This window comes from Schistocerca gregaria, chromosome 6 (genome assembly GCF_023897955.1).
Source record: "Schistocerca gregaria isolate iqSchGreg1 chromosome 6, iqSchGreg1.2, whole genome shotgun sequence".
In the NCBI taxonomy this organism is placed as follows: Eukaryota; Metazoa; Arthropoda; class Insecta; order Orthoptera; family Acrididae; genus Schistocerca; species Schistocerca gregaria.
The window spans coordinates 39,276,741-40,424,017 of record NC_064925.1 but is presented as its reverse complement, the minus strand read 5'-3'; the positions used below and the strand labels follow the sequence as shown (position 1 = coordinate 40,424,017).

The following is a 1,147,277-nucleotide window of genomic DNA, read 5'->3' as shown; positions in this document are numbered from 1 at the left end:
TCAGTGAAATCTAAAAATTCATCAGTGGAATTTGGCAAACAGCGGATATGTTCCCGACGAAAAAATTCCGTTAAGCGGCTCTTGCGCGCCGTGATTTCTGTTAACTCTCTTAGCGAACGATTTGTATCCCCCAGCCAGTTCACGCACACAAAAATCCCACATCGACCAGCTTCCGTATTTCAAACTTACTCCGTTTAGGAACTCATACTCAAGTCACGTTTGTCATACTAAAAAATTTGTTCCGGAAACAACTTTCAGGCACTTCCTTGGCAGTACATGAAGCACTTATTAAATTAGTTCATGATCGTGGGTTGCCCTCAAGATTCCATATCGCGAATTTAATTTTTGCCTCTTCCGACATTCCCCGCAAAACACCATCGCCATAAGCAGCGACGAAATCAGCTGGATGGTATTTTCCATGATTTACAAACCACTTAGGTGTTCCGTGGGCTACTTCAGAAACGACAATCACAGTGGCAGCCTTAATCGCTGCCAAAGAATTTAATTCCGCCCGTGCATCTTTAATCTGCTGATCCCACTATGTAGTTTCGGTATTAGTACCTGATTCCACTTCTTGTCTATTTTTTCACCAGCTCTTCTTCACACTCTACCACTCTACGTAACAAAATATTAACTGAATTGGCGGTCACTTCCTCAAGCCTCAGCATTTTGCCTCAGCACATAATTCTTAATAACATCACCACCCAGCTCGTCCTCTACCTTTTCCAAAATTTCCCGGAAATTGTTTTCCACAGTGTCGACTCTGATACAAAATTATGGGTTATAAAGAAAGATGCACGGAAAATTTTTGAGGAGCGTGGCCCAGATGACATCAACCATCGATCCAATATCTGATTTAGTCTTTCCTACCTCAGCTTTGACACTTTCTACGTTTGTGTCTACATCATAAATTTTTAAAGCTAACTCTGTTTATACCGAACCCATATTATCTTTTATACAACTTGCCTCCGCTATTGCTGAACATAGCTCAGTACCCAATGCCCCAATACTAGATCGTGCTTCTAGCACAATTTGCATTAAGTGTGACGATGTATTGTCTGAAAACTTACTTTTACCCTCTGATTTTGGACTAACCGCTCAGTCAGTAAGTTCGACACTATTAGGGTCGGAGTTGGGACTAAATGGTCCACTAGTATTACGTGAATTACTCAGACTGGGTTGCTGCCCATTCTTTGTAGGTTGCATCACTGACGATAATCCTGCAGTTTCACACATAACGCTATCAGCGCATGTGCTTTACTTACCGGTCGTGTTGGCTGCTAGTGTTGAACTGCCGTCGCCGAAAGTGTAGACGCAGCCGCTGCCGATGTTGATGAACTAAAAGTCGTCTCTGGCAGCCCCCTGCCCCTGGCTGCAGCCGACTGATGGAACTTTGCACCTCCCTTCACCTTCATTGGTTCATATTCCTTACTGAAGTTCCGCGCCTAGCGCCCCCGCACTTAATTACTGCTACCGACTGTCAGCGCGCAACTGCTGCAAAAGTCTTATACTCCGAGCCCCCAAACAAACTGCCTACCCATAAAATACACTCCTGGAAATGGAAAAAGAACACATTGACACCGGTGTGTCAGACCCACCATACTTGCTCCGGACACTGCGAGAGGGCTGTACAAGCAATGATCACACGCACGGCACAGCGGACACACCAGGAACCGCCGTGTTGGCCGTCGAATGGCGCTAGCTGCGCAGCATTTGTGCACCGCCGCCGTCAGTGTCAGCCAGTTTGCCGTGGCATACGGAGCTCCATCGCAGTCTTTAACACTGGTAGCATGCCGCGACAGCGTGGACGTGAACCGTATGTGCAGTTGACGGACTTTGAGCGAGGGCGTATAGTGCGCATGCGGGAGGCCGGGTGGACGTACCGCCGAATTGCTCAACACGTGGGGCGTGAGGTCTCCACAGTACATCGATGTTGTCGCCAGTGGTCGCCGGAAGGTGCACGTGCCCGTTGACCTGGGACCGGACCGCAGCGACGCACGGATGCACGCCAAGACCGTAGGATCCTACGCAGTGCCGTAGGGGACCGCACCGCCACTTCCCAGCAAATTAGGGACACTGTTGCTCCTGGGGTATCGGCGAGGACCATTCGCAACCGTCTCCATGAAGCTGGGCTACGGTCCCGCACACCGTTAGGCCGTCTTCCGTTCACGCCCCAACATCGTGCAGCCCGCCTCCAGTGGTGTCGTGACAGGCGTGAATTGAAGGACGCATGGAGACGTGTCGTCTTCAGTGATGAGAGTCGCTTCTGCCTTGGTGCCAATGATGGTCGTACCGAGGCACATAGGGCCAACACCCGGCATCATGGTGTGGGGAGCGATCTCCTACACTGGCCGTACACCTCTGGTTATCGTCGAGAGGACACTGAATAGTGCACAGTACATCCAAACCGTCATCGAACCCATCGTTCTACCATTCCTAGACCGGCAAGGGAACTTGCTGTTCCAACAGGACAATGCACGTCCGCATGTATCCCGTGCCACCCAACGTGCTCTAGAAGGTGTAAGTCAACTACCCTGGCCAGCAAGATCTCCGGATCTGTCCCCCATTGAGCATGTTTGGGACGGGATGAAGCGTCGTCTCACGCGGTCTGCACGTCCAGCACGAACGCTGGTCCAACTGAGGCGCCAGATGGAAATGGCATGGCAAGCTGTTCCACAGGACTACATCCAGCATCTCTACGATCGTCTCCATGGGAGAATAGCAGCCTGCATTGCTGCGAAAGGTGGATATACACTGTACTAGTGCCGACATTGTGCATGCTCTGTTGCCTGTGTCTATGTGCCTGTGGTTCTGTCAGTGTGATCATGTGATGTATCTGACCCCAGGAATGTGTCAATACAGTTTCCCCTTCCTGGGACAATGAATTCACGGTGTTCTTATTTCAATTTCCATGAGTGTAGATTTGCGACCTACATCACAGAATGTTATTTTGTCAAAAACTGATATTTTGAGCCCGTGGCTGTGTACAAAATGTAGGTTCACTTTTGCATAGAAGATAACAGTAACCAGCCACTTTTTACAATTCTATTTATTTATTTAAACAGCGCTGCTTAAATAAAGAAAAAATAGCATTGTAAAAAGTGGATGGTTGCTGTTATCGTCTATGTAAAAGTCAACGTAACGTGTCAGAATTACAACTTAAATTCTAAAGGGATTAGATTCGTACCCTGGACGAGCCACCAACTGAGACGTTCCATACTGATAATTTTGCTGGGGACTTTCTCTAACCATCATCCTATACAAGGAAACCATGAGCGGCTTTGCGTGCAGTTACTGCCTTCTTAGGTAACTGGGTAATGCCAGGTTTCGTTTAAACAAGGGCAGTTCGATAATATCTTAGGGTCGAGCCGCATACGTCTGCTTTCGTACCCAACCGCAAACTCACTGTAAATACGGTAGTAGCCTGTAGCTGTGATCCTGCAGCACCCTGGTCTGCCAGGAAGTTGTACACCAGCGCACATTCCGCTGCAGAGGGAAAATTTCATTCTGGAAACGTCCCCTTTCTTTGGCTAAACCACGTTTCCGTAACATCCTTTCTTCCGACACAGGGCCGCCCGCTTGGACCGAATTGCGATGCGGCATTCGTCGCTCCACCGAGGGAGAGCCTGCCTTTTTAGTAGGTCCGACAACTGCAGATGGATGCTTGAGCGGAGTAGTGGATCGGATGGGTAATATATTCCAGCCATCCCTGGATACTGTCACGGTGTACAAAGTACAAACACAGCGAGTTGGCTGTGAAGCGTCCAGTGTGCCCTATGAAGCATCCATCGTGGCGGATGTCTTTCAGTCATCACTTCGTCTGGAAGATGAATTCAGATTTGGATGGGGTCACTTGGGTCCAAATCATCGACTACTTCCCTTGGGGCGGTGTGTGCGAGGGCTGGAGGGCATGTCGAGAGATATATGGTAGTGAACGTCCCAGAAGCAGTGCTGAGGAGCAAGTTCCACGCCACATGCATGTAAGAAAAAGAGAAGGCTCCCAATCGCAGGTAGCTGCAGAGCCGCAAAGCACATTATGTGGATTAAAATCGCCACACAAGGTGAAGAGGTGGAGCAGCTCATGGAGAGCGTCTTTGTCGAAAACCTCATGTGGGGCCAGGCAAAGAGAACATATTGTCCACTGAAGACACACGTGGACTGACGCAGTGACTGACTACAGGCCGGTTGTGGGCGGGGAGAAGCGAGTGTGGCAGGTACTGTTGGCGGAAATAGCCTCTCCACTGACGTCGTCCTCCTTCTGAATAAGGTGGCGACGTAGCTCAGGAGCGTCACATCATTTAAAATGTGCGTCTTGAAGAGAGGGACACATTGGCCTGTCCTGAAGTTCCTTCTTATGTGTTCTGAAACAATGCAAGTTCCACTAACGGTGAAGCTTTTTTACGATGACTTTCGTCTTCTCGTTCCTACGTCGTGGCGTTACTGAAACGGAGAGGGGGAAAGGGGGAGGGGAAGAGGAGGATCAGTTGAATGACTCGCGGTTTCCTTCAGACAAACTTCAGCGTCGGTACCGGAGATGGTACGGTCATTGTCACATGCATCATACCGCAACAATGTCGCATGGTTCGAGAGCTTTGGTGCGGATCACTTTGGCTAGTCAGCCTTCGTTCCCAGCTTGGGTTCTGGGGACTGTGGCGTGGCAAATGTGACAGAAAAGCTCTGCTGGATCTCTTCCCATGTCTGACATGTGGCTTCTCTGTCTATGCTGACATTACGTTTGGCAGTTTTCAATGTTTCAGCGATACGAAGATGGCGACGAGGGACCAGCGGTGCAGGCTGGCAGCTGCATTTACAGGTAGATGTTCCTGCTCAGTTGCCACAGTGTGAGCGCCAACGCTGACCTCCTGTAGTGGTTGCTTCAACGGCGAGGCAAAAGACTTGACAAAACTTTGTGCCCTTAAAGTTCTTGTTTACCTCAGAATACGAGACGCACTGTGTACAGTCCCTGCTTCAAATCATATGGCATAGGAGCAGCTAACACAGCCAGATGGTGCCGTGCACTGAAAACCCGTGGCCATGGCGCCACATCGTTCACAAATAGCGCGACGGTTACAATCCACAGCGGTGTGACCAAAGCTTCGGCAGTTGTGCACTGGATTCGAGACATAAGGTCTAACGTTAAGTCACAGAAAGCGTGCTGCAATTACTCGGGCAACTTCGGCAGATTGAATGTCAAGATAAATGACATCGACTTTGGAACCTCACCATCAACCGTTTTCTTTGCAAATTTCTTTTCTATCCATATCTATGAAGTCCTGACGTGGTACAGCAACTTAAAGACTGAGCTAAACAGTCTGCTTCTCACTGTTTAGAGGGTATTCTCCAAGTAGCTTGGAATTCAACAGCTTCTGTACTGGTGTTCCCACAGGCATCTGGGGGGGGGGGGGGGGGGGCGGGGGAATGAAGTGCACCCAGACATTCACTTGCCGGGGTAGGCCTTATATAACTGAGGTGGGGCAGGTTGCAAAGAGGTTGCCCACTAGTGACTATTCCTCCTCAAGAGACATGCAACTCATCAGCAGTCAGCACATCTAGAGACTGGGTCGTTTTTTGTAGAGGTTTTACCTTCCTCACGATCTGCGCAGTTAAGCCAGTATTTCCCGTTCCTGGGACGCCCAATGTACCACTGCTGTTCTGTAGGCCACAAGCACCTCTGCCTGAATCAAGAACCTATGCGCGATAGGGCTGTGACCTATGTGGAGTAAGGAGGTCCTCGTCCTGTCCATGTGGCTATAAGAAGGAATGCAATGGACGTGTGTGATCTTGCCCCCCTCCAGCTGTAAACGATGGAGGAGGAGGTAGTCATAAATATCCTGAACTATATTATCAGCTGGATATAAGCGTTGCAGAGACTGAAGAGTAACCAGGGAATCGTAACAGATTGGGAATTTAGCAGGCACAGCATCTACTCCAGCGCCCTCGAGATCGCATCAAATGCAGTGAGCTCTGGAGGCATCCAGACCTTGAGGACACGATCAGGGAAAACAACAGAGAAACCAACGGAGTCCCTCTGTTTAGACCCGCCTGTGGAGACAGCTACATAGCCATGGTGCTCATTTAAAATGTAATGTGCTGCACTGACTCTAAAATTACTCTGGGCCTCTGCAGTAACCAGGGCTGGGTTTGAGAGCGTACATACCCAGCACCAAGGGATTGCAGAACACATTTAGCATGTATCCCAGACGGCCACACTGCCCACGGACGATTTATATAGAGGTGCTCCCCAGCAAGTCATACCATTGCTCATCCAGCTATGGAAGTGGGAGTAGGGAGCAGCTGACACGCCTGACACCACGAGAAGATGCCGCCAGATAGTAAGTAGCAATTCACCAGCCTCAGCACCGAGACTGGGTTTGGGCCTGGTCCTGTAGGGGCCTGTCGCCATATGGTGTGCAGCATCAGTGATCTACAGGCACGAAGGTCTTGTTCATCCCCTTTCTGTTATGTGAATGTTCTGGGGCTCACCCTGTATGCAGGTCTTATCCACAGATCTTGGGGAATGGATAGGGCGCTTCTGTTCCAATTTTATGGGGCTCTTGTGTGATCACATCTGGTTATGGGTATAGGGTTTAGGTGAGTCAACAAGTGACTTCTGCGTGGGTGGCCTTACCAAAGTTGCCACAGACGACTTCTCCGTGACACGCAGGAGGAGTATGCCCAAACACCTCGCATTTGAAACAGAGCATTGGGTTGGGGACATACAAGTGCACGCTTAGACGACAGAAACCTGCCTTAACGTTCTCAGGAAGTTTTGTGCTACTGAATGACAGGATTAAGGAACGGATTTAACAAGGTCCCCATCCACCTTCTTCATGATATTTTCCACATCAAATATAACTTCTGAAGCCCACTCATCTTTAAGTTCCTCCTGGGGAATGTCAATTAGATCCCCTCAACTTACAACACGTTTGCTGTAGTTCAAGATGACCTGCAGTTCAATTTCTATTGCACACTCTTTGAGGCTTCTAGATTTTTCGAGGTTACGTTCTCAATGGGAATTGTAAGTTTCCACTAACAGTGTCCCATTGGAAAATCGCTTTGTTGACTTAAAAGAGCCACAGTTTCGCTCTTAAAGCCTTTTGGATATAGAAGGGTGAAATCTTCTCAGAATTACCCTCTTTCCGCTTGACTATTAAAAATGACTGAATGACGACTGCTCAGTGCCCAAGAAATGGCAACGTTACTGTAGCAAGAACTAGCTTCACAACCCATCACTGCCCCAAGTTTCGACAATTTAAGAGTAAAGATTTACACTGGTCAGAATACGGCGCCCACCTCGAAGCAAGCCATATCTGAGAATGCAGGCTTTCTCGGCGAATCTCAATGATAAAATCTTCTCGGGTTGAGAGCCGAGTCAATGTGTTGTTTTCCAGCAACGTTTCAGCAAGTTTCTCACTTGCTATCTTCAGGCAAAGTGTAGGGTTCATGCTGCTGCTCTCATCTTTTACTTTCCCCTCTTTGGGGAAGTGCGAGGGGGAATTTGTAGCCTTTTGGCTATTACTCCCCTGTGTACGTGTGTGTGTGTGTGTGTGTGTGTGTGTGTGTGTGTGATTATTACTGTAGTTTTTTGGTGTCTGTGATATGTGATGACTGTTCTGTTTGTGTCTGGTATTTTCCTGAGGTTGGCGAGATGTTTGGTGTTATATGGGAAGGAGCAGGATTTGGAATTGGATATTGGGATTTTCTCTTCGACTTAATCGTCGAAGATCGTCATGGGGCGCTTGTGATTGTCGCGGGACGTGCCATACCGACCTAGGGAGTGGATGAGGGCGTTTCCTGATCTGGAAGAACCCTCATAGAGGCCCCTTGGTAGATCTTGGAAACCCTCTCTCAGGAGTGGGATTTCGGCTGCCGCGTGCAAATCACCTATGGGGAATCAAAGAGGTAAATGCAATGCCCTCCTGAGAGCGATGTTCTGCATCCTCTGGAGTTTGTCCAGGTGCTGTTTCGCCGCGTATCCCCAGGCAGGGCACGCATATTCCATTACTGGCCAGATCAGGACCAGGTACACACTAACTACTACTGGGAATGGAAGGGAGCTGGTTGAGTTGAGGATTGGGTATAGGGTGGACATTCTGGCGCAGACCTTCCTGTGGACCTCGTCTACGTGCGGTTACCCAGTAAGACGAGAGTCCAAGGTTCTGTACCATTCGCGCCTTCCGTGCCTGCGGGTAATCAGCATAGCCTGCATCTTTTCAGAGTTGATGGTGATGTGCCAGTGACGGGCCCAGGTTTCTGTGTTGTCTAAAACTCTTTGTAGCCTACGAATGACCACGTCCTTGTTCGCATTCCTCGTGTAGAGGGCTGTGTCGTCCGTGTACTGTGCAGTGTGCACCAGGGGGGCCGTTGGAGTGTCTGCAGTGTGCAGATTGTACAAAACTGGCCCCAGGACCGATCCCTGTGGCACCCCAGCACGAATACGCCTTTTGGTGGAGGTGGCTGTCTTTACTTTGACAGAGAAAGTTCTGTTCGAGAGATAGTTTTTGATCTGCTTAACTATGCTCCTGCTAATGCTACATCCAGTAGCACTATCCCGCAGTAGCCTCTGTGGTTGAAGCCCTCTGTGGCTGCTTCGACCACTCTCGTGATCTGTTGTGGGGCAGAGTGGTTCTGCCGGAATCCGAATTGGAAATCCGGCAGAAGTTTCTCTCTGGTAGTATGTTCCTGTATGGGTCTTAGCAGGAGGCGCTCATAGATGTTGCTGAGAGTTGGCAAGAGGCTAATCGGCCTGCAGTGCTGCGGGAATAGAGGGTCTTTCCCTGGTTTGTGTATCACGAACACTTCCGCATGTTTCCAGCAAGCTGAGAACTTGCGGGAACGAGTAATTTCGTTGAGGACGTTCGCGAGGTGTGTGATCGCTATGGGTGGGGGATTTTTAACTAACTGGTTAGTGACACTGTCGTGCCCTGGCGCCTTTTTTGTCGGGAGGGACCTAATTACTCTTTCCACCTCCTCGGGGGCAAAAAGTATGCATCTGTCCTCTGGGTCCTCCTCAGCATTGACGAAGACAGCCAGTTGACGACTGACTACCCCTTCATGCTCTTCATCCTGGGGTTCTGCCGCTTGAAACTGCTTCTCGAAGGAGTCCGCGAGGGCGTTGGCCTTCCCAGCATGGCTGTAGGCCAGTCCCCGCTCGTCGTGCAGTGGCGGCATCCGGGCGCGTCTTTTTGTGAATTGTTTGGTTGCTTGCCATAGTGTATGATCGTCTACTTTGAGAGCTGTGAGGCGGTTTTGCCATTGCTGGTTTTGTGCTCATTGAACGCTACCTTCAGTTCTCTCTGTAGTCGATTGAGCAGCCTCCTAGTGGCCTGGTTTCTAGTGATCTTCCACTCTTTTGCCATTCTGTTCTTATGTCGAATTTGAGCTAGCGAGTGCTCCGGGAGCTGTATTTGCGGCGGTGAGCCATCCCTTTGTGGAGGTGTGGCCTCTTCTTCTGCCTGCAAGATGGTGCCTGTTAGGTCTTGTAGCGCTTGTTCTAATGTTGCGGCAGTAAGTGGCGGAGCGCGAGCGATATCAGAGGCGACAGTTTCTCGGTATCGCTCCCAGTCTGTACGTTTGTACGACGTCTGGTACCGTGGGAATGCTACCCATTCTCCCACATCGACTTCCAGAATCACTGGGTTGTGGTCGGAGGACATTCTGTTGACTGTCCTTGCGGCCAAAAGTCCTGCGATCCTCCTAGTGAGAGTTATGTCTAACACGTCGGGCCTGCCTCCATTTTTTGGAAAATGTGTGGGCTCGACTGGACCCCATGTTTCAAAATGGTGGGTGCGCGCGAGTTGCTGCAGTCTGGCGCCTGCTCTCGAGGTTACTCTAGAATTCCAGTCAGGGTGCTTGGCATTGAAGTCTCCCCCTATTACGAGTTTGCCTGCAATTTGCCCTAGAGCAGCTATGTCTCCCTCATCTATCTGGTCATCTGGGGGTCGCTAGACTGTAAGAATTGTTAGGGGTCCGGTGGCAGTGGTTACTTCCACCGCCACTGCTTCGATTTTGTTGGTAGCTGGTAAGAATACCTGGTGGTGGGGATCCCTCTTTTTACGTATATGGCCACTCTTCCGCCTTGGGTTGGCCTGTCTTTGCGGTAGCTAACGTAGTTGGGGACTGTCGCTTTTATTCCCGGTTTTAGGTGGGTTCTCCCATCATACATATGTCGAATGAGAACTCCTTCATGAGTTCTCTGAACTCGACCTCTTGATTAACGATGCCGTCTGCGTTAAAGACGCACATTGTCAGGCCTTGAATATTCGGTCGTCTATTCATGATGGGGTTTCGATACTACTGAGGGAGTCGCGGAGGGGAGCGACTACTAGTCTGCTGCCTGAAGGGCAACGAGGATGTGTGTGTTCTGCCTCTGGGCTTCCCTGAATTCCTTCATCAATTCCACGACGAGATTCATGGTTTGCACCGTAATGCCTAACACCTTATCCGAGGGTGTGGGCTGTGTGTGGGGTTCCCTAGAGCTTTCTCTGTCATGGTGGACCTGGTCGTTGTTGCTGTGTGTTTCCCGGTGTTGTTCGTGTGATGGTGTCTGGTGTTGTGGTGATGGGGCTACGTTTCCACGGCTCCTTGAAGGAGAAACACCTTCCGTGTAAGTTGCCCTAGGTGTTTACCCAAGCCTTGTCCATGTGTGTTGTCTTTTTTTTTTTTTTTTTTTGGGCTGGATGGGTTGGTGGTGTTTGCATCTAAGGGAGCCGGGGGGGGGGGGGGGGCGGCCTTGGCACCCTTTGCCCGCTGTGAGTGTCTTTTGTGGACCTCACAACCTCGGTAACACGCTGTGTGGTTTTTACCACAAAACGTGCACCTTATTTGTGGGTCCGTGTGTTTTATTGTGCATGTCGTTGTGTTATGGGCCTCGGTGCATTTTCTGCACCTTACTGCCATGGAGCAGTGTGCTGCAATATGATTAAGGCCCTGACACGTGAAGCACTGCACCGTCTTGTTTTTGCGGCGCAGTGGTTCAGTGGTCACAGGCACAGCCAGGATCATCTTTATTTGCCTTTTGTTTTGCGGGATATCTGGCAGTGTGACCTGATACAGGGGCCATTTGCTCCCTATGTTGTCCATCTGCTGGACCACCTTCACGACGTACCCCTGGGCAGTCAGGTCTGTTTTGATCGCCTGGGGGGCTAGTCGTCTGGGTAGGTCTCTGATGACAATGTTCTTGTTTCGTATCTTTGTTGTGGGGAATGTGTAGTGGGGTATGTTTTTGTTGTTAAGAAGTGTTTTGATTGTGGTGTAGTGCTCAAGTGTGCGTACTGTTATTTTGAATTTATCACCACCAGCATGTTTTTCCTGAAAACTGCCTCCCCAATTTCTGTTCTTAGCATCTCGAAGAGTTCCTCATAACTCTGGGTAAACTCCGGGACGATCGGAGGGAGGTGGTGGGTGACCTGATTTTGTGTTTGTGTTGTGTCACGTGATGTCTCCGGCTCGTCGGCCGCCGCCTGAAACCTGTTCGCGATGGGTTCCACTCCCCGAGCAGCCGGAAGCCTCGGCTGGCGAAAGGTTTTCTTCGCCAGCACGAAACCGTCCTAGTCTTGCTCGGTTACGTGGTCCTCTCCCAGGGCGACGACAGGTGCTGTCGGGGGCGCAGGTTCCTTACAGGGTGATGGAGTGGTTGGAGTGGGGGTGTTGGAGTGCTTCTTTCCCTCAGAGTGCTTCTCCTTCCTGTCCTTCCTTGCACGCCGCTGTTTGGATGAGGTGGACGTGAGTGGAGGGGATTTGAGGAACTGGGATTGGGTAGGGGGTTGGGTAACAGTTGCGGGTTTGGGAAGGAGTTTGGTCGGTTGACGGAACTTCTGCTTGCCACTTAGATATGTTCTTCGGCGAGGCAATTTCGGGCGTTGGCAAGCAGGAGCGGGCTAAGGAGAGGGGAGGGGGGGGGATCGCAAATACTGACAATGTATTTGTTTCTTTGTGTTTTAAGTTTGTTTGCCATGTCAGGAGCGGAAAGGGGGGTTGCTGCCAGGTGAATGTCAGTTGCAACTTTTGTTGTCTCCGTTGGGTTTTCCAGTTGCATTGCTGACCCTAAGAGAACGCTGGTAGTTGCGGAATTCTGGACGGAGGCGGCGGAAAACCTTTCCGTGGTTTAGTGGCCTGCTTTTTCCTTGTTCTTGGGGGGGGGGGGGGGGGGGGGGAGGGCAGAGACTGACTCTGCGGCAGCCGAAGCGCTCGAAACCGCCGACGTCGCGGCCCGCGGCAAGAAGAAAACGCGCCTCGTGTCGTCAGCGGCGAGAAGACTCGACAAATCTGCTTTCAGGCGACGACATGCAAAACTTCCCAAGTGCCGTTTTACTAAGACCTCGGTGCAAGTGCCCGTCAGTGTTTTAATAAAAAAAAAAAAAGCCGGAAAACGCTTCTGTTTGTACTCCCGTGCAAGCGGGGGCCTATGGCTGACAGTGCGCTAATTACAGGAGCGATGCTCAACCCTCGACTGCCACTCAGCGAGTGTCGGGTTCAACTCACTCACTCACGCACTCACGCCTGCCTTGGCCCGAGGTGACGGAGTTTAAGCTGATTGAGCTGTTCCTCCTGAAGTCCTCTCTGTTGGGAACGTTTTTCTTCGCGTGTTGGTCTGGCCTCTGGTTTCTGTGGATGCAGGAACTTATCTGCCGGCTGACTCCGGCGGCTTCTTGTTCTTCTTCTTCTTACTACTTCCTGGCTGCCCGAATTCTATTTTCTTCAGGCAGGAGTAGTCCACTGGCGGCGTCTGTGTCCGGATGTACTTGACTGCTTGCTCAGTCGTGTACAGCCAGTCCTCGTCCGTGAAGATCGGATGCTTGTTTATGAGCTCCAGATCTGCACGCCTGACGAGTCCCCTCCCATGTAGCTTCTAGTTCAAGGGTCCACACCCCCAGTGGAAAGGATAAGGTTGTGAGGAAGGGGAGGGATGTTATCTACCGTGAAAGGGTAAGGGGCAGGGAATCGGCGATCTCGGTGAGCAGCTCCCTCACACAGTTCTTGTTGGGGAGGGGGAGGCACTCGAACGGCTCGTCTTCTTCTTCTCCCTCGGCACTTCTGTGTCGTCTGCTTCCGAGGGGGCCGTCTCCTTGTTGTCGGCGGTTTTCCCCGACTGTACGACCACCCCCCCAGCAAGCTGCGCTGCCGCGTCGGCCAGGGGGCGGTCGTTTGTGTTGCCGCGTTTACCCCCTTACTGGCGGGGTCGGCGCCACGTCCGGCGGGACGCGCGGTGCAAGGCGACCCTTAGTGGAGTCACCTCCTGGCGCGTCTCTTCGAGTTCCGCTCTCAGGGCCGCTCTCGCCTCTGCGTGGCGGATTTGAGCGAGGCGATGGCGTCCTCGTTGGCTTGCCGCAGTGCTCGGCGGAAGGCGTCCACGTCGTCTCGGTGGCGCAGCCCGCTTCCCCTACTGAGGTAGGAGGGCGGGGTGACCACCCTTTCTTCTTGTTGGGCCACCTCCTCGTGTGTGGTGGCCAACTTCCGCTGCTTCCACGTCTTCAGATAGCTGTGCGCGCTTGCGGCGTGCGAGCCACCGCTATTCACGACACCGCTGCAGTACCCCTCGGTTTGGTGCAGTTCCGCCTGTCGTGCGGTTTCCCGCACTTAGCCCGGGGATGCGACGGCGTAGTTGCGTGTGTTATGTGTGCAGGCTTTTGACACTTATAGCACTGTTATTGTGCCACAGGCTTCCGCTTCTTCTTCTTGTTGCCGCAACCGTTGCTCCCGACTGCGTTTAGCAGGAGTTCGACAGCAGCAGCAATCTTGCCTCTTCCTCCGTTCCTGCTTCTCGGCACGGCGTTGGGCTAGTGGCGTTTCGAGCGACGGTAACGATGTGAGCCGCAGCGAGTCGAGCAGCGGAGTGCGTGCGTGTGTCGCGTGAGTGTCTTGTTCACGCTCACGCTCACGCTGTAAAGACGAGCCGATCCTTGGCTCGAGAATGGTGCAGTCTAGACAGATTTGTCATTCCTGCGGTTCCTGTGGAAGAGAATAGAAAAATACATTAACACACTTGTCGAATTGTCCATGCTGGTATGACCTGTAAGACAAAATAACACACTCTGCTGGGGGATTAGTAAAACTTAATCCCTCAGCAGGTCAGGCCAACACGTGGTTGGCCTGTGGTGCGGTTGTTGGCCCAGTCCTCGGATGAGCCGGTTGCGGGAGTGGCCCGCCTTCTCGTAAAACTTCTTGACGATGGCGAGGTACCTATCTCGGAGAGACAGGATCCCGGTGTCCTCGTGGAGTTGGCGCGTCGAGTATCGCCTCGGAAGGTGCATGGCAGTCTTCAGAGCGCGATTCTGTATCCTCTGCAGAGTCACAATGTGAGCATCTGCGGCTTTCCCCCAGACCACCGCCGCATACTCTAACAGTGGGCGGACCACTGTTAGGTACAGCGTGATGCCGTGTTGCGGCGGCAATGACGACTGCGGGTTTAGCAGTGGATACAGCAGTGTCGGGTTCATGTCTCGTCCGGATCTTTATAGCTGCTGGACCATGGGCTCCTCTGCATCCTCGGCGCCGGCCGAGCCAATCAGGAGCGAGCGCAATCGGCGCAGCGGCGCAGTTGGAGGGGGAAGTGCGGGCGTCGGGTCCTGGCATCTCGTCTCGGTGCGGTCTGTTTATTCTATCCGCCGTCACCGACCTGCCACCATCGATGCGCTCTCGTCTCATTCTCGGTAATGTTGTGTTTCACGCGCTGCTGAGTTGGAACCACTTTCCCGATTGACCAGGTCATCACTGACCCGTATCTCCACTGCCTCTTTAATATTAGAGTCCCAGAAACCTTTCGCTGTACACATTATTTTGGTTTCTTAAAATTGAAACGTATGGTCGTCACTGAGTCTGTGCTCTGCTACCGCCGATTTTTCTTTTTGTCCGAGGCGGACGTCTCTCAGATGTTCAGAGTTGGGCAGTGTTATGCAACGCTGTGTCTGTCCGATATATAGTTTCCCACATTCACAGGAACTACTGTAGATATCCGGTGTTCTTAGAAATATGCTGGGCTCAATGAAGGACAACTTGGGTCTGATTTTTGCTAGAGGATGGAAGATTGTTTTTAACTTGTTTTTCTTCAACGTCCAAGATTGCCTGGGTACTCGAGAAGATCCTGTCTGGGTAAATCGTCACGTTTGTTTAACTGCATTGCAAACAGTGCGCAAATGGCTGCGCCGCTGAACCGGCTGTGACGGAAATCCCTTTGTGTGAGCCCAAGAATGTGAGGACGCATTTCAGCAGTTACAGGACTAATTGTTAAGTGGACCTCGTTTGATTCAGTTACACCCTGCTAAGATGTGAGTGCATCTTGTTACGGGATTGGAGCTGTGCCCTCCCGCAGAATGGATCCCTCTGATGAAACAATTGCTTTTGGCTCGAAAACTCTCAACAAAGCAGAGTGCACTTACGATCTGAATGAGAGTCACTCGGCATGTTATGTAGTTATCAAGTTCCACCAATACTTGTATGTTCAGAAGTTCTATCTGATTACAGATCATCTGCCTTTAATGCTTTGTTCAATACTTCAAGGTCTGTCCCAAAACAGAGACCGCAAAAATTGGTACTGTGGACGCTGTTGCTGTCAAATTATGAATACAAGTTGTTGTACAGGCCAACTGCACAACATTCGAATGCCGACTTGTAGTCTCGGTTACAGGTTGGTACCGACACAGGGTTTGAGGTGTCGTGTTATCACACTGATACTCAAGATTTAGGAAATTCTTTAAATTTTCCACTTGACTTTTGGGGTATTGCTGGAGTAAAAGTTGCCGACACAGTTCTTCAGTTGGTTTTGCAGTAAGTACGACATTGTGATCACACAGTTTGGAAGAAATTCCCCACCCAATGGCGCGTCATTACTTTTTGCGTTGTCACACGGTATCCGTGCGGTCACGTGTTCTGCTGCTGCTGCTGCTGCTGCTGCCCACAGAGCATAACGATGCACAGGTTGGGATTCCTCACTCCCTCCAGTGACGAGTTTTGGCATTGTTGCATCAAAGTCATTGGAACGTTGTTCGCACACAGCAACTTGACCATCGTCCTTGTACTAGGCAGGTTATGGACACCCAAATTCAGCAAATTATCTCTCGCTGTAGCGCGCGCGCGCTCGCGCCTGTGTGTGTGTGTGTGTGTGTGTGTGTGTGTGTGTGTGTGTGTGTGTGTAGGATCGTATCAATACACGCCTCCGCTACGCTTTTTTGTGCCAAGACCGTTCCGACAGTGGCGACGTGCCCACACTGGTTTTCCGGGCCCATTCTCGAACAGGGAATCGTTGTTGGTGACAGACGCATACAGTAAATTTCCTGGTGTCGTCAACATGTCATCCACACCGAAGTTCTTCCTGAGGTCTGAAGGATCCCCAACTCTCTTCTGGTTCCCTTTTTAGGCACTCCACGTCGACGTCTGCTCGTAAATACGTATCGTCGGTAGGTTTTCCGGCTTTACTTCCTGACGTGACAGCGACGACTCTCCGATGAGGTTCGGGCCTTGTGGTTTGCTATTACTGCGGGTCTTGTAAATATCGCTTTTATTTAGTAATTTGCCCGGCTAAAACTCTCCCCTTTTATGATTAGAACAGCCTGCGCCACCTTTAGGAGAGAGTGGGGACGTCAAAAAGTCACAAAAGTTCACAATAAGCAGTCCGTGAAACACGTAAACGTTCACTTCAGTTAGCGTGTTAGTTAATGCCTACGCTTTCCGCTAGATGGTGCTGACTTACTGAATAGGTTTGGTTCCGTAAAACCTTCACTGATTAGTACTAGGTAAATGAAATAAGTACAACACTCTTGTATTTCACTTTCACTCTATATTCAAGGATTAAGACGGTGATGGATTGTGGTCTGTTGAAAAGGTTCCTAGCCTGGAGGAATCTAAATAGTCCTGATTGTGGCGCTCACCTGCACGGCGCCAAACACGCATACGACCATCATTGGCACCAAGGCAGAAGCGACTCTCATCGCTGAAGACGACACGCCTCCATTCGTCCCTCCATTTACGCCTGTCGCGACACCACTGGAGGCGGACTGCACGATGTAGGGGCGTGAGCGGAAGACGGCCTAATGGTGTGCGGGACCGTAGCCCAGCTTCATGGAGACGGTTGCGAATGGTCCTCGCCGATACCCCAGGAGCAACAGTGTCCCTAATTTGCTGGAAGTGGCGGTGCGGTCCCCTACGGCACTGCGTAGGATCCTACGGTCTTGGCGTGCATCCGTGCGTCGCTGCGGTCCGGTCCCAGGTCGCCGGGCACGTGCACCTTCCGCCGACCACTGGCGACAACATCGATGTACTGTGGAGACCTTACGCCCCACGTGTTGAGAAATTCGGCGGTACGTCCACACGGCCTCCCGCATGCCCACTATACGCCCTCGCTATAAAGTCCGTCAACGGCACATACGGTTCACGTCCACGCTGTCGCGGCATGCTACCAGTATTAAAGACTGCGATGGAGCTCCGTATGCCAGGGCAAACTGGCTGACACTGACGGCGGCGGTGCACAAATGCTGCGCAGCTAGCGCCATTCGACAGCCAACACCGCGGTTCCTGGTGTGTCCGCTGTTCCGTGCGTGAGATCGTTGCTTGTACAGCCCTCTCGCAGTGTCCGCAGCAAGTATGGTGGGTCTGACACACCGGTGTCAATGTGTTCTTTTTTCCATTTCCAGGAGTGTAGATCTCAAGGATATCAGAATATTTTAATCACAGTGCGTCCGAATATCCTTTCGTCATCAGGGATCTTTCTCTTGTTAAGGTGTTCAGTTGCTGAACTAATTTGGTTCAGCTCCGCACGCTAGTCTGTTCTGTGCAGATCTCTCCATCTGTGCGAGACCACAGCAACCCAAGTCCTTTTGAACCTGCTTACTGCCTTCAAGCCCTAGTCTGCCTCTATAATGATTATTTCGTAATGAAGCGAACTGTTAGAGAGTACTGTCCAACGTGGCTGTAACAACAATCAAAGTGTAGTTCCTTATTACATATCTGGTCTTTTTCAAACAAAAATTTAGTCGAACTGGCCATGGAACAATTCCCATATTTCATACAGAATCACGAATTCTTGTTTCAAAGCAGAGAGTATTATTCCATTGGCTGCTGTTATTCTTTTATTTAGAGTCAGTAGCAAGGGGCTTTATTCAAAAAGTTCTAATGATTGTCCCTATTATTTCATAATTGTGATATAAACGCAACGCACGTGTTGTTAACGTCTCTAGCGTCTGTCAGTCTTCGAGCTTTCATCGCTAAAGTCTCCCAGAAGCCAGACACTAAAATTCCAAACGCCAGAGTCCCAAACATTCGCGTCTCTTAAGTTTAAGCATCACTTCGTTAGAAGCCGGGCAAATTAAAAGTAAATTTCTTTGATTTTCGATTATAGACTCTGTTTGGACATTTATTATCAGGCATAAATATGATCGTTCATCGTAGTGAATCATATCAAAGAAACTATAGTTTTTCCTTTGTTTTTATTAACACAGTGTCCCACGATTTCGAACAGAGTATCACGAGAAGTGAACCGTACATCGGATTCTCTCTGGACAAGAGTAATAATAATAATAATAATAATAATAATAATAATAATAATAATAATAATATAGTAATATAGTAATAATTAATTATTCAACATTAATATTAAAGGGAATAGTTTTCAACGGGCAAAACATCGTGCTGTGTTAAATGAACCCAGTGATCTTTGAAGGAATGAAATCGGTGTACAGGGACTACGCCAATCTTATCATTCTGAAAAGCGAATCGGGCGCCTGATAAGTTTTAATGAGCATCTCTGGCAGCAATCGCTAAACAACGCAGCCAACCGATGGTGTTAATTTGAATTTAAACTTATTGATCAGCAAATATTGACTACAGAGTGTCGCCTGGCTTTCATGTTCTCGACGACGTGAAGAAGACCGGCTGGGCACAGAAAAAGGACATTAAGCAGAAGTGACAGCAGGCAGCAACAGGAACCGTCACAAAAGGACTGAGTTATGTTGCAATAAACGAGTGTCGTTGTAACCAAGATTCGTATTTTCAGTCTATTCTGGTGACAAATGGTAATGAACAAATTTATTTAAGCCTTGATTTATTTTACATACAGTATTCACTCTTAAGCTTACATGAATGCAGCGTATACAGCAGTATGTCGAGTGCTCATCAAACTTCTTTACTTGGGCGTGAAGTAATCAGTCATTTTACTCTGCCGTCTATTTGCCCAACACACACTTTCTAAATTACGTTCTGTTCATTATTTCATTTGCAATTTCACTGTTCCTAGCATCACAGAGTATATTTAAATTCTAGTGGCTTCTAAAGTGTCACTCACTTTATTTCTTTCTTCTTCCTGTTCTTCTTCGTCTCCCTCGTTTACTTCATGGTCAGTGTGGCCCTGATTTTTCACTTCATTTGCCATTTCGTCTTCATTTTGCCTTTCGGTTGTAACAAGGTCATCAGATGTTGTTGCTTACATTTCATAGCACCACTGATTGAGAATATCACAGTCGATTTCCGGCAGCAATTCAGATGGTGGCAGGTCATCTGTGTCATCGAACGTGTCTACAGTTTCGGCGGCATTTATTCCTCCAGTTGTGATCCTGCACTAAGGAACCGTTCTTGATTGTTTGGGCTGTGACTCGGCTCCAAGCTTTGGTAATGCATTTGATCGCATCCATCAGTGTAATAGAATAAACCTCCTTTTTCTCAATGCATTGTACCATTTTCAATAGTATGAGTTTACAATAGTGGCATTTCAGACTCCCAATTACTCCTTGGTCCGTAGGCTGCAATAAGTTTGTCGTATTCGCAGGACGAAAAGCAAGCTTAATATTCTCCAGACCAGAGAGTGCATGATGGGTCAATCTTCCTTTCCTGACTTCTGACCTCCGATCCCAACGCTTATGTCAGTTTCAAAGTGTTCGGAGGTCATCCAGGACTTTTTATTAGCATTGTAGTGCACTGGCAGATTTCCTTCACGCTCAAAACACCTAGGATTTCTTGATTTACCTATCACTAGCAATTTTTTCTTCTCAGTTCCATCTGCGTCAATACAAACCAGAACTGTTATTCGTTCTTTAGATTACTTTCCACCAAAACATTTTTCGCCCTTGCAGTTCAGGGTTTTGTGAGGTGTCAATTTAAAGAAGATACCAGTCTCGCCTGCATTAAAGATGTCACATCTGCATGTCCTGCGTGAATTGTAGGTCACACGATAGTGAGCCATCGTTGGATTGTTTCAGTGTCACACTATTGGATTCATCGTTCACTTCGCCAAAAGTAATACCGTAACATTGCTTGAATCTGTCAACCCTTCAACTCCTGCTCACAAATAACCCATCATATAATTTCTTGGCAAATTCTTGTGCTTTCACCATAAAGAGAGGTCTACACATGGGAACATTGATTCTTCCCCGTTACTTAAACCACATAAGCAGCTCTTCGTCCACGTTGTTCCGTTCAGATTTTCGCAATCGCTTGGTTTTAGATGCATTTTGATCAAACGCAGCAACAATTTTATCCTTGTGAATTCCACAGTCCAGACGGTTTGGAAGAACGAGGCCCAGTTGACGACACACGTCAACCTTTTTAGCTCCATTCTCGATTATATGAATCACTCACACTTTTTCTTCCACCGTTAAAACATTTATTTTACTGACCATGAGTTATAAAACGCGTGAACTTCATAACGAACTGTTATGAAACAGACATCAATTGCTATGATCACAGGACTCGTCAACAGTGCAACTACCGTAATACGAATGCGCTAGGGTAACATTGGACTGGGAAGTCTATACTATATCTACTGTTGACGAAAGGGCACAGAGGTGAATACGCCAGGTTGCGATATTACAACAGATTTACTTCTACAGTACACTGGATTGTCAACAACATTACTTTACATACACATTCGTAGAGTTAATCACGGATGAGAGGTATGTTCCTCACGAGGAACACGGTCCCAACGACGACCAGCCGCGGCACAGAAACCACAACGTTACCATCCAACGTCCTTACGAGAAAGTTCAACTGTAGGTGGTTTCTTGCTGTCTCAGGATAATGCCCTATCAACCGATCCCTTCCTTTAATGGAAAGCTGGCATTAAAATATTTTCTTCCGACTTATTTCCTTAGTAGCAACTCTCAAGCTGATCCACACATCAAATCTTGTGTAAAACCAACTCTTGAAAGCTTCTACTACCTTCTTGTTAAAACAGTTTATTGTAAATGTTTCGCTTGCATGTAAGGCTACCCTCCAGACAAACAGTTCCAGAAACGTCTCCCTACAGTTACTTGAACAAAAGTCTTCCACCACATAGTTTCCTGTTCGGAAGAGATTTTCTTGCTGCTTCCAGTCTGAGATTTATAAGTTCTCCACTTCTCTTTCGTTGTTTTCTTACCCAAATACCAAAACTCGTCTGTTTGTGTAACTACCTTCCTACTGTAATACCTTCTGCATCATTTGTTTTAATGCGACAATGGTCCTTTACCCTTGCAAACATCAACAAATTTAAAACATTATAACCACATTTGAAGGCATTATTCATACTGTTTAACCGTTTTGGCAAGTTCTTTCCTGTCACTTACATTATAATTGTCATATACAAACCATTTTTTTCTTACTTTTTCACCTCGAACTTTGATAGTGTCTCCAAATTTATCTTCGGTTTTCTTTAGTGTTTACTCAGCGTACAAATTACTTATCGTGAGGGATAAGCTACATCCAGATTTCAATGTTCTCGTATTCCTGTCAGCATTGTCAAAAGGCTTTTTAAATCAACAAATCGTTTCTTCCAGTCTATTTTCTAAGATAAGTCGTAGGTTTCATATTGACTGCCGTATTTTTGCACTTCTCTTGAACCTTGCCTACTGTGGCTTCTATCAACGACTAAGGTCAGTTGGGGTATACGGGCCCAGGGGGTAACTGGGCCATCAGTTTTTTCTGTAACAGTTGTTAGAGGAATTTCACTTCAAGTAGTTGGCAGCACTCAAGGACAATGGCGTCTTCCTAGAGCAAGGAGTCTCATCTTTTTAAGTGCTTTACCTTTCGTGTGTAGAAGTTTTCAATTTTGTAGTGCTGGATTTTTATAGGAACGTGGTGTCATCACGATTTGACAAAATATATACGGGGTCACTTCAAGTATTATCAATGTCACAAGTAATTATCATAAAGTAGAAGCATGACAAACACTTGAAATGTTACTGACAGCATGTGCGATCTCTTAGGTTGTAAGTTTGAGGGGGTGGCCCAGTTACCCCAAAAGTTTGTCAAAAATGGGGCAATTGGGCCAGTTGCTTGGGCCCACCTAGGACCCATTTACCCCAAGTATAACCATTTACCCCAAGTAAATTAATTATCATTATTGCTATTCTTCAATTCATTACTCAAATCAGTTTTTATTATTTCCTTGTGAATCTACCTCTGCATCTACATCCATACTCCGTAAGCCACCTGACGGCGTATGGCGGAGGGTACCCTCAGTATCTCTGTCGGTTCTTCCTTCTATTCCAGTCTCGTATAGTATTGTTCGTCAAAAGAAAGATTGTCGGTATGCCTCTGTGTGGGCTCTAATCTCTCTATATTTATCCTCATGGTCTCTTCGCGAGATATACGTAGGAGGGAGCAATATACTGCTTGACTCCTTGGTGAAGGTATGTTCTCGAAACTTCAACAAAAGCCCGTACGAGCTACTGAGTGTTTTCTTGGAGAGTCTTCCACTAGAGTTTATCTGTCATCTCCGTAACGCTTTCGCGATTACTAAATGATCTTGTAACGAAGCGCGCTGCTCTTCGTTGCATCTTCTCTATCTCTTCTGTTAACCCTATCTGGTACAGATCCCCACACCGGTGAGCAGTATTCAAGCAGTGGGTGAAAAAGTGTATTGTAACCTACTTCCTTTGTGTTCGGACTGCATTTCCTTAGTAATCTTCCAATGACTCTCAGTCTAGCATCTGCTTTACCGACGATCAACTTTATATGATCATTCCATTTTAAATCACTCCTAATACCTACTTCCAGATAGTTAATTCCATAAATTGCTTCCAGTTGCTGACCTGCTATATTGTAGCTAAATGATAAAGGATTTTTCTCTCTATGTATTCGCAGCACATTGCACTTATCTACATCGAGATTCAATTGCCATTCCTTGCACCACGCGTCAATTTGTTGCAGATCCTCCTGCACTTCAGTACAATTTTCCATTGTTACATTACAACCTCTCGACATCCTACAGCATCATCCGCAAAAAGCCTAAGTCAACTTCCGATGTTATCCACAAGGTCATTTATATATATAATAAACAGCAACGGTCCTACGACACTCCCCTGCGGCACACCTGAAATCACTCTTACTTCGGAAGACTTCTCTCCATTGAGAATGACATGCTGCGTTCTGTTATCTAGGAACTCTTCAATCCAATCGCACAATTGGATATGCCCTTGCTTTGTTCATTAAACGACTGTGGGGAACTGTATCCAACCCCTTGCAGAAGTCAATAAACACGGCATCTACCTGGGAACCCGTGTATATGGCCCTCTGGGTCTCTTGGACGAATAGCGCTAGCTGGTTTTCACACGATCGACTTTATCGAAACCCATGCTGTTTCCTACAGCGTAGATTTCTGGTCTCCAGAAAAGTCATTATACTGGAACACAATACGTGTGCCAAAAAATTGATCTATGTTAGAGATATAGGTCTATAGTTCTGCACATCTGTTCGACGTCCCTTGAAACGGGGGATGATCTGTGCCTTTTCCAATCTTTTGGAACGCTACGATTTTCTAGAGACTTACGGTACACCGCTGCAAGAAGGAGCCAAGTTTCTTCGCGTACTCCGTGTGAAATCGAACTGGTATCCCATCAGGTCCAGCGGCCTTTCCTCTTCTGAGCGATTTTAATTGTTTCTCTATCTCTCTGTCGTCTATTTCGATATCTACCATTTTTTCCATCTGTGCGACAATCTAGAGAAGGAACTACAGTGCGCAGTCTTCCTCTGTGAAACAGCTTTTGAAAAAGACATTTAGTATTTCAGCCTTTAGTCTGTCATCCTCTGTTTCAGTACCATTTTGGTCACAGAGTGTCTGGACATTTTGTTTTGATCCACCTACCGCTTTGACACGACACAAAAATTTCTTAGGATTTTCTGCTAAGTCAGTACATAGAATTTTACTTTCGAAATCACTGAACGCCTCTCGCATAGCCCTCCTCACACTACATTTCGCTTCGTGTAATTTTGGTTTGTCTGCAAGGCTTTGGCTATGTTTATGTTTGCTGTGAAGTTCCCTTTGCTTACGTAGCAGTTTTATAACTCGGTTGTTGTACCACGGTGGCTCTTTTCCATCGCTTACGATCTTGCTTAGCATATACTCATCTAATGCATATTGTACGATTGTTTTGAACTTTGTCCACTGATCCTCAACACTATCTGTACTTGAGACAGATCTTTTGTGTTGAGCCATCAAGTACTCTGAAATCTGCTTTTTGTCACTTTTGCTAAACAGAAAAATCTTCCTACCTTTTTTAATGTACTACTGGCCATTAAAATTTGCTGCACCAAGAAGATGACGTGCTACAGAAGCGAAATTTAACCGACAGGAAGAAGATGCTTTGATATGCAAATGATTAGCTTTTCAGACCATTCACACAAGGTTGGCGCCGGTGGCAACACCTACAACGTGCTGACATGAGGAAAGTTTCCAACCCATTTCTCATACACAAACAGCAGTTGACCGCCGTTGCCTGGTGAAACGTTGTTGTGATGCCTCGTGTAAGGAGGAGAAATGCGTACCATCACGTTTCCGACTTTGATAAAGATCGGATTGTAGTCTATCGCGATTGCGGTTTATCGTATCGCGACATAGCTGATCGCGTTGGTTGAGATCCAATGCCTGTTAGCAGAATATGGAATCGGGGGCTTCAGGAGGGTAATACGGAGCGCCGTACTGGATCCCCTCGTATCACTAGCAGTCGAGATGACAGGCATCTTATCCTCATGGCTGTAACGGATCGTGCAGCCACGTCTCGATCCCTGAGTCAACAGATGGGGATGTTGGCGAGACAACAACCATGTGCACGAACAGTTCGACGACGTTTGCAGCAGCATGGACTATCAGTTCGGAGACCATGGCTGTTGTTACCCTTGACGCTGCATCACAGACAGGAGCGCCTGCAATGGTGTACTCAACGACGAACCTGGATGCACAAATGGGAAAACGTCATTTTTTGATGAATCCAGGTTCCGTTTACAGCATCATGATGGTCGCATCCGTTTTTGGTGACATCGCGGTGAACGCACATTAGACGCGTGTATTCGCCATCGCCATACATAACCCGGCGTGATGGTATCGGGTGCCATTGGTTACACGTCTCGGTCATCTCTTGTTCGCATTTACGGCAGTTTGAACAGTGGACGTTACATTTCAGATGCGTTGCTACCCGTGGCTCTATCCCTCATTCGATCCCTGCGAAACCCTACATTTCAGCAGGATAATGCATGACGGCATGTTGCAGGTCCTGTACAGTCCTTTCTGGATACAGAAAATGTTCGACTGCTGTCCTGGCCAGCACATTTTCAACATCTCTCACCAATTGAAAACATCTGGCCAATGGTGGCAAAGCAACTGATTCGTCAGAATACGCCAGTCACTACTCTTGATGAGCTGTGGTATTGTGTTGAAGTTGCATGGGCAGCTGTACCTGTACACGCCATCCAAGCTCTGTTTGACTCAATGCCCAGACGTATCAAGGCCGTTATTACGGCCAGAGATGATTGTTCTGGGTACTGATTTCTCAGGATCTATGCACCAAAATTGCGTGAAAATGTAATCACATGTCAGTCCTAGTATAATATATTTGTCCAATGAATACCCGTTTATCATCTTCATTTCTTCTTGGTGTAGCAATTTTAATGGCCAGTAGTATATTTCTATTTACGGCTTAAATCATCGATCTAGTGGCCGCTTTATGATCGCTGATACTCTGTTCTGCGTTAACTGTTCAAATAGTTCGAGTCTGTTTGTCACCAGAAGATCTAATATGTTATCGCCACGAGTCGGTCCTCTGTTAACTGCTCAAGGTAGTTTTCAGATAATGCACTTAAAAAAATTTCACTGGATTCTTTGTCCCTGCCACCTGTTATAAACGTTTGAGTCTCCCAGTGTATATCTGGTAAATTAAAATCTCCACCCAGAACTCTAACATGGTCGGGAAATCTACTCGAAATATTTTCCAAATTTTCCTTGAGGTGCTCTGCCACAACAACTGCTGGGGCAGGGGGCCTATAGAGACATCCAATTAACATGTTTGAGCCTTCTTTAACCGTGACCTTCACCCAAATTATTTCACATTTAGGATCTTCGTCAATTTCCTTCGATAGATTACACTTTTTATCGCTCTAAACACGCCTCCTCCTTCGTTGTCCAGCCTGTCTCTGCAGTATATATTCCAATCCGAGTTTAGAATTTCATTACTGTTTACATCTGGTATCAACCAGCTTTCCGTCCCTAAATTATTATGTTAAATAGTAGACATCAGGTAAAATTAATTTGAGTTCTAACTACCTAATCTAACGTGAATTTAACCTAGCCTAAACTTCTTTTGACTATCTGTCTATCTTTTTTTAGCAGATAATGGTGAGAACATACGTCAGAAAAACTCAGAGGGGAGCTGGCATTAACTGCTCTGAAGAGGATTTAGAAAAAACTATCGAAAATGTTCGGAATGGCAATAGAACCACCAGGAGAGGAGCTACATTCCACAGTGTTCCTATTCTACACTGAAACACCGTATTCTGGGCACTCGTCGTAGAGGATTCACTTCAAGAAACGGCAGAGGTAGTGGTGGTGGTGGTGGTGAATCGAAGAGTCTGCTGCTGAAGAAGAAGAGATTGTGAACGGTTTGAAAGTAATGGACAAAAATGGTTTTGGCTTATATCGACAAGAAGTTTTGGATTTAGTTCAACGTTACATCAGATAAAACAGCAACCCTTGTAGATTCAAAGACCAGAGGCCTGGTGTAGACGGGTTTATAAATTTTAGAATTCGGCATCACTTGTCACTCAAGAAACCACAGAGTATCGAACACGTAAGGTGTGACCAAGTCAACCCATGGTTAGTACATAGCTTTTTTGATGTTTTAGAGAAAACTGTAAGGGAACTGAATCTTCATGGAGAATTTTCAACTGTGATGAAACCTCGTTTTGTCATGATCCACCGAAAACCAGAGTTGTTGGGGTCGTTGGCGTAAAAAGCAGGCGCAAAACAAGTGCGTCTGGGCGTGTAAATACATCGGTGCTCTTCTGCTGTTCCGCTGCAGGTCAACAGCTTCCACTGCTGTGCGCATTCAAAAGCAAGTATGTAATGGAGAATTGGATTACTGCAGATCTCGCTTCGTAAACAGTAGTTTCAGCAACTGCACGTGGATGGATGGAAACCACTTCATTCTTCAATTGGTTTCGTGATTTGTTTCTACCAAATATAGGTGAGGAAAGGCCAGTCCTGTTAATCTATGATGGTCATACTACACATATTTCAACTAAATTGATCAGACTATTCCAACAAAATCAAGTCACCATTATGAAGCTACCTCCCCATACTACACATCTATTACAGCTTCTCGATCTGGCAGTTTTTAAAAGCCTCAAGACCAAATGCGACAGTGAATTCAGTGAAATATGTAAATGTCAAAAAGGAAATCCACGCAAAAAAATCCTTAAGCACACATTTGTCTTATTTTTAAACCGACTGGTCCAAGATGTGACCGTAACAAATATTATCAATGGATTTAAGACGTTACGATTGGGAAACAGGGGGTTAACAAAGAAGCAATCCCAACATCAGTATTCAAGACAACTGATCTGACCAAAAAAAAAAAAAAATGCCTAAATTGAAACATCCGAGAAGAAATAGACTTCCACTCAACAGACAGTGTCCCCAGAAGTCACTTCAGCTTCTAACCCTATAGACACAGCGCCACTGGGAATGGTTGCTATCGCTGCATCCACAGCTACAAACCCAACAGGAGTAGCCAGTACATCCACAGGAGTATGCAGCAAAAGTTTGGAAGACCTGTTACTGCACATGCTTAAGAGTGAGAAAAACCCCGAAACAGGTGATAAGAAGCGTAAAAGACTTGTTACCAACTATGAGATTATTGTTTTGATGTGTTGTTGTTGTGGTCTTCAGTCCTGAGACTGGTTTGATGCAGCTCTCCATGCTACTCTATCCTGTGCAAGCTTCTTCATCTCCCAGTACCTACTGCAACCTACATCCTTCTGAATCTGCTTGGTGTATTCATCTCTTGGTCTATCTCTACGATTTTTACCCTCCACGCTGCCCCTTCAATGGTAAATTTCTGATCCCTTGATGCCTCAGAACATGTCCTACCAACCGGTCCCTTTTTCTAGTCAAGTTGTGCCACAAACTTCTCTTCTCCCCAATCCTATTCAGCACCTCCTCATTAGTTATGTGATCTACCCATCTAATCTTCAGCATTCTTCTGTAGCACCACATTTCGAAAGCTTCTATTCTCTTCTTGTCTAAACTAGTTATCGTCCATGTTTCACTTCCATGCTCAGCACCAGGGCCCGTGGATATTGCGAGGAACGAAGGGGCAGCTGTAACAGGCAAGGAGGCGTGTCCTGATCCTGAGTTAGGTCAGTGTGCCACCCCACTGCACGCTGTCTCCTTGCCGTTGAGGTTCAGAGTCCTGCATCGATCGGAAGGTGAGTGGCTGGAAGCGAGAGATAATAAGCTGCGACTAGTGAAACCCACTGTGCAGACGCGGCGGATCCCCTTCCAGGATTAGGTACTGCTTACTCGTCTTCGCATAGGCCACGGTCCTCTGACGCACGGCTTCTGGCTCCGGCGCGACCACCCTCCAATGTGTGGTGACCGTGGTGTACGTATCACTGTGCGTCACATTTTACTGGACTGTGTTTGATTTTCGGACTAGAGGCCAGCGGCAGAGTTGCTGGCAGATCTGTTCTCTATTTTAAGTGACACTAAAACTTATCCGGGTAGATTTTTAAGGCTTTGTCATCCATCCAACTTTGTTGCGCAGATTTTAGGGATATGGTCTTAGTGTGTTAACAGGGTGACTGGCTGACCACTACAAAAAACGTGGGTGAGGCAGTCACATATTCCCTTGCCTTTCTCTTAGCTCTTCTGTGGCTTTAGTTCTGTTTTAATCCCACGTCTAGCACTTTTTAGCCTTCTCAAATGTATTAAGGCCAGTAAGTTAGGGTGATGGTGTGGGTCAACTCAACTGAAGCGAGAGTGATTGAATGGGTATCATTATATAGGATTTCTGCTCATTTTGTGACAACAATTTTAGTCATTTTATCCACATTTGTTTCTTTTAGTATGTGTAACACACACACACATACACACACACACACACACACACACAGAGAGAGAGAGAGAGAGAGAGAGAGACGGGTATTAAATTGATTAGGTCGCTGTGCACTAACTAGCATTTGGCAAAAGCTATCAGATATCCCAATCTAGGTTACGCAACTCCTGTGCGTTGCGAAATGCAGCATTCGGAGGCATGAACTGGCGCACAACTACTTTAGTTCGGTTCTTGCCTTGTGACGTGAAAGTACGGCCTGGAAAGAGAAGTGTCTGCCCAGATGAAGTAATACATGTTGAGATTTTGGCGGACTCCTCCGTAGCAGCCACATGCTTCGGAGGCGTCCGGATGAGTGCCTCGGATAAGACGACACTGCTCGATTTCCACCACATCGTGTACACCTACACGGAAACGCGCACTCCGCAGGCCACTATCCACGTGTGCCTCCTTTTTTGTTCTTCTCTCGACTAGAATTCACCTGTTGAGCGAGGAGAATAACTGACTCCTATACCTCTGTTCTCGTCGCAGAGACTCATCTCAGACGTGTGAAGCCTACGCTAAATTTCAGGACAGGTAGTATAATTTTTTCAAGTCTTCGCCAGATATCGGTATTCTAAGTTAACTCGACAGACAGCAAGACGCCCTTCTTTCAAAGATCACTGTTTAAGTTACCTATGCATTTCTGTTATTGTCGTAGCAATGTATTTCCAAGTTTCTTGTATGTGTTCTTTCAAGATGAGTGCTAGAACGGTTCCTATTAATAGACTTCGACCGTTACAGTAATAGCTTATAAGAATAAGTCCTTATTCTACTTCCCCTTGAAATTTTATGTTTCAATATTTTATATTCTGACATTTTTTTCTGTCAGTAAGCACTTGTTTTCATTTATGTACTCTCTGAATAGCCGGCGTTGCCCAGATACGTATTTATTCCGGTTCTATTATCCCATCTACTCCTTCACCCTCTCCATGTCCATCTCCCCCTTCCCTCACTCTCTGTCCATGCCCTGCTCTTTCCTTTTTCTGTCTATTTTCTCCTCCCCCCACATCTGTGTCCCTCCCCTCCTTTCCCCTCTCTGCCTGTTCACCTCTTCCTGCAGCCTCGTCTCTCCACTTCATCACCTCCACCCCCGTAACACGTCTTTCCAGACAGTCAGTAACACGCGTACCAAGTTCGACTAAATCTACGTACCGGTGTGGAAGGAGCATTCCCCCCCCCCCCCCCCCCGCCTTTTCCCGCTTACTCACATTCCGTACACACACTGAAGAGCCAAAGGAAGTGGAGCCCACGCCTCATATCGTGAAGGGCCCCCACGAGCTCGCACAAGTGCCGCAACGCGACGTCGCGTGGAATCGTCGACTAACGTCTGAAGTAGTGCTGGAGGGAAATGACGCCATGAATCCTGCAACGCTGTCCATAAATCCGTAAGAGCACGTTGCAAGGCATCCCAGATATGCTCAATAATGCTCATGTCTAGGGAGTTTGTTGGCCATCGGAAGTGTTTGAACTCAGAGGAGTGTTCCTGGAGCCGTTCTGTAGCAATTCTGGACGTGTGGGGCTGTCGCATTGTCATGCTGGAATTGCCCAAGTCCGCCGCAATGCACAGTGGACATGAATGGCTGCAGGTGATCAGACAGGATGCTTAGGTACGTGTCAACTGTCAGTCTTATCTAGACGTATCAGGGCTCCCGTGTCACTCGAAATCCACACGCCCCACACCATTACAGAGCCTCAAAAATGGTTCAAATGGCTCTGACCACTATAGGACTTAACTTCTAAGGTCATCAGTCCCCTAGAACTTAGAACTACTTAAACCTACCTAACCTAAGGACATCACACACATCTATGCCCGAGGCAGGATTCGAACCAGCGACCGTAGCAGTCGCGTGGTTCCAGACTGTAGCGCCTAGAACCGCTCGCCCACTCCTGCCGGCTTACAGAGCCTCCACCAGCTTCAACACTCCCCTGCTGACATGCAGGTCCGTGGATTCCTGAGGTTGTCTTCTTACCCGTACACGTCCATCTACTCGATACAACTTGAAACGAGACTCGTCCCACCAGGCTACTTCCTTCAAATCATCAACAGTCTAATGTCGGTGTTGGACCCTGGCGAGGCGTAAAGTTTTGTGTCGTGCAATCATCAAAGGTACACGGATGTGCCTTCGGCTCCGAAAGTCCATATCGATGATGTTTCGTTGAATGGTTCGCACGCTGAAACTTACTGATGGCCCAGCATTGAAATCTGTAGCAATTTGCGGAAGGGTTGCATTTCTGTCACGTTGAATTATTCTCTTCAGTTGTCGGTAGTCCCGTTCTTGCAGAATCTTTCTCCGGCCGCAGCAACGTCTGAGATCTGATGTTGTACCTGATTCCTGATATGAACGGTACACTCGTGAAATGGTCGTATCGGAAAATCCCTGCTTCATCGCCATGTCGGAGATGCTGTGTCCTATCGTTCGTTCAAACTCACATAAATCTTGATAACCTGCCATTGTAGCAGCAGTAACTGGTCTTGCGTCAGACACTTGTATTATATAGGCGTTGCCGACCGCAGCACCGTCTTCTGCCTGTTTACACATCTCTCTATGTAAATAAGCATGCCTATACCAGTTTCTTTGGCTTTTCAGTGAATTTCACATATATTTAATGTATTTCACACATATTTCGTCTGCATCTCCAGCGAATTTCGCCCTGCAGTTTCGTTTTCACGTAGGTCAATGTTTATGACGACATACATCATACAATGATTTAGTTCTGCAGGTACATCCAGTGGTGCCCAGGGCAGTGTATGCGTAATATGTTGCAAATAGAAGTAATAAAGTAGTCATCCATTTTGCGACTGTTTATCACGTTTTTCACAAGGACTCTCCCCATCGCACTCCCATCAGATTTAGTGGCCCAGTAGATAGCCCGTGAAAAACTGAACACAGACCAAGCATGAAAACAGGAAGAAGGTGTAATGAAATGCCAAATAAAAGCAGTGCACGGTACAAGCTCAACAAGTACAAATTACAGGAACTGAATAACCGCGTCGTCCTTGTTGAGTCGAGGGCACGGTAGCTCAGCGTGTTCCGTGGAAGGGCTAACTGTCTTCTGCAATAAAATAACTGAGCTGAAGATCGACGATGAACTTGAACAAGCTAACATTGGCATCCGCCCTGAACAAATACGACTAATAACGAACAAAATGAGATCAACTGAAAAAAGTGCCCACGGTGGTGGATTGCAAAGCGAGCGAGCCGTGTTCAAAACTTCCTCGTGCCATTTATTTTTTCACAGTATTATGAACTGTCCGTGGGGTCATTCTGTTTCTGAAAATTTTGGCAGTTGTCGTACTGTACAGTGGTTATAGAATATGAAACATATGGCAAGAATACGTTACCGTCGCAAGAAAATGTTATGAATAGTGAGAGCAGGCGAGATACCATATAGACGTCTCTGGAAACGAAAAACAACAAATAAACAGGTGTGAACTACGTTACAACAAAGGCATTCAAGAGTCAATACATCAAAAACGGCACGCACATCAAAAACAAATGTTTTGACCAAGCACAGTGAAACTCTGTGATTGTGAAAACGTTGCGTTCATTTTTCCAGCTTATGTGACAAACTAACATTTTTTTTTCAGCATTTCCTTGGGAGTGGTCACATTCACATTCATACAAGCACCTAAATCATACAAGGAGGCATATATCACTCAGGTACCAGGCGTACAAATTAGGTGCCTCGGTAAGTGATTCCAATCTACATCTACATGGATACTCTGCAAATCGCATTTAAGTGCCTGACAGAGGGTTCATCGAACCACCTTCATAATTCTCTATTATTCCAATCTCGTACAGAGCCCGGAAAGAACGAACACCTATAATCTTTCCGTACGAGCTTTTATTTCCCTTATTTTATCGTGGTTATCGTTTCTCCCTATGTAGGTCGGTGTCAACAAAATATTTTCGCATTCGGAGGAGAAAGTTGGTGATTGGAATTTCGTGGGAAGATTCCGTCGCAACGACAAAAGCCTTTCTTTTAATGATGTCCAGTCCAAATCCTGTATCATTTCTGTGACACTCTCTCCCATATGTCGCGATAATACAAAACGTGTTGCCCTTCTTTGAACTTTTTCCATATGCTCCGTCAGTCCTATCTGGTAATGATACCACACCGCGCAGCAGTATTCTAAAAGAGTAAGGACAAACGTAGTGTAGGCAGTCTCGTTAGTAGATCTGTTACATTTTCTAAGTGTCCTGACAATAAAAAGCAGTCTTTGGTTGTCCTCACAACATTTTCTGTGTTCCTTCCAATTTAAGTTGTTCGTTATTGTAATACCTAGGTATTTAGTTGAATTTACGTCTTTTAGATTAAACTGATTTATCGTGTAACCGAAGTTTAACGAATTCCTTTTAGCACTCATGTGGATGACCTCACACTTTTCGTTATTTAGGGTCAACTGCCAATTTTCGCACCATTCAGATATCTTTTCTAAATCGTTTTGCAATTTGTTTCGATCTTCTGATGACTTTATTAGTTGATAAACGACAGCTTCGTCTGCAGACAACCTAAGACGGCTGCTCACATTGTCTCCTACATCGTTTATATAGATAAGGAACAGCAAAGGGCCTATAAGATCCCTATGGGAACGCCACAAATAATTTCTTTTTCACTCGATGACTTTCCGTGAGTTACTGCGAACTGTGACGTCTGAGACAGGAAATCACGAATGCAGTCACATAAATGAGGCGATATTCCATACGTACAGAGTTTCACTACAAGCCGCATGTGTGGTACAGTGTCAAAAGCCTTCCGGAAATCCTGAAATACGGAACTGATCTGAAATCCCTTGTCAATATCACTCACCACTTCATGGGAATAAAGAGCTCGTTGTGTTTCATAGGAACGATGTTTCCTAAACCCATGTTGACTATGTGTCAATAGACAGTTTTCTTCGAGGTAATTCATAACGTTTGAACACAATATATGTTCCAAAATCCTGCTGCATATCGACGTTAACGATACGGGCCTGTAATTTAGTGGATTACTCCTACTACCTTTCATGAATATTGGTGTGACCCGTGCAACTTTCCAGTGTTTGGGTACTATCTTTCGCCGAGCGAACAGTTGTATATGATTGTTAAGTATGGAGCTAATGCATCAGCATACTCCGAAAGGAACCTAATTGGTATATAGTCTGGACCAGAAGACTTGCTTTTATTCAGTGATTTAAGTTGCTTCACTATTTCGAGGACCGGCCAGGGTGACCGAGCGATTCTAGGCGCTACAGTCTGGAACCGCGCGACCGCTACGGTCGCAGGTTCGCATCCTGCCTCGGGCATGGCTGTGTGTGATGGCCTCAGAAATTAAGTTCCATAGTGCTCAGAGCCATTTGAACTATTTCGAAGATCCTCGATTCGAATTCTGGAATATTTACTTCTTTTGTGAAGGCATTTCCTATCATACGACACATGTACTCTCTGTCACTAACGCCATGTATGACACCAGACATGTTTTCCGGTCTAGAATTCGATTGACTTGTCTCCTTGACATCAAACTTTTGTGGTTCCCATTGGAAAGACACTTTCTTTCGGCTGCAGAATCAGTTTTCATTATGGGTCTCTTCCTTACACCTCGCTGTTGCAAACGTACGCTACACCACGACACAGACACTAATTTGAAGACAGCGAATGCTTGCCAGTCCGACACCGTGACCAGTTACCGACGACACATGTGATCTTTCATGCTGCTCCATAATGCACTTATTGTCCTTGGACCTTTCACTGTTACAATTTTGCTTTTTTTCTTCAGCGTTCAACAGACCTTCTTACTGGTTTGATGGTTGATCTGTGCTTAGTTTTTGACGGGTTGTCCACTGGGCCCTCTTACCAATAAACCTGAGTGAGTAGGGAGGTTGGAGGGAGGGTTGCGATGGGGAGTTTCCCTTGTCAGTTGTCAGTGTTTATGACGTCGTCATACCTCTCGAAGCATGTATCTACAATGATGTAGTTTTGTAGCTTCATTCAGTGGTATGTGTGAATTCCCGGCTGGGTCGGAGATTTTCTCTGGTGAGGGACTGAGTGTTGTGTCGTCCTAATCATCATCATTTCATCCCCATCGACGCGCAGGTCGCCGAAGTGGCGTCAAATCGAAAGACTTGCACCCGGCGAACGGTCCACCCGACGGGAGGCCCCACTCACTGGACATTTACATTTACTGTCTGGAGGACAGCCCGATGCTGCAGTTCTACTGCATGAGCAGCAAGAATGTAGAGCGTGTCAGCGAGAAAATGTCTGGTATAAGTTGGACATTATGCGTACAGGTTGTTGCAAGTGACTAACTGCTGTCATTCTCAAATACTGGATGAGTATAGACTGACTATTTGGGCGCAGCGAGCTACGCTTCTTTCTCATCCGAACCCCCCACCCCGGCCGCACCTCACCCCTTTGAGAAGTAGGTGCTTCTTATCGCAAAACTGTTTTTGTCGGACAGTAAGTGATGTGTGTACAACGTCCGGTTGAAATCGATCCAGTGGTTTACGAGTAGATGTGGATCACACATCCACCTTTATAATGTGTACGAATTCAAGGTCACCTGAAATACAACGTAGCAGACGGCGTCCGTATGGTCAGAAGAGGTGGGAAGAGGGAGTGAGTATTTCAATGAGTATTTTTCCAGCCGTCATAGAAAATGCTTGTGGGAGTAGGAAAGCCCTGGCACACGAGGCCGCCTAACCACCTATCCAGATACAGTAAGTGACAAAGTGCATCGAGTTAAAAAGAGGGTTTTTCGGCGAATGAAGAGAACCAGATTGTAGTTCCTGAAGGCCGTTGACTTTTAGCGTGCAGCGCAGCCTTTGCCGCGCCGCTGCCGGCGGAGACGGGGAAAGCAAAGGGAGGCTCCCGGAGAAAGCAGCCGGCAGGCAAAACAAAGAGAGAGGAAGCAGGACTGAACACTCTCACGTGTGCACAGCCAGGCCCCCCAACCTGCCCTGCGATTGTCTCGGTCTCGGCCACGGCCTCATCTCGGCCTGCTCATCCGATCCTTGACGTCTGCGGTTAAAACCGGGAAGTACAGCGGATGTAGTGGAGTGGACGCAGCGGGGTTCCGAGACGCGTGTATAGCTGCTTCTCCGTCACGAGTCAGCAGCCACGCGCTTACCCGCGGTAATTGTTACCTTCTGGATAAAAAGGCTCTCTGTTGCAAACGACCGCGGGTGCGTGCGGAGACCCGCAATAATAACTACTTTCTGGTAAACAATAAACGACAGTGTCACTCTTTGTGCGCAGGTAACACAGTCTGACGAAAAGCGTACACAGTGAACGAGACTGCGTAGTTTGCACCGCACACCTGTTCCGCATTAGTCGTACCTCAGTGACTAGGCTAGGTAGGCGCTGCCCCCACCTCGCCCGCCGTTCGGTCCGCGAAGCGCCTTCTGGACGGCGAGCCCGCCCTCTGCAGCTGCGGGGTGCCCAGTCCCTGCTCCTTCCAGCTAACGCTTCCTGGTCACAGAGTGACCCCACAGCGTGAGAGAAAACGTTACTGAGAGTCCTTCAAGTTGCATCGAGGTGATATCACGCTATTGCTAGAAGCCAAACTAAAAATCATCTGTTTGGAAGAAATTTACCTGAGTAATTGATAAAAATGAGGAAATCGAACATATTGTGGTTGGTTTTGCGAGAAAAAAAGAAGTGTTATTCTTACGCTGTACGCAAACCATATTTGTTAAAACATTCGTGTGAGGCCGGAGAAAGTGCTGTGATTACTTTTTAAAATACTAAGAGAGACGTAAAAGTTCCCTAAGTTCCACCGAATTTTGTCCATACGGTGCTTGCCGCGACACCACCTTTCGGCTCAGGTTGGCTAGATGTTTAATTTGAAAAAGACCTGTTTATGTCACGTTCAGGGTAAGGAGCGTAGCGCGAGGGACGTGTGGTAGGCCCTCCGTCGACGGCGCGGAGGCGGCAGGGTGTGCTTCGGTGGTTTGAAGCATTGCGTTGTTTAAATTGACCAATGGTTTTAGGTACTGCGCAGATCATCTGGGCAGCTGTTGAGTCGATTTGGGTTGTTACAGTTCTCGACTGAACATTCGTGGGTTTTAAGCGCTGCACAGATTAGCCAAGCGGCTGTCGGCATGGCTGATGTTGCTGCAGGCTCTGCTTATTACGTATTGATGTGGATTTAGTTGTTGCACAGCTCAGTCTGGCAGCTTTTAAGGTGATTAGCGAGGCTGCAGGCGGACTTTTGTGGTCCTCGTGGCAATTATGAATTGCAGGGAGCTGTTACCGACATTTACCATTTCTGCCAAGGTCGCAATAGCAATCGTTACACTTCGGACATCGTACTTCAGCCATTACGAAACTGTCCGTAGATTCAAATCCGTTTCCGTCGAAAGGCGTGGAAGACATTAATTTAGCTACGTATATCCTCCAGCCTTGCGTATCTGCAGTTAGTGGCTCCAGTGGCCTGTCGGTTAGGGCCGCTCATTTGGTTGTTGACGTGAGTGGTTGTTAGGTATGGTAACTGGGATAATTCCCCAGTCCTCCGCTCAAACAACTGCTTGTAGAACTGAGCTCGGATTACAATTTGAAGATAGCTGAAACAAAAAAGGCTGATCAGTCTTTTAACAAACACATTTTACCTTTCCGAGTTGGGTGTGGAAATGGATTTTTCTAGACGACGCAGTTCGTAACTGATGTGGGGGCCAAGTATGGTGCAGAGAGGACCAAGGATTTGCTACCTCATCCAACCGCCATTTCGAGAAATTGAAAGGTAACCGCGTATCGTCTACGGGAGACTCTTTCTAGAGAGGTGAGGAATCCTTTCAGATGAGTGGCACTGGCTCTAACAGTCTGTGTATGGAGTGATTCATAACGCAAAATAAACTACAATGAAGTGACTGGACATTACATTGACAGTGAAGAAGGAAAACGTGAGGATCGACTGGTGTGCGGCGGAAATTTTGAGAATAGTATTAAAGAAAGAAAAAAACTAGAGGAAATGTTAAACATGACATGATAAAGACATTATGATGTTTCTGTTTATTCAGCACTGTGCAAAACGCATTGTTTGGTGCCAACAGAGGTTCAGCTTTGTAGCAGCAATTAGTATTTCAAACGTAACAGCCCATTGAGGCCTATTTAAAATGAACATTTCCCAGTCTAATTCAGGATCGCATATGTAAACAAAATATGCAACTCGTCTAGAAAAACTTTGAACTGAAATAGATTAAACAGTTATTTTCTCAGTTATAAGTGTAGAAGCTCTGTAAATGAAGGGAATAATTCCCATGAAGGGAGTCTCCAGTAATTAATAGAAAATATAAATGTGTTATTGCAATTTCGTATTTGAGACTTTATTCTCGAATGAAATAATAGACATGTACTAATATCGTAGTGTACTTACTGTTCTGAGTAGACATACGTTTATATATGTATTTTCAGTTTTTATATGTAAATTTTAATTGTTAATTAATCAAAAATGATTTCAAACAATGCCAAGGATTGTTGGGGATTGTTAAAAAATTATAAATAGTGACTGCCATGTTGGCATAGGGAGTCAGTCTGGTTTTGGATTTTGAGCAGTGAGCATGTAGCTGCTCCTATTGTATTGTAAGTATTGTTTGCCTTTGTAATAATACGTTAACTTTGTTGTGAAATATAATAAATGTATTTAAAATAACGTAATGCATGACGATTTTTAATTTTAACTTTTCTGAAGTTCGAATTTTACAGTAAGTGTCTCCAGGACTTATGCTGCGACAGATTGCCTGATACGATGAGTAAAACAACCCCCAAGAACGTTATAATTGGTGTATGGAGCTGGGATACAGTGCAGATCTGTAAACTAATCTTGTATTTTGTTTCAGAGTTAACCTGCTTGATCAAATAATATTCCATTTTTTACCAGAACAGGACAAAGAAGAACGTGAGCAACACTACAAAGTATACCTTCGTGAAAACGCAACTTGGAGAACCAACAGTTTGTAACTACAAAATATACTTTAATTTTACTTTTGGAAACTATTATCCTCCATAATGACAAAGCAGGCGAAAAAACAAATCAGATGAAAACAGAGAAGTTACCAACAACAGGCAAGTTGATGATAATGGGGAGGTTAATGGAAACTTGCAAAACAGCGTAGATATTACTGCTAATAATGTAGTTAATCGGGACAATGAAATCGCTGAGGATAGTGACCACAGAAGTGTATGTACACCCTTTCGTGGATTTGAATCAAATGTATCTGCTTTAGATAGATTACTGCAGCTAATGGAAGAGCAAAAAAGATCAACTGGTGAACAGAACATTTTTCTTGATACTATCGATAAAAAATTAAACAATCATGGAACCCAAATTTGCGAGACAAAAGAGTGTTTAGGGAAGTGTTGGAAAAAAGTGAAGGAAAATTCCAGAAACGTGTCGAGTATAGAAGGGGAAATTGTCACCTTAAATTAGGAAAACCAAAAATTCGAAGAGAGACTAGATTCCGTACAAAATTTCGAAAAAGTTGCTGCTGTAGATGTGTTATAATTGAAAAAATTCAACAAAGATTTCGTAAAGCAATTCACAGAAATGGATCAAAATATATAAAATTTCACTAAAATTGCAAATGATAATTTTGCGGAGTTAAAAGAAGACGTAGGCACTTGTTTAGGTGAAATTTCGATTTCTCGAAATTCAGATTTGAAGTTCGAAGATTCCGTTGCTGTGAAATCTTTCAGTAGTTACAGCCCATTGTGGAATAATGTAAACTTAAAAAAATTTTTAGGGGGAAGCAATATACATCCAGTTGATTTCATGTTTCAGATTAAAGACAATGTGACTGATAAAATGATCGATAATTTGAAAATTAAATTTTTTAAGAGTTCTTAGATGGGGAGGCTTTGTCTTGGGCGAATGAACCAATCAAACCTGAAATGTCGTTTAATCAGGTAGAACGAGCTTTCATGAACAAATTCTGGTCAGAAACTAAACAAGCTAGAATTAAGTCAGAATTTTTGAATGGACCAAATTTCAAACCGGGTAGTGGAAGCATGAAAACTTTTTGTAAACAACAGCCAAGAACTTTAGTACATCTTGATAAACCACTTGATGAAATTATCCAACTAGACACACTTAAACGTAGGTTACCATACAGGGTTCAGTGGTGTCTTTTATATGGACCTGATGATACAATTGAACAATTCCTTAGATATATAGATAAATTGGATTTAGCATGGGAGAGAAATGACAGATGTAATGACAGACCTGATTATAGCAAGAATAACAATAACAGAGCTTTCAATGGTCATTTCAATAGCAGATTCATAAATGATGACAGAAGAAATGGGGAGATGAATGATAGACAGAGCCTTAGAATGGGAATTTCGAACCAAGAAATAGGCAGTGGGGACAAAATCAGGGAAACCATAGTAAAAATTTGGAAAACAGAAGAAATGGTCCGGTAAACTAAGACCTGCCTCTTTTGGAGCCTGGCGAAATGGGGCAACTAGACATGGGAATTACAATCAAGCACATTGTAGTAATTTCAGAAGGAGAAGGGTCAGAACAAATAGAACATACCAAAATTTTGTACCCAGGGTAAAACCTGAAGCGAGTAGAATGAAGGTTGATAGGGAATTTTGGGAAAATTTTTTATCTGAAAACAAAGATGAAAAGAAAGTAAAAAATCTGAATGTGAATTAAAAGAAAACACTTTGACAAATTTCTTTAACAGTAGTAATGCAGTAGCATCTCTTGATAGTGATGAGAACAGATCTGATAAGTATGGTTTAGTGAGAATGTTGAGTGAATGTGAAATGAGTGAAAATGCTGACACTGGTGCTGTATGTGTGGGAGCTGATGCTCATGTGGTAGGCAATGGAAGTGAGAATGACAGAGTCATTAAAGATGAAATTACAGTAGATAATAAGTAGGAAAATGAGGATGTCGTAGAACAGACTAGTCACAGTGTTCAGGTTGTTGAAGAAGTGTGTGAATAGAGAAATGAGTTTGGTGTTGAAAATAATATGAAATGTGATGATAATGTTTCTAGTGCGAATGATTCAGATGATGGTGATAATAATGATGTTGACTATGAAATGTTACTTACAGAATTAGGTGGGATAGTACGTGTAGAAGTTACACTTGATGATTTGATACTGAATGATTCTGGAATTTCTGGTGTGTGTTCGAGTAATGAGTTAGAAACCAGTAGAGCAATGCCTGATAGATTAATTTTGCCAGTTGATGTCAGTGCAGTGATGTGTCTGAATGTGTTTGTGAAAATGGAAAGGAAGATCTAATTAGTGATAGAGACTAAGAGTCGTCAATGACTATAGTAGTAAGTGTCAGAATGGTGATCAAAAGTGTAAGGTGTTAAGCGCAATTTGTCGAAGTGTGTACTCAGATGATAAAATTGCCATAAAAAATGTGGAACAGACTACTGGTGGTAGTGTTATTAGTAAATGTGTAGAATCTGTAGTAAAAGGTAGTGATTGTGTTAAAGTCGTGAAAATAATTAGTGAGTATGGTGACAGATGTAACAATAATGGCCAAAAGTTTGAAACCATAAACGAAATTTGTTAAAATGTGCGCTTAGGAAAGGAAAGATGTTTTGGAAATTTTGAACAGGCATCTAATAGTAACTCAATTAGTGAATGTGTACAAGTAATGAAGGAAGGGAGTTTGTGTGTTGAAATCATTAGCTTGCAGACAGATTTGAGGGAGCTTTGCAAAAACAATTACCTAATTAATGAAAATACCACAAAACCAAATAAACAACCAGCAAATAGTAAACTTATGTTGAACAATGTATACTCTATGCTACACAGACAAACCCATTCTGTACACCTTGTTAACACACATTATGAATATTCTGACCCAATAATTATAAAAATACTAACTGAAAGTAAATTATAACTCATAAAAACTCAATTAATGTCCACTGCTTTTTGCAAATGGAAACACTGATAAGTGAGAGATCGGGTAACTTAACACATATGAAGCTAGCTAGTAGTGTAAAATATTTTTGTAGTTTATATTCATATTTATTTTATTTGTGAGTGGAGGTTAAAAAGGGTATATTTGAACATTTGTGTATTTTTTTTACCTGGGATAGATTGGGGGTTGTTTGAATTTTATGTAGGACCATTTGCATTTGTTGTTCTCTAGACTTAGGAATGTGACACAGCTTAAATTGTGCAGACAACCTTAATCACCCATTTAGCATCATGATATTTGTTCTTAGATATTTGACACACCATAGGAAATTTATTTGGTATGCATCTTACTTTACACAGTCAAGGTCATATTGTATACTTTAGCAAACTCTGTGGTGAGTACTTTAACCCAGTGAAGGTGAAATAACCAATAAGAGGAAATTTATTTACATTTTGTGTTATTACTGAATATTTGAATTTTTTTTATTCTTATGTCCATCACAATTTATGCATTAAATAGTGATTTGAGGAGTTGAAGTAGTTGAGAATACATTCTGAGCACTGTATACTCAAGGAAAAATCTGGGGGGTTGAGCATCCTCTCAGAAGCATTTCTTCAGTAGTTTTGTGGTAAAATTTAACAGGTAGGGGATCTGTGGTACTTACAGATACACCATGTGGCATATGGTGCCTTGCCTCAGCCAGTGACTCCATATTTATTTTCTGGAATCACTTCCCTTTTACTATCCTGTTTAGTTAGTACAAACCGTTAGGATCCTTCTACTATCCTAGAGTATACAGTGTGCAATTTGTAAGACATAAGACTATAACTTGACCAGACACTTAACTTAGAGTTTGGAAGAACAAAATGACACCAATTTCAATTAATTTTGGTAACCAGTATTTTCAACTTGACATCCATTTTTTTATTAAGTTTCATTGTGTAATGATTTGCTACTGTGTACCAGTAAAATATGAACATAATAATTTACTATGTGGTCATTCAATGTGAAGGAACAGGATTTATTACATGAAATGTTCAAAGTAAAAGCAGATGATGTGACTGACTGTTTGTGTGGTATGGATATTAAATATGTGATAGATGATGTTCAAAAATATTGTGTGATTCTATTAAAGCTATGATTCTGATGAAACATATCACACAAGTATTATGCTTGTTACTATAACAGTAAGAACAGATGCTACTACAAATGATGACAACTAACCTTAAATGATTCTAACGAAAAATTCCTCAGCAGGTTGCAAGCTCTTTTTGTAATTTTGGGGTGGCGAACCCAAGGCTCTGAGCTGGTGTGACTCTTTCATTTTCAAGTCACATCCTTTCTTACCTTTTTGTACAACCTCCCCCTCTTCCACTTTCTGATTTGGATGAGTAGTTAGAGAGTGAATGTCAAAATGAACTGGTGCACGTATTTTATACTGGGCAAGCTGCCTTTTTCTGGTTATCTTTTAAATCTGTCCAAAGTTTGTACTTGTATCCAATGTGTAGTTTAATAATACAACCAGAGTATGATTTTGGAGGTGAGTTGGTGTAATATTTACTCATGTCTATGCAGTTATTCTCATTATGCTGATAAAGTTATAATCTCATTTCATTTTGTGAAAAGTTGAGAAAACGTGTTGAATTGGTGTGAAGTTTACTTAATATATCTGTGTTGTAATAGCAATGTACTATTACTTTACAACTGAGATGTGAATGCAATTAGGTCAGACTGTTTGTAACCATATATATGTGTTTTCATCTGTTTTCACCTGTTGCTATACCTATTATGTGAAAGTCACTGGATAGACGTGGATTCACTATAAAATATGAAAATACTTTGTCATGATCTTGTCCTTAACATGTGTTAGATTTACTATGTACTTGGAAAAGAAGCATTTATCAGAAAAAAATTAATTATGTTTGTATTACTTCTGTAATTCATCTGTGGAGCATAAAGAAAATGGAATTTTTTGTTGGAAATAGTTATTGGGACAGAAGTGTTCTGATTTACAGGATTTAAGATTCACATAGTTTTATTTTCATGTAATTTCTACCACATCAATGAGCAAACCATTGGTAGTCTTATTTAATTATTCTTTTGCTCTCTTAATACTGTAAGATATGGATGTTGTTTACAACATGCCTGGTATCTGTAAAAGTCATGCAATCTCCTGAGTATAGATACGAGATGTTCTTTGTCACAATTCACAAAACTGAATTTTTGAATACTGCTGTATGTTACAGCAAGTTCATGCTTTTCAATACAAACAAATGTTAGCTTATTAACTGATTATTAGTTAATTATCTCCAATGTGTCTTTGCTACACATTACTCATGAATTATCAGTGGTCATCAGATTATTTTCAAAGGAAAAACTAAAGATTGCGGGTTTGTATTCATGATATAGTTATGGTTCTACTTTCAATTGAAGGCTAGTTGATTCATTAATATGTAATTGATGATATACCTTTAAATGGGCTGAACTATTTTACTCCTAATATTAGCCCATTCATATTTAACTACTAGTACTTTACCCTTTGCCTGTGTTGGAATTTACCTTATCTGTGCCCAATGTTAATTACTGTCTGATGTGATATTGCTACATCATGACTAATGTGGTGATGATCAACAAGAGCCTGCCGCGTTGGTCTCGCGGTTCTAGGCGCGCAGTCCGGAACCGTGCGACCACTACGGTCGCAGGTTCGAATCCTGCCTCGGGCATGAATGTGTGTGATGTCCTTAGGTTAGTTAGGTTTATGTAGTTCTAAGCTCTAGGGGACTGATGACCACAGCAGTTGAGTCCCATAGTGCTCAGAGCTATTTGAACCATTTGATCAACAAGAAATCTGTCAACTATTTGTTGAGCAGTATGTGTTCTGTAAGTAACCTGCTGATACTTAATTTGCCAATGTAAATCTGATTCTAGAGTGGCATGTGACCATGGTGGCTCTCAGTCTCTACAAAAATATGCTGATAGAATAGGATGACGATATTCAAGCTACAAGAACAAGGTGCCTTTGACAGTTATTGTGGGCAAATCACTTTATCCGTCCTTATGGTTTCCTAACCGGATATGTTTATGTTGGTTTAATTGTTCTAAAGTTGGAGTTTGAGTTGTAAACAGTGTGAGATTTTCAGGGGAATGGGGGGGATTCCCCCCCTCTGCATCATACCATCACCTCCTCTAGTTTTAGTTTATGCATCCCAACCTGGGATGTTTATTTCCCACGCACTGGAGTAAAACTTTACATATAATTTAAATTTGTGGAGCAAAAACTGGAAGTTTTTAATATAGGCTTACTATTAATGCTACTAATATTATTAATTTTGAAAAAGTGTTATGTAGTAGTTAAGCATTTCAAAACATTTAGAACTAAATCATCATTCTCACGTTGTCATTGTTGCTTTTGTCTAAGGTGCGTCATCCGTTTACTTGCGAGCTTGCGAGGGAAGTAGAGTGGCAGTGATACCGCAGCAGTCGTACCGCAGAGTTGGGTGAGCTGGGGGCTAAAATTCCCACCCCCGGGCCCTGACACAGGGTGGTGACCGGCCCGGTACCTGTGTGAACATTTACCGTTAGGCCATCTTTTGGCAACGGTGTGGGCGCCTGGGGCAAAAGCACAGAGCAGCGCGAAGTGAGCGACGGTCCCTACCAGACGGGATCGGACAGTCTGACTTCGCTAGCCGCGAACCACGTGGGTGGAGCTTAACACAGGCTCCCCAGCATCGCGTACTCCAAATTAATTGGTGCCGTTCGTTCGTTGCCTCGCGTCCGCCAAACACACGGCGATCTTCACACGTTCCCACTTCAGTAGCTTCATTAGTGAGTTGAGAGCGTCCGGGCCTGTAAGAACTACGGAATTTCAGGCAAAATTTCTGATTTCCATAAGAGCAGTGCATTACCTGATACGTGTACAAACTCCGACAGTCAGGATAGTAACAGTGGTGCTAAAAGAGTTAAAATAGACGGTGAATGTAAAAAAGAAAACGGTAATGCTGATGCTGATACAGGGGAAGAGACTGAATCTCCGGTGACTGAAAACTGTGACACGTCTCAAGGTAGGAATGCGAGTAACACTACTCTTGGGATTATAGTAGGAAATTTTGTTGCCTTATTACGTTTCCAAACTGGCAAAAGACTAAGCCGTGGCTCTCCGTAAATGAAAAAAACTTAGTAATATGCACAGTGTGTTTACAACTTCGTGAACTTAAGGTGGACAGCAGTGAACGTGTGCCTATCGATAAAGCGTTTTTACCTGGTGTTTCTGCTAATAATGGGAAAAAAAACTAAATGATAAAATCGGAGATCATGCAAAGTGCAAATCACACATGAAATGCGTAGAAATCATGAGTATAAAAGAAAAGTTTAGAAAAATGCGTGAGTGAAAGTGAAGAGCTGTGGGGAAAGCAGCATCAAGAAAAAGTCATCGCAACTGCTTCATTGTTCAAATCTGCATATGTAATAGCTAAACAGAAATTATTATTCAAATCCTATCCTGCAGTAATCGAACTACAAAAGCTTAATGGTTTATCAGTCGGTAATATGCTCCATTCTGACCATGCATGCCGAAATATCATTATGTTTGTAGGAGAAGAAATGAAAAAGAATCTTGCTCACTTCCTTGTAGAATTGGGTACAAACTTTAGTATCATGAAGGACGAAAGTACAACGGTTTCCAATAAAACTTGTTTAATAATATATTTACGTTTGCACTTTAAGGAAGTTGTTTGCAATAAAAAAAATTTTTAACATTGTTGTATTAGAAAGTGGGACTGGAGAACGCATTTTCAGCACACAGTTAGCAGCTTTTGAAAAGTATGGCATTACAAATGATGTACTGAAAAACCACCTTGTAGGTATCGCAACAGATGTTGCCTCAACAATGCTTGCACAAGGATTTAACTGTCGTTCATTGTATGAACCACAAAATGAAATTAGCTGTCCACAATGTTATGAATGATGTCGCAGATGTACACCATATACAGGTTTTTTTGGATTCCTTATCAGAGACTACTACAAAGTGTTTCACAAGAATTATCCTCGCAGCTAGGCCGTAATTTTCGCGTACGTTGGGTTGCTTCCTCATTTAATGCTGTTCGAGCTCTTCTTGAAAGTCACAGTTCTCTTGCCCATCCTTTTGAAAACTGAGACGTGATGGTTCCCGATCAACTCAGAAGTGATCTAAATTTGAAGGTTTACTAAAACATCTCACAAAGTGGTTGCTTGTAATGGAATTAGCTATGCTTTATGAGGCCCTAGAAGTTCTCCAAGTATCATCATTCTTTATGCATAACAGAAATTATTCAGTCCTTAAAGCAAAGCAGGAGATTGACGTGGCTATCAGAACTCTTGAAACACTGAAAACAAATGACTCGCCACGATTTAGGATGATAGTACAAGAGTTGGAGGAAAAGCGCACATTCAAAGGGGTATTAATTAAAGAACCATCTTGTAATGAATAGTGAAAAAATTTCTTCCGAAACGTCTGAAATCTATTTGGTAGACAATATAAAAAACCGCTTTGAGGACCTGGATTTCTTTTTGGATGTAGCCGTATTAAATTCAGATACATGGCCTTCAGATGATTGTGAACGTGTGTTTAATGGTGGCATGTCAATTTCTCGCTTGTGTAATAAGGTGGATTTTAAATTACGTGAAAAGACGTGTGCGTCACTAGTTGAAGATTTTCTTTATAGATTCGAAAATCTTTAACACATGCCAAATTCTGTGAAGGAACTTGCGAAAGCAGTTGAAGTTACACCTATATCTACGGCTGGACCTCCATTGCATTGCTTCGATGCAGAAAAATTTGCAGCAAGGTGGATCAAGCCTCAGCACCATAGCCCCCTTAACAAACCAACAGGCAAATCCACGAATCTTCAGGAGCACTCTCATTCATCTCGTCTCTTCAACTAAACTCTGTAAGTTAAAATGACAATTATATACTGTAGTACTAGCTGAACCGGCCACACTTTGCTGTGGTTTTGAAATTATATATAGATGTTAATTTGTTAAATCATCGTATTATGTCAGAGTGTAAAACTGAGCACAAAACAACCCGCCAGGATAGCCCAGAGCGTTAAACCGCTGCTTCCTGGACTCGGGTAGGTGCGTCAGCCCCAGATCGAATCCGCCCGCGGATTAACGACGACGGCTGGTGTGCCGGCCATCCTGGATATGGTTTATACGCGGTTTTGCACATCCTCCTAGGTGAATACCGGGCTGCCCCCCCCCCCCCTCCCCCGTCCTGCGTCAGTTACACGACTCGCAGACTTTTGAAACACGTTCACATTATTTCACGATTTACACTAGACGCAGACAGCTGGGGTGCACTCATTCTGTCCCGGGGGGCTATGGGGTGGCAGCAGGAAGGGCATCTGGACACCCCTTAAAATTCACCATGCCAAATCCGTACTTAACCCTTCCGACCCTTCACACAATGCAAGATAAGGACAGTAGCAAAAGAAAGAAAAACTATTAACACAAAAAACACAAAAATTTTAATGTTACATTTTGTTCATCTCATATTGTAGTATAGTTTGAGAATCGTATATTACATGAATCATTTACAAAGTTGTTTATTAACAACATATGAAGATTTATTAATTTCATAAATGTGGTAAATAAACTAGGCATGCCCAGATGTCTCTATCTTCCCCTTATGTCCATCTCCTTCTTTTCCCACTCTCCAGCTTCTCCTGCCCTTCTCTCTGTCCATCTGCTTGTCTCCTCTGTCACCTCCTACCCCCTCCATCACTCTCCCCTTCATTAAGGTGAATTTCTCTCCCCATCTAAGTCAATCTCCTCCTTTCCTCTATTTCTGTCCCTGTGACATCCAACATTTACATATTGAAAGCAGTAATTTGCGTCCACAATTGCCATAAGGACAACGCTGAATGTTTTTTGTAGTTGATGTACTCACTTCCAGTTTTCGGAGCACACATAATTTGCACATGTTTGCCATATATGGCTCCTATGCAGTGAGGGAAATTCCACTTCACTCGAAATTTCTTGCTACCTTCAGCCATTTTTCAGTATCCTTTGGAATCTGAAAACTAAAACATACTCATTACTTTCCCTATTTTTTCAGATTGATGACATAGAGGACACAGTATCAAAAGATGACGGCGATGTAGCTCTTGAAGAACATGTACCTCCCACATATGTTAAGCACATATTTTCAAATGTTCTTTTTAAAGCGGCCTTGGAGGAGTATGAACAGCAAACTCCGAGCATCGAAACATTGGTTGCAAAACCTAGCTGTGAAATTGTATACTTGGAAATAATAATTGTGACGAATTTGTTCAAACAGAAACAGAAGAGCTCGAATTAATTAGATTTTAGAAATAAGTATTTTCTAACAGTTCTTTAATATCCATTTTAATTTGCTTGAAAATGCCAATAAAACATTACTTAAATGAAATCAGTATTGAATGTTGCGTGCTTACCTTTATGTAATTCTTCAACACAATGAAATAGCTTCACATACTTCTGGCACTATGAGGGAAATTGCAGAATATGGTACTTTAAATAAGTACATTAGTGACTTGTATGAATCGCCAGTGGCTAAATATCGTAATGCGATGGCCCATCGAATTCTTGGTGAAATACTGTCTTGGCAGTTGTTATCTTTCTTTACAATAAGAGGTGTAGTTAACTGCAGCAAGTAATTAAAGTCTTCAGTCGACATTCTCGTAAAATTGCTAAATAACGCACCACCGTCTAGTTCCTAGGATACTATTTCGTGCACCTTCTATACCCTACTCTTCTCTTCCATCATCGTTTTCTTTTTCTTTTCCTTTCATTTCCGTTGTTTGCTGCATGTGCAAGCACGAAGTAGGCCGACGCTGCAATCACCTTATCATCCATTATACTGCAAGACAGACACACGTGTGGCACAAATTCTGTTGCTTTGGTATAAATTAACCTGCCGCATGCAACATACGCCACAAGATGTTGCCTCTTGTAGCATGCTACAAGACGACGCACGCCACGTTTCCGTAGCATGCCACAATGTTGCAAGACGTCGTCCCAGCGCAAACAAGGCTTTAGAGCCAGGTCTGCATTGTATTGTGGATGTGATGTGTTGCATACGAAACTAAAACCTGCAATCAGATCCAAACATCGTGGAAAACTGTGAAGAGGTGTCATCCTGCAGGAAGATAACGCTCGCCCACATTCTGCCAAAGGGACAGCCCACGCAATAAAGGAGTTGAGATTCGAGGTGCTGGAACATCCACCATACAGTCCAGACCTGGCTACAAGCGATTTTCACATGTTTTGACCCTTCACGGAAGCACTACGGGGAAAAAGATTTGAAAGTGATGAAGACGTCATTGCTGCAGTGCAAAATTGGTTACAGATGCAACCGAAAGACGTATTTTCTGATGAAATAAAAAAAAAACTCGTAAAACGTCGGGAAAACTGCATTCAAGTCCAGGGAGGTTATGTAGAAAGATAACGCATGTTTCAGTTTTCTACCATCAGAATAAGTACGGCTTTTCACAAATGTGCCTTTACTTTTTGAATTCCCCTGTATGTAGATGATTTTGTAAATAATCTTTACCTATAATGTACTTTTAAAGATATAAAAAGGGATGGCTTTCCTGATAGTGCATACATGTGAATAGTGAGTTTTGGGATTAACATCTATTTATAAATGACTGTTTAACCACGGGTAACGCCACAGTCCAAGCTACTAACATATATAATTATACAAACCCCCTAAGACATCACCCCCACTGGTGAAAGCACAAATCGCATCCTGGTTGTAAAGAAATGAGAACGTTTGGCCCTACAAGTATTATAGTCATTATATCTATGTGCATTTCAACAGTTGAAAACTGACAATTTTTCCATGAAAATACGAGGGCTGTTTTATTTTTTTTTTCCGACCTCCGATCGTCCATCTAAGCAAGTAAGAGGTAGGGAGGGGCCGGACCTGCGCGTCATGCGATTGCACAGCTCCCCCCACCACAACCTCTGCCATTTTCAGCTGCAGTTTGTCAGTTGTAGCCGAGCTATGTCCGTGTAAACATGGCCACTACGCTCGATGCTCCCGCCAAATGTGAGTTACGAAGTGTAATCCGTTTTCTGCAAGCAGAAGGATGTGGTGCTGCGGAAATACATCGCAGAATGAGCAACGTGTGTGGTAACGACGTTATGAGTGATGGTAGTGTTCGGGAATGGTGTCGAAAATTTAAAGGAGGACGAACAGACGTCCATGATGAAAGTGGACAAGGTCGTAAGTCTGTCGCCACTGTAGGCCTCGTTGAGCGTGTTGATCAGGCGGTGAGATGCAAACGAAGGTTTACAATTAGTGAACTGTCTGATGAATTTCCAGACATTTCAAGATCTGCTTTGTACACAATTGTGACTCAAGACCAAGGCTATCTGAAATTGTGTGCACGTTGGATCCCAAAAACGCTGAGTACCGACCACAAAATCAAAGGATGGCGTCAGCATTACCGTTTCTCACACGTTATGCCAATGAGGGAAACGTTTTTTTGAAGTTGATTGTTACTGGCAATGAAACGTGGGTCCTCTATGACAATCCTGAAACAAAGGAACAATGAAAGCAGTGGATGCACACAGCTTCCCCAAGCAAGCCAAAAAAGTTTAAACATTCACTGATGAAAAGGAAAACAATGGACACTATGTTTTGGGACCATAAAGGAGTGCTGCTGGTGGACTTTATGGAGCAAGCTACGACGATAACCAAGGAAGTTTATTGTGAAACTTTACGTCGTCTCCGCAGAGCCATTCAAAACAAACACAGAGGAATGCTTTCGTCTCGCATTGTTTTGATCCATGACAACGCCTGACCACACAGTGCCAACATGACAAGAGGCCTCCTAAAAAGTTTAAATGGTAAGTTTTTGAACATCCACCATATAGCCCGGACCTAGCACCAAGTGATTATCACCTGCTCCGAGAACTGAAGTCATGGTTAGGTGGGAAGCACTTCGCTACTAACGAAGAAATTCAGGACGCCGTCAAGACTTACCTGTCCTCACTGGCAGCAACATTCTTCGAGGGAGTCATCGAAAAGCTTGTGTTACAGTATGACAAGTGCCTCAATCGTTTTGGCGATTATGTAGAAAATTAAGTTAAGACTTTACTGTACTTTTGGTAATAAAATTATTATTTTCTGTACATTTTTCTTTTATTTACAGCCAATTGGATGTTGAAAAAAAAAAAAATAACAGCCCTCGTAGATGTCTGAAAGGCTAACAATTACTGTCTCTTGTAGATTGCTTGACAACTACCTATATGTGATACGATACATACGATAATCATCTGTTTAATCTGGTCTATCTAGACTCAAAACAATGATATACAATTGTTACATGCAATATATTCCTTTGTAATCACCTATTGTCAAAGTAATTTCAAACTTTGAGTATTTATTTATATGCATTGCTGCTTGTAATATTTTCTGCTTGTACTTAATACGTGATATAGTGTTCTCAGCAATCACTTATTATCAATGCCCCTTTCTTTTCAAAACAAATGCACTTCCTATAATTAATCTACAACTTACAGGCACAAAATTAGAAATACTGATATTGCTTTATATAAAATTTTGTAACTTTATAAACATATGAAATTGTCCTTGAACTTAATGTAAGACCTATATATGCCATGACATTTAGAAAAGGAAATTCTATATCACATGCCTGAGATTCCAGTAACTTTAATTTTATATCTCAGACCTGCCTCTTGTGTAATTTTGAAAACGTGACAAAAAATTTCTTTTGTATTGTCACACTTGGCTCCGTGATGTTAAGAAATATATTGATGTAGAAGAAAGTGCTTCACGTAATGTGAACATTGTAACACTTGGATATCTGCCCAGTGAGGCAGTTGACTTCAATGCATTTGGCTACCTTATTTCTATATTGTTATATTTATATAATAATTTATGTTTGCACAGCAGCAGATGTCAGAGGAACACAGTAATTTTGTACCTCGCTTTAGTAATTCTCATATATATGTCTCAGATATGTCACAGGTTTCAATATCATATGTATAGGTAATTGATTATTTTTGATCAAACCCAGATACTAGATGGACTGCTTATAAGTCAGTTGTTAGATCTAGCATTTATTACTTGGTTAACCAATATAGAATTGTATTTGTCATTTACTCTGTCTAGCAGAATGCTATTTGTTCACCCTTCATTGATCAATCAATAGGGAGTATTGGGGGTTAATTTTTGGAGACTGGGAAGGTGAATCTGTGGCATGTCCATTCTGCAAAGAATGCCAAGCAATCTTCTCCCCCCCGGCGCCACAGTGAAGTACGGGAACAGTGGGGGTCCTGCGTAGGGGGGGGGGGGGGGTAAGGGGGTTTCCTGTCTTTGGGGTCTGTTGTCTTTTCTTCAACTCCAGACCTGTTTCATTTCTTACTTCTCATTAGAGTACCAAGCTTTCCTTCCCTCTGTCCGCATGCATATGTGTCTATTGCTGAGACCCTTCTTATTTACTGTGTCAGCTTTATTAAGTGACTAAAACCTACTTTTTAGGAGGATCTGGGGAACAAGCTAGCATTTCAGCGTTATTAACCATACTCTATCATACTATATTATTTATTTATGTCTAATTTTGTTGTAGCACCATACTGATAAACATTTTACTTATGATTTTATTTTGCTACATACTATCATTCAAAGTTGTGAACACTCATTAATATTAATAATTATCATGAGGAATGCCTCACTCATTAATATTTGAAATTATCATGAGGAATGGCTCACTCATTAATATTTGTAATTATCGTGAGGTATGGCTCACTTTTTAGGCAACAGCCTTGCCATAGTGGATACACTAGTTCCCATCAGATCACTGAAGTAAAGCACTGTCGGGTGTGGCCAGCAGTCGGATGGGTGACCCTCCTGGCCACCATGTGCTGTTGCCATTTTTTGGGGTGCACTCAGCCTCGTGATGCAAATAGAGGAGCTACTCGACCGAATAGTAGCAGCTCCGGTCAAAGAAAACCATTGTAATGACTGGGAGGCAGTGTGCTGACCACACACACACCTATCCGCATCCTCAGCTGAGGATGACACGGCGCTCAGATGGTCCCAATGGGCCACTTGTGGCCTGATGACGGAGTGCTATGGCTCACTTTTTAATATTTGTAATTCCTCTCTATATTTATCTATGTCCAAGGTTGTTGTATGTAATTTTTTTTGTATGTACCAGCACTCGGAATTGTGAGCTCTCTTCTATGCAAGTTTTCTTCGACTCTAGCACTCCGAATTTTCTATTTCATTTCTTACTTCTCATCAGAGTACAAAGCGCATTTTATAGGAAGGTATTTTTGTACTGTTGAAGATACTGATTTTACTTAATATGTTATACATATAATATGCTCAACCATATAACTGTCATAGTGTATGTGTCACTTACGAACCAATTATCAATGTATAATGTTCAACCATATAATTGTTATGATGTACTAATTATTTATGATTCATCTATTGTGTATTCACACCTAAGTGGTGAAAACGTACCTGTATATAAGACCCAACCACAAAATTGTCCATGCTGTTTCAATTACTTATAAAACACAACCAATATGATGTATTAGTCACTTATATTGTCACTCGGGGATATATGTAACTGCACTCTTATGCATCAAGTTTGAATGATTGTAAAGGTGGAAAAGTGGCGTTGGAAGTGTCATGACAAATGAAAAGTAGTAAGATTGGTCATTGGTTAGAGACTTCATCCTAAACATCATTCTTCATAGTGCAGACATCTAAGTTATCTACAAGGCAGTCTGCGTACTATGTACTTCAAGACTCACTATGGAGCAGTCTGCGAACTGCAAACATCAAGAATATTTACATTTATGTAAAGTACAGAGATTAGTACATTTACATTTAGGAATATTGTACTAGTTTGAAACTCTAAGTTGCATGTCAGCTCATTCAGTTAAGAAATAACTTTTTCTTCCCTTGTAATTTCGAGTAATAATCATTGCATAATGCTTCATAACTAATTTACATTTTTAATCAACCATAGGATTTATCTCATACCATAAGTAAAATGCTTGTTCCTCCAATTTTTTATAAAATGAGGACTGTTACGTACATCTGTCAGAAAAGGTTTTGTTCACAAATCCTTTTGGGGGTGTTGAAACGTAACAGCCCATTGAGGGCTATTTAAAATGAACATTTCCCAGTCTAATTCAGGATCGCACATGTAAAAAAAAAAAAAAAATGTAACTCGTCTAGAAAAACTTATAACTGAAAAAATAACTGTTTAATCTATTTCAGTTCAAAGTGTAGAAGCTCTGTAAATGAATGGAATTCCCATGAAGGGAGTCTCCAGTAATTAATAGAAGATATAAATGTGTTATTGTAATTTCGTATTTGAGAGTTTATTCTTGAATGAAATAACAGACATGTACTAATATCGTAGTGTACTTACTGTTCTGAGAAGACTTAAATATAATTAACAATTAAAATATACGTTTTTAATCAAAAATGATTTGAAACAATGCCGAGGATTGTTTGGGATTGTTAAGAAATTATAAATAGTGACTGACTCCCTATGCCAACATGGCAGTCTGGTTTTGGGTTTTGAGCAGAGAGCATGTAGCTCGTATTGCATTGTAAGTATTGTTTGCCTTTGTAATAATACTTTCACTTTGTTTTGAAAGTATAATAAAAGTATTTACAATAATATAATGCAAGATGATTTTTAATTTTAACTTTTCTGAAGTTGGAATTTTACAATAACTGTCTCCAGAACTTATCGTACCAGGCAATCTGTCACAGCATGAGTAAAACAACCCCTAAGAACGTTATATATTAAGGATGTGAACTGAACTCAAGATTCACTGTGCTGAAACACACGATTCAGGGAAACATCAATTACAAGAACAACAACATACTGCTATTAATAAAGTTCTTGTAGAATCGTCACAACATTTTTTGAAAATCTGACCTTCAGAACCGCCTGCAGAAGCCGCTGAAAGGAGATATGGGCTCGCAATGGGACAGCAAACTAGACACGTTACAGTCAATTAACTCGCAGAAGTCTGAAGTTATAGCAGTTCTGTCAGAGATAAATCGAGACAGTTTAACTGATTCTGTTGACAAAAAAGATGTAATACACTCTCTGACACCAATTTATAATGCCTCCCACAAGGTGTGCTTAGAATTTTTCTATTCCCTACGTTTAAGTTCAAAATCAGATTCGTGAAATATTATGAAAGTAGGTACTGATAATGTATTGAGTACCTACATACACGACGGTAATCTGCTTCTGTAACTGGCTGTTGCAACTCTTGGAGAAGTGTCGCTCACCGTGAACAGTGTAGTGGGTGGGTATGCACACTGCACGGGGACCCCGCTTGCTATGGACAGTCAAATTATTTTTACTGATTTGGCCCACATTAACAAGCCAGGACTAATATAATTTTTGTGTGCTAGTTTATAAAAAGACAACAAAACCTTAGTGTACTCTCAAATCGACTGTACTCCATATTAACAATGCAGTAACATCAGCAGAAGCTTCAGCTGTAAGCATGTGTATTGATCCTCTTAGAAAGCGATATAAACGGAAATGGAGACTACGACAAAAGTTAGTGAGGAGAATGTACTCCAATACTACGAGAGACGACAGTGGTCTGACGACTGGAGTTACCGTCAAGAAAACACGCAGCTCTAGAACGTCTCACCATCATAATTATAGTGTTGCCTGTTGCTGATAATTTCAAATTTTAGCGAAAATTCCGAAAAAAGTCGCATCTTGTTAGTTTTAGTACGGAATATGATGGAGTACTCTTCAAAAGAAAATTATTTCAGGCTGCTACGAAAAAAATTAAAATAAACGTTACAAGAAATTTTTAAGAAATTTGTTTGGTTCCTTTTTTTCATACAGGAAAACTGACATATACGGATTTAAAATAATACGTAGACACTCTCAAAGGCTATAGATTCACGTGATACATCACAAAACAACAAGAAAAGAGAAGTGCAACGTCCGTGTTAAAAAGAGGGAAACACAGACCGATATCACCGCCTCTAGTGGTATGTAGACGAACTAAAAAAAGGATATACATTGCGGGTTGCATCCCTCTTAGCTTATGTATGCTGTAGGGTTTTTTTGCTTTTAATTTTCTTATCTCGGTTTTCTGGGAATGCTATGTAATTATTTTGGTTAGCATCTAGTTTCTACTTTTGGACTTTTGAGTGGTGCTAAGAGAGTGAAACAAAAAAACTCAAATTTGCAGACATGTAAAATAATTCATTTTTAGTGTACTGTGATCGAGCAAGTTCTGAAGAAACAAGTGAAGAAGCTTCATTCTTAGTTAATCAGTCACCAATTCAAAATTTTCCAAATTATTTGCATAATACACTGCCGCTTCCAACCATATCCCACTACGAGTAACTAAGGGTCTGCATCTACATCTACATGTACGTGATTACTCTGCCAGAGTGTTCAATGAACCACCTTCAAGCTGTCTCTCTAACGTTCCACTCTCGAACGGCGCGCAGGAAAAACGAGCACTTAAATTTTTCTGTGCTAACCCTGATTTCTTTTATTTTATCATGATGATCATTTCTCCCTATGTAGGTGAGTGCCAACAGAATGTTTTGGCAATTGGAGGAGAAAACTGGTGATTGAAATTTCATGAGAAGATCCAGTCGCTACGAAAAACGCCTTTGTTTTAATGATTGCCACTCCAATTCACGTATCATGTCTCTGGCACTCTCTCTCCTACATCGCGATAATACAAAACGAGCTGCCCTTCTTTATACTTTTTCGATGTCATCCGTCAGTCCCATCTGGTGCGGAACCCACACCGCCCATCAATACTCCAGAATAGGGTGGACAATCGTCGTGTAAGCAGTCTCTTTAGTAGACGTATTGCACATTCTAAGTGTTCTGCCAATGAATCGCAGTCTTTGGTTGGCTGTACCCACAATATTATCTGTGTGATCGTTGCAATTTAGATTATTTGTAATTGTAATCCCTAAGATGGGAAGGTAATATCTGGTTTTTTTACTATGAACAAATTAATTCTTGCTACCGTTTTTACCAGCACCTTTTTGCCATTTGAAATCAGTTTATACAATTAAGGATACGAAGTACATAACTGCTCTCTGTGTAAATCATGTACTGTACAAGTAATGTATCGCCTGTGGGAGGAGCTTGCCGAAGGCTTTCGGTTGCCTTCTTCATATATGGAACAGCATCTGTCAGTAAGAGTGAAACAGTATCATCGTATTTCACCTCATTCAGCCATAACAACTGCAGAGATTCATCGAATAAGTGAGCCATTGTTACACGATTCGATGTTGATATTTCTTTACACGCTAATAGAAAACTCTGGAAACCATTTTATCATATTCTGGCACAACTGCTACAACATTTCCCATTCCCGCTAGAGTATGTTCATTCCTCAGTGCTTACCCTCTTTTTTTTTTTAATTTTCACATTCTGCTTCTTTCTTAGCGTTTCATCGTAACAGGCAGGGACACATTATTTTCGTCTGATGTTGAAAAATCTGTGTATTTCATAATCAAATTTCCCAACTCCGGACTTGCCACTTTACGTGAAGGATATCACACGAAAGGAAAGTGTTTCTTAGATCTACATAATATTCGGAACTTATTCAAACTAGGCAATGTGAAAAGGAAGCTGCTTCACTTAAAAGAAATTGTGTAGAAGTTGCATTTGAAGTGACCGTTCTGGGTTTACTAGCTGCTAAATCCTGCAGAACTTGGATCGCTGGTAGGCACTTACTGATATCTCTCAATTTCGATAGAACAGAATTCTTCCAGCACTTGTAAAGATGCCACTAAAATCAGCAACATATTGTTGCAAACGAGAGCGGACAGTTGACTTCACATTCAGCGTTATATCGCCAATCACTTCACTTCGTTCACAGCCTAAATAAGGTATTCCAGGGGCTCAGCATTTGTTTGCTGTGTGCGGTCTCGGCGACCCCGGGTTTCCTGAGCTGGTGCCCGGTAAGCGCCGCCAGTCCTCTGTCACAGAGAGCTCTGGGCATGCTTCAGCAACCACTGTGCGACGCGGCGGAGGAACGCTGGGTATCTCAGAGAACGGGGAGCGTGTCTTGACTGCCTGGATCGCGAGGATGATAAATACCTGTCTGTAAAAAAATAAATAAATAAATAATAAAAAAACTTGAGTCTGAAGGTGTGCTGCGTGCTGATGAGCTGCAAGGCTGCACATCGTTAGCAACCTCTGGGGATCCTGCCGCGCCTCAGCTGTGTGAAGATTGCCTACCCAGGTGGATCTCTGTCTAGGTGGACGTCTAGCTGCTCGTGGGACCTACACGGATTCTTCGAAATTTTCTTTTCCTCTTTCCAGTGGTAAGGGTGGCCGCTCGAAGGTAGCAACACCAGTCAAACAAGAGGGCTCGTGCAGCCAGTCCTCTTGCTTGAATAGTTACTCAGTGTGTTGCGGATTACTCTGACATAGTCAAACGGAAAGAGGATAATCTTGAGAACGTTTTGGCCGTCTACAACCAAAAGGGACTGGAGGGAGTCTCTAACTCATTAAAATCAGTCGAGCGCTTACGCAATAGAACACTGTTAGTGGAAACTTCTAATTCCCAGCAAGCAGCTAGCCTCCAAAAAGGTAGACGTCTCGGGGAGTAGGCAATAGAAAGTGAACTGCCCAACACCTTTAACTACAGCGAGGATCTAATTGACATTCGTTGAGAAGAACTGAAAGCTGATAGTACACAAGAAGCCATTGTTAATGTGCAAAACATAATGAAAAGGGTGGATGGCGATCTAGTGAAATCTGAGTCATTTACACGTACTTTCAACAGCACAGAATTTCCAGAGCATGTCAAGGCACGCTTCCTTGGTCTAAACATGCGCCCTCATTTCCACAACCCAATGCCTTGGTTTGAGTGCCAGCACTTTTGGTACTCTGCTGTCGGCTGTAGAGCAGAAGCCACTTGTGTTAAATGTGGTAAGGCCACCCACGAATCAATTGTTTGTCCATCTCCTGTGAAGCATGAAAAATGGTCTGGGGATCACCCTGTCTGGAATATGGACTGCAGTGTCTTCCTCGAAGAAAGAAAGATACATTAGATGAAAACAACTGAGCAAATCTCGCGTGGTGAGGCCAGAAGGATCTATGAGGCCATGCAGCCCCCAAAGTTCGCTAAATCCTTTGCTCCTACACGAACGGAGGTTGGCTGCCAGTGTCAGCCAGCAGTAGTACGTGCGTTTGTCGGTGCATTTGTTCAGCTGCAGCCACTTCGAAGCCCAGAACATCAGACAAGGCTGTGGCTGTCACTGTTGTGGAGCTCACTGACCCCTACAAAAGTTCAGTCAGGACCACCGGCATGATAACCGACGTGACCAGAAACCCAAAGATTTTTTGCACTCATTTAAAGCCAAGAAGCCGATCGAAATCATATATTCAGTCACTCGGTTAACAGACAGGCAACAAAGGATGAGATAACAGAGAGGGCCTAAATACTGAATTCGGTCCTCTGGAACTGGTTCACCGCGAAAGGTTAGTGTCTGTGTGATAGTTGAAAGAGGGAACTGTAGTTGCATTTCTGTTCCGCGATCTCAACGTTTGCCACTTTGTAATACAGTCTCTTAATTCTGGGAAGGCGTCTGGAGCGAGTGACATACCTGTTATCTTCTACAGCGATTGTATAAACGAACGCGTCCCCCTTCCATCAGTAGTGTACCGACTGCAAGAAAACGGAGCTCACCCCCAGTTTCAGGAAGTGTTATAGGGCAGTTGCACATAATAATAGGCCTTTGTCGTTTACTTTTGTTTGGAACATGTGTTGTGCTCACATATTATGACGTTTTCTGAGAACGAAAATATTGGCCATGAAATCCGAAGCACTCGGGCAAAGGAACCGAGAGTGGTGCTGTGTTCCTTGACTTCAGGAATGCAAAAGATATACTTCCGCATTCCCGTTTATTAATCGAAACACGAGTTTACTGAATATCGGAGAAAGGTTTGTGACTGGAATCAGGACTTCCATAAAGATGAACTCAACACGTCGCTCTTAACGGAACAAAATCAACAGGTGTAAAGATAATTTCCTCGCTTTCCTTCACAGCTTTCTCAGTTGAGAGAATGAATAATATCGGGGCGGACTACGAAACCTGTGTCGCTGTCTTCTCAGCTTCTGCTTGCCTTTCATGCCATTCAAGTTTCGTAATTGCTGTCTAGTTTCTGTATTTTATTCCTGATAACTTCGGAATTTCATATACCGCATTCAAGTAAACACTGTCAAAACCTTTTTCTAAATCTAAAGCCGGCCGGTGTGGCCGAGCGGTTGTAGGCGCTTCAGTCCGGAACCGCGCTGTTGCTAAGGTCACAGATTCTAATCCTGCCTCTGGCATGGATGTGTGTCATGTCCTTAGGTTAGTTAGGTTTAAGTAGTTCCAAGTCTAGGGGACTGATGACCTAAGATGTTAAACCCCACAATGCTTAGAGCCATTTGAACCATATTTTCTAAATCTAAAATGCTATGAATGTGGATTTGCCGTTCTTTAGTCTATCTTCTAAGGTAAGGCATAGGTGAGCATTGACAAGCGTGTTCCTAAATTTCTCCAGAAACCAAAATGATCTCCCCCAGGGTCATTCTCTACCAGTTTTCTTCTATTGTGTTTCTCTTTTAAACTACGTCCTTTTCTAAGCCAAGTCGTGACATGTTTTGCAACAGTGACCTGTTAAAGTGATAATCTGGTAATGTTCACACTTGTCAGCAGACGCCCTATTTAAAATGTGAACGGTTACAGGAGAGTGTTTCTCGCCTGTCACATGTATATTGCCCACCATCTGGAATAGTTTTGTCATGGCTGGATGCTGTCCGCTCCTGGTGTCTTGTTCCTACGTGGCTCCTGCAATCTTTGTCAAATCCTTCTCGCCATTTCATAATGTCCTTTTCACTTTTCTCTACTTCTTCATTTGTATAAAACTGTCTTCAAGTTGTTTCTTCTTGTACAGCCCGTCAGTATGTCCGTTCCACCTCTCAGCCTTACCTTATTTGCTTAGTACTTGCTTCCCAACGGAGCTCTCGACAGTCATACAGCTTCTACTTTCTTCTGCAAAGGTCTCTGTAATTTTCCTACAGGCGGTATGTATTTCTCCTCTAGTCATACATGCCTACGAAGTCTTGCATTTGTCCTGTAACCATTCCTGCGCAACCATTTTGGATTTTTTTCCGTTTGATTTTTTAGGTATCTGTATTCCCCTTTTGTTGCTTTACTTGCTGTGTAATTATATTTTGCCCGCCATCGGTTGAATTCGACATTCATGTGTCATCCATCGATGTGTATATGGTCCTCTGCTGCTCCTCTGTTTGATATCTGGAAGCTTCACACTCGTTGTCTGCTGTAGTCCTCTGCCTTCTTTCAGTGAATTCATGTTTAATGCTACCATTGAAAGTCTCGACAACTTTGGGGTCTTTCAGTTTGTGCAGGTGCGGTCTCGTTAATTTTCTTCACACGTCTACAGCCAATAAATTCGATGAAAGGCACTATAAATGAAAGACATATGTTCCATGCGTGAACATCTGTGGTGTCTGTGCGTACTGTACCTGAACAGCGCCCTAGTGAGCGTACGGCCTCGACGGTGGTGCACATTTATAAACTGACCACCTGTCAAAAGCCTGAACAGGCACCTTTTCCTGTGCGGACTGCTGCGAGATGTGCAGCAAGAGAGCCAGTGGTGTTGAGGAGGGCGCCCACAGAGACGTTCGAGGCGCGGCCGGCTGCGCCGTGTTTCTGGGCAGAGGTTCCACGGCACGAACAGCCCAACTGAAGTGGACCCACATTCTCGGCTGGGCTTAACTCCGGGGAGTTTCGTGGCCAGGGGTGTCCGGCAAACTGGGCCCGGTGCGCGACCCCATCACAGCACGTGTTGACATAAAGTCTTCCAGACTTGAGGACATCAGTCAGTTTGTGTGCCAAACCACAACACGGCGGACGGTGAAAAGAACACGCATTTGTAGACACGCTCAGTTCTATACTCAGAGGCCAGGCTTGTACATCCCGGTTGTATAGAGATGTCTGATTTTGAAGGCGTACGTGGAATACTCGCAGCGCACTGCGTAGGGCGGAACGGAAGAAGTCTTCGTCAGTCTTCGATGGCTCACCTAAAGATGACTGGAAGGTGCCCAGTTGAAACATCGTGCGATGAGTTAAACGACGACCGGCTACGAGTCCGACATTTGTTTGAACAGACACAATATTATGAATAAGTCGGTTTCACTTGTCTTAAAAATAGAGCTAGGTATGGAGATAATCACAGAATTTGTTTAGTTTTATTCATCGGTGTATGCTAGTCCGTCATCGTCCAACCAGAGTGTCTGCTCTGGCCCTCATAACCTCGTTGTGGACAGCACGTCAGACCGTGGCGGTCCTGGTTTTCCCTTAGACACTCTATGGGCTGCCTAACTGTTTAAGTGAGGTGGAAGTGATGATGTGAAGAAGTAGCTGGCTGCTTGCCATAACTTTCGATCTGCAGACCTCTGTTCTTACCCGTCTAGAGTAGTCTGACTGATGTCCTGAAGCCTGGAAGACGAGTCAGCGGAGCCACCGCGTCTAGCGCACCGACTAGCGAGTAAAATACTGGCCACACGAGCATCCGTCTGGGTCATACGCTGAAGCGGTGGCTCGTGGCGTTTGAAGCCGGCTGTTGTAAAAAAGCTTTGACCATCGCATTTTTATATTCCAGTCTTAGAAGCGAATGTATGGTTCAAATGGCTCTGAGCACTATGCGACTTAACTCCTGTGGTCATCAGTCCCCTAGAACTTAGAACTACTTAAACCTAACTAACCTAAGCACATCACACACATCCATGCCCGCGGCAGGATTCGAACCTGCGACCGTAGTGGTCGCGCGGTTCCAAACTGTAGCGCCTAGAACCACTCGGCCACTCCGGCCGGCGAATGTATTGTTGTAACTTGGTGTGCCATCCCAATAAACTGTATTTCAAAATACATCTCTGCGTGAGATTATGAAACACAGAAGCCATAGATAACAAAATATGAAGACTTCAGTATGGTGAGAACGCAGATTTCTGTCTTCAGCCAATAGCAATGATATGACAGCTATCTGAAATCAATAGTATCACCTCTAAAAGTCGAAAAACTTATAACACTTAATTAAACTAAACATAACGCCCACAGTAACATCATTAATGCCAAGAGTCTACTAAAGGCTAGCCACTTCTGACAATGTTGGCACTGAGCTCGTTTCGCAGTTGAGAAACACATAAAATGAAGCTCCGCTGCCGGGACAATACATTTCCTCTGAAATCCTACTCTCATAAACATTTTGATTCCACAAATTTATTGACTGCTGATGAAATACGAATGTTGATAATACTGTGTGTGTGTGTACCGTAAGGCGCGAAAAGAAGTTGTCGTTGTGAGAAGGGAGAAAGCAAGTATACAACCTTCTCCGCTGAGTGGTGTAGTCTAACGAGGGCATTTAGAAGTGTTGCCTAGTAGGGAGTTTGCTGGTGTGATGCAAGACAAAAGGAGAGAAAGGGACGAACCTTCTGGTGCCGCTGTGCGGGACCTCGGGTCCTCAGAGGTGCAAAAAGCAACCCCCGCCCCCTCTCGAGTTTGACCACAGGGCGGCAGTCCTTATTGGCCCTTACGAGGCTTTAGGACGCTGAAAGATCAAAGGTGGTAGATTTCAACACATTTTAAACTATCTGTTACAATTATTAAACTAGAAGATTAGAGGGTAGGTGGCAGACGAGTGTGAAATTATTGGAAGTTACGCAACACGACATGAGCATCACTCGCCTCCCCCTATCTCTCACTATGCTGGAGGCTTTCAGTCGAGCGCCTGCTCACTTTGACGCCTTCCAGCGCGCCTGGAAATAGACTGCATCCTGTGGAGTTCGTAGCTGTGCTTTGTTTTTTTTTTCATGCCATCGTCGCAATAGTAAGACGTAAGGGCATTCCACCTGTCAAGCCACACTAAAAGTGTGCGCTAGCCTATTAATCCCGTATTTTAGGAAGCTATAAATTTGCACCTACGTCTATACTCCGCAAGTCGTTATGAAATAGTGGTTGAGTGTACTTCTGATTTCACTGAATGTGCCGAGGTTTCTCGCCGTTTTATACACAGATGAAGAGTGGAAAACAAAGACTGTTCACACTACTCCGTGCGAGATGTTTGTTACGTTAACATTGTGCACGTGAAAACGCAGACATGGAGGAAGGTGAAGACTATGTGCAGCTACTGTTCATGGCGTTTTGTCGATAGGTCGTCGTCCACCTTCCGTTATCTGCCATCTGCCAGCCACATTTCCGCCTCTCTCTCTCTCTCTCTCTCTCTCTCTCTCTCTCTCTCTCTCTCTCTCTAACAGGACCGCTCTTCGTTGTACACGCTAGAGGTCCGTGTTAGCTCCACCTGATACGGCTCCCACATACTTGAGCAGTACTGCAGTATTGGCTGCAAAAAAAAAAAAAAAATGGTTCAGATGGCTCTGAGCACTATGGGACTTAACTTCTGAGGTCGTCAGTCCACTAGAACTTAGGTTACTTACGTTTAAGTAGTTCAAGGACATCACACACATCCATTCCCGAGGGAGGATTCGAACCTGCGACCGTAGCGGTCGCCCGGTTCCAGACTGTAACGCCTAGAACCGCTCGGCCACCCCAGCCGGCTCCTGGCTCCACAAGAGTTGTGTGTACAGCCTATTTTGCAGACAGACTGCAGTTAGCCAGTACCCTACGAACAGATCGAAGCCTGCCACTTGCTGTGCCCACACCCGAGCCTGTGTCACTTCTCTCTACGTTGTCACTTCTAGTTGTGTGGTACGCCACTTTCGTTCTGATTCATTGATCCAATAGTCAAAGGATCTCACGCTTTTACTTTTTTTTTTAACATTAGTAGCTGCAGTACTTGAGAACCTCTGCGCCGGCTCGATACTTTCTAGACATGTGTTTTGATATTACTGCAACTTTTCCTTGCAGATTACTGCATCACGTATGAAATGTCTGGCAATGGAACTACTACTATCTGCTAAATAACTAATTGAAAACGTCAGTAGTAATAATCCCATTACACTACAGTGGCGCGCACCATATTTTACTTCCGTGTTTGTACGTCATTTTCCGTCGACGATAGCCTGCTACGTTCTGCTACGAAATTTTCGATTCAGACACAGAGCTGTTTAGGTATCCCGTATCAATACTTGAAAACAGTTTTCGAAAGTCTAGAAACGCAAAAATAACTTAACTCTTTTTGTGCACGATATCCTGAGTGCTACAGATAGATGAAGCCAAGTTCGGCTTGTTTAACATTCAGTAAGAAGACATAAAAACATACGAATCCCCTGATATTATTTTGGAAATGATGTTACCGACATCGTTTCATAATGCATATATGGTACGGTATATTAGGAAGCGATAAATGTTGCGAGTTTCGTAGATTCTGTTGTGCTTCGTCATTCGAATCAGCCACAATCAAATAGTAACGACCCTTAGCAGTGTCTAATGTCCGTAGGTGATCGAAGATAAAACTGGAGCAGTGTCTCGATACAACATTCAGACTTTGTTTACGAACAGCCCTCGTACTTCGCAACCATCTGCTGCCGCAGAAGTATACTAAGGTCCGATCGGTCGTGAAATGAAAACCACAGTGAAAATCAAAACTATTTTATTCGCAACAATTAGCCACACCTTTCAGCTACCTTTCTAAATAGTCGCCGCTCCGACTTAGAAATTTGTCGCGGCGCTCTACAATCTCTCGACTACCCTGGTCACAGAAAGCAGCCGCCTGCACTTTCCGCAGATTCTCTGCGCTGGTCTGCCTTTCGTTGTTTGCGCCAAAACGTTGTCCTGATAGCCAGTGGTTGATGTGGACAGATATGAACAACGGAGGGAGCCAATTAAGGGCTGTATTGTGGGTGATGAAACACTCCCCTCCGAAAACGCTGCAGGAGCAGCTTCACTGCCCCTGCAGAATGCGGCTGAGAATTGTCTTCGAGAAAGAAACTCATGACATTTAAGTTATATGGGCTGCATAGCTTTTCTTTCTCTCTCAGAAGATCCACATACTTGGCGAGAGATACTGTTGTTTTAGGCATTTCTTCTTGATCACTTTACGCTCTGAACTGAAAAGAGGGACGTGAAGCGATCGACGGGCACACTAAAGACACCGCCCAACACACCTGTGCAAACTTCTATGGGATTTTCACAGTGCTTTCCATTTCGCGCCGAATAGGACCTTACTTTCACGATACGTCTCGTAATCCAGTAATCTTCATTTCCTCGAACGTCTAATTCGCACCGCGGATTGTGCCGGAAGCTCTGGAAAACAGTCCTCAGTGAGGAATTCCATACACAGGTACCTTCGATGCTAGAAGACTATAAAAGTTTTTTTTCGATTTCTTTTTGGGTGTCCACGATTCGCTGCCATATAATACCACATTACAAACAAAACACTGGCTCTTGTAGCTATATTTAAAATCTTCTTGCTCTCAACAAGCTTTTCATCTTTTCGAAAGACGTTTTAACCGTATACACCAAACTTCTTTATTCCTTCGCACGGCTTCCACACTCTGAATATTTTAGGTGCTTAGGAAATTTACTGACAGTTTGACGCAACCTTCACATTTGCTGATTCTGATCACTTTGCTCTTTCGTACACTGATTCTCATTCCATACTTTATTCCGGCTTTAACAACCCTCTCCATTGCCCACGTATAAAGTATTGTGATTAAGTTAGTGCGGTACTGACAGGGATAGAAAGAAATGGCACAACCGAGCAGACACAAATGAAAGTCGGTACTAGCGTTCGTAGTAGCCACCTTTCGGTCCAACGTCACGACCACCACCTGGGAGAGTGCGTCACACGCGTCAGTGAGCGCTAAGCGTCACTCTAGTAGAGTTCAGTGTGGTGACGGTACCACGTGCTGGCAGCAGGTGCTTCTTCCACAAGTGCGCCACGAAATACTGCCCACTGAATAAAAATTGCTTGTTCTTTTTGTATTTATGTTGTCATCTTTCAATTTAAGTAAATGTGTAACAAGCAGCAACGCAAAATACACCCACGCCGGTTAGCACCTTCTTTCGCCAGCCCCTTAAGTTGTTGTCTACGCCAACTCTAAATACAGGGTGCATCAAAAAGAATCCGTCGAAAACGATAACTATTATAGTATGTTGTCTGAAATATGTACGTGAACAACGTACTGTTGGAAAGAGCGAACTCCCTAGTTTTACGTAGTTCCCGCTAGGTAGCAGCAGTGTGCGCCCGTAAAAAATAGTGTCGGGACAACAGAAAGCGTTTTGTGTTCTACGTTTTACTCAGTGTTTAGTGACGAGGCAACTTTCCATTAATTGGAAAGGTAAACAGTCATGAGTATGGGGTACGGAACAACCACATTAAGTTGTACAACAAGAGAGGGACTCTCGAAGATTTAATGTGTTTTGTGCAGTTTCACGGGAAAAGGTGTATTGTCCATATTTCTTTGCCGAGAACACTGTTACAGGAAGCAAATATCTAGATATGCTTGAGAACTTTCTTTTACCACGGCTGGAGACGGATTCGAACGACTTACTCTACCAACAGGGTGGGGCACCGCCACACTGGCTTCTGTAAGTGCCGGAATTTTTATTAATGAACGATGGATCGGTCGCACTGGACCAAATGACTCAACCTTACATTTACTGGACTGCGAGGTCGCCGGAGCTGACTGTATGAGGATATTTCTTGAGGTGGTTTATAGCAAGACTCTGTTTATGTGCCTCCGTTACCGACAACGATAAATGAACCGAGGTGTCGCATAACAGCACCTGTGGAAGCTACTCAAGACGTGCTCGCTGCAGTGTGGAACAATTTGAATATCGCATTGACTCATTCCGTGAATCTCAAGGGGGGCATATTGCACACGTATGAAAAGGTATGAAAAAAAACTTTTTTTGAGTTTCCCGTTCATCAAAAAACAAAATTCTTTGTGTATGTTTATTAGTTGCAGAAATATAGACGTGCCAAACCGGATAATTCCTTTTGATACACCCTATACTTAAGTAGTTCCGTTGAGTTACTGTATCCAACGGTAGGGTTTCTTCTGATATCGTACAGTGGACTCCTACTGGTATAAAAATGATAACTAGGCTAATCTGATCCATATCGTTGGAAATGAGCGTGACTGTTCTGATTGAATTTATACAGATATTCATTTCAGACTTCGTTCACAAAATATCTTTATTCGAAGTCACGCAGGATGGCACTTCGGATGTATGGATCCATCTTCGGGTGCTTTGGCTCTTAGAGCGTCTGTATGTCTTTTTATGTACTTTCTTGCATCTGGTATCAACAAAAACATGGAAGACATAAATAACATTCCGATAAAAATTAGTTGCTATGGACAGAAACTTTCCGGCGACAGTGGAGTAAAGTAGCACACAGTAAATTCGGAAGACTTAAGAACGCTAAAAAATACTAACATTACATGTCAACGAACCAAAGATTTTTATACATAGATGTTTCGAAAAAACTGTTGGGATATAAACCTACAGATGAGACCAACTTGTTACGTACTATGGTGTGTACCGTCTTGGAAGAGCAGTTGAACGGAATGGACACTGTCTTGAAAGGAGGATATAAGATGAACATGAACAAAAGCAAAACGAGGATAATGGAATGTAGTCGAATTAAGTCGAGTGATGCTGAGGGAATTAGATTAGGAAATGAGACACTTAAAGTAGTAAAGGAGTTTTTACTATTTGGGGAGCAAAATAACTGATGAAGTAGAGAGGATATAAAATATAGACTGGCAATGGCAAGGAAAGCGTTTCTGGAGAAGAGAAATTTGTTAACATCGAGTATAGATTGAAGTGTCAGGAAGTCGTTTCTGAAAGTATTTGTATGGAGTGTAGCCATGTATGGAAGTGAAACATGAACGATATACAGTTCGGACAAGAAGAGAATAGAAGCTTTCGAAATGTGGTGCTACAGAAGAATGCTGAAGATTAGATGAGTAGATCACATAACTAATGAGGAAGTATTGAAAGGATTGGGGAGAAGAGAAGTTTGTGGCACAACTTGACTAGAAGAAGGGACCGGGTGGCAGCACATGTTCTGAGGCATCGAGGGATCACAAATTTAGCATTGGAGGGCAGCTTGGAGGGTAAAAATCGTAGAGGGAGACCAAGAGATGAATACACTAAGCAGATTCAGAAGGATGTATGTTGCAGTAGGTACTGCGAAATGAAGAAGCTTGCACAAGATAGGGTAGCATGGAGAGCTGCATCAAACCAGTCTCAGGACTGAAGACAACAACAACAACAACAACCGTCTTGTTAATTTCGGAGACTAGATGCGCTCAAAAGTGATTACGAAGTTATCCCAAGTGCGAAGTATTTAGCGGTAGTGTATCTGAGAGCTACAGAAGAATTCAGGACTGAGTTTAAAAATTTTTTTAGAAGAAGCAGTTTTTAGACAGTTAACAAATAAGTGGTTGTAAACGTAGTCCTGCCCTCGTTAGCCAGCGAAAAGCACTTTTTGCTCTTCCGGGCACGAGGAACCCTCGCCGCCCCCTCCCCTTCCGACGCTACGGCCGGTCATTAGGGTTACAAAATCTGCGATACGTGGAGCGGCTGCAGTAGAAAGTGGGTCGCAGGCGGCGGAAAGGCCGCTGGCGAGCGAGCGAGCGCTCTGCCGGGCCTGCCTGCCTCGCAGTTCCCACCGCTGCACGGCGTGCCGTGACGCCACACTTTCTCTGCCGCTCCGCTCTGCGTCACGTCACGTGACGTACCGTACCCACCCACTCACTGGACGTGCATCTGTACTCCGTGCCGAGCACTGCCAATAGCCTGTTTGACTGTTTTCTGGAAATCGTTTCAAATGGTTGTTTACATCAGTTTATGCTCCTAACATGCTTTCTTCTCTCTGATTTCCGGTATTCTTATATAAAAACGGAAATGAAATTCAAATAATTTGAAAGCCCGCTAAAACGCTCCATTCGAGTCATGTGATGCGTGTGACGTCACTGGCTACCTCGCTACTCCTACTATCATAGAGCTTAATTCACAGCGATGTCTTGTTTCGGAGTTTACGTTTCGGAAAACGGATTACAAATGGAGTGTATTACCACACTGTACAAATATACCCATAAAAACTCTTGAAAAATTGTTTATGACTGTTCCAAAGAATGAGAAGGTCCGTGAAGAGTGGTTGCACTGTACCGGCAAAATGCCACCACATCGATGTCAGAGTTTCCTTACTTAATTAAAAATGTCTTCCGCTCTGAAGTTTAACATTAAGTTACCTTCGAGATAGGCTTCCCCACTGTTACAAAGAAGGACAGCATCATTCAACAACGATATTTTATTCTTACTAAAATTTTCGTTATATCCGCTTTGTTGCGCATCATTTGGTAGCTCGGTTGGTAGAGCGATGGGCTGTCCAATAATAAAAGCTCATATCAATCGGTCGATGGTTAGCATCCCGACAGCAAAAAATATTTTAATTTCTTTCGTAAAACAAATCGACAGCGCTTCTATATTAAACCAAATGACAATTACGAAACTTCATCACACCGATTACTGTAGATACGCAGAATACCATGAAAAGGGTGGAAGGCAATCTGATGAAATCCGACTCGTTCATCCTCACTTTTAATAGCATGAAATACCTGGAGCACGTTAATGTGGACTTTCTTCACTTAATCGTGTGGTCTCATGTCCCCAACCCAATATGCTATTTTAAATGTCAACGCTTTCGGCACATCACTCTTGGATGTAACGGAGAAGCCACTGTGACAAATGTGTGAAGGCTGCCCACGAAAGATTCGGATATTCATCTCCTCCAAAGTGTGTGAATTGCTTTGGGGCTCACCCAGTCTTGAGTAGGGATTGCTGTGTCTTCACTGGCGTGCTTTACATGAAGAATGGAGGACACAGGAGATCAAATCCCCCCACATGTTCACTACCTCCAGTGCTTCATCTGTTTGCCAGTTCAGAGAGCCGATGCTGCTACACGTACGGAAACATGCTTTTGTCAGTGAACCAGTGTTGCTGTAATTACTTTGAAGCCTGTACTTCCGCGCAGAACATCAGACAAGGGCGTGGAAGAGCTCCTTGCTTCTCCAAAGGATCAGTCTGGTCCAGTATCCAGTGCTGTCACTACCACTGCCACTGTCACAATTGTGGCTCCGAAGCCTATCCAGAGTAAAAAATCAAAGGTCAAACATCCACCACTGTCAGAGTTGGGTAATAGTAAACAGTATGATTGTATCAACGTCCTCTCTTATAATTCCTTTTTAGAGCTAATGGACCTTGATGTCGGACTGGGGCAATCTTCTCGCCCCAAGAATGAGTCTCCACCCATTATGGGTACCCCTCCCCGGCAGAGAGAAAGGGTGAAAGTGTAACCCCCATCATGAATGGCTCCCTTACCACAGTCGGATACTAATGGGTTCAGATCCATGTGGAGGAACTGGAACACCTAGAACAGGAATGCCCCAGAAGCTTGTGTTTGCTGTGAATACATTTCAAAGTCACTGAAACCCTGTGTTACGAGACTGTTCCCTCTACTGCAAAGAATACCTGAGCGGGGAAAGGGCCAAGGGAGGGATTACTGTGTCAGTTGATAACACACACCACTCCTCCGCTCTCTCCTCGGTTACTGACGTTTAAACAGTAACTGTTGCTGTTGATGTGGGTCAGAAGATCAGTACCTGCTCCCTATATTTACCTCCGCAGGATCCGACAGACTCTGAGGCCTTCGCGGGTCTCATTGCACAACTCCCTTACCTGTCCTGTCCTACACAATGATTTCAATACCCATAACGTATTATGGGGCTCGAATTATACTTGCTCCAGGGGCCGCGTCTTGGAGAACCTCATGATATCTGAGGAGCCTCGCAGCCTCAATACAAGCATTTCCACTCATTTCTCGGCTGATACTACGCCACCCTCAGCCATAGAACTCACTTTCTGCTCTGCAGTCCTTGCACGCTCGGCAACTGATGACTTTCTCTCCAGTGACTACTTCACACTGCGGAAACCGCTATAAGATGTATGACAGAAGATACTTCCCATTATAATTTATGTTAAGCTTTAGTCCTGTTGCATTCTCGTATGGACTGCGAGAAGAATGAGCACTGAGTCGCACTTGACGTGCTATTATCTGCCTAACATTCCCCTCACTTTCGCTGTGGGAGCTATAAGTAGGGCATGAGGTGCATTCCTAGGCTGCTTACTTAGTACCGAATCTTTTCAAACTCACGTCCGGCCATCGTAACATGGGTTTTCCGTGATTTCCCTAATCCACTTAAAGCAAATGCCGAGATGTTTCTTTTCAATACGGACAGCCGCTTTCCTTCTTCATCATTCTCTAATTTTAACTCGTGCTGCGTCTCTAACATCCCATTGACAACGAGGTCATTAAACACTAATCTCTTGCTGCATTACCGGTTCTTGGAATCTTATGAGTAAGTTTTCGTGGAAAACTCATTTCTTCATAGGTCTGGCAATTCAAATTTTTCAGTGCATCTGGCGATGAGTGCTCCAGGATGACGGGCTGAAACCAGGTACGTGTTACTTGCTTCCGATGCACTGTGGGCTTATTGGGAGCGTCGTACTGCACTTCTCTTGCTGTCTGCCTTCCGAGATGAGGTCTCCACACACACTGCTAAGCCATTCAGGCGCTGTTTCAGTAGCACGTTCACAAATTTCATCAGCTCTATTATTCGGTTTTGGAGTAGAAGACCAGTAACTGATTTCTTCCCCTGCCAGCTCCCCTGGAACAATGACGCACTGCACTGAGTGACGGGCGCTGCAACGAGAGCAGCTGCCAGTAGACAGGTATCTCCTCACCTGACTTGCTGTGGCAGCCGGCGCCGCTAATTTTACTCACAAAGTTGTAGAACAGTGAACCTAACCAGGTCTTCTGTATCCCGCCTGGAAGGCGGCGCGTCGGTCTGCTCCTGAAAACTGAGGGTAGACCGTACGTAGGAAGCTAAGAGGAGCAGGTGATGTAGGACACTTGGTACTGCAAATAAAAATGGTTTTACCATGTGCTTAACGTTGGCTGAGGTGAGCACGTAGGTGCAAAGCTGTACAAGTTACAAAGTTACAAGTAGTGGCTCGCCCAGTATGAAATAGAAACACTGTTGTTCGGTCGTGTGCTCGGCATCAAAATGGGCTGAATCCGGAGCGGCGCTCGTAGAGCTGCACACTGCCGGCTAGAGGGCGCTGTCGTCTGTGTCTTGTAGTGCCAACCTAGCAGAGCGCACCTACGTTGTGGCATCGTAGCTATCGATACCACAAGGTCAATAACACTTCACAGAAGAGAACAGGAAGCTGCCTTAGTGGAAACAAAGAAACATATTGCGGAGACAATTGTGCAACAAGCTGCTCGAAGAATCTTAATCGATATCTAAACAAGCATCATCCAGAGTCAGTGTGGATAGCCGACGTATCTTTTCGTGAACAAAGTAAAGCAGTCATCAGTCAGCAGATTTAGTGCTTCACTAGGCACGGTCTTGTCGGAAATGGTATGCCATTCTATTTGTCCGACCCCTGAATTGACTTAGCCAGCGATTTGGAGACGGACCTACAGTTTAACGTGGATTCCAAGCTGCGGTGCAAACAAACAAACAAACATTGCCAGAGGTGACGTAAATGATATGTGACAAAAATTCCTAACCTTGTCGTGGCTAGGGAAGGAGGTGTCTTTCTGTTGAGTACCATCACGTGGTGTTGCGGGAAACGTAAGCGTCGATGTAGCAGCAAAGGAGGCGCCTAGCGATCCTCAGCAAGCCGGGGGCCAGCACACTGGTATAACGGTCGCCGCCTGGAGGAGTCATACCCAAATGGGAAAAGGTGTGACTAGAGGTGAGCTTCGTCTAATGAAGCCCACTATCCGACCGTGGCGTACCTCCTTTCGGCCACGAGGGCGGGATGTGGTCCTGCTTACTCGGCTTCGCATAGTCCATAGTCCTACAACGCACAGCTCCTTGCTCTGGCGAGGGGACCCCCCACTGGGGTGGTGCTTATGGCGTACAGATCACTGTGCGCCACATTTTACCGGATTGTATTTTAGTTCCCGACCAGCGGTCCGCAGCGGATTTTCCGGTGGATCTACCCTATGTAAGGTTCAAACGAATGTGGTTCGAGTTTTAAGGTTTTGTGAATTGTCCAACATCTTTCTCAAGATTACAAGCAGAGATCTCATGAACTCGGAAAAAATGGAAATCTTTATGGCTATTTCACGCCTTGAAAAACGTTAATGAGTGTGGCAGACGGTTTGCTTGATCGCTGCGGAACAAGAGACAATCTCACTGGAAAACTACACCGATAGAAAAACGGTATATCCAGGGAAAAAAAGCAACATTTCAACTCTATCAGGTGATCGCGCACGCAAATTCAAGTGGTCGAAAAGAGCCGCTGTCCTCAGCTGTGTTTTTCGTTTGGTTTCTAAAAACCGAACGCGCAGTCTCGTGGGCTGTCACTGACGCGTTATATTCGGACCAGAGGACAGCGGCAGCTTTGCCGGCAAACATGCCCTCTCTTTGAAACGTAAGTGGCTAGAGTTTTCAGTTTTTGTGTGTGCAACTTGTTTCCAAAAATTTTTGGGATATCTTCTTAATCTGTTAACCAAGTGGCTGTCTTCCACATGTTCTTTGTAAGTGATCAGTCAGTCCGGGTACCGGTCTTTTACCTCATGCACGGTTTTACTTCTGTTTTAATCCCAGGAATAGCACTTTTAACCCTTCTCCGTTGCATTAAGGCCTGTGAAATGGAATAATGTAAGGTTCAAAGCGAGTGAAGTGGGAGTAACTGAATGAGCGTCATTTTATAGGTTTCCTCGTCACTGTATCAAACTATTTTAGACATTTTATCCACATTTGTTTCTTTTTACACGTGTAAAGGCGCCGATAACCTCGGTTAGGGATCGAACCCAAGAGCTTTGTATTTGCAGTCTGTCATTTTACCACTGAGCAACTAAGCCCCAGCAACAAATTTGAAAAGGTTACCCGTCTGCAGACATGCTCACTGGGAGAACGCTCTTTGTTAATACTGCTCAAAAACCATCAACATAAGTGTGTTAACTTCATTTTGTTGATTATTATGAGGATAATTCTAGTACGTATTCATGTGTTTCACAATATCTTTTTTACTCATCATCATCATTTAAGACTGATTATACCTTTCAAAGTTCAGTCTGGAGCATGGTCCCCCTTATAAAATTCCTCCATGATCCCCTATTCAGTGCTAACATTGGTGCCTCTTCTGATGTTAAGCCTATTACTTCAAAATCATTCTTAACCGAATCCAGGAACCTTCTCCTTGGTCTACCCCGACTCCTCCTACCCTCTACTACTGAACGCATGCGTCTCTTGGGTAACCTTGCTTCTCCCATGCGTCTAACATGACCCCACCGTCTAAGCCTGTTCGCCCTGACTGCTACATCTAGAGAGATCATTCCCAGTTTTTCTTTGATATCCTCATTGTCGACACCCTCCTGCCATTTTTCCCATCTACTAGAACCTGCAATCATCCTAGCTAAGTCGGTGTGGCCGTGCGGTTCTAGGCGCTTCAGTCTAGAACCGCGTGACCGCTACGGTCGCAGGTTCGAATACTGCCTCGGGAATGGATGTTTGTGATGTCCTTAGGTTAGTTAGGTTTAAGTTGTTCTAAGTTCTATGGGACTGATGACCACGGATGTTAAGTCCCATAGTGCTCAGAGCCATTTGAACCATTTGAACCATCCTAGCTACTTTCATATCCGTAACCTCAACCTTATTGATAAGGTAACCTCAACACCTGAACCTACCCAGCTTTCGCTCTTATACAACAAAGTTGGTCGTAGGATTGAACGGTGCACAGATAACTTCTTGCAAAAGAGTGTAGATCGTAGCTGAGCGCTCACTGCATTAGCTTTGCTACACTTCGCTTCCAGTTCTTTCACGATGTTGCCATCCTGTGAGAATATGCATCCTAATTACATGAAACCGTTCACTTCTTCTAACTTTGTTCCTACTATTTTGCACTCAGTCCGTTTATCTCTCTTTCCCACTGACATTACTTTCGGTTTGGAGATGCTAATCTTCATACCATAGTCCTTACATTTCTGATCTAGCTCTGAAATATTACTTTGCAAACATTCAATCGAATCTGCCATCACAACTAAGTCATCCGCATATGCAAGACTGCTTATTTTGTGTTCACATATCTTAATCTCACCAAGCCAGTCTATTGTTTTCAACATATGATCCATAAATAATATGAACAACAGTGGAGACAGGTTGCAGCCTTCTCTTACCCCTGAAACTACTCTGAACCATGAAATCAATTTACCGTCAACTCTAACTGCTGCCTGAGTATCTACACTCCTGGAAATTGAAATAAGAACACCGTGAATTCATTGTCCCAGGAAGGGGAAACTTTATTGACACATTCCTGGGGTCAGATACATCACATGATCACACTGACAAAACCACAGGCACATAGACACTGGCAACAGAGCATGCACAATGTCGGCACTAGTACAGTGTATATCCACCTTTCGCAGCAATGCAGACTGCTATTCTCCCATGGACACGATCGTAGAGATGCTGGATGAAGTCCTGTGGAACGGCTTGCCATGCCATTTCCACCTGGCGCCTCAGTTGGACCAGCGTTCGTGCTGGACGTGCAGACCGCGTGAGACGACGCTTCATCAAGTCCCAAACATGCTCAATGGGGGACAGATCCGGAGATCTTGCTGGCCAGGGTAGTTGACTTACACCTTCTAGAGCACGTTGGGTGGCACGGGATACATGCGGACGTGCATTGTCCTGTTGGAACAGCAAGTTCCCTTGCCGGTCTAGGAATGGTAGAACGATGGGTTCGATGACGGTTTGGATGTACCGTGTACTATTCAGTGTCCCCTCGACGATCACCAGAGGTGTACGGCCAGTGTAGGAGATCGCTCCCCACACCATGATGCCGGGTGTTGGCCCTGTGTGCCTCAGTCGTATGCAGTCCTGATTGTGGCGCTCACCTGCACGGCGCCAAACACGCATACGACCATCATTGGTACCAAGGCAGAGGCGACTCTCATCGCTGAAGACGACACGTCTCCATTCGTCCCTCCATTCACGCCTGTCGCGACACCACTGGAGGCAGGCTGCACGATGTTGGGGCGTGAGCGGAAGACGGCCTAATGGTGTGCGGGACCGTAGCCCAGCTTCATGGAGACGGTTGCGAATGGTCCTCGCCGATACCCCAGGAGCAACAGTGTCCCTAATTTGCTGGGAAGTGGCGGTGCGGTCCCCTACGGCACTGCGTAGGATCCTACAGTCTTGGCGTGCATCTGTGCGTCGCTGCGGTCCGGTCCCAGGTCGACGGGCACGTACACCTTCCGCCGACCACTGGCGACAACATCGATGTACTGTGGAGACCTCACGCCCCACGTGTTGAGCAATTCGGCCGTACGTCCACCCGGCCTCCCGCATGCCCACTATACGCCCTCGCTCAAAGTCCGTCAACTGCACATACGGTTCACGTCCACGCTGTCGCGGCATGCTACCAGTGTTAAAGACTGCGATGGAGCTCCGTATGCCACGGCAAACTGGCTGACACTGACGGCGGCGGTGCACAAATGCTGCGCAGCTAGCGCCATTCGACGGCCAACACCGCGGTTCCTGGTGTGTCCGCTGTGCCGTGCATGTGATCATTGCTTGTACAGCCCTCTCGCAGTGTCCTGAGCAAGTATGGTGGGTCTGACACACCGGTGTCAATGTGTTCTGTTTTCCATTTCCAGGAGTGTATGTAAAGACCTTTCATTGCTTACAAAAATTTGCCTCCTATTCCATAATCTCGTAGAACAGACAATAACTTCCTCCTACGAACCCGGTCATATGCCTTTTCTAGATCTATAATGCATAGATACAATTCCCTGTTCTACTCATAACACTTCTCCATTATTTGCCGTAAGCTAAAGATCTGGTCCTGACAACCTCAAGAGGCCTAAACACACACTGGTTTTCATCCAATTTGTCCTCAACTAATTCCTTTCAGTAATACCTGAGAAGATTTTACAACACAACGCTGATTAAAGCGGTACCTCTGTAGTTGTTACAATCATTTCTGTTTCCATGTTTAAAGATTGGTGTGATTACTGCTTTCGTGCAGTCTGATGGAACCTGTCCCGACTCCCACGCCATTTCTATTATCCTGTGTAGCCTTTTAAGACCTGACATTCCACTGTATTTGATGAGTTCCGACTTAATTTCAGCTACCCCAGCCGCTTTATTGCACTGCTATTTATTGACCATTTTCTCCACTTCCTCAAATGTGATCCTATTTCCACCATCATTCCTATCCCATTGTACATCGAAATCTGAAACATTACTGATCGTATTTCCACCTACATTGAGTAACTCTTCAAAATATTCCCTCTATCTGCTCAAGGCATCAACAGGATTCACCAGCAATTTTCATGACCTGTCCAAAATGCTTTTCATTTCCTTCTTACCTCCCTTTCTAAGACTGCTAATTACACTCTATAATGGTTTTCCAGCAGCTTGACCCAAAGTTTCCAACCTGTTTCCAAAGTCTTCCCAAGATTTCTTCTTGGATGCTGCAATTATCTGTTTGGCTTTGTTTCTTTTTTCAACATAACTTTCTCTGTCTACCTGAGTTCTAGTATGTAGCCATTTTTGATTCGCGTTCTTTTTCCTTTTACAGACTGCCTTGACGGTGTCATTCCACCAAGCTGTTTGCTTCATCCTACCTTTACACACAACTGTTCCAAGGCATTATTTAGTATTGTGTCCCTGTACCTTGTCCATTCCTTTTCCAGTGACTGTAATTGACTACATTCAACTAACTGGTACCTTTCTGAGATCACTGTTATGTACTTGTTCCTGATTTCCTTATCCTGAGTTTTCTCCATTCTTATCCTCCTACATATGGACCTGACCTCCTGCATTTTCGGCCTCACAATACGAATTTCACTGCAGATTAAATAGTGAACAGTGTCATCAAAGAATCCCCTGAATACAGGTGTGTCACTCACAGCCTTCCTAAATTCCTGATCTGTTATTATATAGTCAATGACAGATCATGTTCCCCTGCCTTCCCAAGTGTACCGGTGAATGTTCTTATCTTTAATAAAGGAGTTTGTGATAACTCTTGGATTTCTGGGCCAGTATGGGCTTAGTAGTTTCCCGTTCCTGTTGGCCTCCATATCCTCTCCAAATTTACCCATAACCTTTTCATACCCTTCTGTTTGGTTTCCAATCCTGGCATTAAAATCACCCATGAGCAGAACACTGTCCTTGTGCTTTACTACTACATCAGTGAGTGCGTCATAAAAACTATCCATCTTATTTTGATCTGTCCCTTCACAATGCGAATATACTGACACAATCCTAATTTTCTTGCCAGACACTGTCAAATTTATCCACATCAGTCGTTCGTTTACATACCTTATTGCAACTACGCTGGGTTCCATTTCTTTCCTGATGTAAAGCCCTACACCCCATTGTGCTATTCCTGCTTGGACTCCTGACAGGTAGACCTTGTATTCTCCCACTTCCTCTTCTTTGTCACCCCTTACCCGAATGTCACTAACAGCTAAAACGTCCAACCCCATCTTACTTGCAGCCTCCGCCAGATCAACTAGCCCCCATTGATATTAATAGCTCCCCATATCGTTACCACCTTTTTTACTTTGTAATGAATATACTGCAGCCGTAACCCGTACAGAATACGGATGCTGTTACATTACGAAGCTGTTTGAATTACAAGTACGCTAGTGTGAAAATGTGACGACATAAAAACACTAAACGCTCCGTTCTACAGTTGTAGTGTTGTCACGTTTTTCGGGGACACTTTTGCGACTTGCACAACGCTTCCTGGACACAATTAGGCGCCGCTTTCCCCTACGTCTCGGAGAGTGACCTCCACCTTTTTTGAGTGGGTAAACAGACGGCTCGTCCTCGTTGGGTAACAGTCGCAAGCGGCGGCCACGGCGCTAACGACGCGCCTGGTTACCGCACCGCCTCTGAGCGGCCCGCACGGCCGTGCGGCGAAGGCTGCCGCTGCCCGCCTTGCGTCGCGCGTCTTCCCAAGCACGGGTTCACTGCGCTAATCCCCTCTCTAAACTCGTATTCACCTCGAGGCGCGAGTCCTCCAATCGGGCACGGCCTTGAAACGCAAAATGTTCCTCCAAACAAGTAATTAACGAGATGCACGGAACACAGCTGTCAAGTTCGCGCGCTTATTTCACGCCGCTCGCTTTTCACCCGTCAGTCGCGTTTGCTTTTCATTGAGCAGCGTTTGGTGTTACGTTTTTAGCGGATGCTGTCAGTTAATATCGAACATTTGAAGGATATATTTGGTCGTATTGTGGACAATCTAGAATTTCTAAAATATAACGGAGACAATGCAAATTACCAATGTAAAATTCGATGCTCTTTGTCTTGTGAACGAGGTTGAGAAGCAAACTGCGGTTATTTTCTGAGTCGATTCAAAAACACTGGACTGTGATGAGACGTTATTCGCAGCAGCTACGATGTGCTTTTAGAAAAGTTTGTAACTGTCATCTTTCGGAATGAAACAAAACCAAGACAAAAAGGAAGGCGCCACTAGAAACTTTAATTTTAAAGCAAATATAGGAATCAATTTTTGGAAACTAAGAGTGCCTTTAAAAATTCACCATTAATGACACGGGAACTGCATGCCCTGGTAGAGATTAACTGTAATCATTTCCATTGTGTCAAATGGTTCAAATGACTCTGAGCACTATGGGCCTTAACATCTCAGGTCATCAGTCCCCTAGAACTTTAAGAACTACTTAAACCTAACTAACCTAAGGACATCACACACATCCATGCCCGAGGCAGGATTCGAACCTGCAACCGCGGTGACAGACTGAAGCGCCTAGAAAAGCACGGCCACAGCAGCCTGCTCTATTGTGTCAATGTCGGCCAAGCATTGATCCAACTGCATTGTTTTAAAGACATTATAAAGCAATTTGAATCGTATTTTGAAGGTGGCATGAGAGCTTATCATTAAACGGCTGTCATTAAGAAATCTGAGAAAAACGCTTACATTATGTGTGTAATGCACACAAAAATTCACTTGACCGCCAAGTGAAACGTCCCCTTTGAAAAATTGTACACGACTGGTCTATGTGAAACGTCCTCTTTGAACAATTATACACGAATGTGCTTAAACTGACACACAATATCTTTAGCGCAACGCAATCTGACTTTCAAAAATCCCTACAAAAGAATGGCCCTGACTAACAATAACCTATACCTTTCACAAACCACTTACCTCACAAAAATCTTCGTTACTCGAACTACTGCAATACAGCGAGCACCACTACTACCAGCTAACTAAAAGTTTCAAACTACGGAAGTCACTAACTAATGATAGGCACAGTTAGCAAATGAAAGATTTTAATACAGAACAAACAATGTATTTACCTTAATAGTCATAATATATATATCAGTTCGTGACACCAATTCTTACAAATTTCAAAACTCCGCCATCTCTCTCCCCACGTCCACCACTGCTGGCGGCTCACCTCTAACTGCGCAACGCTACCCGCTGTTGGCATCCAGCTGCCGCTGCCCAACACTACAATGGCAGACAACAATGCAAACCAGCCACAGACTGCACATGGCACAGCCAGTGATTTTTCATACAGAGCGCTACGTGGTGTTGGCGTTACCAATAAAAATACTTAAACAGCCTACTTACATAGCCCCCATGCTCCCCACAAAAAATTTACAAATTGTTTTGGTAGTGGCCAATACAGATTTGAAATTTTTTTTCATAATTACAATAACAAAGATATCAAATGCACACACTTATTGATACAATGTTGGTCAAAAGCTAAAATTTTCTCACAGTCCATAAAGACAGTCCTGATCGTTCATCACAGTAAAATTGCAGTGTTTTTCTCAGAGTCTGAGCAATAAAAGAAATTGCACTTCGAAGTAGTGGATTTCTAAGCAGTCTTGAAGAAGTAGTGTTGTCCTTCCAACGGAAAGCCTGTGGTGACTCTTGACATGCAGACAGGTAATGGACCACAACAGAGCAAACCCACAGCAGAGTCAGTCGAAGTTGAAGACTATTGGTAGGTAGGTCATCACAGAGCAGACCCACTGTAGTCCTGGTAGAGATTAGGGTATTGGTGGACCACCAGAGGTACAGACCCACTGCAGTCCATGTAGAAATAATGGTATTGGTGGGCCATCGAAGGTGCAGACCCACTTCAGTCCTTGTAGAGATGGCCAACAGCCATCTGTTGCGAATGTGCAGGTGCACAATCACCCTCGAAGAGTCTTGCGGAGAATATAGCAAGTCCATAAGCCACCACTTGTCCAATCACAAAGAATTTGTTTGAAATGTCCTTAGAACCAGCAATGCTGTTGTCCAGTCCCTTGCTGAATTATTAACACATGTGCAGACACTAACAGTCCCTACTTCTCACATATTGTCCATATACTATGACCAACAGAAACGTGTGCAGTGAAATGTAATTTACAAGTTACTTAATTTGATTGACTGGTGTCAATTACAATTTTATAACATAAGAATGCAATAACAAAGGTACAAAATACATCTTTAAAGAACATAATAATACAGATAACATTTGTAGTAGTACAGGCTTTACAAAAGAATCGAAATAGCAAATACATCAGTGTTACAAAAATTACGACATAAGTACATACATAAAAGATCAGAATAACTTTTGAAACATCAACTTCACACATTAGCATTAAAATAAAAGAGGAAAAATAATGTCTAAATATCAGAAAAATTCTACAATGTAAATATTATTAGCTAAACACATAAAGACAAGAAGAACACAAATATACAAGAGTACACAAACACATAGCGGAATAATAGATAGGGAAAGGACAGGGTTTGTTTTCAGTGTAACATTTGGTACTGCAGTCCAACCCAAAACGTCATTCTGTAGATCTTTCGTCTTATCTCAACATTTGTTTCCACCAAAAATATCATATTCAAGCATGCTTTCTGTATTTTGTTCACATCCTCTTTCAAAAATAGTTTTCCTCCACTGTACACTACTTTTTTGGCCAAATCATTTTCTTGTAACTTCTCAATGCATTTCTTCCAATACCTCATAGTTAGTTTCTTATTTAGTCTACCCCCTCTTAAGCTAACTTAAACCTACTGAGCTCAGATGCTAAACTAAGGGACGAGGCAATGCAGCAGCACAAAACAATTAATACAAATAGCAATGATAAAAAAATGGAAATTGGCAAAAAAAGGTAGCAATATTACAACTAATATAAGGCAATGCGCAGCAAACAAGAAAAATAAATCAGTAATAAAACTGGCTTAACCTAGTAATACAAAGTGACATTCAGTAGCACTATGAATGGCAAACAGCCGCAGCAAATGCTATAACTTATACCTAAACATGACAAAGCTCAAGCAGAAAAAATAGTACACTAATGACAACAATGCAGATAAGGGAAATGTATATTCACATCTTAATGTCTATGTAATTAAAATGGTGCACCACTACTTATTCAATGAAATAAATTACCAAGTACTTGAAAAGAAAATTATGTTTGCAGTTCCTGTGAAGGGCAATGTCTTCTTGTGCTCCGTCATTTTTTTGGAAGTATATCACGAAGTTATTCTTTACTGGGTCTGTAGGCATAAAATATTTATATTAGTACATCTATAAAATTTTACTTTAACCAATGCTGCAGGGCAGCTAGAAACTAGATATTAAACAAAATAGGCGAAGCAAGGCGTGAAACGTCGTTCGCTAGCCATATGGCGTTTCATAGTGCAGTAAACAGTCTTCCAACTAGCAAGACAATAGACATGGAATGTTTCTCATCATTTCATTTCAGTAAATAATCATATGTTTTCAAGTTTGAGCGTGTCGTATTTGCGACGCTTTCTACAAAGAAATGTCAATAACGAGCATAATGGCTTTTTTTTTTTTACCTGTGCCTCTGAAAGGCACACACTAATGGCTTGTTTCGAGGTGGCTGTCGCCCAGCTGGGTGCCCACAACGCATTACGTGCAGGTGGTCACTTAACTGTCTTACGAAATATTTACGACACCAGTATCCGCTACAGTGGCAGTCTCATATAAAAAATTTCACAGGTCAAGAATTTGCGTTACACATCTGTAGAAATAAAATAATTTAAAAATAATAGTGTTCAAAAATTTTCGACAGCATAGTGATACATTCACGCATATAGACACATTTTATAACTCTTAAAGTACGATTCTCGGTTTCCAACATCCTTTTTCACAAACCAGAGTCCCTAACCACTACTCATTATTCCTTACCTTATTACACATATATATATTCGTCGACACTTCTTCAATATTTCATCATAACAGATACGTAGCATAACCAAATAACTCATATAGCATCAGCTTAAACATACCTCAGCAGCATAATTCACATCGTTGTCATAATAATAACATCATAAGACCACAGTCAAATTCTCAAAATCTCTGTAGCTTCCTCCAATAATTTCAAAACCTAAAAAAAAAAATTCTCTGCTCATGTCAAAAGTGTCATCTGCCTCAAACGTACTTTAAAAATCGTGATCCCATACCAAATATGTCATTCAAAGCTCTCATAGTATCACAATGGTTCCGAAAAAATATGAACAGTTCACCAAGTACAGACAAAATACAATTTCATAGGTATTAAATCATCCAACTGTGTAATTGCGTAAACATGTGTCACTGATGATGTAGTAAAAAAAATGTTTATCTCTCAGTTAAATGACCAGATAGCTGTGTAATTTATGTGTTAGAGAAATATGGTACCGATGTGTAAAGTTGTATAAGCAAATACGATATTAGCTAGGGCTCCTTGTGCTTGCCAAACACATGGTACACAAAGTAGACGTGTACCCCCCTGAGGATTAATGTGATTATATCCTCAGGTGTTACAGATTACAGCAATGGAATGAAATGTATCACAGAAAACCTTTGTATCATTGCACTTCAAATATCTTTAAAAATAAATGTTTTAAGTACAAAATTAATCACTCAAATACGTGTACTGTAGCGATAAACTGTACGTCTTGTTGTAAGATAATTATGTGGAAGTGTCGTAGTTATCGTCCTCTGTAAGCAAAGTTCTGCTGAAGTCAATGTACTTACCTCGTAATAAAGGAAGTGAATTGCTTTGCGTATAAATATCTTAGTTATTACGCTTATTGCCGTGATGAAGAAAGTACTGTGCTGTAACGTATTGCTGTGCTATGGAAAAGGCTGTCTCCTTGTAGCTATACCACAAAAGTTACTACTAAAACATGTTTTACTTTCCAGAAAAATTCAGAAAAACTGTGCAGATATAAAACAGATAAACTGCAAAAGCAACATTGTAAATTGTCACTCATTAGTAGCGTCGTGATAAAATCGTGTAGCTGTCACATAAACTAACCACTGTATCATCTGGTATCTCACAGAAAGTACTTTAAATCCAGAATGTATTTTCAAGTAAACCAAAATGTTGCATTAAAATCTCATTAGCAATACTGGTAAATGTTCTAAGTATGTGAGCCTTATAATCGTTACGTAATCGTGCAACTAACAAGCAAGAATGTACACACGCAATAACACAGTGATGTCTGTTCACTATAACAATGCACTCGTAAATACTGTCTAAATATGTTCCGTAGGTTCTAGACTGGATAGTAAACTTCAAACATTGTTGCATGTTAACAGTTTCTCAGTGTGACAAAGCATACTAGAAATGTGAAGTGAAATATTTTATAGCAAAGACAAAGTTAAAAAGCTGATTATATTTCAATAAACGGTTTTACATGTGAAATGTGGTGTAAACCTTTACTCTTCCTAGTACGCAGACTGTCAACTGAAAAGCAATTATCATGTGATTACGTCGGTAAGGAACACTGGAATTTTGCTCAAGGTTAGCTTATGTTATTTTTCTCTGAGCCGGCCGGCGCACGCGGCTGCCTGCGGTGCGACTCATTGTCTGTTTCTTTGTTGGCGCGCGTCGTTATTGGGATTAGGAGACCTAACTTCTACAAATTCACCTTGCCGAGAGGGCCCAGCTCTGTTTGAATCCCGCCAGTTCTGATGCAATTCAGGTCTGTCGTTACGATCATATCGTCTGTCGTCATGTCGGGAATTTCTGTAATTAATTTCTTGTCGGTCACGTGGTGGAGAATTTCTTCCTGAATCATAACTGCGCGCTGGACCGTTGCGTCTGAAGTTATTCCGTCTCCCTTGATAATAATTATTTTGATTCCCGTATTGTCTGTTTCTCTGATTGTGTCTGTGATATTCATTACTACGGAAATGCGATCTTTCTCTGTAACTATTACTCTGCCAGTGGTTGTCATATGGGTGGTGTCTGTTTTGGTCACGATTTGTGATGTGAGAATGGCCTTGTGTCCAGTTATTGTTTCTTTAATCGCGGAATTGCGACGGATGTGACCTGTAATTGTTGTGTTCCTGTTTTCGCGTTCCGCGATTGTCAGTGTCAATTTCTAATTCTTTAAGAGTCCCTGAAAAGCTTCAATGTCGTCTTTGCAACGGCCTGCCAACATAATATGCCGCAAATGATCAGGCAATTTGATTAAGCAAATGCGGATGATTTCTGACGGGCTGTATGGGTTTGACAGGTACTGATTCTTGTGCAACATGTCTTCAAAATATTTCACAAGACTGGAAAATTCAGATTGTTCGAAATGTTTCATCATCATGATGCCATGTTTTACTCGGTCTTGTGTGGCTTGGGACCAATATGCTGAGAGGAAGGCATGGTAAAATTCTCCTTCACTGTGGCAATCGTGAATGACCGATCGCATTCTTACAGCTGGTTCATTCTCTAAGTAGCCACACATAAATTCTAATCTGTGCTCTAAAGACCAGTTGAGAGGAAAACAATGAGAGAAGTGATGGAGCCACGCTTGTGGATGAATGTCGTTGCCAGAATTCTTAAATGTTTTGAATTTACGTGTAGTAATGAATAGCTTATAGTCAAAATCATCGTCTCGGCGGCTAGCATATCGGTCATTGTTACGTCGTGTTGGCGGTTCCATCTCAGAATTCGGTGTACCTTGCCAATTTCTTTCATAATTTCCGAAGTGCCCTGTATTATTATTTTGTGGCTGTTCCGTATTTCTATGTCCCTCTTCCCGTATTGGAGCGCGAGTGTCCTCTGAAATACGTAATTGTTGTATTACCTGTGTCAGCTGATCTTGTACTTCCCGGATTTCTCTTTGGTGTTGCGTACTAATTTGATTCAGACTTTGCTTGAATTTCCTAATTTGTTCGCACTCTTCTGTGTCATTAAAGACTACCGGTTTTGTGTCATTCAAATTATCATCTACCTTCGTAGATAAATTATTTAGCTGATCTGCAAGTTCAACTACTTTCTCTGATAATGAACTAATGTCCTCCATGTGTCTTTCTGAACCAATTTTCAGAGTATCTACTGTGTCCTTTAATTTTTCTTGAGTTTTTGCAAGTTGCGTAACCGAATCGGTAGATGCAACTGAGTCAATTTTAGCTTGCAAGGTCTCATGATTTTCATGAACAAGTGTTTGCAGCTCTTTTATGGCTGCTTCTTGATTCTGTAATGCATTTTCATGCCGCGAAAAAATAGGTTGGAAATGTTCACAAATTTGTGTTTTTACGTCATTACAGACTTTTTGACTTTTCGATTCGATTTTATGTAATTCAGTAGTTAAATCTTCACGTGTTTGTTCAAGCGTATTTTCCACTGAGTCTAACTTTTGAAGCTTTTGCTCCATTGCGTCTAACTTTTGCTTTGTTTGTCTCTGATTTTGTTCCATTGTGTCTAACTTTTGCTGTGTTTGTCTCTGATTTTGTTCCATTGTGTCTAACATTTGAAGATTTTGTTCCATTGTGTCTAACTTTTGAAGATTTTGTTCCATTGTGTCTAACTTTTGAAGCTTTTGTCCCATTTGTTGCATTAATTGTAATAACAGTGCACTGGTGTCTGAAACATGTTCCTCAGTGCTTTTCGGCAGTGCATTTGAACCGGCAATATTCGCATTTTGAAAAGCTGAAAATGTGTCTTGATTTATTTGAGAAAACGGTGAGGACGCAAAATCTGGATCTACAGTATTTGCAAGATTGTGTCCTGTCATTTCGGAATCCTGAGGCGAGCTGTTGCCGACCGATCGATCGATAACGCTACCCTGTTCACTAATTGTTTCACTGCCTACACCATTATTTGCAACCCGCTCCATTTCCCTACACACAATTACCAAATTACTACTTTGAACATTAGTTAATTCATTACTCGGTGGCGCTAACACACTGCTTTCGTCTTCACTGTCATTTCTCAGTTTACTTTGGAGCCTAGTATTACGTTTTTCACACGCCATTATTGTCACAATTTTTCACACGACAACACAGAAAAACACAATTTGAAGAACAAAAATAAGAGAACACATTAACATAGCACTGAAAATAATATCTAGTTAATTGCAAGCGCAGCTGCGAAATACTTCGTGCAAAACTGCATGCATGCCACAACTATTTTACTGTACAACAATGAAAGACTGCAACTACGAAGGAAATTCTCTCTATGATTACGCGCTAGCAATAAACAAAAGCTACACTAATTACACAAACTACAAGGAAAAAATCAGAAGATTCCAGTGAGGTATCCTCGGCTAAGGGTCGACATATGAAACGTCCCCTTAGAAAAATTGTACTCGACTGGTCTATGTGAAACGTCCTCTTTGAACAATTATACACGAATGTGCTTAAACTGACACACAATATCTTTAGCGCAACGCAATCTGACTTTCAAAAATCCCTACAAAAGAATGGCCCTGACTAACAATAACCTATACCTTTCACAAATCACTTACCTCACAAAAATCTTCGTTACTCGAACTACTGCAATACAGCGAGCGCCACTGCTGCCAGCTAACTAAAAGTTTCAAACTACGGAAGTCACTAACTAATGATAGGCACAGTTAGCAAATGAAAGATTTTAATACAGAACAAACAATGTATTTACCTTAATAGTCATAATATATATATCAGTTCGTGACACCAATTCTTACAAATTTCAAAACTGCGCCATCTCTCTCCCCACGTCCACCATTGCTGGCTGCTCACCTCTAACTGCGCAACGCTACCCGCTGTTAGCATCCAGCTGCCGCTGCCCAACACTACAATGGCAGACAATAATGCAAACCAGCCACAGACTGCACATGGCACAGCCAGTGATTTTTCATACAGAGCGCTACGTGGTGTTGGCGTTACCAATAAAAATACTTAAACAGCCTACTTACACAAGTTACGGCATGGAACGCACTCGACCTGAGACATCTGTGATATTATGGAGGTTTCGAAGGAGAAGAAGACTGCGTTATCTAACATAATTGTATAGACCTATGTTGTTGTTGTGGTTTTCAGTTCTGAGACTGGTTTAATGCAGCTCTCCATGCTACTCTATCTTGTGCAAGCTTCTTCATCTCCCAGTACCTACTGCAATCTACGTCATTCTGGATCTGCTTACTGTATTCATCTCTTGGTCTCCCTCTATGATTTTTACCCTCCACGGTGCCCTGCAATACTAAATTGGTGATCCCTTGATGCCTCAGAACATGTCCTACCAACCGATCCCTTCTTCTGGTCAAGTTGTGCCACAAACTTCTCTTCTCCCCAATCCTATTCAATACTTCCTCATTAGTTATGTGATCTACCCATTTAATCTTCAGCATTCTTCTGTAGCACCACATTTCGAAAGCTTCTATTCTCTTCTTGTCCAAACTATTTATCGTCCATGTTTCACTTCCATACATGGCTACACTCCATACAAATACTTTCAGAAATGACTTCCTGACACTTAAATCTATACTCGATGTTAACAAATTTCTCTTTTTCAGAAACGCTTTCCTTGCCATTGCCAGTCTATATTTTATATCCTCTCTACTTCGACCATCATCAGTTATTTTGCTCCCCAAATAGCAAAACTCCTTAACTACTTTAAGTGTCTCATTTCCTAATCTAATACCCTCAACATCACCCGACTTAATTCGACTACATTCCATTATCCTCGTTTTGCTTTTGTTGATGTTCATTTTATATCCTCCTTTCAAGACACTATCCATTCCGTTCAACGGCTCTTCCAAGTCCTTTGCTGTCTCTGACAGAATTACAATGTCATCGGCGAACCTCAAAGTTTTTATTTCTTCTCCATGAATTTTAATACCTACTCCAAATTTTTCTTTTGTTTCCTTTACTGCTTGCTCAATATACAGATTGAATAATATCGGGAAGAGACTACAACCCTGTCTCACTCCCTTCCCAACCACTGCTTCCCTTTGATGCCCCTCGACTCTTATAACTGCCATCTGGTTTCTGTACAAATTGTAAATAGCCTTTCGCTCCCTGTATTTTGCCCCTGCCACCTTCAGAATTTGAAGGAGAGTATTCCAGTCAACATTGTCAAAAATTTTCTCTAAGTCTACGAATGCTAGAAACGTAGGTTTGCCTTTCCTTAATCTTTCTTCTAAGATAAGTCGTAGGGCCAGTATTCCCTCACGTGTTCCAACATTTCTACGGAAGCCAAACTGATCTTCCCTGAGGTCAGCTTCTACTAGTTTTTCCATTCGTCTGTAAAGAATTCGTGTTAGTATTTTGCAGCTATGGCTTATTAAACTGATTGTTCGGTAATTTTCACATCTGTCAACACCTGCTTTCTTTGGGATTGGAATTATTGTATTCTTCTTGAAGTCTGAGGGTATTTCGCCTGTCTCATACATGTTGCTCAACAGATGGTAGCGTTTTGGAAGGACTGGCTCTCCCGAGGCCGTCAGTAGTTCCAATAGAATATTGTCGACTCCGGGGGCCTTGTTTCGACTCAGGTCTTTCAGTGCTCTGTCAAACTCTACACGCAGTATCGTATCTCCCATTTCATCTTCATCTACATCCTCTTCCAATTCCATAATATTGTCCTCAAGTATATCGCCCTTGTATAGACCCTCTATATACCCCTTCCACCTTTCTGCTTTCCCTTCTTTGCTTAGAACTGGGTTTCCATCTGAGCTCTTGATGTTCATACAGGTGGTTCTCTTATCTCCAAAGGTCTCTTTAATTTTCCTGTAGGCAGTATCTATCTTACCCCTAGTGATATAAGCCTCTACATCCTTACATTTGTCCTCTAGCCATTTTGCACTTCCCGTCGATCTCATTTTTGAGACGTCTGTATTCCTTTTTGCCTGCTTCATTTACTGCATTTTTATATTTTCTCCTTTCATCAATTAAATTCAATATTTCTTCTGTCACCCAAGGATTTCTACTAGCCCTCGTCTTTTTACCTACTTGATCCTCTGCTGCCTTCACTACTTCATCCCTCAAAGCTACCCATTCATCTTCTACTGTATTTCTTTCCCACAATCCTGTCAATTGCTCCCTTATGCTCTCCCTGAAACTCTGTACAACCTCTGGTTTTTTCAGTTTATCCAGGTCCCATCTCCTTAAATTCCCACCTTTTTGCAGTTTCTTCAGTTTTAATCTACAGGTCATAACCAATTGGTTGTGGTCAGAGTCCACATCTGCGCCTGGAAATGTCTTACAATTTAAAACCTGGTTCCTAAATCTCTGTCTTACCCTTATATAATCTATCTGATACCTTTTAGTATCTCCAGGGTTCTTCCATGTATACAGCCTTCTTTTATGATTCTTGAACCAAGTGTTACCTATGATTAAGTTGTGCTCTGTGCAAAATTCTACCAGGCGGCTTCCTCTTTCATTTCTTTGCCCCAGTCCATATTCACCTACTACGTTTCCTTCTCTCCCTTTCCCTACTACCGAATTCCAGTCTCCCATGACTATTAAATTTTCATCTCCCTTCACTATCTGAATAATTTCTTTTATTTGATCATACATTTCTTCAATTTCTTCGTCATCTGCAGCGCTAGTTGGCACATAAACTTGTACTACTGTAGTAGGCATGGGCTTCGTATCTATCTTTGCCACAACAATGCGTTCACTATGCTGTTTGTAGTAGCTTACCCGCATTCCTATTTTCCTATTCATTATTAAAGCTACTCCTGCATTACCCCTATTTGATTTTGTGTTCATAACCCTGTAGTCACCTGACCAGAAATCTTGTTCCTCCTGCCACCGAACTTCTCTAATTCCCACTATATCTAACTTTAACCTATGCATTTCCCTTTTTAAATTTTCTAACCTACCTGGCCGATTAAGGGATCTGACATGCCACGTGCCGATCCGTAGAACGCCAGTTTTCTTTCTTCTGATAACGACATCCTCTTGAGTAGTCCCCGCCCGGAGATCCGAATGGGGGGCTATTTTACCTCCGGCATATTTTACCCAAGAGGACGCCATCATCATTTAATCATACAGTAAAGCTGCATGCCCTCGGGAAAGATTACGGCCGTAGTTTCCCCTTGCTTTCAGCCGTTCGCAGTACCATCACAGCAAGGCCGTTTTGGTTAGTGTTACAAGGCCAGATCAGTCAATCATAGAGACTGTTGCCCCTGTGACTACTGAAAAGGCTGCTGCCCCTCTTCAGGAACCACACGTTTGTCTGGCCTCTCAACAGATACCCCTCCGTTGTGGTTGCACCTACGGTACAGCTATCTGTATCGCTGAGGCACGCAAGCCTCCCCACCAACGGCAAGGTCCATGGTTCATGGGGGGAGGTATAGACCCATATCCCTGTCAAAGAAGAACCGACTGTGTGCATTATAACAACACCTCTTACCGAAAGAGAGTTGATGGCTCGTTTGGCTGATGAAATTGTTTTCACTTATACAAGTGGACACTGTGATCAAACAAATGCCTGCGTTACATTTGAATTTGCAGAAACGAAAATTGGTGCTTTGCTTGTTGTTATCACATCGCACACAGCTCAGTCTCAAGAAGATTAAATACGTGCCTTTCAATCTGCAAAAGATTATTTAGAGGACTCCTGCCAGAAATTTTTCACCCAAAAATGGTTATGACAGGCGACAGCAGCAGAGAAAGGAATGCCTTACGAGCTGTACATCCGAACATATTTGTTGTTTTGGTTGTGGGAAAGTGATCACGGCCTTGTTAAATACGATTGACAACCAGTTATGACCAAATTCCGAATTATAATGTATGCCGATACTACGGAAGAAACCAAGGTCATTAGATCTGACTTACTAAATCAGGAAAAAGTGAAGAAAAATTAAAAGCTGGAAAAACACGTAACACATTTTCAGGGACGGCTTGAGGAGTGGTGTTTGGTGTATCGCATCGACACCTTAACACTGTAACTCCTCAGTGCGAATTGTTGAGGACGTAGTATTGCAACGTTGTAAAATTTCTAATGTGTGTGCGTTAGTGGTATAATCGCAAAGACGTTTGAAGCATACCACAAGAAAATCTTGAATCAGATCGCCAATGGGAGAGCAAGAATTCTTACGTTAGCATATGAAAAACTTTCCCAAGAAAGAAACAACATTGCAAATGTTCTGCTTATGGGGCAGACGCAACTGTTGAAGTCTACGTTGAAAAATGAAGGAAACAACAGAACTCTCCTGTAGCTTCTTCTGCTGCACACGTGGACGACAATACCTAATTCGTCAAAGAGAACAGTAACTGTACATTGTTGACAGTGAAATGGCAACGTGTGATTGTTCAAACGGATCTGCGGGCCGAGTCTGTGAGCATCTCTGTGCTGTAGAGGAAAAAAACAAGAACTGTGCTTGTCACATCACAATATTTAAATGATTCTAATCGTGAATAATTTCCAATATACGCTCTGGCAGACCAATTTTCATCATCATTCTTCATAATTTCCAATATACGCTCTGGCAGACCAATTTTCATCATCATTCTTCGAAAATATTACGGGTTAATCAAGTGCAAGTAATGAAAGCAGCCGAACTGACTGTATTATACCAGATGAAGTACCAGTAACATTAAAACTTCCAATACATCGAAAAGAAAGAAGTATAACCATCAGTAACGAAAACTTTGACAATATTGCTCAAAATATTTAGACTTTTTTTGTTTGTTTAAGACTCATTTTGCTCGCGTTTGTCTGTTGCATCTGCTCGGGGCGGACGTCGTGAGACATCCGTTTAAGTTCGTTGTTGATCGATTAGCTCAGTTTTTTTTTTTTTCGCTGAGCTACCGTGCCGGCTGCGACTAGTGGCAACGAATAACTGATATCTTGGAATGCTGAACATTCCAAAATTGTCACAAAGAATGGATCTGATATGTCGAAGCTACCGATTCCATCCATTATCATATTATTCATTGTCGAAAAAAGGCGAAAATCTCGAAAAATTAATGTACAACCTACATCGATCGCTAGCCCCAAATAAAGTGATTTTCCACGCGGCAACGTATGCATTCAGTCAAGACGACCAGCGAAGTCTGAACTGATGGAAAGAAAACGTGTCCACAAAACTGTATTAAATATTCATGATAATGAAACTCCTGCGCGAAGAAAGAACGAAAACCTATATCTCTCCGTACGAGCTCTGATTTCCCTGATTTTGCCATCGTGATCGTTTCTCCCGATATTCTTCTCCTCCGAATGTTAAAATATTTTGTCGACGGCGAAGTTGTTGATTCGAAACTCGTGAGAAGATCCCACCGCAACGAAAAAAGCCTTTGTTTTAATGCTATCCTTGCCAAATCCTGTATCATTTCAGTGACACTCTCTCTCCTGTTTCGCAATAATACAAAACGTGCTGCCCTTCTCTGAATTTTTTCGACGTACTCCTCCAATCCAATCTGGTAAGGATCCCAAAAAGAGGACGGACAAGCGGAGTGTAGGCAGTCTCCTTAGTAGATCTGTTACATCTTCTGAGTGTCCTGCCAGTGAAACACAGTCTTTGGTTAGCCTTCCCCACAACGTTTACTATGTGTTCCTTCCAATTTAAGTAGTTCGTAATTGTAGTTCCTAAGTATTTATATGAATTTCGGGCCTTTCGATTGACTGATTTATCGTGTAAGCGACGTTTAACGTATTTCTTTTAGATCTCACGTGGATTACCTCACTCTTTTCGTTATTCAGGGTCAATTGCCAATTTTCGCACTATACATATATCTTTCCTAAATGTTGGCCGCGGTGGTCTAGCGGTTCAGGCGCTCAGTCCGGAACCGCGCGACTAGTACGGTCGCAGGTTCGAATCCTGCCTCGGGCATGGATGTGTGTGATGTCCTTAGGTTAGTTAGGTTTAATTAGTTCTAAGTTCTAGGGGACTGATGACCACAGATGTTAAGTCCCACAGTGCTCATAGCCATGTGAACCATTTTTTTCTTTCCTAAATCGTTTTGCAATTTGTTTTGATCTTCTGACGACCTTACTAGTCGATAAACGGCAGCGTCATCTGCAAACAACCTAAGACGGCTACTCAGGTTGTCTCCCAAATCGTTTGTGTAGACAAGGAACAGCAAAGGGCGTATAACACGACCTCGACGAACGCCAGAAATCATTTCTTTTTCACTCGATGACTTTCCGTCAGTTACTGCGAACTGTGACGTCTGAGACAGGAAATCACGAATGCAGTCACATAAATGTGACAATATTCCATACGCACGCAGTTTCATTTCACTACAAGCCGCTTGTGTGGTACAGTGTCAAAAGCCTTCCGGAAATCCTGAAATACGGAACTGATCTGATATCCCTTGTCAATATCACTCACCACTTCATGGGAATAAAGAGCTCGTTGTGTTTCATAGGAACGATGTTTTCTAATCCCAAGTCGACTATGTGTCAATAGACAGTTTTCTTCGAGATAGTTCATAATGTTTGAACACACTATATGTTCCACTAAATTACAGGCCCATATCGTTAACGTGATATGCACCAGGATTTTGGATTATTCCTACTACCTTTCTCGAATATTGGTGTGATCTGTGCATCTTTCCAATATTTGGGTACGGATCTTTCGCCGAGCGAACGGCTGTATATGATTGTTGAGTATGAAACTAATGCATCAGCATACTCCGAAAGGAACCTAATTCGTATATAGTCTGGACCAGAAGACTTGCTTTTATTCAGTGATTTAAGTTGCTTCACTACTCCGAGGGTATTTACTTCCATGTTACTCATGTTGGCAGCTGTTCTTGATTCGAGTTCTGGAATATTTACTTCGTTTTCTTTTGTGAAGGCATTTCGGAAGGCTGTGTTTTGTAAGTCTGCTTTGGCAGCACTGTCTTCGGCAGTGTCTCCATTGCTATCGCGCCAAGAAGGCATCGTTTGTGTCTTGTCACTAATATAATTCAATCTCTTTGGATTTTCTGCCAGATTTCGAGACAAAGTTTCGTTGTTGTGGTCACGCACTTCCCTCGTTCACAGGTCTTCAAAGTGAAGAGCGAGCAGGTGATTCCCCGCTCAATCCGCCCCACTGCGTCACGAGAAGCAAATGCAAGGTGTTTCACAAAGTTGTACCGACACTACATGTAAACTGAAGATGGAGTGGGGAGAAATGAAAGTAACGGGAAGGAAAGGGCTCCCTATGTCAGTTTAGCGGAATCAGCGGCGACGAGTGAAAATGTGTGGGATTCCCTCAGCGCGTCGGGCGTACTTGTGCATCCGTACCGAAGAAGGTGGATCCATTGTCCATGAGTTATACGAATACTAGGTGTCTGTTCTTTCGAACATGCCCGGTGGTGTTTATTTTTCACGAAATGCGTTAACACTGCATTGAGTAACTAATAATACGAGATACCGCAAGAAGCAGATACGGACAAATTCTGCGTAAGTCTCGGCACATTGTTCTACACTTCTTGAGGGGAAGTTGCTTCTTACAAGGCAACCTAGCCATCGCACCCCCCTCAGATTTAGTTATAAGTTGGCACAGTGGATAGGCCTTGAAAAACTGAACACAGATCAATCGAGAAAACAGGAAGAAGTTGCGTGGAACTATGAAAAAAATTAGCAAAATATACAAACTGAGTAGTCCATGCGCAACATAAGCAACATCAAGGACACTGTCAGTTTAGGAACGCTGTGGTCCCGTGGTTAGCGTGAGAAGCTGCGGAACGAGAGGTCCTTGCTTCAAGTCATCCCTCGGATGAAAAGTTTACTTTCTTTATTTTCCCAAAGTTATGACCCGTCCGTTCGTTAATTGACGTCTCTGTTCACAGTAATAAGTTTAGTGTTTGTGTTTTGCGACCGCACCGCAAAACCGTGCGATTAGTAGACGAAAGGACGCTCCTCTCCAATGGAGACCGAAAACATTTGATCGCAAGGTCATAGGTCAACCGATTCCTCCACAGGAAAACACGTCTGATGTATTCTATACGACACTGGTGACGGCATGTGCGTCACATGACAGGAATATGTTGTTGACCCACCGAACTTGTACACTTGGCGGCGAATGGGTAAAAAGATTCTTCTACCTTGCCCGATTAATGTTTTTTTTGTGGATGTGATGAATCAATTTCTTCTCCACCATTGTACAACAGCGCGCAGAGACTTGCGTAGCATCTGACGAGACGCTTTTCTTGCGTCTGTATTGTTAGGGACTTACAGCTATGTTCAGTGTGGTTTTAACACACCCTCCAGGGAGCGTCTGTACACTGCGTTGCCAGGGAGTCACAAGGTGAGTTCTGGGAGTGTCGGTATATTTCGTGAAATACCTCTTAGTTGCCTTTTGTGACGCAGCGGGGTAGATAGAGTAGGAAATCACCTGGTGGCTCTTCATTTTGTGACCTACTATGGGGAGAAGAGCGCGGCCAGAATCTGGTGACCTACCCTCCCTCGCGCTTCTACCCTCTGCCCCCATAGCCTCCACCCGTTACACCCCACAATACAACGTGTCCCTAAACACGGGTCTACTGCACTTGTATTACAAACATTTAATATTTGTTATCGACCCACTTCATTTAACAGTAAAGTGCTATCGACAGGGAATGTCAAATTGATCCCATATTTTTAGATTTCCAAAAGGCTTTCGACACCGTTCCTCAGAAGCGTCTTCAAACCAAATTGCGTGCCTACAGAGTATCGCCTCAGTTGTGGTACTGCATTTGTGATTTCCTGTCAGAAAGGTGACAGTTCGTAGTAGTAGACGGAAAGTCATCGAGTAAAACAGAAGGAAGTGTTATAGGCCCTCTATTGTTCCTGATTTATATTAACGACATAAGAGACAATCTGACAAGGGGAGGCCACGACGTTTTGAACGCGAATTTACTGCAAACTTAGTGCACTCGTAGTACACCATGAGGACAACAAAATGTCTGAGCAGTAGCGCGTGCTTCTCGAGTGTTATTGAGAAAATCGGAAGACAATTTCGGTCGTCAAATATAGACACACCTGTGCGCGGCCGTTTTTACCGTGAAGCACCGGCAGCCGAGCGGTCAGCGTTCGTGCTCCGTAGTCGCTGGGTCGAGTCCAGCTCGTCAGTTTTTATTCACTTATTTGTAACACAGTCATTTTCTTTGCTATTTATATTACAGTTGATGTAATTGGGAAAAGTACGTATAATCGGTTGAAATTTTATTAAATTTACAATGTTATTTGGCAGTCTACAAATTTTTATTATCACAAATAATATAATATTCATAACTACCGACTATTAAACGGCTAAACGCATGAAGTGATACTGAAAATGCATGGTCTCCATTATTATTTTTTTGTAGTAGAAGACCGATTTAGAAAACCTTTTTCAAAATTAACTAAGCTTAATGTTTTGGAAAAAAAGTTTCATTAATTATTACCTACTGGCTGAGTGCCATGCATTATCTAGATATGTATTTATTCCGATCTTCATGCACTCCGCCTCGTCCTTCCTTCATGTCTTTGTCCGTTTGCTCCTATCACCACCGTATATCTCCTCCCCCTCCTCCTCCTCCTCCCCCTCCATCTCCTCTCACCCCTCTAAGTGCAGCCCCTCCTCCCCCTCTCTCTGTCCATCTCCTACATCCCCCTTCCTCTTCACAGTATCACTCTCACACCAACAGTAGTTTGTTGGTTCTTATCCGCGCAGCACCTTTTTCCACGTACTCAGCAATATCTGTACCAAGTTTGGTTTAAATCGAGCCACCGGTTTAGAAGGAGCTTCTTACCCGATGTTTTGATCGCTTACTCACACGTCACGTATATTTCACACATATTTGTACACATATTTCAGCTTTATCTCTAGCGAAGTTCACCCTGTAGTTTGGTTTTCATGCGGCTTAATATTTATGACGTCCAAGGTGTATCTGATACGTGTGTCGTACAATGATGTAATTTTACTGGTACATCCAGTGTTATATGTGGATATTCTCTGCCAAATGTGTCACGAATAGAGTTAGTAGTATAGAAGTAATTAATTAAAACGTCACACACGATGCAGCAGTTTTACACGCATCTCTTTTTTATGACGACATATCTACTGCACATGTGTCGTACAAAGATACAGTGTACGCGTACATTCAGTGCTATATCTGAATACTGCCTGCAAAATGCTTTGGAAATAAAGTTATTAGTAAAGAAATATTGAAGTAGAAGGTCATGCTTGATGCGACGGCTTCACTGCGGGAACAGCGAAAATGTAGTAAACGATAAACTTGTTTCTTTCATCTTTTGTGAGAGGTGTCAGGGAGAAAATTTTCGTAGAGATTTGAAATTATGTGTAAAGTTTGTCGCAAGTCACTAAGTGCTCCGATTATCAACTACTGAGTGAATATACACCGAGGTGAAAGAAAGTCGTGGGACTTGTATATGCACATACTCAGTGGCGGCAGTCTCGCTAACACAAAGAATACAAGGGCAGTGCATTGGCGGGGCTGTCATTTTTGTCATGTTGATTCGTGTGAAAAGGCATCCGTAGTGATAACGGCCGCACGACGCCAATTAAGAGACACTGAACGCGGAATGGTAGTTGGGGCAGGACGCATGGGACATCCCATGTCGGAAATCGTTAGGGACTTCAATATTCCAGGATCGACAGTGTCACGAGTGTGCCCAGAGGACCAAATGTGAGGTTCTGCCGGTCACCACGGACATGGCAGTGGCCGGCGGATGGCCGAGAGCAACGGCGTGTCCCTAACACTTGTGAGTGCTAGCAGACATGCAACACTGTGTCAAACAACCGCAGAATCAAAGTAGGACGCCACGACGAACCTTCCCCTTTAGGACAGTGCGGCGAAATCTAGCGTTAAACGGCTGCGGCAGCAGACGACCGAGGCGAGTGCTTTTGCTAACAGCACGACCGGCCTGCACGTCCTCTCCAGGGCTCGTGGCCGTAGCAGTTCGGCCCTAGGCGACTGCAAATAGGAGACCTGGCCAGGAGAGGCCGATTTCAGTTGGCGAGAGCTGACACTCGGGTTAGAATGTGGCGCAGGTTGTCGACAAGGCTCTGTGCAATCTGGTGGTGGCTCCATAAAGCTGTTGCCTGTGTTTGCATGGAATGGGCTCGGTCCTCTGGTCCAGCTGAACCATCATTCATTGGAAATAGTTATACCGGCTACTTGGGGACAAACAACGATGGAGTTTTTCTAGATGACCTTGCGTCATGTCGCTGGGCCACAATTATTCCCGACTGGTTTGAAGAACATTCTGCACAAATCGAGCGAATGATTTGGCCTCGCAGACAGTCCGACATGAGTTCCATCTAAGACTTACGGGACACAACCGGGAGGTCATTTCGTGCACAAAATCCTGCGACGGCAACTCTTACCCAGTTATTGACGGCTGTCGAGGTCGCGTGGCTCGTTATTCCTACAGGAGACTTGCAGCCACCTGTTGACTCCACGCCACGTCAGTCGGTGCACTGCGCCGGACAGAAGGAGGTGCGATACCGTGTGTCACGGGAGCCCCCCCCCCCCCCCCCCCCGACATTCGTCACGTCACTGTAGTCTGCCGTCGTGAGCTGCGCTTCTCTCTTCAAGCCCCCCTCCCTCAAATCTCTTTGATAGGTAGGTGGTTCATAGCACCACAGTGGTTATTTCGAGACAGTAAGTGATATACGTATCAAATTTCGTTGAAATAAAGATATTTCAGGAGGAAATCTACGCATACACATACATACCTATACTTTTGTAATGACATATGCATTCGTAAGTAAAACTTATGTAGTACGTAACGTGACTAAGTATTACTAACATGAATTAAAGAATACAAACAAAAGAGGTAACTGAAAACATACACTACCGGGCATCAAAATTCCTACACCACGAAGATGACGTGCTACAGACGCGAAATTTAACCGACAGGAAGAAGATGCTGTGATATGCAAATGATTAGCTTTTCAGAGCATACACACAAGGTTGGCGCCGGTGGCGACACCTACAACGTGTTGACATCAGGAAAGTTTCCAACCGATTTCTCAGACACAAACACCAGTTGACCGGCATTTCCTGGTCAAACGTAGTTGTGATGCCTCGTGTAAGGAGGAGAAATGCGTACCGTCACGTTTCTGACTTTGATAAAGGTTGGATTGTAGCCTATCGCGATTGTGGTTTGTCGTATCGCGACATAGCTGATCGCGTTGGTTGAGATCCAATGACTGTTAGCAGAATATGGAATCGGGGGATTCAGGAGGGTAATACGGAACGCCGTGCTGGATCCCAACGGCCTCGTATCACTAGCAGTCGAGATGACAGGCATCTTATCCGCATGGCTGTAACGGATCGTGCAGCCACGTCTCGATCCCTGACTCAACGGATGGGGACGTTTGCAAGACGACAACCATCTGCACGAACAGTTCGACGACGTTTGCAGCAGCATGGACTATCAGCTCGGAGACCGTGCCTGTAGTAACCCTTGACGCTGCATCACAGACAGGAGCGCCTGTGATGGTGTACTCAACGACGAGCCTGGGTCCACGAATTGGAAAACGTCTTTTTTTTGGACGAATCCAGGTTCTGTTTACAGCATCATGATGGTCGCATCCGTGTTTGGCGACATCGCAGTGAACGCACATTGGAAGCGTGTATTCGTCATCGCCATACTAGCGTATCACCCGGCGTGATGGTATGGGGTGCCATTGGTTACACATCTCGGTCACCAATTGTTCGCATTGACGGCACTTTGAACAGTGGACGTTACATTTCAGATGTGTTACGACCAGTGGCTCTACCCTTCATTCGATCCCTGCGAAACCCTACATTTCAGCAGGATAATACACGACCGCATGTTGCAGGTCCTGTACGGGCTTTTCTGAATACAGAAAATGTTCGACTGCTGCCCTGGCCAGCATATCTCCAGATCTGTCACCAACTGAAAACGTCTGGTCAATGGTGACCGAGCAACTGCCTCGTCAGAATACGCCAGTCTCTACTCTTGATGAATCGTGTTGATGAATCGTGTTGAAGCTGCATGGGCAGCTGTACCTGTACACGCCATCCAAGCTCTGTTTGACTCAATGCCTAGGCGTATCAAGGCCGTTATTACGGCCAGAGGGGGTTGTTCTGGGTATTGTTTTTCAGGACCTCTGCACCCAAATTGCGTGAAAATGTAATCACATGTCAGTTCTAGTATAATATATTTATCCAAGGAATAGCTGTTTATCATCTGCGTTTCTTCTTGGTGTAGCAATTTTAATGACCGGTAGTGTAGTAAAGTATAGACTTAAAGGTATGAATTGGATATATTCGAAAAATGGTTCAAATGGCTCTGAGCACTATGGGACTCAACTGCTGTGGTTATCAGTCCCCTAGAACTTAGAACTACTTAAACCTAACTAACCTAAGGACATCACACACATCCATGCCCGAGGCAGGATTCGAACCTGCGACCGCAGCAGTCGCACGGTTCCGGACTGCGCGCCTAGAACCGCGAGACCACCGCGGCCGGCTGGATATATTCGGATTTGTATATTATGTTAATTGCAACTGGAGCTGCAACGATTTTGGAAATTTTAAATCGATATTGTAGATTCTTTTTCCCTATTAACGAATTTGAAGGTGCACGGTGAAGACCGGTAGCGACTGTTATCGTAAGTGTAATTGTGCCGAGAATGAAAGCCAGTGTGGCTCCGGTAATTTGCAGCGGCCAACATCGCACTCTCACACGTCAGTGACAACGCAAGGGTTTCAAATCCGGCTTTCAAAGGTGAAATTTTATAACCAGATATCAGGTACATGGAGCGATGATAGAGTGTACAGATTGGTCAGAAACAGTCTGAGAAGCTAGTAAGGATGTTACTGGCTAGAATGTGCTGCAAAATAATTGTTAAGAAAAAAATCCATACGTTGCGCTACTTCCGAGTTAATGAGCATTGAGGTTACCCGCTCGGGCCGTCGCGCGCGAGTTCCAAGGGCCCGCCAGGTACAGATAGTGTCAGCTGCTCCCCCGGCGTCCACGACAGCGCACGAGACTGCTCAGACCTTCACTCGGATTCGATCCTTACCACCGTTACATCTCCAATTTTTGTCTCGTTCTCTAGTTGTGTCTTAAGAAACCAAACGAAGAACACCGCTGGCCATAACGGCTGTTTTTCGGCCACTTGAATTTGCGTGCGCAGTGGCCTGATAGACTTGAAATGTTACTTTCCCCTCCTTCATTTACCCTTTTTCTGTAGGTTTAGTTTTGCAATGACATGTGCGGTTCGGCAGCGGTGATGCAATCTGCCTGTCACTCTCACGAAGTCAGAAATAATGAAAACACTTATGGTGATTTCGCGCCTTAAAAAACATTATTGAGATCTCTGCTCGTGATCTTGGGAAAGGTGTTGGACGGTTAACAAAACTTTAAAACACGAACTACATTCGTTTGAATGTTGCTTAAAATAGAGCGCAGATCCACGGGCAAGTGCGTCGCGGCCTGCTGGTCGGGAAATAAGACACAGTCCGATAAAATGTGGCGCACAGTGACATGTACGCCACAAGGACCACACACAGGAGGGTCCTCTCGCCAGAGTAAGAAGGGCTGCGGCCTGTGTGAAGACGAGTAAGCAGGACCCCGTCCCGTCGACGTGGCTGGAAGGAGTTACGCCACGGTCGCGTATCGGCTTCTACTACACGGAGCTTATTGTCTGTCACTTGTGTGCAGAGGGAGGGCACACCGAAATAACTGAGGATCACGACACGCCTCGCTGGCTGCTCGCTGCGCCCTTCCGTCCCCGGCACGCCCACGTGCGCTGGCACCCACGAGAAGGACGCCTCCTGATCCAGCCGTTGTAATTGGAGGAGGCCTTCCCGGCTATTCTGGACTACTTTATCTGCTGGGTACAAGCGCTTAGAGAGTGAAGGGCACTCAGAGAATCGGAGCAGACAAGGAATTTAGCACTGGAAGAATGTCTCACCTGCTCCAGTGCCCGCAAACTCGCATATAATTCTGCGTCCAAGACACTAGATTCTTGAGGCGGTCGGACCTTAAGGACACGATCCCGGAAAAGGGCAGAGCAACCAATGGAGTCCCCCTGTAAAATCAGCTGTATAATTGTGGTGCTCATATAAAATGTCAGAAAATACAGCAGAAGGGGGAGTGGAATCTCTCCTGCGCTGCGCAAATCTAAAATGACGCCGGGCATCTGCAGTAACCAGGGTAGCGGACTGTTAAAACGCTGAATTTTGTGTTGTAGGTGATCCACACTGAGTGACTCTAGCACACGTGGATACAGAACGGTATTGTAGCTCGTGGACAGTTGGAAAAAAGGCATTCCAGGGGCGGACGAAAACAGTACGTCACGAGGCTGAAGCCAGAGCTGTGACGAACTTACATGCCTGACGCATCATGAGGAGCCGGCGCCGAAGAGTGAGTAGCAGTTACCCAGTCTCAGCACACAGGCTGGCTACAGGACCGGACATGTAAGCACCCGTCAAGATCTTCAGGTGGGAAAGTCCTGCCGTGCAGCCAGAGTCCAGCCGCAAACTCATCCAAGCCCTATGAAAATGGAGCAGACGTGCCCTGTCTGCTCCCCAAGACCTGTGGCTGAGGCACTTTATGATGATCAGTGCCTTCAGGATTTTGGCTTCCACGTCTCTCAGGTGTGGCAGTCACGAAAATTTCGAGTGAAAACTAAGGCACAGAAACCTCACTCACCCTCTAAAATGGAGAATGGTAACCCTCATATGCAAGTCGGGTAAATTAAAAATACGACGAGGACGATTAAAATGAACATACACACATTCATCTGCAAAAAACCGAATACCCGTCTTTGCAGCCAACTCCTCTATCCTACGCACTGTAAGCTGTTGCAACACTGGAGGAGGTACAGAAGTCAGCGAAATCGTCCGTAAACAAGGAGCACTTTACAGGACTCCTTACCACAGATGCGATACTGTTCATGCGAATGCCAAAGAGGATAACACTTCAAACACTGCCCTGAGCGTCAACATTCTCCTGCTTACAAGGATCTGACAGCGTGACACCGACTCGGGTCCTAAACAACTGCCAGTTGGTGTGGCCGAGCGGTTCTAGGCGCTTCAATCTGGAACCGCGCGACCACTACGGTCGCAGGTTCTAATCTTGCCTTGGGCATGGCTGTGTGATGTCCTTAGGTTAGTTAGGTTTACGTAGTTCTAAGTTCTAGGGGACTGATGACCTCAGATGTTAAGTCCCATAGTGCTCGGAGCCATTTAAACCATTTTTTGAACCTAAACAACTGCTAAGACACGCCATTCTGTATGAAGATGGGACGATGGTTACGAAAACTGATGCAGTTGTGCGAGAACACAGAGTCTCCAAAGAGTGTCATACGTCTTACTGATACCAAAGAATATGCCAATAAAGTCATATTTACGTACGAAAGCCTTCTGAATAGTCGGCTTTAGCACGGTCAGATTGTCAACAGTCGACCAAAATATTCGGAATCGGCACTGAGAGCGGTTAAGGAGTTGACTGGTCTCTAACTACCAGACTAGACGACAGTTGACCTTTCACTCCACGGTCTTTTCTAGACAACTCGTTACGGCAATACTCTGATAATTACTGGGACATGTACGATCCTTTCTTTGTTTGAGGAGAGGTACCAAAATTGCCTCTCTCCACGAGTTGGGAAATTGATCTGACTGCCATGTTAAACTAAAACATTCGAGGAGGACTTCCTCGGGCTGCTGGCCAATTTCGAATCATGCAATACCGGATTTGATCGTGACATAGTGCAGCATGACGAGTTTCAGACAGTGCTGAATCCAGCTCTAACATGGAGAAAGGGCGGTTGTAGGACTCATATATATCTGATCTGCAGTCCCTTGCCCCTCTCTGCTATCGCACAGTAGCGGCGAAACACCAGATCTTGGCTGGAATTGGCAGTAATTTTCGCAAAACGCTCTGCCAGCGTCTGAGCTATGGCTCTGGCAGTTTTTTGGACACACCATTGTTGCAGCATGGTTGCTATTGGTTTTTCTATGTTTACCAGAAATCTTCCAGATGTATTCATATACTTTTGTAAAACAAGTGGAAAGATTGATAGGGTCTACAGACACTTGCCATGACCTTTTCTTGTTCTCCTTAATTACACGTCGAGCATTGGCTCTTGCAGTTTTAAAGGCTACGAGGTTGTCTGCTGTCAGGCAGCATTTAAACCGTTGAAGAGCCGGCGGCTGACCCGGACTGTTGAATGGCACTCAACTGTCTACCAAGGTACAGATCGCCTCCTAAGATGATCTAAGGTCTATCGGATCGATAGGTCCGTAGCATAACGGATCTCTTGTGCTATGTGCGCCACCCACTCCTGGACGCCTTTTGTGGTGTTCAAACACGGCCTGTTGGCTATACATTGTCCAGTTAGCCTAGCTGACAATTAATTTTGGTGGTTTTTCTTCAGGGAATGCTCCAGCCAGTAGGCGAATGCCGAGTGAGAAATGGTCACTAGAATGGAGGTTGTCAGTGACCTCCCATTCAGGAGAATCTGCAAGGGCTAGACAGCAGAAAGAGACGTTAATGTCAGAGATTAGTCCAGTAGTAGAACAGAAATGTGTGTGAGTAGCCATTTTGAGGATGCACAGCTCGTGAAACTCATGAGGTTCTCCAAAACCCGACCACGAGTGCAAGTAGAGATCGAGCCCCACAAGACATGGGCTTTGATGTCTGCCTGTAGCAGATACAGCAAACAGTGATCATCCGACTCATATGAATTTCACCAGCAACTGCTAGCAGGTAAGTAGCCAGGGGGAGAGCAGAGGTGTGATCCACGTTACTGACAAACACAGCAGTCCCTCCCTTGGCTCTGTCCCCAGTCAGGGCATCCTTTCAGTGAAGGATATAGCCCCAAAGCACAGGGGCATTGGAGGCTTTAAAATGTGTTTCTTGTAAGGACAGGCACAAGAGGCATTCCTGTGGTAGCTGCGTCAGTTCCTCTACATGTGTCCTGAACCCATTAATGCTCCACTGTAATATGGAAGCCATCTATTACGGGCATTGTACTTTCACCCTGTCTTTCCACCAGGCAGGGGAGCCTGTAATGGCTGGGAGGAAATCTTAATACGAAACGATTGCCCCTCTGTGACATGAAGGTCCATTAGCTGTATCAAAGAATCAGGAGAGACGCCAGGTAGGATGACATCGACATTGTTAGACTGTTTACTTCCCAACTCTGTCGGGGGTGGACGCTTGACCTTTGATTCTTTGGTCTGGGTAGGCTTCAGAGCGACAACCATGGCAGTGATAGTGACAGCGCTGGATCGTGGACCAGACTAACTATGAGGAACTCCCTGCTTCCTCAAAGGTTCAGTTACCACGGACTTGTCTTGTGTTTTGGGAGGAAGGGTACGCTGCGAAGTAACTGCAGCTTAACAAGAATACTGACAAACGCAGGTACTAACTACCACTAACCAACACTAGCCACCTCTGTGTGTGTTGCAGCATCAGTTTTCTGAACTGGCTGTTGACGCAAATGAGGCAGCGAACATTGGGGGCTACATGGTCTTATGAATCTTCTTGGCCTCACCATGGGGGATTCGTCATGTGGTTTGAATCTCCTATATCTTCTGTTCTTCAGGGAAGACCTAACAATCTCTACTCCACAAACGGTGCGCCCCAGAGCAGTTAACACACTTTGGAGGAGATGAACATCCTGTTCCCTCGTGGGCACTCTTACCACATTTCCCGTAAGTGGATTCTCACTTACCTCCAAGAGTGGTGTGCCCAAAACGCTGGCAGTTAAAACAGCGCGTTGGGCTGAAGACATAGGGCCACAAAGTTAAGTGAAGAAAACCTGCCTTAATATGCTCAAGGAGTTTCGTGCTATTAAAAGTGGAGATGAACGAATCGGATTTTATATCCCCTTCCACCCATTCATAATATTCTGGACATCTATAAAGCCTTCTTGGGCCCATTCAATTTTCAGGTCTTCTTTGGGGATGTGCGCCATGTCTATACATGTCACAACACGTTTACTGTAGTTTAATGTGGTGTGGAGTTCAGTCTCAGCGGCATATTTCCCAGGAGTTTTGGCCTTCTGCAGATTCGTCACTTGTTGGGAACTTGATGTTTCCACACACAGTGTCCCATTTCATAACCAGTTAATTGATTTTAAAGCGCTTGGAATCCCTTCTAAATCCTTTTTCGAAACTTCCCTCTTTCCTTTTAACCTACAAACACACACTTTCGCCAGATGCTTGGGTTGTGTTACTAAAAATACTAGTGTCCTTTAATAGCCCTGAGTCTGGAGGACTGGCTACATAATCCCTCACATTTGATTGGGTGTTGGTGGGAGAGAAAACTTGGAAGAGTCCACCTCGGACCACGAGCAGTTAGACTCAGCCCTGTGTGTCTATGGAAGCCTCACTGAACTGAGGTGCGGCAAGTTCCCCAGAGGTTGGCTGCCAACGACTGTTCCACCTCAGCAGCCATGCATCTCATCAGTGCGTACCACACACACTATTCTGCACACGGATGTCGGAATGTAAAAGATTCTATTTGACACTATCTGTAATGACACTTCATTGGTTGATGTCTTTACATAATTCACTGTCTACATTGAATAACCTCCTCAAAAACGTTATTAAGTGCAGTGCATTCCAATACGGCTGTGTAATTACGGAAATGATAGAACGTTTAGTATTACAATGAGATACACTGACTTAAAGCACAAATTAATCTAGTATTTCAGATATTACGGCAATACGTGGCTGTTGAAATACGTCACAAGTGCAACAAGTTTCCATGAATAATTAGTTGTCAGAGCTGAAGTGGGGGCCTATCAAATGAATGTGGTTAGCTTTCATCTAGTGTGAGCGGGCCGACCGCCTTATCGTGTTGCTAATTCGCTAATTTGCGGTACAGTAGTTGTGCAACAGCACTCATTTGTAGAGCCTCACGTGTAAATTAAACCTGCTGTGGAGCCAGTGCGGGCAGGCGCCGTGCAGGAGGCGTCAAAATAACTGGCCGAGTCCCCACTTTGTAGGAGCTGGCAAATCCTTCACGAGACGCAGTGCTCGATCCACGTAGGTTCGGCTACCGGCGATGGGCTGCACTGCAGGCCGCCATGAGGACCGCCGGCCACCCTGACGAGCTGCGCACGCGGCCCAAGTTCCGGTAACTCGCGGTATCTACAACGCGTTAAGCTGACCGGTGATCCGGAACAGCGCTTACAGAATCTCTGTCCGGCCTACCGAAGCAGTGAGTACTCTTTACCCGACTAATCTCCGGCCTCTACTACACGTCTTCTCTGTCTGGCGCTCCGGAATATCGTTCCAGTTCTTTAACCGAAAATTCTGAAAAAAATGAGATGCGCCGACGCCACCAAGCCGCATGGCTGTCAGTCGCGTCCGCTCACGGATACCAGCGCCGGTCACAAATGTACAAGCCCGCCAGAACGCCACGAAAAGTCTCACTCGAACTGAGAGACTTGCTGCCAAAAACTGGCAAGCGTCACCAACTTCCTGCCAATCAGCTTGCTCTTTTAAGTGCACGCAGCAAGTCCACAGTGGGGATAGAGTAACCGACGCAGCAGACTACTGAGCCCACGTTACGTGCCGGCTCGGTGGACGCGCCACCGTCTCTCAGCCGATATTCTAACAAGGGAACCTCCCCATCGCACCCCCCTCAGATTTAGTTATAAGTTGGCACAGTGGATAGACCTTGAGAAACTGAACACAGATCAATCGATATAACAGGAAGACGTTGTGTGGAACTATTCAAAAGTAAGCAAAAATATACAAGCTGAGTAGTCCATGCGAAAGATAGGCAACAACAAACAAACACCAAGCTCAGGAGTATCGTGGCCCTGTGGTTAGCGTGAGCAGCTGCGGAGCGAGAGGTCCTTGGTTCAAGCCTTCCCGTAGGTGAAAAGTTTAAAGTTTTATTTTCAGTTTATGTGACAAACGCTTATGTTTTCATCACTTTTTTGGGAGTGATCATCACATCCACAAGAAAACCTAAATCGGGCAAGGAAGAGGAACCTTTTTACCCATTCGCCAACTGTGCAAGTTAGGTGGGTCGACAACATATTCCTGTCATGTGACGCACATGCCGTCACCAGTGTCGTATAGTATATATCAGACGTGTTTTCCTGTGGAGGAATCGGTTGACCTATGACCTTGCGATCAAATGTTTTCGATTCCCATTGGAGAGGCACGTCCTTTCGTCTACTAATCGCACAGTTTTGCGGTGCGGTCGCAAAACACAGACACTAAACTTATTACAGTGAATAGAGACGTCAATGAACGAACGGACAGATCATGACTTTGCGAAAATAAAGAAAGTAAACTTCTCACCCGAGGGAAGACTTGAACCAAGGACGTCTCATTCCGCAGCCGCTCACGCTAATCACGAGACCACGGCGCTCCTGAGCTCACACTTTCCTTGATGTTGCCTATCTTGCACATGGACTACTCACTTTGTATATTTTGCTTTTTTTTTTCATAGTTCCACACAACTTCTTCCTGTTTTCTCGATTGATCTGTGTTCAGTTTTTCAAGGCCTATCGACTGTGCCAACTTATAACTAAATCTGAGGGGGGTGCAATGGGGAGGTTCCCTTGTAAGAATGTAACGATACGGCGCCAGGTTGTCCTGGCCAAGTCGCGCCGGCGTCGTGCTGGCAGATTCCATGAAGACCTCGCTGTCTTCCCTCTGGGCGGGAGAAAGACAAGGCCGCCTTTGGGTTCCAAGAATATCGGTGCCCGGGTGGCAACAGCGGTGGCTGGGAGAGCTGCTTCCAGAGGACGCGCCAGCCCTCGACTCCCCCCGTCTCGCCCCTCCCCCCCCCCCCCCCAACAACAGAGCTCGGAAAATATAAAGTAGCAAGTGCAGTAAGGCACATCACCTGATTCCATTCGAACGAAAAGTAATTAAAACCCTTGGTCCCCGTCCACCTCCCTATCACCAGCCCCCGAGAGGGGAATTAAAGAAAATAAATGAGAGAAGATAAGCCAAATTAGTTTCGCGTCTCTCAAACTTAAGTGGATCACTTTCAAATAATCTAATTTATTTCGTTGATATAGAACATAAAACGTAATTTGAGGTCAATCATATTCATAAAAAATAGAATTTGTTGTAAGAATGGTTGTTGTTGTGGCCTTCAGTCCTGAGACTGGTTTGATGCACCTCTCCATGCTACTCTACCCTGTGCAAGTTTCTTCATCTCGCAGTACCTACTGAAACCTACATCCTTTTGAATCCGCTCTACGATTTTTACTCTCCACACTGCCTTCCAATGCTAAATTTGTGATCCCTTGATGCCTCAGAACATGTCCTACCAACCGATCCCTTCTTCTAGTCAAGTTGCGCCACAAGCTTCTTCCCAATTCTATTCAATACCTCCTCATTAGTTACCCATCTAATCTTCAGCATTCTTCTGTAGCACCACATTTCGAAAGCTTCTATTCTCTTCTTGTCCAAACTACACTCCTGGAAATTGAAATAAGAACACCGTGAATTCATTGTCCCAGGAAGGGGAAACTTTATTGACACATTCCTGAGGTCAGATACATCACATGATCACACTGACAGAACCACAGGCACATAGACACAGGCAACAGAGCATGCACAATGTCGCCACTAGTGCAGTGTATATCCACCTTTCGCAGCAATGCAGGCTGCTATTCTCCCATGGAGACGATCGTAGAGATGCTGGATGTAGTCCTGTGGAACGCCTTGCCATGCCATTTCCACCTGGCGCCTCAGTTGGACCAGCGTTCGGGCTGGACGTGCAGACCGCGTGAGACGACGCTCCATCCAGTTCCAAACATGCTCAATGGGGAACAGATCCGGAGATCTTGCTGGCTAGGGTAGTTGACTTACACGGTCTAGAGCACGTTGGGTGACACGGGATACATGCGGACGTGCATTGTCCTGTTGGAACAGCAAGTTCCCTTGCCGGTCTAGGAATGGTAGTACGATGGGTTCGATGACGGTTTGGATGTACCGTGCACTATTCAGTGTCCCCTCGACGATCACCAGAGGTGTACGGCCAGTGTAGGAGATCGCTCCCCACACCATGATGCCGGGTGTTGGCCCTGTGTGCCTCGGTCGTATGCAGTCCTGATTGTGGCGCTCACCTGCACGGCGCCAAACACGCATACGACCATCATTGGCACCAAGGCAGAAGCGACTCTCATCGCTGAAGACGACACGTCTCCATTCGTCCCTCCATTCACGCCTGTCGCGACACCACTGGAGGCGGGCTGCACGATGTTGGGGCATGAGCGGAAGACGGCCTAACGGTGTGCGGGACCGTAGCCCAGCTTCATGGAGACGGTTGCGAATGGTCCTCGCCGATATCCCAGGAGCAACAGTGTCCCTAATTTGCTGGGAAGTGGCGGTGCGGTCCCCTACGGCACTGCGTAGGATCCTACGGTCTTGGCGTGCATCCGTGCGTCGCTGCGGTTCGGTCCCAGGTCGACGGGCATGTGCACCTTCCGCCGACCACTGGCGACAACATCGATGTACTGGGGAGACCTAACGCCCCACGTGTTGAGCAATTCGGCGGTACGTCCACCCGGCCTCCCGCATGCCCACTATACGCCCTCGCTCAAAGTCCGTCAACTGCACATACGGTTCACGTCCACGCTGTCGCGGCATGCTACCAGTGTTAAAGACTGCGATGGAGCTCCGTATGCCACGGCAAACTGGCTCACACTGACGGCGGCGGTGCACAAATGCTGCGCAGCTAGCGCCATTCGACGGCCAACACCGCGGTTCCTGGTGTGTCCGCTGTGCCGTGGGTGTGATCATTGCTTGTACAGCCCTCTCGCAGTGTCCGGAGGAAGTATGGTGGGTCTGACACACCGGTGTCAATGTGTTCTTTTTTCCATTTCCAGCAGTGTATTTATCGTCCATGTTTCACTTCCATACATGGCTACACTCCATACAAATACTTTCAGAAACGACTTGCTGACACTTAAATCCATAATCGATGTTAACAAATTTCTCTTCTTCAGAAACGCTTTCCTTGCCATTGCCAGTCTACATTTTGTATCCTCTCTACTTCGACCATGATCACTTATTTTGCTCCCCAAATAGCAAAACTCCTTTACTACTTTAAGAGACTCATTTCCTAATCTAACTCCCTCAGCATCAGCCGACTTAATTCGAGTACATTCAATTATCCTCGTTTTGCTTTTGTTGAAGTTCATCTAATATCCTACCTTCAAGACATTGTAATTCTGTCACACACAGCAAAGGACTTGGAAGAGCAGTTGAACGGAATGGACAATGGTATAATAAGAAAAAGCGAGCTTGAAACTAAAAGTGTGGAATCTTAGCTGCTCACAAAACGCTCTAACAGTCACAAACTTTTGTGTGCAGTTCCGTTAAACTAATTTTTATCAGAGACTCTTCACAAAGAAGATCGACTTGTCAAACCAGACAATTGATTGTGAGTATTTGAAAGAACATTCCAATTAGCATGGGTAATACCCCAGTCATTTACGAGCGATGGAAACCAATAACTAGGAAGACGGGTATCGGAAGTGCAAGTGGCAGTCCAGTAGGTCTCAGCAGGTCAAAGGGAAGTGCTCAGTGCTAAGTCCAACTCTGATTAATACAAACGCAGCACAAGTTACGATTTAGAGAGCGTGCAAGTTGTGAGTCGCTCACAGGAAGAGGACATCTCTGCTGCGAGACTGCGACAGCCGGCCTCGTAAGCAGAGTAGACCCGTCCACGGCTGCAGACCGGCGCCTCGGCGGTGCGAAGTCGAGGCGGACCTCGCGAGCCCTCGCTACAACCGCCCCTCCCCGCTCCCTCCAGAAGACACCGTCCTCGAGGGACAATCCGTCACGGTTACCAGCCTGCCAACCCAGGATTTCTCTTTACATCACAAATCGCGTGTGACAAAATACTAAAATTCTTCAATAGCTTTCACTGTTTATTGCTCAGTTGTTTGGAGCTCGGAACACCAATTGCTGTACTCTGTGCATCAATGGCTTCAACTGGCTGCCGACAAAACAAAACGAGAACTCTGAGCTCTACGGGGAAACTTTCACTAGAATTTTTTGTCCAAAGTCTCTCCCGGTGGGGCCTTTCAATCATCGCCACGATCTCCTGAATACTAAAACACTCTCCCGTCAAGAATCGAGTGCCGCTCATACCTTCCTGAAAGCAGAAAGACCGGTAGAGACCAAACGGTCTCTTACTACAGAAACATTCTGTATATCGCAAAGGAAATAAAACGCAAATTCGCTAACGGGTTTGACAAAATGTCACATGAATGAAGCACCAAATTTAAGATAGAAAATAGAATAATTGTGTAAGGAGACGATGCACGACATTTTCAGCTCAGTCTTACCGTTAAAGTTCCTGAAATAAAACAAGATAAGCATTCCTCAGCTGGAACTGCCACCCATTCCTCGACTTCACCGCGCCGTAGGTTAATCTAAAATTGTAGATAGCAACATGTTAAAAACGCAGATAACACTTTTATCCGTAGTGTGAGAAAGACCCCTTAGAAAAAGAGAAACCGCGTCTCTATTGGCAGACGACAGTCTGTCAAACACAAAGCGCGCTCCGAAGACAAGCCCCCACACTCAAGTAAAAGTGCAAATTATGGACTACTGGCACTCATAGGCACATACGTACTCAAATATACTCACAAAAATCAACATGTGCGCCAGGACTCGCTAAATACGAAACTGATTTTGACAAGCATGAAAGGCAAACAAACACTGTATACATGTGAAAGTAGAAAAAAACAATTGTGCACTCGCAAGAAAGGTGATTACATCTCTATCTAACTTAAACTATGACTGACGTATCTTTCATTTGCTCTTTCGTCATAATGACGAGGCTTGTGGTTGCGTCAGTTCTGTTTAGAACTATGGCCACCGTTATTCCCGGCGTTAATATCTGCTCGGTCATGAGCCCTACTTATCGGGTTCATCGTTCGCATTTCTTCTTTCCCCTTGAAAATCATCTATGTCGCCTAGTTTTTGCTTGTTCTTTTCTCCCCCAATAAGCGGCCACTTGGTTACAAATTTTGTTAACGGAAAGAAGTGTTTCTCGTCAAATGATTTTTCTCGCCCTGACATGGGCGCACGTGTGGTACTTTCTCCCCTAATAACAACCCGCTGCATAACAGACGATGCTGGGCCGCGCAGTTGGGTACTGCTTGCATCTTCGGTGTGAACTCTGTTCTGCGTTACAGGTAATAGTGGTGACACTACACGAGTCTATTCCGCTCCGCTTTTTAAATTTTCTACTTCACGTTTTACGAAAACCAACTCTTCAGTCTCAGTAAACCGGACTGGTTCAGTCATTTCAGGAACTTGTTTTTCCTCTATCAAATGGTTCAAATGGCTCTGAGCACTATGGGACATAACTTCTGAGGTCATCAGTCCCCTAAAACTTAGAACTACTTAAACCTAACTAATCTAAGGACAGCACACAACACCCAGTCATCACGAGGCAGAGAAAATCCCTGATATCCTCTATTACTCTGCGTATTAAGGCTTTATTTCCGCCCTGAATCTTTTTTATTTTCTTAACAAAAAGATGCCCCTTCCTCTACTTTCCTATTTCATCTTCCACTGGTTATAATCTATTTACACTGCTCTCTCCTTTTTTTAATAGATCTCCGACCCCGTCACCAAAAGACTTGGTGTACGTTCGACTTTTTTTCTAAATAAGCCATTTTTTTATGAACCATTTCTTCTCCCTCTTTCTCCTCACTTAGCTTCTTGTCTATTGGTTTCTGCCCTCTCTGTATCGGCTTCGGCTTTCTCTCGCTCCTCTTCTGCTTTCTGCCTAACTTCCTCTGCTTTCTTGTCCTTTTCTTCTAAGGTAGCTAACAACATTGTAATCCATCGTGGAATGTCCCCCTTACTCCAAAAGTTGCGCTGCAAGACGTCACACGTGTTCCGCTTGCGCTAGTTTGTTGCTCATTACTCTGCTCACTAACCTGTTGTCTATACTGGGTCGTGGGCAATGGAGCAGTTGCTGCTGCCACTTTCCCCTCTGGAGATCCTGCAGTAAACGTTTCCCATTCACTCGGAATTTCATAATGCGTAGATTCCCTGTTCTTGCCTTTTTTTAAATAGGGTCGAGCCCCTCCACGCCCACATCGACATGATGGCCAACATAAAAGGTCTACTCCCACCTCCCCATACTGGCTAGTTTTCCCTAATTGACATCTCGAAGCGTGTGAGTACTGAGATGTTTGCGTACGTCTGTTTATGACTAACCATTAATACGCGCTCATCCGGAGATAGATTTGGTCGCAAGTTGAACGAGGGGTAGTGGTTTTAAGGGCAGAGGAAAAGAAGTGCCAAGGCGGGAAAAACCCTATGCGCTAGTTGGGTCGGGTAGTAAGAGCAGTAGCGGATTTCTTGCTGCCTGCGGTTGGTCATGCAAGGGTAGGTTTTGCTAGTGGTGGGTATGACGCAGGCAGATACCTTTGACGTTGTGAAACGTTAGTGTCGGCGGCCGCAGCTGAGTACCTGCCGTGGATTCTCGACCAGAGTTAACGCACAGGTAACAGTTGGATTCGTCATCGGCTCGTGTCCCACAGGTCATACATCGGGTACACAGTGTAGGGTAGTGTTAGCCGTTTGCTTATGCGTTAGCGTGCGAGCTTGTCGGCTTTCCTGCTGTAGCGGGCTAGTCGGCTGTTACAGCAGCTGGCATATCCGGTCAACGTTGCTGATATGCAGGGGCTTACCGATGCCGTCCCTTGTGAGTTTATGTTAGCTAGCAATAGGTGGTTATGCCCTAGGTAGCAGTGTCTTTGGCGAACTGTGATCACTTCCTTAGGTGGAAGCGTAAGAGACCAGAGTAAGAATTAAAGGACTGTTCTAGTGTCCCGAGTTCCTGTATAGTCGTGTGGCGTGTTTTTTGAATACTTCCTTGAGTGTTTCATGGCGGTATTCATTGTGAAAATCCACTGTGCGAGTGTAGCGTGGAGCGTTGCTAATGATGCGTAGCACTTTGTTCTCTATGATCTGCAGGTGGCGCAGACGTGTAGGAGCTGCATATCTCCAAACTGGAGCTGCGTATGCTTTCCCTGTTGAGCATTGGTTAGAGTCGTTTGAGCCTCGCGTGCGATCTGGAGCGGTACGTTACGTGGAGGGGAGGGGGCGGGGCACCACACAAAGCACGTTGCGAACACCTAGATACCGAGGCATCTGACTTTCTCTCGCTAACCTCTACAGTGTTGTTTCCGTGGTGGCTTCAGTCTGCGTCTGAAGAGAACTGCTTCACACTTGTCGATGTTTACTTTAATACGCCATCGTTCCAACCAAGGCACGGCAGTTCTGAGTTCTGTCTGTAATCGTGAATCTGTGTTCGACGGTTTCCAATGATGGAAGATCTTTAATGTAGAGATTCCCTGGGGTACTCCAGCTTGGATACCGTGTTGTGGCCGGCCGTGGTGGCCGAGCGGTTCTAGGCGATACAGTCTGGAACCACGCGATAGCTACGGTCGCAGGTTCGAATCCTGCCTCGGGCATGGATGTGTGTGCTGTCCTTAGGTTAGTTAGATTTAAGTAGTTCTAAGGGACTGATGACCTCAGAAGTCCCATAGTGCTCAGAGCCATTTGAACCATTTTTTACCGTGTTGTGCGATTGTTTTCCCTGCACGTCAGAATTAAAACATCTGTTCGTGAGATATGAGTGTACGAAACTTAAGAGTCCGTCAGGGAAACCAGCATCGCTTAGCGTGCGTATGAGGCCGTTGGCCTTTTCAATGTTCGGGAACACTAGCCCTGTGGCTTTTTATGTGTTGTAGCCGTGTGTTCCATGCTCAACTACGCGGAGGAGTTGCTGTGATGTTGAATGTTGATTCCTGAAGCCGAACTGCTCCGGTCTTAGGGTGTCATTGGCGATGCAGTGCCTAGTGATGCGTTTTAGTACTACCTTCTTGACAACTTTGCTGAGCGAGCAGAGCACACTGATGGGTCGGTAATTTTATGGGAGGGAATGGTCTTTCCCTAGCTTCCTGGACATCAGGACCTTGCCTGCCTTCAAAGGGAAGTGGTTGTGTTGTAAGGTGGCATTCGTTATATGTTCGAGGTACTCTACGGATGTATCCGTGAACTGAAGGAGCCGGTTTGAATGCCATCGGGACCAAGGGCTTTCCTATCACTGGCAGGCTTGATAGCCCAATTGTTTCATTTGTGCTAATGAGTCTGATTTCGCTGTGCGTCCGTTTCAAGCGTGAATGTTGGGTCTGAAGGAGCCAGATTCGACGCGAAGGACGCTGCATGTACTGTGGCCATAAGTTCTTCCCTCTCCTTGCGGAGTATGCAGGGCTCTGTGGTCCTTTAGAGTAGGAATGTAATGTTTTTCCCTGGTGAAGTTTCTGGTTAACTTCCACGCGCCAGGACGTGTGACATCTAACCCTGCAAGTTTCTGCATCCATTGTCCGTTTGCAAATGTTTGTATTTTCTCTCGTATGAACGTGTTCCTCATTGAGATAAGGCTCGGGATATCCTGAGGCAGAGCCTGATGCATACCAAACGCGAAACCATCTACTATTGCGACTGAGAACACAACTATCTCGGATCATTCTTGTGAATCTAAGTGAATTACTTGCTGTTGACATTATCGGTACGGTTACGAGTTCTAATCACGGTCGTTCATTTGTTTCGTTGAGTGTTGTTGTGGTGTTGCATGATGAACTGCGTCTGCCCTTTCCAATTTTTTATTTTACGCAGAACTGGTTTACAGCTCAGTAAATCGACACGAAAAAAAATATTAATCACAAACGAAAACCCCTAAGCAGATGAAAGATTTTCACACACAGAAAACTGGGATATTTTCACACAACAAGGAAAAGCCCCCTTAATTGAACAATAAAATCGACACATAAAATCATAAAATATTTACTTCTTGAGAAGCTGCCATTGCTGCGAATAAAAAAAGGGAACAAGGTGCAAACTAACTGTCAGCGCCATTTGGTCGCCAGAGCACAATTTGCATGTTAATATGTGCTTCACTGTGCCGTCCTGACTGCACGTCAGACTGTCCGGAGGTAAACAATCTTGGCTCAGGGTCCATATGCAATGTTACGATCTCTCCTTGACCTACTCTACAGTGAGACGCTTTGGAAACAGATCGCACTCGTCGCAGTGTTTTTAATGCTATCTTTCCTGACGTTTTATATCAGCACCACAACTACGTAGCTGTCTTAACGGATGGGTCCTAACAGGGGTACTCCGTCGGTTGCTCTGTTGTTGTACCGGGTCGTGTCCTCAAGGTCGGAGTGTCTCAAGAATTTACTGTCTTCAATACTAAATTATATGCTATTATGTAGGCACTGGTGCAGATGAGACTTCTTCCTGGGCTAAATTTATTGCCTGTTCCGGTTCTCTGAGTGCCGTTCACTCTCTGCAACGTTTGTAGCCAGAAGATAAAGTAGTCCAGACCATCGAGCACGCTCTCCTCCAACGACAACGGCAGCTGGGTACCAGGGCACACGGGTACTGTGGGGAACGAATGGCACGATCTAGCAGCCAAGGAGGTGTGTCGTGATCCTCACTTATCTCAGTGTGCCCTCCCCCTCCATGATATAGCCTCGGTGTTGAAGTGCACAGCCCTGCGTTACGGGGAAGACGGGTGGGTTGAAGTGAAAGACAATAAGCTGCGTCTAGTGAAGCCCACTATGCGGCTGTAGCGTACCACCTTTCAGCCACGCGAAGATGGGATGAGGTCCTCATTCCTCGTCTTTGCATAAGCCGCAGTTCTCTGGTGCACGTCTTCTTACTCTGGCACGCATGTGGCGTGCAGATGACTATGCACCACGTTTCATTGGCCTGTGTTTTATTTTCCGAACGGCGGGCCGCAGAAGATTTTCCGACGCATCTGTTCTCCATTTTCAGTAACGTTCAAACGAATGTGGATCGAGATTTAAAGTTTTGTGAATTGTGCAACATTTTTCTCAAGATTTTAGGGAGCTGGTTCTAATGTGTTAATAGGGTGGCCGGCTCACGTAGGTTTTGCAAGAAGTCAGTCAGTTACATTTACCTGCTTCTTTTTTGGCCCATTTGTCGTTTTAATTGTGTTTTAATCTCATGCGTAGTTACTTTTAGTTTTTCTCCGTTCTTTTAGTGCATGCGAGATCGTGATTTTGTGGTCGCTTCGAGTCCATGAGTGTCATACAATTTTTGGGGTTTTGGGTGCACTCATTTGTTTTAATGAGTGTGAGGACGCTGATAAACTCGCCGTTGAGCGCCCACACGCTCCAAACACACAGGCACGCGTTCGAGGGATCGGTGGCGGTCGCGCTTTATGCTTGCCGCTCTCACGCACTTATCAAGAAAACGGAAAACTCTGCTGGCGGTTTCACACCTTCAGATATATTAATGCGATCCTGCATGTTAATCATTCATACGCAAAATGACAATCAAATCTTTCCATCGAATAGTTCTCTAACTGATTGCGGTGATGGAACCTGTACTGCAATGGATCGCCAGCACAATGAAAGCACAGATTCAAGAAACAAATGTGACCAGACATATGTACAAACTTTTCAGTAAAGAAGGGTCACCTATTTAGAGTCATGAAGTGGAGCGAAGTAAGTGGATTAGTTTTAATTAATCTAGTTCATTCCGTTGATGTAGGATATATAATGCTATCTGAGGTCAGTGGTACTCAAAAGAAAGTAGAAATTGTTATAAGAATGGTATAATTTAAAAAAAGCTGTATTGAAACTGAAAACTGTGGCATCTTAACTATCCACTAAATTCTTAAGGCGTCAGAAATTTTTGTGTGCAACACTCTTAAACCAATTATTAAAAAAATTCTACACGAGGAAGATCGATTTGCCAAACGAGATAATTCATTGCGATTGTTTGAAATACGACACTAATGCGACACTGGTTGCCAGTTAAAAGACATGCAAGTTGCGAACTCTTAAGAGCTAAAAGGATAGCTGTGCTGCGAAACTGCGACACTCACGCCGACAGTAAACACGCCCAGGGCTGCCAACCGGCGCACCGGCGATCCTAAAAAGTCAGACCTGGCGGACCCACGCCGATCTCCAGCCCATCCACGCCCGCACCTCTTCCCTCCAGAACACCGTGGCCTCGAGGGAAGATTGATCACAATTACCAGACTGACAATCAAGGATTTCTCTTTCCAGCATACGTCGCATGGGCAAAACTGGTAGATTTCTTGAATAGTACACACTGTGCATTCTTTAGGTGTCCGAAGTTTCGCACACAGGATGCTATTTCTTCGCTCACTGGTAAACTAGAAATAACTGCGGGTGACTGCTGTAGCTCTCAGAGTGCGAAAAGTTCTTACGAGGTGGGAACACAAAATGGCGGACCCGCACACTGCAGAGACAGCAGACTCGCCACGCTTGCCAACACTCCCGGGACTCAGCGAAACTTCCCGACTCCAAAGGGCACGCCCCGTCCTGCCGACAGACAAGAACGGCCACAGGAGGCATCCTGTGAGTTCCTGCAACCTCGCCGCGACCCTTGGGAATTTTAGGGAAGGAGAGCCCCGTGTTCCAAAGCGACCAGCCCTCCCAGGCACGATGCTGATTTGTCTGAGCTGTCGCACACATCAGAAAAACTCTGTAACTTGGCTCCAATGGTCACTACATGTGGCCGTCCCCCCGGCACAGTTAAGAAAACGTAGAAATTTTCAGACAGAATAATGATCACATAGCGTAACAGGCTGCTTATGTTACAGACTAATTTCAATACTAATTAACTCGGCACAGTGCATCAAATTTTTTCCTTAAGAGTTGTTTTTCAGTACTACTTACCCTGCAACACCCGCCCAAGAACTCCAGACTGTTTCTGACCACTCTTTATATATTATTATTATTATTATGAGTTGATACCCTTTAGGATGAAGCAAAGCATTCTCCCTCATTTCAGCCTACTTTCTGATCTTCTATGATTGTCTGATTTTTGCTCCATGGAGTCTCTTTCTATCTTGAGTCCTGGTATCTTTGGGATTTTAGTCTCTGACCTTACATTCAAATCGAGCATCTTGTCTATTTATAGAGGGTGTCCGGAAATTCCCGTTACAAACTGCTAAGACTTCTAGAGGGGAGTGAGTATATAATATTTTGAGTAGGAACCAAAGTCCAGAAACGTACCGTTTCCATTCTACAACTGTTTCATTCAGAGATGTAACTCGTCCACATCTCCTGAGGGAAAGAGGAAAGCATCAGACTTGCCTGTCCTCGTTCAAATGGCTCTGAGCACTATGGGACTTAACTTCTGAGGTCATCAGTCCCCTAGAACTTAGAACTACTTAAACCTAACTAACCTAAGGACATCACACACATCCGTGCCCGAGGCAGGATTCGAACCTGCGACCGTAGCAGTAGCGCGAATCCAACTGAAGCGCCTAGAACCGTTCGGTCACACCGGCCGGCCAGCGCGGTTCCGTACTGAAGCGCCTAGAACCGCTCGGTCACAGTGGCCGGCGCCTGTCCTGGTATTCAGTAGGGCAGACAGGCTGACGTTACTCTGAATGTCCGTCAGGAAATGTAGTTTCAGCATGCTGGTGCACCACCTCACTTCTCACGTGCGCTTCGGAGGCCTCCCAACAGACGATATGGTGGACGACGAATAGGCAGCGGTTGTCTAACGGCTTGGCCGCCGCGATCGTTGGGTTGTAACTCCTGAGGACCACTTCCTGTGATGTCGTATGCAGAGTTAAACTTACGAGACTCCTGCAGAGACAGAGGAAGATCTGCTGGCACGAGTTCTGGCCGCTGCACTAGAAACTGAAGGGAGACCATGTGGAATGGAGAGTGAGCCTAGGAAGCATGTTCTGGTACACAATGTCTGTAACAACGTTAGTGGTCGCTACATCGAGCCCCTGTTGTAATGCCTCAGTACTGTTCTGGACCTACAGTACACTGGGTTCTTTTTTATTTTGGAATAATGTAAACATGTAATGTTTAAGTGTTAATACAAACAAATGGACTTAAGTGATTAATGGCTGTTTCGTTGTGTTTTCTTTCGAATTGTTACCTAATAATTGTAGTGTGTCACGCCTAATTCAATTCTGCAAGCCGGCCGCAGTGGTCGAGCGGATCTAGGCGCTGCACTCTGAAACTGCGCGACCGCTACGGTCGCAGGTTCGAATCCTCACTCGGGCATGGATATGTCTGATGTTCTTAGGTTAGTTAGGTTTAAGTAGTTCTAAGTTCTATGGGACTGATGACCACAGATTTTAAGTCCCATAGTGCTCAGAGCCATTTTTGTTTGCTGTTCAAAATATTATCTACTGAGTCGCCTCTACATGTCCTACAAGTTTGTAACGGGAATTTCCGGACACCCTGTATGTTACTTTTTTCGCTATGTTTAGGATCGATTTGAGGTTCTTCTAAGTCAAGTTTCACTTGTGTGGTCCATGATACAGTTGATTTGACCCATTGTATGTATGTTAGAATTCTGGGGTGGGTCTTGTTGGTGGTCCTGCCGATGTACTGTGTACCTGTGGTACTTTAACCTTCTTTTTGTGACAATTGTTGCTAGGTTTGCTAGGTTTGACACCATCTCTGTGGTTTTCCATTGAGCGTAATCTGCATCCCACATCCGTCAGCTTTGGGCCGAGAGTTTCACTGATGATTTTCCATTCTTCCTTCAGTATCTTTTCGTATAGAGTGTTAGTGTCTCACTTGCACACACCAGTTCAGGTTTGGTTACTGCTTTGTTGCGTTTGATCTTTGTTTGATTGGACATGCGTTTTTTACGATCCAGGGCGTTCATTTTAATTGCAGACATTGAACTATCACGAAAACTACATATCAGATCAAAAAAAGTTATAATTCCGATTTGTTTGGCTCTGGATGCCTCCATCCCCCCCCCCCCCCCAAATTGCGTCCCCCAATGACACCACACTCGACCCCCAACCCACATGGGTGGCGGTGGCGGGGGGTAACTTTAAATGGGAGCCACCGTTTTTCATTGCAGATTACAATTCTGCGGCAAAATCTACATACTTTTTGCCTGAAGCGTTTTCTTCGTTTCGCCACAGATGGGGCTGTAATCGGAAGAACAGAAACGGTAGTTTACGACGTGCTTCTCAGAGGACCCCGAATGTCCAACTGCCCAGGGGCCTCCCCCTGCACGCTGCGAGGGTAGCACAGGCCAGTATTTCGCAACTTCTAATTGGAAACCCCATTCGCAACGTTGTATTCCTCCGACACCTTGAACAGGGACACCTCCACGCACTAATGTGGCCGTGACTCGAGGTGAGACCTACTCTACTTTTCCAATTAGAGTTAAGTGTTCAACCGTAGTACCACCAATTTCAATACATTTAGTGATCCGTTTTTCAAATGACCGTAAACAGGACAGAAACGTATCTGTCAGAGTGTCAACACAGGCGTTTCTGATGCAATCGATCATGTCTTCTGGGTCTGTTGGCACTTGCTGGTACACCTTATCTTTTAAATATCTCCACAGAAAGAAATACGGCGACGTAGAGGGCCTATTAGCAGGACCACCTCTGCCGATCCACCGACCAGTGTAGACACGGTTTAGTGCCTCTCGAGCTTCAGTTGCGTAATGCGCTCGGCAACCGTCATGCTGAAACCACCTACGCTGTCGATACTCCAGGGTAGCATCCTGCAGTAGCGCCGGTGGCCCCTGTTCCAAAAACGTTCGACATCTGCGTCCATTCAGAGCACCGTCGATAAAATACGGGCCAGTGAGAGGATTCCCCGTGATGCCACACCGTACGTTAACCGCCGAGGACGTTGATGGTCAACTTGGCGTCATCAGTGGGGATTGTCTACACTCCAGTCATGCATTTACGCCGGTTAACACTACCATGGTTTGTGAATGAAGACTCATCGTAAAACGGTACCTTTTCAAAGAACGTGGGAGTCGTTTTCATTTGTCGATGTGCCCATTCACAAAACACTACCCGGTAATGGACATCGGCACCACGAAATTCTTGATGCAGGAACATGCGGTATGCATGATACTTATGCGCCAGCCGCTGTGACTGAGCAGTTCTAGGCGCTTCAGTCTGGAACCGCGTGACCACTACGGTCGCAGGTACGAATCTTGCCTCAGGCATGGATGTGTGTGGTGTGCTTAGAACTACTTGAACCTAACTAAGTTAAGTTCTAGGGGACTGATGACCTCCGATGTTAAGTCCCATAGCACTCAGAGCCATTTGATACTTATGCCGACACAGTATCGTGCCAATACTACCTACGGACACACTGAAATCGTGATGTCACTGCTGGGAGCTTATCCGTGGGCTGTAGTGCACTGCCTCTAGTACAGCAGTTTCGTTAGCTTGCCCTATGTCACGCTTGTTTCGTTAATAATGATAGTTATTAGTGTGTGTGAAATCTTATGGGACTTAATTGCTAAGGTCAGCAGTCCCTAAGCTTACACACTACTTGACCTAAATTATCCTAAGAACAAACACACCCACCCATGCCCGAGGGAGGACTCGAACCTCCGCCGGGACCAGCCGCACAGTCCATGACTGCAGCGCCTAAGACCGCTCGGCTAATCGGCCGCGGCGTTTGTTTCGTTTCCTCTTGCCTCGAGCTTTCCATGGAAAATGCTCGACATCCAAGGCAGCAGCAGTCTCAACATTCCTCCTCCATTCTAAGTAAATCAGGATCATTTCAATTTTTTCTTCTGTGCTTGCAACATTCATCGTCCACTTGCACTTCTGTTCCCCAAAGGAAAAGTAGGTAGGAAGGCAATAAACACTGCGCAAGTATAATACTGTTTAGAGGCGCTATCTGTTCTACATCTGCGCCATACGCCAGCTCCCGTCACACTATGCTGCCGTTATGGATACGTCGTAGTGTAGGGAAGCAGCCTACTCACGACGTATAAAATTCACATCAGTCTTTCCATTGTGTGCCAGCCAGTCCCCTGTAACTAGCTCTGACGTCATAAATGTTGCGCAATACTTTAAAAATCAAGTAAGTAACCTGAATCGTTTCTAGCATGTCAGGAGTAATACTCAATCAGTATGTGTTGAATATCAGTTCAATAACTTTAACCACTTTCGAAATTTGGTCGTTTTTCTGTAAAAATCATTTGCGCAACAGAAAAGAACTAGAAACTTAAAAATTTATATTTAGATTCCTTTTTCATAATAATTTAGTAGAAACAGTATTCTGGATCTCACAAATTAAAATTTTAGTTGAAATTCATGAGTTTCTGTTTTAGTCTTAAAAATTAAAGAAGCAAGATAGATTAAGTAGGCGAATAAATAAAGCTACGATGTTTAAATTTAAGTAGAAGGGAGATCCGCTATAACCATTTCCGATATAATCATAAAGATGTGAGAAGTTTCAACTGAATAACTATAATACTATAGCGATAGCTTATCTCCAAAGGGCAAGTTCAGAGCTCGTCTACTGCATGTAGTGTAATTAAATTAATTCTCTCGCCCAAAATATTTGACTTAGCCACGTCAGACTTTTATTATGATTACTTACCTGTGTGCTGATTGCACATTTAAATTGAGAGCTTCATCGCCCATCAGCAAATGAAGCAATGATTTATTCGGTAACTTAAAGTGGTGCATTACTAGCCCAGCAGGTAGCCGGGAGAGCGGATTTAATCAGGCGTTCCCTTAGCCGTCCGCACCGCGGCTTTATATATAAGAAGGCTGCGCGAGAAAAAAAGGAACGACGCGCACCACAACGCAGACACAGTCGCTGAGATGTGCAGCCGCGAGAAGGACGTAGCTGCGCTTGCTAGCGACGCGAAGGGAGTGGCAGATCGCCGTCCGGCCGCGCTTGCGCCGTCGGCGGCCCCATCTGGCCCCCCACTTATGACGACCAGTGCTATGGCTATGGATTTGGTGGACACAGCTCCGGGAACTTTGAAGACAGCGCTGTCTGTTCCGCTCCCCGATTCTGAAGATGAGAGCTCCACCGCCCCTCAGCCACGCGGACGAAGTGGGAAACAGAAGAGGAGGGCAACAGCCGCGACGTCCGCTGTTCGCAGCTCGCCGATCGAGAAGAGGGCCAAGCAAGATTTCGCCCCTGACGCTGATGGTTTTGTCCCGGCCCGGCGCACTGCAAGACGCATGCAGTCGTCGACGACGCTTCCAACTGCCGTCGCCAATTCATTCGACGCGCTCGCTGACGCGCCGGACCAGCTGCCGCGCGATGCTGCGCCAAAGAAAGACTCCCATCTCCCGCCGGTGGTCCTCCAGTTTCGGCCGCCCTATGGGGAACTGCAGAAGTTGTTGCGCAGCTGGACAACGGCCGTGTATACTGTGAAGCCTGCCGGACGAGACCTGTACAGGGTCGTACTCCGCACTGCTGTCGACTATCGCCGGGTCACTCAGGAGGCGTCTGAGCGTGGTATCCCGTTCTATACCCACGCTTCCGCACCTGACAAGGTCTTGATTGTAATACGGAACCTCCCATTCAACATGGAAGCCGATCACCTGCATCGCGAACTCGCTGACCTGGGCTTCTACATACGGGCAGTCGTGAAGATGAAGTCTCCTAAATCGCGCGATGATATGCCGCTCTTCCTGGTCGTCTGCTCCGACACCGTGGAGAACCGCATACTATACCAATTGACGCGGGTCGCCGACGTTCCGGTTCAGACCGAAGATCTTCGCTCCAGGAGAGGCCCTGTGCAGTGCTTTCGCTGCCAGGGGATCAATGACGTCGCGCGCCACTGCTCTATGCCGGACAGATGTGTTAAATGCGCCGGCGCCCACGCAGGAAGTGCGTGCCCCCGTCCGCCCACCGAGAAGCCGACATGTGCACTCTGTGGCGGTGCTCACGTGGCCAGCTATCGTGGGTGTGAGATGTGGAAGCGTGCCATCGCTCGCCAACGTGGCGCTCGCCGCGTCCGAAGCAGCCAGCAACGAGACGGCCCGGCGTCTATTTCGCGGCGGCAACGTCAGGGGCGACCTCCGCCGCCCCGGCTGCGTCGGCTGCTCCTGCTCCTGCCGCGTCCGATGGCGTGCCGATACCTGAGGCTCCTGCGCCTCCACCACAGCTGCTAGTGGCGGACCCGGGTACTGCCTCTCCTCGGCCGTCGGCCGGACCGCGCCCCGCCAATCGCCGGCGCGGGGGTCAGCGCCCTGTGGGTACCCAGCGCTCAGCACCGTCAGTCGAGCAGCCCCAGGTGGACTCTCCAAGCGAGTCAGCCACGCCTCCCCCTTCCAGCGACGGAGCCGCGCCGGCTGCCTCCACCGCTGACCTGGCCAACCTCGTCGCGCAGCTCACTGCCTTGGTGACCAGTGCTACGAAACTGATTGAAGTCCTGTCGCAGCAACTCACCGCTGCAGTGCCGATGGCCTCTCCGGCCCCGACCGCTGTCATCACTCACCAGCTGCACCATGGGCAGCGTTAGAGGGCTCACGGTCGTCGCATGCAATGCCAACGGCGTCCGCACTCAAGCTGGTGAACTTCGCCAATTTCTTCGACATGAAGCTGTCGACGTCTGCCTTATCAATGAAACCCACCTGAAGCCTGGGGTCGACGTCAGGGCGGTCAACTACTCCAGCTATCGCACCGATCCCCTGACGGCGGGTGGTGGGACAGCCGTTTACGTCCGCAATGGCATTCGTCATCACGTGATACAACTTCCACCACTGGCGACCCTGGAGGCCACTAGTGTCGTCGTTCACACCTCGGCGGGCGCCATCACGTTCGTCGCTGCCTATCGGCCGCCGTCTCGTCCACTGGACCCTGCTGACATCGATGCTCTGCTCTCCTTGAGGCGGCAGGTGTTCGTCGCCGGGGACTTCAATAGTAAACATGTCTCCTGGAACTCCAGGATCACCAATGCCGCTGGCCGCTGCCTGCTCCGGGTAGCAGAACGCCACCATGCGCTTGTGGTGGGGCCGTACGATCCGACAATCTTCCCTGCCCGTGGCCTCCCGGATATCATCGACATCGCAGTCGTCAAGGGCATCCCTCATCAGATCACCGCCACGACGAGGACGGCTCTGTCTTCTGATCATGTCCCAGTGGTTTTCGATATCGCCCTGCAACAGCCCAGGCGAGGCATCTCACTTGCTGGCATCGACTGGGGCAGGTTTCAAACAGCCGTGATGGACTCACTCGCTGCCGCGCCGCCCCCTGCAGCAGCTGGTGCGGAAGCAGCACTTCTGCACTTTGCGGCAACCACGATCGACGCTGCCAACATAGCAACGCCGCCCCGACCTCGCACTCCACCTGACTACTCCCGCCAGCTGCCGCCGGACATCCTTGCGGCCATCACTGAGAAGAACCAGGTCTACCGGGAGTGGCAGCGGACAAGAAATGCCGACACCAAGCGCCTCCTCAACAGGATGCGGCGGGACATCCGGGCCGCCATTGACAACCATCGCAATCGCGACTGGAATAACGAGGTCGCCACCCTCTGTCTTGACGACGGCACGGCCTGGCAGACGACGAAGCGTTTCCTACGCCGCACGCAACGTATCCCTCCGCTGCTGGTCAATGGTCAGGCTGTCTGCGAATCAGCTGCTAAGGCTGATGCCCTCGCAGACGTCTTTGAGGCTGCGTTTACGCCGATCGAAGACCCGACCGACGCTGTCCACGACGACCTGGTTGCTGACCGGCTCCCACGCTACTTGGAGGCACGCGACGACGATGACGTCATTGAAGAGACGACGGCGGAGGAGGTGTCGTCCATCTTGCGTGCCCTGAACCCCAGGAAAGCTGCGGGCCCAGACGAGGTTTCCAACGCCCTACTCCAGAAGTTGCCGCCGGTGGCTGTCTCTCATCTCGCCGTCGTCTTTAATGTAATCCTCCGGTCCTGCAGTTTTCCTCAGTCCTGGAAGCATGCGGAGATCGTGGCGATTCCGAAGATGGGGAAGGATCTGCGTCTGCCCGCGAACTACAGACCTATTAGTTTACTGCCGGCCGTCTCCAAGGACTTTGAAACGGTGTACATCAGGCGGCTGCAGCGCCACGTTGACGAGGAAGGCCTCCTTCCCGAAGAGCAGTTCGGCTTTCGCAGGGTCCACTCGTCCGTTCACCAACTCCTACGGCTAGTGGAAGATGCGTTCGTGGCCCTCGAGCAGCGCGAGTTCTTCGGCGCGGTGTTTCTGGACGTGTCGCGTGCTTTCGACAGTGTGTGGCACCGCGGCCTCTTCTTCAAACTTTTTGAACTTGGGGTCCCGACGTCGCACGTCCGTCTCATCCATTCCTATCTTGCCGATAGGACCTTCCATGTGCGGCCCGCGCATGGCTTGTCCTCCGTCCGCCACATCAACGCCGGTGTGCCACAGGGCTCGGTCTTGGGACCACTCCTGCATTCGCTGTACACTTCTGATGCGCCGAAGATCGACCGTGTGCGGCTCGCCCTGTACGCGGATGACACGGCTCTATATACGAGGAGCCTCAATGCCGCCGTCATGCGCCGCCGTCTACAGCTCGCCGTTGACACCCTGGCAGCCTGGGCCGTCAAGTGGCGTCTACAATTCAATGGGGCCAAGACGCAGTTCCTGATCGTCACCAGGCGACTCGTTCCTGCGGGTCTGCAACCGCTCACCGTCGGTGGCAGCCCTGTCCCGTGGCGTCCCACGGCGCATTACCTCGGCGTCACCATCGACCGCCGGCTCACGTGGGTTCCGCACATCCGCGAAGTGAAGGCCAAAGTGCGGAACCGGCTTCGCGTCCTGTACCCGGTGCTGAACCCCGGCTCCCGACTACCAACGCGTCTGGGCATCACTCTCTACAGGGCGCTGCTCCGCCCTGTACTCCAATACGCCGCCGTCGTCTGGGAGAACGCCGCCGAAACGAACCTGAAGAAGCTGGAGACACTGCAGAATCGCATCCTTCGGCTGGCCTTGCACCTGCCTTACGATTTCCCCACCGCTCATCTTCACGACATCGCGGAAGTACCTCTGCTCCGTGACCTCTTCCAGGCGGCCGCCCGCACCTTTTACGAACGTGCTGGCCGGTCACACAACACCCAAATCCGGACGCTGGGCCGCAAACTGCCGCGCAGCGTCAACACCCGCTGGCCACACCTGCACACTGCAGAACTGTGCTGAGGAGACACCCAATAAGACATTCTACATGTGACGACGCATTACATCGGCATGCATGGGAGGCAAAGCACTAACTGCTGCGAACTCCATCACACATCGGAGGAAAAGTTATCTCCGTGCAGATCCACGCGAGAGAGAAAAAAAAGGCCCCAGTTCTCTCCAGACGCTGATTAGCGCACCATCTGTGCCAGGAGACGCGTCGCGTCGGTATGATTGCTATAAAGAGCCTCGGATGCAGTAATAAGTTACTCAGGATACGCGTAACCATGAAATCATTTTCGAGTGAAGTGTTAATTCTGGGATGACCTTAATGATCTATCTTCAGTTTGCGTATGTCGTATTTTCACGTGCCGCCGTGGGACAGACATTCTACCATTATTCAGCGTGGCGTTTGATGAACATTATCATCAAATTATGGCGAGCATTCACTTGAACATTTAATTTGAACAGTTATAGTTGCATCAGCGCATTAGACTCTGAACTGCTCTGGTAGTTGGATTGTGTGGATTCTTTTTGGTCTGTGACTTTCAGAATATAGTGAACATTTTAGAGTGAGTCGTTTTTGATTATGAATCCCAGACAATCTCCTAATTCCTCAGAGCTATAAGCTGAAGCTATAAGTGTATTTCTCAGATGAAGTGGGCACTAGGAATTCTAATTACAGGCTTCACATTTTGCTAATCACTTTCTGGTTGCCAATATTGTAGTTAGAGAGCCAGTGTTGAGAATGGCAAACAACAGCATTAAATAAATCATAGGAACATTTTAATAACAAATATTTCCACTCGCTGCCCCATATATGGTGCATGTGCCAGGAAAGACATTCCACATTTATTATTAACAAATAATTCCCACCCGCCGCCCCACAGTAGTTCACTGCGTGGCCACGGTGGTGCGTTCGAGTACTCCCTTGCTCGATATGTCGGAGGAGTAAAAGGCTACGAATGGGGTTCCAGTTAGAAGTTATGAAATACTGGCCTGTCCTACCTCACCGCACGAAGTTCGGGTCCCATGTGCTAGTCTATATTAAAGCGCCATTGAGTAGTTTGTCGTAAATTACGATTATGTACCAATTTCTATTCCTCCTATTACAGTGCCACCTGTGGCGAAACGAAGAAAGTGCTTCAGACAAGAAGAGTGTAAATTTTGCCATGGAATCGTAAACTGCAATAAAAAAACGGAGGTTCTCACTAAACCCACACACAGGGTGGGTGACGGGTCGAACGTGGTATCGTTGGACGTCCCCCTCTGAAACAAAAACATTGGAATTATAACGGTTTTTGATCTGTTGTGTTTTTTCGAGATATTTCAGTGTCATCAGTTGAAATGAGTATTGCATATGTACAGGGTGACATTTATTGACTATATGAAATAAAGTCGTAAAACTTCTGAATGGTTTGCGTTAGGATGCCGCGCGGCATGATGGGAAATAGTATGCGCATGTGCATGTGCCTTGTTGTTATTGTTTAGATGGGGTCATCAAAAAACTAAATTGGTGCATTTGGGGAACTGAGAATCCGCATTTCGCGATCGAGAAGTCTCTTCACCCTCAACGGGTGACTGTGTGGCGTGTACTGTCAAGTCACGGAATAATCCGTTCGATATTCCTTGATGGGATGGTGACTAGCGGATGGTATGTAAAGATTTGGGAGATGAATTCATACCTCTTATGCAAAGTGACCCTGATTTCGGCAAGATGTGGTTCATGCAAGACAGAGCTCGACCTCATCGGAGCAGGAGAGTGATGTCTTGGAGGAGCACCCCGGGGACAGCATTCTGGCTCTGGGATACCCAGAGGCCACTGGCACGGGCCTCGGTTAGCTGCCGTGTTCTCTGGATCTGGAAACATGTGACTCCTTTTTTTAGAGCCACATCATCGCCAGTGATGGCATGCATATCGAGCGTGTCAAACCTAAATCCGAATATCTGTTGTGCCGTTTAAATGTTGAATAAAGGATGGCACACCGTAGTTTGTAACTAATTTATGTTTTTTTCATATATTTCAGTAATTGTCGCCTTGTACATTCTAAGAGAGAAAACAAAGACGCACCAGGAAAAAATTATCCGCATGGGACGGAAACCGGTAATGTGATGTACATGTACAGACAAACAAACAATTACAATTTCAGAAAAACTGGATGGTTTATTCAAGAGAAAGAGCATCACAAATTGATCATGTTAATAACGCGTTTTTCCACAATTGCCTGTATGGAAGAATTTATTCGGCTTGGCACTATTGATAGAGTTACTGGCTGTCCTCCTGGAAAACATCATGCAAAACTACGTCCAACTGGCATGTTAGATCATCAGACACCCGATCTGTTTGGAGGGCGCTGCTCATTATGCTTCAAAAGTTCTCAGTTTGCTCGGCAAAGCAGGGTTTGGGAACCAGTAGGAACTCTCGCAATGTGCGGGCTGGGATTATCTTGCTGAAATACACTCCTGGAAATAGAAATAAGAACACCGTGAATTCATTGTCCCAGGAAGGGAAAACTTTATTGACACATTCCTGGGGTCAGATACATCACATGATCACACTGACAGAACCACAGGCACATAGACACAGGCAACAGAGCATGCACAATGTCGGCACTAGTACAGTGTATATCCACCTTTCGCAGGCTGCTATTCTCCCATGGAGACGATCGTAGAGATACTGGATATAGTCCTGTGGAACGGCTTGCCATGCCATTTCCACCTGGCGCCTCAGTTGGACCAGCGTTCGGGCTGGACGTGCAGACCGCGTGAGACGACGCTTCATCCAGTCCCAAACATGCTCAATGGGGGACAGATCCGGAGATATTGCTGGCCAGGGTAGTTGACTTACACCTTCTAGAGCACGTTGGGTGGCACGGAATACATGCGGACGTGCATTGTCCTGTTGGAACAGCAAGTTCCCTTGCCGGTCTAGGAATGGTAGAACGATGGGTTCGATGACGGTTTGGATGTACAGTGCACTATTCAGTGTCCCCTCGACGATCACCAGAGGTGTACGGCCAGTGTAGGAGATCGCTCCCCACACCATGATGCCGGGTGTTGGCCCTGTGTGCCTCGGTCATATGCAGTCCTGATTGTGGCGCTCACCTGCACGGCGCCAAACACGCATACGACCATCATTGGCACCATGGCAGAAGCGACTCTCATCGCTGAAGACGACACGTCTCCATTCGTCCCTCCATTCACGGCTGTCGCGACACCACTGGAGGCGGGCTGCACGATGTTGGGGCGTGAGCGGAAGACGGCCTAACGGTGTGCGGGTCCGTAGCCCAGCTTCATGGAGACGGTTGCGAATGGTCCTCGCCGATACCCCAGGAACAACAGTGTCCCTCATTTGCTGGGAAGTGGCGGTGCGGTCCCCTACAGCACTGCGTAGGATCCTACGGTCTTGGCGTCCATCCGTGCGTCGCTGCGGTCCGGTTCCAGGTCGACGGGCAGGTGCACCTTCCGCCGACCACTGGCGACAACATCGATGTACTGTGGAGACCTCACGCCCCACGTGTTGAGCAATTCGGCGGTACGTCCACCCGGCCTCCCGCATGCCCACTATACGCCCTCGCTCAAAGTCCGTCAACTGCACATACGGTTCACGTCCACGCTGTCGCGGCATGCTACCAGTGTTAAAGACTGCGATGGAGCTCCGTATGCCACGCCAAACTGGCTGACACTGACGGCGGCGGTGCACAAATGCTGCGCAGCTAGCGCCATTCGACGGCCAACACCGCGGTTCCTGGTGTGTCCGCTGTGCCGTTCGTGTGATCATTGCTTGTACAGCCCTCTCGCAGTGTCCGGAGCAAGTATGGTGGGTCTGACACACCGGTGTCAATGTGTTCTTTTTTCCATTTCCAGGAGTGTATATGCCAAGGATGTCTTGTCGTAAAGGGCAACAAAATGGGGTGTAGGATGTCATCGATGTGCTGCCCTGCTGTAAGGGTACCGGGGATGAGAACCAGAAGTGTCGTGCTACGAAAAGATATCACCACTGTCGGCTGCTTCGCGATGCACGAGTGTGGCCTGGACTCTTATTCACTGGAGTAGAATTGTCTTCAGTGGTGGGTTCCACTTCGATTGGTGCTCCGATGATCGCCGAAGACTTGTCTGCAGGCGCCCCAGACAGCGTTGGGATGTGTATTAAGGCGATGTTTTGCGGTCTGATGATGAGCTAGTAGGCGGAAACTGATAGCACTGTAAGGAGATTCATCTGGCAGATGTCGCTTTGTTTTCCAGCATGAAGTCATGAAGTACGTTTGAGCTGTGGATTACCGCTTAGCGAAAGCATTTGAAAGGCGACTGTGTAAGTGGTTTATTACTGTTTGCATCTTCAACACAGGCATTACGCACACCCGTGAAATGAGGTGTCGTTCCCAGCAAACGGCTTATAAAATATGTGGCGTATGCCAACGAGCAGCCTTCAATAGCTTGCCTGAGAAACCAGAAACTGTAACAGAAGCTTTCTCCTCACAACAACAGCAGGCTGTTTTTCGGAACGAAGCATAGCTGGAGACGGCAGTAAAGACAAGACTGCAGAAAAGCGTGAATTTCTTCCTCTATCTGTCAACGACTGTGAAAGAGAATGTTGGCTCATCACCATGCCATGAAGTAAAATGCCAGACATACTTACACTACTTACACTGTACCGGTAGTAAAAACACTTTTAAACGTCTCCGTAATTGCTCTTACACCATTTCTGGATTTGAAAGTATGAAGTCTTCATCTCTCTCTCTCTCTCTCTCTCTCTCTCTCTCTCTCTCTGTGTGTGTGTGTGCATGTGTGTTGGGGGAGGGGAGGGGTTAGGGGTTAATTTAAAACATAAGAGGGTAAATTCGTATGGCACAAATTGACAGAAGAAGTCTCGCTGGATCGTTGCGAGTTTGAAGCAGAATTTGTAATGGCTGCTATGAGTGGTAAGCTGCCCACAACTGAATGATGGGTTCACTCAGTCGCGTGGTCTCTGGGAATACAGTTGTGAGAGCGTCACGGAGCTTGAGGTAGGCTATACAGCACACAGTACACGCAGCCTGCGGGATGTACAAGTACAGCCTGGCTAGTTGCCCGCGTGACGTCACGAAAGCGAGAGTCCTGCGCCGAATCCCGCAGGACTGCTGGTCCTCCTGCACGCTACGCTTGTGGGCATCGTGCTGTCACCGAGCGTCTACCGTTGTGTGAGGACCGCTGGCTGCGTTCGACCTTCTTTACAGTTGGATTAGCTTAAAGAGCTGTAGCTTCACACCATAAAACTGAACACAAACTGGCATAAATCCTTTATTGCTCCGGAATAAGTAGTTATTTAATCAGGCAATTTCTGTTGTACCGATTTCTTTGGGAGTCAGCACCATCACAGACAAGGAAGGAGAGAAGTTACGATGGACGGTGGCAGGGATCCGAAATGATCTGTACGTAACACTTTTAAACTATAACGACACTTCTCGTTAAGAGGTGGCTTGGTGTGCTTCCTGTGCCTCCTGCATGCAATTACTTTACACATTATTATTACTCACTGAGCGCAGGCTAAGTATTGTCTTCGTATTACTCAGTACTGACGCTCTAAAACGTGTGCGACCGAACTGGGCGCTGACCAGCAGTGGGCGGCTGCTGAAGTCAGCATCGGCAGGGCCGCTGAACTCTGTCTTCCTGGATTGTGGCGCCGCCCGCTCTTTCTAATGGCGCGCGGGTCAGCGCCTTCTAGATGCCGTTTCGTGGAGCTGCCCTGGTTTGTGTGCTGTTGGCTTTAGGACTGTACAGTTTCTTACTTTCGAAACGGATATGTTGCTCTCCTACTTTTTCTGGGTATTTGAAGCTGAACTTACATGTCTTGTATAGCTTTTCATGTATATTACAGGATGAACAGCCCGCCTTGTTTGGGAACTTCTGTGTAAATGACCCGACACTGTGTTCTGTAGAAACGTCTGATACGCAGTTGCATATTAGGGATTTAGAACTTCCTCAGGAAGATACAAATAAAATAGAAACATCTCAGAATGACTCAGATGTACTATTATACAAAAATTTTATTAATTCATGAATTTAATTAAAATTCGTAAATAAATATGACAAATGTGAAGCAAAGGTTGCCACTGGTGATGAGTTGACAACAGGGGGGATAAACAGTGAAAGTAATTTATGATTCCTCAATTTGTGCACCTTGAAGCATCCGCGCGATTTGGTGCTCCAAACTGTAGCTGAAAAATATCAGTTGTTTCAAACATGTATTTCTGACGATTTTGACAGATACTTCCTAACCTGATCAATTCGTGAAGAAATGTTTGAACAGGATCAGAAAATGACAGTTTGTAAATAGACTGTTTAGCTTTTTATGTTGGTAATACCACGTATTGTGCAGTCTGTGGCTCGTTTTCATTCTTGGAATATTTGCTATTGTAGTGTTGGGCAGTTGGAAGTGAACAGCGTGCAGCGTTGCGCAGTTGGAGGTGAGCCGCCAGCAGTGGTGGATGTGGGGAGAGAGATGGCGGAGTTTTGAGAGCGGACGACCTGCACGTGTGTCCAAAAGTCATCGTATATACACTCCTGGAAATGGACAAAAGAACACATTGACACCGGTGTGTCAGACCCAACATACTTGCTCCGGACACTGCGAGAGGGCTGTACAAGCAATGATCACACGCACGGCACAGCGGACACACCAGGAACCGCGGTGTTGGCCGTCGAATGGCCCTAGCTGCGCAGCATTTGTGCACCGCCACCGTCAGTGTCAGCCAGTTTGCCGTGGCATACGGAGCTCCATCGTAGTCTTTAACACTGGTAGCATGCCGCGGCAGCGTGGACGTGAACCGTATGTGCAGTTGACGGACTTTGAGCGAGGGCGTATAGTGGGCATGCGGGAGGCCGGGTGGACGTACCGCCGAATTGCTCAACACGTGGGGCGTGAGGTCTCCACAGTACATCGATGTTGTCGCCAGTGGTCGGCGGAAGGTGCACGTGCCCGTCGACCTGGGACCGGACCGCAGCGACGCACGGATGCACGCCAAGACCGTAGGATCCTACGCAGTGCCGTAGGGGACGGCACGGCCACTTCCCAGCAAATTAGGGACACTGTTGCTCCTGGGGTATCGGCGAGGACCATTCGCAACCGTCTCCATGAAGCTGGGCTACGGTCCCGCACACAGTTAGGCCGTCTTCCGCTCACGCCCCAACATCATGCAGCCCGCCTCCAGTGGTGTCGCGACAGGCGTGAATGGAGGTACGAATGGAGACGTGTCGTCTTCAGCGATGAGAGTCGCTTCTGCCTTGGTGCCAATGATGGTCGTATGCGTGTTTGGCGCCGTGCAGGTGAGCGCCACAATCAGGACTGCATACGACCGAGGCACACAGGGCCAACGCCCTGCATCATGGTGTGGGGAGCGATCTCCTACACTGGCCGTACACCTCTGGTGATCGTCGAGGGGACACTGAATAGTGCACGGTACATCCAAACCGTCATCGAACCCATCGTTCTACCATTCCTAGACCGGCAAGGGAACTTGCTGTTCCAACAGGACAATGCACGTCCGCATGTATTCCGTGCCACCCAACGTGCTCTAGAAGGTGTAAGTCAACTACCCTGGCCAGCAATATCTCCGGATCTGTCCCCCATTGAGCATGTTTGGGACTGGATGAAGCGTCGTCTCACGCGGTCTGCACGTCCAGCACGAACGCTGGTCCAACTGAGGCGCCAGGTGGAAATGGCATGGCAAGCCGTTCCACAGGACTACATCCAGAATCTCTACGATCGTCTCCATGGGAGAATAGCAGCCTGCATTGCTGCGAAAGGTGGATATACACTGTACTAGTGCCGACATTGTGCATGCTCTGTTGCCTGTGTCTATGTGCCTGTGGTTCTGTCAGTGTGATCATGTGATGTATCTGACCCCAGGAATGTGTCAATAAAGTTTTCCCTTTCTGGGACAATGAATTCACGGTGTTCTTATTTCAATTTCCAGGAGTGTATATATCAGTTCATGACATCCAGTCTTACAAGTTCTTTTTTCTAATGGACAGTATTAAGGTAAATACATTGTTTGTTCTCCATCAAAATCTTCATTTGCTAACAATGCCTATCAGTTGTTAGTGTCTTCAGTAGTTACAATCTTTTATTTAGCTGGCAGTATTGGCGCTCGCTGTATTGCAGTAGTTTGAGTAACGAAGATTTTTGTGAGGTAAGTGATTCATTAAAGGTATAGGTTATTGTTAGTCAGGGCCATTCTTTCATGGAGATTATTGGAAGTCAGATTGAACGTATTCAGACATTTCTCTGACACAATATTTTTAGCGGAACGCAGTTCTGCTCAGCTGTTAGAAAAATTAAGAATGACAGTGCTGGCAAACCTCTACGTTATTTGATTTTCAAAAGGGATGTTTCAAGTTGACTACGCTCGCTCGTCTGAGCAATCTACTTTTGGTGAAGATGTGACATCTTAACTTAAAAAGAGTGCCACATTTTTCAAAATAAATGCAGATTTCTGTATATTGGTGTTCCTTTTCTTTCACACCAAATACGAGCACGGCTGCACAGTTCAGAAAAGCTCGGAAATGAAGCGAGTAATCGTCTTGAAGCTGACTTGTGCTTAAAGCCACATTGCTGCAGAGTGTGTTCAGCTTTCATTCGCCACGTCGGTTTCTCCACACTGCGTCCGTGTCTGTGCAGCCTGTGACGTCACTATGGACAGGCAGCCGGTGGCGGTGGCGGTGGCAGTGGCCAAGACGATTGTGGCGATGGCCTCAGGCAGTCGCGGAGTAAGCGCTGTCGCATCTTCTTCAGTACCCTGTAGCACTATTTCCATTGGCGACTTGCTTGCCTCTGTCGACGATAGCTCACGTCATTTTCCTTTCTCCTAATCCAGCTGACTGTGGACTGCGTAAAGTGTTCCCCCTGTTGGTATTCCTCTTCCTTTCTTCACATCTTTCCCCACTTTTCCTTTCTGTTCTCTTACTTTGCTTACAAGGCTTCAACCTGTCTTCTTTTTTTTTCAGTACTCTTCTTTTTTTCAGTATTACTGTCTCTTGAATACCTTCTTCCGATATACGACCTTGCATATTCACAGCCTTCTTTTATCATCAAACAGCTTTACACCAGTTTAATATCTAGCACAGAATGTCAATTTTTATTTGTCATCCACAAATATTTATTTTTATACAGGTATATATATGCGTTTCGTTGTTTGTCATTTGAATTAATTTTACGCAGCTCTACCGAAGATTCTTTTGTCGACAGTCTGTTTCGTTTCTGTAAACAACTCGAGACGAAGGGGACCCTGAAACCGAAATATCTTGAAAAATCTCTCAATCCAGTAAAAAGTTACTTTGTGAAGAATGGTACAAGTTATCGGCACGTATGCCCTCTCCCCCCCCCCCCCCCCCCCCCACACACACACACACTGATACCTTCTGAGCGCTAATTACTGACTTGTGAGTGAAGTTAACGTGTATAGTAGTTAGATACATATCAATGGACGAAATGTTTACAGAACTGTCAGTACTACATTTCTTACACACTTTAAGATCACATTGACGTAGGTGTATAAAATCCTGGTCACAACAACTCAGGGTTTGTATAAATGAATTCGCAGCATTCCGCAGTAGTAGTTTAATTGTAATTCATCTAGCCTCAGTTTGAAAACAGTTCTTGTTCAGTTATTTTTAATGATTCAGTGTTTGCTCTGACACCCTGCCTTAACAAATCTCTGCGACGGCCTGTGGCCTGTGACGAAATGAAGAAATTGTACATGATGCAAAATACTCTTATACTTTGTGTTTGTGATTCTACCCTTGTCTTTGCATTCGTTTCCTTGTCTCTTTTCTGTGTGCTTCATTCCTTCATAGAAACTTCTTCTTAGAAACCTAATTTCTGCTGTCTACAGTGTTTGTTGTACTGCATTCATGAGAAACCACACGTCACCACCATGAAGAAGCGACAATCGCCGTCGTTTTCTAATCTAATCTCACGGTTTCTCTTCTTATTTTATTTCTCAAATGTCAATAAAAAGAGCCGTGTGTAATAGAAGATATAATAGAATCGTCCTATTGTTAATGTATATTTTAATACCGTACCAAATTACAGCAAAATAAGTGCGCCTACCGGCGAGGGGTGACCATATCGAAACGACCCGTGAAGTTTGCCCAGGGCGCATGCACTCTGTACACTCCCCAAGTCACGTGAAACGTTGTACTCGCTCTAGTTGTATTCATTTCCTCTTCGATCATAAAACAAAATGGTTTTAATCATCGTGTCCCGACACCAATAAATTTGCTGTTGTGCAGTGGCGGTTAGCAACATTCACCTTTTCGGTAAGTGTAAAAGCAATACAGCAATGTAATGTAATTGTTGCTCGCTACTATCCAGGCCATACTGACGGCGGCAGACTCATCCTGTTAACACCGCTATTGTTGATAACAAAGTGAGCTATAGCTGCCACAAAACATGTTTGTGTCGTAGTTATCGCTACTGTAGCCCTACACATAGTCTGTTATAGAAGTGTATGAAATGCAATAAAACTAAAAACTACGACGTGAATAACTACACAGGGCTTATATGGCGTAGAGCTTATGACAGTAATAAAAGGTAGTATATTAAAACCCCGAACAAAGTTAAATTATAAAATTATTGAGAAGACAATTGGTAAGTGCCAATATGCGATTCTGATGCTCTCCTATGGTGATCTTAGGTAAAAATTATTGGATTTTCAGGAACAGTCTGAAAAGCTTTTAATGGTGTGGTTGGATAGACTGCACTGAGAAGCAAAGTTAAGAAAAAAATTATATACGTTGCGCCGTTTCCGAGTTACAAGGGGCGATAAGTATGTAATGGAACACATTTGTTTTTCTGCCAATTTCGGTTGAAAAAAGAGGAATTTGTTGTTGAATGCCGTGGAATATTCTCGGTTCAGCCCGTATAGTATCATGAAGATCCGGTAGGTGGCAGTCCAATGCGTGCCCCTCAAAAAAGCCTGTGTAACGAAGGCAGAGACCTTTCGTTGAATTTCTTTTCGCGAAAAATCAGATCATCGTAGATGTTTATAGACGCTTGCAGATTGTGTAAGGAGACGTAGCACGGAACAAAAGCGCGGCGACTCGTTGGGAGAAGCGTCTGTCATTATCGCAACGTGTCCCACCTCCCGCGTGCCGGCCGGCGGTAGACCGCTCTAACCTCCTGCACTGCTGGAACGTACGGACACTTCCGTCCGAGGTGATCGACGGACCACACCCAGACATCTGGCTGCTCAGTTGGACGCCCCTGTCGGTAATGCTGACGCCACTCAAAGGTGGCTGCCCGCTGGCTTCTCGCAGCCCGACACGAGACCATGAAGAGCGACGAAGGGCGGTCTGTGCGGAACTGCTTACTCGTTACGAGGCTGATCGTGACAAATTTTTGTAGAACGTCGTCACAGCCGGTGAAACATGGGTTCGTCATTTCGATCTGGAAACGGCAGTCCACCGAGTGACGCCAGCTGGTAAGCCGTGGCGACGGCCTTCTGGGGCTCTGAAGGGGGTTATTCTGTTTGGTGTCCTCCCTCACGGTGCGACGATTAACTGTGAAGTATATTGTGCTGCCCTCACGAAATTGGAGAAAGGACTTCAGCATATTCGCCCCCACAAAACGCAAGCGAACTTCTTCTGCACGACAACGCAAGGCATCGCACAAGTGGGCGCACCCGAGAGCAGCTCACAGAACTCCACTGGACTGTTCCTCCAGACTCGTCATCCAGCTCGGATGTCGCACTGTGCGACTTTTGACTCAGTGAAGGATGACCTCCGCGGGAAGTAGTACGTGGATGGTGGGGAGGTTACTGACATGGCAGGAGTTTGGCTCAGTCGTCGACCGGTGGTGGGCGTGCGGGCCATCCCAGTAAGGCGGCGTGAGTCCGTCCCATTGAATGGGGATTACGTTCAGCAATAGCCCAAGAAGTGGGGAATAATATGGTGTATTACTAACTGAAAACTCCTCGTAATTGTCACTGCATTCAGCCAATCGGGCCGCTGCGCGCGCAAAAATCAAAACTAATTTTACTGTTCAAATGGCTCTGAGCACTATGGAACTTAATTTCTGAGGTCATCCGTCCCCTAGAACTTAGAACTACTTAAACCTAACTAACCTAAGGACATCACACACATCCATGTCCGATGCAAGATTCGTAGCGGTCGCACGGTTTCAGACTGTAGCGCCTAGAACCGCTCGGCAACACCGCCAGCAATTTAACTGTTAGACTTTATTGTAGTTTCCATTTATTTTACCTTCAGTGACAAAACATGTTATCTAAAAGGTGGTCTTGGGATGTGTATGAGTCTCACTGATAGTTTGGCAGTTATTCATGTGAACGATTATGTTTCCTTAGATAAAAGGAAAAAAAAACTATTAATTATGAACATGATGTTTACGATATGTTGTTACTGATAGAGGGTGACACCAGTGAGGTTAATACAATTGCCAAGCTATAGGCAGCATGCACAGTAAAGTAACCACTGTTATGGAAGTACAAGAAGGGAACTCCCTTAAATACCTAGATCTTAGAATTAAAGAAACTTCGCAATAAACGTAAATTTTTATTTCGGAAAAACCTACAGACATTATCATTAACACCAGTTCTTGCCACACACTACGATATAAAAAAGCCTATTCAGATCAGTGTTTCACCAGTGACAGTTAAATGCATAAGGAATTGTCGTTTTGTACACCAAATTGCGATAGGCAATGTGTTTTTGTTTACAAATGATGTTTTGTACCGATACAATTGTGTAATGAAACAAAAAATAAGTAGTAGGCAAATGCTCACTTACCCAGAAAACAGAATTAATTACGGAAGAATGAAAACCATTGCGGTAGATCTTCACAGCAGTATGTCCCTGTGAATAGAGAAAAGTTTTAAAAATTCTAACATTATATGGGGCAGTCAAATGAAAATCCAACACTCGGCACAACGGAACCATGGTGTGGTTCCATTCGGAACTAATTACAACACATTTATCTCACTGGCACATGAGACGACCAATTCCCATTCCCTTGAACGCAGTCGGTGGCGTCCACGCATGTCTTTCTTCAGGTCACCAGGCTACGAAGCACTGTTTGCCAACCGAATGACAGGGACGCAGCGTCCGTCCAGTGGGCAGTGTGGGGGCGGGCGTGGTCGTGCAATACGAGAACACGATGCTCCCCTCTGTTCGTCGAGTTCCTCGAGCATGGAGCACAATCAATGAGCGAGCAGTGCTGTGAAAACACTTTCCAGGAACTGCGACATGGCATCAAGCCAAAACGGTCAGGAATGTAGTCGAACAGAATGATACTGTTGCACGCACGATGACACCGCCGCAGCACAGCCAATCGGACAAAGGCTACGCTTCAGCGATTTGGTTGGGAAACGCTGCACCATCATCGTCTGTACAGCTCGGATCTGTCACTGTGTCACTTACACGTCTTTGGCGACCCGAAGAAAGAAAAGCGTGCTCGTCGACCGACGAACTGCAACAGTGGGTGCGGCTGTGGATTCGTCAGCGGCCGACCGCGTTCTATGGAACAGCAACCGACCGTCTAGTCTCCCAGTCAGATAACTCTCTTAACGTGCGTGGTGTTTACTTTTGAACGGAAGTATTACATGGCGCCGTTGTGGCGAGTGTTCGGTTTTTATTTGACTGCCCCTCACAGACGTGGCTTTCAAGTTAGCAGCACTCTAAATCTTCGTGGAAAACGTAACTCGAGAGGCCCATACGATAAATTTGATGGCTCTGTGGTACACAGGATTGTCTGTAATAACTGTGATAAGTATTATATCGGCCAAATCGACTGCTCTGTTAATGTGAGATTTACGGATCATTTACGTAACGGAACTGCCCTGGTGTTGCATTTAGGAGAAACTGGCCATAGCGAGCACTCATAATACTATGCATACTCTCCACAGGGCGCAAAAAGTTGTCTCCTCGATTTGCTGGAAGAGCCTTCCATTTATAAACACAAAAGACAGGAGCCAACAAGAGCGCTGTATGGCCAGAGCCATTTTGTGTCTAGGGCCTACTTTGCTTCGTTCGCACATGTTTTCATTTGATTACTGAATAGTTCTCTCACGTATACCTTGTCGTATTGTTATCTAGCGTAGTGTGCTTTACGCTCATCGTATTGCCCCAGTATTTGATTATTTATTCTTTGTTTATATAATGCATTACATTCACTACATGATATTATTAACTGATAGTACAATGTTTTGTGTTCCTGATCTTTGAGTGTCTCGAGGTCCGAGAGACTCTCCGGCGGTTAAGTGCATCTGAGCACTTCTCGCTTGTGGTGCGTTCCGGTGGCTACGCCAATAGAAATTGCTGGTTACTTGCTTCAGCCTTTTCTTTCATCCACTCGGACACTTTCCCTAGTCATTTTATCGTTGTTATATTATTGTGTTTCCTCCTTAAGCTCGTTCTTGTGTACGTTACTATAGAGGGCGGTCAGAAATAGTCTGAAAAGCTTGTGAGACTGTTGCGAGGTAGGTTGCGCTGAGAAATGATTGTTAAGCAAAAAATTCGATCGTTGCGTCGATCCGGGTTATTTAGCTTTGGATCAGCTGGTCAGGCCGTTGCGTGCGCAAATTCAAAAAGGTCTACGGACACAATTAGTGTCAGCTGTTCTCATAGCGTAGGTGACAGCGCACGGGACTACACACCCTTTGGCTCGGCTTCGATTCGTACTACCGTCTCGTGTGCAACTTTTGTACCACTCCTGTTGTGTCGTGCGTTCACACAGCGCGGTCGCCGGCCACCGCCTTCTCGAGCACTGCGTGCCGACCAACACCGACTGAAAGGAAGGCGTCGGCGCTTGTTGGTGACGTCACGTCAGCTAGGCACGCCGAACGCCGGCTCTGTTGCAGGCAGAAACGCCTAGGCGCGCTTATCACTATAAATCTCGTATTTTTGGACAAACTGTTTCGTATTGTTTTCGATTCTGAAGTTTTATTTAGATGAAAGTTTTTCTTACTACTTAAAGCTACAAATGATGATCATAGTTCTGTATTATTGAATCCTGTCGAAACAAACGTAGATCAAATGAGAAGTTGCTTTGCCCCATTGCAAGCTTCGGAAATTTTACATTCAAGAAACTATATTTATTTGATCCATTTTGTTATCGAAACTTACCCCGACCCCCTTACAATGAACTCGTTTCTTTTATTTATTTATTTATTTTCGTTTGACATCGTCACTGGAAATGTGAACTAATTTACATGTGTAATGTCCAACTGTTGCCAGCCATTAGATTACAGTCGTTTTCAACGAAACGAATTCTAAACAGGAAACAAAATAGCTTCATACATCGAAAATACTGCTGAGCTTAAACTTTTTTAAACTTGCACATTAGAAAAGATAAATATTCCCCTCTTTCAACTGAAAGCACAAACTTTATAAGATAAAAAAAAATTTATTTGATAGAATCAATATCTCTCTTCTGTCCCCCCCCCCCCTCCCCCAACGTGTACAATCGCAAGATATTTCATTAACTTTCAGTGCTCCTCACCCCATAGTCGACCAAGGTACCTAAAGAAGAGCACCAATATGTTCACAGTTTCTTGTAAAAGCAACCCAGTTCAAACGTAACTTCCTCAGATTTACAAATAAGGTAAAGAAGCGCGAATTCTGTTGCTGCTGGACCATGCACTTGTTTTTGTATGTCGATCCTTAAAACAGGTGGAAATTTAAGTTCAGGAGTACACCAATTGTTAAGAAGTATAATGAATTGCACAATTAATTGATTGCAGAAATCTCCCAGAACAATGTGTGTTGGTCAATTACCGCCAGTGGTTTCACATTTTCTTGTGTCAGAGAGGGAGACACCACCACTGTGAGTATGCCTGTAACAGACCTGGCGTTCGCCGCGCCTACCTGACGTGACGTCACCAACAAGGGCCGAGGCCTTCCTCTGAGCCGGTGTTGGTGCCGACGCTCCAGTGGCAGCAGGGCGGCTCGCCTCTCAGTGCTGACAGCGGGGGCGCCGCAAGAGACGCAGCCAGTCAGGACGCCGCCCCACGTGGTTGAGTCGCGTCCTCGCGGCCCGATGGCCAGTCGTCTGGAGGGCCCCCAGGAGTACGGAACAGGACTCATCTCAGTCGCGACGCTGCCTTCATAGTGTTTACGGGAGACGAACTTTGACTCATATTTCACCTTGTTTTCAGAGTAACTATTCCAAGTTGTAATTAATTCGGACTTCCCCTTTGGCAGTTTGTATCTGAGGCACAACAAATCCCATGTTCGGATTTAAGAAGCCAAACGAAGAACACGTTTCGCCTCAACGTCTCTGGCGGGCCGCTTGAATTTGAGCACGCAACGGCCCGATTGGCTAAATTTAGTGACAATTACGAGGAGTTTTGAGTAAGTAATAAAACCCCTTTCTTCTGAAACTATGTCGCTTTTATTCAGGATTGCAATATACCATATGATTCCCCACTCCTTTGGCTATTTTTGAACGTAATATCCATTCAATGCGCCGACCTTACGCCGCCTTCCTGGGAGGGAGAACCGATAGAGGTACTGAAGGTACCCTCCGCCACACACTATATGGTGGCTTACGGAGTATACATGTAGATGTAGATTGTAGATGTAGGGCGCGCACTGGTCGACGTCTGAGCCAAAGTCTTGCCACGTCAGTAACCTCTCCACCATCCACGTACTACTTCCCGCGGAGGTCATCCTTCATTGAGTCAAAAGTCGGACACTGCGAGATCCGAGCTGCAAGACGAGTCTGGAGGAACAGTCCAGTGGAGTTCTGTGAGCTGCTCTCCGGTGCGCCGACCTGTGTGAGGTCTTGCGTTGTCGTGCAGAAGTTCGCTTGCGTTTTGTGGGGACAAATATGCTGAAGTCGTTTGCCCAATTTCGTGAGGGTACCACAACATACTTCACAGTTAATCGTTGCACCGTGAGAGAGGACACCAAACAGAATAACCCAGAAGGCCGTCGCCATGACTTACCAGCTGTGGGTGCGGCTCAGAACATTTTCTTCGGAGGAGAGATGGTGTGGCGTCACTTGGCGGATTGCCGTTTCCGGATCGAAATGACGAACCTATGTTTCATAGGCTGTGGCGACGTTCAACAAAAATTTGTCACGATCAGCCTCGTAACGAGTAAGCCATTGCACACAGATCGTCCTCCGTCGCTCTTTATGGTCTTGTGTTAAGCCGTCGGCACACGTACCGTGCATCCGAACGTTGAGCGTTGAGCGCGCCGAGTTTCTGACGTCATAGCGTGGAATAGCAAGTTCGGGAGTCTTTTCGTACGTGCAGAGGAATATCTGGCATGTCAGATATTCTGAGCGTGCGCCTGAACGTTGACCAATGAGATGGCACAACGCCACCTACGTCACACACATGCCGTCTCCCTTCAGTAGAGAGTTGTGAGGCACCATATTGGCAATCATTTCAAGCCTATATCTATACATGCCTTTTCTGAGCACCAGAAAACTGAGAATCACTGGAAAACCCGTTGTTAACTGTGTGATTCGTTCCAATAAAATAATGAGAAACATCATATTCGTGGCAAAAGAATTATTGTAACTTGCATATAATGAGAGTAGGGTATTTGAAGGCAGCCACACACTGTAGATCCACCCAAAACGCATTGTTCTTGGTTCAATTTTTTTAATTAAATTTCAATTAGTAACATATCTATCGATTAAGGTTTCCGGCAAGGGTAACATAATGAGACACAAGGTTCGTTATGTGTTGTTGGTTTACGTAATGAGTAGCGTCACTGCCCAGTATTGGAATGTATGTAAGGGCGGAGGTTCGCAACTTGGCACAGCCAAGTTTTTTTTTTTTTTCACTAAAGTTCGTGTTTCCATTAGTTTCTGATGCTTTGTTATTAGTTTGATATAATATGTGACGTAATGTAAATATAAGTTCACCTTTTTTTTTTTTTTTTTTTTTTTTTTTTTTTTTTTTTTTTTTTTTTTTTTTTTAGGGATGACTGTTCGACTGGCTTAATCTACAGGACAGCTTGCGCTGTTTGTATAAAGATATTTTGCTCCTTTCTCTTTTATGCTTCGTAATTCATATGTTGCAAAGATTCTGCTACTGGGTAGGAACAGCGATCAAGTGAGATTGACCTTGGGGCTTTACTAAAATGTGGGAATGATGAAATACTGTTTTTCTTATGCGGAGAAGTATTCCAACTTTGTACCGCATTGTTTGTAATGGAACTTTTATAAGCCTGTGTCCTTATTGATTGGACATGGTACTTTCCTTTTAGTGGACGATGGAGGAAATGTGCGTTTTAAGAGAGCTGACGTGGGAATTTTACGCGCGCCCGTTGAGTAAACAGTGTGATTTACGAACTAGAAACATACCTCGACTGCCGCTGGAGTGCGTTGCGATCGAGTATACCACGTTGGGGCCCACGTACCGTGTGCAGGAGTCGCATCGTTCCCGAGCGTTCAGCAGCACGTTGAACTTGGCACCTCAACGTTAACGTTCGACAGCACGGTCCGTGTGCCGACGGCTTTAGGCTGCGAGGAACCCAGCGGACACCCACTCCAACTGAGCAGCCAGATGTTTGGGTGTGGTCCGTGGACCACCTCGGACGGAAGTGTCCGCACGTTACAGCAGTGCATGGGGTCAGAGCGGTCTACCGCCGGCCGGCACGTGGGAGGTGGGACACGTTTGCGCGACCCTGTTGCGATAATGACAGACGCCTCTCCCAACGAGTCACCGCGCCTTTGTTCACTGCTACTTCTCCTTACACAATCTGCAAACGTCTATGGACATCTACGATGCTCTGATTTTTCGCGAAAACAAATTGAACGAAAGCTCTCTGCTTGGGACGGACCTCCATCACAGAGGCCTTTTTGAAGGCGTTGGACCGCCATCTACCAGATCTTCATGGTACTATAGGGGCTGAATCTGGAGTGTTCCACGACGATAAAGAACAAATTCCGCATATTTTTCAACTGGAACTGGCTGATAAACAAATGCGTTCCATTACTTATTTACAGCCCCTTGTAACTAGGAAACGGCTCAACGTATAGAACTTTTTTCTTAACACTTGTTTCTCAGAGCAGTATATCCAGCCACACCATTAAAAGCTTTACAGACTCTTCCTGAAAATCCCATATTTTTTACCTAGGATCATCGCAGGAGAGCATCAGAATCGCATACTGCCACTTAGCAATTGTCTTTTCAATAATTTTATAATGTAACTTTATTCGGGGTTTTAATATATTACCTATTATTACTGTAATAAGCTGTACACCATATAAGCCCTGTGTACTTATTCACATCATAGTTTTTCGTTTTACTGCATTTTGCACACTTCTATAACTCACGAATATGTGAGGGCTACAGTAGCGATAAGGCCGCGGTGGTCTCGCGGTTCTAGGCGCGCAGTCCGGAACCGTGCGACTGCTACGGTCGCAGGTTCGAATCCTGCCTCGGGCATGGATGTGTGTGATGTCCTTAGGTTAGTTAGGTTTAAGTAGTTCTACGTTCTAGGGGACTAATGACCACAGCAGTTGAGTCCCATAGTGCTCAGAGCCAGTAGCGATAACTACCACACAAACATGTTTGGTGGTTGCTGTAGCTTAGTTTGTGTTATCAACAGGAGCGCTCCTTACAGGATCAGTCCCCCACCGTCAGTGTGACCTCGTTTACACCATATTTCAAATATGTGCCAACGGTGCTAAGCTCATTTTGTGTGGCACCGTCGCTTTACTCTATTAGAGCTTGTGTTATGACCAGGCGTACCGGTTTTATTTTAGATGCATCAACGTAATGTATGAAGGTAATACTTTTTGCCGTGACATATTTTATTCTGACGGCCACTGTGGCCGAGCGGTTCTAGGCACGACGGCTACTGTCGCACGTTCGAATACTGCCTCGGGCATGGATGTGTGTGATGTCCTTAGGTTAGTTAGGTTTAAGTAGTTCTAAGTTCTAGGAGTCTGATGACCACAGCAGTTGAGTCCCATAGTGCTCAGAGCCACTTTCATGGGACGCAGAGGCATTGTTGTACGCAAAGGCATTGTTGTATTTATTAAGCCTCACAATCACCTTGGAAGTTATTGGAAATTAAGACACTTACATGAATAGAAATACAACATTAAAAAACCTATGTTCCGTTTTCATTCCTCTAAACCGGATTTATGGAAAGAATGTGAAATTTTCAACAGTAGGAGACTAGTTTCTTTGATTATAATGCAGACGGATTTAAAGATACAACCGTCGAAAGTAAGGAACAATCAAAGTAACGAAAATGTACATAAAAATGAACATGTTCAAGACGGTTCGTATTCTGTATTCGGATTTTGCTGTCTTGCCGAGGCAGTTTCCCAGGTTCACTTACAAAATAATTAGCCACTGTATTTCTGTTTCTTATTGTTGAGACATTTCTTCTTTTGTCATCAAAGTTTGTAGCAGATTCAGATCTATGACGGTAAATGTGTCTTCAGGTTGGCGAGCATTTCTCTCATGTACAAAATTACGCAATATATGTGTACATGTGTTTTAAATATACAATGTGCTTACGTGATAAATGGAAGTTTCGTTATGTTTCCTTTGTAATTATTACCTAATAATTGTACTGCGTCAGACCTAATTCAATTTCTCAAGCAGAAGTGGATGAGCAAAACATCTGAATTGGAACCGTCGCAGAAAGTTTCCGGACATTGGTTCCCGTCCAAAATATTGTGTACTCACTCCCATCTACAAGTCCTACACGTTTATAACGGGAATTTACGAACACCCTGTGTACAGATCGCCGTAGTATCGCTTACACAAGGTATAAAAGAGCAGTGCATGAAAAGGTTACCGCTAGATGCACTGAACTTTCCGTTTCGGAAATAGTTAGAAAATTCAATATTCCGCTATCCGTAGTGTGAAGAGTGTACCGAGAATACTGACTTTCAGACATTACCTCTCACCACAGACAACGCAGTGGCCGACTGCCGTAACGCCCGAGAGCAGCGGCATTTGCGTGGAGTTGTCAGTGCTGACAGACAATCAACACTGCGTGAAATAAGCACAGAAGTCAATGTGAGACGTACGACGAACACATCTGTTAGAACTGTTCGTAGAAGCCGGCCGAAGTGGCCGTTCGGTTCTAGGCGCTACAATCTGGAGCCGAAAGACCGCTACGGTCACAGGTTCGAATCCTCCCTCGGGCATGGATGTGTGTGATATCCTTAGGGTCTTTTTTTTTTTTGGTCATCAGTCTACTGACTGGTTTGATGCGGCCCGCCACGAATTCCCTTCCTGTACTAACCTCTTCATCTCAGAGTGGCACTTGCAACCTACGTCCTCAATTATTTGCTTGACGTATTCCAATCTCTGTCTTCATCTGCAGTTTTTGCCCTCTACAGCTCCCTCTAGTACCATGGAAGTCATTCCCTCATGTCTTAGCAGATGTTCTATCATCCTGTCCCTTCTCCTTATCAGTGTTTTCCACATATTCCTTTCCTCTCCGATTCTGCGTAGAACCTCCTCATTCCTTACATTATCAGTCCACCTAATTTTCAACATTCGTCTATAGCAGCACATCTCAAAAGCTTCGATTCTCTTTTGTTCCGGTTTTCCCACAGTCCATGTTTCACTACCATACAATGCTGTACTCCAGACGTACATCCTCAGAAATTTCTTCCTCAAATTAAGGCCGGTATTTGATATTAGTAGACTTCTCTTGGCCAGAAATGCCTTTTTTGCCGTAGCGAGTCTGCTTTTGATGTCTTCCTTGCTCCATCCGTCATTGGTTATTTTACTGCCTAGGTAGCAGAATTCCTTAACTTCATTGACTTCGTGACCACCAATCCTGATGTTAAGTTTCTCGCTGTTCTCATTTCTACTACTTCTCATTACCTTCGTCTTTCTCCGATTTACTCTCAAACCATACTGTGTACTCATTAGACTGCTCATTCCGTTCAGCAGATCATTTAATTCTTCTTCACTTTCACTCAGGACAGCAATGTCATCAGCGAATCGTATCATTGATATCCTTTCACCTTGTATTTTAATTCCACTCCTGAACGTTTCTTTTATTTCCATCATTGCTTCCTCGATGTACAGAGTGAAGAGTAGGGGCGAAAGGCTACAGCCTTGTCTTACTCCCTTCTTAATACGAGCACTTCGTTCTTGATCGTCCACTCTTATTATTCCCTCTTGATTGTTGTACATATAGTATATGACCCGTCTCTCCCTATAGATTACCCCTACTTTTTTCAGAATCTTGAATAGCTTGCACCATTTTATATTGTCGAACGCTTATTCTAGGTCGGCAAATCCTATGAACGAGTCTTGATTTTTCTTTAGCCTTGCTTCCATTATTAGCCGTAACGTCAGAATTGCCTCTCTCGTGCCTTTACTTTTCCTAAAGCCAAACTGATCGTCACCTAGCGCATTCTCAATTTTCTTTTCCATTCTTCTGTATATTATTCTTGTAAGCAGCTTCGATGCATGAGCTGTTAAGCTGGTTGTGCGATAATTCTCGCACTTGTCAGCTCTTGCCGTCTTCGGAAATGTGTGGATGATGCTTTTCCGAAAGTCAGATGGTATGTCGCCAGACTCATATATTCTACACACCAACGTTGCCACTTCCCCTAATGATTTTAGAAATTCTGATGGAGTGTTATCTATCCCTTCTGCCTTATTTGACCGTAAGTCCTCCAAAGCTCTTTTAAATTACGATTCTAATACTGGATCCACTATCTCTTCTAAATCGACTCCTGTTTCTTCTTCTATCACATCAGACAAATCTTCACCCTCATAGAGGCTTTCAATGTATTCTTTCCACCTATCTGCTCTCTCCTCTGCATTTAACAGTTGAATTCCCGTTGCATTGTTAATGTTACCACCGTTGCTTTTAATGTCACCAAAGGTTGTTTTGACTTTCACATATGCTGAATCTGTCCTTCCGAAAATCATATCTTTTTCAATGACTTCACATTTTTCCTCCAGCCATTTCGTCTTAGCTTCCTTGCACTTCCTATTTATTTCATTCCTCAGCGACTTGTATTTCTGTATTCCTGATTTTCCCGGAACATGTTTGTACTTCCTCCTTTCATCAATCAACTGAAGTATTTCTTCTGTTACCCATGGTTTCTTCGCAGCTACCTTGTTTGTACCTATGTTTTCCTTCCCAACTTCTGTGATGGCCCTTTTTAGAGACGTCCATTCCTCTTCAACTGTGTTGCCTACTGCGCTACTCCTTATTGCTGTATCTATAGCGTTAGAGAACTTCAAACGTATATCGTCATTCCTTAGAACTTTCGTATCCCACTTCTTAGCGTATTGATTCTTTCTGACTAACGTCTTGAACTTCAGCCTACTCTTCATCACTGCTGTATTGTGATCTGAGTCTATATCTGCTCCTGGGTACGCCTTACATTCCAGTATCTGATTTCTTAGGTTAGTTAGGTTCCTTAGGTTAGTTACGTATGCAGCGCCTCTCCTGGGTGCGTGGTCATATCGGTTGGGAAACAGATGACTGGAAAACCGTCACCTGGCCACACGAATTCTGATTTCAGTTGGTAAGAGCAGGTGGCCGGGTTCGAAAGTGGCGCAGACCCCTCGAAGCCATGGACCCAAGTTGTCAAAAAGCATTGTGCAAGCTCCGGAGTCATGTGGGCTGTTTTCACGTGGAATGGACTGGATCCTCTATTCTAACCGAATAAATTAACCAGAAATGGTTATGTTCGGCTGCTTGGAGACCGTTTTTGCAGCTAGTCACGGATTTCATGTTCCCAGACAACGACGAAATTTCGATAGGTGGCAATGCACCATGTTGCTGGGAATGGTTTGGCCCCCAGATCTCCCGACGTGAATTCCATGCATCATTTATGGGGTGTACTCGAGAGGTCAGTTCGTGCACAAAATTCTGCATGGGCAATATTTCGCAATTATGGACGGCTGAGGAGAGACAATAAAAAAAAAGGTTCAAATGGCTCTGAGCACTATGGGACTTAGCATCTGTGGTCATCAGTCCCCTAGAACTTAAAACTACTTAAACCTAACTAACCTAAGGACATCACACCCATCCATGCCCGAGGCAGGATTCGAACCCGCGACCATAGCGGTCGCGCAGGGTCCAGACTGTAGAGCCTCGTCCACACCGGCCCGCGCGAAGAGACAACGTGGCAAAGTGTTCCTGCAGGGCACTACTGATGACTTGCTGAGCCCGTGCCATGTCGAGTCCCTGCACTGCTGTGCACACAAGGAGGTCAGACACGATCTTAGGAGGTGTCCCGAGACTGTCGTTACCACAGTCTATATCACCAGTTTAGTGGAGACTGGAAATCTGTATGGCTCTCCTTCAAGGGTTAAAAACGCTACATTTTGTGTACAGCAATGTATAGCCTAAAATGCCCCAAAAGTAAAATAACCAGCGACTTTGTTTTTCACTATAAACGTTTCAAAATACGTGCGAAAACAGTGCACGTTTCTACCGTGAGGCGGCGATAGGTGTAGTCTGTGGCAACCGTGTCACCTACAAAAATTGCAGTACGAGGGTGAGTCAAATTAAAACCTTACATTTTTGTAAAATCTTATTTATTGTGCAGAAGTGGTACAAAGCTATGCACCTTGTAAGCGCTGGAGGACTTCCATTGAGCGTGGGATGTTGTTGTTGCTGTGGTCTTCAGTCTCGAGACTGGTTCGATGCAGCTCTCCATGCTACTCTATCTTGTGCAAGCTTCTTCATCTCCCAGTACCTACTGCAACCTACATTCTTCTGAATCTGCTTAGTGTATTCATCTCTTGGCTTCCCTCTACGATTTTCACACTTCACGCTGCCCTCCAATACTAAATTGGTGATCCCTTGATGCCTCAGAACATGTCCTACCAACCGATCCCTTCTTCTAGTCAAGTTGTGCCAGAAACTTCTCTTCTCCCCAATCCTATTCAATACTTCATCATTAGTTATGTGATCTACCCATTTAATCTTCAGCATTCTTCTGTAGCACCACATTTCGAAAGCTTCTATTCTCTTCTTATCTGAACTGTTTATCGTCCATGTTTCACTTCCATACATGGCTACACTCCATACGAATACTTTCAGAAAAGACTTCCTGACACTTAAATCTATACTCGATGTTAACAAATTTCTCTTCTTCAGAAACGCTTTCCTTGCCATTGCCAGTCTACATTTTATATCCTCTCTACTTCGACCATCATCAGTTATTTTGCTCCCCAAGTAGCAAACCTCATTTACTACTTTAAGTGTCTCATTTCCTAATCTAATTCCCTTAGCATCACCCGACTTAATTCGACTACATTCCATTATCTCGTTTTGCTTTTGTTGATGTTCATCTTACATACTCCTCTCAAGACACTGTACATTCCATTCAACTGCTCTTCCAATTCCCTTGCTGTCTCTGACAGAATTACAATGTCATCGACGAATCTCAAAGTTTTTATTTCTTCTCCATGGATTTTAATACCTACTCCGAATTTTTCTTTCGTTTCCTTTACTGATTGCTCAATATACAGACTGAATAACATCCGAAAGAGGCTGCAACCCTGTCTCACTCCCTTCCCAACCACTGCTTCCCTTTCATGACCCTCGACTCTTATAACTGCCATCTGGTTTCTGTACAAATTGTAAATAGCCTTTCGCTCCCTGTATTTTACCCATGCCACCTTCAGAATTTGAAAGAGAGTATTCCAGTCAACATTGTCAAAAGCTTTCTCTAAGTCTACAAAACGGTTTGCCTTTCCTTAATCTTTCTTCTAAGATAAGTCGTAAGGTCAGTATTGCCTCACGTGTTCCAGTATTTCTACGAAATCCAAACTGGTCTTCCCCAAGGTCGGCTTCTACTAGTTTTTCCATTCGTCTGTAAAGAATTCGTGTTAGTATTTTGCAGCTATGGCTTATTAAACTGATTATTCGGTAATTTTCACATCTGTCAACAGCTGCTTTCTTTGGGATTGGAATTATTATATTCTTCTTGAAGTCTGAGGGTATTTCGCCTCTTTCATACATCTTGCTCAGCAGATGGTAGAGTTTTGTCAGGACTGGCTCTCCCAAGGCCGTCAGTAATTACAATGGGAAGTTGTCTACTCCGGGGGCTTGTTTCGACTCAGGTGTTTCAGTGCTCTGTCAAACTCTTCACGCAGTATCGTATCTCCCATTTCATCTTCATCTACATCCTCTTCCATTTCCATAACATTGTTCTCAACTACATCGCCCTTGTATAGACCCTCTATATACTCCTTCCACCTTTCTGCTTTCCTTTCTTTGCTTAGAACTGGGTTTCCATCTGAGCTCTTGATGTTCATACAAGTGGTTCTCTTGTCTCCAAAGGTCTCTTTAATTTTTCTATAGGCAGTATCTAGTTTACCCCTAGTGGGATAAGCCTCTACATCCTTATATTTGTCCTCTAGCCATGCCTGCTTAGCCATCTTGCACTTCTTGTCGATCTCATTTTTGAGACGTTTGTATTCCTTTTTGCCTGCTTCATTTATTGCATTTTTGTATTTTCTCCTTTCATCAATTAAATTCAATATTTCTTCTGTTACCCAAGAATTTCTACTAGCCCTCGTCTTTTTACCTACTTGATCCTCTGCTGCCCTCACTACTTCATCCCTCAGAGCTACCCATTCATCTTCTACTGTATTTATTTCCCCCATTCCTGACCATTGTTCCCTTATGCTCTCCCTGAAACTCTGTACAACCTCTGGTTCTTTCAGTTTATCCAGGTTACATCTCCTTAAATTCCAACCTTTTTGCAGTTTCTTCAGTTTTAATCTACAGGTCATAACCAATAGATTGTGGCCAGAGTCCACATCTGCCCCTGGAAATGTCTTACAATTTAAAACCTGGTTCCTAAATATATGTCTTACCATTATATAATCTATCTGATACCATTTTTACTATCTCCAGGGTTCTTCCATGTATACTACCTTCTTTCATGATTCTTAAACCAAGTGTTAGCTATGATTAAGTTGTGCTCTGTGCAAAATTCTACCAGGCGGCTTCCTCTTTCATTTCTTAGCCCCAATCCATATCCACCTACTACGTTTCCTTCTCTCCCTTTTCCTACACTCGAATTCCAGTCAACCATGACTATTAAATTTTAATCTCCCTTCACTATCTGAATAATTTCTTTTATTTCATCATACATTTCTTCAATTTCTTCGTCATCTGCAGAGCTAGTAGGCATATAAACTTGTACTACTGTAGTAGGTGTGCGCTTCGTATCTATCTTGGCCACAATAATGCGTTCACTATGGTGTTTGTAGTAGCTTACCCGCATTCCTATTTTCCTATTCATTATTAAACCTACTCCTGCATTACCCCTATTTGATTTTGTGTTTATAACCCTGTAGTCACCTGACCAGAGGTCTCGTTCCTCCTGCCACCGAACTTCACTAATTCCCACTATATCTAACTTTAACCTGTCCATTTCCCTTTTTAAATTTTCTAACCTACCTGCCCGATTAAGAGATCTGACATTCCACGCTCCGATCCGTAGAACGCAGTACCAGCACAGCAAGGCCGTTTTGGTTATTGTTACAAGGCCAGATCAGTCAATCATCCAGACTGTTGCCCTTGCAACTACTGAAAAGGCTGCTGCCCCTCTTCAGAAACCACACGTTTGTCTGGCCTCTCAACAGATACCTCTCCGTTGTGGTTGTACCTACGGTACGGCTATCTGTATCGCTGAGGCACGCAAGCCTCCCCACCAACGGCAATGTCCATGGTTGATTGGGTGGGGGGTGGGGGGTGGGGGTGGGGTGGGGGAAGTGATACAAATTCCTTTAGAAAAAATTCTTTTGGTAGTCAGCACAACCACTCGTGCACCGCATGGCGTACCTCTTCATCAGAACGTCTTTGAGTGGTCCAAACATATGGAAATCACTTGGGGCAAGGTCTGGTGTGTATGGTCGACGGGGAAGACACTCAAAATACGGGTCTGTGATTGTTGCAACTGTTTTATGGGCAGTGTGCGACCTTGCATTGTCACGTTGCAAAAGGACACCTGCTGACAGCAATCCACGTCGCTTTGATTTGATTGCAGGCCGCATATGATTTTTTAGGAGATCTGTGTATGATGCACTGGTGAAAGTGGTCCCTCTAGGCATGTAATGCACCAAAATGACGCCTTTTTAGTCGCAAAAAGGTGTGAGCACCTTCCGTGCCGATGGTTCTGTTCGAAACTTCTTTGGTTTTGGTGATGAGGAATAGCGCCATTCCCTGCTCGCTCTCTTCGTTTCCGGCTCGTGGAAGTGAACCCAGATTTCGTCCCAGTAACGATTCTTGCAAAGAAGCCATCACCTTATCGTTCAAAGCGCTGAGGAAGTTCTTCACAGGTATCAACGAGTCGTTCTCTCAATTCAGGAGTCAGCTGCCGTGGCACCCATCTAGCAGACACTTTGTGAAACTGGTGCACATCATGCACAATGTGGTGTGCTGACCTATGACTAATCTGTAAACATGCTGCTGTGTCATTCAGTGTCACTCGGCGGTTTTCCTTCGCTATGGCTTCAACTGCTGCAATGTTCTGTGGAGTCACAACTCGTTGTGCCTGACCTGGACGAGGAACATCTTCCACTGAAGTCACACCATTTGGGAACTTCCTACTCCATTCGTAGACTTGGTGCTGTGACAAACATGTATCACCGTACTGAACCTTCATGCGTCCATGAATTTCAATACGTTTCACACCTTCGCTACGGAAAAACTGAATAACAGAACGCTGTACTTCCCTGGTGCAAGTCGCAAGTGGGGCGGCCATCTTTATACTGATACTGCAACCGTATGTGTACATGTGGACTATACTGCCACTTACATGACATTCTGCAAGCTGTTTGTAGCACGCTTTCCAACTTGCAAGATAACGGCGCGAAATTTCGATTTGTTATTACAGTTTTAAGGTTTTCATTTGACTCAGCCTCGTACTTGTGCTGTGAGTCATCAAGAGAGTTCTGTTGCTTCAGGACGGTTCGGACATCAATAACGGACGATCAGAGGATCCGTATAGTCTCTAGAATGTAGGAAATGAGACACGTGGACGTTGCAGCGGAAGTCGCTGTGAGTCAAAGTGATGTTTCTAGAATATGGGCAGGATCAGTTGAGGATCTTAACAGAAGTGGCCACGGAAGAAAAACAACAGGTGTACGGGACTGGTGTCGGCATATAAAAGCAAACAGACACCCTCAACAGAATGCTACACGTCTGCGGGGGCAATTGAAAAACGCTGCAGGAGTTCCGGTGTCAACACAGACGACGAGGAAAGAACTCTCAGGGACCTTCCTCTGCATCGTGTTGGGAGAGGGGCACGTGTCACATGCACATGAAAGCACAACTTGTGTCACATGAGCACCAAGCCACTCATTGTGTTCTAAGCAGCACTGCGACAGTACACTCTATTCTGATCAGACCCTTAAAAGTCTCCACCCTGAAACTACTGCTATTCGTGTGTGGAGGCAACGAGGGCAATGTTTACACTGTAACTGTATCGTAGGCCGCAGCCCTTGTCGAGGCAGTTGGTCATCCTTTGGGGTGGAATCAAGTATGGCCGCCGGATGCCCTTTGTGGCAATACGTGGCTCTACTTGGTGAACCGCTTGGAGTGAGATATACCCTGATGGACAACAAATCGTGTTCTCATCGTCACAACTCTGTGAAACAACTTCCTAACGGAGCGTAGAATCAGTAGGATGAAGTGTCCAGATCTGAAATGCAGTCAGAAAGCGTGAGCCGTGCTAAAACGAACAGTTTCCAATCGTCCCGTCCCACCAGGGACCTTGGGGGGCATCATCGAGGCTATAGTTGGGTCGTTAGCGAACTGTCGGGTCCAAAGGAACGGTTCACCAAGATGAACGGAAGGAAGGAATTCTAAGAAACGGTCTTTCATAGTTCACTTCGGTCTCGGATTTCTCCTTATACACTCCTGGAAATGGAAAAAAGAACACATTGACACCGGTCTGTCAGACCCACCATACTTGCTCCGGACACTGCGCGATGGCTGTACAAGCAATGATCACACGCACGGCAAGGCGGACACACCAGGAACCGCGGTGTTGGCCGTCGAATGGCGCTAGCTGCGCAGCATTTGTGCACCGCCGCCGTCAGTTTGCCGTGGCATACGAAGCTCCATCGCAGTCTTTAACACTGGTAGCATGCCGCGACAGCGTGGACGTGAACCGTATGTGCAGTTGACGGACTTTGAGCGAGGGCGTATAGTGGGCATGCGGGAGGCCGGGTGGACGTACCGCCGAATTGCTCAACACGTGGGGCGTGAGGTCTCCACAGTACATCGATGTTGTCGCCAGTGGTCGGCGGAAGGTGCACGTGCCCGTCGACCTGGGACCGGACCGCAGCGACGCACGGATGCACGCCAAGACCGTAGGATCCTACGCAGTGCCGTAAGGGACCGCACCGCCACTTCCCAGCAAATTAGGGACACTGTTGCTCCTGGGGTATCGGCGAGGACCATTCGCAACCGTCTCCATGAAGCTGGGCTACGGTCCCGCACACCGTTAGGCCGTCTCCCGCTCACGCCCCAACATCGTGCAGCCCGCCTCTAGTGGTGACGCGACAGGCGTGAATGGAGGGACGAATGGAGACGTGTCGTCTTCAGCGATGAGAGTCGCTTCTGCCTTGGTGCCAATGATGGTCGTATGCGTGTTTGGCGTCGTGCAGGTGAGCGCCACAATCAGGACTGCATACGACCGAGGCACACAGGGCCAACACCCGGCATCATGGTGTGGGGAGCGATCTCCTACACTGGCCGTACACCTCTGGTGATCGTCGAGGGGACACTGAATAGTGCACAGTACATCCAAACCGTCATCGAACCCATCGTTCTACCATTCCTAGACCGGCAAGGGAACTTGCTGTTCCAACAGGACAATGCACGTCCGCATGTATCCCGTGCCACCCAACGTGCTCTAGGAGGTGTAAGTCAACTACCCTGGCCAGCAAGATCTCCGTATCTGTCCCCCATTGAGCATGTTTGGGACTGGATGAAGCGTCGTCTCACGCGGTCTGCACGTCCAGCACGAACGCTGGTCCAACTGAGGCGCCAGGTGGAAATGGCATGGCAAGCCGTTCCACAGGACTACATCCAGCATGTCTACGATCGTGTCCATGGGAGAATAGCAGCCTGCATTGCTGCGAAAGGTGGATATACACTGTACTAGTGCCGACATTGTGCATGCTCTGTTGCCTGTGTCTATGTGCCTGTGGTTCTGTCAGTGTGATCATGTGATGTATCTGACCCCAGGAATGTGTCAATAAAGTTTCCCGTTCCTGGGATAATGAATTCACGGTGTTCTTATTTCAATTTCCAGGAGTGTAGTTCCCGGGAACGGCACGTCGGTCGGTCTCGTTGCAGCCTCGGTCCCGTTGCCGCGTGCCTCGGTCTCGGTCTCGGTCTCGGTCTCGCTCGGCCGGACTCGTCTATCGCGTGGCCACTCGTCGCAGTTCCACCGCCGTCTGCTCACAGTGTAGTACCGAACTGTTCGTTTCGTTCGCTGCGCACGCCCATTCTAGATTTGTTTCAAACCTTTCTTGAACTCTGGGCTTTGGTTCTTTTCGTATTCTATTCAGCGTCCACGGCTGGTATATTGATCAAATTATTATTCTCTTGTGAAGATTCAGTAATCTGTTGAGTTTTGCTCCAGTTCTTGGAGGGAGTACTGAAAGTTATAGTTTATCTATATTTCACCTGAAATCGTTTGCAGAACGCGTAGCGTTCTCAAGATCAAGAACAGAGCTCGCATTGCCACTTAATTTTTTTGTGTCGTGGTCACGTTCGATCACGACCGGGTATGAGACATAGCAACTACAAACAGAGAAACCTCAGGGACCAGACAGAGCTGGATATTTTCTTTGCTATACTACACCACACATTAAAAGAAGTTGGATTTAAATCACAAACAAGGTAAATAGCAACGCGCCTTCTGCCTTAATTATGACGTTTGCCGACATGCAGTGGGTCCCTGCTAGCTGTATGAAAACTATAAAAACACCGTGATTTCTGTTGCCATTAATAGGAGATGGATAGTATAGAAATGCTTTAAGTAACAAGTAGGCGCTACAGCATTTGAGAGCACAAAAACCAATTTAATTACCCTAGTCAGTATTTCTAACAATAGGTTCCGTACATTTCAATTTTTTACCTTGCTGGCTGTTTCTTTAAATAAAGACTTTTAACATTTTCGACATTTCATCTTAGCTGCACACATAAATTCTTACATAGCACTGCACAGTAGTATTTTTTATTTTGAGGTTTTCCTCATTACAGAGGCTTATCTCCAACATAATAATTTACTTGGAAATTACATACAAACAATAACCGTTCTTAAACTATATTCTCAAAATATTGCTCCAGGTGTTTTGATCTTGTGTGTCATCTTCCTCTGCGCCCATTCTCCTCATTGTGTGCTGTACATTTTGGATCCAGGTGGTCATGGGGCGTCCTCTTCTTCTTCTCCCCTCCGGCTCCCACTCCAGTATCAATTTTGGTATTCTGGTTTTCTCCATTCGTCGCACATGCCCGTACCACTGTAATTTCTTCCTGTCCATTACGTCATATATTCTTTCTTTTATTTCCATTCTCCTTATTACTTCGGTGTTCCTTATCTTTTCTGTCCTGGAGATTCTTGCCGATCTTCTCCAAAAGTCCATCTCTAGAGCTTGTAATTTTTTAATGTGCTTCATGTTAATTGTCCAGGTCTCTGTTCCATACAGAACCACACTCTCTAATATGGATTTGTATATTAATTTTTTAGTTCTGCTCATTACATTCCTGCTCCATATGACTTGAGTTAAGCATCCCGATCACCTTCCGTCCGCTACTAATTCTTTTATTGATTTCTGACTCTGATTTTCCCTCTATTTCTAAACTGGATCCCAAATAACAGAAAGTGTTTATCTTTTTGATTTTCTTTCCTTTAATGTATAGCTCATCTGAATCATTAGTCAAGTATTCTGTTCTTTGGTAATTAATCTTCAAACCCCAAGTTTTGTGTGCTACTGCTAGTTGATTGCACATATAGTTAGCATCCTCCCCATCTTGTGCTACGACTACTTGATCATCAGCAAATAATAAAGAGTGTATGTAAACTCCATCTCTTATTTCTAATCCCATACTATTACATTAACGAGACCATGTTCTAAGGCTAATATCTATATAGATTTTAAATAATGATGGTGACATGGGACAGCCCTGTAAAAGGCCTTTGCTTGTTCTAAATTTCTGTGAAAGTTTATTACCAACTTTCACTCGGCAAATGTTATCTTTATACATCTGTTGTATTATTTTAATCAAGGAAGGGTTTATGTTTGCCATACGTAGTGCTCTCCAAAGTAATTTTCTGGGAACAGTGTCATACGCTTTTTCTAGATCTATGAAAATTAGTCCTATATTTTTTGATTTTTCCCTATGTTTCTCCAAAATCTGTCGTAATGTGAAAATATGGTCTACACATGATCTCCCAGCCGTGAATCCACATTGTTCTTCTTGGGTTCTAAATTTTTTTTCCAGTTTGTTTTTAATTACTTTTGCAAAAATTCTCATTAATGTGTTTGTAACACAAATTCCTCGATAGTTGGAACAAATTTTGCGATCCCCTTTCTTAAATATTGTATTAATGTAACCTAGCTTCATCTCGTTGGGTATTGACTCTCCATGTATCATTTTGTTGAAGAGCTGTGTTATCAGTTTCACAATTTTGTCACCACCATATTTCAGACACTCCAGATTAATATTGCCTGGTCCCGGTGATTTACCATTCTTTCCTGTTCTCAACGCCTGAGGTACTTCACTTTCTAAAATCTGGATCTCATCATCTTCATGTCCTTTATCTTCCCCTGTTCCTTCTTCGAGATATTCTTCTCTGTCCTCATTTAATAATTTTCGGAAATACTCTTCCCATTCCTTTTGTGTTACCAGTTGGAGATTAGTTTTGTTTTTTGTACCCTGTCGAAGCCCTTTCAATACTGACCATGCTTCTTTTGCTCTCCCAAATCCTAATTTGCTATTCACCTTGGCACATGTTCTTTCCCATGCTTCATTTTTTTCCATCCTTATTTTTTTCATCACTTCATTCTTTTTTTCCTTGTATATTGATCTTGTTTCTTCTGATTTATCTTCTTCTGATTTATCTTCTTCTGATTTTCATTCAACCACAATAGCAATATTTTATAATAACTAATTAATGATTGCGGACCACGCCATATACGCGTCCGCAGTCTTTAAAAAACATCACGACTGTGTTAACAGAAGAGCATTACAATTCTTCAGCTGTCAAAAAATAAGAAACACAAAATATCTCTATCGATACAAATTATGAACAATTCGTATTCCGCGCCGTGGCGCGTAAGGTATTCTTTAAAATATCAGGTTTTTACACGGATGTGTCACTAGAAGCCTTCCTAAGAGACAATCTCCATTCCTTCCGAACTCAAAGGGCAGCTCGTTTTGTATTATCACGTAATAGGGGAGAGAGTGTGGCAGATATGATACGCGAGTTGGGATGGAAGTCATTAGAGCAAAGACGTTTTTCGCCGCGGCGAGATCTATTTACGAAATTTCAGTCACCAACTTTCTCTTCCGAATGCGAAAATATTTTGTTAAGGCCAACCTACACAGGTAGGAATGATCAGCAAAATAAAATAAGAGAAATCAGAGCTCGAAAAGAAAGGTTTAGGTGTTCGTTTTTTCCGCGCGCTGTTCGGGAGTGGAATGGTAGGGAGATAGTATGATTGTGGTTCGATGAACCCTCTGCCAAGCACTTAAATGTGAATTGCAGAGTAATCATGTAGATGTAGATGGGCTTTTTTGAATCTGCGTGGTCAGATTATCGAATGTAAGTTTTTTTTTTTTTTTTTTTTTTTTTTTTTTTTTTTTTTTTTTTTTAAAAAGCTGTCGAAACAGATCCTAACATTACTGGCATTTCACTATTTCGATAAACAGCAGAAGACATACTTATAAGAAGGTGAGTTTTTTGTTATTATACATGCAAAGGAAGTCGGTACGGCACACACGACTGGCCATTCTCCGTCTTTTTCTGATCCAAGGTGAAACAGCATGTTCTTTGTTACGGAAGGCAGACCGACTTACAGCCGAATGAAGCCCGCGCTCCATAATCGAGTGTCTGGCGTCACATTTTGCAAAGAGAATACGATAACCTCTATAATACTATTTCGGTATTACAGGGTGGTGCACGAAAAATCGGCCCCGAGTATTATGCTGCTCATTGTCGCCCACTAATCGTCATCTATTATTTCGAGGTTGTTGTTTACATTAGCTTAGTTGTTATTTAGTTACTGCGTAATTATTACATGTTTATCTATTTTGCTTGTAGCGATCACCAAATCGTGCGTAACTGGCGAGCAGCATGTACTCGGGGCCGGTTTTTCGTGCTCCGCCTCATATTATTTCACTGCGATCAGCCAAATAACGCTACAGCTGGCTAAACCAGAGGTTTTGCAGAAACACGAGAATTACTTCTACAAGCGTGTGAGAATTCTGTAATGAATAAAAACTCTCTGCTCCAGAGGGGAGACAAGTTCTCCCTCTTGGCGCCTTCCATCTTCAGTCATCTACGCTACTAATTTTCAATTTTTCGTAAGAGCTGTATGCCATGCACAAATGAACGGTGAACGAGTAAAAAAAAGAGCGATCACCAGTGAACTAGTTTCCAAGGATGAACGAGTTTGCCCATCTGTAATCGAGGCCTCTGTGGAGTAATCGGAGAATATCCCACAGTGTCAGCTGGACAGTTTGGTGAGGGGTATTCCTGACAACATTCAGACTCGAGTTGGCATCACTCTCCGGCATGGCGTACACTTAACTTGCGCAAATATTTATTCTCTGACTCCTGCAACAAAATTATGTTGTCAATAGCCTCTACATGCGGGCATTTACTAGTGAGCATTCATTCTGAAGCACGATATAAGTAATCTGGCTGCTATCTAAAGCCATGGCTTGGGATAATTCTTATTTTGTCAACTTTATATATGACAAGAGCCGCTCGGCTTCATCTAATCTAATCAACTTGTAATGTAACAAGGTCCGCTCCTTCTGAACAAGATACTTTTAAAACTATCGAAACCTAGGTCAAGGTCTAATAAACCTTTGTTTGCAACTACATCTACATCTACATCTACATCTACATCTACATACATACTCCGCAATACACCATACGCTGTGTGGCGGAGGGTACCTCGTACCACAACTAGCATCTTCTCTCCCTGTTCCACACCCAAACAGAACGAGGGAAAAATGACTGCCTATATGCCTGTGTACGAGCCCTAATCTCTCTTATCTTATCTTTGCCGCCAACTTATATTTGGCGGAAAGACCACAGTCAGCCTCAAATGCAGGTTGTCTAAATTTCCTCAGTAGCAATTCACCAAAAGAACGCCTCCTTTTCTCCAGGGAGTCCTACCCGAGTTCCTGAAGCATTTCCGTAACACTCGCGTGATGATCAAACCTACCAGTAACAAATCTAGCAGCCCGCCTCTGAATATCTTCTATGTCCTCCCTCAATCCGACCTGATAGGGATCCCAAACGGTCGAGCAGTACTCAAGAATAGGTCGTATTAGTGGTTTACAAGCGGTCTCCTTTACAAATGAACCACATCTTCCCAAAATTCTACCAATGAACCGAAGACGACTATCCGCCTTCCCCACAACTGCCATTACATGCTTGTCCCACTTCATATCGCTCTGCAATGTTACGCCCAAATATTTAATCGACGTGACTGTGTCAAGCACTACACTACTAATGGAGCATTCAAACATTACGAGAGTCTTTTTCCTATTCATCTGCATTAATGTACATTTATCTATATTTAGAGTTAGCTGCCATTCTTTACACCAATCACAAGTCCTGTCCAAGTCATCTTGTATCCCCCTACAGTCACTCAACGACGACACCTTCCCGTACACCACAGCATCATCAGCAAACAGCCGCACATTGCTATCCGCCCTATCCAAAAGATCATTTATGTAGATAGAAAACAACAGCGGACCTACCGCACTTCCCTGGGGCACTCCAGATGATACCCTCACCTCCGATGAACACTCATCATCGAGGACAACGTACTGGGTTCTATTACTTAAGAAGTCTTCGAGCCACTCACCTTCTTGGGAACCAATCCCATATATGCTCGTACCTTAGGAGTCTGCAGTGGGGCACCGAGTCAAACGCTTTCCAGAAGTCAAGGAATATGGCATCCGTCTCATACCCTTCATCCATTGTTCGCAAGATATCATGTGAAAAAAGGGCGAGTTGCGTTTCGGAGGAGCGATGCTTTCTAAAGCCGTGCTGGTGCATGGACAGCAACTTCTCTGTCTCAAGAAAATTCATTATATTGGAACTGAGAATACGTTTGAAAATCCAGCAACAAACCGATGTTAAGTATATTGGTCTGTAATTTTGAGGATCCGTCCTTCTACCCATCTTATATACAGGCGTCACCTATGCTTTTTTCCAGTCGCTCGGGACTTTACGTTGGGCAAGACATTCGCGATAAATGGAAGCTAAGTAAGGAGCGAATGCAGTAGAGTACACTCTGTACAACAAATAAATCGTCAGGTCCTGATGGGATTCCAGTTCAACCCATTCAGCTACTTCACAACCCCAGGGATGTCTATCACTACGTCCTCCATACTGGGATCTGTAGGAGACTCAAACGGCGGTATTTTTGTCCGATCCTCCTGCGTGAAAGATTTCTCAAATGCTAAATTTAAAATTTCAGCTTTCGTTTTGCTGTCTTCCGTTGCCAGGCCAGACTGATAAGTGAGTGACTGGATGGAAGCCTTCGACCCGCTTACCGATTTTACCTAAGACCAGAATTTCCTTGGGTTTTCAGCAAGATATTTTGCTAAGGTATGACGGTGGTAGTGGTTGTATGTTTCGCGCATAGCTCTTTTTACAGCAGCACGAATCTCTACTAACTTTTGCCTGTCCTCATTCTCCCGATCTTTCTTGTACCGCGAGTGCAACTGCCTTTGCTTCCTGAGCATTCTTCGAATTGCGCTGTTAAACGACGGTGGATTTTTTCCATCAGTAACCCACTTTTTCGGCATATACTTCTCCAATGCGTGATTTACAATGTTTTTAAAATTTTCCCATAATTCTTGCACGTCCATCGTACCGGAAGTAAATGAAGTCGATTCATTTACTAAGTGGGATGCTAACAACCTCTTCAGATTTCCACAGCTGCTGTTTCGCAGCCGGTTTAAAATGTTGTCATAAGGAATGTGTTATGTAACACGACACTGAGAAGAAACTGTGATGTTTGCACCGGAGGTTCTGCAAGGTTTTGTTTTTGTCTTTTGTTTGTGTTCATCAATGGATATGTGTTTATCTTCTTTATTTTTGTTTGTTTGCGACAGAACCTGATAGATCAAAATCAGTTTTGTTTCCTGTTATGTCCCGTATTGACAATAAATCAATATGTAACATTTATTTTGACCACTGTATATGTAATAACGATAACGAAAAGCGAGCCGGGTCATTATCAAGCTGTAGTGTGAGAGTATAAAGTGCGAAAGAATAAAAACTTAATATCAAATTGTTTTCTCAAAATCAGATGAGAAAGATTGCGTAGTGGAGAAAACACGCGAATTGTGTAACAGTGGTGTTTTTTTCTTGAAAAAGTTTTACTGAGAAACTTAGGGCAGAGTAGGCTGTAGCTTTGCTTCCTTTACATAAAACAATCTACATCTACATCTGTACTCAGCAAACCACCGTGAAGGCATCGCAGGGGGTACGCCCCGTGGTGTCAGCTACTAGGGATTCCGCCGTTCCATTCACGTGTGGAGCGCGGGAAGAAGATTGTGTGGATGCCTCTGTGCTTGCAGTAATTGATCTCATCTTGTCTTCACGATCCCTATGTGACCGATACGCAGGGGGTTGCAGCATTTGCTAGTCCTCATTTAGGCCGGTTCTTACAGCTTTTTTAATAGACTTTCTGTGGATACTTTACATCTATCTTCAAGAGCGTGCGAGTTGAGTGTGTTCCGTATCTCTGTGACACTCTCCCACGGATCTTTGGATCATGGGGTTCAGTGTTCGATTCCCGGTCGGGTTGGGGATTTCTCTGCCCGGGGACTGGGTGTTTCTGTTGTCCTCATCATTTCATTATCATGATCATCATCATGATCATCATCCTTCGTGACTGTAGCTAGATTGGATTGTGTAAAAATTGGACTGTGTAAAAATTGGGACTTTGATCCGTGGGACATGATGACTGTACGGGCGCTGACGACCGCGCAGTTGAGCGCCCCACAAACCAAACAACCTGCCACCATTCGTGTTGCCCTTCTCTGTATTCATTCAATATCTCCTGTTACTCTTATTTGGTACGGGACCCAGACGCTTGAGCAATATTCTAAAACCGGTCGCACGAGTGATTTGTAAGCAATCTCCTTTGTAGACAGATCGCACTTCCCCAGGATTCTTCCAAAAATCCCAAGTCTTCCACCAGGTTTACCCACGCCTGAGCCTATGTGATCATTCCATTTGATATCCCTACGAAGTGTTACACCCAGGCATTTGTATCAGTTGGCCGATTGACTCATTGATATTATACTCATAGGATTTTATGTTTTTTTTTTCGTTTTGTGAAGTGCAGAATTTTACATTTTTGAACTTTTCAAACAAGTTACCGATCTTTGCTCCACTCTGAAATATTATCATAATCTGAATTAATATTTATTCTGCTTCTTTCAGGCAGTACTTCATTATAGCCGACTGTATGATCTGCAAAAAATCCGAGCTTACTCTTAATATCGACCGTAAAGTCATAAATGTATGTCTGGAACACCAAGGATCGCAACACACTTCCATGGAGCACACCTGAAGTTAGCCGGCCGCGGCGGCGGAGCGGTTCTAGGCCCTCAATTCGGAACCGCGCGACCGCTACGGTCGCAGGTTCGAATCCTGCCTCGGACATGGATGTGTGTGACGTCCTTAGCTTAGTTAGGTTTAAGTAGTTCTGAGTTCTAGGGAACTGATGACCTCAGATGTTAAGTCCCATAGTGCTCAGAGACATTTGAACCACTTGGACGAAGCATGTCATCTTGAACGGAGAGTCATCGTCTAGTGTATAAACAACTTCAAGAGTTCGCAAATGGTTCAAATGGCTCTGAGTACTATGGGACTTAACATCTGTGGTCATCAGTCCTCTAGAAATTAGGTTAGTTAGGTTTAAGTAGTTCTAAGGACATCACACATCCATGCCCGAGGCAGGATTAGAACCTCCGATCGTAGCGGTCGCGCGGTTCCAGACTGAAGTGCCTAGAACAGCTCGGTCACAGCGGCCGGCACATGCTGCGTCCCTACCAAAAAGTCCTCAATCGATTCACAAATTTCACTTGATACTCCGATAAATACACAAGAAAAGTTGGGAATAGGTATAAAAATCCATGGGGAAGAAATAAAAACTTCGCGGTTCGCCGATGACATTGTAATTGTCAGAGACAGCAAAGGACTTAGAAGAGCAGTTGAACGGAATGAACAGTGTCTTGAAAGGAGGGTATAAGATGAACATCAACAAAAGCAAAACGATGATAATGGAATGTACTCGAATTAAGTCGGGTGATGCTGAGGGAATTAGATTAGGAAATAAGACACTTAAAGCAGTAAAGGAGTTTTGCTATTTGGGGAGCAAAATAAGGGATGATGGTCGAAGTAGAGAGGATATAAAATGTAGACTGGCAATGGCAAGGAAAGCGTTTCTGAAGAAGATAAATTTGTTAACATCGAGTATAGATTTAAGTGCCAGGAAGTCGTTTCTGAGAGTATTTCTACGGACTGTAGGCATGTGTGGAAGTGAAACATGGACGATAAACAGTTTGGACAAGAAGAGAATAGAAACATCCGAAATGTGGTGCTCCAGAAGAATGCTGAAGATTAGATGGGTAGATCACATAACTAATGATGAAGTGATGAAGTATTGAATAGAATTGGGGAGAAGAGGAGTATGTGGCACAACTTGACAAAAAGAAGGGACCAGTTAGTAGGACATGTTCTGAGGCATCAAGGGATCACCAATTTAGTATTGGACGGCAGCGTGGAGGGTAAAATTCATAGAGGGAGTCCAAGAGATGAATACACGAAGCAGATTCAGAAGGATGTAGGCTGCAGTAGGTACTGGGAGATGAAGAAGCTTGCACAGGATAGAGTAGCATGGAGAGCTGTATCAAACCAGTCTCAGGGCTGAAGACCACAACAACATCAACAACCACATATGGTCGGTCTTTTGACAATATGCGTAGTCGTGGTGCTGAGTGGAATCCTTTTCCGAAATCAAGAAATACTGCATCTACCTACCTGCCTTCAACGAAAGCTTCCAGTATGTCACGTGAGAAAATTGCGATTTGGGTTTCAAATGATGGATGTTTTCTAAATCCACATCGCTGGTATGGAGGTCGTCTTTCTATTCGAGACATATTACGCTTGAGCTCAGAATATGTTCCAAGATTCTCAACAATATTTGGAGGCGCAGCATGTGACTCGACCGATGCTTGGCTCTGCTCAACGTGTTCGGCAGCTGGCGGCAAGGTTAGAGGACACTGCGGCTCTGCTCTCCTCGGTGCTACTTCCGTTGCGGGAACATTCGGCTCGTGTGGCCCCCAGTCTAATGGGCAGCCGTGCCGTGCTGTCATTGTGGGGAGGGGGGACTTGTCAGTCTACAGGCCACCGCGCGCGCGCGCTTCCGCTGACAGCCGAGGGACGGCGGGTTGAGCTCTTGCGTCAGTAGCGCCCGCCATCTCATCTGCCCGTGCCTCTGCTTCTGCCTATGCTGCTGGTGCTGCTCTAAGGTTGGCCGAGTGTGCGGTAAGAGAAGCCACACAGCGCGCCCTGCGTAATGCGGACTGCCCCCTGCGTTCACGCACGACGGCTGGCGAGTGAGGTTCGTGCTACGCCCCTGCGCGAGCAGCTCCTTATCTAACTTCATACGAGCCGTATGTCCTGCGCGGAAGAATACAGATGGGTCGTAAAAAATTTACTTCTTTATAGTTAGTATTGATGGAATAAAATGATATACCGCTATAATTCCTGCACGGGAGGAGAGTTATTTTATCTGTCCAAAGTGGCTCCAATTAGCAACCAAACAACGTCGATGCCGCTGAAATGTTGACCTAACAACGGCTGTTGCCGGTGTTGTAGCTGCACAGAACGCTGCAATGGTTACTCGTGGTCCATTCGGTGTAGCTGTCTTCTGTTCATAAACTTCATTTTTCAGCGTCCCCCATAGAAGTGATGAGGTGTACGGTCTGGAAACCGTAGTGGGTACTCGACAGCTCATTTTCCATCTACCTATCGTCCAGGTAGATTTTCATCCAAGTAGGCTCTGAAATCTCTGTGGTCAAGCGGAGCGCCATCTTATTCTAGGTAAAATCTTCCATTTCCAAACGACCCTCGGATGGCAGGTAAAATCGATGTTTGCAGCATACGAAGATACACCTCACTAGTTATGGTACCTTCAGAGAAGAACAGGCCAACCAAACCGCGCGATGACAGACCACATCACACATTAACATCCGGTGGATTAACGTATTTGTCCAGCTGAACGTGAGGATTTTCAGAAGCCCAGTACACGCAGCTGTGCAGTTTACAATACCGTTCGGTTTTAATTGCGCTTTGTCAGGCCAGATAACCATCCCTGCGAAGCGCTGCTCCTCGCGAAGCATGCCTTCAAACCATCCACCGAAAGCGTCCAGCGATCTCGGAATGTACACTTCCCACTTTGCAGCCTTCAGAATTCGTCGTACGCTTGATCGGCTTAGCCTCGCTTTCACGTTCATCCTGCTTAAAAGATTTCTGGAATTGACCTAGTAAAATGTTAAAGACATTGGCGCTGGACGCTGGACTTGATGTTTTCGGTCGGGCAGACCTTTTCTTATGGACGTCCTGAACAGTATCTTCAGCTCCAACAATTTATCGTATTCGGGATAATTTTGAACTCAGCCACCAATACGTACTTCACGCATTACGCCATTGCCGTTGTACCTCCATCATGCTTTCGAACCACTTCAATAGTTTCAGAAGTAATCACCGTGACTCTTAACACATTTACCCCACTGTGAGACAAGATGGCCACGGTTGCACCCAGGAGTGCACCCTTCGTCTGAAGCAAATCGACTGCCATCAATGTCTTTCAACAGACCTCCAAACACATGGAAATCGAATGGAATACAGAGGACGTGCAAGGGCTTCGCAGCGACACTTCTGCACCGTACTCGAAAGAACATTAGCTACACGTGGGAGGGAATTATACTGCAACAGAATGACTCCGTCCATCAACATTCGTGGCCGCTTGGACCTGACGGCGTGCTTCAGTTTCTGCAATGCGTCCGCATACCGCTGCACGTTAATTGTGGCGTCGTGTCCTAGAAACGCAGCAGCGGGCCCTCCAAATCAGAGAAAAAGGTCACCGTGACGTTCCCAGAGGTGGCGTGCCTGTTGTTTGGACTACACTGAACGAGTGTCGCTGGGAAATCCTTACACACCTTCCGCTCAGCGCCGATTTCTCCCGAAGCCATTTCCATATTTTTCCAGCCCTGCCGACGAACTGTTGCACCCCTACGCGAAAACAGTTTTCTGTGAAGGCACTGAACGTCTTGTCTCACAGTTGGACAGATATGCTCTTGAAATAATAAATTTATCTCCTTTTCATGTGACTGCCCTCTGTATTTTGTCGAAGACTTACTGGGTACCACTGCTATTTTTTCCGGATAGAATTTCCTGATATACAGCTGCACCATCCACAAAAAGCCGGCTGTCACGACCTACATTAGCTGATGAGTCGCTAATGTCAGCAGCGGCTGTGCTGCCGTGGGACGCACAGGATACGACCCCACTGCCTGTAGGTGATTCCCCGTCTAGCATTCCGTTCTGCGTCCAAATTGTCAGGAAACCGTGGATGCACTCGCAAAACCGATGAGATGTCCTACAGGAACGTGTCTTATTTACAAGACGTCCTTGTGGTACTCAATAAAAGACTAAAGACTAGATATACCGAACAGCCTGCTTTGCGTCCTCCACAGCACTGAGGAGGTAAAATGAAAGGAGGATGGTACGTGCAACATGGTATGCACTTTCGGAACCTTCATTCGTGTCTTGAGAGCTGTAATTTTCTCAGTAAGTTTTCCCACAATATACGAATATTTCTTGAAAAGTCTTTCGGTTGGGATTTGCTAGCGTTTCTTTACTCTGGAGACATTCGCGGTGGTCATCTTTGTGGACGCTCGATGTCGGCAGCACTCCGACGTCGGCATGGCTCGTAGACGAGTCAGCTGTACCGCGGTATGAGCCGCTCAGCTGCTGATCAAGACGCGTGCTCTGTAGAAATAAAAATGGCTCTGAGCACTATGCGACTTAACTTCTGAGGTCATCAGTCGCCTAGAACTTAGAACTAATTAAACCTAACTAACCTAAGGACATCACACACATCCATGCCCCAGGCAGGATTCGAACCTGCGACCGTAGCGGTCTCGCGGTTCCAAACTGTAGCGCCTAGAACCGCACGGCCACTCCGGCCGGCATGCTCTGTAGACAGACTGCGGTTACTCCTGCCAGTGAACGGAAGCCCATTGCACGGATTGTTTTATAGGCGAGTCTCTTCTCTGCAGTTCCACACATCGCTTCTCCCACGTTTTTGTATGAAATAAAAGACTGCAATTGTGGCTCTCCTGTGGCACACCAGTTATCACTTGCGTGCCTGTACAGATCATCCATTCAGGAAGCATATTAAATTTTGTGTCTGAAAATAGTCCAATCCAGTCACAAGTCTGGTTAGATGTCGTACACGAAAATATTTTATGTCACAGGCATCGATGTGATAGTGAGTGTGAAACCTTCCCGTCTCCTTTATATAGGGTGTTACAAAAAGGTACGGCCAAACTTTCAGGAAACATTCCTCACACACAAAGAAATAAATTATGTTATGTGGACATGTGTCCGGAAACGCTTACTTTCCATGTTAGAGCTCATTTTATTACTTCTCTTCAAATCACATTAATCATGGAATGAAAACACACAGCAACAGAACGTACCAGCGTGACTTCAAACACTTTGTTACAGGAAATGTTCAAAATGTCCTCCGTTAGCGAGGATACGTGCATCCACCCTCCGTCGCATGGAATGCCTGATGCAGCTGTGGAGAATGGCGTATTGTATCACAGCCGTCCACAATACGAGCACGAAGAGTCTCTACAGTTGGTACCGGGGTTGCGTAGACAAGAGCTTTCAAATGCCCCCATAAATGAAAGTCAAGAGGGTTGAGGTCAGGAGAGCGTGGAGGTCATGGAATTGGTCTACCTCTATCAATCCGTCGGTCACCGAATCTGTTGTTGAGATGCGTAACTAAAATGAGCTCTAACATGAAAATTAAGCGTTTCCAGACACATGTCCACATAACATATTTTCTTTATTTGAGGAATGTTTCCTGAAAGTTTGGCCGTACCTTTTTTAACACCCTGTATATCTTTTTTGTTACGCAACCTTCCCTTAGGATTTCTACCTCTTGCTTAATAATAACAACTGAAATATTCCTTTTGAAATTTATTCTCTTTCTCAATCTTCGCATACAAATTTTATTGCTGCTTATTAAAGGTGATTTTCTGATTATTTCGAAGAAACATAGAATGTGTCGTCGTCGTGGCCCTCAGTCGTTATCTGCAATAGCCCAAAACTGTTCCCTACCTTTTTTACTGTTACTGAATCACCAACTGACTGTTACATCGAACTGCGACATGAATATACTTACTCTGTTTTACTATACTTTATTAGCTACTGGTGGGCTGTCATAATAAGTGGCTGTATTTATTACCAAAGCTGACGTTATTCTTTAATAGCAAAGCTGACATTATTCTTTAATTAATTTGACTGAAGTTACGTAATTCATAGTTAAACTTTTTCTTGTCAACAATAAAATTTTGCGTAGTTTTACGTTGATGGTTCTTGAGATGGATTATAATCAGTAATGCAATATTGCTGGCAAAAATTAATTATGTTCTGAATGAAATGGTTTTACAAACGTTCAAATGGGACTTACTTTTTACAATAATCTTACAACTAGCAATGCGCAAACATACCTTCAGTAGTCTTGAGTTTCTCAAAAAATTAATTCAATAATATTAGTTCCTCTTATGATAATACACTCCTGGAAAAGGAAAAAAGAACACATTGACACCGGTGTGTCAGACCCACCATACTTGCTCCGGACACTGCGAGAGGGCTGTACAAGCAATGATCACACGCACGGCACAGCGGACACACCAGGAACCGCGGTGTTGGCCGTCGAATGGCGCTAGCTGCGCAGCATTTGTGAACCGCCGCCGTCAGTGTCAGCCAGTTTGCCGTGGCATACGGAGCTCCATCGCAGTCTTTTACACTGGTAGCATGCCGCGACAGCGTGGACGTGAACCGTATGTGCAGTTGACGGACTTTGAGCGAGGGCGTATAGTGGGCATGTGGGAGGCCGGGTGGACGTACCGCCGAATTGCTCAACACGTGGGGCGTGAGGTCTCCATAGTACATCGATGTTGTCGCCAGTGGTCGGCGGTAGGTGCACGTGCCCGTCGACCAGGGACCGGACCGCAGCGACGCACGGATGCACGCCAAGACCGTAGGATCCTACGCAGTGCCGTAGGGGACCGCACCGCCACTTCCCAGCAAATTAGGGACACTGTTGCTACTGGGGTATCGGCGAGGACCATTCGCAACCGTCTCCATGAAGCTGGGCTACGGTCCCGCACACCGTTAGGCCGTCTTCCGCTCACGCCCCAACATTGTGCAGCCCGCCTCCAGTGGTGTCGCGACAGGCGTGAATGGAGAGACGAATGGAGACGTGTCGTCTTCAGCGATGAGAGTCGCTTCTGCCTGGGTGCCAATGATGGTCGTATGCGTGTTTGGCGCCGTGCAGGTGAGCGCCACAATCAGGACTGCATGCGACCGAGGCACACAGGGCCAACACCCGGCATCATGGTGTGGGGAGCGATCTCCTACACTGGCCGTACACCTCTGGTGATCGTCGAGGGGACACTGAATAGTGCACGGTACATCCAAACCGTCATCGAACCCATCGTTCTACCATTCCTAAACCGGCAAGGGAACTTGCTGTTCCAACAGGACAATGCACGTCCGCATGTATTCCGTGCCACCCAACGTGCTCTAGAAGGTGTAAGTCAACTACCCTGGCCAGCAAGATCTCCGGATCTGTCCCCCATTGAGCATGTTTGGGACTGGATGAAGCGTCGTCTCACGCGGTCTGCACGTCCAGCACGAACGCTGGTCCAACTGAGGCGCCAGGTGGAAATGGCATGGCAAGCCGTTCAACAGGACTACATCCAGCATCTCTACGATCGTCTCCATGGGAGAATAGCAGCCTGCATTGCTGCGAAAGGTGGATATACACTGTACTAGTGCCGACATTGTGCATGCTCTGTTGCCTGTGTCTATGTGCCTGTGGTTCTGTCAGTGTGATCATGTGATGTATCTGACCCCAGGAATGTGTCAATAAAGTTTCCCCTTCCTGGGACAATGAATTCACGGTGTTCTTATTTCAATTTCCAGGAGTGTAGTTAGCTGATGTTTCTGTACATCCGTTTATAATCTCTTGTAGATCATAGCTAGTGGCTGGCAGGCACACCGCTCCTCTCAACCTCTCGCTTCAGACCTGCTACCGACTCGCTTCACATCTCGCTTACTACTGACTTCCTACGAACGCTTAAGTGCGGTTTGACCCGCCAACAATGCTTTCTGGAGCAGACAATCCCTGCTATCATTACAAAATGTATCAATGAGGGGTCTTTCCCGCTCTTTTGTTAAAATGCATCCATACGCGGTGTCTCCCGCCCTTTTCAAAATTATATCAATTTGCGGTCTCTCTTGCCAACAGTACTTGGTGCAGACATTCCCTGCTACCACAATTATTTCCAACATGACAAATATTAATTATTCCTACTTAATTGTATTAATAAAATATAAACATCTTTCATAAATTGTGGTTTGACAATAGACAATAGAAATATACACGTCTTACAAGTGTAAACCCTTCCAAACACTAGGAATACCGACCCCACCTGTAACTGTGGCACAGGGGCGCCGAATCTCTTGTGCGACGCATTATAAGTGCGATGGCCGTTCTGTTTCCAACTAGGTCATTACGTTTGGGCTACCGAAACGCTCTAAAATAAACTTCCGCCAAACAGGAAGGAAGGAACAGTACGGTTGAAGGTCGCGTCGAGGGCGGAGCTCAGGCTCGAAGAGGGCTGTTGCTTTTCGGAGGAACCATCCCAGTATTCGCCTTAATCGATGCAGGGAAAGCACGGCCACAGATCAGACTGAAACCCCGCGCCACCATTACAGGAGTCCAGCCTTCCTCTGAGATCTGTGTGTGTGTGTGTGTGTGTGTGTGTGTGTGTTGTTTAAGAGGAAGAGGAGGGGGAGGGGGGGGGGAGTGGAGTCACGTGAAGCAGCTGCGCAGCAGTGTGGCGCGAGTTTCTTCTGCAGTCTCAGAGAACAGTTCTCCGTACGCCCGACAGAGCGTGCTGTTAATACAATATTCAAACATTTGGAAATATTGGACTATTTAGCACAGACTAAGAACTAATCGTGAAGCTGGAAAGTTTTTGAAGGGATATTTGTAGACTTACCTCAGTTATGCCCGCAGAGCTTCTGGGAACACTTTTACTATAGCTCCGTGTTCACAGATACGCACACGGGGATTGTGGCAGAGGCGCCGCATGCGGTACACGGCTGTGCTGCCACTCACCCTAGCGGCGAGACGAGGACCATTAATGCGAAAACGACTCAGAACCTGAGGCTCTGTGAGCGAGCTGCGTGTTTGTAACCTCTAGGAGAGACAGAAAGACAGACGAATGAGTCAGGGAGCGGAGGCGACGGCGCCACTGCTGTGGGCTATGTCTCGTGTATCTGGGGGGGATGGACCGGGAAGGCCACTGCTGACGGCAGTGTATTGGATCTAGTGGTAAAGAACAGACCTGGTCTGTTTACGGTGCACGCATTACTGACCATCGGGCAGTTACAGCAAAAATACTTACCAAAAAGGAAAACTGGAAATCTAAAACAAGTAGAAAGATTCACGTGTTCAGTAAAGTTGGAAAAGAGGCAGCCGTATCTTAAACAGACACTCCAAATATTTAGCTCTGCACATGAGCATATGGAGGATTTGTGGCTCGAGTTTATAAAAGTAGTAGATCGTACACTACATACATAGGGGAACAGTTGGTGATCGGAGGGACCCTCCCTGCTATACAGCCCCTGGAGAGGAACTTGTAAACAAACAGTAATTTCTGCACAGTAGGTGTCAAATGAAGCATAAAGCTATAGATACAGAGATACTGAACGAAAGACGTTTGGCTGGCAATAGAAAAATACTTACGGTCCCAACGAATACCATTACAACATCCTATCGAAGAACTTCTGACAAAACACAAAGAAACTCTAGTTCCATGTGAAGACTGTAGTAGCACCAAAATTAGTATCCAGACACCCATTTATGACACAGAAAACGATGGTGAGGGTAGCAAAGCAAAAACTGACGTACTGAAATCCGTTTCTTATCGTTACTTTACGAACAAAGATCCAGGAGTAACGTCCTAGTTTAACTGCCGCCTCACTACGAGTATGAATTACACGGGTGTTAGAGTCAGTGACGCTGAGAAACAGCTGAAATCGCTAAAACTGAGTGACGTCCGACGGCCTGATGACACACCTGTAAAAGAGTATGCACAATTTTTAGTTGCGCTAGCCCATTAAGCATAGTGTACGATAGATCCCTCGGACAAGCCGATTGCTTGGAAGAATACCGTCCGATATCCTTGGTATTCATTTGTTGTAGAATGATGGAACATATACTGAAATCAAAGGTAACGACGTACCTCGGGCATAATGACCTCTCGATGCCAAATAGCATGGATTCCGAAGACATCGATCACGTGAAACCCAACTCTCATTTTTCTCGCATGAAATCCTGAAAGCCGGGGATAAGGCAATCAGGTAGGTGCAGTATTTTTCGATTTCCGAAAAACATGTAACTCAATACCACACCAACGCTTATTATCGAAAGTACGATCGCATGGGATATCAAGCAAAGTTTATGAGACGACTGAGTATATCTCAGAAGGGAGGACGTCTCCCGTTTCACCGGAAGGAAAGGCATCGGCAGATGTACAAGTAAAAGTAACTCCAGCTGTGCCCCGTGCAAGTGTTTTGGTACGCTTGCTGTCCGGATCGAGTATTAATGACCTGGCACCCACTTTAGTAGTACTCTCAGACTTTTCACAGATGATGTTGTCTACAATGAAGTACTTACCTGAAAAAGCTGCACAGATATCCACTCACATGTTGTTGAGATTTCAAAGTGGTGCAAAGAGTGACAAACTGCTTTAAATGTTCAGAAATATGAGATTGTTCAATTCACAGATACAAAATACGTAGTATGTTTGACCGTAACATAACGAGTCAGCCAACTAGTGCAAACACCCGGGTGTGACGGTTCGTAGCGACACGAGACAGAGTGACCGAGCTGGTGTAGCTGTAGGCGAGGCGGACGGTGTAGCAGCCCTTTTTCTGATTTAGCTTCTTCGTGTAATAGGTGAAAGTTCGATTTTATTTTTTACACATTGACTGTCATTGAAGGGTTTTACTTTTATTTAATATTGTCCCGGCTAAGTATCAATTTGATCACTTTCAAAACCCAATGTTAAACGTGGGCCACTACACGTATAGTCTTCCCAACTCTGAGAGAAAAATCTTTAGTAGCTTTACTACCAATGTTTACAGACGACGATACTTCAGCGATTCGTAACTAAAACAATTGAACGAAAGGTTAGTTTGTTTCTGGCATAGATCACGTAACCTTAATGTTTATTTATCTAAGTTAAATTAAATTTTGAGACTTGTATTATGTTTCAAATTAACGACGTCAGTTTATTGACAAGAATTATTAATAAATAGGTTCACTCATACGATCTCACTCAAAGAAGTTCTTTAATTAGATGTCTAAGTAGGATTCCCGGTAGCATCAGAGATGTCAGATAATATCCTGTCACTTTCGGTAAATAAGTTATTTCTATTTAATATCCGCAAACTGTCATTAACTATGTTCACTAGTCACGTGAAGTTAAAGTTTCCCACTATCACAATTCAAAGTCCGAATCCAGTTAAAATTCTCAATTCAGTAAAGCGTTTAAATGTTCACACGAATTGACATTAAAGCCAAAGAGATTACTATTCACCTTCCCGTTTATCTAATCTGATAAATGTCCAAATTAAAGTCTTGAACTGACAATCCTCAAAAACAATCTCGTCACGATCTATTGTTGATCCCCGTTTAATAAAGTCCCAATTGTTGTTCTCTAAAGCTGTACGTCCTAAATAACTTCCGAACTAGAACAGACTAGAGACTGGAGTATCGTAATTACAACGTATGGCTATTTATACTTTAATAAACACTATCTTTGGTGTCCCAGACCTACGTTCTATGACTATAATATTGATTTTCTTACGTATTGGAATAACTAATATTTTAATGTTTTCTATTTTTCTCCCTCTTCCAATGTTTCTAAAATTTATACTTAATTTTTTCTTTTCTTTTGATTTCTATACTAGATATTTCCCTCTATTTGTTTTTTATTTATTTTTCGTAATTACTACTTGTGGAGGGACTCGGGTCATTTTGTGAATATATATTTTAAGGACATGGGAGCTAATTTGGGAGGTATTTTTGTTTGTTCAACACAGAGAGGCGCTGTAGGTGTTACAATGGGGAGCCTTCAGGACGCTGCCGAAGCGGATCCTGTCTACAAAGGAGACCACCTAGACGAGTGTCCAGAGTTCTGGTCGATTCGCGTCAGGGAAATGCTGACCTGGCGGACGCTAACCCAAGACAGGCGTCGACTGCTTCGCGCAAGCCTGCTTACAGAGTTTCCAGAAGCAGCATAAAGTAAGGAATAGTCTAATCGCAGCGTGTCCACGCCAGGGGAGCACGAACGGAAATCCTCCGACGCTGCAGACGCCAGTGGAACGAAAGATATTCTAATGAAACTGCTGTTGAACCAAAGTTGTTTGCGGAGTATGGACGTATATGTAGCCAATAGTTCTTCTAAGTGCGGAATTTGTCTACGACGAGTCCCAGGTACTGAGACATTAGGAACTGGCTTTCCCATGACACATTTTTGTCGCATAGCATTTTTATCCCTTTAATATATTGACGTACTTGCTTGACCTTCTTTAAGTAAACAATTGAATACAGCAGAGCAGCTGCAGTTGTATCGGCTCCGGACTTCTGGAAAATGGAGAGTTGTTCGCCAGCGTTCACGTAATGAAAAGAGCGAGGGGAGAAAGGGGGGGGGGGGGGGGAGTTGACACCGATCGTAGATGCTTGTGGAAGGTACATTCTATGTGTCGTTGGAATCACCATACCACCGTATAATTCTATGTTGAGGAAGCAGCCAAGGTCGTTGAACAACAGCACAACCAGATGAGGATGAATGGACGCAACTCGCGTGAAGAATGAGAAGGCGACGTGGGACTCTCCCGGTTTGGCTTACATATGCCATTGACATCAACTGATTTTTGTTTGTGTTATGTAGGCGCATATCGCGCAACAGAACAAAGTCTATTTTGATGTTGATTCAGTTTGGTTTACACGGATAGCGTAATTGTGCTACGAGTACTTCGTTCGGTCGATAAACTGGAACTCTGAGCTGTGAAAGCATTATTCTTGTAGTACACCATTTCCTGATTGACCGTCAGTTTACTTCCACTTATGTGATTGCAAATTCGACTCTCCTTTTCAAGTAGAGGATTTCATGTCTATGCATACGTATGTGCAAATAATGAAATCTCTTTTGACGCGTATAAACTTTTCGTGCCCTGGTCGACCACAGTTGAGTGTTTTTGACACGAGTCTGGACTCGACAACCGCTAATTGAAAATGACCCACAGTTGGAATTTTAATCGCGGTGATTGAAATTGAACAGAAATTCCAGGGCGAAAGTGTTATCCAGGAAAAACTGCTCCTTGACTGTGAAATGTATTGATTAAAAGAGAGAAAAAAATGGAGAGCTATATGGGCGACGGAAATACTTCCATAGTGAAAGGAGTGTTCATAGGAAGTCTGTTCCTTGATTTTAACCGTTAAAAGATGCCCAGGAGAATTCAAACGTGGCCGATTTTCCCATGCGGAGAAACTTTCCAAAAGTTTATGTATCATCGAAAGTAACACGAAACAAAGAACAGATCGTTATATCAAACTGAAGGGAATTATGAGAGCTGGAAACTAGTATCGAAGAAAGAATTACAGGGGTAAAGAAAGAGCATCGTATTCACACCTATAAAGAACTATGGCTAAGATATGTGGGAGATGGGAACTGAATTTTTCTGAATGCTATTAAAAAGAAAATGCTGAACTCCAATTTTTCAACAGTGTTTGGCTAACGTTGAGAGATGTCATATTTCGAATGTTGATTCGTCTGTGTGGGTGTTTCACACCAGAGCGAAGCGACAGCGTGATACGTGGATTGGCACTGATGGCTCTACACCAGTTAAACGACAATTCCTTGTGGTGGAGAAACGGTTTTGAGTGAGCATTGACAATTCTGCGAACAAAATCAACTCGCTCCTTTTCAGACCTATCAATGTCAACCTGTTTCTGAGCAGGGCAAGTTTGAGAACATTTTTCGATACTAGCAACACATCAAAAATCTGGCAGCTGCCTCTCCATCTCCATACATGAATCATTTAAGAGGTTGCTCTTTCTGGAGCTTTTAGTCATGTCATAAATACAAGGAGTGTTCACTATGTAATGCGATACATTTTTTTTTTCTGGAATCAGACTCGTTTTATTCAGGGTCCCAATACACCACACGCCCCGCTCTTTTGGTTGAAAATCTCTGTTTTTCAACATATCCTACGTTCAGTGCGCCGGCCTTACGCAATCTTATTGGCAGGGCCTATGTGCCCGCATGTTATCACCGCCTTATGACGCATGGCTTCTGGTTAGAGGAACCTCCAACATCTGGTGCTTGTCCCTTACAGCTCACTGTGCGCCACACCTTATTAGACTGTGTTTTATTTTCAGACCAGAGGGTAGCGGCAGATTTGCAGACAGACCTACCCTCCATTTTGACTTTCCAACGAATATGGTTAGAGTTTTAAAATTTTGTGAATTGTCCAACACTTTTTCCAAGTTTTTAGGAAGATGGTCTTAATGTGTGACCGGCTCACTCATGCTCTTTGCAAGTGGTCAGCCGATCACGTTTGCCTGTGCCGTTATTTTAGCTCCTCTGTCGTTGCGTTTTAATCTCTGATATAGCACCTGTTACATTTCTCCGTTGTCTTAAGGAGTGTGATATAGAGTTATTGTGTGGGTCAATACGAGTAAGGTGGCATTTTGGAGGTTTCGTCCTCACGGTGTGCAGCAATTTCAGTGATTTTACCCACATTCACTCCTTTTCAAATGTGTCAGGGTGCTGATGACATCGCCGTTGAGTGCCCATAACGGCAAAACCAAACACACACACACACACACACACACACACACACACACACACACACATAAAGGGTGGTCCATTGATCGTGACCGGGCCAAATATCTCACGAATGAAGCGTCAAACGAAAAAACTACAAAGACCGAAACTTGTATAGCTTGAAGGGGGAAACCAGATGGCGCTATGGTTGGCCGCTATATGGCGCTGCCATAGATCAAACGGATATCAACTGCGTTTTTAAAAAAATAGGAACCGCCATTTTTATTACTTACTCGTGTAGTACGTAAAGAAATGAGTGTTTTAGTTGGACCACTTTTTCGTCTTGTGATAGATGGAGCTGTAATAGTCACAAACATATGGCTCACAATTTAAACAAACAGTTGTGTACAGGTAGGTTTTTAAAATTAAAATACTGAACGTAGGTACGTTTGAACATTTTATTTCGGTTGTTCCAATGTGATTTCTGAGAATGCATGCTGTTACAGCGTGATTACCTGTAAATACCACATTAATGCAATAAATGCTCAGAATGATGTCCTTCAATCTCAGTGCATTTGGCAATACATGTAACGACATTCCTCTCAACAGCGAGTAGTTCGCCTTCCGTAATGTTCGCACATGCGTTGAGAATGCTCTGACGCATGTTGTCAGGCGTTGTCGGTGGATCACGATAGCAAATATCCTTCAACTTTCCCCACAGAAAGAAATCCGGGGAAGTCAGATCCGGTGAACGTGCGGGCCATGGTATGGTGCTTCGACGACCAATCAACCTGTCATGAAATATGCTATTCAATACCGCTTCAACCGCACGCGAGCTATGTGCCGGACATCCATCATGTTGGTAGTACATCGCCATTCTGTCATGCAGTGAAACATCTTGTAGTAACATCGAAAGAACATTACGTAGGAAATCAGCATACATTGCACCATTTAGATTGCCATCGATAGAATGGGGCCAATATATATCATGCTGCACCATACATTAACCGGCCAAGGTCGCTGATGTTCCACTTGTCGCAGCCATCGTAGATTTTCCGTTGCCCAATAGTGCATATTATGCCGGTTTACGTTACCGCTGTTGGTGAATGACGCTTCGTCGCCAAATAGAACGCGTGCAAAAAATCTGTCATCGTCCCATAATTTCTCTTGTGCCCAGTGGCAGAACTGTACACCACGTTCAAAGTAGTCGCCATGCAATTCGTGGTGCATAGAAATATGGTAAGGGTGCAGTCGATATTGATGTAGCATTGTCAAAACCGACGTTTTTGAGATTCCGATTCTCGCGCATTTTGTCTGCTACTGATGTGCGGATTAGCCGTGACAGCAGCTGAAACACCTACTTGGCCATCATCATTTGTTGCAGGTCTTGGTTGACGTTTCACATGTGGCTGAACACTTCCTGTTTCCTTAAATAACGTAACTATCCGGCGAACGGTCCGGACACTTGGATGATGTCGTCCAGGATACCGAGCAGCATATATAGCACACGCCCGTTTGGCATTTTGATCACAATAGCCACACATCAACACGATATCGACCTTTCCCGCAATTGGTAAACGGTCCATTTTCACACGGGTAATGTATCACGAAGCAAATACCGTCCGCACTGGCGGAATGTTTCGTGATACCACGTACTTATACGTTTGTGACTATCACAGCGCCATCTGCGACAAAGCGAAAAAAGTGGTCCAACTAAAACTTTCATATTTCTTTACGTACTACACGAATATTTAATAAAAAATGGGGGTTTATATTTTTTAAAAACGCAATTGATATCCGTTTGACCTATGGCAGCGCCATCTAGCGGGTCACCCATAGCGCCATCTGGTTTCCCCCTTCAAGCTAGACGAGTTTCGTTCTTTGTAGTTTTTTTTTGTATGATGCTTATTTCGCGAGATGTTTTGGCCCGGTCACTATCAATGGACCACCACTATATATTATATAAGTGCGCACGGGCAACGCATGGTACCACTCTACTGATCGACGCCAAAGCCAGTGTCTTGCTGCGCCTGTAACCTCCCCAATATCAGTGGACAGCCACTATAAATTATATACGTGCGCACGGGCAACGCATGGTGCCACTCTACTGATCGACGCCAAAGCCAGTGTCTTGCTGCGCCTGTAACCTCCCCATTATCAATGGACCACCACTATATATTATATACGTGCGCACGGGCAATGCATGGTGCCACTCTACTGATCGACGCCAAAGCCAGTGTCTTGCTGCGCCTGTAACCTCCCCATTATCAATGGACCACCACTATATATTATATACATGCACACGGGCAATGCATGGTTCCACTCTACTGATCGACGCCAAAGCCAGTGTCTTGTTGCACCTGTAACCTCCCCATTATCAATGGACCACCACTATATATTATATACGGGCGCACGGGCAACGCATGGTGCCACTCTACTGATCGACGCCAAAGCCAGTGTCTTGCTGCGCCTGTAACCTCCCCATTATCAATGGACCACCACTATATATTATATACGTGCGCACGGGCAACGCATGGTGCCACTCTACTGATCGACGCCAAAGCCAGTGTCTTGCTGCGCCTGTAACCTCCCCATTATCAATGGACCACCACTATATATTATATACGTGCGCACGGGCAATGCATGGTGCCACTCTACTGATCGACGCCAAAGCCAGTGTCTTGCTGCGCCTGTAACCTCCCCATTATCAATGGACCACCACTATATATTATATACATGCACACGGGCAATGCATGGTTCCACTCTACTGATCGACGCCAAAGCCAGTGTCTTGTTGCACCTGTAACCTCCCCATTATCAATGGACCACCACTATATATTATATACGGGCGCACGGGCAACGCATGGTGCCACTCTACTGATCGACGCCAAAGCCAGTGTCTTGCTGCGCCTGTAACCTCCCCATTATCAATGGACCACCACTATATATTATATACATGCGCACGGGCAATGCATGGTTCCACTCTACTGATCGACGCCAAAGCCAGTGTCTTGTTGCACCTGTAACCTCCCCATTATCAATGGACCACCACTATATATTATATACGGGCGCACGGGCAACGCATGGTGCCACTCTACTGAGCGACGCCAAAGCCAGTGTCTTGCTGCGCCTGTAACCTCCCCATTATCAATGGACCACCACTATATATTATATACGTGCGCACGGGCAACGCATGGTGCCACTCTACTGATCGACGCCAAAGCCAGTGTCTTGCTGCGCCTGTAACCTCCCCATTATCAGTGGACCACCACTATAAATTATATACGTGCGCACGGGCAACGCATGGTGCCACTCTACTGATCGACGCCAAAGCCAGTGTCTTGCTGCGCCTGTAACCTCCCCATTATCAATGGACCACCACTATATATTATATACGTGCGCACGGGCAATGCATGGTGCCACTCTACTGATCGACGCCAAAGCCAGTGTCTTGCTGCGCCTGTAACCTCCCCATTATCAATGGACCACCACTATATATTATATACATGCACACGGGCAATGCATGGTTCCACTCTACTGATCGACGCCAAAGCCAGTGTCTTGTTGCACCTGTAACCTCCCCATTATCAATGGACCACCACTATATATTATATACGGGCGCACGGGCAACGCATGGTGCCACTCTACTGATCGACGCCAAAGCCAGTGTCTTGCTGCGCCTGTAACCTCCCCATTATCAATGGACCACCACTATATATTATATACGTGCGCACGGGCAACGCATGGTGCCACTCTACTGATCGACGCCAAAGCCAGTGTCTTGCTGCGCCTGTAACCTCCCATTATCAATGGACCACCACTATATATTATATACGTGCGCACGGGCAACGCATGGTGCCACTCTACTGATCGACGCCAAAGCCAGTGTCTTGCTGCGCCTGTAACCTCCCCATTATCAGTGGACCACCACTATAAATTATATACGTGCGCACGGGCAACGCATGGTGCCACTCTACTGATCGACGCCAAAGCCAGTGTCTTGCTGCACCTGTAACCTCCCCATTATCAATGGACCACCACTATATATTACATACGTGCGCACGTCAACGCATGGTGCCACTCTACTGATCGACGCCAAAGCCAGTGTCTTGCTGCACCTGTAACCTCCCCATTATCAATGGACCACCACTATATATTATATACGTGCGCACGGGCAACGCATGGTGCCACTCTACTGATCGACGCCAAAGCCAGTGTCTTGCTGCGCCTGTAACCTCCCCATTATCAATGGACCACCACTATATATTATATACGTGCGCACGGGCAACGCATGGTGCCACTGTACTGATTGACGCCCAAGCCAGTGTCTTGCTGCGCCTGTAACCTCCACATTACCCGCGTACTGCTTCCCGCGGAGGGTATCCTTCACTGGACCAAGCAGGTGGCAGTGGAAAGGTGCGAGACCGGGCTGTGGGGTGGATTAGGAGGAACAGTCCAATGAACACCTCTCGTGTGCGCAGAGTTGTGTGAGGCCTTGCGTTGTCATGGGGAAGGAGAAGTTCGTTTGCGTTCTTGTGGCGACCAACATGCTGAAGACGTTTCTCCAATTTCCTAAGGGTAGCATAATACATGAGGGAGGACATTACACAGAATAACCTCATGAAAGACCCAGGAAAACGCCGCCATGACTTTGCCGACTGGAAGTGCGGCTTTGAACTTTTCCTTCGGAGGAGAGGGGTTGAGGCGCCATTCCGTGGGCTGCCGTTTCCGGTTTGAAGTGATGAACCCGTGTTTCATCTGCTGTGACGATGTTCGACAAATAACTGTCACGATCAGCCTCGTGATTCCTTGCAGATGGTCCGTCCTCTCTCATTACGGTCTTGAGTTAGGCGTCGAGGAAGGCAGCGGGCACGCGCGTTCGAGTACCCCAACTGGTGGACGAGTGTGTAACCACTACCAACAGAGGCTTTCAGTTCAGAAACGAGATGTTTGATGGTGACCTGCCATTCACACCGAATGAGAGTGTATGCACGTTCCAGCATTGGAAGAGTCGCAGCGGTGTGCAATCGGTCGGCACGCAGGAGATCGGACAGGTTTGCGGAACCTTGTTTCGGTGATGGCAGACGCTTCGCCCAATGACTCACCGTTCTTTTGTTCACTGCCAGGTATCCGTAGACCTTCTGCAAGTACCTACGGATATCTGCGGTGCTCTGGTTTTCCGCCAAAAGAAAATCAACGACAGCTCTCTGCTTGGAACACACCTCTGTACAGCCGCCATTTTGAGGGCTAAGCATAACACCGCCACATATCGGAACTTCGTGATACTATTTTTAAAAAAAGCACTCTTTCTTCAGGCCACGAGTGGCCTACCGGCACCATCCGACCGCTGTGTCATCCTCAGTGGAGGATGCGGATAGGAGGGGCGTGGGGTCAGCACACCGCTCCCCAGGTCGTTATGATGGTATTCTTGACCGAAGCCGCTACTGTTCGGTCGAGTAGCTCCTCAATTGGCATCACGAGGCTGAGTGCACCCCGAAAAATGGCAACAGCGCATGGCGGCCTGGATGGTCACCCATTTCACGATACTATAGCGGGAATATTTCCCGATGCCTCACAACAAATGCCGCATATTTAAAAATGAAATTGGCCAGAAAAAATGTGTGTTGTCTTACATATTGAACGCCCCTACTATAATAATCTCCGTTGGTAGCTGCTTGGTAGCATTCACGCTTTTCAGTCGTTGGAACTGGGTTCGATTACAGGTCACAGCACCAATTTAACTTGAAGTGGTGATAGATTAAAATATTTACACCGAGCAGTGAACTATACTACATTTATTATCTGTTCATCTATAAACATTATAACAAAAATTGTGTTACTATACATACGGCGTGGATACAACAGAAACTACCAGGTGTGAAAGTCTACAGTAACAGAACCAAAACCGTTCCAGGAAACTTGGGTTCTCAAATGAGAATTTGTGAAGTAAGTGCAGAATATACACTACTGGCCATTAAATTGCTACACCACGAAGATGACGTGCTGCAGACGTGAAATTTAACCGACTGGAAGAAGATGCTGCGATATGCAAATGATTAGCTTTTCAGAGCATTCACACAAGGTTGGCACCGGTGGCGACACCTACAACGTGCTGACATGAGGAAAGTTTTCGACCGATTTCTCATACACAAACATCAGTTGACCGGCGTTGCCTGATGAAACTTTGTTGTGATGCCTCGTGTGCTGAGGAGAAATGCGTACCATCACGTTTCCGACTTTGATAACCGTCGGATTGTAGCCTATCGCGGTTGCGGTTTATCGTATCCCGACATTGCTGCTCTTGTTGGCCGAGATCCAATGACTGTTAGCAGAATATGGAATCGGTGGGTTGAGGAGGGTAATACGGAACGCCGTGCTGGACTCAACGGCCTCGTATCACTAGCAGTCGACATGACAGGCATCTTATCCGCATGGCTGTAACGGATCGTGCAGCCACGTCTCGATTCCTGAGTCAACAGATGGGGACGTTTGCAAGACAACAACCATCTGCACGAACAGTTCGAAGACGTCTGCAGCAGCATGGACTATCAGCTCGGAGACCCTTGACGCTACATCACAGAGAGGAGCGCCTGCGATGGTGTACTCAACGACCTACTTGGGTACACAAATGTCAAAACGTCACTTTTTCGGATTAATCCAGGTTCTGTTTACAGCATCGTGATGGTCGCATCCGTGTTTGGCGACATCGCGGTGAACGCACATTGGAAGCGTGTATCCGTCATGGCCATACTGGCGTATCACCCGGCGTGATGGTATGGGGTGCCATTGGTTACACGTCTCGGCCTCCTCTTGTTCGCATTGACGGCACTTTGGTCAGTGGACGTTACATTTCAGATGTGTTACGACCCGTAGCTCTACCCTTCATTCGATCCCTGCGAAACCGTACATTTTAGCTGGATAATACACGACCGCATGTTGCAGGTCCTGTACGGGCCTTTCTGTATACAGAAAATGTTCGACTGTTGCCCTGGCGAGCACATTCTCCAGATCTCTCCGCAACTGAAAACGTCTGGTCAATGGTGGCCGAGCAACTGGTTCGTCACAATACGCCAGTCACTACTCTTAATGAACTGTGATATCGTGTTGAAGATGCATTGGCAGCTGTACCTGTCAATGCCCAGGCGTATCAAGGCCATTATTACGGCCAGAGGTGGTTGTTCTGGGTACTGATTTCTCACCATCTATGTACCCAAATTACGTGTAAATGTAATCACATGTCAGTTCTAGTATAATATCTTTGTCCAATGAATACCCGTTTATCATCTGGATTTCTTCTTGGTGTAGCAATATTAATGGCCAGTAGCGTATGACTGTAATCCGTCACTAGTTTCATCTACATCTACATGGATACTCTGCAAATCACACCTAAGTGCCTGGCACAGGGTCGATAGATAATCATTCAATAGCTCCAATCTCGAACAGCCCGAGGAAAAAACGAACACCTATATCTTTCCGTGCGAGCTCGGATTTCCCTTATTTTATCGTGGTGATCGTTTCTCCCTATGTAGCTCCGCATCAACAAAAATTTTTCGCATTAGTAGGAGAAAGATGTGGTCGAAATTTCGTGAGATTTCACCGCTACGAAAAACACCTTTGGTTTAATGATGTCCATCACAAACCCTGTATCATGTCAGTGACACTCTCAGCAATATTTCGCGATAATACAAGACGTGCTGCCCGTCTCTGAACTCTTCCGATATACTCCATCAGTCCTATGTGGTAATAATCCCACACCGCGCAGCAGTATTCTAAAAGAGGACGGACAAGCCTAGTGTAAGCAGTCTCCTAGTGCATCTGTTACATTTTCTAAGTGTCCTGGCAATAAAATACAGTCTTCGGTTAGCCTTCCCCACAAAATTTTCTATGTGTTCCTTCCAATTTAAGTTGTAGGTATTTAGTTGAATTTGTGGCTTTTAGATTTGAGTGATTTATCGTGTAACCGAAGTTCAACAGATTCCTTTTAGCACCCATGTGGATGACCTTACACTTCTCTTTATTTAGGGTCAACTGCCAATTTTTGAACCATACAGATATCATTCCTAAGTCGTTTTGCGATTTGTTTTGATTTTCTTATAACTTTACTAGAGGATAAACAACAGCATGATCTGCAGATAACCTAAAACGGCTGATCAGATTGTTTCCCAAATCTTTTATATAGATGAGTGCCTATAACACTACCTTGGGGAATGTCAGAAATCGCTTTTTTTCGCTCTTGTGTGTTTTTGTCAGTTACTATGAACTGTGACCTACCTGACAGGAAATCACGAATCCAGTCAAACAACTGAGACGATGTTCCGTGAGCACGCAATTTCACTACAAGCCGCTTGTGTGGTACAGGAATACGGAATCAATTTAAAATCCCTTGGAAATAGCACAACACTTCGTGTGTCTAAAGAGCTGGTTGTGTTCCACAAGAACGATGTATTCTAAATCCATGTTGGTTGTGCGCTAAAAGACCGTTTTCTTCGCGGTAGTTCATATTGTTCAAACACAATATATGTTTCAAAATCCTGTTGCTTATCAACATTAATGATACGGGCCTGTAATTTAGTGGATTACTCCAACTTCCTTTCTTGGATATTGGTCTGACGTGAGCAACTTTCCAATATTTGGATGTGGTTCTTTCGTAAAACGAGCTCTTGTATATGGCTGTAAAGTAGGAAGCATATTTCGAAAGGAACCTAATTGATATACAGTCTGGGCAGAAGACTTGCTTTTATAATGTGATTTATGGTGCTTCATTACACCGAGGATATCTACTTTTAAGATACTGTTGTTGGCAGCTGTTTTTGATTTGAATTCTGGAATGTTTACTTCGTCTTCTGCGGCGAAGGAATTTCGGAAGGCTGTTTTTAGTATCTCTACTTTGGCAGCACTGTCATCGATAGCATTTTCATTGCTATCGCGCAGAGAAGGCATTGATTGTGTCTTGCCGCTACCATACTTTACATACGACGAGAATCTCTTTGGATTTTCCACCAGGTTTCGAGACAGAGCTTTGTTGTGAAAACTATTATAACCCTGTCGCATTGATGTCCTCGCTAGATTTCGAGCTCTATAAAAGATCGCCAGTCTTGTAGATTTTGCGTTCGTTTAAATTTGGCTTGCTTTTTTCGTTGTTTCTCCGAGAGTGTTCTGCCCCGTTTTGTGTACCAATGGGGTCCAGTTCCATCCTTTGTTAATTTATTTGGTATAAAACTATTAACTGCCATCGATACTATTACTTTGAACTGAAGCCACATATGGCTTCCACTTACATGTTAATTTGGAAAGAGTGGAGATTGTCTCTCAGGAATGCAACAGGTAAATTTTTCTGCTTTTTTGAATAGGTATATTTTTCGTTCGTTTTTTGGTGGATTTGTGGATTACAAAATTCAATCTCGCTACGAATCTCAGTATGGAACATTGTCATAGTTGGATCAAATATGTTTAAAATCTAAACTTTCCTATTAAGTCTCCATCTAATTGGGCGCAAAGCTCACCCTCTGCCTGTCTCATCACGTACAACATTGCGGTGTGTGTTGTATTGACGGTGGGGCACGAGCACATTCTGCTGGCTCTGTTAGACGCTCCGATATGTTTGCAGCATGGACGGTTTGACCACAGGCTGTACCTTGGCTTCGAAGGCCACCTTGTCATAAACTCATAAAGTGTACAGCCTTCTCGATGATGACGTTGAAGATCTGAAGCAGCGAATTCCACAACCTTTTTAATATTTCCGAGATAATCCGGAGTTGTCCGAAAGAATTCGTAAAGTCACTGCAGAAACGAGAGCAATGTTGCCTCCAAATGTGATGACGACGCGTTCGGCAGAAGATGCGATTCTACTCCAAACTTTAATGTCATGAAGTAGCAGTGTATTTCTTGTAAAGGTAAGCCTTGGGTTGCATTTAATCCCAGTCGCACGCGGACTAAATCGAAAAGTTTGCCTTTCAAGTACATCCATGTTACTAAATGTCTAACTCGGTTCATAGTTCGTGGATCATAGTGCTCGATCCAAGTTGTGGGTTGCCTATTTAACGTCTTCCATGCTAAAAAAGAAACTTAATTTTCAGTAGTTCATATAATTACTGAGCGGACTTAAAAATTTAAAATGCTGTCATGGTCTTCTCATTAAGAGTTGTACTCCTACTTTCAACGCCGAAGACAGTAGTGCAGGTACTATAGCTAGAAACTGTGCATATGCCACGAGACAGGGTAAATCGCCGAGCGCATTTTACCTAGATTATGGACATCCAGCGTTTGAGAATGGGAGCACGTAGTGACTTGCAACAAACTTTATACTTAATTTCAAACCTTTACGGAACTTTTTATAAGTAACAAACGCACAAAATGATGAAAGGAAAAAAAAGTTTATGGCTTCCTACATTTTCGCTGTTCGTGCAGTAATACTGCGTGGCGCTTTAATTTAATATTTCTTTACTAGTAACTTTATTCGCCACATATTTTGCAGACAGTATTCCACATATACCACTGAACGCACTTCCAAAACTATATCATTGTAAGGCACACAGCTCATGAGATATGGCGTTATAAACATAAGATGTGTGAAAAGCTAGCATTTGCTTTAAATGAAGCGCAAATTACCCACACTACACTCATCCGGTGCTTCGCCACACACGGGATGAGCACTCAGCGGCGTCAGAAAACTTTAAACACGATTTCAAACTTTCCCGAAACACACAGGCACCTGATTTCAAACCTTTCGTAAACTTGTGCTCGCTTTCATGTTTAATGCCAAATATTTAACGAAAAATGGCTCTGAGCACTATGGGACTTAACATCTCAGGTCATCAGTCCCCTAGAACTTAGAACTAGTTAAACCTAACTAATCTAAGGACATCACACACATCCGTGTCCGACGGAGGATTCGAACCTGCGACCGTAGCAGCGGCGTGGTTCCGGACTGATGCTTCTAGAACCGCTCGGTCACAGCGGCCGGCGTGACTGTGTCTAGCAGTATACTACTAATGATGTATTCGAACATTATGGGTTCGTTTCAGCTGACCGTCTGCGTTAGGTGACACTTTTCTAAATTTACAGCAAGCTGTCATTACTCAGAACGACTGTAAGTTTTGTCTCAGTCACCCTGTGTCCTCCTGCAGGGACAAAACGACTACACGTCCCAGCAGTACACCACAACAAACAGCCGCAGACTGCTGCTAACCCTGTCCGTCACATCATTTATAGGTGGGAATGTGTTTCATATATGGCAATTTGATTCTTTATACAATGTGGGGTTTACTGGTTTATACTAGGAGAGCTTTCCCTTTTTTCTTTTTTCCCTCCAATCGGTCGTGAAATGGAAACCACAGTCAACATCAGAAGTAAAGTGTTTTATTTGCAAAATTTAGCTATTTATCTACACAGTCGGAGCTGCGACTTGGAAGATGTGTCGTAGCGTGGTCACCAGCTTTGCAATACCCTCATCATAGAAGGCCGTCGCCTGCACTTTCCGCCAAACCTCTACGCTGGTCTGCAGCTCCCTGTCTGTGCCAGAACACTACGCCCATTGCCCGCGGTCCGTGTGAGCAAAGAAGTGGAAACCGGAGGCAGCCGAGTCCGGTGAGTGTCGTGGGTGGTCAGCCACTTCCCACCGAAAACGCTGCACGAGCGTCTGTGTTGCATCTGCAGGGTGACTGCCACAGCGGAGGAACCGCACGTCAGTTACATCGCGTGGGTGGCACGGAATGGGGTGCAGCCCTGCGGCGCGAGGAAATGGAATGACGGCAGTTGGCGCGGGACGCTCGCTGTGCGCTCAGAACGGGAAAGGGCGACGGGCGTGAGTACTAGAGACACTGCGCAACACGTCTGACAGAACCTGCACCGCAGTTTCGCCGTGCTTTTTAATTTAGCGAACGATCGGAAGTCGAAGGCAAAAAAAATAGCGCTCGTAACTGGGAGAAGGTGTCACGCTGAAATCGGTGCGAACTCGCAACCGGACAGTCACAGAAATTTTCTGAAGGGTTCCTCTGGCGCCGCTGTCAGCTTGCCCCGCAAACGGTCACTATGTCGCCCAGGCCTGAAACGGAGTTTTGCGACCGTGTCTGGGAGATGCGCTGCTACTGAGGGGCGAGTCGGCCGCAGCGAGTGGCACGCCGCGGAAGACGCTGTGCTGCGGTCACGGGGGAGCCCTGTCACTGCTCGGTGCTGGGGCTGGCCGCGCGTTGCGCCGCGTCACACGTCGGCCAGCCGACACAGCGGCGGAACGGAGGCCCCAGCCGCACCGCTCGCCCCAGGGGCGGCCTCCCGCCTGGCAGCGCCGGGTCCAGGGTGCTTTTGTCGCCCTGTAGCGGGCTGTGCGCTGCCAGGTTAACGGTGTGTGTGGTACTCGAACAGGATATCGGTTTTACAAACATGGATGAGATTAAAAGTGCTCAGTTAGGAGACGTCTAAGCTGTCCCGAAGAAACAGATCCTAAAGTGTTTCGGGAATTGGAAAAAGCACTGGCGTAAGTGTATAGTATGTATTGGGGAAAATTTTGAACAGCATAACATTGCTATAGATTAACAAATAAAGTTCTTACCAAAAAAATAAAAATGAATATGTGAACGCACCTCGAATGTCAATCTTTTTGCTTAGAAGTCCAGAATCACTGTACATGTTTCGAAGGAAATTTCAGCACATGTTTTAAGCAATATGTCTTAGAATCAGGTGAATAGTGACCCAGATACAGATTTAATGTTCCATAAGCATCAAAGTTTTTACGTGAAACGGTCTAGAACGATGGGGTTCCTCCCAAAATTATAATTTTCCTTCGTGGCGATTCCAGCAAACTATGCGGTTTATTTTTCCGTTCGCGTTGTAGAAAATTTAAAATCCTAAATCAACGCAGTCAAAAGATATGGCTATATATGTCACATATTTTGATACTCGCGAACACACTCATCGAAACCCACAGATGAACTACCCATATACATTAGAAAGTTTGTACGCAGCTCTGAGAGAGTGAGTCCTATTCGCATTTCTCCGGTTTTTTTTACTAACGGAATCACAGTGTGGAGAGGTGTGGGAGAAGATCTTAATTTCATCAGACATTTTCTGATATTATGTATTTAAAATAAGCAGCAGAAATTAGTGTGTCCCAGAAGAACATAAACCGGGACAGCGGCTATTACAGCGTGGAAGCGGCCCCCGACGCTGACGTCGCACAACGAGAGGCGCCGGGATGTCGACGTTGCTAGGAGACCGCCAGCACGGAATGGTGGCCTCACCCACATCTGGCCTGTAAGCCCTCACCGTAGCAGCAGCCACAACAGTCGGCTGTTCCTGGCGGAGGTGATGGAGCATTCGGTGGGAAGCTCCAAACTGTACTCAGATTTGGCGCGCCAAATAGAGCGATAATAATTTAGACTAAGATGTCGTCCCGAAAAACTTCGATCTCTTACTGACATCAGTCCAGTTGCCCACTACGCCCTTTGATGCTATTTCGTTTTCTGAGAGCTCACAAAGCAGATTAGTATCCTTAACATCGGTTTGCTGCATAATTCGCGAACATATTTGTAGTTCGAAAATAATAAAGTTCGCAAGGACCGAAAAGCTTATGTCCACTAATGAGCACAGTTTTAGAAAGCATCACTAGTGCGAAACTCAGCTTGCCCTTTCCCTACATGTTACACTGCGAATGCGAACTACAGATCAAGGCCAACAGACAGATTCCATATTTTTTTTTTTTTTTTTTTTTTTTTTTTTATTTCCAGAAAGCATTTGAGACATCGTCTAGTTGCATGCTGCTGAAAACGGAAGAAGGAGGGAAAGAAGATGGGGTTTAACGCCCAATCGACGTCGAGAACATTAGGGATGGAGCACCAGCTCTGATCATTTCAAGGATGGGGAAGGAAATCGGCCGTGCCCTTCCAAGTGAATCATCCCGGCATTTCTCTGCAGCCATTTAGGGAAATCACGGAAAACCTGAATGTGGATGGCCGGTCGCGGTTTCGAACCGTCATCCTCCCGAAGGCTAGTTCCGTGTGCTAACCACTGCGCCACCTCGCTCGGTCCTGAACGAGCTGAATAGGGTCCCAGTGTATTGACGACGCGTGTTCATCAGACAGAAGATTATCAAATGTTCAAATGTCTGTTAAATCTTACGGGACTTAACTGCAAAGGTCATCAGTCCGTAAGATTACACACTACTTAACCTAAATTATCCTAAGGAGAAACAAACACACACACACACCCATGCCCGAGGGAGCACTCGAACCTTCACCGGGATTAGCGGCACAGTCCATGACTGCAGCGCCTTACACCGCTCGGTTAATCCCACGCGGGCACAAAATTATCGTCAGGAATGCCCCAGGGAAGCATCATGGGCAGCAGTATGCCGGTGTTTGCTGATGATGCTGTGGAGCATCGGAAGGTGTCATCGTCGAGTGACTGCAGGAAAATACAAGGTGACTTACTTAAAATTTCTAGCCGGTGTGATGAGTGGGAGCTATCTCTAAATGTAGAAAAATGTAAGTATATGCGAATGAGAAGAGGAAACAAAGCTGCAATATTCGGATTCAGCATCAGTAGTGTCCTGGTCAGTACAGTCACGTCCTTTAAGTATGTGGGCGTGACCTTACATGTGAGCACTGTAATAGGGAAGGAGAATGGTCGACTTCGGTTGATTAGGAGAACTGTGGGTAAAGTGTGGTTCATCTGTAAAGGAGACCTCATATAGGGCGCCGGTGCAACATATTCTTGAGTACTGCTCGAGTATTTGGGGCCCCTCTAGGTCGGAAAAGGGAGGACACGCAGCAATTCAAAGGCGGTTTGTTGAATTTGTTACCAGTAGGTCTGAACAACACACAAGTATTACGGAGGTGCTTCGGAAGCTCAAATGGAAATCCCTCGAGGGCAGGCGACGTTCTTTTGGACAAGCACTGTTGAGAGAACTGGAAGCGGCATCTGCCTGTCTCGGCACTGCTCGGCACGTGTCGGTACTGCTCGGCTCTTCTCGGTACACGGCGACGTCGCACTTAGCAGTGCGGTGCAGCACTTTCCGGTCGGAACGACATTATTCAGTTGGGCGCAATCGATACATCAGCGCTGTGTATTTATTATTTTTGCTCGGCTACTTCGAGCTCTTCGAGGTGGAGCCTCTTTAATCTCAAACTAGCAAACGGAATTACATACCGTAGATGTTTCCGTGCCTCTCCCTCTCTCTGCTGCTGCTGACTTGTGCCTGCTGAAGCCTGCGACTTTCTCCGTTTCTTTATCCCGGAGGTCCGGTGGTCGGCCTCCGGGTCTTCACCTTTCTCTGGGACTCCATTCGCGTACTTTCGTTCTCGTTCGTGGTATAAAAGAAGTCCACAAGTCAGGTGGCTGTTTGCACAAAGGGAAGCAGTGTAGCGGTCTACCGTCACAAGCCCTTAAGGGGGGACGCCCGTGAACGCGCTGCATTTTTAGTATTATCTTCACCCTCACAGTGCAACTCATCTGTAAATGAGAGGTAGCTCAAAATTCTTGCCCACAATTAGGGTCATTAGTCAAAGCATTTCTGCCGACCGTGGTGGCCACGTGGTCCTAGGCGCTGGAATCCAGGAACTGCGCGACTGCTACGGTCGCGGGTTCGGATCCTGCCTCGGGCATGGATGTGTGTGATGTCCTTAGGTTAGTTAGGTTTAAGTAGTTCTACGTTCTAGGAGACTGATGACCTCAGATGTTAAGTCCCATAGTGCTCAGAGCCATTTTCAAAGCATTTCTCAAAAAAAAATCATCGAGACATTTATTATATTTTGCTACAGCCAACCAAATTTATAATAGGTATAAAAAACGGAACACTACTTGACACCGGTGCCATTTTCTTTGGAACCACTGACTGCACAGCTTGGAAAATGAGTCCTAGTACACACAGCATTCACATGTGTGTTTTGTGCCTCCAGTTTCCTTCCCTGATGCTGATCTGTGAAAAAGACAAGTAATTTATTTTACTACAATAGAAATATTTAAAAATGTAGCTCAAATATCACTGACATTGTTGTTGTTGTTGTTGTGGTCTTCAGTCCTGAGACTGGTTTGACGCAGCTCTCCATGCTACTCTGTCCCGTGCGAGCTTCTTCATCTCCCAGTACCCACTGCAACCCACATCCTTCTGAAACTGCTTAGTCTATTCATCTCTTGGTCTCCCTCTACGATTTTTACCCTCCAATACTAAACTTGTGATCGCTTGATACCTCAGAACATGTCCTACCAACCGGTCCTTTCTTCTTGTCAAGTTGTCCCACAAACTCCTCTTCTCCCCAATTCTATTCAATACCTCCTCATTAGTTATCTGATGTACCCATCTAATCTTCAGCATTCTTCTGTAGCACCACATTTCGAAAGCTTCTGTTCTCTTCCTGTCCAAATTATGTATCGTCCATGGCTACACTCCATACAAATACTTTCAGAAACGACTTGCTGACACTTAAATTTATACTCGATGTTAACAAATTTCTCTTCTTCATAAACGCTTTCCTTGCCATTGCCAGTGTACATTTTATATCTTCTCTACTTCGACCATCATCAGTTATTTTGCTCCCCAAATAGCAAAACTCCTTTACTACTTTAAGTGTCTCATTTCCTAATCTAATTCCCTCACCATCACCCGACTTAATTCGACTACATTCCATTATCCTCGTTTTGCTTTTGTTGATGTTCATCTTATATCCTTCTTTTAAGACACTTGTAAGGTGTCAGGCAAATCCAACACCTTCCATGAAAACCCTGACATGATAAGCAAATCCAGTAGTATGTCACATAGCTCTGAATAAATCGTTACATTCAATTAACCAAAGTAATATGAGTAACGAGTGAGCAAATGGAATACCACAGACTAACACAAGAATGCGTAAATGCATGTCATACCTTCCCACCGTGATACAGATGCAGTTCTGAGGGGAGAAACGAGAACAGAAGCCGAGAGCAGAACCGTGTTAAGCTAGAAGGCCCTACGATAAGGGACGGACTGGACACCCACGTCGCCAGCTAACCACTAGGGCCACACCACCAGTAAGTTTTAGCGTGAGACTTTTTCGCGTCTCTGTTACGTCAAGGACCACCCCCCCCCCCCTTCAGCCAATGTTAAAAGCTACAGCCCTCCAGAAAAACATTATAGATCTTACGATAACACAAAAAGGGCCACACCACTCGCAAGTTTTAGCGTGAGACTTTTTCGCGTCTCTGTTACGTTAGGACCACCCCCCAGCCCATGTTAAAAGATAGAGCCCTCCAGAAGAACAGTATAGATCTTACGATAACGCTAAAAGGACCACACCAGCTGCAAGTTTTAGCGTGAGACTTTTTCGCGTCTGTGTTACGTTGCAAACTTTAAAAACATTGCCCCACCACGAAAAGTGTAACGTTTCTCATTGGATAGACAGAATTTTTGTAGGCGGAGCTTAAGGTTAATATTGAGACCTTGATTGGTCAGATGAAAACACAGCCAGATAGGTTTTTTTTAAACCAACTTCGGTAGATGGTAGTAAGGAGAAGCGAGAAGTTATTTAGTTCCGAGACGGCGAGCTGGATAGCTGCTGTGCTGCCTGCGGCCTCCTGACGAACACCAACAAGGTAATGAACGCACGCGATGCCGCATAACAGCGTATAAAGCTTTACTCAGAACTGCAGAAGTATCATCTGTTACACCCCCTTTTTGCGTAATACTAGTGTCGATCGTCAATTAAAGCTCATGGTGTTCACATTTGCCACTTGAAGTAAAAATCTGAAACGCAATGATTTTTCTGTTATATAGTTATTGAGAAGCCACATCAGCCACTGTAATTTACAAGTGAGATAAGTAATTAAAGATAATTGAGGGTCACTGTAGACCATTTTGATAGTTTGCTCTTTTGTGAAACTTAATTTAAACCTAGATTATAGATGTGATATGGCATAGGTCATCCTTCGATCCATTGTAGATCTTGGAAACCCATTCAGGGAATATTCGTTCACATTTTTCTTGAACGCAGTTGGTTTTTACCATCCTGTATTAAAACACTTCCTTTTATTAATAGTGCGGTTTATAAACAATGTTTTGTGAGTAGAATAAAATTTCCAATAGTAAACTTAACTGCTTTTTCGTCGTTATTTTACCAGCTAACTAAAAATAGGAAAGCCTTGAACCCCTTCCACTAAATTTAGTTAGTATTAAAATTCTTTTACAGGGAGTGCAGTGGAGCTGACGCTGAAATCATTAAGTATTTGGTTATATCATCGCTAGTCTCACTGAACTCTTCTGAATTGTACATGTCATGTGTGGTCTGGCGTCTCCTTTCCAGCAACAGGTCCCAATTCAAACTAGTCAATTCCCTAAAAAACACGCTCAGAGCGTCGTTGCGCGAAAGTGGTAGGGAGACACGATATAGAACAAACAGACACCACCATGAATCTTAGACACTGTCCATTCCGTTCAACTGATCTTCCTAGTCCTTTCCTGTCTCTGACAGAATTACAATGTCTTCGGCGAACCTCAAAGTTTTTATTTCTTCTCCATAGATTTTAATGCCTACTCCTAATTTTTCCTATGTTTCCTTTACTGCTTTCTCAGTATACAAATTGGATAGCATTTGGGAGAGGTTACAACCCTGTCTCACTCGCTTCCCAACCACTGCTTCCTTTTCATGTCCCTCGACTCTTGTAACTGCCATCTGGTTTCTAACATCATTATCATATTAGATATTAATTTTTCAGGAAATACTAGGCAAGGAATGGTAGAGGAGGTCATTCTAAATATCTGCACCAATTTTTGTGAGTTTAACTTCAGTCATTTAGGAGAAAGGTGTACCTGAAAGATGAAAATCCAAGTTTTCGGAAAATCGCAAAAGATGATTTACAGGTTTATTAACTTACCACTATGCTCGTTTTGAACATTCCAGCTGCATACTCCACTTGTCCTCCTGTTTCCTTATCCTCCATACTCTTCCCCTTTATCCTTTTCTTTACCCTGGACTCCTTGGTAGCAGCTTCTGCAGCTGTCTCTACTTCGGCTACCCGCCGCTTATCAGTAGCAATTAGAGCTGAAGCCATATTCCTTCCCGTCCGGATGTTCAATTTCTTCATAACATTGATCCTTGAAATTGCACCATCATTGAATGTTATTATTGCATCCAGTAGACCAATTTTCAGCACTGTCACCCCAAAAATACAGTTTTCGGTATTCTCTCCCATATACAGCTGTTGAAGCTTTCATTTGCATTCTGAGAGGGACCATGCATACATTTCCTAAGTAGGTTTTTATTTGCACACCCTTATATATAAGCCTAATTGCCTCCATTACAGCAAGTGGTAAGGAATATTTGTGGGTACATTGTATGCCTGTAGCGTAGCTCAACCAGTACCTGCACCACGAATGTTCCCCTTTTTGACACAAACCATGCCGTGGGGTTTCATCTGTTGACCCTCTGTGAAACCATGTTGCCCAAAAAGCTCGCCCCATGTTCTCTAAATCTCCTACATTTCTCCTTATTGCCAGTCTATAACATTGCGTAAAAGAATCAAGTTCACTTTTTGTAAGACGACCTGGACCACCTATGTGTTTTCCGTCTGACAGTTTTCTTCCACTGAAGTTTTTACATAAATCTGTCAGCCAAGCTCCCATTCTTTTTCGTACATGCCCAACACATTCAAGTTTTTGTATCAGAGTGTCCCTGTACGGTCTGTAAACGACGCACCACTGTTGTTAATGACAGTCTCCATCCCTAAGGTAGCCTACATACCTCACACCACGACTGACCTCTGATCTTCTAAAAATGTTTAGAACTCCTTTCGTTTCCATGTTTACACTTGGGCCATAAAAAATTCTTTACACAAACATGGGTGTCAATATATTTATTTGAACAACCCTGGCAGTCGTTTGTTAGACACTCATAATCTAGTATCTTCCCAGTTTCAGTAAATGTGGCAGTTATCTTTTCACTGAATGTTCACTCACACCACATAAAGCATTATGTATTAATTTATCTCTCAAAGCTCAGTGGAGGTGGAGGAAATCCATCACTGTGCAAAAATCTCGGCAGCCCTCCTTCCCCTTCGAATATATCGCATTGCATAAGCAAGCTGAATATTTACACTATAATGTCAACTATCAGTTACTAGCGATGTCATAGTACCACTGTGCATCTTACACGACATACAGGCAATCACTAACCGACTTGAAAGACCCTTCCAGGCTTAAATGTCCTCAGAAACGTCAAAACTACCTTCACGACTGCAGTACTTATATTTCACAGCACTCTTCAAAAGTCTTGACAGCATATTTAGGTTCACAATGACATTTCCGTAGTTATTGCTCCTCACAATGCTACTAGGTTTGTTTTTATTACATTCAGAAAGCGAAAGTTTAAGTCTGCAGACACAGTTCCCGCGGGCGACTTTTGAAGCAATTGATGTGTATTATTCGGTTGTGTTTGGAACCGGTTGCCGTGAAATTTTCTTTTGGGGCTAAATTTCTTTATTTGTAGCACAGGAAACACACACACAGAAACAAAACACGCGTGTGAAATCCCAAAATCATATATTCTCAGATCTATGTTTACATTCGAACCATAGCCTTCTAGACATGCCTGTACATTGGTTCCGGGAGTCAGTGTCTTCTAGAATACACCTGTGTCAACGATCCGTAACTAACGACGGAAAAAACGGAAGAACAAAATAATGCATCACGTATTCTGACGCACTTCTAACTGAAAGATGGGCCTGGCCCCTGTGCAACATTACGTTCAACCTCAATTTTAGAACGAATGGAAAATGATAATGGCCATAAAGTATACATTTTTGAAATCATCATGAAAGGCTCTTTTTTAAGTGACTGATTTTTATTTGTGAACTGAAACTACTTATGATACAAAAGGAAGATTAAAACAGTTATTTGTGTCAAACACAGAAGGAGTAGCGTCACTACAGGATGCGATATTGGGTCTGAAGTACATCTGATGTTCTAAAAAAGTGTAAGACAGTGACTTGTAAGGTTTTTCTTTTTTCCTTATCCGTTAATATCTACTGCCAAATAACTACTAACCAAAAGATGAACAAGAGTGTGAGAATTTTTTTCAAATTTTTGGTCATTTTCACGAGCATGTCCCCTTAAACATGAATGGGAATGACAATAGAGAAGGAAGAAAATTACCAATACCAATTATGCAGCCGCGTAACCGACGGATATCACAAATTTTGCAACAGCACGACATTACAACACCATGCAAAAAGAGTTTAAAGATGTAGTTGACAATGAAAGAGCAAAAAATTACAACGATCGACAGACGATACGTACCGAATTCATTGTTGTGTACATCAAGATGCATCTTGTGGCAAAACCGCTAGCATGGAGCACCTGATGAAATTTTATTTCATTTCTAGTCAGAGACAAACTCTTACATAATTGTATACATTACTGCATTACATTACTACATACATTATGGTTTATAAATTAAACCAGTCAAAGAATAAAATAGGTATATACATACATTAGATTATATTAACAAACATTGGTAATTTAACTATACAATGGGTGCCCAAAAATTAGCAACGTCCAATGCACTTTGTGTAGCATTTACCAGATCTTCCATTATGCACACAGCTGGAGGTAGTGTGCATTGCAGCAGATGTGACGATGTCTGCACAGCAGCTCCAGTCACACCTGGGAGAGTTCACATGGAAGCACTACCTCTGTAGGTTGCTCTTCGAGCTTGTGACACAGAAACGCAGGCGATTAAGTGATTTCCGTGTGAACCATTTCTGTGTGTTGCCTGGGGGGAAGAGCTGCTTGTGGAATCAGCCACTCGTCCAGGTGTTGGAATCTGGCCTGCCATCTCTTCTCCCGCTGTTGATGTGGTGTGTCAGCGAGTGCGTGTGTTCTGCGAAGAAAGCTCTTTCTAGACGGAGTTCTTTGCTCTGCCGGCTGATGGCCATGTAGTGGGTGGGCTTTGGCTGTTTATGCCTTTTTCATTTCATTTTGTGCTGGTGTATCCCGTCTGATGTCCGGAGGGGCTATGCCGGCTAAGCAGTGCGGTACTTCCACGCGCGCGGCTGTCAGACGGCCCGCCATGATACGACATGTCTCGTTCAGAGCAACATCAGCTTCCCTGGTGTGTGTGGATCTGCACCATACTGGGCAAGCGTACTCAGCTGCAGAGTAGCAGAGGGCTAATGCGGATGTCCGCACTGTATTTGGCTGTGCTCCTCATGTTGCTCCTGCCAGCTTCGCAACAACATTGTTCCTGGCAGCCGCTTTTTGCTTTGTTTTTAAGCAGTGCTCCTTGCAAGTGAGAACACGGTCCAGAGTGCCCCGAGGTATTTTGCTGTCTTACAGATACATTGGGCAGGAACATCTCTAGAACTCTGCAAGGTTCTGCTAGCCTGTTTGTTTCTAAGGTGAAAAACTCAGGTCTGAGTTTTACATGCATTTGGTTCAAATGGCTCTAAGCACTATGAGACTTAACTTCTGAGGTCATCAGTCCCCTAGAACTTACAACTACATAGACCTAAGTAATCTAAGGAGATCACACACACCCATGACCGTAGCGGTCGCGCGGTTCCAGACTGAAGCGCCTAGAACCGCTCGGGCCACATGGATTTGGTTTCAGCTGATTGTCCCTGTAATAGATACACAATTTTTTTTAAAGCATTCTGCTGCGCGCTCTCAATGGTATGTCCTTGAGCTGGGATTACACGGTCATCTGCATATATGAAGCTTTGCGTTCCTTCTCGTAACGGCTGGTCTTTAGTGTATATATGGAAAGGAGTTGGTGCCTGATGGAATTGGTGGAATGGACAGTAAATTTTCGGTGAGATTCAATTACGAGTATGGAGACTTTATGTACTGCTGTAAACTACGGTGCTTAAGCCAACTGGCATGCCTGGAACGAATTTTCGATTTAAATATCCTACTATTGAATTTCAGAACTAAAAACGAAAGCAGGAGCAAAAAGCAGAACGCGCGGAATGGATTACAGACGTCGCTAAGTACACTTGGCTGCACACTGCCGGCTTCAGACGTTCCAAGATGAGAAACAACTCATTTCTGATTTGATGAGGTTGCATTTAAAAGGAAAACTGCTTTGTGGAAGGGACGAATTCTGACACTAAACGTCGCCCGTTTCCCTGCACTCACCAGCGTTAAGGAAAAGGCGAATGTTGACGAATTCTTTGCGGCCTTGGAAGAGTTACAAGGATTGATTTATAAACGTTTTGAGGACTCAAAAACAGTTAAAGGAATGTCTGACTTGTCAATAATATTCTTCTGGGTTTGAAGCCGCATTGACAACTATAAAATTCGGACGTTTCGGTGGCTGTTGTAAGACGCTTCCTCAGGGAAGCCTAACAGCAGTTAGCAGTACACTCTTGAGGAAGGCGTATTGCAACAGCCGCCGAAACATAGGAATTTTATAGTTGACAATGCAGCCTCAAACGCAGAAGAATTTTATTGACTGTGACAACGGCCGCGGAAGCTTACGTTTACAGATTTTCGAGCTGTTTACCAGATCATTTGCCGTTTCAGCTGAAAGCGCACCTGGGCATGTGCTGATGGAACTAAATGACCCGCGGGTATCTCCCGTTTAAACCACAGTTGTGCTGCGGTAAAACTGTACAGGAATTCTACATTGTTCTCCGGAGAAAGAGTTCCCATATCTCCGTAATGAGGTTGCATACGCAACACGGCACTTCGACGTGCGTGAAAGGGTTTTTCGAGTGTGAAAGTAAGTACGTCGCTATTATGTGCCAACGTGAATGACGAAAATGAGCTAAGTTTTTCCTCATCCGACCATATGCCGACGGTTTGAACAAGATAAAAATTTTATTATGTGTACAGCGTGTCAGAAATAATTAAATAATACTAAACATTTGTTTTGTTTTTGATTTGTGTTAGTTTGTTACCTGTTCCATCGATCAATTTCACTGTAACCGTTATGATGTTAGAACGTGTCGGGAGCATAAGAAATGCACACATGAATCAAGTATTTTTCTTTTTTTAAGCTTAAAATTTTTATTACCTACCCCATTTCCTTAAATGGCACAAAATGCATGCATTATACCTACAGATTTATTTATTCCTATTCAAGAGTTCATCTATGATATAGAAGGAGCTGTCAAGTAGATATGATTTCAGTTTATTTTTGAAACTATAACTGCTGCCTGTCAGACATTTTATTTCAGCTGGTAATTTATCGAAAAGTTTTATAGCAGCACATTTTACCCTTCGTGTGCCAAGATAGGTTAAGTAGAGGATAGTGTAAGTCTTTCGTTCTTCTTATATTATAATCATGAATGTCACTCTTCTTTTTAAACTGGTCCATGTTGTCGAGAACAAATTTCATTACTGAGTAAATGTACTGTGAGGCTCTTGTAAGAATCCTTAACCTTCTACACAGATGCCTACAAGATGTGCGACTATGACCCCATACATTGTTCTAACCACTTTCTTTTGAGCAGTGGATACTTTTTTGCCTCAACGTTGAGGTACCCCAAAATATTATTCCATATGACATCAGAGTGTGAAATTATGCAAAGTATATCAGCTTACTAACTTCTATATCATCAAAATTGGCAATTATTCTGGTTGCGCAAGTTGCTTAACCTAGTCGCTTTATGAGATCCAAAATATAAATTTTGCAATTAAGATTCTTATCTATATGTACACACAAAAACTTTGTATCCTCTACCCTGGCTACTGACTTCTGTTGACGTGTTATATTTATTCAAGGAACCATACTCCTTGCAGCAGAAAACAGAACTTTAAAAAAAGCACAGTACATCCAGAGCAAGCCCACACCCAGAAAAAGCAATTAACTTTTCCAAAGACATTATTTGTATTATTTAGAAATATGAAATACGAAACCAAGCCACATGCAGGCCGTTCATTGGTCCTTGTACGACAACACTGCGATACGTTTGAAGCCCTGCCCCCCCCCCCCCCCCCCCCCCCCCCCCCGGGCGGCGCCAGCCAGGCTACTGCAGTCTGTCGTCCTAAGTACGCGCCCGCTACGGTAGTTTTCCTACTGGTCTCGATCATTTCAGATCGTAACCGCTTTGGCTGTTTGTTAGGTGTCTTGCATTCCTATCGGGCGTTACCTCGTAACGATCGCTTTCTTTGCGTATGCGATCAGTGTCTTACTAGAGTCTCCATGAAATCGGAAGTGGTGGACCATCTAGAAACTGAGTGAGGATATAAGAAGGGCCATATAACCTACGGAACATTTTTATTCCACATAGTTATCCTCCTGTCTTTTTCTTAAAAATAACATCATTTATAGCAAAATTGAAATTGTCAATGTTTACGTCACGTTTTATTTGAAACTTGTTGATTTGTAACTTGAAAGAGAGGGATGTTGTAATAAGAATTTTAAAAAAATACACTACTGGCCATTAAAATTGCTACACCAAGAAGAAATGCAGGTGATAAACAGGCATTCATTGGACAAAAATATTATACTAGAACTGACATGTGATTACATTTTCACGCGATTCGGGTGCATAGATCCTGAAAAATCAATACCTAGAACAACCACCTGTGGCCGTAATAATGGCCTTGATACGCCTGGGCATTGACTCAAACAGAGCTTGGATGGCGTGTACAGGTACAGCTGCCATGCAGCTTCAACACGATACCACAGTTCATCAAGTGACCGGCGTATTGTGACGAGCCAGTTGCTCGGCCACCATTGACCAGACGTTTTCAATTGGTGAGAGATCTGGAGAATGTGCTGGCCAGGGCAGCAGTCGAACATTTTCTGTATCCAGAAATTCCCGTACAGGACCTGCAACATGCGGTCGTGCTTTATCCTGTTGAAATGTACGGTTTCGCAGGGATCGAATGAAGGGTAGAGCCACGGATCGTAACACATCTGAAATGCAACGTCCACTGTTCACAGTGCCGTCATTGCGATCAAGAGGTGACCGAGACGCGTAACCAATGGTACCCCATACCGGATCATACGCCAGTATAGCGACGACGAATACACGTTTCCAAAGTGCGTTCACCGCGATGTCGCTAAACACGGATGCGACCATCATGATGCTCTAAACAGAACCTCGATTCACCCGAACAAATGACGTTTTGCCATCCGTGCACCCAGGTTCGTCGTTGAGTGCACCATCGCAGGCGCTCCTGTCTCTGATGTAGCGTCAAGGGTAACCGCAGCCACGGTCTTCCAGCCGATAGTCCATGCTGCTGCAAACTTCGTCGAACTGTTCGTGCAGATAGTTGTAGTCTTGCAAATGTCCCCATCTGTGGACTCAGGGATCGAGACGTGGCTGCACGATCCGTTACAGCCATGCCGATAAGATGCCTGTCATCTCGACTGCTAGTGATACGAGGCTGTTGAGTCCAGCACGGCGCTCCGTATTACCCTCCTGAACCCACCGATTCCATATTCTGCTAGCAGTCATTGTATCTCGACCAACGCGAGCAGCAATGTCGCCATACGATAAACCGCAATCGCAATATGCTACAACCCGACCTTTATCAAAGTCGGAAACGTGATGGTACGCATTTCTCCTCCTCACACGAGGCATCACAACAACGTTTTACCAGCCAACGCCGGTCAACTGCTGTTTGTTTATGAGAAATCTGTAGGAAACATTCCTTATGTCAGCACGTTGTAGGTGTCGCCATCGACGCCAACCTTGTGTGAATGCTCTGAAAAGCTAATCATTTGCATATCACACCATCTTCTTCCAGTCGGTTAACTTTCGTGTCTGTAGCACGTCATCTTCGTGGTGCAGCAATTTTAATGGCCAGTAGTGTATACAGATTTATTATATACAGCTAGAAAAAAAGCAATTTCCCAAAAAACGTAAAATTAGATACGGACGCACATTAAAAAGATATCAAACATGGCTTCAACAGGAAACTCTTGTCTGGAAAAGAATGGTCCATATCTTGGAGTTCAATCAAGTCGTGGCTGGCATTCATGCAGATTTATATTTGTTCGGAAGTAAAGAAGTGCGGCCAACTTTGCACACATTTTTTCCTCTTCAAACCATTCTGGAGAATGTCTTCAACACTCGATTCAGAGATGGTGCTCCGCTGCGATTTGTGATAGACAACTTTGAAACAGTTTGTCGAAAAAAAAGGGGGGGGGGGAATTTTTGTCAGTTTTTCCTGTGAAAGTTGGCAGAAAATGACGCCGTTGAACAAATATATTTACTAACGTGCCACTAAATCAAATCCACTTATATTTTCGATAAAACGACAGTATTCTAACTTTTAATGAATTAAGTTGGTATGACTGCGCGTGATGAAGCAGTGGTGCTAATAAACAAATAAGCTCGAATCTGCTTGGTTTATAACGAGCCGCAGTACACGCTTCCAGTCTGGTACGGAACGACTGCCACACACGTGTCAGAATTTCAACGGTGTCAGAGCGTGCTGCAGTAATTCGGCGTTGCTTATTATCGGGTGTCGTTGGTTTGTCCTTGTGCACAGCGTCTTTGATTTTTCCCCACAGAAAAATGTCTACAAGTGTCAAATTCGGGGATCGGGCCGGCCAAGGTACATGTCCTCTGCGTCCGGTCGAACGATTCGGAAACAATTCGTGAAGATCGGCTGTAGTTATTTGTGCACTGTGAGCTGGGCAGCCATAATGTTGGTACCACAGGTTCCTCCTAGTGTACAGAGGCACGTCTTGTAGCACCTGTGGAAGATGGCCTGGCAGGTGGCTGCAATACTTGTGTGGGTTCACTGTTCCGTCTATGAAAAACGGACCTATAAGCTGATGGTACAATCTCACACCACACGTTTACACTCCATGGACGCTGACGTTCCATCTGAAGCCTGTGGGGTTTGTCAACATACCAATAGTGCATGTTCCGGATCTTGCCTGGCCACGGTTGGTAAATGTGGCTTCATCACTAAACAAGATACGTGACACATCTGGAGTATCCTGTCTCAATTCACATGCACAAAAGTTAACGCGATTCTCATAAACGTTTGCATGCAGCTCGTCATGGAGACCGATGGGACAAAGATGTAACCTGTGTCGACGGACAATGCATAGGACACTTGCCTGACTCATGCCACTTCTTGCCACATACAATGTCCAAGAACGAACTGCATTCCTTCTACATCCTCCATACACCATGAGCGTGTGGGCTTTTTCTGCATTCGTAAATCCCATCGTCTACTCACGAAATACTGCTTGGACTGTCATAGCAAGTCGTAATGTACTCAAGAACACGCAAGCGCGCTGTAAGCAAACGTAACAACATCGTACCTATCAATTACGCTGGAGGTAGCTTACAAAACACTCGTTCGACCTATACTTGAGTATTGCTCATCAGTGTGGGATGCGTACCAGATTGGGTTGACGGAGGAGATAGAGAATATCCAAAGAAGAGCGGCGCGTTTCATCACAGGGTTATTTGGTAACCGTGATAGCGTTACGGAGATGTTTAGCAAACTCAAGTGGCAGACCCTGCAAGAGAAGCGCTCTGCGTCGCGGTGTAGCTTGCTCTCCAGGTTTCGAGAGGGCGCGTTTCTGGATGAGGTATCGAATATATTGCTGCCCCCTACTTATACCTCCCGAGGAGATCACGAATGTAAAATTAGAGAGATTCGAGCGCGCACGGAGGCTTTTAGACAGTCGTTCTTCCCGCGAACCATACGCGACTGGAACAGAAAAGGGAGGTAATGACAGTGGCACGTAAAGTGCCCTCCGCCACACATCGTTGGGTGGCTTGCGGAGTATAAATGTAGATGTAGATGTAGATGTAGATGAGCGGCACAAACAAGTGTCGTTGCGGAAACTCTGGACAATACGAGACCTTGTAAATGACTCGCACTGAACTCCTGCAACAAGAACCACTGACATTCTGATTTACCCCATTTTTAGTTTGTTAATGTCAATAGGCCATGTTTCATTTAGAAAGTGAATTTTCTGTGCAAACGTACACTTTTCTAAGTATTATTACAATCTGTTTAGTGGCTAAAAACAGGAGCCCCTGACTACTCATCCACACTTTGAAGTTTGCACTCAATAGCACTTTTCATTTCCGCATTATTTGCGGTGCATGTTATAGATGATTCACCTTGTATGTAGTTTTTCCTTGATTCTTACCTAAAAAAGGTCTAGGACATAATACATAATAATCATACTGTAGATTAACTTAAATATTAATATTATATAAATTTCTATACTCGCTAATCGAAAAATACGTTTTAATCCTGGCTGAAATTGGTACCCTTTATGAGTTTTAAGTGCCATGGAAATCTACGGACTGAGGAATCCACGATGTTCCATAAGTAGTTTTAGGTCGTAATTTTTTCACCTTTTTCAAGGGGTCTCCTATTTAGATTAGGTTAGTACTTGTTTCACAGATCATGAATACGACACCTTGTAAAGATGTGGAACGTGTCAGGTTAATAAAAGGTGTCAATACAAGATGTAACATAATACGAAATATTACATGACACTTAATATTTTTAATTTTTTTTTTTTGTGGGAGGTGGGGCATTACCCACTTACTGTATCCCAAATTCATCTAATTAGTAGAAGGAGTTGCCATTCAGAAATTCTTTTAATGTCCTTTTAAATGCTACATGGCTATCTGTCGGACTTTTAATGCTATTAGGTAAGTGACCAAAGACCGAAGCTGTCGAGTGTCAGTTCTCACGAAGTCCAGTCTAGCTGTTGCCTACGTAATATCAGTGCGACATGCTTATGGCTGACATACCCCAGATAATGGGATGATGGGATTCCGAGCGGATTTCTGATGTCAAATTGATGTCAAATTAATTATCGAAATTAATTCATCAAGTAATTACCCCATCCCCGTATTACATCATGGGATTTCCCCAGCCAGCACGTGTCCCTTCCCCTACTGCCATCCCTCCACCCCTGCTAATGGCGGCAAATTGAAATTTTGGAGGGAAATTCAAACTTTTTGGCGGGCAATGTCAAATTTTGTGTGTTCACGTTGAGGTTCGGAGACCAACTGGTCTAGTTGACAACAGCACTAGCAGAGGGCGCGGTTGGCCCTCTTCGTCCCCTACTCCCCATTCCGACTCCACTCCCTTGTAAGATGTCACTGGTTCTATGTATGCATTTTCGGCTGCCGATCATTATACAGGACTGGTGAACATATCATAATTTCTGAACCATAATCTGGGTTGAACTTCATAAACAAGCTGGAGTCATACACCTCCAGAAACCTATGTAGCGTTTGTGTTGCGAAGAATCGAGGATTTATTTGGTGTGCGAGGTAATTGTTTTATCACCTTAGAGTTTGTCACCGCAGTTTACAAGTTAGAAACATGGAGGGAGGGTGTATATAGTGCACTGAAAGTACATTTGTTACATTGGAATATTAACAACATCGTATTCCAGCACTTAATAGGTTGGAAACCGCACAGCTCAAGCATCACAGTATGTTTAACTGCAAAGCCGTGCAGCCATTGGAATGCGCTTATGTTCCACGATCATTTCTCTCTTTCCGATATCTTCTTGATCCAGACACCAAACACCAGAATAATTCTTCAGGATTGTTTGCACAAATGTTTTACATAAAAATGTTTCAAACTCCTTTTCTAAGTCACTGACACAGGGTTGTGAGCTTCCCTGTATGTGCACATTTACTTGACAGTTGTCCTGTACACACAGTTAGTGCAGCATGGTGTGTAATTTCACGTGTCAAACGCCACTGCTGTGCATTTGCCTGCTTCCTCATAAGATGCATTTTCCATTGCCAGCGATCATTTTATAGGACTGATGCGACGCAGCATAATTTCTGAACCGTAATCCGATGCGATCACTGCGCACTGTGTACCTCTGAAAACTATATTGTGCATGGATCACAATGATTCCGTTTTTTCTTTGGTGCAGAAAGAAGTAGTTTTATCATCTTAAAGTTTTTCACCGTAGTAAGAGGGATGGAAAACTTGCATGGTAGATGTATGTCAGATGTTGCAAATACATGTCCTGCATTGGAGTATTAAAAGGTTTGCACTCCAAATGACTAACACTTCGGTTCCGGCGCAACATCAAATGCCGGCACGTCGGCCCGAAACGTTGCAGCAGAGAAGGCTGTGAGACGACATCAGCCAACAGAACGCCGACTCGGACGACACCACGACACGAGCGGCACCTGTATGAAGAGAACATAAGCCACGCTCCAGCTACCCTCAGCAGACTAGAAGAGCCCCATTAGAAGACGAGCTGTGATATAAACTCTATAGCAGTGACTTACCAACTTGAGAGATGTGCTTGCAGGGAAATTGTATACATCAAAGGATACTCGTTAATTGCCTGCGACCTCTCTTTGTATAAAGGCCAAGTTAAGTATTGTCAATTTAACTTATTGTAATAAACTCCAGTAATAAGACTTCCTTGAATATTGTCTAGCTGTCAGAGAAAATAGCTTCCTGGGCCCCCTATAATAGAGGAGTCGGCAGGATCTCACAATTTCAGAAACCACAGGGCTTGGGCATTGCAGCATGTTTAAGTGCAGAACCGAGTAGCCTTAGAAATGTGTGTGTTTATGTTTTACGGTCATTTCTCTCTTGCCAATACCTCCTTGCTTCTGACTCCATACACTAGAACAATACTTCAGAATTGATAGCACAGTTGATTCACATAAAATGCTTCAAACGCAATTCACCCTTCCAGTCAGTTGCAAATTAAATTGATGATAGTGTTACAGGGAGGGTTGGTCAAAGACAATGCGTAGAGATATTCCATTATCCAGCTTTATCCTATGAATGCGAGATTGCTCTGTGATTTCCATCTACATGGGAAAAGACGATAATTGTAAACGTAAATTATGCTCTATGATCGAAGTGCTAGAAATGTGTAGCTAACATAAGTGCATCAGTATAGACGCTATCTGATATACTTTGGTGTATATATTCCACAATTAACCATGAATTGAGGTACTGCACAGTCAGGTATCTCTACATTTGCCGTCTAGTATATGGTACACTCAAAGTAGTGGAGGCATGGTTTAACGATGATACAAAAATTGGGAAGCGTGCTGATATGTCATTGGCCGGCGTTCAAATTACAGAAAAAATTGTAAACTGTGGTGCTTACGATAGTAGATTGTCAGACACCAACGATGTATCTTCCATACCGTCCGTCAACTGGTACACTGTTGATTACCGCGTAAAGATGACTGACACCACTTGTTTGAGATGAAGGGAGCCTTGGCCAGCAATGAAGCAGTGACTTTGTAAGTGGGTGCAGTATAAAGTGTCAATGTTGTTGGTCTATTCAAAATGTAACACATCGGCGCGTTAAGTGGCTGCGCGGTTTCAGGCGTCATGTCGCGGATTGCGTGGCCCCTCCAGCCGGAGGTTCGAGTCCTCCGTCGGGCATGGGTGTGTGTTTGTTCTTAGCATAGGTTAGTTTAAGGAAAAGTAGCGTGTAATTCTAGGGACCGATGACCTAACCAGTTTGGTCCCTTAGGAATTCACAGACACATTTGTAACACATCACTGTGAAAGATGAGATTAAGTATCACTTTCGGGGAGCTGTTTGCAAATGATCCACAATATCGTAAACTCTTCCAGTTTCCATATGTTGTGGTATCTTTCACAAACTTTTGCAATAACAAACACCACGTCTTTCTTTTACACTCCTGGAAATGGAAAAAAGAACACATTGACACCGGTGTGTCAGACCCACCATACTTGCTGCGGACACTGCGAGAGGGCTGTACAAGCAATGATCACACGCACGGTACAGCGGACACACCAGGAACCGCGATGTTGGCCGTCGAATGGCGCTAGTTGCGCAGCATTTGTGCACCGCCGCCGTCAGTGTCAGCCAGTTTGCCGTGGCATACGGAGCTCCATCGCAGTCTTTAACACTGGTAGCATGCCGCGACAGCGTGGACGTGAACCGTATGTGCAGTTGACGGACTTTGAGCGAGGGCGTATAGTGGGCATGCGGGAGGCCGGGTGGACGTACCGCCGAATTGCTCAACACGTGGGGCGTGAGGTCTCCACAGTACATCGATGTTGTCGCCAGTGGTCGGCGGAAGGTGCACGTGCCCATCGACCTGGGACCGGACCGCAGCGACGCACGGATGCACGCCAAGACCGTAGGATCCTACGCAGTGCCGCAGGGGACCTCACCGCCACTTCCCAGCAAATTAGGGACACTGTTGCTCCTGGGGTATCGGCGAGGACCATTCGCAACCGTCTGCATGAAGCTGGGCTACGGTCCCGCACACCGTTAGGCCGTCTTCCGCTCACGCCCCTACATCGTGCAGCCCGCCTCCAGTGGTGTCGCGACAGGCGTGAATGGAGGGACGAATGGAGACGTGTCGTCTTTAGCGATGAGAGTCGCTTCTGCCTTGGTGCCAATGATGGTCGTATGCGTGTTTGGCGCCGTGCAGGTGAGCGCCACAATTAGGACTGCATACGACCGAGGCACACAGGGCCAACACCCGGCATCATGGTGTGGGGAGAGATCTCCTACACTGGCCGTACACCTCTGGTGATCGTCGAGGGGACACTGAATAGTGCACGGTACATCCAAACCGTCGTCGAACCCATCGTTCTACCATTCCTAGACCGGTAAGGGAACTTGCTGTTCCAACAGGACAATGCACGTCCGCATGTATTCCGTGCCACCCAACGTGCTCTAGAAGGTGTAAGTCAACTACTCTGGCCAGCAAGATCTCCGGATCTGTCCCCCATTGAGCATGTTTGGGACTGGATGAAACGTCGTCTCACGCGGTCTGCACGTCCAACACGAACGCTGGTCCAACTGAGGCGCCAGGTGGAAATGGCATGGCAAGCCGTTCCACAGGACTTCATCCAGCATCTCTACGATCGTCTCCATGGGAGAATAGCAGCCTGCATTGCTGCGAAAGGTGGATATACACTGTACTAGTGCCGACATTGTGCATGCTCTGTTGCCTGTGTTTATGTGCCTGTGGTTCTGTCAGTGTGATCATGTGATGTATCTGACCCCAGGAATGTGTCAATAAAGTTTGCCATTCCTGGGACAATAAATTCACGGTGTTCTTATTTCACTTTCCAGGAGTGTATTTGAACCACCTGGTGTGTTGTGGGAGCAGCATTGTTGACAACATGCGATATCCAGCTTTCTAACAGAGCCAGTAGATCAAAACATGTTAATGATGCTTGAGCTCCTGACATAGACCTCCAAGTCGTGGTGGTATAAAAAAACTTAAAAAAAACTGATACTGTACAGGGCTGCAGTCATACACCACTCGGATGTGTTAGAGCAGAAAAAAACAGTGTATGAAACTACTTATGAAACAACACAAGAACCATCTCTTGTGACTCATAGTCTATGGAGTATGTGTGGACTGACATCTTAATAGGTAGACTAAATTTACATATATATACTTATTTCACGAGCCATTGTACGATGTGTGGTTGACGGTATCCTGTACCGCTACAGTCAGTCCCTTTCCTATTGCACTCACAAATAGAGCGATGGGAAAAGGCTATGTAAATGTCTTCCTATCAGTGCTAATTTCTCGTATCTTGTCTTCGTGATCGTTTTGTGAAACGAATGTTGGCAGTAGTCAACTTCAGATGTCTGTTCTCAAAAGAGTTCCGTGAAAAGAATGTTGTCTTTCCTCCAGGGACTCCCATTCGAGTTCTCGAATCATCCAGTCACTAATTTGGCGGTAGCCAATAGGAATGCTTCTATAGGGAAGTATTCAGAGGGAAACCTAGGTCTGCAGACTGGTACACTTTTGGGATGTGGTGGTCAGTAGACTTATATTTTGTTATTGCCCACTGTATCAGCCTTTCCAGGCTATTTCGAAAACACATTTCAGAACGTTTCAGTTTGCAGGAGGAATGAAGGTATTTACCCCCAGCGTCAGTTAAGTGCCCAGTCATTCTGAGGAGGATGGAACAACTTTACCGAGTCTGGAGTCATTAACAGCTGTGCAGCAAGGCGAGTAGTGGGTTGTTGGCCGAAAGCTGTGATGCACAGGTGGAGGTTCACGACCTGGTGACAGTTGCTCACATGCGACCCGGTGGCGCAGTTGTCATGTGAGTGGGGAGTTGGGCAACACGAAGTTATGGAGTAGCCTCGCCTCAGGCGATCGGCGGGTTGTCCGTTGGCTGGCTCTTCAGGTGCACAATACACTCGGTAGATGGCATTGGACTAGACTGGAGGTGGCTGGTCAGTTTTCTTTTTCGCCTTGAGACATCATGTTCACGTAAGATAATGAACACTACAGTAAAAAGTATTGTACTATATATTTCCCATGTTTATGCCGTCTAGGATGCGACTTGTATCTCATAAACAGGTATGAGTGTGTTATGTTCTCAAATGATGTTGCTACAGACCCAGCAGCCCAGGACAGACTGAGTCCTTTTCCCACCAATTTGCAGATGGGTGAGAGGGAGGGGGAGAGGAAGGGGAGGGGAGAGGGAGGGGAAGAGGAGGGGAAAAGTGAGGGGAGGGGGACGGAGGTGGGGAGTTAGATGGAGCGGAGGGGTGGTTTGGGAAGGGACACGTGCCGGCTGTGGAAAAGCCATGACGTCATCAGGGGTGGAGGTAATTAATTGATCAATTAATTAATTTGATATAAAAAAACTCTGAATCCCGTCATTCCACTGCTACTCGAGTTATCCAACTGAATGAAACGGACTAACAATTAAAGGTGTAATCCAAACCACATGTTGCTTCTGCCGACTCCACACATCTTCAAGAGGTGCGTGTTAGGTCGAAATGGAGACAGAAAAACGCGTGTCCCGACCGAGATTCGATACCGCGACTTGACGATTTCCAGGCACGCACTTTGTCACTAGACCAGCAGGCCTGACAGGTGTTTATATAGTTCAACACAAGTTTTCATGAGCGAGTTAGCGAGTATTAAAATATGTGACATGTAAGGACGTATCTTGTAACTGCAATGACTATGAAGCTTAAATTATTTACAGCGCCGAGGGACCGAGGGCCTTAGTATCTGAGATACAATAATGGCCATTAAAATTGCTACACGACTAAGCTGACGTGCTACAGGCACGAAATTTAACCGACTGGAAGAAGATGGTGTGATATGCAAATGATTAGCATTTCAGAGCATTCACACAAGGCTGGCGCTGATGTCGACACTTACAACGTCCTGACATGAAGAAAGTTTCCAACCCATTTCTCATACACAAACAGCAGTTGACCGGCGTTGCCTGGTGAAACGTTGTTGTGATGCCTCGTGTAAGGAGGAGAAATGCGTACCATCACGTTTCCGACTTTGATAAAGGTCGGATTGCAGCCCATCGCAGTTGCGGTTTATCGTATCGCGACATTTCTGCTCGCGTTGGTCGAGATCCAATGACTGTTAGCAGAATATGGAAGCGGTGGGTTCAGGAGGGTAATACGGAACGCCGTGCTGGATCCCAACGGCCTCGTATCACTAGCAGTCGAGATGACAGGCATCTTATCCGCATGGCTGTAACGGATCCCTGAGTCAACAGATGGGGACGTCTGCAACACAACAGCCATCTGCACGAACAGTTCGACGAAGTTTCCAGCAGCATGGACTATCAGCTCGGAGACCGTGGCTGCGGTTACCCTTGACGCTACATCAGAGACAGGAGCGTCTGGGATGGTGTACTGAATGACGAACCTGGGTGCACGGATGGCAAAACGTCATTTTTTCGGGAGAATCCAGGTTCTGTTTAGAGCATCATGATGGTCGCATCCGTGTTTGGCGACATCGCGGTGAACGCACTTTGGAAACGTGTATTCGTCGTCGCTATACTGGCGTATGATCAGGTATGGGGTACCATTGGTTACACGTCTCGGTCACTTCTTGTTCGCACTGACGGCACTTTGAACAGTGGACGTTACATTTCAGATGTGTTACGATCCGTGGCTCTACCCTTCATTCGATCCCTGCGAAACCGTACATTTCAGCAAGATAATGCACGGCCGCATGTTGAAGGTCCTTTACGGACCTTTCTGGACACAGAAAATGTTCGACTGCTGCCCTGGCCAGCACATTCTACAGATCTCTCACTAACTGAAAACGTCTGGTCAATGGTGGCCGAGCAGCTGGCTCGTCACAATACGCCAGTCACTACTCTTGATGAACTGTGGTATGCATGGGCAGCTGTACCTGTACCCGCCATCCAAGCTCTGTTTGAGTCAATTCCCAGGCGTGTCGAGGCCATTATTATGGCCAGAGGTGGTTGTTGTGGGTACTGATTCCTCAGGATCTATGCACCCAAATTGCGTGAAAATGTAATCACATGTCAGTTCTAGTATAATATATTTGTCTAGTGAATAACTGTTTATCATCTGCATTTTTTCTTGGTGTAGCAATTTTAAGAGCCAGTAGTGTAAATTTCAACTTGGTACCGCTACGCATTCCCGGGAGAAAGGGATCTTAACAGACGGACAGACACACTGACCAACAACAAATGGGAAAAAATTGATGACATAATTGCAAATTAACAGTTTTCAGATTTTTTTCCTTTCCTTGTACTGTGTGATCTTTCGGACATGTCCGAGAGAAGAGACACCACGCCGTCATATAACTGATTGCATTGACTTAGAAGCTTAAATTTTTCTCACTGGCAGGGGACTTTGGACAGTATGAGGCATAACTCTCAACTTAAGACCCCTTGTTCGCAGGAAAGGGGAAAAAGTATCACCACGCTCCGCTTCTAAACTGGCCGTGCTCAGCAGAACGGGCAGGCTGGCTGCTGTACTGCCGCCCGGGCCAGGCTGTGCGCAGCCCGAGCGCGCCACGGGAGTCTCCTCTCGCCTGCCCGTCTTCCCCCCGGGCATTTCATTCTGTATGCTTTCACTCTAGTGTTACGCGTTGCGTTCGGAAGTCGATCTGCAGTCTGTTTTTTTATGCGATCGACACAGGGCAATGCTCAATGAAATATATATTCATTTTACGTCGCTGCATGCCAGAAAATGTTGGATTCTGTTTATCTTTTTTTCCCTTTTGGTGTCTGTCGACTAGTAGCGGCTATTCTCAAGTCGGGCCATCGTCGAGCCACCCGCAGTACACGTCTTCTGTAGTAAGCAGACCAATCTCTGCAGATCGAGATCCTACGCACCTGAGAAACGGAACACGTCTCTTTATAGTGCAGTGTCAACTTAAGTAATGTTTTGGAAGCGTAATTTCTGCAACCTTAGTGTGTTTTACCCGAATATGGCCCAAATTATAACGATTTTAAGTACTTTTCCAAGGTGTGTATTGTGGGTTCGCTGAATTCGTTCTAAATCCCCCAGATACATTTTAGCAAACACGAAGGCTTAAATGGTTCAAATGGCTCTGAGCACTATGGGACTCAACAGCTGAGGTCATCAGTGCCCTAGAGCTTACAACTACTTAAACCTAACTAACCTAAGGACATCACACACATCCATGCCCGAGGGAGGATTCGAACCCGTGACCGAGCGGACCTCGCTGTTAAAGTTCACATTTTATAAACTGGCTACAATATGCGTGTTTCCAACATGACGTCCACGACTTGACTTTCTCAACGTCCTACTCTCTTACTAACTAATAATCGCTTACGTGCCCAAAAATCAGAGTTACAAGTACGTCAAAGATCACAGTGACAAAAGAAAGAATACACATAAGAATAATATCATTGCAATACAAACATGTCGATGTATCAAAGTACCTCTACATTAATCAAATCAAATCTGAATGTTGTTTCAAAAATATGTCAACTACTTTACAGAAACAGTAGAATATTGCTGGTATCGAGAGGTTCAGATGAGGTGCCGTAATGGTTACGCAATTCAAGTACCATTACACACCGCTGAGCTGCACTGAAGCCACCTGCGCAGACATATACATGGACTGACAGCGCAGCCTGTCGGCAGACGGAGCTGGCTGAACGGGTGCCGCAAATCTTGCCAGGCTCGCGGAAACCCAACCGTTATCCACTGTGTTTCGGCACACGCGTGATCTCGTCTGTCCTTTGCGGCAGGCTGAGCGGCTTTATTGGTTTAAACAGACACAGGGGCAGGCAGGCTGGAAGGAAAATGTGTACACCTGTGGTTTTAACAGACACTTGTACAGTGAAGTGGCAAAGAAACTGGTATAGTCATGCTTATACAAATATGTGGAGGGTAAAAATCGTAGAGGGAGACCAAGAGATGCATACACCAAGCAGATTCAGTAGGATGTAGGTTGCAGTAGGTACTGGGACATGAAGAAGCTTGTACAGGATAGAGTAGCATGGAAAGCTGCATCAAACCAGTCTCAGGACTGAAGACCACAACAACAACAACAACATACAAATATGTAAACAGGCAGAATACGGCGCTGCGGTCGGCAACGCCTATGTAAGGCAAGGGTCTGGCGGAGTTGTTATATCGCTTACTGCTGCTGCAATGGTAGGTTATCGAGATTTAAGTGAGTCTGAACGTGGTGTTATAGTCGGCGCACGAACGATGAGACGCAGCATCTCCGAGGTAGCGACGAAGTGGAGATTTTCCCGTACGAAGATTTCAAGAGTGTATAGTGAATATGAGGAATCCAGTAAAACATCAGATCTCAGACATCGGTCCGGCCGGAAAAGATTCTGCAACAACGGGAACAACGACGACTGAAGAGAATGGTTCAACGTGACACAAGTGCAACGCTTCAGCAAGTTGCTGCAGATTCCAATGCCGGACCATCAGCAAGTGTCATTGTACGAACCATTCAACGAAACATCATCGATATGGGTTTTCGGAGCCTCGTCTGGGCCTGTCAAAACCGATATTGGACTTTTGGTGGATGTCAACATGTTGCATCGTCGGACGAGTCTCGTTTTAGATTGTATTGATCAGATGAACGTGTGCGGGTAAGGAGACAACATCGTGAATCAGTGGACCCTGCAAGTCAGCAGCGCACTGTTCAAGCTGGTGTGCGGTGTGTGAAGTTGGACTGATATGAAACCCCTGATACATCTAGATAGGACTGTCCATTGCTCATCCGACGAACTGCGCCAGTTCCAGCAGGACTATGGGAGACCCCACACATCCAGAGTTGCTACAGAGTGACTCCAGGAACACAGTTGTCAGTTTAAACACTTCCGCTGGCCACCAGACTCCCCAGACACGAACATTATTGAGCACATCTGGGATGCCTTGCAACGTGCTGTTCAGAAGAGATCTCCGTCCTCTCGCTGTCTTACGGATTTATCGACAGCCCTGGACGATTCGGGGTGTCAGTTCCCTCCAGCTCTAATCCAGACATTAGTCGGATTCGTGCCACGTCGTGTTGCGGCACTTCTGCGTCGTCGCGGGGGCCCTACACGGTATTAGGCAGGTGTACCAGTTTCTTTGGCTCATCAGTGTACAGTAAAATGATCTCAAATGGGCTCCGTTTACTGCTTTACCTGCAGCGTCGTCCGCGCCATAGGCGACGAGTGAAACCCGCGGTCGCGTGACGTCCTGGGTGGCGAGCGGGCGAGGTGGGGGGAGCGCCGTGTCGCGTGTCGCGTGACGTAGGCCGCGTCGCGTCGGCGGGGAGAGCTCTGGCAGCGGAGAAAGTGCTGGCGCGGCGTGACTTTCTCCGGCGGGCGGCCGCTCGCTCGCTGTCCATTTCGAGTCGAGCGGCAGGCGCGTCTGAGCGCTAGCTGGCAGAGGTGTGTCGTCGCCGCCGCCGCCGCCGCTGCCGCTGCCGCCACGGTGAGTCCGCCTCGCACGCTCCTCTGCTTCGGCCGCGCTTTCATATCGGCACCTCAGTGAGTACCGCCAGCACACCTTCTCCGCTCGGTGCTTTGTCGGTCCATTCCATTCTGGCTCATAGACAGCCAGAAAAACTTAAAAAATATATATTGCTTATTCCTACACAGAGACTTGTTTATACATCGGTCGTTGGACTGTTTAAATGTTCTTTACTGCAGTCTCTTTTTGAGTCGTCGGTTATTTGTCTGGTTTCTACATCTACATTTATACTCCGCAAGCCACCCAACGGTGTGTGGCGGAGGGCACTTTACGTGCCACTGTCATTACCTCCCTTTTCTCTTCCAGTCGCGTATGGTTCGCGGGCAGAACGACTGTCTAAAAGCCTCCGTGCGCGCTCGAATCTCTCTAATTTTACGTTCGTGATCTCTGGAAATATAAGTAAGGGAAAGCAATATATTCGATACCTCATCCAGAAACGCACCCTCTCGAAACCTGGAGAGCAAGCTACACCGCGATGCAGAGTGCTTCTCTTGCAGAGTCTGCCACATGAGTTTGCTAAACATCTCCGTAATGCTATCACGCTTACCAAATAACCCTGTGACGAAATGCACCGCTGTTCTTTGGATGTTCTCTATCTGCTCTGTCCACCCTGATGTTTTCTATCTGCTCTGTCAACCCGACCTGGTACGGATCCCACACTGATGAGCAATACTCAAGTATAGGTCGAACGAGTGTTTTATAAGCCACCTCGTTTGTTGATGGACTACATTTTCTAAGGACTGTCCCAATGAATCTCAACCTGGTACCCGACTCACCAAAAATTAATTTTATATGATCATTCCACTTCAAATCGTTCCGCACGCATACTCTGAGGTATTTTACAGAAGTAACTGCTACCAGTGTTTGTTCCGCTATCATATAATCATACAATAAAGGATTCTTCTTGATGCGGCCCAGCCCGAATTCCTCTCTTGGCACCAACCTCTTCATCTCAGAGTAGCTCTCGCAGCCCGAGTCTTCATTTACTCGTCGGATGTATTCAGATCTCCGTCTCCGCCCACAGTTTTTGTCCTGTACAGGTCCCTCTAGTATCAACGCAGTTATTCCCTGATATCTTAACAAATGTCCTATCGTTCTGTCCCTATTAGTATGCTCCAGTGTTCCTTTCTTCGCCTTTTCTGAGCAGAACCAACCCCCTAATTTCTTTTCGTATCAGCCCAAGTAGTTTCAGCTTCCTTCTACTGTGTGCGTCCCAGGAGGAGTGGTGAATATTCAGGAATGTGACGCAGACGATCGTTCACTTCTTGCCGCAAGAGATATGAGCAGTCCTTCATCTTCGGTACTGTGAAATAAATCTTTTCTATTGGAAGTTCTTTGCTTTGCATGTATTGACAGGCGGTAGTATGCTTCAAATTAGTAGTTCAGTAGAAAAGAGTATTTCACAGTAGCACTATATGCACTATAGAACACATGTTTTCTGCACTTTTTTCCTTGTTTTGGTCCATATTACCCCCTCCAAAAACATTGAAAGCAAAGAGCTTGCAGTAGAAGAGACTTTTCACAGTATTGAAGATGAACAAGAGCTCATAGCTCTGAAAGGTATGCGTTTTAGAGCCCATGTTTACTGGACGTTTTGCTTCCTGTCATGTCACTGAAAACTGAGCACTCCTCCTGGGAGACGCTGTACAACAACTCTTCGATTCTCTCCATGTTTTATTTTCACACTATATTGTCCTCCAGACGGATTTTATCAGAAATTTATTCCTTATACGAAGATCTCTGTTTGATAGTAGTAGCCAGGAAAGGCTTTTTTGTTTGTGGTAGTCTTTTTTTCTATTGCATTATTTTCCTTCTAAGGTAGCACAATTACTTCACTTCGTCTACTTCCTGGTCGTTAATTTCAGTGATAAGATAATCAGTAATCACATTTCTGCACCTCCTCATCATTTTCGTTTTCTTTCGGATTACTTTCAATCCTGCACTTCTTTCCCAATTTCACTGAAGATAGCAGTGACGTCAGAGAATCTTATCACTCATATCCATTCACCCTGGATTTTAATCGCTCACTGCGTCTTCTCTGAATAGATATTTTAACAGTAAGGTCGGAAGAGTGTAACCCTGTCTTACACCCTTTACAATCCGAACACTTCGTTGTTGATCTTGCATTCTTAGTATTCCCTCTGGGTTGTTGTACATAATGTATATTACCCGTCTTCAGCTACAGCTTCCTCCTATTTTTCACATACTTTCGAACATCATTTTACATTGTCGAATGCTTTTCTTATGTTGACAAAATGAACGGGTCTTGATTTTTCTTGTCTCGCTTCCACTATCAGTCGCAACGTCAGTACCGCCTCTCTGATGTCTTTACCTTTCGCACAGCAACACTGTTCCTCATATCATCGATCTTCAATTTTATTTTAGAGGTCTTTCTGGCAGAAATGTAATGAAAATTCTTACCAGACCTCCGCTGACATTTGTTTCACTTTCTGTAAGGTATGTAGATCTACAAAATGTAGTATTACAAGTCTCAGTTAATTTTCTGAGCAGAATCGATGCCGTTGTGCCATCTAATCTCTCTGACGTATCCAATAACAAAAACATCGCTCTTCTGTCAGATTTAATCAGAGAAGATGGCGTACAGTTACTTCGTGAGCTCCTCACGGTGGCAGCATGTTGTCGAAACGCGTCGTGCAAAACAACATATTATCAAACCGCAACCGAAGCAGAACAGGGTGCTGTTTATAAAATTCGTAATACAGTCGGCCACCTCATCCAGTCGGATATAACCGTGATATATTTAAGTATAGTACGAAGTTGTCTGAGTACAGTAAGCAGCGGACAGCCTAGCGATAGACACGTCTCTGTCTGCAGTGGAGTAGAAACGGAAGTTTCTCTTCCACCTGGAAGACTCCCCAAACGTATTAGTTAGTTATTCTGCTGGTGTAGACAGGTGGCTCTGCAGCCACTAGGCGCAATACTGCCCGCTGTTACGGCGGAAGCCGTGTGTGCGCACGTTGCGTGGCCTGTACGGGTAATGTTCGCAGAGGGCAGCCCAGAGCTTTACGGTCGCAGAGAGAGGCCACAGCTGACAAGTCGAAGATAAGGAGCTAGTCAGTGCTCGGGTGCGAGTGTTTGTGGCGGCACGACATAATGACTGAGCACGCACGAGCCGCGTTGCGTCTGTAAACTGCTTCTCGCATCGACGCTCATGGCGCCAGCTTGAAAAGCTGACGTTCTGGCAGTGGATTTTCTGCCGGACGGTCGCTGGCGTGCGATGCCTCAACACAAAGTGGAGATGTGCTGGTCCGCGCGCGCTGCCACGTTCCCAGCTGTGGCTGCCTCTGCGCGGCCGGCCGCGGTGGTCTCGCGGTTCTAGGCGCTCAGTCCGGAACCGCGCGACTGCTACGGTCGCAGGTTCGAATCCTGCCTCGGGCATGGATCTGTGTGATGTCCTTAGTTTAGTTAGGTTTAAGTAGTTCTAAGTTCTAGGGGACTGATGACCACAGATGTTAAGTCCCATAGTGCTCAGAGCCATTTGAACCATTTGAACGAAGCCTCTGCGCGCGCGTCACGTAGACAACAGCACAAAGGGTTACTTTTCTTTTTAACAGCTGCTACGAGATTTAGTTGTTCAGGTCAACAACAAACTAAAAGCTGTTTTCGTGAATTATCTCGTTATGTAGAGGAAATTAGTTCTGTCGACCTAGCCTTTCTTATGCAGCATATTTTGACGTAACGCCTTACCTCCCAAAGGTTCTAAAAGTACTTTTCTGCACCACATACAAGGTGCGTTCAAACACCTACCGAGATTTTTTTATGAAACGAGAAACACTGCTACAACTACGCAGATAGTAGCACCGAATTCGCTACAGCCTCCCAGGGAAAGTCACAGCTACTGTTGTTGTGTGAAAGGTGGAACACTGACAGTGTCGGTCTGATTTGAGGACACAGATTCTAAGTGCAAGTGCGGAAAGCTTTTAGGTGGCGTCTGGAGCGAACTAGCGTTACGGAGGCGACGGTCTCGGTTCGACGCAGGAATGCCTTCCTTAGAGTTCGAAACTAAACCGAAAAAGACATGCGACCACAAAAGGGCGGCTTATCTCGCCAGTCGGCCCCGAAGCTCACGCTCAGCAAGGGTAGCATCTGGCACCCGACAACTCTCTGTCTCTGCCGATCCGTGTTTTGAGTGCCTCAAAATATAACTGCGCGTAAAAGTTTGTCGCTCTTTAGTTTACTGCCGAGCGGTTCTAGGCGCTTCAGTCTGGAATCGCGTGACCGCTACGGTCGCAGGTTCGAATCCTGCCTCGGGCATGGATGAGTGTGATGTCCTTAGGTTAGTTAGGTTTAAGTAGTTCTAACTTCTAGGGGACTGATGACCTCAGATGTTAAGTCCCATAGTGCTCAGAGTCATTTGAACAATTTCTTTGTTGACTGATGGGAATAAAAACGTTCAAATGTGTGTGAAATCTTATGGGACTTAACTGCCAAGGTCACCAGTCCCTAAACTTACACACTACTTAACCTAAATTATCCTAAGGACAAGCACACACACCCATGCCCGAGGGAGGACTCGAACCTCCGCCGGGACCAGCCGCACAGTCCAAGACTGCAGCGCCCGAGACCGCTCGGCTAATCCCGCGCGGCCGATGTTAAAACACAACATAACTCCCTCCCATCCTCCAATACGCTCTCGCTTTATGACGTAGGCTGGTTTTGCCTCGCTGCCAGTGATGCTGTGTGTTGCTTACGAGGCCAGTCGACGGCGTGCAACCGACCTGTCTGTGCGCTACGCACACTGGACCTATACCTGGAGTTACGTTCTGCAGTGCAACTTCGTAAGGCAGCAGGAACACTCCCGTGGCTATCCGACACAGTCTGGCGTCATGAATGACAACCCAACAGCTCGAATCATCAGAATGACTTACGCATCTGAACAGCATTCCAGGTGATGTTCTCGAGCAGGATAACGCTCGCCCACATACCGTTGTTGCAACGCAACATGCTCTACCGAGTGTCGACATGTAGCCTCGGCCCGTCCGATAAAATGGCTGGTTCAAATGGCTGTGAGCACTACGGGACTTAATATCTGAGGTCATCAGTCCCCTAGAACTTAGAACTACTTAAACCTAACTAACCTAAGGACATCACACACATCGATGCCCGAGGCAGGATTCGAACCTGCTACCGTAGCGGTCGCGCGGTTCCGGACTGCAGCGCCTATAACCGCTCGGCCACAACGGCCGGCCCGTACGATCAGCTGATCTCTCTCCAATCGACCTCATACAGGACACCATCGGACGACAACACAAGCGTCATCGACAAACAGCATGAACCGTTCCTGTATTGACCGACCAACCAAACCGACAGGCGTGGAACTCCAACCCACAATTTGCCATCTGTCATCCGTGCAAAGTAATGCATACACGTATCCATGCTTCCATTGAACATAAAGCGGCTTACACAGGTTATTAATGTACGAGCATTTCACATTTGCAATGGCTTACCTGCCGCTTGCATTATCCTGCTATCTTGCAATGTTAAAAACGTAAATTATTGAGTGGCGACTCGATGGAGTGTTCTGTGCACCACGACCAAATATTGGATAGAATTGGAAGGAGAATCAGCATTGGTCGTATTTTTTTTATCATTATTATCCGCAAAATCGATTTTCGGTCACTTAGTGACCATCCTCAGTGCTAGAAGTTAAAAATTTTTCACATATTGATCAGAGGGTATAAAACAGAAAATCACAACTACACCTGCGTATGAACATAACAGTTGGTAGGAACATACCCGTAGTATACAATTAAAATTGGTAGGCAGTGGTATCAGCAAGCTTAGAGCGATCACATAAACTGAGGCCGCTGTTTACATGCACCTGTTCAGCAGACCTCGGTGTGACAGGGCTTGGAACGCCCTCTATATGACATGTGTCACGTGAAGACTTAATATTACTGGTATTGCGAGATATTAACACAAAATAACTCTTGTGCATTTGTGAATCATGAAGTAATTCAAATTTAAAATGTACGTAAGGGGGAAGGAAACATCTAAAATACATTGGCGTATTGTTAAAAAAAAAAAAAAAAACTTACAAAACACAAAACAGATCGATAATATGTTGTCAGAAAGTAGGACAAGTAAAAGAGAAAAACACTTTGAAAAAGAATAATACATGAATAACATGATATGAGGTATAACACAGGTTTTTAAAAAACCTAACTTCCCATTCCAGATGGTGTGATTTTCTGTTTTATATTCTCTGATCGTTATGTGAAAATTTTTTAACTTCTAGGACTGAGGATGGTCACGAAGTGACCGAAAATCGATTTTGCGGATAATGAAAAAAAAAAAAAAAAAAATTCGACCAATGCTGATTCTCCTTCCAAATCACGTAAATACTTTACCTAGACGAAATTTCGTTACTCTTCGTACATAATTTTAGAGTTTTGGGATTTTTTTTCCGTCTGTGTCTGTTGCAGATAAAGTAAATTTTTTTCATTATTGTGCGGGTGTGCAGGTGGGTAGTAAATGATTCGTCTTCCGATATCTCGGGACGACGGCGTTCGAAACACCGTGTCAATGAATCGGAAACTCTTCAACAATGGTAAGCCACGCAAGCAGGTTTCCACTACTGTTGTCAGAGCCTGCTGCGGTAGGGACCCCGGCGCCACGCAGCGCGGCGCCTGCCGGGGTCCACACGCACACACACACACACACACACACACACACACACACACAGCGACACGTGACCCACTTTCCGCTCGGCCGCCCACGCAGCAGACACACGCCCAACGCGCAGCACGTTGCCCGCGTCCGACGAGGCGCTGCAGCGCGGCCAGCGAAACGTTAAACGTCCGCCGGGTGTACGCGTGCAGCCTGTCACACAGTGCGTGGAGCTGGCGGAGGACACGCGAGCGTGCGTAGCCGAGTGGCGGACCGTGGCTCTGAGCGTCAGCGCTGACCGTGCTGCCGAACGCTCACAAGCGATGCCACTTGTACACACGGTACGTGGACCCCGACGTGGTATACCCCATCGCAACGTGGACAGCTGTCGACTGCATCTGGCTCGAAAATCACACTGTTTACCAAACAGGCGAATCGGCGCGCGCAAAATTCCTAAGTTAGGTCCATTAAAACGCACATTTTCTCCTTCGTCCATGTACTAGACAGGTTGTTCCGTCTGTAGTATACATAAATAAAAACTTCACTAGTCCTGGACGTGTTTTCAGGCAAACAGGGAAGTTCCGTGTCGAATCAGTAAGCACTTCAGCTTATAAAAGTTCCATTAAGTATAGTGCGATACAACTTTACAACAGTATCAAATAATGTAATTCATGAAATAAGTTCGTGGCTTGTGGAAAATAATTTGTAAAAACTGAGTCTTACTGTGATTTAGCATCAGTTTCTAAATCACAATTCAACAAGAACCGATATTTTGATCAGACAGAATGGGCATATTATAAGTGAGGCGGAACAGTTTAAGTTCCTAGGCGTTCGGATAGATAGTAAGCTGTTGTGGAATGCCCACGCCCAGTATCTTGTTCAGAAACTAAATGCTGCTTAATTTACCATTAGAACAGTATCTAAAATAAGTGACAGTTCAACACGAAAAGTAGTCTACTTCGCATATTTTCATACATTTATGTCGTATAGTATTATTCTTTTGGGGTAATTCTTCTGATTCAAAAAGGGTATTTTTGTCTCAAAAACGGGCTGTTCGAGCTATATGTGGTGTAAGTTCGAGAACCTCTTGTCGACCCCTATTCAATAGTCTGGGAATTCTGACATTGCCCTCACAGTATATATTTTCTTTAATGTCGTTTGCTGTTAGCAATATTAGCCTATTCCCAAGAGTTAGCTGCTTTCACTCAGTTAATACTAGGCAGAAATCAAATCTCCATGTGGAATGTACTTCCTTGAATCTTGTGCAGAAAGGAGTGCAGTATTCTGCTGTATCCATTTTCAATAAGTTACCACAAGAACTCAAAAATCTTAGCAGTAGCCCAAACTGTTTCAAGTCTAAACTGAAGAGTTTCGTCATGGCTCACTCCTTCTATTCTGTCGAGGAGCTCCTGGAAGAGTTAAAAAATTAAGCGGGTTCCAGTGTTACATTGTTGATTTTCTTTATTCTTCTTAAGACTTATCGCCTGAATATGTTTTTTATATTTCATGTTATCTGTTTCTACTATCGTGCTATAATTCCATGTATTGACTCGTTCCATGACCATGGAGACTTCTCCTTAATTTGGTCCCACGGAACAATAAATAAATAAATAAATAAAAATTCTCCACATGAGGTAAAAATTGTTTCACCATTCACAGTTTTTAATACAAACCTAAGGTCATTTTTACTTGCTCAAATGTTCAAATGTGTGTGAAATCTTATGAGACTTAACTGCTTAGGTCATCAGTCCCTACGCTTACACCCGACTTAACCTGAATCATCCTAAGGACAAACACACACACACCCATGCCGGAGGGAGAACTCGAACCTTCGCCGGGACCGGCAGCACAGTCGGTGACTGCAGCGCCCCAGACCGCTCGGCTAACCCCGCGCGGCCATTTTTACTTCACCACTGTTGCTGTTCAGTAGCAGAATCTTAAAAATGTGTGAATTACAAAACTTAAAAGAAAAAAGGGCAGAATATCACTGCAAGTACTGCAGGCTGTCCTGTAGAGTATAAGCCAATTGAACAAATTCACTTCCCAGAGGCAGCGCATCTACATTTACTTAACTTCGAATATTGTGTACTATATAATTACATTAAACTAATAAGAAAGTATCAGAACCTACTGAAAACCAAGGGTTACAAAAAATTAATGGGATTTGATCACCAACACATCTTACGTTTCTTACCAAACTGTGACGCTATTCATTAACTTAAACAGACGGCGCTTATGTCGTGCTCATACCTATCGCCTTACCATCCCTTGAAAGCCTTAATGGCAGCAACGTTACTAACTAAAATTTGATTATAAGAAATTGTACCAACAACAACATAATTTTGATGGATCCTCAAAGAGCCGCTTCTTTCAAAAGGCATACTTTCGTAACACCAAGTTACAATAATTGTTTCATCACGAATATTAGGTTTCTCGTCATTTTATTACAACGAGTCACGCAAATAACGATGGGTTTTCGAGAGATCCTCAATTTGCTGGTGTTCACGGACTGCACACGTACCGGCTGATCAAAAAGTCAGTTTGAATTTGAAAACAGAATAACTCACCAAAAAATGTAGATAGAGAGGTACAAATTGACACACTTGCTTGGGATGACATGGGATTTTTTTAGAACCAAAAAAATACAAAAGTTCAAAATTGTCTGATCAGAATATCAATAATTAGCATAACAGAGTAAGACAAAGCAAAGATGATGTTCTTTACAGGAAATTCCGAATATGTTCACCATCATTCCTCAACAATAGCTGTAGTCGAGGAATAATGTTGTGAGCAGCACTGTAAAGCATGTCCGGAGTTACGGTGAGGCATTGGAGTCGGATTTTGTCTTTCAGCATCCCTAGAGATGTCGGTCGATCACGATACACTTGCGACTTCAGGTAACCCCAAAGCCAATAAACGCACGGGCTGAGGTCTGGGGACCTGGGAGGCCAAGCGTGACGAAAGTGGCGGCTGAGCACGCGATCATCACCAAACGACGCGCGCAAGATATCTTTCACGTGTCTAGCAATATGGGGTGGAGCGCCATCCTGCATAAACATCGTACGTTCCAGCAGGTGTTTATCAGCCAGGCTGGGGATGATGCGATACTGTAACATATCGGCGTACCTCTCTCATCCGTCACGGTAGCAGTTACTGACGTTTTGCTGTCCAGCGCCATCTGTCGGACATTTTGTGAACTTTTTTTTGTTCTAATAAAACCCCATGTCATTCCAAGCATGTGTGTCAATTTTTACCGCTATATCTACACTATTCCGTGGTTTATCAAGTTTTCAAATTTGTACCGACTTTTTGATCACCCTGTACATACGGGCTGCAAGTGAAAGCCGACCGGGGCGCCACGCGGGACTCGGCAGTGACTTGTGACGTAGGTGGCGTTCTTCCATCTCACTGGTCAACGTTCAACGCACGTTCAGAACACCTGACTCGCTAGATATTGCTCTGCACGTCCGGAAAGACGCCCCAACATCCGTTTTCCACACTGTGACGTCAGCAACTCGGTACGCTCAGCGCGTGGACGCCCGGTCGGCGTGGCAGCGGTTCGGAGCTGCCGGCCGCAGCGGCTGCCACTCGGCGCCGGTGTATCGAACCGAGTCGACAGTTTCCCACTCGCCAACACTTCCTCATGGTTCCACACACCGTTCCCGCTCGGAAAGCCAGTTTCGAGTGTGTTTCGGAACGAGGTGCTATGCGCGTGAAAATGTCAGGGAATTCGCACCCTGGTTTACAAATCGTACCGTTGGTGTTGGATTGGCCGATAGTCTGAGCACAAATCGTCACGAAGAAGATACCACTTCGCGCCACATGACTGCCGTTCTCGTGCACAATTAGATCTGGCAAAAAATAATTTAACTCTAATAAATAACCTGTTACCGAGCATTCAAAGTTAGCGAAATAACCGGTTATCGATTCAGAGCACGCTTTCGGTAACTGCAAATACTGCGTGTCATCTGTTTACCGATGAATGTACTTACAAGTCGTTGTAGGGATCTCGGCTAAATTTAGGAAAAGTGAATGTGTTCAGTAATTATTTGTATCTTTCTGCTACCAGTCACAGTTACCTATTTTACATTTACTTTAACGCGCTGCAACGCATTTCTAGTATGTTTTGCTCATCATCAGGCATTTATCCGTCCAGCTGTTACTTAAAGATAAGATGTTCAAGTCTAAATTAAACTAGAACTGTTGCGATCACTGCTGGCGGAGTGGCTATTGAGTCCCAGAAGTTTTTAATCAGACACTGGTTGTGGGATTAAGAGGAAATCTTGAAAGTTGGGACACAATAGCCATTGCAGCAGCAGAGCAAGCGATCGAAGCAGCTCTAAGTTAATTTAGACTAAGACATTTGATCTCTAAGTAACATATGTATGCATAAACGCCTGACGATGGGCAACACATCGTCGAGACGTGATGCAATATGTTACATTAAACGTAGAATAATCATTTGTCTTTCCTGTTGTCTGTCGCAATTATTTATTTTAATTGGGTCTCGCACTATCTGGCCATGTTAAACCACAGTAGCCTTAGGATGTTCCCATTCCCACAGAAATAACTGATGGTATAACTGGCATTTTCAAAAACACAGATATAGGAAACGCTACTGATAACCGGAATTTCGGGTAAGTGGAGTCCATTCCTCTTTCGTTTCTCAAAGACGCTACAAGGATGCTTTTCGTTTGCTTTCGCTACCGGCGGTGTGCCGAGATTCCAGAATGCCAAACAGCAGAACTTAAGATCCCAATTTTGCGTACATAACCCATGCTTGAAAGAACGCTTTCACTTTCAATAGCGCACAGAAGTTTTTCGTAGAATCTACTTTTGAAACTAATTTTCTGAAGTTGGTTAGACAACTATATTTCATATCAGTTCGTGAGCCCCACCTTATATGAAACGCAGATAATGTCTGAAACACTACTCAAAGGTTCTATGGACCTAGTCACCTCACCATTGATACATATATTCAGCTCAGATTGACGGTAGAGCACACTTCAGCAGATATTGGTGCCAGTTACTAATAACCGCAGTAACCGCTAGATGTCCTGTGACTGTTACACCGATAAAAAAAAGAAGGTACCCGCATACCCGCATTCGGAATAACTTGTACTGCTAGCGCATTTGGCAGTACAAGAAATTATTTTAATTTCTTACGTCAAAGGACGGAAGAGCAGTTGAACGGAATGGACAGTGTCGTGAAAGGAGGGTATAAGATTAACATCAACAAAAGCAAAACGAAGATAATGGAATGTAGTCGAATTAAGCCGGGTGATGCTGAGGGAATTAGACTAGGAAATGAGACACTTAAAGTAGTAAAGGAGTTTTGCTATTTGGAGAGCAAAATAACTGATGATGGTCAAAGTAGAGACGATATAAAATGTAGACTGGCAATGACAAGGAAAGCGTTTCTGAAGAAGAGAAATTTGTTAAAATCGAGTATAGATTTAAGTGGCAGGAAGTCGTTTCTGAAAGTATTTGTATGGAGCGTAGCCATGTATGGAAGTGAAACATGGACGATAAACAGTTTGGACAAGAAGAGAATAGAAACTTTCGAAATGTGGTGCTACAGAAGACTGCTGAAGATTAGATGGGTAGATCACGTAACTAATGAGGAGGATTGGGGAGAAGAGAAATTTGTAGCACAAGTTTACTAGAAGAGGGGATCGGTTGGTAGGACATGTTCTGAGGCATCAAGGGATCACCAAGTTAGTATTGGAGGGCAGTATGGAGGGTAAAAATCGTAGGGGGAGACCAAGAGATGAATACACTAAACAGAATCAGATGGATGTAGGTTGCAGTACGTACTGGGAGATGAAGAAGGTTGCACAGGATAGAGTAGCATGGAGAGCTGCATGAAACCAGTCTTAGGACTGAAGACCACAACAACAACAACAACAACGTCAAATATCGTTTATACCGATGTATTATAACATTCTGTCAAGAATTGTGTTCCGAATTGTGTGCACTGAAATGTACATACAAGGATGTATAAAAATACATGATTATTATTTCACGTCGTTCATATTGAAATATGTTTCTCTCGATCCCCACAAGTGTCCTCATCGCAACGACTATACATATTGTAAGTACTGTCATTGTTTAAAACTGTGGAAGTGCGACAGTTTCGCGCAGGTCCCCTCGTTCAGAGACAGTAGCTACACTAAAGTCGGCGCGATCACGACCGTCCGCAGCGCATTACAAAAGGCAAGACGGGGTCTGAGTACGGTGCGCCGGACAGGGCGGCCTACTCGCCGAATATCCGCTCGTCGATCCGTTTTCTTCTATGCGATCACGGATTTTCATGTATCAAGGGCCGAATGCACCACTGTAAAGGCACACTCTGGCAAGGGGCACAGTGGCACAATAATGCTGACCGCTGAGTGTTCCCCAGGGGGTGGTGTCAGGTGCTGCTCTCGCTCATATGGCGAGACCTGGGAACAAGTAATGAACCCAGTAACATTGTCGTACATGATCGTTTTGATGGTGCAGGTGTTACGGTGTGGGGAGTACTGAATTAGAAAGTTTTGAACACATTGCACTCGACGGTCAACGTTATTGCGACGCTGTACCCCTTCCCCATGTGCGTCTTTTTAGGGGGTGCTCGCAGCCAAGAGTCCGTACTTGTGGATGGCAATGCGCGACCGCATCCAGCAGCGTAGTTGAATTAACTCTCTGAACCAAAGTAAATGATGTTCGGCAAATGGAGCGTCCTGCTCGTTTTTCTCCAGAATTCGGTTCCATCGAGCACGTGTGGGACGCGATGGGGAGACGGATGCAGCACAGTGCCGTGCGCCAACCGCCAGCCGGGAGCTGTCAGCAATGGAACGGCCGACGGCGGCAACTCCTCGCGGCCAGTGTAGGAGCTCGTTGCAGAGCTTGGTGTGTCGTCCGGGGTGATGCGATACTCTATTAAGAACCGTTTTCCGCCTGTTTTAATATCCAGGGGACCATCATAAGTTATACGCTTCCGTTTTATCAGAAACGAAAACTGGAGTCTGCCTAGCCAGAGCATCATAAAAGTTGTAGATCTTTTAATAAAATTAATAGTAATTAAAAAGTAAAATTGTTTATCAGAATTGAGGTCGTTTGACTTCCTGCCTTAAAAATAATATCAAAACAATGATATATCTCTCATATCAAGTTTTGCAGGATTTATCAGATATAAGTCCCATAGTGCTAAGAGCCAGCCATTTTGCAGGATTAATTGACGCAGTGGCCGAGCGGTTCTAGGCGCTACAGTCTGGAACCGCGAGACCGCTACGGTCGCAGGTTCGAATCCTGCCTCGGGCATGGATGTGTGTGATGTCCTTAGGTTAGTTAGGTTTAAGTAGTTTTAAGTTCTAGGGCTCTCAGGACCTCATATGTTAAGTCCCGTAGCGCTCAGAGCCATTTTTGAACCATTTTGAACCAATTGACGGAATTCGTCAGCCACAAGACCTTTCACGTCATTGCGTATGAGTAAGGAGTTAGTGGATATTGGTGCCAGTTACTAACAACTGCAGTAATCGCTACATGTTCTGTGACTAGTACACCGATAAAAAAAAGGGAAAGTACCCGAATTCGGAATATGTGCTGCGAATACACAGAAAAAAAGATCCTTTATCATTTACTTACAATATAGCAGATCAGCAGCTGGAAGCAGTTAATTCCATAAATTATCTAGGAGTAGGCATTAGGAGTGATTTAAAATGGAATGATCATATAAAGTTGATCGTCGGTAAAGCAGATGCCAGACTGAGATTCATTGGAAGAATCCTAAGGAAATGCAATCCGAAAACTAAGGAAGTAGGTTACAGTAAACTTCAGTGGAAGACTTTGCAGGAGAGACGCTCAGTAGCTCGGTACGGGCTTTTGTTGAAGTTTCGAGAACATACCTTCACCGAGGAGTCAAGTAGTATATTGCTCCCTCCTACGTATATCTCGCGAAGAGACCATGAGGATAAAATCAGAGAGATTAGAGCCCACACAGAGGCATACCGACAATCTCTCCTACCACGAACAATACGAGACTGGAATAGAAGGGAGAACCGATAGAGGTACTCAAGGTACCCTCCTCCACACACCATCAGGAGGCTTGCGGAGCCGGAGTAGATGTAGACTGGTTCTCACTTCCAGTACATGTCAATGAAGCGGGCTTCATTTCTGTGAGAGGGGTCAGATAGGCAAAAGTGAGTAAAAGGGTCGATATCGGAAAGGGACGGCTGGGTGCTAGCAGTTTTATGTGTCGGCGGAAATGTGGATTTAGATTATGACCGAACGAGGCAGAATGCGTGGCCCTCGAGGTGTGCCGGCGATCCGACCTGTAGAATTTATCGGCACCACAGCTATAGGGGACACTGCTGTACGAGCGGGTGGGTCAGAGCAAGGTTGTCTTCTAGCACATCAGTCAGTCGTATAGGACTGTCGTAGATACGGAGGAGGAATAGGTTTTCCGGCGTGACCGCTGGTAACGTACGCTCTCCTTAACGGGAGAGCCTTCGGGCAAATTACCGCCCTCGCCGTCGCCACTAAAGCGCCTCCAGAAGGCCGGTGGACCTGCTCAGTATGCCGGAGGCGAGGCGCGTAGGCGGTGCGTGCCCGGCCTCCGAGCAGCTGGTGGTTGCTGGCGCCTGCGTCCTCCAGGCGGGGGGCGCCAGCACTCCAGCACGGCGGCGGCTGCCGCTGCACGCTGTCCAGCCACCTACCTAATAACAGCCGGATGTCCACCTTTGGCACGCATAGCAGCGGCCATGGAAGCAATCAGCCCTCTTTAGGTCGCTGGAGGAAACCCCTATGTGCCCGTGGTAGAGTAACGGTGGTGTAAGCGTACGTGGAGAACTTATTTGCGCAGCAATCGTCGACATAGTGTAGCTGAGGCGGAATAAGGGGATCGAACCCGCATTCGCCGAGCCAGATGGAAAACCGCCTAAAAACCGTCCACAGACTGGCCGGCTCACCGGTCCTCGACACCACAATCGGGCGGGCTAAAGTGTAGCTTACTGTCCACTTGGAGCGCAGCTGTCGCTGTGTATAACAAAAAGAAGGAGCAATGTCGTGACTGTATGTGTGACACTGTGATATTACTGACCTCACTACGAAGCTATCGGGGGGACGCAGAAGTGCGCGCGCTCGCGTTTCACATTACTTTGAGTAACTACGAATCATTTCGCTATTGTTGCAATCGAGATATGGTAAGCGATCCCTGCGAGATGGCGTGAGGTTGGTCGGAACACGGCCAGTAACTGATGGCGCTCCACCTGAGAACCCACAGTGTGGCGGCGAGCAAAGCAGAGAGGTGGCACGGGTCGCCCTGGACTGCGACGGCGCCATAGGCTTATAGTGTCACTCCGGTCAAACAGGGGCACCCCACAATGTGCGCTGACCCTCGATGAGGAAGCACACAGGCACGTTTTTTATTCATTCGTTTTACTTCGCCGGAGTGCGTAACACACCCGCTTTCTCGTGTGCAATATTTGGTTGCAAACTATTAAATACGGAAGCTGCTACTCGTTTGACTGCTTTAATGTTTTACATATGTTGCAATGTCTTTTTTGTCTGTGGCAGTATAGCACACATACAACAAACATGTTTTACAGGCCGCTGAGCATTCGTCGTAAATAAAAGAACGGAATTCATCAGATGTATTGTAAATTGCGAATCTGGTCAATCGTCGGCTGTAGAATGGAATGTCGCCAACGTAAATTTGTGCCCGACCGGGACTCGAACCCGGATTAACCGCTTACCGCGAGCGACCGCCTCAGCTCGCGGCCCACCCGACCGAACACTACCCGCCGCCAGACACAGGCTTCCGTGTCTCGTCAACCGCGCGTCCACAACCTGCACTCGTTCGTCCATTATGCACATTCCTCTACAGGAGAGACACTTTACTTGGAAGTCGCCTGCCCAGTGTTGGCGGATAAATGCGACATCGCAGTGCCCGTGTTATTCTGAATTACGATGCAGAGTAATTCCGAATAGCACAGCCACTCCAGTGCTGGCAGCCGACATGGGACGCTGCAGTGCACATATCTGTGTGTGTTTGTGTGTGTCTCTGTGTGTGATTTTGGTTGTTTGTGCGCCCGCCTTCGCGCTATAAACCGCCCACCGCCGTCTGGGTAGAACACTAATGCCCGCAACTATGCACTAGGAAGAAAAGGGACGACCTGTTTCACTCTTTACTTTACATCACCGACCAGCGTGAGTACGGTCTTTTAGGCGTCTGCCACGCTCGTTGAGGCAAATCCTGCCCTACTCCCCAATTTCCGCCTCGAGATATGCGATACACAAACAGTAAAAACTACGAGCACAGAGAACGAAGTTTGCACGATTCGCAGGCAGCCGTGAGTAAGTGACACATGTCGCTTCCGTGGGGAAATTGCTAGAGCGTTAGATCTTCGTACCAAGGGGTCTGCACTCAAACCCCAATTATGGTAATTTTTTTACTACATTATACGTGAACGTGTCAGTGGGACAAGGCATTTGTGACATGCAAGAGGGCTCTTTGGAGTTAACGGCAGTGTTCTCTTGCCAGTCTGCTTTCGCTTCGTTTGTTTGAAATTAGTGAACCTATAGATTACATTTGTAGTTTCACAGAATATAGAATCAGAACACAAGAATAAAGCAACAACTGCATCATACATGCGGAAATAATAGTAATAATAATAGCAGTAAACAAAATGATAAAGTCAATAATAAGTACATAACTTTAAATTAAGGAAGTGAAAGCGGACTGGGAAGATAACATAGTATAAACTCTGAAAAGTCCTTGTAGATGTCTGAAAACGTTCTCCCACATAACAGTTTCACGCGTAAACAGTTAAAAGAAATTGTCACCACTGGGTTTCGAAAACGCCCTACCTCGTCACCCAAGCGAGATCAACAATACGATCAGTAACAGATAGGCTTTTCCTGTGCCCCGTAGCTCTGGTGCTGCTTTTAATCGCCGTTTACGCACGCTCTACCGGACGACAGTGCACAGCACGTACTAAGTCGGTGTGTCGGTTGATTATCAACGTACAACCTTCGGTACCGATCTGAGTGTCTGGCATCTACGTGTTTGTGTCTGGGTGCAGCAGATCCAGGACTAGACGGGAGACCGCTGCGGTCGCAGGTTCGAACCCTGCCTCGGGCATGGATGTGTGTGACGGGTGGAAGAAGAGGCGTCGGCAGAATGCAGCTGTCGTGTTTAGACGTTCACGTGAACCCACCGTCAATTAATTTACATGATGTGTTTGCGTATCGGCGTGGGCTGTCCACGGTCCCTGCAAGGAACAGTGCAGCACTCGCAGCCGTGCTAACCAGCACCTCGTCAGTAACTGCTTCAGACCCTACAGCTCCGTCTATGTGAACGAGTTTCCGAGCAAAAGTAGTGGACCCCAGTACACGGAGTGGACGTTTGGGTCTGGATACCTCGCGGAACTGCACTACTGACAGCGACCGCACAATGGCCGACGAGACGCGCCTACTGTGGCCTTACGGCTCGCAGCTTCGCCTGCCGCCAAACGACCGGAGGCGGCGGCTGTGCCGGAGGCCGAACGTGCCATTTAACCTGCAGTGTATGCTTTGTGTCCGCGAATGATAACAACTCACGATCCGTAAACAGTGCCAATCTTGTCGTGAACCTAACACGGAAAGAGTACCAATAACGATGTCGAAAAAGTCAAACTGCACGCCAGGGTCGGTACAAACAAAGCGGCTACGCGTGACAGGTATTTACTCGTGCGTGGTACTGTTTACGACTGAGCTGCAGCATCTTGCTTTCAGTGGCTGAGCGAGCGCGACACATTCGCCTCCCTTCCGCACCTCCAGTGCCGCCTGTCTCTCCTGTCTTGAAGCCGCAGTCAGAATCATCCGCTGGCGGGAATATTGAAGTGCGGACGGTTTAGTTCAGGATGGGGGTGATTCTGAAAAGTTTTGGGGTCACTCACACAGGCCACCGTGAACGTGGAAACAGGATATTTATCGCACAATTGTCAGTAACCGAGTGCTTCCCTCTACCTGCATTTCACTCCTGTCTTGACATCAAGGAGTGTACATGTACGACCCTGGTGTGACCAGCGCTCCTGCCCTAGTCACCTCGACTGGGCCGCCAAATCAGCTCACCTTAAATGCACAGCAAATATGTAGGACCGTTCGGAGCAGAGAGAGGAACGCAGCAGTGAGCACCTCTGCGGCTTGCTAGCTGCTAGTCGCTTAAGTGGGTACGGCGTGTACGAGGAGACGTGTGCATCCTGTTCCTCGCCATTACCGAGGCCAGAGGCAGTGTGTCACGGCGTGTCCTCGAGGTAACTTCCACTGCGCTCACATATTTTGTGAGCCACTGTGCGCGCAGTCGAGGGTACTAAGGGCGAAATGCTGCCATTTCCCATTTGCGTCTGACCTGACAGCTCCGTACGCGATGCTGGCGGCGGCCCTCTACACCAGTGCAGGTGCAATCGCAAGGGCAATGTCGCCTTTCCTTTAAACCTTCGCAGTTAACTTCCCGAGCTACCCTCTTAAGCTTCAGAATAGCTATACCGACCTTATATGTTAAATCCGTTTTCTGCTGCCGTGCCTTTTTAATAAGTTTCCCAAACCAAGGACTAACATTCGGGAATTGGTCCATGTAACATTTACCTCGCGATTTCTTTTCACCGAAGTTTTTCACGACACTTGTTCGTGTCCCTTTACCTTCCCCACTGCTTATTTCACGTGTTCATGCCATTTCACAAAATTTCTTGACTTATCGCTATATACTGGGTGCTCTGCGAGAAATAGTCTATAGTAGCAGCTGCCAAAATATTAACTAAGTCGAATAAAACCTGTGTCCAATGTTTGTCGTTTACAGAGATGCTTTTAGAGGGTAAACCGAAACAAACAGGCGAAGACAAATTGTTAAGATCAACGTTGATTTCCATAAATTACACTTCTCAGTTCAGTGCCACTTACGATTTGTCGTTAAAACATCACCGGTAGTTCTTCTCAGCTCATCGTGGGGTTCTTTCACGAGGCCAGCACTATTAACAATCCTAACGATCAATCGGTGTCTTGTGTCTACTTTTTCGTTATAGTCTTCGCGTTTCAAACATCCCCACAGACAAAAATCTGAACGAGTCAAGTACGCAGATCTTACGGCGAAGAAACGTGATCGTCTCTGTCGATCCATCTCCACGGGAATGTTAGGCTTAGCTGGTGTGTAACGTGACCACTAGAATGTGCAGGGGCCCCGTCGTTCTGCACTGTAGCGAAACGCACCGCTTGCAATAATGCTGGGAGCTCACATCCAAGAAATTCTAAATAACAGGCCACAAAGACGACAACTGATAAATAAACCAATACGAAATGAAGTATAACCACGCGAAATGAAAACTTATCTATATAAACAACTTTATGGCCTATGTCTGTAAGCAATAAAAATTAATACCTCTTATACGGAGTGTTGTATTCAAATTGCTGTTTAACACCAGCCCCTACAACGTTTACCGTCCCTCCTGCAAGAGCCTGTGTGTGTACGAGGATGTGCTGAAAACTAATGTCTCCACTTTTTTATATGGAGATTTCTAACGCTTTTAAAATGAAGTACGTGTTATTGACATTCAACATCTTCGTTTGTCGCCAGTGTGACTATGATGAAAAATATGTAGAGATGACAAACAAATTTTTCTCAACGAGAGCAGTTTTCTGATACCGTCGCTGTAGAATGTTTGACATTGTCAACAGAACCAGACCCTCACCTCCGCCTGCAGCCCTTCAAGTCCTCGAAGGTGTTCTTTCAGTTTTGCAAACAGATGAAAAGCGGATGAGACCAAGTCGGGAATGTACGGGGGCTGATGGATGGCAGTAGAGTTGCAAGGCGTCGGACTGCTGCGGATGTCGCAGGGCTGGTGTGTGGTCGGGCATTGTCACGCTGAAGGGGGTGGCGGCCCATGTGCGGATCAAGTTTCCTGCAGTTAGCAACTGGATTACAGCACTTTATTTGTCAAGCACGGACACGATTACCTTAAAGACGGATACGTTACACGCCACAATTCCAAGCCCTGTGGCGCTACAGGACTACAGATTTGTAGACACGAAGAATAAAGGTGTAGATGATTACTACCGTTTGGTTTATTAAAAAAAATTGAGAGTTTACACATTAAAAATTGGATGAGATCAGTTTTCAGCGGCCTTCCGTACATACAATGTGACCCAGATGTTAACTAAAAACCTTGCAGTCGGATGCTGTGAGTTTCTTTCTCGGTGTTACGAAAATCGTGCTGTATTTACCCACATTTAAAGAGAGCAACTTTCTAAGACACACTTAGGATCACGGAGCGACTATGTTTTCCGTTAGACAACAGCAGCGCCAAGTAAGAACCTCACAGTACCGGTGACCCCTTCCGGTAAAACTTGTACCTGCTTTGAGGAGATTTAAAACGGCGCAGCGGACATTACTTTCGTTTCTGCGTCTGTTCGCAGTATAACGTACTGGTTTGTACGTGTCCCACATATGACCAACCCATCGCTTATCTGCGTAGATATTCCGTATTACTGCATCTCAGTCGGTGTCGGAGTACTTTATGAACTCCAGGAAGAAGATGCGTGCACGCCTGCATCTGCTGTTTGCAACGTACGGATAAAGAGTGAGCAGTGTCTGATACGAGTGATGCTTTCCTGAGTCCTTAATGAATGTTTGAGACAAGCTTTTATCTGCATGAACGCCGTAATTTTTGAGCTTAGACTGCTAAAGAGGTTGACAAACAGAGGTAACGTGGGGCTGCCCAACGATGGCAAGGTGATTAGCAGCGACCGTGGACGGGAGAGGGGCAGCCGGCGTCTTTTGAGGGAGACCGATGTCTGTAGCGTGTGGGGGAGGCTGGCAGCAGGGCGGGCCGCCAACCGACGCCGCTCCAGCTCCAGGGCCGAGGGGAGGGGGGGGGGGGGGGGAATCCCGCCTCATGCCTGAGGCGGCGACGGATGGAAACCTGGGCGGTCGGGGAAGTGTCTCAAAGTGGCGACCGTGATTCACAAAGTGGGTGCGCCAGGGCCGCTCGAACCTCGTGGAGTGGAGTTGTGTGACAGCTGGACGTACAGTGCGTACTGGAACGGCAGAGCAGAGCAGAATGCTGGAGCCATTGGCCACTGGCGACCACCGCGTGCACTTCCTGCCGCCGGAAATCCCTCCGGTGGCGCCAGGAAGGCGAACGTGGCGGTGAGCGCGGCCCGGAGTCTGCGCGAAACCTGAATCTGTGCCGGGCCGGGGTGGGGGGCGGAGAAAGCGGCCGCGACTCCGCGGGGGTGCCAGGGGCCGCCGGCGCTGCAGGCGAGGCGCTCTCTTCGCCGCGGCCTCCTGCTTCGCGAAAGTGAAAACTTTACGGGCGGGCAGAAGGAGGCGTTCACGGTTTCCGACGTAGTCGCTGTCACCGCCGAGTAACATGGGTCGCTGGAACTTGGAGCTGACAGAGAAACAACTGCTTCAGTATCGTATCGTATGGTATAGTATAGAAGGTAAGAGAAAGAAATATGCAATGAGACGATCAGAAATTACACTTTTATTCAAAAATAATAATGGCACTAAAGGTACCACGATTTATGACGGTCCCCGTGAGAATGCAGAAACCAGGACATTGGTGTTAATAGGTTGTGTGATCACCGCGCGCGGACAGCAGTGCTGTTCCATTGCTCCACCAGTGCGGTCTACAGCTGCTGGGTGGTCGTTTGTGCCTGTGTACGTGACGCGCTTCGATACGTCGCCCCGACGCGTCCTACACGTAGACGGCAGGGTTTAAGTCGGGGTCACGAAGAATGCCCGACCACATCGAACAGTGCAGGTGGAGGGTGGCTTGCAGCGAGAGGATATTCGGTGACTTTGTAATGTGCACAGCTCCTTCGTTGTAATTATTGTCTTTGAATAAACCTATATTTCCTTTCGTTGCATTGCGTATTTCTTTCACTTACCTTCCAGACTGTGCTGTAGCAGTTCTGACCCTGTATCGCCGAAGTGTGTTATTTAGCAGCGACGCGTCGTGCGAAAGTTACGGTCGTCCCTCAGTTTTCCATACGAGTGTAGATGAAAGTAGTAGGCTGTCAAATTTTGCCTACGCACTGGATCTCGGAACAGCTCATACTCTGTTTTTGCATCGCACTGTGGGCACGTGGTCCGTCTTGATGAAAGACAACTGGTTTTGTTCCTTTGCACTCCAGTCGACTGTTCACGCTCTTTTTGATTCGAGGAGACCTGCTCTTTGTTGGGAAGGTAACACAGCCTGCCCACCTAGTTGACGCACCCCTGCGCCGACCCGCTGCGCTTTTAATCTGTACACGTCCTCTGCCTGGCTGCGCCTGTGGTTCCACAGTCACGTGTTACGCTCCAGTCCCAGCCGCAGTGAGAAACAGGCGAACCGAGTTCAGTCGCATTCGCTTTACACCGTCCAAACACTGACAAGGGAACCTCCCCATCGCACCCCCCTCAGATTTAGTTATAAGTTGGCACAGTGGACAGGCCTTGAAAAACTGAACACAGATCGATCGAGAAAACAGGAAGAAGTTGTGTGGAACTATCGAATAATAAGAAAAATATACAAACTGAGTAGTCCATGCACAAGAGAGGCAACATCAAGGATAGTGTGAGATCAAGAGCGCAGTGGTCCCGTGGTTAGCGTGAGCAGCTACGGAATGAGAGGACATTGGTTCAAGTCTTTCTTCGAGGTGAAAGTTTTACTTTCTTTATTTTCGCAAAGTTATGATCTGTCCGTTCGTTCATTGACGTCTCTGTTCACTGTAATAAGTTTAGTGTCTGTGTTTTCCGACCGCACCGCAAAACCGTGCGATTAGTAGACGAAAGGACGTGCCTCTCCAATGGGAACCGAAAACATTTGATCGCAAGGTCATAGGTCATCCGATTCCTCCACAGGAAAACACGTCTGATATATACTATACGACACTGGTGACGGCTTTGGCGTCACATGACAGGAGTATGTTGTCGACCCACCTAAATTGCACACTTGGCGAATGGGTAAAAAGATTCCTCTACCTTGCCCGATTTAGGTTTTCTTGTGGATGTGATGATCACTCCCAAAAAAGTGATGAAAACATAAGAGTTTGTCACATAAACTGAAAATAAAAAATTAAACATTTCACTCGAGGGAAGATTTGAGCGAAGGACCTCTCGTTCCGCAGCTGCTCACGCTAACCACGGGACCACCGCACTCCTGAGCTTGCTGTTTCTTTGTTGTTGCCTGTCTTGCGCATGGACTACTCAGTTTGTATATTTTGCTTACTTTTTCATAGTTCCACACGACTTCTTCCTGTTTTCTCGATCAATCTGTGCTCAGTTTTTGAAGGCCTATCCACTGTGCCAACTTATAACTAAATCTGAGGGAGGGGGGTGCGATGGGGAGGTTCCCTTGTGAGTAGAAGCACGCCCCTCGTGTGCTCGGTTGGGTCAGCGGCTCGTGTCGCGTGACGCGCGGCGGGGCAGCTTGCGAGCTGGGCCAGCTGGGCTGGCTCGCGTCGAACCCGCAAGCCGGCTGCCACAGCGCACACCCTCACTGCCTCACACGCTCCTTTACGAGAACGCTGCGCCGGTCCCCAAATTTCCTCTCCACATGTTACCTACACGGAGAGTCAAAATACGACGAGGAACAAAACAAAGTCTGCACGATTCACGGACACGTCGCGCACACGGCTGCGCTCGCTCACCTTACATTGAAGACTGTGGCTTCTGCAAGGACATCTGGCCACGTGTTGTACAGGAGAATAGACGTCCCCCAATCCTGAAAAAGGGGATCCAGGATTAGACGATGAAAACGCTATGGTGAAGATGAAAGATTTGCTTTTCGTGACTACTCAACAACTGAGACAGTAATGTTGGTACGTTTTATACGAAGAACTAACGAAGACATCTACTTACGTCTCACTGACGGGTCCTGGCACGTGTTTGATGTAATCTCTTTCATAAACTTTAACCGTTTACTTGTCAGTATTCCTGTTTTTGCTTGCTCAGACAATTTTGTACGGAACGTCGGCCGTTGTGACCGAGCGGTTCTAGGCGCTTCAGTCCGGAACCGCGCTACCGCTACGGTCGCAGGTTCGAATCCTCCTCGGGCATGGATGTGTGTGATGTCCTTAGGTTAGTTAGCTTTAAGTAGTTCTAAGTTCTAGGGGACTGATGACCGCAGATGTAAGGGAAGGAAGTCGGCCGTGCCCTTTCAAAGGAATCATCCTCGCATTTGCCTGCATCGATTCAGGGAAATCACGGAAAACATAAATCAGGATGGCCGGACGGGGGATTGAACCGCCGCCCTCCAATGCGGCACCCCGCTAGGTCAAACAAACAGTACGCACTGGACCTCTGTGAGTCGCTGCGCTTTCATTATATCCACCAGGTACTTCAGACAGGAGCTCGTAGCTTTAAGCTCACATCTGGCGTACGTCAGCTTACCATGACATGAGAAAATGAACCTTGCTTAGGATCAGCGACATGTGTGTGCGCCCCAATAATCAGTTATGCATGTAAACCTAATGCAGCGAGAAAGGCATCTATTAGCGTTTTTATTTTATTATTTTTATTTACATTTTCTAATTACACTACACGATACGTATTTTATTTAGCAGGAAGCACGCTCATAATTCCATGTTATCGTAACAAGTACATAAACTGCTCTTACGGTGGGTGCTGTCGCGGTCGAGACAGCAGGAGTGTTTGGTGTTTCAAATTCCACCGTATAGAAAATTTATATGGATCTCACAGACGGGAAGCGGGGCAACATCATCCGATAACTCGGAGTACGGACGAGAGTGTGTTGACTCATCGTGGCGGATGGTTACCGAAGAGGGCTGTGACGAAATAAGGCGACAACAGGTGCAAAAGTCACTGTAAAACTGATGTAGTTGCGAACACTGTCAGCAACAGAAAAACATACGCCGGAATTACACGGTAAGATGCAATTCTCAAACCACAAGTCGGTGATGCAAACGCCCGTAACAGGAAAACGTGGTGCCGAAGCCGTGAAACCTTGACTCAGTGGAGCAACGGAAGGAAGTCGTCTGGTCGGATGAGTCCTGTTGCTCACTGTTTCCAACTTCTGGCCGAGTGTGCACAGCAAGAGTGAACCACGGCAGGGGTTCGGTGCTGATTTGCCAGCAATATCGTGGTATGCTACTGGGCCAATGTTTACTCCGCCGAGGGTTTGTGACCATTTCGGCTGATCAGGTTGCCCGCACGGTAGCTCAGCGTGTCCTGTCACAGGGCTAGCTTCCCTCTGTAATAATAAAAAAAAAAACCTGAGTTAGTAGATCAACAACGAACTGAAACAGGTGTCTTTCGACGTCCGCCCAGAGCAGATACAACGAACGAAAACGGACAAAATGAGATTTAAAAAAAATCAGGTCCATCCTGTGGTACAATGTGTGTTCCACAATGTTGACACTGCGTCCCTGTTCACTTAACTCGCAGCGACCAGCACTGGTTTTGTAAGCACGAGGATAAATTGCCGCATCTGCTCTGGCCACTATGGACACCAAATCTCAGTATTAGACGGGCCTTTGTGGTCTGCCTTGGAGAGAAGCTTGCGTGATCGCTGTCCACTTCCATCCTCGTCGCTTCAACTGTCCACCATTTTGCAGAAGGAATGCTGCAAGATTCCCTCGGAAACCGTACAGGAGATGCGTTCAGTCATTGCGAGACGACTGAAAGCTGTTTTGTTACACCGTTTTAGACGCGATCAAGTTTTCGGCATTTCCACGTTTCTGTCCGTCCCCGGTAGAATAACGGCGTGCTGCAGAGAGCAGAACCTTGCCTCTCGCGCGTAACTAGTTCGATCGAGTTTAGACAGTAGGAGGGGCGTGCTGGCAGAACTGCAGCCCTGAGGGCGGGTGGCGAGTCTCACCTGGCCGGTAAGAGCGTCGCTAGCGAAATGCGAGGCCGCGGGTGCGCCAGGCAGCTCTGACCTGCCGTGGAGTCTCACATCGACACACACTCGGCCGCTGAGCGAACGGCTGGCTCCGGAAGCAGCAACGGTGGCGGCTGGCGCCCTCCCCTGAACAACTACCGCGGACCTCTCATCCCAGGCTCCCCCGCCGACCCTCAGATGTCAATGGTTCAAATGGCTCTGAGCGCTATGGTACTTCTTCTGAGGTCGTCAGTCCCCTACAACTTAGAACTACTTAAACCTAACTAACCGAAGGACATCACACACATCCATGCCCCAGGCAGGATTCGAACGTGCGACCGTAGCGGTCGACGCTTACGCAGCATCTGCGTGTGTGTTCAGCCAAGGATTTCTCACGGTGTTTTCACGTTTTCGTCTAACCTCTGTACCTTTACATCTACTTTGATACTCCGCAAACCCACCATACGGTACCGTATGTCGTCGTTATACAGCTACTGTTCCTGTTCCACTCGTACGTGCAGCCACTGTACGACTGTCTATCTGCTTCCACACAAGTCCTGATTCGTCTCGTCTTGTCTTTGCGGTCCCTAGATCTAAGCTGGTGGCACTAGAATCGATCTCCAGTATGCCACAAATGGCACTTCTCTAAACTTTCTCAATAATACTTCGCGGAAAGGATGTCTTCTTTTTTCGAAAGATTCCCATTTGACTTCACGGCGCGTTTCCGTAATATTCGCGTGCTGATCGAACCTATGGGCAACAAATCTAGCTGCACATGACTCAATTGTTTCGCTATCTTCCTTTAGTTAGAGAGAGTGGAAATCCAAAAAAGTCGAATAGTACTCGATAATGAGTCGCAGAAGCGTTGTGTTCGCAGTCTCTTTTGTGTAAGAATTACGCGTTCCTGTAATTGTGCCAGTGCCCTAATGTCGACCATTCGCGTCCTCTACTACAGTCTTCAGATGCTCGTTGCATTTCACTGTCGTTTTGCTACGTTCCGCCTAGATATTTAATCGACACGATTGTATGGAGCCGCACACCACTGACGCTGAACCGGAGCGTCAGTGTGTTCCCTTGCCGGCCGCGTGACAGGAAGTGGGAGCGCCGCTGCTGGCTCGTACGTGGAGAAGGGAGGTGCTTCCGGAACGGGCGCAGCCTGCCGAGGCGTCCGTTGCTGTCGCAGGCCGCCGCCAGCGGACCCGTCCGCGGCGGAAGACGGCTGCGGCTGTGGGGACAGGCATGCGGCCTCCGACCTGAGGCGTGTCGTCCAACTGGCGGATCACAGTAGCAGGTGCGTTGTCGCCAATGGAGTGGACTCAGTTCCAGTACTGCACTGAAGAGCCAAGCAAATTAGTACACGTGCCTGATGTCGTGCAGGACGTCCGTGAGCGCGGAGAAGTGCCGCAACACGGCGTGGCACGGACTCAACTGCTGTCTGATGTAGTGCTGGAGGGAACTGACACCGTGAGTGCTGCGGGGATGTCCATAAATCCGTAAGAGTACGAGGGCGTCGAGATCTCTTCTGAACAGCACGTCGCAAGGCATCCCAGATACGCTCAGTAACGTTGACGTCTGGGGAGTCTGGTGGCCAGCGTAATTGTTTAAACTAGGAAGAGTGTTGCTATAGCCACTCTATAGCAATTCTGCACGTGTGGGCTGTCACATTGTCCTGCTTGAATTGCCCAAGTCCGTGGGAATGCAGAATGGACACGAATGGATGCAGGTGATCAGACAGGATGCTTATGTGCGTGTCACCTGTCAGAGCCGTACCCAGACGTATGAGGGGTCCCATATGAGTACAACTGCATACGCCCCACACCATTACAGAGCCTCCAACAGCTTGAACAGTCCCCTGCTGACATACATGTTCTCTGCATGCCCGTACACGTCCGTCCGCTGGATACAATTTGAAAAGAGGCCTGAAGCTTTGTGTCGCTGCTGTCATCAAGCGTACACGGGTGGGCCTTCAGCTCCGAAAACGCATATCGATGATGTTTCGTTGCACTGTTCGCACGCTGACACTTGTTGAAATCTGCAGAGCTTTGCGGAACAGTTGCACTTCTGTCACGTCAAACGGTTCTCTTCAGTTGTCGTTCGTCCAGTTCTTACAAGGTCTTTTTCCGGCCGGAGCGATGTCTGAGATTTGATGTTTTAACGGATTCCCGATATTGACGGTCCGCTCGTGAAACTATCGTACGGCAAAATCCTCGCTTCATCGCTACCTCGGAGTTGCTGTCTTTCATCGGTCGTGCGCCGACTATAACACCACCTTCAAACCGACTGAAGTCTTGATAACCTGCCATTGTAGCGCCAGTAACCGATCTAAAACTTGCGCCAGACACTTGTTGTCTTATGTAGCCGTTGCCGACCGCACCGTCGTAACCTGCCTGTTTACATATCTCTGTACAATACTGGCCATTAAAATTGCTACACCTCGAAGATGGCGTGCTACAGACGCGAAATTTAACCGACAGTATGAAGATGCCGTGATGTGCAAATGATTAGCTTTTCAGAGCATTCACACAAGGTTGACGCCGGTGGCGGCACCTACAACGTGCTGACAACGGGAAAGTTTCCAACCGATTTCTCATACACAAACAGCAGTTGACCGGCGTTGCCTGGTGAAACGTTGTTGTGATGCCTCGTGTAAGGAGGACATATGCGTACCATCACGTTTCCGACTCTGATAAAGGTCGGATTGTAGCCTATCGCCATTGCGGTTTGTTGTATCGAGACATTGCTGCTCGCGTTGCTCGAGATCCAATGACTGTTAGCAGAATATGGAATCAGTGGGTTTAGGAGCGTAATGCGGAACACCGTGTTGGATCTCAACGGCCTCGTATCACTAGCAGTCGAGATGACAGGCATCTTATCAGAATGGGTGTAACGGATCGTGCAGCCACGTCTCGATCTCCGAGTCAAGAGATGGGGACGTTTGAAAGACAACAACCATCTGCACGAACAGTTCGACGGCGTTCGCAGCAGCATGGACTATCACCTCGGAGACCGTGGCTGCGGTTACCCTTGACGCTCTATCACAGACAGGAGCCACTGCGATGGTGTAGTCAACGATGAATCTGGGTGCAGGAATGGGAAAACGTCATTTTTTCGGATGAATCCAGGTTCTCTTTACAGCATCGTGATGGTCGCATCCGTGTTTGGCGGCATTGCGGTGAACGCACATTGGGAGGGTGTATTCGTCATCGGCATACTGGCGTATCACCCGGCGTGATGGTTACACTTCTCCGTCACCTCTTGTTCACATTGACGGCACTTTGAACAGTGGACATTACATTTCAGATGTGTTACGACCTGTGGCTGTACCCTCCATTCGACCCATGCGAAACCCTACATTTCAGCAGGATAATGCACGACCGAAATTGGAGGTCCTGTGCGGGCCTTTCTGGATACAGAAAATGTTCGACTGCTGCCCTGGCCAGCACATTCTCTAGATCTCTCACCAATTGAAAACTTCTGGTCAGTGGTGGCCGAGCAACTGGCTCGTCACAATACGCCAGTCACTACTCTTGATGAACTGTGGTATCGTGCTGAAGCTGCATGGGCAGCTATACCTGTACATGGCATCCAAGCTCTGTTTGACTCAATGCGCAGGCGTATGAAGGCCGTTATTACGGCCAGAGGTGGTTGTTCTCGGTACTGATTTCTCAGGATATATGCACCCAAATTGCGTCAAAATGTAATCACAACTCAGTTCTAGAATAATATATTTGTCCAATGAATATCCGTTTATCATCTGCATTTCTTCTTGGTGTAGCAACTTTAATGGCCAGTAGTGTATTTGAATACGCGTGCGTATACGAGTTTCTATGTAGACTGTCGCTGCGTAAGCAAAGGGCGTCAGCGTTTCGTGAGGTTAATGGCCTTTTGGGAGAACTAAACGGACGAGGTTGTGACGACTCGGCGACTGAGGAGTGCGCGGCCGCTCTGCCTGGCAGCCGCCCCGGTCCCCGGGTGGTGGCCCGGCAGTGGTTCTGCGCGGCTGAGCCCGCGTGCCGGGCTCCGGGAGGAGTGTGGCCGTGCCGGGTCCAGCGGCGTGCTGCGTGCGGCTGCGGACAGGGTGGTCGCCAGAGGCCGCAGCGGCGACCTGCCCCGCGGGAGGCGGCGGCGGCTGGCGCCGTGCTGGGGAGTGCTGCGGGCTCGCTGCCTCGCGCTCCAGACGGCGCTCACTGGTGGGCCTGTTCTCAGAAGGGCGCGACGGACGTGTTTCATTTTTCCGTTTACTGTCGTCTTTCATCCTCGACGCGAAGAGAGGGGGCGTGAGCTGCCGAGGGTAACGCATCTGCTCTTCACCAACAAGGATTTAAAAATATGTAGTGATTCAAAAAGAACCGTTCAAAGTAACTGACATACATAAATCGTGGAAGTTAAAATAGTGACCAGTTTCTCGAATTCATGTAAGAGCTTTTTTATGGTTACATAAAATAAAACTGATGTCGTTTACTAATGCGGTAATGTTGCTGCACGAATTTAACACGGTGAGAGAACAAGAGATAGTGGAAACTAAGATTCGTTGCTTTTAAGAAATAAGGGAGCAGCAGGAGTTGATGACATTTCCGGGAGAGTCGTTCAAACAGGATGTGTGGTAGAAATCGTGCGGATGAGGAGACAAACCTAGCTGCTGGAGAGAGCCTCGACATGGGGAAGGAGGGGTGTATTCTGTTCCCTCTGCAAGGTTGCCTCACCGCAGGGTGGATATTATGTTCAGACAGCGCGAGGTGGCTAAAGTCGCGTTCTGCCAACGTGTTGATCGTGTGAGGCCGATGTGCTAGCACAGTAGGAGGGCTAGTAGCGACGGATTAAACGATTCGGTAGGTGGTCTCAGGTTTGCTGTAGGTAAAGGAGAGGGGCGAAAATAAGGTCGCAGAGTATTCGACGGGAGAACAGTAGGTAGCTACAGCAGGAGACGCGAAGCCTGCGCCGTTCCACAGTTTCCAGGAGCGATAGAATTTAGGTGGAGGGAAAATCAGAAGGAAAAAAGGAGGATTTGGTTTAACGTCCCGTCGACATCGAGGTCGTTAGAGACAGACCACAAGCTCGGACTGTGTCAAGGACAGGGAAGGAAATCGGCCGTGCTCTTTCAAAGCAAGAATCCAGCCATTTGCCTGGACCAATTTAGGGAAATCACGAGAACCTAAATCTGCATGGCCGGACAACGGTGTGAACCGCCGTCCTCGCGAATGCGATTACAGTCTGCTTACCACGGCGCCACCTCGCTCGGTAAACAAAAATCCAGGTACCACTGGCGTAAGAGAGAACATGCCCGATGAAAGGTACTGCATGTGTGCAGCTGCCTCGCTCGTGCACTTACTAGTGTGGCGAGTTTCTTGGACTGGTGCAGGACCGGTTTAAAGCACGACAGACACAAGCCACCGCTTCGGGCGGCGAGTTGCCAGAAGCGCCACCAACTCTGCCACTTCTATACGGGGCGCCCCACAATAGCGGCCGCTCGTGGCTCCAAGCTGGAGGCGGCACGCAAGTGCCACATTTTTAGACTGCGCGTATCGCAGTTACGAGGGAAAACTCCCGTGATAGTATAGGGAATAAAAGGGAATGGGAAGGGAGGCCGACCAAATTGACAAGTTGCTTATGTGGAAATTTTTTTTGCAAGTCGGTCCTGGAATAGCGACAGCTTCTTTTCAATGCTTGCGGCGTTTACATATTAGTTTTATGTTCGGGACCTAATTAAAGGTATTTCTGTCTGTCTGTGAACTGTATAATACAGTCGTAAATGAGGAACGCAGCACTATCACAGATTGGAAATGGGATGACGCTCTTGTAACAGGAGGTGTGGTGGACAGGTTCTCTGGTCCTTCATCATGTACATTCTGACGATACCATCGACAGTCAATAACTTTGTTGTTGTTGCCCGATAAAGCGAACATATGCTGCGTGAGTAACATTATTAATATGATTTCTAACATACTTTTGCAAGTGGTGGTATTGTTGAACGGTGAAGTTGGTAAGGGAACAATATGAGAGGAACCCTCAAAGTCAGTTGAAATGACGGTGGGTGGCGTATTGGAGGGGGTGGTGGTAAGGGGGAGCGTAGCAAATGTGTGCGCATGTGGGAAGTACTCTGAAGCGAGCCGCGTGCTGCCTCCTGAATGCCAGAGGTCCGCCTGGACCACGTACGCGCACAGATTGATCTCGGACTTCGTCAAATCTGCCACCAGACGCGAAAGAAGGAAGAAAGATCGGGGTTTCACGTCCCATAGACAGCGAGATCATCAGGGATGGAGAACACGATCGAGTTGCCAGGAAAAGGGAAAGCGCAGTGTTCCTTTCTGAGAAACCATCCCGACATTTGCCTTAATTATTAGGAAAACCACGGAAACTTTTAAGACCGCGTCCTTGTACCGGAATTTGAAGCCATCTTGGCGAATATGAATCCAGTAGTTTAATTTGAACACCGAAGCAGCTCCTCCCGGCACCGGATAGGTTATGCTCTGGTGAAACATCAAATTAAAACAGGAGACCAGAGGGTACAACTTCAGCAATTTATAGCTGGTTACAATCTTGTACTTACCTGTGAGTGTCATCAGTTACAACCTCCTTTGATTTAAGAAGACACATTATTGTCCTGTTTAGCAAAAATGTATAGTCATATCTTCGCAGGAGATTCCACTTGCGTAGGAATTGTGCTTCCATTTAACTGGCTGTTAGTTGGTACCCACAATTACATCACCACTAGCAGAAAACCTTCCGACAAGACAAAGAAAATACAACAAGAAGATAATAGAATATAAAGATAAAACAATATAAAGAAAATACAATACGAAGATAATACAATACGCAGATAATACAATACGAAGATGATGCAATTCGAAGGAAAGATTTGAGAAAATATAAATAATACTTGTTGCTTTTAAACATGTGTGTACTTGTTACGATAACTTGGAATTATGAACTTGCATCCTGTAAAATAAAATAAGTATCGTATAGTGTAATTAGAAAATGTAAATAAAAATAATAAAGTAAAAACGCTAATAGTTGCCTTTCTCGCTGCATTAGGATCACATGCATAACTGATTATTGATCCAAACCCTACTTCAAAAGTAAATCCATAAGGATTTGTCATATTTTACGTACTAAAATGACAAATTGAATTTCTAGATCATGTCACGACAGAAAATGAAACCCGTTGAAAAGAATGCTTGTAACTGACATATGTTACAAGCTGCAATTTTTGACAAAGAGAGGGGGTGGTTACATTGTATGTTCAAAATGAGCACTAGTAGTTACTAAAAATCCCATTGCATTTCACAGCAGATTGAACTATGGCTGTCAATGTATGTGCCGTAACTGCAACACATGATATTATAGTTTTCACATAGCATGTTAATCGTAGTATTGTATATATACGTCATCCTTGATGGTTCCGCAGAGGTAGAAGTCCATAGGTATGAAATCCAGACATGTATTGGCTACTCAATAGAAACTTATCAATCTACTCACAGTCTGTGTAGCGTGTCATCTCAATGGTAGTGAGGAAGGGCTTCGTCTAATTCCATGTAAGATATTTCATCCCTACACAGCGTTTGCAGGAGGGGCAAAATCCTCGTCTGAAGCATTTCAAGATACAGCAGACGAAATATGGGACCCGTCACACTAACCCATGGGAGACTGTGTGGCACATTGAGCGCCAGAAGGCTCACTGCCTTGTCCACATGAGCGTGATTTTACCAGGAGCCCAATAGACACAAATGTGACAGTTCTTTTAAGTTTGAAATGCACCTCTCGAAATCACATAAATTTCCCTACACATTCCTCTCTCTAGAAAACTGTGACCCCAAACCATACACAGTATTCAATCTTTTGATTGGAGTCATTTGCATTTATCGCGTCTAACAGTCATGGAATGTACAATTCTACTTTGTACACTTAATAATGTGTCTTTCACTTGACTGACAAAATCCCTTTCGAATGCTCCTGCATTCACAGATTTTCCTAGTGATCGCACGAAACATTGCCACAATCCAGTACTCAACACGGGCTTACACTGCCCTGCTTGTGGTCTACCACATCTTGTGTTCCAGCATTGTTAGCTGTAGTGGGTGGACTATGTGCTTTGCCGATGCTGCACATTTTAGCGATTTTGCTCGAGATAAACTTACGTTGCAGTGTTCTGCTTGGGCATGCCAGTGTAGAAGTGTGCACAGAATCAGCCAAGTGGAAAATCCGTGCAACACACACGTTTATTTATATACAAAAGACAACTTGGAGTTTTCCCTTGTGTGAGACCGCTTGTACAACATTGTGTTCGGTTTAAAGTTATATATTCGTATATTTTACTGTTCACGTTATGGTCAATTGTAGGCTTAAAGTAAATTGTGCTCTTTTAAATTTTTAAGAACATTACGCCTCTATCCTCGTTCAAATCAATGTTTGTCTAATTTCATTGCACAATTACTTGACAAATAGGTTAGTTTCAGAATTTTCGGACGCTTACAAAACTATATTTTTGTAAGTTAGTGGTACGAGTATTTTGGATATGTAATTTAATTCGTAGCAAGTTAGCGTTTGTGGTTTACAGTTCAGCCAAAGTATACATCACTCCTGAATTTCATTGAATGTCAACAAGAATAAACGAGCGTTTTTGAGAATTCGCGGAAGCTGCCATTGTCCTTTGTATAATCTACGAGCAATTTGTAGGAAACCGGGGTTTGTGATTTAGTTAGTGTAGCAGATTTTCCATCTAATGTTGTGTGTTACATGTAGTTTTCCCCTAAGAGGAGCACGCCTATCTATTAACTGAATTTATCGTAAATTATCCCAGTTTTGGAGTTAGCTAATAACCACAATTAACTTCAAAACATACTAGGAAACTAGTAATTTTATCCAGAGGTTTTTGTGTTGCCTTAATAGAAATCTCGTTTTGTGTATCTGCTTCAATCTTTACAGGAAATTTGCAACTTTTTAGCTCTCCGCATTCAAAAATAATGATCAGGTTTAATTTAAAGTTATTTGTTCACTGCCTTGTTATACATTGCACCAGCCAAAATGCAGCCTCACTGCGCGGTTTTCCCGGGTTCGATTCCCGGCAGGGTCAGGGATTTTCTCTGCCTCGTAATGACTGGGTGTTGTGTGATATCCTTAGGTTAGTTAGGTTTAAGTAGTTCTAAGTTCTAGGGGACTGATGACCGTAGATGTTAAGTCCCATAGTGCTCAGAGCCATTGGAACCATTTTGAACTGCACGGCTCTCAGACACGAGGTGAGTTGGTTGACGTTCGTAAGCAGCTGGAAGTCGCCCCAGACTACTGTCAAACAATTGACAGCTGATGTGAATCGTTGTGTTGGAAGAGCTCCCTAGAGAGGTCTACCTGTGATACCTGTACCAGAGGTACTTCACGTACTATCCACTCCAGTGGACCCTGTCTCCCCTGCAGAAAGAACAGGATCTGTCATCACTCGTCCACTTGACTATGAGTGGTGTGTCAATTGTACACTCCTGGAAATTGAAATAAGAACACAGTGAATTCATTGTCCCAGGAAGGGGAAACTTTATTGACACATTCCTGAGGTCAGATACATCACATGATCACACTGACAGAACCACAGGCACATAGACACAGGCAACAGAGCATGCACAATGTCGGCACTAGTACAGTATATATCCACCTTTCGCAGCAATGCAGGCTGCTATTCTCCCATGGAGACGATCGTAGAGATTCTGGATGTAGTCCTGTGGAACGGCTTGCCATGCCATTTCCACCTGGCGCCTCAGTTGGACCAGCGTTCGTGCTGGACGTGCAGACCGTGTGAGACGACGCTTCATCCAGTCCCAAACATGATCAATGGGGGACAGATCCGGAGATCTTGCTGGCCAGGGTAGTTGACTTACACCTTCTAGAGCACGTTGGGTGGCACGGGATACATGCGGACGTGCATTGTCCTGTTGGAACAGCAAGTTCCCTTGCCGGTCTAGGAATGGTAGAACGATGGGTTCGATGACGGTTTGGATGTACCGTGCACTATTCAGTGTCCTCTCGACGATCACCAGAGGTGTACGGCCAGTGTAGGAGATCGCTCCCCACACCATGATGCCGGGTGTTGGCCCTGTGTGCCTCGGTCGTATGCAGTCCTGATTGTGGCGCTCACCTGCACGGCGCCAAACACGCATACGACCATCATTGGCACCAAGGCAGAAGCGACTCTCATCGCTGAAGACGACACGTCTCCATTCGTCCCTCCATTCACGCCTGTCGCGACACCACTGGAGGCGGGTTGCACGATGTTGGGGCGTGAGCGGAAGACGGCCTAACGGTGTGCGGGACCGTAGCCCAGCTTCATGGAGACGGTTGCGAATGGTCCTCGCCGATACCCCAGGAGCAACAGTGTCCCTAATTTGCTGGGAAGTGGCGGTGCGGTCCCCTACGGCACTGCGTAGGATCCTACGGTCTTGGCGTGCATCCGTGCGTCGCTGCGGTCCGGTCCCAGGTCGACGGGCACGTGCACCTTTCGCCGACCGCTGACGACAACATCGATGTACTGTGGAGACACCACGCCCCACGAGTTGAGCAATTCGGCGGTACGTCCACCCGGCCTCCCGCATGCCCACTATACGCCCTCGCTCAAAGTCCGTCAACTGCACATACGGTTCACGTCCACGCTGTCGTGGCATGCTACCAGTGTTAAAGACTTCGATGGAGCTCCGTATGCCACGGCAAACTGGCTGACACTGACGGCGGCGGTGCACAAATGCTGCGCAGCTAGTGCCATTCGACGGCCAACACCGCGGTTCCTGGTGTGTCCGCTGTGCCGTGCGTGTGATCATTGCTTGTACAGCCCTCTCGCAGTGTCCGGAGCAAGTATGGTGGGTCTGACACACCGGTGTCAATGTGTTCTTTTTTCCATTTCCAGGAGTGTATATTGTAGATCCCTCGAACAAAAAGCCGTGCCCAGTTCTTGGAAGAAGGCACAGGTCACACCCATCTACAAGGAGGGTGGTAAAAGTGATCCACAAAACTACTGTCCAATATCCTTGACATCGATTTGTTGTAGAATCTTAGAACATATTCTGAGCTCAAACAGAATGAGGTATCTTGATCTAGAACTTACCTCACATGACATACTGAAAGCTTTGGACCAAGGCAAACAGGTAGATGCAATGTTTCTTGAATTCTGAAAAGCATTTGACTCAGTTTGCCTACCACCCCTAGTCTTATTGTCAAAAGTACGATCATATGGGGTATCAAGTGAAATTTGTGAGTGCATTGAGGATTTTTTTTGTAGGGAGGCTGCACTATGTTATTTTGGATGGAGAGTCGGCGTCAGATGTAGAAACAACTTCTGGTGGGTTCCAGGGATGTGTGTTGAGACCCTTGCTGTTAATGTTGTATATTAATGACCTTTCAGGCAATATTAATAATAAAATCAGGCTTTTGCAGATATTCAGTTATCTACAATGAAGTACTATCTGAGAAATTCTACATAAATATTCAGTCAAATCTTGATGAGATTTCAACATGATGTAGAGATTGCTCTGAATGTTCAGAAATCTAAAATTTTGCATCTCACAAAACGAAAAATCGTACTATCCTATGACTGTAAAAAAATCAATGAGTCACTTTTGGAGTTGGCCAACTCATACAAATACCTGGGATATAAATAGGAATGATCACATAGTTCCAGTCGCAGGTAAAGTAGGTAGTAGCCTTCGGTTTGTCGCTAGAATGCTGGGGAAGTGCAATTAGCATACAAAAGAGTTTGCTCCCAAATCACTTCTGTGACTAATCTTAGTATACTGCTCAAGTGTGTGGGGCCGTTGCCAGATAGGACTCGCAGATGATATAGAACATAACAGAGAAGGTAGCATGAATGGTCACAAGTTTGTTTAATCTGTGGAAGAATGTCATACAGATACTGAAGGAATATAAAGTGGGAGACTCTTGAAGACAGATGTAAACTATCCTGAGAAAGTCTTTTAACAAAGTTTCAAGAAACAGCTTTAACTGATTTCTCTAGAGACATACTACAACCCCCTACATATTGCTCACACAGGTACCATGAGGATAAGATTAGGATAATTTACTGCATGCACTGAGGCATTCAAACAGTTATTCTTCCCACCCTCCATATGTGATTGGAACATGAAGAAACCCTAACAACAGGCACAATGGGACATACCCTCTGCCATGCACCTTATTGTGGTTTGCAGAGTGTAGATGTAGGTGTAGATCTTTAGCAGTTCTGTTGCCTTCAAACTTACCATGAATAGGAGCAGTTGTGCAAGACATCGGTGGCTCCATTTCTAAACATTTGTGGCACTGCCATTGTACCACATGAATGTTATTGTACATCAGGCTCCACTTCAGTGGAGTCTTGGCATGCCTCAAATGATAGCCTCACCTCTGCCACTGTTGCCACTCGACTGTTTTCCCGCATGCTGGTTTGGTGTGCCATCCCCCCCCCCCCCCCCCCCCCCCCCCGCCCACCCACAATTGCACATCACAAATTGTCTGTATGACCTGCCTGAGATCAATTTAGGATAAACACAAATTATTATTTGTTAGGCTTGTGGGTACCGGTTCCACCTGTCAGTGTGTAACCTGATTTGTTTCACACAGCTGAAGGCTTCCCTTCCACGTGGGATTTATGGAAGTCATCAGGGCACTAAAGAGTAGTAATTCTGCCGCTATGATGGTGTGTCTAGCAGAATATTTAAAATCTCATGCTGCCTTGATAGGATTACCTTCAAGCTCACTTTGTAATCAATCAGTAGATTAGGATGTATTTTCTGACAGACTTAAATATCCTGACCTCTCCAAAAGTGGAGATAAACAAACCACCTCTACTTACAAACTTATATCATTCCTGCCATTCTATTCAAAAATGTTTGAGAATGTAACCTACAATAAAATACTAACTGATTTAACTAAGCAGAAGTTGTTAACTGCGTCTCATTTTGGCTTTCACAAATGATTCTCAAAACACAATGTAATGAAAGATCTCAGAATGGAAGTGCAAGTAGATCTAAACAAGAATTAGTGTCCGGGTAGTATATTCTGTGACCTTGCTAAAGTGCTTGAATCTGTGGGTCAAAAAATTCTACTTAGTAAACTAAAGCATTATAGCATTAATAGCACTGCTCTTCCACAGATGGAAACATTAACAGCATTCCTTGTGTACTGGTGGAATATTGCCTCCATAACAGGAAGCAGAGGTTCTCATTAGCAGACTACATGTGCATGTGAAAATAACCTCAGAGTGGGAGAACATAACATACAGTGTGCCACTGAGACTGGTATGAGGCTCACTCTCATTTCTGACATACATAAATGACCCTTGATTGACTCTAATGGACAGTTCAAAAACTACAATGTTTGCTGGCGACACAACTGCACTAACAAAGGGTTGAAACTCAGCCCTAGCAGACACAGATCATGTGACAGCTGAACAGGGCTGCTAGGGGTTTACAACTAACAGTTTTAAGCCTTAACCTCAGAAAGGCTCATCTCATGTATTTACAAACAAGCAATAATGACCTTTTAGTACCACAAGTGGACAGTAATGATCATTTGCTGAATGAAGCACTGTGTGTAAAATTCCTTGGGGTTCATCTGGATAACAAGTCAAAATGGAGTTGAGACACAGATAAAATACTCGCTAGGCTGAGTTCAGCGAGTTATGCCCTTATCAATGTCTATCCCTCTGTTCTTATCTAAAGACAAGTGTGTTGGCTAATTTGGCATGTTTTAATTCCTGTTTTGCTCATGGAATTATCTTCTAGAGCAATGCACTTAAAATAAACAAACTGTTTGTTCAGCAGAAGTGAGCAGTAAGAATGTTGTGCAAAGATAACTATACATGTTGCAGAAGCTTTTTGGAAGATCAGAACTCTAACCCTCACTTTTCAATACATTTAGTGCTTAATGGTTTTTGTTGCTGATGATAAAAATTAGTTTCAACAGAGCTGTAATACATGGAATTACGTACTCTGGAGGCAAGGGATTGTACAAAGTCCCAAGAAATTGGAGTCCTTATCAGTTAAGGAATAAAATCAAAAGCGTACCTCATTAGCTAGGCTTTTTTACAAATTATCTGAATTTAGAGACTGAAAGATTCTGCTAGTAAAGGGCAAGTACCAATGTTTGTTGTACAGTCTCACTGCTTAAAATTCCGTCTGGCCACTTTATTCTCATCGTCCTGTGATCCCGCACCTAGGCAGTGGGGCGATAGTGTGCAGGGGGAGGCACACTGAATTACATGAGAACCATAATGTGCCTCCTTGGCTTATGAACCTACCCTGTCAATCCCCTAAACACCCTTGTGTCCTGGAACCTAGGAGAAAGACATCTCCTTCCCCCTCCTCTATAGATGGAAGAGGGCATCCTGAAAATTCTGTACCACTTTGTCTGCTGAGTACAAGCATTCTTGAGAGTGAAGGGCACTCAGGAAGTCAGGACAGACAGGGAATTTTGTACTGAAAACAAGGGCAGAAGCATTATAAGTGAAGGGCACTGAAGGAGACATAACAGACAAGGAATTTAGTACTCGAAACACATCTCATCTGCTCCAGTGCCTGCATGACTGCATATAATTCAATATTAGAGGCAGTAAAGTCTTGAGACAGTTGGATTCCTGATGACATGATCAAGGAAAACGGCAGATCAACCAATGGAGTCTCCCTGTTTAGATGGCTCAACCCTTAATAAAAGCTACAGAGTTGTGGTGCTCAGTTAAAATGTCATAAAATAATGTATTAAAACACATGCAGGAGTCAGCCTCTCCCCTATTGCACTAAATCTTAAATTACTCTGGACTTCTGCAGTAACCAGCATGCTAGGTGGTTAAAACCCTGGATTTATGGTTGTACTTACTCCACACCAGGTGACTTTAAAGCTATATGACAAATTTTGTTTTGAAGGTAAGACCACTTCAGCTGTAAGACCTTCATTCATAGGCACAACTGGTTTTTCAGCATTTCAGCTGCACCACTAGGTGCAATAAAATCAAGTCATGTTCCAGTCAAGAAAAGAGAATTGGATGACCCAGTGTTCATAGTCAGCACTTTATATGCTAAGCAGTGGATGTCAAAAAAATTGATGAATATGAATGCAGATTTATCCCATCCTCTTTTATGAATTGGAGCGTTACTTGATTTTATTGCACTGGTGGTGCAGCTGAAAATTCTGTACTCTTCATTCGCATAAATAAATTACCTAAAGCTGAAGCAAGCTTCTCTTCAAATTGATATGTCCAGGCTGTGGCTGCCCTGACTACAAAGCCTGCTCTATGACAAGTAATGTACCATAAATAGGACTCAGTGTTAATAGCTGTAAAAAAACGTTTTTTTAGAAAAATACTGTTGTTGTCACGTAAATATTCAGGTACTAATAGCAAATAAACAGCAGTTGTATCTTAACAGTGAAGAGTCATTAGCTTTTTTAAAGCGGCAACTTTCTTACTGTTTTAGTAAATTGATGCACCAGTCACAGATTAGGGCTTAGGCCTGTTCCAACTGGCCAACTGGTACTAACAAGGCGGTATCAGGAGTGGTCTATGATCGTGGGACATGTGAAGAGCATGTTGCCAATCCTTTCCAGCCCTTAGTGCCAGTGCACGAATCCTGATGATGTCACTGCTTCGTTATTTGAGCATCTCCTGATTTGGCCTTTCAAGGGATAAGTGGACTTCGTTCCAGATCATGCTACCTCCAGAAAAAAATCTGAGTAGGTTTCAGGAGTCAAACCCAGATACTTCCACACTGACAGCTATGACACTAAATATTCGGCTATGGTGGCTGTCCTTACCGATTTACATGATTAAATTTAATTGCCATAAACATGAATACTATTGATCAGTTTAGTGACAGCTTATTGTTAATACAGTACATACTTTCAGTTTTTATGATGTTTTTGTCATGTGTTAACATGTTGTTTGACTCACTGCACATCTCTGCAGTGTCTCCTTCTGGATTGGTTGTACATAACATGAATGAATATGTAAACGAATGAATGAACGGAACACAATATGTAAAAGTATGTCTGAGTTCACAGACGTGAAACTTCGTTGCAGATGGGCCACGGAGACTGTGGTGTGAAAGCTGAGGAGGAGGACGAGGTGCCTCTGCCAGCAGCGCTGCAGGAGGAAGCGGCACGCGAGCTCCGCGAGGACGCGTCAGTGCGCGCCCACGGCCTGCAGCAGATGCGCTCCTGGCTTCGCACTCACCCGGCCATCCGCAACTGCCGTACTGATGCTCCCTTCCTGTTGCGCTTCTTGCGCACCAAGAAGTTCAGTGTGCCACTCGCGCAGGACATGCTCGAGCGCTACCTCACCGTGCGCCAGCTCTATCCCCACTGGTTCCGCGGGCTCGACGTCGACGACCCCGACCTGTCCGATGTACTCGACAGTGGGTGAGTGTAGTGGACTTCTCTCTGGTATCACCAAAAGTCGTTGTATTGGGCTGCTGTGGCCTGTAACAAACAGTAGGGTGGTGACGTGTGATGTGGAGGCTGCCATTTGAGCTTTACTAATGAAAGCTGTGTCAGTAACCGGAATTGTCTGGCACCTTCAGACTGTGCGCCAACATCTCACTTTCCATCTCTTTTGTTAAAGTGGGACATTAAACTTTTTAGCCGTACCTGCCCAGCAGCTGTGCTTGTTAGCATACCACTTCCAAGATTTGGGCAGCTGCACAGGCCCTAGGTCGAATCTGCCTGGCAGAGGACCGGTGTGCTGGCCAGCCTGCATGTGGTTTTTAGGTTGTTATACACATCTGGCTAGGTGAATGCCAGGCTGGTATCCAAGTACTGAGCTTCAGTTACATGATTTTCAAAGATTTGGAAAATGTTTACACACTCCTACATGTATTCCTCCCAGGGGTGGGGGTAATGGGGTGGTGACAGGAAGGGCACCTGGCCATGCATTAATTAACTATGCCAAATCCAACAGTAACCATGCTGACCTCATGTAAATGTGAGACAAATGCAAAGGAAAAACCAGAGAAAAGAAATTTAAACTTAGTGATTGTCCTGGTGCTATTTAATAGGGTTTTAGACTGGAAAGCACAGGACCAGTGCCAGACCAAACATTTCAGAAGATACAGGGGTCATGTTTGAGGCAATACAGATGCTTCACTCAGAAACAAATGTTACAGCAATTGAGATAAATAATGTTATAATATTGAGGCTTCAAGAGAGCCTGTAAATGATCACCTCCATTGCTCAGGGAACTGTCCAAACACAACACAAGTTTTGTAGAACTTTTCACAAAAGATGAAGGCTGATGGACCCAATCCTCCACACTACTCAACCACAGGAGAAATGCCAACCTGTATGGCATCCTCTGAGGAACCAATATGTGGTAATCATGAGGTGATAATTATGGACTGTAAGGCAGGCAATCCAACACCTGCCATTCAAAAGAACACAGAGCATCCTGTATTGCTTTAGTATTGTGCAATCTCATATTATCATGAAGCAAAATCACAACTTTTTTTATTGATATCCCCTAGATATTAAAGGACAAGTTGACTTCTCCAGCTACAGAAAATGGTTGAGCCTCCACCTCTAGAGAGCAGTAAAGCTGGTGCTGATTGAGAAGATCCGTTTTGCTTATATTTCTACCTTCACAATGCACGATGATCACCCATTTTTTCCCCTATTCTCTTCTCACTTGCTTGTCTCTTTTATCTTGTTTGTTGTTGTGGTCCTCAGTGCAGAGACTGGTTTGATGCAGCTCTCCCTGCTACTCTATCTTGTGCAAGCTTGTTTATCTCCAAGTAACTACTGCAACCTACATCCTTCTGAATCTGCTTAGTGTATTCATCCCTTGGTCTCTCTCTTTGATTTTTACCCTCCACGCTCCCCTCCAATACTAAATTGGTGAACCTTTGATGCCTCAGACCATGTCCTACCAACTGATCTCTTCTTCTAGTCAAGTTGTGCCACAAGCTTCTCTTTTCACCAATTCTATTCAGTACCTCCTCATTACCTCATTAGTTACGTGTTCTACCCATCTAATCTTCAACATTCTTCTGTAGTGCCACATTTTTAAAGCTTCTATTCTCTTCTTCTCTAAACTATTTATCATGCATGTTTCATTTCCATACATGGCTACACTCCATACAAATACTTTCAGAAATGACTTCCTAACACTTAAATCTATACTCGATGTTAACAAATTTCTCTTCTTCACATACACTTTCCTTGCCATAGTCAGTCTACATTTTGTATCCCCTATGCTTCAACCATCATAAGTTATTTTGCTTCCCAAATAGCAAACCTCATTTACTACATTAAGTGTCTGATTTCCTAATCTGATCCCCTCTGCATCACTTGCTTTAATTTGACTACATGCCATTATCCTCATTTTCCTTTAGCCCCTTGACTCTTATAACTGCAGCTGGTTTCTGTACAACGTGTAAATAGCCTTTCGCTCCCTGTATTTGACCTGCCACCTTCAGAATTTGAGGGGATGTTCTAGTCAACATTGTCAAAAGCTTTTTTTATGTCTACAAACGCTAGAAATGTAGAAATATCAACATTTTCAAAAGCTTTCTTTACTACAAATGCTAGAAATGTAGATTTGCCTTTCCTTAATCTATCTTCTAAGCTTACTCATAGGGTCAGTATAGCCTCGCGTGTTCCAACATTTTTACAGAATCCAAACTCATCTTCCCTGAGGTCTGCTTCCAACAGTTTTTCTATTCAACTGTAAAGATTTCGCATTAGTATTTTGCAGCTGTGACTTATCAAACTGATATTTTGGTAATTTTCACACCTGTCAACACCTGCTTTCTTTGAGATTGGAATTATTATATTCTTCTTGAAGTCTGCGGGAATTTCCCTTGTCTCATACATCTTGCTCACCAGATGGTAGAGTTTTGTCAGGACTGGCTCTCCCGAGGCTGTCAGTAGTTCTAAAGGAATGTTGTCTACTCCCGGGGCCTTGTTTCGACTTAGGTCTTTCAGTGCACTGTCAAACTCCTCAAGCATTATCATATCTCCCATTTCATCTTCATGTATGTCCTCTTTCACTTCTAAAATATTACCATCAAGTACATTGCCTCTATATACTCCTTCCACATTTCTGGTTTCTCTTCTTTGCTTAAAACCGGTTTTCCACATGAGCTCTTGATATTCATACAGGCAGTTCTCTTTTCTCCAAAGGTCTCTTTAATTTTGCTGTAGGCAGCATCTTTCCTACCCCTGCTGATATTTGCCTCTACATCCTTACATTTGTCCTCCAGCCATCCCTGCTTAGCCATTTTGCACTTTCTGTTGATCTCATTTTTGAGACGTTTGTTTTCCTTTTTGCCTGTTTCATTTACAGCATTATTATATTTTCAGCTTTCATCAATTAAATTCAGTATCTCTTCCGTTACCCAAGGATGTTTACTAGCTGTCGTCTTTCTGTCTACTTGATCCTTTGCTGCCTTCGCTATTTCATCTCGCAAAGCTACCTGTTCTTCTTGTACTGTATTTCCTTCCCTCGCTCTTGTCAATCACTCCCCAATGCTCTCCCTGAAACTCTCTACAACCTCTGGTTCTTTCAGTTTATCCAATACCCATCTCCTTAAGCTCCCACCTTTCTGCAGTTTCTTCAGTTTTAATCTGCAGTTTGTAACCAATAGCTTATGGTCAGAGTCCACATCTGCTCCTGGAAATGTCTTACAATTTAAAACCTGGTTCCAAAATCTGTCTTACCATTATATAATCTATCTGAAACCTTCCAGTGTCTCCAGGCCTCTTCCATGTGTACAACTGTCTTTCATTATTCTTAAACCAAGTGTTGGTTATGATTAAGTTATGCTCTGGGCAAAATTCTACCAGGTGGCTTCTTCTTTCATTCCTTACCCCCACTCCATATTCACTTTCTATTTTTCCTTCTCTTCCTTTTCTTACTATCGAATTCCAGTCCCCCACGACTATTAAGCCACCATCATTTAAACATACAGTAAAGCTGCATGCACTTGGGAAAAATTATGGCTTCAGCTTCCCCTTGCTTTCAACTGTTTACATTACCAGCACAGAAAGGCTGTTTTGGTTAATGGTACAAGGCCAGATCAGTCAATCATCCAGACCATTGCCCCTGCAACTACTGGAAAGGCTGCTGTCCCTCTTCCGGAACCACACATTTGTCTGACCTCTCAACAGATACCCCTCTGTCATGGTTGCACCTACGTTACTACTCTCTATATCACCGAACCTTGCCTCTACAGTACTGCAGCAGGATCATACTGTGGCCTCCCGCCCCACTTACCCCGAGTGTTCACTCACTTCCAACCCCTGGCTACCTCCCTCAACTTCGTCATCAGCACACTACATGCCCACTGTGTTGCTTGTTCAGGGAACAGACACTGGTTAGCTGTTCTGTCTTTGTGCCAATTAACAAGTTTATATGTGATTTTACTTGTTTCATAAAATTAAGAACATTGTAAACCTTTTATGCAGATGAAGAGAAGTACATATAGTGAGCCAGTTATATGAAGAGACAACACTTGTTTTACCTAAATCAGACCCAGGTTTTTCAATTGAATGAGTGGAAAATATCAAGGAGAAAAGATCTGTGGTTCAAGATATAAAACATGTAGAAATATGTAGTAATATCATAAAAACTCTTCAAAGAGTTGGCCAAAGATACATAAACCACCCATGCAGGATGTCCCATTGTGGATGGATATCATGTTCCCACAAAAAGAGACTCTGCCAATGTGAACAAATACCTTCAGCTTATTGTTAGTAACCTATCTTTAATATAAAAGACACTAACAATTCCCTCTAATGATGCTCTACAGTTCCTGATCCTTTACCACTTGACACTTTACACAACACTGTCAGTGCCACCTCCCTCTACACTAAGATCCCAAATTCCCGTGGCCTTGTCACTGCTGAAGAACATCTTACCCAATAGCTAACTGACTACAAATGTACAACCTCCTTCCTGATCACCATGACCGTCTACTCTGTCAATCTAAAAAGTTTTGGAATGGATTAATAAAAAATACAGAGATGTTAAGCTGTGGTTTTAATGCTTCAGGTGTTCTACCTAGCCTTCCAAGTCTCCTACCACTTGAGTACAATGTATGGAACATTCATACAACCTTGTGAAACTGTGAGAGTCCTACTTTGAGATGTTGGCAACTTGAGCATCATGCTGGCTTGAATGTCAATACTTTGTTATAACATTGACTCTTCATGTGAATTTCTGCATTTTGTGGTAGGTGTGTATCCATAACACTAAGTCTCGTCGTCTGTGATGATTTCTTCCAGAAAAGAATTGTTGACATTTTGCATTTCAGTCAAGCCACAGCAGGTATCACACACTTTCCTTTTTTCCTGGAGAATGTGTTAAACACTTGATTTAGAGATGTTGTTGCATGGTAATTTGTGACAGAACAATTTTGACTTACTATGGTCACATGTCCACTAGTTACTACTGAACTCACTAATTGAATAGACATTAGTTATTTACATTTGTTAGCACAAGCTGCCACCATAGTTAATGCATTGTTGTTGCCTGTACACAAAGAATAAAATCAGGCTCAGAGCTTTTTGGATAGATAATACATATCCTCACCCACAATTACCTCACCTTAAATGAATCACCTACAAATATATTCACAGTATGGTTGTGGGCTCCCAAAAATCACCATCTTATGGCTACCTTGTAATGTGCCATCTACAGGAATCCTTCGCAGCCACCCAGAATACCTGGTACAGATTCATTGATGACATCTTCATGATCAGGACAATGAGTGGGTACACTTTATCCACATCCTTCCAGAACTTCAATGCCTATTTGCTCCCCTGTCCTCCTAAGCCCAACAAGCCACCTTCCTCGATAGTGACTTCCACCTCATCAGTACCTCCGTCATACCACACCTACCATTTTGACGGCTGCCATTCAGTCCCTTCCGTGCTGTCTAGCCACCTGTGGTTGTCACATCTGCAGCAATGAGCAGTCCCTCTCCAAACATACAGAAGGTCTCACAGGGACTTTCACAGAGTAAAATTGCATCCCCTACCATGTACAGAAATATATCTGCTGGACCTTGTCTCCCAGTTACCTAACATCCCCATCACACCCACTGTCCAGCCACAAAGCAACACCCCTTCGTGACTCTGTACCACCCAGGACTTCAGCAACTGAACCGCATTCTCTGCCAGTGTTTCAAGTGCCTCTCGTTGTCTCCTGAAATGAGAAATGTGCTCTCCACTATCATTTCCATCACTCCCACAGTGGTATTCTGTTACTTACCCAACCTATGCTGTGGCCTTATCCATGTCTACTCCCCCTCTGCTCCTAACCCCTTGCCCTATGGTTCACATTCTCAAAAAAACCTAAAATCAAGACCTCTCTCATGCATCCTCTCACTATGCCTTGTTAGCAGTCCTGTCACAGGCATTTCCTATGCCACCAAAGACAAAGGCACCTGTGAACACAGCCATAATGTCTTCTAACTTACCTGTAACCACTGTGTGGCATGCTTTGTGGTCACAACCACTGACAAGCATCTGTTCACATGAATAGCCATTGTCAAACTGTCACTAAGAGGCATCTGGTGCACTCAGTTGCTGAACATGCACGATAGTGAACATTGTTTCAGTAAATGCAAGTAGTGAGTTTATAAATACAACTTTTCCCATGGATTAGACGTAGTTTTATGGAAAAGTCATTTTTAGTTTGCTTCTAAAATTAATTTTGCTACCTGGAAAATCTGTGGGGTGGTGATCAAAACTTCTATAAGCAAGCTGAGATGTCAGACTCTTTACAAAAGTGTCTCTATTATCATTGTTGATGCATTGCACATATTATTTTTATGGCATACTTGCATGCAAGGGAAACTTACTTCTGAGATGCTGAGTCTATGATTAGGCAGTTTCCTTATAATTAATCTTGCAGCTCTTCAAGTACTGTTCAAAAAACACAAGTTTCTTATTTAATTACTGCTCATTGCTGTCAGAGGTCAGACAGAGTGATCACAGAGTCTCTTGAATTATATTTGAACATGTTCCAGGTACTTGATTCCTCTGCCAGAACGTGATGAACATGGCCGACAAGTCCTCCTGTCCTGTGCAGGTATGTCTTGAGCCCTTTGCGTACTCTATCCTGGTCTGTCTGTAAGTGTGTCAGATGTATTAAATGCTTATTATTTGCTTGTGATGACCACAAAAAAAGTAAAGATAAAGGAAACATAAATGTAATCTCCATTGTTATTGAATTTAAGCACTTGAAGTATTGTGAGAATTACTTTCTGAAATAATGTGCCTGCTTTCCTACTCACTATGCAGTAGTCTGTATTAACTGTAGTACTGCCTGTTGGTTTCAGGTCGATTTGACCCTTACAAGTACTCTTCAGGACACATGGCTCGCTGTCATAGCCTGGTGGTTGAGGCACTTATGGATGAACCGGAAAATCAGATTCGAGGATATACCTACCTGAATGATGAATCTGGTCTTCTCATGGGCCACATCAGCTTATGGTCATTCACAGACATCAGAAGCATGCTACGGTGCATACAGGTACACTAAATCTGAAGCAATTTCAGACAAACATGGTGCATACATGACCTAATATCAGGACACAATCATGACCCTAGTATTTCTATTTTTTGGGGTGGGATAGTGATGACTTGTAAGCTTAACTCTGGAAAGACTGGAGAAATTTTATGGGCTTGGTATGTGTAAAATATGCTGGTGGAGAGGAGGAGGTGGTAAGGTTCCCAGTAGCATTGTTAGGAGGGGGAGGAGTTGTTAAGGGGATAACATGCAAAGCTGATCAAAAGTGGTTTATGTTATAGCTATAGTTGTCACAATATTAACAGTCTGTTGTTACCAAAAGTCACTAAAAAATTTCAGTTGATTTGTAGTTTCCAAGTAATGTGGTCTTCATTCATAAGTCATTATGAAGTATCTTTGGCAGCCCACAAAACTGACACAAGCTAAGGCAGGTAAAACCGTGTTCTCCCATGTTGACAGCATGCTTGTTATTGTAAAACCCATAGAAATGATTGGAGTGGTCTCAACCAATCTTGGTACATGTATTAGTCACTATCTGGAAAAATTAGTTCTGCATGACTCCTAGGACAGCAACAGAAAAGTGGGTGTCATGTAACAATAATTGTGAAATACCTGGAGAAATATCAGCCAAACTTAGTTTACACATCATTTACTATCCAGCAAAAGATATTCTTGGGTTATAGCACCTCCAGCATCTCTGGGAGTATAATGGGTGAGTAAGTAGGTGACTGTAAAAATAATTCAAAATGAACTATTTTAGTATCAGATCCATAGCCTATGATGTTGCTAAGCTGGCTGGTGACAGGCATGATTTCATGCCACCCCTGAGGGCATGAACATACATGTACACGTATACATACATACATACATACATACATACACACACAAATACACCCACATTTATGGGCAGCACTGTGAGAAGGCATCTCTAGTAAAACTTGTCTAATGATTTAATTTTAATTTTTCACAATAATATATACAATTCATCACAGACATGACCAAAGAAATCTGATGTCTTAAACTACATTTCTGAATGTGCAGGGGAACAATAAAGATAGATTTTGTTCCCATGTAGTGACAAATATTGAACTTTGGTGGGACTGCACAATTAGTCTCATATCTACTAAGATGTCACTCAAACTCTGTTGACAGCACAGTTTTATTACATATGTGAAGTTCTCAGAGCTTATTTGATCTGTGATCAAAGTTTCTCAACAGCACCATTAAAGCTGTCTCTCTGTAAATTATACCTGTGATTCTAAATTTTTTGTTTTATTTTTATACATGCTTATTTTCAATGTGCACTGACTCCATTTCGTTTTTACCTGACCCATGTATTCAATCAGTACAGTCACTAATAGAATTGGGATTGCAGTACAATATATACCTTATAAATACAACACATGTTCTGAAGTATTTTGTGGTAAATTCCTTCTCTTTGTTATATGATGAAGGAATAGAAACCACCAACTTCATATGTGCTGAAGAATAAATTTTATTTGAGTACTGTGGAACACACACATGAAGAAATGAAATGTCATTTGGCTAGGGCCTCCTGTCAGATAGACTGTTCACCTGGTGCAAGTTCTTTGCATTGACACCACTTGGGCGACTTGCGTGTCGAACACATGAAGTATAAATAAGGGAGGAAACTGTGCAAAGAGAAAGTTATCAAATAACATAGATCAAAGGGTCTACAAGTCAAAACTCAAAGGTACTCCTTTTGTGGTCAAAAGTCACTACAAATTGAAAGGCATTGAGCTGCAGACAAGCACAATGAAAACAATGCTAGATATATTCAGCTATTGGACCAAGTCCTTCATCAGACATAGAAAACTCACAAACATTCACACAAACCCAGCTCATGCACATATGGCAACAGTCATCTCCAGGCATGAAGGTTGTTATTCCGTGTTGGATTTTCCATTGTTTGAGCTATGTGAAAATATATGTCAGTGACAGAAAAACATAGTTGTTTACAGTATGTACTGAATGTTCTAAAATTTCACATTTCTGCTATGGAAAAATGAAGAAAGGTAATCAGTTATCTGACTTGCAACACATCAGTATTACTAAGAAAGAATATTGGGTTAAAAGATTACAGCTTAATGGTTGGAGAATTTACGGTCACTTGACTTACAGAGGATCAGCTTTATTAAGGAAGCATACTGTATAGAGCAATTAGTAAGAAAACTTACAGTGTGTATTGAAAAAATATCAGATCTTTTACAAAAAAATTGCAATTTTGTTTCTAAACATGAAGCAATGCAATGGAAGTAGTGATTTAACATACACTATTTTCATTTAGTTTTATTTTCTTGGAGGTTTGCCCGAACTGAAGTGTAATTGAAGGTGTATCACTACATTTTTGTTCTCATGTGAATAATTTAGGAGTAAAGGAGACAACCACCAAACAGCACACACACTCAGTGTTTTGCTACAGTGTGCCAGCTGCAGTTCAGCAGATAGACTGGGGCAAGTGGTTGGATTATATGGAATGGGGAGAGGGAGGGAAGAGATGGTAGATGGGAGAGAGGGTTGGGGAAGGGTGGCTGACACCTCAATAAGAAGATAGCAGGTGTGCAAGACAGGAATGGATGAAGGATGTGCCTGGGACAGAAATGCAACACATGTGCACTGGAGCCAGTGAGTTTGTGCAGTGTACAATGATGAGGAGTGGAATGGCAGGGGCTGCAGGACAGAGGAAGGGGAGATTGTTGGCCAGATTGTGTGGGTGCAGTGGCTTAAAAGAGATAGAGGATAGGAGGACTACATCATTGAGTAAAACAGAAGTGATTTCTGGCATTCCCCAAGGTAGTGTTATAGGCCCTTTGCTGTTCCTTACCTATATAAACGATTTTGGAGACAATCTGAGCAGCCGTCTACGGTTGTTTGTGGATGACGCTGTCGTTTATCGACTAATAAAGTCATCAGAAGATCAAAACAAACTGCAAAACGATTTAGAAAAGATATCTGAATGTTGCAAAAAGTGACAATTTAGCCTAAATAACGAAAAGTGTGAGGTAATCCACATGAGTGATAAAAGGAATTCGTTAAACTTCAGTTACACAATAAATCAGTCTAACCTAAAAGCCATAAATTTAACTAAATACCTAGGTATTTCAATTACAAACAAGTTAACTTGGAAGGAACGCATAGAAAATGTTGTGGGGAACCAAATACTGGCAGGACACTTAGAAAATGTAACAGACCTACTAAGGAAACTGCTTACACTACGCTTGTCCATCCTCTTTTTAGAATACTGCTGCACAGTGTGGGATCCTTACCAGATAGGACTGATGGAGTACATCAAAAAAGTTCAAAGAAAGGCAGCACGTTTTGTATTATCGCAAAATATGGGAGAGAGTGTCACAGAAATGATACAGGATTTGGGCTGGAAATCATTAAAAGAAAGGCATTTTTTGTTGCCATAGAATCTTCTCACAAAATTCCAATCACCAACCTTTTCCTCCAAATGCGAAAATATTTTGTTGACACTGACCCACATAGGGAGGAACGATCACCATGATAAAATAAGGGAAATCAGAGCTCATACGGAGAGATATAGGTGTTCATTCTTTCCACACGCTATATGAGATTGGAATAATAGAGAATTGTGAAGGTGGTTCAATCAACCCTCTGCCAGGCACTTGAATGTGATTTTCAGAGTATCCATGTAGATCTAGATGAACATGGTAACGCCCACTTACATAGCCCAGTAAAGCTGGTGTGGGGCAGGGGTCCAGTTCTGCCACTGAGTGGTCAACTCTGCTTGTGGCCACAGTTCGGTGGTGGCCTTTCATTCTGGTGGTCAGGTGGTTGGTGCTCCTGCATGCACAAAATGCTGTGCATGAATTGTAGGATAGCTGTTATGTGAAATGGCTACTTTAACATGTGGCCCCACTTCTGATGGAAAAGGATAAGACTGTGACAGCACTAGATTAGGATGTGCTGGGTGGGTGTTATACCCAGATCTTCCATGGTCGTACAACCATTGTGGCAATGGGTGGGCAGTGACAATGAGATAGGGATGGAGCAAGATATGAAGGTTGGGTGGATGGTGAAATACCACTTTAGGTGTGGTGGAAAGGATTGTGGGTAGGATACCCCTTATTTCCAGACACAGTGATACATAGTCATATGCTGCGTGGCACCCTCCATTGGCAGTTCGAGTCCTCCCTTGGGCATGGGTGTGTGTGTTGTCCTTAGCATAAGTTTGCTTAAGTTAGACTAAGTAGTGCATAAGCTTAGGGACTGATGGCCTAAGAAGTTTGGTCCCATGAGACCTTATCACAGATTTCCAAAAAAATAGTCATAGACCTGCCAATGGACATGGTTCACTTGCCCCAATCTGGGATGATATTGTGTAATAAGGGGAGTACGACTTTGCAATTAGTACTTGGTGGTGATGGGAGGATTAGGGGGTCTTCGGATATGGTGTGGGAAATATGCTTGTGGACTAGGTTTGGTGGATAATGCTTGTCTGCAAAGGCATTTAAGAGATCTTCAGCATACTGGGAAAGTCATGAAGATATCATCAGTGAACCTGAATCAGACAATGAGTTTAGGATTTTGAGAAGCATAGAAAGAAGACAGTCAGAAAGGCTCTTTTATGAAGTTGGGACCTGATGACAGAAGCATTTTTGTCTTGGTTACTGCAGTACTGTTATGTTTCAAGAGATATTGAGGAGGTCCCTACTGAGTGACTGCAAAAAATCCTCCCTCATTTCACTATACATTTCACCATGAAAAACATAAACCTGTGAATATTCTTCTGGTATTTATTTCAGCCTTGAATACAATTAGTAAGTGATGGTGACAAATTAACCATAATGCTCATGGTGTGATGAAAGGATCCGTTAAGTAAAAACTTTAGTTTTAGTTATACTATTTCAGTACTTTTCACATAATTTGTTGCTAAGGTTATACAACTGTACATAGCTACTTATCTTTCCAGAATTCAACCCCAATGAGGCATAAAGAGATGCATTTCCTTCATGTTCCACATTATGCCAACAAAGTTTTTGAGTTCTTCACTGCACTTATGAATGAGAAGTTAAGGTCCCGTGTTGTGGTAAGCGATAGACAATAATAGTAGTGCAAACAGTAATAAAAAGAATAATAATAATAATAATGTATTCATGTAATCAGAATAAGTGATGATTAGTTAGTCCATCTGGTTACAGACACATTCTTACTTTTAGTAAGTATATCAAGTGCATGTATAATATGCAGAGTGATGAGGTATCTTGTAAAAGCAAAGTGTGATTGAATTAATTAGTTACCAAAAACCAAAGATTGCACAGAAGCCTCTTCAAAATCTTAAGCATTCTTAATAAATATTTACATTATATAATTAAAGCCACAACAAGTGCATTGTGAGACATATAAATACAACACAAAACATAAAGGTTGTGTGTCTTTTTATAAGGTAACTAATTCAGTTGTTTATTCAGGTGCTGAAGTCTTTAGATAGTTTCCTATAGGCAGAAGATATGTCAATAAGAAAACAGCTCTGTCCCCTTTCTTTATTTAATACAGTAACTAATCTCTAAATGCTTAAACAAGTACACTGAGTTCATTCTTAGTTTATGTGATGTTAACTTCATTTTAAATATGACAAGAAAAATTCTGGTAGAATGTAAATAATTTGGAAGTGGATGGTCTCCTTTATTAACTACATTTTATCTTTTTACCCAGGTAAATATCAAGGAATCTTACACGTAAAGGAATCTTATTTGTTAACATTTCTTTAAAGTGGTTCTAGGTCATTTACACAGATAAAAAAGCAGAAGTACACTATGTACAAATATTTGTAGTATTCTGTATTTTATGTTCCTGGAATCTGAGTAGTTTTTTTGCTGCAAGCTAATTTTCCAGTGCAATGTTCTGAGCCTCATGTTGAAGCTAAGACTCCATTCAAGTATGAATAAAATCATACTATGGTGAAACTTGGTCAGGGTTGCCACAAGTTCTGGAAATCCGGGACTATCAGGAAATTTCAAGCACGACAGGGTAATATCAGGGAAATTTGAAAAAGAAAAAAAAAAAAAAAAAAAAAAAATACTGGCAAAATCTTGTTTTTGTCTCAGTAGATGAAATAGTTTGTTTAGTGCGATGTCACGCATCGTTGCTGGCTGGGTGCAGTTGAGTATGTGCACCGCTTTCCTACTCCTTTATTCTTACTGCTTCTACCACTCCCCTCAGCTTGCAGTCAGTGCTGCCACCACTTCTTGCCACTAGCCTAGCAGCTGCCAGGGAGAGGCAGGGAGGCGAGTGGTTTGTTTGGATCTGATTCTCAGAGACTGTTGCTGGCTGGAGACAGTGGTCATGTGTGCATGTGGTGTGCCCTAGTGATCGTGTGAACATGTGTGTGCTCTCATTTGCTGACAGAGGTTTTGGCCGAAAATGTAGTTGTGAGAGTGTGACTGTCTTTTTCTATGTGCCTTTCTGTGGCTCAGAAATCACCTTTATCATGAGTTGCTGCCTATCCTCATTAGTATTGATTCTCAAATGATATGCACAAGTCATCTGTTGCATGGATTGATCATCGGGGTCTCATTTCATCAACATGGTGTCTGTGACACGTGAATAGCTGGCTACGCAAGTGGATTGATCATGGGGGTCTCATTTCATCAACATGGTGTCTGTGACACGTGAATAGCTGGCTACGCAAGTGGACTTCCATGACGGGCCAAAACCACAGGCAATTTCGGTGGGTACCTCTTAACGAATCGGGCTTGCCGATCTGAAACCCACTGTTTCCCATTAATGTGCAAGCCTTGCCCATTGGATATAGTCTCACTGATCTCTTTGTGTATGGTGTAATGTGGCAAATTTTCATGGTTTATCTGTGGACCCAGGAATGCGGTGCTCCTCACCAGGCCAGATGCCGTGGGCAATGGATTTCAGGAACTGCAACTGTCTCACCACAAGAACACTGTACAGTGTGGCATTTATTCTAGCATATTTTTGACACTTTGAAACTAGTTTATCTATTAGGAAGTGTGGATGATAAAGAGAAAAAAATTGTGGCAGTTGCTGACAGTTTGCATGCTATGTACTCATATATTTCTTAAAAGAGGTATCCCACAATACCAGCAAAATAATAGACATAACACATTGGGCAATCAGCGACAATAACAAACGTAGTAACACCAAAATGTTATTGGTGGTCATGTGCTGTGTCGGTTTACACAAGTCTTCCCTGCCTTACACACTTCTCTCAAGAGGCCTACTTTTTTTTTTAAGGATAGTTATGAAATCGGTGAAGCTATTTTAAAACTGTCTTGTGACTCCAAGGAAATGCATATTTTTTCATCAATTGTGTTTTGTTTTATTGAAATAAAATAACCTCAGTGGTCTTAATAAAACAGATATATATTTTGGCTTGCTTTCTCTATGTAAAAGCAGTTCATTACAAAAGATGTTAATGTTAGTACTTAAGATTTTTGCTCACACATTTAGAAATACAGAAGTCCTTCAATTTTTTTTCAATTTATGTCTTTACTTACCCTTGAGATGTCAAAATTTGCTAGGAAAAAATGCTAAAACTTGTCTATAAATTAGGGAAATATCAGGGAATTGCACTTAGAGTAGCTTGTGGCAACCCTGTTGTCTCTCAGAGATAACGCTTTTGTAGTACTTGGATATTTCACAAAAGTTATATTTCGTGTTATTACTAAAACCTCCCCTAAAGCCCTCTTTAAAGAGCAGCTGCTTTAACACTAGTGTCCGAATGGATACATTCATTAATGTTGTTTGTTATTGCTAACACTTTTTTTTTCTCTTTTGCAAAGCACAATACCAAGGCTAAAATTTGGCATCAGAAAACTTTGTGTTTATCTTTATTTCAGAAATTAATTATTTCAATCATTTGTGTTCTGTGGATCCCATCAAGAAGGAGAACCGCCACAGATGTGGAGTGAAGTGAAGTTTAAATTGAAAAAACACAAATAGACCATGTAAACATAATGTATAGACTGTACCAAGAATAAACTACCGTTATACTCATTAATGGTATTTTTATTTATGTTAGTTAAAGTCAGCTGCGTAATTTAGAAAAAAAGCAGCTATTTTGGGGGAAAAATTACTACATCTTTAGTTATAGTAAATAGCTTTTCTTATTTTTTAAATATCATATTGGTATCTTAATGTTTGCCTTGCTGTTTTCCAAAGAAAATGTTACCTACACCTCTTTTGGCCTGCTTAAAATTCTGTAATACTTGTGAAACAACTTTACAATGAATACTACTACTTGCCATGAGTCAGCTACATGAATACACAACATGTTTTGTTGGAAATATAGTTTAGTTTAAGACTAAATTGTAGAGTTGTCTGTTAGTCATCTCCATCTACTTCATTGACTAGCATCAATACAGAGATTATCAGCAAAGGAATTAAGTTTTTGTTACACTGAGTTTGATTATAATATGGTTCATATGAAATATTTTATATAATATTGTGTCATAATATTAGTCTTTTCATAGGATTGTGCTTGGGTAAAACATAGATCATGGACTTCTGCACTTCTGACACTCCTCTTGGTGGTGGTATCTAGGAATATTCTTCTGTTGTGTAAAAACTAGAGAAAATCTGTGCATGCATATTATATAATGCCACATTTCTTTTTATAAATATTGTAGTTAAAAAGAGTAATGACATAACCAATTATGAAATGTCAATTCAAATAAGTCTAATGTTAGACATTTTTAATTAATTTCTAGTTTCACCCAAGTATCGATGACCTGAAAGAAACTGTGAACCCAAAAATACTACCAAAAGAATATGGAGGTTTCATTCCAATGGCTGACATGATAGGTATGTGTCAGTTTGAATTATTTGTTACAGTTAAAATCTGTTGTTGTGGCAGGGTAGTAACTTACATCATTTTACTATATTTCACTCTCTAGTGTGTAACTTTTTCTTGATTTTTTACTTAATTCACTGTTCTCAGACATTTGTAATTTTCCAGCTAGTTCTGCTCTGTACTCTGTGCCCTGAGGTTGTGTCTAGGGTGCAGCTCCTGTCCAGAATCTCTAACCTCATATGGTTGATACGGATCTTGCACAAAGCTTTGCTGCTTTCATGCCTATCAGAGTTTTTCCACTTGTAATGGTCCTTTAAAAACAATATTAAAAATGGAACTACTATCAAATAAAAACAAAAATATACAGAATGTTTTAGGGCAACTCCAACAAACTTTGAGAGATGACAGAAAGACGATCATTTTTTGTTAACCAACATACACGGTCTGGTCCACCACTAGTTATGCACTTGGTGATGATGTGCACTACCACTTAGTCACCTGCTGTGTAGCTCTAAGTGAGGTTGTTATTCTGTGAAATCATACCACTTCTGTCATTCAGCTAGTGTTGTTGTAATACTGTGTCCTCAGTGATGTGCATCTTACCAGTAGTGCATTCAGCTTGTACTATTATAATTCTGTACCTCAGAGGCATGCATCTTACTATAGTCCTGAATTCTGGCTTTGTATCAAGCATCATTACAGAAGTTGAAGTGTACCAGAAACAAAGAGTTTATTTTAAAAAAATTCTTTACTGACTTCCAGTGTTTCAAACCTTCTGACAACATGACGGAAGTCAAGACTCAGTAGTTACTCCGAATGCTGCCCACAGTGATCCTAATACTGGAACAGTAGACTTGGTAGTGAATGAAGAGCAACATTAGTTACCTGAACTCTTCCAAATTCTACCTGTATAGTTCTTGCATTGCCTCAGAAACCAGATAAACTTTAGTAAACCATACTCCACTGCAATATGAAAGTAATGTTCCAGAACTTCTGCCCCTCAGGCTGTGTACAAACTAAGCCATTATCCTTCATATTTTTTCTATCATGAAAGAGCAAATTGTAGTAACAACCAGTAATAGATTGATGCTGACAAGCTGAAAACCATGAACAATCAATACGGTATTCTTAAGGTGGCTCATATGACAACATTATGATCACAAATGCAAAGTTACTAATTTGTCTCTGTCAGAGTTTTAAGTTTTCTGAATAATTTTAGAGTCATACTTTGATAAGGCCAGTAGAATATCACACCTAAGTAGTTGTTGGGTCTATCATTGTTTCCAGGAATTAGGCCAATTGCCTGTTCCATCTTAAAAGGTCATTGTTGAGCCAATCTTACTTTGATAAAACCAGTGTTGAAATATATCTCAATCATTCTTCTGGAATTCTATTCACACACTCTTTCACCAGTTTCTACGTTTCTCTGTTGTTTTGTTGATCCCTTCAACTTTAAGTTCTTCTCTAACTTGACAGTCAGTCCTAATCTGGTCCCAGTGTGTGCAACTTTTTGCCACCCTTAGATATCTCATTACAGCAGATAGTTCCTTAAACTTTATTTTTGTTTCCTTTCCTAACTTTTTATTTTAAGGTTCTATTTTTAGTGATCCATATATACTTAAATTCTTCAAGCTTGTTGTCTATATTGCTATTATACTTGTAACTTATTTTGTTTCGTAAATATGTAAAACTGTTAACTTGTTCAATTACTCTATCCTTGATAAAAAAATTTGATGCCATTACCTTCAAATTATTAATTGAGATTTCCATATTATTTTTTGTCCAACTGGTGCAACTAATGAATGACACACTGTAATTTCATGTTGTAATCAAATAAAATTTTAAAAAAATCTGCAAAAAGACAGCAGTTTGTGCTTCCATAGTATGATATCTGTATTTCAGGATGTGCTCCTTGCTTCTATTTTCTTAAGTATTATTAGTGAATGTGTTAAATTGTATGTTTTGTCAAACATTCTGATTTATAGGTCTCATATCTGAAATTCTTGCACCTGTTTTAATCATACCTTAGTGTCTATGTACGTATCTGTCAGAATATTTTTATATGTTCAGCATAACCTCTTTTCTCTACTACTTGTCATAGTAGTTGCCTATTTACATCATCAAAGGCTTTTATACAAATTATAGAGAATATATATTAAAAACAAAGATTCCAAGACTTACCAAGCAGGAAAGTGCCAGTAGACAGGCACAATAAATAAAACACACAAACACACACACAGAATTTCTAGCTTTCGCAACCGACGGTTGCTTCTTCAGGAAAGAGGGAAGGAGAGGGAAAGACGAAAGGATGTGGGTTTTAAGGGAGAGGGTAAGGAGAAGACTTACCTTAGGGGGAATAAAGGACAGGTGTACACTTGCACACACACACATATCCATCCGCACATACACAGACACAAGCAGACATTTGTAAAGGCAAAGAGTTCGATACATTCTACATTAAAGTTACAGCTTTTCCCCGTTAACTGTTTTATAATGAATACTTGTCTGTGCACTACTTTCAGTTCCTGAAACCATTCTATTTTTCTAAAATGAAAATTTCACTTATACGCTGTAGTCTCTTGCTAATCATTCTAGTCTATATATATCATAGGCCATGACTGTCAAACATACCCCACTAGAATTATCACAGTTATTCCATTTCACTTTTTTTTTAAAAAAAGTGATCACAATTGTATTACTCCATACACTTATTATAAGCCCATTCTTCCAGTACATATTAAACACATGGAGCATCTTCATCCACATCTAAAACTGTATGACTACTCTTCAGTGGTGGCTCTGGGGGAAAACTGAACATTGGCAATGAATCAAATTTGCGAAGCCCCTTTCACTTTCCAGTCAGAAAGAAAATGTTAAATGAGCTGAATTATACACTAATAATAATTATACACAAATTTTATTACTATAACATATAAGGATTATTCTAATGGCAAAAAGTACATGTAAAAGGCATACATTAAAATAAATGAAACTTCCGGCTTTTCACCTCACTGAATTTTTTTTAAAGATTATGTCATAGTTAATACCAGCTGAGATTTCTGCTTCAATTGATAGTACTGACAACATAGACAGTCTTTCTTGACACACTGTGCTTCTTAATGAATTTTAACTTTGAGAAACTTCTCTCGGCAAAAGCTGAACGGACCAGTACTATGAATATTATTCTGATTGTTTTGTAAAGATTTGGATATACTTCTTCCAAATTATTTTCTAATATGTGCCAAATAAGTTGTTTTGCATCTTTGATTGTGTCCTGTAAGATGCATTTTAAAAGTTGGAGCTCCTCATAAAGTTCGAAAGGCGTATGTTGCTATTTTCACCTTCTCGAAGTATTGTACTTAAAAATCATAACAGTGTTTGCGAAGGTCATCCATGGATAACAATTTCAAATAATTCATATTGTAAAGAAAACCAAGTTGTTCAAAATATTCATTGAGCACTTTGAAACAACAAACAGTGTCTATCGTTGCGTTAAGTCTACACTGTATTTCACCAGATTGCGCAGGTTTATCAATTTGTTCATAATCTAACATTTGTTTTTTTTTCTGTGCTATTCTTTTTTTTTTAAACTGAGACTCAATTTCATAACTACTTTTTTCTACAAACAATCGAGCTACTGCAGCGCCTGTTACAAATCCTGTCTTACAGAATTCTTGAATCCAGTCACGAAATGAATGTAAAGTATCAACAGCAACTTGAACAGATGACCACAGTTACACATTGTTGACATGTAGTAAAATCTCATACCACATATGTATTGCAACAATAAACTCACAAGTTAACATTTCCTTCAACACAGTTGCTAAGAGTTTCAGAATCATCAGTTCTATTTTTCAGGTCACTCACACTATCAATGGTATCATCAAATTGCAGAAATATCACTTTTACAGATGCAATTCTACTTTCCCATTGTGTTTCAGACCGAGGTTTCAATGTCAATTTCAGTTTAGTTCTTATAAGGTCCTAGTGTTTGCTTGATTTTGTAAAAAGAACATAGGCTTTATTGATGAAGTCAAAAAGTATTTTAGCTATTGTAGAAGTGTTAGCAGCGTCTAGCAAAAGCAAATTACAACAATGGCGTCTGCGTCTGCTTGCTTGATTTTGTAAAGAGCACATAGGCTTTATTGACGAAGTCAAAAAGTATTGTAGCTGTTGTAGAAGTGTTAGCAGCATCTAGCAAAAGCAAATTCCAACAATGGCATCTGTGTGGTGTGAACAAAGCTATTGGATTAATGTTGAGTATTCTTGTTCTAACACCTTTATTAATGCATACCATATTGGCACCATTATCATATCCCTGTCCTTGACAGTTGTGGATGTGTAGGTCATTATTTCTAGTTCATTTAAGACTTCATTTGTGAAACACTCTCCAATTGTTTCTGGGATGGCAATAAACCTAACGAAATGTTCCTCTACCTCTCCAGTTGAGGATTTACAAAATCTTAATGTTATTGACATTTGTTCCACACAGCTCAAATCCCTGGTACAATCGAGCATGAAAGCATAATATTTTGCTTGTCTGCCTCTTTTTATAATTTCATTGTTAACAGATTTGGACATTTCTATAATTAATTGATTTTGTATGTCATGGCTCAGATAATGCTTACATAGTTGCTTTTCCTCAATGAGTTGCAAGTGCTCTTTTAGAGTTAGATCATATTTGGATAACAATTTTAATAGATCTATAAAATTTCCACTGTTTCCACTGTCATTTAGGTTAAGGGATTACCGATGCCCTCTATACACCACATTGGGTGAAGCTAAGTATTTTATAATATTGCTCAATCTCCCAAACAAGTTATACCAACACCTTTGTGATTCCCTAATCAGTCACAACATCCTTCTTTTACACTCTATGTCTGCAAATGTGAAAAAAAGTCAACATGGAAAGCATTAAACTTTGTATTGAGATATGGAGAAGCTAACCATCTGCAATGTTACTTTTTGCCATTACTCAGTTTTCTAGTAAAATGTCTTTTATTGGCATCTTTGGGGTAGCTTTCATCAGGTTTCTCTAGATTTTGTTGGGGACCATTTCGAAACTATTACTGGAAATACCCATTCTCCCAGATCTAATTCTATAAATGACTCTCTTATACAAATGGTTTGTTTTTGATTATTACTTTTGAAGTCTTTATTTGGTGCACAATCTCAGATCACAGCAGTTTCACCCAACTCTGTCAGAAAGGGTAACAGATTCATTTGACCCTGAAGCTTGTTCTGTTTCAGATACTAAAGACACTTGGATTAGAGATTGATCGGAGGCCTCTGGAACAGTTAAACCTGCAGATTTCTTAAGAAATTTCATTGTACTTGAACTCATAGCTTGGTTGGATATAATCGTCTCTGTTTTTCTTTTTCTTTTTGATGCACTGGATTCCAATTTTCTCCCTTTGTCTCTGTCTCTAGAGGATCCTCCAGACATGATGATGTGAAAAACATTTTGTGCTTAGTACGCTGATAAGTACAGTAGGATACTTAAAGTACTCAGTGTCATAGTATAGAGAGAATCGGCTGTGTGATTATCATACATGGCAGAATTTTTTTTTATTGTGTCATGTATGATAGCAGCCAAATAAATATTCCAAGAAATGTTTTTGTGTACTGGCTTACAATTGCATGGTGTTCCTGTAGTATGTATGGCTGAAATTGGTACAATCACACCTTCAGAGATAAAAGACTTGTTCGCTTCTAACGGTTCAATAACTTGAAATAAGAGTGAAGTGTCACTTGGTAGGATTGGTTTCAGAGAGCTGGCATTTCTGGCCAAGACAATGCTCTTGCCTGTATTGTCTCTTCCACAGAACATTGTTGCATTTGCTTGTTGTTGGATCGAAGAGTCAATTCATAAAATCTGTGCATACCAAGTGGGCTGTGAATATGTATGAAGACAGCTTCCTCTCTAAGTATATAATTTAATAAGTTATTTTACAAATTTTTTTTAGTCTGTATGAACGACATACAGCAGAACAGTCCCCCTTGAGTTCCATACATTACTGCCGTCTAGTGTGCATGTGGTGATTCGCAACAGGTATGTCCCTTGCGAATCGTGTAATGTAATAGGTGTACTAGGACCAGCCTGCAGTCCCAGACATGTACGCTTGGTGCACTGCCGCATAGGTGTACACCTTAGATAATGTTGCCAGGTGACCATAGATAAATATTACTGCATTCGTACGGAAATAAAGACAAACAACTAAGTAGCTAAAATTTTATCAGCTTCAGCAACTTTCTTGTGAGACCCCATAAGCATGAGGCCAGCAGCAGTCGCTGATGCCTAACATTGCCCAATGCTACTCTGCAGTTCACACTCAGCTGGCTGGCAGAGGTTTTATTGAACCACTTTCACTCTATTTTTCGACCATCCCACACTTAAAGAGCTCATGGGAAAAACAAACACTTAAAACATGAGAAATCAGAGCACACACAAAAGATTTATTACAATGATAATTTATCCCTATGTAGGTGGGGGGGGGTCAACAAAATATTTTCACATTTGAAGGAAAAAGCTGGAGATTAAAATTTCATGAAGAGTTCTCGCTATAACAAAAAACACCTTTGTTTTAATGACTGCCATCCCAACTCGAGTATTATATCCGTGATGCTTTCTCCCCTACTTCACAATAATACAAAAGGAGTAGCCCTTCTTTTAACTTTTTTGATGTCCTCCACCCAACATATCTGTCAATGAACCCACATTCCACAGCAGTACTTTAGCAGAGGACAAACAAGCATAGTGTAGGCAGTCTCTTTCATAGATCTGTTGCATCTTATAAGATTTTGCCAATAAGATGAACTCTTTTGTTTGCCTTCACCACAACATTATCTATGTGATTGTTTCAATTTAAGTTGTTCTTAATTGTAATTACTAGGTATTTAGCTGAATTGATAGCCTTTAAATGTGTGTCATTTTCCATTTAACCAAAATTTAATGGTTTCCTTTTAGTACTCATGTGGATGAAGTTACACTTTTCATTATTTAGGGCTAATTTCTACTATTTGCACAGATATCCTGTCAACATCATTTTGCTATTGATTTTGATCTTCTGTTGACTTTACTAATGGTAAGTGGCAGCATCTGCAGACAATCTGAGATGGCTGCTCGGTTTGCCTCCTACATAATGTATGTAGATTAGAAACAACAAAGGGACTATAACATACCCTCGAGAAACATCAGATTCCATTTCTGTTTTACTTGATACCTTCTGTCAGTTACTATGAATTGTGACCTTTTTAATACAAAAAGATGAATCCAACAACAACAAAACAGTGTGCACACAAGAGCCTGCTCAAAGCAAAATGTGTCAGCTGCTTTGGATAAAGTCTATGGAATACTTCATAATGGCAAACAGCTTCTGATGATTGTGACATCACAGCTGTTCACATTTTCATTTTGAGCAGTTTCCAGTGGACTCATGTGCATGTGCAGTTGAGTAGCGTATGAGCAGTACCTTCTCCTGCTTGTGGCTGCAGCAGTAGCAAGAGGCAGTGAAGCCACCCATTTTTTTTTTTTTTTTTTTTTTTTTTTTTTTTTTTTTTTTTTTTTTTTTTTTTTTTTTTTTTTGCGCGCTCAAGCTGCCAGATTCGTGCATGCCTAGAGCAGTCTGGATTGTAGAGGGGAGTTTTGTGTTTATGTTTGGTCATTTTGTTGTTTCCTTTTTGTTTACAGTTCCATCATCAAATGGAAAGAAAATGGATTTCTGTGACTGAGAACTATCAAGTGAATTAGTATAAATTCACATAATTATGGAAGGCTAAAATATGTTACTGATTTCAGTTGTCTGATATTCTTTCCATGTTTTTGGCAGTCAAGCATTAATTGCCTTGCACAACAATGAAGTTATTTTTGTCAGTTTGCTAAATAAATGTGGCTTTTATTAACCTTTTCCACAAATGCAGTCAGTTTATAAGAAACAAAGAGTTTCATTCCACAGTATTGCGCAGGTTCACTCAATTTCAAGCGCACACTTTCATCTTCTGGCACATATGGCATTATGCCATAATAAAGAACCAGTGCAATGAGACAAAACAGTACTGCTACTCCAAGAAAATTTGCATCCTGAAAAACACATTGAAAAGCTTAATATCAGGTTGTGGCCTACTTCATTGTGAATCTGGATGTACGAACATGTCCTTTAAGCCGAATTATGCATTTTAGTATGGTTTACAAAATTCCTATGTTCTTGTAGTATCTTCTGATGTCCTTTTTTTTCATGACATGTAATATCTCTTAATGCTATATGTGTATGAACGTACGAGCTTCTTATGACATCGCAGCTGCCCACATTTAGTAACACCTGTTTTCTGACACCTGCTAAACGAACCCATGTCTAAGACATCGCAGAAATATATTGCAAATAGTTCTTTGAAAAGTGTTATTTTGAAAGGAAATTTCCTTTTGTGCAAGATGAATTATGTTATGTGTGAGAATGTACAATGAATTTCTTCAATCACAGACTCTCATTTAAAACTTAACACTTTGAGTACCAGCCTCTTAGAATAATTTCGAGCTCAGAAGACCAGAAATTGTCATTGTTTAAAATTTTATTGGCACACTTGTGTGATGTATATAAAGTGTAACAGACACTTAAAAAAACCAATATTATATATGAAACCTTAGCTTTTCTTGTGCTACACTATGTACATTAATTTAAACCATTAACTTTTCCCATTTGCGTGTTCACGCTACTTAAAAGTGATGTTGCTATTGGCTAACTACATCACATTCTATGCTGTGAATATCTGTTGTAACTGGCTGGTGAAATCAGTGAGATGAGCTATGATTGGCTTACAAAAGTGCATTGCAATCTCTGTTGCAGTACTTCGGAAACTAGCATGCTGTGTTTGGTGGAAATTGAATATATACATTCATAATAAGAAAATATGCTGCATATTGTAGTATGAAAATATGCAGTGTATCATAATATGAAAATATGCAGCATACATATTGCTGCATCTCAAAGATTTTTCCAAAACATGTCCCTCTCCTCCCCCTCCCCCATCCACCCCTTTCCCCATTGGTGAGTTTCATTTTAGAGAGTCTATGCTGGTGTATAAAAACTTGACCATTGAAAGGATTAGTATTTTTATGGGTCTGAAGGAATGTACATGTTGCTTATCATGGAAAAAGTATATTTTTACCTTGGAAGAAATGTATTTTCATGTGGGAAAAAGTGCGTTTTTAAATGGGAGATCCGGAAAAAATTTAGGATCCCCCCCCCTCGCCCCGTATATACCCTAAAAAAGCACCAATCATATCAGTTTTTAATTGTCCAGAGGCCAAAAACCACATAAAAAGCATAAATCAAAACCAAATCAGATTATTAATTTCCATGTGACTGGTGCAAAACATGTTCAATATGCTGTCCACCATTTCTGCAACAATGTGAAATCAAGAAACAGCATGTTCCACAACTCATCGAAACGTTTCCGGGGTCACATTAAGAATGTGTTGCACAATGTGTGTCTTCAGTGTAGCTAGGTTTACAGTTGGAACACTGAACATGACATCTTTGAGATAGCCCCACAGCCAGAAGCCACACAGATTAGGATCAGGTTTTTGGGATGGCCAGGCTGTAGGGAAATGGCGGCTGATAATTCTAGCTTTTCCAAAATGGCAGTTCAGCAGGTGGTTAACTGGATTTGCAATGTGCAGAGGTGTGCCATCTTGCACAAAAATGATCTCATCCACACATCCAAACTGCTGGAGAGCTGGAATGACATGGTTGCACAAAAGACACTCATAGTGCTTACCAGTGATGGTACAGGTAACAGTATCGGATTCACCTGTCTCTTTGAAAAAATATGGCTCTATAAAAAATAATGCCATAAACCTGCACAACACAGTGACCTTTTCAGGATGAAGTGGTATTGGTTGATTTGTGTGTGGATTTTCCATTGCCCATATTCAACAATTCTGTGTATTGACACATCCTGTCAGATGGAAGTGAGCTTCATCTGTCCACAAAATCTTCCACAGCCAATCATTGTCCACTTCCATTTGAGCAAGAAATTTTAAGGTAAAGGTCTCTCTTGCTGGCAGGAAGCAACTTGTGCTCATGGGTATGTCCATGCACTACACATTTGCAGACCTCCACTCATCTCCTCATGCATTGCTGTGGCCACTGCTTCCACTGGCGTCAAATCAGTTTGTTTCCTCCTTCTACCAGGTTGCACACCAAAAGAACACATCTTTTCGAATTTTCGAATCATTTTCTCCAGACCCACGACAGTCATCGGACCAAAGCTTGTTTTCAAATCCTTCAGGGCCCGGAACTACTGCAGAGTGACGTGTGCACAGTCATCATTCTTGTAATACAGCTTTACAAGCAGATCACAATCCTGCATTGAGAGAACCATCACAAACGTCACAGATGTGAAAGAAGGAAAAGCCATGTACCTGGCATCTTTATACCAACTTCAGTGGGTCATGCACATGACAGGTGTTCTCATTTACGTATTCTGGCACATACAGCACCATCTATTAATCAATTTTCACACTAGTTTTTTCTTCTGTCATTGGTTTTCCCCCTTCTCCGATAATATTCCATTGCAATTTGACATCATTCTGAACAGAGGTGTCTTTTCTACAGCGTTTTGAAAGTTTAACTTTAATTATAATCGTCCTGTAATTCAGGAGAAGGCCATCTCCCTGAAAGCTTATGTGTTTATTAGTCCTTTTACTGTGCCTGTCTATAGCTCAACATATCTGCTATATGGTGAATAGCAATCTATTCTTTTCATAATATTCTAAGGGAGAAAGTTATTTTTCATAATCTATATGGGACAAATTCTGTTTCAGCGAACTTCAAAAATGTTCTCAGAAGGAAGAGAGATGTTCTTAAATCACTAGATGATATGGAGATAGACCTGAATTATAAAACGTCATACATTACTGATTTAGAAGATGAACTAAGTGGTGTTGCAGGAAGCTTCCGAAAACTTGAGGTGGACTAGAATTACTGCTATATTGTGTAATATATTTTACATCAAAATTAAATCAGTTTTATATAAATGTGACTGTTGTATGGCATTTCTAAATGTCTTATCAATTTTACATGATAAGAGCAGGATATAGTAGTCATTTTTGGTGGTTTCTTTTCGATGTTGAATCTTGCAGTATTAGAAATATTTGTGAATCGTAGTGACCTTGGGAAATTGTTCTCCCAGTCTGATCTCTTCTGTGTTTTGATATGTTTTGTATATTTCTTAGAACATGGTTGAACTTTTATAGTCCTATGACATTTCACAGTTTAACATATTTATCAGTTCACTGACAAGTACTTTAACAATTGTGAGTTACTGTATCTGTAGATCATTAAATGAAATAGCTCCAATGTCATTTTGAGAAACAGTTTTTATTTGTTTTGAACTTGCTATTACTATACCAAAACATCAGAGAGGATGCAATTTCTTTGCTGAATGCTTTAAAAATAACAGATCATAATTATTTTACCAAGAAATAACAGCAGTTCCAATAACAGTAATAAGCACAAAGTCCAGAGAAAGGTATATAAAATAAAGATAGATTAATTCATTATTTACAACTCCTGCTTTGCTGTAGCATTACCCGATTTGAAATAAATAGATACATGCATTGTATAGCAGGTGCTTCATACTTGAATCTTATTCTAAGAAATACCTGATGTGGAATGAACACAGGTTATGTATTTATTTATGTGTTTAAAGACACTTGAGATTTCTGCTTAGTGTTGTTCTGTTTATATGATAAAGTAACTGAGTTGAGTTGTGTGAATTATGTCTGACTGTATGTAATTATAATTTATTCATCATTATCAGTAAATGAAATTTCTATTGTTTTATAGTGTATTTTGTTTGTTATAATGTTCATCGAAACTTTTGTATATACATTTCAATCTTCTCATGCATAGTTGACTGTGTAAAAGATGTGACTTATGTACAATTTATATAAATATAAAATACTTTTGATAAGTACTATTTGCCTGGTGGTAAAAAGTTACCAAGAATGTAGTAAAGTGAGTATCTTAAATGTGCTCTGTAGATATAACAACTGTGTTTAAGAAATTAATAGAATATATTTGTTAATGCCATCATAAATGATTGCATTTATTCAGGGAGGTGTTTGTTAATCTATACCTATAAGCATTGAACGTGAAAAGCAAAATAAATTCTGATATATTTGCAAGAAAATTGAGTTATATGTTTTCATTGTAAGTTATGGATTTTTCCTCTAGAGAATGTAATCACAGAATGATACATTTGTTTTGTTTATTACTATCTTTTCACTGAGCCTGTAAGGCTGACTAAAGGAAATTTCAGTTCATCTTAAGTTTCAGTACTAGATACAAAGAACTAAATTTCCAAGAATTTCAACTTATGTATTTTTATAACTAAATTTCCAACAATATCAGTTTACATTATGTATTTTTTTTTATTTCACTAGTCTTACATGTAGTTCCTCAGTTGGCCTCAGGAAGCAAAGTGTATCCCATACCACTTCTCCTGTGGAGGAAAAATCTGTGTCAGTACCTGAGATCGAACCTGGGTCCCCTAGGTGGCAGTTGGCTGTGCTGACAACTCAGCTACAGAGGCGGACTCTGCAGAGTATACTGTCAACAAATTATGATCAGCATTAATCAACTCAAACTGACAATTAATCTAATTAATTTTTGATTATTTTGTGTATTTATATACATAAAGATAAAAATAACTACATTGAAAAATCCTCCACTACTCAGCTACTACTTTCATCTAACACCTTTAGACAAAGCATTTATACAACTTTTCACACTCCTCTATCAGCTACTATCAAAGTCTACTTCCATTTTATGAGTATCTCGACAAGGCAGAAAAATTTGGTGCAATTCGGGACTGAATGACTGGGAGTTTGTGTCAGCTTTCCCTGAGTCAGTACTTTTTTAATGACAAAGTTGTGATGTAGTTATGATTACCACCTAGCCCCTCCACAAAAGCATTATTGATATAACTCAACAAATCAAGCCAAGATAAATTTAGTAATGTGTTTTTGTAATTATCTAAAGATAAGAACTTGTCCTATAAGAAAGCATTATATTTGTATGAAATTATACTGAGGAACAAAAACTAAATAAATTTCCAGGAGTGCTGCAAACTGTTTCGTTCTTTTGGCTAATATTTCTGCCACCAAACAATGCTAGCAATGTAAAATAAAAGTATTAGATACAGATTCAATTGCTCTTCAAATATGAGACCCCCCCTCCTCTTTATCCTATATCCAAACAGCTACTCTCTGAGAAATTCAGCATCTTTCGCAGGATTCACCTTCCTTCCTCAACTCTGTAGTGATACCAACATCACAGTTGTAGAAGCAATTCATGACCCAAAAGCCAATACTGATCTTATGACTCTTCCTACAGATAAGGGTCCAACAATTTTGCTCATGAGTTGCGGTAACTTCATGGCTGTGAATACTCTCCAGCTTCTGGAACATCTACTTTCAAACTTTTCTGTTGTTATACCATCCCAGGGCTCCTTCAAAATACCTTTTAAAAACCTGGTACATCGTACAACCTGTCACTTGGATCCAAAGATCCACAAACCCTACTCATGTGGAAACTTCAAGGCTAGCCTTCCTGTCATGACTTGCAAATAGAGATCTTGTTGTCTTGGTTGACTGGCATCTCCAACCAATTGTTGCAACCTCACAGCCCACATTCAGGACACTAATCACTTCCTCCATCATGGGGGTGAAACTCTTATAGGCGCTTTCAGTACCATGACATTGGTTAAGACCACTTGCGGTGCAATAAATTTGTTAATCTGTCATCTTGGCTTCTTACTGGGTGAATTAAAGTCATGCATGTATCTTTTGTTTCATGGTAAACAAAAAATTGTTTCAAGAAACAAAAACAAAGATAAAATCATTTACCCTACAGAATATTGCAGATGCATTAAAAAATAAAGCACAAGCAAAATATTCAAAATGCAATTCATAGTGTGCAATTCAGTAGGAAGTCATAATCAGTAACAATGTGATTAAACTAGCTTCTGTGTCATGTAATGTCAGATTATTTTTATGTTTTGAAATGTGCTAAGATGCAATTATACTGAGGTGACAAAAGTCATGGGATTACCTCCTAATATCATATCAGACCTCCTTTTAGCTGACATAGTAAAGCAGATCAAAGTGGCATGGACTCTACAAGTTTTTGGAATCCCCCTGCTTAAATATTACGCCATGCAGTCTCTACAGCCATCCTTAATAGTGAAAATATTGCCTGTGCTGCTTTTTGTACATGAACTGATATCTCCATTATGTTCCAAAAATGTTTGATGGGATTCATGTCAGGTGATCTGGGTGACCAAATCAAACAAATGGCTGCAAATGGCCTCTCAAGTAGCCAGACATAACCGTTTCCCATCAATAATCAGTTCAAACAATCCTGGTGGAAGAACATCTGCAACTGAGCATTATAGCAGAAGTTGCAAATATCGCTTCAGTTGTAAATTTCTTTATTTTCAGATGACCGGTTTCAGACTCTTATAAGCCCATCCTCAGGTGTCATACTGGAAATAGCAAAACACGGGAGATAATTTACACACACCGCCACACACATAATTTCCCCTAAAAATGTTAAAACTTAAAAAAAAAACATTTTGAAAGGTGCTGTGAAACCTATGTCAATGCACAAGTGGTACCAGACAGTACTACGGACAACTGCCTGAGCAGGAAAATATACAAATGATATCACGACACTTACACTGTGCTCTGCTAGTCGCGTGCCGCGTGTACCAGGTGTGGGGTGCTGCCTATGAGCGCAGAACAGGGAGTAGCGGATGCTAACGAGGTGGTAAACTGGTAAATCAGAGTGGTAAAAGTGCTGCCATCTATTGACGGCACTAGCCCAGCTATTCACATTTTGAATTTAGTGGTTTATATTTAAAATGAAGAAAAAACAAAAAATTACATAAAAAAATACACGATATAAGGTAAAAGTGTTTTATGGGTAGTAAAGAAGCATATTGAACAGGTTGGTATAGAACTGTGGTCAAACTGAATGGAAGGCGTGATATAAAATTATTATATAAACCGTAAAGCGCAATGAAACTTTCCTTTTACATGAGTGGCAAACAAGTTTTAAATTTAGTGGGGATATATAAGTGGCAATGTGGAACAACGTGCCACAGTCATCAGTTAAAAGAACATGCACATGTGCCACTCCTATGTACAAGCTCTCGTTACTGATCAACAAGGAATGTAGTGAAACCTTACAGCCTATACTGTCAGAAAGTAATATGCCAATTAACAGCTAGCAGCAAAAGCATTAAAAGGATGCACTAAAGTGGGGTCAGTTTAAAACTATTAACCAACAGTCAACAACTGATCAAAGCTTACATTAGATAAGATCTGAGACACACTTTACATTATAAAAGACAAATAAATTTTTATTTAGTGAGGGCACAGATAATGCCCAATACTAGAATGCACCATAGTCATAGAATAAAATGAAAACATGCAACTTTTACTAAGAGATGGGCAATTTTACAGCTATGTAAGATGAAATGGGCGGTCCTCTTCGACCTCACTATAGAAAACAAGCATATGCCATACATTTGTTAAGTCTATTGAAGAGCACAAAAAACACTGACCCAATAAAAAGTAGTGTACATGTGTGGTGTACAGTAATCAGGGACCAGAAGAAAGAGAAGGAAATGAAGCTCGACGGTGCTTCTGAAAAGAAAAGTTATTCAGCAGGACTGTGCGCTTAAGCACATTTTTCTCGTTCAAAATGCCAGACAGATCAGGGCAAATGCTGCAGATGATTTCTATTTCATCCAAAATGTTTAAAACCAAGCCCTTACATTGTATATGTAGAATCATACAGTTTATATTTGAAATGGAATTGTTATGATCCTTCTGGTGGTTAGTGAGAGTGGATTTGGAATTGCTAAGATCCTCATGCTTTCTGAATTGTATGTTAAAGGAACAGCCAGTTTACCCAATGTATGCAGAAGGGCACTCATTACACTGGATGCGATAGATGCCCGATTATGCGTAGCGATTGCCTTCTCTGGTTTCGTGGTGCTTCAATGGGTGCCTGACCTTATGGGGGGTGTAGAGGGAGGGTATAACCCCCTCTTACCTAAGCTATTTGCCAATCTTGTCAGATATAACACCCACATATGGGACCCAGCAACAATTTTTTTTTTAGAATCATCACTGTTAGTAGATGACAGGGTAATCCCAAACGGATCATTGGAAGCACCTTTCGATTGCATTTGCTGATGAAGAACATCAACAACATTTGGCTGGTAGCTATTACCATTTGCTATGACTTTAATGGTATCCAACTCTTGCTGGTAATTTTCTTTTGAGAAAGGGACTCTGGCAATGCGGTAAAGCATAGCATGAAGAGCTGCCATTTTTTGCTGCTTTGGGTGAACTGAAGAGCAGTGAATAATAGAACTAGTCATAGTTAGTTTTCTAAATATGTTTAAATGATCATTTACCTTATATTGTGTATTTTTTATGTAATTTTTTTGTTTTTTCTTAATTTTAAATGTGAACCACTAAACTCTAATTGTGAATGGCCATGTTAGTGGCCCGTGTTCTTCTCTCCATCAATAGATGGTAGCACTTTTGTCACTCTGGTTTACCAATTTGCCTCCTTGTTCGCATCCCTTACTAGCTCTTCTGCGCTCATAGCAGCACACCGCGCCTGGTACACGCAGCGATTGGGGACCACAGCACAGTGAAAGTCTTGCGATATCATTTGTATATTTACCTACCCAGACAGTCATCCATAGTACTGTCTGCTACCACTTGCACAATGACACGGGTCACACAGCATCTAGCATGACCAGCAGTTTCAAAATGTTTTTTAAAAGTTTTAAAATTTTTAGGGGAATTTTTGTTTTGTTTTTTATGTGTGTTGCGGTGTGTGAAAATTATCTCCCATGTTTTGCTATTTCCAGTAGGACACCTGAGGATGGACTTACAACAGTCTGAAACCGTTCATGTGAAAATAAAGAAATTTACAACTGAAGCAGTATTTTCAACCACTGCAATAATCAGTTGAGTACAAGGAATTGTCAAGCAGATTTATGATTTAAGTTTGTGTGTTTAATGTACATTAAATTCTTAATATCACTGACATAACAACAACGTTCGCTCAGTTTACTGATCATGATAATATTAAAATGAAGTTAATTAAGTTTCAACATTTCTATCAGAAGCAATTAACATAGAAATGTATACTGTTTTAACTAGGAAAATGGAAGTGTACACAGCAACAATGTAGGAAAAGATTGACTGCTACTTACTGTAAAGAAGACACATTAAGTTGCAGACAGGCACAATCAAAAGACACTTGCATAAAGTTTTTGTCCACAGTCTTCATCAGCAAAAGAGAAACACACACCTTTCACACACCCAAGCACACAAGGGAGCACACCTTACGCACACATGACTGTCAACTCCAGCAGCTCGAGCCAAAATGCAACTACCACACAGGATGGAATCAGCAATCTATAGGGAGCGAAAAAATGAAATTTTATGGTGAGGGGGGGTTGGGGGGGGGGGGGGGGGTGAGAGAGAGGAATACAGTCTGGCAGAGTGTGCAGGGACTAGAATGCCAGAAAAAGATCTCTCCCTTGCAGCCTGGCCACCAGGTATGGTACATATCTGCAGTCCCTTGCTCAGTATGTTGAGTGACTTACCAAGGACTTCCTTCACTGCCACATAGAACAAGCCACAAAAGAGTGCCTCATTTGTCACCCAATACCACACCAAACAGGGACAACTGAACAACAGTCTTTCCAGGGCTATGATTACCTATCATCATGCCCTGAAAGGAGGGACATCCTACCTGAGATCCTTCCCATCCCTCCAAAAGTGGTGTTCCATTGCCCATCCAATCTCCTCACAACATTCTAGTTCACCCCTATGCCACTCCAGATTCCAAACCCTTGCCCTGTGGAAGACACACGAGCAAGACCTGTCTCGTCCACCCACCCAGATTTCCTATTCCAGTACTGTCACAGTTTATCCTATCCTATTAGGGTGAAAACACCCATGTCATTTACCAGGTCACATGCAATCTTTGCACAACTTTTTATACTGGCATGACTACCAACCAGCTTTCCACTCTCAAACTGTGGCAAGAGCAAAGTAGACCACCCTGTGGTGTAACATGCAGCTGAACATAACATGCTCGATTTCAATGGCTTCTTCACTACCCGAGCCATCTCGATCCTCTCCTCCACCACCAACTGTTCTAAACTGTGCACACATTACTCGGAACTCAACCTGTGGTAACATACTGTCCACACACCATCCACCCAACAGTTTCCATCCCCTGTCCTATCACCTCCCGGCATTCTCATCTCCCACCCCCTTTGTTTGCCACCCTCTGCCAACACATTAACCTATCTTTCCCTGCTCCTCTTCTTTTTCACTGTCATATTATAGGGCAGCAGAGGGAGATCATACAGATACCACAGCACAGATCAGAGGGTGTGTGAGCCCAGACATGTCAACATGAACTGTTACAAAACAGATATTAGCACTGGGACTTGGGGAACACATACCTCTAATCCGTCTTCCACTCACGCCACAACATCAATGTGCACAGCTCAACTGGCGTCATGACAGAATCACTTGGAAGAGAGAATGGTGTGCCATGATCTTCAGCAATGTAAGCAGGTGTGCCTTCGTGCAAGTAATGGTCATTTGGGCATATAGATTTGGTGAGCTCTACATCACAGAGTGTATTTGTCGAAGACATACTGACCCCATTCTATGTCTTATGATCTTGGGTACAAAAGCTACAACTCTCGTACCCCTTCGGTTTTTCTGGATGGGACACCAACAAGCAGTCTGTGTGTGTGCAATGTCATCAAACCTGTTCTTTTGCTGTTCTTGCAACATGAAGGCGATTTGTTGTTCAAACAGAACAATGCTTGCCTGCATACTGCTTATGAAACTCAATGTGCTCTACAAGATATGCAGCAACTTTCCCAATCAGCACAATCTCCAAACATGTGCGACTCATCAATCGACAACTCTTACAGAACTATGCGAATAGGTCGAAAAGGTGTGGCACAATGTGTCTTGAGACAGTATTCACCATCTGTACGATCGACTGGATGCCAGAGTCAGTGCCTGCATCACCATCTGTGAAGGTTACATCACATACTAATATGAATGTAGATTGTGCTATGTAATCATTTTATGTACTCCATGTGCGCTGTTGAATTGAAAACCTCTAAAAGGGTGTACATTTTTTTTCTTCTTTGGTATCTGTTTATTACCAGGTGTTTATTCTCTGCACAACAGCTAAATTGTTTTGTGACAATGATTAACTGCTGCAATTATTCCTTATTGTCCCCTTTTAATAAAATTGCAGTGTCATCTGCATATATATTTGTGTTATGAGCATCCACCTTTAAGCTACATCATTTATCTACAGAAGGAACAGAAAATGTCCGATTACTGATCCTTGAGGTACACCATATTTAGTTAGTTTGTAATTTGACAAGTGCTCAGAAATAGTTTTTAGTTTGACATTTGTACGCTTTACACACACTCAGTTGCTCAGAAGGATCCAACTGTTAGTCAGACCTCGCATACCATATTTTTTCAAACTTTGACAGCAGAATCTTGGGATCCACAATGTCAAAAGCTTTCCATAGATCAGTAAACACTCCAGCTGGTTCCTGTTTTTTGTCCTCCAGGTTTATTGTGGAGCTATTTGACCTTGTAAACGGCAGTTGTTGTTGGCCTCTTATTTCTGAACCCAAGTTGTTCATTACATGTGATACTGTTTCTGTTTATAAATTTTATGAGTTTCATACATAATTTTTCTAATGTTTTTGAAATATGAGAGGAAATTGTAATCAGACTGTAGTTATTGACTTTATTTACCTTACATTTTTTTTATACTGGAATATTTTTAGATGTTTTCAAAACATCAGGTAAAGTGCCTGCTTGCAGTGGACAGTCACATAAGTATGTAAAGTACTTCAATTAGATTAAGTGCATCTTTTTGAAGATGGTTGGAGAGACACTATCAATGCCTGCAGACTTTGAATTTTTTAGACCTTTTATTACTTCATCTTGTGAGAGAGAGTGGATGTACATTGACATGCACTTATATTCACTGGCTTGGGTAGTCTTATTTAAATTTGATTTTATCGTATTATCAGCAATATCTGTAAAAAAAAAGTTTTTAAATGTAATAGCTACTTGTAAGCAATTTGTCACTTTTTTATTTTCTTGTGTTAGTATTATTTTCTTAGATGATGATCTGTTTTCACCAGATTCTTTTTTATAGCAGTCTTTGCTTTATTCGCTGGATTACAAATGTATTCATCATTAGGCATTATTTTGTGCTCCTCTTATTACTTTGCTAAGTATTTTGGAATATTTTTTACAGTTTATATGTAATTCAGGTAAGGAATTCTTCAAGTTATAGATTTTATGAAGTACTCTCTTCTTCTGGAATGAAACACTTATCCCCATAGGGATCCAAGTGTTTGTTCTAGAATTCTCCTTTGTGGTTACAGTTTTCTGTGCAAATGCAATCTGAAGACAATACAAATTTATTTATTTTTGTATGTTGAAATAATTCAGGGTTAAGCCACTTCTCAGATACGCATAATACTGAGATATCCTTCAGTTCATCATTTGATAGTACATTAGTTTTGTTGATCTTATTATCCACCCCTGTGGAGGTTTGCCTGGCCCTCTATCAGGTGGCAAATATGGGGGGCTCACCCGACGTGTGCAGAGGGTTTGAGAAAAATAAAATACCCGTCATGGATCAAAGACAAGAATTTTGTCGGGGTTATGGTGAAGTATGTAATGGTAACTTCGACAGAGAAGACTACCTTTGGTACAGAACAGTTGTCAGAGGAGGCACACTCTCCTTTCTGATAAGTAATGAAGAGAGGAACCACTGCCTTCTAGTGAAGAGGGTACTTCAAAGGCTAAGGGAGTAAACCCAGAAAGAAAATCCTTTAGGTTTAGCAGTGCAGCAGAAGAGTAAAATATGTTACTGCTTTCAATGAAAGAAGGAGCCTGAGATTCAAAATATCTAATGACAGCACTTCTTGCACCCATGGAATGAATTACAGCTCTTCGCAGCCTCATGAAAATCCAAGTAACGCAAGAAAACCCAGTAATAAAGGATGAAAAGCTAGAACTCAACAAAAAGATAAAAACAAGGTGAGAATGGGAACATTAAACGCAATAACCTTGAACAGAAGAGAGTGAAAAGGTTGTAGACCTAATGGAAAAGGGAAAGATTCATATCCTTGACAACTCAAAACTGCTGAGAGATGGGTACAGATTATACTGGTATGGTCACAATAAAGTGGCAAAGAATGGAGTTGGCTTTATGTTTCAAAAAACATTGTCCCCATTACAGATGAAAGCTTTATAAGTAAAAGGATAATGAAAGCTATAGTGAATATGAGAAAGAATGGTTTTTATATACTCAAAGTTTACATGCCTCAGCAAGGGTGCAGCGAGGATGAAAAACTGAAATTCCTTGAAGAACTGGAAGACCAAATAAGAGAAGATAAACATTATGATAATTCGGGACTTCAATGCTTCAATCGGTATTGACAAAAATGGATGCAAGAAAGTGATGGGACCCTTTGAACATGGAAAAAGAAATGTTAAGGACAAACAAATTCTAAATCTGTGCATAAGGAAAAGCTTTTAGTAAAGACCACATTTTTAAAAAATATGAGACAGCCATAAGATTACTAGATATGGCTGGGATGTAAGATCTAAGACAATTATTGACTATGTCTTAACAGACAAATTCATTGGAGAAAAGGTGAGACACCAAAGTTGTACCAAGTAAGTATTTGGATAGTGATAACTGGTTACTAGTAGCTGATCTAAATTATAAAATTAAATGACAATTGTCATTACTCCATCCCTGATTTTCCATTATAAGTGTAAAAGAGTGACTGCTGTACTAAGAATGCCTAAAATTATGGAATGGAAATGGCAAGAAGAAGAAAATAAGAAAAGTTTCCAAAAGTTAGTAGCGTACAGATTGCCCAGAACAGAGACTGGTAATGTGGATGAGGAATGGAACCTGTTTAGAACATCAATAGTCAGTGCTGCCATGCAAATATGTAGTAAAACAAATGACAAAGTAAAAATGATAGAAATCAGTTTATGGAACAATAGAGTAAAAGATACAATTAAAGAACACAATACACCAAAGAAAAATATGAAGACTGAAGAAAGAGAGCAGAACCAGGGCCTGGTGCTGAAAGGTGAACACAAGGTGATAACACTGGAGCAGTAATTCCAATAATAACAACATCAAGTAAAAAGAGTAATGAAATAGAAAAGGAGGAGAGATGGGAAATACTCACCCAGAAGTTAGATGAAGATAACTAGGGGAACCAAGAACTGTTATATGGGTTATTGAAAAGGAAGAGATCTGACAGAGAAGATATAAAAGTGATTGAAACAGATGATGGGAATATTCTCAGGGGCGTGGAAGACATAAGGGAAGTGAAGAAGAATTATTTTTAAATCTTACTGAATGGGGAAAATGAACAAGAAAGTGACACTGAAAACAAATGTCATATGGCTAGGGCCTCTTGTTGGGTAGGTTGCAAGTCTTTTTACTTTGGCGACTTGCACGTCGATGGGGATGAGATGATGATCATGAAGAAAACATAACACCCAGTTCCTGAGAGGAGAAAATCTTTGACCCAGCCAGGAATCAAACCCAGCCCCCTTAGCATGGCACGCCATCACACTGACCACTCAGCTATCAAGGTGGCCAAAGTGACATGGAAGTCATTGAAGTAGAGGATGAACAGCATCCATTTTCTCAGAGAGACACTAAAATTGACAGGAAACAGATAAAAAGTGGGAAGGCAGCAAGAGTGGATGAGATTCGCTAGACAAACAATCAAACAGCTCATATTAATGAGTTTCATTATAAAAGACGATTACAACTACTTAACTTTCATATGTGTCACAAGAAAGGGTGACACAAAATAATCAGTCTTCTACAGAATAGACAACCACAAGCTGTGCTACAAGAGTTTACTAATGAAGTGGTTAATATTGGAGTTGCTTTTGAAGTGGTCCACCAGCAGTTGGGCACGGTGTTTATGTCCTCTTCAAGTAGGAACTGTTGCTGTCACATTGTCATCCTGGAGGGAAGTTGGTCAGCATGCAATTTACTGACTTCTTCTCACAGCCTCCTCTCCTGTGTCATTCCCAAATTGTGTGCTGGCACTGACTTTTACACTACAAAAGGCAGCTGGAACCGAAGGAATATGGTGGTTACACTGGACGCTGGCAGTGAAACGGAAAGAGAAAAAAGTGCTGAATGACTGGAAAAAGGGAATTATAATACCAAACAATGGAAAATACAGGCAGGACTGTAACAATATCATAAAAATGATAGTTTCTACTCATCATATAGTGGAGACCTACATCTACATCTACATTTATACTCTGCAAGCCGCCCAACGGTGTGTGGCAGAGTGCACTTTACGTGTCACTGTCATTACCTCCCTTTCCTGTTGCAGACGCGTATAGTTCATGGGAAGAACAACTGCTGGAAAGCCTCCATGCATGCTTGAATCTCTCTAATTTTACATTTGTGAACTCCACGGGAGGTATAAGTAGGGGGAAGCAATATATTTGATACCTCATCCAGAAACGCACCCTCTCAAAACCTGAACAGCAAGCTACACTGCGATGCAGAGCATCTCTCTTGCAGAGTCTACCACTTGAGTTCGCTAAACATCTCCGTAACGCTATCACGCTTACCAAATAACCCTGTGACGAAATGCGCTGCTCTTCTTTCCATCTTCTCTATCTCCTCTGTCATCCCGACCTGGTACAGATCCGACACTGATGAGCAATATTAAAGTATAGGTCGAACGAGTGTTTTGTAAGCCACCTCCTACATTTTCTAAGGACTCTCCCAATGAATCTCAATGTGGCACCCGCCTTACCAACAATTAATTTTATATGATCATTCCACTTCAAATTGTTCCACACGCATACTCCCAGATATTTTACAAGTAACTGCTTCCAGTGTTTGTTCTGTTATCATATAATCATACAATAAAGGATCCTTCTTTCTATGTATTCGCAAAACATTACATTTGTCTATGTTAAGGGTCAGTTGCCACTCCCTGGACTAAGTGCCTATCTGCTGCAGATCTTCCTGCATTCTGCTAGAATTTTCTAATGCTGCAACTTCTCTGTATACTATAGCATCATCCACGAAAAGTTGCATGGAACTTCCAACACTATCTACTAGGTCATTTATATATATTATGAAAAGCAACACTCCCATAACACTCCCCTGTGGCACGCCAGAGGTTACTTTCACGTCTGTAGACATCTCTCCATTGAGAACAACATGCTGTGTTCTGTTTGCTAAAAACTCTTGAATCCAGCCACACAGCTTGTCTGATATTCCGTAGGCTCTTATTTTGTTTATCAGGCGACAGTGCGGAACTGTATTGAACTCCTAAGTCAAGGAAAATGGCATCTACCTGGGAGCCTGTATCTAATATTTTCTGGGTCTCATGAACAAATAAAGCGAGTTGGGTCTCACACTATCACTGGGTCTGGAATCCATGTTGATTCCTACAGAGTATATTCTGGGTTTCCAGAAATGACATGATATATGAGCAAAAAACATGTTCTACAATTCTACAACAGATCGATGTCAGAGATATAAGCCTATAGTTTTGCGCATCTTCTCGACGACCCTTCTTGAAATCTGGAACTACCTGTACTCTTTTCCAATCATTTGGAACCTTCCATTTCTCTAGAGGCTTGTGGTACACGGCTGCTAGAAGTGGGGCAAGTTCTTTCCCGTACTCTGTGTAAAATCGAATTGGTATCCTGTCAGGTCAAGTGGACTTTCCTCTGTTGAGTGATTTCAGTTGCTTTGCTATTCCTTGGACACTTATTTTGATGTCACCCATTTCTTCATTCGTGCAAGGATTTAGAGAAGGAACTGCAGTGCAGTCTTCCTCTGTGAAACAGCTTTGGAAAAAGGTGTTTAGTATTTCAGCTTTATGCCTGTCATCCTCTGTTTCAATGCCATCATCCCCCCAGAGTGTCTGGATATGCTGTTTCGAAGCACTAACTGATTTAACGTAAGACCAGAACTTCGTAGGATTTTCTGTCAAGCCGGTACATATAATTTTACTTTCAAACTCACTGAAAGCTTTACACATAGCTCTTCTTATGCTAACTTTGACATCGTTTAGCTTCAGTTTGTCTGAGAAGTTTTGGCTGCGTTTAAACTTGCAGTGAAGCTCTCTTTGCTTTCACAGCAGTTTCCTAACTGTGTTGTTGAACCATGGTAGATTTTTCCTGTCCCTCACAGTTTTACTTGGCACGTACCTGTCTAAAACGCATTTTACTATTTCCTTGAACTTTTTCCATAAACACTCAACATTGTCAGTGTCGGAACAGAAATGTTTGTTTTGATCTGTTAGGTAGTCTGAAATCTGCCTCCTATTACTCTTGCTAAACAGATAAACCTTCCTCCCTTTTTTTATATTCCTATTTACTTCCATATTCAGGGATGCTGCAATCTCTGATTCCCTGTTCTGCACTTACAGAGTCGAAAATTTTGGTTCTGTTTGTTATCAGTAGGTCCAAGATGTTACCTACACGAGTCGGTTTTCTGTTTAATTGGTTGAGGTAATTTTCAGATAGTGAACTCAGTATAATGTCACTCGATGCTCAGTCCCTACCACACATCCTAAACATCTGAGTGTCCCAGTCTAGATCTGGTAAATTGAAATCTCCACCTAAGACTATAACATGCTGAGGAAATTTATGTGAAATGTACTCCAGATTTTCTCTCAGTTGTTCTGCCACTAATGCTGAGTCGGTAGGTCGGTAAAAGGAGCCAATTATTAACCTAGCTTGGTTGTTGAGTGTAATCTCCACCCATAATAATTTACAGGAACCATGCACTTCCACTTCACTACAGGCTAAACTACTACTAACAGCGACAAACACACCACCACTGGTTGCATGCACTCTATCCTTTCTAAACACCGTCTGTGCCTTTGTAAAAATTTCGGCAGAATTTATCTCAGCCTTCAGCCACCTTTCCATGCCTATAATGATTTTAGCTTTGGTGCTTTTTATCAGCACTTGAAGTTCGGTACTTTACCAATGCAGCTTTGACAGTTTACAATTACAATTTCGATTGCTGCTTGGTCCCCCCATGTCCTGACTTTGCCCTGTAGCCTTTGAGGCTGTTGCCCTTTCTGTACTTTCCAGAGGCCATCTAACCTAAAAAAAACCGCCCAGTCCACACCACACAACCCCTGCTACCCCTGTAGCTGCCTGCTGTGTGTAGTGGACACCTGACCTATCCAATGAAACCAAAAACCCCACCACCCTATGGCACAAGTTGAGGAATCTGCAGCGCACATGGTTGCAGAACCGTCTGACCCTCTGATTCAGACCCTCCACTCGGCTCTGTACCAAAGGTCCACAGTCGGTCCTGCCGACAATGCTGCAGAGTCACAGATGGGCACAACAAAAAGATTGTCACCAAATAAACTCTCAGCCAGCAAGGCCTTTGTTGAAAGCTGATGTTGGTGGGAAGGATCCAAATGGCACAAGCTGTAAAGCAGTCATTGAAATAAAGAATGACGTGTTGGGTGGTGTGCTCAGCAACAGAGTGGTCTACTTGTCTCTTGGTCACAGTTTGTCGAAGGCCATTCATGTGAACAGACAGATTGTTGGTTGTCATGACCACGTAGAATGTGGAACAGAGGTCACAGCTTAGCTTGTAGGTCATGTGACTGGTTTCACAGGTAGCCATGCCTTTTATGGGATAGGTGATGTTTGTGACCAGACTGGAATAGGTGGAGGTGAGAGGGTGTGTGGGACAGGGCTTGCATCTAGGTCTATTACAGGAATGTAAGCCAGGAGTGAAGGGGTTTGGCGGAGCAGGGGTCATGTACAGATGTACGTCACTGTGGGAGGGGTGGGAAAAATTGTGGGTTGGACACCGACATGCTGTATCATCATACTAGGAGGAGAGGAGGGTGAATGTGTGAAAAGTTTGAATTAACTCGGTAGTGTCATATTAAGTGATAGAAGTTCCAAATTCGAAGTTTTAAACCGAGTAGCAAAAGGATCCGGCTACTTCCACAAAGCACAAAACCTAATCTGGGACAAAGGAGTCCCTTTAAGATCCAAACAGATCATGTATAAAACTTTTCTCCTGCCATCCATGACATATAGTCTGGTGACCTGTATCATAAGTAAGAGAGAAGAGAGTCAGATACAAGCATGTGAAATGCAGCTCCATAGGTCACGTCTACAAGAAACCATGAGGGGCAGAGTCAGAAATGGGTATGTAAGGAGAGACCTACAGGTGACCTCAAACCTGGAGGAAAGAATCAACATTGCTAAGATTTAACTGGTTAGGTCATGTGAAGCAAATGCACCCAATTCGAACTCCATGTCAGTATTTGGTGAGGGAGTTACCAGGGGAAAGACTGACTGGGTGCCCCAGGAAGAGATGGCCAGACCAGTTTAATGAAGATCTGAAGAGCAGAGGAATAACATGAGATGCAGTGGACAGAGAAAAGCTATAACAATACAGAAATCAATTGAGGCATATCATTCACAAAGTTCCTACCTAGCTCACTGGAAGCGAATCCTGATGTTTGTTTGTTTGTTGCGCTTTAGGGTGCAAAACCAACTGGGGTCATACATGCCCAAGTCAAAGCTATAGAACATGAAGACAGAGAGGAGTTAAAAATCACAATTGATGTACGAGAAGACCGCTAAAAACAGGATGTGGAGAAAGGGCTGCAAAAGACGTCATACCAAAACAGAAGCCCAGAACTGAAAATGAAATGGTCATCACCATATTAATATGACAGATAAAAAGTAAAACACAGTCAACTGCTTGTGCGTCACTTGCTGAAACAGCCGATAACTGAAATGGCAAATCCAAGTGAAAATGTAAATGGTTAAAAAATGGAAATTCCATCAGGAAGTGACAGGCAGTTAAAACTTGGACACAATGTGTACAAAGTGGTGGGGGAGGGCAACTTAAGAAATGACAATGACTAAAAAGGCAGTGCCCAATATGCAACCTAGTTAAAATTACCTCTTCATAGGGGGGAAGGCCGTGAGGAGGTTGTCCAAGCTGCTGGGAGCATATTCCCATGAAGGGAGGGCCAATGGTGATGCCAAAGTGACACCACCTCCAGGCAGACAGCAACACAGGCATCATTGGAGGGAATATAGGAACTAATGGGCTGAGGTACGGGGACTGAAGCCTTGGCAGCAGTGTCAGCAGCCTCGTTTCCTAGCAGACCGACATGGCCAGGAACCCACATAAACATCACAGTGACTCCATCAAGAGAGGGCAAGTGACAGTTTTCCTGGACCCTTGCAGCAAGGAGTTGGCAATGTACAGTGCACTTGGACTTTGAAGGGCGCTGAGAGAGTCTGAGCAAGAGACACAATTGGAAAATCTGTGTCACTGGATGTACTCTGTAGTCTGATACAGGGCAAAGAGCTCAGCTGTAACTACTGAGCATTATGCTGGAAGCCGATATTGAAAAATAAAAATGTTGCTGCTAATGATGAAGACACACCCAACACCACAGTCAGTCTGAGAGCCATCAGTGGACTTTAATTTCTATCACAAAACTCCTTGTAAAGGTCATGAAACTGAAGGTGATTGGGTGAGGCTGGACTAGTGTCCTTGACGGGGGGTGGGGGTGGGGGTGGGGGGTGGAGTCATTCCAGATGTGGAAAGGGTCCTTCCGAATGCCATGAAGGGTACAGGGTGCACCCATCTGCAGGTGATCACTCATGTCAGCACCAATGGTGTGTGTCGCTATGGATCGGAGGAAATTCTCTCTGGCTTCCAGCGGCTATCTGATTTGGTGAAGACTCCCAGTCTCACTACCGAGATGAAAGCAGAGCTCTCTGTCTGCAATACCGTCAACAGGACTGACTGTGGACCTTTGGCATAGAGCCGAGTGGAGGGTCTGAATCAGAGGGTGAGACGGTTCTGCGACCGTGTGGGCTGCAGATTCCTTGACTTGCGCCATAGGGTGGTGGGGTTTCGGGTTCCACTTGATAGGCCAGCAGTCCACTACACACAGCAGGTGGCTACACAGGTAGCAGGGGTTGTGTGGCGTGGACTGGGTGGTTTTTTAGGTTAGATGGCATCGGAAAAGTACAGAAAGGGCCACAGCCTCAAAGTGTGCAGGTCAAAGGCAGGACATTGGGGGACCAAGCAGCAATCAGTATTGTAATTGTAAACTGTCAAAGCTGCATTGGTAAAGTACCGAACTTCAAGTGCTGATAAAAAGCACCGAAGCTAATATTGTTATAGGTACAGAAAGCTGACTGAAGCCTGAGATAAATTCTGCTGAAAGTTTTACAATGGCACAGACGGTGTTTGGAAAGGATAGATTGCATGCAACTGGTGGTGGCGTGTTTGTTGCTGTTAGTAGTAGTTTAGCCTGTAGTGAAGTAGAAGTGGATAGTTCCTGTAAATTATTATGGGTGGAGATTACACTCAACAACCAAGCTAGGTTAATAATTGGCTCCTTTTACCGACCTCCCGACTCAGCAGAATTAGTGCCAGAGCAACTGAGAGAAAGTCTGGAATACGTTTCACATAACTTTTCTCAGCATGTTATAGTCTTAGGTGGAGATTTCAATTTACCAGATCTAGACTGGGACACTCAGATGTTTAGGATGTGTGGTAGGGACTGAGCATCGAGTGACATTATACTGAGTTCACTATCTGAAAATTACCTCAACCAATTAAACAGAAAACCGACTCGTGTAGGTAACATCTTGGACCTACTGATAACAAACAGAACCAAAATTTTCGACTCTGTAAGTGCAGAACAGGGAATCAGAGATTGCAGCATCCCTGAATATGGAAGTAAATAGGAATATAAAAAAAGGGAGGAAGGTTTATCTGTTTAGCAAGAGTAATAGGAGGCAGATTTCGGACTACCTAACGGATCAAAACGAAAATTTCTGTTCCGACACTGACAATGTTGAGTGTTTATGGAAAAAGTTCAAGGCAATAGTAAAATGCGTTTTAGACAGGTACATGCCAAGTAAAACTGTGAGGGACGGGAAAAATCTACCATGGTTCAACAACAGAGTTAGGAAACTGCTGTGAAAGCAAAGAGAGCTTCACTGCAAGTTTAAACACAGCCAAAACCTGAGACAAACAGAAGCTAAACGATGTCAAAGTTAGCATAAGAAGGGCTATGTGTAAAGCTTTCAGTGAATTTGAAAGTAAAATTATATGTACCGACTTGACAGAACATCCTAAGAAGTTCTGGTCTTACGTTAAATCAGTAAGTGGTTCGAAACAGCATATCCAGACACTCTGAGGTGATGATGGCATTGAAACAGAGGATGACAGGCATAAAGCTGAAATACTAAACACCTTTTTCCAAAGCTGTTTCACAGAGGAAGACCGTACTGCAGTTCCTTCTCTAAATCCTCGCAGGAATGAAGGTTCCAAATGATTGGAAAAGAGCACAGGTAGTCCCAGTCTTCAAGAAGGGTCGTCGAACAGATGAGCAAACTATAAACCTATATCTCTGACATCGATCTGTTTTAGAATTTTAGAACATGTTTTTTGCTCACATATCATGTCATTTCTGGAAACCCAGAATCTACTCTGTAGGAATCAACATGGAATCCAGAAACAGCGATCGTTTGAGACCCAACTTGCTTCATTTGTTCATGAGCCCCAGAAAATATTAGATGCAGGCTCCCAGGTAGGTGTCATGTTACTTGACTTCCAGAAGGAGTTCGATACAGTTCCGCACTGTCGCCTGATAAACAAAGTAAGAGCCTATGGAATATAAGACCAGCTGTGTGGCTGGACTGAAGAATTTTTAGCAAACAGAACACAGCATGTTATTCTCAGTGGAGAGACATTAAAGTAACCTCTGGAATCCTACAGGGGAGTGTTATGGGACCGTTGCTTTCCACAATATATATAAATGACCTAGTAGATAGTGTCGGAAGTTCCATGCGGCTTTTCGCGGATGATGCTGTAGTATACAGAGAAGTTGCAGCATTAGATAACTGCAATGAAATGCAGGAAGATCTGCAGCAGATAGGTGCTTGGTGCAGGGAGTGGCAACTGACCCTTAAAATAGACAAATGTAATGTATTGCGAATACCCTTTATTGTATGATTATATGATAGCGGAACAAACACTGGTAGCAGTTACTTCTGTAAAATATCTGGAAGTATGCATACGGAACGATTTTAAGTGGAATGATCATATAAAATTAATTGTTGGTAATGCGGGTACCAGGTTGAGATTCATTGGGAGAGTCCTTAGAAAATGTAGTCCATCGAAAAAGGAGATGGCTTACAAAACACTCGTTTGACCTGTATTTGAGTATTGCTCATCAGTGTGGGATCCATACCAGGTCAGGTTGACAGTGGAAATAGAGAAGATCCAAAGAAAAGCAGCGCATTTCATCACAGGGTTATTTGGTAAGCGTGATAGCGTTACGGCGATGTTTAGCAAACTCAAGTGGCAGACTCTGCAAGAGAGGCGCTCTGCATCGCGATGTAGCTTGCTCGCCAGGTTTCGAGAGGGTGCGTATCTGGATGAGGTATTGAATATATTGCTTCCCCCTACTTATACCTCCCGAGGAGATCACGAATGTCAAATTAGAGAGATTCGAGCGCCCATGGGGGCTTTCCGGCAGTCTTGCTTCCTGCGAACCATACGCGACCGCAACACGAAAGGGAGGTAATGACAGTGGCATGTAAAGTGCCCTCCACCACACACCGTTGCGTGGCTTGTAGAGTATAAAAGTAGATGTAGATGCAGGAAGCAAATTAAGGCCAAGGCTAACAGGGGCTGCTACATGAAGCCAAGGAGCTGAAGGTGCACACCCATCATGAAAGTTGCAGGTAGTGTTAAGTTAAGCCACTGGAGCAAGTGCCAAAAGTGGACTCCAGGAGGTAACATAGAAGAGGGACACACCCCATACTGACAATCAAAGGAAACATCAAAGAAGGAAGCGTAGAATGGGTGGCTATGCATGGCAGTCAAACGGTATGATTACCTGCTGAGGAGGAAGTCATGGCGGTATTACAGTGATATTCCAGCAGCTTCAGCATACAACCGAGCTATTGTATGAGGATTACTCCAAAAGATATGCACAATATTTTTGTAAAAATACAGTTTTCATTCTGCATGTGTGAAAGTTTTACAGTGTGTAGATACATCATTTTCGCTTGTTTTCAAACTTAGTTCAACCTGTTCCCATGAGTGGTGCCATCACAGCATGTCTTCGAGATGGCTGCTACACTTGACGTTCATCAGAAGCAACGTGCTGTCATAGAATTCCTGTGCTGTGAAAACGAGACAGTGGGAAACATCCACAAGAGTTCGAAAAAGGTGTATGGAGATGCTGCTGTCGATTGCAGTACAGTTAGTCAGTGGGCAAGCAGGTTATGTAATGAAAGCAGGCACGGCAATATTGAGGATTGTCCTCACAGTGGCAGACCTTGTACTACACACACTACAGACAATGTGTAGAGAGTTAACAAATTGGTGACTGCTGACAGACGCAACACAGTGAACGATTTGTCACACTACGTTGGGATAGGGGAAGGAAATGTTTGCAGAATACTGAAAGTGTTGGCGTTAAGAAAGGTTTATGCCAGGTGGGCTCCCAGGATGTTGACAGTGACTCACAAAGAAACGAGAAAAACGGTATGCAGCGAAACACCCGCCTTAGAGTCCTGACCTGGATCCATGTGACTATCATCTCTTTGGAAAACTGAAAGGCTCTCTTCATGAAACAAGGTTTTAAGATGATGACTCCCTTGTGCACACTGCCAGACAGTGGTTCCAACAGTTTGGTCCAGAATTTTACCATGTCAGTATACAGGCACTGGTACCAAGATGGCATAAGGCAGTTGAGAGGGATGGAAATTATGTGGAGAAATGAAAATATTATTCCTAAAGAATGTATCTAAACACTGTAAAACTTTCAAACATGTAGAATAAAAGATGGATTTAAAAAAAATAGTGTGCATTTCTTTTGGAGTGTCCCTCGTAAAAGGCACCAGTAGCCAAACGGATGCCACAATGGTAGATAGTGTTGAGATGGCGTAAGATGGATGGACATGAGGCATAAACAAAGCACCCATAGTCTAGTTTCAAATGGGCAAAGCACTGGTATAAACAGAGGAGGGTGGTTTGATCTGCAACCCGGAAAATACCATTGAGAACATGTAGGACATTGAGGGACCACATAGAGCGGGCTGCCAGGTAAGACACATGGGAGGATCAAGAGTGTTTCCTATTGAGCATGAGCACCAGGAATTTTGTAGTATTAATGAATGGATGAGCAACCAGCCCAAGATGTACAGATGCTGGGAGAAACTAACTGCGCCACCAGAAATTCATACAGCCAGTTTTGACAGTGGAGAAATGAAAGCCATTGTCGACACTCCAAGAGTAAAGATGATCAAGACATTGCTGAAGACGCCACTCAGTGAGACACCTTCATGGAGAACTGCAATAGATGGCAAAATCGTCAACAAAAAGGGAGCCAGAGATGCCCGGCAGGAGACAGGCCTTTATAGGGTTAATGGAGATAGCAAAGAGGATGATACTCAGGATGAAGCCCTGAGGCACACCAGTTTCCTGGGTAAAGGTGTCGGACAAGGCAGAACCCACATGCACCTTGAAAACTCGGTCTTTTAAAAATTCCTTAAGGAAATGGGGCAGGCAGTCACGGAAGCCCCACATGTAAAGAGTACGGAAGATACCAGCTCTCCAGCAGGTGCTGTAGAGGAAAAACATGGCCAGTCTGGGATTTCTGCAAAAAGCACTCCTGACATGGGTGGACAAAGTAGTGAGATGGTCAACTGCAGAATGGCGTGCTCGAAATACACACTGTGCAGTCATCAGTAAATTGTGAGACTCAAGCACCAAGTCAGCTGGTCATGAATCATATGTTCCATCACACTGCAAACACACCTGGTGAGAGAGATGGGCAGTAGCTAGAAGGAAGATTTTTGTCCTTACTGGGCTTACGTATGGGTGTGACAGTGGCTACATGCCAATGTCCGGGAAATGTTTCCTCTGCTCAGATGTGGTTGTACATATTAAGCAGAAAATTCTTGCCTGTAAGAGAAATGTGCAGCAACATCTGAATGTAGACAGCATCTGGCCCCTGGGGGCGGAGGATTGGGATAAACGGAGAGCTCGATATGGCTCTCTCATAGTAAATGCGGCATTGTAGCAATCACAATTCTGAGAAGAGAGGGGTGTTGTCTGAGCCTCCTCTGCTCATTTCTGATGGAGGAAGAAAGAGCTCAAAATTTCCACAAAATAGCGGCCCAAGATGTTGGAGACAGCAATAGGGTCCATGATGACATCATCTGCTACTGTCGCGCTGGAAATTTGGGAATGGATCTTGATCCGAGAGAGTTGTTGGAGGTTGGCCTACTTGACAAAGGAAGGGGTGGAACTGTTAAAACAACTATTGTATGAAATCCAGCTAGCTTATCTGCCATCCTGAAGAATGTGACAACACTCTGCAAGCATCTGATTATAATGAATTGCCTTGGAACATGTCTCAATCCATCAAGGGACAGGACACAGCGTGGTAAAGAGGAAGTGTGAGAATGGAAATTCTGCAGTAGTAAGTACAGGATTTGTGAGATATTCCATCGGGTCATCACAGCTGGGGAAATTTATTTATTGAAGGTTGCTGTCAACAAACAGATAGCACATGGGAAATTAAAGTCACTGAGTAGCAGAAATGGGTGAGGTAGCTGCCCAAGAAGCTGAAGGAAGTCTGCCCTGGTGACAATGAATGATGGAGGCACATAAATGGTATAGAAGGAAAAAGTAAGGTGAAGAAGGTAAAGGTGAGCTGCAAGAGCTTGAAGATGGGTGGTCAGGGAAATGGGTTGACTATGAATTTCATCCCATATGAGCAGCATGACGCCCCCATGATATGGAATGCCAACCTCAGGGGGAAGGTCAAAATGAACCAGGAAGAAATATGAAAGATCAAAGTGGTCATGAGGAAGCAATTTTGTTTCCTGAGGGAAAGTACAAAGGGATGCTGTGATGCTAAAAGCAGCCACATTCCTCTTTGTGGGACCCAAGTCCACAAACATTCCTTTGGAGGAGAGTGACGACGAGGAAGAAATGAAGGGGTGTCACCTCGGTGGCTGCTGAGTGACGGCCTGCGAACACTTGCTGCTACAAGGCACAGAAGAAGAGAATCCTGCTCCATGATGTCCACAGAAGCTTCGGGCTGCTTGTGCTGTCAGTCTGTGGAATCCCATGCAGAAAAACAGTTGGTGGTGCCCACCAGTGACATGCAGGCCCCCCAGGCTAACGTATCACATGGCAACACTGTCAATTAGATTTGGCAAAGGAGAATAGTGTTTGCCTTTGTTGGACTTCTTCAATCCTTTCGAGTTATCAGAGGAAGACACAGATGTTGGTTGGCTGGACGGACATAGGAAGTCTTCATGGGAGTACTCCTTGTGACCTTTCCGGCCTACTGGTTGTGTAGCTCGTGGCTTCATCCCTGGAGACGAGAGTTTGATGGCTTGTTGCACAGCTGGACAATTTCACAATCTCAGAGCTGAATTTGAGGTCACATGTTTAGTGGCCACGTCCTTCATGGTGCGAGAGGTGAGAACAGAACTATAAGTGGCAAATGGGAGAACACAGGGTTTGCAACTAGCTAATAACTTGCGAGCGACTTGGTAAGGCACTTTCTGCTTTACCCAGATCTCCTGGACAGCTCGCTCATCAAGATACATAGGACAAGCCCAGGAGGAGGTGGCAAGGCCGCCATTGCACGTGATACAGCAGGGAGAAGGAGGCAGACAATTGCCTTCGTGCATATCCCTATCACAAATTATACATTTGGCTGGATGTCGACAAGACGTTCTAGCATGCCGAGCCAAAGCTCAGATGGTAGAGCACTTGCCCGCGAAAGGCAAGAGTCCTGGTCGGGCACACAGTTTTAATCTGCCAGGAAGTTTCGTTCTAGTATGGATGAAATGATGACACTGGTAGTGACACATCAAGTTCGGAATGTATGATCAGACTGTGATAATTTCATAGCCTGCTTTGATCTTGGGTAGAAGCACCACTCTGTCAAAGATGAGACAGCAATGACACTCCAGTCAGAGACTTATCACTGGAGTTTGGCCTCAGTCAGACCATCGAGCAGCCTAGTGTAAATAACACAGTGAGAAGAATTCAGAGTTCTATGTGTCTTAGCATGAACAGGATAGCTGTGGAGAAGTGAGGTGACAAGTAGTTGCTGTGCTTGAGAATCAGAAGTACTTTCCAAAAGCAAAGTGCCATTCCATAAAAGAGAGCAGGATTTCACAGGGCCAGCAATTGCATCAACACTTTTCTGAATAATAAATGGATTTACTGTTGCAAAGCACTGACCGTCTTCAGTATGTGAAATCACAAGAAACTGTGGAGCAGCTGGAAGGGTCTTTGAATCATTAGCCTCATTCCTTTTACATTTCGTAGACGTTGACTGTGAAGGTGATTGGCTGATTGTGAGAAAACCCCCCATGATTGTCAGTGTCCCTGACGGCGCACTCCTTCCAACTGGGGGTCTCCTTCACAGGGGGCGAATTTGCCTTAGGTGAGTGTTCACAGCTCACGTCACACCTCCCAAACAACTGACAGAAAGACCGATCCGCAATTTGGGAAGGTAGCAACTCAGGCAATCATCCCTCCCTGCGCCTGACCTGTACCAGGGGGTACGTGCGAACGCTACCTTTCGACCCAGGGCTGGAAATTACGTGTTACCCAGGCACCAGATAAGTGTCAAGATGCGTGAGATAGCCATTGGGAGCGCACAGGGAGGAAGAAGAAAAAGAGGAATCTCTTATGCTGAAGCGGAGGAACAAGAAAAGAAGGGAAACAAAGAAAGGAAAAGGGAATAAGAAACAGTGGCGAGACTATTCTTATTTAAGTGACGGACAATGAGGTACTTTCGCAATAACCCCCCAGACATGTTCCCCAAGGGAGGGGAAATAGAATAGCAAGAGGATAGACATACGGCATGGAAGGGGAAGAGTGGTGAGCCCCTTGGGTGGGGGAGGGGGGTTATCTTAATTATGATAATGATGTACATTATGGAGATAACTTTTTTAGATTGGGTTCATTCATGACTTGGTAGTTTGATGTCATAATTACAGAATCTTAAATTTGGATTGACAGTAATGTTTCATTTTGTCCTTCTTTCTTGTTCATTTTACTTTCCTCACGTTAGCCAGTAGGACATATGGGAAACTGATAGATACTTTTATTCCTTAAAAGTCTTTCTTTAATTATTTCATTGATGCAATCACACATAAACCTTTTCCCTTCATAATTTAAGTGCATTCAATGCTTAGTATGCTGGTTACAGTGCAGTTCACTTATGTCTAATATATCACACTTAGTGTATTTTCAACAGTTTCTTTATTTTATTTCATTTCAGGTGGAAGATAGTTTCACATATCTGTTCACAGCCTTCTGTTGCAATCCAGTTACAAGGATTTCTTATCCAATCAAAGACATGACAAAGTGGGGAAGCACTCACTTCTTTTGCTAGCTATGCTAAAACATATACAGCATTCTTCTGGGTATGATAACTAGCAATCTGTTTGTCCACATGAATCAACACCGTTTATGCTAACACCCATGCAGCATTCTTCTGGGTATGATAACTAGCAATCTGTCTGTCCACGCGATTCAACACTGCTTAACTGTGGTCAGCTGCACACTACAATAACCCTATAATTTAGATCTTCTACCCATTACCAGCTTTTCCTAAGTGTACTATAGGGAACCTGTCATGTGTATGTGTAATAGTGAGAGATATACTAATAATATACTAAAAATGAAAACTGGAAACCTAGTGTGATTTGCTGAAATATTAAGTGTGTCCTTGCACCAGTCACCATTCACTTGCAGTTGAATGAATGTCTGTACTGATTTTCCACGTTGTATTTGGTGCAATAACTAAGAAAATTTTCATACAAATAATTATCTCAATGAAACAATACAAATTAAAGCTTCCACTTTAAACTGGGTAAAATTCTTTAGCGTCACAACCCAAGACAATCACAAATTTGTTATTCAAAAACATATTTGCTCCAAACATGATTGGAAAATACTGACAACATGGAAAGGATAGATTGCTACTCACTAAATAGAGGAGCCATTTAGTCGCAGACAAGCACAATGAAAAGAAGGGGAGAAATATTCAGCTTCTTTCATCAGAAGTAGAAAACCTCATACACATTCCCACAAGCACAACACACACAGGCATGCTGACTGTCACCTCTGTGTGCTAAGGCCCTAATTTAATTGTGTCTGAGGAGAGCAGCAATTTAGCTGGGCTGGGTAGAAGGGGTATGGAAGAGGTGTGGGGAAATGAGGGGGAGGGATAGCAGGATAGGGGTGGAGGAAGATGCTAATGCTGCTTGTGGGAGTGTGTAGGGATAAGGGGGACAGAATAGGGCTACTAGGTGCAGCATAAGAGGCTTGTGCTTGAGTACAGGGAGGGGGTAGGGGGAAGGGAGAGAGATGACAAGTAGAGAAAGTGACATGACTAGGTGTATTGGTGGAGCTGAAAGTGTATGTAGTACTGTAGTGGGAGCAGAGAAGGGTACAGGCAGGACAATAACAGGGCTAGTGAATGTGGAGGCCAGGGGAGTTACATGAACAAAGGATATGTTGCAGGGAGAATTTCCACCTGCACAGTTCAGAAAAGTGGTGTTGGTGTGAAGAATCCACAGGTTGTGAATCAGTTACTGAAGTGAAGCACATTATTTTGGAGGGCATGCTCAGCAACTGGGTGGTCCATTTCTCTCTTGGCCACTGTTTGACAGTGGCCACTCGTTTGGACACACAGCTTGCTGGTAGTTGTGCCCACGTATAGTGCAGGTAAGGATACAGGTAAGTTGATACATCACATGCTTACTTTTACAGGTTGTCCTGCTTTTGATACAGTAGGAGATATAAGTGTCAGAACTCAAGTAGGCAATAGTGGGCGGATGTATGGGCCAGGTCTTCCATCTATTCCGGCTGGGGTGGCCGAGAGGTTCTAGGTGCTATAGTGTGGAACCGCGCGACTGCTATGGTCACAGGTTCTAATCCTGCCTCGAGCACGGATGTGTGTGATATCGTTAGGTTTAAGTAGTTCTAAGTTCTATGGGACTGATGACCTCAGATGTTCAGTCCCATAGTGCTCAGAGCCATTTGAACCATTTTTGCATCTATGTCTATTGCAGGGACGTGAGCACAAGGCAAGGGTTTGAAGTAGCAATGGAGTAGGCACAGACGAAGATATTGCAATGGCTGGTGGACAGTGGAATACCATTGTGGGAGGATTGTGGACGGATATTTCTTGTTACAGGGCATGACGAGAAGCACCCGAAACCCTAGCCAAGAATATGATTCAGTTACTCTAGTCCTGGGTAGCACTGAGTCATGATCAGTTGACTTTGTAGTAGCTGAGGAGAACTCCGCCTACTATCCTCCAAGGAAGCCACGGGTATAATAAGTTTTATTTTATCTTGTTAAAATTTTGTCTTCATTAGACACTTTTCATTTTATTTTAAGATTGGTTTCTAGTATTTTCTAAAATTAATTCACAGGTCTGAAGATGGTTATATAAATGTAACAGGAACCAGTCACCTATGTTATTGAGACATAAGTGTTGTGATCAAGACTGAACTTTAGTTAAAATATAAAAATCTATTGATCACTGTATTCAAATAATTTTGGTAAACATTTTGGAAGAGTTGTTACTTTTACTCTTTAAATTATATAAATGCTACAGCTCTCAGGATAGCACTCATTTGAGCTAGACGTACTAAAACATTCATCATTAAGTCCAGATCATGTGCCAGTTGACTTTCACTTGTTTCCAGATGTGTTGTAACACCTGGTATGAAAATTTTATGCAAATGACAATAATATTCATGAGACTGTTATGGTGAGTTTGAATGAGACCAACCAGAATGTCAGTAATGTTATGACAATACTGTTAACAACAAAATGTGTGAAACACTATGTATGAATATTTGTGGTCAATACCCAAGTAAACTTGTTGTACCATCCCAGTATATCAAAATGTTCTTTTAAAGTGGGCCCACAGCATGCATGAGGTCAAAGAGCAAAATATGTTGTTTTTGGTAAGGTTCCTGCTGCATAATTGATTTATTTACTCTTATTGATTACAAAGTTACACGATGGGTTTGTTTTGGTGTTTACCATAATCAAGCATAAGTATTAGCTGGTATGATGTGATCCATATTTCATCTTGGAGTGTAAGTATCAGTTGTCTTTCTTTTATGTTATATCATGTTATTTCTATATATTGTTGATAGATGTCACAAATAATCATACCATGTAAAAGTGTTTAGAAATAATGTGATCATAACAGAAAAGAAAGATTACAGAAACACATGTTCCAAGATGCAATACAGACATCATGCCAGCTAAGATGTATGCTTGATAATGGCAAAATACCAAAGTATGCTTGTTGCGTAGCTTTTTAATCTCTACGAGTAGATGAATCAATTGTGAAGGAGAAACATGCATGAAAAATAAAGTATCAAAATGTGTAGGACAACTCAGAACTTAAGCTAGGATTACCTGATTCTTTGGTTCCACAGAAAAGATACTTTCTTTTGAATAATGCACTTATAACAAAGCAGATGAGACACTATGAATGCTTATTGTTTTCATTTTTACCTTTGTGACCGAAGCATAGCCCAAGTGGAAGAGGAGTTCTCTCTCCTGAAATAGACTATGAATGGAAATAAATGTGTATTATAATTAAGAAAGTAGCAACAAATAGTTGTGTGTAAAACCTTTAATAACACAAAAGTTCATTAATTCTACAACTTTGGTACAAATAACTTGTTTCACACTACAATCCCTCAAAAAACAGGGGGAGCAGAGAAACAGTTTTTCAATATTGATACCTGAATAAGCAGATGCATAAAAACAAGAATTATGCATATTTACACAAGAACAAAGCAAGTGGATTTATAAAGATAATTTCCACTAACCTAACAAATCAGACTGACTTCAAATCTGCTTCCTTTTTTTACAAATTTTATTATAAAATTTTAAAAATGCCCTGCATTACATTTTCTGCTACGATGTCTTAACGTACTTAACAAATGTAAAAACAGATATTACATCATCAACAATAATTATGAAAATTGAGATTATAAATCTTTAATGTTACAAATGTAATGCAAGGCACTTGCTTATACCAACTAAATTAGTTTCAGTCATTGATATTATCACGTAAGTCACACAAATGTCATTGAAATGTTGGGGCTGACCAAAACGAAAATAACACTCAAGAAAACTGAAATTCAAGTAATGTGAGTTATCACATTCATTGAGAGAAATTACTGACAACTTTACCTAAATTGTAAATGCAGTTTTATAAGCACTTATACACCATCATTACATTTATTTATAAATTTATGAGTAGCAGTAATATAGCCATAAGACAATTTTATCTTGATTTTTGGAAATGTACCTTAAGGTCTGTTATAAGCAGACTGATAGTATTTCACTTTTTCTTATCAGTTATCTGCTAATGATTTGGCTATTGTAAGAATATAATAGTTACTTTTATGAGTCTAGATATATTACATAGGTAAATTAACCTATTAATTTTTCTGTTTATTAAACTGTATACAATTTTTGAAGAAAGTTAAGAATTTTGCTTATCTTCTCAAGCTAGAAACAAAAGAAAGAATCGTGTATGATTTTGTTCCCTATATGTATAAGAACAAGTTTGATGAATATAAATTTTGAATTTTAAAGGAACTGAATTAAACACTTACAGAAGGCCTGCATAACATGTCAATAATTTTTTAAAGAAGATACAAATACTGCTATAAATTAAGTATCTGAATTTCAGTTTTGCATCACTATTTCTTTTAAAGTGTTGATGTCAGCAATTATGAAGCTATAAAAAGTGAAATCTGGTACACAAATGGCTTAGTCTCTGCCTGTTGTCTACACAGGTGTCTCTGCTTCTTGTGCAGCAGCATACATCATTGGAGTCTTTATCACTTATGACAAAATATGTAAAAACATTCAAAACACTAGCACTGACAGACATACAATTACAGTGAAGACTGTTCAACATATAAGAATACAAGCTGTGGCATTTATTATTATAAACATTGTACAGTATTTGCAGAACAAGAGCAGAACACACACTGTTTACACATCTCACATAAATGTTTTAGAACTGAAATTCTGTGAACTCGACAAAAGAAAGTCTTAGAATTTGAAATTAGCAGTTCATCACAAACATTTAAAGAGGAGCTTAGCAATATACAGAAACAGTAATGGCAATAAGATTTATGTATATATATTTGTATTTATATATGTATATGATTACGAAAATAATTTAATGATATACAGTATGTGTCCTAATTGTGTCCACTAATTCGTTTTGCAACAAGGAAAGCTAAGTGTTTGCCCTTTCTGATAAAGTAGGTTATGATACACACCACACAGCATTTATTAAGATTCTTTCACTCTCATTTCATTCCCATTTCAAAAACATGTAAAAACATACATAATAGTACCATTATGACAAAATATCACATGCCACAAAGTTGAGCCATTCTCTTTATTAACATTGTCATCTTTAATGTTTTAAAGAAAACACAGTGTAACAAAGGCTGAAAATGCACATATATCATAGGACATGGGTGGAAAGAAGTTATTACAATACATATATTGTATTTTGGTCTTCCTAAAACAAAGACTTCTGTATATGAGAAAGTCTGTTTGGTTGCAACCTTTGGATGAGTCGTCTTGCACTACTGCCAATTAAAATTATAGCCCTGCTGTACATTATCCTAAAACTGTTAATATCCAAGAGCTTACCATTCACAGCTGAGAATGGATATATTTTCTATCAATGCATTACAATGAATATTTTATAAATACTTTAATTTCTAATGTGAATAAAGATAAAAGAACATGAAAACACTGAATAACGTTCACACACAATTGATGCTTATTAAATATTTCCATTCAAAGCTTCTTCACACAGCAGGGTATAATGTTTTTTATGGCACAGGTCTTGCCGATGTCTTTCTAGATGCACTTCTTTGCAACTACAGGTTACACTGCCACAGTATCGTAGGGTGTGACTGCGAATCCGTTTTGTTGGTGATGCCCTGCTTCATTTCTGTAGAAATTATAGTTAATTTAGAATCTGCACCACAAAAAACTATTAATACATTACACAGATAAAACATTATATAGTTGTGAAATTACCTGAAACAGTTTTCATTTTGTCATAAAAGTATGAGAGAGATAGCTAAATGTTACGTCTATGTACACTATGATAATTTCTGCTGTTATGAATGTATTTGAGTGTTAGTATTGTAATTATATGTATAGGTGGCAATCTGTCCAAGAGGCTACTGCACTCATGTTTTTTGTGATTATATGTATGTTTAAAAACAATCATAATCTTCATTAGGCCATACTATTTGGGAGTAGGTCTGACATAACACACTGTATCAAGAAATTTAATTCTCTTTCAATTATGTATAGGATGATACTCTACCATATACAGTATATGGTAAAATTCTGGCAAATACTTGTGAAAGTATTTTGTAATTATTGCCTTTATGATGCAAGAGGGAATAAGCCTATTTGTGGAATGGTTCTAAAATAGGCGAACAGACGACACACTGATATAGCACAGATTCAGGATTCCAAAACGAGGATTCCAAAACGAGCAATGTGGAGATTTGAAATAATTGTAGCAGGTACTCATTAAAATGTTTAATAAAATTCATTATTTACAAGCTATTACCAACTAACACTATGAAAACCATGTTCTTAGCTGGTTGGATGGGGATTTGAATCCATAACCTGTTCTAGAAAGAAGTTGAGCAGGACATTCTGTGCTGGTGATTTCCTCTCTTATTTGTGACACAACTTTATCATATCATTGCAGAAAAAGAGCCACCATTGCTCTCTTCTAATATGGGCAACAAAAAGGAGACTTTTTGCCATAAATACATCACTGTAAAAGCAACAAAGCTGTAACCCACATATATATATATATTTAGTGAGGCTCCAATTTACAACTCTGTGATGTAACTGTTCTACAAGCCACAATAAGCAAGGTTGTGTTTTTTGAACGATGATCATGAGTATACAGTAAGATTTGCATTACAAAGACTTATGAGAAGCTGAAGGAATAATTGGCAATGTTTTTTCTGACCCCAGTGGCCATATTATAAGAGTTGAGGACTTGAATACATGTTCCAAACAGCATACCATCTGGAGAGCTTGTTACTGTAAACCTAGCCTCCCTTCCCCTTGTATTTCCAACACATAACTTACTTTCCTTTATAGTCTCTGTCATTAAAGATGATTCCTTTATTTGAAATGTGCACTTATTGTTTTCTCCTTACAGCACCTTCAAATTAGGCTGCAGACCCAGTTTTCTTTAATATCTTCTTCTTTTTGGTAAATGTACATTAACACTATGATAAATGAGAATACTCACATTACCAATGGTTTATTTTTCATAGCATATTAGCATATGATCAGCCTTCAACTTTGAAATATACCCTTGCACCATGATACAAAACTGATCAACTCTGTTGCAGCTTAGTATACATGTATTTCTGGACAGCCTAACGAATAACAACACGAAAAAATGTTTTGTACGGTGGGGCATAACACACAAAGGCACAAACAGATTCTTCCTCCAAGGCAAACAAAACAAAGAGAACATTCAGTGCTGTCTATCATCCTTTCCATTCTTTAAGTAGCAGTTACATTTCTTTTGTGTTAAATCTTACACATACATTCCAGCAAAGTGCAAACTGTCTGTAATAAGCTTCTCCAGCACAAATACGTCATAATAAACACTTTTTTGGTTACAGGGGCAGCTTGTCCTTTTGTATTAATGTAGTGCTTTTCCTGGAATTTAGTGATCTAGTTTAGCTCCTTTTGCAATTTCTATTCCATGTAGTAGCATTGACTCTGATGCCTTTTCCAGCCTTGGAATTCGTGGTAAAAACATTTGATTGATTGGCAATCTGTGACATAAATGTATGGCCAGGTTCAATTTTCAAAACTATCCCACCTGTGGGGTTCACAGGCTGATGTCTCAGACTAACAACTCCAGATTCTTCTCAAAAACAACATACAGGTAGAAGCTTACAATACTACTCTGGTTTGGGATGAATTAGCCCAACTGCTCCAATAGGGCTATGATTTTCTGAAGTCATCCCCAAAAATGTTTTCATTACTGTCCATTTTTCTTTCCACATCACCATGGGTACATGTTCATACCACCTCACCCTCAAGCCTTTCGTCACTTCATTCCCATATGATTTAAATTTGTCAATGGTAAAAATTTATAATATCCTCTGTTTCCACTGAGTTTTCTGTTCAGATGAATCGTACTGGTGGCATGTAATACCATGTTGCACAGCTCAGTCTACGACACAACCCATGCTGCATGATTTCACCTTAAGGCCAATTTGGATTTTTTTGTGTCGGGACTAATTTCATAGATTGGATTAATCCTTCAATGTGTGGATTGTTCCTGCAATTCACACTGAATCAATTTATTCATGGTGTATTTTTCTCCATCATGGTCCACTCATCACTGTCACTGTTTCACAGTACTTATTTTTCTTTATTTTTTATTTCTCTTTTATATTTAGCAGCTTTCTTTGCCTATTCTTTGCTCCTTTTCAGTTGCTGCCCATTACTATCTCATCTATGTTTCTATTATTTTCAGTCTAAATATAGCAGGACTGTTCTTGCAAAATGTTAATAACTCAGGGGTAAAGAAGATCATTCACATAACAGCACACATAAAAGGGAAAGGAAACTTGTAAACGTTAGAAATTTGTTGAGCTTGGGTACAAATACACATTGTGTGTGTAAGTTTATGTTTTTACTTGCATTTGTTCTCTAGCTTGACACAGGATTCAGTCCGAAAGCTAGCAAGTTTCCTCTCCCTTTTTTGTGCCTTTCAATGGCTCGGCACTTCTGCTATTTGTTGAGTGGACTCCTTTACTTCCAAATGATTTGGATTCTAATTTCAGTCTGTTTTTCTGCTGGATCTGTCTGATCAAGTACTCTCTCACTAGCTTCTCACCCACTGGGCATTCAAATCTCACCTGTTTACAAAACTTCACTGTCATTTTATATCTTGTATTGTCCTAGTGTACCTCTCTACAAATTGTTTTCTCTTTTCTATATAATCCGTTATTAGTATGATTTGGCTCTTGTTTGCCTGACAATAAAACCTCTGGTTCTAAGTCAAACTCTGCTGTGCACTGCCTCAGTAACATGAGACCAAATGAACTTGGAAAGTTAGCAGTGTTATTGACATGAAAGTGGTTGTCATTATGTAACATCAAAATACAGAGGACTGAAGGCCCTGGGACTCAAAGTGATTATTATTGATATAAGCAACTCAAGGAATAAAGTTAACAGCTCACCAAACAGTAGAAGGTTTGAGTCAACAAGAGACACATAATCAAGACACAGAAATTCACTAGCATTTGAGGGAATTCTCTTTTGACACGTCTGTGTCTGTGTATTTATGTATGTGAGCGTGGATGACTGCTCCACTTGAAGTGGATTCGTCTGGATTTCTCAGTCTTGTTTATGTGCCTATAAATGATGAAACATAGTGGTTTAATTAGGAAAATGACTCAAGGAATGAAGTGTAGGTAGATACAGTAGGACATGTATCAATTTTTTTACATTATTCATGCTTCTAATTACTTTTTCTATAAAATTAATATTTTTCACACATTACCTGAACTGTTAAAAAAGATTTCCTTTTTTGTGGCTGCAACAAATCTTTGTTTTCTGTAACATATTCTATGGCCAAAAATACCTTGCCACCTATTTCCATTTGTTCCAAGACAATGGCCACATAGCTGTGAGCATGTAGGCCATGCTTTCAGTAGTGTGGCAACACATAGTCTTCGTGAAAGGTTTACGGCTGTATTCTTTTGATTTGCTTTGGTTATGTATTGGGTTATTTATTCCCAGGAACTTTGATTTGTGACTTTGAATCTGATTCGGTTTGCAGTTTGAATAGTGAGCTCCCTCCTTCTATCAGATGTTGTTCTGGAGCTACGCCCTATCACTAAGCAGTAACTATTTTTATTCTTGATTGGGTGCAATTTTAACACTTTTCTGGGGCAAATGTAATTTATAGCAAAGCTGTCAAACTCAGCTGAGGGTATGGCTCAGGAGGATGATCACAAAAACAAGTCCTATTACCTCCTGCCAGATGATTATATTGCTGATTTCTATATGCTGGTCTACAAAGAGATTTTCGCGACTGCTTACGAAGACACCTGACAACTAATGCTGGCACTATGCTTTAGAACATGAGCAGTCCCCATTAGTTAATTTTTCAGGTCTACCAAAATAACGATTTGGCTCAATGCTACCACGATATCTGATGTTACGCTTTCACAAACAGTGTATCTGTGTGTGTCCTGTTGAACTGAGAAGTATTGTATATTAACTTACATATCCACAGATGCATAGCCAGACATCTTGGGTAGTTGGTGACTTTTGGGCATATACTATATTTTCTTGGGGAAATTATTTAGTACTTATCTAACAATATTTTGAATCAATAATGCCAGTCTGTTTATTTTAGCCATGGAGATTATATGCTGTGATTATATGCTGTTTATGTATAAGAAAAAGTAAATTAATAACCATTATAGAAATTTTGGATGGAAGAATATGTAAAATAAGGGAAAAGCAACCTCTTATGTATAGCAGACTGGTGCATAGCACACAGCCACATAACAGAAAACAGTAAACACCAGCAGTTGAGCTCTTGTTCTTTTATAGTAAGAATACACACATTCACACTGACAAGAACACTGACAGCCAAATGTACACACGTGCAGTGGCAGCGAGCCATTTGTGCAACACACTAGTCCTTAACAAGTAAAAATTTTGCTTTTCCTTTATCATAAATATTTTTCCATCCAGGAGTTTCCATTGTTGTTTTGAATTGATGTTTTCTTATAGACACACAGTTTTAAAACCTGATGTTAATTGTTTTGTATTACGTGTTTCTGTGTACCATGAACCAGTTGTCTATATGGAAGTGGCTGTCTTTCCCTTATTTCACATAAGAGATAATACCAGCAATCAAAAAAATCTGTTAAAGAACTGTATGCTAAGTATTGATCAGGTTTATCCTGCATATGAGAATTTGTAAATAATGATAATTAGTGATCTCAAACAGTCTTTTGATATTTTAAAAAGTATTGTGAAATTTTAAGTAACTGGAATGGATTACTTATTTCATAAAATTGTGGCAATAATTGTGATTTGTGTATTTCTTTAATCATGCACAGCTGTGAATCAATTTCCTCCCCAAAAAAGTCATTACAAAAGCCTAAAACAATATTCACTTTTATTCTGACATCAGAACAGTGATGCTACTAATTCAAAAATGGAATTTTGAGGTTGAAACATACTTTAAACCATTCCTTAGCAGTATGATAAATTAAATTGAAGAACTGCAGTGAATATAACTAAATACAGAGTGAGAAAAAATTAACAAACAGGAAATGCAACAGAATTCTAAAATTAATGCCACTCTTACATTTGATCTGACAATTTCATATACATAACACTTTTAAGGCATGTTAGTGCTAGGAAACTGCAATAAAACCAAAATTTCAAAATGTCATAAAACACCTTCAGTCTTATTCTAAACACTAAGATTTTACTACCTAAGGGTAACTGAATATCTAAACATTAATACAATGAATTGATTTAGATTTATTAAGTGCACAATTTAGATCAAAATATTTTTTTTAATTTAAAAATTAACTATTTAGAACAAAAAGTACTAATCTATGTTGTCAAATGCTTGACAAAAACTGCAGTGGATCAGTACTGACAATCAAAAAGTACTCAGAAATGGCCTTAAACTTACTAAAGTAGGCAAAAACAAAATATAACAGCTATAAAGAATGCAGGAAAGACAGTCATCCAAACTTAAGTGTTTGTATCAAGTGACCAAGGGGACATGCGGTACTGATTCTTATTCAATACGCTAACTAGTGCAAACTGCAAGACTATGTGTTCGAGCAGAATCACCCTGTAAAATCTGTTTAAGGGCTTTAAAAGTGAACATGATTTTTTTCATGCTTCCTCCCTTTCACAACAAGATTGGCAAATGGTGGTTATATTACCATTCAAGCAAGACTTTGCTGAATGACAAAGGAAAAAAGTAATAAATTTACTTTTTAAAAATGTATGATCCCCACAATTTTGTATAGCCCATTCTAAAACTGCTCAGAAGATACCATAAGCTATGCCCAAATTTGGAAGTAATAAGTATTCATACAAAAATATTCTGTTGCATTAGTTCAGTTCTTCTTGTTTCAGTGATGCAATGAAGCATGCATAATATTAAGTAAACAGTGTATGATAGACTGCAAAAATAAAAGGAAGAGCGGGAGTCTACCATTATTGTTGACCAACAATTTACAAAAATGCAAGTTCGTGCCACAACATATTATCTGCCTTCACCTACATTTTACACAAATCTTAATGATAGTGTGTGTGGTATTACAGTTAACGTCTTTCAAGATTTATATTAAGAATATTAAGAACTGTACAAATTTCATATTAAAAAAGAAATTTAGAGAGCTAACACTGCACTCAGCAATTTTACTTATTTTAATTGATTCACCATGGTCATGTTACAGTACATCCTAGATATCTGAAACCAGATGTTAACCTAGCAGAAGCATTTTTCTTTTCATGTTTCTCAAAATTTGTTTCATACTGAGATGACACAATGCTACTGAGACTGCACTTTTCTGCCATTGGCTGATTATAATACAACAAAATGAAGGACTCAGAAAGAGACAAGGAATAGGGAATATGTACAGTACTCAAAGGTGTAAGAATGCATTGATAAAAAGGGGTAGCCCTAAGCATTATCTACATTTATCATAAATTAACTCTGTTTCTGAGTTTGATAACAACTATAATTAACATAACACTTGTTTTGTGTATTTGCTTCAATTCTTACAGGGAATTAGCAACTTTATAGCTCAACAGCTTAAAACATAATCAGCAGGTTAAATTTAAAGTTATTTGTTCATTGCCTTGTAATACACTGCACCAGCCAAAATGCAGCCCCACTGTGAATGCTGTTCTCAGTTGGTTGATGTTCGTAAACAGCTGGAAATTGCCCTGCCTACTATCCAACAACTGCAACTGCTGAGAATCGGTGTGTTGGAAGAGCTCCCGAGAGTTGTGTATTTGTGATACCTGTACCAGAGGTACCTCAAGTACTATCCATTCTTTCTCCTCTGCAGAAAGAACAGGATCTGTCATTACCCACCCACTTCACTGTGAGTGGTGTGTCAATGGTAGGTCTAGGTGTCCTGTATAGGGTGGATGCAGGCCACGGAGGACTCGTGGGTTGTACCGATCCCCCTGACCGACAAGTTTGAGGTGCTGTCTTTCACTGAAATCGACCCAATAGAACTCACTTCACCTGTTTTGAGGAATTCTGTTTTGTCTGATGTTAGGGGGAGGCAAACGTGAAATGGTAGGAGTCCATTAATCATCAGAAGTTGAAACATATGGTGAATGATAGCACTCCTTAGAGATATGGCAGAAAGGGATGGGAGAGGACACCAGGTGCACTCAGTTGTGTATGTCTGGTGGCCTCACTCCGGCACATGTTGGAACAAATGACGCCTCCGAAGTGATTCTTGGGTCATTCCAGCAACTGGCAGAGAAGGTTGAGAAGACCAGCATTGTGCACAGAGTTTCAACGAAGCTCACGATTTGCAGAGTTGTCCCCAAAGCTGATTTTTGCCCTATGATTTTGAGTTGAGTGGAAGGACTGAACTGTGACAAGCTAGGCTGTGACTTATAGACTTGTGCCATAGGGTTGAGAACTGTAGGGTCTCCCTAAATAGATTTGGTATGCACTACATATTAGAGACTGCTACTCAGGTAGCTGACTGTGTGTGTGGGGTGCACACTTAAATTGAGGGTAGCAAACCGAAAGCTGAAATGCTTAACTCCCTTTTTCAAATGTTGCTTTACCAATGAAAACCCAGCAAATGCTGCAATTTAATCCTTGTATCACTGAAAAGATAAATGAAATAAGTATTAGTGTCAGTGTTGTTGAGAAACAGCTGAAATCGTTAAAATTGAGCAAAGCTCCTGGCCCTGATGGAATCCCTGTCAGATTCTCTTCTGAATTTGCAGCTAAGTTAGCCCTTCTTCTAACAATAATCTATTGTATCTCCTGAACAAAAACTGTGCCCAGTTCTTGGAAAAATCCACAGATCACACCTGTCTACAAGAAAAGTAGTAAAAGTGATCGACAAACCTATCGCCCAATATCCTTGACATCGATTTGTTGTAGAATCTTACAACATATTCTGAGCTCAAATGTAACAAGGCAACTTGAACAGAATGATCTCCTCAGTGCCAACCAACATGGATTTAGAAAACATTGATCATGTGAAACCCAACTCACACTTTTCTCACGTGACATACTGAAAGCTTTGGATCAAGGCACCAGATGGGGGCTTGGGCACCGGGCTATTAACCTGTCCGTTAAAAAAAGAACTTTTTACAAAATATCAAGAAAATGCCTCGGAGGAAAATAGAAACAAGGGATATAGAAAATGGCTTATGAACAAGGGCTTACGATTTGGAATGTGGAACATTAGGACTTTGGCAACTCCTGCAGCTCTCAATACTCTGTCACAAAAACTTGACAGATAGGAAATGGGTCTTGTAGCACAGCAAGAAATTAGATATCCAGAAACGGGAAAACTGAAAACAGACAGACACATTCTATACTACAGTGGATCGGAAGATGGAAAGTTCCAGAAGGGAGTATGCTTTATGGTCACCAAACATTTAGCAGTGGCAGTAATTTATTTCCAACCACCTGGTGATAGAATAGCCGTCTTGAGACTAAAAGGTAGATTCACAAATATAACAATAGTTACACTATATGCTCCGGATGAGGAAGAGGAGGATGAAAAGAAAGATAGATTTTATGAAATTCTCAATGAGGTAATTGTAAGACACCAGGATATGATATGAAGCTCATTGTGGGAGATGCCAATGCTTAAGTTGAAATGGAAATCACCTAGAAAGGAATAGCTGGACTGAAAGCCTACATGTTGAAAGTAATGAGAAATGGAGCAACAATATGATTATCAGAGCACATATCCATTCATGGAACTGCCAAAAATGAAAGAGACAACAGACTCAATCAAAATACAAAAAAAAAGCTCCAGGGAAAAATGACATAACAGCTGAATTGTTTAAGAAGGGAGGAATAAAAACAAATACACAAACTTGTTATGAACATCTGGAATGAAGAAAGAATACCAGAGGAGTGGCCAGAAGTGATAATAACACTAATTCATGAAAAGGCTGACAAACAACAATGCAGGAACTACAGAGACATCTCATTAATTAGAACCACCTATAAAGTGTTCTTCGAGATCCTCCAGAAAAAAATTGGAACCATATTTAAAAGGGACAATAAATGAGAGAGCAAGTGGGATTTATGAAGATTCATTCAAATACTGACCAGACATTCATACTGAAAGAAGCCACATCCAAATATTTGGAGTATAACAAAACAATGACAGAACTATTTGTTGATTTTAATAAAACTATCACAGGTCCATGAACCATGGACCTTGCCGTTGGTGGGGAGGCTTGCATGCCTCAACGATACAGATAGCCGTACTGGAGATGCAACCACAACGGAGGGGTATCTGTTGAGAGGCCAGACAACCGCGTGGTTCCTGAGGAGGGGCAGCGGCCTTTTCATGTAGTTGCAGGGGCAACAGTCTGGATGATTGACTGATCTGTCCTTGTAACACTAACCAAAATGGCCTTACTGTGCTGGTACTGAGAACGGCTGAAAGCAAGGGGAAACTACAGCCGTAATTTTTCCCTGAGGGCATGCAGCTTTACTGTATGATTAAATGATGATGGTGTCCTCTTGGGCAAAATATTCCGGAGGTAAAATAGTCCCCCATTCGGATCACCGGACGTGGACTACTCAAGAGGATTTTGTTATCAGGAGAAAGAAAACTGGCATTCTACGGATCGGAGTGTGGAATGTCAGATCCCTTAATCGGGCAGGTAGGTTAGAAAATTCAGAAAGAGAAATGGATAGGTTAAAGTTAGATATAGTGGGAATTAGTGAAGTTTGGTGGCAGGAGGAACAAGACTTTTGATCAGGTGAATACAGGGTTATAAATACAAAATCAAATAGGGGTAATGCAGAAGTAGGTTTAATAATGAATAAAAAAATAGGAGTATGGCTAAGCTACTACAAACAGCATAGTAAACACATTATTGTGGCCAAGATAGACATGAAGCCAACACCTACTACAGTAGTACAAGTTCATATGCCAACTAGCTCTGCAGATGATGAAGATATTGATGAAACATATGATGAGACAAAAGAAATAATTCAGGTAGTGAAGGGAGACGAAAATTTAATAGTCATGGGTGACTGGAATTCAAGAGTAGGAAAAAGGAGAGAAGGAAACATAGTAGGTGAATATGGATTGGGGCTAAGAAATGAACGAGGAAGCCACCTGGTAGAATTTTGGGCAGAGCATAACTTAATCATAGCTAACACTTGGTTCAAGAATAATGAAAGAAGGTTGTCTACATGGAAGAAGCCTGGAGATACTGACAGGTTTCAGATAGATTATATAATGGTAAGACATGGATTTAGGAACCAGGTTTTAAATTGTAAAACATTTCCAGGGGCAGATGTAGACTTTGACCCCAACCTATTGGTTATGAACTGTAGATTAAAACTGAAGAAACTGCAAAAAGGTGGGAATTTAAGGAGATGGGACCTGGATAAACTGAAATAACTAGAGGTTGTACAGAGTTTAAGGGAGAGCATAAGGAAACAATTGACAGGAATGGGGGAAAGAAATACAGTAGAAGAAGAATGGGTAGCTTTGAGGGATGAAATAGTGAAGGCAGCAGAGGATCAAATAGGTAAAAAGACAAGGGCTAGTAGAAACCCTTAGGTAACAGAAGAAATATTGAATTTAATTGATGAAAGGAGAAAATATAAAAATGCAGTACATGAAGCAGGCAAAAAGGAATACAAAAGTCTCAAAAATGAGATCGACAGGAAGTGCAAAATGGCTAAGCAGGGATGGCTAGAGAATAAATGTAAGGATGTAGAGGCTTATCTCACTAGGGGTAAGATAGATACTGCCTACAGGAAAATTAAAGAGACCTTTGGAGAAAAGAGAACCACTTGTAAGAATATTAAGAGCTCAGATGGAGACCCAGTTTTAAGCAAAGAAGGGAAAGCAGAAAGGTGGAAGGAGTATATAGAGGGTCTATACAAGGGCGATGTACTTGAGGACAATATTATGGAAATGGAAGAGGATGTAGATGAAGATGAAATGGGAGATACAATACTATGTGAAGAGTTTGACAGAGCACTGAAAGACCTGAGTCAAAACAAGGCCCCTGGAGTAGACAACAATCCATTAGAACTACTGACAGCCTTGGGAGAGCCAGTCCTAACAAAACTCTACCACCTGGTGAGCAAGATGTATGAGACAGGCGAAATACCCTCAGACTTCGAGAAGAATATAATTCCAATCCCAAAGAAAGCAGGTGTTAACAGACGTGAAAATTACTGAACTGTCAGTTTAATAAGTCACAGCTGCAATATACTAATGCGAATGCTTTACAGATGAATGGAAAAACTGGTAGAAGCCGACCTCGGCGAAGATCAGTTTGGATTCCGCAAAATGTTGGAACACGTGAGGCAATACTGACCCTACGACTTATCTTAGAAGCTAGATTAAGGAAAGGCAAACCTACATTTCTGGCATTTGTAGACTTAGAGGAAGCTTTTGAGAATGTTGAATGGAATACTGTCTTTCAAATTCTAAAGGTGGCAGGGGTAAAATACAGGGAGCGAAAGGCTATTTACAATTTGTACAGAAACCAGATGTCAGTTATAAGAGTCGAGGGACATGAAAGGGAAGAAGTGGTTGGGAAGGGGGTGAGACAGGGTTGTAGCCTATCCCTGATGTTGGTCAATCTGTATATTGAGCAAGCAATAAAGAAAACAAAAGAAAAGTTCGTAGTAGGTATTAAAATCGATGGAGAAGAAATAAAAATTTTGAGGTTCGCCAATGACATTGTAATTCTGTCAGAGACAGCAAACGCCTTAGAAGAGCAGTTGAACGGAATGGACAGTGTCTTGAAAGGAGGATATAAGATGAACATCAACAAAAGCAAAATGAGGGTAATGGAATGTAGTCGAATTAAGTCGAGTGATGCTGAGGGAATTAGATTAGGAAATGAGACACTTAAAGTAGTAAAGGAGTTTTGCTATTTGGGGAGCAAAATAACTGATGATGGTCGAAGTAGAGAGGATATAAAATGTAGACTGGCAATGGCAAGGAAAGTGTTTCTGAAGAAGAGAAATTTGTTAACATAGAGTATAGATTTAAGTGTCAGGAAGTCGTTTCTGAAAGTATTTGTATGGAGTGTAGCCATGTATAGAAGTGAAACATGGACAATAAATAGTTTAGACAAGAAGAGAATAGAAGCTTTCGAAATGTGGTGCTACAGAAGAATGTTGAAGATTAGATGGATAGATCATATAACTAATGAGGGGGTACTGAATAGGATTGGGGAGAAGAGAAGTTTGTGGCACAACTTGACCAGAAGAAGGGATCGGTTGGTAGGACATGTTCTGAGGCATCAAGGGATCACCAATTTAATATTGGAGGGCAGCGTGGAGGGTAAAAATCGTAGAGGGAGACCAAGAGATGAACACACTAAACAAATTCAGAAGGATGTAGGTTGCAGTAGGTACTGGGAGATGAAGAAGCTTGCACAGGATAGAGTAGCATGGAGAGCTGCATCAAACCACTCTCTGGACTGAAGACCACAACAACAACATGACAGTATATCCAGAGATAAATTGTGGGAGAAAATGCGGGGATCTGGAATACTGAAGAAGATTATATCTCTCCTGAAAGTGACACTGAAAGATTCAAAAGGCGTAGTGAAAATGGATGCAGAATATTCCAAGGCATTTTACATAAAAACAGGAGTCTGGTAAAGAGATGGATTTTCAACCCTCTTGTTCAGTATTGTAATACAGGAAGCACTGGATGCAACATATGAAACAGAAGAGAGAATGAAAATACAGACAAAAATAAATGCACTAGCCTTTGCAGATGACACAGCACTAATAGCTGAGAATCCAAATGACCTTAAAATACCGGCAAAAAATCTCTTTCAAAAAGCAAAGGAAGCTGGATTAGAAGTACATGATAAAAAAAACAAAATTCATGAGAGTAGAAATAAAGTACAGAACAAAAATATGGGAAATTCTGCAGATCAATAACCACATGTTTGAAGAAGAAGATGAATTTAAATATCTGTGGGCAGTAGCAAACAACAACAACTACGAGAAGCAAGAAATAGAGGTGAGAACCGAACCTGCACCCTCAGCATCATACTCACTCTACTGCCATTTAAATTATTTTCACAGGGAACCAAAGAAACAATATAAACAACCATAAGCAGACCAATATTACGATATTGGGCAGAAATATGGAGAATAGATAAATACAAAGAGAGAAAGTTAAAAGTTTTTGAAAATATCTCGTGAAAGATTTTTGGACAAATCTGTGAGGGAGAAGAAGGAAGAATAGGGAGCTCAGGGAGCTATACAATGAACCAGATGTAGTTGAGGAAGCCGAGACAAGAAGACTAAGATGGGTTGGCCATGGCTATACAAGAGAGCAGGGGTCTTTACTGAGAGTCGTCTCAGAGAATAAACTGGAAGGACGATGACCTCTATGCAGGTCAAATATGATATGGAGAGAGCAGGTTGCCAAGGATCTCCAGATACTGGGGGGAAGGAAAGAAGGTGCCGAAGACAGAATACTGTGGATGAGGCTACTGGATGAGGCCAAAAACTGACTGGGGTTTGTGGGGCCAGGAGAGTAAGGGCAAGAGTAAGTATGAAGTGAAATTTGTGACTGGACTGAGAGATTTTTGGCTGGGAAGACACAGCATGTTATCTTAGATGGTGAGCCACCGTCAGGTGTAGAAGGAACTTTGGGCGTGCCACAGGGAACTGTGTTGGGACCCTTGCTGCTCATGTTGTATATTAATGATCTTGCAGACAACATTAATAGTATAATCAGGCTTTTTGCAAATGATGCAGTTATGTATAATGAAGAACTATCTGAGAAAAGTTGTGAGAAAAGTTGCATAAAGTCAGAGCTTAATAAGACTTCAACATATTGCAGAGATTGGCAACCTGCTCTAAATGTTAAAAAATGTAAAATTTTACACTTCACAAAAAAAAAAAAAAAAAAAAAAAAAAAAAAAAAAAAAAAAACCGGAGTATCCTATAACTATAATATCAATGAGTTACTGCTGGAATCGGCCAACTCGTACAAATATGTGAGTGTAACACTTCGTAGGGATATGAAATGGAATGATCACATAGGTTCAGTCATGGGTAAAGCAGGTGGTAGACTTGGGTTTATTGGTAGAATAGGGGGGGGGGGGGGGGGGGGGAAGTGCAATCAGTCTACAAAGGAGATTGCTTACAAACCACTTGTGCGACCGGATTTAGAATAACGCTCAAGTGCAGGGACCTATAACAAACAGGACTAACAGCAGATATTGAATGTATACAGAGAAGGGCTGTATGAATGGTCACATGTTTGTTTAATCCATGGGAGAGTGGCACAGACATATTGAAGGAACTGTACTGGCTGGCTCTTGGAGACAGATACAAACTACCCCAAAAAAGTCTATTAACAAAGTTTCAGGAAACAGCTTTAAATGATTACCCAAGGGATATACTACAACCCCCTATATATCACTCATAAGAGATTCTGAGGGTAACATTAGAATAATTACTGCACACACAGAGGCATTCCAACAATAATCTTCCTGCATTCCAAACATGAATTGAATCTGAAGAAAGCCTAATAACAGGTACAATGGGATGTATCCTCTGCCATGCACCTCATGGTGGTTTACAGAGTATCAATGTAGATGTAGATTTCATATGCCCCTCAAGCCCCTCCTCTTTTTTTTTTTTTTTTTTTTTTTTTTTTTTTTTTTTTTTAGCAGTTTCCCACTGAACTTACATCTGGTGAAGTAAGGGAACACTCAGTTCTTGTCTGTGATAGACGCAGAAAGTGTAAAAGTCACCTCTCAATGATTGGAGCGGCAGCACTACTCGTGTGCACAGGACAAGAATGTGTCCCCCAATAAGAGGATCTGCTATCAATGGCCGCTTAGGAGGCTGGGTTAACAAATAACAGAATAGATAATCTCTGTACTTATGTAGGTGCTGGTATTGTTTGATGCAGCTCTCCACAGTGGCCTTCCCTCCCCACGCTTCCCTCTACAAACAGTGATGATTTCTTGATGCCTGAAGATGTGTCCTATGAGCCAATCCTTCATTTATTCAACTTGTGACGTAAATGTCTTTTATTTCTTGTTCAATAAAATACTTCCTCAGTAGTTATCTGATCTACACACACAGTCTCAAGCAATCATCTGTACTACCACATCTCAAAAGCCTTTATTCTCTGCTTGTCTGAACTGTGTGTCATTCATGTTTCACTTCCATACAAGGCAACACGGCAGACAAATGCCTCCTCAGGAAACACTTCCTAGGTTTCAAATTTATGTTCAATGTTATCACATTTCTCCTTTACAAAAATTATTTTCTTGCTGCTGCCAGTCTGCAAGTTATATCCCCCTACTTTGATAATCATCACTTACTTTCCTGCCCAAATAATCAAACTCAACCTAATTCCCTCAACATCACCCCATTTCATTTGACAATATTCCATTACCATTGTTTCACTTTTCTTGACATCCATCTTACAACTGCTTCTAAGGATACTATCCAACTAACTATCCATTCACTCAACTATTCTTCCAAATCCCTTTTCTGTCTAAGTCAGAATTACAGTGGCACCTGCAAGCCACTAAGTTTTTATTTCTGTGTGTCTAATCTTTCTCACAATATTAAATCTCCCATCTCATTGTTAACTACTTCTTCTTCCTTACACATAACATTGTCTTCAAACATGTTGCCAGTGCATAACATCTTTTAGTCTTCTCCTCTTTACTGGCTTGCCATTTGAGCACTTCATACTCTCTCAAGTGTTTCTCTTTCTCCAAAAATTTCTTCTATAGGCAGCATCTATCCATTCCTTAGTTAAGCATGCTTCTACAGCCTTGCATTTGTTCTCTAGCTATTCCTGAATAGTCATTTTGCACTTTCTGTCAATCTCATTTTTAGGCATGTGTATTTCCTTTTACATGCTTCATTTGCTGCATTTTTAGACTTTGTCTTTTCATTAAATTTCTTACCTCAAGCATTATCCAAAGTTTCATACAGCAGCCTTTTTGCTTAGCTGATAATTTTCTGCCTGTACTTTTTCATCTTTCAAAGCCACACATTCATCTTTAATTGTATTCCTGTCCCTGTTTCAGTTGACTGTGTCCTGATGCTCCTTCTGAAATAGTCAACAACCTCTGGGTTTTCAATTTCTGCAGATCTCATCTCCTTTATTTTCTATAATTCTGCAATTTCTTCAGTTTTACTCTGCAGTTCACAACCAAATGAATTTAGTCAGAGTCCACATCTGCAGCCGGAAATATTTTTCGTTTTAAAATTAGCAACCTCTGTCCTAACATAATGTAACCTATGTTCACTATGCTATTCACAGTAGTTTATCTATATTTCTATTTTTGTACTCATTGTTATAATTACCCCACTTTATTTGTGTGGATAATCCTGTGCTCACCTGACCAGAAGCACTGTTCTTCTTTTAACTATACATCACCAATACCCACTATATCAACCTATTCATTTCTCCTTTTAATTTCTCTAACCTCTGTCTAACCAAGTAAGGGATGTAACATTTCATGCACTGACCCGTAGAGAACTAGTCTGGTTTTCTGATGGCAAAACTCCTTCAGTAGCTACCACATGGACAGCTGGCTGAGGGATTGTTTTACCTCTGCACTATTTTATCCCACAGGTTGTCATCATCAAGCCATAAGGTAGAGCAGGATGTCCTCAGAAAATGTAATGGCTGTTGTTTCTCCTTGCTTTCAGCCATTCACAGTACCAACACAGAAAGCTGGAAACTCACAGTTTCAGCAGTTGTGGAAGTATTTGAAACCTGAATGCGCATATCCTAGAAAAAAGTGAAGAAAAATTGTAGGAGGATACTGATCGCCCATATCACAGGGAAGCAAAGACCCGAAGGGTAACTGATAGTAGTAGGGAGTTGATGGGACAGAAATACGCAGTGCTGTTATTTGGCATCGGTTTGACAGTGCACTGAAACAAGTGATAAAGAGTTGATGACTTTTAGAGTAGATATTTGTGGGATGTTTATGAATTACGGAGAAATTTCAGGTAGTTCTAAGCAAAGTGTGACTTTCTATTAGGATTTCCAGAAAAGTGTTTTCATTGCACCAAAGAAGCCACTGTTGAATAAATGTGGAGACTTATCAGACTTACAGTCTGGCTTGTTACACTTGGAAACTGCTGACAAGACAGATGACAAGACTGATGTACAGAAGAACAGAAAGATGCATTTAGGGCTGAAGAGAGTTAAAGAAAATGTTGAAAGAGGAATGAAATTGTGATGGGAGCACTCAGGCTTGCAGGTGGGTGAGCTTGAAGACGACTTAAATATCTATTCAGTGGAATGGACTTTATACGAAATATGGTTAGGGAAAAACAAAGCTGTAATAAATGGTATGTCAATTAGTGGACAGGAGAAGGCACGCATTTAACAACATAACAGGGAATGACACAGTTCTGGGTTAACTGAATGAATGACTTTCTATTTAAGAATTAATATTACACAGAATGGCTAAAGCAAGGAAGATATCAGATGTTGACTACTGCAAGCAAAGATAACTTCTTTAGTAGTAGACACTTACTTGCATCAAATACTGACAAATAAATGAAATCAAAGATCCAGAACGTGTATACGTGGGAGCACAGCTTTGTGTGGAACTGATTTGTGTACCACTGGAAGTCCAAAACTAAACCGGAGTATTTGAAATGTGATATCATCTATTAATGTTCACAATTTAGTGGACAGATAAAGTATGAAAAGAAGAGGTAGTAACCTGAATAGGTAAGTCTGTTACATGGGTGTTTGGATGTAGAAGTTAAATATTGATGAAACGTTATCACAAGATAGGAAAAGTTTGGAATAAAATTAGTTCAAAGACTAAGAGCTTACAGAAGAAGGTATGAAATGCTTGCAGTTACTTAACTGTCTCTTTAACTTTTTTATCAGAAAAGCTAGAAAAGAGGTGTAAGAGAGGATTTATCGATACAGCTACTAAAGAAGACATGTCTGGTTACATAAAGACACGTTAACACTCTGAAATGTACAGAAATACACTCGTATAAAGTTTACCAAAAAGGAAATGAGAGCACTGAATAGATTAATGAATGGAATACCAATGTGCGTTAGGACAGACTGTTACTAACCACTTATAGGAGACGCTGAACAGCAGAAGGCAGATTTACAAGAACACTGTTAGGTTGTTTTTAACTATATGACAATTTGAATGGGTGGGATAATTCTGCTGTAGGAGGGATGCATAGGATAGTGGGGAGGATGTTTCTTATTTCAGTGTACAACAACAGGTAGTCGAAATCATGATGACGAGTGTGATTCAGTTGTTTTAGCCCTGGGTGGCACTGTGTCATGAGGGGGGAATCTTCTCGGTGATGTATCAGCATGTATGTGGGGACGGCAGGTGACTGGGGACACAAGGGATGAGGCATCTGTTTCTGAACAATAGGGGGAGAGTAATTTTAGTCTGCAAATACATCAGGAAAAACTTTCATATATTTGGAGAGGAGCTGTTTTTCCTGCAGATGTGAAGTCCAAGGGTGGCTAGACTGTATGGAAGGGGCTTTTTGGTGTGTAGTGAATGGCAGCTGTTGGAATGGAGGTATTTTTGGTGGTTGGTAGGTTTGATGTGGGTGGCGAGGTATTGGTGGAGTGATCTATGAGGTGAAAGATGACATCAAAGAATGTGACTGGTTGTGCTGAGTAGCATCAAGTGCAGCAAATTGAGAAGAAGGTTTTGACTTTATGAAGGAATGTGGATACTGTGTCCTCACACTCGATCCAGATCATGAAGATGTATCAAAGAATTTGAGTCAATTGAAGAGTTGGTATTCTGGGTTGCTATGAGGGATTCCTGTAGATGGCCTATGAACAGGTTCACATAGGATGGTGCCATGTAAGAGTCTATTGTCATACTGTGGATTTGGTTGCAGGTGATTACTTCAAAGGAGAAATAATTGTGAATAATGACATGGTTGCTCATGATGATAACAATAGAAGTAGTGGGTCTGGAGACAGTTGGGCTTAAGGAAAGGCAGTGTCCAGTTGTGGCAAAGACCATGAGCACTGAGGAATCTGGTGTAGAGGGAGGTGGCATCAATTGTGGCAAGGACCACTGATAAAAGGACAGAAACTCTGGAAAATTAATAGAGGGAAAGTTTGGAGTTTTTTATGCAGGACAGCAGATTACGAGCAATAGGTTGAAAGTTTTAGTCACCAATGACAGAGATTCTAATCATGCTGAGCATCCTGGGATGTTGGGTTTTTGTATTTTAAGAAGTACCTAGTCTGTGCAATATCACTGTCAACCCCAGTTCCACCCCTGCTCTCAATCCCCTATTCCCATGACTCATATCCCTGTGAAAGACCTAGATGAAAGACGTGTTTCATACATCCTTCCACTATCACCTACCCCAGTCCTTACATAGGCATCTCATACCCCAACAAAGACGGGGCCACCTGTGCAAGCAATCATGTGGTGGTGTATTAACTAAGCTGCAACCATTGTACATTGTTCTATATAGGCATTGGCACTAACAAGATGTCTGTTCATATGGATGCCCACCACCACATAGTGATGAAGAGAGGGCTGGATCATCCAGTAGCTGGTTCGGCAACCCTGGGGTTCGTGAGCTGAGGACTGGTATGTGCTGCCAGTCCTCTGCTGAAGCATGCCCAGAGATTATGGTGGCAACCACTGTGCGTTGCGGTGGTGGAACATTGCATGTCACAAAGAAAAGAGATCTTGGCTTGACTGCATGGATTGTGAGGACAGTAAAAACCTCTCTAGGAAAGCCTCTATCTCAATGTGTGCTGCAAGCTAATTAGATGCATGGCTACTGAGGTGGAACAGACACTAGTGGGCAACCTCTGGGGAAGTTGCTGCACCTCAGTTGTATAAGGGTTACCTACACAATGGGGCTGGACTTTTATTTTCCTGGCTTTTCATGGGACTAATATAGAACTCTCGAAATTGTCTCCATCTCCTCCCAGCAGAAAGGGTGGGTCACTGTTATGTACCAACACCCAATCAAACAAGAGAGTTTGTGGAGCCGGTGCCACTGACTCAGGAGTTCATTGTAAGAGTACTTTCTCTAGAAACAGAATTCATACTGGTAGTCAGAAAGTATTTTTAATAGTGAAAAGGAAAGAGGGCACCTTCGAGAAATTTTTACTTTTCTATATTCAAAAGGCTTAGAAGGCATTACTGCCACTTTAACATCAGTCAAGTGACTGCATAACAGGATGCTGTTGGTGGAAACTTCTAGTTCCCAACAAGCAAAGAACCTACATAAAGCTCAATGCCTTGGGGAATATGCCATTAATACTGACCTACACAGCCACTGTGAGTTACAGCATAGGTGTTGTGATTACAGGGATCTGGTAGACATTACCAAGGTGGAACTGAAAGATAAGTGGACTCCAGAAAGTGTAGTCAACATCCAAAACATAACGAAGAAGGTGGACGAGTGTCTTGTAAAATCTGACTCCTTTCTCCTCACATTCAGTAACAGGAAACTTCTTAAGGCTGGTTTCCTTCGCCTTAGCAAGTGGCCTTATATCCCTAACCCAATGTGCTGTTTCAAATGCCAATGCTTTGGGCATACTACTCTTGGGTGTAAGGGATAAGCCACTTGTGGCAAATTTCGTAATGCCGTCCATGAAGGAATCACGTGTTCATCTCCCTTGCAGTGTGTGAATTGCTCTGGGACTCACCCAGTCTGGAGTCAGGGCTCTAATGTATATTTTGAAGAACAGAAGATGGAAGAGCTTAAGGCCATGAAGCGCATCCCATGTGGTGAGGTCAAAAAGATGTATAAAGCCATGCTACCCCCAACATTCACTAACTCCTTTGCTTCAATTCTTAAAACAGCTAGTGCAGGAATCCGTTGCTGCTACACAAAGAGAGATTACTAGTATCAGCACTTGTATGTGTGTTTGTCGGCGCACTTATCAAGTTGCAGTTATTTCCATGCCTGTATCTCCCCCCAGCACTTTAGAACAGGTCTGGTTGCCGATGTTGCAGAGCTTCCTGCCCCTCCAGAATTCAGCCTGGTCCTCATCCAGTGCTGCCACTCCCACACCAACAGTTGTGGCTCCCAAGGGCACAAAATCAAAGACCAAGTGTCCACTACTGATGGAGTCAGAAAGTAAACAGTCCAACGACGTTGATGTCATCCTCTCTGACGTCTCTCATGATTCTTATGTAGAGCTAATGGACCCTGATGTTGGACTGGGACCATCATCTTGCCTCAAGACTGAGCCTCCATCCATTACTGAGTCTCCACTCATTATGGGCTGCTGTCCCTGGCAGAAAGACAGGATAAAATTGCTACCCCCATGATGGATGGATTCCATATTACAGCAGAATATTAATTGGTTCAGGACCCATGTGGAGGAGTGAAACCCCTGATACACACACAACCCCTGTGCTTGTGTCTACAAGAAACACATTTTAAAGCCACTGATGATCCTATGCTACAGGGTTATACCTACCACTGAAAGGACTACCTAACTAGGGAAAGAGCCAAGGGAGTAGATGCTGTGTTTGTCTATAACATGCACCACTCCTTTTTTCTCTCCTTGATTACTGACCTACAAGCATTAGCCACTAAACTTCAAGTATTTACCTCCACAGAATGCAATAGACTCTGAGGCTCTCACAGACCTTATTAAACAACTCCCCTAACCATTTCTCCTACTGAGTGATTTCAGTGCACAAAATGCATTACAGGGCTCACACAATACTTGCCCTTGGGGTTGAGTCTTGGAGAAACTCATAATGTCTCAGGAGCTGTGCATCCTCAATATGAAAGTCTCACTCATTTTCTTGCTGCTACTGAATTGTCCTCCTACATCAACCTTTCCTTCTGCTCTCCCATTCTTGCAGACTCTGCCCAGTGGAAAGCAATTGATGACTTTCATTCCAGTGACCACTTCCCACTAATGGATGCTTTGCAGCCTCCTGACTGTGTTTGAACACAACAATACTGTCCAGGAAAGGGTGAACAATGTACTCGAGTTACCCATCATGCCACTGACTTATAAATCGCAGAATCTTTAGGTCATCTTAGGAGGAAAATTGTACCTTGGTGGACCAGTGAGTGCCACTCAGCAATCTGGGACAGGTGTGATGCTCCTCAGCAGTTTAAGTACTGCCCAACAGCAGACAACTTCACAGCCTTTAAGGTCGTGAGAGCCACACTACTCATACTGTATCTGAACATCCACATTAATTTACATTTTTCTACTTTTAGAAATAGCTGCCATTCATCACACCAACTAGAAATTTAGTCTAGGCCATCCGGTATCCTTCTACAGTCACTCAACTTTGACACCTTTGCGTACATCACAACATCATCATCAGCAAACAACTGCAGATTGCTGCTTCCCCTGTCTGCCACTAAATCATTTATGTATATAGAGTTCTATTGCACTTCTCTAGGTTTTTCCTGACTGTGCCCTTGTCTCAGATAAACAATCAGTACCGAGGACAACATACTAGGTTCTATAACTTAAGAAGTCTTCGAGCCACTCGTATGCCTGTGAACCTATTCTGTATGCTAGTACCTTCTTCAACAGTTTCCAGTGGAGTGCCATGTCAAACACTTGCCAGAAATCTAGGAAAATGGGCTATGCCTGTTGCCTTCATCCATATTTCACAGTATATCATGTGAGAAAAGGGCAAGCTGAGTTTCACATGAGTGATGCTTTCTGAAACCACTAATTTGTGGACATAAAATTCTTGGTCTCAAGAAACTGAAAATGTGTTCAAGGATTCTACAGCAAATCAATCTTAGGGATATTGGTATGTAATTTTGCAGGTCCACTCTTTTGCCATCCTTATGTACAGGAGTAACCTGCACTTATCTCTAGTCACTTGGGACTTTGTGCTGGGCAAGAGATTCCTGAAAAATGCAATCCTTGAAAAACTGAGTTGGGATTCTGTCCAAACCTGGTGATTTCTTTGTTGCCAACTCTTTCAGCTGTTTCTCTAATCCAAGGATGCTTATTACTATGTCGTCCAGATAGGAATATGAAGGATGGTCAAACAGTAATATGTTTGTATGATTCTCCTGTGTGAATGTTCAACTGACACCCAAGACTGGTCCAGAAGTGACTGAATGGAAGCCTTAGATCTGCTTAGTGATATTACATCGGACCAGAATTTTCTTGGATTCTTTGACAGATATTTTGCTGAGGTATGACAGTGGTAATTGTTGTATGCTTCGTGCATAGATCTTTTCACAAATGCAAGAATCTCTACTAACCTTTGCTTGTTATTGTTTATCCACTCTCTTTTGAACCAAAAGTGCAACAGCTTCTGTTTAAATGAATTTGTGTTTTACAGTTTCGTGAATTGTCCAATATTTTTTCCAAGACTATAGGGCACCTGCATTTTCTCCGTCGTCTTAAGGTATGTTTGATACAGTGATTGTGTGATTGATGTGGGAGTAAGTGCACAAGTGTCATTTTGTAGGTTTCATTCTCGATGTGTGCAACAATTTTAGTGATTTAATCCAGATTTGTTCCTTCTAAAATGTGTAAGGATGTGGAAAACCTAGTTCCTGAGTGCCCCTATGGTCAAAACACACACACACACACACACACACACACACACACACACACACACACACATACCACCACCACCACCACCACCAGTATCTGAGCGGGCCATGCAATGCAATGTAGTTTGCTTCAATGACTGCTTCACATCACATATCACCCGAATCTTTCCCACAAATATCATCTTTTAAGAACCGTGTAAGTGGGAATTTTCCCTGCAACATATCCTCTGGTCCCCTTATTCCCTCTGGCTGCAACCTTTACTAGTAGCCATGCCTTTATCTTCTCCCACCCCAGCCTCACCACACACACCATCTATCCACACAAAGCTTGTCTGTATAGTCTTTCCTAATTCCCTGTTTCCCTCCTCTGCCACCCCCCCCCCCCCCCCCCCTCCTCACACAGCATAGGACTCCCGATGCTGCACCTAGCTGCCCATTGTCTTGTACCTACCAAATCCCTGCGCACTTCCACGAGCAGCAGTACAGGATCTTCCCCCACCCCTGCCCTGCAATCCCACCCCCTCCCAGCCCCTTCTGTACCCAAAATAGCCACAAAAGCTGACATCAGTAGTTGCCCTGTGGGGTCAGAGTGCTATGTAGGTGTGTGCTGTGCATATATGAATGTATGTGTGTTTTTCTCGGTCTGATGAAAGACTTTATCTGATAGCTAGAAACAATTAAAACTTCTTTTAAATGTGATTGTGTATCTGATAGCAGAAACAATTAAACCTTCTTTTAAACGTGCCTGTGTGTGTAGTTCAACACTCCTCTATGTGGTGAGTGGTGAATAAATTGTAGACCACATTTTCATTGCCAATAGAAGCACTAACTTAACTCGTGCATCAACATATTCTTTTACCATCAATGTTGGGTTATTAGTTGATAAACAAATCTCCTTTATAATTAACTTACAAATATCAGATTCTCATTTTCTGACACAGTGATTGAAAAATATGATTTCTATCATTCCATATACAACTATAGTTTTGCTGTTTACAAAAAAAAAAATGCATTGTAATCAATGTATATTGTTGATCTTGAGACCTACTGAAACTAGAAGTTGTAGACATACGCATCTCTCTTTTATTAGTAATATCCAAGTAGATCAAAACAGTTCAGCATACAGAAAGGGGGAATTTAAAACTGTTAAGGTGATAAATGTATTTCGTAACCAGACACAATTTGTAAAATAATTCATCCATAAGTTTAACATCATACAAGTTAAGAGTTTTGTGTGTGTGTGTGTGTGTGTGTGTGTGCACTTACACATATGCACACTTATTGACACAGAGTATATGACAGCAAGTTCTCATAAATGTAAGCCAGAATGAATATAACACATTCCCTGAAAGATGAAAATGTGGCTTTTTTTAAAAAAATATAAATGCAACTACCGTATGTGGCAGCTATAATACAAAATATGCATTCTGGGAACCAGAAATTCACCATTCATCTAAGTGACTGAGTCAGCTAAAATAAAACTCGATTATGACAGCAATTTTTAAAAATTGTAAACCAGGGGAAAAAGCAGAGTGACCATAATAAACACTAACAACATAAGGACCTTAATACACAACACTTAAAATGGAAGTAGAATACAGTTCAAGGCTCAGAGTTAATAATCAACCTTAATACTAAAGCTCAGTTAAAATATTGCTTAGGAAAATATTGGGTAAGGACTATTGTGCCAACAGAAGCTGTCATAAGCTGTTGCTGAAAATTCAAACTGGAAAAGAAATAATGCATAAATGAAAGTTGTTAAAAGCCTGATAAGAAGTAACAGATAGAAAAACTGTAGTGTGACCATTAAAAAAATTTCAAGTCAGCTAAAAGATGCACAGGACATAAAAAATAACCTGAGAAACAATAACTTAATGTAGATGCTCATCAAACTGCAGTGGCAGACACTACAAGAGAGGCGCTGTGCAGCACAGAGAGGTATATTGTTAAAATTTCAACATTGCACATTTGAAGAACAGTCAGGCAACATATTACACTTCCAAAATTTTGAGTTATTGGGTTCCTTGTTGTGTGCATTCTATGTCATGAGAAAGGGACTTATTTACAATGCTTTAGTTTCTGTTGGTTTATAAGAAAGACTAATTTTATTTTAAAGGTATCAGGCACTTTATTTAATCTGAATAATGGGTGTTGTTCTTAAGATGCTAAGACAATCTACTAAAAAGTTTAACTCTCCAAGTGCCATAATGCACTTGGTATCAAATAAACATATGGTTTTCATTCCAAAACGGAAGTTGCAGAGAGCAAGTAATAAATGTGAAATTATGGTGTTCAATCACACCTCTGAGCATTATATCCTAAGCTGCCTGAAAGCTACTCTCAACAAAACAATTTAGAAAACAGAAGCAAGCATCATTATTTTTTTATGAATAGCTATTTAGTACTAAGTATGTAACAATCTACAACTTACGGTTTTCTGATTTGTTGAACATTCCATGAAAGAAGAGAAGGTTGATGTAAAAAGAGGTAAATGGTGTTATAATAATGCAGGCACACTTACAACAAGCAACACATAAGTTACATAAAAGGAAAGGGTAGTAACTACTGCAACAGCAACCACATATTACACAAAGAAATATGTTAAATTACATACAACTGTATCAAAAAGATAATTAATGTGAAATTGATAAATTACAAGGAAGCACTCTGTTTCTTTGTAAAATAAGTGCAATGCGCTCTCTGCACAAATTTTTCTGAAAATTAATGTAACCAAACTGGCCTCCCTACTGAAATTTCAAAACATTTGCATGTTTTAAAGTTATTAAGGAATACCACACAAAAAGCATGCCTATTAAATACCAAGTACTCCTCTGAGCATGCACAAGCTACAAAATGGAACACAATGTAAGACATTTATTACACACATTCTGCTGTTGAGTAAAATCTAAATGAAACTTCTTATCTAGCTTTCTGTAATATAAATAACCTTAAAACCTTAACAGCCTATACCACTATACTAACAGTGCTCTGCCCCCCCCCCCCCCCCCCACCCACACACACACCCTCGCAGCAAATATGCACAAACCATCAACTGAGTAACAGGAACACACCAATTTTTTTCAGGCACATTTTAATATTACTGTCTTCCTCTATGACCAAGTGACCCAAGATAAATGTCTGATTTGATAATGAAGTAGTCAAATAAAAGGGCTATCTTTGATGTCTATTTGCAGTTAGAACAATCCAGTATGAAGTCTCACATGCAACAGAGATTTACTCACATTTCCATTCCTATTTTTATTGAAAAAGCAGAAAAAACTGGTAAGAGCATAAATTATGTGTTCCTATAGAGTTTTCATAATGTGATGGGTAAATATTGTGAACAGAAGACTTCATTTATAGCAGTACCTCAAAAATTCTGTACTGGTTAAGTTTTGTTTTACCAGCAGTATATTATTTTTCACTTTTACATCTGTATAACAGGCTCACAGAGCTCTTCACCTGATGCACCATTCAGTCCATACAAAAAATATACTAGGGAAAATTATATGTTTTTCTATCATGTGTATTCTCTCTCGTTGCTCAATATGGTTCAGTTTCATTTCTCACTTATTTCACATTTCCTTATTCTCTGTTATCATTTGCATTGTTGCAAAATTTAAATTAGTTTTTATTATTGCTATTCTTTATTTCATTTTCTACTCCTCAATGGACTTATCTCAACTTCAGTTGTTCCTACCAAAATATATAAGTTTCATATTCTGTAATTCTTTAAGTTTATTTTCTTAAATTGACTGTATGAGTCTTACAAACAGCAAAGCATATATGTGCAGATTTTCCAGGACATAAAATGACTGAAATAATGTCACACTTGACCTAAAAATATTAGGAAATGCCAATTAATTAATCATATACCATTAAGACTCTTGGTATAATATGTGGCTGCTAGTTTCTTTTGATTAACATGCAGTGCCATGATCACAGATTGACAACATAATTTATTAGGGAGTTCGTTCATTGGTGAGGGTGAATATGATTTGATTCAATTACACTAAACAAAAATAATACTCTTTAATCTGGATTTTGAAAAGGGATTTTAACATTATCTTCAAACACAGAGGGTTACTTGAACAAATGTGTTCTACAAGTAAATTAATTTGTCTTGTGTTGACAGAAAAATAATAAAATGTAACTTTTAAGTAATAGAGATTTAGAGTGCAGTATAATTTGAGAAACGATTACTTTAAATATTTCTGTTAGTGATACAGTTTCTCTTAATTTGCAAACTGATTGTTTTCATAAACAAAATTCTGTCTTATATTACCAAGAAGTACTGGAAAAAATAATTAAGTGTCATTTCTCATGTGAGAATAAGCTTAGAAGTCAAATTACTGACCTCTCAATCAGCTTTCTCATTTCCTCAGTGGTCATGTCCTTGTTGTGGGCTCTTACACTGACTGAAAACAAAATAAAAATACAGCTCCTGTCGTATTGTAACCCCTGCTACAAGATCCAGAAAAAAACATAAAAGTTTCACAAACAATGTCTGGGACTAAAGCTGCCATTGACAAGGAGTACTGCAAGAATATGTAATTGATTCCCTTAAGACATCATTCTTAAGAACTCAGGAGAACATACGGAATAACCAGACTGCTTCTTTTTCTCATTCATTGATTTTTTTCATTTTCATTCTTTTCCCCCCAACATATTTTATAATCAAGCCAATGTCATTAGGAAGAATAAATACTCTTATTAGACCATCGCAGTGACTGAATACACTGCTTGAGTAAGAGAAATAATATAAGCCACTTAGTCTTAACTTGTTTTCAATTGTATCATGATGGATTACCAAAAACAATTGACTGTCAACAAAAAACACTTCAGAACAATTTTTATGGGAATTTAATCCATGAGTTCTAAACTTTGAAAACAGATAATGAGCAAGATAGTATAAAACTGCAACAATACAAACATTTGGGGAGGGATATGATTTTCTGTAATACATAACTAAAGAAAGTGGGATACGAGGGGGGACTCAAAAGTAACCGGAATCATAATACTGCACATCGTGTACTTGTAGTGGCAGGTTGCGCCACCTGAGGGTTGTAATAGGAGCTCTGTTGAGTCAATCTGCTACACAGCATCACCCAACAGTGATAAGTGTGGTTCTTTGGCAGTTCTTTGAGTGTGTGTACAGTGCAGACACGACATGAGGAAATGGCTAGTTCTTACACACAACGTGCAGCAGTGAAGTTTTGTTTCTTGCTCAGCAAGAACGCAGCAGAAACCGTTGTGATGATTGAGACACTTACAAAGACCATGTTCTTAGTGAAACGCAAGTATATGAATGGTTTTCTCAGTTTAAAAAGGGAGAAATGGTGGTTGAAGATCAGCCCTGTTCCGGTCGACCTTCAACCGCTCGAAATCCTTGGTCTCATCAGTGAAGATCGACGCGGGATGATCGACCAACTCGAGAACTTGTCCGTGTTGTCCTGGAGCTCAATTCAGCACATCTTGACCATCAATTTGGGGATGCGAAGACTGGCAGCAAAATTCATGCCAAAGCTTCTTACCGGAGATCAAAGGGATCGTCACGTTCAAGTCTGTCTCGAAATGAAGGACGTGTTCAAAGATGATCCACATTTTTTCAACAAAATCATTACAGGTGATGAGTCATGGTGCTATGGGTACGATCCAGAAAGTAAACAACAGTCCATCATCACAATGGAAGTCACCTGGCTCACTTCGACCAAATAAAAAGTAAACCAACAATTCTTATGAAACGGCTTCACAGTAGTCTGTCACGAAAACGTCTGGCTTTGTGGGATTCTGGCGTGTGGGTCCTGCATCACGACAATGCTCTTGTGCACAGGGCTCTCAGCGTATGCCAGTTTTTGGCCTCAACAAGAACGACTACCTTGACCCACGTGCCCTATTCGCTGGATTTAGCGCCCTCGGACTTGAAAAGAGACTTGAGGGGGAAGCATTTTGTGGATGTGGAAGACATAAAACACAATGTCATGGAAGTGCTAGCAGGTATCAAAGAGGACAAATTTAAAAGGTGCTTCGAACACTGGAAAGAACGTTTGGACAAGTGTATTAATGCAAATAGAGATAACTTCAAAGGAGATTGAGGTTGTATTTGAAAACAATAAAGTATATGCTTTCTAGAAAGAAATTCCGGTTATTTTTGGGTCCCCCCCCCCCTCATATGATGTGTATTAGAGGAAACTACTGTTTAGCATTATTGAATTTTCTTTCAAGTTCGTAATTATAAAGCCTCAGAATTTCTGCCATGACTATTAGAGACTTTTTTTATTATACAAAAACAAGCAACCACTTCCACTTTCCCTGACAATGTTTCAATAATTCTACAAGAAACAAAATACCAATGAACTGACTAATCATGAATAATACAATTTATTTTTTAATAATGCTACATCCATGAAGCTACATTAGTGTACTTTCAAAGAGCAATGTATGCAGCAGCTTTTGAAATATATAACCGGCAAAATTTCAAATATTTTCAGTCTTCAGTTGAATATTTTTAAAGAGTTGAGGAAAGTTGGAAAATGGTTATTAGTATCAGAATAAGTTTATGGTGAAATGGCCAAAAATTATTCTGTAAGTGTTGTGACAGACGGAACTCATAATAATACATTTGTGTCATAAGTATGTTTTTTAATTTATAGAGCCCAAAACTAATAAAGTTTCTGAAAATAAAACAACAGATTTAAATGTGGCACTTAATATACAGGATTTTTCAAAGCCTTAGTACTAAACATCTAGGGGTGATTGATTATGTCATGGGGATCAACTTTTATTAGAGACAAAAAGTTCACAAATGCTTCCCAGTGACGTTAGCTGTCTTTTTATTTTAGTTATGTCCCTGAGAGGCAGCAGGGTGTAGGAGCCCTGTGACATGCAAATGCCTTGTGTGTTTCTTATAATCCAGTCATCTGCTCCATATAAAAGGGGATAGACCTAACAAAATTAAAGTTCCTGATTCACTTCTAAAAAATCTTTCTCCATTTTTGTTAGAGACAAGCATTCTAAAGGCTTTATTGTTGACAACCATAATATCAACTTACAGGGGTCAATAGTATACATCACACCTTGTTAGTAGATGCTGCTAGTTCAGTGATATCTCGTTGTCCTAGGGTCACGGAATATTAAAAGACGCTTAGAACCACTGCAAAATGTCAGCTAAAATTTTGTCGCTAACAAAAGTTGTTCCGCATGATGTGATCTAACACCACAAGATGGTTGACAAAAAGATGTTGAAACAGCCTGTATTTTTATATGAGAGATCAATAGACTTCTTTCATATTTATGCTTTACATTGAAGTAGTGTTATTGCCTTTTTGAGTAATTAGAATTTGTAAGACTCAATGCACTATTTATTTAATTTTAATCCACAGAAATATTTCGCATGATCTTAGTGAGTTTTTAAGGTTGAAACTTAAATTTTTCATAGATGACAGTCAAATTTCTTTTTCTTCCTCTTTTGATTAACTATTTTTAGATTGCAAATCTCACTATGTTTGTAGACAGTTCTTCGTGACCATATTCTTCAACAGTTGTTTGTAGACAGTTTTTCATTTGCTGTTAGCAATTAATTCCCTGTTGCCAGTTCTTCTCTAGTTTGTGTTACAAGGTGCTAACATCCTCTCAAATTTAATAACTGAAATATCCAATAGTCATTTTGTTTATGACTTATATTCTTATTGTTTGCACAATTTACAAGATTGCTTTCTACAGTACTTTTCTTTTCAACCTCAATATTCTTTCCTGTCTATCAGTTCACACGTATCACTTATAGTATTTAGAAAGCACAGTGCATAGTGCCTAGTCTTAGCAGATATTTTAAGCTAGTCTCTATTGATTAAAATCTCTCATTTTTTCAGGTATTCTTCAATGAGAGCATTTTATGCATATGTGCCTCTGCCATGACAGAGTGCAACAAGTCCCTTGACAAACTACAGGAATAAAGACTTTTATAATTTGTGTACTTGTAAATATTATCACACATTATTATAAAGCTACATTATTATATTATTGTTATTTACATATATGGTTTAACACCATAACAATGCAGCATGCAATTACCCACAGTTAGTCCCTCTCCATATTGGTGGAATAGTGTTAATTCTTACTGAAATGGAACCACTGTCCTATCGGTAACATCTGGGTTGAAAGGATGCTAACAATGTTGAATTTGCTTTTCATTCCATTCATTGTTTTGGGTAGTTGCTTTCCAGCCACCTGGATCAGCAAAAATGTGTACCCGATTATACAATAACTGGGGAAATAACCCTTTTCTCTATGTCCCGAGTTTGAGTATCAATCTGGCATACAGTTTTAATCTGCCAGGAAGTTTCATATCAGAGCACACTCCACTGCAGAATGAAAATTTCATTCTTGAAACATCCCCTAGGTTGTGGTTAATCCATATCTCTGCAATATCCTTTCTTCTATGAGTGCTATTCTTGCAAGTTACACAGGAGAATTTTTGTGAAGTTTGGTTGGTATGAGAAGTGGTTCTAGTGGTAGTAAAGCTGTGAGAACAGGTCATGATTCATGCTTGGGTAGCTCAGCCGGTAGAGCACTTGCCCGCAAAAGGTGAAGGTTCCAAGTTTGAGTCTAAGTCTAGGACAAATTTTTAATCTGCCAGGAAGTTTCATAATTAATATTGTGGAGGGGATATTTTTGAAACTTTTTGACCACCCATCCTTCCAAGCACATATTTCTCACTTGGAGTCTCCTATGTATATTGTCTATTGCTGTAATATGCTGTTAGTATGTGTATAGCCATACCAGGAGAAGGGGATAACTTCCTGAAACTGTCCTTGCCACTGTGGTGTGCTGATGGCCTGTACAGTCAATGCACAATACATTTACAACTGTTTACACTTGTATAACAGAGACAAAAACATACACATGTTCAGAAAATGACATCATAGCAAGCTGAGGCTCTTAGCAGCTGGGCTCTTTTTCCATGCAGTTGCTTCATGCCCATTTTCAACAGAGTTGAAATATGAGTGCAAGAGAACCTGAAAGTTTAGCTTAAGTCCTTACAGAACACCATGTTGCAAACTCTGAAGAGAGCTCCAATAATGCAGAAATGCTCTCATACAACAGCAGTATATATAAGTCTGAATCTGAAAGTATCATTTATGTTAGTAAGATGGAAATCCTTCCAGAATGTATTTTTATTTTTGCGTGTCTTATTTCATAAATTCTTCCTTACTCTTCAGCATCCTACTAGCTTTGTCCTTTCTCCCTGTAGAGCACAAAATGGCATTATACCAACATGGGTACACTCTTTGCATGAATGTGCTTCTGTTTCATTATTTAGCCTTTATGATAGTTTGCTGTATTACCCAGTAAGTTACAAATACAAAAAGGAAAAATCAGCAGCACAAATCAGATTAGTTCGAACTAATCTAGGTAATGGTATAATATCAGTTCTTTCAATACTTTTAGGACCTCAGCAGGGCAAACAATACTAAAATGAAACACATAAGAGGTGACACCCGGCAAAATAAGACAGCAAAGCACAGTCTACAGAAACACATCTTGGATTCAGCACTGTTGTCTCAGTTCAGTGAATTGCTAAAGCTACTTCCAACATTACAAAAATGAATATTATTTTCCTACATTACCTCTTATCATGCCAGATCGTTCTATAGTGTCCATGTATAGTATGTCTCATTCACTGAACTGAAATTCTATATTAATAACATGTAAACTGAACTGTCTTGGTTCTCTCCATGAAGACAGACTATCATCATAAGTGAAGGATACGGGGAAGAAGATGAAACTTGTCTTTAATTTTTTTTTAATCTGTATGAAACACCTAATAAATTTGAGTTACGCTGATATTTATTGAATACTTATTAAATCGTGTTTTGCTGTCTTCTTGTGCTGTGTATCAACTGAAAGGCAAACTCATACGCATGGCACTTCAACTACGAGTTACAACAAAATTACATAGAGAAGGAAGGAACAAAGAAATGTTTTATGTCTATACTGAGCAAGCAAATTATCATGCATTACGCTATCTAGGAAAAGCCATCAGACAGAACTGGTCACTTTTTTTCACATTTAGTATTTATTATCTGGAATGATAAACAGGGGGAATAAATGCCAGTAAAAATACAGCTGACAACAAAAGCACTATAAACACTTACTCAAGATTCTGACAAATGTCACGGTTTTTCTCCTCATGTTTGAGGACTATATCGAGAGAGAATTCAATAAATAAGACAACTGTGATTAGAATTGGCTTAATCTAATTTATAGGTTAGAACACAATTTATAATGTAAAGTTCTGTGTGAGTATTATAACTGTAATGTTCACTTCCTAACTCAGGCATTAAAAAGTGAAACTATAGAAACACTAGAACATTTGTAATGAATAAAAAACATATAAATACAACAGCATACATGTAACAAAATAAAGAAATTTATGTCCCTGTAACAAAGACATCAATGACATTAATACATGTACACTTATAAAACTGCAGTCACATCATCACAATGAAAACAAAATATATTTTTATGTTACTGTAGTGTATGACGTAAAAATGAACACATAAAGAAAATATTCTGGCACAACTGATGGGAAAGTTCTTTTCTATTCATACACTGAAGTAAAACAGTTTCACAAAATGAGCAACCAGAAAGAAAAGAAGAAATATTTACACTTATTTATTTCACTACTCACCACTTTTTCAATTATTTATACCCTTCCTAAGTTGTATGTTTCTCCTTTTTTGGTATCAGTATTGATTAATTGTATATGTTAATTCTGGAACTCTGGTTGTCAAGATGAGAGCTCAAACATCACCAGCAAACAAGGTTTATACAGTTTCAGTGAATAAAAAGCACGGAAAAATGTCCTTTACTTGTGTAACACATGAACATTGTAAAGACAAGGTTAAGTTCTGAGACAGTTATTTAAACTGCTGATGTCAGTCTGCATGACAGTATGTTTTAGAAAATGTGACACTGTCTGCACACATCAACAGTTGCATGGTGGTTGGGAGCTCCAATGTCAGGCACGTAATGGGGCCACTTAGGGATATGGCAGCAAGAGAGGGGAAGAAAACCAATGTGCACTCCATGTGCATACCAGGGGGAGTCATTCCAGATGTGGAAAGGGTCCTTCCGGTTGCCATGAGGGGTACAGGGTGCACCCATCTGCAGGTGGTCGCTCATGTCGGCACCAATGATGTGTGTCGCTATGGATTGGAGGAAATCCTCTCTGGCTTCCGCCGGCTATCTGATTTGGTGAAGACTGCCAGTCTCGCTAGCGGGATGAAAGCAGAGCTCACCATCTGCAGCATCGTCAACAGGACTGACTGCGGACCTTTGGTACAGAGCCGAGTGGAGGGTCTGAATCAGAGGCTGAGACAGTTCTGCGACCGTGTGGGCTGCAGATTCCTCGACTTGCGCCATAGGGTGGTGGGATTTCGGGTTCCGCTGGATACTTCAGGAGTCCACTACACGCAGCAAGCGGCTACATGGGTAGCAGGGGCTGTGTGGCGTGGACTGGGCGGTTTGTTAGGTCAGATGGCCTCGGGAAAGCACAGAAAGGGCAACAGCTTCAAAGGGTGCGGGGCAAAGTCAGGACATGCGGTGACCAAGCAGCAATCGGTATTGTAATTGTAAACTGTCAAAGCTGCATTGGTAAAGTACCGGAACTTCAAGCGCTGATAGAAAGCACCGAAGCTGAAATCGTTATAGGTACAGAAAGCTGGCTGAAGCCAGAGATAAATTAAAGCCGAAATTTTTACAAAGGCACAGACGGTGTTTAGATAGGATAGATTGCATGCAACCAGTGGGGGCGTGTTTGTCGCTCTTAGTAGTCGATTATCCTGTAGTGAAGTAGAAGTGGATAGTTCCTGCGAAATATTATGGGTGGAGGTTACACTCAACAACTGAGCAAGGTTAATAATTGGCTCCTTTTACCAACCTACCGACTCAGCAGCATTAGTGGCAGAACAGCTGCGAGAAAATTTGGAATACATTTCACATAAATTTTCTCAGCATATTATAGTCTTAGGTGGAGATTTCAATTTACCAGATATAGACTGGGATACTCAGATGTTTAGGACTGGTGGTAGGGACAGAGCATCGAGTGACATTATACTGAGTGTACTATCCGAAAATTACCTCGAGCAATTAAACAGAGAACCGACTCATGGAGATAACATCTTGGACCTACTCATAACAAACAGACCTGAATTTTTCGACTCTGTATGTGCAGAACAGGGAATCAGTGATCATAAGGCCATTGCAGCATCCCTGAATATGGAAGTTAATAGGAATATAAAAAAAGGGAGGAAGGTTTATCTGTTTAGCAAGAGTAATAGGAGGCAGATTTCAACAACAAAGTTAGGAAACTTCTGCGGAAGCAAAGAGAGCTTCACTCCAAGTTTAAACGCAGCCAAAACCTCTCAGACAAACAGAACCTAAACAATGTCAAAGTTAGCGTAAGGAGGGCTATGCGTGAAGAGTTCAGTGAATTCGAAAGTAAAATTCTATGTACCGACTTGACAGAAAATCCTAGGAAGTTCTGGTCTTAAGTAAAATCAGTAAGTGGCTCGAAACAGCATATCCAGACACTCCGGGATGATGATGGCTTTGAAACAGAGGATGACATGCATAAAGCTGAAATACTAAACACCTTTTTCCAAAGCTGTTTCACAGAGGAAGACCGCACTGCAGTTCCTTCTCTAAATCCTCGCACAAATGTAAAAATGGCTGACATCGAAATAAGTGTCCAAGGAATAGAAAAGCAACTGAAATCACTCAACAGAGGAAAGTCCACTGGACCTGACGGAATACCAATTCGATTCTACACAGAGTACGTGAAAGAACTTGCCCCCCTTCTAACAGCCGTGTACCGCAAGTCTCGACTCTGCAAGAGAGGCTCTCTGCATCGCGGTGTAGCTTGCTCGCCAGGTTTCAAAAGGGTGTGTTTCTGGATGAAGTATTGAATGTACTGCTTCCCCCTACTTATACCTCCCGTGGAGATCACGAATGTAAAATTAGAGAGATTCGAGCACGCACGGAGGCTTTCAGACAGTCGTTCTTCCCGCAAACCATACGCGACTGGAACAGAAAAGGGAGGTAATGACAGTGGCACGTAAAGTGCCCTCCGCCACACACTGTTGGGTGTCTTGAGGAGTATGAATGTAGATGTAGATGTAGATAAACTTGCCTCTGAAAACTAGAAAGGATAAAATAAAAAAGGGACCTTCTGATAGCAGTTCAATTCCAAAAGAGCCTTGACTGATAAAACAGAGCTCCTAAGATTGCAGTTAATATTTTCATATGGAAAGGAAGGATTAAAATAGAGTCTCTAGATACTATTTTGAATGAAATGTACAGTACAAAAGACACTGTGATATTTAGGACAAAGGCATTGGCAACAGGTACACAAATACTAGTGATATCATAAGTCCAGAATTTAGGATGAATAAATCAACATGGGAAGGGCTCACAAGTTCTGCTAGATTGCAATTTGCATGGAAAAAAATTCTGATCTAAAATATGGCAACAATTTTACTGTTTAGGAAATCCCATGAGTGTTAATAATTTTGGACGACGATTTCTTAGGCATTTACTCATATGAAACATAGTGCATCCAGCACATTAAGATTATGCTTGGCATAAATACCTGATTTTGAAAGCCTTAACTAAAAATAACTTATGGTTTGCAGTACAATGTCAACAATTAAGTTGTAAACTTGTCACAGTATGCTACTGACATCAGCACCACAAAACCACTAACATTCATTACCTTGGTAATTTATTGTCTTGTAGTGTTTGCTTGACTATGTTCTGCTCAAACGGAAGAAAACTGAATACTCTTTTTTACCAACCTGCTTTGTGTGTGTGTGTGTGTGTGTGTGTGTGTGTGTGTGTGTGTGTGAGTGTGAGTGCGCGCGTGGGCATGTGTGCGTGGTACCTCTGAAGGAGGGCTTTGTCCAAGGACTCAACAATTTTTTATCTTTTTTACAAACACGTTCACAACTGAGTATATCTTCTATTTAGTATGTAGTTAGCTATTACCACATCAATACTAGATTCCATCATATCAACAAATTAACTTCCTACAGTCACAACCCATATTCAACTGAGGCCCCAGTGATTTCCCTCTTTACCTCAACATCTAGTAAGTTATGAAAGGGAGACATTGTAATGGTACTAATGTCATTAAAGATAATAATAATACCGTTTCTTTAATGATGGACTGATTAGTGGCACTGGTGTATAATTTCCCACAGGGAATGAAAGCAGCCACATCAACTTTCTGCACTAAAGCATATAACATATTTGCTATGATGAGTTTCTGAACTTATCAGAAATACTTGTATATACTGACAATATTAAGTACATTTACGAATTTAAAAGACTAAAGTATCTAGAAACAGCAAGAGCTGCATCTCAGTAACAGATAAGTCTTCATTAAAAACCTTCAAAATAAAAAATAAATAAAAAATATCAGGTCACCACAGGTATTCCAGAAACTGGAAATGGCACATTGAACATTAAAAGCTTCAAATACACAAAAAATTGAAATATTTCATTGCCTCCCCCTGTAAGTGATCTCATGTGTTCATTGCATATCATGTGACTAATTTTGTAATCAACTCTATGGGATGTCTTTCTTCCTTATAGTTATTAACTTGTAAGATCAGCTTCCACATATTATGACAAGAGCAAATTTTTACTGGGTCCTGCTGAAATGGTTTACAATTGTTTTGTTATGATAGTTCCTATAAACAGTACTATTGGTAAATAAACTGACAGTGTAGCACACATCCCCATATATATATATATCAGGAACTCAAGTAAACTTATGCCAGTTCTATGGAGCATACAACTATGTTTCACAATCTAGAATAATGTAGTGAATTAAACTCAATGAGATTTCTTTGAGGTAACTGTATTTCTGAAAAAGTCGGATTATGACAACAACTTTATTGTCAATGAAATAATTTTGTATGGTGTTCAATGTTGTTCAGAAATCTGAGAAAACAGAAGCCACCTCTTCACTTGCACCCACAATTAGCAAGATACTCTGACTGAAGAAAGCTATACTTTTCACAACTGGTGCTTCCTAAATCAATTTCACTTCTAAAGAAAAGTTTTTTCTCTAAAAACAGTTATTATATTCCACTTTAGGAAATTTTCTAAAGGACTGCAACAGATAACTATTGGTAACATTGGAATACAATTTCGTGTCTATTCTTTTAAATATTCATACATGGGAGGGGCTCAGATTATTTTCTGCTCACTTACAATTATTTTAGAAACAAACAATAGTGTAATAATAATGAGCGACCATACTGTACTGCTCTTAACATAAGATTTAACAGGAGTTTTGTCTGTGCCTGGTGAATTACTACCACCAGACCACTTTCTCAAAGGACTTGGGGAGTTCTCTCCTGGCACTCTTTGTGCTTTCATTGACACAACTGTGCTGAAGAGGAAACATGATGGCATTGGCAAATGGAAGAAAAAGTATACTGCTGTTGTACACAGTATACAAATGAAGTGAAGCCAGTGCAGAAAAAAATTTGTCACTATATATTTACAAGACATTCTGGCTTTTGGAAGTTATTTAGCACATTAGGAGTCTGTTAAATTTACAATGAAGATTTATACTTTAAGCATCAGCCATCATGAGTGTACATCTGAAAGTTCATGGACAATACTTCAGTTTCTTTATAGCAATGTGGATATTTATGCTCAGTTACTCAATAGGCACAATGATTAACCCATAAAGTATAATTGTTACAGTTCAAAACATTTGTCAAGTACAAAATACACCGCCAGCACAATGGGAGCTTAAGGAACTGTTCAGCTCCAACTATTTGAGCAAAATAGTGATGTAGGATTAGATTCAAACAACATAAAACATCTTTATAAATTAATAAATTTTATGAAGATCTCATTTATTCCTTGCCTGAATTGTTGTGGGTTTATAATATTATCAAATTCCTAGCGGATATTCCAGGGTGGTATTGATTTTTGAAGTGGTCACACAAGATATTCCTTGCCAATTGACATTTGTAGTGTTCCTAAACTCTCATGCTAGTAAGACACTGTCTTCTCAACTTTATTAAAATTAAAGAGAAAAATGGAAGAAATAAATTAAAAACTTAGGTGGTAACATTTGATTAGCAATTGCATTTCAATGTCCGAGATATCACAAACTTTCAAATGTTATCTTAAGGTTTGATAGATGTTACCTAGTATCTTTTATAATGGAAGGGAGTGGCGTGAAGGAACTGCTGAGAACCATTTATTATTGTTTTTGTTGAAAAGAGTACACCAAACAACTTCTTGAACCATCAAGAATAAACTGTATTTTGATTTAAATACTTAGCCCCTGCAATTTATCCATCTCATGTACATACCAAAATACATTTTTGGAATGTTACATACAATTGTATCATTGGTATGTTATGTATATATATTCCATTGAATACTTTATCTTTCAAAAATTAATTTTCCTTTTATATAATAACAAATGCAGTAATCAATACGTCAGTGATACAACAAATCCAATACGAAAATAAGTAACGTCTTTTCTTGTGACAATAACAGAAGAAGTGATAACAATTAAATTATTGGGAAATGACAAGTGATGAACAACCAACTACTGTAATTTCTATGTCTTTGAAGAAAAATGACGCAATGTACAAAAAGAAAAAAATTATTAGTGTGCTGACGTAAGCTGTCAGCAGTACTCTTATTGGCAAAGAGGCTGCGAAAAGATTGATAGAAGGCACTGGAGCTAGTGTGCCTTTCAGGAGAGAGGCCAAACACAAATTTGCAACAAATGCGCCACAAATGTCCTCTTGACCGCCAGTATTTAGATCACCACAGATTGGAGGGCCCGGTCACTCATCCACTGAGTCACCAAGTCAAGTCATCAGTTGTAGCCCAGTGGGAGTCGCAGTTGCAGTTAGCTTGGCCCCTAGCTCAGTGCCAGTCAGTCCCCAGCAACTAGAGTAGTGTACGAAGTGGGATGTGTGTTTCACAATGAGAATAACATGGACTATTACAGAACAGCTTTTACCACAACACCTGGACTATCTTAAATCAAGTAACTTCTTGTTCTTGTGAATAAAGAACCCTGTTAACACATGGGTGCAGTTTGTGCTGTAGCAGACAATACCAGCTACCAAACAACATCCTCTCCTTACTTCCCACAGTACAAGCCTGCGGTGACAACAAGACGACACAAGAATTTGGATAATTTTCAAGTAATAAGCCAACAGGTATAAAATTAAGGAGAGAGGGCCTGAATAAACTGAAAGAACCAAAAGCCGTCAAGATGATCACAGGGAGTATTAGGCAATGACTGACTGAAACAAGAGACATTAATACAATACAGGGTGATTCAAAAAGAATACCACAACTTTAGGAATTTAAAACTCTGCAACGACAAAAGGCAGAGCTAAGCACTATCTGTCGGCGAATTAAGGGAGCTATAAAGTTTCATTTAGTTGTACATTTGTTTGCTTGAGGCGCTGTTGACTAGGCATCAGCGTCAGTTGATGCTAAGATGGCGACCGCTCAACAGAAAGCTTTTTGTGTTATTGAGTACGGCAGAAGTGAATCGACGACAGTTGTTCAGCGTGCTTTTCGAACGAAGTATGGTGTTAAACCTCCTATAGGTGGTGTATTAAACGTTGGTATAAACAGTTTACAGAGAATGGGTGTTTGTGCAAAGGGAAAAGTTCTGGACAGCCAAGAACGAGTGATGAAAATGTAGCACGCATCCAGCAAGCATTTGTTCGCAGCCCAGGAAAATCGACTCGCAGAGCTAGCAGAGAGCTGCAAATTCCACAATCAACTCTATGGAGAGTTCTACGAAAAAGGTTAGTTATGAAACCTGAACGTCAACTACTCGAGGCGATGGATCGGCCGCCAGGCAGCCCGTGACAGAGCACTTCATCACTGGCCTCCAAGAAGCCCTGATCTTACCCCCTGCGATTTTTTCTTATGGGGGTATGTTAAGGATATGGTGTTTCGGCCACCTCTCCCAGCCACCATTGATGATTTGAAACGAGAAATAACAGCAGCTATCCAAACTGTTACGCCTGATATATTACAGAGAGTGTGGAACGAGTTGGAGTATCGGGTTGATATTGCTCGAGTGTCTGGAGGGGGCCATATTGAACATCTCTGAACTTGTTTTTGAGTGAAAAAAAAACCTTTTTAAATACTCTTTGTAATGATGTATAACAGAAGGTTATATTATGTTTCTTTCATTAAATACACATTTTTAAAGTTGTGGTAGCCTTTTTGAATCACCCTGTATTATAGAGATGTATATCTAAAAACAAAGATGATGTGACTTACCAAACAAAAGCGCTGGCAGGTCGATAGACACACAAACAAACACAAACATACACGTAGAATGTTTCCCTCTATTATATTATAGAGATGGGTAGCTCTGAGAGATGAAACAGTAAAGGCAGCAGAGGATCAAACAGAAAAAAAGACAAGGTCTAACAGAAATCTCTGGATAAAACAGACATCATCAGATTTAATTGAGAGGAAGAGTACATCTAAAAATGCAACATATAACAAATCCATGATGGAGTAATGATAATATTATGAAGAGCATAGATTGCTACTAACCATATAGTGAAGATGTTGAGTAGCACCCAGGCACAACAGAAAGACTGCTAAACAAATGAGATTTTGGCCAAAAGGCTTTCTTCTGAAATGAAAACACAGATGCATAATTCGACGCAATTACAACTCGCACACACACGACCACTGTCTTCGGATGCTGAGGCCAGACTGCAAGCAACTGTGCATAATTTGGGAAGCAGTTCGGGTGGTGGTGGTAAGGAGGAGGATGGGGTGGGTAGGGGGAGGGACAGCTGGATAGGGGTGAGGGACAGTAAAGTGCTGCTTGTGGGAGCAGACAGGAACAAGATGGGGAGAGGGTAAGGCAGCTATTTTCAGTCGGGTCAGGCAGAGGGCGGTGGGAGCAGTAGAGGATTGCTTCTTGATCCTTCATATCAACACCAGCTTTTTTGAACTGCATAGGCAGGAACTCTTCTTGTAATATATTCTACGTTCCCATAATCCTCCTGGCCTCGACCTTCGTCAGTCACTGTCCTTCACCCACCTATCCCCTTTCCTGTTCCCACTCCAGTACTGTGCAACCTTCTGTTCCACCAAAAGACTCACAGTCTGTTTACTCTTGTGCTTTTCCACTTTTTTCGACCCCTCCTGCTGCCCTCCATCTAACCTCCGAACTGTACCTAGCTGTCCTACCCTCTCTCTACCACATCCCTGCATGCTCCCACAAGCAGCACCTTATTGTCTCCCACATCTACTTTGCTTTCCTCTTCCTCCCCATCTCAGCCTCCTCCTTACCCCCACTACCCAGACTGCTTCTCCCATCGTGCGCTGTTGCTCACAATGTGACCTCGGTAGCCAGAGACAGTGACCATGTGCGTGTGGGTTGTGTTCATGTGAATGTGTGTGAGTATGCAGTCTAATTCAGAAGAACGCCTTTTGTCCAAAGGCTTACTTGTTTAGCAGGCTTTTAGCTGAGCTGTCTGCGAGCCAACATCTCCACTATATGGTAAGTAGCAATACAGCCTTTTCATAATATGGTCGTTAATGCCACAAATGAAGTAGAGATGACAAAGGACTTGGAAGAGCAGATGAATGGAATGGGTAGTGTTTTGAGAAGAGATAAGATGAATATCTACAAAAGTAGAACAAAGGTAATGGAATGTGAGGTGATGCCAAGGGAATTAGATTATGAAAGTAGTAATATTAGTAGATGAGTTCTGCTACTTGTGCAGCAAAGTAACTGATGCTGCTTGAAACAGAGAGGATTTAAAATTCAGTCTGGATATAACATGACAAGCATTCTGAAAAGAGGACTAGTGGCACATTATGTAATAAGAAATACACGTAAGTGGAGCCAAGGCAGACGAGCAATCATTCTAGTGATGATACGAGCCACAGATTAAGAAATTGACTGACACAAGTGACCTTCATAAAAGGCAACAATCACTTCGAGAAGGCTTTGAGTCACAGACATGCACAAATGAGAAAGACTGCTAAATATTTATGCAGCTTTAGACAAAAAAGTCGTTCTTCTGAAATAGAAAAAACACAAATACAAATCAAGCACATTATCTCCAGGTGCTGCAGCCTGACTGTTATTCCACCTGTCATTTCCCATTGTTCAATCAAGGGCAGCTTGTTATGGCCTGACACCTGGGAGTGAACATCTCTAAAATAGTGAAGGTGTTTGGCTGTTTGTATGCTACTGTTGTGAACATGTTTGGAAGGTGGTGGAAGGATATGACAACACGGATAGGCAATACGCAGTTTGATGTCCATACCTCATCACAGATTGTGTAGGCTGAAGGCTCACTCACTCTGTAAAGCAGGAGAGGCAGTGATTTTGGCAGATCTGATGACAGAGTACAGTGCTATAATCTAATTAAAATTATTTTGTGATTAATTTTTGTACAAGTCAAGTGGTAGGTCCCTGTTGTCAGCTAATTGCAGCTGTTTCTCGCTCCACATGCTCAATGTGCTGCATGCTTTGTGGACACAAGCAGCATGGCCTTGCCACATGATGCAGCCCACATGGATTGCAAGGGTGGGCGGGGAGAGATAGGGCTGCCAAATACAAAATACACAGTGGTCTCTGCACGTTCTGTTATGCTGCAGCAAAAATATTCATAATTTCCGAGATCACTTGCAAACAAGCGAAAAAACTTGAAAAGAAAAATTTCAAATTCTCATTCTTTATCACACGACTGTAAATTTACTATTTGATTAAAAGCTTTGACTCTTTTGCAAATTATAGTCTCACATTGTAGTTTGCCTTTAGTGGTTGTACTTATTCTGATGTCTTGAAATTAAGAAACCTACTAGTTAATTCAGAGAGCTTGCAGTGAAAAATGTGGTCAATTTATGTTCAAGGGACTTTAGGTCACATGTACATGCACATGCAACTATCAGACTGAAATTGTTTTTAAGGGTGTAAGGAGAGCCATATTTCACTGCAATATTCAGTAAATGTAAATTATATTAGCGCAGTACGCCACTGTGCACCACAGCCAAAGTTGTTCCCATGGATTACGCTCAATTCGTGAATCATGTTCTGTGTTTCTGTTCTCAGGCAATGTATCACACAAATCACCTCTGCACTCTAAGGTGGTATTACAGTTACAGTGTACTGTAACAAGATAAGTGGAATGGACACATTAGTGTAAAAGCACTGGATTGTTAATGGAAATTCTGTGAGTTCAAATACACATTCAACCTTTTTTTAAGCTTACTGTTGCTTTTCTCTAAGAAATCTACGTTTCCAGGTCATACAATTATAGCTCTCATTTTCGTTATTATAACACCTTTATCAATGTAATAAACTGCTTTGTTATTGTATTTCTACATCCAGAAATGTAAAAAGCTGAGAATTTATATAAATGAGTCTTCCTCGGTTTCAGTTTCTGATCAATGTATTAAAATGCAATGGGAACTTGTCTCAGCCAAAGGCATACAGAACTGGAATCTGAATCGTTCTTTGCGCTCTTGTTGTCATCAAAGAGCCATTAAAAACTTATTTAAGCCGTGAGCAACAGTTATGGACAATGCCTCATATCATTCAACTATCAATGATAATGTGCCTACAGCAACTTCCAGAAAACAAAGACTTTATCGATTGTCTACTACAGCAAAATATTCATATTCTGAACAACTGCAAAAACAGTAAATTACCAAGTCCCACTGCTCACCTTTATAGGTTGTAAATGGACTAGTCATCATATCAATGCCATTTCAATTTCAATTAACTCATGTGGGCTCAAGTTAAGGATTATGGGGCAAGAACAACAAAAAATGTATGCTGGCAGAAGTGAAAAGAATGACAAACAAAGTTATGAACAGTACTTCATCGTCAGATTGTAAGACACACAAAGGAAGAAATAATGAAAGATGGGAGAATGAAGGTGTAGTGGAAAATAATGTAGAATAATATGTTATTTCATTAAATTCTGAAAGCACTTCTACTGACTACACTGATGGCAGTGAAACTGTTTCAGATCTAACTACTGTGCATTTGTTAGTGTTCTGTAGGTTACAAGTAATTTAGCTGTGTTCACACCAAACAGCTTTCTCCGCTACTTTGGACAATTTGTTGCTATGTGTCATGTGTGTGACCAAATGCTTGTCCTATAGCTGTTATTCATTTATAACATGTGACTGTGATATCTTAATGCAGCACCATATCTACAGCACCAGTAGCAGAAGCAGCAGCAGCCCCCACCATCGCCGTTCTCACTGCCTGCAAAGACGTTGCAAACAGTCTGTAGGTAAACAACTTTTTTTCTTTTGTGGTGCATGTGCACCTATCGATCACATGAACCTGTGCTGTGTTGTACATGAGCTGGCAACTATGGTCCCCACTACTTCCATCTGTCAATCACAAAGTAATTTCAGTCAGATGATAGTGTAGGCGCAAGTGTTTTGGAACACACTGTTCGGTACACACAGTTCATACGAGGTGCAGCTGACGATCCCTACATGTTCCCTTGTTGAGCCAATGACATAATCAGTCATGACTGCAGTGGACATAGGAACATCAAGATTGGATCAAATATCAATGAAAACCTTTCACCTGGTCAGCTGAATCACATTTCATGTTACAACAGCTTCGTGGGCATGACCAGATATGCCATCACCCATGCGAAACAGCTTCTCCGAGCTAGCACTGTGGTGTGGAGGCACACCAGTGGGGTCTATTATGCAATGGCGGACATTCATCAGGGCTTCCATGGGATCTGTGGTAGTAATCAAATGCAGTTGCAGATTATGTGAACATTACTGAGGATCACCTGCATCATTGCATGCTTTATTTCTTCCTTGATGGCAATGGCATCTCCCAGCAAGATAACTGTCCATGCCACAAGACCAGAATTGTGCCACAATGGTCCAAGGAGCAAGATGATCAATTATGTTAATGTTTTTGCCAAAAAACCAATGGAATACATCTGAAACACTATTAAGCAACACGTCTGTACCCACAAATTATATCCTAATAATTTTTGTGGCTCCCATGCTTGGTAGATCTTATAATTCCTATTGTTCTAAATAATTCTCTATTAAAGGCTGACCAAGTTGTTTCTTGGAGAAAAAAATAAATAAATAAAATAAAATAAAATTTTCTTTGATAATATAAATCAAAACCCAAACTAAAAGAGAAAATGTCCTTATCCAGAAAAGAAACTTGCGTCTAAAAATGTTATGAAACATTTGGCATGTGAAGGAACCATTTTGGTTATCCTGACTAGACTATTTTGCTTAATTCCCTTCCGTATAGCTCAAATGGGGATAAATGTAGAGTAGCATGTAAATATTCTCATCATGAAATAGTTTGGAAAATCAATATGGAATAAACTATTTTAGAGCTACGTGTATTTCTTCAAGTTATTGCTAAAATAGTGTAACAAAAAGAGAAATTTTGTAAGTATGTGTGAAATTAAAACAGGTAAAGTTTCTGATAAGAGCTAACATTTCTCAGTTATCATTTGTGGAACTGAACAAAAATGTTATTTATTTTTGTTCTTCCATTTTTACAACTTACCTCCATAATTTCTATTTACTAGTTGGTCACGATCACATTCAGCCTCTGATATTTCATTACTCTCTTTAGAGTCATTAAAAGATGAGTTATTTGGGTCATGGTTACGAGGTGGAGGAGGTGGTGGTTCCGGACTCCCAGACATTGGCAGATTGCGAGCAGAACCTGTTATAAAATGTAAGGCATTTTTAAATTATTTCACTAACCAAAACAACACAGCAGAATGGTTAATATTTTAGATAAAAGTCTGGAATGTTCAATTTCATCTGTTTAGAATGTCAATAATTTATTACACATATCACGCAGGCTAGAAAGCAAGTGGTCAATGTGACCATGAATCTGAATCCAACTCAGAAATATGATTCAGAAATTTAAATTCTGAACAGTAACAGGAAAAGGTATTATAGACAATTTCAGTGACACATTAAAAAACCTACCTTATATATTCACATACTTTAATTTAATGAATGCTTAAATTTAAGTGTACCACTATCTGATAATGATAAGTAAGTTTGGAAGTTTTAGAGACTACATCTAATTTTAATGATGGAAATTCCACGATAGAAACAATAAATAACAAAAAGTAAAAGGAATCATTCACCCACAGGTAAATAATGTTTGGTGATTGCTTAACAGCACAAAGACTTAATTACCTTACCAGATACTATTTTTACTGACATACATTTGCTCTTGTCTTTGGGGCACTGACAGTGATGGCACAGCCTCGGCAAGGGATGTCACAGCCAGTGTGCATGTGTGTGTGTGTGTGGGTAGGTGGGAAAATATATTGGTTACACTAGAGAAAGAGTGTTAGTTTGATATCTAATTAAACATCTGTGCTGTTATGTGTGTCTATAAACTATATGTTACACATCTGTAGGTGAGTGCTCATGTTTGCCCATTTTTATTTAATAGTTCAATTTGACATTTGTTTTGTCACTTTGTCAACTGCTTATATGATTCTCAGACATCATACTAAATATTGCTGCAAAAACTTCACAATAAAACTGTGAAGCAGCTGCTCATCACCTCCATGTGCTAGTTTGATGGTAGAGAGCTATAGTGGTGAGTCTTTTTATACAGTAGCTCTCCGAAGTATACAATCATTAGGAGGAGAGGACGCTGTCATCCACAGTCCTTCACCAGAGAAACAATCTAGGAACCCTGGGCCAAGCTGTGAACAAGTCACTGTCAGGCCACAGAAGCCCATGTATGAGCCTGGGCATGTTACAAGTATTCATCCTGACCCTCTGGAATTCAGCTCCTCAACAGTGTGTTATTGCTGAATTCATTCCTCAACATCTGGTGAAGTTATAGTAACTATAAATGTAGGTTTCCAGCCTTTATTGAGCTGATATCCCAAATTTATGTTGATTAGTGGCCAAGAGTATATAACATTTTTGTCACTTTAGGAAACTGTGCATCAGCCAGATATTAGGTACGATTAAAGACAGCTGCAATGAACAACATTGAGGAAGACAAGGTCAACCAGAAAAATCCATTCTAGCCTACCTCTGTCTTGAGTCATGCCATGAAGAATGAAGAAATGAAGGAGATCCTCTCAGTTACCTGTATAATTGAGACTCACTAATGAAAAGGAAGTTAAAGTATTTATAGTTAATTCACAGAGAAACACAATAACAGCCCAGTAAAACAAGCCCCTCCTGTGTTGAGGTCACTAGGCCTTCTCTGTCACAGAGGTAGCTAGTCAAAACAAACTAACAAAAGCTCAAAGTGAGGAGTTAAATATTCGTCTGGCCGCAGGAGTTGGGGTCTGTGATGTACAAAGTGAGTGATCTGTAGTTAATCTCTTCTACTAGGCAATGTATGTTAAATTTGTGTGTGGTGGTGTTACAGCCCCTGCACTCCTACTGACTGCACGTTTTATACCAGATTTTATATAAACATGCTCATTGCAACAGCTTCTTACAGTCAAATTGGTACAAGAAAATGGTGAGTTGTTTCAAGAACATTATCTGAGAAACTTAAAAGCAGTTTAATATTTTACAAGAATAACTCACTTCCTGTTTTATTTGTGCAAAAAATATTCTGTTTTCTTTGACTCACTTGTCATCAAAATTCAAGCCTGAAATTTATTAAATGGTGAAATTAACTTACCAACACTCCTTCTGCTTACTGAGCCACGGCTTCCATAATGATCGTATGGGGCTCCATATTGTCCATACTGGCTGCCATACTGGTCTTCTTCTGTACCACAGTTTGCTGGATCATCATATTCTGGACCAGGAGAAAAGTTGGATCCAGGGCCATTCTGGCTATTTACTCGTGAATAGCGACCATTAGTTCTAGGCTGGAAGGAGAGATTACATAATTCACATACTGTTGTGTGTTTCAGTCAACATCATTTAACAGTGTTTCATGTAGCATATATATTTAAAATATTTGCCAAGCTGATGAGAATAGAGGAAATAAAAGCATTTCAGTTTACATATTCCTTCCTTTTTTCATATTAAAAAACTAAAAACCTGCCTCAATTGCGAAAAAAGCACCTAGTGTTCAGCGTTCACCCAGGTTTTGGTGTAGATAACTAAACCTTCTTCAGAACAACAATAAAACCCAAAAGTGCCTAAGAAGACCTTTGACAATGATTAAAAGAACAGCATAGCTATACATTTATAAACAAAAGAGAAAAGTAAAACACAAACAGTACACATATTAAACCCACTACTTAACTTAATGATGTATACTCCACCTCACACTGGCCCATGTTTGATGGGCCACGACCTGCTATCTATGCACATGCACAAGACAAGGGGAGTTACTTGAATGCGCATGCACATACGAATGCAAGAAAGTTTGTACATGAGTCGGGACTAAATAGCCCATACATTCCCAACCGTGATCAGCGTATCTAAAAAAATTGAATGGATAGAACAAGAGACGAGCTAAATAGGAGATGAAACCTAGAAATAATGGCACACGGTTGCTTATGCTAGTAAAGAAACTTATATATGAAGCTACCTATGACAACAGGAGGAGCTCAAGCCAGTAGTTAGACTGGGAAGGGGGGGGGGGGGGGGGGGTAGATGGGATGTAATCTAATGTCGTCGTGGTAATAAAGATATAGGGATAAAACATGAGGTGTTCAACGGGCTAAAATCACATTCATCATAAAAGGAAAATGAGGATAAAAAGAAAGAAGATGAACAGCTTGACCAACTGCGTTCGCCAATCACCGTGTGCATGTGATAATCCTCAGATCATCAGATTTACAAGTATGAAGAACAAAGTAAAGGAGAAAAACCTTCAAAAAATTGTCTTTTTTTTAGTAGAGTTGGTCATTAAGAATATTGTCTTTAACATGTTGCACATGCTTAAAGATCCGCATTTCTTCCAAAATATCCTGTTTTAAGCCCTTAACCTCGGCATGAAGTAACTCGATATTAACTGGAGGGCTTTGCACAAGGAGTTCTGCATAAGTAGAGCCCTTAGTACCATCACCGCTTCTAGTAGGAATATGCTCTTTACACCTGAGATCCAGAGCTCACCCCATTTGCCTGATGTAAAATTTTGGACAGTCCCTGCATGTAATTTTATATACTCCTGATTGGGAAAGTTTATCGCTCTTACTCTGCAAGGAGTGAATTAAATTCCTATGTAAACTATTATTAGTAGAATAGGCGACTCCAATTTGTAACTTATATTGCCTATGTAAGGGACAGATATCGTTGCCACCTGTTTGTCATCTAACGCCCCCCCTAAGGTGGAAGACGTAATATTATTTTTATTTATTTTCTTTTTATACATCTGTCTTACCAACTGAGGCCTATAGCCATTATTTATAGCAATATTCTGAAGTGTGACCAGTTCAGTTTCCACCACATCTGTTGCAAGAGGGATAGCTGTAACTCGATGAATATTAGAATGAAAAATGGTCATCTTATGGGTGTATGGATGGGTCGAGACTGCAGGTATAATATTGTCGAAAAACGTATTTTTCTGAAAAATATTAAATTCAATACAGTTGTCAACCACAGTTAAAGTGGGGTCTAAAAAATTTAAGGACCTAGTATCGGATTCATGCTCAGTTGTAAAGCCCATTAAAAATTGAAAAAAAAAAAAAAATGGTCTACATCATTTTGAGAACCATCAGTGATTAATAGAATGTCATCAACATATCTTTTGTAAAATTTTATTCTCCTAAGAATCTCTCTGTCACTAGCAAAGATATCAGACTCTAAGTAGTTCATAAAAATTTCTGATAAAATCCCAGCTAGGGGGCTTCCCATGGCCAGACCTGCTGGTTGTAAGTAAAATCTCCCATTAAATGTAAATTAGTTGTGTTTTAAAACTACCTATAGCAGCATCATCAGCTCATTGATCTCTTTATCCAAAAGTTAGTGTGTGTGTACTGCTTGCAAAGGCCTTAATGGCCAAAAGCTATGATTGTGTGAATCTTTTTATTGGGCCTATCACGACTCAGCAAGTGTGTGTGTGTGTACGAGTGTACACCTGTCCTTTTTTTCCCCCCAAGGGAAGTCTTTCCGCTCCCGGGATTGGAATGACTCCTTGACTCCTTACCCTCTCCCTTAAAACCCACTTCCTTTCGTCTTTCCCTCTCCTTCCTGAAGAAGCAACCATCGGTTGCGAAAGCTAGTAATTCTGTGTGTGTGTTTGTGTGTTTTGTTCATTGTGCCTGTCTGCCGGCGCTTTCCCGCTTGGTAAGTCTTGGAATCTTTGTTTTTAATATATTTCTTTTGTTGTCTATACTTATTATGGCAGGCACATTCTTTGACACATAACAACTTTGTAGGGAGTCTAATGTTTTCCATAGTCTCACACTTCACTCAATTATAAAGTCGAATGAAGTGTAAGACTGTGCAAAACATTAGACACCATACAAAATTGTTAGGTGTCAACAAGAGTGCCTGTCATAATAAGAATAAACAACGAAAGAAATGTATTTTTTACTATCATGGCAATGGGATTCATGCACTCCTGAGCCACCAATGTCTAATGTGACTGGGACATGTCAGGCACGTGGATCCTTAGTGAATTCTGAAAAAAGTGTTGTACGGAGAACTTTGGGAGTGTGTGACGCCAGTAGGAAGACCACACCTTTGCTTCAAGGATGTCTGCAAGACAGATCTGACCAAGGCCAGCATTGATCCAAGTCAGTGGGAAAATACAACTGGTGACTGTACCAAGTGGCGACAAGCTGTGTGCAGTGGGGCTGAGCTTACAGGGATATGACATCGAAGCCACAGCCCAATAGTCCCAATGGAAGCACCCTGGAAAGCCAAAACCGAGAAATGCACACCAAGTTTGATAAAATTTGAAAATGTTGTCCACTGTTTTCTTCAATTAACATGGCGTAGTGTATCGTGAATTTTTGCCTCAAGATCGTATGTTCAATAAGGAGTATTACTTTGACATTATGTGCTGTTTGCGAGAAGCAATAGACTTGCATCGCTCGAAGTACTCAAGGCTGCACCAAAAATTGGTTTTCAGAGGTGTTTAAAGGATTGGAAGAAGCTTTGGCTCAAGTGTTTTGTAACTGAGGGGGTTGCTTTGAAGGGGAAAACATGAATATTGATGAATAAATAAATACTTCTTCATAAAAGTATAGAGTCACCTTAATTTTTGAAAAAAACTTGCATTTGTCTTAATCTTCTTCGCTAACCCCCACCTAACCCTGTTCCCTGTTACATATCTGAACCCCCACTATCTTTATCCACCTCCTCCCTCACTACATTGTCCATATGCTCTTTTCGTTGTTCATAACCATTTCCTTCCCCCTTCTCTGTCCATCTCCTCCTCCCCCTCTATTATCTTATTTCTTGTTGTTGCAAATGGAATCTTAATTGGGAAAGCTGCTGGATTTGTGAGGGTAGCATCTTTAATGACAGTATCTCACAAGGTTTTAATCTACAAATGGATAGTATTATAAAGTGAGCAATTACCACAACTTTCTGTTAAAAATGACTGCTTAAACGAAAAGAAAACTGCACATTTTCACAGCACAGCTTAGTATGTTCGTTCTCATGGTCAATTTAACAGAAAAAGTTTATTGTATAATTCTTATTTGATTTGCCTTCAGATGCTGTCTATGCTCTTTGTCAATCTCATTGACTCGATGAGAGTGTAGTAAGCTTGGTGTTGCATGTACATCAACCAATATTTTGATACCTCACTGGTGACAATTTTTCCAGACCATCAACTGAAAACAACTGACTGCCTGCAAATTTCCATGAACTGTCATTAATTCATCTTTGAAACACCACACAAATATGATCATCATGGATAAAGTGCTGAAATATCGATTTCAATTATATTCTTTTTTGCAAAACTTCAATGTTTGATGCTGAATTTGTTGCTGTTATGAAAACATTTGAAAGCGGAAAAACTCGGAATCTTTTTTCCCAACATTTGTTGACCGTCAAATACAAAACACTGCTAAAAGATGGTATGTCATGGATTAAAAACTGCCAAAATTCCAATATAGTGGAGCTTTTCTAGCTGGTTGGTGTGACTGAGCGGTTCTAGGTGCTTGAGTCTGGAACGGTGCTGCTGCTATGGTCGCAGGTTCGAATCCTGCCTTGGGCATGGATGTGTGTGGTGTCCTTAGGTTAGTTAGGTTTCAGTAGTTCTAAGTTCTGGGAACTGATGACAACAATATTAAGTTCCATAGTGCTCAGAGCCATTTGAACCATTTTGAGCTTTTCCACTCTAATGTTTTGTCATGTGAGTAATAACATTCTGATATTCTCATGAAAAAGTTTTTAATATATTTTAAAATCTTAAAACAATTTGACATGCCAGTGTATATGTCATGGTTGTTATTCCTTCTGGATTTATTGTTATATAGACGTCACATGAAAACGTGGCTTTAATACCATGGAACCGGTAGTGGTACAGTAATAAACAATCAAAATACAGCTGAAGTGATTATTAATACCCTAGATGAATACTCATAGCTGTGGTTTCTGAAGCTGCAAGCATCTGCCTTTTTTTGGAATTGGAATAATTGTTCTTGAAGTCTGAAGGAGTTTCATCATGATGTAAGTAGAAAACAAAAAAATGAAAATTTGTGGACAGTTTCAGCTAGTTGCTGGATTACATTTCAGTCTTTCAGAGGTAAGGCTATATGCACGCAGAATAATTCAACATCATTTAATTATACAAACACAAACCATCGACTGTGATCCTGTTCGCTGATGAATGTGACCATTTCCTGCCATACTGCCAGGGCCCATTGGTCCTATGGTACCACTGTGTGCTCGTTCATGTCCATTTTGATGTGGGAAGGTTTGAAACTGCATTGCCTTGTTGGGATCCATTTCTTCACGAAATCCTAGCAAATGGAATGTAGCATAGGGGCATATCTCATCCTCCATGCCTGAAAATGAGAAGTCAGCTGGGTAGACATGTTCACAAATTGTCAACAGAAAAATCAGAGTTCACAGCAAACATTATGGAAATGTAAACTATTCATACAAACTTTGAAATGGATAGATGCTGTATCAATGTCCTTGATTCAAGAAACCTATTTTGTCAAAATTTAACTGTACTGAAACAAATGTATGAAAACATTTTCAAATATTTTACATATGAAAATAAATTTTACCGAAAATAGCATACAGTGTACAGTTCATTCAATGATGCCTCCATATAAGAAGGAGGGAGGAAGATGAAAGTATGGTAACAGGTGCTATTATCGTCACGTAAAATTTCTGGGCTGATAGGCTGTAGTCAATCCAGAAATCCCCTGATGTTTCAACTCCTACTGCAGGAGCCATCTTCATCCTCACTCCAATAACATTTGCACAACTACTTCCTACACAATTCCAAAAATCCATAAATCTAACAATCCTGAACACTCCAGTGTTGCTCATTGCTGTGCTCCTATCAAAACCATCTCTGCTCTTCTCAACCAATAAGTTGTAGCATAGCCTCTCATGTTAAAGACATACAGAATTTCCTTAATGAATTCTTGATCATCTTCCTCCTATTAACCTGGATCCCTAATCATCACTGTTGATAACATCTCCCTTTACACCAATATCTCCCATGCCAATGGTCTTGTTGCTATCGAACACTGCCTTTGCGAATGTCCTTCTGATTTCAAACAAACTACCTCATTACACAGTTAAACAATTATGTCCTCAGATGTAAATACTTTTCTTTTAAGGGGAAGACATATAAACAAATCATCAGCATACAAACTGCCCACACCTCAGCATCCTCATATGCTAATTTATGGAACATCCAGAGGAAACCTTCCCAGTCTTCGGAAACCAGAAACCCCTTGTCTGGTTTAGGTTCATTGACGATATCTCCTGATTTGAATCCAGGGCCACGACACCTTACCCTCATTCCCCCTACATCCTCAAAACCTTTTCTTCCATTCACTTTACCTGGCCATCCTCACAAGAGGACCATAGGAATTTCTCCTCACTGATTTAATTTATATTAACAGGATGTGTAGGGCATGACTGCCATGCATACTTACATATTTTGTATGGTGGTGATACTCAAGGAATCTGCAACCAGGAAAGTCTGTCAAGTGCATAATAACAGGAGCAAGGAGCACAAAGTCCATGAGTCAAATCTTTCTGCCTGCGCCCCCCTCCCCCTCCCCCCGGGTCCCCCTCCTGCCACATAATTATTACAGCTGTGCAAATTATCATTATTGACTGATTAGTTTATTGTTTTCATAATCTTTATTCTGAAAACAGGAGAACAAGTTTTTGTAAGGAGACTGGAAAAAAGGGTATACAAAAACTTTCAGTCAAATCAGTATTGTCATTGTATTTATGTTACTGTATCTACAGGCATGACAAGTAGAATGTGTAACTTACGGAGCACTGCACAGATCGGGATGATGCTGATCATAGATACATGGAAAACAATAATTATTGTGATGTACGGCACTTGTATTTAACACTGAAACTTTGCATGCAGATGTTTTCTTCAATGTGTGTATTGCAAAACAAACTTGGTTTACATTGGTAAACAGTTCTCAGTCATCACACAATTTCATGGTGTACCATGCATATCTGTTGTTATGATTGCGTGATAATGAGGAAGAAGAAAAGGAGGTGGGTATGGGTGGGTGGGGATAGGGGGGGGGAGGGAGGGGGAGGGGGAGAGAGAGAGAGAGAGAGAGAGAGAGAGAGAGAGAGAGAGAGAGAGAGAGAGTATAAGGAGTGAGAATCGATCCACAGACTTTGAGCTTCTGAAACTAAGCACTTCCTCACTTGGCTGCACAATCCTCAACTGCTAACACTACTATGAAGTACATAAGCATGCATAAATTTTCTAGAAAACATTTGAGAGTTGTGTCTTCCTGTTTACATACACTGAAGTCCTAGTTGGACCTTACACACCCTGTCAATCAAATTGGTGAGGGGAATTTGTATGGTCCCTCTATCAGCCCAATGTGCCACCTTCCTGAAGTTGACCGTCACCTATCTGATGGCTGTACTCATACCTAATTTTGACAGCAGTCATCTCTTCAATACCAAAATATTTCTCCCGTATAGCCAGGCCACCTTTGGATGGTGTATCTACAGTGATGAAAATTTCCTTGTCTAGTATTCTGAAGGACTCACTAAGGCCTTCACAAAAAGGTACTATCCCCCAAACCTATTCCGCAAACAGTTTTTTCACATGATATCCTCAGGTCTCCCTAATTCTCCCGCCACATCCAACAACCAGCTGCAATGGAGCACCCGACCCAATACCATACAAGTCTGGGGCAAATGAAGCAAGTCCTATGTCAGGGCTACAACTCTCTACGATTGTGCCCGGAAGCACCCTACCCACAATACTACTCACCACTCTGAAAGCAGTATTCTACCACCCACACAACCTGCAAATACCGATCCATCCCAACGCCATTCCAACTCCCACCCAGCCCCTTGCCACTGGGGTCATATCCCCGTGGAAGGCCCGGGTCCAAAATTCCCCCACTCAGTGCTTCCTATTCTGTTCTCATCACTGGCTTATCAATCCTTCAGAGGCAGGATCCCATGTAAAAACAGCAATGGTGTATTCCAGCTGTGTTGCAATTTCTACACAGTACTGTATGTGAGCAGGACCAGCAGCCAGCTGTCCAATAGAATGAATGGCTTTGACCAAACTGTGGCTGAGAGTAGAGCTGACCAACCAGTGGCAAAATGTGCTGCCGAGCACAATGAGCTCGAGTTTAGTGGCATCCTTACATTCTTCACCCACTCTCACACCAGATTCTCTTAACTACTGGGATGGGAGTTATTCTCTCAACAGATCATACATTCCTATAATCCACCTGGCCTCAATCATTGCCAACTGACTGTCCCCACGCCATCTACAGAATAGTTTCCCCTTCCTCTGTACTGAACTCCCTCCCAATCTACTCCTTCATGTCAGCAGCACCTTGTGCTGCAGGAACTCACCGGCTCTAGTATGTCACATTCCTGTCCCACCTGCTGCCTCTCCCTCAAGCATTCCTATTCTGCACACCTACTGCCTCCCTCTGAGCTGTCAGTTGTGCTTCTCTGACTGTCCCTCTTGCTTCCCACCTCTTTTCTCCCTCTATCCAGCCCATCTGACACAACACTTCTTTATTTGATGAGCTGTCTCCTTCATTCTTAAATCATGAACCATAAATTTAAATGGGTTATACGTTACTTAGCACTGATGTTTCAGTATAGCCATATACCTATTATGTTTTAATACCTTCATGTAGCTTATCATTCTTGATAGCTATATACAGAAAAATGGAATATATGGTAGTCTGACATATTTCAAGATAACCAAACCTGTACAAATATCAAGTTACAAAAAGAATCTTTCAGAGCAGTGAACTGACTTTCATCACGTTTAGCCTCCCAGCAAACAACATATACACCTAAAAGCTACAGATTGAGCATCATTTTTATGAATTATTGTTGTTGGCTTTACTCCTCCATCTCTACTTCAATTTTATAAATTTACATATTCTACTAATTATATATCATATGTAAATCTGGGAGCTAAAATTGTTTGGTTTTCTTATTGTATGAATGTAAAACACACTTTACCAATTATCATTAATATAGATCTTTTAAAATAAAATGTGATATTATTTTACACCAGTTGTGTATACATCTTGTGTAAAGTATACCACACTTAAAAGCATACAGATCACATGCCTGCAATAATATGTAAGTATTTGACACATAGTATGACCATGAAGCTTTTGAGGAAATGACATAAGGTAACATCTTCATATTTATTTAACTAAAAAAAATGCTAATGTGACTACAGAAGAACATGGAAAACATTCACACTACTCTGCATTCTCCTAAACTACACTATTCCATTTGAATCTACACATGCAACACACACATAAGAAAGGAGTTATACTTCATCTGCTTGACAAAGATAAAAATTAGTAAATCTTCTTAGCTACATTTTTGGATACAAGAAACAAAAATAGGAAAATGTTGTGGATTGAATGTCCCTATTATATCGAGAGATTAATTACAAAAGAAAGATGTGCTGTTTGTACATAAATGGCACTTATTAGCCAGTGGAAAATCAAACTAAATAAGTTTATTCATCATCAAGCTTCAGAATGCCAGTGCAGTTTTTGTAGCCAACACATATATACTGTATTACCTACTGAATGACACGGCCTACCTTCTGTAGTTTGCAAGAAGAAGGAATGGAGGTATATTCTGTGAACATGGCAACCTGACTCTCCCAGTAAATCCTTATGTCAAAAGCTGTACTAGAAACAACAAAACTGGAAATTTAAAACAATTTTGCTTATGTGTGCCTACAGGAGTATTGTAGAGAAGAACATACTCTGTAGAGGTTTTAGAACTTTTGCACAAATTCACCAGTTTTAACGGCATTTGTAACTGCTAACTTTTTGGTGAGATGATTATTGTCTAAAATATAGAAAAAAACTATTCTTCTTAGCTGATAAACCTAGGCAAAAATACACAGAATGATCATTATTGTCCTAAAATTAACTACACTGATGCAAATGGAGTTTTCTACAAATCTGACAACAGCCTCAAACCGGGAAAGAATACCATTTTTTACAATATTCTCATTTTCCACCTTACAGAGGGAACAGCAAGTGAAATGATATAATTAAAAGATTAAAGAAGTGTGTGTGTGTGTGTGTGTGTGTGTGTGTGTGTGTGTGTGTGTGTGTGCGCGCGCGCGCGCGCCCACATTGGTAATGCATTCTTGTATGACTACAATGGAGAAGAAAAACAAAGAAAGAAAAGAAAAGATTACAATTTACGAAGTTCCAATAAAAAGACTGGCAGAAATTCAATCACCTGCATCCATTTGCATTCATCAGATTAACTTGTACGGAATGCTATATTGACACATGCAAACAAATTTGTTTGAGAAACAGAACTGCTGCTATACTTGATTAAATGCCAGATACGAGAAAATATTCTGAATCATTCGTAAGTACTAAATGTGCATAAGATGTGGTAACTCTCAGATAGTGTGTGATAATGCTGTGGTAATAAATTAGATTTCAATTGGATACACTGTATCATAAGGAAACTGTTTTGAGACATGTTTGAGTCAACAGATACTTATGAAATGCTTGTAACAAATTAGTGATATATATACTTGTACTATTACGCAAGCACAACTGATCTTTACACTTCAGTGTTCACCACCGGGACAAATTACTGGTGGGTACTTAGCTGCTGTCTTATAGGATCAGCTTTACAGGAGTGAAGAAACAAAAGTCATACAATGCAGAAACCAATCAATCTGCTAACAACATGAGTTTTTTCCCTTTTAATATACAAGGTCTGTTAAAAAATAAATAAATAAATAAAAAAATAAAAAATAAAAAGACCATTCATAATTTTACAGCAGTGGTGTGTTGGAGTGAAATACAGTTGGTATCCCTGCACATTCCTGTGTTCAATGCACAACTGCCAGAAGTTTCCTTGTTGCATGTCTGTTAGTTATTATTCAGTACTGTAATGAGTAGAATGTTGTGTCACACTGTTTGTGAATTTTGAGATGGTGGAGTTAGAGGAGCAATGCATCTGCTTGAAATTTTGTGTGGAACTCAAGAAAACCTTTACATAGATGCACCAAATGATGCAAAAGCCTACAGTGATGAGTGCATAAGCTGTACTTGGTGTTACGAATGGCTCACATGATTTAAAAATGGCTGGATGAAAGTTAAAAATTACACTCATTCAGGAGGTCCTTGGATGTCTATTGACAATGCTCATGTCAGGAACATCAACAAAATTGTACATGCCAATCGCAGACTGCCTGTCTGAGAGATTTCAGAAGAATATAGTACTTCAGTTGGATCATGTCATGAAATCCTGACACAACATTTTGGAATGCATCGTGTTGCCACTAGGTTCGTCCCATGGCTCATGAGTCAAGACCAGAAAGACCTTTCCATCACAATCTGTGAAGGGCTTTTGGATCATGTGAATAAGAAAGAGAGATTCCTTAACAGAATCGGAACAGGTGATGAGACATGTTTCTATGATTATGATGTTGAGACCAAGGTTCAGTCTTCACAATGGGTAAGGAAAGGTTCTCCAAGACCAAAAAAAGCTTGCCAGGTCAGGTCAAATGTCAAAGCCATGTTGATATGACAGTTTTCTTTGACTTTGAAGGATTAGTTCACCATGAATTTACGCCACAAGGACAAACTGTTAATTGAGGGTATCATTGGGGTGTGTTGCAATGCCTGCAAGTAAATGTGAGAAAGAAATGGGCTGAAATGTGGTGGACAATTCATGGCCGATGCTTCACGATAATGCACCCACACAGTCATCCCTGTGAGTGCATCACTATTGCACAAAAAATAAAATCATCCTCCATACTCTCCAGACCTGGCCCCTGTGGATCCTTTTTTTTTCCAAAGTTGAAAATCCCATTGAAAGGACAAATATTTCCAACAATAGGGGAGATAAAAGATTTGCAGACAGCACTTTGCTTCATCCAGCGAGAGGTGTACTAAGATTGCTTTCAGAACTGGAAATGGCATTGGGAATGGTGTATCAACTGTGGAGGAGGCCATGTACTATAAGTAAAAGGTATGCACAGAAAAAATTCGTGGACAAAGCTCAGGAATTTGTTGAACAGACTTAGTATAGATACAAGTACAATGCTAAAATTAAAATATTCAATTTTTATAAGAGGAATAACACTAACAAAATTTAGAAGCTGCAGTTCCATTATGTAATAAGCATTCTAAAATCCTATTAGCCCTGACTGTCAGAGAGAGAGAGAGAGAGAGAGAGAGAGAGAGAGAGAGAGAGATTCCACTTGGTATTAAAATACCTTTCCGGCTACATATTCACTTTGTAAGCAAGTGTCCTATCAGCATCCCTAGACAATATCATTCTTTCAGCACAATATGAATGAGTAACTTATTATATTGACTTACCATATGTCATATTAATTAACTATTGTGAATTTATGTACTATTAACATTTTTTTAACTGAGAAATGAGTTTTCTCTTACTACCGCAATGCAGAATACTACTCATTAGTTAACTCCAGAACTTATTCCAACAGATTCCAAAAGATAATTTTCATTACTGCCCACAGAGAAATGATGAGTAACAGTCAGTGAAGGTCAAAGGAGAATATAATTCTCCAAAAAGCTCCAAGACTAGAAATGGTTCAGTCTGTGGGTAAGTAAACATCTGCTGTGCAGCAGATTTCATTGGAGGGAAGCATCACGGACTCACCTCCAGCACGGCTGTAGAGAGCTTCATCAGATCCGGGGTGGCCTGAGAACTTACGGATGCCCGAACCAGGGGGATGCAGGCTGAGTTCCTCATACATGTGCCTGGGATGGCGGGGATCCCAGGTAGCATGACTGCGAAATGAGCCTGGGTGACCTGAACACCCGGTGAGACAGAAAGTGGAATATGGAATGGGATAGGAAGGAATGGATGAGCAAATGCATCAATAAACAAAGCCAAACAAAAAATCTCATATTAAAATAAACACATGAACATCAATCACTACAAACATTTACAGCTGTATAAAATGAAGCTTCTCAAGACAAAGCAAAATTAAACATTGTGAAGCTTATGATACCAAACATCTGCAACATAATATTATCACAATGCACTGGTGCAGACGCGGAACATTCAAGTAGTATGTGGATGTGTTCTTACGATAGTGTTTCTTTCAGTTTATTGTTTGAGGGCCCATCACTAGTACTATTTTAAAACATTGCTTAACTGTCATCATTTACAACTTAAGAAAATGTGGATTAATTTTTAAAAAGTTTTTTATAAACTTCAGTAATTTAAGTCTGATGTGTAAAATTCATAAGAAGTGAAAATCAAATAAGTTTAATATACTTATACCGATATGGTGTCTGTTCTTTCGGACATGTCTGAAAGAACAGACACCATTGATGACCTGCAGCTGTCTAGAACGAAATTAGAATTATATTAATACCTTCAGCTGATGACGGGCACTGATACATATCAACAGAGGATAGCGTGACTGCAGGGACTATCTCGAGCACGACTCCCATGAGACCCACATTCTCACGTTGTATGACCACACACTACAGTCATGGTATCCCACTCCAACACATTACTCGTGGAAGACATTCTTACCGAGTCCTGTAAGAGTTCAGGGAATATGTGTGCACGCACACAGTAGAAAATGTCATGGCTGGTATTGCCAGAATGATATACTTACATGGATATGGTGTCTGTTCTTTGGAACACTATGAAATTTAAAATTTTCCCGGCGAATCAATTGTTCAAATAGATTTCGGGCTTGCAGCCGGTCGTCGTAAACTTCTTCGCATGATATTTCGGCTGGACAAGTGCCAGCCATCTTCAGGTGAGCTGAACGAGGACTGACGAAGACATTCTCCATTCCGTCTTATATAGGGCACTGATAGTACTGCTGCGCATGCGTTGCAGTCGCGGAGACAGAGGGACCACACCGCCCAGCAACAGCGCCCTCGCTGGTGGAACTGCGAAACTCAGGTGCCCTCGGTATTGTCGCTGGCAGCAGGTATCAATGTCTTCTGGCGTCTTCGTCTCGAGAAAATTTCTGTGATGATGGGATTCCAAGCATTATTCAATTGGTAACCACTGTCCCGGTTCATTAAATTCCCAGCAATGCGTATTTCAACGGATTCTTTAATAATGGAGTCCCAAAAAGTTGTTGCTGTGGCCAAAATCGAAGTTTTGTCGTACTCCATTGAATGTCCGTTAGAAATACAATGTTCCGCAACTGCAGATTTACTGGGTTGCAGTAGACGAGTGCAACGTTGATGTTCTGTACAACGCTCTTCCAAAGTATCTGTTGTCTGTCCTACATAGGCCATACCACATTGTGACGGTATTTTGTAAATTCCCACCTTCCGCAGCAACAGATCATCCTTCACCGAACCCAGCAAATCTGAAATCTTAGAAGGCGGATGAAAAACAACTTTCACATGAAAAGTATTAAGAATCCTTGCTATTTTAAAAGAGATATTACCAACGAAGGGAAGAAAATCTAGAGACTTGGCTGGCGCACTCTCTTCTTTATCCACTTCCCGGTTCCTGGCTCTAGTTGAGAAGGCCCTGTTAATTTGCTGGGTCGAGTAACCATTGTCCCTGAACACCGTTCTTAAATGTGCAACTTCCTTAGGCAAATCCTCTGCATCCGACACCGTGTGTGCCCTGTGCACAAGGGTTTTAAGTACACCCATGGTTTGGGATGGGTGATGGCAACTGGAAGAATGCAGGTACAAATCAGTGTGAGTCGGCTTACGGTAAACAGAATGTCCCAATGAGCCGTCACTCTTCCGTTTAACTAGAACATCCAGGAATGGAAGGACACCATCTTTCTCTAGTTCCATGGTAAGTCGAATATTCTGATGGATGGAGTTAAGATGATGAAAAAACTCCATTAACTTTTCTTCTCCGTGGGGCCAGACTATGAAAGTATCATCGACGTACCTCCAAAAAACAGTTGATTTACAAACCACTGATTCAAGTGCTCTCTCCTCAAAATCCTCCATGAACAGGTTAGCCACCAGAGGCGACAGAGGGCTGCCCATGGCGACACCGTCAGACTGTTCAAAAAATTACTGGTTAAACATAAAATAAGTTGAGGAGAGAGCATGTCGAAACAAAGCAGTGACATCCGATTCGACATGCTCCGCCTTCTAAGATTTCAGATTTGCTGGGTTCGGTGAAGGATGATCTGTTGCTGCGGAAGGTGGGAATTTACAAAATACCGTCACAATGTGGTATGGCCTATGTAGGACAGACAACAGATACTTTGGAAGAGCGTTGTACAGAACATCAACGTTGCACTCGTCTACTGCAACCCAGTAAATCTGCAGTTGCGGAACATTGTATTTCTAACGGACATTCAATGGAGTACGACAAAACTTCGATTTTGGCCACAGCAACAACTTTTTGGGACTCCATTATTAAAGAATCCGTTGAAATACGCATTGCTGGAAATTTAATGAACCGGGACAGTGGTTACCAATTGAATAATGCTTGGAATCCCATCATCACAGAAATTTTCTCGAGACGAAGACGCCAGAAGACATCGATACCTGCAGCCAGCGACAATACCGACGGCACCTGAGTTTCGCAGTTCCACCAGCGAGGGCGCTGTTGCTGGGCGGTGTGGTCCTTCTGTCACCGCGACTGCAACGCATGCACGGCAGTACTATCAGAGCACTATATAAGACGGAACAGAGAATGTCTTCGTCAGTCCTCGTTCAGCTCACCTGAAGATGGCTGGCACTTGTCCAGCCGAAATATCGTGCGAAGAAGTTTACGACGACCGGCTGCAAGCCCGAAATCTATTTGAACCACACTTTAGAGGTAGAACATAATCAGAAAATGCGTCTTTGAGTAAAATTACAGTATGTTGTGATGATGTACGTAACAAATTAGAATTTTTTCTGTGTTGTTGAAGTTAACTTTACTCATGTCACTTTCATTTTATCTTCCTGGGCACCAAAAAATTTAAGACAACATGAGATTATCTGAGGCATGTGTGTGTGTGTGAATATATGGGATGGGTATCATGCCCATAGGAGGGAGGAGAGGGGGGAGGTATAACATTGAACATCCTATAATGGAAAAGGATATAAAGGTATTAATTCTCTGCATGCTCCAAAACAGTACTTCATAATACTTTATGTTGCTGGCAATATGAAATCTGCAATGTCATGTACAAAATATCCACTACTAAAGGAACAAATAATTTTTGAGACTGGAAATTTAATCATTACACGTAAAAGTTACTGAAGTTTGGAGACAGTATTCTCATTATTGACACTTTTCTTAAAGGGGTATATTTCATGCATTGATTGTCAGAATATATGGTACTCCTCTGTATATCACATGTCTATTCTCCGTTCTGTCAGTGAGTGGATAGCAATTAACTTGCAAGGACTTTAGCACTTCACTCTGCAGATCTGGAATATTATGACTACCATTCCCAATTTAATGATAACAGTTGTTTCCATTTGTCCAACTATTATCATTTTCTCCTTTACAGTTATTCCAGTGAGACATTTTCTGCTTTAAACCTACTCATCAATCTACTCGACACACTTTATAGGACCAAAATGTCATCAGCTTCTGTTCATCTCTTTGAAATACTACATCATTTAACCGTTTTGTACCGCTTAACAACCTCTCCTTACCATTTCATTCACTGCTTTCAATCATTATTTGTTTCATGCTTCAACTCTGCATTGCTCTATTTTATTTTTCCTGTGCTGTTATTGTTTCATTGCTGTGTCATGATACCTGCATTCCTTCCACTCTCTTTCATTCACATTATAATTATTATTTCTTTTATTGTTATTACTTCATTTGTAGCAGCAGAGGACTGACAGTTACACAGTTACTTTATTGAGAAAAAAAACAGGGAACAGCATAATGGGAAAGAAACTTTTAACATTCTTGAAAGAAAATATCTCTTGCACTTGAGTGCAAGAAATATAGAAAGTCAAGACATAATGGGGGGAGGGGAACAGATGCGTCCTTTGGATACCTCAGAAATGAGTATGGAAAAAGACTGGATGAAGGAGAGGCACACAGGCAAGGTAAATGAAAAAGGGACTGAAGGGAAGGATATCTGATGGAAGGGTACCACTGAAGATTATTCTTCCCAAGGTATCAAAACAAATAAGGTAAATGGGTGACACAAATGAAAGAGTTAACCAAGATGAAGAAGCAGAGAAGATGACAATAGGAATTATATGATGGAAATGCTGTGTTTGGTGGACAGTTACAGTTATGTTAAACTGTAATTAGAATGAGATTTTTCGTTTGTAAGGTGCACTGTGTTTCCTGTACTTGGATATTGTACATCAGAGATATAATTTGTGCCTATCTGTTTTCACTATCAATGTCACTGTCTCCTAAACAGCAAGAACTTTGCCACATGCTACACCATTTGGGTTTTTAGCACTTACTCCTGAGAACTTCACAGTCGGAAAGTTGTCCTTGCTCTGTATCATACATTTCATTCTATCCATCCACATAAACTCAATGGTTTCTCCCATCACTGCTTACTGTCTCAAATTTGTGTAACGTCTGTAAATTGTCTGTTGTCCTAGTATTCACCCTCCCAGTATTTCATATTCTTCTCCCTCTCCTTTTATTTTATTTTAACAGCCTTTATTTCTCTGCTATATTCCTTTTCCCCATTGCCACCCTTTGGTTATAAACTATTTATGACCCTATCCATCACCTCCAGCAAAATTAAAATCAATGTATACCAGTCAATAACAGTTTTAGTCGATCTGAAAGTGTATTAATTTTTTGGCAAAACAATGATAACAAACATTTTTCATCTAGATGAGATATCAATGATTAAAGAAACAGGAAGAACTGAAGACTATAAAAAGTGATTTAATAACTGAGCAAATCGGTGGCTCGCACATCTGAATGCCTTTCAGCCTCAGCTGTGATGCTAATAAGGTTTGCTTGGAAGGTCCTGGAAGTGATGGAGGGATGGGCTTGGTGTCACAGATAACATAATAATGCATTTACTGTGGCAGACTATGATGTTGGCACATAATCAAGTTTGATAAAAGGCATGAAGTAACTAATGTCTCCTTTATGTGTAAAACACTTTACTGACCAGTTTTGATTATACAAGCCTCTCCTACTCCTTCTCGTCCCTTTCAAGTATGTCACTTTGCCCACAATTCTGAGAACGTTTCCAATTCAATCCTTTAAATGTTCTACTTTTTTATACAACAGTTTTCGCACATTATGGCTTTATTTTATCACATGCTCTTCTATTTCTGTATTATTGCTTCAATATTTGTCATGTTTCACTATTTTACAAATTTGTTTTCATTACGAAATTCCCCATGTGTGGTTCTATGTTATTTTTAATTTTATTATTTGCACTGCTAAATCAGATAATGGGAAGCCCAGAATGGAATAACAGCAATATGGAAAGGACAGACTGCTATTCGCCACATAAGGGAGGAACTAAGTTGCAGGCAGTCATAATGAAAAACACTGCTAAAATATTATCAAGCTTTTGGACAGAGTCCTTCTTCCAAACTAGAAAGCACACAGACATTCACACATAAGTGCAACTCACAAACATGGCTGCAGTTTCTGGATGCTGGAGCTTGGCTGTTAATTTTAGCAAATTTTACAGCTTTATTTTATCATATGCTCTACCATTTCTGGCAGTCAGATCCCAGCATGTGCAAACAGTGGCCACAAGTGAAAGAGTTGTCCTTATGTGAATGCGTGTGTGCGTTTTTTATTTTTTTATTTTGGAAGGAGGATTTCGTGAGAAAGCTTAATATTTTAGCAGCTTTTGTCATTGTGCCTGTCCACAACTGTATACATCCTCTATGTGGTGGGTAGAAACATTAACTGCAATCCATTTGTGCCATTTTATTAGGTATTACATACTGTAAAATGGGAGGAAGACTAGCGTTTAATGTCCCATTGATAATGAAGTCATCACACAAGGAGCACAAACTTGGATTGGTCAATGATGGGGAAGGATAAGGGTCATGTTCTTTTCAAATGAACGAGCCCATGTCCTTTTCAACTAAACCATTCTGTTACAATGTTCAGTTTAGTGAAACTACGGAAAACTTAAATACAGATTGACAAGTAAGAATTTAAACGCTGCTGCCCCTTAGTGCTAGTGCAAAGCCTTAAGCACCGTCCTACCTCATTCATTCGTTGTGTGTTGTTATTTCTTTCCGATATATGAATAAACATGCCACTAATAATGTTTCCTCAGCACTTTCATATCATTGTTTTTGTCAGTCTGCAATCCCTTCATTGTTCATTCAAGTCAAGCTTCACTTAATTCAACTTCTAGGCTGTAGTCTCTGTTTTGCATCTATTTCATTTGTTAATTATTCTTTCGTATCCTATTATGTATTTCTCTAAACTTCCCACACCTATGTCCAGCCTGTACTCACCTCCCATCCATGGGGCTGTAAACGTCCCAAAGTCTCAACATGAATCAAGGAGCCCAGCAATTATCTATCTGAAAGTAATTTTCACCTTTCAGCCAAATGTTTTTTCACTTAGTGTTCACTTTTTCCTCCTGTTCTCTGACACTACTACGCAGTTCAGTGATCCAGTTGTTGATCATGGAATGTAATCCCTATTTTAACCCACTTTTGAGATTAAGAGTCAGCAGCTGATAGAGAGCAATTCAGTATACCTGCACTCCCCTTCCACAGTCTCCTTCCTGCATATGTACCTCACTTTCATCTTTATGCTCTTTGTCAGTTCTTGATAGAAGACATCATACTATATAATGTTTGAAGCTAACTGTTCAAGTAATGGAGATATCACCCTTTGTTAATATAATAATAATAATAATAATAACTCTCTTATATATATTTACTCTAATTTATAATTAACAGTTTTTTTATTATTATGGCGGCTGTGGGAGGAGGTGGAAATCTACATCTTTATCACCATGTCCCTCATTATTACTTGCTTTCCTTATGTCTGTCCAAAACAAGAATAAAATTCACTGATTCCGTTTGTTGGCTGTGTACAGCAGCTGATGACTCTTTTTTCTTGTAGTCATGTACATGATTATGGATGAGATGTCAGAAAATTTGTACTGATATTGTTTATGGCATAAACAGGGTTGTGCCTAAATATTCTGAAATAATTGTAGCCATTGACCTAACAAGTGATTATATTTCTATTTGTATGTAAAACATTACTAAAACAAAGAATAGTCTGAAATGAAACTACAACCATAAAAGATGAAAAATATGGTACAAAAAGATTTACTTACCTAGTAGATGCAGATTAGCAAACATAAAAATTGGTCATTTTTCATATGCATCTATCAACATCCTATTCTTTCATATCTAATTTTATTTTGTTACAATATTAATAACATGAGGGCAAGCAAATTAACAAGATACAATATTGTGCATTTGAATTAGCAGTGATTCTTTACTCAGACAGCCACCTTTCTTTAACTTTGTTTCAGTTTCTTCCTCTGCAGAAAATTATTCTTTCGTATTCAAAGTATTCATCAGAAGCGAAAAACGATCTACTTGACACTAACATATTGGATGCAGCAACTTGATATGATGGCTTTTAATGTTCAGTTATTCTGGGAAAGGATGGTACACAAGGAGGTCAGGACACAAAATAAACACACATAACGAGCTTAGAATAATGTACACTATATGGCAAATTTGCCTTGAAATAAGCAGGCCGAGGCAAGAACACAGCAAAATAAACTTTTAATTATCAAATAATTCTATAAATGGAACACCACATGCTAGCTTGGATCACCATGCTACACCATTTATTTGAAAAAATTCCGCTCTTCTACGAATAAATTCGCATCACATGTGACGCATGCATATTTAGAAAGATTTAGAAATGTCTGTTATATTTTTGGACAGAAAGAGAATGTCACTACATTGTAATGACAAACTGGCCTTACTTATTACTGTACCTCTCTTGATACGATCACAGGTGTTGTAGTTGGATCCAGGTACAGGAGGCAACTTGCGATTTGGTGGTGCAATGTAGCCGAGCTCATCGCGCAGATCCGGTCGGCGCTTGTCCACTGTAGCGTTGCCTCCAGCAGACTGGTTGTACACTACATCATCTGTAATAGATGAAGCCTCTATTTCACAACAAACAAGCAGGCCACACCTAATGTGTCGCCTCATTTTTCATGCTACTCTTTATTTCTTTTTTAAGGATCTAATTCTACCAACTAATAATCATGCATTTTTTATGGAGATGCAATCTGTGAATAAGACTATTTTTCTAACTAGTTGTATACAAATATATGATGAAAGTTGCCCAGATTTCTTATCCATATTACATAACAGTATTTTGAAAGCATGAATTTTGGTAAACATATTATATATTATAACTTCTTTTGCAGATTTAGGTAACACCGATGTAGCTTTCTTTTTTCTGAATAAACAGCACAATTTTGAATCCTTAAAAAAATTATATAAATGTAGCAACCAATGAATTTTTTACATCTGTGATACATAGTCTCTCTTCAATCTATGTAAGTGCTGGAAGTGCTCTAATATTCTCTGAGAACACACGCATCTCAGAGTAGTGAAAAGAAATTAAATTACAACTCATTTATACTGAAATATGCAATGAATTACACTGGCTAGTCAAGGCTAACCATAACATGGCTTGTGGACAGGGGAGTGATCTGCAGAAATGCAAGTACTGTTCACAATTCTGCATGAGGATTAATGATAACACAGATTCTTGCAGGAACCCTGTTTCAACCAGAATGTATTCACATTTTAGTATCTGAAGCCAACAGGCTCTTTACATAACACAGTTGGCCTATGAAAAATGTCAGTGTGCATATTGTTTGTGCTACTACATCACCAATTAATACTGACTAGTTTACATCAAAAGGTTCACAACTTTCATGACAATATTTTGTATTGGTCTAGGCCCGTTCATGACTCAGCTACCATGATTATCACATTTTTCATGTCCATGCTAAGCGTTGTCTATTTTCACTACTCACAATGGGACCTTCTGGTCTCAGAAATTCAGTTCGGGATGAGACTTCACAGTTTGGTAGCATATTTCAATGGTGTTGACTCACAGAAGTCTTAAAGCAAACTATCCCAAAAATTCTAAGAAAAAAGGCTCTAAAATTTTAAGCACAACTCGTACAGATCTTATATATGGCCAGACGTAGCTTTCCAGCACACAGGTGAAATAGCTCAGTGACTAGCACTGTCATATGGTTGCAATGTCATATGGTTGACACACTTTAAATCCTACCTGCAGGCTCAATTTTATTTTGTTTTCTTAATTGTTATAAAAATTATAATCACATTTAAATAAAGTTGAAGACCTAAAGTACTATCAAATAAATAAAAAATAACTTTCTTTTGTTTATGAAATGGGTGTCAAAGGTTACCTAAAATGAGAATTACACACATGAATATTTTCTTTTTAAGAAGTTGAATCATTTCAAATGAATTTTTAATGGATGTAAATTAAAGTGTTAATTACTATCATTACAATGTTATTACAAAATTGTGGGATATTATAAGCTATGAATGGATTATAAATATTCTTTGCAAATATGAGGAACCGGGGTATTTGAGGAAAAGCAGAACATAGCTGTTGACCTATTGTATATACAAACAGGCCGACGGTCAGTAAGTGATAAGGCCAGCATGCAACCAATCAAGCAATGTGCCTTATCTGTTACAGTAGAAGTTCCTTCCTGACATTTACAGAGTACTGTGAAATATTATTGAAATTTTTACAATGTTATGAATTATAAATGTCTGTCAATGAAGACATCGCAAAAGTATCAGAAGCTGCAGATTCATTATACAGTAAAGTGTCAAAGGTGATGTTAAAAAATTCAATTGTTTATTATGAAAGCTTGCTTGCTGCAAATTATTTGATTGCATTCAAATATTCAATGATGGCATTGAAACAGAGGATGACATACATAAAGCTGAAATACTAAACACCTTTTTCCAAAGCTGTTCCACAGAGGAAGACCGCTTTGCAGTTCCTTCTCTAAATCCTCGCACAAACGAAAAAATGGCTGACATCAAAATAAGTGTCCAAGGAATAGAAAAGCAACTGAAATCACTCAACAGAGGAAAGTCCACTGGACCTGACGGGATACCAATTCGATTCTACACAGAGTACGCGAAAGAACTTGCCCCCCTTCTAACAGCCATGTACCGCAAGTCTCTAGAGGAATGGAAGGTTCTAAATGATTGGAAAAGAGTACAGGTAGTCACAGTCTTCAAGAAGCGTTGTCGAGCAGATGCGCAAAACTATAGACCTGTATCTCTGACATCGATCTGTTGTAGAATTTTAGAACATGTTTTTTGTTCATGTATCATACCATTTCAGGAAACCCAGAATCTACTCTGTAGGAATCAACATGGATTCCAGACCCAGCAATAGTGTGAGACCCAATTCGCTTTATTTGTTCATGAGACCCAGAAAATATTAGATACAGGCTCCTGGGTAGATGTCATTTTTCTTACCTTCCGGAAGGCATTTGATACAGTTCCGCACTGTCGCCTGTTAAAGAAAGTAAGAGCCTTTGGAGTGTCAGACCAGCTGAGTGGCTGGATTGAAGAGTTTTTAGCAAACAGAACACAGCATGTTGATCTCAATGGAGAGACGTCTAAAGATATTAAAGTAACCTCTGGAGTGCCACAGGGGAGTGTTATGGGACCATTGCTTTTAACAATATATATAACTGACATAGTAGATAGTGTTGGAAGTTCCATGCGGCTTTTCATGCTGTAGTATACAGAGAAGTTGCAGCATTAGAAAATTGCAGCGAAATGCAGGAAGATCTGCAGCGGATAGGCACTTGGTCCAGGGAATGGCAACTGACACTTAACATAAATAAATGTAATGTATTGCGAATACATAGAAAGAAGGATCCTTTATTGTATGATTATATATGATAGCGGTACAAACACTGGTAGCAGTTACTTCTGTAAAATATCTGGGAGTATGCGTGTGGAACGATTTGAAGTGGAATGATCATATGAAATTAACTGTTGGTAAGGCGGGTGCCACATTACATTTTCTAAACTGTAGTCCATCAACAAAGGAGGTGGCTTACAAAACACTCGTTCGACCTATACTTGAGTATTGCTCATCAGTGTGGGATCCATACCAGTTCGGGATGACAGAGGAGATAGAGAAGATCCAAAGAAGAGCAGCGCGTTTCATCACAGTGTTATTTGGTAAGCGTGATAGCGTTATGGAGATGTTTAGCAAACTCAAGTGGCAGACTCTGCAAGAGAGACGCTCTACATCGCGGTGTAGCTTGTTGTCCAGGTTTCAAAAGGGTGTGTTTCTGGATGAGGTATCTAATATATTGCTTCCCCCTACTTATACCTCCCGAGGAGATCACAAATGTAAAATTAGAGAGATTCGAGTGCGCACGCAGGCTTTCCAGCAGTCGTTTTTCCCGCAAACCATACGCGACTGGAACAGGAAAGGGAGGTAATGACAGTGGCACGTAAAGTGCCCTCCGGCACACACCATTGGGTGGCTTGCGGAGTATAAATGTAGATGTAGATGAGTGAAGACATTTACAGACATGTTGGCGGACACAATACTTGTGACTGATGTCAGACTTGTTCATGAAAATGTAAACTGTTAAGTGGAACCTTTCAAAAAGTATAATGTTGGCTGACAATACTTGTGACTGATGCCAAACTTGCTCGTGAAAATGAAAACTGTGAAGTTGAACCTTTTGAAAAGTATGAATCCCACAGCTTATAGAGTGAATATTATTTATTCCGGGGGAGGGAGAAATAAAATAAAAAGGAGGCAATCAATTTGATAAGTATACAGCAATCAGTTCCTGGATGTATGATCAGTTTGTTTAAGCCAAAGGGATTTATCAGCAAGTGACTACACAGAATTTATGAGAGTGAACTTTAGAAGCAGTGCAACAGTTCAAAAATTTCGAATTTAAAGCTTCTGAAAGCTGGGTTCATATATTCAAAAATAAGCATGGAATTTGTCCATGAAAAATGACAAAATTTATTCCGAGTAAAGAAATGGTTACTATCAAAGAAACGTTGGCTGCTGCAGACACTGCTTGAACCCAGACTTAAAAATTGATTCTGAATTTCAACAAAGATTTTGTTATCAATGCCGACTAGATGGGTGTTTAAAGCACACTATTTAAAAATTCATTTTGCTCTTTATTTTTAAGATTCTCTGACAAAATACTTGAATTTCAGCTATTTTTTCTCTCCAGGTTCTCAGTATCTGTCGGTGCACAAAAGGGCTCTGGCTGTCAAAGGAAGCAAAACTATTTTTCTCAAAAGACATGACATTAATAAAGTGATGCATACATATAGTGCTCAATATGGTGTCACTCTGTGTGGAAACATCCTAACTCAAGTGTTTGTATATAAGAGTCAAATGGTAACTTTGGTCCCTGGGTTCACAAAACTTAAAGGAGTATGAGAAAAATTATAAAAATGTGGTAGTAATTATGTCTTGCAACTCTGTGAAACTAATGACAGAACTAATAGTGACTTTCTCAATTGGTGTTTGAAATCTTATGTGGGTCAAGAACGGTTTCTGTTAGTTATTGACTCTTGGGATGGACAAGCAAAGCCTGAATTATATAACAAAATCTTTCAGGATGATGTGAAATCACCAAGATCTACAATTAAAGTGATTCCTCTGAAATGTACTCCACTTGTTGAACCATGTGATGTCTATTTTTTATAGACAAGTAAAAAATCTGATAAAGTGTGTACAAAGTTGTGCTTTTCTAGTTGAAAATAATAGATAAATAAATTCTCATGATGACTGTATAAAAATACCAGTCCATCACCAGCTGCCATCACCAATTTTTAAGGAAATGATCCAATATGCCTGGTATGCTTCCAACTTTTATGATGGAAGAGAAGTTCTCAGGAATGTCAACAAAAGCCACAGGCCTTTTACAAAAACATTGTTCTTGTAAACAATCATCCTTCATAAAGTGTGCAAGATGCCAAAATATTTTTTGTTTTTAATGTTTTTATGGCAATTATGATTCTCGCGGTTGCACATCAAATAAAAAATTGCCAAATAAACAGGATATTCTGTAATTAAAACCCACCTAGAATTTTGTGACAGTGATAACTAATTTGCCTCCAACAAATTGCAAATTATACAACTTTTTAAAAAGAAAATATTGATGAGTGTAATTCACATTTGAAATAGCTGCAACAGCCATTTCAGAAACAATTAAAATTATTTATGATTTAACTGATAATACTTTAGGTAATTAACTTTATTTAACATTCATTATAATTTTTAGAACTTTTTTTTTAAATAATGAAACTGTACCAGCAGATAGGTAGGATCGAACCCAAATTAGCTGAATGACAGTCTAGCATGCTACTCACTGAGGTATTCCATGTGTATACTGGAATGTTACTCTGACCATATATAAAGGATGCGAAAGAGCTATGGTTAAAACTGCAGAGCCCTTTTTTTTCCAGAATTTTCTGGATAGCGCGCTTTAAGACTTCTATGATTGGACGCATTTGAAGTATACTACTAATCAGCGAAGACTCAGCCCGAACCTAATTTCCAATACTGGAAGGCCCCCTTGTCAATAAATTATCTGTAAAACATTAGGACATGCGTATTATCATCTTCCACCCTACTATCCATGTCTAAGAAACTATCAAAAGCTTATTGTGTACACTCAAGAAGTATACTACTAATCTGCGAAGTCTCATCCCAAACCTAATTTCCAATACCGGAAGGCCCCCTTATCAGTAAAACATTAGGAAATGCATATTATCATCTTCCACCCTACTATCCATGTCTAAGAAACTATCAAAAGCTTATTGTGTACACTCAAACATTATAATTATTTCACTATTACTGCCAGCAAAACAATCATTAAAACTTCACATGATGGTATCTTATGATACATACAGATAGCTCTGTTTAGTACAGTAAGAAAATAAGAGCATGGTTGTTTGATAAATCATTTATGCAATAAAAGTACAATATTTACAACAATTTCTAAATAACCTTACAGATTATCATAATGCACTTATCATCTCCGTTGATTTTAAGTTCTGCTATATTCGCTTATTCTCCATATTACGAAGTTGTCCTACATTCTTAGGCCCTTCTGGCCATTATGATTCATACTTTTATTTGATTTCTTTAAACCACTTCAACTGGATTCAGTGGTACTTCCATCAACAAAACAATTTTCAGTATTTGTCACTTTTGTCTATGTGAATTAGTCATCCCTTTCTACTGACCATGACATTTGCATGCTAAACCGTAACTTTCCCTTCATCATTTCTGGCTCCTATTATGTACTTGCATTTTTTTTAAGTGCCAGAAGTTTCTTTTCTGCTAGTTACATCAGAGTATTCTTAATTTTTTAAAATTGTTTTTCATGTTTGTAAATTATTTTTCCAACTGACCCTCCAGTTTATTTAAATATTCAGTGTACTTCCCCAATGTGCATTATTTGATTTCTGAGAGATCACTAACCTGCTGGTTTACAGGGAAAATTTGGTTGTTTAGTTCTGCTACTTATCCTTCATTTTATCAAACAAAATACTTTATTGTTTCTTTCCCAGTAGGTAAATCAAATAAATGACAACACAAGGAAGGGTTTCACAGAATTACTTCATTATAAGAAGTTATATTCAATTATTCTTTCTTTCGTTTAACAAACTTACAGCTGCAGACGGGTAGCTATCTTTCCAGGGGATTAAAAATTTGGTATTAAATTTCCTCATATTATTGTGGAGTTTCAATTAATAAAACAGGAAGAAAATGAAGAAGAAAAAGAATCATTTTTCCAGTTCAAATGCTATCTTGCTTTATAGGACATCACAGATTGTATCTCCTGAACATAACTTTAATGTAAGGTTATTGCCTTCAAGTAAAATAAACTGTACATAGTCATAAATACATTATAAAGAACATGGTTTTGTAAAAATCGTTTTACATTATGTGGTTGCCAAGTGTGGAAACAAACAATACTCTGTATGGACTGTGTTTGCTGCAAATGACCACTAAAAAACCTTGAACTAAGAAAAAAAAGTATTTCTAAGGAACAATAAAGATAAATATCTTCTGCATTTTTACTCAGATAATAAAATTTTTAAGCATAGCTGAAATCTTGGTTTGGGGGAAAACAGATTTTGCCATCCAGCTTAATCACTGACATTATCTTAAGAGAGTCCTGAAGAAGGTTGAATACATACATTCAAAAGTATTTTCATGTAACCAATCACTGTTCAAAAAGCCAGCTTTTCCTTTGTCTATATAAAATGCAATAAATGCACCAGAAATGCAATCAGAGGATCATTGTGGCATTTGACAAAGTAAGCTATAGTTATCTATCTTTATTGTTTGGTGGTACACATTATTGAAATTTTGACTAAAGCCTGTAAATATTTACATTAGCATATCCACAAATCAAATTAAAATTTGACGCAATGAAATTTAGCAAGATGCAAAAATAAAAAATTGTGTTTATTTATATCGAATAAGCTAGACAGATCATCCCCGGAGCAAAAGCATGCTCACCATGACTTTCGGAAGTTACTTGAATGATTGATCACTTTCATAAAGTAGCAACATTTTTATTGTAATTAAAACAGTAAATCACTTGTGTGTTGTTAGCTGTCTGCAACTAAAATTGTGTGTACACATGCAGAAACCCAAGACACAAATATGGGCAAACATAATAAAATGTCAGATATATTTCATCCATTACAAAACGACTTTTCAAAAATATAATAATTATAAAAACTGTAATTTTGTATTAACAACAAAAACTGAATTGCATTTTTTGGTCATCTTAGTGCATGTAATTTGGTAAAATATTTCACATTCTGAAGTAAGTTTTCATTACGTTATAAATTATAAATAAGAATTTTATGTGGTAAAAACTTTCTCAAAAATGTAAAATAATTACCAAAAGTGCCATACCAAGACAAATTCAACAAAGAATAATTACTGGCAGCACTAAATGTTAATGTTGAAAATAAATCTATAGTATTAAAATGCTTTATTTTTCTGACCATTTAATGTGATCTAGGTGTGTTGCACACATAACAGATGTGGAGACAATCATAGCCCATACAGTCACCCAAGAAATGAATTTATGCACAGTATTAACACATAAACCAAGTGGTGATACTAAACTCAAAGCATGTAAAGTGTCTCATGCATTTCAACTTAAGTACTTAAGTTCATGGAAGGAAACCTACTACCTATGCATATCTATGCAACTGCATAGTGTCTCATAACTTTGCCCTCACATATTTTGTATTCTGGTACAGTTTTCTATGTGCAAATAATTCAAATTTCAATTTGTTCTTTGCTTTGCACAAACTAGGCACAGTACAGTTATACTACATCACATTACACAGGAAAGTAAGATACAGTGTGTAAATCCTTTTGAAACTCAAGGGAAGGGCATCTTTGAATATCTAACGATAAATCAATAGCAAGATTGACAGTAAAATTAAATCATGGACAAAATATATTTCTGATTTTTGTGACAGATTACTTCACACCTCCAGGTGAGCGAAAAATTGATAAAAAGCTATGGAACCCCATTCAGAATCAATGAGTTAAGAAAATAAGTTAACTGTGTACACTATAAAATTTCATTCATAGAATCTATTCTGAAATATAACTCTTAATTTCAATTTTATTCTTAACTCGTCCTGGAAATTTATGAATGATGGTCAAAATCCAACAACCATTAACTCAGGAGTATAAAATTTAATCTGTATCATTACTGAATATCACTGTTAATAAAAAGGATAGTTTCTACTTACCATATTGCGATGATGCCGAGTTGCAGATATTCACAACAAAAAAAGCTGTCAGAAAGTGAACTTTCGGATAACAAAATAGTCAACACACACACACAAATGCAACTCACACACACATGACCACAGCCTCTGTCAGTTGAAGCTGGACTGTGAGCAGCAATGCATGATGGGAGAGGCAACTAGGTGGTGGGGGTAAGGAGGAGACTGGAGTGGGGAGTGGAAGGGATAGCAAGGAAGGGGTGGGGGATGGTGAAATGCTGGTGAAGTGCTGCTTGTGGACAAGGTGGAGAGAGAGTACAGCAACTAGGTGCAGTTAGGTGGTTACATGGAGTGTGGGAGGGAGAGGGTAATGGAAAAGGAGGGAAGTAAAAAGATTGTGGATATCTTCATCCATCGCTATACAACCCCTTCTCCCAACACCTTGCCTCATGACTCATATCCCTGTAATAGACCTAGATGCAAGACCTATCCTATACATTCTTCCACCACCACCTACTCCAGTACGGTCACAAACAACACCTGTCCCATCGAAGAAAGCTACTTGTGAAACCAGTCCTTTGATCTACATGCTGTGCTGCAACCACTGTGTGGCATTCTACATGGGCATGACAACCAACAAGTTGTCTGTATGCATAAATGGCCACCGACAAACTGTGGCCAAGAAACAGCTGGACCCATCCCGTTGCCAAGCATGCCACCCGAAATCATGTTCCTCATTTCAATGACTGGCTCAGAGCCTATGCCATCTAGATCCTTTTCACCAACACAAGCTTTTCTGAACTGCGCTGGTGGGAACTCTGCCTGCAATATACCAGGTGATCAAAAAGTCAGTATAAATTTGAAAACTGAATAAATTGCGGAATAATGTACATAGAGAGGTACAAATTGACTCACATGCTTGGAATGAAACGGGGTTTTATTACAACCAAAATACAAAAGTTCAAAAAATGTCTGACAGATGGTGCTTCATCTGATCAGAATAGCAATAATTACTATAACAAAGTAAGACAAAGCAAAGATGATGTTCTTTACAGGAAATGCTCAATATGTGCACCATCATTCCTCAACAATAGCTGTCGTCGAGGAATAATGTTGTGAAGAGCATTGAAAGACATGTCCGGAGATATGGTGAGACATTGGTGTCAGATGTTGTCTTTCAGCATCCCTAGAGATGTCGGTCGATCACGATCCACTTGCGAGATCAGGTAACCCCGAAGCCAATAATCGCACGGACTGAGGTCTGGGGACCTGGGAGGCCAAGCGTGATGAAAGTGGCGGCTGAGCACATGATCCTCACCAAACGACACGTGCAAGAGATCTTTCACGTGTCTAGCAATATGGGGTGGAGCGCCATCCTGCATAAACATCGTACGTTCCAGCAGGTGTTTATCAGCCAGGCTGAGTTTGATGCAATTCTGTAACATATCGGCGTACCTCTCACACGTCACGGCAGCAGTTACAAAACCAGAATCACACATTTCCTAGAAGAGAAATGCCCGATAATGGTAGATGTGGTAAATCCAATCCATACCGTGACTTTCTTGTCGTGCAATGGAGTTTTCATGACAGTTCTAGGATTTTCGGTAGCCCAAATTCTGCAGTTGTGGAGGTTGACAGACCCTCGGAGCATGAAATGAGCTTCTTTGGTCCACAACAGGATGCTCAACTGATCGTCATCTTCTGCCATCTTTTGAAACGCTCACACCGAAAATGCCCTCCGCTTCACTAAATCGCCAGTTAACAGTTCATGACACCAATGGATTTGGTACAGATAGCATCAGAGGGTACGCCTAAGTACCAACCAAACAGTAGTGTATGGAATGCTGGTGCGACATGCAACTGCACGAGTGCTGACTTCCCCGTGCATAGGCGAACCTGCTACAGTCTCCATTTCTTCCTGAACTGTCTCAGTAGCATTACGCCTTGTGCTCGTTCAGCCACTACGCGGTCTATCATCTAAACAACCTGTGGCTTCGAACTTCAAAATCATTCTCGCCAAAGCTGCATTTGTCAACGGACCTTTACCCATTCGAATCCCCTTCCTATGGCAATAGGATCGTAACGCTGAACTAACACATTCCCTATTCTGATAATACAGCTTCACTAGAAGCGCCTTTTCAGATAATGTCAACATGCTGTGACTGCTGGCGCATCTGATTCTCTCTCTCATTACAGCTCCTTTTATACACGATTGTCATGCACAGTCACTGACGTTTTGCTGTCCAGCGCCATCTGCTGGACATTTTGTGAACTTTTTTTTGTTCTAATAAAACCCCGTGTCATTCCGAGCATGTGTGTCAATTTTTACCTCTCTATCCACATTATTCCATGGTTTATTAAGTTTTCAAATTTGTATTGACTTTTTGATCACCCGTTTATATAGACAATGTTCCCATAACCATTCTGCCCTCAACCATCGTTACTCATTGTCCTTACCCATTTAGCTGCTTACCTGTTCCCATTTCAGCATTATACAGCATTCTATTCCACCAATGCACACTCAGTCTCTTTAACTTCTCTCCTTTCCCACTAACCACCACCTAACTTCCTGACTGCACCTATCTGCCCTATTCTCTCTTCACATCATCCTGTAAGCTCCCACTAGCAGCACTTCACCATCCCCCACTTCTTCCCTGCTATCCCTCCCTTTTGCTGCCCAAGCATTCTCCTTACCCCCACCACCCAGTTGCCTCTCCTATCATGTGCTGATGCTCACAATTAGGCTTCAGCTGCCACAGACTTTGGTCGCCCGTGTAAGTTGCATTTGCGTGAGTGAGTGAGTGAGTGTGTGTGTGTGTGTTGTCTATTTTCACTAAAGGCCTTGTTGGCCAAAAGCTAACTTTCCAACAGTCTTTTTGTTGTGCCTATCTACCACTCAGTGTCTCGGCTACATGGTTAGTAGCAACTACCCTTTTCATAATACTGTTATATTCCATCCTGTATTTTCCACTGTTTTGATAATGACACATCACTGGTAACTATAAATTATGGAGAAATCACAGAACTGTTATTTCTTTTCTTCTATATCATGAATGGTTGAATTATCAGATTATACTATTTATTGAGATCAGTCATGCTTCCTCCTTTGAAGTTACATTGGTCAATGTGACACTCAATAAGAAAGATATAGTTCTTGATCTCCTGCAATGTGGAGGATTCCACTTTTCTGCAAAGCGTTGCATTGCAAGCCAGTTCCTCATCTTGGGAAACAAGTGGAAGTCGCTTGTTGCAAGATCGGGGCTGAAGGGAAGACGAGGGAAAATTTCCTTTTTGAATGAATTAAGGAGAGCTTTAGTGCGGTTTGCCTGTGAGGTCTGGCACTGTCATGCAAAAACAAAACTTTGATGTCAGCTTTCCTCGGTGTTTGCTATGGACTGCTCTTCTAAGGCTGTGCAAAGTTTGTCAGTACCAGGCAGAATTTATGGTTACTCCATGTTCGAGAACATGTCACTGTCACTGTCACCATTAACTTCCTTGTTGTCAAGGTTTGCAAACATTTTCTTCGTTCTTGGGAGGACCTTTTGTGCCCCGACTCCATGGACTGTAATTTTGTCTCGCAATCGACATGTTTCATCTAAGTCACATCACCAGTTACAATTCGATCCAGTAATGAATCACCATGTTTGTGGTAGGTCTCCAGAAATGTCAATGTTGCCTCGATTCGCTGTTCTTTATGGTGCTCTGTAAGCATTTTGGGCACCCATCGTGCACAAAATTTGTGGCAGCCTAGCTTTTGAGTGACAAATTCAAACAAAAAAGTCCATGAAACTTTTGGAAAAAAAAGCGAAAGTTCCATTATTGTGAGGCGACAGTTTTCACGAATCGTTTCATCAGCTTTAGCGATAAGATTGTCGGTCACAATGCTCGTGCATCCACTCTTCTCTTCATCATGAATGTTGTTTCGTCCATTTTTAAACTGAATGCTCCATTTTCTGATGGATCATTCATTCATTACATTGTTTCCGTACACTTCGCTCAGTTCACAATAAATTTCTATAGGTTTTAGGTTTTTTGTCAACAAAACCATATCACAGACTGCACCTCACAATTGGAGGGAGTTTTGATTGTAGTGCACATTCCAAATTCGATTTCAAATTAGAAATTCGAAAAAAACAGACATGCGGAGACATTCCCAATTACACGGATGGATGCCGATTGAGTTGCCGAGCACGCCTAGTGGCGTATGATGGAAACGTTCCCTACTTTCTGAACAGTTGGACAGCTATGCAAGTTATCAATAGTGTGGTGAGGAACACAATCATATTACAATTGAGCACTTGAGATGTATAGCCTCCACTAATCATGTTGCGGATAACATCAAATATGACATTTATACACTTTCATCTCTCATGAAATCACTTTCAACCACACAAATTCTCGCAGTGCCAATAACAAGTTTCAAACAAGTAAATCATAATGGCATGAGTCTTAAATTTCCTTGCCATCACCAGCAGAGAGGAATGGTAGTCTCTATTACCAATGATTATAGGTTCTCAACAACAATCAATCTGCTGTCACTACATGTTCTGCACAATGCAGTATGTTTATGTACTGCCCTTTATGTAACTATCTTTATGGTATGAGTTATCCACTACCCAATTTAAAAAGCAGTTGTATTATTGAGTTTCAGTACAAAACTGCCACTGGTTCAGTTCCTTAGATATCAACTACAAGATAACTGTACCTGGACATGTGGTAATACTTAAGATACAATATTCAAGGATTATGCTGTTGTAGCACTGCATAAATTTATGCAACTATTTCATTGGCTAATGTCAATATTTTTTGTATTTAAATACAGTGGCTCAATCTTTGAAAATTAAAATGTAGTTACTTTTTTTACGTAAAACAATGACAAGCAGGGCATTTCAGAATTCTTATTACACGCTGCTTTGGATTGTAGACCCCTCTATTAGATAAAGTTTTGACAGGAAGCTACATTTTGCCATGTAAAATTTGGATGTAAGGCAAGTTTGAATATCATATCATCCTCAAAGCTCATGCTTCACAGTATGCACACAAATTGGGAAAGAGGATGCTGTCAACAGCCCTGTTATTATGGCATCACATACTATTTGTCTGACAATAACAAGGCTGTGAGGAATTGGTACAATTACAATTAGGAGGGTTGACTGAGGTTCTCCACAGATGTTCTGCACTCTTGCTTTTAAAGATGATGTCCTTTGTCATGCAGAAGATGAGTATACCTGAAACATTGCCCATGCCATGGGGTCCTGTAAAGCATACAGGTCTCCAGTGTGTGCACATCCTGTAGTGACAGGTTTGAAAATGATTCTATCTGCAAACTTAATATCGAACCAATTGGTAAATTTTCTGATACGAGTTCCTTATCACTACTTTTTCTATTATGTCCCCTCTACAGTACCTAGAAGCCTGTAACAGGAATTGTGAAACACCACATATTTGTTTCATACAAACTATATCCATTATGACATACTTCCATTGAGTCAGTGTTAGTGCTGGGGCTGTTTTGGTACTCACAATCAACAGTCTATAGATAGGAACTTGAGTAATCTAGGCTTTTAAGAACTTCATTTTTGGCTTCAGGGTGTTGGGTAGCACTGACTGTTGTTATTCGTCCTTCACAATTCACAAATATGTTCCTTATTAGCATGTTTTAGGAATGCAATTCATTTCAATTTTCATTGGTTTGGAAATATGCACAAGAATAAGTCTATTTCTGCTGTTAGAATATACAACAAGAATGTCCCACACATTCTTGGCTTCTCCTGAAATATATCTTACATAAATATGGTACTGGGAAGTCCTGGTGGAAGGTAACACACCAAACAGCTGAGTCATTGAAAAGCATGTAAACAAGATACAGAACTTAGCTAGCTTTCAGATGAACCCTTTTTGGGGAATAATGTAACCCCCTCCCCCCCCCCCCCCCCCAACACACACACAAACACACACACCTGTATGGCTACATTTTGCTGGCTGAATACAGAACAGCAGCTCAACTAGGGTGAGATGGCTGACAGACAGGAGGGCCAGGCAGCAGTTACACGGGATAGGAACGTGACACGGGCACCAGCACTGGTCAGTTTGTGCAGCAACATAATGATGATGATGTGGATGAATGGATTGAGACCAGAGAAATGGAGACAGGGGGAAGGAAATGGGGCTACAAGATGAGCGATGGCATACAGATGATTCCCCAAAATACCAGCTCCTCCGAATTGTGCACCCTCATCCTTTTCCCTGCAGTCTCTTCTTCCTCTGTTCAGAAATACCATTTCAATCCACTCCTCCACATAATCGTCAGTGAATGTTGCATGGCCCTGCAAGTGCCAGAGTGCATGCTGCAGCCCTATGCTGTGCACTGTCTGCTTCAGTTTCCCTATCATTAGCACCCTTCCCTAAACCTCTTCTTCTGCTCAGTAACTCCTTTCACCCCAGCCCCAATCCGTTAGATGTGATCCCTTCATTTCCATCCTCCACTGATCTGCAGTAGCCATAGATGTGTGTGTGTGTGTGTGTGTGTGTGTGTGTGTGTGTGTGTGTGTGTGTGTTTGCTGATTGAGTGAGTAGAGAGAGAGAGAGAGAGAGAGAGAGAGAGAGAGAGAGAGAGAGAGAGAGAGAGAGATCGCTATAGCTTGAGAAAGAATTAGCCCAAAATACTGCAAAGTTCTTAGTCTCGTTTAAATGCCCTTCAATGATTCAATGCCTCAAATTATTCAGGAAGTTATTGCCAATATATCCAACAAAGTCATAAAAAAATGTACTTCTACACACTCATGGTGTATTTCACATTTTATCTGGAGTTCAAGGACAATTATGTTTCCTAAAATCTGTTACAATAAATGTAACACAGTTTTCTGAAAACTGCAATGCAGATACAAATCTTCTTTGAAGTACACACAGATAACTATTTTCCTTCATGAACTCTTCACAGTATGAGTTATTGTTGACCTACGCATAAAATTTACAAAAGAAGCTACTTTACTCAATACAATAACATAATTTAAATTTCAAAATTAAGCATGAGACTAAACTCATTGATGTCACAGACTGTGATTACTACTAAACTCAGGGTGGAGAAGAAAAGCCATGAACAATTTCAATACATTAAAAATATCTTACAGCTAACTCTTGTATCTTAAATGGATACGAAGTTTCACATAAAACGTGGAAAAAAAAAAAAACACAAAGAATGGAGTAAAGATTACAATCAGGCTGAAAGCAAGCTTCTTTTTGGAACTAAATGAACACGTAAAAAAACTTTTGCTACTGACTGACTAATATTTTTCAATAAAGATTAAAGAGTCAGAAAATAGGCACACAGATGCGTGCGCACGCCCCCCCCCCCCCTCCCCCCCAGTTAAATTCCATCACTGTTCTGCAACTAGTATCAAAAGTGTTGTCACCAACTGGTGGATGTTATGATTTTAAAATAATTTATACCACATGCCCATGATTTTAAAATATATTGTGTATCTACTCACTGCTGTTAAAGTAAGTGGACCTGTCATATGATACAGCACTGTCTAGCCCGGAGCATAACTACTGGGATAGATGAAGTTGTGTCACATTGTAGGCCCACTTACATACATACATAAATAAATACATACACAACATATTTTAAAATTATGGACATGTGGTTTGTGCCATTCTAAAATCTGTTGGATGATGACATGTTGAAACAAGGTGCAGAACAATAAATATTTTAGCAGTTTTGTGATACATCATACATAAAATCCCATTTGTCAGCATTATACTCTAGATATTTTGATTTAGGATTTGGGGTTACTCATGCATACCCATAATGTATGTCCAAACAGCCTCTTTTTGTCCTTATTTCACTATTCCTTCATGAAGGAATTTATTTATGTGAGCAGATGAATTATAAATTAGCTCTGAGTGCTGCTTTAAGACTGATTGCAAATTTTTAATAATCATGAGGCAAGCAGGATGCTTATGTTTTCAACATGAAGATAAGGTGTTATATTATTATTACTATTATGTTGAAACCAAATGTTAATTCCTATACGAAATAAAATGTTACAAGCACTTGCTTCTATCTGGAGTACTTAATTGCTTCAGAAGCTATCTACTGCCAACTTATTTACTTTAAATTTTAAATGTTTTGTGAGGTTAAATGAAAAGAAAGAATTACTGATGTACCACGTAATCTTGTCTGCTCTGGTCCTCTTGATCGTCTAGATATTGCAACGCATATAACAACAACACCGACAATGATGACAACAATAGTAGCAGCCAGTGGCACAATGACATTCAAATCCAGCCAGTCAGGAAGCCAAGGAAAATATTTATTAACAGCTGTCAGTTCTCTCTCAGGAGGTGGGATGGTCCCTGTAAAAGTACAAAAATAATATTTTCTCACCTTTGTGATGTGTACTTTTCCCTCTGAGAACGCAGATCACAATTATAGCAATGATGATGACCAAGATGGCTGCAGCCACAGGAACCACAAGGTTAAGATTTGACAGGAGAATGTGAATTGGAAAATCTGCTCCTGGTTCAGGAATTTCACGAGCTGGTGCAATGGTACCTGCAACAACCAACCACACATGTCAACGACAAACCGAGATCTAGGGGACCCACAGTTTCTCGATTTGTTCGAAACCTGTACAGCTAGTTGAGACAAGTACATTGCAGTTCACGAGCCAAAACAAGAACTTACTTCCAAAGCATAAAACTTTTTTTAAAAAAGTTAGTTAATAAAATAACTGATAAATTCCAGTTAACATCAAAGTATTTTATGTATGAGCAGATTTTTTTTTCATTTAAAGTACTGATATTGTTTACTTGTGCTAATGTAAGATCCTAGGTGGAATGCAAACAAAAGGACAAGAAATAACACAGGGAGTGTGGTGGGAAGTGTTCCATAGTAGTAGACAGCCACAGAAATAGTGAGGTGAATATTAGACACACACACACACACACACACACACACACACACACACACACACACACGCACACACACACAAATGCAGTTTCAACCTACTAATGCTGGGACTCAGACACCAACCAGACACATAAGTACAGAAACGCACATAACCTCTACCCATGAAACAATTATTGATAAACACGCACAAAAACCAGTGTATAATAATGCAGTTCAATTAGCGATATAATTTTAACATTAGTGTCTACACAAAACAAAGCAAATTGCACATATTGTAATTCTGAGGCTTGCAACAGTTAAATTATTATAAATTTCATACTGTACTTTACAGAAATAAAAATTTACCCACAGAAGATGACACGCAGATGTAGAAACATGTCTGGGTAAATACAAAAATAAACAAATTGTGTTTGCATAAGGCTGATTTTTCAAAACAGCCCAATGGAGGATCTCTTTCAATCTGAACTATTGAATTAGATAAATTTCTGTATAGTACTTGGTCAAGTTTTCTACAAAACTGAAGCTACAATTTCTCTACACATTCCTGCCAAGAGCTAAATGCTGTGTTTTTCCTCCCTTGAGACAGACCATTACTGCCTCTTAATCCAGGTTACTCCATGTTTAACTTATTCTAATTGAGCCAGTTGCCATTTATATTTGGGTAATCACTGTTCTTTGACGTCAGTTGTAATATGAATATCCTGGAAGTGGTCTAGTCTACTTGTTGCCAATAGCTCTAATATAACTCCTTCATGAATGGGTTTTTGAATTATGTGTTGTAAATAGTTTTCAAAGGAAACATTTAGTGTTTATTGCATGATGTTTTGTCACATCCATCACTTAAGATACAACTAAATCTCACATTCAACGATTTACACCAAACTTTATGATACACAACGGTCTTAAGTTTTTACATGTTCTTGAAGAGTGAGATTTAAAATTGTACAAATGGCCACCAGGTAGCTCGACTGAGACATGACATCATTGCTACTGCTGCTGCTGCTTTTGTACGGTATCTATAATTTGTCATTTGTTATTGTTAAAATGATAGCAGCTCTGAAACTGGTTGGGTACTTTGTTTAGAGTGAGCATTTGATGAAACAGTGGGGATTTCATGTCAAGCTTCTTTCTGGATGACTTCTAATGATTTTCAAAAAGGTCTAATGAGAATAAAATCTCAAATCACTATATCCAGATTCTGGTAATCAACGCCCTTAAGAAAGTACTCTTTACAGTTGGTTTTCAGAATTTTGTTATGGCCATGTTTTTGTCAGTGGTGAATTTCATGACAGTCCATCAAAATTTGTGGTTCTTCAATAAACATGAATGCCATACGCAACACTATTGAAGAGGATCAGAATGTGACTTACTGTGAGATGGTGGCAACCTTAGGCATAGTGAGGACTACAGTACCCCTGATTTTGATTAAAAGCCATAATTTGTATCACTTCAGGCAGGGGGTTATCTGGATAGTCTCAGATGTTATTGAATTTAGCATATGTTAAAATTCAGGAGTAAGTAAGAAACACATTTTTTTTTGTTTTCTCCAAAAAAATTCCTGCCCCAAGATACAGCCCTCCAAAGATGATATTGCGAAAACCATTTTGAAGATGTGAATTTTGGAATTTTTTTTTAAATACTGTATCTTTGCAACAGTTCTAGATATTTTGTTGGTTTTTTTTTTATTTGAAAGATAATAGTGTTATGATTACAATGGTATCCTCCGTTTGGACATATCTATCAAAATTCTTTTACTGTCACCTTTTGATTTTTTTTTATAATTTATAGAAAAAACTTGTTTTCAAAAATGCCAATTGCAAAAAGTTAGATTTTTTCTGTTGATTAGTACCGTGTAGTGTTATATTCCCCGTAAAGGTGAGCTTCCGCTTTCAAGTTGCACAGGTTTTATTTTAAAAAATCATTTGTTTTAACTTTCAATGTCTTTGTTCCTCACTAACTTCTTTGCTACAATATTTATTTCTTTGTTGCAGTTGTTTCTTATCACTTCCTTTGTTGCAGTTATTTCTTTTCACTTTCATTGTTGTAGACATTTCTTACACTTTGTTTTAGCATCTTACCAGTTTCTTTGTCATGGTTGTTCATTGCAGATTTCTGTATTTTAGTTGTTCAGTGCTAATTTTTTACTGAAGAGGCTTCTCAGAAATCTGAGACCATCTAGCGAGTTCTGTGTTTTCATGAGGAATTTGCCAGTTGACACAGTTGCAGTGTGTGTTGTGAAAAGGACTGTTTGAAATGTCTTCTGACTCTGACTGCAGGAGAGTGAAGTGTGCTGACTATTTGCATATCCATAAGAGTGATATATAAGACCAACAAAAAACAGACTTGGTTCAGGTTGGGAATAAAAGTTCTCATTTGAAGACTCTGTTTCAAAGTGAAGATGTTTCCAGGGAGGGCTTTTTGTGTTCTGAATGTTTTGCCAGAATAACAACAATGGTAGTATCTGAAGAAGGTGAAGCCACCCATGGTGCAGATGATGCAGATTTGGAATCTATAGAGAAAGAATTAAATACCCTGAATCAGTCAACTACCTAGGTAGGTGTTAGTCCTGCTAAGAAACTGTGGTCAGTGAAGTTGAGTCATAAGCTCTATGCATCAAGAAAGTGCAGATAAACTAGTAAAGCTATGGATGAATACACTACATCAAATCTGACCACACTCTTCAAAGCAGAAATTCCATCTTCAGAAGAAAATGAACCAAAGCACTCTTGCACCTCCTGCCAGGAATTTTTCACAAATATCAATTCAGCTGCTGAATATTGTGCGTCCTACAGTGAAAAGGTGCAAGTTTTAACTATTACTCCAGAGACATTTTCAAAGAAAACAATTTTGAACCATGTTCCATCAGTATCAACGTACATGGGAGACAAATCAAGAAAAGTGAGGTCTGTAAAAGGAGTCTTTGGAAGACCAGATCCCTATTATGGTCATCCTGTAGGATCCGCTCAAGATCAAATACTGAAGACATTTTGTGTGGAAGGTAAATGGAACTGTTCTCGCCAGAGTGCCAACAAAAAAGGCACTATAGCTGTAACAGCTGAAGGTCAAAAAGTTGTGAAAGCGAAGAGGTATTAAAGAAACTTTTGCAATTTATAAGAGCAACTATACAACTTCACATTTTGGAATATCAAAATTTTATGTGCTATGACCTAAGTGGGTAGTTCCACACCCACCTAGAGATGTCTGTTTATGTGTGTACTGCATGAATTTTGAACTTTGTGTGATAGTTTTGAAGAACTTACTGGAGCACATGACACCTTGGTTGGGCATCTGAAGTCATTAGTAACTGTGACATAAAGCGAGACACTTGCTTTTTTTGAGAATGTGGTGACTGCCCTGGAAAGGGACTGTCTTTACAGACACTTGGCCTGGAAGACATAGCAGATAACTATGCAGAAATTACGTGACATGGAAGGAAAATAAACTACTTCAGAAAACAGTTGCCTTTGACAGTTTCATTGATAAACTTGGTAAATGGTCAGTGAAAGCAGTAACACATCGCAGAAGTGAAAGGTTGTGTACAGGCTGAAGAACTATGTTTAGTGCTTCAATGTGATTTGGCTGAGAACTGGTCTGTAATTCTCCCACAAGAAGTACAAGGTTATCATTGCCATAATGAACAGGTTTCAATTTTTACAGGAGTTACATATTTTCAAAACAACACCTCAAGAGTTGCCTTTATAAGTGAAGACACAGACATGACAGCATGTGCTATGCTAGCAATGCGAAAAATTCTTCTACTGCAAACAGGGACAGAGATCATCATTATTTCTGATGGTGCACCTTGTCATTTTAAAAATCGTTACCAGCTGTTTGAATTGAGTAAGTCGCTTGTGCCAACTGACTGGGTATACTGTGCTACAGGTCATGGGAAGGGGCCATGTGATGGTATAGGAGGCCTGCTGAAGCACCATGCTACAAAACATAATCATTCCAGACCAAATACAGCTGTGATTCAGAATGCTGAGGGTTTTACGAGAGTCGTGAAATCTTACTCATCCACAACCTTCAGTCTTTTGTCCAAAGAGGAAATCGAAGAATTCCATGATCAGAAAAAAGAAGAATGTTCCAAACAAACTACTCCTGTGAAAGGAATTCAGAAGACACATTTTTGGACTCAAAATGATTGGCAAACTCATATTGCACACACTTTAATGAGGAAGAAAGAAGAACTTTTGTTCGTTTGGCCAACACCTCAGAATCAACAGAATAATAGTCAGATTCACAATCTGAGAAGGGGGCGTTTGTGCAGGACTATGATTGATGGATCGCAGAGATTATAGACACCAGTAATAAGTTAAACGAAATTGTAGTGAGCTTTATGCTACCACATGGACCAGCTGCTGGATATAGGTTTCCAGCTGAGGGACAGCAACAATGCCATCAGTGCACACTTCCTGTTCACAATATTTTGAAGACTGTAGTGCTCTAGTTCCTATTGGTTTAACAGGAAGGCATTGCTCTATATCAAAGGAAGTTACTGAAACAGTGAAACACATTTTTAGTTCATTGACTGGCTAATTTCGGTACAAAACAGAGTGCACAGAAGTTGTATAAATTGAAACCTTTAAGTCTTTGGACCTTTCACATATAGTTTGGAACCATGTAAAATGCTTGAAAAATAAATCTCTTACTCATCTTTCAAATTATGTTCAATAAGGCCAGATTTTCATTTTTATGAGCCTGTTATGTGATAATGTGGTAATAAAACAGGTTTTATGTATGGCAAAAATTCCAGTTTTTTAAAATACCTGTTCAACCTAAAAGTGGAAGCTCTCCTTTTCAAGGAAAGTAGAACTATGTGGCACTAATCAACAGAAAAAAATTAAAATTTTGTGGACTGGCATTCCCGGAAAAAAAAAACAACAACAACAACAACAACATAAATTATAAAAAATGTTTAGAAGGCTAAGAAGGCTATAGTAAAAGAACTTTACCAGATAAGTCCAAAAGGAGGATTGTAAACATAAAGCAATATTCCTTCAAATTAAAGAAGCCCCAACAAAATGTCTAGAACTGTTCCAGAGATACAGCATTTTAAAAATTTTTCCAAAATTTGCATATTCAAAATGGTATGTGCAGTGTCATCTTTGGAGGACTGTATCACAGTGCACATTTTTTTTTTTTTTGGAGAAAACAAAAATGTGTTCCTTACTTAGTCCTTCATTTTAACATATGCTAAATTCAATAACATCCGAGACTATGAAGGTAAGATTTCTTCCTAGCCTATCCTGAATTGATATGGACTATGCTAAAAAGATCTGTTTCTGACATTGAGTAAGTAGTGGTAAGAGGAGACATAGGATGATTTTTCTATGGGATTCATCATAGGTATATGGATGATATGTGAAAGAAATGGACTGAACAGATACATATGGTTTGATTACCAACTTAAGGGGAATAGAAGGGCAACATAAAGCTATTCTTTCTGGTGAGAAGAAATAGTGCATCTATTGGGCCACTTTTGATCAGACAATATTAGAGAACCATGGGCATACAGATGAAATAGACAACATTGTGGAAAAAAGGTTCAATACATAGTTATTTTTGATATGGTCAGAAAATTCACTCACTGGCCTCTGTGGCACAGAAATATGAACCGCTTTCATGTAACATCTGTGATTAACATAAACCATAAAGACTTATCACCTTCAATTACTTCAGAGTACTTCCTGTGGTTGCAGCCACTGGTATTTTGATCAATAAACAACTACATTATTTGTGAAGTTTGTGACAGAAATTTTGATGTGTCAAATAGCATTCATTATTCACATTTTGGCTGAATCATGTGAAACAACTGACTATACACCTCTTTACAGGTTAAAACTAGTGAAATATTAGTCCTAGAATCCCACGGAGATCAATGTGAAGTAGGCTATAGGATATTCCTATATTTCTTGCTCAACAAGAGCCCTTGGTATTTTGCAAACAGAACATATATAAGCAGTCAGTGACACTCTTCTATAGTCTGCATCATTAAGGAAGGTGCTTCCACACAGACAGGCTGAGTCAGAGTGAGGTGTGGAGGGGATGAGATTTGCACATGTGAGGTGACAGACAGTGTGGAAAAAGTCCGCATTGCCGGACTGTATTGCAGTAGACAACAGTCACATTCATTTGCATACTGTACACTGTATTATACATTTCAATCTATGAGAGCAAAAAGAATTTTAAATCCATTTCGATCAATTGTCTATGTGAGAGATGTGCTGGTGACACTGCGTCTGCTGATTCACAACTTCTGCATCATGTTGGGAGGCGAGAACAGCTGACACAGCTTTGAGAAGACAGAGAATTTTTTTCTCAAAAAGACTATTGTTTAATGTCATCAAAACTGGTCACAACATTTGTCCTTTTAGTGAGAATTGGACTCAATTATAAGTAGAACTGCAATGCACAATAAAATTAGCTTCAAACATGAACTGAAATAATTATATTTGCTTGAAAACTGCTTCTGCTCCTCGGATTTTTTTTTTTAATGTGTAATTTTATAATGTGCGAGTGTGGGTGTGTTTGACTGTAGCTAAGTGTAACTCACTGAGCTCAAAGACTAATGCAAAACAATATTGAGTAAATGGTCAGTAGGTTGTCATACTTTTCATTTCAACGAGCATTACATGAAGTCTCTCCCAAAAAATCCAGAACTTTGTCCACAAAAGTTTTCTGTGCTTATCTTTTACCTACTGTGCATGGTCTCCTTTGAAATACTCTCCTCCATAATTGATACACTGCTCCCACCTCTTTCCACTTTTGGAAGCAGTCTTGGTGTACCTCTTGCTAGATTGCGTGACGCGCCGTCTGCGATTTTTCTTTTACCTCGCCTACTGCAAATCTTCATCCTGTCAATGGGGGTTTCAACTTTGGCAATAAAAAAAAAAGTCTGCAGGGGCCAGGTCTGGAGACTACGGAGGACAAGGCAGGACAATGATTTCATTATTTGTGCAGCAGCCACAAATGACTCATGAGTCATGGGCCGAACTTGGAGAAACGCAATGAACTTCAAGATGCTGTGTCAGGATTTCATGACATGATCCAATTGAAATGTTAACATTCTTCTGCAATCTCTCAGTCAGTCAGTCTTTGATTAGCATGCACAACTTCAATGTCATTCCTGACATAATGTTTCTGCATGTCCATCTTTTCAGAGATGGTTACAGGACTTGGGTGTTTGTTACAGGATGTCAAATAAAGCAATCTTCAGTCATCACTGTATCATGCAGAAATCTACACAAACCAGTTTTTGAATGCTGGCCCCTATTTTGACCAGAACCAAGGTTGGTACCTTCCTACATGTTGGTCAGGGAGCCTGAAGATGGCATAGTAAAGCACCAAAACTGGTAGCCAAATAAAATAACAATTGGCCAGCCAAATGGTGTTTGATTTGACATCCTTCATGATGTGAGCATCATCGGTAGATGTTGAAGGGCATCCTGAACAAGGTTCATCTTTAACTGCCATCTGACCATTTTTAAATCATGTGCACGACTCGTAACACCGATTACAGCTAAGCACTCATCACCGTAGGCTTCCTGCATCATTTGGTGTGTCTCTGATCCATGGAACAAGTAAACAACTAACCATCTTCTTTGAATAACTCAAGGGAATGTTGCCCAAAAATGACAAAAACCACCGATATCTTGACAGGTAACCCCCATCTCCCACTCAAATCATTTCATGACATTCTCAAATTTGTGCCTAGAAAATGACTGGGGTTAGCTGCAAAATATCTGAGTTTTTGAGAAATTGATGTGGTCACATTCTCTTGAGTTACTAGAGCATAGCAAGTGCTGGGAAAAGCTTAAAATTCACAGCTAACAAACTAGCTGCTTATCCTTGGCCAACACATTATGATTTTAGCTATGTCACTCACAGTAAGTGAATGTCTGCATACTTTTTGGGGCACAAATTCCCAATAAATAAAAACTAGGAAGTTCTCATATACTATTTATGCAAGTGATATGTAGACAAACATATTTTTTTAATCAATCATTAGTCTTTAGAAACAATAACTACTGTTACCTTACTTTGTTCTAAAATCTACAACAAAACAACATCATCACTGCTGTCTGAGTCCATGTGTAAACAACATAATTGCAAATTTTCAGTGATAGTTACAAGGCTTATAACCATCTTCACTTCCCTCTTCCTGAAGCTTTACAGTGTGCTGCACACAGTCTGCCCATGATGAAGGGGAGATGATGTCTACTGCTTCACGCACATCTGTCTGTTATCTTGCTACATAATCTTTAACCTATGCCCAAATTAATTCAGTTGGATTATACTGACAGTGTTATGGAGGTAAAAGCAAGATTGTGTAGCCACATTCACATGCAAGAAAGTGAAGTTGATACAGTTTGTCACATGAGTTGTGTAAATTAACAAACTGCAGGAGTTCATCACAAGTCTGGCTTATACTGTGCAGAATATTTTTATTCTTAAGCCAGAGCATACTATCCATTTTCCTGATGTTTGTACTTGGTGTTGCATCTGTAACAGCTGAAATGGTATTGTCCATTACAATGACCATCTTTGGAACAAATTGTAAAAATTGTGATAACTGTTCAGTGAACCAGTTCTCCAAACCAACAGTATTCATTTCTGAAAGGTAGTCACCGGTCACTGTCATTTTTCTTACATCTTACTACTAGCTTTCTTGCTGAAACAAAACCAGAAGATAACACTTATTCGAGAACTTTTTCCTATGCAAACTTTAAAACTGCCAGTTTCGTCACTCATTTTCCACAAGGTTTTCCTGGAATGATTCTGATTCAACCATGTTTCATTCAGGTAATACACTGTTGGAGCAACTTATTGCCTTATCCTGTGTGTCATTCTCAGGAATGTCAGTCATGGAGCACCTATGTCACTTCTTTCCATTAAAAGCATTCTTCCATCATTACTTTTAACATATTTGAAACCAGTGCTTTATAATTTCTTTGCATCAATGTAGCACATGATTTGAAGGGAATTTTCTCATGCATAATTATAATGAGTCAAACAATGGAAACCCTGGGTTAAAATATCAAGGATGTATGAAAAAGACAGATTGCTACTTACGGTAAGGATGACACATTAAGTTGCAGACAGGCACAATTAAATTCTGATGAAGGCTGTGGTCGAAAGCTAATGTGTGTCATTTAATTGTCTGCAACTAAATGTGTTGGGTTTATGGTAGGGAGCGATCTATCTTTTCCTTACTTGCTAATTATAAAAAGTAACTGGGATGCTGGGTATTAATCATCTATACATATTTCAAACGCAGAGTGCCTTAAAACATCCTTGTCAAAGCCATCTATTTGTGTTACAAGTCTCTTGTGACACAAAACCAACTTTTCCTGACATTTCTACAGCTTGTAAATTTTCGCTTACTATTCTCTGTACATTTCTCTTGCCAATGCACACTTATGTAGTTTGTTGTAGGTCTTCAAAATGTCAACAATAGGAGTCCCATTCTCAGATTCACATCTGAAAAAGTTATAAATGCAGCAAACACACCTCACCACTTGCTTGTGGAGCACTTTGAATTTATTACTGTCACTTGACATATTTATTTGGCAGTCGCACAAACGCATTTACAGATACACATTCACAGCTATACTGCTACAAGAAAATAACATCGACATATGGATGAATAGCTCTGTTGCTCAGCGAATGAAACAGTATTGTCACAAAGAATGCCATCATTGTAGACTGCCACCACCTAGGTGTATTTCATGGATAGCTGCTCAGAAAGAGAATTAATATTATTTGCTGCTAGTGGTTAATGGAGGTACATGTGCAAAACAGATGAAGAGTGGGCTGCCTTCCTACATGACATGGACGATAGTAATTGACAAAACAGATATTTCAAAACTTTGATTGTGTCTTCTTGAATATAAAAAGCCTGTCAACATTCACTCAGTGCTGCACCATTCATAATGACCTTTCTTTTGTTTTTGATTTACTTGTAATTGTCTGATTATGAGACTTTAAAACTAACAGAAGGGCAAATAGACACATCAGAACATGTAAATAAATAAGTAAGAAATGACTGACTGTACCAGCACTTGCAGATATTTCTCAATTGGGCTAGTTTGAGTCAATTGTGCTACAGAAAAGGTTTACTGCATACTTATGTTTCTAAAATATAGTGCTTAACAAATCAAGTTAATGTTACAATCAAGGCAGAATTTCATGCCTGTTTCATCAACACAGAATACCAATATATACTGGAAATGTTACTCATGACACACAATTGAAATAATGTTATATCCTGAACCGCATAGCATCGGGACATAAATTTTGCTGAACAATAAGATATTGTTATGTGTTAAGATTCTGAGATCCTGAAATAGCGCTATTTTGGTAAGTACATAAAAATTAATTTGGGCAGATATTCAAACTACTGCTGATTGTTAGTCCCATTTTTCTGTCTGTTACTTGAATTTTTATAAGAGTGTCACATCTAGTTTTCCAAGTCTCCTCAGATAAATAACACACAAATCTATTGCAATGTGCTCATTAGATTGAGTATCACATTAAATTTTGCTATCAAAATTTTTGAACAGTAGCTATTTTGGACCTTACAACAAGCACAAGTACCAATGCACAATTTAAATCTTAAACCACTTAAGACATTGAATAAAAATCTCTCGGTGTACATGCGTGTCCATTCAAGATAAAACTCCAAGCTTTCGACCACTACCTCCATGAACGTTGTCAGGGCTAAAACTGACTGTCGTGAACTAGCGAGGTTCCCACTTTTACATGCAAAGGACAGCTTCTGATTGCCTGGAATACATCATAGCAACAGTGATACGGCGCCTAGTCAAGTGGTGTCCGCGTTGCTTGCTGCATCCTCTCTTGAATCAGAAGGTAAAGTGCGGGAAGTTTTTCTCTGTGATTTTCCTTTATCCAGTTCACTCTTCCAAGTGTTTCTAAGTGCATAGCCGATGTCTCTGTTAAAGTTATTATCACTAAGTCTAATTTCGACTGCTTCCCAGATCACAGAGTCCCAGTAATTCGATGCGTGGGCTATTACTCTGGTAGTGGTCGAAAGGTTGGAGTTTCATCCTGAATTGACAGGGCACATACACCAAGAGATTTTTATTCAAGAAATACGTCGCGAAAGACTTCATAGCCACTTAAGACATTGTAATAAGATAAGTTATGCTACCCAACATTCTTACTGACATGCAACTGAAGCTCCATTTGAATACTGTTTTACTTGCTATATTATAAATAAAAGTGATGAAAGACACAAATTACTGACAAAAGATTTGCAGAGAAACAAATCATAAGAAAACTGCACTAAGATCTACTATTTCTCTTAAATGTATGTGTGAGTCTAAGGACAGAAAAAAATAAGAGGGTGGAGGGGGGGGGGGGGCAGGAAGGGGGTGAGAGAAAAAGGAAAACTTAATGTTAGCAATTCTAATTTAGGATTCCTCTGCTTTACACTGTATGGTTAAAGTAAAAAAATTCATTTAGTACCATTCTATGTTTATACACCACTTTTAGATAAACCTGCAATTACAACAACAAAGAGCACTTATGATAATGTAGATAACATCTACATAACACATAAACATCAACCTTCCAGCAATAGATATAGAGTAGTACAAATGGTGTGAGTAATTTAATAGTGGAATTTGAATTAGAGAATTTATATTTACCTCCAGTCACAGTTAATGTAGCAAATTCATACTCAGCCACAGCGAAACCTGCATTATTATGAGCAGTGACACGAAGATGATACCAAGTAGCTGGGTCCAGGTCCAAAACAACAAAATTGCCGCCTGGTTTCACATTGTTAGACACCTGATTCCATTCTGTCTGTGACCTAGACATTGAAATATCATTTATGTAAATAAATGTGATTCTCACACATATTTTGAAACATAATAGACACAATAAACACAATATATCTTCCAAAAGCTAAATTTCTTGACGAAACCCCTATACTTACTTCTTCTTGTGTTCAACAACAAAGTACAGCATTGGACAACCACCATCAGACCAGGCACTTAAATGTAAAGTGATACTGCCAGATGAAACTTCAATGAAACGACTAGCTTCTGGTATACCAGGTTTTGCACCCTTGGTTTTTGTATTCAAAATGTCTGAGGCATCTCCAGTACCAATTCTGTTATGACAAATGTAGTTACATATTTAGCAACATGTAATATCAAACTATGCCTGAACAGAATTTAGTTTTTTATTTTTTATTTATTAATTACATACCCATTATACGCCGTGACATACACCTGGTAACGTGAGCCACACCAGAGATTCTCAATAGTGAAAGTCTGTGTCTGGCTGCCAGCCTGTACTGTTTCCCACTCACCGAATTCTGGCTTGTAATGAATAGTATATCCATGTAAAGGTGCATTATCCGTTGGATGTGGACGTAACTTTATTGTGATTGAGTTTGTTGTAGTAGATGTTAAAGTGACTTGTGGTTTATGAGGTGGTGCTACAAAAATTGAAACTGTATGTTACATTTATAATAAAAACAATACAGGTTGCCTTAAAATTTTACATTTCACCAACATGTGTTGTTATGGGTAAAAGATTTTAGTCTACACATAAACAGGACATACCATTTTAATCTAAATTCAATAAATTGAAATTCTACTGTTTGAGCAGAATTAGACAAAATATAGCCCCAACAGAATTAGACAAAATAAAGCCAGATATGAAGTAAAACCTTTCACAATCATACTACAAGGAGTTTGTACTGTTTTTTTGATTTTACAATAGCACAATGCACATCGAATTCATTCAACTTCTGTATTACTAATCATTAGAGGTACAAAATAAGAACATGGATAATCAATAGTGCATTCATTACAATGGTCAACGCCTTTTTCACAGTACAGTTCAAAAATAATTTTGTTTACTCAGTTAAGACTGTACTAAAAAAACAGAATACTGCAAGAAAGTCCTGAAGAAGATGGCATCGAAGTCTTAATACATTCAATATAAATTACCTGAAACAGTTTAATAAATAGAAGAGTATCATGCATAAAAATAAAAACATACCATGCACAACCAATCTGTGAGTAACAGTGTCTTGACCAAAGGAATTTTCCACAGTACATGTGTATTCTCCAGCATCTTGCCTTGTTACAGATGTAATGAAGAGTGACCCTTCAGGCAACTGTCGAATTCTGTCATCTGGCTGAAAAGCAAGTCCTTTCACTTTCCAAACAATTTCTGGAGGAGGAATACCAACCGCAAGGCAAGGCAATTTCACATCTTCCTTATATGTTGCAGTGAAATTGTCATCAAATGATGCAATTTTTGCTGGAACTGTGAAGAAAGGGCAAAGGCTGAAGAAATAGAGTACATTATTCTTGTCATAATAAATAGTGAAAAGAAAATACAATATTAATCAAAGTTGGACACAGAACAGTTTTACCTCTTGGGCTAGGTGACAAAGAGACAGGTTTTGAAGGTTGACCTTCACCAATAATAGTTGACGCTGTCACCCAAAATTCATATCGCTCTTTCTTCTTAAGCCCAGAAGCTTCATAGCTCATTTGATACTGGGGTACCTTCTGACTTTTGGGTTCCTCCTGGGAAGATACCATAAGAATGGGGTAAAACAATTTGTGCAATCTTAAACAGTTCAATGGACTGATTATAAATTTAACTAAAAACTAGTTACCTCCTTTGCTGCTTCACTGTCTTCCTTAACATAGACTGTGTACTGAGTAACAATTCCATTTGGTTGCTCTGGAGGTTTCCAGCTGACAAGGATTGATTCACTTGACATTACCAAAGCCTTTACAGCATTTGGTGCTTCTGGAACTGGAAATTTTTCAAAGAAGTTTTATTCAATGGACTGTTCATGAGCTTGTAATGAGCAGAACCATGAATTTCAAAATAATATGTTGACTAATTGATTTAACTGTGGCATTACATTACAACAGGAACTTGTAAATATGTAACAGTACCTCAAGGATTATATAAAAAAACACACCTGCATATAATGTGTATGTATTTGCGCCTAATGTGCATGCCTGATATCCATAAGACTTCTTCATTTCAGTTACTATCATTATTTTTCAGTGTCACATTTTTGTTTGTTTTTTAAATTAGGATGCCACAGATGTTTGTACTTTCTTTGTTCTAGTAATAGTATCTAAACATTCACACTATAACATTTCTTCTTTGCAAGATTTTTGCTTTCTGACAACTGCGCGGAATAGTGTCACAACAGCACTTATTTTGATTGACAAGCTTTTGGGTTTGCAAGTGAACAATCATTTTGTTTGCATGATATGTCAATAAACTCCCCAAAATGTCTTTCTCTGATGCTCACTTATTGACGCCAAGAAAACGCGCGTTTTAAAAACATTTTCATTAGGTTTTCATAAAATTTTGACATAAAGTATTCGGTTACTAATTATTATTATATGCTTTAACTTGCTGTGTAAGTCTGCTTCATAAATTTTATGAAGTTCCTTCCCTACTTTGTAAATCACCATTATTGTGGAATCAGTGGGTGTTTAGAAAATTTTACTACTAACAGAGAAACAAAAGTGAATCGCAGACAATAAGTCTGACTATCCTTGCTCTACGTGAAGCAGTGTTCAGTAAAAACTAATTAAACTGGCTGCTCGAATCGTGTGTAATATCTGGTTTTTATACATTTGTTCAACAGTTCATATATTTAACACACAACATCAAACATTTGCATTGTATGTATATATACCCACTTTTTGGAGCTCTAGATTACACTTCATACAAGATAGTATGCCTTTTAATTTTACTGGAGGAATCCCTGTATCCTAAAAACCATATTTTGGAAGTATTCTTCTCACCTTCCTAAAAATGGTGTCAGAATCAGAGATATATGTGAGTTTGTAAATGATTCATGCTTTCAAAAAATACTAATCAATAACGTAGTTTATTTCATCACTGGTACTTGTTAGATCTAATGGTACCAATAATTAATATTGAACAGAAAAACAATAAATCAGATTGATTACTAGTCATATTTTATTTTTATAATTGGATATGACACATTTTGATAACTAAATCTTCACTGCCACACACACACTTATAGCACATTGTGTGGGTTTTATTAAAAAGGAAGTGTTATGTAAAAAAAGAAAGCTTGGACACTATTAATGAAATTGAAGTAATACTGTAAGAGGACTGATATCAACAATGTGTGGAAAGGTATAAGATAGATTATATGATGGTAAGGCAGAGATTTAGGAACCAGGTTTTAAATTGTAAGACATTTCCAGGGGCAGATGTGGACCCTGACCACAATCTATTGGTTATGACCTGTAGATTAAAACTGAAGAAACTGCAAAAAGGTGGGAATTTAAGGAGATGGGACCTGGATAAACTGAAAGAACCAGAGGTTGTACACAGTTTCAGGGAGAGCATAAGGGAACTATTGATAGGAATGGGGGAAAGAAATACAGTAGAAGAAGAATGGGTAGCTTTGAGGGATGAGGTACTGAAGGCAGCAGAGGATCAAGTAGGTAAAAAGACGAGAGCTAGTAGAAATCCTTGGGTAACAGAAGAAATACTGAATTTAATTGATGAAAGGAGAAAATATAAAAATGCAGTAAATGAAGCAGGCAAAGAGAAATACAAACGTCTCAAAAATGAGATCAACAGGAAGTGCAAAATGGCTAAGCAGGGATGGCTAGAGGACAAATGTAAGGATGTAGAGGCTTATCTCACTAGGGGTAAGATAGATACTGCCTACAGGAAGATTAAAGAGACCTTTGGAGATAAGAGAACCACTTGTATGAACATCAAGAGCTCAAATGGAAAGCCAGTTCTAAGCAAAGAAGGGAAAGCAGAAAGGTGGAAGGAGTATATAGAGGGTCTATACAAGGGCGATGTACTTGAGGACAATATTATGGAAATAGAAGAGGATGTAGATGAAGATGAAATGGGAGATACGATACTGCGTGAAGAGTTTGACAGAGCACTGAAAGACCTGAGTCGAAACAAGGCCCGCGGAGTAGACAACATTCCATTGGAACTACTGACAGCCTTGGGAGAGCCAGTCCTGACAAAACTCTACCATCTGGTGAGCAAGATGTATGAAACAGGCGAAATACCCTCAGACTTCAAGAAGAATATAATAATTCCAATCCCAAAGAAAGCAGGTGTTGACAGATGTGAAAATTACCGAATTATCAGTTTAATAAGCCATAGCTGCAAAATACTAACACTAATTCTTTACAGACGAATGGAAAAACTAGTAGAAGCCAACCTCGGCGAAGATCAGTTTGGATTCCGTAGAAATACTGGAACACGTGAGGTAATACTGACCTTACGACTTATCTTAGAAGAAATATTAAGGAAAGGCAAACCTACGTTTCTAGCATTTGTAGACTTAGAGAAAGCTTTTGACAACGTTGACTGGAATACTCTCTTTCAAATTCTAAAGGTGGCAGGGGTAAAATACAGGGAGCGAAAGGCTATTTACAATTTGTACAGAAACCAGATGGCAGTTATAAGAGTCGAGGGGCATGAAAGGGAAGCAGTGGGTGGGAAGGGAGTAAGACAGGGTTGTAGCCTCTCCCCGATGTTATTCAATCTGTATATTGAGCAAGCAATAAAGGAAAATGGAATGGACAATGTCTTGAGAGGAGTATATAAGATGAACATCAACAAAAGCAAAACAAGGATAATGGAATGTAGTCGAATTAAGTCGGGTGATGCTGAGGGAATTAGATTAGGAAATGAGACACTTACAGTAGTAAAGGAGTTTTGCTATTTGGGGAGCAAAATAACTGATGATGGTCAAAGTAGAGAGGATATAAAATGTAGACTGGCAATGCCAAGGAAAGCGTTTCTGAAGAAGAGATATTTGTTAACATCGAATATAGATTTAAATGTCAGGAAGTCTTTTCTGAAAGTATTTGTATGGCGTGTAGCCATGGATGGAAGTGAAACATGGACGATAAATAGTTTGGACAGGAAGAGAATAGAAGCTTTCGAAATGTGGTGCTACAGAAGAATTCTGAAGATTAGATGGGTAGATCACATAACTAATGAGGAAGTATTGAATAGGATTGGGGAGAAGAGAAGTTTGTGGCACAACCTGACAAGAAGAAGGGATCGGTTGGTAGGACATGTTCTGAGGCATCAAGGGATCACCAATTTAATATTGGAGGGCAATGTGGAGGGTAAAAATCGTAGAGGGAGACCAAGAGATGAATACACTAAGCCGATTCAGAAGGATGTAAGTTGCAGTACGTACTAGGAGATGAAGCAACTTGCACAGGATAGAGTAGCATGGAGAGCTGCATCAAACCAGTCTCAGGACTGAAGACCACAACAACAACAACAACAACAACAACAACAACATGGAAAGATATTTTGCTACTTATTGCAGAGAAGACATGTTAAATTGCTGGCAGGCAAGATTAAAAGACACTAACACAAAGCTCCAATGTGCAGTGTACTTGCTTGTGTGTATGAATGGCACATAGTTCTGTTTTGCTGATGATGCATGTGGCCAAAAGCTTTGTGTAAGTGCCTCTTAATTGTGCCTGTATGCTACTTAACGTGTTTTCTTTACAGTAAATAGCAGTCTTATCTTTTTCTACATTGCTGATAATGCTTCCTGCAGTTCTCATTGTTTGTAAAAGTACTGACGTTTATGTTTGAGTTTGTGAAGCTCAAGTGAACAAAATATGGCAATAGTTTATGAAAGAGAGGTTGTCAATCCTGAAGATACAGAATATTTTCTAAGAAAAGAGCTTTTGTTATGAAAATGTTGATATCATAGTTCCTTGTTTGTAAATGTGGCTACATACGAAGAAAGTTAATGTCTACAAAAATCACATAAGATTCAAGGGGCATTAAATAAGTTCTGTCGAATAAAAAGAACAAAAACTATTGAGATAATATCATAAAGTTCTGGGAGGAATACAAACAATGGAAGATATAAAAGTAGTCACTCATCATGTGCAGAGACAAGTCAGTTAAAAAAGATAATTTCTTTTCTCTTCCGTATGTTGGAAGAACTCACTCAATAATTGTTTGCTTTAAACCTCACCATATTTCATGAGCATAAATTGTTCCGGTTCAGCAAATAATAATATTCGTTTTGATTTCTGAGCAATGTCCCGATGAGGTACGACCAATGGAGAAACAACTGGAGTGATTTGTTTTCTTCACTATCAAGGGAGTAGAGCTGCAGAGATTATTCATTGAATATAACTGTAGTATGGTGGTAGTTGTCTTTGTGAACAAAAAAAAATCCTAGCTGATAAATCACTTTAAAAGTGGCCATTTAAAGAGCATTCAGATAGGGTATACTCTTCAAAAATTGACAGGAACATAGAGAGAGCTGAGCAAATGATTCATGATGGTTGTCCTGCCAGAATTAATGACATCATGCATGTGTTGAACATTAGCCAAAATTAAGCACACAGAATACTAAACAAATCTATAAACTATCACAAACCGAGTGTTTGTCACATACAATGTCAACTGATGACAAGCACAAACAGGAACACTCAGAAATGGGGAAATCATATTTAAGGGATTTCCAAGAAACAGAGAAGACTTTCTCAGTCACATACCACAGTATGGTAGATGACAAAAGACCCCTGACAGTCACAGTGGGCTCAGCATGGCCATGTTGTGTATCTACCTCGACCAGTCATATAACACAGTTTCATACACATCTCTGTGGCAGCCCAGCAGTGTCTTCACAGCTCTAGAGACAACTATTGTTTTCTCAAGCAGCCATTTCTGCTTTGCAGTCAAAAGCCAGAAATGTGTTGCCAGGACTCCGTCTCCTGCTGTTTCATCTTTCACTAACTATCGTCAGTCCCTATTCCATGTGTAAAAATAACTGCTGCCTTACTGTCTTTATCACTGGAACTGTTTCTTCTGTAAGTGATAAGATATAATATCAAATTCTAGGGTAACTTTACTGTACTTACTTGAATCTAAGCCGCACTTTTTTTCTGATTTTGTAATCCAAAAAGCCGCCTGAGGCTTAGAATTGAGTGCAAAGTAAGCAGAAGTTCTGAAAAATATTGGTAGGTGGCGCCACAACTAACTTCTGCTGTCGAATATATGTAGCGCTACACAGGCATGCTTTGCAGGCACAAAGATAAACACTGGCACCAAAACCTCTGCGTCAGTAAATAAATTAAAAAAAAAGAAAAAAGAAAGAAAAAAAAGAAAGGTGGAAGACGAGCTTTTTCCTCCGCCCCAAGTTTCGACCACTGCATTTTCATACTTTATCCAACGAAGTAAATACAAATTCCGTATTGTTCAGCTTCGAATGTAGCAATGTACTACGAAAATCTGACTGGCGAGACTGTTTGGGATGTTTGTCAATATGGCCAACTCTACATTCTGAATTTTTTCCTACCTGTGAGAAGAGATGGTTGCTAATAGGAACTTTTATGAATTGTGAATCACATGCATTATTCTCTTCACCATAAGAATAATACAAATATAAACATTTTGCCACGTATTCTTTTGTGTCTGCTGCTATCTCATTTAAATCCTGTCTGCCTAATAAACTACGAAACTAGAATGACACAACAGCAAACGCGGAAGAATATACATATCATGTCATGTTTATATTCATATTATTCTTATGCCTAGTAGTAATACAGTCAGAAATGAAGCATGGGAATTGACTAGATTTTTAAATCTAAGATGACTCTAATTTCTGTGCAGAATGTAATGTACTAAAAAGGCATCTGCAAAGATTTTCAAACGGAGAAAAATTTTCACTAAACTCTCATTCAGAACATCTTCTATCATATGCAGCCTGTAATGTGGTTCTTGTTGATCATTATCAAAGAAAGCAGCAGTGTAAGTAATAACAGTTAGCAGTCTCTTGCCACTGTTTCGCTAATGAAACGATTCCTCTCTCTCTCTCTCCTCTTCTTCTTCTCCGTTCTTTTTTTTTTTTTTTTTTAAAAAAAAAAAAATCTGCGGTAGCATGCACAAAAGCAAGCCATGCCGCGAGTGGTGACAGGCCATAAACACTCATTATCAGAATGTGACAAACAATGCATGACACAGTGTACAGTAATGCATTTTCAGCTTAGAGTGACGTAAACACGTAGTATAACAAAGAGATCAGATCAAAGAAAAATTTCGAGTCTCAAATTTCAGGTGTGGCTTAGATTTGGGAATTTTTTTTTTCCTTGATTTCAAGTCTCATTTTGCAGGTGCAGCTTAGATTCGAGTAAATACGGTAGCCAAATTTGGATAGTCTCAATCCAATAATGAATCATCAAGGTGATGTGGTATTACATAATGTAAGACTTATTCAGATATCTTTTACATCTGACATTAACATTTAGGTGTACCTTCCATAAGGATCTGTACCATTCAGTCACTTACAACAACGACATTTAGCTAATAAAACAAAGTGATTTGAAGAGAGAGTAAAGGTCAGTCAGTGGAATACATTTTAAAAAATGTGATGAAACCAAAATGAAAAGTGTAAGTTGTCAACGACACAACACAGATCCAAAATTAAAAACACTTGATTGTTCTCCACTTCCATTTTGCTGAGATATTTTTCAAAAAATTGTAGTCTTCAGTAACACCACTTTTACACATATGTACAAACTATAAGATTACTAAATCTACATGACATCAGATCTAGTTTATCTTACCAATATAGAGAAGTAGCAACACAAAGACAGGATTTTAACTACATGTTATTCAATAGTACTATGTAAGTGGTATAATATGTACTCTGAGTCTATAACTACACTGCTACATACTGCCTTGACCTGATATCATGGAGTATTGATTTGTTGTTCGGTGGCAGGAGGGATTGTGTTGGGCTGATTTGGGGGAGGTGACCAAATAGTGAGGTCATTGGTTTCATTGGATTAGGGAAGGATGGGGAAGCAAGTCAGCTGTGCCCTTTCAAAGGAAGCATCCCGGTAATTGCCTGGAGCGATTTAGGTAAATTGCGGAAAACCTAAATCAGGATGGCCGGACGCGGGATTGAATTGTCGTCCTCTCGAATGCGAGTACAATGTACTAACCACTGTGTCACCTTGCTCGGTGGGTATTGATTTGGTTGCTCCTTGGAATAATGGCATCCACATAACTAAATAATGATAATTTGCTACTAAGACAAGCACCAATTCCCAGGTAATGTTGTTTTTACTAAAAGTATTGACACAAAAAACTTTGATACTTACCATCCTGCTCAGTTTGACAATGAATTGGGGGGCTGCGGACACCGTCTCCTCCAGAAGTATAGGCTAGAACTTGCATGCTATAATTTGTGTATTTTTTCAGCCCATGTAGTATAGTCTCACTTGCAGATGTTATTTTTGTGTCTTTGGAGTTATCATCTGAGAGGAAAAGAAGGGGCAGAAACGAAATTCAGTAGTTATCTTTAAGTTCCCTGTGTTAATCAATGCAAATGCAGGAATTTTCAAATGATGGCAACAGTCAGACACTCAATAACATTTATTGTGTATACATCCATTTGAGATCTATCACAAACATACACAGTCTGCAATAAATAAACAAACACAGTTAACTCTTGAAATAAAAGGCAATATTAACACTAGCTATGATTATTTGAAGTGAAGAAATATATCAATACACAACTTGCTGAAACAAATAATAGTGTTGCTGGACTGACACATTCATAAGTGAAGAAAGATCTGCTGCAACTGTAGCATTTGTAACACTCAGAGAAATTGATCTTGAGGAGAAACCAATGGTAGAGAAAAAAGGAATGGGAAGGACAATGAGTGAAGTTATGATTCACAAGGAGAAGGTGAGCTTATATCCTGGTATGTGAGAGAAAGAATGTGCAGTAAAGGAGTTGAATATTAAAGTGGTTTAACACTCAAGGTTACTAAATTACGAAACAGAAGTCGTGGCCAAAAATTCAGGAGGCAAAATATTTAGCACTGCCAATGACACATTTAACAGTAAAAGTACATGACACCATTGGAGCATTGGGAACTAATAGATCCTTCCTCTGGATGGAGAGATGTGTAAGTTGAGGCAGGTAGGATTAAGGTAGTGTGGCCCTGTCACCACTACAGGCGGTGTCTTGAGTGGTCCACCCTTCCTTTTTAATGTTTTCCAACCTATTTACCTCTCCTCCTCAACAAAAGAACTATTAGTTCTGAAAACCAGGATAGTGTCATCTACTATTAAATATTTTTCCTCCTGAAGATACATATATTTCAAGATGACAGAAGTAAAGAGTTAGGTGAAGTTGTACCTCCAGTTTTTATGAATTCTTGTAAGTTATCAGGCATTAAAGGAAAAAAAGAAACATAACAGCAATGCTCCACAAAGTTCCAAGTCTTGTGCTACGCAAAAAAACTACAGTGAAAAAGCATCCAATTCCAAATGTAAGTGTGTTACGTATGACTTGCACCCTGACAAATCTAAACTCATTGAAACTATTAACTCATTGCTAGAAATTGTGTGCAAATCAATGGAGGAAAACAAAGTGCTATCTCAAAGGCTGAGAAACATTGAAAGCGAATGTAATAAACTATAGACCAGCAAGCAGGCCAAAAGCAGATGTAACAAATGAGAAGCATATATACTGGCTGAAGATAATGTCACTACTTTTGGTAGTCCAATGCATGCTGCTTGCTACACAAATCACAGCATCTGTACTATATTGTCTCCAGTAAAAGATTTTTGTATGTTGCATCAAAGAATTTTATCAAAGAATGACAAATTAAATGCCAGGAGGAAAAGAACACAAAAATTATGTAAACTGTGTGTCCACTCCAGTTCAAATTGTCACTCGAAAATAAAAACAATAGGTTATATCAAACCAGGTGCTCACACAGACAAAGTACTATCAACAGTAAACAATTTTTCTTGAAAGATAAAGGAAGACTCCATTATGATCTATGGTGGTTCATATGACATTCCACACAACAAAGGTTTGCATGCTGCTGATGTCTTGCGAACAGCTTTAAACTACCTGATTCATTGTAATGGAACTGTACTTGATATTCTACAAAGGCATGACTTGGTATGATCTTCATGGGTAAACAAGGCAGTAACAGCTACAAATGGACATTATGCAGAAATCTGCAACAGTCCTGCACATGTTCATAGGATAAAAGTAAACAAATTTGATAGAGAACTTTACACCACTCATGGCCTTCACCTCAAATGGTGTGGGAAAAATCATCTAGCAACTACAATTTGTGACATCACTACAAATGCAAGGAACAATGTGAACTCAGGACAGTCAGATTTAAACAAAGAGTGCACCACAACACAACAAAATTGCAGTAATGGCGATACACAGACTACAATGGACAACTGGCTGGAGAAAAACAAGATAAAACGGCTTCTTCCCAATATTTCAGTGTGTGGAAACAGGCGAACTTGGAGAAAATACCTTGAACAGACCTTCAACTGAAACTTCTTTTTTAGAGTGCACTGTGTAACTTCTTTTACAAAACAAAAACTGACAATTTATAACCAAAACATTAGAGGCCTCTGCAGTAAGACCAATGAACTTGTAATCAATATTCATGAACTACAAGGTGTAAACAAGGTATAAACGTATCTCAGCTCTGGTAGACCAACACCTCCAACCTATCACCCGTAGACTCCCATCCTACATCAAGGACACAAACCACTTCCTAGAACGCCTCAAATCCATTCCCACTCCTCCCCCACCTGAGACCTTTCTTGTCACCATAGATGCTACATCCCTTTACACAAACATCCCACACGCCCATGGTCTCTCTGCCCTTGAGCACTACCTCTCCCAACGCCCACCTGAAGATCTTCCAAAAACCTCATTCCTTATCACACTTACCAACTTCATCCTCACCCATAATTACTTCACTTTTGAAGGCCAGACCTACAAACAAATCAGGGGAACGGCCATGGGAACCAGGATGGCTCCGTCCTATGCCAACCTCTTCATGGGCTGCATGTAGGAGGCATCCTGAAGACCCAACAGCTGATTCCCCTGGCCTGGTATAGGTTTATAGATGACATCTTTGTGGTCTGGACTCATGGTGAAGAAACACTCATTAATTTTCTCCATAACCTCAACTCCTTTTCGAATCTGAATTTCACCTGGTCCTTCTCCAAAACCCAAGCCACCTTCCTGGATGTTGACCTTCATCCTGTTGAAGCTCACATCCACACCTCTGTCCATATCAAACCCACAAACAAACAACAGTACCTTCACTTTGATAGCTGCCATCCATTCCACATCAAACACTCCCTTCCCTACAGCCTAGGTTTCCGTGGCAAACATATCTGCTCCAGTGACGAATCCCTCAACAATTACACCAATAACCTGACCAGCGCTTTCCTCTCCCGCAAATGTCCTGCAGACCTTGTCCACAAACAGATCTCCCGAGCAATACATTCCTCCCTGTCCAACAACAATATTCCTACCCTCAGACCACACAGAAGCATCCCCCTTGTCACACCCAATATTATCCTGGCCTCGAATACATCAATAAATTACTCCGCCAGGGATATGACTTTCTCAAGTCAACCCCTGAAATGAGATCATCCCTTGACAAAATTCTCCCCACACCACCCAGAGTTGCCTTTCGTCGTCCCCCTAACCTCCGTAACATCCTTGTTAAACCCTACAATATTCCCAGACTACCTTCTTTACCCTGCGGTTCCTACCCCTGTAACCGACCCCACTGCAAAACCTGCCCCATGCATCCCCCCACAACCACCTACACCAGCCCTGCTACTGGTAAAACATACACAATTCAAGGCAGTGCCACATGTGAAACTACACGTCATTTATCAGCTGACATGCCTGCACTGCACAGCCTTTTACATTGGTATGACAACAACTAAAGTGGCTGAGTGCATGAACGGACACAGACGAACTGTCCGCCTAGGAGACATCCAATACCCAGTAGCGGAGCATGCCCTCCAGCATAATTCTAGGGACCCAGGAACCTGCTAAACCGTATGTGCCATTTGGCTTCTCCCACCCAACACCAGTCCCTCTGAACTGCGGAGATGGGAACTTGCACTCCAACACATCCTTTCATCCCGGCATCCCCCTGGACTGAACCTACGTTAAACAACCTCACCCCCATTTACTCTTCAGTCTTCTTCTCTTTACCTTTCCTCTTTAGCCATTCACGCTTTTTTTCAACCTACATCTTTATACTATATACCTCTTTACTTCTGTATGCATCCTCTTTGGTTTGAAGCTGGCGCAGTACTTACAATAGAATATCTTTGGCTTCCCTCGTGACAACCATGCCTCCATCCTTGCTACCCTCCCTGTTTTCCTTTCACTGTTGCTTCATAACCTGGATTGTGAGTAACTAAATCCACTTTCCCTTCTTCCCTTTCTTTCCCCTCTCTCCTCCCTGATGAAGGAACATTTATTCCGAAAGCTAGGAACATAAATTTTCGATTGTTTTTTGTGTATCTATCGGCTGTACTGAGCTGAGGTAAGTACTGGCCAGCCCCTCTATCTCTTTGAAGGTATAAACTATGGTCATGATCTGTGATTTAGTGAGCATCATATTAATTTTGGTAGAGAAAAATTGTGATAAATACACTGAGGCAACAAAAGTAACGGGATACCTCCATGTGACGGACCTCCATTTGCCTGGTGCAGTGCAGCAACTCAATGTGGCACGGACTCAACAAGCCACAGGAAGCCCCCCGTACATTTATTGAGGAAAGCTCCCTTTATAGCCATCAGTAACTGTAAAAGTGTTGCTGGTGGAGGCTTTTGTGCACGGACTGACCCCTCAATTACGTATCATAAATGGGATTCATGTCGGGCGGTCTGGGCGGCAATCCATTTGCTCGAATTGTCCAGAATGTTCTTCAAACCCATCATGAACAATTGTGCCCCAATAACATGGCACATTGTCATCCATAAAAATTCCATCGTTGTTAGTGACATGAAGTCCATGAATGGCTTCAAATGGTCTCCAAGAAACTGAACATACAGAGTGCCCAGTCCATCCATACAAACACAGCCCACACCATTACAGAGCCACCAGCAGCTTACACAGTACCTTGTTGACAACTTTGGTCTATGGCTTCATGAAAACTGTGATACACTCAAACCTTGCCATCATTGGAATTCATCGGACCAGGCAACAGCTTTCCAGTCATCTAGGGTCCAACTGATATGCTCACAAGCCCAGGACAGGTACTGCAGACAATGTTGTTGTGATGTTGCCACAGGCACTCGCATCGGCTGTCTGCTGCCATAGCCCATTAACACCAAATTTCACTACATTGTCCCAATGGATCTATTTGTCATATGTCCCACACTGATTCTTGTGGTTATTTCATGCAGCGATGCTTGTCTGTTAGCGCTGACATCTCTACACACGTGCTGCTGCTCTTGGTTGTTAAGTGAGGGCTGTGGTGTGAGGTAATGCCTGAAATTTGGTATTCTCGGCACACTCTTGACGCTGTGGAGCACAGAATATTGATTTCCGTGATAATTTCTGAAATGGAACACCCCATGTGTTGAGCTCCAACTACTATTTTGCATGCAAAGTCTGTTAATTCCCATAGTGCAGCCAATTTACATCGAGAACCTTTCCACATGAATCACCTGAGTACAAATGACAGCTCTGCCAATCCCTTTTATACCTTGTGTACACAATACAACCACCCTCTGTATATTTGTATATCGCTAACCAAGGATGTTTGACACTTGAGTGTAATTATTACTTAGCAACATAATTATGCAGCAAATACAAAGATAAGGGTGGTGTTGCCACATACATTAAATATACTGTTACTTGCAGAACAACTGATGGGGAAAGTTATTGCTTAGGACAACATTTGGAAAAAAAATAATTGTTTAGGACAACATTTGGAAAAAAAATAATTCTCATACCCCAGAAGTAACACTATATCGAGTTCCTTCAGGGAATTGTAACCGCTTTTTGAGGCAGATGCACTCCTAAAATACAGGGTGTACATGAAGTCCAGGAACACTTTCAATTATTTATTGCAAGAACCAAACATTGTACAGATATCATACATATGTCATTTTGAAGAGAAACCTGAAAGTTTTTTTTCATATATACTGCCAAATTGTAGTATGGTAATTTGTCGATAGTCAGGGCTAGTTGCAAACATGGTGAGTTCAGGTGTGGAGCACGCTTTATGTGTGTTGGAGGTTGACAATAACAAGTGTGCTATGGCTCTTTCAACGGAATTTTAGAACCAAGTACAGTAAGAAGCCACCGACAAGGAAGGCCATTTACTACTGACACAACAAATGTGTTACGACAGGTTGCTTGTGCCCAGCAAAGAGAAGTGGACATCCCAGTGTGAGTGAAGTGAACATGAAGTGCATATGAGAGACATTCATAAGGAATCCAAAGAAATCAGTGCATCACGCATCCCATGAACTCAAAATGTGTCCAATGACAGTGTGGAAAGCCCTATGACAGAAGCTGCCTATGAAACCATTCAAATGGAAGATAGTGCAGAAGCTCAATGATGACTACAAAGACAAGCGTTTTGAGTTTTGTTCGCAGTTGCAACAACTGAATGTGGATGGGTATGGCATTGTTGATAGGTTAATTTTTTGTGACGAAGTAACTTTTCACACTAATGGGAGAGAGAACAGGCATAATTGTCAAATCTGGGGTACAAAGTATCCACACGAATGCATTGAATCTGAGCATACTTCGCCAAGGGTGAATGTTTTTTGTGCCTCGTCACGTCGAAAACTGTACGGGACTATCTTCTTCGCCAAGAGTGCTGTCAATGGATATTCCTACTTGGACATATTGCAACAATGGCTGATGCCTCAAATGCAATAAACTGTCCGTTCACCTTTCAGCAGGATGGGGTTCCATCCAATTTTCATCATGAAGTTTGTGGGTACCTGCACACGGAGCTGCCGCAATGATGGATCGGCTGTGCTACAGAAGAGGACAGCTGTTTCATGAAATGGCCTGCCCAATCACCAGATCTCACTCTGTGTGACTTTTTTTTGTGGAGACACATTAAAGATCTGGTGTATGTACCACTTCTACCATGTGATGTAGCACAGCTCCAGGAGAGAATACAGGAAGTGACTGCCACACTAAACGATGCTGTTCTGGGACTGGTATGGCGTGAATTTGCTTGACATCTCCTGGGTCACTCATGTTTCCCGCACATCAACTGCTTGAGGGGGGGAAAAAAAAAAAAAAAACGGCAACAGCAAAAACAACAGCTTTCAGAGTTTCTATTTAAAATGCAATATGTATGGCATCTGTCAATCTTTACTTCTTGTGCAATAAATAATTGAAAGTGTTCTCGGACTTTATGTGCACCCTATAGTATTGAAACACAGAAAAGATGTGGCAGTGCTTGGGAACATCAATATAAATTTTCTCAATTCCAGACCTAGAAAATTTGATTTCCACATATAATCTTGCTTCTGTGATTAATTTCCCTACTTGCATAACTTCCACACAAGCACACTAATTGATAATATATTAAGCAACAACACTAAAATAGGGGAAGAAAAGTCCTGAGTGGTCTCTCTGACCATAATGGGCAAAGATTTGCTATCCACAGTGCAAGTATCTATCAGAGTGAAAGTGGCCCCACTGGAAAGCTGCTAGGATAATTAATGATGAAATGATCCAGACTCTTAAATCACATCTCTAAGACATAAAATTAATTTAGATTGAGCCAATTCCAAGCACAAACTTTTCCATAATGAAGTGGCACTGATATTTGAAAGTACCTTCCCAAACAGAATGTATAAGATCCAAACCAAGAAATTCACCAAAAAGCTCTAGAGATATTTAGCGAGTCACAGAGGAATATATATTGGAAATACAGATTAGAGGCCATAGGAGAGGGAGTGTCCATTGCCGCTGACAAAAATATTCTCTCTATTCAGGTCGAAGTTGAGACTGACAGTGAAATTATCTGGTTGTATGTTAACAAATCTAGGTGAAACCAAGCTAGTTTTTTATGTTTTTACTGGCTGTGACAGTTCTAAACTCGTTCAAAGATTGTCTATAGTCAGTAGTGAATAAGAAATACCCAGATCATGCATTTTACTAGTTGGAGGCAACTTTAATCTACCAAGTATAGATAGGGATGTCTACGAATTCATTGCAGGGGATGCAGACAGGCAGTCCTGCAAAGTACTTCTGAACATGTTTTCTAAATACTGTTTTGAGCAGATAAATCAACAGCCCACATGCAATGGAAATATCTTAGAATTTGCAGCTACAAATAGGCTGTACCTTATCGACAGCACCAGCATAGAACAGGGATTAGCGATCATGATGACATATCAGTTAAGTATGCTAAGAGAGTGTTTTTGCTAGAAAGCGTAGTTAAGCAGTTGTTAGCATCTCACTCAGACAGTGAAATGACATCCCTTAAAGACATTGGCCCCTTACTTAGCTTAGCTCATATTTATTGTCAATCTCTAGCCCAGTACGAAGTCCGAAGTGATTGGCAAAAAGTGCAAGTGAGTCTTGTGCAGAAGAAGGGCAAAACAATGTCCCCACAAAATTACAGACCAATATCCCTAACATTAGGTTGCTGCAGAATCCTCGAGCATATTCTCAGTTCAAATATAATAAATTTTCTTCAGACCAAGAAATGTAATAAAAATTTCTCTTCTTCTGGTGGATACTGAACTGAGCAGATGCAAAGGAAGGTGTGCTCATGATTTTTAATAGCTTTGCTTAAATAAATATAAGTTTCAAAATACTTTGGCATTGACTAAATTAATTAACAATCTAGTTAACAATTTTATCTTTCCTAAAAGAACACAGAAAGAAAGTTATTAAGGAAAGAGTAAAAGGATTTCTCAGCCATTTGCTGATAGTGTTGGTGAGGAACACGTGAAGCAGGTAATCATCACCTTATGAAGTGCAGGAGAAACATGTTGAGCACATCTCATAGCGTTTACACTTAGTCACCAGCACTTGCCTCATTCTGAACAAAATGTGACACTCATTGTCCAGGCTGCACAGACCTGAGGATGTCTATTGGCTGGAGATGTGCGTGCTCAGCCACTGCTCTCCCAGCTATTTTGCAGACTTTACAGACTGTGGAGCCACTACTACTCAGTCAAATAGCTCCTTGATTGGCATCACGAACTGAATACGTCCCATATCAGTACTCCCATTGGGAAATGTCCTCATCAGTACCAGAGATCGAACTTGGGACCTCTGCGAGGCAGCTGTCTATACTGATCAATCAGCTATGGAGATGGACAAAAATTGAATAAACCTATGCTAAAATTAAAGACACTATTGTTATTCTTAGGTGATCTTCTATCTTCTATCTCACACAACTTTCTTTCCATTAAAAAATTATGCGTTGCAGATGCTAAAACTGCCATCGCATTGGTCACCATGAGCACAAAACCATGCTGCCAGGTTTATCATATTGCTAACATATCATATTGCTAACATAGCGTCACAGGTTCTCTCCCCTCATTTCATTTTACGTGACTTTTTTGTTTATCCACCTGCTTTTGTTTTAGAAGTGTGTCAACTCTTGTCAACACCTCTCTCCTACATGCCAAACTTCACAGAAGTGAGGTTGTGTGGGAGGATCATGAGTCACACCAGGACTGCTCCGGCAGTAAAAGCATTACCCATGAGCGACACTGTTCCAGGCTCAAATTCCAGTCAGGCACACGGTTTTAATCTGCCAGAAAGTTTCAGGTTTCGTTTTTGTTTAAGTGTGGTGTAGTTATTGAACCTAAAAGGAGTAAAATCACTTTTATTCATGCTTAATAACTGATCATAAAAGTTGCACATTCACTTTTTAATAAATAGGAAATTCCTAACTAGGAAGATAAAAATAAATGATGATGTAAGCAGTAAACGGGCTCCACAGAAACATACAAATATGAGAGGTCACAGACCGGCTGAACTCTGCAATCAGTATACCCTCATCTCCAAATCCACCTACTCCAAAAGTGGGCTAAATAAACATAAAACTTGAAAATATCCTGACTGGACAAAAGGGGAAAGGCAACTGGATCATGACCACTTTGGACAACTCCTTTTACAGAGACATCTACATTGTTTACATACTGAGTGCATTGCAACTATAATGTCAAAATCAAATTTAAATTAATTCACATTTTTGAAGTTGAAGAAATCAAAACCTGAAAAAGAAAAAAGGATTTACAAACCATGACAATTAGTCAGAAATTACAAATATCAAGAAACCACATGAACCACAAAATTAACAGACAATTCAGACAACCAATACCAATTATTGACCAACAAGGTGAAAACCTAGAATCCTTAAACCTATGTAAAAGGCATGGCTGGTCAACTTCAAAGTGTAACATAATTCATGAAGAAAGGCATCAGACATATTTAAAATTACAAATCCACATATGAGAAGAGCATTTATTCTATCAACTCCAAAAGTATCATCCGAATTATCAGATGGATCAAGAAAAAATATCAGAATGAAATATTTTATCAGTTATTGTATTTCACCAAAGCCCTCCAGAGACTATTACAAAATCTTTGTACAAATACAAACCACCACCCACCCATAACCCTGGTATAAGAAACAATATTGTGAAAAAGATAGTTGCTACTCAACATATAGCGGACATGCCAAGTCGCAGATAGGTATAACAAAACAACTGTTGGATCAGAAAGTGGCTTTCAGTCAGCAAGGCCATAACTGAAAATAGACAACATGCACACACACACACACACACACACACACACACACACATGACCACGGTCTCTGGCAGCTGAAGTCAGTTAGCAGTACAACATGATGGGGGAAACTACTGGGTGGTCAGAATAAGGAGGGGCCTTGGGTGGAGAAAGGGAGGTACAGTGGGGTAGGGGTGGGGTATGGTAAAGTGCTGCTTGTGGGAGTGTACAGGGATGAGGTGGAGAGAGGGTAGGACAGCTAGATGCAGTCGAGAGGTTAGACGGAGGGCGAGGGGGGAGCAATGGAAAAAGAGAGAAGTAAAAACATAGAGGATGTGTTGGTGAAATAGAGGGCTTTGTAGTGCTGGAATGGGAACAGGGAAGGGATTAGATGGGTAAGGACAAAGGCGAACGAACATAGTGACCAGGAGGGTTACAGGAAGGTAGGATATACTGCAGGGACAGTTCCACCCTGCACAGTTCAGAAAAACTGGTGTTGGTGGGAAGGATCCATATGGCACAAGCAATGAAGCAGCCATTGAAATAAAGGAAACTGTGTTGGGTGGCATGCTCAGCGACGGGGTGGTCTAAGTGTTTCTTCATCTTAGTTTGCCGGGGGCATCGTGTGGACACACAGCTTTTGTCATGCCCACGCAGAATGCAGCACAGCTTTTAGATCATGACTGGTTTCACAGGTAGCCCTGTCTTTGCGCGTTAGGTGATGTTTGTGACTGGTGTGGAGTAGGTGGTGGTCGGAGGATGTATGGGACAGGTCTTGCTAGCATTTAGGTCTATTACAGGGATATGAGCTGTGAGGCAAGGGGTTGGGACCAGGGATTGTGTAAGTAAGGACGAGGATATTGTGTAGGTTCAGTGGGCAGCGGAATACCACTGTGGGAGGGGTAGGAATGATAGTGGGTATGACATTTCTCATTTCATGGCATGATGAGAAGAAGTCGAAACTCTGGTGGAGAATGTAATTCATTTGCTGAAGTTCTGCATGGTTCTGAGCTTGTGAAGGTTTCAGTTAGACCCTCAGTATATTTCGAGAATGACTGCTTGACACTATAGATGTGACAGCCAAGGGTGGCTAGACTCTATGGAAGGGACTTCTCGGTATGAAATAGGTGGCAGCTTTTGAAGTGGAGGTATTGCTGGTGGTTGGTAGGTTTGATATAGACAGAGGTACTGATGTAGTCACCTTTGGGATGGAGGTCAACATTGAGGAAGGTGGCTTGCTGAACTGAGTAGGGGCTTCTAGGGTTGAGTAGGACAGTATGAAGCGAATGGAGGAAAAGATGTTGAGGTTCTGGAAGAACTAGTCCACAAAGTTGTCATCCATGAATCTAAACCAGGTGATGTGTTTGGGATTCTGGGTGTTTAGGAAGGATTCCTCTAGGTGGCCCATGAATAGGTTGGCATAGGATAGTGCCATGTGGATATCCATAGCCATACCTCTGATCTGGTTGCAGGTGATGCCTTCAAAGGGGAAGTAATTGTGGGTGACAGTATAGTCGGTCATTCCGACTATGAAGGAGGTTGTTGGTTTGGAATCCATCGAGCACTGGGAAACATAGTGCTCAACAGAGTCCATGGACATAAGGGATGTTAGCATAAAGGGAGATGGCATCAACAGTGACAAGCTGTGGAGAGTTGGTGGAGAAAATGCTTGGTAGCTTTTGTAAAGGAAGGTAGGTTCCGGGTAAGAGGCTGAAGGTGTTGGTCTATGAGAACAGGTACTCTCTCAGTGTGGTCATAGTAACCAGCCACAATGGGGTGTCTTAGGTGGTTGGATTTACAGACTTTTCTAAGCATGTAGAAGGTAGGAGTGTATGAACTAGTAGCGGTGAGAAGAGAGATGGACTCTGGGGAGAGGTTCTGGGATGGGCCTAAGGATTTGGAGACCCTGCTGGATTTTTGGACTGGAGTCAATATGGCAGAGTTTGTACATGGATGAATCTGACAACTGGCAGAGTCCTTCTGCCAGCTAATGCTTGCATTTGAAAACAACAATGGTGGAACCTCTGTCAGCAGTTAGGATTTTAAATTCAAAATAAGTTTTTAGTTGGTGGTTTGCAAATTTCTTTTGTGGATATAGGGTTAGTTTGCATGTTGAGTGATTTGGGGAATGACGGTGAGGCAAGGTTTGAGGTTAATAAATTATGGATCATTAAGATGGGTTGATTTGCAGCAGTGGGGGCTGATCACAGTTGGATAGAGGAGTGAACTGAGTGATGCAGGGTTCAGCATTGGTCTTTGGTTGGTGGCGAAAAGTTATTTTCACAGTAGGGTCTGGGACAATGAGAGTAGTTCTTTAAAAAGGGCTAACTGTGAAATCAGTCATGTGATCTACAAGATAAGCTGCAGCCACAATGCTGCTTTCTGTGTGGGCATGACAGCCAACAAACTCTGTCCACATGAATGGCCATCGACAAACTGAGGCCAAGAAACGCCTGGACCGCCCCATTGTTAACTATGCCATCCAACATGACATTCTTGAAACTTTCTGGCAGATTAAAACTTTGGGCTGAACCGAGACTCGAACTCAGAAGCTTTGCCTTTCGCGGGCTGTGGCTAAGCCGTGTCTCCGCAGTATCCTTTCTTTCAGAAGTGCTAGTTCTGCAAGGTTCGCAGGAAAGCTTCTGTTAAGTTTGGAAGGTAGGAGACGAGGTACTGGTAGAAGTAAAGCTGTGAGGACGGAGCATGAGTCGTGCTTGGGTAGCTCAGTTGGTAGAGCACTTGCCTGCCAAAGGCAAGGGTCCTGAGTTCAAGTCTCGGTCCAGCACACAGTTTTAATCTGCCAGAAAGTTTCATATCAGCACACACTCCACTGCAGAGTGAAAATCTCATTCTGATGACATTCCTCATTTCAGTGACTGCTTGACAGCCTGTGTCATATGTATCCCTCCCACCAACACCAGGTTTTCTGTGTAGATGGCAGCTCTCCCTGCAATATATCTTGCGTTCCCATAACCCTCCTGGCCTCGACCTTCATTAGTCATTACCCTTACCCATGTTGTTGTTGTTGTTGTTGTCTTCAGTCCTGAGACTGGTTTGATGCAGCTCTCCATGCTACTCTATCCTGTGCAAGCTTCTTCATCTCCCAGTACCTACTGCAACCTACATCCTTCTGAATCTGCTTAGTGTATTCATCTCTTGGTCTTGATGCTTCAAAACATGTCCTACCAACCGATCCCTTCTGCTAGTCAAGTTGTGCCACAAACTTCTCTTCTCCCCAATCCTATTCAATACCTCCTCATTAGTTACATGATCTATCCACCTTATCTTCAGCATTCTTCTGTAGCACCACATTTCAAAAGCTTCTATTCTCTTCTTGTCCAAACTACTTATCGTCCATGTTTCACTTCCATACATGGCTACACTCCAAACAAATACTTTCAGAAACGACTTCCTGATACATAAATCTATATTCGATGTTAACAAATTTCTCTTCTTCAGAAACGCTTTCCTTGCCATTGCCAGTCTGCATTTTATATCCTCTCTACTTCGACCATCATCAGTTATTTTACTTCCTAAATAGCAAAACTACTTTACTACTTTAAGTGTCTCATTTCCTAATCTAATTCCCTCAGCATCACCCGATTTAATTTGACTACATTCCATTATCATCGTTTTGCTTTTGTTGATGTTCATCTTATATCCTCCTTTCAAGACACTGTCCATTCCGTTCAACTGCTCTTCCAAGTCCTTTGCCGTCTCTGACAGAATTACAATGTCATCAGCGAACCTAAAAGTTTTTACTTCTTCTCCATGAATTTTAATACCTACTACAAATTTTTCTTTTGTTTCCTTTACTGCTTGCTCAATATACAGATTGAATAACATCGTGGAGAGGCTACAACCCTGTCTCACTCCTTTCCCAACCACTGCTTCCCTTTCATGCCCCTCGACTCTTATGACTGCCATCTGGTTTCTGTACAAATTGTAAATAGCCTTTCGCTCCCTGTATTTTACCCCTGCCACCTTTAGAATTTGAAAGAGAGTATTCCAGTCAACATTGTCAAAAGCTTTCTCTAAGTCTACAAATGCTAGAAACGTAGGTTTGGCTTTTCTTAATCTTTCGTCTAAGATAAGTCGTAAGGTCAGTATTGCCTCACGTGTTCTAACATTTCTACGGAATCCAAACTGATCCTCCCTGAGGTCCGCATCTACCAGTTTTTCCATTCGTCTGTAAAGAATTAGTGTTAGTATTTTGCAGCTGTGACTTATTAAACTGATAGTTCGGTAATTTTCACATCTGTCAGCACCTGCTTTCTTTGGGGTTAGAATTATTATATTCTTCTCAAAGTCTGAGGGTATTTCACATGTCTCATACATCTTGCTGACCAGCTGGTAGAGTTTTGTCATGACTTGCTCTCCCAAGGCCGTCAGTAGTTCTAATAGAATGTTGTCTACTCCGAGGGCCTTGTTTCGACTCAGGTATTTCAGTGCTCTATCAAACTCTTCACGCAGTATCGTATCTCCCATTTCGTCTTCATCTACATCCTCTTCCATTTCCATAATATTGTCCTCAAGTACATTGCCCTTGTATAGGCTCTCTATATACTCCTTCCACCTTTCTGCTTTCCCATCTTTGCTTAGAACTGGGTTTTCACCTGAGCTCTTGATATTCATTCACGTGGTTCTCTTCTCTCCAAAGGTCTCTTTAATTTTCCTGTAGGCAGTATCTATCTTACCCCTAGTGAGATAAGCTTCTACATCCTTACATTTGTCCTCTAGCCATCCCTGCTTAGCCATTTTGCACTTCCCGTTGATCTCATTTTTGAGACGTTTGTATTCCTTTTTGCCTGCTTCATTTACTGCATTTTTATGTTTTCTCCTTTCATCAATTAAATTCAATATTTCTTCTGTTACCCAAGTATTTCTAGCGGCCCTCATCTTTTTACCTACTTTATCCTCTGCTGCCTTCACTACTTCATCCCTCAGAGCTACCCATTCTTCTTCTACTGTGTTTCTTTCCCCCATTCCTGTCAATTGTTCCCTTATGCTCTCCTTGAAACTCTGTACAACCTCTAGTTCTTTCAGTTTATCCAGATCCCATGTCCTTAAATTCCCACCTTTTTGCAGTTTCTTCAGTTTTAACCTACAGGTCATAACCAATAGATTGTGGTCAGAGTCCACATCTGCCCATGGAAGTGTCCTACAATGTAAAACCTGATTCCTAAATCTCTGTCTTACCATTATATAATCTATCTGATACCTTTTAGTATCTCCAGGATTCTTCCATGTATACAACCTTCTTTTATGTTTCTTGAACCAAGTGTTAACTATGATTAAGTTATGCTCTGTGTAAAATTCTACCAGACGGCTTCCTCTTTCATTTCTTAGCCCCAATCCATAATCACCTACTATGTTTCCTTCTCTCCCTTTTCCTACTGACGAATTCCAGTCACCCATGACTATTAAATTTTCGTCTCCCTTCACTACTTGAATAATTTCTTTTATCTCATCATACATTACATCAATTTCTTCATCATCTGCAGAGTTAGTTGGCATATAAACTTGTACTACTGTAGTAGGCATGGGCTTTGTGTCTATGTTAGCCACAATAATGTGTTCACTATGCTGTTTGTAGTAGCTTACCCGCACTCCTATTTTTTTATTCATTATTAAACCTACTCCTGCATTACCCCTATTTGATTTTGTATTTATAACCCTATATTCACCTGACCAAAAGTCTTGTTCCTCCTGCCACCGAACTTCACTAATTCCCACTATATCTAACTTTAACCTATCCATTTAAATTTTCTAACCTACCTGCCCGATTAAGGGATCTGACATTCCACGCTCCGATCCGTCGAATTCCAGGTTTCTTTCTCCTGATAACGACGTCCTCCTGAGTGGTCCCCGCCCGGAGATCCGAATGGGGGTCTATTTTACCTCCGGAATATTTTACCCAAAAGGACGCCATCATCATTTAATCATACAGTAAAGCTGCATGTCCTCGGGAAAAATTACGGCTGTATTTTCCCCTTGCTTTCAGCCGTTCGCAGTACCAGCATAGCAAGGCCGTTTTGGTTAATGTTGCAAGGCCAGATCAGTCAATCATTTAGACTGTTGCCCCTGCAACTACTGAAAAGGCTGCTGCCCCTCTTCGGGAACCACATGTTTGTCTGGCCTCTCAACAGATATCCCTCCGTTGTGGTTGCACCTACGGTACGGCCATCTGTATCACTGAGGCACGCAAGCCTCCCCACCAACGGCAAGGTTTATGGTTCATGGGGGGGGGGGGGGGGGGGGGCGGCTTACCCATGTAGCCCCTTCCTTATTCCCATTCCAACACTAAACAGCCCTCTATTCCACCAGTGCATTCAGTGTTTTTAGTTCTCTTGTTTTTTGCTACCCTCTGTCTAACCTCTCGACTGCACCTAGGTGTCCCACCCTCTCTCCCCACCTCATCCCTGTATGCTCCCACAAGCAGCACTTTACCGTCCCCCATCCCTACCCTGCTATCCCTCCCCCTCCTCACCCCAGCCTCCTCCTTAATCCCACAACTCAGCTGCCTCTCCCATCATGCACTGCTACTTGCATTCTGGCTTCAGCCTCCAGAGACTGTGGTCGTGTGTGTGAATTACAGTCTGATTTGTGTGTGTGTGTGTGTGTGTGTGTGTGTGTGTGTGTGTGTGTGTGTGTGTGTGTGTGTGTGTGTGTACATTGTCTATTTTTGACAAAGGCCTTGTTGACCAAAAGCTCATTTTCTGACAGTCTTTTTGTCATGACTATCAGTGACTCAGCATCTCCGCAGTATGGTGTGTAGCAACCATCCTTTTCTTACTATTCTAACATTCCATCCTGATTATTCATTAGTATGAGTAATTTATTCACCAAAGATTCATTTTATATAGCAAGATTAAGCAACAATATTATGAAAATGGTATTTGCTATACAGTGGAGATACTGATGAAGATAAAAAACAACTACAGCAAGGAGTAGGTGAATACCAGGGAGGCTTCATGCCTTGGAAAGGCTGTGCAGAACAATATCATCACCTCAAAAATATTTGTGACATATTACAGGAAACAAAAACAACCTCTTGCAATAATGTTTGTAGGTTTTTAAGAACATGTATGAGCATGTTCATATACCTCCATTACTAAGAGGTTTAAGAAATTTTTGATTACATCCAAAATCTATGAAATTAATAGAACTCATTTTAACTAACAAAAAATCTTAAGTCAAGGACAGAGAACAATTAACCATGCTATTACCTATAATAGAAAGTGTTAAGAACAGAAGACTGATTGCCACCATCATAAATTGCATTTGGGGATTTACAAAAAACCAAGCAGATAGAACCAAGGAACTCGATGAGAAACAAATCAGACTACAAACTATGATCAACAAACAAACAATGGTTATTTAAAACAAAGAAAGAACACTGATATCCAAGAAAATGAAGCACTACAGGGCTAAAAGAAAACAAAAAAATCTTTGTGTATAAAATTGACGAAAGTGGTCCACGAAACACCATACATGTGGACACTGACTTCGATTCCTCTTTTGCTGCCACTATTCAGGATTAACAGAATAAACACTGACATCAGCTTTCACTCTCAACCCTTCATTACATATTTATCACTACCAACAATAATACACTGCAAAAACACTCCTTACACTCACACATACATAACACATACATACTTATGATATGCTATACTGAGCAATCATGCATCAGTACTTTAGCATATTCCATAAACATAAACACAAGTGGATCACAGTATTAGGGCCCTAAAAAATTAGTAAATTAACATGCATAAACAGCCTTAAAACAACCTTATCAGTGTGTAATTTTGTTAATGCAGTTCAGCTTCGAAATATTCCCAAATCCCTGAGGTGCTTGCTTTCATTACAAATTTCACCTACTACAAAGTTCACAGTTACAGAAGGAAGGATGATTAGTAACTGAAGACAGTATTATTTCTACCTGTAGTACAAGCTTTTATAATGTAACACAGACAAAGAATGTATGAAATACTAAGAAGGTAGAATTTTTGGATTTTTTTTTTTTTCATTTCTATAGCCATCACATTACTATGCAAAACTGGTTTTATAATGCAATGCTAGAATTTTAAAAGGAAAAAAAATCCTTTCTTAACTGTTTGGACTCAGAATCTATATACAAAAAACATGAACCTCAAAATTCTCAAAACCTAGAAAAACTAAAAACTCACACAATTCAAAATCAAACCACAAAAACTCAAATCCTAATTTCAATGTATGCTCAACTCATTCCAAGGTTGTCCTTCTTGACAGGATCTATGCAGCACAACGAATAAATGAATGAATAGAACAAAGTCTTTACTCACCATACCAGCTATCACTGGGGCCATAAACAACCTTGTATCCCTTAATGACTCCATTCACAGTGCTGAGTGGTGGAGATACCCATGACACTCTGATTGTCTGAGAGGTGAGAGTGGTGCAGGTTGTATCCTGTGGTGGTTGCTCTGGGATGCCCTCAGCTGTGTACTGACGCACTTCTTCTGACATTGGGCCAGCACCAACTTTGTTGAAAGCTTGGACTACTACAGCATATTGAGTGTACGTCCTATGTAATAAACATTTCAGTGAGATTCTTGGGGTTTTTAAATCTAGACAAGTTCATTCACATAATGCTGTTGCGACTTGCCATTAGTGTAAATTAAAACATAGCGAAAACTTTGTATCTCCATTGAAACTGTAATACTTCGCTTATAACTGTATACTTGTGGCAGCATAGAACTTTCTTAACTATATCTCCTTACAATAAGTCAAAAATAAATTTAAAAACAGAAAAAAATTACAGCTGTGAAAATTGGAGCTTACAGGTTCTCAAGAACATGTAAGAGTCATTTATTACATTCTGCAAAACTTACAGAAAAGTGAGAAAATTATATTGCTGTGAGACAGAACTGTTGAACAGTATTTACCTTCAGATGAAATAATTAGTACTGTTGATAGACACTTACAGAAGAACACACACATACGCTAGTCTAGTTTCCAGAACTAACCCATCTGTTGTGAGGATGAGGGGGCAAAGATGAAAACGGAATATTAAGGGGAGGGGGAGGGAGGAGGGGAGGGGGGCTGCTGGGAGAGTCTTGGTCTCTGAGCCCTCTTCTTCCTTTGTTACCTTTTGTTTATTATTGGAGGAGACTTCAGTCTTGAAGCAGTAAAATAGGCTGATTATGGTTTTGTAAATGGTATGTGTGACAAGACATTCTGCAACACATTAATAAATGCCTACTCTGACAACTAGCTGGAACAGATAGTTCTGGAGTCCATTCATGATGGAAATACAATGGCAACAAACAAACCTGCCTTTATAGAAACTAGTATCAGTGACTAATGAAACAGTTCTAACAACAATGATTATTGCAGCCAAAACAAATAGGTAGATTTAGAAGTTTAGTCACTACAGTAAGAAGCAGTCAAATCACATCCCGAAGAGGAGCTCAAAGTATTTACATTTGGGTAGGAGCATGTAGAAGATCTGTGGCTCAAGTTAAAGAATGACTGAGCATGCTCTGGTTCAGTACATACCTAATAGCACTGTTCACTAAAGGAGGGCTTGTGCACAGTGTACAGTACATGTAAAGAAACTTCAAAGAAACAGCAACTTCCGCATAATGGGTGTAAAACTATTTATAGGGCTTTATGTAAAGAGATGCTGAATGAAACATAATTTGGCTATCAACAAGGCAATGTGTAACCCTTCAGTGACTACGAAAGCAGAAAATTATTGAAAAAGGAAACTGAAATCGAGGGTATAAAAGCAAAAGCATAAATGCTGTATTCCATTTCCACTTTTTCCTTTACTAAGGAAGATATAGGAGTAGTGCCCCAGTTTAATCCTCACACTATTATAAGTATGAGAGATATAGATGGTGTCAGTGGTGTTGCAAAACACTTAAAATAACTGAAATCGAACATGGCGCCAAGGTCTGATTCAATTCCTGTGACATTCTAAACACAATTTACAGCCGAGTTAGCTCCCATTTTAATCACAGTATATTGTAGATCCTTTGAACAAAACATTGTTTCCAGTGACTGCAAGAAAACACCAAACACACCTGCCTACAGGAATGGCAGCAGAAATGATTTGCAAAACACTAGAGCAGATTCTAAGCTTAAACATTATGAGGTCTTTCAAAGTAAATGGTCTCCCCCAGGCAACGAGGACAGATTCAAAAAATAATGACCTTGCAAAATGAAACTTGTAATTTTCTTTCACGACACTCTAAAAGCCATAGGTCAAGACCATTATATGGATGCAGTATTTCTCGACTTCTGAAAAGAATTTGACTTGATACAATAACAACAACAACAATTACTGTGAGCACACAAATATGGCATCACAAAAATTGTCTATCACTGCACTGTAGGTTTCTTGGTAGAGAGGATGCAGTACATCATCTTTGATGAGAGCCCTCCACAGGTAACAGAGAAGAGTGTTCATTCATTATATTGATGACCTCCCAGAAAATATTAATGGCAACGCAAGCCCTACAGCAGATGATACAGTTATCTACGATGGAGTATGTCTGGAAAAAGCTGCAAAAATATTCAACCATACCTCTAACAAATTTGAAAGTGATGCAAAGATTGGAAACTTAGTTTAAATGTTCAGAAATGTAAACTTAAGCACTCCACAAAATGCAGAAAATAAATATTCAATCACTATAACAATAATGAGTTACAATTGGAATCAGCTGGCTCACACAAATACCTATGTCTACCAATTTTCAGGAGTATGGAATGTCATGACAATATGCTCAATAACTGTAGATAAGGCAAGTGGAAGATTTTGGTTCACTGGCAGAATGCTAACAAAGGTCAGTCAGTCCACAAGAAAGACTGTTTGCAAAATCCTCGTGCGAGCCCTCTAAGAATATTATCCAAGTATGATTAACAGGGGAGACAGAACATATACAATGAAGGGTGACACGAATGGTCACAGCTATGTTTGACTTGTGTGAGAGCACCAAGAAAGTGCTGAAAAACCCAAATTGGCACTCGCTTGGAGACATTCAACAATTATCCCACAAAAGCCTCCTTAAAGAGTTGAGACCAGTCTTAAGTGAAGGATTCAAACAATCTAGAACTATTGTATATGCCCCTACACAATGCCACAGTACAGGCAGTAACAGCAAGGTTAGAATAATTACACAGTGTACAGATACTATCCCCACACCACATACCAGGTGTGAAATGCAGATTTCAACAACAGATTTGGCACCAATGTAGTTTGTGCTATAAAGGTTTAACACTGCTCCATTTTGTTGTGTCATCAACAAGTGTCATACATGCATGAGATATAAACTGGAAAAGTGTCTGCATAGCGTTGTGTTGTAGTGTCCAATGTGTCAAAATTTATACTGAACAACGAGCATTCGCAAACAGCATTAATTTTTTGTTTCCATTTTTAGAAAAGTGCTGCTGAATCATACTGATTACTTCCATCACAAGATATGTGTGAATGATGGCTTTGGCATTTAAAAAATGGTGACTTTGATGCTGAAAGACAAGGAATGTGGAAAACTGCCAAAAAATATGAAGATGTGGAATTTGAGGCATTGTTGAAGATTCTCAAACACAAAAACAACTCACCGAGCAACTGAGGTTTCATCAACAAACTGTTTCCAATCATCTACAAGAGATGAGAAAGATTCAGAAGACCAGCAGGTGGAAACCATATGAGCTGAATTGCAGGAAAATGGAAAAGCGCAAAAATATATGTGACATTTTGTTCGCTTGGTACAAAAGATCATTTTTGCATCATATAGTTAAAGGGGAAGAAAAGTGGATTTATTTTGAGAACTCCAAGTGAAAAAAATCATGGGTAGCCCCAGGCAAACCTTTCTCATCAACTGTAAGACCGAATCACTTTTGCAGAAAGACAACGCTCTGTGTTTGGTGGGACCAGAGGGATGTACTCTACAATGAGCTGTTAAAATCTGGGGAAATGGTTAACACTAATTGTGGCAAATGGTTAATACAAAATGTTACCATTATCAATTGACCAATCTGAACCATTTGCTGCTTGAAAAAGGCCACAATACTGACAGAGGTAACACCGTCATTCTTCTTCATGAAAATATATCTTAACATATGGCAAAACTGGTTTGCAACTCATTGGAAGTGCTTGACTGGAAAGTTATACACCATGCGACTAACTCATCAGACTTGGCTCCTTCCTATTACCACTTGTTTGCATTGGTGTGTCATGCACTTGCTGAGCAGTACTTTGGTTTATATGAAGGTGTGAAAAAATGGCTCGATGAAAAAGGGGAAAATTTTTAGTTGCATGGTATTCACAAATTGCCTGAAAGATGGGAAAAATACATAAGAAATGATGGAGTATACTTTGAATAAAGCACTATTTATCACTCTTCTGAATTTAACTTATTTTTTCTTGTTATACAAATAATCTGCATTTCAAGCATCTGGTAAGTAATTGGAACAGGAAGAAACCATAATATGTTGTACCATGCTAACTATTCTCTGACATGCATTTTCCACTGTTTTGCAGAGAATGTTTATAGCTGTATACGTATTGAGCATTCTGAGAAGATTACTACTCTCCTCACATGGTCCACATACATATTTCCCCTGGTTCTATTAGCCAAACCACCAACACCTATCAGCCAATAAGAGCATCCAACCCTCTTCCAAATCCTTACCCAATACCACCTGTCATTGAAACAACATAAAGACATCAAATATATTTCATAGTAAGCTTCCATTATGATTCCCAAAAAGTTATTCCACCCACCCTAGACAAAAATTTTATTTTATTTCACTTCTGCTCACAACCAATACAATATGGATCACATTCATGTGAAAGTCTCTGGTGCAAGAGGTGGCCCCCTACAGCACACACTATTACAGTATTGTCACCAGTGTATCTCATAACATTATAGATCGCATCACCTATGAAAGCAATTGTATCGGGTATACCAATTCTACTGAAAGTTCTGCACAGATTTCTACATCAGTAGTGCCACCAACCAATATGAAAGTCTATTGCCAAACTGAGCCAAGGGGTAACGTTGATAACACTGTAGAAAGTGCTGTTTGGCACAACATGCTTGTCAACATCAGTTTTAGTGTGTTATTTAGACCCCTCCCCTGCCACTGCCCAAGAAACTCTTTAAACAAAGTGACAGGAAATAGTCACTACAAGATAAGCCTTCAGTCCTGAAATCCTTCTGGTCACAATTTTCACTAATGCTTGTCTTCCACCCACATTTGGAAGCCTGAGAGCTTAAAGGTGGAAGACCTGCCACCATTAATCTCTCACATTTTCAAATCTCGTCTGGTGTAGTTCCCAACAATTAGTCTTGCCTTCTTATCCGATCCAGAATGTCTCCCCTGACGTGGGGTTCTTAAGAGCTGTACCTTTTGCTCTAAACCTCTCCACTCTTTTTCTTTAACCACTTCCTTTCCCCATCAACTCTTCAGTCAAAAGAAGGAGCCACTGTCTCTGAAGGCTTGTGAAAGTTCAATCCTTTTGTGTGTGTGTGTTCCCCTGCTGGCACTTGGTGAGAAAATTTTTATATCTGTCTGTTTACATTATATTATCAATAACTGATAATTTTTGTTGTTGTTAATTGTGGTGATGCCTGTAGCAGAAAGAACAGCTTATGTTGGCTGCAGCCTTGATACGTTCCAGACTCTGTACAGAGAAACTTCCTGGCAGATTAAAACTGTGTGCCCGACCGAGACTCGAACTCGGGACCTTTGCCTTTCGTGTGGGCAAGTGCTCTACCATCTGAGCTACCAAAGCATGACTCACGCCCGGTCCTCACAGCTTTAATTCTGCCGGTAGAGCACTTGCCTGCGAGAGACAAAGGTCCCGAGTTCGAGCCTCGGTAGGGCACACAGTTTTAATTTGCCAGGGAGTTTCATGTCAGTGCACACTACACTGCAGAGTGAAAATCTCATTCTCTGTAGAGAGACTCCAAGCAGAAACTACTGTACGTAAAATTAATACACAGTAGAGTAGCATTAAAAGGTTGTTGTTGTGGACTTCAGTCTTGAGACTGGTATGATGCAGCTCTTCATGCTACTCTATCCTGTACAAGCTGCTTCATCTCCCAGTACCTACTGCAACCTATACCCTTCTGAAACTGTTAGTGTATTCATCTCTTGGTCTACCTATATGATTTTTACCCTCCACGCTGCCCTCCAATGCTAAATTGGTGGTTCCTTGATGCCTCAGAACATGTCCTACCAACCGATCCCTTCTTCTAGTCAAGTTGTGCCACAAACTCCTCTTCTCCCCAATCCTATTCAATACCTCCTCATTAGTTATGTGATCTACCCATCTAATCTTCAGCATTCTTCTGTAGCACCACATTTCGAAAGCTTCTATTCCCTTCTTGTCTGAAATATTTATCGTCTATGTTTCACTTCCATACATGGCTACACTCCATACAAATACTTTCAGAAGCAACTTCGTGACACTTAACTCTATACTCAATGTTAACAAATTTCTCTTCTTCAGAAACGCTTTCCTTGGCATTGCCAGTCTACATTTTATATCCTCTCTACTTTGACCATCATCAGTTATTTTGCTCCCCAAATAGCAAAACTCCTTTACTACTTTAAGTGTCTCATTTCCTAACCTAATTCCCTCAGCAACACCTGACTTAATTCGACTACATTCCATTATCCTCGTTTTGCTTTTGTTGATGTTCAAGACACTGTCCATTCCATTCAACTGCTCTTCTAAGTCCTTTGCTGTCTCTGACAGAATTACAATGTCATTGGCGAACCTCAATGTTTTTATTCCTTCTCCATGGATTATAATACCTACTCCAAATTTTTCTTTTGTTTCCTTCACTGCTTGCTCAATATGCAGATTGAATAACATCGGGGAGAAGCTACAACCAGGTCTGACTCCCTTCCCCACCACTGCTTCCCTTTCATGTCCCTCGACTACAACAGCCATCTCGTTTCTGTACAAATTGTAAATAGCCTTTCACTCTCTGCATTTTACCCCTGCCATCTTCAGAATTTGAAAGAGAGTATTCCAGTCAACATTGTCAAAAGCTTTCTCTAAGTCTATAAATGCTAGAAACATAGGTTTGCCTTGACTTAATCTAGCTTCTAAGATAAGTCATAGGGTCAGTATTGCCTCATATGTTCAAACATTTCTACGGAATCCAAACTGATCTTCCCCGAGGTCGGCTTCTACCAGTCTCTCCATTCGTTTGTAAAGAATTTGCGTTAGTATTTTGCATCTGTGGCTTATTTAACTGATAATTCGGTAATTTTCACATCTGTCAACACCTGCTTGCTTTGGGATTGGAATTATTATATTCTTCTTGAAGTCTGATGGTATTTTGCCTGTCTCATACATTTTGCTCGCCAAATGGTAGAGTTTTGTCAGGACCGGCTCTCCCAAGGCTGTCAGTAGTTCTAATGGAATGTTGTCTACTCCCGGGGCCTTGTTTCGACCTAAATCTTTCAGTGCTCTGTCAAACTCTTCACGCAGTATCATATCTCCCATTTCATCTTCATCTACATCCTCTTCCATTTCCATAATATTGCCGTCAAGTACATTGCCCCTGTATAGGCTCTCTATATACTCCTTCGACCTTTCTGCTTTCCCTTCTTTCTTAGAACTGGGTTTCCACCTGAGCTCTTGATATTCATACAAGTGGTTCTCTTTTCTCGAAAGGTCTCTATAATTTTCCTGTAGGCAGTATCTATCTTACCCCTAGTGAGATAAGCCTATACATCCTTACATTTGCCTTCTAGCCATGCCCGCTTAGCCTTTTCGCACTTCCTGTCAACCTCATTTTTGAGACATTTGTATTACTTTTTCCCTGCTTCATTTACTGCATTTTTATATTTTCTTCTATCATCAACTAAATTCAATATTTCTTCTGTTAATCAAGGATTTCTACTAGCCCTCGTCTTTTTACCTACTACATCCTCTGCTGCCTTCACTACTTCATCTCTCAAAGCTACCCATTCTTCTTCTACTGTATTTCTTTCACCCATTCCTGTCAATTGTTCCCTTATGCTCCCCCTTAAACACTGTACAACCTCTGGTTTAGTCAGTTTATCCAGGTCCCATCTCCTTAAATTCCCACCTTTTTGCAGTTTCTTTAGTTTTAATCTGCAGTTCATAACCAATTGATTGTGGTCAGAGTCCACATCTGCCCCTGGAAATGTCTCACAATTTAAAACATGGTTCCTAAATCTATGTCTTACCATTTTATAATCTATCTGAAACCTGTCAGTATCTCCAGGCTTCTTCCATGTATACAACCTTCTATTATGATTCTTGAACCAAGTGTTAGCTATGATTAAGTTATGCTCTGAGCAAAATTCTACCAGGTGGCTTCCTCTTTCATTTCTTAGCCCCAATCCATATTCATCTAGTACGTTTCCTTCTCTCCCTTTTCTTACTACCGAATTGCAGTCACCCATGACTATTAAATTTTCATCTCCCTTCATTATCTGAATAATTTCTTTTATTTCATCATACATTTCTTCAATTTCTTCGTCATCTGCAGAGCTAGTTGGCATATAAACCTGTACTACTGTAGTAGGCGTGGGTTTCGTGTCTATCTTGACCACAATAATGCGTTCACTATGCTGTTTGTAGTAGCTTACCCATACTCCTATTTTTTATTCATTATTAAACCTACTCCTGCATTACCCCTATTTGATTTTGTTATTTATACCCCTGTACTCACGTGACGAGTCTTGTTCCTCCTGCTACCGAACTTCACTAATTCCCTCTATATCTAACTTTAACAGTGTGCTCCCTGCCGCCGTTGGATAAGCAGCTGCAGCAGCAAGTCGTATAACCCTAGCTTACTTATTTGTTAGATAGTTTAATTAATTTCTTTGCTTGTTTTTGGGTACTTGCATTGTTTAATTCATATATTTCGGGCGTATTATAGTATTTGAGGGTTGTAGCATCGCGCCTTAGTACCTGAATAGTGTAAATTCGTGTAGTCGTCTGTCTTCTGTTTTTGTTTTGAACAGCCAGTGTCGGTTGGTCACAGTCATTGTGCTCCCTGCCGCTGTTGGATAAGCAGCTGCAGCAGCAAGTCGCATAACCCTAGCTTACTTATTTGTTAGATATTTTAATTAATTTCTTTGCGTGTTTTTGGGTACTTGCATTAATTCATATATTTCGGGTGTATTATAGTATTTGACAGTTGTAGCATCGCGCTTTAGTGTTTACTTTGTAGATTCTTATTTAAATTGCGTGTGAGTTTCGTATAGGAGGTGCAATTTCGAGTTTTAGTTACTGTAATCGTAGATTCAGCAGATTGTAGCGCAGTCGTTAGGCATTTGTACAGGTTAGTTGATACATTCTTTGCGTGTTTCGCTTGCGTTATCTAGGCACGGACTCGTGTTTCGGTAACTGTTGTTAAACATCGATTAGAATGGACAGGGACTGCGATTGCTGTGTTCAGATGAGGGCTGACTTGGCATCCCTTCGCTCACAGGTGCAATCGGCGCTGACTTCGGTCACGCAGCTTGAGGCTGTTGCCAATGGGCACCACTGTGGAGAGCCGGACTTGGGTATCACGGGGATGTCAACCTCGTCCCGTCTGTCCCCAGATCGGTCTGCCGCTGTGGTTGCCCCGGTTGCTGCCCGCAGTGGGGCTGAGCCCTCGCCTGTGGTTGATTGGGAGGTTGTTCCAAGGCGTGGCAGGCAGCGAAAGGCGTCCCCGGAGGCTGATCATAAAGCCTCCCCAGTGCGTCTGACAAACCGGTTTCAGGCACTGTCTCTGGCTGAGCCAGATGCAGCTGCCTGCCCTGTTTCAGAGGATCATTCTCAGCCTTCAAGGTCCGGGCAATCGCAGAGGGTGGGCTTACTGGTAGTTGGGAGCTCCAATGTTAGGCGCATAATGGGGCCCCTTAGGGATACGGCGGCTAAGGAGGGGAAGAAATCCAGTGTGCACTCCGTGTGCATTCCGGGAGGAGTCATTCCTGATGTGGAAAGGGTCCTTCCGGATGCCATGAAGAGCACAGGGTGCAGCCAGCTGCAGGTGGTGGTACATGTCGGCACTAATGACGTGTGTCGCTTTGGATCTGAGGAAATTCTCTCTGGATTCCAGCGGCTATCTGATTTGGTGAAGGCTGCCGGTCTTGCTTACGAGATGAAGGCAGAGCTCACCATCTGCAGCATCATTGACAGAACCGACTGCGGACCTTTGGTGCAGAGCCGGGTGGAGGGTCTGAATCAGAGGCTCAGACAGTTTTGCGACCGTATTGGCTGCAGATTCCTTGACTTGCGCCATAGGGTGGTGGGGTTTCGAGTTCCGCTGAATAGGTCAGGAGTTCACTACACTCAGCTGGCGGCTACACGGGTAGCGGAGGCTGTGTGGCGTGGACTGGGCGGTTTTTTACGTTAGAAGGCCTCGGGAAAGTGCGGGATGGGCTGCAATGTCAAAGGGTGCTTGGCAATTACAGGACGTGCTTGGATCAAGGAACAGTCGGAATGATAGTTGTAAATTGTTGTAGTTGCGCTGGAAAAGTCCCTGAGCTTCAAGCGCTAATAGAAAGCACAGAAGCTGATATCGTTAGAGGTACAGAAAGCTGGTTAAAGCCTGAAAAAAGTTCTGCAGAAATTTTTACGAAGTCTCAGACGGTGTTCAGGAAAGATAGATTAGGCAGAATTGGTGGTGGAGTGTTTGTGTCTGTCAGTAGTGGTTTATCTTGTAGTGAAGTCGAAGTTGATACTCCGTGCGAATTGGTATGGGTGGAGGTTATACTTAACAGCCGAATTAAGTTAATAATTGGCTCCTTCTACCGACCCCCAGACTCCGATGATACAGTTGCGGAACAGTTCAGAGAAAGTTTGAGTCTCGTAACAAATAAATACCCCACTCATACGGTTATAGTTGGTGGGGACTTCAACCTACCCTCGGTATGTTGGCAAAAATACTTGTTCAAAACCGGTGGTAGGCAGAAAACATCTTCCGAGATTGTCCTAAATGCATTCTCCGAAAATTACTTCGAGCAGTTAGTCCACGAACCCACGCGAATTGTAAATGGTTGCGAAAACACACTTGACCTCTTAGCCACAAACAATCCAGAGCTGATAGAGAGCATCATGACTGATACAGGGATTAGTGATCACAAGGTCATTGTAGCTAGGCTCAATACCATTTCTTCCAAATCCATCAGAAACAAACGCAAAATAATTTTATTTAAAAAAGCGGATAAAGTGCCACTAGAAGCCTTCCTAAAAGACAATTTCCATTCCTTCCGAACTGACTATGCGAATGTAGACGAGATGTGGCTCAAATTCAAAGATATAGTAGCAACAGCAAATGAGATATTCATACCTCATAAATTGGTAAGAGATGGAACGGATCCCCCGTGGTACACAAAAAAAGGTCCGAACGCTGTTGCAGAGGCAACGGAAAAAGCATGCGATGTTCAGAAGAACGCGAAATCCCGAAGATGGGCTAAAATTTACAGACGCGCGAAATTTGGCACGTACTTCGATGTGAGATGCCTTTAATAGGTTCCACAACGAAACATTGTCTCGAAATTTGGTAGAAAATCCGAAGAAATTCTGGTTGTATGTAAAGTACACAAGCAGCAAGACGCAGTCAATACCTTCGCTGCGCAGTGCCGATGGTACTGTTATCGACGACTGTGCCGCTAAAGCGGAGTTATTGAACGCAGTTTTCCGAAATTCCTTCACCAGGGAAGACGAATGGAATATTCCAGAATTTGAAACACGAACATCTGCTAGCATGAGTTTCTTAGAAGTAGATACCTTAGGGGTTGGGAAGCAACTCAAATCGCTTGATACGGGTAAGTCTTCAGGTCCAGATTGTATACCGATTAGGTTCCTTTCAGATTACGCTGATACTATAGCTCCCTACTTAGCACTCATATACAACCGCTCGCTCACCGATAGATCTGTACCTACAGATTGGAAAATTGCACAGGTCGCACCAGTGTTCAAGAAGGGTAGTAGGAGTAATCCATTTAACTACAGACCTATATCATTGACATCGGTTTGCAGTAGGGTTTTGGAGCATATACTTTATTCAAACATTATGAATCACCTCGAAGGGAACGATCTATTGACACGTAATCAGCATGGCTTCAGAAAACATCACTCTTGTGCAACGCAGCTAGCTCTTTATTCGCACGAAGTAATGGCCGCTATCGACAGGGGATCTCAAGTTGATTCCGTATTTCTAGATTTCCGGAAAGCTTTTGACACCATTCCTCATAAGCGACTTCTAATCAAGCTGCCGAGCTATGGGGTATCGTCTCAGTTGTGCGACAGGATTCGTGATTTCCTGTCAGGAAGGTCGCAGTTCATAGTAATAGACGGCAAATCATCGAGTAAAACTGAAGTGATATCAGGTGTTCCCCAGGGAAGCGTCCTGGGACCTCTACTGTTCCTGATCTATATAAATGACCTGGGTGACAATCTGAGCAGTTCTCTTAGACTGTTCGCAGATGATGCTGTAATTTACAGTCTAGTAAGGTCATCCGAAGACTAGTATCAGTTGCAAAGCGATTTAGAAAAGATTGCTGTATGGTGTGTCAGGTGGCAGTTGACGCTAAATAACGAAAAGTGTGAGATGATCCACATGAGTTCCAAAAGAAATCCGTTGGAATTCGATTACTCGATAAATAGTACAATTCTCAAGGCTGTCAATTCAACTAAGTACCTGGGTGTTAAAATTACGAACAACTTCAGTTGGAAGGACCACATAGATAATATTGTCGGGAAGGCGAGCCAAAGGTTGCGTTTCATTGGCAGGACACTTAGAAGATGCAACAAGTCCACTAAAGAGACAGCTTACACTACACTTGTTCGTCCTCTGTTAGAATATTGCTGCGCGGTGTGGGATCCTTACCAGGTGGGATTGACGGAGGACATCGAAAGGGTGCAAAAAAGGGCAGCTCATTTTGTATTATCACGAGTTGGGATGGAAGTCATTACAGCATAGACGTTTTTCGTCGCGGCGAGACCTTTTTACGAAATTTCAGTTACCAACTTTCTCTTCCGAATGCGAAAATATTTTGTTGAGCCCAACCTACATAGGTAGGAATGATCATCAAAATAAAATAAGAGAAATCAGAGCTCAAACAGAAAGGTTTAGGTGTTCATTTTTCCCGCTCGCTGTTCGGGAGTGGAATTGTAGAGAGATAGTATGATTGTGGTTCGATGAACCCTCTGCCAAGCACTTAAATGTGAATTGCAGAGTAGTCATGTAGATGTAGATGTAGATGTAGATGATACCTATCCATTTCCCTTTTTAAATTTTCTAACCTACCTGCCCGATTAAGGGATCTGACATTCCACACTCCAATCCGTAGAATGTCAGTTTTCTTTCTCCTGATAATGACGTCCTCTTGAGTAGTCCCTGCCAGGAGATCCAAATTGGGGACTATTTTACCTCCAGAATATTTTACCCAAGAGGACGCCATCATCATTTAACCATACAGTAAAGCTGCATGCCCTCAGGAAAAATTATGGCTGTAGTTTCCCCTTGCTTTCAGCCGTTCACAGTACCAGCACGGCAAGGCCGTTTTGGTTAATGTTACAAGACCAGATCACTCAATCATCCAGACTGTTGCCCCTGCAACTACTGAAAAGGCTGCTGCCCCTCTTCAGAAACCACATGTTTGTCTGGCCTCTCATCAGATATCCCTCCGCTGTGGTTGCATCTACGGTACGGCTATCTGTATCACTAAGACACCCAAGCCTCCACACCAACAGCAAGGTCTATGGTTCATGGGATGGGGCGTACTACAAGGTATAAATATATAAATTAAACTTATGTACAAGCCACGATCACTCCAAGTGCTATACACCCATCACAGCAGTCATATTTCAGAACAAGCCACCACGTAAGTATACTGTTTATCATTTTATATGTTAGAAGACACTGCTTTAGCATGACATCAGCTTGTTGTGCAGATACTGTTTGCAGGTGAAAAACAAGCATCCAATGTGCTACAAATATCTGAGATGTTGTAATATGGTAGTTTTCACCATATTTCACAGTTTTCTGTTTATTTCACCATGCAGGTTTTAAATTTTTATTTTCGAGGTGAACATAAAATGAAAGAACCCTCAAAATTGCAGTTTTTAAGGTATAATTTGTGGCTGTAGTGTGTTAGGAAAAGGCTCCATTACCTTGTACATCATTAGGAGAAATGACAGTCTTTTCAATTACGTTCTCTACAGTATTACTAGTGGCAAAACCCACTTTTTTTCCTAATAGGTCTAGTATATGACATACAATTTTGAAATGTATTTCTTGTTTGTTTATGGATTCGCAATTTGGTTATATCAGTTGATTTTATGAGTATTTGTAAAATTGCTACTTAGGAGGAGAAGAAAGAAATTCTTGCACCGACTTTGATTTATAGCTTCTGTGCCCATTTATATTTTACAAGCCAGTAGTTTAGGAATTTCAAATTTTTTGTAAGCTAAGGTCTGTAAGCTTATTACGTAGTGAGCTAAACAAAATATGTTAGTGTGGTGAGGTGGCTGTATTGGCTGTCGGGTGACGTAGCAAGTTGCCAGCCAAAGCCGTTTACTAAATTCTGATGAAGCATATACTTTGAGACTCAATGTTTGAACTTAAAAGGTTGGTGAATGATATTGTTGCTGAATACATTACACTGGAAATACATGGAAAAAGACAAGGCTGAGTTAGAAGTGGCACAAGAAGAGATGGTGGCCGGAGCCCTTTGTCACATATTGGCCTGGTCTGGAACACTTTGTGTTGACTGTCATGTTTTTGCATTGCTGCCACAACATAGCAACAGTTCTATCATAATTGCATGGTGAAGCGAAACATTGCAAGTTGTGTTGGCAATGCTGATTGTGGATTACATTAGCATTTCCTTTCTCACATCTCCCCTCTCCACAATGGCCTAAAATATTCCCATGATTCTGCTACCATCTGTGGCGCAAACTTTCTGTCTTTTGTGCCATTTATAACTTTTTCAGTCACATCAAATGTCAACAGAAAAAAAATGGGGCAAAGTTGAACAAGACGTCGAGTAAGAATGTAGAATCGAGGTAAACCTTACTAGGAACAAATGTAAAATCAGAGATTGTAAAATCAAAGTTCCATTTTATGTACATTTAACTGTATCAGTTAACATTTGTATTTGAAGTATTATTCACATTCAAATATTAGAAGTGTGGTCTATGTACAGGCAAGGAAAAATAAAACTGGCCCTGGTAACTAATGTCATCAGATTGACCCATGTTAACGAACAACGTAGAAGTTGCTGGAAATGGCCACAGTTGATGCTGATGCAGTGCTTTGCTTGTTTATCAACAAAATTGTGAGACACGCATAGCAATTCTAACTTATGGAGAGCAGCAATACCTTTTCTACTATCTAATATTCTGCTGTAGCTGTTCCATTGTGTGGGGATTATCTGAATGCACCTGCCCTTCAACTTGTCCCTTTATATAAAATCTACAGGGACTGAGGTGGCCAGGTGATTGAGGTGGCCAGGATATTTCACTAACTCTGGTGACTGACCTGTCCTCACCAAACATCTCACTCACTCGTGACACTGAGATTTCATCAGTCTTTGTTCTTGTTTTTTTTTTTTTTTTTTCACTTGAGCAACATTTTCCAGTGTTCAAACAGTTTTAGGACAGTTATGGAAGGGCTCATTTCATGCCATTTTGCCACTAAGTTTTGTGTCGCCGACTCTGATGGAAGTTTTGCCAAAACACCTGTAATCTTAAACCCTTGAGCAATCAGTTCCGCACGTGTTTGCTACAAAATGTGCTTTGCATTAACACTTGGCAATTAACATCTTTTATTTTATCATGCACACCATTTTTTGTTGCACTCAACTGCTCACTAAGTACACTAGCTCCTTTCAGTCATTCAGACATAATGACACAGTGAAGTACTATGGACAAAACATGTGGGATGTGTGCATCTCAGACACGTGACAGCAGCCAACTGGTGCATCAGAACCACAGTTGCCAGCGATTTCTGTGATGAGCAGTTTTCCTGTTTATTAAAAGGGCTCCATTTCTGTCAGTCTTATAAATACTTTCCAGGTCAGTTTTATTTTCTCCATGTTGTACTAATTATTATTTACAAATATTCATTGCATATTTAATTAACTAATCATGACATGCCTAATGCCAGTAGCATGCACTGTAATCAGAGCTAAAATGGGCCAGTACGTAGATAAACATATTTCATTAATGCTGCCACTGTTTATGAAACTACTAAGTAACATTTCTTCTTAACATAACTGATGAAAACCAAAACAGTGGCACAATGGCATTTGATGGTGACTTACAGCTCAAAGCTTTGGCAACATAGAATCCATGAACTTGTGGCACTGAAGGTTGTAAATTTACTGCAGTATCTAAAAATAGTGTATAAAAAACCAAAACAGCAACAAAGTGCAACTGTTTTTGTGCATACAGTTTACAATGAGGTAAATGCCAATGATCCAAATTGCCATTATTATGACAAAGAACTAACTAGGAAACAAATGAAACATTTCCAGTAAATAGAGAAGATATATCTTTAAAGTGTATGAAACAGACTGTTTAACAACTGGCATCTATTGTTCGAGAAAGTTCACATGATCTGTAGGGGTGAGGGAGGGAGGAGGGAGGGTACTTTCATATAAATTTATATATGTATTCCACCATTTCTAACCAAAGTACATTACATGAAATAAGAGACACACATGATTCCAACACAATATAGCGATCTTTATGGGATCAAACCACAAAAGGATTTCCAAACAATAGGAGTTGGAGACAGGAATCAATAACTATGAATTCGATATAAGTAAAGACACAATGTGGAGAGAGCATACTAATGTTTGTGCAGCTTTACATGTGTGTGTGTGTGTGTGTGAGTGTGTGTGTGTGTGTGTGTGTGTGTGTGTGTGTGTGTGTGTGTGTGTAACTTAATTTTTCTATTAATGTATAAATGCTAAAAATTTGTGTAGGTGTACTCACTTCAGGTCAGTTATCTGAAGATGATGCTCTTTGCCTTCTTCTTTGCTGAATTCAACAGTTTCAAACAAATATGGTGTGTCAGCTGATGCTGCCTTGTAACCCACATAGTAACCAAGTATCTCTCCATTCCATTGATCCCGTTCTGGAGGTTTCCACAAAATCTTCAATGTATGTTGACCTTCAGCTTCAACCTTAACATTCATTGGTGGACCACTGGGTACTTTGAACAGAGAAAAGAAATGTGGATAAAGTAATTCAACAAAGTGTTATTTAAATGTGCTTCTTATTATGTAAAACCTATGTAGCTTCGTTCTATATTCTAAACAGATATTCAGTTGGAGATCAGTAATAAGTCATATTTTCACATATTAATGCAAGTTTTAAGCATATATTCCAGTTCCCAAGATGCAAAACAAACTCTGAAATGAAGGAAATTACTGAGACACTTGAGATATAACATCAGCTTACCTACTGTTGAAATGTGAGCACTCAGAGGAATGCTAACATTCACATAAATAAAGTTGTATGTATTGCATGTATAGCTCAGGAGAAATGTAAGATAGAAAACACTAGCATTAATGGAAGTTTGTAGAAGTACTCTAAAATGAAAGAAAAAGTCAATAATAACTCTGGGTACCTTCCTCAGCTGTTATAATCGTAACTGTATCAGATGGATCGGAAGTTCCTATGTCGTTCTCAGCTACAATACGCAAGTGATACGTTGTGGCAGGTTTAAGGTTGAAGACACCAGCAACTGTTTGTTGACCAGGAACAAGTACTCTATCTATGTCATTTTCCCATGTTCCTGTAATACATTACACAAAGGGTTAGTCTGGCATGTCACGATAAGTCCAAATTATTTTCACAATACAGCAGAAATAAACTGTGAAATTATTTAAATAAGGTGGTGAAATATGTTAATTACAGTTACAGTAACAGATTTTAATGTACATAAATGACTATCACTGCAAACCTAAAGACAATGTAAACAGACATAATAGATATAAAGGAAAACAATAAAATGGAAAAAAATCCTTTACTAGGTACAATAACTGAATGTCATATGAAGACAAAAAAAATTATACTTCTTACATAATATTTTTCCAGCTTTTCTTATTTTTCAAAGCATCAAGTCATTATTTTACCTAGTTGAATGCCACTGGAATTCATTATAGAATTTCATTTATATTGATTGTTTGTTCTCAAAATCCCACCACTATTAACACATTCAACATTGCTCTCTCTCCTTTTCAATTGCACAGGTAAACTGGTGATTTTCCGGAAAATGTAAAGAATAATTACGAAATAGTGAAGCATCTAATAACCAGAAATCTATCATCATTTTAAACACCAAACTTTATAGATTAAGAAAGAAATGTGTGTGTGTGTGTGTGTGTGTGTGTGTGTGTGTGTGTGTGTGTGTGTTTGATTGTTTCTGTAAGAACTGGTGTATTATAGTTGCCAACACATGAAGAAGCTCCCCCCAGCAAAAGTTTTACAACTGCTCACAAAGATTTCAAGGGAAAAAACACTGCTTAACAAGTACATATTTCTTTCATATTTAAATGATAAAAAAATGATTACATGTTGTGGTACGCAAAGTCCAACATTGCATTCTTTGTACCACTAACTATTTGCTCTCTTTCCTTATCCTGCTGCCAGTTTCTTTCTTTCCTTTGTCAGGACAGACTTTGCAGTAGCACCATGTTGTTTACTTGTTTTTATTTAGGCTAGTGGTTGGTGTTGGTTCCAATGACTGAATGTCTCCTCCTCAGCTACCAAGCCCATTCTAACTTTTTAAATAAATTCCAACATAGATATCTTTTACTTGCTGACATCTTTGTACAAAATAAAACCAATCACAGCACACATTAGAAAAAGGCAAAAGAAAATTTTTTGCACTACTTCATTGTTTTTCTTGGAAATGGGTAGTAGCTGTAAAGCTGATAGACACAGTCTCTGCCAGTCTTGTCCACCTTATAATCTATCATAATGTTTGGTTTTATTGTTCTTGTGTGACCTTCTTTTGAACATATAGACACCATTTTGATGCTTGCCATTTGTTTTGTGGAGAAGGGCAATACACGAGGTGTGTTTTCTAAGTAAGTGCCATTTTGAAATTAAAAAAAGACATGCCAAGATATCTCAATAATTTTATTTTTACATGAAAGCTGTATCTTAATCTACTTTTCTACATAATTTCCGTCAGTATTGAGTCACTTGTCCTAACATTGTACCAGTTTTTGAATACCCTCCTCATAAAACCCTGCCGCCTGACTTATTAACCACTGCATCACCACTGTTTTGACTTCGTCATCTTGAACATGCTGACCATCCAGGTGTTTCCTCAAGTACAGAAACAGATGGCAGTCAGTGGGCGTAAGATCAGGGCTGAACAGAGGATGATCTAGAGTTTCCCATAGAAAAGATGTGATGAGATCTTTGATCTGATTTGCCACAAGCGGACGGGCATTGTCTTGCAGCAAAACGATGCCCTTCCTCAACTTGCATGGACTGTTGCTTTGATTCTGGTGTGACATAGGTCACCCATGTTTCATCGTCCATAACAATTTGGCTTAAGAAATCATCGCCGTCGTTGTGGTACCGCTCAAGGAAAGTCGGCGGGACTCACGATTATCAGAGGCATCTTAAACACTCAGTACACAACGTAAACAAGGAAGAATCGGACTGTAATGATGTCTGTGTGTAGATTAGAGCACAGGCTTTCATGTAAAAAGAAATTATTGAGATATCTTAGCAAGTCCTTTTTTTAATTCAAAGCGGTACTTACTTAAAAAACACGCTTCATATATCAACTTATTTTTCCATTTTAGCACTACAATAGGACCCCCCAATCCCCTCAAAAAAGGTTTCCTTGTTTTGAAGCTAGTGTCTAAGTCTTTTCTGTTCTGCCTGACAGTTCTGACAGCTGGTGTCTGATGTCCCCACAACATGTTCAGTAAAGGTGCACTTGTTAACTATCTCCTGCTGCATCTACTGCAGCCACAAGTTGTGTATCATGCAAGAAACCAAATTTCAGCAAGTAGAAAAGACGTGCCCATATGGGATATGGGTGCCACTCACACAGTCGATACATAGGGCCTGTATGGCATGCAGGTATTGTGTTGAATGTGTCCAGCGAAGCCTAACACATACTAAGGGTACATTCGACTAAAATTGTCAGGCTATGCCATACACTTCTGGAGTACATTCATTTCTTATACTATAATCCAAATCTTGTTTGTAGCAAAGAAAAATACAATTGAGTAAATATCTTAATTATATGGCAGAATGGTTGGTCAAATTTTACCTCCAGAAGGCGAAATGTGTAATGATTTGGATAGACACAAATAAAAGTAAAAGTGACGCACGACCTACCTACAGAATTACTAGTTTCTTCATTGAGGAGGAGAGAAGTATGTGTTGGGGAAGCTTAAAAAGAAAGGGCAGCTGATTTAGAGTCCAGAATAATGGGAATCAGTCTGTAGTAAGGACAATGAAACACAAAGATAAAGGGAAAGTGTCAGAGAGAGTATGTCAGAGATGCACAGTGCTAGCTGCAGTCCAGAGATGACAAGCACAAAGTGGAAAATAAAGAAACATTAGGGGGAGACAGACATAAATATTGCAATGAAGAATTATGACAGGAAAACAGAATCATAATAAATATGTTACAGGGTTGTGTTAATGGAGATTACATCCAGCAGGATGTCACAATGCAGAGATGTGTTGGAGAGCAAGTTCACATATCTAGAGTCTATGGAAACTAGTATTGGGTGGGAGAATCTAAACACCCTATGTGGTTTAGCAAGAACTCAGTTATGTTCTATAACATGACTCAATGGATCTGAGTACTTGCTACACTACAGAGACTATTTGGTTCTTCCACCCGATACTATTAACCATTTCACAATGATTTAGCTTTGACATTGAGCTCATATTCTGGTTACATCTTGTGGCTTACATGCGCTGAAGCTTGCTGGCCTCATAGAATTGTCTACTTTTATTTGGTGTATGAACATTACATTTTAGTTGAAAAGGGGTGATGTGCACAGTAATATTTAAGAGAACATGTGATTCTTTGAGCATTTTTGGTGTCAACTTTGAGGGGTCATAGGAACCAGACGATATTTAGGGAAAAAAAGTTTCATCTTGACAGTTTAAAGATACAATCATTCTCTATCTAGAGGCAGATTTTTGTTATTTTCTAGTCATTTCAAAGCTATGATGGCACACTCTAGATGCTGTGGTTGAGCTTACCATTCTATCTATTGTGGCATAGAAAGCTTGAACTTTTGTTGGTTACGCTGTATGTCATTACTGATGAATGATCCCTGTGTTTGTCAGTTTAGAGTTTGTAACACAGTTGTGTTAGTAGCTGCAAACCATGTGAAGCTGTGGTGAGTTTTAGTTGTCAAACCAGTGCACTACCACCATTGTAATATGCAATCACTGCCTATTCACTAGCGAAAAATGGCAACTATGTATTTGCATTCCAATACAGTATTGCCACATTTAGTTGTTGTTGTGAGCAGAAATTAATAAAATGGGAAAATGCAAATGAACACTTGATACCACCAAGCAACTCTCAATGAATGCACAATGAAATATATTGTGCATTTTTACAGTGAATGAAAAATTGATCAGATCAAACAAATTTTGGCAGGAAAGAATGATGAGTGAAATAATGACTACCTTAATCAATATCACTATAGGTAGATCATCTCCTTAGATCAGAAACAGTTCTATTCTCTCTCAAGACAGAAGGCTCTTTGTGAATATGTCTTTTCAAGTTTCTGTATATGACTCACTGAATTCCAGACACTTTGCGGGGCACTTTCAGAGCAGAGCAGCACAACTGTAAAGTTCCATTTATCTTAAATTTCTTCTTATTCTTCTTCTTCTTCTTCTTCTTCTTCTTCTTCTTCTTCTTCTCCTTTGTTCCTGACAAAGACCCAGATAAGTTCAAAGGCACTGAATATGAAGAGCACCAAAGGCAGCCACACAAGTTTAATTTCCGTGTCCAGTGAGTGCAATACACTATCCAAAAGGTATTCTTGTGACCTGCAGTGGGATTGTACAAGTTCCAATATGGCATGACATTAAATGGAAGCTCTACATTATTGCTTTCTATCCATACAATAATTGAATCATTGCTTCATTTCATAGATGAGTTTCGTGGTACTAGATTTATTAACATGTGATGTGGAGCATGATCTTCAACAATCATATGTTTGTTTTGTAATTTTTTCGAGAATGCTCCTAAATCACTCTTTGTAGTATCTGTCATAATCTCAGAATGATAATCTGCACCTCCTTTATGCCCAAGAAAACTACAGGCAGCATTTTGCTTGAACCCATCTTTATTACCAGTATTGCAAATAATAATGTGCTTTTTTCCTCCCAGCACTGGACAGTGTTTAAATGCATCCTTTCCAACCATTCCACTCTTAGACTCTTCCTCTGTGATATTTGTATACATTTTTTATGCATAAAATGTTTTTTGTTCTTGCCATCTAAACTTTTTGGAATCATTTGCACCACACCACCCCTCATCAGTGTAATAAATAGTCAATCCACTGTTTCAACAGTGTCTAATTGCTACAAGAAACCATCTCTTTTCCCTTCTGCTTGCTCATTTTCCATGAGTACAGGCTTTTTGCTGAACTTTTTGTATCTGAAGCCCAATTTCTAAACAACATGTAAAAGGGTTGTTTTACTCATATCAGGAAAGTCTTCCACGTCAGCTTTCAACATTACCAGCAAGTTGTGGATATAACTTGCCTTGAAAACTAATCAAATGCACACTTCTGTCACCTGCCAGAACTCTTTTTTGGTTATACAAGACATGAAGAAGTTTCTCTATATTCTCTCAGCATTTATTGCACTGATACCAAGACATTCAGAAGTCCTCTTCAGCTGCTGTGATATAGAACTGCTAGAGCTCTGTTCTGTCCCCACCCCCCTCCTCCCACCCTCTCAAAGTGAGCATGCACACCACCATGGATGTTTATGGACTTTTCTCAACCCCATAAATGATGAATGGTTTCAGTCACGTAAGCACAAGGCAACTAATTATCTCACGGAAGTACACAACAAAGAATGGCAGCATGATTGTTTTCTATCTGTTGGGTGGCCCCAATGTAAGTACTTGAACAATGAACAATGAAACAGAAACATGGTTCAGAGTTACAGGAACGTAGCATCTGCAAGCAGGCAATACCTAAAGACGCAAAAGCAAATAAATTAAACGTGTGATATTAGCACTTCATTTAGATTTACGTGCATAGAAAAATAATAGATGTGGATTACAATCTTTGTCTTGTCCATATGCATCACCATTAGGCGAATTGTGACAGTTCGCACCTGCCATTATCATGACAAAATTATGAATTGGAAAACAATGAAAATCCACTTGCAAGTAAGGAATGGATATATCTTTAATTTTTGCATAGGAAATTTTTCTCCTAATTATTATCTGACTTCTCCGACTCCTCAAACCTGCTTGAAAAAGCATGGTCTTTCTAAAATTTTGCTGTGTATGTCGTCCATTTTTCAACTTAAATTCAATATTCATATACCAAATAAAAACAGACATTTCCATGATTCTAGTTATGTACAACACATTGCTCTTTGTCATGTGATGTAATCAGAATACGAACTCAAAGTAAGGGGTCAGTCATTATGAAATGGACAATAGTTCCCGGAACACCAGTGATGAGAACATGGCCCAAACACATCCTTGTATTTGCTTCACACATTCTTGGACTTGATCTCTGTTAACACATCCCCCCTCCTTTCCTCATTATACTTATATGTAATTCTTAATTGCACTATTCATCCTTTTTTCCCTGTAATCTACCTATACTTCTCATTCTGTGTTTATCATCTGTGGACAAAGGCTGGCACAATGCTTAACAATGTATCATCTCTGATCTACACTCGTTGCTGCCTCCTCCTTTATCTTTGTCTACCCTAATCCTCACTACCAGTGTATTTCTCTCATCCTGGGATCTGAGCAACCTTTGTTTACTATTTTTAATCTTTGAAAATTTATTCATCTCTTCGTAATGAAAGAACTGTTAGTACCAAAAGCTAAATAAATTAATAGGTCACTTTTAATAGCTATCGGAAATACTCCACATTTCATGTGTTGAAGGTTAACAGTTGTCAACATAAATCTTTGCATTTATTTTTCATCCAAAATATTCAATTACAGTAGAACTTTGATTTTACATTCTCTGATTTTACGTTTTTCACTATTCTACGCCATAAATTTGTAGCCCCTGTGAAAAACCCATAAGATCAATGTTAAAAATTCCCCAATTTTACATTTCTTCCTAGTAAGGCTTTCCTCAATTTTAACTGCTACTAGATCTCTCACTTGACTTCGCCCCATATTGTTCCTATTGATATTTGATGTGACTGAACGAGTTGTCAGTGGCACAAAAGGCACCATGGGTGTTGGTGGAGTTAAGAGAATTTTTTAGGCCATTGTGAAGAGGCGAGATGTAAGAGAGAAAATGCTCACATAATCCACGATCGGTGTTGCCAACACAACTTGCCACAATTAGCAACGTGGTGCAATCATAAGACAACTACTGCTATTTTACAGCGGTAATGGAAAAATAAGGCAGTCAACACAAAGTGCTCCAGACTGAGCGAATATGTGATGAGGAGGGCCCGCCACCACTTTATCTTCTGTCACTTATAACCCAGCCTCATCTACTTGCACGTATTTCTGATGTACTGCATTCAGCAATACTATCAATCTTCAACCTTTTAAATTCAAACACTGAGTCCTGAAGAATATTCTCAGGCATAGCTGAGGACACGTCGTCCATTTCTGGCTAGTCAACTTTTATTGACTGGTGACTTGTTAAGTCACCCAATTGCCAGTTCAGTCACCACACCACAATAATACATGTAAAATGAGATTATTACTGGTGGAGAGAGGAACTCGCCCTTCGGCACAGGAGTGTTTGTAGGGATGAAAGGATTTTGTGAAGTACTGAAAATATGCTTTTCATGCAGATGATGTGTGCTTTGACAGAAATTTCACATGGAAATAGAACAAAGGTTTTGTGAGAGCACATTTTAAAGACTTTCGCATTCAAACCTGACATGATGCAGTTGCAATAACTATATATATACTTTGCACCACACACAACACACACTATAGATTGTAAAGATTGGCAGCAGTAATAGAGGACATGAAGCAAAACTGTAACACCTAAGCTGTCTTTCAGATTTACATTTTGCACAGTGTATGGAAATTCATTGATCAGACTTCTAAAAAGCTTATAACATCAACTGGGGCAGTAAACTGATTTTTTTCATGTCTCTGTTTCTCTCTTTGAACCTAAAATAACATTTTAACGTTGGTGAGCAGATTAAGTGCAGCTTGTAAGAAAAGTATTAAACAGTAACAGCAATGGTGATGATGTATGTCATTAAGCAGATATCCGCATTTATCATTATAGTTTTTTGCTTTAATTCAACATGTTCATGAATTTTTGCTTCGATGATCTCTCAAAAATGTGCATTTTTGAATGTATAATTTGTGGCTGTAGCATGTCAGCAAACAGCTGAATTAACTTGTACCCAGACACCAATTTCATTTTTTGATGAGTTTTCACTTGCTGTTAACATATCTGTGATTTTTTGAAAACTGATGATATTAGTTACCACAAATGTTTCTGTAAACCTTGTATTGTGTATTTAATTTGCTTCACTTAGATATATTGTTTACAAAATATTGGAGAGGATTTCTGTTTTTAATCATATATGCCAATTACATGTGTTTTTGCTCATATTTTTGGGGATTTAAACATTTTTCTGGAGTATGCATTTTCCTAAATTTTGCATTTTTTACGTCTGCATCACACAAAAATGAAAAATAGGGGTTTCATTGTACATAGTTTTTAGCTTTATTTAAAAACATGCAATGAACCAAATGAAGCAGACAAAAGGCAGTACAGACATCTAAAAAATGAGACTGACAGAAAATGCAAAATAGCAAAGAAGCTATGGCTGGAGGAGAAATTTCAAATCTGTAAAATCATGTAAGGGTATGGGAAACATAGAAGCTACATACAGTAATATCAGAGAGGCTTTTGAAGAAATGAGAAGTAGTTGTATGGACAGCGAGATTTCGGGTAGCAAATCTGTAATGAGCAAAGAACAGAAGGGCGAAAAAGGGAAGGAATATATAGAAGAGCTATACAAAGGAAATAAATCTGAAGAAAAGTATAGAAAGGGAAGAAGAAGTTGATGATGTGGAGCTGGCTGATGCACAACTGCAAGAAAAATTTGACAGAGCACTAAAATACCAAACAAGGAACCTGGGTAAAATGACATTTTCTATGAATTATTAAGATACATATGAGAACCAAGTATCATTTGGTAAACAAGATATATGAGACAAGCAAATACCCTCAGACTTCAAAAAGAACGCAGTACCTTCAGTACCAAGAAAGGAGGATGATGAAAGGTATTAATATTACTAAACTACCACTTTAATAAGTCACAAGCACAACATAGTAACCTCGTCTGCCTACAGAACACTTGAAAGACTGGCAGAAGCCATGGCCATACAAATTATCATAGAAAGTACACAGAAGAAAGACAAACCAACATTTATAACATTTGTTGACTTTAAAAAGCTTTTGACAGTGCTTAATTTAATACACTCTTGAACAATGTGAGGTTATGAGGGATAAAATACAGGAAGTGAAAGATTATCAGACGTTTGTACAGAAATCAGATAGCAGTTGTAAAAGTCAAAATACTTCAAATGGAGGAAACATTTGAGAACAGAATATAACATGTTAATGGACCATACTCCATGTTATTCAATCTGTACATAGAGCAAGCAGTACAAGAAAGCGAGGAGAAATTTGGAAATATAATGTAATTGGATGCATAAAAAATCTACTCACCAAGCAGTGGCAGAACACACATATAAAAGGTATTACAGTCTGGTAGCTTTCGGAGCCAGTGGCTTAGACTAGTGAGTTTTAGGAAAAGGGGTAGATTTCAGAAAAGTTATCCAGAACCTCAGGTCTTACCAGACAGGATGGAAATGGAAGTCAGCCCTGATCCAGTGTCCTGGGTGACTTTTTCAAACTCCATCCCTTTTCCTAAATCTCACCAGTCCTTTTCCTTCACCTCTCTTCCTTTCCCTTCAGAAATGACAGGCTATATAGTTGGTGATAACATGTTTGTTGCTGTTAGAAGAAGTTTATCTTATAGCGAAATTGAAGTATATAGTTCCTGTGAGTTAGTACGGGTAGAAGTCATTCTTGCCAAACTGAATAAAATAACAATTGGATGCCTTTACCGACCTTCCAACTCAAATGATACAATTGCTGAAAGGTTCAAAGAAAATTTGAGGCTAATTTCAAACATGTAGTCAACACATACAATTATAGCTGGTGGTGACTTCAATTTACCATCAATATGTTGGCAAAAATACATGTTTAAATCTGGAGATAGACATAAAACAACATCTGAAATTTTGTGCAAATGCCTTCTCTCAATATTATTTTGAGCAATTAATTCATGAGCCCACTCAAATAGTAAATGGTTGTGAAAACACACTTTACCTCTTAGCAACAAATAATCCTGAGCTAGTAACAAGCATCAAAATGGGTACAGGGGTTAGTGAAAACAGGGCCGCCATAACAAGACTGAATACCATAGCTCCCAAACCCACCAAAAATAAACTAAATGTATGTCTAATCAAAAAAGAAGATAAAAATGGTTTGATGCCTTCCTGAGAGACAATCGCCACTCCTTCCACATTAACAATGTGAGTGCAGACCAGATGTGGCTTGGATTCAAAGAAATAGTATCAACAATTGAGAGATTTGTATCAATTAAATTAACAAATGATGCAGCTGATCCCCCATGGTACACAAAACAGGTCAGAACACTGTCGCACAAACAATGATAAAAGTGTGCCAAATTTAAATGTACACAAAATTCTAAAGACTGGTGATCTTTTACTCATGCTCAAAATTTAGTGCAGACTTCAATGCAAGATGCTTATAATAGTTTTCACAACAAAACCTTGTCTTGAAGCCTGGCAGAAAATCCAAAGAGATTCTGGTTGTATGTAAGGTAGTCTAGCAGCAAGACACAATCAATGCCATCTCTGTGCAATAGCAATGGAAATACTATTGATGACAATGTTGTTAAAGCAGAGTTACTAAACACAGCCTCCCAAAATTCCTTCCCCACAAAAGACGAAGTAAACATCCCCCAATTCAAATTGAGAACAGATGCCAACATGAGCAGCTTAAAAGTGTATATTATCTGTGTAATGAAGCACCTTAAATCACTTAATGAAAGCAAGTCTTCCAGTCCAGACTGTATACCAATTAGGTTCCTTTCAGAGTATGCTGATGCAATAGCTCCATATTCAACAATCATATATTTATTACCTCAAGGACAATGCTCTATTGATACACAGACATTTAGAAAACATTGTTCTTATGAAACACAATTAGCTCTTTCCTCAGACGAAGTGTTGAGTGCTATCAACAAGCGATTTCAAATGGTTTCATATTTATAGATTTCGAGAAGGGTTTTGACACCAACCTCACAAGCGTCTTGTAATCAAACTGTGTGCTTATGGAATATTGTTATGAGACTGAATTTGTAATTTCCTGCCAGAGAGGTCACAGTTCAAAGTAACTGACAGAAAGTCATCAAGTAAAACAGAAGTGACTTCTAGTGTTTACCAAGGTAGTGTAATGGGCTCTCTGCAGTTCCTTATCTATATAAATGACTTAGGAGACAATCTGAGGTGCCATCTTACACTGTTCCTAGATGATGTTGTCATTTATCATCTAGTAAAATCATAAGAAGATCAAAACAAACTGAAAAACCATTTAGAAAAGAGATCTGTGTGGTATGAAAATTGGCAATTGACCATAAATAATGAAAAGTGTGAGGTCATCCACATGAATGTTAGAAGGAATCCATTAAATTTTGGTAAGATGATAAATTAGTCAAATCTAATCACTGTAAATTCAACTAAATACCTAGGAATTACAAATACAAAAAACTAACACTTAGAAGTTGCAATAGATCTACTAAAGAGACTGTCTGCACTACTCTAGCCTGTCCTCTTTTAGAGTATTGCTATATGGTGTGGGAATCTTACCCAATAGGATTAACACAGTACATCTAGAAATTTCAAAGAAATTGAGAAATAGGGGACAGAGTGTCACAGGCTTGATACAGGATTATGGATGGACCTAATTAAAACAAAGGCTTTTCTTGCTTCAGTGGGATCTTCTCACGAAATTTCAGTCACCAAATTTCTCTTCCATACGAGAAAATATTTTGTTGATTACAACCTACATAGGGAGAAACTATCATCATCATAAAACATGGAAAATCAGAGCTCACACAGAATGATATTGGAGCTCATTTTTTTCCATGCACTGTGCAAGAATCGAATAACAGAGAACTACTGAGAAGGTAATATGATGAACTCTCTGTCAGCCACTTTAGTATTTTTTGCAGAGTATCCATGTAGATGTATTTGTCTATTTTGAAAAGAGGTTATAAATAACCTAAAATCAATAAGACTAAAACAAGGGTAATTGACTGAAGCTGAATTATATCAGGTGATGCCAAATCATTTAAGTTAGGAGATGTAACATTAAAAGTATTTGATGAGTTATGCTACTTGAGCGCCAAATCAGTTGATGAAGGCATGAGAAAACAGAAAATAAAATGCAGATAGGCAGTAGCAAGTATAGCTTTTTTGAAAAGCAATAATATGTTAACATTTAATTTAAATTTAAGTGCAATGAAGTCCTTAATAAAGCTATTTCTTTGTCGTATAGCCTTATATGAAGGCAAAATGTGGATTATAAACAGTACAGGCAAGAGAGAAAAGAAGAATATGGAAGAATGCTTTATATTAGTTTGGTAGATTAAGTAGCTACTGAGGAGGCATTGAACTGAATTGGGATGAAAGATTTTTATGCCAAAATTTCAATTTGGGATAACATGATAGGAAACATATCACAGGCTGAGATTTATTAGAAGAATCCCTAGGATGTGAAGTCTACCCATAAACAATATGGCTTACAAATCCTTCATCTGACTAATACTTAGGTATTGATTCTCAATCTTGGAGCCTTATGTTGTAGGCTTGACATAGATACACAGAAACACAGCATATTTCATCTGTGGTTCCTTTCGTAAGAGCCACAGAGATTGTCATCTGCTTCCAGTCGGAAGGTGCTGCAAAAGAGTTTTTGTTTATCTCAGTATGGTTTATTGTTTAAATTCTGACAGTGTATGCTCCTAGGATTCGACTAACACATTCCACCTATATGTATTTTATGAAAATATGAAGGTAAAATTACAGAGATCAAGATCACACAGAAGCTTACCAACAGTAACTGTTCCCACAATCCATTCACAACTAAAACAGCAAGGTGTTGAAGTGTCTGCAGTATAGTAAGTACCCTCCACTATGCACAATACTGTGGCCAGCAGAGTATAGATGCAGGTGCAGATCTTGAGTCATGAGGTAATGCTTAATATGGTAACAGAGGGAAGTGTGTGTGGGAGGGAGAGTGTAAGAACTGTAGAGAGAGACCAAGGCTTGATTTCAGTCTGTAGATTCAAATATATGTACGTTGCAGTATGCAGTAGGCTTTAGAAATGAGAACACTTCCACAGGGTAGACTAGCATTCAGAACTGCATCAAACCAGAGGACACCAACAGTGCATTAACATGACATGCCTTTCACTCAGTGATAATAAATGCACAGCTTTAGAACATTTATAGAGTGAAAAACATTTTTCCTAATGCCCTGAATGTATCTCAGTTAATGATATTGAAATTATAATCCAGTTTGTCCAAAACTAATAACATCAATGAATTACAAAGGGATTTTCATATTTTCACAGTGACAACGATTTTTTTATTTTGTTACAAACACCAGCCTCAGCAAAAGCAGGGTGGTTCCCCTTATTACCCCTCAGTTACAATATGTCGGCAATGGCTGCGCAATCACTGTCTGCACATATGCATACACCATAATGACTCTAAAATGCAAACATTTGGGGTTAAACTTGTCTGGTATGAGACGTTCCTGGAGGGTGGAGGGAGGGGGGAGGGGGGGAGGAGGTGGAGGAGGGGAGGGGGGGGGGGGAGGCCGCCACTCTGGGCCGAACTGCACAATAATCCTGAGTCCGTTGTGGGGTGGTGGTGAGGTAGGTGGACTGCTGTGCCTTTTGTGGGGTTGTGAACCACTGAGGCCTCTGGCGGGATGAAGCTCTCTGACGTTTCTTGCTACCTGTTATTATTATTTATTTTTAAGTGTTTTTCCACTATATCACCTGAAAAAATTGTGGACTGATCAAGACAGTGAATAAGTTTAATGCCAAGGATAAGCGAGATATTATTCTCCAAGGACTAATCAATGTTCCCCCACTAAAAAACTGCAAGAAATGCTTGTTTGATGAAGATATTCAAATAAAAAGTAAGTCAAAGATTTGCAAAATCCAATCAAATATCTTCCAAGTACCATATTGTATTGTTCAATAATTGTCATTGAGTGCTTGAAGTGTCAAGAGGTAGATATCCAAATAAGAAGAGAATCCTTCTTAAAGGATAATTCCAAATGTGCTACAACCACTGAACTTATTGTCCACAAGAAAAGACCCCCAAAACTAAAAAAAAAAAAATGAATGTTGTCTGATCAACATGCAAAGAAAATGAAAAAGTATCTGCAGTGTGCTTTGATTACACGCAAAATCTTCCCCCATCTTGTTTGCCTAGACAAGAGGTCTGTTATTAGCCAGCTATGGCTAAACGAATTTTGCATTCACAATTTCAAAACTGGAAAAGCAACTTTTTACTCGTACTGAAAAGGAAGGGCAAAAAGGTCCCAATGAAGTTTGCTCTTTTTAAGTGAAGCAGAACAGCTTAATCTATTCTGTGATGGTTACCTAGGCAAAAACCTTAACAATAGCAAAATAGAATTCTTATTCCCATTGTCATGAAGAGAAGGTTTTCAAAAATAATACCGTACTTTGTTGAAGGCAACCATTCCTTCAAAGACTGTAACCGAGATTTTGCGATGGTGAAAAGGAAAATTCAACATCAGGACATGATTTATTCTCCTCAACAGTACGAGATATCATTGAAAGGTCATCAAATTTGAGTGAACTGAATGTAAAGCATGCTGCTCATCAAGATGTGGCAGCATTCAATATTTGGTGTCCCACATCCTTCAAAAACAAAGTCCTTTCAACTGAAAGTTTTGGCCAAGCAACCCCTAACAAAGAAAAATCTAATTTTGCAGTGAATAAGTATTATGAATTTCAATTTACAAGTCAGGTACCAGGAACTGTAATTGTGAAACCCCTTGCAGATTGCATAATAGAGGAGCAATTTCGCTTACTAAGGAAATAATGAACTGGCTTATTGCTATTCATCCGAGATCCATCTAATAATCCATCTTAAGCTGGGAAAATTCCCATAATTGTTGAGAAAATCGAAGATTTAAATAAGTTGTATCAATACATAGGAGATACACACAAGGAATTTGATGATGAGATTTACCTTTGGCCTGCCACCATGAATGATGAAGCTTCTGAAGAATTCTAAAACAAAGTTCATTTTATTGTGTGGAATTCCCAGAACCATCGCACTGTTTTCACAGTTTTTTCAGTTTATTTGTGAGAGAACATAAGACTCATTTGGAGATTTTTGTAATATTGCAAATACAAATACTCTTTATATACAACCTAAAAAAAGTGCATTTTGAAAACAAGCCATCTCTCTCATGAAAAATTAATTTCCTTGTGCACAAGAAAAGGTTAAAACTGCCCAAAATAACATTTTTATTCCTAACTAGACAACTGTTAACAGAAAAAAGATTCATCACAATTCTGCAAAATGTAAGCATTATAATATGGTTTTTCTTTCTCCTGTAAAATTTGGAAAACTGGAGATGACCCCTTTTCAAAATGGCCAATTCAAATACACACATAAGTAAATAAATGTAATACCTTTTGCATGTTTGAATTCAATAAGATAACGCTTGATTGGAGACTTTCCATCATATGGTGCGGCCCAAGACAACTGAACAGATCGGCCAGATTTATCCAGAACTTTCAAGCCATCAGGTACTTCAGGAACCTCTGTCAAAAAATCAACACTGTTGCATGTACTTGTACAGAATGCAGGTGTGTGTCCAACACAAAACAGTATCTACTGCTTCCAGCTATCAGCATTACTACAGCAAACATTACCTTGAACAATCATATTTATGCTTGTATCATCACTCCCAAATGCATTTGTAGCAACACATGTGAACAGAGCAGAATCCTCTCTCTCAGTTCGTTTTATGCTCAGGTCAGACAAAACACCATTAGGAAGTATTTCCTCTCTGATCGTGTATCTGTGAAATGGTATTGCAGTAACAGCAATTGAGAAATAACCACAAAGTAAAAGTTCACATTAGTATAATATATTCTGAACACACTGCTAAACTGAATGTTCTAGAGAACAGAATAGTTACATACCTTCACTTACAAAGTATCTTATACAAATAATAACAATGTTAAGAAAAATTCACTAAATGTCTTAAAATGTTCTTTATTACTGAAAATTTGTTTCTAAGTTGCTTTATTAAGGCATTAAGCAGTGTTTAATCCCTCCTACCAAGATATATCATTATCATATTATATGTTTATTATTAGTCTTCAATTTTCTGGGAAGATGAAAAGACCACTGAGAATTACCACTACCGGTCACATACTTTGTCAACTATTGTATTGCTTATTTATTTAGTGACATGTTTCGAGTGTTATACCTCACCTTCAGGCTAAATGACATTACAAAACAACTTTACAATAAGGTCATATTGATGTCACAAAGTGAGTGACTGTTACAAAACATTTTCCTGCAATCATCAGTCCAACTTCCAAAGCGACATTGCCTCTTACTAAGTTTTCTCTTTTTCCACAGGATTACCACAGCATTTACGAAAACACTATGTAGCATCAGTATGACCTTATTGTAAAGTTGTTTTTGTAATGCCATTTAGCCTGAAGATGAGGTATAGCCCTCGAAACATGTTGCTAAATAAATAAGTAATACACTAGTGGACAAAGTCTGTGATTGGTAGTATTAAATTAAAAAAATGTTTACCAGTGAGAATATCTGATGAATAGAATCAACAGCACTACAACCATTTTTCAGTGAGGTTCTTGTTTCAACTTTTGTTTGTCAGCATGAACTGCAGTAAGAAACACAGTGGACTGCAACTTATAAAGGAAAATACACTTGAGAAAACTATAAAATTTCAAAGAAATAGAACAGCTGATCATCACTTACGATTAGAAGTAAAAATTCCAGTGCTGCTGATAGACACATTTAAAAGTGGAAAACTTGTCCCATATAGTAGCTCTAAAGAGCTACTAGTTCCTTCCTCTGGGACACGATGACTAATGTTAGAGAGGAGGATCAGATTCTTTCACATCCTGGGATGTTCTAAGAACGAGGGGAAACTGGATTGAAGGGGAAAGTGTCAGAGAGAGTAGGTTAAACACACCATATTCATAAGCACTGGGCCATGATGTTAACCATTAACAGAGATTCACTCTGCACATTTTATGTACAAATGATCAGCATCAAACTGGCTGTGTGCATGAATGGACAAACAAGAACTGGTCTTGAGGGCATCCAGTACCCAGGTGCTGAACATCTCTACAGCATGACTAACATGACCCTAGTGCCTGCTACACTATGTAGGTTAATTAGATTATCCCACCACATACTAGTTTATTTGACTTCCACAGGTCAGAACATCCTTCTCTACAATTATCCTCACATGCCACCAACCTCATGGCCTTCATCTCTATTATCACACAATACCCACTTTCCACTCATTATAATACATTTTACTTGTTTACTTATTCAGTTACTTTCTTTATTGCTTCACTGCTGTCATCGTTAATGTTTCTCAAAACAAGAGTTCTGTCAATTGTGTGGTTACTGTTGTTCACAGTGTAGGTAGATTTGTACTGTAGTAGTAGTAGTAGTAGTAGTAGTGAGTACTTGGCAGGTAGAGACAGAAGTAGGTCTTACTATACACTGGGTCTGCGATATGGAGTTAACACCCAATTGCAAAGTCTGTGGAACAAAAGTGTGATTCCACTATTTAGTGGTGACTCTGACTTTACACATTTGTACTATTACATTGAGTGGTGCCCAAATGTAATGTCCATAGGCCAAGAGTGTGAACATTTTGATACGTTATTTTGTTCCTGTTGGTGTCCCCTTATACGTTTAGGACTGTATCTAACATTAAGTCATTTCATGATGTTGCTTATGAAGTCTTTAATTTACTTGTTATACTCTAGTGCCTCCCCCTCCCTCCCAAAAGAACCGCGGACCTTGCCGTTGGTGGGGAGGCTTGCGTGCCTCAGGAACACAGATAGCCATACCGTAGGTGCAACCACAATGGATGGGTATCTGTTGAGAGGCCAGACAAACATGTGGTTCCTGAAGAGGGGCAGCAGCCTTTTCAGTAGTTGCAGGGGCAACAGTCTGGATGATTGACTGGTCTGGACTTGTAACACTAACCAAAACGGCCTTGCTGTGCTGGTACTGCAAACGGCTGAAAGTAAGGGCAAACTACAGTCTCAATTTTCCCCGAGGGCATGCAGCTTTATGGTATGGTTAAACGATAATGGCGTCCTCTTAGGCAAAATATTCCAGAGGTAAAATAGTCCCACATTCGGATCTCCGGGCAGGGACTACTCAGGAGAACATCGTTATCAGGAGAAAGAAAACTGGCGTTCTACGGATCGGAGCATGGAATGTCAGATCCCTTAATCGGGCAGGTAGGTTAGAAAATTTAAAAAGGGAAATGGATAGGTTAAAGTTATACATAGTGGAAATTAGTGAAGTTCGGTAGCAGGAGGAACAAGACTTGTCACGTGAGTACAGGGGTATAAATAACAAAATCAAATAGGGGTAATTCAGGAGTAGGTTTAATAATGAATAAAAAATAGGAGTATGGGTAAGCTACTACAAACAGCATAGTGAACGCATTATTGTGGTCAAGATAGACACGAAACCCACGCCTACTACAGTAGTACAGGTTTATATGCCAACTAGCTCTGCAGATGACGAAGAAATTGAAGAAATGTATGATGAAATAAAAGAAATTATTCAGATAGTGAAGGGAGATTAAAATTTAATAGTCATGGGTGACTGGAATTTGGTAATAGAAAAAGGGAGAGAAGGACATGTAGTAGGTGAATATGGATTGGGGCTAAGAATTGAAAGAGGAAGCCACCTGATAGAATTTTGCACAGAGCACAACTTAATCATAGCTAACATTTGGTTCAAGAATCATAAAACAAGGCTGAATACATGGAAGAAGCCTGGAGATACTGACAGGTTTCAGATAGATCATAAAATTGTAAGACAGAGATTTAGGAAACAGGTTTTAAATTGTAAGACAGTTCGAGGGGCAGATGTGGACTCTGACCACAATCAATTGGTTATGAACTGCAGATTAAAACTGAAGAAACTGCAAAAAGGTGGGAATTTAAGGAGATGGGACCTGGATAAACTGACTAAACCAGAGGTTGTACAGAGTTTCAGGGAGAGCATAAGGGAACAATTGACAGGAATGTGGGAAAGACATACAGTAGAAGAAGAATGGGTAGCTTTGAGAGATGAAGTAGTGAAGGCAGCAGAGGATCAAGTAGGTAAAAAGACGAGGGCTAGTAGAAATCCTTGATTAACAGAAGAAATATTGAATTTAATTGATAAAAGGAGAAAATATAAAAATGCAGTACATGAAGCAGGCAAAAAGGAATACTAAAGTCTCAAAAATGAGAGCGACAGAAAGTGCAAAATGGCTAAGCAGGGATGGCTAGAGGACAAATGTAAGGATATAGAGGCTTATCTCACTAGGGGTAAGATAGATACTGGCTACAGAAAATTAAAGAGACCTTTGAAGAAAAGAGAACCACTTGTATGAATATCAAGAGCTCAGATGGAAACCCAGTTCTAAGCAAAGAAGGGAGAGCAGAAAGGTGTTTCTTCTTCCGTATCCAGATGCACCAGAAAGGTGGAAGGAGTATACAGAGAGGCTATACAAGGGCAATGTACTTGAGGACAGTATTATGGAAATGGAAGAGGATGTAGATGAAGATGAAATGGAAGATATGATACTGCGTGAAGAGTTTGACAGAGCACTGAAAGACCTAGGTCGAAACAAGGCCCCGGGAGTATACAACTTTCCATTAGAACTACTGACAGCCTTGGGAGAGCCAGTCCTAACAAAACTCTACCATCTGGTGAGCAAGATGTATGAGACAACTGAAATACTCTCAGACTTCAAGAAGAATGTAATAATTCCAATCCCAAAGGAAGCAGGTGCTGACAGATGTGAAAATTACCGAACAATCAGTTTAAGAAGTCAAGGATTGAAAACACTAATGTGAATTCTTTACAGACAAATGGAAAAACTGGTATAAGCCGACCTCGGGGAAGATCAGTTTGGATTCCGTAGAAATATTGGAACACATGGGGCAATACAGACCCTACGACTTATCTTAGAAGATAGATTAAGGAAAGGCAAACCTACGTTTCTAGCATTTGTAGACATAGAGAAAGCTTTTGACAATGTTAACTGGAACACTCTCTTTCAAATTCTGAAGGAGGCAGGGGTAAAATACAGGGAGGAAAAGGCTGTTTACAATTTGTACAGAAACCAGATGGCAGTTATAAGAGTCGAGGGACATGAAAGGGAAGGGAGTGAGACAGGGTTGTAGTCTCTCCCCGATGATATTCAATCTGCATATTGAGCAAGCAGTAAAGGAAACAAAAGAAAAGTTCGGAGGAGGTATTAAAATGCATGGAGAAGAAATAAAAACTTTGAGGTTTCCCAATGACATTGTAATTCTGTCAGAGACAGCAGGGGACTTGGAACAGCAGTTGAACGGAATGGATAGTGTCTCGAAAGGAGGATATAAGATGAACATCAACAAAAGCAAAATCAGGATAATGGAATGTAGTCGAATTAAGTCGGGGGATGCTGAGGGAATTAGATTAGGAAATGAGACACTTAAAGTAATAAAGGAGTTTTGCTATTTGGGGAGCAAAATAACTGATGATGGTCAAAGTAGAGAGGGTATAAAATGTAGACTGACAATGGCAAGAAAAGCGTTTCTGCAGAAGAGAAATTTGTTAACATCGAGTATTGATTTAAGTGTCAGGAAGTCGTTTCTGAAAGTATTTGTATGGAGTGTAGCCATGTATGGAAGTGAAACATGGACGATAAATAGTTTAAACAAGAAGAGAGTAGAAGCTTTCGAAATGTGGTGCTACAGAAGAATGTTGAAGATTAGATGGATAGATCATATAACTAATGAGGGGGTACTGAATAGGATTGGGGAGAAGAGAAGTTTGTGGCACAACTTGACTAGAAGAAGGAATCGGTTGGTAGGACATGTTCTGAGACATCGAGGGATCACCAATTCAGTATTGAAGGGCAGCGTGGAGGGTAAAAATTGTAGAGGGAGACCAAGAGATGAATACACAAAACAGATTCAGAAGGATGTAGGTTGCAGTAGGTACTGGGAGATGAAGAAGCTTGCACAGGATAGAGTAGCATGGAGAGCTGCATCAAACCAGTCTCTGGACTGAAGACCACAACAACAACAACAACTCTAGTGCCCAGCTTGCTCAAGAACTAGAGCTGAGCAATAAGTTTTGAGTTGTCAGGTCTGTAGAATATTCTGATTTGTTGTGTAAGGTATATATTGTTTTATAAAGTTTTTGTTGAAATAAGCCCTAAGTTGCAAACTTTGTATAATATTCTGTTCTTGTGATTTGTTGTGAAAGGAATTTATTGTTTTAATACTTCTTTTCCAGCAAAATAATCCTGTGCCTGCACTCTCCCCAGACCAAATCAGACTCCACACAAATTCTATACTACAACTGGTAGCAGAGTACGGTCGCACATTGTGCCAGCACGGAGCACGTCACGCTAGTGTAACCTTGGAAGCTGTCTTGCTTTTCCCATGTGCTGCTGCAGGTATGGCCAATGACAAGGTGCCAGTATAGCATGGCTACAAGAGCCAAAATAATCCCACATTTGCACTACCCCAGTCCAGGCCCCACTCCACCCAAAATCTATGATGTGGTACAGTTCTCAAACAACATATAATAATTATGCAGCAGCATGTTTTGATAATTCGCTTCAGTGATATGGAATTTGTGGCAGTAGCTAGATGATGCATCCACACATGCAATTGTGCACGCCCATAGGCATGCAGAAATATGCAGAAATTTAAGAGTGGGTTGAAATTAAATATACAAGGGTGTGCTGAAAACTAATGCCTCCATATTTTTATGCAAAAACTCTTGAAGATTTTTTAATACAACAAACTTTACTAACACTTATACCTTTATTCTTTGCATCTACATATTTATTTCTCAATAAAGCCAACCTGGTGACAAACAAATTTCTCCCAATGACATACCATTTTGTTGATGCTGTCACTGTATTGTTGACTGAGAAACCACCTCACCTCTGCTTGTACTGCTTCATCACAATCAAGTGAAATATTCCAAAGGGTTCTTTAAACTTGGGGAACAATGGAAAATTGGATGGGACCAAGTCAGGACTGTATGGAGGATGACTGATGACAGCGGACCCAAGGTGTCAGGTTGTAGATTTCACAGCACTCATGTGGGGTCTGACATCGTTATACTGTAGCAGAGGCTGCTTGATGTGTGGATAAACGCTTAGAATTAATGCTTTCAGTTTTATGATTGTCCTGCTGTCCAGCAACATAAGTAGTTAAATTACACATTGCCATATCACACGCTACAATTCTGAGCCCTCTAGCGGCACAGGCAGCAAAGTTGACCAAGTAACATGCATGACATGTAATATACTGACAAGAGAATAAAAAATTCAGAGGCATTAGTTTTCAGCGCACCTTCATAGCTTCGTGTTTGACTCCTGTTGCATGTTAACACTGGGAACTACAACAGCGTTCCATTTGTTGTTGACTTTTGCATCTTTTTAATCATTTCAACTGAAATCCTGATAGTTTTAAGCATTTCTAAAAATTACTTTACTTTGTCTTTGTCTTTGTGCAGTTCTTACAGTCAAATGAAGATTAATGTTCAGATACAGAGTAACCAATTAATGCTGTATACATGATCAATATCCAGTAATGTTGCATGTTTTACATAACACTAAAAGCTTTGACAAGCCCATGTGGATCTGTAAAGTATTCTTAATCAGTTTCTGGAGTATGCAGAAGTTAGTTAGTGTATCAATAACTACGAGCATAAAAATGTTTTGTTTTTTGTACCTGTTATTGTCACTCTTGGGATCAAGGCGTTTGTTATTCATATTCCACAAGATACCAATTGGTTTTTCACCTCTAGCTTCACATTGCAGGACAGCTGGTTCCCCACGACGTGATGTCTGGTTACGCAATTTGATCTCGAAATGAGGGGGAGCTGTAAAACAGATTTTATTAATATTAGAACCATGAGCTAAGTTACCAATGGCTAAAGAGCTCTGAGACAGGATTCTAGGGAAGGCAGAGGGCTGTGTAGGCTAGAACTAAATTAGAGGGACAAGAGGGAAAAAAATGTGGATCTGAGTTTATTGTGCAAAGAGAATGATCAATTCCGAGTAACCAGGGCTTTCCTATACAGTTATTAATCAGTTCAGAGTAGATGTTCCTTCCACAGAAATGTAAGTCTTTACAGCAGGCTGTTCCAGCTCGGATGTCAATCAGCATACTGCCATGCATCCACTGTTGGGTAAGCTGCTGATGAGTGAGCAGTCAGATAGCTCTGTACTGAAGCCTACACAATTGTAAGCCTTTGCTGAGTACCTGCTGGGCTCCAGAGTCAGCAGATGGCTCATGTACACAGATGAGGCATGAATGCATTTTAGTAGGGCCATCTGGTAAGTAGCCTATACTACAAGTGCCTGTACTTATTGGTGAGCTGACAATTGATTGCAAGTGACTGTGACTCATGGAGCAGCACTGAAACAGCCCGATTTAATGTATATGAATTTGTTCTAATGCAGAGTCTGCTAATAAATATGGGATCAACTAACAGACTACCTGATGACTTTCATCTCGTGTTTTTCAGATGACAGTTCTTTAAAGATCCTTCAAATGTTTTGCCAGCATGACTAGTTGGCACTGTCAAAGATTCGCCCTGTATTGGTGGTGACTGCCAGCGACAGAGAACAAATCTTTGAGAATGCCAGCACCTCCTGCTGGCAAAATGTCAGAAAATTATTACAGAAATGTCAGCTAAAGAGCCTGAGATTAAAGCCACCAGACAATATGCCAATAAGTGGCCACAAAAGCATCAACAATTTTGAACTAGCAGAGTGCCACTATTTCAAATAATTACAAATGAAAAAACTCATATACAGATTTCTCAGGAGATGATAGCTTGAGACAGCCTTAAAGACACCACACTCAGCTACTGGCTATGCATTTATGTTAAGTGAAATACTATCATGGAGCTGTAACTCAGAAGTTGTGCTATAACATCCAACTCTTTGTTTCTCTGTGTATTTGAGGCTTGGTATTTCTTCTTAGCACTTTAATCAATGTCTAAAACAACATTAATTTGTCAAGAGCTTGATTATTGTTTTTATAAACCACACTGTTGGAAAAATTCATAATATTGCACACTAAATATTATAATAATAAACATTATACTTTATATTACTTAAATCTTTTTTCCTACCTTGCACACTGATTAAAATAACAGCAGACAATCCTGACCCAATGCCATTTACAGCTTCACATAAATAATAGCCTTCATTAGTTTTTTGTATGTTATTTATTGACAGTGTTCCATCCTCCACTCTTATATTTGGGTTGTTGGGCTTAAGATCATTATAATCTCCAGGTGTGTCACCTGAAAAAGATTGAAAATAACACTTCACATGCGAAATATTCAGATTTCAGTCAGTTTAATTTAAAAATTTGCAATGTATTTGAGATCTGCTTTGTTTCAAAGACAGATATATTTTTGAATTTTTTATAGACTGGTAAAGAGTTACAAAGTATTTCATTACTGAAATAAGATCTGTATGGTCACCAGTACATCTAAAACATTGTAATATAATCAAATGAATATGTATTACCACAGCTTTCTGTTCACTCTTCTTCACTATAAGCAATAAGTGCATAAATCACGATTAAATTCTGTGCTCACTGACAGCTCACAAATAACAGGATAGAGCTGACAGCATTATATAGCAGTAACTGTCTGACTGTAAAGCATTAGAAAAACATTATAACTGTGAGATGACAAAAGGGCTAGAAGGAAAAATAATAGCGATGAGAAAGTAAATGAATATCATAATCCAGCAAAGAAACAGAAGAAAAATGTAAAGCAGCTATTACTTCTGGATCAGATATATTAACGAGAATGTTAAATCAATGTTACTATACTTAGATGAGGGGGTCACATAGACAAAATTACAATGCATTTTTTGAATTCATCTGCTGTGGCATGCCTATCGTGGGAAACAGTGGTCAAACACCTGCCAGCCACACAATTCAAACACTATCCACTCCACTCGGGTCATGACAGGATCAAAAACTCAGCAAGTAGACCATCAGATTGTGGCGCCAGCAGCCACGCCAAAGTCTCTATTGTCACGCAAAGCTAGCATTGACGTGCATTGACCAAGACTATGTTCTGCTTCTGTGACCCAGCCAAGCAGCCAATCAGAAAGATGTATCATTTGACACATTGAGAACTGAAGCTTGCACAAGGGCAGCAGAAGGCAGTGACTTCACCAGCATGGAATTAATGGAGCTCACTAGAGCTGCCTTCAATATTGCTGACCAGTCCCTTGTCCACCACTGTTCTTCAATAAAGACATCATAGCCTCAGGGGCCGAACTCTGTCAGTGTGAAGGATGGGGTTAAACAACTGTGAGACATGCATTACCATGTTACTGCAAACCAGTCACAAGTTTTGTAAAGCTCATAATGTTCCATTTGCTCTGCAGAACAGGGTCCACACTGAATTTCAATGCCTGCAAGAGGACAGGGCTCTGCCCCCAGCACCCAACAGTAGATCGGCATCCTCCATCGTCTTATGGTATGATCCATGTCTGTGGTGACTTTGAAGTCACCATTGAAGCCCAAGCAGTCCCAATGGACATCAAACGTCCTAAGTTGAAGGTGGGGTATGACTCATCTTTCTGGGTAGCATGTTTGCCAAAATTGACTTAAAGGATGCCTACCTGCAGCTCCCCCTCTAAGAACTTATTAGTGACCAGTAAACTGTTTGAACTTCTCTGATGCAACTGACTGCTTTTCAGCATGTCCAGTGTACCACCTATAGTCCAAATATACTTAGAGCAGTTAATCGGGCAAGTTCCTGGTAAGGCTAACTGTAGGGAGGATACTTTGGTGGCACTAAAAACTGGAGGACATCACTCATAATTTAGAAGTATTGCTCATTATTTTTCAGAAAGTGAATTTACATTGCAATTTGGATGAGTGTGAATTCTTTGTAAAACAAGTGGAGTATTTGGAACAAAGAGTCAGTGTTTCAGGTATCCGCTCCATCCCATCTTACGTGAGGCAGTCCAAAAGCTGCGTACCCCCAAGGACATCTCTCAAATGAAGTTGGTCCTGGATCAAACCAATGACAACTGCCACTTCATCCTTCGGTAGCGCTCAACAGTGGAGTCATTACATCAGCTCTTATAAAAAAACTTACCATGGAAATAGATGGACCAATGCTTACAGTGGCTTCCATAGTATTAAGCAGGCCATTCTCAAACATACTTGCCTAACACAACATGATACAGCAGCGTCAATGGTCCTCACAGGTGAAGCATCTGATTATGGGGTGGGGGCAGTGCTGTTGCACATTGTAAATGGGGTGGAACACCCTATTGCTTTGTTTTTTACACAATGAATCACACATAGATAAATTACAGCCAGGTCGAGGAGGCACTTGCCGTAACATCTGCCATAAAGAAATTCCATGATTTTTCTACACCCATCAGTTCACACTCTTCACAAAACACGAGCCACTCCTTCTGTCCCCATGTCCTTCGGCAGATCTTCCCACTTAGAGTGCTTGACACTTACAACACTGGGCCCTCTTTTTATCAAGTTACTCATACAGCATCCAGTTTCGTTTGACAGTGCACCATACTAATGCGGATCTTCTCTCCTGTTCACCTGTAGGGTAGGATCCCGTCTTCAACAAAGATCCCGAGGTCTGCTGCCACCTGCATATTGCAATGGCGGAAGCCATAAACTACCTTCCTCTTGATGCAAACAACATGAAGCACCAAATAGCACAGCACCATGGCAAGATCTTCAGATGTGCCCAATCTTGGTAGTCAGCCAAGAGAAAGCAACTACAGAACCCGTAACTTCAGTAATTCTTCAGAACATTTCTCTGGAAAACAGCAGTTTTTTAAAATGAGCAAAACAGTCAAACCTTCATTGTTTTGGTTAGCAGTTTCTGTCAGTTATGACCACCTTCAGAACTCATAGAGCAGTTGACATTCATGGAGTTTGTAATGACTGCTCCATTCACTGCCACTGCCTCCCAGCACAGTTGGTGGTTGATTTGGGGGTAGGAACCAAACAGCGAGGCCATAGGTCCCATCGGATTAGGGAAGGATGAGGAAGGAAGTCGACCATGCCCTTTCAAAGGAACTTAGGGAAATCATGAAACGCCTAAATCAGGATGGATGGACATGGGTTCGAACCATTGTCCTACTGAAGTCCCGCGCACTAACCACTGCGCCACCTTGCTCAGTCGCAATGTCATATGAGGTCTGAAGATGCTCAGTAACTGATTGAAACCAGTAACCAAAAAAATTAAGGCTTCTTGACTGTTTATGCTCTTTCAAAGGGCCAGAATTCTGGCCTTCTGCGATCACCACCATGACCTCTCTGCACTACATGTATTGTACTACTCCAAAGGGAAAATGGGCGAACACATGTTGATTCAATAGAGGGCCGTAGAACTACTCCACCAGGGACGCTGAGGTGGGGAGGGGTCTCACAAAACAGCTGGCCAGACATCACAAATACTGGTGAGAAATGGACACAGCATCACAAACTTGACCATAGCTGTTAAGTCCCATAGTGCTCAGAGCCATTTGAACCATCACAAACTTGCTTTCCACTTGTATCACTTGACAGTTGAAGCAAGTGGCCCCTGCACATTGATATTTCTTGTCGCCATCACCAACCCCTTGGTCAAGAATTCACCTGGATTCTGCAGGCCTCTTCCTGGAGACTTTTTGGCTCATTGTGGTAGATGCAGACTCTGGATACTCAATTATCTCAGGATGCCTTCTGCCACTTCCACTGCTACCATCCAGACCTTAGCCAAGATCATTTCCTTAGAGGGTCTCCCAGAAACTATAGTAACAAATAATCGTCCCCAGTTTATTTCCAGAGTTCCAGGAATTCTGTAAAGTTAACAGAATCACATTAGTCTGTACAGCCCCATTCCCCCAGCTTCAAATGCCCTAGCAAAAAGTTTTTTAAGAACTTTCATAGCTCAAATGTCTAAACTCTGCTAGCATCACTCAGTCTCTGATGCCCTCTTAACTTTTTCTATCCACTTACGGGGGACACCTTCATTGGTGGGAGAGGGGAGGTCATTTGCCATGAGACTTGAATGATGCCCGTTATGTTCCCAACGATCCATCATCCATCCAACACTTCCATCACATCAGTCCTTCCACATTCATCGCCACAGGTATGTCCCAAAAGACCCTGTCTGTGCAAATCTATATACCAGGGTTGGGCTATGATACGGCCAAGCCACTGTACAGTGCCTCCTGGGAAGGACCATAGTAGAAATCTCGTATGGTAGAAATCTTGTGTACTGATGTGTTCGGACACAAGCAACATCTTAACCAACTTCACCTATGGCAGGGAATGTCACAATTGGCAGAAAATCTGACACCAGTGTTTTTTTCCAGAAACCCTTGCACCAGAACTGACTCTGTTTACGCAGTGCAGTCAACTGTCCGGCGTTGTTCTTCAAACAAGATGTTGCATCCCTGGCGACTGGACTCTGCCAGCTTGGCGCATCTGGACTTGTCACTGTTCTCTATTTAATTTTTATGCATATTCCTAGTTTTCCTCTTGTTTCCCATTACTTTAATAACTTTGTTTTGTGTAACCATGTAACATCAATTTTGTTGCTCAAGATCAATCCACCTTTTGTTTCCTTTCTTATAACCAAGTTTTTCATTTGAATCCATTTGCTCTGTTATGGGGTGATTCTGCAAAAATTCATATCAATAGATTCCAATTAACTTTGATTTTTTAAAATAATTTTTACATTGTATGTATGTTTGCAGATATTCAGTTGAAAGCAGATAGTATATTATCAACTGAAGACATAAAGTCTGTAAATGAGTCTGCACCCTCATTATGGCAGTTTATTTGTAAAGGTCCACCTTGACTGCAAAAATTGTACACACAACTGTGAAATGTACAATTTTTTTGATAAAGACAGACCATTACAAATAATCATAATATTATTACCCTAGGGAAGCACTTGTTTTCAAAATCTCTGCGACATCAAATTTAGGAAAATCCTCTGCAGCCAAGATTGCTGGTATTTATATTTTATTTTACAATGACCATTTAAACAGAACCTTGCTGTCCTCATTGGATCTTTGGAAAATTCTTATTGACATTCATATGTGTCAGCAAAACAATGAGAACCCTTGTATAAGAATTTTCTGAAGATCTGATATGACAGCAATATTCTGTCAAAACCGTCACTGTGAAATAAAATAAAAATACCAGCAATCTTTGCTGCAGAAGATTCTTCTGTTCATTGATGACAGGGTGCTGTATATGAGCATGCGTAAGCTATACATCAATTTGACAGTTTTCTACTCCTCTACATCAAACTTAATGAAATCAAAGGCTGTGTATCACTCTATTTATATCTATTTGGGTTTCTTGTCAAATCAATGCCAGTACCATTATTTTTACTTGGCTCATTTTTCAGCATATTTTTAAACGTTGTGGATTCTAATTTTCTAATTTTTCTTTTGTTAACAACTTGTGTTTCCCTATGTTGTAACAACATCTGTAATAAATGACTTCACACCATTGCTAATTCATGTTCAAGATACTTTATTCTGACTCCCATTAGAGTAATGTAAATGAAGAATTGTTGCTCAGCTGAAATTAAGTATAGTGCATGCAGTTTCTGACAAGTAATTCTCATACGGTATCTTCATAATAACAATAATCTCCATGGTTACCGACAGTAAAAAGTTGAAAGCTGGTTTACTTTGCTTACCATTTTTTAACTTTTTTATCTCCTAATATGCCACAGTTAGCAAATAATATATTGAACTATCTTCAGTGTCAGTCTCTGAACAATGTGAAGGCCACTGTTCATGTATCTTGAAATTTTAACTCTGACATATCCGTACGTATGCCCCCTCATGCAAAAAGGTATTGTAAAAATTACTCAATGAACTCTCAACAGAAAAACATGTTACACCACTGTATAGAAATGTTAGTAAAATTCTCCACAGTCTATAGAGATACACTTTCAGTAGAACTGAAAAATGTGAGTCGCAAAACCCCAGATATTCAAATATATGTAGAAAGGCTTCCTTATGAGACATTCCTTTTATTCTGTACTGGAATTCCTAGTGATTCACAATTTTTGTTGATTTTTCCCCACCAAATTCCTAATAAACCTCTCTGTATGATTCCTGCATCTGAAAACCTTTCTAATTGTTTTCAAGTTGTTGGTTTTCTATTGTAGCCAATATTTAAACAGCATAAATACACCGTCCTTTGCATACTTAACAGTGTTGTTGTTCTTATTGTGGTCTTCAGTCCTGAGACTGGCTTGATGCAGCTCTCCATGCTACTCTATCCTGTGCAAGCCTCTTCATCCCCCAGTACCTACTGCAGCATACATCCTTCTGAATTGCTTAGTGTATTCATCTCTTGGTCTCCCTCTACGATTTTTACCCTCCACGCTGCCCTCCAATACTGGTGATCCCTTGATGCCTCAGAACATGTCCTACCAACTGATCCTTTCTTCTAGTCAAGTTGTGCCACAACTCCTCTTCTCCCCAATTCTACTCAATACCTCCTCATTAGTTATGTGACCCATCCATCAAATCTTCAGCATTCTTCTGTAGCACCACATTTCAAAACCTTATATTCTGTTCCTGGCTAAACTATTTATCGTCCACATTTCACTTCCATACATGGCTACACTCCACACAAATACTTTCAGAAACAACTTCCTGACATTTAAATCTATACTCGATGTTAGCAAATTTTTCTTCTTCAGAAATGCTTTCCTTGCCAGTCTACATTTTATATCCTCTCTACCTCGACCATCATCAGTTATTTTGCTCCCCAAATAGGAAAACTCCTTTACTACTTTAAGTGACTCATTTCCTAATCTAATTCCCTCAGCATCCCCCGACTTAATTCGACTACATTCCATTATCCTCGTTTTGCTTTTGTTAATGTTCATCTTATGCCCTCCTTTCAAGACACTGTCCATTCCATTCAACTGCTCTTCCAAGTCCTTTGAAGTCTCTGACAGAATTACAATATCATCGGCAAACCTCAAAGTTTTTATTTCTTCTTAACAGTAGTTAGTGAGTATTTCCTGGAATTTATGGAAATCTTCAGGCAATTCCATTTGTTTTAAATTTAGTGAGTACATCCATCTCTTTTGAACACATGAACTCTGTTTTCTCAAAGGAACTCCTTGGGATTTTATCATCATTTGCAAATAGTCTGAAAACATCATGCCAGTATATGACAGGTAAGGAATTACGGCACAAGGAGTTTTACAAATAATCCTCACTGTGCTTTTGGAGCTAGTTTCTGTCCAGTTGATTATTTTTTTTTTAGATTCATTTCTCTTTGCTCCAAACATGTTTTTACCTCAAACACTTCAGAGAGGTCACCTAAGATTCAAATCAGGAACCTGTGTGTGTGGGTGTGTGTGTGTGTGTGTGTGTGTGTGTTCAGTGGAGGAGATGTTTGCATTATTTCTGAACACAAAATTTTCTGAGACTGTTGATAACGAGCGCCACAGATCGCAAAATGTTTTGAAGTTTATGAAAATTTTAATCATGAAATTCTGTCATGAGACCGTAACCCTAACCACAATACTGTTTTTATTGCCAAATTCTTTCTCTATGCCTACATATTATGAGATGCATTCAACTAATTTTACCTCCAATTTTTTTCCTCACAAACTAAGCACATGAAAACTATAAAATTGTGTTACTTCTCGACATAATCTTCCTGCAGCTGTACACATTTTTCACAATGTGAATGTGTTTAGCAGTCTGGTTTGACACTGGAAAATCCCATCCATGTCTCATTCCTTGAAGAAAAGAAAAGAAAAGAAAGTCTCATTCATGCTATCATCACACCTCAACACTGCCTGGCAACAAGCCACATGCACAGCCTTGAGGCTGTCCATCAGTATTCATGGCACTTGTACCTGGAGAACACTTCCCACCATTTCAAGAATCACAAAAAATCCTCACTCTCTCTGTTGCAACTACAGGTCTGTGTGTCATCAGTCATGAATTCACAGTGAGTGCACACATTTAAAAGCAAACAACATATGTTATATCTATTCCACAAGCAGTGTGTGTGTGTGTGTGTGTGTGTGTGTGTGAATTGATGAATGAAATGTCCTTCCCTTTATTTCCCTTTTAAAGGTCCATACCTGTTCTATTCCTGCTGCAGTTTCATTAAAGGGACTAAACCTCCCAAAAGAATTGAAGGCTTATTGTATGTTCTTAATTATCTGTCAGCATCAGATATTCTTCACTTTATTTTCAGAGTGTGCTCTTTGATTTAAAATAATAATAATAATATCCCTCATATATTCAATCAATTTCTCAGGTAACTACACTAACAATACTTACCAGCAGCTTTCTTCCATGTCACTTGAGGCTTTGGAAAACCATCAGCTTTGCATTCAACTTTTGCATCACTTCCTTGAGCAAATGCTTTGTCTGTTGGTTCCAAAATCCATCTTGGTGGCACTATCAGAACACAACCAATTATATATTACTTTATGCCAATAGTGTACACTGTCAAGAAGTATTACACAAGCTGTTATGTTCCTTTAATACAGAACTGTTAATAATGGCCGCACATGGAAGTGACAAACAGGAAAAATCAAAATAATGCATTATTACTGGTAAATGGAAATGACTGAGTGATCACCCACATAAAAATACATTCTTGATTCAATTTGTATGCTGTTGTTGCTGTGGTCTTCAGTCCTGAGACTGGTTGGATGCAGCTCTCCATGCTACTCTATCTAATGCAAGCTTCTTCATCTCCCAGTACCTACTGCAACCTACATCCTTCTGAATCTGATTAGTGTAGTCATCTCTTGGTCTCCCTCCAGGATTTTTACCCTCCACGCTGCCCTCCAATATTAAATTGGTGATCCCTTGATGCCTCAGAACATGTCCTACCAACCGATCCCTTCTTCTGGTCAAGTTGTGCCACAAACTTCTCTTCTCCCCAATCCTATTCAATACTTCCTTATTAGTTATGTGATCTACCCATCTAATCTTCAGCATTCTTCTGTAGCACCACATTTCGAAAGCTTCTATTCTCTTCTTGTCCAAACTATTTATCGTCCATGTTTCCTTTCATAAATGACTTCCTGACACTTAAATCTATACTCAATGTTAACAAATTTCTCTTCTTCAGAAACGCTTTCCTTGCCATTGCCAGTCTACATTTCATATCCTCTCTACTTCGACCATCATCAGTTATTTTGCTCCCCAAATAGGAAAACTCCTTTACTACTTTAAGTGACTCATTTCCTAATCTAATTCCCTCAGCATCACCCGACTTAATTCGACTACATTCCATTATCCTCGTTTTGCTTTTGTTGATGTTCATCTTATATCCTCCTTTCAAGACACTGTCCATTCCGTTCAACTGCTCTTCCAAGTCCTTTGCAGTCTCTGACAGAATTACAATGTCATCGGTGAACCTCAAAGTTTTTACTTCTTCTCCATGGATTTTAATAACTTCTCCGAATTTTTCTTTTGTTTCCTTCACTGCTTGCTCAATATACAGATTGAATAACATCGTGGAGAGGCTACAACCCTGTCTCACTCCCTTCCCAACAACTGCTTCCCTTTCATGTCACTCGACTCTTATAACTGCCATTTGGTTTCTGTACAAATTGTAAATAGCCTTTCGCTCCCTGTATTTTACCCCTGCTACCTTCAGAATTTGAAAGAGCGTATTCCAATCAACATTGTCAAAAGCTTTCTCTAAGTCTACAAATGCTAGAAACATAGGTTTGCCCTTCCTTAATCTAGCTTCTAAGGTAAGTCGTAGGGACAGTATTGCCTCACGTGTTCCAAAACTTCTACAGAATCCAAACTGATCTTCCCCGAGGTCGGCTTCTACTAGTTTTTCCATTCGTCTGTAGAGGATTCGTGTTAGCATTTTGCAGCTGTGACTTATTAAACTGATAGTTCGGTAATTTTCACATCTGTCAACACCTGCTTTCTTTAGGATTGGAATTATTATATTCTTCTTGAAGTCTGAGGGTATTTCACCTGTCTCATATATCTTGCTCACCAGATGGTAGAGTTTTGTCAGGACTGGCTCTCCCAAGGCTGTCAGTAGTTCCAATGGAATGTTGTCTATTCCGGGGGCCTTGTTTTGACTCAGGTCTTTCAGTGCTCTGTCAAACTCTTCACGCAGTATCGTATCTCCCATTTCATCATCATCTACATCCTCTTCCATTTCCATAATATTGTCCTCAAGTACATCGTCCTTGTATAGACCCTCAATTTGTATATAGATACAATAATAATGTTTGCAGTATACTTCTACACAGAGTAGTGTGTGTGGGCATGTGTCTGAGGGGGGCGGTGGGGAAAGGAGAAGTCGATAGAAGGTGGTCTGTGTTTTGCTTTATCTATTCTGTATGATGAGCTGCAGACTTTCTTTACATGTTTACATTCTATTCTGCATTTTTTATCAGAACATTCAATGCTTACAGTGCAATTTTTTTAAATTTCTACCAGGATATGTATTTAATTCATCTTGGGTTCAACTCTTTTTCATCTCACTCACATTACTTTGTGCCAATACTTAGCTGTTGCATAGTTACATTTCCTTTCTATTTTATATTTATTTACATTTATTGCTGTTGAACATTCCTGATCTATTTAGAGCTTTTTTGTTGGTCACATACAATAGTGAGAACTTCCATTGCAATTTTTTGATATTTCTTGTTTGTCACTCAGTTTGTTATTAAATTAAAAGTATCAAAATTTTTCTGCAACAATTTAATGAAAAACAGAGACAGGTTTTTCAACTACAGCAAGTGTAATACTAATATACTGTTCACTACTGTAATTTCTCTTTTTTTATAATTTTATTTGTTTATTTTTCAATTTTGGTATGAATACTGTCTCAAGCAGCATTTAATCAAAAATTTTATAGAAAAAGTGAATATTACTTGAAATTATCGTTTGAAAATATAATTCTTTGATAACTTTTTGCAGATTTTAAAATACTTCTCAACACTTGAAAAAAAAAGCTTGAGACTTCTTTTAAACATTTGCATTTTACAAAAGAACAACTACTATATATGTAATATTATGAAAGATGCCAGCAGATTCTCATTTGTTTTGAAGGGCCCATATCACAAAATTTTGAAATAACTTCATAGAAAATTACATTTATTGTTATAGATATAAACTGCAGCATTTTACAACTAGGAAAAAAATCATTTCTGATTTAATTATATTAATGTGAGAGAACAAAAAGTGGTGAATTTGTTACGTAAGTTATGAAAGTTAGTTGGGTACCACAGATGTCTCAAGCCTTTGACTGCCAACAAAATTCAGTCAACATAAATGCTTACAGCAATTTCCAGTTTACTGTGATAGTAAATTAAAACTGTTTCTTCATGAGTAAATTTCAGCTATAATGAAAATCTGCTGTCATTGAAAATCAAATCCACACATAAAATAAAAGCTAAAAATGTTTTCATGGTCAATAACAAAGTGCCAGGAATTTATGTTTACCAATGAATGATTTGCTACATCGTCATATCCTAAACAATTTTACTTTTGTTGGGCATTTGTGTTATCACTGCACATTGGGATGAGGTATTCATCCCACATTTATCATTTTCAATTTTAATTACATCAAAGAAAATAATCAATTTTTGAAAATATAATATAACTGGATATGTAACAAAATCTACTCATCACGCAGCAGCAGAACACATAATATACAGGTTAAGGATATTTTCAAGCTTTTGGAGTCAGTGGCTCCTTTCGAAAGAATCATTGGAAGAGAAGGAAGAGGGTTTCAGAAAAATGATTGGTGAGGTTTAGGAAATGGGAAGACTTTTGAAAAGTCACGCGGAACTCTGGGTCAAGGAAGGCTTTATGGACAGGATGAGTAGGAAAGATTGATTGTTAGGGACTGCACCAGATGAGATATCTCACCTGACCCAGGGTTCTGTGTGACTTTTCAAAACTCCCTATCTGCTAAACCTTGCCAATCCATTTTCTTCACACCTCTTCTTTCCCCTACAACCCTTCTGCTAGAAGAAGCCACTGGCTCTGAAAGCTTGCAAATTTCCTTAACTTTCATATGTTTCAGTACATTTTTTATCTATCCCGTTAATTCCATTTAAAACAATGAAGTAATGTTTTGCAAGTCTCAAAAATATTATCTATGTGAAAAAGTCTGCTGATATCTGTCCAATACAATTCCCATTTGGGGCTTTCATACAACAATGTTATCCAACATACATAATTTAATACAATAACAAAGTTAAAAATGCTGAAGTAATTTGAAGGGTCTGATGTATTTGAATGTACAACAAAATGGCTTAAGTAATTCAAGTAACTCAAATGTACATTATGACCAAAAACATTTTTAGCTTCACAAGTAAATTACAATCATCTACAAACATGCAAATGCAACTGCATGCAGGAATTTATGGTAGTGAACAAACAAAAGCTAAAGCACAACTGCAAAATAATAAGTTTAATAGAGAAACATGCATTAGTAACTCCACAAACTCTTAAATACAATGTTAGTGACCAGTGTGTTTTCCTTTTGTTATGTTAGATCAAACATATATTTGAAAGCCTTGTTCAAATAAAATTAATATTTTTTTCAGACAGTTAAAATAACAAGGGCCTCCTGTATTATGTCTTGATTTTATAGAGCCTTCATTTTAATAGGGATAACAACATGAGAGGCAATATTTCTTTTCCAAAATTAGGGGAAATTAACAGGAGGCAGGATATTCCCTTTCCATTGGAACAATTTTATTCAGGAACCACATACTCCACGTACTGAGTTAGTTCGGCTCCTTGATTCAAAATATATTAAGTTAACAGAGAGATACTTAATGTCCAAAGATGTAAAATTCATATAACAAAACGCTACATCACTTTTGAATAACACTACTATGTTTTCAGATATTATCTACCTTTCTCCTACTGCAGGGAGCAGTGTGAATTTAAGAGTATGTGGCACAATTTTAACAAAAGATAATTTTAGACAGAGAGGAGAAATAGTCAATGAGGGGTGTGGAATAGGAATGCCTTGTCCTCCCACTAACTGCAAGAACTGCTCAAGGACTTAACTTGTCCTACAAAATAAAAAAAGAGAAACAGGAAGGAATAAAGGAGTGGATAAGGACAAAACCCTGAATCAATCTTCAGGAAAGCTGGCAATGTGGCCTAAGTCAACACCAGTTCCAAGAAATGAAGAAATATTCTGAGCAGCAAACTAGCTATCCTTAACTTTTCTGACCAATATGCTAATGAAGAATATGCACCAGAGTTCCAAAAACTGCATTATCTTTCAGTTGTGGACCTGTTGTTCGTATTCTGCATGTGTTACAGTTTTAATTGCAATAAGAGTAAATGATAGTTGTTTCACAGTTTCAAATGATCTCTCATATTATTTGGGAATGTCATCCACATAACAAAATAATTTAACTTTCATGTCAATGTTATTAGACTGAAATATAATTGTGCTAACAATATTTTGCTCAGAATTTCTCAACGCTATTTTTTGTAACTAACTTTTTCTCGAGGAAATCTGCGTAGTGCCCATGTACATATTAAAAGGTAAACACATTAAAGTTCATAAACTGTTTCTCGCAAATATTATTTACCCTTGACAATTAGCTGAGCCTTTTGTTTTGTCTGACCACCAGCATTTGTGGCAGTACACGTATAATTTCCTGCATGTCTGAATGTGACACTCTGAATAATAAGCAGACTTGTCTGTCGACCGACATTTACTGTGGTTGTTCCCATTGTAGGAGTTACTGCTTCATTGTCCAAAAACCATTGAAAATTCATTGGGAGATCACCCTTTGATGCAATGCATGACAACTGTACATATTCCCCTTCACTGCTGTATTCAGATGATAATGTTATGGGGAGTAGAACCGGTATCTCTACAGACAAAAATAAAACAAAAATCTGAAAGAATGAGATCCTTAATTTTTAATTTCATAGAAGAAAATGAAAACAAGATGCCATATTTCTGTATTCATTGTACAATACTGTCAGAAACAACTCAAAGGTACAAAAGGTCAAAATAAATGACAAAACATGATCCACAACAGGTATTATTTCCTTCAAATGTCACTCCTGTTGAAAACACACCCTATGTAAGTCTTTTAATGTTCTCTTCACATTTGCAATAAAAGAAATGAAGATATGTTGTAAAGAGTAAGAAAAACAATGAAACTGTTTTCCACAGAGGCATTTTTAAAAAGATGAGACTCTTATTTAAATAGTACACAACCATCAGAAGTGTTTTAATAGAGCTGCAGTTCTGTGAAAATATGCATTCCAACTTACTTCACTCATCTCTAAGTTTTTCCATATGATGACATCTATAAAACACCATGAGAGAAGGAATGAATGAATAATGGCAGATGACAATTAATTTCATTGTTTTATTCTCCACTACACACATAAATTTTCAAAACAAATGACAGAAAATGCTGCAGCACTCAATTTTTACTTTTACTTGTTTCATATAGCAGTATTATTTGTTTTCCCTTTGGAAAAGGACGAGGGAGGGGAAGGGCATAGGTTCTTTGCAAAGCAACTAATCTGATGAGAACTCAACACCTAATCAACCCACATTGCTGAAATTATTATTGTAAGTATGATTAGAAGAGTGTTCACAAAAGATGTGGCGTGAGATGACTTCCCAGTGAATTATAATAAATGTCTTTATAAATGGATTTTAATGTGGGAACTGTAAATTACCTCATGTGAGGTAAGATGTTATTTTTTCTGCTGTAGGGAAATCGATTAGCCTGGTAACAGCATCGAAAAACTATTTTTTGGACTCTTCTATGAGAACTAGCTCACTAATTATGTCTTCTGCAAACCAGATGTACTACAGATTTACAAGAGGAAAGACAATGGTAGTCACTTCCAAAATGTTCAACTTTTTACTAACGCAGTAAAGCATGTAGAGTAAGTTACAAGATATCACTTGTGTGGAGTGAGTAAGGAGGACATGTACATGCTTCTATCAGCTTAATAATTATGGAATGTGAAGCATCTCATACCATTAATATCAAGACTTGTCGTATAATTGACAGTTCCAGCTGTATTACGAACAGTACACGTGTAATTTCCACGGTGTCCAGAACTTGCTGGATCTATAAGTAAAGAACTAGCCCTTCTCCCAATCTTAGTGGTGCTGATCCCCATCTGTGAGGATAAGTGTGTTCCTTTGAAGCTCCAGCTGATGTCAAGAGGACTGTCACCCTCAGATACAAGGCATGTAACTTGTGCAGCTTGTCCAGCAAAAATTGGGGCATCAAAATGGAAGGGAACAATCCGAGGCATAACTGGAAACCATATCAAAACAAAGAGGGAGCTAAAAAAAATTCAAATTACTTATTCCAAACTGCTTGCACAGAAGTGTAAAATAACTGAGAAAACTCAAAATCAAAATTTCACAGTAAACTGCTGCATAAATTAAACACATACAAAGCATGTAAAATGTACCAACTGGATTGCCTCACTAAACCTCCACTAACCATAGGATATGATAGAAACACTGGAAATGAACCTCTCACAGAGTTGCGCAAACAATACTGTGTACACAATGCTTTACATTCTGTTCATATCGATGGAACTGATAATCCTGGGTACAGCTGCTGCCATATCTTCTCTAACAGAGACTGAAAAGACGGCACATTTTTATTTATGCAGTATATAGCAGCAAATAATTGAATTAATGAACCCAAATAAGCCACACATTAATTGGTAAAACAACAATATACTACATACTTCAATGTTGTGGATACATGGAAAAGCTGAGATTATTTCTGACATCAGATATTTCTTGTGGACTATATACACATCAAGAATAAAATTCTCTTTCTCTTTCACACTCCTTTAAACATAGTGAGTGGTAGAAGGAATGGAAGGAAGGTGAAAATAGCCCTGCACAAAAAACTCTTGTTCAGTATTATGTTAAGTCATCTTCACACATGCCTCTACCTAAGCATTTATATGACACATACTGCCCTATTTCAGCATACCATGAATATTGAGACTAGCTGTGTAGTTCACAGTTCCTGCTGGGTTTCTGACTGTGCAAGTGTAATTTCCCCGGTGACCGGAACTTGCAGGGTCTATCAGTAACATGCTGGCTTTTCTCCCAGCTTTCATGGTTGAAATACCCATTTGTGAAGACAAGTGGGTCCCCTGGAAACTCCACATTATGTCAAGGGGAAAATCTCCCTCTGAGACAAGACAAGTTACTTGTGCTGCCTGTCCAGCAAAAATGGGCGAGTCGAAATGAAAGGGTACAATCCGAGGTACAACTGCAAATTACACATGAAAAAAACATAAATATTTGTCTTTATGACATATGAATGAACGATGTATTAATCCACTAAAGAAAAAATAATTTGTTGTTATGAAGATACGTGGGAAGTAAAGAAATGGAAGCACAAGAGACTTCTAGGCAATAAACTATCAAAGTTATACTTCTACATTAGAAACGAAGAATCTAATTTCAGACGTATGAAGAAAACTGAAAATACGCAGTCATCGTTAATTTTATATACAATATGTTGTGTATAATGAATTCACGGTATCATTTTTGTATGTTTCTTTTCATTTCTTGGCTCATTTTCATTTTAAATATTTGCCTGATACACAAACTATTTTACATTTCAACACCACATCAGAGATGGGTTCCACTTCTCTATCAACAGCTACTGTAGTGCACTCCTCTACACAGGCAAAATGCCTTCGAAAAAAATTATGGATTGAAATTGAGCAATGCCATATCCTTACCAAAGCAAAAGGTAAAAATTAGAAACTGAATGAATGCAGGCTGAATTAAGCTTTCTCCTGGTGCTGCAAACACTATCATATCAGAAAGAAATAGTGGAGAGAAAAAAATTGATACAGAACATGAATTTAATGGCATATATGCAAAAGAAACTTAATTACCCCTGAATACACACTCCCCTGCATGCTGAACAAACCATTGACAACCAGCTGAGCAGTATAATTGTCAGATCCAGCGAAGTTGTGCCCTTTGCAAGTGTAAAAACCAGCATGGTATGCTGATATTGGTTCTATTGTTAGAACACTGGCACGGTGCCCAACATTGACCACAGAGAGGTCAAAACTTGGAGAGAGAGTTTTCCCATTAAACTGCCAAGAAATATTGAGAGGAAGATCTCCATCCACTGAACATTGTACAGTGGCATGCTGACCACTATTGGCATGAGCAGGGCCATCTCCAAAAGTGAATGGAGCAACTTTTGGATGAACTGTAGTAACAAATAAAGATTATAGTCATACAGGATCCATACTTTCAAATATGTGAGATGCAACCACTGAACATGAGAAGTAATTATCAGAGAGAGTAAAAGAATAATTTGTTTTAAATAGTGAATCTCAGCTATAATTGTACAGCAATTTGGTAAACACAGTACTGTGACAAATCACACATTTTTTCCTATTTTCTTACAATATCTGCTTCACAAAAAATGCATAATGGCAAATGCTGACATCATAACTATAAAACAGACCCTACATCATCAAATAATCTGGCACATCTGTTTTAACTAAATACAAGATTCATATACTGATTCCGAAGCTGATACACTCAGGTTTATATTTAAATATTTCAAGATACCACAGAGAGTCTTTAACACGTATTTTTGCAAAGAAATTAGCAGCAATTTCAAAGTTCAGCACCAATACTCATGTATATTTTGTACTAATGAGAATGTATCAAGTTTACAGTTCATCATTAAGTTTCCCCTTCACTAAGTTTTTTTTATTGGACTTGACTGACTTTTTCAGAATAGCCAAATTTTGGAGGAACAACATTTACCAAGAACAGACACAAATTTATGTTTTACTTTAACAATAAAGCAATTTCAGGCATGTATTTGCACTATAAAACACTGAAGACAAAACGATGCTTGACATTAATGATCAATATTGTGTGCTCAAAGTTGTCAGGCTACATACTGCCCCATAAATCCACCTAGTAATAGACAATTTTTTCCGGAAAGACCAAGAAGAAAATCTATTACTGTAAGTAAGTGAAGTTACATGATAATGCTTGCTTCAAGGTGAGATTATACCTCAAATTGTGTTCTAGTAAACAAACAATAAACCTCAGTATTCATTAAATATTAAGATGTCCAACATTCTTGATACAGTATAATTGTTAAATTTCTCTGGTACACAGTCTTTGAAATATAGACTGCAGTTTTAGCGCCTTCTGGACTGGAATATAAATAATAGCACACAAACATCTTATGTTTATGAATACTGTTCTACCTTCAACCTAGTGGTAAATGTCAAGCCTAATTTATTTTATAAACTTAATTCATTGACTTCTATTCATGAACAAAAAGGTGGAAATGAAATATAAAATGGGGGGGGGGGGGGGGGGGGAGGAACATATTGGGGAGATCTATACACTGAAGATTCAGGCACAACCAAGAATTTTTGCATCCAGTACTAGCTCCTTGGAAGACTTAAGAGAAAAAATGAAGAGAAAAATGAAGAACACTTAAGGTACCAAGATAAATGTCTGTGAAAATTACCTACAGCCATTGTACTGGGTACTGAAGAAAAATGGAACAGAACAAAGGGAGAATGGTTATCTAGTTTAAAAGCTTATGGTGAAGAATATAGTTAATTTACATCACCTCTGAAAATGAACCTCAGATGAAACATAAACACATGAGCATAGTATGAAAAATTATTAGTTAGTTGCATTCGGGAAAGATAATTTTGATTTACTTTTTTTAAAACAGAGTTGAATCGTTCAACAACTTGGACTCTCTCACATATAGACTGAGAACAGAACAAATTTTAAGTGAGTTTCTTTAAGGTTGTTGGTGAACACATCTGATAAAAATGTTCTACACCACATTCCCCTGAGTGGCCACTACAACACAACAGCACATCTCTTAAAGATTCTCACAGTGTCATCAATTACTTAGCTGCATAGAACAATGACTGCATGTCACACTATCAATGCAGTGAGACATTCAACTGTTAAGATTTTTTTAAATTCAAATCATATCTATATGCCAAATAATTTGAATCATCACAGAGTGACCAACAAAACATCTGCATCTATACCTATACTCTGGAAGGCACCTTAGAGAGTGCAACAGAGGATCATTCTGGTACCACTATCTTTTTCCCCCTCCCCTGTTCCATGCATGAATGGCAAACTGTCAGTATATCTCCATATTAGCTGTAGTTTCTCTGATTTCCTCATTGTAGTCATTTAACTAGACAAGCATAAGTGCCCACTTCCCATCTCTCTCAGAATTTTAATAGTAAACCTCTTTATGGCCCGCAGTGGCTCTCTTCTACAGTCTGCCACTGGCGTTTGTTGAGCATCTCTGTGAAGCTTTCACACCAACAATATGATGTTGTAATGAAATAGGCTGATCTTAATTGGATCTTCACTATCTCTGCCACTATTCCAACCTAGCGAGAGTCCCATATTGATGAGTAATATTCAAGAACTAGTTGAACAAATATTTTGGAGGCTACTTCTTCTGTGGCTTAATTACACCCCCTTCTGGTTCATTCAGTGAATCTCAGCCTGGCATTTGCTTTTCCTGTATTTTTTTATGTGGTCATTCCACTTTATGTCATTCCACATGGTTAATCCTAAGCATTTTATGTCCATTACTGTTTCAATGATTTGTCATCTATAATGCAATCAAACAGTAGTCGATTTCTTCACACATTTATATGTAGTACATAACATTATGTACATGCATGGACTACTGCCACTCCCAGCACCAATTATTGATCTCTGTACTTCTCCTGCAGTTCGCTAAAGTCTTCCAGCATTGCTAATTTGATATTAACCAAAGCATTACCTGTGAACAGCCTCATGGAGCTTTTGTTGCTATCAAATACATCATTTGTAAATACTGCAAACAGAAATGGCCCTATCACACTTCCTTCGGATACTCCTGAAATTACCTTTACATCCACTGATTTTGTTATGTTAAGACTGAGATGTTGAGTACTATCTTCAAAGAAAAGCTGAAACCAGCCACAAATCTGCTTTGATATTCAGTAATCTTGCATTTTCTTCACTAAACAGATCTGTATCTCATGCCTTCCTGACATCTTACAGACAATGAGCGAGCTGAGTTCATAAGACTGCATAAAGATAGTTGTCTATTATGTTGGAAACACTGTTCCAATATCTCTGTTACAACTGACATACACTTTGAGTCAAGTGCATATAGCTTAAAAAGAATATGTCAAAAAAGATCACTTTCTCTCACATGCCTCCTTCATACTGCACAATCCACTGTATGATGCCTGGTGCAACTATCATGTTCCACTAACATACCCTACTCTGTCAAAATGATACCTACTATCACCACCTTCACATCATTTGCCATCTGGTGTCAACTGGTGGATGAAGAATTCCTCTGGCCTTTTCCATGCACAACTGTTTTCACCTATACTCATCCATGTTGCTCCTGCACATTTCCATTAGGTCATTTTCTTGTCTTGGGATACAGTAAAGATCTTTCTTCATCAATTTACAAGCCCTGCAACTGACTACGTGCCATATCCATCTTCTTTCTATTGACACTGCAATTGTAATTGCATTATCTACAGAAATTTGTTTCCTGAGCCTTTCATTTGTTTCCTCATACAGTCATTCTCAACAATCATATCTCCATTGCTTGATGAGCAATTCTCAGTTTTTGAATGGTTTTTGCAGTATAACCTACTTAGTACACCAGAAACAACCCAGGTTATTTTCACTCTTCTGTTTATTTCTTTAGCTGTCCAACCAATGATTATCTTCAACTGCCTTAAACATACAAGCTCCAACTATTTTTATGAGTCCACTGTAAATCTGTGGTATTCTCTGGTAATGGAAAGCCCTTACTACAATATAAATAGTGGAAGGAGTCAAAACACTAACTCACAGACTAGTAGAAGGCACATAAACAAGAGTGAGAACGTCTTTAGCTTTTGGACAAATCCTTGTTCAGAGCTACTAAGTACACACACACACACACACACACACACAGACGGACAAATCCTTCTTCAGAGCTACTGAGTACACACACACACACACTTTTTTAAGCTGTGGTAGAAGCAAAAAGCACAATCTCACCAACAAAAATGAAGCCAGTTCACATATTCCTTCTTAATTTTCGGATCTGAAGCATTTCCCTAGAATGTCTGGGAATAGTTTTGCTGTCACAGATCAAGTCTAATGAAAGCTTTATCACTGATGAATATACATTTTTTGGTGTACTGACACAGTTTAAATAAATGACTTTTTTCCTAAGACTGTTAGCATCCCTTGTAAGCTTTCCATTCCACAATACCCACTTCCCAAACTATACTGTTACTTGCTACTTTGCCTGAATAAATTCAAATCATTTTTCTCATGTGTTTGATGATAATTTTAGTGAATATCTTGTACAATGCAAAGAGAAGGCTGACAGTACTATAGTTTTTATGTCTTGTTTGCCTTATTTCTGGTTTTGGTTTAGTTTTCTTCGTACTCTTCTTGTTTGCAATTGTTTCTCACATCAAATTTCCATTGTATGTTCTCACAAGCTTGTGAAGCATATCCAACCAGCTGATTTTATCATGTTCCTTATTATCTCTCTATTTATTCTGTTTTACCTAGCTTTATCAGTCGTCTTGTTATATTTTATTTTATTTTATTTCTTCATGCCTGGCATTATTTTTTCTGTTATCCTTTTCAAGCCATTGTTGCTTTTCTTTATGCATTCAAATTCCTCATTTTCTAAAGATTTAAACTTGTTGCTTCATTTAACATAGTATATCCCTTTATTCTGAAATGTCATACCCCACAATTACGATGAGACTGCTTCTTTCTACTTTTGTAACATTATGTACAGTTTCTTGATTGTTTAGTAAAATAATGCCCATTTCATTTTTAGTTCCACCTGTTTGCAGATGAGACCATTTTCTATTTGGTTTCTTCTGGTAGAAAGGGAAAGAACAAACATATTCATGTCAGTGAATCCTACTAATGCACTGCCTCTATTATTTCTCATACTATTGAATATTTTTTTTATTTATTTAAAACAACTAGTCTTGCTATTCTGTCTAAGGTTCTTCTAATATCCATAATATTGTTTCCGATTTTCTTGTTTACAATAAGGCATACACCTGAACTTCCTATGTGCTCTGTTCACCTTTAGCAAAACATATGACATGGTTTAAATTCTGCTTGATCTTCATTTTAAATACTCCAAAAAGTCCCATCTGACCTTACTTAAGCACTCTTTCTACTCCACTAGCTCACCTAATGCAAATTACTGCACCTAAATAAAAAGAATATAAGAAGTCATGAGTCCAATATATGTGTCACTGCGTATTTAGTCAAACTCTGAATAGCAAAGCAAATGCACAAGTAACTGGGAGTTGTTCCACAGCACATTACACGAAATGGAAGGTATGATAACAACAGCCCCATAGAAATGTTCTGATTTAATACTTGTGAACCACCAAAAGGACAACCTCAATAAATCAGAGATCAGTACACATTAGCTGAGAAACAAAAAAGTAAATACAGTCCTGAGAGAACACACACAATCAGATGGAAGCAAAATTACAGTAAATGCTCAGATGAAATACCATTCTAAGGTCACTAATATCACCTGTTGCAGGCACATGAATATTGTTCATGTATCAGCCTTACTGTGTATCTCTCCAAAGCAAAGAACCTCTTTCGAAAGAATACTGTTAGTTGCAAACAGGTTGTTACATCTACTAATCGGACAGTGTGCACTTTTAATAGCATACTGCAAACAACTCCTGCCATCGAGAGCAGCCTCAGATGCTAGACAATTAACACAAAAAGCGATTCAGAAGAACCATGAAAGTGAGACTAGACACCTCTTGTTTTGATGTTGGGATCCAGAAAGAATGTTTGTACCTTTCATAGATTCACACGAATATGACTATAGTTTATCATTTAGAGGTCAATGCAGATATATCGTGGCAGTCATGTTTAACCAAAACTTGCCTTGTAGGAGCATTTGAAACAGGGAACAAACAAGACTACAGAGGTGTTATGTTTATGTGATGATCTCACAGATGAGGAAAATATTGCATGACAGAAGATTAGTGAATTTTACATTACTGATTGTCATTATTCAAATTGCAGATAATGGACTTCATTGTTCTCTGATTTCTCTTATTTGAACATACACTGCCTGGCAACAAAAAGTGAAACATGCATAAGGGGAGAAGAACATGAGGTGAAACTTCAGAGATTGGGAAGGTATGTGATTACAAAATTGAGCCAAATTTACAAAGTACCTGGCAATATGAGGCCACTTCTCACTACGATGCCTACATTGATTTGGTCGTAAAGGGTGTCACAGAGCCACTGTCCCCTCTCCCGAGTCTAGCCAGTCCACGACTGCCGTAACCGGTCGTCTATAGCCTGTATACTGGCGCCGGTGCTGAGTCAATGCCCAAGCTGGTACCACGTATGTTCTTTAGTGGACAGATCTGGGGGATCTTCCTGGCTACTGGAGTAACTCGGCGTCACACAGACAGTTCATAGAAATACTTGCCTTTTGTAAGCAAACATTGTTCTGTAAAAAGAATCTCACTGCAAAACTGTTGCGAGAGAGGTAACACGAGAGAACGCAAGCTGTCCTCGATGTACCAGTACTTTTGTTCTGTCAGATTTCCCTCAATCACTACCACCCTCAAATCAAACACAATGGCTACCCAGCGTGACTAACACCCCTACACCTCTCCAAAACAGTTTTCAGGTCACCACCACTCTCTCCGATGATAGTCTTCCAGTATAGTGCAGAGTGATTCATCGCTAAACAAGGCGTGACATCGTCACAGCCATTTGTATTGTAGTATTAACAGCGGCCCATGCATGGAACATTAACTATCTAATTCAGATGCTGCTAGTCTCCAAACAATGCCGGAGTATGACAATAAAGTTTCAGAATGTCCATTATTTGTTATTGGATTGCAGACACAGAGTTTAAGGGTTACAATTGGTTGTGGCTCACTAAAGAAACCCCCCTCCCCCCATGTGGTGATGAGATATAATTAACTGAAAGCTTGACAAGTATGTCAGCCTGCAAATTCCCATGCAGCCCAACATCATGCCACTGATATATCTGAATGCCCCATAAACCTGGATATCGCAAAATTCGACCAGTTGGCCAAATGGGGACTCACAATGAGGCCTCTCTCAAATTCTAATTCTGTAAGGTGCTGATAACGCTGTCTCACAATGGTATTCGGCATCTCTGTGTCCTTCACAGTGATTACTCAACATCTGACACTGTCCACAACCTTATGTACTCTACTAGGACTGGTAACAACAATAAAATTAACAATACTGATAAACAATGGTATGTGTATTTGTTTTTCTGCAAGTATAATTTGGCAAAATAATAACCCATGATAATAATAATAATAATAATAATAATAATAATAATATTGGACAATCTCCCCTCCTGTTCAGCATAGTACTCGATAAGATCATCACCTGGAAGAATAAAATACCTATAATAAGTATGGGAACAAAAGATAAACAAATGAACATTAGATGTATTGCTTTTGTGGACAATGTGTTAATAATTATCTGGTCTCCTGAGGGAGCCAGCCCCACTCTTGAGTGAGGCTAGAATATCAACAATTTCCCAAAACACAGACTGCTACTTACTGTAAGGATATACACCTACATGTATACTCTGCAAATCATATTTTAAGTGTCTGGCAGAGGGTTCATCCAACAAACTTCACAATTTTGTATATTATTCCAATCTCATATAGTGTGTGGAAAGAATGAACACCTATAGCTTTCCGTATGAGCACTGATTTCCCTTATTTTAGCATGGTGAACGTTTCTCCCTATGTAGGTTGGCATCAACAAAATATTTTTCCATTCGAAGGACAAATTTGGTGATTGGAATTTCATGACAATATTCCTCCACAGTGAAAAATGCATTTGTTTTAATTATGTCCATTCCAAATCCTGTATCATTTCTGTGACACTCCCTCCCCTATTTTGTGATAATACAAAACATGCTGCCCTTCTTTGAACTTTTTGAATGTACTTCGTCAATCCGATCAGGTAAGGTTTCCACACCTCACAGCAGTATTCTAAGAGAGGATGAACAAGCATAGTGTAGCAGTCACCTTAGTAGATCTGTTACATTTTGTAAGTGTCCTGCCAATAAAACACAGACTTTTGTTAGCCTTCCCCATAACATTTTCTATGTCTTCCTTCCAATTTAAGATGTTCGTAACTTCAATTCCCAGGTATTTAGTTGAATTTCCAGCCATCAGTTTTTACTGATTTATCATGTAACCGAAGTTTAACGGATTCACTTAAGCACTCATGTGGATGACGTCACACTTTACATTACTTAGGGTCAATTGACAAGTATCACACCATACAGACATCTTTTCTAAATTGTTTTGCAATTTCTTTTCATCTTCTGATGATTTTACTAGTTGATAAACAAGTGTGTCATCTGCAAACAATCTAAGACAGCTACTCAGATTGTCTCCCAAATCCTTTATATAGATCAAGAACAGCAAAGGACCTATAACACTACCTTGGGGAACACCAGAAATCCTTTCTGTTTTGTTGCTGACTTTCCGTCAGTTACTAAAAACTGTGACCTCTCTAACAAATTAAGTTGCAGACAGGCGTAATTATTACACATAAGGTTTTGGCCACAGCCTTCATCAGAAAAAGAACAAGGAACACACACTATCCATTCACACAAGCACGAACAACTCACACACACATACATGACCATCATGAGGTGGGCTTGCTTGTGTGGATGATTGACATGTGTTTTGCTCCCTTTGTCTGGTGATGGCCATGGCCAAAAGCTTATGTGTAAGTGTCTTTTAATTGTGCCTGTCTGCAACTTCACTAGTCATCTTTATGGCAGGTAGCAATCTATCTTTTCCTTTATTGTTGAAAAAACACAATACATAGCTCCAAGAGCCCAAACCTGGCAACACTTACAACCAAGTATGGCAACAGCAAGCAAGTTACACAACTGACGTGTCTACATAAAATTATTGGAAATACTAGCAACAAAAGAATAGCTAACAAAACATGTGCAGAAAAATTGTGTAAAGCCTACCTGGAATATTTACAACAAGAAATCGGTGTCCATCAAGGTCAAACATTGTTACACACACACACACACACAGTCAGTCATTCTGACAAAAGCAATCTACACTTTGTAGATGTCATCATTAACTACCAATGACAAAAATATCAAGCAAATTGGAAGACAAATATTGAGAAAAATATCTGGACCCAAAAGTCTAGATATTATCTGCATGCACATAAGCTCAAAAGAACTTTAGTCACTGACAGCGCAGTTCACCTAACTTGCATGGAAAAGACACATGAAATTCAATGGTCATATACCATGAATGTATGACTGTAGTTCGACCAAGAAAATCGTTCACATCCATCAACAGAACCTGACAATGCAACATACAGTGACTGGTAGACACCCAACATGAGTCCACAGAAATTGGTATCGATCCACTGGCGGTGACATGGACTATATGTGGGCAAAAATCAATACAGATAACTTCATTCCCAAAAACCCAACTAGAAGGAATTTGAAACTTAACAACATGTTAATGCCAAAAAGAAGATGGCCCAAAGTATGAGGAAGCTTTGGCTAGATAAGAAGAACAAGAAAGCCAGTGCTAAGTAATGGCCCCATGTGCTTCTTAGAGGACGAAATGAAGTATGTAAGGCAGGTGGATCAGTGAAACAGGCGATTTGGCAATCATGGAAATAACATGTTACGTTAGGGATCAGAAAATGGAAGTGATGCCAAATCTTTGCCATAGAAATTGATATCAATGTTCAGTGTGAACAACACATTGTTGCCCTACGTGTGTTCTACAAAAACAGTGGCAGCTACATGGACACACAGTGCGTATTTCATGCTCACGACAATCTCTCTCATCATGCCCCAGTCCCATCAGCACGTTGGTATCAAAGTGTGGGTGCAGAGCATGGATCAAACAGGTGATATGGTGTGAAGGAGGACCAGAACTGCAAAACAAGTATGCACACCAAGGAATGTTGTAAGAGTGGAAGCAGCCTTCAGCCAAAGCCCCAGGAATTCTGCACGCATGCATGCGCTGCAACTTGACATATCGGATCGCAGTGTAAAGTGAATATTGCACAAGGAAGATCAATACCAACCATACCAAATTCAGATAGTGCAAAAACTGACTGTAGACAACTTCCCAATGAGACTATGCTTTTGCTGGGAATTGCTGGAACTCAGGAACAACAACCAGGCCTGTGAGATAATCTGATAGGGAGTGATGAAACCAATTCTTACGAGGACCACTTGCCATACCACACGGCATTCCATTAATGCGCTACAGAACATCTTTCTCGGTTATCTCATCTCCAAGAACTGGGACATCTCTTGGCCTCCAAGAGCCCCAGACCTTTCAGGGTGCAATTTATTCCTTTGGCGTCATTTGAAATATCTGATCTTCTGTTGTCACCCCACCACACACCAACCTGGAACTAAAGGATCAAATCTGGGAGGATTCTAATCAAATTCCAGAACCAGTCCTGCAAAAGGTGATGGCAAACTTCAGTGAAAAGACTTGAAATGGGTGTGAGGAAAATGGTGGCCAACAATGTTACGTCACTTTCAAGTGACAGGAATTTTAAATTTCAAGCACTGTAAATTCATATTGTATTTCTTTTGCATCGCTGTCAATAAATTGTACTACTAGTGAAGTTCTGGAAATTGTCCACTTCACTGCTGCACCTGTTATATAATAATAATAATAATAATAATAATAATAATAATAATAATGCAACAGAAAATTTAAAGAAACTGAAAATATATATATATAAAAAAGATTTAACACAAGAATGGACAAATAGCAAACTATAACAAGGGTATTTACATATGAGGAATGACAAAAGATTTCAGGATGAATGAAAAGATACTCAGCAATTCAGAAAGAAAACCTACAGAAGCAGATAACTAGAAAATGATTGACTTAAGTGGTCCAATGATGCCATAAAGAAGATAACTAGAAAATGATTCACTGAAGTTGTCCAATGATGCCGTAAAGGCAGAAGAAGGAGAATGCATCAGTAATTGTACATATTTAATCACATGATCTCAGCAAAAGAAACCCATTCTTTCCAACTCAAACACCTGAAAGGCCACACATTGAGCTCTTGAGATGGCCTGAACTACCACTCATAATCTGCAATGTTCACAGACACATTCTGCAACAGAATGTACTATACAGGACAATGTCCACATCTCTTCAGAAACAATGTAGTATGACATACTCCACACAATACATGGAAATAAGTGTGAATAGCAGTCTTGACAGTATTGATAAAAAATAAATTCTAAGTTTTGATTGCAAAATGTTTACTACTGATTATACCTGTTGCAGAAATAATATAAAAGATTTGTGGAATATAAAAAGATCGTTTAATGAAAACAATGCAAGTAGGTATTTCTAGATGGTGCAGTGTTATGAGGAAAAGCAATATAAATTTCTGAATTCAAGAAATGTTGGTATATTGCAACAAAGGTTTTCTGCAATATGTCCTGTAAAGTTGGTGGTTCTCTCTCTCTTTCTCTCTGCATGTGTGTGTGTGCGTGTGAAGCAAACAGCTGTCTCACACACTGCTGTTTACTATATCATGCAATAGTTCTACCTTTTTTTTTTTTTTTTTTTTTTTTTTTTTTTTTTTTTTTTTTTTAATAGTTAACTTCTTCACAAGTCTACAGGACGTGACACGGTTCTGAGTTGTGGCCACCTCTAGATATGTATAATAGCAACCAACTCTCTATCAGTGCATAGTCTGTCTTCCCACTGCACCCTTCCCACACATTTTTTAAATGATGAAAGAGATATACTAGTATAGCGAAGACTTCCAACAACATTTTCCAAAAGGCTATGGGTTGCTTCTATTTTAATAAAATAATAAAGCCTGGGTCTTTTAGATGAGTAGATCACAGATACAAAATGACAGAACTGTGGTATTACAGAAGAAATTTTAATGTTTCACAAAGCATTATGACAATCAGAGTGACCGAAAAAAGTAAAAGAAGTTAAAAAGAAAAAAGGAAAAAAAGAAAAACACGCTATCCACAACAGGATGTAAACCGTCTGTTTTAAAGAATATCTTCTTAAACATGGCAGCCAGGACCCTGCTAACAGGACAAGTGGTGGTTGCTTCATGATGCAAAGAGAAGCACTGAAATCAAGAGTGACAATTTACAAGCTGTATGTATTAATCAGTCTCGTATAAGTTGACTAGTTGCTGCACAAAATAAGAAAATTTCATGGAATATGCCTCTGTTAAAACAAACACTCAGTTCTTCATGTAGTGCAAAGCAGTAGTCTCAAAAGCTGTGGAAAGGAAATTCTTAAAGGGAATCCAGAAGTAATGAAATGACTGTTAACCAACATTTTACAGTATCAATATCTGTTGAGAGAAACCTGATTGCTGGATACATAGCTCACAAAAATTCCTCCATTTAGCAAAATGGATACTTCACTGTTGTTCATGTTGCATATCCAAATTACTAATTTAACTGTATATTTACTACTGTTATATTTAAAATGAGTGGTCATGTTGGTAACAGAGTGCAGACTATGTAGAGCTCTTAACAGGTTAATACCTATCAAACCAAGACTGTGTTCTTAAATTCTGTGCCATGGTGTCACCATTTTTTACAGAAAATTATTCCTCACTCATGTTACGGCTCCCACCTCAAAATTTTATGGCTTCGTTCTAGACAACGCAATGTTATGAAATCTCATGACCTTGTCTCTTTTCCCCTGACACAATTTTCATCTTTTTGCTTATGCCTCTAAATTTTAAAACTTACTTCCAGGGAACGCACAGTTTTGAAACCTCAAGGTCCAATTTTCTTTTCCCACTATTACCATCAGCTTTGACAGAATTCTCATCTTGTATAGTGAGCTCTCGTCATTCTATCTTCATATATTTTGATATGCTCTGCAGTGGGATTTTCCCATTTCATTGCTTTTATGGGTGTTATGAAATTTCAAAAGTTTTCTTATCTTCAGCCTGTTTCCTTTTATGAGAGACAAACTGTCACTGCAACATACCAGAAGTTAATCTTATTTCAAAACATGGGGCACAAATTGAGATAGGATAGGGATGTCCTTTTCAGAGAAACCACCACAGAATTTGCCTAAATATAATCTTAAAAATTAAGCCTGTATTACCAGGCAGGCAACTGGATTTCCCTCCACCCAAATGTGATTCTAATACCTTAATTACATAACATCATTTGGTTAATTAACCTTAGCAACAAAATAAATGCAGAGTTTTATTCTTAATCCAAATGTTTACAGAGATGGGAAAAAACTTAAAATGCAGAAGAGACTGTGCACATAAATTTTAACTAATTGATAGAGCTGGTAGCAGACAAATACAGAACTACTAGATTGGATGAAAAGCAACAAACCATTAACATTCAACACAGATGAATAACTAGCTTCACCAGCAGTGTTTCTGCCTCTACATGAATAATTTCCAACATGTGTGTCCTTCACTGTTTCTATGGTCAGCACACTGACACGACGAGTGAGTTTTGCTGTCGATACTCCCATGTCTGGGATCAATGGTTGCCCATTGAAAGTCCATACAATATCTATAGGCAAGTCACCATCTACAAAGGTACACTGAAGAGTGGCTGATTGGCCAGTATGAAAAGGTTTATCCCCAAATGAAAAAGGCATCATTTTTGGAGGAACTGCAAAAACAAACAAATATTCAGATAAAATATGTTGACTGTATGCTGTCTCTTGGCAACACTCAAGGTATTCAGAAATACAGTGACTACTTACTCTGATTGGTAAATAATGCAAACAATAAACAAATTAACGATTTTCTTAGTGATGATGTTATCGGAGGAGAGATGTACATTTCTTGTAATTATATATTTCCAATGGGTTGGCAATGTATGCTGATTTGAAGAGTGATGTTGAATGCAGATAAAATGAAAGTTGGTAGGAGAGCAAGAAAAATGAACACACACTTATGAGCACGTATCGTCATATTCTGTGAATCTTACGATAGAGACAAACCTTCCGAGATATGGAACAGTAGAAGACATACCTTGTGAATGTAGAAATCAGCTTCTGTCTTTAGAACTTTACTGCCTTGATGATAAATTCACAGTCTTTGTTACAGACCCTAGCAAATTGAGCCATCTCATTACAAAATCATGCACAAGACTTACTGTTAAATTCATTATAAATTTTTATCTGTTTCACATGGGTGGTAAGAGTAATAAGAAGGTTGTTTTGGATGTTGACAAATGACTGTTCAGATAACCTATGGGAATGGAGCTGGGTGACATCATCAACAACCAATGATATTTCAAATGAAGCACACCCTGTCATTGTCAAGGTAAAACTGCAGTGAGTAAGTGCTGTGCTAGTGAAATTAAAACCTTAGTTTTCATGAAAACTGTACACATCAAACTGAGGAATTTTATTCATCTATGTTTCCCATTCCATCTTAAAATGTGAGTATATTTCGTAATGTTTATGACAATAATGCACTTACTAATACTAAGACAACCTCTACAAATCTTTTAAGCCACGAAAATAATCCACGTTTGAAAATATAATATAGATAGATACAAAATCTACTCAGCAAGCAGGGAGAGGTGAAAACACATAGGTAATGTGGAAATGCATGAGCTTACACAGCTCATGGCTACAACTTCTGGGGAAAGGTTGAAGGGAAAAAAGAGAGATGAAGGAAAAGGACTTCTGAGATTTTGGAAATGAGATCAGTTACAGAAAAGTCACCAAGAACCACAGCTCAGGGATGGGATGAGAAGCATGGGATGGGATGAGAAGCATGGGATGGGATGAGAAGGAAAGGCTAATTATTGGTACGTGCACCAGATGAGATTTAAAAATCTGAGAACTTACAAGTGGGAGACAAGGTAATACAAAAGACAGAGATTACTGAAAAAATATTTTAAAAGAATCAGTAAGAGCAGAAAGATGCTTTACACAATGTAGAGAGGTAAGGAGGGCAGCAAATTATGCACAAGTTGTAAAACAAACAATAAAAAATATAGATAAATATAAGAGAGTGAAGAAAAGGAATAGTTGCTGAAAAGAAATCCAGATGGATGGTGATAATCATGCCAGTATCCACTTGCAAACTTCTCAGAAATTGGTGTCAGGAGGGAAAATCTAGCCGACACAAGTGGGGAAACAGGCACCAAAGTGCTTGTTTCTCACTTATTTCAGTAACCTCTGTCTTGCATTCCATCTTTAAGCTTCACGTTTTCGAATCTCATTTGGTGCAGGTATACCAACAATCAGTCCTTCCTTCTCTTTTCATCCAGTAAGACGCCCCTGGCCCAAGGTTCTGGATGACCCATATCCTATCACTCCTTCACCTCTCTCTCCCCTTAGCCCTTCTGCCACAAAAGGAACTACTGGTTCCAAAAGCACACACATTTGTAATCATTACCGCATTTTTCCCTGCTGTTGCTTGGCAAGTAGATTTTTTATCTATCCATAATATATCTGCAAAATGGTTGGTGCTTATAACGCCAGATGTCACAGTGACTACATACAAAATATCATCCTATTTCCCTTTATTTTATTTCCAAAATTTGGAATACATGTACAAGTGGCATTAGTCCATTATTTGATAACTGCAACAATAATTTATGGAGTGAAGTAATTTTTACATAGACAGATCATTATAACAAACAAGTTCATGAATAATGTGCAAATGGCAATAAAACACTGAACAAACAGTACAATTGTACTAGCGAGGCATAAGTTCTCAGGGGAGAAAAAGTTCATCTCATATAGTTGATGAAAGACTGTAATACAACTAAAAATTGTTAAGCTCTTCAGATTTGATGAAGAAACAATATATGTAACAGAGCAAATAACCAGATTTGTACCTACTGCAATTGATGGAATGAAGTGCCAGATCAGACAACTTTTTTGCTGGTGACCACTTCTGGACTATACTCACTATTAGCAACTTATTTTGAAAGTTTGATAACACACAAACCAAAGCGGCAAGAAAGGTGCATACTTGACTAGTGGGATTCAAAAATACTGAATTTTGGAACTAAAGGAAGCTGAGCAGCCAAGAAAATCATATGTGGTGTACTGTTAAAACTACAAGCACATAATGCAAAATGCCACGAAGTAAAAGTGGATGTGATAACTTCACAGTAGAGGTGTGGGCAAGTCAAATAAATTTCTCATCGCATGATAAGATCTGTGGCTCTTAAATGGCTGCCATTTTTCAAACACCTTTGCGTAACACTAACAAACATGGTAAAGTGGGCATGGGACTCTGTATGAATGGTATCTGCAGCTTCAGATATGTGAGCCTATAAACTGTCTGACATCAACAACTGATCATGTGTCACAGGAAAAGGAAAGTAACTCCAGTTCATAAAATAGATATACAGATGACATGGGCAGGTACATTATTAGATTTAGGTTCCAGGATTATTATGAAATTTGAAAAAGACATATCAACACAGTTAAACTCATGTAATGTTGGCAAAATAGAAAATAACTTCGCTGGAAGGCAAACTAACCTCTGAGAAATTTTTAACCAACTGTTTTCAGATTTAGAAAATACACATATCAAAAAAAGTTTTGCATCACCTAGGTTCTGAGAGTTCCAGAACCTGTACAGAAAATTGGAATATAGATCAACATAAACATCATTTCCGCCCTTTTTATTGCTCATCAAAACCACACATTCCAAGTTGTACCAGCATACAGCGAGATCTCCAGAAATTGTAGTCCAGATGGCTATATACACCGGTACATGTAATACCCAGTAGCACGTCCTCTTGCATTGACCCATGCCTGTATTCGTCGTGGCACACTATCCACAAGTTCATCAAGGCACTGTTGGTCTGGATTGTCCCACTCCTCAACAGCGATTCAGCGTAGATCCCTCAGAGTGGTTGGTGGGTCATGTCATCAATAGCTGCCCTTTTCAATCTATCCCAGGCATGTTCGATAGGGTCCGTGCCTGGAGTACATGCTGGACACTCTAGTCGAACGATGTCGTTATCCTGAAGGAAGTCATTCAAAAGATGGGCACGATGGGGGCGCGAATTGTCATCCATGAAGATGAATGCGTCGCCAATATGCTGCCGATAGGGTTGCACTATCGGTCAGAGGATGGCACTCATGTATCGTGCAGTTGTTACGGCACCTTCCATGACCATCAGCGGCGTACGATGGCCCCACATAATGGCACCCTAAAACAATAGGGAAACTGCACCTTGCTGCACTCTCTGGACAGTATGTCTAAGGCGTTCAGCCTGACCGGGTTGCCTCCAAACATGTCTCCGACGACTGGCATATATGACACTCACTGGTGAAGAGAACGTGATGCCAATTCTGAGTGGTCCATTCGGCATGCAGTTGGGCCCATGTGTAGTGTGCTGCATGGTGTCGTGGTTGCAAAGATGGACCTCGCCATGGGCATTGGGAGTGAACTTCCGCGTCATGCAGCCTATTGCATACAGTTTGAGTCATAACACGACGTCCTGTGACTGCTCGAAAAGCATTATTCAACATCGTAGCGTAGTGTGCTGCATGGTGTCGTGGTTGCAAAGATGGACCTCGCCATGGGCATTGGGAGTGAACTTCCGCGTCATGCAGCCTATTGCATACAGTTTGAGTCATAACACGACGTCCTGTGACTGCTCGAAAAGCATTATTCAACATCGTAGCGTTGCTGTCAAGGTTCCTCCGAGTCATAATCCGCAGGTAACAGTCATCCACTGCAGTAGTTGCCCTTGGGCGGCCATAGCGAAGCAAGTCATCGACAGTTACTGTGTCTTCCATGTCCAAACAACATCACTTTGGTTCACTCCGAGATGCCTGGACACTTCCCTTGTTGAGAGAACTTCCTGGCAGAAAGTAACAATGCGGACACAATTGAACCACTGTATTGACTGTCTAGGTGTTGTTGGACTACTGACAACACAAGCTGTGTACCTCCTTCCCAGTGAAATGACTGGAACTGATCAGCTGTCGGAAACCCTCTGTCGCTAATGCATGGTTGTTTTTGTCTTTGGCCAGGTTTAGTGACATCTCTGAACAGCCAAAGGGACTGTGTCTGTGATACAATATCCACAGTTAACATCTATCTTCACGAGTTCTGGGAACCAGGTTGATGCAAGTCTTTTTTTTAATGTGTGTATAATAACATGAGAAGTCTTCTTTCTACTTGAGGAGTATGATATTGTGTCATGAAGGGTACATCATCACTTAACATCAAAGAATCATTACACTAGGTGTTTATAAATCAGTTACAGAAAAGTAACCTCTAATAGTGAAAAGGGTAAACAATTTACGGAAAGATTTGATGCAGCATTAAAAGCAGTAAATCTTCAAGTTTTATTCCTGCCTAACACTGTTAATCCCTGATGTGCCTACTAGTGGCACGTGCAAATGAGTTATTCTATCAGTCATCACAGGTTCAAACAATGGTGCAGAACATGCACAGTGTTGTTTATGTTCTCATGAATACAAATACGCTAGAAAAACTGGCTGGGTGTCACACGGGACACTGGGTCATGGCTGGCTAGCAGTCTCTGAGACAACAATTGAACAAGTTCGGAAGTCTTACATTCGTAGTTTCGGTAAATCAATGAGACATACCAGATTAGAATGGAATACACCCAGTGTTACAATGTGGAAGGTACTATGGAAACCAGTATCATTGAAAACCAGTATCATTAAAAAACCCACAAAGTGTTGCAGACCATTGCACACTTTATGAAAATGTGGCAAAGGAAAATGACTGAGTTTTGTGTACAAAAGTTTAACAAAGTTCAGACTGATTAATAAAATTGCATTCAGTGATGAAATGGCCATCCATACCTGCAGTAATGTGTATTGGCATAATGCTCAGATATGGGGTGAGCAGAAACCACACCACATAACTGAATGTGTACGACGAAAGTTGCCTGAGATAAATGTTGTTTGCCTTGTAAGCTTGTAGTAGCAAGATTTATGGCACTTTCTTTTTTACCAAACTCACTGTAACTGGCAAATCATTCTTGGAAATGCTTGAATATTATCTAATGTCTCAATTACCACAGGATATGGCCGCATAACCTCTCCCAGCAAGATTGTACACCATCATATTATCATCATAAAGTTGCTACCTAACTCCGTAAGAACTGCTGACTTCGATTGGAAGCAATGGAACAATGTCCTGGCCACCGTGATCACATTCTTTAACCCCAATGGACTTCTGTGTATGAGGTTACATTAAACACAGAGTGTTTGTTCTTTTGCTTCTGTGAAATGTCGATGAGCTGCAACAACAGATAACACAAGCAGCTGCCACTATACAAGATTTGCTTCATAGGGTTTGGCAGGAAATTGATTACAAATAGGACTTTTGTCATGTTACAAAAGGTAGTCACACTGAACATCTGTAAATAAAACTTGACGATATATTGCATTCAGTGATATATCAAACATTTCTGTAAGTTAAGTACCTTTTTCACAATTAGAGGTTACTTTTGTATAACAAAGTTATAAACACACCGTATTAAAGACATAAAGCATATCATGTTCATTGACAAACTGTGGATCCACATATGAAATTCACAGTAAAAAGCTGGTCACCTGTAGACAGTACCACTGGTATACTTGCCCCATGCGTGAACAGTTGCTTATCATGGTGCATGTTGGATGGCAAAATGGTTTGTCACACACAGTTTGAAATAATAGATCGGGGTTGCAATAGATAGCAAAAATTTCTTGAAATGGGCCACATACAAGCTGATACGACTACTACCAGAGAACAGAATTTTTGTTCTAGACCATGTATATTACTAAAATACTGGTAAAACAAGGTACATTGACAAATTCTCAAAGCTAAGACGCTAAGCCAACATTTGATCCTGGCTATGGGAAAATAAATCAGTTTAATGAAGTGTAGACTGAACTATAAATCTTAATCTAAGAAACAATCGTGGTTACCTCCATATCACATGGCCCTAAATAGAATAGAGACAGTGAATGTAAATGTTGTGTGACTAGGGCCTCCCGTCGGGTGGACTGTTCGCCGGGTGCAAGTCTTTCGATTTGACACCACTTCGGCGACTTGTGCATTGATGGGGATGAAATGATGGTGATTAGAACAACACAACACCCAGTCCCTGAGTGGAGAAAATCTCCAACCCAGCCGAGAATCAAAGCCGGGCCCTTAGGATTAACATTTTGTCGCAGTGACCACTCAGCTATCAGGGGCGGACAATAGAGACAGTGAAAAGAAGAAAAATATTAGTGACTACAAAACACTCACAGGAAGTGTTGCCTTTTCCACTTTGGTTGGCTATACACATAGCCTGCCTTCTTTAAATCTGAAACAGGCCTACAGTTTATGTGGCCCAGATGTGCACAACAGATTCTAAGTAAAAGCATGAACATCTCAGCATTTGAATATGATTTCAAACGTACAAGGTTTATCCACACCAGTGCTACAGATGGACAGTGAAACAAAAATAAGAAAGGGAATGAAAGAGGAGACAAACTGAATGACAATACACAGGCTTTCAAATAACTGCTGGAAACTGCACTGGTCTGTGGTGAAAAACAGGGCACAGGAAATTGAGAGAGAAGTCAGCATGTATGAAACAAACAGTTAGTGATACTAGAGAGTGAGCTTATAGAAAACTAAAGTAATGAGCCAAAATGGAAAGTGCACATTTGTACTAGCATTTTAACCGCAAATGATGACCACAAATGACATATGAGGTTAATGGGCTGGAAAGCTTACATAAAGTGGAGATTAGAAAATATTCATGCAAATGTTTACTGGAAACTTCTCTGGTTGATGTACAACAACAAAGTAAATTGAAAATATTTCAAGCAATAATAGTAAACACTGAACCATAGCTGTTAAGCTCATGAAAGAGCACTACAGGTGTACTTCACAGTATTAAGTCATGGACTCTACTAAGCTTTGGGAGACAAATTTCAATGGTGGCACAGCAAATAAACAGTATAAAATAGAGGATGGAAAATTTGTGAGAGAAAAAGAAAAGAAAGGGTACCCCGAACAACAAGATCTGCTGATACGACATCAACTCCTGCTGCATTGCTTGCACTGCAGCTGTACTGCCCTGCATGTGATGCTTGCACAGAGCTGATGCTTAATATCACACTACGTTCAGCCAAATTTACCACTGTAACACCCATTCTTGGAGAAATTGGACCATTGTTAAACTGCCACTTCAAACTGATTGGATGATCTCCTTCAATGACACCACATGGAACTGTAATAACTTGCCCAGGATTCAGAGGTTTGTCACCAAATGAGAAAGGCAAAAGTTGCGGAGGAACTGTAAGAAAATTCACACATATTCTTCCAGTTGCCAATAGAGGTATTCTCAGAATTTTCTGAAAGATAAGAAGAAATGGACATTAAACTCAGGATGAGTATTATACGTGATGAGCCAGAATCCCATCAACAAACTTTCAGAGGTTCTTCAGGGATACCTTCTGAGTAATTTCATATGAGGGATCCATGATGTCCAATGACTTATTACAGTGTAATAATGTTTTGGTGCAAACACCATCACAACAGTGATAACTGCTGTAATATGCAAGTTTCTCATAGAAGCCTATGTACAGGTAGAAAATAACTGTAATGTGGTTGCCGTCACTGAGGAAACAGCTCAGTGTAGGCATCGTTCAGCCACTCTTCCACTGCATTCAGTGAAACCAACTCTTCATCAGTAAACCTTTCAACACTGTTGTCTATCACTGTTCAACATAAAACTACCACTATCAGACAAACATACCCGAGAGAGAACAGTGCATTACTGAATGCAAGCTTGAGGGGAACAGTAAAATGGGCTTTGTTGTTGTCAACAGTGAGTACCATTGGTGAATGGAACAAGCTCAAACAAGACATACAGCACAAACCATCCGTATCTGTACTGTTGCACACATTTTTAATTGCAGTACAGATACAAAACTAACAGGACAAGAAGTCAAACAAAATGCAATAACTCTGTAATGACAGTGATGAAGACTATGGGTACCTTATACCAAAATACTCAGAGGGTATCCCTGAACAACCTCTAAAAATTGTCAGTCCAGTTCTGGTCCATCCTGTATATACCGGTCTACTACAAATAATTCATTCAATTTCAAAGCTCTATGTTTTCCAACGTATTAAATATACAAATATGAATGATGCGTGGCTAGAACTGTACACTCACCAAGTTTGCATTTTGCACTCTAAATGTTCTGTGAGTGTCTCTCTGGTCACATGACACATTTACAAGCAGTAGTCAAGTTTGTTCCATACCTTATGTAACAACATCTTGTCAATGGTCATCACAGCACCATTGATGTGTCCTCTAAGCTGTTCCAGTGTTCCTGGCAGCAGTAGAACATAAACACACACAGTCCTTAATGTACCCCCAAAGGTAAAAGTCACAACCCTTTAGGTAAGGGGAGCTGGGGCAGAAGGGGTGGGGAACAAGGGAACAGAGTCACACCATCCTCACAATTACGCCCAATCCAGAGATGTGGAAGTTCATCATTTCGGCAGCAACATACATCAGTGCTCCTATGAGGAGGTGACCCATCTTATTGAAAGATGAAATTCTCAGAATCATCAGTCAGTTGCGGAAACAACAACAACTGCAACATCTCAAGGTAAGAGGTACCCATCACAGTCTCCCCACAGAAGAAATGCTGCCCATACAGCTTTGTCTTTGACACTGCACAGAAAGCATTAACCTTCAGCGTACTTCCACTATGCACCACTATTTAATGAGAATGTTTCAGTGCCACATATGTTCACAGTGTGCTGGTTAAGATTTCCCGTTAAATGGAATGTTGCTCCGTCACACAAAAACTCTTTTCTGGCTCTAATGCCATTTTTTTCAGCCCTCATCACACCAACTGGCAGATACAATATAAACACAGTGTGTTTATGGTTCTATTCATGTATCAATTATATAGAATTCTGAAAATGAATCAACCATCTGCTGTACACCTAATACATTACCACAAACTTTTTTATTATTCGTGCAGTGTTGAATGAAAAAAAAAATCTGACATCAGAATGGAATCAATTAAACTGACCAATGGTAGTACAATTAAGTGTTATAATTTAACAAATAAGATCTTTAGTTACAAATTTAAATCAGATAGCAATTCAATGTGTTTCCAGGTATAATCTGCTCTAATTTGATCTAAGTCCACAGTTTATTATTAATGTCTTGTGTACAAGACTCTTACGGTAATTTCCAAATTGTATTACTCACAAGACTATGAACTATAATGTGTTAACAAACTTAATATGTGACAGAAGAAATAGTATCACATGTTTCATTACAGAACAACTTTGACATTCTGAGAAAGAAATGACGAGGTGATACAGTCGAACGAAACAACGTTAGATATGACTACCAAAATGATGACATTAAACATAGCAGAAAATACCTCGCAAACAGATAAACATACCTTTGATACATCATGATATGAGTTTAGAATATCTGCAAAGTATTTCAATTGTCTTCCTAGGTACAGGTTTTGCCATACAGTAATTCAAAAGATTGGCTATACCACTATTGATCACATGTAATATCACTTTTATTCCCTTAGGATTTATTTCCAAATTTCTGTCAATTTTGCCACATACCACAGTTGTCTTACGCTGCAGTCGTGTGCATGAATTGCGCTTCTCTCTCTCTCTCTCTCTCTCTCTCTCTCTCTCTCTCTCTCTCTCTCTCTCTCTCTCTCTCTGTGTGTGTGTGTGTGTGTGTGTGTGTGTGTGTGTGTGTGTGTGTGTGTTTTGTCCATTTTTGATGAAGGCCTTAGGGCTGAAAGCTTTACTTGCAACAGTCTTTTTCTTGTGCTTATCTGTGACTCAGCATCTCCTCTATAAGGTGAGTAGCAACTTTCCTTATCATAATATTGTACGAGTTATGAAGAAGTCAAGTACACATCAGTACTATAAGAGATCATAAAGCAGTTGATACATGCACTGAATATATTGTTATGGAAGTAGTGCAGCACAAAGCAACCACAAGCAAAGTAGCACTAGTACAACTTGCTTCCATTATTTGCATATTTGCACCTGCATCTTCACAATTCGGATGGCAGTTAGTGCTGTGACAACCAAATGGATGACCATTGTAGACTATGTAAGAAATTGTAGACTATGTAAGAAATTGACAGACATGACAAAGCAAGTAGAGCTGAACCTTCTGTAGTTCCCTGACTTGCAATAGTTTCTAATAAACATTTGGCATCAAGAAGGGCCAGCTGTCACACCAGGTACTGTTACTGGAGAGGTGAATAGAAGGGAGGAAGACTCTTGTATAGTGTCCCATTGACTAGGTGGTCATTAAAGATGGAACACATGTTCAGACTGGAGAAGTAAATCAGCCATGTCCATTTCACATGAACCAGTGTAGCATTTACCTTAAGCAATTTATCAAAACTACAGGACCCTACATACAGATAGCTGGGCTGTGATTTGAACCCCCATTCTCCTGAATACAAGCCCTGTGCCCTAACTACAGAACTACCTTGCTCATTGCTTGGTTTGCTCTTAACAGAGCTCCTCTTATGTCCCTCACTATGCTGAGAGAGAGTTAGCGAAAGAAAATGCTTTCACTTACTACAGACATCAGCAGTATTATTAACACCATTACAGGCATCACTGCATACTGTAAAGGTATGAGAATTTCCAGATATTTTGTTGCCAAAGTTTGGAAATAAATAATTTTGTCGATTAAAAGTGAAATCTCATACTAATTTTGAATATAAATGAACAAGCTTTATTAATAGAATTATATACATTTGTGTTATCCAGAATACTCATTCAGAATATAAAGTTTTAATTATTATGTAAGAAAATTTATTAGGGGATGAGTCCTGTTTTGTGTATTTTATTATTTGCATGAGGTATTCTGTCTGGTCTCCATGTCATTCCAAGGGGATTGAAGATGTATTTTGAGTCTTGTCAGGCAAAGTAGTCAAAGGTAGCGAAGAGTCTTCTGTGCCAGCCATGCTGTCAAGGAATATCAATGACCAGAACAATAATGTATATAGGTATGTACTAAAAAAACACTTGCTATTTGTTACCCAGGTCTCCTGTAACAAGACACTTATCACATAATTTGTGTTGTATTTAAAGGCGCAATAAAAGCCTTAAAAGATCGTAGTAGTCAAGTACTGGTTTTTAGTAAAAATTAAGTTATTCTACAAATAAGAAGAATATTTAACAAGTTGGAGGTTCGCATACCACTCTTGGGTTTAAGATCACATTGAGGTCACAAAAAATACAAACGAACCCTCGCAATATACAGCACATAATGAAACGCCATTGTGAAATTGCTTGAGCTACACTTAGGTGACACATACATTTTGTACATTTCAATCAGGCTCTAACTTTGAACAAATTATTTGTGCAATAAACTGTTTCCATTTATTTGTGACATACTGTATTCACTATGGCTAAGTTTCATCACACTCAACATATAACTTTGTAGTCTATGCTCATACATCTGCCTAATGCTGGTACACCTGCCTAATATCCCTGCAAGCATGCAGAAGGGCAGCAAAATGGCATGGCATGGACTCAACTAATGTCCGAAGTAATGCTGGAGGCAACTGACACCATGAATCCTGCAAGTCTATCCATAAATCCGTAACAGTACAAGGGGGTGGAGGTCTCTCCTGAACAGTATGTTGCAACACATCCCAGATATGTTCAATAATGTTCATGTCTGGGGAGTTAGATGGCCAGTGGAAGTGTTTAAACTCAAGAGGTGTGTTCCTGGAGCCACTCTGTGGCAATTATGGACATGTGGAGTTTTGGATTGTCCTGCTGGTATTGCCCAAGCCCATCAGAATGCACAATGGACATGAATGCAGGTGATCAAACAGGATGCTTACGTACATATTACCTGTCTTATCTAGACATATCAGGGGTCCCACATCACTCCAACTGTGTACACACCACACCATTACAGAGCCTCCACCAGTTTGGACAGTCTCCTGCTGACCAGGGTCTATGGAGTCATGAGGTTGTCTCCATACCTGTACACCTCCACGCACTCGATACAATTTGAAATGAGACTCGTCTGACTGAGCAGCATGTTTCCAGTCATCAACAATCCAATGTTGCTGTTGACGGAGCCAGGCAAGGCATAAAGCTTTGTGTCATGCAGTCGTCAAGGGTACACAAGTGGGCCTTCGGCTCCGAAAGCATATATTGATGATGTTGCATTGAATGGTTTGCAAGCTGAGACTTGTTGAAGGCGTGGTATTGAAATCTGCAGCAATTTGTGGAAGGGTTCCACTTCTGTCACCTTGAATGATTCCTTCAGTCGTCAATGGGCCCGTTCTTGTAGTATCTTTTTCTGGCCCCAGCAATGTCAGAGATTTGATGTTTTACCGTATTCCTGTTATTCACGGTACACTCATGAAATCGTCATGTGGGAAAATCCTCACTTCATCGATACTTCAGAGATGCTGTATCCCATTACTCATGTGTTGAGTATAATACCACATTCAAACTCACTTAAATCTTGATAACCTGCCTTTGTAGCAGCAGTAATTGATCTGCGCTAGAGACTTGTTGTCTTATACAGGCATCGTTGATTACAGCACCTTATTCTGGCTCTTTACATATATCTGTATTTGAATATGCATGCCTATGCCAGCTTCTTTGGCACTTCAGTGCAGATTAGGCTACTGGAAACACAGTAATACAGCAATAACCATGATAGTAATAGGAGAAATGCTGAAATCTACATAAAGAATGACTTTACATTTACAGCTGTAACAAGCAATGACAAAATCATGACATTAGCAAAACATTCTGCATTTTGAACTTTTCTGATATCTGAGTCGGCTCAAGAAGTTTCAGGGGTATTGTATAAATGGAGCTCATGACAACATTATTTTGTCAATAATCACACACAGTAGAAACATTTAGAGGAATCAATAGATTGTGTGAATCAAGATTAAGCAGTCTGGGCCAATCATGTGGGGCAGCTGAGACCACATGCTTGATTTGTTTGCAAAAAGAAATAAGATGCTTCCTGATGTGTACTCAGAAACTGCATATGTTGTGGCCAATTATTTGGCTCACTGAGTTGTACAGTGTATAATTAAAAAGTTTCATGGGTGTTGTAATGACCCATCTCATTGCTAATATCACAAAAATGGAGGTCAGAACAAAGTATTCACAAAATTAATTTCAAGCAGCTCTACTACTAATTAGTATATTTCACACACATCTACTACCTGCATCATTCCAATTAAGTTCCCTCATAGTTTTCTTTCCCTTTCTATCTTTCAATATAAGTAATTTAAGAGCAAAGGAAACCACTCACTAAACATCAGGACTGTAGAGTCATCTACAAGAACACAAAGATAACTTTTGTTAGCTTTTAAGAAGAAATACTTCAATGAACTAGGGTACAAAAACATATATTTCCATAAATGTCTCTTTCCTCCACCTACAATCCCTGTCATATGATCCCAGTCCAGTAGTCCAAGACGACATCCCACACCTACTCAAATCGCTAGGACTATCCCAGATTATCTCCTCTTAGTCAGTTTCCCTTTTCACCCCAACTATCCCCGAGCTCTCACGTTCTACATGTTTCCCAAAAAATACAAACCCAACAGTCCAGAAAGACCCATTGTAGATAGTTACTGTTTCCTTACTGGAAGAATCTCCACTATTGTTGACAATGCCTCTAACCAACTAGCTGTAGCCTACCCTCTCATTTCAAAGATACAAATCAGTTCCTTTGCAGACTTTTGACCACCCCCACCACAGTACTCCATGCCTCGTACAGCTTGTCAATTATATCTTTACACACAACTACTTCTCCTTTGAGGAGAAGGTATATAAACAAATTCATAGCACAGCCATGAGCCGTGCATGGCACTCTTCTATACCAACCTGTGTGTAGGCCATCTAAAGCAAATCTTTCTAATCTCCCAAAACCCAAACCCTTTGGTTGGTTCAGATTCATTGATTTCTTCATGATATGCTTGTCTGTGCTTGTGTTTGTGTATGTGCAGATGGATGTGTGTGCGTGCGCGCGAGTGTATACCTGTCCTTGTTTCCCCCTAAGGTAAGTCTTTCCGCTCCCGGGATTGGGATGACTCCTTACCTTCTCCCGTAAAACCCACATCCTCTCATTTTTCCCTCTCCTTCCCTCTTTCCTGATGAAGCAACCGTGGGTTGCGAAAGCTTGAATTTTGTGTGTGTGTTTGTGTATCTATCAACATACCAACACTTTCGTTTGGTAAGTTACATCATCTTTGTTTTCAGATATATTTTTCCCACATGGAATGTTTCCCCTTTCTGTGTACTTGGTGATGACTCAACACATCTGCTATAAGTCAGTGATCTCCTTCACTCCTATATTATTTACATTCTGCCTTTCCTGACTATATTTATACCTTCCGATATGGCAGATCAAGACACTTTTGACCTATACATGTAAGTATGAGAAGTATGATTATTTAATACTGGAAACAGTTTTTGCGTAATAAAAACTTAGCGGAAATTTTGTTATTGGGTTGGTGGCTTCTGATATGAAAACTACTGCACACAAATGATGTTTTTTGATGATTAGTCCCACTTATATTCACAAATGGATATGAAACACACGACCTCGTAAAGTTGCATAACATGAAACATCAAGGATAAAATGTTATGCACTTTATGAAAAAAATATTGCAATTCTACTAGAAAATACTAGAAGAATACAGGAGAATTGCCAGGAGCCAGTGCAAAAACAAATTTCAGAGGAGGATAATTTTAAGAGCTTTAGAGCTATCAAGACATCAAGGTATATTTCAGATTTGGATCTGAGCAGCAGAGCACAGCAATACTATACTTAAATCCTTAAACAACGCAAACAAACAGCGCTATGACAGTGGTAGCTGGCTAATTTGGAAATATAAGTAAATTTGAGGAATATGGTTCAACTCTGTTTGGCAATTGTCTTTGCAAATATTAAGCTTCATAGTCACATCTGATTATGAAACTGGTTTTCATAATGTAAAAAAAGTCTTTTTATATTACTGCATTATGTTAGGTGCTGTCTACAACATTACCCAATACTCTGGATGCCTGTCATCAAAAACTATTTTGTTCAAGACCTATGAAGTATTGCCAAAAATAAGAAAATACTTATAATTAAGATTTTAACAAAATGAATCATGTAAATACTGATGTTTGTGAACAGAGGCAAAGTACATATATCCAAATAGGAATGGAACATTGAACCTAAAAAAAGCAGTGAGGCTCTTCACACAATTTTAGTCTTTCACAGAGTTGCGAGGCTTTCAAGGGTGTTTTCGCTTATAACTTTACAAAATAAAATCAATACAGAAATGGATGTTGAGAAACAGAAGTAAAGTTGTGGAATGTAACTGATTACAAATGTTTCTAAATATACTATTACACAATTGACCACTGACATTATGCTGAACACCAGTGACCAGACATGTAAGACTAAATAATAATTTTAAAAATTTACAAAAACATCATGTACTTCCCGTAAGTAAGATGAAAGACTCTGTATTGGGCAGAAATATAGGAAGTGTTAAATCAGATGACAGAAACAGGTCTGCAGATGGCAACTCCTACTGCAATTGGTATGTACCTTGTCACATTTAACTTTGACAATAAATCATGGAGGAAATTAGTACCTCTTAACTAAATTAAACAAACCAATATGGGAATAGGCACATTAGATGCTGGCACAAATAATATTGCTACCAAAGTTAAAGACAAAACAGTCTACTTTATTATGACAACCCACGTGGAGCAATAGAACAAAACTGTATTACTGCAGGAAAAGAAAATACCATTGCATAGGGAATGTTCGTCATCGCTGCTAACACAAATAGGTAACCACAAATTAAAGTCTCTCAAAAGAAAAGCCTGAAGATTTCTATGAGATGCACTGAGTACTGCAGGACAAAAAAATGTTTAAAGTCCCACATGGTGGTGTTTGTCACTACAAACAAAATTTTGTTGTCTACGAAGGATGGAGACGGAAAAAGTCTCTTGCAGGAAATAATGGAAAGTCTTACCATACTGTGTTACAGGCACAGAGACAGCGAGGCACGGGTGTATCGCAACAAGTTGCAATAGCTGTTTACGCTTGTACTGTGCACTGTGTGCTGCACTGTTCGAAGCCAGTAGCCGTGTGGCTGGTCTGTTGCTGTGCGTGAATGGGACTGATCTTCAACATTGTCATCACAGTAAGGAGAAGAACAGAACTGGACAAGATTATGCCAGCACAAGTCTAACTAGGCAAGGGGCTACTGTCTAGCTACAGTTATCCAGCGACCATAGCAGCAAGGTGCCATGTGGCAGAAATGGGAGCTATAGCTGGAAACGGGCAGAGGCATCCAAAGAAAAAACTGTGCTTTAACAGATGGCTGCAGTGAAAATAGGTGCTCACCTACAGGGACCGGACTGCAAAAACAGACATGTGGCTAAACGTCACCACGAAGTACTGCCCACCCTTCCCTTCCCCACGAGAGTGGAGCACAGAGGAGCAGCAAATTGGCAACAAAGGAGGCCAGTACAAGCAGAAGGACACGTCGTACTAATGGTGGGGTGCAGGCAGAGGAGCTGACATCAAGTGTGCGACAGGGGCGGGCGTGAGGACACAGGATCGTGATGCCGGCAGTGAGCGTGAGCAACGTGGAAGCTGGAGGCACACGGAGTAGGAGTGCCAGGCCGCGTCAGCCCGAATATGTGTCAAGTGTCGTGTAATGCAGTGAACACGCATTTGGCACAGTTGCCGGCACATGACGGCAGAGGCAAGAGTGCAGTAATACTGCCGGCAGTAATACTGCTGGGTGACAGCAGAGATGGTCTGAGAGCCGGGTGGCAACGCCTGACATCTGAAAACACACTCGCGGAGTGCCGCAAGCATGAATCGCCAGCACCTCCACCGTGAGGAAAGATGGCCACAGTCGTGTGGAGCTGCACTGCAAAAATGTGAAATGGTGCCGCTGCGGAAGTGACTGAGACATAGAGGAGGCAGTGTGGCATCAGGGCATAACCATCAGTCGGCAGCAGCAGATGCACAACAGAGGTAGACGGACAAGGGTTGCTGGCACCTGTTTAGTCAGCAGTCGGTGGGTCAGGGGCAGCAGTGGCACAGCTTCGTGGGTTTCCACTGGTGTACTCGACCACAGTGCGGTAGGACAGGATGTCGGCAGGATTCAGTGGCGGGGGTGCTCGACACTGTGGCAGTGGTGGCGCCAGCACTGGCAGCCGCACTAGCAACAGTGTCACCAGGGCAGTGGCACTGGAGTCATCAGATTCTCCACCACGATCGTCGATGTGCACCAGCAGGATGTCAGCAAGGGTAATAGTCGGTCTCAGTGTGACAGATCAGGCAGCGTATAGGCAGGCTCCGGCCTATCAGCTGAAATTTTGTTAGGGGTGCCACAAAGATGCAGTGCAAAAGTCCTGGAGTCTCGCTTCAGAACTCGGCGGTGGACAGATTAGTGTGGGCGAACAGGAGTCGGTAAGTGTCGGTGTACAGTGTAACGTATATGCCTAACGTGAAGTCACCGTGAATGAATTTACCGTGTTCACCATGACGCTGGGGGGGCAGGGGCCACAGATGAGCCATGTGGTCCTGCGAGCCGAGGACAAACACTAGCGTGACGCTGTCCGTGGGTAGGCCGTCAGGCTGCAGGCAGTCACTTGGCACAGTAAAATTTTGGCTGTCAATACAGTTAGCAACTGGTGACTCCAGGTTGGCCTTGTGAGTGAGGCAGAGGCTGAGAAGTACCAGAGGTAGGGCAGTGATCCACCTGGTGTTGGCCAGTCGACGGGATCATTCCCCCGTGCCGTCGGCTGCTGCACGGTAGCTCGATGTCGAGTGCAGGTCGGCCCCGTAGAGACCTACCAGTGGATGAAAGGGGGAAGAAGGAACATGCTGTGATGACACACGTGCAACTGTAACGTGTGACTCACACAGAGATGAAGGTGGCAGCTACAGTGATGGTGGTGAAAAAGGGTGTAAGTGTTCCCTCAGGTCAACAAATGATCCTGACCACCACCGTGAGGAGGTAGCAGCAACCGTCAGAGGACAGTAAGGGGCCAAAGAAGTCGACGTGGATGTGTACGAAGCGACATCTGACATCTGGAAAGACAGTGACGGGGACACATCGATGTCAGCCAAACCTGGTGTTCTAGCAGGTGAGGCAGGTGTGAGCCCTGGTCTTTAACTCCCTGTGAATGCCTGGACACATAAAATGCAGCACGGTGAGGTGGTGAAAGCGCGCATGTCAGTGTGTGCCAGGTTGTGAACCAGGCTGTCAACTGGTCAAATGTGGCAGCAGACAGGGATGGGTGCAGTAAGCCAGTGGATACGCTACACCAGATACTGCTGTCTAAGCCAGGGACCACTGTACATTGAAGGTGGAGGCTACAAGCAGCATCCAAGGAGAGACAGGTGAGTTCCATGTCATGCTCCTGGGCATTGCTGATAACCTTGTATTCCAGGGATGAAGAAATGGTGCTGGTATGGCTGACTTAGACAGCGATGATGTCAGCTCTGGCAATGTGGCGTGTGAAGGTAGTAAATTCAGAAGTGAAGGGCTGGTGCCAGAATTGATGTGTGTATATGTGTGTGTGTGTGTGTGTGTGGTTGATCAAGAGCTTGTGGTTGGTGAAGACCTTGAAGGGACAGGCCTGCAATGTTGAACATCGACATTTCGCCACGAGAGGCGTGTTGGGTTAAACTCTTTTGTGTGGAAACCACAAGACATGCTATGCAATGCACTGTGTAGTGCAGGGTGCAAAAAAGATCAAAATAGCACACGCTAGTATTTTTCACTACCAACATGCCATGAAGTGTACAGGGAGTCAGGGTCTCTTCCAGGAAAACAAGGAAAGACTTAATGTATGAAAAGTATTTGACTGTCCCATAGATGGAAGGAGCTCTCTCTCACTTGCACTTCAGCGCTGTTAAGTGGCAGGGAGCTTGCTGGAGAGAAAAGCCAGTGACTGCTATTTGTTGCTAATGTGGAGCAGCAAGGCACCACCAGCCATAGCAACAGGCAGGGTAGCATCTCCTAAGTTGCACCTAATGGCAGAGAAGCTATTCTCCATTTTCAATGTCCATGGCACTGGCTAGTTTCACTTTGTTTTGGCACTGTTAAGGATGGTGGTTAGAAACTCCTGTGTATGAGCAGCATTCCTCAGGTGCAAAGGAAGAAGCTTAACTCACTGAGGAAGTAGTGAAGCTCCTCAAATGTCTCTGTGCTTGGGAAATGTGACAATGGCTTGGACCTGCTCAGGCAGCAGACAGGAGCCGACAATGCAGATTGTATGGCCCAGAAAAACCACCACACTTAACACTGAAGACGCTCTGACAACAACACCAGAGTGCTAGAAGTATTCAAAAATATTGCAGAGGTGTTCACCGTTTCTTAGGGTGACATGGAAAAACAATTATGTTGTCCAAGCAACTGAGCGGCGAGGGCAAGTCTGCAGTTAGCAGCATCCGGGACAAAGCACTCACGGTACCAGCAGAGACAGGCCGTATCTCAATAGGTGTCAGTAGCGTTGTGAGCTCGGCGGTGGTTGGAGCCTTGCGGGCAATGGTAGTCTACAGGTTTTTCGTTTCAGTGTTGAGGCGAGTCAAGATGTTGCACAATCCAGTGCTGGGCGCTGTGCTGTGGGCCATCAGGGATAGGAGCAGTCAGTGATGCCATCAGCAGCGCAGTCAGTGTGAGCCCAGTTGGAGAAGCAGTTGGTGCAAGGCTGTGGTAGTGGCAGACAAGGAGAGCAGCATCTCGTGTACCCTGCTGGCAAGGCTGGCAGCACCTGTGAAAGTCAGATCGACATGTCGTGCCACTGTTGTCTGTATCAGGATTTGAAGATAAGCCAGTCTGGCATTGTACAGGAAGCTGTAGGAGACTGTGTGCGGCCTTGCTTGGCTTCGGGGGTGGTGCAGGAATTGCGAGAGTTACCAGTTCCGTACAGTTCAAGGGTAAGGTGGATCCGGGCACATTCCATACCAGAGAAAATGAGTTTCACAATGAGGCAGCGCTAGTGTGTCCACAGTGGTCACCAGCTGGGGCTGATGAGTTGACATTGGGAACCTCCATCATGTATGTCAGCACAAGCTACTCGATCACCACTGTGATCTTGGTGGCTTTGTGAATGAAGTCTCAGCTGGAGAAGGTAGCATCCACCAGGGAAAACCACAGGTGAGGGTCCTGGAGATTGAAGGGTGGCAGGTGACCTGTGACTTGGCAGGACAGAGTGGTGGCAGCAGGCAGGAGGTGAGGTGCCGGTGTGTCGAGGCCAGAAGGAACAGCGGCAGTAGTAGATGCAGGGGCCAGTACAGGTGTCAACACAAAGTCTGATGACAGCAGCTGGGCCATGGATTTTCGTGTCACCGTGAGTTGTGCGTGCAGGTTGCTGTTGCAGCATTCCAGTTCCGTGAGGCACACAGTTGGCAACTATGTCATAAGATGTTGGAGCGGTGACAACGTATGGCGAGATGTGGTTGGGCTCGTCACAGAAGCCACGATCACTAGGCTGCATAAGGGGCAAACATGTGAAACACGCAGGAGGGAAATCAAATACAGTTTGTCATACAAAACACAAATTAAAATCTTGATGCAATAGCATCCTTAAGAAGAAGTAGAAGTTCGAGTCTGTGGCATGCAACTAATGGGACAGAGTGGCTAGCACAGAAACAGCTGTAAATTTGTTGAATTTGAAAGTAGGGTCACCTGAGTTTATCACTGGGTCACTCGAAAAGGGTACTAGTCCCTCCTACTAAATTAAATAAACCAACTAAAATAAGCTAGAGATAAGCAGATGGGGGCAGGCATGTTAGGTAACGGCACAAATGACAATGCTACAAGGTTGAAGACAAAACAAACTGCTTTACTGAAAACACTAAGCCTCTATATGGAGCACTGGAAAAAAACTTCTAATACCACAGAGTGTGAAAAAAAAAAATATTGTTGCCTAAAGTGTGTTCATAACTACTAACACAAGTTGGCCACCATGACAGGCACATCAGATTAAAGCCTCTCGCAGGCAAAACTGTAAGCCTTGGTATGTGATGCACTGAGTGACGCAAGGCATGAAACAGATTAATGTCACACATGGTAGTGTTTGTCACCACTAACACAGTTTTGTTACCACAAGGCATGGAGCAGGTGAAAGTCTCTTATGGGAAAAAAGGTATAGAAATGGCACGGCGCTAGTTTATCTCAAGGCACTAGTGTATCTCAACACACTGCAACAGGCATCTACATACATAGTATGCACCCTGCATTGCACAATTTGAGATGTGAATTCTGTGGCCATGCGGTTTGTCCATCATGCTGTTTGATTACAACTGAGCTTCAATGTTGTCATTGTGAGGAGAAGAAAAGAAGTGGACAAGATTAAGATGGCAAAAGTGTAACCAGGTGCAGGGCTACTGTCTAGCACCAGTCAGCCAGCAGCCAAAGTACCAGGGTGTCTCGTCATGAGGCGGAAGTGGGAGCTTTGGCCGTAAATGGTCAGAGGCGCACAAAGAAGGAACATCTTGCATTAGCAGATGTCCACAGTGAAAATAAACATGTACAGAACAAGCCAAGAATCACAAAATATCCAAAAAATAGTTTCTGAACAAAAGAGTGTGAACTCCTAAGATTTAGACATGCTATCTATAAGAAAAATATATAACTCAGCCAAGAATCCCTTAAAGAAATGGTAACATGCTTCCAGAAAAAAATGCAACACCCACTGTGTTTTCCTGTTCATTTACACTACATGAAGAGAACATTTGTATTACGTACACAAAATGATTGCTTTTTCAAATCAGTGAAGCATGATGTTACAAAGTAACAGATGTAGAGCCACCCTGAAGCACTTGTGTCAGCGCTCCTCACTAACATCCCCCACCACCACCAGTAGAAACTAAAGTACTAATTTTGCAAGCATTTTCTTTGTACTCATTATACAACTCAAGCACCACATCACTTTGTCATTGCAAGAGCAGCACAAGAATGGGTCACACAACACTTTCAACATACTCTATGTCATCGTTCCCTCCACAGATATCAAATGAGAGAGAGTGTTAACTGTATACACTGGGTAAATATGCACATGGCTACCTTTTATTTAAGACATTCATATTAGATTATATATATGGGGACTGAATTATTGTAGTTGCTCATTGCACATCAAGGTTTACACCCTTAGCTGAGTCAATATGCCTTGGACAAAATTCTGGGAGTGCTAAGAATGAACAACAAGCACTTAAATAAATGTAGAATTATTTTTACACCTGATACTACTGATTGCAGTTTAAGAATCCAAATGATCCTCTCGTGTCGCCAGCCATGCTATAAATGGCAACACTGTCTAACATTAGAGCTAATCAGTTCCATACACTGAAAGAACGTACATTCCAAACACTGTATCAATATACACCTAAAAGGTGTTCCAAATTTTTGCTGGAAGCACGTATGACAATACAGTTCACTGTATACACAAAGGGCATGCACTGAAGACATTCAAAGAGCTCTTCAGTTAACAGTTTGCACCACGACCTGTTTTCTCAACCACTAATTTCCACAAACAATGGCAAACAATAAAATAAAAAAGGAAAGGAATATGAAAGTCAAAAGAAAAGAAAATACTATTTTCTTTGTGATAGGTTTCTGTACCATTCACAACCAGCTCAGATGAAAAAACACTCTCCCCAGCAATGTTTTCTGCTCTGCAAGTATAAATCCCAGAATGTGATGCATCCACAGAACCAATGTTCAGAATGGCACCACGGTCACCAAGATGTACAACTGATATTCTCATATTTCGAGACAACTTCTTCCCATTTAGTAACCAGTCAATCTTCACTGGCTTATCTCCTTCAGTTACACCACATGGTACCATAACTACCTGTCCAGGATTCAATGGTTTATCTCCAAATGAAAATGGCAATAGTTCAGGAGGTACTGAAACCAATACAAAGCCATTTTCATGTACACACTTCTAAAATGATCACATTTTATAGGACTTATTAAGGAATTGCATAGCTGCCCAATCTTGACAATATACAAATCAAAAATGTGAAAATATGTAATTATAAAGAAAATATTAAATGCACTCTACTGCTGAACAGCATAAGCAAAATTCAAAAAGTGTTTGTCTCCTCCACTGAAATCTGAAAAGAAGCATTTTTTTTTTAAATTTTGAATGGAAAAGAATTCTGGAATGTTTCAGTTTCATTCTACTGCTTTTAGGAATGTGAACGAGAGTGCACTGTTATCCAGTCTCTACAATGGTGTGTTTAAGTAAAGGAGAAAAAGAAGTAAGGAGTGGGGCTATGCCGTTGCATGCATGCAGACACATGTGTTATACTGGATTTATTATGTGGTTATATAATATTTGGTATACCATTTATTGCCAGAAAAGCTGTGTAGCTAGCTTTCCCAGCAGCATTAGCAACTGTGCATGTATAATTTCCACTGTGGTATGCTCTTACTGATTCAATTGTCAGTATACTTGTTCGAGAACCCAACACAATTACATTAATTCCTGCAATTTCTGATGTGTCTGCTCCATTTAAATACCAAGAAATTTTCACTGGTACATCTCCTTCAACTACTGCACAGTTCTGTTGAACCAGCTGCCCAGAATTGACAGCACGTTCACCAAAAGAAAAAGGTGAAATTGTCGGTGGAACTGAAATCAATTTTTCTGCAATGAAATTAAGTCTGCAGCACTGATGTAAGATCATGTAACACTTTTGAAAACTTGTAACACATTTATTTCATGTGTACGAACAATCAGTACTAGGGTATCAAAAATGAGGAGTAGTAAGAAATAATGATTTATCAAATAATTTTGAGAATTTTTATGTACATTAACCTCACACGTTCAACACCAGTTTATTGCAGCTCCATATATCACATTACCTTCCTAACACAGTAAAATAAGTATATTTGAATAGGGCTTCATTCTTGCTAAAATAATGTACTTATTGAGAACCAAGAATTTTACCATTTAGACAGCTGTTCTGCAGTACTCAAAACTCAACACAGAAGCAGCTGAACCTTAACAATTCAAAAGTCCTTACTGAAACTGAAACAATGAACTAGTTGTGTGTATAGGGAAGAGGTTGTTAAGGAATACCTCAAAGAAAAAGCATGTTTCTGGTGACATGATGCGCCAGTGAGTCTAAGCATAGAACATAAAAGATAAACTGAGCATATGTAAGATTTTGCCCATGCAGATGAAATGCAGAACTCATAGACAATATAATTTCACTACATGAACAACAGTTTCAACCTATGTACAATAAACGATGATTACTTCGAAACATAAAATAACTGACTATACCGTTAACCAGTAAAGGCGCTGTGTAACTGTCTTTCCCAGACTTGTTTGAAATAGTACAAGTGTAATTTCCACTGTGGTGATCTTCCACATTCTCTATAGCCATAATGTTTGTTCGTGAGCCCATCTTGAATACCGATATGCCAGGGACATTCGAAACCTCAATCCCATTTAGAAACCAAGATATTTTTAATGGCATGTCTCCTTCAGTTACAACACATTGTTGCTGAACAAGCTGTCCAGCATACACACCCTTTTCAGGAAAGGTAAATGGTGCAATTAAAGGTGGAACTGAAAAAATGATTTAACAATGATTTACCTAATAGCATTTCAAAGAATGTTTTACCTTACAATGACAACTTGTCAGTACATAATACTACATTTGCTTCTTGTTTCTGATACAAGGCACAACAAAAAATTATAAATGAAATTATTTTATGGGAACAGTTCACGATATCACTTCATGCACTGTACATTCATGAGTAATTGTTTCAAAAAATGATCGGACACATGATTTGGCTGTCCAATGCAATTTCCTCCACACACTCGATGTATTGCAAGAAGAAAAGGCACACTCAGGAAATACATAATACATTTTTCTGAATGGTAAGAAATTTGAATTACATTGTTTCTGTGGTATGGTACTGTTCGAATAAGTTTAGAATGCAAGCGCACAATAGTTTCTGCAGTACAAAGTAGTACAGGAAATATTTTCATCTATTTCTTAAACCGAAAGACTGTTGTGAACTTTGGAATACTTTAAGGGAAACATAAATAAAAAAATAGACTAACTCTTATACACAATTTATTATATGAAAATGATATTTATCCTTAATTAAAATCTGATTACTCTAAAACATTAATGTCAGAGGAAGAAATGATTTTTGTTTAAACATGGTTCTGTCTATTTCACCAAAAACTGATAAACAGCAGTAAATAAGAGAAGTACTCTTATATGAGAGTAAGAACTGAAAAGTATTTGCTGAGGGCTCAGCAAGATGTTTTCTGAAGGTGAGACACATAAACTTCTTACAATGTACTTTTAATAGTGAGCACCTATTTGCAGCTCTTGGAACTTTTAGTTCCTTCCTTAGGCAGGTACGAGGAATAATTCATGTAGGTTAGAAAGGAAGGGCAGGCCACTTAGACTCCAGGATGAGAGTGGGCTACCTGATGATAGGAGGGAAGCTAGGAACAGTTTTACCACTTTTAAACATATCTATTCACAGTACTGTAATTTTGCCTGTTGAAAGTAAGTACTGGCCAGCTATTCTGTCTCTGTGAAACATTGTAGTTTTCCCAAATAGTATTTTCTTTTGATACAATTTCAAAGTACTTTTGCATAACGAAGTGTACTGGAAACATCTGACATTTGACCCCACATAATTATTGTGTAAGATCAAAAGGACTAATACTATACAAGACTAATTAGCATTTTTGTCTGTGGGACAACACAACTGGAGACACTGTGTTTCAAGAACACAAATCAAGTTTTTCTATGACCTTGTTAATATGTTCCCACAGATTTAGTTTGGCATACACTTAGACAGAAAACATAACCTGTACCTGTGATCATTCTCAGTAGGTTGGGATAGCACAAGACGGAAGCTGGAAAATGATCAGCTAGAAGTTACACAGTAAGGAAATGCTAACATACCAGCATCAAACCATGGATAAACATTTGTATTAGCAAACAACATGTTGGAACTAAGGAGAGATTTTATCCTTGGAGGCATAGTTTTAAACACCATTTCCTCAAATAAAATGAAGAGATTCTCCAAAATGTTGAATATCTCCTACAAATGACAGCTGAAGAATATAATTTAAAAGTTATAGATTCTAAAACAAAATAAATTGCTTTCAAAGCCCTACGGTAAAAGACAGTGAAATAAACAACAAGGTGCTGAAACATGTTAGTAATTTTAGTTTCTTGTATTTCCAAATTGGTTGCAATGCAGGCAATTGTTTCAAGACTATATTCACAATACAAAGACAAAGCAACTGATAATGTCAATTTCTGCCCAACAAACAATTTCTCTGGAAAGATACATTATGTACCCAGTTTGATTAGAGGTTTAATGCAATCAAGCTTCTTCCTTTGGAATCAATCCAAGGAGATACAAAATGCCAAAATATTCACCTAACAGCAATGCACAAGTAAAAATGTCAAGTCATTAATTTATGTGTTTCATTTAGATAAATGCCAGTGTCTCAGGATCAGTTGCTCATTCTATAGTTAGCCTACATTATGTCCTATACTGTAATGTTTCCTTCACTCTGTGATTTCTTATTTTGAGGTATGAAGGTATTTTTGGTATCAAAAAACTCAATTTAATGATGACTTTTACAAATCTTTTCTTTTGTCTGGAAAGCAGACTTTTCTGTTTCAGGTGTAAAATTAAACATTCATCCAAAAGAAATATCATATTCTGAGTGAGGGTGTGTAGGACAAATTGACACAGAACTCAGAAACCAATCGGGTATACGGCATACCAGTGCAAGAATGCTTAATGTGAAACTTCCTGGCAGATTAAAACTGTGTGCAGGACCGAGACTCGAACTCGAGACATTTGCCATTCGCGGCCAAGTGCTCTACCAACTGAGCTACCTAAGCATGACTCACACCCCGTCCTCACAGCTTTACTTCTGCCAGTACCTCGTCTACTACCTTCCAAACTTAACAGAAGCTCTCCTGCGAAGAAGCTGTGAGGACGGAGCTTGAGTCGTGCTTGGGTAGCTCAGTTGGTAGAGGATTTGCCCGCAAAAGGCAAAGGTCCCGAGTTCGATTCTCGGTCCGTCACACAGTTTTAATCTGCCAGGAAGTTTCATATCAGCGCACCCTCTGCTGTTGAGTGAATATTTCATTCTAGAAACATCCCCCAGGCTGTGGCTATGTCATGTCTCTGCAATATCCTTTCTTTCAGGAGTGCTATTTCTGCAAGGTTCGCAGGAGAGCTTCTGTTAAGTTTGGAAGGTAGGAGATGAGGTACTGGCAGAAGTAAAGCTGTGTGGACGGGGTGTGAGTCATGCTTGGGTAGCTCAGTTGGTAGAGCACTTGCCCGTGAAAGGCAAAGGTCCCGCATTCGAGTCTCGGTCCGGCACACAGTTTTAATCTGCCAGGAAGTTTCATACCAGCGCACACTCAGCTGTAGAGTGAAAATTTCATTCTAGAATGCTTAATGTGCTTGCAACTGATCATGCCATAGAGGTCCTTGATATAACAATTCATACTGTGTATTCAGCATGCATTATCTGAGTCACAAGGAAGAAATACAGCACAACAAACACATCTGGGTGAGATCACACACGACAAGAACATACCAAAATAGAAGTTGGCCACAGTTGTGGATGTGATTATATGGGGAAGGATCCATTCAACACAGTATGGGAAAGGTTGGCTGCAGATTACAACCATGTGCAAGCACTGATATCTTGCATTAATTGTTTGAATATGTTCAACAAACAAAGCTGTTCCCGAGGCTGGAAACCTCAAGGCAGACCACAGGAGACAGTATATGTGATTTGATTGCAAAGGTTACTGTAGTGCCAGTAATTCTAGGTGTCACACTCTGAGCACTGCCTGGTGACTTATAATGCTCATCATACAGCTTGGCCTGGAGAACAAGGATGTGCGTAATAGAATATTGTTCAGCAGAGGTTTCAGCTCACTCCTCACATTTAAATCTGACTGGGTGTGCACGGGATGAAAAGCTGCAGCATGAACACCACCATCGTTAACCACTGTTGACCACATGAGAGGTTTTCTCCAGCAAAGCTGTAGCAAACTATACTGCATGGCTGATCCATGCTAATGAGATACAGTGTGCACACCAAACTGTCACGTGAGTGCATAACACCATGTATTGGTGCTGAGTATGGCATCAGCAGATGGACACCATTCACAGATTGACACCATTTATGGTCAGTGCCACCCTTAGCCTGTAGCTAATTTCCTAGTGTCCATATACCTGTATCACTGTCGCCTGTCACTGTATCGCGTTGCATCAGTCCACGACTCCTTTCAGTGCAACATCACAATGGTTCATGTTGCTCTATCTTGGAGATTCACTAACTATACGATATGTTTGCATTAGTTATCACTCATAGTAATATAATTTCCAATTGGCTATAATTTCCCCAACTATACTTGTATTTTGATACTGCATTTGAAGAACAGCCATTTTCTTTTGCTTGAGTTTGAAGAATGAGAAAAGCTGAGATTAGTAGGTTCTCTTTGACAAAAATCAATCCCACAATTAACTGTGTATGTCTACAGATTGATAAAGAAATCTGGAGTACCTTTAAATATGCTGTTTAGGAGCTTCCTTATTAGCATGCCATATCTAATATATTTTCTGCTCGTTTCAAAGCCACATATTAGAAGCAATAAAGTGGCTCCATATCAGGGTGCTTTTAGATGTCAAGAGTCATAAGCAGTCATATTTATGCTCTGATGACTCATATCTTTACCTGTCTGATCTTAGGATCGTGAATTCTTTCATTTAATTCCAGTATCAAACTTGAATTTCTGGTCCTTCACTAAATGATGCCAAAAATGGGGCAATTTTCCAGCCTAAGGTTTCATCTTTTGTGTAGGTAAGAATTTCATTTCAATAACTTTCATTCAGCTGAGAGGTTTCCCCAAGGCCATGCCTCACAGTCTCAGAACTGTAAGTAACTCCAACAACTATTCATCATTTTTATTATTTAACACTCTTCTATCATCATTTCTCTCTCACTATTCCTATTGCACCCAGGCAATTTCACTCCATCTTCTTTTCATTCTAACTCCATTGATACAGCTGCATATATTCATTATACTGTTTTGAAGTGTAACTGAAAACGACCATATACTGCCTAACTCCACTATGTACATCTACAAATAGACTTGCACTTTGGATCCAAAACTGTCATTGAACAGCAACCTTTGTTTCATGCCTGATAAATCTATCATAGTGCTCAAAATTTCAACAAATATGTACACAGAATATCATGCTCCAAAATAAGGATTAGGATGACTTCACTTCATCTTTCCATTACAAAATTCTCTAAATATAAGCTTGGCCTGTATGTTACACATGTCTTCCATTATTCACTGGACACAACTGGACAATTTTATTTCCATTGTTGCACATACTTCTAGGTCCCTTTCTCCCACAATTATTCTATAACAACTCACTGTTTTCCTTCGCTCCTTCTGCTGTTACCACAGCCAATATAATTCTTGTAAACATCTGCTAATTTTGTCTTGACTTTTTTAATAGTTTCTGAGTACTGTATTATGGGAAGTAAGTGTTAACTTTCCTCAGATTTAAAGCAGATATCAAATACTCTATGCAGAGTTAGGTAAAAATATGAGAGTGAAAAACCGATTTAGTCCTTTAAAAAGGACATTTAGAGTGATTTGTTTTGTTTTATCATCATTAAATAGCCTTATCTTGAAAGACTATCCTATAAAATCTCTGTATATGCAAACTCAACATACAATGCATTATGTTGGCAAATCTGAATGACAACAAGAATATATTGATATTTATGGAGTACCAGTTACCCTTATTCAAGCAAACTTTTTCATAATCAGTAAGTGTACAGCTTTCTTTTGGAGGAGTGAGGAAGAAAAGAGCAACACAAAATTACCCCTTTAAGTCAACTCACTACGCAGATTTCATGCAAGGATGAGAGTAACTGTTTCCATAAGTAAGCATTGCTAAAATAAAGAAAAGGGAGCCATTTTGAACTTAGTACGTTGTACAGAAATTTCAGCTCGTGCTTGAACACAAGCAAGTTTGCTTTTACTTCTCTACCATTAACAAGGAGAGCTGCACTGTAGCTGTCTGTTCCTGCCCTGTTCTCAGCCGTGCATGTGTAATTCCCACTGTGAATGGCTGTTATGGAATTTATAGTCAGTAAGCTAGCTCTTTCACCAATCCGTGAAGTGTGGATTCCTGAATATGATGACACTTCATTTCCATGGAAATTCCACCAAATTTTCAGTGGTATGTCCCCCTTGGATATGTAACAATAAAGCTGAACACTTTCACCAGAAAATGCTTCTGCTTCAAATGAGAATGGTGTTATGTATGGGCGAACTGTCAAAATGAACAATTATGATTAGTAATACATAAAACTGAGTGAAGTTAACTGTTACTTAAAGCACATGAAATTATGTTATTTCTTTTTTTGTAATGACAGGTTAAAGAAAGGAACAAACAGTATAATGAAATGCAGAAGCCAAAGTCCTAATGCTTACTACCTAACAGATGTTACAATTACACAGTTACATCAGAAGTCAAAAATAAATTTAGTAAATTTATGGTGAACGAACAAATCATTGGCAGCCACAACTCTTTTGAACAGTGACAAAACTGCTTATGACATAACAGTGCCTAAAATGGGAGCCCAGAATTCAATCACTGATCATTCAGATTCACTATGTGTGATCCCTTCTGCAAGATCTTTAAACAATACTTTTGGCATACTGCAACTCTACATCATTCTTTACATAAAGTCAAGAGATAACACTATCATAGCTACCAGCATCATATTTGTATGGGACACTATGATTTTTGTTTGAGAAAAGAGGTCAGTGGTGTGCAACCAAACAAATTTTACAAGTAGGTACAGCTTGCCAAGCCTGATAATACGAAACACTTAGATACAAAGACTGAAGAAATGAACGGTAAAAAAGGGAAACAATGTGTGATATGGTTGTGAAGCACAACTCAACATTTTATCAATGACAGTTCAGGATTGTCCCACAAACACTAAACATAGAAATGCACATGCACACAATATAAATTTTTATTGATGATTGAATGTCATAAAAATAGTTGGCGGGTTGCTGAATGAGAAATTGTTTAGAAAACTTTGATAAGGATAAAAGGTACATTTTTTATCTCTTTGTGCCATGTTCTGAATCAATGTTCTACCTTTCACAATGAATCTTAGACTTTATTCATTATATAAGAGAAAATGTATATTATCTTATAATGAAATGGTAAAAGTTAATAATAAGTGAACTGATATTTTTTTCCATTCGAGTTATTTGCTTGACAGTCAAGAGAGAACAAGGAGGAGGGTAGCAATCAGGTGAACAGCAGATGTTTGATGGGTGAGTAGCAAATATCCTCGCCTCTTTACGTGATGACTGCTGATCAGTGCTGCTTCGGGGAGTGATGAGTGTTGCTCTGGTTTAGTTTTAGACAGATATTTAGTTTTATACAAATATTTAAGCTAGTCAGAACAGAACTCTCACAAAATATTCAATGAGAAATATATCCCGATATCAGAGCTGCAGTCTTTGACAACAATCTCATTTGGAACCATATCACAGCGAAACTCTACTAATCTCTTTCCTACATCCTACTGAAACTAAGTGGATGTACTTTTCTAATGAGTTCCAATGCTGAAACGATAAAAACATATAATAGGAATAGTATTTTTGTTGGTTGTAAACCCTTACTCGCATACTTCAGTGTTGTTACAACATCCTACTGCCGACAAGTTGACAAACTTTCAGCACATAAACAACATTTTCACCCATATTGAATACCACACAGTAAAAATACCAGCAAGAGAATGACAGGAATTGGATGATTAATTTATTTCAGTAGAGCCTCTCATTTTTTGGTAGTATGTATGTATATTTCTACCACATGCTTATTAAACTAGAAACATCTCACAAATAAAGTTTATACTCATATCAGAAAACATTTACTTTGAAGCAATCTTATTACAAGATGAGCTCAAATGTGAAAACACATGATGATTATTGAGTTTTTTTAGGATCTTAACAAAACAGCCTACAGTACCCACTGAAAACATAATAAAAATTAATTGGGACATTAAAACTGTCCATTAATGCATAAAAGGGTAACATATATTATGATCCCATGAGGCATGAGTTCATAACAGACATGTCTGTTATTGCATTATAATCAAACAGTGGATGATTGGTTGGTTTGGGGAGGGGGGAAGGGGGGGACCAGACTGCTACTGACATCGGTCCCTCAAACAGTGGAAAATCTAGGATTCTACAACAATATGCAAAGGATAGACTGCTGCTTATCAAATAGAGGGGGAACTGAATTGCAGACAGATGTGCCTTCTATACCATGGACACACTAACATAGTACTTCCCCCTTCTCCACTTCACTCCTGTCTCCTATCCACATTCCCTCCACCTTCCCTTCCCTGACCCCCGTCCACCAGCCACCCACTGCTGCATACAGCAGCCCTATCCTGCCCTGCCTCATCCATGCACACTCTCACAGGCAGCACTAGCACCTTCCGCAACTGCTACCCTGCTATCCTTCCCCCTTCCTGCCAAACGCCTCTTTCACTTCCACACTACCCGTCCTAGTTACACTGTTGCTCACCTCAGACTTAGTTGCAATTAGGTGTTAGCGACCATATGACAGTAGCCATGTGTGTGAATTGTGCTTGTATGAATGTGACAGTTTCCTACTTCTATTAAAGAATTTTGTCCAAAGCTAAACATTTCTACCATTCTTTTTCATTGTGACTGCCTGCGATTCAATGTCATGTGTCAAGTAGCAATCTATCTTTCCATATTGTTGTTATTGCACTACATATACTACAGGGTTCAGCTGCCAGAGAGTGTGATCGTGTGTGGTGTGTGTGTGTGTGTGTGTGTGTGTGTGTGTGTGTGTGTGTGGTGCATTTGCAAGAGTATGTTCGTGTGTGTATGTTGTCTAATTATGACAAAGGCCTTGTTGGCAAAAAGCTAATTGTGCCTTTCTGTGACCCAGCATCTCCATTATGTGGTGAGTAGCAGCTATCTTTTCATTATATTGTTACAGTCCATCTCGGTTTTCCCATTGTTTGTACATATATTTTAATAAATTTATGCCAGTAATACATTCAAGTTTGATAATTTTAAGATGTGCCGCTAGTGGTGCCACGAATTAACTTTGATTTTTTGATTACATTTTTTATTGCAGCTTGACAGACGGTTATCAGTGAAGAATCTTCTATATGTTGTCAGTGCATTGGTTTTATGAAATGGAGTCAACAATTCAGGTGAACTCCATTATGGTAAATTTTATTTCACAATTTTATTTACCCAGTTTATATAGTAAAAATACTATCACACACTCATGGAGTGACGCATCTTGCTCAATTTCAATTTACATCAATGTCACACTAATACACACACACAAACTGTCACATAGAAGAGTTCACAAAAATGACTTCCATTCAAATACTGGAGAAAGGTCAACAACAGTTTGATGTGTAAATGAAGTACCGTTTCTTGACAATACAAAATATTCCTGAGTCTATGTCGTTATGTTTGAGGTACACTAAGAGATGTGTACTACAAATGAAATCATCTGATTGAACGTAATGTCACTTTTTTTTCAGAGGGTGCTCAAATTAATTTAATTACAGGAAAATATGTAAATACACGAAAAGGATTAAACTGTTTTGATTACTGTCTTTTAAATGAAAAGACAGAATACATGGTTGAGAGAAATGTATGAGTTTCTGCAATAGCAATGTAAATAAAAACGTCGTTGATCAGATAACAGATCAGTACACAGTGAGTTATTCCAAAATTCCCCCTCCCCCCCCCCCCCCCCCCACTTTACTGTCAGTTTTCTATTTTATCCCTTCGGTTGTACTGCATCACTATCGAACCTCTGTTGTCAAGATGCAGCAGATGACATTATTTAACACTCATTTATCAATGTGTGATGGAATGGTTTTGGAGATGTCCTCTACACTTTCTTTAGAATGTTTATGGCAACTGCTGGGTGACGAGTGGACACAAGTAAACAACACAAAGCAATCCACTACTACAAATGTTAATATTCTTATATCTACACTGAGATATATCATCTACAACAACCAGTATCATCCACATAACAAATAAAAAAATCTGAAGCAATGCTGCACAAAACATAAATGTGAACTTAACAACATGACACAACAGCTGTACAGAATCACTTTTATTCTGAATTTCAAATTCCAAATAGATACTCAGCATTCCAAAACCTAGAGCATAGAGCCCAAAGCAGCAATGGTTTCTAGATAAATATTTCTTTTCATACAGTTATAAAGGGTCTTGTATAAGAGTAATGATTTAATGCTACCATGACTTATTTGAGGGCATCCCATTTCTTCAGTACAGCATGCAACAAACATTCTTCAACAGTAATCTTCTTGAAGATATAAATGTACCATTGATATGGACAGTAGCTGTGTAACTTGCCAAACCAGCAGAATTTTGGGCTGTGCATGTGTAGTTCCCAGAATGTGCTGCCATTGCTGATGTTATTGTCAGAAGACTAGTTCTGTCACCAACCTTTGTTGTTACTATACCCATATGTGATGACAAATCTTCACCATGGAAACTCCACGTTATCTTCAGAGGTCTATCTCCTTTTGACACGTGACAATTTAACTGTATGCTCTCTCCGGTATTTGCCTCTTCATCCAGTGAAAATGGTATAATGTGAGGCAAAACTAATTTAAAGGGAAGATGGAATAAAATTTAGAAAATAAGTGTCATTCAAGAGCTGCGTGTGAAAAACAATGGACATTTTACAACGATCTTCACCCACAACACTTTTCTCCAACAAAATTAATCCCAGTTCATTTGTAGAAACTATGCAGTTGCTATGTTTGTACGGAGATTGGCATTTCAGAGACTTAAATGTAATGAGTCTATCTGAATCCCAAAAATATGAAGCTATCATTTTAAATTAAGAACAAATTAGAAACATGTAAACTATATTATGAAAAGGAAAGTTGTTACTCACCATATACCGGAGATACTGAGTCGCAGGTAGGCGCAACAAAAAGACCATCAAAAATAAGTTTCCAGCCAACAAGTCCTTTGTCAAACTCAAACACACACACACACACACACACACACACACACACACATACACACACACACACACACACACATGCACACAAACACACACACACACACACACACACACACACACACACACACACACACACACACACACACAAGCAAATGCAACTCACACACCAACTGCAGTCTATGGCAGCTGACCTACACTTATGTTCAAGATGTCTGGCTTCAGCGGCCAGAGACTGCAGTCATGTGTGTGTGAGTTGTGTTTGCGTGAGTGTGTCTGTATGTTTGACAAAGGCCTTGTTGGCTGAAAGCTTATTTGTGACATATTTGCAACAATCTTTTTGTTGTGCCTATCTGCGACTCAGCATCTCTGCTATATGTTTGAGTAGCAACTTTCCTTTCCATAACATGTAAACTGTATTACATATTTCTGCAATAGTTTGAAAATACTGGAATATATTTCACTCTAGTATACACAACAAAATTAGAAACAGTGGTTGAACGAGAACTAAAACAAATGAAATGAATATATGGCCGACATACACATATCAAAATCCTGTAGAATCATTGAATTCCTACCTCAGGAACCAATGAGAAAAGACAAAGTGGCTCAAAAAATATTCATTATTTCTTGATAACATAACTTAAACTGCAAAGATATCAATGTAAGCAGGATTCAGCAAGAAGAGCATGGCAGCACACAGCACAAATGCAACCTTAGCATGGAGATATGCAGCAAAAGCACTGAAATCTCCTAAGGCTGCTTGGTATGTCTCCATGTGAATTTGATGTGTTGGGCAAGTTGAAGGGTCAAGTGGCTTCAAACAATTCCCACACACTGGAAGGGTTACAGCAGAGCTTGGTATGAATATTGCTAGCATCCCTCAAGCAGAGCTCCTACATTTGCCTGATAGTATGATTAATTATTCTTGGTAAGTTTTATTTGAGTCAACTTCTAAAAATGGGGAACAAGCTGTTACATCATGGATGCGGAAGGACATCAGACCACAACACAGCCTCCAAACCAAAAAACATGGGACAATACAACTGCACAGTAGATGGGTGCTTCATGATATTCTGAGCTCAAGAATATTTTGGTGTATATTAGTTAAACATGAGACACATCCATACAGGTAACACAGGTCAAAAACAGATTCACACAGATAGAATTTCTAGATGATACAATGACTAGAAGATGCTAATACAAATATACACAGAAAAGTGAAGCTGACATATTTTCATCATTAATACGCTCTTGAACATTAAGTCTTAATTTTCCTTCATTTCTTTCACAGACAATTACAAAATCCTGTTGCTGCAGGCCACCTGACACAGGACAATGTAGTAACATGTGTATGTAGGACCCAAACAGTAATGCTAGTTTTCAACCTGAACTTCTGTTGTCAGTACCTCATTCAAGTTCCTAAGCCTTGCTAGTCACCTTCCATATGGTGAGTTATTTGTTTTCTCATTCTGCTGAATGACAAAACTGATCATCATAATAACATAAATTAAAACAGAAAAAAAAATGTAAACAGAAGTGAATGTCCACCTCACTTTGATACAGGAAACGAAAATGAAACAATGGGAACTGCACAAATAAATTACCAGCAAGCTGAAGCTTGTAAGTGAAAAAGATTTAACAATAAACAAGATAAATGGAGAAAATGCAGAAGAAGGAAATTCATTCAGTAGGAGAGTAAAATTAGAACAATTACAAGGTAGTAGTGTTAAGAGAATGGTGGAAGTGTTAAGAGAACAAGTGTGAAGCAGTCCAAGGACATAGAAAAAAAGGAGACACGGGAAAGAGGAGAGAATATTGAAGGAGATGAAAACAGCAAACAGGAAGGAACAGAAATTGACACATGGTCCCTATCGGTCTGTAATTAGGAAAAATAATTAAATAATACGGTACTTGACAAACTAAGGAACTGAGACAGGCTGTGGGGAATACTCTATACCTTGTGCACCTGAAAGAGAACTGGCTGACTGAGACTGTCAATAAAAGATAAATAAATCAAATATATGGGAAATTGTTTCCAGTTGCAAGATAGATGAATTATGAAGCAAAGAATAAAATGCCTCATTTACTGCCAATATAAGAGAACTAGCAGAATTCAAAATCAAAAAGCAGTCAGATACAAGAGTACACATGTATTCAACAACTTTCCACAGTACATTAAATGTCTTGTGAAAAAAACAGTGATATTTAAAGAGTGATTTCATGAACTTTCTGCTGCATAACTTATTCCAGTCTACTGAAGAGTATCTTCACAGAGGATCTAAAAATAAATGCATTTGAGCAGAATAAAATTAAGAATAGCACTGTAATGTTATAATATTTTAGAAATTTCATAATTATATTGACTTGTGCTTAAATAAAATGTAAATTATTACCTCATTCCACATCCTAGAAACTTCTATCTCTCAGATCCATAGGATATTATTTAAGTAATGAAATGTAAATAATAATTATTATTTTTTTCACAGAATGTGTCTTTTTGTAATTTGCTTTTTGCAGCAAATATATATCCATTACAGACGCTTAGTGAGTACAATTTGAGAAATTTATAGTTGCTTCTTGTAGGTAATGTAATATTAAATTGTTAATATTGAGGTTTTTCTCACTCACATCAAAAAAAGGTTTGCATCACCTGAGAGTTCCGGAACCTGTATAGAAAACTGGAACAACATAATTTCCACCCTTTTTATTGCTCATGAAACCCACACACTGCATGTTGTATCATCATACAGCGAGACTTTCAGAGGTGGTGGTCCAGAGTGCTGTATACACCAGTACCTCTTATACCCAGTAGCATGTCCACTTGCCTGTATCTGTCATGGCACAAGTACATCAAGGGACTGTTGATCCAAATTGTCCCACTCCTCAATGGTGAATCAATGTAGATCCCTCAGAGTGGTTGGTGAGACACGTCGTTCATAAACAGCCCTTTCCAATATACCCCAGGCATGTTCGACAGGGTTGATGTCTGGAGAATATGCTGGCCACTCTCATCGATCAATGTCATTATCCTCAAGGAAGTCATTCACAAGATGTGCCCCACTGGGGGTGCGAATTGTTGTCCATGAAGATGAATGCCTCACCAATATGTACAACCATTACAGTGCCTTTCACGACCACCAGCAGCATACATCGGCCCCACATAATGCAACCCCAAAACAGCAGGAAACCTCCACTTTGCTGGATTCACTGGACAGTGTGTCTAAGGCGTTCAGCCTGACGGGGTTGCCTCCAAACCAATAGAACGTGATGCCATTCCTGAGCAGTCCATTTGGCATGGTGTTGGGCCCATTTGTACCAGCTGCATGGTGTCGTGGTTGCAAAGATGGACCTCGCCATGGACGTCAGGAGTGAAGTTGTGCATCATGCAGCCTATTGTGCACAGTTTGAGTCATAACACGATGTCATGTGCCTGCACGAAAAGCATTATGCAACATGGCGGCCTTGCTGTCAGGGTTCCTCCAGGCCATAATCCATAGGTAGTGGTCATCCACTGCAGTAGTAGTCCTTGGGCGGAATGAGGGAGACATGTCATCAACCGTTCCTGTCTCTCTGTATCTTCTCCACACCTGAACAACGTCACTTTGGTTCACTCTGTGATGCCTGGGCACTCCCCTTGTTGACAGTTCTTCCTGGCACAAAGTAACAATGCAGACACCATCGAACCACAATATTGACCGTCTAGGCATGGTTGATCTACAGACAACACAAGTCGTGTACCTCCTTCCTGGTGGAATGACTGGAACTGATCGTCTGTCAGACTCCCTCCATCTAATAGGCACTGCTCATGCTTGGTTGTTTACATCTTTGAACAGTTTTAGTGACATATCTGAACAGTCAATGGGACTGTGTCTGTGATACAATACCCACAGTCAACGTCTGTCTTCAGTTCTTGGCACAGGGGTGATGCAAACCTTTTTTTGATTTGTGTATTTGCTGGCACAGGAATCTTTTCCCCAGAATTAATTTGATGTGGAATAGATTTGGAAAAACCCAGTCTGATATGATCAAGATCTCTGTCATCTTGTGGATGTTTGCTACATGCATGAGAGTCTGTCACTCTGATCATATAGAGATGTGCAGGGAAAAACAGCTGTCCCATCCTTATTCTATTAACTGATGTTATGTATCTCCGTGGGAGATTTCCATGGCTGTACCAAGGTTTGTTGGTAAAGTACACTGAACTGAAGCAAGTGAAAAAACCTTTGCTGCTGTGCATACTGTCATTTACACTGTGGCCTTTGAAACATTTGTCTTTGGAGAAGTAAAAGACTATGCTGAATCAGTGAATTAATATCTACATCTAATCTATAAAAAGAAGGTAATTCTGTTAATAAGAATACTAAAATCTAAGGCTGTTACCAACAGAGGAACAGCTGCATTCCTAGGCCCACCCTACACCTTCCCCTACAGTTTCCACATCCACAACCCACTAGGCTGAAAGCTTTTGTCAGAGTATAATTTTTCTGTCAAACCTACATGTCTGGCATAATTCCTGTGCTCAATCAAAAATTACAAAACATCAATGCAAGATTTTTTTTAAAAAAATTTCTCATTTATTATTGAAGAATGGAGTTAAAACAAAGCATGAACAGAGATGACAGCTAATCAAAGCTAACAAGTAACAGAGTTATTTTCCCTCCCCATTGTTTTCACAGTCTAATGTCTATCTTGGCTTCATCTGGAATTCTTCCTGGTATATCTCATTTAATGTGCTCTTCTGAGACAAGTCATTCAATTTTCAATCTATTATTAAAAAACCTAATGATCAGCTGTAAATTAGAGAAAATGGAAGGGGGGAGCCATTCTATATAAACCAAGGGGAGAGATGCAATGAATCAATAAGGTCATATCTGCTAACGTGAATGACACTTGCTCGGTGTTTAAATGTATTATACGTTTATCTCTTAAGTGGAGTAGGCCAGCCAGGTATATATAGAGACCACTGGAATAATGGCAAAGGAATAGCACTTTAGAGGAAGTTTTCAGTACAGTGGTCAGTGAATGTTAGGATATTTAATAATTTCTGACTTAATAAAAATTTGAAAACCATGTGATAAAAATAAAATTATATCTAGGCAGAAGAAAATCATAAGCTATCTTTCCAGTTATTACATCAGATGGACAAATAAGTCCTAAATGAACCATGTAAGAAACACTTCATTGCACACCTATAAAGTTGATACCATATGAAGAACTCTGTGCTTGGGCATCTGCACCTCTGAACAACCAAGCCTGACAAAAGGCTCTAAATAATCCAAATTGGAAAGAAGAAGCAAGTGGCTGATATCCTGAGAGCATTCTTTCTACTAATTACACTTCTCATTCCTCTCTTAATCTAGAGTGTCATTTCCTGTGCCAGATGACTTGCTTTCAATAAGTACAGGTACCACACTGACCATCTGATACTTTACACACAGTTACCCATGACAGTGCATATTGAAACCATAACTTCACAAATCCTTCTGGAACAACAATCTAAAGCTACTAATAAAATTGTTATTTCTGATTCCAAACTCAATCTCCTGAGGAGTGTGCATAGAAGCATAATCTAAGAGCTATGATCCATTCCTTTTCAGGAAGAATAGGATTTCTCCAAACATTTGTCAACTCTTCCAAACATGTGCTAGAAGCGGTTTTTGAAATAATGAACATAAATATTATCCAATAGCTCTTTGTCATGGTGAAATTGTGGCAAAGCACTGTATTCCAACAAATGTGATTTAACACCACAATGAGTAAAACATTTGGATATGGATGCATCTCAACTCAGACTTCCTTTAAATCACTTATAAAAATATATTGTTTTATTATTTTTTTCAAAACTGGACATGGTGAGATTGTGGCTATGTAAGACTATAAATTAATATTTATAATAAATTAAAAACAGCAACCAAGCCACTGATAATAATGCTATTTATTTGGAACAAGTACACTCCTGGAAATGGAAAAAAGAACACATTGACACCGGTGTGTCAGACCCACCATACTTGCTCCGGACACTGCGAGAGGGCTGTACAAGCAATGATCACACGCACGGCACAGCGGACAAACCAGGAACTGCGGTGTTGGCCGTCGAATGGCGCTAGCTGCGCAGCATTTGTGCACCGCCGCCGTCAGTGTCAGCCAGTTTGCCGTGTCATACGGAGCTCCATCGCAGTCTTTAACACTGGTAGCATGCCGCGACAGCGTGGACGTGAACCGTATGTGCAGTTGACGGACTTTGAGCGAGGGCATATAGTGGGCATGCGGGAGGCCGGGTGGACGTACCGCCGAATTGCTCAACACATGGGGCGTGAGGTCTCCACAGTACATCGATGTTGTCGCCATTGGTCGGTGGAAGGTGCACGTGCCCGTCGACCTGGGACTGGACCGCAGCTACGCACGGATGCACGCCAAGACCGTAGGATCCTACGCAGTGCCGTAGGGGACCGCACCGCCACTTCCCAGCAAATTAGGGACACTGTTGCTCCTGGGGTATCGGCGAGGACCATTCGCAACCGTCTCCATGAAGCTGGGCTACGGTCCCGCACACCGTTAGGCCGTCTTCCGCTCATGCCCCAACATCGTGCAGCCCGCCTCCAGTGGTGTTGCGACAGGCGTGAATGGAGGGACGAATGGAGACGTGTCGTCTTCAGCGATGAGAGTCGCTTCTGCCTTAGTGCCAATGATGGTCGTATGCGTGTTTGGCACCGTGCAGGTGAGTGCCACAATCAGGTCTGCATACGACCGAGGCACACAGGGCCAACACCCGGCATCATGGTGTGGAGAGTGATCTCCTACACTGGCCGTACACCTCTGGTGATCGTCGAGGGGACACTGAATAGTGCACGGTACATCCAAACCGTCATCGAACCCATCGTTCTACCATTCCTAGACCGGCAAGGGAACTTGCTGTTCCAACAGGACAATGCATGTCCGCATGTTATCCGTGCCACCCAACGTGCTCTAGAAGGTGTAAGTCAACTACCCTGGCCAGCAAGATCTCTGGATCTGTCCCCCATTGAGCATGTTTGGGACGGGATGAAGCGTCGTCTCACGTGGTCTGCACGTCCAGCACGAGCGCTGGTCCAACTGAGGCGCCAGGTGGAAATGGCATGGCAAGCCCTTCCACAGGACTACATCCAGCATCTCTACGATCGTCTCCATGGGAGAATAGCAGCCTGCATTGCTGCGAAAGGTGGATATACACTGTACTAGTGCCGACATTGTGCATGCTCTGTTGCCTGTGTCTATGTGCCTGTGGTTCTGTCAGTGTGATCATGTGATGTATCTGACCCCAGGAATGTGTCAATAAAGTTTCCCCTTCCTGGGGCAATGAATTCACGGTGTTCTTATTTCAATTTCCAGGAGTGTAATTTTATCATCACTTGATTTGATCATCAGACAACAGTTCACATATACCTGTTGTTCACATGTGATGCTCGCCGATTTTTATTTTACAAAAGTTTCTTTGGGTGACAGTGTCCTAAAGCAAAAAGTTCTGCAAGAAAAAGGTCTAATTACAATAAAATAGTCCTTCTTATTAAATTGTTTTTTACCAAAGGATGCCATCACTGCAAGAAACTTTCACCACAATGAAAATCAGTGTGCATCACACGTACAGCAAATGATATACAGGACTTTAAATGTGAACGGACATCTGATCTCATACTGGTTGGTTTGAAACTGATGTGGCATTGTTTGTTCAAAATACAGGCATCATTAACAATGGCTAGTTGCTGTTTTTACTCTACTGTAAAAATTTACCTGCATATACAGTTTTGAGCTAAAATTGTACTTATGTCACGCTTACACACGCAAAGTGCTTATCTTTTAAAGTACATGGGCTTTAAGCAGATAAAAAAGTCAGCTGATGATATTTTCAAAAAAGGGTAAGAGGAGGACAATAAAGTTTCTGACATACTCAGATAGTAAGAGCTTTATGATATCTGGAAATGGAGATGTGCTCTTATTCATTTGATGGAAATTGTAAAATGCAACTTGCTTTATTTATCTATTTAAATTCAACTCAATTTCGGACAGTAGGTACAAATTTTTAAACTTTTTCACTATTTACAGAAAGATTTTAATAAAACATTGCATGGTAAAATAAAATAACCTTATTAAAATAACAGCATGCCATAATTTGAATGAATGTGTACCATTCACTCTTAGTTCTGAAGAATAACGAGCAGTGCCGGCAACATTACGGGCAATGCATGTATAGATGCCTCTGTGTTGTGGAGCAACTGAAGGGATAGAGAGAAAATTTGCTCTGTCACCAACAGTTACTGTGCTGATTCCCATATGAGAAGCAAGGGACTCTCCATGGAAGTACCAGGCAATATGCAGTGGTCTGTCACCTTTTGTAACATGGCAAGTTAGTTGTGCAGTTTCACCTGAAGTCACAGGCCCTTCAAATTCAAATGGTATGATGGAAGGGGGTACTGAAAACCAGCATTTTAGAAATTACAACACATGGCAGTTATGATAAATGTGATTCTTATCACATGAAGAGTCATAATAAAGAACCTTCAAAATGCATCTTCATGAGAAACAGATACATAGTATAGTAACACTGATTTAGAATGCCATTTCTAAGCCATAAAGGGCTGCTACTATGCTTATTTACATGCTGCTAAGACACTGTGATTATGCTAGCATCACTAATTTCATAACTAGTGAGCAGCCCTGGTGACGATCATTCACAGTTATCCATTTTCTATCATTTTTGATCTGGAGATACTAATATTTCCGATAATTCAAATAATATTATTCAAAAATTAGCATCAACATTAGTGTGAAAAGAGGCATGTGTAATGTGAAATGAGACATCTGACAAAGCTTTCAAATATGGATGTGAGCCAAAACTGGTGAAAAGAATGATTTCTAAGCATTACTTTAGTTTGATGTGATGTTTCACATTTTCTTGTGATCATAGTGCAAGAATATATACAAAATAGAAGAGGCACTACATACAACTAAAAGACTAATCAATTACATAAAAAGTTGTGTGTTTAAATGCTTATCATAATACACAACAGAACTTATCATTGTTATAAAGTCTGTTGAGATCGAATATAAACACCCTGTGAAAAGGAAAAGGATTTTCTTATCCAATTTAAAATGCATTATCTCAAAGAAAAATGGAATAGCAACAACTGTGATAATCAGAAGGGTACCTTATGAAAAGTGAACTAACATCTGTGCGCAAGATGTTACAAGTCAAATTTGTCTTCAAACTTTCTATGAGAGCAATACATTAAGGTCAAATGATATTTTATAAGCACATAAAAGAGATATAAAATGCCTATTTTTGTGTGTCTGCCGGTTAATACTTTATGCGTTTCTATGACACTCTTCAACAAGTTACACAAGGCTGATTATTTGCACTGCCTTACTTTATAATACTCAATATCCTCCATTAATCCAATAATCAAAAATGCCACACAACAGAGTTTTATTCCAGCAAAGATTGTGCAAATGCTTTATGAGCAATCTCTGAAACTGTGAATTTATATGCATTTAATGAATCTAAATATACTTGTATCTGCACCCAAATATAAAGCTATTTGATTAATACACTTCATGTTACCATTCATCATTACTTCCAGGAATCTTACATGGCTGAAATTGCATTCATTGTCTAATGAAAACCTACTACATTGTTATAATCCATGAAGTACGCAGCGTTGCATTTAGAATTAGTTGCTAATATTTGCACCAGGAAAAATCAGATCAAAATCTGATGTGTATTTGTACATGTTTGCAGAGTTTCTCCCCATAATTAACCATCTCAGTCTGGGGCTGCAACGAACATTAAGTACCAAGACTTGCACACAATAGATGAAAAGTATGCAGCTACTATGTGCTGCCTATGGATGATTCCTAATTCAGGATACTATTAGGTGCTCTTCATGTATTTTCTTTGGCAGACAACGATGTAGTACAGGATCAAAAGCTTCATGAATGTCAAGAAACACTGAATCTGATTAGTTGCCTCTATAAATGGTTTTTAATGGGGAATCAGACTTCCCGTGCCCAGTGTTTTCAAAATCCATGCCGAGTGGTATGAAAAAATGACATTTTATTCAAAAGTAGGTCATTATTTTCACAGATTTTATATAACAAACTATTACTGACAATGGCACTGACGACATTTCCTGTCTCGGATGAGACAGCCCTTACAGAAAAGCCAGTCTTAGAAGGCAGTTTTAGTTACCCCCACATGACGCACATTTGTTTTGTCAACAGTATGATTTTCAAAGCTTATTTCCATAAAAAAAGAAACAAAGACACTGAATCTGGCATTGTTTATCCAACAATTATCTCAACTGCTATATACTAAGAAAATGCAGAAATTGAATTAGAATACCTAGAAATCATCTGATCACTCCCCAAATAAATTTGTCACCTGTCCTACTGAATACACATCCTGCAAAACATCTATGTAAGTAGCACATAGCCAGCATTTATTTACATATATAAGATGGATGATAGTAGAAGTTACAATGCAATGTGTTAATTTTGGCATACAAAAACTTTTCAGATTATTATGTCCAGATTTTCATCTTTCAATCCCTTGATACAGCACAATCTTTTGTGGTTATGGTTATAAAAATTCCAACACTGAAAAGAATGAGCAGAGCAAAATTCAAATTCAGATGGCACATGAACAGATGCCCACAGAAAATACATTCTACGTGCAAATATAAAGCAAGCAATGGACAATCACCTCTTATCAATATGACAGAAATGAACTGTAAGGGTTTGTGCGCAGTATTGTCACAGCAACGTAATGGGTGTGTTGAAGGTTTGATGCCACCTGTTACAGATATACTATTGTGCCTATAAAACCATATCTGTCTATGTCTCCAGCATGAATGTGAATGCTGTCAATGACATGCTGAGTGACTAAAGTAGCACTTTCAGACACAACATGTCCCAAACTGTCTTATAATGATTACTGCATATGTATTAGATGATACTGTGGAGGCCACAAATTTGCAGCCTACAACATTGAGCTGAATGCTGCATGACCTGCACAGTCAAACATATCTTGAATATACTGTAGTTACTCAGCATCTACTTCAGTGTGGTCCTCCAGCAACAGCAGCTGAAGCTCTCTGAACTTGTACACAAACAATATAGAGGGAGATCTCCCAAGGTCATATCCCAGCCACCTCTTATTTCTTGACAAAATGTTTAAGGGCTCCAATGTTAGGTCATTTTTCCATATTACAGGTCATTTTTCCATATTACAAGTATCAGTGAAAGAAAAATCTGAAACACATATTTCCTTATGTTCTAAAAAATTTGTTTTTCTAATGGCAGTTTCTCTCTGAAAATACAATAGCACCTGTTCACAAAGTGTTTATACTCAGTTTTAGATTAACGAACATGCAATTACAGGAAAACAAATAGTTGATTGTATCTGTTACAACACTAATGATTACTGCAAAACCGCACCATTTACAAAAAGATGAGCAGTGTAATTGTCTTCTCCTGCCTTATTTTTAGCTGTACAGACATATTCTCCACTGTGCACAGCTCTAACTGAATCAACAGTTAATGCACTTGTCCTCTTGCCATTTTTGCTTACTGTAACACCTTCATCACCAGAATAAATTCTTTTTCCATTGAAAATCCAGATTATTTCTAATGGTAAATCTCCTTTTATAACACTACACTGAACAGCTGCTGCATCACCTGCATTTGCAGTCTCATCTCCAAATGTAAAGGGTGAAATCTGAGGTTTCACTGTAATTAAGATAACTTCCTTAATTTGTTAAGTGAAAATCATAGACAAATAAATAATTCCATGGTTGTGGAATACTGAATACTAAATTGATTTCCAAGTAAAATTTAAACACACTGTATTATGTCCTGAGAGTGAATTGGAATTTTTAACTAATAAAAAAATAGCAATGATGATATCGGCAGTGAAATTTCAACTGCCCATTTTGACAAGATGCTGATACTGGGCTAGTATGACAGACTAATGCTTCAATGATTATGATGGTGAATGTGGTGTGTACATGTAAAAGATATTTATACTACACAATATGACTTGCAACCATAAACCAGAAAATGGTGGACCTAAAGAATTCGTGTGTCAATCAGATGAACTTCAAGAATTTAGTAAGTGGATTAAAAATTAAATAAGCAAACTATCAAAGCAAGTGAACAAACAACAATTAACAATTAGTAGCTATAATAAAGAAATGTGTATGGAAAATGCACAATAGTTTGACTACAAAAATTCCAAGAAGCAGTTATGGTACAGCAAATATTCATACAATAGCAAATATTCATACAATGACAATGGCGCCTGAATAGCACTGCTCAATTTCAGTATAATTAATGTTCTTACAAATAAAATTTAAAATTAGTGTGAGTTGTGGGGAACTTGAATGAACAGTAACAATATGACTGTGCCACAAACCACTGTCCCAAAATCAGGAGAAGAGGTCCCATGAATATCTGTCCAACTGTACATAAATATGTAACTCAGTTATCAGCGATCAGACAGCTTGCTTATGAAGCTATTCAAACTCTGACACTGTATAATTGTGAAAGTCAAAAATGTTGATATAGTTTTCATTTTTGGCAAAAGTCGCCAAACTTTTACGACAGCAGTAAGGATGTACATTGAAAAGTATCCCGATTGTATCAGGACCTCACAAATTGTATTTTCAAACATTATAATAAAAATTCGAGACACTGGAAGTATGAAGAATAAAATATCCCAAGAAAAAAGAATACCAGCTTGTGGGAGAAATGCAACCAACATTTTAGTGGCACTAACATACAATCCACATGTTACAGTCTAAAGGTGCAAATGGATCAGCTAAAGAAGTGTCTTACACTACAACATATTTCATATTTCTCACATTCGTCTCTATAAATGTTCAATGCAATGACTTTCAAAACTAGGAACAGCTTTCTAAATGTAATATTTTGTTTACTGATGAAGCAATGCATACAAACATGGGAAAATCAATCTTTAATACATGCACTACTTATCAGTAGAAAATCCAAGCTTCCTGAGAGATGTGCATAAACAACAACCTTTATCTCTTGATGAGTACTGTGGGGGTTCCAGGAATCACATCACTGTTCCCTGTTTTATTGAGGGGACTCTAAATAGTCACAAGTACCTACAGTTCCTAACATGTATGCTGCTCCAATTACTGGAAGTGTCCTGCCGAACAAAAAGCAATCTAAATCATACCAACATGACAAATGTCCCACCCATTCCGCACTTATAATCACAGACCCTCTTAACAGAAAATTTGGGATATGGTTGGATTCATCACTAGGAAAATACAAAATGGCCAGCACATTCATCAGATTGAACACCCCTGAGTTTCTACCAATAGAAAACATTGAAACAAGAGGACTACACATAAGAAACACTGATGACTAACTAAGACATGGGTCTGTGTAATGAAAAATCCAGATAAAATTCAACGTACATAGTTGGCTATCTGGAATTGTTATATAGTACATATCAATGCTCAAAGTTGATATTTTGAGCACTTAATGTGACAGTCATAACAATAAACACACAAACTGTGCTGATGCTTGGTACAACCAACAGGGCCTTCTCCTGATAATGGGACTTGGTTTTCTGTACTGCTATCTTGTGATTATTTCATCAAGTTCAACCCATGATAGGTTACTGAAGTCTTCTTTGAATGCACAGAAAAACAACTGATATAGTTTCATTTTTTTAAAATCAGTTATAATTTGGCAGCTACACACATTAAACACTATTTGCGTGCATTAAAAAATGTGCCACATTGTCCATCACATGTGAGTGAAAACTGCACCTCAATATATTTGCCCATTCTGGATATGCCTTTAGTGACTTGTATCAGCTTTTTCACTCTGTATACTCTGTAATCCACAATGAAGCATCAAACTTATATCTCCTTTCTTTATACCCTGCAAGCAAAGTATGCGGGAACAGTATTTTGTGTACCTCTAATTTCTCCCCTTTTTGTTCCATTTTCAAATGGTGTGCAGGTTGAACAAGTTTTACTAAGAACCCATATGAGCTCAAATTTCTGTGATTTAAATGTAGTCATTTTGTGATATGTGGGAGGAAGAAATATATTTCTCAACTAATTATTAAAAAAAAAAAAAAAAAAAAAAAAGAGAGAGAGAGAGAGAAGAAGAAGAAGAAGAAGAAGAAGAAGAAGAAAAGGGGGGCTGCAAGTAGGACTCCTGCCCTAAAAGTTCTGTGCAAAATTAATTATGTGATAGATAGCTCTTCTGTAGGCTCTGATGAGTGGGTCTGCAAGTATCAAAATATGTAACACAAATTGTCCCCCTCAGAAGCTTGAACTTTTAATACCACCAAGGAACTATAGACCTTTTGATACCTCTACCCATTCCTGAGTTAAATGGGTCTTATTAGAGGGGCAGACAGGTAGACAACAAATGGCAAAAAAAATACTTTTTTATGTGATACAATCATAACAACACTGTGGGTATAATTGAAGTCCTTATGAGTGTCGGACCTCAGATGTCGATAAAGATGGTGATCATCACCTTGCCTGCTGAGGGACCTGTTTTGAACTTTTTAGGGGGACATGACAATACTACATTCACATCGCTAGATGTATCACTATGTTATCTCAAAGCAGTACACGCAAATTTCAGCTGTTTGTTTATCACAACATTTTGTACCTTTTCATTGGAACACTCTTTACACAAATTAAAAATTTTCTGATTTTTCCTTTCTTGCACTGAGAAAGCCTTGCTTTTGGCAAAATTTTCTGATTCTACATCTACAGGAAGTCCCCTATAAGTTATGATGAATGAGTTTGCAAGTATCAAAACATATAACATAAATAGCTGTCTCTTATGATTGCACTGCCTTAGAAGCTTAAATTTTTTTTACGCTGGCAAGGGCTTTTGGACCTTAATATGTGACATAAATTCCAACTTTATAGCTATACCTTTTCCTGAGAAAAAGGGCTCTTAACAGAAGGACAGACAGAAAAAGAGACAGCCACTAATGCCAAGAAACTATTTCTTATGTGACATAATTACAAATTACCAATATTCAGATTTTTACCAGTACTTGTGATGTGAAACCTTGCTTCTTGGCAAATTTCATGGAAGAAAGTACCCTATTGGCATTGGTGACTGAATTTGTGAGTATCAAAATATATGACATAAATGACTGTATCTTTTTCACTGCATTGACTTAGAAGCTTGCATGTTTTATTTCGCGAAGGGATTGTTGAGCTTAATATTTGACATAGATTTCAGATTGATACCCCTACTCATTTCTGAGAGAAAAGAGGTCTTGACAGACTGACTGACAGAGGACAACAAAGTGAAGCTAATGATTCTGTTTTTACAGACTGAGATAGGGAATGCTAGATAAATATCTGCTCCAGAGGGAGTGGTTTTCAGTCTAAAAGGATTCTCAATAACTTCTTTCCTTATTATATTTGAAGCACCACTAAATTAATCTAACATTCAGTCACTTTCTCTTAGTATTTCCCAACTTCAATTTGTGTTCCTAGACTTCTACAATCAACATCTCCACACAGTTTTATCTATGGATGGCATTGTGCTACCATTTATCTGCCATATGTTACAGTTCATACCTATTGTCCTTCTCTTGACACTAGATCAATGTTCATCATTTTTAGTAATAACGTCTTACAATTTCTGCTCTCACTGCATGAAACGAAACAAATCTTAGTTTCCTATAATTTGAGTGTTTCTGTTTGTAATATGATAATGAAAATGATGCCAAGGCTTTCACGCAAACTGAGAAAAATTTGCTGATTAGGAGATTCAAACAAGGTTGCTGATAATGAAAAACAACTGAACCTCAAGAGCTAATTTGTCAGCAGATGCTCTGCTGTTGACTAATCAATTTATTCAGAATGTATGCTAACTACAGCACTCCTCTTCTACTTATGCCTGTTTAATACATTAAATTACACTGTTACATATCAGCCACATGCAGCCACAGAATATGGTTTCTGAATAATCAATAACAAAAATGTTTTTTTGCGTGCAGGTATAGTTCTTTGTTAAATACTGATGGAATTACTATTTTAAGCTGTGAACAACATCACACAAAATACTTTCAAGGATAGCAGAAAATTTGTAAGAACTGTTCCAGATTTGTTCCTGGACACTACCATTAACTGATAGGAGAGCAGTATAACTTTTATTGGCAGCTGCATTAGAAACACTGCATACGTAATTGCCACTGTGATAATCTTCCACTGCTTCTATCGAGATAACACTTGTCCGGGACCCAATCTTGAAAGTGGATATACCAGGGATACCTGACACATCTGCCCCATTCAGTGTCCACCTAAATGTCAGTGGTGTGTCACCTTCAACTACAACACAGTGCTGTTGGACCAGCTGGCCCGCATATGCACCATTCTCACCAAAAGTAAATGGAGCAATTACGGGGGACACTGAAACACCAGTTGTTTCAGCAGGTTTGAGATAATGGTACATGCAGAACAATTTCATGAAGAACAGACTTCAACAATGACACTGTAAAAATATCCTAAAAATTATTTCTAGATAATTATCTAAATAAGAATGTAACTGCTTTTAATTGTTGTTCAGCTGTTGACACCTCATTCATTGCAGTGTGACTTCACTAAATGCAGTTTTATCTCAATGATTTGAAATTAACAAATGACAATGGCGTGATCTCAGAAAGAAAGCATGAGTGCCAAGAACACAAAATTATTATCTACAGTGGGTTACCATCAGTTACATAGGCACCAAGTGCAAACTGAGGTTCATTTCACCTAAAACAGATGAAAAACTAAGTATTTGTTGTGAGACAGCCATTTTGGCAGAAAAGATGTGAGTAAATAATTGTTAATGTACATCTGCCCACTGCTAAATAAAATTATGTAGTATAAATGTTAAATATTACTAAACAAACTAAATTTTTTCTGTTCTGTTATGACAATTATCTGGGTGTCCATTAAATATTTTTAGATAAATTGCGATGAAGATTATTTGCAGCAACAGCAAAAACCTACAAAAAGGAATTTGTAACCAGAAGGAGATTTTCACTCTGCAGCGGAGTGTGCGCTGATATGAAACTTCCTAGCAGATTAAAACTGAGTGCCCGACCGAGACTCGATCTCGGGACCTTTGCCTTTCGCAGGCAAGTGCAGTTTTAATCTGCCAGCAAGTTTCAGGAATTTGTAAGTTTGTAGGTTTCCACTTCCAGTATCGTCTTGAATAAAATAATTTTGCATATTAGGTTTCATCATTATATCACTAACAGTAACCAAACAGCCCTGAAGAGAACCAATGTGAAGACAGTCAAACCATTAGCAATTTTGTTGCTGTAATGTTTTATAATGATGCAGCCTACCCAAAATTACATTATTTATTTTAAACATAAATTGGTTTAGCAGTGCATTTAATAAAGTAACTGGTATCATACGTCTTTCACTGCTGAAGCTTCCCCCCCCCCCCCCCCCTTTTTCCCTCCCTCACCAACAAACACACACACACACACACACACACACACACACACACACACACACACACACACACACACAAACACACATACTACTCTCTGGATATTTCTATCTTTCAAAAGACCAAAATATACTGAGGTTTCCTTTGTGGTTCTTTATTACGTTTAAATTGTGAGACCATCTACCACATTCTTCCTCAGTGGTCATTTTAAATTACAATATTTTTCTATTTGGTGCTACAAAAATGTATTTGTTTATTATTTCCATTGTTACTCTTCTACATCCAGCACAATAACACAATTCCTAAAGAGTTCAAATCTTTTGTTAAGAATAAACTATACACAAAAATTTGCAGTCTCTAAAATTTGAGCTTTTGACAATTGTCTTTGCAGTTTGTATGGTAATGGAAAGTCCTGGTTGAATGTAATTAATTTAGAGAGTAAAGGTAATGGCTCCCCATGTAGTATGTACACTTAGTTGATGAAAGACATATAAACAACATGATGAACTTTGATAGTTTTCAGACATATACAATGAAAGCACGAAAGCACACGCGCGCGTGCGCGCGCACACGCACACACACACACACACACACACACACACTCTTGACAGTTCCTTTGTGTAAAATTCACTCATCTGGATCCAGTGAATGAAAAGACACAAACACACAAAAACATTTCTTTTCTCTCAGTTAAACGGTGTCATTTGGACATTTTTGATCTGTGGTGCACAAGTTTAATCAAAAACCTGAAAAAATGACTGTGTTCCTTCTCCTTTTTTACCCACCTTACAAAATGTGATAATTTTCAGTGTATTTGTCCCCCATACCAGATGCCACCGAAGGTAGGCTTTATGTACAAATACTGGTCTGGCAATGAAAAAATTTACATGCAGCTCATGGTGTTAACAAGTTGTCTTTTAAGAAGTATTATTCTTTAAGAAGTATTATTCTTTAGCACATTCTGAAACTCATTTAATTCCATGGCTGCCCTATTTGATTCAATGGTAACAACCACTGCACACTCAAGTCATTGCTTGTCAGTATCACCCACAACATCTGCATCTGCTAGATTTGTACCCTGCAAGCCACTTCATAGTGTATAGCAGCAGCTAATATATGTATCATTACAATTTTGAACTTTTCTGTTACATGAATTAACAGTAATCAAAGTAAATAATGGTTGGTAAGCCAATGTAGAATCATATTTTACCATTGTGATAGGTATCTCTAACTGGCAAGCAATACCTGAGAAGCAGTCAATTGAAACAATGGAAAATCCAGGTTGGAATAATGACAATATTATGAAAAGGATAGGCAGCTCACCATACAGCAGAGGTGTTGAGTCAGATATAGGCACAAAAATAACACTACTAAACACATAAGCTCTCAATCACAAGGCGTTCTTTCCAAATAGAAAACATACACATATGCACATTATACGAGGGTGAGTCAAATGAAAACCTTAATTTTTTTAAAAAAATATTATTTATTGTGCAGAAGCGGTAGAAAGCTGTATCACTTTTCAACATAATTTCCCTCATGCTCAATGCAAGTCCTCCAGTGCTTACAAAGTGCGTAAAATTCTTTTGGTAGTCCGCGTAACCACTCATGCACCACGTGGTGTACCTCTTCATCAGAATGGAATTTCTTTCCTCCCATTGCGTCTTTGAGTGGTCCAAACATTTGGAAATCACTTGGGACAAGGTCTGGTGAGTATGGTGGATGAGGAAGACACTCAAAATGCAGGTCTGTGATTGTATGGGACCTGGCATTGTCATGATGCAAAAGGACACCTGCTGACAGCAATCACGTTGCTTTTATTTTGATTGCAGGCTGCAGATGATTTTTTAGGAGATCTGTGTACAATGCACTGGTGACAGTGGTCCTCTAGGCATGTAATGCTCCAAAATGATGCCTTTTTCGTCCCAAAAGAGAGTCAGCAAAACCTTCCCTGATGATGGTTTTGTTTGAAACTTCTTTGGTTTTGGTGATGAGAAATGGCGCCATTCCTTGCTCACTCTCTTCGTTTACGGTTGGTGGAAGTGAACCCAGGTTTCGTCCCCAGTAATGATTCTTGCAAGGGAACTATCACCTTCTCGTTCAAAGCATCAAAGAAGTACTTCACAAGCATCAACACGTCGTTCTCTCATTTCAGGAGTCAGCTGCCATGGCACCCATCTTGCAGACACTTTGTGAAACTGGAGTACATCATGCACAATGTGGTGTGCTGACCCATGACTAATTTGTAAACATGCTGCAATGTCAATCATTGTCACACGGCAGTTTTCCTTCACTATGGCTTCAACTGCTGCAAAGTTATGTTAAGTCACAGCTCATTGTGCCTGACCTGGACGAGGAGCATCTTCCACTGAAGTCACACCATTTGCAAACTTTCTACTCCATTCATACACTTGCTGCTGTGATTAACATGCATCACCGTACTGAACCACCCTCATTCGTTGATGAATTGCAATAGGTTTTACACCTTAAGTACCCAAAGGCCGAATAACTTCCCTAGTGCGTTCACAATTGGGGCGGCCATCTTTATACTGATACTGCAATGGTATGTGTGCATCTGCACTATGCTGCCACCTACAGGCCATTCTGTAGGCTGTTAGTAGGCACGCTTACCAATTTACAGGATAACAGTGTGAAATTTCGATTTGTTATTACAAATTTAAGGTTTTCATTTAACTCACCCTCGTACAAATGCAGGTCACACAAAGACCTCTGCCTCTGTCTGCCAGGGCCATTGTCATTATTTGCAGTGACTGTTAATCAAATGTCTAATAAAACTATTATCTGTCTTTCTACATAATTATCCATAACATGTTACATTTGTTTGTGATAAAGGTCAATGGTAAGTCCTTGCAGCAAGTGTTGGACATCTGTGGCCTGTTTTTAGGTAAAAATTTCTGGCCTTTTGGTTTCCATATATCCAACATCATCTATGAACATCGTGGAGCTCCCAGTTGATTTATATATCTAGTCCCATAAAGTTCAAGACCTTACAGAAAGAAGACTATGTGGAACTAAAATTCAACTTCATTACAGTATTTGGATTTTACCATTAATGTGGCTATATTGTCCAATGACAGCTCAGAAGCAAATTAATTCCTTGCAAAACTCCATAAATTGCAGCCAAAACTGGGCTCCAAATCCCATAAGTAAACTCACAACATGTGGAAAGATTCCTACAATACCTTGATGGTCAACCTTCAATAACTTGGTCCATGAGTCTAAAACAATACCTAGAAGAAATAACCAGAAGAAACCACTCATTCTTCATAACTGAAACAGGAAGCTAATACAGATGGATACCTGGATTTCAAATGGTTTTAGTATTACCTGCAATAAAAAAAATAGATACAACCTCATAATGTGAAACCCAGGCATCATAACACTGTAATTAATGTTGAATCATTATAAGCATCAGAAACTTTGATGGTTGGAGAAGGGTCCCTAACTTACGACACAGAAAATTTTCAGGCCTGTCTACAGCAAAGAAATATGGATGTCAAGCAAATCACACAATTTAGACCAACATGCTGAGAAGATGTCTGGCACTTTCATGAGGATGTGACTGGAATTTTATGGTCACACTGCTGGAATGGACAACTCCAAACTGACCTTTAAATCAAGTACAACTGGATACTTTAATCTCACAAATTTTCCAGGAAATAGCCATTACAGAGGAAATAAAACTAGATGGAGTTACACTTAGAACTTTAACTGAGAATTATTGATTTGGAGCCAAAATCATCACTAGAACCTGTCACACATGTATAGCAGAATGCAGAGAAACTTCTGTGAGATAATGAAGAAATGTTGTGAGAAGAGAAGAAGCTAATGAGCTAATTCAGTTTATTCACATTCCTCCTGCATGACATAACATAAAAAGAAATTTAAAAATGGGTCTTATAAAGACTTCCACAGATCATGCAAAAGATACTTTCCCATATGTAGATTACTTGATGTTGAAGGTTGTTTAGTATCATAACAAGGAAGCTAGGACAGAGGAGAGGACAAACTATCCAAAGATGTACTGACCGAATTAGTGGGCTACTCGGAGAATGACAATGCAATGCAATACATTGCCCTGGTTGGAAGGAAAGCTTTCTAAGTTATGTTACCCTGGAGTTTATAAGGAAGTATGACGTTAGGTATAATGTGTTTATATTTGGTCTCACTTTTATGTAACTTGAGGGTAGTTAATCTGCACCAGTACCATTCAGTGAAAGTAATTCATGCAAATCTACTATTAGTAAACAAAAGACCACTGTAAAATGTAGTCCTATAGACCAGTGTTAATCAAGAAGTCACTATGAAGTTCCAGTCTAGAGCAAAATGAAAATATACTAGACTGCTGCGACTAGTATCAGATTGTGCTTCACCATCCATTGTTGGAAATAACATTCAGCTATGATATCTATGACCCGATTTCTTTCAGGCATGAAGTGTTAAGGGGCTAACAAATGATCATAGACATGAACATTGAATTTAAGTGGACAAAGTTACTTCACCTTCTCAGTATCAAATTAGAGCAGCCATTCAGTAATGGCTGTGACACAGATATGTTTCACTATAATGCGTGTAAGTAAAAGGAAAGCACTAAAATCAAAACTGCAGGAATGTTACAACTACTTATTAATAAAGTATAAATAACCATCATTTCAATGACATGTACCATTAACATGTAGTGTAGCAGTAAAGCTTGCTATTCCTGCCGGGTTCTGTGCACTGCAAGTGTAGTTGCCAGAGTGTGCAGCCATAACAGAGGTAATTGTCAAGATACTAGCTCTGTCACCAACTCTTGTTGTGACTATCCCCATGTGTGACGACAGCTCCTCTCCGTGAAAATTCCAAGTGATCTTAAGAGGTTTATCACCCTTTGAGACATGACAATTTAACTGGACGCTATCTCCAGTGTTGATTTCTTCGTCCAGTGAAAATGGGACAATATGTGGAAGAGCTAACACAATAAAAACTCAAAATATACTTGGTTTTAATGAACACTATCATTTGTAAAAGTCAAATCATGAATATTTCTAATTCAAATTAGAAACTGTATAAGATTCTATCTTTGACATATCCCCAGATTACACTATTTGCTTTCAACCATCAATTTTGTGACCATCTGTTATACATATTATCAACAGGATACAAGAAAAACATTCTCATCTCATCAACAGTTTCTGTTTTGTTTCATGTTCATTTCCTCCACTGATATATATACTTCCCGCTGAAATAAATTACATTTTTAAAATACTTCCTTAAGGTCTAAAAAGAAGACCATTAAACAGAAGTGAAAGAAATGAAGCAATTTTTTTTTATTACTTCTCTATTACAGTGTTTGGTTTAGACGGTCCATAGAGAATAAGCATCTATACGATAACTACTATGGTTTGATGACTTACATTTCAATACACACATATGTAATCCACAGATCTAGTAAGGTACATGTGGAAGTTTATTCACCATGTATAAGTTACAGTGATGCTATTCCTTTCTTTCTGACTGATATTTGCAGCCAGTAAAACAAAATATATGTCAAATTTCAGAACAGAAACGAAAATTGCTTCTTTTTACTTATTTTTATCATTGCATTCAATGTTCACCGACTTTAACACATAAAGAAACTGTTTAATATATGGTATTTTTGAAACATCATTTGATGGAAAATTATAATGTTTTATCCATGAGGGTTCATTTTTAACTAAGTATTCTGGCCATCCAATTGCGGCAACCTTGACACCCATCATTCCAAATTATAAGCACTTGTGTTATTGTTCATGTTTCAAACAAGGAGATCAATATGTGTAAATTATTTCTGTCTTAAAAAGATGGAAGTGTACCCTTCACTATATGAGTGATAAACTAAGTTTTCCAGTTCTAGCACCGCCTTGTGATAAAACTTGTTTCCAATTATCAACACCTTCTTAAATCAAATAATAATAACTTATGTACTGAAATACTTACCGCTCATTAATTGAAGAGTAACATTATATTTTTATTTTATTTTTCTAAAATATCAAACAATGGAGAATAAAGAATGGAATAAGGACAATATTACAAAAAGGATAGATTACAGCCCACCATATAATGGAGTTGTTGAGTCGCAGACAGGCACAACAAAAAGACCACTAAATAAGTAAGCTTTCAGTCAAAAGGCCTTCTTCTGAAGTAGATTACACACACACACACACACACACACACACAAACAGTGGTCAAGTGTGTGTGTGTGTGTGTGTGTGTGTGTGTGTGTGTGTGTGTGTTGTCTACTTCAGAAGAGAGTATTCTGGCTGAAAGCTTACTTGTTTAGCAGTCTTTTTGTTGTGTGTGTCTGTGTCTCAGCATCTCCACAATATGGGAGTAGCAGACTAACCTTTTCATATCATCATCATCTTTTGTAGTATCATATATAACAAAAATTACAGCATTTGATAAATATAGCTATGATGTGGCCATTCCATTTGAAATGGGTGACAGTCACTACTCAGATGAGATCAAAAATACAAAACCATCAGATACTGAGCCACAGTAAGAAGAACCCCAAGTTTGACACTTCTAGCTCTTTTTGGCAAGTCTACAATAGAAATGAAAGAAACATGAAAAACTCTTGTTCCCAGTCTCAAACTAAAGAAACTATGCAACCGGCAGTAACAAGAAACAGTGCGAAAAGAAAGCACTCAATCTTGCAGTGGGAGCTATACATAATCATCCAATTGTTTAGCATCAGTTAGGTCTTGTACCACTTATCAATGATCCATCAACTTTGAATCAGTCACTCACTTTCCAAATTAAAACCAAAGTGGATCAATTTCTTTTTCTGCATGCCAAAAAAGACATAATAGTGCAGGAAACAGCTTCACAAGACCATACCTTGTCTATTACTGCCATTTATTTCGTATAATTTCGCCCACAAACATTTTCAACTATAATTACAACTGCTGCCAAGCAAGGTAAAATAATTGGACAAAGGGACTTAATTAATAATGTAATAATCATTTATCACACTCTAGTTACTGATATGAGAATGAAAACATCTAGTTAGCATGTGGATTGTGTCTTACAAGTAAGAATCATCAGATCCATTTTCTCTAGTGTGACTAAATACTTTTTCAGTTTTGTTTCTGTAATGTGTATTGGAACTAGAATATGCAAAAAGCGTTCACCAATTTAATTTCATGTGTTGAATTAAGAGAGTAGCCTTAAAATAGTTTAGTACAGTGTTCAGACAAGTACATTTATTGATTGCAACATGAAGAATAATCAATGTTTTCAGCAGCAGCTGAATAAGACAGTATTGTTAAGACAGCACGGTGAGGTGCATGCGTCATACAGTGGTCTCATTCAGATGCTGTTGGAAGCATTGCTTATTCCTTGTGTTTTGATGTTGTCATCAGAAAATATCCACTAGACTAATAAGAGACTGATCTGTGGGTTTTTCCTTAAAAATACACTTTATGTATCACTTTAAAGGGCGTTAAGAGTAAACAGTAATCATTCACAATGAACAGTGTGTAAGTGCCTTTACTCTTCCATCTTTTATATTCCACCCAACAACTTCTCAGTAACACATTTAAACAACATTCTGTTACTAATTTCAAACATCAATCAACTTACTGATCACCCTAGATTACACATGAAACATCCTATTAACCATCTTTATTTCTACTGACTGCAGAGAATCATCACAAAAATGGAATTGAAAATATCTTGTAAATGACTGAGCAAAAGGCATATAGTGACTTTTAGGAGACACATTAGATACTTCCTTACACAGAATCTCACCTCACATTAATGTAAACCTTTGCACAGCTACAACATACAGTATGTGATGAAGCAAGCTGGATCTTTTTACTTCCTCTCTCGTTTTGCCATCTGCCCCCTTAAATTCATTTTATTTACATTTTTGAGTAATTATCATTAACATACATGAGCATAATCTGCATTTTCATGAGAGAGAAAGTTCCGTCCTCAGACTTTAAGAATATAGTACCAAGTCTAATTTTGTGCTTAGTTTTGTGTATGTCATCAATTTCCTAATTTGCTTTGACTATTCCTAGTTAATATCTTTTGGTATAGGGTGGAATCAGAAATTTTTTCATAACTTAAATTCTATTGTTGACTTAAAAACAAATATAAATTCTGTACTAATTATAAACACTAGGAAGAAGAACGTCTAGGACTCTTTAAGTATTTACTTTGCTCTATTCAAACACATATTAGCAAAGCCAGCCCTAAATTAATTCCAAATTAAATACCAGGTTTGTCAAAAGTATTGTTTGTGTAACTTTATCTGTTAATTTCATTATTTAAACAAATAATTCACCTTTACCTTTGTGGTAGAAGAAACTGTTAAAAAGAAGCAATGTTTTTCAGTTAATTGAATGAGTTATGTTTTAATTTAATTTCTGTAAATTAAACATCGAACAATGTACATTTCAGTGCCTGTTATTGCAGTAAGTGAATAGCCAATTTTCAGACCTGAAATCTGTATCAGTTAGAGTAACAATAATGCAGTGGAATTAGTGTTACACCAATAGACCATGTGTTAAAACAATGACAGTGTCTGTCTGAAAAAACTGTGAACTGTATGGTTACGTTTTTATTGCTCATAGATGATCAATGGCAAACTATTGCAGCAGTATGCTGACGTTTGCCTCCAAACTATTAATGAGTCTTATCAAAAGTTAACCAGTTGCGAACTGTACATATAACTGTGTAATATTGTGGGGTTGTGAACAGTGAACATAAAGAACTGTGAAAAGCAAAGCTACATCATTTACTGTAGTCGATGTTGAGCTCCTCCCCCCACCCCCTTTTTCAGCCAGTATAAAAATGCAGTATGTCGACGCCGAGGACTATCAATGAAGAAATAAAGAAGGTGAATGTCACAAGTGGCAACATTTAAGTAATGGAAAGCGCAGGATGGAATGACAAGAGTAGGAAAAGGATAGATTGCTATTCACTATATAGAGGTGGTGTTGAGTCAAAGGCACATGCAATGGAAAGTCTGCTAAACATTGAAGCTTGCATATGAAAGATTCTTCCAAAATAGGAAACACATACAAATTCACACAAGCACAACTCAAACACACACAGCTACAGTCTACAGCTGCTAGGACCTGTTTCTGAGTGAATCAATTGTGAGCAACAACCTTGGATTGGTAGTTGCGAAGAGGGGGAGGCATCAGGTGGTGAGGTGGAAGCAGCAACAGAGTGGGGACAGGATGAAGAGTCAGGGGATGGTATTTGGGGGGGGGGGGGGGGCAGGGGGATGGATGTAGAGAAGGCAAAGGGGAAAACGACTAGTAAGTGCATTGGTGAAACAGTAGCCATGTGTAATGTTAGAGCGGGAGCAGTGAAGGGGACAGGTAGGTGGAAGACAAAGACTAAGAGAATGGTGAGGTTGAGGCCAGGGGAATAACAGTAACAAAGGATATGTTGTAGATCTTCCATCTGTGCAATTCAGAAAAGCTAATGTCAATAGGAAGGACCGAGATGGTGCAGGCTATGAAGCAATCATTGAAGTGAAGCACATTGTTTTGGGTACCATGTTCAGCACATGTTTGGTTCAACCAATCTGCTAAACATCGTACCTAAAACAATGTTCCTCTCATCCACTGCCAAACTGTTGTTGAACATGCTGCCCAACACACAATGCTTTACCTCAGTACCTGCTTCACAGCCTGTAACATCTGTATCCTTTTTAGCCACACTAGCTTTTCTGAACTGTGTACATAGCAGATCTCCCTACAACCTATTCTTTGTTCCTGTAATCCCTCTGACTTCAGCCTTTGATAGGTCCTGTCCTACATCTCTCTCTCCCATTCCCAACTCCAGTGCTACACACATGTTCTATTTCACCAATGCACCTACCAGTCTTTTCCCCTTCTCCTTGCCACTCTTCTCCTGCTTCCCTTACTCCTCCTAACCCCCCCCCCCCCCCCCCCCCCACCAATTCGTCACCCGAAGTGCAGCGACATGACTGCAATTTGCAGCCTATCCTGTCCCCCACCGTATCCCTGCGTGCTTTCACAGACTGAACAACATGTTCCCCAATCCCTACTCTGCTATCTATCCCTACCCTGCTCCATGCCCCCTTCTTACCCCCACAACAGATTGTTGCTCACAATTCATGCAATCATAGATGGGCCCAAGAAGCTGGAGACAATAGCAATGTGTCTGTGAGTTGTGCTTGTGTGAATTTGTGCGTGTTTTGTATTTTGGAAGAAAGATTTTTTGTGTATATATAGTGAAGTGGCACATGAAACTTTGTCCCCTGCCAGGAATGAACCCAGGTCTCCTGCTAACTAGACACATGCATTAACTATTAAGCCCCCTTGGCACAGCAGTTCACACAACTGTGTGTATTACCCTCGCATGCCTCTTCAATCCAAATTCTCACTGCTCCCTCAGCATACTTCAAATTTCCCATTATGCACACTGTAGTAAGCAGGAGATCTGGGTTCAATTCCTGACATGGTACAAAATTTCACTCACCACTTCAGTCTGTATGCATAAAATCACATCTGTATGAGACCAATAAAGTCAGTGAAATTGTGTTATTTGTTTGTAGAAAGACTTTTGTGTGCAAAGCTTAAATGTTTAGCAGTCTTTTCATTGTGCCTGTCTGCAACTCAATGCCCTCTCTATGTGGTGAGTAGGAATCTGCACTTTTCATATTAGTGCCAACATTTATGTTTAAAAGCACACAAAGTTATAGCATTTGGCTAAAATTACACCTGGAATTTGAGAACCTGTGCTATATCACAGCCTTCTCAAAGTATATATTAACGAAAAATAATTACTGCCCACTCAAAACAATGTGACAGTAGACCAGTGTTCCCATTCATTTTGTAGTACAGAATTTTTTCAAAGTACTTTACTTTGCAACAAAGTCCAGAGACTGAATAACATGGCATCAAGGGAAGGGGGAAGGGGTGGAATGGCAATTGGGAATCATGAGAAGCCTTGCACCTTCCAAGAATCTTGTTATATAGAAATATTTTTGTCTCTTTTTTTTTCTTTTTATATAACAATCCTTCCTCTGGGGTACAGATAAAGTCCCTAATTTTTATCACTTTTGTATAATGTAAAACAGGAAGTTGTTTTTAAAAACACTGCCATGCAAGTGTAACACAAAATTAGGTTACTGGATGATAACAAGCAGAAAGGGAACAAATTAAAGCTTGGGTAAGGATAAGGTAAACAATATTATAGTCATACCATTAACATGTAACACTGCAGTATGGTTAGTGGTTCCAGCAACATTTTGGGCAGTGCATGTGTATTCTCCACTGTGACCAGCCATCACTGAAGTGATTGTGAGAAAACTTGTCCTGTCTCCCATTTTTGCTGTGCTGATACCCAAATGAGATGAAAGTTCCTTCCCATGAAAGCTCCAATATATTGTCAAAGGAACGTCACCTTTTGCCACGTAGCAGTTCAACTGCACACTGTCACCGGAGTTGGCATCTCCCTCGAATGCAAATGGAGTTATGTACGGTGCAACTAAATCAAAATTCTTGTTTCAAGTCATGAATTATTATTTATTCCTTACAAACAGAATGCAGAATAAATCTAAATATAAAAAACTAAAAGGGTCTGGGTGGGTAGGGAACAGTAATTCCAGATATGACAATTATGAACGAACACAAACAATCACTCATTTGTGACTATGTGAACACTCTCTTGCTGTTACAGAACAAAAGTTACTTCACTGGCACCCATTTAAGGGTCAGAAATTTAAGAAAACAAGAGCTTGTGTTAGTGAAATTGCAATGGAAAGAGAACTGGTAACAAAAATGAGAAGTGAATCACGTCAATAACCCAGACAATATGAAAATTACAAAATGTCAAAGAGGCTAAAAATGTTAAAATCAAATCTAACAAAGAGGAAAAGATAAGCATTTTTCTCTAAGCAAACAGTGATTAAGGTTTCAGGTTGAGTTGGACTTTTTGCTTTAACTTGGGTATTACAAGGGGCATTCAATAAGTAATGCAACTTTTTTTAAGCAAGTGGTTTTATTCAGGATTCCAATACACTATATTATTCCCCATTCTTTTGGCTACAAATCCCCATTTTTCACATATCTCCATTGAATGCAATTGTCTTACACAACCTTACTGGAAGGGCACGTACGTTCGTACGGTACCGACTGATCCACATCGGAGCTAATGTCTTGCTGCATCAATAACCTCCTCATAATCCGTGTACTACTTCCCGTGCAGTGGATCTTTCATTGGGCCAGACAGAAGGAAGTTGGAAAGTGCAAACTCTGGACTGTGAGGCGGATGAGGAAGAACAGTCTAATGAAGTTTTGTGAGCTCCTCTCAGGTGAGCAGACATGTGTGAGGCATTACATTGTCATGGAGAAGATGAAGTTTGTTTTCATTCTTGTGCCATTGAACATATTGAAGTTGTTTCTACAATTTACTAAGGGTAGCACAATAGAATTCAGAATTGAATGAGTTTTATCCATAGTGGAAGCTGTCGAACTCCATGACTGTTCCTTTATAGGGTGTAGAAAAATATCAGATACCAGTCACATATTCAGAATTGATTGTTGCACCATGAGGGAGGGCATAAAAAAAAATAGCCCCTCCAGAGTCCCAGAACACCACTGTAAAGACTTTATCAGCTGAGGGGGTTTCCGGTTTGAAGTGACAAATGCATGTTTCATTGTCTGTGACGATGTTCAACTTCTGTTACGCGGCAAGGAACCCAGCAGGCACACACCTCTGAGTACCCCAACTGGTGGACAAGTGTATCAGCACTACCAACGGAGAAGTCTAGGTGTGCAGTGAGATGTCTCTTAAATGAGAGGGTCTGCATCTTCCAACATTGCAGGAGACACAGCTGCCTGTAGCTACCTTGCATGTGGGAGATCTGACAAGTCTGTGCGACCTTTTGGCGATGGTGACAGATGTCACGCCCAATGGCTCACCGTGTTTTTCTTCACTGCCAGATCTCCGAAGAAATTCTGTAAGTACCTATGAATGTCTGTGATGCTCTGATTTTTCCAGCAAAAGAAACTCAATTACAGTTCTCTGCTATGACTGGTATTCCATTACAGACGCCATTTTGAAGGCTACGAATAGTGCCACCGCCTATCAGCTGAAGCTGAAATATTCCACAATGTCCCACAACAAATCCCACATGTTTTCAATCAGAATTGGCTGAGAAAAAATTTGTTGTATTAGTTACTGAATATCCCTCGTAGAACAGCATAACGAGACCAAATACCATTACGAGAAACTTCTTATTTGCTATCATCAATAACTCTTAAGGAAACAAATAATAAACATATTAATCTTTCAATTTCAGCGTGAGCCAAATACCTTAGACAACATAGCTTTAACACAACAATGACCAATTTATCATCAGAGATTGCTCTGAAATACAAAAAGTTTCTCTGAAAATAAGATGTAGCACAAGAAGCGCCCTAAGAGAAACGTAGGCTTGCTGAACATTATGTCAAATCATGTTACTAATTGACAGCACAACTGCTAGTATCTGCTTTTACTTCTAATTACTTTTTCAACTACATTTTCATTTGTGTCATAATCAGAGTGCTTTGAGTCGTAACACTATAACATTTGTAAACATTAAAATTCTGTTGCAACATGAAAAAGCAAAAAATATTGTCAATTTGGGAAAATAACTCTTATTTCTTCAAGTATAAGCATAAAATGAGAGAAGTGAAAGTAAACCCATAAAAAAAAAGTAATACATGAATCAATCAGCGATAGAAAATGGATTGATGTATACAGAGTACATTACAATGGCATTCACATGATAAACTGAAATATGCTGGGTTCAAGTTATTGACAGGGCATTTAGAAGCTATTTGAAAGAGGGAAATATGTCACCTCAATGAGACACCTTGCAAGTAGCATTCTGTGCTCGCATAAACTTCATGGATGGTATGGAGCTGTCCTAATTAATGTTCTCTCTGCAATTAGTGTTATCATTTGAAAATGTGAGAGATTGAAGTGGTTCAGTTTGCTGTTTTCTTGATTTTTATATGATAAGTCTAAAGATTTTTACATAAATAACAAACATATCTCAGTGTTCAAAACAAGGAAGGGTCACCACTGGCACTGATGTACTACGGAAGTAAGGGAGATTAGGGTTTACCATCTCTTCACCAGTTAGGTCATTAGCGACAGAGCACAATCTAGGATTGAGAAAAGATGAGGAAGGAAATCAGCCATGTCTGTTACAAAGGAACCATCCTAGCATATGCCATAAGTGACTTAGGTATGATATGACAAAACTAAAGCTGGATAGCTAAACATGGATTTCAACCCCATTTATTCACCCAAAAGTGAACCAACTGTCTATACTGCTGCATCATCTCTGTCACTGAAATACAGTGTAACAGCTTTTGATAAATAACTCTGGGCAGAAAAAGATAAAACAAACAAATTAACAAGAGAGGTGAGGGGGCTGGCAAGTACAAGAAAACATATATTATACAGTTCAACTGATGTAGCCTAAAATGCACAGAAACGTGCCTCCCCTAGGAAGGATCTATTAGCTTCAAAAGCTAGGTACTGTACCATTTTTGCTTTTTGATGTATCCACCAACACCACAACACATTTCACCTCTTGGAGGTAAGTACTGGCCAGAATAATTTATTAGCCTTCTTGGCTGAAGTTTCCTTTGATACATATTATACGCTTGATTATTTTAATTCATCCAAATGTGCTTTGCAACTGCTTTAGTACGATAAGTTGTTTTCCTGCATTAACATCAAAATATTAATGATTGTACAAAATAATATTTGTTTTTACATTTTTCCCAGTTTTCCTTCCTTTTGCAGTTATTTCTACATGTCATAGCACATTATTATATCCCAGCTGTTTTTCAGAGTTATAATATTGTCATGTATAGCTACAGTAAATGAGTATCCTTTACAGAAAAGTGTTTTGACACTGTTCAAAGGAACTTCAGGCAATTAAACTGTAACTGCTACCATTTTGGCTATAGATAATAGTACCATCACGGAATTAGGAAAGTGTGATTTTTCAATAGCCGAAGTGACCTCTGCTTACTAATGAATCTGCCTGAAACTGAAAATAAATTGTGTGCTTCAAACTATCTGCATAACTTACAGGATCTGATTCAACTAAATACACTTGATTCAAGTCACTGAGTGTGCTTCAAATACACTTATGCGATTCATTATCACTACAATGTAGTTATCTTTCATACTTGCCAAGGAACCGGTTTGAAAAATCGCATATATTTCTTTGGGAAAATACACAGGCTGAGTGCTGACAGAAAAATACATAGGTTGAGTGCCGACTATGCAGCTCTTTATGACCTTACTGTTATTAAGTGCAACTGCATCACTTGAATTTTGACAGTAAGTGAAAAATTGAAAGTGTGTGTGTGTGTGTGTGTGTGTGTGTGTGTGTGTGTGTGTGTGTGTGTGTGTCAGACATATCATCAACTGTCATTTACATTGGTTCTGGCTACATTGTGGAACATGCATTTCTACAGTAACTCATACATTACTGGACAAGGAAAACCAAAATAATGAGATGAAAAAAAGAAAAAGAGAACACAGAGGAAAGCTGGACAATGCAATGATCATACCATTCACGTGTAACACAGCACTATGGTTAGTGACTCCTGCAACATTCTGGGCAGTGCATGTGTATTCTCCACTGTGACCAGCCATCACTGAAGTTATTGTTAGAAAACTCGTCCGGTCTCCCAGTTTTGCTGTGCTGATCCCCAAGTGGGAGGAAAGTTCTTTCCCATGAAAGCTCCAATATATTGTCAAAGGAACATCACCTTTTGCTACGTAGCAGGTTAACTGCACACTGTCACCTGAGTTTGCATCTCCCTCAAATGCAAATGGAGATATGTATGGAGCAACTAAACCAAAATACTTGTGTAAGGGCGTGAAAAATTAGTTACATCTTACTAACCGTATGTAGCATTTTGAAATAAAAGGAAAATACAGAAACAATGAGGAAAAATAACTTTTACCCAGATTGTGGCATCACTCCCAAGTCAAGACTGACTTTAACCTAACTAAACAAAAATACTTGTGTAAATGCATTAAATAATTATTTACACCTTACTAATAGTATCCGGTATTCAGAAATTAAAAGTGGATGTGGAAACAACGAGAATAAATAATTGTAGTTGTTTCTTCCAAGTCAAAACTGACTCTAGATGATTTAACACAGTTCTCTTTCCCAGAGACAAAGGAAGTGCATAAAGAGGTAAAATACTGCAGACACACAGTCACTGTTGGAATATCCAGCAGAATGCAAATAGAGAGGAAAAATAAACAATAGCAACACACAGGAATCACATTACGTTTCACTTGGGAATCTGTTTCACTCTCACATAACAAGGACAAATGATCAAGTTACATTTCCCTCAAACCTTCAGTAATAGAACAAAAGTGAAAGCTCATATTCTTTAATATTGCATTATTAAAAATAAATAAACTAAATGAATATTGGGTGACAGCTTTAACAAAATATATGTCACAATTAAATTTTATTACAATGAAACAATAAACCATTTAAATAGGCAACAGCCATAAGATCAGTTGTAGAGTAATGTGAATTATTTCCTCATATTCAAAAATTCATATCTTTGTTCACAGTCAGATATGAATGTTGAAATTTTTACAGTACATTGCTATCATATAGTTGTACAAACGGTGCAAAAATCATATTTTTACATTCAATCCCATCTGAGATAACTAACCTCATACTTCACAAAGAATGAAAATTATCAAATTTCAAAATTTCATAAAAAATTAAGGAAACATTTGTAAGTGTTCTTGCTCTATATGAGGCTAGCAGTGTATGATATCTAACTATAAAAAAAAATAGACTCTCATAAATCACTCCTTGTTTGTTATTTTTGGGCCTAAAAAGTGGATTTTTGAAAATTTGGATACTAAACTTTGGAGGTAATTTTGACTAGTTACTTCTGAATTTAGGGTATTTTGCATAATAGAGAAAGTTGTAGAGGACACTTTTCTAAAAACTAGCATGTCAATTGCAGTGTTATAACTTAACCAAGTGCAGAGATATTTATATCTTTGCTAACGTCTCTAGACTGAAACATTGTTGCGCGCTTACAAACAGAAATGGCCACCAGCCAATAAAGGTGAAAGGTAAAACTTCTTTAGAAAACTGTTTCGAACTTCTCAATTATAGGGCAACCACATATAAAAAATTAAAATATTTAAAAATGGTCAAGCAACCAACTTAATTTTTATTGGACCACTTCATTTGGATCGACGAGCAACTCAGGCCAGTTGTATGAATGGTGTGTGTTTCTGCAAAATGGAAACTCCGGGTAGGAACATCAACAATGTACAAAAAGACAGATTGACACTTACCATAAACATGTCTTCTTCACAGTAAGAAGTAGTCTGTCTTTTCCTAAGTAGTAATCTGTCTTCATCTACATTATTGGTGTGTGTTTCTCTTTTTCTGATGAAGGCTGAGACCAAAAGCTTTATTTAAGTGTCTTTTGATTGTGCCTGTCCGCAACTTACTATGTCATTTTTATGGTAAGTAACAATCTATCTTTTCCTACATTGTTAAAGTTTACGTTAAGTGACAACAATTAGAAAAACAAAAGAACATGAGAAGCATGTACACCTTTGAAAGCAAAGCTTCTTTCTTTAACAAAAAGGATAAATAATATTGAAAAATGCAATGTATACTGTTGAAGTACAGAATGGAACCTAAAATATGAGGAGCAAGTTAGAATGGCATAGAAAATACGAAGTGGAGGAAGTGAGGTTCAAATTATTGAAATTCTTATAACATTGCACATGAGAGAAAAAAAATATTCATGTTAGATGGCGACTAAAATATACACAATTTCCTGGTAGTTAGTACACTGTAGAATGAAGATATCGATGTTAATGACAATTTTCACTGAAATACACACAACTTCCTGGTAGTTTAAAATGCTGATGACAACCTGTGGGATGGACTTTAAAATATACTGGAGCTAAGAGCAACCCACGTTGAGGCAGTGTTGTTCAAAGGCTAGTACTTAGATAATTACAGTTTGTACAAGTGTCTAACTTTGAGCCAATTTTAATGACATAAATAACAAGAAGTTCTACGCTACTTAAGTAATATGTGTCGCATTTCTATCCATTGACTAAATGAAACATAATCCTGTTCTTACAATAAAAGGAGAGTTATGATTGAGCTTGCAGGTATTCAATGACTCCTAGTTGATAGAATAGCTTGCATTCTGAAAAAAAGGCTACAGAAAATACCTGAACAGAATTGCAATGCAGTGTGAATATTCTCTTCCTATCTGAACAGAAAGCTGTTTTTCACTGCTATATTACTTTCCTAAATTAAAAAAAGAAAAACCACCAGTAATTTTAAGGAGTATCTTTCATTTGGGTGCTGATGCACTTGGTACTACTTTATATGATATCCTGTTTATCTACATCAGGCAGTTTAAAATAAAATGTACATCATGCATACAGGATGACAATAACAAAAACAAATGAAAAAAAAGGTGAAGAATGCTGAGCAATCTAATAGTCATACCATTCACATGTAACACTGCACTATGGTTAGTGACTCCAGCAACATTCTGTGCAGTGCATGTGTACTCTCCACTATGACCAGCCATCACTGACGTCACTGTTAGAAGACTTGTTCTCTCTCCAATTTTTGTTGTGCTGATACCCAAGTGAGAGGACAGATCTTTTCCATGAAAGCTCCAGTAAATTGTCAATGGAATATCGCCTTTTGCAACATAGCAGTTCAACTGCACACTATCGCCTGAGTTGGCATCTCCCTCAAATGCAAAGGGAGTTATGTATGGGGCAACTAAACCAAAATTTTTGTATGAAGGCATTGAAAATTTAATAACTTACTATGCAAGTTGCAATGTACATGATAAGATTTAATACAGAAGTAATTAGCATAATCAAGAATAAGAAACTTTATACCAAGAACTGCTGATTGCAGCAGTGCCAATACCATTGCCATGTATAAAACACTGAGTATAGATTATTCAGATCAGATGCTTCCTTGTTTATTTCAGTGAGAGCATGTGAAATAAGTAAACTATTGGGAAATGGGAAAAGGTAAAAACTGCAAGAAAAGGGGGAATTACTTAACTAAAAGGTAAATAACAACAGAAGTTTTTAATAGTGTAAACACATAAGTTGGCCACATGGCAAATGTTGTGTTCCATCAGTGAAGCTAAAGTGTGTGTGCTCTGCATATAAATGCAAGAAAGAAGCTAAAAGCTACAGAATAAAAGGTAGCTACAGCATTCAAAACACAATTAACAAAAATACAGAGGCAGAATTGGTAGCCAGAACTGAACTTCAGGAGGGGAAATATGTAGTACCACCGGCAGGCATAATGCACTGATGAACCAAAAACAACCACTGCTCACCACCAAAGTGAATGCTGTCTGGTGGCATTGTGGTAACATAGTGTGATGAGGAAGTATGTAAGTGGAGCAGGAACAACAAGTAATAATTCTAGTGATGATGTTGTTGTTGTTGTCTTCAGTCCTGAGACTGGTTTGATGCAGCTCTCCAAGCTATTCTATCCTGTGCAAGCATCTTCATCTCCCAGTACCTACTGCAACCTACATCCTTCTGAATCTGCTTAGTCTATTCATCTCTTGGTCTCCCTCTACGATTTTTACCCTCCACACTGCCCTCCAATACTAAATTGGTGATCCCTTGATGCCTCAGAACATGTCCTACCAACCGATCCCTTCTTCTGGTGAAGTTGTGCCACAAACTTCTCTTCTCCTCAATCCTATTCAATACTTCCTCATTAGTTACGTGATCTACCCATCTAATCTCCAGCATTCTTCTGTAGCACCACATTCCGAAAGCTTCTATTCTCTTCTTGCCCAAACTATTTATCGTCCATGTTTCACTTCCATACATGACTACACTCCAAACAAATACTTTCAGAAACGACTTCCTGATACATAAATCTATATTCGATGTTAACAAATTTCTCTTCTTCAGAAACGCTTTCCTTGCCATTGCCAGTCTACATTTTATATCCTCTCTACTTTGACCATCATCAGTCATTTTGCTCCCCAAATAGCAGAACTCCTTTACTATTTTAAGTGTCTCATTTCCTAATCTAATTCCCTCAGTATCACCCGATTTAATTTGACTATATTCCATTATCCTCGTTTTGCTTTTGTTGATGTTCATCTTATATCCTCTTTTCAAGACACTGTCCATTCCGTTCAACTGCTCTTCCAAGTCCTTTGCCGTCTCTGACAGAATTACAATGTCATCGGCGAACCTCAAACTTTTTACTTCTTCTCCATGAATTTTAATACCTCCTCCGAACTTTTCTTTTGTTTCCTTTACTGCTTGCTCAATATACAGATTGAATAACATCGGGGAGAGGCTACAACCCTGTCTCACTCCCTTCCCAACCACTGCTTCCCTTTCATTCCCCTCGACTCTTATAACTGCCATCTGGTTTCTGCACAAATTGTAAATAGCCTTTCGCTCCCCGTATTTTATCCCTGCCACCTTTAGAATTTGAAAGAGAGTATTCCAGTCAACATTGTTAAAAGCTTTCTCCAAGTCTACAAATGCTAGAGACATAGGTTTGCCTTTCCTTAATCTTTCTTCTAAAATAAGTTGTAAGGTCAGTATTGCCTCACGTGTTCCAACATTTCTACGGAATCCAAAGTGATCTTCCCTGAGGTCCGCATCTACCAGTTTTTCCATTCATCTGTAAAGAATTTGCGTTAATATTTTGCAGCTGTGACTTATTAAACTGATAGTTCGGTAATTTTCACATCTGTCAGCACCTGCTTTCTTTGGGATTGGAATTATTATATTCTTCTTGAAGTATGAGGGTATTTCGCCTGTCTCATACATCTTGCTCACCAGATGGTAGAGTTTTGTTATGACTGGCTCTCCCAAGGCCGTCAGTAGTTCTAATGGAATGTTGTCTACTCCGGGGGCCCTGTTTCGACTCAGGTCTTTCAGTGCTCTGTCAAACTCTTCACACAGTATCTTATCTCCCATTTCGTCTTCATCTACATCCTCTTCCATTTCCATAATATTGTCCTCAAGTTCCTCGCCCTTGTATAAACCTTCTATATACTCCTTCCACCTTTCTGCCTTCCCTTCTTTGCTTAGAACTGGGTTGTCATCTGAGCTCTTGATATTGATACACGTGGTTCTCTTCTCTCCAAAGGTCTCTAATTTTCCTGTAGGCAGTATCTATCTTACCCCTAGTGAGATAAGCTTCTACATCCTTACATTTGTCCTCTAGCCATCCCTGCTTAGCCATTTTGCACTTCCTGTCGATCTCATTTTTGAGACGTTTGTATTTGTTTTTGCCTGCTTCATTTACTGCATTTTTATATTTTCTCCTTTCATCAATTAAATTCAATATTTCTTCTGTCACCCAAGGATATCTAGCAGCCCTAGTCTTTTTACCTACTTTATCCTCTGCTGCCTTCACTATTTCATCCGTCAGAGCCACCCATTCTTCTTCTACTGTGTTTCTTTCCCCCATTCCTGTCAATTGTTCCCTTATGCTCTCCTTGAAACTCTGTATAACCTCTGGTTCTTTCAGCTTATCCAGATCCCATGTCCTTAAATTCCCACCTTTTTGCAGTTTCTTCAATTTTAATATACAGGTCATAACCAAGAGATTGTGGTCAGAGTCCACATCTGCCCCTGGAAATGTCTTACAATTGAAAACCTGGTTCCTAAATCTCTGTCTTACCATTATATAATCTATCTGATACCTTTTTGTATCTCCAGGATTCTTCCATGTATACAACCTTCTTGTATGATTCTTGAACCAAGTGTTAGCTATGATTAAGTTATGCTCTTTGCAAAATTCTACCAGACGGCTTCCTCTTTCATTTCTTAGCCCCAATCCATAATCACCTACTATGTTTCCTTCTCTCCCTTTTCCTAAACTCGAATTCCAGTCACCCATGACTATTAAATTTTCGTCTCCCTTCACTACCTGAATAATTTCTTTTATCTCATCATACATTTCTTCAATTTCTTCGTCATCTGCAGAGCTAGTTGGCATATAAACTTGTACTACTGTAGTAGGCATGGGCTTTGTGTCTATCTTGGCCACAATAATGCGTTCACTATGCTGTTTGTAGTAGCTTACCCGCACTCCTATTTTTTTATTCATTATTAAACCTACTCCTGCGTTACCCCTATTTGATTTTGTATTTATAACCCTGTATTCACCTGACCAAAAGTCTTGTTCCTCCTGCCACCGAACTTCACTAATTCCCACTATATCTAACTTTAACCTATCCATTTCCCTTTTTAAATTTTCTAACCTACCTGCCCGATTAAGGGATCTGACATTCCACGCTCCGATCCGTAGAACGACAGTTTTATTTCTCCTGATGATATGGGCCACATACGGGGAAACTCGCTGACATAAACAACTTTCACAACAGGCAAATTCTCACAGCCCAGTGCTAGGGAATGATCATCCACTGAAACAGTGAAGCTACTTGGTTGTTCACGTGATAATGTCATAAGGGTTGGAAAATAGTGGAATTCCAATGAAACCATGAGCACGTCAGTAGGTGTTGGATGTAAGTCTTCATCACAGAACAAAAAGGTCAGACACTCGCCAGCTCTGTGAAGCACTATAGGTAGCAATCTGAGACAGATCCACCAATAGATTGCAATGCTGGCACATGGAAAAGTGACTGGGAGCACAACGTTCAGTGTCCACTGTCAGACATGGTACCCTGCAGCAGATGACCCCTAAGGCCGCATCCAAAATAAGCAATGGAAGCAACTGACAGCACACAACAGCTTCAGATGACAAAACACAACTGCAGGTACAGTTACAAAAGTGTCCTAGGGGAGCGACATCCATGGTGCTGCTTGTCCTCTGTTTCAGCTTGCAACATTTGAATTCAAATGGTTTGAATCTTGTCATTGCACAACATGCAAAAGTGCAAGCAACACATACAAATCTACTCGGGAAAGCAATGGAGTGGACATGCCAGCTGCTATGAATTAGTGATCATCTGATTTTAAAAAAACTATTTGGTGAAAAATTTTTTTTCTATCTCATCTTACATCTTAATATCTTTGCTTGAAGAAGGACTGAATTTATTTTCACTATTCATCATAGTTAATGTGTTGCGTGAAACTAAGTAAATGTATTAAAAACAAAGATTCCAAGACTTACCAAGCGGGAAAGCGCCGGCAGACAGGCACAATGAACAAAACACACAAACACACACACAGAATTACTAGCTTTCGCAACCGATGGTTGCTTCTTCAGGAAGGAGAGGGAAAGACGAAAGGATGTGGGTTTTAAGGGAGAGGGTAAGGAGTCATTCCAATCCCGGGAGCAGAAAGACTTCCCTTAGGGGGAAAAAAAGGACAGGTGTACACTCGCACACACACACACACACACACACACACACACACACACACACACACACACACACATATCCATCCGCACATACACAGACCATGGTCTGGACAGGTGTACACTCGCGCGCACACACACACACACACACACACACACACACACACACACACACACACACACACACACAGCTAGTAATTCTGTGTGTGTGTTTGTGTGTTTTGTTCATTGTGCCTGTCTGCCGGTGCTTTCCCGCTTGGTAAGTCTTGGAATCTTTGTTTTTAATATATTTTTCCCATGTGGAAGTTTCTTTCTATTTTATTTACATCAAAACTAAGTGAATGACCGCACCAAAGTTTTAAGAGTTTGCAGAGGTAAAATTGCACTGAACAGACTTTGTGTATAGCTCATTTTTATTACACAAAGGAATCACAAACATTGGCTGTGAGTGGTATTGACTGAAATCAATTGCAAAATTTCAAAATTTGTGCCAGACTGGGATTCAAACCTGGGTGTTCTGCTTACTAGGCAGATGCTCTGACCATTGAGCAATCTGGGCATAATGGTCACTGGAACTGCACAGATTATCCTAGCACACCTCCCATCAGATTCAAATTCTCAACTTCACATGGTAGAAATGTAGTGTCCCTTGCCCATTATCCTTATTATTTGCAGCATTTTGCTGGTTCCCTTAAGAGTTTGAGCCTGTTGTTCACTCACACTGAAGAAATCATTGGCCGTCTTACCTTGATATATATCAATCAATGCCTGCTTGCAGCCAATGTCTGTAATTCCTTTGTGTATTAATTCGTAATGGCTGCTTGATCAAAGATGGTGTCTGTTCTTTCAGACATCACATATAATCCATATATTATTGCAAATAAAATAGAAAGAAACTTCCACATGGGAAAAATATATTAAAAACAAAGATTCCAAGACTTACCAAGCGGGAAAGTGCCGGCAGACAGGCACATGAACAAAACAATTCTGTGTGTGTGTTTGTGTGTTTTGTTCATGTGCCTGTCTGCCGGCACTTTCCCGCTTCGTAAGTCTTGGAATCTTTGTTTTTAATATATATATACAGACCAAGTGGTCATAAAAATTGTTGTACTTCATAAACAGTTCAAGATGTCATAACAAGGTTTTTTGGAAATGATAGTAAGCAAAAAGGAGGTCTAGTTTTGCAAAAATATATTTTTATTTGCTTGACAGTGATCAGGTTAATTAATGAAAACTTAATTAGTGATTTCAGGGAAAACTGAAATACTTCATGAACAGCTGCTGTTAGCTACGAAAATGTAGAATCAAAAAGTTCATCTGTTCAGGGTCTAGCTATCTTGTGCATAAAAAAATATATTGGTGTGATATTTGGCTGTCAAAAAGGCTTCTTTCTAGTCAAGTAATAAATTTAGAATGATCCTCGAAATTATGTACAGAAAATAAGGTGCATCAAGTGTTTCTCTGATATGTTTTATTTCTTAATTTTAGACAAATTATGTTCCCAACAGTCAAATATTAGTAAAACTTCAGAACTGTTCATTGTTTTTTTATTAGCAATTTAAAGTGTGTGATCTCCTTTGATAGGCGTGTATACATTTCAGAATCAAGGACTTTGGCAAGACCTTAAAAATATACTTTTGAGATACAGTGTAAACAGCACAGATAAAATTTAGTACACAGAATTAGTGACAGATTGTATCCGAGCCAGTTAAAATATAAGAAGCAACCAGGGCCAAACCTGGGACTACTACTTTGGCTTCATATGAAAGAAAGCAAAAGTCAAGTGCACATACACAATCATATTTTCATTTTGTTATTCATTTTCTCGTTGGATCTCTCTCTTCCTGTGACCTGACTTACCTTTCTTTCCCTCTTAACCTTTCTCAGCCTATCTCTCTCTCCTCCCCAACAAAAGCTATATTAGTCCAAAAGGTAGGCAGTGTGTCATTTTTACTTTTGTATGTGTACAATGGCAGTACTACACGTTTCAGTTCCTAAAGGTAAGTACTGGCTAGCAATTCTGTCTCATAATTTACTAGTTTTCTCAATTGAATTTTCCTCAATACAATTAAATGTTACGTTCATGTAGATGGGAGAAAGCCCAAAACATAAACAAAAATAGCATAAATAAAGCTATATAAGAAGTACCCAGCTGCTGTACTTCTTAAAACAATTCTTTGGGTTAAATTTATATATATTAGATGAATTTTGAACTCCTTAATAAAACATTTCTCTGCCAAATTGTCTAATGCAGCCCTCCACAATTCTTCTCATTTTGTGTTCTACAGAAGAAGCAGATAGTCTCATAGAATCAAGCTTCAATATTTGCTTACAATGAAACACATTTTTTACTGTGTTACATATCACTGAAAAAACGGGCTATATGTCTGATGCATAGTTTGTGTGAATAAACACAGTGAAGAGAGAGTATTACATAATAATATAATGTTTCAGTGATTACCCAGTGTTGAAACAAAATGGTTAATGATTTACTTACGAGTTTTCCTATTGAGATGCCATTAAAGTATTCTTGAAGAATAGTTCTTTTTCAGTTACACCTAAATTATGTTCAAAATAACCTAATGCACCCTTTTTTCAGTGAAATGAAATAAATATTATACATGAAGGTATTATATTATAGGCTTATCCAGTGGTATAAGCTACTGCCAAAATTTCTAATAGTAAGAAAGTTGTAGTGTACTAATAAGTTATCTTCAAATAAGTAATAGTGTGTAACAATTATTACATAATTTCACAACTGTCACAGTATACAACACAATGGATACTTAAATAAAATCACGAAAGCAGTGATACGTTTTAGTGCCAACTATTGGAACTATGATATTTTACTTTGCCAGAATGAGAACTCCATGAAATTACTTTCAAAAACTATAGGATGGCAGTAGAGACAATAAGGTGATACATAACTTGAGTCTTTGATAGGCACAGGTGCAAACAAAAGACAGGAAACAGATTTACCTTGAGATGGACACCACAAAGCAATCCAGACTGTTGCATAGCTAACCACAACTCAGATAAATTGATTGTAACAATGTACAAGGCACACTCAGATACATTCAACAATGTTGAGATTAAAACGTCAGTGGTCAACGAGATTTTAAAAAAATCCTCCCAGACAATTTAGGATCAGTAAGCTGCTATATGATGAACCCCTACACCACTGATTGGCACACATTTTTTTCTTCAAAATGTTTATTAAATTAGTAGAATGTTTAACGATTTATGCATAGAAAAATTGAATTTTTATTCATGAAAGTATATAAACAGAAAAATTATTAGACAGAATCACTGGCCAGTACTTATCCTCCACAGGTGAATAAACATAAAAGGAAAAGTCACAACACTAGCCTAGATTTCAGAAATGTTAATTCCTTGGTCTCTCTTAACTGACAGTTAGGTTCAGAGCTCCCACATACATATTCCAATGACACCTCAGTGCACTGTACATGCTTCAACTGCTTTCCTTCTCTGATTATAGTATTCTTTCTAGATGGCATGAATGGTAATGCTAATTCATAAAACACCCACCCACCCACACACACACCTACACCCACCCACCCACCCACACACACACACACACACACACACGCACGCACACACACGCACACACACACACACACACACACACGCGCACACACACACACACACACACACACACACACACACACACACACACACACACACACAAACCTACGGGCACGTAAGGTTACTTTTTAAACAATCAGCCAAAGTACTGGTGACACACAGTATTCCATTATACTATTTCACTATTATAATAATAGTAGTAGGAGTGATGTAAACTGAGATGGAGTACCACTTGCTGTGGTGAGTGATTTCACAAAGCATGTGCACATGTCAGTGAATACACAGTGAAGTAACTGAGGAAGTATGGTATCAACCTCTAGCAAATATGGTGTAGCAAACCAAAGGCAGAAATGTACAAAGATTGACAAAGTTAATATGTATGTGCATTTATTGTAGTCAGCATCCACATTTATTTTCCTCACCCATTTGAAATATGAAGTGCTACAACAAGGAAAAACATTGTGCCCCAGATATAGGCGAGTGCAGTTCATGTGTTGTCTCGCCGTGGCCTGCTCTACTGCTGCGGCCATTATGAGATGTATTTGTTAATCATTTTACTGTGATGGATAATAGTCATGGCAGGCACTCTGATGACAGTGCAACTAGCAGACTCTGCCCATCCTATGCAATTAGCTGTAGGGTTAAAAGGTTGTATTTATAACTAGTTCCCGTTTTAAAGAAAGTAATGTACTGATTTTCTTTGTTTCATAAAGAGCCACAAATTAGCAAGTGGCAGCAAAATTTAATTTAGGCTTCCAATGAAGAAAGTACGAATTTATCGCAGCTAGAGTAAATTTGATTTGTAAATAAATTTTCCTGCCCTTCCTCATGTCAGAGAGAGGGGAGTAGGAGGGGGCAAAGAGGGAAAGGGAGAGGGAGGAGACGGATGAAGAGGTATAAGAAATGCTGAGAGTACCAGAACCATCAGCACTGGGGCAAGGCAGCAAGTATGAGAATACAGCAACCAATGAAAGGCCAAGACATTGCGCTTGTCACAGCTGGAAGGTTAATTATTTCATTTCAGTTCCCTGAGACTACTACTTTGGCTTCATATGAAAGAAAGCAAAAGTCAAGTGCACACTTGTGCTGCATGGTTGTCAACTGTTATCAATTCAAGTGCATCACAGTAATAAATTCTTGGGGTTATAGACCTGGGCTGAGTGTGGGCATTGACTGAAATCAATGTGGAAAGTTGAAAATTTCTGCCAGACTGGGATTCGAACCTGGGAATCCAGCTTACTAGGCAGATGCTCCGACCACCGAGAAAACCCGTACACAGTGGTCATTGCAACTACACCAACTACCCTAGCACACCTCTCATCAGACCCAAATTCTCAACTTACCCACACACCATAAATGTTGTGTGCCTTGCCCATTACCCCATTACTCGCAGCATTTTGGCGATTCCCATAAGACTTCAAGCCTGGTGTGCATTTGCACTGAAGAGATAATTGGCTGTCTCACCTTGTTGTAATGTCATCTTTCATACCGGTACACTGAAACTTGTAAAATTTGTAGATGGGAAGTCAGTGATCATGACTGCTATGAAGAAGACTCGGGTTCAGTTCCCAGTACTGACAAGCAAATTTCATTGATGAAGAGGACCAGGAAGTTGGGCACTTAGCATTGTGAGAATAACTGAAGGAAAAGTTAATTGGTTTGGTTTGTAAAAACATTACAGTAGGTGTGGAGTAACATGTGATAAACATTAAATTCTCCTTACCACATACGTACAGATTATTGAATTATCACATTTTGTGAGCTGTACAATGGAGAAAATATAGCAAATACTTGGCATTAAAATGTGAGAGGCTTCTAAGATAAATAAGTCTGATAATGAATGCAGAATTAAGTGAATAATTTTAGAGCTCTCTGCCTCATGAAAACAGAAAGTGTTCAGTATTTAAGAACATTTATGACTTTTCCTCTTGTCTCTTTTTACCTTATCCCCTTCAAGAAAATGAGACTGCACAGGCAATGAAGGATATATATGTCCCATTACCAATCTTTCTGTAACTCATCTATGTGTTGACAAACCTGGACAAACAGAAAACCAACACAACATGCTCTAATCAACTTTAAGACAAATATATTAGAAAATCCATTCTTCATAGCAACTGTTGGTTTTTGTCAACATCTAACACTGTAACCATCAAAATTCAGGAGAAAAAATGGGCTGGATTCCTGTACTTTGTTGTATTTTTCCATGATTTCCTTCAATCATGACAAGAAAATGTTAGAGATGGGTCATCCATCGCCTCAATAAATTTCAGTCTCACCCTCATGCCTGACAATCTCAATATTTCCTTCTTTTTAAAAATATCAGCATTTTGTTGGTCAAGAGAAAATTACACCGAAGTAGACAAAATTAAAATTACGCGCAGGAATCATTGGTACTGATTCAATTACCCTATTGAGTGTTAGGACTGAAAGATTTTACACAGCATCTGCAGGAATGGTACAGTACTTTTCAACACATAATAATAATTGACTAGAGGGAAAAAATGGAGACATCTGCTGCACCAATTACAAAACAACCAAAGGAGAAAACATGAAGATATAATTTATAAATGTGTTATATTCTCACAAGCAATAAAATCAAACAAGAAGACAATGTGCCATCACATCAATAATAGTGACAGATTATATGAAGAGAATTATCATACAATTAAAGGAGCCATACAATGAAGGGAAAAAAGCTTTCACATTCTGCATAACAGTAGGAAATAATTACAGGTGTGTCAATGCAACATTCTGTGCTACAAAACAAAAGCATCTTAGCCAAATTAAAAGAAATGGAAGGTTAAGTCCCTATTTAGTTTCAATAGATATATACACGGTACCATTAACATTCAAAACAGCTGAGTGATTTGTAACGCCAGCAGTGTTGGTTGCTCTACAAGTGTAAGTGCCACTATGTCTGGCCTGAAGAGCTTCGATACTGAGGGCACTAATACGATGACTCATTTTTCCAATAGCTATTCCTTGATGCCCAGGAGATATTTCAGCATCATTAAAGAACCACGTGATTGTTATGGGATAATCTCCTTTTGTTACAGCGCACTGAACAACTGACATGTCACCAGCATTTCCTGGAGTGTCTCCAAATGAGAAAGGTAGGATCTGCGGAGGAACTGTAATTGCAGATATATCAGTGCCTAAGTACAATATAGCTCCACCAGCACAAAATATCCAGATACTTCCCCCCCCCCCCCCCCCCCCAGTGTTTTATAATTGATACAGAAGAAAGCTACACAGTTTCTCTGATTGATTGTACTTTGAATTTCATGTAGAACAGAAAAGCAGAAACTTACAAAATCATAATGAAGATGCCCACTCAAAAGACACGAAACATGGATGCAAAATAAGAACTGATATAAATAACAAATCATTGTATAACTGTGTAAAAATTTTTGGGACCCTATGTGGGTAAAAACTAAAGAGTTACAGTTTGCAGTGCAGTTATATTATCTCCCTCTATAAATACTGGAAATCACCCATTAATGATAATATGCACTTTCTTCTGTCACCATTGACACATTATAACATGAAATTATTCCAGCAATGTTTATTTGTTAACAAAATGACATTAACAATACTGTTTTCTGATAGTTTTTATTATACAAACTTGCCACTTAAGTTGTATTCTACATTGCTGTCAGCTTTCCTACTATTCCGATATTACTTATTGCTCTAGATTTGTTGATTTCTATATACAATGTATATTATTTTAGACATCTAATTTGAACACTTCATTTAGTAATGATGTGTTAAGATGTCTTAACATATATATATATATATATATAACAACGGACCGTAGTAGCATGCTTTCACTTCCTAAACAATGAAGCAAAATTAATCATGTTCCTTCTACACATCTTTCCATTTTTCATTAATCTGTGTAGAAAAAATATTCAAAGTGTTGACATGGTACATAAAACTTTCAATAAGAAAGGAGTTTGCAATTCTAGAATCTCTGGCCAGTACAAAAGGAGTTAAGGAACATACAGAAGCTTTCCTTCATGTTATTCTTCATGTTGAAGATCCCACATGATGACTTTACATTTCAGGTACCAAGATGAGACATGGCAAGTTTGGCAAGTTGTACATGTATCAGTGAAATGTTTACCAAAAACAAATAATCTTTAGCTACCACTATTTCAGTTGGTTACTTCTTGTTTATATGCTTACTAACGACTGTCACTTCTAGTGCACAAATAATTACGACTGTCACATCTTGTGCACAAATAATTATTTGTGTAAACAGACTAGCACTCATGTTTCTCCACATGAAATATGATATAAACTAAGAAATAAAAATTGAAAAAGAAAGAATGGAAAAGGAAACTCAGACTGAAGGAAACTTCCATAGTAGGATATTAGCATCATTTATTTATTCTCTGTTGAAGTAGAGTGTCTTGAGCTTGCAACACAAAGAATGAACTCCATTACAATCATCCTCGGCAATTTTAACAAAATAGGGCACTATCAAGCAAATTATTTTCATTACGTTGAACTGTATCTCAAAAGGAAATATGAAACAGTCAAAGTTACAGCATGCAACTTCCAGGTGTTTGATGTTTGCTCCTTCAAAAAAACTATAGTGGCTTGAAGTTAGTAACAAACCATTGATAAACAGAGGAGTGGCATATACAGCAACCCCAGCAACATTCTCAGCTACACAAGTGTAGTTGCCTTGGTGATGTGCTTTCAGAACAGTTATGGTTAGCAAGCTGACCCTGTCAGCAACCTTCATTGTTGAAACCCCTGACTCATCTGGATGAAGATCATCACCAGGGTAAGTCCAGTGCATTGTCACAGGAAGATCACCAGAAGTGACAATACACTGCAGGTTGGCAAAGATCCCAGCATTGAGAGGAAGGTCACCAAAAGAAAATGGAGCTATTGTTGGAGGAACTGAAGCATTGAAACAGAAATTTGTACAGATGAGTGAATTAATATTAAAAAGTAAAGAAACACATATTACATACTATCGCACACAGTTCAACTTAAATGTAACAAGACTATGTAAAATGCTCCTCAATGACATACTCAACACCAATAGTCTTCTGAAGAATTTTTATAAAGAAGTGATTTTTCAGTGTTAGGAAGCATTTGTTTTCTAGAAATGACACTATTCACACATGCACCTGATAGTAACAGTGGGCTGTAAGTATTCAATTAATGTGGCAAACAGAAGAATTCTGAATGAAAAGCACTATAAGTCAGATAAATAGACAACAACTGGTGACAAAGCAATAGAGACAAACCATTTACTGTTAAAGATGCAGTGTACGAATCACTGCCAGCTGCATTTGAGGCAGTACAAGTATAATTTCCAGCATGTCTGGCATCCAGAGCTTGAATCATGAGTACACTTATCCTCTCAGACAGCTTCATAATTGACACTCCATCATCACTTGAAATTTCTTTGCTAGGATATTGCCAAGTGATGCTAATGGGGAGGTCTCCATAGGTTGCAATGCACTGAAGTTGTGTGACAATGCCATGGTTCAAAGGTGCGTTGCCAAAGGAGAATGGTGTTACTGATGGCTTGACTGAATGACAATAATGAAAATAGCTATTTCAAAATATCAATACTATTTTTGTTTCACATGAAAAACCATTTTCTTAAATGTAGAAACAGGCCTAAAACAATAATAAACATGTCAAAAAAAACTTAATCTCAATATTAATTGTTCAAAATCTGTTCAAGTTTTGACATCATAATGAGTCGCAACTGTGAATTTTCTACAACATACGGAAAAATGAAAGAAATAATGACTAATTTTTCTTTATCTGTATGATCCATATTTGCAACTAGTAAAGTACTTTGAAATATTGGCTATGTTTCATTTTCTTCACTTGCTGACCTAGTCACATGTGGCATTGTGAATGTGAAATATATTTCCACATGGTACAGAAACTGAATGAAGCATGCCATGAGTAACAGCATGATCCAGCTTGTGAAAAAATGCTACAGAATGTACTTCAAAAATAAATAGTGTAGCATTTGTCTGGCTGATATTTAAAGTATGTTATTTAGTTGTAGAGATAAGACATCACATTTAAGAAACTTACAATTGGCTTTATACAATAATGAATTAACAGAAGACACAATGTCAAGTTTAAATTTGGTTATAGGTTTGAAAAGATGTGTCATTTACCTATAAATGTTTCTTGGTCATTACATGTATTATGGTAATCCCTTAGCACATCATCACACTAAGATATTCAATTACTCAGTAGCTATTATAGACTGCTGGGAATGACATCTAATCTCATTTATCGAAAAAAAGGAAAGAAAAAGACAATATGCAGTGTGAGCGAACTGTAACCTGGTGGGTATCACACTGAGAGTGTATCAAGGACTAATAGGTATGGAAGTGACAGTTAGTTGGGATTTACATTATCAGTCACAGATTCTTACTGTCATCAATTTGGTAAAATAAATGACACCCTCAATAAACTCCTGCAGGCCATACCATTCACATGCAACGTTGCTGAGTAATTTGCAACACCAGCAGCATTTCGAGCTGTGCAGGTGTAGTTTCCACTATGAGCGGCCATCACAGAGGCTATCACGAGCACAGAGATACTGTCCCCTATCTTCGTTGTCATTATGCCCATATGAGAGGACAGCTCAAGCCCGTGAAAATTCCATGAAAGATGCAGAGGGTGATCGCCTTTTGATACGTGACAGGTGAGCTGGACATTATCACCAGAATTTGCTTCCCCCTCAAACGAAAATGGTATGATGTGAGGAGGAACTAAGGAACACATACAAAAATCCATTTATGGTAACTGCTAAAATTATTAAACTGACCAAATTTTGTGTACGAAAATATAACCAGTACCAATCACAGTGCTATTTAAATATACATTGTTAAATTCATAAATTAGTCCTTTTTTGTGACATTAATCTAAACAATTAATAATGTAACAGGGCAGCCCTATATTTCCACTGACCAGTAAGGGGCCTGTTTCTCTTTCCCAGAAACAAAATGCTTTTTGAAATTTCAAAAGATATTCCAGGACAGTAGCCTTCTACTCTAAAAGACAAGGTAGCAACTTATTTCAAACAAAAATGCATTATTGAAAGATGGACCACATCTGTAATGGTTTCAAACATAAGGATCCTTTGTAATTTTGCTGCAACAATGAACTGCTTTTTGTAAGAACAGAGGTGTATGACAAAAATGTTGCACATGTCTATTAGAACTTAACCTGTGTATGTGCTTTCACGATATGTGTTAATTACTTCTCTGACAACTAGTCTACGGCCAAAGTGTTAGTGGGTTAAGTGAGACTTAGGTATATAATATAAAAACAGACACACAGTGAAATGATAGCTCTGTAAATAAAATTTCTTGCAAATATAAAGTTATATAAAGGTAAGGACATAAAGTTTTGGGTGAGAAAAATGTTCTTCTGAGTCTATTATGAAATTTTACTGTAAAAGTTAGTAAGATCCACATCACATTAATATTTCAGACAGTGATGTATTCTAGAAATTCTTCTACCTTACATGAACGACCTGTATAAGCACAAATGCTTGAGGAAGAAGAAGAAACCATTCCAGATATGACACACAAAAAGTGGTGCAAAATGAACACAGGAATTTGATACAAGTAGTAGAAGTGGAGCACTGTTATTCTGTCAGTTAGAACATCTAGTTTCAGTAACAATAGCACAGACAATTGGTCAGTATCATGTTTCCACTACTGAACATTATTTCAAAAGTAATGGCTATGTTACTGACAGCTATTCCATAAACATGTTGAGCATATTGGTTCGATATCTAATCGTAACACTATACTTTGTCAGGTTAATTCCTTTTGCACAACTAAATCAGTTATGAAGAAAAAGTTGACTCATTACCCTCATATGGTGTGGACTCCTGAAAATGTGGACAGAGCAACAGGATCTGTTCTCCAAGGTCCTCGCTGCTCCACTAGATGGCATGCTCCTAGTTTGAGAATGTATCACCACTCACTACAGTGCATCCTGAACTGTGAGTTACAATTCCATCCTTATAAAATTATGATTGTACAGAAGCTTCATGAATGTGATTTTGACAAACAGAGACTTGTTTTGTAAGAAAGTGATTGATGTCCTTGCTACTGATGATGTAAAGATGAGCAATGAAGCTCCCTTTCAATTGGATGGTTTTGTAAATAAGCAACTGTTGCTGATGGGCAGTATGCAACACAAAAGAATTGCATCATAAACCACTGTACAGTATATAGTGACCCTGTGATGTGCAGTTTCAAAGGTGGCGATTGCTGGACATTATTTTTTTCGAAGAAGGTGGTGCTAGTGTAAAATTCTGAATGTTATGTTGCGATGCTGTGCAACTTTTTGCGGCCACAACTTGAGGCTTTGGGGATCAACAATGTTAGGAAATGTGCTTCCAACAGGATGGAGAAATAGCCCAGACAGCTAATGCATCCATGGTAGTTGTTCGAGAAATGTTTCCTCAGCACTTGATCTCACATTTCAGCAATCTCCATGACCTGCAAGCTTGCCAGATATGTCGGTTTGTGACTTCTCCTAAGGGGGCCATTTGATATCCAAAGTCTGTTGACACGATCCTTATTCTCTCAGCAATCTGGAGGTTGCAATATGTGAGGAAATTGCTGCTGTTTCACAGAACAATCTCACAAAAGCTATGCAGAGCTATAAGAAAGACATTTAATGTGTGTACATGAAGAAGGACACCATCTTTCCAATGTCATCTTTAAAGAAAAAAAAAAGGAAAAAAAACGAAATTCTTAAATTGGGTAACTTACCCATTGTATAGGTGTACAAACATTTCATATGTGATCAAAATAAACCTAATTACACTAATTTCAAATTCATACATTCTTTTTGGACCACCCTGCATTTACAAAAAACTTTTCATTTAAAACTGACATTCCAATTCTTGCAGAATATTGAACATTTTTTTCTGGAATTCAGAAGACAAAATATTATAAATGTAGAATTGCATCTTAATTTTAAGCCTCATAAATGATAACTGACAAGTGGATTACACAAATCTAGCACTTCAGTATAATATGATTAGGACGTTATGTCATTACATTCCTCATGTAATTAAACTGAACAATACATACCAAAAACTTTACCCAAATCAAGGACAGTAGGGTTGCCAAGTTCGATACAAAGCAACTCAAAACATGGCAATTTCATGAACATCTAGGTTATCTTTCTAGTATAACATACATTTAACACCTTCATAGTAATATGATGTCTGTATAATGCTGATGACATCATCTTATTCAACCTGTCAAAATTTCTGATATTGGAAACATGAAACACAAGCTGAAGTAAATACTCAACAATAACACACAATTTTAAAACGAGAAATGAGATAAAAGCCACTTAACTCTATTGCATATGTAGCTTACCTTTTTGCTTATATTTTCAAATTGATTTACAGAGTATTTGCAATAGCTGTTTGATGATATTCAACAGAAGCTTCAAACATAAAAAAGTCACATTCATGTTTATACCACTGAAACTGTCTGAAATGTAAGGCACAAATGAAACTAATATATTCTTTCAAACATATTATTCAGCCAACTTCCGAAACTGAAGTGAAAGAACAAGTGGAAATAATTTCATAAACAAACAGAACAATTTTCCAACAGTCCAGAATTTATAAGACCCTCTGAAGTACAACAAAAAATTAATAACTAAAATTTTGCAACTTGCATTACACCTGTTTAAAAATTAATAACAGAAATGGGAAATGATTGCTATGAGACATGTCCAATGCTTCTATCTTGAAAGCAAGACAGTAAGTGATTATAACTTACTATTATTTTATGAATAATAGAAAATAATGAGAACAGAAAGTTCTAAAAAATGTCTACTCGTGAAGATTGACACACCTGACTCAAATTAGGGAAATTGCAGAAGTAAAAAGGGGAGGGTAAGATTATTTGTGATATTCATCAGATTGTTCATGCAAAAAAAGCTGTTTTAAATTATGTTTCTCTGATGGATTCTTCTTTTTGCTTCTGTAATGAAATAGCAATCAGTATATTTACAAAATGGGAAATGAACCTATTTGACCCACAGAAATGAACAAATTCTAATGTTATCAATAAGCAAAACTACTGTCTTGCATTTAAAGATATTTTGTCTGTGCAGCAATCTTTTACCATCACTTAGTTTGTTTCATAAGTACAATTGTCACACATAAAATAATTGCACATTGTGCAGCTGTAGATGAAAATGGATCAATAAATAAATCAGAAATATGTAAACATGGACCTGGATTATTAAAAAGGACTATTTTTTACTTTGTTTAGGTTTACTCAGTCTCACACTATATGTATGAATATAAAAAAGAAAAATGGAAAATATCAACATTAAATCAATTTGAATTAACATTTAAAATGGCTGGGCGGGCTAGATCCACAAGGTCACACTTTCTCAAAACAGATGAATACATCACAAGACACTAGAATATTTATATCTGCAAGTCCACTGCTTGGATTTATGTGTATTAATAAGCAAAACTCCATGCTTCTAATTTTGTTCCTTGCCTTTCTTAACCTCTTGTGACTGTTTTTGCAGTTATCTTTGTTTGTATTTAATTAAGTGTCAAAAGTGAGGTTGAGAGCACTACTGTTGTAGACTCTTTGGTGAACTGAGAAATGTAAACTTTGCTGTGTGTCATTGTCTCTTAAGTGTTTGAATATGTTGTTTACAAAAATGAAATAAAACATAAAATACAGACAAGGGGTCGCTTCTTTCAGCCTAAAATATTATAAATGTAACAAGTTATGGGCTCAGTTTTGTCTAAGGGCCTCAAGTTAATTAATGACTTGAAACAGTTACAAAATATCAGTGAAAATATGACAATGTGTGCTTTGAGTGAAAACTGTGTTGTGAAACCTTCCTCTGAATGTGTTAGTGGAAGTAAGTGTTAAAACAAGTGATTTTTCTCCCACCAGCAAATACAGTAGTCAAGAATTGGAGGCTAAAGTTTCATCAACTGAGTGTTGAGTAAAGTACAGACAGCTGAGTTTTGAGATTAGAAATGTAGACAGCTGAGTTTTAGGTTAAAAGATCTGCATTCAGAAGTAACTTTTAGGCCACACAATGTACTCTGAGATAAAGGTCTACAGAAATGGATATGTCAAAAAATATTAAAGCACTAACTGGGGTAGTAGACTGACCAATTTGGAAAGGAAAAATAAGAGACTTGCTGGACTACAACAAAGGTGCAAGGATGCCATTGATAAGAAATTAGTGAAGCCCAAATCACTGGAAGATGGCACAAGAGACATAGAAGTTAAAAACCACAAAGAACAGTCTGGATTGTATTAAAAGGCACATAGTTATGCAAAGTGCATGATAACTATTGATATTAGTGATGAAATGTATCAAATAGTCATGGAGAAAGAAACTGTCAGTGATAAAAGTGATGCCTTAAAACAGATTCAGCCAAGGATCAGTTGTTCAAAATCTGCACTGACTTTTTCTCTTTTACCAGGTTACCAGGTGAAGATGTGTCTAATCACATAGCAAAACTGAAAAGTCTGTGGAATGAATTAAACAGTGGGCTTAACGCTAAAAATGAAAGTATTTTACCAGGCTTAATGCTAGTTTGCAAGACCTTGCGTATTTTACCATGTGAACTTGAAAACTTTCAACCAAGTTGTATGTTGTTAATGCAGGATGCGAAGAGAACATTTAACGAATTAACAATACAGTTATGTATGTTTGAAAGAAATGTCATGAAGAATGCCGATGGTGACAAAACACCAAAGGAAGCATTAATGGTAAATGTAAGCAAACAAAAGCAAGATGGCAAAGGAAAATTTGTTAAGAATCAGCAAGAAGAGGTGACACTTGCAATTACTGTAGACAAGAGGCCCACTGTGTGAAGGCAGCAAAAAGTGGATTTCTGATGGAAAATCAAAGAAAAATAGAAATAGATTGTTCAGCAGGTAGTGTTGTGTTGATGTGTGTATGTGAAGAAGCCTATTCAGATGAAGAAAATTCAGCAACATGGTGGGTGGACAATGGAGCTACAAGGCATGTAACCAACTCTTCAAAGTACTTCACAGACTTCTTAAAATTTGATACCTGATGTGGCATAAAAGCAGCTGGAAAAGAAATCCTAATGGCAGTGGGAAAAGGCAATATTAAGTTATAGTCACTGACTGATGGTCAGGATATTATGTTGCTGGATGTGTGGTATGCTCCAAAACTACTTAGAATCTCGTTTTCAATGTTGGCTGTTCATGACAGAAATATCATAGTGAATTTAAGTAATCAACAAGGGAGTATTGGCTTAAAATTGATGACAAAGTAGTGTTACATGGAATGTGGGAGTCATATGGAACATATTAGACATTAAACCAAATTTTCCCAAAGAAATTGCTGTGATAAATGCTGCAGAAAAGACTTTATTGCAGCTGTATCATGATAGATGGGGGACAGCAGGATAAACACCATGTCAGAGTTAAATTAGAATGGGAATTAGGCATAAATGTTCACTTGGAAAACGCATTTTGTGAGCCTTGCATTTATGACAAAGCACATTGTTTACCAAATTGTTAAGGCTTTCATGGCCACTTGTTGACAAACTGCCTATTGGCTTCTGTCTCGGGTTCTTCAGCCGACGTTCATCTAATGACTATCACACGCGCTTGTTCAGAGCAGCTGTAGAAATACAAAAACATGCGAACAGTTTCAACAAGAAAGAGGAAAACCTTAAGGTAAACAGATCCTGGCTTCCCGTACTGCAGCGAACGACTGTCACAGGTAGCAAGAGGAGAACCACACCGGAAATGACCACAGAGAAGCCCTTGGACGTTGGCGCGCCAGGTACTTAAAGTCTGCGCCCGCGAGCTCGGCTCCAGTTCACCACCAGCAATGGAGGGTGAAGCTTTGACAATGCCAGCCACTCGTGCTGGCGAAACATCCGAAAAATCATTAGATGAACATCAACTGAAGAACCCGAGACAGAAGCCAAATAGGCAGTTTGTCACATTGTTTACCATTCGGTCAGAGAGAGAAGACAACCAAGCCAGGTGAAACAATGTCGGCTGATGTCTGTGGACCTTTCAGTGAATTATTTTAGAAGAAGAGATAAATGATTGTGTTCCAAGATAACTATACAAAATTTTGCAAATTAAAGTCTTTATGGATTTAAGCAAGCCCTGAGATGTTGGTGTAAATGTTTTGGAGCATTTCTTTTGTCTGCAGGTTTCAAGACAAGTCAGAGAAGGACGTGACAAGAAAGTGTTTGTCGCCCTTTATGTTGATGATGAGATAGTTACAGCAAGTGATAAGCAGGATGCCAAGAAGTTTGTTAACGAATTGAAGGCTGAACTCAACATCACTGTGAAACCAGCATCATATTTCCTTGGACTTGAGCACCGGTGTACCTGTAGCTTATAGAGAGAGCTTCCTGTTTCAAACCCTGGACTCAGCATCAACAGAAGATATAGTGAGGTTGAAGCGGTACTCCGCTATGTAGCAGGTACATGTGACCTAGGCATAATATATCATCCAAATTTGTGTAGTGATCACTACAGTGATGCAGCAATGACTGCCACATCTAGAACAGAAGGTTAGTTGGTAGTTGCAACAGAAGCTGTTAAACAGATAATCAGGCAACAGTGAAACTCACACAAAATCCTAAATTCCATCATCAGACAAAACATATAAAGATAAAATATTTTTTCACTGCAGAGAAAGTGTTGGAAGGAGAGTCTGGCATTCAGCACATTTCAACTGAGGATCAGTTAGCAGATATACTGACAAAGTCCATGGTAAAACCAAGACTGTTAGTTTTATGTCAAAAACTGGGTCTTTTATGTTGATATGTTTGTGTTTTCATTTCCTCCTTTTTTCTTAATTAAATAAGGAAAAGTGTTGCAGTTATGTTAGTTTGTATTTAATTAAGTAATAAAGTGTAGTTGGCAGCACTACCGCTGTAAATTCTTTGGTGAACTGAGCTATGTAAACTTTACTGTGCGCATTTTTGTCATAGTGTTTGAATATGTTGTTTACAAATGTGGAATAAAATAAACACAAGTGCAATCTCTTCTTTCAGCCTTAAACTGTAATAAATGTAACAACTGTGGCCTATCGAAATGTTTATATTTGTGTGTCAGTATCTCCTTTGGCAATCTCATTTAATCTCAATATTCAGTGCCCAACATAGCTGAACTCACTAGATCACTTCTTTTTTAACATAAATTCAAGCATTGGGGTGGTCTTCAAACTGAGCGACAGACAGTCACTTACCCATTACTTGCACTTCCAGTGTTCCTCTTGCACTGTAACCTTGAGAATTGCGAGCTACGCATGTGTAAGTTGCTTGGTCAGACAGCCGTTCAACATTTTCAATTATCAGAGTACCATTAGGAAAAACTTTTTGTTTCCTGTTTATTGGAAGAACTCTTCCGTCTGCAACACGGATATATATTGCATAAATAAGTAATACAAGTATAATAACTAATACAAACACATAATTTCAACAGTCATGAAACTGCACCTTGACTGAAAGTGTTAAACTTATTTTGTTTCTTGGATACTATCATGGCACCTGTTTTATGCATTGTTATAAGAATACCATACTTACCCGACAATAAAACACGGTTTTTTCAGAGATTCATCATTTGAAAAATACAGGCTTGTCTTATATTCGCAGATTAAGCAATTGCTGCCGAGGTCAACATCTTTACATTGTTTAAATAAAATAGAAAGAAACTTCCACATGGGAAAAATATATTAAAAACAAAGATTCCAAGACTTACCAAGCAGGAAAGTGCCGGTAGATAGGCACAATAAATAAAACACACAAACACACACACAGAATTTGAGCTTTCGCAACCGGCGGCTGCTTCATCAGGAAAGAGGGAAGGAAAAGGAAAGATGAAATATTGTGGGTTTTAAGGGAGAGGGTAAGGAGTCATTCCAATCCCGGGAGCGGAAAGACTTCCCTTAGGGGAAAAAAAGGACAGGTGTACACTCGCACACACACACACACACACATCCATTCGCACGTACTGCATCAAGTGCTTCGGCCTATTGAAAAATCTTGAGTCAGTCTGAATGCAAGTATTGTTTCTACACCTATCATTCATAGGTAAAAATCTTTCCTTAAAAATAGAAAAAATAAAAAACCATTATTTAATTCTGAACCTAAGTCAATATTTTACTTGTTTATGAGAAACTGTAATTATTTGCTACTTGGGTTGAAAAAAGAGAAATTCAGTTGCTGTTCACATATTAGAATACCACAAAAAAACCTGATAGCATTCAGTTGAAACAAGAAAGCACATTAATCCAGAATTAAATGTCTAAAAAACAAAATAAATGACATTAGACTGGCCGCAATTGTTAGCGCAAGAATAAATTATAGCAGAAAGACCTGTTTTGGAGATAATACTAACAGATGTAGCTACACTGCATGTTTGAGAATTGCACTAAATCATGATCGCACTCTTTTATTTATGTATTAGTTGCTGCTGTTACATATGACCTGCTCCCTGGAAAATATTACTATCAACGGAATGTATACTGCATACTTTGGCTTATTATGAACATCTCCATTGTTTTAACTGCAGTTTGCCTGAACCCATTTGCATTCAGAATCAAATTGACTTTCAAACTGGATAATTCTCAACAACAGCATACATTTCTGTGGGATATGCTAAAAGTCTAGATTTGGGCCTGTGGTGTACATCTGTGTTTCATGCAGCAATGTTGTTGACGCTCACTGTGAGATATGACAGGAACAACTGTTGAATCTACACAGCCAATAAGAGAGCAGCGGGCAGACGATATGTAACATTCTCACGCCAGTATAGGAATGGAATTCTCTATGTATCCAGGGAAGAGAGGGAGGAAAAAAAAGGCTTGCGGGGGGAGGGGGGGGGGGCCGCATAACTGTGCTCTCTGGTTCCACCAGAATCACAACTGCAGGAACCGCAACAAGTTTCACAGCTTACCTGTTAGGATGACAATGATGATGAACAATAGTGACACAACAGACGACAGTCCAAGTAAACAAAAGAGGCAGTGAAGATAAATATTAATATAAACCGTTTCTTTTTGTTTATTTTATTTCTCCTTGTACTATCAAAATGTAGAGAACCAATATATGACATAAGTGTAGAATAGGTTTATGTTAACTGTTTAGCAGAGAAAAGTTTGTAGTTTTGTTTAATCTGAATATATTACAAAAATAAATATTTCTCAAGGAACTTCTTAAAAATAGTAGGGTCATCTTATATTCAGGATCGTCTTATCATCAGGTAAATATGGTAATGTTTTAGAACAATCTTCAAATTCCAAGAGCACAGACACACTTAATGCTAAACTTAAACCAATAAAACTTCAACTTTCCTCTGTCCAACCATCTCCATCCCACTGTATATTAAGGTAAACTGAGGTCTGAGGAACTTTTCAGTGGTAACAATTACTGTACATTTACAGTGATATTTGATCAGTTAGTAGTAAAGCATATTCAACAGAGGTTGCTCAGGAATAACACACTTCACAATCCTTTTCTTCTCCATTTAGTGTCCATCTGCCTCCTGATGTGATGAAACATCCACCAGTCCATCATCTTGCACCAATTTATCCATCACCGGTGAGAAATGTTACACAGTTCCCCTGACCACAAATTTCACAACTCTTGTATTTGTCTGTTCTGATTATCTTTGTCCTCCACAAGTTCTCCCAACAGCACGTTGGCTATTCAGTCATGCCTTGACATATGTACCATGCCACTTCTTCTGGTAAGGATATTTGATTCACTTCGTTCATTTCCTGTCATTTCTGAAACAGCTTCATTTTCAACTTTCTCTTCCCACTTACGTTTCAACATGTTTCAATAATATGACATTTCAAATTCTTCCAGTTTCTTCTTCTTCTTCTTTTTTTACGTGGTTTACATTTGCTTCCACAAACTAATGAGTTAACAAACTTACGAACTGTCTTCCTCAATGCTACAAACATGTTTCATATCAAAAGATGGGTAGGCCTACTGCTGAGCAAACATAAATCCCTGTGCAAGTCTTTAATTAAAATCTTCCTTCCTTCAGCAGTGTTGTGCACTCTTGCTTCCCAGACACACAATTCCCATCTTCTACTATATCGACATAAGTTTTGGCAGTTAAGGCACTGACATTCTCAATTCTATTGTTAATCATTTTGATACTGGCTACAGTGGTCCAAAAGAAGGAACAATTTACAGCCCCCCCCCCCCCCCCCAGTCTTTGAAAAGAAAGTGCACCCTTTTCTGAGTCTTCAATGCAGTAGTTTCCATGCCACCTGCAACCATAAGGTACTGATGATTTTTAAGGCTGTTTCTCACTTTAACAGCACGATATACCCCTGAAACTAAGTGATGTTGATATAAGCTAGTAACAAATATGTACAGCCATCATTATGCCCTCCACAAAACTAAACATCAAAAACAGTTTTGCGCACAGATATAATTATTAGAAATTTTAAATGAGCAACTAGGAATTTACCTGAAAATATTGAGAGGCATTCTCAGAAAGTAAGTGTATTGTGGTCTGTGGCTGGTTCTCTCTCTCTCTCTCTCTCTTTATTTTTTTTATTGGCAACACTAAGTGGTAGACAGGGAATCCCTTGACCAGAGTGAACATTGCAGGAATACAGTAGTACATAAACTCACAATGTAGTGTCCAATTGTGTGAAAGATGTTGGTAAGACATCCCTCCAAGTTTGAAGAGTGCTGTTTATCCACTTTCTACTCGTGCATGGAATAACACCTACCAACATTTTTTTGTGAATCAAAAGAGTTTACAGTGAAGGTTTTGTGAACAGAACAAGTGTATTCGAATGGTGCAGCAAGTTTACTGGAGGCAGAGCAAATGTTCATGACAAACAGAGGAGAGGAAGACCTTCCAATATGACTGATGAGTTGGTGAAAAAATCAAGGGAACTATTCATGAAGACTGCCAATTGACAGTTGATGAAATTTCTGGAACATTTTCACAATTCTCCAGAACTCTCTCATATGAGAGACTCACAAAGGCACTGTGATACTGGAAACTATGCACAAGATGGGTCCCAAAACAGCCGACAGAGCAGCACAAGAAGAGTCAGGTCAACAGTGACGGTGAAAATAAGCAACTTGAATTGGAGGGTGAGGGTTTTCTCAGGTTCATTATGACTGGAAATGTGATGTAAAGGGAAGGGTTTGTATTAGTTTTGGAAGGGGTGGGAAATGAAGATTAAAGCACAATTTACACCAATAGGCAAATCAGTGTGAACAAAGCACATACACCACACCTTCCAAGTGACCCTCGCAGACAAGTGTGACTGATTCTTCACCATTTGCCATTCCATAGGTGTTGCTAAGATTTTTCTTCGGGGATCTCAAGGGTGATGGTGAGAATGTCCATTCTGTAGGAGACAATTTAACAAAATACCTCCTCCGGCTTCTCACTCGAGTGCCAGCAATGTAGGTATCCTGGGGAAGGAGGGGGGGAAGGGTTTCCTGTCTTTGGGGCTATTGTCTTTCTCCTCTTCGATCTTAGCAACCATTTCTACTTTTTCCTTTCTTACTTCTCATTTGAGTACCTGTCTGTCTTTCCCTCTTTACATATTCATATAGTTCTATCGCTAAAGTCCTCCTTATTTTCCATGGTTTCCAATAACCTTCAACTTATTTCATATACGTAGGCTGAAGAATCAGGATACACAGACATACTTAAGCATACACACAACGAACACAAAGATGCGAACAAAGAAAGGAGAGATTGAAATTATGTAATACCTGTCAAATATTGTTGGGGAAGAGGTGTGTGCATGATGAAATATGCACACATTGTTGTTTATTCTGATGGTTTTACACACACACACACACACACACACACACACACACACACACACACACACATATATATATATATATATATATATATATATATATATATATATATATATATATATATATATGCCTATGTGCATAAGTATAGAAGATCTACGCTAATTTAACATCGAGTATATCTTAGTAGGAATTATGAGTAATTAAGGAGAGCATAAACCAGAGAAGAAGGGTTTGTGATAATTGTTAAGGAAGGTCAGCCTGACAAGTATTCTGACGACTTGCAGGACACTGGGACTCTCGTAACCCAAGTAAACACATTTTGTATGAATAGTGTATAGAGGTAGAGCATATACCAAAAGTAAAAAAGTTGAAAAGTAGAGGAGGACTCTAGGATACTAAAAGAAGTGTGAAATAGATTTTGTAATTTCACCAGAGGATAATTAATTACAGTGTAAGTAAAGATGTATACTTGGGTAATGAACCTAGAGGCCCACTCATAAAGGATAAGGAGGGTGCACCCAGCATTTACTGGACATAAAGGGCAGATAGGCAGACCTAAGAAAGGCTGACCTGCGGACAGGGGCACAAGAAGAGGATTGACCTGTACCATAGCAGAATAGGAATTTAAAGGGGGCATACCTACCAAACTGAAAGGAGACACTCATAGGGTCAACCAACATGTAAGGTATAGACACTGTTCCGAGGGGAAAAGGACAGTATCGTGTTAGAAGTCACACATTTTGTAGGAATTATTCTGGTAAGTTTGAATTCTATATTTCACTAGCATTATTATGTTTTCTGAGTGTCAATAGGAACACTTTTATTTTTCCCAGACATTACAGACTACTATAAGTAACGAGGTCATTACATACTAAAGAGGTAGTACAGAGAATTAGAATAAAGGATGAAATATTCAAGGGTCCATGATGCCTGGAATTTACTATTGGAAAAAGAGCAGAAAACAAAAATTATGGTCCTCTCAAGTTTTAGATCTTGAAAGAGCTAACTCCAACATCGAATGAAAGTTTCACGTTTTATAATTGTAGGAGAATGGAAAAAAGGAATGACCAAGCAATAAGAACAGGAGTATTTGCTATTATTAATAGAAAAAGATGTATTGTTGAAAAATGAAGTGTTATCTTATGTGTTATTAATGTACATAGTAATTATGTATAAAATATCATGTGTTCGATCTAAGGAGGGGGATATGTAGTGATTCGAGAATTTACACGTAAATTCTGGAAGCACTCAACCTTCTGCCACCTCGAACACGCAATATTTTAAAGATAAGTGAGAGAGAGAGAGAGAGAGAGAGAGAGAGAGAGAGAGAGAGAGAGAGACCCTATTTACTGTGCAACACATGTCTGTGTGTGCAGGATGGACGCTGGTCCTGGAAGGACAGGAGCTGCATCAGACGAGCAATGTCGACAAGTGTTTGCCACTCGCGCCGTAGGACCTGTATGGAGGGTACAAGGAGTAACTATGTGTTATTCATTGGTGGTTGAATAATTGTAATTGTTATAGACAATTGAAACATGATTTGTCTAAAGACTCTTACTTAATATTGGTGTTAGACTTGCTAGAAGCAAGACCTGTTTTTGAATTTCTGGTGGTTATTAAATCCACCACACTGCAATTATATTTAATAGTATCTAATGGTTAATGTTGACTTGCAAGAGTTTGTATGCTTGAAGAGGATTTGCTAAAAGTTTCAAGTAAGTCAACTGTAGTAAGAGAAGTGTGAAGTTCGCAATCCAGTTTTGCACCGCTTCTCTTGTCGCCAAAACCATTAGAAATTGTTGCTGTGATCATGGGAGTGTGCATTTTGTTGTCTGTGTGGTTGAGTGTGTGTAGGTGTGTACTTGTGCTAGAAAAAGAGCTATTACTTTAAAGTTGGCATGAATGCTGTTTAAAGCTCCCTAATAATATTTCCTTTTAAACTTAAACAAAGAAGGCATTTCAACAAAGGTCCTAATGCATTGCAAGACATAACTATGGATTCCTCATCTGAGTTACCACCCGAGTTAGTGCATTAATAATGGAAGCTTCCCATTTTGTGATTACTGGTTGTAGACTATAGAGAGCAGGAGATTCAAGTTCGTCCCTGAAATAGCATTATTATTTCATTTGGCCCTTTGAAGAGCACAGAGGACTATAAGTTAAATTTAGTCTTCTTCTCATTCTTATCTTCCCAAAACTAATCCGCCATGTCACTTTGAGACTGTCATCATTCTAGTGCTAACATGTTCTTTCTATTAGTTGTTTAGATGTGATTTGATCATCAGTCTTTATGTCATCTCTGTAGAAATGTGAAATGTGTGTTGTAATGTGTTTTATTCATCTCGTAATGTACATAGTTTCAGAACATATGTCTGATGTACAGAGTAGATACCAATGTGTCATTTTTTCTTTTAAAAAAGCTTCAGCGGTCAATACGTCATTCTCCAATTAATAAACGAACCTGTTATACTTAAGTATGTCACATTTATTTTCTCTACCATACAAATGAGCTTTACTTTTATCAACGTTAATTTTGTAGCAATTTGTAATGTAACTTGTTACTACTCACAAAGATTTTTAACTACTATATTCTTCATTAATAATAATCTTGTGGAATGACAATACATATTCAACACCTTATATTAAAGATGGATGCAATTTGCTTAAATCTGATACAAACCTCTTTCCCACACAATTGACTCGATAGGGTATCCTGCAACTGGGCAGGTGACTATTAGTGTTTCCCCTGCAACAATAGCTTTCTTCTCCATTGGACGGATAAAAGGAAGTCCATAAATGTTTAACCTGTTTGAATGTTCAACAGATCCCACTTTGGAAGATGCAATGCACTTGTAGAGGCCTCCGTCGTTTGTATGAGTAGAAGAGATGTTGAGATGTGACACGACATCACCATTAACCGTTACATATTGGCCAACCTGCAAACTGTTAATTTACTCTTGTGAGACCTGTTTAACAGCACATGTGTAATTCAATTGTGTCATTATAGGCAGATAAAATCAGAGTCACATAAAGGATCCTTTTCAGTTATTACTTAAAAAAGAAAAGTTTTAGCAGCATCACAAAGTATCTGTCACTCATCCAGCATACAAAGACTAGGGAGAATGCCTTATGAGAACACAGTAGTTTCCTCAAGAGGAATTTTTTTAATTATATATTTCAATGTCAGCCTCAGTAACCCAAGGCTGAAACATACAGGTTGATTTTATCTACTGTGTACAAACTCTAGGGACTGATCGATGAAAGGATATGGAACAAAAAAGGTCTAATGAACTTATGTCCGGAAATGTTAAAGAGACTGTGGGGTAATAAGCACTGTACCAAGCAGCCATTGTTGCAGTATTTGTTGAAAATGGTTTCAATGTGCCTCACTACATTTGTGTATGTGCCGCAGGATGTTGTGTATCACACTTTCACATTGACCAGGCTGCATCCAAACAGCGTCAAAGGCACCATGAATATGCTGCTCCTGTGTCTCCACACCTGGAATGGGCTCTGAATATAAAATACTTTTGAAATGGCCCAATAACCAGAAATCACACAATCTGAGATACACTGACTGCGGAACAACTGAAGCCCCCCATCTGATCTATCTACCAGGAAACACAAGGCTGAGATGTGTCTGGATGTTAATGGTGAAATGAGCACCATCATGTAGCAGCCACATAACCCTTTGAATCATCAATGGCACATCTTTCAGTAGTGAAGGCAAAGTCACCTGCACGAAATGCCAATAGTTCTGACCTGTTAGGGGACATGGAAGGCAGACTCATCCCAAAATATGGTAGCCAATTATCCCGGCCCACAAATTCCGGCTGCACTGATACCGATGATTTGCTGTCACCATAGCATGGGAGTTTTACAAACTATCCCACAGATGACTGTTACGAAAACTGTAGATACCACACTGTATAAAGGTGGCCTCATCTGTGAATAGGATGGAGGAGAAAAATCCTGGAATCATGGTTGCCTGGTGTAGAAACCAGTGACAAAACTGTTCCCGATGTGGAAAGTCTGTCACTAGTAAGCCCTGCACACACTTTAAGTGATAACAGTAGTAACAATTGTAGTGGAGAATGTTCCACACGGTCATCTGGCTTACCCTGTACTGGCAGGCCAACTGCCTGGTACTGACATGGTGGTCACCTTCCACAGTTTTAATCACGTTTTCCTCCAAATCTGGTATCTGAACATTTTAGGTATGTTCATGATTTTCTACTTCCTGAAACAAAGCTGTCTCAGCCAAATGGTAAAACACTGTTGCAAACAGTGCTGTGGTTGTAGTTGGCAGGGATAGGTCTCCTGATACAACCTTGCTCCCCGCCGCCTGTTGCCATTTGCCTTTCCATAAGTAAACACCATGTAGGCAAGCTCTCAATTCAAATACAAAACCATTGTGTAAAATGCTGCGTCACACCCACTAGAATGTGAGCCAGAAAGAGAAGTGAATTGGACACAACATTACCAGTTACTATGGCATTAGAGGATGCTAGGGCATGAAGTATGACAAACTCTGCCACCCTCTAGAAGGAAACCATGTATGCTGTAAATGTGGCTGCATGGCACAGCACATATTAGACTGCAATCTCTGTAACAAAGTATGAGTGAATAAATGGTCTCTAGCATGGAAGCCATGTATTTTCAGACATAAGATGATTAGACCTTTTTTGTTCTATATCCTCTCATCGATCAGTCCCAAGAGTTTGTACACGCTGAAAAAAAAAATCATCGTGTATAATTTTAAAAAATCTTATTCAGCAGTTTGCTATGTTGCATCAAATTATGACATACATATACAACAAGAAAAAATGAAGAAACAATAGTGACTGATATAAAACTCCTGATATACTGCACAGCCAAGAGTCTCAACATGGTTGGTTCAAATTCCTCATCTCTCTGAATAAAAGAGTATTGCAATACTTTAACTCTTGCTTTCCAGAAAAGGGTCTAAATTAAATTCTGGTATGATGTCTGCTGAATTATTTATTTTAGCCTTTCTGCAGCATATTTAAACTCAATGATACTTCTGTTGACCTTTTCACTTATATTGGTGCCCACACTCTTGTCTCTTTCAATTTCCATAAATCTTTTTATACTCTTCAAGTCAAACAAAAGTTTTCAGAGTCCAAAAGCGTGTAATACATATTATTTGTGGAGTAAATTCAGGGACATCTTGTAGAAACCTCTTCAAAGAACTGGGTATACTAACTACTGACTCTCAGTATATTTACTCCTTAATGAAATTTGTCCTAAATAATATATCTCTTTTTCCAACAAACAGCTCAGTTCATACATACAATACCAGGAACAAAAATGATCTGCACAAGGACTTAAAAGCACTTACTTTAGTTCAAAATGGGGTCCACTACTCAGGAACACTCATCTTCAATAATTTGCCAGCAAACATAAAAAATTTAGTTACAAATAGAGATCAGTTTAAAAGGAGCCTGAAAGACTTACTAGTAGCCAACTCCTTCTACTCCATTGACAAATTTTTTAATAGAAACAAATGATGTGTTGTATATATTTATACTATTAGTATTGTTATTTCAGCTTAAAAAAATAAAAAAAAAATAAAAAAGGTGACATGTTCCACATCCACGAGGACCTCCTCAACACGGATCTATGGAATGAAAACTAATCTAATCTAGTTCAACAGCAAAAATCTGAATAATTTCAATATACTGTATTTAAAATAAAATTCATGTATTAAGTGTCACAGAATTACTACACAATTGGCCAACGGCCTTATCAACATATACGAATCCAGGTTCCCATGACTATACACAACATGTTTTTCATTTGCTGTTGCTGTTGTTGCTGCTGCTGCTGCTTTTAGTCTTATTCATGTAGTCTTCAATATGAAGACTTGTTTAATGCAGCTACCCCACTGCTACTCTATCCTGTGTGCAAGCCTACTCATCTCCGAATAACTATTGCAACATACATCTGCTTGAACTACCTTACTGCATTCAAGCCTTGGTCTTCTCCTATCATTTTTTTCCTCCTCACTCCCCTCCATTTCCAAATTGATGATTTCTTTATACCCCTGAATGTGTCCTTTCAACCAGCCCCTTCTTTTAGTCACAGTGAACCATAAATATCTTTTTTCTCCAATTTTATCAACTACCTCATCATCAGTTATTCAATCTACCCATCTAGTTTTCAATATTCTTATGCAGCACCATATCTCAAAAACAAGTGTTTTCTTCTTGCATAAACCCTTTGTAGTCCATGTTTCACTTAAGTAGAAGGCTACACTCCACACAAATACCTTCCGAATACAGCTTCCTAACATTTAACTTTATATTCAATGCTAACAAATTGCTCTTTTTCAAAAATGATTTTCTTGTTATTGTCTTTTTGTTTTTCATATCTTCTCTACTTAAGTCATCACAAGTTATTTTGATGCTCAAATAGAGAAACTTGTCTACTACTTTTAGTGTCACTTTCTTTATGTAATTTAACTGAGTTAATTTGACTGTATTTCAGTATTCTTGTTTTACTTTTGGTAATGTTAATCTTATAACCATCTTTCTTCCATTCAACTGCTCTTCCAAGTCCTTTGCTGCCTCTGGCAAAATTGCACTGTCACAAGTCTGCACAAACCAAATATAGTATGTAACATTGACAAAGAACTGATATGAGGAATCAACATGAATTAAAAAGAGAGTGACAAGAGAAATTACATAATTAATAGAGTTCATCATTTATCGGCCAAACAATAACAGATCAAATTCAGAAACAATAACAGATCAAATTCAGAAACAATAACAGATCAACTTTAAAAACAAGGGAACATGGAGACCTACATGGAATAAAAGTAATCACAGGGGTAAAGAGAAGCGTTCAGCACGTAGTCAAGCTGTTGAGCAGTCTAAAGGCATATAAACAAGACTGAAAATTTTGCTGACATTTCTGAGGATATCCTTCGGAGTTAACTAGTATAAAGCACATCCATAGCTAAAATACACCAGCAGACTATGTGGATCCTGAATTGAAGCCTGAGTTGCAGCACTGGCACAATGTAGCCTTGTGTGTGTGTGTGTGTGTGTGTGTGTGTGTGTGTGTGTGTGTTTCAACTTCAGAAGAAGGCCTTTTGGCTGAAAGCTTACTTCTTTAGGAGTCATTTTGTTGTGTCTGTCTACTAGTCAACATCTCCACTATGTGGTGAGCAGCAATCTATCCTTTTCATATTACTTTCCATTCTGGATTTTTCCATTGTTTAACAAGTAAGATAAAGTTAAGAGTTTTATTTGGGTAGAAGTCCGCTAAACAGGCAATGTAAAACTGGTTTGCGCACGTGTGCACACACATGCGTGCACGCGCTCACGCATGCGCGCACACACGCACGCACGCACGCACGCGCACACACACACACACACACACACACACACACACACACACACACACACACACACAGCAACTTCAACTAACGGGTGATGCTTAAGAAGTCTTGAGAAATGCAACAAATGTCCCTCTCTAAGTAGTGCCACCAAAAGGTATCTTCTTTTGAATTTGTCATTAATATAAGCAAGAAAAGCCAGGGTAATATACATATATTATTTCTAATGGTATTGCAAGTGACTACGAGTCTACTGTTTTTAAATATGTGTGTATGTATGCACAGACAAATATACTATGTAGCGTTGACAAAGAACTGATATGAGGAATCAACATGAATTTAAAAAGAAAAAAATAGAGTGATAAGAGAAATTGCATAATTAATATAATCCATCATTTATCAACCAAACAATAACTGATCAAATTCAGTGCAAAAATATAACATTGATTTGTTGGTAATATGAGAACAGAAAGTGATTTCACTCACTTTTAACCCAGAGCACACATTAAAAAAATAATTCTGCAAAAGACAAAACAGAACAATAGCATGAATTGAAATTTTTTTTCAGCTCATTGTTGTAGGATAATTCTGAATACACTGTCAAAGAACTGTTCCCAAATACATCTTTGACAGTCCAGATGAGAGAGAAGTCCTTAACACCATCTGGTAAAACATTAACTTAACTTCACAAGCATATTTCTTATCAGTTAATTCCAAGCTATTATAAAACAGGTGGAAGTCATTACAGTATAAAAGCATACATAAAAAAAGCTGGGAGACACTTTATGTTTGGATTGCTAGAATAGATAACCAATCAGTATTACACTGTGTGCAGAGTGAGTTTGGGGCATTTATCAGTAATTTGACATATGCAAGTAAGTTATGGCCCACATATGAATTACTGAACACAATCGTGTCAAGAATACATCCCATATACATGGACCCCAAGAACAAGAAAAGGAAATCAAAAATCTTAAAATTCCACATTTTAAATGGCATTCACACAAGCAGTCACACTATACAATGACGAGCTAACACCTTACAATCATCTGCTTAACAACATGTTGGTCCACTTTTGGAGCACACCACAGCAATGATTCTATATAGCAGTGATTTGACAAGTCCTCAGTAGGTTTCTAGAAGCATACAGCACCAGATGTCTACAAATAGGCCATGCACTTCTTGTACTCTACAGTCCAGAGGTTTGCAGGCATGAAGGTGGAGCCCAATAGCATTCCACATTTCTATCACCAGATTCAGATTGAGCAAATTTTGTGGTTGAGACATCAGTTCAATATCATGCTCCTCCAATCACTGTCACACAATTCTGGCCTTGTGACACGGGCAGTTATGCTAGTGGAACATGTCATGGCTATCAGGGAAGATCTCAAGCAAGAAGGGCTGCAGGTAGTCAACAATAACGTTCATGTAGTCCACTGCTGTTATGATGCTTTAGATAACTACCACAGGTCCCATGGTTACATAACATAAAATTGCACCTGTCAGCCTGCATCTGTGACGAGTTTCATGTTTACAGCAGTTGTTTGACTGGTGTAAAAAGAAACAAGATTCATCTCACCACGTAACACATCTCCACTGATTTCGTACCCACTGAATTAGGAACTGACAGCGACACTGTGTCAACTTGGGAACATACAGGGGTCGTCGGCTCCAGAATCCCACATTGAACAATGTAGGCTAGACAGTGTGTTTCAAGACACCTGTGACTCCACCAGCATTATACTCTGTCATCAAATCTGACAAGGAATGCCTTCTATCCTGATTTACAGAGCGGACAAGCTCCTAACATCTACATTCCTGTCATGAGGCTAAATGCCCAACATCTTGTCACCTAATCATGGTTTCACTATCCTGCAACCATTTTTCACAGAATCTCACAACAGTAATATGTGAACAGCCAACCACATTTACTGTTCTGAAATGTTCACTCCCAGACATCAGGTCTGGCCTTTGTCAAAGTCACTTAAATCAATGAATTTCCCCTTCTTAGCCCATATCATCATTAGAATCAACAATTCCTCACTGTGTCATGTGTCTGCAACACCACCAGTTGGCATTCAGTCTTGCAGTGGGCAGTGGTCATAATGTTTTGGCTCCTCAGTGTATAATCTAAGCCGGCCGGGGTGGCCGAGCGGTTCAAGGTGCTTCAGTCTGAAACCACGCGACCGCTACGACTGCAGGTTCAAATCATTGCCTCGAGCATGGATGTGTGTGATGTCCTTAGTTTAGTTAGGTTTAAGTAGTTCTAAGTTCTAGGGGACTGATGACCTCAGAAGTTAAGTCCCATAGTGCTCAGAGCCATTTGAACCATTTTGTATAATCTAAAGGTAAAGGAAATTGAGACAACTCTGAATTTTAAAGACAGAATGGCACACCAGTACTTTACTTCTAATGGGCAAAATTGTAATGGAGACTCTCAGAACAGGGCACTCTCTCATATCCTGGAATGTAAGTGACATACCCTTCCTTTCTAACCTATCCAACCTATCCCTCTCTCCTTCCTGATGAAGAAACTACTAGCTCTGAAAGCTAAGATAATTTTTGTACTTCAAAGTGTATGTTTATCAGCAGTACTGAAGAATTTCGTCTCCTGAAGGACTTTTGTTGGCTAGCCTTTCTGCCTCCTTGTAACTTTATAAACTGTATTACCACCACAACATCACAACAAAACTCTCAAGTGAGTGTTGTACAACTAAATATGCCTGGCAAAAATTCTGAAAGTAAATAACAGCATCACATTGAAAGTTCTGGCTTCCCGGGGGAACTAAATCCTTAACCTACGTAACCCTTGTGCCTGTAGTTGCTTATAATTACTTAAGTTGTTTCATATCTCTCATTGAAACTACTAAAGCATGCATACATATTTTGCCATACACATTTCAATTGATTAACTTAAAACACTGTCACTGGATGCATTTTTGTATAATTTTCAACTACCTCTTGAAATTTCATCTGTATGTCATTTTAAAAGTTATCCTGCATGTGGTACAAGAGTTTTGACCTAATTTCACTTTGTCTTGCAGCACTAATACACATTTCTTGACATAAAAACTAAGAAAATACTGCACCACTGACAATGTTTTAAATTAATCAAACAAAATGTGTATGCCAAAATAAATACATATGTTTTAATAGTTGTAAAGTGAGATCTGAAACATCTCAAATAATTCATAGGTCTGTAGAGACTGTTTCATTTCCGATAAAAACAGTTCATTGTACCATACTTAAAGTTTCAAGATGCTCAGCAGAGGGGCTTATTCCTAAGTGTGTCAGATTGATGCAGCAATACAGTTGAAACAAGTGCACTTCTCCGAAATGATTTCTGTTTTAAAGATGAGACTGATTTGACATATTGTTTGGGACAGGCTTAATGTGGATCTTCATTTAACAAAGCAACTGTTTGCCAGCAGCATTATAGGATCAACTGCAGGCAAAATTTGGTCAGGGCAGACAGTAATGATTACTAATGAAGTAAATGAGATTTGAGTCTGGGTAATAACTGAAAATCTCTCTGCTCCTATAAGAGCCCTGTTCAAAAAATTCTCGAAGATTCGTAATTTCATGCCAATGGTGCGTTGGAGCGAAATGCGTTTGGCATCCCTGCATGCCTGTGTTTAATGTGTAACTGCCAAAAGTTTCACTGTTGTATATCTGTTGCTATTGTTCAGTGCTGTATTGAGTAGAACATTATGTTGCATAGTTTGTAAATTTTGAGAGGGCAGAGTCAGAGGAGCTATGCATCTGCATAAAATGTTGTGTGAAACTCAAGAAAACGTTTACAGAGACACACCAAATGATGCAGGAAGCTTACAGCGATGAGTGCGTAAGCCATACTCCGTGTTATGAATGGTTCACACCATTTCAAAAATGGCCAGATGGAAGTTAAAAATGACCTTCATTCAGGGCACTCTTCGACATCTGCCGACAACACTCATGTCAATGAAATTTTGCGTACAAATCAAAGATTGCATCTTGGAATGCATCGTGTTGCCACCAAGTTCATCCCATGGTTCATGAGTCAAGACCAGAAAAACCTTTGTCTCATGATCTGTGAAGAGCTTTTAGATTGCACAAGTAAGAATGAGATGTTCTTTAGAGAATCATAACTGATGATGAGCCATGGGTCTATGGTTATGATGTTGACACCAAGGTTCAATCTTCACAATGGGTTGGCAAAAGTTCTCCAAAATGAAAAAAAGCTCATCAGGCAGGTCAAATGTCAAAGCTACGCTGATAATTTTCATTGACTTTGAAAGATTAGTTCACCATGAATTCGTGCCACAGGGGCAAACTGTTAACTGGTGGCACTGCCAGGACATGTTGTGATGCCTGTGAGACAATGCGAGAAGCTAATGAGCTGAAATGTGGCAAGACAATTCAGAGCTCTTGCATCACGATTATGCACCTGCATATTCATCCCTGTTGGTGGGTGACTACTGCACAAAAAGACGAAACCACTATGCTGACTCATACTCAGTACTCTCTAGACTGGGCACCTGTGGACTTTCCTTATTTCCAAAGTTGAAACCCCATTGAAAAGATGAAGCTTTGCATTGAAAGATGAAGAAAAGAAAATTCGCAGATGGCGCTTTGCTTGATCCAGCTAGACATGTTCCAAGACTGCTTCTGGAAGTGGAAACGGCCATGGTAGCAGTGTAAGAATTGTACAGGAGAGTATTTTGAAGGAAACCATGGACAATAGGTAAAAGATAACAGTAGAAAAATTTTATGGATAAAGTACCAGAATTTTCTGAACAGACCTCGTACAAAAACTGAATGCACTTTCTGGGTTCTATTGGCAGTGATTTCTCTTCATAAGAATCTTTGTGTTGGAAAGATACTGAACCTTTAAAAACTCTGCATGTTGAATCTTGGTAGCAAGTGCTGGCAGCCAAAAGCAGTATCCAAAATCACAATTGATACCAAAATGTAGCTGTATCAATTGAACTCTGAAAAAAAATTAACTGCCTTGCATTTGGTTATTCTCATTAGAGGTCAGCCCAACAATATTGAGGAGAGAATGAAGTGTGACGAAAAGAATGGTGTGCACACTATTTGCAACAAGTGGACACATCACTACTGTTGTTATGTATGATGATAAGACAGTTATTTCAAGTTGATGTTCTCAGATTCTTCCAAGATTCTTTGAACATGAGGAGAAAAGTCCAAAATCAGATTACAAGGGATACTGCTCCATCATGACACTGTGTTAAAGCACTGAACAGCAAAAATGAAGACACTGCTTTAAAAATCTTATATCTATTAAACACTTCTTTGTCCAACTATAAGGTACAGATATAGGTCTGTCAAATTGCTGCCTGACCCTTACAGTGAAAGAAACCATTCTCACTGACTGATTTGAAACTCCAGAAGAAGCAGTCATCTCTGTCTTCAATCAATAGAATCTACAATCAGTAGAATCTAATACTGTAAGTTTCAAAAGATGATTTTTTTAACAGTTTGAAAATGTTCAGATCACTTGTAAAGTGCTAAACTCTTGTCAGAAATAAAAGGAAGTTCACAATAGTGCATTTAATAATGGAATCCTCAATCAATCATAATCCTAATTCAAATATTCAAAATGTAGATCATGCTATCCATATGGTACTAGGCTGTGATAATAAATATTACTGAAGGATTGTATCAGTTATTATTAAAATGGTTTCCCCACATTTTACAAAAACTGACAAATGCCTTAACATAATTTATAAGAACTAAAAACCTATGTTTTTCCTGTACACTAACATTTCATTCAGTTTGTGATGGAGCACTTTCTTTTTTATATTAACAACAGACACAATTCTACACAAAAGCAGTGCAGATGTGGAAAAATCCTAATATTCATTTGTGCCTTGATATCCATTTCCAAAAGTATGCCAAAAAGTGTTTATTTCAAGTTTCTGCTATAACCTACTTCCTCTGTGATACACTATCAGCTTGTATCTGGTATATCTATTCTGTTATTCTTGTTTGCGTGTTTCATTAAACTGTGTTGCTGTTGGAGCTTTTAAGGCACACATTGTTACAAAAATTAATGTTGATGGTATGGTAGGGATGGATATTAACATACCTCCACAAGTACAACAGTGCTTCCACTGAAGTTGTGATATATTTAACGGTAAACAAAATATGGTTAGGGTTTCACATCCTATAAACAATTAAAAGTCCTGTTGGCAAAAAGAAGCAGTCACGGCCTGCAAAACAAGTATATATACAGTACATATTCATTTTCCCACGTGCTATTTGAAAGTGGAATGGTAGAGAAATAGTTTGAAACTGTATTTTAATAATTCAAGGAAATGATGGGAAACCTATTTCAGGGTTTCCATTGGTCCTGTACATTGGTTCAGGGAATAAATTGATGCACACTTTCACTCATTCAGAGTGCAGAGATTCCTGTTTGAACTGTTAAAAAGGAAATATAAAGATAATAGGATAAGAAAGGAAATAATGGCACATGCTGCAGTATAGGTTCCAAAATAGAGTCACAACAAGAAACTTGTTCAAAAGTTTCAATCATTTTTATCTGCTTATGTGCATTTTACTGTAAACACTTTGCTAGAAACCTTACCGGTCACTATTGGAGAGTTTCTTGCCATCTAGCTCCCATGTTATTTCAGGTGTTGGATTACCAGAGGCAATGCATTTTAGAAAGACAGATGGACCAGGCTGTAAAGTGTCCTCTGGGAATGAATAGCGTAACTGGGGAGGTTCAACTGAAAATTAGAATGCTTTTAGAAACAATAAAAACAGAATAACATGTAATCATACATTTAGTAAATTTGACTTACACCTTCCACCAAGTTTTAATTCTGCACTTGCTTCAGCACTTTCTTGATCATTCCTAATGAAACATTGATACATTCCCTTGTCTTCCTTCTTAACAGATTCAATTGTTAGGATTGGTTCTTTATGATTAAGTGGTTTACCATCTTTCAACCAGCTAATAGTTTTAATTGGATTTCCTTCAAAGTTACATTTAAATGTAGCTGGCCGTCCAAAATCTACAGTCTGAGTCTGCGGTTCAACACTTGCTGCAAGTGGAGCTGGAAACATAATAAATTTATTACTAATAAAATGAAACAGTTACTATTCTTTCACATTTACCCTACACATCTCTGAGAGAGGCACATGGTTTTACTAGATACCAGGCAATTAACATCATTGATAAAGATAGGTCTTCTGTGGAGATATGATAATGTGTACAGAGTTGTATTTAGTTTTTTGGAAATTCAGTCAGACTGCTGTATGTACAAAAATTGACAAATCGTATTTACTCATGAACTAAAATTTGCTAACCCGATGCTACTGAGAGTGTGAATGTTATTTCTGTGATGACACAAAAAATGTGAAAAAGGTAAATGTATCTCTATTTACTTTATTAAATATTTGAAATATATTACTTCACTGTAGGAATGGTTTCTATGTATTACCTGTGACAGTAAGGACTGTCTCCACACTTTCTCCTCCAACAGAGTTGTTTACAACACACAGATATTTTCCAGAATCATCCACTTTGGCCTCCTTGATAATCAATGTCCCACTGACTTGTTTGACACGCTCATCCAAAATTACTGGTTGTTTACGGGTTGTCCCATCTATATACTTGTACCACCTGCAACAAAGGAGGATTTATTTAAAGCCACACATTTATTATTTCACTACTTTAAACATATTTTTGTCAGTCACTACAGTGAAATGTTATTGATATAATATAAGAATTCAGATACAATTGTTAATTTTTGTATTACAGAAGTGTAAGCAAATGCATAACCATTTGACAATTCATTATGTTTCAAACAGAGAGGGTACAGACATATGCAACACTGATAAACTGGAATTCGTATGTGAAGTAGAGTAATGTGCTACAGTACAGCATCACATACAAAGCCCTGAAAATTAATGTCTCTCTTGTCCACCTACAGCTTCTTAGGAATATTTAATTGAACAAGTGTGCCTTAATAATAAGCCACCAAGGAGGTTCTGACGATTCATTACATTCTTATATCTGGACTTAATTTTAAACTGATTGTATATTGTGTTAACGTAAATACAATTCAGGAAACACCTGCATTTTCATCTGAACGGCATTAGAAGACTGCTTACAGAAAGGATCAGGCATCAATAACTACTACCACAGCCAGATTCAATTTGGTCGTATCCTCATGATTCAAAAATAAGTATTTTACAGTTTTACTTAATAATATTATCATACAAACCTAATATATATAGCAATATTGTACTGTGTGTAACAGAATACATGTAACATAGAACACCAAGAACATACAGTACATGCACAGTACATAATGGTAACTGCAAACAGCATACAATTAAAAACCTTTGCTGATGCCCAGCAGATATTTTTTTGTTCTTTTGGTACTATGTTAAAATGAGCTATTCACCAGAATCAACAAACAGACAAAATCAATTCGCATATAAGTGCCCTATTCCAGACTAATTTTTATTTATTTATCAAATGCCCTTTCTATCCAATTTTCTGTACATTTTAAATCCAATATCCTAATTTCATTTTTTATGCTTGTGTATTGTGTGTGGAGTATGTTTTGGTACAGCAGTTACTGCACATATTAAAACCTGTATACGAAAACATAATGACACTGGTCAATGCTGTCTCAGTTTCTTTGATTTCCTTGACTGAAAAATGACTTCAGCAGATCATTTCCTTTACAGCTATCATCCTCAGAAAAATAGCTGGAAAGGTTGCAATGCAACTGAAAGTATTTTGTACAGAATGAAAAATGTATTTCCTGTTTGAGCTATTTTTGATTAGTTTCATGCCAACAAATGGGAATCACAATGCAAAATATTAGGTGTAAATGTTAGATGCAGAAGTGTAAGATAATCAATAAGGCTAACAATAATGGAAAGATGAAAGAAAATTATCAATTAACTATGATAAGAAGAACAATCACTACCTCAGAATCAAGAGTCATTACAGTAAAGTAGTTCTAAATTTTTATCTTCCTTTGGAGGCACTTCTCGCTTTCTCCCAGAGGTAAGATACTGCGTGAAGAGTTTGACAGAGCACTGAAAGACCTGAGTCAAAACAAGGCCCCCGGAATAGACAACATTCCATTAGAACTACTGACGGCCTTGGGAGAGCCAGTCATAACAAAACTCTACCAGCTGGTGAGCAAAATGTATGAGACAGGTGAAATACCCTCAGACTTCAAGAAGAATATAATAATTCCAATCCCAAAGAAAGCAGGTGCTGACAGATGTGAAAATTACAGAACTATCAGTTTAATAAGTCACAGCTGCAAAATACTAACACGAATTCATGACAGACTAATGGAAAAACTGGTAGATGCGGACCTCGGAGCGTATCAGTTTGGATTCCGTAGAAATGTTGGAACACGTGAGGCGATACTGACCTTACGACTTATCTTAGAAGAAAGATTAAGAAAAGGCAAACCTACATTTCTAGCATTTGTAGACTTAGAGAAAGCTTTTGACAATGTTGAGTGGAATACTCTCTTTCAAATTCTGAAGGTGGCAGGAGTAAATTACAGGGAGTGAAAGGCTATTTACAATTTGTACAGAAACCAGATGGCAGTTATTAGAGTCGAGGGGCATGAAAGGGAAGCAGTGGTTGGGAAAGGAGTGAGACAGGGTTGTAGCCTCTCCCTGATGTTATTCAATCTGTATATTGAGTAAGCAGTAAAGGAGACAAAAGAAAAATTCGGAGTACGTATTAAAATTCATGGAGAAGAAGTAAAAACTTTGAGGTTCGCCAATGACATTGTAATTCTGTCAGAGATAGCAAAGGACTTGGAAGAGCAGTTGAACGGAATGGACAGTGTCTTGAAAATAGGATATAAGATGAACATCAACAAAAGCAAAACGAGGATAATGGAATGTAGTCAAATTAAATCGGGTGATGCTGAGGGAATTAGATTAGGAAATGAGACACTTAAAGTAGTAATGGAGTTTTGCTATTTAGGAAGTAAAATAACTGATGATTGTCGAAGTAGAGAGGATATAAAATGTAGACTGGCAATGGCAAGGAAAGCGTTTCTGAAGAAGAGAAATTTGTTAACATCGAATATAGATTTATGTATCAGGAAGTCATTTCTGAAAGTATTTGTTTGGAGTGTAGCCATGTATGGAAGTGAAACATGGACGATAACTAGTTTGGACAAGAAGAGAATAGAAGCTTTTGAAATGTGGTGCTACAGAAGAATGCTGAAGATTAGATGGGTAGATCACGTAACTAATGAGGAGGTATTGAATAGGATTGGGGAGAAGAGAAGTTTGTGGCACAACTTGACTAGAAGAAGGGATCGGTTGGTAGGACATGTTTTGAGGCATCAAGGGATCTCAAATTTAGCATTGGAGGGCAGCGTGGAGGGTAAAAATCGTAGAGGGAGACCAAGAGATGAATACACTAAGCAGATTCAGAAGGATGTAGGTTGCAGTACGTACTGGGAGATGAAGCAGCTTGCACTGGATAGAGTAGCATGGAGTGCTGCATCAAACCAGTCTCAGGACTGAAGACGACAACGACAACAACAACAACAACAACAACAACATGAAAAAAACAGTAAAAATTTTGTCTTACTCATGTGATTTATTCAAAGAAAATTATGCGCTTTCTTATTCATGACATATAACCAATTTTTTACTAGGAAGCTATCTATAATCATTTTTTGACGCACCATAATCGTCAAATAAATTTGTAGTGCAAGATGCCACTGCTTCATTAGAGTGATGTACGATGCAACCAGTTCCCATGCTTTCAATATTTTTCTTACTGTGCCAAAAGATTGTTGTTGTTTTGTTGCACTCCGTCTGCAGGCCACAAGTGGCCCATCAGGTCCATCCGACCGCCGAGTCATCCTCAGTTGAGTATGCGTATAGGAGGGGCGTGTGGTCAGCACACGACTCTTCCGGTCGTTATGATGGTTTTCTTTGACCGGAGCCTCTATTATTCGGTCGAGTAGTTTCTCAATTGGCATTACGAGGCTGAGTGCACCCCGAAAAGTGGCAACAGCACATGGCGGCCGGATGGTCACCCATCCAAGTGCTGGCCATGCCCATCAGCACTTAACTTCGGTGATTTCACGGGAACCAGTGTATCCACTGTGGCAAGGCCATTGCGTGCCAAAAGATTGCTGCTTTGATTTTGCCGCCTCCTCCTCTGCCTCTGAAGGACTCCTCTCCACAACTTCCTGCTGTGAAACACACTCTAACTCCATAATCTTGCTGGTCATTTCTTGGCTGTGCTCTTCCACAAGCTTATCAATATCATTGTTATCCACTACTAGTCCTATTCTCTTGGCTAAAGACACAGTCTTGTTGACTACAGGCTCCATAGGTAGTGACTCAAATGCCTCAGGGTCATGTTTGACAACATACTACAGAAAAAGCTTCTTCCATGCAGAGGTGAAAGTTCTCTCGGTAATCCTCCCCATGCCTTTTCGATCATCTTAATGCAGGCAAGGATTTTGAAGTGATATTTCCAAAACTCTCTTGAGAGTGAGATTGGTAACTTCAGTCAACTCAAAGCAATGCACAAAGAATGCTTTAATGTAAACCTTCTTTTAAGTTAGAAATAATCTTCTGGTCCATTGTCTGGAGCAACAGAGTGCTGTTGGGAGGTAGAAATTGGATCTTGATGAATTGAAATTCTTCAAGGAGGTGGTCTTGCAGGCCTGGAGAATGGGCAGGGGTGTTGTCCATAACAAGCAAGACGTGGATTGGCAGATTCTCCTAAGGACCAAACACTTCACTTCACTAATTGAATTACAATAAAGATCACATGTCACCCAAGCCTTGCTTGTTGGACTTAAAAACATCATATTTAATCTGCTCTTCTGGATTTTGTACTTCTTGAAGGCTCGTGAAGTTTCTGAATGGTAAACAAGCAGCAGTTTCATTTTAAAATTTCTACTTCCCCTGACACAGACTAGCAGTGTGAAATGGTCTTCCATTGGCTTGTGATAGGGCAATGCATTCTCCTCTGCTGCTTTGGCATCTTTTCCCAGAACAGGCCCATCTCATCACAATTAAAAACCTGTTGCAGCAGATAACCTTCAGAATCTACGAGCATCTTGAAGTTGCCGATGGAGTTCTCTGCTGCCTTTGTGTCAGAACTGGCTGTTTCATCACGTTTCACAAGGCTGTGGATGCCGGTTCTTCTCTTAAACTTCTCGACCCACCCACAGCTTCCCTTAAACACTTCTTTGGCTGCTGCTGATGATCTTGGCATCTTCTTGCAAAGACAGCAAAAATCGTTCTCACCTCCTCAGAAATTATGTTCTCATTTGCAGTGTCCTCTTGCAATTGCTTTTCATTTATCCATATAAGGAGCAACCTTCTGACATCATCCAGAATACAAAACTGTTATTTAGATACCCTTGTCACTCCCTTTGAAGTATCTATCTCCCCTTGTTCTTGTTCTTGAGGACAGTGGAAACAGATGATGTAGACTGATTGTATATGCATGCTAAATCAGTAACGTTCTCACCTGGTTCTCACTTTTTAATGATTTTAAATTTCATTTGTAAGGTCATTTTCTTTCTTTTATGGTCGTCTTCCTGCAGATTTATCTTCAGGGACATTTCTATGAAGGTTATTAAAATTAGCATACAAAAAACACTGTGTGAGAAAAATGGGTGGTCACAAGCTGCATAAGATGGTACCAGAAAGAACACTAAACCCAGACCGCAGTATATGCTAAAGACATTGTCCATATGCCGCTGCCGACAATGAAAGGTGTTCATATTATTGAATGTTTCTGCCACCGTGCATGAATGGATGATGACATCACATTAAATCATTGTCACTCGTTATGCGAAACATCGCTTATTAAGTGAGTCATTGTCTTACAATTTGTTTTGCTCATTATCTGAATTACGTGGTATGAGAGTTGCTCATTCAGCGAAGTCCCATTGTACTCTGTAAACATATTATTCCATGAAGTTTCTCGCATTTCTTTTTGCATTACTGTCTCCTGTAATTTCATATTAGCAAGTATGAATAACCCTTTTCATCTTATATTTTGTCTGAAGTATATCTATGAAAAATAGAAATAAACTCTGCTAATAATAAGTAAATAAATAGTAATGTACCACAATGATTGGACTCCTTCAAAATATAAGAGAAATGTGTTACCAGAAATTCCATTACACATAATTTGCAAAATTCATTTTTTTATTCCTATTCCTGTGTGTTCCACCTGAAGTTTAAAAGAGTAAGAAAAATGGTTGCTTCTTTCATAAGAAAGTTGAAACAGAAGGAACATACAGAAATTTAAACATAATTTTTTAAAATTTGAATGCTTCATAGGCTTTGATATTTTATGAAGCAAACAAAAATGCTTTATTACAAAGTGAACTGAGCACAGAACCAACTGAAATAGTTAGTGTAAGGGAAGAAATCAAAATACACCGAACTACACAGTTTAGAACCATGGCTGATCATGGTACTGCAAAACAGTTTAAATGTTTTCAAAGTTTAACACTAATATCTCTACTATTCCCTGACACCTGCACACTGGAGGTGGGAGGGGGAGGGGACATGCTCAATTCACAAACTCACAAATAACCACTATTAATGTTACTGTCCTCTCCAGATACCATGGAGAGGACAGTGGCAATTTGTGTGTAACTTATACATGTATCAATGTGTGTGTGTTTATTTCTTCAGCTGACAAGGATTTTCTCTGAAGGCTCACAATATCCAATAGTCTACTTTCAAATGTACCTGTCTGCTGCTCAATGCCTTCTCTATGTGGTGACAAGCAGTCTATCCTAATTCATACTGTATTGTAGTTACGAAAAAAAGAGTTAACAGCAAAAATCACTGGTGACAAAAGGTTATACTTTCTTGCAGTTCCATATAATGATTTAAAGGTGGGTTTTTTCCTCTTAAGTTAACAAGCATTTTACAAACAAATAAATCAGGTTGAAAGTACAGAATGTGAAGTACAATGCAAAACAATGGCAACAAAGTGGTCGGATTACCCATCAATCAAATTATAATATTAAATATGAAGCAGGAATCTGAAAAACCTCTACAATTTGTACCACTACACAATGCAAGCATCACATCATCTGCCAGGTGAAATACTGATTTCTCTGTTGATAACAATGTATACCACTGTTCACTCACCACCCAAAAATTGTAAGTTGTCCGTTTAACTGAAGTTTGCATTTTCTAAATCTTCTTTCATAAAAAGTACTTTCCAATTAAACAATGTCCTTAAGTGATCAAATTATTAATTTTTGCTACATCACAGACACCAGCTTTATTTTTTCATTAATACTACATTTTTTAAACAATCATCATACAAATTTTGTTGCCAATTGTTAATATAACTTCGGTGTTAGATTAAGCTCTTTGCATGGAAATGACTCTCCCCCCCCCCCCCAAAAAAAGCTAATTATACTTAACAATGAGTCACTTAAATGTGCCACATCCATATAAAACAAAAAAACCGAAATTTCCTATACGCTTACCGATATATGGGAACTGGGAATCCCTGAGCTGCACAAAAATCTACAAATATAGCACCGACTTTAACCTCCTTAATGTCAATGACTTTGGTATTAACCCTGGGGCGGACAGCTCCATTTGGCTCTGAAAAATCAAATTGTTCTTCTGACTGGAGATGATGAACAAAAGCAAGGGAATCCTACTGATTATCAAGGAAAAACGATAGCAAATAATTGGAACAGATTACACTGTGTGTACTCCAGATTTTGTTAACTACACATTTTATTGTTTGTGCTCTAAATTACAAAATAATTTTGTTAACCAGAAGACATAATGAGAGTTTGATAGAAAACTTTCCATTTAAGAGCTTAGGAAGCAACTGTGAAAAAAATAAAATATAAAAATCTCCAAGTTTACATATAATACTCCCAAAATATTACCAACATGTTAAGCTGTGAATTTCCAGTTGAGATTGGCATAAAACTTATGTGTAATTAACACAGGGCTTGTACCACAGAAAACTTCAACTGAGACTTTTTTCTGTCCTTATTTTTGATTGCACTTTTATTTCTCTTTTCCCCAAATCTATCTTTACTTCTCACTCTAGACTGAAGCTCGCACAGTTCTAGCCAATGTACCACCTCTGACCTAATCTCTCTGATGACGTGCCCTTTATTTTTGTCAATCATGAGCTCACTGCCCCTCTTCAACTTTGGGTATGATAGAACTGCCCTTACTTTTAACCTCTTCCAAGAAATCCCTTTCTCTTATGCAATAAAGAAAGTGTTAGAGGTAGGTAGTGCCTTTCTCTTTTATTTGTGTCTCTTGCCAGTACAACACATTTTGCCTACTAAAGGTAAATATTGACCACCAACTCTGTCACACAATTTAATACTAGACATGTGTCACAGAGACCTTCGGGAAATAAATTTTAAAAAAATACAATTGCTTCTATCTATATTATACATATGTAATCATCAAACTGCCTTCAGAATGCGGGAAATAAGTATTCAGGAGTAAAGACAAAAGGATAGCTTAGACTGAGAGAAATAATTAAAAAGCCTGATTGAGGGTATTACCACAGGAATTTCCTATTTGTTCTAGAACATTTTCATTTTGTAAAATGAATTTCCTAACTTGAAATCAGTAATGAACCTAAATGTCCAAGCAATACATTATATCAATTAATTTTATTTTATTTTATTTTTATTGAGAGAACAACAGAGAGAATATTTACAGTTCATATTCTGGACAGATTGGATTTTCCTTCCATAATTAGAGTAACAATTCTTTGTAGTTAACCAGACATTTTTTTTATTTTTTAAGGAAGCATTTTTCCTTACCGATAAACAGGAACAGGGAACCCTGAGCAAGGGCATAGGCCAACGAAACTAGTCCCTAATAAAATATCCTTAAATTCTACTATTTTTGTTGTAACTTTAGGTCGGACAGCTCCTGTAGGTTCTGAAACAACATTTCAAAAATCTCATGTAGAACCTATCTGTCATACAACAAAAAATGCTGCAATAAAATTTGTCACAGAAGGAGTATCTATTTTTCACCCACTAAAACAGAAACAATTTTAATTGGCCTGAAAGATACACAAATTTAAAATTATGCTTGAATCCCTAGCACTCAAAAGTATATACCATTTCTTTAATTGGGATAAATATGGGAACAAGAAATGGAAAAGTGATAAAGGTAAAGAAAAGTCCATATAAATGTTGGATTAGGAATGCCACCAACTGTATTTATTATCTGTTTCTTTGATTAAGTACCTGTGCACATACTCTTTTCTCTTCCTGTAATCCCAACTTCCTCTGGATAAAGGGTGGTCTGTATCCTTACGTTCCTCAATTTTTCCATGTTCATAAACTAGCAATACTGCTGTTACCATAACATTAATTGCTCACAGGCATTTCAGAATCAGGATGATTTGGCTGCAGATTTACAGCACAAAATACAGCCCAGTAGGTGAATGGGTGTGAAATGTTTAACATCACACATTATCAAACAAAGATGGTCACTATACATTTATTTGGAGCCAAGAAGAATTTCATATAACCCAAAAATTCTAGAGAAATATATAGTTGTAAAATGATACTGTCTCAAAAAACTGGAGTACTTCCACCAATCCCTATATGGGAATATACAAATGGATGTACGAGTGCAGGTTGCAGACACATGGCTCACAACATATGGAAGTTTTGGGCTGGCAGGAGTCGTTCTTAGACAGCCTAATGGTAAGGCAACTGTGAGAGGTAAGCGGGAAATCAGAGTTTGAGTCCCATTCCAGCACAATTCTTCATTGTTGTCATTCTATTACACAGCTGGGGTTGTCCATATTCGATACTGTGAATAAATTTCAAGTATTTTGTAGTAGCTGAAGTCGCCACATTGTCTGTTGGAAGGAACACTGCATCATACTTCTGAACAACACAGGTACTACAATATTGTATTTTGAAAAATTATGTCTATGATACAGCCTTTCAAGGACCTGATTACGTATTGTAATTCATTTTATAAGAAATAATACAAGTAATGAAAGGGTTAAATAAGCAAATCAAAAATCCAATTTCTGTGCCTACTATAGGAAAAAAACCTTCCCCTACTATATCTACAAAACCACCACTAATGATGCTTCATAAATAAAAGCAAATGCATCTATTGTAACACTGTCTTAAGCTGCAGTACTCTCAAGATAAAAAAAAAAATCCATACATATTATAAAAATAGATGTATGTATGTTTCTGTGTATGTATGTATGTATGTATGTCCCTCACCTCCTCCTAAACCACTGGAACAGTTTCAACAAAACTTCATACACATATACCTCACTGTCAAGCCAAAATCACTATGGCCGTCCGCGGTGGTCTAGCGGTTCTAGGCGCTCAGTCCGGAACTGCGCGACTGCTACGGTCGCAGGTTCAAATCCTGCCTCGAGCATGGATGTGTGTGATGTCCTTAGGTTAGGTAGGTTTAAGTAGTTCTACATTCTAGGGGACTGATGACCACTGCAGTTAAGTCCCATAGTGCTCAGAGCCATTTGAACTATGAGGGTAAGAACCAGCTATCTATCAAAGGGGTGGTGGTGGAGCTGAAAAAGAAGCTTAGCTCGCGATGCATGAATTTCCAGATTTTATGCACCCAGTATTCGAGAATGACAGCATTCATCAACTTGAACAAACTTGACACATAATTTCAAAACTTAAAAACATTTTTCTCACTGACAGTCTCTACAAAATGGTGGAAGGAAATAAGCTTATTGCTTACTTTTTCTGCTGTTTGTGCAATATCAGTACCACATGGGGCATGATGTTATAATTTATTACTTCTTTATTACTAATTGTACTCATGATACTTTTGCAGACTTTATACACATACAGCACTGAATGTAACTACAATAGTATATTATTATAGTATATGTAGTTCAGGAGACAGAACATCACAAAGAATGAGAGGCGTGAATAACTGCCACACTGTGCATGACATTTAAATTTATTACTTATTTGCTGCTAACTGTATTTTCAGCAAATTTTGCAACCAGCATCCATATATGTCACTGAATGTTCCTACAATATTATATCATTGTATGACACACAGTTCAAGAGACATGATGCAATAAACAACGAGATGTGCAAAAGCTCACACATTGAGCATGACTTTTAAATGTATTACTTCGCTGCTACTAATGCCATTCACAACACATTTTGCAACGAGCATCCATATATGATGCTGAATGTACCTACAAAATTATATCATTGTAGGATATACACTACATACTTCATGAGGTATGATGTCATAGATATTATCACAAGGCCAGACGCTTCATGGTATGGGCATGGGCACACAGCTATAAATAAATACCTGGGCAATACTGGGTTTCTCTGCTAGTAATAAATATATAATAGCTACTGCAAAAGATGGACATCCAAATGAACATACCTCATTTATATTACCTAGCACTTATATGTGTTTTAGTAACTGTTTACATATGTTGTACAGGATTGTAAAGTTCTCCTTTAATCCTTGCCAACAGTATTTTTATACAATACCAGATGAAGAAACAGCTATGGTAAGTTCTATGACTTGGCTTTGAGAGAGAGCTGTTGGTTCTGCACATGCTGCTTGGTTACAGAGTCAATGAGTCATATTCTCATATACAGAAATAATGTTGGAATTCTTGTGTTCTTCTTTGTGATAATTAGCACAGTGCACAATATTCGACATTATAATTAAAAAAAGTTAAATGATGTGTGTACATAAATGAAACAGAAATGAATGCTATCGAAAGCCTCACCAGTGTCATTGTCAACAAACTTGAATCAAACACAGAGAGAATAAATTTGTACACAGCAGCAGCTGACAGGTGTACAAGGACAGTAACAAAAATATCAGGTTTCAGAAACAGAGTTTTCATTTGGTAAAAAAAGAGAAAAAATAAGAAGAAATTATATTGTTTATTATTTTCCCTTACTAATAAACACTGAAGAAAATTAAATACAATAAGCATATTAGGAACAACTGAAAATGAAATTTCAAAACATCTGTCTCTTCACAGCTCTTTCTGTCCTGTGAATATTATATTGTTTATGTTCAGAAACTAAGTCAACCAATGTTACACATTACCAACAAAGAAAATGGTGGACAATACTTGCCTAAAATTAGGTACAGGAGATGCTTGACTCAAACACAAGATATCGCCTTCCAAATTCACTTTTAATGTCTTTTCTTGCAGTTTGCTTCCAGAAACTTTTGGGGCTACACTACTTGTTGGCTCTTTAAAATGCAAAAGACTCAGTATTATTAAACGAACGCAGTCTGGATTTTTAACTTATCACTTGAGATAGACAATGCATAGATTATCCAGCGTACTTATGTATGAAAATTGTGTTCTTATGTTTTCACTGTGTGAAAACACACTACATTTTTTTTCAGATTATAAGATTAGAGGTTAGGCCTCTGTTCATCATGTGAAACACCAGCATTAAAACAAAACAGATCATAAACCATAATCAGTCACAGTTTGGTTTGCTGTTATTCAATGTGGCACTTTGAACCTCAATACCTCACTGTCAGGGATAAGTTCAGTATATTAAATGTCATATCACATAATTTGATACACAGGCATAGTGCCATCTGTAAATTGTGGAAAGCTGTCAGCTTCGTTTCAATCAGTTACTGTTTGAGTTGCCACTGTAATCTCATCATCCCATCTGCTCTCCAATCTACTTGCCCAGCTCAGCAGTGATCACTTCTTTTTAAGGGATTATCAACTTCCAACAGTTCAACAAGTGTGGTCCGCCCTCTCAGTCACTACAAATATTCTTTCCACTAGTTTCTCATGTAATGAAAAATAATCAGTTTACTTTTGATACTGATAAATTTTCCTAAGGGTTTTCGTTGTACTTACACAACATATCTTCATTTTTATTATTCCATTTCACATATTTTCATTGTTATTCATGATAATTCAAGCTTAAATCAGTGACAGTGGGGAAATTTTTTCTCTGGTTTCATACAATGACACTGCAATATGTAAGCATGATAAATTCCAGTGATAGCAAGTTCTGTATGACATAACAAACAATAGTCTCAAGTACATGTAATGCCAATACATGGTTGAGTTTAAAAATAAAATCTGAGAAATTCAAATGTATCTGGGATTCCAGATGTTCAATGTGAATGGCAAACAGCAGGTGCTGCTCACAAAGTCCAGAATTTATAAAATATCTGAATAACTGGAAGAGAGCAAAGCATGTACAGATGCTGAATTGCTACAAGCCGAACTTCATAGTGTTCCTCATACACTGATAAGGAACATTTGGAACACATGGCCTTGTGAGGGGGTGTGCATGCTGCCACCTGAGAGAATAGGTGAAAAATTTGACTCCTAGGTTTCTCTTGATGCTACAAATCATTTAACAATTCAAGAAACTATGACAATTGTATGATTCAGAAACCTTCATGATGGATAATAACACAAATGTAGCCAGCTATTGTTTTAGAACAATATCAAAATCTGTAAAGATAAAATTCCTCCAAAAGCTTCAAGTCATATGCTCCAAACATACAACCCTAACAGCCTGATATTCAAGCTACATTATCTCCTGCATGAAGCTTACAACTACTTCCCTTGTCTGATTCATTAAGATCTGATCCTAAAGGCGCAAGATAAATCTACAATATGTACACAGTTCATTAATGTTTTAGTGTTAAGTGCTTAAATACTTGCCTAAAATTTGGGACAGGGTATCCTTGGCTCATACAAAGAATTGCACCTTTGTGCCCAGTATGTAACAGTTTTGACTGAAGCTTATCACCTGCTAGTTTTGGTGCAACACTGTTTGTAGGTTCTGAGAATAGATGAACATTTTTAGACTCAACATCTTCATCATGAGAGAACTATGTTGCCTGAATGTTGAGCAACTGATTTATATGAAAGAAAAGTGTAAAATGTTTTGAAAAACCATCTTCCCAAGTGAAATAATCAACTTCCACGGATGAAATGAAATGTAAGAAAGAAAAATCCATTCTTTCAAATTGTGCACTTTTATTATTAGATAGATTACCATTGCCATGTTTCAAAAAGAAGAACATGATTAAGCAATATCATTTCAAACTAATCAGTATATACACTTCATGTTGCAAGTACATTTTTTTAAACAGTTTGTATTACTTATCACAAAATTTCAGAAGCATATTCCACTGCTAGTTTTCTCTTTATTGACCTGTTTGTTATTCAAGTATCCCATATTATCCCTCAATCATGATTTGATCTCACATTAAGAATGCTTTATCCTAGCTTTCACATTACTGTTTATTAATAACCTTTAATTCCTGATGTTGTTACACCTTTCTCTGTCTTCCTTTACTTATCTTCTTCTGAAAATCTAGATTCTTGTTTTTCATTTGAAAAACAGGTATTTGATTCACAATATCATCTGTGAAGCATATTCTGTTGACATAAACTGTTAACAAAGCTTTTCTAGGATTGAACTTTTAAACTCGTCATACCCATTAGCCTTTAATTGTTCTTTGTGCATCAATTCATAATTCTCTTGAACAGCTGGCAGACAATTCTTAAATATTTCATCGATAAGAGTAACAGGTAGTAAATTTTCTAAAGAAAAACACGGGCCACAGGAGGCCATAATATTCCTTATTAATTGTGCAATTGGCCGATTTGAACATTTATGACATTTTCAGATACATGTGGATTACAATCACATGATTTATCACCTTAGATGTGGCACATAAATTAACTTATTGTTCCATACATGAGGCCAAATTTTACATAGCCCATATACAACATAACATGTGGATGAAACCATGTTGTGTACAAACTATGTAAAATGTGGCCTTACATATAGAAAAATAATTGATTTACATGCCAAATATACTTTGATAAATCATGTAATGGTTATCTGAATATGCTTGAAAGCAACAAGCATCGAAAAGACAAACATCAAAAACAGCTGACCACACAGTTAATAATGAATATTACAGCCTACATAGACTGTACGAACTTCCAGTATGGTGGAATAATGTACGTTAACAACTCCTGTTAAGTGCTACAACAGAAAACCAGCCAAAGCTGCACATGGTATTTCTGGAAACACAATTTTGACTATCTGTTATCATGATCTGAAAATGGGTCCCAGTCCAAAACTAGCCATCAAGTGAATAAATAAGTTAAATTCCCAGGCCAAAACTAGTCGTCAAGTGTATAAAAAAGTGAAATTTATAACTCTGGTTGGCTTTGTGTTCTACTACTATAGACAATGTTTCCATTTACAAAAAAGTTTTTAGAGTTTGTGGCCTCACACGAAAACAAAATAAATGAGGAAGTTAACTGATAGGGGAAAGCTTACAGAATCACATAATACAATTACATGTATCAATTTTTCTTCTTATGGGCGAGACTATTAACAAACTAAATTCCTTTCATCAAAGAAAAATGATGAATGACTTAGTATTAGCAATTGGGCAGAATTTTTCAACATAGTGAATGAAAGAAAAAATCTTATAAAACTTTAAACAAAAAAGAATTTGCTGTGAAATAAAAACAAAACAACTACTAAATTACAGGAATTCTTCAATAGTGCCCACTTCTGTACATCTGTGAAATCAAAATCTGCTACTGGACAACATCCAGTATCATGCTGTGCTCCTCCACCCTGTGTATTGTAACAAGCTTGGATCACCCTTGGCCTGCTATCCACAATGTGGTAGAGACACTGCTGCTCAAGTCTGCCCACTCACTGACGGCGGCCTTCCTGAGGTCATCCAACGTGTGAGGAGGTTTCCTGCAGTGGTGCACTGCCAGTTAAGACAGGCAGCAGGCATGCTCAATCGGGCCTGTACCTGCAGATATTACAGGCTGATGCTTGTCTCCTGAAGGAGGAGTTCACATGGCATGTAATGCAATGTCATCTTGAAAGTTAATGGTAGGGTTGGAATATTGGCAGAGGGATCATTTCCCAATACTGTATACCCCTCACATTAGTCTCGATAGCAGTGAGCGAAGTATGATATATGGATATCAGCCTAATCCTACCTGGCCTCCACCACATTCTCCTATGACAATCAACAGTATCCACACATAGCCTGCAGTCAGTGGTGAAGAGAACCTGATGCTTATTTATTTATCACATGAAATTTTTAAAAGTCACATTTGTGAACATAAACTAAGGATAAAATTCATAAAGAAACATCTAGATTACAAATTTAGTTAACTGGACTATCAATCCTCTTCAAGCAGTCATCAAATTGTCCTGTGCAGGCCCTTACTGAACATGACTGCATTATATGCAGGATTATCTGCTTTTGTGTTCTAAACTCATATATCAGAGATGTGTTTTAGTTTCCATTTAGACACTGAATCCATACATTTGCCATGCTTGGATCTAACTTGATATTATTTACTTTTTTAAGCATGTATGATCCACAAATTTTGGTTTCCTAGAGCAGAGTTGTTTAATATACATGTAAGCTGAGAACAAATTAAAAGGATGCTGTTGATTGTTTCAATTTTTTCTAAGTCCTATAAGAGGTGCTTGTTGCCCTTGCAGTTATGGTGGAGGTACATGGCTTAGAACTGGTAGCCAGAAGGTGGCAGTGCTATCAATCAAACTTGAAATCATTCTCACAGTGGTATTTAGCTCAATGTCTTTTTTCTTGGTGTAGGGGTTGCAAAGAAAGATTGTCCCATCAGAACCTGGATGGCACTGAGCAGCCCATCACTTATGGTTTCAAAACTCTTTCCACAGCTTCCTCCATGGGGTGATGTTCCTCCTCATTACTGACCATAACCCATTGGTTTTATTGTTTGGCCTGCGTTCTGAGCTGCCATATAGAACTGGCCACCAGTTGCAGTGGCTGGCCCTCTTTCTCAGTAACTATTCTTATGACACTCATAACTGCTCCACCACCAGCATTCTAATGCTGATGCACTTTCACAGTTATCAGTGGAGACCGATCCGGAGTTCGACCGGCAAGAGGCTCTCGTGTCCACATTGGATGATGCCTTGCAGAAATCCCTGCCGGATTTTCTGTTGACAGCATGAGAGATCACAACTGCAATGATTGCTAACCAACTTTTCTGGAAAATTGTTTCAGCAATACAGATGGGTTGACCAGAACATGTCTCATCAGGTGCAAATCCAGCGCTGCATACTATTTTCTCCTCCGGACTCAATTCAACATTGTCAGACAGTCCCCAAGCTTGCCACACAAGAGCAATGTTGTTGCACGATTGTCTCCCTGGCATTGCATCCTCGCAAACTTCAGTTGCCGCATGCAACACACTGTAGTATGACTCACATCAAGACAATGGCACGGTGTCTTGTCTGCTAGCTGGAAATCAATTGTGGCATGAAAGAGCTGTTATGGGCTTGTGGGGTTTGTGCTCAGAACCCGGCTGCACCACCATGCCAGTTCTCTCCACAGCCGGGAGAGAGAGCACAGAGATTTCATAGGAAGCATTTGGTTGCTCGCAATCAATGCATTGTCGAATTTTCTGTACACAGACAATATGTCATATGTCATCCACATTATCAACTGACACTGTCTGTGTATTGCCCTTCATTTTTGTCTCTAAGGGATAAACTAGGACCCTTGAGTCTGATAATCATAGGCAGCTTATGCCACCCGAGTTTGATGCCTTTTCCATCCACAATGGTAGTCAGCATTTGACTACTACCCCACTTCACATGGTTTCTGATGTGGAGATGGAGCACTTTATGCGTACATTCAAGACCCAGATGAAGAAGTTCATATGTGCCTCTTTCAGTGATGATGCACTGTTGACCTTTCTTGCTACATACTGGGCAACACCCGTCAGTGCGTGAATCCCAGAACAACGTTTTGCATTGGCACCATCCACAGCATCCCCTGGATTTGTTGCACCCTGAGTCACATGCCACGGATCACCATGGTCTGCCACATTTTCCTCTGGGCTGTTTGGGCCCAGTCCTTCAGCCAGTGGCTGGGGCGCCTGCCTGGTATCAAGGTGGGCACACAAAGATCAAAAGTTGTTTGTGGGGAATGCTGGGGGAGCAGCTGACTTATCATGCTAATCAGTTGCACCCATGCCCTGTTGGATCATTACTGCTACTTCCAGTTGGCTGAGCGCCAGAGTTGATTGCGATGTTGTTCCTGGAGTGAGCTCCCACTTGTAGCAGCATGCCTCATGTTGCCACCCCCTCTGCTTTCTTCCCTTCACCTGCATCCTCGGGCCCTGGTGTGGCTTGTGCCTCTCTCTGCTATGCTGGAGCCCATTGATTTTGACTCACCCTCCCTTCTGCATACTCTCCCTTTGTTTATGCAATTTTCTCACAGGCACCAGTAGATCCATTGTTGCCACAGACTTTGTGTCCTTCTACCCTTTCAGTGAAGTTGGCAGCATCTGTACTGCCTTCTTCAGCTGTCAGTCCACTATCAGATTCAACGGCAGTCTCTCCAGTTCTGCACCGGAGGTCACGACGCTAGGCTGGCCATTTTTGTTCCTATGCAGCCTTTTCAGGGGTGAGAGATCTACTATCCCCATCAGCAGATGTCCTGATGGAGATATATGAACAGGCATGGAGTATCTCAGGAACCTGCCACAGAGAGCACACAGGTGCTGGTGTTTACTTGCGAGTGGCAGTAAGAGAGGAAGGGCAGTGCTCCTGCTGAGTTAGACCACTATGGACTTAGCCCAGCATTTGTGCCAAGAGTTGTTGTGAGTTCAGTCATTAGCCACCCACACCAGCTGCATGCCAGGATATTGTAGTGCTTGTATCACCGTGGGTTTGGGTGCTCGACTTCTCATAGTTCGATTCACATGGACTGTTAGTTCTGTTCGTAGGGTTCTGTTGTCCGATTGTTACCAAGTCACTGCCAGCCTGTGAAGTGCCACACCAGTCATGTCGAATAGGGGTGTTATCACATCTAATGCAAATACTTAACTGAAAATGACCCTTTGAGGATTGTTGACCAAGTGGACAATGTGCATTACATAGCCCCACTGAGAAAGGTGGTTCGCTTCAACTCCATTACACAGGTAGAAATTTCCTGTGATCACAAAGATATTTAGAAAGAGGTTTCTGAAAACCCTTTTTCAGCAGTTTATTATTATTATTATTATTATTATTATTGTTGTTGTTGTTGTTGTTGTTGTCTTCAGTCCTGAGACTGGTTTGATGCAGCTCTCCATGCTACTCTATCCTGTGCAAGCTGCTTCATCCCCCAGTACCTACTGCAACCTACATCCTTCTGAATCTGCTTAGTGTACTCATCTCTCGGTCTCCCTCTACGATTTTTACCCTCGACGCTGCCCTCCAATGCTAAATTTGTGATCCCTTGATGCTTCAAAACATGTCCTACCAACCGATCCCTTCTTCTAGTCAAGCTGTGTCACAAACTTATCTTCTCCCCAATCCTATTCAATACCTCCTCATTAGTTACGTGATCTATCCACCTTGTCTTCAGTATTCTTCTGTAGCACCACATTTCGAAAGCTTCTATTCTCTTCTTGTCCAAACTAGTTATCGTCCATGTTTCACTTCCATACATGGCTACACTCCAAACAAATACTTTCAGAAACGACTTCCTGATACATAAATCTATATTCGATGTTAACAAATTTCTCTTCTTCAGAAACGCTTTCCTTGCCATTGCCAGTCTACATTTTATATCCTCTCTACTTCGACCATCATCAGTTATTTTACTTCCTAAATAGCAAAACTCCTTTACTACTTTAAGTGTCTCATTTCCTAATCTAATTCCCTCAGCATCACCCGATTTAATTTGACTACATTCCATTATCCTCGTTTTGCTTTTGTTAATGTTCATCTTATATCCTCCTTTCAAGACACTGTCCATTCCGTTCAACTGCTCTTCCAAGTCCTTTGCCGTCTCTGACAGAATTACAATGTCATCGGCGAACCTCAAAGTTTTTACTTCGTCTCCATGAATTTTAATACCTACTCCGAATTTTTCTTTTGTTTCCTTTACTGCTTGCTCAATATACAGATTGAATAACATCGGGGAGAGGCTACAACCCTGTCTCACTCCTTTCCCAACCACTGCTTCCCTTTCATGCCCCTCGACTCTTATTACTGCCATCTGGTTTCTGTACAAATTATAAATAGCCTTTCGCTCCCTGTATTTTACCCCTGCCACCTTTAGAATTTGAAAAAGAGTATTCCAGTCAACATTGTCAAAAGCTTTCTCTAAGTCTACAAATGCTAGAAACGTAGGTTTGCCTTTTCTTAATCTTTCTTCTAAGATAAGTCGTAAGGTCAGTATTGCCTCACGTGTTCCAACATTTCGACGGAATCCAAACTGATCCTCCCCGAGGTCTGCATCTACCAGTTTTTCCATTCGTCTGTAAAGAATTCGCGTTAGTATTTTGCAGCCGTGGCTTATTAAACTGATAGTTCGGTAATTTTCACATCTGTCAGCACCTGCTTTCTTTGGGATTGGAATTATTATATTCTTCTTGAAGTCTGAGGGTATTTCGCCTGTCTCATACATCTTGCTCACCAGCTGGTAGAGTTTTGTCATGACTGGCTCTCCCAAGGCCGTCAGTAGTTCTAATGGAATGTTGTCTACTCCGGGGGCCTTGTTTCGACGCAGGTCTTTCAGTGCTCTGTCAAACTCTTCACGCAGTATCGTATCTCCCATTTCATCTTCATCTACATCCTCTTCCATTTCCATAATATTGTCCTCAAGTACATCGCCCTTGTATAAACCTTCTATATACTCCTTCCACCTTTCTGCCTTCCCTTCTTTGCTTAGAACTGGGCTGCCATTTGAGCTCTTGATATTCATACACGTGGTTCTCTTCTCTCCAAAGGTCTCTTTAATTTTCCTGTAGGCAGTATCTATCTTACCCCTAGTGAGATAAGCTTCTACATCCTTACATTTGTCCTCTAGCCATCCCTGTTTAGCCATTTTGCACTTCCTGTCGATCTCATTTTTGAGACGTTTGTATTCCTTTTTGCCTGATTCATTTACTGCATTTTTATACTTTCTCCTTTCATCAATTAAATTCAATATTTCTTCTGTTACCCAAGGATTTCTAGCAGCCCTCGTCTTTGTACCTACTTTATCCTCTGCTGCCTTCACTACTACATCCCTCAGAGCTACCCATTCTTCTTCTACTGTATTTCTTTCCCCTATTCCTGTCAATTGTTCCCTTATGCTCTCTCTGAAACTCTGTACAACCTCTGGTTCTTTCAGTTTATCCAGGTCCCATCTCCTTAATTTCCCACATTTTTGCAGTTTCTTCAGTTTTAATCTACAGGTCATAACCAATAGATTGTGGTCAGAGTCCACATCTGCCCCTGGAAATGTCTTACAACTTAAAACCTGGTTCCTAAATCTCTGTCTTACCATTATATAATCTATCTGATACCTTTTAGTATCTCCAGGGTTCTTCCACGTATACAACCTTCTTTCATGATTCTTAAACCAAGTGTTAGCTATGATTAAGTTGTGCTCTGTGCAAAATTCTATTAGGCGGCTTCCTCTTTCATTTCTTAGCCCCAATCCATATTCACCTACTATGTTTCCTTCTCTCCCTTTTCCTACACTCGAATTCCAGTCACCCATTACTATTAAATTTTCGTCTCCCTTCACTATCTGAATAATTTCTTTTATTTCATCGTACATTTCTTCAATTTCTTCATCATCTGCAGAGCTAGTTGGCATATAAACTTGTACTACTGTAGTAGGTGTGGGCTTCGTATCTATCTTGGCCACAATAATGCGTTCACTATGCTGTTTGTAGTAGCTTACCCGCATTCCTATTTTCCTATTCATTATTAAACCTACTCCTGCATTACCCCTATTTGATTTTGTGTTTATAACCCTGTAGTCACCTGACCAGAAGTCTTGTTCCTCCTGCCACCGAACTTCACTAATTCCCACTATGTCTAACTTTAACCCAGCATTGGTTTGGCATGGGGATGGCATGTCATTGTATTTCTCTGAACTGACTTCTCCAGACATTTTTACAGGGAGCAGTGGTCTAATATAAGCTCCAAAACACAGTGAAACTTGACATTTTCCACATGGTGGAGAGAAGTAATAAGTGACAGATTAGTACATCCTGTAAACTGAACCTGAGATCTACAGCCTGGTACTTTAGTAATGAGGCATTGAGCCTATAAATTTACAAATGTGGAAATGAATGGAGAATGTCAAGATATCCAAATTCTTCCTGCACTCATCAAAACTGGTGTAGCATGTCTTGCCATACTAATTCATCATATAATGTAAAGAGCATAATTTGTATTGGGCATTTCTTCTGTCATAAATAAGATGTTATCGCATTTCCAAAGTCTGATACTGAAATTTCACATGCCCATAAATGTTTTAAAGTGTTCTTAAGTGAAATATGCAAACTAGTGCCTGTACCTGTGTGTGTGTGTGTGTGTGTGTGTGTGTGTGTGTGTTTTCGCACAATCACTTTTGCAAGGAATTCTCTCAGAACAATTGTTATCACACTCACCAACTTCCCATATCTCTTTACTCTCATTCTCCTGCTGCCTTAAGGGTAACTTACATTGTGTAGTCACCAACACAGTTAATACTTTCTTGCTCATGGCCATTGGCATGGCTGGAATCCAAATGATGAATAAGCCTAACAAATCCCTTGTAGAAACTAACAAAACCAACTAGCTCAGCTCATCCATGCTGTACACACACACGCACGCATGCACGCACACGCGCGCGCACACACACACACACACACACACACACACACACACACACACACACACACACAAAACATGTGGCCATGGGTGTGTGTCTGAGTGCCTGTGTGGTTGTGTGTGAACTTTTACTAAAAAAGAGCAAGAGCTTGGAAGCTAGTGCAAGTACTGTTTCCTGTTACGTGTTTCTGTGCTCCGCACATCAGTCTACTATAAGTCATCAGCTGCCTTCTCTTGAATTAGTTGTTTGTATTATGTGTTTCTGTGCTCTGCACGTCATCAGTCCACTATAGGTAAGTCGTTGCCTTCTCTTGTATTAGTCAAATATCATTTGGCCTGAGATAATCAGAGTATCATAAGAGAATAATCTGAATATAAGCTCATACGTGGGAGCAACTACTAACAATATTAACACTTTATTTTTAAGGACAAAGGTACAATGTGCATGAACAGGTGTCCTTACAAAGATTTGGAAATGTAAACGTGTGTACAGGCTCGCAGCTGTAACATTGAACACATTGCTTTTTATTGGTGGGCTGACTCAGAATCTCAATATGAACAAGACAATGAAACTCAACAAGAGGAAAATATGCTTGGCGTCAGCTGGAGCTTTCTTAAAATGTGACAACAGAACGAAGAGTTGAAATTTTACAGAAAACGAACTATTTGTGATACCCCTGAAATCTTAATCTAAATCAATTGCCACCAAAGAACATCATTTAACTGATTATCCTGAAAAATATAAGAGCAAAGACTTGGTACATATACTCCTATCATATCAGCACCATTTCTACACATCAAAGAAACTGACTTGTGTGCAGTTCTATCTATCCATCTGGTATTATGTTTCTTGACTTTCTGAAGATTGTGGTCTGCCAGAAAATGATCTCATCAGACCTCAAAGACGAAACCATTTGAGTGACAATACCTTTCTCCTACTTTTTCAATGTCCACAGAGTTTCTCCAGCTTACAATGCACAGAATTGAAATATGCTAGTCTTGGTCACGAATACAATTTTTATTTATCATCTCATTATTACGTGTTTCAGTATAATCTGATCATCAGATCCCTCAAAAGCAGTATACAGTATCCTGTCACCTCCTACTACATTCTGCAACAGTGCCAGTGCCCAACGAATTATAATAACATGTTGAAAACATTTGGAGGCCAATGGCAGAAGAAGGAAAAAAGGTACAGGAAAAAAAATCTTCCTGGATGTTGGTCATACAGTGAAATGCTGCATTTAGCTATGGCATATGCATGATCAAAAACATGGTCAACAGACAGAACTGTGTCTCGTGTGAGTTTAAGACCAAGTTTGCTTCACAGCCTGAATCTGTAAGGAATGTTTATACATTTTCAGCTTATGATTTATTAGCAGAAGAAACACTGATTAAAAAGCTTTTTAAATGACATGTATTCCAGCAAGACCTGTTCCCAATGGCAGTATTTGTTAATGCTATTTACACTATTAATGTGTTTACGTGAACAATCATTTCAATGTATTTGTTTCCTATTATTATAGGTTAGCATATATTTTTATCATCATGATTCCAATTAATATAGGAACAAATTGCAAAGCATAGTCTCTCAGAGGTACAAATAGCAAACTTCAGGTTGTGATTTATAGCAAAAACTACTATAAGGTACTGATTTCACAAGCATTGCATCAGTTGTCTTATCAAAAAAATTGTACATAAAAGTAAGACTTTTCACATTAAGAAAAATGGTAAGTTGTTTCCTCTGATGAAGTTAAGCATTATTATAACACCTCCATGTTAAAGTCTCATCAAAGAGATCATGCAAACACTGTTGCAGTGCATTCTGAAAAGCAGATATTAAGAGCAGACAGGTCTTAACCACTGCACAAGTGTGAAGAGCATACATGAATGGATGACATGATTCAATGTTAAAAGTATAATTCATTATAACCAATTAAACTGTCACACTGGATCCTTTTTGGCTGTACACCTGGAGAAACAAATGTAAATCTCATTTCCCAACACATTACAATTAGTACTCAACTTGCCTCAATTTTCTTTAAATCAACAATTAGAAACCTTCATGATGGGTACAGGTCTACACAGTGGCTTTTTATTTTCAGTCAGAAATCCTTATTTCTCCTCTTCCTTGTTTTGACCAGATGTTAAATCCCATCTAACTTCTTTCCTTCTTCCTTGTTGAAAAGCTTTCTGGCAGTACTGTATGCACTGCCAATAATGCTGCTTAATTCTGTTAATGAATAAACTGTTTCGTCTATTTTGTCATCATTTACATAATGGATTTTGTTGTTCTTTTGAATCACAATTATTTTGCCACAATATTAGTACTTCAGATATACATGTACTAACTCTCACTTTCCACTGGCACCTAATTACACTGACTATTCCTTTCCAGTCTCTTCATTCTCTTGTCCATTCAGTGACTTAGTCCCCTTTTAACGCGTCTCCTTTTCTCTTTCGAGTTTCCAAACCACAGTGTGCACCATATGCGTTTCAACCATTATTCTTGAAATCAGCATAAATATACAACAAGCACCTATTGATACAGTAAGTGCCTTTTGTACCTACACCACAACGCAGTTGAGGAGTAGAAGTCAGAAATGAAATCCCATATCAGTACAGTTAGCCCTTAATGAATATATTGGATGACTGGTAATTTTTTTGAGTGTGAATAGTATTCATATGTGACTTGTCATAAAAACTAATGCTCTGTTAAATAATAAATTACATGAAATCATGTTATTCATTGCATAACTAATCTGAATAACATAAAAAGCACAAGGCAACAAGGCATTAAGTAAATCAAAGGTTACATTAAAATGACTGTAGGCAAACTTAGTACACTAACACTCTAGTCCACGAGTTCTGAATTTATCCCCAGACTGTAGAAATGATATTAAAGGAGAAACCACAGAATAAATTAGCAACTCTTCTATGCACTTAACATTTTAAAATGTTACAGTATTTCTTTTTACTTGAAGTATTACAGTCTTCTCCAAATGGAATAAATGAACCCACAACTTTTCCAGTAGCCCACCACCATTTTGTTTCTTGGAACATTACACAGAGCTTTCATAGACACTTTCAAAACACTGTACAATCCTCTGCAAGAGAGCTGGAATGACCCCGTATGAAATATGCAAGACTGATTCACCTTCAAAGCAATTCCCCAGTCTCACAAAAACAAAATGAACACCTAATCCAAAGTTACAAACTACATGTAACACAGATAAAACTGATACACTTATTTCAATACAAACCATGGTAGTCATAGCAATGGAGTGAAATGCTACTGAATAACCTTGCACAGAGGGCATAAGAGGAAAAGTGTTACTTAAGTTCATACTTCATGGATCATTAGCATGATAAATCATAATGATGTGGAATGTGTCAGTTTACATACACACTGCAAGTTAATTTTTAAATGTGGTTACACGTTGAACATTTATAACTGTACTAGAGACAACCTCAACGTTGAGTATAAATGTCATTTCTCCATCTAGGATTATAATTATGCACGTTATTGTCCTTTTTGAAATGCAAAAGATTATTAACAAACTTAATAAGGGAATAAATATGTTGTGAAACAATAATCAGAATGCACAACTCCTTAAACAGATGTCTACGAGATGTTCATGGGTGTGCACCACATATTACTCTTACAGCACGTTTTTTAGAAATGAAAACTTTCTTTCTTAAAGATGAGTTAACCCAGAACATAATTCCATATGGCATTCTTGAATGAAAATATGATAATTATGTCAGCTCACTGATTTGTCTCTCTCCAAGATTTGCAACAATTCTAAGTGCAAATGTGGCAGAATTATGTTGTTTTACGAGTTAACAAATGAGCTTTGTCTAGTTTAAATACTCATCAATAGGAACACCTATGAATTTTGATGTTTTCAATCTATTTATTATTTCCTTCCGATATATTAAATTTCCCCCCCATGAACCATGGACCTTGCCGTTGGTGGGGAGGCTTGCGTGCCTCAGCGATACAGATGGCCGTACCATAGGTGCAACCACAACGGAGGGGTATCTGTTGAGAGGCCAGACAAACGTGTGGTTCCTGAAGAGGGGCAGCAGCCTTTTCAGTAGTTGCAGGGGCAACAGTCTGGATGATTGACTGATCTGGCCTTGCAACATTAACCAAAACGGCCTTGCTGTGCTGGTACTGCGAACGGCTGAAAGCAAGGGGAAACTACAGCCGTAATTTTTCCCGAGGACATGCCGCTTTACTGTATGATTAATTGATGATGGCATCCTCTTGGGTAAAATATTCCGGAGGTAAAATAGTCCCCCATTCGGATCTCCGGGCGGGGACTACTCAGGAGGATGTCGTTATCAGGAGAAAGAAAACTGGCGTTCTACGGATCGGAGCGTGGAATGTCAGATCCCTTAATCGGGCAGGTAGGTTAGAAAATTTAAAAAGGGAAATGGATAGGTTAAAGTTAGATATAGTGGGAATTAGTGAAGTTCGGTGGCAGGAGGAACAAGACTTCTGGTCAGGTGACTACAGGGTTATAAACACAAAATCAAATAGGGGTAATGCAGGAGTAGGTTTAATAATGAATAGGAAAATAGGAATGCGGGTAAGCTACTACAAACAGCATAGTGAACGCATTATTGTGGCCAAGATAGATACGAAGCCCACACCTACTACAGTAGTACAAGTTTATATGCCAACTAGCTCTGCAGATGATGAAGAAATTGAAGAAATGTACAATGAAATAAAAGAAATTATTCAGATAGTGAAGGGAGACGAAAATTTAATAGTAATGGGTGACTGGAATTCGAGTGTAGGAAAAGGGAGAGAAGGAAACACAGTAGGTGAATATGGATTGGGGCTAAGAAATGAAAGAAGAAGCCGCCTAATAGAATTTTGCACAGAGCACAACTTAATCATAGCTAACACTTGGTTTAAGAATCATGAAAGAAGGTTGTATACGTGGAAGAACCCTGGAGATACTAAAAGGTATCAGATAGATTATATAATGGTAAGACAGAGATTTAGGAACCAGGTTTTAAGTTGTAAGACATTTCCAGGGGCAGATGTGGACTCTGACCACAATCTATTGGTTATGACCTGTAGATTAAAACTGAAGAAACTGCAAAAATGTGGGAAATTAAGGAGATGGGACCTGGATAAACTGAAAGAACCAGAGGTTGTACAGAGTTTCAGAGAGAGCATAAGGGAACAATTGACAGGAATAGGGGAAAGAAATACAGTAGAAGAAGAATGGGTAGCTCTGAGGGATGTAGTAGTGAAGGCAGCAGAGGATAAAGTAGGTACAAAGACGAGGGCTGCTAGAAATCCTTGGGTAACAGAAGAAATATTGAATTTAATTGATGAAAGGAGAAAGTATAAAAATGCAGTAAATGAATCAGGCAAAAAGGAATACAAACGTCTCAAAAATGAGATCGACAGGAAGTGCAAAATGGCTAAACAGGGATGGCTAGAGGACAAATGTAAGGATGTAGAAGCTTATCTCACTAGGGGTAAGATAGATACTGCCTACAGGAAAATTAAAGAGACCTTTGGAGAGAAGAGAACCACGTGTATGAATATCAAGAGCTCAGATGGCAGCCCAGTTCTAAGCAAAGAAGGGAAGGCAGAAAGGTGGAAGGAGTATATAGAAGGTTTATACAAGGGCGATGTACTTGAGGACAATATTATGGAAATGGAAGAGGATGTAGATGAAGATGAAATGGGAGATACGATACTGCGTGAAGAGTTTGACAGAGCACTGAAAGACCTGCGTCGAAACAAGGCCCCCGGAGTAGACAACATTCCATTAGAACTACTGACGGCCTTGGGAGAGCCAGTCATGACAAAACTCTACCAGCTGGTGAGCAAGATGTATGAGACAGGCGAAATACCCTCAGACTTCAAGAAGAATATAATAATTCCAATCCCAAAGAAAGCAGGTGCTGACAGATGTGAAAATTACCGAACTATCAGTTTAATAAGCCACGGCTGCAAAATACTAACGCGAATTCTTTACAGACGAATGGAAAAACTGGTAGATGCAGACCTCGGGGAGGATCAGTTTGGATTCCGTCGAAATGTTGGAACACGTGAGGCAATACTGACCTTACGACTTATCTTAGAAGAAAGATTAAGAAAAGGCAAACCTACGTTTCTAGCATTTGTAGACTTAGAGAAAGCTTTTGACAATGTTGACTGGAATACTCTTTTTCAAATTCTAAAGGTGGCAGGGGTAAAATACAGGGAGCGAAAGGCTATTTATAATTTGTACAGAAACCAGATGGCAGTAATAAGAGTCGAGGGGCATGAAAGGGAAGCAGTGGTTGGGAAAGGAGTGAGACAGGGTTGTAGCCTCTCCCCGATGTTATTCAATCTGTATATTGAGCAAGCAGTAAAGGAAACAAAAGAAAAATTCGGAGTAGGTATTAAAATTCATGGAGACGAAGTAAAAACTTTGAGGTTCGCCGATGACATTGTAATTCTGTCAGAGACGGCAAAGGACTTGGAAGAGCAGTTGAACGGAATGGACAGTGTCTTGAAAGGAGGATATAAGATGAACATTAACAAAAGCAAAACGAGGATAATGGAATGTAGTCAAATTAAATCGGGTGATGCTGAGGGAATTAGATTAGGAAATGAGACACTTAAAGTAGTAAAGGAGTTTTGCTATTTAGGAAGTAAAATAACTGATGATGGTCGAAGTAGAGAGGATATAAAATGTAGACTGGCAATGGCAAGGAAAGCGTTTCTGAAGAAGAGAAATTTGTTAACATCGAATATAGATTTATGTATCAGGAAGTCGTTTCTGAAAGTATTTGTTTGGAGTGTAGCCATGTATGGAAGTGAAACATGGACGATAACTAGTTTGGACAAGAAGAGAATAGAAGCTTCCGAAATGTGGTGCTACAGAAGAATACTGAAGATAAGGTGGATAGATCACGTAACTAATGAGGAGGTATTGAATAGGATTGGGGAGAAGAGAAGTTTGTGGCACAACTTGACTAGAAGAAGGGATCGGTTGGTAGGACATGTTTTGAGGCATCAAGGGATCACAAATTTAGCATTGGAGGGCAGCGTGGAGGGTAAAAATCGTAGAGGGAGACCGAGAGATGAGTACACTAAGCAGATTCAGAAGGATGTGGGTTGCAGTAGGTACTGGGAGATGAAGCAGCTTGCACAGGATAGAGTAGCATGGAGAGCTGCATCAAACCAGTCTCAGGACTGAAGACAACAACAACAACAACATATTAAATTTGTCACTGGTGTAGTACCCCTAGATGTGCAGAACTGAAATCTGTTGTAACTTTTTAAAATTGAGCGAGAGCTTTCACAGAAAACCAGGCAGTGACACTTTTAAGAAGATTGCTTAATATTTCTTCTGTTTCTCTATGAATGCTAGTATTGATTACAATACTGGTGTCATTTACAAAAAGAACTAATCATGTTTGTTGTATACTAGATGGAAGATCATTTAAATATACAAGGAATAATTGTGGACCTAAGATTGAGGCATAGGGAAACCCGTATGTGATTTCTCCTCAGTCAAAATAATGTCTGCAGCCTATATTGTTTGAAATACTAAGCATTTATTTCTGTATTCTTTTGGTTATATATGGCATTACCTACTGGTTGTCTATACCATCAATCCTATAAAAATTCAATAATCTATGAATCACACAGTCGATTGATTTACATAGTTTGCAGGAAATACCAACAAGTGCTATGTTATTATTTAATCCTTGTAAAATTTTGTGAGTGAACATGTGAATGGCATTTTCAGAAGAACAATTTTTCTGCACTCCACAAACTGTGATTTGCTGAAGATACTATCATTGTTCATACGAGATACTATTCTAGAATACATCACTTTCTCAAAAATTTTGGAAAATGATGTCAACAGTGAAACATGTTGGTACTTATTGACATCTATTCTATCATCTGTCTCATAGAGGAGTTTGACAATGGCATATTCCAATCTTGCTTGAAAAATGTCTTGAGTTAGTGATGCATTACATATTTTAGATAAGATCGGTTTATTATTTGGGAGCAGATCTCAGTAATCTAATGGAAACATTGTCAAAACCAGATGAGCATTTATTTTTGAGAGAATGTAAATTTTCCTTAATGTCAGAATGAGAAGTTGGTGATGATTCATATGATTGAAGCCTTTGACAGTTGCTTTTTCAACATACTGCTGTGATTTCTGTCTTGAAAAGTCTGTCCCAATACTTTATACTATATTCAAGAAAAGATTACTGAATACTTTTTGTACCTGTGAGTCATCATTTATAGCCCTTCCATTCAGTTAAACTGTGATGCTATCCTGTTCTGTGGCTAGTTGTCCTGTTTCTCATTTCACTACATTGTATATAGCCTAAGTCTGCTGTTGGATTTACTAATTTCTGACATTATGTGCATGTTCCTTGACTTTTTAATAACTTTCCTTAATAATTTAGAGTAGTTTTGTAATATGCAAGTACGTCAGGATCTCTGCTTGTTCTTGCCAACAGATACATTTCCACTTTGTTTTCACAAGATACTTCAATCCATCTAGAGAGACAGCTTTTACATGGCTGTTTTATGTACTGTCTGATTACCTTTTGTGGAAAGCTGCTTTCAAATAATGATATACTTTTATCATGGTTTAGATTAAGATTTTTGTTAGCAACTACTTCATTATAAATTGTATCCCAGGTCATCTCTTGTAAAGTATTCTTAAAAACATTTGTCTTCATCATTAATTATTCTAACTGGTTTCCACTGAGGAATATTCATACTCTAAGGCACTATGTTATTTTTTTAACTAACAGTGCATCATGATCAGAGAGAACATATGTTATTGGGTAAACAGTTATTTTCTTGCTTTGAGCTTAACCAAAGATAACATTGTCAATTAGGGTCCTACTGCCTTGATACACCCATGTTAGAAAGTTAATTACTGAGATCAGATTGTAGGATCCAAATACTGTTTAGTTTTTAATCCTTGTTTCCTTTCAGAATGCTTTACAAAATCTACACTGGAGTCACAACAGACTATTAACTGTTTGCTGCTCTCTAATAGATACCATAATAAGGAATCAATACCGTTACAAACAATTCAAAATTTTCCAGTGGGGATTTATACATAATTATAATTAAAAGTGAACTATTTTTCAGCAATTCTATGTGCTGATTACTACAAAATATGTAACAATGCCTCTTTTGCCCATATTAGTTCTGTATGAGTAAGCTTCTAGGGCATAATCTCTTACGTGTGGTTACATCTGGTTATGTGATGCTCATATTGGCACAGGATGTGATCTTCTCAGAGCTCTCTAAATCTTCCAAATAGACAAGAATCTCTTTTACCTTATTATTCAGTCACCTAATATTTTGAAGAAATAAGCTAACCTTACTTTTCTGTGCATTCTTCAGGATTTTGTGAGGCTCTTCTTTCAAAACATAGTGCCTGAATACTGATTCTAGCCATAAATAAAAGGCACCTCTCTGACATCAGTAGCAACAGAGATCTTGCCATGGGTAACAGTGACCCTCCATAGATTTTCTGCAAGTGCTCAGTCCTACCTGGTAAGGAACCTACATCATGCAGCAATATTGCTCCAGAGAACGGACAAGTGTAATGTAGGTTGTCTCTTTAGTGGGCTTGTCGCATCTTCTAAATGTTCTGCCAACAAAGCGCAGTCTTTGTTTCGCCTTCCTCACAATATTATCTATGCAGTCTTTCCAATTTCAGTTGCTCATAATAGTAATTCCTAGGTATTCAGTCGAATTGACAGGCTTTAGATTTGTGCAATTTATTGTATACTCAAAATTTATCGGGTTTCTTTTATTAGCCTAGTGGATGAGCTCTTACTTTTCTTTGTTTAGTGGCAATTGACACTTTTTGAACCATACAGAAATACTCTCTGGATCATTTTGTATTTGGATTTGATCGTCTGGTGATTTTACTAGATGGTAAATTACAGTGTCATGCAAACAATCTAAGGGGGCTGCTCAAATTATCACTTAGATCATTTATGTAAATCAGGAACAGCAGAGGGCCTATGACACTACCTTGCAGAATGCTACATATCACTACTGTTCTACTCGATGATTTACTGTCTATCACTACGAACTGTGACCTCTCTCAGAGGAACTCACAAACCCAGTCACACAGCGGAGACGATACTCCACATGTATGCAATTTGAATAATAGTCTCTTGTGAGGATCGGTATCCAAAGCCTTCTGTAAATCTAGGAATATGGAATCGATCTGAGATCCCTTCTCAACAGCACTCATTACTTCATGGGAATAAAGAGGAAGCTGTGTTGCACAAGAACGATATTTTCTGAATCCGTGTTGGTTATGTATCAATACATCATTTACTTCTAGGTGATTCATAATGTTCGAGTATAGTATATGCTCCAAAATCCTACTGCAAATTGAGGTCAGTGATATGGGACTGTAATCCAATGGGTTACTCCTATTTCCTTTCTTGAATATTGGTGTGACCTGCGCTACTTTCCAGTGTTTAGGAACAGACCTTTCGTCAAGTGAGCAGTTGTATATGATTCCTAAGAAAGGTACAGTTGTGTCTACATACTCTTGAAAGGAACCTGATTGGTATACCATCTGGACTGGAAGACGCCTTTTTTAAGTGATTTGAGTTGTTTTGAAACACTTAAGGTATCTTCTTTTATGTCACTCATGTTAACAGCTGTTCTGGTTTCAAATTCTGGAATATTTGCTTCATATTCTTTCATGAAGGAATTACGGAAAACTGTATTTCGCAACTCCACTGTACTGGCACCATCATCGGTAACATTTCCATCACTATCACGCAGTGACAGTATTGACTGGTTTTTTTTTGCCACTGGTGTACATCACATACGACCAGAATCTCTTTGGGTTTTGTACCATATTTTGAGACAATGTTCCATTGTGGAAACTATTAAAAGCATCTCACACTGATGTCCATGCTAAATTTCAAGCTTCCGTGAAACTTAGCCAGTCTTGGGGATTTTGCGTTCTTCTGAATTTGGCATTCTTTTTTCATTGTTTCTGCAACAGTGTTCTGATGTGTTTTATGTACAATGGTGGATCAGTCTCATCTCTTATTAACTTATGCGGTATGAATCTATCTATTGCTGTCAATACCGTATCTTTGTATTTGAGCCATATTTGGTCTACACTTCCATAATTAGCTTGGAAGGAATGGAGACTCTCTCTCAGGAAGACACCAAGCAAATTTTTATCTGCTGTTTTAAATAGAAATAATTTGCATTTGTTTTTGGTGGTTTTGGTTGATATGGTTTTGAGCCTCACTACAATGACCTTAAGTTCACTAATCCCTGTATCCGTCATGATGCTCTCTATTAGCTCAGGATTATTTGTGGCTAAGAGGTCAAGTGTGTTCTTGCAACCATTTACAATTTGTGTGGACTCCTGAACTAATTGTTCAAAGTAATTCTCAGAGAAAGCATTTAGTACAATTTTGGAAGATGTTTTCTGTCTACCACCGGCTTTGAACATGTATTTTTGCCAACAAATCGAGGGTAGATTGAAGTCTCCGTAGCAAGACATTTATTCCTACTCACTTTTGACACTGACTTACACTTAATTCCTTTGCTAGAAGTTTGCTGCACCCTACTGTGACCTACAGAATTTGAAGCAAAGAGGGGAACACATCTTCATATGTTACATGTGACCAATTCCCTAGCTGTAAGTTGTATAAAAATCCAGTGCATTTTTCACATCCTCATATAGAAAAACTGTGCAAAAAAAACACATACAAAACTTAGAGACCTGCACTGGTTTCTTCAACAGTTGAAAACTGTTAAAAAAAAAACAACACTTGCATCAAATTAAAGAACATTTACATGCAAATATAAATGACTATCACAATAAAAGAAAAAAATTAAATTGTGCAGATTTCTTCCCTCTGAGCAAATCAGTGTCAATTTTAACAACTTTTACATATGATAACAATTTTTTTATTTACATGAATAATATAAAAAAACTCATTTTGACACTACATTTTATTTTGAGTTCCATTATATGCTTAAATCTGGTTACAGTTCCATTATATGGATAAGTTGAAATAGTTTTAAAAACTGACAGAGTGTGCTGGTCTGTCAGAAGTCAAACTCTATGGAAACAGTTGTCTTAAATAAATTTTGCTTGACATTTTATGACTTTTTTTCTGTATTGATTATAGGTATTACTAGTTTCCTGTGTTCAAAATTTCAGAACACCAAAATAGTTTTTAATTCTTGTTTCCTTATATAAAACAAAAAAGTACAATGGAACCCAAATCTGAAGCAACTGCATGAAATGTTTGCTGAGCCCTTTTAAATGTTAAATTAAGTTTTGTTTATCTGCATGAGCTGGCTAAACAATGAAAGAAAGCTGAATGTGAAACTGAAAAAAGCAGTACAAAGAATATAATCCCAGGACTTACACTTGCTACTTGCTTTAGAAGAATGAAGCTGTCAGTAACTACAGGGTGCCTGGGAAGTTGAGCATTTCAACATCTTGCCATCAGAACTTACATTACGATTATATAAATATTTCTCATTTTCGTTCTCAATTTATATTCTACCAAAGTCTGTCTGTTAATGGTTCAGAGCTGCCACCTATTTAAGTCCATTCTCAGTCAAAGGACCAGTGGATTAAGCTCTGTAAAATGCAGACAAAAAAGAAATATCACAAGTTGTTTAAACAGAGAAATTAAATCAAAACGTCATTTCACTATCATGCTTTTCAGCCATAACTTCGCATGATTATTCTCAATGACACAACATAATAAATACTTTTATTTAACAGAGCTACAGCTGTGATCAATAGAAAAGGATACTTCAGTGAATTTAAAATATTTCATATCAAATTAAGGCCATGATCAGTAATTTCAGCAGAGTAAGTAAATAACTCCAGTATTAAAAATTGGTGGGGATGGAAAACTAAAACTCAAGAAGCTGGAGGAGAGAGGGGGAAAAAAAAAAAAAAAAAACACCTTCAACATCGCAGAGCGTCAGCAATTGTTGGTTAATATATTAAAAAACTAGAAACCCGCCTCAATTGCAAAAAAAGCACCTAGTGTTAATCTAGGTTTCGGCGTAGATAACTACACCTTCCTCAGAACAATAAAACCCATAAGTGCCTAAGAAGACCTTTGTCAATGATTAAAAGAACACCATAGCTATACATTTATAAACGAAAAAAAAGAAAACACAAACAGTACATATGTACAAAGTCTAAACCACTACTTAACTTAATGGTGTACGCTCCACCTCAAACCGGCCTATGTTCGATGGGCCACGACCAGCCATAAACTGCCAATTTTTAATTTAAAAAAATTAACCCGCCGCTTACATGGCAGAATGCGGTCTTCATCATCTCAATTGAGTCTATTTCAGCTCAGTAGGCTGACAAAGCTATGAAGTCTGACAATGTGTGTGTGTGTGTGTGGGTGGGTGGGTGGGTGGGTGGGTGGGTGTGTGGGTGGGTGGGTGGGTGCGCGCGCGTGCGGACACGAGCAGGTGTGTGTTTACAGTATCTAAAACTTCAAAATATCAGCCATAAAGCTTTAGTCACGCAAAATTTTCAGTTTCCACTAAATTGAATGAGTCCAAAATTACAAAACTAAAATATTTATTATCAAGGAATCCAAGGATGCTGATAGTGCAATTAGTTATTTGTTCTGGCATCTTATAGCAACTGGATCTCTCCTTCTACAGCACTTTGATGCATCCTCATGTTCTGCACCCCACAGAAATACAGAAGCAATACTGTCCTTTCAGATCAGACTTTTAAAAAAGTGTTGTGCTCAATATACAAAACCATGAATTACATTTTCAATATGGGAAATAATAGTGAAGCAGTTGTAAGTTTTCTTTTTGTTCGCTGTGAAGAAATTATTTGGACAGTGCAGACCAATGCCACACAGCTACACATGAAGTGGATAGCAAATAATATTCTGTAACTACACAATCTCTTACCTCATACGTGGGGCTGGGAAACCCTGAGATTCACATAATAATGCCATATCCAATCCCACAAACCACTTTTTCCTATGTAAACCATCGCCAGTGATTTTTGGGGAAGTGTGCCCTGTCGGTTCTGTAAACCAGTTCACACATAGAAATTTGTTGGCAATGACACTGATGATTGTTTACTTTTTGTTTCTTTTAATGAAAAATTTTTATTAAAAAGTAAATGGAGAACTAAAGTTTCTAAAAATGATTTTGGGATCCAGTGATATGGGTGTATTATTTAGATAGAGCTTTTAAAGAAACAGCATCAAAAGGTGAGACAAATTGCTTGTTATTAGTTGGATCACACTGGTCAAAAGCCCACAACAACTGACAATCAGAAGGTGGAAAATTCTCCCTGTTGTATCCAACGAGACAACAAAACAAGTCACAGAGAATACTAATATTCTCTTAATCATTTATTTGAGGAGACTATGTGACACTATAGCCATAAGCTGTCACAGATTAATTTTTATAGTAGAATAGCAATAGCTCTGGAAGTCTAACTGTTACATTTAAAATAACTGTTAATAACAAACAAAAAATTGAAGACCAGCACCTGTAAATGAAAGGTATTTGGTGCAGAGGTACACTGGATTGCTTAGTGGCAGCTGCAGCAGAGTTGACAGATTATGACTGATGAAGTGGGGATATAAACCTTTTTATGGGAGAGGGAGGGTGGTGAGTGGGTGCAAGGTTTCTTGATTGTGATAGTATGGAGTGGAAAAGACACATGAGACAATTAATCAGTAGAACAGTAGTGAATAGTGGGAGAAGGGACAAGCAGCAGGTGGCTCTCAATTGCAATACCAGTACCTGATTACCAATACAAGGCTGCACTGTACAGTAGCTTGTAGAGTAAATATACTGAAATACACACACACACACAAGCGCGCGCGCACGCGCGAATGTCAAATTTTAATCGATATGCAGTAAACTGACTGTAGAAGTGGATGTAATACACTAGGCGATTAGCGAATCATGAATGAATTGGTAACCTGGAATATTACCTAGCATTCAGAAATTATGAGAAAACTTTGAATTCAGGTTCATCAAGCTTTCTACCCATTATGTGAGAAATAACGCATTTGATTAAAACCATGTTAGATTACTGAATATTGTGTTCATCGACAGTACAATGTCCTTAGACTTCTTCAGAACTGATAGAAGAGTTGGAAAAGGAAGTGCCACATCACCAAATCTATTCTTCAGCAGCTGTAGAGGAAGTAGGGGGAGAAAAGGTGCATACTTCCATTATTAGAACACACACCACCTATGTTCTGTGAATGGCATTTTACTGCTTGTTTATAGGTCAGTTAATTCTCAATAACAAATGGAAGACATAAACACTAAAAGTAGAAAAGTAGGTCTGAAAATCTATTACAATACAATCAATGTAACATATAATCAGCACATCAAAATGAATAATGCAGGAATTAACAAAGCTGAGTACAGTGACTGGGCAGACAGTAAAAACAAGAAATAGAACAGTGAGACTGTTTTGGAGCATGTTTGATGGACTAACTGAAGTTTTTAAACTAAAGTTTCCAATAGGTCTGAAAATTTAAGTATGCAATCAGGGTGTATTCCAGTTTTGACTTTAAAGCAGTGAGTGTAGGCTTTCAATGCAAAAACCATTCATAACCTAATGGTTGATCATTGGGCAAAAAAGAGAAGCTAGCAGCAAAAGAAAAGCAAACACATGGATTACACAATAAACTGGAGGCTAATTTGTGACAGTAATGAGTTGGTTTACTTTTTTCAATACCCCATGGATAATATTTGTGACATTCTCACAATGATGTAGAAAGTTATCAAAACTAGACATATTCATTATCAGGGAGCTTCCACAATTGTTACTTTTATAAAATGGTCCAAATTCAGTCTCCAGATTACTTTCCTAGGACAGCCCGTTAATTCCCAAATGGGAGTAGACTAATATTTTTATGCCTCTTCTGCTCCACTCTGTGCAGGACTAACATTAAGTTGTGGATAGTGGCTACTGTTTTTGTTCTTAGTGTTATGTTATGAACCCAATTATTGTCAAATTGTATGTTATTCTGCACGACAAACTTCATAAGATGGTAAATTTATTATGAAGTTTTGGTTAGTATGCATAATTTTTTAAACAGTTGCCTACATGAGGTTTGCGGATGGATCAGATATTGTCATTATAGCATGTTTACATGCAATGAATACTGCGTGTCTATGCCTGGTACTGCCCCACAGAATTATTTCATATGCTATATCCCAAGAGGTGAGAAAAGTCTGGGAATAGTTAAGTATAGTTGAAGAACACAATGCATGGAGAAGTCTGGAGATGGCTTGTATCCAGCACTGGATATCAAGTTGTTGATCATGTGTTGTAAATACATGCTAGGAGAAAATCAAAAGCTCGAAACACAGGATGACTTTATGTTCTTTTAGATTGCCAGCTCTATTTTATTTTTTGGAAAGTGGTCACCTGCCCTCAATGTTATATTATTATTCCATCATGAAATTACCATCATCATAATGAATTCTGGGTTGTCACAGTTTGGTACTAACTCTCAGTTCATTCAGTTTGTATTCACTGGCTTTCAAAACTGTCAGTTAAAAAAAAAATTATAGTTCCTTAAGCTTACAGCACGATCAACTACAGTTTATAAAATCTGATATTAACACCTGTGACAGCACCATTTGTAGTAACATATTGCATTAATTTTGCATACTATGTGTCGAACACACTGCAATATAAACCATAAGTAAAGAAAATAATGAATATATACTATAAGGAACAAAGAGTTCAAGTTATACAAATAACAGAGAAATCCATTCACAAGTTTTAAATTTCTGGCAGCTGAGTGAAATAGACATTAGTGTCAGTGGAATTGAAAAACAACAGCAATCACTGACATTAAACAAAGCTCTAGGGTTTGATGGATCACATTCTACACAGAAATTGCAGCTGAGTTAACTCCTCTACTAACCATAATATACCATAGGTCCCTTGAACAATAAAGAGAACTGGAAGAAAATAAGAGTCACACCCATCTACAAGAAGGCTAGCAAAAGTGTGCTCAAATGGGAATTTCTGGAGGGAAGGTGACATTCTTGTTGAAGAACACTATCGAGCAAACTTAGAGAACCTGCATTTGAAGCTGACTGCAGAACACTTCTGTTGGCGCCAACATACAATAGCTGGAAGGTGTCACAATGTGACATCATAATAGAAGGAGAAGTAGCAATGGTCACTCCATGGTATATGATGTCTGTAAAGAAACAGTGATATTGAATAACAAGTGTAAAACAAAGGATTAGGTGATAGATATAGAAATGCTAAATCAAATGCGTCTCACATTCGAAAGGGCAATGTATGAAACATTCCTAGACTATGAAACCAAAATGTTATTGAAACAGCTTTACAAAACCCAAGGAAATACTCTTCATATCTAAGGGATCTCTCTGCACCAAAGTCAGCTTTCTGACACTCATGGGTGACACAGGTTCCGAAATTAAGGGTAGCAAAGTGAAAGCAATAACACTGAACTCCGTTTTAACTGCTTCCTTACAAAGGAAAATCCTAAATATGGCCCCACTGTAATTCTCACACCACAAAAGAATGACTGAAATCAATGTTAGTGTCACTGGCACTGAAAAACAACAGAAATCACTGACATTAAATAGAGCTACAGAATTTGATGGATCACAGTCTATACAGAATTTGCAGCTGATTTAGCCCCTCTATTAATCATAATATACTGCAGGTCCCTTGAATGGTAAACAGTGACCAGTAACTGGAAGACAGCACGGGTCACATCTATCTACTAGAAGGGTAATAGAAGTGACCCACAAAACTGTATCTGATATCATATCCTTGACAATTATTTATTGTAGAATCTTACAACTTGTTCTGTATTCAGATGTAATGAGATATCTCAAACAGAATGACCCCACCATGTCAGCCACTATGGGATCTACAAATATTGACCATGCGAAAGACATCCTGAAAGCCAAGGATCGAGGCAGTCATGTAGATACTCCGCTTCCGAAAAGCATTTGCCTCAGTACTACACCAACATTTATTAATGAAATACAATCATATGATGTATCATGCAAAAGTTGTCAATGGATTGAGGATTTCTTAAATAGTGTGTCATCAACAAATGTATGAGTAACTTCATGTGTGTCCCAAGAAAGTATGCTAGGACCCTTGCTATGCATGTTGTATACTAATGGTCTAGTATACAATATTAATAGTAACAGTTACCTAGAGCCAAGTACTGTCTGATAAAACCTGCACAAAAATTCATTGATAAAATTGTAATTGGTGGTGAAAAGATAACTGGTGCACAGAGTTCAAACATTCTCTAATGTAAAACTGTGCATTTCACAAGACAAAAAACATTGTATATATGTCTCCAATATCAATGAATCACAGTTGGGATCAGTAAACTCATAGAAACACCTGGGTGTAACAAATTTTAAGGATATGAAATTGAAAGCTAACATATGCTTAGTCAAAGGAAAAGCTTGTGGCTGACTTCAGTTCATTGTCAAGAGAGTGAGAAAAGGTGATTAGCCTAAAAGGAGATTGCTTACCAAACATTAGTGCGACCCATCCTAGAATATTCACTGAAGTGTGTGGGACCTATACAAAAGAGGACTAGTAGGGGATATTAAGTGCATAAAAAGAAGAACAGTACAAATGGTGACACATTTGGCTGACACTTGAGAGAACATTAGAGATGTTAAAACTGAGGAGGCATACATCAGAAGACAGCCCAAACTATCTAGCAAAAGTGCATTTACTAAATTTCATGAATCACCTTCAAGTGAGAAATCTAGGAATAGAAAACAACCTCCTACATCTATACTCTGCAAGCTACATTATTGTGTGTGGCAGACAGTACTTTGGGTATCCCTATTATTATTGCTCCCCTCCCCATTCTATTCATGAATGGTACATGGAAAGAATGACTGTCAATAAACCTCCTTGTGGGCTTAATCTATATAATTTCCTCTTTGTAGCCGTGTTGAGTGCCAAATGTGGGAGTTCATATTACATTTCCTGACACTTCTTCAAACCTACACTATCAGAATTTCAATAGCAGACGTCTGTGATACACAACGCCATTCTTATATCATCTGGCAGTTAGGTTTGCTGAACATATCCATAACACTCTCAAACTTCATTCCTTTTGTTTCATGGATAGTCGCTAATCACTTTTCTGCTGTACCAATGACAGCCCTCAATGTAGCCGTATATCTTTCTTAAATCAAGAGGCAGAGTTGAAATTCCAAAATGTCAAACATTTCTCTGATAATGCTTTCAGTATATAGAACTTTTCTTCTGTCTTGACACAGTATGAACTTCCATATTTTGGTTGCAGTTTTATAATTTTTAGAAATAAAGAAAGGCAGCCATAAAGGTTCCAAAGAAAATTGTAAGTGATGGAAAAAAAAAAACTGATGGACCTCAGTTTAAATCTATTAGCATTTGTCTTCTTATTTCCTTTCTTTCTTTCTCTGTATTACATAAATATCATTACAGCAGTCTTTCTAATGAAACTGCACACAACTTACATTCATAAACACTCGTCAATAAGCCTCAACAGGTAGGAATTTTAATAGTTTCAACATTTTGAGGCCATATCCGCAACTGTATAAATATTAATTTTAAATTAACAACAGCCTCAGTTGCAATGTTTACCTAGGTTTATCTAGGTTTCAGTTGGGATAATCCAACCTTCTTCAGAATAAAAGGAACTACGATTTGTCCATAATGGACAACGTCAAAAACTAAAAACTATAATATAGTAAAACATTGTCATATTGCTGTTTCCCAGATAAGTTATTGCATTGTGACAATGTACTACTAAATTATAGTTTTTAGTTTTGGACACTGTCCATTACGGACAAATCGAAGTTCTTTTTATTCTGAAGAAGGTTGGGTTATCCCAACTGAAGCCTAAGTAAATTTAGGTAAACATTGCAACTGAGGCTCTTGTTAATTTAAAATTAATCTTCAATAAGTGTAAAATATGATTTATCTCCATAAGACTGTAAACAAAACAACTGAAAGTTCAGGTTGGAATATCTACAATTTTGAAAAGGATAGGTTGCTACTCACCATAAAGATGATAGGTTGAGGTGCAGACAGGCACAATGAAAAGACTGTTACACACTAAGCTTTCAGCCAAAGCCTTCTTCAGACAAAAAGGAAAACACACACAAACACACACACTCACACAAGCAGGTACACTTAATGTATACATGACCAATATCTTCTACCGCTTCAGTCTGATTTAGACTGTACATGAAGTCACAGTAATAAACATTTAAATAAATTTTGTGATTGCAGTGTTTATATTGTTTTTAGACAGCTTAAAATGGTATGATAACAAAACGCTCTGTGGTTGATGCAGAGAGATCACAAAATATCTAATTTCTTCAGAAGGTCATTACTTACCACCATTTCATGCATAATACTAGCAATTTCGTCTTACCTAAATACTGGAGTAGGAAAACCCTGACCAGGACACAGAAGAACGGCAGGTAGGTGTGCTACTATGCTGTTACCCTCAAAACGCTCTTTCAGTACTCTAGGTCTTATGTTGCCATTCGGTTCTGAAATTTCACAATTCTGCCACTCAGTGATGTCAGTGCTTTTATTAGGTAAGATACCCCTTAACAAATGAGACTTTTCTTTGAAACATATTTTGAAATTACTTTATGACTGGGCTACAAGAGGAAATGAATATGACTACATAATACAAAAGATACCTGTTTACAGCAGTTAATGAAAGGGTAACTGTTTAATAAGAAAATGTGTGTGTGTGTGTGTGTGTGTGTGTGTGTGTGTGTGTGTGTGTGTGTGTGTGTGTGTGTGAACAATTACCTAAAAATTGGTAGTGGATATCCAGAAACTTCACATAAAATTACTGCCACATTTGTTAATGGTATCTCCATAACTAAGCTTCCTTCAATTTTTCTTCCTGGGTGCCGTGGAGGGATATTGTTGTTGGGCTCTGTAGAATTAAGTTGAAATCAAGAATTTGTTTATGTATATTGAAAAAGAGATTCTGCAGCTTCTGTCTTGGTAGAAGGAATATGAGTAAAACAATGTAATGACAAATGATGAGGAAACACATGACACTGTATCTAAAGCCATAACTATCACGTTATTTCCTTACTGTCTCATTATAAAGTGAAATATATTAAGGCGAAAAAAATGCTATAATCCTATGTAACAAACTGATACTAAATTTGAAATAGAAAGCTATAGCTGGAATAAAATAACTTTGTGATTTACAGATTGCTGTGGCAGGGGGGAAGTGTAGTTAATGTGGAGCCAGTCACACTTGAGACTGCTCTGTAGTTACCATCTAAACATGCAACACAGCACATGGGACTCAAGAAAGATCCATGATTAGCTGAATGTTGAACCCTACCATTCAGTTCTCTGAAATGTGAATCACTAAGTAATTTTTATTGAAGTACATCAAACAATTACAGAAAAAAAACAATTGTTGTTCTGAGATTCTCATCTACTTATTCATAAGGAGCCTCAGGGGTGTAGAACCACTGTCTCTACTCCCCAATATTACTGCCTTAGCACAGCAAGAACAACTGTATCTTTACCAGATCAGTTCTCTGTGGTAAGCACTGTACACTACACGCATTGTGTATACACTGTGAGAATAAAAGTATTCATAGCAAAGTGACGGGAGTATGAGTGATTATTTATCATTGTAATTACCACGCCCACTCACCATTATCTACAGTGGTGAGCCAGACGTGATATGAACATGCAATCTTCTGACTGATTTCACCACCTGGACTTGATTTCACAATATACTACTGATGTCTGCTATGTAAGGGGAGCAGAAAACATGGTGGTTGACTACCTCTCACCACTCACTACCACATCGGCCCATCTTGACTTTGACCAACTAGCGGAGGCACAAGCAACTGACACCGACCTTCAAAACTTGCTATTTAGGCACACAATGGGCCTCCACCTCATGCAGTGCACCATAGCACGCACAACCAAACTAGTGTGGTGCGAATTATCACACGGCAGGCAATGATCAGTCGTCCCACAGAACTCCAGGAATACAGTTATCTACCTTCTCCACAACTTGTCTCACCCTGGAGTATGCCCGACACTGAAAGTCATAATGGAACATTTCATTTGGACTAACATTAAATGGGACTATGCTGCATGGATGGGAGCCTGCACCTGATGCCAACGGGCCAAAACAGGACGTCATGTCTAGCCACCCTTCGGGAAATTCCCCATTCCAAAAGGCCATTTCCAACATGCCCACATAAACATAGTGGGGCCACTTCTAGATTCGAATGGATACAACTACATCTTGTCAGCCTTAGACAGGACAACTTGATGCATGGAGGCCATGCCTCTGACTGATATCTTGGCTGATACCGTTGCCTGAGCTTTCATCACACTATAGATTGCACGCTTCGGCTGCCCGAGTCCCTTACAACTGACCAGGCCCCTGTTCTCTCAGCTCTGCTGCCTCTGTGGGTGACATTTATTCCACACGGCAGCCAACCATCCTCAATCCAACGGACTTGTGGAATGGTGGCAACACATCCTCAAGAGAGTGCTCATATGCCATGACCAGAAGTGGACAGATGCCCTTCCCTGGGCGCTACTGGGCATATGAGCTACCTACAGAGAAGATCTGGATACCTCACTGGCCGAGGTGCTCTACAGGGAACTGATCACCCTAACAGCAGAGTCTGCATCACAAACCACCGACCCCATGGATATCAACCTGCTGGACCTAGTAAAATGTGTCAGGGGCCACATCCACATCCCACCATGCCAAACAAGAAATCTCTGTGCGTAATACCTCCAATCGTGTACACACATCATGCCGAGGACTGATGCTGTTAAACCTGCTCTCCACTCTGGGTACTGTGGCTTACACAAGGTGTTGAAATGATGATGAAACACTTTTGATATATTTCAAGCTGGAAAAATGACACTGAACTACCTAAAACTAGTGTGGACTTTAGCGGACACACCTATGTTTACTCTTCACTGGCCCCAGCTCCAGGCCCCTCAAGCCAATTTACAGTTGGTCTAGACCTGCAAGACTATCTCCCAGAACACATTTCCATAACACTGCAGGACTCACTACTCGTGGTAAGGACCAAATCTGACAATAGACAGTCAGGCTACAGTACGGTCCCGAGGTCATTGGAGAACTAGATGCCCCAGGTCTGGAATCCACTCTTTCTTCAGACGGCTACCAGCTCATGTCGGCGATAGAGCACTCCATATGATGACTGACACTCCGGACACCATTGCCAGTGGACTGGCAACCTCACTAACACTGGACGACACACCGCCAGCCGCTACTGCCTCAACGCTCACCACCAGTGCCCCCTTCAGCACCGCCACCGATGTCATTGGCTGGCCGTCCTCGACTCTACTCCCCCCCCCTCCCCAATAATATTGCTGCCCTATAGCAGCAAGAATGTTTTCTCTGTAGTATGCACTCTACACTACACACATTGTGTATACCCTGCGAGAATAAAAGTATTCATAGTAAGTGACAGGAGAGCAAACGATTATTTATTGTTATAATTACCACGCCCACTCCACACAACCAACAGAGCTAAGAAAATAAGAAGAAAACAAAAGAAACGGTTTTTGACAAGAAGTCATAAAAAACTCAATATTAAGAGAGAAAATTCATCCTGTGTTGGGTGGGACATGAAAGAAACAATGGTCCCTGAGCTTCTGTGTATGCTAACTTCATTAATATTCCATTAATGAATTATTTGGCATCCCTTGCTGACTGATAGGGAATCTGTCTTCACTCTAATTTTTAGTTAAATTTTCCATTTCTGTTGTATGTTTCATTTCTTATTCTTTGCCAGAATTCTTTTAAAAAAATAAAGCCTTGACTGATTTATTTTCAATTTTTCTGTAGCATTATGTGCTCAGTTCTCTAGTGTGAAATAGCAAAAATTTTCCTCTACAAGCTTCAAGTTTAAATTTTTTTGTACAGAACTGCTGGCAAGTAGAAAATTGTGAGAGATAATCTGTGCCATGATCCTTTTACACATTAATTACAAATAAGTGTACTCTTCACATCATAAGAATAAAAACTAACTAAGATCTATAGTTATCATACAGTACCCATATTAGAAGTGTGATGAGCACATAATATCATATCACATCCATAGGTCTTGACCAGTTTCTATTTGTATAAGACAAAGAATATGCATTTCTGCATTTAGTGTATGCATATTTCTGTATATGACCACCATTTGAAAATGGACAATTTTTAAAACCAGTCATACTTTAGTACAAAAGAAAAGTTATAATCCAAGCATACCACAGTTGTCTTTAACACAGCACTGATATGGGAGGTCGTCTCAAAGTGTGGCAGGGGGCGAAAGACATTCCGGAGGGCTGAACGGAAGGCCTCTCCAGTTCGTCTGACGAACCGGTTTCAGGCTCTGTCTCCGGCTGATATTGATCTTCAGCCAGACATGGCTGCTTGTCCTGTTCCAGAGGTTGCCCCTCAGTCTGCAAGATCCGGGCAGTCGCAGAGGGTGGGCTTACTGGTAGTTGGGAGCTCCAATGTCAGGCGCATAATGGGGCCCCTTAGGGATATGGCAGCAAGACAGGGGAAGAAAACCAATGTGCCCTCCATGTGCATACCGGGGGGAGTCATTCCAAATGTGGAAAGGGTCCTTCTGGATGCCATGAAGGGTACAGGGTGCACCCATCTGCAGGTGGTCGCTCATGTCGGCACCAATGATGTGAGTTGCTATGGATTGGAGGAAATACTCTCTGGCTTCTGGCGGCTATCTGATTTGGTGAAGACTGCCAGTCTCGCTAGCGGGAGGAAAGCAGAGCTCACCATCTGCAGCATTGCCGACAGAACTGACTGCGGACCTTTGGTAGAAAGCTGAGTGGAGGGTCTGAATCAGAGGCTGAGACTGGTCTGCGACTGTGTGGGCTGCAGATTTCTCTACTTGCGCAATAGGGTGGTGGGGTTTCGGGTTCCGCTGGATAGGTCAGTAGTCCACTACATGCAGCAAGGGCTACACGGGTAGCAGGGGTCGTGTGGCGTGGACTGGGCGGTTTTTTAGGTTAGATGGCATTGGGAAAGTACAGAAAGGGCAACAGCCTCAAAGGGTGCAGGGCAAAGTCAGGACACGCGGGGCCCAAGCAGCAATCAGTATTGTAATTACAAACTGTCGAAGCTGCATTGGTAAAGTACTGGAACTTCAAGCACTGATAGAAAGCACCGAAGCTGAAATCGTTACAGGTACAGGAAGCTGGCTGAAGCCAGAGATAAATTCTGCCGAAACTTTTACAAAGGCACAGACGGTGTTTAGAAAGGATAGATTGCATGCAACCAGTGGTGGCGTGTTTGTCACTGTTAGTAGTAGTTTATCCTGTAATGAAGTAGAAGTGGATAGTTCCTGTGAATTATTATGGGTGGAGGTTACACTCAACAACCAAGCTAGGTTGATAATTGGCTCCTTTTACGGACCTCACGACTCAGCAGCATTAGTGGCAGAACAACTGAGAAAAAATCTGGAATACATTTCACATAACTTTTCTCAGCATGTTATAGTCTTAGGTGGAAATTTAAATTTACTAGATATAGACTGGGACACTCAGATGTTTAGGACGGGTGGTAGGGACAAAGCATCGAGTGACATTATACTGAGTACACTATCCGAAAATTACATTGAGCAATTAAACAGAGAACCAACTCATGGAGATAACATCTTGGACCTACTGATAACAAACAGACCTGAACTTTTCGACTCTCTAAGTGCAGAACAGGGAATCTGTGATCATAAGGCCATTGCAGCATTCCTGAATATGGAAGTTAATAGGAATATAAAAAAAGGGAGGAAGGTTTATCTGTTTAGCAAGAGTAATAGAAGGCAGATTTCAGACTACCTAACAGATCAAAACAAAAATTTCTGTTCCGACACTGACAATGTTGAGTGTTTATGGAAAAAGTTCAAGGCAATCGTAAAATGCATTTTAGACAGGTACGTGCCGAGTAAAACTGTGAGTATTGGGAAAAAACCACCATGGTTCAACAACAAAGTTAGGAAACTACTGCAAAAGCAAAGACAGCTTCACTCCAAGTTGAAACGCCGCCATAACCTCTCAGACAAACAGAAGCTAAACGATGTCAAAGTTAGCGTAAGGAGGGCTATGCGTGAAGCGTTCAGTGAATTTGAAAGTAAAATTCTATGTACTGACTTGACAGAAAATCCTAGGAAGTTCTGGTCTTATGTTAAATCAGTAAGTGGCTCGAAACAGCATATCCAGACACTCCGGGATGATGATGGCATTGAAACAGAGGATGACATGCGTAAAGCTGAAATACTAAACACCTTTTTACAAAGCTGTTTCACAGAGGAAGACCGCATTGCAGTTCCTTCTCTAAATCCTCGCACGAATGAAGAAATGGCTGACATCGAAATAAGTGTCCAAGGAATAGAAAAGCAACTGGAATCACTCAACAGAGGAAAGTTCACTGGACCTGATTGGGTACCAATTCGATTCTACACAGAGCACATAATGATTGGAAAAGAGCACAGTTAGTCCCAGTCTTCAAGAAGGGTCATCAAGCAGATGCGCAAAACTATAGACCTATATCTCTGACATCGATCAGTTGTAGAATTTTAGAACATGTTTTTTGCTCGAGTATCATGTCGTTTTTGGAAACCATTATCTACCCTGTAGGAATCAACGTGGATTCCGGAAACAGCAATCGTGTGAACCCAACTCGCTTTATTTGTTCATGAGACCCAGAAAATATTAGATAAAGGCTCCCAGGTAGATGCTATTTTCCTTGACTTCCGGAAGGCATTCAATACAGTTATGCACTGTAGCCTGATAAACAAAGTAAGATCCTATAGAATCAGACCAGCTGTGTGGCTGGATTGAAGAGTTTTTAGCAAACAGAACACAGCATGTTGTTATCAATGGAGAGACGTCTACAGACGTTAAAGTAACCTCTGGCATGCCACAGGGGAGTGTTATGGGACCACTGCTTTTCACAACATATATAAATGAACTAGAAGATAGTGTTGGAAGTTCCATGCGGCTTTTTGCAAATGATGCTGCAGTATACAGAGAAGTTGCAGCATTAGAAAATTGTAGCGAAATGCAGGAAGATCTGCAGTGGATAGGCACTTGGTGCAGGGAGTAGCAACTGACCCTTAACATAGACAAATGTAATGTATTGCGAATGTATAGAAAGAAGGATCCTTTATTGTATGTACATGATAGTGGAACAAACACTGGTAGCAGTTACTTCTGTAAAATATCTGGGAGTATGCGTGCGGAACGATTTGAAGTGTAATGATCATATAAAATTCATTGGGAGAGTCCTTAGAAAATGTAGTCCATCAACAAAGGAGGTGGCTTACAAAACATTCGTTCGACCTATACTTGAGTATTGCTCATCAGTGTGGGATCCGTACCAGATCGGGTTGACGGAGGAGATAGAGAAGATCCAAAGAAGAGCGGCGGGTTTTGTCACACAGTTATTTGGTAACCGTGATAGTGTTACGGAGATGTTTAGCAAACTCAAGTGGCAGACTCTGCAAGAGAGGTGATCTGCATCGCGGTGCAGCTTGCTCGCCAGGTTTCCGAGAGGGTGCGTTCCTGGATGAGGTATCGAACATATTGCTTCCCCCCTGATTATACCTCCCGAGGAGATCACGAATGTAAAATTAGAGAGATCTGAGTGCGCATGGAGGCTTTCAGACAGTCGTTCTTCCCGCGAACCATACGCGACTGGAACAGAAAAGGGAGGTAATGACAGTGGCATGTAAAGTGCCCTCCACCACACACCATTGGGTGGCTTGCAGAGTATAAATGTAGATGTAGATGTAGATATTGATAATAAATTGTCAATGTACAAGTTCAGGAGTTGGTAAGTGAGAGAGAGTAGTAAATATTGCTACTGCCAACTCCTCACTCCTAAATCAATTTAACTCACTCTATCATGTAACTTCCAACAGCTGAGATACTTTGAAGTGATACTTTGAAGCACTACAGACAACAAAACAATTAAAATTTTCAGGAACATAAAGTAAAAACAATGAGAATCCTTAAACAACTGTATTAATTTCAGAGTGTATTTTACGAGGGTAATCCCAAAAGTAAGGTCTCCTATTTTTTTATAAGTGTAGAACTCTGTTTGTGTGGCAGTTGATCACACTGTTATGAAGAGTAAACATGCGCTCACTGCACTGAGGCACTCAGTCTTGGCTTTGCAGCCATTGAGAATGGAGCCCCCATTGGATGTTACCGCCAACTGTGAATTGCGTGCAGTTATTCAGTTTTTGAATGCAAAGGGCACTGCACTGATTGAAATCCATTGCCAATTGACAGAAGTGTATGGAGAGTAGTGCATGGATGTCAAAAATTTTCGTAAGTGGTGTAGAGTGTTTGCAGCTGGTCGGACCGAAATTCATGATGAACAAAGGAGCTGGAAACTGTCAGTTTCTGAGGGGACGGTGTTTATGGTTGAGCAAAGCATGCATGAAGATCGGCGAATGCCCTGGATGATCTCTGCACGTTGGTTTCTGAGGTTTCCCACAGCATCACTCACAGAATTTTAATGGAAACATTGAACTACCGGAAGGTGAGCACAAGATTGGTGCCACACATGCTGACTGAGGACCACATGCGGCAAAGAGTTTATGCTTCCCGCGCATTTCTTCATCACCTTGCAGGCGAACAGGACTACTTTCTGGACTCAATTGTCATGGGTGAAGAACCTGGGCATACCACTTTACATCTGAGACCAAGCAACAATCATGCCAGTGGTGTCATCCTCCTTCGCCAAAGCTGCGGAAATTCTAAAACAGTCTGCCAGTAAAGTCATGACAATTGTTTTTTGGGATCAGAAAGGGGTAATGTTGGTCGACTTCATGCCCACTGGGACCACAGTTAACGCTGACAGGTACTGTGAGACTCTGAGAAAACTCAAACGGCAATTCAGAACTGGAGAAAAGGAATGTTGGGCAAGGGCATACTCCATGACAATGCTTGCCCACACATCGGTCGGCAAACCATTGCTCTCCTGCAACAGTTCCAGTGGAACATAATCACCCACCCACCCTATAGTGCCGAAGTGGTGCCCAGTGACTATCTCCTGTTCCCTATGTTAAAAGGACATTTGGCCGGAAAGCAATTCAGCTCTGATGAGGAGGTGGAAGAAAAAGTTCATAACTTTCTGAACAGCATGGTGGCGGCTGGTATGACATGGGCGTACAGAAACTGCCACAGTGTCTACAAAAATGCCTGGACAGAAATGGTGATCATGTTGCAAAATAGCTAATTGCTCAAGCTGTAAACTGATGTAAGCCATTGTAAAATAAAACAGGTCTATGTACTTATATAAAAAAATTGGAGTCTTTACTTTCGGGTTACCTTCGTATGTTAGGAAAACATTCCTGCTAATATGGCGCATTGGGTTCACATGCAGAACAAATTTGTTTGTGTGTGTGTCTGTGTGTCAAAATAATAGAAAAAAATATTTGGGAAAAATGGCAACATAACAAAGAAATCCAGGTGATATATGTGTAGGATTATAAATTATCAGCTAAATAATGTAGAAGCAATGCAGAGACAACACTCTAATAGATGTCACTCATAGATTTTGCATCAATTAACAGGTAAAAGGATGTGTATATGGTATGCTTAACATTACAGATAAAACAATTAGTGTTTACAGATCCCCCCTGTGAAATTTTCATCAGTTTCTATAATTATATTAAGCACCATTGTTGCTTGTCTGTGAAGTAGAAATGAATAATGATTTGCTTTGATTTCAAAATTAGCTTTATAAACCAGTTGAAGTTGGACAAGACACAAAATTACTACTTGGCACTAAGAATTTTAAGTCAGCTCTACATCAGTCAACTATAACTGTGATTAATACTGACACATTAATAGGTACTAATAGACACCATTTTTGCATGATAAAATAAGGTATACCTAGTTATAAATGAACTCTCAAACCATGCTGTTCACATGCTGAACATGGTAATACAAAGTCAAATGATAACAAGGAAAGTAGACAGTTTTGTTCAAAATTTCACAACAGGTAAAAAGAATATGCAGCAAGGATAATGCAGAAAAATGTGATGCTGGATGCTGCCTAGTTCTGTATTTCATGCATTCCTAAATATGCACACACACACAATGTAGTTTAAATACCAAGAAATGCTGTTGAAAAGTTCCGAAATCTCATTTTACACACTATAAATAACCTAAATCATTTTTGTAATATGAATGTAATTACACATAAACGCACACATTCAGAGGTCATCCAAGATCGGTGTTCAGATTTTAAAAATGACAGTGATGACCAAAAAATCTCTTCTTCAACAACAAATCTTTGAACATTTAGTTAAGTCTCTTTCTTTGGTTTGTTTATATCCTGTACAGCACATGTGAGTTGTTAACTGTGGCAAAGTGCAGAGTAATCCTATGGAATCAAATAACTGTAAATAACACTATCAAGTCAGCCTTATGATTTCGTTAGGTATTAACCCCAAATACCTCATCACTTTCAGGCATTCAATGTTTACTTGTTTCAAACTTTTTCTGTCACGTCACAGCAACACAACGACCCCCATAATGCTACAAACTATTACAAAGAACTGAACCAGTTGATAATGAAATTGGTAATGAGAAAATAAAAATTCAACCATCACAAAAGGTGACTAGTTGTCGTCATTCCTAAAAACCTTTATTAATCATGTTGCAGTGTACCGCATCCATCAGGTAAAAGTTTTAAAGGCAAACAAATCAGTGGATGTTGAAATGGGAAACTGGAGTTTGTAAAATAATACAATGGTGTAGTTACTTAAAAAATAGCAATGGTGACTCACAACATACATAAAACAAACTTTACTAGCAGTTAAAATTAGTTGCCTTATCTCAAAAACAAAGATCTGAGAACTATTGTGAATTCAGTTTTAAATGATGTCATGTTTGCTTTTAGCTATAATTTTAAACCTATTTCTATGCCATAATAGGGCATAAAATATGTGAATGCTAACAGACTGGAGATTTTTTTGTAATACTGTTATTCTCATCTTATGTTTTCTCAGTATGTTTTATTATTTACTTGTAAACAGTGGAAAATGGGACAATAAAACATTTACAAATAAAGTAAACATGACATCCTTTAACATTTAAAGATTTCATAGGTGCTGTGGACTCTTATTACAAGAAGTTAATACTATTAAAACTATTCAAATGGCCTGACAGCAGTCAAAAAACCAAACTGTTAAGATCAATTCTCTTTTCAAATCACACATTTTTGAAGGATAGTCAACAGTTAAAGCAAAATCGTTCTCCTAATATACTCAGTATCTCTGACAAGTTTTGGAAAAGGTCAAATGGTTATGAACTTAAGATGTATCAGAATAAAGTTGCAGAAATAATATACTAATCAGAATGCCCAAGACATCATCTTCTCACACATGACATAGCATCTTGGCCCCTTTCTTAGGATTCAATACTATCTCCCACCCACTTCCCAACAAACACACACACACACACACACACACACACACACACACACACACACACACACACACACACGGTTATCCACATATGCACACACTGACTTGTTTGGTTATTTATTCTTGCAGACCATCAGTAATGCAGAACTCCAAAAAAAAAAGTAGCCAATATGTCACAAATATTGTTGGTATTCAGTATTAACCTTTATTTTGGGCATATTAAAACATAATTAGAGCTAAATTTTATGCTTCCTCCTATCTGAACTGTTACAAAATTTTACTTTTAATGCAGGCTAATAATTGAATAGGGCTGGAAAATGTAACATCTTTTTCTGTTGAAATTTGTATCTATTTTCTTTGTTTGCACACAATTAGATACACAAATTTAAAAGACTGACACACTATATGAGTGAAGACAAACAAATTATTTGTTCTTTGAAATTGACTGTTTAAAAACATTGCTAACTGGAAACTTTTTGAATGGAAAGTTAGCTTTTTCTGCCGAAATGGCCTTTGTTTTCTTTGTTTGACTATATGATTATTCTTTTGAAAATCAGCAGCATTTTCCCACCAGTTAAGTGAATGCTTCTCCGATATAAGATGTTTCTGGATATTATTTTTCTTTTCCCGCCCAATCTGAATATTAAAAAATCTGCAGACTACTAATTTTGTCCTTCTGTGAGCATTCTTGGCCCTAGGACCCATGCTTGACAACAATGACAAGACACCAAGTGTAGAAGTAGAGCCGAATGTACAACAATTCCATTTTAACATTAGGGAAAGAATTTCTGCGCCGTCGAAAAACGTTACAGATTTTGTTTTCCAATCGCTATAGTGTGGAGGGCGGGCACTGTAAACTTTTCTCGCAGACGGCCAGTAGTGTAAGTAGACTAGAATTTTTACCGCCATTGGGGAACAATCAGTTCTAACAAACAAACATATGCATTTCTTTCTTATAAAATGCTAGATCCTGTGGCTGAGTACTAGATTACGCAATGTGTCTCTTAAACACACCATTCAACTGCCCACAACTGGCATGGCACTAGATCATTGAGTGGTTTGAAATGTCTGTGTACGTACCCTTTATTTTGCAAGTACAGTCTTGCACACATTATCTTTCCAAACTGGACTTTGCCAGATGATGTATAATGTAACTGCTTACATTTTCGATACTGTATGCGGAAAATAAAGGTATTTAAATTAACTCTAATAAACAGCTCATCTGGATATAATTTGTTATGACACAGCCTCTATTGAATAATTTCACATTTTCGCATTTTGAGGCAGAATTCACATCTATTTCGCATTAATCGCAAAATGCAAATGTTTTCGGTCCCTACAAATAATCAACTTTGAAGAAACAAAGGTAACAGAGGAAAAAAAGGAATTGCTATACAGTACCCTTTGTGTTAATGTATCTTTCTCAATTTTCACCCTGCCTTTCAGGATAATCTCATACCATGTTGGCTATATCTTTCCAATCATACCTTTGAAAGAAACAATACCAATTAAATAATTTATAGGTTAAGCACTCTACAGGAAGTAAATGTGAAAAGCATACAGATCATGTGTAAACTTCTGAAATATTTGTTAAAAATTAAACTGGCATAAAGAGAGAGAAAGACGAAAAACACTGGAACCACAGACTACTTTTGTGGGGAGTAAGTCCCTTCCAACTGCGAGGCAAGCAATAAGTCCATGATACATTGTACCATACAGATGCTGCATGGCATATCAAAGGAGCATTGCTAGATAATATCCAGTAGATCATTCCAGTCAGGGACATGACCCACATAACAGCTACATAAATCAAATAATGGTGTAACTTTTTAGCCAGTGGAAAGTATGTTAACCCATGGGTGCAGTGTGATGTTAATCATTATCTTGCTACAAATTCCATTCTGGAAATTAATGAGAAATAAGAGTCTTGTGAACATCAGATGGGATTCAAGAAACTGTCTAGAAACACTAGAGTGGTTCTACACTTCTAAACAGCAGTTGCTACACTGTAAGCTCACTTGCAAGACCAGCTGCAGCTCAGATTTTTATGCAATTATATATTCTTTTTCTTTGCTCCTACACATGGGAAAAGTGTAACTGCTCACGAATCATGTTGTCAGCATTTCATTTTATCATAACTTTTTTACATATTTCATTACAATTATATGCTTTTACATATTTTTAATTTTATTTGGAAGAAAATTATGTAGTATTGCTTTTTTATGCTACACATTCAGTAAGCAGACCAACCCTCTAGAAAAGTAACTAAATCTGACATAACATAAAAGTTGAAGACAGAAAGTAAATAACATCTAAAAGCACTTTCTAGTGTCACAAACTGTGGTTAATTGTATTTTGAGTTGGATAATGATGGACGTGTTCCTGTGTTATTTTCTAAGATCCAGAATTTCAGTTCACGAAAGCAAAGCAGATACAATATCAATACTGCATGCAGCATTGTAGCAGCCTTTATTGTATGTAGTAAAAGACTTCATGTGGAGTCAAGATTGGGAGTGGGGCAAAGAAAAGCCTAAAGACCTGATATCTTCTGACTACTAGCGACTTCTACAGATTCAGAACTAGGGAGTGATTGTGCCATGAAACGTCTGCCAAATAGCATGTCTCCCAAGTTCAGAACTGTTAGTGTTCCTAAATGCCTCCTGTTCTATGAACAGTCAAATTAAGATTTTTCCATGATATATGCTCCTCTCTGGTTGCTGTGAACAATCCATGGCACATACTTCAAGTGCCTGAGTATCATGTATATCTACAAAAGTGCTTCGAGTGACAGATCTATGACAAATCAACATTAACGAAAAACTATTTAGATTTTTATCATTGAGAGGCTCCGAAAAGCATGCAGTACTATATAAGTGACCATCACATATGGATACCTGTCAAAGAAACAATAGATATATTTGGATGCTTCACTAGCAATCTCACTGAAGGCAAAATTGACATAGAAGAACCCTGAAAAGGGTCGGTCGCTGATTTTCTGCAAAGTGGTGGAATACACAGACCATTCAAAAGCAGCTCATTTTAAGAATGACAGTCTCAAAGTGACTCACATGTAGGATCTCACTCTTACATCATTCCACTACTCCCCTACACCCAGTAGCTTTCTCCCAGGTATACAATAGGGCACTTAACAAATTTTAAATACTTATGATGAAATATATCACATGAACACAAAACTGGTTTTCAGCATAAAAGTGAGATAGGTTAACTTAATGAATGGGATGACTAAATGAATTTTACAAAGGCACGTAAAGAAAGAGGGACTTCTGAAATTTTTGTACACGGCTGTCACTTCCTGTTGTAATGTATGGGAACAAAACATCGATAACAACAAAAAAGTGTGCACCAAAAATCCAGAGTTTTGAAATAAGATTTTTTTCAGACCATAAGAGGACACATAAGACAGGATCAAAAGTGAGATATAGAAATAAGGGCAGAATTAGAGCTGATGTCCATAAATTTAAAAAAATACAAGAATATAGAGAGAAATGGAAAGAGCACATCAGTAGGATAAAGGGTGGCAGCCTACCAAAAATGTCAATCAAGCTAATCAATTTTTAAAAATATGATATAATTGGATAGATAAAAAATCTACTCACCAAGTGGTGGCAGGAGGAAACACATGTTAAGGCTAAGGAAATGGGCAAGCTTCCAGAACCAGCAGCACCTTCTGCTAGCAGGACTGAAGGGACAAAAAGAGGAATGAAGGAAAAGGACTGATGATGTTTAGGAAATAGGATAGTTTAAGATCGTCTCCCAGATCCCCTGGTCAGAGGAGACTTACCCATCCAGTAAGCATTCCCTGATCCAGGTTTGTGGGAGACATTTGTATAACTCTCCCCAGTTCCTAGACCTCATCAATCCTTTTCCTTCAATCCTCTTCCTGTCCTTTCAGTTGTTCTGCTAGCAGAAGGTGCCACTGGCTCCGAAAGTTTGCTCATTTCCTTAACCTTTACACATGTCTTCTCCTGCCACCACTTGGTGAGAATGATTTTATCCATACAATTATATTACAGACTACTAAAAATACTAGTAAAGTGCAAATCATCAGAACAAAGAAACATGGGCCGACCCAAAACCAGATAGGATGACAGGCGAATATCTAGAAGTAGGGGTAACAAGTAAAGCCTAATATGTGCAGAATATGATGATGGTGGGTATGTTTCTGTTACATAACACTGCAATGTTTGCAGTGTAGGTCTATTATTGATGTCCAGTCACATAATTCTCACTGACGGCAAGCGATATCTGAGAATTAATGTCATCTGTTAAGTCCTTTAAACAAAATAAAAGAGTTTTCTGGGGAAGCTATTATCTTTCAATTGACTCCTGTAAACAACTTACCGAAAAACAGGGGCTGGATAACCGACTACCTGGCAGCCTAAGAAAACAACCTCATTGTATGGTGCTGTTAGAATTTCTCCTCCTTCGTACTTCTTGCCAGGAAATTTGGGAGCAATATTGTTAGTTGGTTCTGAAATGGGGATACGAAATTTGGTAAGCATCTGCAGTAATTATCGCAGATACATTGAGTAACCAACTTTCTTTCTTTCAATGCAAGTGAAATAATGTAGTCATTCACAAAAATACTGATGTAGTAACACAAACTAAATAAGCATAGGTTTGTACAGGGCTTGAGGCATTACACTCATTTTATTTCATGAATACTTCATGATATCAAAATGAAAGTTTTGGCAAATGATAGGGTTTGGAGGGATGCATAACTTTGTTACATGTTTTGTCCACTTAACTCTTATTTCAAGCTAGTGACTTATGCATGTATTGTTTCCTAAAAGTATCTTTTATCTAAGAAATGAGCTAAAATCAGCTCTTATGGGGGGTACACACTGCCACATGTGAAACTTGTGCCAACCTACACTGTTATATACAGCAACAAGATAGGCTAAGCTATTGAGATAAAAACATATCCCTTTTGTCCCTAATTCATATGACACAGATACATAGGATAATTTAAAAACATGGACACAGTTGCAGTTGGCCATATTTCCTGAACTATATGTTGCACTTCAAACGACTGGAAGCGAGGGAAAACTACATCCATAATTTTACCCAATGATATGCATGTCTACAGTGTGGTTAAATGATGGTGGCATCTTCCTGGATAAAATATTCCTGACATAAAACAGTCCCCCATTCAGATCTCTGGCCAGGGGCTACTCAGGAGGATGTCATCATCAGGAGAAACAAAACTGGCATTCTGCTGGTCAGAGTGGGGGCTGTTAGATCCCTTAATTGGGTAGGAAGGTAACAAAATTTAAAAATAGAAATCACAAGGTTAAAGTTAGATACAGTAGGAATTAATTATCTTTAGTGTCTGGAGGTACATGGCTTCTTGTCAGGTGAATACAGGGCTTTAAATTAAAATTCAAATAGGGTAGTACATGAGTAGGCTTAGCACTGCATAAGAAAACAGGAATGCGGATAAGCTACTATGAACAGCACATTCAAGGTATTTTCATAGCCAAGGTAGATACTAAGCCCACACCCACCACAATAGTACAAGTTTAAAGTATATGCCAATTAGCTCAGCAGACTCAGGACTTACCTGGCGTAATTTATGGAAATCATGAAAAACATAAATATGGATGGTCGGACATTGGTTTGAACCATCACCCTTCCAAATGCAATTCCAGTGTGCTAACCACTGCACTGCCTCACATGGTTGGGCAAAAGGAAATTAGGAAATTTGTGGTAAGTTCCTTTGGGACCAAACTGCTGAGGTCATCAGTCTCTAAGCTTACACACTACTTAAACTAACTTATGCTAAAGACAACACACACACCCATGCCCAAGGGAGGACTCGAATCTTCGGTAGGGGGAGCCGCGAGAACCATGACGAGGCACCCTGGACTGCGCGGCTGGGGGAAAGGATTAAAAGAGGAAACCATGTGGTAGAATTTTGCAAAGAGCATAATTTAATCATCTGTGACACTGTGTTTAACCAGATTTCAAATTGAATACATTTCCAGTGGCACATGTGGATTCTGGCCACAATTTGTTGGTTATGGACTGCAGATTAAAATGAAAGAAATTGTAAAAAGAAGGAAATTAAGAAGATGAGATCTAGGAAATCTGAAAGAATGAACGGTTTTTGAGAGTTTCAGATAGAGTATCAGACAACAATTGACTACAACAGGAAAAAATAATGCAGTAAAAGACAAATTTTTAGCCTTGAGAGATAAAATAATGAAGGCATGATCAAATATGTAAAACGACATGGTCTAATAAAAACCCTTGGATATCACAGGATATACTGAATTCAGCCAAAGAAAGGAGAAAATACAAGAATTCAACAAATGAAGCAGGCTAGAGGGAATACAAATTTTTTAAAAAAATGAGATTGACAAGAAGTGCAAAATGGCTAAGCAGGAATGGGGACAAATGTAAAGATTCAAATGCATGTTTCATTAGGGGAAAGACAGATACTACCAATAGGAAAATTAAAGCGGCTTTTGGAGAAAAGAGCAGCAGCTGTATGAATGTCAATAGCTCAGATGGAAAACCCGTTCTAAGTAAAGATAGGAAAGCTGAAAAGTGGAAGGAGTATACTGAGGGCCTATACAAGGGAGGTGAATTTGAAGGCAATATAATAAAATGGGAAGAGGATGTAGATGAAGATGAGGTGGGAGATATGATAACTGTGAGAAGAATTTGACAGAGCACTGAAAGACACAAGTCAAATAAGGCCCCTGGAGTACCAAGAACAGCCTTTGTAGAGCCAGTCAAGGCGACACTATTCCATCTGGTGTGCAACATGTATGAGCAAGGGAAATAGCCTCAGACCTCAAGAAGAATGTAATAATTCCAATTAGAAAGAAATCAGGAGCTGACAGATGTGACTATTACTGAACTATCTGACTAATAAGTCATGGTTGCAAAATACCAACATGAATACTTTACAGAAGAATGGAAAAATTGGTAGAAGCCAACCTCTAGGGAGACCAGTTCGAATTGTAGAGAAATGTAGGGACACATAAGCCAATACTGACTCTACGACGTTTCTTAGAAAATTAGTTAAGGAAAAGAAAACCTATGTTTATAGCATTTGTAAACTTGGAGAAAGCTTGTGAAATCGTTAACCAGAATACTCTCTTTGAAATTCTGAAGGTAGCATAGGTAAAATACAGGGAGTGAAAGGCTACTTACAAGTTGTACAGAAACCAGGCAATAGTTATGGGTCGAGGCGCACAAAAGGGAATCATGGTTGAGAAGGGAGTGAGACAGGGTTGTAGCCTACCCCTAATGTTATTCAGTCTGTACAGTGACCAAGCAGTAAAGGAAACCAAAGAAAAATTTGTAGGAATTAAAACTTAGGGAGAAGAAAAAAAAAACTTTTAAGGTTCGCTGATGACATTACCATTCTGTCAGTGACAGTAAAGGATTTGCACAAGCAGCTGAATGGAATGGACAGTGTCTTGAATGGAGGATATAGAAGGGCATTGAGTAAGTACTGCAACACATTTTTTCTCAGTCAGTTTTGGTTGAAAAAATGTGGAATTTGTTGTGAGACATTATGGAATATTCCTGTTTCAGCCTCTATAGTTTCATGAAGTTCTGGTAGGTGGCGGCACCATACATAGCCTTCAAAATAGCACTGGTAATGGAGGATTCCAAGCAGATAGCTGTCACTGAGTTTCTTTTGGTGAGAAACCAGAGCTTCAAAGATATTTATGGCTCTTGTAGAATGTCTACTGAGACCTGGCATGGAACAAAAGCACAGTGAGTCATAGGACAAGGTGTTTACCATCATCACAACATTGTTGCACATGCCAACCTGCCTCACACAGCTGCGACTCCTGCAATATTGGAACATTCAGAGAGTATCACTCAAGGTGATCACAATCAAACACCTCACTGCCCAATTGGACACCTCTATTCGTAGTGGTGACACACTTGTCCACCAGTTAAGATAAGCAGAGGTGTATGGCTGCTGGGTTGCTTGCCACCTTAGAAGACCATAAAGAGCAACAAAGGACCATCTATGTGTATTGCTTGCATGTTATGAGGCTGATCATGATAATTTTTTGTTGAACATCATCACAAGTAATGAAACATGGGTTCATCACATTGAACCAGAAACAAAATGGCAATCCTTGGATTGGTACCATACTACTCCCCTGAAGAAAAAGTTCAAAGCCACACCCTAAGCCAGTAAGGTCTTGGTGATGGTCTTCTGGGACTCTCAAAAGGTGAATCTGTTTGATGTTCGCCCTCGTGCTGCAATGATCAACTCTGAAGCGTAATGTGTTACCGTTAGGAAATTGAACAAATGACTTCAGAGCATCATCAACACAAAAATGCAAACGAATTTATTCTTCTTGCGCTCCTTGTAGGTATATACTGTCTATGCAACCAAGTGAAAGCAGTTCCTTCGATTCCATGCGCATTTTGCTTCATTTACTTGGAAAGCATCATCAGTGGCATGTAATTCATGTTTTCTTTTTTACATACAATAAATGAACTATGTGGTAGATATAATATGCTGTTATATTACATTTTGTTGTGTCTTTCTCTTGTTTTTTAGATTAAAATCAACTTTCATAGCACAAAGTTCATAATGTGAACTAATTGTTTCGTCTTCTCCATAACAATGCAAGGCCTCACAGCAGTCTGGAAGTCTGTACACCCAAGAGGGGCTCACAAAACTGCACTGGGCATTCTCCCTCATCCACCTTACAGCCTGGATTTGCACCTTCCATCTTCCAACTGTTTGGAGGATGCACTCCATGGGAAGCAGTGCATGGGTGATGAGGAGGTTACTGAAGCAGCACTTATTGAACATACACAAAAGATAACAATGATAATGGAATGTAATAAAATTAGTCCAGGCGATGCTGAGTGAATTAGACTAGCAAATAAGACTTAAGGCACTAGATGAGTTTTACTATTTGCACAGAAAAAGAACTGATGATGATCAAAGTAGATAGTTTATAAAATGTAGATTAGCAATGGCAGGAGAACTGTTTCCAAAGATGAAAAATTTGTACACATTGAATATAGACTTAAGTGTTAGGAAGTCCTTTCTGAAAGTGTTTGTCTGGAGTTAGCCACTTAAATAAGTGAAACATGGACAATAAACAGTTTATACAAGAAGAGAATAGAAGCTTTTGAATTGTTGTGCTACAGAAGAATGCTGAAGATTACATGGATAGATCATGTAACTAATGAATAGGTACTGAACAGAACTTGGGAGACAAAATTTTTTTGGAACAACTTGACTAAAGAAAGGGACTGGTCCAGCACACATTCTGAGGCATCAAGAGATCACCAATTTATTATTGGAGGAAGGTGTGGGGGTAAAAATCATAGAGGGAAACCAAGAAAAGAATACACTAAGCAGATTAAGAAGGATGCTTGTTGCAGTAGTCACTTGGAGATGACGAAGCTTGCACAGGATAGAGAAGCTTGGACAGCTACATCAGACCAGTCTTTAGACTGAAGACTACAAGAATAATATGTCCTATTTTAATTCTGTAAATTACATTTGATTACACAGACAAAGAAGTATATATAGATGTTCAATATGCCCTTCTCTGACTGCACGGATAACACTTAGGTTGGTTGGTTGGTTTGTAGGATTAAAGGGACCAGACTGCAACGGTCGTCGGTCCCGATAACAGTTACATGGTAACTGAATTCACCCCACAGTCAATGATTAATGTCTTGCATCACTGAGTTCACCACATATATCTTTTTAGGTCATTCAAATCTGTGGGGACAGGTGGTACATGAACTACTCTCTTCACAAACCCCACAAGAAAAAATCACAAGGCATGTATCAGGAGACTTTGTTGGTCAGAACTGAAGTGTTAGTTTTCATTGCCCATGTGACCTATCTATCACTGAGACAGAGACTCATTCAAGAAATGTCAAACATTCAGATGCCAATGTGGTGGAGCTCCACCCTTCTGGAGACTGTAATCTCCTGAATCTGCATTTGTTTGAGGAACAAGCCAGTTTTGCAGTATTCTAAGATATGTTGCTCCAGTAACTGTATTGACATCAAGTAAGTAAGGGCCACAAAACTTTGTCAACAAAATGGCATAATGCACATTAACTTTTGAGCTGTCCTGCTCATGTTCCAGTGTTGCATGGGGAGAAAGTGTTGGTACATTGATAGAAACAATAACAAACACAAACACACACACAAATTTCAAGCTTTCGCAACCCACGGTTGCTTCATCAGGAAAGAGGGAAGGAGTGGTGGTGGTGGTTAGTGTTTAACGTCCCTTCGACAACGAGGTCATTAGAGACGGAGCACAAGCTCGGGTTAGGGAAGGATGGGGAAGAAAATCGGCCGTGCCCTTTCAAAGGAACCATCCCAGCATTTGCCTGAAGCGATTTAGGGAAATTATGGAAAACCTAAAGCAGGATGGCCGGAGACGGGATTGAACCGTCGTCCTCCCGAATGCGAGTCCAGTGTGCTAACCACTGCGCCACCTCGCTCGGTAAAAGAGGGAAGGAGGGGGAAAAACGAAAGAATGTGGGTTTTAAGGGAGAGGATAAGGAGTCATTCCAATCCCAGGAGCTGAAAGACTTACCTTGGGGGGAAAAAGGGGCACGTATACACTTGCGCACACACACATATCCATCCGCACATAACAGACACAGACACAAGCTTTCAAATGAGATCCATCCTTCATGAAATCCTCCCCACTCCACCAATAGTGTCTTTCCGCCGTCCATCTAACCTTTGTAACCTCTTAGTTCATCCCCAAACCACCTTCTCTACCCTCTGGCTCCTACCCTTGTAACCACCCCCAGTGTAAAACCTGTCCTATGCACCCTCCCACCACCACCTACTCCAGTCCTGTAACCTGGAAGGTGTACACGATCAAAGGCAGAGCCACATGGGAAATCACCCACGTGATTTACCAACTGACCTGCCTACACTGTGAAGCTTTCTATGTGGGAATGACCAGCAACAAACTGCCCATTCACATGAATGGACACAGGCAGACAGTGTTTGTTCGTAATGAGCATCACCCTGTGACTAAACATGCCTTGGTGCATGGCCAGCACATCTTGGCACAGTGTTACACTGTCCGGGTTATCTGGATACTTCCCACTAACACCAACCTGTCAGAACTCCAGAGATGGGAACTTGCCCTTCACTATATGCTATTTTCTCGTTACCCGCCAGGCCTCAACCTCCGCTAATTTCAAGTTGCCGCCACTCATACCTCACCTCTCATTCAACAACATCTTTGCCTCTGTGCTTCCACCTCGACTGACATCTCTGCCCAAACTCTTTGCCTTTACAGATGTCTGTTTGTGTCTGCGTATGTGCAGATGGATATGTGTATGTGCACGAGTGTATACCTGTCCTTTTTTCCCCCTAAGGTATGTCTTTCTGCTCCCAGAATTGAAATAACTCCTTACCCTCTCCCTTAAAACCCACATCCTTTCGTCTTTCCCTCTCCCTTTCCTGATGAAGCAACCATTGGTTGCGAAAGCTTGAATTTTGTATGTTTGTGTGTGGACACAGGCAGACAGTGTTTGTTGGTAATGAGGATCACCCTGTGGCTAAACATGCCTTGATGCACGGCCAGCACATCTTGGCACAGTGTTACACCGTCCGAGTTATCTGGATACTTCCCACCAACACCAACCTATCCGAACTCCGGAGATGGGAACTCGCCCTTCAGTATATCCTCTCTTCTCGATATCCGCCAGGCCTCAACCTCCGCTAATTTCAAGTTGCCGCCACTCATACCTCACCTGTCTTTCAACAACTTCTTTGCCTCTGTACTTCCGCCTCGACTGACATCTCTGCCCTTACTCTTTGCCTTTAAATATGTCTGCTTGTGTCTGTGTATGTGCGGATGGATATGTGTGTGTGTGTGCGAGTGTACACCTGTCCTTTTTTTCCCCTAAGGGAAGTCTTTCCGCTCCCGGGATTGGAATGACTCCTTACCCTCTCCCTTAAAACCCACATCCTTTCATTTTTCCCTCTCCTTCCTTCCTTCCTGACGAAGCAACTGCCAGTTGCAAAAGCTCGTAATTCTGTGTGTGTGTTTGTTTGTTTTGTTCATGTGCCTGTCTGCCGGCGCTTTCCCGCTTGGTAAGTCTTAGAATCTTTGTTTTTAATATATATATATATATATATATATATATATATATATATATATATATATATATATATATATATATAATAGAATTAAATAAAATGAAAGAAACTTCCACATGGGAAAAATATATTAAAAACAAAGATTCCAAGACTTAGCAAGTGGGAAAGTGCCGGTAGACAGGCACAATAAAATAACACACAAACACACACAAAAAAATTTCTATCTTTCGCAACGAATGGTTTCTTCTTCAAGAAAGAAGGAAGGAGAGGGAAAGACGAAAGAATGTGGGTTTTAAGGGAGAGGGTAAGGAGTCATTCCAATCCCGGGAGTGAAAAGACTTACCTTAGGGGGAAAAAAGGATAGGTATATACTCGCACGCACGCACGCGCGCGCGCACGCACGCACGCACGCACGCACACACACACACACACACACACACACACACACACACACACACACACACACACACACACACACACACACATACACATATCCATCCATACATATACAGACACAAGCAGACACAGCAGACATATCCATCCGCACATATGTGTCTGTATATGTGCGGATGGATATATGTGTGTGTGTGTGTGTGTGTGTGTGTGTGTGTGTGTGTGTGTGTGCGCGCGCGAGTGTACACCTGTCCTTTTTCCCCCTAAGGGAAGTCTTTCTGCTCCCGGGATTGGAATGACTCCTTACCCTCTCTCTTAAAACCCTTATCCTTTCGTCTTTCCCCCTCCTTCCCTCTTTCCTGAAGAAGCAACCGCCGTTTGCGAAAGCTAGAAATTCTGTGTGTGTGTTTTATTTATTGTGCCTATCTACCGGCACTTTCCCGCTTGGTAAGTCTTGGAATCTTTGTTTTTAATATATTTTTCCCATGTGGAAGTTTCTTTCTATATATGGTGAAAGAAACTTCCACATGGAAAAAATATATTAAAAACAAAGATTCCAAGACTTACCAAGCGGGAAAAGTGTGTGTGTGTGTGTGTGTGTGTGTGTGTGTGTGTTAATTTACACAAATGAATCCATGGACCTTGCATCATGTCAGCAGGAGGCTGTTAAAGCTGGTGGAGCCTCTGTAATGGTGTTGAAAGTGTGCAGCTGCAGTGATATGGGATACCTGATATGACCAGATATGACTCTGAGGCAGGTGACACATACATAAGCATTCTGTCTGATCACCTGCATCCATTTATATCCACTGTGCATTGTGACAGACTTGGGCAATTCCAAGAGCACAATGCGACACCCCACACGATCAGAATTGCTACAGTGTGGCTCCAGGAACACTCTTCTGAGTTCAAACACTTCCGCTGCCCATCAAACTCCCCAGACATGAACATTATTGAGCATATCTTAGAGCCTTGCAACATGATGTACAGAAGAGATCTCTACCCATTGTACTCTTATGGATGTATGGACAGCCCTGCAGAATTCATGGTGTCAATTCCATCCAGCACTACTTCAGATATTGGTTGAGTCCATCCTACCACAATCTCAGGCAGGTGTACCAGTTTGTTTGTCCCCTCAGTGTATATACCTGGGTGAAAGCTACTGGGAGTAAGGGAGTAGTGGACTGATGTATGAGTGAGGTTCTAAACATGAGTACTACATTTAAAAAGTAAAAAATAAATAATTACATTAAATTTCAACCACACAATAAAGCATACAAAGTTAAAGGTTGTCAATTCAAAATAAATACCAAGGGATCACAATTACAAACAACTTAAATTGGAATTATCAGTAGGTAAAGTGAACCCAATACGTCATTTTAGTGGCAGAACATTTAGAAGATACAATAAATCTACTAAAGAAACGGGCTACATTACACTTGTCTGACCTCGTCTGGAGCACTGCTGTGTGGTATGGGATTCTTGCCAGAAAAAACTGACAGAGGATACTGAAAAAGTTCAAAGACAAACAGTTGATTTTGTATTGTTGTGAATATGGAAGACTGTGTCATGGATATGATAAATGAGTTGGGATGGTATCATTAAAACAAGGAGATTTTTTGTTACAATATCTTTTCATGAAATGTCACTCACCAACTTTCTCCTCCAAATACAAAAACATACTGTTTACTCCTACCTTTATAAGAAGGAAAGACCTGGGCCACAAAATGTCTGAAGCATGGAGAGGAAATATGAAAAATAGTGTGGCTGCTAAACAGAAAGTTCAGCGAACTGCCCATGTTTTTTGTGGTCAGACACGTGAGTTGGTGTGCTCGGTGTGGGAATATTTTGAGAAGGAGAGAGACAATGGTGCAACTCTATTGCTTCTAATGAAGGTAGTTGGGAGAAATGTACATGCATTAAAGATACATAAAAATGGACTTCCTAAGGAGAAATACTGTGCACAAGAGGAAGAACCTATTTCATCAAAACTCCATACACCAGCAAGATGTCTCTGTTAACTGTTGTCAGAGTCCTAAGTTTCTGGTACAAAGAATTAATAGATGGAAAATTATAATGGGGAGGAGTGACATCGTAGCGTGGCATTGTCAACTTTAAAGCAATAAAGTTAATGTGCTGTTTGAAAACATTGTGTGGCTCAACGAAAATTGGATAAACTCCAGTCATTCCATCAGAAAAGACTTGACAGATGGTAGCATCTGTGGGAGGTTCTGTTGTTCAGTGGGAAAGAGTGCAAGAATTCTTGTCTTGTGTGCTGGAACTGCATCTGGTTTCGTGCTTAACATCTCTGCATTTACAAATAGAGAGAAACAAGTCAATACTATGAGGAGATGATGAACAACAACAGTTTTCTGAAATGGTTCAAGAGGCAAATAATTGGAAAACCCGAATTGGCCATATGTCATTATGATGGATAATACCCCTATCATTCATTTATTGAAGATAAACCTCCAATGATGGCAATGAAAAAAGCCCAACACTGGAACACCACAATGTGAAAAGTCAGGTTGATGTACATAAGGTGCACCTCATAGAGACAGTGAAAAAAATTAAGTTGCAGTTTGAACAGTACGTTAAGGATGAGGTAGCTACAGAATGTGGCCACGGGGTTCTTAGCTCCATCATACCATTGCCCCTCCAATGCCATCAAAATTATATGGGCATAGATTAAACATTACATAGCAAAAAATAACTAAAGCTTCACTGTGGCAGGAATTCAGAGACAGATATGGCTGTTAAAGAATAATGGAAAAATGGAGTGAGTGTAGAGAGTAATACTGAAAATGTAATTATATACTTGGGTGATTCCACTGACTCATCCACAGACCAGAACCCTGTGCTTCTGAACTAAGTGGCATTTACCCTTTTCCTTTAATTTGTCTTTATTTTTGTGTTTGTGTTTCACATTTTTAACTGCATGGTGCATACTGCATTTGCACAATAAATCTCATCTTATTAAGGAATAGTCCTCTGCACAAGTACAACACTCTTCAGGCATACTTAAGTGATTAGTAAGAACTAAAACAGTTTATATTATTTTAGTGTTGCTAGTTATTGTATTTACATGAACATTCAGTTCCATTTTAACATATCTTTCCTACTGAATATGACAACTGAATATGATTCATTTTGATCACTGTAACACACAGTGCACTACCTTGTGCTTTTGTAGAGATATTCAATTAATAGGAACACGGTATCATTTTATACATAGGAGTATGATTGTTATGCCACAAGGATAGTACGACCCTTTGAAGCGAACTCAATACCGCACTTTAAAGGGTGCCATGAGAAGATAGTCCAGTAACAAACTGCACAGCTGTTGCTGCTGCAGCCATACTGCGTGAGCATGCACCGGAGAACCAACAACATTGCCCCCTTGGGGCACATTTTAGCTTGGCACATTTTTCACACACTGTGGGTCAATACTTTTTCTATTATTCACAAAATGTGTTAATCCTCCATTACAAACACACATCAGTGCAATGCCAAATCTTTATATGTACTTTCCAGCACATTATTATGCTCTGTTCTTTGTAGCATTGACAACCGTCGAATGCACTTGTCTGATGTCTATCTTCAGTGACCTTTTTTTCATTTCTGTGACATTTTTGTAATTATTTAATGCTTTAAGCCAAGTTTTCCAATGATTTGGTTTGTTTATAAGAGTTTTCTCTCTCTCTTAAATAACACAATGCGTGTAAATAAGGAGTACGCACATTTTGTTTTTACAATACTTGGCCACAATATTTAATTCATTCAAGTATGAATACATTTCGATTTTTGTGATAATTTTTAGATTAATCTATGAACAAAAAAGTTAAAGTTATTTTTTTTGCTTCAAGCTCATCCTTCAAGACTTTATTTAAGAGCTGTTAAAGGAAATAAAACCAGCTCTTCTGTTAACATGTAGTATGCATTGATATGTTAAATATTCTTGAGCATGGTTGTTCTCCTGCTTTTGGGATGGAAGCAACATGATGAAATATGAATGTTATGTATGGTCCAGTCACATTAATGTGACACCATTTAAGTTTGAAACCAAGGTGCACTAACGACTCGTGGATGGCAGGTAGCAGCACTAGTAGTGGATTGTATATCACGCATGTCAGAGGATGTCAAAAACACTGCAGTTGTTGTCATAATGTAAAATGGAGTGATTTCTCTGACATTGTACAAGGCATAGCATTGGCTTTTGGCCAAAGGTTGAAGCATTTTTGAAAGACTAAGTTTGTAAATTGTTTGCATGCTGCCACGGTTAAAGTACACCGTGCATGGCAAAATGGTGCTATACAAAATTGGCACTGAAGTGTCTGTGGTGCACCATGAACCATATGTATGTGAATCATGACTGTGGTAATGTGCATGGGCAGATAGATGTGGAACTACTGCCCAGGTGAACAATGGGGCTGCCAACAGTGTCTCCTCAATGACCATTGAGCAAACGTTGCTGCATATGGGCCTCCACAGCAGGCACCTGGTTCATGCACCCATGCTGACTGCTGTTGATTGGAAACACACCAATAGCACAGCTAGACATCCACTGAATGGTGACAGGTGGCTTTTTCTGACGAATCACATTTTATCCACTGGACAGATGGCTGTTGGTGCATACAGCACAAAATGTCTGAAAGCAAACACTCTGCAACAATTGTCAGTATTGTCCCAGCCAGAAGATGAAGTGTTATGGTCTGGGATATGTCTCCACAACTTTCCTGGGGTGATCTCATCATATAAGAAGGCACAATGTATCAACAGATGTATGCATCCTTCCTTTGTGACCACGTCCATCCCTGCATGCAGTTTGTTTTTCCTTGGCATAATGGTGTCTACCAACAAGACAGTCCAACATGTCACACAGCTCAATGTGTACGTCCATAGTTTGAAGAGTCCCAATATGAGTTCACCATACTCCCCCGGCAACCAAACTCCCTGGATTTATACCCAAGTGAGAATTTGTGGAACCATCTGATCAGGCAGCACACGCGCTGGATCCTCAACTGAGGAACCTCGCACATCTAGCCACGGCACTGGAGTCAGTGTGACTCCACATCCCTGCCAGTACCTCCCAAAACGTCACTGACTCACTCTCTACTAGTATGTCTCACATGGTACGCTCTGCAAAAGGTGGTTATTCAGGCTTTTGACAGGTAGTCATATTAATGTGACTGAACAGTGAGCTATAAAAAATCAAATAATTTAGACAGTTAGTGATGCAAGAGCTGCCCCTTTATGAAGATATAAGTGAATATTGGAAGATATTCAAATGATTGCCAATCATTTATGCTGTTCATGTTTTTCCATTCCAAAAAGATGTTTTCTTTCGAAATAAATTGGAGAATACACAAACAATTATGTGTAAAAGAAAAATTAAACTAATTAGAAAAAATTATAAATCAAAAGTCAAACATTTAATCATGGGCTTCTGAAGTTACAATCGACTTCAATAACTCAAGAAACAAAATTAAAAGAGAAGAAATTAGAGGAAGATAGAATCAGTAAAAAGGGTCACCATCAACTGTGCCAGTGTCATATAATAAGTTTTTACACCTCCTAATTCATTGTTTTCAAACTGAAAAGTTAAAATTTAATTTACATGAAAATTAATAAATCATATCTTCTGGAACAACATTAATTATTCAGTGATAACTATACTATATTGCTCCAGAGAATGATTTTTACTTTGAGGATTAAATGTAACCACAGACTACACAATTGAGACACTGGGCAATAGACAAATACACATACAAAATTAATCTCATAGCTAAAATTTGATGTAACACCCTGTCTCAGAGAAAATGCTAACAAAAAGAAACTTTGTGTGTGTAATACCATGGTATGCAATAAAACAGTAGCCATAAGTTTGGGACAGGTTGAGGAGGCAGAAGGAGAAAACAAAGGCAATTGGAGACTGTGTAGAGAACAGTGATTAATGAGCATACCGGTCAGACTACAGTGGAGAAATGTGTCTTGTGTGTGGAAGGGGGGTGGGGGAGGGGGGGGAGGAGAAGAGTCATGTAGAGAGGAGTTTAAGGAGATTGCAGTGTCAAAAGATGTGTTGTAAAGACAATTCTCATCTATGTGATTCATAGAAAATGGTATGGGGTGGTTTTACAGATGGTACAGCAGCATGGTCAATCACTGTGTAGTAAGAGGTATGTACATAATTTAAAATAATAATAATAAAAAAAACACATCCCTATCCCTATTAAAAATACAGTTCCTCTCCCATCCCTGGAATACTGGCTATTTCATAATGGCCTATCTACAATAATAATAATTCCATTTCTGGTTTACAAAGCACCTATTACAAAGACCCTGAAGTCTTGGGACTGCTAATTCGTAAGCATCACAAACCTGGTACCACAAAAATAAAATTCCATGCACAGGTATCATAGAACTGCTGCTGCTCCCTCGGTCATGAGCCCTTTTATGCACTTGCAAATTCCAAGCTCATCTTCCAAACTGAAGTCTTTCTCATGTCATTTGGATCCCCCTCCCCAACTATCAATAACAACTCTGAATTGTATATACCAGAACTATAATTACAACCAAACCACTGGCCTCTCAATCCCTTGGTCTCACACTCTGTTAGTCTCTGTACCACACCCACATTCAGTCCTATCCATATTCCTCCAAAGCCATTCCCTCTTCTCACTCTATTCTGACTCATCTATTCATTAATCTCCACTCCTTCTTATCCTGCTTTCCTCCACACCTTGTCACCTTGTTCCCCATGCTTCTTCTGACCGATACCACTTATTTGGTAGAATACTACGTGCAACTACCACTGCCTCTACTGGGGTTAGATTTCTGGTGCCACATTCCTACTATATTTCCTTTCTTTGTCCTTCCCAAGACATCATCCTCTGTTCCCTTCAACCATCCCTTCATGCTTGTTCCAAGTTATTCACATCCTCTTACCAGGTGTCCTCATGGAACAACACGCTAATACTGTATGATGCCACCTCTTTCCTTGATAAAGGTCACAAATTTCTTCAGAAGGATGAGGGGGAGATAAGTGTTTAACGTTCTGTTGACAACAAGGTCATCAGAAATGGACACATGCTCAGATTAGGGAAGAATAGGGAAGGAAATCAGCCAAACCTCCAAAGGAACCATCCCAGTATTTGTATGAAGTGATTCTGGAAAATCAAGGAAAACCTAATCAGGATGGCTGGACGCGTGTTCGAACCATCCTCTTCCCCAATGTGAGTCCATTGTGCTAACCACTGTGCTACCTCACTCAGTAAGTTTCTTCAGGAATGCCATAAATATCTCAAGCTACTCATTTGTGATCGATACAGTAGAGTTACAAAATCGCATGATGTTGATGTCTAAGTTTCAGCCACTGTTCCAAACATTTCCAGATATGTTCTGTTGGATTAAGATTAGGTATTTTAGAAAGTCAGTTAATATGTGATAGGGTGTGTGTGAGTGTTTATCAGATATGGAATGTATGTATGCAGCCCTTTAAAGAAAGCTGTTGTCATCTTGGAAGATGGGAGAGTCCACAGCATAATCATTATGGAGATGTGAAAGAAGGGCAGCACTTGGTCAACAAGAGTGCTGAAATAAATATCCTGGTTCATGTCCACACAGTAACTTGAATGAGTGGGCACCAGCCACCTAGCCACACTATGAAACAACCCCCCCCCCCCCTCCCCAACTTCCCCATTCAAAAAGAGAGAGTTTTACACTGTTGTAAGTGGAAATACCTTCACTTGACGACACATTGGATAGTCCAGACTAATATACCAACAAATTCGAAAACTTCATTCTAGGTGTTGAAATGGGCCTGTCCATACACAATAGTTTTTTTCTGCCATTCTGTCATGTCTGCACATCAGCCACTCTTACTCTGGTGATTCCAACAACCACCTGACACAAACGCACCATTTCACTGCCATGATCTAACTCATTGGTCAATATTTACATGACCATGCAGTAAAGTTCTGTATCATTAAAGGTGCCTCAAAACAAGCAGTGTGCTCTTTTAAGGGGGTGGACTGCTTCAAAGCAAGCAGTGTATTATTTTAAGAGGGTGACTAATATCTTGTCCAGTGAGCTTATCTGATCTGCACATATGTGTGTGTGTGTGTGTGTGTGTGTGTATGTGTGTGTATGTGTGTGTTTTTTGGTCTGTTATCTTTGAGTAAGAACATTCTTCTAAAGCTTAGCTCTGAGTTATTAATGTGCCTGTCTATCACTTAGAGTCCCAACAAAAAAGTGAATGGGTAACATTAGTACTTTCACTGTTTGTGTTCCACCTAGGACTTTCCACTGTCTTATCTTTTAACAAAATAAATTTTGCATAAAAGAACAAGAAAGACAGCTCAATGATTTTCGAAGAATATTGAGCTCCAGTAATTCACATTTCAGCACTGTTGAAACAGAGGGAATACAAATTCAACTAACAAAGTTTGTAAAACAAGTTTTAAAGGATCTATTTTTTCTAATATCATATGTCTCACCATGTTTAACTTTCATTGTGTTTCTTGCATCAAAGTTTAAAGATGAAGGTTATCTATATTAATATTTTCAGAAATGCTTTTCATCAAAAGAATACAAAAAATGGGAATAAAGATACAATTTTATCTTCTTATACAACAAGCACATTCATAATTTACACAATACCTGAAAAGTGGCAATGGGAAACTTTGAACCAAACAAGTCATTGTAACAACTTTTCCTCTTTCAAAGAATGCCTGAATGCCAGTAACATGTCCCTCTTTCTTTTTAGGAGCAACACTGGTTGACGGTTCTGTGAAAGCATTGAAAAAATAACCATGAAAAATTGTTGCAAAATGCAGTGACTTTTACCTGAATGATGGAAGAGGGAAACCTTGGACCATGCAAGTGATAACAACTGTCATTTTCAATTGAGCTGCCATTCTGACACTTGATACATGACTCTCCTTCACTTTGGGGGCAACACTTGTTTGAGGTTCTGCAAAATTTGCATCTGTGTTTAACATTGTTTAAATGGAATTGCTCTGCAGTCATTCTACCTTTTTTTAGTTTAGCTCATAAAATAGATTCATGATACTGCTTTAAGCACGTCTTAAAAACTTAAGAAGAGACTATCAGAACTGGAATAATTATACCTGAATATGGGAGACGGGTAGCCCTGCGCATAACACAAAAGTGAAACATGATGTCCCTCATTTATAGTTTTCCTCAAAGCCCCTATTTCATTATCCTTTACTTTTGGCTGTATACTTGTTTGTGGTTCTGTAATAAAAATGAAAGAAATATGTCGAAAGATGTGATCCTTTAATGTGCAACTACATTTAAGATTTTACTAGATGAAGCAGCAAGTATCATGCAAGTTATAAAACTAACCGCAATTCACATTCCACAGTTATCTGATTGAAAATTTAATGTGGCACTGAAACACTGAGTTCAAGACAGATCAACAGAAAACACATGCACGTAAGGCCTCAAATGTATTGGAGTGCTTGTGTATGCAACACTTCCTCTGTGTGAGCAATAGTGCAACATGGGACACACAGTAAAGAGGACATACAAGTTGAAATTTGATGCAAATGAACCTGCTGAGATTTGATAGAGTAGTGCTACACAGGTGAAATCAATACCAGAAAAATAATTCCAAATACTTCGTGTAGAAAATATGGTGATTGGCTTAGAAATAATGCAGTGAATTGATAAATGCTTTCAGATAACAAAAACAGGAAATAAAACTCCAAATTGTCCAAGTTGAAGAAATATAAGGCATCTGAATTACAGGAGACATTATATGATGCACAGAAAAAGCACAATAGCTGATGTGGAAGACTGGAAAAATGAGTGGCAGGTGTGTAGAAACTATAAAGGACTCACTACATGCTGGTACATGCATGCTGTTGCAGGTTTTAAGAAGTAAATCTCTGCATATGCAGAAAAAGTGAAAAATGAGAACACTGGAAGAGCTTTGCAGGCTTCAATTAGAAATGTTGTTAATGATATAAGTGTCAAGAAGAAGTAATATGATTTACTCCTTATTTTGAAAAGAACAATTTTCATCCCAAAAATATTTCTATACACTTCATCACAATACGTAAAGCACAAATATCAGAAACTTTTGAATTAGGTTCGGTGGAGGTTGAACAAGTTTGTAGCCAGCCAAATTTGTCAATATCAGGGTACATTTATGATGAAATGAAGGAAGTACACCACCCTTTCAAAAATGTTACTCACAATATTTCAAGAGAATGTATGAAAGGCAGACAAAAACATTCTAATGTCCCTAAAAATTTTTTTACATCTTTGTTTTAACCTCAGTGTCAACTACACACTCAAGCCCCAGAACAAACATAATTTATCTGCACTGAGATAAGGTACTTCCACCAATACAATTTTCTTATGAAAGTGAATAGTTCCCTGCAGTCATTCTAATAGAACTAACTGATTTACTGAGTAACTTATTTTGAACAAAAAATGCAAAATTTTTAGATTCCAAGAATATGCTAAAATGCTGGGTATGAGCATGAAAATATCATTACATGTACATAAAGTATCTTAAATGTTGTATTAACAGTTGAAAATCTTGATAGTGGACATCATAAAAATTCTTATAACAGCCTGAAAATCTCTGTTATCTGGATTGTTAACACTGTCATTTCCTTCTCCAGATACTTGCAAAATAATTTTATCCATCTGATATTTAAATTGTTAAAAAAGTTTCAATATACCAATACACTGACCTGAAAAACTCTGATCTAATAGAAAACATTCAATTTTTGACAATGTACTGTAAATGGATAAAACATTGTACAAAATTTTTTAAATAACTTAAGATTCCTCTACATTCTATATAGCTGAAATAAAACTTGAGTATCTAGAAGACACAATAGCTTTGCAGATCAAACACTTTAATGTGTTGCAGATAATACTGAACAAGCCACCTGTGATAAACTGTTTCATCACATTTGCAGTTGTACTGTGTAGCTAACAGAACGGAATAGAAGAAGGAAATCAAGTTCATTGCTTTGCAGCCAAATGTCTTTTAATTACATAGTTCTACACAAGAAGCACAATTTGCAGTTCTCTTCAGTTATTTTCAGGCATGTGACAAATTGAACTACTGTCGTCCTACATTATTGTCAATTTGTGTACTAACGTGACAATTATAGTGATTTTTTTAACAAACACAGAACTGCAACTTTGCTGTTGATGACAAGCTTCAGTTCTTTCACCTTATCAGTATTGATACTAGCAAATGCAGTCTCTCTGTCTTTGCTCAATTCCTAGCCACGTGGTCTATTGTTTACAACTGTGTAATACTAGCCTGTACAAGTTTTAAAAAAAAGTCCTAAACCACCTGCTTGAAATGCGTCATATTTTTGTATCATGCAGTCAAGCTTTCTAGCACACCACATTTTAACATAAATGTGTTTTACGGCTTCACAAACTAATTTTGGAAAAGTATTCCAGAGCATGTCTTAAACTTATGTAGTCAATTTATGGACACAGCAAAGTAATCTATTTCTAATTTACATGCAATTTCTAGAAACGTTCCTTGGGTTACCAGTTTGTTACAGAAAAGACATATAAAGAACCCCAGTTTTGTGTTTCAAGTGAATGAAAACGTTTTCTGGCTTAGATGATTCATCAGATTTCACTTTCTGGCCTTCATTGGTATTTACGGAAAATTTATTTGAAATACTTATGATCACTAACACCACCTCACAATATCAAATATACCTGGCCAAATGATACAGTATGGTGTTTATTAAATTCATCTACAATTTGTAATTTTTTTACCATCAATACTTTTCATTTAAATATTAATTGTGGAAATTTGTAAGCATTACTTACTGCATTGAAATGAAAACACTGTTCTCTCGCCACACATTTTGTCACAAGTTGGTGAGTTGTTGGAACACACAGGCTTCTCTACCTTTGCAAGGAATATCGTCAGCAACTATAAGTCTGCAGTACAGATAATGTGGGAGTTCAACAAAGTCCATTCAAAAAAAAATAGCAAACATTTTCGTTGATGTCAAGCTTTTGTAAGCCTTCCACAGTTTTTGAAAAAGTGGCACCAACAGAAAGACAGTGAGACTTGTTCGAGACAGAAGCATGTTAGATGGGAATGCTAACATAGTTTTTAATAGGGAATTTGGGGGACTCCAGTGAGAAAACATTTTACATGGAAAAGTCTTACCATACACAGAAGAAAATGTTATACAGGAGCTACGTTTAATTCCTTAGCATTTTTGATACCAGTAGCACCTACTGTCCAGCTCTCATTTCATTCACAGCTGGACATCACTACTGGTTAAGAAATATATGATCATCAATAGTGTTTACTCTTACTATGAAGCCAATCACCATAATCTTTCAATGCAGCAGTAAAATTAATTAAAATTAAAGCTGGGCTACAACTTCCAAGAAGGCATCAGTATCTCTTGACATCCTACAAAATACAATCAGTTCTTTCCTTTTGAACTTGAAACAGAATATTGTACCAATGTTTGTACTTCCAGTTGTTGACTACAGTGATGTCATCCTGATAAGGTTTATCTCAGAAAAGCCCATGATGCTTTGAATTTGTCATACATGGGAGTGTATGACATATATCTGACATTTCTCATTTCAGTCATATTTCACTATCTAATGTAAAGTTGTCTTAGTTACAAGCATAGACTTTCATGCATACACTGGCTGCTTTACAATATGGTCAGTGTCTACAGACTATCCTTATTCTTCTTGGCCTCAACACACTTACGTGAACAACACAGCAGAAATATTCATTTCAGTATCCCTTCTGTTCAACTCTCAAATGATTGCCCTCACAATACCAGACACCAAATCATATCTCCAGCTTCAAAACACAGCTAATGACCTGTGTCTTCAAACAACAATAATGTCTGCCCTTCCTTTTGAATGCTTATTTTGTCTCGTTACCATTAAGGCGTTACCATTAAGGTAAGAATCATGAAAGAAGGTTGTATACGTGGAAGAACCCTGGAGATACTAAAAGGTATCAAATAGATTATATAATGGTAAGACAGAGATTTAGGAACCAGGTTTAAAGTTGTAAGACATTTCCAGGGTCAGATGTGGACTCGGACCACAATCTATTGGTTATGACCTGTAGATTAAAACTGAAGAAACTGCAAAAATGTGGGAAATTAAGGAGATGGGACCTCGATAAACTGAAAGAACCAGGGGTTGTACAGAGTTTCAGGGAGAGCATAAGGGGACAATTGACAGGGATAGGGGAAAGAAATACAGTAGAAGAAGAATGGGTAGCTCTGAGGGATGAAGTAGTGAAGGCAGCAGAGGATAAAGTACATAAAAAGACGAGGGCTGCTAGAAATCCTTGGGTAACAGAAGAAATATTGAATTTAATTGATGAAAGGAGAAAATATAAAAATGCAGTAAATGAAGCAGGCAAAAAGGAATACAGACGTCTCAAAAATGAGATCGACAGGAAGTGCAAAATGGCTAAACAGGGATGGCTAGAGGACAAATGTAAGGATGTAGAAGCTTATCTCACTAGGGGTAAGATAGATACTGCCTACAGGAAAATTAAAGAGACCTTTGGAGAGAAGAGAACCATGTGTATGAATATCAAGAGCTCAGATGGCAACCCAGTTCTAAGCAAAGAAGGGAAGGCAGAAAGGTGGAAGGAGTATATAGAAGGTTTATACAAGGGTGATGTACTTGAGGACAATATTATGGAAATGGAAGAGGATGTAGATGAAGACGAAATGGGAGATACGATACTGCGTGAAGAGTTTGACAGAGCACTGAAAGACCTGAGTCGAAACAAAGCCCCCGGAGTAGACAACATTCCATTAGAACTACTGACGGCCTTGGGAGAGCCAGTCATGAGAAAACTCTACCAGCTGGTGAGCAAGATGTATGAGACAGGCGAAATACCCTCAGACTTCAAGAAGAATATAATAATTCCAATCCCAAAGAAAGCAGGCGCTGACAGATGTGAAAATTACCGAACTATCAGTTTAATAAGTCACAGATGCAAAATACTAACACGAATTCTTTACAGACAAATGGAAAAACTGGTAGATGCGGACCTCGGTGAGGATCAGTTTGGATTCCGTCGAAATGTTGGAACACGTGAGGCAATACTGACCTTACGACTTATCTTAGAAGAAAGATTAAGAAAAGGCAAACCTACGTTTCTAGCATTTGTAGACTTAGAGAAACCTTTTGACAATGTTGACTGGAATACTCTTTTTCAAATTCTAAAGGTGGCAGGGGTAAAATACAGGGAGCGAAAGGCTATTTACAATTTGTACAGAAACCAGATGGCAGTTATAAGAGTTGAGGGACATGAAAGGGAAGCAGTGGTTGGGAAAGGAGTGAGACAGGGTTGTAGCCTCTCCCCGATGTTATTCAATTTGTATATTGAGCAAGCAGTAAAGGAAACAAAAGAAAAATTTGGAGTAGGTATTAAAATTCATGGAGACGAAGTAAAAACTTTGAGGTTCACCGATGACATTGTAATTCTGTCAGAGACGGCAAAGGACTTGGAAGAGCAGTTGAACGGAATGGACAGTGTCTTGAGAGGAGGATATAAGATGAACATCAACAAAAGCAAAACGAGGATAATGGAATGTAGTCAAATTAAATCAGGTGATGCTGAGGGAATAAGATTAGGAAATGAGACACTTAAAGTAGTAAAGGAGTTTTGCTATTTAGGAAGTAAAATAACTGATGATGGTCGAAGTAGAGAGGATATAAAATGTAGACTGGCAATGGCAAGGAAAGCGTTTCTGAAGAAGAGAAATTTGTTAACATCGAATATAGATTTATGTATCAGGAAGTCGTTTCTGAAAGTATTTGTTTGGAGTGTAGCCATGTATGGAAGTGAAACATGGACGATATCTGGTTTGGACAAGAAGAGAATAGAAGCTTTCGAAATGTGGTGCTACAGAAGAATACTGAAGATAAGGTGGATAGATCACGTAACTAATGAGGAGGTATTGAATAGGATTGGGGAGAAGAGACGTTTGTGGCACAACTTGACTAGAAGAAGGGATCGGTTGGTAGGACATGTTTTGAGGCATCAAGGGATCACAAATTTAGCGTTGGAGGGCAGCGTGGAGGGTAAAAATCGTAGGGGGAGACCGAGAGATGAGAACACTAAGCAGTTTCAAAAGGATGTAGGTTGCAGTAGGTACTGGGAGATGAAGCAGCTTGCACAGGATAGAGTAGCACGGAGAGCTGCATCAAACCAGTCTCAGGACTGAAGACAACAACAACAACAACAACCATTAAGGAGCTTTCTTTCTTACGAGACCCCATTTCCCCAAGTTCCTAGGTGGGACAATTTACTTGAATTTTACTCTTATAGCTCACTGTGTCATATAACATTTATGTAAGCTTACACAAGATCGTATTTGCTGATGTCCCTTCACTCACGACATGTGTGATTTCAGAGATCACACATCCATACAGTTCACAACCACGCTTATAGAGGCCACCCAGGTTGGTCTCTTGAACATTCTGTTGAGCTGCCAAAGAAACAGAATTATTTAAGCAATGACAAATGAGCACTTGACCTATCTCGTATCCTGTATTACTGTTGTCCATTCAACATGTTCAGGGCTATGGGCAACCTGTACATCACTGAATCTTATGTGAGCGCTATGAAGTACTATGCTTCATTAACTGTGTTTGTTCTTGATATAAAAAACTTGGCAACGAGTGAGGGTTACATTTTCTCCACGTGTTAGTGTCAGTGTTAAGTCACCCAACAAACATCTTGATGGAAGAAGTACTCCAACGTATCATTACCCAGCAGCAAGCTTTCAAGGAACAGCAGCAAACTCTCAAACCTCTCTCAGTCAAGTGGCATCTGCATGTTTGCCGCAGGTTACTCTTCCGTCAGAGCAACCAACACACTCTCCGGCATATGATGAATTGGCTGATGGTTGGGACTCCTACAAGACATGGTTACACAAGAAATTCCAGGTTTTCTGTGTGAGTGATGCAAACCTGTGGTGGGCTTTCTTTTTTTCTTGGATTTCTTCATGCATATATCAGTTGTTGTGCCAACTTGCAGCTTTCCAAGAAATGGCCAGCTTATCATTTGATGAAATTTGCAGGCTTCTCTCAACTTATTATTGTGAAAGAACACATGTCACTGCAATGCAGGTAGAATTTTACCATTTCCAGAAATGCCCTAACCAATCTTGCAGAATTGCACAGGTTGAGCTGTCACCGTAAATTTTTCACTAGTACCCATCATGAATCCTACGCTGATCATATGGTGTGTGGTATTATTTTTGTCTGGCCCCAGATAGGGAAGTCCATAAAAAGCACATCAATGTGAGAATCCGACACTTACAGATGTGCTCAACATAGCACAGTCCTACCAAGTGTCAAGAGCCACAGGCGGTCAGATTACTGCTTGGGAGGAGGAGGTTGTTGTTGTTGTTGTTGTTGTTGTCGTTGTTGTTGTGGTCTTCAGTACTGAGACTGGTTTGATGCAGCTCTCCATGCTACTCTATCCTGTGCATGCTTCTTCATCTCACAGTACCTACTGCAACCTACATCGTTCTGAATCTGCTTAGAGTATTCATCTCTTGGTCTCCCTCTACGATTTTTACCCTACACACTGCCCTCCAATACTAAATTGGTCATCCCTTGATGCCTCAGAACATGTCCTACCAACCAATCCCTTCTTCTAGTCAAGTTGTGCCATAAACTCCTCTTCTCCCCAATTCTATTCAATACCTCCTCATTAGTTATGTGATCTACCCACCTAATCTTCAGCATTCTTCTGTAGCACCACATTTCAAAAGCTTCTATTCTCTTCTTGTCCAAACTATTTATCATCCATGTTTCACTTCCATACATGGCTACATTCCATACAAATACTTTCAGAAACGACTTCCTGCCCATTGAATCTATACTTGATGTTAACAAATTTCTCTTCTTCAGAAACGCTTTCCTTGCCATTGCCAGTCTACATTTTATATCCTCTCTACTTCGACCATCATCAGTTATTTTACTCCCTAAATAGCAAAACTCCTTTACTACTTTAAGTGTCTCATTTCCTAATCTAATTCCCTCAGCATCACCCGATTTAATTTGACTACATTCCATTATCCTCGTTTTGCTATTGTTGATGTTCATCTTATATCCTCCTCTCAAGACACTGTCCATTCCGTTCAACTGCTCTTCCAAGTCCTTTGCTGTCTCTGACAGAATTACAATGTCATCGGCAAACCTCAAAGTTTTTATTTCTTCTCCATGGATTTTAATACCTACTCCAAATTTATCTTTTGTTTCCTTTACTGCTTGCGCAATATACAGATTGAACAACATCAGGGAGAGGCTACAACCCTGTCTCGCTCCATTCCCAACAACTGCTTCCCTTTCATGTCACTCGACTCTTATAACTGCCATCTGGTTTCTGTACAAATTGTAAATAGCCTTTCGCTCCCTGTATTTTACCCCTGCCACCTTCAGAATTTGAAAGAGAGTATTCCAGTCAACATTGTCAAAAGGTTTCTCTAAGTCTACAAATGCTAGAAACATAGGTTTACCCTTCCTTAATCTAGCTTTTAAGATAAGTCGTAGGGTCAGTATAGCCTCACGTGTTCCAACACTTCTACGGAATCCAAAGTGATCTTCCCTGAGGTCGGCTTCTACTAGTTTTTCCACACATCTGTAAAGAATTTGCGTTAGTATTTTGCGGCTGTGGCTTATTAAACTGATAGTTCGGTAATTTTCACATCTGTCAACACCTGCTTTCTTTGGGATTGGAATTATTATATTCTTCTTGAAGTCTGACGGTATTTCGGCTGTTTCATACATCTTGCTCACCAGATGGTAGAGTTTTGTCAGGACTGGCTCTCCCAAGGCCGTCAGTAGTTCCAATGGAATGTTGTATACTCTGGGGGCCTTGTTTCGACTCAGGTCTTTCAGTGCTCTGTCAAACTCTTCATGCAGTATCGTATCTCCCATTTCATCTTCATCTACATCCTCTTCCATTTCCATAATATTGTCCTCAAGTGCATCACCCTTGTATAGACCCTCTATATACTCCTTCCACCTTTCTCTGCTTTCCCTTCTTTGCTTAGAACTGGATTTCCATCTGACCTCTTGATATTCATGTAAGTGGTTTTCTTATCTCCAAAGGTCTCTTTAATTTTCCTGTAGGCACTATCTATTTGGGAGGAGTTATCAAAAGTTATTTAGTTAACCCCACTTAGGCATGCTGCAAGCGCTCAGGACAAGGAGAAAGCCATTGCAGCAGTACAGCCGTTGACTCAACATTGCATGGCTGCACTAGCGATGGCCACAGCAGCAACAGGTCACACCACAAAAGTGGCAGCATGCCCCCCTTCTGCTTTGCCAGTAATGCTTCATCCAACATAAGTGAGCTGAGTGCCCTAAGTGTTGGGCTGTTTGCCACAAGTGTCAAAAGAAAGGCCACACTGCATCAGTGTGTAATGTGGAGGACACAGCAGTAACAATGGACATAAACTGTATCTTTACAATGACTATCTCTTCGAATGGATTGTTTATTGACTAGCATGTTTTAATAAATTGTTAAAAACACAAGAGGACACAGTAGTTGCAGTGACTTTAGTAAACGAACAAACATGCGTTGATCTGGGCTCCCCTCCATTCACACAGGTTTCACGGACATTGGTTAACTGCAATAAATAGCAGATTCTGATCCTAGGTCAGTTCTCCACTCCTGTATCTTAAAAATCTGCAGTTTGCCCTCTCATCTTCCTTGCTGATGATCATTCCCATACCACAGATCTGTTCAGGAGTTGTTCTGCTCTGAGTTTTTTTTGCCATTCTCCACTGGGCTTGATTGTTCTACTGCTTTTCAGGCTCACATTACCATGAAAGAGTCAGCCCACCCTTGTCTTTTTGTCAGGCGTGGTAGGTGCCTGTTACGTTGACTGACTCTGTTAAGGCAGACTTATACCATCTGAGGTTACTCGATGTCATTCAGCCTGTTTATTCAAGTGAATGGGCTACATCGCTGATCATTGTTAAGATTCCAAGAGGAAAGCTTCGCCTTTGCAACAACTTCAGTTTCAGGATTAGTGCACAGTCTGCGACAGATAGATACTCTTTGCCCAGGCCTCGAATTCCTCGCAAAATTATCAGGTGGCCACTACTATTCCAGGACTGAATTGTCAAAAGCATACCTCCAGCTCCCCTTGAATGAGGGTACTAGAAACAGTCTCACTGTCAATACATCTTTCATTCTATACCAATATCAATGCATGCCTTTTGGTGTTGCTAGGTTGCCCACAATTTTTCAGCATTTTTTAGAATAGCTGACAGCCTCTGTGCTCAGTTGTATCAATTACCTCAACAATATCATTGTTATGGCTTCTTCCACTGAAGACCACCTTAGCAATCTCCCTCCGTTCATTGTCTCCTGTCTTGCAGTCTGCGGGCCTCAAGTACAATCTTGCCAAATTTTAATTTTTTTGGTCTTCAATTCACTACCTAGGTTATGAGGTTTCTTGGACAAGGATCAAGCCGTTGCGTCAACAGTGTTGACACAATTGCGGTTCTGCCACGGCTGAGCTCTATTAAGGTACTGCGGGCATTTCTACCTGAAGTTGTGTAGGCCCTACTATCATAAGCTTCTACCAGATGCATCCACTGTTGCTCAGCTCCTGCACACACTTTTGTGTAAAAATGTGACTTTTTCCTGGTCCCCAGCTTGTGACTGAGCATCCATTTTGCATACGTCTGAATTTCAATCTGTCCCATGTCTGGACACTTTTCACCTGGGTCAGAATCTCTTGTTGGCTACAGATTCCTCTCAGCACAGTCTTGAAATGGTGTTGGCACACAGTTACATGGGCTGATACAAATGACCCATTGCTTATGCTTCTAAGACTAACTCCTACACAACAGCCTCATTCTCAGACTGAAAAGGAGGTTTTAGCTATTGTTTTTGCCCTCAGCAAATTTCAATCTTTTTGTATGTTTCTAATCTCCTTTTAATCATGAATTACAAGCCATTGATTGCTCTTTTTAACCCTTCAGCTTCTGTATTGGACAGGACAGCACATTGTTTGCAGCAGTTGGCTCCCTTCCTGTCCCACAATCATTATTACATCCATTATTAGTTGATGGCACAAAACGCCAATGCTGATGCCATATCTCGCCTTGCGATCTGGCCAGAGCCAGTGTTCGATCAGGATGAGTGGTTTTATTTCTGTTTAGATACTGAGAATGAGAATGCAGCCGATTGTTTTCCCACCAATATTGCCATGATACCATTAGTTGTCATTGCAGATTCCATACTTAGTCGAATCCTCTCTTTTGTGCAGCAAGGGTGACTGGAAAAATCCCCATTCCGTGCCTTGGATCCCTTGCATAATTACTTCTTCTTCCCCAGCCTTTCGTGGGGTTCTTTTTTTAGCTATGGAGGACACTGCTCCCCGAGTTGTGATCCCCACTTCCTTACACCATAATGTACTACAGCTTCAATGTGTCGATCACTGGGGGACCTCTCGCATGAAAACTTAGGTTCACCAGCACGTGAATCGGCCAGGCGTAGATGGAGACATTACATACATGGCTTATCACCACCTGCACTCACGGTGTTCAGCAACAGGCAGCCTCACAGGAATCTTTTTACCCCTGGGCAATGCCACAGTATCCATGGGAGCATCTATATTTTTTTCTTGCTCGGTCCTTCCTAAATCAGTATTGGTCCATTGTAGTGGACACCTATTCCAAGTTTCCCTACATGGTGTATGGTCCATCTACATTCTTGGCGGCCACTATTTTGCGCCTGTCTATGATTTTGAAATTGAGGGTCTTCTGTACACCGAGGTTACACCGATAACAGTACCCAGTTTGTTTCTCGAGAATTTGCATCTCTTTTCACACTAGTGGTGTTCGCCACTGACAGTGCCTGTGAATCGTCCACCCTCCAGATGAGTGGGTATCCTGTCATTTTGACCAGCTGTGGCTAAGCACAGTGGGATCTGTCCCGGAGGGGTCACTGCCCCCCCCTCACCCCCCCCCCCACTACCGCCACCGTGGATGCCTGTTCCTGTGTCACAGACGGTCCAGTTCATGCCACAGCAAGGTATGGTGTATCAATATCTGGAGTCCCTACCTCTGCTCCCACTGCTAGACTTGTTGCCAGTGCAGACCCCACGGCACCTGACACCACTGCTGCCACGTCCATTGCCAGGCCCTGTGCGCCCTTCGCCTCCGACACCCCCACTGACACCTCAGGCGTTGACCACTGACCCTGATGAGGACATCATTGTGGAGACGCCATCCCCAGTCCTGCAATATGGTCTATCATGAGAGGGGGATGGCATTCAAAACTGCCCCTCACCACTTCCGGCCTCCTCGTCAGTGCCTGCTCATCACATGCTGCTGCAGTCTCCATCATCAGGCAGTTAAATGGGCATCAACACTATCATCAGCTGACTAGTATTCTCATTGCCTAGTGAGATCAGTGATTATTTTCAGTACCGGTGATTTTCTGTACCTGGAGTTTTTTTGTACCACACATTTTTTATGACCTTGTATATTTCTGTGCCTAGTGTTTTGACAGGTTTCAGATTGATTATATAATGGTAAGACAGAGATTTAGGAACCAGGTTTTAAATTGTAAGACATTTCCAGGGGCAGATGTGGACTCTGACCTCAATCTATTGGTTATGACCTGTAGATTAAGACTGAAGAATCTGTAAAAAGGTGGGAATTTGAGGAGATGGGACATGGATAAACTGAAAGAACCAGAGGTTGTACAGTTTCAGGGAGAGCATAAGGGAGCAATTGACAGGAATGGGGGAAAGAAATACAGTAGAAGAAGAATGGGTAGCTTTGAGCGATGAAGTAGTGAAGGCAGCAGAGGATCAAGTAGGTAAAAAGACAAGGGCTAGTAGAAATCCTTGGGTAACAGAAGAAATATTGAATTTAAATGATGAAAGGAGAAAATATAAAAAGCAGTAAATGAAGCAGGCAAAAAGGAATACAAACGTCTCAAAAATGAGATCGACAGGAAGTGCAAAATGGCTAAGCAGGGATGGCTAGAGGACAAATGTAAGGATGTAGAGGCTTATCTCACTAGGGGTAAGATAGATACTGCCTACAGGTAAATTAAAGAGACCTTTGGAGATAAGATAACCACTTGTATGAACATCAAGAGCTCAGATGGCAACCCAGTTCTAAGCAAAGAAGGGAAAGCAGAAAGGTGGAAGGAGTATATAGAGGGTCTATACAAGGGCGATGTACTTGAGGACAATATTATAGAAATGGAAGAGGATGTAGATGAAGATGAAATGGGAGATACGATATTGTGTGAAGAGTTTGACAGAGCACTGAAAGACCTGAGTTGAAACAAGGCCCCCGGAATAGACAACATTCCATTGGAACTACTGACGGCCTTGGGAGAGCCCAGTCCTGACAAAACTCTGCCATCTGGTGAGCAAGATGTATGAAACAGCCGAAATACCGTCAGACTTCAAGAAGAATATAATAATTCCAATCCCAAAGAAAGCAGGTGTTGACAGATGTGAAAATTACCGAACTATCAGTTTAATAAGTCACAGCTGCAAAATACTAACGTGAACTCTTTACAGACGAATGGAAAAACTGGTAGAAGCCGACCTTGAGGAAGATCAGTTTGGATTCCGTAGAAATGTTGGAACACGTGAGGCTATACTGACCCTACGACTTATCTTAGAAGCTAGATTATGGAAGGGCAAACCTATGTTTCTAGCATTTGTAGACTTAGAGAAAGCTTTTGACAATGTTGACTGGAATACTCTCTTTCAAATTCTGAAGGTGGCAGGGGTAAAATACAGGGAGCGAAAGGCTATTTACAATTTGTACAGAAACCAGATGGCAGTTATAAGAGTCGAGGGACATGAAAGGGAAGCAGTGGGTGAGAAGGGAGTGAGACAGGGTTGTAGTCTCTCCCCGATGTTATTCAATCTGTATATTGACCCTGTGGTCTAGGGGTAGCGTCTTTGATTCATAATCAAAACGTCTTCGGTCCCGAGTTCAATCCCCGCCACTGCCTAAATTTTGATAAATAATCAGCATCGGCGGCCGAAGACTTCCGGCATAAGAAGTCAGCCTCATTCTGCCAACGGCCTTGTCAAAGAGGACGGAGAAGCGGATAGAGGTTCAGGGCACTCTCTTGTCCTAGGGGTGGGAAATTGCCCCTAAAGGCGGAAGAATCAGCAATGATCAATGACATGAGGATGCAGAAGACAATGGAAACCACTGCATTAAAGACACGTAATGTGTATCCACAGGACATGTGGCCTGTAGTTGAAGAAGTGTCATGATGATCTCTCCATTGGCAAAAGATTCCGTAATAGTCCTCCAAGCGGATCTCCGGAGGGTACTGCCAAGGGGGAGGTTACCATGAGAAAAAGATTGAATAATCAACGAAAGAATAATGTTCTACGAGTCGGGGCGTGGAATGTCAGAAGCTTGAACGTGGTAGGGAAACTAGAAAATCTGAAAAGGGAAATGCAAAGGCTCAATCTAGATATAGTAGGGGGCAGTGAAGTGAAGTGGAAGGAAGACAAGGATTTCTGGTCAGATGAGTATCGGGTAATATCAACAGCAGCAGAAAATGGTATAACAGGTGTAGGATTCGTTATGAATAGGAAGGTGGGGCAGAGGGTGTGTTACTATGAACAGCTCAGTGACCGGGTTGTTCTAATCAGAATCGACAGCAGACCAACACCGACAACGATAGTTCAGGTATACATGCCGACATCGCAAGCTGAAGATGAACAGATAGAGAAAATGTATGAGGATATTGAAAGGGTAATGCAGTATGTAAAGGGGGACAAAAATCTAATAGTCATGGGCAACTGGAATGCAGTGGTAGGGGAAGGAGTAGAAGAAAGGTTACAGGAGAATATGGGCTTGGGACAAGGAATGAAAGAGGAGAAAGACTAATTGAGTTCTGTAACAAGCTTCAGCTAGTAATAGCGAACACCCTGTTCAAGAATCACAAGAGAAGGAGGTATACTTGGAAAAGGCCGGGAGATACGGGAAGATTTCAATTAGATTACATCATGGACAGACAGAGATTCCGAAATCAGATACTGGATTGTAATGCGTACCCAGGAGCAGATATAGACTCAGATCAAAATATAGTAGTGATGAAGAGTAGGCTGAAGTTCAAGACATTAGTCAGGAAGAATCAATACGCTGAGAAGTGGGATACGGAAGTTCTAATAAATGACGAGATACGTGTGAAGTTCTCTAACGCTATAGATACAGCAATAAGGAATATCGCAATAGGCAACACAGTTGAAGAGTAATGGATGTGTCTAAAATGGGCCATCACAGAAGTTGGGAAGGAAAACATAGGTACAAAGAAGGTAGCTGCGAAGAAACCATGGGTAAGAGAAGAAATACTTCAGTTGATTGATGAAAGGAGGAAGTACAAACATTTTCCGGGAAAATCGGGAATACAGAAATACAAGTCGCTGAGGAATGAAATAAATAGGAAGTGCAAGGAAGCTAAGACGAAATGGCTGCAGGAAAAATGTGAAGACATCGAAAAAGATATGATTGTCGGAAGGGCAGACTCAGCATGCAGGAAACTCAAAACAACCTTTGGTGACATTAGAAGCAATGGTGGTAACATTAAGAGTGCAACGGGAATTCCACTGTTAAATGCAGAGGAGAGAGCAGATAGGTGGAAAGAATACATTGAAAACCTCTATGAGGGTGAAGATTTGTCTGATGTGATAGAAGAAGAAACAGGAGTCGATTTAGAAGAGATAGGGGATCCAGAATTAGAATCGGAATTTAAAAGAGCTTTGGAGGACTTATGGTCAAATAAGGCAGAAGGGGTAGACAACATTCCATCAGAATTTCTAAAATCATTAGGGGAAGTGGCAACAAAACGACTATTCACATTGATGTGTAGAATATATGAGTCTGGCGACATACCATCTGACTTTCGGAAAAGCATCATCCATACAATTCCGAAGACGGCAAGAGCTGCGAGAATTATCGCACAATCAGTTTAACAACTCATGCATCGAAGCTGCTTACAAGAATAATATACAGAAGAATGGAAAAGAAAATTCAGAATGCGCTAAGTGATGATCAGTTTGGCTTTAGAAAAGTAAAGGCATGAGACAGGCAATTCTGACGTAACGACTAATAATGGAAGCAAGGCTAAAGAAAAGTAAAGGCACGAGAGAGGCAATTCTGACGTTACGACTAATAATGGAAGCAAGGGTAAAGAAAAATCAAGAGACGTTCATAGGATTTATCGACCTGGAAAAAGCATTCGACAATATAAAATGGTGCAAGCTGTTCAAGATTCTGAAAAAAGTAGGGGTAAGCTATAGGGAGAGACGGGTCATATACAATATGTACAACAACCAAGAGGGAATAATAAGAGTGGACAATCAAGAACGAAGTGCTTGTATTAAGAAGGGAGTAAAGACAAGGCTGTAGCCTTTCGCCCCTACTCTTCAATCTGTACATCGAGGAAGCAATGATGGAAGAAAAAAGAAAGGTTCAGGAGTGGAATTAAAATACAAGGTGAAAGGATATCAATGATACGATTCGCTGATGACATTGCTATCCTGAGTGAAAGTGAAGAAGAATTAAATGATCTGCTGAACGGAATGAACAGTCTAATGAGTACACAGTATGGTTTGAGAGTAAATCGGAGAAAGACGAAGGTAATGAGAAGTAGTAGAAATGAGAACAGCGAGAAACAACATCAGGTTTGATGGTCACGAAGTCAGTGAAGTTAAGGAATTCTGCTACCTTGGCAGTAAAATAACCAATGATCGACGGAGCAAGGATGACATCAAAAGAAGACTCGCTATGGCAAAAAAGGCATTTCTGGCCAAGAGAAGTCTACTAATATCAAATACAGGCCTTAATTTGAGGAAGAAATTTCTGATGATGTACGTCTGGAGTACAGCATTGTATGGTAGTGAAACATGGACTGTGGGAAAACTGGAACAGAAGAGAATCGAAGCATTTGAGATGTGGTGCTATAGATGAATGTTGAAAATTAGGTGGACTGATAAGGTAAGGAATGAGGAGGTTCTACATAGAATCGGAGAGGAAAGGAATATGTGGAAAACACTGATAAGGAGAAGGGACAGGATGATAGGACATCTGCTAAGACATGGTACTAGAGGGAGCTGTAGAGGGCAAAAACTGTAGAGGAAGACAGAGATTGGAATACGTCAAGCAAATAACTGAGGACGTAGGTTGCAAGTGCTACTCTGAGATGAAGAGGTTAGCACAGGATAGAAATTCGTGGCGGGTCGCATCAAACCAGTCAGTAGAACAATGAAAAAATTGAGCAAGCAGTAAAGGAAACAAAAGAAAAATTTGGAGTAGGTATTAAAATCCATGGAGAAGAAATAAAAACTTTGAGGTTCGCCAATGACATCGTAATTCTGTCAGAGACAGCAAAGGACTTGGAAGAGGTGTTGAACGGAATGGATAGTGTCTTGAAAGGAGGATATAAGATGAACATCAACAAAAGCAAAACAAGGATAATGGAATGTAGTCGAATTAAGTCTGGTGACGCTGAGGGAATTAGATTAGGAAATGAGACACTTAAAGTAGTAAAGAAGTTTTGCTATTTGGGGAGCAAAATAACTGATGATGGTGGAAGTAGAGAGGATATAAAATGTAGACTAGCAATGGCAAGGAAAGCGTTTCTGAAGAAGAGAAATTTGTTAACATCGAGTATAGATTTAAGTGTCAGGAAGTCATTTCTGAAAGTATTTGTATGGAGTGTAGCCATGTATGGAAGTGAAACATGGACGATAAATAGTTTGGACAAGAAGAGAATAGAAGCTTTCGAAATGTGGTGTTACAGAAGAATGCTGAAGATTAGATGGGTAGATCACATATTTAATGAGGAAGTATTGAATAGGATTGGGAAGAAGAGAAGTTTGTGGCACAACTTGACCAGAAGAAGGGATCGGTTGGTAGGACATGTTCTGAGGCATCAAGGGATCACCAATTTAGTATTGGAGCGCAGCGTGGAGGGTAAAAATCGTAGAGGGAGACCAAGAGATGACTACACTAAGCAGATTCAGAAGGATGTAGGTTGCAGTAGGTACTGGGAGATGAAGAAGCTTGCACAGGATAGAGTACCATGGAGAGCTGCATCAAACCAGTCTCAGGACTGAAGACCACAACAACAACAGTGTTTTTAAATATGTATGTGGTTTTCCCATCCCCTGAAAGATAGGACTGATGTACCTTCACTAATAATGCATCCAATTTCAGATATCGCATGCCCATACAGTTCACAGACCTGCTTATAGAAGCACCTGGGATGGGCCCCTGGCGCACTCTGGTGAGCTGCCAAAGAAACAGCTTTATTTAAGCAATCACATACAAGTGCTCAGCGTACTCTGTAATCTGTATTACAGTTGTCCATGTTCAGTGCTACGCGCAACCTGCACTTCATTGTATCTTACGGTGGTTCTATGAAGTACTATGTTCCATAAATCATATTTGTTCTTGCCATATTTGCATTTTATACTGTCACAGTTCCTGTTGTCACTATCATAATCAAACTGTCTCTACCCCTGTCCCGCAGCTTGCAAGATATGGACCAAATAATTTCAAAAGTAATAGACACTATGGGCAACTATGTAACTAAGTAAAACCACAGCTGTCGTACGAGACCTGTAATTGCGAACTATCACTTTAGGCACATTTCATAGAGCTATAAGAAATATTATAAATAAAAAATAGAACATTTCAATGCCAAAACAAAACTCTGAGTGAGCAAACTTAATCCCATTCAAACAAGCAAGGAGCAATACGGCAAACTGTCTTCCAACAGATCTTTCAAACAATGAAACACACTGTCTGCCTCATTTCAAAGATTTGAGTTTGAGATCTGTTATACTGCAATAATCCATATAATCTGATTAGAAAGAGGACAATAAACTGATAACTTATACATAAAATACAGTGAACTATATTTCTGTTTATGTTGATACTGTTTGGCTGCACATGTTGTATGAAATTGCTTTGCAGAATGTCAGTGGCCAAAACCATTATTTTGCTATTCTGAACTCATGAAATAATGTATATGTCCATGTCCTGTAAATATGTCAGTGGTGTATTATTTAACCAGTATCACTACTTACCCCATCCACACTGATTTTGTTTTTTTTCAAACCAAGTGTTGCTGTGACTGGTTCTAATCTCAGCCCATGAAAATCATCTTTTCCATTCTTTATCCATTATGTGCAACTTAGAATTCATATCTCATGCAATCATTATATTATTATTATTATTATTATTATTATTATTATTATTATTATTATTATTGTACAGGTACACTGTGAAATGCAGTTGAGGAGATAAATGAACAAAATTAGCTCATGTACTCCAAAAATGTTCTCTGCATTTTTCTGTCCTTGTTTTATTCACTGTGGTGCTTGGTTTTGCCATAAATTGATGATTACCAGTTATAATTTTGAATTTAGTTCAGGCCTCTCCAATGTCTTCCATGGATCCTATCTCATTTTCTAGATGCTTCCCGGAGTTTCAGATAGCCAGCAGCTCTTTGCCTGAGAATTCTTTGGGTTAATGTAGAATTTTTCATTCAGATAATCAATTCATATTACAAAAATGTATGTATGTATGTATGTGTGTGTGTGTTCCACATCTCCTACTAAACCAATGGGGTGATTTCGATCAAACTTGATACACATATCCCTTACTGCCAAGCAACAACTGCTGTGGGGAGGGGGGGGATTAGGAACTATCGAACTATCATGGTTCACGTGATGTGACATCATAAACAATGAGATGTGTGAAAAACTGCAACATCATGCATGATGTTTACTGCTGTGCTACTAACTCTATTCACAAGCATTTTTTTCAGACAGTATTCACATATGCCACTAAATGCACCCAAAAATGCACGAACCAAATTATATCATGATACCACAAATAATTCAGAAGATATGATGTCATACACCTGAGATGTACGAAAAACTACCAGATTGTGCATGGTGTTTGGCACTAACTCTACTCACAACTTATTTCACAAACAGTACCCACATACGCTACTGAAAGTATCATCACAAATATATCATTGTACAACACATATGCTGCTAAATGCACCAACAAAATTATGTCATGGTACAACATATAGTTCAATTATGTCATTGTACAACATATAGTTCAGGAGATATTATGTCACAAAGACTGATATGTATCAAAAAATGTTGCATCATGTGTGAAATTTTAATACATTTATTCTTTATTACTAAGACACTCGTACAGTCATGTCAATGTAAGAAAATCCTAGACACTTGGCAGTACTGTTTATAACTTCCAACAGTGAAGTGGAAATAGCTGTAAGTGGAAAAAATTATTGTTTAAAGAGCTATGAAGAGGTGTACCCCTAGAGACCTTTGCCAAATCAAGTTGTAGATTTGTGAAGCAGCTGCACCCAGAGTACAGAAACTGTCCAGGAAATTACACTACAAACACAGTTCATATTTTGCTTTCATTTCTAATAGGATACTGGCAAAGTGAATACCCAGAAAATGTTGGGTTTGTCAGCTATTGTAGTCATAAAATGTCAACTGCATCCTCCCAAAAATGTTGGAAAACTGTCTCAGAATGTTAGGATAATTTGAGAGGTATTCCTTTCCTTTATAACATCATCATCATTGTCATTTATAAAGTAAACTACCAATCAAAATGAGTATATGAAGTATATTACACCTCTGCATTTGCCAGGGACACACAGTACTGCTCTAGTCAGTCAAATTAAGTCCCATGAAAATTCTGGATACAATCATGGCTTCATCCCTGGTCTACGCAGTATTTAATGATAACATTTTGCCAAATGAGCTGCATATTAATCTGCATATGTTTATTATCACTCAAAAAACTAGCACTTACTGTTAATCACCTCAGTTTATAGTATTTTTATTGTACATTAAGTCTTATTAACATTTTATTAACAAATGTAATCAATTTTTGAAAATATAATGTAATTGGATGGATAAAAAAATCTACTCATCAAGTGTTGACAGAAGAACACATATAAAAAAGGTATTATCTACACAAGCTTTGGAATCAGTGGCTCCTTCTTCTGGCAGAAGGGTTGAAGGGGAAGGAAGAGGGGTGAAGGAAAAGGACTACAGAGATTTAAGAAAAGGAATAGTCACCCAGAATTCCAAATCATAGGAAACTCTTCCCTTCTCAATCGGGTAAGTCTCTCTGGGTGACTTTTCTAAACACTACCCCTTCTCCTAAATCTCCCCAGTCCTTTTCTTTCACCCCTCCTCCTTCCACTTCAACACTTCTGCCAGAAGAAGAAGTCACTGGCTCTGAAAGCTTGCATACATAATACCTTCTTTATACATGTATTGCTGCTACTCACCTGCTGCCACTTGGTGAAAAGATTTTTTATCTATACAATTACATAAAATTTTATTAAGCAATTTTGTGTTCTTGCCAAATTTGACTAATCACGTTAAAGAAGTATGTGGCAGTAGTATGGAAGGAATCAATTGAGAGAAGACGTTGACTGGTCAGAGGAAGAGTGAGAGCAAGAAACAACAGAGTAATATTAATGTGTGGCATGTAGAGAAGAAGAAAACAGAAATAGAAAGATATTAGAAAAACATCGACAGTTTACAATGTGACAGAAAAACTGGTTTCCCACTGAACACAAAGAAAACAGCTAGGTTATGCAAAGAGGGAAGCTATGATGATGTTAAAATATTAAGCTTTAATCTCCTCATGAATATAGAGTGGCTTTGGGTAAGACACAGATTAGAACTGTTGTATAGCTGACACAGTGATTGAGGAAGATTTAGTGCTATGCAAAGATACAGCCAAGATGATAGACAAATCTCATCTGGTGTTGCAGTTAGGAAATGAAATGTAAAACAAAGGAAAGGCAACCACTCACCTATAGTTGACTGATGTTTGGCACATACAAACATGCAACAAAAAAATATTATTTTCTAACTTTTGAGCTCTTGCTCTTCCTCTAATAGAATTACACAGATTCATCCACCCAACTACACATACACAGATGAACACATTCATGACTACAGATGTGTCTGTGTGTGTGTGTGTGTGTGTGTGTGTGTGTGTGTGTGTGTGTGTGTGTGTGTGTGCCTTCTCTACTAGAGAAAGAACAAGAGTTGGAAAGCCAGTAAATATTGTTTTCTGTCGAATTTCTCTACATTCCACACATAAAGCAGCTATGAGCGAGTGGTTGCCTTTCCTTTAATTTATGTAATATTCCATTGTGATTGTGGAATAATGATACACATCTAATATGTAAGGAGAGGTGTTGAGGCCACCAATTGCTATTAAACCAATAAAGTAAACGGAGCATGTGAAAATCACATATGCCATCTGGTCACACCCAACGTAATTGAACATAGGAAGAACTGATGTCATAAAGCAACCAAATGTAACACATATATCTCACCCAAGCATTCATAACTAGCTTGACTTATCCGGGGTTTTCATTATTTGTGATGTGTTGAAATAGTAAAACTTTGGCATGACTAAAGACTGAGCTAATTTTTGTTTGTTTCAGATAGAAACATTTATCTAAATTATTAGAACTTATATAGGCAGAGAGAGACTTCCTCCATCTGGTCACAATTTGTTCTTCCAAATTTAGTTCTCATCCAAGATTAATTCATCATTTTTACCGTTCTTTGATAAAATAACTGGATATCATCATCAAGAAGTACTGGGAGAACTGTTTCATGAATATGTCTGCTAATTAATTTTCAGATGGACATCAGAATTACCTGCAACTTTCTAGTGTTTGGTACAAGACCATGTTTTGCACCCACTGTGAAACTGAACAATAGGTTTTGTAATAGTGTCATTATTTTATCCTGGATTTTCCGTTGTTTGAACAATAGTTTGTCATTCATAACTGATATAGCAGTGTAATGTCTCTTAGGGCAGCCGCTTTAGTGCAACTGAATGTCATCTGCATGCAACTGATAGTGATGAAAATGAAGCACAAATGAAATATCACTCGTATCCGGCAAGAAAAGGGGTGAATGAAGACTGAAGCCTTAAGGGCTGCAGAGTGCACACATTTACATGAGGACTTTGACTCACAGATGGCTCACTGGCATCTGCTTCTGATGTAGCTGTTGAATCACAGTTTTGAGAAATTTATCTGTTTAATTTTCAAAAGTAATATAACATTAATAGTATTAAAAGCCTTGCTGAAATCAGGAAGTGCTAAAATGATTGCTTCACACCAGTCTATGGCAAGTTTAATGTTATCAATTACTTTGCTTTGATTTCCTCAAACTCCGCAGATGGAAACTAGCACAACAACATGTCCTTGGTTCTTACCACTCACATGGCCTTCATTTAGGTTAATTTCTTCTGTCTCATCTTTTCTTCACGGTAACTACTCTTTGCTTCACTCTGTTTTAGTTTTCTACATCTTTCATTGTCTTTCCCATCTATTTTCACTGCCCCTTCCCACCTCTGTTACGTGCTATGCACTTAGCTTCTCACTCTTATTAACTTGTGCACAATGTTTTAGTAGTAATCTCTGTCTCACCTATTACCCTGTCTTCCACATTTAAGCTCTAAGGTTTTCAAATCTCGTCCAATGCAGTCCCCAACAATCAGTCTTTTCTTCTTATCCTGTACACTAAGTCCCCTTTGACCTGCGGTTCTGGGTGACTTTTACAAAATCTACCCCATTTTCTAGACCTCTCCAGGCCTTTTCCTTCACTCTTCTTCCTTTGCCTTCAACCCTTCTGTCTGAAGAAGGAGCCACTGACTTCAAAAGCTTGCCAACCACAGCAGTCTTCAATGTGTGTGTTCTGCCGTCACTTGGAGAGTAGACGTTTTACCTATTCAACTAAATAATTTTATCAATAATCGATTGTTTTTGGAGTTACTTTGATTGATACAGTTGCTGTTCAGTTGTTCATAATGTATGAGCTGTTAGATACTGTGGGTTATATACTGATTGGCCCACAGTCCCCTGGTGGTTTTGGATCATCATTCTTTGGTATTTATCATTATTTGGTATTGGCCAAATTATGCTTTGCTGGCACTCAAGGGATATGAACTACTAGCAAGGCTTGTCTATGAGTACTGGAATAATAGCGTAGATAACATTTTTAGGCCGTCATTACCTACTGCCTTAGAAGAGATTATCTTGATTGCTTTCTTTAGTGTATGTGTAGAAACATGCTTTAAGAAAAACATGTATGTCAGGAAGATGCCATGTAGAGGCTGAAAATTTATCACAATTTGAGAGCTTGCAGCTACTGATAAAAATTATTTATTTCATCTGCAGAGAGTTAAAAAACATCCTCAGATTATGCTCTTCCTAGGCTGAAGTTGCAGTTTTTCACAGTGCTACAGGATTCGAACACATTTCATGACTGGTTTTGGCAAGTTGCACAGTTTTTTCACAGTTCTGCAGGATCAACACAATGCATGCCTGATTCTGGCATTGTGCATGTTTTGCATCACTTTGATCCACAGTTCCCTGTCCACTTTACATAGTCCAGTTGACATATTTTGCTTAAACCTTCTACGTTCTAATTTCGGTGTACTCATTATTTAGCATCATTTTGTAGTTAGCCATGGAGCAGCAGCATGGAGTTTTGATGAACCATTGAGAGGCATGTTTGTCATTCAATACAGTCACTCTGTGACTAAATTTCTGAACTTTACCATATAATGTTGGCTCATTACTCAGATCTTTCCACAGAATATCTCAATAACTCTTCTGTAGTGCATCACAGTTAGATGGTGTTAAGCGTTTGTAGGCTTTTAGGTGAGATTTTAATCTGACAGTCAGCACTGAGTATATTAAGAATATAACACCATAGGCAGAAGGTCCTGGAGCAGAGGCCTAACTGGCATGCATTACTTGATCTGGTCTCTTTGTTGCTAAGATAAGGTTGTGACAGTATGGTCTATAATTAGCTGGATCCAGAGGTATAACACTCATACTGATACTATGACACAGTCTCCTTAGATTCTCTACAGAGTGAAATATTAACTGCAGTTCTATATTTGTGTCTCCCATAATGATTACACGCTCAGCATGTGACACTTGTGAGGACAAGGTGATTGGAAAGGTGATAAATCACAAATGTTAAGTAGTTTACAGATCACTCCCATTAAAAATTTATGATCAGATACATTTATTTCAACAAACAACAACTCTGCTTCTGTTTCAACACTTGCATCTGATGTACGTTGTAGCTTCAGTTTTAGATCAGACTGAAAAATGCAACACAACCAGCCTCATATGTCATAATCAACCCTTTGAAGCATATACCTATGAGATAATCAAGTTCAGAGGAGATGTTTGATTTGAGCCACACCTCTGAGAGATAAACTGTTGCTCGATATTAATTTGCAAATCTGTCTCAAATTTACCACTCTTAATTCGTACTAAAACAATCATCATACTAACAGAAGTCTGCCCTGTTCCATTTGAGAACATGGACAACACTTTTACTTTGTTTCTAATAACTGTGTCAAAAATTTAGAAATTTATAATCTTCACTCTGTGAAATGTACCCTATTAATCATCAGTGACTGCATACTCTTGATGACCCATGGTTCTACTCCCTACACATTTTACTTTTCCATGACTCACAGACAGAAACAACAAAAAGACTGCTAAACTTTAAAATTTTGGGCAAAAACCCTTCTTCTGATGTAGGAAACATGCACACATTCACAACTCATATATTCATGGCTTAAGTCTCCAGCCACTGGGGCCCCAGCAACCAGAGATGGTACCTATGCGTGTCTGAGTTGTGCTTGTTTTAATGTGGGTGTGTTTCCTATTTCAGAAGAATGAGTTTTTGACTGAAAGCTTAAATGTTTACTTGTTTCCTCATTGCACATATCTGTGGCTCAATACCTCTTCTATGTACTGAGTAGCAATCTATCATGTCCATATTGTTGTTATTACATCATGAACTTTATAATGTTTATTTCACTTTTCCATGAGTTTCTCAGTATTTAATGCAGATGTAAGTCACAGTGCCTGACAATGAAAAATCCAGGATGGAATAATGACAATATTATGAAAACGATGGTTGCTACTCACCATATAGTGGAGATGCTGTGTTGCAGATAGGCACAACAAAAAGACTCATCAGCATGTAAACTTTTGGCCAGAAAGGCCTTCATCAGAAATAGACAACGTACAAGACTGCTAGCAGCAGCACATGATAATAGAAGCAACCTGGTGGTGAGGGTAAGGTGTGGGTTGGGATTGGGTGGAGGGATAGCAGGATAGGGACAGGCGACAGTAAAGTGTTGTTTGTGGGAGCATACATGGACGAGGTGGGGAGAAGGAAGGGCACAGAGGACTATCTAGTGCTGGTATGGGAACAGGGAAGGTGCTGGTTGAGGCCAGAAGGGTTGCAGGAACATACAATATATTGAAGGAAGAGATCCCACCAGAGCAAGATGGGAAGGATGGCACAGGCTGTGAAGCAGGCATTGAAAAGAATAACATTATGTTGGGCAGCATACACAACAGCTGGTTGGTCCAGTTTTTTCTTGGCCAAAGTTGGTTGATGGCCATTCATGCCAACAGAATGGCTGCTATGTAGAATGAAGCACAGCAGTTGCATCTTAGCAGTATATCACATGACTGGTTTCAAAGGTAGCCCTGCCTTTGACGGGATAGGTGACACTTGTCAACAGATTGGAGTAGCTGGTAGTGGGAGGATGTATGAGTCAGGTCCTGCATCTAGGTCTATTACGGGGATATGGGCCATGAGGTAAGGGGTTGGGAGCAAGGTTTGTGTAGGGATGAACAAGGATATTTTGTAGGTTCATTGGGCAGCAGGATACCTCTGCGGGAGGGGTAGGAAGGATAGTGGGTAGGACATTCTTCATTTCAAGGCACAGCGAGAGGTAGTCGAAATCCTCGTCCATCCCTACACCACTCCTGTTCCCAACCCTGTGCCTCATGACCAATGTTCCTGCAACAGACCTGCACGACCTGTCCCATACAGAGTCTCACCACCAACTACTCCAGTCTGGTAAGATGCATTACCTATCCCATCAAAGGCAGGATTACCTGTGAAATCAGTCATGCAATCTACAAGCTAAACTGCAACCACAGTGCTGGATTCTGAAAGTTCATGGCAATCAACAAGCTGTCTGTCCACATGAATGACTACTGACAAACTGTGGCCAGCAGACAGCTGGACCACCCTGTTTCTGAGCACACTGCTCAACACGAAATTCTTTGTTTCAATGGCCACTTCACAGTCTCTCTAATATGGATCCTTCCCACCAACAACAGCTTTTCTAAACTGCACTGGTGGGAACTCTGCCTGCAATATGTCTTACGTTCCTGTAACCCTTGTGGCCTCAACCTATGTTAGTCACTGTCCTTACCCACCTAACCCCTTCCCTGTTCCCATTTCGGCACGAGGCAACCATCTATTCCACCAATGCAGCCACAGTATTTTTATTTTTCTCCTTTTCTGCCCCCCCCCCCCCCCCCCCCACTGTCCCCCTTGCCCACTGTCTAGCCTCCCGACTGCACCTAACTGCCCTAATCTCACCCCATCTTGTCACTGTATGCTCCCACAAGCAGCACTTTACTGTCATTTCCCTCCCCGCCCCTCCTGCCCTAACCTCCTCCTCAACCTCACAACCCAGTTGCTTCTTCATTATGCACTGCTGCTAATAGTCTGGCTTCAGCAGCCAGAGGCGCGCGTGCACGCGCGTGTATGTTGTCTATTTCTGATGAAGATCTTTTTGGGTAAAAAGCTTAATTGCTGACAGTCTTTTGTTGTGTCTATCTGCGACTCAACAGATCTGCCACATGATGGTTATTAAACTGCCTGTTAACTTTCAACAAATCTTTTCCTTGCATGGGTAGTAGTATTTTAATAATGTAAATTTTCTCACCTGAACAAGGGGACTGGACTAGCTTGAGCATTGCAAAGCATAACAGCTGAGTTATGTAAATAACCCAAAGCTGCACCCACTTTCACTGCACGCGGCAAATGGGGAGGAGTACTGCCAATTGGTTCTAGAATTGAGAGATAAATACTGGTCATGTGTAGCCAGCTGTTTATGTGAAACATTTCATCAATTTTAGCTGTCTAGGTGTGAATGTAGTCTGTATTCTCTGTAAATTAGTTTCAGTAAGATCTGTAATTTCTTAGTGAGTTCTGACACTTCAAAGTCAAACAACAGGAGAGCATCATTCATCTGCCAAATTATTTTTTTTGGAATTAAAAATGAAAATATTAAAATTAAGTATCTAATATTTCTGTTAGCCTTTGGTCAGAAGTTACTGACTGCAAACTATGGACAATGACTCACTATGAGGCATAAGTAACTATCTACTGGAAGTAGTGTGTGCAATTACCTCCTTTGTTAATAAAGTGCAAGCAAAATTTGGAGAAATGGCATAATCAAATCCACAACTCACTTCTGCCAGCTTATCTCAGACAATGTACTTTGATGTCACTTCTGCAAATTGTTGTGGTCCACATTCTATGTATCTTTGTCAATTAGTTTCCGATTCTCACACACTCAGCTGAGTAATACTATTTCAGGAAATTCATAGTCAAATTCATATTCTCTAAAATTTAAATTATAGACTCACTGCAAATAATGTACTACCACAATGAGAACATGACATATGTATATGCTATAACTGGTTAAACAATGTGACAGTAAATGTAATAATAGCCATCACTTGACATAAAAGAGGTACACAAAGATGAAATCTGCAGGAGGATAGTGGATTATTATGGCAGAGCTGGCAATTTGGGTTTTTATACAATTTATGAAAAAAAAAAGAAAGAAAAGTAAAGAAAAGTAAACAGACGCAAATGAAGACACTACCAAATAAGTCTTTGAAATTCTTCAATTTGAAAGGCTGCACACACAACTCAGTTGCAGTATTAATTAAAAAGACAGCAGGAAAAAGTTCACTAACTCACCTGAAGACAGGTAAAGGATTAGCTTGTGCATCACAGGGAACAACAATCGAATTTTGTTGTGAACCAACAATAGCATCCAGTTTTGATTTTGGAGGCAAACGAGGAGGAGTGCCTCCAATTGGTTCTATAATATAAGTGGTAAAAGATCAAAGCCAAGCATCAATGAATTTGAGCAAAACAATGTAAAATTACTACAGCTATAAAAATAGTAAAAGAAGGCAACAATCAACCCAGTGAGCTATTATCTTCCATGATGTGTTTATTTAACCTCATATCTATTGGAGCATAATGCACCATTGTAGGAAAGAAATAATCTGAGCATTAAGAATAATACCCAAAATTAAGTACGAAACTAAAAACCTTAAGTGAAAATAAATAGCAATTGCAGCGATACTGGAATCTTTGGCTCTGAAGGTGCAAAAACTATTTCAAAAGTTCATCTATTGCATTGCATTCCAAAGATGCTATGCTTTACAACTCTCGAACCAAGGGTAAAAAAAGATGTATGTTTTCATTCACATTCGTTATCATCTTTCTGTGAAACTTCTTTTCTCATACTTCTGTGTATATCCATGAGCAATGATGACAAAACTAGAAAACTGGAAGATTCTATGCCAGCTGCCAAGCGTTACTTCTGGCACAAATTTTAAAGGAGGGGGATCTTCTATCCATCTGTGGTTGTCAGACTGCGTCTCACTAAAATTTACCAAAGCAAAATTCTGTCATACATTGAACAACTTAAAAATTTATAACAAAAAAAGCCTCAGAAGACTAGAAACATTTGAAGATAAAAACAGATTTTTTTCTCAGTCACAAGACATGAATAGACCAGTGAACAAAGAGAATGTTTTCTATAATTTTTAACATAATCTACTCGCTCTCAACGTTATGCTATGGAAGAGTATGTGCAAGCACTCTTCCATCAGCTACTTAACTTTTTAATAACTAATTATGAAGGATTTTTTCTCCGGGACCCCACCCCCCCTCCCAAAACCCACCTACAGAAGAATAATTGAAAGTGACAACTGTCACAAACGTAGTCCTTAAAATATTTCAAACATCAACTCCTAAATACAAGCATATTGTTCTGAAGCATAGCACAACTGAGACTTCTTGTAGATGAAGTTAACACTGAAAGACACTCTTGATGTACTTTCAGCAAGGAGTAGAAGAGGGTGTGTAGAAATTCAACACTGCCTGTTCCAAAAGACATCACCCTTATGCTCTGGTGGTTCAAGTTACGCCACCAGATATTAGTATGATGCTCCATCCTTTAAAATTTTCAAAAACTAGCTTTTGGTGAACTACCACAGCCATGCTCTTTTGTAGTTGAGAGAAAGTGACTCGCATATTCCACTTATTGCATGACATGTGATCCACACTTAAAACAGTTACAAAAGTTGATAACTGCTAATGAAGTAAAGTATCTTCTTCCAATAAAAAGCAGCCTCACAATGGCTCCTTTTGAGATGGTTGTCAAATTTTACATGTTTCTATGGGCAAGTAATTGGAATCTCACATTCCGACAGATGATACAACAACAAAGAAATGAAATAAAGGTGGGTGGGACATTTAACCAGGTGAAAAAGGTAGAGAAGGCTGTGATGGTTCAGTGGCAGCCAACTGTCATATGCTGAAGTGCTACAGCACACTGTAAATATCACACTAAAATTACACCATCTCACTTTGAATATGAGCCAGAAATCACACTAAAATGATGCAATTTCCTTTTAATTGCATGCTTGTATGCAGATAAAATGGCCAAAAATGTGTTTCTGGTGCTCTCTCCACAATAACTAGAAACCAGTGTCATGTGCTGAAATGATGGTCAGCTGCACTGTGAGCAACTCAGGGAAGCAATGTAGATGTTTGTTTTGTACTTCACATGCTCTGATATGACATCGTCCCTCCTGGCACTATGAATGCTATGTCAGTCACAGCACCAGGAGATTAATTTAGGTAAAGATTAAGGTGGTTTTAGAAAGGGCAAATCATGTTCGGAACAAATATTTAATTGATTATTCTGCCATGGAACTCTTGGTCACACCAAGATTCTTCTGGGAATCAGTTATTAAGAAATACGTGAAAGTATACTCAATGGAAGACCTAATTAACCGTGATGGGAGCTTTTAATGTGGTAAGGTATGGGACCCAGTAATTTCTTCAAAATCTTGAGAAAGATAAAATTTTACACCCAATGAAAATTAATTTTAGTACTTTGGCCATCTAATTTTAACTCTATGGGCAAATAATTTGACTTAAGGAGCTCATGCTATATCAACATTACACAAACACCTGTTTCCCTAAGATGGAGCAATATTCAACAACGAACACTGAACTCAACAGAAAGCAGTCATACAAAAGTACCCTAACACACATGCAGCATCACACCAATTTTTGGTATAAACTTAGCAATGTGCACCTGCAATCTCCAGTGTAAAACTCACCTGAAGATGGCTGAAGAGCTGTCAGACAAAGTGTCATGGCAAGTTGTTGATGTCATCTGGCTGCAATCCCAAAAGCTCTTGGAACAATCATTACACAGGGAAAATTTCAAGAATTTCTTGAAACAGTTTGTGTCTGTCTTCAAGCATCTATCAGTGCAGTTTTTTCAGCATCTCTGTGATACTTTCCTATGGGCCAAGCAGATCTGTGACCATTCATGCTGTCCATCATTGCATATTTTCAATATCCCCTGTTAATCCTATTTGGTATGGGGCCCACACAGTTGAGGAATATTCTAAGAGGAGTCACAGAAGTGTTTTGTAAGCAGCCTATTTAGTAGCCTTACTGCATGTTCCAAGTACTATACCAATCAGCTGAAACTGCTACCTGCTTTATCTACGACTGAGCATATGTGATCATTCTATTTCATACTGTTACAAATCGTTACACCCAGGTATTAGTAGAAGTTGACAGTTTCCAATCATGACTTGATAACATTCTAGTCACTGGATACTATGTCTTTTATTTTTCATTTTGTGAAGAACACCATTTTCTGTTATGGAATAAAGATGAGTATAAATTATAGCTAAGGCAATGAAGAGCCCTTAAGCAGCAGTGAATGTGAAATGGCTGATGATGATGATAAAGTGCAAACAAGTGTTCCCTTCATATACATCCTCCTTCCTCTGCCACAGATGTGTTATTGAAACATCTTTCAGTAATAGTGGCAGAACACTGAACATGATAATGTATTCCTAAAAGAGAAAAAATAGGGCTTGCCATTTGGGTGCATCTCCAATTCGTTTCTCTAAATACACATACAGGAGTAGAGTAGTGTCCACTCTTTGGAAACAGAAGTTATGTTTTATTTGTTAACAGAACAACAACAAACAAATTAAATTAAATGTGCGTATGGCACTGATGGCTGGTTGCTGAGTTGCAAGTATTTCCATTCGATGCAACTTTGCTGACTTTCATGTCACTGATGATGAAACAATGATGGTAAGACATGCACCTAGTCCTGAGCAGAGGAGATTCCCAGCTGGTAATCGAACCCAGGCCCCGTGATCAAGAGTCGAAACCATTAACCACAAGACTGCTAGATGTTGACCAACTGAAGGACACCTGTTTGGCTGAAACAACTCATGTCCTGGTTTGACAGTTTCCATGAATCAGTGTTTCCGCTGCACCTCTTTTCACTTTCGAGGCTCACTTACAGTGCTGTTCATGGTACAAGCAAGGATAAGTATAACAACTTTAACAAATAAACTCCACAATCATAACACTACGGTATTTATGAAAATGGTGATTCATATGACTGTAATATCAATGACAAACAATATTTGTCACTGCTTACATAAAACGTGCAACTCTTTTGTCACAAATATGCTTATGAACAACTATGGATGTTAAAACGCACCAAACAATAACAAATGGGGCTGACACAGACTCAAAAACCTGTCAAAAATTGTCGAATTTCATTCTTTTCCGCTGGCACACACCCATTCACTGTTTACAGGCAAGACAAGAGAATGAATAAGGTACCCTCAAAGAACACACTCGTAGCCTTAGCTATATGAAAAGAATCAGAAGTAACTATGAAATGTATGAGCTGACGTTGAATTTGGAAGTATTAATAATGAAGTGTGGCAAACGAGATCGTAATGTTATAAGGCTCACGGAAAGAGGCAAAAATGTAAAAGACCATGGCTTGAAATGTGATATGGTGCACTGGAAAGAAAACTACTAAAAAGAAGTTACCCAAAATGCATGGAAAAAGACAGGGATGGAAAACATTGAAATAGGGAAACACAAGAAACATGATCCATCTCGCCTGAAGTTTTCAATGACATTAACTGGTTTTGGGCATTCAAATGAACCACTGGTAACAGATGATAATCTGTGCCGGATTGGGACTCAAATTCGAATCTACCACTTAATGCACCCAGTCACCTCAACTGCTCTGGCCATCCAAGCATGCTGACCCACATCCCCAGTCTCTTGCACATTAGTAGTGCAGCATCCCCTACCCACGAGCACTCACTCACCATTTCTGATTCCCACAAGAGATTGGTCTTGGTGTGTGTGTTCAAAAAACAAACGGCTCTGAGCACTATGGGACTCAACTGCTGTGATCATTAGTCCCCTAGAACTTAGAACTACTTAAACCTAACTAACCTAAGGACATCACACACATCCATGCCCGAGGCAGGATTCGAACCTGCGACCGTAGCAGTAGCACGGTTCCCGACTGCGCGCCTAGAACCGCGAGACCACCGCGGCCGGCTGGTGTGTGTGTATAGAAAGAAACTTCCACATGGGAAAAATATATTAAAAACAAAGATTCCAAGACTTACCAAGCGGGAAAGCGCCGGCAGACAGGCACATGAACAAAACACACAAACACACACACACAGAATTACTAGCTTTCGCAACCGATGGTTGCTTCTTCAGGAAGGAGAGGGAAAGACGAAAGGATGTGGGTTTTAAGGGAGAGGGTAAGGAGTCATTCCAATCCCGGGAGCGGAAAGACTTCCCTTAGGGGAAAAAAAGGACAGATGTACACTCGCACACACACAAATATGTCTGCTTGTGTCTGTGTATGTGCGGATGGATATGTGTGTGTGTGCGCGCGAGTGTACATCTGTCCTTTTTTTCCCCTAAGGGAAGTCTTTCCGTTCCCAGGATTGGAATGACTCCTTACCCTCTCCCTTAAAACCCACATCCTTTCGTCTTTCCCTCTCCTTCCTGAAGAAGCAACCATCGGTTGCGAAAGCTAGTAATTCTGTGTGTGTGTTTGTGTGTTTTGTTCATGTGCCTGTCTGCCGGCACTTTCCCGCTTGGTAAGTATATATATATATATATATATATAAGGTGCAACGACCACAGATTCACTCTTTCAGTGCAGATGCAATCCAACATCAATAACTTACATGAATCCAAAATAATGAAAGAGTGATTCATGGGTAAGTGATGCTACACTAGTAGTGTGGAACAGGCAGGGAATTTGAGTCAGATGAAGATTGTGCTTGGATGACTGAGGCGATTAATGCGACCAGTCACATTAAGCAGCAGATTCGGGTTCGAGCCCAGTCTGGCAAAAATTTTCACCTTTTGCCATTGATTCATTTCAAAGCCAAAATGCGGCTAATGCCATTGAAACCTTTGAATAGTATATGTATGGCTGCTGGATCACATACACTGAGGTGACAAAAGTCATGGCATAGCAATATGCACATACACAGATGTCAAAAGTATCATGTACACAAGGTGTAAAAAATGCAGTGCATTGCTGTAGGTGTCACTTGTATGCATGTGATTCATTACGAAAAGTGTCCAACACGATTATGGTTGCACGACGGGAATTATAAAGACTCTGAATGCAGAATTCTTGCTGGAGCTAGACACACGGACATTCCATTTCGGAAATCGTTAGGAATTCAATATTTCAAGATCAACATTGTCAAGAGTGTGCCAAGAATACTATATTTCAGTTATTACTCCTTACCATAGACAACACATTGGCCATTGGCCTTAAGATCAAGAGCTGAGACGTTTGCGTAGAGTTGTCAGTGCTAGCAGACAAGCTACAGTGCATGAAGTAACCACAGTTGTGTAGAGTTGTCAGTGCTAGCAGACAAGTAACAGTGGATGAGGTGACCACAGAAATCAATGTGGGTCATACAATTAATGTATCAATTAGGGCAGAGTAATGAAATCTGGTATTAATGGGATATGGAACCAGGTGACGAACACGAGTGCCTTTGCTAGCAGCATGACATTGCCTGTACCTGCTTCTCCTGGGCTTGAGACTGTATTGGTTGCACCCCAGACTGCTGAAAAATCTGGCCTGGCCAGATAAGTACTGATGTTAGTTGGTAAGAGCTGATGGAAGGGTCAAGTGTGACGTAGACCCCACAAAGCCATACCTATCAACAAGGTATTGTGCAAGCTGACAGTGGTTCTATACTGGTGTGGGCTTTATTCACATAGGATGGACTGGGTCCTTTGCTCTAATTGAACTATCATTGACTCAAAATGGTTATGTCCGCTACTTGGAGACCATTTGCAGCTGTTTGTGGACTTCATGTTCTCAAACATTGATGAAGTTTTTATGGTTTGACAAAGAACGCATCATGTCACCATGCCACAACTCTTCGCAATTGGTTTGAAGAACATTCTCGACAATTCAAGAGAATGATTTCATGACCCAGACCACACAACATCAATCCCTTCAAACAATTATGGGACATAATCAAGAGGCCAGCTTGTGCACAAAATCCTGCACTAGTAACACTTTTACAATTATGGATGGTTACAGAGGGGGCACAGCTCAAAATTTCTCCAAGGGAATGGCTTGTTGATTCCATGCCACATCAAACTGCTGCACTACACTGGGAAAAGGAGGTCCAACATGATATTATGAGATATCCCATGACTTTTTTCATCTCAGTGTAAGGTGTCTGTTCTTCCCCACACTTTCAAATCTAGGATTGGTTATTTACAATCCACTGTTAATCACTATATTACATAACTTTGGAACTTAGCTTTCAAGGAACTTTGGCTTGCTTCACTACCTGTAAAACTTTTTCAAACCTTTTCCTTTGTAACATCTTGTGTTATACCTCCTTGGCTGTAATATCAATAAATCCATTTTGCCTGATTCCAACATCACCTACTACCTACCAGTATTACAAATCTTTCCTATCTTTGCAACATGTGACAAGACATGTCATATGTTCTGGACTAATATGCTCCACATAGTTGCTTAATGGCTCGCAAAAAGTTTGAGGAATTGGAGAAGATGCATGTGCCAGATCACATACCATTTGATCCACTGCCTCTACATACTGTGTTTCTGTCTACCACACTCCAATTGATATAGTAAGCAGACACTTTTCCTCAACCTTATTATCAAATAGATTTTTACCTCCTGATTTTGGAATGACTACTATCGTGAAAAGGATGTATTTTTTACAGCCTACACACAGTAAAAATCTGATACATAGAACATTATGAAAACTTAATACTGCTTACCTGAAAACAGGGACTGGTTGACCTTGGGCCTCACACATTAAAACAATCTGTGAACCATAATCCTTCAAAAGTATGTCAGATTTGCCTCTCGGTGGAAGACGAGGGGGAACACTACCCACAGACACTACGAAAGACAGTAGGACAGGGTGAAGGTAACATCATGAAAACTATCACCATTTATATCACTGAAACAGTCTCTTATTAATTTTTATTTTACACTGTGTTCCAGTTTATATCCTCTAAATTCAAATATCATGTTAGTCTTCTACATCTTCCACTCTGGTCTAGTGCAACAGATTGTACATAATATTATGGCCTTAGCAAAGTTTCTTAAGCAAAATGCTATGAATACATCACATCATTTTCTTAAGAGGAGAGTGTGCTATGGATAGTTTAATTACTGGCAAATTTTCTGTGAAAAATCATATTTTGGCAAAGAGAGGAAAAAAAAGGACAATGGGAAACAACTATTCTAACCAGCATAGAACACCAATATGTCAAGCTGCCCACAGGGAAGACACTGAGTTTGCTTTGTAACTACAGCACATTAGAGTATTTCTTTCCACTCACAACAGAACAAGAGTTCTGACTCTTATGAACCAGCTCTCTAAAACCTGCTACATCACTGCCAATGTTCAAACCAAAATCTACATCAAACTCTCTTCTGGCTTTCTTGCTGTCAGGCCATTCCACAAACTAAGTATCCTTCTGTTTCCTGTGTGTTATTTCTATCCTTTTCATACTGTTCCGGCTTCAGTCATCTGATTTTACTCCACTTCCTACTTTCTTTTTCTCTTTGTTTCATTTCCTTTTTCCGTACTTACAGCACATTTGGCTGTCGTTTATTTTGATTTTCCTCTCAGCCACATTTCTCAAAGAGTAGAATCTATAAAATTTCAAAATTAGGGTAAAAATATATTAATAACATTTTGTAGGAAACGGAGCTTTAATTACCTGGTCACAAAACAGGAATGCCGACACCAGCGGCAGTGCTAAGACACACACACAAAATAGTTTATGAAACAATGCCTGACTTCCAAAGTATTTGAAAGCTTCATCATAAGAAGGATCACACATACACTTTATCCTTTTTCCCTTATATCCTTGCAGCCATTATGATGGCTTTTATAAAAATTCAGAAAGACATTTCTACAGTTTTTTTTTCCTAATTTAGGTATGAATTAGCCCTTCTCCGGCTGTTTTCTTTTCGCTGACTACTATGTTTTTTGTCTAAAAAAAATCATGTTGTTACTGTTTATTTATTCAGCCTGCTGGAACTTCTACATCTACCCTGCAGTTTACCACTGGAATTTTGTAATTATTTACCTTAGCACACAACTAATTACAGCACACAAAGAGACATTCAAGCAGTCATTCTTCCTGCATTCCATATGCGACTGGAAAGGGAAGAGACCCTAACATGTGGGTACCATGCCGTGTACCTTCTGCTATGGACTTAATGGTGGTTTGTAGTGTGTGTGTGTGTGTGTGTGTGTGTGTGTGTGTGTGTGTGTGTAGATATAGGAGTAAAGCAATAGATTTTAAATGTATATTATTTACACTGCCTAATACCAGTACTATTCATCATCTAACACTGATTACTTTTAAATAAGTCAGCGAATTTCTGCTCTTCTCACATGCTGATAATTATGACAACAAAATATTCAATCAATTCTGGGAAATGTGATGCTCTTCTTGTTTAAATGAATTTGCTGAAAACAAAAAGACCAAAAGCATCGTATCACCAACCTGCCCTGATAAATCTCTCAGTGAAATGGGAGGGAACACTCTGCCCCCCCCCCCCCCCACAACTCCCAAAAAGATCCATCAGCCACATGGCAAAGACACAACACTTTTTGTTATTTAATTATTCAATCCTTAAACTATGATTCTGATAACTGTGAATTTTACATGCAGACTTTCTACAAATATACACGAATGCAATGCAATGGACCGTTACTAGCGCCCAGCTAACCAGGCGGTCTAATGGGCGGCAGCTTCCTGAGTGGGGGAGGCGTGCCTATCCCCGGCAGATTAGTGCCGAGGTCCAGTGTGCCGGCCAGCCTGTGGATGGTTTTTAAGGTGGTTTTGCATCTACCTCAGCGAATGCGGGCTGTTTCCCCTTATTCCGCCTCAGTTACACAATTCCAGCAATTGCTGTTCAAACACTGTGTCCATGTATGCGTACACTCATCTGGTACAAAACATTCCTGGGAGGAGGGGGGGGGGGGGGGGGGGGGCACTTTACCACTGGGGGCCGAACTGCACAATAACCCTGGGTTCAGTATGGGGTGACGGTGGGGTGAGTGAATTGCTGTGGCCTGTTGTGAACCACTCAGGGCTACAACAGGATGAGCTTCTCTGTCATTTCTAGGTCCCCAGTTTACCACACACACACACACCATTATGTCGAACTCTTTGACAAACAGAAAGCACCAATCAGTCATGACACAAACTTTTAAGAAAATACCTCATTATCAATATATGTTATTTTGAAAAATGCTACTTTCACACAGAATATAACTGTTAGATATCAAAACTTCATTTCTGTTCAAATATTAAAATAACAGTGTGTAAAACATTTTGAGGCAATGATATTTCATTGACCTCATGATAAACATTTTCCATGCTTTCTTGACTGGCTGAAGCTGTTATACCATCACCACATTCAATTATAAACAATCTAGTTTTACTCTTCGTAAAAATTGGGTTTCTGAAAGCCATGAACTTTAAAACTCAATTTTCCACAGATATATATATAAAGTTTTAGATCTGACTCTACTGAATTACAAGTAAAACAATTTCAGCCACTGTTTACATGTATTAAATCTTCAGGAACATATTTCTGGAACTTTTACAGACTTTTCAAATCATTTTATGACCTCCATCATGTATTTAAAGGTTCTCTGCAAGAGACTGAACTGAAATAAGTCAACATCTTTCACCCACATTGCACTTCTTCTTCATCTGGTTAAACTCTGGAAATGTAGCTTACGGCATTATTTACTGGAGGTGGGCACATATATGTTACCAAAGAGTGACCACTGACCATCATTCACACAGCACTATCTCAAGTTATGAACACAAATTGCAATTTAATTATTAGAGAGCCCCATTTTCTGAATACGACACCATTACTAACAAAATGGCATTATCTTTAGTACACCTCCGCTGTGTGATTTACACAAATTTAAAAACTGCAGCACTGTCAGCATGGATATTTATTTCAAAGAATAATCTAGTATAGTCTACAATCTTGAACTGACATTCAACAACACAAGGAAAATGCGCATTAATAAATGAGATAAACAAATACTCAAACAAAGACTGGTACATTTATTATGTTTCTGAGACACTGCTTACCTGAACACTGGAACAGGAGAACCCTGCCCTTGGCAGAATAAGGCAAAACTTCGGTAAATATTTTGAGTCACAAATGACTCTCTAAGAGCGGGAACTTTAGGTGCAACACTCGCAATGGGCTCTACAAGATACAGTAATGTCTGAGAGACTATTCTCAATCTTACCTGAATATTGGGATGGGGAAAGCCTGAGCCTCACATAGCAGTGCAAATCCTTCCTCAGCACCCACTTCAAAGGAGTTTGATTTTGAAGTCTTTGGCAAATTCGGTGTAGCCTGTCCCAGTGGTTCTACAGACCATGCCCAATTACTTTAATTGTAAGTAAAACTGATCAAGTAAATATTCTTAAAGAAGGGTGCAATATGCAACTATGGAATAAAAATAAAGGAAAACTGATGGATTTCTCACTTACTTCTTACAGACAAGTCATCATCAGAATGAAACTTAATGCTCAAAAATTGGGTGTGGGGAAGAGAAGTAGACGAGTATGCAATTGGAAGACCAATTATGAATAACAACACAAAAACAAGGCCTAACTCAAGTCATTTATTCAGTAATCAATTATCCTTTGCATACTCTTTCCTGATGTGTAATTTCATTGCATTTATTAGTTTGTTGATACCCTACCACTCCTCCCCTCACTGCAGTGAAAAATAACTTTGTCAATATTTATTTATTACAAATAGCCTTGAAAAACTTTTATGCAGGAATAAACAACAACAAAAAATTATCAGTGTCTCACATATATGTGTAGAGTTTGCCAATGAGACAAATTAATAAAATGTTCTTTGGATACAAGTCCACAGCCTTGCCACAGTGGTAACACTGTGTCCTGCCGGATCACTGAAGTTAAGTGCTGTTGGGCTTGGCTAGCACTCGGATGGGTCACCATCAGAGTCTGCCGAATGCTGTTGGCAAATGTGGTGCACTCAACCCTCGTGAGGCCAATTGAGGAGCTCTTTGATCGAGAAGTAGTGACATTGGTTACGAAACCTGACAATGTCCAGGAGAGTGGTGTGCTGACCACATGCCCTCCGCGTCCACACCCGGTGACACCTAACGGCTGAGGATAATATGGCGGCCAGTCAGTACCTTTGGGCCTTCGAGGCCTGTTTGGATGGCGTTTGTTTGTCTTTGGATACAAGTCACATGTGGATAGTTCAAGGCATTAAAGTGTTTCATATGGCTGAAATCCAGGTAATATTTTAATGCTTAATTACATAGAAATGAAAATTTTTAGCAATTTTTTAAAGTGAGGTATACTTCCCCAGAAAATAAAATTGCTGATATGAAGAAAAGTAAATCACTTCTTTAGTCTTCAAGTCATTTTGGCAGGAAATAATAAGAATGAGTGTTGTTAAGGTCATGAAGATGGCCGGCATAGTGCTTAGTCTTCTATGTGCAACAACTTATCCCCTCACTCCTCCTATTACTCTGTTGCTTTATAAGCTAAGCAATTCAGCACCATTGTACAATGTTTCTTTTTTCATAAAAAATAACTTTTGGGCTATATGTATTTGTATATAACTAAAAATGTATCTTTAAAGGCTCTATCCACAGCATACTCTAATTCAAAGATAAAAACTAACTGTGGCTATTTAATATGAAACACTTCATTATTATTATTATTATTATTATTATTATTAGTATTATTATTATTATTATGCAGTGCAATGTTTCTCTCTAATGAAAATTAATAATCACCTGAATATGGGTGGTGGGTATCCCTGTGCTTCACAAAAAAATACAAAAGTTTGTTCCACAACTACTTTAAAGGATTCTGATGTTCTTGAGCCAGCTGTCTTAGGTGGAGAGCCACCAGATGGTTCTGGGAAATTCAGATTTCTTATGTTAATAATAAGGAAAGACTCTGAAAAGCACACTTAGGGTTCTTTAGTAAACTTCAGTGTAATAAAAAGAAATATGCACAAAAGAGAATCAATTATATTATCTGTATTCAACAACAGTAATAAATTCCAGCCACACAATATTTTGAAGTACAAGTAAGAGCAGTGTGAGAAATCTGCTCACCTGGACCATGAAAATAGGTACTTGCAATATGTGATAAGAGTACTTTAAAATGCAGTAAGATTTTAAGGTATCCCTGTGTCTGTAAAGGTACATACCTCTGACATCCTCACTGAACAATTATCATAGTAATTGTTTTGAAACACGTATCAATACAATTCCCATTGTACCACTTATTAGGGCTTCTTCCCAATCTATTCATATACAGAGTTCTGTAAGGATGCTTAAACACTTCCATGAGTGCTGTAATTACTCTAATCTTGTCTTCATGGTCCCTACAGAGCTTGTGAGAGCATGTGAAAGATGTAGGGGCATGGTAGGGGTGCTTGGTGTAGTCAGGAGGTTTAAGGGGAAGAGTTGAGGGGGCACAAGAGGAGCAGAGCATGAGAGAAGTAGCAGAGGGAAAAACAAAACAAAAGGGACACACTAGTGGAAGAGGATATGTGTGTGAAGAACAGGGACTGGCAAAAGCTGAAGCCCCATGGGTTACAGAAACATAGCATCTACTGCAAATAGAGTTCCCACCTGTGCAATTCAGAAGAGCTGGAGTTGATAGGAAGGATCTAGATGGCACAGGCTGTCATTGAGATAAAGCATGTTGTGTTGGGTTTTATGTTCAGCAACTGTGTGTTCCAGCTGTCTCTTTCCCACAGTTTGTTGGAGGTCATTCATGCCGACAGATAGCTTGTTCATTGTCATGCCCACATAGAATGCAGCACAGTGGTTGCAGCTCAGCTTGTAGATCACATGACTGCATTCACAGATACCCCTGACTTTGAAAGGATAGGTTACACTTGTGAACAAGGAAGATGTATGGACCAGGTCTTGCACATAGGTCTACTACAGTGATATGAGCCATGAGGCAAGGGGTTGGAAGCAGGAGTTGAGCAGGAATGGAGAAGGATATCAAGAAGCTTTGATGGCAGCAGAATACCAATGTGGGAGGCATGCTAACAGCAGTGAGTATGATATTCCTTATTTCAGGTGTACCAAGAGGAACTCAAAAGCTTGGAGGAGGATGTGATTCAGTTTGCCCAGTCCTGCATGGTATTGAGTCATGAAGGGAGTACTCCTTTGTGGTTGAACAGTGGGAATGTGTTAGGTGGTAGGTGACTGGAGAGATAAGGCAGGAGAGATCTGTTTCTGTACAAGGTTGGTAGGGTAATTTCAGGCTGTGAAAGCCCCATTGAGAACCTTGGTATATTACACAAGGGACTGATCATCATGAGAGATGTGACAGCCAGCCACAGACGGATAGGCTGTACGGAAAGGCCTTTGGCATGGAATGGGTTGCAGTTTTTTGACGTGGTGTTATTGCTGGGCTTGTTGGGTTGAGAACCAGGTGAAGCAAATTGAATAGAAGGCGTTGAGGTTCTGGAGGAATGTGGATACAGGATTCTGTGTGGTTATGAAGGATTCCTCTAGATGGCCCATGAATAAGTTGGCACAGTTTGGTGCCATTCAGGAGCCCATTGTTGTACCATGTGTTTGTTTGTAGGTTACGCCTTCAAAGATGAAGTAATTGTGGGTGAGGATATAGTTAGTCATGGTGACTAGGAAGTAGGTTGTAAGTTTGGAATCAATTGGGCAATGGGAAAGGTAGTGTTCAGTAGTGATAATGCCATGGGCCTTAGGGATGTTAGTGTGGAGGGAGATGGCATAAATAGTGATGAACAGGGTGCCCATGAGGTAAAAGAACAAGAACCATGCAAAGTCAGTGGAGGAAATGGTTGGTGTCTTTCTTATAGGAGATTAGGTTATGGGTAACACACTGAAGGTGTTGATCCACAAGAGTAAAGATTCTCTATGGGACCATTGTAACTGGGCACAATGGGGTGTGCTGTGTGGTTGGGTTTATGCACTTTAGGAAGCATATAGAAGATAGTAGTGCAAGGAGTGGTAGAGGTGTTAGGAGAGCAGACAGACTCAGGAGAATGGTCCTGGAATGAACCCAAGGATTTGAGCAGAGAGAAAACCCATTATCTAGCCTCCTATATCAAAGACACCAATCATTTCCTTCATTGACTGTCCACAGATTCTCTTCTTCCACCACACGGCACTCTGCTCATCACTATTGATGCTACCTCCCTCTACACTAACATCCCTAATGCCCTTAGCCTTTCAACTACTGAACACTATCTTTCCCACTTCTCAACTAATTCCAAACCTACAACCTCCTTACTGGTCACCATAAGCAACTAATCCTCAATCATAATTACTACACCTTTGAAGGCATCATCTACAAACAAGTCCGTGGTACAGCAATGGCCACCTACATGACACCATCGGCAATGAGCAACTGCATGGCATCATCCTATGCCAACCTATCCACAGACCATCTAGAGGAATACTTCCTAACCACCCAGAATGAGAAATACTTCCTAACCAGCCAGAATCCAAAACTCCTCACCTGTTTCAGATTCACTGGTGATATATTCATGATCTCAACTGGTAGTGAGGACACACTATCTACATTCCTCCAGAACTTCAACATTATCTCCCCCATTCATGTCATCTGGTCTTCCTCAACCCAACAACCCACCTCTCTCAACATTGACCTCCATGCCGAAAATGGCTAGAGCAGTACCTCCGTCCACATTAAGCCTACCAACCACAAGCAATACCTCCACTTCGACACCTATCATACATTCCATACCAAGAAGTCCCTTCCATACTGCCTAGCCACTGGTGGCTGTCACATTGGGAGTGACAAACAGTTCCTCTCCAAGATCTCCCATACCTCGTTTCTCCAGCCACATACGACCTCACGCAGTCCCACCATTTGACCACAGGGGAGCACTCCACTTCTGACTGACTAATCCCCAAGACTGGAGCAACTGAGTTACATTCCAGGGTTTCGATTACCTCTCATCAAGCCTTTAAATTATGAATATCCCACCTACTATCGTTCCCACCCTCCTAGAGTGGTATTCCACTGCCCACTGAACCTACACAATATCTTTGCCCATCCCTACTCCAACGCTGCTCCCAACCCCATGCCTCATGGATCACATTCCTGTAATAGACCTAGATGCTATACCTGTCCCTTACATCCTCCCACCACTGCATAATACTCCACTACTCCATTCTGGTCACAAGCATCACCTAGCCCATCAAATGCAGGGCTACCTGTGAAACCAGACATGTGATATATACAAGCTAAGCTGCAACCACTGTGTTGCAATCTACGTGGGCATGAATGGCCACTGACAGACTGTGACCAAGAGACAACTGGACCATGCTGTTGCTGAACATGCTGCACAATACAATTTCACTTCAGTTCTATGTTCCCATAATCTCCCTCACCCCTGGCCAAAACCTTAGCAAGTCCCTGTCCTTCACCCACCTATCCCTTCTCCTCCTCCCAATCCAGCACAACAGTTTTCTATTCTACATGCACACTCATTAGTCAGTGCCTTTCTCCCTCCTCTGCTTCTCTCCTTTTCCTCTCCTTCGCCTCCCCTCTCCACTGCTAACCTCGTGACTACACCTGGCAACTGTACACCATCCACACCATGTCCCTGTATGCTCCCACAAGCAGCCCTACACCCTCCTCCACCCCTACCCTGCTATCCCTCTGTATCCTCGCCCTAGCCTCCTCGTTATCCCCACCACCCAGACTGATTCTCCCATGACAGGCAGTTGCTCACAGTCTGGCCTCAGTGGCAGATACAGTAGCCAAATGAATGTGAGTTGTGTTTGCATAAATGTGCGCATGTTTTCTACATTAGGAAGAGGTCTTTTGGCCGAAAGCTCGCTCGTATAGCAAGTTTTTGGTTGCGCCCATCTGTGACTCAAGATATGGTAAGTAACAATCTATCCTTTTCATTATACTGTCTTTATTGCATATCTACAATATAAATTACTTGGGATAAATAACATACCAGTAAACCGCCTCCACAAATTCTTTGAAGAATTGAACTCTCATATGTAAACCAGTTTCAAACATCCAATTACGTATGAGTTAATATATTTGACATTGTGCATTTAAGTGAGAAAAAGTTTGGTAAAGTTTTAAAATTGTGTTTAAAGCTTGTTGAAAGTTATGAACTGTTCATATTATCAAACATTGCATGAATATACTCTAGTTAATTTTCACTCATTTTAAGAAAAAACTAGTTTCTCACACATTTCAATGTTAATGAAAGAATGTGTTGTACAGTGATATAATTTTGCAGGTACATTCATTGGTACACATGAATATTGGCTGCCAAATGTGTCGCAAAGTACAGATATAATAAATTAAAACAACATGTCTGAATTGAAATTTGACTGCATGAACAATGAAAATGTACAAGGTGTACAACTTTGCTTCTGCCGTTTTTTTTCCCAACATTTGAGGCTTTAATGGAACAAATTGGTTACACATTTATCATCCAAAGTATTTTCCATCGCTGGCCACTACTTTCTCCCATCTTTTGAGCAGTGTACGAATCCCGTGTTGAAAAAATTCTTCATCTTTTGAAGCGATCCACGAATCGATCCAATTTGTGACTTCTTCATGAGATCAGAAGTGCTGGTCAGCCAGGCCATGTGTCATTGATCTAAACAGGTAGTCAGAGGGAGCAATGTCTGGAGAATACAGAGGGTGGGGTACGACTTCCCATTTTAACATTTCCAAGTATGTTTTGACCTCTTTTGCAATGTGGGGTTGAGCATTGTTGCGCTGCAAAATCACTTTATTGTGCCTCTTACTGTCTTGCAGACGTTTGTCTTTTAATGCTCTGCTCAAACACATTAATTCCATTTGATAACGAGCACCTGAGATTGTTTCATTTCGTTTTAACACTTCATAGTACATTACGCCGAGCTAGTCCCACCAAATGCAGAGCAAGAGCTTGGAGATGTGAATATTCGGATTGGCCATTGACGTGGAAGCATGGCCAGGATATCTCCATGACTTTTTGCATTTAAGGTTATTGTAATGAACCCATTTTTCGTCCCTTACATTTTAGCTTCTGAAGCAATTGTTCACAACCACACAAACGCCGTTCAACATCTCTTGGTTTCAGGTCTCACGGAACCCAAGTTTCTTCTTTCTGAATCAGGCCCATAGCCTAGGGATGCTTTGAAATGGCATGCTGTGTCACTCCCACAATTCATGCCAATTCTTCTTGAGTTTGTCGCAAGTCTTCACTCGGTAATGTCTCCAATTCTGCATCTTCAAAAACATTCTCTCTTCTACCACTAAGCCAGTCTACAACATTAAAATCACCATTCTTGAAGCGTTGAAACCACTTATGACACATTCTTTCACTAATAGCGTCCTTACCATATGTACTTGAGAGCATTCCACGAGACTCAGCCACTGTTTTCTTCATATTGAAACAAAACAGTAACACCTCCTGCAAATGATGAGAATTAGTCTCGTAAACTGACATTTTCAATCAAGAATAACTTTATGATGCAGACGTAAATCGACTAATATCTGAATGAGGTTAGGTTGACCAAGGTCCAAGCTAACTGCCTGATGTCTGTGATCTGTTTCTTTTGACCGCTACTTACCATTGCCGCCACCTATCGGCAAACGGCAGAAGCAAAGTTGTATACCATTTAGGAACTGATAAACCTTCTCCTATAAACTGGGTAATTTGTGCATCATGAGCTATACTGCCTCAGGACATATACAGTTTCTGACTATAATACCCATGTTAAATTTTTAGCATAAGATTATACCTCTTAGTGAGTGAATTATGACAGAATTTTTTTAATGTGATAAATAAATAATTAATGAAATACTGAAAATCAAAAAATTGTTGCCCCTGAAAGCCATTAGATAGCAACCTGTAACTGGAATTGGGTACCTTGCTCCGTGTTGGCCATTTAGTAATATACAAACGGAAATTAGAAACAGCTGACATCAGGAGTCTAATACTACTCCTAGCCTATTGTGTACAGGTATAAAAACAAGAAAAACTTTCCTACAACACAGAAATTGCTCAGTGCGGCTCATGAAAAGTCATTTTTCATTCAACCTTTTTTTTGGGGGGGGGGGGGGGGGGGAGAGATAGAACACATACACAAATATATTTTAATTCAAAAATGTATTAGTTCATTGATGAAAACATATTAAATATATGGATTTGTTGGCACAGGTTTCTCACCTGAAGAGTGGAGCAGGGAAAGCCTGGCCTTCACACAGCAAACTGTATGTTTTCCCTGCCTTTACTTCAAATGAGTCCGACTTTGCTGATTTGGGAAATTTTGGAGAAACTCTTCCCACAGGTTCTAGTGATTACAATAACCAGTTAGGAAAGAACACATTTTAAATTATGTGGGATTATAAGAACTGGTATCCAAGTTTCAGTAACAAAAACTATCTGAAAGTTATTTTATTAATATAAGTGATCATCATATCTAGAACATGTAAGAATAAAGAATAACAATATTCACTAAGCAAATCACTACAGTCTTCAGTCAGATTCTGCTTGAAAAATCTGAATTCTTTCAATAAGAAAGCCTCCAATAAACTGAGAACCAAATTCAAGTAGCCTAAAATTATAGTTAGTGATTTGAATATAAAGTCAGAGCTATTCATCAATTTAAAAAGGTGCTGAACCACAGATCAGCACATAGAAATAGCAGAAAAGTGTTACTGGCTTTCAAACAAAGTCCTTCACAAATAAACAAAACACATAAGCTGCACAAAAAGCTGAAGTTGTTTCCAATTGCTGCAGCCTGACAGAGTGAGTAATTTTGAGGGGTACATTGTGATGAAAGCGAAGGTGTGGTAAGAGTATAAACAAGATGGAATGGGGTTAGGAAGGATCCTGACACTATAGGACTTATAGTTGTGTGCTGGAAGTATGAGAAAAGGACACACACACACACACACACACACACACACACACACACACACACACACACACACTTCTCATACATCTGATGACCAGCCACAAAGCAGCACCCCCTCCATCAATCAATACCACTAAGATTAGAACAATTAAAGCATATTATTAGCTGTGGTTCTGACTACCTGTTTTAAGACTTTGAAATGAGGAATATGTTCTCTACTATCTTTCACATTCCTCCTAAAGATATTTATTGCTTAGAACACATTAGCAATCTTTTGAGAATGTTTAGAGCATGTAACACAGTCAACTAGACTTGAACAAATTACATACATGGTATCATTTTCAATGGGTAGTACCACACATGGAAACATCACAAATCTAGAGAATTATTTACTAAGAAGAAATAGGCAGAAATAAAACATAACTTGCAGAAATATTGATTTGTAGATGAGGGTATCCTGCATTATCAAAATGTCTCCAGCCACTGCTGTTTATTATTTCATCTATGCCCATCTGGAATACAATTTCATTTTCAAAGACTGTGTGCTTTTTAATTGACATCTACTATTAAATACAATGAGACAGCAGCTAATATGAGAATAATTTCACAGATGAAAGAAACATACAAATTGTAAACATAATACAAATTTACAGTTTTTACGTTCAGTTTAATCCGTGACATCACTCTAACAAAATTAAAGCATCTCTCTCTCTCTCTCTCTCTCTCTCTCTCTCTCTCTCTCTGTATTTTAATTATTGGTAGAAACCTGAAGTAAATGGAAGGTCTAGGGGAGGGGATGGCTGCACTCCTTGAGTAGTGACTTAATAAATGGGACTACATAAGTAATGTACTGAGACCACAACAGATGTTCTGGAGAGCTCTTACATAGTAATACCAAACACTGGCTACCTCATGACAGTAAGGTAGAGACTGCCATCCAAATATATCCTTATGGAAGACAGTATGAAAACCTGTCCACAAATCTGCCCCACCATCAGATCTTTTTTTAACTCTGCCTCTTCATGCCCTCCCCATCAGTGAGGCCACATTTGAAACCAGCTACATCACCCACAAATTATGTTACAAAAACTGCACTAAACTGTATGAGTAAACTTTCCATTCTGATGACATACTGTGACAAATCCGGGGGAAAGAACGAACACTGGACCACCATGTCAGGTAACATAATAGGATAGACATCGTTGTCTGCTTCACAGTCCGCAAAATCCCCCCCCCCCCCCCTCCTTCCAAACCTCCAAGTTTGTAGTATTCTACAGGTAGAGATCTTCATTAAAATTATATTTCAACCTCAACTCATCCCCCCCCCCTCCACCCCATGGTTCTATCTCTTATAGTCCTGCTCTCCAACAACTGCCTTCCCCCCCTCCCCCATGCCACCTACCGTCACCTCTACTTTCACACATCCGACAAGTTAACTGTCACAGCAGCCTTGTACTCCCCATTATTTTCCACTCCACCTACTCAAATTCATTTAGTCTTTCTTTTGCCTATTTCTTTCACCCACTTTTGATCCTTTATCTTCCCCCAATATTCCTTTACATCCTGTTACATCCTCTGTCCAACAAGTAATCCATTTTTTGAGCATCCACCACAGCCACTAGAGCTGCAGTTTGAAATACAACAGTGGCAGTATATGCATGTTTGACAGCTCTGGTGAAGGACTTTCCCCAAAGTTAAGCAATTTTTCATTGCTTCAATGTAAAGGCTTGCTGCTTATTACTGCTTCTGTATGGCGAGGTATAATCTATTCTTTCAAACATTTTATTTCTGTCCTGGACATTTAAATATAGCTTATGAGTCTGACACATAAAGCACAGAAACTGTACTTAGCTTAAATAAGATGGTGTCATCAGATTCAATCTTCATATGAACATGGTAGATATTAAGAGAACTGGTCATGGAATTGAAAAGCAGCTACAATCACTTAGTGGTGGAAAGGCTTCAGGACCACATGAGATACCGATAAGATTCTATAAAGATTATTTGAAAGAACTTGCTCCCCTTCTAGCAGTAATTTATCATAGAGTTCTTAGGCAATGAAAGGTACCTAACGACTGGAAAAAAGAGTATGTCATTTCCATTTTTAAGGCCGTAAGACAGATCCACACAATTATAGACCTACATCATTGACATCAATCTGTTGTAGAATTATGGAACATGTTATACACTCAAGAATTATGACTTTTTGGAAAAGGAACATCTCTTCTATAAAACTAAACATGGATTCTGCAAACAGAGATCCGGTGAAACTCAGCTCGGTCTGTTCCCCGAGTAGGACATTTGACACCGTCCTGCACTGTCATTTAATGAAGGAAACATGATCTTACAGAGTATCGGAGCAGACCTAAGATTGGATTGAAGACTTTCTTGCAGATAGAACTCAACACGTCGTTCATAACAGAACTAAATCAACAGATGTAAAGATAATATCCGGAGTTCCACAGGGAACTGTGATAGAATCGCTGCTGTTTATAATATATATAAATGATCTAGTAGAAAGCATATGACGATCTTTAAGGCTATTCACAGATGATGCAGTTGTCTAAACCTAAATAGTAATGCCAGAAGACAGTAAGAATTTGCAGAATGACCTGCAGAGAATTGATGAATGGTGCAGACTCTGGTAGTTGACCCTGAACTAAAATAAATGTAGCATATTCCATATACATAGGAAAAGAAATCCACCACTGTACAGCTACACTACTGATGACAAACAGCTGGGGACAGGGACTGCCATAAAATATCTAGGCGTAACTATCCAGAGTGACCTTAAGTGGAATTACCATATAAAAAATAGATAGTGGGAAAAGCAGACACCAGACTCAAATTCATTGGAAGAATCTTAAGGAAATGTAACTCAACCATGAAAGAATTGGCTTATAAGGTGCTTGTTCGCCCAATTCTTGAGTACTGTTCATCTATCAGGTAGGACTGATAGAGGAGATAGAGAAGGTTAAATGAAGAGTGGCGTGTTTTGTCATGGGATCATTTAGCTGGCGAGAGAGCGTTACGGAGATGCTAAACAAACTCCACTGGCAGACATTACAAGAGAGGCATTGTGCATCACGGAGAGATTTACTACTGAATAACATTTTTCAGGAGGAGTCGGACAACATGTTACTTTCCCCCATATACAGTTTGCGTTTAGACCACAAGTAGAAAATTCGAGAAATTAGAGCCAATACAGAGGCTTACCGACAATCATTCTTTGCACACACTATTCCCAAGTGGAACAGGGTTTGCATGGGGACATAGAATAAATAATATACATTTACATCATTGTTCTCCACTGTCACAAGTTTCTGAACCAGAAATTCTACCGTATGGACTACATGTATGATTAAATCGAGTCACTGAACAGTTCAACTATGCCCACAAAGCAGTACTGGTAAGATTATAAGAGAGTCCAGTAAGAAAGGAATTGTCAGAATTACTACTTTTGCAAGTGTCTCCAATATGAGGCAAGTAATTAAAATGAAACAAACTTATAAGATGAGTTATTTCAAGCTTTCTTGATGAAACTAATGATTTTCAGGCTTCTGGGTTTGAAGCCAAATTAATGTTGTTATTTTCCTTTCATGATATTTTGACAATTTTCGTTGCTTCCTTTTTCAATGTCATGGGCAGATTTCATTTCTCACTATTGCTACAAGAAATTAAATCTGCACCAATACCTAGAAATGACAAGTAGGAAATATGTTGAAATGTCGTGGAAGGAAAATGACAATATTAACTCAGTCAAAAACTCAAAAACTTGGAAATAAAAAAAAGAATAAATATACTCATAAAATTGTATCAGATGACATATGGGTAAATTCTGGCAAAAATACCAATTTTTGAAGTCAGGGGGTTGCTTCATCAGCCGAAGAGTGACATGATTGGAGGAAAAGAAGAACTACTAATGAATTGGGCAGTAAGGTCACTTAGAATCTATGGTGAATGAAAATGCAAAAGAACAGTATCAGAGAGAAACCAACAAACCATGTGCATTGACAAAAATAAATATTTTTCTCTCTTCATTTAGCTGTAGATTCATTTTGATATTGTTTAATTAAAAAAGCCGAATGTGATGTGTAGTTTAGGGCACAATTTACACAGTGATGTCACAGTTGATCCTGGATAATTTCATGAAATACTAAGGAAATTCAAAAATAAGATCTAAGAAATTATTTTGTAGCACATGTTGGGTGTAGCTTTAAAGTTAATGCAAACAGCCGTTCTATGATGATATCAAAATAAGAAAATATTCTGAATACACATTAACAGAAAATAGTTCTTCAGGCTTTCACACCATCAGAAATTTTTTTGTCTAACAAGAATGTAAAAGAAGCAACAGATACACAAAAGGGAAGAACTGGTTTTTTTGTGTCTAAACATACAAGAGGAATTCACGTGAGACTGGAAGAAATGCAACATTAAAGTAGACAAAAAATATTAGCACTAACTGTCCAGAGCCTTGGCAAACCACCAACCCTGTTGTGATAAAATATGCAATGATTATTGTCTACTGCAATCAGCAAGTAAGTATTCAAACACTATGATTACTTGAAACTTTCTGGCAGATTAAAACTGTGTGCCTGACTGAGACTCGAACTCGGGACCTTTGCCTTTCGCGGGCAAGTGCTCTACCATCTGAGCTACCGAAGCACGACTCACGCCCGGTACTCACAGCTTTACTTCTGCCAGTATCTCGTCTCCTACCTTCCAAACTTTACAGAAGCTCTCCTGCGAAACTGTATAGTTTGGAAGGTAGGAGACGAGATACCAGCAGAAGTAAAGCTGTTAGTACCGGGCATGAGTCGTGCTTCGGTAGCTCAGATGGTAGAGCACTTGCCCGCAAAAGGCAAAGGTCCCGAGTTCGAATCTCGGTCGGGCACACAGTTTTAATCTGCCAGGAAGTTTCATATCAGCGCACACTCTGCTGCAGAGTGAAAATCTCTTTCTGGAACTATGATTACTTATTTTGCTTGGTTTCACAACAGAGGGTGCAAAGTTTCTAATGACTGCCACATTCAGGTATGACGAGCAAAATGTTTTCCAGGGTGCTAGACTTGCACTAATATCTCCAGACCATCTCCATATCATTATTATAGTTTAGTGGTTTGGAATGTGAAAAAGACATTAACGAACCAGATTTACATCTGATGTGACACAACAGTTCCAACCTTTGCCACAAAACTGCAGTTCCACTAAAGATAAATAATAGCTAGCCTATGACTCTTTGCAATTTTAGCAACATTAAGAACGTAATGTTCCAAAGGCAATCTTGACAACTATAAAGAGCTCAATGTTATTAAAGACAAAAAGTGTACTACCGATACCTTTAGTCTGTTGACAGAATCTGAATTATAATTCCCATTCACTGCAAGGTAATTAATATTCTTGAATCTTTCCTCAAATTCATGTTGCCATAAACAGAAACAAGTATAGTTACAAACATATCTACATTTACATATAAGCTTTGCAAACCTCTGTAAAAAGTGCATGGTAGAGGGTACTTACCATTGTACCAGTTATTAGGTTTTCTTCCCTTTCCATTCACATACAGAGTGTGAAAAGGGTGGATGCTTAAACATATTTGCTTGCACTGTAATTGGCCTAATCTTTTCTTTGCAATCCCTATGGGAATAATTTACAAAGGGTTCTAATATAGTCCTAGATTTGTGCTTATAGTTGGTTCTTGAAACTTGCTAAGTAGGATTTCAGGGACAATTTGTGCCTATATTCAAGAATTTACCATTTCAGTTCTTTCAGCATCTCCCAGGGGGCAAAAAAACTTTCAAACATTTGTGCTGCTTTTCTTCATGCATGCACCACTATCCCATGTTACTTCTATTTGGTACACGTCCCACACTTGATGCATATTCTCAGATGGGTTGCACGAGTGTTTCGTACGCCTTTTTATGCAGGTTGCATTTCCCTACTATTCTACCAGTGAACTGAAGTCTGTCACCTTCTTAGCCCATGACTGAGCCTATGTGATCATTCCATTTCCTATCACTACAAATTGTTACACCCACATAATTGTATAAGTTGACTGATTCCAATTGGGACTCATCAGTATTATAGTCATAGTACACTTTTTTGTGTGTATATGAAGTGCACAATTTTATATTTCTCAATAATTGGAACAAGCTGCCAATCTTTGTACCCCTATGAAATCTTATCAATATTTGGGTAAATATTTGTGCAGCTCTTTTCAAACAATAAAGCATTACAGATAATCACATCATTTGCAGGAAGTCTGAAGTCACTATTAATATTGCAAGATCATTAATATAAAACATTAAAGGTAAGGATCCCAAGACATTTTGCTGGGATACAGCTAAAGTTATTTATACATTTGTTGATGACTCCCCATTCACAATAGCATGCTGCATCCTCCCTGCCAAGAAATCCTCAATCCAGTCACATATTTTACTTGATACCCCAACAAATCTGTGCTTTTATTAATATCTCTTGGTGTGATTCCAATTTTCCATGAGAATATTGCCACAGAAAACTGCAATACCATTCAAAAGCATCTCAGTGTTTATTGACACCATTACCCACCACACTGCCACATTTTCAATATGTTACATTCATCACTTAGTTAACTCTTTTACATTAATCGACACATACAACTAGCTCTTCTAATTGATGGCAGCAAAAAATATGTTCCTGAAAATACTGTGTGATCACTAAGTCAGTAATCATGCTAGCCTAGTGCACACACAGGGGTTTTAGACTGCTTCATTGGTAATCTTCTTGCATAAGTATCAATATAATATTCACCAGTTTTAACATACACTAACAAAAAACAATCCACACAAATTTTGGTATATCTATTGTGAAGGTTCTTCTTTTCCTTTTTTCATGCAAACTATGGATGAAGGGTGACAGGCAAATTCCATGTTTATAGTTTTCCAGAAAGCGTTTGACACAGTGCCCCAGTGCAGGCTGTCAAAGAAGGTATGAGCATATGGAATAGGTTCATGGACATGTGAATGCCCCAAAGACTTCTTAAGTTATAAAACCCAGTATGTTGTGCTCGATGGAGAGTGTTCATGAGAGACAAGGGTATCACCAGGAGTGTCCCAGGGAAATGTGATACGACTCCTATTAGTGTCTATATACATAAAATTTTTGGTGCACAAGGAGGGCAGGAATCTGCAGTTGTTTGGTGATGATGCTGTAATGTATGGTAAGGTGTCAAAACGGAGTGACTGTACGAGGATACAAGGTGAACTTAGACAAAATTTCTAGTTCGTGTGACAAATGGAAGCTAGCTCTAAATGTAGGAAAATGCAAGTTAATGTGCATGAGTAGGAAAAACAAACCCATTATGTTGAGCTACAGCATTAGTAGTGTCCTGCTTCACACAACGATGTCTTTTAAATATCTGGACATAATGTTACAAAGATGTATGAAATTGAATGGGCATGTGAGGATTATGGTACGGAAGCTGACTTCGATTAACTGGGAGAATTCTAGGAAAGTATGGTTCATCTGTAAAGGAAACTGCATATAGGAAACTAGTGCAACCTATCCTTGAATACTGCTCCAGTGTTTGGGATGCGTACCATGTCAGATTAAAGGAAGACATCAAAGCAATTCAGAGGCACGCTGCTATTTTTGTTATGGGTAGGTTCAAAAAACATGCAAGGGTTATGGAGATGCTTTTGAAACTCAAATGGGAATCCTTGGAGGGAAGACAACATTCTTTTTGAGGAACACTATTCAGAAAATTTAGAGAACTGGCATTTAGAGCTGACTGCTGAACAATTCTCTGCATGTAAGAACCACCAAGTTAAGATGCGAGAAATTAGAGTCATTAAGGAGGTATATAGACAGTAATTTTTCCCTCACTTTATCTGCGAGTGGAAAAGGAAAGGAAATGACTGTTAGCGGTAAGGTGTACCCTCCGCCACACTTCATGTGATGGACAGCGGAGTATATATGGATATGTACTTGCAGATTATTATCATCATTATTTAGGCACGAGGGACATGCTTGACAGCAAGATGTATCTACTCTCAGTACCATTTTAACTTTTGTATTTTATGTTGCCAGATCAAGACATTAAAAAAACAGCTTTATAAATCTTGGTAAAGGAAGCTTCAGTGTCAGAAGATTTTTCTCACTAAGAACAAACATAGTCTCAGAATAATATTCTAAACCTGAAGTATTTCTGATATTTGGCATCTATTACAATATATGAAAACCTACTTCATTTAATTAAAAAACACTGAATAAATGCCATTTTCTGTCCAAGTGATACACGTTTGCTTTAATTTTTTTTCATCTCTATAAAAGAATCTGCATGTTCTTCAAAGTCGAGGCTGATTGAAATATATACCCTTACCTGAAGTTAGGCATGGGGTTGCCTTGTGCTTGGCATAGCAGTGCATAACCTTCACCAACATGCCTCACAAAGGAATTAATTTTGTCATCTGAAGCAAATTTTGGGGCTTTTACTCCAACAGGTTCTACAAAAGATGACAATTCATAACAAGACTGCAGTTATCTTCCGTATTGGAACAGAGCAAGTACGCAACATTAAAACTCCTTACCTAAATGCTGGAACTGGGAAGCCTTGTGCTGGGCACAGTAAAGTGAATGCTTGACCAGCTTGTCTCCAAAATGACCTACTTTTATCATCACTTGAAAATTTTGGATGTTTTGTTCCTACCGGTTCTGTTTGAAGGCAGAAACTGGGTGTCAGAAGATGCTCTTTGCTAGTCACATGATGGTAACAGAACATTATACATCAAAGGAAGAGTAAAAAAAATTAGAAATATAGTGTAAATACAAAAGCAGAAAGAAGACATGTCTGTCTGTCTAATTCTGGCAATGGAAAGGTCTGGTAAAAAAAAGAAAAAAAAGGGAAGAAGAAGAAGAAGAAGAAGAAGAAGAAGAGAGAGAGACTAGGAGTAAAGGTAATAACTTACCAAATAGCAGAGGCATGCAGTTGTTGACAGCACATAATTAAGACTGAAAATATTGCTGGATTTTTTATGAAACCTAGAGTGTACGCACAATCGGATGCACGCACACTTACACACACACACCACATACAGAGAGAGAGAGAGAGAGAGAGAGAGAGAGAGAGAGAGAGAGAATCACCAGTACTGGTGAGCCCATGCAGCACATTATGACAATGGCATGTAGAAAGTGGATTGGAAGTGGGTGACAGAAAAAAGGAATGGGAGGCTTAAGGAAAAAGATCGTGGATGCAGGCTGAGTGAAGTTAAGAGTCCCAGGGCAGGGTGCATGAGGGTTTCAGGCTGGGAGCTAGCAGAGACTGAGGCCAGGACGATTATGGGAATGATGTGTAGCAAGCACTACTCCCATCTGTGTAGTTCAGAGAAAATGGTATTGGGGAAAGGATCCATGTGGCATAGTTGTGAACCAACCACTGAATTGAACAGACTGTGCTTAGCAGCGTGTTCCACCACTAAGTTGTCAACTCTGCCCTGAGCCAAAATTTGATGGGTGGACAGCTGACTGGAGACCGTGCCCACATAAAATGCCGTGTTGTAATTCCAGCAGAGCTGGTGTATTACATGACTTCTTTCATATATGGCCCTGCTTCTGATGGGATAGGGTAAGCCTGTGACTGGACTGGATCTGCTCTAGCATCCAACTTCACTCATCCTGTATCCAAATCCTCTTCTGTACAGTCTCCCTCTCCTCTACTGTCACCCCCTCCCAATCCACTCCTACATATTGTCATCATCATTCCCTGCATGTACTCATCTGTGCCAGTGCCCATTCCTATCTCATGCATCTGCTGCCTCTCTCAGAGCTGTAAGCCACCTTCCTCAAACATCTCTCCCTCCCCTTGCCTCCTTTCTGACTTTGTCCACTCACCTGACAACCACTTATCCCAGAATTTAGCTGGCACAAAGTGTGTGTGTGTGTGTGTGTGTGTGTGTGTGTGTGTGTGTGTGTGTGTGTGTGTGTGTGTGTGGCTCAAAAAAGGATTCATTCAATAGCTAACAAAGTTTTCAGTCTTGTTTGTGGGCCTGTCAATGACTCAATACCCCTACAATTTGGTGAGTTCTTAACGACTGCTAAATTGTTTAACTCATCAGTTACATGTAGAAATCTTCAATGATGTTTGTTAGAAAAAGTATGTGTGTTCATCCAAGAAATCCAATTATTTGTAAAGAAAATCTGTCTCTATAATGAATAACAACTGAATAAAGAAATAAAAACCCTATAGTTCTTGAGTAGCAGCATGCATACACACAAACAGTAGCTGACCGACATGGCGAGTTTTGGAAACCAAGTTTTAGTTGTCCACCAAATGAGAAAAAATTTAACAATTTCATTACGTATCTTCAGAGATCCCTCACAGAGTAGTCTCCGCAATGGGAGAAAACTCTAGAGTAGGGAGCACTGCTATGTCACATTAAATGTTATCAAGCTTTCTGCTTCATTCATAGGCTTTATGTCAAGTGTATTCCGTGGATATGTATGGGATATTATGCCATGGGCAGGTTAAAAAGGATAATGCCATTTATGAACTTTCAAAATTCTCCTCCTTCATTGGGGAAATGAATAAATGAACATGGGTGTATGGAGAAGGGGAAGATCCATGTAGTTTGTAATCCAGACTAAGATGAACAAATCTCATGAAGTGAGTCACTGTTAGCCTGTTTCTGAGTAACTTGGTTTTTTGTCCACTCTTCCTTAACAGTTTTCTATTTTCTTGACTGAAGAAGGAACCTACATTTATGAAAGCTGTGTGTGCTGTTAGGTAAGAATGTATTACTATTACTATTATTATTATTGTTATTATTATTACAGTAGACACAACAAACAAGATAACTAGGCTGGGTTTCACATTGTATCACTAGACAGCCATCTCCCAAGTGTTTACAACAGCATGATGTATATGTGCAGATCCCAGAAAAGTGGTTTTCTGTGGATGGCAGACAGATATTTTATCCTTGTCATTGGTTTTCAAGTGCTCACTAATATCTTTGAACCGAGCTTCCAGTGTGTCGAAAACCACTGGGGTCACTTTCACTGGTTTATGCAAGAGTCAGTGCAGTTTGATTTTCAAGTCCTCATACATGGCAAGTTTTTCGAGTGATTTCTCAGATTCTTCTATCATCTGGGATGGCAATGTCAATGATCCACACTCTCTGTTTCTCCACGCTTGTGATGTCTGGTGCATTGTGTTTCAACATTCAATCTGTCTGAAGTCGTATTCTAGCACGTTCACTTTGACAACTTTTTCTGGGTTGTGGTTCCACCAGATCCATGTCGCTGGCAGATAGTAATGTTGGTACAAGTTCCAGTGGCTCACTTGTGCAGCAGCATTGTGCCTTTGCTTGTAATCAGTCTATATGATCTGTCCGCAACAGTGTGAGATATGAACAATTGTTCTATCAGCCTTTTTGCAGTCTATTTGGAATATTTGCCAATTTCTTGCTCCTGGCTTTGATGGTATTAATTTTGATGTTGTGGTGGTCAGCTACGACCATGTCTTTTCTTTATCAATTTTGCCTTCAATCTTGCTTAAAATAGTCCACACAATGCTTTATTGAGCAGGCTTGAGTGAAGCTCTTCAGTACTGATTTTTGGTTTGTTGTATGCTGAGAAGTTTTCTCTTGGTGACTTCAATCAGAGCTGATTCTTTGCTGTCTTTCACATCATCTGCCAATTCACGCTTCTCTTCATCCATTGTCTGCTTAAATTGCAAGAGCCATCAATTCTACATTTTCCATGGAGCTTCAAGTCACCCACATACAGCAGGTGGGATATTTTCAGAGAATTTCTCACTGTTTGATAGACCAGTGTTGCTTTCTGTAAGATGGCTGACAGGGTAACCGACGTGACAATAAATAGCATTGGCGACAATGAGTCCCCCTATAAAATACCTTCTTCTCTGACAAATAGTTCTCTTTTCCAGTGTTCTCTTGCATTTTCTGTGAATTCCCTGGTGTTTCTGCTGACCCTGATGGTTTCCAGGCTCTTTATCATTCAACTGTGTGGCAGCAAGTCAAAGGTTTTCATTCACTCAATCCAGGTCATACGCAAATTTGCTTCCTGGCTTTTGCAGTTTTCCAGAATAATTTTGTCAATCAGAAAATGTTCTTTTGTGTCCCTGCTCCTTCACTTGATACCTTTTTGTTTTACTGGTATGGTGTCATATTCTTCCAGAATGTCCTGAATTCTTCCAGATATACTGCCTATCAGCAACTTGAACATGATGGACAAACATGTTATTGGCCTGTAATTTTGCAGGTATTGCCCCTTTAGCTGGGCCCTTCTGTACTAAATACATTTCTCCAGTTGTTAGCTATTAACTGATTATGTCTGTAACATTGTGTTGAACAGCTTAGCATTTTGATTTGCACACTGGCCCAGTGCTTAAGCCAGAAGCTTTGCAGTTGATGGTTGTTCAGTTAAGGTTCTTCCATGTTCTTCAAGTTTCTTGAATCAGACCTCAAGTTTTATCATCTTCAGTTCCAGCTGAATTTTCCACTGTGGTTTCCCAGATGATTTTTTGGTAGGCTTTGATTCTAGTAACACCAGTTCTTCTTCTATTACTGCTACTGCTGTACAAAAGAGGTGAGCTGGATCATTTCTTGAATTGGTTTCATCTGGACACTTACAAGGGCAACCTTAACTTCCTTCATCAGTGGCACTAGTTGTTTTCTGCTCACAGTTATCAAAGTCAAGAGCCACTTTCTTTCTCCATTAGATGATACATGGGCCATATTTTTTTTAAGTTCTTGTTATCTTTGAAGCAGAGTGCCAGGCATTTCATCAGTGCCTTCTTGTTCACATTCTTCTTCTTCCTATGTTACTCCTAAGTTTTAAATAGGTTCAAGTTGTTCAGTGGCTTCAGTTGTTGCTGGTGCCGAAGCAGGTTGTGTTACTTCCATTTCAGAAGTTTTCCAAATTTCTTTGAATTCCACTTGACTTAATGCTTTGTTCCTAATGATAAATTGTTTTTTATCAGCTATCCGTAGTCCTGTTCTCTTCAAAGCTGCATACCTTGCTTCCAGAGCAGGTACATGCACTTTTGGTAGCCATGTTTCTGAGGTTCGCAATGAACAGAATTATTTCATGACTTTTCAATTCTCAGACATAGTATATTTCTGACAGTTCCGAGTTTTTAGGTTTTGTTTTATTATTATTATTATTATTATTATTATTATTATTATTACTGTTGTTGTTGCTAATTTAATAATATTGTATTGTCTCTTAAAAATTATATAATTGTACAAAGGCCAATTCAGTGGAGAAAACTAGTATATTATATGACAGGATAGCTGACCAGCACATATCTTCATGAAGTGATATGTGCACTACTGTTGATGGACATACATAAAAGTAAAGGTGAGATTACTTCCTAGCTCTTGGAGCCATAGTTCCTTCCTTGGGGAGGGGAAAGGGATAGGGTGGGGAAGTTTAAAAAGAAAGGGCAGCTCTCTCAGACATGAGAGGTGAGGACTATTAGTTCTCAAAGCTATGAGGTATGTTACTTTTACTTTTATGTGTGCCTAACGGCATTGCTACACATATTTCCTGGAGGTAGGCACTAATAAATTATATAACAATTTCATAAATATGTGTTTTATTGGTCGAATGTGGAGTTTTACCTGCTGAAGCTAAGCTAACTCTCTGTGAATTCCCCCAAAATAATACATTTTCTCAGTCACTTTATTATTATTATTATTATTATTATTATTAGCTTAGGCAAAATCAAACAATAGAATATTCTCGATGGAATAATGACAGTATTATGAAAAGAATAGGTTGCTACTCACGATACAGTGGTAATGCTGAGTCGCAGATAGGCACAATAAAAAAAGAGTGCTGAACAAGTAAGCTTTTCGCCAAAAAAGGCCTTCTTCTGAATTAGAATTGTCTAACTCATAAGAAGGGTTTTTGGCTGAATGCTTACTTGTTTACCGGTCTTTTTTTATTGTGTCTATCTGTGGTTCAACATTTCCACTACATTGTGTGTAGTAATATGTCCTTTTCATAATGTTGTTATTATTAGCATAGCACTTTGCTGATTTACATTTACACTAACTTCAAATTAAGCTCCCATTTAACTTCATTCACTGACAATGTTCCAGCTTTACCCATAAACAGTTCTATTTCATTGTAGCCTTTTTGTCTCATCTTCCAGACAAGAAACTCTTAGCCCAAAAGCTATGAACGCTGTTAAATTATTTTTTGTGCCTCTAATGGCTACTGCCTCCTAAAGAATATTTTTCAGTTTTTACAGAAATGAAATTCATCTGGCAGATTACCTGGCAAGCCACTAAATATCTAGTCAACACACAGAATGCAGCACCGAAAAAAGTGGACTGTAAACTAGTGAACTCTGCACATTACAGTGTCAGTCTCATAATAATGTTTGTTCAATGTTTTAAAGCGCAGCAAATATTAGGAGTTAAAAATTTCTATCTGAATTACTGAAGTCAACTCAGTACCACACACTTCATTAACTGGAGTAACAAATTTTTTAACAACTTGTCAAAACAAAATAGCTTACCTAAATGCTGGTATAGGAGACCCCTGAGCAGAACAGAACAATGCAAAGTCATCATCAATGGATATTATAAATGTATGACTTCTGTCTTTTGTTGAAAATCTTGGAGCTCTTGCACCAATAGGATCTGCAGATGTATTTAAATAAAAGAAGAAAATCGGTTTCCTTACCTAGGAGATGGATCAACGATACCCAAAGCCTTCAATAGCATTCTTAGAATCTACTGTGATAAAGCACGTATTGTTTCTGTTTGCAACATACTCAAATCTGCTTCAAGATGAAATTTTCATCAGTGTTGAGTTTCTCCTTAGCTCTTTAACTATCATGCTTACCTAAAAGATGGCACTGGTTGTCCCTGTGCTTGACACAGCAGAGCAAATCCTTGACCTGAATGCCTTATAAATGATGTTATCTTTGTATCAAATGCAAACTTTGGTGTTTTTGCTCCCACTGGTTCTGTTTGGATTGAAATTCAGGAATATTAATACAATCAAACCTACATGTCGCAATGAATGATGTCTAATGATGATGATTTCCAAAATGAAACCACACTCAAATAAAGAAAAAAAAATCTACTTACCAAGTGAAAGCAGACAATAGTCATCAATAGAAAGAGAATTAGTCACAGTCACAATGTTTTGTAAACAAAAAGACCTTCATGTTGAAAAGTGACAAAAGCTTTGCAGGAACTGAAATTATTCAGGCTACATTGCTGACCATCTCAACCTGGTCTATATGAAATGATGATAACAATGAAGATTTGTGATGGATTGGGACTTGAACCCAGATTTTTCCATTTTACCCTAGTGGTTGCCTTAACCGCTTTGGCTGTTGTTGTTGTTGTTGTCTTCAGTCCTGAGACTGGTTTGATGCAGCTCTCCATGCTACTCTATCCTGTGCAAGCTTCTTCATCTCCCAGTACTTACTGCAACCTACATCCTTCTGAATCTGCTTAGTGTATTCATCTCTTGGTCTCCCTCTACGATTTTTACCCTCCACACTGCCCTCCAATGCTAAATTTGTGATCCCTTGATGCCTCAAAACAAGTCCTACCAACCGATCCCTTCTTCTAGTCAAGTTGTGCTACAAACTTCTCTTCTCCCCAATCCTATTCAGCACCTCCTCATTAGTTACGTAATCTATCCACCTTATCTTCAGCATTCTTCTGTAGCACCACATTTCGAAAGCTTCTATTCTCTTCTTGTCCAAACTAGTTATCGTCCATGTTTCACTTCCATACATGGCTACACTCCATACAAATACTTTCAGAAACGACTTCCTGATACCTAAATCTATATTCGATGTTAACAACTTTCTCTTCTTAAGAAACGCTTTCCTTGCCATTGCCAGTCTACATTTTATATCCTCTCTACTTCGACCATCATCAGTTATTTTACTTCCTAAATAGCAAAGCTCCTTTACTACTTTATGTGTCTCATTTCCTAATCTAATTCCCTCAGCATCACCCGATTTAATTTGACTGCATTCCATTATCCTCGTTTTGCATTTGTTGATGTTCATCTTATATCCTCCTTTCAAGACACTGTCCATTCCGTTCAACTGCTCTTCCAAGTCCTTTGCCGTCTCTGACAGACTTACAATGTCATCGGCAAACCTCAAAGTTTTTACTTCTTCTCCATGAATTTTAATACCTACTCCAAATTTTTCTTTTGTTTCCTTTACTGCTTGCTCAATATACAGATTGAATAACATCGGGGAGAGGCTACAACCCTGTCTCACTCCTTTCCCAACCACTGCTTCCCTTTCATGTCCCTCGACTCTTATAACTGCCATCTGGTTCTGTACAAATTGTAAATAGCCTTTCGCTCCCTGTATTTTACCCCTGCCACCTTCAGAATTTGAAAGAGAGTATTCCAGTCAACATTGTCAAAAGCTTTCTCTAAGTCTACAAATGCTAGAAGCGTAGGTTTGCTTTTCTTAATCTTTCTTCTAAGATAAGTCATAAGGTCAGTATCGCCTCACATGTTCCAACATTTCTACGGAATCCAAACTGATCCTCCACGAGGTCCGCATCTACCAGTTTTTCCATTCGTCTGTAAAGAATTCGCGTTAGTATTTGCAGCTGTGACTTATTAAACTGATAGTTCGGTAATTTTCACATCTGTCAGCACCTGCTTTCTTTGGGATTGGAATTATTATATTCTTCTTGAAGTCTGAGGGTATTTCGCCTGTCTCATACATCTTGCTCACCAGCTGGTAGAGTTTTGTCATGACTGGCTCTCCCAAGGCCGTCAGTAGTTCTAATGGAATGTTGTCTACTCCGGGGGCCTTGTTTCGACTCAGGTCTTTCAGTGCCCTTTCAAACTCTTCACACAGTATCTTATCTCCCATTTTGTCTTAATCTACATCCTCTTCCATTTCTATAATATTGTCCTCAAGTACATCACCCTTGTATTAACCTTCTATATACTCTTTCCACCTTTCTGCCTTCCCTTCTTTGCTTAGAACTGGGTTGCCATCTGAGCTCTTGATATTCATACAAGTGGTTCTCTTCTCTCCAAAGGTCTCTTTAATTTTCCTGTAGGCAGTATCTATCTTACCCCTAGTGAGATAAGCTTCTACATCCTTACATTTGTCCTCTAGCCATCCCTGCTTAGCCATTTTGCACTTCCTGTCGATCTCATTTTTGAGACGTTTGTATTCCTTTTTGCCTGCTTCATTTCCTGCATTTTTATATTTTCTCCTTTCATCAATTAAATTCAATATTTCTTCTGTTACCCAAGGATTTCTAGCGGCCCTCATCTTTTTACCTACTTTATCCTCTGCTGCCTTCACTACTTCATCCCTCAGAGCTACCCATTCTTCTTCTACTGTGTTTATTTCCCCCATTCCTGTCAATTGTTCCCTTATGCTCTCCCTGAAAGTCGGTACAAACTCTGGTTCTTTCAGTTTATCCAGGTCCCATCTCCTTAATTTCCCACCTTCCCAGTTTCTTCAGTTTTAACCTACAGTTCATAACCAGTAGACTGTGGTCAGAGTCCACATCTGCCCATGGAAATGTTCTATAATTTAAAACTTGATTCCAAAATCTCTGTCTTACCATTATATAATCTATTTGATACCTTTTAGTATCTCCAGGATTCTTCCATGTATACAACCTTCTTTTATGATTCTTGAACCAAGCTTTGGCTATCTGTGCATACACCATAGCCAGACCCAGATATCCATGTGTTGTCATTCATGCATCACAACCTGCACTCGTACACATTTTGTAATTTCTGTACAGTGGAAGGACATTTTAAATGAAAGACACTACCTGGTACTGGTGGATAAATACAATAATGCAGCACGTTTGTTGTTAAGAAGAATGATACATGTTCTCCGAACAGGCATGCATTTCCAAAAGAACACTGCATCGTTCTTCTTAAAAACTTAGGCACTGCAATATCATATCAATCTGCTCTACTGTTTCACCTATGACTCTGTACCCTGGATTACTTTTTATCTCAATCCCTTTAACTCTTCATCTCTACTGCCAGGTGATGTAACCTCAGTTCTAAAGACTAGTTTTTGTTACACATTTTGTTTCTATTTGTGCATTATCTGTCACCACACAGTAAACAGAGAGTTTCTGTTTGGTCAATATTCAAGGATATGACAGGAACAATCATTTAAAGAAAAAAAGAGAAAAACAACATTGTAAACAAAGGCTCTAAAATGAATAGCTTAAGAGCTCTGAGCACTTGTTCATCTTCACTAGTGTGAAACATATCTCTGCTATTGAACAAGTGCTCATAGCTCTTAAGCTATGCATTTTAAAGTGCATGTTACCAGACAATGTTCTCTTGTTCTGATCCATAGTACCTCCTCCCAAAATTTGGAAAGCAAAGAGCTAGCAGTATAAGGGATCTGTTCCAAAGTACTGAAGATGAAAACGTGCTTGTAGCCCTTAAGGTATGAATGATCATTTGTATCATATCTCTGAATATTGACCATTCCTCCAATACTGTGTGTGTGTGTGTGTGTGTGTGTGTGTGTGTGTGTGTGTGTGTGTCAGAGAGAGAGAGAGAGAGAAGAGAGAGAGAAGGAGGAGGGGGGGGGGGGGGGGGGTGCTATATGATGCCTCAAGTGTGGGTTAAATATAAAGGGGATTTTTATTTTTAATTTAAATTCATTAACTGAAAAACCCAAGGCAATTATAATTGATTTATCCACATAGTCTCCTGCTTTGGAAATGCATTTGTCCCAGCATATAGGCATCTTTTTGATGCACTCTTCATACAAAGAATTGGGTCATGTCGCCAGCCAGTTGCACATGAAGTCTTCCACCCTCTTGTCATCTTCAAATGGTCGCCCTCATAGAGCTTCTTTAAGCAGTCCAAATAAATAGAAATCGCAGGGTGATATGTCTGGGCTGTAAGGAGGATGATCAAGTGTAGTCCATTGCATTTCCTGTAGCTTGGAGACAGTTAGAGCTGCAGTATGGGGTTGTGAGTTGTCATGGAGGAAGATGACCTATTGAATCGATTGGTCCCAAGTTTTGTGGCGATATGCAACTCTTGCCTTGTTCAACAGTTCGCAATAGTAAGCAGCACTGATTGTACGCCACTCAGGCAAAAAATCAATCAGAAAAATACCTCACTGATCAAAAAAAAAAAAAAAAAAAAGTTGAAAGAACCTTGCCAGCTGACAGTCAAGTCTTGGCTTTCACTGGTGCTGCCTCCCTTTCCTCCACCACTTCTTATTGGCTTGTTTGGATTCTGGAATGTAGTGGTGAACCCATGTTTCATCCCAGTTGACGATCCGACTCAAAAATGAACCACCTTCTTCTGCAAACCTTGCTGTAAGCCTCTGACAGACCTCCAAACGTCTCAACTTCAGATTTTCAGTCAAAAGTTTAGGGAACCATCTGAAACACACTTTACGGAACTGTAGGTCGTTTGTGATGAATTTGTGATGATTGCTTGATGGCTCTCATAACTGATTCAGACTTTTTGTGCAATTTCTAATACTCTCGTCGATCGTTGTGAATAATGTCTTTACTGCACGAATGTTTTTGTTTGTAGTGCTGGTCCAAGGATGGTGATTGTGTTGCTGATTTTCCACATGTTTTTGCCCTTCCTTGAACTTTTTATGCCAGGCAAACACATACATCCTTCATAATGTTTTGTCACTGAACTGTGCAGTCAATCTTTGGCAAATTTCTGCTGCTACTGTAACTCCTTCACGAGCAAGAAATTTGATAACTATAAGTTGTGCAATGGAGGGGTGCACCTGTAACTCAGACATCACGAGCGTTACTGACGAAACGGTGGGAAATATCTAACAGCACAGTCTCCTCACTTCTATCGGTTCCACCTAAGCATAGCAGGAGCGCAGGGACACTCCTACCAACTGTTGATCTTCAGGAACAAAAATACTGTTTATATTTAAAGCCCCCTTGTGTGTAACTTTCTCTCCCACAATATGTTTAACTGAAAGATGACAAAAAATCCGAACTGTTTATCACGTAGATAATTCAGTGTCCAGCTTTTATAAATCAACAAATGTATAAGAATGGTTGCAGAGAGGGGACTAGATATATGTTCCATTTTCCCTTTATTTGCATGTGTGTCAGTGGTAGTCTTATTACTTTTGTTGTAGTACTTGGAGGTTAATCAACTAATCTGCCATGCACTTCGCCGTAGTTTGCAAAGTTTGGATATAAAGCAGATCATTTCATTCCTGCACAACACCAATAAAAGGACCAATATATGACTGACAAGGCCTTTATACTCGGCACACAGTGCACTGATTGTAGGTTGAAGACTTGATTCAAAAACATTGTATGAAATGCTATCCCATATGAAAATTGTTTTTAACTTCTTATCTACAGTAGCAAAATAATGCTGCTTTAAGCCAGGTTATGCTACCTATCACATCTTTAAGTATATTTTCTTCCATAAGCTAAGATTAAGTGATTGAATTTTAAGCATACATTCAACAGAAACCTTTAACAAAAGGGCACACGGTGAAGTTGTAGATTTTTAGATGACACATCATGTTAATGGGAAAGTTAATGAATTTTATCCTGTTTCTGTTCTTTAATGGATATTCTGAAATGAAAATGAACAGCATCGGTCATATGCTTTATGTAATTTGTCTTTCCAGTTTATATATATCTGTATATTGGGATAAGTAAAATGCAATGAGATTGCCAAGTTGCTTCTTGAAAGTTTAGAAACAGTCTTTCATAAGGCAATTAGTATTTCTACTGCAGGAGCTGTCAGTTCAGACTATCTACTAATACCACAATACACTCCTGTGAATGAAACAATTTGGTCACAAGTAATGATTATGTGGGAAATAGCCACCCACCACATACCCTGTTTCATTTTAACAATGTTTAAGTACGAAATAACCACAGTGAAGGCACTTTTCTTCATACAAAACTTGCAACATTATTGACTGTAGTGTTAAAATTTCCATTTATAACAAAAGTATTCAGTATCCACCACTTTCATCTCTTTATCAGTCAGTCAATGACAAGACCTACAGGATTCAAGATGCAAAGTCTCAGAAATTAGGCATGTTACGCGCACAAACCCCCCCCCCCCCCCCCACACACACACAACCCCCCCCCCCCCCCCCCCACACACACACACATCCTGCCCTGGCATAGAGACAGTGGTATCAATTCATCAGTATCAGTTTGAAGCAATCAATATAAAATGTATCTGACTAGTAGCACATGTACCCAGAATCATGAAATCTCAAAGTTATTTCTTCATACACTGCAAAAGTTACATGAGCTTGATAGCTGCCATCTTAGAAATACATGGAACCCTTTCGCTAAAATCCAGCCATAGAAGTGAGTCACTTTTTTAACAGCACTTCTCATTTTTTAATGAGCTAAAATGTCTACATCCACCAGCAACTCTTCTTTCTTACTTTCATTTTCTTATAATTGTCCTTTTCAAGCAAACAACACTACTATAAAACTACTACACTACTTTTTACTTGGTTATATTTCCAACAGATTCCACAAATCAGTAGACTTAAATCTAATAAATCTGCTGTGTGATAATAAATTTTAACACTCATTCAATTTCGTGTAAAGATTTACAATATGAAGGTGGTACACTTAATGTTCTCTATAAACATTTCCTAAGAAAGCAAGTGACATAACACTTCCCTATTATCCATAGTGCCCAGAGTTTACAGGTTTCATAAAATTATAGAAACAAAACCTTAACAAACACATCCTACAGGGAAATTCTTCAAAGGCTACCCATTTCTCATTGTTTTAACCTATATTTCCATAAATTTGTATTAGATATTAGAATGAAACATTCTGTAGCACGCAACTGATTAGATATTAATGCACAAAATGAAAATCTGAAACAATACAAAATCTGTTTCAAACTCACTAAATATCTCCTACGCCTTCTCTGTCAACACATGACCTGTTCCATAGCACCACTGCAATTAATTTGCCACAAAATGGAAAAAAAGTTAAGAAAACCGTAACACGAAATTCTTCCCCATTTTTGAAATGATTTCAGTAGCAGTATTTTCACTTCTTCTCAGTTTTTGAAATGCTTTCAGTAAGAGCATTTTCGCACTGAAGTTGTGTTAATTATTTTCAATATTATAGTGTTACAAATGTGGCTTGTCCCTGGATGCCAACACTTACCTATATGATGGTGCCGGAAAACTCTGAGCTAGGCACAGAAGACCAAAACGGTGACCCTCTCGCCTGATATAAGTACTAGATTTTGCATCATGTGAAAATACAGGTGCTTTGACTCCTACTGGCTCTACATCAAGAAGGAAAAAAGAAAACTTCTATGGATAATGTTGTGTCAGTATCAACCACAAAAGCATTGTTATGTGGATGGGATGTTAACCTTCACATACATCAATAGTACTAAAACATTTAACAACAGATTCTGTTATCATTTGCTACATCTCTTATCTCTTACCTAAATACTGGAACTGGAAAGCCTTGAGCCTGACAAAGAATTGTGAACTCTTCAGAAACTTTTGTTGAAAACCAAGTTCCTTTCATACTGCTCGCAAATGAAGGTGCTTTTGCTCCCATTGGTTCTGTGTGGAAATTTAATTCATGAAGAATGACCTAATAATTTTCATGTTAATGTTACAATAGGTTTCAAGCATTTTGGCTATATAGCCTGATATTTATATGCAGTGTAATATGAAGGCTTGGCACTATGAGAGGTTACAGGATTGCTTTAGTAAATTTTTGAGTGTTAACCAATGTAAGGTAGACACTGTGGCCTGTAGTATTCCTTGTAAAAGGGGGGAATACTAACATAAAAATGAATTCTAATATTTTAAGGAAGAATAGAACAGACCACACCACTGAGTAGATTTAATTTTCAGACAGGCTCATTTTATTTTCTGCTTTGTGATGCATAATAACTGACGTATAATAAGGAAATGATAAAGAACACACTCACCTTTTCATTCAGCAAAGGAATCATTTTATTTCTCAGATCACTCATGTCAGTCATCCAAAAAATTTAAATAAATGATCGACATGCTACTTAGAATAGCCAACTAGTGCAAGTTAAGATTTTTCCTGAGGCAGACACTAAACAATTACATGATTTTTTTAACAATGTAAATATGGGTGTATTGCTACTCACCACGTAGAGGAGGTATTGAACTGCAGACAGGCAAATTAAAAAGTACATATAACAGTAGACTCCACTATCAAACACACACCACTGCATATAAAAAAATCACACACATGCATACACGTAAGACTTACACACACAATGCCACTGTTATCTCCTGGTGCTGAGGCCCAAAGTAGTGATCTTGACTGAGATGGGTAATGTGGGTACTGAAGATGTGTGGAGTGGAGAGGGTGAGTGATAGGGGGCTAAGATTAGGGGTGCAGTGTGCAGGGATTTGGCAGGAACATGATGGTGGGACACTGGTTCAGTCTTTTGTGAGTTTTAAATCATTCCTACATATTATTGCATGTTTTATGTCTTCCACTATGGATTCTTGCTCCTTCCACTCACATCAATACAGGAATGTTTCCCTACCCCAAGCCAGAATCTAGACCCTCAAACTGTTCCCATGTTCTACATCTACATCTACATGATTACATTTCTCTCTACCATTCCACTCCTGAACAGCGTGCCGGAAAAACGAACACCTAAACCTTTCTGTTCAAGCTCTGATTTCTCTTATTTTATTTTGATGATCATTCCTACCTATGTAGGTTGGGCTCAACAAAATATTTTCACATTCGGAAGAAAAAGTTGGAGACTGAAATTTCGTAAATAGATCTCGCCGCGGCGAAAAACGTCTTTGCTTTAATGACTTCCATCCCAACTCGTGTATCATATCTGCCACACTCTCTCCCCTATTATATGATAATACAAAACGAGCTGCCCTTTTTTGCACCATTTCGATGTCCTCCGTCAATCCCACCTGGTAAGGACCCCACACCGCGCAACAATATTCTAACAGAGGATGAACGAGTATAGTGTAAGCTGTCTCTTTAGTGTACTTGTTGCATCTTCTAAGTGTCCTGCCAATGAAACTCAACCTTTGGCTTGCCTTCCCCACAATATTATCTATGTGGTCTTTCCAACTGAAGTTGTTCATAATTTTAACACCCAGATACTTAGTTGAATTATACTATTTATTGAGTAATTGAATTCCAACGGATTTCTTTTGGAACTCATGTGGATCACCTCACACTTTTTGTTATTTAGCGCCAACTGCCACCTGCCACACCATACAGCAATCTTTTCTAAATAGCTTTGCAACTGATACTGGTCTTCGGATGACCTTACTAGACGGTAAATTGCAGCAGCATCTGTGCACAACCTAAGAGAACTGTTCAGATTGTCACCCAGGTTATTTATATAGATCAGGAACAGCAGAGGTCCCTGGACGCTTCCCTGGGGAACACCTGATATCACTTCAGTTTTACTCGATGATTTGCCGTCTATTACTACAAACTGCGACCTTCCTGACAGGAAATCACAAATCAAGTCGCACAATTGAGATGATATCCCATGTCGCTTGTGAGGAACGATGTCAAAAGCTTTCCGGAAATCTAGAAATACGGAATCAACTTGAGATCCCCTGTCGATAGCGGCCATTACTTCATGCTAGCTGCGTTTCACAAGAACGATGTTTTCTGAAACCATGCTAATTACGTATCAATAGATCATTCCCTTCGAGGTAATTCATAATGTTTGAACACAGTATATGCTCCAAAACCCTACTGCAAACCAATGGATTGCTCCTACTACCCTTCTTAAACACTCGTGCGACCTGCGCAATTTTTCAATCTGTAGGTACAGATCTATCGCTGAGCGAGCGGTTGTATATGACTGCTAAGTAGGGAGCTATTGTTATCAGTGTAATCTGAAAGGAACCTAATCGGCATACAATCTGGACCTGAAGACTTGCCCGTATCAAACGATTTGAGTTGCTTTGCAACCCCTAAGGTATCTACTTCTAAAAAACTCATGCTAGCAGCTGTTCATGTTTCAAATTCTGGGATATTCCATTCATCTTCCCTGGTGAAGGAATTTCGGAAAACTGCATTCAATAACTCCGCTTTAGCAGCACAATCATCGGTAACAGTACCATCGCGAATGTATTGACTGCGTCTTGCTGCTTGTGTACTTTACATACGACCAGAATTTCTTCGCATTTTTTACCAAATTTCGAGACTATGTTTTGTTGTGGAACCTATTAAAGGCATCTCGCATTGAAGTCCGTGCCAAATTTCGCGCGTCTGTAAATTTTAGCCAATCTTCGGGATTTCGAGTTCTTCTGAACTTCGCATGCTTTTTCCGTTGCCTCTGCAACAGGGTTCGGACCTGTTTTGTGTACCATGGGGCATCAGTTCCATCTCTTACCAATTTATGAGGTATGAATCTCTCAATAGCTGTTCTACTATATCTTTGAATTTGAGCCACATCTCTTCTACATTTGCATAGTCAGTTTGGAAGGAATGGAGATTGTCTCTTAGGAAGGCTTCTAGTGACACTTTATCCGCTTTTTTAAATAAAATTATTTTGCGTTTGTTTCTGGTGGATTTAGAAGAAACGGTATTGAGCCTAGCTACAACAACCTTGTGATCACTAATCCCTGTATCAGTCATGATGGTCTCTATTAGCTCTGGATTGTTTGTGGCTATGAGGTCAAGTGTGTTTTCGCAACCAGTTGCAATTCGCGTGGGTTCGCGGACTAACTGCTCGAAATAATTTTCGGAGAAAGCATTTAGGACAATCTCAGAAGATGTTTTCTGTCTACCACTGGTTTTGTACAAGTATTTTTGCCAACATATTGAGGGAAGGTTGAAGTCCCCACCAACAGTAACCGTATGAGTGGGGTATTTATTTGTTACGAGACTCGAATTTTCTGTGAACTGTTCAGCAACTATATCATTGGAATCTGGGAGTCGGTAGAAGGAGCCAATTATTAACTTAGTTCGGCTGTTAAGTATAACCTCCACCCATACCAATTCGCATGGAGTATCTACTTCGACTTCACTACAATATAAACCACTACTGACAGACACAAACACTCCACCACCAATTCAGCCTGATCTATCTTTCCTGAACATCATCTGAGACTTCGACACGCTTTAGCCAGCTTTCTGTACCTATAACAATTTCAGTTTCTGTGCTTTCTATTAGCGCTTGAAGCTCAGGGACTTTCCCAGCACAACTACAACAATTTACAACTACAATTCCGACTGTTCCTTGATCCAAGCACGTCCTGTGTTTGCCATGCACCCTTTGAGATTGCAGCCCATACCGTACTTTCCCGAGACCTTCTAACCTAAAAAACCGCCCAATCCACGCCACACAGCCTCCGCTACCCATGTAGCTGCCAGATGAGTGTAGTGAACTCCTGACGTATTCAACAGAACCCAAAACCCCACCACCATATGGTGCAAGTCAAGGAATCTGCAGCCAACAAGGTCGCAAAACCATCTCAGCCTCTGATTCAGACCCTCCACCCGGCTCTGCACCAAAGGTCCGCAGTCGGTTCTGTCAACGATGCTGCAGATGGTGAGCTCTGCCTTCATCTCGTAAGCAAGACCAGCAGCCTTCACCAAATCAGATAGCGGCTGGAATCAAGAGACAATTTCCTCAGATCCAAAGTGACGCATGTCATTAGTGCCAACATGTGCCACCACCTGCAGCTGGCTGCACCCTGTACTCTTCATGGCATCCGGAAGGACCCTTTGCACATCAGGAATGACTCCACCCGGAATGCACACTGGATTTCTTCCCCTCCTTAGCCCCAAAACCCTAAGGGGCCCCATTACGCACCTAACATTGGAGCTCCCAACTACCAATAAGCCCACCCTCTGTGATTGTCTGGACCTTGAAGGCTGAGAATGATTCTCTGAAACAGCGCAGGCAGCTGCATCTGGCTCAGCCAGAGACAGTAACTAAAACCTGTTTGTCAGACACACCGGAGAGGCTTTCTGATCAGCCTCCGGGGACGTCTTTCGCTGCCTGCCACGCCTTGGAATGTGATCTCGCCAAATGGCTTGACCATCATCAAATTATCCATCCTGGCTGCACAAACCATTCTTGCACTATGACCTCTATCAAGTTCTGTTAGTGCACAGCCCTCATCAATCTACTCCCGTAAAACCACAAAAACCAGGCCCACATCTCCTTGCATTATCTTTTCTCCATTCATAATATCCTCCTGCTCTCCAATCAAAAATTGCTAAATCCCATCCCCAAGATTGAAGCCTTGCTCTCCAGGAACTACAGCTGCCTGAACAATGCCACCCCAAACAAATGGGCAGTCTGTTCACCTCATACACTGGCCTAGCACCACCACTACCCATTACCACCACATGAACATCTATCATTAAACCTCACCCACACTCCTTCACAGCCACAAAACTCCATCATGTAAACCTACTACATCCACCACACCCTCAGAAACTCCCTCCTACCACACAACAGAAGATGGAGCCTAAACAGAAGAACACAGAGCCTAAACACACCCACAAGATATGAACGTGTACTCCAAAAGCCTCAGTCCCACAAAAGTATCAGTCCTTTCCAAGGGTTCGCCTTTCCCCCAATCTCCCAAATACAATAATGTTGCAATTGTTAAAGATCTTTCCTTCTCCACCCAGTATCTGAAACACTTTTTTGTCACCAACCTTAAGAATTAGATTCAACTCAAAACTGCAATATGCCATCTAAGAAATGATCCTGATCTTACAATGCTGCCTGCCAACAGAGATTCCACCATTGTGGTTATGACCTGCAGTGGTTACTTACCTGACTGCCTCTGCCAACTATCACTCATTATGAAGGGATGCTGACTCAGTTTTTCAGGATAGCAAATGGGAACTTGCAGTACAGAAAATGGCCCAAGGATCACCTGTGTGTGTGTGTGTGTGTGTGTGTGTGTGTGTGTGTGTGTGTGTGTGTGTGTGTGTATGTAGTGAGTGAAGTGTTATGAAACAATGTGTGTACAGTGTGTGCAGTGACTGATAGTGAAATATGAGTGAATAGTGTGGCATTACATTATTTAATGAGTTATTTGTAAATAAATTATTGTATACCAGGAGTAAAATCTAATGTTTGTCTCTAACTAGAAGTCTGTAAATATATGTGTATACGAATTAGCTTATTGTAAATTGATCTAAGCTTGTAAATACTTTGACATGTCCTATATCCTTGTAAAAAGAGATCTACGGATGAATAATACTACTACTACTACTAAACATGTCCACTCTGCTACAGTGACTCCCTCCCAGGAGTCCAACACTATCTCATATCCCTCCTCCAATCCCTACATCCAATTCAGAACCCCTCTTCTGAATCGATCTCTCTCCTTGCCCATACCACTCCCCCACACTTCTAACCTCTACATGCTTCCTAAACTACATAAACCCATCTGTCCAAAATGCCCCATTGTGGCTGGATACTGGACAACACTGAGAGAATTTCTTCCCTTGTGCATCAACACTGTCAGCCTATACCTACAATCTACTCTCCTACATAAAAGACACCTTTACAGACTTTCAACAGCTCCTTGCACTTTTACCAGCTGGCAACCTGTTTGTAACTGCTGATGTCATCTCCCTCTAAACCAACATCCCCAATGCCTGTGACTTTTTCCACTGCTGGTAATACCTTTACCATCGCTTGACTGACTCTATACCTGCTACCTCTTTCCTGGTCACCCTGACCAACTGCATCCTCACTCACAATTACTTCTCCCGCCTCCCCCTCCCCCCATCAGCACTACCACCCACTACCACTACCACTACCACTACCACTATCACCACCACCACCACCACCACCACCACCACCACCTATCTATCTATCTATTTATCTATCTATCTATCTATCTATCTATATCCGAATCCTGTTCCAGCTACCGCCGGGTCTGGGTGCTGACGAATCCTCTCCATTTGGCTCGGTCCTCTCATCACTTTTCTTCCTCCACTTGCTGCCAGGTCACACCTCACCTTCCAACACATATTCTCATTCCCATTTTCCACCGTGTTCTTGGGTGCCCTCTAGGTCTTTTCCCATCCATCTTTAGTTCTTCTATAATTTTGGGGAGTCTCTGTCCATGCATCCTCTTAACATGCCCATACCATCTTAATCTCTTTCTTTCTATTTCTTCTCTCATACTTTCTTATTTGAGGTCCTTTCTAATCTCTACATTCCTTACTCTGTCCATTCTTGTTTTTCCCTTAACTGCTCTGAGAAATTTCATTTCCCCTGCTTGCAGTCTGCTCCAGTCCCTTTCTGTCATTGTCCATGTTTCTCCACCATAGGTGACAATACGGATGTAATAATTCTTATACATAAGGAGTTTTGCTCTTTCTGAAACCTCATTATTCCAAATCAGATGTTTTATTGTTTGGTAGAAATTGCCTCCCTTCTGTAACCTCCTATTAATTTCGTTTGTTATTCTTCCATCCCTAGATATTTCACTCCCGAAATAAGTGAAACTTTCTACCACTTTGAGGGGTTCTCCATTCAAGGTAATATTTCCATTGATTCCTTTCTCTCTTCCAAATATCATAACTTCACTTTTATCTTTATTTATTTTTAATCCATACCTTTTCATTATTTCCTTCCACGCATCAAGCTGTAACTGTACATCTACCTCTTTATCACCCCATATTACCATATCATCTGCAAAAATCATCTTTTTGTCTTTTTCTTTTACTATATCTTTAACTGCCCTATTCATTCCCTCCATCACAACATTAAAAAGGGCAGGAGATAGAATACTTCCTTGCTTAAGTCCTTCTCTTATTTCGAAGTATTCAGGGGTTCCCCAATGGTGTTCTAATTCTACAATTGTGGCCTCTGTACACTGTCTTTATAACATTAATGTATCCATCTTCTATATCTATCTTCTTCAGTTCTTCCCAGAGTCTTTCCCTGTCAACTGAGTCATATGCCTTTTCTATGTCTATAAAAACCATTATCACCCTTTTGTTATACTCCCAACTTTTTTCCATCAGTTGACAGATAGAAAATATCAGGTCGATTGTGCTCCTTCTTTTTCTAAACCCATGCTATTCTTCACTCAGTTCCCTTTCTATCTTTTCACTTATTCGATTTAGTAAAATTCTTTCAAAAATCTTGGCTGTATGACTCATGATGGTTATTCCTCTGTAGTCTTTTACTGCCTTTCTTGAAGATAGGAACAATGTCTCCTATTCTCCAGTCGTCAGGTATTTTACTATTTCTCCACACGCTTGATAGTACTCTATACAGCCACTGCATTCCCACTGGACCTGCTGCTCTTATCATGTCCACTGATACTTCATCAGATCCTGGGACTTTCCCCCCACTAACCTTCTTCACAGCTTTTTCCATTTCTTCCCATGTAATTTGTCCTAATTCTGCTTCCCAGCTTCTCTCAATTTCTCTACTATTTGTTGTTTCCTCATGTACCTGCTCCTCAGCGTTTAACAGCTTCTTCAAATGTTCTTTCCAGAGATCTTTTATATTCCCTGGATCTTCAATAATGGTACCGTCCTCTGTTTCCATCTTTACTGGTACTTCAGAAGCCTTTCTTTCATTTTTCATCATTTTATAGAACATTTTCTTATTGCTCTTCACATCTCTTCAAGTTTTTTTGTAAACTCTTCCCATGCCTTTTTCTTTGCTGTTTCCACTATTTCTTTGCACTTCTTCTTTTCCTCTATATATCTTTTATGGTCTTCGTCATTTTTATTTTTCCACCATTTACTCCATGCTCCATTTTTTCTTCTAACTGCTTGGATTGTGGTATCATCCCACCAACTTGTCTGTCTTATTTTTTCCTTTCCAGATATTCTGCCACATACTTTTTGTGCTGCTTCGACTAAAGTGTCTTTGAATAAACTCCATTCTTTTCCTACATCGCAGAAAACTTCTTTTGGAAATTTTTGTGTTATTAATTCTCTGTACTTACGGGTGAGGACCTTAATGGCAGCGACGGTGGAGAAGGAAGACTTCGGAATGGCGTAGCTGGCAGATGAGGCAACCCTCCTTTCTGGGGATTAAATGAGAAGGGAACCACTGCCTTGTGGTGGAGGATAAACTCCAAAGGCTATGGGAGACACCCCAACAGAAAATCCTTCCTTGTGTTAGGCCTAGCAAGCCAGTAGGAACATATATTGCTTTCAAAACACAGACGAACCAACACCACCACCTGCAAAAGCCTACCAATGATTTACCTTGCAGCTTCCCTGCATGCTCCCAGAGTCATTACTGTAGCATATCCGCCATTGATGTCCCATACCCCTCTTCACACCATACTACTTCTGCACCCCCACTGCTCACACCAGGCGAGATCGCTACTCACTTAAGCCAGCACCAGAGATGACGGTGGTGTGTGTGTGTGTGTGTGTGTGTGTGTGTGTGTGTGTGTGTGTGTGTGTGCGCGCGCGCGTGCATTTCGTTAATTCTTTTGTTCATAAATTTTCTAATCAGCCCTCTGTAAACTACATACTGAGTCAATCGGTGACCATGTACGTGTGACTCACATGGTCCCACATAAGCTGACAAATAAATAAATAAGAAACATAAACTGCCTTTCCCTACCTGTATAGTATCAAAGTATATCGTAGCAGAAAGGCAGTTTATGCTTCCTACTTATTTACTAAAGTGGATGTGAGCTTCTGTCACTGAAACAAGCATTGTCATCTCAGCAGGAGTGCTAGTTTTGCAAGGTTCGCAGAAGAGCTTCTGTGAAGTTTGGAAGGTAGGAGATGAGGTACTGGCAGAACTGAAGTTGTGAGGACGGATCTTGAGTCGTGCTTTGATAGCTCAGCTAGTGGAGCACTGGCCTAAAAAGGCGAAGGTCCCGAGTTTGAGTCTCGGTTTGTCACACAGTTTTAATCTGCCAGGAAGTTTCATATCAATGCACACTCCACTGCAGAGTGAAAATCTCATTCTGGAAACATTCCCCAGGCTGTGGCTAAGCCATGTCCCTGCAATATCCTTTCTTTCCAGTGTGCTAGGTCTGCAAGGTTCACAGGAAAGTTTCTATGAAGATTTGAAGGTAGGAGACAAGGTACTGGCAGAATTGGAGCTGTGAGTAAGGGTCGTGAGTCATGCTTGGGTAGCTCAGTGGGCCGATAACTTGCCCGTGAAAGGCAAGGGTCCAGAATTTTTAGCCTTGGTCTGGCACACAGTTTTAATCTGCCAGGAAGTTTCATTGCAAGATAATTGGATAGTGCAGTACAGGAATCAAAAAACATATAATTAAAAATAATAATTAGAATAATGACATTCTGAGTGTAATTTTGGAACAGAAAGTAGACAGCAGTGACATTTTTAGGGACAATTTAAGTGTATTATCAAAAGTATGGGAAATTGAAACTATGTATTTATCACAGACGACAAAAAACTCAAATTCTCCATGATAGAAACTGACACTGCATGCAAGACCATATCATCAAGACCTGAGTATTAGGGGTGGGCATAAAATTATGAGTGGATCCCCACTCTGACCATCTGTCTCACCTCCTGACGCAACTGACAAATTTAAGAGAATACCTCACTTCAGTAGTATGTAAGTCCCCCAAGCAAACTGTAATCACCAGAGGAGACTGTAATCATTAAAAAATCAATTAGGATGCAACAATGCATAATCCACGATGGAATAAAAGTAACATTATGAAAAGGGATGGACTGCTACTAACCATATAGAGGAGACAGAGTCACAGACAGGCACAACAAAGACTGCTAAGAAGCGAGCTTTCAATCAAAAGGCCCTCCTCTAAAATAGACAACACACACACACACACGACCATTGTCTGGCAGCTGAGGAAAATGTGTGTGTGTGTGTGTGTGTGTGTGTGTGTGTGTGTGTGTGTGTGTGTTTTGCCTACTTTTAGAAGAACACTCCTTGGCATAAAGCTCCCTTGTTACCAGTCTTTTTGTTGTGCCTGTCTGTGACTCAACATTTTCACTAAGTGGTGAGTAGCAATCTATCCCTTCCATAATATTGGGATGATAGTTATTTAGTGGTGGGCATGTCACGACATCCTGTGAAACATTACTAAATGCATTCTCTGATAATTAACTAGAACAGATTGTTTGGAACCCTAGATATGATGGAAATATATTAGATCTATTGGAAAAACACAGACCTGACCTCTTTGAGGATGTCCACATAGAAACTGGTATCAGTGTGCATGAAGTGCAGTTGTAGCAATAATCATTACCAAAGTAGAAAGGGCAACTAAAACAGCTAGAAAGATTTATATGTCAGCTAACTGTATAATGAAGGAGTAGTATCACATCTCAATAAGGAAATTGAAATTTTTAACTCAGGGTAGAAACTACAGCTCCATTTGAAAGGAATACATGATCAAGCAATGGACAGAAAAGGAATATGAAACTTCCTGGCAGATTAAAACTGTGTGCCGGACCGAGACTCGAATCCGGGACCTTTGCCTTTTTAGGCCAGTGCTCCACTAACTGAGCTATCAAAGCACGACTCAAGATCCGTCCTCACAACTTCAGTTCTGCCAGTACCTTATCTCCTACCTTCCAAACTTCACAGAAGCTCTTCTGCGAACCTTGCAGAACTAGCACTCCTGCTGAGATGACAATGCTTGTTTCAGTGACAGAAGCTCACATCCACTTTAGTAAATAAGTAGGAAGCATAAAGTGCTCTACGAACAGAGCTACCCAAGCACGACACCTGCCCCGTCCTCACAGCTTTACTTCTGCCAGTACCTCATCTCCTAGGAGACAGAGCACAGGAAGGCAGAGCACAAACTGGAGCAGATGGCAAAAGTGACCGTAATGAAGATGAACTGGGTGGTAGATGGGTTCCAGGACATAAAATAAATAAATGTTGTGCAGCTCCCAAGGAGATTCAGGACTTTAATTTTATGCCATTCTCGTGGCAAGCACATCAGCCTTGTTGCCTATTTTATAAAAAACCTTCGCATTTGGCCTCACAGATCCTGTTTCATACATCTACTATGTAAAAATCAAAGATGGTCACTAGGATTCAAATGCAAGACCTGCAAACTGGTAGCCAGCAACCCTAACCATTACACCATGGAGGCAGCTTTCCAAGGGAAGAAAGGACAAGACAGTGGCCTCACTGAAGAAGGTTAAGTGATATCATGGATGTCAACAGCTGAAGAAACAATGCAAGGGTAAGTAAAGAGCAGACCTTTATCCCACCGGGCATGCAACTTGGCTGACGATGAGGGTGATGAACAACTGTTTTTACAATTGTATAGCAAATAATGCAAAATCCCAGTTGGAGCAATATGTACAATAAGGGAAAGGCCACCACTCCACTACAGCGGATTGATGCATGGACCACAGAAGCCCATCAAAGGAAACAGGAGTCACCCTAGCTTTTCAGCATTAGCTCTTTTTCTAGCAATAGTACACACATTCACACATACAGCCCACACAGACACCCAAATGCACACTCCCACGGCCACAGTATGACTAATAATTAACACTCAATTATTGAAAACAGTTGCCTCAGGTGATAGTTATGGGGAGGTGGTAGGGAAAGATGCAAGGAGGGGGTAGTGAGAAAGATACAGGGCTTTGGACAGATGTCGCACAGCAATACGAGAAGTGAACAGGAAAAAGAGAAGTAAGAAGAGGGAGGGAGGAGGGAAAAGTGAAGCAGAAGAAGGGGAAAGGGAGGGTTGAAAGAAGGGAGAGGGCTAAATAGGAGAAGAGTGGGAGAGAGAGGTAGGAGGAAGGGTGGGAAGGGGGCAGAATGCAGTGTATGTGGCGAAGGAGTGGAGTGGTGTGGACAGAAAGGAGAATGAGAAAGGCAAGGTGAGGCAGTGGGGACATGTTAGTGGGGGTTTAGCCCAGGGGAATTGTGAGAACACAGGATATGTTGGAGATACATTACCCATTTGCCTAGTTCAGAGAAACTTGTGCTGGAAGGGAATATCCATACGGTTCACATCGTGAAGCAGCTGTTGAAGTCATTTGTGTTGCGATGTGCTTTGTGGTGGCCGTTCATGCAAGTAGACCGTCCATTACTTGTCATGCCCATTGCAGCATACCTGATAGATAACAGTCTCGCCATCCAAGGACACTGCATCTGCAGTGGAAAGCAGGAGTTGTCAAAATACACCAATAATCTTACCAGAGGCTTTACTAACAGGCAATATCCTATCCAACTCATCCATAAACAAATCTCCCAAGCTGTCTGCTCTTCTGAAATCAGTAAAAGTGTAAACCATCCACCTCTGATCGCACAGTATCACCCTGGTCTTGATAAGCTCAAGCATATCCTCCACCAGGTGTCTGATACCTCTCATTATGCCCTGAGATGAGGGATATCCTATCCAAAATCCAATCCTTGTCCCCCGGAGTAGTGTGCTGCCACCTACCCAATGTAGAGAATATCTTTGTTTATCCCTTCTCCACTCCCATCTCCCATTCCAAATGCTGCACCCTGTGGTCCATTCCCTTGTGGTCAACCCAGGTGCATGATCTGTCCTATACACCCACCCACCACCTCCTATCGCAATCCAGTCACAGGCATTTACTGCTAAATAAAGGGCAGGTCCATATATGAGAGCAGCAATGTTTTATATCAGCTAAGCTGCAATTACTGTACAGCATGCTATTTAGGCATGACAAGTAACCAATCGACTACTTGCATGAATGGCCACCACCAAACTGTGATAAACTGCAAACTTGACCATATAGTTGCAGAACATGCAGCACACAACACAAATGACTTCGACAAGTGCTTCACAATACGGACCATACAGATACTATCTTCCAGCACAAGTTTCTCTGAACTACACATGTGGGAATTGCCTCTCCAACACACCCTGCACTCCCGCAATTCCCTTGGCCTAAACCTCCGTTGTCCTGCTCACATTAGAGATGGGTCGTTCGCGAACTAATGGGTCCAAAGTAATGGTTCGCCAAGATGAACAGAATGAGCGAGGAAAGAATTCTAAGGAACAGTCTTTCATGGTTCACTTCAGTCACAGATTCCTACTTATAGTTCCCGGGAAAGGGAAACGGTCGGTCTCGTTCCCACAACGGCACGCCGGCCGGTCTCGTTCCAGCCTTGGTCCTGCTCCGGTCTGTCTCGGTCTCGCCTGGTCAGACTTGTCCTTCTTTGCTTGGTCACTCATCGCAGTTCCACTGCTGACTACTCATAGTTAGTTCAGTATTGAGTTGTTGTTCATTTCATTCATGTCACATGCCATTCTAGATCAATTTCAAACCTTTCTTGAACTCTGAACTTCTGGTTCTTTTTGAATTCTATTCAGCGTCTATGACTGGTAATTAAAGTGTATTTTATAATTACGTAAATTACATAAATATTACATGGTATGTAATACCTAATTTTTTTCACGTAACAAAACGGAATATCAGCTTACTTCACTATTTTAATAAATAGCAGAAGACATACTTGTAAAAGGCAAGATTTTTTTGTTATTACACATGCAAAGAGAGTTGGAACAGCACACACGAGTGGCCATTTTCCGTCTTTTTTTGATCCAGGGTATAAAGGCATGTTCATTGTTATAGAAGGTAGACCAAGTTACAAACGAATGAAACCTGTGCCCCATAATTGAGTGTCTGGTACCACATTTTGTAAAGGGAATATGTTAACTTTTACAATATTATTTCAGTGGTACAGGGTGACACACGAAAAATTGGTCCTGAGAACTAGACTGCTCATTGTTCCCAACTATCACCATCTATTGTTTCGAAGTTGTTGTTTGCATGAGCTGTTTTGTGATTTCTTCACTGCCTAATTATTACATGTTTATCTATTCTGCTCGTAGAGGTCAACAGATCGTGCGTAACTGGCAAGCAGTCTGTATTAGGGCACAGTTTTTTGTGCGCCACCTTATATTATTTCCCTGCAATCAGCCACATAACGCTACAGTTGGCTAAATGAGAGGTTTTGCAGAATCAAGAAAATTACAAGTGTGTGAGAATTCTGTTATGAATAAAAACTCTGTACTCCATGGGGGAGGCAAGTGCCATTCTTGGTGCCTTCCATATTCATTCACCTATCCTACTAATTTTTCATAAGTACCATATAACATGTACAAATGAGCAATGAACGAGTAAAAAAGAATGGTTCCCAAAAAAGAGTTATTACCAGTGAACTGGTTCCCAAGGACGAACGAGTTTGCCCATCTCTAGTTCCCACTGTTTCACGTTGCCTTGTTCCTTCTCTCTTCTATCCACACCACTCCTTCTCTGCCACAAATGATGCATTGCATTGTCTTCTGCCACCACTCTTCCTCTCCCTGTCCCAATCCCTCCTTGTGGGCATTCACTCTTCACTCTCCTCTCTCCTCCCCCTTCCCCTCTCCCTCACCTCTTCCTTTCTTTCACGCCCCTCTCCTTTCTTCTCCCCTCCCTTTCTGCCTCTTCACTTTTCTCTCATTTTCTCCCTTCCCCTTCAGGTTCCCTTCTCCTTCTTCCAACATATCTTTTTGGGTGTACCTTCTGTACTTTTTTCGTCTTGTTCTGCGGCTGTGAAGTCAGCTGTCTAAAGACCTGCCTCCATCAACTCAGGTGACTGCTTTCAATAATAGAGTATCAATAATTAGTCATGCCAAGGACCCAGGAGTGTGTATTTGATAGCCTGTGGTATTATGTGTGAGAATGTATGGTACTGATATAAAAAGAGCTATTGCTTGAAAACCAGTGTGAATGTTAATATGTGTTTTGTGTTACCCTGCACCACTCATCTGACACTATAGGTGGTACCTTTCCCTTATTTTATGTAATAATAATTTGTATCGAAGGCTTTTTCTCAATACATTTTGCTCTTTCTAACATTTTGGAATGTTTTGCATAAATGATAATCAAGTTGCAGTACCGTTCAGATTACACTTTGTATTGTATGTCAGGGTATTTCAATTCATATTGCAGAAGAGGGCAATAACATACCACATCCAACTAGACTGTCTACATATAACACTATGTTGTCCAAGTGACAACTACTTCATTTTATGCAGGTAAAATTTTTATTGATCCAAGTAAGCAGCAAACTGTCATTCACCAGCTCCTTTCAGTCTTTAGTCCAGAACACACATTTTCAATATTTGAAACTTCATCTTCTAGTAAATATCAGTCTAATTACTATTAAATTCTTGTTAAGAAAATTTGGGGCTCTGTACCGGCATGCAACACCATTGCTTCAGTAAGACATTTCACAATGGTTCTCTCACGATGCAGCACGACAATTATCTCTGAAACAGATGAGGGATTGGGGGAAAAGCTGAAACATAGATGAGGTGTGCTTTATGACAGAAATGTCCCACTGAAAGTGTTATCAACATTATACTAAGAGTAAAAAGAGACCAACCAAAAAACTGGTTTTTGTCTGTGCTTCAGCTGCTAAACATTCCAGCTTAGCTTCCCAAGATACAAGTCATGCACAACTAATAGGGAACAACTCGGTAACTGTTATTTCATTCAGTAATCAGTGACAGATTTGAAACTTCAAATTAATGTGAAAAGCTCAGGTGGAATAAGCATCTTAATGGACTTCAAACCCAAAATTGGTACATAGTTTTAATCCTTTGCAAAGGTGTCAAAATAAATTTTTGCATTTTATACTTTTTTTAAGTATTAATACTTCATGTTACAAGAGCCACAGTAGTTGCAGAGCCTTCACTGTCTGTATTGTAGAATGTACTTGCAGAAAATTTCAGGCCAGCTAGAAAAATTGACATATTGTTCATGTTGTTACTGTCTTAAGTCCAAAGCCAGGTTTTATGCAGATCTCTATGTTGTGCAAAGCTCTTCACCTTAGCATAACTACTGCTACCAACTTCGTTTCCAACCTGTTTACTGTATTCATTCCTTGGTCTTCCTCTAAAATTTTTATCACCCACACAGCCCTCCACTATCAAATTGATGATTCCTTATTTTAGTTAAGTTGTGCCACTTTTCCCCAGTTTGATTCTGTACCTCATTTCAGTCAGTACCTTATCTATCCTACTTATCTGATTGTCAACATTCTTCTGTTGCATTACATTCTATTTCCTTCTTATCAGAACTATTTATCATCATGTTTTTCTTCCACAGAAAGCTTCAAACAAATACTTTCATAAAAGACTTTCTAACTTTTCAATTTACACTCAGTTTAACAAATAATTCTTTTCAGAAATGCTTTTCTTGTTATTGCCAATATGCATTTTATGTCATCTCTACTTTGACCATAATCACATATTTGGTTGACCAAACAACCAAACTCATCTACCACTTTTAGTGTCATATTTCCTAATATAATTCCATCAGCATCATTTCATTTACCTTGACAACATTTACTTATCCTTGTTTACTTTTGCTGAGGTTAATCTTATGGTCTCTTTTTAACAGATTATCCATTCTATTCAACTGCTCTTCCAAGCCCTTTGCCACCTCTGACAGAACTACGAGTTCTCCAAAGTTTTTATTACTTTTCCCTGAACTTTAATTCCTTCTTCAAATTTCTAACTGCTTGCCTTTACTGCTTGATCAGTGTACAGATTGAATAACATCAGGAATGGCTACAAACGTGACCCACTCCCTTCTCAACCACTACTGCCCCTTTCCCCAGATGCTAGCAGTTCACACGGGAGCACTGAAGTAGTAATAGAAGCAACACCTGAAGTATCTGAAACAGCACCTCTATCACCAAGAACAACAATGGAAATGGCAGCACTAAAATTGGCAACACCACCACCATCATTAAAAACCTCAGTAGCAGCACCAAGCAACCCACCACAGCCCAGTGAATGACCCATGAGGAGCAGAAAACCTGTCCTTCTCAGGAATTTTTGGTACCTTGCCAGGCCGCAGCAACGAATATAACATCACAAAGCATAAATACAATTGCAACCAGTTCTAATCTTAGTCACCTGCAGATTTTATGCCTAAACATTCAATGCCTTAAAAATAAATCATTAGTACTTGAGGTAGCAATCAATGATGCAAACATTGACTGCACATACATTATGAAGCATACACAGAAGTTTTGAACTAAGTAGCATTAGCATTAATCCATGTACGTTGGCAAGTCAATATTGTAAAAAAACGCCAAAAACAGGGGTGAATGTACCTTTACTACATCAAGTAACAGTTACAAAAGAAGAGAGGTTTATGTATCTTTAACAATCAGTTACAAAAGGAAGTGTAAAGCTTACTTATTGAGTGCAGAAGATCATTATGAAACAGCAGCTGTAGAGCTATATGAAATACAGGGGAAAGTCATAGTCATAGCAATATACAGACCACCTATGGGGATACTGATATTTTCACTGATCATTTAGAAACACTGCTTAACATTCTATTTACTGAAAGAGCCACTGTAATTGTCTATGATAACTTCAATATAACTCTTACAAATGAAAGTTGGCCAAAAGATCAGTACTTAAATATATCATGCCATTGCAACCTATTCCCACACATACATAAACCCACAAGAATAACATATAATACAGTCTTCAGATAATATATTTTCTAATGTAGTTTCTACAGAAGCAGATTACATTGGAAGACCTAAGAAACAAAACTGACAAAATCAGGAAACTCACAGACAAACAAACCAGACTGCAAATGAGAATCAACAAACAGACTACAGAAATGGTGATTTCCGATTAAGAAAGAAGGATGAGATCCGAGAGAATGAAGAAGTACTGGGCTGATAGGAAACTGAAAAATTCTTTGCATAAAATTGGCTAGAATGGTCCAATGAAGGCCATAAAATGTAAATAAAAAAAAGAAATTTTTCTACAGAAAACTACATAGAATTTATAAATAGCCTAACAAATGAGTCCTGGGCAGAAGTACTATATTTAGTATAAACAAATGATGCACATAACTCATTATACTCGGTTTTCATGGGATATTTTGGAACGTGCTTTCCAAAGAAGCTGACAAGAACCAGATTACATGGCAGTCCGAAGCCAAGTTCTTGGATCAAAACTGGCATCAAAACATCTTGTGGAACTCTAAAGAGACTTAGTTCGAAAATGAAAACATCTACAGACCCACAGTTCAGAATATGTTAGGAATTACAAGAAACTATGTCAAAAAGTTACTGCCAAGGGCAAAATGCACAAGTAATGATAGTTTAATAAGACAGTCTGAAAACAAATAAAACGCTATGAGGTATTGTGAAAGCTGAAACAGGGAAGAGCTGCGAAGACCAAGACACCATTCTCAAAAATGCAGAAAATGTCAATATTAAAAAACAAGAGTTGCCAAGTTAGATGAACAATTATTTCATAAATGCAACTTCACTAAGTTCTAAATTTACAAACCCAAGAAAATAATTACAAAAGCTGCTTTTAGCATGAGAGCAAAGCTAACAAATGAACATGACACTTGAAAAGTGATAAACAGCTTGAAACATAAAATGTCGACAGGAGCAGAGGAGATGCAAGTGTTCGTCATAACAATGACAGCTCCACAGATTGAAAGGTCCTTGTCATACATAGTTAACTTATCATTTAGTGAAGCAGCATTTCAAGAAAGGCTGAAGATCACAAAAGTGAAGAAATTATTTAAAAACTGTGACAAGTATGATGTTGAAAATTACTGGGCAGTGTCACCCCTTCTGCCATTTTCCAAAATATTAAAAAAATGATGAAGCACAGAATCAAGAAACATCTAAATGACAATAAATTCCAGCCCGAGCTGTCAGCGTTGGTGGTCATGTGTACATGAAGTATGCTTGTTTGTGTGTATGAATGGTGTGTGTCTTTCTCTGAAGGCTGTGGCCAAAAGCTTTATGTAAGTGTCTTTTAATTGTGCCTGTCTGCAACTTAACATGCCTTCGTAACAGTACGCAGCAGTCTATTTTTTCCTACACTGTTGACATTCTTACCACGAGTTTCCATTGTTTTGCAAGAAATCAGCATGGCTTCCATGCAGGTAATAATACAGAAACAGCATTGATGTACTACACTGAATATATAATCAAAAATCTAGAGAAAGACTATAGCATAGTAGGAGTAAATTTAGATCCCTCCAAACATTTCATACTGTAAACCCTGACACTATTTTAGAAAAACTGGATGTATTGTGTATTCAAGGGGCAGGGCAGTTCGGTAATACACGCACCTGTCAGTACTAGAATTTTTTTGGAGTTGCATTTTGATATTCTTCTTGAAGTCTGAGTGTATTTCAACAGTCTCATATCTTTGACTGTATCCATAATGAACATGACATCATGGTTGTAAAAGGCAATGTTAAAGTGTCAATTCGGCCACCTGCTTACAGTGTGAAGAAAAAAAGACTAGAATTTTTGCATTTCAGAAGTCATGTTTCTATCATCAGAATAATTACTGTACAAGAAAGTCTAAAAGCAGCTACTAGAAATATAAACCAGAACACTAAAAATGAAAAAATGTGGCTGCTTCCCTTGCATCCGTGTCTTCTTAAAATATTCAAGCACATCACTTTATAACTTTTATAGGTTGATAGTATGTATAAGACCAATTTTAAGCTAATGAACAATTTACAACATAAACTCGACAAATATGAGGGGGCTTGTATATACAATATTCTATGGAACACCTTCAATACAAACTACATAGATCAAACTGGTAGATCCTTCAAGTACAAAGAACATACAGACACTTCTCAGCTTAACAGTTCCGAGAAGTCAGCAGTAGCCAGGCATATTCATGAAATTGGCCACCCCGTGTTGGGAATTGATGAGGATCTCATAATGTTGCACATATGAGATAAAGGCAAGAAACTGGATCTACTAAAACAACTGGAGTTTACTATAAATGGCAGGAGGAATCATAATACATTAAATTAACAGCTGAAAAGTAACACAAATAACTTCTTCAGAAAATTTTCAGATTTCTTTTTAATACCTGTAATTGTTTAGCAACTTTACAGTACACTGTTAGCTTTCTGTTCATGATGAGATTTGAATTTCTGCACTGCCCTGCATGGTTATATAGCATCTTAGTTTACATTCACAATGAGCTTACTCACATTACTTCTGTGTTTGTCTCGAGGATGTGGCTTTCAGGAAGATACATGGGCTGTGTACGTGTATGGATGTTACTGTGACACTGCCAATACCCATGGACAACATACGCAATTCCATTTTAGTCTATTTTATCACATAATGGTGAAATGGATGTACATCTTAAGATGACATGGATGCAAGGAAACAACCCACATTTTATTTTTATTGCTCTGGCTTAAGTTTTATATTGGTCACTTTTAGAAGTTCTTGTTTTGTTTATATATTATAAACAGGTGGCTGAGCAAACATTTTAACGCTGTCTTAAACTCATAAACCAGGTGGATACTTTTCATGTACGAGAATCAAAATTCTCCAACACAGCAGCAGCACTAATACAAGCTCTTAAGCTGCAACAATAAATCAAGCACTAGCATGACTGAAACTTTCATTACTAACAACACCAACACTAACATTAAAATTACAGCTTACAAATGCATGAGGAGCATCAAGAATAGAGGTAGGGGCTATTCCTTCCGGTTTATTATTTGTGACACCCACTCCAGTGCCAATCTTTGTTCCTATGTTAAGAATACTCTTGAATACAGTAGCACGATGATGGCACAAGTCGACAACGTCCGTAGCTGGGCATTGAACAGTAACTCCATTCAATGCAGTTGCCTGTGCAGCACCCTGAATGACACCAATTCACATCGACAACAATATTATGTGTATGTTGTAACAAGTCTCCTCATATGCCTTAAACTGCTCTCACCATCATCCTACCCCCACCCTCTAATAGCCACTCCTCACTTATCACCAATAAAAATTTAAAAATAATAAAATAATGAAAATGACAAGTCAAAATACAATTGTGTATCAGCGTTAAATCTGAGGGCATACAAAAATCTTATCAAGCGGTCTTCAAAATGGACACAACTTCTTCAACTAGACTGTAAAACACTTTCTTACCTAAAAGAAGGAGCAGGAAAACCCTGAGCTTGGCAAAGCAAACCAAAACTTCGTCCTGCACGACGTTTTATTGAGCTGCTACTCAGATCAGTTACAAATGTTGGAGATTTAGCTCCTATTGGTTCTGAAGATTGAAAAGTATTATTATTATAATACATTGCTGTAACTAATTTCTTGTACACAAATGATCAATTATTCCTTATATATGAATGGTCAGTTATAATTTCTTTTGTACACTGCATTCATACATCTAACAACAAAATAGTGAAGGCGGTGTGTGTGGCAAGAAAAAGTCCTTATACACTCACAAATGAGTTGAAATGCTGTTAAATGCAGACATAATGTCAGTAGCAGGTTCCATTACTCAAACAAATATTCATGGCATACAAGCAGAGCAGTATTGTACACAGGGAAACTATTGCTCAAAATATCAAGGTGTCCAAAGTTTGTGCTTTTATCAGTGTGTCATTTGCAGAAAATTCAGTTCACACAAAATGTGTTATTACTTTAAAATGGGAACTGACTTCAGGACATTCGCATGAACAGTTCTAGAAAGGTGAATATTGCAACAAATCAATGGCTCATACATCAGGTTTGATGCCACTAGTCAACATTTATCCACAAAGGTGGTTATCACTCGCTGATATCTATCCATGGGCATATTTCACAGAAACTGTTTGCCAGATGATCAGCATATTAAATAATCATGCCACTTCATATAAGAATGTACTTATAATGCACAAAAACCACATATCAAACACTTTTCTGGATAGTGTCTATTAGTACTCTTTAAAGATAAATTTTTCTGTTCAGAGATCCTTCAGGAAATAGACTTGGAGATAACGTGGATCACATTTCTATCCTCTAGAATCCCCTAAAGAGATTAATATATATGTGCACATGTGTTTCTTTGAGACAACGCTTGTCATGGGAGATACAGATGTGTGAATGCCAGTTCAGGTCACCATACCAGACAATGTACTTGATTTTTAAAAAGGAGAAACTGCTTTCTAATAATGAATATTCATGATCTTTGGCATTTATGTCCTTTATCTTCTGAAGCAAAATCAAACAATGGAAAATCCAGGACAGATTGTAGCAATATTATGAAAAGGATAGTTGCTACTCACCATATAGCAGAAATGCTGAGCCATGGATAGGCACAACAAAAAGACTTGTCAGCAAGTAAGCCTTCAGCCAAAAAGGCCTTCATCAGAAATAGACAACATATCAGTCTCTGGCAGCTGAAGCCAGACAACGTCTGTCAGAGACTGTGGGGTCATGTGTGTATGAGTTGTGTTTCTTTTCGTTGTGCCTATCTGCGACTCAGCATCTCTCCACTATATGGTGAGTAGCAACTATCCTCTTCACAATACCATTACACTTTATCTTCTGAGAACACTTTTGTAGCTTTATAGGATTTGTGGAAAGGTGCAAGAAAGGTGAATATTTCTTCAAATCAATGGCTCATACATCAGGTTTGATGCCACTAGTCAACAATTATCCACAAAGGTAGTTATCGCTGGCTGACATCTATCCATGGGCATATTTCACAGAAACTGTTTGCCAGAAGATCAGCATATTAAATAATCATGCCACTTCATATAAGAATGTACTTATAATGCACAAAAACCACATATCAAACACTTTTCTGGATAGTGTCTATTAGTACTCTTTAAAGATAAATTTTTCTGTTCAGAGATCCTTCAGGAAATAGACTTGGAGATAACGTGGATCACATTTCTATCCTCTAGAATCCCCTAAAGAGATTAATATATATGTGCACATGTGTTTCTTTGAGACAACGCTTGTCATGGGAGATACAGATGTGTGAATGCCAGTTCAGGTCACCATACCAGACAATGTATTTGATTTTTAAAAAGGAGAAACTGCTTTCTAATAGTGAATATTCATGATCTTTGGCAATTATGTCCTTTATCTTCTGAAGCAAAATCAACCAACAGAAAATCCAGTACATATTGTAGCAATATTATGAAAAGGATAGTTGCTACTCACCATATAGCTGAGATGTTGAGCCATGGATAGGCACAACAAAAAGACTTGTCAGCAAGTAAGCCTTCAGCCAAAAAGGCCTTCATCAGAAATAGACAACATATCAGTCTCTGGCAGCTGAAGCCAGACAACGTCTGTCAGAGACTGTGGGGTCATGTGTGTATGAGTTGTGTTTCTTTTCGTTGTGCCTATCTGCAACTCAGCATCTCTCCATTATATGGTGAGTAGCAACTATCCTCTTCACAATACCATTACACTTTATCTTCTGAGAACACTTTTGTAGCTTTATAGGATTTGTGGAAAGGTGCAAGACTTGCCTGGCATCACATGATAGGATCCGTGTTGAGTTCAATGTTATAAAGTTCATGACTGTAATAGCACTAAATTCTTAGTATACTGTTCTTCTTATATATCACATAGGGAGTGCAATATACTAAGAATGTAGTGCTATTATGGTTATGAACTTCACAACATAGAACTCAAGACAGACACTATCATGTGAAGCAAGTCTTGCACCTCTCCACAAACCCTATAAAGCTACAAAACTTCTCTCAGAAGATAAGAGATATAGATGCCAAAGATAATCAATATTCAATATTATAAACTGGCTAGAAACGTTTTGTTGAACCTCTTGGTCTTACATTTGAAATGAATACTTTGGAAAATATATTAATAAGTGCTGTTTCTTCTAGAAAATGTTTGTTCCCTGTCTCCCCTTCAAAATTTTTTGTGCTGTGAGGGTCACTCCAAAAGAAATGCACACTATTTTTATAAAAATACAATTTTCATTCTGCATGTGTGAAAGTTTTACAGTGTGTAGATACATCCTTACCGCTTGTTTTCAAACTTAGTTCAACCTGTTCCCGTGAGTGGCACCGTCACAACACATCTTCAAGACGGCTGCTACACTTGGCATTCGTCAGAAGCAACGTGCTGTTATAGAATTCTTGTGCTGTGAAAACGAGACAATGGGAAACACCCACAAGAGGTTGAAAAAGGTGTATGGAGATGCTGCTGTCAATCGCAGTACAGTTAGTGGGCAAGCAGGTTATGTGATGAAAGCGGGCACAGCAATATTGAGGATTGTCCTCGCAGTGGCAGGCCTTGTACTGCACACACTCCAGACAATGTGCAGAGAGTTAACGAATTGGTGACTGCTGACAGATGTGTCACAGTGAACGGATTGTCACACTACGTTGGGATAGGGGAAGGAAATGTTTGCAGAATACCGAAAGTGTTGGTGTTAAAAAAGGTTTGTGCCAGGTGGGTTCCCAGGATGTTGACAGTGGCTCACAAAGAAACAAGAAAAACGGTATGCAGCGAACTTTTGGAACAGTACGAGAATGGTGGAGATGAATTTCTTGGAAGAATTGTGACAGGTGATGAAACATGGCTCCATCATTTATCACCAGAGATGAAGAGGCAATCAATGGAGTGGCATCATGCAAATTCACCCAAGAAAAAAAAATTCAAAACAACACCTTCTGCTGGAAAAGTTACGGCTACAGTGTTTTTCGATTCCCAAGGACTCTTGCTTGTGGACATCATGCCAAGTGGAACCACCATAAATTCTGATGTATAATATGTGACGACACTGAAGAAACTTCAAGCCTGACTGAGTCGTGTTCAACCACATCAGCAAAAGCAGGATCTTTTGCTGTTACACAACAATGCATGGCCACATGTCAGTCAAAAAACCATGGAAGTGATCACAAAACTCAAATGGACAACACTGAAACACCCACCTTACAGTCCTGAACTGGCTCCATGTGACTATGATCTCTTTGGGAAACTGAAAGACTCTCTTCATGGAACAAGGTTTGAAGATGATGACTCCCTTGCACACATTCCCAAACAGTCGCTCCAACAGGTTGGTCCAGAATTTTACCATGCTGGTATACGGGCGCTGGTTCCAAAATGGAGTAAGGCAGTTGACAGGGATGGAAATTAGGTGAAGAAATGAAAATATTGTTCCTAAAGGATTATCTACACACTGTAAAACTTTCAAATATGTAGAATAAAAGATGGATTTTTTAAAAAATAGTGTGCATTTCTTTTGGAGTGACCCTCGTAATAATGTAAATAAATCACACATCAATAACCTGCTGCTTCAAATTCTGATGCAAAGAACTATAAACAAACATGTACACCAGATGTTTTAATCATTTTGTTTTCTGATTTCCACTTGTTCCTTACTTCACAACAGGCCATTTACTGAGGAGGAAAAAAGAGTCTATAAAGACTGCAGTGGGGGAAACGGATTAAGTCTCTTGTGCTTTCCAATATTTTTGCTTAAAATAACAATAAAAGTGAACTTAAAGCAATAGAAATAAGATTTAGAGTACTTCATAGAAAGGACAAGAATTGTAGTCATCTGTTGAAGCTTTAATCTGATTGAGAAATAAACACTAACCGAAAAATTGGGATGGGGTACCCCTGTGCCTGACACATCAATGCAAAGTTCTTGCCAACTGGTCGTTGAATCACATCAAACTTTGCTGTCGATGCAACACGGGGACCAGAGCTACTCACTGGCTCTGTAGCAAGAAGAAACAGGTTTTAGGCATGATTCACAGGCTTATTTAAAGAAGCTAAACAGGGAAATAATTATGCTTCAGAGTTTATGCAGATTAAGACTATGTAAATACTAATTTCCTCTTCTAAAACAAACATGCAAAGCATATCAATAATTATCAAACAGAGTGTAATGTATAAGGATGTACATCACAACTGATCAAATACAGGTGATACTGAGCAAGTAACAAGCTTCTTAACTTGTCTGTCCATAGTTCAGAGCCTCCACTGTTTTGCGAGTTTTGATCTCTCGTCTTATCTTACATTTATATTTCGAGGCTTTATAGGGTAAACTGTGTCCGTTATATGATCATCGAACCTGAACTCTGTGCTGTTGTTGAATCACACAATGGCTAGCTCAAGTATTTTTACACTCTTACACACCACATAATCTAATACTTCCAATCTGTTGTTTGTGGCCTTCCTGGTCCTTTATCAACCAAGAAATTTGCATTACAAGCAAACTAATCTCAGAAATATGTTCCACCTTTCATTATATTGGGATGATTGATACATACATTTTAGGAACAAGATTTCATACAGTTCATGGGCTACATTTCAGTATGTTGGGGAAAACCAACTAGCAGAAAAACTACAAAATCATATCCTGAAGAAAACTATCACAAGTTTCAAAATAACCAATCAGACACAAATTATGAAATGGGTTAGACCGAACACAACAGAAGTGTCAGAAAAAGCATAACAGTGGCAATCACTCACAATCATCTCATCTACTGAAAATTTCCTGCAAGATGCCACACACAAAAACAACAAATCTGCAATTTTTTAGGGTGCTTTGTCAGAAATGCCTTCAGAAAAAGAATTAATTAACTGTGAAGCCACAAAGTCAACCATATGTTGCATTGCATCATAATGTCCAATCAATGAGAAATAAAATTCCAATGCTGGAAGTGTTACTTCAGTCTGAAATAAATCCAGTTGCCAAACTTGAACTTCTGTGTCCTTTGGATAATACTGTGATTAAATGTAGAACATTTGTAGGCAAAATACTAACCTATAATTCTACAGTATACAAGTATGTTTCTGTTACATTTATCAAACTTTTTAATGCATTTTATGGATGTTCATCTTTCATTACACATGAATTTCATTGTCTGTGCATTCTAAATAGTCAGTTTCATGTTTCATGTATTTTTAAATATTATTCTCCTTCTGTAATCCAGATTCATTATTTCTGTATTCCAGTGAACATTTGAGTAAATTTTCAAGCAGCAATCCATTTGCCTATATATTTCTTAGTTGCACATATTCAATGCATGTATATTATTTGAGTTTATTCATCAGTGAGCACATCTGTATAATATTTAAAGTGACAATCCATTACGTATATATTTCTTAGTTGCTCATATTCATTTGTTCGTATACTCTGTGTATTAGTGCATTCATCAATGAGCAATTTTTCTGTTTCCATTCTCACTGTGTAATTTTCTTACTGAAAAATGGCTTTTCCAATATTATGAGTACTTTTTGTACAATATATGGTCGACAGGATAAATGAAACTTACAAATATGAACATCAATGTATAATATATGATCCATAAGGTAAATAAAAAATGAAAATACAAACATCAAGACATTCTTGCATGCTCAAAACTTAAATTTTCGATTGAGTATCACTGATATTTTGAAAACCGTAAGCTGCAAGTCTCTTTTCTAAACCGATGGACTGAGAACACTGGAACTTCTTATGAAACAAAGAGGTAGCAATAAGAACAGCATAAATATGAGTTTCTTACAAACCTAAAATTTCATGTTGCTGTTGTTGAAGTGCTTGTCTTCTCAAGTAACATACGCCGTACAGCCTGCATTTGTGAAAATATGCGTAATGATAATCTTCACTTCACCCTCATTGTACCTTAATGCTAGAGGCTCATTCTGATAATATTGCATTTTAATATAGTGTTAAAAATGAAGGCTTCTCAAAAAGTGTCTGACCTTATTTTTTATTGTAGAAATCAACAATGGTATCAATGTGTGTGCACTCTACACATTTGCAGGAATGCACAGAGTGCATACCTGACTGTTTTCATGGTTGCAAAAACAGTCAGGTGCCAGCTATCTGATATCAAGTGAACAAATGTAAGGGGGAGTCATCAAAATTTGTGCTGTGGGCAAAATGACAGAAAAAGTAAAACAATGTCACTGCATCAAATTTTGTTTTAAGCTCGGCAATTCTCATGTTGAAACACACTGAAAGGTTCGATTAGTATTTGGGAATTAAGCAGTGGGTACGACACAGGTAAAGGTGTGGTACAACCACTTCAGAGCTGGCCACCAGCAGTGAAGAGTGAAGCACGTTCAGGTAGGCCCTAAACATCCACTAATGAGGTCATTACTGACCATTTGAGGGCCCTGGTGACACACGAGAGATGAATCACAATCAGAGGACTTACAGACAAAATTAATTCTGGATCCATTCATTCCATTATAATGGGCATTTGGACCTCAGTAGGATCTCAGCAAAATTTGTGCCAAAGTTGCTAACAACTGAGCAGAAGCAACTTCGTTTGGCAATCACACAGGGCATGTTGGATACTGTAAAGAGTAATCCCAACTTTCTTAACATAGTGACCACTTGTGATGAGTTCTGGTTTTATGGGTATGTCTCAGAAACAAATTTCCAGTCACTTTCATCATCCCTGAGACCCAAAACAGTGAGGCAGGTCTGCAGAAATGAGAAAGTCATGCTGACTGTCTTTTTAGACTCCACTGCCATGGTCATCATGAGTACACCCCGGAAGGTACTAATGTCAACAAGGGGTTTAATCAAGAGGTTCTGCATCGCCTTCTTAAAGCAGTGAGAATCAAACAGCCAGACTTGTGGGCAGCAGTAAGTTGGCACCTTGATCACAATAACCCACCCACTCATCATTCTGAACTCATTCAGAGTTGGTTTTCTTTTTTTTTAACATGTCTGTTGTTTGTCAGCCCCCCCACCCCTCTCCCCCTGACCTAACACTGAATGACTTCTGACTTTTCCCTAAAATGGAAAGACCCCAAAAAGGGACCAGATTTCAGTACAGGGAAGACATTAAGCAAAATTTGATGTAGCAGCTGCAGATCATACCAAAAAAGGATTTTCAGTGGTGCTTCCGGCAGTGTCAGCAGCATTATGAGAGGTGTGTAGAACATGAAGAGGACTACTTCGAAGGTGACTAGAGTCAAACAATTACCGCATTTACTCGAATCTAAGCTGCACTTTTTTTTCTGGTTTTTGTAATCGAAAACACCGCCTGCGGCTTAGAATTGAGTGCAAAGTAAGTGGAAGTTCTGAAAATTATTGGTAGGTGCTGCCACAACTAACTTCTGCAGTCGAATATATGTAGCGCTACACACGCATGCTTTGCAGGCACAAAGATAAATACTGGCGACAAAACCTCTGCGTCAGTAAATAAATTTTAAAAAAAGGTGGAAGACGAGCTATTTTTTCTCCGTCCTGAGTTTCAACCACTGCATTTTCATACATTATCCAACGAAGTAAATACAAATTCCATATTGTTCATCTTTCAATGTAGCAGCATTTCAATGTACTACGAAAATCCGACTGGCGAGACTGTTTGGGATGTTTGTCAATATGGCCAACTCTACGTTCTGAATTTTCTCCCTACCTGTGAGAAGAGATGGTTGCTAAGAGGAACTTTTATTAATTGTGAGTCACATGCAGTAGTCTCTTCACCATAAGAATAATACTACTACAAACATTTTTACATGCATTCTTTCGTGTTTGCTGCTATCTCATTTAAATCCTGCCTGCCTAATAAACTACAAAACTAGAGTGAGACAACAGCAAACGCGGAAGAATATACATATCATGTCATGTTTATATTCGTATTATTCTTATGCCCAATAGTGATACAGTCAGAAATGAAGCACGGCAATTGACTAGATTTTTAAATCTAAGATGACTCTAATTTCTGTGCAGAATGTAATGTACTAAAGAGGTGTCTGCAAAGATTTTCAAATGGAGAAAAATTTTCGCTAAACGCTCGTTCAGAACATCTTCTATCATAAGCAGTATATTATTTGGTTCTTGTTGATCATTATCAAAGAAGGCAGCAGTGTAAGTAACAACAAACAACAAATAGTAGTCTCTTGCCACTGTTTCGCTAATGAGACAATTCCTCTTTTTTTTATTTTTTTATATATATATAATTGTAAGCGGCTGTAGCATGCATAAAAGCAAGCCATGCCGTGAGCGGCAACAGGCTGTAAACACTCATTATCGGAATGCAACAAACAATGCATGACACAGTGTACAGTAATGCATTTTCAGCTTAGAGTGACATAAACACATAGTATAACACAGAGAATGGCACTTATCAGATCAAAGAAAAATAAGCAATCAATTCAAACCAGATGAAGCATGTGAAAAAGGAAGGGTACCAGTATAAATGCACATGGTAAAGCTTAACTGCTACGCTTACGACTCGAACCAAACTACTGTAGCTGTATCGTCATTAATTCGACCTAAATTGTGTCTCATATTACAATGGACCAACTTTGTTTCGATTTGGAGGTGGGGTCTAAAACATTTCTCTCCCCTTGAATTTCGAGATCAAATTTCAGGTGCGGCTTAGATTCGGGCTTTTTTATTTATTTATTTTTTTTTAGTCTTATTTTTCAGGTGTGGCTTAGATTCGAGTGCAGCTTAGATTCGAGTAAATACGGTATATCTGAATAAAAATGGATTTTATATACAAAATTGGATACTTTTTGAACAGTCCCAAATGCCCGTAACACTCCTCAACTTGCACCATCTGTTGCTTAGGTGCCTCCAGATATAGTGGAAAGCAAATGCAGGTTTTTTGTTGTTAGGATACTCACAAGTAATCCCTATAATCAACAGCTATCGCAATGTGAGGGTATCCATAATGTGGCTAAATTCTGCAACTTTGCCATTAACAAATTATTTGAACAAAGTAACAGACTATGCACCCAGAGTTCCCTACATATCTCATAAAAAATCATTATACAGCTAACAATCAAAAATATATTTGAAGTTGTTACAAATCACTTAAGTCTCTCAAGCTTCATTGTGACTGGTTGACACATCCAAGTTAACAGACACCGTTATCACTACTCTGCCTCAAAACTACAAATTTGCCAAACAGATGTTCTTTTGAATATCGCACAATCAGAGACTGTCATAGTTATGAATAACTAGAATGATGATCAACTGGATTGGTGACACATCTTTACTGAGTTTTATTCTGATGAAATTAGTAAGAATTATGAAACAGACTTCGGAACATATGTAAATAATGGGGAGCAATGCCAATGCATGATCATTCAACAGCCATTCACTAACAATTGAGATTTGTTGCAAATGCATAAAACTGTGTGGATCCCACTTGCAAGCAAGCCAGATGTACTCAGTAGGGTCGATATATTGCAAGCTCAGGGAGTCATAAGACTATTATTATGTCTGTGGAAGATTCACTGACTCACTCCACTAAAATTATTGGGCAAATAGCTAAAAGTCTTTAGCTGGATTTACACATTTCAAAGGAGATGCTATAGGTAACCAGACATTTTATGTGATATGGAAGCAATCCCTTTGCCACTCTAACATTAACAATGCTCAATCCCAACTCCATGCACACCAGCAGAAAACATACCTTGCTACCCTCACATGTTTTCTCTTGAAATCTTACTCTGCCATATTTGTGTTCCTGAGGGAATAAAATTTTGACAGCTGTCAGCACCACCATCATCTAGAAGCTATCAATCTTAATGACACAGTATCTTTCTTTCAGGGAGGAGCAGCAAACACCAGAACATTCCACAGGTGGGCCAAACGTATGTATGAGTAAGGAGGGGAAGCCAGGCAGTACATGTCACTTGCACAATACTGTGGGTTCACAATGAATAGAAGCAGCAGTGTCACCTTCAACACTACCAATCCTATTTTCTTCTAATCACTGAACATCCTTCTATTGCTTTCATTTGGTGTCCAACATCCACAATTCAGTTCTACATTTTAATGCTTCTTTCTGTAAAATTAATGCACTGCAGATGAACCTCAGCTGTCTATTTTATCATTAAATCTTAATACAATGACACATGGGTCAGAAGTGTCACCTTTTCAAGATTTATTTTGTGCCCATTCTCCAAACATTGATTCACCATTGATAATGTGTCTAAGATCTATTTGTTTTATGTCATTCACATAGTTATCACAGCTCTCAGTGGTAGTGTGTAAAGTTTGGAAACCAGAGATACTGCCACATCAATTTGCCTTGTGCTCAACAAGTACAGGCATGAAAAATATCTTAATATTACTTTCCATCTCATTAGCACACATAATATAGAAATGCACACCAGTGTGGGTAATCCACTGGCTGTTACAGTGCTACTTTACTATGAGGCCATATCATGAGAACGTTGTGATACACTGAAGGAAACAAAATGAGTAACTGAACTGCAGTTCTCAAAATGCTCTGTGAAGAAATTGATCAGTGATAGCATGGATTGCATCACTGTGTCATCTGTCCTTTCATAATATTTACGATGATATAGCAAGTATACAGCTGTCAGAACGAGATGGAGCAAATTAACAGAACCTGTGGAAACTTATTTGACCTTAATAGATCCAGCAAGCCTTCCGTAAGTACCCTCTTAAAAAATTACAACACATCCAAATTGGCCCCTCTTCAACTTATTATAAGTGTGATAACCTGTCAGATGTTTCAGCAGTCTATAAGCAGGACAATCGTTGCCAATAACAATGTGTCTAAGAGGAATCTACTCCACATGTGACAGTTTCGTTCAGGCCTCCAGCAGCAAAATATCTTCAGAAGTTCCTACATTTGCCAAAGCTCATTGGTCCAAAAGATCTTTTCCCACACTGAGTATTTAATGACAGTGTCAAGTGCACATGGCTGAAGTGGATGTTCTGTCGTAAGTGTTACTATTTAACATAGATGACTCTAATGAGTGACACAGAGATAAGAGAGAGAGAACAGGGTCAGGTTTGTACTGCTGTTTATGGTGACGAAAGAGAAGAAAAAGGGTGAAACTATAAGCCAGCACTAGACCATCCCTCTCTAGCATCACCAATGAGGCAAGCTAGTTTAATGTGAGAATGAATCACCATTAATAGTTCACAAGCCCCCTCTTCATGAGGCATTGACTCTGAAATGAATCCAGCTGTTTCTTGGACACAGTTTGTGGGTGGCCATTCATGTGGACAGGCAGCTTGTTGGTTGCCATGCCCACATAGAATGCAGCACAGTGATTGTAACTTAGTTTGTAGATCACATGACTGGATTTGCAGTTAGCCCTGCCATTAATGAGATAGGTAGTGCTTGTGACTGGACTGGAGCAGGCAGTGGTGGGAGGATATATGGGACAGGTTGTGCATCTAGGTCTACTACAGGGATTGGAAGCAGGAACTGTATAGGGATGGATGATGATATTGTATAGGTTTGCTGTGTGGCATAATACCACTGTGGGAGGGGTGGGAATGATAGTGGGTAGGACATTCCTCATTTCAGGGCACTACAAGAGTTAGTCAAAACCCTGGCAGAGAATGTGATTCAGTAGATTCAGTCCTGGGTGGTACTGAGTCAAGAAGGGAATGCTCCTTTGTGGCCAAATGATGGGACTTTGTGAGGTGGCGGGTGTCTGGAGAGATAAGGCAAGGGAGATTTGTTTTAGTACAATGTAGGGAGGGTAATTAATGTCTATCAATCAGAATCAACCAATGACCAATGCTGAACCCTGCCTGACTCAGTTGACTGTCCCTCCAAGTTCCATCACTGGCTACAAATCACTCCCTGTTAACTTTCCAGACTTTCTTAACCTCGAACCTTGCCTCACCATTATTCCCCAAATCCCTCAACACGTAAACTAACCTTTCATCTGCAGAAAGAATCACAACCCATCACCCACAAACTGATTCTGACCTTATAATGCTACATGCTGACAAAGGCTAAGACGACTGTTGTTTCTAACTACAAGGATTATGTGGCAGAATAACTCAGCCAGCTATCAGATACATTCACTTGCAAACCCAGCCAAAGTGGCCCCATTCCAAAAACCCAACAGAAAATACAGTCTCTCCTCAAATCCTTAGGCCCATCCCAGAACCTCTCTCCAATGTGTATCTCTCTCCTCACCTCTACAACTACCTGCACCCTGCACTCCTACCTTCTACATGCTTCCTAAAGTCTATAAACCCAGTCACCCAGGATGCCCCATTATGGCTGGTTATTGTGACCCCACTACGAGGATCTCTGCCGTCATATACCAACACCTTCAACCTATTACCTACAGTGAACCCTACAGTATAAAAGATACCAACCATTTCCTCCACTGTTCCTGCCCCTTTAGCACACGGTGCCCTGCTCGTCAGTATTGATGCCACCTCCATTTACGCTAACATTCCCAGTGCCCATGGCCTTATCTCTACTGAACAAAACCTACAATCTACTTCCTAGTCACCATGACCAACTACATCCTCACCCACAATTAATTCTTCATTGAAGACATTAACTACAAACAAATCTGGGTTACGGCTCTGGCACTCAAATGAGACCATCCTATGCCAACCTATTTATGGGCCATCTAGATGAATCCTTTATAAACACCCACAGCCCTAAACCTGGTTCAGGTTCACTGATGACATCCACATGATCTGTATTGAGGGTGAGGACACCCTATCCACATTCCTCCAGAAACTGAAGACCTTCTTCCCCACTCACTCCAGCTGCTCCTACTCAATGGAACAAGTGACCTTCCTCAATGCTGACCTCCATCTCACAGATGGCTATGTCAGTGCCTCTGTCCATATCAAACTTATCAACCAACAGCAATATCTCCTCCTTGACAGCTGCCAACTACCCCATACCAAGAAGTCCCTTCCATACAGCCTAGCCACCGGTGGCCATTGCATCTGTAGTGATGAGTGGTCCCTCTCGAAATATATTGAAAGTCTTACCAAGGCCTTCACAGGTGTTAATTAACCTCCCAACCTTGTACAAAAAACAGATCTCCCTTGCCTTATCTCTCCAGTCACCCACCACCTCACAAAGTCCCACCATCCGGCCAGAGGAGAGCATTCCCCTCATGACTCAGTTCCACCCAGGACTGGAGCAACTGAATCACATTCTCCACTAGGGTTTCGCTACCTCTCATCATGCCATGAAATGAGGAAAGTCCTACTCACTGTGCTTCTCATCCCTCACACACTGGTATTCCGCTCCCCACCAAACCTACACAATATTATCATCCATCCCTACATAACCCCTTCTCCCAACCCCTTGTCCCATGGCTCATAGACCTGTAATAGACCTATACTCGAGACCTGTCTCATTCATCCTCCCATCACCAACTGCTCCCATCCAGTCACAAGCATCACCTATCCCATTAAAGGCAGGGCTACCTGAAAAACCAGTTGGGTGATCTACAACTTGCATTCTGCATGCGCATGACAACCAATAAGCTGTCTGTCAACATAAATGGACGACGACAAACTGAGGCCAAGAAACAGATGGACCACCCCGTTATTGAGCACGCCCCCTGATACGATCCTCTTCATTTCAATGACTGCTTAACAGCCTGTGTCGTCTGGATCCTTCCCACCAATACCAGCTTTTCTGAATTGCACAAGTGGGAATTCTCTCTGCAATATATCCTACTTTCCCATAACCCTCCTGATCTCAACCTTCATTAGTCATTGTCCTTACCCATCTAGACACCTCCCTGCTCCCATTCCAGCACTACACAGCCCTCTGTTCCACAAACACACCAACTGTCTTTTTAAGTCTCTCATTTTCTACAACCCCGCCCTTCCTTCCCCTGCCCTCCATCTAATGCAAATGAACACAGCTGGCCTACCCTCTCTCAACCTCATCCTTGTTTGCTCCCACAAGCAGCACATTACCATCCCCCACTCCACCCTGCTATCCCTCCCCGTCCCAGTCTCCTCCGTACCTCCACCACCCAGTTGCTTCTTCCATCACGCACTGCTGCTCACAGTCTGGCCTCAGCAGCCAGACACTGTGGTCATGCACATGTAAGCTACATTTGTGTGAGTGTGAGTGTGTGTGTGTGTGTGTGTTTTGTCTACTTCCTACGAAGGCCTTATTGGCCAAACCACACTTTCTGACATTCTTTCTGTTGTGCATATCTATAACTCAGCATATACACTATATGGTGAGTAGTAACTATCCTTTTCATAATATGATTGCTGTATATATTATATACAACTGATTCTGGTTTTGATCTATTCCTGTATTCTGTCTCAAACTCTTCAAGCTCGCCAATGAAGGTATAATATCCTCAATGAATAATTCTAAACGCTTCTCTCCCTCTTTCAAATACTCTGAACATTAGATACGATAAGAACTCTGAATATAAGAGAACAGCACTTAAAATGCAGTTTACTGTGCTTACCTATAACTAGGTGGTGGATACCCTTGAGCTGGGCACACGATTGAAAAAGCTGATCTAACAAATTTTTCTGATGTGTATATTTTTGTAAGAGATGGAACCTTGGGGGCAGCAGCTCCTACAGGCTCTGCAAAGAATCCCAACAGCTTAAATCAAGTTATGATCTCTTACCTGTATGCTGGGACGGGGAAACCCTGAGCTGGACACATCAGGGTGCAGTTGTGCCCAAGTCTGGCTTTGAATCCCCTTACATCATCAGTAGTTGGAAATTTTGGAACTGAGCTCCCAACAGGTTCTACCAGAAGAAATACAAAAAGGGATACCTGCTTCCTACTTATTCTCCATTAGCACATTTCAATTTTATCTCAAAATACACTGTAAATAAACAGTGTTCCATTACGAACTATAAAGAATGAAATTACTGTCTTTGATCACACTAATTCTTCCAACTTCAAGTCATTTTTCCATCTTTGTCAAGCAATAGATGTAATATATATCCAGCATATGCATAAAACAATAGTGCTACATATACAGGGACATTGAAAGTTACTAACTTTATGTAAACATTAAACAAAATTTTGTCATCAATAATAAACTCCATGTAATCATTGCAGTGTATGCTTCAACAACATATAAGTGAGTTAGAATGCCACTGTTGATCAAAGGGAAGTGATTTTCTTTCTTTTTATATTTTTGTTAATATGTTAGTGTTATGGATTACTGTTGTATATTTCTGTTTTTGAGGAGTATGAAACAAATATTATTTTCTGTTACAAAAAGAAATGTTCCGTAGCAAAGCCAGATTGACCAAAAAGTAAATTGCTAATAAACCATGGTAACTGACACCCATTTATGACAGTGTCCAATAAATCCTGCATCTTCATTCAAAAAAACCGAATCCTTACCACTTCTTACTGACCACAAAATTTCCATGCATTACTCATTAATAGTCCAGCCAATAACACTCACAACTAAACATGTTAATTAAAGTAGTTTGGTCATGTTAACTAATCAAGGGAAACAAATGCAGTATTTAACACAACAACCCGAAGTTCATAACAGGTAATATCATACATGAATTTAGTGTATCAGATAAACTTGCTCACATTTCTAAGTAAATGTAAAATGTTGGGAAGATACTTATGGAACAGTTTCTGTGTTTATTTTTATTCTGTGGGAGAGACAGACAGAACTACAATAATTATAAATAATTCTGATGTAGAAAACAGCGAACTTTGTCCCATTATTAACCAAGCATGCTGGAAATCCATCCAATTATGAATAAGATCTTCAGTCCTCAGAGTTCACACTGCAAGGGATCAAAGAACTGGGAAGCATAAATAAAACACCAGGGATGAGAATAGGTGAAACTACAAAAAGCAACAACACTAAATGTGATAGGACTGCCACAAATGGTCAATCAGTATGATTAAATATTTGACAATGTCTGCTCCTTCAGAGATGGGCAATAAGAAGATAATTCATACTAGAAGAAAACTAAGATGACAATAATGATGATAATGATGGTGATGAAACAACAATATTTGATCAATTTATTGTTAATGAGGAAAAGGGGCCAAAGTAGAGGGAAAACAAACAGATTTCTGAACTACTGCCTCAGAATAGTTAATGTTTAAGAAAACTATCTGTCTGAAGTGACACAGTTTATTAAGTTCTGTGGATAACAATATTTGTTTAACATCAGTCTCATCCTTTAGTGTGACTTGGTATGAATCAAAAATACATTGGACCAGTATATAGGCTAGTTAGTAAAGAGGTCTGCATTCAGACTTCTTCAGTCATAAACTGTATCAGTGAACTGTAATTCAATAACTGTCCAATCAGTATAATCCTGATTTTTAATGTTTCATAGCCAACTTATGAACACCCTACCCAAACATGTGGGAGGTTCCTCAAATAAATCGAAATATCCTCTAGTCCCCTAGTTAGTCACCTCCCCCCCCCCCCCCCCCCCTCCCTATCATTAGTGTGAAGCTTTCCCCCATTAAGATTAAACGTTCCCCAATTTACAACTGATGAGCTTTCTGTCACCAACCTTATAACTTGTTCCTGGGTACATTCTCTGTACGCAGTATCAAGAGTAAGAAACCTGTTTGGATTACAGTTTGGCTCTGGCCTGTCGTCATCAGAGAATGTAGCACTTTCATTCCGGAATGCAAGTACATGTCTATTACCATGTTTCTGCAGTTCAGATCATAGCTTTATAAAGCCTACATCATCACAGATATTATTGTATTTTTCACAGTTTAAGACCACTGTTCATCTATTGTAAAATTTTGCCTTTACTAAACTTGGATGACCCACAACTTCATTACTAATTAGCTCCTTGGTATCAAAACAGTACCAACATACTGAAGATGTAAATAAACAATAAAAAAACTACAAAATAGAAAAGTCTTCTTTTTGACCACAATTTCTTTTCATCCTCCACAAACTGAATAATATTGCCAAATCAAAATTGTGGATTTGTGATTGTGATTGTGACTGCGATTTATACACATGCTTAATATATGACTTCTCTTTATACAATTAAAGAACCAGATTTGCTAGTGTGTATCATTTTTGGAAACTTCACACTTACCTTTGGTGCTGTGTTCCACAAATGGAGTAGAAGAGCAAGAGGAAAGTGGATAATTTTACAAACAGTGAGTTGGTAAATTTGGACTATAAAAAATGTTTCTGATAATTTTCTGTAGCATTTCCATCTATTCGAACATGGCAAAAAAAAAAAAAAAAAATCTGGCAACAGTGCCCATTTGTAAACAGGGGTACCCTATCCCAACATTCAGGCAACAAGTACAAATATTTAAGCACTTAAATGTGTTCTGAAAATATTTTCAAACTTATTTCAAACACTGTTATTTATTTGTAGTCATGCATTATACATTACTTTACAAATCAAAGATCAGAAATGTAAAATTTAAAATGATCAGTTAATAAAATTTACATACAATCCCCAACAATTAGCAGCTGGAAAATAATGTGGCCAACACGTACAGTAAGTTATTAACACCACACTTTGAACACTTTAGAACACTAAATACTCTCTACAGCTGACACAATGCATAAACATAGAATATGAGTGATATTTAAAAACTTTGCAAAAAATATGACTCTTTACTGGTGAAACAGTTATTTGGGTTACTTTCCTATCCTTTAAATGTATTAGCTGACTATTTATACCTCCTGTTGCTCAAGTATAGATTTATACAATTATTTAAAAACCAATAAATACTTTTTAGTAACTGCTAGCCATCACAATTTGTCAATATATTAAGTAAGAGTTAAGTAATGTATCACTCAGTTGTGAGTGGAAGTAACTATTTTTAGAAGAAGCTGATGACTTATCAGTCATGAACAAATAACAACCAATTTGGCTATGACTTACTACAAAACTCTTTTCTGGTCAACTGTATTTCACTTCTTATACAACTGTTCTAAAATATTCATATACGAATGCTAACAACTTGCTGTAGCATTTTCACCAACCATTATGTCAACTGCTCACGAGTACTGATATTTGAGAGAGTTAGATTTAAAGTTGCAAACAAAAACAGGAAGTGCTCTTAATGTCAGATGCTGCCTTTATGGAATTCTTGCTAAACAGAAAATACTACAGTCTACACAAATTATCATCATATTCTAATAATTCAAATTAAAGGAAAACATTTTCCCCACTCAATACATAGCTGCAGCAATTTTCAGTGTTTATTTTAATGCCATGATCACACGGAAGTAAAACTCAGTGTGCAGACAGAAACTATAACCACATTCAGATAAAATTATTATCTGCTTATCCAATGGCAGTAGATCAAAAAACACAAACAAAAATTATAAGGTTCATTATTATTTGGAAGCTGCCAATCTTTACTCTAGTAAATGAGAAAATTGAAGAAATGGAACTATAAATGGTAAAACAGGGAACAACACATGACAGACACACACAAAAGGTGGGAGTCTAAGCAATCCGCCTTTCCTTTTAACCTACCCTCTCTCCCAAATGAGGAATTTACAAATAATTCCAAAATCTAGGATAGGATCATGTACTTTTCTATATGTGCCTATCAGCAAGACTTTTGCTTTCTGAAAATAAGTACCAGACAGTAATAAAGTCTCACCATTTTATAGTTTTCCTTTTGGTACAAAGAAAGCTACCAGCAAGAAGTAGGTAAGAGAAAAGTGATTTGGAAGAGGAGAGCAGAAAGAGAAAGTAAATAACTGATCTTTCCTTTCTTCTCACAGCATTTCCTTCCCATATGTCAGCATTCGCAACTGCACTTCATACCAATTCTAGCTTCTCAGATTTACTAACCTCATTATCTTATTACTGAAAAAAACGTTTCAGAAAACTACAACATTTTATAAGTTTTGTATGTATTTAATGATCTATTGCCATGTATTAAATTGATGATATTTCTACTTCTACTTTTTTCTGTCTTTAATTTAAACTAAATTTACTTACAAGTAAACTTTGTAGCAAATTAAAAACAAATGACCTATGTCTGCTTACTATAGATAAAGAGATAAGGGATCAAAACATTAGGTAATGTGCAAAAATAAATTAAAATAGTATGTAAATATGTAGGACAGTTCTGGTAGAATGTAAATAAATTAGGAGTAAAGAAGATCACTCACCAAAAGCAAAGTGACACACACACACACACACACACACACACACACACACACACACACACACACCTGTGCCCTTGCTTTGTGTTGGCATAATGTAGGGGCACAGGTAAGAGAGAGAGAGAGAGAGAGAGAGAGAGAGAGAGAGAGTGTGTGTGTGTGTGTGTGTGTGTGTGTGTCTGTGTGTGTGTGTATTTGTACCCTATCTCGACAAAGCTTGCAAATGTTATTTCTCTTTTGCATTTTGTCTGTTGACAACTCAATTCTTTTGAGTTTGGTGAGTGGTCTCCTACAATCCTAAAACAATATATAAGTTTTCAAGCTCACTGCTGAGTCACGGTAGCAGTTCAGCAGTGACTGTGTGGGTTTCAGAGACTAAAATATTAAATACTGCCAAGACTGTAAAACAGAAATGGTATGTACAGGAGAGTACGTAACCTATGGATTGTAGCACACTTCTTGTAGATATACTGTTATTTTTGTGAGGGATTTGCAACAACTAAATTTTCAATGGCTGCGCATTTAACCTCATGTTACAGTGATTACATAACCTACATCCTGCCCCATGCCCCTGCTGTCTGACCCATCCTGCTCACCTTACTAAAGTCAGCAACTGCAATGACCTGTATTTGATACCTTATCTCTTCCTGTTGGTACATAGAGAGAAGAATGGAAAGATTGTTGGCTCCATCGTTCATTCAAATGCGTTTAAGGACAATTATAATACTTTGTTGGATAATTAAAAAAAAAATCAGATTCCGTTCAAAATCCAATAGGCTCTTAGAAACTACCTTCCACTAAAATTACTATCAAAAGCAAATCCTCTTTTGCAACATGACAAAATTGTATAAATGCAAAGCAATATGTATAATAGACAACTGCTCACAGATTCAATTGGCCAAATACGTGAATTCCGAGACCTCTCCCTATGTTCGCAACAGTTGATTGTAAAAGATATTGCTTAACTGATACTCACCAGTGATGACAAGACGGCCCTTTGTTGCACTTAGTCGTGTTTCTCCACTAAGTCTGTGTTTTGTACGACACTGATATGATTTGTAACCATCTTCAGGTCCTACATCTCTGATATGTAATTCACCCGATGGTAAAACTATGTACTTTCCATCTGAAAATGTGTTTGTAACTTCTATATTTCAAAATATTACACTTTTAACATCCAGTTCCCAAAGAAAACTGAGCACATAGCTTTAACTTTAATTGAATGTTCAATCCTTTACCCACACTTAGCCCAAGTGTTAAGGACAACCTTGCAGCCAGAGAATAAGCAATTACTTTATTTAATTTCTTCATAATACATTAAAGTTTATATCATTAACTGCAAAGAGCATATAAATTCATAATATTAAAACTATACAGTTCAATGAACAGATGGAACTTTCAATTTCAAAATAACAAAGCCATTCAGTATCTCTCTTCATTTTAAATATGAAATTATAATATCAAAATATTGGCACTCACTGGGTGAAACAACTATCAATGATTTGGGTTAACATAAGACTGAAATAAAGATTCAAAACTATTTTTCCTTCTAAACTTCAGTTTCCCAGACAGAAATGCCATTAAAAAATAAAAAAGTGTGTGTTTTATTTGAGAACTGGAGTGTTTTAATCAAATTACTAATGTATTTTTTTTTTCACTTAAACCAAACGTGTACCATAGGCCTATAGTACAGTTCTCTTTTTTCAAAGTGTCTGCAACACACCAGTTTCAGCTTATGCTAAGTAATAAATATGAGATTCAAGCCCTCAGTAGAATAAATAGTGAATTATCACATACATTTCGAATCAAATGTGTCTTCCAACATACATGTATGCAAATGGGGATTTGTTGCAAAAATTAATGCTGCATAGGTATGACATACAAAAAAAGAGAACATTGTGAATGGTTTAAGTGAAATAAACAGAAAATAGCACTAACAAGAACACTGATTCAAGGACAAACCATTATGCATGCATTAAAGTTTTATTCTTACTCAACATAATACAAATATTTACACTTGATTCACGTAAAAATTACAAATGCTCATGCATGCATCTTCTTAATATAATTCACACAATATTCATGCAATTTTAATGAAACAATAATAAAAAGACAAGCTTACAACAAATTAAAGAAAAGTATGCACTTTGAGACACAAGTGAAAATGTCTTAAAAAAAGGTGGAGCATTTTGCTGCTCTGCCTCTGAAGTACTGCAGCTCTATAAGGTATAGACTTTCAACCAGTTTTCGTCTCAAATACAGTTTCAGTTATTTCGTCACTCTCAAAACTTCAAAAGAATTCTGCCCTGCACGCAATTCAAAGGCAAAGCACTGCAGATCTCACACTGAAGACAGATGGTATATCTCCAACTGTTCAACCTCTTGTACCAAAGATCAGTTACCTTAATAAATGTGAAATGATCATTCAGTTTGAGATGGTAACAAAACATGTTTAAGAAAAGAAAGGTGATGGGCCTGCTTCATCTGTTGTATGAAATTTCTCTTTTTTTCAGATTCTTTAATGTTCTGAACCGCTGTGTGAAAATACCATCTCTCTTAGTGACATATGAAACTCAAATTTATGTAAAGATAACATGGCCTTCGTAGAATGCTAGTCAACCTGTAAGTAAAAACAAAATAACTACACTGCTGGTACCATAGTCTGTGCTGTCCATATAGATCTCTCTGCCAGTATCCTCCAACCATGATGACACAAAGACGTAATCAGCTACAAAACTTGGAATGTGACACTTAATTATTGCTGTATTTCCTCTCAAGACATGTTCATCCATTACATTCACTTCATAATGCTGAGTCACAACTGAAAATAAGTGGGAAATGTCAAACTTACATGCCATTAATGAGAGGCTGAATGCTGCTAGAAGGATTAAAGAATTTGGTATCACTTTAGGAAAAGATCTGCTTACACTGTGAAAATTTGGAAGGCTCGATTCAAATACCTATGATTCATGGACTCATTTTCGTGGACATTTATAACGTGGTCACTCTGTAAGTACAATTCTGAGTAAGCTTCTTAATATAATACATTAAAATCTGTATTGAAACCCATCCATACCATAATCAGTGGGAGGAAGATACCGTGTTCCCTGAGTATCTTCCCAAGATATTATTTCGACATAATCAGATACAAATGATGGGATGTTGCACTTGAACACAGCAGTATTACCCTTAATGACAAAGACGTCATAAACCTGTGCCTCATAATACTGGTTCACCACTGTAACAAAATTGAAGTAAATGAAGTGAGCAAACATAAGGCAAAATAGCCATTTAACAACATTCATGGCCACATCTCTGTACACAATGCATCTTAGACACCATTGGGCAAACAGCACCTGAAATGAATCCAAACATTAGCTAATCTACTGCAAATAAAACAGTGCCCCAAGAAGAACCACTGTTGTAAAGGAGTGAAGTACAGAAGTAAGATAAACACAATAATAACATCAGCATGTGCACCAGCAGTTTTTTCTTTTTTTTCCCTTCCCCTAAGGAAAATTCTATGTTGTTAGTTATTATATGGGATTTTTAGTATATTACCATAAGAGTTGCCTGCAGAAATGGAGAATCTGCTGCCATCATCTGCGACCCACTCGACAACTTCCACAAAATCAGCCACAAAACTAGGGACCAGACATTTCAAAGTTGCAGTATTACCACGAAGTACAAATTCATCAATCACTCTGCTTTGGTAGAACTGGTGAACCACTGCAGTAATAAGGTAATACATGACGCATTAGCGATATCTACAGCAAAGAAACAATTACCGTAGTCAGGGCCAGGGTAGTATGTATTTCCATGGCTATCCATCCACATTTCAACAGACACAAAATCAGCAACAAAACTTGGTACTTCACATTTCATTACAGCAGTGTTTCCACGAATGACATATTCATTGTCAGCTTCTGCTTCATAAGGCTGTGTAACAACTGTAAGCATTTAAGTATGTCACATAAAACATTACTTCACAGCTGTAGGCATCAAGGTGCAAATTAAAAACACAACTCAACAACTGTATATGCAAGCTATCATGGCTCACTGGGTATCTGCCTATTTGCTATTTCTCAGCTGAAAAACGAATGAGAAAACACATCTCAGTTGATGCATGATAGTAGAGACTAAGAGTAGTTTTTGGCAAGTTCTACAGATGACAGTAGTCCTCCATTTAAAGGAATCCTGAAATTTTAAGCCAAGTAGACATTAATGTATTTTACAATTTCTGTACTGTACGTGGCCTAAACCTTTCCACATGAAATCCTACAGAACATTCTGCAACACCAAATAAAGGGAAATCCTTGAAAAATACAAGAGAAACAACATTAAACTTATAAAATAATAGCAACTAATTTGTTATAACAGATATGATGTGTTAGCCTGATCTATTACCATAGTCATTAGCTGTATTGTGAGTATGAACAGTTCCATCATCTGCAATCCATGAGTCAACAGTCACAAAATCTGCTACGAAACTAGGAATCTTGCATTTCATAACAGCACTGTTACCACGGATCACATACTCATTTTCAGCCTCTGTAACGTAGTACTGTGAAACAACTGAAAAAAAGTCCAGAAATTAACAGTAGTCTCAAAGTACTAAATCATGTATTTTAGAATGTAACCGGCAGCACGGCTGGCAGAGTAGAAAGATGAAGGAACACCAACATTGCTGTTCACAACAAAAACAATACGTAACTGACGCCATGTTTTCTCTTTACATTTTGTATTCTTATTTTATATATAGGGTTTCATGAAGTATACTGAATTGATTTTTTTACCATATTGATTTTCAGCTGGAAAGTAAACTTCACCCGTATCAGATATCCATGACTCAACTTGAACAAAATCAGCAACAAAGGAAGGTATGCTGCATTTAAGGATTGCCGTATTGCCTCGAATTACATATTCAGTCATGATTTCAGCCTCATAAAACTGATTAACCACTGTAAAAAAGGACAAAATTACAAGAATGATGAAGTCCAATGGTCACACCTGAAGTATCATGCAATGACTGCAACGTATACTGCTCAACCTTCAAAAAGAAAAATTGATCAGATTAATGTCATAGCTAAACAAAATGAAAGCTATCAAATTTGTAAATGTGCACAATGACACAAAACTAACTGATCAATTATAAATACACTGTAATTACCATAATCAGAGGAAGGAAGGTACAAAGACCGATCACTGCCAACCCAGGCTTCAACTTTGACAAAGTCAGCAACAAATGACGGAATGGTGCATTTCAGAACAGCAGTGTTTCCCCGTATCACATATTCTGACACGACTTCTGCTTCGTAGTACTGATTTACAACTGAAGAATTTTCAGAAGAATATAGTTAAAGCCTGGATCAAACTTAGAGGCTAAGGCAAGTACATACATTGATGTTTATTTCCAATTAAGACATATGACCTCCTCAAAAAATGAAAAGATGGTCGAAACTTGTGCCATGGCAAATGTTTACAGGAAGTGAAATGAAAAATCTGAAAAACATGAATTTTCTGGATGACACTTTTACACTAAAGTCTCCAAATGTAGTATACATACTACACATGTGGGTACTTAGTTACAACTTGTGATATGCATATCACTGAGCACACAGTATACACACATGCCAACAGTGTTACTTGAAACAGTGTACAAGATAAACTAAATTGAGATAAGCTCCAAATGAATGAGAACAACCTAAAATACTTTTAGAAGACAGAAGAAAACTCAATGAAATTTCCCTTGAGTCAAACACACACTCTATCTTGTATCCTTCAACTTTTTTTGTTATTAAAATTCTGTAGTTGCAACACATCTATTAAAAAGCAGCATTTGTCTGGTAACCCTATTTTTTATGCCTATCATTACAGCTGACAGCGAGGAAATCTATCCTCAAGCAATCTACCACATCACACACATTAACAAATGCATGGTAGGTAAATGTCCCGAGTTTGAGCCTCTGTCTGGTACATAGTTTTAATTTGCCAGGAAGTTGCAAATAGCAATCAGAGGCAATGGATGGAAATGTTTTATGAATAAAAGTCCATCAACTATCAACATTTCAGTTTTTTATTTGCCTACAAATATTTCAGAGTGTAAGATCTATCTTCAGGGGTTATAAGTTCCAATTGAGGCTTTCCATCATGGCCAGGTGAAACAGCAAAACACCTTAATTTGGAATTTGCAAAATGTATTTTATTTGTGTTACCTTTCATCGATCTCTGTCTTACACATGCATAGTCCTTTTCCTTACTCATTGCTCCCAGTTTTACTGTTCACATGTAGTGAACTGCAATTTCTCAGATCAATTAATTAGAAAAAAGAAAACAGACTGACAGAGATTTTAACATTTTGATACCAATTCTGCCATGCTGATATGACACTGAAGATGAGTTATGCAAGATTCATAGTTCCCACTGTTTTCAGTCTAAGAATTCTACAGAGCAGTAATAATCTGCTTAGGTAATAACAGAGACCTTTTACAACGACGATCAAACAGTATGCAAATTAACAAGATGAGTCTGTTGAATTACACTATTACACACTCACATATTAAAATCACACACTTTTGGCCTCCCGTGGATATCTGTAAAGAAGATCTGATTACATGAAGGAGTCAGCTGCTGGAAAGTTTGAGTAGGGCAGTTACCATTGAGAAAGGAGTTGTCACCATATGTGTATGAATGACCAGCATCATCTTGCCAGGAAACCACAGTCACAAAATCAGCAACAAATGATGGAATACTGCATTTCAAAACTGCTGAATTTCCACGTATCACATATTCGTTGTTAACTTCAGTCTGGTAAAACTGCTGAACAACTGAAAATTAAAATATTCCTAAGAGAATGCATGGGTTAAGATGTTCCGACTCTTTGACGTTTAAATTATATGCCATAATTTTGATTTACCGTAATTTGTTTCTGATGGATAGAATGTCTCTCCTTGATCAGTATGCCAAGACACAACACTGACAAAATCAGCTACAAAGGAGGGCACCTGGCATTTCAACACTGCAGAATTACCCCGTATTGCATATTCCTTGTTTACATCTGTATCATAGAACTGCTGAACAACTGCAATTATATATAGAAAGCAATCACTTACCCTTTCCCCCATTAAACTAAACATCTGTTATTACTGTTGCCTCAGCAAGAAAGTGAAGAAATAATTTTAGCTTTGTGTGAAACGAGCAGGATGGAACCTTCTCTCTCAGTTTGTGTGCGCGCGCATGTTTGTGTGTGTGTGTGTGTGTGTGTGTGTGTGTGTGGGATGGGGGAGAGGGTGGTGAGTGTGCATTTCATAGTATAATAAGCCATTCCCTCAAGAATAGACTGAAGTAACTGAAAGTTTGTAAAAATACTGCCATAGCTAAATGACAACTATATAGGGAAGGGATAAAATGATCATCCTTCCCAGAATAGATCTGGAACCAAGCAAGCACTATTCTGAAAACACTGATTGCCTCCTGCATTTTCAGTACTGTAAATTCCTATACCAAGAGCAGAACCAAAACAAAATGCTTAGAAAACAGACATAAAATACTTACTTGGAACACAATGCGTGTAATACAAAAATTTTCAAGGCATCACCACATGAAAAAATAAAAAAAATAAAAACAAAGAGCAATGACATGTCATAAAAATGTCTGAAAACCAAAGAAGTGGATTTTCCAGGAATGAAGAGAGTAAACAATTTTGTAACCAAACATTAAAGGAAGGAGATGCTAGAAATTGTAATCAATGAAGAGAAAAGTGTTAATGCAGTAGTTATACTATTTCTTAGTACAATATCCCTTATCTTGATGATATTTTTAGGTTTTTAGGAGAAAAATTTTATCTGGCACTTAACATTAGTGTCCTCCTAATATGACCATAAAAGGAAGAGAGGTCATGAAGAGGTATAGGGAAAATTACTCATGCAAATAATGTCCAGTCTCTGGTAAACTTAGTTTATAAACTTACTGTCTGTTTTACAACAGCCACTTTTGGGTTTTGTTGTGTTTCTAAAGAAAACATTACTTCAACAATCTTAGCACATTTACAGATTCTATTCGTATAGTTTTAACAGTTTTAGACATTTAACAGTTTTCTGTTGGGCTGTTATTTCATTTAGATCAAAATTAAATACTCTAGTTTTCAAAATAGGAGATTTTCACCATTTTCTGTACCTATACAACTTTTTTGTTACTTATGTTATAAAATGGTTTGCTTTAAAATCAGTCTTCATACAAAGATGGACTTCAAGTTTTGATTAACCTGTTTACTACAATGTTTTTAAGAAAATTCTGGAATACTTTAGATAGAGGATTCACTTGAGAAATGGCTAACAAAATGTGAAATGATGACATATGAAGTTCAGCAAATGATGAAAGGCCTACGTAAGTATCATTTGGTTTCTTTTCCTATTCTGCTAGCGGGTCTCTACACAAGTTATCCACATAACTGACAGATATGCCCTTCAAAAGAGAGACAATAATAAAACAATGAGAGCTCAAGCTATTGCAGGCATTGTTACAGTTCATGAATAAAGAATAACAACAGCCAGTAAGTCATGTCAGTTCATCTGATGTTGAAATCAACAGTTATTCGTGCAGGTAAAGAAGAAAGGTTTTAGAATACTGTCAACATCAAACTGACTAGAACTGGAGTACTCAATAAATTCCTAACGAACCTATCTAAGCAAATAAATAAAACAGGATAACCAGATCGAATCTGAATCCCATTGCTACCGAACATGAATCCCGTGTCTTAACCACTTCATAAGTTCGTCAAATAATGAAGGTTTGAATAGATAAATAGAATGAACCAGTTTGATAGATATCATCAGAGAAGACTCTTTATCTTTTAGGTACAGTAGATAGATATCATCAGAGAAGACTCTTATCTTTTAGATACAGTACTTTTCACTTCAGAATCTGTTAGACTAAAAAAAAACCAGAGGAGGGTCTTGGAAAAAGGTAAACCATTAACAAGCTTGCACTTAAAGCCATAACTATATACTGCAATAAGGTGAAGGACAAAATACAACCATTACACATCACTTGGCTTATTTCTCTGCAATTGTTTTTGTTGTGAAACTACACACTTATTTATATTTAGATGCTGCATACACATGTCTGTCTCAGTCTATGGTTGCATGTGATGTTTCCTTTGCTTTATTGGTCTGCTGCCCTCTTGGGCCTAAGCTTTTCCCCTCCCTTTCTTTCAAATTCCTTGAGGTTTCATTTCGGGATGTTTCAGAGTATTCCTTAAATCTGAATAAAATTAGTATCCACAGCACAATTTTGCTCTCTGGAGCCAAATACTGTTTCTGTTGCTCCCTCAAATCAATTTCTTCACACCTCATACACCAATATGAATTTCCATGCATGTGTTTACGTATCACTGAAAGTACGATAAGAAATCATCTTGTCTACATTGTTTTTGAGACACAGATACACACCTGTCATGAAACTGTATGGCAGCTCATATGCAACAAATGCTCCCAAACTCATCAACCTCAGAATTAAAACAATGCAATGTCATAACTGTGACAAGAAATAATTCTTCAGCTTATGAAATAAAAATCTCATTTGACAATGAATGAAAGCAACAGAGGACAGACAAAAATCAGTAGGAAGTTTTCATAGACAACAATATAGTTAATTATATCTATGCAGGTGGAATACTGCAATGATTAGAATTAGTTTTGATAATGGCACATGATAGCTCCTCTTTGTTCTTATTGTAACTAACTTTTCTCAATTGTCAACCTCAAAACTTCAATGAAAATGTGTGTGGAGGAAAAATAGTAGGCATAATATCTAAGGGTAAGAATATTATTAATGTGTGTGTGTGTGTGTGTGTGTGTGTGTGTGTGTGTGTGTGTGTGTGTGTGCGCGCGCACACACTTGCACATGTGTAAATAAGTGAACATAAAAAAAAACAAGAGGAAAGACATCCGAAAATGTAGTGATGAGACTTGGGTCCTGTAAAAAATGTTGGACAAAGGTCATTTGCAAAATGTTCATACTCAACTTTAGGTATGCAGTGAGAATCAAATATATTATTTCAAGCCACTAAGTAACTTTTCTTAAAATTTCACATATTTGTAATAAAAATGTGATATGAACATATATTTTTACATATAAGTACAAGTGCTATGTTCATGGTACACACATTGAAATGAATCTCCCTGCAAAACTAACATAAGAGGTTTATACTGTAGCTTCAATTGTAAAAATTAAATTCATGTGATTCCCCAGAATTATGCAACCCTTTCAGACTGATGCCAATTTAGGGACCTGCTTCTTAATCAATACTGTTTTCTTGAGTTTCACAGAAAAAGTGATAAACAGTCCCAATGTGATTAATTAAGAGCACATAAAAACTAATTCAGTATGATCAGGGATTTGAGCTCCCAACTCACTCCATCTAATCTAAGAGGGTGGAAACTTCTTGGTCTCAAGATTCGTTTGGTCACAATTTCACAAACATAATAAGTTTACACTACATTTAGATCTTCTGCAGTGTAAGGAGAACCAGCCTAACAACTGTCCACCACATTATTTAATCCAATATTAAAAACTTTAAATTTGCTTCTAAAATATTGAAATTCTCTTCTATTATAGAGTTTCCTCCCATTTATTGTTCAATGTCTGTACCATAATCACTGAAAAAATTAACAGCAAGAAAGGGAAAAAGGAAGCACACAGACTCAGATCACAATGTATAACATAGAATGTTCTACAGCAGACCAATGGTTTCTTTATTATGAAACTGCCAAATTTATAAATTTTAATATAGTTAGACATTTTACTGTAACTGCTTTGATTACTTCCCATCAACCAGGATGACTTGCTAACCCCTTCAACTTTATTTCATATTTCTGAACTACTTAAGAAGCTTCAGGAAACAACAGTCAATTGTCATCAGCATGCTTGAACTGGGCTGCATTTTTTTAACATGTTATTTGCCTGCTGATTTTTCCTTCACAATTACATAGATATGTTAAAACTTTATTTCGGGAAAAAATTTGCAAGACAAAGAAAAATACTGTTAAGTATGTAAGATGACAAAGTGATTATCCAATATTCAGTTGATGTCATTTGATGTCAACAAATACAAACTGAACTATACTGCAAGCCAACGATGCTGGATGCAGAAGACTCCTGTGATATGCCTTCACTTTTGATGCCTTTTAATGAAAAGCTGTCTCATCTCATATTGATTATATTTGTCCACCTGATGATTACTTACATCAAAACAAGTTGAAAAAATAAAAAATATTAACAACACAAATTTTGGTAGTATTACAATGTTTTTTTTTTTTTCTTTTTTTCATTTCCCCTTCACTTCCTATGAATTCTCCTTCCTCCTCATCATGTTATTTATATTTCATCCACCTTCAATCACTCTGTAATTCTTTTCTTCATAGACAAGGACATTTCTGTTTGTCCATCATATCTGAAATATTTTGGTTGTTCAAAATTGGACATTTATGGCCTATGCTTCATTCCTCTTCACATCATACATTCTCAAAATGAGGTTCAGCAAAATCTATTTTGCTTTCTTGCTTTGTTTTTAAATAAATACTATGTCCTGCCTTTTCAGATTTTTGTCTGGTTCATCGGTTGGTTTGTTGCTTAAAGGGACTAAACTACTAAGGTCATCAGTCTGGATCTCCATAAATGGATGAAGTATTGAAAGAAAATGTGGGATGCATGCCACTTACAGGTTGCTAAACCATTTATTGTAGCATTCAGTCGTGGTTACTTTTATTATCACAAGTGCAATTTTATTGCGGCTGCGTGGTGACATGAATACAAAACATATACTTCCTATCTTCATTTCGCAGTTGTCACTGTAACACACAGGGTTCGACACACAGGAATCTACAGAAATGTCTACTCCTATCTAGGTACTGCTCCTCAGGCATCAAAAACATTACATGAGCTTCCAAAATTATTATTATATTTGAAATTTTGCAGTGAGCAATAATTACATCAGAAGTTGAAATAGTTGTTTCAGGTAGCAAAAAACAACAGTGCTCCAGTAAAATATTTGTAAGAAGAAGAAAATAAGATGAGGTGCAAAATTTTTAAGAAAGATGCTATTTTGTACAACATAAGAATTAACTATATTATTTAACATCTGGATGAAATGTCTATATTTTGTAATGATGCAATTTGAAGAGTAATGTGTTGAACTTCATAATTATGCCCATAAGATTTAATTGTTCCAAAATTTCTGAATATTTCAGAAAATTTACAGATGAATGTAACTGAACAACAAGCAAATGATGCACTGAAAGACTTGTTCAGCAACAACAAAAGAGTTGTATTTAACACCCATCCTTTATGAAATTAAAAAAGTCTGAGGCTGGCATGTGCACAACCTTCAGCAGCACTCAAACTTGTGAGAGAACTTTCCTAAAAATAAAATAATTAAGTCTGCAATGCAACTGACAGATGAACAAGTGCATCACATTGTAAGAATCAGTGCAACTAAAGTTGATGTAGTCAAGTTGATGTCCAGTTTGCAAGCCCAAGCATCTTAAAACTGACTACACTTATCAAATTATCCATTCTTTTTAAAATGTAGCCTAACAGTATAACAGAGCTTATCTTTTGACTAACGAATGAATCAAAGTAATTCTATTACAAATTGTATTGCTCAAGTTATAGAAGTTTTATTTTAAATGAAGTATATCATACAAAATATGTTAAATTTTGTTTGACTATTTTAGCCTTTCAGGTGAACACACTACCTAACTGATGTAAAACTTCTGTGATTACAATGCAAAAAACCTTGAAAATAAGGAATGTAAGATGGTGACATTTGATTGACAAACAACTTTTTCTCAAGTTCTGAAAGGTCACCAAAAGTTGTAGATATGCCACTAGCATGTTAGAAGAAGGGATGGTGTCCTTCTTATTTATTAATTCTGACTGATTGATGAAATCTTTCCATCCGTAGGTAACAGAATTTAGAATCAAATGTTTGATCTCGTAGTGGAGAAATTTTTTTCAGTGCATCAGCATTTTTCTTGTGTCAATCCTTGCTTTATCTAAGTCCATATTGCTTCAGCTTATTTTGACAACTAGCTGTCTCATTCATCACTGATAAATGTAACCAAATTCTGTTGTCCACAATCAATAGTTTCAAAAATTCTGAAAATTCATTCTCCTTCATATATTTTCCTCAAATGGAATTTGTATTTGCCAACAGATAATGTGTAATCAAGCTGTTATTAAAATGATACTGAAATGTTTCGAACTATGTTTAGTTTCTTAATATAATTACTGAAAATTCACTTTCTCATTATTTCATCAACTCCTCCACTGGAAACATGTGCAGCCCAGAAAATATTGAGGTTTTGACCATGCAGACTGTCGATATTAAATGGTTGCCAACCCCTGTTCTAAATAAAGCTATGTACAAATATCAGACTCAAATAGCATAATCATTCTGATAAATGTGTGAAATCCAGTTCAAGTACCTTACAAGAAAAGCAACTGTTATCACAATGATACTTTCTGACTGCATGCTTCCTTTTTTACATAAGTATTTCATTTTAGGCACAACACGCAAGGTGCAGAAACAAGACAAATCAGCCAAATAACATACATATAATAATACACATGATGGAAATGGAAGGTAACCACTTACTCAGCATACAGCTGAGACATTAAACACACACACACACACACACACACACACACACAGAGAGAGAGAGAGAGAGAGAGAGAGAGAGAGAAGAAAGGGAAGGGTAAACTGGCTGATAAAATAGCAGTAAAGTTAAAGGATGGAGGCAGTGTCATGAGTGATAAAATATCAGGGTTATAGGGATCAGAAAAGACCCCTCTTTAGGGTAGGGAGGACAGAAAGAAACCAAGTTTTAAGAGAGGTTAGGATTGAGAGAAACCTTCAGTTTGAGAATGGAACCACAAAACATAATTCTAGCTTATTTCATCAGCATAAACAGCTGTTGGTTCAGAATTTTGAACACTCAGCAGGAATTTCTACTCTACCCAATTTTAACTCAGTCAATGTGAAATGTAAGCTCTCTTCACAGCATCAAAATATTCGAAGACAGAGAAATAAAAATAATGAATTAATTATCTGCATAGATAAATCAGAGTTCTCAAACCCAGCTGACATAATCTACCTCTCTGAACATCATGTGACCAGTGGTATATAACTTTTAATTGTTAGAGGATTTAGGTTAGCATCTCACTTTAGTAGAGCAGAAATGGGGAAAGAGGGAGTTGCCACATTCATCAGCAGCTGTCATAAATTTAAGAACATAGACATACATAAACTTTGCCTTGAACAGCATATGGAAGCATGTCTAACAGACGTAGAATTTCATAAAAAATCCTTCATAATATTAAGTGTATATCAAGCATCTGCAGGTAACTTTAATCTGTTCATAAACCACCTAGAAGCTGTACTGGCCCATTTAACAACCAAAAACAAAGAAATAGTGGTTGCTGGTGACTTTGATGTAGATTTCCTTAAAGACTCTCCCAACAAGAACTTATTTGAGTTAGTAACACTATCATTTTGCTTGATTCCCACTGTAAAGTTCCCAATTAGGGTAGCCAGTTGCTCACAGACAGCCACTGATAATATCTTTATAGAAAAGTCCAATGAACAAAATTATATTACAAAACCAATAGTCAATGGCCTCTCAGACCACAGTCAATGGCCTCTCAGACCATGGCATGTAGTTCCTTCTGTTAAATGTTAATACTGAACAGGATATAAAATCTGTTAAATCTGAACTCAAGAGGGTAATCAATACACCAAATATTGATTATTTTAGGACACTCCTCAGAGACATTCACCTGAGTGATGTCTACAGTGTTCACGGTATGAAAGAAAAAAGGAACACTTTTCTAATAAAGTGCTTACCTTACTTGAACACAGTTTTCCCCCAAAACTAACCAAGATTAGAGCAAAATCTACAAAGAATCCACGGGTTACTCAAGGAATAGAGGTATCTTGTAAAACAAAAAGAAAACTGTATCTTTCAATCCGAAACACTTCTGATGTTGATGCTATAGCACATTACAAGAAATACTGCAAACTATTAAAGATTGTAATACGGACTTCAAAGCAAATATATTACAAGGAAAAGAGAGCTATTTAGATAACAAAATAAAGACAATATGGGATATAGTGAAGGAGGAGACTGGTAGAACCAGACATGAAGAAGGGCAAATAGCATTAAGAGTAAATGATACAATGGTGACAGATGTGTATAGTGTTGCATAACTTTTTAACAAACATTTTATAACTGTTACTGAAAAGATGGGGTTGTCAGGTTTTGTAGATGCTGCCATGGGATACCGCAAACCACATATTTCAGGTAACTTTCATAATATGAATTTTACCCTCACTATCCCAGCACAAGTAATGTCCATCATAAAGCCTTTAAAATCAAAAACATCCAGTGGGTATGATGAAATATCAACAACATTAATTAAAGAATTTGATTCTGAGTTAAGTAACATATTAAGCTACCTGTGTATCCAAACAATGGAAAAACAATGTATGTGTTTCTATTGCCAAAAGCTATGGCCAAAAGCTATAATTGTGTGAATCTTTTTATTGTGCCTATCGCGACTCAGCATCTCCGCTATATGGTGAGTAGCAACTTTCATTCTTTGGTATTTTTATCTACGTAACCAGTCATTTATCAGTGGGATATTTCCTAAATGTTTGAAATATGCTGTGTTAAGCCACTGTTTAGGAAGGGAGATAAAGAAATAGTGTCAAATGTCCATCCAATTTCACTTTTGCAAGCATTCTCGAAAATTTTAGAAAAGGTAATGTACAATCGGCTTTATAACTATCTTATCACATATAACATACTGCAAAAGTCACAGTTCAGATTTCTAAAGGGTTCTGATATTGAGAAAGCTATCTACACTTACAATGAAAATGTACTTAATTCATTAGACAAAAAATTGCAGGCAACTGGTATATTTTGTGATTTGTCAAAGGCTTTTGACTTTGTAAATCACAATATCTTTTTCATTAAATTATAATATTATGGTGTAACAGGAAATGCTGCAAAGTGGTTCAAATCTTATAACTCTGGCAGGAAACAAAGGGTGTTGTTAGAAAAGAGACATGTATTAGGCTATCAGGCACCATCCAACTGGGAACTAATTACATGTGGGGTCCCTTGCTTTTTCTTGTGTATAGCAATGACCTTTCATCAGGCACATAACCAGATACCAAATGTGTTTTATTTGCCAATGATACAAACATTGCAGTAAATAGCAAATCAAGTGTAATCTTAGAAAGATCAGTTAATAAAATATTTGTTCCTGGTTCCTAGTCAATTCATTGTCACTAAACTTTGAAAAAACACACTACATGCAGTTCAGAACTTGTTAAGGGGTATCGCACGAGTACATGCCTAACATATGATGACAAGTGGATATAAGAAGTGGACAGTGTTAAATTCTTGGCATTACAGCTTGATAATAAATTCAACTGAGAGGAGCATACAACTGAACTGTTGAAGAATCTTAAACAAATCTCTCTTTGCAATGCGAATTCTGTCAGACGTAGGGGATAAAAAATGAAAAAGTTGGCATACTATACTTACATTCACCCCATAATGTCATATGGGATTATTTTTTGGGGTAATTCATCAAATCAAGCTAAAATTTTCCAGGCAAAAAAAAGTTCAATAAGAGTTACATGTGGTGTGAACTCAAAAACATTCTTTAGCCTGTTTAGGAAACTAGGGATACTAACTACTGCTTCCCAATAGATTTATTACTAAATGAAATTTTCATTAAAAATATATCACTTTTTCAAGCCAACAGCTCAGTTCATGGAATCAATACTAGAAAAAAGAATAATCTTCACAAGGATTTAAAGTCACTTACTCTTGTAACCAATGAAATTCAGGTTAACAGAATCCTAACAGATTTAGTGGTGGCGTATATATCTTTACTGACCATTAAAATTGCTACACCACAAAGGTGACATGCTACAGGCGTGAAATTTAACCGACAGGAAGAAGATGCTGTGATATGCAAATGATTAGCTTTTCAGAGCATTCACACAAAGTTGGCACCGGTAGCAACACCTACAATGTGCTGACATGAGGAAAGTTTCCAACCGATTTCTCATACACAAACAGCAGTTGACCAGCATTGCCTGGTGACACATTGTTGTGATGCCTCGTGTAACAAGGAGAAATGCGTACCATCACATTTTCGATGTGGATAAACGTTGGATTGTAGCTTACTGCGATTGCGGTTAATCGTATCGCGACATTTCTGCTCACATTGGTTGAGATCCAATGACTGTTAGCAGAATATGGAATCGGTGGATTCAGGAGGGTAATACGGAACTCCGTGCTGGATCCCAACGGCCTCATATCACTAGCTGTTGAGATGACAGGCATCTTATCCGCATGGCTGTAATGGATCGTGCAGCCATGTCTCGATCCCTGAGTCAACAGATGGGATCATTTGCAAGACAACAACCATGTGCATGAACAGTTCAACGACGTTTGTAGCAGCATGGACTATCAGCTCGGAGACCGTGGCGGCGATTACCATTGACGCTGCATCACAGACAGGAGCGTTTGCGATGGTGTACTCAACGACAAACCTGGGTGCATGAATGGCAAAATGTCATTTTTTTCGGATGAATCCAGGTTCTTTTTACAGCATCATGATGGTCACATCCATGTTTGGTGACAACACAGTGAACGCACATTGGTAGCGTGCATTCGTCATCGCCATACTGTCGTATGACCTGGCATGATGGTATGGGGTGCCATTGGTTACACGTTTCGGTCACCTCTTGTTCGCATTGACGGCACTTTGGACATTACATTGCAGATGTGTTACGACACATGGTTCTACCCTTCATTCGATCCCTGCGAAACCCTACATTTCAGCAAGATAATGCACGACCGCATGCTGCAGGTCCTGTACGGGCCTTTCTGGATGCAGAAAATGTTCGACTGCTGCCCTGGCCAGCACATTCTCCACATCTATCACCAATTGGAAACATCTGGTCAAGGGTGGCCGAGCAATTGGCTCGTCACAATACGCCAGTCACTACTCTTGATGAACTGTGGTATCATGTTGAAGCTGCATGGACAGCTGTACCTGTACATGCCATCGAAGCTCTGTTTGACTCAATGCTCAGGCGTATCAAGTCTGTTGTTAAGGCCAGAGGTATGTGGTTGTTTTGGGTACTGATTTCTCTGGATCTATGCACCCAAATTGCATGAAAATGTAATCACATGTCAGTTCTAGTACAATATATTTTTGCAATGAATACCCATTTATCATCTGCATTCCTTCTTGGTGTAGCAATTTTAATGGCCATTAGTAGTACAGTAGTACAGTAATGTGTGCATTGTAAATAAATATTGTAGTAGTTCTATTATATGTTTATTACCCCACAAATAAAAAGACTTTTTTTAATTTTAAATTCAGTGCATTAATGTGATCTTAGTAAATGATTGTTGTAATATGATCCTTTCATATAGTATTCATAAAAAAAAGATCATTCCACTTGGGACCTGTGGAAGGCACATTATCTTATTTGTTTTAGTTGTCAATATTTGTCATTTATTATTGTTTTTCTGACATGTTCTACATCCTGGAGGACCCACTATGGAACAATTGGAGTGAAAGCAAAAAAGAATAAGGAAGAAAAAGAAGAAGGAGAGAGAGACAGAGAGAGAGAGAGAGAGAGAGAGAGAGTCACTGCCACAGCCAAGGAAGTGTGTGTGTGTGTGTGTGTGTGTGTGTGTGTGTGTGTGTGTGTGTGTGTGCCTTGTCAGTCTGTTAACTCAGAGGAAGGACAGTATTCAAAAGCAGAGGAAGGACAGTATTCAAAAGCAGAGAAGTGGTTTCAATCTTGTTTGTTGACTGCCCAGTGCCTGAGTTATACAGCGAGCGGCACTCCACTCATTACACTGTCTAATTTCCAGTATGGATTTTCCAGTATATAAAAATATAAATGTTTTTTAATATCTGTTAATAAACTAATGACTGTTACTAGAGCAGTAATGGCAGTACAACAGTTCACAAAATTTCTAGCTTTCGCAACCGACGGTCGCTTCTTCAGGGAAGAGGGAAGGAGAGGGAAAGACGAAAGGATGTGGGTTTTAAGGGAGAGGGTAAGGAGTCATTCCAATCCCGGGAGCGGACACACACACACACACACACACACACACACACACACACACACACACACACACACACACTCTTAAACACATGGCTACAGTAGCCACGTGTGTGTGTGTGTGTGTGTGTGTGTGTGTGTGTGTGTGTGTGTGTGTGTGTGTGTGTGTTTTCTACATCTGACAAAGACAGCTCAACAGTATCTTACGGTCTACTTGTACATGTGCCTGTTTGTCATTCATCATTTCCTCTGTGTCATGATTGCCAATATATTGTTGTTATTCCATCCCAGATTTTCTGTAGTTTCATTCTTCAAGATCAGGGTTTCCCAAACTGTGCTCCACAGGAAGTGAGTTCCGCAGGAAGTGAATAAACACTCTATTAAACCTATTAACATCATGACTTTTTTCCAACATTTGGACAATACTACTTTTTTTAATTTTATTTTTATTTGTGTTACTAGTTTCAATTTAAAATTGAAGTAATCACTGAATAAAACAAGTCTTACCCATCTTTTGAAATTCTATTAACTTAAAAATTAACAAGATGTTCCATCAGTTCACGAGGATTCTGAAAGTGTTCCTTTGAAGGAAAAGTTTGGGAACCCCTGATCTAGATGATAGATGAGAGTACTGTAAACTGCTACTTACTTTTAATTTTTCAATGATATTCACGACCTACACAGGATTTGGTTCTTTTTACTATTATGAGTAGTTTAATTTGACAAATGAATTTTAGAAAGAGTAGGATTTTGAAACACAAAAATGTTTTGTATTGATTTAGAGCAGTTCATATCTATACCATATGTGAGACCCAGCAATAAAGCTGTAAACATGTATGAGACTGAAGTCCTAGAATACAATTTTGCCATCAATATATTGCAGATAAATTATGGTCCTTTCACACACTTAAAATTTTACGCCTAAAGAAATTCTCTCTCTCTCTCTCTCTCTCACACACACACACACACACACACACTCTGTCATGTGCGTGTGCACTCTCACGCACCCGCCTACCCACCTGCTGCCCCCCCCCCCCTCCCCCACCCCCTACAAGCTGCACAATAGAGATCACCTTTCTTTATTTATTGTTGGACTAGTATGAAACACATGCCCTTCATTAGCAGAATTTGCATTACACAATATGAAATATCTTTCAAATACAGGGTGGTTGTAATTAAATTTTCGTTACTTGAGAGGGCCCCATGAAAAACAAGTGATAGTAGGGCAATGAAACTTTATGCAATCATTTGTAAGGACATACTGAAGAGAAATAATAAATAAACCACTGAAAGAATTACATTTTAATTTGAACATATGAGGGTAACATTTTTTCATTTCATACCATATTTATGTTGCACATTACAAACGTTTAGCATATCGAAATTTCCACATATTTGATGAAACATCATGATATTATTTTGAACAAATAAACTGACTTAAGAAGAAGAAGTTCATATAAATTTCCGACAATATTCTCATAAATCTTTGGTGCTACAACACGATCCTCTGTTTAGAAATGTTAGCATAGATAAATATTTTATAAATGAAATTATACAATCTAAGAAATAAACAGCTCAGTCGATATCTTTGGATTTTAAGCATGTCATCAGTTGCAAACACATAGTATCCAAAAGTAATATGGTTATTGCAAATGTTATATAATTAGATACTTGTCTTTTGTAATGCAGATACTACTGATAAAGGGCACCCACCCGGTATTACTCTGGCAATAAATAAATATGTAAATGAAAAGAATCTCTATTGAGCATACGTTTCCAATATTTGCAAGCTGCACTGAACCACCTGTTAACAACATCCATATTTGCTGTTTAGACCACCAATACCCCAGATCCATCAACTGAATCACAGAATGATGGGTTTAAATCCAGCATGCATGTGGAAATACAATGTTAAAATCATCCAAGACAATGTGCTGACAAAAAATGTTACAGCCAATACTCACTTTCTAAAATGTTAATTTGGCCCCTCAGATTACCTGCTAACTCAAAGCTGGCTATCTCGAAATGCACTCTCCAAATCACTGATGTAATCAGAGAAAAATGTTCTGTGCATAATAACTAGCTCTTAACGAGGATGTGGGGGCTTCCAAAGAGCTGGAATCAACATACGTGAGTATAGCTGTTACGGCTTACATACATAATAACATTTACAATTATCCAGATACTATTAAACCAAGGTACTTATCTTGTACTGCATATTTCAAACCGATATTTTGTGTTTTTTCTTGAGAAATAACTTAACTCGAGAAATAACTTAACTCGTGCATTCTGAAATCTTAATTTCAGAGCAATTTACAAACATTTTAACAGGCATGAAAAGAAAGATAGACATAAAATTCATTCAGGTGTCCCTCAACATGACAAAATGTACACCGGTACATTTATTACTCCAATTTACATTAGGAAAATAATTTGAGCACAGCTAAATTAGCTGTGTCCTTTTTCTCTGGTATTAAAATATGCAGTACTTTGTCATTTGGCTGACTAATCTACAAAATTTCAGAAGTAAGTCTGCTATGACAGTATGTAATAATTTCTGCACCTTGCTTCACAATCCACTGTAGATTCTTTTATATCTATAAAACTACAAATTTAATTTCTGACATACCTGCTCTGACATTAACATCCCTTGAATGAATAGAACCAACTGAATTTTTTGCCAGACACACGTAAACCTGTGCATGTACCTCCTGTCGGTAGTCTTCAGCTCGAAACGGTGGGAAAACTAAGTTTCCATTGGGCATAACCTACAGAAATAACACAACTTTAACAATAACCTAGGAGAGACCTAATTGTCAAAGTTATAGCTGAATACATTAAATGAGAATTAAAATATGAATAAGAAAAAGTTTAATTTATAATGAGATCATTACTGACAAATTTCCATTCCTAAGTCATAATATCTGGTATGATGTAAATCTTCTGTGGATGATTAGAAATTGCAATTAATGTATAAATTAAATTTCATTTACAGCGACAACACAGGCAATGACTACTGCATTTATATCTTTAGATAAACACAAACACAAACACAAACACACGCACGCACGCGCACACACACACACACACACACACACACACACACACACACACACACACACACACACACACAAACTAAAAAAGTTATTGGGGTAATATAAGTTTTCTCGGACTGCAACGAGATACTTTTGATGTGAAGTTTTGTTTTTATGTCTGCAATAATGTTTTATGTCTGCAAAAAACTGTTGTTCATGCAGCAGTTTACAGAAGTCAAGTTGTGTGTCTTCCATTCAAATGGACAAACTGGAATATCATGCTGCCATCAAAGTTGTTCTGGTTGGTTTATTACCAAAAGTAGTTTGTCTAAAGTATGTGAAGATTTATAAGAAATTTATACTTTCATCTACAATAGTGAAGAATTCATATACGACAACTTGTCTTGAAAATGATTTGTATGAAATAAGTCTCAAAAGTTCAACCACACGCAAAAGGATGAAAAAGTGGGCAATGTGTAGTGAACAAGTGGGGATTAAAGGTATCCCCAATGACTGATGGCACAGGTATTTCAGAGGAAAGAATCATTATCATTATCATCATCATCATCACCACCACCACCACCACCACCACCACCACCATCTTGTACAGCTGTTGGCCACATATGTTGGAAGCACAAGCCTCTCCATCACCTTCTTTCTTTCCACCACTCTCCCGTCTCCACCTTGCTGCAGTCCTCTCCTTTCTTTGCATGCAGTCTTTTCCCTCCTTTCAGACACTTGCCTCTCGGTCTTCCATTTGGTATTTTTCCCTTTCTTTCATCTCGTATATCTTCCGGTGTCTCCTCTTCTCCTATGTCGATATCATCTAAGCCTTGATTTCTCTATCCCACCCTGTATTGGTTCTTCTACCACTGATTCCCTGAACCTCTCATTCCTCATCCGGTCCATCTTTGTCACTCCAATACTATTGCCAAAGGATTTCATCTCACTAACTTGGGTTTTGTATCTCTCTCTCCCTGATATTATCCAAATCCCTTAAGTATATCTCTGGATTTCGAATTCACTGCACCCAATAAATAACCCTTTTCCTGTTTTGAGTACATCCTCACATCCCATAAGGCTTCTAACACTCATCCAGAATGCTTATGCTCACCAACCCTCCTCATTTATTTCTCTGTCGTTTCTCCTGTAGCAGGCTTCCCAGATATATGAAACTTACAGCCTTCCTCTGTTGTTCCCCACCAGTTGTTTTTATAGTTGTGATCATCATTTCACACTTACTTATTCTAAATATCCTTGTACTATTCATTGCCATACTCTTTCTTTATATGCCTAAATCATCAAATTGTCTGCAAACAACATTGCTTTCATCTTTTCTTCATGTGCCAGTCAAGTCATTATCTCAGCCTTCACCCACAATGAAGAGCAAAGGTAAAAGTGCACTTGCCTGCCCCAAGACCACCTTCTGTTCCAGCCAATTTGACTGTCTGAGGGAAGAGTATTTTACATTTTATATGAAGTAATAACTATGAGAAAGCTCAGTGAAAGTCAAATGCCACATTTGTTGAAAGAAAACAAAGGACAAATCTGAAAGCGGATTCCTCAGCAATACCTTTTTTTAAAAGAATCCTACTAATTTAGTGCACTGATTTGTTATGATGAATGAGACACTGTTGCAACTTGATACCAGAAATGAAATGGTAAATAACGCAGTAGGCATAAGCTGGTGGTTCTGCACCTGATAACACACAGACAATTTAATCTGCTGAAAATAGCAGAGTCAGTATTTTGTGGGATAGAAAATGGATTTTTCTTATTAATTATCTTGCAAAGATGACTACTCTGCAACTCCTCTGCTCCAACTTCACTAAAAATACACCGTAAGAAGCCGTGGTTGGAAACAAAAAACAGGGTACTGCAAAGGTGCGTTGGCAATGGGAAGACCAAGAGCTACAGGTACAAATTGTTGAAACATGCATTACATTAACTACATGTTGAACACTCGGACTCAGTAGCAATCGTAAGCTTTTCTGTCCTCAGGAAAATCAAAAACATTGCACTATTAATGATTCTTTTGCATGAACCCCAATAGTGTGTAAGATTTGGTTTAATGTTTTACTTATCATCACTCAGGCAGCAGAGCTCACACTGTGATGCTATCCAATCACTGAACTTAAAACATGCAAGAATGCCAGTGACTTCAGCAGCTACTACAGAACTTGTATCATTCTGAGCCCCTCCTCACCAATATCAGTTCCTCTGAATTACAACAGTTACAACCATACCTTCACCATGCACCCCCTCCCTCCCTTCCCCCTCTCTTTCTCTCTCTGTCTCACAATTCACTCATTATTTTAACCTCAATCTACTACTGACATCTTTAGGCACATTCGTCCTCCTCATCTTCTGCTACCCAATATATAACCATCCTTACACACATCTTATTCCGTCCCAAATGTCATACTCCTGTCCTATGTTCCCACACCAGTCAGTACGGACAATAAAAGGGAGAGAGGGGATGGAGGGGTAGGGTTGGGGGGGGGGAGGGAGGGAGGGAGGGAGGGAGGGAGGGAGGGAGGGAGGGAGGAAGGGAGGGAGGGAGAGAGAGAGAGAGAAACTGCAAAACGACCAATACCTCAATATTTAGTGTACTTTCCTATGGTATTACATGAGAAGCATCAATCAGATGCAGATGAGTGAGTGCTCTTCCTCTATTCTGTAATTTCATTATTGTGGAGCTACTTTTCATACATTTTGAGGCCAGGATGAAATAATCTTCTACTTATTATATCTGCTACAAATATTTATTAACTTTGAAGGTATCTCTCCCAGTCTCAGCTATATTGTTCCACTCCAGATCAGCCAGTAGTATGTCAAACAGAGGCCACATTACTTGATCATCGATTTCTTTCATGTTAACCTACTACCTCTTTCCCATCCGTCCCTTTCTCCATCTCTTCTATAATAGTTCTAGGCAGGTCTATTTAACAGATGTTCATTATAATACTGTCACCTACCTACCACTCTTCTTCCAAATAAAGCCAAACACTATTGTCAACTTGCAGGGTGTCACGGGAAGAAGTCCCTGATTTCGAAATTAAGCATCACAAAAATTAAGATTGACAAATGAGCAGTACAAAAGGTATGTTTATTGTGAAATCTGTAAGAATTTTATGCATAAGTTATACAAAAGTTTCAAAATAGTTTGGAAAGCTGCTAAGAGATGTCAATGTAATCACAATATATAGCATAAATAGCATGCCCCATCTCAAAGTGATCAGTTCCACCACTGAAATGTGAAAGAAGGTTGGCTACTGAAGGAAGAGGTAGAAATCATGCATTCCATTGAACAACAGGTTTTTCTGGTACTGGAAGTTCTTTGCCACATTCCAATGGACAGGAAGTGTAGCTGATGATCTAGTGAGGAATTCAGCAAAATCCAAGGAAATCTATCTATGTACAGCAGAGAGCTGACTTAGTGAATTAGATTCCCACAAAGAGTGATTGTGAAGAATTTGGTGTCAGCTGCATTTAGTTCACGAAGAAGAACACTTCCACCCGAATGGAATCACAAATAAACAACACTGACAATTTTAGGATTCCAAAAATCTCCATTTCTGTGAAGCAAAACCACTGTATTCTCCCAAAATTACTGTTCGGGCTGCAATATGCAGCAGAGGCATTGTATCCCTTTTTTCATGTAGAAAATGTTCACTAGTGAACGTTACACTGCAATTCTGGAACAATTTGTCACAACACAGCTAGCATCGGAGGATCAACCAGATACAAGTGGTTCATGCAGGATGAGGCCAAACCAAATCACACGAAACAGATCTTTTGCTTTTTTGAAGAATATTTCAGGAACAGTGTCATTGGACTAGATTATTGCAATTTTATTTTGTGGGGTCCATTAAATGACATTATCTACCAGAACCATCCCACCATGTCAGAAGATGTAGAATCGGCGATCTGTGTGCCATCTGAATCCATTTGCATTGAAATACTACAGAACGTAATGGCAAGTTTCATTGCTTGTTTGCAACACCTACATACTAAAAGTGGTGGACATTTCAAAAATGCTGTGATGTGACTGCAAAGACTGCTTGCAGACGATGAACTTCATTACACACGCTGATAATGTACGAGCTGCACAGCATAGAGAGCCATCTGGTAGCAGCTTTTCGAATTATTTCAAAACTTCTGTATACAATACTTACAGCTTTCACAATAAACATACCTTTTGTTGGACTTGTCTATCAATCTTTAGTTTTAGAAATATTTAATTTTAAAATCAGGAATTTCTTTGCTTGACACCCTGTATCCATCACAAATCCCAATCCCATAGATGTTTTGTCATACCCAGATGCTTCACCATGAGACCCTTGAGCAAATTCAATCAAGCTGGACTTGTCAAAAACCTATTTTCTTTCTCCCAATACCTATAGTGGTAGAACTTTCTGTGACCAACCACTCCTATAGAAAATGACCAAACACCAACCTGGCTTCGCTCTCCTTTCACAGGTCACTTCCAATAACAACAAACCTCTAAGATAAGGAAAGAGCACTCAACCAAAAGCTTACAACAGACCCTGACTTGATCGTTCTCCAAGTGGACAAAGGCTTCATTGCTGTCGTGATGAAGAGCAGTGATTACCTGACTGACTGTATGTGTCCGAATGTCCAAATTACAAACCCTGCCAAGGGATTGCTTTCCAGCATTCCAGTCCCTACTAAAATCCTTAGGCCCATCCCAGAATCATTCCTCTGAATTCATCTCTCCCCTCAACCCAGTTAAGCAAACACTCGTCATCCCTTCTATACGTTCACACAAATCCATAAAACAAACATTCCTGGAAGTCCCATTAAAGCTGATTAGCATACTTCCTCTAAAAGCATCTAGGTTATCACAATCCACTGTCCACTGCCTAGTTTTACATATCAAAGGCACAAACCACTTCCTTCATTGCGTCTCGACCATCCTTATCCATATTACCACTCTGACCCCTATTTGTCACTGTTGTTATCCTATAAATCCTGGTCACAAACAGATCTTCTGTACCATATCCACATATACCAATAATATTCAGACCACCTCCGTAAACTACCTGCAAAAGAGTGTCACCCTCATCACCCACTATCACAATAGAGCTGGAACCATATTCATCGCCAGGGCTTCGACTATGTATCACTGTTTCCGTACATTTATCGTTTAGTAGATAACAGGACAGCATATTAGTTTCAGTGATATGATCCTCGATCTTCAGGCCCCTCTGCAACAGAAGGTGATAACACTTTCCACAGTCATTATAACCATATCTCTAGTAAAAGGAGCAGAAACCATTGGTGTCTGCAAAACTGTATAAATTTATTGTTTATGGCATGTCTGGCTGCAGCACACATAACCATGCCAGCAAATAAGGAACAATCTAACCACAATTCTTCCCACCTCTTCCAAAATGGTATTGCATCATCCAATCTATGAATATCTTGGGCCTTCCTAATGCCACGACTACTCCCAATCCTGAACCACACAGCTTGCGTCTTTTAGGAAGATCTGGTTGCAAGATCTGTTCTATGCACCCACCTGGCACATTATTTTCCAGTTCATCAAAGACAGTCAAGCCTGTCAGATGCAGGGACACCTGTTAAAGCTATGATATCATGTACCAGCTCTACTGTAAATTTTGCACAGCCTTTTATGTGGGCACAGCCACCACCCAACTGACCACCCAAATGAGTGGCTACCACCACACTATGACCAAGTGGAGAACCAATATTATTGTCGTGGAATACAGTGTTGAGCACAGAACACTTGACTTCAATGGCAGCTTCATAATCTGTGCCACCAAGATATTCTCCCAAACACTAATTTTTCCAAATTACATATAAGGGGATTGTCCTTACAACATATCATTTGATCCCACAATCCTCCTGATGTCAATTTCTACTAGCTCCTGTTCCACACCCATGTCTCCCTGCCCCTCTTCTCACACTTCCTTTACTCCATACTAACACCCTCCTCCCTCCACTGCCCCTCTTCCTATGTCCTATCTTCACCCCCAATCTAGTCTACCATACCGGTGTGTGCCACACATTACTTCTCCTGGCTGTGGCAGGGTGAGCTAACTATTGCCACTCTTCTGTCCCATCTGCTTGCTGTCTCTCCCTTCCAACTGTCAGCCACCCTTCCCCCCAACCCTCCCCACCTTCTTTCTCCCATCTGCTACTTCACCCAACACAGCACATCACACCAATCAGTGCAGTACCAGCACAATGTCGTCAGATGAGACAATGTACCTCTGTAGGTATAGGTGTATGTATTCTATACTAGTTTGCTCAGAACAAGGACATCATGGAAAAGGTTACTGAATGTTTTTGCTCTCGTCCATATGTCCATCAAGCACTCACCTCAATGTACAGTGAGTTGCTGCATCTACTCCTTTCATTACTTCTACACCATTCCTCTTAAGTTAAGTGAAGTTCCTTATAAATACTTCTTACTGTAAAATCCTGACTTCTACGTCCACATCTACCCATGTACTCCACAAGCCACCTTACAGTGCACAGTGGATGCTACCCTCTACCATTACTAGTCACCCTGTACCATTACTAGTCATTTCCTTTCCTGTTGCACATGCAAATAGAGCACGGGAAAAACAACTACCTATATGCCTCCATATGAGCCCTAATTTCTCGAATCTTATCTTCGTAGCCCTTATGCAAAATGTACATTGGCGGCAATGGAATCATTTTGCAGTCAGTTGCAAATGCCTGTTCTCTACATTTTCTCAAGAGTCCCCCCAAAAAAAGTTGCCTACCCCCCCCCCCCCCCCCCCCCATGGATTCCCATTCATTGGAGTTTCCAAAGCATCTCTGTAATACTTGTGTGTTGCTCAAACTTCCCAGTAACAAATCTAGCAGCCCACCTCTCAAATGCTTCAATGTCTTCCTTTAATCCGAACTGGTGCAGATCCCAAAAACTTGAGCAGTACTCAAGAACAGGTCACTCTAGCATCATATATGTGGTTGCCTTTACAAATGAACCTTAGTTTCCTAAAATTACCACAATAAACCAAAGTTGACCATTTGTCTTCCCTACCACAATCCTCACATACTCATTCATTTTCATATCACTTTGCAATGTTACACCTAGATATTTAAATGATATAACTTTGTCATCACCACCATCATCCTCATCGACTGCAGGTCGCTGAAGTGGCGTCAAATTGAAAGAACGGCACCCGGCTAACGGCCTGCCCGACGGGGGGCCCTAGCCATACGATTATTCAAACTTTGTCAAGCAGGACACTACTAATGCTTTATCTGCACATCAAGGGTTTGCTTTTCTAACTTGTCCACATTACCTAGCAGTTCTCTACATTTAGAGCTAGCTGATATTTATCACACCGACTAAAAATTTTGTATAAGTCATTTTGTATCATCCTAAAGTCACTCAACTTCGACATCTTACCATACACAAAAGCACAATCAGCAAACAACCTCAGATTACGGCCCACCCTGTCATCCAGATCATTTACGTATACAGAAAATAATAGCAGTTCTATCACATCTCCCAGGGGCACTACTGACAGTACCCTTGTCTCTGATGAACACTCACCATCAAGAACAAGATAATGAGTTTTATTCTGTAAGAACTTTCCGAGCCTCTCACATGTCTGGGAACTCGTTCCACATGTGTACTGGCGTAAGCTGGTGACAGCAATCAGGATGGCAAAGATGCCGGAGCAAGTGAGCCTATCAGGTGAGGGGCCAATGACAGACTCACAAATAACACATTCCAAATGTCCTCTCGACCGCTAGTATTTAGACTGCCAGCACGGACCAAAATGCCCAGTCAGTCATCCAGAGAGTCAACGAGTCGAGACATCAGTTGCAGCCCAGTGGGAGTACCTACCGACCAGAGTAGTGCACACAGCGGACTTGTACTTCACCAGCAGTGACGCTAACCTGGATTATTATGGAAGAGCTTGTACCACAACACCTGAACTTCGTGTTCTTATGAATGAAGAACCCTGTTACCACAAGGGTGCAGTTTGTGCTGTGGCAGAGGATACCAGCCACCAAATAACATCCTCTCCTTGCTTCCCATGGTACAGGCCTGGCAATGAGTATAATTCAGTGCGGATTTTGCTTGCTTCTCTTCTCTTTCAGCTGTAAGGAGTGCTCCTTTCTAATTTGTTGTTGTGTTCTTGCATGTATTCCAGGAGGGGAACTGCAGAACTAATCCAATTTCTCTTTTCAGAGGCTCTGCTTGCTTTTAGCTATAACATATTTCTGTAAACCATGGCCACCCCGCTCCCTCCAGTCCCTGCCCCCACACCTCAGCTGCAGACAGATAATGTGATGGATCTAACACATGCCTTTCTGTTTCAGAATCTATAAACTGCTGCCTTGTTGACCACAGTACAACAACTAGTGGCTGCACAAGCTGCATTGGCTGCACAACAGACAAACTGACAAGTTCAACAAGTGCCACCGACTAACATACCAACATTCCGGCAATTTAATGACAACGAAGAGGAATTGCTCAAATACCTGACACAATTCCAAGCACTTTGTGATGTTCATCGAGTTCAAGGTGATGTAGAGCTACAATACTTTCTATCGATTGTGTGGCCCCAGTGTTCAGGTTAATACACAAACTATTCCCCGACTGCGTCTCCTGACAAGTACAGTTATGACAAAGTAATTACTGCATTAACCAAGTACTATGACCAGGAAGTCCAAGTAGCTCCCAGCCAGATATCAGTTCTGTCACTTGCAGAAAAAGCTGTCAGTGGTTCACAGAATTTATGGGCATAACTAGGAAGTGTACATTTAAGTGTAGTTGTGGCAACTTTTACAGTGATTTAATGATTAGAGATCCTATAACATTCAGTGTACCAGATAGTATAATATGGGAACAGTTCCTAAAGTACTCTGATCCATCACTTCCTCAAGTGTTGCAACTCTTACAGCAATAAGATTCAGTTAGAATAGTGGCCGATAGGTTTGATCAGGCCCCTTGCTCACGACCGCCCCAAGCAGCCACAACAACGAGCACATACACAGCCATGCAAACAGTCACATAGACATGTAAACAGACCTGTGAATTTAGTAAAGTCTTGCCTTAGATGTTTTGCTTGCCATAAAAGACAGGTTTGCCCATCACCTAATGCAACATGTTACGCGTATGGAAGAAAAAGGCCATGTCCAACCAGTTTGTTTGCAATGCCACAAAACGCCAATTTTGCTCACTCCCAGAAAAAGCAGGCTTGTGCACATGCAGTGAACATTCTGTTTTCCAAACCTACAACAGATTCTGACAAAAATATGATTAAGGTTGTGCCTCATTCTACCCTAGTGCTGTGCAACAAGGTTCTAATAAATTATTTGTCTCATTACAAACTGTTGGCTGTCATGTGAACTTTCAGTTACACACAGGTAACTCAGTAACTCTGGTTGATTGTGCCACGTACAAACAGTTATACTCACCATGCCTTTCGAAATCTAGCAAGCATGTTAGTGCTTACAACAGACAGGAAATTCCAGTACTTGGACAGGGTATTTTTCTGGGCATCTACACATCTCACACTAGGACAGTGAATTGAAAGAACTGCAAGATAACGGTGTAATTGCCCCCATTCAAGCTAGTCAATGGACAGGTCCTCTTGATTTGTTGGCTAAGCCTTCTGGTTGCATTCACATTTGTGTTGACTTCAAGTCTACAGTCAACCCTCAGACAGCAGTTGGTCCATCACCTCAGCCTGAGGAACTCATGGACAGCCTATGTGCAGGACATTACTTTTCTAAGACAGATTTATGTGATGCCTACTTGCAAAGTGTTTCTTGTAAATACACACTTACAACTGTTCAAGTATTTGTGTTCGCCCTTCAGCAGTGCTTCCGCGACCACCAGTTTTCAACAATACTTGGAACAGCTGACTGCAAAAGTGCCTTTTGTTCAAACTACCCTGATGATACTGTCATCTCAGGTCATACACCAATGGAACACATTCCCAATTTGCACACTCTTTTTCAAGTGTTGTCAGAAGCAGGACTCAAGTGTCATCTCGAAAAGTGTGACTTCTTTCAAACTGAACTACAGTACTCAAGTCATGTAATAAACAGTCAGGGAGGGCACCCACTCCCATCTGCTTGCAATCCGTGACCTTCCTGTTCCTCACAATGTGTCCGAACTCCAATCAGTACTAGACAAGATGACATACTACATTTGGTGCATACTGAATGCCACTCAGATCACGGCCCCATTGCATCACTTGCATAGCAAATATGTGCCTTTTGTGTGAACTAAAGACTGTCAAGATGCATTTCACAAACTCAAAAATGTTTTGCTTAGTGCATTTTGACCCTGCCAAGCTGGTAGTTTTGCAAGTTAGCACTTCTTCCTACAGAATCGGCACTGTGCTTTCGTACAGAACTGGTGCACAAGACAGACCTACTGCTTTTGCTTCAAAGCTGTTAACTCAAACTCAGTGCATTTATTCTAAAATTTAAAAAGAAGCTCTTGCTACTGTGTATGTTGTAACAACATTCCATCATTATTTGTTTGGTCACAAGTTTTATTTGGTGACAGATCACACGCCTTGGTAGTCCTTCTTTCAACTGTCAAAGCCGGTTCCTACATGCACTCCTCAAAAATTGCAATGATGGGGTTTGTTGCTTTCACTGTATCATTATGAAATTGTGTACAGACCTATGGCAAAGCAAGCAAATTAGATGTCCTATCTTGCTTTCCAATTGGCCCAGTCTCTGATTTTGATGCATCTGCCACATCTTGTTGCCAGATCAATGTGCAGGACTCTTGAATTGCTGGAATCTTTTCCCTTGCACTACAGAAAAATAGCACAGGCCACGGAAGCAGACCCGGCAGGGCACAGATGCCCACACTGAACAGATGATATCACAGTGTTGCACGTGCACAGAAAACCAATCTGCTCCACCACAAACATTTTCAGCTTGGCTTAAGACTCATACGCCATGGGAACGAAAGCACATTGACTTTGCAGGACTATTTTGGAACACTTGTTGGGCCATAGTGCTAGACTCTTTCAGTAAGTGTACATCTGCGGTGCCTATGAACTCTACCACATCAGTAGCACCATTCAAGCGTTCTCCTCCATATTTTGCATAGGTTTACCAGAACTACTTGTGTTGGACAACAGACCACAGTTCACGTCATGTGATTTTGGACAGTTTTGTGAATGCAATGGCAATGGCAAGTGCTCCGTTTCACTTGCAGTTCAACGGAGAAGCAGAACGGTTCGTATGCAGTTTTAAGAAACAGATGGCCAAGCTTTGCACCTCCCACACGTGGGAACAGGCACTGCAAACTCTTTCTCGCATACTATCGCTCAAACTGACGAGATGGGCCATTACCTGTGGAAGTTCAGTACGGCCGCTGCCATCTGATGCACTGCCAATTGACCATAAGTATTGTTTTGCCCTGCACGATCTTGTTCTTTTCAGGGTTTATGGCAACTGTGGGCGCTGGGAAAGAGGCATGATCCAGGAGCACACAGGCTCATCTATGTGTTCGATCGCAGGTCTCGACGATTTGCAGGGACACCGCCAGAACCAAATTGGCGCACGTCATTTGCCCGTGATTCTGCTGCTTTTCTTCCCCCAGACTCGTGGCCTCATTGGACCGTGTGCCCTTTCCAGCCACCTGCCGGTGCCACCAGGGCATCTCACTCTTCTGTCCCCGTTCACGGACCCGATAGAACTGGACCCACTGTCGCCGTCATCGTCATTGCCCCAGGACACACCCTCAGCCCTGAATGTGTGCCCTGGCAGCAGTTTCTGGGGGATGTCCCTGTCGCCTCGCAAGCTGTATCGGGAGTATGCTGTCTTCCAGAGCTACGACTCCCAGCTCATCTCTGTGTCCAGTGTCCTGCCTCCCTCCCTGTTGTCATTCACAGCCTCACTATGTGATAACAGTGCAGGATTTGGGAGTGGGAATCTGCTGGCATAAGCTGGCTCCAGCACTCCAGGCGGCAAAGAGGTCGTGAGAAGATCGATAATAGATGCCAGAGCAAGTGAGCCTATCAGGTGAGAGGCCAACGACAGACTCGCAAACAACATGACATCGACGCCCTCTCGACTGCTAGTATTTAGATTGCCGCCACGGACCAGAGCGCCCAGTCAGCCATCCAGTGAGTCAACAAGTCGAGTCAACAGTCACAAGTCACAGCCCAGTGGAAGTTGCAGTCACAGTTAGATCAGTCTCTAGCTCAGAGTAGGTCAGTACCTAGCGACCAGGGTAGTGTACATAGTGGACTTGTACTTCACCAGCAGTGAGGCTAATGTGGACTATTACGGAAGAGTTTGTACAACACCTGGACTATCTTAAGTTAAGTAACTTCTTGTTCTTATCAATAAAGAACTCTGTAATACATGTATGCAGTTTGTTTCATAGCAGAGGATACTAGCCACCAAACAACAACCTCTTTTTGCTTCCCACGGAATAAGCCTACAGTGACAATGAGACGACACAAAATTATGCTCGCACCTTTGTTAACAGTTTGTAGTGGGACACCGGGTCAAATGTGTTGTGACTCGCTGATCTTTCAAAGTGCCGCCGCGCGTCCTCTACGTGTGGCGCTGTCTGCCAGCCGTGCAGCAGCAGCGCCACCTAAGTGGCCAGCCAGCCATCGGCCGCTAGACAAGGACTCAGTTATGATTTGACTGTTAAAGTGTACACACGTCTTACTCTGTTTACTTGATCTGTGACTTTCATGTATTGTGTCTTTCTTGAAATATATTTGTTCAACTTGAAGTTATAACAAAATGTTTTTCAGAAATCTAGGAATATGGAATCTGTCTCTTGTCATTCATACACAGTTCACAGTATATTACATGAGAAAAGGGCAAGCTAAGTTTCACACAAGCGATGCTTTCCAAAACCACAGTGATTCATGAATATAAGCTTCTTGGTCTGAAGGAAATATTTTATATTCAAACTCAGAATATGTTCAAGAATTCTGCAGCAAACTGATGTTAAGGATATTGGTCTGTAATTTTGTGGGTCAATTCTTTTACTCTCATATACAGGAGTCAAACGCACTTTCGTCCAGTTGCTTGGGACTTTGCAAGGGGTGAGAGATTCGTGATAAATGCATGCTAAGTATGAAGCCAATGCCGTAGAGTACTCTTTGTATAACCAAACTGAGATTCCATCCAGACCTGGTGACTTTTTTGTTTTCAACTCTTTCAGGTGTTTATCTGTACTGGGGATGCTTACTACTATGTCGTATACACGGGAATCTGTTCGATGGTCAAATGATAGTATGTTTGTACAATTCTCCTGTGTGGATGATTTCTTAAACACGAAACTTTGGATTGAATTTTGCTGCATCAGATTGGTCAAGAGTGACATGATGAAAGCTTTGGATTCACTTAGTGATTTTAAGTAGAACCAGAATTTTTTGTTAAGGTATGATGGTGGTAGTTGTTGCATGCTTTGTACTTAGATATTTTCACAGATGCATGAATGTCTACTAACCTTTGCCTATCATCATTGCGTGTCTTCTTATGAAGCAAGAATGCAACACCATTTGCTTCCTCAGCGTTTTCCAAATTCCACTGTGAAATCACAGTGCATCTTCTCCATCCTTAATCCAATTACTAGACATGTACTTCTCCAAACCACAATTTATAATCCATTTAAACTTTTGCCCATAATTCCTATAAATCCATCTTACTGGAATTAAGTGATGTCAGTTCATTGTCTAAGTGAGATGCTAACAACTGATTTTCTACTCTTTCTAGCAGAAACACTCTGTTAGTCTTCTTGATTGATTTATTAATTTTGCTGTGATGACACCATGAACACCCTCTCTATCCTGATGCCATCGATAAAGTCTGACCTGTTAGTAGCTGCAAAGTCCAAGATATTTCCATTGTGTGTGGGCTATCAAACTAGTTGCTCAAGCTAGTTTTTGGAAAATGTGTTCAAGTGTACTTCACAAGACTGTCTGCCTTTATACCTTGCAATGAATCCATTCCATAGACATCCCAGTCTATGGTCCGGAGGTTAAGGACACCTCCTATTAGTATTGCATGATCTAGGTGTTTACATGCTACTAACCACAGACTTTCTTTGAATGGCAATAGAGCTATCACTGTGAAACCGTGTGGCCAGTAAAAATCTCCACCAATTAACTTGGTTTTACCTAGATCTGTTAATCACAACCAGATAGCTTTACTGTCAAACTTAACTTTGTCCTTAATAGAGACAAATTTTTGTCAACTGCAATGGACACTCCCCCTCCTATGGCATCTAATCTGTCTGTCTGATATACATTTCATGGCTAACTAAATATCTCAAGAGCTTTCTACTTCGGGTTTCAGCTATCCCTCATGCCCAAGAATAATTTCAGCCTGAGAACTTTCCTGGAGGACAGTAAATTTGGGAACTTTGTTATGAATATGTTAACAATTTACTTATAAAATTTTGAGAGTTGGAAGTATAAGTGCCTTTACTCTGAATGCAGTCTGATTTTGCTATCTATCAACTGGTGAGTGTACCTCAAACTTCTGCCTAGACTAAGAAACATCATGTGCACTTGACAAGTACTGCTTCCTTTGTGTAGTGCATTGTTGACCAATCACAGAGAGCCCTACAATTCCCCACTCAATACCACAGGTACGGAAATCTGCAGCCAAGACCTTCACATGGTCAATGGAGCCTTCAGTTGATACCCTCCACTCAGCTCCAAACAAAAGGACTCCAGTCAACTCTGGGAACACTGCTGCAAATTGCAAGCTCTATTCACATCCCACTCATGAGACCAGTAGCCTTTACCATCTCTTCCAGATGCCTGTATGAAATAAGGATGGCCTCAGAACCCAAGTGACAGGCATCGTTGTTGCTGGAGCGAGCTACAACTTGTAGATAACTGCACCCTGCATGCTTGATAGCCCTCCACATCTTGGATGAGGCTCTGAGTATACACTGGCTCTCTTTCCACCCCGGAATGTTATCTCCCTAAGGGGATAGATAATATACCTAACATTACAGCTCCTGATAACTAGCAAATCCCCGCCCACATGTGCCTGAGCAGACCCTACTGAAGGAATGCCCACCTGCTCACTCAAAGGGCAAATAGGCAAGGCCAGATGGCCAACCTCCATATTGGTCCTCCATGTCAATGGCGTGAACACATTACGACTTGCCACTAATCCTACTATGAGTGCAGTACACTGTGTCAGGTACCCTATAAGGTGCCTCAGCAGCAGACCCATGGGTTAACCAAGCCTGAGGTGTCCCATACTACACGCCAGGTTCTCCACCACTACTTCACCCTGAGGCAGCAGCCTGAAGGTGGTTGACTGCAGCTAAAAGCGCATTCAGCTGTTTGCAAACTGTGGCCAGCTCATCCTGTATCTGCACGCAACATGCACACATCCTACCCACCCTAGCAAGAGTAGCTGAAGAAGTAAACTATAAAAGCAGACAGAAACCTAGCTTGCAACTTGCTACCCACCTTAAATGTCACTAATGGACGCTGGTGCCTCAATAGGCTGTGTAGCTGGCTGTTCAGAACAAATGAAAACTGTGCTACAGACTGCTTGAATTTACACTCACAGTTAAAAAGTTGAGACCAAACCTTTTAAACAGAAAGAAATATGAAATATGCTACTAGGAAAACACAAGGAATGCTAAATATGTAACTTGCCACTTTAGAGATGTGAACATGTGACAGTGAGTGATGACTTACTAACTGAATAGACACTTCTCTTCAAAACAAAGCAAATGAGCAATACTGTGCAACAGACTGAATGAATTCACATTTAACAAAACATGGCAGTAAACCTCTTAAATAGGAAAACACACATACAATTTATAAAACATATTGTTGTTGTTGTTGTTGTTGTGGTCTTCAGTCCTGAGACTGGTTTGATGCAGCTCTCTCTGCTACTCTATCCTGTGCAAGCTTCTTCATCTCCCAGTACCTACTGCAACCTACATCCTTCTGAATCTGCTTAGTATACTCATCTCTTAGTCTCCCTCTACTATTTTTACCCTCCACAGTGCCCTCCAATGCTAAATTGTCAAGTTGTGCCACAAACTCCTCTTCTCCCCAATTGTATTCAATATCTCCTCATTAGTTATGTGATCTACCCATCTAATCTTCAGCATTCTTCTGTAGCACCACATTTCAAAAGCTTCTATTCTCTTCTTGTCCAAACTATTTACCGTCCATGTTTCACTTCCATACATGGCTACACTCCATACAAACACTTTCAGAAAAGACTTCCTGACACTTAAATCAATACTCGATGTTAAAAAATTTCTCTTCTTCAAAAACACTTTCCTTGCCATTGCCACTCTACATTTTATATCCTCTCTACTTTGACCATCCTCAGTTATTTTGCTCCCCAAATAGCAAAACTCCTTTACTACTTTAAGTGTCTCATTTCCTAATCTAATTCCCTCAACATTATCCTTGTTTTGCTTTTATTGAAGTTCATCTTATACTCTACTTTCAAGACACTGTCCATTGCGTTCAACTGCTCTTCCAAGTCCTTTGCTGTCTCTGACAGAATTACTATGTCATCGGCGAACCTCAAAGTTTTTATTTCTTCTCCCTGGATTTTAATACCTACTCCGAATTTTTCTTTTGTTTCCGTCACTGCTTGCTCAATATACAGATTGAATAACATCGGGGATAGGCTACAACCCTGTCTCACTCCCTCCCCAACCACTGCTTCCCTTTCATGCCCCTCAACTCTTATAACTGCCATCTGGTTTCTGTACAAATTGTAAAGCCTTTTGCTCCCTGTATTTTACCCCTGCCACCTTCAGAATTTGAAAGAGAGTATTCCAGTCAACATTGCCAAAAGCACACCAATATTACAGAAAAGCTCTGTGAACTCAAATAGGAATGGCTGGAGGAAAAAAAAGATGATCTTTACACAAAACACTATCACGAACGTTCGAAGAACTGACATTTGCATCAGACCACTTCTACTACCAACAATGTACTCCTCACATAAGGACAGAACAGATGACATATGAGAGAAATCAGGGCTCATATGGAAGCATATAGACAGTCATTCCTCCCTCACTCAATTTTCGAGTGAAACAGGAAAGAGTATGACTAGCACTGCCACAAGGTATCTTCCACTATGCACCATACATAGATGTGGAATAATTGCAGAGGGACACTAGGGCTTGACTACAGTAAGCAGTTCCAAATGGTACAGGTTACAGTAGTTATGTAGAGATGAAGTGGCTTGCAAAGGATAGTCTAAGTAGATTCATGGACAGAAGATACTCGACAGGTGTGTTTGGCACGGCTGCTTGTGCATCTACGTCCCATTGCCACAGTTCTATAGATAATTACTGTTTTCTCCTGCAGCTGTCTGCAATTCACAGCTGACAACAGTGCTGCCAGCTCCCTGACTGTACTATCGTCTGGAGAACCACACCAAGCCGGACGTCAGACTGAAGAACACAACAACAACAACAATAGCTGGAAAGTAAGGACAGAAAAAAGTACACTTGCAGAATGAAGGATGTTAATGCAGTAAGTAGAGATAAAAGATTAGCACGAGACTGACTGAAGATTGCATCAAACCAGAAAAAAAATAAAGCAACCATGCTCATGCATTAAGTAATGATTTCATCTTCGAGCAAAGAGAGCTCACCTCATGTGTAATGTGAAAAGGAAAGACATGCCTACATGCTTTCGTAAGGGGTTCACAGTAGACGAGAGATGCAAGGATAGCTTAACTGAAATGAACAGTAGGTCAGGAAAGATATCAGGGAACAAGATGTATACAACAGCAAACAGACACACACTGACTAATGACAAGCACATGACAGACATGAAATGGTACACAGTTCCTGAGAGGACCTAGATCAGGTGTACACCCAAGGGCCACGTGACCCAAAACAAGTATTAGTGCAGCTCAAGGAGGGGAAAATATCACACTATCAGTCACAAATAATAAACATAATAATAATAATAATAATAATAATAATAATAATAATAATCCACAAATTTCTGTATATATCAAGTTATGATAAATTGAATATCTTCAATTTTAAACTTCTGCCACATGTTGCTATTCTGTTATTGGTGGTCACACACACACACACACACACACACACACACACACACACACACACACACACACACACACACACACACACCGAGCTATTATTGTGAGTGTTAAGTATATTTATTTTGTGCAGCCCAGAAATACTTATCTTCTTCCAATGTGGCCCAGGTAAGTTAGTTAGTTAGTTAGTTATATTACTTGTTCCATGGATCATGAACACGATTCTTTCGTAATGATGTGGAAGCTAAACAGCTGACATCCCTGACCTACACATAGAAGTGAATATACTGACAGATGATTATAATGCAGAAACTGGAAAAGAAAACTACCATAAAAGACTAGTAGGAGAGTAGTGGGCACACCAAAAGACAAATAAGAATGAGGAAGGTTAATTCACCTGTGTCATAAACACAAAATAAGACTGATATCAACATATTTCAGGGAAAAGCTGAGTAAGAATTAGACATGGGTAAATCTTGTAGTGTAATATGTGTTATTCGTGAGAATGACCTGTACTCCACTGAGAATGCTCTTGCTGGTAAAAGATGGTTTTGCCTCTATAAATGTTTTCTGTAGTGGAAAGTATTCATTGTGCACGTCCTGATCTGTGCAGACAGTTTGTATCCAGAGACGTAACACAACAGGGGTAAGTGGTGAGTGCACTTGCTGGAAGTGTAGGTTTATGCCTTGGTGACACGCCCTGAAGGTGTCATGAACACCTCAGGACAAATGGACATACTCCAATGTAAGTCTTACATCTTAAGTCGAGTTTGTCTTGATTGGACATATTGATCGTTGTGTTTGAGTTTATGACTTGCTGATATTTGGATGTCTTCATAATTGATTTAAATAGCTGAAACATTACAGATAGTTTTCGCTGAAGATATGTTCATCATTTAGTGGCTAGAAGTAGTTAGACACTCTCTTACATCACCCTGCCTGCATACGAAGTCACGAACAATAAATTTGCACACGGCTGTTGTACAGAGTAGCTGGACCACGAGACCAAAAACTAAAAGGTGACCATACTGGAAGAACAACAACTGAAGGTAACTTACAGCACATCACACTGACATATCTGCCATGCAGTGTTCCCTTCTCATGATGTTACAGCCAAAACATTGGACGCACATACACACACACATGCAGGAGGAAACATGGCAGCTCCTACACCAGCACTGGAGCATTACATATTGATGATGTTGCAATCAGTCGGACAAATAGTACACAGATCATGAACACCAAGGTCAAGATGAAAGTAAGAGTAATATTAAATCACTATCTCTCTGAACTTAAATGCCACTGAAATCCAAATAGGTTGACCGTCACAGATGATTAGAGCAACTGGAAATGTAAAATCAGAGATAAACTGAAATGCAATCAAGAAGAACACAAGGAACAGGCTGAAACATACAATGAATGTAAACACATGATGCTAAATACAGGGAAGCAGGCTGAACTATTAGGAAAGGAAGAGAAGAAAATGAATCACTGGTGCTGAAACAAGCAGGAAGCAGTGGAGAACAGGAGGAAAGCCTGGATGACTGGAGCAACAGGAAAAACAAGGAAAATGTGAGACTTTCCACAAATAAGGAAGAAAGTGGCCAGGACAATAACGTGGATCAGACGATGGAGGATGAAATAGGAACTGTATGTGATAACAAGGACAATTTAAGGAAAAAACAAGAATGGAGATCATTAGTTAGCAATCTTGTTATAACTGTTCCACACCCACATTCTTTCTCCCCCTCTCCTTTTTTTCAGTCTGTTCATTCCATTCACCAGCTTGTTAATATGACATAGTTGCCTGTGCCATTACCCACTCACAGAACATTTTTGGTTTATACATTCGTATAGTTTTACTTAATATCTGAAAATTCTGCAATATAAGATCTCTCTAGGTATTGCATTATACTTGTACTTTGTATCAATATAGTCATAAAATTTCACAAATCTTTGTACTACAGTCTTTGTGCAGCTATGAATTCTTACTGAAGTTGTGTGGACTATCTGTTTGGATTTAAGTTATGTGACGATGGCCCAAGAAGCCAAAAACTGATTCATAATGAACTAATGAATAAATATTATTGTGAAACATCAATATTTTGTATTCAAGATATTAATGTCTATGTTCCTCCAAGAACTGATGGAATATTCCATAAAATTTCAAGGAGAGTTTGTCTGGATACAGGCACAGAGAAAAGTACAAAGGAAAACTGCCATCTGCAAACCACCTGAAGATAAACTGGAACTGGACACAGAAGAGAGACCAGTAATGACTTCCAACTAGGGGAGAGGGTCACACAGGTCGTACGCTAGCTAGAGAATGATAGGGCAACTGGAGAAGATGTAGTAGCAGCCAAGATAAAGTTGGTAGGTGACAACATCACCAAGTTTGTCTGAAGATTTGGAGGACAAAGAAGTTACCAGAAGCACAGAAGGATGCAATCATAGTGCCACTACATAAGAAAGGGGACAAGAGGAATGTTAAAAACTACTAGAGGTCAATTACAATGTGTAATTAAAAGACGTCTGACAAGAGTAGAACAAAAGGTATGAAGTACAGTTATACTTTCAAGTGGCTTTAGGATGGAAAGAGAATACAAAGAATAGATCTTTATTCTGAAAGAACTGATGGGACACGGGGCTTTAGATAACAACATGACAGTAATCCTCACTGACTTTATTAAGACATTCCATTCTGTCAGTAGACAGATTCCCCGAAGAATCCTGAAGCACAGAGGCATTACTCAAGAATTGATAATGAGATTTTTGACAAAAAGGAAGGCACACATAAGATTCAAAGGAGCACTGAAGAGTTTGAGATGAGCACCAGTATCAAGCAAGGAAATTTACTGTCACAATTTCGTTCAACACAGCACTGACGGGGAAGTGATCAGACTGTGGAGAGCAGTAAGTAATGAATTGGGAAGACAGACACAACTGATGAAAAAGACAACAGGGCTCAAATGGACGGCCTAGCCTTTGCGGACGACATATCAATAGTGCACCAGACAGAAGTCAATGCAAATAAATAACAACCTAAGTGAGGTAGACAGAAGGGTGGAACTGAGGAAAGCTTACAGTAAGGTAGACAATGACTACCACAGAAGATTGGAAAACACCAGTGGGCATTGTGAAAAAGGTAGAAAAATTTAAATACCCGTGGGAATATACAAGATGTTCCAGGAAAAATATTCAGTATTGAACGATCATTTGAAGCATGAAGGTGTAGGCTTTAAAATGAGCTATGAGTGCTTTATCTTCAATACTGTGAAACATTTTTTTTTTTTTTTTACTGGAAGCTATTTGTTTTCCATGTTTTGGAAGGAGGTAGTGGGGACCAAACAAAAAAAAAATTTCTCTATTAAACATGAGCTCTAAGGTTCATACCCTAAGTGCAGTAGAAAGGATGTTTTTCACAGAAGCGAAGATTAACAGGTACTCATAGCTCTCCAGATATGCGCCTTAGAGCATATGCTTATGGACATTTTTCTTGTTTTGGTCTATATCACCATCTATCAAAATATGGAAAGCAAAGTGGTTGCAGCAGAAGAGATATGTTTCAAATTATTGAAGGTGAAGAAGTGCTCATAGTTAGTATGCATTTTAGAACCAATTTTACCAGACTTTTTTTGCTCAAATCATTGTTCCTGTCTTATCCCTGAATACTGACAATTCCTCTTGGGACACCTTGCATAACAGGGAGAAACAGGAGCAATGAAGGTACAATAGAGAGGATGAGGAAGATGAGGTCAGCCTTGTGTATGACCAAGGATAAACACAAGAAAAATAATTTACATACAGACGCAAAGTTCAGATTATAGAAGGCAATGGCGAGGATAGTATTAGGAAAAAGGTGCAGCACAACTACAGAGAGAAGGCAGGCAAACACTGCAGAAAATACTGGACCCTAAAAGAGGTGTAAAGAGAAGAATGTGAAGACGTAGGAAAGAACTGTACCAGAGCATGAGGAAGTATCAGGGGAAATCACCCCGAGAAACACAAGATTTGTAAGACATGTGATCAGGATGAATGAGGATAGAATCATCAAAACAACAGAGAAAACAATAAGAAGTGTGTTGCTGGATTCAAGAAGGATTGATCACAGCTGAGGATTAAGGTGGAAGGGAAGGAAAATTAGAAAAACAAGCATACATTGACCAATAAGCTAGAGACCAATGACAGAGAAAGATATAGGAAAAGGATTAAGAGTCATTAGTGGAGCAGACAACAGAGAAGCTACTGAAGATCTTTGGAGAAGAATAAGACAAAGAAGAAAAAGGACAATGTGGGAGGGCAGAACAAAATGCTGCCCATGATGTAAGAAGAAAAAGGGGTGTAATGAGAAGTGATTTGCTTCTATCCAGTTTTATGGATGAATCTGTTAGGAAATATATCCCATGTCATTGATTGATTACAAAGTCAGCAAAGGAATTTAATATTCTAGTAGAAATTTCATCATAGCCAGCAGAGTTACTGCTTTTAGTGATCTAAAATCTCCTTACAGGTTGTATTTTTGAAACTAATGTGTTGTTGGTGGTACAAGCTGTGCCTGCAAAAGTAAATTCCATGCATCTTTATTTGCTTGTTTATTAGTGTGTACAATGTTTGCTGCACTGTGAGGGAGTAATCACTAAATTTGGTGAGCAATGATTTGAAACTGTCATCATTTTTGTCATAGCATTTTCTGAGGGTTTTATTTCATTCAGGTCACTTTTTTGTTTGTTTCTTGTTTAATAATGTTCCAAAAAGTTGTTTCCTTACCCTTAGAGTGTTTTATTTTTTAAGCAAATTGAGTTTCGCTTTTTTAACAATAGACCAGAGGATTTTCAACACTGGTGGTTTCGCTCAAAGCCTCCCCAACAAATGAGCATGTCACATAGTACTGAGGATTACCAGATACACACAAGTAAATTCAAAAAATCCACAAAGAAATTTCAAATCAGAATACCAAGACCAACATATGATTCTCTCACATAAGAGTCACACATTGTTTCCTGTGGCACCTATATTATTAGCATATAAACACTATGCAAATTTTGTTACAGTGACGAACCTGTCTCAAACCAGGGACATCTCCAACTGCTGATCCATCAGCTCTTATCCATATTATGTCAGGTGTAGGGTTTCCTCTAGCTGAGCACTCAACTACTGCACCAGTTGTGTTTGAAAAATCCACTCTGTTTGGAGGTTCACGATTGAAAATCGGGCCCATCGTATCATCCTCAGACATGCCTGAAACAAGTGGAAATCAAACACTCAAAATAATTCTCCCATACAGAATGAGCTACAGTGCATAAATCAAGTTAAACTGTATTGGAACCAGTAGTTTCTACTTAGATCATCAATTGGAAGCCCGTGATTGTAAACTACTGGTACCTGAAAAGTCAATTGTAGCATACAGATAAACACTGGAAAACTTCCAAATACTCTAAAAAATATGAATTGTTATGAAGCCGTGTATCAAACAAAGCAGAGCAAATCTGAAATATTTAATAAAAGGAACAGTTTGGAAATGTTACTTAACACTAACATGTGTTCTGTTGTTAATTTTCCCACCAGAATGACACAGGAGAGCAGCACACTAATAGACACCATTTTGGTAGGTGAACACTTAATCAGTGATATAAATTTTCATGCTCATGGCCTCACAGACCATGATACACAGCTAACCATACTAAACAGTGTATATGATTGCAATGAAGTAGTATCACAGAAAGTACATTGAACTGGTATCATAGAAAGCAGAGTAATTAAAGAAACAAACGACAGAAAGTTTCAAGATATCCCTTCAGCAACCTAACAGAAGGATGGATATAATGTGACAGATGTTAATTCCAAATTTAATGTCTTTATAGATGAGTTTTATCAATCTTTAACACTCGCTTTCCCAAAAAAAATAAACAGTATGGTACTAACAAAGCATCACAATGGTCTTGAATTCTACAAAAGGAATCAAAATATAATTTGCTGGAAAATGGAAATTGTTCAAAAAGCACAAAAGAGAAGTAACACTGATTCCATATTACCAGAGATACTATGCTGTCTTAAATAGCGTAACTGCAAATAAAATCAAAAAATCTGCACAGTGTCTAAAATAAAGAATTTAGAGGGGTTAAATCAAGAAACGGGAGGCCTTTTTTACTAAAGGAAACACCCAAACAATGAATGATAGTAGTAAAGTAGCCAACGTATTTAATAATTACTGCTTTCAAGTAGCTCAGAAGATTCACATGGACAGATCAGGGACAATATAGTAGAATATTTGCAAGAAAAAATGTCTCATACAAACTGGTAAACTATTTTTACTCTACAATTTGCCAAAGAAATTGAGGAAGTAATTAACTCTGTCAAAACCAAAACAACTGAAGTGAAGTAATAAAATCCTGTTCTTCATACATGTGCAATTTATTCAACCACATATGCAACACACTGCTATCACAGGGAATAATTCCAGACAGTCCTCTTTACAAGAAAGATACTAATAATTACTGATCAGTCACACTACTTACCTCATTCTCAAATGTACTTGGAAAAATTATGTATGGAAGAACCATAATACGCCTCTTCCAAAGTAAGATACTTAACCACTCTCAATTTGGATTTGGGTTTCAAAGGTCCCCCCCCCCCCCCACCACATTTTTCAATTCACAAATCAGATAATCAAAATTTAAACGACAGTTCATTGAAACTGGTATCTTTTGTAATTCGTCAAAAGTATTTGATTGTGTAGTTATCCTAGAGAAGCTTGAATATTGTGGTATGAAAGATCTTATTGGTAAATTGTTTTCTTCCTATGTGACTGTAGATTGTTGGATTCAGAAACTCAGGGAACATCTTCAGAAGGGGGAATAATTACTACGGGTGTGTCAGATGGATCAATATTGGGTCCACTTTTGTTCTTGTTATACACCATGTGGTTATAATTAAACTGACTGTGTTCTGAGTGCTGCAGTGTGGGATGTACACATCACAGGAAGCTGAAACATCGTACGTATGTTCATTAATTGGTGCATTCGCAGAGTACACTGAAAAAAATTGTAGTTCCATTTTTCGCCATCAGATGAAAATATGGCACTGGAAATAGTCGAAATATGAAATATTTGACGTCATTGTACCATTTGTCACTTGGCAAACTGTGTTGATGTATTTGTTGAGTGACTGTTGATGAACAGGGTTAAGAAAGTTGAAGCTTTCCATACAAAATACAATGGCTATTGAGAAAAAAAGACTGCACAGCTGATAAAGCTGTTTTATCAGGACGGCAGCAATAGCAAAGCTGCATTGTGGGAATATCTCTGACAGAAACAGCAGCAAAGAGGCCCATGTCAATAAATGGGCTAAAGAGAGTGATCAAGAAACCTGAAAAATCATGAATTAGGTGATGCTGCAGGGAGCAAGAAGTGCCCCATTCCTATGGCAGTTGTTGATAAGTTGTTGCAGCTACAGCCGACTGTGAAGTAAATGCCCCAAATTCTGCAGCCAGTGCTTGAGCTGTGCCACAGGAATTGTTTCTCCATTGTTCAATGGTTCAAAAGATTTTGCAGCACATTTTACACTGGTATCCCTACTAGATTAACAATGGAACATCCACTGCTTATTTGACTGTGTGATGTGGTTTCACCAGCTCCTTCACTCTCGGTCTGTTTTTCTTTGAGAAGATGACACCTTGTGGACCTGTTAGGTGTACCATGACATCTGTACATTATAAGGACCTCCTTGTGCAACACTGTTCCTTCTTTTCAAGACTGCAACTGTGTCCACACGACTATTTCCATGCATTGATGGGCAACAACACTTGTCGAGGGGGGGGGGGGGGGGGGGGCCACACCAAGTGTCCTAGGGGTCCATACTCGACCATCTCAGATTCTGTTAAAAATTTATATGTGTATACATATGTATGTGTTAGGTCACTCAGCAAAATTTTGGCTCCATTCTTTCAGTGGTTCCAGTGCTAGGGGCACCTTTGTGGACCCATACGAAATCATAAAGTGCACAGGGTGAATAATTTGGCCAACTTTGGTATAGCTTTGTGTGTATGTTGTGACATCTATCACCTTTAATTTTTGCACACTAGTACAACTTTTAGTGCTGAATGCAGCTATAGCACTCAAGTTGCTTAGGAATTACTATCCTTTATGCTTCTTGGTCTAAAAGTGAGTATATAGTTCTGATTTTATTGACCCTTGTCTCAAATGTCAAACTGAAAATTGCAAATTTACAGCATTTTTCAGGACCAGTTTTTAATATGGCTACCATCTATGGTCATCTTTTAATTGACACCACTGAAAAGAGTTTATTTTTGGCTATAAGGAACATTGAAAAGTAGGGTGGTAATTTTCCATATAAGGTTTTTAAACTAGCTTCAAAGATGCCTTAGCTTTAGCACATACCACTTGCTTGACAGAAGAACTTAATTGAATGTCATACAGAAATGAGCAAATACACAACATTTTTGTGAACAGAACAAAGCAACAAGTTCACAAAATGAACCAAACATCATAAATTTGTTGCCAGAGTTCTTGAAACCCTTTTCATAGCTCTAGAATTCTCTTCAATCCTCTTCAGCACCTCCGATGTGTAAGAGTACCTCTGACCCACTGGCACTTGGGAAAATGCCGATTATCTGCTGCTCTGGGATCCAGCAGGTGTCCTTCTTTAGGGGCCAATGGAATAAATTAGTTGGACCATGTGGATGTATGAAGCTGACTTCATCACTGTCATAGGAGTTTGCTACACTTTCCTTAATATCTTCTTGCAAAGCCTTTCCTCGCTTTGGATCTGGTTTCGCTAATATTTGCCTTCCTTCAGCTTCCTGAAAGTTTTCACCATTCGCTCAGACACCTTGAATTCTTCCATTTATTTAATGATCTTTTACTATTGTGGATGAAAAAGTGCTATAGGAAGTGTCAAATACTCATTCACTAAAACGTGTACTGAGAATTGTGGCTGAACGAGAGAAAAAGGTTTTTACAATTTTTTGTGCTTTGAAGGTCCAAGATTTGAGACGTTACTGGAGGTATTTGTTCCCATAACGAAAATACAAAAACATTTCATGGAAAGACGCACTTCCGCCAACTTAACGCTTATCTATTACGCTACGGTACCTTGCTACTAGTAATTCTTTCGAAGAATTATGATGTACAAGTGTAGTTTCGCCTCTAAGTAACTGAGCCATTTACGGAAACCTGTCTCGCAATAATACGTGCACTACACTGTTCATTGTAAGAATACACTTGATGTAAACATTGCACGATGTATACTTCCGCGTTTGCTTGAATGTCATTGAATTTCGTTTCACGTGGAGCGTGAGAGAAGCTGTATCCGGTATGGTTAAGTAAATTATAAAGACACATTTCAGACAGTGTTACACACACCTAGACTGAGCGATAATGCGGGACAACAGCTTCACCGGCGCATTGAGCTTGGACAGCACTGGCCACTGGCCAGTCATCTGCTCCAACTAGTCTGCTGACGTGTTGCAGTTCAGACGTAAAAAGGGACGAGGAATGATAAATATAGCTTCGAATGTCATTTAATTTTTAAAGAGAATGAAATAATATTCGGCAAAACTTCAGCTCTACTGCACGCTTGTTACGTGGCCAGACGGAAAGCATAAAATGCTCTCGTTCCAGTACGTCTGGCAGCTTGACAGTCTTGTTATTTCTCGAGCTTAAATTGGCTCCAGATCAGTTCTGATTGGTTCATATTGTAATAGTACAGTGGCAAATGTAAATATGCAGCATTTATATAGTGTGCTCAATGCAGCGAAAATGATTATTTTTCATATCTGTACGACACTTACCACTCTGGTTCGTGTAAGACTACACACATCTGTGGTGTAAAACATTGGACTTATCCCAAATAAAGAGTATTTGATTTTTCATTTTTGGCTTAAAAATTAAATAAATTTTCTTAATTTAAGCAATCTACATCAACCATCTTTCATAAAATATTGATGATTAAGAATTTATATTTGAAATGAAAACAGGAACATCGTGTGCAATATGTAATAAGAAACAAGATGACGTGCATTATTCATAAAAAGGACAATGAATTTTACAATTACGAGGTTAGGTATTTCAAACTGAACGAAGATGACTGAGGTCAGTCTTCCGAACCAGCGATCCGTGGACTGCACTTACTTATGAAACTGCTCCACTACCGATTCCGCTACACATCCAGTGTATATTATTCCTCAACTGTGTCAAATGCAGTCTCTCGGAAAATTTCAAAGCCGATTTTTTTTCTGTAAATTTATGAGAAATATGAATAGTAACCTATTTCTCGGGACTTTTTAATCGTGTTCTACAAGCATACCTCACTACGGAACTGTTAGTAGCCTCAGCTATTATCTTGCCTCGTATGGACACCGCGACAATCAGAGCACAACAGTACAGAGACTGAGACTGTACACGATTTTATAAATGCAAACTACATAGCTAAAGCATGATTAAGAAAAATATTGATGGCTTTTAATACATTTGAATATCTTAAAGTCTCATTTAACGCAACTTAGTAATAATATATCTAATACATACATACGACCAACTTACAAGAGGGTAACAACACCAATGTGTTGCTACGGCTACGGCTTCTGACCAATCATCGCTGTTGTGTTTGCTTACATCAGGTTTATTCTGATGGTGAAAAGAGGATTTTTTTATGATTACATGTGAGTAAGTAATGTAGACACACACACATCTACATAAATTTTGTTCGTACCCTTGGAGTAATTTTTTATTTATGTTTTTTTTTTTTTTTTTTTTTTTTTTTTAATCTTACCTTCATGTCTGTAGGGTACCGATTCCCGTATTTTGTGAGCAACAAACCACACGGCTTATTCTTAATATATGTTGAATTACTTTCATTCATTGAACTTGTTCGTGCAGTAATATTGACCGTCTACGGGTCGCGGAGCCGTGTTGACAATGTAAGGACAACAATCTCAGTCGACATTGTAGCGCAAGTTCGCTCAGTGAAAGAGTGGAGCAGAACTTGTAAATAAAACTAATGTGTCAATTTTTAGTATGTAAAACGCGTTTTAATATATTAGAATTGCTATTATTGTATTCTGCCGACAGTCAAAAATACTATTTTATGTTAACATGCAACGCTTTAAAATGCTGTAAAACCGGAGGAACCTAATCCGAAACAGTGTTAGTATTTTCAATTCGAAACGGCAACTGGTTAATTTCCTCCCTGGAACGTGGGCAGTGCAGATGGGGCTATTAGGGGATGTGACATGTTTGTTACAGTAAACTGCTCGCGGCGGCTGTAAATAGCAGAGGAGAAGAGTGTTTGTCGATACGTAACAGCATCATCTGTAGGCGAAACATGAGACGATACATTTCCCAGGTAATGCCGAGCTCTACCAGCTCGGAGGCTGCTAGTTATAACATGCCGTCGCCCCATGGTTGAAGGTGTCGTAAACGGCGACATTATTATGGAGACGTTGGGAGTAAAAGGCGAAGGAAATTTAAACTTAATGCTACTGGTACATCAAGGCGTAACTGTTAAGCTGGCCGATTGCAGAGGGAGTTGCGGGGAGCGGAAGAAGCAAGATTGGTCCCTACGCCCTACGTACACCGCCATGGTGAGGCACAGACCAACAAGTTATAAGGCTAGGCGCGCGCAGGCGATAATTTCAGTCGGCGCGACTTAACAATCGCTGTCGCGGAAGTACATTGTGGTGCGCACATTGCGGCAGGAAAATCGCAACTACTCTCAGCATGGATTTCATCGAAACAGCTTGTTTGGTGGCGCTTTCACTACGAAAAGGGCAGTTTTACAAATTACACGAAGAGTTACAAAATCACCCAAATAAATTCTTTCAATACTATCGAATGAATAAGAATAGTTTTGATACACTGCTTCAGACAGTAGGACCGAATATAACAAAACAAGACACGACATGGAGGAAGTGTATACCACCTGAGAAACGCTTATTAGTGACTTTGAGGTGAGCACACATTATTTCATTCAACAGTTTTTATTGCTCTTTTACATTCCTAATCAGATACATCAAGATAATCATTTCATTCAACAACTGTTGTTGCCATTTTACATTACTAATCAGATACATCAAGAAAATCACTACTGCAAGTCGAAACTGGCTAACTTATTTCATGAGAAAACTGAAAAAGCATGTTGTGCATAGAGGTTTCTGTGGTCTTGTTGTGGTTGTCAGCAGAAGGGTACACGAACAAATTTAGTGGAGGTTCCGTTTCATTTAGGACATTTGAACAATACGGTTGAACGAATGAAGATGCTGGAGAATAAGTTGCTTGAGTGGTGTTATAAGTCGCTTGAGTTGTGTAATAACACATGTTCGGATGCTGTGGAAAAATCGGTGAAAGCTGATAATATCAAGCATTCCTTATCACATTCAGTATTTCTATTTTCGCGTAATGTTCTTCTTTTAACTTCGCCAGCATGGGGACAAGCATTAATGCAAAATTCTTATCCTTGTTAACTTCTTCTTTTTGTCTGTCTCTTAATATATTTAATAGAGATTCCTCGTAGGACGTAACCTTCTTGGCTTCTCTTTTCGTAGGATGTCGTACTTTTGTGCTCTGTGCAGTATCGTTGTTGTTTTATGAAGACAAACTGGGGGGAGGACCTACTTTCTTGTTTCCTGTGCTACTGGGCATAACTTCGAAATTATGCTCAGTAGGCTGCTGGTGGTCGGTCTGTCTTCCATTTGAGTGCGACAATGTCTACAGCCTATTCATATCGCAGAAAAAAACTGAAGCTGATTGGAAGATTATTGCCAAACAGTTTTTAGACAGAACTGACTTTCCAAATTGCATTGGTGTTGTGGACGGGAAACATGTGAGACTGAAGAAGCCTGCTGACAGTGGCTCAGAGTTTTATAATTACAAGAATTATTTTTCGACAATACTTTTGGCCGTAGTGGACGCTGACTATTGTTTCACTGTGATAAACGTGGGCTCGTACAGAGCCAATAGGGATTCTAATGTGTTCAAGAAATCCAACTTCTATCAAAATCTGAAATCTAATCAGTTAAACATTCCACATCCTCAAAAATTACCACACGATGACGAAGGAGTGCCTCAACCTTTTAATTTTGTAGGAGATGAAGCATTTGCACTGTCTAGACATATTCTGCGGCCGTACTCGAAGAAAAACCTAACAATGAAATAGCGTGTTTTTAATTATAGAAGCCGGCCGCGGTGGTCTCGCGGTTCTAGGCGCGCAGTCCGGAACCGTGCGACTGCTACGGTCGCAGGTTCGAATCCTGCCTCGGGCATGGATGTGTGTGATGTCCTTAGGTTAGTTAGGTTTAAGTAGTTCTAAGTTCTAGGGGACTGATAACCACAGCAGTTGAGTCCCATAGTGCTCAGAGCCATTTGAACCATTTTTTTTTTTTTAATTATAGACATTTTCGTGCTCTTAGAATGGTGGAATATACTTTGGGGATTTTGGCTAACAAATGGAGAATATTTCATCGACCTATGGATGTGGATGTTGGTTTTTTAGACATAATCATAAAAAAATGCTGTATTCTGCATAATTTCGTAAGACGAAATGACGGTGTACGAACTGAGGACAAGCCATACGAATGCCTTCTGCAAGGCTGTGAGCCTGTAGAAATAAGAGTGATGCGTGTGGTATGCAGATAAGGGATTATTTTGCAAACTACTTTGTGATTCCACAAGGATCAGTATCGTAGCAATATGAAAAAAATTAAATTGTTGTAACTGTGATGTCTACATGAATGAATAAAATAAGTGACCCATGAAATACCTTTGTTAGTCTTTTCTGGTCCAGGCAGTTCAGTCCAGTTCCGAAGTAGGTTGCAGCATACTTCTCCCCATAGTTTCTCTTTCAAATTGCGATCACTGTAGTCTTTTAATTTCTTGTTGTAGAGAGCTGGTCGCTTCTCTGCTTCTGCAATTAGTCTTTCTGAATCGGCAACACAACTTACAATGTCATCAGTAGCGCAACTCCCGTTATCAGACTTCCTGCTGGCGCACTGAACTTCACGTACGCAACACAGAGCGAGAGCGACTGACTGAGAAATCGCGTCGCTGGTGCGCGCGGGCCCATGCCAGTGCCTGTGAATCATTCCACACCTGCGACAATCGCGTCGCGCGTGAAATAGGGCCGGGCGGTTGCGTCTTTTAAATCGCCGCTACTTTTTTGTCGCGCGTGCGCGCGCTCATATTCGAGCCACTGTGTTTCATTCTTGCGACAAATAAATCGCGCGACGGAAAATCGCCAGTGTGCGCCTAGCCTAAACGGTGCAAGACGCATTTTACATAGACAGACACCACCGCTCCTAGTGGCCTAGCAGTGAACTTCGGTTATGGGAAAATATGGCGCGTGAATCCATATTCTTGCTTTGCGAAATGAAGAGTAGAGGGCAACATTTTTCGTCTATATTTTATGGGTGGGTCCGGTAGTCTGGTGGTAAATTTTGTACCTGGAAGTAAAACATTCGAGAAATCTCAATCAAAACTGAGATTAACTTCTCATGGCTGCTTTTCACAATCATGTAAAGTTTGGTAAATGACATCTTGGGCGCCTTTTTAAAGTACAATTATTTATTTGTAAGACCCAATATAGCCCCCCCCCCCCTCTAACTATAATCTATCGTAGATCCCTCGAACAAAAAACCGTGCTCGTCTCTTGGGAAAAAAAAACGTCTACAACACAGGTAGTACAAGTGATCCACAAAACAACCGTCCAACATCATTGACATCGATTTAATGTAGAATCTTAGAACATAATCTGAACTCAAACATTATCTTGAATATAATGACCTCAATGCCTACCAGCACAGATTCCAAAAACATCATGTGAAACCCAACTCGCACTTTTATCACACGACATATTCAAAGCTTCGGATCAAGGCAATCAGGTAGATGCAGTATTCCTTAATTTCCGAAAAGCATTTGACTCATTACCACACCTATGCTTATTATCAAAAGCACGCTCTTGTGGGATATCAAGTGAAATTTGTGACTGTATTGAGGGCTTTTTTGTAAGGAGGATGCAACACGTTATTTCGGATGGAGAGTCATCGTCATATGTAAAAATAGCTTTGGGCGTGCCCTAGGGAAGTGTGTTGGGACCCTTGCTGTTCATGTTGTATATTAATCATCTTGCAGACATCAGGCTATTAGCAGACGATGCAGTCAGCCATAATGAAGTACTGTCCGAAAAAGCTACGTAAATATTTAGTCGGATCTTAATAAGATTTCAAAGTGGTGCAGAGATTGGCAGCTAGCTTCATATGCCCAGAAACGTAAAATTGTGCACTTCACAAAATGAAAAAACGTTATGTCCTGCGACTATTGGAATCGGGCAATTGATACAAATCGCTGGGTGTAATACTATGTAGGGATATGAAATGAAATGATCACATACCTTCAGTCGTGGGTAAAGCAGGTGGTAGACTTAGCTTCATTGGTAAGTACTGGGGAAGTGCAATCGGTCTAACAAGAAGTTTGCTTACAAATCTCTCGTTCGACCGGCTCTAGAATATTGCTCAAGAGAGTGGAACCTGTGCCGAATGGGACTGACAACGGATATTGAACATATACAGAGAAGGGCAGCAGGAATGGACACAGATTTGTTTAATCCTTGAAAATGTCACAGAGACACTGATGGAACTGAACTGGAAGACTCTTGAAGATATACGTAAACTATCCCGAGAAATTCTGTTAACAAAGTTTCAAGAACTGGCTTTAAATGATGAGTATAGGAATATGCTACAATTCCCTTTGCTTCGCTCACATAGGGATCGTGAGGATAAGATTAGAATAATTACTGCACGCGCAGGGGCATTCAAAGAATCATTCTTCCTGTCGGTTAAATTTCGCGTCTGTAGCACGTCATCTTCGAGTAGCAATTTTAATGGCCAGTAGTGTATATTCGAATTGAGAATATTTTAGAGGGTCCTGCAGCAAACCGAAGTTAGGGATACTGGTCTGTAATTTTGTGAGTCCGCTCTTTTACCCTCCTTATATTTTTCCAGTAGACTGGAACTTCGTGCTTGGCGATAGACTCACAATAAATGCAAGCTAGGTGAGGGGCCAATGCCGTAGAGTACGCAGTTGTATGTCTTCCCCCACCGCCTCTCGACAGCCGGCACAGACTTCGTTCAGGCAGGACGCTCGTTTGTTGTGAACTCGCCTATGACAGAGTTGTGATAAGGCTCGTGTAAGAGCAAAAAATGGTTGAACGTATTAGAGTAGGGTCCACTAAATGTGCACTCCATCTAAAGATCTGTGACAGAAAGTGGTTTGCTAATTCGACTGCGAGATGCGCGCCCTAGCATGTGTGTGGTCTCTTAGAGGCAGAAATGTGGGCTTCTACAACGTCGGAGAGCACAGCCACGTCTCGATCCCTGAGTCAACAAATGGGGACGCCCAAGGCAACCACCATCTCCACGAACAGTTCGACGACGTTTGCAGCAGTGTGGACTATCAGCTCGGAGACCGTGGCTGCGGTTACCCTTGACGCTGCGTCACAGACACGAGCGCGTGCGATGGTGTACTCGACGACGAACCTGGGTGCACGAATGGCGAAGCGTCATTTTTTTGGATGAATCCAGGTTCTGTTTATAGCATAATGATGATCGTATCGGTTTTTGGCAACATCGCGATGAACGCACATTGGAAGCGTGTATTCGTCATCGCCATACTGGCGTATCACCCGGCGTGATGGCATGGGGTGCCATTGGTTACACGTCTCGGTCACCTCTTTTTCGCACTGACGGAACTTTGAACAATGGACGTTACATTTAAGGTGTGTTACGACCCGTGACTCTACCCTCCATTCGATCCCTGCGAAACCCTACATTTCAGCAGGATAATGCACGACCGCATGTTGCAGGTCCTGTACGGGCCTTTCTGGATACAGAAAATGTTCGACTGCTGCCCTGGCCAGCACATTCTCCAGATCTCTCACCAATTGAAAACGTCTGGTCAATGGTGGCCGAGCAACTGGCTCTTCACAATATGTCAGTCACTACTCTTGATGAACTGTGGTATCGTGTTGAAGTTGTACACGCCATCCAAGCTCTGTTTGACTCAATGCCCAGGCATATCAAGGCCGTTATTACGACCAGAGATGGTTGTTCTTGGTACTGATTTCTCAGGATCTATGCACCCAAACTGCGCGAAAATGTAACAACATGTCAGTTATAGTATAATATATTTGTCCAACGAATACCCGTTTATCATCTGCATTTCTTCTTGGTGTAGCAGTTTTAATGGCCAGTAGTGTAGAATACTTTCTTTAGTGTAAGAAGCTATTGTCCACGAATCAGCATGGTTTTAGAAGGCATCGCTTGTGCGAAACTCAGCTTGTCCTTTTTTTCAGATGATATACTGCGAACTGTGGACGAAGGACAACAGGCTAATTCCATCGTTGTAGATTTCCGGAAAGCATTTAACACGGGTGCCCCATTGCAGCCTGTTAAAGAAGGTGCGAGCATATGGTATAAAGTCACAGATATGTGAGTGGGTCAGAGACTTCTTAAATAATAGAACGCAGTATGTTGTCCTCCACGGCGAGTACTCATCAGAGACAGGGGTGTCAGGGGTGCCCAGGGGAGTGTGATAGGAACGCTGCTGTTTCCAATATACGTAAATGATGGTTGTTATGCTATGATGCTGTGGTGTACGGTACGGTGTCGTAATTGAGTGACTGTAAGATGACACAAGACGACTTAAACTTTCTAGTTGGTGTGATGAATTGCGGCTAGCTCTAAACGTGGAAAAATGTAAGTTAATGAGGATGGGCAGAAGGAACAGCCTGTAACTTTCGAATACAGTATTTTATATTTCTGGGTGTAACGTTTCAAACCAATATGTAATGGAACGAACATGAGAACTGTAGTAGGAAAGGCGAATGGTAAACTTGAGTTTATTGGGAGAATTTTAGGAAATGTGGTTCACATGTAAAGGAGACCGCGTATAGCACACTGTGCGATCTCTTCTTCAGTGCTGCTCGAGTGTTTGGGATCCATACCACGTCGGACTGAAGAAAGACATGGAAGCAATTCAGAACGGGGCTGTTAGCTTTGTTACTGGTAGGATCGAACAACATGTAAGTGTTACGAAGATGCTTTGAGAACTCAAATAGGAATCCCTGAGGGGTGGCAGCGGGGGAGGGGGGGGGGGGGGAGGTGGCTTCCTTTTCGGAGAACCCTACTGAGATATTTAGAGAACTGGCATTTGAACATTTGAAGCTGACTGCTGAGCGATTGTGCTGCCGCCAACATACATTGCGCGTAAGGAACGCGAAGATAGCTCTATTAGCGAGTGGAACAGGGGAGGGGAATGGCCGGTAGCAGTAGAGTAGCGTCCACCACGCAGCGTACGTGGCTTGCCGAATATCTGCGTAGGCGTAGATGTACAACTCGTAATGAATCATCCTCCTCTGGCACTACCTTTTTCTCTATAGAGATAACCAATGCCATGTATACTATCGATTCTCTCTCTATGACGACGACGACGGTGACGGTGACGACGATGTATTGGCATTAACTCACCAACAAAAAGTCGCTTCTTGTTCGTTCAGAGCAGATCACGCTTACCAGCTATATTATGACATCTGATACACTAAATGACCGGCACACTAATTCAACATAATATTAATCAAAGGTCGTTATAATAGAGACCTGAATATTTAAGTAATCGTACGGAAGCTCATTAACTGGTGTTTTATATGTCTCTTATTTATCCCTTGTGCTTTACATGTATACCTATCTTATTTAGTGAAGAGCTACTGATATTCTCTTGTCTAAATTGATTGTTTATCTGTATCAGTAAGAATTATCATCCTCATATTTCTACTTGAGTCTTTAAAGAACGCTCTGATTAATGACTTCGTAATTCAGTACCAATCATTTCATTTACATACGATCTTACAGCAACGGGATCACACTCTAGAAATATCTGAACTGTCACATGCTTATAAATCGTTTAAAATCATTTTGCATATGTCTATGTATCTTGGTATTCGACGATCTGCTATTTTTCGTCACGTTCTTCAAAAAACAAAAATTAGCTTAGACCATTTTGAGTCTCTTGACCAAGGGCTTCCTTTCACAGCTCCGTCTGAAAGAGGCACCAATAATCACTTTTGTACATTATATCACTCACTAAATTGGAAATTGTAAAGCTTGTGCGAACAGAGCTTCCGTCACGTTGTGTAGTTTGATCATTTTTTCGAAATCAATACAATGGCGCCAGACTTGTAGTGTTGACGCTGACCGAGCTAGCGCTAGTGTGCGGTCTCGCTCGTCTTTTCTTATTCACACACTGCACCCTCGTTACCAGTTAGTTACGTCTGTTGTCACAGTAGTGGGTTGTCCTCATCAATAGGACAGTCTGCCTTTCTTCAGATCGCATATATGTGGAGCTCCGGCAGATCAGTGTGGTGACTTTATTTCATGCAACCAGCACCTTTAATACCATTCCTTCCTGCACATTTCACGTATTTCTTTGGGTGCCCTCACCAGTTCTGATGCGTGTAGTTACGAACATTTTGCTTTGAATTGACCCACTGCCTTACCTCAGTGGGACATCTCCCACTCAAAATTTTATTGGAAGGGACAGCTTATGAAGGGTTACGAGCCGTCTGGCTTGCCTCCTTCTATTAATAAGCGAACATTATCCGTTCCTTGTCACAACTGGAGACATGCGGGGCACATGATTCTCGTCACTTTAATTTTATATTTGATAAAAAGGGCAGGAATCGTCTGTCTGAACTTAGGTGGCTTTGGCCAAGGGAATTGGTGGGAACCTTGCTGTTCATTCCCGGAGGAGCAGGGGAATGGCCGAATCCCACAACACTCAGGGCATCGAGTATCTGGCTTATGCGTGTGGTGGAGACACTCCAACGAGGCTTGCGGGACTCACACGAAACTCAAAGGACGGGATTTTCGGCCGTGTGGCGCAGATACAGCCGCTGGCCCGCCAGCTGGTAACATCGAGGACAGAGGTTAGCATTCTTGAAGAGGCCAGCCGCTCAGATTCGCTTATCACCTCTTGAAGCCAGATTAGAATTTCCGTAACAAACGTTGAGAAGAGAGTGTGCCCAGACTGGCCCACTGCTTGAGATATTCCCTGGTGGGAAATCATTTAACACTGCAATTTCACTCCATTGGACAGAAGCGAGTAACATATATTTGCTGCTACGGCGCCGGGTGCAGGGACTGGTCGTTTTAGAGGCGACCACTGTGGGCCGACCGTTCCGGGATGTCGTGCCGTCTTTCTGTGAGGCTATTGGCAATCTCGTATATCTGCCAGCAAACCCCGATCACTTACAGAACTCAACGCCGATTCACTGTGTAATTTCAGAAATAGTGGTGCAATTACGCCGAAAAGTTCAGTGAAAGAACGATAATGTGCCTGCAAAGTCACGGAGGATATTTCAGTAATATCATACAGGTCCTATTGATGTGCCGCGCAGAGTGGCCGTGCGGTCTGGGGCGCCATGTCACGGATTAAGCGGCCGCTCCAGCCGTAGGTTCGAGTCCTCCCTCGGGCATGGGTGACTGTGTTGCTCTTAGCGTAAGTTAAAGTTAGTTTAAGTAGTGCGTAAGTCTACGGACCGATGACCTCAACAGTTTGGTGCCTTAGGAATTCACACACACATTTGTTATCGAGGTAAGGTGGTCTGTGTCACGGACAAACGTGTATGTTACTCTGTGATTGAGTGCCTCAACTATATAGACAGCCATACTGTAGGTGCAACCACAACAGACGGGCAGCTGTTGAGAGGCCAGACAAACGTATGGCTCACGAGCATCCTCTTCAGTAGTTGCAGGGCAACAGTCTGGATGACCGACTATCCTGACCTCGTAACGTCAGCCAGCAGCAGCTGATACTACCAAAGTTGAAAGCACGGGGAAATTACAGCCTTATTTTTCTTAAGGGCATGCAGCTCTGTTGTATGGCTAAATGATGACGGCATCATCCTGGGTAAAATATTCCAGAGCTGAAATGGTAGCCATTTCGGATCTCTGGCGCGAACCAGTCACAAGGACTTCGTCATAAGGAAAAACAAAGTGGGTATTCTACAACTTGGAGCCTGGAACGTTACATCCTTAAACAGTTTAGATAGATTAGAAAATTTAATAAGGGAAATGGATATCTTTATATTAGTTACGGTAGGAAATAGTAAAGTTTGCTGGCAGATTAACAAGACTTCTGGCCAGGTGAGTAACACGGCTATAAATACAAAAGTCATAGAGGTAACGCAGGAGAGTTCTAATAATGAATAAGAAAATAGGAACGATAGTAAGTTACTACAAACAGAATAGTGAACACATTATTGTAGCCGAGATACGCAAGAAGCCAATACCCACCACACGCAATAGCTCCACACATGATCAAGACATTTAAATGATGTACTTATATGATGAGATAAAATAAATTATTCACTTAGTAAAGGGAGAGGAAAATTTGTGATGGAAGACTGAAATTCGACAGTAGGAAAAAAGAAGGAAAAATTACGTGACAATATGGACGGGTCGAAAGAAATAAAAGAAGCAGCCTCCGGGTAGAATTTTGCACAGGCGAAAACTTTGGTTTAAGAATTATAAGGTTGTATACGACGTGAGAGAGACTTGAAGACACTGGAAGGTTTTAGACTGGTTATGTAATAAGAGAGAGATTTCGGAACCAGATTTTAAATTGTAACACATTTCCAGGTGCACATGTACACAATGACCATAATTTATGACTGTACGTTAAAAGTGAAGACACTGCAAGAAGGTAAGTAACTTTAGTGATGGGACACGGATAAGTTGAAAGAATCGGAGGTTGCTGAGGATTTTAAAGGAAGCTCTAGGCCTGTGGCTGCAGTCCTAAATCCGTTTGACTGAGCTCTCTATGCTACTCTGTCCTCTACGAGCTTCATCTTCGAACAAACAAATGCAGCCTACATCCATTTCAACCTGCTTACTGTAGTCATCTCTTCCTTAAACCCCGCAGCCGCCCGCCTTTGTATATTTACTTTCCTCTGCATGTATAAAAATGGTGATACACACTCCTGGAAATTGAAATAAGAACACCGTGAATTCATTGTCCCAGGAAGGGGAAACTTTATTGACACATTCCTGGGGTCAGATACATCACATGATCACACTGACAGAACCACAGGCACATAGACACAGGTAACGGAGCATGCACAATGTCGGCACTAGTACAGTGTATATCCACCTTTCGCAGCAATGCAGGCTGCTATTCTCCCATGGAGACGATCGTAGAGATGCTGGATGTAGTCCTGTGGAACGGCTTGCCATGCCATTTCCACCTGGCGCCTCAGTTGGACCAGCGTTCGTGCTGGACGTGCAGACCGCGTGAGACGACGCTTCATCCAGTCCCAAACATGCTCAATGGGGGACAGATCCGGAGATCTTGCTGGCCAGGGTAGTTGACTTACACCTTCTAGAGCACGTTGGGTGGCACGGGATACATGCGGACGTGCATTGTTCTGTTGGAACAGCAAGTTCCTTTGCCGGTCTAGGAATGGTAGAACGATGGGTTCGATGACGGTTTGGATGTACCGTGCACTATTCAGTGTCCCCTCGACGAACACTAGAGGTGTACGGTCAGTGTAGGAGATCGCTCCCCACACCATGATGCCGGGTGTTGGCCCTGTGTGCCTCGGTCGTATGCAGTCCTGATTGTGGCGCTCACCTGCACGGCGACAAACACGCATACGACCATCATTGGCACCAAGGCAGAAGCGACTCTCATCGCTGAAGACGACACGTCTCCATTCGTCCCTCCATTCACGCCTGTCGCGACACCACTGGAGGCGGGCTGCACGATGTTGGGGCGTGAGCGGAAGACGGCCTAACGGTGTGCGGGACCGTAGCCCAGCTTCATGGAGACGGTTGCGAATGGTCCTCGCCGATACCCCAGGAGCAACAGTGTCCCTAATTTGCTGGGAAGTGGCGGTGCGGTCCCCTACGGCACTGCGTAGTATCCTACGGTCTTGGCGTGCATCCGTGCGTCGCTGCGGTCCGGTCCCAGGTCGACGGGCACGTGCACCTTCCGCCGACCACTGGCGACAACATCGATGTACTGTGGAGACCTCACGCCCCACGTGTTGAGCAATTCGGCGGTACGTCCACCCGGCCTCCCGCATGCCCACTATACGCCCTCGCTCAAAGTCCGTCAACTGCACATACGGTTCACGTCCACGCTGTCGCGGCATGCTACCAGTGTTAAAGACTGCGATGGAGCTCCGTATGCCACGGCAAACTGGCTGACACTGACGGCGGCGGTGCACAAATGCTGCGCAGCTAGCGCCATTCGACGGCCAACACCGCGGTTTCTGGTGTGTCCGCTGTGCCGTGCGTGTGATCATTGCTTGTACAGCCCTCTCGCAGTGTCCGGAGCAAGTATGGTGGGTCTGACACACCGGTGTCAATGTGTTCTTTTTTCCATTTCCAGGAGTGTATATGTAATCTACAATACACACATCAAAAAAAGTTTTGCATCACCTCGGTTCCGAGAGTTCCGGAACCTGTACATAAAACTGGAATAGAGATCAAAATAAACATCATTTCCTCCTTTTTTAATTCTAGCGAAAACCACACATTGCACGTCGTACCACCATACAGCGAAACCTTCAGAGGTGGTGGTCCAGATTGCTGTACACTCCGGTAGCTCTAATACCCAGTAGCAAGTCTTCTTGCATTGATGCGTGCCTATATTCGTCGTGGCATACTATCCATGAGTTCATCAAGGCACCGTCAGTCCAGATTGTCCCAATCCTCAACGGCGATTCGGCGTAGATCTTGCAGAGTGGTTGGTGGGTCACATCGTCCATACACAGCCTTGCTCAATCTATCCCAGGCATATTCGATAGGGTTCGTGTCTGGAGAACATGCTGGTCACTCTAGTCGAGGGATTTAGTTACCCTGAAGGAAGTCATTCGCCAGATGTGCACGATGGGGGGGGGCGCGAATTGTCGTCCATGAAGACGAATGCCTCGCGAATATGCTGACGGTATGATTGCACTATCGGTCGGAGGATGGCATTCACATATCGTACAGCCGTTAACGGCGCCTTCCATGACCACCAACGGCGTACGTCGGACTCACATAATGCCACCCCCAAACAGCATGGAACCTATACTTTGCTGCACTCGCAGCCTGAATGGGTTGCCTTCATACACGTCTCTGGCGATTGTCTGATTGAAGGCATATGCGACACTCATCGGTGAGGAGAACGTGATGCCATCGGGAGCGGTCTATTCGGCATGTTGTTGGGCCCATCTGTACCGCGTTGCATGGTGTTGCGAAGATGGACCTCGCCATGGACGTCGGGAGTGAAGTTGCCCATCATGCAGCCCTATTGCGCACAGTTTGTGTCATAACGCGATGTCCTGTCGCTGCACGAAAAGCATTACTCAACATGGTGGCGTTGCTGTCAGTGTTCCTCCAAGCCCTAATCCATAGGTAGCGGTCATCCGCTGCAGTAGTAGCCCTTGGGCGGCCTGAACGAGGTATGTCATCGACAGTTCCTGTCCCTCTGCATCACCTCCATGTCCGAACAACATCGCTTCGGTTAGAGACGCCTGGACAGTTCCCTTGTTGAGAGCCCTTCCTGACACAAAGTAACCATGCGGACGCGATTGAATCACGGTATTGGCCACCTAGGCATGGCTGAACTACAGACAGCACGAGGCGTGTACCTCCTTCCTGCAGGAAAGACTGGAAGCGATCGGTTGTCGGACTCCTCCGTCCAATAGGCGCTCCTCATGCATGCTTGTTTTCATCTTTGGGCGAGTTTAATGACATATCTGAACAGTCAAAGGGACTGTCTGTGATACAATATCTACAGTCAACGTCTACCTTCCCGAATTCTGGAGTTCTGGGAACCAGAGTGATGCAAACATTTTTTTGATGTATGTATTATATTCTAAACGACGGTTCGCTGACTTTGCACGACCACAAAGACAAAGATACTGCTGCTGGTCTGAGATTGTAGTGTTGGAGTAAGAGTGCGCTTGTCTCGCAGCACAAAGTGTTCATCAATCTGTGAGCGAAATAGGATGCGGTAGGCTGTTTTTTGTGGTGTGCTCTACAAAGCCACCAAGCATTAGATTATAATGTAGGAATTGTCTCATACCAATATTTTGTTTTACACCGCACGTAAAATAGGTAGCTCAATATGAGGAATGATTTTATAATGGAATATAAAATGAAATGAAATGAAATGTAAATTTAATTGTAACAAAGAAGGATTATTGGACTGATATTACAAAATGGTTCAAATGGCTCTGAGCACTATGGCACTTAACTTCTGAGGTCATCAGTCCCCTAGAATTTAGAACTACTTAAACCTAACTAACCTAAGGACATCACACACATCCATGCCCGAGGCAGGATTCGAACCTGCGACCGTAGCGATCGCGCGGTTCCAGACTGAAGCGCCTAGAACCGTTCGGCCAAATCGGCGGGCTGAACTCGCATTCGGTAGGACGACGGTTCGAACCCCCGGCCATCCTATTGAGGGTTTCCGTCATTACCCTAAATCGCTTCAGGCAAAAGCTGGGATGGCTCCTTTGAAAGCGTACGGCGGTAATCTTTCCCCACCCTTCCCTAATCCGATGAGACCGATGGCCTCGCTGTTTTGTACCCTCCTCCGAACCAACGAACCAACCAACCATTAAACTTACTGTAGTCTACGAGTGCAGTTTCGGGCTCGGTTTCGTCGCGAGACGCCGTTGTCCAGTTGCCCCTCATGAGTGTTGCTTCCTTTGAGGCAAGCGGTGCGAGGCGGACGCTCGTAACTTATGAGGCGCCTGAAAAACCCCCTGAAAAACCCATCGAGCCAGCTTGTCACATTTGTATGTTGCCTATCTAACAGCTTCCAGGGGCAGCAAAAAAAAGGGGGGGTTTCAGTACTTCGTGTAAGTGTAGTTGCCGAAACTTAAAAATATGGAGCACTATCATAACGTACTCATTAAGAGGTACAATCTCACGTTAAAGGTTTAACACAATAAGACAGGTATTGAAGATCGAAGCTGTGTGTATGTATGATGCAGCGAAACTCACGGCGCGAAAATACTCTGAGTATATTCGTTCAGTACGTGACAATGGTAGCACTTTGCGATTTGCAGCAATTTTTACACACAATTTCAAACCTCTAAGAATGTTTTCTGGCTGATACTCCCCACAAAATAATAAGAGGATGAAGGTCATCGCTTACTACATTTTCGCCGATCATGAAGTAGAATTGTAGCATCGGACATGATGTTTTAATTTATTACTTCTTTGTTGCTATCTCTGTTCGCAACCCACCTTACAGTCAGTTTCCACATATCCCATCGAACCTATCTCCAACTACCTTTAAATTATACCATTGCACGACACACAGTGCAGCAGATACGGCGTCGTAAACCTTGTGATGCGTGAGGAACTAGCTTTCCTTAAAAAGGCAGCGCATGTCACCCAGATCACAGTCCTGCAGCGTTTAACGCTGAGGCATTCAACGACTTGCAACAGACTTGAAACATAAGTTCACGTCTTTACTAAATCTAATTTTGATTTTTATTCATTAATCTATGAGTAATAGCCGCGCGAGGTAGCCGTGCGGTCTGGGGCGCCTTGTCACGGTTCGCGCGTCTCCCCCGTCGGAGGTTCGAGTCGTCCTGCGGACATTGGTGTGCGTGTTGTCCTTAGCGTAAGTTAGTTTAATTAGTGAGTAAGCCTAGGGACTGATCACCTTAGCAGCTAGGTCCCATAGAAACTTAGCACAAACTTCCAGCTTATGAATGATAACTGGAAACTAATGAAACTAAAATAATTATGATTCCGAGACAAGAAACATACAGATTTTAAAAGCTTAACGCCAAATATTTAACACATTAACTCGCCTGTAAAGTAATCGCACGTTTGAAGCTGTTTTGTACGGGGATTGGATTGTTTAAACGACTCGTGGTAGACGTAGTACTTCCAACACCTGATGATAAAATTAAACGCTCAATTAGTCAAATCAGTAAAATTCTTCTAAAAGGAACAATACAGAGTGTCAAAACGAGCGTTCGTATGTCGGTGTGGGATGGAGCAACTAGAAGCGAAGGATGGAATCAGCTGGAGAGATGAAGTGACGTCGCAAGTGCCGGCAGTGCGGAAAGAGAGAGAGGGGGGAGGGTACGGGGGCGTAGGGGGTGGGGGTGGAGGAAGAGGGGCTGCAGCGCTAGGCGGCTCCGAGTCTGCCACAGACCGCACTGCGGCATAAAGCGTAAAACTAGATTCGCTGCCTGGATGTCGTAGGCTGACATTGGCGGTAATGAGTCAAATGGCTCTGAGCACTATGGGACTTAACTTCTGTGGTCACCAGTCCCCTGGAACTTAGAACTACATAAACCTAGTTAACCTAAGGACACCACACACATCCATGCCCGAGGCAGGATTCGAACCTGCGACCGTAGCGGTCGCGCGGTTCCAGACTGTAGCGCCTAGAACCGCTTGGGCCTGAGGTAATGAGTCAGCTAGCTTCAGTGTTGCCTTATCGCGGTTAAAGTGGGGCCCCACAACTCCGTCACGGCCGAGCGGCCTGTCCAGGCACGTATTCCTAGAATCGCGTAGTGCGGCCAATCCGGAATCGGTAAACAACTGAGGTGGCGCACTGGTCAGCACAGTGGCCTCGCATTCCGGAGTACGGCGGTTAGATTCCGCATCCGGCCGTCCAGATTCAGGTTTCTCGCGATTTCCCCGAATCGTAGGCAAATGCCGGAATGGTTCTTTTCAGAAGGCCACGGCCGATTTCTTTCCCCATCCTATCGTAATTCGAGATTGTGCTCCGTCTGTAGGGACACACAGGATTTTAAACACCAGTCTTCCAACCTTCTTCATTCGACAAAGAACTGTAGACTCTGGGTGAAAGCTTCTGTCTGAAGACATCCACGCAGCCGTGATGAGTAGCATGTCAGCGTTACCTACTGCGTTCCATTCGCTACTCCATGACGGTAGAGGTTGTTGGGATAGGGTTCTCCGTAATGCAGGGCCCGTTGTGTTGAATTCTAGTGCGTCCTTCTTGGTTGCCTTTTCGACCAAATGACCTGCAAATGGGACGCAGAAACAGCTATGGTTTTACAGAACAACATCGTGGCCGTCCTCATTTTACAGGTTCCTCTGATGTAATCAAGTCACGCCATTGTACCCGCCATTGCCTGTCTCCTCTTTGAAACCGTAAACCACGGGACTGCCGAAGCGGCGACTCCTCCAGGCTCTGCCACGCATCACCGTCTTCAGAGATTAGCGTTCACATGCCCCTCCCGCATGTTCCCTGACGTCACCCGCTCACATCGCGTCAGCTCTTCGTCTCTGGTTCGCACCGTTCATTCGCCTGGTCCCACGAGCCGCCCGCACCCGTCCACTTCCACTGCGGCCAGGGGGCGCAGCTGCAATGACGGCTAGGTGCAGTGGAGACAACCACCCCTCTCCTGCTGCGCGCCTCTCCTCTGCCCCATTTTACTATAACGTCGTCCACACCATGTCCGTCACAGTCGCCTTCCCGCTCTCCTCCCACTTAGGTACACTACTGTACAGCTACACTATTGATGACAAACAGCTGAAGACAGCGTCTGCATTAAAATCTCTATGCGTTACTATCCAGAGCGACCGTCAATGGAATGACAACATAAAACAGATAGTGGGAGTAGCAGATACTACACTCAGACTCATCGGAAGAATCTTAAGGAAACGTAGCTCATCCACGAAAGAAGTGGCTTATAAGGCTCCTGTTTGCCCGGTTCTGAGTATTGTTCACGTACCTGGGATCCCTATCAGGTAGGACTGACAGAAGAGATAAAGAAGATCCAACGAAGAGAGGCGCGTTTCGTCAGGGGATCGTTTAGCTGGCGAGAGAGCGTTACGGAGAGGCTAAACAAACTCCACTGGTAGACGTTACAAGAGAGGCGTTGTGCATCTCGGAGAGATTTACTATCGAAATTTCGGGCCAGCACTTTTCAGTAGTAGTCGGAGAACCTGTTACTTCCCCCCCCCCCCCCCCCCCCCCCCCCGTTTCTCGTCATTTTGCTGCAAGGAATCATAGAAATAACGACAGGTTTTCCAGACATCCTCAATAATCTGGTGTCCAGAAATGGCACATATACATATGGGCTTCCACTAAAATCCAATATGGCGCTCGCAGCTCTGTACTGAAACGATATGGCGTAAACGTGACGTAGGTGGCATCCTGCCATGTCACTGGTCAATGTTCAAATCTGACATCCTAGGTATTGCTGTGCACGTGTAAAGACTCCCGGACGTTCTGCTCCATTCTGTGACGTCAGAAACCTGGCACGCTCAACGTTCTCTTGCACGGTCCGTGTGGCAAAGGTTCTGGGAAGAGCAGCGCAGCCCGCGCAGTTGTGAGTGGCCGTTGCGGCCAGTTGGCTCCAGCTGCAGCTCCAGCTTCGGTTCCAGTTGGTGTGGTGACGTGGCGCGCGAAGCCTCCAGCCGTCCTCTGCGGACAGCGTACCTATTGCCTTGCCGCCCCCGCTCAGTACTCGCAGCGCCGTTGGAGAGCTCAACGAGAGCGCTGGCCGAATACGTTTTCCTCCTCACTCGTGACTCAGCACACCCCACAAAAATCAGCGGCCCAGTCCTCCCAAGTGGCAGTCGCATCCTCGATCTGTTACGATTTTACACTTTTCACAATCCAAACGTATGCTCCGGACGACCTAAGAAAAGCTTCTGCCACCTAAGGGGCTCCATGGACTACCCTTTGATCAGAAAACCCACAGCGGAAATATCTAGCAGCGAGCAGCGACGGAGTTGTATCATTTCTTTAAAGCGATAAACAGGGTGCATTTGATTTAATTTGCGTCACGGTCACGGGCCAAATCTACAATGTCTTCTTCCGTTCCCCGGCTGGGGTCATGTACCTTCTCGGTGTCTGCACCCTGTTGTGCCAGTGTTTTGAGTGGTACAGGGTGGTCGGGATCTGTGCATCCTAACCGTATACATCCAGCTATTATGAGAAAGTGTGAGAACGTCTTCTAAATGATTGTGTAACCGAGGCAGGATGTGGCTACCAGCCCTGCATTCACCTAGTCGTATGTGGGAAACCGCCTAAACACCACGTCAGGGCTGGCCGGCACACCGGCCCTCGTCGTTAATGGCCGCGGAGACGGCTCATCTCTCCGAATCCCGGAAGCGGCGTGCTACCGCGCGGCCGTTCGGGTGGGTCTTCTCGTGAAATATATACCTCTGTAATGTAACAATCCCTTTCAGCTGACACTAGCTGAAGTATACCGGCAGCTTCAAAAAACGGTTGAGAATAACTATTACACTTGTTCCTCCTTGCAATATAGAGTTCTTCTTTTCTGTTCATATTTAAAGAAATATCCTTGATAGCTTTCAGCAAAATTCATCTAATCACTTTTGTGTATTCGTTGAAATCGAGACAGATCTTAAACAGCAGACTACGTAAAATAAGGAAAAAAATTATCCTGATGAGGCAATAGGCGGCGCTGTGCCGGACGGAGTCACCATGTGCCACGATAATGCCCGCCTCCGTAATGCCAGTCGGACGAAGGCTACGCTTCAGCGGTTCGGTTGCGAAACACTGCAAAGTCCTCCGTACACCCCGTGTTTTTTCACTTTGATGGCGACAAGATGAAAGAAGTGCGCGGGTGTCGATTTGAGTCGGAAGAGGAAGTGGTGCGGTTGAGGATCCCTCAGCGGCCAGGCGCGTTCTGCGAAACAGGAACTGATCGTGCATTCTGCTGTCTATTAACGTCTATGCTCATTTGTTTTCAATGGAACAATTTCGTGGCGCCGTTGTGGCGGGTGTTCCGGTTCCATTTGACTGCTCCTCAAACAGTCTGGAAAATGAGAAACGTAAAACCAGTACAGCTTTGAATGTGATCCTGATGTTGGTTTAACCCGAAACCTGTAAAATTGTTCAGTAGACTGGCAGAGAGAACCGGCGCTGGCCAGGTATATCGGTATTTATAACTGTGCGTCGACGGCCGTACCGGGCAGCGTCTGGCCTTGTGCATAATGCTTATGACGTCACATCTCCTGAGCTATGTGCCATACAAGATTTGATACTGCAGGTACATTCAGCAGGATGCGTGGGAACTACCTGCGAAGTTTATTGTGAACAGCGTCAGGAGCAGAGACTTATAACTTTAAACGTCGTCGACGGCGCGAAGGTTTTTCACACGTCTCATTCTGTGTTACGTCATATCTCCTGAATTATGTGTCGTACAAGGATATAATTCTGCAATTACATTCAGTGGTATAAGTGCGTAGTGTGTGCCAAATGTGTCGCGTAAGAAAATAATAAATTATAATGTCATGCCTCATGTGGTACTTGTACTGTATAAACAACAGAAAAGTAATAACCGATAAGACTCTTTCCTTCCTTCATTTTGCTGCCGTTGTCAGCGAGAAAGAATTTCTTAAAGGTTCGAAACTGTGCGTAAAGTTCACTACAAGTCGCTACGTCCTCCTATTCGCAAATTCTACACATATATACTCCGGGTACTGACGCATCGCGAGCTACGCTTGTGTTTCACCCTTACGTCTTTGATAGGTGGACTGTTCTTACCCACTGAGTAACTCGTGCCTGACAGTCAGGTACATGTACAATATATCAACCTTCGTTCAAATCGGTCCAGTCCTTTAGGAGGAGATGTAGAACACACACACACACACACACACACACATATATATATATATATATATATATATATATATATATATATATATATATATATATATACTGGCCATTAAAATTGCTACACCAACAAGAAATGCAGATGATAAACGAGTATTCATTGAACAAATATGTTATATTAGAACTGACATGTGATTACATTTTCACGAAGTTTGGGGGTGTAGCTCCTGAGAAATCAGTACCCAGAACAACCACCTATGGCCGTAATGGCCTTGATACGCCTGGGCATTGAGTCAAACAGAGCTCGGATGGCGTGCACAGGTACAGCTGCCCATGCAGCATTAACACGCTACCAAATTTCATCAAGAGTACTGATTGACGTATTGTGACGAGCCAGTTGCTCGGGCACCATTGACCAGACATTTTCAATTGGTGAGAGATCTGGAGAATGTGCTGGCCAGGGCAGCAGTCGAACATTTTCTGTACCCAGAAAGGCCGTACAGGACCTGCAACATGTGGTCGTGCATTATCCTGCTGAAATGTAGAGTTTCGCAGGCATCGACTGAAGGGTAGAGCCACGGGTCGTAACACTTCTGAAATGTAACGTCCACTGTTCAAAGTGCCGTCAATGCGAAGAAGAGGTGACCCAGTGCGTTCGCCGCGATGTCGCCAAACACGGATGCGACCGTCATGATGCTGTAAACAGAACCTGGATTCATCCGAAAAAATTACGTTTTGCCATTCGTGCACCCAGTTTGTCGTTGAGTACACCGTCGCAGGCGCTCCTGTCTGTGATGCAGCGTCAAGGATAACCGCAGCCACGGTATCCGAGCTGACAGTCCCTGCTGGTGCAAACGTCGTCGAACTGTTCGTGCAGATGGTTGTTGTCTTGCAAACGTGCCCATCTGTTGATTCGGGGATGTGGCTGCACGATCCGTTACAGCCATAAGATGCCTGTCATCTCGATTGCTAGTGATACGAGGCCGTTGGGATCCAGCACGGCGTTCCGTATTACCCTCCTGAACCCACCGATTCCATATTCCTTGAACAGTCATTGGATCTCGACCAACGCGAGCAGCAACGTCGCGATACGATAAACCGCAATCGCGATAGGCTACAATCCGAGCTTTATCAAAGTCGGAAACGTGATGGTACTCATTTCTCCACCTTACACGAGGCATCAGAACAACGTTTTACCAGGCAACGCCGGTGAACTGCTGTTTGTGTATGAGAAATGGGTTGGAAACTTTCCTCATATGAGCACGTTGTAGGTGTCGCCACCGGCGCCAACATTGTGTGTGTGCTCTGGAAAGCTAATCATTTGCATATCACAGGATCTTCTTCCTGTCGGTTAAATTTCAAGTTTGTGGCACATCATCTTCGTGGTGTAGGAGTGTTAATGGCCAGTAGTGTATATGTAGAAACAGAAACTCCCACGCTTCTGAAAACGCCAGCTGAGACAAAACATTATGGCAAAACACGGGCTAAATAAAGCCCAGACATGACGCTCCATCAGCGTCGGCCTCTGGCAGTGCACAAAACAAGCCCTCCATTCACTCGCTTAGGACATCATCACTGTGACTGTATACCGCATCCGCACACCTGGTAACAACAAATCTGCAAGCGCCCTGTGTCTTTTCTCGCCGCAGGTTCGACTGCCTTCTCCTTGCACACTGTGAATTCATCGGCGGTATCTAGCCTTCCTTCCAAGCATAACGCATGTCATCCTACCCAGCCAAGTCCGCCACCCTGCAGCCGGGATTTGCTCGTCCATCCACCACCCCACTCACGTGCTGGAATCTAGACTGCGTCCCACCCACCATATTGTCTCCACACAGACCTTCCCCGTCCTTTCTCACGTAACACTCCGGCCAGCGCCGCCCGCAACAGTTAGCTGCAGTTCCTCTAGTACCTCCCTCCGCGGAAGGCGAACACGCGCCAGAACAAATGGACGTGGTCAGCCCACAGAGGGTTCCGCCTCCGTGGCGGCTATTCCGCGCTGCGGCTCTCGCGCCACCGCTACGCCACGTGCAGACAGCGGCCAATAGCCGCTAGCTCCGGTTTCGTATATAGGGACCTGCCCTGCCCTAGACTAGGATGTTCTCCAGTTCGCTGATGATACCGCCTTCCTAGCCCTTTATCCTACCCTTCAACGGTCCCAACGTACCCTGCAAACCCACCTTGACCAATTCACTGCTTGGTGCAACCAGTGGTTCCTCCGTGTTAATCCCCCCAAGGCCCAGGCGATCATCCTAGGCCGCACCACCCGCTCCTTCCGCCTCCATGATTTCTCCCTCACCATTTATGGCCGTCCTATCCACCTCACTCCTACCCTCAAATACCTTGGCCTCACACTCGACCGCCACCTCACCTGGACTCCCCATCTCCTTACCATCCAAAACAAATCTCACAACCGCCTCCGCCTCCTGAAACTCCTGTCCGGCCGGACGTGGGGACTGCATCCTTCCACCACCCTCCACACCTACAAATCCTTGATCCGCTCCATCCTCTGTTATGCCAGCGTCGCTTGGATTTCCGCCCCTCCCCGGTTCTATCAAGCCCTCCAAATCCTCGAACGCCATGTGCTCCGCCTCGCCTTCCGCATCTGCCTTCCGTCCCCCATGCGCATCCTCTACGACCTCATCCCCTTCCCCCACCTTCCCCTTTTCCTTGAACACATCCGCACACTCTATATTGTCCGCCACCTTGATCCCCCTCACCCCCTGGTTTCTCCCATCCTCTCAACCCCCAACCAGTTACCGTTGTGTCCCACCCTCTCTCCATCTCCACACCCTCCATCTCCTTTCTCAACACAACTTTCACCGTCTACCCCTCCCAGATCTGACATCTACCCTTCCTACCAACTCTAACCCCTTCTTCCTGCCTTCTCCTCTGGGCTCCCTTTTCTCCACCTCCCTCCTCCTGAGCGGCTTCCCCCTCCTACTGCCCCTCCATCTCTTGTGCCTCCTTCCAGTGTCTCTGCGCTCCCTCCTGTCCTGCCTTCCCTCTTCCTCTACCGCCCCACGTGTCTCCTCCCTCTTTGTGAACCACTGATGCCCCTTCTCTCTTCATCCCGCCGCTACCCCAGCTGCTCCTTGCTCTCCCATCCTTTTCCATACTCCCTGACCTTTTCCCTCGGCAGGTCCCACCTGGCAGTTTTATTGTACGTCGTGTGTGCTCCAAGTGGGTTTTAAGTGGGTTGTTCCAGAGTGTTTTTACTACTGTGGCCGACTTTTAACCTGTGCCTGCGCATTCAGTGTCTTCTCTGTGTTTTAAGAATAGCCAATTGTGTTTTTTTAACTTTCTGGTGACTTGTTTTAACTGTCCACCATGAACGTCTCCATGTCGTTGTCTATTTTACCTCCATTTCCCCCCCCCCCCTTACTCTGTTTTATGTTCCCCCTTTTTATCTCCTTATATATGTATCATTTTATTCTTGTTTTAATTGTAGTGTCGCTCGGCTGAAGAGCGGCGGATTGTGCCACTGACAGCCCTCCCCTGCCCATATGGGGCAGGGGAATGAAATCATAATAAAGAAAAAAAACCAAGTCCAGCCAGTCTGGTACTCGCTCTGGATTTCGTTTCTATATAGGCGGTACTGCGTTCTGGTCATTGCTCGTTGTTGACATTTTCCTGGCTCTGGTTCCGAGTGGATTTACGTTTGGTGTTGTGGTTTCCACAAGCCTCCGTTGTTTATCTCTTCCTCGTTGTGTCGCCCATAGTCGGTCGTTTGTCGGTCGTTGTCGGTTGTCGTCGGTCTGTCGTCCGACTCGTCCTGTGTTTACCCGGTGGTGCGCGCTCCACCGCCGGCGGCTTCCCCGCCTGGCGGCTCCGATCCGCGTCCCAAGGCGTTCGCGCTGTTGGTTGTGGTTACTACAGGTCCCACCGTGCCGTCCTCATAATTAACAGAATGTCGTTATCATTGTGTCATAAACATCACCTATTTCACCTTCGTAATTTTATATACAGAAATGGTAAATTCTGTGGTGCAAAAGTTGCAGAGCGGGCGCAAATTGGCAGCCGGAAAAATTCCTGACCCCGCCAGGAATCGAACCCGCTACCGCGAGACAACGAGGTGAAGGAAAAGCCCCAAGCACGTACGACCAAAATTTAAAACCAACGATAATAATGATTAGGGCGGCCGCTGTAAGCGCCGAAAAATATATATATTTTTCTACGCCGGAAGGCGGATAACAAATGATAAAAAATTTCATTCAATTTCTTTTGTCCATGAATGGAGAGACTCTGTCTTTCGTTCTCCAGTGGAGAAGACGTATTTTTGTAAGATGCGTGTGGTAGCCATTTGTGTTGTTTGAATAATAATTATTATTTGTGAAAAACCACGAAAGTTTTCTTTTTTTCCGCGCATCGTCTCAATGTCAGGTGCACGAACGGCCTGCAACTTTATAGGCGCAGTCAGCAGATAAGTATTCATGGCGGAAGAAGATGAATAAAACCAAGGACATCAGAAGTAAGTTAATCTCTTTACTTATGATGATGATGTTCATGATGATGTTTGGATTGTGGGGCGTTCAACTGCTCGGTTATCAGCGCCCGTATAAATTCCCAACCTTTTCTCAGTCCAATCTTGACACGTGCATGAATGATGATGAAATAATGAGGAACAAACACCCAGTCATCTCGAGGCAGGTCAAAATTCCTGACCCCGCTGGGAATCGAACCCGGGACCCCGTGCTCGGGAAGCGAGAACGCGACCGCGGCACCACGGGCTGCGGCCTCTATTTATGAGCCCTTTACTGTTTGCACTGTAGTTGTATTATCCACTTTCATACAGCAGCCGTACGACAGTACAGTGTGTGTATCTCTGGCAGAATGACCCCTGCACAGCCTCTCGACGAGGACAATACGCAGACGTTGCTCAGCACCTGATCGAGTCGTGACCGGAATGGAAGCGCCCAGTGGCGGGCACGGATCTATCGAGCGGCAGCGCTCGGCCCACGCCGCCGGCTCTTGGGGGTGGGGGTGGGGGTGGGGGCGCAGCCGGCGGCCGTCGACCCTGCCGGCGCCCACAGCGGAGCGGAGGGCCACGTGCCGCTGGGCCGGACAAAGGCGCCCGCAGTTCCCCGGGCCGACACATCGCACCGCAAATTGCCAAACGCACGCGTCTCCGACACCACCTGCCTTCTACACTCATGAGTAAAAACATTACGACCACCGTCCTCGGAAAGAGATACATCACTGATTTGGGGTATCAGGGATCCGACAGTTTGTTGCTAGGTATGTGGCATTAGATGTCTAAGCAGAGGTCATGTAATTCGCGTAAATAACGGCGAAATTGGCTCTGAGCACTATGGGACTTAACTTCTGGGGTCATCAGTCCCCCAGAACTTAGAACTACTTAAACATAACTAACCTAAGGACATCACACACATCCATGCCCGAGCCAGGATTCGAACCTGCAACCGTAGCGGTTACGCGGTTCCAGAGTGTAACGCCTAGAACCGCTCGGACACCCTGGCCGGTCGTAAATAACGGGTCACTGATTTGCATACGGGGGATGGCGCCCGATAGCGGCCCTTGTTGTTGTTGTGATCCTCAGTCCTGACACTGGTTTGATGCAGCTCTCCATGCTACTCTATCCTGTGCAAGTTGCTTCATCTCCCAGTACCTACTGCAGCCTACATCCTTCTGAATCTGCTTAGCGTATTCATCTCTTGGTCTCCCTCTACGATTTTTTCCCTCCCCGCTGCCCTCTAATACTAAATTGGTGATCCCTTGATGACTCAGAACGTGTTCTACCAACCGATCCCTTCTTCTAGTCAAGTTGTGCCACGAACTCCTCTTCTCCCCTAATCCTATACAATACCTCCTCATTAGTTAAGTGATCTACCCATCTAATCTTCAGCATTCTTCTGTAGCACCACATTTCGAAAGCTTCTATTATCTTCTTGTCCAAACTATTTATCGTCCATGTTTCAATTCCATACATGGACACACTCCATACAAATACTTTCAGAAACGCTTTCCTTGCCATTCCCAGCCTACATTTTATATCCTCTCTACTTCGACCATCATCAGTTATTTTGCTCCCCAAATAGCAAAACTCCTTTACTACTTTAAGTGTCTCACTTCCTAATCTATTTCCCTCAGAATCACCCGACTTAATTCGACTACATTCCATTATCCTCGTTTTGCTTTTGTTAATGTTCACCTTATATCCTCCTTTCAAGACACTGTCCATTCCGTTCAACTGCTCTTCCAAGTCCTTTGCTGTCTCTGATAGAATTACAATGTCACCGGTGAACCTCAAAGTTTTTATTTCATATCCATGGATTTTAATACCCACTCCGAATTTTTCTTTTGTTTCCTTTACTCCTTGCTCAATATACAGATTGAATAACATCGGGAGAGGCTACAACCCTGTCTCACTCCCTTCCCAACCACTGGTTCCCTTTCATGTCCCTCGACTCTTATAACTACCATCTGATTTCTGTACAAATTGTAAATAGCCTTTCGCTTCCTGTATTTTACCCCTGCCACCTTCAGAATTTGAAAGAGAGTATTCCAGTTAACATTGTCAAAGGCTTTCTCCAAGTCTACAAATGCAAGAAACTTAGGTTTGCCTTTTCTTAATCTAGCTTCTAAGATAATTCGTAGAGCGACCCTGATGGATTCCGAAGGATTTACACGAATGTGAGTTCACTATAATGCTTCTCAAACCACTGTAGCAAGGTTCTGGTTCCGAGAAACGGACAGTGGAGCTGCTCAAAGATGTTATCTCCCACGGGAGACATCAAGCATGAACAGGTGTAGGTGGTTCGCAGCTGTCAGCGTGTCTTCGATTACCACTGGTCCCATGCAAGACGGGAGAACGTCTCTAACAATAGTGCTCCCACCTCGCACTTGTGAGGCGCTGCACGTTTCGTGCCGGTGTCCACCTCGATGGAGACGACCGTCGAACTAGTCTAGCAAAAATGTGATTCACCCGAAGAGCCGAGGCATTACTGTTAATCGACGGTCGAATCCCGATGGTCTTTTGCCCAGTGTCGTCGTAGTTGACGATGTCGTTGGGCCAACATGTGAACACGTAGGGGTTCACTGCTGCGGAGCTCCATGTTCTACAATGTACGATGAAAGTGTGCTCCGAAACGTCCGAGCAGCAGTCTTGTGCTCTTTCGGATGAGGTAGCACAGATCACTATCTATCATAATTTACCGGTACAGAGAAGACAAGCCTCCGAACCCCCACGTTCTGTGAAGAGTCGTGGTCGTCCAATCACTTAGCGCCTAATGATAGTTTCACCGTCCTTTCCGCTCTTTCCGTTGATGCTCACGGCAGTATCACGTGAACATTCGACCAGCTTCGCCGTTTTTGAGATACTCATACACAGGCTGTGTGCAATAAGAATCTCCCCTTTGTCAAAGTCGCTTATCTCAATGAATTTCCCCATTTCCAGCCCGTATCTTCGCTGGGGTCATCTTCCGTCCGTGTCTGCTCCTCTTACATACTTTCGTTACCGCGTCACGTACCTGCAATGCCACCACGCGGCATCTAACGTCACCGAGGGCAATGGTCATAATGTTTTGGCTATTCAGTGTATGTGCAAGGCGTCATCCAATGATAGGGTTCCCACCCCAAATCCAAGATGGCGGCCGTGACGTCAGCTGATGACGAGAGTGCCACACCCACCTGTCTCACGCCCCTGGCGGGAAGTTCGAATTTTGTCAGATTTTCGCGAGTGCCATGCCCACCTGGAATTGGAAGGAATAGTTAAAGTCTCCACCACGATCCTAAACCGGCCGCCACGTCCCCCTAGCAAAGACCGTGCGGGGATTACTCTCTCTAACTACCAGCACACATTACTAACTACCCAGAAAGAAAAAAACGCTCTAACTTCGGAAAAAATTCTCAACTACGAGGAGTGTTCAAATGAAAAGGTACGAAACAACGCTGTGGGTATAATTCAAGTCTTTATTCAAAAGCAACGAACACAAGCCTCAGCAGAACTACCTCACTATTCCACGAGCCAAACAATCCCCTGTCCGCAGAATTCCTGTGGCTGCGACAGCAACTGGCCTTTCCTTGTGTCCTCCAGTTCCTCGTCGAGTTGAAATGCTGCCCTCTGAGGTGTTTCTTTAGGGGACCAAACAAATGGAAGACGCAGGGCAAGATGTCTGGACTGTAGGATGGATGTTCCCGCAACTCCCACACTTCCGGCGACCTCGGAGCGCGTGGACGCTCTCGTTGTGAAACAGAATCACCCCCTCCGCTAGCAGCCTTTTCTGTTTGCTCTAGACGGACTTGCGTAGGCTACCAAGTGTCTCACGGTAAACGTCACTGTTAATGGTTTTTCCGTACTCGAGGAATTCAGTGATTATCGGACCTCAGACGTCGAAAAAGACGAGCATTAGCCTTGCCTGCTAGGGGAACAGCGTTGAAGTCAAAATGCGGCTAGGCGGACACTAAATTCGCCTCCCTACATAACTCATTACGTTATCCCAAAGCGGCATGTGCAAACTTCACTCGATTTGTTTGTTGCGACGCTTCATACATTTTCATTTGAACACTCCTGATAGAAAGGATGTCCCAAATGCATCGTAGTTCAGAGCATTTTTAGAGGAGATATAACGTCGCCCTGTAATTAAGACGCTCTCTGTGGACGTTACATTACCTCTGTTCCGCCCGTCCACTGATGGTGTCCTTTTAGTTGGCCAGCTGTTCACGTCAAACCCATCAGGCACAAAGTAACTCTTATTTAGTTGACGATTCTGACTGAGAATTTTTCCAGAAGCCTGTGGGGGTGAAACATTTGACGTCACTGATATGTAGCGAACAAATTCCCTTTTGTAACTGTGTTCGCTGCAAAAGCATAAATCATAAAAAACTGAACGCTGACACAGTATTATGGTGCTGATGCCATTGTACTCAACAGAGGCATTCCACACTCAGCGCTTAGGAATCTAACGGAGCTCAACGTTGAAGAGACACGAATTAAAGGAAATCCTACATCCTATGAAACTGTAAAAATGAACGGAATCCTGTATTGTTTTTTTCAAACTGGCCGGAACTTTTTGGAAATTAACCCAAATTTCTCGTCACCTGAATCAATGCTAGTCACATAGCTAATCAGGCTATACTCACTCTCCAATTTATTGATCTTCTTTTTTCCATGGCTACACCAGACTCTGTCTGCTGCTCTTCCGAACAGTTTGCAGCTTGCTACTGACAGGGAGGCAACGTCTTTTTGTGTAAACGTGATTTTACATAATGGCGCAGAAGCAAGTTCAGACAGGCCTCAGGATCTAATGATTCATCGACCCCCACCCCTCTCCCGCCCCCTTCCACACACACATTTCTTCGCACTTTCGCGGCAACGTTCTTTTCAATGTCTGACCATCATGCACCAGTAGGAGTATATTAGAGGTTTGGCCGCCCAGATTGGCCGCACTGTTTAAGGTGCTATGTCACGGATTGGTTCAAATGGCTCTGAGCACTATGGAACTTAACTTCTAAAATTATCAGTCCCCTATAACTTTATACTACTTAAACCTAACTAACCTAAGGACATAACACACATCCACGCCCGAGGCAGGATTTGAACCTGCGACCGTTGCGGTCGCGGGGTTCCAGACTGTAGCGTCGAGAACCGCTCGGCCACTCTGGCCGGCTCTAAAACTAAAGTTTCTGTTGTTACTCGCAGCTTAACTTACGTTTAAAACGAAAGTTTATGACATACCATATAATTTCACAAACTAAAACCATGGAAATTAATTAGTTTTAGTTGAAATAAAGAGTCATCGGGAGCAGCACAATCATTCATGTTACTAACTACTAACGGGTCGTGGAAGAACTACAAGCGTTAGCCATCTCTTCCGTATGGCCGTCTACTCTAATTTATGCATCTTCCTACGTGTCGAGACGCTGGGCAGCGTTACCGATCTGAGCTCTAGGTACTTTAGTACCTAGGTGTTGTATTTTCTTACAGTTAGTTATCACCGTTCATTAAAACCATAATTAATGAAAATTTCCGCCGCCAGTTGCAGCGTTTATTTCTTTCAAAAGTCCTCCTCCTTTGTTTTCGCGACCGATTCTTTGCCTAAGCGTGCTTTTGGCGTGTAATGCAGAGCAGTACCGGTCACCGTGACCAAAAGTATGTCGAGCCTGATGGTGGGACATTAAAGCGAGAAAAGTTTACGGTAGCCCTCGAAGTCTGGCGACGAAACGAAACCGTAGCACCGTTCCTGCGCAGCGGACACACCCCGTCTGTGCGGAGAATGGACGTTGGTGCCTCCGTCTCTTTTCTAGCCGAGCTGAGCCCTTCCTCGAACGTCGTCCTAGAAACCGGAACTCAGGCTGTGGGTCACAACACGACAGCTGCGACGCGCTGGTTGTCGAAGGCGCAGTGAACCCCGACGCGATCGGAATCCTCACGTACGCTCGTTTCCATCGCTTATTGTCGGGCAGGGCGAGACTGAACGCACATTGTATTAAAGTAGGTCAGTCCAGCACGGGCAACGTGTTGACGGGTGATTGGTCGTTTTGGCGGACGGGCTAAACAGCGAGGTCATCGGTCCCATCAGAACCATCCCGGCATTTGCATGAAGCTATTTCGGGAAATCACGGAAAACCTGAATCGGGATGGACAGACGCGGGTTTGAATCGTCGTCCTCCCGAATGCGAGTCCAATGTGCTAACTACTGCACCACCTCGCTCGGTGCTGACTTGCGGGGTAAACGAACGCGTCAGGAATACAGGTTGGGACAAATAGAAGTCGCCAGAGTTCCACGGTGCGAAGAAACACCGAAGAGGAAAGCAAATACAGTAGTAACCTGACTATAGCTGATTTTAAAATTGATCAGCACTCATCTGTTGGCACTTTTGAGCTCTGGTCAGCAAGTTGCTGAATGCGGATCGAAGCTGGACTGCTTGAATTGCGCCAGCCAGGGGCCGCGACAAGACTAACTTCTGCCAAGAAATCTGTAAATGTGCTCCAATGTTCGGCCGGCTGCGTGGGCAGTTGGAATTAAATGCAGGTCTCTTCCTCCTCAGTTATTAATAGTGCCACAGATGGTTTCAAAATTTTGGCGCTGTAACGCGTGAAGTGAGCGTTTGATGAAAGAAAATGGGATCAATAATGAGGCGTGCAGACCTTCTGAACACGTAATGGTGTTTCGTGGAAGTTATACCGATTCTCCGCTGCCCGGAGCCTGTGATTCTCTGAGCTGACGTAAGTTAACCACTCAGGTGAAACCAGGCCTCTCAGGCGTTAAGAACAGATCCATGTCCAAGCCATTTATTGTTATCTCAGTGAAGAGCCACTCAACAAACTGGAGGCGCAGGGGAGCATCTGTTGGTTTTAATGCATGAACAACAGACTGTCGGTAGAAATGTATATGGAGGTCCACGTGGAGTATTCGTCCGCACGATCGAAGTGATATGCTGGTCTCTTGCCACAGTCGTCGGGTTGATTTGGCAGGACTGTGAAGCATTTTATAGTGAACTGCGGCCACATTTTCTGGTTTGCGGGCACGTTTCGGAATATTCTTTTGACTTGTAAACAGATCCTGTCCGACGCCATTTTCAGACTAAGCGTTGCATGACACTCTTTGCTGGTACTCTGACACCACTAAACTTATCAGCATACAGCTGACCACATCGTTTCTCAGTTGGCACATACCTTTCCACAGTGAACACCCGCTGCTCCACTGTGCCCTTTGCACTGCTCCACTCAGAGTGACAGCCCGCACTGCGCTCTGAACGTGTGACCGCAGCTCGTGGTCTAGTGGCTAGTGTTGCTGCCTCTGGATCACAGGGTCCCGGGTTCGATTCCCGGCCTGGTTGGGGATTTTCTCTGCCCGGGGACTGGGAGTTTGTGCTGTCCTTATCATTTCATCATCATCATTATCAATAGTGACATGGGCTAGATTGTGCTGTGTAAAAAAGTTTGGACCATGTAAAAAATTGGGACTTTGACGGGCGCTGATGAGCGCGCAGTTGAGAGCCCCACAAGCCAAACATCATCGTCATCTTAACCGGTGTGGGCCACATGGCGGGTGTACTCACGGTGTGAGCGTTATGGGATGGGGTGTGGTTGTTGTTGTTGTTGTGGTCGTAAGTCCTGAGATTGGTTTGATGCAGTTCTCCATGCTAATCTATCCTGTGCAAGCTCCTTCATCTCCCAGTACCTACTGCAACCTACATCCTTCTGAATCTGCTTAGTGTAGTCATATCTTGGTCTCCCTCTACGATTTTTACCCTCCACGCTGCCCTCCAATGCTAAATTAGTGATCCCTTGATGCCTCAGAACGTGTTCTACCAATCGATTCCTTCTTCTAGTCAAGTTGTGCCACAAACTTTTCTTCTCCCCAATCCTATTCAATACCTCCTCATTAGTTATGTGATCTACCCGCCTAATCTTCAACATACTTCTGTAGCACCACATTTCGAAAGCTTCTATTCTGTTCTTGTCCATGTTTCACTTCCATACATGGACACACTCCATACAAACACTTTCAGAAACGACTTCCTGACACTTAAATCTATACTCGATATTAACAAATTTCTCTTCTTCAGAAACGCTTTCCTTGCCATTGCCAGCCTTCATTTTATATCCTGTCTACTTCGACCATCATCAGTTATTTTGCTCCCCAAATAGCAAAACTCCTTTACTACTTTAAGTGTCTCATTTCCTAATCTAATTCCCTCAGCATCATCCGACTTGATTCGACTACATTCCATTATCCTCGTTTTGCTTTTGATGATGTTCATCTTATATCGTCCTTTCAAGACACTGTCCATTCCGTTCAACTGCTCTTCCAAGTCCTTTGCTGTCTCTGACAGAATTACAATGTCATCGGCGAATCTCAAAGTTTTTATCTTCTCCATGGATTTTAATACCTACTCCGAATTTTTCTTTTGTTTCCTTTACTGCTTGCTCAGTACGACTGTGGTTATAAGCATACATTCACGTCGAACAGTATCCATTCGTTCGAGCCATTTTTATTTACCCCATCCTGTATAGTATCTGCTATCCAACCAACCAGGGGTGATGGTGTGAAATTTTAAAATTTTCCCTGGAAGTGGGCATTCCAGCGGGTTTCGGGCTCGTAGCAGGCGGTCTCTCACCTCGCTGCACTACGTTTGGACTGGGCAGCTGCCAGTCATCATCTGCTCGAAAACTAAGGAACACTCGCCGCGTCCCGCAGCTTATTAGCGCCCTGTGTGTTTTCCGCGCACGCTCGCTAACACCGCGGCCAGAGATCGACCACGGCAGCCGGCGGCAAGAACTGCGGAACGCGGCGCGCTCTGTCGCCTCACTGTAGAGAGCCGAGCCGTGCGAGTGACGGAGCTGTCCAGCTGGAACCCGCTGCTACCGCCCGTCACATCTCCCTCCGTGCCTGTTCCTACGGATTATTCAATAACGAAGCCGCTGTGGCCATAATTACTGTGCCAGACGCCACGCACCGTGGGGGAATGTGCACCGAACGTGGACGCTGCACGGGCCTTTTGGGAATTGATCGAGTCTGCTACTGCTGAACGTTGCATCTCCACCGATGGAGTATGATAAGACAGTAATTTTTGTCCACGGTGATGTCTTTTGGACTGCTTAACTAAAGATTCTAAGCACGTACGGATGTCGGAAAATCTGACGAAGCTAGATAGTGGGAAGCAGTAAGCCAAAGTGTCGATTCCCGTAATCGCCACGATGTGCTCTGAATGAAAGCAACACAGCAGGGCGACGGCTACGGCGACCGGGAGCCACATTCTGCAGCTGCGCCGGCGACAGCGGCAGGTAGCGGGCTCAGTGTACCACCGCGGTGCTAATGCGAACGGCTCGCTAACAGACTGCACGGCGGGGCAAGTGTCTGGCTGCCTCACTCGGAGACGTCCGTCCGGTGCGCAGTCGAAATACCGTGCAGGGCTGTTCGCCTCGACATTGCGCCATTCCCGCCCTGCGAGCGCAGGGGCTCTCAAGTTCGCACCTGGTGCACTCTATGCCAGTCTCAGATTTATTGCGTGCTGTCGCTTTTTTAATGGCCGGCAGCTTACTTCGGACTAAATGTAGCTTACTGTAGACCGAGCCATAAGCACACAGAAAGACATAAAATACGAACGTAAGTAATGCTACCTATTGGAATCCTTAGAGAGAGTTTTGATGCAGCTTAATAAAGGCCAACACCAAGGTTCGAACCACAAGTTAAGGTGAAGAGCTATGGGTAAAAACCCGTTGTTCGCATGCGAACAACGGCAGCACGACAAAGATGCGGATTTAACGTTGATAAAACCGTGAGGCTGATCCCTCGCGGTGAAAACAGAATACACATTTGCATCTTAAACTCAGTCCGGTTTACGAGGAGCATTCTACCGAGAACAAATTGACGTAATTGTGGACAGTTGCCACCTAGGCAGTGGAATCGAACACACGAATGGCAAAATGGCCGCTACCGCTGGCCACGCACACGGGCTGGCGGGTGGGTTTTTCAAACCACCGGCCATTGGAATTCCCGTCGTTTTTCGGTATTTTGAAAAATTTATGACCTAAGTGATAGTTGAAACCAGAAATTCCTCTTTCTCCACCATTCCATAGTCTTGTGTTCCGGCAAGCTATCTATGGTTACAGATGACAAGCGAAAGTTAATTTCGATGCATAATCGAACGACTTAAACTATCGTCCTCTTAATACAGGTGTGTGCAGCCCTATGACAGTTACCATTGAACTCGTAACTGTATAAGCAACCCGAGTCTGTGATTATAACACCAGTTGTGATTTTATTTTCCTTTCCCTCTCTGTAAAGCGACCAGACTGGATGGCTATAGAGACACCTACTCTGAACGTCTCTGGGAAATCTCCGTTTACAGTCGCTTCCTGAGCTAATCTGCGGACGCTGTATTCATCAACAAGGACATTCCAGTACCAATCGTACAGTAATATCTAGTTACAACTTGACAAGTCTGGCAATTTGATCCTAATGTAGAGAAATGGCAAGTTTGTGCAATTCACCAACTGTAACAGTGTGCTTAACTCTGACTTCAGGGTTGCTGAGTCACAACCAGAGTCGATCGAGTAATACAGATATTTGGCAGTGACGGTGTGCACAGAAAGGTGAAACGAAATGACCTTAGAGGCCCGGCAGCAGGAACAGCAAACGGCCGCGTAGGATTACTCGGTAGGCTGCCCGGCAACTCGTCTCCCTGCAGAGGAAGTTGCTTACAAAACACTTGTAACTTACACAGTCGAATGCTCTAATACATGGCGCCGCTGTCAGCTAGTACTAACAAAGGGCGTCGAAGGTGCGCTCATGAGAGCAATGCAAATGATCACACGCTTGTTTAACTTGCTAGTAAGTATAACAGAAATTTTCAGAACCACCTTAATTGGCAGACACTCGAAGATATAGGGTGTACATGTCGCGATAAGCTGCTTAGAAAAGTTCTAGCATCGTCGTTTGGAAGAGAGACTGTAAATGTTCTTAAAGCCAGCCACCAGCACTCCTCTATGTGCCTCCAGAAAAAACTGGAGATGGCGCAAATGTGTCAAACGTCAACTTGTGCAGAAGAGCACTAGCAGTCAAGCGAGAGCTGGACAAAAAGAAATCATAATGTAACTTACAATAAAATTTACCCTTTGTCCCACACTTAACATTGACTGATTTATTTTTGATTCCGTTCTACATCCACCATCAGCGAACCAAAGTAGAACAATCATTCCTCCTGAGAGCTTTATGTGGTAAGTACAAATCAGCTTATATTCCAACACATACCGGCGATGCACAGTGCAGAAGCTGGCAGCATACTGGCAGGATGAGGGTGGGGCTGGGGGTGGGGCAAGGGTGAGGGAGAGGAAGAGGGTGAGGGTGAGGTGTGAGGGTTGAGAGTGAGAGTGAGGTTTAAGGGTGAAGTTGAGGGTAAGGGTGAAAATGAGGAGTGGGTGTAAGAGGGGGAATGGGGGTGAGATTGGGAGATGTTAAGGTGAGTGTGAGGGATGAGGAGTGTGGGTGAGGGATGAGGAGTGAGGATGAGGGATGAGGAGTGAGGGTGAGGGTGAGGGATGAGTGAGGGTGAGGGTGAGGGATGAGGAGTGAGGGTGAGGGATGAGGAGTGAGGGTGAGGGATGAGGAGTGAGGGTGAGGGATGAGGAGTGAGGGTGAAGGTGAGGGATGAGGAGTGATGGTGAGGGATGAGGAGTGAGGGTGAGGGTGAGGGATGAGGAGTGAGGGTGAGGAGTGAGGGTGAGGGATGTGGTGTGAGGGTGAGGGATGAGGAGTGAGGGTGAGGGATGAGGTGTGAGGGTGAGGGATGAGGAGTGAGGGTGAGGGATGAGGAGTGAGGGTGAGGGATGAGGGTGAGGGTGAGGGATGAGGAGTGAGGGTGAGGGATGAGGAGTGAGGGTGAGGGATGAGGAGTGAGGGTGAGGGATGAGGGTGGGGAGTGCAGGTGAGTGTCAGAGTGTCAGGGTGTTGTGTGAGGATGAGCTTGAGGGTAAGGATGACAGTGGTGGTGGTATTGAGGATGAGGGTGAAGGTGAGGGCGGGGGTGGGCTTGTCCATAGCCAGCACTCACTCATTCAGCTCTGCCAGCGCCACAGAGGTTACCTGTGCTGTTGCCCTGGCACTCACCTGAAACACAAGAAAAGAATGTGTCAATCGAATTCCTCAAGATGGGTTGCAATTCTGCACATTAGACAATCCTGGCGTAAGAACTAAATATTTTAAAATTATAGCATTTGTATGTGAACAAAATATTACAGCCATCAGCCATGTAGTAGTATCAAGTCAGTTTAACCGCTAAAATATTTAACTCAAAAAACTTTTCAACGATTTTAAATTCACTTGACAGCATTTCTACTGATAGCACATTTTTCTTAGCGAAGGCCAATTTTTAATCTGGCTCTCAGCTGTACCTACGTGTTTTCGAAGTGAGTAGTTCTAGAATTTGCTGGTAACCTTAAGATTATCCCCGCCTCGACCTTCGCCCTCACCTGTCTGCGCTTCTAAAGTGGGGGGCGATTACTGCAGCCGGCTGGAGTGGCCGTGCGGTTCTAAGCGCTACAGTCTGGAGCCGAGCGACCGCTACGGTCGCAGGTTCGAATCCTGCCTCGGGCATGGATGTGTGTGATGTCCTTAGGTTAGTTAGGTTTAAGTACTTCTAAGTTATAGGGGACTGATGACCTCAGAAGTTAAGTCGCATAGTGCTCAGAGCCATTTGAACCATTTGATTACTGCTTTCGAGAGGGAGGAAACGTGTTAGTGGATAGCATCAAAGTCCGTTATTTTCTATTTCTCTAACAACAGAGACGCCAAGGGTGTAGAGTGATGACACGCCATCCATTCCGATTAACCCATTTCATAATTAATATTTTTTATTCCGTAGAATAGTGGCCTGCTATGGTTTATGCACGACATTCGGTGTAAGCGCACTGTTTCTAATACACTTGCAGAGACAACGGACAATAGCCGAAAGATAGAGTAGACGTTCTACCGAAATATTTTCGTGTGTGTGACATGTGAAGGACAGAGAATTAGGTTTCACCATCCCATCATCGGCGAGGCGCCGAACGACCACAGGAAGGGCGCGGGAGGGGAGGGGCGGGGAGGGGAAGAAGAGGCACGCCAGCGAAACCCCAGGCAAGCATTCGAACCCCCTAAATCTGCGATAGTAAGCTCTGCTTCCACTAGGACACTAGAATATGTGAAGGAATGAACTTAATACCAAATATCTTTCGTAATTCTGGATTATGAGTCTTTTAAAATTAGTAATACATTACGAAATCGCATTCTGTTTTCCTTCTCGCTCTCTATAGTGTGTGAGGTCTGCTCCTGTCTTTATGTTTCACCGTTGTTCTTGGAAGTAGCAACTTATGAGGGTATTGTCGCCTACTATATTATCTGAGGTGGGAAAACTTACACTTTCCAAACAGTCTTCATTTGCGCTTAAGGAATCAAATGGAAAATCGAACACACAAACCGAGAAATTCAAAACACTAAATCCAAGCCTCCATGAAACCGGAAAGCTGTAATAGTGGCGTTCCCTGACTCTACCCTCAACGCGCATGACCATCACGTGGCACTCGTGTGAGTCCCGTGGTGAACAACACCGTCTGATGTTAGCTTGCGCACATTACAGGGCCGCCTTCTATGCTTTTACAAATACAACGGAAGAAAATCAGTTTTGCTACGGATTGTTTTACTCTTTCGGTAACATTTTTTCTAAACATTATACGCATTTGCACGCGTTCCATACAACTATGTTATTTTTTCCACTCTGATGACGGGGCCTCAAAAATGTGGTTTGGAAGTAATTTGCACGGCTTATTTATTTGAAAATAGCTGTGCACGCGTCGTTCTGTTTGCCACAGCGGAATAAAAATACGATGTTAGGCGACCAATCATGTGAATACAGGCAGTGAGGCACTAATACGATGTCTTTGTCAAATAACCCACTGTTTGACGTTCTGTGATGCAGCTGCCATTCTCGCGATGGAGAAGGATGCGACACTTCCCTCTATTTTCCCTCCTTCCATAGTGCACTATTGACAAACAAATCGTTGTATATCCTTCACTTTTAATCTCCGACGTCCGTGCATCATGGAATGTACTGCTCTCTCCGATGTGATTGACGTATCGCACGGTAAGCGAGCTTCACCGCTAACACAGGAACGGCCACCGACAAATTCCGAAATCCGATTAGAAACAGTCTTTTCTGAGGTGATTCATTGTCAAAATATGATAGAAGCGATTCGAGGCAGTTTTGTTGACTTATAGCCCTTTACGGAAGTCATCAAAAATCATCTAACGAAAATCTCCGAGTGATACTTCCAGTTTTGCACAGCAGCTGTTTTTTTGCCGTCTGTAACAATAACAAATGACAAACTCTAAAACAACAGTGGCTCAGTCTAGTGGCTGTCTGTTAAATTTAACAATGCGTATGGTTTGTACTGTAAGATTACAGTACATCGCTACCGACACTATCGTAGGTTGTAGTCAGTGTTGCAAGCGTCAATGGCGCTGTGTTATTGGAGCTTTAGAACTTCTTTCAAATGCTGACAGGTTCCGCAGATATTAATAATAGAAAATCTGCCATATATGTTTTTGACCGTAAGTGTAGTGATACCGACTATAATGTTATCCCAAATTAGCCCGAATAGCATAAGGAGGAGGGCTTCGCGAAGTGAATTTGTTCACCTAAACTGGCAGCGGTGGCCGGGCGGTTCTAGCCTCGTAACCACGCGACCGCTACGGTCGCAGGTTCGAATCCTGCCTCGGACGTGAATGTGTGTGATGTCTTTAGGTTAGTTAGGTTTAAGCAGTTCTAAGTTCTAGGGGACTGATGACCTCAGATGTTGAGTAACATAGTGCTCAGAGCCATTTGAACAATTCATTTGTCCACCTAAACGATAAGCGAGTTTTTCTCGTGGTCGCATTTAATGCGGATACAGAGCTGACGAAATAGTGAAGTAAAGCATTTGAATATTCGTATGTTAAGTCAACTACATTGACAGCTGTCACAAAACTGTCAACTGGAACTGCAATGACTTTTGCATGAACAGAGAGTAAAATAGCCGCGATTAATTGGATACAGAGTTTAATATCAGAACTTTTGGCTAATTAAAATTCCAAACAATTAAGACTGCGAGACGAAACCGGAGTCCACGCCGCTTGCCACCTTGCAGTGTGCCGCACAGGAAGATGAAGTCCAGAGGACCAGTATACCCCCCTGTACATAAAGTCGCTTTCTTATGGGAAATACCGCGAAAAACACTTGTCACATTGCACTACGTGTTCTGATCACAGGAAGATCACGCTTCTCGCTTCGTCCTGCGCGGCGACGTCTCTCGTGACGAGAAAGTGCCGTTAAGTGGTTAAGTGGACAGCAGCGGCCTACTGAGACTGAAGGGCGGAGAAGGCCGGTGGGCGCCCGACGTCCGTCCCACGGCTCACACTCCAGCCGTGACCGACCCCTCGACGAATGGAGTTACTTCCTGCTCGCTTCTTAACGTACCCCTAGCCGTGTCTGCTTTATTCCACCCGTAATGATCAGTACAGTGGCTAAGCACTCTCACTATAGCTAAAGTACTTTGTCCATGCACTCAGATGTGCATGCTACATCTGCACAGTAACACATCCGTCGATAAGAGGCAGCTCCCGTCGTTCAAGTACACTATGAGATGATGAAAAGTTTCCGGACACCCCCAAAAACATACGTTTCTCATATTAGGTGTTTTGTGCTGCCACCTACTGCCAGGTACTCCGTATAAAGCCGGCCGATGTGGCCGAGCGGTTCTAGGCGCTTCAGTCCGGAACCACACTGCTGCTACGGTCGCAGATTCGAATCCTGCCTCGGGCACGGATGTGTGCGATATCCTTAGGTTAGTTAGGTTTAAGTAGTGATAAGTTCTAGGGGATTGATAACGTCAGATGTTGAGTCCCATAGTGCTTAGATCCATTTGAACTCCGTATCAGCGGCCTCAGTAGTCATTAGATATCGTGAGAGAGCAGAATGGGGTGCTACCCGGAACTCACGGACTTCCAACGTGGTCAGGTTATTGGGTGTCACTTGTGTCATACGTCTACGCGCGAGATTTCCACACTCCTAAACATCGCTAGGTCCACTATTTCCGATGTGATAGTGAAGTGGAAACGTGAAGGGACACGTTATCACAAAAGGTTACAGGCCGGCCTTGTCTGTTGACTGACAGAGACTGCCGACAGTTGAAGAAGGTCGTAATATAATAGGCAGCATCTATCCAGACTATCACACAGAAATTCCAGAGTGCATAAGGATTCACTGCAAGTACTATGACAGTTAGGCGGGAGGTGAGAAAACTTGGATTTCGTTATCGAGCGGCTGCTCATAAGCCAACATCACGCCAGTAAATGCCAAACGACGCCCCGCTTCCTGTAAGGAGCGTAAACATTCGACGATTGACCACTGAAAAAACGTTGCTTGGAGTGACAAATCATGAAACACAATGTGGCGATCCGATGGCAGAGTGTGGGTATGGCGAATGCCCGGTGAACGTCATCTGCCAGCGTGTTCAGAGCCAACAGTAAAATTCGGAGGTGGTGGTGTTATGGTGTGGTCATGTTTTTCGTGGAGTGGTCTTGCACCCCTTGTTGTTTTGCGTGGCACTGTCACAGCACAGGCCTACACTGATGTTTTAAGCACCTTCTCGCTTCCTCCTGTTGAAGAGCAGTTCCGGGATGGCGACTGCATCTTTCAACACATAGTATTAGTAATAAATAGTATTAGCAATACTATTTCTCTACAAATAACCATTTGCGCGCGTGTGTGTGTGTGTGTGTGTGTGTGTGTGTGTGTGTGTGTGTGTGTGTGTGTGTGTGTGTGATTGGCGGTCAACGGCTCGAAGAAACCATTCGTTTCCGAGATATTTATCGTCAGTCACATTCGGTGATGGTGCTAACAAATCTCTCCTCTATCTTATCATCTTTTTATATTCTTCTTGTATGTATGTATGTATGGTATTCTGCCGCAGGGCAGGTCTTGTCATGGGTTAAGCCTCTTCCACTTTTGTCTGTCCAAAGGCAGACTTTTCACTTCTGAATATTTGCCTCCTTTGATATTGTCCAGCATTTGATATCTTCTTTTTCCTCTTCCTCTTTTCCCTCGAGCGTTACTTCTATTCCTTCCTTCAGCAAACATTCCCTCCTCAAACAAAGTTCAATCGAGTTCTAAAAAAAAAAAAAAAATATCTTATTTATATTTCACCCTTAAATTATTATTTTGAAAAGAGTAGATAAAATAAAATAAAATAAAACTGCAAATAGATGACAAACGAAAAGTGTAAGATGTCCGACCAATAAATAAATAAATAAAAACAAATCTTTCAACACGCTCAAGCAGCTGTTCGTAATGCACGGCCTGTGGCGGAAGGGTTACACGACAATAACATCCCTGTAATAGACGGACTGGCACAGAGCCGCGAACTGAATCCTATAGGGCAGCTTCGGATGTTTTGGAAAGCAGACTTCGTGGCAGACCTCACCAACCGACAACGACACCTCTCCTCAGTGCAGCACTCCGTGAAGAATGGGCGCGCCGGCCGATGTGGCCGAGTGGTTCTAGGCGCTACAGTCTGCAACCGCTGCGGTCGCAGGTTCGAATCCTGCCTCGGGCGTGGATGTGTGTGAAGTCCTTAGGTTAGGTTAGGTTTAAGTAGTTCTAAGTTCTAGGGGATTGATGACCTCAGCAGTTAAGTCCCACAGTGCTCAGAGCCCTTTGAACCATTGGTCTAAGTCATTTTCAGCCATGTTACCGGATACTTGTGACCACACAGTGCACCACCCGGTCGCGCTGTCTCTCGACCTACGACAGTTTGTCTCAAGCCGCGGGGCCGTACGACTGCGTTGCAGCAGCCTCCCGTCGTCCGCGCCACGGGAGACGAGAAATGGCGCCGCGTGAAGGGCAGTGCGTGTCGAGGCCGCTACGGTAGCTGAAGGAACCCCAAAAACCACACGGAAAAGCAGAATACCAGGTACTCCAGTGTGAATCTGGACACACAAATGTGGGGCTGTCCAAGACAGGCACAGAGGAGAAGATCGTCTCGGGAACAGTGGAGCTCACAGAGGGCACTTTGACAGCTGCATCGCAGCGGAAAAGGTACCGCGAAAGGTTGAGGCAGTAAAGGCCGACAGGAAAAGAGCGCCAGCCGGCGGACCTGTAGGCAGCCGCGACCTGCGATGCCGTTGCCGAGGCGCGTTATACCTGCGGGCTGCAGGACCGGAAACGGAAAGAGGGCGACGGTTGTCCTGTAAAGCTGTCTAGTGTACAGATGGGTAGTTCGCGAACGAACCGGTGCAAAGGAACGGTTCAACAAGATGAACGACAGGACCGAGGAACGAATTCCAAGAAGCGATCGGTTCATAGTTCACTTCGGTCGCGGCGGTCTACTTACAGTTCCCGGGAACGATGAACGATCGGTTCATAGTTCACTTCGGTCGCGGCGGTCTGCTTGTAGTGCCCAGGAACAAGGAACGATCGGTTCACAGTTCACTAGTTCACGTCGGTCGTGGCGGCCACTTGGGCAGTCCTCGTCCCAGCCTCGGTCGCGTGCTCGTCTCAGTCTCGGTCTCCCTCGGCCGTACTCGTCGTTCTTCGTATGACCACCTGTCGCAGCTCCACTGCCGACTGCTCCAAGTTAGTTCAGTATCCAGTTGTTCGTTTCGTTCACTGCGCTCGCCCATTTTAAATGTGTTCCAAAATGTTCTTGCACTTGGCTCTGGCTATTCAGCGTCCACGACCGATAATCAAAAAGTATTTTATAGTTACGTAAATTACATAAAAATTACGTTGTATGTAATAGGTACGTCTTTTCAGGTACCAAAAGGGCATATCAGCTCACTTCATTATATCGATGAACAGCAGAAGACATACGTACAAGAAGGCAAGTTTTTTTTGTTATTCATATTTTTTTGGTTTCATCGACTTGATTTACCAACTAACTTTCAATAATTTGCTTAATTTTTAGTGTAAGAAAATTCATGTATAACGATTTTCGTGTCTCTTTCATAAATGAAATATTATATTTAGGAAGGCTCTAATCATTTTTAAGTTTGCTTGTTTCCAATTTGCATTACCTACTAGTTCGGCTTCCTTAAAAAAAAAAAGAAAAGAAAAAAAAGAAAGAAAGAAAGAAAAGTGGGTTGTGGGTCATTTTCGTTCACTAGGAAAAGCGTTGCCTCTCCATTTGAAATGCCATAGATTTCCATAAAATCGTATTTACTTATTATCTCAAAAACATTTCTTCAGAAGGAGCTTTCAAACCGAAAACTTTATTACTGCGAACTTTATTATTATTATTATTATTGCTGCATTATCTTTAATAATGCAACATAAAAACCTAATTTTTACTAAGCGTGTGACGCAAGTATGATGAGATAACCACATTTTATTTAATGCTTCCATAAAGTCTACTTCGCCTATGAACTCAGACTTCGTGAAGTATATATAGGGTGGAAACGATTATTGTTTACAACGTAGCATAGCTATGTAGTGGAAGTCGAAACGAAGAATTTTATACAAGACACTTGTGGTCTATTAAGTTGGGAAACAGCCACCAACAGGTTTACAACACTACATGTGCTATATAGGCCATGCGCGTCGTGTTAGATTTTCATGTTCTCTTCTCCAGCTCTCTACACATCGTCATCGATTCCTTCGCCATTGTTGCTTGCATTAGCTTGTTACTTCTTCATTGCCTAATTATTACATGTTTGTCTGTTTGTTGTATCTACTGGTAACGGGCAACACATCGTCCGTAATTGGCGAGCAGTCTGTACTCGGGGCCGGTTTTCCGTGAGCCACCCTACATTATTTCCCTGCGATCAGCCACACAACGCTACAGTTGGCTAAACGAGAGGTTCTGTAGAATCACAGAAAGTACTTCTAAAAGTGTGTAAGAATTCTGTAATGAATAAAAACCCTATACTCCAGAGGGGAGGCAAGTGCCCCCTCTGGGTGCCCACCATCCTTCAGTCACCTACACTACTAGTTTTCAGCTTTTGATAAGAACCATGTACCGAGCACAAATGAACGGTGAACGAGTAAAAATGAACGGTTCCCAACAAAGAACGATCAGCAGTAAACTAGTTCCCATGGATGACCGAGTTCGCCCATCTATAATGGTGAGCATCGTGAAATTGCGAAAACAGCACATGCTACCAGACTGGCGCATGCAGAGCAATCTGAGTTATAGTGGTGGGATGGGGGGGGGGGGGGGGGGGTGTCATACCCCATGTGACATGTGCATATGTTTCGTGATATTGCTGTTCACTCTCCGGTTGCAGCTCCCACGTCAAATGAAAACGAAACATATTTCTGTGACCAGGAGCCATCAAGTGAACACATATATATTCTCATAAACATGTAAGATTAAAATAAGTTAGTGGTTTCAATTTTCTGATTTTGTATAATTTCCACGTCATTAGCAATCAACCATTAATTGTCCTAATGAAGTTACTTTTGTCGGTTTTCTGGAGAAATTTGCTTCTGTTAATCTTTTCCGTCGAGGCAGTCAGTTCATTTGAAACGACGTGTTTCATTCCACACTATTGACTAGCTTCAACTTCGTTCACTTTAAAGTGCACATTTTCATTTTCTGACACGAATGGTATTATACCATAATAAAGAACCACACATGAGATAATACAGTACTGGTGCCCGAAGATAATTGGTATCCCGAAAACCACATAGAAGAGCAGAATATCAGGTACTTCAGTATGAATCTGGACGTACAAATGTGCACTTTAATCCAAATTAAGCATTTTGGTAAGGTTTACGAAATTACGATGCTCTTGGAGTAGTCTCTGATGTCCTGTTTCTTTTATGACACTGTAAGACCTCTTAATGCTATGTAAGTACGAACAAACGTAAATATTCACTTTAACCTGACTAAGCAGGCAAATTTGGTCAGTAGTTTCGAACTAAATATTTTGTTTCAAATATATTGACAGCTTTAGCAGAAATTTACAAATCTGCTTTCCGTGAAACACATTGTTTTCGATCACAAGGCACTTGTCTAGTACTTCCTCTAGGCTTATTTCTCAACTTCTGTTTCTTACATCTTAAATTTATGGGACGACATTCTATGCGAAATTGTAGACTGGCAACATACTGTATTTTATCATTTTAACTCCCCACGTGGCTTTATATATATTCCTAGAGTAGAATATAAACTGTCAGTTGTGCACTTTCTTTGCCTCACAGAAAACCTTGTTAATTTTTTACACGTTTTGAAATAGTCATAAAATTGTCCTCTATAATACTGCTACACAAACAATTGTTTACTTTTTCAGGAAAATTCCTTCTAACTGTGAACCTCACTGGAAATGCTACATAGCAATAATCCAGATACGAATAAAAAAATCTATGTTACAGTCAATCCTCAGCAAAAACTTTGAGCTGTAGCTTAGTTTTGAAGTGAGTATTACGTCGAGAACTGTTTCCTTATTGGCATTCCTTAACTGGGTAGGATATGATAAAACAATTGCTCCAGGTGCAATTCTTTATGTCCTCTCAACACACACTCCGCGTGATGCCCCACCACACACGAAATTCCGAACAGAAATGCGACGGAAAGCGCATGAGCAGAGCAAAAACCAAGCACGGACTGCCTACGTCATCGTAGCTGCGCAGGCGCAGCACGCCCTGTTTTCTAGCGCTCTCTGGCAACTGCTCAAACGAACCTCTAGTAAAGCACTATTTCGTTTCCTGCTAGACAGCGGCACAGGTTAGCACGAATTAGTCACACACCACACCCGTGTCGCGCCAACCCACATAAACCCACCTGCTGATGCTTAAATCTGCAAACGCGTGGAAGGTACAAAATAAACTCTGACTTGGTACAGTAAATTTGTCACAGATAATATTAATACAGTTACGATAAAGCCTAATCTAAAATGTTCGAATTTAACATTTCCAGACTGAGTCTGAAAAGAAATTTTGTCCATCGTACAGACATATCTTACAAGAAAGTAAACTTGGAATAAAGCGTTGGACTAAAGAAAGTCTTACCAACACATAACTGGCTAATCATGATTGGGAAAGAAAAAAAAGTCAGCAGCTACCAGTACACATCGAAATATTCCGGGGAGAGAAGACTTGCAAGGAATTTTAAAACAGGAAACACATTACACTATGTCAGAATGAGCTAGGAAAACGGCAGCAAAGTTTTTCTTTTGTCAGAAAACGAAGTGCCACTGCACTGTAGTGCTTCACCATCAACTAGGGTTTTATCCCCAGAGGGGAAGTTGTGTGTCTACGCATCTCTTAGCAGTTAGTCCGGTTTTAGTGGAAGGGGAAGTCTACAGCGAGCCCGGGAATTAAAATATATGAATGGATTAGGTTAAGCACAACGCTATTTGCTCACGGTCAAGCTAATGTTCAACAATCTGAGGTTGCCCTTCAGAAACCTACTATCGTGAAGAAATCGGCTCGCGACATAATACGAAATCGTGCATGTAAAAGATAAAGATGAACGCTTTTGGAGGCAAATATCCACTCCGAACAAAAATAGGATACTTAATGACAATACATTTAAGTGTTACAACAATTTGTCTGCGACATAACTTTGACGCTGACCATGATAGCGATCACTAACTGAACAGCATAGCACCCTATGTGCATTAATACGAAGTGCATCATCTAGAAAAACAAGAAAAGAAATAGGCCACAATAGGGACTTGATGTGGTTGAGATACTTGCGAACGTCGTGGTTAGAAGCCGTATCCTAAACATCAACTCTTATCGTACTATGCAGTAATTTGTGTTATGATTCTAATCATCAGTCTATGAATATTTTCACACTTGTTCCATCAACATAAAAAAGCCAAAGAAAAACAGAGGTAAAACATACGTAATACTGGCTGGTTCAAGAAAGATGAAGTCTTGTGTTCGGCCAAGCGTATCTTTCATGTATCGTGTAACAAGTGAGGAAGAATCGTTGGAAATATTAATACTACAATTTCAGGTAACCTTTGCTCAGCTAGGTTACTGAAGCGTTACATTAGACCCTGACAAATAATCGTCTGTACAGGCGAGAACACATTTCTCGGTTGCATTGACGCAGTTCACTTCTTACTTGCGACTAATGACAGCGTAATATCGAGGATGATAAGTCGCATAAAGCGCAAAAGTCACAGAAATCACGTAAGTCGCAAGAGTAGCAAAAATCGCAGATGTCGCAGAAATAGCGGAGGGACACAAGCTGTGAATTCGTTAACTGCGATACTTAACTGGAACAAACCGAAGTCAACAAACGCAATTACCGAAAACTACCATTCACAGAAATCACTGGAATCGGAAATCCCTAGTATGGAGCACACCAACACGTTGGGTTCTCCGTCGGTCAGCTTGTTGGACTGCCGATGAGGGGTTTATGAGACCCCTTGAGGGGAGTCCGTCGCGCGCCGCAGCTGCGGCAGCCCTCGGCGACGGCCCTCAGAGGCCGCCCCCGCACGTGTGAGTGGCGTCAGCAGCAGACCCGCTGCCCTGCCACGGGAAGCGGCCCGCATCGTGAGCCGCCTCCCACCACCCCTCAGGGTGTCGTCACGGCCCTCCTCCCGTACTCGGGCAAAAGTTACTGCTCTGCAGGAAGGCGGGACAAGTACGAAATTTTAAAGATGCACTTCTAGCAGGCTTCTCGGCAAAGGCGAAATCAGATTATGTGGTCACAATTGTAGACACTCTGCTCCACTCGAGACACGTTCCGCAGAAGGCGAACACAGAGCTCCTTTTACTGACTCGACCTACTACATGTGCATCTACACAAACACCCTACAATCTTACGGCGCATTTTGTGACTGGTGCCTTATAAACCACTTTCGGTTTTGCCCCTCTCTGATCAGTTCACGAATGACGACGGAGACGAACGGCTGTCGCTAACCTTCCACGTGAGCTCGAATGCCTGAATCTCCAGCAGTGGTCATTTCGCGAGCCATGTGTGAGGCGAAGGAAGTGTGTGGGCCGATTGTTCGTGGAACGTATGCTCTCGGAATTACAACACAACGCCGCCCTAGTTGAGTCTGCTACTGGAGTTTGTTCGACATCTCCGTGATACTGACAGGTTTGCTAAGCGATTCAGCGACGAAACGCGCCGCTGTTCTTTCGATGACTTATATCTCCTGTATTAGTCGTATTTACTGACGGTCCGAAATCACGATCTTCACTAAGAGAGAATCGAATGTTTTGTAGAAAATTTCTTTCGTGGCCTCATTGCATTCTCTTAAGATTCTTCCAATGAATCTAACCCTGGAATCTGTTTTTCCTATATTTGTTTCACGTGCTCATTCCTCTTTACTTCACTCCGTACCGTTACTCCTATGTATTTTACTGTACTTATCTTTTTTCAATTATATATCTCAAATACCGCAATCGAACAGTAATGGGGGTTTTCCTCCTATTTCCCGCAGCACATTATATTTGTTTGCGTCGCGACTAAACTGTCATTCCCCGCACCTAACATCGATCTTCCTACATTTCAGTGGCGATTTATGACGCTCAAATTATTCTATATGCAATATACATTATCGGGACAATTGTTGCGAGTTAGAAATAAAACGCTTACCGATCGTGAAGAGTGTCATTTAAATAAGAATTGGAGGCGTCATGCCCAGTAACAACTAAAATTACAAATCTCCTCCTGTTCACTTTTTGTCAGGTTGTCACTGAACCGCAACATGCTGATTTTCTATACAAGTCCAGTAATACCGGCAACAATGGACAGCCTAGCCTTACACGCATGAAACTCTCTAGGTGGCACCACCCTGCCTAATAACGGAAACATTTTATTCCGCTGCGCGTTATAAATGCTTCCCCTCGCTCTATGAAAGCAATGTGCGCCGTCTCTTTGCCCTCCTGCCAAGCCCTTAGTCTGGAGCGCAGATCGTGATCACAGTCCCCTGCCGTCCCTGCATTCCGCACTGCTAGACCGCACAGCAGGTTGCCGCATCCACAGGCGCCAGTCGCGTCAAAGCGACGCATCCCCGGTGCAAGCGTACAACACGCCAACACGTGCACCTATGCCAAGATACACAGTTCACAAAGAGGCCAACACCGACTCTATCTTCAGTTCTGAACCAAGAAGCACTTACTGAATTAAACATTTACTTTCCCTCGTGTATTTTCTTTTTTGACATGTGCGGACTTATCTGATAACTAACTGCCAAGGTGCCCAGAACATGCCTACTCACATAGGCACGTTTCGCGACTGTATCTAAAATAGTCTGCTGACCAGTCGGAAAGCAGCACATTGTGCCGGTTGGACAGCGACCCACAGAGGCCGCACTGGTACGTAATGAGCCGCAGCGGAGTGCGACATGCCAGTTGCATGGCAATGTGCATCGGCCGCAACCTCACGTAGTCCGCAGGTGATGCATTTACCTATGAGTAAATCGTACCCGCTACCAGCAGCAGAATGTCCAGTTCCAAGAAAATGGTTCAAATGGCTCTGAGCAGTATGGTATTTAACTGCTGAGGTCCCCTAGAACATAGAACTATTTAAACCTAACTAATATAAGGACGTCACACACATCCATGCCCGAGGCAGAATTCGAACCTGCGAACGTAGCGGTGGCGCGGTTCCAGACTGAAGCGCCTGGAACCGCTCGGCCACAAAGGCCGGCTATTCAGTTCGATATCGGTTAAATATCGGCACACGTATAGTGTGGGAACTACTTCTTAACCAACAGAAACACAAGACTATGCGTCTCAGGAAACGTGGATGTGGGCAGTCCTTTGCGCTACACGCGTCACAGGCGGTAACTAGCGTCACTCCCGTCATACGGATTCGTGGCTGTAACAACGTCGATAGGAAGTGACAGAATCGCATAAGGTCAGCGGTTCAATGATACCGACAAAAGAGAGTTCACAGAAGACAGTTGCACGGCCCATCCTGCTATACTCCACAAGTGTGCGGGAGCGATATCGTGTCCGATTGCCTGGGGATCTCGCGCGGATTTTAAAAATAGGGCGGTACGAATGTTCACAGGCTTCTTTCACGTTCAATATTAAAAAATATGTTTAAAATAGTTAAATGTTTAACAAATTAAAAATTAACTTGTATAATGTGGAAGGATAAAGCCGTACAACTGGCTTACAAAATGTGAAGAATCGTCATTCTCAGCAGAAACGACGAATATTACTGAGTCGGCTACGTATCTACACCAGACATGGTGCACAAAATTAGGCAAATAAAAGTTCGCACAGAGGCATTCAAACAGTGTTCGCATCGCACATCCGTGAATAACTCGGGAAGGAACATAAGATGTGCCTGAGTAGGGTGGGACTCAACACCAGACACTGCAAACTGATACACAGGGCTCTGATTTCTAAGGTAGTGGCGCAGTAGAGGAGAGAGAAGACCGCAAGAGGCGCCCCGGGCCTCTAGGTCCTGACCTCATTCGCACGAAGCAGAGCCAACCAAGAGCTGTGACACGTGAGGGGAGCGGAGGGGAGTCGCAAACAGCTGACTGACGCAGCGCCGGCGCCCGGCTCCGAACCGCGTCCGGCGGGCCCCGGGCTCTCCGAATAAAGCAGTCGGCTCTGCTGCCGCACTGCTCGTCCATACGGGGCATCTCGAAGACCAGCCCTCCATATCTAACAAGCCTCTCTCCTACACGTAGAGCAGATATTATACACACATAAAAAAGGTTTGCATAACCACGGATCCGTGAGTTCCGGAACCTGTACGAAAAATTGGAAAAGACATCAACATAAACATCATTTCCGCCCTTTTTACTGCTCCTGAAAACCACACATTGCAAGTTGTACCGTCGTACATCAAGACATTCAAAGGCTTTGGTCCAGATTGCTGTACATGCCGGTAACTCTAATGCCCAGTAGCACGTCGTCTTACATTGAAGCATGCCTGTATTCGTCGTGGCACACTATCCACAAGTTCATCAAGGCACTGTTGGTCCAGATTATCCCACTCCTCAACGGTGATTCGACCTAGATCTCTCAGAGACGTTGGTGGGTCACGTCGTCCATAAACAGCCTTTCTCAATCTATCCCAGGCATGTTCGATAGGGTTCATATCTGGAGAGCATGCTGGCCACTCTAATCGAGCGATGTCGTCATCTTGAAGGAAGTCATTCACAAGATGTGCACGAAGGGGGTGCGAGTTGTCCATGAAGACGAATGCCTCGCCGATATGCCGATATGGTTGCACTGTCGGTCGGAGGATAACATTCACGTATCGTACAACACTTAAGGCACATTCCATGGCCACCAGCGGCGTACGTCGGCCCCACATAATGCCAACCTAAAACAGCAGGGAACCTCCACCTTTCTGCACTCACTGGATAATGTGTCTAAGGCGTTCAGCCTGACTGGGTTGCCTCCAAACACGTCTCCAACAATTGTCTGGTTGAAGGCATATGTGATACTCATCGGTGAAGAGAACGTGATGCCAATCCTGAGCGGTCCATTCGGTATGTTGTTGGGCCCGTCTGTACCGCGCTGCACGGTGTCGTGGTTCCAAATATGGACCTCGCCATGGAACTCTAGAGTGAAGTTGCGCATCATGCAGCGTATTGGGCACAGTTTGTGTCGTAATACGACGTCCTGTGGCTGCACGAAAGCATTATTCAACACGGTGGCGTTGCTGTTAGGGTTCCTCCGAGCCACAATCCGTAGGCAGCGGTCATCCACTGCAGTAGTAGCTCTTGGGCGGCCTGAGCGAGGCATGTCATCGACAGTTCCTGTCTCTCTGCATCTCCTCCATGTCCGAACAACATCGCTTTGGTTCACTCCCGAGACGCCTGGACACTTCCCTTGTTGAGAGCCCTTCCTTGCACAATGTAACAGTGCGGACGCGATAGAACCGCGGTATAGACGTCTAGGAATGGTTGAACGACAGACAACACGGGCCGTGTACCTCCTTCCTGGTGGAATGAGTGGACCTGATCGGCTATCGGACGCTCTCCGTCTAATAGGCGCTGTTCATGCATGGCTGTTTACATCTTTGGGCGGGTTTAGTGACATCTCTGAAGAGTCAAAGGGACTGTGTCTGTGAAACAATATCCACAGTCAACGCCTATCTTCAGTAGTTCTGGCAAACGGAGTGATGCAAAACATATTTTGATGTGTTTATTTTCCTTACTTCGTGGTACGATTGTATCATTTATGATGGGCGACTAGTATAAAGTGAGCTGTTGATTCGGATTCTTTTCATTCGTTTATAGTTTTGCAATTACGAGGTGGAATAACGGTCACTGGCGAGTGGTGCCTGACTGCAGTGTTACCGTCCTTCCGTGGCTGTAGGCGAAACTTGGCAAGTTCCGAATTCATAATTAGCTTATCAATACTTTATGGTCTACGCACTGGAAATCGTGTGCAATCTCCAACAGTGATTCTTCGTGCTCACTGTGTTCTGGGTCGACATACTGCTAAGTAGCGAGCTGTAAGTAATCAAATGGATACCGCGAATCAACCACGAAGAAGAAAAAAAGAGAGCAGGTGCACACGATATATGAAGGATGCTTGTAGGCTTAGCATGAGAACAGAGGAGAAAACCACCCTAGCTACGTAATGGTAAAGACAACATACGTTCCGAAATAGCACGAGTCGGAATACTAAGTGGTAATGGCGAACACGTATCAAACTGCACACGTCGAAGCAGTACACGATCAGACAACCCAGTACACGGTGGTATAGATACACTACTGGCCATTACAATTGCTACACCACGAAGATGACGTGCTACAGAAGCGAAATTTAACCGAAAGGAAGAAGATGCTGTGATATGCAAATGATTAGCTTTTCAGAGCATTCACACAAGGTTGGCGCCGGTGGCGACACCAACAACGTGCTGACATGACGAAAGTTTCCAACCGATTTGTCATACACAAACAGCAGTTGACCGGCGTTGTCTGGTGAAACGTTGTTGTGATGCCTCGTGTAAGAAGGAGAAATATGTACCATCACGTTTCCGACTTTGATAAAGGTCGGATTGTAGCCTATCGCGATTGCGGTTTACCGTATCGCGACATTGCTGCTCGCACTGGTCGAGATCCAATGACTGTTAATAGAAAATGGAATCGGTGGGTTCAGGAGGGTAATACGGAACGCCGTGCTGGAACCCAACGGCCTCGTGTCACTAGCAGTCGAGATGACAGGTATCTTATCCGCATGGCTGTAGCGGGTCGTGCAGTCACGTCTCGATCCCTAAGTCAACAGAGGGGGACGTTTGCAAGACAACAACCATCTGCAGGAACAGTTACACGACGTTTGCAGCAGCATGGACTATCAGCTCGGAGACCGTGGCTGCGGTTACCATTGACGCTGCATCACAGACAGGAACGCCTGCGATTGTGTACTCAACGACGAACCTGGGTGCACGAATAGCGAAACGTCATTTTTTCGGATGCATCCAGGTTATATTTACAGCATCATGATGGTCGCGTCCTTGTTTGGCGACATAGCGGTGAATGCACATTGGAAGCGTATATTCGTCATCGCCATACTGGCATATCACCCGGCGTGATGGTATGGGGTGCCATGGATTAGACATCTCGGTCACCTCTTGTTCGCATTGACGGCGGTTTGAACACCGGACGTTACATTTCCGATGTGTTACGACCCGTGACTCTACCCTTCATTCGATCCCTGCGAAACCCTATATTTTAGCAGGATAATGCACGACCGCATGTTGCAGGTCCTGTACGGGCCTTTCTGGAAACAGAAAATGTTCGACTGCTGCCCTGCACAGCACATTCTCCAGATCTCTCAACAATTGAAAACGTCTGGTCAGTGGTGGCCGAGCAACTGGCTCGTCATAATACGCCAGTCACTACTCTTGATGAACTGTGGTATCGTGTTGAAGCTGCATGCGCAGCTTTACCTGTTCACGCCACCCAAGCTCTGTTTGACTCAATGCCCAGGCGTATCAAGGCCGTCATTACGGCCAGAGGTGGTTGTTCTGGGTACTGATTCATCAGGATCTATGCACCCAAATTGCGTGAAAATGTAATCACATGTCGGTTCAAGTATAATATATTTCTCCAATTAATACCCGTTTATCATCTACATTTCTTCTCGGTGTAGCAATTTTAACGGCCAGTAGTGTATTCACGTTATCAACGAACGCCGGAAATAACTTACGAAAGGTATCGGTGATCTGGACAATGTTCACTGGGCGTGCTGGAAGGAAAAGTGGACGTTAATTTTACACTATCGCGCCCCGCTACTACGACGCCCCTCGCGTTGTATTCTTGTCCTGAGTCTTGTGTAGTCCGTTGAGACGTCGGCGCGAACATTGCGTGTGTTGTGAGAGCTGTCCACTGTGGGGCTATCCCTTTTACGAAAAAATTTAAATATAGTAAACAAAATGGAAGAACAAGCAATGATAGTGCAGACTGTTAACTACAAAGCAGAATTAGTTCCGGAAGTTCTTGTAAATCTCTGTTGGTCCATCATGGCCAGGGGACATCGGCTGGTTCATTAATAGTTAATGTCAATGGAAGTCACCAACAGCCATGTAAGATATTATTTTATTGTATTCTAATTGCTACCAGTTTCGGCATTTCATTACGCCACCTTCAGACACCATACGCATCTATCGAAATAAACTACCTTGTCGTATAGCGCCATAATGGTTCAAATGGCTCTGAGCACGATGGCACTTAACTTTTAAGGTCATCAGTTGGCTAGTACTTAGAACTACTTAAACGAAACTAACCTAAGGACATCCAACACACATCCATCCCCGAGGCAGGATTCGAACCTGCGACCGTAGCGGTCGCGCGGTTCCAGACTGAAGCGCCTAGAACCGTTCGCCCACCCCAGCCGGCTATAGCGCCATAAATCACTGGATATCGTCAATTCAATCGTTACTCTTCACAATAAAATAATATCTTAAATTACACGGCTTTTGGAGAATTTTATTGACATTGGCAACTTGTAAATGATCGTGTGGTAAAAACTTCACACTCCTAAGAAATGAAAGAATAGGAAAGCGTCATCTAAACATTTTAGAAGCTATACATTTGCTCGAGAAAATATATACTTGCAAACACATCAAACATTACGTAGAACCCAGAAAGTAGCACCCTTTCCCTTTTTTCTTTTAAATGTTCGTTTCCTTGCTCAGTGCCAGATACCAACAAAAATCATTCTTCTTGTCAGACAATTCTGACTTATCACTGTTAAAATAATTTGCGTCAAGACACGTGTATTTACATTCTTGTTTATCAACACTGTAGACTTTTTCCTTGTAAAACATAAATAGTATTTTGCTTTCAGAGACTTCGCGTGTCTTGTTGCAGCACACTAATAATCAAAACAGCGAGACCTCGTGCAACCTTTCCATTGTGTCACGAAAACAAAGTAAACGATATCAACAAAGCTTAAGAAGGCAGGAAAGTGTGGAGTGCATTTCTATAATAGGAGTGAGCTTCCAACGTTAGCAGACGTGGCCATAGTTCCTCGTTTCTGCTCATCTGCAGTGTACAGTACTCGCAAATGTACAACTCCACAATCAGCACAGACTATACATCAGCGACATCGTAGACACACTGCCGTCGTGTTTGGCCGCTGATTTACACGCAGGCACGGAAGGTACGATTTCAACCGGCAGGTCGCTCGTGTGTCAGAGGGACTTTGTAACGAGACGAGACTTTGCAGCTCAGAACCCGCCACCTCATCTTCAAGAATACGGATGATATAACGTAGCTTCACACGGTTCGTGTGTCCAATTATGCCAGACGAAGGAGAAGCTATCTACTTTGAAAATAGGTTATTGTGTTGCAGAAGAGCCAACACCGTTTTACTAGAGGAGGCCGAAACGCACGCGTTTAGCTCACGCAGGCTGGCGTGAGGAGGGAAGGACTATACTGACGTGAGGTCTGGAACATGACAAGGAATTAGAATTGTGAAAGGGGACGTAATTAGTCTGATACTTAACTTTAATCCATTAATGATGAACGTCGCTGTTGACGGTACATGATTCACAATATCAATATCAATAGTAACTGAATAGGGCGCGTTGGTAGGTCGTAGCAAATGACGTAGCTGAAGGTTATGCTAAACTGTCGTCTCGGCAAATGAGAGCGTATGTAGACAGTGAACCATCGCTAGCAAAGTCGGCTGTACAACTGGGGCGAGTGCTAGGCAGTCTCTCTAGACTAGACCTGCCGTGTGGCGGCGCTCGGTCTGCAATCACTGATAGTGGCGACAACGCGGGTCCGACGTATACTAACGGTCCGCGTCCGATTTAAAGGCTACCACCTAGCTAGTGCGGTATCTGGCGGTGACATCACATAGGTAGCACTTAAAACTAACAGCAATATACACAGACCGAGCGAGGTGGCGCAGTGGTTAACACACTGGACTCGCATTCGGGAGGACGACGGTCCTAACCAAAGTCTGACAATCCTGATTTAGGTTTTCCGTGATTTCGCTAAATCACTTCAGGCAAATGCGGGGATGGTTCCTGTGGAAGAGCACCGCCCCCTTCCCCAATCCGATGGCACCGATGGCCTTGATGTTTGGTCCCCTCCCCTTGTATGAATCAACCAATCAATGTACACAACTATGGAAGAAAAAAGAAAATATTTCGTCAGTACTGACCAAGTGGCGTCTCAGTCTTGTTCGACGGGGAGCGTGGGGAGGAGGAGTGGTACTCTTGTTTTTTGGGGGGGTGGGGGGGGGGGGGGAAGAAGGGTCGTATGTGGCCGGGCATCGCTAAGAAATAAGGGCGAACAGCATGCAGCATGTCGCATTCGGAAAGTGCCAGGTTTTCCGGTCACAGATGCAGCGCTCTCACTACGGATGAGCAAAGGCCGCAGACTGTAGCCGTTTCCCAGCTACGTCGCTCGGCAACGCATCCTTCAGAGTAGCGGAAAGGTTTCGGTAAACAATGGACTGTGCCGCTTAGCACGACAACGACGGCACCGGCGCCCGCATTGGGGTCTGCGGCCGGCTCCCCAGACAATGGCGGAGCCCCTTCCGCACTGTTGCAGCAAGCTGTGTGCCGTGGGTCCCAGCCACACACGGCGCTCCCGTCCCGTTCTGCTCTGGGTAGTCGTGCGTACAACCCCCCCCCCCCCCACCCCTCTTTTGTCTCCATGGAACCACGTTTCATTGTCTTGCTGGTCTTCAGTCCGGAGACTTACCTATCCTGAGAAAGTCTCTTTCAGCTTTGTATAACACAACCTATCCTGATCCTACATCAAGTCCAACCTCGGTTTCTCTGTCATGCATTACGAAATTAGCTACTCGCTCACGTCTCACGACTTTGTTGTTGTTGTTGTTGTCGATCCACAGACTGGTTTGATGCAGCTCTCCATGCTACTCTGTCCTGTGCAAGCTTCTTCATCTCCCAGTACCTACTGCAGCCTACATCCTTCTGAATCTGCTTAGTGTATTCATCTCTTGGTCTCCCACTACGATTTTTACCCTCCACGCTGCCCTCCAGTACCAAATTGGTGATCCCTTGATGCCTCAGATCATGTCCTACCAACCGACCCCTTCTTCTAGTCAAGTTGTGCCACAAACTCCTCCCCAATTCTGTTCAATACCTCCTCATTACTTATGTGATCCACCCGTCAGCATTCTTCTGTAACATCACATTTCGAAAGCTTCTATTCTGTTCTTGTCGATGTTTCACTTCCATACATGGCTACACTCCAAACACTTTCAGAAACGACTTCCTGACACTTAATTCAATACTCGATGTTAACAAACTTCGCTTCTTCAGAAACGCTTTGCTTGCCATTGCCAGTGTACATTTTATATCGTCTCTACTTCGACAATCATCAGTTATTTTGCTCCCCAAATAGCAAAACTCCTTTACTACTTTAAGTGTCTCCTTTCCTAATCTAATTCCCTCAGCATCACCCAACTTAATTAGACTACATTCCATTATCCTCGTTTTGCTTTTGTTGGTGTTCATCTTATATCCTCCTTTCAAGAGACTGTCAATTCCGTTCAACTGCTCTTCCAAGTCCCTTGCTGTCTCTGACAGAATTACTATGTCATCGGCGAACCTCAAAGTTTTCATTTCTTCTCCACGGATTTTAATACCTACTCCGCATCTTTCTTTTCTTTCCTTTACTGTTTGCTCAATATACAGATTGAATAACATCGGGGAGAGGCTACAACCCTGTCTTACTCCCTTCCAAACCACTGCTTCCCTTTCATGTACCTCGACTCTTATAACTGCCATCTGGTTTCTGTACAAATTGTAAATAGCATTTCGCTCCCTGTATTTTACTCCTGCCACCTTCAGAATTTGAAAGAGAGTATTCCAGTCAACATTGTCAAAAGTTTCCTGTAAGTCTACAAATACTAGACACGCAGGTTTGCCTTTCCTTAATCTTTTTTCTAAGATAAGTCGTAGGGTCAGTATTGCCTCACGTGTTCCAATGTTTCTTGCAGCTTCTTTTAGTCAAATAACTCCAAAGCCTCCCTTCCTTTCCAATTACATTTAGTGCATCTCCGTTGGTTACACAAATACGCACACTAGACATACCACCTTACTGTATCACCGTGGCCATCTTGTAAATGATTTTTTTTACTATTTTTTCAGCCTCAGGACACTCAAATGATATCACGACCGGTTCAGACTTCTTAAGATATTGTCGGGAGATCTTTTAAACTCCTTGTATAGTTGCAAATCAGAGAACAACTGTCATGTACTATTTTGTACTTCTACATGTTACTATCTAACAGCCGGTCCGGATGGCCGAGCGGTTCTAGGCGCTACGTCTGGAACCGCGCGACCGCTACGGTTTCAGGTTCGAATCCTGCCTTGGGCATGGATTTGTGTGATGTCCTTAGGTTAGTAACGTTTAAGTAGTTGTAAGTTATAGGGGACTGATGACCTCAGAAGTTAAGTCCCATTGTGCTCAGAGCCATTTGAACTACCTAACATATCCACTTACTATGAAATTACAACTCTTACTTGCTTACAGACGTTGACATATGTCAACGGGGACACATGAAAATATGTACCCACACCGGGACTCGAACCCGGGATCTCCAGCTTACATGGCAGACGCTCATTTCATCTCAGCCACCGAGGACACAGAGGATAGTGCGACTGCAGGGATTTATCCCTGGCACGTCTCCCGCGAGACTCACATTCTCAACGTATTGTCCCGCACTACATTCGTAGTGCCTCTCGCCCATTATACTCATTACTCGCGGCGCGTTGCCGATTCCCATAAGAGTTGCGGTACTGTTTGTGTATTCGCACAGAAGAAGAAGATGGTCAAGTGGCCGGTGAGCCTTAACTACATATATACGAAGATGGTATCTGTTCTTTCGGAGATGTCCGACATATCTGTTCTTTCAGACATGTCCGAAAGAACGGATACCGTCTTCGTATATATAACATATTCAGATCATCTGAGGCCGATTTCCTGAGAATCTGCATCGCTTCTGATATTTGTCTGACTAAAAGTTTATTACAACAATTTCACTTCCAAAATTGTATTTTCGACAAACAACTGTAAATTCTATGTTCAGAATTTTTTCTTTTGGGATAGATTTGTCTTGCTATTTGACACTGTAAATTTTAAATTGTCTTTACTCCAGTCACTCTTAGTCGTTTTGTTGGCCAAACAGCACAGCTTTTCTACTAGTTTCAGACTCTGATGTCTCATCACCATTCATTTAATTTTCTTTGGGCCTTAGTCCCATTTCAACGCGAGGTCGTACTAGTTACTAGGGATTTGACAATGTTACTGTCAGGCGGTGGCAGCATGCCTTTTCTGTTGCCACCCCGGAACGCCCCCCCTCCCCCGACTGAAGAAGTGTACCCCAGCTGTCTGTGTCTAGTGGAGGCCATGAAATAGTGCGACCATTTTCAAATGTCTGCCATCGTGCAACTGAGGCGGGACGTGGGGACGAGCCCGGTATTCACCTAGTGGGATGTGGAAAACCACCTACAAACCACATCCAGCATGGCCGGCAAACCGGCCCTCGTCGTTAATCCGCGGCCGGCGTGGCGTGCCTACCCGAGTCCACGAAGCAGCGCATTAGTGCCCCCGGCTACCCTGGCGGGTTCAGAGTCTGATGTATAAATTTAACTTAAATTCTGGCCACCACCTGAATTAATTCGACTACACTCCAATAATTTTATTTTCCTGTTTTTGAAGTATGTCTTCAACTCAAAAACCATTTTTTTTCTTCTGATGTTCCAGTCCCCCTTCCGTGGCTGCCAGAATTAAAACAAAACAGACGAACATCAAAGCGTTTTCTTCTTCGCCTGGCACTTTTCCAAATTTCCTCTTTGTCTCCTCGGTCAGACAGTCGCCCAGGCACTCGCTGCTGGTGTTCCGTCGTGCACGTCCTGCGAGTCTGAATTCACTCGGCTGACCGTGCGTGGGTTGTGTCAGTCGGTGCTGGGAGGTCGGAGCCGCCAGCCTGCGAGATGCGGGCTCTGGCCGTGGAGCCGCCGTGTAGTCTCAGACAGAGCCGTGCTGGCGCGGAAACACCTGCCGCTGTCGCTGCCGCCATGTCCTACAACAGCCGCTGCACCAAAACACCATCGGCGGTCCGGCTTTGGCCGCGTTCACAGTGCCAGACAACGGATGTCAAACATTGTCGCCAGAGGTCGCCCGACAACTTCCACTGATAGCGTGGTTATAGTTCGATTTCCTCCAGCAAGTTTTGGGAGGGTCAAGGAGGTTAGCTAGGTTAAAATACATTCAACGTATGAAGTAAGATAGAGTTCAGCCTCTTAGAGTGGGTTGGATACCATGACGCCTCTGTGTTTGGATACGAGTGCTGCAGAGCGGCTTCTGCTACTAAAGAAACGCCGAATGCTCGAATGCACGTAAATGCGCTTTCCTGTGTGGTGTGCGTACTGTAAGACCTTCATTACACACACCATCAGATTATTTGGCTTGTCGCTCTAACGAAGTAGGCGACTGTCAGAAATATGTCTCGTGGTCTTATCGTGGCGTGTTTATCTTCTGCCGTTAGGTCAGACGATAGAAATGCCACTTACACGCTTAGAGTAACAGATTGACGGTGATCAACTTTAAACAGAACTTGATTAATTTTCACATGCATTTATTAAAATAATAACAAGCATAAAAATTGCTTAACTTGGTTCTGGATTCTATTTACAATTGACAATCTGAAGTTCCTTTGGTATTGGTATGTTAATCTTATTCTCACATATATCTCTGATACTTGACAAAGGGTCTTTACATTTATCTTCATGGCTATGTACAGAAATATGGTAATCTTATTAAGCGCAGTCTGAAACTTGACTATAGACTGGTACAGACTAATGCAAACCGGTACAGACTGGTGCAGTCAAATGCAGACTGACTGATCGCAGGTCTGTACACTCGTTATAATACCTCGTGCGTTCATGTATCACTGCGCGAGTGTGCTCCGCGAGGAGAAAAGGTTCTACTTTAGCAGCACTCTCATTGGCTGCGTTACATATTAATACATGGATCGGCGGAAGCAGAATTTGGTCCGTCTCTAAGAGAGCACCATCTCGTAGTGCGGAGACGGACGAGCGCTGCGCCTGCGCTGTTGTGCTTAGCGGGGCGCGCTCTCGTGGGAAAGTTGTGTACGCGCTGACTACGCGGAACTATGTACACAACATCCTGTCTCGTAAAGAACGTGGCGAGTATTATACACTCTGTCCTCAATTATCAAAATAGCCAGACAAGTTTTACAAATATATGAAATGGCGAAAGAAACTTTCTGTAATATACCCTCCATCCTCAGTTATCTAAATAACCAGATAAGTTTTACAAATATATGAGATATCGGAAGAAACTTCCTCTTACATATCAGGTGTAGAAGTAAGAAACCGGAATTCGGTTGCAATAATTACACGTATGTTGTCCGAAATTGATAACAATATTTTATTGAAAATAATCTCCATTGCTATTTATACATTTCTCCCACCTCTCCGGCAGGCTACGAATGGCACGCCAAAAGAACAGTTCTTCTTTGGAAGGGAATCAGTCAGCGAGCCATTTTCGTACATTTGCATACGAATTGGAGCGTTGTTCAGCGGGAGCGTGTCCCAGTGATACAAATAAATGATAATCGGATTGAGCAAGGTCCGAACGTTTCCCTGATCCGTTTCGCTGTGTGCGATGGGGCGTTATCATGGAGTAATATGACTTTCTGTTACCTTTTTCCATATTCAGGTCGTTTTTCACTTAATGCTCTATTTAAATCGATCGTTTGCTGCTGGTAGCGATCAGTGTTGACAGCTTCACCCGGTTTTAGCAGCTCATTATAGATGACACCCTCCTGATCCCTTCAAACACAGAGCATTGTTTTCTTTCCAAAGCGATTTAGTCTTCCAGTGGATGTCGATGGTTTGCCTGGATTCACACATGATTTACAACGCTTGGGATTCTCAAAATATATCCGTTTTCCATCACCTGTCACTATTCGATGGAAAAACGACTTTCACAAGTGATCTTTCGATTTGCTTGCTGTCTTTCATTCAGATCATGCGGAACCCATTTTCCCCACTTTCTGCACCTTTCCCATAGCTTTCAACCGAAGAGAAACGGCTTTATGCCTCACATTCAATTGTTTCGTGAGTTCCTGTCAGGTATGTGTATAACTTTCATCCATAAGGCCTGCAATTCGTTGTCCTCGAACTGTTTCGATGGTGTCCTGCGCTCGTCGTTTCTCACCTAAAAATCACCACTTTTGTATTTTTTGAACCACTCTAAACACTGTTTTCCGAAGACCATGTTCGCCCAAAAGCTTCGACAAAGTTTCGATACGATTCAGCAACAGTTTTCTTCAAATGATCACAGAAAGCCGATAGTGTCCGCAAATCGTAGTTCATAGCTATAAACTTCGACACGTTCACAGGTTTGAAACAGATACCGATGTATCGAACTTCAGTTCCTGAGTGTTGACGTTCTTCGTCAGATGTTACAGGTCTGCAGACGCGGTCTCACGGACCCTACACTGGCGGCTAGCACCATTTATAGGGAAATTCCGGCTTCATATTTGTACACCTGGTAGTCGAGATAATTCGTGCTGACTTTATATATTATATAAATACTCTGGTCGCTGAATTTCTTAAAAGTTGTGCAGGCGTACGTCACTTAACCTTCAATGACTGTCATTTAGCGCACGAGTGAATGGCAAGTATGAAGTGTACGATAATATACTCTGAAAACCTTAAGACTTAAAAGAGGCAATACATACCGCACACCAAATTTGCAAACCACTTTATATTAACAGAATCACTATCCTACTGGCATTAAATGCCAGTAAGCAGTAATAATAATTTGTAGACAACTAATGACAACGTAATACAAAAACCACCCAGTAAAGTAGCTATAAGCACATGACACGCCACCCTTTTCACTTGGGCTTATTAATTTTTGAGGTTATTTATTTCCAATAAATATTTTGCCTTTCTGAGGTTTCGAATAAGCCTGTGATTTCAGTCCACAGATTCCGAACTATATCCCGCTCATAATATTTTCATCTTCAGGATACCACAAAGTCACTCTTTCTTGGATTAAACTTGCCAGTTCCTCGCGCTCCATGTTTCGTGTGCGAGAACGTCTGTCGATTTAACCGAAGAAAACAAACTAATTTGAATCTCACCGATTGTCGTCCGACGTCTGAACATTGGGGTGATAAGATCGGCTACGCCGTGACCGCGCGCGGAAGTTGTGTATTGATTTCGAAAGATCGGCCGTCTCCGGTCGATGTCGGCCGTCGGCGGAACCCACCGACATCGGAGCCGATGTGGCCGCACCCTTACGCACTCCAAGCGCTCAAACCTTGTCACTAAACACAGGAAACTGTCAGAAGAGTTCTCCTTCGGCACGTTGTACAACTTGTCCGTCACACTGGCTCGAATGTCGGTTATTTCGTAAAAGCGTTGACCCTTCGTGTGAAGTTTTGCATTTCGTCGTTTTGCGGTAGGTTTGTATTGGTAACACGAACTCTCATTAGTCGCATCGATTTTTTTTTCCAGAAAACAATTGCCAGCGTTTCGCATTTCAGTCAAGCAGCTGCATGGGTCCAAGCCTCTTCCTTTCTCGTTCGGGAGTCAAGGAATCCGGAACAAATTTTGCTATTCTGGAGAACGTCATTGACACATGATTTAAAGATGCTGCTCCATTGTGATTTGTGACACAATAACGCACATCCACTACTTAACAATGCCTGCTCACAGTTCACTAGTTGAATGCACATCTGCTGTTTGCAGTTGTTAGCACGATCTGCGACTAGAGTTGCTGCACTGTTTTTGCTCGTACATAAGGAATCAAATCAGTCTCAGAGCTTTTTGGGCGGACGGTATGTGCACCCCATCATTCCGTCACTCTATCTTTATTAGCTTCGTTTTTTTTTTCTTTTTTTCTAGTTGAATATTCGCAGGATGTCTTTATTCACTGTGCATGCAACACATCTAACAGTGAACAGTCTGTTGTGGCAACACATTTCAAAGGCTTGTAACCGTTTCTACTGTAGCCCATTTTTCACGTCCACACAGGGCTGTCTCCTAAAATAGACTGTCATACATTTTTTCCTGGTCTCGAGGGCTATGTTTTTGACTGCTAGCTGCTGTTTACTTTCGCAGGACGCCCTCTTGCCTTGCGCAGCCATTGTTGCAACGTCTTTATTGAATCTCCACCCCTTATCTCTTCTAATTCCGACGTAACAAAATTGGACATTTAGGTCACCTCAGTCGCACACAATTACATGTTCATGTGGACTTTGAAGCTATGAGCTACCACACACGTTGCAATGCGTTAATGTCAGTTCCTGCTTATTTTTGTGACCATTACACTTTGGTTTGACGGTGACATTACAACTTCATCACAAACGGCAAGAGACTTTGAAGATCAGTCGAATGGAATGGATAGTGACTTGAAAACAGGTTGTAAGATGAGTATCAACAACAGTAAAACAAGGGCAACTGAAAGTACTTGACCTAAATCAGGCGATACTGAGCGTTAGGAACGAGACACAAAAAAGTACTGGACCAGTTAAATTATTTGTAATGAAACATAGCTTATGATGTAGCAGACGGGAGAAGTAGAGAGGATGTACAATACAGACTGGCTATAGTAAGACAAATATGTTTCAATAATTTCATGGCGTTAAATATAAATTTAAATATTAGGAAATATTTTTTGAAGGTATTTGTACGGAATGTGGTCTTTTCCGGAAGTGAAACATTGAAACTGTTCAGACGAGAAGAGAATAGAACCTTTCGAAATCTGGTGCTCAGAAGAATGCTGAAGATTAGATGGATAGATCGAGTAGTTAATGAGGAGGTAGTGAATGGAACTGCCCAAAAACACAAATTTGTGGCAGATTTTGGGTAAAACGAGGGCTGGCAGATAAGACGCATCCTGCCGTTTGAAGGGATCGGTTGCTCTGTAATGCGGGGTAAGAACTGTAGAGGGAAGTCTCGGCTCGAACGCGAGGAAGGATTTATCGTACCGTCCACAAGACTCGGATATACTCATCAATTTCAAGTTGGTGTGCGTTGCAATAGTTATGCAACAATGGAGAAGCTTGCACAGGATAGCTTCACGTGGAGAGCTGCAACAAACCAGTCTTCGGACTGAAGACCACAGCAACAAAGCCGACGACAAAAAGCAGCGTTCACCTGGAAGCACAACAGAGCTTCACACTGCCTTCCGATGAGCTCTCGCGCTACCAGCAGTGGCTACACTGCGGCAGTGTCGCAGAACGATCATCGACCTACTCGCAGCCCTATTACACGACTTAGTTATAACTCAGTGAGGTGCTGACAATCGCCTTCGTCACCCTAAAGGTATTCCTGAATATCAACTCACCACTTCATATCTCGAAGGTAACTAACGCTCACGACCGTTACAGCGCGTATTTAAAGGAAGCCTGATTTGCATCGTCACTCTTATGCGACTGTCGTGGAATCTGAGCAGACATCATCTCTCAGATGTACATCTGTACCTACCAACTTCCGCTTATGTCGCACAACTCCTTCTTGGTGCTGCGAATTTTTCCGCCTGTGTATAATTATCAGCTGGTATGTGTATTCGCCGTAATCATCAGATGTAACCCTCGTACCCCCTGAACGGTGTGGAAACCAAATCCCAATCAATTAAATCAAAAAATTACATGAGTTTCAGACTGCTAAGCCCCATCATCGATGTTCAAGCTAGAGTCTGGAGTCAGTTCTAAGATTTCTTAATTTTTTTTTTTGAGAGGAGGGGAGGGGGGACTGGTTAATATATACAGTGACACATGACGGCGAGCCTCGGAGTCGACCCAACGCTGCTACAACAGGCTGGCCAAGTCACTTCAGTGCTCGGAGTAAGGATAGGGCGTACCATCTGCAGTAGGGGCGCGCCTAGTAAAGCACTCCGGGCTGTGGATGGCTTTGCTTTCATGGCACACAAAAATGAGCAATTTACGTCAGAACTTGTGTTACAGTGCTACTGGTGTGACGGGAGAGACTCTATCTAGCTTACAGGAGGGAATGCACAGCGCCGGCGAATGTGTGTTCAAATGTGTGTGAAATCTTATGGGTCTTCACTGCTAAGGTCATCAGTGCCTAAGCTTACACACTACTTAACCTAAATCATCCTAAGGACAAACACACACACACCGATGCCCGAGGGAGGAATTGAACCTCCGCCGGGACCAGCCGCACAGTCCATGACTGCAGTGCCCCAGACCGCTCGGCTAATCCCGCGCGGCAGCGCCGGTGAAAAATTGGGTCATGCGGCTATGCTGAGGCGACTGATTGCTGAAAACAAGCCCACTGGTTTACAGACCCGTTCTGAGCACAATCTTTCAGCTACATCTTCAGGTGTGTAGAGTAACTCTGGTATTACACAGGACTCTGTACGGCTGGCGAGCAGGCATAGTGGCTCACGGCTGAGCAGACGGTGCAGGTGCAGGGTACTTGCAGCGGAGCTCTGCAACCGACATACACGTCGCTCCAGCTGCCTCACTGTCACTCGGAGGCTCCAGACCAGACCGTGCCTTAGGTACAGAGCTGTACTACTGCTCGTGTTTCAGTTAGAGATGGGCAAAACTGTTCTTTTCAGAGATCGGATCACAACTGTTCACTCCCTGAAATGAACTAGCTCTTTTTCATGACTCACCACTCATTCACAATAGAAAATAAATGGAAGGCACATTGCCCTTTAAACTTGGTTTATTCCAGTACTATACCTATATTTTGATCTTATTTGATCCTATTTTGAAGTAACACAGATACTGAGTAAGAATTTTGTATTGTTTATTGAAATTTCCAAGATATGACAAAGTTTTTGATTATTGATTCATTTTGCACTATCGTGGTTTTATGGGTGATCGGAAAATGTTGTAACTTGAGATTCACATTAACGATATATTTGTCTATAATGTATTAAAATTTCATTAACCTCATACAAATACATGGCAAGCCATATATTTTTAAAGTGAACGTTTCCTTCTGAAGACACCTAAAATCACAAAATCCGCACCAGAATAAGATATATATATATATATATATATATATATATATATATATATATATATATATATATATATATATATAAATTTGACTGTAAGACTAAAGTGCTGCATATAGCCTTACGCAGAATAAAACAAGGAAAATATTGGTGTATCACATTTTGCGATACATTAATCGGTTCACTCGTAATTAAAGCGTAAATTCGAGTGTCCATGATAAAAATCCTATAGTAAGCGGAGTCGTCAGGAACCTAATCTGATCAGTTTAAACAAATAAAAATAAAATAAAAACAAATGATGTATACATAACATAATAATGGAATAAACATAGTGGTATTACTACGAAGTACAATATCTAGTAGAGACGAACTCCAATGCAGAGGCGCTGAGTCAAGCAGGTCGAACCGCAAGCTGTATTACTGCGTGAGCTAAGACCGCAGAGACCAGAGTGACACCTGAGTTGCTTTTCTCAACGCTCTGGCTAGAGTGGGGAACGGTGGGGTGAGCGTTGAGCCGGCGAGTTCTGAGGGTGGGGGGAGCGGTGAACGGCCACCAGTCACCCGCTCCGAAACAAATCGTCCGTTCTCTTACGAGCAGGTTGTTGCAAGTAGTTCTTATGTTCTCCGCTAGGAGGCTCTCCGTCCTGTTGCTCGCATCAACTGCCCAGAGGGCTGGACGTGCGACTGAAACGATCGCCGACGGAGTGCGATGTTAAGTTAAGCTGCGCCAGACACCGCACGCGGCAGAGGAAGCACAGAGATGGCACGGCATATGTGAAACACAAAATCCAATGGGCACTGCACAATGCAGGCAGCCAAGGCAGAAACAGGGCAGATGCCGGCGCTGGCTGTGTTGTGTGGCCTGCAGTGTGCCCTGACCAGCAGAGGCCCCGGTGATCTGCTCTCTCTCTCTGCTGTGGGAAACGTTTGGAGCTACCGTTCTTTAATCTGAATCACTGATTGTTCACTCCTTTGAAAGATTCAACTCTATGAATCAGGTCAGGAGCGGATCCCCCATCTCTACTTTCGGTGCACTCTTTGGACACCCTGAATTCGTGCAGTGTTTGAGAATGAGACCACTTAGCTACTTCCAACAATGTTTACAGTAAATTTCAGACCTTTTCTATACATTTTCGCTTAAAACCCCACAAAATAATGAAACGAAAACAAAAGAAATGGTTCAAATGACTCTGAGCACTATGGGACTCAACTTCGGAGGCCATCAGTCCCCTAGAAGTTAGAACTAATTAAACCTAACTAACCTAAGGACATCACACACATCCATGCCTGGCGCCGGATTTGAACCTGCAACTGTAGCGGTCGCGCGGTTCCAGACTGTAGCGCCTAGAACTGCACGGCCACTCTGGCCGGAGAAACGAAAACAGTTTATCGGTTAGTAAATATTTCATTACTGTACGGCTGAACAATCCGATACTAATGAAACCAATTACTGTTTTTATCTTCACCCGTAATGGTTTAGCATGCTTAACGTCAAATTTTACTCAATAACTCATTTGTACAGCGGCGCGAGGTAGCCGCGCTGTCTCGGGCGCCTTGCCACAGTTCGCGCGGCTCCCCCCGTCGGGGGTTCACGTCCTCGGGAATGGGTGTGTGTTGTCCTTAGCGTAAGTTAGTTTAATTAGTGTGTAAGCCTAGGGACCGATGACCTCAGCAGTTTGGTCCCTTAGGAGGATATAACAATTTCAGTTGTACAGAAGTCTGAAGCTGTTGGGAGTTAGACTCTTTAAACAGTTGTGGCTAGGGGGTTTACGTACAGGACGTTAGTCGCAACAAATGCGCTGGACATCTCCGTCGTGCGTCATAGTCCACTGCCGCCCTAGTGGCCGAGCGGTTCTAGGCGCTTCAGTGTGGAACCGCGCGACCGCTGCGGTCGCAGGTTCGAATCCTGCCTCGGGCACGGATGTGTGTGATGTCCTTAGGTTAGTAGGTTTAAGCAGTTCTGAGTTCTAGGGGACTGATGACCTCAGAAGTTAAGTCCCATAGTGCTCAGAGCCATTTTCAACAATGGGTGCACTGCTGCAAACTCAAATGAAATGAAATATCGCGTGGCTAGGGCTAAGGGGCGAGATGATAATAACACGACACCCACTCCCTAAGCGGAGATTATCTATTACTACCAATAATTACGCAAGCGCCCAAGTCATCTTGCACGGGCCATCGTTGTTTGGCGGTGGCATTCCGTCGCGCTGACCACCTAGCTGTCGAGGCGGACTGTCTCAAGCTGAACAGACGGGTGTGAGTGCAGCAGCCGCTTGGACGCGCCCAGGTTCCCTGGGGAATGGTCACACGCGCACCTCTCTCTGTGGGCTTCTGCGCGCGCCGGCAGCAGCCGATACGCCTGGGAGAGGAGGCGCCGACGCGCGCGCGCGCCTGCAGACCGGGCGGCTTCGGCGGTCGCGCCGCCCCCTCCGACACCGCCATCAATATCACCCCGACCATCATTCGCGGGAGAGGTTCGCGTCAGGGCCACCGAAGAATTCAGCAATCCTTTTTTACACTTTAATGATAAATGTACCGTCGCACTAAATGGCAATTTTACTTCCCTTCGCGATGTGTTACAACTGTGAAGGCCTCAAAATCTTTGTTAGGTTAGCAACGTGGACATAAGCTACAGTAAACTATCACCACCTACAGTTTGGTTCAAATGGCTCTGAGCGCTATGGGACTTAACATCTGAGGTCATCAGTCCCCTAGAACTTACAACTACGTAAACCTAACTAACCTAAGGACATCACACACATCCATGCCCGAGGCAGGATTCCAACCTGCGACCGTAGCGGTCGCGCAGTTCCTAGACTCGCTCGGCCACTCTGGCCGGCCCTCGCAGTTTGCTGGTGACATCGTAAGCCAGGACCTGTCAGGACTCGTGACTACGATTCAAAACGGCAAGTTGTCTCTGCAGTAGTTGCTATGCAGTCGAATATGAAAGGGAAAAAACATTCAGAGGCCAGACATCCATGAAAAAGTTAACCATCCAGCATTTCAACCCATCTTCGGATTCGTATGTCTTGACCACCTGCAGTCGCATAGTCCTTGACAGAGAGTAGGGGAACGATGCGGGAGACCCGTACCGCCGCACCAGGGAAGGTCCTAGCGGAGGTGGTTTGCCAGTGCCTTTCTCCGACAGTAATGGGGATGATGATTAAGACGACACAACAACATCCAGTCATCTCGAGGCAGGCGAAAATCCCCCGCCGGGAATCGAACCTGGGACCTCGTGCTCGGGAGGCGAGAACGCTACCGCGAGACCACGAGCTGCGCACTCTTGACCATAAGGGGAAGCTAATCAAAAGGCAGAAATTCCGCGAACAGCAGATTTGAGTTGGGCCCGCACAGAAAGGTTCAATTCATCCTGAGCAAGGTCGAGGTTCTGATAAATCTAAAACCGAAAGCGTATAACGCCTGTTTTCTACTGAAGTTCTAGAAAGGTGTAGAAACACTGACTCCGAGAAGAGCGTGTGTCCATAAATCATAGAGAACTGGAGAGGTACACGTCACGCAGGACGTAGTCCTCAGGGACAGTGTCACAGAGCCAGGACCCTAACGCGTGGAAGAAGGCAGCGGGACCTGTAATCTCCCCCCCCCCCCCCCTTCCTTCCTTCTTCCATCTACTGTCAACATTAAACAACGCCCAGTGCAAGTAATTAATACGCAAAGTCTTTTATAAAGATTAAACAGAAACGAAGATTACAAAAAACTGTCAAGTTTACTTGAAGATTACAATAAACTTTCTAGTTTACTTTTCTTATGTTGAGATAGCTTCAGTTCATCTTGTCTAAAGCTCTGATGCTAGAAGCTGAAAATCTAACATCAGGGAGTCACGGTTGCTTTGAACTAAATGCCGGCCAGAGTGGACGAGCGGTTCTAGGAGCTACAGTCTGGAACCGAGCGACCGCTATGGTCGCGTGTTCGAATCCTGCCTCGGGCATGGATGTGTGTGATGTCCTTAGGTTAGTTACGTTTAATTAGTTCTAAGTTATAAGGGACTGATGACCTCAGAAGTTAAGTCCCATAGTGCTCAGAGCCATTTGAACCATTTTTGAAGTAAATAACTTGGAAGATGGGTGTTGCTGAAATTTTTACGTAAATATATTTTCCATTGATTTTCTCTCATTTTAGTATATCATATAGTACTTCGATTTTTCACCTAAAAAAAGTCGAAATTACGTTGTTCGCACCTATTATACAAAAATACGCCCGATCACATTAGAGACAAGCTTGCGACTACCGTACTCTGCGGAAATAACAATACTCCAAAGAGTTTACAATTTCTCCTAACTAATGTATTCTTACTAGTTTTCATCACATTATTAATTTCGATTATTATATCATACATGAACCCAGAAATAAATATAGTAAATAGTACAGGGCTGCGTAATTAATAACAGAAATTTCAAGTGTGCAAATAATTCGTAATTTCAAATGTTTCTTAAAAAAAGAATTTAACTGTACATTCAGAACTTGTACTTATCGATTATACCATCGAAACTAAAATATTTCATAAAGTAATTCCTTTTCATAAATTTTAGCTTGAAATATAGCAAGATTTTAAACATGGCCGAATACGCAACTGTTGGAATTCTTCACGGTAAATGATGACAGCCAAAACAGTTGCAGGATAAAGATTTATTAAACTTCATAGGCGAAGTACTGATGCTGTGCTGTGTTTGCATCGACCCTCTGTCCATAATCTTGTTGTATAAATGGAGGTGATGTTTTAACTATTGACGACGCCTTAGGCACAATTGTTTTATGAATCTCCATTGCAGGATGTAATTTTAGTGTATTTTACATCTGATGAAGGTATATTTAGATCTACCGAAACCGTGGTCAAAAATTTTAATAAATCTGTATCCTGCAACTGTTTTGACTGTCATCCGTTGCAATATAGCATGCTCTGTATAAAATTAAATGAAAGTATTCAGAAATGCAGCTGTGATAATATTAACCTGTCCAAAGGTTGAAAAATATTACTGGTATCGACAACTAATGTTGAGGAAAAGTAATGCTAGAGGAGGATGTCGCGTTACAGACCGCAGGGACGCACCAGAAGCACTGCGAAACGCCACAAGAGGTGGCCCGGCGGTGTCGGGGTAGCTTCTGGGACACGGTGCTACCTGAGGGCGAAGAACGTGCAAGAGCAGCAGATGGGTAGCGTTGAAGAAGAAGAATCAGAGGAAGAAGAAAAGAAAAAGAAGACGATGAGGACGATGGTGATTACTCATGTATGGGTGTAACTGTTTCTTCGTATATTTTAATAACCTAGGGTGTCTTCAGGCACATTTCCTCTGGTGTTTCGAAAGATATTCAGAATTTCGTTCTCGTAATGTGTATCCAGAGTCGGCTCAGACAAATACTGGTCATCACAAGTTCGACGTGACGCAAAGTGTGAATGGAAAGTGTCGGTTTGTGTCCTGTTAAGAAACAAAATAATTTCTAAATAACAATGTTTCGTTTCCGTTCGGCAGAGCGGTTTCAGATTAGTTCGATAATCGTTTTATCGGAATATATTTTCAGGAACAGTAAAACTGGGAGAACAACCAGTACTTTGGGAGCGACCGAACAACGGTGCTGCATGGCGGTAGCAGTCAGTGCGGGTTCTTCTACTGCGAGGGTACTGGTCATTTCTTGTCTTTTACTGTCCCTGTTAACGGATGGCGATAAATCGAATATCGAACTAGACTACTTTGAAACCGCTCTGTCGAACGGACACGTAAAATTCTTGTTTAAAAATTGTTTTGTTTGTAATGCGAAACAAACAGGCGCTTTTTGTCGACACTGGAAGTCGCATGAGAGACGTGATGAGAAACCATTTGTTTCTGTGCAATGCAGCTAAACTTCACAAAAACAAAATTGCAAATATTTGCGGAAATAACAGAGAAAAGTCGCTTGACGACTCATAGGAGAGGCACCCGCTTTGCTCATACCTTTTCTCCTTTATATTTTGTGCGCTGTGAGCAGCATGGGAAAGTATACACCTTCCCTTAGATTGTATCCATTTCTTTCTTAGGAAACGCCAGGTACTCTGGATTAGTTGTTTTATTTTTCAAAATACTGACTAGGTAGCTGCCTAACCTCGTCAATATTTCGTCAACTCCCGCAGACCGAGCGACGGGGCGCAGTGGTTAGCACACTGGACTCGCATTCGGGAGGACGGCGGTTCAAATCCACGTCCAGCCATCCTGAGTTAGGATTCCTGTGATTTCCCTAAATCGCTTGGGCCACATGTCGGGATGGTTCCTTTGAAAGGGCACGGCCGACTCTCTTCCCTAATCCGATGGGACCGATGACGACGCTGTTTGTTCTCCTCCCCCGAATCAACCTACCAACCAGCTTCGGCAATCGTGACGATGCTGAAGCAAGTGAAACAAGCCTACCGCTGACAAACGTAGCCTGCTAGCAAAAAGGCGATTAATTACACTACTGGCCATTAAAATTGCTACACCACAGAGATGACGTGCTACAGACGCGAATGTTAACCGACAGAAGGAAGATGATGTGATGTGCAAATGTGTTTCGACATGCAAATGATTAGCTTTCCAGAGCATTCACACAAGGTTGGCGCCGGTGGCGACACCTACAACGCGCTGACATGAGGAAAGTTTCCAACCGATTTCTCATACACAAACAGCAGTTGACCGGCGTTGCCTGGTGAAACGTTGTTGTGATGCCTCGTGTAAGGAGGAGAAATGCGTACCATCGCGTTTCCGACTTTGCTGAAGGTAGGACTGTAGCCTAGCGCGATTGCGGTTTATCGTATCGTGACATTGCTGCTCGCGTTGGTCGACATCCAATGACTGTTCAAGGAATATGGAATCGGTGGGTTCAGAAGGGTAATATGGAACGCCGTGCTGGATGCCAACGGCCTCTTATCACTAACAGACGAGATGACAGGCATCTTATCCGCATGGCTGTAACGGATCGTGCAGCCAGGTCTCGATCCCCGTGTCAACAGATGGGGACGTTTGCAAGACAACAACCATCTGCACGAACAGTTGGACGACGTTTGCAGCAGCATGGACTATCAGCTCGGAGACCGTGGCTGCGGTTACCCTTGACGCTGCGTCACAGACACGAGCGCGTGCGATGGTGTATTCGACGACGAAACTGGGTGCACGAATGGCAAAACGTCATTTTTTCCGATGAATCCAGGTTCTTTTTACAGCATCATAATGGTTGCATCCGTGTTTGGCGACATCGCAGTGAACGCACATTAGATACGTGTATTCGTCATCGCCATACGGGCGTATCACCCGGCGTGATGGTATGGGGTGTCATGGATTACACATCTCGGTCACCTCTTGTTCGCATTGACGGCACTTTGAACAGTGGACGTTACATTTCAGATGTGTTACGACCCGTGGCTCTACGCTTCATTCGATCCCTGCGAAACCCTACATTTCAGTAGGACAACGCACGACCGCATGTTGCAGGTCCTGTACGGGCCTTTCTGGATACAGAAAATGTTCGACTGCTGCCCTGTCCAGCACATTCTTCAGACCTCACCAATTGAAAATGTCTGGTCAATGGTGGCCGAACACCTGTCTCGTCACAATACGCCACTCACTGGTCTTGATTAACTGTGGTATCGTTTCCAGAATGAGATTTTCACTCTGCAGCGGAGTGTGCGCTGATATGAAAGTTCCTGGCAGATTAAAACTGTGTGCCCGACCGAGAATCGAACTCGGGACCTTTGCCTTTCGCGGGCAAGTGCTCTACCATCTGAGCTACCGAAGCACGACTCACGCCCGGTACTCACAGCTTTACTTCTGCCAGTATCCGTCTCCTACCTTCCAAACTTTCCAGAAGCTCACCTGTGAACCTTGCAGAACTAGCACTCCTGAAAGAAAGGATATTGCGGAGACATGGCTTAGCCACAGCCTGGGCGATGTTTCCAGAATGAGATTTTCACTCTGCAGCGGAGTGTGCGCTGATATGAAACTTCCTGGCAGATTAAAACTGTGTGCCCGACCGAGACTCGAACTCGGGACCTTTGCCTTTCGCGGGCAAGTGCTCTACCATCTGGGCTACCGAAGAACGACTCACGCCCGGTACTCACATTTTCATATCAGCGCACACTCCGCTGCAGAGTGAAAATCTCATTCTGGAAACATCCCCCAGGCTGTGGCTAAGCCGTGTCTCCGCTATATCCTTTCTTTCAGGAGTGCTAGTTCTGCAAGGTTCGCAGGAGAGCTTCTGCAAAGTTTGGAAGGTAGGAGACGAGGTACTGACAGAAGTAAAGCTGTGAGTACCGGGCGTGAGTTGTGGTATCGTGTTGTAGCTGCATGGGCAACTGTACCTGTGCACGCCATCCAAGCTCCAAGCTCTGCTTGACTCAATTCCCAGGCGTATCAAGGCCGTTATTACGGCCAGAGGTGGTCGTTGTGGGTACTGATTCATCAAGATCTTTGCACCCAAATTGCGTGAAAATGTAATCACATGTCAGTTCTAGTATAATATATTTGTCCAATGAATAGCCGTTAATCATCTGCATTTCTTCTTGGTGTAGCAATTTTAATGGCCAGTAGTTTAGTATAGCGTGATTACCACACACTGTTGTGATCCACTTCTTTCCTGTGTTGTTTAATTCGCCCTGTAGAATGATTTGCAGTCAGAGAAGAGCTGACAGAAGGGGTTTGGACCGGCGATGTCCCCGTTTGAAGTACACCGTACTGTGACCGACAGCGGCAGGACACAGTCCGCCACCTGTTGGGAAGTCGCTGGTGCTTCTGGTGATGCGCCACCACTGAAATAGAGGGTTCACTTCATCAGCTATTCGCTACGAGTCTAACAACTGCCAGCGGCACACTAACTTACTGTCACGAAGGCTTGATTATACTGGCAAGTGCATAGAAGCGGACTCACGACAAATGAGTTACTAAAATTACAGCCTTATGTCGCACTTTCTTACAAGGAGTTGCGGATTCGTTCAAGTACCGACGACGTTCATACCGTACCAGTTGCACGGCAGGCAGTGAGTTTCTGGTAACGTACACTATGTGATCAAAAGTATCCGGACACCCCAAAAACATACGTCTTTATTATTAGGTGCATTGTGTAGCCAGGAACTCCATATCAGCGACCTCAGTACTCATTAGACATCGTTAGGGAGCAGAAGGGGACACTCCGCGCAACTCACGGACGTCGAACGTGGTAGGGTGACTGGGTGTCACTTGTGTCATACGTCAGTACGCGAGATTTCCACACTCCTAAATATTACTCGGACCATTGTTTCTTATGTGATGGTGAAGTGGAAACGTGAAGAGACGCATACAGCAGAAAAGCATATAGGCCGACCTTGTCTGTTGACCGCCGACAGCTGAAGAGGAACGTAATAGACATTTATCCGGATAATCACACAGGAACTCCAATCTGCATCAGGGTCCACTGCAAGTACTATGACAGTTAGGAAGGAGTTGCGATGACTTGGGTTTCACGGTCGAGCGGCTGCTCATCGCCGGTAAATGCCCAGCGACGCCTCGCTTGGTGTAAGGAGCGTAGGTTGGGGGTTGGGTTGTTTGGGGAAGGAGACCAGACAGCGAGGTCATCGGTCTCATCGGATTAGGGAAGGAAGTCGGCCGTGCCCTTTCAAAGGACCCATCTCGGCATTTGCCTGGAGCGATTTAGGGAAATCACGGAAAACCTAAATCAGGATGGCCGGACGCGGGATTGAACCGTCGTCCTTCCGAATGCGAGTCCAGTGTCGGAGCGTAGGCAATTGACGATTGAACAGTGGAAAAACGTTGTGTGGAGTGACGAATCACGGTACACAGTGTGGCAATCCGACGGCAGGGCGTGAGTATGGCCAATGATACGTCATCTGCCAGAGTGTGTACCGGCAACAGTAAAATTCGGAGGTGGTGGTGTTATGGTGCGGTGGTGTTTTTCATGGAGGGGGCTTCCTCCCCTTATTGTTTTGCGTGGCACTATCACACAACAGGCCTAAATTGATGTTTTAAGCAGCTTCTTGCTTCTCAATGTGGGAGCAATTCGGGGATGGAGACTGCATCTTTCAAGACGATCGAGCACCTGTTCGTAATGCACGGGCTACGGCGGAGTGGTTACACTACAATAACATCCCTGTAATGGACTGGCCTGCACACAGTCCTGACCTGAATCCTACAGAACACCCTTGGGATGTTTTGGAACGTCGACTTGGTGCCAGGCGTCACCGGCGGACATCGATACCTCTCCTCAGTGCAGCACTCCGTGAAAAATGGGCTGCCATTCCCCAACAAACCTTCCAGCACATGACTGAACGTATGCGTGAGAGAGTGGGAGCTGTCATCAAGGATGAGGGTGGGCCAACACCACACTGAATTCCAGCAGTACCGATGCAGGGCGCCACGAACTTGCAAGTCATTTTCAGCCAGACGTCTGAATACTTTTGATCACATAGTATACATAGAATGAAAGTGGCGTTATTTATTAATTAATTTATTTTGTTTGGTAGCGCCGCACCAGTACGTTTCTGGACGGAAGCTGCTACTCAGAATGCTACGTTTCCGGTCCCCACTACAAACGAGACATAGAACCGGGCTGCACATCCCACTACTCCGTTAGGACTAGCCCCGAGGTCTAGTTTAATTAAGCGTAGGTACCAATTACTTCAGCAGTTTGGTCCCATAGGAACTTACCACCAGCACAACCAAGGCAAGGCGTTAGGACTAGAGTTACACGTTAGGCTTGCGTCGTGCTGATTTAATGGGGATGAGATACGGGGTGAGCTCCGGCGGAGAAGGCACAAATGTTACAGTTTGTGTGTGCGTAGCGCTTTCGTTCAGAAGGTTGCAAGGCGGGTTGTGACCGCAGACGGAGCTTACGTAACGCGGCCACTGCGTACAGCTCGCCGCAGACGCTGACAGGCTGTTTTTCATGCGCCCACTGGCGGTGTACCGAGGTCGGTTTCTCTGGGGTGTGTCCGCTATCGCTTACACCTAGTAACAAGTCGGTTACACTACAGCCAATCAGAATGACAACAAAACAGCGTGCACACTGCCCTGAGCGGCTAGGGACAGACAAAACGTAAAAGCGACAGGCTGCTAGGGTTGTCGCCCTATCACTTCGAAAGCGCCTTTTTCATTTCACTAAAGTACGGAAAGAGTTTACAGAGAGCGGCCGCATACTGAGGCTGCCGCTGCTCTATCACGCAGGCAGGCAGAGGTGGCCGCCTCGTACGTTGAGGCCGGGTCCCACGTGTCAGAAGCGACCGACAGCGAGCGACGCCTGCACACTCAACACTCCGACAGGCAGCAAAATCGTCCAAATGGCTCTGAGCACTGTGGGACTTAACTTCTGGGGTCATCAGTCCCCTAGAACTTAGAACTACGTAAACCTAACTAACCTAAGGACATCACACACGTCCATGCCCGAGGCAGGATTCGAACCTGCGACCGTTGCGGAAGCGCGGTTCCAGACTGAAGCGCCTAGAACCGCACGGCGACTTCGGCCTGCTCGACAGGCAGCAGCATCGGGCGGAAAGCTCGGGTGTCCTGCATGCGAGCGACCATCTCTCGTTACAAGATGGCTGCTTAGAGCCGACCAGATGTTTCTACAAGACGGCGCCCTTAAACTGTAGAATACTGTAGCTGTAGGTACAAAATTAGCTTTACTTAGAAAAATAAAGCGAAAAGGAATGCCGTGCATGAAATTTACAAAGGGAGGAATCTTCATGGAAAAATTCGTAATTTATATAATCAGCTACTAAGATCACCAGACAAATTCTTCGAATACACGTGAATGAGCAGAGGAGCATTCGACTATCACGTCAATAAATTAAAAGACGAGTGTTTTTTAAATAGAGCTTTTTAACAGCCGATAAATGAGGAAGAATGACTGACTAATATAAAAGAATTAGCTGTGGTGTAAAGGTAGCGTTCCCGGTTTGCAGTTGAGGTAAATAAAAGGAGCTGAGTTCAGTCCGACCCCGTCTTATATTTTAACTGACTCCGCTACAATTGTGTACACTAAGCTTCATGTATACTGTTTACACTGCACCGTTAAGTCCGCAGCGCGTGGTCTAGTGGTTAGCGTTGCTACCTCCAGATCACGGGGTCCCGGGCTCGATTCCCGACCGGGCAGCTTCTCTGGGACTGGCTGTTTGTGTTGTCCTCATCGTTCGTGACACTGGCTAGATTGTACAGTGGAAAAAATTGGGACTTTGTTGGGGCGCTGATCACCGCGTAGTTCTAAGGTCTTGCCAAAGTAGTTGATCTTTAAGTGTATACCCACCTATCCCAGTATATCACACACACATTGAACTCCTAATAAAATGCAATGAATAACCATAAAGTTTTACTGATATTTGATGTTGCGAACGCAATTCATCATTTAATCTAAATAGTCTATAAGCACACAAAATTTTTCAAAAGAAACTCAAACATCTTGTAACATGATGTAGCTAAAAGTATGAAATAAAAAAAAATATTAGAGAAACTTTTCACGCACCTCATTTTCTGTTCAAGATTTCGAGCATCATACGAACACAGGTAGAATGATTCTCTGATCTATTTATTTCTTCTACACAAATTACCTCACAAAATTGGCCGGTCTTTGAGGCCGAGCGGTTCTAGGCGTTCCAGTCGGGAACCGCGCGACCTTTACGGTCGCTGGTTACAATCCTGCCTCGGGCATGGATGTGTGTGATGTGCTTAGGTTAGTTCTAAGTCTAGGAGACTGATGACCTCTGCTGTTAAGTCCCATAGTGCTCAGAGCCATTTGAACCATTTTGAAGTAAATAAGTAATGAATAAACTACTATTTTGTAAAGTCTAGTAGCACGTGCCGTGGACAGGGCAACTACAACCACAGAGGCGGCAAGATGAAGTGTGACTTTATAAAACCAAACTTGTGTAGCTATGTGCTATCGCTTCTTCTTCTTCTAGGGAATATCCACCAATGGACGTTTAGCGTCACATTCGACGTAGCTTTTCGGTTTCCTCCAGCTCGCATCTGCGACTGGGTATCGTCTACACCCGTCTTTTGGCCGTTTTCATCAAGCCAAGACGTGCGTCCTGTATATTCCAGTTCCTCAACTTCAGTTATTAGCTGCGACTGTCGACAGTTCTCTGTGAGAAGGTGTGTCATGCATGAGCCGTCTCTCTCTTCTTCATTATATCGCACAATTCTCGGTCCTTAGTAACTCCAGTTCTGACATAAACCTGCAGCACATATGAGCTTAGACATCTGTGGCGCGCGGGCGTTGGAGAGAAAGAGGCCGCCAGTTAAGGAGGCTGGCGCGCTGCCACGATGGGGCAGGGCCATCCGGCGTCCCACCTGTTTGTTCTGTGCGGTGTCCGGCGTCTGGAGCGGGGGCAGGCAAGGGGCCCTGCTGCTGCGTGCCGACTCCGTGCAGTCTCCAGCCAGTTGCTCGGTGCCGCTCGCGCCACGTTATTAGTAAACCTCTGCTCTCTACGGGGAAAGTACGGCCGAATTGGCAGTGGCCGCCACTTTGGGCTCAGTGCGCCGCTCGTGATACAGGACTTCTGCAGCTTATTTAGCCGTGTATATTAAAGAAGTGCACCTACCGCTTAATGCACTGCTCAAACGGCACATGTCGGACATTTAGCAACAAAAAATCTCAACAAATTAACGCAAAATCAGTCGAAAAGCACAATAACTGAAGACTTGGGATGTCACCAGGAGGTGAAAATTCGAATTGCTATAGCAAAGGAGGCGTTCAACAGAAAGAGGAGACTCTTCTGTGGCAAATCAGATAAAGGACTAAGGAAAAGGCTTGGCAAATGGTCTGTCTGGAGTGTGGCACTATATGGAGCAGAAACATGGACACTGAGACGAGAGTATGAAAAAAGGTTAGAAGCATTTCAGATGTGGATGAGAATGGAGAGAATAAGCTGGATGGAAAGAGTGAGTAATGAAAGAGTATTGGAAAGGGTTGGTGAGAGAAGATGTCTGTTGAAGGTTGTAAGAGAAAGGAAAAAGAACTGGTTGGGACATTCATTGAGAAGGGAGTGCTTGCTAGTAGATGCTTTGGAAGGATTGGTTTGTGAGAGAAGCCTGAGAGGAAGAAGGAGATACAAGGTGTTAGATGACATAAAGGGAAGAGGAAATTATGCAGACCTGAAGAGGATGGCAGAAGACCGGACAGCCTGGAGAACTTCCATGTGAAAACCTGCCTTTAGGGAGAACACTGATGATGAGTCGAAAAGCATTTGTTGTGGCAAGCATGAAACACAGTCTTTTCCCTGCTATCCTTTATTAATAGCTAAAGCAAATTTCGCAGTTCGCAGTTCTTGCCGCGGTGTCGAGTTTGAACACCTGTTTTCCTAATTAACGGTAAATTGATCCTATCCAATAGTCAGCTGCACACAAGAGAAGCAATATTAGTTTTTCAAGTGCAACGAAAAATCTACTGCTAATTTAAGGCTACATCGACATACTTCTTGTTCCTGCTACTCCGTACCACGAAAATTCGCCCGATGTCTCTTCTGTTACACGAAATAAAGCGTTGGATTCAAATATATATGGGCCCTGCCTTAGAAACTAGAATTGATAAACGTGACTATATGATTACACGTGCTTTGTATTTTTGTCAATATATCCCATAAAATTTTGTCTGGGAATTGTTCTATGAAATTAGGAGAATCATTACAAAAGTACAAGACAATACAATATCTTTAAAATGGGTTCGAATACAACTAGGCCTACGATCAAAAGTACGCTGTAGGGGACAGTAACTGCCGGCCGCTATGACCGAGCGGTTCTAGGCACTTCAGTCCGCAACCGCGCAGCTGCTACGGTCGCAGATTCGAATCCTGCCTTGGACATGGATGTATGTGATGTCCTTAGGTTAGTTAGGTTTAAGTAGTTCTCAGTTCTAGGGAACTGATGACCTCAGATGTTAAGTCCCACACTGCTAAGAGCTATTTGAACTATCTGGGGGCCTGTTCACTTCAGGTGTTAAGTCCTATATTGCTTGGAGTCATGTTTTGAACTGTAACAACTCTATTCGTATAAATATAATGTAGAATAGCCGCCAGATTGCAACAGTAATAATAGTTTCCTGCTAACATTAATGATTACTGAATGAAATGTCGCAGGTGCGGTACTTACCTAGTGCAATTTTTTTTTTCTTTTTGTGCTTTATGTTGTGTGGAACAAAGTACAATTTATTTTTGTGAGCATCGTAAATATAAGTTTAAACCATACTGTACAGTGAATCACGTCAGATTTTTTACCAGTCATGATAACTTTGTACAGTACCACTCACTGTTGTACGTTTTATGTGCAAACAGTGGCAGTTTCATGGGTAACTATTTTGTAATTAAATTACCATTACACCATCCCATTAGCTCTTCTGAGTTTTTTTGCTGTTCCACTGGATTGGAAAGTAAGTAACAGAAATGTAAAAAGAAGGCAAAGACAAAAGGCCAGAAATGAATAAAATTAACTGAATGGTTAAGTCGAGTTCCCGCAACCTTTCCCGTTGCGACCAATATTCTCCTTCTTGTTACGTCTCTCCCTTCGGAAAAAATTCTGCACAGTTTTCCTCGCTTTTGGCCTCGAAACGAACACCCAAAATCACAGCACTGACGCATTATTGTACTTAAAAGTTCGAGTCTCACAACAATTCCTATGCTTCACATGTAACGCTTGGGACCACAATGGCTGCTAATGTCACGTGACACAGTTTAAGCCAATCCTGAACTGCGGGCGGCGGCAAACGCAGGGGAAGAGGATGGCCACACTTTTCTCTTCACGGAGCTTTAGTTACTAAGCTGCCAGCAGGCCTACCTCGCAGCTCGCTGCACCACACCGTGAGGAGTGTTGCAAATGGCGCCTCCCTGGAACTTACCTGAAACAAAGAAGAAAAAAACAATTACATTACGCTTTCCACACGGGTAGTATGGCGTGCCGTTGAGTTAGAAGTGCTCGATAAATGAACAAATTTATAGATTGACGGTTCGATTAACTGTCAACAACTTTAATAGGAATCGTCGTTTTTGTGAAACACAACTAGCTCTGTATACTCACGAAGTAATAAGTGCTATCGACAAGGAATGTCGAATTGATTCCATATTTTTCGATTTCCAGAAGGCTTTCGACACCGTTCCGTACAAGCGTCTTCTAACCAAACTGCGTGCCTGCGGAGTACCGCCTCAGTTGTGCGACTGGATTCGTGATTTCCTGTCAGAAAGGTCACAGTTCGTAGTAATAGACGGAAAGTCATCGAGTGAAACAGAAGTAATATCCGGCGTTTCCCAAGGAATCCTGATCTATATTAACGACATAGGAGACAATCTGAGTAGCCGTATTACATTGTTTGGAGATGATGCTGTCATTTACCGTCTTCTAAAGTCATCAGATGATCAAAACGACTTGAAAAATGATTTAGATAAGACGTCTGTATGGTGCGAAAAGTGGCAATTGACTCTGAATAAGGAAAAGTGTGAAGTTATTGACATGAGTATTAACAGAAATCAGCTAAATTTCGATTACGCGATAAGTCACAGAAATCTGAAGGCTGTAAACTCAACTAAATACTTAGAAAATGCAATTACAAATAGCCTAAATTGGAACGATCACATTGATAATACTGTGGGTAGAGCAAACCGAAGACTGCGATCCATTGGTAGAACACTCAGGGTCTACTAAGGAGACTGCTTACACAACGCTTGTCCGCCCTATTCTGGAGTATTGCTGTGCGGTGTGGGATCCGCATCAGGTGGGACTGACGGATGACATCGAAAAAGTACAAAGAAGGGCAGCTCGTTTCGTATTATCGCGAAATATTGGAGATAGTGTCACAGACATGATACGTGAATTGGAGTGGCAATCATTAAAACAAAGGCGTTTTTCGTTGCGACTGGATCTTCTCATGAAATTTCAATCGCCAGTTTTCTCCTCCGATTGCGAAAACATTCTGTTGGCACTCACCTACATAGGGAGAAATGATCATCACGATAAAATAAGAGAAATCGGGGCTCCCACAGAAAAATTTAAGTGCTCGTTTTTCCCGCTCGCCGTTAGAGAGTGGAACGGTAGAGAGACAGCTCGAAGGTGGTTCATTGAACCCTCCGACAGGCACTTTATTGTGAATAGCAGGAGTAATCACGTAGATGTAGATCGTACGGAAAATGTAGAAGCCATGACGAATGAAAGCAGCGCTTCATTGGTGTAACACCTACAAGATATAACAAAACCAAAGCTGCGTACACAGGGATCCTTACCCGGATGGGACTGATAGAAAGCGTCCAAACATGGGCGGCTGATTCGGCGTTATCAAGAGGCGACGAAAAAGTCGTGGATGTCTCAAGCGAGTTGCAGAAGCAGTAGTTGAAGTGATGGCGAAATGTTTCCACGGGATTTCCCGTTTAAATTAAGGGGAATAAAAATCGCGCGATAAACAAGAGAAATCAGAGCTCGGGAGGATTTTTTTCTTTGTTTTCCTCGCGCGCTGCTCGAGAACGGTGGAGACGTGGTTATGCGTTGGAGGTTCTGACAAGCACGAGGTATGTGCCTGCACAGAATATGAGTAAGCGAGTACCGATGGCTGCGCTCCTCACTCTGTGACACTTTTCTTGGCCGACTGCTGTCACGCTGTAGACTCACTCACCCATTCCTGTCACGAGAGGTCAGACTGCTGACGAGTAAGTACGAAACAAACACCGGTGTGTGCCGGCCCACCATTTCCCTCTCCCCCTTGTCGAATACAGACAGAAAACGTGGACTTCACAATCACTACGTTTACACGAGACACATCTTCCGAAAGACGAAACTCGAATTTCGGAAACAGTTTTTTGCAGTCGTGTTTACATGTCAAGGTCTGAAGCTTGGAAAACAGCTGATGTAGTTTATGATTCAGTCAGCACAGTCGCTATTTCTGTTCACTCGAACGAGGTGTAAACAGTTTCAATCTAATGTTTCTAATTATCCTTCGCTGTGCAAAAAGCCACTCTTTCCATATTAGCCGAAATTTTTTTAAAAAGAAGACGAAACCTGACAGCGCAAGCGCGTTTCAAAACTAGTTGCGCTTACATAGGAGCGGAAATAATTTGCGGAATTGGAAAGCCGGCAACCAGAAACGAATTTCCAGAATTGATTTTGAAGTGCTTACACGACCACTCAGAATCGCTATTGGGAAATCAGTTTACGAAATCCGGTTTTGAGATCCCACGTCGACGGGGTAAATGTAACAAAAGGGAAGGCTGCTTGCAGAGTACAGATGTAAATGGGAAACGGCCCCGTTATTGTCGTTCGATGACAGACAAGTGCTTTTATATAGAACATAGGTTTCCGCAACACGGTCAGCGAACAACGAAGTTGTTACAAACTTGTTAGATTTGCTTGTTCGGTAATAGCGCTTTATCTGGCGATACTTATTTCGAATATCATTTATTCGCCTATTTATCTCTGTAACTTGTTCTTAAACGGAATATACTCTGAAATAAACACAATGTTTTATCGTCAGCTCTGTATGTCGAAAGCCAAATGAGTTCAACAATGTAAAAGCAGAATGAGATTTTCACTCTGCAGCGGAGTGTGCGCTGATATGAAATTTCCTGGCAGATTAAAACTGGGCGCCGGACCGAGACTCGAACTCGGGACCTTTGCCTTTCGCGAGCAAGTGCTCTACAACTGAACTACCCAAGCACGACTCACACCCAGTCTTCACTGCTTTACTTCTGCCAGTACCTCGTCTCCTACTTTCCAAACTTGGAAGAGCACTTGCCCGCGGAAGGCAAAGGTCCCGAGTTCGAGTCTCGGTCCGGCATCCAGTTTTAATCTGCCAGGAAGCTTCAATTTAAAAGCAGTTGGCGATTTCATGAAGCGCTGCTACATTCTGTTTCCCAGTTTCCAGTTCTACTGTACATTATAAAGCGAGAGAAAATCCACTCACGTAACCGCGGTCGTAGCCGGTTCGAATCCCCGTCGGACCGCCAGCCCACCAGCATCAAGCAGAAGCGGAGGTGGAGGCGCACAGCACTCGGCGATCCCACCTCCTGTCCGACGGAGGAGGGAGGGTTTTAGCGCCAGGCTCTGCCGCGCCCCCTGCCACACCCCAGCACACCAGACACTGAGATCCCGCACACTGACTTCCAGCCGACACACACGCAAGAGTCACACCAGCCACATATTCGGCGAAGCGAAGGTGCCACCCGGCGCAGAGAAAGGAAACCCTTCCAGGTGCTTCAGTCTGCTGCTGATGGTGCTCCAGACACAAACACTCTGTTCCAATGAAACAGAGACTTCAAAAGCACGATTTCGCATCACGACTATGTTCACCGAATCGACAGAATTCAAATTCGGAGAAAAAACGTTTTAAAAAAAGGCTAGTATATGGTATGGGAAGAGAAAAAAGACATTCGTATTGACAAGGAGGCTGATGCTGGTAGATGCGATTTCGTTAATTTTAAATTTTTTCACAAAAGTGATCTTTATATTTCATAGTAACCAACGGATAAAAGAAGAAAGTGATGAAGACTAAACAATGAATTATTTTAAAGAGGTGGTTTCACTAGTGTGAGTGGAGCAGTGCACAGGAGACGAAGGTAGTCACAGTGGAGGAACGAGTGTTGATTGTAGAAAGTTACGTGACAATAAAGTCTTCGCAAAGGTGTGTCAAATGTTTGCTGAGAAGTGCCATAGAATGCCTAGTCCGTAATTAGATTCAGACACGATCTGTTTTGAACAAGTCAAATAAATCCCGAAACGTGCGCGCACACAGGAAAATGTGGCTGCCGGCTGCGGTTCACCATAAAATCGTTCAGAGTCGTGCCAAACCAAGCGGACGCAGGAGACGGGCACACGACGCCGGCCATGCGCACGAATGCTCCACCTGGGCCGCCACAGGCGACCCTTCCGAGTGCCTGTTCTTCATGCGCTACAACCAACAGATGCTCCTCGACGCCTCCAGTTTTGTGAGGGCCTGTTCACTGAGCTAACAATCAATGGCTTCGACATAGATCTGTTCTTTATGAAGGCTGGTTTCACCTGAGTGGTTATGTCAGCTCACAGGATCACAGTTTTCGGCAGTAGAGAATCCGTGTAACTTCACGAAAAACCACTGCATGATCACAAGGTTAGGGTTTGGTATGCTGGTCTGCACCCCGCATTATTGGTCCCATCTTCCTTAATCAAACGCTGGGTTTGGCGTCTTTCATTGACGTCATTTTGAAACCATTTGTGGGAGCATTAACGGAGGAGGAAAGAACATATAGTTGCTTCCAGCAGGATGGGGCAACTGCCCATACAGCCGGCTCAGCCTTGGAACTCATTTACGGAATCTTCACGTCTGACAGAGCTTTTAGCAAAGGGCAGTCTGGTCGCGGATCTAGCTGGCCATCCAGGTCACCTCATCTGTCAGTGTGCGACTGCTGTGAGTGCGGAGCCCCGACTTGCATCGCAACAACAAGAAGTGCAGCAGAACATTTCGGACGAGATTGCAACAACTTCAACAGTCCAGCTTAAGCAACTTGCTGACCAGGGCCTAAAAGTACCAAGAGATGGGTGGTGGACACTTTCAACATCTGCTATAGTCAGGTTAGTACTGTGTTCCTTCTGCTGTGTTTCTTTGCACCAAGGAACTTTGTTGTCCGGGCGACTTTTATTTGCCCCATCGTGTACATACTGCCCCAATAGTAAATTTCGAAACTGCTCATGAAATCTGTATTAGAAACTCAAATTTACGTTACAATAATTGGAGGTATACTTACTTCCACTGACAATGATCTCAATACGGCCACTATAAAAAAATAAAAAAAAAGAACGAATGTGACACTCTCCTACAACCATGTAGCAAAATCTGCGCATAGCCTATTGCTTTGAACGTTTTATAAGCTACTGCCATAATGAAGTGCATTCGTAGAGATTGCTGTTTCTTACGCTAGATGTCTCTGTCCTGCGACAGCATTGGCGGTTTCATGCTACGAGCCACGGTATTTTTTTAAGAGAATAATGATAATTATAGAACGGTGGTTTCAGACAGAAACCACTGGTAGCCTACTCACCGGGTTCAGGCGATGCAAGTCGCTGTTGTTGCAACACCGTATAATGAATTATTCTCGTCTAATATTACCTTTTTTATATATAGAGATAACCATTTATACTATCGATTCTTGCATAGGTTAAAATTATCTCAGCTGTTTCACTAAAATAATTCATATAATTTTGTATACGATGTATTATATTTCAGGCTAAAATGCATAAAAAAAGAAATTAACGTCATACAATCGATATGTACTAACGATTAAAATTACTCTTCTTTTAAGAATATACAGTTTGGAACCGCGCGACCGCTACGGTCGCAGGTTCGAATCCTGCCGCGGTCATGGATGTGTGTGATCTCCTTAGGTTAGTTAGGTGTAATTAGTTCCAAGTCTAGGGGACTGATGGCCTCAGAAGTTAAGTCCATTTTGAACCTTTTTTTTAAGAACAATTGAAACTATAAAATTTATGGCATACTTATTTCATATTATTTATTGCGCAATCAAACGCCAATTATTAAATTTGTTTCTGGATTTATTTGTAAAATAATGATATAATTTGGTCTCTTCCGCTGTCGAGAAAATTTGTAAACTCTTTTGCTTTCTAAACTCTTTGGAGATTATGAGTACCGCAGAATGTAAGGAGTAGTGGATGGAAGCAGACGTTTTCATGAGTTTGTAATTATTGGCTTATTGAATGGCGAAATTATAAAGTCGGCGTGATTTAGAAGAATGGGATAAAATACAAAGATATTCATAGCAACAGGCAACTCTCCATCAGTTATTTCTCCTTCAAAAACCCGCAACGTTAAATCAAAATTTTCAGCAGCAAGAATGTACTCCCAGACGCAACAAGATTTTTAGCCAGATTCAGCAACAAGAACAAAGAGATAATGAAGATAAGTAAAAAAGTTCTTCTTTTGTAATCTTACACCTCTCGAAGTTTTCGAAATTTTGTGCACAGAATGAGAACTTTAATGGTGGCGTGTGGGGGAGTAAGATTAGAACCAATAGACTTGTTTCGACCTCGGATTGGTGAAAGTGGTGCAGCGTACTCAGACAGGCGGAGTGAGCTCTAATTTGTGACCGCCGACAGCGCCTGGCCGGTGCGGCGGCAGAAAGCGGAGGTAGGCAGCCCTCCAGCCGGGGATGTGACGCCTTCGTACGCGGGACGGCGAGTCGGGGGAGATGCCTCATTAGGGACGCGGGGGCGGCGGTGCGTGTGCGTGTGCGTGTGCGTGGCGCGTGTGCGCGCGGCCGGCGTGCGTGCCGAGGCGCTAACAACCTCTCCAGGTGGTGGGAGCGCTGCCTCTGCCGCACGACTTCGCGCACAGTGGGAGGCGCCAGACTTTTTCACAGCAAATAACTTTTCACTGGTTAAACACACTCGTAAAGTCTTTTCACCCAGATGAATACCAACCAGCTGCTCGTGAGACACAGAACGACGCGTTTTTGCGGAACATCATTAATCGCCCACATATAGCCAGCATGTTACGTATTTCTTACGGACCCGTAGTATTTTTTTGTGCTGGAATCGCAGACTATGAAATATGAAAAATTCTGTGGTGTCGTTCAGGCCCTTTGAACAAAGCGACGGTCAGATAAGCGATGGATGATGTTTACGTCACTCTCTTCGAAAATGGTTCAAATGGCTCTAAACACTATGGGATTTAACATCTGAGGTCATCAGTACCCTAGATTTACAACTACTTAAACCTAACTAACCTAAGGACATCACCCACATCCATGCCGGAGGCAAGATTCGAACCTGCGACCGTAGCAGCAGCGCGGCTCCGGACTGAAGCGGCTAGAACCGCTCGGCCACATCGGCCGGCTCACTCTATTCGGTTACAACAAAGCAACACGGGAATATTTGTATCCTTCTGTTCCCTTATAGTTCGGGGCACACCACACAGTTTGCAAGAAAGAGGCGTGTTTATAAAACTTGACTCCAAATTAAAATCTCAGTGATGGCCGCTACAGGAGAGAAACTAATTAGGAGACGTCTGAGGAGAATATTTGTGTAAGTACTCCACAGAACAGGAAGCTCAATTCTATGACCAGACAAGACGAGCACGGTGTGTCGCATCGTACAGGACGTTGAAAAATGCCTCCTTCGCAACATAGCAACACTTCTTGCTGTGGCAAAAAGAGAGGCGCTTGCCCCTGTCAAGTAGACCGTACAGAAACAGTCAACATCCGATTGTCCCGCACACTTCCCCCTCATTCGACACGAATCACGTCGTTGAGGTACGCGTTGCAGATGATTCATATTTTCTCAGGAAACGTCCAGCGGAGCTCGGTTAAATCTCGTATCTTTGCGGCAACTTCCCATCTAGCTCCTACACAGGAGACGCCAGCAACTGATGGCTCATTGCACTGTTATGATAACGCCCTCATCTTTGCTTACTTTCTGTGATAGTTTCAATACGAGCTTAACAAATAAAAAAGGCGAGATTGCATTTACAATCACGCAGTTATGGGCACATTTCTCAAGCTTTCAAAAAAACTGAATTATTAGATTTCCGGAGCTACGGCGCTAAGCTGAGAATGACCGAAGTGTTCCCTGCTGTGTAAATAACAGAGATCCATACAGGTTACAAAGATGTTTCATGTATGTACGTTCCACATCTCTTCGTAGACTACTGGATCGACCTGAACCAACATTGGAGCACACGTCACTCACAGTCTGGAAAAAGCACTGGAGGGCGCGGGGGGGGGGGGGGGGGGGGGTGTTCGTAAGAACCACATACCTATCGAAAGCGTGGAGGTGGGGGTGAAAAACATGTGGCCCACGATGTGCACACAGCCTCACTGCACTGATCCAGTAAGCGAGAATGAGAGCACTCAGTGGCTTGCAACAAACTTTAAACATAATTTCAAACCTTTAAGAAACAGTTTCTCACTGACACTGTCCAAAGAAAGATGAAAGGAAAAAGGTTTATCGCTAGCTAGTTTTCGCTGCCGATGCAGCACATCAGGTGCAACGTTTTAATTTATTACTTATTTACTATTAACTGCGTTCGCGACATGTTTTGCAGACAGTATTCATATACACCACTGAATGTATCTGGAAAATTTTATCATTGTAACAAGATAAAGTTGAGGAGATATTGCGTCATAAACAATGAAGCAGCAGGGCGACATTCGCTAAAGATATAAGTGAAATACGTCTAGAAAAATGAGTGAAAAATGTTAAATATATGTGAAATAATATGACATACGAGTGCACGGGCGAAGCCGCGCGTAAAAGTCTCCCGTAAACTCCTGGATCGATTTCAGCCAAACTTGGTGAACATGTTAGTATGGAAGAAATACTGTGAGGGTAAAAACCACTTTCCTCCTACCAGGACGGTGATGAAGAGGAGATGGGGAGGCAGCTGGAGATACACACAGATAGGGGGGTGCAGATGGAGAGAGATATAGTGAAGGAGGAAATGGACAGAGGAAGGGGCAGGAGAAGAAGGATTAATGGTTTTTTTCTTTTTTTTTCCTTTATTAGATTTCGATTCCCTCCCGAAGGGGGTGGCTGGCAGCCGCTTAGTACGCCGCTCTTCAGCCTGCAGAATTTTTAAAACATAAGAAGATAAGAAACAATAAGAACAGGCGATAAAACGGTGCGTAAAATGTAAATCGGTGGAAAATTGTCGAAAGTTCAAACATAAAACTGATGGTGGGCGATGATAATAAAATACACAGGAAGCAGACAGGGAAAAAGTAGACGGACAATTAAAAAAAAAACACGGCGACAGTCTGGATTCTGTTCGAAAGAGATATAAAAAAAATCACACTCTGCGACAGTATGATGGCCGTCCACAACACTTCGGAAAAGACGCACAAAACTTAACAATCACTCGGAACACTGCACTAAAGGTTCAGCACGAAGATGACACTCCACAGGCAAGGGCAGATGGGAGGGGGGACCTGGACAGAGGGAAGAAAAAGGGTTGGAGGAGAGGAAAAAAGGAAAGGCGGGGGGGGGGGGGGGGCAAGACGAATGGAGAGGACTTAGAAGAGGTGAACATGGTAGACGCGAGAGGTAATGGCGAAAGGTAGAGGAAGAAAAACGCAAAAGGACTCGGGGGAGAGTAGATTAATTGAAGACTGCAATAAATATATACCTGGGCAACACAGGGTACTGAGCGAGTATGAATACACAGTACATAGGCGACAGCAAATACAAGATGTTTCATAAAGGTCTTTGCAACTTGGGAAATTCATATAAATTAACTCGTAGTGCCTACAGAGGCGATTGTAGTGTCAATTTGTAGGAAAAAACATCAAGTTTTGTCTCGCGTAGTGCCGAATCGCACCGTAAGGAGCGCTAGCGGCAGTTGCGTTAAAGATGGCTGCCATCACTGAACCCGAACGTGCTAGCTGTGTGTTTTGGTTTGAAGGATTGAAGGATGCTCGGTAAGACATGGGAAATCATCAGATCGTCCGAGCACATCTGACGACATTGTTGTGCGAGTGAGACAACATTTTGTCAACAGCCCTACGAAACTGACTCGGCGTCCATCTCTCGAACTGGAAACCTCACATACGACTATTTGGCGTGTGTTGAGAAACAGTTTGCATTTGAAACTGTACAGATTGACGATCGTACAAGCAATAAAAAGACATTGATAAAATTGCTTGCAAGAACTTCTGTGCGAATATGTTCAGTCGATTACACGAGGATGAACATTTCTTGGACAAAATAATCTTTTATGACGAGTCGACTTCTTACTTAAGTGGCTAGGTTAAAACACGTAACTGTAAGGATTTGGGGCAATGAAAATCCACATCAAACATTGAAACATGTTCGTGATAGCCTTAAACTGAATGTTTTTTGTGCATTGAGCAAGAACAAAGTGTACCACCCTTTCCTTTCCGTGACAGAACCATCAACTGGATAGTGTACCTGGATATGTTATAACAATTTTGATACCACGGGTCGATGAGGATGACCAAGAACGAAATGTTTACTTCATGGAAGATAGTGCACCACCCCACGGCTGACGTCCGGGATTTTCTCAGTGATTGCTTTCCAAGTCAATGGATTGGCCGTGATGCGCCAATTGCATGGGTCCCACGTGCTCCAGACCTGATACCGCTCGTTTTTTTTTTTTTTTTTTAAATGAGGATTCATCAAGGATATCGTGTTTGTACCTCCTGTGGCGTCTTGTCTACCTGACCTTAGAACAACAATTTACACCGAGCGAGTTACACCTGCAATGCTACAGCGAGTTTGGGAAGAAATTGACTTCCAGTTGGATGTGTACAGGATAACCAACGGAAGCTGCATACAACATCTTTCGTTGAAGGTAAAAAAAAAAAAAAAACTTGATGTGTTTCCCTATAAAATAACATTAGAACCCAGCTCTGTATCTTCTGTAAATAAATTTATACCCTGTGTTCACGGAAATTAAGGCTAAATCATCGTGCGTACTGCCTGGAAGGCAATACGAAAGGCGTCCACGCTATCTTCCTGCACTTTAACGAAACATCAGTGAGCTGTGAGTGCGCAAGGTTCTCCTCCCCTGGCACGTAGCTGCAGTTTCTTTCTGTAGCAGGCTGTGTGGAGGCGAGGTAAGGAGTGAAAAGCGGAAAGCGAGCAGGGGGGTTGGTGGCGGGCCCTCCATTTGGTGGAGAGCCACATTCATTTGCCGTGTTCGCTCCAGGGGAGGCGGGCGAGGGGCGAGGAGGCCGCAGCCTGGAGCCTGGAAGCTGGAATCTGCTCTGCAGCCAGAGAAGGGAGGCACGTGCGATGAGACAACCACCCCGTGTCCCGTCTGTGGACGAGCACCGGCTCTGAGGTTCGCACTCGATGAAGACTCACACATAGAGAGGCACACGTTTAGCGTTTCCTGCACTTTCAAAAACAACACATCGCTGACGACATGGGAATGGAAAACAACGAGTTGTAGATTCGGATTAGTTTTATTTATTTCCAGCTTTCCAAATACACGTTGAAATACGAGGGCTGTACAGAAAGTAAGTTCCGATTGATTGTGAAATGAGAACTTTTGTGTTGGCAGAAGAGCCAACACCGTGTTACGAAAGGAGGCCGAAATGCACGCGTTTTAGCTCACGAGGGCTGGCGTGAGAAAGGAAGAACTATACTGACGTGAGGTCTGGAACATGACAAGGAATTAGAATTCAGAAAGCGGACGTAATTAGTTTGATACTTAACTTTAATCCACTAATGATGAACGTCGCTCTTGACGGTACATGAGTCACAATATTATCTGTTAGTAACTGAATATGGCGATTTGCTAGGTCGTAGCAAATGACGTAGCTGAAGGCTATTGTGGGCAATCAAACGTTTCCTACTGAAAACGATGCAGGAGCAACTTGATTGCCCCTGCAGAACGCGGCTGAGAATTGTCTCGAAGAAGAAACCGCACGACAGTTATGTAATGTTGGCTGCATAGCTTCAGGCGAAATTTCTCACCAGGCCTTCGCACTTGGCGGGAGACACTACTTTCTAGACATGTTTACGCGCTCACTGTGAGCTCAGAAATGATCAGAGCGACGTGATGCTATCTAGGCTCGTATTAGAGACACTGCCCAACACGTCTGTGCAAAGCTTTATCGGATTTTCATAGTAGTTTCCATTTCGCCAACGAGTGGTACTTACTATCAGGACTCCCCTCGCATATGCGCAAGTTAGAGACACAATGTCGGATAGAGTGTAGGTGGTAGCTCGTTTGCAGTGAACTGCAATCGTGTTGGGGAATTGGCGGAGTGCGGCAGGCAGCGATGTCGGTGGCTTGCAGCAACGTCTCCGCGCGCCTCTTTCTCCTTTCCTGTCGTGCTGTGCTCCTCTTCTGGACAGCGGAAGGCACCAGGCAACCGAGTGCGTCAAAGGCAGGACACGACCGGCGACGCAGGCGAGTGAACGTTCGTTGAAGGCTGGTCTCTGAGACGTACGTCTACCGATTTCGCAACTTCACGTCGCGCCACATTTCGACCGCGTGCACGTTTTCAGAAACACGGCGTCAGTCTTTCCGTCCCGCATTCGGAGGCTTCCGCAGTGAATTGGAGTCGTTTGTCAATTTGAATGCCTTGGTTTTGATTGACAGCGTGGTCAAAAGACAAAGTATCGATAAGCAGAATGAGATTTTCACTCTGCAGCGGAGTGGGCGCTGATATGAAACTTTCTGGCAGATTAAAACTGTGTGCCGGACCGAGACTCGAACTCGGGACCTTTGCATTTCGTGGGCAACTGCTCTATCATCTGAGCTACCCAAGTACGACTCACGCCGCGTCCTCACAGAACTTCTGTTAAGTTTGGAAAGTAGGAGACGAGGTACTGGCGAGTACTTGCCCGCCAAGGCAAAGGTCCCGAGTTCGAGTCTCGGTCCGGCACACAGTTTTAATCTGCCAGAAAGTTTTTTATTTCACACCCTGTTTTTAACGTACTTCCTCCTTACTATGTTAATTTAAATTACTGCTGTCACTGAGTTGCTGCTTTCCCTGACGCTAGCAGCGCGTATCGCTACATCCCTTCCCGTAGTATCTTTTCTCGACAGCTACTACTTCCTGGGCGTTGCCTTTCGTAGGCCAGTTCTGTCGGCGAGTTCGGGACTGCCAGTCAGTTGGAACGCGTCTGGAACACAGTCCGCACCTGCCAGTCGGGGAGTTGTTATATGGCGCTAGTGCAGTCGGGGAGGAGCAGAGAGGTCTGCGTCGACATGGCTCGCCCTACCATTTCCGCCACGTACCACTTGAGCCGGGCCACGCTCTTGGTGGATCGTCGGTCGGTCGTCCTACGGGACGACGCGTTTTGGCACGCCGATCGTGCATGAGTCGGCTGTGTGCGTCCATCGACTGCTGATTTGTCTTCGTGGGTGGTAAGTTACTGTTGGGTATCGTACAGGTCTTCGTGCAAGTGTTTGTCACGTTGTGTGTGTAGTTCGCGTTATTTTCACTGACGAATATTCTAGATGTTCTCGGCATTCTGAGAGGAGTCGGTCGGTTGGTGCCGACCAGGGAGGATATATTCGTGTGGTGCGGTCGGCTGGGTCCGCTGGCAGTCCCTGTGCAGTGTCGGAGCGTGGGTGGAGCTGTCCGATCGCTTCGAGCTTCGTGGTCCACCAACCCAGGATGTCAAAGTTGAGCAGTGGTTTCAACTACGCAAGCCACGTCCATTCATGTTGTTGTGGTTCGTTTCGGTGGTTCGCTGTTGGGGAGGTTTTCCTGTGAGCAACACCGAATGTTTCTACTGCTGAAATTTAGCCGCCATGCAGCGCAATTCACTGTTTTGGTTGACTACAATTCGATTGCACCAGTGGAATTTTCTGCCTTGTGGACGTTAGTGTTCTGGTTACCTGCCCTGGAGAGTTTTCTTTTGGCTGAAGTTAATTATATAACAGTGACACAAATTCAAGTGTATCAGCAGAATTTTCTGTCTAGTGGCCGTTAGTGTTCCGGTTACCTGCCCTGACCACTAACGTAAGCCTGCCTCGGTGGCCAAGCGGTTCTAGGCGCTTCAGTCCGGAACCGCGCGACTACTAAGGTCGCAGGTTCGAATCCTGCCTCGGGCATGGACGTGCGTGATGTCCTTAGGTTAGTTAGGTTTAAGTTGTTCTAAATTCTAGGGAACTGATGACCTCAGGTGTTAAGTCCCATAGTGCTCAGAGCCAATGGAACCACTAACGTAATTTCAGGCAGCGTCCTTTCCTCACCTGTTGTCGCTGTCTAACATGGTGTGTAATTTTGACAGCTAATACATACTCCATGGTGGATTATCACGGTTGTAGTTTTTAAACATTGTGGCCTTCTGCTTTTAAAAGTCTATCGTAATATATTGTAAAATTTTGAAACTTAATTGTGACCTTCAGCGTATGTTTGTTCTATCTACATTTCGGTGATTTTTTTTTATTCTTTAGTTTCTATCTTAATTTTTTTATCTTATTGATTTAAGATTTCTTGTGTGGAGGCCTTCAAAATGTTGAAATGTGTGTTAAATCTTATGGGACTTAACTGCTAAAGTCATCAGTCTCTAAGCTTACAACCTACTTAACGTAAATTACCCTAAGGACAAACACACACACCGATGCCTGAGGAAGGACTCGAACCTCCGCCGGGTACAACCGCTCAGTCCGTGACTGCAGCGCCCCAGACGGCACGGCTAATCGCGCGCGGGTGGATGCGTTCAGTCGTGGAAGAGTTGCATTTGGTAAAGGTCCGGCTTTGTGCCGCTTTGGTTGTAAAAGTGTTATTAAATTACAATAGATTACAATTAGATGATGAAACTGACCCCAACCTATTTTGCCCTTTCCACAATCCTAATTACCTGTTCTGCCTAGCGAGTTCAGTGGGCGTATCTCACAGGTATTCCGATTTCGTGTCCTTTCGTTCCAAATTAGCACCAATAATAGACTCATTCCGCGCGCAACAACGTCACTCACAGTGACGAATGGAAAGTGAGTGTGGTAGACGCTCTGTCGGTGACGCAGTCACGCCGGGCAAGTCTCGCCTCGCGGGACTACACCGGCTTCTTCAGTCTATGTGAGTTGTGTACACTACGTGACAGTAATGGATTGTTTGCAAAGCATAGGACAGACGACAGTGGACAGCCGAGAAGACAATACTACACGCAGTTTAACAATGATCCTTCGTCTGTTATCGAAGAGCTGACAGACGGTTAGTACTTTTAAGTCAACGCAAAAAATTTGAGTACGGTAACCTTTATCAGGTTCGATTGCATACGTAACACTGTACGTGAATGTACACCGCGAAACACGCTGTGGCACGTAATTAGGCGCTACAGTCTGGACTGATGACCTCAGAAGTTAAGTCCCATAGTGCTGAGAGCCATTTGAATCATTTTTGAACGTAATGAGGATTCTATTCCGTCTAGAGCCATCTCTGCCGCAGAAGTCTGAGGGCTTAAACGGGCGAAAGGAAGCTTTACGCGGAGGGCAGACAGCAGGCTGTAGTCTCGCAGCGCCGGTGAGTCAGCGCCGGCGTGACACACGTGTCTGCAGAGGCGCTGGACTCGACTGCCTGACCGCGCCTGCACCGACGTGTTGCGACCGCAGGCTGCCTGTGGCTGCGTCGATGCGGACCGAGGCCAGCCAGCTGCTGCACGCCGCCGCTGCGCGGGCCCACTCTCCCTGCGCTCGTTTCCAGTCGTTAGTTAGGTCTGTAGCTAACATCTCTTCGTTTACTTGTTACGTTAATGAAATTACAACTACATTAATACCTCCAGCTGTTGACGGCCGTTCATATATATCAATGGGAGCAGGTCAAAATGTGTGCCCCGAGCGAGACTCGAACCCGGGATCTCCTGCTTGCATGCAAGCTGCGCTATCCATCTTTTTTGTTTCTTTTTACTTTTTTAAACTTTTTTCTCTTCCTTCTTTCTTTTTTTTGAAAATGGTACAAAAAATGTCCTAAGTGCCGCCGTCACTTTTCATCCTATAACAAAATAAAATTGATCCACTTCAGGCGTTGGCTCCTGCCACACCTACCCCAGAGAGCTGCCTATATACCAGGGAAATATGGGAAATCAAGGTTGGGGCTATCCTTACAAACAAAACAAAATCTTCCTTTTTATGAATTTTATTGTTATTTTTATTGTTTTTTGTTTTGTTTTGTTGTGTAATTGATCAGAGGCCTTCTGCGCCCCGCTGGTAATATGTTGAGTCACGGCTTCTCGACATTGATGTGTTCCGTTCAATTGTTCAGAAATGTTTATTGGTTCAAACAGTAAACCTTCCTCTCTCTTGGCTTAACACATTCTAGCTGCTAGGCGGGTCGTGGAAAGCACTCCCAAGAAAGTTCGAGAAAATTTGTCTGTATTTTGGGTGACGGACAACGACATAATGACCGTCATTGAGGTTTGTCCAAAAATCTAGTACCGAGTCTACAGTTTGTCCAAATAGGTAGTGAATCGCATGTCCGCGAATCCAATTCACAGCATTGGTCTTTGTCCGAGGAAAATAGGCACGTTCCGGAAATAATAATGAAAGGGGAGTAATCCGATCCGGAATGTCCCGCGTTAGAAAAGCCACAATACGACGAATCAACTGCCAAACCTCGGCCCCCGGTCCGCAAACAAACCGATGTTCGTCATTGTCTGGCACTCCACACGTGGAACATACAGGTGATTGAGCGAGGTGGATACGATGAAGACGAAATCGGTTGATTTGCTTACTATTGACAGTTAGATACCAGACAGATTGAACATTCGTGTCAAGGTAACAGGCAAACACCGCGCGCCATATATGGCGTCAGTCAACCTGGGGGAACTTCTGTTCAATCGGGTTAGGTGGACGACCTAATTGGAGGACGTTGTGTACTGCCTTTGTCTTGAGTAAAAGCTGTCTCGGTAAGGTGCGGCGTAGATAACTGAGTTCAAGAAAGAAGTATCTTATATAATGGAACTGGGCCGGAACATCCGAGATAATCACTGGGGCTGACAGTGAGACCGGCGAATATTTCGACAGGAGGAGACCAGTGAGGCTCGTTGGGCAACTTGCCCATACCGTCATCTGGGAGCTGACAAGTAGGGCGCCAGCTCTATCCGGCACGTGAAATCCATCTGAGCCACCGAGGGCACAGAGGATATCGCGACTGCAGGGACTATCTCGCGCACGCCTCCCGCGAGACCCACATTCTCACCTTGTATTCCCACAAACTACATATCAAAGAGGACAGGTGGAAAATGTGTGCCCCGACAGGGACTCGAACCCGGGATCTCCTGCTTAGATGGCAGACGCTCTATCTTTGATATACATCAACGCCTGTCAGCAACCGGAGGTATTAATATAATTCTAATTTCATTCTAGGTGGCTGCAGGTCATCAGTGGTGTCTTTTCTTTCGGACATGTAAGTATATAGAATAAAATTTTCACTCTACAGCGGAGTGTGCGCCGATTTGAAACTTCCTGGCAGATTAAAACTGTGTGCCGGACCGAGATTCGAACTCGCGATCTTTGCCTTTCGCGGGCAAGTGCTCTGCCGACTGAGCCACCCAAGCACGACCACGCCCCGTCCTCACAGCTTTACTTCTGCCAGTACCTCATCCCCTACTTTCCAAACTTTACAGAAGCTCTCCTGCGAACCTTGCAGAAATAGCACTCCTGAAAGAAAGAAAACATCCCCCAGGCTGTGGCAAAGCCATGTCTCCGTTATATCCTTTCTTTAAGGAGTGCTAGTTCTGCAAGGAGAGCTTCTGCAAAGTTTGGAAGGTAGGAGACGAGGTACTGGCAGAAGTAAAGCTGTGAGGACGGGGCGTGAGTCGTGCTTCGGTAGGTCTGTTGGTTGCCGGCACGAGTGAGAAGTTGGTAGAGTACTTGCCCGCGAAAGGCAAAGGTCCCGAGTACGAGTCTCGCTCCGGCACACAGTTTTAATCTGCCAGGAAGTTTCATGTAAGTATATGTTACGTTAAGTGTAAAACACCAGTCATGAGCTCGCATAAACACCAAAGCTATTACATGTCTCCCATTACAAACACAGCCATGTTTTACTGATTGAAGTCTTACCCCATTTGCTGACTAGCGTGGAATGAGTGTTTTCAGGAATGACACTCGAACAGATCTTTAACGACGCTTGAAGCAAGGGACACATTCGGTGTACCAGAGTGATTGTAATGAAGTGCAGCCACGTCAGTGTACAAAATCTCCAGGCTGCTACTCGCTGCGAGAGGACGAGCTTACCGGCATTCGACTCCCACGGGAGACCTTAGAGACTTCTCTGCCGATCATGAGCGGCAACCAGAGAAACATGGGTTCCTCGTGATTCAGTCTTACCTCGAAGACTTACGGGAAGCAAATAAATGTAGCTCGATATTGGGCCCGAAAACTATAAAACGTTGACGATATGCGGGTACGGAAAAGAAAAACATGCTTTCGTTTACGAAGGAAGAATGCACTTTTCGGTCGCCCTTTTGTACCTTCGACCCCTCTTGTTGCAGCGTCACACGCCGGTATATTGTCGTCCGCACTGTAGGTAATGCCAGAGAGGCAGATACCATGCGGACAGTGCTGGAAGCTGCGCTGATTGGGGGGGGGGGGGGGGGGCAGCCGAGTTATGGATAGGAATTACAGAGTACGTAAGAGGAAGTTAAGGAGCTCTACACGACTTTCCTCTGTCACTTGGCGATATGTTTCATTGGAGTTAAAATCTTCCGCGTCATATTTCTACTAAAATGATCGACGTTTCGACCCCTCTGCTGGGACCTTCCTCAGGATCTTCTGGTGTCCACTACTGGTACAATTGTCGTTTTGTTACCACAGCGCAGAGAAGATTTCGTCAGCGATATAACCGAGCAGTATTCGAAGATGGCAATAGGAGTTAGAAGAAACAGGGTATTTGTGAAGAGGAAAAGCTACCGGCCGGAGACGTGTATCAGCACAAAACGTTGTCGGAATTCGCCTTACCTTTGAACGTAATCCACAGCACGATACGGATTTCACGTATTACATCTTTCAGCGACAAGAAGAACCACATTGGATCATACAAGTCCGTACTGTTTTAAGTCAACGTCAACCAAACCATTGGATTGGTCTAACTGGACAACATGATGACGCTGTGTTCTGCACTTCGCCCCATGGGACTCCAGACATGCTACCCATCGACTCCTTCGTACGAAGTTAATTGAGAGTTGTTGCGCATTTGCTTCCTTTGCCAGGAGTTACAGAATTCGAAATGCGCATTTATTATGCACTCTATCAGTGGCTCCATATATGTTTCAGAGTGTACGGGTACGAAACGGATTATGTAATTCTGCTGTCATGATTTTAGTATAGCCGTGATAAATTATTAGTAATCCTATGTGCCATCTATCATTGTAGAACTAATAACAAAAAATGAAATGGCTCTATCACTATGGGGCTTAACATCGGAGGTCATCAGTCCCCTAGAACAGAACTACTTAAACCTAACTAACCTAAGGACATCACACACATCCATGCCCGAGGCAGGATTCGAACCTGCGACCGTAGCGGTCGCGGGGTTCCAGACTGAAGCGCCTAGAACCGCTTGGTCACTCCGGCCGGCAACTAATAACATTAAGATTCCATAATAATGGAATCCAGTAGAAGATGTTATTCTCGTTTGTACATAGACAACCAGTTACTAGTTAAGAGGTGTAGAAATACGGATTTACGAAACTTCGTTCTTGTGAAACACAATTAGCTCTTTACTCGCATGAAATGTTGAGTGCTACTGACAAGAGATTTCAAATTTATTCCGTATTTGTGGATTTTCGGAAGCCTTTTGATACTGTACCACACAAGTGACTTGTAGTGAAATAGCGTACTTATGGAATATCGTCTCAATTATGTGACTGGATTAGTGATTTCCTGTCAGAGAGGTCACAGTTGGTAGTAATTGTCGGAAAGTCATCAAGTAAAACAAGTGATTTTTGGGGTTCCCCAAGGGGGTGTTACAGGGCGGAGTGGCCACGCGGCTTGAGGCGTCATGTCATGGACTGCGCCGCCTCTCCCGCCGGAGGTTCGAGTCCTCCCTCAGGCATGCGTTTGTGTGTTGTTCTTAGCATAAGTTAGTTTAAGTAGTGTGTGAGTCTAGGGACCGATGACCTAAGCACTTTTGCCGGCCGGAGTGACCAAGCGGTGCTAGGCGCTTCAGTCTGGAACCCCGCGACCACTACGGTCGCAGGTTCGAATCCTGCCTCGGGCATGGTTGTGTGTGATGTCCTTAGGTTAGATAGGTTTAAGTAGTTCTAAGTTCTAGGGGACTGATGACCTCAGAAGTTAAGTCCCATAGTGGTCAGAGCCATTTGAACCTGAGCACTTTGGTCGCTTAGGAATTCACGCACATTTGAAATTTTGTTATACGCCCTTTGCTGTTCCTTATCTATATATAAACGATTTGGGAGACAATCTGAGGATCCGTCTTAGGTTGTTTGCAGATGACGCTGTCCTTTACCGACTAAAAGTCATCAGAAGATGAAAACAAATAGGAAAACAATTTAGGAAAGATATGAGTATGGTGCGAAAATTGGCAGTTGATCCTAAATAACGAAAAGTGTGAGGTCATCCACAAGAGTGCTAAAAGGAGTCGGTTAAACTTCGGGTAGACGATAAATCAGTCAATCTAAAGGCTGTAAATTCAACTAAATACCTGGGAATCAGAATTATGAACAACTTAAATGGGAAGGAACATATAAAACTTTTGTGGGGAAGGCTAACGAAAGACTACGTTTCATTGTCAAGGCACTTTGAAAATGTAACATGTCTACTAAGGAGACTGCCTACACTACGCTTGTTGGTCCTGTTTTAGAATAGTTCAGAATTGGGTTTAAGCACTGTGGGACTTAACATCTGAGGTCATCAGTCCGCTAGGCTTAGATCTAATTAAACCTAACTAACCTAAGGACATCACACACATCCATGCCCGAGGTAGGATTCGAACCTGCCACCGTAACAGCAGCGCGGTTCCGGACTGAAGCGCCTAGAACCTCTCGGCCACAAGGGCCTGCTTTATAATACTGCTGCGCGATGTGTGATCCTTACTAGATGGGATTGACGGAGTACATCGAAAAAGTTCAAAGAAGGGCGCCACGTTCTGTATTATGGCGAAATAGGGAGAGTGTCAGTGAAATCGTATAGGATTTGGGATGGACACCATGAAAGCAAAACAAAAATGTTCAAATGCGTGTGAAATCTTATGGGAGTTAACTGCTAAGGTCATCAGTCCCTAAGCTTACACACTACTTAACCCAAATTATCCGAAGGATAGACACAGACACCAATGTCCGAGGGAGGACTCGAACCTCCGCCGGGATCAGCCGCACAGTCCATGACTGCAGCGCCTTCAGACCGCTCGGCTAATCCCGCGCCATCACGAAAGCAAAGGCGTCTTTCGTTGCGGGGGATGTTCTCCAAATGCGAAAATATTTTGTTGACGCCGACCTACTCAGGGCTGAACGATCAGCATGATAAAATGAGGGAAATCAGAGCTCATACGGAGAGATGTTGGTGTTCCTTCCTTCGCGCGCTATGCGAGACTGGAATAATAGAGAATTTTGAAGGTGGTTCGATGAACTGTCTGCCAGGCACTTAAATGTGATTTTCAGAGTATCCATGTAGACGTGGGTGTTGAAACGAAGTTTTTTTGCTGCGTTGTGGCCATGCAGTTGTAGGCACTACAGTCTGGAGCCGAGCGACCGCTACGGTCGCAGGTTCGAATCCTGCCTCGAGCATGGATGTGTGTTATGCCCTTAGGTTAGTTAGGTTTAAGTAGTTACAAGTTCTAGGCTACTGATGACCTCAGAAGTTAAGTGGCATAGTGCTCAGAGCCATTTTTCTGCTGAGATGAGTGAGCGAGGGAGTTCGGCCTATCATGGTGACGTACGCGCCGCGGCCTGTCTTTCTGGTAGACCTCGAGTCGGCTCGTCCGCCACACTTCGCGAACGCTCGGGTCTGTGCAGGGAAATCAATATTTAATTGTGAAGCTACCCAGTAAAGGTCGCGATTTTGTGGTGTGCTGTCGAACACTGGCACGGTTTTAAACACGCTGTCAAGAGTTGTTAATCTCGCCCGAAATAGTTACTAGCTCGGAATGGGGAACAGCGGCTGGCACTCGAAAGACCTGGAGTGACAACATATGTCGTGACGTACGCCGTAGAGCGTGCCTTTCTCGCGGGCCTCGCACGCCCCTAATATACGCCAGCATACTCAGGTACTAGAGTCGAATGGAGGTGAGGAAAATGAGTGGAGTGGCCTCCGTATCGAGTTTGTCGAGTCGCCGGCTGAGAGATGGCGAGGAAGCAGCGGAGTGGCCGGTAAGCACCGAGGCCGGAGTGGAAGCCGGCGGCGGCGCGCATGCGGGCGCGAGGACAAAGGCAGAGCGGAGCCGCGCCGCGCCGCGCCGCGCCGCGATCAATACGCGAGCTCCTGCGGGCGCCGGCCGGGACGTGGCCCGGCGTGTGAGGCCGCTGCGCGCGCGGCCGCCACCGCCGGCCTCGTTCTGCGTCAGCGCGCTCACTACAACTTCCCCACTCGGCACATTCTCTCCTAGCGAACGCCTGCCTGCCGCCCTAGCGCCGAACAATGCTACTGTAATCACAGCCAGCTCTACAACTGATGATGGTCGGTAGTTCACGAACGAGCGGCTGCAAAGGAACGGATCACCAAGATGAACGACAGGACCGAGGAACGAATTCCAAGGAACGATCGGTTCACAGTTCACTTCGGTCGCGGTGGTCTACTTATAGTTCCCGGGAACGATGAACGATCGGTTCATAGTTGACTACGGTCGCGGCGGTCACTTCGGCAGTTCTCATTCCACCCTCGGTCGCGTGCTCGTCTCAGTCTCGGTCTCCCTCGGCCGCACTCGTCGTTCTTCGCATGACCACCTGTCTCAGTTCCACTGCCGACTGCTCCAAGTTAGTTCAGTATCCAGATGTTCGTTTCGTTCACTGCGCTCGTCCATTTTACATGTGTTCCAAAATGTTCTTGCACTTGGCTCTGGCTATTCAGCGTCCACGACCGATAATCAAAAAGTATTTTATAGTTACGTAAATTACATAAAAATTACGTTGTATGTAATAGGTACGTCTTTTCAGGCAACAAAAGGGCATATCAGCTCACTTCATTATATCGATGAACAGCAGAAGACATACTTACAAGAAGGCAAGTTTTTTTTGTTATTCATATATTTTTTGGTTTCATCGACTTGATTTACCAACAAACTTTCAATAATTTGCTTAATTTTTAGTGTAAGAAAATTCATATAAAACTATTTACGTGTATCTTTCATATATAAAACATTACATTTAGGAAGGCTCTAATCATTTTTAAGTTTGCTGGTTCCCAATTTGAATTACCTGCCAGTTTGATTTCTTTGAAGAGAGAAAAAAAAGTGGGTTGTGGGCCATTTTGGTTCAGTAGGAAAAGCGGTGCCTCTCCATTTGAAAAGACACAGATTGTCATAAAATCGTATTTACTTACTATCTCAAAAACATTTCTTCAGAAGGAGCTTTCAAACTAAAAACTTGATGACTGCGAACTTAATTATTATTATTATTGCTGCATTAACTTTAATAATGCAACATAAAAACCAAACATTTTACTAAGCATGTGACGCAAGTATGATGAGAATATCACATTTTATTTTATGCTTCCATACAGTATACTTCGCCTACGAACTCAAAGACAACGTGAAGTATATATAGGGTGGAATCGATTATTGTTTACAACGTAGAATAGCTATGTAGTGGAAGTCGAAACGAAGAATTTTATACAAGACACTTGTGGTCTATTAAGTTGGGAAACAGCCACCAACAGGTTTACAAGACTACATGTGCTATATAGGCCATGTGCGTCGCGTTAGATTTTCATGTTCTCTTCTGCAGCTCTCTACACATCGTCATCGATTGTTTCGCCATTGTTGCTTGCATTAGCTTGTTACTTCTTCACTGCCTGAGTATTACATGTTTGTCTGTTTGTTGTATCTGCTCGTAACGGGCAACACATCGTCCGTAATTGGCGAGCAGTCTGTAATCGGGCCGGTTTTCCGTGCGCCACCCTGTATTATTTCCCTGCGATCAGCCACACAACGCTACAGTTGGCTAAACGAGAGGTTCTGCAGAATCACAGAAAGTACTTCTAAAAGTGTGTAAGAGTTCTGTAATGAATAAAAACTCTATACCTCAGAGGGGAGGCAAGTGCCCCCTCTGGGTGCCCTCCATCCTTGAATCACCTACACTACTAGTTTCCAGTCTTTCATAAGAACCATGTACCAAGCACAAATGAACGGTGAACGAGTAAAAATGAACGGTTCCCAACAAAGAACGATCAGCAGTAAACTAGTTCCCAAGGATGAACGAGTTTGCGCATCTCTAATTGTGAGCATCGTGAAATTGCGAAAACAGCACTGAAAAAGGGAAAATGTAGCACAGAAAAAAAAACGAGATGTATGAAACTGCCTAAATGTAAAACAGTTAACATACAAGAATTCAGAGCCGGCCGCGGTGGTCTCGCGGTTCTAGGCGCGCAATCCGGAACCGTGCGATTGCTACGGTCGCAGGTTCGAATCCTGCCTCGGGCATGGATGTGTGTGATGTCCTTAGGTTAGTTAGGTTTAAGTAGTTCTAAGTTCTAGGGGACTAATGACCACAGCAGTTGAGTCCCTTAGTGCTCAGAGCCATTTGAACCAAGAATTCTGAAAAAGGGACAAGTTCAGATAGAACTAAGAAAAAGGTTCACCGATTATTTTGAGTACAGTGTACCATTATACGGCAGTCGCTGACGGAAAATCTAAAAGAAATACGGAAATAGTAGGACGTGTTTCAGGTCTGATTGTCGAGAAAAATGCTGCAATTGTATTGGAGCGTTAGAACGGGAAATTTGCTTTTGTTGTGGTCTTCAGTCCTGAGACGGGTTTGATCCAGCTCTCTATGCTACTCTATCCTGTGCAAGCGTCTTCATCTCCCAGTACCTACTGCAACCTGTATCCTTCTGAATCTACTTAGTGTATTCATCTGTTGGTCTCCCTCTACGATTTTTACACCCCACGCTGCCCTCCAGTACTAAATTAGTGATCCGTTAATGCCTCACAACGTGTCTTACCAAACAATCCCTTCTTCTAGTCAAGTTGTGCCACAAAATCCTCTTCTCCCCTATTCTATTCAATACCTCCTCATTAGTTACGTCATCCAACCATCTAATCTTCAGCATTCTTCTGTAGCACCACATTTCGAAAGCTTCTATTGTCTTCTTGTCCAAACTATTTATCGCCCATCTTTCACTTCCATACAAATACTTTCAGAAACGACTTCCTGACACTTAAATCAATACTCGATGTTAACAAATTTCTCTTCTTCAGAAACGCTTTCCTTGCCATTACCAGTCTACATTTTACATCCTCTGTACTTCGACCATCATCAGTTATTTTGCTCCCCAAAGAGCAAAACTCCTTTACTATTTTAAGTGTCTCCTTTCCTAATCTAATTCCCTCAGCATCACCTGATTTAATTCGACTACATTCCATTATCCTAGTTTTACTTTTGTTGATCTTCATCTTATATCCTACTTTCAAGACACTGTCCATTCCGTTCAACTGCTCTTCCAAGTCCTTTGCTGTCTCTGCGTGCGGTTCGAGGCTCTCCAGTCCGGAGACGCGCTGCTGCTGCGGTCACAGGTTCGAATCCTGTCTCGGTTATGGATATGTGTGATGTCCTTAGGTTAGTTAGGTTTAAGTAGTTCTACGTTCTAGAGGACTGATGACCTCAGCAGTTAAGTGCCATAGTGCTCAGAGCCAAGATTCCAGGTGTTGAGTGGCGTCATCTATGAGGAAGACAGCAGGCCGGAGTAGAGCTGTGTCGCTAGGAGGGCGCTGCGACCGCCGTTGCCTGCTGCGCAGACAGTTGCGTTTGCCGCGCGCACACAGCATAGCACTGCATGTAGCTGTGCTCTGCGGCCGTGTGTAGGCGACGCGCCGCCGTCACGCCTACACGCGGAGCTGACATCGACCTCATCCCCCAGCAGCCTCTAGTAGCGAAGCTGCACGCGTCCCACCACTTGCGTCGGGAACACCAGGTGTAGCAGGGATGGACAGCGCACACGAACACACATCTCCAAGAAAGCACATTCTGTTCGCTTCTGCGGCTTTTCACTCACGTTTATCCTGTGCATGTCTGCCCCGATAGCTGAATGCTCAGCGTGGCGGACTGCCGTCCTACGGGCCCGGGTTCGATTCTCGGCTGGGTTGGAGACTTTCTCCTCTCAGGGACTGGGTGTTGTGTTGTCTTCATCATCATTTCATCCCCATCCGGCGCACTTCGCCCAACGTGGGCATGGAATGTAGTAAGACCTGCAGCAAGGCGGCCGGACCTGCACCGCAAGGGGCCTCCCGGCCAATGACGCCAAACGCTCATTTGCATAAGTGTCTTTAAGGACAGCCATCTGAATCCGCTTAATTCATTTCACTCTTCGTCTGGGTCTACCATTTGTAACGCCACATTTCTATCCGTTTCCAAACTGACAATCCCTTGTCGCGTAACGATATGTCCTCTCTAGCGATTTCTTCTTCTAGTACGATTTTGCCGTAACTTTCTTTCTTCGCTAATTCGATTCATTCCCACGTCATTAGTTGATTAGTCAATCTAATCGTCTAATCTTCAGCATTTTCCTGCTGTACGACATTTCAGAAGCTTTTATTCTTGTCTGATCTGCATGTTGTGTGCGCTCGTTTCGGTACAAGGCTACACTCCAGATATTGTCTCACTGCAACCGGTCTCCCCCCGGTTAATGATGTCGGTATTAAGAAAGACATTGCTGTGATTAGCACTCATTTTGCCCATATAGCTGTAAGTATTAAAAAGTGTAAAACTCAAGGTTTGGCGCTTAATGTATCAATTCAGTTAACGAATGAATTATTGTACTACACTTCTCATTGCCCGAGGTATTCCCAAGAAAACTCAAGGAAAAATTTGAAAGCGCTTTAAACAGTAACCCAGGCTTTAAACCCTTGTGGCAAATTGATAGTTTTATTGCGGGGACGGCTGAACTTTTACGAGAAACAATAAGTGCCAACATAGCACTCAAATTGAAGTACTGCGCAGTTACCTCAGTTGATGTAGAAGGGTTCTTTTCCGCTTATTAAAATGTTTTGAGTGAGGGAAGACACAATCTTACTCGGTGTTTTAAGTCTACAGTAGTTGAAAATGTAAAATCAATTGTGAATGACGCTCTGGTCCAGTAGTATAATTAAAAGTTAATGCTGGTCAAAAAAATTCATGACTATGTTATTATTTAAATAAAATATTACGGAGTTTTTGAGCGTGCCCCTCTGCGAGCGATATATCTCGAAGTTACCCTGTAGATATCGACTGCTTCACTGCGACTCAAATCGCATCCGCTTGTTATCGACAATAATAGCAAAGAAAGAACAATTCTTGAAATACGGTATGCGTCCCCATTTTGCAAATTTTTAGAAAATAGTTCCAGAAAGCCCCCTTCCTAACGTCTACTAGAAAGTATTCAGAAAATGATATCAGAGTTCTAAATCTACCAAATACCGATTTTTCGTGTGGACGGCGCTCTTCCTCGTAACTGATGTGTACCGGTTCGACTTTGAGATACAATGCACGCAATAACTACCAGGTTTCTTCTTATTATTTGATCTCGCACATTTCGACACTTTTCGCGCATTTTTCATGCATATTTCGGAGCTTTTATGATGCATATAGTCCGGTCTCGAGTTATCAGTCTTACTGGCATTTTCGTGGCTTTTAGTTTCTCTGATACTGGGCTCTCCAGTGTTCTCTGAAAAAATTGTTGCGGAAAGGAGAAGCAGGGCGTCGTTGTTTACGGAAGTGCAACGACCCCGCTACACTGGTGTGCGTCGGTGCACGCCGGCTTGTACGCGTTGTTGAGGGCCGGGAGCCGAGCGAGTCCCCCCAGCCGTACACGAGGCGGGAGCGCGGCTGCCGGGCTGGAAGGAACGCCACGGCGGCAGATCACAGCCGGCGAGCAGAGGAGAGAGGTCAGGTGTCGCGGGTCCCCCTCGCTTCACGGCCCATTGGTGGCCAGCCGTGCCAGCACCGCAAAGTAGCGAGGTGCGCTCGCGCACTTGTTGCCCGCACGGCCACGCAGGGCTTCGCGTCGCAACAGCCTGCTCCTACCGCGGCCGCCAAAGAGGCTCATTTCAAATTGCTGTGTACATAGTTCCGCGTAGTCAGCGCGTACACAACTTTCCCACTAGAGCACGCCCCGTTAAGCACAACAGCGCAGGCGCAGCGCTCGTCCGTCTCCGCACTACGAGATGGCGCTGTCTTAGAGACGGACCAAATTCTGCTTCCGCCGATCCGCATGTTAATATTCTTCTTCTTCTTTTTCTTCCGTATCCGGATGCACCAATTACATCTTCCCTTCCCAGTAATTAACAACGTAGATTGCTTTGTTATTGACTTTCAAAATATCATCTTTAGTGCATGTTAGAGACATATCTGGTCAAATCAGTAGGTGGTCCAAGTCCTGTATTGCTCCGCATTCACACCTATCGCTATCACTGTAACCCCATTTAAATAGGTTTGATTTGCACCCAGTTACTCCAGTGCGCAGCCGGTTTAATGACCTCCAAGTTGTAAAAGGTAGATGAAATCCTGCAGATCCCTCCTCCAGTAGTTCCATTGTGGAGTGTGGCACCATTTCTTCCCAAAGAGATAGCCGCCTTGCGACGGGCTTGGTGGCGAGCTCTTCAGCAGTTTCGATGAAACTCCTGCGAGATTTCAGCCGGACACGTTGTTTTCGGTGCTTATGCATCGGGTGTCGGGGATCATTGTTTTGATCTTTCGATCTCGGCGGCTACTAGTCTGCGGATAGTGGATGGTGCTATGCCTATGATGGGATAAATGATGCCTGTGGGAGTTGGTTTGAGGCATCCTGTGGCAATACGTAGAGTTTTCGTTTACGGCGACGTCAACTTGCTTAGTGTGAGCAGAGTTCCTCCAAACTGGCGCCGCACATTCCGCTGCTGAGATACTCAGCACCAGACCCGTGGTGCGCAAAACATGTGGTTGAGCTCCCCACGATGAACCTGTCAGCTTCCGCAGTATGTTGTTCCTGGCACAGACCTTTCTGTTGGGCTGTTTGTATGTTTCCGCTCTTCCCCTTGCCACATGACTCGGAGTTTCCGTTTGGCTTGTTCGTTCCTAAGATGGAAGGCGGATACTTGAGATTTACTAGGGTTTGGTTTGAGATTATTGCCGGTAGCAAATTCTGTTAAGACTGCGTCCACCACACGAACAACAAGCAATCGGGCGTCCCCTGGAAACGACCTAGTCGGCCAATTCTGCAAACGCCGGAGCACCAAAACCAAAGATGAGATTAATATGTAACGCAGCCAATGAGATTGGTGCTGACGTAGAACCTTTTCTCCTCGCGGATCACACTCGCGCAGTGATACCTGAACGCGCGAGGTATTATAACGAGTGTACAGACCTCCGATTAGTCAGTCTGCATTTGTCTGGACCAGTCTATAGTCAAGTTTCAGTCTGCGCCTAATAAGATTATCATATTCCTGTACATAGCCATAAAGACAAATGTATAGATACTTTTGTCAAGTATCAGAGATATGTGAGAATAAGATTAAGTACCAAGACCAAAGGAACCTCAGATTGTCAATTGTAAACAGCATCCAAAATCAAGTTACGTAATATCTATGTTTTTATTACTTTAATAAATATGGGTGAAAATTAATCAAGTTCTGTTTAAAGTTGGTCACCGTCAATCTGCTACTCTAAGCGTGCTAGTGGCATTTCTATTGTCTGACCTAACGGCAGAAGATAAACGCGCCACGATAAGACCACGAGACATATTGCTGACACTCGCCTACTTCGTTAGAGCGACAAGTCAATTAATCTGATGGTGTGTGTACCGAAGTTCTTACAGTACGCAAACCGCACAAATGTTCTGCGTACTGCAAGAAACTAATTTATTTTGCAAGTTACCTTTACGGACCTTCACTACAATCTCCATTCTTGTTTCTGATAGCTTCCCAACTTCTGTAATCCGGATGCGGCAGCTTCATTATTGAGTTGTCTGATGATTCGGGTCAACTCAGTAGAACTCTCATCAACAGCTCGTGGTCTTGCGGTAGCGATCTTGCTTCCAGCACACGGGGTCCCGGGTGCCATTCCCGGCGGGGCCAGGGATTTTCTCTGCCTCATGATGACTGGATGTTGTGTGTTCTTCGTCATCGTTGCCGAAGTGCCGTCAACTAAAAAGGACTTGGAATACGGCGGCCGAACTTCCCCGCATGGAGCCTCCCGGCCGACAATGCCATACGATCATTTCATATCATTATACTGCAAGTCTCATCAACTGAATCAAAACGTTTTCCACTGACTTGTTCCTTCAATTTGAAACAAATCAGTCTGGTGGGCTCACGCACTGTGTGTTCGAAAGTATCCGGACCCCTGGCTGAAAATCATTTACAGCTTTGTGGCGCCCTGCATCGGTAATGCTGGAATTCAATATGGTGTTGGGCCACCCTTAGCCTTGATGACAGCTTCCACTCTCGCAGGCATGTGTCCAATCAAGTGCTGGAATGTTTTTTGGGGTGAATAGCAGCCCATTCTTCACAGAGTGCTGCACTGAGGAGAGGTACCAATTTCGGTCGGTGAGGTCTGGCACGGAATCGGCGTTCCTAAACATCCCAAAGGTGTTCTACAGAATTCAGGTCTGGACTATGTGCAGGCCACTCCATTAGAGGGATGTTATTGTCGTGTAACCACTCCGCTACAAGCCGTGCATTATGAACAGGTGCTCGGTCGTGTTGAAACATGCAAACGCCATCCCCGAATTGCTCTCCAACAGCGGGAAGTAAGAAGGTGCTTAAAACAACAATGTAGGCCTGTGCAGTGATAGTGCCACGTAAAACAACAAGGGATGCAAGCCCCTCCATGAAAAACACGACCACACCGTAACACCACCGGCTACGAATTTTACTGTTGGTACTACACACGCTGGCAGATGACGTTCACCGGGCATTCTCCATACCCACACCCAGCCATTGAATCGACACATTCCGTGCAGTGATTTGTCACTCCACACAACGTTTTCCCACTGTTCAAACGTCCAATGTTTATCCTTCTCACACCAAGCGAGGCATCGTTTGGCATTTACCGGCGTAATGTGTGGCTTATGAACAGAAGCTCGACCATGAAATCCAAGTTTTATCACCTCCCTCCAAACGGTCATAGTATTTCTCAACGTGCACGAAGACTCATTATAAATAATGCAACAAGAAATAGAATCCAACTCTCGATGTCAACAAAGAAGGGGCTCTCCGAATGAAACGACGAACGACGGTTTGGCAGGCACGACGAGGTGACGTCTCGGTAGTGTGGCGTGTGGAAGGGCCTCCGAGCGCGGACGGCCTGAGCGGCGGACGTCTGTGGCGCAGAGGGCGTCCGCATTCCACAGCCGCCGCAGCCCTGGCGCACCGGGGTCTGCCAGGTCACGCACGTTCCAAACTTGCAATTCCGTTGCCAACCGACACCCGTGGCTGTTATGGATATGACAGCACAGTTATTGTTATTTATATAATTAGCGGAGGAACCCAGCATTGCCTAGGTATTCATTTACAGCTGTGCTTCCACGCCGATATCACGCAGCGTCTTGCCCTGTGCTTAATGTTTTTGACGTCATATCTCCTGAAATATATATCGTACAATGATATCATTTGGCAGGTACATTCAGCGGCATAGGTAGATATTGCCTTCAAATTGTTTGCGAAAGACATTTGTAGCAACGAAGTAATAAATTTAAAAGTCATGCACAGTGCGATAGCTTTTCACGCATCTCATTGTTATGACATCATATCTTCTGAACTATGTGTCGTACAATGATATAATACAGTATGTACATTCTGCGGGATATGTCAATTATGTGTGCGAAATTTACTGCAAAGAAGTAATAAATTTAATCGTCACGTATGATGCGGCAGTTTGTAATGCATCTCAGTAATTGTCTCGTGAACAGTGTGTAGAACAATGATACGATTTTGCACTTACATTCAGTGGTACGTGTGCAATATGTCGCGACTGCAGAAAGCGGTAAAGTAGGAGTAACGAGGGACGGAATACTTTTAGTAAACGAACAGTGGAAAAACAGTAAGCGATAAACTTTTTTCCTTTCATCATTTTGTGGGTGTTGTCAGCAAGACAAAATATGGTAAAGGTTTGAAATTATGTGTGAAGTTTGTTTGCAAGTAACAAAATGCTCAGGTTATGAAGAACTGAAGGAGTGGTTGAATAAAGTTGAGGTATTCGCAAGTCCTGTGCTACACTTGTTTCCCACCGTCCCCCTTGTACGAGGGGGTGCTTCTTAACCCGGCGACGATTGTCGCGTGCAACTCAGTTGTACATGTACAAATTTGGTTGAAATCGGTTCATTGGTTTACGAAGAGATGTGGAAGATACTTACACAGACATATACATACATTCATTTTTATGATACTAGGGTTACTCCAAAAGAAATGCACACCTTTTTTTTAAATCCATCTTTTATTCTACATGTTTGAGTTTTACAGCGTGTAGATACATCCTATAGGAACAATATTTTCATTTCTCCACATAATTTCCATCCCTCTCAACTGCCTTACGCTATTTTGAACCAGCGCCTGTATATCCGCACGATAAAATTCTGGACGAACCTGTCGGAGCCACTGTTTGGCAGCGTGCACAAGGGAGTCGTCATCTTCAAAGCTTGTTCCACGAAGAGAGTCTTTCAGTTTGCCAAACAGATGATAGTCAACGGAGCCAGGTCAGGACTGTAAGGCGGGTGTTTCAGTTTTGTCCATCCCAGTTTTGTGGTCGCTTCCATGGTTTTCTGACTGACATGTGGCCGTGCATTCTCGTGCAACATCCAGCTTTTGTCGATGTGGTCGAACGCGACTCACTCGAGCTTGAAGTTTCTTCAGTGTCGCCACGTATGCATCAGAATTTATGGTGGTTCCACTTGGCGTGATGTCCACAACCAAGAGTTCTTCGGAATCGAAAAACACCGCAGCCGTAACGTTTGCAGCAGAAGGTGTGGATTTGAATTTTTTTTTTCTTGGGTGAATTTGCATGATGCCACTCCATTGATTGCCTCTTCGTCTCTGGTGAAAAACGATGGAGCCATGTTTCATCACCTGTCACAATTCTTCCAAGAAATTCATCTCCACCATTCTCCTACTGTTCCAAAAGTTCGCTGCATACCGCTTTTCTTGTTTCTTTGTGAGCCACTGTCGACATCCTGGTAACCCACCTGGCACAAACGTTTGTAACGGCAACACTTTCAGTCTTCTGCAAACTCTTTATTCCTCTATCGCAACGTAGCGTGACAATTCGTTCACTGTGATGCGTCTGTCAGCAGTCATCATTTCGCTAACTCTCTGCACATTGTCTGGAGTGTGTGCAGTTCGAGGCCTGCCGCTGCGAGGACAATCCTCAATATTGCCGTGTCCGATTTCATCACGAAACCTGCTTGCCCACCGACTACACTATTTTCAACCTCTTGTGGATGTTTTCCACTGTCTCATTTTCACAGCACAGGAATACTATGACAGCACGTTACTTCTGACGAACGTCAGCTGTAGCAGCCATCTTGAAGACATGCTGTGGCGGGGACAGGTTGAACTAAGTTTGAAAACAAGCGGGAGGAATGTATCTACACACTGTAAAACTTTCACACATGAAGAATGAAAACTGTATTTTTACAAAAATAGTGTGGATTTCTTTTGGAATGACTCTCGTAGGTATGGATAATCTTGGGACTCATTCCGGGATATGCACGAACGACTGATTGAGAATGGGGTTGCGATGACTAAACGACTCGCGGAATGTGAAATATAAACATAAATAAAATGAAAACAAAGTATAGCTATGGGACTTGTACTTGCATGTATCTTTCTTTCCCCGAGTATGCAGCGTGTAAAGTGTGCAGCGAGGGCAGCGCGCCGTGACTCAACCCGTGACGTGGGATGGGAGGGGGGGGGGGGGGGGAATCGCCTGCCCCTGTGGTGTGGCGCTGGGCGAGCGCGCGTGCGGGGGCGGCCGGTGAGGGCAGAGGGAGAGGGAGAGGGAGAGGGAGAGGGACGGCGAGAGGGCGGCCGCCCTCTGTCCTCTGACGGGGGAAGTGACCCGCAGCTCGACAGCCGGAGCTCCCCTGCTCGCCCAGTCCAGCAGACACGCGAGGTAAAGTTGGCAAGCTGACAACGCTCACGGTGCTCCTGTTAATTCAGTCGCGAAAGGTACACACCTACGTAGCAACAACCCTCAAACGCAGAAGATTGGCGCATTTTTCTCACCTCTATCGACTACTCGTGGCAGGTGAGCCTGGTGCGGCGACAGTTGCCACGAGAGCTGGCGCACGTTTAGATGTCGCCCACAAAAGCGCCTGCGCGGACCAAATGCTGTCTGTTGGTCAGTTGGCGACAATAACTTTGGTACTAACAAGGGAACCTCCCCATCGCACCTCCTTCAGATTTAGTTATAAGTTGGGACAGTGGATAGGCCTTGAAAAACTGATCTATCGAGAAAACAGGAAGAATTTGTGTGGAACTACGAAAAAATAAGCAAAATATACTAACTGAATGGTCCACGCGCATGATAAGCAACATCAAGGACAATATTAGTTCAGGAGCGCCGTGGTCCCGTCGTTAGCGTGGGCAGTTGTGGAACGAGAGGTCCTTGGTTCAAGTCTTCCCTCGAGTGAAAAGTTTATTTTCTGTATTTTCGCAAAGTTATGATGTGTCCGTTCGTTCATTGACGTCTCTGTTCACTGTAATAAGTTTGGTGTCTCTGTTTTGCGACCGCACCGCAAAACCGCGGGATTAGTAGACGAAAGGACGTGCCTCTCCAATGGGAACCGAAAACATTTGATCGCAAGGTCATACGTCAACCGATTCCTCCACAGGAAAACACGTCTGATATTTTTTATACGACACTGGCGACAGCATGTGCGTCACACGACAGGAATATGTTGTCGACCCACCGAACTTGTACACTTGGCGAATGGGTAAAAAGATTCTTCTATCTTGCCCGATTTAGGTTTTCTTGTGGATGTGGTAATCACTCCCAAAAGAGTTTGTCACATAAACTGCAACAAATGAATGCAACAGTTTCACAGTCACACAGTTTTCCGTGTGCTCTGTCAAAACACATGTTTTTAACGTTTTCAAATTTTTCCGCGTGTAGACCGCCAAATCCTACATATGTCCAAGCAAATCTGAACATGTCCTGGAATTTTGGAGAACGAAGTTGGTTATGTGTGAGTGCCTGAACTTTGATAATTGACACACGATCACGTAAACAATACTGCTCTGTGTATCTGTGCAGCTTCGCTAAATAACTGTCTGAAAACAAAAAATTAAACTTTTCACTCAAGGGAGACTTGAACGACGGACCTCTCGTTTCGCAGCTGCTCACGCAAACCACGGGATCACGGCGTTCCTTAACTCATATGCTCCTTGATGTTGCCTATCTTGCACATGAACTACTCAGTTTGTATATTTTCTTTAATTTTTTCGTAGTTCCACACAACTTCTTCCTGTTTTCTCGAGTGATCTGTGTTCAGTTTTTCAAGGCCTGTCCACTGTCCCAACTTATAACTAAATCTGAGGCGGGTGCGATGGGGAGGTTCCCTTGTAAGCGACGTCTCATTGCTTAAGTACCGAACGGTCAAAGTCCTCTAACAAAGAAACACACTTCTTACGAAAAACAGTAATAATAAGTAACTAGCAATAATTGTAGAGATTGATGATGTCCCATACTCCGAGGGGCGTAGGGGACGATGCGGGAGACCCGCACCGCTGTACTAGGCAAGGTCCTAGTGGAGGTGGTTTGCCGTTGCCTTCCTCCTACCGTAATGGGGACGAATGATAATGAAGACTACACAACACCCAGTCATCTCGAGGCAGCGAAAAAAGTCCATGACCCCGCCGGAATCGAACCCGGACTCCGTGCGCGGTAAACGAGAATGCTACCGCAAGACCACGAGCTGCGGACTAAGTAACTCGCAATAACTGTATAGATTATTGACAGCCAAAATAAAATTCATACTATTTGTTCTCGTGAGGGATAATAAGGTATGTTCACTGCGTTCCTAAGTTGCAGACGGCGTTTCTGTGCATACGCTATCTTCGTGCACAGTCAATTGGACGTGTTATGCAGGTCGGCCGTAAACAATCTGAAAGACTTGAAAGGCTGCTGCGAGGTAGCCTGTGCTGAGGAACAATTCTTAAGAAAGGAATAAGGCACGTCACTCCGTTTTCGAGCTAATTGGAATCGAAGTTAGCCAATCAGGTCGTTGCAAGCGCCAATTCGAGCGGCCTGCCGGATAAAACAAGAGTCAGTTGTTCTCACAGCGTAGATGAAAAAGCACGAGGCTATTGAGCCTTTCGATCGGATTCAACCCTTACTACTGCACCACGCCCAATTCTTGTACCCGTCTGTAGTTCGGCTTCCTAATACCTCTCCAAGGTCCCAGGCAGCCCGCTCAGATGTTTACGCACAGTGGCACGATTGCCTAACTTCGACAGTTATCAACTGGGACCCGGCGCAAGGTATCGAATTTTTTTCTTGATAATTACGAATTTGCTTTGGAAAGTTCTCGGAACTGAATAGAAAAAAGTACTTACATCACTGAAACTTTTTTATTTTTCAATGTAGTCTCCTTGTAGATTAATGCACTTGGTCCAACGTTGTTCCAGTCCATTGATCCCATCTAGAAAATGAGTTTCTTCCAGGCCTGCAAAATAGTTGTAAACTCCGGCTATCAATTATTCATCTGAAGTGAATCTTCGCCCACCAAGAAAAATTATCAGTTTTCGAAGAGAAGGATGTCTGACGGAGGCATATCAGGTGAATAAGGCGGGTGTGGCAACAATTCATACCTTAGTTCGTGTAATTTTGCCACGGCGACGACACACGTTAGCGGGCGCCCATTGTCTTCATGGAAGATGACTTTCTTCCTTGCTAACCTCGCCTTTTTTCGCGTATTTTTGTTACAGTTCGTGCAGGTGGTTAGCGTAGAATTCTCCAGTAATTGTTTGCCCAGTGGGGAGATAATCTACAAACAGAATCCCCTTCGCATCCCAGAACACTGATGCCATGATGTTTCCCGCCGAAGGAACTGTCTTTTGCTTTCATTGACGGCGGAGAATCAGCATGTTTCCACTGCTCTGACTGTTGTTTTGCCTCTGGGGTATAGTAGGGCACCCACGTTTCATCTGTGGTCACAAACCAGCGCAAAAAATCTTGTTCGTTTCTCCTAAAACGGGTCAAACATTGTTCCGATATGTCGAGTCTCATGCGTCTTTGGTGCAGCGTCAGGAGTCGCGGCACCCATCTTGCAGATAATTTTTTCATTTCTAATTCTTAAACTAAAATATGATATACCTTCTCAGAAGACATCTGGCAAACGTGAGCAATTTCACGCACTTTCAGTAGGCGATACTCCATGACCATTCTATGCACTTCTGCAATGATTGCTGATTGGCCGACCACTGCGCGGATCATCATCTAAGCTCTCCCCCCCAAATTTAAATTCATTTGTCCACTTGTCAACAGTTGAATATGAAGGAGCAGAGTCCTCCAGTGTATCCTGGAAATAGGCAAGAATGTCCTTTGCTTTCATACCTTTTTTTCGAAGTACTTAATCACTGCTCGATTCTCGATTTTTTCCATCTTCGCAAATCACTACACGGGAAGAACAACAGAGCCACGTCACTGCCACAGCCCTCTTCCAAGAGCACTGATGTGGTGACACGTGTTTACAACCAGCAGACCAATGTATATGACGTGAACAGCTCGATGCGCTAGCGCTGACCACTCGCAGTGATTCCGAGAACTTTTCAAACAATCTAGTATTTCTCAGCACAACCTACCCTTGAACAACGTTTCCAGCAATCGGGTATGGAAGCGACCGAGAGTAATACGAAGTACAGAAGTAAAAACTTCAAGAGCCAAGATCGCTAATTATACACTATTGGCCATTAAAATTGCTACACCAAGAAGAAATGCAGATGATTAACGGCTATTCATTGGACAAATATATTATACTAGAACCGACATGTGATTACATTTTCACGCAATTTGGGTGCATATCTCCTGCGAAATCAGTACCCAGAGCAACCACCTCTGGCCGTAATAACGGCCTCGATACGCCTCGGCATTGAGTCAAACAGAGCTTGGATGGCGTGTACAGGTACAGCTGCCCATGCAGCTTCAGCACGATACCACAGTTCAACAATAGTGACTAGCGTATTATGACGAGCCAGTTGCTCGGCCACCATTCACCAGACGTTTTCAATTGGTGAGAAATCTGGAGAATGTGTTAGTCAGGGCAGCAGACGAACATTTTCTGTATCGAGAAAGGCCCGTACGGGACCTGCAACATGCGGTCGTGCATTATCCTGCTCAAATGTACGGTTTCGTTGGGATCGAATGGAGGGTAGAGGCACGGGTCGTAACACATCTGAAATGTAACGTCCACTGTTCAAAGTGCCCGTCAATGCGAACAAGAGGTGACCGAGACGTGTAACCAATGGCACCCCATACCATCACGCCGGGTGATACGCCAGTATGGCGATGACGAATACACGCTTCCAATGTGCGTTCACCGCGATGTCGCCAAACACGGATGCGACTATCATGATTATCTAAACTGAACCTGGATTCATCCGAAAAAATGACGTTTTGCTATTCGTGCACGCAGGTTTGTCGTCGAGTACACCATCGCAGGCGCTCCTGTCTGTGATGCAGCGTCAAGGGTAACCGCAGCTGTGGTCTCCGAGCTGATAGTACATGCTGCTGCAAACGTCAGCGAACTGTTCGTGAAGAGGGTTCTTGTCTTGCAAACATCCCCATCTGGTGACTCAGGGATCGAGACATGGCTGCACGATCCGACTGCTAGTAATACGAGGCGGTTGGGATCCATCACGGCGTTCCGTATTACGCTCCTAAATCCACTGAGTCCAAATTCTGCTAACAGTCATTCGATCTCGACCAACACGAGCAGCAATGTCGCGATACGATAAGCAGCAATCGCGATAGGCTACACTCCGACCTTTATCGAAGGTGATGGTACGCATTTCTCCTCCTTACACGAGGCATCACAACAACGTTTGACCAGGCAACGCCGGTCAACTGCTGTTTGTGTATGAGAAATCGGTTGGAAACTTTCCTGATGTCAGCACGTTGTAGGGGTCGCCACCGGCGCCAACCTTGTGTGTATGCTCTAGAAAGCTAATCATTTGCATATCACATCATCTTCCTCCTGTCGGTTAACTTTCGCGTCTGTAGCACGTTATCTTCGTGGTGTAGCAATTTTAATGGCCAGTAGTGTATTTTTTTTTTTTTTTTTTTCTTTTACGACCAGCTTCGGCAAATCCTGGATGTTAGCGATCGGCCGCGAGGCGATTGTCGGGTGAGTAGTGAGTGACCCACAGGCTCGTGACGCGCACCCGCCTAAACTGATCGGCTGAGACGTGGCAGCCAGCGTCTCGAGCGGAACAGGCTTAGAGGCGCGCCCGCAGGTATTTGCAGGCTCCGCGAGGGAGCTGAGTCGTGAACCCGCCGCTCTGCGTAGCCGCGGCGTCGCTCCGAGAAGCTGTGGCGCCCCCTCGACTCGTTACAGTGGCTTCCGGACCACGGCAGCTCGGTGGGACAGCAGCGGGGCACAAGCAGGCCGAGTACAGGCGGGCGGTGAAGGGAAGCGAAGCGGAGCGAGAAGCCGGAGGCAGCCGGCGGGCTGCCCGGTGTGTGCTCAGAGCCACGCCCATCTGCCAGGCGGGTCCCCGCCGTCGCCACATTCCACCTGAGCATTTCAGCTGCCGGCAAAGCCAACCAAACTCTAAACCATTCCATACGTCATCTCTCGTTCCTCGGTCGCTAACTTGTTCATCACCTGTAATTAGTATATTTTGCTTCTGTATACCAGGTGACAGATGCTGTCTTCTGCTGGTCTGTCGGCGTTTTGATGCACTCACAGTCAAGTTGCAACAAAGGAAGAATGGGGAAAAAAGCTCTGACAGCTACTAAACGCCTTAGAGCTAATTCTCTGTATGTGATAGTTCCCACGCTAGGACTCTTTGAAATTATTTCTTCAGAGGACGTGTATTCTCTAATGTTCCTCGAGTACTCACAGCAATCAAACTTATTTACTGAAGTGTATTGCAAACAGGCATATTAGCGGAACTGCTTCTGTTCTTCGATCAACATCTGACACGGGTATCTTCTAAGGAACAAGGGCTGCTTGCCCATTCGTTTTGGATGCAAAACAGAAATTCTCAAGCATCAGAAGTTAAGGCAATTAACTTTGATCTTGCTTTTCAAAGACTTTTAAGGTTTAAACAGTGTACTTGAGAGTTTTATACTCACCGTTTTACTGTAGCACCAGTTCCCGTCTCATACCACAAATTCGGTATCAGCCACGTCATCACTGTTCTTCCGTGGCGATGCTGGCACAGAGACGCTTCCCTTAAACCACTGGAGGGTTTCTTCTCGCTTGCGCTGGAATCGTTTCTTTTAGATAGCGGTTCGGGTACAAAGGTTAGGTGCGCTGTTCTTGAGGGCCATGTGCTTCCCGTGTCTGGGACTAGGCAAATTTCTTGTTGAGGGTATCCTGTAGCAGTTCCATCAGTGTCGACTGTGGCACTGCGTCACAAATCCCGTGCCACTAGTGTTTTCCTGGCTGGAGGACAGTCTGCTCCGTTTGTACTTAGGATACTCCAGTGTGGAGGCAAGCTCCAGTTGGTTTTGCGCCTACACGGAGAGAGGAAGGCGCTTCTCCGTGTCGAGTTGTGCACAGGGACCGGTCGGTGAGTGCCTGTTGCAAAATTAGTAATTTTCCCCCCACAAACATTAATATACGCTCAGTACTAAACGTCTAATGGCCTAGAGTTATCGAACATTTGTAAAGTAAAAGACATGAATCATCGCATAACAGCGACAGAATCTATTATTCTTTATCTTTGCCGTTCTTGCGCGGTGCCTGCAAATCTCTATGTACATGTATCGATTAATGGTATAAAAAAGAATTCTGTTGTTTCAAGACAAATGAGGCATTGGGCGCCTCACCTTTTTTAATGTTTGCATTCTACGGAAGGCGGAAGCGGACTTGCTGCGTTCCGCATCGGTATTTTATATTTTATGTGAAAATATTCAGTAAATATGCTAATTGTTATTTTTCCAATCAGAAAAAATGCAGTTTCTTGTAATTGATTACGAACAGACAGCATCAAGAGGACATTTTGACTGTTATGTATAAAGCATTTAACCACTATGATCATCTATTGTAATTTAATATGAAAAGATACCTATCATTAAAAACGGGTGTTAAAGATAAGTGTGATTATTATAGTAAGTTAACCTTAATGATTTCTTCTCCTCGTTTACTTGAATGTTAATTATTTTGTGTTAATTCATCACCAGACATTACGATCACGCTGATGGGCCGAACGCAACATGAGGCAGAAGGAACATTATCGTTTTCCTATTATTTCTGAATCAACTCATTTTTTTTTAATTGTGTAGTGTTGCATTTCTTTTAAAGTCTGTAACTCTTCTGGTCCCTTAGTGTTGTTCCGGGTATGACTACATCGCGACTATAAAAAGGCACAGAAACGATAATGTTTCTTCCGAACGATCTCAAATAAATCAATCTGCTCCTCTTGTTCGAAATAATCCAACTCAACGTATGTTATTATAATAGTGTAATCAATCCCTGATTCTGTTTCCAACTGCCCCACCAAAATATTCACTTTTTCCACATTTTTCAAAAAATATAAAATAACAATTGTTTTCTTTTCGTCCCCCAAGATCAACGCTACACACAGGATAAAATGTCCCTCTCTACGACCAATACAAGGTTGATTGTCGCACAAGTTTCTCCTTTTACTATACACTGATGAGCAGAGACATTACGACCACTGCCAACCGCGAGATTGGATGCCGCCTGATACGAGACACTTTATGAAAAGCATGTAAGTGCAACCGAGACGGACTTGGGATCACCTTAGCGAAGATATGGGCTGCAAATGGAGGAATCCACTGAGATAAGCAACTTTGTCAAAGGGCAGATTATTATTACGCAAAGCCTACAAACGAGTATCGCGAAAGCTGGTGGAATGTTCACGTGGTACTGCCGTGAGCATCTACGGAAAGAGAGAGGAGGACAATGAAACGACCACTAGGCGCTAAAAGGCTGGTCGTCCACGACTCTTCACAGAACATCTGCTATGTAAAGTAGGTTAGGTGGTGATCTGCGGCATCTCTGCCGAAAGAGCACAACGCTGGTGCACGCACAAGTGTTTCGGAGTAGGGCCGTTCATCGCATCCTGTTGAACATGAAGCTCCGCAGCAGACTGCCACTACGTGTTCACGTGTTGAGCCAAGGACATAGTCAGTTACGACTGCAGTGGGGGACCATCGGGGTTCGACCGCCGATCAATGGGGACGTGTCGGCTCCTCAGGTGGATCACATTGTTGCTACACGATCTCGATGGTTGCTTCCACAAAAGCCGTCACCGAGGTGAACGGCGACTCGAAACGTGCTGTGCGCCACGGACGCAGGCTGATGGGAGACGTTCTCCCGCGCTTGTGTGGGCCCTATGGCAGTAAGCGAAGTCACTCTGACACCGCGAACAACCTGCATCCCTTCAGGCTTGTTTTCTTCCCCACGACGTCATCTACTTCTCCGTGTCTCGGAGCTGGAAACGTGCTACAGTGATTTGGGGAGCATTATAGTGAACTCACGTTGATCTTCGACACCTTTTCCTAAATCAGTGGATCGATTCCAACCAAACGTAGTTCACACATCACTTACTAACTGGGAAGAGCGACTGCGGGGGTTACAATCATCTACCTGGCAAAGGACTGAGGCGAAAAAGTAGTGCAGCTCGCGAGGTGCAAACAACCGGACTGTAGAGACTACGTCAATTCAGTATTTCAGAATAAGAGAATAATTTCAAACCTTTACGACATGTTCTTGTTGGCACCATCCACAAAACGATTAAAGCGAAAAAATTCTATCGCTACTTCATTTATACTATTAATGCAGTAAAACTCCCGCATGAATCTCAACGTTTTTGCTCATAGCAAAATCTCGCAAGTGGTATTTGAAGGTGTTGCAGGTTGCATAAAACACACTATATATTTCAGACACAGGCGGTCAGAAACAGTCTAAAAAGCTTGCAAGGGCGTTGTAGGATAGGGTGTCCTGCGGAATAATTGTTAAGAAGAAAGTTCGATATGTTTCACCCTTTCCCAGTTATTTAGCATCGAGGTCAGCGAACTAGATCGTCACACGCGCAAAATTAAGCATTCTGCAGAGACATGTTCTTCGTCTGCTTTCCTTTTGATCACCTAGCTTAAATTTATCACTTATAAAAACGGCTCATTTTAACTGGTAATGAGCATTTGATGCTTGTGCATTACCGAATTTTAGCGCGGAACGACCTGTTTCGGTAGCACCAATGCTGAATAGCTTCGAAACAATGCAATGTATCGAATTTTTTTGTTAACAATTATTTCTCAGCACAACCTCCCCTTCAACGCCCTTACAAGCTTTCAGAATGTTCCTGACCGCCCTATATCTCAAAAATATACGGTGCTTCAGCACTCCCTACATACGCGTTTTATGCAACCCGCAACACCTTCAAATACTACCGACGAGATTATCTTGCTTGCTACTTGAGAAATCTTAGTCCTGCAGAAAAAAGTAATAGGACCTTTTTATTGGAAATTTAATGTAGTTAAACTTTTCACTGGGATACGTTTTCGCTAGAGGCCGTAGTTTTCGAATTATTCACGAAAAACGTACAAAAAACACCTTCAAACTGGTTTTTCTTGAATAATTTGATAACCTCCTGTAGGGTGTGAAAAGATGGTGACATGCGAACATAGCTCTGGATCAATTTTAACCATATTCCGTATACACGTCGCACAATATTTATGTGAAAATACCACCTCTTGTTTGAGCGAGAAGCTGGGACCTAGAAATGATCTCCAACTACGATCAATATTACTATCGAATTCATAGTTTTTGGGGTCACTAGAGGCATTGGTTATGACGTTTCACGTGCGTGTGAGTTGGAAGCATACATCGACGTACCTCTGTAAGTCTAAAGCAGTTCCCGCCAAGCTCGGCACTCGTATCACCTGCTATGGGGAAACATTTGCCGTAACTGTAACACATCCATAGCAGCCCTGTAGCTGTAACTGTAAGACATCCATAGCATCCCTGTGGCTGACGATGGGGATGAAACGGGGTGATGCAGAACGTCTGCAACAGTTCCAACAAAATTTTGTACATACATGACTCATTATTAGCATAAAAATACTGTGGGAGTATGATACCCCAATTTCCCCTAAGATACGGGTGGGGATGAAAAGGGATGACACATAAAATTGTTTGAAAATAACTTTTTGGTACTTTTTCCCGTACTTAGTTGACTTGGAATGTTTTAAAAGTGTGAAGCGCAATCTGTCATTTGTGTTGTTCAGTGCGTCAACTGCGTCACAAAAAGGAGCACTGCAGCGAGCCAGTAATTTATTTGGTCGACATGTAAAACGAGATGAAACACAAATGTCCAGGCTGTATACAAACTAAGTTCCTTCCAGAGTGTGCCGATAGAATAGTTCGATACGTAACAATCAAATAAAACCGCTCACTCGACAGAAGATCTTATCCAAAGACTGCAAAGTTACACAGGTCACGCCAACATTCAAGAAAGGCGATACGAGTAATCCACTAAAAAGTAAATGTCGTGTGACTAGGGCCTCCCGCAGGGTAGACCGTTCGCTAGGTGCAGGTCTTTCGAATTGACTCCACTTCGGCGGTTTTCCCGGCGATGAGGATGAAATGATGATGATTAGGACGACACAACACTCAGTCCCTGAGCGGAGAAAAATCTCCGACCCAGACCGGAATGGAACCCGGGCCCCTAGGATTGACAGTCTGTCGCGCTGACCACTTTTTTTTTTTTAATTGTTCTCATTTTGTTCGATTTCGTTAGTTGCATTTGTTCGATACGGATGTCCCATGACACCCGTTCAAGTTCAGTGTTGAGCCGTTGACTCAGTTTTTTTTTTTTTTTTTTTTTTTTTTTTAATTACAGACGGCAGCTAGCCCTCTGATCGAACTCGCTGAGCTACCGTGCCGGCTGCCACTCAGCTACTGGGGGCGGACACTAATCCACTAAACTAAAGGCCCATAACATTAACCTCTATATGCAACAGCATTTTGGAACGTATATTGTGTTCGAACATTATGGATTACCTCCAAGAGAACGGTGTATTGAGACATATTCAACACGGATTTAGAGAACATCGATCTAGCTTTTTACTCGCACGAAGTGTTGGGTGGTATCGACCAGAGATTTCAAATTGATTCCGTAGTTCTAGATTTCCAGAAGGTTTTTGACACCGTACCTCACAAGCAGCTTCTAATCAAATTGCGTGCTTACAGAATATCGTCTCAGTTATACGACTGGATTAGTGATTTCAGAGAGGTCTCAGTTGGTAATAACTGACGGAAAGTCTCCGAGTAAAACAGAAGTGATTTCTGGCGTTCATCAAGGTAGTGTTATACGACTTATTTTGTTCCTTATCCATACAAACGATTTACGGGACAATCTAAGCAGCCATCTCAGATTGTTTGCAGGTAACGCTATCGTTTGTCGTCTTGTAAATTCATCAGAAGATCAAAACAAATTGCAAAATGATTTAGACAAGATATCTGTATGGAGCGAAAATTGGCAATTGACCCAAAAAATGAAAAGTGTCAGGTCATGCACATGAGTACTAAAAGGAATCTGTTAAATTGGAAAGAAACACTCACAAAATGTTCTGCGGAATGTGAACCAAAGACTGCGTTTTATTGGCAGAACATTTAGAATATGGAACAGATCTACTAAAGAGGCTGCCCGAACTACGCTCGTCTTTCCTGTTTTGGAGTACTGCTGCGCGCTGTGGGAACCTTACCAGATAGGATTGACAGAGTACATCGAGGAAGTCCAAAGAAGGGATAGTACAAACTATCGACAAACAGGGGAGAGAGTGTCACGGACGTAAGGGATTTGGGGTTGACGTCATTAAACCAAGGGCGTTTCTCGTTGCGGCGGAATCTTCTCACGAAATTACAATCACCAACTTTCTCATCCGAATGCGAAAATATTTTACTGACGCCGACTTCGGTAGGGAGACATGACCATCACAATAACATAGTGTAATCAGAACTCGCACGGAAAGATATAGGTTTTCTCCGCGCACGGTTCCAGAGTCGAATAATAGAGAACTCTTGTGAAGGTGGTTCGATGTAGCGTTTACCAGGTACTTAAGACTGATTTGTCGAGTATGCATGTAGGTGTAAATCTCCACACTTTGTGTTGACATGGTTTAGAGGAACCTTGCTTGCGATTCGTTGGTCCGTATTCTATGGCACGTTTAAATCGAACAAATAAACATTAAAGACGGGGTGCTTTAATATGTACATAACATCGAATATTATACAATATACTTACATAAAATTAATAAGAGAGTGAAAAGACAAAAAAAAATTTGGACATGGTGGGAAAGTAGTTGCTGCGTTCGTAAGTCGACGCCCCTATATAGTCTGCTAATGGCAGCTGCTAGAACTCCTTAAGGTTTTAAACGTCCATGTGACGTTAACCGACATGCGAGTACAGTAAATCGTAGTAAGAACGATCTCGCTTTTGACAGCTCTACAATGCACCGCTGCATTTAAATGGCTTCCTTTCATAGCACTCGGATTACAAAACGAAAGCAATCAAATACGAAATGGAATACGGCGTTTCCCAGAGAGACTGTTTGCACCAGAACAAATGCCGAAAGCTTGACACGAGCGGTCAGCCATGTCATTCTGGCGGCGTTTTCTGAGGCCGTTCGGATGCAAACAAGCCGTGCCGGCGCGCGGCTGGTCTCTAAGCCACTGTATTCGACTGGCTGGCTGACTGCGAGAGCGAGGTAGCACGAAGCGGCGGCCGGACACAGCGGCGCGCAGTTTATTTTGGTTGGCAGCCGAAGCGGCAGCTGCGCGCACGCAGTGGCGGCAGAAGAAGCACAGAGGAGAGGGGAGAGAGAGAGAGAGAGAGAGAGAGAGAGAGAGAGAGAGAGAGAGAGAGAGAGAGAGGTGGGGGTGGAGGGAGAGAAGGCGAGCCCGCAGCTGTGACCGAGTCCTCCCTCCTGTTTTTTCTGTAAACGCAGCCGCCGCACCAACAGCGGCTCTTTCTTCTGAGCCACTCTTCCGCTTGGTATCCGATACTGATTTACGTTGCCCATGTCAAATGCCAGATTGTAAGCATCCACACGATAACCGACATCGTTGAATGTGCTACAGTATTTCGCTGTAATTTGACCACCAACCGTGGATGTAGACCATGTTCCGTTGAAACTGCACACTGCTCAGTTTGTGAAAATAACCGCGCCGGTTCGCGACACGGCTTTTAATACCATTCCACCTTTTCCCACGAAAGAGGAGGTTCTGGTTGTTCAGCTACAGCTCTACCGTGTATTCCGCAGTGCCTCCCCACGTACTGGTTCGCAACCACGCTTCCGAAACCTTTGGGCTTGTGGTCATACAGAGCAAGAAAATTACACAAAATCTCTGCTAAGTCACTCACAGGCGTTACCGTCAAAATATTGCTACGATACAAGCGTTCGAACGTGCTCGATGTAATCATTTAAGCTCATTATAATTGCGATCGCGAGAATGAGTGACAGTGGCAAGAGCTGTTGCAGACTTAGTAGCAACAGACGCCACTAGAGCGCAGGGCGAGCCATAACTCGAAAATTGGACTGAATCGTGTGGCTGTATCAGCACGCGACTTGCGCTCTACGAGATACTTCAGTGCACGTTTCACAGTTACTTGTAAGATTAAAACCTGTAACATAGTAATAACGTGGAGACGTTACTAATACAAGTAGCTGGATCGAGCAAAGCCCGAGATTCCTCGAGTTAACCAGTCGAACAGTTCGAGTCGTGCTCTAGCACGCCGGCAGCCACACTGCTGCTGCAGCGGCCGAGAGTCCCAGTAGCTGCGAGGGCGGACAGATGGCGTCGCAGACGCCGACACGCGAGCAGATCCCGCCACAATTCCTCTGTTGCTGTACTAAGTGCACACTATTTTTATCCTCTGGAGCCGAAGTGATTGGTAAAATAGTGTAAAAAAGAGCCTTTTAGTCCCCTCGCTTTGCCTAACGACGCTAGTCAACGGCGGGCAGTTCCAGCAAACTCGACACAGGATCGCGCGTGTTGCAGTCTAGGGACAGAACAGCTGAGTCGTCCATTGCCAACTGTTGGCTGGCAAGTGGGTTTTGCGTAAACTTCCTGGAATCCGTAACATGCCCCGACATCCTGACTTGCGCTGCTAACCTTGTAATGAATTTTACATCACGAAGTCGGTCGGTATGACAGTGTGGGCGCCAGATGGAGACGCAGGCAGTGTGCACAGGTGGACTGTATCCTACTGTTGCGAACATCAGTACCGCCAGATATATTCATTAGAACACTTCAGAATTGTTTCACCGGTGCAGCTCCGAAACCGGCTACGGGCAGGAAGCTTTGCCTTACTGTTCGATTAAAATCGCTCAAAAGAGGAAAGGCCGCTGGACCCGATGGGATACCAGTTCGATTTTACACAGAGTACGCGAAGGAACTTGCCCCCCTTCTTGCAGCGGTGTATCGTAGGTCTCTAGAAGAGCGTAGCGTTCAAAAGAATTGGAAAAGGGCACAGGTCATTCCCGTTTTCAAGAAGGGACGTCGAACAGATGTGCATAACTATAGACCTATATCTCTAACGTCGATCAATTGCAGACTTTTGGAACACGTATTATGTTCGAGTATAATGACTTTTCTGGAGACTAAAAATCTACTCTGTAGGAATCAGTATGGGTTTCGATAAAAGACGATCGTGTGAAACCCAGCTCGCGCTATTCGTCCACTAGACTCAGAAGGCCATAGACACCGGTTCACAGGTAGATGCCTTGTTTCTTGTTTTCCGCAAGGCGTTCGATACAGTTTCCCACAGTCGTTTAATGAACAAAGTTAGAGCATATTCACAATATACATAAATGACCTTGTGGATGACATCGGAAGTTCACTGAGGCTTTTTGCGGATGATGCGGTAGTATATCGAGAGGTTGTAACAATGGAGAATTGTATTGAAATGCAGGAGAATCTGCAACGAATTGACGCATGGTGCACGGAATGGCAATTGAATCTCAATGCAGACAATGTTGCGAATACACAGAAAGATCCTTTATCATTTATCTACAATATAGCAAGTCAGCAACCGGAAGCAGTTAATACCATAAATTATCTGGGAGTAGGCGTTAGGAGTGATTTAAAATAGAATGACCATATAAAATTAATCGTCGGTAAAGCAGAAGTCAGACTGAGATTCATTGGAAGAATCGTGAGGAAATGCAGTCCGAAAACAAAGGAATTAGGTTACAGTACACGTGTTCGCACACTGCCTGAATACCGCTCACTGGTGTGTGATCCGTACCAGATAGGGTTGATAGAAGAGAGAGAGAAGATCCAACGAACAGCAGTGCGCTTCGTTACAGGATGATTTAGTAATTGCGAAGGCGTTACGGAGGTGATAGATTAACTTCAGTGGAAGAGAGACGCTCAGTAGCTCGGTCCGGGCTTTTGTCGATGTTTCGAGAACATACCTTCACTGAGGAGTCAAGCAGTATATTGCTCCTTCCTACGTATATCTCGCGAAGAGACCATGAGGATAAAAGCAGAGAGATTAGAGCCCACACAGAGGCATACTGACAATCTTTCTTTCCACGAACAATACGAGACTGGAATAGAAGGGAGCCGCCACACACCGTCAGGTGGCTTGCGGAGTATGGATGTAGATGTAGACAACAACCAGAGACGACCTCACGGCGGCATGTGAAAAACAGTTTCACAGACAGAAATACGTAACCTGCAGCAACCAAAGACGTGGGCAGCTCCGGGGGAATGTTTGCAGGTGTAGCGTAATACGGCAATGGAAGCGTACACGTACGTGAGTAGCCCCGCCTAATGCCTCACAGATTGTTCTGGGGCCGAGCGGTCAAAGGCGCCTTGCCACGGTTCGCGCGGTTTCCCCCGTCGGAGATTCGAGTCCTTCCTCTGACATGGGTGTGCGTGTTGTCCTTGGAGTAAGTTAGTTTGTTGCATTAAGTAGTGTGTAAGCCTAGGGACCGTCGACCTCAGCAGTTTGGTCCCATAGGAAATTACAACAAATTTCAAAAATTGTTCTGGAAACAATCATGTGATGTCCTACGAGCCAGATAAGTGAGGGCAGATCAGTGCATAGGGCAGAGTAGGGAACAGCAGTATGCAGACGACAGCGTCTCAGTGTCACATGTCGACGGACGCCGACTTGGTCGGCTTACTAGCCTCGGAGCCCGGTATACCTACGGAGACAGGTTCAGAGCAGTAGATGGGAAACTGATGGTAAGACAGACTTAGTGGTAGTGCCAGAGGGAAGTTCCATGTGCGTTAACAAGGGACACAGAACTTCTGCCCTGCTTCCTTCAAATACCCTCACGGAGCTCCGTATTCTGCACCAATTCTAGCTTGTTTCCAGAACGATCAGAGTTCTACAAGCGACCCACTCCGGAGATTCGACTGAGTAATAGAGACGGGCAAACTCGGTCATCCATGGGAACTATTTCACTGCTGATCGTTCTTTTTTGGGAACCGTTCATTTTTACTCGTTCACCGTTCATTTGTGCTCGGTACATGGTTTTTATGAAAAGCTGAAAACTTGTAGTGTAGGTGACTGAAGGATGGAGGGCACCCAGAGGGGGCACTTGCCTCCCCTCTGAGGTATAGAGTTTTTATTCATTACAGAACTCTTACACACTTTTAGAAGTACTTTCTGTGATTCTGCAGAACCTCTCGTTTAGCCAACTGTAGCGTTGTGTGGCTGATCGCAGGGAAATAATGTAGGGTGGCGCACGGAAAACCGGCCCGATTACAGTCTGCTCGCCAATTACGGACGATGTGTTGCCCGTTACGAGCAGATACAACAAACAGACAAACATTTAGTAATTAGGCAGTGAAGAAGTAACAAGCTAATGCAAGCAACAATGGCGAAACAATCGATGACGATGTGTAGAGAGCTGCAGAAGAGAACATGAAAATCTAACGCGACGCACATGGCCTATATAGCACATGTAGTCTTGTAAACCTGTTGGTGGCTGTTTCCCAACTTAATAGACCACAAGTGTCTTGTATAAAATTCTTCGTTTCGACTTCCACTATATAGCTATGCTACGTTGTAAATAATAATCGTTTACACTCTATATATACTTCACGTTGTCTCTGAGTTCGTAGGCGAAGTATACTTTATGGAAGGATAAAACAAAATGCGGTTTCCTCATCATACTAACATCACATTCTTAGTAAAAATTTGGTTTTTATGTTGCATTATTAAAGTTAATGCAGCAATAATAATAATTATTATTATTAAGTTCGCAGTAATAAAGTTTTTGGTTTCCAAGCTCCTTCTGAACAAATGTTTTTTAGATAAGTAAATACGATTTTATGGCAATCTATGTACTTTTTTTCAAACAAAGCAAAGTAGCAGGTAATGCAAATTGCAAACAACCAAACTTAATAATAATTAGAGCCTTCCTAAATGTAATGTTTTATATATGAAAGATACACGAAAATCGTTTTATATGAATTTTCTTACACAAAAAATTAAGCAAATTATTGAAAGTTACTTGGTAAATCAAGTCAATGAAACCAAAAAACATATGAATAACAAAAAACTTGCCTTGTTATAAGTATGTCGTCTGCTGTTCATCGATATAATGAAGTGAGGTGATATGCCCTTTTGTTACCTGAAAAGACGTACCTACTACGTACAACGTAATTTTTATCTAATTTGCGTAACTAAAAAATACTTTTTGATTATCGGTCGTGGACGCTGAATAGCGAGAGCCAAGTGCAAGAACATTTTGGAACACATGTAAAATGGGCGAGCGCAGTGAACGAAACGAACATCTGGATACTGAACTAACTAGGAGCAGTCGGCAGTGGAACTGAGACAGGTGGTCATGCGAAGAACGACGAGGGAGACCGAGACTGAGACGAGCACGCGACCGAGGCTGGAACGAGGACTGCCGAAGTGACCGCCGCGACCGCCGTGAACTAGTGAACTGTGAACCGATCGTTCCTCGTTCCTGGCCACTACAAGCAGACCGCCGCGACCGTAGTCAACTATGAACCGATCGTTCATCGTTCCCGGGAACTATTAGTAGACCGCCGCGACCGAAGTGAACTATGAACCGATCGCTTCTTGGAATTCGTTCCTCGGTCCTGTCGTTCATTTTGGTGAACCGTTCCTTTGCACCCGCTCGTTCGCGGACTACCCGTCTCTACTGAGTAATCCGCTTGCGTAACAGCAAGGCATGCCTGTAAGGACACCGCCGTCTCCTTTGCACTCGGTGAGAGAGACGAGCGCGTGCTCCTCACACGCTAGCCGTCTGGCACTTGCTTCGTAGAGGCCGACCTCGACAACCGTGGCCTCAGTTGGCAGCTGGCGGACAGCGCGTCGATTGCTTCAGCCGTCCCGCGTGCCCTGAGAAGCCCGGGGTCACGGCGCGTGAACCGACGAGGCCGGCCGGCGGGAGCGTTCCCCTCGCAAGTGGCGCCTCATGGACTTACGACGGCTGGAGGCGCGTCCAGTCTGCGGCGGAAGCGCCGAAGGACAGCCGGCCGGCTCCACACGTGCCTCGCCTACCGGCTGCGGCTCCACACGAGCGACGGTTTGACAAAGACGTTACCCACAAATTATTACAACTGGCTACGCTATTCTACGGCTAACAAAGTACGGAAGCCAGGAACACGTCGAAAGAGGATATTTTCCTCAAATCCACGTGAAGGTTGGTTCAACAAATGGTTCAAATGGCTCTGAGCACTATGGGACAACATCTGAGGTCATCAGCCCCCCTACAACATAGAGCTACTTATACCTAACTAACCTAAGGACATCACACACGTCCATGCTCGAGGCAGGATTCGAACCTGCGACCGCAGCGGTCGTGCGGTTCCACACTGAAGCGTCTAGAACCGCTCGACCTCAACGGCCAGCTGTGGTTCAACAGCACACTCCTTTAATAGGCACGATCCTATTGCAGGCGGTACGCTCTCGTGTTTCTGCAACCAACTAATATCCCCTTGTACTTACGTGCGGAGCTACGGCCCAACGTGAGTTCCTAACAGCGCAGCAACTTGGCGCTCTTTGACGTAAACAAATCATTTGGTCACGAACGAAGCACCGAGCGGTGTCTGATTCATCGACAAACGCATTTCGCATGTATCTACCGAATTTGAGAAAGGGGTTGCAGAATGTAAAAGTATTACTTTGCAGAATGCGTATTTATTATGCAAGTGCGTTATGTATGTACGAAGGTACGCATGTTCCGCATCTCCTCCTAAACCACTGGGTCGATATCAACCAAACTTGGTACAAATATTACTTACTATCTGGAAGAAATACTGTGGGCATAAGAACCACCGACCTGCAACTGAAATGGGGGTGATAACGTGGAGAGAGAGATAGGATGAGAGCGAGAGAGAAACGGGACGAGCAGATGCACAGGGAGAAAGGGGGGAGGAGGTGAACAGAGAGGAATAGGAGTAGATGGAGAGAGAGGGGGGAGGAGCAGACGGACAGTGTGGGGAGGGGAGAGGGCGCAGGATGTGAACTGAGAGCGAGTGGGAGCAGGGAGAGGGGGGAGGAGAAAATGGAGTGATGTAACTGCATTAATCATATAGCTGCCCACAGCCTGGTACTCACCAGGTGCTGGCTATATTATGGATGCAAAGACCTCAAGAGTTACCGAACAAAAGCAAGGAACACGTTACCTACCTCTGAAGGCATATTATTAACACATTCACAGAAACTACGCAGACGGATGATATTACGACGTCATCCACCATTTGGAGAGCAACATTTTGTACTCGATTTGTTTGTTATCTCTGTAACTTTATTTTGGCACTATGGCTCGTATTCTTCCACTGGCAGTCCCTTGTCACGCGTCTGCTCTGGCTTCAGTCAGCTCCCGACGCTAACTACAAGTGTGCGACGCACTCTGAGACACGTGAAATGTCGGCAGGCAGTGTGGCGACGCTGCGGGACGAGCTACAGCGTCTGCAGGCAGGCCCCGGCGGCCCCCCGGGGACCGGAAGCGGCGTTTTTGTAGGCGGAGGCGGGGGCGGGGGCGGCCGGCGCGCCAGCGGCAGCTGGCAGCTGCGGTCCGCTCCAGCGCCTTGGCTCGTCTGCACTCCCAGCACAGCACATCACTGTACCGTACTTTACTCCACACACTCCAGAGCAGCGGCCGTCAAACTGCGCGCTGCGTGAGCTTCTCAGCCGTACAGTATACATCCAGAAGCAATTCCAAAACATCACGTAACAGTAAGAGCATCTCAAGACAGTAGTTTCCCTGCTCATACACAAACAAAATACTTACATGGACAGTAATATTTTAGCACATGCTTAATTTTAATTGAGGCAGGTGAATTCGGCCGTGAGCTAAGTAAAGTTGACCGCATACTTCAGGGATGTACTAGCACGGCCTCAGTGCCGTTAGAGGCTGTGAGAGGTAGAATGATTTCGTATACGTCTTCCAGTTCTGACAAATCACTGACGTATGCGCCTCGAACCGATCAGATGTTAAGGTACAAAATTTCAAACAGATGCAACATCGATTCCTGAATGCGCATTATAGAGACGGCCGTCTTCAAATATGGTACATACTTGTACCAAGGAACATGAAATTAAATTAAAGCTGTTGTAATACAACACACTGAGTACAAGGAAAATGCCATACGAAAGATAAGTGATCGTGTCTCCTACCGTACAATGCATTGAAATCTACGTACAGTTATTAACACTTTGACTGTGACTGGGTACAATTTCTCCAGCTTTTACATACGAGATGACGTATACTGACAGGCCCGACTGGCTTCAGTGTGTTGCGAGGGACATGTAGGTCCTACAACAGCCGTCTGTTGCCCGAAGCCAAGCTGCTGCAGGGCGGCAACTGCCCGTCCAGTACGTAAAGAAACGCAAGAGCTCGCTTCACGTTGTGTGAAGGACGACGAAATTTTGCATGAATTGGAGCAATATATTGTTGACAATGACAGTGACGATGACGATATGGACGACTCAGATAATGATGCTGACTTTTGTGATGTATCTTGTAATAGGATTGCTACGTATTAATGTGACAGAACGAGAGAGTCAAAGATATTCTTTATTACTCTGTGACGTAATGCATTTAGATAACTATTCTTAGATGGTAAGCTTCTGTTCTTGCTAAGATATAATTTGAGAAGAGAGGAGTCTTTTCTTTCAATTGCGTAATACAAATGAGCCCCATATGCATCTATATATATGATAGAGAATCGCTAATTCATTTGCGAGAAGAATTACATTGACACTAAGGTCAATAAAACTTCGTTCATTTCAAAAAGGTTACGTGTTACTTTCACAAACGACGTACACTCAAGTGTGATCTGTTAATGAATACCAGCTCGGGAACAATTGCGAGGGGAGCGTTCAGTTCCAATTAAATAATTTTATGCTTTCTTTGGAAAAGAAGTGATTCCACGGATCATTTTTTTGCCACTAATGTTTCTAAGAACTGAAGGCAAATGTCATTACTATGCAACAGAGCCCCTACGAATATTTCTCGGCAACTTTGATTAACACATCCAGCTTCAATGCAGCTGGAGCAGATCGCCATATCAACGGAAGCGTATAGTGTGAATGCTCTGTCACCCTTGCACTGTGTCCCAACAACGGTGTATGCATTCAATACAACAGAACGCACATACACAGACAATCACTCATACATATAAAGCAACAACACAAGGTGGTGTGGAAACATCTCAGTATAAAAGGCTCAGTATAGGCAAAATACAAATAACAGTAAGTGAATACAGCTGAGTGATTTTATACTTCGGGGCAAGATGATTTGTGTCTAACTTCAACTATTTCTCGTTTCGATTTGGTAAAAGTTTGTTGAATCGTTCCTTTCTTTTCCGGTGTTCTTTCATTTCTTCAGCCACGAAACATTGCGAGAAAAGACAATAAATATAAGTGCAGCGGGTGGAAAATAGTTCCTTGATTCAAAGTGTCATCATACAAAAAACTACGCTACGCGAAATAAATGTCTAACAATTTATACCTGTAATCCAGAAGACGACCGAGCGAGGTGTCGCAGTGGTTAGACACTGGAGTCGCATTCGGGAGGACGACGGTTCAATCCCGCGTCCGGCCATCCTGATTTAGGTTTACCGTGATTTCCCTAAATCGCTCCAGGCAAATGCCGGGATGGTTCCTTTCAAAGGGCACGGCCGACGTCCTTCCCTACTCCGATGAGACCGATGACCTCGCTGTCTGGTCTCCTTCCCCAAAAACAACCAACCGATCCAGAAGAAGTAGCTTCAGGCTTTCATTCATACCATAAAACCATCGGCATTCTAAGAAACTACAAGACTGTAGTATGTTCACACATACACCTCCACAATACACATGGTAATGCAGTTGCAATGTCATAACTTTGGGGTTACTGAGGGTGGCAGCCACCTGAAACAGGGAGCATTTGAGACGAAGCTTTCCTAATGGTGTTCACTGTTGACGATCAGTACTCGGGGGGAGGGGGCAGCGCCCCACTTACGTCACCTTTAACATGGCTAGTCTATTGGGAGTCAATAGCGTATCTCAGCAATTAATAACAGTCACATTAATTTATGCCAGTTACCACCAATAATAAGATGCAGCCCGGGGTGCCGTCTCACAATGTCAGCATTGGCGCCTGAGCAAAAACATGTGCAACCCGCAGTGGCCGATCTGTGCCGGCTGGATCGCGAACGGAGCACCCCCGGCTTGTTCGAATGAACGCACTGGACGGACGAAGCGAGGTTCCGGATCCGAGCGTTTTGTTCGCGGACGCGTCGCTCCGATTACAATCTCGACACGACGCTTCTGCGTTTGCCTGAAGATATCCTTCTAGACAGGCAGTGCAAGGGAAGACCCGCCAGCAACACGGTGAAATACTGAAGTCGGTCCATCATTGCGTCCGTCTACTGACACTGATATGTTATGGCGGAACGTTTGCGAAAACTGCAACACCGAGGACGACGACATGTGCGAGTGAAAGAAATTCATACCACAGACTATCCACTTTAAGATTACAGACTTGTACACGATTTCTAGACGCCGCGGCAATGAATCAAACAAGTCCACGCTACCTCGCATGCGGTTCTCTCTCAGCTACGTGATAGAAAAACGTAGTGTTCTATTCAAAAAAATCCCCTGTCGGCAAACAGCGCAGCCGTGTTGGGGGCAGCCGGTCCCTTCGTCAAGGCTCCAGACCGCTATGACCGAGCGTCTTGTAACATTCCGGACAATAAATGGATTTTTATGTCACTATACGTTCACACCTAAAACACAATGCAGGATCAGAGGCTTGCGAGTGAGCTGCTTATAATAAGTTTCTCAGTCCTTGGCAATGTCTGCTTTTCGAATGAAGTTTGATATTTTTATATGGGTGGACAATTTTAATTCCTCATCCAAACCCCTAAGTTCATTAGGCGTGGGCCACCATTGGTTCCGCCCTCTATGAGTGGAAGCGTCACAGCGTGACATACTAGGGGTGTTCAATAAGTAATGTAACACTTTTTTTCTATGAAAATGTAGAGTGGAAAAACGTGGAATTGATTATGGAAACATTGTGGAATATTCCCGCTTCAGCACCTATAGTTCCGATATGTGCCCGCGCTATGCTGCACGTAGCCTTCAGAATAGCGTCTGTAATACAGGTGCGTTCCAAGCACAGAGCTGCCGTTAAGTTTGTTCTGGCGGAGAACCACAGCATCGCAGGCAGTTGTAGGCCCTTTCAAAATATCCGCGGAGACGTGGCAGCGAACAAAAGCACGTAGAGTCGTCGGGCGATGCGTCTGTCATCATAACAGCAAAGTCGCGCAAACGTGTTCAGATCTCTCGCGTGCTGGCTGGCCGCACTCAGCTGTGACTCCTGCAATCTTCGAACGTGAGGACAGTCTCATCCGAGATGACAACCAAACACCTTGCTGCTCAGCTGGGCGTCTCTCTTGGTTGAACTGACACACTCGTTCACCAGTTGGGGTACTCGAAGCTGTGTGTCTGCTTCGTTTGTCACGCCTAAGAGAAGACCATAAACATGTGAGCGGAACGGCTTCCTCCTTACGAGGCTCATAGTGACAATATTTTTTCGAACATCGTCACAGGCAATGAAATATACGCCACAAACTTCAAGCCGACGTCCGCCATGTTAATATGACCAAAGATTAGCTTCTTTCAAACTGTTTTGGTATAAAATGCCAGTGCACTAATCGTTCCGATTGTAATCTAAAGCGTAAACGAATCACATTTCATTTCTAAATAGTTTCTTCTGTATACGTGAGTGTTAGTTGGGCCGGTTACTTTTACTGTAATCATTTAACTTTAAATTTCCTACAAATCCAACTCGAAAATCTCTCTTGTGAACCTTATGTGGAGGACAGGTGAAACCAACAAAACACGATGAACTATGTCCTCAGTATTTTAGGGAAGTGGACATAGACCGTGAGCCAGATCGCTGGTCGATCATCAGCGATAGGCTTGTTATCTTTGGCGCGTACCGGGGCATGAGCATCTTTGCGTTTTCGGCTGGGGCGCCGGAAGGCAGCCGGTTTGGGACGGCCGGTGAGACTGTTGGAGTTGTGGCTCGGGCGTAAGCACATGTGTGATGTCTGTTACGTTGGGGCTCTTTGCTAATAGTGAAACTCATGCGGCAGTTACTGGTTGCCTGGAAGGCATTTCATACAAACTGTGCCAAGCCTCGCAGTGAGAGCGGAGTCCGGAGTTGGTGTTGGCTTAGATGTTTGTACAAATTGAGGTGCCTGTGTAACCATCTGGTTGCTTCGTCCTTCTGGCAGCCACCGCAAGCGGATGTTCGTGCGGAATGTTTACAGTTTGTGGTGAGCATAGTGTGAACAAGTTCTCGTAGGATGTGCTCCCAGGCTGACTCTTAGCCTGTGTTGTTTGTGGGTGCTGAACCCTTGTCTGTTACTGCTTCCAGGTGTCCTGTAAGATTTCACAGCAAAACTGTGTTTTTGGCTCAGCCTCCGCCTAGAAAGGGAAAAGATTTGGAATTCCTTAATGCTGTAATTTAAACATAAAAAAATTGTTCTTTCAGAATAAGCGCCTGTTTCTTTGGGACACTGCAGTTCAAAAAAGGAGTGGCGTAATGTTCATGAGTATCTGTAAATCGTCAAATGAAGTGTATTTAATGTCTTGCTGTTTTCTGGGACACGCAGCTGTGTTATTGAACTCATTTCGAAGTGTTCTGTCGGGTGAATGACTGCTCCCCACTTCAGTGTATTCTTTTGAGTAGTATTGTAAGGTGTTTTTGGATATTTGTCAGTGAGGTGTATTGATTCAATTTTGTTTTTCTCTTTTTGTTTTGAATTACGGTGAATTGGTTAGTTTACCTGGTTATTTATTGGCTTAACTCGCGTTTCACGCACTAAATCAGTTTTTTTTTTTTGTTCCTGTTTAATGTCAGACAGATTCAAATGTAACTTCATTTATGTTATTTGAAATAAATGTGTTGGATTGACCTTAATGAATTATGTGCAATCGAAGTAAGGGACCCAGTCCTTCATTATTGCTTATGTGGCGTGTGGTTCGGGTTGTGAGCCCCGTGCTCGGACCAGAGCGAACATCAGTTTCCTCATTCCGTGTAAATAAAAATGCGGGATTGTAAAAACACACACCTGTCTTCTGTATTATTCGAAAAATATAATAAAGAGAAAGTTACATTAACGAAGGAAAATGCGTTGCATTACTTGGACCACAAACTCTTCTGAAAATGCCTTCCTGATGCTGTATTACTCACAAACGCAGTTTTTGCACGTCGTACTTAACGTTTCCCGCAGGTGCGTCCATTCTGCTGCCTTAGGATTCGCCTTGTTCCCGTAGACGCCGGCGACAAACACCGACAGTCCCTTTCTGAGCTTCCTGTGCACGCGAGACAGCAACCCGCCGTCGCTGCCAGCATTCGCCCGCCTTCCCTTGTGATCCGAGGCGCCGCCACAACAGCCGGCTCCTGCACGCACGCACGCACACGCACACATTGCCGGCTCTACTCGCGGCTTCTCGCAACCCCCTCATCTCACGCCAGCACGCTTGTCTCCCGCAGAATAATTCGTGCCGGTCACTTACCGAGTCGTCTCCCATTCTATAACCACCGCCTGCTTCTACACTCGGCGAGTCACTGTGTGTTTCAGAGGCGACTCTAAAGCAGCACGATTTACTGTTTCTTCCTGCTTCTGTGATTCACTCCGCGTGAAGAGAAAGTGGTGGTCGTGCGTCTCTGGCCCTTAACGAACAGCTACGCAGAGCGCTAAGGAATGTTCCTAGTTTCTGTCGTGACACGCAGCTCCTGAAATTTGTCTGTTGGTCTCTCCACACACAACAACCCCAACCTATTTGTATTACATGACTGTAGTTCAACTCAAGTACATCTGTACATTTTTTGACGTTACAGCTTTACATATCTCCACATCACTACATAGTTACGAGTTTTCGGAACGACACTGATATACAGGGTGTTTCAAAAAGAACTTCACAACTATAAAAATTCATATAAATTATGTTGTGTTGGCAGAAGAGCCAACACCGTGTTACTAGGGGAGGCCGAAATGCACGCGTTTTAGCTCACACAGGCTGGCGTGAGGAGGGAAGGACTATTCTGACGTGAGGTCTGGAACATGACAAGGAATTAGAATTCAGAAAGCGGACGTAATTAGTTTGATACTTAACTTTAATCCATTAATGATGAACGTCGCTCTTGACGGTACATAGTCACAATATTATCTGTTCAGAATACATTCTTGAAGATAGTAATTATATTACTGAATATGGCGCCTTGCTTGGTCGTAGCAAATGACGTAGCTGAAGGTTATGCTAAACTGTCGGCATGCACATCAGACCGTCTGTAGACATTCAACCAGCGCTTGCAAAGTCGGCTGACAACTGGGGCGAGTGCTAGGGAGTCTCTATAGACTGGACCTGCCGTGTCGCGGCTGTCGGTCTGCAATCACTGATAGTGGCGACACGCGGGTCCGACGTATATTAACGGACCGCGGCCGATTTAAAGGCTACCACCTAGCAAGTGTGGTGTCTGGCGGTGACACCACAAATTAATTGAAAGAAGGTACAGAACTCGGTTTAGTGTTATTTTGAAGGGAAATACATCAAGTTTTTTTCATCTTAAACTAAAGATGTATGTGGCTACAGCTGGTTTTCCTGTACACATCCCATCGGAAGTCAATTTTTTCCCAAACTCTCTGTAGCACTGCAGCTGTAACTTCCTCAGCGTCGACGTAAATTCTTACTCTAAGTTCAGGTTGAAAAGCCAAACAGTCACACATGGGAACCTTCTAGCAGTTTTAATCCGCCAGGAAGTTTCATACCAGCGCACACTCCGCTGCAGCGTGAATATTTCATTCTGGATACATCCCCCACGCTGTGGCAAATCCATGTCTCCGCAATATTCGTTCTTCCAGGAGTGCTAGTTCTGCAAGGTTCGCAGAAGAGCTTCTGTGAAGTTTGGAAGGTAGGAGACGAGGTACTGGCGAAAGTAGAGCTTTGAGGGCGGGTCGTGAGTCGTACTTGGGCAGCTGAGATGGTAGAGCACTTGTCCACTAAAGGCAAAGGTTCCGAGTTCGAGGCATGCTCCGGCACACTGTTTTAATCTGGCAGTAAGTTTCAGCCATGCATGGGATTTGCAGTTTGCGGGATGCACGCCGGATCAGTTTCGGTAGGGCTGTTGTCAAAACGTCTCACTCGCTCAGCTACGTCGTCACATGTAGCTTGGACGACTTGATGATTTCCTACGTCTGTTTCTACAAAACTTTTACGCCACTCATAAATTGGAGGCCTACTAGGAGGATCCTTAGCGTACTTAGTACGGAAATTACGTTGAACTGTTGTCGCCGATCTCGATTCTTCAAACCAAAGCACGCAGCTAACACGCTCAGGGCCGGTGAAGGTTAGCGCTCTTTACGGTGCGATTTAGCACTAGCGAACAACGCGAGACAAAACTAGATGTATCTTCCTACAAATTGACACTACAGTCACCTCTGTAGGTACCACGAATTAATTTATACGAATTTGCAAAGTTGTAAAGTGCTTTTTGAAACACCCTGTAGTATTACTATCTTATTGGCCTTTCCCTTATATGTGGATTAGTACATCCATAATGCACTATGTTATGAGGACTGTAACTGGTAGATTGGACATAATTTTGAGTAAGACACGAAAATTTCGTAGATTACTATATAATCGGCGAAAAGTATGAGATTGCAGCTAATATCATCCGCAAGTCATTAACGAATGACAAGAAAAATAATGGTAGCATTACTCTCCCTGCGATGCGCTAGATGTTATGTCAATAATGGTTACAAACTCGACCAAATGATGATCAGTCTCTTTCATGTAGAGGTTTTTAGGTTCTGCAGTCTTGTTTGTGATGACAAACTGAGCGGTACCGTAGCCCAAGGCATAGGTTAGGTTGGAAGATCGCGTTTATTAAGGTTGATGTAGTGCAAGTGCAGACACTGAAAATACCATCTTACTGTTACAGATGACACTGGGAATAGTATTAATGCAATATTTTAAAATACAGACGAAATTTTAACTGCGTATAGTACTGTCGGGAAAAAATACCTATTTTGTGAATAAACTTGTTAAACATTAAGTAAAAATTATATAGTAGACACCAGATTGCATTTTTTGTAGTTTATATACAATATATGTATGTAATACGCATGAAAATACTCATCTGAGCCTGATCCATTACGTCACAGAAATCTCAGTTAGACTCGGTAGCGCGTCAATAACAATATTAGTAGTGCAGACTTTGGCCATCGGATGGCGTGGAATTTTAACGGCACTTTTTAGTTGCCGCTTGGAACTTCTACTTGCGACTTATTGCTGAAATCGCAGTATAATATCCTTTCCCCAAGTTAGTTGCAATAATGTACTAATTCTATCTTGAATGAATGTGTACTGTACTGAGCGACTGTGCAGATAGAAAAAAACAAAAAAAGAGTATTATGAATGTTTGTGAAGTTAATTGCAGGACTTTTCCAAACAAAAATCTTGTAGATTCTCTGAAAATAATAATAATTATTATTACTATTTTGGTATCTCCAGCAACAGAGATTTTATGGAGAAAGAATTCTTCTTCTGAATCTCGGCGATGTCGATCCCGGGACTCCACAGTTGCGGCGATCGACGATTTATTGATGGTTCTGCACAATATAGAATGTTACTTTTGAGAAAAACCGGCAATGTCGCTCGTCGCTGGTTCTGATCCGTGTTATTATAAATTCTATGCAGGCTCTTGGAATTATTTTCGCCACATGATGTAAATCTTGATGGTAAAGCTTAAACATACTGTATATAATGTCCGCTGCGATGTGTGTCGTTTTTAAAACAACGATTTAATTTTTCCTCTTTTGTTGTCTTTGACGATGATTATATTCGCAGTTGATTCATCAAGATGAGCTTTTTAGAATTACAATGGTTTTTAATCTTTCCACCTTTTCTATATAGACACTCACCATCAAAGTCACAATTCTGATTGCAATGGCGGACTATCCCTTTCGTAGAACAATATATACCTCTCTCCACTCACACTAGGAATGCAACACAAAAAAATAAAAAAATAAAAAAGACGTCTGAGACGGCTAACAAATCCAAAGATACAATGTACAACTGTATCTTTTTAGGATCCCTCCTGGCTGTTAGAGCCACTATATCTTTGAGTGTCAGTATTACCGTCGTTGTTTTTAACATATAAAACAATGTATAGCTTTTTCCGTCGGTCCAGATCGGATGTAAAAAAATTATGCATTACATTTCAAAACATATGCGAAGCAGACAGTTGGCCACTACCAGCTTTTAATAAAAATAAATGACATTTCCACCACGTTGACACTTTCGCATACTGTCGTAAGATGAGAATACAATGAAATATCAAATTCTAGGCTACGTAGAAGGTTCAAAAGAAGAAGTACGAAATTCGGCCAACAGATGGCACACTGCGTTGAATGTTAAATGTTACTTACGACTCCTAGTTGTGACTGAAATCGCAGCCAGATTCTGTAAAGGTTTTATTGTGATATCTGTGACTCCTCAGTCACTGTGATTTATAACAGATACGCGATTTCTTGCTCATCGTAGTCCGGGGTTGAGCACACTTCACCCTACCTTTTTCCAGACGTGATGTAACTAGTGGACTTTCGACTATCGATTTTTGCGAGCGTGTGGAACTACTCGATTGCCAACTGCGTGCATTTCGATCATTCATTTCCTTTGTAGTGTATACACCGCAGTATGCCGTTTCAAAGCAGCGGCACATCGAAAATGGATCACAAACACGTGACCCTTGTCACTAAGTGGCAGTTAATATGGGATCAAAGATACAACACTTCAAGAGGTATTATGATAACCGAGACGCGAGACAAAACACATACAATTAATCTGCAGCGTAATGAATAACGTCGTGGTTTACCGACTTAAAGGTAGTAGATTCACAGCCTGTTAAATGGTAACGTTTTCCCATCCTGGCGTTGTTAAAACATTCTGGGACTTTGTTATTAATGTAATACAAGCATTTTCTGCAATATTCGATCTTGTTTAACATTTCCGCCTGATTAGAGAACGAAGGATGAAATAAATAATTTGGCTGTCCTTTTCTGAATACCTGGCGATTTCCGAGTGTGTGGTTTGGCAGCAACCTAAGAGGACAGCATAAATGGCTGCAAGTGAAACGATGAGCAATAACATTCAAATTCTTCCGTGTCACAAATATTTCGCATGTTGCGCAACCACAACCACATTCTCATAAAGAGTTCTCACTACAACTCGGCGCTATGGCGATCGACAAATCTATAGTCTCGTTTGTGGTCGCCTTCACAGTGCCACTACGTCACGATTACGTCAGGTCCTGCTTAAAGTAGTGTAAAACGTACTCTGTCCTGCTCTCCTCGACTAGCGGAAGCCGTCTCTGGATATGGGTGGGAGGAGGGGGGGGTGGGGTGGGGTGGGGTGGGGGGGGTAGAAGTCATGCTCTTCCCGCCACTAGCTTGTTAGATAGCTACCTCGACCGCTTACTAGACACTAGAGTTGCTGTCACGTCTTCGTTTGAAGCAGCTGTATAGCGACTGTAATTCACGATATCCAGTGATTTATGGCACTTCGTTTATTTGGATAGAAGCATATGGGGCCTAAAGATGGAAAAATGAGATGCCAAAACTGGTTGCTTTCAGAATAAAATAAAATACCTTAAAGTATGCGGCTGTTGGTGAATTTTATTGACATTGAAGATCTGAGTAGTGTCCGAGATTCATCAGCTGTACGGAGTACGCCCACGGCGCGCTGCTAAGGAAAGCGAGCACAGCACTGCAGTGAGTCGACCTACGGAAGCTAATGCTAGCAGTCGATACCGAAGTAAGCTCCCTAGTCGACCGGTCCAAGAACCATCCCAGTTTATTGTCCATCTGAATGCCTTGCGCACGGGGCCTCATCCAGTGTGTAGGCACCGACCTCTATTGCAAGCACCTGTCAGTCATCTCCCCCCTCCCTTCTGCTACCCCTTCCCCTCCCAAAGTTCACGCTCACGCCTGCAGCAGATGCACAGCAAGACGGGAAGACGTACTGACGCATCGCCCGTACCGCCTACCGATTACATCCAGTGTGTGTGTCGCCGTCACCAGCACACTGCCAAGCACCAAGCATCACCTAGTTAGCACCACGTTTTCCACACTGCACACACATTTCCTAGTCGCTAAATAAATAATTCTGCGGACGAAAGCTTCGATATTTCGCTTGTTATTCAAACAGTAAATTGATCTTCAGAAAGAACATCACTAGCCCACAAGCAGTTCGTAGAGAGTGAAGAGTTTATCTAGTGTTGGCTGGGAGGATTGTTTATGTGGCCAGCTGCCAAGAGCCTCTTCCTAGAGCACGTATCATTAACCGTGTCTACATGGTTGTCACCTTTTTGTTTTGAGCGGATGAACTATATTGATTCTTAATGGTAGGAAAGAACAGTACCTCGTATCAACATAAAGTGTTATTTACTTTTCTTAATTATCTTATTCAAGAATATACTTTATTGCTGTTAGCAGCGTTTAAAAAACAATGGCCAGTGCTAAACAGCTTCATACCATCATCGCATCTAACATTTAAGATAAATAATTCGTTTTTTGTCGAACTCAGTTCGGTTCTTTTTTTCCTGTCTCGCCACTCCATTTTCATCCAAAATTGTTTTGCGTTTGTCCTCAAGGCATCTTGCAGTACTATTAAAACTTTTTTTACTGTGCTGCACAAATGCAAGCGAATTTCAGTCAAGCCATTGTCAGTGTTAAGTATCAATAAATTTTGCAAAATCATTGAACAGTTTTCTCCTAAGCTTGCAAAATAACTCCTGGTGGATTTTCAATCTAACAGTAATATATCTAAGCAGGGTAAAAGAGATAACCATCTTGTTCCCACGTGGCGTTTCGCTTCGTGGAAGTTTCCATCCATTGATTTTGTCCAATTCTTTTCTTTTTATAGCACAGTGGGAAAAATTGGTAGAATTTTCAAAATTATAGTCCCATGCAGATATGTACAACGTGTCCTTGACAATTTCCGTTAGTCAAGTCTGGTACCAAAACTGACAAATTTGCTAATAAAGAATGGTTGGCTCCAAAACTGACATTTTTGTTGTCAGCACTTTGGAGGGAAATAATCCAATCCAACATGTCGAAACGTACCCTCAAATTTTCCACGTAGGAAGAATACAACGAAATAAATGCTCTGTTAAAATATTAGCTGCTGATTCAAGCTGCAAGTATTTCTTTTTTTTAAATGTTATAGTTACTCATTTTTAGAGCGGTTTATACTGCCATTCCTGCCGACGCACGAACAGGCGATTAAGGAGACGCAGCCGTGACAAGAGAACGTAGCGCCACGTCCACACACAGCACTTACACATACCGAAAAAGTCTCAAATCATTAGTGTTTTGATAAACTTGCAGTTCATATTAACAGGTAAACTACAGCAGGTGTAATTGTTACACAAGAGGAAATAAATTCAAGGCAGTGTACGATGTTACATTACAGACAACTTCCATCAATCGGAATTTTAATTTGTTGACATGAAATATTTTATAACAATTACTGTAGCACAGTTCCTATGATAAATTTTCATAATGTATATTTTACTAACAATGAAACAGTTTCTTCCTCTCACGAACAATTCTACATCTTAAGAATTGTTTTTCTTCCACAATTTTGAGAGTTCCATTTCGGCACATATTTCGTAGTTCATGTAAACATTTCTTCCATTTACACATTTCACGTTTAAATTTTAAGAAATGAAACCGGTTTTGCACACTGCTGAACCATAATAAGAGTTATATCACTCCTTCCTTTAACCAAAAAACTTTACACCCTTTTTTTTATTTTGACACAAAACTATTAGTGATATGTTTTCCTTGGGCCAGGAAAGTAATGAAATTTTGTTCTGTCTCTAACTAGCACAACAATCTGCGTTCCAGTGACAGTTCACGGAATCATCAGAGGTATTTCCGGTCTCTTCTAATGTTTCCACAATTTCTAATGAAATATCGACAGCATTCTAATGAATGTCCAAGAAATTAAGTAATAAATCACGCAAACGTACTTCAGGAGAAGTAGGCGATTTCTGATGCGTGCCACGTTCTTCATACTTAATGTTTGCAACACTGAACACATTAATGGGATTCCATGTTACTGCGAGACTCTGAAACCTGTACAAAGGTAGATGTAATTATCAAGCATATACCCAGAAAACACAAAGAAAATTGATTTAGTTTTATCTGCATTGTTAACACTTTGCGATGTGGCGAAGGCAAGTGCTAATTGTTATGGCTATTGCATGAATTGCAAATTCGAGAGCACAGAAATTGTGAACAGCTGTATCAGAGAAACTATCAATGGAAACTGAAATCCACTTTCCAAATTACGAAAACGTTGCGCCGTGTGTCCAGCCGGCTGACGAGCTACGATTTTGGTAATTTTTAACATTTTTTTGAGAAAATACTTGCAGTGTGACTTAGCAACTAAAATTTTGATATGGTGTTTCTTTCGGTGTATTCTTCCCGTATAAAAAAAAAAAGTATTCAGGGCAAGTTTCGACATGAATTGCAAATTCGAGAGCACAATTTCTGTGCTATTGGATTGGACTATTCCCTTGCTGGCAGAGAGATATTTTGAGTTGTCCATTGATTTCAGCTTGAAACATGGCATCAGCACACTGAACAATATTTAAAAAAATTAATTTTGTTTGAATGCCTGCCTTTACTTGGTCGTAAAATATTATACCGTGAATTGTAGCGGTTTTAGTTTTTTCCTGTTAGAAGCATCAGTTTGCAAGCAGTAAAATAAATTGCCTGTGTAGATCTTTTATTCCGATATGAATAGGGTATGGCATTTTCGTTCTTGCCAGACAAGTAGTTGAACCTATACTTGAATTGACATGTATAATTTTATTTGGTTTTACAATACATTCCATAGTTTTATACGACATATTACGTTTTGGAATGTGGTATGTTAAGACTAGTTCAGCTGCAGTAACACTTTCTTTATCACTGAAAGACGAAATTCTAGATGTGGAAGCGGTAGCAGAATCCTGAAATATATCAAGTAATCCAAATATTGCCTTCATTTCTCCTTTACATTTATAAATTTTGATGCAGGCGCTGTTAACCTGAAAATGAAAAGTTTTTTCTAACAACCTGTCTTTTTCCAGACGAAATAAATGTAAATGTAACTTCAGATAATCTGGATTTTCCATTATATTCGTTTCGTGGATCATGAGCACACCAAGGACAAAGTACGGTTTCCCACTAATTATATACTTCTGGAACTGTTTTGTCTCCCCAACCTTCGTATCAATCTTTTTGGCCCATTTGTTGAGTGTAATATATTCACTGTCCAGTTCATGCGTTTCACGATTTATATTATGTTTTGTAAGTGTACAGGGGTATTCAGTTTACTAAAGTTACCTTTATTGGGATTCAATTTTACATGAAGCTATAAAAATGAATAATCGAAGATTCTTGCACCCAATCAGCCTCACAAAAAAACAAAGTGAAACACAGAACTCAAGGTTTTTCACCGCTGTCATACAGTAGTGCCACAGCTGTTAGATTGGCAGCAGTCGTCTCGTAAGGACGAGAAATGTTACACGAGTAGGATCATGAAACAAGAAGTAGGCATATAGAGAAGTAGATACACATGTTTGGACATGAAAATCTTAAAAAATAGCCAATAAGTTGGAATGACCAAAGAAAGTCTTTACACAGTTTACCCTTTAAGTTGCCTTGGCCGTGTAGGCACGTGTGAGAACCAGCGCTTGCACAAACGTGGCGGGCTGCCTTCTGTTGGCCTTCAGAAAGGTTGGGCGCACAGGTCCAACCGCAGCTTCGGGAAAAAAAAAGCTACGCCGCCTGTCACATGCAGGTTTGGGAGAATTGCAGAAACGGGAAGAAAGCGAGGCGTATTAGTCTCCACCTATAAAAGATGGAGAGTCAGCCGAACGCTAGTCTGCGCACTTTCACCGCCTTCTGTCGTAGTTCGCCGAAATTACTCTTCGATGGGCTGCTAACGGCAGCATGGGCAAACACTCTTCACTTCGTAACCCACACACACAACAAATATTCAATATCTTACCGAGGTTTTCTTTCTTTTGAGAAAACGTTTTGCCAGGTGAGCTTAAATTTGTCCATAATTTAGAACACACTCTTCTGTTAACTAATGAAGCGGCTGACACGAGTATGCGAAACATGTTTAGCACGTGGAAACATGAAATTACAAGAGAGGTAATTACTTAACAATAAAGACGCACACGAGAGACAAGTAAGTTGGGTAAACTGCAGCGCTGTGTGTGTGTGTGTGTGTGTGCTTGTGGAATCTGAGCTGAGCGTAACGGTCGGTGTATGGGTCCGGCTTGCGGCTGCAGTTTAAAAAGCCCGTCTCTAGGCCAGGGACCAGCTGTTGCTGTTGCTGCTGCCGCCGCCGCCGCCGGCAGCTGCACGCCGCGCCGACCAATCACAGCGCGACCTCGCAGCGCACCTGCCGCTCCGGCCGCTACACCTGGTCTCCCTGTCCCCAGGCCGGTATACCTGTAGCTGGAGCCTCCCTGGCCTTCGTATTGTGTGTACTCCTCCCTGGCAACGGCCGTCACCTCGGAAACGGTCGTCTCTGCTCACATCACATCCAGCAGATACGGGGGCCCTCGGAAAATACGTGCCCCGCAACCAGTCGCCTTGTCCGATATACATCGCGAATGCTCAACTACGTCCGGAGTAAAGTGAGAAATCAGTATGTCAATGAAAAGGCACCTACTAACGTTCTGAACTTTGTTACACGAGTATGTTATAGAGTGCGCGAGTCAAACACTCTAGTACAGAGTGACAATTATTAAACTATTTGAAATGAAATCCTAATAACTTCTGAACGGTTTGCGTTAGGGCGTTCAAACTGCTCGGTTGGCCGCGTGGCATGATGGGAATTGGCATGCGCTGTATGGTTTGTTTTAGCGACGAAGCCCACTTTCATTTGGTTGAGTTCGTCAATAAGCAAAATTGGCGCATTTGGGGGACTGAGAATCCGCATATCACGATCGACAAATCTCTTAACCATCAACGGGTGACTGTGTGGTGAGCAATGCCCAGTCTCGGAATATTCCTTGATGACACAGTAACGACCGAACTGTACGTGAAAGTTTTGGAATATTTCATCCTCACTATCCAAAGTGACCCTGATTTCGACCAGACGAGGTTCATGGAAGATGGATCGCATCGAAGCGGAGAGTGTTTGATGTCCTGGAGGAGCACTTTCGGGACCGCATTCTGGACCTAGGGCACCCAGAATCCACTGGCATGGGCCTCGCTTGACCACCATATTCTCCGGATCTGAACACATGTGACTCCTTTTTGTGGGGCTATATTAAAGACAGGGTGTACAGCAATAACCCCAAAAACCTTTACGAGCTGCAAACAGCCATTCAGGAGGTCATCGACAGCATCGATGTTCCGACACTTCAGCGGGTCATGCAGAATTTCGCTATTCGTCTGCGCCGCATCATTGTCAATGATGGCAGGCATCTGGAACAAGTCACTATCAAAATCTGAATATCTGTAGTGACGTTCAGATGTCGAATAAAGTGTCGTAGTTCGGTGCAGCTCGTAAGACCTGTTAGGTCACGTGCTGTGATGTAGCCTTTGTGCGGCAGCCTCTCTTTTCTCGTGGGCCTCGAACAGAGTCACGAGTCTGCATTTGCAACTCCGAAATATGATTGTTCGGTTTGTTTCCCTGAGAATTTATCTGTCTTGCTTTATGGAATTCCGGACGTAGACGCTATGTGGTAAGGCCACATGTGATGTCCCAACTTTGGCGCTAGTGTTTCAAACCGTCTACGCGAAATTAATGTACTTCTTAAATTTTTGCATCCTGCAAAATACAGAAGCATTTTCTGTCAGTCTTGTTAACCAGCGCTTATGTGCCAATTTGCGTGCATTTTGCTTTATTTCTAACGTGTGCCATTTAAAACATACATTTAACAGAGTGCTATTCTCTGCTTTCCTTTATGGATTATAACCATGACACATTTGCTAGCCTAGGACTTAGGGGCGCCATTTGGTGTGTTGAAGATGATTTTTTTTAAACATATCTTTCACAACTTCAACCATTTTGTCATTAACTTGTTTCTTAAGTATACGACAAGACATTAGCATGAAAGCGGAAGATTCAAAGATCATTTTTAATTTTTCAGGAGGCAGAGCTATAAAAAATAAATTTTCAGAAATGATTTTTGGTGAGGGCAAGATGTGAGGAAGAATAAAATAAGCTTCTAACCGTAACACTAGCGGGAGGGTATTTACAAACTGAATGCATTCTGTGTGCTGTAACGTTGACATTTATCCCTAGGAAAAATATGGAAATTTGTGGTAAGTCCCTATGGGACCAAACTGCTGAGGTCATCGGTCCCTAGGCTTACACACTATTTAATCTAAATGAAGCTAACTTTCTCTAAGGACAACACACACAGCCATGCCCGAGGGAGGACTCGAACCTCCGACGGAGGGAGCCGCGCGAACCGGGACAATGCGCCTATCTGTAGAAAATCTTCTACATAATTTGGATTACACACATGAAAGGCGAATTGAGTTCTCATTTTTATTTTTACAATTTTTTTTTTGAGATAACTTCTTAGTACGCATATTGTTTACTGTAGGAATACATCATGGCGTAAACTCTTCTCAAAATTTTATCAACCGCCGTAAAATCAAAAGCACGCTATATTTCACCTTACCTACTGGTGGCGCCACAAAAAAAGTTCTTTTTATGAACTAGCGTTTATGTAACTAGTCTCAATACACTCGATGAACGTAAGAAGCAGAAAGTAGTGTCGCAACAGAGTTTGTTTATGAAATGGTAAGATTTGACTAAACCGAAATAATATGAGAATAATGTGGTTGTTTACATGTCCATATTCCCCAGCAGGTGTTACTTTTTGTTTCTCCGCCTTATTTTTACTACAGTTAAAAATAATTTTTCACAAGCGTTTCGTTTATACTTATGAAGCATCTTGTGTGGTCATACTGGAAATACGATCCAGGCAATATGTCTCAACAATTTAATATTTATAGATTAAAACAGAATTTCCTTATAAAATTGCTGTACACTGTGCTCAGTGGGAAAACTGTGAAGGCCGCAGGTCGCGGTCGTGCGGTAGCGTTCTCGCTTCCCGCGCCCGGGTTCGATTCCCGGCGGGATCAGGGGTTTTCTCTGCCTTGTGATGCCTGGGTGTTGTGTGATGTCCTTAGGTTAGTTAGGTTTAAGTAGTTCTAAGTTCTAGGGGACTGATGACCATAGATGTTAAGTCCCATAGTGCTCAGAGCCATTTGAACCATTTTTTTGAAAACTGTGAAACTGCAGTATTATTTCCCTTGTGAGGTTTACAGAAGTGACTTTGAGTCCAAAAAACACAAATGCAGCGTAAGAACTAGACAGTTCTTAAAAAGCTAATAACTGCGAAAAGTGAATGTGCAGCCACGTGTTTTTTCGATTTCAACTTCCGCTGACAACGAAATAAAAGCGGTCAATTTCAGAACATGTAAAAAAGAAATAAGAACGCGGCAAGTAAATTGAACGCGAATTTTGTAAGGAACTACTGTTTTAAATGAATACCATGTTTCAAGAATCATAGCATAAGAAGTTTTGTAAAGAAAATCAAAACGCGTCCGGGGAAGAATACAGTGTAATAGCGTTCAGCGTAAGACGGAAATACCGACAATAACTGAACACACGGAGAATCTGTTAGATAATGAAGTCACTTTGTGCGTGAGGCCAACGGCAAGAGCAAAGCTGTATTCGTAGTGCAACAGCCAGGTCTTCGTCGAAGTCCATTACGACAACCAACGTCGGTTGGGTGCAGTCAGCTTGCGCGTCTTCATGCGAAGACTGCGGACGGAGACGTACGAGAGAACAGGCCAATTTTCGATTTTACGAGTTACCTCTTAGACAGCATAGTTTTGTTGCAGCGGAATCGCTGCGGTGCTGGGGAGTTGTAAGGAAAGAAAGCTATGTGCTGATACATCTACAAGCTGAAACGGAGTGTACATCGTGTGAAAGAGCGCGCCGAGTTTAATTGCATGACGAACTGCAGGCGCGTGCAGCGGACAGCAAGTGCGAGGAGACGCAGAAGACGATGAAGACAGACCGCGTCAAAACCTCGTCTGGCAGGCGGGCGGCCGTAATGGCTAGCAGTTAGTACAAGACCTAAAACGCACCCTCTTTTGTACACTGTGTGATTAAAAGTATCCGGACACCTGTCGGAAAATGACTTACAAGTTCTTAGGGCCCTGCATAGGTACTGCTGAAATTCAATATGGTGCTGGCCCACCCTTAGCCTCGATGACAGCTACCACTCTCGCAGGGATACGTTCAATGAGGCGCTGGAAAGTTTCATGGGTAATGGCAGCCCATTCTTCAAGAAGTACTACACTGACGAGAGTATCGACGTCGGCCGGTGAGTCCTGGCACGAAGTCGGCGTTCGAAAACATCCCAATGGGTCCGTGCGGGGTAGCCGCTCGGTCTGGGCGCCTTGCACAGTCCGCGTGGCTGCCCCCTTCGGAGGTTCGAGTCCTCCCTCGGGCATGGGCGTTTGTTGTCCTTAGCGTAAGTTAGCCTATGTTAGACTAAGTAGTGTGTAACCTTAAGGACCGATGACCTCAGCAGTTTGGTCATAAGACCTTACCACAGATTTCCAAATTTTTCCATCCCAAAGGTGTTATACATGCTTTAGGTCAGCACTCTGTGCAGGCCAGTCCATTACCGCGATGTTATTGTCGTGTAACCACTCCGCCACAGGACGTGCATTATGAACAGGTTCTCGATCATGTTGAAAGACGCAGTCGCCATCCCCGAATTTCTCTTCAACAGTGGGAAACAGTGTAGGCCTGTGCTGTGATAGTGCAACGCAAAAAAATAAGGTGTGCAAGCCCCCTCCATGAAAAACACGACCACACCGTAACACCACCGCATCCGAATTATACTGTTGTAACTACACACGCTGGCAGATGACTTTCACCAAGCATTCGCCGTACCCACACCCTGCCATCCGATCGCCACATTGTGTACCGTGATTCGTCGTCCCACACAACGTTATTCCACTGTTCAGTCGTCCAATGTTTACGGTCCTTACACCAAGCGAGGCGTCGTTTGGCATTTACCAGCATGACGTGTGGCTTATCAACAGCCGCTCGACCATTCTCACCTTCTGCCTAATTATCAATTATCATAGTAATTGCAGGGCATGCTGATGTAGTTTGGAATTCCTGTGTGATGGTCTGGATAGATGTCTGCTTATTACACATTACGACCCTCTTCAACTGTCGATGGTCTCTGTCAGTCAACAGACGAGGTTGGCCTGTACGCTTTTGTGCTGTACGTTTTCCTTCACGTCTCCACTTCACTATCACATCGGAAACAGAGGACCTAGGGGTGTTTAGCAGTGTGGAAATCTCGCGTACAGACGTATAACATAAGTGACACCATATCACCCGACCACGATAGAAGTCCGTGAGTTCCGCGGAGGGCCCCATGCTGCTCCCTCACGATGTCTAATGACTACTGAGGTCACTGATATCGAGTGCCTGGCAGTAGGTGATAGCACAATGCACCTAATATGAAAAAGGTATGTTTTTGGCGGTGTCCGGATACTTTTGATCACACAGTGTAACTGCAGAGGCAGTTTAGTAGCGTTACCACTGTCGCACCACACGGAAGGTGGTGGACTAAGGCGCATGCAAGGTGACAGCTGCATATCAGAAGATATACTTTGTTATTGATTAATGAAGATCACCTAAGCTCTATTATTACAAATTTATCGTGTTAACGACCGGTCTTAATTGCAGACCATCTTGAGGTTACCGAGTTGTGCTAAAGTCACTACATAAACGGTCTGGTTACGTATGTCATGTGAAAGACCAAATCGAAAAACCATGCTTATTAACGTTCTCCCCTCCACCTATGGCGAGCGGGCGAGGTTTGTATACACTACAGTATGCAATGTTAAACTAAGTTACTAGTTTACAGTGCACATTAATTACGTTGTGCGTACTCTATAAAAAGCGTCATTTAGGTTTCAGTAGAGTCACTTTTTGATAATATTATACCGGCACGGCAGTCGATGACGAAGCCTGGTATTGCGAAATAATGTACAGCGCGATCCAGAGCAGCTGTGTACGTCAGTGCAAGTGTCCTCAATGCGAATGCGGAGACCTCGCCCTCCTTAGCCAACTGGCGCACCCGATCGCGGACCTGCTGTCTTACGGAGAAAAAAATGGTCCAAATGGCTCTGAGCACTATGGGACTCAGCTTATAAGATCATCAGTCCCCTAGAACTTAGAATTACTTAAACCTAACTAACCTAAGGACATCACACACATCCATGCCCACAGCGGTCGCGCGGTTCCAGACTGTAGCGCCTAGAACCGCTCGGGCATTCCGGCCGGCCTGTCTTGCGGAAATCTTGAGCGGCAGAGGTACTCCTCATCTTCCATATAGTGCAATCCTCACTGCTAGGGGACGAAGTAGGCTTGTTTTGTTTGATTTACGGGAGGGGAGCAAACAACAAACAACGAGGTCATCAGTCCCATCGGATTAGGAAAGGATGGGGAAGGAAATCGGGCGTGCCCCTTCAAGGGGACCATCCCGAGATTTGCCTGAAGCGATTTAGGGAAATTGCAGAAAACCTAAATCAGGATGGCCGGACGCGGGTTTCAACCGTCGTCCTCCCGAATGCGAGTCCATTGTGCTAACAACTACGCCACGTCGCTCGGTAGGAGCCAAAGAAACTGTGGACGACAGGTACCGTAGAACCGGCCTAAAACTGGAAAACAGTCCTTCCGAGTTGAAATCTCAAATCTATCTAAAGGGTGACAATTATTGAACTATATGAAAAAAATAAATTAGTTACAAACTACGGCGTGCATACACTTTACTCAACATGTAAACGTCAACAGATTCGGATTTAGTTTATGACATGTTCGATATGCCTGTCATCATTGGCGATGATGTGGTGCAGGCGAGTGTCGGAACATCAATGCTGTCGATGACCTCCCGAATGGCTGTTTCCAGCTCAGCAATGGTTTTGGCGTTTTTGCTGTACACCTTGTATTTAATAAAGTCCAACAAAAAGGAGACTATGACGGCGAATTGAGGCCCATGCCAGTGGCCTCTGGGTACCCCAGAGCCAGGATGCAGTCCCAAAGTGCTCCTCCACGACGTGGAACATCCTCTTGTTTTGATGGAGCGTGCTCCGTCTTGCATGAACCACTGCTTGTCCAAATTAGGGTTACTTTGGATAACGGAGATGCAATCATATTCCAAAACCGTTCGGTAGTCGCCGTTCCATCGAGGAATATGACACCGATTATTTCGTGTCTGGACGTCGCACTCCACACAGTCACCCGATAAGGGTGAAGAGACTTCTCGATCGCGAAATGCGGATTTCAGTCCCCCGAATGCATCAATTTTTTTGTTCTAATAAAACCCCGTGTATTCCAAGCATTTGTGTCAATATTTACCTCTCTATCTACATTATTCCGTGGTTTATTAAGTTATCAAATACATACTGACTTTTTGATCACCCGGTATAATATCGGAGGCAGTAGAATCGTTCTGCGGTCAGCTTCAAACGCCGGTTTTCTAAATTTGCTCAATAGTGTTCCTTGAAAAGAATGTTGCCTTCCCTACAGGGATTCCCATTTGAGTTCCAGAAGCATCCCCATAACACTTCCATGTTGCTCGAAACTACCAGTAACAAATGTGTGAGCCCGCCTCTGAATGACTTCCTTTAATCCGATATACTACGGAGCCCAAACACTCGAGTAGTACTCAAGAATAGATCGAAGTACCGTCCTACCTGCAGCCTCCATCACAGGTGAACCACTCTCTCCTAAAATTCTCCCAGTAAACCTAAGGCGACCATTCGCCTTTTCTACTATAGCCCTGACATGTTGGACAAAATTACGCTCAGATATTTCAAATGTTCAAAAATGGCTCTGAGCACTATGGGACTTAACATCTGAGGTCATCAGTCCCCTAGAACTTACAACTACTTAAACCTAACTAACCTAAGGGCATCACATTCATCCATGCCCGAGGCAGGATTCGAACCTGCGACGGTAGCAGTCGAGGGTTCCAGACTGAAGCGCCTATAACCGCTCGGCCATACCGGCCGGTGATTTCAAATGTGTCTGAGTTCCTAAGGGACGAAACTGCTGAGGTCATCGGTCCCTAGGCTCACACACTACTTAATCTAATTTAAACTAACTTACGCTAAGGACAAAATTCACACCCATACCACCAGAGGGAGGACTCAAACCTCTGACGAGGGTGGGGGGGGGGGGGGGGCGAACCCTGGCAAGGCGCCCTAGACCGCGCGGTTTACTTCAGTTCTTGGGGCACGCTCGCAACAACAGAGTAGTTCGTAAAATCAGGACAACACTGGGTCACGGCGGGACGGCGGGACAATAAGGTCCGTAATGGCAACCCTGTATAAAGCCTGAACCGTGACTGTATTAAATAGATGGATAATATAATTGACAGTCAAATGGTGGAAATTTCTTTAAAAAAGTTAAATAAATACGTCTGACGATCGACATATAACCACACGACATACGTAAGTCAGAAGACCAGTGAAAGTGACAATCGCACACGTTGAGGAGAGTGACGAACAGTGAGTAGCAGTGGTGAACGGCAGACCGGGGAGGTCACCAGGTGTGTGCGCAGCCGGCGCGTTACAGCACAGTGGCAGCACCAGCGACACATTCGGAGTGGCGTCTCCACGGCTCTGATGTCATGCGCCACTTTACACTAACGAGACCGAACCCCCCCTCTGGCGACGCTGCGGAAAGCAAAAGCCTTTCCGGGACCTACAACCTAAAGCGCTGTATAGGGAAAGTACGGCCACTTGCCAGTGGCCCCCATTTTGGGCCCACTGTACCGCCGGTGAAACACTGACTTTTGCAGCATATTTAGCCATATATATTAAAGAAGTCACTCAACCGTTTAATGCACTGCTAAAACGGAACATATCGGATATTTAGCAACAAAAAATCTCAACAAAATTTAAGCTACATGAGTCGAAAAGCATATGTTGTGGCGAGAATGAAACACAGTTTTTTCACTGCTATCCTTTATTAATAGCGAAAGCAGATTACGCAGTTCTTATTGCGGTATCGAGTTTGAACACCTGCTTTCGTAATTAATGTTAAATTGGTCCTGTTAGTCAGCAGGACAAAAGGGAACCATTACTAGTTCAGAAGTGCTAGGAAAAATCCATCGCTAATTTAAAGCTCTATATCGACTAATTTCTTGTTCCTGCTACTCGGTAATACGAAGATTTGCCAAAGGTCTCTTTTGTTGTACGAAATACAGCATTGGATTATAATATATATATATATATATATATATATATATATATATATGTGCGGAATCTTAGTAAATGGAATTCATAAATGTGTCTATATGATTACGTATTCTTTAGGTATTTTTATCAGATCCATCGTACAAAATTTTGTCCGCAAATTCTTCTATGACATTACGAGAACGATTACGAAAGTACAAGAGAATACAATATTTACAATCAAAAGTAGGCTGTAGGAAATAGTAAGAACTGTATTCGTACTGATGCAGTGTAGAATAGCAGTCAGAATGCAACAATAACAATAGTTTACTGATGTAAAAAAAACTGAGTCTATGGATCCACAATGAGCTTGAACACGCGTCATGCGACCAATCAAGATTGATAACGTTGATGATTACTGGGTGAAAGGTCGTAGATTCGGTACTTGCCTAGTGCAAATATTTTTTTGTACATTATATTGTGTAGAACAAAGTACAGTGTTGTTGTTGTTGTTATCTTCAGTCCTGAGACTGGTTTGATGCAGCTCTCCATGTTACTCTATCCTGTGCAAGCTTCTTCATCTCTCAGTACTTACTGCAACCTCCAACCTTCTGAATCTGCTTAGTATATTCATCTCTTGGTCTCCCTCTACGATTTTTACCCTCCACGCTGCCCTCCAATGCTAAATTGTCAAGTTGAGCCACAAACTCATCTTCTCCCCAATTGTATTCAATACCTCCTCATTAGTTATGTGATCTACCCATCTAATCTTCAGCATTCTTCTGTAGCACCACATTTCGAAATCTTCTATTCTCTTCTTGTCCAAACTATTTATCGTCCATGTTTCACTTCCATACATGGCTACACTCCATACAAATACTTCCAGAAACGTCTTCCTGACACTTAAATCTATACTCGATGTTAACCAATTCCTCTTCTTCAGAAACGGTTTCCTTGCCATTGCCAGTCTACATTTTATATCCTCCCTACTTCGACCATCATCAGTTATTTTGCTGCCCAAATAGCAAAACTCCTTTACTACTTTAAGTGTCTCATTTCCTAATATAATTCCCTCAGCATCACCCGACTTAATTCGACTACATTCCATTACCCTCGTTTTGCTTTTGCTGATGTTCACCTTATATACAATGTATTATTGTAAATAATAAATGTCTTGTGACTCGGGCCTCCCGTCGGATAGACCCTTCGCCGGCCGCAAGTCTTTCGATTTGACGCCACTTGGGCGACTTGCGCGCCGATGGTGCTGAAATGACGATGATGAGGACAACACAACACCCAGTCCCTGAGCGGAGAAAATCTCCAACCCAACCGGGAATCGAATCCGGGCCCTTGCGATTGACATTCTGTCGCGCTGATCACTTAGCTACCGGGTGGCGGACATTTATTATTGTGAGCGAGCATCGTAAATAGAAGCTTAAACCACCACTAACCCATCCTATTAACTCTTCTGACCTTTTTCTCCTGTTCGAATGGATTCGAAACTAAGTAACAGAAATGTAAAAAGGAGAAAAAGAGAAAAGATCACAAATGAATAAAATTCATTCGAGTTCCTGCAGCCTTTCACCATTGCGACCGATATTCTCCTTCTTGTTGCATTTGTCCCTTCGGAAGGAATTCTGTACAGTTTTCCTCCCTTTTCGTCTCGAAACAAACAGCTAATAGCACAGCACTGAGGCATTATTCTACATAAAATTTCGAAAATACACAACACTTCCCATGCTTCACACGTCACTATTGGCCCAGAATGGTCGCACCCAAGGAGGCTGCACGAGTCTTGCTTGCCTGGCCATCTCCCAGGTGCACTTCGCTACATAGCAGTTTATTCTGTACGCTTTCGTTTTTGTTTTGTGAGTAGGATTCGAAAGCTTATGAAAGGATGAAAGGTCTTTTTTTTTACCCGAGAATCAAAATACGAGGCTCAATGAAATATATATTAATTTTCGGTCATTATAGACCACAAAATGGTGGATTTGTCCTTTTCTTTCCTTTCTGGCGTATTTCGGGCTCATTTATTTATTTATTTTTGATATGAACGGTTTTCTATGCGACTTCACCGTGTTTGGACTGGTACCAGCTATTCTCAATTCGATCATTAGGTCACCTCTAATAAATGTTTTCTGTGGTACGAAGAACCACCTTTGAAAGTTATCTTTTGCAGCTAAGAACCAGAAGAGGTCTGTTAAACTGCAACGCCAGTATAGTAAGTGCTAGATGTCTATTTTCTGCAACCTTAGTGAGTTCCCCCCAAATATGGCGCCAGTTATACCACTTTTAATTAGTTGTTACGGGACGTGTACTGCAGGTCGCTGAATTCATTCCAAGTGGCCAGCCGGCCGGGGTGGCCAAGCGGTTCTAGGCGCTTCAGTCTGGAACCGCGCGACTGCTACGGCCGCAGGTTCGAATCCTGCCTCGGGCATGGATGTGTGTGATGTCCTTAGGTTAGTTAGGTTTAAGTAATTGTAAGGTGTAGGGGACTGATGACCTTAGAAGTTAAGCCCCATAGTGCTCAGAGCCATTTGAACCATTTTTGCAGGCCGGCGGTTCGCCTGCAGCTCCCGCGCCGCGCTGCTGCTCGTGCTGGCAACGCCGTACGGCGCGAAACCCCAGCACAGCCGGCCGTAGGACGGCCCGCCGGCCACAGCTGCTGCAGCTGCTGCTGCCGCCTCTCAGACACCGGCCTTGGCGGCCTTCCACTGTGACGTCACACTGCCTTGCGGAGCAGTACTCTCCGTTTCTGTATCGCCACTGGCCCATGTCGTTTGTGCTTTGGCATTAGCACGGAGCAATCGTCGTCTTACATTTCGAACTAGCTTTCATACAATATGTTTGTACACTTAGAGATTGTGATGACTGCAATACTCTTACATTCTGATGGTAGCAGGGGCAAAATGTCGGGAGCGAAAGGCTATTTACAACATGTATAGAAACCAGACGTAAGTTATAGAGAGCTGGCCCCTCTGGCCGAGCGGTTCTAGGCGCTTCAGTCCGGAACTCCTTTGCTGGTACGGTCGCAGGTTCGAACCCTGCCTCGGCCATGGATGTGTGTGATGCAGTTAGGTATGTTAGGTTTAAGTAGTTCTAAGTCTAGGGGACTGATGACCTCAGATGTTCAGTCCCATAGTGCTCAGAGTCATTTTGAACAATTATAGAGACGATATTGCAGCGGCCATGCAACTGTTGTCCCCAAACCTTTCAGCTCCTATCATACTTTCTGAGTTATTCTTGGTGGCAATAGTTAGTGTTACTCACCCTGTATAATGGATGTAGGAGTCCAGGTCGTAGATGCACGGTTGACGACATACGGAAGTCTGCAGCTCGTGGTCGTGTGCTAGCGTTCTCGCTTCCCACGCCTGGGTTCCCGGGTTCGATTCCCGGCGGGGTCACGGATGTTCTCTGCCTCGTAATGACTGTCCTTAGGTTAGTTAGGTTTAGGTAGTTCTAAGTTCTAGGGGACTGATGTGGAAGTTTGGGTCTGGCTAGCGAGTCGTGCACGAATAACCAAATGGTAAGGTGACCGGTCGCGATAAGCGAGAACCCAGTGCCGCTCTGACAGAATTTTTCTCATCGTCGTCACTCCATTCTACAGCTGTCAGCTGTCCTTATTCACAATTGCGGAGTTCATTTACTGTACAGTGATATATAGCCGAGGGGCATGAAAAGGAAGCAGTTACTGAGGAGGGATTCAGACAGGGTTGTACCTTATCCCCATTAATACTCAATCTAAGAAAAATTTGGAGAAGGAACTAAAGTTCAGGGAGAAGAAATAAAAACCTTGAGATTTGCCCATGACATTGCAATTCTGTTTGCGACAGCAAGCGACTTGGAAAAGCAGTTGAACGGAAAGGACAGTGTCTTGAAAGGCGGCTACTAGGTGAACATCGAAGAAAGCAAAAGAAGGGCAGTGGAATGTAATGGAATTAAAACAGGTGATGCCGAGGGAATTAGATTAGGAAATGAGACACTTTAAGTAGTAAATGAGCTTTGCTACAGGTGCAGCAATATAACTGATGATGGCCGAAGCAGAGAGAATCTAAAGTGTGGGCTGGCAATGGCAAGAAAAGCTTTTCTGAAGAAAATAAAATAGCATGGAATACAGATTTAAGCTTTAGAAAGTATTTTTAACAGTATCTCTATGGAGTGTAGCCACGAACATGGACGCTAAACAGTTTTCACAAGAAGAGGATAGCAGCTTTGGAAATGTTGTGCTACCGAATGATAGAACACATTCTCTGAGACATCATGGTATCAACAGTTTAGTGCTGGAGGGAAGTTTCGGGGTAAAAATCGATGAGGGAAACCAAGAGATGAATACAGTAAGCAGATTCAGAAGGATGTAGGTTGCAGTAGTTATTTAAAAATTTATATCCTTGCACAGGATAGAGTAGCATAGAGAGCTGCATCGAACCAGTCTTCGGACTGAAGACCACAACAACAACATGTTTGTGGAGTCACAAACCGTTCGGTAGGCCAGCTGAAATGCATGTCTCACGCAATACACGTAAAACTGTACAGGCGGCCGTGTCAGGAGGGAATGTGCGTCCAGTTACTGGGGCGATTAGCACAGTTGACAGAGAAGATTCGAACAGCGTCACTTTTCCGCTCACGGGCTCGTGTCGAAAGTGTGAGGGGCTACAGACATGGCCACCGAATTCCAATAGCAGGTGTTACAAGACTGTTGAGCATCGCGGAGAGGTTTACTGTCAAAATTCCGGGAGCTTATCTCGCGATAAGACTCGTGGAATGCACTACCTGCTCTCACACGCAGCACAAGCAGCCGCTCCTCGCGCGAACCGTTCACGAAGCGGGAAATGACTCAGCTGCCCCCAGTAACGCTCATGCGCCCCGACGTAGGTGTAGATAACATTTTGAAAATCCTGGTATGTTGGTGGAACGCCTTTATTTCGAAGGTTAGTAAAATAAATAAAAATTTTAAAATTGAAAAAAAAATTGTTTTGTTCAGAGATAACTTCAAAGTGAAATTAAATCCAATAACATACAGATCATAATAACAAATTTTAAAAAAGAGACAAACCCTTAGGGTCAAACAACAGATCTGCTAAGACCCGCTGCTCATGTGTAGGAGATTTGTTCGTCACCGCAACTCGAGACTTTCGATGCCACTTCTAACAATACCACCACTTGCAAATTAGGTTACAAATCAGATTAATAATGTTGCTCACGCAGCATATGTTCGCTTTATCGGGCAAAGTATCGTCAGAATGGAAATAATGAAGTCACTGTAAAAAAGTAATTTTGGCACTTATCTGATTCTATGGTGATTCCACTTTGACTGCTAGAAGGTCCAGATCTGTATTTTAGCAATATTTGAAGACCTAACAAATGCGTTTTTCAGGAGATTCTTAATGATCAAACAATCCCAGATCAGAACAATGGTATGGTAGAAATAATTTTTGACTTGGTGTTCACGATCCACATTTTTATTAAACTTCTTGTTAATTCACATATACTTCTTCTTAATTATCACATCATCAAGAAAACAGTTTTGTATCAATCCTCGTATATTTAATTTCCACTTTAACCAAAGACAAGACTAGACTGTTCTTTTACAAAGCGAAATAACAACTTAACTTGTGCAAAGTGAAACAAAGACTGCTATGTGCGTATTCGCGCCCAAACGGTTATAAGTAAGTCAAAGATTATGACAGTCTCACAGAAATGAATACACACAAGAACCACATCACTGTAACATATCGATACATCGGAGTACCTATACATTAATAAAATCAAATGTGAATATTGTCACAAAAATATGTCTGTTACTTCGCAGAAAAGTAGCACTGGTGTCGAGAACTGGGACTGGAGTGCCGTAATGGTCACGCAAATAAAGAACCATTACACACTTCTCTGGCACGTCGGTGATTCCGAGTTTCGCAGCGCCATAAAACGACAGAAGGAAAATAGTAGCCCACGCGGAAGAAGTGTAACTCAAACTACATCCAATGAAGACTTTAAGCAAAATATGGAGACAGGATAACCATAGGCGACTGAGCAGTTTAGGAACATTGGCATCGGCTAGAGGATTAAAACAGCAATCAGCGATCAATGACCACCTGGAGCGAGCAAGTGGTGTAGTGTGCGCGCACACGTACACACACACACACACACACACACACACACACACATGCACACTGTAGCGTTGCTCTTGGAGGGAGAAAAGAAAAAAAAATTGTTATTTTATATTTTTTTGAAAAATGTCGAAAAAGTGAATATTTTGGTGGGCCACTTAGCAACAGAATCAGGGATTGATTACACTATTATAATAACATACGTTGAGCATTAAATACCTTGTTGGATTATTTTGAACAAGAGGAGCAGATTGATTTATTTGAGATCGTTCGGAAGAAACATTATCATTTCTGTGCATTTTTATAGTCGCAATGTAGTCATACCCGGAACAACACTAAGGGACCAGGAGATTTATAGACTTTAAATGAAATGCAGTACTACACCATTAAAAAAAGAGCGGATTCAGAAATAATAGGAAAATGATAATGTTCCTTCTGCCTCATGTTGCGTTCGGCCAATCAGCGTGATCGTAATTTCTGGTGATGAACGAACACAAAATAATTAACAGTCAAGTAAATGAGGAGATGGAAATCATCGAGGTTAATTTACTAAAATAAGCACAATTATCTTTAACACTGTTTTTTTAATGCTACGTACCTTTTCATATTAAATTACAATAGATGATCATTGTGGTTAAATACTTTATACATAACAGTCAAACTATGAGAATTATACGAAGCAACATCAAGTGTCCATAAAGCATTACTTAACCTGTTACGGTTTTTTGCGTACAAAGTGCAACCGGTTCAACTATTGCAGCCAAACAATCGTTCTCTGCCGTATGCATTCGAGTGACAAGAACTACCAGAAAAAGCGCCTGTTTTCAGATGAAGAAACGTTCGACATAACCGCCACAACATTAGCATTTTGGGTTTCAAAATCCACACAACACACGCAAACTCATTGGTGATAAAAATGTTCAAATGTGTGTGAAATCTAATGGGACTTAAATACTAAGGTCATCAGTCCCTAAGCTTACACACTACTTAACCTAAATTATCCCAAGGATTGGTGATGCCCGAAGCTATACGCAGTAGCCCAAAGGTTAATGTTTGGTGTGGCATCATGTTCAAAATAGGGTGATAACCTCAATTTTCTTAACAGAGAATAGCGTAACGGGAGATGTTTACCTGGACTTGTCAGAAATGGTCCTGCCACCACAGATAGAAAAGCTAGAGATGTGCTCCATCTTCCAGCATGATGGTTCACCTCGCAGTAAACTGCAGACGTTCCAGTACTGGAACGGCCAAGTACGTGACTCGCGAGGCGAAAGGCCCGGTGGACTCTTGTTTGCGGCGGCACGGTTAGGACCAGTGTGCCTGCCCTAGGTGGGGATGAACCACGCCCGCGTGACGTTCACGTACGTCTACATGGACATAAAGTGCTCTGCAAGCCACGATGCAGCGCCTGGCAGAGGGTAGCTTGTACCCCTGCTAGTCAGTGGCTTTCCTGCTCCACGGCGGACCTCAGGCACTCTTTCCATTTCACGTCGCTTTTGTACCTAACTCCACGGCGCGTGTGACGAGGGTCGGAAAGGCGACGCACAGCCTGCAGCCCACCAGAACGCCTGTTTTCCTATGGCGTAACTCGCCCGCGCCTGCTCTCCACGCAATCTGCTGTACTGGCACACCTGATGTTCACTCTTCCGGAATACATTTTCCAGCTCTACAAGACCCTTTCCCGGTACACCAGAACTATAATAACAAACACCACTCGTTAAAAAGAGGCTTCTTAGGCTACAGCACAAAGACGCCAGTTACACAACACGGCAAGCAGTACGATAAATTTATCAATATTCCAGTGGAATCGGTAGTGGCTTGTGAAATTCACGCAACAAACCAACTTTCTGTTCCACTCTTTTTTTTTACCCGCCGCTCCCGGTATGGGGATCTGCACCGGAACCGGAAAGTAACAACGGAGGCAGTTTCCCACACCCCACCAGGTGACTGACGGTATGGTACCCACGTTCCGCGCCAGTTACAAGAGCAGAAAACATTCTAAAAACTGTCGCTCACTTGTACAGGAATAACACTGCGCGCGCAGACAGTTAGGGGAAAACGCAAGGCGACGAAAAAGGTTTCCGACTACCAAACCCTTGCCGCGCCTGCCCTGTGCCGATACGGGTCAAAGCCACATGAATAACACGAAGGAAGACCTCTGCTACCGCAAACACGTTGTCTCGGCGCGTTTCTCTAGCAGGCTACCGTGATGACGTACCAAGCACGCCATTAATACAGTTTCATTTATGATGAGGTCCGATACTCCGAGGAACGTAGGGAACGATGCGGGAGACCCGCACCGCTGTACTAGGAGAGGCGCTAGTGGTGGTGGTTTGCCATTGCCTTCCTCCTACCGTAATGGGGATGAGTGACGTCGATGAAGACAACACAACACCCAGTCATCTCGCCGGAAATCGAACCCGGGACCCCGTGCGCGGGAAGCGATAACGCTACCGCAAGGGCACGAGCTGCGAACGTTTAATTTATAGTATAAAGATAACACGAGGGATTTTTTTTCAAAAGAATTCTGTAACTGAATGCTAGGTTAACAAAGAAGTTTGCACTGAGAGCATCACTTCCGTAGTGGCTAACGTAGTTCACAAAACTTGTGAAGTTTAAAGCTGACGCTCGCAGGACAAACAATTGCGCCACTTTTTCGTCAGTCTGACATAGTTTACAGTCTGTGTTTACATCTATGCGAAGCAGCATACACTTAAATGTGCCACCTGTTACCGTGAAACGAGCGGCGAAGCAATTAACGCTATTGTACGCTCCTTCTAGCTTTTCTTACTAATGGGTCAATAGCTCGTGTATTGCACGAAAGTGTGGACTAGACGTGCGAAACACCCACGTTCAATTCAAAGCATCATACTCGAGAAGGAAATGATAGAACAAGGTGATCGTATAACAAAATGTGGGTCAGCCAACAGTCGTGGCTGCACAGCCTGCAGCTTACATTGCGCGCGTGCACACCGCATCTCGCAGACACGGGAGCGCCTGGACAGCCCTGGGCCCGCCGTGATTGGCCGTCGGCGCAGCAGGCGGCCGGCAGCTGTCTGCCGGAAGACACGCGCCCGCTTCCGGTTTAGACGGTGCGTGCCTCTGGCGGCCGGTGTTAGATTCTTGAGCCCCGCCACGCAGGATCGGTTAGCTGACGTCGTCGTGGCACATTACGAGTTTTATGACGTCACTTCCTGCTATTTCACTTTGAGGAGCCATTCCTTCACGTGAAATGCAAAATATGTTCTGCGGTATTTCGGCGACGTGTCACGTAAAGTAGAACCACTAAGGAGCAACAAAGCTCTCTACGGCACAAACACAACTTGTGAGACGCTGTATTATTTTTGCCGCGTTCAGTTCAAGTCCATGTTCGGTGAGTTTTATGTTATAACATACATCTTATGAATATATGCTGTTTCCAAATATCAGCATATTTAAGATACTTTGAGAAATCATTACTGGTACGATTTGCTGTGTCGTCCGAACAAAATGGTTCAAATGGCTCTGAGCGCTATGGGACTTAACATCTATGGTCATCAGTCCCCTAGAACTTAGAACTATTTAAACCTAACTAACCTAAGAACATCACACACATCCATGCTCGAGGCAGGATTCGAACCTGCGACCGTAGCGGTCACGCGCCTAGAACCGCACGGCCACACCGGCCGGCTACACTGCCAGTTTTTCACGACCATTTGTAACGGATTAAATAAATAAATTAAAGCTTCATCACAAAATATTTGAAAAACAACAAAATAGGCAATATATGCAATCAGAGAATACATGAGAGGGAGTGAATTTAATAGGGTAGGTTGTTCCTTGGCCAAATACTCTTGATCATTTCATGTGTCTCACAAAATGGCTCTGAGCACTATGGGACTTGACGTTTGAGGTCATCTGTCTCCTAGCACTTAGAAGTACTTAAACCTAACTAACCTAAGGACACCACACACATCCACGCCCGAGGCAGGATTCGAATCTGCGACTGTAGCGGTCGCGCGCGCGGTTCCAGACTGTAGCGCCTAGAACCGCTCCGCCACCACGGCCGGCCATGTTTCTCACATTTTCAAACGATCCACGCATGTCAGGGTTCTGTCCAATATCTAACCGCACTCCCAAGCACCTAAGTTGCCCTCGTTGTCAAGATTTTCACAGTGTGGCGAAGCTGGCGTCTCGAGTTGAAGGCCGGCCGTTCTCTGCTCTGTGTTGGTGATTCACGTCCGGCGGCGGAAAATGGCTGATTCAGCCGACGCCAACATCCGCTTCTGCAGTCTACATTTCTCCATCTCCCATCCCCACCTCTTGAACATTCCGTTCAGCCTCAATGAACCACGGCCCTTCGAGTTCGCTTACTTATTACTCCAGAAAATGGGTAAAATACCATTTTGTTGTACCTACTACGTGCTTTAGCTTTTGTCTCACCTGAATTTCTCCTCTAATATTTCTGGCTTTACAACCATCATATTCATCTACAAGACGCTCTCCTTAGAGCAGCTGAGAAGTCAGCACTGGCAAGATGACGTAGTGTGGTGTGATGTACCGATGACATATGATTTGTTCGATATAGGTCTCACAAAAAAGACCGCCTAAATTGTGGTCCTTTTCCGCGATTGGCTGTTGCGTTCGGAAGTAGCGCACCAAAATGATAAACCTCTGCAGTCTTTCCATTAATCCAAAAATGTTAATTACCAGCGGAATAATAAACAATTGCTAAACGAAAAGGCAGAGGAAGCGCTTCGCAGATTTTCTAATCGCGCCCAACTTGGTTGGCGGACGAAGTGGTTCGGCTGTAATATCGGGGCTGGTTCGGCAGTCTCGCTGCACTGACATGTCTGCGTTCGTGTCGGTTAAGAACGTAATTAGCAATCTCTGATCATTTGGACATGTAACTGAGAACAATCTGACGGTAACTACTCAAATATGCAGTTCACTGTCCTGTTTATTTTCTATGAACGTGTGAAGGATGGAAACTATTTGTAATTCATGGTGGAATATAATTGTGCAGTTTCTCGTATTCTGCTAATAAAAAGCGAGTGGTATCCCGTATAAACAGACTCACTGAAAATTTCATTGTGAATACAATGTTATTTCCTCGCTAAGAGTTAATTACTGCGTCAATACCCCCGTCGGATGTCCGAGTCCTCCCTCGGGCGAGGGGGGGGGGGGGGGGGGCGTTGTCCTTCCAGTAAGTTAGTTTAAGTAGTGTCTAAGCTTAATATGCTCTTACTACCCGAACTAACTATTGCAGAAGCTTTTTTTCCTCTGCCCTTCAAACCACAACTCATATTTAGACTTTCCATCCAATATATCTCCAGATGAGCGCGTATTAATCGTTAACCTTAACCAGACGTATGCAAACATCACAGCAGCCACATCCTGCGACACACTTCAGTGCAGGGATGGCAGTAGATCTTTTGAGGTGGCCATCATGCCGGTGTGGGCGTGAAGGGGCTCCTTTACATCTATCTTTATTTTTTTATTTACTTAAAGGGACCGATGACCTGATCAGTTTGGCCCCATAGGATCTTACCAAAAATTGCCAAATTACTGCCTCAAGACAACGGATCCATTACCTACGTGCTTGTTTTCTGCGCAGGGGACAATCACTCTAGAAGACTGCAGGTTGGTGAACATTTGTTAGAACTTATGCATTCTACTCAGGGCGTGGAAGCAAATAGGCACCTCGTTTGTACTGCAGTCTTAGTACAAATGAGATCACCAACTGCGACACAATCGCCTATACAAACAGTGATCCAATACTGTGAAATGCTTTTTTATTCCAGTCTCTGATCACAATATGAATTTTTTAGACGATGACCGGTTTCAGTCTGTAATGACCATTCTCAGATCTAAAGTATAGCCGGCCGGAGTGGCCGAGCGGTTCTAGGCGCTACAGTCTGGAACCACGCGACCGTTAAGGTCGCAGGTTCGCATCCTGCCTCGGGCATGGATGTGTGTGAAGTCCTTAGGTTAGTTAGGTTGAAGTAGTTCTAAGTTCTAGGGGACTGATGACCACAGATGTTAAGTCTCATAGTGCTCAGAGCCATTTGAAACATTTTTTTGTCGCAATCGTATATCAAATAAGAATACCAAATTTGTACACGAATCTTGCATAGTCGGAATGTGCTTATATTTCAGGAAAACGATGGTGCTTCATAAATTAAGACGAAATTTGTAATGTAGAATACTCGAACGTGCGGTACCGTATCACATCAGCACCAAGTTGGGAAGCATTGGCCACAGCTGCGATATTTCAAGCGACTTTTTATAGATTCTTTGACAGTATTTTATTGCTGTACGATTTTGGCAATCTTTTCGTCCCTTTGCGCTATTACATGTCTGTTCCGTTAACATGCGATGAATGTCCCTAGTACTGGAAATGATATCATTTCGTGATTATTATGCAAGATTCTCGCGAGACTGGTGAGCTGATAGTATCGCAGTTCGACACACGACTGGACAGTGCGTGGGCTAGCAGCCAGTCAGGCTGCCTACAGAAGCTGCTGTTTCTTTTTCCTCTCCAGCAACCAACCCTGTTTACCTGTTGATAAGATTTTGAGAAGCCGCACAATAAACTCAGTTTCGGTGCGGGTAACAGTGGACTCAGACCAGTGTGGTTTTTGTCTCCCTGCGATAATCTTTGAGTGTAAGAGAATAAGTAAGTAATTAGACGTGTAAGAGGAAAGCTTACACAGTTTTCTGAGCCCACAAGGGCTGCTGGGTTTTCTCTGCGCCTGCTGCACAGCACAGTCCGTTAACATGCCAGTGAGGGCCCCCATCGTCTCCAGTGTGGGCGCATGGGACAGCTTTGTCTCGCGGCCGCGTTCCGGGTTCTGCACACGCACTCCACTATGTGTATGCGGGACCTGTTTTCTCTGGGCACAATCCGAAAAATAATAGCCTCTCTTCGCACAACCGGAAACGACGTAGACAAAGAAATGAAACGTTCCACGTGTCTGTGTATGCAAATAACAGTTGCTCGGAGACCACAGTTCCAAGGTACAAAGAAACAAAGCATAGGAAAAGAAATACAGTGCTTAAATGACTGCAGCAGATGTTGAAAGTGACCATCATCCTACAGAATGGAGCAACTGCCCATACATCCGACCGAAACTTCGAGCACATTTACACAATCTTCACGCGTGAGAGCGTTGTTAGTAGAGGTCAATTTGATCGCGGCGCTACCTAAAGCTGTGTGTAGGGAAAGTACGGCAAACTTCCCAGTGGCCGCCATTTTGTATATTAAAGAAGTGCATTCAGCCGTCTTATGCACTGCTAAAACAGTGGCTTCAAATTGAACATGTCGAATATTTAGCAATTAAAAATCTGAACAAATTTTAGCTAAATGATTCGAAAAGCATTTGTTGTGGCGAGCATGAAAAACAGTTTTTTCCCCCTTCTATCCTTTACTAATAGCGAAAGCAGATTTCGCAGTTCTTGTTCAGGTATCCAGCTTGAACAGCTGATTTCGTAATTAGCGTTAAATTTGTCTTATCAAATGGTCAGCAGGTCAAAAGCGAACCAATATTAGTTCGAAAGTGCAAGAAAAAGTCCATCGCTAATTTAAAGCTCTTCTTGTCCCTGCTACCCGGTTCTATGAAAATTCGCCGAACGTCTCTTTTGGCATTCGAATAAAGAATTGGATTCATATATGCGCGGTACCTTACTACACAGAATTGATAAACTTGTCTATATGATTACGCATGCTTCATATTTTTGTCAGATCTACACCATAAAATTTTGTCTGCAAATTGTTTGTCACATTAGGAGAATGATTATGAAAGTAAAAGAGAATACAATATTTTTAAACTGTGTTCGAATAAAACTAGGTCTACGATCAAAAGTAGGCTGTAGGAAACAGTAGCAACTGTATTGGTATTAATACAATGTAGATTAGATGTCAGGTTGCAATAGTAATAACAGACAACTGGTAACGTTAATAGTTACTGAATGGAAGGTCGTAGGTTCGGTAGTTGCCTAGTATCAGTATTTTTTGGACATTATATTGTGTGGAACAACGTACAATTTATTATTGTGAGCATCGTAAATATAAGTTTAACTGTGTCAGCTTCATCTCTAAGATTTCTATTTTGTAATTCAGTCCAGCTTCGATACGCCTTCAGCAACTTGCTAACCGGGAACGAAAACTACGAAGAGATGAATGGCGATCGCTTTCAGCATCTGTTACGGTCAGCTTAATACTGTAGTCCCTTCCTCCACTGCGTTTTTTCGCACCGTTTAACTCTGTTCTCAGCCGGCTGCTGTGACCGAGTGGTTCTAGGCGCTTCAGTCCGGAACCGAGCTACTGCTAAGGGCGCAGATTCGAATCCTGCCTCGGGTATGGATGTGTGTGATGTCCTTAGGTTAGTTAGGTTTAAGTAAAGTTCTAGGGGATTGGTGACCTCAGATGTTAAGTGATATAGTGCTCAGAGCCAACTCTGATCTTCGGGCGATTTTTATTTGCCCCACCCTATGCTAGCGCTAAACAGTCTAAACTTCAATGTCTTGTACTGAAAGAAGATGTCTGCTCTCATTTAACGTGTCTTTTATTTTTCGCAGGTAAATTGTATTCCATGAATTAAGTGTGGAAGAGATAGGGGCAAGATACAAGGTTTGGGGCTCTCTGCTGTGGGGGACAAAAGTAATGGTGGGATGACCACCGTGGAATAAATTCAGTGAACACGTACATTTGTAGCAAGTGCAAACGGGAATGACGATGATTGCGGTGGTTAACAATATTCCTCTTTGTCCCTGGTAGATTACAAGAAAGTCGTCGATTTTGTTGATGTCCATCCAAAATGGATTTAACAATTATTAAATTTACGATTCCCAAAGTCGGAAAAAAGAAGATTATCTTCAAATTTGGAAGGAAAAATACAACAAGGTGGCACTAGAAACGATAAAATTGCATTTATCAACTCGGGAACATGAGTAAGATTTCAGGATGGACGAAGATGTTAGGGACAAGAGATTGTGGGAACATTACAACAGTGGGCAATGGTACTGCGAGCAATAAAATGAAACGAAAAAAAAAAAAAGGAAATTACAGTAGCAGCGCTGTTCGAACCCGAGGGGATAAAATAACAGTCGATGCTTTTGCCCACTGCGACATGCCGCTAGCGTGGCGACTGCTGCTGAAAAATCTCTGACAAGCTACTCAAAAATCTTTAGAGACGCTATTCTCCATTCTTATGGCCAACTGAGACGAGATATTTTAGGAACATCAAAGGGGCAGCTACCCGCTTTCATTTCACACAGTTTGAGCCATATCGGTGAGACATGTCCCGTGCCACCCACTAGTTAGTCGAAACCTACGAATATTACGACGTTTCTGAGAAAAGAAGCCGACAACTTTAATGTGGCACAATAGTTTGGGGAGGATGGGCGCAGTGTGAGAAGCACTCGTGGAGGGGCCGCGTAGTATGCAGGCTACTGGCCAGTGGAGCACGTTGCGCCACAGCCGCCTGACTCCGCAAAGTCCGTTCCAGCTCAGCTCCGCCGGCCTTTGCTACAGCTGCGATCCACTGCGCCGGCAGCGGCGACTACTCGTGTCTGAGAGCTTGAGTAGTGGTAGCTCGGGCGCGGCTCTGGTGTGTGTGTGTGTGTGTGTGTGTGTGTGTGTGTGTGTGTGTGTGTGTGGCGTTTCCCTTTCCAGGAATCCCCGGGCACGCCGCGTCAGCTGTTTCCGAGTGGAACGTGGATGCGGCAAGAGTGGGTGTCGCGCGAGCTAGCCAAGCGAGTTCGCCGCCGCCTCCAGCCTTCCCGCTCGCTTCGTGCCACCCCACACTCACTGTCCGGAGCTGACGGGCTCCGCTGTAACTCGGCTGCTAGTGACGGCCACAAAGTGTTCAAATGTGTGTCAGTTGCTGAGGGAGCTCATCGGTCCCTACACTTCATACTGCTTAAACTAACTTATGCTAAGAACAACACACACACACACACACACACACACACACACACACACACACACGCCCGAGGGAGAACTCGAACCTCCTGCGGTAAGGGCCGCGCAGTCCGTAACATGGCGCCTTAAACCGCACGGCTGATGGCCTGAACCTCCGACATCCCAGCACTTCGTTCCACTAGGGTGTCTCTTGAGATGTAATTCGAGCTATTCTAAGCCACGACTAGCGCCTCCAATACATCAGACTTTGCTTTCATCATTGCGCTGCCACTCGGTAGGAGCCAGATCGCTGCTATCAGACTTCTCGCGATTTCTGTAAATCAATTAAGGCGACTGCCCTAGGTTTCTGTAAAGAAATTCTACATCTACAACATACTCCACAAGACAACTAATGGTGTGTGGCGGCGGTTACTTTCAGTACCACTATCTGATCCCTCCACCCCTATGTCACAAGCGAAGAGTGCGTGGGAGGTATGATTGTCGGTAGGCCTCCGTATTGGCTCTAATTTCTCGAATTTTCTCCTTGTGGTCAATACGCGAGATGGGGGAAGTAATATGTCGTCCGACTCCTCCTGAAAAGGCCAGTGGAGTTTGTTTAGCATCTCCCTAACGCTCTCTCGCCAGCTAAACAATCCCGAGACGAAACACGCCGCTTTTCGTTGAATCTTCTCCATCTACTGTATTCAAAAACGGGACAAACAAGCGCCTTATAAGCAACTTCTTTCGTGGCCTGAATTACATTTCCGCAAGATTCTTCCGATCAGTCTGAGTCTGGTGTCTGCTTTTCCCCACTATCTGTTTTATGTGTTCATTCCACTTAAGCTCGCTCTGGATAGTTACGCCTAGCTATTTTACAGCAGTCGCTGACTACAACTGTTTGTCATCAATTGTGCAGCTGTATAGTACTGGATTTCTTGTCCTATGTACATGCAGATGATAAATGGGTATTCATTCGACAACAATATTATACTAGAACTGACATGTAATTACATTTTCACGCAGTTTGGGTGCATATCTCCTGCGAAATCAGTACCCAGAACAACCACCTCTGCCAGTAATAACGGCATGGATACGCCTGGACACTGAATCAAACAGAGCTTGGATGACGTGTACAGGTACAGCTGCCCATGCAGCTTCAACACGATACCACACTTCATCAAGAGTAGTGACTGGCGTATTGTGACGAGCCAGTTGCTCGCCCACCATTGATCAGACGTTTTCAATTCGTGAGAGATCTGCAGATTGTGCTGGCCAGAGCAGCAGTAGACCATTTTCTGTATCCAGAAAGGCCCGTACAGAACCTGCAACATGCGGTCGTGCATTATCCTGCTAAAATGTAGGGTTTCGCAGGGATCGAATGAAGGGTAGAGCCACGAGTCGTAACACATCTGAAATGTAACGTCCACTGTTCAAAGTGCCGTCAATTCGAACAAGAGGTGACCGAGACGTGTAACCAATGGCACCCCATACCATCACGCCTGGTGATACGCCAGTATCACGATGACGAATACACGCTCCAATGTCCGTTCACCACGATATCGCCAAACACGGATGCAACCATCATGATGCCGTAAACAGAACCTGGATTCATCTGAAAAAATGACGTTTTGCCATTCGTACACCGAGGTTCGTCGTCGAGTACACGATCGCAGGCGTTCCTGTCTGTGATGTAGCGTTAAGGGTAACCGCAGCCATGGTCTCCGAGCTGATAGTCCATGCTGCTGCAAACGTCGTCGTACTGTTCGTGCTGATGGTTGTTGTCTTGCAAACGTCCCCATCTGTTGACTCAGGGATCGAGACGTGGCTGCACGATCAGTTACAGCCATGCGGATAAGATGCCTGTCATCTCGACTGCTAGTGATTCGAGACCGTTCGGATCCAGCACGGCGTTCCGTATTAACCTCCTGAATCCACCGATTCCATATTATGCTAGCAGTCATTGGATCTCGACCAACGCGAGCAGCAATGTCGCGATACGATAAACCGCAACCGCGATAGGCTACAATCCGACCTTTCTCAAAGTCGGAAACGTGATGGTACGCATTTCTCCTCCTTACACGAGGCATCACAAATACGTTTCACCAGGCCACGCCGGTCAACTGCTGTTTGTGTATGAGAAATCGGGGCCGGCCTCGGTGGTCTCGCGGTTCTAGGCGCGCAGTCCGGAACCGCGCGACTGCTACGGTCGCAGGTTCGAATCCTGCCTTGGAATGGATGTGTGTGATGTCCTTAGGTTAGTTAGGTTTAAGTAGTTCTAAGTTCTAGGGGACTAATGACCACAGCAGTTGAGTCCCATAGTGCTCAGAGCCATTTGAACTTTTTTTTTTTTTTTTTTTTTTTTTTTTTTTTTTTTTTTTTTTTTGAGAAATCGGGTGGAAACTTTCCTCATGTCAGCACGTTGTAGATGTCGCCACCGCCGCCAACCTTGGGTGAATACTCTGAAAAGCTATTCATTTGCATGTCGAAACACCTTCTTCCTGTCGGTTACATTTGCGTCTGTAGCACGTCATCATCGTGGTGTAGGAATTTTAATGGCCAGTAGTGTCGCTTTCAGGAACTCAGCTCTGTGCTCCTGCCAGACACTGAGCACCGCACTGCCCTCTAATGTCAGCGGAGGCACGCAGCAGATTGGTGTAGTGTCTCAAAGAACTCGACGTCGCCCTCCGCAACCACGATCAGTTGTACCTCAGCGACAAGCAAATCTCCCCAGACCTCAGCTGCAGCGACTACTCTGCGGCACGGCTGTAATGCGCCCCGCAGACCAGCCGTGGCAAAGCTGTGTGTGGACTCCGAGCTGCCGCCACAGGTCGAGGAAAGGCCCACCCACTGGAGCGTTACGTCACGTCGCCGCGCCGCTGCCTTACCGAACACTTGCACACGTCCGTGGGGATTACGCAAAAGCGCGCTCTAGTCACTATAAACTTGTATTCTGCCTCATTCCACTCGTCATTTTGTGAGCGAGTCAGCTATTACTCATTGCCACGATATACGCTAAGTGTCGGGGGCAACCGCCAACGACTTCTTTGGGAGCAGTCGAGTATTTCACGAAAAAAAGTTTTTTTCTTTAAAAAAAATGCACTGAACTGCTGTTAGCAGTTCGTTGACTCAAATTTTACCGAAGAAAATTAAGTGAAAAATGATGTCGATAGACTACCTCAAAATTGTGTTTCCGTTGATGTACCATTCTTGATGCGTTGCGACTACATCTTGTACACATGTAGAATCTGGAGGTTGATTCAATTTTTCGCTGTTGGTTCGTATTTCTAACAATATTTTGTTCTTCTCAACGCATCTTTCACTACCACAATAACAATCGTATTATTTCTCTATTTTAGATACTTTAGAATGTGGTAGGAAAAGGAATAGATAGTTCTTTATTTCACCATTACTGGGTCATACATTGTGTACATGGTGCAGTGGTAGACAACACAGGTGACGTGATAACTGTAGAGCCACAGAAACGTACATCTGCAACACCACGTGGTACGGGGCTTTCTGGATACAGAAAATGTTCGACTGCTGTCCTGACCAGCACATTCTCCAGATCTCTCACCAATTGAAAACGTCTGGTCAATGGTGGCCGAGCAACTGGCTCGTCACAATACGCCAGTCACGACTCCTGATGGTATCGTGTTGAAGCTGCATGGGATGGTGTACGTGTACACGCCATCCAAGCTCTGTTTGACTCAATGCCCAGGCGTATCAAGGCCGTTATTACGGCCAGAGGTGGTTGTTCTGGGTACTGATTTCTCAGTATCTATGCACCCAAACTGCGTGAAAATGTAATCACATGTCAGTTCTAGTATAATATGTTTGTCCAATGAATACCCGTTTATCATCTGCATTCTTCTTGGTGTAGCAATTTTAATGGCCAATAGTATATTTCTTAGAGGTGAATATTGGCGAAAATATGGTATGCGTAGCACTCAAACAGAAAATACCATCATAGGAAAACTACAAGCTGAAGAAGAGAAAGGTGGAGAAAGACGACAGAGATAATTAATGCGAATGGTTACAAGTTATAAGCGTAGCTCGAAAACGCAAAAAATTGGTACTGAAAAAAGGATCAAGATACACTAGCCTGGTTAGTCCAAATGTGATATACGTCTCTTGTTAGTACAGTTAGGTATTCTTTCGGCTTTGCATAGTAATTTACAAGTATATCTGAGACATCAACCCACGTTGCCACCAATCCCGATACACACACAGAGAGACAGAGAGAGAGAGACAGAGAGAGAGAGAGAGAGAGAGAGAGAGTTGACTGACTACCGGTTACCGTCTATGTGAGATCTAATTTCTTTGATTTTTCACATAGTAGTCATTTCGTGCGAGGTATGCAGGAAGAAACGACATTTTATACAACTGTTCTTGAAACGCACACTCTCAGAACTTCGACAGTAAATTTATTCGTGATGCACGAACGCCCGTCTTTTAGCGTCAGCCATAGTAGTTTGACGAAGATTTCCGTGATGTTCTCGCGTTCATTAAATGAAAACGTTACGAAACGCGCCGCTTTTATTGGGATCTTCCCATTAAATGGACACGGTATTATTACTATTTTCGAATGCAGGACAGAACAATAAAATTATTTACAAAATGAAACATATATACACAGGATTTTATGCAAGTCAAATTGGTTTTGAGGCCCATAAGTTTTGACTGCTGGAACATATGGCGCGACCAGGTCATCAGGTGAGCAGGATTCATGCAACTTCGGGTAGACCGCGAAGAACGCATCATCTTGAGATTCTCCGCAGAACTGTAGCCCCGTCGTTTCAAGTTTTGTTTGCACCGCGTCACTGTAACCCATAGTCTGTTCAGAATCTTCCACGTCTGATAGGGTAATTGGAAAACAGCAGGAGACTCCTCCTTTAGGTTTTTTCCATTATTTCCAGTTATTTTGTCCGGCCTCAGCTCAATTTGGAGAGTGGAACGTGAAGATGTAATTGCTTCACTTGTTCGCAAGAAACTTTTTCTGGAGTTCAGCCTTCAACACGGTGCTTCACTTCATCTACATCTACATCATTACTCTGCAATTCACATTCAAGTGCTTGGCAGAGGATTCATCGAGCCAAAATCATACTATCTCTCTACCATTCCACTCCCGAACAGCGCGCGGGAAAAACGAACACCTAAACCTTTCTGTTCGAGCTCTGATGTCTCTTATTTTATTTTGATGATCATTCCTACCTATGTAGTTTGGGCTCAACATAACATTTTCGCATTCGGAAGACAAAGTTGGTGACTGAAATTTCGTAAATAGATCTCGCCGCAACGAAAAACGTCTTTGCTTTAATGACTTCCATCTCAACTCGCGAATCATATCTGCCACACTTTCTCCCCTACTACGTGATAATACAAAACGAGCTGCCCTTTTTTGCACCCTTTCGCTGTCCTCCGTCAATCCCACCTGGTAAGGATCCCACACCGGGCAGCAATATTCTAACAGAGGTCGAACGAGCGTAGTGTAAGCTGTCTCTTTAGTGGACTTGTTGCGTCTTCTAAGTGTCCTGCCAATGAAACGCAACCTTTGGCTCGCCTTCCCGACAATATTTTCTATATGGTCTTTCCAACTGAAGTTGTTCGTAATTTTAACACCCAGGTACTTAGTTGAATTGACAGCCTTGAGAATTGTACTATTTGTCGAGTAATCGAATTCCAACGGATTTCTTTTGGAACTCATGTGGATCACCTCACACTTTTCGTTATTTAGCGTCAACTGCCACCTGCCACACCATACAGCAATCTTTTCTAAATCGCTTTGCAACTGATACTGGTCTTCGGATGACCTTACTAGACGGTAAATTACAGCATCATCTGCGAACAATCTAAGAGAACTGCTCTGATTGTCACCCAGGTCATTTATATAGGTCAGGAACAGCAGAGGTCCCAGGACGCTTCCCTGGGGAACACCTGATATCACTTCAGTTTTACTCGATGAGTTGCCGTCTATTACTACGAACTGCGACCTTCCTGACAGGAAATCACGAATCCAGTCGCACAACTGAGACACTACCCCGTAGGCCCGCAGCTTGATTAGAAGTCGCTTGTGAGGAACGGTGTGAAAAGCTTTCCGGAAATCTAGAAATACCTAATCAATTTGAGATCCCCTGTCGATAGCGGCCATTACTTCGTGCGAATAAAGAGCTAGGACGATGTTTTCTGAAACCATGCTGATTACGTATCAATAGAGCGTTCCCTTCGAGGTGATTCATAATGTTTGAATACAGTATATGCTCCAAAACCCTACTGCAAACCGACGTCAATGATATAGGTCTTCCAAACAGGTGATGCCTGGGATCGTTTTCTTGTTTTCTCTTTTCGATTTCTGCCGCTGTTCTCCGTCTTATCTCCGGGTGTGCTTCGCCTGCTAGCTGGTTGATTTTGTCGACTGCCGTTGGTCGTAGGCGACCTGTTGTCATACGGCCTGTCTGTCGAGAGCGTTATCAACATGCTCGGTGTGTGCAGAGTTCTGCCAGACCGGTGCTGCTAAGAATCGCAGACTAATCAGTAATACTCAAGGTCGGACGAATACTTGTAAGCCACTTCTTTCGCGGGTTCTCGCAATGAACTGTAAGTCTGACTTTTCTTACAACTAGCTTCACGTGTCCGTCGTAGTACACGTCGCTACGGGGGAAGCGTCTAGGCAATCGGCAGTCGTCAGTGTCTGCAGGGATTTCTCGCCGACAGCGAGCAGCTCACATGCCGGCGGGTGGCGCGGCTGCAGACGCAGAGGCGGGCTCGCGCCGCAGCGCAGACCGGCCAATCTAGCAATCAGGGCCATTAGGGCCGCGGCCGCGGTGCACCAGCTGCGGGCGCCTGTGGGAGCACACCGCTGGCACTCCACACGGATAGCATCCAGCTCGACTCGCACGAGCGCCGCCCGGCTGCAGCACGAGGAGTGACCGCCCCGCCGTCTCGCCCGGTCGGTCGTAAACTGCACTACTGCTCAGTCGCGCCGTCGGTTCTCGGTGCTGTCTCCGCAATATCCTTTCGTTGAGGAGTGCTACTTCTGCAGGGTTCGCAGGAGAGCTTCTGTAAAGTTTGCAACGTAGGAGAAGAGGTACTGGCAGAAGTAAAGCTGTGAGGACGGGGCGTGAGTCGCGCTTGGGTAGCGTAGTTGGTAGAGCACTTGCCCGCGAAAGGCAAAGGTCCAGAGTTCGAGTCTCGGTCCGGCACACAGTTTTAATCTCCCAGGAAGTTTCAGGATTCTTTTTGTGACGAGAACAAGAAGTTACGTGAGATAGTCCAAGTGTTGTGGTACAAGCTCTCCTGTAACAAAAAATGGCTCTGAGCACTATGGGACTTAACTTGTGAGGTCATCAGTCCCCTAGAACTTAGAACTACTTAAACCTAACTAACCTAAGGACACCACACACATCCATGCCCGAGGCAGGATTCGAGCCTGCGACAGTAGCGATCGCGCGGTTGCAGACTGTAGCGCCTAGAACCGCTCGGCCACTGCGGCCGGCTCTTCTGTAACAATCCACGTTATCCTCACTGCTAGCGAAGTACGAGTCCCACTATGTACACTGCTTTGGCCGCTAGGTACTGACTCACTCTGATCTAGAGGCTGCGCTGACTGCGACTGCGACTCCCACGGCGCCGCGATTGATGACTCGACTCGTTGACTCACAGGATGACTGACTGGGAGCGATCGGGCCCTCTTGTCCGAGGGGGCGTTGCTCGCGAGCCTCTCTCCTGACTGGCGCGTTGCTTTTGCCTAGTATCGATGTTCTCGCAACCTCTTTGCCGCCTCGTGTGCTGGCGACAGTTTACGCCAGCGCGCTGACACTGCCCGAAATGGTAATGGACTAGCGAGGGCAGTTTAACGAAATGAATAGATTCTCGAAAAAGAGGTTACAAGGTCAACGCCAACAAAAGTAAAACAAGAGTATTGGAATATAGTAGATTTTAATCAGACAGTGCGGACACTAAGAGGAGATGACGAGCTTTGCTGTTTGCAGTGTACAGTAACTAACGATGGACAAAGTAAAGCTGAGGGAGGAGGAGGAAAGTAGCGTTTAACGTCCCGTCGACAACGAGGTCATTAGAGACGGAGCGCAAGCTCGGTTGAGGGAAGGGTGGGGAAGGAAATCGGCCGTGCCCTTTCAAAGGAACCATCCCGGCATTTGCCTGAAGCGATTTAGGGAATCACGGAAAACCTAAATCAGGATGGCCGGAGACGGGATTGAACCGTCGTCCTCCCAAATGCGAGTCCAGTGTGCTAACCACTGCGCCACCTCTCTCGGTGTAAGGCTGGACATCGGCAATAGCAAGAAGAGCGTATCCGGAAGACAGAATTTCGTTGACATCGTATGTAAATTGACTTGTTTGCACGTCTTCACTGAAGACATTTCTCTGGAATGTAATCTTCTAGGGAAGTCAAACATGGACGATAAACAATTTAGACAAAATCCACCAGCTAGCAGGCGAAGCACACCCGGAAATAAGACAAGAAGGTTTCTCAAATACGGTGCCCATCATCACTGGAACAAAGCATTCGTCGGTAGGTCTCATATTGGGACATCAACTGATCGTTAAATTGGTATTAGATGCAAGTCTCTGTGTGTGTGGTGTGTTGTGTTGTGCGTCCGTGTGTGTGTGTGTGTGTGTGTGTGTGTGTGTGTGTGTGTGTGTGTGTGTGCGAGTGTCTTTGAAAATCGAAACGGGTTGCAACTTTTATTCCGAAGTGACAGGGTTAAGTAACATGGAGAGCTCCATGAAACATGTCCGCAGCTCGTGGTCTCGCGGTCGCGTTCTCGCTTCCCGAGCACAGGGTCCCGGGTTCGATTCCCGGCGGGGTCAGGATTTTCACCTGCCTCGAGATGACTGGGTGTTTGTGCTGTGTTTCATCATCATTCATGAAAGTGGTGAGATTGGACTGAGCAAAGTTTGGGAATTTGTACCGACGCTGAGAACGGCGCAGTTGAGCGCCCCACAAACCATCATCATCCATGAAACTATTCTTCGAACTGAAGTCCGTAACAACAGACCTGCTCTCTATGTGCGTGGGGCGAGAGAGGCGTCTTGACGGCAGTCCTTCTGGATCTACGCGTACTTGCACATTATAGGGTACTTAGTGAGTGCTGCAAATCTTAGAAATCGGATGCTGACTGTCGAAGGCGTCATAACTCTCGGATTTATTTGGTCCGGAATGAACTAAAAGTCGCAGGTATTCAAAGCTTCTTCCATGTTCCGCTGTGCGAGGTGCCGTAGTGGTAAAACATTGTACTTTAATGCAATTCTGAAGGATGGTAGTTGAAATACCCGTCCGGGCATCCAGACTTATGTTTCCCATAAAACGTTTAAGATGAATACTTGGATGGTATCTTTCAAAGGGCACAGCCGATTTCGTCCCTCCATGCGTCTCTGGTTGCCTCGGCGTCGGCAGCACGTTAGACCGTAGTTATACTTCCCCGCTTACTGTTGCAAATCGAAACGTTTTCGTAAGAGAACGCTGAAGTCGCAGTTCCCCTCCCACCCCTAATAGCTGAGATGAAGCCCGGACCACAGATTCCCACAGACAGAGTCTTAGATTGCCCACAAGAAAACTCAACTCAGCGTGGAGGTGCGGCTTCTCCACAACCACTCACTCCGCCTCCTAGTTACAGCTTGAGACATCGCCCACTCCGTCCCGATAGGCCTATAGAACCTCCACCCTTTCCAACCTCCTCACGCTCTGCCAACAAATTTGCTTACCCGCCCCATTCTGTGTTTCAGCTCAACTTAGCAGCTGTGCACTGCCGACAGAAGCAACATCCCGTGTAACGACACGGCGCCTACGTACTTAACGTACCCACCCGCACATCCTACTCTCGCAGTGAGAGCGGACAGCTGCTCCACCCTCGGTTATCAGCCACCCGTGAAACCCGCTCATGCAACCACCAGTATCCTTCCTTTAGGCATCCTATCTAATGAAGATTCCAGCCAGCCCTCTTCTCTACTTAATCACAATACTATCCACAGTCAGGGATCACTGCACCTGTTTCCATCCTTTCTCCACACCCACCCACACACACACACACACACACACACACACACACACACTTGCTGCAGACAACATCTGCATCAAACATCACATCGCACAATTACCGGAAGCCATCACGTGATATCCCCATATGTCACCAGTTGACACAAGGCACGTCATCAACATCATATACAGGTTGTAAGAGAAATTTATGGCACGAATTACAGTACCCATTCCTCACACGTACACGAAGAAATTGTGCTATATGAACATGGGTCTGGAAACACTTTCCATTCGTGCTATAGCTCATTAATCTAAAGAAACACACAAGAACAGAACGCACCAGCATACCACATGCAACACTTTGTCTCAGAAGACGTACAGCATGCTCCCTGTTGGCAATGATACGTGCATCAACCTCGGATGCGTTGATGTATCCCAGGAATAATGCGTACCGTTTCAGAGCATTCCATAACACGGACGACAAGAGTCTGAACACCTCGTACTGGAGTTCTATATACAAGAAATTCCAAATGCCGCGACAAATAAAAATCCGATGGATGTAAGTCGGGAGAGCGTGAAGCCCAGGCACTTGGTCCATCTCCACCTATCCATCCGTCACCGAATCTGTCATTTAGAAGGCGACGACCATTAACACGAAAATGAGGATGTGCTCCATCACGAGCGTCAGGCTTAAGTGCCCCGTGTTCCCTAAGACGACGATCAAGGGCTTCAAACGCTTTCCCGACGGTGCAATGTCGTCCTAGAAATCCGGCACATACGTTGAGCGCGAGCGGCGCTGTCCTCAGCTAATCCGTACATCGAACGGACCTGTGCCATCTCTGCATTTGTGCGCACTGCCATTGCACGTGCCAAGTCTGTGATTAACTCTTCGTAGTAAGCCACGTCCCTACAACGATCGTACTGATCGCTGGAACAGTTAGTGTTACTTGTAAACAAACTATGACGCACGTCGCATGGCAACAGTAGCTCGGAGAAAATTAGTTGTAACAGGGAGAGATAGAGCTTGCAGAACCGTGCTCATATAACATAATTTCTTCGTCTATTTGTGAGGGATGTCCCGCACATTTTTGTCACACCGTGTGTACGTGTCGTGAAATTGGCCAGGAGTTTTGACAGAACTACGCCGTCGTTCCCCGAACACTTCGACGGCCTAGGCTGACATTTTACGAATACGTGTGGTATCTGCTGGTGAGCACTCGAGGTGGGGAGCCCTGCCGTGTGTCTGACGCCGCGCTGCTGTGGGGACGCGGCAGCGCCGGCCACAGCTGATGAGCGGACCGGCCGGCCAATGAGGAAGCGGCCCATCAGGCTGGCCGGCCGCGGCCGCGTCATTAGCGCGGCGCCTCCTCGGCGACACGCTCTCACACCTCCGTGCGCGGCCGCCCTACCGTCTCCTCTCAATACCAGCCACACTCTCACTTCGGACATTATCGCCACCTGGAACGGAACACCCTTCTCTGCTCTACGGGGTCCGGAAACGTCGACCGAGCGTACGCCACCGACATCAGACCTGTCCAACGGGCGATGTACGCTCTGTCACATAAGTGTCGAAAAACTTCGTCTGGCAGACGCTCGAAGACAGGGGAGAGCGCACACATCGCGAGGGCCTGATTGACCGAATTCTACAGCTGCCTTTCGGGGCAGACACAACAAGTAACGGGTAGAGCCCGCTTCGTAACTCTCGCGGAGACAGCTGAACCCGATCAAACACATCTGGGATGAGATTGACAATAGTGTCAGAGCTCATCATCCCCTCCTCGGAAATTACGAGAATTAAGTGACATGTATGTGCAGATGTGATTGAAATTCCTCCTCATTGCGTCCAAGTCACAGCGCTTCGCCACTGTTATATGTGACAAAGGTGGACATACCGGCTATTAGATAGGAGGTCATAATGTTCTGGCTGATCAGTGTACACAAAACTCATTTAGTACAGGGCACAGAAGATGTTTCACAAATAAAAACACGCGGAACGGGTATGGCACAAAACAAAAACTGCCTTTCATTTAGCAGCATACGCGGACCAAATCTTCAAGAATATTTTCTTCATTTGCTTATGTGTGTAATTGTACAATAATTTTGAATGGATGTCGAGTGTGGAAGTGCTTGTATCTTTTGTACATTAAGTACTTTGTACCTGCAAGAAACTGAGAGTAAGTAATAATATAAGTCTCCCAAATTGTATCTATCGTGATACAGAAATATTTTTTGCTGTATTTGCAGAACCTCCAAAGTGTTGTTTAAAAATTATCAAAGCTGGAAATCAGACATGTTTTCTGATGCATAACCAGATAGTGTTTTTGTACAGCAGATATAACAACTCCGGACAAGATCTTCTAAGCCATAATTAAAGTTCATTATAGAGCATTAGGCCACTCGCAACACTTACGTAATGTAATAAAAAATTTCATAGTTTCGGCCTGTTTAATAACTGAGGCACTGTGGTAAAAAACACAAATGCCATTGAATGTGCAACGGAAGTACTCCGCAAAGCTGTAAATGGAAATTCTGGAGTACTTACTGCTGGCAGAGAAGCGAAAGGCAGCTGGACTTACCTGAAACAAAAACAGAGCAGGATTATTGCACAAGTATATATCACGGTGACGTCATCAAGAAATATCGAAGTGCGCGGCCACTGACGGCAGAGACAATCAGGCACAGGGCGCGGGACACGGGAAGTGTAAAGTGGGAGAGAACCCACGTCTCATGTCAACTGTCGGCTCACCCTCTGAATTCCAATGTGTCACTATTCTGCGACTCTGCGCGGCACATCGTGTTTACCAGAGAATCGCCTAATTCTGGAAGAAGGTTGTTGTTGTTGTTGTTGTTGTTGTCTTCAGTCCTGAGACTGGTTTGATGCAGCTCTCCATGCTACTCTATCCTGTGCAAGCTACTTCATCTCCCAGTACCTACTGCAGCCTACATCCTTCTGAATCTGCTTAGTGTAGTCATCTCTTGGTCTCCCTCTGCGATTTTTACCCTTCACACTACCCTCCAGTACTAAATTGGTGATCCCTTGATGCCTCAGAATATGTCCTACCAACCGATCCCTTCTTCTGGTCAAGTTGTGCCACAAACTCCTCTTCTCCCCAATCCTATTCAGTACTTCCTCATTAGTTATGTGATCTACCCATCTAATCTTCAGAATTCTTCTGTAGCACCACATTTCAAAAGCTTCTATTCTCTTCTTGTCCATACTATTTATCGTCCATGTTTCACTTCCATACATGGCTACACTCCATACAAATACTTTCAGAAATGACTTCCTGACACTTAAATCTATACTCGATGTTAACAAATTTTTCTTCTTCAGCAACGCTTTCCTTGCCATTGCCAGTCTACATTTTATATCCTCTCTACTTCGACCATCATCATTTATTTTGCTCCCCAAATAGCAAAACTCCTTTACTACTTTAAGTGTCTCATTTCCTAATCTAATTCCCTCAGAATCACCCGACTTAATTCGACTACATTCCATTATTCTCGTTTTGCTTTTGTTGATGTTCATCTTATATCCTCCTGTCAAGACACTGTCCATTCCGTTCAACTGCTCTTCCAAGTCCTTTGCTGTCTCTGACAGAATTACAATGTCATCGGCGAACCTCAAAGTTTTTATTTTCTTCTCCATGGATTTTAATACCTACTCCGAATTTTTCTTTTGTTTCCTTTACTGCTTGCTCAATATACAGTTGAATAACATCGGCGAGAGGCTGCAACCCTGTCTTACTCCCTTCCCAACCACTGCTTCCCTTTTGATGTCCCTCGACTCTTATAACTGCCATCTGGTTTCTGTAGGTAATAATTAGGAAACATGGCACATGCCGGCAAGGAAATGTGTGTTGGTTGAATTGGCTTGGCCTAGAGCGCCCCAACTTCGCCGCTAGATGTCAATTAATGCGTCTTCTCAGTTTCCAGTCACTCAGAAGTAAGGCGGCGTCCGCTTAACAGAAAGCAAATGACCCTTAACATAGGCAAATGTAATGTATTGCGAATACATAGAAAGAAGGATCCTTTATTGTATGATTATATAATAGTGGAACAAACACTGGTAGCAGTTACTTCTGTAAAATATATGGGAGTATCCGCACGGCACAATATGAAGTGGAATGATCATATAAAATTAATTGTTGGTAGGGCGGGTGCCAGGTTGAGATTCATTGGGAGAGCCCTTTGAAAATGTAGTCCATCAACGAAGGAGGGACCGCTACGGTCGCAGGTTCGGATCCTGCTGCGGGCATGGATGTTTGTGATGTCCTTAGGTTAGTTAGGTTTAAGTAGTTATAAGTTCAAGGGACTGATGACCTTCGAAGTTAAGTCCCATAGCGCTCAGAGCCATTTGAACAAAGGAGGTGGCTTACAAAACAATCGTTCGACCTATACTTGAGTATTGCTCATCAGTGTGGGATCCGTACTAGGTCGGGTTGACAGAGGAGATAGAGAAGATCCAAAGAAGAGCGGCGCGTTTCGTCACAGGGTTATTAGGAAACAGCGATAGCGTTACGGAGACGTTTAGCAAACTCAAGTGGCAGACTCTGCAAGAGAGGCGCTCTGCATCGCGGAGTAGCTTGCTGTCCAGGTTTCGAGAGGGTGCGTTTCTGGATGAGGTATCGAATATATTGCTGCCCCCTACTTATACCTCCCGAGGAGATCACGAGTGTAAAATTAGAGAGATTCGAGCGCGCACGGAGGGTTTCCGGCAGTCGTTGTTCCCGCGAACCATACGCGACTGGAACAGGAAAGGGAGGTAGTGACAGTGGCACGTAAAGTGCCCTCCGCCACACGCCGTTGGGTGGCTTGCGGAGTATAAATGTAGATGTAGAAGGCGTTTCGCCTGCTGCGGTTTGCAAAGAGTGGTTTCGGAAATGCGTGCTTTACGTCAGCGTTTTGGCACCGATCCGTCTGCACTCAGAAATACTCGTCATTGGTATCGCCCGTTTCACGAGACGGGATGCCTGTGCAAAAGTAAGAGCACAGGTCGAGCTCGCACTTTTGTTGACATAGTGCAAAAAATGTGGCAGACGTTTGAGCTGAGTCCACTCGCCGCGCAAGCGGAGAACCGCCAGTGCCTCGTACGCCTGTATGGCGAGTGGTGAGGCTCGCCTTGTCTATGAACGACACACGCTGCAATTAGTGCAAGCTCGTCGGGTTTGTGATAAAAAGAACAGTTCACGTCAGCGGCGTCAGAGGACATGGAAAACGATACATTTTTACCACAGTTAACTTTCAGCGATGAAGCAACATTTCATGTTAGTGGTAAAACGACGTAACGTGCACATATGGGAACTGCAAAACGCTCGTCACATTATTAAGCGCGAATGACACTCATCTAAAGTGAACGTTTCTCGTGAAAAGTGTACGGTTCCTTTCGTTTTGGAGTAAAACTCAGTGAGTGAAATGAGCTATCTTCAAATTCTGGCAGAACCAACTTTTTCCACAACTTTGGGAGGACTCCGATGGCTTCATTTCCCAACAGGATGAAATCCTACCACACTGTCACAACAACTTACGTCAGTTTCTCGACGACACTCTGCCTCGAAGTTGGATAGGGTGTACGGGACCGCGAAACACCGCCCTGCATTCTTGGCCTCCAAGATGGACAGACAATACCCCATCAGATCTTTTCGTTATATAGAAGAAGTGAAGAAGAACAGAATAACAGCCGCCATAACTGCTGCAAAAGCAGATACAATGTGTAAAGTTTATGACGAATGTAGCTTTCGGCTAAATGTTGTTTGTGCTACTGCTGTTGCTGGTGGATACATACAGCATTTGTAATAGCATAGTTAAAACTTAAATATTTTGTGACCATTTTACAATTCATCCCATGTCTGTAGTATGTTTTTATGAACAAATACGGAGTTTTGTAAAGACATCATTCTTTTTGAAACGTATTGATATCCTGCCAGAATCCCATTACTTAGCTCACACATCGTCGCTTGTTCAAACTACCGAAATTTTACGCCAGTTTGTTTGCGAGCCAAGGAATCTAGTACTGTGAGACTGAACCTATGAAGTTCACCAAATGAAGTACTTCCTTATATTCTGCAAAGCAATACAAGACGCTGCAGAAGTTTTCTGTTCATTTACTGTGACCACACTATTTCTCCTCATATGGGGTGTGAAGGTCTGCAATCCGGACGTACCATGTTCCTTCCCTGGTCTGCACACTATAGCCTCATGCAACAGTAGTGTTTTGTAAGCAGGTCCCGCCACCCCTCCCTTTGTGACACACACACACACAAACACACACACACACACACACACACACACATACACACACACGCATACATACGTACTTAAGTGCGAATTGTCTACAAATGACATCAAGCAGGCTGCAGTTACAACAGCTGAGCAACGGAAGGGAGGCACAGTTGAGGGAGCGAGGCACAGCTGTAGTCTGTCCCACACGTTATTCAAACTGTACACTGAGCCAGCAGCAGGAAAGGAAACCAAAGATAGATCCGGAGAAAGGATTAAAGTTCACAGGCACAGGGACACGAAGCATACGAAAAAGGTAATGACGAGTTTATGTGATACACATAAGTTAAAGAACATCAATCGAGGGTAGTCGAATCAAGTCTGTTGACCATGAGGAGGAAATCGGTAAGGAAGTGAAGACTTGCAGCCCAGTCTGGGCAGCAAAAGAACTGACTGTGTTAGAAGTAAAGTGGATGTAAAATCCCGATTGGCGATATCGAGAAAAACTTTCCTCAAAAAGACATATATGTCAACTTGGATTATAAATTTAAATGTTGTGAATTCTGTCCGGTATGAATTTGTAGCCTTGTGTGGAAGTGATACATGGACGAAAAATCGTAGAGAAAGGCGAGCATGATAGAACCAGCAAACCTCAGTTTCTTCAAAGAATTGCTCAACTATGTATAAAAGCCCTTCAAACTTTATATTTTAAGTTCGTTGGAAGTCGCTAAGTGCTAAGTGCACACTGGATGGATACAGTCTGAACAGTTAGCTAGTTTCTCACTCACATCTTTCCTGGACTATATGTGGTACAAAAGTTAAACTTTGCAGCAACATTCAGTGGTGTGTGTGTGTGTGTGTGTGTGTGTGTGTGTGTGTGTGTGTGTGTGTGTGTGGATACTGTGTAGAAAATGTCTTGCGCACAAAGTTAAAAAAGTAAAGAATTAAGACGTCGTAGCTGATGCTGAATTTTGAACATATGCGCAACGAAAGTGCAGTAAGCGGTAAACTTTTCGCCTTTCATATTTTGTGGGGCTGGTCAGAAACAACGTGGTTGATAGTAGCGAAGATGAACAAGAGCTCATTGTTCTTGAGGTGTACGTTTTAACAGCCACGTTTGCTGCTCATATTTTTCTTGTTTTGGTGTGACGAACATGTCCGCAAAGTTCGTAAAAGCATTTTCGAAACACCTAGTACATTTGCTAGTGAATACATAAAACCACCCATATCAGCATGTAATTTATGACATTCATTATCACGTTATGTTCACAGTATTCGCAGTTAATGAGGGTGTGCTTTAGACAACCGTGCTCGCAATTTTTTCGCCCTTATCCCCTGACGTGTTCACAAAATGGAACAAACTCGCTCCCGAGAGGGAAGAAAAAATGGCTCTGAGCACTATCACACTTAACTTTTGAGGTAATCAGTCGCCTAGAACTTAGAACCACTTAAATCTAACTAACCTAAGGACATCACACACATCCATGCCCGAGGCAGGATTCGAGCCTGCGACCTTAGCGGTCGCGCGGTTCCAGACTGTAGCGCCTAGAACCGCTCGAGCACTCCGGCCGGCCGAGAGAGAAGATACAAAACATACTTGCATTATTGTAACAAGAAATTCGCAAAATGTTTCAGAATCGCGAAGGCATTCATTGTAAGTAGGCTGTTTAGGTTTTTATATTGGTAACGACATGTAGCGGTCTATATTAAAATCACTGACTGTACTGTGTGCAGTCTGAGGCTGGTCGGCATTGTTGCAATATTCGCCACTGTAGTGTTTGGCAGTTGGCTGTTAACAGCGCGTAGCGTTGCGCAGTGGTGGATGTGGGGAGAGAGATGGCGAAGTTGTGAGAGCAGACGATCTGTACGTGTGTCCATCAGAAAGAGTAAATTTGTAATATTGGATATCATGGACTGATATATATATTATCACTTTTGAACACTATTAAGGTAAATACATTGTTTTTTCGCTATCAAAATCTTTCACTTGCTAACCATGCCTATCAGTAGTTAGTGCCTTCAGTAGTCTGAATGTTTTATTTAGCTGGCAGTAGTGACACCCGCGCTGTATTGCAGTAGTTCGAGTAACGAAGATTTTTGTGAGGTAAGTCATTTGTGAAACGTATAGTTTAATGTTAGTCAGGGCCATTCTCTTGTAGGGATAACTGAAAGTCAGATTGCGTTGCGCTAAAAATATTGGCTGTCAGTTTAGTGTTGATCAGAATAAGTAAAGAGAGTTATATCTGAGTACGTTCAGTTTTGCTCAGCCGTTTGAAAAGCAATTAATGTAAGATGTTTATCAGCACAGTAATTCATTAATTTTTCTAAGGGGACGTTTCAGCATATATTAAAAATATTTGAATATATCAGGACCCGAATCCATTCCTTTCGACTCGGTGTTAACTGCATACCTATGTCCACAACACAACGCTGAAATCGTACAACTGGCGACTTCCATCTTAACATTTCACTTCGGAGTACCTCCTGAACACTTTCACCGTCGGTACGTGATACGTGATGAAATCGTATGGCACAGTTGGCCGGGAGACCCCATGCGGGGTCTGTTTAGCTGACGCCACTTCGGCGACTTGCGAGTCAATGAGGATGAAATGATGATGAAAGACACACAACACTCGGTCATCTCGAGGCAGAGAAAATCCCTGACCCCGCCGGGAATCGAACCCGGGACCCCGTGCGCGGGAAGCGAGAACGATACCGCAAGACCGCGAGCTGCGGTCGATACGCAACTAACTGGTGTTTAATTATAACAAGTCGTACCGAGAGCTACGTGTTTGTGACAGCGTACACTCGTAGGACGGTAAGTGACAATTTCGAAATCCAATACGGCCTCTTCAAAGTTGTTCATTCGCCGATTGTTGTCGAGTTGCGCGGTCGCAGCGAGTGTGGAAGAGCCGTCACCCAGTAAGCTCGGTGTGAGGGCAGCAGCAGCAGCAGCGGGGCGCCGCTATTTGCGGCCGGCCGGTAAATAATTGGGAGCGGTCGGTGGCCGGTGGTGGGTAGCAGGTCGCGAGTCGATACCTGCCTGCCGCCGGCTGCGGGTCGATAGGTGCGGCGTCGGCATCGCGCGGTCCGCGCCTTTGTCGCTGCAGCACGCGCGCGCATCGCCGCCTCCCCCTGTCATCTCCTCACCCTCTTCCTCGTCCTGCTCCTCCTCCTACTTCGCAGAGCCTTCTTTCTCGCGACCCTTGTCTCCCGAGGGGCGTGATGGCGCCTTAAGCAGCGGCGCGCAACAGCGTTGTACTACCGGCCGTTTCGAGCCTTCCGCCGCCATCGGGACACTGTGCTGGCAGTGCCGAGTTGCCCGGCGACGCAACTCGTCTGCTACTTTGCGTTCTCACCCACTCGCATTACTAGACAGACGGTTCACAGTTTCCACTCTTCCCGTCTCTCAAATCTTCTAGACTCAAATCCAATTTGTTGCCAGTAACGTAAGCTAAACACTTGTCACCAGGAGCCGATAGCAATGGTGAAACGGCCAAGTAACAGTTGGCTCAAAACGTAGACTAAGCGAACACGCAGAGCATCACACGCGACGTCGTTGGCTACTGATATGCACGCATGCACGAAAAGCGCATGCACTTTCAGTGGTCGATTTTGACCAGAAAGCTGCTCCTGCCAAACTGTGTGCCTTTCGCGGGCAAGTTCTCTAATCTGCCAGGAAGTTTCATATCAGCGCACACTCCGCTGCAAAATCTCGTTCTGGACACATGCCCCAGGCTGTGGCTAAGGCACGTTTCCGCAATATCCTTTTTTTCAGGAGTGCTAGTTCTGCAAGGTGCACAGGAGAGCTTCTGTAAAGTTTGGAAGGTAGGAGACGAACTACTGGCAGAAGTAAAGCTGTGAGGACGGTGCGTGAGTCGTGCTTGGGTCGCTCAGTGGTAGAGCTTTTGCACGCGAAAGGCAAAGGTCCCGAGTTCGAGTCTCGGTCCGGCACACAGTTTTAATCTGCTAGGAAGTTACACTATCTGCCTTATTTCGCGATAATACGAAACAAGCTGCCCTTTTTTGTACTTTTTCGATCTCATCCGTCAGTCCCACCTGATGCGGATCGCACACCGCACAGCAATACTCCAGAGTAGGGCGGACAAGCGAGGTGTAAGCAGTCTCTTTAGGTAAGTGCAGAGAATTTACGACAAGACCATTTACAAGATCTTCCACTATGAATTTTGGTTTGGTCGCCAGTAAACTCTATGATAATTGGTTTTTCCAATATTTAGTTCCTGTATTTCGATTTTTTCAAAAGAAGCATAGCCCCTCGTAACCTCGCTCTCAGCGTTCCAGTGTCAAAGAGCACAGCACACAACTGTCAAAGTAAACGCAGTTTTGGCGCTGCCTTGTAAACCAAAAGAACCAGATGAGACTCAGTACCGGCATAAAACGCCACTAGCGCTGCACTACACTCACTTGTCTCAAGTAGACAATTCAGACTGTGAAGTCATTCGTGCAAAAGGGGATTTACAATTGATCGACAGTTCTGTGACGCAGATAACTAACAAGCTCCTTCCTGAAAGTGCAATGAAGCGGGCCCTGGAGAGAACTTTTTATGGAGGAGGAGAATTCCAAGAGCGCAGTCACGGACCGACACGCGTGGCAGGATGCCAAGGCGGTAAAAGGATGGATAGGGAGAAGGGGGAGGGCAGGGGGGGGGGGGGGGGAGTCACGGAGCGGAGCCGTAAATAGGCGCCGGGCACCGACCGGCTGCTGGAAGACCGTGCTCGGGGTTCTCTTCCGAGCACGGCAGCCGTTCAGAACGCTAGCTGCGCACGGTGGGTGTCGACAACGTACCACTACAGTGGCGGAGGGCAAGTTGAGACCACAGGTCATTGTGATGCAGGACACATCCTCAAATTGGTCTACGAAATCCAGCTAAGCTGCAGCGGATGCGTGCCGCTCACATTTTCAGTGCCCTCTCGCACTCTTACGCCACCGACTTATCGCTGAAGATGGTTTTTGTAGGCAATTTGAGGCTGTTTCCCGGCATCATGGACGAAAAGCGTCCACTATGTATTTCTTCGTCTCGACTTTACCCACACCACTGTCGTATCTTCTAAAAATTTACCCGTACACAGGATGGTCCACTGATCGTGACCGAGCCAAATATCTCGCGAAATAAGCGTCAAACGAAAAAAACTACAAAGAACGAAACTTGTCTAGCTTGAAGGGGGAAACCAGATGGCGCTACGGTTGGCCCGCTAGATGGCGCTGCCATATGTCAAACGGATATCAACAGCGTTTTTTACAATAGGAACCCCAATTTTTATTACATATTCGTGTAGTACGTAAAGAAATATGAATGTTGTAGTTGGACCACTTTTTTTGCTTTGTGATTCCATTTTGGAAGCACAAAACTGAAGGTGGGACACCTCGATTCTGGTCGTTCACAGTGATGTCGGCAAATGCTAAACAGGCAGCACCTCGGTCGTGCGCGCAATCGTCGGTTGTTTGTAAGTCTTGGCTGCGAGCGGAACAGGCGTGGATATCCGTCCCGACACAACTAAGTACCGGATACTTTTGTTTCAATGCCAAGTACTGCTAGAAATCAATCATTCTTTCGAAACTTAGTCGGTATCCAAGGAGAATAAGTTGCATCGAATCGATTTTACGTATGCTCACCAATTGTCACAGTATGCAACGACATTTTATTGAGGGAGCTGAAGAAACGACATCGGTTAGTTAAATTAATTGGACCCAATTTTAAAAACCTGCATTTTCAAGGTCTAGCAGCAGGTGGGCAAGCGTGTAGGCGAGCCATACGAAAACTCAAAAGTATATTTTATGAGCAGCAAAACAGTCCTACCGAAAGGGGTCAAGTAACTGCTTTGTCTACTACAATACACGAATACGACATCCGGAAACATCGTAAAAGCTAGCGAGTGCCCGGAACAAAAGTAACGCTGTATCTCTTTATAATATCTTTACGAAAAGCAACTCCTTTGCAGAATGTGGAGACATGGGACTCATTTTTCCATTTTTGAACAAATATATTCAACAATACCTTATCGTCGTTGCAACATCTGCCCCTACTGAGTATTTATTTTCAAAAACTAGAACAAGTGTCACTCAAAATAGGGTAAATTCTCTCCTAAATACTCACAGTAGTTGCTCTTTTAGGGAAACCTTCCAAAGGCTGACTTTTTGTTTAAGTATTCTCGTTAACACAGGAATAAAAGTATTTAATACTTTTATTAGACTACATAAAATAAGCTACGAAGTAAAATACCGTGCATACTTTGTATTATATGGTATTGTATTGTATGTTAACCGGGGGCCTAGAAACGACGGAGAGGCTCCGTCCTCGCCGCAGCCGCAGTGGTCCGCAACCCCACGACGACTACCGCAGTCCACTTCACTTCTCCGCCGCCACACACAGAACCCAGGGTCATTGTGCATTTCGGCCCCCAGTGGACACCCCCCAGGGAACGTCTCACACAAGACGAGTGTAAGCCCTACGTTTGCTTGGTAGAATAGTGGTGGTGTACGCGTACGTGGAGAACTTGTTTGCGCAGCAATCCCCGACATAGTGTAGCTGAGGCGGAATAAGGGGAACCAGCCCGCATTCGCCGAGGCAGATGGAAAACCGCCTAAAAACCATCCACAGAATGGCCGGCTCACCGCACCTCGACACAAGTCCGCCGGGCGGATTCGTGCAGGGGACCAGGCGCTCGATCCCTCTCCGGAAAGCCGTGCGTTAGACCGCTCGGCCAACCGGGGGGCATACTTAGCATTACGTCATTTGCATAAAAAAATGTAAAAAAGGTATCGACACTTTAGGACTATGCATATGAGTGCTACCGCAGGGCGACCTGAGCGGCTTCTGAGACTTTTGACATCACCGGAAGAGTCCCCGCCCCCAAGAGAACAGTATCGCGGGACAGTTTGAGCACCGGAAGCGCCCCGCCGTACCTGCAGGCGACCGCGTGAGGTGTCCCTGCCTCCTGACCCCGTCCCTACCCGTGGCCGTGTAACTGGGCGACTCGAAAGAATACGGCACTCCTGGTAGAACTCAATCGACCCGCTCCCTGTCTGGAGCGCCACGAGCCGCTGAACTTTGTAACTGCGTTTAAAACAGACCCCGCCGAGGGCTTCCGGGGGGAATAAATCTGCATTCGTCAACGGAAATAAGGCCCGTCTCCAGTTAACGTGGACAATTTCCGTTCGTCGGTTTCCTCTACAGCAGTCTTCGCTTCCGTCCGTCTTTTTTGTTAAACGATCACTGCGCAGTGCACGACCACATGCACAGTCCGTATGTGGCGTCCTCGTCTGCGAGAGATAAAACGCCACGTCACGACCGCAGTAAAAAAGATTATACGGTAAATACATTAACTTTGCGACTCTTCAGAATTAGTTGTAAAAATTCAGTTTTAGCAACCGCAACAACTCTTTAGCATGGACATGGTGTATAAATATTCATTCTCCCAACTTCGGAATGAAGCTTAGTTAGTAGAGTATATGGGGTAAGCGCCGTCTGCTATTCGTACGTCAGAGAATATCGCAGACTGGTCATTCAGTCTAATAACGCGCGCAGCCTGGCGACAGTGTGGACAGAAACTATGAGCAGAGCCGAGTCTGCCGTTGTTGTTGTGGTCTTCAGTCCGGAGACTGGTTTGATGGAGCTCTCCAAGCTACTCTATCCTGTGCAAGCTCCTTCATCTCCCAGTACTTACTGCAACCTACATCCTTCTGAATCTGCTTAGTATATTCATCTCTTGGTTCCCCTCTACGATTTTTACCCTCCGCGCTGCCCACCAAAACTAAATTTGTGAGCCCTTGATGCCTCAGACTATGCCCTACCAACTGATCCCTTCTTCTAGTCAAGCTGTGCCACAAATTTATCTTATCTCCCATTCTATTCAATACCTCCTCACAGTTATGTGATCTACCTATCTAATCTTCAGAATTCTTCTGTAGCACCACATTTCGAAAGCTTCTATTCTCATCTTGCCTAAGCTATATATCGTCCATGTTTCACAACCACACATGGTTACACTCCATACAAATACTTTTAGAAAAAACTTTCTACCAATTAAATCTATACTCAATGTTAAAAAATTTCTCTTCTTGAGAAACGCTTTCCTTGCCATTGCCGGTCTATATTTTCTATCCTCTCTACTTCTACCATCATCAGTTATTTTGCTCCCCAAATGGCAAAACTCCTTTACTACTTTAAGTGTCTTATTTCCTAATCTAATTCTCTCAGCATCACCCGATTTTATTTAACTACATTCCATTATCCTCGTTTTGCTTTTGTTGATGTTCATCTTACACCCTCCTTTCAAGGCACTGTCCATTCCGTTCTTCTGCTCTTCCAGGTCCTTTGCTGTCTCTGACAGAATTACAATGTCATCGGCGAACCTCAAAGTTTTTATTTCTTGTCCATCGATTTTAATTCCTACTCCGAATATTTCTTTTGTTTCCTTTACTGCTTGCTCAATATACAGATTGAATAACATCGGGGATAGGCTCCAACCCTCTCTCACTCCCTTCCCAACCACTGCTTCCCTTTCAGGCCCCTCGGCTCTTACAACTCCCCGTAATTTACCCCTGCGACCTTCAGAATTTGAAAGAGAGTATTCCAGTCAATACTGTCAAAAGCTTTCTCTACGTCTACAAATGCTAGAAACGTAGGTTTGTCTTTCCTTAAGTATTCCAGTCAATATTGTCAAAAGCTTTCTCTACGTCTACAATTGCTAGAAACGTAGGTTTGTCTTTCCTTAATCTATCTTCTAAGATAAGTCGTAGGGCCAGTATTGCCTCACTTGTTCCAACACTTCTACGGTATCCAAACTGATCTTCCCCGAGTCTCGCGTTACAAAGTCTTTATTTTTCTGCGTGAGCTAGCTGCAGACACTTTACCGGATGGATATCATTACATAAACATTACTCATTCAAGAAAGTCAGTTGTAAGTCGTTTGTCGACTGGGATTGCCTATCATACTGCCATATTTTCTTCTATTCTTTCTCATACTAACATCAGTAAACAGCTGCGTCCGTTATGGACGTATTAGAACACTTCAACTGTAGTACCTGTTCGCAGTTTATAATGAATCAGCTCCAGCGGGTTGCTTTTATAGGCATTAATTTTTCCACGGTGACACTTCAAGATGACTGATGACCGATATCGATACGTCCTCATTTATTTACGCATCGAGAACGTTGTTTCTTTACTATGACGTCGCAGAATTCTGCAACGGAGGTTTTTATGATAGCCATTGTAAACATTTCCTAACAATGGAACCTCCGTATCGAACCACACCATAGATTAAGTGATAAAATGGTCTACTGGATAGTGTGCCGAAAACTGAACACACGTGAAGTATGAAAACGGGAAGAAAGTCTACTGTACTTAACAAAATAGAAACGGTGAGCGACCCAAGTTGAAGATTTCCAACATCAGTAACTTACAAGAGCACTGGCGTTGTGGTTGTGTGGTCACGGTGTCGGACTGCAAAGCGAGAGATCCGTCTTCAAACCTTCCCCATTCGCCACTTTTCTTTCACAAAACTATGAAGTTCCAATCTGACGTGTCTCTTCTCCTTCTGTAGTCTTGGCAATTGTCATAATACACATTGGTTATAGAATATGAGTCACGTGGTATGAATATATTACCGTCGCAAGTAAGTAGGATGAATAGTGAGCGCAGGTGGGATGCCGCATGGGCCTCTCACGCAGGCCGCGGTGGTCGTGCGGTTCTAGCGCTGCAGTTCGGAACCGCGGGACTGCTACGGTCGCAGGTTCGAATCCTGCCTCGGGCATGGATGTGTGTGATGTCCTTAGGTTAGTTAGGCTTAAGTAGTTCTAAGTTCTAGGGGACTTATGACCTAAGATGTTAAGTCCCATAGTGCTCAGAGCCATTTGAACCATGTTTTAGGCCTCTCACAGAAATGAAAACAACAAATAAACGGTAGCGAACTAGGTTACAGCAAAGGAATTCAAGTCCAAACTGCTGGATTGGAACGCAAGAGTGAGAAGATGTGGTACCTGTGTAGAACAAAAAGGATGTAAGTACGTCTGCTGTTGCACACGGACGCTCCACGACGACACAGACACAAATGTGAAAGCAGCGAACAGGGACGTCCATGACACGACACTTTCTGCGAAAGATTTGAACACTGTTCTCCCTCTCCGCAGTCCAATACCGTGACCACATAACCACGCCGCCATGGCAATTGAAACATGCTCTATGTTACACGTGTTCAGCTTGCACCGTTCACTGTTTCTATTTTACTTCTTTTTTGAACTCATAAGTGCACACTCCAACACGGTGAGAACCTCTTCCATTGCACTGTGTTACTCTCCCGGAAAATATGCCATCCCGAAACAGTACATGTCGCTTTTAATGATACTTGTCATCAAAATGGTTCAAATGGCTCTGAGCACTATGGGACTTAACATCTGTGGTCATCAGTCCCCTAGAACTTAGAACTACTTAAACCTAACTAACCTAAGGACAACACACACATCCATGCCCGAGGCAGGATTCGAATCTGCGACCGTAGCAGTCGCACGGTTCGGGACTGAGCGCCTAGAACTGCTAGACCACCGCGGCCGACTCGTATCATCACCGGGTGCCTGAAGCCTACTCCTCTGGATAAACTGCACAGCCTCGCGCGAACTGCACCCCCCGATATCCACCGAGTGGTAGCAGCAAAAAGTGAGAAGAAAAAATAAGAAACTTCTGAAGCTCACCCCCTATATGGCTATCAACCAGCAAATCCACGGCCAAAATTCAGAAAGAGCTTCCTCAAGAATCATAAAAGAAGGTTGTATACATGGAAGAACCCTGGAGATACTAAAAGGTATCAGATAGATTATATAATGGTAAGACAGGGATTTAGGAACCAGGTTTTAAATTGTAAGACATTTCCAGGGGCAAATGTGGGCTCTGACCACAATCTATTGGTTATGAACTGAAGATTAAAACTGAAGAAACTGCAAAAAGGTGGGAATTTAAGGAGATGGGACCTGGATAAACTGACTAAACCAGAGGTTGTACAGAGTTTCAGGGAGAGCATAAGGGAACAATTGACAGGAATGGAGGAAAGAAATACAGTAGAAGAAGAATGGGTAGCTTTGAGGAATGAAGTAGTGAAGGCAGCTGAGGATCAAGTAGGTAAAAAGACGAGGGCTAGTAGAAATCCTTGGGTGACAGAAGAAATACTGAATTTAATCGATGAAAGGAGAAAATATAAAAATGCAGTAAATGAAGCAAGCAAAAAGGAACACAAACGTCTCAAAAATAAGATCGACAGGAAGTGCAAAATGGCTAAGCATTGATGGCTAGAGGACAAGTGTAAGGATGTAGAGGCTTATCTCACTAGGGGTATGATAGATACAGCCTACAGGAAAAATAAAGAGACCTTTGGAGAAAAGAGAGCCACTTGTATGAATATCAAAAGCTCAGATGGAAACCCAGTTCTAAGCAAAGAAGGGAAAGCAGAAAGGTGGAAGGCGTATATAGAGGGTCTATACAAGGGCGATGTACTTGAGGACAATATTATGGAAATGGAAGAGGACGTTGATGGAGATGAAAGGGGAGATATGATACTGCGTGAAGAGTTTGACAAAGCACTGAAAGACATGAGTCGAAACAAGGCCCCTGGAGTAGACAACATTTCATCAGAACTACTGACAGCCTTGGGAGACCCAGTCCTGACGAAACTCCACCATCTGGTGAGCAAGATGTATGAAACAGGCGAAATACCCTCAGACTTCAAGAATAATATAATAACTCAAATCCCAAAGACAGCAGGTGTCGATAAATGTGAAAATTACCGAACTATCAGTTTAATAAGTCGTGGCTGCAAAATACTAATTCCAATTCTTTACAGACGAATGGAAAAACTAGTAGAAGCCGACCTCGGGGAAGATCAGTTTGGATTCCGTAGAAATACTGGAACACGTGAGGCAATACTGACCTTACGACTTATCTTAGAAGAAAGATTAAGGAAAGGCAAACCAACGTTTCTAGCATTTGTAGACTTAGAGAAAGCTTTTGACAATGTTGACTGGAATACTCCCTTTCAAATTCTAAAGGTGGCAGGGCTAAAATACAGGGAGCGAAAGGCTATTTACAATTTGTACAGAAACCAGATGGCAGTTATAAAAGGCGAGGAACATGAAAGGGAAGCAGTGGTTGGGAAGGGAATAGACAGGAGTGCAGCCTCTCCCCGATGTTATTCAATCTGTATATTGAGCAAGCAGTAAAGGAAACAAAAGAAAAATTGGGAGTAGGTATTAAAATCCATGGAGAAAAAATAAAAACTTTGAGGTTCGCCGTTGACATTGTAATATTGTCAGAGACAGCAAAGGACTTGGAAGAGCAGTTGAACGGAATGGACAGTGTCTTAAAAGGAGGATATAAGATGAACATAAAATAACTGATGATGGTCGAAGTAGAGGATATAAAATGTAGACTGGCAATGGCAAGGAAAGCGTTTCTGAAGAAGAGAAATTTGTTAACATCGAGTATAGATTTAGGTGTCAGGAAGTCTTTTCTGAAAGTATTTGTATGGAGTGTAGCCATGTATGGAAGTGAAACAATGACGATATATAGTTTGGACAAGAAGAGAATAGAAGCTTTCGAAATGTGGTGCTACAGAAGAATTCTGAAGATTGGATGGGTAGATCACATAATTAATGAGGAAGTATTGAATAGGATTGGGGAGAAGAGAAGTTTGTGGCACAACTTGACCAGAAGAAGGGATCGGTTGGTAGGACATGTTCTCAGGCATCAAGGTATCACTTATTTAGTATTGGAGGTCAGCGTGGAGGGTAAATATCATAGAGGGAGACCAAGAGATGAATACACTAAGGAGATTCAGAAGGATGTAGGTTGCAGTAGGTACTGGGAGATGAAGAAGCTTGCACAGGATAGAGTAGCATGGAGAGCTGCATCAAACCAGTCTCAGGACTGAAGACAACAACAACGCCTTTTTCCTGTTTTCATTCTTGATCTGTGTTCAGTTTTTGACGGAGTATCCACTAAATCACCTTACCACTGAATCTGAGAGGGGTGGAGGGGGTGGAGTTTCCCTTGTAGGTAAATATACAACGTTCACCATGCATGAATCAATATAAACACAAGATGTGATGCACCGCGTTTCGGGAAAGTGCTGCCATTCATGTTGCTGCGTTACTCCATAAAAATTGATTTCCCTGGCGCTGTCGTTTTGATTTTAGGCGCTAGGAGCGCTGCTGTCGCGTCACGTGACGAGGCGCGAGCTTAGCTAAGTATATTAACCAGGCCCAATGTAGTCAGAACATACGGCCATTTGCGCCACACAATTTGGTACTCGCAAAATCAGTCATCAAAACCTGCTGGTGAACTACCTACGTACATAATTAAGTTTGCACGGCACCCTCGCAGTGCGAGTGCGTCTCGCACTTTTCCTGTTCTTAACTTTAGCTGAACGAAAGAAAATCAAATGGACTGAAATGAAGACGGTAAATATAGAGATGTGATATGAAGCTCAACTGCCTTCACATGCTACACAGTGACCCATCTTAGGTCAAGTTGTTTGCGTGTACTGGACTGCAGCCAACGTTTGCTTAGTTCCTGCCGTTCCCTCTGGCCGTGACGAAATTCCTCCGCCTGGTAGGATTTCTAGCACGTCTCTTCACTTGACTCCAGGTTTTCCCATCCTCTGCAGCTTCTCGATCGTCCTTTTCCACGTCTGTTTGGGACGACCACGTTTTCTAACTCCTTGAGGGTTGCAATCCAAAGTCATCCTTTCAATAGCTCCATCTGGTTTCCTCAATGTAAACCCAATCCAGTTCCATTTCCTTTCTTTGATTTGTATATTGATTGGTTGCTGATCGGTCTCTCTCCAAAGATCTTCATTTGTCACTATATCTGGCGATCTCAAATTTAAAATAGCCAGAGACAGCAGTTGATAAAAACGTGGAGCTGGTTTTTGATGTGGTTAGTCACCTTCCAAGTTTTGCAACTATACAACAGAACAGCCTTGACATTGCCATTGCAAAGGTGGAATTTGGTCTTCTATGAGATGTTCTTATTTCTCCAGACAGGGTACTGTTTGCTTTGTGGATGCGACTACGGACGTCCTTCTCAGTGAGTATCCTTCCGAGACATAGAAAAGATTGGACCTGTTCTACGTCGTCTCCATTAATGGCATGCCTAGTTGTGGTGGTCGAATTTATCCGCATTTCTTTGGTTTTGCGAACATTTATCTTGAGGAGTGCAACTTCCGCCTCTCTATGTAACTTGGCCAGTTTCTCTTCGATGTCTCGATATCTTTGTGTCATTAAGCAAAGGTCGTGTGCGAAATCTAGATGTTGGAGCCTATACCGCATCCCCCATTGTACACCTCTGTTCCGTCCCCCCGTCACTCTATTCATCACACGGTCCAACACCAAAGTATATAGTGTTGGCGACAGAATACACCCTTGTCGTACTCCCGAATTAACTTGGAAAGGCTCTGTCAGTTCTCCATTATGTAGTAGTTGGCATTCACAGTCTTCATACATTTCCTTGATGATGTTAATAATCTTTGTTGGAATGGCACATTTTGCAGGAGTATGCCACCTGACTCTTCGATTGACAGAGTCGAAAGCCTTTTCAAAGTCATTGAGGGTAAGGTAGAGGGTGTGTTGCCACTTCGAACTTTGTTCCAGAATAATTCCGAGAGTATTGATAAGGTCCACACAGCTTCGATGTTTTCTGAAACCCACCTGCTCTCTCCTCTGTTGCTCTTCCACAGAACCCTTAATGCGGTTTCAAATGATCTTCGAAAGTACTTTACTCGGTACTGACAAATGGTAATGCCTCGCCAGTTGTCGCAGTTTGTAACCTCCTTTTCTGGGTATTTTCACGATAATACCTCATTTCCAATCTGTTGGCACTTTCTCCTCCCTCCATATCTTCTCTAACAGGATGTACAATAACTCGACAGTGGTGTCCAAGTCTGTTTTCAGCATCTCGGTTGTTATATTATCTCGTCCTGGTGCCCTCCCATTCTTGATCTGCTTCAGTGCTATGCGAATTTCTGCTTTCGTGGGTGCATTTACACCAATGCTGGGACTAGGATTTTGTATTCCCTTTGTTCTTGTTCTTCTACCTTCCCACCGAGAACTCTATTTAGAGCTTCTTTAAAGTGTTCCTTGCACCTACGTGACTGTTCTTCATGTGTAGTTAGTATCTCCCCTTTATTGTTTTTTACTGGTCGGTTCCTCTGGCAGCTTTTCTTTGAGAGCATCTTAGTGATATCATCTAGTTCTTTCACATCCTGCCTGCGCGCGCCTGTTCTGCTCTATCAGCGTGTTCACCGGAATGCCGCACATTTGCCACGCCGGACATTTGCCACAATTGCCCCTTCGCCAGGTAGCTTGAGTAGCGATCGCTCAGGTAAGGGACGCCTTCCCTCATACTTCTGTCCGCTTTCGAACCGCCGTCTCCACATCTTACTCGATACAACCAGTGCGTAAGGGACCTTATTCTTCGACATCTTGGCAAAATACAGAGCTTCTTTTCCGAAATCGAAATATTTATAACTTTTGGGAAACGAAAGCAATACCGACAATTATGTCAGTATGTAATTAGTTCTACCAAGTATAAATATAGATCCCTCTGTCTCTACGGTAGCTTCCTTTCACCGTTATTGATTGTGATGGAAATAGTCCATCGCTATGAGAGCAACAAGAAAGGAACGATGTAAAGAGAATGCGAATGTACGCTAGTCATTTCGTTTTGATCACTACATTTGTGGCTACTTTAATTACTACAACTGCATGCCCAAAAGACAATAAGGAAAGAAGAAATGGGTATGTGAATTTTTAAAAAGAAGAACGACATACTCCATATTAATTTACTGTCTACAATCCGATATCCCTTGCGGTGAAACATTAGTTAATAAAGTGTAGCGGGACAATGTTCAAAACATGACTGAAAGTACGTTCATAAACAGAGATACGAACATCTATGATTGACATGTCATCTAAAGTCGGCGTACAATTTTAAAGTATAACAAATAAGGAAATGAAGTACTACACAATGCTATGCTTGTTGTAGTTCTACATCGTTTAGCTCTGGTATGTACAGGGTCACAGAGAAAGCATCCTAGGTTTTTGAGGGAAAAGCCGTAATTGTAATGACCTGCACTACAAAAGAAACAAGAAGCACAACTTGAGGAAAAGTAATGTAGTGTGTGTGTTCCGGCTCACAAGCGACATTGAAGCAGGTAGTTCCTGTGACTTAGTGTGGATAGACAACCGGAATAAATTAATAACTGGCTCCTTTTACCGACCCCCGGTCTCAGATGAAACAGTTGCTGATCATTTCAAAGAAAACTCGAGTCTCATCGTAAATAGGTACCCTACTCATACAATTATACTTGGCAGTGACTTGAATCTACTGTCCGTACGTTGACAAAAATCCATTTTCAGACCCTACTGTAGATAGGAAACAACTTCCGTAATTGTTCTAAATGCTTTTTTTTTAAAATTATTTTGAACAATTAGTTCACGAGGCCATTCAAATTGTAAATGATTACGAAAATACACTCGACCTCTTAGCCACAAATAATCCTGAGCATCACGACGGGTACAGGAATTAGTGAACACAAAGTCGTAGCGAGGCTCAATTCCGTAACAAATAAATTCAGTAAAACTAACCGTGAAATATATCTGTTTATAAAAGGAACTAAAAATTCGGTTGTCGTCTATCTAAGAGACAGTCTCCAATCCTTCCAAACTATGTAGGTGAAGACCATATGTGGCTTAAGTTCAAAGAAATGGTATCAACGGCACTCGCGAGATTCATACCAAATGAATTAATAACAGACGGAACTGATCCCCCATGGTACACAAAAGACAGAAAGCTGTTGCAGGAGCACCGAAAAAGGCACGTATAGTGTAGACGAAAGCAAAATCTCCAAGATTGGCGAAGCTTTACTGAGGCTCGAAATTTGTTGCGGATTTCAGTGCGAGATGCATTTAATAGTTTCCACAACGAAACTTTCCCTAGAAATGTGGCGGAAAATCCAAATAGATTCTGGTTCTATGTTAAGTAAACCAGCGGAAAGGCTCAGTAAGCGATGGGGGCGGAGGAGGCGGAGGGGGAGACAAGGGACCCAACCCTTCGGAGCAGGTATAATCGTGGCAAATGTCCGCACACCGTTCACCGCGTTCAGCGAACGCGCTGACAAATAAATATGCTAGCGAGGGCGTGAAAGAAATGGAGACGCGACCGCGAAGGCAGAGGGCCGGACGCAGGGGTTAGTGCTTGTACCAAGCTGTGAGCGCGGGGCTATCGCGGGGTCGGCGGGCCTTATCTGCCACGCTCCTTGCTTCCAGCGCCGCCAGTGGCTCTAGCGGCCGCAGGCGTGACGTCACTGCCAGAACGAGCTGCCCGCTGCGAGTCCCTTCTCTACCTCACTGCCGTCTCAGCACACTGCCGGCTGCTCGCCCTTCTTATACACGGACAGCAAGCTGCACTGCCCACGCAGTCACAGGCTTCAGCAGTGGGCCTTTTCCATTGTTGCAGTGCTTTCGTGGATTTTTAACAATGATTTGTTTGCTACCATACTACCCTGCAGGTTACAAAACTGTTTTCTTCTCCCCAACAGCTGAGGCCTTCTAGACCTCTGTTGTCTGAAACCCTCCACCACAAGCAGTCCGACGAATTCTGCAGTACAATTTGTCACGGTTGCCCAAGAATGTGGAAAAATTCCGACGAGGATAGCATTGGTTCGGATCTTGAAGGCCAATCCGAGCAACAGTGTCGAGTGGCCGTTACGCATTTCACACGTTTATCTACTTGTATACACGCCCTAGCCTACACCCGTCCAACTCAAAAAAATATAGCGTTCAGAACACATTCTGTTCAATTTTAGCTGCGTAAGTTAACATTAAAAAGTAGAAAGCACGAAAAAATAGAACAAACCCATTGATATGATTATGTGCGAAATTTGACGATGCCGTCAAAGTTGAATAAGTCTTTTATATCCAATATCATATGCTCAATGGCTGTGAGGACTTTTTTCCCTACAACATACTTTTAATTATTAGTTTCCGCCTTATGGGAATTTTGATGAACTTTTCTTGAAATATTATTTCATAACGTGGCATACTATAGATGTTATCGTGTGTGCGTGTATTTTCAGATCGCTCAATCGAAAAGGTATCATCCAAATCCATATTAATAATATAAAACGGTGTAGTTTCCATATACTATTGAAATATGGTCACCGTTTAGCTCTCGGAGCAGTCCCCCTTAAAATACTGAGGGTAAAACTATCTGTCGTTTCAAGTAACAAAAGTTTTCTGTGTTTCTTCTCAAATATAGTTATAGCGGCGCGACACGTTCTCGACCACACCGTAGAACTTTCGACCACACCGTAGAACTTTGTCTCCTTTTGGAAATATTTCTGCAGGTGCCCACAACTAAGATAAGTGACGAATGTGAATAGATTCGTTTAGTGCTAATGGCGAATCAAATCCGCTGTTTGTTAAGTCAAAGTTCCTTTATCTGGATAAACTCATCTACACCACTACCGTCTGAGAACACTAATCCCATCTTCAAGTACGACAAAACCGTACAAGTCACGGAGAATAATTAACGAATTTTTCCAGTAGCACGAGAGAGCCTATGCGGCAGAATACGTTTACACTGATTTTTGGCATGCCTTGTACAAAAGGGAGAGTACGCAGCGCAATAAACTGTAACAATAATTAAAAAACACATCAGATTAGTCATTCTATAGGTTTTCTACGGAGAGCAAGTGGTATGAAACAGCTCCTTACAGGACTGTTCTGTTACGACTTTGCCGGTCGATGTGGCCGAGCGGTTCTAGCCGCTCCAGTCTGGAACCGCACGACCGCCACGGTCGCTGGTTCGAATCCTGCCTCGGGCATGGATTTGTGTGATGTCCTTAGCTTAGTTAGGTTTAAGTAGTTCTAAGTTTTAGGGGACTGATGACCTCAGACGTTAAGTCCCATAGTGCTCAGAGCCAACTGGCCATTTTTGTTACGACTTTCTTCTATGTCAAGTTTTGCGCGCTACGCTTCCAAACAAACTATGGAATTGAGTAGACTTACCCACATTCTTTAATGTAGCACTATGCTACTGTGATAGCTGAAGAATAAAACGACAAAAACAATAAAACTGTTACTTTATGAGGAGAAAATGAGGAAATACTGGAAAAATAGGAAGCAACAACAAAGGAAGAAGAAAAACTGAAGTTGTTAGCCTGATCCCATCTGGTCAATACGATCGTGGAAAAACAAACCCTGCTACCGACTAAAAAGTACCCAATTCCGCGACTGTTGCTACACCAAAGCCACGTTTGCCAGAATTTTTAAACATAGTCGTTTTCTGAACAAGAAATAATTAAATTAAGCGAATGTTTGTGAACTGCAAAATCCAGTGAGGTGCAACAACGATAAAATCTGTAGAGTTCGCGTAACGCAGTTGCAAGGCAAGGAAAGTGCCAATAGTACGAACACTCCCACAGGGGGCCGAACCGCACAGTAGCCCTGGGTTCGGTGTGGGGCGGCGGTGGGGCGGGTGGACTGCTGTGGCCTGGTGTGGGGTTGTGGACCACTCAGGGCTACAGCGGGACGAAGCTTCTCCGTCGTTTCTAGGTCCCCAGTTTAATACAATGAAATACAATACGTGACATATGCGTCTATGGGCAAAACTGCGCGTAAAAAGCTTCTGCTAACGCCCTGGATCGATTTCAGTCAATTCATATAATTTACTTCATATAATTTACTATCTGGAAAGGAATACTGTGTAGGTAAGAACCAGCAACCTCCTATTGGGGCGCGGATGATATGTGGATATGTGGATCATTATACGGAAACTGGATTCAGCACAGTTGCGTGTCCACAAATTATCTTTGCAACTTCCAAGACTTTATTAACTTTAAGGCTCTACTACATACTAACAAATGGTTCAATGAGGTCTGTGAAGAGGCGATCAACAGGAGAAAAGAAGCCCGTAACAAGTGGTTACAGGCAGCAACTGATCAGAGCAGTAAGTCCGAATACAAACACAACTGGTGTTGCGGAGAGAAATGATGAAGTCCGTGAGTGGGGTTATTACAGAAGCAGCAGAAGACTTCCAGGGAAGGAGGATGAACATGTACACAAAACGTAAACCCACCGAGAAATGTCAAAGAAGAGACGCTGACGAATGAATATCAAATCGCAAAGAGATGAAAAGAATATTTCAGTGAAATGTTAAATTGTGAAGACCCAGCGAAACTCACTAACTTCCCCCTAACACAGACAGCAGACCCTGAATACCTGCCGCCAACTGTAGAAGAGACGAGGAAGCGGATAAAACGGCTTAAAAAGGACAGAAGCCAAGGACAAGATGGCATCCATGCTGAAATAATTCAGGTAGGGCATGAATACCTCGTAGGGAGGATCCACAAATTAATACAGACCATTTGCAACACTGAAAATATTCCACAAAACTGGAGGAATGCACTAATCTGTTCCATCCACAAGAAAAATGACCGAATGGCATGTGAAGACTACCGTGATATCGCTCTGCTCAATATTTGTTATAAGATCCTCTCAAACTGTCTTCTAGTTAGAATCCAACCGGTGGCAGACAAAGAATATTTACAATCGACCAAATCTTTGTCCTACGCCAGATCGTAGAAAAAATGTGAGTGTTTGGCCAAGAACTACACATCCTGTTTGTCGACTTCAGAAAAGCATAGGATTGCATTCATCGGGAAAGAATGCTGAGGTGCGTGGAAGGGTTCGGTTTTTCCAAGAAACTAGTATGCGTGACGGATACTACAGCAGGCGGCCGGAGTGGCCGAGCGGTTCTAGGCGCTGCAGTCTGGAACCGCTCCACCGCAACGTCGCAGGTTGGAATCCTGCCTCGGGCATGGATGTGAGTGATGTCCTTAGGTTAGTTAGGTTTAAGTAGTTCTACGTTCTAGGGGACTGATGACCTCAGCAGTTGAGTCCCATAGTGCTCAGACCCATGTGATACTACACCAAACGTAAAAATTGGAAATTAGGTGAGTGAAGCATTCAAAATAAAAACAGAGTTATGGCAGGGCAATGGATTATCACCTGTTCTTTTCAATCTCGCATTAGAGAAGGTAATGCAAGAGATGTCATCTAACGAACTGAAAGGAGTCCAGACCGGGGATGTGAACATCTAGTACCTCGGATATGCCGATGGGATAGTGCTACTATCTGGACTGCAAGATGTTTCCAGAATGTCTGCCATTTCCCCTAATTCAACAGCGAGGAAAATTAGACTTCAAATCAGTCGTGACAAGACGGGATACATGGTTCTACACCACAGACATAATGAAACTCAAGGACCAGTTCCACCCTCACAGACAACTGAAGGTTCTTATCGTCAAGTCAGGGAGTTGAAATATCTGAGAGCAGTATTCAGAGATGAACCATCCAGTAAAATGGAAATAGAGACAAGACTACAGGCAGGTAGTCGCTGTTACCACGGCCTTAATGCTCTCCTCAAAACCAGAAGTTTGTCAAGACTCTTCAAAATAAACATCTACAGAACACTCCCACAGCCAGTAGTACTGTACGGATGTGCCACCTGGAGTACAACCGAGCAAGATCTGAACAGACTGGTGATATCTGAAAGGAAAGTCCTTCGGAAGATGTTTTGGACCAGTTTACAATAATGAGTTTAGAAAATGGAGGATTCGTCACAATACAGACTTGTGTGATATTTACAAAGAGCTGAACATCGTGGCGATAACGAAGACAAGCCGACTCCAGTGGGCAGGGCGTGTTGCTGGAAAGCAGGACAACCGATGGACGAAAACTGTACTCAACACCAAGCCTAGCGGCAGAAGGCCCGTATGAAGACCTAGAATTTTACGGTTCGAATGGCTCTGAGCACTATGGGACTTAAAACTGAGGTCATCAGTCCCCTAGAACGTAGAACTACTTAAACCTAACAAACCTAAGGACATCACACATACCCATGCCCGAGGCAGGATTGGAACCTGAGACTGTAGCAGTCGCGCGGTTCCGGACTGAAGCGCCTAGAACCGCTCGCCACCGCGGCCGGCCAGAACTTTATGGAGTGGCTGCGTATCCAAAGACCTTCAGAAAGTGGGACTGCTGGAAGGATGCAGAAAGGAGCTGAAGACAGGCTCAAGTGGAGGCAATCTCTCAAAGCAGCGCGCGGTCCATTGGGCCTGATCGCGTAAAGTGAGTAAAGAAGTAGGTTTTCAACAAGTGATAACTCATAAAGTTTGTTTTTAACCTTCTAGGTGACGCACTTGCGAGGCAAAATGAACTTGAAAACCTGCAAAAATGTGGACGCCACAGGAGAAAGCTTACTGTGTGGCCTCGTTCATTGAGATGACGTCCGATACACAAGTGCAACGGAACTTTCGAACACGGTATGGATGCAACTACCGTCTCGACCAACTACCTGGGCTTCTCACAGATCATTCATGGAAACAGACAGTGCTCTCCACAAAAAGGAGGCGTTCACCCGTCTGTTTCAGACGCCAACTTGGAGAAAGTACGGCAGGCGCTTTTAAGGAGTCCGGCCAAATAGGTGTGTCTGGTGGTCAGAGAGATGCAAATAAGACGATCAGTGTCTTGCAGGAGAGGTTACGAATATATTCCTGCAAGGGGCAGCTGCTTCAGGCGTTGAAGCCTACGGGCAAATCTCGACGCTAACAGTTTGCAGTGGATATGCTACGCAACACTGACGCAAACAATAACTTCTTGGAAATTTTTTTCTGGTGAGGCAACATTTCATGTACCCGCCAAGCTGAATTGTCATAGCGTTCGTATGTGAGCTCAACAGCATGCTCATGTTACACGAGAAATGGAAAGAGACACTCCCATGGTCAATGTTTGGCGGGGACTGACTCATAATTACATCGCCGGCCCATTATTTTTGATCGAGTCTGCCATCAACGGTAGTGTTTACCTGGACATGTTACTATCGGAACTATTGGAACCTGATGTTGTATCCCAGCAGGATGGGGCAACTACCCCCTGGTCGCTCAATGTCTGTCAGTTTATAGATTAAAAGTTTCCAGGCAGGTGGATTGAACAAGATGGCTGCCACGAGCCCCTGACGTCACGCCATGGGACGTCTTCCGGTGGGGTTCTGTAAAGGATCTGCTGTACTGAACCAAGGTTAGAGACCTACACTACATGAAGGCACGCATTCCCAGCGTATTTGAACATGTCACCGAGAAGATTTTAAATCGCACATGAAGTGAAATGGAATTGCGATTAGACATTACCCGTGCACCATACGTGTGCACATTTTGACGTGTGCGAATGACGAAACAAAACTTTGAGTTATCACGCGATGAAAACCATTTGTTAATATATAGTATAGTTTTAAAGGCATTATAGTCTTAAGTTGTGAAGATAATTTATGGACACACTGTATTAGTAACACCTACGCCATAGCCAGTAAGAACCCCTTTGCCAATTTGCTCACTGTTAACCACCCTGTGTCAACTCGACAGCCCGGAGCGCTGTTCACAAGTCCTTAATTCAGGCCCAACATTTGCTTTACGTTTTTCACATAATTCTGGGACACATTCTTGCGCAGATTACATTTCTTTCAGATAGTGTCCTTTTAATCACACTGCCCTAAAAATGACGCAACTCTGTCGCTTCTATGCTCTATTCGTTACAAGGCAAGTGAAGCAGTACGTTATGACTATTACTGGACATAATGTTATGTGAGGTTATTAAATCACTTAATTTATTAGTGTCGTAATCAGACTTTTATTAATGACTCTAATAATAATTAATTAATCATTATGTATGTTGTATATTAGATTTCTTACGTAATAACATTAAATCATTATGGTGGCTTAAACTCTGAAGGCAGGAAAAAAATAGACGCAGGAAACGAACAGAAAAAAGTTTTCTAAAGTCTGCGAAAGAAAAAACTACGGTGGTTTAATTATTTTCTGAGTGCAGAAAGCAGAAAAATTACACAATTACAGCGTAATTATGATCTGGCTATGACAAGTAATTCCTTACGCAAGTTTTTCTACAAAAGCAAAACACTACGTGTGCTGGCGATTTTCAGGCCTTGGCCGCGGAAGAAACAACAAATGTCCCACTGTGTGACGCCATACAGCTTATCATTCAACGCGTCTAAATTTAAGGGCAGACGACATTCATGAAATGACGAACGCGATAGCGTGTGTTGCACAACGGGCAGACCTCGCGTACAGAGTGGAAGCAGAATTTTAAAGTACAATTTCTGGCTGTTCATTGTCTGCAGTCAGAATATTTAGTCCCTCATCTATAAAATAGAACTACGATTCCCTTCTGAATGTCAAAAGCAAACAAAGAAATTTACTATAAATTAGTTATTTGCATGTTTCCTTGATATTTTTTAAGTGAACAGTTGGCTTGCCCGAATCACAAAACCCAATAGACCCACGCAAATAACGTGTGTTTGTACCCCGAGAGTACATGAATCTCTTCGTATTATTACGAATATATCTAACCGCATATTTTTAATTCCTTGTGGTCTTGCGGTTCTAGGCGCTACAGTCCGGAACCGCGGGACTGCTACGGTCGCAGGTTCGAATCCTGCCGGGGGCATGGATGTGTGTGATGCCCTTACGTTAGTTAGGTTTAAGTAGTTCTAAGTTCTACGGGACTGACGACCTAAGATGTTTAGTCCCATAGTGCTCAGAATCATTTGAACCATTTTTTTAATTCCTTATCACTGTGTTACCTCGATATTTGCTTAGTTATAATAGTAACAGATATAATCTTGTAGAATGAGATTTTTCACTCTGCAGCGGAGCGTGCGCTGATACGAAACTTCCTGGCAGGTTAGAACTGTGTGCCGGACCGGGACTCGAACTCGGGACCTTTGCCTTACGCGGGCAAGTGCTCTACCATCTGAGCTACCCAAGCACGATAACGACCCGTCCTCACAGCTTTAATTCCACCAGTACCTCGTCTCCTACCTTCCAAACTTCACAGAAGCTCTCCTGAGAACCTTGCGGAACTAGCACTCCTGGAAGAAAGGACATTGCAGAGACATGGCTTAGCCACAGCCTGGGGGATGTTTCCAGAATGAGATTTGCACTCTGCAGCGGAGTGTGCGCTGATATGAAACTTCCTGGCAGATTAAAACTGCTACTACTTTCTCGTTCTTTATATTCATGGAGAAGATTTTGGAGGAATTTTAAATGTAACGGAGGTATGCGCAAAAATGAAATGTTAGTCAGTATTGTTGGTTGTAGGAAATCTTCGTCCCTCCGATAACTAATAGCTTTAATGATTAGTGTTAATTTCATCTCTTTGTTTTTCATTATGTCACAAATAACTCAGTTATTTATGAAATGTTTGTACAGTAGTTTCTTTGCAATGTGAGGATTTTGTAACTGTTAACAAATAACTCAGTTATTAATAAAATGTTTGTAGTTTCTTTGCAATGAGAGGATTTTGTAACTGTTAAGTCTTCTTATCTGGTGTAATTTTTTTGTCAATAATCAGACTTTGATTTCTCAAGAACGATTTTCGTTACAGTAAACCCCACCTCCATGATATGCAGTAAAGTTGGGAAAGTTCTGTCGTGTGTGCATTATACCTTATACCACACGAAGTCGCAGAATATTTATGATAAGCAAAAGAAGGAAGTTAGTAGTTAGTAGTATGTTTTCCTTTAGCTGCTGCATCTGCAGATTTGCTTTTGCTTTCGAGAACGTCACTTCGTCAGATACGAAACACCATGCTGAGAAAGAGGTAAGTCACTTCTATTTCATGCTAGATCTCACCTTTCATTCTTGAGCAAACAGTGTGTAGTCGGGATGGTCACGTGTCGTACTAGCAAGCAGACTGATTTTCAGTGAACAGTGTTGATAATCTGAAACAGTTATTTTTTCCGAGTAGAGCTGTAATTTATTTTTCTGGATATTCAAATGGTTCAAATGGCTCTGAGCACTATGGGACTCAACTGCTGTGGTCATTAGTCCCCTAGAACTTAGAACTACTTAAACCTAACTAACCTAAGGACATCACACACATCCATGCCCGAGGCAGGATTCGAACCTGCGACCGTAGCAGTCGCATGGTTGCGGACTGCGCGCCTAGAACAGCGAGATCACCGCGGCCGGCTCTGGATATTCCAAGTCAAACATTGCACTTACGTAATTACTTCTGTACTGAGTTTTAGTTATATAGTTTTTACTGAACACACAATTAGTTTCTTCTGGCATTTAATTAGAAAATTTTTCTTTATTCCAAATTTCGCATTTTATAAAGTTTTATTTCACGACACTGTTCACATGCGCAAGACAAGGCCAAACAAGTCTCTACAAAACAGTCTCTAGGACTATAATTTCAACCAAGTCCTCTGTCTTTATTCTTTGTCTCTCAAAAAAAAAAATAAATAAATAAATAAATAAATAAATAAAATAAAATAAAAAACTTATCTATTTTTCCTGAATGTTTTGCATTACCATCGGTATTACGAGAGTGATTCGAATGAAAAACCCTGAAGTACAATACGAGTCCGAAAATTTGACTACCGCTTTGCCAGCTGGCAGCAGTTATCCTTATTTCGACGAATGACCAATAGTTGGCATCTTTTTGTTGAATCACAGAAAACGAAGCAGCGTCGGTACAAACATGGTCACCCAGTTCTCGACTTGGACAGCTTCGGACCAATGATCTGTGATACGTTTCCTGAGTAGTGAAGCTGTGCAGACGCACCGCACGATGACATCACAGTATGACGTCTGTCAGGCGAACGAATGCATTGCCACAGTGGAAGGACGAGGGCGCGCCAAAGAAAACAGGCGTATCACCGTAAAGAAAATGGCCAGTATTTGGATATATAAGTGTCGGGTCAGCTTACAGTATCATCCGCGATGTGGCACGATTCAGGAAAGTGTCCACATGATGGATATCCCGTCAGCTGACTGCTCAATTGAGAGGTGGTGTCCCCAGTGCCGGTGAGGAATCACTGCATGATGTTCATCAACTTCGGTTGCTCTACGGCTGGGATATCCGTTGGTACAGCCCTAACGGTAAAATATCATCGGAAGTGTGATCTGTCTGCCTAGAAAACTTGAAAACTGTGTGTTTGCCACTAAGGTACTTAGTGTTGAATTATTTTTACATCTGGCACTCTTCAAAATCGCACTCCCGCTAGGGGAATCTTACCCCACAGGTGTTCTTTTCTGAAACAGTGTGGCAGGTTTGTACTACGTTTGGCTGAAGTAGCCCATGTGTTCCAGAAAGATGCTTACATGTCACTACGTCCCCTTCAGTCCGGAACCGCGCGACTGCTACGGTCGCAGGTTCGTATGCTGCCTCGGTCATGGATGCGTGTGATGTCCCTAGCTTAGTTAGGTTTGAGTAGTTCTAAGTTCTACGGGACTGATAACCTCAGGAGTTAAGTCCCATAGTGCTCAGAGCCATTTTTGACATTTCTCCAAGCGTTCCAGTGTCTTTCTTTATAGTCTGAAAACCACAGTGAAACTCGAGGCAGAGGATACTTATTGTTTTCGTTTCGGCGCGGCAAGAAAGGCCTCTGCGCGCGCTGTAATTAAAATGCTGCTCGCGACAGCTACGTCAACGATACCTTGCGGGCTTCTGTATGTTCCTAGACTCTTCACTTAATGCTGGCCCTCGGAACACTGTAACACCTCTTCCTAACGCCACCGATACCTCTCCGGGCCTTACGCGTCGTCGGGAATGCTACGCATAAAAACCGGAAAACTGTGAATTTGACACTAATGTAGTTGGTATTCGTCTTACCGCTCCAAATCACTGTGTCTCTTAAAATCCTTCAGCGTTTTTTTTTTTTTCAGAAAGTAATAATCGTACCAAGTTTGTTTTTAAAAAAATTCTCCCGCCATCCCAGAGCTGTGTTGGAGCACACACATTCTTATATGTACAGATTATGAATAAACGATAGACACTATGATTCAGTCGCTACTTTCCACTTAATTTTCCGGGATTGATGAAATGGAGCACGTCTATACAAAGGAATATTCTGAGCCTGGATTGACTTTTTTTGTTTTTTTACACCGATCGACTATAAGAATGCTTCCAAACTAACGGGGGCCACTAAGTCTGCAGACGACCGGTGGGTGGTTTCAGCGGTGCGCTAGGCAAATAGTGAGTCAGCGCGGTCCCTCTGGCCAGTAAGGGTAGCCGGGGTATCGATAGCGGGCGGCGCTCGGCGCTCGTCTACAGATCGATCCGGATGCTCCTTATCGATACCTGCGCACACGCGGTTGCGCAGGTCGACGTGCCGGCGGCGCCTGCAGCGCAGAGCTGCGTCAGCAGACGAACCCTGGCTAGGGGAGGCAGGGGGGGGGGGGGGGGGGCTGGCCTCGCCTGTGCACGCCGGAGCGAGGTGGGACGAGAGGCGACTGCTCCCCCCGCCCTCTGTGGGGCCGCGTGGCTAAATAACGCCTGACCGACGACACTGCGCAACGTCTTCAAAGCAACACCTGTGAAAGGCGACACTCTAAATGAGCTCGGTTAGGACGTCAAAACTCACAGACATCCACCTGCAACCTGGCACCGGGGCAGAAAGTAGCCAAGACTCTTGCAGCCCACGCGGCTGTTTCAGGTGCTGATCCAGTTTCAAAATTCGCTTTGTTGTACTTTCTTCAGTCGACCCCTCACGAGACGTGACAGTGGGCGGGACAGAATCTGTGACATAATTTCTATGCATTCGCGAACGTTGGGCTAGGAAACGTGTACCGCTGTGATGTGTGATCACTTGCTACTACAGATACCGAACGGGGCAGATGCATTACTTGAATTTAGATTTCTGTAGTTCCAATTTTTCTATTACAGCTCGCATGTTGTACAGTGTATTTTCAGGTCCATTACGGGCATGTTAAACGGCTTTGTCTTCAGTAACGTTCGGTGCAATAAGAAGTATGTAAGTGTTACGTAGGTGATCAAAAGCGCTACCTAACCTTTTCGAAGAAATGTTAGCTGAGAATACAAGGTGTAAACGATAACTGTTTATAACTTACCACAGTAATGTAGAGTGCATCGAGACGAACACTTTGAATAGAACAGTTGTCGTCCAACAAGTCGGGTAACTAGCACAAACAGAGCTATAAAAAACACCTAAGGTACGGCGCTTGCGCGGTGCGCGAGGTTTTCAGTATACTCTCGCTCTCTGCGCACTATCTATTGGTCCTAGAGGGAAAAAAAAAATGAATGGGACCTTTTTCGTAGGAAATTCACTGTACTTCAATTCTGTACTGGTACGTTTTCGCTTGTTGGCGCAATTTTCGAGTTATTCCAGAAAAATGTACGTAACTGCCCTTCAAGCGCACATCCGTCCCCAACACTGACCCTCTTATACCACACCCCATACTTTAGTATGTCGCTCATGGAATTCCGTCCTATTACTGTAGAAAAAGTTGCAGCTACACGAATTATTTCCCATATTCCACCCTGTCTACTGAAGACTGAAATTAATAATCTGTGTATGCACATGTGGGAGAAGGCTCACTATGAACAATTTGTTAGTAGCCAGTTGAAGCCCCAATGACAAGGCTCTGCTCTGAAATATGCACTAGGAGTGAAAAACGGTACTAACAAAGCAGTGCATCGATTTTATTATGAAGATTTGCGATCACAAAAATTAAGCAAAGTGAACTCTGTAATCTCTAAAAACATGTATGCCCATAATTCAAAAAGAACCGTCGATAACCTGGAGTCAATGTTTAAAGTAAGACGAGATAGAGGAAGACTGAGTGAGAAAGAGAGAGAGAGAGAGAGAGAGAGAGAGAGAGAGAGAGAGAGAGAGAGAGAGAGAGTATAACGGATACAGCGTTCTGATGTCTTCATAGTAGACGAAACTAACAGTAGCCATTCGATTTTCTGGACATTGAAGATGATGTCATTAAGAAGGGTACAGTTTGAATGACGAGTGACGTCACTTATCTGTTAAAGCCGGCTGCTGCACAGAGCGAAAATCCAGTCATCACCTGTGCCTCACTGGTGAAACTTTGACTCTTCAGGAGAGCAGTAGTAACGGAGAACGTTCCTATCGCCACGACGCCTGCTCTACGGGGAGAAGACACCCAAAGCAGTGTATGCCGCACATACATCATTACTCTGTAACTGACAATTAAGTGCTCGGCTGGGGGCTTCGGGTCGTGCTGCTTATGTTCATAGTCGTTATGTGACGGCGTGGACTGTGTTTTAAAGTTATGCCGTGGTTTCTTTTTTGTTTGTTGTTGCCGAGATGCAGGGGATTGTATGGTGTTGTATAGTATGCTAACCGGGGACCTAGAAACGACGCAGAGGCTCCGTCCGCGCCGCAGCCGCAGTGGTCCGCAACCCCACGACGACTGCCGCAGTCCACTTCACTTCTCCGCCGCCACACACAGAACCCAAGGTTATTGTGCGGTTCGGCCCCCGGTGGACACCCCCCCAGGGAACGTCTCACACAAGACGAGTGTAAGCCCTACGTTTGCTTGGTACAGTAGTGGTGGTGTATGCGTGCGTGGAGAACTTGTTTGCGCAGCTATCGCTGACATAGTGTAACTGAGGCGCAATAAGGGGAACCAGCCCGCATTCGCTGAGGTAGATGGAAAACCGCCCAAAAACCACCCACAGACTGGCCGGTTCACCGGACCTCGACGCAAGTTCGCCGGGCGGATTCGTGCCGGAGACCAGGCGCTCCTACCCGCCCGGAAAGCCGTGCGTTACTCCTTGATTCAGACGTGACATTCGAGGCGATGATTCCAACGGTTGCACCGCGAGCTTCCTTCACAAAGCACGCGAGTGATGTCATCGTCTGCAAGTGGCCCACTCCAACTGACGCCTGCATTACGGCGCGCCTGCGGTCCGTCTGAAAGCAGGACAGGCCGTGCATGTCTCCCTCCTCGTCGCGAGCGTGGCTGTAGTTTACGATGCGCAACATGTGCAGCAAAAGTTACGAAGAAGAACAAAAACCTTATGAGGTTTGTCTACTCTTCTTCTTGACGGTCAATGTATTTTCACTTTAGTTCTAGATTTTTTAGTAGAAGCAACGATTCATGGCCTCGAAAAGTGAAATAAAAATATAATTGGTTTTAATAGGCGACATGCTTATCTATGACTGCTCTTCCCACACTGCACAAAGCTTCATTGCAGCCCGGAGAGGCCGAGCGGTTCTACGCGCTTCAGTCTTGAACCGCGCGACCGCAACGGTCGCAGGTTCGAATCCTGCTTCGGTCATGGATGTGTGTTATGTCCTTAGGTTAGTTAGGTTTTAGTAGATCTAAGTTCTATGGGACTGATGACCTCAGATGTTAAGTGCCATAGTGCGCAGAGCCATTTTTGAACAAGGTTTCATTGTAAACTATCTAAGCGACGAGTCACAAAATTTGTTTCGTTTAACTTATTTAATTACGGCGCATTTCGTTCTCCGAGAGTGGGTTACCAAGAACTACACACGTAGTGTAAACGACTTAACATGTAACGTAGGCAGCAAAACATTATCCCTTAAAAATTCACATTACGATGGGAAGTCAAGGCTGCTGCCACTACAATTTTATTTTTTTTGTTTTGCTACCAACTGCCGAACTGTTCCCATCTATACCGAATAAACACATTTTTTTTTTATTTTTTATTATCGACTGGAGCCTCTTATGGACTGTGTGGTAACAACCAGCTTCACGCTCGTGCCCAGCTCTTGTTCTTGTTCCAGCTTTGACTTCCTGCCAGTATCTTCTGAGCCTACCAAGAAGTGCCTGTTTATGCTCTTCAGATAATGGTCCTCTCCGTCTTATGGACGCTCATGCCACTTTAAAACCTTGGTAGTTGTTCACCAATCTTCTAAATTTGTTCCTGCCGTTGTCACTCATCTATTACCTAGGATTTTTCTTAATATCCTACGCTCAGCTTTTCCGGGCGTTCAGCTCGACCTTGTCTATTCACGCTCAAAGCTTCGGTCGCATATAAGCCCTTAGGTTTTACAACTGTACAATAATGTCGAAACTTGGCCCCTATACTCACAAACTTTTTGTTATAGGTAGTCTTTCAATTGGTATGCTTAGGCTAACTTCCTCATCGTGACATTAATTGCTTCTTCTTCTAATCCATTCTCCTGGATGACATCACCGAAATACCTGAAATTCTTAACTCGTCGGATTTTTCCCATACTGATGATCACCCATTCAAGTCCATCACAGCTGTTAGTCAAATATTTTGTCTTTTGAATAGAGATCTGGAGTCCAACTTTTTCAGCAATTTCTGACAGCCTATTGATCTTGTTGAGTGCTGAATCTAAGTTCTTAGCAAATAACAACTTTCTCCATTCTCGGATGACTTTTTCCAAGACGCAGTTGAAAAGGAGTGGGGACAGTCCATCTCCTTGTCTTACGTTCTTATTGTAAAGGGTTCTGATATCTCACCCATGAATTTTATTTTTGACACTGCGTTAGTAAGAGTTTGTTGATGAGCTTTCTTGATGTATCATCCACCCAAAACTCTTCCAAAATATTCATTAGCGCCTGTCGGTTGATGGAGTGATATGCGTTCTGAAAATGAACAAACACGACCACGTAGTTATTTCCTCCAGTTCTTTGGGCCTGATGACGATCTTCAGGTTAAAGATATGTTCTGCGCAAGAACGGATCTTTCGGAAACCAGCTTGATATTCCGCAAGCAGGTGGTCAAGATGACTTTGTACCCTGTTCTAACCGACACTAACACTGCGAACCAGGGGGCTTCTGTGAAGTTTGGAAGGTAGGAGACCAAGTACTGGCGGAATTAAAGCTGTGTGGACGGGGCGTGAGGCGTGCTTGGGTAGCTCTGTCGGTAGAGCGCTTGCCCGCGGAAGGCAAAGGTCCCGAGTTCGAATCTCGGTCCGGCACACAGTTTTAATCTGCCAGGAAGTTTCACTAAATATATTATCCTGTGCACAGAAATCCCGCTTAAGTCACGGTAATAGTGGCCGCCCATAATGTAGTTCAGACTTGATGTTTTTCGGCCGCTAGTATACACTACTGCTAGACCAAGAAGAAATGCAGATGATAAATGGGTATTCATTGGACAAATATATTAATCTAAACCTAACATGTGATTACATTTTCACGCTATTTGTGTGCGTAGATCCTGAGAAATCAGTACCCAGAACAACCATCTCAGGCCGTAATAACGGCCTTGATATGCCTGGGCATTGAGAAAAACAGAGCTTGGATGTCGTGCACACGTACAGCTGTCCATGCAGCTTCAACACGATACCATAGTTCATCAAGAGTACTGACTCGCGTATTGCTCGGCCACCATTGACCAGACGTTTTCACTTGCTGAGAGATCTGGAGAATGTGCTGGTCAAGGCGGCAGTCGAACATTTTCTGTATCCAGAAAGTCCTGTACAGGACCTGTAACATGCGGTCGTGCATTATCCTGCTGAAAAGTAGGGTTTCGCAGGGATCGAAAGAAGGGTAGAGCCACGGATAGTAACACATCTAAAATGTAACTCCACTTTTCAAAGAGTTGTCAGTGGGAACAAGAGGTGACCGATACGTGTAACCAATGGCACCCCATACCATCACGCCGGCTGATACGCCCGTATGGCGATGACGAATACACACTTCTAATGTGTGTTCACCGTGATGTCGCCAAACACGGATGCGACCATCACGATGCTGTGAACAGAACCTGGATTCATCCGAAAAAATGACGTTTTACCATTCGTGCACCCAGGTTCGTCGTCGAGTACACCATCGCAGGCGCTCTTGTCTGTGACGCAGCCACGGTCTCCGAGCTGGTAGTTCATGCTGCTGCAGACGTCGTCGAACTGTTCGTGTAGATAGTTTTTGTCTTGTAAACGTCCCCATCTGTTGACTCAGGGATCGAGACGTGGCTGCACAATTCGTTACAGCCATGCGGATAAGATGCCTGTCATCTCGACTGCTAGTGATACGAGGCCGTTGGGATCCAGCACGGCGTTCCGTATTACTCTCCTGAACCCACAGATTCCATATTCTGCTAACAGTCTTTGGATCTCGACCAAAGCTAGTAGCAATGTCGCTATACGATAAACCGCAGTCGCGATAGGCTACAATCCGATCTTTATCAAAGACGGAAACGTGATGGTACACATTTCTTCTTCTTACACGAGACATCACAACAACGTTTTACCAGCAACGCCGGTCGACTGCTGTTTGTGTATGAGAAATCGGTTGGAAAGTTTCCTCATGTCAGCACGTTGTAGGTCTCGCCACCGGCGCCAACCTTGTGTGAACGCTCTGAAAAGCTAATCATTTGCACATCACAGCATCTTTTTCCTTTCGGTTAAATTTCGCGTCTGTAGCACGCCATCTTCGTGGTGTAGCAATTTGAGTGGCCAGTAGTGTAACTTTTCCAGCACATTATTAACTATGAAGAGGATCTTCACCCGCATACTCCCTTTTGTGTCAAGTAGTGTTCATAACGTTTGCATCGTGGTCCACCAACCAACAAAGATCACACGAGATCGATTCTCGGCTATCTCTAAATAAATGTAGAATTTTTCACAGATGCGGTTTCTCGTGGCTGAACTAGTCTACGTCTGGTACACAGAACGCTCAACACGAATCTCATAAGTCCTGCGTCTCTGTCATCGTTTGTGGGTTAGAATCAAGGAGAACGTGCAATGAACAAACAAGAGTTTCTGAACTAAGAAAATAACATTATTTTGACATAAATTCAACGAAATAGCCGACCTAAAGGCAGACTGTCCGAAACTGGACACTTTTGACCTCTTGTTACGTCAAAACTTGCTGCCGGCTAACGTGCAATGGCGTGTTGCTCTAGTTGGCAGCTCCTCGACGCCGGCCTTGCTGCGGTCGTACACTGCGTGAGAAGGGTTCCTGCGATGACGCTCTGCGAATTTCAGCTGTTCCCAAGGTTGCCCGGTCGGGTTCGTAGTTCGTGCCGGCTGAAGCAGCGGCCTTTCCGTGCAGTCGATTCCTGCCTCTACTAGGTGGCTGCGCTGTACTCGCACAGTATCGTTTCGGAAGACCAGCGCCGAAATTCAGGAGTAGGTCTAATACTGAGAAAATAAGAGTTCTGGAAGCTACTAAGATGGACACAGTCAACGCATTATCGGAGCCAAGACAGGCACCAAGCCAATACCCACCATATCAGTACAATTTTATATCTCTACCTACTTCGCAGAAGATGACGAGATTGGAAGAATATATAAGGTCATTGGAGTTTTATAGCAGGAAAGGGAAGGGAAGAGAAAATAACAGGAGAACACGGCCTGAAAAGGGACTAAAAGAGGAACATCCTGGTAGAATTTTGTAGAGAGCATAATTTAATGACTGCTAAAGCACACTTTAGGAATAATGAAAGACGGTTCGGTTTATACGCAGATGTGGCCTGGAGACACAAGGAGATTTCGAGCAGACTATGTAACGCTGATACAGAGATTCCGAACCAGATTCTAAATTGCAAGATTCTTCCAGCGGCACGTGAAGACTGAGTTTGTAATTAAAACTCAGAAAACTGCAGAAAGGTAGGAGAGAAGGGGGCCTGCATTTGTTAATAAAACCAGGGGCTGTTGAGAGTTTCAAAGAGAACTTTGAGAGATGAAAGAATGAAAGGTGCAGAGAAACAACACTGTAAAACCCAAGGCCTACAACAAATTCTTGAATAACGCACGAAACCCCGAATTTGATTGATGAAACGAGAAAGTATACCCACAAACAATATTTTTCACAAGATGGAATATGTCACTAATTAGTAGCATTTGTAGATTTAGAGAAAGCTTTTGTAATTGCTGACTGGAATACACTCTTTGAAATTCTGAAGGTGCCAGGAATAAAACAGAAGTAGTGGATGGAAAGTTATATGCAACTTGTCCATAAAGCAGAGTGCAAGCCGGCCGCTGTGGCCGAGCGGTTCAAGATGCTTCAGTCTGGAACCGCGCGACCGCTACGGTCGCAGGTTCGAATCATTGCCTCGGGCATGGATGTGTGTGATGTCCGTAGGTTAGTTAGGTTTAACTAGTTCTAAGTTCTAGCTGACTGATGACCTCAGATGTTAAGTCCCATAGTGCTGAGAGGCATATTTTTTGTAGAATGCAACTATAAGAGTCGAAGGCTATGACACGCAGTTTAGGAGGGAGGGAGTCAGGGTCGTAGCTCATCCCTTATGTTATACAATTTGCAAATTGAGCAAGCAGCGAAGGAAACCAAACAGAAATTTGAAAAATGAATTAAAGATCAATGAAAAGAAATAAAAATTTTGAAGTTTGCCGATCACATTGCAAATACGTTAGACGACAAAGGACACTGCACGCAGTTGAACTTAGCTCATAATGTCTTGAAAATAGAAGATGAGGTGAAGATCAAATATAGATGAGAAGTGTAATGGACTGTAGTCGAATGCAGTCAGGCGATGCGAAGGGAATCGCACGCTAAGAGCAGTAGACGATTTTTGCTAAAAGGGCTAGACTGGCAGACACATGAAACCCCACGCCAACTATCTCGCGGAAGCGTACTGCAAAGTTTCAGGAACCAGCGTCACGTGAGAAATCGAGGAAGAGAACTCAGGCATCACTGTCTCCCTACGTGTCGCCCACGCAGCTACCACGAAGCCGCGTTAAGACTAACTACGCCGCGGAGAGTCATTAGGCAGTCGTGCTTCTCGCGCCTACTCACAAGTATTCGATGGACGAAATTTACAGCGTAAATGACGTCAATCGCCCTCAATTAAAAACTGCCTTTATGAGAAGTTGGCGTGCAAGGCCTGGTCAAAAAGTTTCTTTTCGGAGGCCGCACAGTCCAGATTCGGTAAGCAAATTAAGCAAAATCGCCGTGAGCGCAGAGGCAATCATCCCACGGATGCGGCTGGTTGAGGGTGCACGTTAGATGAAAACGCCGTGTCCCGCTGCGTGAAGGAGTCACTAACGTTCTGCTCCACATCACCGTCCGACAGCAGTCGTCGACCCTTCGAGACGTTTCCTAAGGCGTGATAACTGCAGAAGGTGGAATCGGAAAAGTAGGGCGGACGCTCGGCTGCCTGCCACTCGAGTTGGCGTAACTTTGGCGTTACGACGTTTCCGACACGGGGACATGCGTTATCAGGAAGCAGCAGCGCACCTCGGCACAGCACCCCTTCCACAAAGGTGTTTTTCAACAGACACATTCTTCATACTCCGACGGATGCCTATTGGTCTTTGCCCTTTGGCAGCCGAGAAAGTAATAAGATGATGTTGGTCCTGTTTGGACGTATTTGGTGGTAACGTCTACACAGTTGACGTTTCCACATTCACCGCACGCGCGTCGGAAGGACTCAATTGCCACGCTAACCCCTTGTCTACATATCGGTGTGTGTTGGTACGTAAGAAAAGCACTCTCAAAAAAATATTAGCGCGACCCCTGTAAACGTCAGCAAAAGATATATTTTACTATGACGGAAGGCGGTAACAAATGAGGGAAACCGCATTCAATTTTTTGTCAATCGTTAGAGAGTCTCTGTCTTTAGTTCAAATGGTTCAAATGGCTCTGAGCACTATGGGACTTATCTTCTGAGGTCATCAGTCACCTAGAACTTAGAACCACTTAAACGTAACTTACCTAAGAACGTCACAAACATCCATGCCCGAGGCAGGATTCGAACCTGCTCGGCTACATCGGCCGGCCTGTCTTTCGTTCTCGTGACGATTAGACGTTTTCCTTGTAATACAATGTGTTGTCTGAATAATAATCCTATGGAAATATGAAATCCTAGAGTTCGTTTTTGTGCAAAACCACGTAACTTTTCCTTTCTTCCGCGCATCATCTCAATGTCAGCGGCCTGCATCGGAAGAAGATGCCCGATCAAGAGCTAATGTTAAACACACGGTCAAGAGAGAAAATACTTATGGCGGAAGAAGATGAATATAACCCAAAATACCAGATTCGTCGTAAGTTCACGACACTACTGGCTCACAATTTACGAAATTTGTGAATTAAAGGAAAAAACAATTTATTCCCTGCCAAATATATAAAAATCAAATATGCCAATAGTATATTGATCGTGAACGGGCCAAATATCTCACGAAATAAGCGTCAAACGAAAAAACTACAAAGAACGATACTTGTCTAGCTTGAAGGGGGAAACCAGATGGCGCTATAGTTGGACCGCTAGATGGCGCTGCCATAGGTCAAACGGATATCAACTGCGTTTTTTAAAATAGGAACCCCCATTTTTAGTACATATTCGTGTAGTATGTAAAGAAATATGGATGTTTTAGTTGAACCACTTTTTTCGCTTTGTGATAGACGGCGCTGTAATAGTCGCAAACATATGGCTCACAATTTTAGACGGACAGTTGGTAACAGGTAGGTTTTTCAAATCAAAACACAGAACGTAGGTACGTTTGAACATTTTATTTCGGTTGCTCGAATGTGATACATGTACTTTTCTGAACTTATCATTTCTGAGAAAGCATGCTGTTGCAGCGTGATTACCTGTAAATACCACATTAATGCAACAAATGCTCAAAATGATGTCGGTCAACCTCAATATATTTGGCAAAACGTGTAACGACATAACACTCTGGGAGTAGTTCGCCTTCCGTAATGTTCGCACATGCACAATGGGCTGACGCATATTGTCAGGCGTTGTCGGTGGATCACGATAGCAAATATCCTTCAACTTTTTCCACAGAAAGAAATCCAGGGACGTCAGATACGGTGAACGTGCGGGCCATAGTATGGTGCTTTGACGACCAGTCCACCTGTCACGAAATATGCTGTTCAATACCGCTACAAACGCACGCAAGCTATGTGCCGGACATCAATCATGCAGTGAAACATCTTGTAGTAACATCGGTAGAACATTACGTAGGAAATCAGCATACATTGCACCCTTAGACTGCCATCGATGAAATGAGGTCCAATTATCCTTCATCCCATAATGCCTCACCATCATTAACCCGCCAAGGTCGCTGATGTTTCACTTGTAGCAACCATTGTGGATTTTCCATTGCCCAATAGTGCATATTATGCCGGTTTACGTTACCGCTGTTGGTGAGTGACGCTTCGTCGCTAAATAGAACGCGTGCAAAAAATCTGTCATCGTCCCGTAATTATTCATGTGCCCAGTGGCATAACTATACACGACATTCAAAGTCGTCGCCATGCAATCCCTGGTGCATAGAAATACAGTACGGGTGCCATCATTGTTCATGTAGCTTTCTCAACACCGATGTTTCTGAGATTCCCAATTCTCGCACAATTTGTCTGCTACTGATGTGCGGATTAGCCGCGACAGGTCGTGGTTGACGTTTCAGATGTGGCTGAAGACTTTCCGTTCCCTTAAATAACGTAACCAGCTGGCGAACGGTCCGGACACTTGGATGATGTCGTCCAGGATACCGAGCAGCATATATAGCACACTCCCGTTGGGCATTTTGATCAGAATAGCCATACATCAACACGATATCGATCTTTTCCGCAATTGGTAAACGGTCCATTCTAACACGGGTAATGTATCACGAAGCAAATACCGTCCGCACTGGCGGAATGTTACGTTATACAACGTACTTATACGTTTGTGACTATTAGAGCGATAAAAGTGGTCCAACTAAAACATTCATATTTCTTTACTTATTACCCGAATATGAAATAAAAATGGGGGTTCCTATTTAAAAAAAAAAAACGCAGCTGATATTCATTTGACCTATGGCAGCGCCATCTAGCGGGCCAACCAAAGCGCCGTCTGGTTTCCCTCTTAAAGCTAGACGAGTTTCGTTCTTTGTAGTTTTTTTTTTGGTATGATGCTTATTTCGTGAGATATTTGGCCCGGTCACTATCAAAGGACCACGCTGTATATATGCACACGTGCTTATGTACCAACATCGGAGTAACGATACGCTGCACATACGTCGCAGTTACGCCTGCGAACTGAAACTTTTTGATCGCTTCTTATGGACTTAACTAGTAAGTAATTCCACGCTTTGAAATGGCAACTCGCTCAACCAAAGGCGGAGAAACGTAGGGCATCTGCTATGCTGTAAAACTGTGTGTCTGCGCTGGCCGCAGACGGCTGCTCGCGCTGTGCCCTGGCTGCCCTTTAGCCCGCAAGCAGCTTCGTGTCCCCCACTGCCGGCCCTTCTCTTCCGCTGGGCGCCCTCCATACCTCGTCGCTTATTCCGACCGGAACAGAGACATTTAGCACCACCCTCCCCATCACGAAAAAAAGAAATGGAGGAAAAAGTCACCGACCTTTCCCGCTCCACCGGCTCGGCTCTCTGCTCCCATTGTCTACAAACTAATTTGCTTTCATTCGTAAAACAATAGATAGCTATTTAGCTCCGTCGGCGCCAGAGATGGCGAGGGAGAACCCTTTCTGGCCGAGTTGAATAATCCATCCCCGCGTCAAGTGCGTCAGCGGTTGGGGTAACAAAATGGTTCAAATGACTCTGAGCACTATGGGACTTAACATCTATGGTCATCAGTACCCTAGAACTTAGAACTACTTAAACCTAACTAACCTAAGGACAGCACACAACACCCAGTCATCACGAGGCAGAGAAAATCCCCGACCCCGCCGGGAATCGAACCCGGAAACCCGGGCGCGGGAAGCGAGAACGCTACCGCACGACCGCGAGCTGCGGATCTGGGGTAACAAGGGGGGCGAAATTATGGAGGTAGCTATGCTCTGTGGAATCGTTGCAACTTAGTCGCTCGCGTGCACGGCTTCGTCTGTCAGTGCGTATTTCTGAACCTTTCAGTGAACAGCAGCTTAGAAACACATGTGTCGTGATGCCTATGTATTAACACCGTTACTTTTGATCATTCTCGCGCTTCTTTGTTGGTGATGTGTTCAATGCGAAACATTTTCAAGGTCCGATAAGTAAACTACTAATGCCGCCACAATACTGTGAATCCTGTTTCGCGGGCTTCGCTCTCGGAGGCTATACCGGGATGTAGCACAATTTTCGATCGTCGAACGGTGGGAGAGGAAATCGGCCATGTCCTTTGCAAAAGAACCATGCCGGCATCCGCGTAGTGCTGAAAGTGTGCCGTATCTTTGGTGATGATTTAGAGAAAAACAATGTGCAAGCTGTAAGCCCGCTAAACGGCGATCGAAGTAGCTCCGGCACAGCCGGTGTGATATCTTTCCTTAAGTGCAAGACGAAACAGAACGATCCCAGCAATACAAAAGCGCGCAGGGCTATCTCAAGTCGGGCGACATGCCGTTGTGTGTCACAGGCATTGGGCGAGAGTCTAGCAGCGACGAGGACGGACCGCGCCTCAATGGAGCAATGTGCAGATGAATCACACTTCCGTGCTCAGAATGATTCGCATCGCACGTTCTTCTACAGCAGCGGCCCGCAGCCTTTGTTAGACCGCTACCCCCGAGTGCAACCACACATTATCTGGTACCCCGCAGTGGGGGCTCTAACTTCGTTCTGGTGCATTTTGTTACTGCAGGTTGCCTACAGCAGGGGCAGGTATGCACTCAAATAGGTAAGGAACGGGATCGCTATACTGTCGACTACCTAGTTTCAACTACTTCTCATGGTCATCTGTATTTCGAATGGAGGAAGTGGGTGATTGGACAACGAAGGTACTCCCCCTACTCCCCCCCCCCCCTCCCCCCATATCCCCTACAGCCCTTCCCCACATTATCACCAACTTTAGCACTAGGTGAATTGTAGAATTAAAGACGTTTCTTGGAACTGTTTTATTTTTAAAATGGTGAAGGTTGAATGATATTTAGTATCTCTCTCTCTCTCTCTCTCTCTCTCTCTCTCTCTCTCTCTCTCTCTGTGTGTGTGTGTGTGTGTGTGTGTATTCGAATGAAATGAGGAAGGAATTGGTGGCGCACCACTAGTGAGTGCCTCTCACTCTTTCTCACAACAGAAAGCTAAGTATCCTTGCTTGACCTGCGCACTGTAGCGCCACTTAAAATCAGAAAAGGTCAGACATGTGCTCTGTTCTGACTGTTCGTACGTCACTTCACTGCTGCACTCCTCACTTCCATACTGGCAGAAATTGGATGACTTGAGGCTGTTAATGGTTTGCGTCTAATCAATCTAATAATAACAATAATTGTGTATAGCACTATGGTACCCCTATGTAGTTACTGCTGTGCCGTGCCGTCAATTAATTTATTTATATATCTCGAAGCGAATAATGAAGCAATTTCTGGACTACTGCAGTACTATCTACAACTTGGAGAAGACATTCTCTCGAGATATTTACCATTTATTACGTAAGTGTCTCTCTTTTATCACCACCGATGTAGGGGACAATGCACAACACATGTCTAGTAGATGGACTCTGTGAGGGACTTGTAACCTCCACAGCATTAGTGCTCGTAATTTACAAAAGGTAATTATTGCTATCTTATATAATCTATATTATAGTATTACAAAATTGTGATGATAGTAGAAAATTGTTTAGTTTCGTGACTGAATCAGAATCGAATCGTTTAGTTTTTTACCCCTCCGACAATTTCATTCTCCCCTAGAGGGTAATTACTCGCAGGTTGGGAACCGCTGTTCTATAGGGTATGCAGTAGCCCGTACAGTCAGAGAAACTTGGTCGAAAACCTGTTAGGTGGTGTGGGAACGTGTTGTGTTGGGTGCTTCAGACCTCGGTGGTCAGTAACTGCGATCGCGAGTGAGACTGACAGTCTGTGGCGTGGGAGTTCGGTAAAAACTGCACCGCAGTATAAAGCCCTGGAAGAAGTCTCGCTGCGTAGGCTTCCCGAGCGTGCCCGTTTCCTGCTCTTTGGTAGGCGCCGCAGATGCCGCGCCATTTGCGGCCAACCACTATTCCCGACCAGTGCCTCCCCCACTGTCGCGCCTTCCTCCGACGGCCGAAAAAGCCGTCACTAAAATTGTGACCCGAAATACCACGTTAACGACACAGGTCTCAAAGACAGGAAATACAATCAGTGGAAGAATCAATTATTTGTAATGATTTGGCCGACAGAGAAGATATCGCGGTACAACTCTAGATAGCTGCAATAAATTACATTGTAAGGAACTACCAACAAAATGGTTGGCACGTGTGGGACGGATGAAAGGTGTCACTGTTAAGGTTAGCGGACGTAAACAGGTGGAAGGAGATGGTGGAAAGGGGGGGAGGGGGGGGGGCAACCGCAGTACGCTGGGCGAGGCGAGTCTGAAGATAAGGCCTCTGCCGCCCGGCCGTCTCTTGCACTTTCCCTACACTTACTTACAGTATTTGAAGGTCGGTCCCCGGACACCGGTTTCCTAACGTAATACGAGGTACTTGGAGGATATACTTGAAAACATCGGCTTGGAAGAGTTGAACATCCCGGTACTGTTAGGTACAAAAAAAACGCGTCGCGTTGTCCTCTGGTAGACGACATGTGGCTGGTTCAGTTTCCGCTAGACGCCATTTTTTTAAGTTTTATTTGCTATCATATACTGAATCACGATACTCATCAGAATAACATTCATTATCTCTTGTCAGCAATCGTGTGAAATATAATTTCTTGTGATAAAATTTGGCCCAAAGAAAAACCAAACGTCAACAAAAAAATAGTATACTGTTTCATTCGTGTGAGTAGTAAAAAGAAACCGTGCGGAGTGGCCGAGCGGTTCGAGTGCCATGTCACGCACTGCGAGGCCCCTCCCGCCGGAGGGTCGAGCTCTCCCTCGGGCATGGGTGTGTGCGTTGCTCTTAGCAGAAGGTAGTTTAAGTAGTTTCTCAGTCTAGGGACAGATGACCTCAGCAGTTTGGTCCCTTAGGAATTCTCACACATTTGAACATTTTTAGTAATTAAAAACTGAATTAGCTATTAAGAACAAACGCTCTTTTTATCGAAAAAATTACGAGCAGTTACAATTCGTGGTCATATTTGCTGTTTCTTCAGGGTTAAGTACCCATTGTCCGCTACACAGCACAGGTTGTTATACCAACGCGCTACTGTCATTTCTTAGAAAAGTTGATAACGTGGTTCCTGAGTAGGGCAATGCGCATCCACACACGGCTGCTGCTACGTAACGCCTTCTTCGCGATGGACAAGAAGTACCCTGCCCTGCGACAGCACCAGATCTCTCGCCAGCTGAACACATATGAGACGTCGCGCTGTAGGAAGTTACTCGTTCTGCAAAGCCTTGCCGGCTGCGGTGGCCGAGCGGTTCTAGGCGCTTCAGTCCGGAACCGCAGGCCTGCTACGGTCGCAGGTTCGAATACTGCCTCGGGCAGGGATGTGTGTGATGTCCTTAGATTAGTTAGGTTTAAGTAGTTCTAAGTTCTAGGGACTCATGACCTCACATGTTAAGTCCCATAGTGCTTAGAGCCATTTTTTTGCGAAGCCATCAAGAACTATTGCCGAACAACAACAAAGAGTGCAAGATGCTTGGGACAGTGTACTGAAGGATTTCGTTCGCCTGCGAGAACAGAGGCCTGCATTGCTGCCAGAGAGAGTATACTGTGCTCTGTGCGGCTGTTTAGGCAACCTTTACTGTAACGTGTCTGTTTCATTTGGTCTGAATTTCTTATCATTTACTCCCACAATGATGATCTACTTCTCGTATAAACTTCTTTTTGTGACACTGTATGCAGGGTATCGCAGGAGAAATGCTCACTACTCAGGGCTGAAATGAACGCCGGCCTGAGTGACCGAGTGGTTCTAGGCGCTACAGTCTGGAACCGCGCGACCGCTACGGTCGCAGGTTCGAATACTGCCTCGGGGATGGATATGTGTGATGTCCTTAGGTTAGTTAGGTTTAAGTAGTTCTAAGTTCTAGGTGACTGATGACCTCAGAAGTTAAGTCCCATAGTGCTCAGAGCTATGTTTTTGTGACAGGAACGATCTTTCGCAGGAAAAAGAGGTTATGAAACATGAGCCGAAAAATGCGTACGTTAAGAGTTATGAGCACTTGTTCATCTCCGCTACTGTCAAATACATTCCTTTTACTGAACAAGTGCTCATAGCATTTAAGGTATTCATTTTAGGGCATATGTTTACAAGATCCTTTTTTTGTTTTGCTCCATACAACTTCGTACCAAAATACAAAATGCAAAGAGGCTGCAGTAGAAGACATCTGTTCCACAGTATCAAAGACGAAGAAGTGCTCACAGCTCTCGAAGTATACGTTTACAGAGCGCATGTTTACTAACTTTTTTGCTTCGCGCGATCTCCTGTCACATCCCTGAGTGTTGACCGTTCCCCCTGGGGCAGCCTGTACAGTCACCGCCACACACCTCACGTTGTTCTGTAAGCAGCAGTGACACCGGAGCAGCGTTGCTGCGGAAGCCGTTTCGCGCCGCGTTTTCTAGAAAGTGCCGCGGGCCACAATACGGCTGAATGCAGGGCTTCCGCGCGACGCGACGCGAGCAGTTCACGCCCAAGTGGCGCTGTCACAGGGTCGCGGGACGGTCGTCCTCATCAGACGAAGATATCGACACACTGGATCTTTTGTGGCTCGCAAATGTTGGGCAGCGGAGAAGATATTACGAACATCCACTACGGTTGAAGAAAAGGAAAGAAATATGCACATTCGTTGTAACGAAGGAACTAAACGTGTATCCGAACTTTACCAGCATTTTTTCAGGTCTCGAAAGTGTTTCTATATTGCATTAGTATTGTGTACATAGTTCCGCGTAGTCAGTGCGTACACAACTCTCCCACTAGAGCGCGCCCCGCTAAGCACAACAGCGCAGGCGCAGCGCTCGTCCGTCTCCGCACTACGAGATGGCGCTGCCTTAGAGACGGACCAGATTCTGCTTCCGCCGATCCGCGTATTAATATGTAACGCAGCCAATGAGATTGCTGCTAACGTAGAACCTTTTCTCCTCGCGGATCACACTCGCGCAGTGATACCTGAACGCGCGAGGTATTATAACGAGTGTACAGACCTCCGATTAGTCAGTCTGCATTGGTCTGCACCAGTCTATAGTCAAGTTTCAGTCTGCGCCTAATAAGATTATCATATTCCTGTGCATAGCCATAAAGACAAATGTATAGACACTTTGTCAAGTATCAGAGATATGTGAGAATAAGATTAATGTACCAAGACCAAAGCAACTTAAGATTGTCAATTGTAAATAGCATGCAGTATCAAGTTACGTACAGTTTATACTTGTTACTATTTTAATAAATGTGTGTGAAAATTAATCAAGTTCTGTTTAAAGCTGGTCACCGTCAATCTGCTACTCTAAGCGTGCAAGTGGCATTTCTATCGTCTGACCTAACAGCAGAAGATAAACACGCCACGATAAGACCACGAGACATATTGCTGACACTCGTCTACTCCGTTAGAGCGACAAGTCAAATAATCTGATGGTGTGTGTACCGAAGGTCTTACAGTATTCACACCACAATTAGAAAGTGAAGGACAGACAGAGAAGAGCAATGAAACTCGAATGTTTGGAGCATAATATCTATTTTGCATATGATTTTCACTTGAACGTAAGCCAAAATACTACCGATTTTGTGAGTGATATTCAAAATATTTGCACAGTTTCCCAAAATCTGCTCATCCGTACATTTATGACCGCTGTAGACCAGAAATCACTCGTTGTAGGGCAGTTTGCTACTGTGTGATAGAATGTGGTGATGGTAAGTTCCTATGGGGCCATACTGATGAGGTCATTCGTCTCTCCAGACGACTGCTTATCGCCTCGGCGGAGCTTTGATCCGCAAGCGGCGGCGTTTCCAACCCTGCGGTCGACGTCAGTAGTTGCACCTCACCTCCGCCTGTCCGCCTCTGCAACCCGACCGGGTGTGCAGCGAGGGAAAATGACTGGGAATCCCTCCTCACGAGCTTCAACATCTGCAGGTGCACAGAACAGTGTAGCAGAGTTGCACTGTCTACCTGGAGCACGGGGGCTTAAAAATGCCAGAATATCGCGAGGGCAAGGTCTTCCTCTCAGATTTACGTTCTCTGGACAGGTCTGGAGGGAGGACTACACTGATCTACTATACATGCGGGCGGCTTTAACATCCTGGCAAGTAAAAGCCATGTGTCGGACCGGGACTCCAGCCCTCGACATTTGCCTTCCTCAGGCATGCGAGCTACTTACTCACTGAGATGTCCAAGCACGATTCGCGACCCACCATCAGGGCTTTACTTCCGGCAGTACGTCATAGCGCAGCCGTTAGAGCACTTACCCGCGGAAGTCAAAGGTTCCACGTTCGAATCCCACTCCGGCACACAGGTTTAATCTGCCGGATGTCTCAAATCAGTGCAAGCTTTGCTGCAGTCTTAAAATTCGTCCCTCGTCAGACTCACAGCACTTTCCCAGAATCCTTTCAAGTTTACTGTGTGTGTGTTTTGAACAGGACACTTAGAAACGACAGATAGGCTTCGTCTCGCCCTAGCCCTCAGTGATTCACAACAGACCACAGCGGTCCACCCGCCCTACCCACCACCGACCCACGGTTATTGTGCGGTTCGGCCCCCAATGGACACCCCCTCCCCCCTCCCTCCACCCGCACCGGAAACGTCTCACACCAGATGAATGTAACCCCAGATGTCTGCGTGGCCTTCCCGCACGCGAAGCAGCGCGTTAGATCGCGCGGCTAGCCGGGCAAATTTAGTCTTGGTTGCTTTTTTTTCTTTTTTTTTTGTGATCGTATTCATAGCGCTATACCTACGTTGGAAGGAGAGGAGGGGTGGAACAGCAACATTCCTACAAGGTTTGCCGAAACATACCTCTAAGGTTCTGCTCCGATAATATGGATTTATCTCTGTTCTTTATGGACATAATCTAACGTAATGAGTGTAAAATCTAATATGAAATCCTTCTGGCCTGAGCAGCTTAATTTGCAGTATAGCCCTTTACCACGAGACCTTAAGTCAATCTGAGTGAAGAAGCAAACCCCTGCACAGTCTCTCGAAAAATAAACTCCGAACATTCTGTTGAAATTCGAAAAACGCATAAATTGTAGTTAAATCTCACATACACTGTAAAAGAAAAAAGACATCCTAAATCTTATATTTATCAAATATGTCGTCTGTAATGGACTGCTCGTTCAGTGCTGCGGCTGATTAGATAGTACACAAAAGTTGTTTTGTGCACTCTTGCAGTAACTTTTGACAATGCTACGCGCCTCGACGGTCATCGTCAAATGTGGTAAGATGTTTTTACACCGCTGAATTTCTTCCTGACGGACATATCTGCTGCATGTTGCCACAGAGATCCAGTTTTTCTTTCATTTTACACTCTTTACCTTTTCCCAAATAACAAAACTCGTTCTAACTCTCTCAGCGTCAACTTCGTTTTATGTCTGTTAATGCCCACGTCACATCCTATTTTCAAGACAGTATCCAATTATTTCGGTTTATACATGCACCGTTAACAGCGACGAGTGTAAACTTTCAAAACTTGTGACGTGTAGCATTGGTGTGCCCAATGGGGTGGGGGGTGGGGGGGTGGGGGGGTTAAGAGGGATGGAGAGAGAGAGAGAGAGAGAGAGAGAGAGAGAGAGAGAGAGAGAGAGAGACCCTTCCCCTCCCTCCCCCCCCCCCCCCCTCCTTCCCACTAGAACGTGAAATTTAGAGGTTGTAACAAAAATGTGGGGCACAAATTGCAGGACCCATTCCTCAGACGTAGACGAAGAAATTATGTTATATGAACATCGGTCTGTAAACGCTTTCTTTCCGTGTTGCAACTCATTAATCGTGGGAAACACACAAGAACAGAACGCACCAGCATAACACATGCAACTCTTTGTCACAGGACATGTTCAACATACCCCCGTTGGCAACCATAAATGCATCAACCCACCGTCGTAGCGAATCTCGGAGACGCTGATGTATCCCTGGAGTATTGGGCGTGGTTTCACAGCATTCCATAACACGAGCGACGAGACTCTGAACATCTTGTACTGGAGTTTCATATACAATTGCTTTCAAATACCCCCACAAAGGAAAATCCAGTTGATTTAGGTCCGGAGAGCGTGGAGCCCAGCCAATTGGTCAAATGGCTCTGAGCACTATGCGACTTAACTTCTGAGGTCATCAGTCCCCTAGAACGTAGAACTACTTAAACCTAACTAACCTAAGGACATCACACACATCCATGCCCGAGGCAGGATACGAACCTGCGACCGTCCAATTGGTCCATCTCCAGCCATCGATTCGTCACCTCATCTGTCATCCACAAACCGACGGACGTTAACACTAAAATGAGGATGTGCTCCATCACGAGTATCAGACTTAAATGCCCCGTGTTCCCTAAGACGACGATCAAGACTTCAAACATTTCCGTCCTGGAGGTATCTCCCGGTACAACTACTGATCGCGAGCGCCATTGCCGTCAGCTGATCCATACTTCAAATGGGTTTCTGTCATCTATGCATTTTTGTTCTCTGCCACTGCACGATGCAAGCCTGCCATTACCTTTACGTAATAACCCGTATGCTTGGAACGGCTGTACTGATCGCCGGAACACCTGATGTTGCCTGTAAACAAGCAACGACGTAAGTCGCATGGCAACAAGAACAGATAAAAAAAACACTGACGGCACTCAACGCATCCAGACCTCACCAGGACTGCATGTTTCCGACGATTCTAACATTCTGTTCTTGTATGTTTCCAGTGATTAATGAGTTGGAGAAAATAAGTTGTAACATGGAAACAAAGCGTTTCCAGGCCCATGTTCATGTAACGTAATTTCTTCATCTACATGCGAGGAATGTTTCCTGCAATCTGTGCCGTAGATTTTTGTTACACCGTGCATACTTTTTACTCACAGGTAATTCTCGTACACCATCGATATGATAAGTTTTTTCTGTCACCTACAAAATAGGGTTCTTGTGGCACCACACGTTTGGAACTTGACCCTATACACTACTGGTCGTTAAAATCGCTACACTACGAAGATGACGTGCTACAGACGCCAAATATAGCTGACAGGAAGAAGATGCTGTGATATGCAAATGATTAGCTTTTCAGAGCATTCACACAAGGTTGCCGCCGGTGGCGACAGCTACAACGTGCTGACATGAGGAAAGTTTCCAACCGATTTCTCATACACAAACAGCAGTTGACCGGCGTTTCCTGATGAACCGTTGTTGTGATGCCTCGTGTAAGGAGGAGAAATGGGTACCATCACGTTTTCGACTTTGATAAAAGTCGGATTGTAGCCCATCGCGACATTACTGCTCGCGTTGGTCGAGATCCAATGACTGTTAGCAGAATATGGAATCGGTGGGTTCAGGAGGGTAATACGGAACGCCGTGCTGGATCCCAACGGCCTCGTATCACTAGCAGTCAAGATGACAGGCATCTTATCCGCATGGCTGTAACGGATCGTGCAGCCACGTCTCGATCCCCGAGTCAACAGATGGGGACGTTTGCATGACAACAATCATCTGCACGAACAGTTCGAAGACGCTAGCAGCAGCATGGACTATCAGCTCGGAGACCGTGGCTGCGGTTACCCTTGACGCTGCATCATACACTGAAGCCCCTGCGATGGTGTACCCAAAAATGGTCCAAATGGCTCTGAGCACTATGGGACTCAACTGCTGTGGTTATCAGTCCCCTAGAACTTAGAACTACTTAAACCTAACTAACCTAAGGACATCACACACATCCATGCCCGAGGCAGGATTCGAACCTGCGACCGTAGCAGTCGCACGGTTCCGGACTGCGCGCCTAGAACCGCGAGACCACCGCTGCCGGCGTGTACCCAAGGACGAACCTGGGTGCACGAATGGCAAAACGTCATTTTTTCCGATGAATCCAGGTTCTTTTTACAGCATCATGATGGTTGCATCCGTGTTTGGCGACATCGCAGTGAACGCACATTAGAAACGTGTATTCGTCATCGCCATACGGGCGTATCACCCGGCGTGATGGTATGGGGTGTCATGGATTACACATCTCGGTCACCTCTTGTTCGCATTGACGGCACTTTTAACAACGGACGTTACATTTCAGATGTGTTACGACCCGTGGCTCTACGCTTCATTCGATCCCTGCGAAACCCTACATTTCAGTAGGACAACGCACGACCGCATGTTGCAGGTCCTGTACGGGCCTTTCTGGATACAGAAAATGTTCGACTGCCGCCTTGACCAGCACATTCTCGAGATCTCTCACCAAGTGAAAACGTCTGGTCAATGGTGGTCGAGCAACTGGCTCGTCATAATACGCGAGTCAGTACTTTTGATGAACTGTGGTATCGTGTTGAAGCTGCATGGGCAGCTGTACGTGTACACGACATCCAAGCTCTGTTTGACTCAATGCCCAGGCATATCAAGGCCGTTATTACGGCCAGAGATGGTTGTTCTGGCTACTGATTTCTCAGGATCTACGCACCCAAATTGCGTGAAAATGTAATCACATGTCAGGTCTAGATTAATATATTTGTCCAATGAATACCCATTTATCATCTGCATTTCTTCTTGGTCTAGCAGTTTTAATGGCCAGTAGTGTATACTAGCTGCCGAAAAACATCAAGTCTTAACTACATTGTGGGCGGCCACTATTACCGTGACTTAAGCGGGATTTCTATGCACAGGATGTGAAACTTACTGGCAGATTAAAACTGTGTGCCGGACCGAGATTCGAACTCGGGACCTTTGCCTTCCGCGGGCAAGCGCTCTATCGACAGAGCTACCCAAGCACGCCTCACGCCCCGTCCTCACAGCTTTAATTCCGACAGTACTTCGTCTCCTACCTTCTGATTTCTCAGGATGTATGCACCCAAATTGCGTGAGAATGTAATCACATGTCAGTTCTAGTATAATATATTTGTCCAATGAATACCTGTTTATCATCTGCATTTCTTCTTGGTGTAGCAATTCTAATGGCCAGTAGTGTACTTTATAGAAAAAACACCGATTACATAATCTTTCGCGCCCCACCCCCCTCAACCACCCCCAACCCCTGCCAGATGAACATCTGCCCGTGGTGTAGTGAGAGGCATCGAGTATCCATCTTCTTGTGTGTGTTATCAGCGAACGTAACAGAGACAGGGGAGTGAAAGCCTCGATGACACAGTAGGGTGGGGGGGGGGGGGGGGGGGAGGTGCACGGAGCACAGACACGCTTTCAACTTAGGGCTGCCGAAGTTTTCCTGATTTGAACTGCGGCGACGAGAGCTGGCAGGGAGCGCCACAGCATATACCGCGAGGTGGAGGGAGGGAGTGAGCAGCGAGCAGAGCGCAGAGGCGCGGCGTCGACGGCCGGATCGATGGGGCTGGCGGCTGCCCGGGCGCCGGCAGGGCGTGGCAGCGCCCGGCCAGTCGATACGCACGGCCGCCAGGCGGCAGCACGCGCGCCCCGCACACACTCCCGTGCGTGGCCGAGCACGGGCTGCTAACCTGCAGGTGTCTGCGTCTACAGCCGAATTAACTTTGTTACCGTGGACAGGCGCAGACTGACGCGACGGAAGGAAACTTGCACCGAAGCCGGGATTCGAGCCCGCGTCGCCTACCCACTAGGCAGATAAGCTAACCACTGCACCCCACGTCACAGTGGCTTTGCACGACTGCACTTACCTAGTACGCCTTCCTCCACTGTCCATTCCCATTCACGCCACTTGGTATTCCCGTGCACTCAAACAGTGACAGCAGAGTTATGAATGGGAATTTTGATTGAGGAGGTGCTACGGTAGTCTCTGCAGTTGGGCAAAGCCACTGTGCCAGGTTGGCGTAGTGGTCAGCGCATATGCCCACTGGGCAGCAGACCCGCGTTCGAATCCCGGCAGCCGGACTGAGTGGCCGAGCTGTTCTAGGCGCTTCAGTCCTGAACCGCGCAACCGCTACCGTCGCAAGTTCGAATCCTGTCTCGGGCACGGATATGTGTGATGTCCTTAGGTTAATTAGCTTTAAGTAGTTCGAAGTTTAGGCGACTGATGACCTCAGATGTTAGCCGGCTGCGGTGGCCGTGCGGTTCTAGGCGTTCCAGTCCGGGCCCGCGCTGCTGCTACGGTCGCAGGTTCGAATCCTGCCTCGGGCATGGATGTGAGTGATGTCCTCAGGTTAGTTAGGTTTAAGTAGTTCTAAGTTCTAGGGGACTGATGACCACAGCAGTTGAGTCCCATAGTGCTCAGAGCCATTTGAACCATTTTTGAACCTCAGATGTTAAGTCCCATAGTGCTCAGAGCCATTTGAACCATATTTTTGAATCCCGGCCTCGGTAAAAATTTTCATTCGTCGATTCAGTCTATGTATGGTTCAAATGCCTCTGAGCACTATGGGACTTAACATTTGAGGTCATCAGTCCCCTAGAACTTAGAACTACTTAAACCTAACTAACCTAAGGACATCACAAACATCCGTGCCCGAGGCGGGATTCGAACCTGCGACCGTAGCGGTCGCGCGGTTCCAGACTGAAGCGCCTACAACCGCTCGGCCACACTTGCCAACAGTCTATGTACGTCTGCGACCTGAAAAGTCTCTAGGGCCATACAGTTTCATTTAATGTTCTTATTTACCTTCCCACCGTACGTCGACAGCTGTGTTTGACAGGTGTCGGTCGCATATTTCGCTGCTCGCTTTTTTGGACTCGGGCCAACTCATGCATCGGTTCTCGCCTCGTTAGGCCACCGTCAGGTAATAAGTAAATGTCGCGCCCACAGATCAAACGGTGTGCGACGTATACACATATCCCTAATACCTTCGTTAGTCATACTGTGCTGGCCTTGCAAAACAACTCAATTCTCGCAACTACGTACTTGCTTTCTAAAAATTACATTCACACACCTAACGAATTATTTAACAAACATTTGGCACAGAGTAGTGTGTATAATATCAATTGCAAATACTGTGGCAGTTAGGTCCTAGCAATAAGAGAGAAGATGGAGGATAGGAAAGAGAGTTTCAAGCTTTATACAGCATCTTTCAACAGAAAATCAGCTATACGGCATACATAGTGCCGTTCTACGCACTGATGGGAAAATCAGAAAGGTGACACTGTTGCAGATACTTGAAATTAATAAATTTGGTACAGTATAGAACGTTACTTTTATATGCCCAAAACAAAGTTTGCTTTTTGCCCTCCGTTAGCTGTAGTTCCAGTTTCGTGTAGCTGAAATAATGAGATTATAACGTAAAAATACAACTCATCACTCATTTTTAATTTTAATGATTTCCTTTCCAACTTGAAAGGAAATGGAACGCTATCCTTTATAAGAACTCTGTATCACATTCCCTTCTCATGCAATGATGGCGTAAGGCGTGAAAACCAGATTCCCAGGAAATATATATTAGCAGCAGAACACAGACAATGATTTTTTTACAGTTGTTGTTGTGATGTTCTGTCAGTCAGCGACACAGAATGCTCCGGCTTCATTTTATCCTCCTTGCAAGTAAACTCGCGGATGATGCTCACCGTTTTCACACGCATTCTGCTTCATTCTGTTCTGTTCCCACAAATAGGCTGGCATGGCGGGAATGGGAAGCGCGCTGGAACCTTATTATTCATGGCTACATTACTGCACATGGTCCACACTTCTTTCAAGCACGCTCTGTTTTCTCCGTGTAGAAATTAGGTTTCGTCGCACGTGGTATTACTGAACTCCGAAGCAAAAACATCGCTTCAGTGTGCCACAAGCGGCTTACGCAGTATGACAACACAGGCGATACATTTTCACTAAATTAGCTAAACTGCACGGCCAGCACAAATATCGGCCACCTTCAGTGGAAATGCGCAACGTTCCGCATGCGCGTCGCTGACACATTCGTGCCGAACATGCAGCGTACTTGTTGCCAAATGTGTTGTCATTACTACATCGTTTTATATCACTGTACTCATCTTTTCACCAGCCGCTAAAAAAAATATACCGCTCCATTAATGAAAGAAACTTCAGTCCCCGGTAGCTGAGTGGAGCCGGCACGGTAGCTCAGTGTGTTCGGTCAGAGAGCTGGTTAGCCCCTGTAATAAAAAAACTGAGTGTGAAGGATCAACAAAACGAACTTGAACGGATGTCATGTGACGTGCGCAACGACCAAACACAACGATTAACAGCGACCAAAAAAAGTTGTCAGCGCAGCAGAATGTCAATCCTAAGGGCCCGGGTTCGATTCCAGGCTGGGTCGTAGATTTTCTCCGCTCCTCAGGAACTAGGTGTTGTGTTGCCATAATCGTCATTATTTCATCCCCATCGCCGACGTGGCGTCAAATCGAAACACTTGCACCCGGCGAACGGTCTACTCGACGGGAGGCCCTCGTCACACGACAATTACATTTTTAATGAAAGAAACGTAGTTTCTGGGACATCTATCTAGACCCGATATTGAAACATTAGCGATGCCATCACCTCAACGCTGTACAGAGTAAGTGGCAAGATGCAGTAGCCCTGCCTTCCACGGAATTTCCATGTGTACATCTGCGTTCTTTGCAATAACGGCAGCAACAAAATACGGAATATTGCAGTCGTAAACAAACAAATGTTTGTAGCAATATGTGAAAATGCGTTGTTAAAACTGAATTGTCGCATCATATGGAATCAAATGTATAAATGTGTGATAGATATTTCAGATGACATACGGGTTGCCAAGCCAAGGCTGTGTACTAAGAAATCACTTGGTGTGAATCAAGCTTCATGCAACAACCAGTCATTACCAAAGGCGTAAAACAAAGCGACGGATGGAGCTAGAGCACGGCTGATAGTCGAAACATCCCCACAGAACGATCTACGGACTCCTCATCTTTTAAATAGCAGTTCTCAATCATATTATTATGACGTGCAAAAAGTTTAAGAATGAACAGTAGGAATTATACAAGTCTTATAGCAGAAGAAGTCACATTGTCTGCTTCAACTTGTTTGTTATATGGCTGTTTATTTCCCTAAGGGAAACAACAATTGTGCCGATACTATTCCATTACATCAAATTATGTAATATGAATTGGTCTTGGGCGTTGTGCTAAAAAATCGCTCTGAGCACTATGGGACTTAACTGCTGTGGTCATCAAACCGCTAGAACTTAGAACTACTTAAACCTAACTAACCTAAGGACATTACACACATCCATTCCAGAAGTAGGATTCGAACCTGCGACCGTAGTGATCGCGCTGTTCCAGACTGTAGCGCCTAGAACCGGTCAGCCACACGGGCCGGCTTTTAACAGATCATTGCAACCTCAACCTCATATTCTACTGATATTAGCGTCGGCTCTTGTCGCTCATATTTCATATTTGCTGTTTCAAGAAGCTGGTTGCACGTATGTGAGCTGGCCTTTGACAAGAAGAAAATGGTTCGAAAACCCCGCCGACGGGACTGTCTCCGCGTCAACAACACGCCACCTCTACCGTGCTGCTCGTCCATCTCTCGTGGCCACGTATTCTCAGAATCAAACTGTTCGAAGACTCAAGTTCACCCCTGCCTGCCTGTAGCAGGTAGGGCACTGGAAGAAAAGACAGGCTCACCAACAATGCGACGGCCGTGTTCTGGGAGGGAAGCCCTTAGGAGAGCGTGTGAACTGTGTATGTGAGCGGGGGGGAGGGGTAACGAAGCAGAAAGAAAGAGCAACACGCAGCGGCCGTACTCATCTGTGTGTGCCTTGCCGAGCAGCAAGACGCTCTGCCACGCTTAGTTCGTTTGCCGGACAATGAAAAATTATTGCCCCTCTTCTCAGTTTTACAGCGTCTCTCAGATAATTCGTCATCTCGAACTGCATGTGTTAGTCGACGTTAGTGTCATCACAAAAACATAGGCACAAGAGACGTCACAAAAAGAAGCCATCATGGGTTTGGTGCGGCGTCATTTTCTGGAGGTGCAATATAGCTTCTACGTTTACATGGAAATACAAAACGGGTACGATTTCTGCGCTTTACCCCTGCGTAGGCGCAAACTCTCACTGGCCGTTTTCGATTTAAGGGTCTCAAAATGTTATCACGAAACCTAAAAGCAAACACTCTACAGGATTCTCCTAGCTCGGCGGCACAAGTACAGACCAGCTGTTGGACTCTTAGTTTTAGTAACGCTGCTGAATTGCTTGATATCTGTCGTCAGTTTACATCCGACCTCTCAACAGCAGAAGAAAATGACTAAATATTTCAGACTGACCCTCAATGACATTTCCGACACATGACAGGATTTCGTGCCTTATACGATTAATTGTGTTGGGAAGTTGAAAATAGGTCGCAAAACTACGGAAGTACAGTCAATGATTAGCAGAATCGCAGCACGGCCCGTCAAAAAGTTCCCGATATCTTTCTTGTAGCTCTGTAGCTGTCAGCGCTCAATGGCGAGCGTGGGGAAGTGCTGTGACCTGGTATGGCATGTAACAGTCTGGGAGCCACACCCGTCAACAGTAATGGCTGCCCTGCTGTTGGAGTAGCTAAGTATCGCCGACACGCGACACGGTGGGCCCGCTGTGAGGGGGGCAGCGTTTGGCGGGCGTGGCCCACTCCAGGACTCCACGCGAGGCTGTGCCTACAGAGACGGATAGATGGGGGTTCTCTTCAACAGCACGCGGCCTATGTTGTATAGCAACACGTCGACAGCCCTTTCTCCGAAGCTGTAGTTTCAGCTATTTTTAAAGATTTAAGCAGGCCCTCTCTAGGTACAATGAAAAATTAACAGGCACTAGGGGAAACGGGGTGGGGGGTTGGGGCTGGGAAAGCAACGTTTGAGTTCTTATCGATACTTCTACCGGACTAATCGAGGTTTCTCATTTATTGGACAAACAAGGAACCGAGAACCGTGATCGACAGAAGTGAGTAAAATATGCTCCACTCTGGCGTAACTGGACTTGATATCCAAGTCGGAACGTTGATCAGAAGTTTGGTGGACTACTAGCTCCAGCCCTACCATACTCATATAAATAAATATCATCCAGTAGAGGAAAGGTCAACGGCATTGTCGCAGTGGTAACACCGGTTCCCGTCCGATCACCGAAGTTAAGCGTTGTCGAGCTCGGCTGGCACTCGGATGGGTGACCGTCCGGTCTGCCGGGCGCTGTCAGCAAGCGGGGCGCACTCAACTCTTGAGAGGCAAACTGAGGAGCTACTTGATCGAGAAGTAGCGCCTCCGGTCACGAGAACTGACAACGTACGGAAGAGCGACGTGCAGACCACACGTCCCTTCATATACGCATGCAGTGACGCCTGTCGGCAGAGGACGTCACGGCGGTCGGTCGGTGCCGCCTGGGCCATCCGAGGTCTGTTCGGACGGTATTTTAACACACGGCTTCGTAAATAGCGACAGATGTTTCCCTGATGGCGCAGTCATCATGAGACATAGTACTTAATACCATTCTGACCTTCCACAGCTCACCTAAAAGTGGGTTCCGCTGACTCCATACAGCAACGAGATAGTTACACGAATGTTGATGCAGAGGCCACGATATTCCAAAGACCCAGTAGCTCTCTACGTATCTGTGGTGGCCTCCGTTCCGTGTCGAGGTTCAGTTCCGAGAACGCTACAACCCAAACAGACAATGGAAGAAGATCTTGCTGGCCGGTCTCTCAGCTCTAGGGGAGGGGGGGAGGGGGGGGGGGGCAGAAGTGGCCGTTCTGGAAGGGCCTGGGGCCGGCCGACCAGAACCAGAGCTGCTGCAATCAACTAGCGGCGAGGCGAGGCTGGAGCGGCGCAGGGCCGCTATTGACCAGCGCGACTCGCCGAGCCAGGCTGGACCGGGGCGGCGCGCCGTCGCCATAGCAACCACTCCGTCCACTTTCGCCCGGCCGGCATCTTGGGCGGCGGCATCGATCGCGCCGCGAAGCGCCGCCCTGGGGTCACCTCTGATTCACCGGCAGCGCCGTCGGCGCCGGGAAAAGCAGCCCTCGATCGCACCCCGGCTGCCGTTCTACCCGCCGCACACTACCCGTTATACCGAACACCGGCGAGACCTCATACGACAACCGAGCCCGAACGGGCTGGGCAGTAATCACAGCAGCGCGCGATTGCTCTCTACGTAAACGGTAGACATTCGGCGACAATCACCGAAACGCACCGGCCAGACACTTAGCTGCTTAGGCAGAGCGCAGAACATCTGAATCGGGACAGCGAGGCGCGCAGGTCAGTCTGCGGATCCCGAAAATTGCTCCAGTCTCCACCCGTGTCTCTTCTGGCACAGGATGATTGTAAAATTGCCTAATTTAAAACAAAGGCCCCTAGTAAAGCCTTTGTTAAGTAATAATCTGAATAACACAGTGCTATTGACTATTTTGGTCCCACTGACGGCGATACGGCATTGCTTTCTCCCCTACCGCGACAAGTCAGCCTTCCCGAAAACATTCCTCACACATTATTTAAGGGCACAAAGAAAAATTCTGCAGATTTCTCTTTCAATTACCATACGTATGCCGCATAGAGAAAGTACAATTATAATCCACATTCATGCCTGAAGAGGCTCTCCAACTCTTGACTCCCTCTCCAGACTACAATCTAGTATGGCTTGCCCCGCATCTCGCTCAAAACACACACACACACACACACACACACACGAGCGTGCGCACGCACACAATGTCTAACATTTCCAGTCCCGTAAAACACCAGAGAAAACCGTTTAGTCTTAGGTATCAAATCCAGAACTCTTCAATTAATTATTCTTTATGCCAAGACTCAACTCCTTACTTAGTTCACTGCAATAAGGTTCAGCTAAATCGAAACCCTCTTGAGAGAGGACTAAAAAGTACACCCGAGAACAGTGGCGATAAATTTTGATGACCCGGACTGCCTCCGTAACCAGCACTGCCATATGGATGTTACCGCTCTACTAAGGGAAGCAAAGATCGCTTCAGCAAAATCTTAAGAGTCATATTTTTCTTTTTTCCACCTGAACGTTGTCCACTTTCTGCACTCTACAGGTGCAACACGCTACTGCTAGTACAATGTCGTCAAAAGTGACCAGTTATCTATCTCCTACACTGTACTAGCTAGTTACATAATGTCGATCAGGAATCTAACGAGGCTGCATCCCAGCACTACTCAGCTAATGAGAACAAACGTGAATCTGCGTACTCACCGAGACTGCATCCCATGAGGAGCAGCGTGGCGAAGCGCCACAGCACCGGTAGATTCATGCTGCGGCTCTTACACGATCCTCATAAACTGCCTCAGCCGTTGTCAGAAGCGTCGCACTCCACAAACGAGAAAACCGAAGCACCGCGCAGAGGAGCTGCAAGAATGGAGCAAGGCGTTATGTACTGTGAGCAGGCACTGCCGGCGGCTGCCCTGGCTGCAGCTGCTCTGCCCGCAACCCACCTCTCCGTGCGGCGGCCGACGGGCGAATGAGCCTAGAGCTACCCGCTGCCGCGCGCGGCGCCACTCGCGGCCCCAGCCCCGTGACGTCATGCCCGCGCGCCTCCGCCATGTTGCGTGCCGAGAAGCACACTCGCTCTCATTCTTGCGTTCCGCACAAAATATTCACGCTCGATTTTACGGAGCGAATTTTCATAACAAATGGATACAACGTAGCGCACGGCAGTTCTTTTTATTTTCTCATCCGTTCTACGGCGAAAGATTAAAGCAAGAAACGTTCGAGAAACCGGGATCCATATGCTATTGACGAGAGTAGTTTTATTAGGGTAACCAGATGTACTCTCCACCTCTATGTTATCTTCACTTTCCCTTTATTTACACACGCTGCACTCTTTCTGCAGGTCCCATTGTCGCATTATCGGAAATGTTTTGGATTCAAAGTTGGCAGCACTAACGTCAATCGTTTCTGCCACAACACGCAGCCACCTCAGCATTAGTGCCACTAGTTAAGCTTATTCACGACCGACTCGACACTAACCTACTGCTAAATATTAAAGCTTCGTTCTACGATCACATTACTTTTCTTATATTTACAGGAAGTTATTTTGTATATTGCACGATATTGCGCCATACTGAGTTGATACCACATGTGTCGGTCACTCTGGGTCTTTGTTACGTTAGCTTGCATTTGCTACTTGTTTGATTATGGGCACTATCTTCTTGTCACGTCCCTGTGGGTTGTGCACGATCAATTAGTGAACAACTACTCCACCAGATCAATGCAAAAACTGAAATGGCACATCGGAAACGTAAATTTCAAGATCCTTTTCAAAATGACTAGGCTGGCATAAAGCACATTAAAGACAACCTCTGCGATGCTAAATGTGTCACCTGCAACGTAATTTTGTTAATTCAGAACAAAGAGACCCACGACATTGAGTAGCATTTAATATACCCCTGCAATACCTACAAGTAAAACAAAGTTCGGTTTTCAAAACTAGGTTAGAAATGTTCTTCCGACCAATACAATTATGTTTTGACGAGCTGAAACTGCATCACATAGAACTCGTGTGGTCATATACTAATGTTGCTCGTAATCACTCGTTTCAAATTTTAGCACTCTTCTCAAAAGCCATGTGATCAGAAAATTTTTGTGGTAAGGACAAAATCAGAAGCTACCGTTACGAATGTCGTATAAAACTAGTTTGAGGAATGATTAAATGAGGAGTTTCAGTCCGCAAATATCGTCGTAGCAGCGTGTGATGCATCAATCAGGAAAGAAAAGATGTTTTGATTAGAATCTGCAAATTTTCACGCATGCCTGATAATGTAGGGATAAGGCTTCTTCCAGATAAGATTGTTGAAACTGTGGCAGAACACGTTCAGAGTGCATTAAGGTATTATACGCTGGAAGAAGGAACATATTGATTTTGTTGCAGACAATGCACCTGTCAATTTGGCTCTCTTACAAATACAGATCTGGGCAACAGAGTACACTCTATAATGGAAAAGACATTTAAGAAGAAGGTGCTAACAGCAGGATGTACTGCACATACTATTCATAACGAACAGGAGTCTCCAATGATAAAGACAATACCTTTTGACACTAAGAATATCTGTTACAAGGTATATTATCATTTTGACATTCGCGCAGAACGCGTCAGTAAGCTGAAGTAATTCTTTGACTTTATTGGAATCAAGTACCAGCAAGTTCAAATGGCTCTGAGCACTATGGGACTTAACTTCTAAGATCATCAGTCCCCTAGAACTTAGAACTACTTAGACCTAACTTAACCTAAGGACATCACACACATCCATGCCCGAGGCAGTGTTCGAACCTGAGTCCGTAGCGGCCGCGCGGTTCCAGACTGTAGCGCCTAGAACCGCACGGCCATCAGCAAGTTCTCTGACAAGGGAAGACTGTGGTGAAACGCCTAACGTTGAAACGTATCCTAAAATTCCTTGAACCGTTGAAGTGGTACATTTTAAGTGACGCCGACTTCCCAATAACATTAAAGAAGTTCTTTGAACAGGAAGACAGTGAACTATGGTTTCTGCTTATTCACGCAAAATTAAAAATTTCAGGAATTTTTTACAAGAATTCAGAGAAAAGATATTACTGCAATGAAAGTTTGGTAGAATATAACAATTTAATTCTGAAATTATATGACAGGCAACTGAATACATTTATTCCGGTAACAGTCATGACAGTGCAAAAACATTAGTAGAGAATACCGTTCTAAACAAAATTCCTACAAAAAGTTTATTGAATAGTGGAGAAATTGGTCTAAACGATTTCTCAAAGGTTTGTCGGAACTAAGGAAGTGGTCATTAAATTGTGTTACAGCACGAAGAATTTAAATTATGCTTTGAAATCTGCAAAACTGCATATGAATACCACGGTGATGAAAAGATTGTTTTTCATATGTTGTACTCGATAAAGCACATAACAGAAGAAGTAATGGAGAATCAATAATGTGCGTCTTTAGAAAAGATGGGAAATTATCCTACAATGTTGTATGAAGTCTGGGTGTAATTTAAACGAAGAATTCGAGAGGCTTGTGGAGTTCATTTTTGCTATGCAGAAAGTGAAAAAAAGTTCAGTGTCGTGTGGAAAAAGTAGGCTTTCAATAGAGACAGTGCAAAGTGTGATGAAAATAAAAACTAACACTGGTTATAATTGTCAGCAACTTTGGGATGTCAACGAGAAAAGAAACAGCTCCTCTCGAAAAACTGGGAATCTCAGGAAAACACAACGAGGGGGGACCAAGTTGAAGCACACAAGTATCGTAAGTGTTGATATATTATATGTTAGAGAACGGCAATGTTACATTTCTGTATTTTTTTTTAGATATTTGAACATTTGGGTTGATATGTACTCCTTTCCAGTTGAAAAGACGTAGGTTGGAACTTAAATAGTGGCAACACTGCTGCGGAGACATATGCAATGGAATGTACTACTGTCGCTGGTAGCACACGTTGTTGACATGCCTACCTTACCTCCGAGCCCGTCCCACGTCACCGGTGTGCGCACGATCGAGGGAAAAACAGTCACTTGTGAGCGAGCGGTCTAACGTAACGGTGTCACTGTGTTTTCGAAACAGGAACAATGGAGACCACGGCAGACCTAAGTGCGCGGTTTTGGAGCATCAGCTGCGACCAGCTTTGCGAAAGAAGCGGCGACACTTTCTGCTCAAACCACCCGTAATTTTGCACGACAATGCGCGGGCGCATACAGCGCAAGCTGTGGCTGCTCTGTTCGGTCGATGGGACTGGGAAGTACTGTACCATCCACCACACTCCACTTGATACTTTGATGTGATTCCGAAGATGAAGGAACCACTTCGTAGCATTCGTTTCAGAACTCTTCCAGAGATTCGACAGGCAGTAGACGCACCATCAACAGAACAGCGTCTGCTAGCGGTACACTACGCCTTCCACATCGCTAGCAACGGGTTCTACAAAACGCTGAAGTACATTAACAGGTGCAAACATGTAACTCTTTTGTATCGGTTGCCACTATTTAAGTTCCAACCCTCGTATATGTTCATGCTCAATAACCCAGTGATTAGAAAACTGTCTGAATCGATACGTTATGTCTGTAAAGAAATGAGATGGGAACGTTCGAAATAACAATTTTAAATCCCTCTGTTTTCAGTCTTTCTTGAAACTGATTCACAGTGGGTATCAGTGATTCACAGGTGGAGGAAAGGGAGATTAGAGTTTAACGTAGCGTCATCTGAGCGGTCTTTAGAGACGGAACACGAGTTCGGATCACGAAGGGATGGGGAAGGAATCGGCTGTGCTCTTTCAAATGAACCATTCCGTCATTTGCGTGGAGGAATTAAGGGAAATCGCAGAAAACCCAAATCTGGATGTCGGGACGCGTGTTTGAACCGTCGTTCTCTCGAATGCGAGTCCAGCGTGCTGCCCACCGCGCGACGTCGGTCGGGTGAGTTGCAGTCAGATTTGCTCAATTCACACAAATATCTGGATGTGAGACTTGGCAGTTGCATGAAACGGGATGATTTGCCAGGCTCAGTCGTAGGTGGAGCGGGCGCTAGACACCGGTTTATTGGTAGAATACTAGGGGAATACAACCAGTCTACAAAGGAGACCGCATACAAAACACTTGCGCAACGCATCCTACAGTACTGCCCGTGTTTGTCGGATACGCTGCGAACAGGACTAGCAGGGGATATTGAATGTAGACAGAGAGAAACAGGACGAATGATCACATGTTTGTTTGACCCACGGGAGAGAGTCATGATTGTGCTGAAAGAACTGAACTGGCAGACACCTGAAGACAGACGATCTCATGAAAACCTTCTTAAAAAGTTTCTAGAATCAAGTGGAAGTGATTAATCCGGGAGTATCTACTGCCACAGCTATCGCCACTGCCATGCATTGCGTAGTGGCTTGGAGAGTATAGAGATAGTTGTAGATGTGTAGCGTATTAGTTGGGCTTTGGAGGAGTGTAGACGCAGCCTCGCCCGTGTATTGCAGATGCAATGTATAGTGTATGTTATGGCAGCTAAATATTTCCAAACGGACGTTGACAGAAACACATTCAAGTCCGGAGAAAGTCATGCAGTTATTTAACTGGTGGAAAATAAAAGATTTTGGTTCTTTCTCGTTACGACCTGTAACCGTTTCCTACCATCAAGGCAAACCCACAACCCGCAATCTGCTGCCAGTACAGCAGCAGCAGACGGGTGATTCGCGCTTCAACTTCCCCGAGATTTGCCTGCGCCGTTAAAAATGAATATCGGGCTGGTTTCGCGTCAAGGGCCCCTCCCGTTTCATTCCCCTCCCCTCCCTTCCCCACCCCGAGCTCGTGCTGCGTATCTAACGATCTTGCAGTCGACGAGACGCTAAACCCTTGTCTTCCCTACGTTTGCGAGGGGCTTAACTTCCCACGAAATTATGATGTAATATTGCATTCACGCTTTGGTTACTCATGTGAAGTGTGTTATTGACATGTATCCAGTGAAGTGCAGCCATTGTGTGAGAGACTTACTGCATTTGCTTTCGCTAAGTGCACTACTGCGGGTCGATCCAGGACCACATAGGGGGAAGCGAGAGGGGGTGGAAAGTGAGGGGAGACAGCGGAGAAACCAGCGGATTCGTGATGCCCTCCAAAGGCCTTTAAATAAAGGGGCTTATGCTTCTAAGTACATCAGTTTTCAGGTTTCTTAGATAATTTTTGCTAATTGTAGTAGCATGAAAACAGTGTAAAACGGTATACAAACAACTGATATACCAGTTTCTACGCATAATTTTCTGCGTGGATACTGTTGTTGTTGTTGTGGTCTTCAGTCCTGAGACTGGTTTGATGCAGCTCTCCATGCTACTCTATCCTGTACAAGCTGCTCCATCTCCCAGTACGTACTGCAGCCTATATCCTTCTGAATCTGCTTAGTGTATTCATCTCTTGGTCTCCCTCTACGATTTTTACCCTCCACGCTGCCCTTCAATACAAAACTGGTGATCCCTTGATGTCTCAGAACACGTCCTACTAACCGGTGCCTTCTTCTCGTCAAGTTGCGCCACAAACTCCTCTTCTCCCCAATTCTATTCAATACTTCCTCATTAGTTATGTGAGCTACCCATCTAATCTTCAGCATTCTTCTGTAGCACCACATTTCGATAGCTTCTATTCTCTTCTTGTCTAAACTATTTATCGTCCACGTTTCACTTCTATACATGCCTACACTCCATACAGATACTTTCAGAAACGATTTCCAGACACTTAAATCTATACTCGATGTTAACAAATTTCCCTTCATCAGAAACGCTTTCCTTGCCATTGCCAGTGTACATTTTATATCCTCTCTAGTTCGACCATCATCAGTTATTTTGCTCCCCAAATAGCAAAACTCCTTTACTACTTTAAGTGTCTCATTTCCTAATCTAATTCCTTCAGCATCACCCGACTTAATTCGACTACATTCCATTAACCTCGTTTTGCTTCTGTTGATGTTCATCTCATATCCTACTTTCAAGCCACTGTCCATTCCGTTCAACTGCTCTACCAGGTCCTTCGCTGTCTCTGACAGAATTGCAAAGTCACTGGCGAACCTTCTCCATGACTTTTAATTCCTATTCCGAATTTTTCTTTTGTTTCCTTTACTGCTTGCTCAATATACAGATTGAAGTACATTGAGGATAGGCTACAACTCTGTCTCACTCCCTTCCCAACCACTGCTTCCCTATCATTCTCCGAGACTCTTGTAACTGCCATCTGCCTTCTGTACAAATTTTAAATAGCCTTTCGCTATTTACCCCTGCCACATTCAGAACTTGAAAGAGAGTTATCCCAACAATATTCTTTGTCGAAACTCTGATCCAAGAAATTTCTATGTGGGAACAATTTTTGAGAAAAAATACTTGCACTACACTAAAATATCGTTAAAGGACTTCAACTGAATCAGCAGGTTAAAACACGGATAATGGAAATGCAAAAAAGTGGACAATAACCTCTAAAAAACACACATCACACGTAATATGAAAAAAAGGATATTTTGCTGAAGGATGGGAATATATTAATTCACATTTGATGAGACGGCTGCGGCTGTTTATTCTGATACAATAGCTCGAAGTTCGACTTAGTGTCCGTCACTGATGAGATGGTGGCACTCTCCATGTTTTCAAGACTTGAACTCCATTTCGATTTAACGACCGCCGCTATTTGAATGATGATTCACACAAAGAAGCGTTAGTAAATAGGATGAGAACTGTCATTGCTAAATCCTACTACAGATGAAATTCTGCCTTAACACCAAGTCAAAAAATATTCAACTTTGAAAAAGTCAGGTTTGTGGTATAACACACAGGACAGTTTTGGAAATTCTTCCAGAGATTACAGCGAGAGATGTTTCGTATCTGTTCCCACGGCAAAAGGATTCTCAATCCAATCTATTGTTCACTTCTGGTAGGAGATACTTTTCAAATTTTTTCCACACGACTGAAGCCCACAACAACAACAACTGTCTGATAAATTACGATATGCTTAGCCTAATCAGAATCAGGATAATGGAATGTAGTCGAATAAAGTCGGGTGATGCTGAGGGAATTAGATTAGGAAATGAGACACTTAAAGTAGTAAAGGAGTTTTGCTATTTGGGGAGCAAAATAACTGATGATGGTCGAAGTAGAGAAGATATAAAATGTAGACTGGCAATGGCAAGGAAAGCGTTTCTGAAGAAGAGAAATTTGTTAACATCGAGTAGAGATTTAAGTGTCAGGAAGTCGTTTCTGAAAGTACACTCCTGGAAATGGAAAAAAGAACACATTGACACCGGTGTGTCAGACCCACCATACTTGCTCCGGACACTGCGAGAGGGCTGTACAAGCAATGATCACACGCACGGCACAGCGGAGACACCAGGAACCGCGGTGTTGGCCGTCGAATGGCGCTAGCTGCGCAGCATTTGTGCACCGCCGCCGTCAGTGTCAGCCAGTTTGCCGTGGCATACGGAGCTCCATCGCAGTCTTTAACACTGGTAGCATGCCGCGACAGTGTGGACGTGAACCGTATGTGCAGTTGACGGACTTTGAGCGAGGGCGTATAGTGGGCATGCGGGAGGCCGGGTGGACGTACCGCCGAATTGCTCAACACGTGGGGCGTGAGGTCTCCAAAGTACATCGATGTTGTCGCCAGTGGTCGGCGGAAGGTGCACGTGCCCGTCGACCTGGGACCGGACCGCAGCGACGCACGGATGCACGCCAAGACCGTAGGATCCTACGCAGTGCCGTAGGGGACCGCACCGCCACTTCCCAGCAAATTAGGGACACTGTTGCTCCTGGGGAATCGGCGACGACCATTCGCAACCGTCTCCATGAAGCTGGGCTACTGTCCCGCACATCGTTAGGCCGTCTTCCGCTCACGCCCCAACATCGTACAGCCCGCCTCCAGTGGTGTCGCGACAGGCGTGAATGGAGGGACGAATGGAGACGTGTCGTCTTCACCGATGAGAGTCGCTTCTGCCTTGGTGCCAATGATGGTCGTATGCGTGTTTGGCGCCGTGCGGGTGAGCGCCACAATCAGGACTGCATACGACCGAGGCACACAGGGCCAACACCCGGCATCATGGTGTGGGGAGCGATCTTCTTACACTGGCCGTACACCTCTGGTGATCGTCGAGGGGACACTGAATAGTGCACGGTACATCCAAACCTTCATCGAACCCATCGTTCTACCATTCCTAGACCGGCAAGGGAATTTGTGTTCCAACAGGACAATGCACGTCCGCATGTATCCCGTGCCACCCAACGTGCTCTAGAAGGTGTAAGTCAACTACCCTGGCCAGCAAGATCTCCGGATCTGTCCCCCATTGAGCATGTTTTGGACTGGATGAAGCTTCGTCTCACGCGGTCTGCACGTCCAGCACGAACGCTGGTCCAACTGAGGCGCCAGGTGGAAATGCCATGGCAAGCCGTTCCACAGGACTACATCCAGCATCTCTACGATCGTCTCCATGGGAGAATAGCAGCCTGCATTGCTGCGAAAGGTGGATATACACTGTACTAGTGCCGACATTGTGCACGCTCTGTTGCCTGTGTCTATGTGCCTGTGGTTCTGTCAGTGTGATCATGTGATGTATCTGACCCCAGGAATGTGTCAATAAAGTTTCCCGTTCCTGGGACAATGAATTCACGGTGTTCTTATTTCAATTTCCAGGAGTGTATTTGTATGGAGTGTAGCCATGTATGAAGTGAAACATGGATGATAAATAGTTTGGACAGGAAGGGAATAGAAGCTTTCGAAATGTGGTGCTACAGAAGAATGCTGAAGATTAGATGGGTGGATCACATAACTAATGAGAAGGTATTGAATAGAATTGGGGAGGAGAGGAGTTTGTGGCACAACTTGACAAGAAGAAGGGACCGGTTGGTAGGACATGTTCTGAGGCATCAAGGGATCACAAATTTAGCACTGGAGGGCAGCGTGGAGGGTAAAAATCGTAGAGGGAGAGCAAGAGGTGAATACACTAAGCAGATTCAGAAGGATGTAGGTTGCCAGTAGGTACTGGGAGATGAAGAAGCTTGCACAGAATAGAGTAGCATGGAGAGCTGCATCAAACCAGTCTCAGGACTGAAGACCACCGCCACCACCACAATAACAACAACAACAACAATCAAAATCAAACTTATTATCAGCAATAACGTCGTATGCATATGAAGACATGTTTGTCCCCATATGCTTCCAAATATATTCTTGTTCTTCTCCTGGAAATACGTAGCTATCTCACTGAGTTTCTCAAATGTATTTCATAGATAACATAATTCAAACAGCCAGTTTGCGTTGTGGAAAAAATTGAGTTACTGAAAATCATTCTGAGACAAAAATAGCATCATTTCATTTTTGAACTGTAACAGTCATTACAGAGCTAGGCCCCTTAAACACTCGGAACTGGATGACAACGCAATAGTGCGGGGATAAGAACTACGTGCCCGCAGTAGGGGAGAGGGTGGAGGTGAAAAGAGAGTGACAAAGGAGCATAACGCCCATCACCGTCCGGCGACTTGGGGTTCCTGCACAGTGGATGTGCTCAGCAGATTGCGTCGCAGTTCCTGCAGGCGCAACGTGCGTGGAACTGCCTGCCGCAGAAACGGCGTGCTACTTCTCATTTGAGATGTAGGTGCACCTCTGCAGCGTCTTAAGCAATGTCTATCGAACTGAGCTTACGTATCACCTGGATCTGGGAAAAATGACTGTGGTAGTAAGAGATCTCCTAGCAACCCTACGACTGACGGAGGGAATGAAAAGGCCTGATAAAAAATCGTAACGCAGGGCCCCCTGAGCCCTTTTCAACCA

The 1,147,277-nt window shown here is 41.8% G+C and overlaps 2 protein-coding genes and 1 pseudogene across 25 annotated transcripts; 2 read left to right on the top strand and 1 right to left on the bottom strand.

The window, feature by feature from the left end:
• Positions 1–54,001: 54,001 nt before the first annotated feature.
• LOC126279185 (5S ribosomal RNA) lies at positions 54,002–54,119 on the top strand (annotated as a pseudogene).
• Positions 54,120–227,249: 173,130 nt separating this feature from the next.
• LOC126278104 (clavesin-2) lies at positions 227,250–298,349 on the top strand. The gene is made up of 7 exons (XM_049977981.1): positions 227,250–227,350; positions 269,900–270,237; positions 276,846–276,907; positions 277,158–277,351; positions 282,306–282,422; positions 286,075–286,168; positions 296,980–298,349. The coding sequence occupies exons 2-7, from the start codon at positions 269,900–269,902 to the stop codon at positions 297,132–297,134; spliced, it is 960 nt and encodes a 319-aa protein (XP_049833938.1). The 5' UTR covers positions 227,250–227,350; the 3' UTR covers positions 297,135–298,349.
• A 28,725-nt stretch (positions 298,350–327,074) lies between these two features.
• LOC126278103 (Down syndrome cell adhesion molecule-like protein Dscam2) lies at positions 327,075–1,137,527 on the bottom strand. 24 transcript variants are annotated; one of them, XM_049977979.1, is made up of 36 exons: positions 1,137,461–1,137,527; positions 1,137,222–1,137,374; positions 876,222–876,400; positions 852,703–852,841; positions 837,825–837,989; positions 831,885–832,034; positions 826,430–826,553; positions 643,417–643,598; positions 642,775–643,029; positions 642,555–642,699; positions 631,280–631,542; positions 624,033–624,194; positions 576,710–577,000; positions 507,242–507,361; positions 499,036–499,209; positions 497,625–497,775; positions 490,524–490,672; positions 490,281–490,412; positions 474,868–475,035; positions 474,231–474,450; positions 457,573–457,814; positions 438,812–438,967; positions 431,299–431,441; positions 431,050–431,206; positions 430,671–430,940; positions 429,870–430,101; positions 429,595–429,771; positions 429,302–429,468; positions 417,105–417,272; positions 399,862–400,017; positions 391,629–391,781; positions 384,084–384,289; positions 379,048–379,240; positions 376,933–377,094; positions 357,667–357,727; positions 327,075–329,450 (listed from the first exon to the last, which is right to left on the bottom strand). In XM_049977979.1, the coding sequence occupies exons 2-36, from the start codon at positions 1,137,277–1,137,279 to the stop codon at positions 329,384–329,386; spliced, it is 5,937 nt and encodes a 1,978-aa protein (XP_049833936.1). In that variant the 5' UTR covers positions 1,137,280–1,137,374; positions 1,137,461–1,137,527; the 3' UTR covers positions 327,075–329,383. The 24 variants fall into 24 exon arrangements, with proteins under 24 accessions (XP_049833936.1, XP_049833925.1, XP_049833934.1 ...); XM_049977968.1 differs by lacking the exon at positions 417,105–417,272 and adding an exon at positions 416,885–417,073; XM_049977977.1 differs by lacking the exons at positions 576,710–577,000; positions 826,430–826,553 and adding exons at positions 587,427–587,711; positions 775,715–775,838.
• Positions 1,137,528–1,147,277: the final 9,750 nt, after the last annotated feature.

What these genes read in the sequence shown, in the direction of transcription:
- LOC126278104 (XM_049977981.1), top strand. Translation starts at nt 269,900, where the DNA reads ATGGGCCACGGAGACTGTGGTGTGAAAGCTGAGGAGGAGGACGAGGTG. An exon ending in AGTCCTCCTGTCCTGTGCAG is followed by an intron (nt 276,908 to 277,157) that starts GTATGTCTTGAG and finishes TGTTGGTTTCAG; the next exon opens with GTCGATTTGACCCTTACAAG. An exon ending in AGTTAAGGTCCCGTGTTGTG is followed by an intron (nt 282,423 to 286,074) that starts GTAAGCGATAGA and finishes ATTAATTTCTAG; the next exon opens with TTTCACCCAAGTATCGATGA.
- LOC126278103 (XM_049977956.1), bottom strand. Translation starts at nt 1,137,279, where the DNA reads ATGAATCTACCGGTGCTGTGGCGCTTCGCCACGCTGCTCCTCATGGGA. An exon ending in TGCTCATCTTTTTGTAAATG is followed by an intron (nt 507,362 to 576,709) that starts GTGCGGTTTTGC and finishes GTGTTCTGATAG; the next exon opens with TGCCACCAAGATGGATTTTG. An exon ending in TATGTCACGGCGTATAATGG is followed by an intron (nt 429,772 to 429,869) that starts GTATGTAATTAA and finishes TTGTCATAACAG; the next exon opens with AATTGGTACTGGAGATGCCT.